Source organism: Periophthalmus magnuspinnatus, chromosome 9 (assembly GCF_009829125.3).
Source record: "Periophthalmus magnuspinnatus isolate fPerMag1 chromosome 9, fPerMag1.2.pri, whole genome shotgun sequence".
Classification (NCBI taxonomy): domain Eukaryota; kingdom Metazoa; phylum Chordata; class Actinopteri; order Gobiiformes; family Gobiidae; genus Periophthalmus; species Periophthalmus magnuspinnatus.
This window is the reverse complement of record NC_047134.1, coordinates 4,870,343-5,860,342: the sequence shown is the minus strand read 5'-3', so window position 1 is coordinate 5,860,342 and position 990,000 is coordinate 4,870,343. Positions and strand designations below refer to the sequence as shown.

Below are 990,000 nucleotides of genomic sequence, written 5' to 3'. Positions count from 1 at the left end.
TAAACGGTGCTGGTGCCATGTAGTTCAAGCCAAACCAAAGAAACCACCAAACCACTTGAGTGTTTCATGGAAAGTGTGTCTCATTGTCAAAACAAGCTCATGGTGTGTAAATATATATATACCGATATATATATATATATATATATATATTATATATATATATATATATATATATACACACACACACACACACACACACACACACACACATATATAAATATATATACACATATGTATGTATATATGTATAAATGTCATATTGTTTGTGTGTGAGTATATATATATACAAACAGTATGTATTTATATGTGTATATATATGTGTGTAGGGGTGTGTGTGTGTGTGTGTGTGTGTGTATATATATATATATATATATATATATATATATATATATATATATATATATATATATATATATATATATATATATAGATAGATAGATAGATAGATAGATAGGGGGCGCAAGAGAAAGTTTTCCGTACTTTACCTGGATCTGCGAGTCCAGTAGTTTCTAACAGAATGTAGTCAAACTTTCCCTTTTTCTCCATTAGGTTCTCAATGGCTTTGAGCCCATTGTCCCTGAAACATAATAACAGACATAGACTGTATAAAGTAGTGAGTTTCACGTCACCCATAGTGTTAAGCTCCAGTCAAATGACACTCATCGTGGCTAGCAGTGATAGGGGCCAATTTGGAGCCGAGTTCCACATTTGGAATTCAGATCATGAGTCTCATAGCAACCAAAGAACTAATCCAGAGTGAGGCTGTTGAAGGTAATGCCTCTTCCCTTCGCTTAGCAACTGTCAATCAAACCTGTTGTTAACGCTAGCAGGAGTGACCTCAAACATTTTAAGACCAAAATGAAAAGTCCGACAGCAGCAGTTACACAGAAATGAGAGAGGGGCCACAGTTTTTCAATGTAAAGTGAATTGGAGCCAGAGTCGACTGAGCCGGAAGCACGTCCATGCTCACTTTCTATTTGGAGCGTGGCGGTTAGCAGATTAGCTATGTCCGTTTATATATATAGTCTATGGTAACAAACACATAAATATAAACAGCATTTGAAATTCAAAATCAGCAAGAAATTAAAATTATGCTAATACAGAATAATAAACAGATATAGACAGATAATGCCATTAATTTAAAGGATAATTAAACAAATAAACATATTAATATTATATTTCAGAATCAGAATCTGAAGACTTTTATTGCCATAGTCTGTGAACACAGTTCGCAAACTAGGAGCTTCGGTGAAAAAGTGCAACATAAACACACTGAATAAATACAAATACAAATAAGGGCATGCACAAAGTTAAAAAGATATGCTTAAAATTTATAATAAATAATAAATAAATTTACACACTTAACAGAGCAGCAGAGGCACCCATTCCTCAGCTCCAGCCACTCTTCATACAACTCTCCAGCCTGGCTCACTGCAAGAGACTTCTCAAGGGCACTACCTACAGGTAAGAGTGGGAACAGTAACTTTTGGTTATCTATATTAATATATGTTTGAGGAAGAGTTTTAATGAAGTGAAATAATTAGCACAAAGGTAAATGTTTATGTTAGAATATATATCCATCCATTTTCTTCCACTTATCTGGGGCCGGGTCGCAGGGGCAACAGTCTAAGCAGGGACTCCCAAACTTCCCTCACCCCAGACAGGTCCTTCAGCTCCTCCGGTGGGACCCCACAGTGTTCCCAGGCCAGCTGAGAGATATAGTCCCACCAGTGTGTCCTAGGTCTTTCGGTGGGACATGCCCGGAACACCTCCTGAGGGAGGCGTCCACGAGGCATCCTGAACAGATGCCTGAGGCACCTCAGCTGACTCCTCTCGACATGGAGGAGCAGCAGCTCTACTCCGAGCTCCTCCTGTGTGACTGAGCTCCTCACCCCATAGGTGAGGGTGGGAACGTAGACTGACTGGTAAATCGAGAGCTTTGCCTTTCGACTCAGCTCCTTCTTCAACACGACAGTCCGATACAGCATCCGCAGTACCGATCCACCTGTCAAACTCACACACTATCTGTCCCTCACTCATGAACAAGACCCTGAGAGACAGCACAAGCTGTGCGAGGGGGTGAGGCCGACCATATCTAGCCGGTAACGCTGAACCTCCCGCAACAGCTCAGGCTCCTTCCTTTCAGCAAGGTGACATTCCATGTCCATGGCTCCAGGGTGAGGGGCTGGTAACGCCAGTCCAGGCGACGTAACTGGTCTTGATCGTGTGCATATCATGGAAGGCTTCTGAACCGCTCTTAGACTGACCCGTCCCCCTGGACCTGTTTTCCAATGGTGACCCATGAAGCCCCCAACAACATAGCTCCCAGGATCATTCGGGTGCTCAAACCGCTCCACCGTATTAAGGTGGCGGTTCAGGGAGGGGTAGAATATATATATATGTGTATATATATAAACAACATAGGGTAAACTATACCCTCTCCGAATTCGTTGAGTATCACGGCGATCCTTTTGTTGTGTTGTTCTGTCAGAATATAGTTTAGAAGTGTGGTTTTTCCAGCCCCTGAGAACAGAAAAATATTTGTTTATTGTTGAAGTATTTAAATAGAAAATGCATATTACATTTATATGACATTTAATTTAGGTTTTATTTGAAGGGCCAACGTACAGAAACATTAACCTCATAAAAATAGATATGTTCCACACCAGATTAGAGTTATTGTGTTTCTATCTGAAGTCCCTATGCTACGATGCTAACTGTACAATGAAACATAACAGGAGGATAGTATCTATGCCTGAAAGGACAGAAGGAAGAAGTAATAATAATAATTAAGAATGTTGAGTAAATTGACAAATACTGCCCACTAAAAAAAACAACAACTAGAAACTTGCATGTGGGAATATTTCGACAGCATAAACTTTAGAATATGTTTTCATTTGACAGTGTGATGTTTGAGGTCTAGTAGGTTCTGGGAGAGCGCTTTGTAAAGTTACCAGGTATTATTTGAAGAAATCTACAAAATGAAATAGAACTTAGTAATATTCTAATTCTATTCTGACAATGATTAATATGCGAAATGTACTGTTCAGGTACCGGTACAGAGAAGCAGGGATTGTTCAAGCACTACTACCCTTCTAAACATTGAAAGGTCCTAGTCGTCATGGTTACACTTTCAGGTAATTCATAAACTAATTTGCATTTGCAGTTTGGACACAATTAGTGGCTGATAAAATGTTCAGTGAATAACAGTGTTTCTCCATCGCTTATATTTATCACCGGACTTGCACAGTCACAGTTTCATATGAAATAGTTTGAACATAATTAGCTGCTATAAAACAAGTGCACATAACCATACCAGCTCATCTCTTATATTCATCACCAGACCCTGTACAGTCTAACATACTTCTGTATCTCAGGTATAACACTGGAGTTCTGTACTATTTGTAAAACATATCTTCATCGTCTCTTACCTAAATATCCAGTGATGATAGTGACCGGTATCTGACCCAGAGAGACTGGAGGCTTGGGGTCAATGGGAACCAACTCTGGACATTCATCATCTTCTTCCATAACTGAACTTAAAACACACACATTACATAATTATAAAAAATATATATATACATTACGTAATATGAATTTCTATCCTTTCGAGACCTGCTAAAAAAGGCTGAGGGTTTAATTTTTAACATGTTCATATTTTGAGCAAACAAAAATATACTAATAAAATCAGCTGGGAAAAAAAGATAGATCCAATATTTTCTGTTCAACTCAAATCGTTATCAAAATCGCTACATCTGAAGCTTAATAGGATCTCTTTGCCAGAAATACTTCAAGTACATTGTTAAACAGGTACTTTAATACTATTGCTTAAGTAGAATTTTTCATGTGAAACTTTTACTTGAGTTTTTTTGTTTGCTTGTTTGTTTGTTTTTCTCCCGTATTTGTACTTTTACTTAAGTAACAGAATTGAGTACTTTCTCGGCCACTGATCCATGGGTTCATCGAATTTAGGGTATTTTATAAATTTTAAACACGACAGCTTTGAAAATGCAAATGAACTAAAGAATAAACAGTAAATAATAAATAAAACTCATTAGTTGTCATCACGTCAGGTAACGTAACATATTTAGATTTAGTTTAAAGTTATATCCAGGTTATAACAGCTCTACTCACAAACAGCACAAGCCACACAAACAGGAGATATCATTACTTTAATATTGCACGTGCTTACTTCTTAAATCCACGAGCACAGCACAAATACGTTGTCGCTTCACCTCAAATCAATCACTTCAATTGTCTAGTAATAACAAAAGAGTGGATTAAAGGCTTATAAAAAAAATGGTGCTTGCTCTGCACCATGGGAGTTGCGCAGTGTAACGTTGTAATGTTTCCGTATGGATGAAAGAAAAAACAAGCTTTGGTTCCGCCTTTTTCACTTCAGTTCAACAAACTCAAAAATATAGGCCCGGAATTGTGATCATACTAGAATAAAAGGTGATAAAGAAAGAACTGGAAAATGCTTTTAAAATGGGCGTAAAGGCACGTTTACTTGTTCAAAATGGCATGTGTTGTGATAGCATTCAACAACCACGAGAGGGAACCTTCATCCTACCAATCATAACTGCAGCCCTGCCCTGTAGACTGTTTGTATTTGAAGGTGCAGTTGTTCCAAATAGTTTAAATGTGTAAATGATTTGTAAATACAAAAGATATTTAACGGGTTTAGCGTGAATCACATGACTGTCACAGAGGGGTTTATCGTGAATGACGTCAGAGAAGGTTTAGCATGAGTCACATGACTGTCGTAAAGAAAAGGGGCGGAGCTTAGTGTAAATCATACAACAAAAAGGGCGGGGCTTTGCGTAAATGACGTCAGGGAAACAGGGGTTAGCATGAGTCATATGACTGTCGCAGAGAAAAGGGGCGGGGCTTAGCATGAGTCACATGACTGTCGCAGGGGGGGAAAGGGGCGGGGCTTAGCATGAATCTAATGTTTGTTTCAAAGAACAGGGCGGGGCTTAGCATTAATCACACAACTGTCACAGAGAAAAAAGGTGGGGCTTAGCGCAAATCATATGAAAAAAGGCGTGGGGCTTAGCATGACTCACTGGACTGCCATAGGAGGGGCAGGGCGAATGGGATGTGTGAATGTCAGGACAAGGAGCGGGGCTTAGTGTAAATCACACGACTGTCACAGAGGAAAGGGGCGAGGCTTAGGCCGTGTCCCAATTCGCCAAACTGGCCTTAGAATCACCATTCAAAGTGTGCATCGAAGGGCAGTTACGTAATTTCCGGCGCGACAAGGGCTGTCCCATTTCAACCCACCCTACTGAATGCGAACGACAAACCTGCCCTTCCCTTTGCACCGTTTCCTTGGAGATCGGACGTAACCGAAGCGTGAATCCGTGCACACTTCACGCACTTCTATATCCCATCATGCACCGCGGTTACGCAAAAAAGAGAAGAAAATGGAGTCCTTGCGCAATACACTTTCAAATGTTCGTACTGGTTTACCTCATCTACAACAGTGTGACATGAAACTTTTAAATCTGAATAAAGATCTGTACAGTGTATTGGATGATTAAAAAGGAGTTACATGGAATAAAGGAATGTGCAATTATTGCTAGACAATAAGAAGACATTATTATCATGAGAAATTATTATTGCAATAAGAATAATGTAAGAATGTTCGTTTCTATTGTAAGCGTCAAAGACCAAGAGACTGAAACATAAAGTCAGAAGGGTTTAATGATCCACACAGGTAAAGTGAACAATGAAGCAACGGACTCTCCAGAAAGGACAGAAGAGAGTCCTGAGACGTGCACAAAATCTTCATGAGTTCCGTACATTCCATAGGTCTGCGCCCCTCGTGGGCACGTGTCATTTACTTTCGTATTACTAAATCAAGACACTAGCTTGATGTAGCGCTGCACTGCTAGAAAATACCTTATAATAATCAGATGAAAAGAACTGGCACGACATAGAAGGGAAACAGTGCCCCCTACTGTTATTAAAGTAGTGTAGCCACTGGCCAATATACCGAATGTTAAACTGCAATATCCCACTATATGTACAACTAATCAGTGTTCTCTGGTTTATAGACTATGAATGTAAAAATGATATTGTTACCTCTGTCTCTGTTATTACGTTTTCACAAGGTATATTTTGTTTAAGTTATGAAGTAGCTACAATTGAGTAAAAAAATCACCTCGAACGTTATATTTGCCTATTGATATTCAATCTAAACAGAAAGAAACAGCTGTGACGACGACATCTTGACTTTTCTTCTATTAAATAATAAATCATTAAAAATAACGTACGTAATGTACGTATCGTACGCTCAAAGACAGCGGTGGAAGTGCGGTCCGTGGTGTAGACCTGTCCCACTTCAGCAAGATGGCAGCTACACTGAGGAGGACAGATTCTCGACCGGAACCTTCAAACTACACTTTGAAGAGTACTTCGAAGGGACCCTTCAAAGGGTGCATTTGGCGAATTGGGACACGGCCTTAGTCTGAACATCTCTCTAACTTTTAACGTTAGTGTGGCATTATGAGTGGTCACAAACAGTAGATGTTAAAGTTTTAGCAACACTCCAGTTAACTGGAAAGGATTCCAAAATAAACATTGTGTTTAATTAACAAAGTGAAGACATAACATATGTTTAAGTTAACTTCACAGCATCTGGGCAGAATACAATATATTAGACCACATAATTTTTTTCTTTCCATTCATAAAAACACTGGACCCGCCCCCTTGCCCAGGCAGTCCATGATCCACCAACTTGATACCCAGATAACGTACGTGACGTACTTAACGTAAGCACAAAGACAGAGGTGGAAGTACGGTCCGTGGTGTAGACCTGTTCCATTTCGGCAAGATGGTGGCTACACTGAGGACTATCCATTTTCGGGCAGGTACTTTGAATGATACTTCGAAGAGTACCTTCGAACGGTGCTTTTGGTGAATTGAGACATGGCCTTAGAGAGGTTGAGTCGACTTCAACAGTCATGAACCCAAACATAAGGTTTTTCTTAATCGCAGAATTTGTGATATTACATTCTGTTCAATTAAATATCGGCGTACAACTGCCAAATCAGAACTAAACAAACATCAGCAGTATCATGTTTTGACGTGATACTATCTCAAAATCACATGATGGTTTCACGAAATATGTGATAGTTTCATGTTAAGACTGGAAAACTAAATTATCATGAAATTATGTGATATGTAAAACGAGGAACAACAGTAGAGGGCTTTTGCACGTTTGTATGGTGAGATATAAGCTATGCTACTGATGTTGGCATGACTTGTAGTAGTAGTAGTAGTAGAGCCTCTAGGAGTAGGACTACTGTTTGTGCGTAAATGACAAAGCCGCATTACCAATGGTAAGATGAGCCCATGAGGGAGCACTGAAATGACCGTCAGTGCTGTAAGCTCCTCCATCAATGTCTGTGGCTGAGTGAACTCAGTTTGGAGTTATGAGTGTCTCGAGTCTCTTTACACAGACTGGCTACATGCCCATAGTCTACAGCTTTGGACACAGCAAGAAGCAGCTATCTGCCGTTGACCAAAGCCTACACCTTCAGTAAAGAAAAAAGCAAAATTATACGTGTATATCTTCTTAAGCAGCCTGTGTGTCCTCATTCAAAATAAGGACGATTTCAGGTCCTTTGTCCTGTGAAGCTCATCCTCCCGAGGCAAAGCCATAAATAGATGAAGGTGTCTGGGCATGAGACTAGTAGTCCTATTACTACTACTACTACCACTACAAGTCATGCCAACATCAGCAGCATAGCCTATATCTCACCATACAAACTATAATTTCATTATCATTTTGGATCTGTCATGATGCCCGTTTGTTCCTGTCCTCCTGTGCTCTCTCCCCCTCCCCTACCTGTCTGCCTGGAGCTGGGCGGAGTTCGTGACTCCTCCCGCACACACCTGGAGCGCATCAGCGCAATCACCGTCACCTGCTGAGGATATGAGGGCTCGGCAGACTACACTCGGAGCCAGACCGTCCGCGTGTAAACATTCCTGTCCTTGCTCGTTCCTGCTCCTGCCTCTGCGCTCCGGCTCCGGTACAGTCATCCCTCCCTCTTGCTACCTGTCCTGTCTTGGTCTCCGGCTTGCTGCTTGCCCCCCACCTTGGGTCCCCACTCTCTGGTCTACGCCGGCCCTGCCTGCCCCGGTCTCATCCCGCTCCTGTCTTCACTCCGGTCCTGGCTTTCCCGCCCCCGACCTGCGCTCCGCCCGCCTGGTCTGCCTCCCGCTCCCTGGTTCCTCGTGTGTGTTTGAATGAACTGATAAAAGACTATTATTCACGATTCTGTACAATAAACACTGTAAACTTGCATCCCTTGGTCCTAACCCGCACCGTTACGACAGAACGGTCTGGCCACAATGGACCAAGCAGACTCGGGTCCGGACCAGGCGCTCCGGCAAGCGCGCTCCCACCCTAAGGTGGTGTTAGGACAACACGAACAATCTATTCGGACTCTGAAAGCCGATCCAGAGAAGATCCAGGCTGTCACGGATTGGCCTGTCCCGACCAACCACAAGCAGCTCCAGCGATTCATCGGCTTCGCCAACTTTTATAGACGGTTTATACGGGATTTTAGTAGGGTTATCTCACCCTTTACTAAACTTACCTCTCCTTCATTGCAGTTTTCCTGGTCCCCAGAGGCGCAATCAGCTTTCGAGAAGCTCAAGAAGCTGTTTACTTCCGCTCCCATCCTGCACCAGCCCGACCCCCGGCGCCAATTCGTCGTGGAAGTAGACGTCTCCGACTCGGGAGTGGGGGCCGTGCTGTCTCAGAGGTTTGAACCCCACAATCGCCTCTGCCCCTGCACATTCTTCTCCCGCCAGTTGTCCTTGGCCGAGGCCAACTATGATGTGGGGGACCGGGAACGCCTGGCCGTCAAACTCGCCCTAGAGGAGTGGCGCCACTGGCTGGAGGGGGCGGAGCAGCCGTTCGTAGTTTGGACAGACCATAAGAACTTGGAATATATCCAGTCCGCCAAGCGACTCAACTCCCGTCAGGCTCGTTGGTCCCTGTTCTTCAGTCGCTTCAATTTCCTCCTGACCTACCGTCCCGGATCCTGGAACGTCAAACCGGACGCCCTTTCCTGCCAGTTCACCCTGGAGGACAGCCCGGGTCCCGCGGAGAAGATCATTCCCCCCTCATGCGTTGTCGCCGCGGTCCACTGGGAGATCGAGGACACCATCCGTGAGGCCCAGACCAACGACCCTGACCCAGGTAACGGCCCACCTGGTAAATTGTTTGTCCCCGACTCTGTTCGATCCCAGGTGCTCCAGTGGGTCCACGCCTCCAGGTTCGCCTGCCATCCCGGTGCAAGTCGGTCTCTCTCCCTGCTCAAGAGACACTTCTGGTGGCCCACCATGGACACGGACACCCGGGCCTTTGTCTCAACCTGCCAGGTATGTGCTCGGGCCAAGGCCTCCCATTCACCCCCTTCTGGTCTCTTGTATCCCCTCACAGTTCCTCGGTGGCCTTGGTCCCATATCACTGTGGACTTTGTGACGGGACTACCTACCTCCCAGGGGAACACGGTCATCCTCACAGTGGTGGACCAGTTCTCCAAGGCCGCCCACTTTATAGCCCTGCCCAAGCTCCCAACGGCCAAGGAGACCGCCGACCAGCTCACTAACCATGTCTTCTGCCTTCACGGCATCCCGGTGGACATCGTTTCCAACAGGGGGACTCAATTCACGTCCCAGGTGTGACGGGCCTTCTGCGACGGATTAGGGGCCACGGTGAGTCTCACGTCCGGCTTTCACCCGCAGTCAAATGGGCAGACGGAGCGGGCCAACCAGGACCTAGAATCAGCACTGCGATGCACAGTCTCCGCAAATCCCGCGATCTGGAGTTCTCACCTGCTCTGGATAGAATACGCCCACAACTCTCTTGTGAGCTCGGCCACCGGGATGTCTCCGTTCCAAGCGTCCCTGGGGTACCAGCCTCCGCTCTTCCCCACGGAGGAGAGGGACCTTGCCATTCCATCCGTCCAGCATCACCCCCGGCGCTGCCGCCGGGTCTGGAGCAAGACCAGGGCGGCCCTCCTTCGGTCCGGGGCGCGCACCAAGGCAGCGGCTGATCGCCACCGCATCCCGGCGCCCACATACCAGCCTGGCCAAACTGTTTGGCTCTCTTCCAGGACCATTCCGTTGAAGACTGACTCCCGCAAGTTGTCCCCCCATTTCCTGGGGCCATTCAAGATTATAAAAGTCATAAATCCGTCTGCTGTACGACTCCAGTTGCCCCTGTCTCTCCGGATCCACCCAACCTTCCACGTCTCCCAGATCAAACCAGTCCGGACCAGCGAACTGGTCCCTGGACTGGAACTATTGTCCCTGGACTGGAACTATTGTCTATGTTCATTATCATTTTGGATCTGTCATGATGCCCGTTTGTTCCTGTCCTCCTGTGCTCTCTCCCCCTCCCCTACCTATCTGCCTGGAGCTGGAGCCTCCCGCTCCCTGGTTCCTCGTGTGTGTTTGAATGAACTGATAAAAGACTATTATTCACGATTCTGTACAATAAACACTGTAAACCTGCAGTGTTTATTCTACTTGCAACTTGCAGAATTGTTGGGTATCCTTGAATTTTCAGATAATTCATACGCTAATGATTTGAGTTTAAGGAGGGCTTTTGTGACACTTCCATCTGGGGCAGTGTTATTGGGAATGTAAGTGCAACACTCAGTACCAAACATAGAGCATACACCAGCTTCTTTGGCTAATAAAATATCTGAAGCTATATGGTTCTGCCAGGCCATCAGAGATATGGGACCCAGTTGTTCAGTTAGCTTCAACAGTGAAGTTCAAAAATCTTTGTTGATGATAATATAAGTAATTTATCCAGGCTACATTTTTATTAGATGTGACCCATGAAAACAAAATAGAGGCTAAACCTGCCAAAACCTCATCCTGGGCCTTATATTCATCTGGGACACAACAGGGTGTGTTTACAGCATTAAGATAAATGTCTTTATTGAATGAGCCTAAGGGTTTGTCTTTGGATGGGAATAATAGAGATCTTATCTGGATTTGGTGTAGTTTAATAGCATACGGATTATCAGGTAGTTTAAAATCATCAATAGTGTGAAATGCGTCGGCAGGTATAAGAGTAAAAGGCATAATAAGCATTACCAGGGTGCATTGTCCAGTCCAGGTCTTGGGTAGCATAGCATGTAACTGCACAGAGCCACCAAATATCTGCTCTTGCCAGGGAATGATGGAATAAGTCCGCATAAGGTTCAGACATTAATTTTTTGTTACAGTGCAAGTCAGTAAAGTCGCCAAATTGTTTGTCAGGGTTTGTATGTGTCCTGCTCGCAAAACAGGTGTATTTTGTTTGTCCAAGAGCCCAGTTCAGTGGCACATCTTTAGAGGTGACAACTGGAAATACTTTGTCTTAATGATAACAGTTATCAGTGCTATCGAAAGGGGCAGGTGCAGTAGTCAATTGTGGCCTAGTCGACGCACATGCAAAGCAATTCACGTTAGTCATAGTTTTAGTAGTATATTGAACTCATTTTAACCATAAGTTTGCTCCAATGTCTGCACCTGTCTCTAGATAGATTACTTGGGACATAGATAGTTCTTCAAAATACTTAACAATACTGGAGTTTTGTGATGGGCGTGGATGTACATATAATGAAAACTTTGTTGTAAGTTCTCCCACTGACTTAAATAGGCATAGGATAAATGTACTATTATCAGATGGAGCAAGTTATTTCAGCGTTAAAATTACTGCATCACAGTGTGGATATGGCTTGGGGCTTCTTATTGTAATGAGACATTTAGGTAAAGTAGGATTTCGTGGAAAGTTTGGCTTGTATTTATGGGTCCAGCCAGTAGTTGAGGCAATTGTAATCAAATATCCAGGTTTCATATCTGATACAATAGAGATTTTTCTATTTGAGAGTTCACAAGGGTCAGTCGTGCAGGTCAGAAAGTCACATACTTCAAATTGTGCCATACAGTCCTGTCCTTCTAAACAATTAATAGTGATTTTTTTTCCTGTAGATTTTAAACCTGTTTCTCTTGGTGCCCTTTTCAGTGCTCTCTGTTTCGTACCTGTATTATTGTGATTCTCTCCAGCAGGAGGGTACATGTCACTTGTTATATTTGTCACGTTTGTGGTTGATCTTGTTGGCTGTCCGAGGTCCTCTTTCATCTCAGTATTGTGTAAATACCACCAAGCTAAAACAGGAAAAATAGAAATGATTAAGAAAAAATAAAGAAGTTCAGGTAAGTTACATGGAAAATGAGGGTATGGTTTATACTCCCCCTTTTTCTCTCTCTTCTTCCTCCCCCAGAGCCCCAGGGTTGGGTGTGCATGGTCCCTCACCATCTGGTTCTGGAGCAGCTGTGTTGATGTCAGCGCAAACCTCGGCAACGATGCGTTGAGTGGGGTCCACTGGACACTTGATGCAATGTGGTAGATGGTACCAAAACTTAGAATCACCGTGCTGGACCTGCACAGATCTCCCAGTTGATTGAGTGATTTTGTAGGGTCCAGTTTGGTAGGGTTGAGTCCAGTTATTGCGTTTGTGTACTTTAATGTAGACCTAGGAACCGGGGGCCAGGTCGTTGTCAGCATCTGGAGTTATTTAGTATGAGTCCTTTCTCCTGAGTCCACAAACGTATCTTTGTCATGAGGCACGTATTATCTGCCTCTCTTGTGTCTCCCTGTGTGTTCTCCCCCTCCCGCACCTGCCTGAGTCCGGAGCAGGGCGGAGTTGCTGGCTCCTCCCACGCACACCTGGAGCGCATCAGCGCAATCACCTCCACCTGCTGCGGAGCTTAAGATGGACGAGCTTCGGACACTCGGTGCCAGACCGTCCGCGTGTCAACGTATATGCCTCAGTCTAGCTTTGTATTGGTGTTGCCTGTCCTCCCGTTACTTACCGGATTTTCTGCTACCTTCCAGATTCCTGCTCTCGCTCGTCCCTGCTCCTGCCTCCGTGCTCCAACCCCGGTACAGTCCTCCTCACTGCCTTCCTCCTGTCCCGTCTTGGTCTCCGGCTTGCTTCCCTGGCTGTCTTCGTGGACATCTCTGCCTGGCGTGCTCTGGTCTCACCCTGCCCTGTCTCCCGCTCTCTGGACTATCCCTGCTGGATCTTCCCTGGCCCTGCTCCTGGTCCCGTCGTGCTCTGGCCCTGGCTGTCGTCATGCCCGCTCTGGACATCTCTGCCTGGCATGCTCTGGTCTCACCCTGGACCTGTCCTCGTCTCGGTCCTGGTTTCCCATCCCTGCTCGGCACCACTCCCGTCTGGTTCGCCTCCCGCTCCCCGCTCCCTGTGTGTGTGTTACATGAACTATTAAGACTGAACCTTTCACTAACTGTAAATAAAACACAGTAAACCTGTCCCGAGTCCTGCACATCTTTGGTCCGCTACACCCACAACGCTAGACAATCTTCTGTCCATTTATCATCAAGACCACCATTGGTTCGCTTTTCCATGGTTTCAGCGACTGGCCTTGGTATGGCTGTAGGCCCCTTCAGTTGTCATATTCATCAAAACAGCCGTGGTCATCAGGATATTGAGCACAGTTGTCCCAAAGTGGCATCATTCTTGGGGCTTTGGGTAGTTCATATTGTCCGGGACTTTGTTTTGTCATCATGGTTGGAGCTGGTTGTATCTGTGGTTGGACCTGCTGCATCAGCGGATGAGCATTTTGCATGAAATTTTTATTGTGCCCCTGTTGTGGCGGCACCTGATTGTATCCATGTTGTGGCTGAATTTGTTGTTGCCTTAGTGGGCAGTCTCTTGACCAATGTCCAATTTCACCACATGCATAACATTGATTGGGGTTCATATTCATATTTCCTCCTCTTCCTCTTCCTCCTCATCCACTCCTTCCGCGTCCTCTTCCTCCAGGGGCCGTGTAAATTATAACTCCTGGGTTGATTTGGGCTGGAGCAGGAGCTGGTGGTTGTTGTTGTACTGCTGGTTGTTGGAGAAGTGGAGCTTGTTGTTGTTGTACAGCTGGTTGTTGTACAGGTGGAACTTGTAGTTGTTGTACAGCTTGTTGTTGGACAGGTGAAGCTTGTTGTTGTTGCATGACCATCTTGATTGCAGCAGCAAGTTGATTGGTTGTGGCAGTTTCTTTTTTACCATCTTCTTGGACTGTCAGTACCTTTGTAGTTTTTCTCTTGTTTTCTTTCTCTTTGACTTGGAGGCCCACTACTTCACTTAAGCGTCCTTGAACTGGTTTTGGTAGTCCTCTGACCAGAGCGGAGAAAAACATCACTGTGGATTCAGTTCCTGTCTTCATGGGTTCTCCTGTTGTGTCATAGAATAGTGCCTTGGCTCTTTGTTTGTATGTGTGGTAATCTTCACTGCTGTTCATCTGCAGGGACAGCAGTCCATCATGGAGCATAGTTGAGAAGCATTTTTTCAGTTCTTCTGACAGGTCCAGGCTTGTGTTATTTTGAATTGGTGCATGAAGCTTTTGTTGTATTGCTCCACGTATGTTTTCTGCAGTTGTCTCATCAGTGGCTCTCACAAAGGCGGCTTGTATGTCTCCCCAGCAGAGGGTTTCTCCTGCTGTGTACGTAAGCAGAGCACAGAGTCAGGCCAGTCCACTATGGCTGATGCGTGGGAGGCTCATCATCAAGGAGTTAAAATCTTTAAGCTGGAATGGTTGGCACAGTGGCGTATGCCCGGGCATTACTCTCAGTGGTGCAATGTGGGTTTCTCCTAGTGTTTCTCCTGGGCCCCAGTCAAGCAGGTTAGTTGGTGGTTCTTGTCTTTTTCCATGGAGGGGCGTCATAGGTCTATTTATGAATGTGCGCTCTGAATGTCCACTATGGCAATGAATGAGCCTGTGATTGGCTGTGGTTCTTCTGCTTTAACGTCTGATGGTGGCAATGTTGATGGTGTAGCTCCTTGTTCCAGGACATGTAGCATCCATTTATCAAGTGGCTTCAGTATTATTTTGGCTGTTTTCTTAGGTTCATCTGGGTCAGTGGAGCCGCCAGAGTCACTTGTTCTATCACTGGTTTGTCTTGAGATTCCCTTTGGCGCACAGTGTCTGGTCAGTCAGTCAGTTTTTGTGTTGTTGCCACTTGTGATTCCAAAATGTTTGTTAGTCCATTGAGCTGGAGTTGGATATCTTGAGGTTTTTCATCTATAAGTGTGGATCCAAGTGGGACCAGGGACAAGGCTCCTCCCTTCACTTTGTGTGTTGCTCCTTGTATCATTTCTTCAGCTGTGGTGGGGGCAAACAAGTTGGCTTCTGATGGTTGGTATGAAGGAGGGTGGCATAGTGTGGAGCTGGTGGGGGTTGGAGGTGCTTGTGGAGCCATCAACCAATCAGTTTGTAGTCAAGGTATGTCTGGGTGGGATTCTAGCTTAGACTCAGATTCCAAGTGGCTCTTTGTGTGCTCCCTGTGACAAATGCCATCGTTAAATGAATTTCTATGACATCTCACAGAATTTCTTTTGTCACGTTGTCTTGCACCTTCCTTGTCCTCCCCTTCATCAGCACTTTCCAAATTTTGGGTCCAGCTGGTGCTGCTTCTGGTGTTGTAGGAATGACGTTTCTGCTCATTGCCATTATTTGTTGTGTACCTCTTAAGTACGAGGTAAATACCAGTACTTGTAATCTTTTTTTCTTCTGTTTCAGCTTCTCCTTTGGTGGGTATTTTCTTGGATGCCATCTGTCTGGTGACGCATGACCTTTACCATGTGGTCGCTCATGATTTTTTCCCATTGGGCATTGGTTGGGGCAAGTGCATCTTTACCGCAATGAACTAACCTTTTTGCACTATATTTACTAAACAGTGTTTTAATCTGTGTGATTTTAGCTTTAGCTTCTTTAGGATCTGGGTCATCCTCACGAATCTTTCTCTGTAAACGCTCCAGGAGCTCAGTCCTTTTGATAAATTGTTGTGCCATTTGCCATGCCGTATTATCAATTTAAGTGTTTTTATGTTAAAATCCAAAATTTCTAAAACATAAAAAAAGGTTACTGTAAGAATATTGTTTATTAGAATTAATTACAATTTTTACAGTATGAATATTAATTTTGATATTAGAGTGTGTATCATCCAGCACATAATCCACAATCAAAAACTAGTTCAAAATAAAACACACTATGCGGGTTTAATCACACAGCACCTATAAAGGTATCTAGCACACACTGCAAATTAATGTAGTTTTAAGAATATGGATCATACAGCACCTTTAAAAGCATCCAGCACACACTGCAAGCTACTAGCGCTTTAAGATTTTATCACACAGTACCTTTAAAAGCATCTATCATGCACTACAAACCAATGTCGCTTTAAGAATATTTGTCACACAGCACCGTTAAAAGCCTCCAGAACACACTGCAAGCTACTGCTGCTTTAAGAATATGTCACACAGCATGTATTTCATACTCAACAACTAGTTAAGAATATCAACAATTCGTTAAGAACACACTGTGGGTTTTGCTTGGCCCTCACTTAGTTACCTCAGTATTGATTCTGTATAAATACTTGGTGCCTTGGCACTCAGTGCCTTTAAGAATATGTAACACGCAGCATGTATTCTAGACTCAATAATCAATTAAGAATAAAACGCACACACTGTCGGCTTTGCTTGGCCCTTACTTAGTTACCTCAGTATTTATTCTCTGAAAATACTCGTTACCTTGGCAACCAGTGCCTTTATATTCTGGTACCTTTAGCACTTTTATTTCTCAAAACGTCTTTACTTTGTGCACATACATATTAAAATCATTCACACATTGGCATAAAGTGTGGCAAAATGCAGAATTCTGTATTTCAATAAAAGAGGTTTCTGCTTACCTTTTATTAGGGTTGACCACTACTTTGGAGAATGTCAGTCAATATGGAGACTCTACAAGGTTGTCACTTCAGGCTGTTGATGGGCACATATGTGCCGTTCACCCGACACCTTCAGTGAAAGCCCTGTAAGAAAGAAAAAAATAAAAATCAGTCAGTCCTTGATAATGCCGCATCCTCCACCAAGTTTCTCTGTTGGTTTCTGTTCTGTTGTAGAAAAACAGGCACAGAGGCTCGGGAATCGTTCTGTAGATTTTTATTATACAGTCGGGTTAAAGGCACCGTACAGCAAAATTCAAAGCAGAATCAAATTCAAAGTCTATGCAGAGTCAAATGCAGAGTGCAACAATTTGTGATTACACCAGTGTTTTAAATCATCCCAGAGTGGGTGTTACACACCCTGTATGAAAGAAGCTATTGTGATAAAGTGCAAAATGTGACCTTGGCCAAAATGTAGTTATGTCTGAGTTTTCTGTGATGACAAGAAATTACACTGTTTTGTGAGAAACAGAACATTTTGTAAGCAGTGTATTATATTTGTATATTGTTCACATCTTCTATGAATTTTTGAAAATTAAATTTAAAGAGGGCGCTACAGAGCCATTTTGTGAGAGAGTGCCTTTATTTGCATATCATTGCGTTCAGCTCACAAATGATCATAAATGCTGTATTGGCTTTTTCCCAACAAAAAATGTGTGAAAGAGAAATATTTTTTTGAAATATTCCAAAATTTGCGATTTTGTTGAAAATTCACCATGACTACACCCAAAGTCATAATCAAAATGTAATTGATAATCTTTATTTGCACATGGGTTTAGTGGGTTTTGGCCAAATTTAGAGTGTTTGTGATGAAAATTGTGTGAGGAGATGTCTTAAATGTGTATTTTGTGCATACATCTCTCACTCATGTCACCTGCTCTGCTTCTGCTTCTTGTGCTGGTTGAGGATAAATCAGTGTAAAAATGCATAAAACTAGGGGAAAAAAAGAGATTCTGTTCTTTTAAGAGATTATTTTTTCAAAATCCTGTTAAGGAACCATTCAAAAGAGCCAACTCGTTAACTCAAATCTCTCCATTGGCTACCTGTTCAGTTTCACATTGATTTTAAGATTCTTCTATTTGTTTTTAAGTGTCTACATGACCTGGCCCCACTGTATCTGTCTGAGCTGCTGGTACCTTACACACCCTCCCGCTCTCTCAGGTCTGCAGGTCAGGTTCTCCTTGTGGTCCCTAAACCAAAAAGGAAACTTAGGGGTGATCGGGCTTTTTCAGTGGCTGCTCCAAGACTCTGAAATGCACTTCCACTGAATGTTAGACTGGCAGACTCAATTCCTGTTTTTAAATCTCTTCTTAAAACTCATTTTTTTTAGCTTGGCTTTTAACTCAGTGTAAAGAGTTGACATTTATCATTTTCTGTTTTTAATGTTATTGTGTCTCATGTTTTTTGTGTGTTTTAACCTGTGTACAGCACTTTGGTCGACTGTGTTGTTTTTAAAGTGCTTTAAAAATAAAGCTGGGAGCTGGAATGTCACATCACTATTAGCTGCGCTTTTTGGCAGCGAGGGAGCGCACGCGGCCCATGTTTCTCCTATCCCATGATCTTTCTTCTCCGCCTCCCGCCCTCCTTCCTCGCCTCGTGCCGGTGTCTGCTCTCTGCCTCTCTGCCTCTCTGCTCTGTTTGAAGCAGGAGCAACCCCGCAGCTCCCTCGGGGATGGCTCAAATCAAATGCGGAAGTTTACACCCAAGAAAGCCGCCGCTACGCCGTCGTCACTCGCCAAATGAACGTTGACATGACAGGAGGCGCGCGGCCTTGACAGAGCGCAAGGAGGGCAAACCGCGGACACATTTTGGAGATATGTCTTCTCTTGGCTCAGCGGAGAGACGCGCGTTCGCTCTCAAAATCAACAGGTAAGAAAATGCGTAAAAAACGTGCTTGGTTTGGCAGTAAAAGTTGAGAGCGTAGTTGTTGGGGGCTTGTATTGACAGCGGGATTCCACAGGGAGCAGGCACACACATGTCCTGAATGTTAACGCTCTAGGTTAGTTCACTTTCTGTCCCATTTAGAAATAGCCTCAAGTCTTGAACACTACAGCTCGTAAAGGGCGCATAAAACGGTATTTTTGGATGTATGTCATATCGTTTTCCCTCATCAAAAAAACGCGCCTTAAGTTTTGTTTCATTCACACATGTTTAACACATAAATCCTGCATGTTTAGACTGAGTTCTCTCAAACTCAAAACACTGTTCCGCCTTGTGATGTCACGTGGTAACACAGGAAGTGCTCCACTCTGTTTTTAAACTCCACACACCTTCACTAGAATCATTTGGCTCATTTCAGCTCTGGAGCAGCCAATCTCTACCAAAGATAAAAGGTAGTTGATAACTTGAAAACTACCACTACATGACATCACAAGGTGGAGCAGAGCATTTTGAGCTTTGGAGATGTGGGCAGACTAAAAATAAAGCATTACTCAACAAATTTTTGAGGAGCTAACAACATTATAACATAACTTAATGCTCACAGGAGTCCATTTTGTGTAATATAAGCCTTTACGTGAAGCGGCGTTGTCGTTTTATGAGCCAGTGTTTTAATGTATACTCCCCTTCTAATATTTCAACATTGTTTTCAAGTGCGACTTCCTGTATGAGGAGGATATAGAACCTATATGTACTGTTACTAACGCGAGGATTTCCTCCGTGAATGGCTCATATGTGCGTTATAAATGAGTGGGGTTGTTCCTGTGGGGTTGTTCCTGTGGCACTGGCCAGGTGTGGGGCTGTGAAGGAAGTAAACTCAGGGAAGTCTATTGTCATCTCTGCTTCTGTAGTTCTACTAAAACAAATATGACATGGGCTGAGGCTATATATACTGTTTTAAGGCAGGAAGAAGATCCTATCAAGGGCTTAAGATTGCAGGTAGTGAGTCAAGTGTATTCAACTAATGAACAAGGCAAATATGAAGTCAGACCTATTCTTCAAACTGAACTTTTCAGAGCTTTTAACCATGTTCTAGTTGTTTCTTCTCATTGAGCCTCTGAAATTGTATTTGGAGTGATTCATGTTTGAGTAATCTTTGATCTCTTATGTTCAAGGCGCATTTTGCCGATCTACCCATTTTCACCTCCACCGATACACGTCCACTGTGATGTACGCACTTCCTTCTCCAGTTTTACTTTCGTAATCAATACATGTAGGATTTGGTAGCATTGCGTTGTCATTTTGGTAGAAATGAAAAAAATGCTCTCAGTTTTCTAACGTGGAAGTCTTTTAGTAAGTTTTATTAAGTTATTAAGTATTGTGATATAAAATGTGCAAATTATAACATAATGATCCACGGGTGTCAGAGATTATAACTATAGAGCACACACAAGCACAATAGGGTGGATTTAATAAAAATATAAAGACAATGCTTTGTAAAGTGTCCTTTTGTGTTAAGAATGGCACAAAATATATTATTATTATGATTCGCTTCTCATGTTCTGTGATGGTACATGATTTTGAAGCCTTAGCTGCCTTAGGGTAGACTGACATTCTACATGCTATTCTGTGCCATGTGCCTTTCCAACCACCATCACTCACTGACCTTTGTACAAGAAGGAGAGGAAGAGCGTTGCCCAAGGACACAACAGCAGCTTGCACTAATTGGAGCTGTAATTGAACCACTGACTTTTGGATCAATGGGAAGCATTATAAAAACTGAAACAATGAAAACACTCTCTGATGACCACGTGTGCTCAGTGAGGAGGACATAGGGTTTGGACGACAGAGGCTCGACAAAAGTGTTACTTCAGTTTGTGTGTTTGATTCATTTAGAGTTCATTTCCCCATTTTTTTTTGTCCTCCTCTGGATCATTTATTGTTTAAAACTACTGTGGAAATTATGTAGTCCACTTTTAGACCTGGTTTACACCTGGTTTAGTCCTGGATTAGACCTGGAATAGTCCTGTTATAAACCTGGTTTAGACCTGGAATAATCTTGTTATACACCTGTTTTAGACATGGTTAGACGTGGTTAGACGTGGTTAGACGTGGCTAGACTTGGCTAGACTTGGCTAGACATGGTTTAGACCTGGTTTAGACTTGCAGTACACCTGGAATTGTCCTATTGTGCTTGTTTCTTTGGTGATACTTTGTTTGAGAGGTTTGAGCCACTGACCGAGGTCTGTATTATTACATCATCATTTATCTATCATGTGACAGCCAACAGCCAATAGGGATGGACCTGCTGCTGTGGCCGATCACTTATATTTAGCTTTTAAAATCCATAGCACAAATGTGTCTCAAGTTAAAGCAACTATCACAAAAAACCTTTTCACTTTTGTGAAAATAAAAACAGCCATGTGTCACATACAGACATATAAATCTCTTCTATTTCAACTTTGACCCATCAGTCTGTTCACTGGGGCAATACCGGGGCATCGATATTAACTGTCCATGTCCTCTTCCCCCTGGCATTTAACACTAGACAGGATATACAGGTGTTTTATTGTTCTATTCCTATTTATCGTGTTATCTAAATATTTGTTTTGTGTTGACTTTTATGTGAAGCACTTTGGTTCTGCTCAAGTTGTTTTAAATGTGTTATATAAATACACATTTATATCACCCATCCCTACTCTGCTTTCCCTTACTACATGTTATGTCCTTTGTGTGTTGTGTCTGCAGCGTCTCACCACAATACACCTGTTAAATATGTGTTTGTGGCTCTCAAATGTCACAGCCTGAGAAGAACTGTGGATGCAGTCTGAGATGAAGGATCAGAATCAGAATCCGAGTCCGAGTGTATTCTACTGAACATGTAAGGAGATTAATCAAACTGTCCAGAGCGTTGTGCCGCTGACCCCACAGTCACTTATGCAGTCACTCTGCTCTGTATTTCATATTTATTTGTGTTTTGAAGATGTTTTAACCTTTGACTTTTAGTTTTTAAGTTTATTCTTGGGTCAGTGGTGTTTTAGTCAGTCTACATCTTTATTGCTCAACTAATTATTTTATTTTATAATTAAGGATTTATGTGGACCACAAAGATAAGAGGAGGCAGGGAGTGAGAGCAGGAGATCTGGGAGTGAAACACACATCTGCAGTTTATAGTTCTTTGTTGTGGATCTTTACAGTACTTTGTTCCACATCTGACTGGACTGTTTTGAGAGCTTTTGTTGTGACCTCTTCTCTTTTAGGGTGATTTGTCAAGTAGTTTTAATTGTACAATGATGTTATTACATTACATTGACAAAAAAAAAAAAATACAGTCCAGTGTAGGGAAGGGACGATATTAAATTTTAGACTCACGATTATTGTGGCCAAAATAATCGCGATTATCACGATAATTATTAACCTGTTAACGTTCCGACGGCCCGGGCCTACTTTACAACTTTACAGCAATGTACATACCCTTCTGCGTCACCCACACAAACAATCTACACATCAAATGAAAGCTACGGTGCTTGATATGCAAACCATTTTCACCTGCAATCACCACAGTGCTGACAGAAAAGACATGTTTACAGAAAAGTCACAAATTGTGAATCTGGACTTCACTTACCTTTGAGCGCTCTGGTTCTGTCAAACATCAACATATTCACACAAAGTTGGTCTCATTTGTTCCATAAAGGTCCAGAGAATATAATTCAGTCAAGAAATTATTTCCACAAAATAAGATCCTCCATGTCCAATCTGCTGCAGGAAAGTGCTCCAAATATGAAATCTGTTCTGTCACTTCTTTGCATTTCTTTTGGCGATTTCAGGCATAATAAACTTCTGACAGTGCCAACTTTGTTCGGTGCTAAACACACGTGTTAGCTTGTGATTGACACCAGTGTTGGCCAATAAGGTGGGGGTTGTGGGTTACTGGAACCACAGACAGCGAATCACTGCTAAAGATGACCCATTCTTCCCCTTGTAGAATCAACTAATTACATTACACACATTTAGGGACGTTTTCCCCTTACACCCAATGAGCAGCGGAACACTATGTATGACAGGCCATGGTTTTCCAAAAACAGACATACCGGAAGAAAATGTATACTCCTCATTGCCATGTTGTCGAAATGGACCAGTCCTTGTCGCGCCGGAAGTGATGCAAGTGCCTGTCGACGAACACTTAGAACGATGCATTTAAGGCACTTTGGCGAACTGGGAAACGGCTGAAGCCGAGTGGATGCAGAAATGTGTGCATAATGGCCCATTTTACACACTGTTGTTTTGTGTTTTAAACATGATGAAACGGACAAAAACAAAGGGAGTATGATGGAACCTATCAGAGTACGTGATCGAGGACACTGTGGATGTTTGTACAAGTTATACTAGAGGCATGTCGGACCCGGAGCGGTTCATGGCAAAGAGTGAAAATCTCACAGTGGACTCAGGAGTAAAGGACCTTATTTTTTGATGGATTGGATGCTGTTCTCGATCGGTAAGCGTGGTTTATTCTGCTGTTGACTTAATTTTAGGTAAAATATACCGTGTATAATCGTTAGCATTGCTTCTGTGCACATAGTGCGCATTCGGACATTTGTATTCAGGTGTATGAATTAGACTTAATTTGTCTGTTGTTTAAAAGGTGTTGTTTTATTCTGCAGTTTGCATTATTGTAGGTAAAAATATAAGATGTACACACATTAGCATCTCATCTGTGTCACGGGTGAGGCACGCGCTGGTACGTTCCTATGGAGAGTTACGGATCAGACTTTGTTTATTGTTTATCTGGCAAAATATAGTTCAGACAGAGATAAGCACAGAAGCTAACAAGTGTCATTGCTATGACAGTGGGCAAACACCAGAACTAACGTCTAAATGTTGTATTAGAACTGGAAACATGAGGCAGTGTGGTGCCGTAAAGGTGATTTATAGTCATGCGTGATGATCACGATTATTAAAAAATGCCACGAACGATTAATTGCAGACCTTTTTTTTAATCACGATAAACGATATTATCGTATATCGTCCCATCCCTAGTCTAGTGTAGCATTGTCACAATCATAGACTGTATACAACCTGCTGGTCACTGAGTTAAAATAGGAACTCTGGCTCCGATTCACTTTGCATTGAAAAATTGTGTCAGTCTCTGTAACTGCTGCTGTCAGACTTATCATTTTGGTCTTAAAATGTTCGTATTAACCCTATGTTTGATTGACAATGTTGCTAAGTGCCTGCCCCCTACTAAATCAGCGGTGTGGGTGGGAAGGGCCATTACCTTCAACAGCCTTGCTTCAGATTGGCTCTTTGGTTGCTGAAACTTTTTTAATAACAAAACCTGCGAAAAATTAGTATCTAGTTTCGATACTAGTTTTATTATCATTTAGCGTCTGATTTTCTATACTTTTGACAACACCAGTCCAGTCGCATTTGATTAATTAACCATGCCATACATTTCATCTAGACAGCCAGACAGAGTTTGAGGAAGTTTGGTAAAAAGTGCTGGCCATGGTGTTGTTCTTGTCGTTCCTAAATCTTCGTGTTCCTCTTTTTATTTCCAACTGAAGGAAATGTGTGGACTTGTTCTCTCTGCAGTTTCACTTCTGTTTGAATCAATGTGTATTTCATTCCTATTGTAAGTTTGAAGGATGTGTACAGCTTAACGTAAGGCTGCATTCACGCTGGGGTTGAACCTGATTTGATCCCAGGTTAGTCCTGATGTTGACTTGGTTTAGTCCTGGTTTAATCCTGGTTTAGTTTTGATTTAGTCCTGATGTTGACTTGGTTTAGTCCTGGTTTAGTCCTGATTTAGTCCCGGTTTAGTTCTGATTTAGTCCAGATGTTTACTTGGTTTAGTCTTGATGTTGACTTGGCTGAGTCCTGGTTTAGTCCTGGTTTAGTCCTAGTTTAGTCCTGGTTTAGTCCTGGTTTAGTCCTAATGTTGACTTGATTTTGTTGTGGTTTAGTCCTGGTTTAGTCCCGACTTAGTCCCAACTTAGTCCTGACTTAATCCTGGTTTAGTCCTGGTTTAGTTCTGATTTATTCCGGATGTTGACTCGGTTTAGTCCTGGTTTAGTCCTGGTTTAGTCCTGGTTTAGTCCTAATGTTGACTTGATTTTGTTGTGGTTTAGTCCTGGTTTAGTCCCGACTTAGTCCCGACTTAGTCCCGACTTAGTCCCGACTTAGTCCCGACTTAGTCCCGACTTAGTCCTGACTTAGTCCTGGTTTAGTCCTGGTTTAGTTCTGATTTAATCCTGATGTTGACTCGGTGTAGTCCTGGTTTAGTATGAAACATTATTACACAAAAAATGTGTTTTGTTTTTTAAAGATGCACTTTTCAGATGGAGGGTAGACACTTGGCGATAGCATTGCCATGGAGATGTTACTGCTTTGCATGGAATGTTTCTTTGTACATCCTTTAAGATGTTTATCTCCATGGAGCCAAGCAGGTCAGTTACTGGTCAGTTCTGTGGAGACTAGTGAGCCGAGACTGTGTGTTTAAAGTCTTTTTTGAGCAATAAAATTGTAAATTTTAAGTATGGCAATTAATGCCATACTTTAACAGGCAAAGCATTTCCATGGAGACAAGCAGGTGGCGGACCCTCCCTAGAAAAGTTACAGTGCACCTTTTTTTTTTTGTTTCACAATGATTTATTCAGTATTCCAAGTGTTAAAAATGCCTTTGTCTCTATATCGACAAATTGACCACATACTTTCAGATTCTAGAGTGTGGTGATGTCATAGATGGGGCCAGAGCCAGTTTATCTATATTAATTGCATAGTATTTTTCTATGAAATTTCCAAAAGGTAAAAGCACAAATGTTGAACCTGATCATTTCAATTAGAGACGAGACCCAAGAACTCACTGTATTAAAGCAAAAACCTGCATTTGAAGCACAGATCTGAAGATTGGCGGTTCAAATCCTGCTCTTGGCCTAAAAACTAAACAAAACATTGGTACAATCAAGATCCACTAACCCACAAGTTGGCAGATGAATGCTGTTGTTGTGTCCTTGGGCAAGACAGTGTTTGTATACACTGGTGTATGAATGTGTGTGTGAATGGGTGAGTGGTTCCTTCATGTAAAGAACTGTGAGTGCCTTGAAGGCAGAAAAGTGCTATATAAAAATGTGACCATATGATTGACCGATAGATTGCTGTGATGTCGTCTGAAACCCAGCAGTAGCTCACCCACCATGAGGTCAGTATATGCTTGATATCCCTGTGTTCGAGTGAACCTGTGTGGACAGGTGTGTGGACAGCTGTGGGCATGTGAGCCTCACTCGCGGTACAGCCGTGCCTTGATTGGGTGTCATGTGAATTCCTTTGGGGGTAGCCTAATGCCATCTGCTCTGCCCCGGGGCAGGTGTGGCGGGTGGGCCTTTGGGAGATGATAGTGGGATGAGGGAGTCATTGTAATTGTAAATAATCAGACCAAATTAGACACTGTTTTAAAGACAATGTTTTAAAGATGCACTAAGTAACTTTTCTGGGGTATGACACCTGCTTGTCTCCTTGGATACGTTATTGCTTTGACTGAAATATTACACAGTATGGCATTAAACTTCTTCAAATTAAAAGTAATAAATAAACATTTCTCATTTCTCATAAACATTTCAAACTGTTCAATAAGTATAAATAAAATGTCACTATGAAACTTTTCTGCAGTGCCTCAGTTGGTAGAGCGTTTTCTCTCTGATCCGAAGGTTGATGGTTCCTGCTCTTGACATAAACATCATTGGTTAAGCAGTCCGATCCACTGATCCACAGGTTGATAGTGTGATCCCAGCTCCCACAGATGAATGCTGTTGTGTCCTAAAGAAGTGGAATAAATGAGTGTGACTTTACCCATAGAGTTTCGCTCCAGTCAAATGAAGCTCATCGAGGCCAGCACTTATACAAGCCAATTTCGAGCCAAGTGGAACAAAGCTATTGAAGGTAACGCCAATTCCCTTAGCAACAAGTTTGATTGACAGCGTTGCAGTGAGAGTGACCTCAGGGAAAGAAGGCGCCCTATTCATCTCTTATTAATGTTCATATCTTGATTTACAGACACAATAGTAAAACACCAAATAAAAATGCCATGATCATGTAGAGTGGGTTAACAAACATTTTAAGACCAAAATGACGTTTTTGTTAGTGGGCTCACCAACAGCTCATCTCCATGGAAACTTCATGTTTCGATTTGTGTGATTTTTAATGTCCTTCTTATTCTGTAAAGCACTACTTTGTGTACGAATTGTGCTACACAAATAAACTTGCTTTGCCTTGCCTTTTTTCCCTATGTATTCATAAGTATGGTGTTCATTTGTAAAAAGAAAATATATCCGACTTTTATTTTGTTTGGCAGTGACATTTGCATCACTTTGAACCTTTACTCTAGCTGCTGCAGACCTCCTGGTTCTCTCCTTTGAGCTCCCTAAGCCTGTATTTACTACTATCCCTATAGTCGCGTCCTGCTGAAGAACCTCAGTGTTTGTGTGGCTTCTCTGACAGGAAGGGAGCTGTGATGAGCTGATAGCACAAAGACCCACAGGGTCTGCAGACGTGTGATAGGAGGAGGACACACAGGGGGCATCCCAACAGTCAGTCTGTCATGAAGTCCACTGACCACTATCTGTCTCTGCTTTTCCTGTATAAGGTCAGATAAGACTCTGGCAGCTAAGCCATTATAGCAGGATTTTTGAACCAACAAAATGATTCATGAGATAAAACTTGAGCCATGTCAATTGGTCAAAACGCGTCAAATGTAGAAAATACATTTATTATGTAAAGGGTCTGATTTTCTTGAGGTCAAAATAAGTCCACTGTGTACTGTCTACTTACAAAGCGCTATAATATCAGAGAATCAGGAGTTGCATGAGTAGCATGCTCTTTGTTGTTAGCATTACTGTGACAGCAAAACTCCACTCTGGTCTCTGAAAGTTGAAAATTAACAGCAGTTCAGTTTTAAGACGATATCAAAATACATTCATTCCTATTGTTAGCAACTGTGTAATATAAGACCTTTGATTATGCTGCAGATCCACAGATCTGGCCCTTAACTTGGCCTGATATGTCGTCCTGCTTATCTCAAAGAAGATGGATCAGTTTAATACCATACTGTGGAAAATTCCAGGCACAAAATTAACATCTCCATGGAGATGAGCAGAAAAGTTTCATAGTGTACCTTAAAGAATCCATATTACACTATTCACTGATCTCTGTTCTAATGTTGTACCTGGAGTTTTGTTTTGTTTCATTCACACATGTTTAACACACAAACCCTGCATATTTAGGCTGAGTTGTTCCCTCAAATAGAAAACACTGCTCCAACTTGTGATGTCATCATGTGGTAATACAGGAAGTGCTCCACTGTGTTTTTAAACTCTATACATCTTCGCTAGAATCATTTGAACAATTTCAGTCCTGGAACTGCCAATCTCTATTGAACTAAAGGTAACAAGGAGCTGCTAACCTGAAAACTACCACTTCATGACAACACAAGGTGGAGAATTTTGAGCTTTGGAGATGTAGACAGACTAATAATAAGTGGTTACTCAAACATGTGTGAATGAAACAAAACATAACTCTTGATATGTTTTTGTTTTATAAGACCTTTGATTATGCTGCTAAACAGAAACCCAGCAGTATGTATACCTTCAAGTAGACTACATTTTGTTTTGGAGAAGTAAGTTTGACGTAATTATAATAATCTTGTATTGTGTTTTGATGTGCAGCTGCATACCTCGTTACAACATTACAGACACTATGTTGCCTCCATGGGAACTATTAACTAACCTGTAGTGATAATAATAGTACTGCAGTTTGCACAGTTGTCTTGCGCAATGAAATGAACACACCATATGCACTCACAGAGCGAGTGCAGACCTGCTTTGGCCTCTGACGTAACCACGGAAACGGCTGATTCTACAGAGAAGGCCTTTTAATAAAACATATAATAAGTCATGTATTAACTAGAGATCGACTGATACGGGTTTTTTCATGGCCGATACTGATACCGATTGTTTAGAATTCAGAGAAACCGATGGTTGATGAGCTCTGCCAATATTTTTGGGCCGATGTGGAGGTCAGATTTTTATTATATATTCCCCAAAGCAAAAGAAAAATATAAAGTCTGTCAAGTGGACAAAACATTGTAGAGGTGAAGACTTTTGGCTGTTCATCCAAGCCGCTTCTTCAGTTCTGGTCAGATTACTGGTGAACACTGCTTTTGAGAAGGGAATTAAAGAAGCAATTTTTGTTAGGAAAGACAATCCTCCCACAGGAGTGGGGCCTCAGCCATCATCTGTCCCCTATCTATAACTCTATCCTCAGACGAAGAAAACAATAGGGCTAGCCAGGATGCTAATAGGTGTAAAATCACTCATCAGAGGCTTGTATGATTATGCTAAGTAGGACTCAGGCACAGTGACACTCAGGGTAGCACAATAGACCTAGCCTACAAACAGAAACTGTAAACGATAAGTTTTTGTTTCAGTGTAGTTAGCTCCTCCATCCAGATAGATATAAGGCAGTGTCCACCAGTAGTCTGACCAGAACTAAAGAAGCGGTTTGGATGAGCAGTCAAATGTCTTCACTCCTACAATGTTTTGTCCAGTTGACAGATTAAATTTTTCTTTTGCTATGTATCAGACCTGGACAACTGAGTAATTGAGTATTTTCCCCAAATTATGTAATTATGTAATTATGTAAGTTACTACAAACTCCTCCCAAGTTCCTTTTTTACCACACACCTTTTAGAAAGTTGTATAGTTACATTTTCTGCAGTTACGGCTTTGCACGGAAGTGTTCAAATGAACCATTATGTGTATTATATAGGCACCAACAAACTAACATATCGGCTTGTGCTGGAGATTCATGGCCAGTTAACCAATGCGCTAAAAAGTGCAAATATTGGCCAAAAGATACATAGGTCTATCTATACTATTAATTACATAGGGTGTACTTAAAAGATTCAAAATTCATGCAAGAGTTGTGAGTCAGTATTTGAGTATCTGTATCTATATTTGTAATAGCTGTAATATGTACCCTTAATCAATCAAATCTGTCTACTGGACAAAATGTGGTGTGGGCGGGAAGGGAGCATTACCTTTTAACAGCCTCTGGATTGGTAACCCACAGTAACTCTAAAGAAGGATTGTTAAAACTGTGAGAGGTAAAATTTTGGAAAAATGGGGTTCCGCCCACAATGGCCGACTTCCTGTAGGGTTTAGGGTGGGGTCATAATATAATTTTTTTCTTGTCTTGACATGTTTGTACCAAATTTCATTTGTCTACGATGAAAAAGGTCTCTCATTGCCGCAATGTATTTCAAATTTTGAGGTGGCGCTATTGAGTCATTTTGAAACATAAATTTTTTTGAACATCAAAATAATTAAGTTTTCACTAACCTTGAATTTTGGGTCCAATAAAATTGACTTTTCGTTAACGTTCAGGGGGTCAAAAGTGGCTTCAAAGTCGCGAGCAAAATAATAAAGAATAATAATAATGGAAACGCATTTTCCACCCATTATTTTTCTCCTAAACCTTAACAGCTACAGTCATGTGACTTTCTCACATTGTGCCCCATCACAAATAAGGCCCTTGTGAATTTTTTCACACGTCCACGACAAATCGATTGTCTTCTATGAATTTTTGAAAATGAAATTTGGAGAGGGCGCTAGAGAGCCATTTTGTGAGAGAGTGCCTTGATTTGCATATCATTGCGTTCAGCTCACAAATGTGCATAAATGCTGTATTAGCGTTTTCCCAACAAAAAATGTGTGAAAGAGAAATATTTTTTTGAAATATTCCAAAATTTGCGAATTTGTTGAAAATTCACCCTGACCACACCCGAAGTCATAATCAAAATGTAATTGATAATCTTTAATCACACATGGGTTTAGTGGGATTTGGCCAAATTTGACGTGTTTCTGATGAAAACTGTGCGAGAAAATGTCCTGAATGCGAGGGTGTGCACTTTTGTCGTTCACGGGTTTGATCCAATATGGCCGACTTCCTGTACATTTTAGGGCGGGGCCATAATATCATTTTTGTCATGTCCTGACATATTCTATTTTTTTATGTGAGTTTCAGATTTTTAAGTTGACTTTTTTCCGAGTTGGGCTCCCATTGGCCCCATGAAAATGAAAGTTTGAGGTGGCGCTACCGAGTTGTCTTTCATTATTTTTTCTCGGGGTCTTTTGTGACAATTAGAGCTCGTCGAGTTCTAATTTTTGACACCACTCACTGCCATGTCGGGACGTGTTTACTACTTGATTTTTGCCATTTTCCGTGTTTCGGACGCGGTTTTAATGAGTCCCTCGCTGGGACGGAGTCCCAGGCTCGGGCCTAATAATAATAATAATGGAAATTTTTTTTCCACCCATTATTTTTCTCCTAAGCCATAACAGCTACAGTCATGTGACTTTCTCACATTGTGCCCCATCACAAATAAGGCCCCTGTGAATTTTTTCACACGTCCACAACAAATCGATTGTCTTGTACGAATTTTTGAAAATGAAATTTGAAGAGGGCGCTAGAGAGCCATTTTGTGAGAGAGTGCCTTGAAAATTCACCCTGACCACACCCAAAGTCATAATCAAAATGTAATTGATAATCTTTAATCACACATGGGTTTAGTGGGATTTGGCCAAATTTGAAGTGTTTGTGATGAAAACTGTGCGAGAAAATGTCCTGAATGTGAGGGTGCGCACTTTTGTCGTTCCCGGGTTTGATCCAATATGGCCGACTTCCAGTACATTTTTGGGCGGGGCCATAATATAATTTTTGTCATGTCCCGACATGTACTATTTTTTGATGTGAGTTTCAGATTTTTAAGTTGACTTTTTTCCGAGTCGGGCTCCCATTGGCCCCATGAAAATCAAAGTTTGAGGTGGCGCTACCGAGTCGTCTTTCGTTATTTTTTCTCTGGGTCTTTTGTGACAATTAGAGCTCGTCGAGTTCTAATTTTTGACACCACTCACTGCCATGTCGGGGCGTGTTTACTACTTGATTTTTGCATTTTCCGGGTTTCGGATGCGGTTTTAATGAGTCCCTCGCCGGGACGGAGTCCCAGGCTCGGGCCTAATAATAAGAAACCCAGCAAGAACAATGCCCCTCGCCATCACTTCGTGAGTGGCGAGGGCCAATCAGATATGCGACGCTAACGTAACATATGCCGGCTTGTCCACAAACATGAGACACATGAGAGTTCTTTTCATTGATCTTTACTGTGGTCTTACTTCTTCATCACAGTTCACACCGTAGAATTAGCAAACATAAACTATAACAGAAGCTCTGGCTCATATTACATATACACACAAAATTGCATATGAACGCATGGAAAATATACATACCACTTTGGCCTGCTAGTAAACAAACCGGTGAACCGAAAACTTTATATTTTACTTTTCAATTGTTTCTCAAATCGGGCTCTATCGGGTAAGACTTTACATTAGTGTAAAAGGCTGAACCAGAAAACAGGAAGTAGTTTTCGCAACTAAACATTTACAATATTGTTCCAAATGAAAATTTGTCACCTTTTTATAGTCTTACAAATGAGGGGGAAATTAAGTATGAAATGTATAAAAGAAAACAAGTCAAATAAATTGTCTTACAGGTATTACAAACACACCAGTGGTCAAACAAGTAAACTGTAACATGCATAATCAACTGTTACATAACACATATTTATTCAGCTATATGAAGCATAGACAACGGACTGAATACGTGTCTGGTATGTTAACATAAGATATTAACAGATAATCGGATAACTAAAGCATAAAAAACAAGCTAACAAGTTTACTCTCGATCTCACTCCAAGTCACTAAATCCATTGAATTCTTCATCGTCTGTGTTGCTTCTCAACAACTCCGCCTGCCCCGAAAGTAGATGAAGCACCGCTTCCTTGTGACCTAGCGCAGTTGTCAGTGTGACAATAACGAAGATGTGAAATTATAAGCTTGAATAATTTCACATATAAGTCACATCTGAGTATAAGTTGCACCCCCGGCCAAACTATAAAAAAAAGTGTGACTTATAGTCTGGCAAATATGGTAGTTAATTGTATGTATAGTTATCAGTTGAGTACTGTACTTAAGTTCAAATTTTAGGTATCTGTACTGTACTTGAGTACATTTTAAAGTGGATACTTTTTACTTTTACTTCACATACATTTGAGAGCAGGTGTCTGTACTTTCTACTTCACTACATTTTGAACTGGACCGAAAAGTAATATTATTATTTTTTATTATTGTCTGAGACCTGCTGAAAAGGCTGAGGGTTTATTTTTTAACACATTTATAATTTAAGCAAAATAAAATATACAAATTAAACAAAATTCACCTCAAATCTATTTGACGCTTTATAAGACCTCAAAGAGTAAAAAGTATTTCTTGAAGATTTTAAGTACATTTTTAAACAGGTACTTTAATATTTTCATGTGATATTTTTACTTGAGTTAAGTCAATCAGATCAGTATTTGTCAATATTTAAATGTAAACTATTTGATTTGAGTTTGTCTGAGGGCAACAAGAGGTCATGTTTAACAAATGTAAAATTTGACTTAAAATTTTTCATATTTTTGCATAATGTGAAGTTGACCCTGGCACTACACGCATTTACATAACCAATGTTTTCAAATACTTAATAGTCAAAAGCCACAGTTTAATGCCACTCAGACTGTGGAATATTTTAGGGAAAGCATCCCCATGGTGATGAACGCTTAAAGGACCCATATTCCACTGGTTTATTCTGTTCTAATGTTGTTTCCTCGCCACAAACGTAACTGCAGTTGTGTTTTGTTTTGTTTTTTTCCACACATGTTTAACACACAAACCCTGCATATTTAGGCTGAGTTCTTCTTTCCGACTGAAAACACTCTGTTCCACCTTGTGATGTCATGTGGTAATACAGGAAGTGCTCCACTGTGTTTTTAAACCCTATAAATATTCACTATAATCATTTGGGTGATTTCAGCCCTGTACTACTGTACTAAAGGTAAAAGAAACTGTTAACTTTAAAACTACCACTTCATGACATCACAAGGTGGAACAGAGCATTTTGAGCTTTGGAGATGTAGACAGACTAATAATAAAGGGTTACTCAGAGACGTGTGAATAAAACAAAACACAACTCCAGGTATGTTTTGAGGAGGCAACAGCATTATAACATGACTTAAAGCTAACAAGATGAGAAGAGAAACATCTTTTCTAGTTTTATTATTATTCTTGTATTATTTTGTGACCCTGTGCTGAACCCAGCAACAGGTTAAACCAAATCTTTCCAAATGTATTTATTCTCAGGTAACCTGGCTGCTCCATTGAGCAGGTGACAACTGTTGGCTCATGTAAAAGACCTTTATTTATCTACAGGCCAAAACAAGTACTTCTCACAGATCAGGTGACCCAAGAATGAAGAAAAGAGGATCAGCTTTGCATTGTCAGAGTTAAAGTCGTGAACTCAAATCAGCACATCTAGGCCTGGGTTTACAGGGGGCAACAGGGAGCATCGCACCAGGCCCATTTATAGAAATGTGGGGCTCGGAGTAAGCAGCCTCCCATGGCTCCCCTCTGATATAAATTAATAGGAAAAGAGTCCAATTCTGGGCTCTTAAGAACCCTTGGTGACCCTTACCATGGATCTTTAATAAGAACTTGATAAGACACTCCTCCTCTGTCCCATAGACTGTAAATATAAATGGACAAAGCTCACCTGCCAGCCACTGCTTTCCAAATAGGAAGTGAGCATGGGCACACTTCAGGCACTGACTCCAATTCACTTTACGTTGAAAAACTCGCCCTCTCTCTGTATGGCTATGCTCTGTCCCTGTGGAAGATCGACTAGTGGCTAGTCCGGGTACTGCAGCTCCCAGGAGAACAATGCATTTCTGTGCATCACTGCCCAGTGATGACTGGACTGTAGATGCCCTCCTGTGCCCTGACCCTGTTCTGTGGACCCGGACCCTCCCACCCTTGAGATGCCTGGCCACTGACCGCCCAGCGATGACTGGACCGTAGATGCCCTCGTGTGCCCTGATCCTGTTCTGTGGGTTCTGTGGACCCGGACCCTCCCTTCCCTCGTCTGGCTAGATGACCCGATACCTGGCTGGGGTGGCTTCCGTGCTGCTGTGGGTGGGCCCCTCTCTGTCCCTTAGTTGAGTTGGCTCTGGCCCTATAAACGTGAACTCTATCTGCAAATGGATGTGCATTAGTCCTGGACACCTGTGAGTGGCTCTCTCCTTCACTATAGTTCTCCTCGAGGTTTCTCTTTTTCCCGCTGGGTTTTAAAAAAAGTTTTTTTAGTTTTTCATAGCTGAGAAGGACGCTGTAAGGACAGGGGATGTTTTGGGCCAGTCATCCATTTGCTTGTTTTCTGTTGATTAATTTGCTTGTCTGTTTCTCTTTGTTGTCTTTGTCTTCTCATTGTTGATTCTCTAACTTTCTATTGGTTAAATCAATTCTCATGTTCAGCCCTAAGAGGCAACTTCTGTTGTGATTTTAGGCTTTACAAAAATAAATTTAATTGAATTCAAACTGACTGTGGTCTGACAGGGCATCCAGCTTCCATAAAGGTTACATTTTGTGGGTATTCAATTCATTCATTTCATTTTGAAACTTGAACTTTTAAGAATTTATAAATCTGCAAAACACCTAAAATGTTCCTTTGTAAGATGTAGCCATAGACTGTATAAAGAAGGGGACTAATGGAGTGTGACATCACTCATAGCATTAGAAGTTATTAATTCAAACTGTTATGGCTTAAATCTTATCATATAGTTAAAAAATAAACAAAAATGTCCCAGTTATCGAGACAGGCCTAGGTATCGGCTGAATCGATATCTTGAAACCAATATCAGGTCCATCAAAATTTCCAGTATCATATCAGTGCATCTCTGAGATACAAATGCCACATAAAATAATGTAATCAAATTAGTTGTTTGTTCAGTGTTTGGGGATGTGTTTTTTTGGGCTGAGCTCTGTTCTGTTCATTGCAGTTTCTAAAAGTGAACTTGGCGGTACTATCTCTGTGTTTTATTTTGGGAGATCTTTGTCAGAGTGAAAGAGCAAAGCTCGTGCTGGGCTTTGGTCACAGTGGTCAGTTTAAGTCTGTCCAACCGGAGCTGGATTTAACATCAGTGAAGTTTGAGTCAAAAGGCCTCACTGAAATGGATCCTGTTTTACTTCTACATGCAGCGTGAAGCGTCAAATCTAATTCAGTTTAAGTGTTTGTTGTTAAGTATATTTTTCCATTCATATTTTGTGTACCCCCCCCCCCCCCCCCCCCATGTTTTTGAGCAAAATTAAAATTTAAAAGCGTTTTATTGTCCGAGAATCAGGATGTGTACGGTTTGCATGCTAGTTGTTATTGTTGTAAGTGAGGAATAACATAACTTTTTTTTTTTTTTTTATAAAAATCAGGCCCAACAATTTTAAAGTAAGTAGTTTTATGGTGAGCTTGTGTTTAGACTCCAATCCATCATTTTATTTGTTGTAGTTTTTGAAATTATCAACATTGAGAATAAGTCTGGTCAAGTGAGGATCACTAAGGACAGCAGAATAAGGTGCCAGTGTCTGTGGCGCAGTCAGGAGAGCTTAAAGGGCCCATATTACACTGATCTGATCTTTGTTCTAATGTTTCCTCATCACAAACATACCTGGAGTTGTGTTTTGTCTCATTCACACATTTAACATACAAACCCTGCATATTTAGGCTCAGTTCTTCTCTCAAACTGAAAACAATCTGTTCCACCTTGTGATGTCATGTGGTAATACAGGACGTGCTCCACTGTGTTATTAAATTCCATACACCTTCACTAGAATTACAGTGAGGCAAATAAGTATTTGAACACGCAAGTTCTCCCACTTAAAAATCACGGAGGGGTCTGAAATTTTCATTTTAGGTGCATATCCACTGTGAAAGACATAATCTAAAAATCTGGAAATCACATTGTATGATTTTTAAAATAATTTATTTGTATGTTACTGCTGCAAATAAGTATTTGAACACCTGAGAAAATCAATGTTAATATTTGGTACAGTAGCCTTTGTTTGCAATTACAGAGGTCAAACATTTCCTGTAGTTTTTCACCAGGTTTGCACACACTGCAGGTTTTTGGCCCACTCCTCCACACAGATCTTCTCCAGATCAGTCGGGTTTCTGGGCTGTCGCTGAGAAACACGGAGTTTGAGCTCCCTCCAAAGATTTTCTATTGGGTTTAGGTCTGGAGACTGGCCACTCCAGAACCTTGATATGCTTCTTACGGAGCCACTCCTTGGTTATCCTGGCTGCGTGATTCAGATCATTGTCATGTTGGAAGACCCAGCCACGACCCGCTGGGGGAAGGAGGTTGTTCCCCAAAATCTCGCATGCTTGGCTGCGGTCATCCTCTCCTTAATACAGTGCAGTCGTCCTGTCCCATGTGCAGAAAAACACCCCCAAAGCATGATGCTACGACCCCCACTCTTCACAGTAGGGATGGTGTTCTTTGGATGGTACTCATCATTCTTCTTCCTCCAAACACGGTGAGTGGAATTAAGACCAAAAAGTTCTATTTTGGTCTCATCTGACCACACGACTTTCTCCCATGACTCGTCTGGATCATCCAAATGGTCATTGGCATTGGCTTAAGACGGGCCTGAGCATGTGCTGGTTTAAGCAGGGGAACCTTCTGTGCCATGCATGATTTTAAACCATGACGTCTTAGTGTATTACTAACAGTAACCTTGGAAACGGTCGTCTCAGCTCTTTTCAGGTCATTGACCAGCTCCTCCCGTGTAGTTCTGGGTTGATTCCTCACCTTTCTTAAGATCACTGAGACCCCACGAGGTGAGATCTTGCATGGAGCCCCAGTCCGAGGGAGATTGACAATGTCATGTTTAGCTTCTTCCATTTTCTAATAATTGCTCCAACAGTCGATCTTTTTTCCCCAAGCTGCTTGACAATTGCCCCGTAGCCCTATCCAGCCTTGCGGAGGTCTACAGTTTTGTCTCTTGTGCATTTTGACAGTTCTTTGGTCTTGGCCATGTTAGTAGTTGGAGTCTTACTGCTACCGCAGCTAACAACCTCAAACTGGTGCTTCTAATTTAGGATAACAAGTGGAGGTGGAGATGGACTTTTTAAAGGTGGACTAACAGGTCTTTGAGGGTCAAAATTCTAGCTGATAGACAGGTGTTCAAATACTTTTTTGCGGCAATAACATACAAATAAATTATTTAAAAAATCATACAATGTGATTTCAGAGTTTTTTTTAGATTGTCTCTCACAGTGGACATGCACCTAAGATGAAAATTTCAGACCCTTCCATGATTTCTAAGTGGGAGAACTTGCAAAATCACAAAGTGTTCAAATACTTATTTGCCTTACTGTATTTGTATGATTTCAGCTGATTAACCAATGTGGAATTGCCTATCTCTATTGAACGAAAAGTAAAACAAGCTGTTAACTTGAAAACTACCACATGACATCACAAGGGTTACTCAAATATGTGTGAATGAAACAAAACTCAACTTCAGGTATATTTTTTTAAGAGGTAACAGCATTGTAACATGGTTTAAAACTCAAGAGTCAGTTTTGTGTAATATAGGACCTTTAAAAACAAAAACAGACCTGCTTTTCCCCCTCACTCTTCCTAAATTTTAACCTTGAACCTTGACCCTTGATTAGCTGGTACTCTGTTTTTTACGGCCTTAATAACTGTCTGTCCTTCGCGTCTCCCACAAGAGGGTTGGTAAGGCCGAGGGCTCTGTGGTGTTAAACTGAAGCACAGATGCTATTTGTCTGCCCGTGGTCAGATGATGCCCGCCCCGTGGTCAGATGATGCCCTGCCCTCGCTCTGCTCTGCCACTCGGACCTGAGTACTGTTTTACTGCTGTAGTCTTTTTATAGGCTCAGACCCTGGGTGTGTTTAACTCAGTCACATGACCTTTTGTGTCTGGTTTGACTTCAAAGCTTTGAAGAAATACTTGTTCTGTTGAGAATGTGGGAGAGTTATAAACTGTTGTATCAGTGGTCAGTGGTTGTTGAAAATAAGGCTGTGGTCAGAACTAGAGCCATTTCTCTACACTAAAAGTACATGTTGTTTATGAGCTGTAAACTGTGGTGACTGAAACAGAAACTGTAACTTTGCGGTGGAGATGTATCGTCGTGTCTGGAGTGTTCCACAGAATGGCATTAAACGTATTGGTTTCCTTGAAGACGAGTTGTAGATCTGTGGAAATGCGCTGACAGTGAGAAAACATGTTTTTCAAGAGTACCAGGGGTACAGGGACTAGGGAGATTTAAAAATAATGATGGAATAGTCTTTCTTTCTTCTTTCTTTATTCTTTATTTGACAGGGACCATGTACAAATTCATTAATCTTACAAGGAAAAGATGATTTGCACCAGATTTAGCTACTGCTACTTTCCATCTGCAGTCCCTGAGCAGGTGAACACATATTAAAAACACATATCAATTAACAATTACAATATACGACTACCGATTTGCCATACATATGTCCCCCCGAGTCCAAACTAATATAAAAATCATTATGTGCAGGTTTATACAGTGAGCACAGAGCAGCACCAACTAACTAGACTGATGTGGACACGTTTGATTATTTAAAATGAGCTTTTTCAAATTTCTAGTAAAACTATTAAAATCCGTAGACAATTTCAGACTGTCTGGAAGCTGATTCCACTGCCTAATGGTTTGATAAGAAAAAGCCGATTGAGCAAAGGCCGAGGATCTTTTTGGAACTATGCAATTTCGGTTTACGGAGGAACGATTGAATCGGGTAGTTTGTTCAGAACAAAGAATAGTAAATTTTTTTAATGTAGGTGAAGCTTCATTATTAATAATTTTGAATAATTTTCTTAGATTTGAATACAAAATTAAATTACTGAAACTGAACATTTTATATTTACTTAAGATGTTACAGTGGTGATAATGGAGGGTTTTTTTATCGAGTGCCTTTACTGCCTGATTATAGGTGGATCTGAGAGATTTTAAAGCGCTCTCATTGGCCTGAGACCAGCAGGAGACACAGTAGGTCAGGTGTGGAATAATCATGGCATTAAAATATGTAAAAGCGGCCTCTACTGTCAGGCTGTTCCTCATGTGTCTAAGGGAAAAGATGTTGTAGCGGATTGAATTGCGTACTTTTTTTCATATGCCTTCTGAAAGACAAAGTCTGGTCCAAATGAACCCCCAGATACTTTGTCTCTGTTACAATGTTTAGTTTTATTCCGTTAACAAAGATGTTAGGCCTGTCTTTAATTCTATTAGTTTTGAAAAAATACATACCAACTGTTTTATTAATATTTAATGTCAGACATGAAGATTAGAGCCAATTATCGATTTTGTCCATAGCTGAGGATAATGTGGTGGCCACTTTCTGCGCATCCCTTCCATGTACGTAGATGACAGCATCATCTGCATACATGATGATGTCTACATCTTTGCACACGTCTGGGAGGTCATTGATATAAAGGCTGAACAACAGGGGCCCCAAAATGGACCCTTGTGGGACCCCTGTTGTGCAGGGCTGCAAAGACGATATTGAATTGTTTATTCTTACATACTGTACTCGATCAGAGAGGTATGATTTTACCCAATGCAATGCATCACTGGAAAGGTGGTACTGAGAGAGCTTGGACAGGAGGACACGGTGGTTTACTGTGTCAAAGGCCTTTTGTAGGTCTAGAAACACAGCCCCCACCGTGCCCCCCTTGTCCAGGCTAGCTCTAATGCTCTCTGTCAGGTAGCAGCAGGTAGCTTCTGTGGAATGATTGCTGCAAAAGCCAAATTGCATTGGATGCAAGAGATAATTGTTATTTAGATGCTCTGTTAACTGTTCTTTAATTTAGTGTGTTGTATATTATTAAATATTTATTAAAACAAAAATATAACAGGCTTTGCAGTTCAGAGGCAACAGCGGGTCAGCTGGTCTTAAGGTTGGTGGTTCGAATCCTGCTCTCAACATAAATCATTGGCGTAGCAGTCAGAGCACAGGTTGGCAGTGCGATTCCAGCTCCCACAGATGAACGCTGTAGTTGTGCCCTTGGGCAAGACACGTAACCCACCTCACCCCCAGTGTCTGTGCACACTGGTGTATGAATGTGTGTGTGAATGGGGTGAGTGGTTCCTTGGTATAAAGCTCCTTGAAAGTGGAAAAGTGCAATTAAAAAAACTGACCAACGTGCTACTGAATGGATCTATGCACACACACACACACACACACACACACACTCTCTGCTTTCTTCTGATCGTTCAAATCACATTCATCTCTTTTGTGTACAAACTTGTTTAGACACCACCCACTTCTTTGTCAGATGCTCAGACATTTGAAAAGCCGTAGGTTCAAATCTCTTTTGGCAAATGGCTACAATGACTCACATCGACAGAAGACATAACATCAAAACATTTTACACCACCCTGACTTTGTGCCCTTGAGCAATAAAAGAAGAAACTACAGTTTGCTTTGTTGTGTCCTCTCTATCTCTCCTGTGATCTCATTGTTAGCGCACGGAGGTTGAACTCATTGTTGTGTTCAGATGATTTTTATGTTTGTGGTTGATCCAGTCACAGTCGATAAATTACTTGACATTTGACAGACTACAAACGGGTTAAAGATATGAACTGGAAATGTTTTGGTGTCAGGGTTTAGCTCATACAGTGTAAATGCTAGTGATACAATACTAATAAGATGTTAGTGAGACAGCATTGTATCACTAGCATCTTAGTGCTAGTAAAATGCTAGTGATAGAATGTTAATAAGACTAAGTGAGTGTGACGTCACCCATGGTGTTCGGTTCCAGTCAAATGAAGCTCATCGAGGCTAGCAGTTATAGGGGCCAATTTGGAACCGAGTTTCATATTTGAAATTCTGACCACAAGTATCATAGCAACCAAAGAGCTATGATACTCGCTAGAGCGAGGCCCCTTCCTTAGCACTTCAGTCAGTCAAACCTGTTGTTAATGCTAACAGATAAATCGGCGCCTCCTTTCCCCAAGTTTGATCCTGTTATTAATATTCATATCTTGATTTACTGACACAATAGTGAAATAAGAATCCCAGGATTATGAGCCTGACAGCAGCAGTTACAGATAGAGGAGTTGATGAAGCCGAAAGTGTGACCATCGTCACTTCATATTTGTAACCTGGTGGCTAGCAGGTTAGCATACAGTATATTTACAGTCTATGAGTAAAACATGATGAGTCAGTTATTTGTAGGAGTCTAAGGTGCAGATGGAGCAGCTTGCATTACTGTCTATTTAGAGTTGCCAAAAATATCGAAAATTAGATTCAGATCAATACTAAAACTAGTATCAAAACTACGATTAACTAACAATTCTGGATTGATTCCAAATTTTCAAGAATCAATTTTGAATTAGGTTAAATTGCAATGTTCGGTTTACATAAAAGATTATTACAACAGAGAACTTGAAATGTGTAAAACAATGTTCTTTGTTTTTGAATGAAAAATAAAAAAAATAGCTTCAGATTTGAATATAGAACTGTTTTTGAATCAAATCGGGACCCCAATAATCGAAATTGAATTGCATTGCCAGGGACTAAAACATTTACACCCTTCTAGATACTCATGCATCCTTCTATTTTCTTCTGCTTATCCGTGGCCGGGTCATGGGGGCGGCAGTCTAAGCAGGGACTCCCAGATTTCCCCTCACCCCAGACATGTCATCAAGCTCCTCTGGTGGAACCCCAAGGCGTTCCCAGTCCAGATGAGAGACATAGTAGTAGACTCCAGCATGTCCTGGGTCTTCCCCAGGGCCTCCTCGGGTGGGACAAGCCTGGAACACCTCCCCACGGAGGTGTCCAGGAGGCATCTGGAACAGATGTCTGAGCCACCTCGGCTGCTCCTCTGGTCCCGGAGGAGTAGCGGCTCTACTCTGAGCTTCTCCTTTGTGACCGCACTTCTCACTCATTTGAACAGTTAATGATACTAAAAAAAAATTCTCAGGACAGAAATAAACTTTTCTTGATTAGCTTTAGAATGACCTTGAGACCCGTTATGTTAGAATACAAAAGAGTGAGCCAGTGTAATTACCGTATTTTCCACACTAAAAGGTGCACCTAAAAGCCTTTAATTTTCTCAAAAACTCACAGTGCGCCTTATAATCTGATGCGCCTTCAATTATGACACCCGTAGTCAGGAGGCGTCGTCGAAGTAATAGCGGTAATAACGGGGAGACGGGGAGTCAGCGCCGGGCGTCATTCGCCAATGGATATCAGTCTCAACTGTGGTCCGAGCTTTCACGAAGGCAGGAATTGTCACTGAACTGCCAGACAACAGCAGCGAAACGGATAATGGCGATTTTGACGAGACGGAATCGGGCACTTTGAATGCTGAGCTCGCCCAACTGTTCAACTCAGACACTGAAAAGGAAGAATTCGAGGGATTCGTGAATGAGGAATGAATTGAAAAAGTGAGCTTTACGTGTTTCTTTCACGTGACAAGGCTGGGAGATATTGTGAATATGGACATTAACGTTTGAATAATGTTGAGTTATTGTTACTGCTTTGCACTATTTCGAGAGTTACTATATTGTGAATGCATTAACTTGTTTTGTGAGTGAACAGTTTTCAGAGCGTGTTTTTTTAAATATTCTATTAATAAAGTTTGACTGACTGACTTATCTGACTGTTTTGTTGACATTCCCTTTACCACAGCTCCATCTCGCGGATGCATAACACAACCCCAGCTACTACAGTAGTTTATATTCTATGCGCCTTATAATGCGGTGCGCCCTATATATGAAAACTGTTTTAAAATAGGCCATTCATTGAAGGTGCGCCTTATATTCCGATGCGCCTTATAGTGCGGAAAATACGGTACACATGTTAGATTTCATTTGTTGTGTAAGTGTGTTTGTTTGTATCTGACTCAAATCATCCAGTGGTTAAACCCGTCTATTACCAGCACCTGCCTATCCACTACCTTCACACAGTTGTGTTTTAATCTTGGGCTTGAATAATGGCAGGTTGTCGAGGAAACAGCAATAATCTGCTGTTATGACCCATCACACGAGGCTTTCTTTAGAGACTACAAGTGTGTCCTTCAGTCTCCAGAAACTCCATGACCAGACCTGCCTCAAAATCACAGGCTTTTGTTTATGCTCTGATTCCACTTGTGTGTGAGCAGAGGGGGAAGAAGTACTCCATTCTGTTACTTAAGTAAAAGGATACTGGAGCCAAATACTCAAGTAAAAGTAAAAGTCTCACCTGAAAAAAATATACTTAAGTAAAAGTATTAAAGTACCTGTAATGTATTTAAAAAGTAAAACGTAAAAGTGATTCTGGCAGATTTTGAGGATTTACAAAGCTTCAAATATAGTGATTTTGATAAAGATTTGAACTGAATTTTGTTCAACAGAAACAATTGAATTGATTGTTTTGTTTTGTTTGTTGTATTTGTATATTTTTGTTTTGCTCAAATCATGAAGGTGTTAAAAATAAACCCTAAGCTTTTTCAGCAGGTGTCAGACAATAATAAAAAATACTTTTCAGTCCAGTTCAAAAATGTAGTGGAGTAGAAAGTACAGATACCTGCTCTCAAATGTAGTTAAGTAAAAGGAAAATGTTTACACTTTAAAATGCACTTAACACTGATCGTATAGGCAGGAGAAGATCAGAGTTAGACAAACTTTTTTTTATTTTTAGCAATCAATGAAAGATGGACAACCTTAATGCCATACTGCGGAACCTATGCAAAGCAGTTACATCTCCATGGAGACAAGCACGTAGCAGACCTTGCACCAGAAAAGTTATATAATGCAGCTTAAATGTTGTTTAAGACCAAACTGACCGGGAGCGCGCTCATGATCACTTACTGTTTGGAACACGGCGGCTAGCAGGTTAGCTATGTCCATTAATACATAGAGTCTATGGTCATAAACAAAGAGACACATCAGGCCTGTGCTGTGCAGCTGGTCTGGCTCCTGTTTCATATGGAGTCAATTGAAAAATGTTCTTGATTTTGTTTAAATGTGTGCACTCTATGGGTCCCCTGTCTGCACTCTATGGGTCATCTTTGTTTGAGGGAGTTACTGCAGCCCTATACTCCACCCAAACTGGGCACTGCCACAGAAAAGGCTTTTAACACTAGACAGGATGTACACTTGTTTTATTGTTCTTTTCAAGTGTATCGTTATTTGTTTGTTTTTTGTTGACTTTTATATGAAGTACTTTGGTCAGCTCAAGTTTAAATGTGCTATATAAATAAACTTGAACTGAACTGAATCTTTCCAGAACAGTTTAGAATGGTAACAATAAAAATAAACTTAAACCAATAAACTTTTATTTTGTGTTAAAAATGACATTCTCTTTGATTCAGTGATTCAGTTTCACTTCATTACTTCATTATACATACATACATACATACATACATACATACATACATACATACATACATACATACATACATACATATGTATATATATATATGTATATATATATATATATATGTATATATATATGTATATGTATATATATATGTATATACAGTATTGTTCAAAATAATAGCAGTACAATGTGACTAACCAGAATAATCCAGGTTTTTAGTATATTTTTATTTCTACCTGGCAAACAAGTTACCAGTAGGTGCAGTAGATTCTTAGAAAACAAACAAGACCCAGCATTCATGATATGCACGCCCTTAAGGCTGTGCCACTGGGCAACTAGTCGAAAGGAGTGTGTTCAAAAAAATAGCAGTGTGGCATCCAATCAGTGAGCTCATCAATTTTGTGGAAAAAACAGGTGTGAATCAGGTGGCCCCAATTTAAGGATGAAGCCAGCACTTGTTGAATATGCATTTGAGAAAAATGGGTTGTTCCAAGACATTGTTCAGAAGAACAGTGTACTTTGATTAAAAAGTTGATTGGAGAGGGAAAACCTTTAAAGAGGTGCAAAAAATTATAGGCTGTTCAGCTAAAATGATCTCCAATGCCTTAAAATGGAGAGCAAAACCAGAGAGACGTGGACGAAAATGAAAGACAACCATCAAAATGGATCGAAGAATAATCAGAATGGCAAAGGCTCAGCCAATGATCAGCTCCAGGATGATCAAAGACAGTCTGGGAGTTACCTGTAAGTGCTGTGACAGTTAGAAGATGTCTGTGTGAAGCTAATCTATTTTCAAGAATCCTCCACATGCCTTTATTTTTAACAAAGGAACTTTGCGGGGAAGTGGTTACAATTTGCCAAAGAACACATCAACTGGCCCAAAGAGAAATGGAGGAACATTTTGTGGACTGATGAGAGTAAAATTGTTCTTTTTGGGTCCAAGGGCCACAGACAGTGTGTGAGATGACCCCCAAACTCTGAATTCAAGCCACAGTACACAGTGAAGACAGTGAAGCATGGTGGTGCAAGCATTATGATATGGGCATGTCTCCTACTATGGTGTTGGGCCTGTTTATCGCATACCAGGGATCATGGATCAGTTTGCATATGTCAGAATACTTGAAGAGGTCATGTTGCCTTATGCTGAAGAGGACATGCCCTTGAAATGGGTGTTTCAACAAGGCAATGACCCCAAACACACAAGTAAACAAGTTTTGGTTCCACACCAACAAAATTAATGTTAGGGAGTGGCCAGCCCAATCCCCGGACCTTAATCCAATCAAGAACTTGTGGGGTGATGTGAAAAATGCTGTTTATGAAGCAAAACCATGAAATGTAAATGAATTGTGGAATGTTGTTAAAGAATCATGGAGTGGAATAACAGCTGAAAGGTGCCACAAGTTGATTGACTCTATGCCACACAGATGTGAAGCAGTTATAAAAAACTGTGGTCATACAACTAAATATTAGTGTAGTGATTCACAGGATTGCTAAATCCTACAAACAAAAATGTTTCTACAAAATAATTTTGAGTTTGTACAGTCAACGGCCGACACTGCTATTTTTTTTAACACACCCCTTTCAACTAGTTGCGCAGTGGCACAGCCTTAAAAGTCTGCATATCATCAATGTTGGGTCCAATAAAATTGACTTTTCGTTAACATTCAGGGGGTCAAAAATGGCTTCAAAGCGGCCACCAAAATAATAATAATAATGGAAACGCATTTTCCACCCATTATTTTTCTCCTAAACCTTAACAGCTACAGTCATGTGACTTTCTCACATTGTGCCCCATCACAAATAAGGCCCCTGTGAATTTTTTCACACGTCCATGACAAATCGATTGTCTTCTACAAATTTTTGAAAATGAAATTTGAAGAGGGCGCTAGAGAGCCATTTTGTAAGAGAGTGCCTTGATTTGCATATCATTGCGTTCAGCTCACAAATGTGCATAAACGCTGTATTAGCGTTTTCCCAACAAAAAATGTGTGAAAGAGAAATATTTTTTTGAAATATTCCAAAATTTGCAATTTTGTTGAAAATTCACCCTGACCACACCCAAAGTCATAATCAAAATGTAATTGATAATCTTTAATCACACATGAGCTTAGTGGGTTTTGGCCAAATTTGAAGTGTTTGTGATGAAAACTGTGCGAGAAAATGTCCTGAATGTGAGGGTATGCACTTTTGTCATTCCCGGGTTTGATCCAATATGGCCGACTTCCTGTACATTTTTGGGCGGGGCCATAATATAATTTTTGTCATGTCGCAACACGTCGCCATGTCAGGGCGTGTTTACTACTTGATTTTTGCCATTTTCCATGCTCCGGACGCGGTTTTAATGAGTCCCTCGCCGGGACGTAGTCCCAGGCTCGAGCCTAATAATAATTAAAACTGCAAGCAGTGATAAAGGCCCTCGCCACCCCTTGCGACCGCGGGGTACACGCCACCGTGGAGATCCTGCCTTTCGTTCCCGCTTACATCGCCCCTCCCCCCAAAATCAGCGACTGAGTAATACTACTCCATTCATTCCAATGAGAGCATTTATCACGTTGTCACGCCCGCACGGTTGGAAATAGAGGTATGTCTTCATTGGCTTTTTTGTTCAGTATGATGAGAGGAATATGTGTACCAAATTTCAATGGCCTATGACACAATAATTATTTTTCATCCTTGTTGTCTGGAACCCATGTATTTCAATGAGTAATGTCAGACATTTCCATGGCAACACCTTTAAACATAGAGGTATGGTGTCATTGACTTTTTTGTTCAGTATTGGAATAGGGATGTCCATGCCAAATTTAAAATGTTTGTGACAAAGTAATTTTTTACGTGCCATGTAAAAATTTCAAGGGGGCGCTATGGAGCAATGTAATATTTGACATGTGTAAATTGCATATCTATGTACTCAGATCAAGATTTTGAACAAAATGTATATTAATGCCGGAAAATAGGAAACTGCATGTTTGAGCTACGTGCCATTTAAAACTTCAAAAAACGTATTTTTTCTTTGCAGGCTGGCCACACCCACATTTTATAACTTAGAAAATTCCAAAAGAGTTCCCTATAATCCCACAACGGTCTACTAAATTGTGACCATTTTGCAAGTTTCTTGAATGAAATTCCACGACATAAAAAATCAAATTGTGAGAGGTAAAATTTTGAAAAAATGGGGTTCCGCCCACAATGTCTGACTTCCTGTAGGGTTTAGGGTGGGGTCATAATATAATTTTTTACTTGTCTTTGCATGTTCTATGTTTGTACCAAATTTCATTTGTCTACGATGAAAGAGGTCTCTCATTGCTGTAATGTATTTCAACTTTTGAGGTGGCACTATTGAGTCATTTTGAAACAAAACATTTTTTGCCAATCTTGAATTTTAGGCCATAGTTTGAGTATAGAGCATCCATTTAGTCTAAGTGCAGTACTCTGAACCCCATTCATTTCAATGACACATTTATTATGTTACCACGGTAACATAGTTGAAAATAGAGGTATGTTCTCATTGGCTTTTTTGTTCAGTATGATGAGAGGAATATGTGTACCAAATTTCAATGGTCTATGACAAAGTAATAATTTTTCATCCCAGTTATCCAAAACCCATGTATTTCAATGAGAAATGTCAGACGTTGCCATGGCAACACCTTTGAAAATAGAGGTATGGTGTCATTGACTTTTTTGTTCAGTATAGCAATAGGGATGTCCATGCCAAATTTAAAATGTTTATGTCAAAGTAATTTTTTTGGTCCAATTCAAAAGTTCAAGGGGGCGCTGTGGAGCAATTTATTGTCTGACCTGTGTAAATTGTATATCTATGTGTTCAGATCAACAGTGAATAAAAAAGTATATTCATGCCGGAACGTAGGACACTAACTGTGTGAGTTACATGCAATTAAAAACTTTACAAAATTGCTTTTTTCTTTGCAGGCTGGCCACACCCACATTTTATAACTTGGAAAATTCCAAAAGAGTTGCTTATAATCCCACATGGGTGTAGTTCATTTTGACCAATTTTCATGTTTCTCACCCTGACCACAGCCAAAGTCATAATCAAAATGTAATTGATAATCTTTAATCACACATGGGTTTAGTGGGATTTGGCCAAATTTGAAGTATTTGTGATGAAAACTGTATGAGGAGATGTCCTGAATGTGAGGGTGTGCACTTTTGTCATTCCCAGGTTTTATCCAATATGGCCGACTTCCTGTACATTTTAGGGTGGGGCCATAATATCATTTTTGTCATGTCCTGACATGTACTATTTTTTTATGTGAATTTCAGGTTTTTACGTTGACTTTTTTCCGAGTTGGGCTCCCATTGGCCCCATGAAAATCAAAGTTTGAGGTGGCGCTATCGAGTCGTCTTTCGATATTTTTTCTCGTGGTCTTTTGTGACAATTAGAGGTCGTCGAGTTCTAATTTTTGACACTACTCACTGCCATGTCGGGGTGTGAATACTACTTGAGTTTTGCCATTTTCCATGCTCTGGACGCGGTTTTAATGAGTCCCTCACCGGGACGTAGTCCCAGGCTCGGGCCTAATAATAATAACAACAATAATGTAACAGATTAATGTAGGTTTTATTTTCATGGACAAGTCTTCGACACGTGGCAGATAAATATGGCCAAAATAAGTTAAGTGCATAAAAAATACAACTCACCAAACTGCTGCATCAGAGGGAGCCCTGCGCTGATTATGTGATTATGTATATCATATCGGCATATCGTTTAATCCCAGGTGCTTATTCTTCATGTGCCTAAGCAGTTTTGAAGGTTTCATTGCCTCATTTGCTTTTCCCGCATATTACGCAGAGCAGACTCTGCGCATGAGACTCACCTTTAGTGACAAACCCAGATTTTAAGTAGGTATTGTCTGTTAAATGTATCTTTCTTTTTCTTGGAGGTCGTAGTCTCCTGTTCTGGCCCCTCAGTTGGCCTTTTCTCCTTTGTTAAGAAGCTCTCCAAAGACTTTCGTTTGGCTCATTTTCACTCGTTTGTGGCTCTACTTTTGTGCTTTCACATCATCACGGAGACAAGAGCAGATAATATACTTGCCACTACATCAAATAGATTTCTGTGGCGATTTCCAACAGGATTTTCATGATACATCTATGGACGAGCTTATTAGTGTGTTAGGGATGGGCGAAAGTCGCTCCTGACCCCTGTGCGCACAGCGTCTGAAAATCGGGGCTCTTTACTCAGGTCTGTGTCTGTGTCTGTGAGACGTGAGCAGTGTTTGTTTTTAACATTGTTCCTCGAGTGTGACGCTTATTTTGAGCAACGAAAAATAAGAAAATATAATTTTATTTTAAGATGATAATAATCTTCCCATTTAAACTACAACAAAAAAGACACTTCAAATAAAATACACTTCAATTAAATACTTAAAATTTATTTTCCCAAGCCACGCAGAGCCGCAGTATAAGGCTGAAAGAGCCTCATGCGGCTCCGGAGCCATGGGTTGCCGACCCCCGGTCCATGCCAAACCCCAAAAATTATTGTTTCATCTGCCATGTATTGAATGATAAGTTGATATAGTATTTATTGTGACAAGCCTAACTACAAACTAAATATTCCTGTTAACTTTAAGATGTGATCCTCTGTGTTATGCATGAATCCCATTTACAGTGAAACACTATCTCCGTCCATTTCCATGTATTTGAATGGAGCTGTGTCTCTGGCATTCCTGCAGCGCATTGTTGTCCACACAAGCTTTTGTTGATAATTAGGACCAGCGCATGAGAGCCATCACGACTGACCCTTTGGGGACAGAATGAGCACAGGGCTGACCTAGTTGTCTTTGCCATCAATGTTGCAACCATCATTATAATAACGAAAATATAAAACTTGATTCAGAATGGTAGCCCTGTAAGTTTTTCTGGATCGGTGCATCCCTAATCTTTGTTACTTGTCTCCATAGTTATGTTATTGCTTTGCCTTCAATTTTCTACAATGTGGCATTAAACTTATCACCTATATCCATAGAAACAAGTAGGAGATGCTACCTGGTCAAGGGTCAGATCAGTGGAGAAGAGATCTCGCTCAGAGTAAGAATGTGTGTTTTTAGCAATCGATGATGGATAAGTTCAAAGGAGTACTGTGGAACATCCCAAGCAAAGCCGTTACCTCTCTTTAACTTTAAGTGTTGGCAACCTGGAGCTGTAATCAGTGAGTAATGAACAAACAGTGAGTGACTGGACTCATCATGGCTCAGTTCATATCAATAGAACCAGAACAATGCTGTATTTGTGTTGCATCTACTATTAAAATTCGACCCTAACCCTAACTATATGTTAAATATAGTATTACACGAAATTCACACATTCACACGTATTTGAGTAACCCTTTATTATTAGTCTGTTTAACTCCAAAGCTCGAAATGCTCTGTTCCACCTTGTGATGTCATGAAGTGATAGTTTTCAAATTAACAACTCGTTTTACCTTTAGTTCAGTAGAGACTGGCAATTCCAGGTCTGAAATTATCCAAATGATTCTAGTGAAAGTTTATAGAGTTTAAAACACACAGTGGAATACTTCCTGTATTACCACATAACACAAGGCAAGATGGAGCAGGGTGTTTTCAGTTTGAGAGAAGAACAAATAGAGAAGAGTAAATATGCAGGGTTTGTATGTTAAACATGTGAATGAAACAAAACACAACTCCAGGTATGTTTGTGATGAGGAAACAGCATTATAACATAGATCAGAGAATAGCAAAATATGAGTCCTTTAATTGGAGATGGGACCTCAGGTTATTTTATACAGAAATATTCTGAACCCCTGGGCTACTTGACAATTGTCAGACTAGAATTATCTTGGCTTATTGAAAATCACATGTTTTGTCTCATCCTGCAGTAATAACATGAGTCCATTTTGCGTGCTTCCAGGACTTCCTCAGCTGACATCAGGAGGAACTATGGAAACTATGGAGTATATCACAGAAGGACCAACTCTACAGCATCTGCCTCTGTGTCTCTCACTGTGGTAAGTCACAAACATTTAACAAAGGTCCATGCATAGACTGTATATACAGTAACGCAGATAAGTATTTGAACACTTTGTGATTTTGCAAGTTCTCCCACTTAGAAATCATGGAGGGGTCTAAAATTTTCATCTTAGATTATGTCTCTCACTGTGGACATGCACCTAACACATTGTATGATTTTTAAAAATAACTTATTTGTAAAATTATAAAAAAATAAATAAAAATAAAATAATAATAATAATAATAAAGAAATTGGGTTCAGAAGCCATTACCAGGGCCCCACCCTGGAGCCAGGCCTGGGGTGGGTGCTCAGCAGCGAGCGCCTGGTGGCCGGACCCTTCCCCACGGGGCCCGGCCGGGCCCAGCCCGAAGGAACGACGTGAGGCCGTCCTCCCGTGGACCCACCACCTGCGAGAGGAGCCATGAGGGGCGGGTGCAGAGAGATCTGGGCGGCAGTCGAAGGCGGGGACCTCGATCTCCGGACATGAAGACTAGCTCTGGGGACATGGAATGTCACCTCGCTGGGGAGGAAGGAGCCTGAGCTTGTGTGGGAGGTTGAGCGTTACCGGCTAGATATAGTCGGCCTCACCTCCACGCACAGCTTGGTCTCTGGAACCCAACTACTTGAGAGGGGTTGGACTCTCCATTTCTCTGGCATTGCCCGCGGGGAGCGGTGGCGAGCTGGTGTGGGCTTGCTCATTGCCCCACAGCTCAGCCGCCATGTGTTGGAGTTCACCTCGGTGAACGAGAGGGTTGCGTCCCTGCGCCTTCGGGTCGGGGACAGGTCTCTTACTGTTGTGTCGGCCTACGGACCAAACAGCAGTGCGGAGTACCCGGCCTTCTTGGAGTCCCTGGGAGGGGTATTAGACAGTGCACCAACCGGGGACTCCGTTGTTCTCCTGGGGGACTTCAATGCCCATGTGGGTAATGACAGTGACACTTGGAGGGGCGTGATTGGGAGGAATGGCCTCCCCGATCTGAACCCGAGTGGTGTTTTTTTATTGGACTTCTGTGCTAGTCACAGTTTGTCCATAACAAACACCATGTTCGAGCACAAGGGTGTCCATCGGTGCACGTGGCACCAGGACACTCTAGGTCGGATGTCGATGATCGACTTTGTTGTCATGTCATCTGACCTCCGACCGCGTGTCTTGGACACTCGGGTGAAAAAAGGGGCTGAGCTGTCAACTGATCACCACCTGGTGGTGAGTTGGATCTGCTGGTGGAGAAGGAAGCCGGACAGACCTGGCAGGCCCAAGCGCATTGTGAGGGTCTGCTGGGAACATCTCTGTCAGAGGAGTCTTCAACTCCCACCTCCGGGAGAGCTTCTTCCTGATCCCGGGGGAGGCTCGGGACATGGACTCTGAGTGGGCCATGTTCTCCACCTCTATTGTCAATGCGGCTGCTTGTAGTTGTGGTCGTAAGGTCTGCGGTGCTTGTCGCGACGACAATCCCCGAACCTGGTGGTGGACACCGGAAGTAAGGGATGAAGCTGAAGTAGGAGTCCTATCGAGCCTTGTTGGCTCATGGGACTCCTGAGGCAGCTGGTGAGTTCCGGCGGGCCAAGCGTGCTGCGACGCGGGCAGTCACAGAGGCAAAAACTCGGGGTTGGGAGGAGTTCGGGGAGGCCATGGAGGAGGACTATCGGACAGCCTCAAAGAGATTCTGGCAAACCGTCTGACGCCTCAGGTGGGAGAAGCAGTGCTTCACCAACACTGTTTACAGTGTGGGTGGAGAGCTGCTGATCTCGACTGGGGATGTTGTCAGGCTGTGGAAGGAATACTCAATCCCACTGTCATGTCTTCCGAGGAGGAAGCAGAAACTGGGGACCCTGAGGCGGACTCGTCCATCACCCTGGCTGAAGTCACTGAGGTGGTTGGCAAGCTCCTCGGTGGCAAGGCTCCGGGGGTGGATGAGATCCGTCCTGAGTACCTCAAGTCTCTGGATGTTGTGGGGCTGTCTTGGCTGACACGTCTCTGCAACATCGCGTTGCGGTCGGGGACAGTACCTGTGGAATGGTAGACCGGGGTGGTGGTCCCTCTGTATATTAAAAGGGGGACCGGAGGGTGTGTTCCAATTACAGGGGAATCACACTCCTCAGCCTTCCCGGTAAGGTCTATTCCAGGGTACTGGAGAGGAGAATCCGACCAATAGTCGAACCTCGGATTCAGGAGGAGGAGTGTGGTTTTCGTCCTGGTCGCGGAACACTGGACCACAGGATTTCACCTCTTCTGTTTGCGGATGATGTTGTCCTGATGGCTTCTTCGAGCCAGGACCTGCAGAATGCACTGGGGCGGTTTGCAGCCGAGTGTGAAGCGGCTGGGATGAGAATCAGCTCCTCCAAATCCGAGGCCATGGTTCTCGACCGGAAAAAGGTGGTTTGCTCTCTCCGGGTGGGTGGTGAGTCTCTGCCCCAAGTGGAGGAGTTCAAGTAACTCGGGGTCTTGTTCACGAGTGAGGGAAGGATGGAGCGGGAGATTGACAGGCGGATCGGTGCAGCGTCTGCAGTGATGCGGTCGCTGTATCGGTCCGTTGTGGTAAAGAAGGCGAAGCTCTCGATTTACCGGTCAATCTACGTTCCTACCCTCACCTATGGTCATGAGCTTTGGGTAATGACCGAAAGGACAAGATCGCAGATACAAGCGGCTGAAATGGGCTTCCTCCACAGAGTGGCCGGGCGCACCCTTAGGGATAGGGTGAGGAGCTCGGTCACACGGGAGGAGCTCGGAGTAGAGCCGCTGCTCCTACACGTTGAGAGGAACCAGCTGAGGTGGCTCGGGCATCTGTTCAGGATGCCTCCTGGACGCCTCCCTAGGGAGGTGTTCTGGGCATGTCCCACCGGGAGGAGGCCCCGGGGAAGACCCAGGACACGCTGGAGGGACTATGTCTCTCGGCTGGCCTGGGAACGCCTTGGGGTCCCATCGGAGGAGCTGGAGGACGTGTCCGGGGTGAGGGAAGTCTGGGAGTCCCTGCTTAGACTGCTGCCCCCGCGACCCGGCCCCGGATGAGCGGAAGAAAATGGATGGATGGATGGATACTACATTTTCACATTAGGATAACATGGGCTTTTTTGCGCGTCGCCATGGCAACCCAGTGTAAAATATGACATGGTTCCGATTGGCTTTTTTGATCAGGATGACATGAAGAGTCATTTTGCCAATTTTCACATTATTTCACGAAACAAATATTTTTCTGATGAATGGGAAAATTTGGGAGCATTCCCCTTATGTTAACATTGGCAGTTTGGCGCATCGCCATGGCAACACTGTGCAAAAAACCACATGGGTGTTAGTGACTTTATTGATTGGAATGACCCAATGGAATTTTGTGTCAAATTTGGTAACATTTCGGAAAACAAAATTTTCAGCCCTCCACACAAATATATTAGATATTCTGAAGGGGGCGCTATCACACCAATTTAGTTTCTTTCATAAGTTGGTTTAGGCCAGAAAGTTGTACTGATTCGAATTTGAGCAAAGTCGGACTTCGCGTACGGAAACGGGAACAAATTTTGACATGTGAAAATTTCAATTTAAATTGACATATACGTTTTTTGAAAACTCTCGACTTTCCTCATGTCATCGTGGGGACAATGGTGAATGACGACTGCTGACGCAACCGTCATTTGCCATGGCGTCGGGGTCGCCCATTGACCTCCCATTGATTTCCATTCATTTTAGCAGTAATAAATATGGCCCATGCCTGCGGCATGCGTGCTTGGATAGGGCCCGATGCCAGGAGTGTGTTTGGGGACATGCTTCGTGCTGCCTTTGTCAACGACTACGGCATGGGTTGCTAGGATACTGGAGTTAGGGCAGGGGGCAACGGGGCTTCACGCGCAACTTCGTGATCATCGTTGCGGAAGCAATAGGCCCTATGCCCTGTAGGGGCTTGGGCCTAATAAATATTGCAGGGTTTATGTGTTAAATGTGTGAAAGAAACAAAACACAACTCCAGGTATGTTTGTTATGAGGAAACAACATTATTATAACAGATCAGAAAACAGAGTAATATAGGACATTTAAATGGGTCTCTAATTGTTTTGATTTTAAAGGGAAGGTATGAAGAATTTGTATTGCAAATCTTTAGAAACCACTTGACTTGTATGAATGTGAATATTTAAGTAGACAAACCTGAAATCCCTTGCCGTATAGTCAGCCATGTTTTTTTCTGTTTTGGTCTGGTCTCCTCGGTCTCTCTCTGATTGGACATTGGCTAAAGCTTAGTCTAAGCTGACACATATCTATGAGCATAAGTGAGCGAGTGCTAGCCCTTGATACCCAGAGTGTCAGCTGACCTCAAACCGAAGAAGCCCACTCTACGCCAGAGCCACAGTTAATCTGTAACCTGCTGCATGAGAAGTGGGTCAGCCTCCTGTAATACACCGAGAACAGAGCAAGAGGGGTGGGCTTTGCCATACAGATGACACAGACCAGGGCAACGTCATGGTAACACATTTTAGAGAAGGAACATTGTGCTTTTCAGATAATTCCTGGTTTGTTGCAGTGAAGATGCCAAAAAAAAATTCCATCGCCTGTCACACACTACAGGATTGTTTTAGGACCAGGTCTGCTTCTCCTCCGACTTCAGGGAGGTGTGACCCAACTTTAGATCCTTGTTTGTGATTTTTATCCGCTGAGCTCCTTGTGTGTGCAACTCTGAGCTGCTCTGTCATATTGTAACCACAAAATGTCACCACAGCAACTGCCAATAAAGCAGCATGTCAAGGACAGACTGAGAGACGGACACAGAGGCGCCAGATACAAACTCAGGAAACAGCTAAAATAATTTAAAGACTTTATGACTCAGCTCTGTGAAGTTAAGTACACAGGTCGATATACCACACAAAGCTTTATATTAACACTTCAATATGAAGAGAACTGTACAAAATGTGACATCACTACTCTTATAGGCTTGTGGTTTAAAAAATTAAAGGAAAATAATCAAAATTTAGTTTATTGGCTCTGTACTCTAAACTGGTCAATAATCTGTAGCATTTAGGATGGATTGGGATAATGAGGCCTGAATATTACTAGCAGGATAAAAAAAACAACATTATAGACAAGACATTTGTTTTGTTGTGATTTAAGGCAGAATGATATTAAACCCCCCCCCCCCCCCCCCCACACACACACACAGAACACACACAGGGATTTAAATGTTCTAATCTCTGGTCTGATGCATTTTTCAGCTGTCATGTTTGTCCCATACAGAGAGGTTTAGTCTGTACGAGCTTCAAACTGCTTCTATTTTTAGACCATCTTATTAGATATACTTAATGCTGCTGTGTGTTGTAAACCAAAGCTCCTCAAACAGATCTCTGCTGTTTTTCTCTGAATATACCAGTATGACCAGTAATGTCAGAACTGGTGCATTCTTTAGACCTGGGGTCACCAACCTTTTTGAAATTGAGAGCTACTTCATTGGTACTGAGTTGTACGAAGGGCTACCAGTTTGAGCAAATGTGTTATTTCAGAAGAGCGTATCAGTTATACATTATTAATAATGATAAATGACAATCATCTATGTGAAGACATTGATCACATTAATGATTTCTCACAATAATTATCAACAATATCAGCAAGGTGGGGAACAGATATCAATTTTCAGCACTTTAACTTTGTTTAATCTTAGTAAATGTCAATTTTGATGATCACTTGCATCACTACATCTCATAGGAAAAGTGTCCCATTTTCATCAGCCACCGACAAACCTTTTTCACAAAACAAACTATGTTGGACTACGTTTCAAAAAGTAATCAATTATGTAACGTTAAAGAAAAATCAACTTACATATTTTAAAATAAATCTTGGTTGCTTTTTGTGACTTTTTCGCTGGTCTCATGAAAGACTGTTGCTTATCCAAAGCTGCCTCTAGCTCAGGGCTTGTTCTGCCCGTAGTGCGTCCCCGTGGGTAGTTAGCATAGAGCTTTGTGAGATGTAGCATAGTGTCCCTCCACATTGTGCCGCTTTGCCGTCGCCACAGTCCCTCCGCAGATAAGACACACGCAGGTTTCTTTTATAGTCGTAAAATTTGTTGTGAAACAGACTTTTTTTTTTCTTGCCATGTTTTTGGGGTAAGAGCTGCATTCAAGGCATCTTCACAGTGCTGGCGAGCAGCGCACAACACTAACCTTTGAACGGAGTAGGTCAGAGTTCACCTTAACTAAAATATTTTTTTTAAAGATAATGTCATTTTCAAAGCTATATAAATGCAAGGGTGATTAAAAAAATAACAACAGAATAAAATTAAATTTTAAATTCAGCTCATTAGTGAGTCGTGCTATTTTTAGAACCGACAGCGACATGGTGCCCATGGGCACTGTGTTGGTTCCCCCTGCTTTAGACCTATTCTGTAAACTGGACTTTTCAGATCTTTTAACCATGTTCTAGTCGTTTCTTCTCATTGAGCCTCTGAAGTTGTATTTGGAGTGATTCATGTTTGAGTGACCTTTAATCACTTATTTTCAAGATGCCATTTTGCCGATCTACCCACGTTTTCACCTCCACATGTACACATCCATTTTGACATACACACTTCCTTCTCCAGTTTTAGTTTCTTAATCAGTGATACTCATAGGATTTAGCAGCATCGGGCAGTCATTTAGGTACAAATGAAAAAAAATGGGCTGCTTGCTTGTGTGATGTGCAGCTATCCATAGGGGGCGCCGACAGCATGCAGCGCTTTGTTGTGACGTTTATGGCGACGTCACCTCCCATTAGGCAATGCAGTTTTCTAACGCGGAAGTCAGTGGACTTGTTTCTTTTATTAAGTAATTTTAGATGAATATTGTGATTTAAAATATGTAAGTCATACTATAATGATCCACGGGTGTCAGAGATTATAACTATAGAGCACACACAATGACACTTTATGGCTGATAAAGTAAACAAATTTTAGGCAAGGCAAGTTTATTTGTATAGCACAATTCATACACAAGGTAATTCAAAGTGCTTTACAGAATAAGAAAGACATTAAAATCACACAAATCAAAACATAAATAATCACAAATAATCATCATTTAGGCCTTTATGTAATAGTTTTAACCTACAGATGGGTTATCAGTTACTGGTAATAGTAGAGGGCAATGTTCCCTCTAATTTTTCACGAGTCTGAGCAAACACACAAACTCCCTGAGTGGTCCCATGGACCAGTGTGAGCAACATCAGATGTGCACACTGTGGTCATGTTGCATCACATCCATTCAAGTTAAATGGTTTACTAAAAGAATCAAATTACCACATTTACATTTCTGTTATAAGACTTTTAATTAAGTGCTTTAGCCCACTTATACAATGAAAATGACAAAAATCTTGCTCATAACCTGTGTAGTATGTTAATGCTATTGGAAGTATAAATATTTTATTTTAACTATAGCAAAACATGAGCTTCCAACCAAACCAAGCCAACTGTAAATTCCAATGTTGAAAACACACGTAACATTTTCATTATAAAGCTCTGACTTGTATTATGAGTATAAGCCATTGTGCGAAGCTTTTGCTGTGCACTGAGTGAGATTGTCCTACTGTGGTCTGGGAGACAGTCCGGTGACTCTTTTTCAGTATATGACACGATCATTTAATTTTTACATCTCATAAACTAGTGACAGTATCAATGACCAATACACACTGAGAGGAATCTGTATCTGCACACCCAGCTGCTCTATTACTGTACATTTACATAACATATCAAAGCACAATATATAATGTGTATTTGTATATAAAATATGTATTTGTATATAGCGAGTGGTATGGGTCAAAATAAATATATATTTACAAGCCACACATTGCAAACAGTGAACAAACACACACACACTTCAAAATGTAAACAAACACACCGGAAACTAAGAACACACTGTACATGTGACAGTGTGACAGTCATTCCGCCTCAGTGGTTAGAGGTTGGAGGATCAAATCCCGCTCGAACCAACTTCTGTCGTTGTGTCCTTAGGCAAGACACTTCACCCAAGTGGTGTGTGCGTGATGATTGGTGGTGGTCGGGGGGCGCAGATTGGCATTAGCTAATACTAATGATTACGCATGATATATTTGACTCACAATTAAGTCAATAGCAGAATAAACCACGCTTACCGATCAGGGACAGCATCCAGTCCATCAAATCATAAGGTCCTCTGCTCCTGAGTCCATCATGAGATCTTCACTCGGTTCCACGAGCCGCTCCGGGTCCGAGATACCTCTAGTTTAACTTGTACAAACATCCACAGTGTCCTCGGTCACGTACTTCCTTTGTTTTGTCCGTTTCGTCAAGTTTAAAACGCAAAACTGCTGCAAAACAGTGCGTAACAGTGCGCCCGAGGGCGGGCCGTCGGAACGTTAAGGGGTTAAATACTTAGCGTCATTAGCGAGCCTTCACTCCACGTCGGCTAAAACTCTGGTAGCGGCGCATAAGGACGCCTGTCAATGACCTTGATAAGCTGCGCAAATACGTATGTGAATCACATAATTGGATGGAGCAGCTCGTCCCCGGTCACACTCACTGACTCACATTGAAAAATAGCGCAGAATGAATTGTTGTGTGTTTATTTTATTTTCAATTCTGGTTCAATTTTTTTGTGCACAGCACAGATTTTCTGTGTGCGGAGACCGTGTCAGCAGTGCGCAATTGCGCACGCGCAGCTTAGAGGGAACAGTGGTAGAGGGTTTTCTCAGATATATCAGTATTAGTCTGATATAGAACATTTTATCGATACACTTTATGTGGGTGTCTCCCAGTCTGCCGTGAGCTGCCTCCTGCTCGAGCAGAATCCTGCAGCTCGTTTTTAACCAGCACACCCAGACATCATCACCCCAGTCCTTTAGCTCTTCATTGGCTTAAGTTTCTTTTAGAATTGATTTTAAAATAGTTTGTTTATAAAGCTATTAATGGCCTTGCTGAGCTTTATTTGACTGAACTCCTTTCTGAAACTCAAACAGAGCCTTAAGGTCAAATATCCAACTTCTGCTCGAGTCCTCAGAGTCAGACTCAAACACTGGGATGATCGTTCCAGCGTCTGGGGTCAATGTGAGAGAAAGAACTGCCCTCTGAAATACCACTATCACAGACTTTGGTCTGTTTAAATCAAGGCTCAAAACGTAATTATTCAGATTGACTTTAACGCTCATAATACATAGACAGTTTCCACCATGAGTGTTATTTCACTGTTTAATGTTTTGGATGTTTTCTATTGTGTTGGTTTGATTGTACAGCACTTTCTCATCTCCAGTGTTGTAAATAAGATTGATTGATATTTGGCACCAGTATTTCTGCATAGGCCTAGTCTGTGTGTGCCCCATAGACTGTATAAAGAAGAGAACATCACCCATAGCTTTTGGCATCCATCAAATGAAAGCCGAATGCTTCGAGACTAGCAGTTATAGCAACAAATTTCGAACCATATTCGATATTTGGAATTCTGACCAAGATTACCATAACAACCAATGAGCCAATCTGGAGAGAGGCTGTTAAAAACGCCCCTTCTCATCCAAGCCACTGGTTTAACAGGGAGCGGGCGTTTAGCATCCTTGTCAGTGAAACCTGTAGCTAACACTACCGGTAGCGGCCTCAGGGAAAGAAGGCATCTAGAACATGGCTGCTAGCAGGTTAGCTATGCCCATTTATATATACAATGTTTGGTGTGCCCCTGAGTCATCAGACTTGTCTTCTTGAACAGAGTCATGAGTAAAAATGGAAATAGCAGAACAATTAGGCTAAAATCTGTCCACAATCACGCAATAAATACATTTTATTAAATTGTTTTCAAAAGCGAAAAGTTCATTTATGGACAACACTATTATTTAACATTTTCGGGCATTGTTATTTGAAAATCTTAATATCAGCATAAGCAAATGTTGGTTTATAATTTTACTTCCTTGTTGGAGAATTCCGTAACTGTTACCTAGCAACCATACTGTAAACAAGGGCCAAAGTCTATTCTGTTAAATTAATGTTTAAACTTTCAGAAAAAAAACCCCAAAAAATCCTTGTGTTTAGTGTCTAGTGTATAGTGGAATTTTATTTAGTGATAACATAGAGGGATTGCTTTTGAGAATTCAGCGCTGCATTCTAAAAAGCCTGAATTCTAAATAAATTGTACAACCCGCATTCCAATGAAGTTGGGACGCTGTGTAAAACTTAAAAAAAAACCCAAAACAACAGAATAAACTAAAAAGAATTTTGAATAATTATTTCATGTTCAAACTGATAAACTTTATTGTTTTTATCCAAATATTTACTAATTTTCAATTTGATGCCTGCAATATGTTCCAATAAAGCTAGGACAGGGGTGTCATGATTGGGTATAAAAGGAGCATCCCCGAAGGGCTCAGTCATTCACAAGCAAGGATGGGGGCAAGGGTCACCACTTTGTGAACAGCTGCGTGAGCAAATAGTCCAACAGTCTAAGAACAACGTTTCTCAACATACAATTGCAAGGAATTTAGGGATTTCATCATCTACAGTCCATACTATCATCAAAAGATTCAGAGAATCTGCAGGAATCTCTGCATGTAAGCGGCAAGGCCGAAAACCAACACTGAATGCCCGTGACCTTCAATCCCTCAGGCGGAACTGTATTAGAAACAGAGATGAATGTGTAAAGGATATTATGTATGTATGTGTATATTATGTCTTTATAGTGTATTCATTTCAATATCCATTGAAAAGGATTTGCAAATCATTGTATTCTGTATTTTAAGTTTTACACAATGTCGCAACTTCATTGGAATTGGGGTTGTAAATCCTTACTCTAAATTCTTATTATAAATTCTGAATTCTAAATAAATTCTAAAAAGCTGAATTCTTAAAAGTCAAAATTTTCTGTACTTATTTAGATTTTAAAGGAAAGGTATGTAGAATTCGTATTTCTTGTTAAGTTCAAAACAAAAGTCTTAAAAAAAAATTAAAAAAATCTTAACAAGCGATTCAACTGATGTAAAAGTATGAATATGAATATTTAGTGCTACCTCCAAACCAAGTCATAATTAGACAAACATGAAATCCACCATGTTGTTCTGGAAATATCATTTATTGGCAACAACATCAAGTCACATAACGTATATCAGACAATCCCTGGTTTAACCTCATGGGGCTTTTGCATGTATTTTCTGTGTAAACTTTTGCCCATCTGCACACATGGGCTCACTTCCTGTCTGTTGAAACAGTTGAAATAGAGGGACTTGTAATTTGACTTCCTCAATTTCTTTCAACTCTTCTGTTGCACAGGTTTGATTCTCAGGGCATTCTCTCTCTCTCTTTCTGTGCAAGTCAAATCATTATGGTTAGACTTTTGCAGTCAGATCCACTACCTTCACTTGCGTTGGATTATTTATAATTATGCAGTTGTATGTTTGTGGTTTAAGTTGTAAAAAAGCATTTGGGCGTCAGATATCGCAAAGGTTCCTGTATCCGGACAGCGCCATTTTGTTTACTTCCTGTTAGTGCCGCGCTGAAGAGGGTGAGTAAAGGCTTTCTCTAAAGACGATGCTTAGCTCTTTGCGCAAAAAATATTTGAGAAGTTAGCGTGTATGTATGGGATGTTATGCAGGCGATGAAAACAACAAAAATAATAATGCAAGTTTTGGGATTTGGTAAAATTTTATAGTTTATATTTGGAAAGTTTGCAATGCAGATCCAGACCAGTCAATTTTTCCAATAGAGCTGATTGATCTGATAAATTGGCCATTGTGATTAAAGTTTTAAGTTTATTTCTACATCATTTATTTCTTCACGTAAAAGTCAAGAGAATAAACAAATGCACACATAATGCTACAGTACAATAGAAGTAAGTTTTAGATGCACTTAAGTCATTTCAATTTAATCTGGAATCCAAAATAGTAAAACTGGATTATAGGAAGGCTACATTTCATCTGTTAATGTAATTGTACCTTCTTTAACCTGCCTGTCACTATCTTTTACTACTTTTATTTTTTTAGAATTTCATTATCACTTATATATTCCCATTTTTGTTTTTATATTGTATCATGTGAGCTTTACTGTGGGTCATTTTCCTTATGTCACTCAAGTTGGTCTAAGTCTTAAACGGAATAAAAATCAATAGGTAATTTCAGTGTTTTTGTGGTTACGGTGGTAGACCTGTCACGATTACACATTTGAAACTATGCCACTGACACAATTAAAATAAAAATAGTCCTAATAAAACATTTTTATCATTATCAAACTATATATGTTTCAAAAAACTTTAAATAAATTGAAGCAATAATTAATTATTATTATTAACCACAGAAGTGACTTATTCAACCCTCTACAGCTCAAATCTTGACGTACTTGCTAAACCTTGGCGTACTAGCTAAACTAAAATGTAATATTATGATATCCTTTGTAGACGGGATGTTGATATGGGGTTTTGCATTGCCGATGTTTAGAGATCAACCCAAAGCTGATGAGCTCTGTCGATATTTTTGGGCAGATTTTGAGCATTTTCCCCATAAATATATGATTTGAACATAAACACTGTCTATGCTTTTTACTGCTCTGCATAATTAAACTATGATAAAGAAAAATAATCTCATTAGAGCATTTAAGTGTTCAAATAAAGATTTATGCAGCCACAGGCGACGCAATCCAAATATCGGCCTAGGATAGAGGTTTAAGGCTAATAAACCATACGCAAATAGATGTAAATATCGGCCCACTATATTGGTCTAACTCTAATCCTCAGTTTTATGAATGTCATTGTGAAACCAGTTTGTTTACATTGTGAGTTAACTTGACATTGGACTAGTTTGTAGTGACATCCTATATTAGTACTCTTGGTCCTTTCATGGCTTCACAGGGAAGCAGACGCTCAGCAGAACCATGCATACATTAGCTTTCGTTAACATCCCCATTCATAAAAACATGACACAATGATTGTTAGGGCTCACAGGCTACATGCATAAGGAGACCATTATTGCAGAATCATCACAAGTTTAGGCTGCTCTTTATATTGAATACAAAGCCATAATGAAACAGGGTCCAGTTAGCAGTGATGTAAATGTTAACAAATGATGCGAGCAGTGATATTTTTGTGCGAAGAAGAGAATATATTCATCAGAGTGTAGATTTGTAAAGACATGTCTGAATATGTTGTGTTGGCGAGTGGCTTTGGTTAATTCGATCACTTTAGTAACCTGCAGTTTGTTCTGGGATAATCTGCAGTACAAAAGGATTACAGTTGTGAAGTGTTATTGGACTAAATTGTGTATTTGTAGTAGCCTGTATATAAGTGAACTTTGTTTAATGTCTTATTCTGATTTGGGCATTTTAATCACACAATGTAAATAGAAAAGGGTTAGGGTTAAGCTAGTCCAAATCATAAACTGTATGTATAAATGGACATGGCTAACCTGCTAGTCGCCGCGTTCCAAATAGTAAGTGGACGTGCTTCCAGCTCCATTGTGGCCCCTCTCTCTGTAACTACTGCTGTCAGACTCATCATTTTGTCTTTTTGTATTAACCCGCTCTACATGATCCTGGTATTTTTATTTCGCTATTATGTCCATAACTGTCGTAATGTCTGACAGGAGGGACCAAAAAGACAGAACTCTGGGAAAGGTTTAACAGTGTTTATTTACAGGAGTGCAAGTGCGAAAATGATGGTAGATCAATCAGTCAGTCGGGAGCGGGGTGTTTGCTGTGGTCCCAGGACAGAGCGTGAGTAGCAGAGACTGAGACGGAACAAAAAGTACCGGTAGAGACCCCTATACCCCTGTAACTGCTAGCCTTGATGAGCTTCTTTTGACTGGAGCCAAACACTGTAGGTGACGTCACACTAACTTAGTCCACTTTTTTATACAGTCTATGGTCCAGTTACATAGATATACTTAATCGTTTTGAGAGATTTTGCCACACCCCCTTTTAGTTCAACACTTCTAATCAACAATATACTTGATATTCAAATTTTACAATAATAGAATCATTTTATTGATGCTGTTTTAATCCACACTCTTCATTTTGCTCTCACACTGGTCATCTTTGGTGATGTCAGACTGGACACCTCTGTTTTATTGTCACACACCTGCCTCACGCTCTTCCTGTTTGTTTGTATCTCCAGATGTTATCGCCTCTTTATGTTCCCTGAGCAAACTCTATTCACTCCATTCACTCCATTCCAGACGTCGCTCTGACCATGTGACAAAATTGAAAAGAACACGTGTGAAAATTCTGTTTGTTCTGTTCATGAAAGAGGCAGCAGCAGCGCTCATCTGAAGCACAGCGACTCTGGAGGTAAAAATAGACTGGGCCTGGCTCTAACACAACACACATTTTTAGAGGTGTTTACGCATCTGTCACAATGATATATATCTTGTAGATTATAGGTCTTCAAGCTCGATTTATATATTAGGTAGACTTTATTATTTCTGTAGGGAAATGTGTTGTCTACATTTGACCCATCCTTCAATGACCCATCTCCTCTTGGTCAAATCCTCCAGCTCAGGTCCTGATCAAGACTAGCCATATTCTGCTTGTTGTGGTGTGTTGATCGGGGAAGCTCGGAGTGCTTAGAGGAAACCCACTCAAGACACAGGGAGAACATGCAAACTCCATGCAGACACAGGGAGAACATGCAGACTCCACACAGACACAGGAAGAACATGCAAACTTCACACAGAAAGGCCAGGGGATCGAACCCGGAACCTTCTTGCTTTTTAACCCAATATATGGTGTGAACATTTTATTTGTACTGTGGGACTCTTATAAGACTTATGCTAGCCTAGTCAGATCTGATAGTTAAATAAGTAAAACATATTTGCACAATTATAACTTCACTGTCCTTGAATAAATGCATAATATGAGACTGGCCCCAGGTTGCTCTCAGAAGGGCCCCATGGTGGAAAAGGTGAAGAGCCCTGCTGTAAATAATGTGTTGGAGGAATGATTTTTCTGAGCTCCGGAAGAATGTATACTGAAGTATTCATATGTCGGTGGCATAGGGCAGTTTCAAAATTATCCTTTTTCTGTAGCAGTACAACAGTTTGATCATGACAGGCCTGCATGTGTTTTGAGCAGAAATCAATCAGTGTTTTGTTTTTTTTTTCCAAGACCAAAGCCGATAGTTTAGAATCCAATCAATCAATCACTTTATTTCTAAAGCACCTTCCAACAACCAAAGCTGACCAAAATAATGTACAACATTAAAAAGAAGATTAAAAACAATAAACATCATACAAATAGGTCAACAAATCACATTACACCAATTAAAATAAAGAAAGTGTCACAGGGCCACTGAGTGTTAAAAGCCATTCTAAATAAATAGGTTTTAAGTTTGGCTTTGAACAAAGGCAGGTCAGTGATGGAACGTAACTCAATGGGCAAAGTATTCCAAAGTTTTGGACTGGCCACTGCAAAAGAACGATCACTCCACTGTTTGCCCCGGGACCGGGGGACCTCCAGCAGATGTTGCCCAGCAGATCGTAGAGCTCTGCGGGGTTGGTGAGGGGTCAAAATCTCACAGAGGTAGGAGGGTGCAAGACCATTGACTGCATTAAAAAATCAAAATTTAAAAATTAATTCTGAACTGGACAGGGAGCCGGTGCAATCCAGAGAAACCGCGGGCCGATAGGATAATCTGCCAATATATAGGACCAATTTTGTATTTATTTTGTTTAATTTATAATTTATTATAATTATTATAATTTATTTAATTAGTCTACTACTACTACTACTACTACTACTACTACTACTACTACTACTACTACTACTACTACTACTACTACTACTACTACTACTACTACTACTACTACTACTACTACTACTACTACTACTACTACTACTACTACTACTACTACTACTACTACTACTACTACTACTGATGATGATAGTACACAATAATCACTATATCACTTATCGTTCAATACATGAACGTTAGGTCTCAATATGTATCTTGAATGCTTTGTCTTTGCAATAATGGGGCACGTTTTGTAACTTTAGCCGTAAGATGATAAGATTAGAGCTGTAGAGGGTTGAATAAGTGACTTTTATGGCTTCATTTTCTGTGAGTGTGACATCACAACATGGCATTCAGCTCCAGTCATAACACGGTAGCAATGTTCCCTCTAATTTTTCACGAGTCTGAGCAAACACACAAGCTCCCTGAGCGGTCCCATGGACCACTGTGAGCAACATCAGACGTGCGCACTGTGGTCATGCTGCATCGCATCCATCCAAGTTAAATGGTTTACTAAAAGAATCAAATTACCGCATTTACATTTCTGTTATAAGACTTTTAATTAAGTGCTTTAGCCCACTTATACAATAAAAATGACAAAAGTCTTGCTCATGACCTGTGTAGTGTTAATGCTATTGGAAGTATAAATATTCAATTTTAACTAACATAACAAACATGAGCTTCCAACCAAACCAAGCCAACTGTAAACTGTAAACTAAAATGTTGAAAACACACTTAACATTTTTATAATAAAGCTCTGACTTGTATTATGAGTATAAGCCATTGTGCGAAGCTTTTGCTTGATTTTTACAACTCATAAACTAGCGACAGTATTCAATGACCAATACACACTGAGAGGAATCTGTATCTGCACACCCAGCTGCTCTATTACTGTACATTTATATATCATATCAAAACACAATATATAATGTGTATTTGTATATAAAATATAGTGCTCCGGGTCCGAGATGCCTCTAGTTTAACTTGTACAAACATCCACAGTGTCCTCGGTCGCGTACTTCCTTTGTTTTGTCCGTTTCGTCATGTTTAAAACGCAAAACTGCTACAAAACAGTGCGTAAAATTACACGCGCTTAATTTCACGCTCGGAACTGTGCCCGAGGGCGGGCCGTCGGAACGTTAAGGGGTTAAACAGCACTTAGAATCATTAGCGAGTCTTCACTCCACATCGTCCACATCGGCTAAAACTCTGGTAGCGGCGCATGAGGAGCCTGTCAATGACGTTGATAAGCTGCGCAAATACGTATGTGAATCACATAACTGGCTGGAGCAGCTCGTCACCGGTCACACTCACTGACTCACATTGAAAAATAGCGCAGAATGAGTTGTTGTGTGTTTATTTTATTTTCAACTCCGGTTCGATTTTTTTGTGCGCAGCACAGATTTTCTGTGCGCGGAGACCATGTCAGCAGTGCGCAATTGCGCACACGCACAGCTTAGAGGGAGCAGTGCACAGTAGGACACATGATCCTTACTAAACTGCTCCTCACGCTTCTCTGTAATGCATTTACCACACATTAATGTTAGTGTGGACAGAGGAACCAGCATTTCAGTACAGCTGAGGAGTGCTTGGAAATATTAACGAGGATGTATTGTGCAAACTCCACTTTAATGCACTTAATATATTGTTCTCATTGGTTTACTGTTGTACTTTGATTTATGAGTATACACTTGCGATCTAGCAGTGTCTTGTATTTCAGGCTTGAGTGCGCAGCAAAAGACCGGTTGTCACCTACCCCCCCTCCACCTTCTGCTGTGTATTTAGATATGATTATTTATACTCCAAATCATACACATATGGTTAAAATTTTTAGTACTATTATTCAAAAATAGGGTTAGTGTTAGATAAATGAAAATCCACTGCAAAAACTGTTTGGTTTAGGAGTATGCAGGAGTAGTACATTGAAGATATACAAGTTACATGTTCAACATGGATAAAAGTAAACCTAACCCTTCACCCACATTGCAGAGGATGAAAGTGCTTTGTACTAAATACCTGATAAATGCATAAATACATCATCTTTAATTTAATGTCAGACCATCTTAACACAGAACATTTTCAGATTCTTCCTGACTAATTTCTTCTTCTTTTTTCCCCTCAGCCACAGTCGTACGAGGCCGTGGACCCCTTGGACCTGGAGGACTTCCTGATGTCTCAGTTACACAATGCAGACTCGGGCCTGATGCAGGAGCTCGGAGACTTCCCCAACGATGATCTGAGCGTGGAGCAGGTGGAGAGGGAGTGCCGCACCGTCCGCCACTCTGCCCCCGAGGATGGGTGAGTCTATGAAACTGTTTACTACTTGTACATGAACATGTGCAATTCAGATATCAGGTGAGCCAATGCTAATCGATGAACTCAGGAAGGAAGAGGCGTGACATCATAAAGAATATTTGAATCTGATTGGTCAAAGTTATAACAAAGATGGTGGATTATGCCAACAACTTTATATTTATCATGTTCGATTCTGATCTCTTGGCATTTCTAATTAGTAGAGTTACTTAAATCAGCCCCATGTTCACTAGAACATAGTTTAAGATCTGAAAAGTCCAGTTTGAAGTTTCTGTTTTAACTCACTTGATGAGGGAATAGTGCAGCCTTTATGTTTGTTATGAGTTGCAATTATCTACAGCCTTGACCATGAAATATAAAGATAACATGAGAATCAAAATCATCCTCTTATCTATGTTCAAAGTCTAATATTACTTTACTATTACTATACTAGGGTCAAGGTTTGAAAATCAGATTGGAGCTTCACAACTGTAATAGTATCGAAACTAGGTACTCATTACTACTAGACACTCATTACTACTCATTACTAGATACTAAAAAAGTCAGAAACGATCCTTTCCTGAATATCTTTAGAATGATCTTGACCACATAGACTAGTATACACCCATGGACCACTATGGAACCTACCTGAACCACTGAGGGATTACATAGATATAAGGCCACATGGGAATATAAAAGAAAGTACTACCATTTAATGTGGAAAATCACATTGTATTGTCCAAAGAAAGAGTGTTTTTTTATTTTTTATTATCGTTGTGGTATTGGAATCGGTATCGCATATTGTGTCTGTTCCTTAGAACTGAAATTCAGTTTTAAACGTGACTATACTAATTTGTGCTGTAGAGCGGAGCTGGATCCTCATGTAAGAGACTGTGTGAGGAGCTACACCCAGCCTTGGATTGTCGTCACCAGACGGTAAATAAGGTTTATGAGAGGCTTTTGGCCTTGCTTTAACCTTGTGATAAGAGCATAAACTGCATATATAAATGTACATAGCTAACCTGCTAGCCTCTGCGTTCCAAATAGGAAGTGATCATGGGCGCGCTTCCAGCTCCATTAACTCTGCCTCCAATTCACTTTACGTTAGAAAACTGTGGCCCTTCTCTCTCTGCTGCTGTCAGGCTCGTCATTTTGGTCTTAAAATGTTCGTATTAAACTGCTCTACATGATCCTATTTCCTGTTTATTTCACTATTGTGTTTGTAAACCAAGATATGAAGATTAATAAGAAACAAATCAGATTAACTTCTTTCCGCAAAGTCACTCCCGCTAGCGTTAGCAACAGGTTTGATTGACAGTGTTGTTAAGGGTCCGCCTTATGGCTTCAATTTTCTTACATTTCAAAGTAATATAACAACTTATTAGCTCATTCTTCAGGTCGTCCCCGTCATAAAAGTCCAAGGGGCCAACATTGTATTCTGCACAGTTTTGCCATGGCAGTGCCTGAAATAAACAGGCTATTCTGTTTTAATGCATCAGCGCTTCCAATGTATGTTGACTTTGTTTAGTGACAAGTACATACCAAAACTGCTCGTCAGCACCATCCTTAGTCAGTGCCAGATCGGCCGAGTGCAAAGCGTGGCACGCGAGGGAGGTTCGATGGCGCTTGTGGCTTTAATTCTTAGTTTTCATCTGTAATGAGTCAAAGAAGTTATTTATTCAACCTTTTACGGCTTAAATCTAATCATCTAGCCAAAAAATAACAAAAAATTTGGCATTAGTGCAAATAAAATGTAACATGATATATATGGACCCTAAAAATATAGTTTTCACATATAAAACATAAGTGGATATAGTGATTATGCAACAGCTTAAACTGATCCCACCTCCTCCTCTTTGATTTTTCAGTTTCAGTTACTGATGGCTCACTGTATTCAGTGTTTACTTCATAATGTTGTTGAGAAGAACCTGGATACTAAAATAGAACAGCGTCTTCTAAACTATTAAACCTGTTTCTTTACTAAAGCCATTTCTTAACAATGAGTTGGTCAGTAGTGTAGTAGTATTAAATAAAAGTAGTAAAGTACTGTACTTTTCGTTCAGATTTTAGATATCTGTACTTTATTTAAGTACATTTAGAAATGGATATGTTTTACTTTTACTTCACTACATTTGAGAGCAGGTATCTGTACTTTCTACTCCACTACACTACTTTCTACTTTGAACAGGACTGAAATGTAGAAGTATTTTTTTTATTCTTGTCTGACACCTGCTGAAAAGGCTGAGGGGTTATTTTTTAACACATTCATAATTTCAGCAAAACAAAAATATACAAATAAAAACAGATAGAAAAAACATTGATTCAGTTGTTGCTGAACAAAATCTAGCTCCAAATCTTGATCAAAATCACTATATTTGAAGCTTTGTAAGACCTCAAACTCTGCCAGAAATACTTTAACTTTTTACTCTTTAAGTACTACTTAAGTAGATTTTTTCATGTGATACTTTTACTTTCACTTGAGTATTTTTTGCTCCAGTGCTTTTACTTCTTTCACCACTGAAATTGGTTCACAAGATAATCCAACTCAAAAGTACCTCTGATAAAAGTACAAGAAAAAAGTACAAGGTTCACTTTTATTAATGATTATCATTAGGATTGGCCAAGTCTATTATTACTACCTTTACACATTTTAAAGGCGCATTAGTACGTGACATTACTGGTGTAGCCTGCTTGTCTCCATGGAAACCAGCCATGTTATTGCTCCGTCTGTAATGTTCCACAGTATGAACTTAAACTTCAGTCTCCATGGACACAAGCAAGTGGCAGGCACCATGCCATATTACAGGCCAGATCTGTGGAGAGGTCACCCTGCTCACATAAGAATACATGTTTTTCTTCCTACTATCTTTGAGCTATAAAACACCGGTCATGAAATGGAAGGGTTAGGGTTAAATGTTGTACTTGGTGACAGTAGCTCAGCTGGTACAGTGTCTGTCCACTGATACAAAGGTTGGTGGTTCAAATCACGCTCTCTAAACATCATTGGTTGAGCAGTGAGATCCACATGAATGCTGTTGTTGTGTCCTTGGCCAAGACATTTAATCCCACTTGCCCCCTAGTGTTTGTGTACACTGGTGCATGAATGCGTGTGTGAATGGATGATGATCCTTGATATAAAGCGCTTTGTATTCACCATGATATGACATATGATAGTAGGTGGCGCTAGTGTCTTACATAGTTTGTTTTTTCTGTTTTCTCCTGTTTAGAGTAAAACTGTGTTCCCTGCTGTATCTGTCTTATCTTGCTAATGTCACCTGTCTTTGCTGCAGGTGCCAGGGAGATGGATGGAGCTCGTACTCAGAGCGAGCCGAACTCCACAAGCTCCTCCAGAAGCAAACCTTTGAGTCCGATGTTCAGACAGAGAAGCAGCACACAACCGTAAAAGACACTCCACTTTAAAATCACTTTATGTTTCAAGCTGCTATGCTTATATCATTATTACAGTGATTTGGCCTATAACCATTTGTCTCACTACAGATCCATTGTAAAAGCAGCTCTGAGGGTCAAAATGAGTCTGCTATCTGCTGTCTACATCTAATTCTAAAACATTTTATCCTCAGCAGATCAGGACTGTTAGGGTGCTAGTTGTTGTTAGCTTTACCATGAGAACACCAAGTTATCCAAAGTTTTTTCTCACTCACCATATTCATTCTAAGCATCATATTTTTCACTGTCACACCAGAGTGGAGTTTGCCTTCACGGTAATGCTAATGTAATAAAGAACAACTAGCCTGCTAACGTCGCACTTCCTGATTCTCAGTCAATATAAAACTTTGTAAATAGATAATTAGATTGCTCAAATACATGGAAAAAAAATCGTGGTTCTTTCCCTTAACAACACAGTAAAATGTGATACAATACCTTTAAGTTATCTCAATAATATTTTGAATGGAATATTTAACATTTAAAATCCCAGAGCTGTTTCTAATATTGTGCCGGCTCACTTACTCCATTGGCAAATATTTTTACTTTATTATTTTATTTTTATTATTTTACTTATACTCTCAATAAAACAAAAAAGCTTTAATCAGGTATCATTAGCTTACCTAGATATAACTCTTTTTGGAGCGAATATAAAATCTATTTATAATTTGTAATAATCAGTTTCTTTCTCAGCCTGTAACGCCAACCCTCTGCTAAGTTGCCACTGTCCTTTTGCCCAACTCTTTTGTCTCATAGCTAAAATCCCTTTTAGCAATGCCACTGCCAGCCAATCAGAGCAACCCAATTCATCTGCCACTACTGGGGCTCTCCCCATCCCCCTCCACCACTGCGCCTGCACCAGCCCACCACCAGCCCCCCTATTCTAGTGAATCTACCCTAAACCCATGGCCCCATCAGAGCTCCGGGCTTCCCATGATACATCTGTCAGTGAGTGAAAGACTCTCTTCAGCCTAATGGCTCTCCTTTATGCTGGAGCTGGTCTGGAGTTGCCTTGGGGAACACTGTTTGTATGATGGCTGTTTACAGGGAGGGCGGTCAGTGAGTGGTCATGGGGTAATCGAGCAGAGTGCTGTATGATGGTGACAGTGGATCAGTTGGTAGAGTGTTGGTCCATTGATCTGAAGGTTGTGTGAATCCCACTCTCTACATAAAAAAAACATGGATAGATCCACTGACCCACAGGTTGGCGGTGCAATTTTATCTTCCACAGATGAAGCTGTTGTTGTGTCTCTGGGCAAGCCACTTAAACCACCACTAGTACATGCCCACTGCTCTGTACTTTCTTAATCGGTGATACTCGTAGGATTTGACAGCGTCGTGTAGTCATTTTGGTACAAATGAAAAAAATGGGGTGCTCACTATTGTGATGACGTTTACAGTGACATTAGCTCCCATTGGGCACCACAGTTTTCTAAGTCAGCAGACTTGCTTTTATTAACTGATTTTAGATGATTATTGTGATTTAAAATCTCCAAATTATAACATAATGAGCCACGGGTGTCAAAGAGATAACTATAGAGCACACACAAGCACAATAGGGCGGATTTAAAGGTGCCCTATTTAACTTTTCTGATAACTTTTTTTTTAACACCCATGCTATTATTGTTATTCCATAGTACAGAATAATATGAATCTCCATGGAGACAAGAAGAATGCATGACCAAGATATTATTTTAGCAATAAAATTAAAAGCATAAAACCCACGTAAATGAATACATGCAAAATCAGTATGCCTAATGTCATACTGCGGAACATTTCAGAGATAGAAATAATATTTCCTTAGAAACAAGCATTTAGCAGACCCTTTTAACCCTGTATACCTCTGTCACATCATCATCAGCTGCCCCCTTTCCTGCCCCCTCCATCTTGCCTTTTGCCACACGTCCCCAACACAAAAACGAGATCGAGCCTATGTATGTATACTTAAGTACAATCCTAAGAACCATAAATCCGCATGTGCCTGATATGAACGATTATGGCTGCTATCGTCTATGGTTTCATTTTGTTCGGACCCCCAAAGCCTCATGGGTAATCTCTACTTACACAGCCTGGTCTGCTAATCTAACATCCATCAATATATGTATATGTAACTGGCTAGTAACTAATGCCGTTTTATGATTAAGTCAAATGTTCAAAACCGTCAGAAAGAGATGAAATGTTTCAGTGATAAAAGTATAAATGTATTTTTATAAAAAGCATCTCGGAGCAGAGCAAATTATTAATTACCTTCAAAGAAATGCAGATTTACCAAATTAGTTCAAATTTCATGCAGGAAACACATGACCAGAGAAAATGATCAGAAAGAGGAGGAGGAGAGAGGAAAGAGAAGGAAGATAGAGAGGGGGATAGAGGAGACGAGGGGACGGGGTGGAGGAGGTGGTGAAGGAGGGGGAGGGGGAGGAGAAGGAGGAGAGAGAAGGAGGAGGAGTAGTGAGAAGGAGAGAGAAGAAGGAGGGAGGAGTGGGAAAGAGGAGTAGGAGAGGGGGGAGAGGGGGGGTCGAGGAGAGAGGAGGAGAAGCAGCAGGAGGAGGAAGAGGAGGAGTTTTTTGTCTTCAGGCCAAAACAGAAGTAGTCTAGACATGCTGTTTGCCTGTTTACATATGCGAACATGCTAACAAAAGGCATAATGGACTGCTCTGGCTAACAGCTAACTGGGATTTTGAATGTTAAGGAGAAATGTAAAAGCATCTCATGAATTTAATATTTTCTTAAGGCAGTTAAATTAAAAGCAGTATATAATATATTCATACCACAACCTCAAGAATCAGCTAGACAAGAAAACTCAAACTACAGGCTTCTACAGGCTTCTTCAGGCTCTAATCCAGAGTCTTGTTTGGGCTGAGTTTTGTTCTGGCTTAAAACTAGAATACCTCTTTATAGACCCAATTTAGAAATTACAGTTCGCTAAATATTTCAATTATTCTTCAAATACAAAAAGTAACCTACAAGTTTACACTGTAATTTTTAACCATAATCTACCATGTTTTTACATAGAGATTATTGTAGTGAGAGCGTTTCTTGACTCAAAGGTCATTTAAAGGGGGGTCTAATGCGGTTCCCAAACCTTTTGTCTTCTATAGTGTAAATTATTTTAGTCTTTAAAATTAATAGGAAGTCTTAGGTCACACTATATTTTACAGTACAACTATAATAGTGGTATACATATCCATTACATGATATGCCTCAGAGCTCTCCATTAGTGTAGTCACAATACCAAAATTTCAAATTTGATTTCGATACTAAGGAATTACACTACTATAATGAATATAAAATATCTTCTTTTTTATAATGTAATTTTCATATACAAAATAATAGTATTTTATTTATCTTAGCATGGGGTCTTATATTCGTTCGGATGAAACTCAAAATCATTCTAAAACTGTTCAAGAAAGTCCTGTCCTGTTAATGTTCTTTTGCAGTATCGATGATATTTGGACCTGATTTTTCATACTTTTGAAAACCCCACTCTCAGCACATGTTCTGCTTTAATACAGACCTATGTGTCTTTGTTCCACCCACATATTTGTTCTGCTGTTTTCCCTCACCCCCTCCGCTGCATTGTCTTTGCCCCAGGTGAAGTCACCCTCTCTGGCCCCGCTGAGTGACGACTGTGGCCGTACTCTGACCTCCACAGACTTCGACCTCCGCTGTCTGACCCCTGACCAGAGGGTGGAGAGTCTGCTGGCGTTTAGCAATCACGAGGATCTGGACCGGTTCAACAAAGAGGCCAGACTGGGGAATAGACACCTTGAGCTGTTTGCACTGTGTCCCCCAGCAGATGAGGTACTGACTACGAGAGATGGACACTCATGGGGTTAAATGACATCATAACATTTTATTATAGTCTGTGTTCACATAAGATCACAATATTCAAGGCAAGGTTCAAATCCTCTAAGAGCCTGTAGTTTAAATCTGCATTCGCGCTTGAGTCAATCTTGTAGTCCTGATATAGATTTGGTTTGGTCCTGGTCTGGTGCTGGTTTAGTCCTGGTCTAGTCCAGGATTATTTCTGGTTTAATCTTAATTCAGTCCCATTGGATGTAGTGTATGTGAATGCAGTCTCCAAAGTGTCCCATTCGATACTTTCAATAAAGATACCAAGATAAATAATAATTATATAATTGCTTCTGACTGTCGTATATGTACCACAGCAGTACGTGAGGTGGTGTACAGTTTTAGTATGTACTTAACGTAGAGTCAAGACCTGGAGTAGTCCTGGTGTAGACTTGGTTTAGATCTGGTGGTACTCAGAAATACAAATCTACTCCTTGATGTTGGTGAAAACATTTGAGAACCTCCTGGAGAAAATAAAAAAGTTTTCTCACAAAACTACTTTTTTAATACCAGTAAAATGTGCCCTGTACTAGCAACGATGGAAGAATACTTTTAAATGTATTTAGTTACATAATACTGAATACCTACAGTAAAATGTATTGTGTGATGCATTCTGATAGATGATCCAATCAGTGTGTTCTGAATACTTTGAATACTTTCATGCAGAGATGCATTTAAATTATAGGGTAAAGACTAAGTGGAGTGTCTATTATTAATGTTTTTAGCTTTATTGATGGACACAATAGTGAAATAAAAACCCAGGATCATGTAGAGTGGGTCAATACAAACATTTTAAGACCAAAATGACGAGCCTGACAGCAGCAGTTACAGAGACAAGGACCACAGTTTTTCAGTGTAAAGTGAATTGGAGCCAGAGTTGATGAAGCACACCGATAATCACTTTCTATTTGGAAAAGCTGTGGGTAGCAGGTTAGCTATGTCCATTTATATGTACAGCTATGATATAACATAGGATTAAAAACAGCTTTATGTTTCACAGTTTTTAAAGCATTTCTTATCACTAGTTGAGAAGTTAAAATCTCATCTGCCTCACCATAAGAGTTGTTTTTTATATTTTTCTCACTGATTCTGTGCAGTTTGAGACTAAATCGTGTAATCAATACTACCATGTATTTCTTTGATTTTTGAAAAGCATCCATAATCTGAATAACACCAAATGAAAGGGTAACTGTATAAGAATACAGCTGTTTTTCTGAACACATATTCTACATGTGTATATGTGTTCAGTTACTTCCCAACACTGTGTACTGAACATGTAGAAGCTAACATGTTTCATCTCTGCTTGTCTCTTTCAGGAAGATGCTGTGGAGATCAGGCCCATCCCAGACTGTCCCAAAGAGCACACTGGAGACCGCATCCAAGTCAGATGTCAAGCTATCAAGTACATGCAACACATTCACACTCTACACTTACATAAAAAAATAATACTGTTGTTGTGTCCTTGGGCAAGACACTTAACCCCCCCCCCCCTTGTCCCAAGTGTCTGTGTAAAGTGGTGTATGAATATGTGTGTGAATGCGTAAGTGGTTCCCATCGACCAAACTATGACCCAGGGCCCAAATGCAGCCCTACCTGCAGACCAATTTTTATTGGCCCTCAGGCCTTCAGGTGAACTGGCCCAATCCTATCTATATAACCTAAATAACATCATATTGCATTGACATACATATATTATTTCAATTCAATTCATTTTATTTTTGTAATGCCCAAAATCACAACAACAGTTGTCTCGAAAGGCGTTCATGTTTTGGTTGATGGGGGAAACCGGAGTACCCGGAGGAAACCCATCCAGACACTCCACACAGAAAGGCCTGGGCGACCCGGGGATCGAATCAAACCTTCTTGCTGTGAGGCATGAGTGTTGCCACTCAGCCACCGTGCTGCCTACACACAAAAACGAATAGGAAAATCAAATAACAGAAAAAATCAGACAAAACAAGAAAAATCGGCCAGGCAAGGAGGAGAGCCGGGCGAGGAGGAGGAAGACCAGGCGAGGAGGAGAGCCAGGCGAGGAGGAGGAGAGCCGGGCGAGGAGGAGGAGAGCCGGGCGAGGAGGAGGAGAGCCGGGCGAGGAGGAGGAGAGCCGGGCGAGGAGGAGGAGAGCCGGGCGAGGAGGAGAGGGAGGCGGGTGGAGGAGGGCCAGGCGGGGAGGAGGAGAGGATCCAGCTGTCATTGGGGCATCTGAAAGAGTTACTCTCCACAGGGGGAGTGGGACAGGGGACAACATGTGAATAGCATTGCTGATGAGAAAATAGGAGGAAGCAGAGGATAGTGCTCAGGTTGCCATACTTCCCCCATGTAGTTTTCTCCTACTGCAGCCTATCTTATCCCGGGTTTTAATGTCACTCCCTAACTCCCTCACTATGTAACCTAGTCATAAGCTATACCGAAGAGGAAGGTTTTAAGCCTGGTCTTAAATACAGAGACTGTGGGGGCCTGTTTAACATCAGCAGGGAGTTGATTCCATAGCACAGGAGCTTGGTAACTGAATGCTCTCCCTCCCACTGTACTTTTGGACACTCTAGGAACCACTAATAGTCCTGCATTCTGAGAGCGTAGTGCTCTGTTTGGCTGGTACGGGACAATACCACCTTGCAGATAGGATGGGGCCATACAGTTTAGGGTTTTGTATGTCAGGAGGAGGACTTTGAATTTGATTCTAAGCTTGACAGGAAGCCAGTGCAGATATTTTAGTACAGGACTGATGTGGTCTCTTCTTTTAGTTCCTGTTAGGACTCTGGCCGCTGCATTTTGGACCAACTGGAGGCTCCTTTTAGTACTTTTGGGGCAGGCGGCGAGCAGAGAATTACAGTAATCAAGTCTGGAAGTAACAAATGCATGGATGAGTTTTTCAGCATCGTTTTTAGGTAAAATATTTCTAATTTTAGTTATATTTCGCAGGTGAAAGTATGCAGTTTTACAAGCTAGGTTTACATGGGCTGTGAATGAGAGATTTTGATCAAATAGGACTCCAAGATTTTTTACAGTAGGGCTAGAAGCTATACTCACATTGTCGAGTGAGATTATCTAGTCCGACAGAGAATCTCTTTGACCTTTGGGACCAACGACAATGACCTCTTTTTTTTTTTCAGGATTTAAGAGCAGGTAATTCAAGGTCATCCAGGTTTTGATGTCCTTCACACAGGCACTGAGTTTATCTATTTGATCAGTCTGATTTGGTTTCATTGATAAGTACAGCTGAGTGTCATCAGCATAGCAGTGAAAATTAATGCCATGTTTTCTGATAATGTTACCTAATGGCAACATACACAGTAATAAGTAAATAGGATTGGACCAAGCACCGATCCTTGTGGAACACCACAGGCTACTTTAGAACAGGGAGAGGTGCTCTGGTTTATACTAACAAACTGGTACCTATCTGATAGATAGGATTTAAACCATTTGAGGGCGGTCCCTCTGATTCCAATGTCACATTCTAACCTCTGCAGTAGAATGTTGTGATCAATGCTGTCAAACGCTGCACTGAGGTCCAGTAGGACCAGGACTGAAGCCAGCCCATTATCAGCAGCTAGTAGTAAGTCATTTGTTACTTTAAGCAGTGCAGTCTCTGTGCTGTGGTGAGCTCTGAATCCAGATTGAAAATTTTCAAATATATTATTGTCCTGCAGGTGGCGGCAGAGCTGTTTCACCACCACTCGTTCTAGAATTTTTGAGAGGAAGGGAAGATTAGAGATAGGTCTATAGTTGGCTAGTTCATCAGGATTTAGGTTAGGTTTTTTCAAAAGGGGTTTAATCACAGCATACTTAAAGGACTGAGGAATGTAGCCATTTTCTAATGACATATTATGTTATGGATGGAATCCATTATTAGGGGGAGGGCTTCTTTGAGGAGTCTGATTGGAATAGGGTCGAGCAAACAGGTTGATGGTTTGGACGACATGATGGCTGAGGTAATCTCCACCTCATCAACAGGAGTAAATTTATCTAATATTATTAGAGGATCTATGTGGGATATTGATATTACAGACTGGATTAGCTCAGAGCTGATTTTTGGAGTAGCTTTGTTGATTTTGTCTCTAATGGTTGTAATTTTGTAATCGAAGAATTAAAGAAAGTCATCACAACTAATAAATTTAATCAGTATGAAGTCAAAACTATGTTAAATACACCCATGTAAATTATCCACTGTATTGACCACTGGCCCTACATGTCAAATATTTTTCAAGATACAGCCCCTGTGTTTCAAATAGGAAGTGAGCATGGGCGTGGTTCCGGCTCCACTGACTCTGGCTCTAATTAATTTTACATTAGAAAACTGTGGCTCTGTAACTGCTGCTGTCAGACTTGTTATTTTGGTCTTACAATTTTTGTATTAACCTGCTCTACATGATCCTGGTATTTTTATTTTGCTATTGTGTCTGTAACTCAAGATAAGATAAGATATGCCTTTATTAGTCCCACAGTGGGGAAATTCCAGTATTGCACCGCACAGTTAAAGAACAGAAGGAAAATGGTACATGCAATAAAACAAGATAATAGATAAAGAGCTTAAAATAATTTAAAAAATAGACTTTAAAATGAACTAAAAAGAGACTTTGATATAACATCTCCATAAAGTGACTTGAGTATTGCACATAGGTGTGGTTGAATGACACATGTTCAGTGTTAACAGTGTTCATTGTACAGTCTGACAGCAGCAGGAAGGAAAGACCTGCGAAACCTCTCCTTCACACAGCGAGGGTGAATCAGTCTGTCACTGAAGCTGCTCTCCAGGGCAGACAGAGCGTCCTGCAGTGGGTGAGACTCATGGCCCAGCATAGAAATGACCTTAGCCAGGACCCTCCTGTCCCCCACCTCCTGCACTGAGTCCAGAGGGCAGCCCAGGACAGAGCTAGACTTCTTGATGACCTTGTCCAGCTTCTTCCTCTCCCTCTCTGTGATGCTGCTGTTCCAGCAGACCACACCGTACAGGATGGCTGATGCCGCCACAGAGTCATAGAAGGTCTTCAGGAGTGGCTCTCTCACTCCAAAAGACCTGAGTCTCCTCAGGAGATAGAGCCTGTTCTGGCCCTTCCTGTACAGTGCATCTGTGTTGAGAGTCCAGTCCAATTTGTTGTTCAGATGAACACCCAGGTACTTGTATGAGTCCACTCTCTCAATGTCCCTTCCCTGGATGTTCACTGAGGGGGCAGTAGAGTGGCGTCTGCGGAAGTCCACCGCCATCTCCTTGGTCTTCCCTGCATTGATGATGAGGTGGTTCTGATGACATCAGTCCACAAAGTCCTGTGTTAGTCCTCTGTACTCCACATCGTCGTCATCCTTGACGAGGCCAATGATGCAGAGTCATCAGAGAACTTCTGCAGGATGCAGCTGTCCGTGTTGTGTCTGAAGTCTGCAGTGTAAAGGGTGAAAAGAAAGGGCGCGAGGACAGTGCCCTGGGGCACCCCCACACTGCAGGTCATGAGATCAGACACGCAGTTCTTGGCACTGGGGCCAGTTTGTGAGATAGTCCTCAAGTCCTGAGCTGAAGATATGAACATAAATAACAGACGACTCAACCGCCTTTTTTCTCTGAGGTCGCTCCCACTAGCATTAGCAACAGGTTTGATTGACAGTGTTGCTTTGAAGTCTGCATGTATATTATATCTACATAATCTAATAATAAAGCGATAATTTTGATTTTAAAGGGCCCGTATCACACTATTTTCTGATCTCTGTTCTAATTCCTCATCACAACCATAACTGAAGTTGTGTTTTGTTTCATTCATACATGTTTAACACACAAGCCTGCCTATTTACGATGATGTTCCATCTTGTCTTGTCATGTGGTATTACAGGAAGTTCTTCACTTTGTTTCTCAACTCCATACACCTTCATTAGAATCATTTGGACTGCTTCAGCCATGGATTTGCCAATTACTCCTGATCTAAAGGTAAAAGGAGCTGTTAACTTGAAAACCACCGCTTCATGACATCACAGGTTGGAATAGAGCATTTTGAACTGGAGATGTAGACAGACTAATAATAAAGGGTTACTCAAACATGTGTGAATGAAACAAAACACAACTCCAGGTATGTTTTTGAGGAGGGAACAGCATTAGGACATGGCTTAAAGGTCACAAGAGTCCATTTTACATTTTTCACTCTTTGTTATATTGCAGCCATTTGCTAAAATCATTTAAGTTCATTTTTTCCTCATTAACATACACACAGCATCCCATATTGACAGAGAAACATGAAATTGTGGACATTTTTGCAGATTTATTAAAAAAGAAAAACTGAAATATTACACAGCCATAAGTATTCAGACCCTTTGCTGTGACCCTCATATATTTAAATTGGGTGCTGTCCATTTCTTCTGATCATCCTTGAGATGGTTCTACACCTTCATTGGAGTGCAGCTGTGCTTGATTATACTGATTGGATTTGATTAGGAAGGCCACACACCTGTCTATATAAGACCTTACAGCTCCCAGTGCGTGTCAGAGCAAATGAGAATCATGAGGTCAAAGAAACAGCCTGAAGAGCTCAGAGACAGAATTGTGGCAAGGCACAGATGTGGCCAAGGTTACAAAAAAAATAAATAAATTCTGCTGCACTTAAGGTTCCTAAGAGCACAGTGGCCCGCATAATCCCCATAAATGTAAGACATTTGGGACTACCAGAACCCTTCCTAGAGCTGGCTGTCCAGCCAAACTGACCAATCGGAGGAGAAGAACCTTGGTGAGAGAGGTAAAGAAGAACCAAAAGATCACTGTGGCTGAGCTTAAGAGATGCAGTTGGGAGATGGGAGAAAGTTCTAGAAAGTCAACCATTACTGCAGCCCTTTATGGCAGAGTGGCCCAACGGAAGCCTCCCCTCAGGGCAAGACACATGAAAGCCTGCATGGAGTTTGCTAAAAAAAAAACAACAACACCTGAAGTGAGCAATAAGGTTCTCTGGTCCGATGAGACCAAGATAGAACTTTTTGCCCTTGATTCTAAGCAGTATGTGTGGAGACAACCAGGTACTGCTCATCACCTGTCCAGTATAGTCCCAACAGTGAAACATGATGGCAGCATCATGCTGTGGGGGTGTTTTTCAGCTGTAGGGACAGGACAATCGAAGGAAAGATGAATGCGGCCAAGTACAGGGATATCCTGGATGAAAACCTTCTCCAGAGTGCTCAGGACCTCAGACTGGGCTGAAGGTTCACCTTCCAGCAGGACAATGACCATGAGCACACAGCTAAAATAAAGGTGTGACTTCAGGACAACTCTGTGACTGTTCTTGAATGGCCCAGCCAGAGCCCTGACTCAAACCCAATCAAGCATCTCTGGAGGGACCTGAAAATGGCTGTTCACTATCCAGCCTGACAGAACTGGGGAGGATCTGCAAGGAAGAATGGCAGAGGATCCCCAAATCCAGGTGTGAAAAACTTGTTGCATCATTCCCAAAAAGACTCATGATTGTATTAGCTCAAAAGGGTGCTTCTACTAAATATGGGGCAAAGGGTCTGAATCCTTACGGCCGTGTGATATTTAAGTGAAGTTGTGAAGATTTTCTTTTTTAATAATTCTGCAAAAGTTTCAACAATCTTCTGTTTCTCTGTCAATATGGGGTGCTGTGTGCACATTAATGTGAAAAAAATGTAAGGGGGTCTGAATACTTTCCGTACCCACTGTATTTATAGTCTATGTCAGGGGTGTTCATTACGTCGATCGTGATCTACCAGTCGATCGCGATCTACCAGTCGATCGCGAAGGCATTTTGGGTAGATCACATCCTGTCATCCATCCAGTCACATGACTAATATACAGGACAACCAGTCAGATTACACCTGACCCTAGGTCACATCATGGGCGCTGCATAAACAAGCGCGAGTTAGCTTAACCCTATAGCGTCGGATCCTCTCGTCGCCGATAAAGCGGGTTGCGGACTTTCCAGCAGCGTAACTCCGCGCCCAGTCGTGCTCTCATGTAAATACAAACAGCGTCTCAAAGCGGAGACATGGGGCTATCTAACTACTTTACCTTCATTTCGGTAATTTGCCTCTGTTGTCCCTCGAAGGTGACGAATGAGAGCGCGGTGCTGCGGGGATTTTCCCAGTCATTTATTCGATGCGTAAAATAAAAAATATGGATGGATGTGTAAAATAGAAGTAGTTGTGTGAAAAAATAATTTAAAAAAATTCTGATACTTTGTTTAACATTATTTTTATTGCTATAAAAAAGACAAAACCGTAATCAACATGATTAGCTCTGTTATCGCTTTTAAATGAAAAATGCAATTTTACTCCTGGCTGGCTGTCAGAAGCTACTGCCCGAACTATGCATCCCTCACTGATTCCATTCAGTGCAAGTCATCAGAGCAGTAATCATCATTCAAGTAATTATGAACATGTAAGAAGTTCAGTTGTGTTGTGCAGTATTATCTCATGACGTTGTGCAAGGTACATGAAAATGCACTGTACATGTAAGAATTCATAATACATTTACAAATAAGTATATGTTTAACATATACATTTTTGTATTAGGTGGTAGATCTTTCAGACACGATCATTTTTAAAAGTAGCTCCCCTACTGAAAAAGTCTGAGCACCCCTGGTCTATGTATTGACCCCAAAATATTCTTCTAAAAACGTTTCTATGAGGAGTCTGTGGGTGGAGAGCTGCATCCCTCCCTTTCTCTATGGGATTTGTCATAGCACAGATTGAGTTCCCTTCAGTCATCTTCCTCTGTGTGTCCCAATATAAAAATATACTGAAATAAACGAAACCAGAGCAACATCATTGGGTTGTGTTAGACCATTGGGACAGCAGTCTGGTTTGCGATGTGTGTAATGTTGTTTTCGCTTAATGTTGTTTTCGCTTGTTCCTTCATAGGTTTGAGATTGACATCGAGCCCATTTTCGCCACGATGGCCCTGTATGACCTTAAAGAGAAAAAGAAGGTGAGCTCTGTGAGAATGGACAATATATTTTTAACTAGTGTTAATGAAACTGAATTCTGATTTTACTGTTTGATTTATTAAAAATCATGAATTATTGAAAGGTTGATCTTTAATTGTCGTGATAACTGAGAAGTTGAAGCTGACTGTATCAAATTTAGAAGCTTGTCGAGGTTAGCAGTTATGGTCAGAACGCAGCTCCAAATTCACTCCTATGAGTATCATAGCAACTAAACCAACCAAAGAAGGCATCTGATTTGTCTGTTATGAATGTTAATATCTTGACTCCGAGACAAAATAGCAAAACACCAGGATCATGTAGAGCGAATTAATACCAACATTTTAAGACCAAAATGATGGGCCTGACAGCAGCCGTTACCATCAGTCGATGGAGTCAGAAGCATGCCTATGCTCACTTCCTATTTGAAATGCAGTGGCTAGCAGGTTACCTATGTCCATTTATATGTATGTATATGTATGTATATATGTATGTATGTATGTATATATGTATGTGTATATATATACATTTTATATATATATATATATATATATATATATATATATATATATATATTAGTCTATGGATCCCACAAAGGAGCTAAAAGTTCCCTCACTAACTTTTTCCCCATTTCAACCCTGTGCAAAAACATATTATTTCACCTACACCCCTGTAGTTTTAAGGAGGTCTCATCATAATCACGTTTTGGCTTCCTCGCCTCACATGTGGCTCTGGTAGAGTGTTTGTACTGAGACCAACGCTGAGTTTTCACTGTCATTTTGCCATGTGTGTTTTCTGGCTTTCAGCTTCCTGTTATATGCAACATTTTGAGGACTTTTGCCCCTGTTACTACTATTGAAACAATATAATAATTTTATAATAAATTTCTATTCACTATAACAATAGTCCCAATTTTTTCATTTTCATTATCATTCTGAAAGAGATTGATTGTATTGGCCTGTAGCGTTTAAAGAGCCCATATTATACTATTCTCTGATCTCTGTTCTAATGTTGTAGGAGTTGTGTTTTGTTGCATTCATACATTTTTAACACACAAACCCTGCATATTTAGGCTGAGTTCTTTTGTCAAATGGAAAACACTCTGTTTTACTTTGTGATGTCATGTGGTAATACAGGAAGCGCTCCACTGTGTTTTTAAACACCTTCACCAGAATCATTTGAATCATTTCAGCCCTGAAATTTCCAATCTCTACCGAACTAAAGGCAAAATAAGCTTTTAACTTGAAAACTACGTCAGTTTTTCATAATATAGGTGTTACAACCCAGCTTGGCTAGGGAAAAGGGGAAGTAACAAAACAAGATGGAAAATTGTAAACTTAAGTTATAATTTATTTAAAAGGAATGTTAAGGTAAAAACTAAAAAAAAGAGGCTCTAAACAGAGTGGATATCGATGGGTAACTTAAACAGAGCTAACAAAACAAAACGAAGTTACAATTACACAAAACAACCGGGTCTCAGAATTAACCAGAAGTCTAGAAAAGTCACAGTTTCAAAGTCACAGTTTCAAAGTCCAATTATTATTAATACAAGAATCACAAAAGACAAAAGTGGCATGCTGTTCCTGCTGGCATGCTATTTAACAGAATATGAAAAACATGGAATATTTCCAGGACTTTTTCCCCATTTCAAGATTTGAGATATTTGAGATAATATTTTGTTTTAAATTGTTAATCGCAATGGAAACAGTCCAATTTTTTTTTATTTTTTTTTATCATTCTTAAACCCAAGGATCCAGATTTACACAGCTGTGGACTTTTTAGGTGAAGGGTCATTGTGGCTTAAGCCTGTATTTACATGCTCAGTCTCACACAGCGTGAGGAGAGGGCTGGCCTGACCCTGTGTTAACCCATTATAGTCCCACTGTGTTGTGTTTCAGGTGTAGTAATAGGATCATAGTACAGGTGAATGTGATAACTAGAAAGTAAAGATAATATTAGAAGTCAAACATAAAGCCCCATCATGTAAGTTTTTTGTCAAACAATACATTATAATAAAAGCATGTCATTTATGTTTTGATTGCTCTGAAAAACACCGATAAGCTTGCAGCCTTACTCTAAGTGGGCTCGCATTTCCACACACCTGGCTTTTATTTGGCCTGCAGGAGGGTGTCTTCCTTCTTGTTTCCATGGTAATGTCCTTTGACTATGATATTCCAGATGCCGTATGACCTAAAAATGATCCATCTCCATGGAGAATGTTCTGAAGTATGGATTTACCTTTCTATTGCATTCTGTGATGTGCCACCTCCAGAAAGTTACACAGTACTGCTTTAAAATCTTGACCACTTAAATCTTAAATTTAGCAGTAGAAACATGCGCTCCTGTTGTTTTACTGACAAAATACTCTGAACTGAAACTGTATGTTTCATCTTATACAGAGCCATTTGGAGTTTTATTCATAAGTTATTTCTGCTTTCTAGAGTTATTTCTGCTTTCTAATTTTCATGAAAATCCAAACACAAAAATATAACAGATTTTACAAAATGGAAAAGGTTTTTGTAACTGTTAAAAATAAACATTATTAATATTAGTCAAATTTGAACATCGGTATATCTTTAAGTTTACATCTGAATCATAGACTGTATATATAAATGGACATAGCTAACTTGGTAGCCGCTGCATTTTAAATAGAAAGTCGTCATGTGCGCTCTTCTGGCTCCATCGACTCAAATTCACTTTCTATTAAAAAACTGTGGACCCTCACTGCTGCTGTCAGGCTTGTCAATTTGGCCTTAAAATATTTGAATGAACCCGCTCTACATGATCCTACTATTGTTATTTCACTATTGTGTTTGTAAAACAAGATATGAATTTTAGTAACAGACAAATCAGGCGACTTCTTTCATAGAGATCGCCGCTCCCACTAGCCTTTGCAAAAAGGCTTGATTGACAAATGCCTGCTACCTGCTAAACCGGCAGTGTGGGCGGGACGTTACCTTCAATAGCCTCGCTCTGGATTGGCTCATTGGTTGCTGGGATACTCGCTGTCGAAATTCCAAATATGGAACTCTGCTCCAAATTCAAATAACTGCTAGACTTGATGAGCTTCATTTGACTGGAGCTGAACGCTATGGGTGACGTCACACTCACTTAGTCCACTTCTTTATACAGACTATGATCTGTATGTAGAAAAATTTAAATATCTCTGAAATACTATAGAAAAATTCAACATCTTTAACTCATAATCCTAAGACTATTACCTTTAATGCACTGTGATGAGTAGGTGTATGGTTACCCAGATATCAGTGATCCTTACTTCCATTTAAGTATCAGTAACTCAATAGTGACAGTTTGCTTGCGTGTGTGAAATATAAGTCAATGGTTATAGATAGGCCCTTTGTTTGACCTCTATCCTCCTCTTTTTGGGAATTAATGTTTATTTCTGCTTTTGAATAGACTGAAAAAAGTACTGTTTTGTGGGTCATGTTGTTAGGTTTGTTTTGCAAGTTAGCTTTAATTAAAATGGGTCCAAAAGGCATTTGACCCTATCCCCTTTAATTCCCTCCCAGTCTTACATGAGCTCCAAATACCCATATCTTTATCTCATTCTATTTACTAGGAAACCAGAAGATGTTTGTTTTAAGTTCACATCTGTAAAATCAGGAGCAGATGTTGCTGTAATTTCCCATAATGCAATGCAATTATTCATGTCTCTGTAGTCCATCTGCCAGAGCGCACACACAGTCTAACCCGATATGTGGCCTGTAATAGCCACAATATACATGTGAAAAGAATTAATTCTCTTTGTGATAAATTGTAATACAATGCAATTTATCATAAAGAATAAATGTATATATAAATCAAATACATTATGTGCACAGCAGTGCCCTCAGCCTCACTGTTAGTGTCACTATGTCCTGTTCTGTTTTATCTCTATGAGGTTCCTTTCTCTGTAACTGCTACTGTCAGTCATTTTGACCTTAAAATGTTCATGTTAACCTGCTATACATGGTCCTGGTGTTTTTGTTTCACTGTTGGGTCCGTAAATCAACATATGAACTTTAATAACAGAGAAATCAGCTTCTTTCCCAGAGGCCACTCCCCCTAGTGCTAGCAACAGGTTTAATTGACAGCGTTGCTAAGTGCCCGCTCCCTGCTAAACCACCAGTGTGTGCGGGAAGGGCCGTTACCTTCAACAGCCTCGCTCCACTCTGCTGTGAGTGACAGCGTTCGCCTCCCTTAATCCATTTATTTATATAGTCTATGGTCAGGCTAAAATTAATAAATATTTAAAGATGAGGCAGTGGACAGGGAGCTGCGGGTGGGTTAGGGGTTAGGGCTCAGAGGTTAGGGGGTTAGGGTCAGATAGTGGACAGGGAGCTGTGGGTGGATGTCGCTGACAACATGTTAAACACTACACAAATAAAATTAATACTTCATCACACACGGGGGGAAGGAGCCTGAGCTTGTGCGGGAGGTTGAGCATTACTGGCTAGATATAGTCGGCCTCACCTCCACGCACAGCTTGGGCTCTGGAACCCAACTCCTTGAGAGGGGTTGGACTCTCCATTTCTCTGGCGTTGCCCGTGGGGAGCGGCGGCGAGCTGGTGTGGGCTTGCTCATTGCCCCACAGCTCAGCCGCCACGTGTTGGAGTTCACCCCGGTGAACGAGAGGGTCGCGTCCCTGCCCGAAGGCGCAGGGACGCGACCAAACAGCAGTGCGGAGTACTGGTATCCGGCCTTCTTGGAGTCCCTGAGAGGGGTACTAGTGCACCAACCGAGGACTCCGTTGTTCTCCTGGGGGACTTCAATGCCCATGTGGGTAATGACAGTGACACTTGGAGGGGCGTGATTGGGAGGAATGGCCTCCCTGATCTGAACCCAAGTGGTGTTTTGTTATTGGACTTCTGTGCTAGTCACAGTTTGTCCATAACAAACACCATGTTCGAGCACAAGGGTGTCCATCAGTGCACGTGGCACTGGGACACTCTAGGTTGGAGGTCGATGATCGAGTTTTTTGTCGTGTCATCTGATCTCCGACCGCGTGTCTTGGACACTCGGGTGAAGAGAGAGGCTGAGCACCTGGTGGTGAGTTGGATCTGCTGGCGGAGGAGGAAGCCGGACAGACCAGGCAGGTCCAAGCGCATCGTGAGGGTCTGCTGGGAGGGGTTTTCAACTCACATCTCCGGGAGAGCTTCTCCCTGATCCCGGGGGAGGCTAGGGACATGGACTCTGAGTGGGCCATGTTCTCCACCTCTATTGTCGATGTGGCTGCTCGTAGTTGTGGTCGTAAGGTCTGTGGTGCAATCCCCGAACCCGGTGGTGGACACCGGAAGTAAGGGATGCCGTCAAGCTGAAGAAGGAGTCCTATTGAGCCTTGTTGGCTCGTGGGAATCCTGAGGCAGCTGATGAGTACCGGGGCGGCCAAGCGTGCCGCGGCTCGGGCAGTCACAGAGGCAAAAACTCGGGGTTGGGAGGAGTTTGGGGAGGCCATGGAGGAGGACTATTGGACAGTCTCAAAGAGATTCTGGCAAACTGTCCGACGCCTCAGGAGGGGGAAGCAATGCTTCACCAACACTGTTTACAGTGCGGGTGAAGAGCTGCTGACCTCGACTGGGGATGTTGTCGGGCAGTGGAAGGAATCTCCTCAATCCCACTGTCACGTCTTCTGAGGAGGAAGCAGAAACTGGGGACCCTGAGGCGGACTCGTCCATCACCCTGGCTGAAATCACGGTCATCGGTGGCAAGGCTCCGGGGGTGGACGAGATCCGTCCTGAGTACCTCAAGTCTCTGGATGTTGTGGGGCTGTCTTGGATGACACGTCTCTGCAACATTGCGTGGCGGTCGGGGACAGTACCTGTGGAATGGCAGACTGGGGTGGTGGTCCCTCTGTATAAGAAGGGGGACCGGAGGGTGTGTTCCAATTACAGGGGAATCACACTCCTCAGCCTTCCCGGTAAGGTCTATTCCAGGGTACTGGAGAGGAGAATCCGACCGATAGTTGAACCTTGGATTCAGGAGGAGCAGTGTGGTTTTTGTCCTGGTCGCGGAACACTGGACCAGCTATACTCTCCATCGGGTCCTCGAGGGTTCATGGGAGTTTGCCCAACCAGTCCACATGTGTTTTGTGGATCTGGAGAAGGCATTCGACCGTGTCCCTCGTGGTGTCCTTTGGGGGGTGTTCTGGGAGTATGGGGTCCGGGGCTCTTTGCTAAGGGCTGTCCAGTCCCTGTATGACCGGAGCAGGAGCTGTGTTTGCATTGCCGGCAGTAAGTCAGACCTGTTCCCGGTGCATGTTGGACTCCGCCAGGGCTGCCCTTTGTCACCGGTTCTGTTCATTATATTTATGGACAGAATTTCTAGGCGCAGCCAGGGGCCGGAGGGGGTCTGGTTTGGGAACCACAGGATTTCATCTCTGCTGTTTGCAGATGATGTTGTCCTGATGGCAGGCACTGGGGCGGTTTGCAGCCAAGTGTGAAGCGGCTGGGATGAGAATCAGCTCCTCCAAATCCGAGGCCATGGTTCTCGACCGGAAAAAGGTGGTTTGCCCTCTCCGGGTGGGTGGTGAGTCTCTGCCTCAAGTGGAGGAGTTCAAGTATCTCGGGGTCTTGTTCACGAGTGAGGGAAGGATGGAGCGTGAGATTGACAGGCGGATCGATGCAGCGTCTGCAGTGATGCGGTCGCTGTATCGGTCCGTTGTGGTGAAGAAGGAGCTGAGTCCAAAGGCAAAGCTCTCGATTTACTGGTCAATCTACGTTCCTACCCTCACCTATGGTCATGAGCTCTGGGTAATGACCGAAAGGACAAGGTCGCGGATACAAGCGGCTGAAATGGGCTTCCTCCGTAGGGTGGCCGGGCGCACCCTTAGGGATAGGGTGAGGAGCTCAGTCACACGGGAGGAGCTCGGAGTAGAGCCGCTGCTCCTACACGTCGAGAGGAACCAGTTGAGGTGGCTCGGGCATCTGCTTAGGATGCCTCCTGGACGCCTCCCTAGGGAGGAAGCCCCGGGGAAGACCCAGGACACACTGGAGGGACTATGTCTCTCGGCTGGCCTGGGAACGACTTGGGGTCCCACCGGAGGAGCTGGAGGACATGTCTGGGGTGAGGAAAGTCTGGGAATCCCTGCTTAGACTGCTGCCCCCGTGACCCGGCCCTGGATAAGCGGAAGAAAATGGATGGATGGATGGACTTCATCACACTTCTGTGTTTAGAGACATGTTTGCGTCTCAATGCTAGCGCTAATGCTAATTTTGAGGCGTAATAAACATTAAAACAACACCACAAACTGAAGCATTCTACATATCAAAATAATTGGGTAGTCTTTATTTTTGTTTAATTTGAAGTTTAATAGGTTGTTTATTTTATGTTTTCGGATTTTAATAAAAGTGATTATTAGTTTTGAGACACTGTGAGCTAGCTAGCGTGCTGCTCTGCATAGAGCCTATTAGTTACATATGGAAACAACGCATTTTTTAATGCACACATTAGCGGCTATCTGTAAGTTCTATTTGGAATATAGCATTAAAATAGTATTCTTTAATCTCTCTGTTTTGAAATGAGTGACACTTTAAGAGTTTGTCCTGAAACGCTTGGTTTGGCATGAGCTGTGTCTGATATTTTAATAGCTTAGAATTATATCTTGCAACGATTACAAAAGGTCCCTGGGATCATCCTTTCAGTAAATATTTTTGACAAAGAGCAGTTTCCTGTCGCCTCTTTGACACAGACAGCTGTTTTTAGATCTTAAATGATATCATTGTCCTGAGAAAAGTTCATTTGTCATTCAACTTTTGTCATTTCAGTTCAAGACTTGCATCTGAGGTGTTTTATTTGTATTATGGTCTGGTCTAACAGACGAACTTTAGCGTAGTTTTGCGTCACTATGGACTATTGTGTGAAAAACCTGGAGAAAGTCAAAGCTGTGTGCGTTTGTGGAACAAAGACTTCTGAGCTTTTCTCTCAGCTGGCTTCAACAAAAGTAAAAATTTTTATCTTGTTTTGCTGTTGTGACGCTTCGGCCAATCGTCATAAATACATAAATGTGTGGAACTCATTCAGAGTTACACTGCCAGTCTGGCCTGAGCTAGGTTAATTCAGTTCTGTTGCTGAAAAGATCTTTTCAGGCCTGCCTGCTATCTATGAGTTGATCTATGCTAGCAGCTGTGAAAAGTCTTCTTAGAGTTTGCCATTTTCCCGTTGTGAAACAAACAGGTTTTCTTATCTTAGCTTATTTTACCTAGTATCTTTAGTATCTTTAGTACTTTTTGTATTTTGGTTTAGCTGTAATTTCACATTGAATGTGAAACAAAACATATTAGTTCAGGGGTGTTCATTACGTCGATCGCGAGCTACCAGTTGATCGCAAAGGCATTTTGGGTAGATCACGTCCTGTCATCCATCCAGTCACATGACTAATATACAGGACAACCAGTCAGATTACACCTTACCCTAGGTCACATCATGGGCGCTGCACACGCATAAACAAGTGCGAGTAGCGTCGGTACCTATCGTCGCCGATAGAGCGCGGTTGCAGACTTTCCAGCAGCATAAGTCCGCAACTAGTCGTGCTCTCATGTAAATTCAAACGGCGTCTCAAAGCGGAGACATCTAAATATTTTATGGTAATCTGCCTCTGTTGTCCCTCGAAGGTGATGAATGAGAGCGCGGGTGCTGTGGGGATTTTTCCAGTCATTTATTCGATGCGTCAAAGAAAAAATATGGATGGATCTGTAAAATAGAAGTAGTTGTGTGAAAAAATGCAGTAAATTCTGATACTTCGTTTAACGTGATTTGTATGGCTATAAAAAAAAGACAAAACTGTAATCACCATGATTAGCTCTGTTATCGCTTTCAAATGAAAAATGCAATTTTACTCCTGGCTGGCTGTCAGAAGCTACTGCCCGAACTATGCATCCCTCACTGATTCCATTCAGTGCATTAATCATCATACAAGTAATTATGAACATGTAAGAAGTTCAATTGTGTTGTGCAGTATTATCTCATGACGTTGTGCAAGGTACATCAAAATGCACTGTACATGTAAGAATTCATAATACATTTACAAATAATTATATGTTTAACATTTTTGTATTAGGTGGTAGATCTTTCAGACACGATCATTTTAAAAGTAGCTCACATACTGAAAAAGTCTGAGCACCCGTGTATTAGTTGATAAAAAATAACTTATGTATTGAGTGTAATGTGATCACAGTTGTGATGGGCTTGGTTGTCAGTTAACATGTTCAGATCACTGTGGAGCTGTGGTCTGTTGAGGAGGAGACCATGACGACGGAGAGCTTAATGGGTCGAACTCAGAGAGATCACATGACATGAACGCCATATGGGACTAACACTGTACTAGTGTCTTATGTCATGGGCAGGATCTGCATAGATGAAACATTAACATCATTGTTGTTGATGGACTAAGACAAACTACCCCAGCGAACCATGATATAAACCACTCTGCCATTAAAGGGCCCATATTAAACTGTTTTCTGATCTCTGTTCTAATGTTGTTTCCTTATTTGCACATGTTTAACACACAAACCCTGCATATTTACATATATTTGAGTTCTTCTCAGACTGAAAACACTCTGTTCCACCTTGTGATGTCATGTCATACAGGAGGTTCTCCACTGTACAGAGTATTTTGAGCTTTGGAGATACAGACGGACTAATAATAAATGGTTACTCAAACGTGTGAATAAAAGAATACACAACTCCAGGTAACGATAACAGTATTATAACGTGGCTTAAAAATCACCAGTCAATTTTGTGTAATAATGCACCTGTAAAGTTCATGTTAACGTGGAACTTAAGACAAAATCAACATTTTTACGTCTAAGCTGTGTATATGGTGTTTAAATACAATATTATTTATTATTTAGCCCTTTTTTGTGCAAACAACGTATATTTGCATGTATAAAAATGGGCATGTAGTTGGAAAAATCACACAGAACTGCCCTGATTACAGCCAGGTGTTTGTGATTACAAACACCTGGCTGCAGGGGAGTTTGAAGTGTGGATAACTGTTAGACCATTCACACTGTTCCTTATAACTCTAACCCCCCCCCCCCCCAACTCTCCCCTTTAGTCTTCCAGACCCCGCTCCTCCTCACCTCTCACTCCCGCCTCATTTACCCCTCACTCTCCCCCCTCTCTCGTCTTTAGTCCTCCAAACCCTCCCCCTCCTACCCTCTCACTCTCCCCTTTAGTCCTCCAAACCCCACTGCTCCTCTTGGCCTGTTCTACTATTCCTTGTTTTTTCTTTTGTTTTTAGACTTTTTGTGACACGACTCTATATAAACTCATTCATTCTTGTATTTTGGCAGATATCTGAGAACTTCTACTGTGACTTGAATTGTGAGCAGTTTAAAAACTTCCTGAAGGTTCACACTCCTCATGTGGATCCCTCCAGTCTGGCCCGATCTGCAATTTTTTCCATCACCTACCCCTCCCCTGACATCTACCTGGTTATAAAGGTGTGTACAGGTTATCAAACAAGTATCATTTTAAGGCGCTGTTCCTGATTCTTCTGTCTTCAAAACATGATAAACAGAACTAGTTAAGTTCAAACTGTTTACAGTGGTCTGAAGTTATTCCTCACTTTCCTAATGAGCATCCATGCAGCACACATTGGTGTCATTTTGACCTTTTTAGCTTTTACAATAATCTGCAGTGGGACAAAACTGGGACATTGGGAACAGCCTCTTCAATAAACGTTTTTATTCTTTGGAAAGACCTGGAAAATGTTCTTGGTTTGTGATGATTTGGCCTCCCATATGAACCATTTTGTATTTGGTTTAAACCAGTTTGCATTTTTCTCATGTGTTTGTTCCAGCTTGAAAAGGTTCTCCAGCAGGGGGAGATCACAGACTGCGCCGACCCCTACATGACCCTGAGAGAAAGTGACTCAGGAAAGGTATGTGAGTTAAATCAGACCTATTCTGTAAACTGTACTTTTCAGATCTATAACCATGTTCTGGCTGTTTTTTTCTCACTGAGCCTCTGAAGTTGTATTTGGAATGATTCATGTTTGAGGAATCTTTAATCTCTTCAGTTTTAAAAACTTTGAGAACCACGAAGGTGGAAAAGCTTTATGTAAAAATGTGACTGTTTACATTATTGTGTTGTGGGTGAGGAGGAGAGGAGGAGGAGAAGAGGAGGTGAGAGTGAGGAGGTGAGAGTGAGGAGGTGAGAGTGAGGAGGTGAGAGTGAGGAGGTGAGAGTGAGGAGGTGAGAGTGAGGAGGTGAGAGTGAGGAGGTGAGAGTGAGGAGGTGAGAGTGAGGAGGTGAGGGTGAGGAGGAGAGGATGAAAACACTCTGTTCCACCTTGTGATGTCATGTAGTAATACAGGCATTGCTCCACTGTATTTTTAAACCCCATACACCTTCACTCGAATCATTTGGATGATTTCTGCCTTGGAATTGCAACCTGGACTTTTCAGAGCTTTGAACCTTGTAGTTGTTTCTTCTCATTGAGTCTCTGAAGTTGTATTTGGAATGATTCATGTTTGGACAATCTTAAATCATTTATTTTCAAGAACTTTCAAAAACTTTGAGAGGAAAAGCTTTATATAAAGATGTGCTGCCGTTTACATTATTGCGTTGTGCTTATCAGAACAAGGACAAACTAGATAAGCTGCGGGGTCAGGCTGAGACGTTCTGCTACAGACTGGGGCGTTACCGGATGCCCTTCGCCTGGGCAACGGTCAACGTCATGGATGTTATCTCCACGGCAACAGCTCCCATGGATACCACCGACTCTGACAGCTTAAGAGGAGGCAAGTGTTTCAGTAAAGTTATACTATAGAACATTGATTGTATTCATATTTAATTCATAAAGTGTATTTTTTAGGACCTGGTTTGGTTTATCATGACTTAATAAATTATTTGGTAAAAGATACTGGGTGATTCCTTTTTTTGGTATTTATAGTGTGTCGATTCATATCTAGAAGTATAAAAATCGAATTGTAGTAATCGTATTAATTCTAATGGGAGGTGTGGGTGAAGAGGAGGAGGAGGTGTGGGCGAGGAAGAGAGGAGAATGAGGAGCTGGTGAGGAAGAAGAGGAGGAGAGGAGGAGGAGGTGCGAGTGAGGAGGGGAGGATGAGGACAAGGAAGAGAAGAGGATGAGGTACAGGTGAGGAGCAGGTGCAGGCAAGGAGGAGGTGCAGGCGTGGAGGCAGGCAGCAGAATTCTGGATGTCTATTGAGGGGTTCGGGAGATGAATATAAAAATGTTCAAGAAATTCTATAAAGACAAGATAATAAAAAACTGTCTCCAGATCAGTTTTATTTAAATTTGTATTCAAATTAGTATTATTAATTATTTCTAAATTTTATTTTAATGAATTTTTATTTATTTATTTTTATTTTATTTTATTCATATATTCGTCCATTCATTCATTAGATTGTGATATCTGTCCCTAAGTTGTAACCACAGTTGTATCAAACTGTTTACATGAGTTTGAAGAGCTTCTGTATTTCCAGGTAAATCCAGCAGTATCGACCGACGTACTCAACTCCCCAGAAGAAACTCAGAGCGTTATAGCACCTTCGAGGACCAGTTTTGTAACATCTCTGCCTTCAAACCCGCCACTATCACCATCAGCACCATATTTAAACAGGTGAGATTTCAGCGCACAAGACTTCAGTTGTTAATCTTTTATATTTAAAATTTCTGGCACATTTTTATTTATGTTTCATCAGGAGGGCGATCGCTTGAGTGACGAAGACTTGCTGAAGTTCCTGTCTGATATTAAAAAGACATCCACTCCCCAACGAAGAATTAAGACGATACCAGGTTTTATATTTAATTTACCTCCTTAAATCAGACCTATAGTACTTGTGTGTGCCCTATAGTTATGATCTCCGATACCCATGGATCATTATGTTATAATTTGCACATTTTAAATCACAATATTCATTTAAAACGACGCAACAAAATGCTTTTTGCGCCCCGTATGGATAGCTGCACATCACACTAGTGAGTAGCCCATTTTTTTTTTTCTTTGCACAAAAATGACGATGCAACGCTGCTAAATACTATGAGTATCACCAATTAAGAAAATAAAACTGGAGAAGGAAGTCCAGAGCAGTGATGTCATGTGTTAATAAAGGAAGTTCTTCACAATGTTTTTAAACTCCATACACCTTCACTGGAATCATTTGGATCATTTCAGCCCTGGAATTGCAAATCTCTACTGAACTAAAGGTAAAAAGTGCTGTTAACTTGAAAACTACCACTTCATGACATCACAAGGTGGAACAGAGCATTTTGAACTTTGGAGATGTAGACAGACTAATAATAAAGTGCTACTCAAACATATGTGAATGAATCAAAACACAACTCCAGGTATGTTTTTAAGGAGGGAACAGCATTATAACATGGCTTAAAGGTCACAAGAGTCCTGTTTGCTTAATATAGGACCTTTAAACTGCTGAAGTCCATGTTTTTTTTTTGTTTGTTTTTTGTGTTAGGTCAGATCAGACTGGACATGTCCCCTCTCCATGACACTCCTCAGGCTTGCTTGTCCACAGAGCTTATCCCTCTCATCCCGATGGCTGAGAAAACCATTCGACCTGTAAAAGAGGTGCTGGAGTTCCCATCCAGCGAAGTCTATGTCCCCCATAACATCTACAGGTCAGTGATTCAAATGCAGGATTTGGCCTTTCTGAAGATGCCACTCAAATGTCAAAATGTACACTGCCTTTCTATAGCATATTGGGTTATAGCATTGGTTGAGCAGTCAGATCCCCTGACCCACAGGTTGGTAGTGCGATTCCAGCTCCCACAGATGAATGCTGTTGTTGTCTCCTTGGGCAAGACCATACAGTCCCTGACAAAAGTCTTGTCACTTATCCATTTTGTAGAAGCAAAAGCTTATAACCTGACTTTAAATTAATCTATTGGTCTTAGAAATGTCTCATATGAAAGCTAAAACCCTCCCAGCTTATGCTCAATATACTAAAATAAATTTGCTTCACTGAAGAAAGATCGATCATTTAATGAGCACAGAAAGGTCAGATTTTGGCAAGACAAAAGTTTTGTCGCCTACAGAAAATTGAACAAATAATTTACTTCAAATACAAAAATATGTTGCATAACGTCAGTGAATTAAGTAGTGGTGCTGTGAGATCCATATTTAATATCTTGTATGACTTCCATGAGCCTGAAGGACTGCATCCATGCGGTTCGACAGTGATTCATACAATTTGTTGATGAAGTCATCAGGAATAGCAAAGAAAGCAGTCTTGCATGCCTCCCAGAGTTCATCAAGATTCTTTGGTTTTGCCTTCCATGCTTCCTCTTTCATTCTACCCCAGACATGCTCAATGATGCTCATGTCTGGTGACAGGGCTGGCCAGTCCTGGAGCACCTTGATCTTCTTCACCTTGAGGAACTTTGATGTAGAGATAGAAGTATGCGATGGAGTACCATCCTACTGCAAAATTTGACCCCTTTTATGGTTGGGAATGTAACAGGTAGCTAATACTTGATATTTTAGGCTATTGATATTGCCTTCCACCCTGCAAATGTCTCGCACAGACCATGATTTTTCCGCCACCAAACTTAACTGTTTTCTGGGTGAATCTTGGATCCATGCGGGCTCCAGTAGGTCTCCTGCAATATTTGCGGCAGCTGTGATGTAATTCAACTGAGGATTTATCTGAGGAATCCACCTTCTGCCATCATATGACAAGGCGACAAGACTTTTGCCTTGCCAAAATCTGACCTTTCTGTGTTCATTAAATGATCAATCTTTCTTCAGTGAAGTACATTTATTTTAGTATATTGAGCATAATTTGGGAGGGTTTTTGCTTTCATATGAGACATTTCTAAAACCAATTGATTAATTTAAAGTCAGGTTATAAGCTTTTGGTTCTACAAAATGGATAAGCGACAAGACTTTTGTCAGCGACTGTAGACTGTATAAAGAAGTGGACTAAGTGTGGCGTCACCCCCGTTTGGCTCCAGTCAATTGAAGCTCATCAAGGCTAACAGCTACAGGGGTAAATTTGAAGCCGAGCTCTGGCTGTATTGTAGCAACCAAAAAGCCAATCTGAAGTGAGGCTGTTGAAGGTAACATTTATATATACAGTCTATGGCTTTAACTCTATTTACTGCAGTTTCTATGGTGATAGATTAAACCAGCCTCAAATGTAAATAGTTAATAGCCTGAAGGTGTGAACAGGTTCGTCTGCTCATGTCTTGTGACTCCATGAATGAGCTGCGAAACCCAAAAATATTACTCTAGAGGCTTGTTGTGTCATCACAATTTCAGATCTATTTCTAAGCATTTTTTTTTTTCAGTGCAGGTTTACAATCGTCAAGTGTGGAAACTGGTATAAATGTGTTTATTTGGCCAGTACTTGAACAGCTCCTGGTTTACAATAATAAATAAACCTTCAGTAAGTACATGTGCAGCATTAATTATTATCTTGGCCCATAGACTGTATAAAGCATAAAGTGGACTAAGTGAGTGTGAGGTCACCCACAGCATTCGGCCACAGCCAAATGTAGTTCATCAAGTTGTTGATGGGTTTCAGTTGACATCACAACATTCGATCTGCCAATAATATTTAATACTCTTGGAGGGCAGCTTAAGTTAATATTGTTAAAATGTTGATTTGCATTGTAACACAGTGAGTTCTTGGGTCTAGTCACTGATAGAAATTATCAGGTTCAACATTTATGCATTTACCTTGTAGATATTTCATGACAAAGTCCAATGTAATTTGTTTTCATCTTTCATTTGGGCTGAAAGTGAAACTGCCTTGTAACTGTTAGAGGCATTAGAATGACAAAAAATTAGGGCTGTTGCCATAGCGATTACCATGTGTAACATTTATTTTAAAAAAATATTTATTTTGTTTTAAATCGTTAAATAGTCTCATTTTATGAAGTGCTTTTCCACTTTCAAGGCTTAAAGCACTTTACATCAAGGGTTATTTCTATTGTTTGTTGAGTCTGGAGTTCTCATTGTGAAATTAATTGGGTAAAAAAAAATCAATTTTGTCAGTCTACAATATTTCATTATAATAATTATCAGTGAGATATATGGTTCAAACTATGTAATCTCTTACTGATATCATCACTATAGGAATGGTATTTACCCTTATTTTGTCATGGTCATGTTATTCATAATCATGACAAGTCTGACAGCTATTTGGTTTTGCTGCGTGGCTATTCAACAAACAACTGTGTAGAGATGGTTCCATCTATTGACTGAAAGTGGAAGTGCGCTGTACTCTGTTAAACTGTTAAAAGGCATCTCTTGAATATAAAACATGATTATTTCAATATAAAGCCATGTTTATGACTGTAGTTATTTGTACTCATTTCACTGCTTTTGAAAAATAGATGTGAAATATAACTTTTTAACATATTTACCAAGTCCAGATCTGGTGGGGTTTCTTGAGGTGAAAGCTCATAGTTTGTTCATCATGTTTTAAGGCTCAAAAATTATCTTAACTTCCTCGGAATGAGACGTATATATTCGGTTAATCGTTCGATGGAGTCTTGGCCAATCACAATTTTTATTCGTAGATTCATTATTTTCTTTAAATGATACGATTTTTTTATGGGACAACAACAGAAAGGTGTTATTGGTATTTATCTGTAGAAAGTCAGATTAAACTCATGATTCACAAGTTAAATCTGATTTTATTTAAATACATTGTTTCCTACTACTTTTTTCTGAATAAACAGTAGTTCTGCATGAACTCCCCCTGTAGGTGTAGTCTTGTAAGTGCAGTTTGGGTCAGATCATAGACTGTATATATAAATGGAAAGTAATAGCTAACCGCTAGCTTCCGCATTCCAAATAAGAAATGATCATGGGCTCGCTTCCAGCTCCATCGGTTTTTGCTCCACGTAACTTTATATTGAAAAACTGTGGCCCCTCTCTCTGTAACTGTTGTTGTCAGGCTTCTCATTTTGGTCTTAAAATGTTTGTATTAACCCACTATACATAATCCTGGGTGTTTATTTTGCTATTGTGTCCGCAAATTCTTTCCCTAAACTCACTTCTTATAGCTTTAGCAACAGGTTTGATTAACAGTGTTGCTAAGAGCCCGCTCACTGGTAAAACAATTGTGTGGATGGGAAAGTGTTACCTTCAGCACCCTTACTCCGGATTGGTTGCTATGATACTCGTGGTTGGAGTTCCAAATATGGAACTCGGCTCCAAATTTGCTCCTTTAACTGCTAGCTTCGATGAGCTTCATTTCACTGGAGCTGAACAATGGGTGACAATCCCTTAGTCCACTTCTTTATACAGTCTTTCTGCATAATTAGATGTTTTAGATAAGCTCCCCCTGCAGGCGTAGTCTTGTCAGTTCAGTTTGGGTCACATACACAAAGATACGGAATTATTTTGATTGGTTTACTATAAAGCAAAAGAAATCAAAATGGCAGGACAGGTCTTTACAACAAGAACTTCTTTAAGAACTTCTTTAGTTGACTGTAGTCCTAACGTTTTGATATTTTACATATTGTACAAAGCAACACTATTTTTCTGTTTTTCTCCGTAGGAATCTGCTGTTTGTGTATCCTCAGAGGCTCAACTTTGTGAACAGGTTAACGTCAGCTCGAAATATCACCATCAAAATTCAGTTTATGAGTGGAGAGGACCCGACCTTCTCCATGCCAGTATGTTCAAATGACAGACTGTTTTATTCACATCTGAAGAAATTAAAATATTAAACTGCTTCTTTTGTTTCAGATCATATTTGGGAAATCGAGTGGTCCAGAGTTTGTTTGTGAAGTCTACACACCAGTGACCTACCATAACAAGCAAGTATTTTATAATACTCAGACAATACATCATTTTAGGCTGCTTTCACACATCCACCTCGACTAAACTGGGACAAAACTGAGACTAAACTTAACCAAAATTAGACCTGCACTCATAGCCTATACAAAGATCTGGATTGAGTGAGTGTGATGTCACCCACAGCGTTCTGCTTCAGTCAAATCCTCATCGAGGCTAGCAGTTATAGGGGCCGATTTGGAGCCAAGTTCCATGTTTTGGAATCTCACTGCGAATATCATAGCAATCAAAGAGCCAATCTAGAGTTAGGCTGTTGAAGATAATGCCCTTTCCCTCCCATGTCACTGGTTTAGCAGGGAGCAGGCCCTTAGGAACACTGTCAATCAAACCCGTTGCTAATGTTAGCTGAAGCCACCTGATTTGTCTGTTATTATTGTTCATATCTTCATTTTCGGATGATGGAAGGCACCAGCTAGCAAGTTAGCGAAGTTCATTTATATACACAAACTATCCCTGCATTAGAGCTGGACTAAGCCAAGACTAGAACAAAACCAAACTAAGTCTACATCAGGATTAAACTGATCCAACCAGACAGGCCAAGTTCATTTGAAGAGCACAGTTTGTACACAAAGTAATTCAAAGACAAAAGCAAAAGAAACAAACAAAAACATTATAAAACTAACTTGAGATAAATGCAGAATAAGACCCTTCAGTCTTATGCAAAGCTAAACAACTTTTTTGAGCCTGGATTTGAACATAATTGGAGCAGAGGCCTGTCTCACATCTTCAGGGAGACCAGACCAACAGACATTTTTGGTTGGAGGAGCTGTGGGGGTGTTCTTGTTTTAACATGTTAATGTAGAGCCTTTTCCAACTCCAGCCCCCGATGTTTAAATGTAATTAGCTCCTGTAGTGATTTACAAAACGTAATATGAATGTAATATGTCCATCCATCCACCCATTTTCATTCACTTTATCCAGGGCTGGGTCTCGGAGACAGCAGTTTCAGCAGGGAGGCCCAGACTTTCCTCTCTACACACACTTCCTCCAGCTCTTCCGGGAGGATCCCGAGGTGTTCCCAGGCCAGCCGAGAGACATAGTCCCTCCCGCGTGTCCTGGGTGTTCCCCGGGGCTTCCTCCCAGTGGGACATGCCCGGAACACCTCCCTACGGAGGCGTCCAGGAGGCATCCGAATTAGATGCCCGAGCCACCTCAACTTGCTCCTTTCGACGTGGAGGAGCAGTGGCTCTACTCCGAGCGCCTCCAGTGTGAGCTCCTCACCCTACCTCTAAGGGGCTCAGCCACCCTGCGGAGGAGGGCCTCTTCTATCCGTGATCTTGTCCTTTCGGTCATTACCCAAAGCTCATGACCATAGGTGAGGGTAGGAACGTAGATTGACCGGTAAATCGAGAGCTTTGCCCTCCGGCTCAGCTGCTTCTTTACCACAACGGTCCGATACAGCGACTGCATCACTGCAGACGCTGCACCGAGCCGCCTGTCAATCACACGCTCCATCTGTCCCTCGCTCGTGAACAAGACCCCGAGATAATTGAACTCCTCCACTAGAGGCAAGGACTCTAGGGACAGGTCTGACTTACTGCTGGCAATGCAAACACAGCTCCTGCTCTGGTCATACAGGGACCGGACAGCCCTTTGCAAAGGGCCCGGACCCTATATTCCCAGAGCACCCCCCATAGGACACCACGAGAGAATGCCTTTTCCAGGTCCACAAAACACATGTGGACTGGTTGGGCAAACTCCCATGAACCCTCGAGCACCCGATGGAGAGTATAGAGCTGGTCCAGTGTTCCGTGACCGGGACGAAAACCACACTGCTCCTCATGGATCTGAGGTTCGACTATTGGTCAGATTCTCCTCTCCAGTAGCATCCCTTACTTCCGGGTGTCCACCACCGGGTTCGGGGATTGCCACAGCGACAAGCACGGCAGACCTTGTGACCACAGCTACGTGCAGCCGCATCGACAATGGAGGTGGAGAACGTGGCCCACTTGGACTCTCGCGGAGGCGTGAGTTGAAGACCCTGCTGACAGAGGGTTCCACCAGACGTTCCCAACAGATCCTCACGATACGCTTGAGTCTGCCAGGTCTGTCCGGCTACCTCCTCTGCCGGTGGATCCAACTCACAACCAGGTGGTGATTGGTTGACACCTCTGCCCCTCTCTTCCCCCGAGTGTCCAAGACACGCGGCCGAAGGTCGGATGACACGATGACAAAGTTGATCATCGACATCTGACCTAGGGTGTCCTGGTGCCATGTGCACTGATGGACACCCTTGTGTTTGAACATGGTGTTTGTTATGGACAAACTGTGAGTAGCACAGAAGTCCAGTGACACTGTCTAGTACCCCTCCCAGGGATTCCAATAAGGCCGGGTACTCTGCACTGCCCTTTGGCCCATAGGCTGACACAAAAGTGAGAGACCTGTCCCCGACCCAAAGGCGCAGGGACGCCACCCGCTCGTTAACCTGGGTGAACTCCAACACGTGACGGCTGAGCTGTGGGGCAATGAGCAACAGCCAAACCAGCTCACCTCCTCTCCCCATGGGCAAAGCCAGAGAAGTGGAGGGTCCAACCCCTCTCAAGGACTTAGGTACCAGAGCCCAAGCTGTGCGTGGAGGTGAGCCTGACTATATCTAGCCGGTATCTCTCAACCTCCTGCCCGAGCTCAGGCTCCTTACCCCCCAGCGAGGTGACATTCCACATCGCTACAGCCAGATGCTGTGTCTGTGTATCGGGTCGTCGAGACACGCCTCTTCGACCGCTGCCCAGTCCTCTACACCCGACCCCTATGAGACCCTCTGCGGGTGGTGAGCCCACAGGAGGACGGACCCACGTTGTCATGCCGGGCCCCGTGGGCAAAGGGCTGGCCACCAGGTGCTTGCATTCGAGCTCCAACCCCAGGTCTGGCTCCAGGGTGAGGTCCCAGCTGCGCCATACTGGGCGACGTCACGATCCTTGTTATATTATTCATCATAGGGGTATTGGGATGTTTTTTTTTTAATGTAGTCTCATTTTGAAGACTTTGAACATTTTAGTCAAGTTTGGAGGAAGTTTGGTTTGGTGAGGAAGAATTCTTTGCTGGAGCTATGGGAGTGCACTGGGCATTCTAGGGGAGACTAGTGCCCTCTCAAGCCCTTCATCTTTAGCGCCGCCCTTTTGCAAACCCAGTGTAAACGCAGTCTTAATAGTGCCTCAGTAACACATTGCTTTGTAAATCTCATCTCTGGTGTTTATCTCACCTGTGTCTGTGTTCTGTGTTTTTGCTCAGGTCTCCAGACTTCTATGAGGAGGTGAAAATAGCTCTGCCCGCTCGCCTCACAGAGCGGCATCACTTGCTCTTCACCTTCTACCACATCAGCTGCCAACAGAAGCAGAACCAGAGCGGGAACTGTGAGACGCTCATCGGATACTCGGTACTACTATTAATTCTCTACCCTAAATATTTGCATTATACATAAAGCAGTACCATAGACTGTATATGTAAATGGACATGGCTAACCTGCTAACTGGCACGTTCCAAAAACGAAGTGAGCATGGGCACGCTTCTGGCTTCATCAACTCTAATTCACTTTCTATTGAAAACCGTGGCCCTTCTCTCTGTAGCTGCTGCTGTCAGGCTCACCATTTTGGTCTTAAAATGTTTGTAGTAACCCGCTCTACATGATCCTGGTATTTTAATTTCACTGTTGTGTCCATAAATGAAGTTATGAACATCAAAAAGAGACAAATCAGCTTCTTTCTCACCCCGAGGTTGCAACAGATTTGATTGACATCATTACTAAGTGTCCGCTTCCTGCTGAACCAGCAGTGCGGGCACTTGACACCAGAAGCGACAGCCTGCTCGAAGGGCCGTTACCTTCAACAGCTTCGCTCCAGATTGGCTCTTTGTTTGCTGTGATACCCGTGGTCGGAATTCCAAATATGGAACTTTGCTCCAAATTGGACCCTATAACTGCTAACCTCCATGAGCTTCATTTGACTGGAATCGAACGCTGCGTGTGACATCACGCTCACTTAGTCCACTACTTTATACAGGCTATGAGCAGTACAATACAATATTAATATGTATTTGGTATTTTGAAATGAGAATTCTGTTTTTTTCTTCTGTATTTCAGTGGCTTCCCATGCTCCAGAGTGATCAGCTGCAGGCGGGTCAGTTTTGTCTGCCCATTGTTTTGGATCGACTCCCAATAAACTACTCCCATCACCCCCCAGAGGTACACAGAGCCAGCTGTATGTATTGTATGTCTATATATATGTACAACCACTGCCCATAGACCAAATACTGTGTCTATGGGCAAGACACCTTACATGTATTTGAATGATTTTTGCATGATGGATGTTGGGGCCAAAGACTTTAGTCAGTCCATACCAGGGCAGCTATAGGTATAAGCGTATAAGTGTGGGGTGAAAATGTGGTATTGCTGATGTTTCTAAACAAAAACTAAAATAAATGTTTAACTGAGAGTATTTTGGAGAGCAGTATTTTGGAGTGGGACATGAACTTATCCCTTGGGATATGTTCATGTCCCACCGGGAGGAGGCCACAGGGAAGACCCAGGACACACTGGCCTGTGAATGCCTTCGGGTTCCACCGGAGGAGCTGAAGGAAGTGTCTAGGCTTGGGTGAGTGATGTCTGGGAGTCCCTGCTTAGACTGCTGCCCCGTGACCCGGCCCCTGATAAGCAGAAGAACATGGATGAATGGATGTTTAAATGGAGGTATAAAACATAATAATTTTTACATTTTTCTCCTCATTTTGCAGAAACTCCCTCCTCAAGTTCCTCCAGTCAAATGGATGGAAAGTCATAAGGGACTTTTTAATCTTGAGATTCAGGCTGTGTCGTCTGTTCACACTCAGGTACCACTCCAAGCAAACAACTAGTATTAGGCACTCACCGATCCAATACTGGTCTCAGAAATTGGCTTCTAAATATCGGTTCTGTCCGATGTCCTGGTTGGACAGTTAAATCAATGTTAAAAGAGCCAAAAGAAGCTCATCGAGACCAACAGTTATAGGGGCCAATTTGGAGCTGAGCTCCATATTTGGAATTAGGACTGCAAGTGTCACAGCAACCAAAGATCTGGAGCGAGGCTGTTAAAGGTATCGGCCCTGCTAAACCAGGATGTAGACGCTTAGCAACACTGCCGATCAAACCTGTTGCTAACACTAGCGGGAGCAACCTCGAGGAAAGAATGCCCCTGACTCATCTGTCAACTTCATTTACGGAAACAATAGCAAAACAAAAACACCAGGATCACGTAGAGCGGGTTAATACAAACATTTAACAGCAGCAGAGACGATGGAGCTGGAAGCACGCCATGATCACTTTATATAAACAGTCTATGATTGGAAATTAAAAGCTGGATCGGTGCTTCCCTAACTCATATAATCCAGGACCTGTGTTTTGAATGTGTTTGTTTACATTTGATACATTCACACTTTAGGATAACCACTTGGAGCGGTTCTTCACCCTGTGTCATGCTCTGGAGGGCGGGGCCACGTTTCCTTTGAGGCTCCGAGACGAAAAGATCCCAGAAAACAAACTGGAGCATGAGCTCAAACTCAGCATCATCTCCCTGTCATCATCCAGCCTTGAGCCTCTGGTCAGCTTCCTCCACCTGGTGCTGGACAAGCTCTTCACTCTCATCATGCAGCCGATGGTCATCGCCGGGCAGACGGGTGAGCCGTTGATCAGGACTGGACTTAAAGGGGATTGTAATAGACTTTTATGTGGTTTTAATGTACTGATGGTGCTCTTTCATCATTAGTTTACTTGATTTGCGTGTGTTTGCGTAATCCTGTATTGTCTTGCATTTGAAGCTTGAGTGCTAAGAAAAATGCTGTTTTCCTCTACCCCCTATCTCCGCCCACTGCTGTTTGCTTCTTATAAATTAAATTTTATCAAGGTTGAGTTCTCTTTCTCCTACACTAGACCAGGACTAAACCAGGATTAGATAAGGACCAAACACAGTCAATATTAGCACTAAACCAGGGTGTGAAGTGAAGTGTGAACGCAGTCTAAAAACGGGACAGTGTTTACATGAATATAGCATTATTTACTTTTTACTCTCAGGTGCCATCTCTAATAGTTTTCCAAGTGTTACTCTAGAAAAAATCACCCATTATCCTAAAACACTGTTAATCACAGTGTTACAAGAATGAACAGCTGAACTAATACAAGTACCACAATGAAGTGCAAGGTGTTTCAGCACACAGACAGGGGCACTTTTCGGTCCACAGTCCAGAGTGAGGCTGTGGCTCACAGACAGGTGGTGCTCCTCTTTTCAGAGTCCAGTGCGAGGCTGCAGCTCACAGACAGGGTGCTCAGTGCACTGTAGCAGGGTTGGAGCACAACGGAGGCAGCAGAGTGACAGTGACGTGCATTAAGTTTAAAATACAGGTTAGCCCCAACTGTGCCACAGGTGTTGTTATAAAAGAGTACCCCTTTGGTTTATGATTCCATCCTATAATCCTAATGACTAACAGACAGACGTTAACTATATATATATTTAAAAAAAAAAGTAGTTGATCTAATTGATTAAATTTACCTGCTGCAAAATCAGTTAACATTTTATTTTTCACATAATTAATTAACGAATACTATAAAGGTTTTAGCTGAAGTACCCAATTTTAGACTATGTATTAATGAAAGTGAGGGCGGGAGGTGCCAAAAGAGTGGGGAAATTGCACTGTCCAGTCCAGTTGCACTGTCCAAACAGCGTGGAAGTATGGGTCAAATGCAGGTGTATCCATGTCAGAGCCTGATTCTGCGTGACCCTCTCAAACTTATCCAAATCGATCACATTTGACATAACTGAATTCTAATCCTGCTGTAAAATTGTGAAAACTAAAGACCAGTTTATTTGGTATGTTATATTTTCCTGCTTTGGTCTGGTCATCTGGTTAGAACATCAGTGTTTGAACAGTCTGCTTTTGTCCCACAGCTAACCTGGCCCAGATAGCGTTTGAATCAGTGGTGTCCATCGTCAACAGCCTCCACAGCAGTCAGGAGTTGAGCCGAGACCAGCAGGGACGAAACTGCCTCTTATCCACATATCTGTACTGGGTCTTCTGCCTCCCCAACCCCCTGAAGGACACACACACCTCAGGTATGAACATCTACAAGCACATATCTGTACTGGGTCGTCTGAATCCCCCAACTGAAGGACACGCACACTTCAGGTATGAAAAAAACAAAACAAAACATGAATAGCTCTACTTTGGGCCGCTACTTTGAGGATTTGAATATAAAATATAAAAAAATATTTAGTAGCGTAATTAATGTTTTTTTTAACTACATAATATATATATCTTACTTTATATATATGATGTGTTCTGTATGTATATAAAATGTAGAAAGTAGTAAAATCTATGTGTTTTTTCTATTTATAATCTCCCCAGGGTCAGGGGGCATGACCTCGTCCATAGAGCCGTTTCATTTCAGCACTATGAGCCGGGCCACAGCTGCTTCAGTTGGGTCAATGCTTCTTCAGTCCAGGATGCGCAGCAGTAGTAACCCAGACATCCCAGGTCCTCATGGCTCTGCAGAGGACCAGGAAGTCCAGAGCATTCTGTCAGCCAAGGTAAACAAGATGCCATCCCGATACCATGATGAAAAATAAATATGCTCTTTATTTAGACAATAGATTGTGATATTCAACATTAAATGGTAGTCCTTTTTATTAGTCCCATGTGGCTTTATATTTGTGTAATCTCTCAGGAGGTTCCATAGTGGTCAGTGGGTGTATACAGTGTTCCCTTGTTTATCACGGGGGTTACGTTCCAAAAATAACCCGCGATAAACGAAATCTGCAAAATATAAAACTAAATTTTTTACAATTATATAAATATTTAAGGCCGTCTCCACACACTTCATACACGTTTCTCAGACAGGCATTAACATTTTCTCACATTTCTCTCTTGTTTAAACACTCAAAGTTCAGTTCGTAGATTTGAAAAAATAAGCACAGTAAGCACGCCACTCCACTGTAGTGTTTCGTAATGTTATTTTTCTTGCAGTCACTGATCCACAAAGCTAAAGCAGACTCCATCCATACGATAGTTACAATCATTTTTGCATCCTTGTTAAAACATATTGCTGTTGTTCTCCGTCGAGTTCACATGTAAAGTCTCTGGTGGACACGTGTCTTGGCCACACTCCGTTTCTGGGGTTTCAAGCGTCAGAGCGGCGCAAATCTACTGTGGATGCAGCACGTCTTGAGCGTCCAGGCATCAGACGCTCTGTTCGTGCATCCAAAAGTTGAAAAAGCTGAACTTTTTGGCTCTGGACATGCAACATCAACCAATCTGACTACACTCCAGTGACAAAGCAATGTCATTATCCAAGTAGAAAGACATCAGCCACAAACAATCATTCTAAAGATATTCAGGAAAGGTTCATTTCTGCCCTGTCAATGGGACTTTTTTGCATAAATGAGTATCTTGTTTTGATACTAGTTTTAGTATTGATTAGGCGTTGTGGGTTTGTTTTATTATTTTTTATTTATTTATTTATTTGAATAGGGACAATGCACATTAATCAACATTTCTGTAAATGCGCCAGTATTAGCTATACAGCTAGTTTCCAACTGCAGTCCCTATGGCAAGATGTAAAATGCCACCACACATAAAATACAAAATTTGTATTAAAAGTTAATTTATTATGGCTATAGGGATGGGGAATTTCCCCAAAAAATTATATCACGATCACAATTTCCATATAATCATGGTTCATGTTGTCTTGGGATCTCTTATACTGTCTTCAAGAGGAAACTAAAGCTATCTACTGTTTCTGAAAGTTTACTCACTCACTCTGTTCACTGTGATTGCTGACCAATAGGAGGAGAGGATGGTGGAGAGTGTCTGTTTTTGACCATAAAGCTATGTTTACCCAAAAAAAAAAAAAAAAGAAGTGTCACAGGGATGAGATCACAATTCCTTTTTCATCCCCATATGACTCAGTTCTAATGCCATAGCTACTATATCTATATAGAATATTTGAGTAGGCCAGTGGATGGATACATTGTTGTATTAATCAACAAATAATTTTATTCAGACTATAAGTCTTTATATGCATCAATACCAGAAAGGAGATGTGAGTGAGCTGAAAGTTCGGTATTTTTTGTTTTTTAAATGTAAAAAGTCTGATTAAAGTCTTTATATAAATACATTGTTTCGTAGTGCTTTTTACTGCAGAAATCAATGTTTTTGCATGAGCTCTCCTTGCAGATGTAGTCTTGTGAGTGTAGTTAGGGTCAGATACACAGGGATACAGAATAGTTTTGAGAGCTTTTGCCACGCCTCCTTTTTAATTACCAATGGATTGATTTGACATTTTACATATTCTCCATAGCAACATAAAGAAATTTTGCACATAGAATATTTAAGTGGGCCAGTGGATGGGTAAATGGTTAATCACACACACAAACAGGCTGAAGTAAATATCACTACATTAGGTAATGTAATAGGCCGGTTGACAGCTGCTTTAATGAATCCATCCGTCTCCTTTAATGTGTCGGAGCTCTACGTGTGTGTGGACAGTTATTTATCACACTCTGGGGACTAACATCTGTACACATACACACTCATGTCATGTTAACTTGCTTTCCTTATGGGACAAAAAAACCTCATGATATAAATCGTTTATTCAACAACGAAAGTTATGGTTTAGGTTAAAGTAGCAAAAGTACATTTAATTCTGGAACTGGGCAAAAATTTTAGAGTGATGACATTTCGCTGCCCATCGCAGCCGCTTCTTCAGTTCTGGTCAGATTACTGGTGGACGGTGCCTTTTAACTATCTGAAGGGATGAGCTACACTGAAGCTAACACACCTGTTTGTTTAAAGTTTCTGTTATTAGCAGTGTCCACAAGCACGGATGGCAAAACGCCTTCCCTGCTCTGAAACCTACTTGTATGACTGAGGGAGTACACCGATGCTTTAAGTTAAGGTTAGGCAAGTAGTCTATGGAATATGCATCTGGTTAAAAGCTCTTGAGGAACAAGTGCTGCGAATGAGCTCCGGCTATACGAATTATGAAGCATGGGGCTGCTTTGCTACAGTCAGTCAGTGTTCAAATAAACCAATTCCCTATTCTAATGAACCAGATCTGTGTGCAGGGTCACAACAACCCGGGCAGCCGCATGTCTACCTATGTCGAGGGAAACAACCAAAATGCCACAGGAAGCACCAGGCCATCCAATCGGAAGGTACGAGGAACTATTCTACAAGATATGGGTTTTAAAAATATAGCAAAACGTATTCACAAGAGGACTGTTTTTCTATTTTGTTTCTATTTTTCCCCTTATTAAATGGTTCACAAGTTGTTAATTATGTTGTAAAAACAGTTTTGCTTTCATATATTTTAGTTAAGAAAGACGATATAAAAATTTAAAGGTCCCTCTTTGCATCTCTTTTAGTTTTCATAAAATAGTTTCAAATAATGATTGAACCCTCCCTAAAATGTAAAACATTAGGGAGGCTGACATCTTATTTCTTCTGAATAATTCTAACTTAATTCTAAATATGTTGGGTTTTAAATACATTACATAGTTAAAAGCTTTCTATGTTATCACTGGAGTATGTAACCAGAAACACTTCCCACCAGTGTCCACCAGAGGGTAGTACAACACAGATGTTTCCAGTGTGTGATATTTTGTTCCTCACTCTCAGCTCCTCTCTGTTTGGCTTAAGATTTATTCTAACTTGATGTAATGTGATTTCATAAGTAAATAAACCCTGTGTCTCGTTCAGCTGTTCCATGAGGAGTTGGCGTTACAGATGGTGGTCAGCACTGGAGTCTGCAGAGAGAACTCTTATAAATATGCCTGGTTCTTTTTCGAGCTTCTGGTTTGTATTAAAAAATCAAATGTATTTAGTTCTTAATACTTCAGTTATGAATCTTGAGGTTTTACATAATGTTGTTTTTAATTAGGTCCTATATTATACAAAGTGAACTCTTATGAGCTTTAAGCCATGTTATAATGTTGTTACCTCCTCAAAAACATACCTGAAGATGTGTTTTGTTTCATTCACACATGTTTGACCTACCTTTTATTATTAGTCTGTCTACATCTCCAAAGCTCAAAATGCTCTGTTCCACCTTGTGATGTCATGAAGCGGTAGTTTTCAAGTTAACGGCTCCTTTGATCTTTAGTTCAGTAGAGATTGACAATTCTAGGACTGAAATGATCCAAATGATTCTAGTGAAGGTGTATGGAGTTTAAAAACACAGTGGAGTACTTCCTGTATTACCACATGACATCACAAGGTGGAGCAGAGTGTTTTGAGTTTTTGAGAAACTCAGCCTAAATATGCAGGGTTTGTGTGTTGGCTTGGCTTAAAGCTCACAAGAGTCGATTTTGTGTAATATAGGACCTTTAATATTAGTTCATTTGGTATGGAAACATATTTTGGTATATTGGTCATATTTTGGTAATAAATTCGTGTGAAGATGACCAAAACCTAAACCTTTTTTCTGAAATGTAAAAATTTGTTGATTTGTTTAACAGGTAAAAAGCATGGCTCAGCATGTATCCCAACTGGACAAGCAAAACATTCCCCGGAGGAGCCGCTTTTCCGACCGCTTCAAAGATGACATCACCACTATCGTCTCCGTGGTAACAGCAGAGATTTGCACCATTCTGGTCAAACAACAAAAGGTAAATAAAAATAAAGATAATCTCAATCACTGAATATTTGGTTTGTCAACAACTTCAGCTTCAGGCACTCGTTTCCTGAGCAGGTGTACATGCTCTGTGTCCTCCAAACAATAGGGAGCTTACACGGCTAATTATGTTTGTCTATGTGGTATCAAAAACACAGCTTGCACAGCCACATGCGCAGCCAGATCCAATCAGTGTGCTTTTCTGATTGGGGCTTGTTGATTGCTGTTGTTTTAGGAGGTGGAACAAGCTGAGAAAGTCAACATCAGCCTGGCCTTCTTCCTGTACGACCTTCTGTCTCTCATGGACCGCGGCTTTGTGTTTCTGCTGGTGAAGAACTACTGCAACCAGGTAGAAGACTTTAAATAATTTAAAGGGCGCATATTTCACTATTATCTGATTTCTGTTCTAATGTTGTTTCCTCATCACAAACATACCTGGAGTTGTGTTTTGTTTCATTCCTACATGTTTAACATACAAGCCCTGCATATTTAGCCTCAGTTCTTCTCTCAAACTGAAAACACTCTGTCCTTGTGATGTCCACTGTGTTTTTAAATTCTGTACATCTTCACTACAATCATTTGGATCGTTTCAGCCCTGGAATTGCCAATCTCTTCTAAACTATAGGTAAAAGAAGCTGTTAACTTAAAAACTACTGCTTCATTACATCACAAGGTGGAACACAGCATTCTGACCTTTGGAGATGTAGACAGGCTTATTATAAAGGGTGTGGGAATGAAACAAAACACAATTCCAGGTATGTTTTTGATTAGGTAAAAAGGTTCTAACAAGGCTAAAAGCTCACGGTCGCCTTTTAGGCAGTTCATACACAAGGTAATTCAAAGTGCTTTACAGAATAAAAAAAACCCCATTAAAATCACAATACAACAAATCAAAACATAAATAATCAGAACTAAACATCATAAGATTATCATTAAAGGATAAAAGTGCAGAATAAAAACCTAAAAACCTTTCACTCATTTTCACAGCTAAACATAACCTGAATTTAAACATTGTCAGACTGGAGGCCTGTCTCACATCTTCAGGAAGATTGTTCCAGGTGTTAGCTGCATAAAACTGAAATGCTGATTCTCCATGTTCAGTCCTGACTCTGGGCACCAACAGGAGGGCAGTCTCTGAGGTCCTCAGTGCAAGATGGTTCATATGGCACTAACATGTCGGAGATGTACTTTGGTGCCACGCCATGAAGAGACTTGTACACAAGCAGAGCTGCTTTAAAGTCTATTCTCTGAGCTACAGGAAGCCAGTGCAGAGCCATTTAGCATAAGATAGGACCTTAAAGAAAAATTTAAATAGTTGCAATTGGTAAACCACATAGACCAGTGTTTCCCATACAGGGGTACGGGGCCCTCTGGGGGTACATCAATTCTAGCCAGAGAGCACTTGGTCAGATTTAAAAGAAAGGTGGCATCGAATGGTATTTGAATGTGAATTATTCTTGTAGTGCATTTTACATTCTTAAAAAAAAAAAGTAGGATCATTTTGGCATTAGCGTTATTAAAACAAGAAAAAAATAATGGTTATAATTGGCATACTTAAAATTGGCACTGAAAGTGTGAGAGAATACTCAGGAAGTATCTCCAGGGGCATCAGACGAATAGGGGGTACTCAGAGTGTGAGACAACGCTTAGGGGGTAGACGAGAGAAAAAAGGTTGGGAACCACTAATATACAGTAGACTACAGTAAGCTTGGTGCACAACAGCGCCCTCAGCCTCACTGTTAACATCACTAATTGCTGTACAGTTATATTTCTCTGAGGGTTTTACAGAGTCACGCTAAAATGAATAAATATTTAAAGATCAGACAGTTGACAGGGAGCTGCTGGTGAATGTCACTGACAGCATGTTAAAGACCATACAAATAAAATTAATACTTCACCAGTGACACTTCTGTGTTTAGAAAGAGACATGTTTATGTCTCACTGCTAGCGCTAATGCTAATATTGAGGCAAACTATTAAACAACACCACAAACTGAAGTATTCTACGTATAAAAATAATTGGCTTGTCTTAATTTAATTAATTTGATTTTAATAGGTTGTTTATTCTATATTTTATGCTTTTAATAAAAGTTACAGTGGCTTGCAAAAGTATTCATCCCCCTGGAACTTTTTCAAATTTTTTCAAGTCACAACCGTAAATTTAAATATATATTTTACTTTGCATTTTATGTGAATAAATAACACAAAATGGTACATAAGTGTGAAGTAGAAAGAAGATTATACATCATTTCCAAATAAAGAAAAACCCAAAAATGTCACACTAAAGTGTGACGTGCAAAAGCATTCAGCACCCCTAAGACAATACTTTGTGGAACTGCTTTTTGCTGCAATTACAGCTGCAAGTCTTTTGGGGTATGTTTCAACCAGCTTTACACACCTACAGACTGAAATTTTTACCCATTCTTCCTGGCAAAACTGTTCAAGCTCTGTCAGATTTGATGGAGACGGTTTGTGAACTGCAGTTTTAAGATCTTGCCACAGATTCTCAGTTGGATTTAAATCCAGACTTTGACTGGGCCATTCTAACACATGAATATATTTTGCTTTAAACCATTCCATTGTCACTTTGGCTTTATGTTTACAATCCCTGCCCTGCTGGAATTTAGCTCCATCCATCTTCCCATTAATTATCCAACTATCCAACCATCGACGGCTGAAGAAAAGCACCCTCACACCATGATACTGCCACCACCGTGTTTGATTGTGGGGATGGTGTGTTCAGAGTGAGGTGCAGTGTTAGGTTTCCACACATAGCATTTTACTTTTAGGCCAGAAAGTTCCATTTTGGTCTCATCAGACCAGAGCACCTTTTGCCACATGTTTGCTGTCCTCCAAATGACTTCTAGCGAACTGTAAACAAGACGTCTTGTGGATGGTTTTCAACAATGGCTTTCTTGTTGCCACTCTTCCATAAAGACCAGATTAGTGTAGTGCACGACTAATAGTTGTCCTGTGAACAGATTCCCCCACCTGAGCTGTGGATCTCTGCAGCTCTTCCAGAGTCACCATGGGCCTCCTGGCTACATCTCTGATGAGTGCTCGTTCTATAAGTTGTGGTGGATGGTCATGTCTGAGTTGCTTTGCAGTTTTGCCATACTCTTTCAATTTCCAAATGATGGATTGAACAGTGCTCCTTGAGATGTTCAACACTTTTTGATCCAAGCCCTACTTTACACTTCACCACAACTTTTCCCCTGATCTGTTTGGTTTGCTCCTTTGACTTCATTTTGTGGTTTGCTCCCCAATACTCTCTTAACAAACTTCTGTGGCCTTCACAGCACAGCTGCATTTATACTGAGACAAAATTACACAGGTGGACTCTTTTTAGTCATTAGTTCAACATTCAGTCTTTCCAAAATCATCAGGCATCTTCTAAAAGCAATTGGTTGCATTCAAGAAAAAGGGGCTGAATACTTTTACATGCTGCACTTATAAGTTTTTTTTTATTAAAAAAATGTAAATCTTGTAAAATATTTCCTTCCACTTCACACTTCACATAAAATGATAAGAAAATGTATTTAAATTTGTGGTTGTGCCACTGTAGCATAAGCTTTGAGACATAGTGAGCTAGCTAGTGTGTTGCTGTGCATAGAGTAGAGCCTATTATTTATAAAGATAATATAATGTTGTCTGCAACGTTTCAGTTAATTTCCAGTGGAATGCAGTACATCTACATTTCCCTATTTAAATGTATTTTCTTTGTGATCCTTTCTAGATGTCGTCCAAAACCATGTCAATGCCCACCCTGATCAGTATGCGTCTTGAGTTTCTGCGGATCCTGTGTAGTCACGAGCACTACCTGAACCTGAGCCTCTTCTTCAGCAGCCCGTCGTCTGCCCCCGCCTCCCCCTGTCCATCCATCTCCTCCCAGGTCTGTCAACACGTCACTCATAATGATGACCTGCCCTCTGACTCCGCCCCCTGCACCACAATAATGTCCAAGAAGCTTTCAAATGTAGGAACAGTTTCTGTATCATGGATCTTTGCAGAGTTTGATCAAAATATAGGATATAGGGTGCTGTGTTTTGTTTGTTTTCTTTATTTTTACTACTTTCTACATTTTATATACATACAGAAGACATCAAATATATGAAGCAAGATATATGGAATTATGTAGACTTATTTCTAGACTGTGTTTGGCCACTGATCTGAAGGTTGGCAGTTCGCATTACGCTCTCGACGATCACTTGTAGAGTGGTCAGATCCACTGACCCACAGGTTGGAAATGCGATTATAGCTCCCACCAATAAATGCTGTCTTTGTGTCCTTAGTCAAGACTCAACTCACCTTGCCCCCTGTGTCTGTGTACATTGTTGTATGATTGTGTGTGAATGTGTGTGAATGGGTGAGTGGTTCATTGATGTAAAGTGCTTTGAGCCTTGAAGGTGGAAAAGTGCTATGTGTCCCAACTTTTGTAGTGTATTTGTAAGATTTTGATTTTACATTCCATAAACATGACCCATCTGTCTCTCTATGCAGGTTACAGTTGCTTTAAATGGACATTTCTTAGTTTATAATCAGATTCAGACAGTACACAGCAGTCTTATTTTGACCTCAAGGGCTGCTTATACGCTATATCTGTACTGGGCCAAGAAGCATTTTGCTCAAACACATGGGGAGACATTGGGAACAGTGTCTTTAATGTGGCTGAAATATTATGTTTTTCTATCTGTTCTGCTTTGTCCTTTCCTCATGTTTTGTTTTGCTTAAATCTAATTGTTAAATAACTTCTCTCTGTGTTTCAGAGTTCTGGCTCATGCAGCTTCCAAGAGCAACACAGGATCTTGGCTCTGTTTGAACTCTCTCATGAGTTTAAACAGCAGCACTATCTGACCGGTCTAATCTTGACCGAGCTCAGCGCCGCTCTGGACATAGAATCAGAGGGGTGAGACACACACCATTATTAATTTAAATCAATTCAAGTTTATTTCTATAGCACATTTAAAACAACATACACACGTGGACAAAATTGTTGGTACCCTTTGGTTAATGAAAGAAAAACTCACAATGGTCACAGAAATAACTTGAATCTGACAAAAGTAATAATAAATAAAAATTCTATGAAATTTAACCAAATTTAACCAGACACTGCTTTTCAACCATGCTTCAACTGAATTATTTAAAATAAACTCATGAAACAGGCCTGGACAAAAATGATGGTACCCCTAAGAAAAGACCAAAGGGCCAAAGGGACATGTTAATCCAAAGTGTGTCCACTAATTAGCATCACAGGTGTCCTCAATCTTGTAATCAGTCAGTGGGCCTATATATAGGGCTACAGGTCGTCACTGTGCTGTTTGGTGACATGGTGTGTACCACACTCAACATGGACCAGAGGAAGCAAAGGAAAGAGTTGTCTCAGGAGATTAGAAAGAAAATTATAGGAAAGCATGTTAAAAGTAAAGGCTATAAGACCATCTCCAAGCAACTTGAAATTCCTGTGACTACAGTTGCACATATTATTCAGAAATTTAAGATCCATGGGACTGTAGCCAACCTCCCCGGACGTGGCCGCAGGAGAAAAATTGATGACAATCAAAGAGATGGATAATATGAATGGTAACAAAAGAGCCCAGAAAAACTTCTAAAGAGATTAAAGGTGAACTTCAAGCTCAAGGATCATCAGTGTCAGATCGCACCATCCGTCATTGTTTAAGCCAAAGTGGACTTAATGGGAGATGCCCAAGGAGGACACCATTGTTGAAAACAAATCATAAGAAAGCCAGATTGGAATTTGCCAAACTACATGTTGACAAGCCACAAAGCTTCTGGGAGAATGTCTCATGGACAGATGAGACAAGAATGGAACTTTCTGCCAAAGCACATCAGCTCTATGTTCACAGATGAAAAAAAATAAGCATATCAAGAAAAGAACACTGTCCCTACTGTGAAACATGGAGGAGGCTCTGTTGTGTTCTAGGGCTGCATCTGCCACAGGGTGTCTTGAATCTGTGCAGGGTACAATGAAATCTCAAGACTATCAAGGGATTCTAGAAAGAAGTGTGCTGGCCAGTGTCAGAAAGCTTGGTCTCAGTCGCAGGTCATGGGTCTTGCAACAGGACAATGACGCAAAACTCACAGCTAAAACACCCAAGAATGGCTAAGAGGAAAACATTGGACTATTCTAAAGTGGCCTTCTATGAGCCCTGACCTAAATCCTATTGAGCATCTTTGGAAGGAGCTGAAACATGTCGTCTGGAAAAGGCACCATTCAAATCTGAGACAACTGGAGCAGTTTGCTCATGATGAGTGGGCAAAAATACCTGCTGAGAGGTGCAACAAAATATTAAGTTAAGGGTACCATCATTTTTGTCCAGGCCTGTTTCATGAGTTTATTTTTTTAATCATTCTGTTGAAGCATGGTTGAAAAGCAATGTCTGACTTTCATTGGTTAAATTTCATAGATTTTTTTAAATTTACTATTACATTTAAATTATTTCTGTGACCATTGTGAGTTTTATATACACAGATAACAGGATACATAGGAACTGAACAATAAAACACCTATATATCCTGTCTAGAGCTAAATGCCAAGGAGAAGAGGTGGGTTTTCAGTCACCCCAAAGTCCGCAGTCACATAGACCAGTTGCCATTGTAAGGTAAAGCTCCAGTCACACATAGTTCCCAGTAAACTGCTGGGTACAAAATGCCAGAACACTCCGAAATGACCCCCATTCACACATGCACCAGCTCCAGAGCATTTCAGGGTTTGCGTTGTTCACACATAACCTGGCTCTTGACTCTGGCTTTGCTTATTCTCATTCAACAATGTGCTGCTGCTTCATTTCAATTGGATGAAATTGGAATATAACCATGGAAAGCATGCTCATAACCTGGAAACAATGGGTGGAACCAGGAAATGAAAAAAAACTGTTCTGGTTTTGTTCACACATGAACAAAAATGCGGGTAAATTCTCAAGGCTATATGTGTGAACAGGGCTCAATCCATAGCTTTCAGAATGATGCAAACTTAGGACTATTGCCGTAGTGATTAACAATTCAAAACAAAATATTATATATTTTGAATGGGAAAAAGTCATGATTTCGTGGGTTTCAGCCTCCTGTTTTATGTTGCCATTTTTGTGGACTTTTTCTCATCAAAAAGATATATTTAGTTTTGAGTTGTTAATCACTACTGCAACGGCCTGAACTTTTCATCATTCTCAAACCCATTGATGGGTTGCGTTCACGTTTTAGAATCTGGTTACATCATTGTTTGAGCTGGAGGGCAGGGGTTTGTACAAGTCTATGGGAGATGTAATGTTTTTAGAAGAATGTTTTTGAAAACGTATCAACAAAATGTTGAACCACGTCATTATGTGTTTGGGACCGGCTCCACAAACTTGTCATATTAATTGCATGGCTTAAAGTGCTTTCAACGGCACTAACGTCTTTGGGGTTGAGTAATGGCTGCTTTTTGTGAAGATATTGGGAAAACAAAAACCTCTTTTGTTTATTTAAACTGGTACAAACGTCTTCTCTGTCAGTTTTTTGTTTCATGTGGATCGGCCCAGTAATTACAGAGATATTAACCTTAAACGAGGTCCAAACCAGGTGAAAACCAGGTCCAAACCAGGTCGAAGTCGGGTCTGTTTCATATCGATCAGCCCAGTAATTACAGATATATTAACCATAAACCAGGTCAACACATCTGCAATTTAACAGTTACACAGCAAATTTCACCTGAGGATTCTGATCTCTGACCTCCAGGTCAGGTTAAACTACAGGTTTTAAAAGGTTTTGGATGTCACATGAAGGAGTGTTGTCATGATAAAAAATTTCAAACTTCGATACTAAGGAATAGACTCAATACTCAATACCGATACCATGATGATAATCTTTCTTATAGAATGTGATTTTCAACATTAAATGGCAGTGCTTTCTTTTATATTCCCACGTGACCTTAAATCTGTGTAAATCCGTCAGTGGTCCAGGTAGGTTCCATAGTGGTACATGGGTGTATAAGTACAAGTCTATGTGGTCTTATACTTGCTCCGATACAGCTCAAGATCTATTCAGGAAAGGTTCATGTCTGTCCTGTGAGTGGGACTTTTTTCGTATCGATACCTGCTCAAATTATATCAAATTTTGATACTAGTTTTAGTATCTGTTCCATTCTGAGTTTCTATTGTTTCTAATTTATTTGTTTGCATGTGCAGGGCGAAGGTGCAAAGAAAGGCCATTAATGCAGTTTACAGTCTGCTGTGCACTCACGATTTGGACCAGCGTTGTGTGAAACTTGAAGTCAGAGCTAAAGTGGCTGCTCTCTACCTCCCTCTTGTGGGCATCATTATAGACTCCACTAATTATCTGGACTTTACTGGTACAGTACATTTTACTCCTCTTTAGCGTGCAGTTTTATATTCAGGCCTGAATTGTACCATATGATTTTAACGCATTTACTATTAACTGCTGAGTAATATTTTAATTGAGAATTTATTATAGCATTTTATCTTAGATAGTAGACTCTGCACTATAGCGCCCGCCAACCTCACTGTTAGCATCACTTCCTACTTCCTGTCCAATTTTATCCCTATGAGGTTTTTGCCGAGGTATGCTAAAATGAATAAATATTTAAAGATCAGGCAGTGGACTCTTCTGTGTTTAGAAGGAGATGTTTGTGTCTCAGTGCTAACGGTATTGCTAATTTTGAGGTCTAACAGGTTTTTGAAATAATACCGCAAAGTGAGGTATTCTACATATAAAAATAATTGAGCTGTCTTTATTTTAATTACCATATTCTCTAGACTATACTTGGCACTGGACTATAATTTATTTTACAAAATCCAAGACCAAGAACAAGCCCATTTTGGCCGCTTGTATCCGCGATCTTGTCCTTTTGCTCATTACCCATAGCTCATGACCATAGGTGAGGGTAGGAACGTAGATTGACCAGTAAATTGAGCGTTTCGCCTTTCGACTCAGCTCCTTCTTCACCACAGCAGTCCGATACAGCGACCGTATCACTGCGGATGCTGCACCAATCCGCCTATCAATTTCACACTCCATCCTCCCCTTACTCGCGAACAAGCCCCCGAGATACTTGAACTCCTCCACTTGAGGCAGAGACTCACCACCCACCCTGAGAGGGTAGGCCACCTTTTTCTGGTTGAGAACCACGGCCTCGGATTTGGAGGAGCTGATTTTCATCCCAGCCACTTCACACTTGGCTGCAAACCTCGCCAGTGCCTGCAGCAGGTCCTAGCTCGAAGAAGCCATCAAGACAACATCATCCTTAAACAGCATCGATGAGACCCTGTGGTTCCCGAACCAGACCCCCTCCGACCCCTGACTGCACCTAGAAATTCTGTCCATAAATACAATGAACAGAACCGGTGACAAAGGGCAGCCCTGGCAGAGTCCAACATGCACCGGGAACAGGTCTGACTTACTGCCGGCAATATGAACACAGCTCCTGCTCTGGTCATACAGGACTGGACAGCCCTTTGCAAAGAGCTCCAGACCCCATAGTCCCAGAGCATCCCCTAAAGGACATCACGAGGGACACGGTCAAATGCCTTCTCCAGGTCCAGAAAGCACATGTGGACTGGTTGGGCAAACTCCCATTAGCCCTCCAGCACCCGATGGAGAGTGTAGAGCTGGACCAATGTTCCGCGACCAGGATGAAAACCGCACTGCTCCTCCTGGATCCGTGGTTCAACTATTGGATGGATTTTCCTCTCCAGTACCCTGGAATAGACCTTACTGGGAAGGCTGAGGAGTGTATTTCCCCTGTAATTGGAACACAGCCTCCGGCCCCCCTTCTTAAACGGAGGGACCACCATAAAATAAAACAAGTCAAGCTAATTTTCTTACAGGTATTACAAACACACTAGTGCCATCTATTGGTCAAACAAGTAAACTGTAACATGTATAATCAGCCGTTATACTTACGTACACACATACATGAAGCATAGACAGCAAACGTGTCTGGCATGTTAACGTAAGATATTAACAGTTAGCCTCACGTAGTTGTCAGTGTGATAATAATGAAGATGCAAAATTCTATAATAATAATTTCACATATAAGTCACATCTGAGTATAAGACGCACCCTGACCAAACTATGAAAAAAGTGGGACTTATAGTCCAGAAAATATGGTAAATTGAATTTTATCAGGTTGTTCATTTTATATTTTACAATTTGAATAAAAGTGACTATTAGCTTTGAGACACAGAGAGCTAGTTAGCAGTGTGCTACTCTGAACAGAACCTATTGATAACGCTTCATAATAACTACATTAAGAATGTTTCAGGCTTCATAACGACTTAATTAAAACCCTAACCCCTAACCCCTATTTTTAAACTACTTGTTCATTATGAGCTAATATGGCTAATTAAGGTGTAAATATTATAGTGCTAACAAAAACAGCAATTTGCATTTTATGTATAATGCTTGCAGATCAACCCGCTAAGACCTACTTTCTATATTTTTATGTTTTACAATTGCAATCCAATTTTCCTCAAAAATATGTATGCCATAAACCACATGTTAAACGAAACTATTCTTCCTAATCTGTTCACTGGTGTAGTTTGTGACAGCCGAGGCGGCAAAAACAAGTCTGGGGGACCTGATGATGACCTTGAAAGCATCCCGCCCATCAATCAGTCTGTTGCCATGGCGATTGCTGGGAACCCCTTCAACACCCTCGGCCGCAATGTGCTCGTTTCCATGGCGTCAATGGTAAGAAATACACAGAGATAATACAATACAAGTGTAGTGTAGTCTAGTTGATGAGGTTTTGTGACTGCCTGAAAGTGGATTATGGCAGGTTAGACCACACATCTCATTAAAATATAGCTCGCATGCCTTTTTTTTTTTTAGATTAGACTAACATTCTTCTCTAGTTTTCTCTAGTTTGACCATCTTGGTAAACTTTATAATTTTACTTTCTTGTTGGACATGGGTAGCACATAGAAATCATAGAAGCCGCACCAGTGGTCTGAGCCTTTGAAGTGTGTTCCAATTATAGATTGTATAAAGAAGTGGACTAAGTGAGTGTGACGTCACACACAGCATACAGCTCCAGTCAAATGAAGCTCATCAAGGCTAGCAGTTACAGAAGCCAATTTGAAGCCAGGCTCCATATTTGGAATTCCGATCGGGAGTATTATAACAACCAAAGAGCCACCATTTTCTGCCCGAACTGCTTGTTTAGCAAAGTAGGCACTTAGGAACGTTGTCAATCAAACCTGTTGCTAACCCTAGCAGGAGCGACCTCGGACAAAAAGGCACGTAATTTTTCTTTTATCAATGTGCATATCTTGAGTTAAAAGACACAATAGCAAAATAGAAATGCCAGGATCATGTAGAGCAGGTTAATATGAACATTTTAAGACCAAAATAACGAGTCTGACAGCTGCAGTTACAGAAAGGGGGGGCCACAGTATTTCAATGTAAATTGAAATGGAGGCAAAGTTGATGGAGTTGGAAGCACGCCCCAGTTCCTATTTGGAATGCGGCTAGCAGGTTAGCTGTGCCATTTATTTATACAGTTTATGATAAAACTATGATAAATATTTCTCTTTTTTATTGCAGATTTTCAAATACAAAGAGAGCACATATATAACAAAGTCAAACTGATAATAAATAAAACATTCATAAAATTGCTATATATTAATATTTTGTTCAAATTAATCAAAATCGTTCAAAAATGACATAAGGAAACCAGCCTCTTTTCATATAGTCATGCTCAGTGATTTTTCCAGTGTGTTTATACTTGGTATGGTAAAAAAAAAAAAAAAAAAACAGCATTTGTGAATAGACCTAAAAGGACTAAATTATTGATGTGTTTCTTAGTCTTATAATCATGTGTTACCAAATGTAACTTCTGTACAGGTCAGAGGGGCACACAGAATTCCCCGAGACTGAATATCAAGCCAAAAATGTTTTATAAAATCTCGTGATAACAATGACTCAAATTTAAATCTTTGTTTTGATAAATTTTATTCCATTTACCACATGTACTATCCCACCAAATGAAATGGCAATTCTAAAACTGTTAAACCCTGTTGCACTTTAAAGGGCCCATATCACACTATTTTCTAATCTTTGTTCTAATGTTGTTTCCTCATCACAAACATACCTGGTGTTATGTTTTATTTCATTCACATATGTTTAACACAAACCATGCAGGGTTTGTGTGTTAAATATGTGTGAATGAAACATCTTCTCTCAAACTGAAAACACTCTGTTCCACCTTGTGATGTCACGTGGTAATGCACGAAGTGCTCCACTGTGTTTTTAAACTCCATAGACCGTCACTTGAATCATTTGGATTATTTCAGCACTGGAATTGCCAATCTCAATTTAATTAAAGGTAAAAGGTAGGTGTTAACTTCAAAACTACCACTTCAAGACATCACAAGGTGGAACAGAGCATTTATACATACACACTATACACACACACTATATGTACACACACACACCACACATGCACACACACATACACACTATACACACAGACTACAAACATCCATGCACTCATACATGCCCTATACACACTCACACACATGCACATTACCTACACACATTATATACACACGTACACAACACGCAAAATATATACACACTCTGACACACACACACCCCTACATGCATGCTACACACATTGACACACAGGAAGTGTTTTATGGGCGGATTGGGTGTCGAGTGAACAGGGCTGTCCTCTTTGACAAATACATCAATCAACCATAGCTATGGCGACAACACAGTCACTTAAAGTCGGTGCAGGTGTCCAGCTCATGTTCCACAACAACTCCAGGTGTTTCTCATTCTTGAGAGTAAAAATATGAGGATTTTATCATAGGGCTGTGGATTAAAGCTGCTGTTCTTAATTTTTACCATATTAAAAAGATGAAAAACAGAATAAGTTCATTTGAAACAGTTTACAGTGGCCCAAAGTTATTCCTCACTTACCTTAGGCATTCTGCACATTCTTCTGCTGGACCCTTCTGTTTAGATTAGTACATCCTGCAGATTCACCTATGCTACAATGAAAGTGTGTATGACAGGTTAGAGTACTAATTTCTCTAATAATGGTGTCCTGGTGAAGGAAACACGCCAAATTTCTTCTGGTTCTTCCTGTTTATTTTCTGAGCACAAGAGCTATTGTAGTGCGTAACCTACACCCATACCAAAGCAAGAGCAGAGCAACAGCAGTCTCAACTCATTAATGCCCGTCTCCAAAACAGACCAGTAACTGACCAATAGGACCTTCACATCAACTTGACATCATAGCAACCAAATGTCACATACAAAAGCAGCAACATTAACAACATCACATAAACATTAATATACTTTACAATCTTAAAATGCGTTCCCAACTTCGAAAGTGCGCTTTCACTGTTCTGCGTTAAAATCAAAATCCACCTGAAGTGATAGAATAAACTTTTATAAGGAGTAAAGCTTCTAATTGCGATATTTGGCACTTTCACCTCCTGCTACTTATGCAAATCTTCAAAATGCGCATTAAAAATAAGGCAATGGAAACGCAACTATAGAGGTAGAACTATCTTTCCTAGCAACCATAATGTAAACAAGGGCCCAAACTCTTGTCTAATTTACACAATAAATTGATGACATAGGTAGAGAGATTCTATTTAGAACTCTCTGCTATTTCCTGTATTTTCTAACTTCTTGTTTTGTAAATTTCTTCACAAACTATCATATTTTTGCATCATTCAGGTGGCAAACATTTACCTAAAGTCATATCCCGCCAATCCAAGTAATTTTTTTTAACAATATATATTTATTGATACATTCTGGCTCAGTTCTAAGATGAAACCTTTTTATCATGACAACCATTTACAGTGAGGCAAATAAGTATCTGAACACCCTGTGATTTTGCAAGTTCTCCCACTTAGAAATCATGTAGGGGTCTGAAATTTTCATCTTAGATGCATTTCCACTGTGAGAGACATAATCTAAAAAAAAATCTGGAAATCACATTGTATGATTTTAAAAATAATATATTTGGATGTTACTGCAGCAACGTATTTGAACACTTGTCTATCAGCTAGAATTCTGACCCTCAAAGACCTGTTAGTCCACCTTTAAAAATTCCACCTCCACCTCCACTTATTAACCTAAATTAGAAGCACCAGTTTGAGGTCGTTAGCTGCACCCAGACCCCATAGAATCAGTAAGACTCCAACTACTAACATTGCCAAGACCAAAAAACTGTCAAAATGCACAAGAGACAAAATTGTAGACCTCCACAAGGCTGGATAGGGCTACGGGGCAATTGCCAAGCAGGTTGGTGAAAAAAGATCCACTTTTGGAGCAATTATTAGAAAATGGAAGAAGCTAAACATGACTGTCAATCTCCCTCGGACTGGGGCTCCATGCAAGATCTCACCTCGTGGGGTCTCTATGATCCTAAGAAACATGAGGATCAACCCAGAAATACACGGGAGGAGCTGGTCAAGACCTGAAAAGAGCTGGGACCACTGTTTCCAAGGTTACTGTTAGTAATACACTAAGATGTCATGGTTTAAAATCATGCATGGCACAGAAGGTTCCCCTGCTTAAACCAGCACATGCTCAGGCCCGTCTTAAGTTTGCCAATGACCATTTGGATGATCCAGATGAGTCATGGAAGAAAGTCGTGTGGTCAGATGAGACCAAAATAGAACTTTTTGGTCTTAATTCCACTCGTCGTGTTTGGAGGAAGAAGAATGATGAGTATCATTCAAAGAACACCATCCCTACTGTGAAGCATGGGGGTGTTTTTCTGCACATGGGACAGGACGACTGCACTGTATTTAGGAGAGGATGACCGGGGCCATGTATTGCGAGATTTTGGGGAACAACCTCCTTCCCTCAGAGCATTGAAGATGAGTCGTGGCTGGGTCTTCCAACATGACAATGACCCGAAGCACACAGCCAGGATAACCAAGGAGTGGCTCTGTAAGAAGCATATCAAGGTTCTGGAGTGGCCTAGCCAGTCTCCAGACCTAAACCCAATAGAAAATTTTTTGAGGGAGCTCAAACTCTGTGTTTCTCAGCGACAGCCCAAACACCTGACTGATCTAGAGAAGATCTGTGTGGAGGAGTGGGCCAAAATCCCTCCTGCAGTGTGTGCAAACCTGGTGAAAAACTACAGGAAATGTTTGACCTCTGTAATTGCAAACAAAGGCTACTGTACCAAATATTAACATTGATTTTCTCAGGTGTTCAAATACTTATTTGCAGCAGCAACATGCAATTAAATTATTTAAAAAAATCATACAATGTGATTTCCATTTTTTTAGATTATGTCTAAAATCACAGGCTGTTTGCCTCACTATACATTATAAAACCTCTCCAGAAAATTGCTGAAATGTCCAAGCCAACATACGTCATCAAAGGGTCCTAGAGTCTATGCAAGCCATTTTCTGTGTTATGCAGTTTCCTGGTCAAATAGTCCAAAGATACTCCAGTACTGTGCGGAGCCATTGTGAATTGCATGGTGCTTTGTCTGAAATGAATTACAAAAGCACATTTTCTTGCACAGAACGTGAGCATCCTGTAGAGTTGATTTTAATATTTCCCAGTGATAGAGGCTTCTTTTAATCCAAGTAGCAGCTCAGTGTCTTGTAATGGTAATGCCTATTTCACATGTTGATATGCCACATGTGTGTGTGTGTGTGTATATATATATATATATATATATATATATATATATATATTACCTTACCCTACCTTTTTGTACATCTCACAATGTGTTTTTTCCTTGCAATCCTTTCTAACCCCTCGGCCTCCTCTCCGGCTCTAGTGAAGTTTGGCCTGTTCTAATCAGGGTTAAACGCTCAGCAGATTAATTTAGCTCCATTGGTGTAATGATGGATAGTGGCTATAGCGGGCCGCTGCTGTTTCACTGTGTGGCAGCTTTGATGAATGTAGCTATTAACCTCCTGGAGCTCCACTGTCCCACCTTCAACCTGCTTCACTTGCTCTAGACCACATATGTCAAACTCAAGGCCCGGGGACCAAATGTAGCCCTCCACATCATTTCATGTGGCCCTCGACAGGGTAAACTAAAAGGTATGATGGTCTTAAAATGTAATTTTAATTCAATTCAATTCAATTCATTTATTTTTGTAACGCCCAAAATCACAACAACAGTTGTCTCGAAGGGCGTTCATGTTTTGGTTGATGGGGGAAACCGGAGTACCCGGAGGAAACCCATCCAGACACGGGGAGAAACATGAAAAACTCCACACAGAAAGGCCTGGTGACCCGGGGATCGAACCAACCTTCTTGCTGTGAGACATGAGTGATGGCACTCAGTCACCATGCCGCCAAGACACAAAAAACAAAACAACAGGAAGAATCAGACACAACAGGAAAATCAGACACAACAGGAAAAATCAGACACAACAGGAAAAATCAGACACAACAGGAAAAATCAGACACAACAGGAAAAATCAGACAACATAAGAAATTTTATCAGGATATAAGCAGTTATACAGCCACATTTTTACACCTAGGCTAAGGCATATGCAATATTTGTAACTTGAACAAGTAATAAATACAGAAACAGTTAATTAACAAGTTAAAAATGTAGTTAGATTTATATTACATCCGGCCCTTTGAAGGCAGCTATTTTGCTAATGTGGCCCCCAGTGAAAATATGTTTGACACCCCTGCTCTAGACCTAGCATAGCCAAAATCTATACTGTATTTATGTATGGACCTAGCATAGCCGACACATATACCGTATTAATGTCTAGACCTAGCATAGCTAACATGTATACAATATTTATGTCTAGACCTAGCATAGCTAACATGATACTATATTTATGTCTAGACCTAGCATAGCCAACATGTATACTGTATGTGTGTCAGACCTAGCATAGCCAACATGTTTACTGTGTTTATATCTATACCTAGCATAGCCAACACGTATACCATATTTATGTCTAGACCTAGCATAGCCAACATGTATGCTGTATCGTATGAATGTCTAGACCTAGTATAGCTAACCTGTATACCTTATTTATGTCTAGATCTAGCATAGCCAACATTTATCCTGTATCCATGTCTAGACCTAGCATAGCTAATATGTATACTGTATTTATGTCTAGTGCGAGATCCGTCACAGGTAAATTCAGGTTCGGGTGACAAAAATTAATTTCTGTTTTGTATTCTTCCAAAAATGAGAATCATGTTATGTTTTTAGCATAAAAATGTGCTAAACATATGTAAATGTATTGGTTGGTGGTTACGCAGTTTTAAAGTAGAGTACAGTGGGTGAGGATTGGCTGTAGATCTCGCCATTAGGGGAACTGTGTGTGGGTTTAAAAAAGTACTATAATCACAACTGAACTTATGTAGCCAGAGCGTTAACCTGCAGATAGAGACACATGCAAGTTTTTCTCATTAAATCAGTTTCCACCTTCCAAAGTGCGCTGTAACTGTTATGAGTTTAAATCAAACTGCATCTGAAGCCAAAAAAAGGGTCTAATTGCAGTGTCTGTTGTTTCCACCTCATGTTACTTATGTGAATCTTCAAAATGCACATTCAAAATAAGGTGATGGGAACGTAGCTATTCACTCAGCATATGGACAGGCCTTGTGTGAAAGCTCAGAACCTCCAGAATTCATTCACTGAACTGCAGAGGCTACACTAACACTGATTCAAGATTGGCTGCAGGGGCTGGGGTTTAGGTAGTGACCATTCAGAGAGAGTCCTTTTAGGTTTAAATTACACAATTTCAGCATTGGACCTGGCAACCGAAATGTTGAATTGCAAGTTTGATAAGTTTCTTCTAACTTAAGAAAAGATTGTATCTGTTTAATTTAAATCTCTCATTTTTCTCAGCAGGGTAAGTCAGTGGCCACGTTGCCTGCAGACACCAGTCGAAACTTCCTTGTGTGTTTCCTGTGGGTGATGAAGAATGCAGAGCGAAGTCTGATCCAGCGCTGGACCGTGGACATGCCTCCATCTCAACTTAACAAACTCCTGGAGCTGTTGACCATCTGTCTGTCCTGTTTTGAATATAGAGTGAGTCTATAGTCCTGCTAACCCCTAACTTCATTACTTTATACAGTAGTAAATATGAAATCAGCATTATCAGCATCAAACTTAAACCAGTTTGGGTTTTCCCCCAGCTATTTGCCTATGCCGAGTTATTTTGTCATTTTTGAAAAGTGTACCCATAGACTGAAGGCTCCAGTTAAATTAACCTCATCGAGGCTAGCAGTTAAAGCTTTGGAATTAGTTTGGAGTATTATAGCAACCAAAGAGCCAATCCATAGCGAGGCTGCCCGCACCGCAAGTTTAGCAGGGAGGGACACTAGCGGGAGCAACATTGGGGAAAGAAGACATCTGATATGTCTGTTATTAATGTTCATATCTTGATTTACGGACAAAATAGCAAAATAAAAATACCAGGGTCATGTAGAGCGGGTTAATACAAACATTTTGAGACTGACATGATGAGTCTGACAGTAGAGTCCATTTCTATATACAGTCTATGAGTGTACTCTAAAGTGGCTATTTGCAGGGCTATTTGGTAAAAAAAAGAAAATATCTTGATTAATGATTTGAAATGATTTAAATATTTGAATCTTGTATCAAAAAGCCTTATTTTGAGGTGTCAATACCTTACTTCATCCCACATTACCTGACAAACTCTTTTCTCAATTAAAATTGGCAATAATGATTACAAAATTTAAACTTATTTTTTTTCAGGGCAAGCAGAGCACAGATAAAGTAAGTGCTCTGGCTCTGCAAAAGTCCCAGCAGGCCAAGTTGCAGCTGGAGGAGGCTCTGCTGAAGGGGGCTGGGGCCAGAGGGGACATGATGAAGAGGGTCGGAGGTAAAGTTTTTCCTTTTCTCCATGACATGTTTCTATTTATTATTTGAATTTTATTGTTATATTATACATGTACTGAGCTTTAAACAGTGTCATGTTTACAGGGATGGATAAAACTCTGGGTTATGGAGACAACCGCCGCTGGAGGAAAGACCTGACCCAGTGGAGACAAACTAACGATCGACAGGATAAGTATGTGGATTTTAGAATAATTTTTAATCTGTAAATTTAAACTGTAACTTTTCTGTTGGTGCGGCTGCTACCTGATTGTCTGTTGGTGATGTTATTACTTTGCCTAGAATGTGCCACAGTATTGGTATTAAACTTCTCTATTCAGCATGTATTCATTACAGATGTCTTATTGCTGAAAATATCTTGAAAAACCTGCATTTTTATAATGACCGCGATCCCCTCTCCACAGATCTTTACTGTAATTTTTCCTGGAGAGGTCACCTGCTCATGTCCATGGAGATGAATAACTTTAATGACGTATGTGTGTGATAAATCTTGTATTTATTTGTGTTTTTTGATCAGAACAAAAGCAGAGTTGGACCAAGAAGCTTTGATCAGTGGGAATTTGGCCACAGAAGCAAATCTCATAGTTCTGGACCTGCTGGAAACCATTTTACAGGTGAGACCACAGAAAGACATGTTTTTTATAAACCCCAAACAATACAATATTGGAAAGAAAATAATAAATATTCACAACTAGTCAAAGGTTTGGACCACAGATTATATCAAAAAGTGGACCAAGTGAGTACGACATCGCTCACAGCTTTCAGCTCCAGTCAAATGAAGCTCATCGAGGCTAGCAGTTATAGGGGCCAATATTTGGAATTCTGACTGCGAGTATCATTACAACCAAACAAAGAGTCAACACCTCTTCCCACCTACACCGCTGGTTTGGCCAGGGGTTGGCCAGGGGTTGGCCAGGGGTTGGCCAGGGGTTGGCCAGGGGTTGGCCAGGGGTTGGCCAGGGGTTGGCCAGGGGTTGGCCAGGGGTTGGCCAGGGGTTGGCGCTCAGCAACTCTGTCAGCCAGAAATGCACCCATGCTCACTTCCTATTTGTAATGGCAGCTTGCTGGTCCATGTCCATTTATACATACAGTCTATGGTTCCTAAATAATAATTACAATCCCAATTTTCTCCATCATGCTTTCCTGAACTGACATGAACTATAGTGTTGTGCTCTATAAATTTCATATTGATTCAGCTTCTGTTGCATTTTTACATAGATCAGACTTAGTTAAAATGACTTTGCTACTTTTATCTTCTTCAAATCTGACCAAAAACATAAAAATGTATTCTCCATCAATTTTGAAATCTCTGTCTGCATAAATAATGTCTACTCATCATCACTTAGGGACACTCGCCAAACCCTTAAATAGTCATTACCAAACTGAGACCATTTGTCTTGTGTCCAGGCCGTTCCACTGGCTGATTGTAAGGACAGTGTTGTCGGTGGGGTTCTTCGGGTGCTCCTTCACTCCCTCACCTGTAATCAGAGCACCACCTTCCTCCGTCACACCTTCAGCACAATGCGGGCGCTCGTCGTCAAGGTAACAAGTCTATTTATGTATTTATTTTCTATTAAAGGTCCTATATTATGCAAAACTGACTGTCTGGAGCTTTTAAACATGTTGCAATGCTGTTACTTCCTCTAAAACATACCTGGAGTTGTGTTTTGTTTCACACTTTTATCTGTCTACATCTCCATAGCTCAGTATGCTCTGTTCCACCTTGTGATGCCATGAAGAGGTAATTTCAAGTTAACAGCTCATTTTACCTTTAGTTCAGTAGAGATTGGGAATTCTAGTTCTGAAATAATCCAAATGATTCTTGTGAAGGTGTATGGGGTTTAAAAACACAATGGAGCAGAACTCACAGGGTTTGTGTGTTAAACATGTGTGAATAAAACAAAACACAGCTTCGGGTATATTTGTGATGGGGAAACAACATTATAACGTAGATTAGAGAATAGTGCAATATGGGACTGTTACAATCATACTTTTTAATATTTTTTTTTCAAATCAAACAGAGAATAGTAAGAATATTTATGGCCCTGGATGTGGTCGTGAATAAAGATCTGCAGTTTTATTCACACTAGATCTGGTTATTATCTGATATCTGGACCTTTAATATTATTTAAATGTAAACTACAATTTGAGGAGCACGATCAGACAGAAATGAGAGAATTCTGCTGATGATATTTTCAGAATTTTAACTAAAAAAATGGGATAGTAATCAGATTCTGAGTGTGACCGAAGACTGGGATTATAAAAACTGAAACTGGAACCACTTTATAATGACATGCATGAATGGGTTAATGGGTTAGGGGGTTAGGGTTGAGGAGTAAAGGTTAGGGGGCTATGGTTAAGGGGTTAGAGGGTTGGGGTTAAGGGGTCAGTGTTAGGGGATTAGGGTTAGGGGTTTAGCAGTTAGAGTTAATGGATTAGAGTTAGGGGATTAGGGTTAGGGGTTAAAGTTAAGGGGTTAGGGGATTAGGATTAAGGCGTGAGGGTTAGAGGGTTAGGGGGTTAGGGTGAACAGATTAGGGTTACGAGGTTAGAGGGTTAGGGTTAAGGGGTTAGGGTTTGGGTTAAGGGGTTAGGGTTAAGGTTAACGAGTTAGGGGGTTAGGACTAAGGGGTTAGGGTTTAGGGTTAAGGGGTTAGAGTTAAAGGATTAGGGGTTAGGGTTAACAAGTTAGGGGGTTAGGGTTTAGGGTTAGGGTTATGAAGACTTAATTCATAATGAACAAATACTTTATTTGTACACTATGTTTTTTTTATGGACGAGGACAACAACATCATAGCATAATTCAGGAAATAATGTAATATTAGCCCTTTAATGTACCCTCCTGTTTCGGTATGTGTGCATGTGTATTCTGTATTCCCTTATGTTTATATCTTTGTTGGTCAGTTTGGAGATCTTCTGTTTGAGGAGGAGGCCGAACAGTGTGCAGATCTGTGTCAGAAGGTCCTGCAGTACTGCAGCAGCCCTGTGGACGAGAACCGGAGCCAGGCCTGCGCTTCTCTCTACCTCATCATGAGATACAGCTACAGCAATGCCAGTGTAAGAGAACACGCCACAAGTACAGAGCCAAGTGTATTTATATAACACATTTAAACATAATCACCCACAGGTCTGTCACAATAACACATTATGGAGCATGGTCTATCACTACAGAGAAATATCAGAGTGATCTTTATTTACACAGGAAAATCCCTTTGACATGACTTAGCTTTACTTAAAAGGAGCCATTGCTAATGACAACACAGATCAATCATAACATCAACACCTTCAGACGTTTATACATCACAAAACTCTTACCTAAAACAGAGCAGAGACTCAAGGTCCAGAGCTCTTTCAAACGGATTTAAACTGAGCCGTTTGTTTTCACTTTCAAAGACATTTTGTGAACAATAATGGGATGAGGATGCAGAAAACTGAACGGTGGTAAGAGAATGAGGAAGGAGGTATAGAAATATGTGGACGTGTCTTCTCATCACAATCATACCTGTAGTTGTGTTTTGTTTCATTCACACACACACAAACCCTACATGGTTAGGCTGAGTTCTTCTCTCAAAGGCTTATCATTTTAGTCTTAAAACACCAGAACCATGTAGAGCGTGTCAATACGAACATTAATATATTATATATATATTAATTAAGATATGAACATTAATGGCAGTCAAATCACCTGCCCTCTGTTCCCGAGGTCACTCCCTCTAGTGTAAATGTTGACAGTGTTCCTAAGCGCCCCCTCTCTGCTAAACCAGCGGTGCAGGCGGGAAGGGGTGTTACCTTAGCCTCTCTCTGGATTGGCTCTTGCTATAATACTCGTGGTCAGAATTCCAAATATGGAACTCAACTCCAAATTGACCCCTATAACCTCTAATCTCGATGAGCTTCATTTGACTGGAGCCGAACGCTATGGGTGACGTCACACTCCCTTAGTCTAAATCTTTATACAGTCTATGGTATACAAATTCTTGTTCAATATATTCCTCCCCTTTACTCCATGTTTGTCCCCACACCAGCACAGAGACAACGGAATGGTCTCAATCCCTTCACCCATAGGCCGAATGCCAAGCGTCTTTTACCTTTCTATTTCACGAAACCCGACCCTTAGCTCTGAGACTGCGGAGGAAATTGCATTTGTGTCATATTAAATCGAATTTGACCCCACATGTGACTTATAAATGATCTAGATTTATGTGGTAATGCCGTTCACAGAGACGGGGAGGAGACGCGAGCTCACATCCCATCCTCTCCTTCCCTCTTGTTCCCTCTACAGCTCTAATGCTTTTTCCAATGTCTATTTTGAGTCCGCCACAGAAAGTTCCAGTTGAAGGATGGGTCTCTGAGTCGGCGAAGGAGACATCGGTCAGTGTCTCTTGCCCCATGTTCCCTCCTTCTGTAACTAATCGCAGCCAGACCTCTGCAAGTGTGTGTTCTCTGATGTGCTCTGATGTGTGCTGTGTCTCTAGAATTTGAGATCATATTAAGCCATGAATCAACTTTTTAGGAGGAAACTCATAAGCCATAACATAACAGACAGCTGTTATTGATTTAGAGCAGTGGTGCCCAAACACACTATATATAATATTTTTAGGGATATTTTAGGGACTGGCTCCGGATTGGGTATTTGGTTACTTAGATATTCGCGGTCAGACTTCCAAAAATGGAACTCCAAATTGTCCTAGCTTTTTTTTTCAGCATCGATTTCTGCTAAAGTCAATACTTGTTTTAATATCAGTTAGTATCCTAGTATATTTTGTATACAACTCTACAGTATTAGCAAATTAAGTCAAGTAGCTATCTTATCACCACTGCGTTATTATTTGGCTTTCTTAAATCCATCTAAAAATGCTTAAAATAGATAGATAAAATAGATTATATGAAATTATGTAAGAGATATCATGGAGGTAGCGAACACGACAGCGATTTTAATTCAAACGGATTGCAGTATTATGAGTACTATCTCTTCTTACTTCTGCGATAACTACATTTCAGTGAGTACTTCCTGTGTTTACATCTGTATATCTTGATGTAAGTCACATGCACACGAACGCAGCCTTTGAACCTTTACTGCCTTTCCTCCCTGTTCCTGCCACTCCGCTATTTATGTGGAATAAACCAAAAGAGCTCAGAGCTAAATTAGCATAGCCGCCGTATGACTCATTCATACCGAGACATTTTTGGTTCTTCCATTGTTTATGTGTTCACACAGCACCAGCTGTCAAATATTGTTTTCTTCCCATTATGTACAATTTGAGCTTAAATGTCGATCAAGTTATGTAGAATGTAAAAATAACCAGGATTCTGTCAGAGGACGCAACTCAAAATGGATGTGTTCATATATGAAAAGTGTAAATGTAGGAGCGAAACAGGGTCAAAAGCTAAAACTATTTTTTTCTATTAAGACTTGTCTGGCCAATGTTAGTTTAATGTTCAGTATATTCAAATGGCCATGGCCATAATGTGCACTATTTGAATTTCAGATTTGTTGCAAAGAATAATTAGATTTGGTTTATGGCTAATAAAAAAGTGTAACTACGAGCTTCATCCTCATGTTTATCTATATGTGGAACTAAGGTGTCAGCTCTCTTGACTTGAGCGCAAACACCAGAGAAGTCACTAATTTCCATGGACTTTGCCATTAAATATTCCAATTGTTCAAATTTGAATCATTTGTGAAACTTTCTCGCATAAACCTGCTCATTGTGAAAGAAAGAAAAAAATTCAGCTGTAGTGCTCCCTCCAGAATAACAAACACATTTGTTTGTTATTGTTAAGAAATTTTACACAAAATTCCATTTGATACATGGGGACGCACGAAAGAACCAATGTTATCCTAATGGGAGTGAGCCCAAAATTTTCGATTAATGAGAAAAATATTACTGTCATGGAATAATGTGAAATTAGGCACAATGACATGTTATCTCAATCAAAAAAGTCAATAGGAACCATGTGGTATTTTTCATTGGGTTCTGGCTCTTCACTGGCTATGCATGAAAATACATGTTATCCTAATGAGAAAACTGCCAAATTTTCTTAAAATTCAAAGTAATAAAAAAAAAAAAAAGTATTAGTTTTACTGAAGAACGTGAAATTTGGCTGAGTGACTCTTCAGGTCACCCTGATCAAAAAAGTCCAAGGGGTCAAAGTTGGATTTTGCACGGCATTGCCACGGTGATGAAGCACGTCAGCATTTTAGTGAAAAGTACAGCCTAAAGCCACAGTAACATAGAGAGAAACAAGTAACAGCGCCATCCTCAGGGAGTGTTGGGTCGATTGAGTGAGAACCAATTCGGTCGACCCAACTGCAAAGGCCGTTTGATGGCGCTTGTGAGTACTTCATGCATGTTTTTGTCATTTTTAAGTACATTTAAAAATACAATCAATACTATTTCAATAAAACTTTCATCTTATGTTCATTTTAAGTCTGAATATTCTTTTAAACTTTTATTATCTGACTTCTCAGTCTGAATCCTCAGCCTACCTTGGAGCTCTTAACTGTCCCTTATCCAGAGTTGTCTTAAGCAATGATTTAACCTGGTGGGCAGAGACATTTATATGGGCATTTATATGTGCACATATAAATGCCCATATGTGAGATGGAACTGACGGGTGGTTAGACTTGGGCTGTGCTCAGTTAAACAGAATAGGGCCGTAGAGATGATCCATGGGTGATTATGTCACTGCTAATGGGACATCATTTCACACTCAGCTGCTTAAGCCACAGAGAGATGGGACTCCACACATCAAACCCTCTTTGCAAAAAGTCAAATCTGCTCAATTATGAACTTGATTTTAAAGGTGGCATCATTATAACTAAAATACTAGTATAATATCGCAGAATAACATAAAGATTCCGACCATGAGTATCATTGCAACCAAAGCGCCAATCCGGAGCCAGGCTGTTGAAGGTCCTGTCCGCACAGGTTTAGCATAGTGTGAGTGCTTAGCAACGCTGTCAATCAATCCTACACTAACAGTAGCAACCTCAGGGAAGGAAGGCGCCTGATTTGTCTGTTATTAATGTTCATATCTTTATTTACAGACACAATACAAAAATAAAATACCAGGATCATGTATGATCAGGTTAATATGAACATTTTTTTTTATTTTTTTTTTATCAAGATATGTTTATTATTTTCAAGTTATCAAATACAGTCAAAAACTAACAGAACAAGAACTAACAATACAAAAACAATACAAACATAAAAAAGAACAAAATATAAAACAAAACCCACAAAAAACAAAACCCACCCACCCTGTCACTGCACAGGTAAAATATGTATACCAGGTGCTGTATTCATTCACATGCAACTATGCTGCAACCTATTCTTTTTAAAGAGCTGGGTACAACTGTAAGAAACGGCCCCATGTTTTTTCGAATACATTGACATTTTGACTGAATGAAAATCTAATTTTTTCTAGCTTTAGACAGGATGACATCCTGTAACCACTGTGAGTGTGAAGGAGGTTTAGCGTCCTTCCACCTGAATAAAATAGCTCGGCGTGCCATAAGTAATGCAAAAGCCAGAGTATTTTTTTGTGGCACTAAAATGTACATGATCCTCCAAAACACCAAAAAGGGCCAATACAGGGTTTGGTTCCACCCTAATATTAAATATTTGGGACAGAGTGTTTAAAATGTTTGCAGGTGTGAGCATGACCAAAACATATGGCCAAGAGAGGCCTCAGTCAGGCCACATCGAATGCACAATGGGCTAACTTCAGGGTACATGGAAGACAGCCTGGCCCTGGAAATATGCGCTCTATGTACGACTTTGAATTGAATTAACCAATGGCGAGCGCAGAAGGAAGATGAATAAACAAGTTGGAGGGCAGAAGACCAGACATCATCAGATATAACAAGACCCAAGTCCTCCTCCCAAGCGTTTTTGAACGTGTCCACAGGTGGGCTTTTCAGGTCTAGCATAATATTGTACAACTTAGAGATAAGGCCTTTGGATGGCTTAAACGACAATATTTCATCCACAGTGCCTGCAGGTTTTATATTGGACAGCTGTGTATTAAGGAAGTGTCGTATCTGAAGATGACGAAAAAAGTCCGAATTTAAAAGGTGAAACTTCTCTTTCAACTGTGCAAATGATGCTATGGTGCCATCTATCAAAAGATCCTTAAAACGTTTTGCTCCCTCTTTATGCCATTTCAAAAAACCCACATCCATGAATGATGGCTTAAACAAATGATTGCTAAGGATAGTGCTCCAGAGTGAGAAATTGGACAGGCCAAAGTGCTTCCTAAATTGCCCCCAAACCTTCAAAGAATGTTTGACAACTGAATTATCAAATAATGTAATGGAGGGTAAAGGTAGGGCAGAGCCCACTGAGGCCAAGGGGGACAGTTTCTGTGAAGAGTTCCAATGCAACCCAGTCAGGGCAGTCGGGCTGATCATAATAATAGGACCAATGCACCAAACATCTCAGGTGGGCCGCCCAATAATAAAAACAAAAATTAGGCAAAGCAAGGCCACCCTGGAGTTTAGATTTTTGGAGATGGATCTTGCTTAGCCGTGGACGTTTGCCCTGCCAAACATAGGAAGTTATGAGTGAGTCCAGCTGTTGAAAGAAAGCGTGAGGAATAAAAATGGGCAATGTTTGGAAAAGAAATAAGAATTTTGGTAAGATTACCATTTTAACAGAGTTTACACGGCCCACTAGGGACATTGATAAAGGTGACCATTGAGACATCAGCTGCCTGGCCTGATTCAATAGAACAGCAACATTTTCTTTAAACAGGTCCCTGTGCTTTTTGGTGACAATAACCCCAAGATACGAAAACTTGTCATGTTCAACCTTGAAGTTTAAATTGGAAAGATCCAAAATCCGTGCCTTGTTATTGATTGGGAACAGCTCACTCTTGTTTATATTTAATTTGTAACCTGAAAAAGTGCCAAAATGATTGAGCAGTGCTAGAGCAGTAGGAATAGATTCACTTGGGTTTGACACATATAGCAGGAGATTGTCGGCGTAGAGTGAAACCCTGTGCTCCACACCCCCTCTCCAAATTCCATATAAGCCATTGCAGGTACGAAATGCGATAGCAAGTGGTTCTATGGCCAAGTCAAAGAGCATGGGGCTTAACGGACACCCTTGACGGGTGCCGCGGTGCAGTCTGAATGGCCTGGACAGTTGGGAGTTAGTACGGATCATGGCAGTGGGGTGGGAATAGAGCATTCGGATGCATGAGGTAAAGGTGGAACCAAATCTGAATCTGTCCAGCACAGCAAAAAGGTACGGCCACTCGACGCGGTCGAAGGCCTTTTCTGCGTCTATAGAAATTATACACTCAGGCCGGTCTTCTGGGGCAGAGTACAAGATATCAAAAAGGTGTCTAATGTTGAAGTAGGACTGCCTGTTTTTAATAAAGCCAGTTTGGTCTTTGGATATAATGGTCGGGAGGATATTTTCCAGTCTGAGAGTTGACACTTTTGTCAGGACCTTGGCGTCCGTATTAAGAAGAGATATGGGTCTGTATGAAGAACAGTTTGTCATGTCTTTTCCTTTCTGAGCGTAATACATGCCTCTGAGAAGTACTGGGGTAGATGACCCAATTTGCAGGATTCTGAGAAAACACAGCACAACAAGGGTGAAAGCAATTTTGAAAATGTTTTGAAAAATTCTGACGGAAACCCATCTGGGCCAGGGCATTTGTTTGACTGCATTGTAATTATGGCTTTGACTATTTCCAATTCAGAAATTGGCTCTTCCAGTCTTCTTGTAAAGTCTGTTTGGAGTGTGGGAATGTCGAGCCCATCAAGAAAAGTATGAATAGTATTTGAATCCGAACTGAATTCCGAAGTATACAGTTGAGTATAGAACTCTCTGAAGACCGTGTTGATTTCTATGGGATCTGTGGTGACCTGATCAGTGCCCATCTGGATTTTAGAAATGGCCTGTTTGGATCTCAAACCTCTAAGCTGATTAGCTAGCAATTTGTCTGACTTGTCTCCATATGTATAAAACCTGGTTCTATTTTTCAGGAGCAACTGTTTAACCCGGTAGGTAATGGGCAGGTCGAATCTAGCTTTTAATTCAACTCGTTGTTTATATAGGTCAGGACTTTTATTTTGAGAGTACTGTTTGTCTATTTCACCTATTCGGCGTAAAAGGTCACTTTATTCCCGATTTGAATTGCGTTTCATCCTGGCTGTATAATGATCTGACCGCGCAGGTAAGCTTTCAACGTATCCCATAAAGTAAGATAAGAAATACCCGGATTTGTATTGGTGTCCATGAAAAAGGCTATTTCCTTCTCAATAGTCTCTACAAACTTGGCATCTGACAGCAAGGTTAAATTAAAGCCCAATTGCCTGCATGTAGGAAGAAGGCCAGGTAGCTGTATCGAAAGAATAACAGGTGCGTGATCAGATATAACAATTGGTTGGTACTCACAGGAATGCACAAAGGGTATAAGTTGATTATCCAAAAGGAAGTTGTCAATCCTAGAGTATGAATGGTGCACTTGAGAGAAAAAAGAAGGCAAGGCAAGGCAAGGCAAGTTTATTTGTATAGCACAATTCGTACACAAGGTAATTCAAAGTGCTTTACAGAATAAGAAAGACATTAAAATCACACAAATCAAAACATAAATAATCACAAATAATCATCATAAAATTAACATTAAAAGAGAAGAGTGCAGAATAAAAATCTTTCAGTCATATGCACAGCTGAACAGAACCATTTTGAGCCTGGATTTAAGCATTGTCAAAGTAGAGGCCTGTCTCACATCTTCAGGAAGACTGTTCCAAGTTTTAGCTGCATAAAACTTAAACACTGATTCCCCATGTTTAGTCCTGACTCTGGGCACCAGCAGGAGGCCTGTCCCTGAAGTCCTCAAATTGCGAGATGGTTCATATGGCACTAACATGTCGGAGATATACTTTGGAAGAAAATTCTTTGTCATTTGGGTGTAAAAATCGCCAAACATCACAAATACCAAAATCCGTAAGAAAATCGTTAATAAGACAAGTCGACTTATTCACTGCACCAGGATTGCCTGAGGATCTGTCCAGAGTCGGGTCCAACCAACAGTTAAGGTCGCCACCAAGGATGAGATGATAAGTATTCAGATCTGGCAGTAACGAAAACAAACGTTTGAAAAACTCGGCGTCATCCACATTCGGGGCATACACATTAACTAAGACAACCAATATATTATATAATTTGCCTGAGAGAATTATATATCGACCATTATTGTCTGATAATACATTATGTGGTTCAAAAGGAATATCCTGGGAAATGAGAATTGAAACACCTCGGGCCTTGGCCTGAAACGTGGAATGGAAGGATTGCCCAGACCAGCGCAACAAACGACTCAGGTCTGAGGTGCGCACATGGGTTTCTTGTAGGAAGACTATCTTGGACCTGAGATATTTCAGATGAGAGAAGACCTTCTTCCGCTTCACAGGGTGGTTTAAACCCTTAAAGTTCAGTTCACTATGATAAAAGCATTTACCATAGTGCATATTTAGAGGGGTGTAGGCTAGTTCACAACAACCTGGTGACCAGCAATAGGCAAAGTGACCAGCACTTCCCCCAAAAGGGTTCAAGATAACAGAATTGTTTGCGGTGACAGGTACCCACCCCCTACCCCTCCCAAAAAAGACAGCTGCTATTAAAAAAAAGCAGCAAGCTCCATAAATTAAAAAACTTCAGATAGCCCATCCTCTGGATGATGCTTAACAATCGAACTACAAAAGCTCCAGCATTGGAAATCAAATTAAAATGGCACTCCCTTTACTAGGATAAATGTACCATAAAAAATGGTACCCCCACGGAAGATCAATGTACTATTTACAATGGTTACCACTTTGTAATATACAATATGTGTACAAATAGTAGTATAGTTATTAAAATAGAGTGGTAAGCGGTGTAGCCTAGATAGTCACTAAAGACAAGATGGAAAACAATGGAAACAAATGACGGCTATTGGTAATCCTATCGATTAATAAGAACACTGGCAAGTAAACATAACGCAAAATGTATAAATAAATCACCATTGACAGCGTTTACTGTGATTCCCCCAGTCCATGGCACACAAGTCCAGGGAAAGTCCAGTATTTCCATCTATATAGGACCGAGCTGTCGGGAGGTATGATCACCGATGTATTTTTGTGCCTCCTCAACACTGCCGTTCCGCTGGATAGCGTCAGGCGGAGACGAGCCGGGTAGAGCAGTGCGGGCTTTAGACCCCGTTTGTAGAGCTCCACCATCACATCTCTGTACTGTACTCTTTGGGACATGACTTCAGCGCTGTAATCCTCCACGATGCGAATCTGTTGGCCATGGTAGTCAAACATTTCTTTGCGTCGTGCTTCTCTGATGAGGAGGTCCTTTGTTTGGTACCAGTGCAGGCGGAGAATGACCGGCCGCGGCCGCGCACCTGGTCCCGGCCTCACCGCCCCCACACGATGAGCCCTGTCGATTTCTGGCGGGGATGGCAATGTGTCCTGTCCGAATGCATCCTGAAGTAGCCGTGAGAAAGTCAGTAGGGCGACCCCCCTCAGTAGACTCCGCTAAGCCAAGAATCCATATATTTTGGCGTCTGCTACGGTCCTCTAGGTCAATAACTTTAGCCTTGAGTTTTGTGTTATCATCCCGGAGAGAGGAGACGGCGTTTTCAAGCTCGCTAACACGTTGGCTAATATCGTCAGATGAGAGCTCCAGAGAGGATATGCGCTGGTCTTGGTCATCCACCAAAAGTTTGTACTGGTCTAGTTTAGTTTCTAGTCCAGTCAGCAAAGCCTTGAACTCAGCAGAGAGAGTTTCACGGTGCTTTTTGAGTAGGGCTGAAATGGCTTCTATGGACGAGTTAGCGCTAACACTCGCCTCCTCCTTCTCAGCAGTTTTTTGGCTCTTAGGCAGCATTGTGAGAGAGATTATGTTCACGGTTGGGTCAAACGGATAGAAAAAATCTATCCAAAAAGGCAAAAAACTCAAATTAAGATTTAAGGGGGCTAAATGGAAAAAAATGTTGAATTCTGCCGGAGCACACTCGCACTACGTCTACTCCATCTACTCCATCTACTCCATCTACTCCATCTAAGTTACCAACCCAATATGAACATTTTAAGATCAAAATGACAAGCCTGACAGCAGCAGTTACAGAGAGAGGGGCCACAGTTTTTCAATATAAAGTGAATTGGAGCCAGGTTTGATGGAGCTGGAAACGTGCCCATGATCACTTCCTATTTGTAATGCAGTAGCTGGCAGGTTAGCTAACTCCATTTATATATACAGTTTATGAAATGGGGAGATGTTATTGCTTTGTCTGGTATTAAATGTATCTATCACCATGCAGATAAGCCAAGTTACAAGTCAGATCTGTTCATTATGTGTTTTCTGAGCTCAGAAGCAGCAGTGTGAAGGCTGTGGCTCTATCAAATACTTTCTTTGCGAACATTCATTTGTGCTTCATATGTCCCCAGAAGTGTTTTCTATGATTAATTCATTGAGGTTTTTGGGCTGGTCAGAGGAAGCCTCGGCTAGAATCTCAACCCACAAGGCCGAATATGCCTCACATCCCCCCAGCTGTGAATATATGGGTTTGTTTGTCTGTGTATGATGGATAAGCAAGATGGCGCCGGGGTTGCTGGTTCGCCACTTGGCTCTGCATGGTTTTATATATTTTATATTGATTTTAACTACTTTTAAGAGGACCGTCAACTCACTGCTGGTGTATGATCGTCAAGAGTTGTTAAACATTGGACAAAACCTTGGTGCATGTTCAATCTATGAAGCGAATAAGTCCAAGTCCTTCTACCTGGCTGACGTGCCCGACTGTCTCCTCCGGGTCAACGCGCTCCCACCAAGGAAGCGTAAACGCCGTGGAATACGAGCTGGGTGGCTTGTGAAGCTGAAGGCATGGCTGGCACTTTCTCCCGGCAGGGTGTGGTCCTCCTCATTTCCACAGGAATACACGAGTTGTCTTCACCGGTATTTCGCGAGACGCACGCCTGCTCCGGTCGGCGCTTGGCTGCTTCCCATTGTCGGGCAGCTAGAGGAGGTCTACGCACTGCGCCCGAGCCGCTCCTTTTTTCGCCGGGCTTCAGGTGTGTCCCCTGATAATCTCCAGTCGTTGAGCCGGGCTGCCCCAGCGGCTGATGAGCCTGTGGCTCCAACAAAGTGTGCGCTGCTGAATACGCGATCTATCATGAACAAGACGTTTGTCCTGCAGGATTTCTTCAAGTCGCGCTGTTTGGATATACTGTTTTTAACTGAGACGTGGATCAACACCGGTGAGTCTGCCGCCTTTTCAGAGCTTTTACCTCCTGACTGTACTTTTATCAACATGCCAAGAACCACTGGTCGTGGTGGAGGTATCGCTACTGTTTTAAAGAACTGTGTTTATCACAGGATTTTATCACCGGGTCCTTTCTCCTCTTTTGAACTTAATTGCTTTGAGCTGCGACAGACAGATCCAGTGTTGTGCGCTGTGATTTACAGACCGCCTAAGCACAAAAAAGAATTTATTAAAGAACTTTCTGATTTTATGGCTTTGATGTCCTCTCAGTATGATAGGATTTTAAAAGTTGGGGATTTGAATGTGCATGTCTGTTGTCTTACAAAACCTATGGTCAACGAGTTTTTAGACTTTATTTATGCTTTTAATTTGACACAACATGTCACTGGCCCCACGCACACGCACGGACACACTTTAGACCTTGTGTTGTCTTATGGTTTTCACATTGACAATGTTTCTGTTGGGAATGCTGTTTGTTCTGATCATTGTCCAGTAATGTTTGATTTTACCTGTTGTAATGACACGCCACTGCCTGCTTCTGTGCGTAAAAGCCGACTTATCAAGTCAGACATAGCCGCTGCCTTTTCTCCTCTTTTTACGGCATCTTTGTTAACATGCCCCACCTCCGCATACATGGATGCGGATCAACTAATGAATGTATTTCTGTCCACTTGTACTTGCGTCTTGGACGATGCAGCCCCTTGAAAAGCTTGCGTCCAAAATCAAAACAAGAGCCCTGGCTTAATGAAACCACGCGCACAGCACGACGTGAGTGCCGTAAAGCTGAGCGCAAGTGGAAAGATAATAAATTGGAGGTGAATTATCAAATACTCAAATGCAGCTGGAAAAACTATCAGCGTGTTGTTAAAGCTGAAAAGACTAAGTTTTTATCAGAACTCGTTTTAAGTAATTGCAGTCAACCCCGTGTTCTTTTTAAAACAATTGGTTCTGTTCTTAACCCTAATCCTTCCACTACACTGGAGATGACGCGGGACACTTGTGAAAAATTCCTGTCTTTTTTTAATAGTAAGGTTGAGGATATTAGAGCTAATTTATCTACTCTGTCTCTTTCTTCCAACCTCACCATAACAACTCAGTGCTCAAATGTTTTTAGTCAGTTTGAGCCTGTGTCTTTGTCTGTGCTTACAGGGATAGTGAATAAACTTAAACCATCCTCCTGTCCCACAGACCCAGTTCCACCTCGGTTCTTTAAAGAGGTTTGGGGAACTATTGGAAATTTTGTTAAAGAGATTGTCAACAGCAGTCTGTATTCTGGTGTTGTTCCTTCTTTTTGTAAAAAAGCTGTTGTTGAGCCTTTGATCAAAAAACCTGGTCTTGACCCTACAATTTTATCTAATTATCGACCAATTTCTAAACTCCCTTTAGTGTCGAAAATTTTAGAAAAATCATTGCACAGCTGCAGCCTTTCCTAGATGCAAACGGAACTTTGGACACTTTCCAGTCAGGCTATAAAGCATTTCACAGCACAGAGTCTGCACTTTTAAAGGTTTTAAATTACCTGTTTTTAATGACAGACTCTGGTAATTCTGCCATTTTACTGCTTTTAGACCTGACTGCAGCTTTTGACACAGTTGACCACTCAACTCTTTTAAACCGTCTTGAATATTGTGTGGGTGTCAGGGGGACTGCCCTGGACTGGTTTAGGTCGTACCTAACAGGGCGGTCCTTCACAGTCAGGCTGGGGGACTCTACCTCATCCTTCACCCCACTTGTGAGCGGAGTCCCCCAAGGTTCAATTCTGGGGCCTATTCTTTTTGCACTTTATCTTCTCCCGCTTGCGGACATTTTTAAAAGACATGGCCTTTTATATAATTTTTACGCAGATGATTGCCAGGTTTATTTACCGATTTCTAAAAAAGACAACTCCTCCCTGACACCCCTACTCGACTGTCTATGTGACGTCAAGGCTTGGTTGGCCCAAAACTTTTTAAAATTGAATGAAGCAAAGACCAAGGTTATACTGTTTGGCTCTGGCAGTACCCTCACGGATGTGGGACCTCTTCAAAATTGTGTGCGTCCCACAGTCACCAACCTTGGTGTCACCATAGACAGCAATTTTAAATTTGACAAGCATATTAATGGCATTTTAAAATCTAGTTTTTATCATCTACGGCTTTTATCCAAAGTCAAACCGTTTTTATCTTTTAAACTTTTTGAACAAGTCGTGCACGCTTTTATTTCTTCGCGCCTGGACTACTGCAATGCACTTTATTCTGGCATTTCGCAAAACTCGCTTTACCGACTGCAGTTAGTCCAAAACTCTGCTGCACGACTTTTAACAGGAACCAAAAAACAAGATCATATCACACCAATTCTTGCGTCTTTGCACTGGCTTCCTGTTAATTTTAGAGTTGATTTTAAGATTTTATTGATTGTTTTTAAAGCTTTGAATGGTCTGGCCCCAGATTACATCTCGGACCTCATCAAAATTTACACCCCAGTGCGCGCTCTGAGGTCTGAGGGCCAGCTCCAGCTCGTGGTCCCTAAGACCAGACTTAAAACCAGGGCTTTTTCTGTGGTTGGACCTAAACTGTGGAACGCCCTGCCCCCCCACGTTCAAACAGCTCCCACTGTAGAGTGTTTTAAGTCTCGTCTTAAGACCCACTTTTATTCTCTGGCTTTTAACACCGCGTGAGTTGTGTGGTCCTCTGTGTTTTTTTAATTTATTTTTATGTGTTTTATTGATTTTATGTACAGTTAGTTATTAGTCAAATTAAATGAGCACCTATTTATTTTTGATTGTTGTTCCTTTTTATTTTATGTCACTTTGTCTCTGTGCAGCACTTTGGAAACAATTTGTTTATGAAATGTGCTATATAAATAAAGTGGATTGGATTGGATTGTGTATGGATGCACCGGACGTTATGGTTAATATAATGTTTAAACTCTAAAGCTGTTGTAGATGTTGTGGTGATACAGGAAGTGCTCCACTATGTTTTTAAACTTCATACAGCTTCACTAGAATCATTTGGATGATTTTAGCCCTGGAATTGCCAATCTCTACTGAACTAAAGGTAAAAGGAGCTGTTAACTTGACAACTACCACTTCAGGTCAGAGCATTTTGAGCTTTATAGACTGTATGTAGACAGACTAATAAGTAAAGGTTACTCACACGTGTGAATGAAACAAAACACAACTCCAGGTATGTTTTTGAGGAGGTAACAACATTATAACATGGCATAAAGCTCACAAGAGTCAGTTTAGTGTAATATAGGACCTTTAGATATAAAGGCTAAATCCAGCCTATGACCAACCCATAACCAGACTGAAACCAGCCTATAATGAGGCTAAAACCAGGCTAAAACCAGGGCCAAACCAGGCTATAACAAGATTAAAACCAGGAGAAGTCTGCACTCTAACTGTAAATAAATCCTAGTTGAACTGTGATCTCAGTTCTATTTAAAAAAAATATATATATAAATTATTTTTTCCATTCACTCACTTATTATGTTAATTTGTCTATCAGAACTTCTCCAGGGTGAAGATGCAGGTGACCATGTCTCTGGCCTCTCTTGTGGGACAATCCTCAGACTTCCAGGAGGAGCACTTACGCCGCTCACTCCGTACCATCTTGGCCTACGCACAAGAAGACTCCGAGATGCAGAACACCCAGCTGCCCTCTCAGGTATTAAACAATAAACATGAACGGTAAATATATAAAACAAATGGACACGTTTGGTCTGATACTAGGTGGACGAGCTCTTAAGGAACCTGAACAGTATTTTGTCGGATACAGTGAAAATGAGAGAGTTTCAAGAAGACCCAGAGATGCTGATGGACCTCATGTACAGGTATGCAACAATGGAACTGTGCTATATTTCTTTTTGTAGGAAGAGAATTGCATGCTAGGTTAAAATTGCAGATACCCTGCTGTTATCCTCTACTTGTGGTGACAGTAGCTCAGTTTGTAGAGTGTTTGTCCACAGATATGAAGGTTGATGGTTCTAATCCTGCTCTCGACCTAAAAACATCATCGGTGGAGTCAGATCCACTGACCAACAGGTTGGCAGTGCGATTCCAGCTCCCATAGATGAATGTTGTCATTGTGTCATTTTCAAAACAATCAACCTCCAGCTTCTTCGTTGGAACCCAAGGCATTCCCAGGCCAGCCGAGAGACATAGTCCCTCCAGCGTGTCCTGGGTCTTCCCTGGCGCCTCCTCCCGGTGGGACATCCCCGGAACACCTCCCTAGGGAGGCGTCCAGGACGCATCCTGAGCAGATGCCCTAGCCACCTCAGCTGGCTCCTCTCAATGTGTAGGAACAGCAGCTCTACTTGGTGTTCCTCCCGTGTTACTGAGCTCCTCAACCTATCTGTAAGAAAGTGCACAGCCACTCTGCGGAGGAAACCCATTTCGGCCGCTTGTATGCACAATCTCATCCTTTTGGTCATCACCCAGAGCTCATGACCATAGGTGAGGATAGTAACATAGATTGAGAGGTAAATCGAGAGCTTCGCCTTTCGACTCAGCTCATTCTTTACCACAACAGACCGATACAGCAACCGCATCACTGCAGACGCTGCACCGATCTGCCTGTCAATCTCAAACTGCATCCTTCCCTCACTCGTGAACAAGACCCGAGGTACCTGAACTCCTCCATCTGAGGCAGAAAATTACCACCCACCCGAAGAGGGCAAGCCACATTTTTCCAGTTGAGAACCATGGCCTTGAATTTGGAGAAGCTGATTCTCATCCCAGCCGCTTCACACTTGGCTGCAAACTGCCCAAGTGCCTGCTGCAGGTCCTGACTCGATAAAGCCATCAGGACAACATCATCTGCAAACAGCAGAGATGAGATCCTGTGGTCCCCAAACCGGACCCCTCCATCAATTATGTCCATAAATACAATGAATAGAACTGGTGACAAAGGGCAGCCCTGGTGGAGTCCAACATGCGCCAGGAACAGGTCTGACTTACTGCTGGCAATGCTAACACAGTTCCTGCTCCGGTCATACAGAGACCGGACAGCCCTTAGCAAAGAGCTCCAGACCCCATACTCCCAGAGCAACCCCCAAAGGACGCCACGAGAGACACGGTTGAATGCCTTCTCCAGATCCACAAAACACATGTGGACTCGTTGGGCAAACTCCCATGAACCCTCGAGGACCTGATGGAGAGTATAGAGCCGGTCCAGGGTTCCACAACTGGGATGAAAACCACACTGCTCCTCCTGAATCCAAGGTTCGACTATCGGTCGGATTCTCCTCTCCAGTACCCTGGTATAGACCTTACCGGGAAGGCTGAGGAGTGTGATTCCCCTATAATTGGAACACACCCTCCAGTTCACCTTCTTATGCAGAGGGACCACCCGTTCTGCCAGTCCAGCGGTACTGTCCCCGACCACCACGCACGATGTTGTAGAGACGTGTCAGCCAAGAAAGCCCCACAACATCCAGAGACTTAAGGTACTTGGGACGGATCTCATCCACCCCCAGAGCCTTGCAATCGAGGAGCTTGCCAACCACCTCGGTGACTTCAGCCAGGGTGATGGACGAGTCCGCCCCCGGGTCCCCAGTCTCTGCTTCCTCCCCAGAAGACGTGACAGTGGGATTGAGGACATCCTCAAAGGATTCCTTCCACCATGCAACAACATCCCCAGTTGAGGTCAGCAGCTCTCCACCCGCACTGTAAACAGTGTTGGTGAAGCACTGCTTCCGCCTCCTGAGGCGTCTGACGGTTTGCCAGAATCTCTTTGAGTCCTCCTCCATGGTCTCAGAAGTCAAACACCCCCTCTTTAATACCCCATAGAAGTCCACACCCCCTTTTTAATATCCCATAGAAGTAAAATACCCCCTGTTTAATACCCCATAGAAGTCCATACCCCCTCTTTAATATCCCATAGAAGTAAAATACCCCCTGTTTAATATCCCATACTCCTCTTTAAGTTGTGATATTTATTCTTACAACAATTGCAAAATGGATATTGTGACATTCCTACTCATGCTTATCACCATTAGCCTAGCAAATGCTGAGTTCACACTGTGGTTTGTGTGTGTGCCTTGCACAGACTGTAAAATAGATTACACTATGTGAGTGTGACGTCACCCATAGCGTTAGGCTCCAGCCAAATGACGTTCATCGAGGCTAGCAGTTATAGGAGTGAATTTGGAGCCAAGTTCCATATTTGGAATTCCGACCGCATGTATCATAGCAACCAAAGAGCTAAACTGGAGCGAGGCTGTTGAAGGTAATGCCCCTTCCCGCCCGCACTACTGGTTTAGCAAGCAGACCTTAGGGAAAGAAGGCACCTATAATTTGTCTGTTATTCATTTTCAGATTTCAATTTACGGACACAATAGTGATATAAAACCCCAGGATCATGTAGCCAAAATGATAAGCCGGACAGCAGCAGTTACAAAATGAGGGAACACTGTTTTTCAATGTAAAGTGAATTAGAGCCAGAGTCGATGGAGCTAGAAGCGCACCCATTTGGGATATGTCCGCTAGCACATTAGCTATGTCCATTTATATATACAGTCTATCGTGTGTATGTGTTCCGTGTGTGTGTGCCTTGTTTTGCCCGTATTTGCCGCCCTTGGTATAGTAACCATGTGTTAACAGTTTAGTCCTCTGATCTGGGTCTGTATATGCAAATATAATGGAGTGTGTGTACAAATGCATGTGGAGCATGAGAGGGAGCACAAAGAGAGCTTACATCAGCTGTTTGTTGACTTTAGTCCTTTTTACCTCCACACTCTAAAATCAGGCCCAGGTTAACTGCTTAAATACAATCCAAATGAGTTCAAATGAGCTGATCTCACCTGTTCTGGTTTGGTTCAGTTTAGTCCTTTATACTTGGACTAAGCCTGTACTGGAACAGGACTGAGTCTAGTCCAGGTTTAGCTCTGAGTTTAATCCCACTTTTTAATGTAGTTTGTTAGAGATGCAAAGATCCAGCATTTTCAGCTCTGATACCGATACCTTGACTTTATCTGCTGATGCCCAATATGAACTGATTCTAGGGCATGGACAGAAAACACACTTATTACACAAGAGATCCACACAGAACCGCTTTGTGTAAATAAAGCTTAAGCGTTATTATGGAACCGATACCCAATCCACCTAATGTTTCAGTATTGGTACCATAGACCAGGGGTCACAGTGCCCGCAGGCGCCATGTCGCCCCCAAGGCCTACATGAGTCACTCGCAGACCAGTTCTAAAAAATAGCATGACTCACTAATGAGCTGAATTTACAATTTCATTTTATTCTGTTATTTTTTTTAATCACCCTTGCATTTACATAGCTTTAAAAATATCAACTTCTTAAAAAATATGTTAATTATACGTAAAGTTTACATAAGTTAAGGTGAACTCTGTCCTACTCAGTTCAAAGGTCACCATTGTGCGCTTGACAAAATCAGTGCTCTGCTCGCGAGTGAAGATGCGCTGAATGCAGTTTCTTCCCCCAAAAACATGGCAGGAAAAAAAATTTCACTTTCACAAATTTTACGACTATAAAAGAAAACTGCGTGTGTCTTATCTGTGTGGAGGGATGTGGAGGGACACTTCACTACATCTCACAAAGCTCCACGATAACTACCCATGGGGACACACACTACAGGCAGAACAAGCCCTGAGTAAAAGCTTTGGGTAAGCAACAGTCTTTCAAGCGAAAAGTCACAAAAAAGCAACCGAGATTTACTTTAAAATATGTAAGTTGATTTTTCTTTAACGCTACATAATTGATAACTATTTGAAATATGGTGCAACATAGTTTGTTTTGCTTTGTGAAAAAAGTTTGTCAGTGGCTGGTGAAAATGGGACACTTCCCTCGTACGACTCAGTACCGATGAAGTAGCTCTCAGCTTCAAAAAGGTTGGTGACCCCTGCCATAGACTGTATAAAGAAGTGGACTAAGTGAGTGTTATGTCACCCACAGCATTTGGCCCCAGCCAAATGAAGCTCATCGAGGCTAGCAGTTATAGGGGCCAATTTAGGGTTGAGTTCCACATTTGGAATTCCGACGTATCATAGCAACCAAAGAGCCAATGCTGAGCAAGGCCGCTAAAGGTAACGGCCCTTCATGCCTGCACTGCTGGTTTACAAGGGAGTGGGCACTTAGCAACGCTGTCAATCAAATCTGTTGCTAACGCTCGTGGGAGCGACCTCTGGAAAAGAAGGCACCTGATTTGTCTGTTATTAATTTTTAATATCTTGATTTTATAGTTGGAAAAGTGAAATAAGAACTGCAGGATCATGTAGAGTGGGTTAATACAAACATTTTAAGACCAAAATGACAAGCCTGAAAGCAGCAGTTACAGGGAGAGGGGACGCAGCTATTCAATGTAAAGTGAATTAGAGCCTGAGTCGATGATAATAAAATGATTTTCCACATTATCTCCATGGAGACAAGCAGATGGTGCACGCCCCTATCAGAAAAGTTCCATAATGCTCCTTTAAATTTTAAATATCTTGATTTGAGAGTTGAGCGATGGTGGATGAAGTACTCGATTTTGTTAAGTAAAGTACTGATAAAGAGGCAAAAAGTTACTCAAGTCAAAGCAAAAGTATCACATGAAAATATCTACTTAAGTAATGGTATTACAGTACCTGTTTAAAAAAAGATACCAGCTCTCAAATGTAGTCTGTCTACTTAAGTAGAGTACAAATACCTAAAAAGTTTGGTTAAGTACAGTACTTTGTTCTGTATTTATTAATTGGACTTAAATGATACGATAAAGTATTTCTGATTCGTGTGTCTTTAGCGTATTTACCTTATGGCCACGTTTATGTTCTCATTTTAATCTAAACTTTTTAAAATATTATGGAACAAGTGAAGTGATTTAGGCCCACTTAATGCATCCATTTCATGTCTATATTTCTGTGTTCTTTTCAGTGTTCCTTGTATAATGTGGTTCTGTGAGTCCTGGGGTCAGTCCTCTTAACACTGTTAAACATATGTGGAGTGACTTGAGACTCATTTACACACAGGGTCACTGCACAGTTTACTACAATGATTCACATTTGGGCTCCAGATGCAAATAGTGACTGGCTCCTTTAAAAGTAACTATGGAATGTTGGAGTAAATGCAAGTGGGTGCTAATTTCAGCTGTAAAAACGTGTTACACCTCATATAAAGTATAAACTCTAAAGCTGTATGACTTGTATTACACTAACAGTTATACCCCATCTCATTCAATGTTTTTTTTTTCTATATTTTTACTGCTTTTTACATGTTATATACACAACAGACATCAACTGTATGAAGCAAGCTATGTGGAATATATAGTAAAGGTAAATGGTTAAATGGTAAACCATCACATTTTTATATAACACTTTTCCACCTTCCAGTGCACACACGGGTGTATGACTCGATTTGGGCTAAGCATCTTGCCCAAGGACACAACAACATTCATTTGTGGGAGCTGGAATTACACCGCCAACCTGTGGGTCAGTAGAGCTGACTGCTCTACCAATGATGTTTATGTTGAGAGCAGGATTTGAACTGCCAACCTTTGGAACACTCTACCAACTGAGCCACTGTCTACTAAATATTTAGTTTACTACATATTTCCATATATCTTGCTTCATATATTTGATGTCTTCTGCATGTGTATAAAATATAGAAAGTAGTAAAAATAAAGAAAAAAAAAACATTTTTTGATAGTGTAGTGTATGTTAACTTTCACAATATTGCATTATTTTAATGCTTTAAAAAAATAAATAAAATTTAAGAGCTCAGTCACCTCTTCACAGGTCTGACCTGTAACTTGGTCTGGTTGCATCACCTGCTTATCTCCATGGAGATTTATATTTTTAACGTACTGTGTGTAAGTTTCCAGTTAAACCAATAATCTCCATGGAAACATCAAATGGTGGACCCCCACTAGAAAAGTTCCACAGTGCATCTTAAAAATTCCAGCAAAGAGCAATATTTAGTTTTGGCTGATCACGTGACTAAAGAAAATACATTTCTTTGATAATAAATAATATCATTTGAATTAAAGTTTATTTATGTAGCACATTTTAAGGTCCTATATTACACAAAATTGACTCTTCTGAGTTTTAAGCCTTGTTCTAATACTGTTACCTCCTCAAAAACTTACCTGGAGTTGTGTTTTGTTTCATTCAAACATGTTTGAGTAACCCTTTATTATTAGTCTGTCTTTATCTCCAAAGCTCAAAACGCTCTGTTCTACCTTGTGATGTCATGAAGTGGTAGTTTTCTGTTTGAGAGAAAAACTCACCCTAAATATGCAGGGTTTGTGTGTTAAACATGTGGGAATTAAACAAAACACAACTCCAGGTATGTTTGTGATAAGGAAACATTAGAACATGGCTTCAAGTTCACAAGAGTCAATTTGATATAATATAGGACCTTTAATTATCAGAGAAGTCATAGAAACCAAATGTTCTGTATTCTTTCACCCTTTCAGGATCGCTAAGGGTTACCAGACATCCCCTGACCTCCGCCTGACCTGGCTGCAGAACATGGCAGAAAAACACAACAACAGGAAGTGCTACACAGAGTCGGCCATGTGCCTGGTGCACGCCGCCGCCCTTGTGGCAGAGTACCTGAGTATGCTGGAGGACCACAAGTACTTACCTGTGGGCAGTGTTACTTTCCAGGTACAGAACACAGTTTGTCTGTCTTGTGTTTGGACAGTGGATCATAGTTAAAGCTATTTCAGTGTTTTGTTTAGTTTTTTTTATTTATTTTTTTATTCCAGTTCAGTTAATTTCAGAAGTAGCGGTTTAATGTCTCTATTTACTCACAGAGGCACGCTTCCATTTTCATCAATTTTCAAAACTATGAAGGAGAGAATATTATGTCCCAGACTTAATATTTGGATAAAAACATCATACAAATAATGTGGTATTATGTCGTTCTTTTTAATGCTCCACAGTATGGCGTTAATTCAGTTTCATTCAATATTTTGTTTCTTAGGGCTGAATAAGATTATGAATTTAACTAACAGAAAGTTAGAAAATCCAACAGTGAAAAAGACACTGGTCAAAAACAAATGATAAACAAGCAAATGGAGAACTATTCCAGAGTGCCCCCTGCCCTCAGACCCTCCTCCTGCGAACAACTCACAAATAAACTGTTACAGAGCGCCCCCTGTCCTTAGACCCTCCTCCTGCAAGGACAGCTCACAATTAAACCATCCCAGGGTGCTTCCTGTCCTCAGACCCTCTTCCTGCAGGAACAACTCACAAATAAACTGTGCCATAGCGCCCCCTGCCCTCAGACCCTCTTCCTGCAGGAACAACTAAAAAAAAACTGTCCCAGAGCGCCCCCTGTCCTTAGACCCTTCTCCTGCAGGGACAGCTCACAATTAAACTGTCTCAGAGCGCCCCTTGTCCTCAGACCCTACTCCTGCAAGAATAACTCACAAATAAATCGTTCTGGAGCAAAAAAAAAAAAAAAGCAAATGCTGTAATGAGGTCCAACAGAACCAGAATTGAGACCAGTCCATTGTCAGCAGCTAATAACATTAAACTTGCCTTGATGGAGGCATAAGTGATGCAACCAGGCCACATTACAAATCTGATCTGTGGAGAGGCAACCATTTCACAATAAGAATCCATGTTTAATGGTATTTTTGAGCCACAGAAACACCTCAAATTTAATATTAGACACTTTTAATGCCACATGGGGGAACATTCCAGGCAAAGCAATAACTTCTCCATGGATACAACTGTGGAAAGAAATATGGCCCAATGGGATATGTTCATGACTCAAGAATGCATCATATCCTGCCATTTACAAGACTTAAGTAGTTTAATAATACAGGTTGGCTTCCCATAGTCCTTTAATATTAGTTTGTGTCCAGTAGGGGGAGCTGTGTTCTTATAATAATTGCATATAAAAATTCTCCCCTTGTGTTGCTGATCCTGAACATATGGTCCATATGAGGCTGTGGAGAGGGGCTTGGGTGGTCCTAAGGGAGCCTGGAAACAGTTTGTCCCATGAACTAAAGCAGTTATCTGAACAACACAGAAATGGCAGCTATCGACGACCTGTGTCCGCCCTGGCCTCTGTGGGGAGCATGTCCAGGACAGTCCAAGTCTATTGATCAGATGTTCATCAAATTAGTGCCATTTCAGATTGTGGGACACCTACCTGTTCACATTTTCCTTCTATTGATGATTTCATTAGTGATAATTGATTGTTTTACCCTCTCTCTACAGAACATCTCTGCTAATGTGCTTGAGGAGTCTGCCGTGTCCGATGACATCCTGTCCCCGGATGAAGACGGCGTGTGCTCTGGGCGCTACTTCACCGAGAGCGGATTGGTCGGGCTACTGGAGCAAGCTGCAGAGCTGTTTAGCAACGTGAGATATCCAAACAGCTGTCATTTCAGTTTTATAGTTTTCATTAGTGTTGTTCTGATACCATTTTTAAAAATTTGTTCTCAAAACAATACTTGACCTTAGTGTACTCGCCATAGACTGTATAAAGAAGTGGACTAAGTGAATGTGATGTCACCATAGACTGTATATATAAGTGGACATAGCTAATCTGCTAGCTGCCAAGTTCCAAATAGATAGTGATCATGGGCACACTTCCGGCTCCATTGACTCTGGCTTCAATTCACTTTACATTAGAAAACTGTGTCCCCTCTCTTTGTAACTGCTGTTATCAGACTCATCATTTTGGTCTTAAAATGTTTGAATTAACCCACTCTACATGATGCTGGTATTTTTATTTCATTATTGTTCCTGTAACTCAAAATATGAACATTAGCAACAGGCAAACAAACATAAAAACTCAGCTGTCTTCTTTCCTCGAGGTCAATCCCGCATGCGTTAGCAACAGGTTTGATTGACAGTACCCGCCCCCTGCCAAACCAGCATTTCGGGGGGAAGGGGCATTACCTTCAACAGCTTTGCTCCAGATTGGCTCTTTGGTTGCTATGATACTCACAGTCGGAATTCCAAATATGGATCTCAGCTCCAAATTGGCCCCTATAACTGCTAGCCTGGATGAGCTTCATTTGACTGGAGCTGAACACTATGGGTGATGTCACACTCACTTAGTCCACTTCTTTATACAGTCTATTGACGTCCCCCGTAGCGTTCGGTATCAGAAAAACCCCAGTTTTCATCTTCATCCATGGAGTTCCCTCATACTGATTGATCTCAGTTTTTGATTCAAATATTTTTTTCTTTTCAAAAATAATAAAGATGTCTTCCAGTACTGAATATATACTTTTGATTGCTGTCATTTAACAAAAAACTAATAATAATTTTAGGGACAGCCCCTTTAATAACTGTTCCTGATGATGTTTTTGTCTCAGGGCGGTCTTTACGAAACTGTGAATGAAGTTTACAAGATCATAATCCCTATACTTGAAGCACATCGAGACTTCCGAAAGCTCTCCTCCATTCACAGTAAGCTGCAGAAGGCCTTTGACAACATCATCCAGAAGGTAATAACTCCTCCATATCAGACACAAGCCTCTCATTCATATGTACACACTCAAATATGTTTTAAATGGGTTTACAGTTCTTTTCAATTGACTTTTGACAAGTGTTCATTATCGTTATTCTGTACTGGGGAGAAAGATTTGGTTTGATTTGGATAGCTCGGAGGGGTAGTGAATTTCAAAAGCATCAAACGCTTGTGCACAATAAAAGCTTCATAAAGTGCTATTAACATAATGAGTAGAGATATATGTCACAGTGATTACAGTCAAATATTCAAAATTATGTTCCCAGGGGCATAAGCGAATGTTTGGAACCTATTTTCGAGTTGGATTTTATGGGTCTAAGTTTGGGGACCTGGATGAACGGGAATTTATCTACAAAGAGCCCGGGATCACACATCTGCCGGAGATATCTCACAGACTGGAGGTAAGAGCGGGAAGGTAATTGGGCACAGTTAACTCTGTGCTAGCATACATCTTTGAAGCTAAATCGATTTACTCCAGCTCATGATTTGGCACATGTTTTTGAAAGTAGGAAATAAGCAATGTTACAAACATTTAGGAAAAAAATAAACAAGAGATTGAGGAAAAAGTATCCAAGTGGGATTTATGTTTTACAATCAAATCTTGGCAGTTCGAATCCCGCTCCCAAAAATGAATGCTACTGTTGTCCTTGGACAAGACACTTGACCCACCTTGCCCCCAGTGTCTGTGTACACTGGTGTATGAATGTGTGTGTGAATGGGTGAGTGGTTCCTTGATGTAAAGTGCTTTGAGACTTGAAGGTGGAAAAACGCTATGAAAATGTGATTTTACAAACATTTTGACTAAAACTAGTTTAATTTTTAGGATGTAAGTGGTATTTATGTTTTACAGAGTATATTTACCCCCAAATACAAAAATTGAAATATACACTTCTAACTAATACACATTACACTAATTACATTCATTTCATTGAATCTAAATCAAGCCTCTTCAAGGCTCAAAGCGCTTTACATCAAGGAACCACTCACTCATTCACACACACATTCGTGCACCAGTGTACACATACATTAGGGGCAAGGTGATTTAAGTGTCTTGCCCAAGGCCATAACAACAGCGTTCATCTGTGGAAGCAAGATTCGAACCGCCATCCTGTGGATCAGTGGACAAACACTTTACCATTTGAGTTACCCTGTTTAAGATAATGATTATTTTTTTAATACTAATGTGATCTGTTTGTGGACAGTGGAAATTATGAATGTTTCATATTTCTGACTAGATGTAATTTCCACGTTGCTACATCCAGATGCTGTGTCCGTGGACTGGGTCGTTGAGACACCCGTCCTCGACCACTGCCCAGTCCTCTATGCGCCTGACCCCTATGAGACCCTCTGCAGGTGGTGAGCCCACAGGAGGGCGGACCCATGTCTGCCCACGGGACCCAGCCAGGCTCAGCCCGAAAGGACAAGGCCCCAACCCCAGGCCTGGCTTCAGGGTGGGGCCCCGGCTGCGCCATACTGGGCGACGTCACGATCCGTGATATATTTCTCGTCATAGGGGTATTGGGAACTGCTCTTAGTCTGACGCGTCACCTAGGACCTTTTTGCCATGGGAAACCCTATCAGGGGCACCGTAGCTCTTAAGATCACTTGGGTATGCAAAGTCCCCCACCACGATAAGGTGGCAGCTCAAGGGGGAGCAGACCCGTCCATCACCTTGGCTGAAGTCACTGCGGTGGTTGGCAAGCTCCTCGGTGGCAAGACTCCGAGGGTGGATGAGATCCGTCCTGAGTATCTTAAATCTCTGGGTGTTGTGTCTTATGAAACTTAAACACCTTGGGATCCGCCTGGAATAGCTGGAGGAAGAGAGTGTGTGGAGAGGGAAGTCTGGGCCTCCCTGCTGAAACTGCTGCCTCCGCGACCCGGCCCCGGATAAAGCGGAAGAAAATGGATGGATGGATGTAATTTCCTTGTCTTGTGTGTTCCTGTAAATGAGACGCTGCAGATATAAGCTAACTATTAAACTCAAATCTGCTGCAGAATAGCAGATTTATATTCTTAACGTCTCTCTACATTCTGCCTTCAAATAAAAACTAAACTAAAAACAAGTCTTCCAGCTCTACGCATGAGATGTAACCAGATGCTAAACAAAAGCATGGACCGGCCTCAGTGTTGCATCTAGATTATGCGCCTCAGTCGGGGGCTCCTGGGTCAGAAGAGGTGCAAACCACTGAGAACATCTGCCCCCAGTACATCAAACCAGCCTCTTTAAGTGCAGCTTTGAACGTCCGAAGCTTTTAAACTCTACCATGTTTAATGCAAAAGCTCCAGTAGAAAGTGATGCGTTTAGTTCATGTAATGCATAACAACCACCGCTGCACAGAAACTACAAAACATCTTTATTTTATACCCTTCAGAATTTCTACAGCCAGTGTTTTGGAGATGACACGTTGGTTATGATCAAGGATTCTTCACCGGTGGACCAGACGCAACTTAATCCCAACAAGGTAACAGTTTAAAGCCACACTGTCACTCGGGTTTAGGGACTGCCACCTTCTTGTCTCCATTGCTTTTTCTTCTTCTCCTTCTTCTTCTGTTACTTCTTTTTTTTCTTCTACTTCTATTTTTACTTATTTTACTTCTATTAATTTTTTCTCCTTCTTCTTTTCTTCTACTTCTACTCCTTCTACTCTTTCCACTACTATCTTTTATAATGAATTTGAGCAATAAAAGTATTCATAAAGTACATGCAAAGCAGATACGTTTAATGCCATTCTGTAGAACATTCCAAGCAAAGTAACAGCATCTCCATAGAGACAAGAAGATGGCGAACCCCCATTATAAAAGTTACTCAGTGCAACTTTACTCAAGCTACAGCACAGTAGCTATAAAGTCATATTGAAGTGTTGTGGTTTAATAATAGATTTGATGCAAAGTAATGTAAATAAATGATGAGACTTAAAGTTAATTACAAGTGACTGTTTGCCATGTTAGGGATGCACTGATCATATACTGAAACATGGATCAGATATTGGCTTCCAAATATTGCTATTTACTGTTCGTACTCTGCCCACAAAGTTTCATAATGTTTGAACTTTTATTTACACAAAGTTGTTTGAGATTTTTTTAAAAAGCTCCTTAAAATATCTGGATCAGTTTTGTCTTATTTTGTTTTTGTTTAAAGTAAATAAATGCTGTTTCATCTCTGCTCTGGTATTGGTTGATATCAGGGATTGACAGATACTTAAAGCTAGAGAATCGGAACTGAAAGAGCTGGATTGGTGCTCTCTATATGTGTGGTGGGAAGAATAGGCTTGTATATGAATATCAGAGTTCACTGAGCAATACAAACACTGTAATCAACTTTTATGAGACATCTGAAACCTTTGAGACATTTTAAGAGACTGAAGTCACGAAATGTAAAGTCTTTTCTCCATTCTCTCAGACTGTAAAAATCTAATCAGTCATGAAAGATTAAAATAGGCCTGTTTCATATGTCCTGTTTTTACTGATGTGAATGTGTCCCTAAACTACGTAAACAATTGGTATGGGTAAATGTTCCACAGTATGGCTTTAAAATACAGCTTAAAATTAATTGGTTTTAAGTATTGTTCATTTACATTAGTTATTACTATAGATGCCATGTTTGTTGATAGCTACATACTGATCTCCTAAGAAAAAATCCTGACAAATTTTGAGTTTGGTTATTTCTATTTTCTGAGTTGATCAAAAGTAATTTATTTGAATAGGTTCTTTTTTACAAACCAAGATTTAGTTTGTTTTCATACCTGACAGTTGGGACTGCTCACTAGTGCCTCAGAGTGGTCTTGCAATGTTGCTGTGGCGTGCCCGGTCAAGTTTTGGCGCTGCTTTCTTAACAGCGGAGGCATGACGACAGGACTGCAGCTAGCGCTGTCATACTGCCTCCACCAGTTGAGACGCCGCCAAAATCAGCTGACCAATCGTCAGAGCAACATCTGCACTCTGAGGCGCTAGTGAGCAATCCAAACTAACAAACTAAACAAAAGACCAGATGAACCTCACTGGATGATCATATATATATATATATATATATATATATATATATATATATATATATATATATATATATAATCTAAATATTTTTCTTCTTCTTCTTCTCCTGGAGGCGTACATCCAGATCACTTTTGTGGAGCCCTACTTTGACGACTACGAAATGAAAGACCGAATGACGAACTTTGAGAAAAACTTCAATTTGCGGCGCTTCATGTATACAACACCGTTTACCAAGAGCGGGCGGCCGCGTGGTGAGCTCAATGAACAGTACAAGAGGAAGACCATTCTGACTACGATGCACGCCTTCCCCTACGTCAAGACTCGGATTAACGTCATACAGAAGGAGGAGGTACACTGGAACATTGCAAATGTTCAGTTAGAGCTGGGAGCCACAGGGCACTTAAAATTTAAGGCTATACAGCGGCTATCATTGTATTACTTTCAAACCAAATATAACACTTTTAAAAGGGCATTATATAACTTTTCTGGTAAAGGGTCCCTGACAGATATATAAATGGAGATATAGTTGAAGTTTACATACACTATATAAAAAGACACATGCCTTTTTTCCTAACTGTCTAACATGAAATTGGACTAAACTTTTCTTGTTTTAGGTCAGTTAGAATTACCAAAATTATTTCTATTTGCTAAATGCCAGAATAATGAGACTTTCTTCAAAGTCAGAAGTTTACATATATTTCATTAGTATTTTCTACCATGTTCTTTAAACTGTATGACATGTGTCAAATGTTTTGGATTTCCTTCCACAAGCTTCTCACAGTATTTAGTAGGAATTTTGGCCCATTCATCCTGGCACAACTGGTGTAACTTTGTTTATAGGCCACCTTGCTCCCTTTGCCTTTTCAGGTCTGCCTTTAAATTTTCAGTAGGACTGAGATCAGGGCTTTGTGATGGCAACTCCAAAACACTGACTTTGTTACCCTTAAGCCACTTTGTAACCAGTTTCGCAGTGTGCTTCGGGTCATTTTCCATTTAGAAGACTCATTTGCGCCAAAGCTTTAACTTCCTGGCTGATGTCTTGGGATGTCACTTCAGTATTTCCACATAATGTTCTTTCCTCATGACGCCATCTATTTTGTGAAGTGCACTAGTTTTATTTGATTGGGACAAAGCATGCTAATGAACATACATGATACAACATGAATGTAAACACACCGAATTATAGCCAAAAGCTAATTTCCATCTGCTGTCCCAAGGGCTGGGATCACAAAAGGGCCAAAATAAAAATTGCACATTACACTTAATGCACAGTTCCCATTATTGCACCATACAAAATATTGCACTATGCATTATGGCCAAACAGTTCAATTTTTTTCATCAAACCATGGGACATGTCTTCAAAAATTAAGGTTTTTGTGTGCATTTGCAAACTGTAGTCTTTTTTATGTTTCTTTTGGAGTAATGGCTTCTTCCTGGCAGAGTGGCCTTTCAGCACATGTCGGTATTGTACTTGTTTTACTGTGGATAATGACACACTCTTAGCAGCTTCAGCCAGCATCTTCACAAGGTCTTTTGCTTTTGTTCTTGGGTTGATATGCACATTTCAGACCAAAGCACATTCATTTTTGGGACACAGAACCCGTCATCTTCCTTAACCCTATAGCGTCGGATCCTATCGTCGGCGATAGCGCGCGGATGCGGACTTTCCAGCAGCGTAACTCCGTGTTTTATAACATTTAATTAATATATTTATGCAGGATCGTTAGAGGATCGGCGGAGCAACAAAACACAGAAACCACTTAGTGCTAGAATAATGTGTCTTTTATTCCCCACACAAAAGCAGCATACAAAATCACTTCATCAGACAGCAACTTTAATCAACCAGCGCCTTACCTTGACACAGGACTGGAGAGCCAACAGTCCAGTAGAGCGCTGCGCTGTCCGAAAACAAAGCTGGGCGACCGTACGTATCCCACAGCAGACTCTACCGAACCAGGGGCTACCCCGTCTTTATAACATGAAACAAACAAGGCCTGCGTGGGGAGAGGAGCGGGCCAAGCTCCTCTCCCAGGCATTCCCCGGATAAGATTTTCCCGTTTCACTACCAGTTTCATAAACAGATAGTGAAAGGGGTCCTACTGGCGCCCAAAACATTCATAACAATCCCAACACTCAGTGTTTAAACAGCACAAGGTCAGGGAAGAGGGCAAACGAGGACACACTATACAGGGCTATAACCTGTCACTCCGCAACTCTGTTGCTCCGCGAAGGTGACGAATGAGAGCGCGGGTGCTGCGGGGATTTTCCCAGTCATTTATTCGATGCGTAAAAGAAAAAATACGGATGAAAGTGTAAAATAGAAGTAGATGTGTGAAAAAATGCAGTAAATTCCGATACTTCCTTTAATATGATTTTTATGGCTAACAAAAATATAAAAGTCTAGGTGACCTATACTGGCCCATAGTGTGCTCAGTCCTTAAAGGGTTAAGCAGTTTAATAGCTGGACATTCCCATAGTGTTTATACTTGTGTATAATTGTTTGAACAGATGAACGTAGCACCTTCGGGCATCTAGAAATTGCACCCGAGGATAAACCAGACTTCTGCAAGTCCACAGTTCTCTCCCTGATATCTTGGCTGATTTCTTTTGACTTTCCCATGATATTACACGAAGCAGCATTGTGTACCTTCAGATACATCCACTCTCTCATGTCTCTAATTAACTCAAATGTTCATCTGGGTTTTCCCATATTGTTTAAAGTCATAGTAATCTTGCTGTATGTAAACTTCTGACTTTGAAGAAAGTAATGAAAAATTGTCTAAAAAAATTATTCTCTCATTATTCTGCCATTTAGCAAATAGTAATAATTTTATTAATCCTAATTAACCTAAAACAGGAAACAGACTAAACATCGGTTTAGTCTGATTTCATGTCAGACAGTGAGAAAAAAAAGCATATGTGTCTTTTTATATATTGTATGTAAACTTCTGGTTTCAACTGTAGCTAATCTGCTAGCTGCCGTGTTCCAAATAGAAAGTGATCATGGGCACGCTCCCAGCTCCATCAACTCTGGCTCCAGTTCACTTTCTATTGAAAAAACGGTGGCCCCACTCTCTGTAGCTGCTGCTGTCAGGCTTGTCATTTTGTCTTAAAATGTTAAAATGTTCATAATAATCTGCTGTATATGACCTTGGTGTTTTTATTTGTGTCCGTAAATCAAGATATGAACATTAATGACAGACAAATCAGGCACCTTCTTTCCCCGAGGTCGCTCCCGCTAGTGTTAGCAACGGGTTTGATTGACAGCATTGCTAAGCACCCTATCCGTGCTAATCCAGCGGTGTAGGCAGGAACGGGCATTACAATAGCCTTGCTCCAGATTGGCTCTTTGGTTGCTATGACACTCATGGTCGAAATTCTAAATATGGAACTTGGCTCCAAATTTCCCCCTATAACTGCTAGCCTTGATGATCTTCATTTGACTGGTGCTGAACGCTGTGGGTGACACTCACTTAGTCAACTTCTTTATATAGTCTGTGGTCGTAACACAGAGAGTTCTTGAGCCTAGTCATTAATAGAAATGATCAGGTTCAGCATTTGTGAATTTACCTTTTGGACGTTTCGTGGCAAAATACAATAGTGAAAATCTGCCTCTTGTGCCCCCATCTGAGACTATGACATCAGCACACTCTAGAATCTGAAAACCACCAACACAAACAGTGATGAATGCTAATATAGTTTTTTTTTTTTAGTTTGACCTGACCCCGATTGAAGTGGCCATAGAGGACATGCAGAAGAAGACCAGGGAGTTAGCCGTGGCCACACACAGAGAGCAGCCGGATGCTAAGATGCTCCAGATGGTTCTACAGGGATCGGTGGGAGCAACAGTAAACCAGGTAAACAAGGACTAAAGATTATGTGTGTTAGCAAACTCAGTATTTCTATAGAGTGCTAAAGTTGAAAGTAGAGGTAGATGAAGCACTCAATTCTGTTCCTTAAGTAAAAGTACTGGAGCAAAAAATACTGAAGTAAAAGTAAAAGCATCATATGAAAAAATCTACTTAAAAGTATTAAAGTACTTGCTTAAAAATGTACTTAAATAGAAAAAAGTAAAAGTATTTTTGCAGATTTTGAGGTCTTAAAAAGCTTCAGATGTAGTGATTTTGATAGAGATTTGAGCTGAATTTTGTTCAACAGAAACAATTGAATAAATATTTTTTTTCTGTCTGTTTTTATTTGTATATTTTTGTTTTGCTCAAATTACAAACATGTTATAAATAAACCCTCAGCCTTTTCAGAACACGATAATAAATACTTTTGCTGTTTAGTCCTGTTCGAAAATGTATTAGAGTTGAAAGTACAGATACCTGCTCTCAAATGTAGTGAAATAAACTATACTAGTGTCGTAACGGCTAGTGCAGGTGCGGACCAAGGAGTGCAGACTCGGGGCAAGCTGACAGTGTTTATTTACAGTTTGTGCAAAAGACAGTTCAGATAGTTCATTTATCATACACGGGACGTAGGTAGCGGGAGGCAGACCAGACGGGCGTAGGGCAGGGCAGGAGCGGGAGAACCAGGACCGGAGTGGGAGCGGAGACTGCCAGGACTGGAGCACGACGAGACCAGGGACAGGACCAGGGAAGACTGAGCAGGGGTAATCCAGAGAGTGGGAGCCAGAGCAGGAGACGAGAAGCAAGCCGGAGACCAAGACAGGGCAGGAGGCAAAGCAGAGGGTCAACTGTACCGGAGCTGGGGCGCAGAGGCAGGAGCGGGAATGAGCAAGAGCAGGAATGTTGACACGTGGACGGTCTGGCCAAGACTCTGGTCCAAGATGGTCCTGGGGGCAGGGGGAAAGACAAACAGACGATCTGGCCCCGAGTGTCTTCTGCCGAGCCCTCATATACACGGCAGCAGGTGCAGGTAATTGCGCTGATGCGCTCCAGGTGCGTGCGGGAGGAGTCAGGAACTCCGCCCAGCTCCGGACAGACAGGTAGGGGAGGGGGAGAGAACACAGGAAATGCAGGCATCATGACAACTAGACATTGAAAATACACAGCTATTTTGAAGGTAGAATAATCTGCTCTAGAGCGCGCTCCTCAAGTTATTGCAGTTTCTATTACAGACCATCTCCTGTACTGGGAGCCATCCATCCATTTTCTTCCGCTTATCCAGGGCCGGGTCGTGGGGGCAGCAGTCTAAGCAGGGACTCCCAAACTTCCCTCACCTCAGACACGTCCTCCAGCTCCTCCGGTGGGATCCCAAGGCGTTCCCAGGCCAGCTGAGAGACATAGTCCCTCCAGCGTGTCCTGGGTCTTCCCCGGTGCCTCCTCCCATTGGGACATGCCCAGAACACCTCCCTAGGGAGGCGTCCAAGAGGCATCCTGAGCAGATGCCCGAGCCACCTCAACTGGTTCCTCTCAACGTGTAGGAGCAGCGGCTCTACTCCGAGCTCCTCCTGTGTGACTGAGCTCCTCACCGTATCCCTAAGGGTGCGCCCGGCCACCCTGCGGAGGAAACCCATTTCGGCCGCTTGTATCCGTGACCTTGTCCTTTCGGTCATTACCCAGAGCTCATGACCATAGGTGAGGGTAGGAACGTAGATTGACCGGTAAATCGAGAGCTTTGCCTTTGGGCCCAGCTCCTTCTTCACCACAACGGACTGATACAGCGACCGCATCACTGCAGACGCTGCACCGATCCGCCTGTCAATCTCACACTCCATCCTTCCCTCACTCGTGAACAAGACCCCTAGATACTTGAACTCCTCCACTTGGGGCAGAGACTCACCACCCACCCGGAGAGGGCAAACCACCTTTTTCCGGTCGAGAACCATGGCCTCGGATTTGGAGAAGCTGATTCTCATCCCAGCCGCTTCACACTCGGCTGCAAACCGCCCCAGTGCCTGCTGCAGGTCCTGGCTCGATGAAGCCATCAGGACAACATCATCCGCAAACAGCAGAGATGAAATCCTGTGGTTCCCAAACCAGACCCCCTCCGGCCCCTGGCTGCGCCTAGAAATTGTGTCCATAAATATAATGAACAGAACCGGTGACAAAGGGCAGCCCTGGCGGAGTCCAACATGCACCGGGAACAGGTCTGACTTACTGCCGGACAGCCCTTAGCAAAGGGCCCCGGACCCCATACTCCTGGAGCACCCCCCAAAGGACACCACTAGGGACACGGTCGAATGCCTTCTCCAGATCCACAAAACACATGTGGACTGGTTGGGCAAACTCCCATGAACCCTCGAGGACCCGATGGAGAGTATAAAGCTGGTCCAGTGTTCCCCGACCAGGACGAAAACCACACTGCTCCTCCTGAATCCGAGGTTCGACTATCGGTCGGATTCTCCTCTCCAGTACCCTGGAATAGACCTTACCGGGAAGGCTGAGGAGTGTGATTCCCCTGTAATTGGAACACACCCTCCGGTCCCCCTTCTTATACAGAGGGACCACCACCCCGGTCTGCCATTCCAGTGGTACTGTCCCCGACCGCCACGCGATGTTGCAGAGACGTGTCAGCCAAGACAGTCCCACAACATCCAGAGACTTGAGGTACTCAGGACGGATCTCGTCCCCCCCAGAGCCTTGCCACCGAGGAGCTTGCTAACCACCTCGGTGACTTCAGCCAGGGTGATAGATGAGTCTGCCTCCGGGTCCCCAGTCTCTGCTTCCTCCTCGGAAGACATGACGGGGGGATTGAGGAGATCCTCAAAGTATTCCTTCCACCGCCCAACAACATCCCCAGTTGAGGTCAGCAGCTCTCCACCCGCACTGTAAACAGTGTTGGTGAAGCACTGCTTCCCCCTCCTGAGGCGTCGGACAGTTTGCCAGAATTTCTTTGAGGCCGTCCGATAGTCCTCCTCCATGGCCTCCCCGAATTCCTCCCAACCCCGAGTTTTTGCCTCTGCAACCGCATGAGCTGCAGCACGCTTGGCCCGCCTGTACTCATCGGCTGCCTCAGGAGTCCCACGAGCCAACAAGGCTCGATAGGACTCCTTCTTCAGCTTGACGGCATCCCTTCCTTCCGGTGTCCACCACCGGGTTCGGGGATTGCCGCCGCGACAAGCACCACAGCTACGAGCGGCCGCATTGACAATAGAGGTGGAGAACATGGCCCACTCGAAGTCCATGTCTCCAACCTCCCCCGGGATCAGGGAGAAGTTCTCCCAGAGGTGTGAGTTGAAGGCCCCTCTGACAGAAGGCTCTGCCACGCGTTCCCAACAGACCCTTACAATACGCTTGGGTCTGCCAGGTCTGTCCGGCTTCCTCCTCCGCCAGCGGATCCAACTCACCACCACGTGGTGATCGGTTGACAGCTCAGCCCCTCTCTTCACCCAAGTGTCCAAGACACGCGGTCGGAGGTCAGATGACACGACAACAAAGTTGATCATCGACCTCCGACCTAGAGTGTCCTGGTGCCACGTGCACCGATGGACACCCTTGTGCTCGAACATGGTGTTTGTTATGGACAAACTGACTAGCACAGAAGTCCCATAACAAAACACCACTCGGGTTCAGATCAGGGAGGCCGTTCTTCCCAATCACGCCCCTCCAGGTGTCACTGTCATTACCCACATGGGCGTTGAGGTCCCCCAGGAGAACAACGGAGTCCCTGGGAGGGGTACTAGACAGTGCACCGACTGGGGACTCCGTTGTTCTCCTGGAGGACTTCAACGAGAAGGCTGGGTACTCTGCACTGCTGTTTGGCCCGTAGGCCGACACAACAGTGAGAGACCTGTCCCTGACCCGAAGGCGCAGTTCACCGGAGTGAACCCCAACACGAAGCGGCTGAGCTGTGGGGCAATGAGCAAGCCCACACCAGCTCGCCGCCTCTCCCCGCGGGCAACGCCAGAGAAATGGAGAGTCCAGCCCCTCTCAAGAAGTTGGGTTCCAGAGCCCAAACTGTGTGTGGAGGCGAAGCCAACTATATCTAGTCGGTAACGCTCAACCTCCCGCACAAGCTCCGGCCTCCCCCCCCACAGCGAGGTGACATTCCATGTCCCCAGAGCCAGTCTCCATGTCCAGAGATCCGGTCGTCGAGGCCCCCCGCCTTCGACTGCTGCTTCATGCACCGCTACCAAGTCGTCTTTTGTTATTTTTTTCTCACGGTCTTAGGTGACTATTAGAGCTTGTCGAGTTCTAATTTTTGATACCACTCACTGCCATGTCGGGGCGTGTTTACTACTTGAATTTTGTGGTTTTAATGAGTCCCTCAACGGGACGTTGTTCAAGGCTCAGGCCTTATTATTATTATTAGGCAATTTCCCTGCATTAACATACATTTTTTTCAAAATGTAGATCTGAACACATAGATATACAATTTGCACAGGTCAGACATTATATTGCTCCACAGCGCCCCCTTGAACTTTTGAATTGGACCAAAAAAATGACTAACATAAACATTTGAAATTCGGCATGGACATTTGGCTTGGCAAACTGAACAAAAAAAAAAAAGAGAACATACCTCTATCTGCAACTATGTTGCCGTGGTAACATAATAAATTTGTCATTGAAATGAATGGGGTTCAGAGTACTGCACTTTGTTGTAGACTAAATAGATGCTCTACACTAATCAAACTATGGCCTAAAATTCAAAATTGGCAAAAAATTTTGTATTTTCATGTGGAAAAAAAATGTATGTTTCAAAATGACTCAATAGCGCCACCTCAAAAATCAAAATACATTACGGCAATAAGAGACCTTTTTCATCATAGACAAATGCAGTTTGGTTACAAACATAGAACATGTCAAGACAAATAAAAAATATATTATGACCCCAACCTAAACCCTACAGGAAGTTGGCCATTGTGGGCGGAATCCCATTTTTTTCAAATTTTTAACTCTCACATTTGGATTTTTTACGCCGTGGATTTTCTTTCAAGAAATTTGCAAAATTGTCACAATTAACTAGACCCATGTGGGAATACAGACTACTCTCTTGGATTTTGCTAAGTCATAAAATGTGGGTGTGGCCAACATGTAAACAAAAATGGCATTTTTGGAAGTATTAAATTGAGCGTATCTCAAACAGGCAATGTCCTATTGTACAGCATTAATGTACATTTTGTTCACAATGATCATCTGAATGGAATAATATAAAATTTACATAGCTGAGCTTATCCATTTCTCCACAGTGCCCCCTTGAAATTTTGAATGGGACCCAAAAAAACAATTACTTTATCAAAAACATTTGAAATTTCGCATGGACATCTCTATTACCATACTGAAAAAAAAGGCAATGAGAACATACCCCTGTTTGCAAGTATGTTACCATGGCAACACCTGACATTTCTCATTAAAATACATGGGTACATGGGTTTTATTGAACTGGGATGAAAAATAATTACTTTGTCATAGACCATTGAAATTTGGTACACATATTTCACTCATCATACTGAACAAAAAAGCCAATGAAGACATACCTCTATTTCCAACCATGCAGGCGTGACAATGTCATAAATGGTCTAATTGGAATGAATGGAGTAGTATTACTGAGACATTGATTTTGGGGGGAGGGGCGATGAAAGCGGAAGTGAAACGCAGGATCTTCGTGAAGCATTTAGCCTGCGATCGCAAGGGGTGGCAAGGGCCTTTATCACTGCTTGTAGTTTTAATTATTATTATCATTATTATTAAAACAGAACATTTTCCATGGGGATGAATATGTTATATGCCTTACTGTGGAATGTTCTCGCCAAAGGAGGAGGAAGAGGCCATCTTCCAGGCTAAGTAAGAGTCAGGTTTGTGGAGTTGCCCACTCAGAGTAAGGATACATGTTTTTATATGCTTTCAGTGCAATAAACAAACCAAAATGGAAAAAAATCAACATAGTTTTAAGTTCCATGCTGTGAGTAAAAAAAAAAAGAAGCATAATAGATGCTCATTCAAACATCATCATGTCTGCCTAACGCTGCATGCCAAACCGGAGGTACTTTTGATGTGATAGCTTCCAGGTCCCCATGTTTGAGTCATAAACAGTTGGGCTACGGCTACAGCTACATCCCTCCCTCCCCCTTTACTTTGTCTTTTGTCTAGCTCCCTTGCTCCGGCCCGAAAGCTGTATACATAACACTAATGCTAGGCTGCTTTGTAAACACATCACTTCCAGCAGCAATCAGGAACGAGAGCTAGCGGAGGCGGCGCTGTTCGATGAGTGCGCCGTGTGTTTATGATGCTGATCTGAGATGTTTAACTGCGCCTGTCGCGAAACAGGCACAGTTCAGAGTGTGTTGTGGTTTTATGATGGATATAACTTAGGCTAACAAGATCTCATACTGTGCAAATGGAAGCCAAATGCTGTGTGTATGCCAGGCTAGTAGAGACATTAGCCATGCAAGAGGAGGGCTATCACTACACCGCCCTACATCTGATCCTTACGTTCTTCTCAGGCCTCTGCTTCACTGAATATGAGATCTGTGAGTTGTTTATGTGAAAATAAGAGACTTTTTGAGTAATTAAAGGGTATCTACACCAGATTACACTCATCAAATCAATTATGTTGACAAGGAATTTTTATGTCAGTGTCAGCTTTAAACCTGGTTTGTTTGTTAAATAATAAACTTAACTTAGTTTAGAGCACAGGGAGGTTTTTCAGTACACTGTGACGTACGCACAGATTTTATTTGCTTAATTGGTTATACGTATAGGATTCGGCAGTGTTGCGTTGTCATTTTGGTACAAATGAAAAAACATGGGCTGCTCGCTAGTGTGATGTGCAGTTATCCATAGTGGGCACCGACAGCACTTTTACAGCCACAGCTCCCATTGGGCTCCACTAATGCAGACGTCAGTGGACTTGTTTCTGTTATTAAGTTGTTTTATATTAATATTATGATTTAAAATGTGCAAATTATAACATATTGATTCATGGGTATCAGAGATTAGAACTATAGAGACACACAAGCACAATAGAGCTGATTTAACGCTGTTTATATCCACATGATCGGTGACCTTTTCCTGATGTTCCTGCTGGCGCCTTAGATGCTTTGCACATTCAGTTTGTCTAAACCAAGGGCCTTTCTATCCCCTTCCTCTCTTTCACTCCTTCCTTCCTCCATCTGTTTTAACTCTCTCTCTCTTTGTCCCATTGTTCGGTATAGGGCCCGTTAGAGGTGGCCCAAGTCTTCCTGAATGAGATCCCAGCCGACCCCAAGCTATTCCGTCACCACAACAAACTGCGCCTATGTTTCAAAGAGTTCATAATGAGGTGAGTTCAAAGTCAGTGCACCTGTGATACTAACTCATATTCCACCATTTAAATGAATGAATGTAAAGTTTAAGTTAATTTGTAGAACAGCTTTCTTTCACACAGGGAACAGAGTTCAACACACAAATAACCTTAGTAGAGTTCATTCGATAGACTGTATATATAAATGGACATAGCTAACCTGCTAGCTGCTGTGTTCCAAATAAGAAGTGATCATGTTCACGCTTCTAGCTTCAGCAACTCTGACTCCAATTCACTTTCTTTTGAAAAACTAAGGCCCCTCTCTTTGCTGCTGTCAGACTTGTCATTTTGGTATTAAAATGTACTCTACATGATCCTGGGGTTTTTGTTTCAACTTTGTGTCAGTAAATCAAGATATGCATACTTATTTATACAGTCTATAAGTGAGACACTTGAGACACATACACAGGTCCTAATAAGAGACTTATTTGACCAGCGTTTACATTGGTTCGTCTTGTTGCAGCCTGGCACAGAGGCAGTGGGTGGAACTAAGGAACAATTGCTTAGTTTTCAAAGCAGAGGAGGTTTTTCTACAGATTTAAAGTGACAACGGCTTTAGGATTCTGTAATGTGTGTGCAATTACTGGCATTAGTGTGGGAGGAACAGAGAGTGGCCAAGAAAATGCAGCATTCACAATCTTTTTTCTTTTCATATTTTCCACACAGTTGACTTAGCAATTGGTTGGTTTGATTCTGAAGTTTGCCTATCGGTCAGATTGGTCGGATTCTCCTCTCTAGTACCCTGGAATAGACCTTACCTAATAGAAGACCTTACCTTATAGACCGTCCAATAGTCCTCCAATAGGGCCTCCCCGAACTCCTCTCAACCCCAGGTTTTTGCCACTGCGACAGCGGGCTGCAGCATGTGTGGCCCGCTGGTACTTGTCAGCTGCCTCAGGAGTTCCACAAGCCAACAAGCTCGATAGGACACCTTCCTCAGCCTGATGGCATTGCTTACTTCTGATGTCCACCACCGGGTTTGGGGGTTCCCGCCGTGAAAAGCACCGCAGACCTTACAGCCACTGCTACAAGCACCTGCATCGACAATAGAGGAGGAGAACATGGCCTGCCAGGTCTGTGTCCTCCGCCGCCAGCAGATTCAACTCACCACCAGGTGGTGATCGGTTGACAGCTCTGCCCCTCTCTTCACCCGAGTGTCCAAGACATGCAGCTGGAGGTCAGATGATACGACAACAAAGTGCCACATGCACTAATGCTCGAGCATGGTGTTCGTTATCGACAAACTGTGGCTAGCACAGAAGTCCAATAACAGAACACCACTCGGGTTCAGATCAGGGAGGGCATTCTTCCTAATCACGTCCCTCCAAGTGTCACTGTCGTTGCCCATGTGAGCATTGAACAATGGAGTCCCTGGTCAGACCACTTTCTAGTACCCCTCTCATGGACTCCAAGAAGGCCGGGTACTCTAGGCGCAGGGACGCGACCCTCTCATTCACTGGGGTGAACTCCATCATGAGGCGGCTGGGCTGTGGGGCAATAATCAAGCCCACACCAACTCGCCACCTCCCCCCCGCCGGCAACGCCACAGAAATGGAGAGTCCAGCTCCTTTTGAGGAGTTGGGTTCTAGAGCCCAAGCTGTGCATGAAGGTGAGGCTGACTGTATCTATCTGGTAACGCCCAACCTCCTACACAAGCTCTGGCTCCTTTCCCCCCAGTAAGGTGACATTCCATGTCCTCAGAGCCAGTCTTCATGTGTGGAGATCGAATTGTCGAGGCCTCTGCCTTCGACCACCGCCCAAATCTCCATGCACCAGCATTTCATGTATCCTGCCCAGGTGGAGGGTCCACAGGAGAACGGCTCCACGTCGCTCCTTCAGGCTGCACCTGACTGGGCCCCATGGGGAAAGACCTGGCCACCAGGTGCTCACTGTCGAGTACCCACCCCAGGCTTGGCTCCAGGGTGGGGCCCCGGTAATGCCAGTCTGGGCGATGTAGCTAGCCTTGATCGTTTGCTCATCATGAAAGGCTTTTGAACTGTGACCGTTATTCATTTACCATATTTTTCGGACTATACGTCGCTCCAGAATTTAAGTCGCACCAGCGAAAAAATGTCTAATAATGAAGGAAAAAACATATATAAGTCCCACTTTTTTGGGAAATTTTTTTGACAAAATCTGATGCTAAGAACAGACATGTTATCTTTAAAGGAAAGTTATAATAATAACAGCAAAATAAACAAACAGGCTAAATAGCAGTACAGCATGCTAACGTAACACATAGACAGCACTGAATAGGTATCTGGTATGTTAACATAAGATATTAACAGTTAATCAGATACCTAAAGCATAAAAAACAAACTAAGAAGTTTACTCTCAATCTTACGCCAAATCAGTAAATCAAGTGAATTTTTCATCCTCGGTGTCGCTTCTGAGCAACTCCATGTGGCTGCCATATCGGTGCACAAGCCTAAAGTGCCCTTGTGCAGTTGTCAGTGTGACGATAACGAAATTCTGAAATTCTATACTTGAATCAATTTCACATATAAGTCGCATCTGAGTATAAGTCGCATCCTTGGCAAAACTATTAAAAAAGTGACATTTGCATTGTTTTGTTTTAATTTAACTGAACTTCCCGTGCCAAAAAGTAAATTAAAATACTGCCATAATTCTAACTATAGTAACAACAGTAATAATTATTACAGTGATGTACATCTTTTGACCTGCACAAATCAACAGTTTGTGTTTCAGCTCGTCTTTATGCAGAGCTGACTTGTCCCAGTGGCCTCCAAATACCCCTCAAAAGGTACTACGAGGGACATGGTCAAATGCTTTGTCCAGATCCACAAAACACACGTGGACTGGTTGGGTAAATGATGGAGAGTATAGAGCTAATCCAGTGTTCTACGGCCGGGACGAAAACCACACTGCTCATTTATAGTAACAATTTTTTTTTTCAGATTTGAAATAGTGATTGTTGTTCATAGAAATGTGGAGTAAGTAGTTTAACTTTTCTCAGCTATTTTTCTCCATGGAGATGTTATTGCTTTGTCTGAAATGTTCCACAGTACGGCATTAAAATCATTGGTTCCCCATGGAGACAAGCAGATGATGACACCAAGCCAAATTACAGTTCAGATGTGTAGAAAAGCAACTCATGTCTCAGTAAGAATCCATGTAATCCAAGAGTCCAAGAAAAACTCTCAGATTAAATGCAAGAGACAAAAGGTCTAATGCTGTACTTTGCAAAAGATGAACCTGATCATTATTGTTAGTGCTGTGTGCCCCATATGTTACAATGGAACATCTGTATAGAAGAATAATGATTTCACATACGGTAACCCCAACCCTTTAAACAGCAGGCATGTGGGATGTTCAAATGAGATTTGAGAACAAAACATTTTAGAATTAAAGTGCCTGTGATTTAGGAAAAACACCCATGTTAGCCTAATGGCAGAATGTCCCTATTTTCTTGAATTCTAAAATAATAAAGCAAATGATTAGTGTATTTGAAGAACGTGACATTTGGCCCAGTGACTCTTCAGGTCATCAAAAGTGCAGAGGGTCAAAGTTGTATTTTGCACAGTGTTGCCATAGTGATGAAGCATTTTCAGTGTGTGTTGGCTTTGTGTAGTGTAAAGTACAGCCTAAAGCCACAATAACACAGAGACAAGAGGCGCGTCAGCGCCATCCTCAGGTAGTGTCAGGTCGGTCGAGTGCAAACTGTGGCCTCAAGGGCTGTTTGATGCCGCTTGCAGCTTTAATTTATTTTGTTGTTTACAAACTGTGTCCTTCTACACTACACAATATACATATATATTTGTCCAATACTAATATAAGATGATTTCAAACCCCCTCGTGACTTCACCTTTATGATAAATGTATATAATTCTCTTTTAAAGTCCTCCTGACCCACAGTCCTTTACACTTAACCTCCTCATACTCACTGTTTCCAGACGGTTCCATATTAATCCCATGACAGACTATGACATAAACCTGACATGTGTTTGTGATCATCACTGTCTCTGGAGTTTCCTGCAGTCTCCACATTATAATGTGTGTCTTATGACACTAATCTGTGAGGAGAGCCCGTAAGCAGAGCTTGTAGGGGCAAGCGATATGCTAGAATCCACGATCAGAGTCCAGATCGCTATTTTTATCTGAAAATGTTTAATGCACATTTACATGGAACTAAGGGCAGAACAACAGAGAAATGCATTTCTTTGAGTTTTATTTGCCTCGTTTCTGTCCATAGAACTGCTATTTTCACCACAGTAATTATTTTGTCAACACACAGACTCAAAAATGTTCTTTAAGAAGAGAAAGGTCCCTCTGGTTTACCTGTTTTCTGCTTTCATACTGTTGTTTTAAAGGGCCCATGTCATGTCATGTTTTAAAGGACCCAATGTCATTACTCACCATTGACTCTCATGTACTTTTGCCACTCACTAATACGGCACCAAAAAAAGTATGTATAAATAAATAAATAAATATATATATATATATATATATATATATATATATATATATATATATATTTCATATTTAAATTTGAGAAGGAGTGGGTAGAAGAAAACTTGAAAGGTTGTGATGCCATCTGCATAACCTCTATTTAAGGCCATACTTGCATACATTAAGGATCTTCATGGAGATGAGCCAGTGATAAATGTAAGTATTGTTTTGTTTTGTGGTTCCTGCAGATGTGGAGAGGCGGTGGAGAAGAACAAACACCTGATCACCTCTGACCAGAAAGAATACCAACAGGAACTGAAGAAGAACTACAACCGCCTCCGAGAAAACCTCAGGCCCATGCTGGAGAGAAAAATCCCCGAACTCTACAAGCCCATCATCCGACCGCGACTGGAAAACAGGTAAACACCAATGGCTCCACAGCAAGGGCTCCACAGCAACGACAACAGCCAATAGTATCTGACCATGACAAAACACAAAACAAAGCACATCCCATTGATCTTTCCATCATTGCTATGGTCCTAACACCAGCCCAAAGTGAGAACAAACGCATCCATTGGTTTGGCCTTGTCAGCTTCTCAGATATCGATGCAGCAGAACAACAGTGACCAAAGCGACACAGTTTGAAGAGCATTTTCTGAACTTTTGAAGCCTTTGATCAGGGATGGAAAGAGTACTGCTAATTTGTACTAACGTAAAAGCAGTCTGTAATCCCTCAGCCATCCAGGTCTGATTCATAGCAAAAGATGAAGTTTAAATCTGTCATCTGGACAAACTGTTGTAGGAGTGAAGACGTTTTGCTTCTCCACTCCTACAAGTTCTTCACTTCTGATCAGATAGCTGGTGGACACCGCCATATATCTATCTGAAGGGAGAGGCTAACTACACTAAAACTGTAAACAGCTATTGTCTCCAGTTTCAGCTGAAACAACCCTATTCAACGAGAACTGAAAAAGCAGCATGGGTGAGCAGCGAAACGTCTTCACTCCTACAACAATTTGTCCAGTTGACAGATTTAAACTTCATCTTTTGCTATAAAGTAAAAGTAGTTACTGCTCAAATATACGCAGTTACAAGTACAAGTACTATTACTGCCAGTGTGTTTAGTTTTATTTTTTATATCATATTAAGACTGGAGGTTCGAATCTCCCACAGATCCCACAGATGAATACTGTCATTGTGTCCTTCGGCAAGACACTTTACCCTTCTCGTTCCCAGTGTCTGTGTACACTGGTGTATGAATGTGTGTGTGAATGGGTGAGTGGTTTCTTGATGTAAAGTCCTTTGAGCCTTGAAGGTGGAAAAGTGCTATACAGAAAGGTGACCATGACCTTTTATCTATATTACATTCATATTAATACTGTCCCAGGAATAATTATGTGAAGCATAATTCTCTGTTTCTCTGCACTGAAATCAAGGAGGAACTATTTTTCCCATAGATCTGTATTATATTCTAACATGAAAAATCCAGAACTATGAGTGTTATCCATGGGTTTTGGAGTAATGGAAAAATACCATGGCAATTATCAAATAAATCTATGACGTTCCTTAAAATGGCCCCTATAAAAAAGGTATCTGTGGTGTTGGAAATTGTTAACAAATTTAATTTAATTTTGAATTCAAGAATTTAAAATCAGTTCAATGAGTCATAAAATTGAAATTCAATGTATCTTAGCTGCTTAATATAAGCTCTAACTTTTTTCCCTTTCTTCCTTTGTCCATCCCATCTCCCTCCTCTCTCCCTCCTCTCCTCTTCCGCCTCTCCCCTCTCTCACTCTTCTCCCCCTTCTCACTCTTGCACCTCCTCTGCCTCCTCTCCTCTTTCTCCTCTCCAATTTAAAGAGACTCCTTCAAACGCCTAAGCTTCCGTAGGAATGTCGAAGAAAACTCTTGAGACGCAGACGGCTCTTCCAATGGCGCTGCTGTGAAGAAGAAGAAAAAGAAGACGAGAAAAGACCTTAAAAGAAACATGGAGCTAAACAGAGCATGTTGTGTTTTGTGTCGTAATCTCACGGTTACTGTTGCAGAGGTACAGGCTCAAAAGTAACGTGTATCTTATCCACAGGGTTCGTAATGATGCAAAGCTCATACTGTTGCCATAGCTATTAACAAATAAAAACAAAATATTCCATCATGGGTATGGTGGACTGTCCTCAAAATGGCACCAAATGACAAAAAGCTGAATCCCTAGAATAGGTTGAGTTCACATTATGTCATACACAATCAATTCTTAATGTATTTTTAAAATAAGATGAGAGAAGATAAGAAAACCACAATGGGGAAATTCCATGCAACCATAGAATGTATAAACAAGTGGACTAAGTGAGTGTAACATCACCCAAAGCGTTCGGCTCGTCAAATGAAGCTCATCGAGGCTAGCAGTTACAGGGGCCAATTTGGAGCCGAGTTCCATATTTGGAATTCATTATTGGATTTTCCATATTTGATATTTCATATTGGATATTCCATATATTATTAGAATTCCAAATTTGGAATGTGAGTATCATAGCAACCAAAGAGCCAGTTCAGAACAAATCTTAGCAATGCTGTCAATCAAACCTGTTGCTAACACTAGTGGGAGTGACCTCACCGAAAGAAGGCGCTTGATTTGTCTGTTATTAATGTTCATATGTTGATTTACAGACACAATAGGGAATTAAAAAACCCAGATCATGTAGAGCGGGTTAATGCGAACGTTTTAAGACCAAAATTATGAGCCTAACAGAAGCAGTTAGAGAGAGGGACAATGGTTATTTGAAAGAAAATGAACTGGAGCCGAGACCATAATCTCTTCCTTTCTGGAACACAGCAGCTAACGGGGTAGCTATGTCCATTTATATATACAGTCTATTGTTGCAACACAAAATTTAAGAACAACAGGAGAATAGAAAGAGACAGATGGAGAGCAGGTAGAATTCTATGGTGGAATCTGCCATTTAACTGTCAAACTCCAGATGTTTTGACCTGGTTTATGATTAATATCTCTGTAATTAATGGGTCCATCCACACATGAATTATGTTTTTCAATATAGTTTTAAAAACGTTGGTATTATTCAGATACACAGGTATTATTGTCAAACAAAAGTACTTTTAGTCACTAGAATAATATGGCAAGTTTGTGTGAACTAATCTCTCAAAAATGTTAAGGCTCAACATTATATCAAAGTGACTTACCCTTAGACCTACCACGATAACACAGTTGAAGTTTGATATATCACTGAAGTAAATGATGATAAAAAATAATATTGAAACTCATTTCTGCCACTGACACAAAAACCCAAGAGCAGCTTGAAATAAACAGTAGAATGAAACACTTCAGTTTGTATCTAGAATGAGCCATAGAAGTTATTTATTCAACCTACAGCTCCAATGTCATCATAGTATGAAAAATAATAAAAGGTTCCCAACTAGTTACGTAAGTTACATAAAGATATCAGACCAAAAAAATACAGAAAAAAAAGTATCAAGAAAAAAAATCTACTGCAGTAAAAGTATTAAAGTACCTGTTTAAAAATGCATTTAAGGAGTAAAACGTAAAATCAGTCGTTTCTATTTGTATATTTTTGTTTGCACAAATTATGAATGTGTTATAAATAAACAATCAGCCTTTTCAGCAAGTCTCAGACAATAACAAAAAAGTACTTTTTACTTTTCAGTCCAGTTCAAAAATGTAGTGGAATAGAAAGTACAGATACCTGCTCTCAAATGTAGTGAAGTAAAAGTAAAAATTATACACTCAATCTACTGAAGTATAAATTTTATTTATCTGTACTGATATTGACCCCAAAAATTATTGATCCATCTATCACTTATGATCGATATATATTGATTAGATGTTTTTGACAGTTGGCAGTTTGAATCCCACTCTCTACATAAATGTCATTAGTAGAATGGTTTGATTCCAGCTCCCACAGCTGAATTTTGTTGTTGTGTTTTTGGAAAAGACACTTAACCCACCTCACCCCAGTGTCTCTGTACACTGGTGTATGAATGTATGTGTGAATGGGTGTGTGGTTCCTTGATGTAAAATGCTTTGAATCTTGAAGGTGGAAAAATGGTATATAAACATGTACCATATACGATATACCATTATTGTAACAGCCCTACCTAGTTAAAAAGGCCCCTGCTCTTCATCTGAAATGAATCTGACCTCAAACTCATGTGAACTCAACCTATTCCCAGCCTGATCGTCAGATGCTGTATTATTTTTACAACCTTATCCTTGTATGTGCTGCAAACTGAGATGTCTGGCCTATTAGCATACTGGCTATTAGCTTACTGGCTATATATATATATATATATATATATATACACACACACACACACACCTACACCCCCCCCCCACCCACCCACACACACACGCATATGTTGGTGCCGTATTTCAGTCATTAGTAATTCAGTGATGATGGATGCTTTTTGCTATGCTCCACGCCTCTGGAAATTCCACTTTGGGCATTTGAACATTTATGTATAGTGTTGAGAGCAGCGCAATATAGAGATTTCATTCACATTCATTTTAGTCTGACAGGGTTCAAAAATGCTTCTTGCAGAATCCAGTTGTGAATTAAGATTTATCTCCAGAATAGAAACGTCAAACTAATCCCTATTTGTTATTTTGTATGGAAAGAAAATAGTTTGTTTACAAAGATTTATGAAACTATTTTTATTTGACGGTATTTTAGGTTTGAAATAATCACAATAATGTAACATAATTAGCAATCTTGTTGCCTTTTAAAACCTTTTGTAAATATGCCACATTCACATCATATATATATATATATATATATATATATATATATATATATATATATATATATGTATATATATATATATGTATATATATATATATATGTATATATATATATGTGTATATATATATATGTATATATATATGTATATATATATATATGTATATATATATATATATATGTATATATATATATGTATATATATATATGTATGTATGTATATATATGTATGTATGTATATGTGTGTATATATATATGTATGTATGTATATGTGTGTATATGTGTGTGTTTTAAAAAGAACATTCCAGACAGAGTCATTTTACATTGAACAAATCCTATTTTCACATTAATCTGTCACCAACTGATGTGTTTTATATATTATATATACTATTACTTTTCCAGTGCTTCCAGGTACAACACATTTTAGCACAAGTATTAGTCTTTTCTGAGTGCTATGTGTTAGTTTTATTTCATTTGAAACTGTTTTAACAAGCACATGATGTAATGTCCAGGGCTTTTGTGTTACATGAACATTACTCAATCACTGGATTTATATGTTGTGTTTTTATTCATCAGTTTGTGTTGTATTTTAACATGTATTTTTAACACGTCTGTACAGTGATCAAAGCAGCTAAATAAAACTTAATTTATGTACAGCTGGATGTCTGTTGGTTTTCAGTTCCGTGGGTTTCAGAATGGTGAACAATTAGGACTGTTGCCATGGAGATTAAGTATTCGAAACGAAACATCTTTTGAATGGGCAACTGTCTAGGTCTTACTAGGTTTCAGGTGGCATCACAACATTGTACAGGCCAATTACATTTAATGCTGATGGGGAAAGCTAAAATGAATATTGCTAAAATATATTTTTATTGTTATGTAACAGGTTCCAGGTAACAGTTATTGAATATGTAATAACTAATAATATATAAATATGATCAGAACCAGTTACATTTGTGAATTTACATTTTGGTAATTTCACAAGAAAGTACAATGAAATAAACAGAAAACTGTCTTTAGATGAGTGTGACGTCATCACAATCTAGAATTTGAAAAGCACCAATACAGGGCTGTATGTGCAGACAAAACAAAAATAAAAATAAAAAAACATTAGGAAATGTACTTATATACTATTATTACTATTATTATTTTCTTAATTAAGGCTATGTCTGTTTTTACTTGGTGGGTTCGATAGAAGAGAACTGATACTTAAAAAATAAATAAATAAATAAATTCATGTATGCCTAGTTGAATTTATAATAGCCAAGGTCTTGAGTCATACAGCCTATTTATTTGTTTAAAAACAATATTTTCTTGTTTGTATTATTTGTCATCATCATCATTATCATAATAATAATTATTCATCTAAAAGTATAGAAAAAAATTGTAGAAAAGGACTTGCTACATTTTTTACACCCCCCCCCACACACACACACCCACACCTATATGTGTATATGTGTGTGTATATATATATATATATATATATATATATATATATATATATATATGAGAACTACAAATTAAAGGGAGAACAAGAAACTACAAAACATACTGTCGCAAGATGATGACGACATCACTCTGGGCCACAGACACCGGTGAGTTTGAGGAAAAAGGTAAACAGCGAGCTGATGAGACATGATTCTGTTGGAGAGACATTTATTCATAAACGAGGTATTTTAAGGCATTTTTACATTGAGAGACATGACCTGCGTGTGGTGTAAAGTGGTGTAAAATGACACCGTGTTATTACGTGAAGTAAACTCACAGTCGTGCCTTAGTCCTGCGCAAAATGAAAGCTTCCAGTTTTGAGTTCACTACGTGCGTTTTGTTTATCTCTCGCAACTGTCACGTGCACGCTCCAAATTGGCAATTAACAATATTCTCAAGTATTACAATGGCACAAGCAACGTTAAGATTTCGCTTTACAAACTGGTGAGTCTTTCTGTGCGGCCAAATTTGTGCTAAAATAAATAGCCTACTTTTATAATTCATAAGGCTAACTCTTAACGCTTGTGCTAGGCGCTTGTGCTCAACAATTATATTTAAAAAAAATGTATATATATATGTTTATCTTTATCTTATCTCATCTTATCTGAGGTTAAAAGTCCTCAAAATATTCCATAAAACAGGACGCTGACACCCTTCAATTTATTAATCATGGAGTACATGTTTTTGCATAAATAAGGAGAGTGAATTAAAGTTCATACTAATGTATGCCTTCTTTGTCTGCCTGTAGTGATGCTGTACCTGCTTTTCTAATATGGACGCTGACATGGAGCTGCATCCGGAGACTGATGACCTCCCTCTCAGAGCCAACACTAAACACATCCTTGTCCGCCATTATGTTCTGGATCTGACCATTCACTTTGACAGAAACATCATCAGTGGGAATGTGGTGCTGTTTCTGGAGCCCATTGGAGCAGGAGAAAGGGCAGGGACAAGAGAAGTGGCAGGGGCAGAGGCAGGGGCAGAGGCAGAGGCTGCTGGACAGAGAAGACCTGATTCAGCTGGAGATGGAGTGAAGGAGCACAGAGCTTCCAAGGAAACAGGTGAGTTTATATCATACGACTGATGATAAGTGATGGAAGAACCCTTTTAAAAGGTAATTACATTTATTCATTTATTTGATTGGGACAACGCATGCTAATGAACATTCAAATGTATTTTGTAAAGTATTCTTAGAGAAGGAAAAATCTCACCTGCCTCACCACAAGACCAGAGTTTTGTATTTTTCTCACTGATTCTATTCTATTTGAACCCTAAATTGTGTGACCAAGTTGTAGACTGTATATATAAATGAACATAGCTAACCTGCTAGCCACTGTGTTCCAGATAGGAAGTGATCATAGGAGCGCTTCCGGCTCCATCGACTCTGGTTCCAATTCACTTTCTATTTAAAAACCGTTGCCCCTCTCTCTATAACTGCTGCTGTCAGACTCGTCATTTTTATCTTAAAATATTTGTATTAACCCGCTCTACATGATTCTGGTGTTTTTATTTTGCTATAGTGTCTGTAACTTAAGATATGAACATTAATAACAGACAAATCAGATGCCTTCTTTCCCTGAGGTTGCTCCCACTAGCTTTAGCAACAGGTTTGATTGACAGCATCGTTAAGCGCTTGATCACTGCTAAACCAGCTGTGCGGGTGGGAAGAGGCTATTTTTCATCCATAGTCCCTGGACCGATGGTAATTGATCATCCTAAAACATAGTAGAGATTAAAAAATTATAAACAGTGCAAGTTAAAATTACAAATGTACAAACAGTGGAGTTAAGACAGTACACAAATCAAGCAATAAGAACATTATACTTACGAAACAATACAAGCACACAGAAATAAGAAACACAGGACACACAAGACAGACAGAAGAAGCTCACACATACAGTATATAGTAAAAGCTCTTAGTGATCACAGGTTTGCTGGGAGGTTAGCCAGTTCTTTATGTGTTTTTTGTACAAGCTGTATTAGTTGTGTTTGTTCTCTAATGCTGCTGGGGACTGAGTTCCATTGCTGAGAGGCTGTAACTGAGAAGGCGCTCTGACTGAAAGCACTTGTCCACAAAGGAACTACACAATCTCCACGGGCTGCCCCTCGAGTGAAAAGTTGTGTGGTGGTTCTAGTGCTGATGAACTGGGTGAGTGGAGGAGAGGACTGACTATGAATAATTTTGTAGATTAGACAAAGGTTTGAATACTTGATGAGGTTTTCCCAACTTAACGGGTTATGCTTTTGGAGAATATTGCAACAATGGTGTCTCAGTGACTTCTTGCACGGGGCTATATAACATCACTTCTGCCACCAAGTTTTGACCCCCACCAATTTGCTTTCAGGGAAAATAGATCCACTGAGTATGCTGTGGCCATAGCTCTGCATGCTGCACTGTCCCACCTGGAGCAGGGGGGGAGCTATGCCCGTTTGCTCTTTGTGGATTTCACCTCGGCCTTTAACACCATTCTTCCCTATAAACTGGGGGAGAAACTGGAGTTTTTGGGGTTTCCACACTCCATCTGCATGTGGATAAACAGCTTCCTGCCAGAGGGTCAAAATAGGCCAACATACATCCAGGGCCCTCAGTCTCAGCACTGGTACCCCACAGGGCTGTGTGCTGAGCCCTCTGCTCTATACCCTATATACGTATGACTGTGTCCCTGCCCATGACAGTAACACCATTGTGAAGTATGCGGATGACACCACTGTGGTGGGACTCATCACCGAGGTGCAGCGACTGTTGGGGTGGTGTAAGGAGAATAACCTGCTCCTTAACACCAAAAAAACAAAGGAGCTGATCATAGACTACAGGAGGAAGAAAACTGACATTCCACTCTCCATCAATGGGGACTGGGTGGAGAGGGTCACTGATTTCAGGTTTCTGGGAGTCCAGATCAAGGAAGGCCTGGCCTGGAGGAAAAACACCTCTGAGCTCTTGAAGAAGGCCCAGCAGAGACTCTTCTCCCTCAGGGTGCTGAGGAAAAATAACATCACACAGAGACTTATGCTATCTTTCTACCGCTGCTGCATAGAGAGTATTTTGACCTATTGCATCAGCGTGTGGTATACCAGCTGCACGGCGGCTCAGAGGAAAGCTGTTCAGAGGGTCATAAACGCAGCTCAGAAGACCATTGGCAGCCCTCTCAGGTCATTGGCTGACTTACACACTTTCCACTGTCTTAAAAAGGGCCAACACATCCTTGGGGATACCTCACACCCCGGGCACTCTCTGTTTGAACTATTACCGTCGGGTCGGAGATATAGATCAATCAGAGCAAGGACAAATAGGCTGAAGAATAGTTTTTATCCTACAATCATAACTATACTAAATAAACATACCCGCACTTACTAAATATATGTATATTTTTTATATATTTATTATTTGTATGTGATTGTGAAATAGGTGGGATGTATGTATGTATGATGTATGTGTGAGGGGGGTTTGTTTTTTTTAGCACCTTAAACTGCTTGACACTTTTTAAATCTCGTTGTACATGTGGCATGTTGCAATGACAATAAAGATCTATTCTATTCTATTCTATTCTTATCAGTATTTTTATTGTCTGTTTGTAAAGTGACTCTATTGGTTTTAGCGTTGTTTTATTTGCCTGGGACCATGTAGTGATACAGTAAGTGATGTGTGATGGAACCATTGAGTACATGAACAATTTTGCTGCCTGCAAGGATAAGTGAGATCTGATGAACTGAAAATTGGATATGTTGAGTTTTAATCGATTGGACACCTTTTTTATCTGAGTTTTGAAAGTGAGTTTGGAGTCAATTACTATTCCCAGATATTTGAATTCTGAAACTTGTTGAATTTTTCCCCACCCACCCAGACATTTGCAGAAGTATGTGTATTGTTGGATTTGGAAAAATACATTTAAAACAGTTTTACTTATGTTAAGTTGTAGACAGCACTGAGTTAGCCATTTAGAGATGTGAATAATGGATTGTGTTAGTTTTTCTGCCACTTGAAGGGTTATTGCCATGTGTGTAGATAACGGTGTCGTCTGCATACATTTGGATATGGACATTAGGACAAACTGATGGGAGGTCATTTATATAGAGGGGAAAAAGCAATGGACCTAGTATAAAACATTGTGGAACACCTGTGGATAGACGAAGGGGGGTGGAGTGGTAATCGTTGACTCTGACAGACTGGTATCGATCCGTTAAGTATGATTCTATCCATTTTATTGCATCAGGTGAGAAGTTGAAATTGTAAAGTTTTGTCAGCAGCATTTTGTGATCAACTGTATCAAAGGCTTTCTTTAGATCTAGAAAGACTGCACCAACCACACCACCTTTGTCTAATAAATGTTTGATGTTTTCAATGAAATAACAGTTTGCGGTCTCAGTAGAATGCTTAGCTCGAAAACCAAGCTGCATAGAATGCAGTGGGAATGAACTGGTGTTAAGATGTGTGATTATTTGCTGAGCTACAATTTTTTCTGCTATTTTAGACACTGCAGGTAGGATACTAATAGGTCTGTAGTTGCATACTGTTAAACAATCTCCGCTTTTGCAAATTGTAATTATAGCTGCTGCTTTCCAAGCCCCAGGAAACACCTTCTCAAGTATGGAATTATTTAGAATTTTGTTTATTGGAGGGATGAGATTTTGACTGAGATCTTTTAATGTAAATGTATCAATGCCAAATATGTTCTTTGTTTTCGATTGTTTAAGTGATTTTATTATCTGAGCAACTTGAGTTTCTGACACAGTTATTATTTCATTTCATTACCTTCAACAGCTTTACTCCAGATTGGCTCTTTGGTTGCTTTGGATGATACATGCAGTCAGAATTCCAATATGGAACTCGGCTCCAAATTGGCCCATATAACTGCTAGCCTTGATGAGCTTAATTTGACTGGGGCTGAACGCTATGGGTGACGTCACACTCACTTAGTCCACTTCTTTATACAGTCTGTGGACCAAGTTTTAGAAAAGTAACTGCAATCTGAATACCACCAAATGAAATAATAACTTTGCCAGAATACAGGTATTCAAAATTAGTACTCTGAACGCATATTCTGTGTTCATGTGTTCAGTTCACTTACCAACACTGCTGATGACACTCACCTAATGTATATTCACGCCTAACTACTGCCGTATTTGTTATTGGAATCAACATAAACATGAGGAGAACAGTGTAGAATTCTCTATTAATGATTGATTTATGAACTCCAAAACTAATCACAAACACTCCCTGAAAAAGCAAGTAAACCAGTGAGTACAAGAAATATTGTGTTAGATTCATGTGGTGCTTTCTGGACACTCTAAAACCCTTTATATTGTGTTATTCATTCACTCCATACCTGATGATGGTAAACTACAGGTAGTCTACCTGTAGTTTACCATCATGTAGTGCACATGAATGCATAGGCATGGTGTGTGAAGTGTCTTGCCCAGGGACACAATGGCAGAATGCACTGGTTCGAGCAAGAATCAAAACCTCTGACTTTCGGGTTGGTGCATGAGGACACAAACCACTGAGCCGCTGTGCTGTATCATGTCAGTCTGTTAACATGCATTGTCCCAATCAAATAAATAAATAAACAAACTGATGAACCTACAGTACCAGAGTCTACATATGAGATTCATTGAAAGCTTTGAGTCTCATATTTAGTTGTTTTTCACAGAGAAACCATACCATCAAATCAAAATCAAGGTTGATCAGTATGAGGGGGAAATATAAATATGTAATGTAATATCTCCCAATACTTCTCTGCCCCTCACTAAATGTTATATTCAAGCAGATGTAAAAGGTTCATGATTCTCTATTCCAGGTCAGATGATTTTTAAAATCTTTGTGTCTCTTTTATTATTTTGATTTGTAATGGTCACATTTTAGACATTTTTATCATCAGTGTTGGGGCAGTAACTAGTTTAGTAGTAGTGGTAGCAGCAATAATATAACTAGTTAGAATTGAAAATTGAGCAATAAGGTTACAGTTACTTGCCATAGTAACTTATAGTTAGTTTTTCCCTGAAAAAAATGTCTTTTAATCCACAGAACAGATGGTCATGTGATGTTCTGGTGTCAGACACAGAACCAAAACAACAATATGTCCTGGACCTGACTGTTCACTTTGACACAAAAGTGATCAGTAGGAATGTGCTACTGTTTCTAGAGCCCACCGGAACAGAGGCAGTGGCAGGAGAAGAGATGGGGGAAGGAGCAGGGCAGGAACGAAAAATAACACAAATTTGATTTATGGAGGATTGTGGCATGTAAAATCAGGATCTATAACAGAAAGTGCCATTAGTGTGAAGAATTTATACTTTTGAAGAAGTTGCTTCCTGAGCAATATGTTTTATTTTTCTAAAGTAGCTTCTATTACATTGAAATTGAAAGTAATCAGAGTAGTAATAGCATTACTTTTAGAAAGACTAATCAGATTACTTTTGCAGTAATCGGACCATCGTTTGTATTGACTTTGATGGTGTTTTTTGGTCTGGTTCCAGCCTCTTCAGTGTCATGGGAAAGCAGCAGTGACGGGGAAGACTTCACTTTGGTACTGGACTGCTGTGACCTCTCTGTGTCAAAGGTCGAGGAAGTGGACATAACCTCTGTGTTACAGACAGACAGGGTCACACCTGTCAGCTCTGGGTCCACACTCGCAGACACACTCATGTCCATGCCCTCCCAGAGCTGTAGGGTGCAGCACCAGTTGTACTCCCAGTGCAGCCAGGCCCCCTCTGTGCAAGGAGAGGGGCAACTGAGGTTCTACACTGACAGGTGGAGTCTACAGGTGGGGATGTCACGATACCCATTCATAAACATGTTAGAAGAATAATCTTATTGTTTGGATTGATTGAATGAATGAATGGTTTATTTTGGCAAATTTACAAAATTGATAGAATCAAATCCACAATCAAATAAATAACCAAGAAAGGAATAGGCAGAAGCTAAGGCTTATATTTGCCTATCCTGTTCTTTTTGACATATGTCTAGAGAATCAGCTTTATATGGAAAAAAAAAAAAGATATATACATATGCATCTACATGCATACACATAAACATAGCTAGCATGTACAGTACATGATTACAAATAAATCTTATCTAACAATGTAAACTTACTTTTTTTTTTTATACAGAATTGATACAATAATCATTTATAATCTTCTGTTTTAAAGTTCGTTTGAAGCTCACCAGAGAAGTACATAATTTGAAATTATCATTTAGGCCATTCCATAGTTTCACACCCGTAACAGAAACACACCTGGATTTTACATTAGTTCTTTCTTTAGCACATTCAAAAATAAACAGACCTCTTAAATTATATTTACCCTCCCTTAACTTAAATAATTTCTGAATACCAGAGGGAAGAGTTTTATTTAATGCTCTGTACATTATTTCCGGTATTTGTTTGAATGAAGAGTTTGTTTGTTGGTTCATGATATCCTGCTTTATTAATGAGTCTAATAGCTCTTTTTTGTAATTTAATTATCATGTCTGTGTTAGTTTTGTTTGCATTTCCCCATATTTCTGAACAGTATGATAAATAGGGCATAACCAAAGAGGAGTATATAATATACAAGCCTTTTACATTTATTAACTCTTTTGTTTTAAATAATATTCCAACAGATTTTGCTATTTTGTTTCTAATATACTCAATATGCGGTTTCCAACTAAGTTTATTATCTAAGATCACACCTAAGAATTTAGTTTCATAGACTCTTTCAATTTCTACTTCTGATTTTAGAAGGAACAGCATGTAACTTTCTGTAGGCCAAGTTAGTGGTCAGATCTGTGAAAAGGAGAACCCCACTCCCAGTAACAATGCATGTTTTCATGGCATTTTGAGTTATAAAACACCCAGAATTAAACCAGTGCTAGTTATATAATACATGAAATGCCATATTATGGAACATTGTGGGCAAAATAACAGCATCTCTGTCGAGACATTTGGGTTGAAGACGTCAGAAAAGCTTTGTACATCACATAGACATTTTGGTTTACTTCAAGTTTTGAATATTATTTTTTCATTACATGTAGATGTGGAGCTCTGATATGAAAGAATGCGGGTGGTACATAGATCATTTCCTGGTTTTGGTCATGTTTAAAATGGTCTGACCGCTCTCTCTCCAGGTGAGGAAAAAAGGAGTGGTCTCAGCATCCAAGTTCCCGCGTGTTCTGAGGATCTTCTATGAGACCAGACCAGCAGGCTGCTCAGTGCGGTGGACCCACGATCAGGACGACAGGTTTGTGGCAGCTTCATGGATCTGTTAAAATAACTGAATATGGTATTGCTGGTTGGAGCTGTCTCGAGTTGGATTAGTGGCCACTCATTGGTAGGACGGATTTTTTTCGTTGTAGTACCCAGATAGGATTTTTTCTCATAAAGCACAATGTAATCGCAAACTGCTTTTGTTCGGCTGACAGCGCACCTACAGCTTTTGCAAAGGTTGAATTTTGTGGCGATTTTTACCTTTTTTAAGATCATGTACTTTTTCTCAGCTCATAATGTGTCTGTTGTCTTAAAAAAAAACACTTTTTAATGGTTAGCTCCGGCTACTTTCTTTGTCCGCTGTAGCTAAGCTCAAGTGCTGATTGGTTAGAGCAGACCTGGGCGTTTTAAGGCCTGCCCAGCTTTGACTGGCCCGCAAAAGGTTGCTTGGAATTAAGAAAATAAAGCCTACTTTCAAAATTTTGCATAATGCTTAGACTAAAACAGCAGTGCTTTTACTTTGAAACCTGTTTACAGTGTGCATGTGTCATTTACGTACAGGTGCTCTGCATCAAGCCTGAGTGCATGTGATTAGCAACAAGTCATTGTAATGGTAACTCTTCAAAATGTTTGCACATGCCAAAAAAAGAAAGGTGGATGCTGAAGGCTGTGGTTTCAAGAAAATATCGAATACTAAATATTTATTTACTGAAGTCGGGGGTACACCCGTGTGTTCAGTTTGTGGTGAGCAGGTCGCTGTGTTTAAGGAGTACAACGTGAGTCGGCATTATGAGACAAAGCATGCAGACAAATACAGACATTTGACTGAGGCTGCAAGAGCGCGGATATCCGAAGAAGGGGAAAGTCCCGCTGTCCAGGCAAACGGTGACCAGCGAGGTGGAGGACATCGTGGAGAATCTCCAACTTCAGCTAAAAAGTGGAGTAGGAAGTTTTGACTTTTTCTCCTTGGCTTTGGATAAGAGTTGTGATGTCCACGACACGGCACAGTTACTCGTGTTTCTCCAAGGAATAACGCAGGATTTCAAGATTATGGAGGAGCTTGCAGGAGTGAGATCAATGAAAGGAACAACCACGGGGAGTGATTTTTTTCAATGAGGTAAACGCAAGCCTTGACAAGCTTGAACTGAAATGGCACAGAGTGGTAGGAGTCACTACTGATGATTGTGCGAATTTGACAGGGAAAAATGTTGGACTTTTGAAACGGATGCAAGATAAAGTGACTGAACTTGACGCAGAAAATAAATTGGTATTTATTCATTGTATTATTCATCAACATGCGTTGTGCAAGTCAGTGTTAAAACTTAATGATGTTGTTGATGTTGTAACTAAGACAGTTAACTTTATCAGGGCACGAGCATTGAATCACAGGCAGTTTATTGCACTTTTAGAAGAGCATGATAACGAACATGGTGACATCAGGTACCATACAGCTGTCAGATGGCTCAGCCTGGGCAAAGTATTAAAAAAGTAGAGATTCAAGAGTTTTGTGAGATTAAAGGCAAAAACATCCCTGAGCTCTTAGATGTAGACTGGATTGCAGATTTAGCATTTGCTGTTGATGTGACACCACTGATGAATGAACTGAACACTAAACTGCAAGGCAAGGGCCTTTTTGTTCATGAAATGCATAACCTGGTTAAGGCTTTCATGAGAAAGTTGCAGTTTCTTTCAAATCAACTAGAGAACAAAATTCTCTCTCACATGCAAACCCTGAAAGAAGTCAAACCATCAGCTAGTCACCTCTGCAGGTACTCATCTATGTTAGGAGACCTGTACAGTGAGTTTTCAAGACGATTTTAAGATTTTAAAAAACATTGAGGATGAAATGCACCTGATTTCCTCTCCCTTTGCATGCAATGTGGATAATGCACCCATTGATGTTCAGCTGGAGCTCATACACTTGCAGTCAGATACAGGACTGGCAGAGCACTTTAAGTCAGTATCACTGCTGGAGTTCTAGTCATCTCTCAAGGAGGAGAATTTTCCAAACATGAGGAAACATGCTCAGAAGATGTTGGTTCTTTTCCTATACATGTGAACAAACATTCTCAGTAATGAAGTTTACCTCTCTTACTGATGATCATCTGTCAGATGTGCTTCACATCTCCACCTCAAACATTCAACCTGACTTTGATGCACTTGTTCAGTGAGAGAAATCTAGCCTCTGTTGAGCTTTAACAAGAAAAAAACACTGAGACATGTTTACTTTAATTTTTTTCTGCACTATTTGGCAATTGGACAAAAATGTTGTGAGTTATGTTACATTATTATTGGCATACAAAGACATTGTATCTTAAGAAAGTTAAAAACAGAAAGCATTGTGGTGTTAATGTGACTGAAAAAGAGTTACAAATGTTGCGTACTTACCATTGTTTTGCAAAATTTCACTGAATAAATTCAGTTTTTTGTAAAACAACCTCACTTTCTCACTATCTAACAATAACACACACTCCTACCAGCTTCTGTAAACAATGCCATTTACTTATTTCAACGTAGAAATAAAACTAATAACCAGAGTAGATTTCAAACCTTGGCCCAGCCCGCCACAATATTTTCTGCTTCTCATTTGGCCCCTGGGGAAAAATAATTGCCCACCCCTGGGTAAGAGCAATCACGTGGTACAACATGAACGAGCATTTGAGCGATGTGAACGAGCCCATCTGTCATGAATAACATGGTTCAGAAGCTCCTGGAAGCACAAACATGATAATTTATAATGTATTTATTATTCCCTTGCCTCCTTTGCGGCCGCTCCACTCACTCTTGTTGCTCAAAGTCTCATGAGGGGTAGCTCAACTGTGCACGGTCCATGGGCAGAACTGGATGTACCTAGCCGCTAAAGGCTAAACTAGCGACATGTGCCATTCCCCTACTTTGCAACTCAACAGAAATGTACTTCTGCTTCACCCACACAAACAATCTACACATCAAATGAAAGCTTTCCGAATACGCAAACCATTTTCACCTGCAATCACCACAATGCTGACTGGAAAGCCGTTTTTACAGAAAAGCTAAAAATTTGGATTTAGACTTCACTTACTTTTGAGGGCTCTGGTTCTGTCAAACATCAACATATTTCCAGAACATTGGTCTCATTCGTTCCGTACAGGTCCAGAGAATATAATCTCCAGAGAATATAATCCGGTGAAGAAATTGTGTCCACAAATAAGGTGGATCCTCTATGTCCAATCTGCTGCAGGAAAGTATTCCAAATGTGGAATCTTCTCACTTTTCATCACTTTTTTGCATTTCTTTTGTCACTTTCAGGAAAAATACACTTCTGACAGTGCCAACGTTTCTCAGTGCTAAACACACGTGTTAGCTTCCGATTGACACCAATCTTGGATCAAATCAGTGTTACAGTTGACTGAACGTTTATGCCCCACCCTCCCCCTTGTAGAATCAACCATTACACATTACACTCATTTAGTGACATTCTCTCCTTAGAGACAATGAGCAGGGGAACACGACGATATATGGCACGCCATCCTTTTCCATAAACAGATGGCTTCCTTTGTGCACTTGTCAAGCTCTGAGTGGATTCAGAAATTTGTGCGTAATGCGTGCGCATTTTACTCACTGTAGTTTTGCAGCAGTTTTGCTTTCTAAAAGGAAGTATGTGATTGAGGACACTATGAATGTTTGTACAAGTTATACTAGAGGGAAATCAGACCCGAAGCAGTTCGTGGCAAAGAGTGAAGATGCCTGTGGACTCAGGAGTAGAGGACCTTATTTTTTGATGGATTGGATGCTGTTCTCGGTAAGCGTGGTTTATTCTGCTATTGACATAATTGTAGGCAAAATATATCATGTGTAATTGTAAGCCTTGCTTCTATGCACATATTGCACATTCGAACCATGCGCTCTGGCACATTTGTGTTTAGCTGTGTGAATTAGACTTCATTTGCCTATTGTTTGAAAGATGATGTTTTATTCAGTAGTTTGCATTATTTTAGGTAAAAATATAAGATGTGCACACATTAGCATCTCATCTGTGCACATGGATAAGGCTCGCTCTGACACGTTCTTATGGACGTGATGATGTAGATGATTTGACAATCATCATTGGTTTTGCAGATCACCGAAGCCCCAGATGGCAGAATGTTTACCCTCGCTCTCACCGTTGTATCAACCAATGACTATATATTACACATTACTGATGCTTTACACTAACAGCCAATGAGCAGCTGAACAAGACGATGTATAGTTTACACTGCACTCTACCTGTGTACATTAAAGAATGCCAAAGATGCAGCTCCTCTCCGTGCGAAAATCCTGTATCATTGTGCATTGTTTACTGTTTTTATGTGATGATTTGATATATGTATATATGTATGTATATATATATATATATATATATATATATATATATATATATATATATAATGTGTGTGTGTATGTAAAGCCATATGTGTAATACTGTAATAGTGAAACGCCTTCGCTCCCACAACCATTTGTCCAGTTGACAGATTTAAACTTTGTCTTTTGTTTTGGATCAGACCTGGATGACTTGATTATGAACACGCTAGCCTTGTGACTGTGCAACTGCGCTCCGTTAAGTGTATACTTTATACAGAACACCTTTGTTGGGGCATTTCCCTTATTACACATATCTCCATTAGCCATCTCTGTCATATGTAACATATTATTTGGCACTTAACTAAACCTGGGTCATTTATTTATGTCCATTTTTATCATAATTGTATGGCCCCCAATTGGCTTTGTAAACTTCTTCTTATTAATATTATGTAAATAACCATGCGGTCACTTGTGTAACCACCATTTTGATTTAGAATATATATAGTTTTTTTTCTCTTTCTTTCTCTTGTAAAAAACACACACAAATACACCCATACCCCAATTACAGACAATAAAAGAAACATTCTTCCAGTACCTGAATGTGGACTCCCTCATTCTTCACTCACCTGAACATATTTCATTACTGTCCTGACCCAACACCCTGCAGTGATTGCTAGCTAGCATTCAAGCTATTGCATATTACAGTCCTCATGACAGTTAGTGTCACTACTTTCTGTCCAGTTTTATGTCTATGGGATTTTTGCTGAGTTGCACTAAAATGAATAAATATTTAAAGATCAGGCAGTGGACAGGGAGCTGCGGGTAGGTTCAGGGTCAGGGGTCAGAGGTTTGGAAGTTGGGGTCAGACAGTGGACAGGGAGCTGCGGGTAGATGTCACTGACGACAAAACACTTCACAAATAAAATTAATACTTCACCAGAGGGCACTTCTATGTTTAGAAACAGACATGTTTGTGTCTCTGTGATAATGCTAACACTAATGCTAATCTTGAGACATAATGAATATTAACAACGCTGCAAACTGATGTATTCTACATGTAAAAATAATTGGTCTTTATTTCAATATATTTATTTTATGTTTTCTGATTTTAATAAAAGTGACTGTTAGCTTTGAGACACGGTGAGCTAGCTAACATGCTGCTGTACACAGAGCCTATTGTACTGTTATGAATGTCTCTGTGTGTCTTCCATCATTTATTTTGGGCTTTCTTTGAGCAGAGAGCGTTGCACTGTTAACTTTGTTTACTCTTGCAGATCTTGTTTGTACACCGCTGGTTCTCCCATCAACAACCGTGCGCTGTTCCCGTGCCAGGAGCCACCCGTTGCCATGTCGACGTGGCAGGCAGCGGTAAGGGCTCCTGCTGACTGTGTGGTGCTGATGAGTGGACAGGCGCAGGCGTTGCCCAGGCAGGAGTCCAGCACAGGTGAGGCTTTGGGAAAGAAAACCAAACTGGGATTAGATAGGGAATTTCTGTATTAAAAATAAGAGACTGAGAACTGGAATATGAACTGATAAACTAATACAAGAATCACATGAATTTCAGAACATGTTTGTAGAGGTCTAAACTACAGGTAGATGTTTAAAGGTCCTATATTACACCAACCAGATTCCTGTGAGCTTTAAATCATGTTTCAATGCTGTTACCTCCTCACAAACATGTGGAATTCTTCTAGTGTTTTGTTTTATTTACACGTTTGAGTAACGCTTTATTATTAGAGAATATTATTAGAGAATACTGATTATGTGAATATACCACCTTTAACGCACCTTGAGAATTATTTTTGCATCGAAGAAGTGAATGAGAAAGAAGTCACACGGATAATAAAAAAGTTATCAAATTCTAAATCAAATGATGTATATAATCTAAATAGCTGTTTTCTCAAGCGCTACAGTAATGTATTAGTTAAACCTTTGACACATCTAGTCAATTTGTCCATAAAAAAATCTAAATTTCCCTTAGGTTGGAAAAAAGCAGTGATTGTGCCAATTTTTAAAGCAGGAAGCCCAGATTCTATGTCCAATTACCGGCCTATATCAATTTTACCTATACTGTCCAAAGTAATCGAAAAAATTGTAGCAGCACAACTTACTGACTACTTGGAGGCTAATCAGCTCCTCAGCTCGCAGCAGTTTGGTTTCAGAGCAGGGTATTCAACCGAAATAGCAAACTGCTGTTTTATTGAAAATATAAAAAAGTCCCTCGATAGAGGTGAGGTCGTAGGAGCTGTGTTTCTCGATCTAAAAAAAGCCTTCGAAACCGTTAATCACAGTTTGCTTTTATCAAAAATGACATCATTCAATATCGCCCCTGAGGCAATTTGTTGGTTTGCCTCTTACCTTCAGGATAGGAAACAGTGTGTTAAAGTGGCCGAAAATAAATCTCCATTCGCAAATATTCGCATGGGCATACCTCAGGGCTCCATATTGGGACCATTGCTGTTTAGTCTGTTTATAAATGACTTGCCTTTGATCTGCCCAGGTGTCCGCTGCCAACTTTATGCGGATGACGCAGTTTTTTATGCACCCGCCAAGACACCAGAGCAGGCGGCGGATGTTTTGTCCGCATGCATGGCTGAGGTTAGTCAGTGGCTAACTCAAAATAAGCTGACTCTAAATTTTGCAAAAACTACTTCTATGTGTTTTTCTATTAAAAAAATAAATGTAGACCAAAGATTTCAAATAAATTTACAAAATGATAAAATACAAGTAGTTAACGATTTGAAATATCTTGGGTTGGTCTTAGACCCCCAACTAAAATTTGATAAGCATGTTAAGAGTATAGCCAAAACAATACAAAGAAATCTAAATTGTTTTAAATTGATAAGGCAATATATTCCAAATCAGGCAGCCCTGCTGTACATGCATGGTATGATTTTTTCTCATATCTCCTACTGCATGACAGCATGGGCCCAGGCAGCTCCCTCAGCCACAAAGCGCATTGGTTCTTTGTACAACCAAGCAATCAAAATTATGGATCGAAAGCCAATCCGTTTTCATCATTGTCACATCCTTAAAAAATATAATCTATTAAGTTTTGAAAGTTTTACTAGTTTATGTTTTCTTAAATTATGTTTTAAGTGTATTTATAACTTGGCCCCAGAACCACTCAGTACATTTATACAAAGATTAAACAGCACCAGAGTGACAAGAGGCACCATAAACAAGAACTGTACAATCCCACAACGCAGAACCTCTTTTGGACAGTCCGCCTTTTCATATCAGAGCTGCAAACTGTGGAACTCACTGCCCACTGAAATAAAAAACATTTCTGAGTTGAAAATGTTCACCTCTAGGGTTAAGAAATGGCTGAAAATGAGTCAAAACTGTACCCACTTGTAAATAGGCAGTATGACAGAGAGAGAGAGAACGTGTGAGTGTTGAATGTATTTTTGTGCACTGATGTATCTATTTTATGGGGCAGGTGTTTTAATATATTTTGCATATTGGTGAATTGTGGAGAAGCTCAACCAGGGACGGGAGTTGAGAATTAGCTTTTGCTACAAACTCTATATGCATCACATCAGCTGCAATGTTCATGTTGTAACTATGTCAGATTGCATTGTCCCTGTCAAATAAATATATAAATAAATAAAATTAGTCTGTCTACATCTCTACATCAACGCTCAAAATGCTCTGTTCCACCGTGTGATGTCATGAAGTTGTAGTTTTCAAGTTAACAGCTCCTTTTATCTTTAGTTCAGTAGAGATTGACAATTCCAGGGCTGAAATAATCCAAATGATTCTAGTGAAGGTGTATTGGGGTTAAAAACACAGTGGTGCACCACATGAGTGTTTTCTATTTGAGAGAAGAACTCCTAAATATGCAGGGTTTGTGTGTAAAACGTATGTAATAAAACACAACTCCAGGTATGTTTTTGAGGGGGTAATAAAAAGACATAAAAAAATTGCGTATTATGGGCCCTTTGAAGGACAGTGTATTTTGTTTTTTGGTGAGGATGTTTTTATATCTGAATAATTGTGTTTACACACATAGTGGGAAGGGTGTGGAGAGACATTCAGAAATTGTCAAGCCTGGGAACTGACCCTAAAATGCAAAAAAACTCTATAATTAGGTGTTGACAAAAATGAAGATCTCTGAATATAGAATAGGGATAAAGCAAAATAACAAAAAGTTATCAAATTTCTTTTTTTTTTTTTTTTTTTTAAAGACGTTACAGTATGAGTGTATTTACTGTGTTGACATGTCTGCGCTGCTGTTATAAGCCATGTTCAGAATTGCCACCAGTGTTGTTTTTAAAAAGAAACCAAACTTTCTATTGTAGAAAAGACAAAATTTATGTTTTTGAATTAATATTCAGACAACACTAAGACTATCCCACAGAAACATGCTTAGATGTTTACATGCCGGTAACCTGGAGGTACAAACACTGAACAAAACATGAATGGACTGTAAAAGTGAAGATACATGTGCGGATGTGTCACATTATGAATCTTATTTGAAATAATAAAATAATAATAAACTTTAAACCAGTGAAAATATTATAATTATTGTTGTTGATTGTAAACATCCTCCTGATTTTGTAAATTAAACTTTGCTCAGTGTATACTGTCTATCCCAGAGTTAGATAGACTTACCCATGCATTTGTCTCCAGTAGGTTAGACTACTGTAATGGCCTGCTCACTGGTCTCTCCAAACGAGCCTTAAGACAGCTGCAGTACATCCAGAACCCTGCTGCTTGGGTCCTGACTAGAACCAGGAAGCTCTGCTTGTGTAATGTATCTCCATGGCCTAGCACCACAGTACATATCCCACATGTTAGTGCCATATGAACCATCTCACACCCTGAGGACTTCAGGGAAAGGCCTTCTGCTGTACCGTAAATTTCAGACTATAAGCAGCTACTTTTTTCCCACGCTTTGAACCCTGTGGCCTATACAACGGTGAGGCTAATTTATAGATTTTTACTGGCTAACGGCCACTGAGGGGGCACTATCTATTACTAAACGCAAAAGTGAGAAGGATGTGGGGAAAGATTATATGCTGGAAAATGCACTAGTTTTGATATTTAACTATCTTTTTGCGCATCGTATACACACCCTTATAATGGAAAACACACAAAGAAATGCATATGATACAGCTTTTAAGTTGAAGGCAATGGATCTGGCCATCAAAGAAGAAAATGGAGCAGCTGCACGTAAACTTGGCATCATTGAATCGTTGGAGGTGGCAGCGGGAAGAACTTAGTCAATGTAAAAAGACGACAAAAGCTTTCAGAGGAAATAAAAGCAGATGGCCCGTGTTAGTGCTGTTTTATTTTCTAAACATACAGGTATGTTCAAACCAAGTTGCCGTGTTGGTGCCGTTCTGCAGATTTTCAGGAACAGAAAACTTTGTGTTCCGTCCTTCTGTGTAAATATCTCTGCCAACATATCTGTAACATGCGGCTTATATTCAAGTGCAGCCTATATATATTCAGAATTGATTTTCTTTTAAAACTTAGCTGGTGCAGTGTTGTAACGACTGATGGGGACCAAAGAATCAGAACTCGGGTAACAGTTTAACAATGTTTATTTACAGATTGTAATATGCAAATGAAGGTAGATGAATCAGACAGTTGAGAGCGGGGTTGTTTGTAGTAGTCCTTGAGCTGATCGTGGGCAGAGGTTCAGAGACGAGGTAATCCGTACTGGTCAAAGTGAACTGGGTCGGAGCGTGTGATGTTGGTACCGGTCGTGGAGAGGTGGGTCAAAGGCAGAGGAGTTGAGTCGGTCCAGGGACCGGAATCTGACGAGGAGCAAAAAACATCCAACTTAGTGAAAAGTAACAAATGCAAAACATGAAACTGAGCCAAGCACAGCTGTACCACTGTGGATATGCAGACAATCTGGCACTGAGTGTCAGGTCCTTGGTCCTTTTGCCCTCCCCAGGTGCAGCTTGATTAGAGATTAGTTGCAGGTGTGCATGGGAGGAGCCCGAATTTCCGCCCAGCTCCAGGCTCTGACACAGAAGGGAGAGGAAAACAGCACAAAACACAAGGCAGACTGGAATCTTGACATGTGGCTTATATTTAGGTGCGGTCAATAGTCCGAAATTTACGGTAGTCCAGGTCTAGTCCCGGCCTAGTCCCGGCCTAGTCCCGGCCTAGTCCCGGCCTAGTCCCGGCCTAGTCCCGGCCTAGTCCCGGCCTAGTCCTGGCCTAGTCCCGGCCTAGTCCCGGCCTAGTCCCGGCCTTCTACTGGTGCTCAGTCAGCACTAAATATGGGGAATCAGCATTTCAGTTGTCTGCTGCTAAAACCTGGAACAGGTAGAGGCCACATTCAGAAATTTCAATTTATTTACCCTAATACGACTTGTATACGTATAGTGTTTTTGTGTTGTATATTTTTGCATATATCCAAAATGGCAGATTTCAGGTACTTTTGCACAAGAATCTTTACTGTATATCTATTAATCTTTTTAGCACAGTCAGCCCACATGCTGTAAACTTTTAATTAGCCCTTTCGAAATTACCTTACAACAGCGCTGCATACACACTAGAGTCCTTTGGTTTCATTTTTTTAGTTTATTTGAAGGGACAGTGTGCAAAAAAACATTAATAGATGCTTTGCACCAGATTATAGCTGAAGCTAGTTTCTGTCTGTAGTCCCTGAACAGGTGAAAAATGCAATACAATATAAAATATAAGCAATATAATACAATACAATATAAAATGTGAGCAGTATAACACAGGAACAATATACAAATATACAGTAAAGTAAATATAAGTTAAAAGTGCAATGTGTGATGTAATGTAATGTAATATAATGTAGTGTAATGTTATGTAATGTAGTGTAATGTAATGTAATGTATTAACACTATAGGTTGGTAATCTGGGGGCCATCAGATGATACCCACGAGGGTAACATCTGATGGCAATGTACCCGTCAAAGTTAAAAAGTTAAAAGTGCAATGTAATGTTGTAACATTTGATCTGGTAATCTTGGGGCCATCAGGTGATACCCACAAGGGTAACACCTGATGGCAAAATACCCGTCTGGTGTTGTTAGTGTGAGCATGTTTGGTGCTCCAGAATCCAATTTTTGACGGCCCGTGAGAAGTTGTAAAAATCAGTCATGTTCTTTAGATTGTCTGGAAGCCTATTCCATTCCTTAGTGGCTTTATAGGAAAAGGCTGATTGAGAGAAGGCAGACTTTCTTTTAAGAACATTGCAGTCGCTTCTAGACACAGACCTTAACACTCTAATTGTAAGCTGAGAGCGAGGCTGGATGTAGGTCTTAAGAGGAGGTGGGGCGGCATCATGTAAAACTTTGTGGACCAGACGAATATCAAAGTACCTGATCAAGTTGTCGAGACTTAGCATTTTATATTTTTCCAAAACATGGCAATGATGGTAACGCCTTGGCTTTTTGTCCAAAATTTTTAGGGCCTGATTATGTAAAGATCTAAGAGATTTTAGAGCTGTTAGGTTTGCCTGAGACCATGATGATATGCAATACAGAATATGAGATATGATCATGGCATCAAAGTAAGACTTTGCAGCTTCTAGTGATAATGCCTTCCTAATATGTCGAAAGTTCACAATGTTAAACATTACAGGTCTTTTTAATGGGATTTTTAAAGTAAAGTGAAGGGTCCAATATGACACCTAGATATTTAGCCTCTTCAACGTTTTTGATCATGCGATTATCCACATAAATATTTGGGAAGACATTTAGAATTTTTTTGTTCGAGAAATACATAGTGACCATTTTCTCAGTGTTCAACACAAGGCAGGAGTTGTTAAGCCACTCTAGTGCTTTTGCCATTGTGTTGGATAACTTAGCGGCAACAGAGTTAGCGTCAGAACCATGCACAAAAAAGACCGTATCATCAGCATACATTAAGACTTCTACATCACTGCAGATGGAGGGCAGGTCATTAATGTATAGAGAATTCAGCTTAATCATTCCTCTGTTTAAAGGTGCACTTTGGAACTTTTCTGCTGGTCCTCGTGGAGATGTTCTTTCCTGGAATGTTCCACAGTAGTGCATTTTTAACATATCTATCTTACATGCATTAAATTATATGTGCTTGCTCAAAGATCGTTATTTTGCAGGCTTGGTCATCTCGCCACAGATCTGACTTGTGATTTGGCCTTGTAGAGTCCCCCTGTGTGTCCTCATGAAGCTAGATAAATGCAATGCCATATTGTGGAACTTTCTTGATCATATTTAAAGCCCCACTATGTAGCCTTTTGGTTAAAATCATAGATTGTATAAAGAAGTGGACTAAGTGAGTGTGACATCATCTACAGCGTTTGGCTCCAGTCAAATGAAGCTCATTGAAGTTAGCACTTATTGGGGCGAATTTGGAGCCACGTTCTGACCGCGAGTATCATAGTAGCCAAAGAGCCAATCCAGATCCAGGCTGTTGAAGGTAATGCCCCTTCCCGCCTGCACCACTGGATTAGCAGGGAGTGGGCACTTAGCAACGCTGTTAATCAAACCTGTTGCCAATGCTAGCAAGGCGGCCTCAGGAGATGAAGGCACCTGATTTATCTGTTATTAATGGTCATGTCTTGATTTATAGACAAAATGCCTAAATGAAAACACCAAGATCATGTAGAGCGGATTAATACAAACATTTTAAGATCCTGACAGCAGCATTTACAGATAGAGAGGCCACAGTTTTTCAGTAGAAAGTGAATTAGAGTGAATGGACACATAAGCGCACCCATGATCACTTTCTATTTGGAACATTACGGCTAGCAGGTTAGCTATGTCCATATATATATATATACAGTCTATGGCTACTAAAATAGACTAAAATAAATGCATAAATCTGCCATAAAATTTAACTGTCTTCATGGAGAATGTTACACAGTGTTGCTTTAACCTTTTTTTTTTTCCTTTGGACCCGAGTGTGTTTGTTTGTTGTGTTCTCCCTGACAGTGCATTTTTCTTGTCTCTACAGGCTTCTCAATCTGGTCTTATTATGTGACGATGCCCATGCCAGCCTCCACCTTGGCACTGGCAGTGGGCCATTGGCAGCAGGTCACTGCAGTCCCTCCCTGTGGATCATATTCAGACAGCGCAGGGTCTATGGACAAATCCGGGACCGGACCAAGAGAGGGCAGCAGTGATGCCAGGTATTCTAATAATAATAATAATAATACATTTTATTTATAGGGCGCCTTTCTGGGCACTCAAGGTCACCTTACAATACAATATATACATATACAGACAACACCTAGTTAAAATCAACATTTAAGAACATACAGTTAAAAGCATTCAGATAAAAAACATTGAAAAAGGACAGGGCAGGTGTGGATTATAAAGAATATGCCAGTCTGAACAAGTGGGTTTTGAGTTTGGATTTGAAGTCTGAGAGTATGTCAGTATTGCGGAGGTCAGGGGGGAGAGAGTTCCAGAGCTGGGGAGCAGAGCAGCTGAAGGCCCTGCTCCCCACGGTGACAAGCCGGGCTGAGGGAACAGAGAGAGGAAGAGGAGTGGAGAGAGCGAGCGGGTGTGGCAATATGGAGGAGGTCTGAGAGGTATGGAGGTGCAAGGTTATGGATGGCTTTGAATGTGTGGAGCAGGATTTTATATTATATTCTGTGAGATTTCCCAATAGTTTGTGCACACTACTGGTTGTCAAGATGTGAAAACTTCCCATGTTATTTCCTGATTTGAGTCAGAACCAGAATAAAAGAGATGAGGAGTGGGTGCATGTGTGTCCATATAATATAGTTTTTAAAAGATCTTCAAAAACAAATGAACAGGAAAAACAGTATTTTGTATTCTGAGAAAAAAAATGTGGCTCAAGAAGTTTTTTTTTAATGTTATCTCTAAAACCTTGCTTTTGGGAGTAAGGGTTTCATGTTTTTTTTTGAATTATTACTGTATACAAGGCCTGTCACAATAACACATTTTGAAGTTTAATATATCAATTGAGTAAATATAGACGATAAACGATAATATTTAAACTCATTTATGCCACTGACACAAAAACCCAAGAGCAGATTTAAACCACAAAAGTATCATAGCAACCAAAGAGTCAATCCAGAGCCAGGCTGTTGAAGGTAACGCCCCTTCCTGCCTGTACCTCACTGGTTTAATACGGAGTGGGAGTTTAGCAACGCTGTCAAACAAACTTGTTGCTAATGCTAGCGATAGCGACCTCAGGGTAAGAAGGCGCCTGATTTTATTAATGTTCATATCTTGATTTATGGTCACAATAGTGAAATAAAAATCCCAGGATCATGTAGAGGGTGTTAATACAAACATTTTAAGACCAAAATGATGAGTCTGACAGCAGCAGCTTGTTAGGCGTGTTCTGTCAAAAATGGCGACTGGAGTCGATCAGTTCAAATCACTAAAATGTATTCCCCTGACAAATGCAGTCTAATACAGAGCTCTGGGTCAGACTGTGTCCCTATGCAGGACTTAAGCCAGGCGCTCTGACTGCCTGCCTCTCCCTTGACCAAAAGGTAAAAAACAACTATCATGAATATGCAAATAGTATGTTGAGCAGGTGCGCACCTTGGTTCCTCCTCCGAAACCTCTTTCACTTCTCTCGGACACCCCCGACTGCACCGGTCTGTTTTTCGACCTTGAGTCGACTCGGGCTGCTTTATCTCTGTAAAGGAGTTTCTACAAAGCATCCAGCTACCTCCCGTTATTCAGAACACACAATGTTGCCTTTAAAGGGACCTATTATAATGATTTCAGTGTTTAAGCATCAACGCAGTTTTCGAATCAATATGTAACTTCATTAAACAGTATTCAAACAAATATATGAATTAGTATAAAAACTGTTCAAATCAATGTGTAACAGTAATTCAAACAAATATATGAATTCAGTGTTTTGATATATACATGTGATGCAAATAAGAAGCTTTATTACTTAAAATATCCTTCAAGTTATAGAGACATTTTTCAATATAAAGTCAGAATCGATGGCGCAAGAAGCCATGCTCACTTCCTATTTGGAACATGGCGGCTAGCAGGTGAGCTATGACCATTTATATATACAGTCCATGGTGGGTACATGTATGTCAAAATTTTTCATTTATTTATTTATTTCAAGCAGATTAATGAACGCATATATCCAGTACACTTAATGCACATTTCAAATTTTTTCTTATTTAAACTCGAAAAGGAGTGGGAAGAAGAAAATCTATTAAATCCCACTCCTGTCTTCCATCAGAACATTAATTAAATGCTTTGTTTAAGCTTCCTTTTCAGTTGGAAAAAAAAAAAAAAAAAATCTTTTCCATTCCACAATTTCGAGTGATTCGAACATTAGGTAGTATAAAATTTGTATAACCTTTCAGAGAAAGAGAGCAAAACACTTTTGCACATTACATGGTAATAACTTATTGAAGGTTTTGTAATATAATTACAGTATAATATTTTACAAGGTAGGGAAATTTTAATAATTTGGACTGGATGAAAAGATCATGAGTATGTTCTAAAACATATGTGTCCGGCTCAAGGTCTGCGGGCCACATCCGAGATAATTTTATACTATTGTTATTAATGGTCCGGCAATATGAAGCGCCGATAACACAATAAACTACAAATCCCATAATGCAAAACTACAAATCCCATAATGCAGCGCTTCAGCTGCCTTGCCGAACAGCCCACGTCAATCAAGTCTAGCTTTTGTTGCTGCAAGTTATTGGGAAGCTAGCCCCTCACGATGCCGAAGAGAAAAGTTGATTGTGAAAACAGAGCCTTTTAAAACCGATGGGAGGCTGAGTATATGTTTACTGACATTGCCGGTAAACCAGTGTGTCTCATTTGCGGAGCTAATATTGCTGTAATTAAAGAATTTAATCTAAGATGGCCCTATGAGACAAAACATCAGGATAACCTTAAAGACATGAATGCAGAGCAGACGATACAAAAAGCAGAAGAGTTAAAGAAGAAACTGACATTTCAGCAGACGGTTTTTACCCGTGCAAAATCACAAAATGAAGCTGCTGTGAAAGCAAGTTTTATCGTGGCAGAGGAGATCGCAAAATCAGCCCGGCCATTTGCCGAGGGAGAATTTCTGAAGAGCTGCATGATCAAGGTGTTTGACGTCTTATGTCCAGACAAAAAGCAGATGCTGGCAAATGTAAGCCTGAGTAGAACTACGGTTGCTGATCAAGTTTGTGATATTGCCACTGATTTAAGAACACAACTGAGTGAAAGAAGCAAAGACTATATTGCATACTCTCTTGCTGTGGATGAAAGTACTGACATGACTGATACAGCACAGCTGGCCATCTTCATCCATGGAGTGGACTCCAATTTGCGCGCTACAGAGGAAATAATGGACATTAAATTGATGCACGGGACGACTAGAGAAGACATTTTTGAAAACGTATGTCAAAGTGTAACCGACATGAAACTGCCCTGGGACAAACTTATTGGACTTACAACTGATGGAGCACCAGCTATATGCGGTGAAAAAAGTGGAGTAGTGGGAAGGATGCGAGTAAAGATGCAGGAGGAGAACTGTACTCGTGAGTTAACAGCATATCACTGCATCATACACCAGGAAGCACTATGTGGCAAAGTCCTGAAGATGGACCATGTAATGAGCACTGTAACGCAAACCGTAAACTTTATCCGAGCTAAAGGTTTAATTCACCGGCAATTTCAGTCCTTTATGTGGGATATAGATTCAGAGTATGCCGACATTCCTTATCATACAGAGGTACGTTGGCTAAGTCGGGGTAAAGTTCTCAACAGTTTTTGAGCTCAGCAACGAAATCTGTCAGTTCATGGACAGTAAAGGAAAAGACTCTACCGTTTTAGGGATGAAAAGTGGAAATGCGAGTTGGCGTGTTGGCTCATCTCAACGCGTTAAACCTCCAGCTCCAGGGATGTGACTGAATGATCACTGACATGTATGACGCAGTGAATTTCAAGTGAAGCTGCTTTTATGGGAGAGACAAATGCACCAGTGCAACTTGCCTCACTTTCCCTGTTGCCAAATAATGTTGAACCAAGTTGGCACAACGCATTGGCACGGTGCTTTGGTGGCTTCGAAGAACAAAAAAAGAATTTTGAGTTGCTTCGCAGCCCATTTGCCGTCGATGTGGACACTGCACCTGTGCAGATTCAGATGGAGCTCATTGAGCTACAGTGTAATGGGACACTGAAGGCAAAGTACGACACTGAAGGGCTCGCACAGTTTATTCACTCCATTCCCGCAGCAATGCCCCAGCTCTGTCTACATGCGGGTCGAACCTTTTGCATGTTTGGTAGCACATATCCGTGTGAGAAGCTCTTCTCAGTGATGAAGACTAACAAAACAGCACACAGGAGTCGTCTCACTGACGAACATCTGCAGTCCATCCTGAGAATCTCCACAACACAGGACTTCACACCAAACATAAACAAACTTGTTGCCAAAAAAGATACTAGGCGTCCAGCTCTGATAAAATGACATAAGAGAAAAGAAAACTGAATGATTTGATTTGTTATTGCTGAAACACACACATTTTATTTATATTTTTAGTTTTGTTTTATTTTGCAGTATGTTCATATTTTGAATTTGTATAATTTTGACAGGCGATATTTTTATGGAGAGCAAAATCTTTTGGGATATTTAAAATTTAAGTTCATTGACATAAGAGAAAAGAAAGTTGCATGTTTGTTATTTTAATGTTAACTTGTTCATATTTCTAACTTGTGTAATTTTGACAGGATATATATTTTATGGAGAGCAAAATAAAGTATTTTAAGGTTTAAGTTTATTTATTCCAAAATAATTTTCCTGTCTGTTTTTATTCATATTTATGTTATTTATGTTTAGTTTTAGTGTGTTCAATAAATGTTTATCCTCTTCGGCCCGCGACCTAAAGTGTGTTTTGGCCCCCTGTGCAACTGAGTTTGACATCCCTGTTCTAAAAGAACAACCTTGTGAATGATCCACACTGCTTGTTTTTGCAATAAGAATAATGGCTTAGTTGAGCAGTGGTAATTGTTTCCCCAGATTTCAACACAATACGTGAAATAAGGGAGAACCAGTGAGCAGTATAATGTATGGAGTGCATTTTAATCAAGATATTGTTTTGCTTTATTTATAAGTGAGAATCTCTTGACTGTTTTAGTTTTTATATGCCAGATGTGGGTTTTCATGATAATTTGCTGTTCATAATTATTCCAATGAATTTAATCTGAAATACATTTCCAATTTGTACACCCTCAGTATTTATTTGTAATTCTGGGTTGGTTTTAGTTCATTACTTTGGTTTTGCATAGATTTAATGACTGATGATGATTTAATTTGTATCCATCCATTGTTTTATTTTATTTAGTTCCACATTCACAGTGTCTACAAATTCATAATAATCTAAACTACTATAAAAATGTCAGTGTCATCAGGAAGGAGGAGAATTAGTTTTAATGCATGTGATAAATATATAATTTCTATAGAGACTGAAAAGGATGAGCTCCAGCACTGACTCTGGGCAACACCACAAGCAATGCCAAGGTATTCAGATGAGTATTCTCCTCTTTCAAAATACTGGGCTTGTCGTCTTAGCCCAGTGTTTCTCAATTATTTTCTATCATGCCCCCCCTATAAAGAAGAAAAAATCCCCCCCCCCTAAAATAAATGAAATGATTTAATGAAATTTAATTAAATATGAAATAAAAAATAAAATTAAATAAACATCAAATGAATAAATTAAAATTAAATAAATATCAAAATAATACATTAAAATTAAATAAATATCAAATTAAAACAAGTAATTTAGCAATTTGGTACGCCACCTTATATGATGCTCGGTGCTTGCTGGTTTAATTGACATTTACAAAGTGGGATGATTGTTGGCAATATTTGGCACGTTTACGCTGAAAAAACTCCAGCGTCTTATCAGCGTGACTGAGGTGTAATGAGGTGGCGCCTTAACTTATTTGGCTTCATACTGTCCGCTGCCACAGCAGACACCAGTCTGTCCTCGTGTCCCACCAGAGTCACAGTGAAGCCAAGTACTAAATACGCTTCATCAGACTTCCTGGTCTTATTTTTCGGGTGACTTTACCTCCGTCTATATCCGCCTTTCTTTTCATCCCTGTTAAAATGTTTTCCATAGTGTGTCTTTGGCAAAAGTGTTTCTTGTTCTGTTCACTTTCAAGTTTATTTAGCAGGATTGAATGATTAATTGTGTCAAATGCTTTATTTCAGATCAATAAAGATACCAACAGCACGCTTCTTTTGATCCACTGCATTGGTGATTGCTTCAATTATTGCCATGGAATGGCTATTTTTGCTCTGAAGCCATATTGGCTATAATTTATTATTTGATGTTTGTCAACTAACTTTTCTTGCCAAAACATAACCCTAACTTAAACACAGTTCCTAAATCAAGCCAAAATCTTAACCAAGTTTTAACTTGTTAACCAAGAGTATTAGCTAAAAGAATTACACTATAAACATCATTACACCAATACAGAAGGGTTTTGCTAGAATACCTTTGACCGATCACAACTGACTGTCCCATCCACCACCAACCTTCCCCCAAGATGATTCAATGAGTTTTACTTCTGCAGCTGTTAACCTGAGTGTTCTTGTCCAAATTCCACTCTGAAAGTTTCCTTTGCTCAAACTCAAAATAGATGAGAGGGATAAGAATAGGCCAGAGCTCTGACTGTATTTTTACTGCTACATTAAAACTCTGAAACGCTTATTACATTCAGTCGTGCATTTTTTGAGTCTCCAGTTGCCGGTCTTATACATTTTATAGAGGCACGAAATGTACAGTGCCAAAGGAACATTAGAGATGCCCAGCCCACATGGCCAGACCGGGTTAAACTCAGGTCTCAGCAGGTTGGCAGCTGCTGTAATGCTTTCCAGTAAACCTACTCCTCCCTCACGTTTTCTCCAATTGAAGCTCCAACCAAACTCCACCACTGCTTCTGTCTTCCTGTGCGGCCGATTTTTTTAACAAGTCACATAAGATGCGCCTTATTGAACAGACTGATGGCTCAAAATGGAGGTAGAAGAGAGTGTGCGTATGTGACACAGACATGAAACAAATTATTTATTATACCTGATAAATATATTTTGTTATTATTTTTACAAAAATTTAAAGTTTATTTGTGATCTTTAATTCAACTTAAGATATATGATTTGTGGGTTTCACGATGTAAATACCGAAATATCGATTTTCTTATTGGCAAAAAAAAAAAAAATCCATCAACCCAATCATCGAGTAGAGATGAGCTGATATAGACAGATACAGACAATACCTTTTTACAGGTTTTGTTGTGATATTTGCAGATATCAGTGTCAATATTTTAAAATCCATGATAGTGGCAACAAATTTAAAACCCCAATTTCAATGAAGTTGGGACGCTGTGTAAACTTAACAAAAAAATACAGATTACAATAATTTGCAAATCCTTTTCAACCTATATTAAACTGGATAAACTACAAAGACATGACATTTAATGTTCAAACTGATAAACTGTATTGTTTTTATGCAAATATTCACTATTCACTGTTTTTCAATTTGATGCCTGCAACACGTTCCAATAAAGCTGGGACAGGGGCAAAAAAAAGAATGGGAATGGGAAAGTTGAGGAATGCTTAAAATACACCTGTTTGGAACATTCCACGGGTGAACAGTTTAATTGGAAACGGGCAAGTGTCATGATTGGGTATAAAAGGAGCATCCCCGAAGGGCTCAGTCATTCATAAGCAAAGATGGGGAGAGGTTCACCGCTTTGTGAACAACTGCGTGAGCCAATAGTCTAACAGTCTAAGAACAGCATGTCTCAACATACAATTGCAAGGAATTTAGGGATTTCATCATCTACGGTCCATAATATCATCAAAAGATTCAGAGAATCTGGTGAAATCTCTGCATGTAAGCAGGAAGGCCGAAAACCAACATTGAATGTCCATGACCTTCGATCCCTCAGGCATTACTGTATTTAAAAACAGACATGAATGTGTAACATGGGCTCAGGAACACTTCAGGAAACCATTGTCTGTTAACACAGTTTGTCGCTACATCTCCAAGTGCAAGTTAAAACTGTACCATGCAAAGTGAAAGCCATATATCAACAACACCCAGAAACCCCACTGGCTTTTCTGGGCCCGAGCTCACTTGAGATGGACTGACGCAAAGTGGAAAAGTGTGCTGTGGTCTAAGGAGTCCACACTTGTCCATATAGTTTTTGGAAATCATGGACGTTGTGTCCTGCGGGCTAAAGAGGAAAAGGACCATCAAATTGTTATCAGTGCAAAGTTCAAAAGCTGAAGCATCTGTGATGGTATGGGGTGTATTAGAGCCCATGGAATGGGTAACTTTCACATCTGTGAAGGCACCATTAATGCTGCAAGGTACATACAGGTTTTAGAGCAATATATGCTGCCATCCAAGCAATGTTTTTTTCAGGGACATCCCTGCTTATTTCAGCAAGACAATGCCAAGCCATATTCTGCACGTGTTACAACAGCGTGGGTTCGTAGTAAAAGTACTAGACTGGTCTGCCTGCAATCCAGACCTGTCTCCCATTGAAAATGTGTGGCGCATTATGAAGCACAAAATATGACAACGGAGACCCCGGACTGCTGAGCAACTGAAGTTGTACATTCAGCAAGAATGGGAAAGGATTTCTGCTGCAAAGCTTCAACAATTAGTGTCCTCAGTTCCCAAATGCTTATTGATGTCAAAACGAAAGGTGATGTAACACAGTGGTACATGACCCTGTCCCAGCTTTATTGGAGCATGTTGCAGACATCAAAGTGAATATTTGCATAAAAACAATAAAGTTTATCAGTTTGAACATTACATACCATGTCTTTGTAGTTTATTCAGTTCAATATAGTTTGAAAAGGATTTGCAAGTCATTGTATTCTGTGTATATATATATATATATATATATATATATATATATATATATATATATATATTTTTTTTTTTTTTTTTTTTTTTTTTTAAGGTTTACAGAGCGTCCCCAACTTCATTGTAGTTGGGGTTGTATGTGAAGTTGTAGAAAAATTCACAAATTAACTTTTAACTCTGGTCAAAATTATTTCCAAATGTCATTTGTAGACACCAGTATGTATTCACTGTGGACATGGCATGGAGAAATTGGTGCTAAATATTTGAGAATCTTTCTACAAAACCCAAAATCAAAACATGAAAACACCTCGATATTGGCACCAATATATTGTCCTCCCTGTTCATATACCACATATCTATGGGAGTCCTTTTGGAGTTGATTGCAAACTGGTTTTAGTCATGGGATCTGGCAACCCAAATTATAGAACTCATTCTGCTTTTGGTTTGAGAAATAGAACTTATTTAGGTACATTGAGTTTACTGACAATTATAATGTTTCTATTCAGTCTTTGTGTCTTAAAAGGATGTAGGGTTTTCAAATAAACTCTGTTTGACTTTTTTCTGTTGTTGTATTCAAAAAGATCACTGAATACATCCTGATTATTAACCTCAGATTAAACCATTCTAATCTGACACAGGGGAGACCGGACCACAGTCCCCGAGTTTGCATTCTGCCACTCTTCCCTGGAAAACGCAGAGCCTACGCTACCCTATTATACAGGCCCATCGGATGACGGCATCTCCTGTTGCCATGGCGACTACCCCTGCCGATTCACATTGCAGCAGGCCACGTCCCAGCGGGAGATTCCACATCGTGTGTTTGCCCCCATCTGCCTCCTGCAAAAAGCCCAGGTACTGAGCAGAGACTGGACAATTTATTTATACAGGGACTGGCACAAGGAAAACATTTTTGTGCACATGATGGCATAGTGTTTATAGTGAGGGTTTTCAGATGAAGGAAACAGACACGTATATATAACTTGGATTATGTTTCATCGTTTTAACAAAAATAACAAACCCTCTTATGTATCATCTATAGACTATAAAGAACTGGACTAAATGAGTATAACCTCACCCATAACGTTCGGCTCCAGCTAAATGAAGCTGATCAAGGCTAGCAGTTATAGGGGCCAATTTGGAGCTTAGTTCCATATTTTTAATTCCAACCACAACCGACCAAACAACCAGTCCAGAGCGAGGCTGTTGGAAGTAATGCCCCTTCCCGCCCACACCGCTGGTTTAGTAGGAAGCGGGCGCTTAGCAACTTCGTCAATCAAGCCTGTTGCTAACACAAGTGAGATCGGCATTAGTGAAATATCTTGCTTTACGGAAACAATAGCGAACATTTTAAGACACAAAATGATGCGACTAATGGCAGCAGTTATAGAGAGAGGGGCCACAGTTTTTCAATAGAACATGAAATGGAGCCAGAAGCATGCCCATGATCACTTCCTATTTGGAATGTGGCAGTAGGTTAGCTATGTCCATTTAAATACATGGTCTATATATATAGTATCCCAACCTTCAGCTCAAGATTTGGGTAGATGACGTCACATAACCAAACCTATCATGATGAGACAGTGATTTGCATTTGTATAAAACGTTAAGATGATCTTTGTGTTCTCCTGTAGCTGGTATTAAATCTCCTGCCTCAGTGTTTGGCCACTGCTCACTCTGTTCTGGGAGTTCATCCATTTTCTCGTCTTGATGTTCTCATTGTCCCTGCTGGGTTCTCCAGTCTGGGCATGGCCAGGTAAACATGCACACACAGACATGAATACACACACACACCTACGTGTTTATAGTGCATGGTGGGGACTATCGTGGTGGGGACCACCCTTTCTGAAGGTTCTGCAGCATTGAAAAAAATCAGGCTACATATTGAAACCTCCGGGAAAACAGACGTCACTTCAAATTATCAATTAGTTAAAGTAATGTTCCTTCACCTGACAAATACTAACTCCGTGGGGATTTCAGGTTTTTATGCCGCAGTGAGGTCACGTAAACACACTGTCTGACTTTTATATCTCTCTTGGGACCACTTTACACAAGTTCAAGGGTAACTTACTCGGTGGGGACAGAATATAATATTAAGTTCTCAATTGCAATGCAAGTTCACTTAAAGGATGTTAATGGCATAAATCCTTTGATTATGCTATTTAATAGGGTTTAAAACAAAAAAATTGCCAATAACAATTAAGGTATACTGTATGCCATGCCATGTTAAAAATCAACACAAGTCTGCAAGAATATAGGCAACAAGGTTACAACTTTTTAATAACTTAGCAGAACAGCTATAATACAAAATCAACATTTTAACACAAGTCTGCAAGAATATAGGCAACAAGGTTACAACTTTTTAATAACTTAGCAGAACAGCTATAATACAAAACCATCAACATTTTTTGCCATTCACAGCAGACGTACAAAATAAGTTTGTATGAAGGGAAATTTTATTCCTCAAATTTTAAACTACGAGTTTGACTTCAAACTTGCTTTGTTTGAACAAAATTAACAAATCTGTTTTGAATTAGTTGAAATATCAACATTTGTGACAGCCAATATTGCAAAATGCTGAGTAGGTTAAATTTAATAAGGTTTAAAACAAAAAACTGCCAATAACAATTAAGGTATACTGTATGCCGTGCCATGTTAAAAATCAACACAAGTCTGCAAGAATATAGGCAACAAGGTTACAACTTTTTAATAACTTAGCAGAACAGCTATAATACAAAATCAACATTTTAACACAAGTCTGCAAGAATATAGGCAACAAGGTTACAACTTTTTAATAACTTAGCAGAACAGCTATAATACAAAACCATCAACATTTTTTGCCATTCACAGCAGACGTACAAAATAAGTTTGTATGAAGGGAAATTTTATTCCTCAAATTTTAAACTACGAGTTTGACTTCAAACTTGCTTTGTTGAACAAAATTAACAAATCTGTTTTGAATTAGTTGAAATATCAACATTTGTGACAGCCAATATTGCAAAATGCTGAGTAGGTTAAATTTAATAAGGTTTAAAACAAAAAATGCCAATAACAATTAAGGTATACTGTATGCCGTGCCATGTTAAAAATCAACACAAGTCTGCAAGAATATAGGCAACAAGGTTACAACTTTTTAATAACTTGGCAGAACAGCTATAATACAAAACCATCAACATTTTTTGCCATTCACAGCAGACGTACAAAATAAGTTTGATGAAGGGAACTTTTATTCCTCAAATTAAACTACGAGTTTGACTTCAAACTTGCTTTGTCTGAACAAATTAACAATCTGTTTTGAATTAGTTGAAATATCAACATTTGTGACAGCCAATATTGCAAAATGCTGAGCAGGTTAAATTTTTCTTTTCAGGGCTGTAATTCGATTCTTAACATAAAACTTAAGTGCTAGCCAATCTCTTCTTTTAAGAGCATTTTTTTCCATTTTGATACAGTTCTCACAATCATGCTTTCCTGGTACCTTACAGGTTGTGATGAAGAACATCATGTGTCTTTCCACAGCAGCAACCTCGTCCTCATCCCATTTCTTTCTCTTACTAAGTGTTTGCCCTATAGAGGAACATAAAGAAATTACATTTTGTATTTACATTGCTTTGTCAAACTAAGACCATGAACACTAAGCAGATTTACCTTTAGCGCTTTTCAGCTGTCCAGACCCTTTGTGTGCATTTGTAACCTGGGTAGTAGTCACAGTGTCCTCCTGTGGAGGGTGTACCGTCCCGCAAGTCTCACTTGCTCCCGTGACTAGATCTAAAAGAGAAAAAGAAAAGCAATTGAGCTACATAAAAAGTACATAACAGTCTAGTAGTCATGTTGTCTACTGGATAGTATTACAGGTGGGTTCACTTTTGTCTGTAGTTCATATCAGAGTGGGAATATTTAAATCATAAATAGAAAGACGTGCATATCTCAATCTAAACCAGCGTCTCTGTGGTGCAACCAATTAACTGGTGACCTTTACAGTTTGTGCACATCTTTTATCATTTTTTGTAATGTTTTAACCAAGAAGAGTAGCATATTTTGTAATCATAAATAGTGATTAGTCCAGTTACATGTTTTGAAATAACTGAATGACTTGGTAATGAGTGATTAAAGTTGATTACTGAGGTTTTGCTCAAGCTTTAGATATTTTACACTCTTAAATCACAAGTGATATATTTTAGGGGTACATTAATGAATTATCTTCAAATGCATCTTATTTCTAACATTTAACAGTCTATTTATGTTTATGAAGACACAGATATGAGAATGGAAAGTTGGCGAGAGCTTACCTGGTGAGTCTGACTTATAGCCTGATTCCTGGTCTTGCTCAGTTTCATTTGAGTCTAGAGGATCTTCATCTTGGTCACTGTCGAAGTGCACATTCTCTGTGGAGAGATGAATATGAGTAAACACTGCCCAAAGAATGTATGAAACATTTAAAACTCTCAAAAGGAAAAAGTCAATTTGATTAAAGGTATTATTAAGTAAAGGCAAGTATTAAGGAAAAGAAAAAAGTACATTGCTTAAGACTTAAAAAAAACAACATTCATAATGTGTATTCAGGCATATGGATGCCTCACACATTTGAGACTCAACACTTGGACATGCTTTTGAGGAGTCAGTCACATGAAATCTATGAATTTTAGAGGAAACATATGCAAACATAAGTGACTATAATTTGCAAATACAATAAAAAATGTATGCATGCTACTGTTGATTTGAGAGAGCCAAAATAGAAATGACAAAGACAAATGTTTGATACCTTCTGGATTAATGTTGATCTCATCAAGGGACATTCCTTTGAAGGCTGCTACACGCCCCTGCTCCAGAGCCAAGAGTACTTTGCTGATTTTAGCAAGTTGGAGAGTTCCTTCGGGAAGTCTATAAAACTGCCTGTGCACCCTAATGTCATGCCCTAAAAAGTCAGCAAGCTGATCTAACTCAGTATTACTTAGGTTTAAGACCTGAGACAGGGTTGCAGTTTGTTTCCGTAGTTTTGTTGAAGTCAGACTGTCAGGGCTTTTCGCACCACAAGCCTTGGCAAAGTACCGAAGACTATCAGAGCCGCGGTAGCAAGTCAAACTGGATGGTCTTGCAAATAGGTATATGTTCTCTGTGAGAATCCCACATTCCTGTCGTTTGCTGACAAGCAAATCCAATGTTTGTTGCATTGCCGGACTCAAAAGCACAGGGACCTTTCTTCCACGTTTGCCTCTAATCTCCAGTCTTCGGAAATGCTGACAGAGTCTCTTCTCTAGATCTGAAAGGGCAAGATTCACATCCTCCTGTGAATCCACACATTTTGGGATGTATAGGCAGAGAGGGAATTTTTGATACTTCTCCAGATCTGCGTCGGTTAAACAAAATAACCTTTGTCAGCTGTGTGTATGTCTGAAGTGATGTGACTGAGGACAGCTTGTGGAAAAGATCTTCTTGCTCAGCATCCAAAAAAGAGTGAAGTGTTTGGACGTCTTTTGTAAAAGGGAGCAACTGTGGCCTGTTCCACTTTGACTCATTAAGAGTTCTAAGGGACGCGGATGATATTAGTTCATTCCACCTGGCTTCGTAAACTCTGCGAAATGTTTGAGCTTCCTTTGCTGCATTTTCGTCACCAATCACATTGGCACGGCTTTCAACAAGCAAGGAGACTTTTTGCAAGCTATATCCAATCTTCAAAGCTAGACTTGGGCAACTGTAGGAATGCTTTTCAGAATTGTACCCTGCCACTTCTTTTACAGCTTGAACGACATGCATAAAATTTGCAGGTTGTACGTGCTCTTTAATAGTCTTCAGGTGAGTGGTTTTTCTCGAGCACAACAGCAGTCTTCCAAGCTCCCTCAATTTCTGACATATATACTCATGTTTGCTGGGATCATATCCAAGCTTATTGTACAGATGTTCACCATATTCCATTATACAGGCATCAGATTTGATTGCATGGAACACATCATCTTGCAACATGTTGTTGATTAGCTTCCACAGCTGAGCCATTGTTCCCGTTGGTGGAGGAGTTCCATAGCCACAGAGGGCCTGGATACGTGTTCTGCCAGGTTTCACTGGAATACAAGGTTTGAATTTGCACAGTTTAATGTGCCTCCAAAGGACTTTCCTCAGGAAAAGACCCTGACAATATGAACAATGTAGATAGTCCTCAGCTTGAACAGGTTGACTGGGCTGCTGTCGTGCTACAAGAATTCCAACACCAGAGTCCAGAACTTGCACATTGTGTGAAAAATTGCCCTTGTTTCTTAAATGTTCCAGCTGCAGTAGTCTTTCCTTAGAGTTTTTCGGGAAGGAAAAAGCCCTTGCAACTTCTGCCTCATCTTGATGAGCACGTTCCAAATGCCTTGCCATCTTAACAAATCCCTTTTTACAGTACAAACAGTATTGCTTTTTGCTGTACATTCTAGATCCATCATCTTTTTTAAAAACAGCAGGTATGAAAAGTGAACTGTTGTTTGTTTCACTTATAGAAGAATCTGTACAGGGTAGGTTTTGCTCTGAATTTGATGCAGAGTTTTCTATTATTGGTTCAGTCACTTGCTTGCTTGAACATCTCTTATGACTCCTGTTTTGTTTCCTTACACGTGATCTCCCTCTCTCACTTTTCTGATTTTTTGTATTGTCCAGTTCAGCAAGTGATTGTGACTCCTTTCCAGTGTGCACTATCATGCTTGGAAATCTGAGCTTATTAATTTTCTCATCAGCTATGAGCATCTCACTGGTGTCTGTATCTTCAGAAGAGTCTTCTCCACTTTTAGGGATGTACTTTTCTCCACTGTCATCTGAGGTGAAATCAAATAGCTCATCTGAATCAGGATCAAATAGCTCATCTGAATCATAATCAAGGGGCGCTCTCATCTTAAGGAAAGAGAAATAAATTATATTATAATTATAATATTGTGCACATTTAATACATGGAAACAACCATCAAGTGTTTATTTAAAGTGCACACCTCTATGCTTTTTGTTCTCCTCAGCTTTGGAATAGATGTGTCAGTAATGGTCAAGTCACATTCAGAGGATGGACCTGATGCCTGAGGTGTAAATAAACCTGCTTAATTATATAGCACTAATACACAAAATGAACAATGACAGTGTAAAGACCTTACCTCACAGCTTTCGGTTAGCTGTGAAGAAACAGTGCATTGAGTTTCTGCTTCATTAGAATTTGTAATATTTACAACAGGAGAGCTTCCAGCTCTTATTCTTGTAAGTCCTTCATCCTTTGCCTGTGGAAGGAAAAAGAAAATATTTTAAGTGATTTAAAATATAAGCTAATTAAATTAAAAAGCTTTTAAACAAAAAAAAAAAGCATCAACATTGAAGTGACAGGTGTTATACTTACAAGTAACAAAATCAATGTGCGTGCAATTTGGAATCTACAGTAAAGAATGATTGTGCCCGCAGGAAAAAAAATGTGCTTGGAAACAAAACTTTTGCACCAAATTCAAAGCCATATTATTACTGAGAAACATTGGCCCCCACAAATAATGTGCGCAAGACACAAACTAAAGTAGATTACAGAATGCGTGTCCCCACAAAGTCAGAAACCCGGAGTGTGTTTGAGTCCCCACCAGGTCGGAAAACATGTGTGTTTGGAGTCCCCACAAGTCAGAAAACCGGAGTGTGCTTGGAGTCCCCACGAGTAATGTGTGTACGACAATGTCCAGATTCAAGTATGCAGTCCCAATGCAGAGTGAAGTCGGAGTCCCCACCAAGTCAGAAAACCGGAGTGTGCTTAGAGTCCCCACGAGTCAAAAAAAACAGTGTGCTTGAATCCATGTCCCATTATACAGTTGAACCAGTCTGGACTAAAATAGCACAAGAACTAAACAGTGCTGTTCACACTGACTCTTACTTGTACGACGAGTACTGGAGGTGACTCTGGAGTCATCTCTACAGGTCTGGACAGGTGAGGATCAGATGACTTGGCTGCTGGAGGTTGTTCCTCAGTCTGCAAAAAAACATTTTATATTCATATATACAGCATAAATCTGTAAATATAAATCTAAATATAATATGTAATACAAGTATGATACACACACACACACACACACACATATATATATATATATATATATATATATATATATATATATATATATATATATATATATATATATATATATATATATATATATATATATATATATATATATATAAAGCTCCACACAAACCAGGCTTGCTAGATGCAACAAGTTATCAAGCCTTTAAAAAAGTCACAAACAAGTTATCTGAGCACTTCAATTAAAAGTTATTGTTTTGTCCATTGATTAAAAAGTGCGTGTTACTGCAGAACAAATGCCATATTTTAAATAATAGCCTAATTTAACTTTAACAACTTTAAATGGGGCAAGAATGGAGGATGACATTTTTGTACATCCTGGGTTTAAAGGTTTTGCATAACATAGTATTTAAACTATACAAAAAACTCATACTATACAAAAAACTAACGAAAAGTGGGGCTTATCAAAACAGCATGTTCCAATAGGAAATAATCTTCTGAATTTCTACTACTAAGTTATTTTAATACAATTTTAGTCCAAAACAAAAAATGTTGCATTGCACCTGTGTGGCAAGTTTCCTACACATTGACCACATGGCATCCCCATATACAATTAATCATCCATGGTTAGGTGAAGACAAGTCCTTTGTCTGTTTTTGGTTAGAAGGCACCTCTTCTATAAATACTGCTGACTGGTGTGACCGATTGACCCAAGAGACAACTTACGTGGGGTGAAGGTGACACTTCAAAAGTTTTCCTATAGGTCTGCTGAAGCTCCACCCCCTGCGGGGCTTGCCTGCATCCTACAAGCAACTTTATAAAAACTGTATGTTGCTCCTGTTATTTCTATCTCTCTCTATACTTAGACATACTGGACATATGGATTAGACATATGTATTTTATATCACAAGAGACAGCCGAAACTCTGGCTGGTATCATGATACCATGCATAATATTAAACTTAATTCTTTTATATAAGAAACCTTTGGCCTCCATCATTTTTATTCTGCAACCAGAAAATCATGCTTCCAGTGACATTTCCTTAAACTGATTACTTGATCCATTTAAGGAAAAAAGTCCAAGGGGAAAAAAAATGACCATCAGTAAATACATACTTGTGTTCTCCATGGACAATCACTTCCACCATAGTCATATGTCATTTCTTCTCCTGGCTGAATGTCCCTTGAAGCAAACAGACAGAGGTGTGGTTTGGCCTCATGCATAATCCTCTTCATTTTGCAATTCGGATGACGGTGGTCATCGTTGACAAGTCGTTCCAGGCTGCCATCTTCTTGTGCTGCGTCAATGCTTAAAAGAAAGATTAAAGCTGTCATATTAGCGCATTAATTGCAATTAATTTATTAACTACCGTCATAGTTAAAGTGTTATACTTTTTAATCACATCATTATTATTTTTAATCTCTGACTTCACTGTTTCCATTTTCAAGTTGCATGTGAAGCCTAATTGGCTGTCATGGATCTGGTTGGGGACTAACTATGTTTTCTTTTGCCTATTTGAAGTATTTTCTTGATGGTATTCAGCATTTTTTTTTCAGTTGTAGAAGTTCACTCAGTGCTTAGTAATTGTATAACTCAGAACATGTTGATAGTATTTTATGTGCACCTGATGTTTCAGCACTTTATTTCAGTTGTACACATTCAGTCAGTGCTTAGTAATTGTATAGCTCTATATTTTGAGAGCATTTGAGCATTTTTGTATTTAGAAATATTTAGAGATCGACAAAAGTACAGTGATATCTCCTGGTGATCAAAACTAGTCTCAAATACAGAGGGATGTAAACAGCTCAGAAAGCATCGGTTCATATGTGAAAAACAAAATGGGTTCATAAAGCCATAATTTTTTTGTTGTATATCAACCTTTTGCATCCGCTACAATAATCTAATTGATTTAAATGAAAAACAAAACAGAAAACTCATGTTGAGGGTTTTCCTCATGAATTTTTGGTCAGATAAAAATAGATTAATTAGATTAATAAATTACATAACATAAATAATTTATTTCATACTGAGATTATATATATATATATATATATATATATATATATATATATATATATATATATATATATATATATATATAAATAAAGCTTCTGTGTCAAAACTTTTAAGTTCCAGCCTTGCATTTTAAATGTTTTAATTCACTCTGCCCATGTCCTTATAAATGCTTTATAAGCATGTAAATAGAATAGTGCCATGGAACGAGTACCTTCTTTCTGTTCCTGTTGAGTTTCATTTTGCACATGAGACAAAGAATACCCTCTCCATCTAATTAGAAATTAAAAATGGGCAGTGTAACATTCAGAATTTACCACCACATCTTCTCTCTCCAATAGAAGTCAAACATGAAAACGGTACATCTTTGGTGATAGGTCCTCTTCCTCCTTTCTGCCTCCTCAAAATTTATCAACTTCCCTCTGTATTCCACCACAAAATCTCCTTTTGAGAAATGTGACTTTGCAAAGACCCCTCGCCCTGTGCAAACAAATAATACAAATTGTTAAAACCTATGAATTGAAATACAACCTATTAAATACATACATAACATAACCATGTCATCATAACTCATGATAAACAGATGTTTTATAATCTACACAAGTGATGTCATGGACTAACATTTGGCATGTAAAAAAAAAACAACAGACAATACCTTTATAGGAGTTGATGTACATAATTTCAAGTTCTTCTGTTTTATCAACTGCTTTCTCAATGTGGTCTGTCGCATCTTGGAGGGGAGTCCTCCGCCTTCGTCTTCCAGCCATCAGAACTGTATAATATAATTAAAACACAAGACCAATTAAGGAGCAGTCCTTGATTTTGCACAGAAACAGGGTCTCACAAAATTGAAAATTGTAATACATGATTCAAATGCATCCAAACTTTTCTTCATGCACTTATAACACCCCAAATTTTTTCTCAAGTCCGTTTCAAATGATGTTACACAACTTATCTGACTGTCACAATGACGTCAAAAACTGCAACTTGCCTCCGATTATAAAAAAAAAAATGTAAAGGTTTTCAAGAAGTACGTTTGGGGGGAAATTTACATTTTGAACTAGACTAAAAGGACAAAACACTTTATTTCCCCCGGAACACTGTGAAAAAAATCAAGGATAGCTCCAACTATTTGTTTGTTTTACATTACAAAAATATTACTGCATTGCAAATTAATGAAATACATTGTCAAATTGAAAACATATTCAAATAGTATTACAAAACGCATTTTCAAACTGCAAAATACATGTGAATTTAATAATTAAAATAATTAATAATCTTCCATAGACGAAGCTCATGTAAAAGTGGGAAAAAAAAAAGTGGTACCGGTGAAAACTACCGAGCCACGGGACACAGCGCTCAGAACCAGGGCTGTCACGGGTAAAACGGGACGGGTGGTCTAATCTACCGGACACGTGCGTGCATGTATGTCCCGCATGCACGGGCTATACAACTAGCCTCAATGCTAGGATAGGATAGCTAACCTCATGTTAGCACATACATATCACATATATAGCACATCCACAAGTACAGAATTCACTCTATTAACGCTAACACATCAATCACGCGCTAGTTGCATTTCTCATAATAGTAGCTGGCATGCTTTTAACGAGACTAAGTTAACATAACTCACCTGTCGTGATCACAACAACTCCCCACACCTCCGCGCTGACACTTCCTCCTTCTCTTCCGCCAATCATGTCACGTGGCTTTGCGAATAGCAACTAAAGCTACCTTACAAACGTGTCCGATCGATATGTTTTTATTTGACCTTTTTTATCCTAATATCTGTCTGGCGAAAAGAAAGTATTTACACTCTGCGATAGAGAAAAAAAAAAATTAAAAAAAAATTAACGTGACCTCTTCCGGGAAGAACGTCCTATCAGAGCACGTGAATTATTAGATTGACTGCGTAAACAGCCTATAGGAAACAGTGCTGCGCTGTAGTTGACGGACTGTAAGAGAGAGTTGTTCATCATGTATAACACGGGTTTAATGGACAATTTGTTGACTTTTTGTGATGGGAATATAAAATACAGCGAACGCGAGAGTGGCACGTGTGTCTGGGCTGTACAGAGCTGTCACAAAGATGACCACGATGTTGAACAGAGCTCCGCTCCACGTCACTGTAAGTCTGCTGCTGATTGAACACGTCAATCATTTTTAACTTTATGAAAAGCTTTATCATGTTGAATACAAATAGGTATTCCTGTGATTTACTGTTGGTAAATGTTAGCTATTAGTTGTGAAAAATGGCGGAAAAAATAGCTAATTCCTATTAATTCCTAGTAATGGTGCATTAAGGAAATTTTCTTTCTTGATAATTTAATTTGTCTGTTAACTTAGTGCTTTTAATTCCTATTGATAGTATATTTATAAATAGTAATATTTATTATTTATAACACTCATCAAGGGTCAGGGGGACTTAAAACAGCCTAAATCCTTCATTGTGTGTTTGAGCATGCGCAGTAAGCCAAGTGTGTAACACATGCAGTACCATGTCTGACGATTGGGGGCGATACTGAGGTAAACACACTTAAGCACATTTTTTCCGGTTTTTATGACATGGTGGGGTTAACCTTAAAAATCGGCCTACGCCATTGCTGTGACCTTCTTATCATTGAATTCAATGGTCACCTCGGTGGGGTCCAGCATTTTGGTCCCCACCAAGATTTTGGTCCCCACGTCGTTGGTGGGTGGTCCTCATCATGTAATAAAAACAAACAAACACACACACACACACACACACAGAGCTAACCAATGGTATAAAATCACTTTAATACTCATAAATGAGTTAAAGGGATTTGCCCCGTTTTTGTATTGTGTAAGCAGCTCTTGGGATTTTATCATCCACAAACAAGAAACTGCGGCGTTAGCATGCTAGTTGTTGTTGTTAGCATTACCTCATCAGCTAAACTTCTCTCTGGCCTTTGAAAGTTGTGAATAATTAGGATGCTAGGAACGTCCTTTGAATACCTGATGACCACCAGAGGGCGCTACATAAAGCACTGAATGATTCCTTTCGCCCATGCCGCCTGCTTGTCTCCACAGAGTTATTGTTTTGCCTCGAATGTTTCAGAATAGCATTAAATCTATCGCTATGGAGAGAACGGTTTGACGTCACCAGGCCAAGTTACAGATCTTTGGAGAGGCATTTAATGCCCTTATATGGAACATTCACTCTTTCAGTCAGCCTTTCATTTCATAACAGGTGATGAATTTAAACTCATCACTGTTCACTCTATGAAAAAGTAGGCAGGCCGTTGCTACGTATAAAATGTATTTATATGGGACTACAACGATAGACTGACTCAAAATATCAGCTGTTTGTGGAACTTTTAATATACTATTTCATGATCTATCCATCTGATCCATCTAAAAATTGAACAATAGAGAGGAGGAGGAGAGAGAAAGGGAGAGAGGTGAGGGAGGGAGGAGAGAGAAAGGGAAGAGGAGGAGAAGACAAAGAAAAGAGGAAGCGAGGGTAGAGAGCGGGAGAGGAGGAGAGAGGAAGGAGAGAGGGGGAAGAGTAGAGATGTAGAAGAACTTTTAATACAAGATCTCATGATTGTCTGCATCTAAAAACTGGCCACACTAGAACTGAAATGGGAAAAAAAGCTTTTGGTTATTTTGCTTCTCAAAAATGGAATACATTTCGAGAACATACAAAAGTGGATGGATTGGTGCCACTAATGCACGTTAATAATCTGGAGATAAAGGACATAAACATTTATGATAACACCTGCTTCTGTTTTTAATGTTTTAAATGGATTTATGCAGTTATTTCTTTTGTTTGAGAGTCTGGTGTTCCTTGGGCTCTCCTTATAGAATTAAAGATGAAATACGTCTTTTTCTTATTCCCTTCATGTAATTTGCCGATTGACTACAGCTAATCTGCTCTCAAAAAGTTGAAACCCGTAAACCAAACACACAATAGACAAGAGCCCTTTCAAATCCATCTTTATTCACTTGCTCCGCTGCCATTCCCACCGCCATTCCCGCTCTGACATTTTGGGATTTTTTTTCTGCCCCTCCGCTTCCTTCATCTTTCTTCAACGCTACCCCTCCCTGATCCCTCTTCCAAGACTCACAGCTTTGTTTCTATCCAAAACAACCTCATTCTCCCGTCTCCAGCTCCTGCTCTCGAGGCCTGTTACATTAATTACTATACCGACTCTTCGATAAATGCCTGTTTGAGGTTACATAAAATCGATCCCAAATGTTTATTTACTTGATATTTTGATTTACATATTTCCAAAACAACAATAATGACGTGAATAATTTTTATAATCTCTTATTGTGGCCGATACTGATATTGCGCTTTTAAAATCCATTGCAAAGACCAATTTTTTGTTTTTTGAATGAAGTTAACTTTTCACTGAAAATAATTTTAAAATGTATTTATCTGTAATATAAATTAATATGTTCATTCATGAGTCTGTTCAAAAAGGCCAAACTTAGATTATACAGTTTCTTAGGGTGTATAAGAGTATATGCTCGCATACATATTTAAATAGAACATGCATGTGGACAATATACACAGAAGAAGACTAGAACTCTGGTGAGATTGAATAAAGACCAGGGGTGGGGAGGGGCCAGTGTGGGGAGGAGGAGGGGTCAGGTGTGGGGAGAGGCCAGGTGTGGGGAGGGGTTTCACATCTGCCATCTACTGGTAAAAAATGAAATGATTGTAGTTTTAATGGGAGGCACCACAGACAAAAGGTTTTTTTTAATTGTTAGTTTTTTGGTCAGTTTGCTTTGTTTGCCTATAAGCTTTCATGTGGATACAACACAATGAAAGCTGTTTTAATCCATAGAGTTATATGGGACATTGTAACTTCACAGACCGTTTTTCCCCATAGGGACGTAAGAATCACCCCTTCAAGTAGTAGCTACTCACAAAACTTTACACTCTGGGACAAGATTTTGATGAATCATACAGAAGGATTTCTCTTTTTTTTTTGGACTTTTAAGTCTGATATATTAAGTTTAACTCCAAAAACATGTGAAATTATAATTTTTTTGGCAAATTTTCAGTCAGATTGAGTTTACTCAAATACTAAATAAGATCCAAAATGCTCTTTGTGTGATTTTAGCTAATAAGTCAACGAAAAAAGCAAGAAATGTAAACCTGGCTCTGTTGTTTCTGTTTTGAATGTCCCAAAAATGGTCAACTTTAGCCGTTTTACACATAAAACAGCTTATTTTTATATGAAAACTCTACCTGGTGAAAAACTTGTAATACATTTGTTTCTTATATTTATATAAGTAAACCACGTCAGAAGTTTCAAATTGATACCTCCAAGTTTAAATTTTGCTATTCACATGCAGCGTCTCGCCTTAAGATGTGGTACATTTATAAAGCAGTTTACTCTGTCTATTCTTGTGTGTCTTTTTAAATGTTGTTTTGTGGCCATATATCACCGTTTTTATTCAGTTTTTTGACAGACCTGGTCTGGTAAGTTTGAAAAAATCCCCTGTCACCTTGTTCCCTGTTTACACATTTCAGAGCTGTTTAGACCCAGAACTGTGCACAAACCATGCACTTTATTTTTTACTCCTCCAAGGCCCACTGGTCAGTCGTGAATGGACTCTGTGATAGAGACTTCGTTGCCAAGTTACCGTCTTTATATCTGTCCTTTTATTTAGGAAAATTGGTTCTAAATTTTGCAAGTCGCAGGTTTTATTTTGAAAGGGTTTTCTCCTGAATCGTCAACGTAACTGTATAATTGAAATATAAACTGTTTAAAAGGCCCATATTATCTGATCTATGTTATAATGTTGTTTCCTCATCACAAACATATCTGGAGTTGTGTTTTGTTTCATTCACACATGTTTAACACATAAACTCTACATATTTAGGCTGAGTTCTTCTCTCAAACTCCCTGCTCCACCTTGTGATGTCATGTGTTAATACAGGAAGTTCTCGACTGTGTTTTTAAACTCCATACACCTTCACTAGAATTGTTTGGATGATTTCAGCACTGTAATTGCCAATCTCTACTGAATTATAGGTAAATAGATCTGTTAACTTGAAAACTACCACTACATGACATCACAAGGTGGAACAGCATTTTGGAGATGTAGACAGACTAATAATAAAGGGACACTCAAACATATGTGAATGAAACAAAACACAACTCCAGGTATGTTTTTATTGCTGAGAAAAAATATCTTGCCACCTGCTTGTCTCCATAGAGATGGACACGTTAACATTCCAAGCAAAGCATTCACATCGTCATGGAGCTCTGTGGGTAATGGACCCTCTCTAGAAAAGTTACATAGTGCAACTCAAAGTCTCAAACCTCTTATTGAAAATACTATGAAATATCTGCTCATTTAATTTAGTCACACTTAACTTTCTACTTATTTTTACAGCCTGAATGCTTTTTTCTCTCATGAAATCTGGCAACCCTGGTCCTCAGCCTCTTCACTCTACTGTAGACCCATGTGTGTATTTTAGTAATAGGTAAATCACAAGATTCACTGGTTGATTCTCTGTGTGACTGTTCCATGCCTGTTACTTTTTTTATCTTAAAGCCACAGTGTGTAACTTTTTGGCCCAAAATAGACTAAAATAAAAACTTTTTTTTTTCATTAAGAATGTTTTAATTGCACTGAAAAACATGTCTCCTCACTCTGAGCAGGTTTACATCTCCACAAACCTGACCGTTTATTTCAGGGGTCGGCAACCATTAACACGCAAAGAGCCATTTGGACCCAGTTTTCATGGAAAATAAAACACTGGGAGCCGCAAATACTTTTTGACATCTAAAATGAAGATAACACTGTGTATAATAATAATAATAATGTAACGGAATAATGTAGTTTTATTTTCACGGACAAGCCTTCTACGCGTGGCAGATAAATATGTCAAAAATAAGTTAAGTGCATAAAAAATACAACTCACCAAACCACTGCCTCAGAGGGAGCCCTGCACTCGTTTCTTCTTTCCTTCTTGTTCATGTTTGTTTCTTTCAAAAACTCTAAATCTTATCTTTTAATCCCAGGTGCTTAGTCTCCATGTGCCAAAGCAGTTTTGAAGGTTTCATTGCCTAATTCGCTTTTCTTACGCTTTTTTTACGCAGAGCAGACTCTGCGCGTGAGAGTCATCTGTAGCGACAAACACATATTTTAAGTAGGACTCCTGGTGTTGTCTGTTAAATTTCTTTCTTTTTCTTGGAGGTCGTAGGCTCCTCTTCTGGTTCCTCAGTTGGCCTTTTCGCCTTTGTTAAAAAGCTCTCCAAAGACTTTTGTTTTGGCTCATTTTCACTAGCTTGTGGCTGCTCTACTTTTGTGCATCGTGTCTGATGTGTTACATGTGATACGTCATCGCGGAGACAAGAGTAGATAATAAACTTAACACTACATCAAATAGATTTCTGTGTCGATTTCCTCTCAGGATTTTCATGATGTATCTACGAACGAGTTTATTAGTGCGTCATTAGGGACGGGCGAAAGTTACATCAGAAGATCCTCCTGCTCCTGAACCTCTGCACAGCGTCTGAAAATCAGGGCTGTGTCTTTACGCAGGACTGTGAGCTGTGTCTGTGAGGCGTGAACGGTGTTAGTTTTTAACATTGTTCCGCGAGTGTGACGCTTATTTTGATCAACGAAAAATAAGAAAATATAATTTTATTTTAATATTTCAAGATCATAATAATCTTCCAATTTAAACTACAATAAAAAAGAACTAACACAAATACACTTCAATTAAATACTTAAAATTTATTTTCCCAAGCCACGCAGAGCCGCAATATAAGGATGAAAGAGCCGCCTGCGGCTCCAGAGCCATGGGTTGCTGACCCCTGGTTTATTTGGTCTGGAGGATGGCCTCTTCCTGCTCATTTCCATGAAGATGTGGTTCCTTTAGCTATCATCTTTCACAGTATGCCGTAAAACATATATATCTCCATGGAAGTATGGCTTTATCTAGAGATCGACCGATGTGGGTTTTTTCATGGCCAATGCTTACAATCCAGAGGAAACAATGGCAGATATTTTTGGGTTGATATTTTGGGAAGATTTTGACTGCCTATATTCTGCTATTAAAATTCACTACTAACGCTTCCCTTTTTTACCTATGTATGATGTTTTGAGCAGCTATCTCCTCATATTGAAGAATAAATATAAAGCTTTGTGCGTATTAATAGGCAGTAGATTGACCAAAACAATATATTTCCATGGAATCATGCGAGTCATGCGCCTCCTCCACCTCCACAAAGTTGCGTACTGTACCTTTAAGTCCCTCCAGAAAACCAGCTTTCATTACCGCTATTTGAGCCTTTTAGATTCTAGACAGACATGGGCAAAATACAGCCCTTTGGGCTTATTACTCCAGCCCGCCGAATGTGACCAAACTATATTAAAATAGGTAAGGGTAAACCTTGTTCAGTTGTTCTGCTGTGTTTATTTAACTGAAATTTAATACATTTTTTTTATTTAATTAATGCATTTGGAAAACAATTTGTACAATGAGCCTTGCATATTCATGCTTTGCTCTATGTTACAGGCCAACTCTCTAATGTAATATATATATGTATATTTCCTGGCCCAGCCCACCCCTGTTCTAGATCCAACTGGTCTGTTTGTGTTTCCATTTTCTTTCTTGTGCATCAACCACAGACTGTATAAAGAAGTGGTTTAAGTGAATGTGATGTCATCCATAGCGTTCGGCTCCAGTCAAATGAAGCTCATCAAGGCTAGCAGTTATAGGGGCCAATTTCAAGCTGAGTTTCATATTTCAAATTCCGACCATGAGTATCATAGCAACCAAACAGCCAATCTGAAGTGAGGCAGTTGAAGGTAACGTCGCTTCCTGTCTGCACCACTGGTTTAGCAGGGAGCAGGTGCTTAGCGATGCTGTCAATCAAACCTGTTCATCTGTTATTAATATTCATATCTTGATTTATGGACACAATAGTGAAATAAAAATACCAGGACTAAGTACAGTGTTAATATGAACATTTTAAGACCAAAATGACAAGCCTGACAGCAGCAGTTACAGAGAGATGGGTGACAATTTTTCAAAGTAAAATGAATTGGAGCCAGAGTCGATGGAGCCGGAAGCGGGCCCATGCTCACTTCCTATTTGGAATGCAGCGGCTAGCAGGTTAGCTTTGTCCATTTATATATACAGTATATTGCGTCAACCAGTTCAACTTGAGTAATATAGTTTTTTTATAAACATTGGCTGACGTTTGCCTGTGGTCAAACTGTTTCGTCACCAGGAGGGAAACTGCTGGTACAAATGGATATAAAAGTGTCCTAGCTTAGCTTAGTTGTAGAAAGGGGTAGACTTGGTTTGGTCCTCTTCAAGTCCTGGTTAGTTCTGCTGTAGTCCAGGTTCATTTTGTCTTTACTGCCCTTTAGTTCTCCTTGCTCTCTGCTGCCTTCAGAGCTCTATCACAACACAATCAGCATGCAACCCACTATTGAAACTACTGCATATCACATCAGGTTTGTGAAGTTGTAGTATACTGTTTTGCATATTGCTGTTTGTATATTGATACTGATAAACTGATGATGTTTTTTTGGCTGATGCTGATACCAATCATTTAAAATTCAGAGAAACCAAGAGTCTATATTTTTGGGGTGATATGTAGGGCTGATTTAAGTATTTTTCCTCAAATTATATAATTAGAATTTACTACAACTTACCCACAACCTTGTTTTACTACAAACTGTTTAGGGAGCACTGTAGTCCAAACATGGTACCGCAGAAATGTGGCTAAAGTGTTCAGATAAATCTTGTATATTATATATGTATATTTTTTCATGCATATTTAAGCAGCTGGTTGGACCAAACTAAAGATCGGCCTCTGATGGAGATATAAGGCCGATATGCTGAAACTTGCAAATATCATCCTGATGTATATTTATTTTAAAAAATTGTCATGTGGCAGCATGGGTGACATAGACTTATGAGTGGAGCATTGCACAGAATTTGATATCTAACCGAAAGGACATTTAAATAGGGCCTGGGAGAGATCACAGTATTATTCAAACATGCATGGATAACATAAAAAAACAATTCAGCCATATTTTTGATCAGGGAACATTATAAACTTGTAAAAAGGTCAAAAAATAGATTTTGCAGACTTGTCAGGCTTGTTATTTTGGTCTTGAAATGTTTGTATTGATCTGCTTTACATGATCCTGGTGTTTTTATTTCACTATTGTGTCTGTAAATCAAGATATGAACATTAATAACAGACACAGTGGGCACCTTCTTTCTCTGAGGTCATTCCCACTAACATTAGCACCAGGTTTGATTGACAACTTTGCTAAGCGCCTGCTTTGTACTAAACCAGTGGTGCGGGGAGCGGCATTACCTTCGTCAGCCTTGCTCTGGATTGGCTCTTTGGTTGCTATGATATTGGTCCAGATCCCACAGATGAATACTGCCGTTGTGTCCTTGGGCGAGAAACTTAACCCACCTTGCCCTCAGTGTCTGTGTACACTGGTGTATGAATGTGTGTGAATGGGTGATGGATCCTTGATGTAAAACGCTTTCAGCTTTGAGGTGGAGAAGCGCTATATAAAAACATGACCATTTAACATTTACGTAGTGAAAAAGCTTAATATTTCTATGTTTGCCAATTTCTCAGCCTTTTTGAATGCAATTGGCAGCGTTTTAAAAAGATCTTTGACCTCTTTTTCAACTAGTGCTTCAGGAAACATTAATGTGATTTATGACTTGTCAAAATCAGTGATGTGGGTTGACCTTAAAAGAAAAAGAATAATTTGAATATGTTGAAATAAAAATCACAATTCTTGGTCCAACAAATCAACATCGATTTGACTTCAGGTCTGCCAGTATCTGCTGCCAAAACCCCAGTAATGAAAGTGGAAGTGTATTTCATAACATTTGCCAGAGAGAAATATTTGGTGTTTTTATTGTATTTATCCCATTCACGTTTTGCTTCAGTGACTGTGGTCTGATGACATGATCTCCTGGTCTCCTGATTTTTCTCCTGAGTTTTGTGTTTTCTCTGGATAAAAGTGGCGCAGAAAACAAATGAGCTCATGGCGCTGGTTTTACTTGAAAGTAACAAAAGAGTTTCGATTGACCCCTTTACATTTTTTTTGTGATACTCTTAAAAGTATTTATTTTGATTAGACAGCATGAGGTTGGAACTGTGGACTTTGATACAGGATGAAGGAATATTTAAAAAATCAACATCTTTTCAAGTATTACATTTACGCAAATACGTTGCAACACCATACCTTTACTCCTAATTGAGTAATATATATATATATATATATATATATATATTACTCCTAATTGAGTTATATATATATATATATATATATATATATATATATATATATATATATATATATACACACACACACACACACACACACACACACACACACACACACACACACGAACAAAATTGTCGGTACCCTTCAGTTAATGAAAGAAAACTCACAATGGTCACAGAAATAACTTGAATCTGACAAAAGTAATAATAAATACAAATTCTATAAAATGTAACCAGTGAAAGTCAGACATTGCTTTTCAACCATGCTTCAGCAGAATGAAGAAAATAAACTCATGAAACAGGCCTGGACAAAAATTATGGTACCCCTAGAAAAGACTGAAAATAATGTGACCAAAGGGACATGTCAATTCAAGGTGTGTCCACTAATTAGCATTACAGGTGTCTACAATCTTCTAATCAGTCAGTGGGCTACAGGTCATCACTGTGCTGTTTGGTAACATGGTGTGTACCACACTCAACATGGACCAGAGGAAGCAAAGGAAAGAGTTGTCTCAGGAGATTAGGAAGAAAATTATAGTTATTAGTTAGTAATAAAGTTTTGTATTAATTTTTCATTATAAGAACAAAAAAACAAACAAAACATGACAACTGATCACATCAATCAAGCAGTCTATTACTTCTCTATTCTCTTAACTATTACTTCCCACAAATGACAAAAAGTGAATCCATATCCTGTTCAGTTTGTCCACGATGTTTTGCACTTCAGTCTTTCAAATGCAGCTGTCTCTGTCACCATTCTAAACCAGTCCTCAACCTGTGGCCTGTGGGGGCTCTTCCAGACCCTCTGGCAGCCACAATACAACCAGCCACCCCCACCCTGTACATGTCCATTGTGAATTCAGGGGGCAAGAGAGATTTATCTCCCAGAAGACATGTCTGTGGTGATGCTGGGATAGGTAGGCCAATCCACTTTTCCAGGTTTTTAATAACATCAGTCCAGAACGGAGACACCATGGGACATTCCCAGAATGCATGAAGATATGTACCACTATTGGTTTTACATTTCCAGCAGTTATTGTTCTACAATAAGCCCATTTTGTGTAGCTTTAATGGAGTATAATAATATTGATGAATAATTGTATAATGAATAAGCTTACTTGTCACATCTCTTGTAACCCAGCCTACATTTGAAACAACCCCATCCCATACATCTTCAGTTATCTTAATATTTAGATCTTTCTGCCAACTTAATCTCAAGCCTTCACATATTGCACCCTGGTTATTTAGAAGCATCTTATAATACAATGATGCAGTTTGCATATTCACTGGGAGATTCAGCCTGACCTGTAGAGCATTCCCATCCTGTAGATGGCTCAAGCTAAAAACGGACACACTGCTTCTGATTTGTGAATATTTCCAGAAATCCCCTTTGTCCATCAATTTAAATGTCAGATGACAAATAATTGCCATCCCTGAATAGATGATCTATCCTTTGAATTCCTTGTATCAACCATTTTCGCCACAAAAAGGGAGCTTTGCCTATGCATGTTGCTGGGTTATTCGAAACCGAGGAATAGTACTGTTTATATGGAGAAATTCCCAATCTCTGATGTGCCCTGATCCATGCCCACTGAGAGTGCTGTACGATATGGTTTTGCTGTACTTCACTTCTAGAGCTCTGTGACAGCAATTGCATGATATTTAATGGCGCCACGAATGACTTTTCAACTCTAACCCACCCCTTATCTGTTTCCTGATTTTTCCAGTGTTTGGATAATTTGTTCATTTCAAAAGCAATATTATATAATTCCAAATCTGGGAGTGCCAGCCCTCCCGTGTTCCTCAATGCTGAAAGCTTTCTGAGACCAATTCTCGGCCTGATAATTTTGAAAAAGTCTTTCTTGTAAACAGAACCTTTGGAATCGAAGAGGAAGGGTCCCTAATAAGAAGCAGTATGTCATCAGCATACAAGAACATTTTGTGTTCTTCCAATCCCTGCACCACTCCTTTAATACCTCTGTCATGTCTAACTGCAGCCACCAAAGGCTCTAGAAACAATGTAAATAGTAAGGGGCTTAATGGGTCTCCCTGTTTAGTTCCGCGTCCCAGTTTTAAAAAAAGGTGAGATTAGTCCATTTGTTAACACTGCAGCCCTAGGATCTGAATAAATCACTCTAACCCACTTAAGTAAGCTCTCCCCAGATCCAAATTCCTTGAGTGTATATTGAAGGAAGCTCCATTCTACTCGGTCAAAGACCTTATGGGCATCCAGTGACAGAGCAGTCACAGGGGTAAGATTATTCCAATATTGCCACATAAGGTGCAGGAGTCTTCTAACATTATCTGATGATGTCCTTCCCTTCACAAATCCCACCTCATCTCTGTGAATCAAGTGTGGTAATACATTTTCCATTCACAGGGTAAGAACATTTCTCAGGATTTTGCAATCCACATTGATTAGGCTCACAGGTCTATAGCTGCCTGGATCTGTAGGGTCCTTATCTTTTTTGTAGATTAAAGAAATTAGAGCTTTATTAAAGGTCCCTGGCATATTTCCTAGATCAAATGATTCTTTAAATACCTCAGTCAAAATAGGGGCCAATTTATCTGCAATTTTTTTAATAATACTCTGATGGAAGCTCATCTAATCCTTGTGCTTTTCAAATTTTCATAAGGGAAATAGCCTTTTCACCTCCTCAGTTATGAGACTATCCAGATCTGTCTGCTGGTCCATTGTTAACTTTGGCAAGTCAAATTTGGAGAAGAAATGATCACATCCCTGCACCTTATGTTTAACCTGTGACCCATAAAGTTTTTTATAAAATGTTAAGAAAACCTTGTCTATATCACCTGTGTTGGTCTTAAAGCATTCCTGACTCATCCTTAATAGCAGGTATTGTGAAGTTAGACTCCTTTTTTTTAAGCTACCTAGCCAGAAGCTTTCCAGCTTTCTCTCCACTCTCATAAAAATTTGCATTTAACATAAATAAAGCATATTCCACTTTCTTATTATATATTTTATTAATCTGCAATTTTAGGTCACAAACCTCAGAACCTCATAACGTTCTCATCACCCACCTCGTGGGGTCTCAATGATCCTAAGAAACATGAGGAATCAACCCAGAACTACACGGGAGGAGCTGGTCAATGACCTGAAAAGAGCTGGGACCACCGTTTCCAAGGTTACTGTTGGTAATACACTAAGACATCATGGTTTAAAATCATGCATGACACGGAAGGTTCCCCTGCTTAAACCAGCACATGTCCAGGCCCGTCTTAAGTATGTCAATGCCCATTTGGATGATCCAGAGGAGTCATGGGAGAAAATCATGTGGTCAGATGAGACCAAAATTGATAACTTTTTGGTCTTAATTCCACTCGCTGTGTTTGGAGGAAGAAGAATGATGAGTACCATCCAAAGAACACCATCTCTACTGTGAAGCAAGGGGTGGTAACATCATGCTTTGGGGGTGTTTTTCTGCACATGGGACAGGACGACTGCACTGGATTAAGGAGAGGATGACCGGGGCCATGTATTGCGAGATTTTGGGGAACAACCTCCTTCCCTCAGTTAGAGCATTGAAGATGAGTCGTGGCTGGGTCTTCCAACATGACAATGACCCGAAGCACACAGCCAGGATAACCAAGGAGTGGCTCGATAAGAAGCATATCAAGGTTCTGGAGTGGCCTAGCCAGTCTCCAGACCTAAACCCAATAGGGAGCTCAAACTTCGTGTTTCTCAGCAGCAGCAACAGTTCAGAAACCTGACCTGTGTGGAGGAGTGGGCCAAAATACCTCCTGGTGCAAACCTGGTGGAAAAACTACAGGAAACAAATATTAACATTGATTTCCTCAGGTGTTCAAATACTTATTTACAGCAATAACATACAAATAAATTATTTTAAAAAAATCATACAATGTGATTTCCAGATTTTTTTAGGTTGTCTCTCACGGTGGACATGCACCTAAGATGAAAATTTCAGACCCTTCTATGATTTCTAAGTGGGAAAACTTACAAAATCACAGGGTGTTCAAATACTTATTTTCCTCACAGTATGTACAGTAGCATGGTCAGTTAATGCAATTGGTCTGATAAAACAGTAAACATTTTCTGAGATTATTACGAATTTAAAAAATAATCAATTCTGGAGTGAGATTTATGTTTGTGAGAATAAAATGTATATTCTCATTCTTTGAGGTTGACCAGCCTCCATACATCCACCATAAACATGGAAAAATTGGAAAAAAAAAAGAAAAATTAGTGCCAGATATGTTGCATAAATTAACTTTAACTTTAATTCCATTAATTATTGTTTCCAAACATATTAATCTGCCATCCGAGTGTTTCTGCTCCTTCACTATCGTGAGATTCAATTTTTTATGCATTGATATGGAAACTCCGTGTTTTTTGCTAGTGTACGAACTTTGAAACACCTGCCCCACCCAGTCTCTTTTAAGTCTATGCACCTCTGAGTCTAATAGATGTGTTTCTTGTATAAATGCCAATTGAGCCTGGTGGGATTTGAGATAGGTCAAACATTTCCTCAGTTTTACTGGATTTTGAAGCCCATTCACATTCCAGGATATTATTTTTATACAATTAGCCATAATTACCATATTTGTAGCTTGAATAATGTTCCGCTGCCAGAGAAAACAAATGTGTCGTTGTCATAATGTTACAAAAGGCAAAAAAAACAACTAACATAGAACTCACATTAGGAACAAATAACTGAAATGAACCCCTGTATATAAACAATCCAGCCTTCCCCCTACTTCTCACTTTAGAGAAATACCTCCCATAAACACACTGAATGATCACCCCTTGATGCCCCCGTCCCCTCACTGTTTCTTCTAAGCATCATTAATGGTAATGGTCAGTAAAATGAATATAAATACGTTTAAAATAAAAAATTACAATACAAAAGAAGTAATAATAATAATAATAATAATAATAATAATAATAATAATAGTAGATAAATAAATAAGTAAAATGAGCAATTAAGTGAAGCAATATTAATATATAAATCTAAATAAATTAATCAATTAATAATAATAAATAATAATTAAAACTGCAAGCAGTGAAAAAGTCCCTTGCCACCCCTTGCGACCGCGGGGTACATGCCACCATGGAGTTTCTGCCTCTCGTTCCTGCTTACATCGCCCCTCCCCGCAAAATCAGCGACTAAGTAATACTACTCCATTCATTCCAATGAGATTTTCATGCCTGCATGGTAGGAAATAGAGGTATGTCTTCATTCGGCTTTTTTGTTCAGTATGGAAATACAGATGTCCATGCCAAATTTCAAATGTTTTTGACAAAGTAAAAATGTTTTGATCCCATTCAAAATTTCAAAGGGGTGCTGTGGAGCAATGGATTGTCTCAGTTATGTAAATTGTATATCATTAGGTTCAGATCATCACTGTGACCAAAATGTATATTAATGCCGGTTTACAGGACACTGCATTTTTTAGTTGAAAGAGTAGCCTATAACCCCACAGGGGTCTAGTTCATTTGGAGCAATTTTCAAGATTCTTGAACCTGTACCAAATGTCATTTGTCTATGATAAAAAAAAGTCTGTCATTGCTGTAATGTATTTTGAATTTTGAAGTGGAGCTATTGAGTCATTTTGAAAGAGTAATTTTTTTGAACATCAAAATAATACATTTTTCACCAACCTTGACTTTAGGGTCCAATAAAATTGACTTTTCCTTTTGAAATATTCAAAAATGTACAGTTTAGTTGAAAATTCACCCTGACCACACCCAAAGTTATGTGCAAAATGTAATTGATAATCTTTATTTGCACATGTGATTAGTGGGTTTTGGCCAAATTTGAAGGGTTTGGAATGAAAACTGTCCAAGAAGATGTCCTAAATGTGAGGGTGTGCGGTTTTGTCATTCCCAGGTTTGATCCAATATGGCCGAGTTCCTGTACATTTTAGGTTGGGGCCATAATATAATTTTGGCCCCAACCTATTTTTTGATATGAGTTTCCGATTTTTACATTGACTTTTTTCCGAGTCAGGGTTCCCTTTGGCTCAATGAAAATCAAAGTTTGAGGGGGCGCTACCGAGTCGTCTTTAGTTATTTTTTCTCGGGGTCTTCGGTGACAATTAGAACGCGTCGAGTTCTAATTTTTGATACCAATCACTGCCATGTCGGGGTGTGTTTGCTACTTGATTTTTGCCATTTTCTGGGTTTTGGACATGGTTTTAATGAGTCCCTTGCCGGGACGTTGTCCCAGGCTCCTGCCTAATAATAACAAAATGAAATGGTTCCCATTTTCTTACTTTTTCTGAATCAGTGGTCATCTTAGTGACTTTGTACTCACTATTGTTTGTCAACTTAGTCCAAAAACCACGTTATTCCAGGGGATCCTCATCTTCACACCCACTGTTATTTAGGAATGCCAGAGCCTGACGATGATCAGTAAACTTCATCTGTTTACCCCTCCATGTGAAGCGCAGCTCTGACGGATACACTAGGGTAAAACGCACATCCATCTCATGAAGCGTCCGTCTGGCATTGGTAAACTTTTTCCTTTTCCCCGCGGTTTCTCTCGTCATTTCAGGGAAAAAAAAGACAACCTGCAGCCCCTTCAAACGATGATCTCCTTGCTTTTATATTTCGCTCTAGCGGCCGCCAGCACTTGCTCTCATTCCAAATAGGTCAGAAATCGCAACCCCAAGTGCCTTTGCTGTTATCTTCCTCACGCATTCTTCCACTTTGCCATTGTCCATCCTTTCTTTTACACCAATCAGACGCAGGTTTGTCTCCTGTCTCTATTAGCTGCATCTTCTATGGCCTGGTGAAGCTCCTCACATTTCTTGGTACTCTTGTCTGCAGATTTGCATAGGTGGCTGTTTTCATCCTCTAATTGAGAGATATGGCGTTCTGCTTCATCCAGCCATATCATGACTTGGTCAACATCACTCTCTAACCCCTTGTTAGCTTCTTTCACTTCGTTCACCTCTGCTTGTAAGCTAGTCAAAAGCTGCCCAACTTTTCCCATTTCCCCTGTGGCTTTTAGTAAAGATTGCTGCCTTTCAGCCAACACACTTAGCTCCGTGGTTTGGCTAGCTGCTTTAGGATTAGCCCCGCTAGCTGTAGCACCTTGCTTGGCAGATGCTGTTCTGGTCGTCATTACTCCAAAATCACAAATCCAGCAGAAATCCACTTATGGCCACTGAATATTAGTAGATCGTTAAGAAGTCAATTTCAGGTAAAAATTTGTGCCTTGATGGGCAGTTCTCACTTAGGCGAAAATCTTGCTTGGTGCTCCCACGTGACCTCATAGACAAGCATGTTAAAGGTAAAGGCTATAAGACCATCTCCAAGCAGCTTGATGTTCCTCTGACTACAGTTGCACATCTTATTCAGAAATGTAAAATCCATGGGACTGTAGCCAACCTCCCTGGCAGATTGCTCATGATGAGTGGGCCAAAATACCTGCTGAGAGGTGCAGAAGTTTCATTGTCAGTTACAGGAATCATTTGATTGCATTGATCAAAAGGCTCAAAAGGTTGTGCAACAAAATATTAAGTTAAGGGTACCATGATTTTTGTCCAGGCCTGTTTCATGAGTTTATTTTTTAAAATAATTCTGTTGGAGCATGGTAGAAAATCTGACTTTCATTGGTTAAATGTCATAGAATTTGTATTTATTATTACTTTTGTCAGATTCAAGTTATTTCTGTGACCATTGTGAGTTTTTCTTTCATTAACTGATGGGTACCAACAATTTTGTCCACGTATATATATATATATATATATATATATATATATATATATATATATATATATATATATATATATAATCAAGATATGTTTATTGTTTTCAATTATCAAATACAATTAAAAACTAATAGAACAAGAACTAATAATACAAAAGCAATACAATTATAAAGACAAAGAAAAAAACAACAAAGTGTAAACCAAAACCCACAAAAAATAAGAAACCCACCCACCCTGTTACCACATGGGTAAAATATTTACACCAGGTGCTGTATTTATTCACATGCAACTACGCTGCAGCCTTTTTTTTTTTTTTTTAAGAGCTGGGTACAACTGTAGGAAACGGCCCCATGTCTTCTCAAATGCATTGGTATTTTGTTTGAATGAAAATCAATTTTTTTTTCTAGCTTTAGACAGGACCACTCTTGTTGATATTTACTTTGTAACCTGAAAAAGTGCCAAAATGATTGAGCAGCGCTAGAACAGTAGGGATAAATTCCTTTGGATTGGACACATAGAGCAGAATGTCGTCGGCGTAAAGAGAGACCCTGTGCTCCACACCATCCATCCATCCATTTTCTTCCGCTTATCCGGGACCGGGTCGCGGGGGCAGCAGTCTAAGCAGGGACTCCCAGACTTCCCTCACCCCGGACACGTCCTCCAGCTCCTCCGGTGGGACCCCAAGGCGTTCCCAGGCCAGCCGAGAGACATAGTCCCTCCAGCGTGTCCTGGGTCTTCCCCGGGGCCTCCTCCCGGTGGGACATGCCCAGAACACCTCCCTAGGGAGGCGTCCAGGAGGCATCCTGAGCAGATGCCCGAGCCACCTCAACTGGTTCCTCTCAACGTGTAGGAGCAGCGGCTCTACTCCGAGCTCCTCCCGTGTGACCGAGCTCCTCACCCTATCCCTAAGGGTGCGCCCGGCCACTCTGCGGAGGAAGCCCATTTCAGCCGCTTGTATCCGCGATCTTGTCCTTTCGGTCATTACCCAAAGCTCATGACCATAGGTGAGGGTAGGAACGTAGATTGACCGGTAAATCGAGAGCTTCGCCTTCCGGCTCAGCTCCTTCTTTACCACAACGGACCGATACAGCGACCGCATCACTGCAGACGCTGCACCGATCCGCCTGTCAATCTCCCGCTCCATCCTTCCCTCACTCGTGAACAAGACCCCGAGATACTTGAACTCCTCCACTTGGGGCAGAGACTCACCACCCACCCGGAGAGAGCAAACCACCTTTTTCCGGTCGAGAACCATGGCCTCGGATTTGGAGGAGCTGATTCTCATCCCAGCCGCTTCACACTCGGCTGCAAACCGCCCCAGTGCCTGCTGCAGGTCCTGGCTCGAAGAAGCCATCAGGACAACATCATCTGCAAACAGCAGAGATGAAATCCTGTGGTTCCCAAACCAGGCCCCCTCCGGCCCCTGGCTGCGCCTAGAAATTCTCTCCATAAATATAATGAACAGAACCGGTGACAAAGGGCAGCCCTGGCGGAGTCCAACATGCACCGGGAACAGGTCTGACTTACTGCCGGCAATGCGAACACAGCTCCTGCTCCGGTCATACAGGGACCGGACAGCCCTTAGCAAAGAGCCCCGGACCCCATACTCCCAGAGCACCCCCCAAAGGACACCACGAGGGACACAGTCGAATGCCTTCTCCAGATCCACAAAACACATGTGGACTGGTTGGGCAAACTCCCATGAACCCTCGAGGACCCGATGAAGAGTATAGAGCTGGTCCAGTGTTCCACGACCAGGACGAAAACCACACTGCTCCTCCTGAATCCGAGGTTCGACTATCGGTCGGATTCTCCTCTCCAGTACCCTGGAATAGACCTTACCGGGAAGGCTGAGGAGTGTGATTCCCCTGTAATTGGAACACACCCTCCGGTCCCCCTTCTTATACAGAGGGACCACCACCCCGGTCTGCCATTCCACAGGTACTGTCCCCGACCGCCACGCGATGTTGCAGAGACGTGTCAGCCAAGACAGTCCCACAACATCCAGAGACTTGAGGTACTCGGGACGGATCTCGTCCACCCCCGGAGCCTTGCCACCGAGGAGCTTGCCAACCACCTCAGTGACTTCAGCCAGGGTGATGGACGAGTCCGCCTCTGGGTCCCCAGTTTCTGCTTCCTCCTCGGAAGACGTGACAGTGGGATTGAGGAGATCCTCAAAGTATTCCTTCCACCGCCTGACAACATCCCCAGTCGAAGTCAGCAGCCCTCCACCCGCACTGTAAACAGTGTTGGTGAAGCACTGCTTTCCCCTCCTGAGGCGTCGGACGGTTTGCCAGAATCTCTTTGAGGCCGTCCGATAGTCCTCCTCCATGGCCTCCCCGAACTCCTCCCAACCCCGAGTTTTTGCCTCTGTGACTGCCCGAGCCGCGGCACGCTTGGCCCGCCGGTACTCATCAGCTGCCTCAGGAGTCCCACGAGCCAACAAGGCTCGATAGGACTCCTTCTTCAGCTTGACGGCATCCCTTACTTCCGGTGTCCACCACCGGGTTCGGGGATAGCCGCCGCGACAGGCACCACAGACCTTACGACCACAGCTACGAGCAGCCACATCGACAATAGAGGTGGAGAACATGGCCCACTCGGAGTCCATGTCTCCAACCTCCCCCGGGATCAGGGAGAAGCTCTCCCGGAAGTGGGAGTTGAAGACCCCCCTGACAGAGGGCTCCGCCAGACGTTCCCAGCAGACCCTCACAATGCGCTTGGGCCTGCCAGGTCTGTCCGGCTTCCTCCTCCGCCAGCGGATCCAACTCACCACCAGGTGGTGATCAGTTGACAGCTCAGCCCCTCTCTTCACCCGAGTGTCCAAGACACGCGGTCGAAGGTCAGATGACACGACAACAAAGTCGATCATCGACCTCCGACCTAGAGTGTCCTGGTGCCATGTGCACCGATGGACACCCTTGTGCTCGAACATGGTGTTTGTTATGGACAAGCTGTGACTAGCACAGAAGTCCAATAACAAAACACCGCTCGGGTTCAGATCGGGGAGGCCGTTCCTCCCAATCACGCCCCTCCAAGTGTCACTGTCGTTACCCACATGGGCGTTGAAGTCCCCCAGGAGAACAACGGAGTCCCCGGTTGGTGCACTGTCTAGTACCCCTCCCAGGGACTCCAAGAAGGCCGGGTACTCTGCACTGCTGTTTGGCCCGTAGGACCGACACAACAGTGAGAGACCTGTCCCCGACCCGAAGGCGCAGGGACGCGACCCTCTCGTTCACCGGAGTGAACCCCAACACGCAGCGGCTGAGCTGTGGGGCAATGAGCAAGCCCACACCAGCTCGCCGCCGCTCCCCGCGGGCAACGCCAGAGAAATGGAGAGTCCAACCCCTCTCAAGAAGTTGGGTTCCAGAGCCCAAGCTGTGCGTGGAGGTGAGGCCGACTATATCTAGCCGGTAACGCTCAACCTCCCGCACAAGCTCAGGCTCCTTCCCCCCCAGCGAGGTGACATTCCATGTCCCCAGAGCTAGTCTCCATGTCCGGAGATCCGGTCGTCGAGGTCCCCGCCTTCGACTGCTGCCCGGATCTCTCCGCACCCGCCCCTCATGGCTCCTCCCGCAGGTGGTGGGTCCACGGGAGGACGGCCCCACGTCGTTTCTTCGGGCTGGGCCCGACCGGGCCCCGTGGGGAAAGGCCCGGCCACCAGGCGCTCGCTGCCGAGCACCCACCCCAGGCCTGGCTCCAGGGTGGGGCCCCGGTAACGCCAGTCCGGGCGACGTAACTGGCCTCGTTGTTACTCTATTCATGATGGGCTTCTGAACCGCTCTTAGTCAGACCCGTCTCCGAGGACCTGTTTGCCATGGGTGACCCTACCAGGGGCATGAAGCCCCCGACAACATAGCTCCCAGGATCATTCGGGTGCTCAAACCCCTCCACCACGTTAAGGTGGCTGTGCTCCACACCTCCCCTCCAAATTCCAGATAAGCCATTGCAGATGAAGTGATAGCAAGTGGTTCTATGTCTGTGTAGACCCTCAGTCGTCCATGTCTGATCCATAGCAAACAACGAAGTTAAATCTGTCAACTGGACAAATCTTGTAGGAGTGAAGACGTTTCACTGCTCATCCAAGCCACTTCTTGAGTTCTGGTCAGAATGCTGGTGGCCACTGCACTAACTACACTGAAACTGTAAACAGCTTTTGTCTCCAGTTTCAGCTGAGACTACCCTATTCAGCCCTCAACGACCCTGCTATTATTCTCATTGTTCTGGGTCTGAGGATGGAGTTGTAGATGGGGGAGACATTATTGTCTCGGGCCCCCATTTCTGTTTAAGGAAGGATTCTCTTTCCTAACAAAAATAGCTTCTTTAAATCCTCTCTCAAACCATTTCTTTTCTCTGGCTAAGATCCAAACTTCACTATCTTCAAAGGAGTGCTTAGTGGCTTTGAGATGGAGATGTACGGCGGACTGGGGTCCAGAGGAACTCTGCCACCGGTGTTGGTACATCCTCTTATGGAGTAGCTGTTTAGTTTCTCCAATGTAACGCTCACTGCATTCTTCACTACACTGATTGGAGTAGACTACATTACTTTGTTTATGGCTTGGAGCTTTGTCCTTAGGGTGAACCAATTTTTGCCTTCAAGTGTTTGTGGGTTTGAAAAAGACAGGAATCTCATACTGTCTGAAAATTCTCTGAAGTTTTTCAGACACACCCGCAGTGTAAGGAATGGTAACACCTCTCCTTCTAGGTTTCTAGGTTCAGATTCACTGTTGTCCTTTTTTTTTTTTTTTTTTTTTAGATCTCTTCAATCTATTGAAGGCCCATTTTGGATATCCACAAGCAGAGAGGGCTTTCTCCACATGTTGCTCCTCCTTTACTTTTCCCTCTGTGTTCGTAGGCACCACTTGAGCTCTGTGTTGTAGTGTCCGGATCACTCCGAGTTTGTGCTGCAGTGGACGGTGTAAATCAAACAGCAGCTATTGGTCCGTATGTGTTGGCTTCCTGTAAACTTCTACCTGGAGTTGCCGGTCCTCTCCTATTGTTACTGCACAATCTAAAAAGGCCAGTTTGTTTTCCTTGGCTTCTTCCTGTGTGAACTTGATGTTTGGATCCACAGCATTAATATGTGCAGTAAAAGGCTCCAGATCCTGAATTTTGATTTTGGTCCAGTTGTCATCCACATATCGAAACCAAAGTTCCAGGTAGGCCACCCACACATTGCTAACAATAGGAGAGGACCGGCAACTCCGACTCCGCATCTAAATTACACACTCAGGCAGGTCTTCATGGGCAGAGTACAAGATATCAAAAAGGTGTCCAATGTTAAAGTAGGACTGCCTTTTTTTTAACAAAACCAGATTGGTCTTTGGATATAATGGTCGGGAGGATATTTTCACAACAACGTGGTGACCAGCAGAAGGCAAAGTGATCAGCACTTCCCCCCAAAGATTTTCAGATAGCAGCATTGTTTGTGGTGACAGGTGCCCACCCCCTAACCCTCCCCAAAAAAGACAGCTGCTTTTAAAAAAAGGAGCAAGCTCCACAAATTAAAAAACTTCAGACAACCCGTCCTCTGGATGATGCATTTGAAATCAAATTAAAATAACAACCCCTTTAATAGGATAAATGTACTATAAGTAAATAAAATCAAATAGTAAATACTCTAAGTATATTTTGAAGGTATTCCCAACAGACCAGCGTACTATGTACAGTGGTTACTACTTTGTAATATAATAAACATGTACAAATAGTATAGTTATCAAAATATGGTGAAAGGTGTAGCCTAGACAGTCACCAAATGCAAAATGGGAACAAATGATGGCTATTTGCCTTGCCTATCGATTAATAGGAACACTGGCAAGTAAACATAATGAAAAAGGTATAAATAAATCGCCACTGATGGCGTTTACCGTGATTCACTCAGTCCTCTGACACACAAGTCCAGGGAAAGTTCAGTTTTTCCATCTATATGGGTAGCTGTCGGGAGGTATGATTATCGATGTATTTTTGTGTCTCCTCAACACTGCCCATCCTTTTCTTGACACCGCCGGATAACGTCAGGCGGAAGCGAGCTGGGTAGAGCAGAGTGGGCTTTAGACCCCGTTTATAGAGCTCCGCCATCACATCTCTGTATTGTACTCATAGGGACATGACATCCCTTTGCGTCGTGCTTCTCTGATGAGGAGAGCCTTCATTTGGTAGTGGTGCAGGCAGAGAATGACCGGCCGCGCACCTGGGCCTGGCCTTACTGCCACTATGCGATGAGCCCTGTCGATCTCCAGCGGGAATGACAATGTGTCCTTTCCAAATGCATCCTGAAGCAGCCGTGAAAAAAGTCATTAGGGCGGAACCCCCTCAGTAGACGCCGCCAAGCCAAGAATACTTATATTTTGGCGTCTTCTACGGCCCTCCAGGTCAATAACTTTAACCATAAGTTTGGTGTTATCATGCCGAATCGAGGAGACAACATTTTTAAGATTGCTAACGCGTTGGCTAATGTTGTCAGATGAAAGCTCCAGAGAGGATATGCGCTGGTCGTGGTCATCCACCAAAAGTTTGTACTGGTCTAGTTTAGTTTCTAGTCCAGTCAGCGCAAGCCTTGAACTCAGCAAAGAGTTTCACGGTGCTTTTCTAGTAGGGCTGAAATGGCTTTTTTGGCTCTCAGGCAGCATTGTGAGAGAGATTATGTTCATAGTTGGGTCAAACGGATAGTAAAAATCTTCCCAAAAAGGCAAAAAACTCAAATTAAGATTACAGGTGGCTAAATGAAAAAGTTTTGAACTCGCAATACGTCTACTCCATCTAAGTTACCAACTGAAAGTCGAGTAATATATTTTAAAGGGAAACAGAATTCTGATTTGAGTCAAAGTTTTTGGTTCTTCTTCCCACTGTGTGCAACTCTAAAAGTGACAAAAGATTTATGTTGACTTAAAAGTAAGTAAACAGTTGCATTTCTTGCTGCACTCCTTCAGATCTGTTTTAGTTTTTCAGTGTGTCTATCCTAGAAAATAACAGAATATTTTAGTGCAAATGAAAAAAAAAGTCTGCGACTCGCTAGTTTGATGTGGGGCTACCCATAGGAGGGGCCGACAGCATGCGACGATTTGTGGTGATGACATTTACAGCGATGTCATCTCCCATTGAACACAACAGTTTGCTAACACTGAAGTCAGTGGGCTTGTTTCTTTTATTAAGTCGAAGATCAACATTGCCATTATAAATTATTACTATAGAGCAGACACAAGCACAATAGGTCCGCTTTAAAATGTCCACAGTAAAACGTCTTCATTCATGTTTGTGTAATCCCTCAGTCATCCAGGTCTGATCCATAATATAAGAAAAATTCTAGTCTGTCACTGGACAAAAAGATGTAGAAGTGAAGATGTTTCGCTGCTCATCCAAGCCGCTTCTTCAGTTCTGGTCAGATTAGATATAGATATAGTATATAGGATAAGCCAGTATGCTAATAGTTATGAGAGCATCCATTAGGGGCCTCAATGATTATGCAAAATATGACTCAGACACATATGACTCATTGATACTTACTGTAGTTCAATAGACCTAGCCAACAAACAGAAACAGTAAACAAACAGGTGTGTTAATTTCAGTGTAGTGAGCTCCTCCCTTCAGATAGATATAAAGTAGTGTTCACTAGTAATCTTACCAGAGGCTTGGATGAGCTACCAAACATCTTTACTCCTACAACCTTTTGTCCAGTTGACAGATTAGAATTTTTCTTTTACTACTTTTTTCACATTGCTATGCCTTTTAAGTACAAGTTTGGTGGTGTCAACAGTACAAGGAGCTCAAGGGTGTGTCCCTAACCTCCGCCTCTGTTTAAACTGGTGTTAGATGGACTTAACAGAATAGATTTAGAGTCTTCATTATGTTGTAGCCTGCACTGCTTTTTCTCAGACTATAAAACTCATCATGGGTCACAATCCTACGTTCAGACCCCATGTCCTTCTTTCGACGTGGGTGGCTCTGTGCAACTGAACCACCTCCTGAAAACCACAGGGGGGCAGCGAGGTCAACCCGAGTAGAAGTGGCGGAATGGGGTTCACCCGAGACCCCGGGGATATGGGAGAGGATGTGCAGATAAATCCCACCAACAAAAGCCATTAGCCACTGGAAGGACTTCACAGGCTGGTGCTATTTAATCTGGAGATTGGGAGGTATACGGGCCCCACTCTTTAGGATGAAGCCAAACAAGTTTTTTATGTGTGGGTGTGTGCAGTGCCCGTCAGAGATGGTAGAGGATACAAAAATGTACTTGAATAATACTACAGTTACTTCAGAATTACTCAAATAGAAGTACCAAGTAGTGGTTCGTAAAATTACTCAAGCAAAAGGTAAATTAAAAAAAAAACCTGTGTCTGGATGTAAAATTGGGTTTATGCTTTGAAATTAAAGGCCCTGTACCTATTTTATCCCATCTTAAAAATGTGGAAAACTGAGCTAGAGGTTTGCAGTGGTTCAAAGTTACTGTTCACTTACATTATGCATTCCGAGCAACCTAATTATTCACCACGATGAGTTCATAAGCACTTTTCACAGTTGTTGTTTTGCCAAACAACAACTTGCATGTTAATGTGCAGTTCCTGATTAATGGACAATAAAATGCTTCATTATTACATGCAGATCTCAAGATCTCAAGATCTGCTTATCATTTGTACTGAGGCAAAACCAATTTTGCTCAAATACAAGTGAAAGAATCTGGTACAGGGCCTTTTAAAACAGCCCTATTGTGCTTGTGTTTCTCTGTAGTTACAATCTTTGACACCTGCGGATCATTGTTATAGTTTACACATTTTAAATCACAATATTTTTCTAAAACAACTTAAAACAAATAAAACAAAAGTCTGCTGACTTCCACGTTAGAAAATAGCAATGCCCAATGGGAGCTGATAACAAAGCACCGCATACTGTCGGTGACCCCTATGGATACCTGCACATCACACCTAGCAAGCAGCCCTTTTTTTCCATTTGTACTAAAATGACTACACCACTCTGCCGAATCCTACAAGTATCCTCGATTAAGAAAATAAAACTGGAGGAGGAAGTGCGTATGTCACAGTGGGTCTGTACAGGTGGACGTGAAAACGGGGGTAGAATTGCGTCTTGAAAATAAGTGATTAAAGATTACTCAAACATGTATGAAAGCTCTGAAAAGTTTATTGATGATAATAGGTTTGCGTTAATGTTATTGGATTAAATAATATATAAAATACTGTACTACTCAGAGAAGTATAATTTTAATAGAAAGTTACTTGAGTCAGTGTAACAGAGTACAACCTACCTGTCCCCATGGTGACGGCAGGGGTGTGGGGGCATGTGTGAAAACAGGAGAGGGAAGTAGAAGGAGGAGCATTTGTGTCAGTGTGAAGTTTTTCTACTGAGATATGGGGCAGGAGGGCGGGAACCTACGATTAAGAAGTCAAGTAACTAAGGGGGGTTTCCATGGAGGACGGCAAGTTTCTAGAAACAGACCTGAGAAGGTGGAAGTGGAAGTCAGCAGAGATCAGTTTAAGGCCTTTGTGTGTCAGCAGTGTCTGAGTGCACTACAGTACAACTATAGCAACAATGTAAGAACCAAGACACAATATGAGACCATAGACTGTATAAAGAAGTGGAAGAAGTGAGTGTGACGTCACCCATATTGTTCGGCTCCGGTCAAATGAAGCTCATCGAGGCTAGCAGTTATAGGGGCCAATTTGGAGCCGAGTTCCATATTTGGAATTCAGTCTGGAAGTATCATAGCAACCAAAGAGCCAATCTGGAGCAAGGCTGTTGAAGGTAACAGCCTTTCCCGTCTGCAGTGCTGGTTTAGCAGTGAGGGAGCACTTGGCAATGCTGTCAATCAAACCTGTTGCTAACACTAGGGGGAGCAACCTCAGGGAAAGAACTCATGTTAATATTCATAACATGATTTATGGGCACAATAGTGAAATAAAAATACCAGGATCATGTAGATCATGTGAACATTTTAAGACTAAAATGACAAGTCTGACAGCAGCAGTTTCAGAGAGAGACACCACTGTTTTGTTTTTTTTTTGTTTTGTTTTTTGTTTTTTTTTTGTGGGAAGTGTCGATAGAGCCGGAAGTGCACCCAAGTTTACTTCCTATATTTAACGTAGCAGCTAGCAGGTTATCTGTGTTCGTTTATATATATAGTTAGTCACATACTGGAATAATCATGAGTTTCAGACAATGGGAATTTAAAAAATTAAATATAAATAATGATTCTACGGTTGCTGAGTCATCGTGGTTAAAAAATATCTTCACATAGTAATTGTAATATTAAAATTTGACCCATTATATTACACCAACCCTTTTTTCCACTATTTAACCTTTAAACTAAAACTAATTGACCTCATAATGATTGGCACCAACTGTTAATAGTTAATAGTTCGATGCTCATTACCTCGTGTCATGTGACCTACATTTGTGTAAATGTCAAATCTTGATTAATGAAATAATGTGACAAAAAATAAGAACAGCAACGTATCATGTTAAACCAACTAAAGCGAAGCTGGTTCATGTGACTAGCAGTTTGTACACAAAGTAATTCTAACCTTAACCAGGACTAAACCAGGACTAAACCAGGACTAAACCAGGACTAAACCAGGAATAAACCAGGAATAAACCAGGAATAAACTAGAAAGTAAGTTGGAGCCAGAGTCACTGGAGCTGGAAGCACGCCCTTGATCACTGCGATGCGGCGGCTGCCCAGTTAGCCATGTCCATTTATGCATACAGTCTGTTTTACCCCATCAGTGTTCCCTATTTTTACACCAGAGGTACAGCAGGGCTAGACCAGGCCTACACCAGGCCTGCACTAGGCCTGCACAAGGCCTGAACCAGAACTGAACCAGGACTAAACCACCTCTGCACCACAACTACACCATGACTAAACCTGGACTAACCAAAACTAACCACTGATTCCACTGTCCTCCCAGTTACTCTGCAGCAAGCCACGGTGTCTTTTATCTTAAAGAAGGATAAAGATTCTTGTCTTTGCACTAACTACCATCCTATTTCATTGTTGTGTGCAGATGCTAAAGTTCTAGCAAAAATGTTTGCAAAACCTACGTCAATAATGCCCAGAATAATTAGCCCTAACCAGACAGGCTTAAGACCAGACATTCATATCACAATATTAGGCGCTTTATGGACATTTTATACTCTTCGTCAATCGTCCAACACCCCTGAAATGGTTATGTTCATAGACACTGAAAAGACTTTTGACTGGGTAGAATGGGCTTATTTATTTTACACCTTGAAACGCTTTGGTTTTGGCAACAAGTTAATATCTGGGATCAAATCATTATATGTCTCTCCCATGGCACGTGTTCGCACTAACAATAATTATTCTGACTATTTCTCCTTAGACAGTGGAACCCATCAGGGTTCTCTCTGTCTCCTCTCTTCTTCTCAATAGCCAAAGAGCCACTTGCGGCAGCCATTAGATCCAGTTCTATGCATGGCATTTGAGGGGTGATTTAGCTCATAACCTAGCTTTATATGCTGATGACCTGTTGCTTTTTGTTTCAAACCCAGATATCGCCATACCCCTGGTTCTTACTTTGCTTAAGGTGTTTGGACAGATTCAGGTTATAAATTTAACTTTAATAAAAGTGAACTCCTCCCTGTCAATCCTGCTGCCACTGCATACCCTCTTGCCAACTTGCCTTTTTAAAACGTCTCCACAAAGTATCAGATATTTGGGTATTTACGTAATATGGGAAACTTCTGATTTTTGGTGGTGCATGCTTCCTCTCTCTCCTGCAGGTAAAATTAGTTACATCAAAATGAACATACTACGTAAATTTATTTCTTTTTCAATGTACACCAGTGTTTGTTCCTAATTTATTTTATTTATTTTTTTCAATCACTCGACAGCTCTATTGCACAGTTTTTTATGGAACAAAAAACCTAACAGAATACAAAAGAATACATTGCAAAAAGGGAAGGAAAATGGAGGCCTTGCCTTACCAAATTTTCTGCTCTATTATTGGGCTGTTAATATCTGCTCAATGCTATTTTGATGCTGTAACAACGATGACATGCCAATAGAGTAGACCTCATGTGACTCTGCTTTTTTATTCTCCCTCTTGTGTCTTGCTCTTAAATCATCGCCTACACCATATTCTAATAATATTACAGTTAAGAACTGTCTTAAAATATGGACTCAGGTTAAAGAACATTTTGGATTTCAGGGAATCCCTTGTCTGTCCCCTTTCCATTCTAATCCTTTGTTCCTCCGTCACTTACTGATGGAACGTTTGCTATATGGAGGAGCCATGGACAGGTTTCAGTAAAATACTTTTATGTAGAGGGAGTTTTGGATTCTTTTGCCCAATTATCCTCAAACTTTAATCAGCCCAATACACTTTCGTAGTTCTCCTGGCATGGAAATCCAGCCCTCTCTGAATGGTGCTATTTCCAAAATATATAGCCTATTATTTTCTTCTCTCGATCTAACATCTGATCATCTTTGTGTTGCCTGGTCTGACGAACTCGATGCGGAGATGATGAATGTTGATGTTGATGATGAATAGTGAAGGTCCGCTTTCAAGTGCATTCATTCCTTTTCTATCTGTGCTTGACATTGTATCATTCAATGTAAAGTGGTCCATAAAGTGCACTGGTAGGCTTGCCCGGGTCTTCCCTGGCACCAAACCTAACTGTGTAAAATGCAATTTAGGCTCAGCTAATCTCACATGTTTCTGACCTGCCATGCCTATCTACATCTTGGGACACTATTTTTGATTTTCTTTCTGTTGTTTGCAATGCTAGAGTTCGGTGGTCTCCGTTGACTGCTTTTTTTGGAATTCTTCCAGCTGATCTCTCCTCACCCTGTTTTGTTGACCTTGTTAACTTTCTTACATTGCTGGCCAGGCAGTCTATCCTGATTCTCTGGAAAGTCCCGTACCCACCCACTGTCCTCTCTTTCATGAAACTGGAGAAAATAAGGGAATCTCTCAAAGGCTCTGACTCTAAATTTACTGAAGTCTGGTTACCTTTTTTAGATCATGTCCTGTCTTTGACCCCGGGGACTACCCCATGAGCTGTCTTTTATTTCATATGTTCATGGATATCAAGTGTTTGCTCTAACTATGCAACATGTTTTAATAGCACATATTCTGTCTGTTTTTTTTGTTATTGTTTATTTTTATTTGTTTGTTTGTTTGTGATAGGTTCACCCCTTTTAACCTATATTACAGTTCAAAAGAGAAGAGAAGACAAGAGAGATTATTTTGTCTCAATATTGAGGAGAAAGGACGGGGAGGCAAAAACCTTCAGTTACAACCTCCTTACACCTTCTGAAGTCTCCCGTCTTTCAACTCCTTTTATTAAAGTTAGGAACCCTAGTTACAAACACATACACTGCTTACTCTGAAGGGATGGGGGACATATACTTTGCAAGCAGTGTAAAAACATATGACGAAATTCACAGAGAAATATATTCTGTTTTTGCATTTCTAGAAGGTCACTCTTCCCCTTCGCACAAACATCCTCCCATGATGTTTCTGTTTTAGGGTTTCACAGTGACCTTCTTCCCGTGGGATCCTGCACTTTCAAAAGACATTTTCTGCAAGACTCAAGAACAAACGTTAGTGCAGATTACATAGTTTACATAGTTGAATATAATGATTATAATAAAGAGTGAACATTACAGTACCTTACAGTGAGATAACATAATATAACTTGAATATATATTTTGAATCCATCAGTTTGGCCTCCTTTTCAAGCACTTTTCTGCTTTAGCCATCTGTTGGCTGCGTGTGTGTACATGTTTTAAGGTGTGTACATTTTAAGATGTGAATCTCTTATATTAGCCTGGATACTACACCTTTCTATGTAATCTGTGTTTTATATTCTGAAAAATCACCAAATAAATCATACATAAAAACTAAGACTAAACGAAGACTAAACCAAGACTAAACCAAGATTGCACCAAGACTAAACCAAGATTACACCAAGACTACACCAGGACTACACCAGGACTACAGCCGGGGACCGGACCCTGAAGTGGAGAGTTGAGACAAAGATTGGCTAAATAAACCCTGGGTTATGGTCGGAGGCTGGGTCTGGGTTGGGGCATGGTTGAAGTCTGGGTCTGGAGAAGGCGCGTGTGATCACAGCGACAAACGCACTAAACCAGTCCCTGAAAACCAACCAGGATGTCCTCCTCTATTTCTGACGCACTCCATTGTTTCCAGGGAAAAAAGAAAACACTGGAATGTTATAATCCAAAACGGTAAATGCATCCCGTCCAGATCAGCTGTGTATCAAACCCAAACTGTTTGCATAAACATCGTCTTTTTCATTTGATGTAATGACGTCTATGTGGTTTGTAGATGCTATTCAAAACATTTGTTATATCAGCGGGTGGATGGATTAAAGAGGCACCATGCAACTTTTCTGGTGGTGGGTCTGTCTCTTCCTTGTTTCTATGGAGATGTATTTATTTGAAATTGACATAGCAGTTACGACCCAGATGTTTCGAGTGAATCCTAATTCTTAACACCTGTCCGTAGGAGGCTTTTGGAAATATTTGAAATGAGCTAAAGGTTCAGAACATTAACATTTCATGCAGTATTATCATGTATATAGCGCTGCTCTGATTCAGCCGGTTTCAGATGCCTGCAATGTTGCCAGGTGTGTGGTTTTCCAGCATAATTGGATGGAACTGTGGGTTTGGCCAGAGTTACTTTCCATGTAAAATGTATTGATTTTAGAATAGCCCTTAACATTGTTGGCAAATTGGTGGTGCTTCTTTTATAAATATAGTGGAAAGTGGTACAGTCCGTGAGTTTTGGGCAGTTTTTCCAGACACTCTTGTGTGGGTTGGGTCCATGAAACCTGGCAACCCTGGGCGCCTGTTGAAGATGTTTAAGACAGTATGCAGTTTTAGGTTGGAGGGAAGATCATTCCAGCGCAGGTCCAATTGATACTTTGCAGTGAGATTGGCTGAGGGTGTTCTACATGTATGTCTATGGTGGTCGCCTCTCCGCAGATCTGGCCTATGGCTTGGCCTGGTTGGCATTGCCAGGTGGTTTTCATGGAGATAGATAAGGTTATTGTTGGTGGAACATCTCAATTGATACTTTGTAGACATCACACTGGGAGTATCTCTACATGTATCTCTATGGTGGAATGGTCAGCAGTTACCATGGTGACACAATGCACACATTAGCTAACATTGTCAAAACGTTTTGAGATTATCTGAAAACTCTACAAGCGTTCATGGTCCTGATTTGATTTTCAACAAAAAGGTGGGAATGACTAACTGTGAAACTGTTAGCTAATGCTAGCTAGCTTGTGACTGTAATGCTGTTTGAGAAGGACTTCTTTAACAGCACAAATCAGCTCACATGTTGTAGTTCGGCTAAATCAGTTCTTTATGGTCAGATTGTGTTAAAACAAAGCTCAGATTAAAGTCTAATCTCTTGAGTAATAAAGTCTCAGATAGAGCAGTGCCTCCAGTTAGCACCGCATGTGTTAAAGATATCAGCTGCATAGTATCAATAGAGGAAAAACTGGACTGTCCAAGAGTTGTTCTGAACGTTGAGCTAAACTAGCAATGAATTTTAAGAAGACGACACCACCAGGCCAAGTTACAGGTCAGGTCTGTGGCGTGACGGACTCCGATATGTTTTACAGGCCGTTTATTTTTTTGGCAATTTAAACACCTCTAATGGAATAACTGATGGAATAACTGCACTACAATTGTGTGCAATTCTAGGAAAAGTGATAATATCTCCATAACAATCAGTTGGTGAACCCCACTATAAAACCCACAGTGCCCCTTCAGGGAATCTCCCTTCATTGTGCTTTTTAAGATGGCTGGTTACTTGGATTTTGTGCATTAGTCAGTTCAATCGTGGCGTGGCATCTGACCTACATCACCACCCAGGCCTGGGAGTGACAGGAAGGGCAAAGCCTTTCCTCTGGTCTTTTGAAGCCGGACCTGTGTGTCTGGGAGCAGTGTCTATAAATGCTCGGCTAATCAGAGTGCGGCGAGCAAGCGCTGCTGCCAAGTGAGAACATGCCTGGCTCTATGACGCTCTTTTCTGCTTTCAGCTCAGTTTTGTTTTCTAAGTTAAAGGTATACTACGCAACTTTTCTGGTGGATAATCAGGTGCCTGCTTGTCTCCATAGAGATCTTTTCCACAGTATGGCATTTCAACATTTCTCTATGTACAATTGCAAGGAATTTAGGGATTTCATCATCTACAGTCCATAATATCATCAAAAGATTCTGAGAATCTTGAGAAATCTCTGCACGTAAGTGGCAAGGCTGAAAACCAACATTGAATGTCCATGACCTTCAATCCCTCAGGCAGTACTGTATTAAAAACAGACATGTGTAAAGGATATTACCACATGGGCTCAGGAACACTTCAGGAAACCATTGTCAGTTAACACAGTTCGTCGCTACATCTCCAAGTGCAATATCAACAACAACCAGAGACAGAAACCTTTTCTGGACCTGAACTCATCTGAGATGGACTGACACAAAGTGGAAAAGTGTGTTGTGGTCTGACGAGTCCACATTTGATATTGTTTTAAGATAAGATAAGATTCCAGTATTGCACCGCACAGTTAAAGAACAGAAGGAAAATGGTACATGCAATAAAACAACATAGTAGATAAATAGCTTAAAATAATTTTAAAAATAAACTAAAAATAGACTCTAATGTAACATCTCCGTAAAGTGACTTGAGTATTGCACATAGGTGTGGTTGAATGACACATGTTCAGTGTTAACAGTGTTCATTGTACAGTCTGACAGCAGCAGGAAGGAAAGACCTGTGAAACCTCTCCTTCACACAGTGAGGGTGAATCAGTCTGTCACTTAAGCTGCTCTCCAGGGCAGATAGAGCATCCTGCAGGGGTGAGACTCATGGCCCAGCACAGAAAAGACCTTAGCCAGGACTCTCCTGTCCCCCACCTCCTGCACATGTCCAGAGGACAGCCCAGGACGGAGCTGGACTTCTTGATTACCTTGTCCAGCTTCTTCCTCTCCCTCTCAGTGATGCTGCTGTTCCAACAGACCACTCCGTACAGGATGGCTGATGCCACCACAGAGTCATAGAAGGTCTTCAGGAGTGGCCCTCTCTCTCCAAAAGACCTGAGTCTCCTCAGGACATAGATCCTGCTCTGGCCCTTCCTGTACAGTGCATCTGTGTTGTGAGTCCAGTCCAGTTTGTTGTTCAGATGAACACCCAGGTACTTGTATGAGTCCACTCTCTCAATGTCCCTTCCCTGGATGTTCATTGAGGGGGCAGTAGAGTGGTATCTGCGGAAGTCCACCACCATCTCCTTGGTCTTCCCTGCATTGATGACGAGGTGGTTCTGCTGACACCAGTCCACAAAGTCCTGTGTTAGTCATCTGTACTCCACATCATCGTCATCCTTGATGAGGCCAATGATGGCAGAGTCATCAGAGAACTTCTGCAGGACGCAGCTGTCCGTGTTGTGTCTGAAGTCTGCAGTGTAAAGGGTGAAAAGAAAAGACGCGAGGACAGTGCCCTGGGGCACCCCCACACTGCAGGTCATGAGATCAGACACGCAGTTCTTGGCTCTCACAAACTGGGGCCGGTTTGTGAGATTGTCCAGGATCCCGTCTGCCAGGTCACAGTCCACCCCAGCAGTCTCCAGCTTGTCCCTCAGGAGCAGGCGTTGAAAAAAAAAGTCAAAGAAGATAATCCTCACAGTGCTGCCGGGGTTCTCCAGGTGAGACAGTGAGCGGTGCAGCAGGTAGATGACGGCATCCTCCACTCCGATGCCAGGCCGGTACGCAAACTACAGTGGGTCCATTGCTGAGCTCACGGTGGAGCGGATGTGGCCAAGGACCAGTCTCTCCAGTGTCTTCATCAGGTGAGACGTTAGAACCACCGGCCTGAAGCTGCTGAGCTCCTTAGCCTGTGGCGTCTTGGGCACCGGTACCACGCAGGAGGTCCTCCAGAGTTGTGGTACCTCCCGCAGCTTTAGGCTCATTTTGAAGACATGCTCCATAACTCCGCACAGTTCGTCTGCACAGGACTTAACAGCCTGGAGCTGATGCCGTCTGGTCCTGCTGCCTTCCTGGGTCTGATCTTCTTGAGCTCCAGTCTCACCTGGGCTGTAGAAAATGACAGTGGCAGGCTGGGGGGATAGGTGAGTCTATGTGTAGTGGTGGGCTGGAGAGCAGAGGTGTGAAGAGGTGCAGGAGTTCCCCATTGTCCAGCTGGGGAGGGGAGAGCAGGCAGCTGGGGAGGGGAGAGCAGGCAGCTAGATGGGGGGTGGGGTGGGTGATTGATCAAATCTCAGGAAGTGAGAATTGAAGTCATTCACCCACAGCAGGTCCCCCTCTGTCTGGGCAGGAGGTGCTTTAAAGCCTGAGATAGTCTTGAGACTTCTCCACACCCCCTGGATGTTCTTCTCCTGTAGCTATTGCTCCATCCTTCTCTTATGGTTGGCTTGGCTTGTCCTGATTTTCCTCCTCAGCTTCTTCTGTATAGCTTTCAGCTCCTCCTTGGTCCCTGACCTAAAAACTCTCTTCTTCTCCTTCAGCAGAGCTTTTATGTCAGGGTTAATCCACGGCTTGTTGTTCGGAAAACACCGCACCGTCTGGGAGGGGAGGATGTTTTCAAAACAGAAGTTTATGTAGTCCGTGATGCAATCAGTCATTGCATCAATGTCCTCTCCATGTGGGTCACAGAGCTCTGTCCACACTGTGGTGTCAAAGCAGTCTCAAAGCAGTTTTTGGAAATCATGGACGTCGTGTCCTGTGGGCCAAAGAGGAAAAGGACCATCCGGATTGTTAGCCCAAAGTTCAAAAGCCAGCATCTGTGATGGTATGGGGGTGTGTTAGTGCCCATGGCATGGGTAACTTGCACATCTGTGAAGGCACCACCCCTGTAGGGAATCCCTGTCGGGAATCTGAACCTAGGAGGTAAGGTGTTACTATTCCTTGGACAGTGGGTGTGTCTGAAAACTTCAGGGAATTTTCAGACAGTATGAGATTCCTGTCTTTTTCAAACCCAGAAACACTTTAAGACAAAACCTGGTCCACCCTAAGGACAAAATCCCAAGCTATGACCAAAGTAATGTAGTTTACTCCAGTTAATGTAGTGAAGAGTGCAGTGAGTGTTGCATTGGAGAAACTAAACAGCTACTTCATAATAGGATGTACCAACAACGACGTGAGAGTTTGTCTGGACCCCAGTCCGCCGTACATCTCCATCTCAAAGCCGCTAACCACTCCTTTGAAGATAGTGACGTTCAGATCTTAGCCAGAGAAAAGAAATGGTTTAAGAGGGGAGTTAAAGAAGCTATTTTTGTTAGGAAAGAGAATCCTTCCTTAAACAGGAATGGGGGCCTCAAACCCAGAACAATGAGAACAATAGCAGGGTTGTTATGGGTTGAATAGGGTAGTTTCAACTGAAACTGGAGACAATAGATGTTTACAGTTCCAGTGTGGTTAGCCTCTCCCTTCAGATAGATATAAGGCAGTGGCCACCAGCAATCTGACCAGAACTGAAGAAGTGGCTTGGATGAGCAGCGAAACATCTTCACTTTTACAATGATTTGTCCAGTTGACAAATTTAAACTTTGTCTTTTGCTATGGATCAGACCTGGACGATGAGGGATTACACAGATATTAATGCTGAAAGGTTTTGGAGCAACATATGCTGCCATCCAAGCAACATCTTTTTCAGGGACGTCCCTGCTTATTTCAGCAAGACAATGCCAAGCCACATTCTACACGCTTACAACAGCGTGGCTTCGTAGTAAAAGAGTGCAGGTACTAAACTGGCCTGCCTGCAGTCCAGACCTGTCTCCCATTGAAAATGTGTGGCATATTATGAAGCGCAAAATACGACAACGGAGCCCCTGGACTGCTGAGCAACATAAGTTGTACATTCAGCAAGAATGGGAAAGGATTTCTCCTGCAAAGCTTGAACAATTAGTGTCCTCCGTTCCCAAACACTTATTGATTGTTATTAAAAGAAAAGGTAATGTAACACAGTGGTAAGCATGTCCCTGTCCCAGCTTTATGAGAACATGTTGCAGAGATCAAATTCAAAATTTGTGAATATTTGCATAAAAACAAAGTTTATCAGTTTGAACATTAACTATCATGTCTTTGTAGTTTATTCAATTCAATATAGGTTGAAAAGGATTTGCAAATCATGGTATTCTGTATTTTTTTTTTTTTTTTAACGTTTTACACAGCGTCCCAACTTCTTTGGAATTGGGGTTGAAAAAATATTTTAAAAATTCTATATATTACACAAATTCTTATATTAAACAAAATTGACTCTTTGTTTCATTCACACGTTTGAGTAACATTTTTACTGTCTATTATTAATATGTCTTCATCTCCAAAGCTCAAAATGCTCTGTTCCACCCGGTGATGTCATGGAGCAGTAGTTTTCAAGTTAGCGGCTCCTTTTACCTTTAGTTCAGTAGAGATTAGAAATTATACAGATGATTCTAGTGAATGTGTATGGAGTTTAAAAACACAGTGGCTCACTTCCTGTATTACCACATGATATCACAAGATGAAATATTGATTGGTTTCTGTTTGAGAGAAAAACTCAGAATATCAATATAAATAAATATATAAATATGCAGGGTTTGTGTGTTAAACATGTGTGAATGAAACAAAACATAACTCCAAATATGTTTGTGATGAGGAAACAATATTATAACATGGATCGGAAAATAGCGTGATATGGGCCCTTGAAGTACAATACTTTACTACTTTTACTTTGTTACGTTCCACCACTGAATATATCTGTACTGGAGTGTGACAGATTTAGCTCAAATACAAGGAGATTTGGTACAGGGCCTTTAAACACAAAAACTCAGATATAAACAAATGCAAACTGAAACTATAACACTGCGTTCTCCACCATCATCCCTCTGCTTTGTGACTCCTGAGAGTTGAATCTCTGTGAGGGCCGTGTGGGCTGTGCAAAGGCAGAGTCCTGGGCTTGTTTTGGATGAATGCTGGTATTGTTGATGGGTGATGTAAGGATGTGTTTGCAGAGCGGTGACATCATATAGAAATAAAGAGAGCATTTGTCCTCATGCACTGCTGCTCTTCTATTGGCAGACAATTACAGATACTAGGGGTTTGGAAGGTGATGGCAACTGATTCTTGTCAATGCAGAAGGAGGTTCCTTTGGATTTGTAAGACTCAAGTACTCTATCTATCTATCTATCTATCTATCTAGTATGTGTGTGTATATATATATATATATATATATATATATATATATATATATATATATATATATATATATCCATCCATTTTCTTCCGCTTATCCGGAGCCGGGTCGCAGGGGCAGCAGTCTAAGCAGGGACTCCCAGACTTCCCTCACCCCGGACACGTCCTCCAGCTCCTCCGGTGGGACCCCAAGGTGTTCCCAGGCCAGCCGAGAGACATAGTCCCTCCAGTGTGTCCTGGGTCTTCCCCGGGGCCTCCTCCCGGTGGGACATGCCCAGAACACCTCCCTAGGGAAGCGTCCAGGAGGCATCCTGAGCAGATGCCCGAGCCACCTCAGCTGGTTCCTCTCAACGTGTAGGAGCAGCGGCTCTACTCCGAGCTCCTCCCGTGTGACCGAGCTCCTCACCCTATCCCTAAGGGTGCGCCCGGCCACTCTGCGGAGGAAGCCCATTTCAGCCGCTTGTATCCGCGATCTTGTCCTTTCGGTCATTACCCAGAGCTCAAGACCATAGGTGAGGGTAGGAATGGGGTACATATATATATATATATATATATATATATATATATATACCCCTCCCCCGAACCGCCACCTTAACGTGGTGGAGGGGTTTGAGCACCCGAATGATCCTGGGAGCTATGTTGTCGGGGGCTTCATGCCCTTGGTAGGGTCACCCATGGCAAACAGGTCCTGGGAGACGGGTCTGACTAAGAGCGGTTCAGAACCCCCCCATGGAAAGAACCCCGGACTGGCGTTACCGGGGCCCCACCCTGGAGCCAGGCCTGGGGTGGGTGCTCGCCAGCGAGCGCCTGGTGGCCGGGCCTTTCCCCATGGGGCCCGGTCGGGCCCAGCCCGAAGGAACGACGTGGGGCCGTCCTCCCGTGGACCCACCACCTGCGGGAGGAGCCATGCGGGGCGGGTGCAAAGAGATCCGGGCGGCAGTCGAAGGCGGGGACCTCGACGACCGGATCTCCGGACATGGAGACTAGCTCTGGGGACGTGGAACGTCACCTCGCTGGAGGGGAAGGAGCCTGAGCTTGTGCGGGAGGTTGAGCGTTACCTGCTAGATATAGTCGGCCTCACCTCCATGCACAGTTTGGGCTCTGGAACCCAACTTCTTGAGAGGGGTTGGACTCTCCATTTCTCTGGCGTTGCCCGCGGGGAGCGGCGGCGAGCTGGTGTGGGCTTGCTCATTGCCCCACAGCTCAGCCGCTGCGTGTTGGGGTTCACTCCGGTGAACGAGAGGGTCGCGTCCCTGCGCCTTCGGGTCGGGGACAGGTCTCTCATTGTTGTGTCAGCCTACGGGCCAAACAGCAGTGCAGAGTACCCGGCCTTCTTGGAGTCCCTGGGAGGGGTACTAGACAGTGCACCAACCGGGGACTCCGTTGTTCTCCTGGGGGACTTCAACGCCCATGTGGGTAACGACAGTGACACTTGGAGGGGCGTGATTGGGAGGAACGGCCTCCCCGATCTGAACCCGAGCGGTGTTTTGTTATTGGACTTCTGTGCTAGTCACAGCTTGTCCATAACAAACACCATGTTCGAGCACAAGGGTGTCCATCGGTGCACATGGCACCAGGACACTCTAGGTCGGAGGTCGATGATCGACTTTGTTGTCGTGTCATCTGACCTTCGACCGCGTGTCTTGGACACTCGGGTGAAGAGAGGGGCTGAGCTGTCAACTGATCACCACCTGGTGGTGAGTTGGATCCGCTGGCGGAGGAGGAAGCCGGACAGACCTGGCAGGCCCAAGCGCATTGTGAGGGTCTGCTGGGAACGTCTGGCGGAGCCCTCTGTCAGGGGGTCTTCAACTCCCACCTCCGGGAGAGCTTCTCCCTGATCCCAGGGCTCCGGGGGTGGACGAGATCCGTCCTGAGTACCTCAAGTCTCTGGATGTTGTGGGGCTGTCTTGGCTGACACGTCTCTGCAACATCGCGTGGCGGTTGGGGACAGTACCTGTGGAATGGCAGACCGGGGTGGTGGTCCCTCTGTATAAGAAGGGGGACCGGAGGGTGTGTTCCAATTACAGGGGAATCACACTCCTCAGCCTTCCCGGTAAGGTCTATTCCAGGGTACTGGAGAGGAGAATCCGACCGATAGTCGAACCTCGGATTCAGGAGGAGCAGTGTGGTTTTCGTCCTGGTCGTGGAACACTGGACCAGCTCTATACTCTTCATCGGGTCCTCGAGGGCTCCTGGGAGTATGCCCAACCAGTCCAGATGTGTTTTGTGGATCTGGAGAAGGCATTCGACCGTGTCCCTCGTGGTGTCCTTTGGGGGGTGCTCTGGGAGTATGGGGTCCGGGGCTCTTTGCTAAGGGCTGTCCGGTCCCTGTATGACCAGAGCAGGAGCTGTGTTCGCATTGCCGGCAGTAAGTCAGACCTGTTCCCGGTGCATGTTGGACTCCGCCAGGGCTGCCCTTTGTCACTGGTTCTGTTCATTATATTTATGGACAGAATTTCTAGGCACAGCCAGGGGCCGGAGGTGGCCTGGTTTGGGAACCACAGGATTTCATCTCTGCTGTTTGCAGATGATGTTGTCCTGATGGTTTCTTCGAGCCAGGACCTGCAGCAGGCACTGGGGCGGTTTGCAGCCGAGTGTGAAGTGGCTGGGATGAGAATCAGCTCCTCCAAATTTGAGGCCATGGTTCTCGACTGGAAAAAGGTGGTTTGCTCTCTCCGGGTGGGTGGTGAGTCTCTGCCCCAAGTGGAGGAGTTCAAGTATCTCGGGGTCTTGTTCACGAGTATCAACGAATATCAAAACTAGATGAATCATCTTGAGCTGTATCAGAACAAGTATATATATCAGACTACATAGACTAATATATATATATATATATATATATATATATATATGTATATATATATATATATATATATATTTAGTCTGACATGAAATCAGACTAAAGGTTTCCTATTTTAGGTCAATTAGGATTACCAAAATAATTTATATTTGCCAAATGCCAGAATAATAAGAGAAGGATCATTTAGACAATTTGTCATTAGTTTCTCCAAAGTTAGAAGTTTACATGCATTTCATTAGTATTTGGTACCATTGCCTGTAAACTGTATGACTTGGGTCAAATGTGTTGGATATCCTTCGACAAGCTTTTCACAATAGTTAGCAGGAATTTTGGCCTATTTCTCCTGACAGAACTGGTGTAACTGAGCCAAGTTTGTAGGCTGCCTTGCTCACACATGCCTTTTTAGCTTTACCCATAAATTTTCAATAGGATTGAGATCAGAGCTTTGTGACTCCAAAACATTGACTTTATCCTTAAGCCACTTTGTAACCAGTTTGACAGTATACTTCAGGTCATTGTCTATTTGGAAGTCCCATTTGCACCCAAGCTTTAACTTCCTTGCTGATGTTTTGAGATGTTGCATCAGCAAGTTTAGTCTGATTTCATGTCAGTCAGTGAGGAAAAGCATATGTGTCTTTTTATATAGAGTATGTAAACTGGTTTCAACTGTAAGTGGGATGTAATGCCCATTAGGGTTGCCAAAAGTATTGAAAAGCAGACAGTAATTGATACTAAAACGAATATCAAAACTAGATGAATCATCTTGAGCTGTATCAGAACAAGTATATATATCAGACTACATAGACTAATGTACACCCGCTATGGGACCTACCTGGACCACTGAGGGATTACATAGATATGAGGCCACATAGGAATATAAAAGAAATGACTACCATTTAGTATTAAAAATCACATTCTGTTGTCTAAAACACAAATGTTTTTAGTATCATCGTGGTATCAGAATCAGTACTGAGCATCGACTCTATTCCTTTATATGGTAATCGAGTTTGAAATTTTAGTATTGTGAGCATACACTATATATATATATATATATATATATATATATATATATATATATATATATATATATATATATATATATATATCATTACCTTCAGCAGCCTTGCTCTGGATTCACTCTCGCTATAGTTGCTATCATACTCATCATCATAGTTGCTATCATACTGGATTTTCAAATATGCTCCAAATTAGCTGCTATAACTGCTAGCCTCAGCGAAATTAATTTGAGGAGCCGAGCGCTGTGGGTGACGTCATGCTATGATCGTGACAACACCATTGCCCATACAGCTTAAAAACATTATCTAGAAAATCAAGTTCCACAGAATTAAGTTGAAATATAAACTATTTGCAAATGTTTCAATTTAAAAGCTTACCATAGACTAGTAGAGGACTTTCAAAAGGCGATGATAAGTTCCTATATAAACTTTACATTAACTGCAGCCTATGCATTTTTAATCCTGGTGTTTTGAATAACTTTTTTTTTTTTTTTTTTTAATTCAAATGGCGGGGTTTTTGCATTTTTGCAGTTAAGCTTTTCTGTAATCTTTATTGAGTTTGTGTAAATCCTTGGCATTAGATTCAAAAAGCTCATTTGATTCAATTAATGTTCAGTGCATTAACTGTGTTTGTGTGGGTCCAGCCTGATTAAGCCTCTCAGCCACTCAAAGATGCATTAAACATGCTATATATATAAGGCGAAGGAGAAGGGGCTTTGAAGAGGCAGGCTTCTTTTACAAGTGTGACTATTCGACTATTAAAACATCTGATAATAGGCTCTGTTTAGACTCTCTGTGTTTCAAAGCTAACAGTAATTTGTATTAAAATCTGAAAATATAAAGTAAACATCAAATTAATGTTCAAATTAATGTAGGTCGTTTTCACAAGCCAGTGGCTCTGTAGAGTGCATCACTCACCTCAAACACGCAGTCTTTTCTTTCACCTGTGGCTAAATACACCGTGAGGGCAGTACGCAGTGGTGGCGGAGGAGAAGAAGCACTTTGAACGACACATAGACAAACCAGGGCTCACCTGCACAGACAGAGGCAGGAGGAGACAGCTCTGCAGTGCCCATTTATACAAATATGCCTGATCAGTTTGTTATTATTTTATATTTATTATGCCTCAAAAATAGCATTAGTGTTAGCATCAATACACAAACATGTCTCTTTCTAAACACAGAAGTTTTCTTTTGGTAAAATGTGTCAGTGAAATCCACCCTCTCTAGGTATGTTTTTGATGGGCATTATAACAGAGATCAGAAAACAACGTAATATGGGCCTTTAAAGAAATCTCATTGTACTGACTACTATGTCTATATCAAAAATCACAATTTGCATTGGTGCCATTAACAAATTGCAGAGGTTGATATTTTAACCTGCAAGCTCAAACCTTTGCAAACTGTTGTGAACATACATGGGGTTCTTTGTATTAATTTCATAGATAAAATTTTATGTCTTCTCTCAGATATTACTATTCATGGATATGGACTGAAGCCCAATTTAAAAACAAAAAACTATTTGCAAATCAAATTATTATAATACTTGAAATTGATTGCAGCCCGTAGCTCCTTTGCTTCTGCTGCTGTTTACCTTCTTCACAAGATCCAGCTCAGAACTCCTGCTTTTGCCAGGGATTTTCGGACTCCCAGATTAAAGTGGAGGCTGTAGTTGGATTTGGCCTTCAGTGGAGCTCCTCAGGTCTGTTTGCATAAAGAGATTGGAGCTCTGATCCAGAACACTGTGAGGTGGTCTGCACTGTCATGAATTATGAAAGTCTTATTTTATCAAGGCCACAGATGAGCTACAGGAAAACCAACACCTAAATCTTAGGCTCTTCTTTTAGTTCTATTAAATCCAACCTGTTTATAAAGCATAATGATCCACTTACTGTGGATCATTATGTTTTAAGTTGCACATTTTAAATCAAAATGTTAATCTAAAATGACTTAATAAAAGAAACAAGTCGACTGACTTCTGCGTTACAAAACGGCGGTGCCCAGTGGGAGCTTACGTCGCCGTAAATGTCATCACAACAAAGCGCCGCATGCTGTCAGCACCCCCTGTGGATAGCTGCACATCACAGTAGTGAGCAGCCCACAGGTCGCTGGTATGGACGGACTTGACCTGAGAGACGTGGAAGATCGGGTGGATACGGAGAGACGGGGGTAGTGACAACTGGACGGCGGACGGGTTGATGACCTTAGTGATCTTGAACGGACCAAGAAAACGGGGGGACAGCTTGCGGGAATCAGTTTTCAGGGGGATGGTCTTGGACAACAGCCACACCATCTGGCCGGGCCGGTACACAGGGGCCGGGACACGGTGACGATCAGCCGCCGCCTTGGTGCGTGGTCCTGGTCTTCTTCCAGATCCTGCGACAGCGCTCGAGGTGATGTTGAACGGAGGGAACCGCCAGGTCCCTCTCTTCAGTGGGGAAGAGCGGGGGCTGATACCCGAGGGACGCCTGGAAGGGAGACATACCACTCCTCCAACGCAAGCTTTACAGCCAACAGCTCCCGGTCCCACACATCGTAGTTGGCCTCGGCTGGAGACAACCGGCGGGAGAAGAAGGCACAGGGAAAGAGGCGGTTCTGGGGGTCAAAACGTTGGGACAAGACGGCCCCCACTCCCGTGTCCGACGCATCCACCCCCACAATGAATTGGTGCGAGGGGTCCGGTTGGTGGAGGATGGGGGCGGATGTGAACAAGTTCTTGAGCCTGACAAAGACGGATTGCGCTTCGGGGGACCAGGAGAACTATAACGAGGGAGAGGTGAGTTTAGTAAGGGGCGATATTACACGGCTAAAGTCTCTTATGAACTGTCTATAAAAATTAGCAAAGCCGATGAACCACTGGAGCTGCTTGCGGTTAGTGGGAACGGCCAATCGGTGACTGCCTGGATCTTCTCTGGATCAGCCTTTACCTGGCCTCGCCCCACAATAAATCCCAAAAAACTGACCTCCTCAGCGTGGAACTCGCACTTCTCTGCTTTTACGTAAAGTTTATTTTCCAAGAGGCGTTGCAGGACCTGGCGTACATGTTGGCGATGCTCTTGCGGGGACTGGGAATATATAAGAATATCGTCAAGGTACACGAAGACAAAGCGGTTCAAGAAATCCCAAAGAACATCGTTAATTAAGGCCTGGAAGACCGCGGGGGCGTTGGTGGGGCCAAAGGGCATCAAGAGATACTCGAAATGACCGAGTGGGGTCTTAAAAGCCGTCTTCCACTCGTCCCCCTCTCTAATACGCACGAGGTGGTAAGCATTCCGGAGATCCAGTTTGGAGAATATGGTGGCCCCGTGAAGGGGAGTGAAAGCTGAATCAAGAAGGGGCAGCGGGTATTTATTTTTAACTGTAATGTTGTTGAGGCCCCGGTAATCGATGCAGGGACGCAGGGACTTGTCCTTCTTGGACACAAAGAAAAAACCTGCGCCCACCGGGGAGGAAGACGGACAAATAATACCTGCGGCCAGGGAACTACGGATATACTCCTCCATGGTTTCTCGTTCGGGCTTAGTCAGATTATAGAGCCGACTGGAAGGTAAGGGGGCGCCAGTCAGGAGATCAATTGCACAGTCGTACGGGCGGTGAGGGGGTAGTGAAAGCGCCTGGCTTTTGCTAAAAACCTCCCGGAGATCGTGGTACTCCGCCGGGACAGAAGAGAGGTTCGGGAAGTCCGGAGGTGGGCCGGAGGAGGGGCTAACCTCCCCCGCAGGAGTCAAGGCAGACTGAAGGCACTGGCTGTGGCACGCGGGGCTCCACCCTGAAATCTTCCCTCGGGTCCAATCGAAAACAGGGTTATGAGCTCGCAACCATGGGTAACCTAAAACCAGCGGAGAGGAGGTGGTGGAGAGAACATGGAAACGCCGGGTCTCACGATGATTACCGGATAAAACCACCGTAACAGGTTCCGTGATGTGTGTGACATGAGCCAGGAAGCGTCCATTAAGAGCCTGGGTGCAGAGAGGCTGTTCCAGGGCCTCGAGCTTGATGCCGAGTTGTTCCGCTAATTGTACATCCATAAAATCCTCCTCCGCTCCAGAATCGACGAGGGCTAAGACAGGTAAAGTGTCTGAGCGCACACACAGTGTGGCATCCAGCCGCAGTCCATTTCTTCTCTCTGGGATGCGGAACTGACCCACCAGTACTCCCAGGGCTACTGGTGGGCTCCCCCTTTTGGCCGAACCGGGCAAGTGGCCACAAAATGTCCCTGTCCGCCAAAATAGAGGCACGCCCCTGCCAGGGGGTGCCGCCATCGACGCTCCTCGGCTGACAGGAGAGTCCGGTCCAGCTGCATGGGCTCCTCAGGGGGAAACAGAACGGAGCGTGGCTCATGCCGGACCGGGGACCGGCGACTCTCAATGGTGTTAAGTTAATGGTGTAGTCCGCTACGGACCTAGACCCCTGGGCGAGACTTAACAGGTGGGAAGCGGCATTGGCCTGGTAGTGCGGATGAACTAACTTGAATGCGGAAACAAAGTCATTAAAGTTCAGATTATCCATAGGTGTGTACGAGAGACGTGCCTCCGCCCACTGGAGAGCCCTTCCCTGGAGTAATCCACAGATGTAACATATCTTCGCCGCTTCAGAACTAAAATGACTGGGGCACTGCTGGAATACGAACATGCACTGGAATAGGAATCCCCGAAAACCCTGGGCTGACCTGAATACGGCTCGGGGCCCGGGCCCCTCAGCTCCAGAGAGTGCGGTGGCGCCGCGGTCCCAGGGGCGGCAGAGGCGGCGAGGGGCGCAGCAGGTGTGGTGGCGAGCAGCGCAGCGACCTGGTTAGTGAGCTGAGATACTTGTTGGGTTAGAGTCTGGTTGTAATCTAGCAAGGTCCTAATTGATTGGTCATGCTGTCCAATAATCACGCCGTGGTGGGAGAACGCCTGGCGCAGCGACTGGTCCGGGCCCGAGTCCGCTTGGTCCATTGTGGCCAGACCGTTCTGTCGTAATGGCAGGTGCAGGTGTGCAGACTCGGGGCAAGTTCACAGTGTTTATTCACAATTTGTGCAGAAATATAAATCAATAGTTCACAAGTCACAAACGGGGAGCAGGGAGCGGGAGGCAGACCAGGCGGGCGTAGTGCAGAGCGGGGACGGGAAGCCAGGATCGGAGCGAAGACAGCAGCAGAACGAGACCAGGGCGAGCTGAGCAGGAGTAATCCAGAGAGCGGGACCCAGGGCGTTAGACGAGGAGCAAGCCGGAGACCAAGACAGGACAGGAGGCGAAGACAAAGGGTGGACTGTACCGGAGCTGGGGTGCAGAGGCAGGAGGAGGAACGAGCGGGAGAGCAGGAACCTGGAGAGTAGCAAAAATCCAATGAGCATCGAAAAGGTCAAAATGACAAAATGCAAAAATGAAGCAAGAGTAGTCACATTGACACGTGGACGGTCTGGCACGGAGTGTCTGAAGCTCGTCCATCTTAAGCTCCGCAGCAGGTGGAGGTGATTGCGCTGATGCACTCCAGGTGCACGCGGGAGGAGCCAGCAACTCCGCCCTGCTCCGGACTCAGGCAGATGCGGGAGGGGGAGAACACACAGGGAGACACAAGAGAGGCAGATCATGCGTACCTCATGACAATCTCACTGTGTCTCTAAGCTAATAGTCACTTTTATTAAAATGAGAAAACATAAAATAAACAACTTATTAAAATTTGAATTAATTAAAATAAAGACTCCACAGTTTTGTTATATGTAGAATACTTACAGTTTGTGGTGTTGTTTTAATATTTCAAAAACATATCTGGAGTTGTTTTTTATTTCATTCACACATTTGAGTAAACCTTTATTATGAGTCTACACCTCCAAAGGTCTGTTACACCTTGTGATGCCATGAAGTGGTAGATTTAACAGCTCCTTTTACCTTTAGTTCAGCAGAGATTGGCAATTCCAGGGCTAAAATGATCCAAGTGATTCTAGCAAAGGTGTATGGAGTTTAAAAACACAGTGGACCACTTGTATTACCAAATTACATCACAAGGTGGAACATAGTGCTTTCTGTTTAAGAGAAGAACTCAGCCTAAATATGTTTGTGTGTGAATGAAACAAACCAAAACTCCAGGTATGTTTGTGATGAGGAAACAACACTAGAACATAGATCAGAAAATAGTGAAATATGGGCCCTTTAAATTGGTATGATTTTAAGCTCACTCCCTCTTCCTCCTCACATAAACATCAATCAGGCCACAATCTACCAGACTTCCCCTTTAAGACCAGAACACAGAGAGGAGACTTGAGTAAGACTTGAGTAACGACGGCGTAGTAAAACTGCTTGTTCCACTGCAGTGTTGGGCTCAACCAGGCTGCGTATAACTGTCACAGACACTAGGTGAAAGCTATGAGCGGATTTGGCCTGTGGAAGTGGTGCTTGAATTGGCTGCTTTATTTGTTTACGAGCTGACAGGAAGTGACACGGGCTATTAGTCCCAGTTTGAAGGAAGTCCAACTCCACGTGGTGAAGGAACACAGCTCTCTGTAGTAATCCCCTCCTGCCCCGGGACGCCTGACTGTTCTACCTGAGACAGTTTGAACTACGTTTATGGGGACATTTAAGGAGTTCTGCACATATCAGCTTGTATGGAACCTAATGGGAAGGAGTGGACCACAGAGTTTAAATTAGATATTTGATCTAACCTCCCTGGTTTTCTCATTATTTTTTCTCATTGTAGATTAGTAGAAAAAAAAAAAAAAATATATATATATATATATATATATATATATATATATATATATATATATATATATATATATATATATATATATATATATATATAATATATAATATAATATATATATATATATATATTATATATATTATATATATATATATATATATATATATATATATATATATATATATATATATACACAAAGGCTATATATTATGTAATGTAAAATAGACTCTTGTAAGCTATAAGTCATGTTATAATGCTGTTACCTTCTCAAATACATTCCTGGAGATGTGTTTTGTTTCATTTACACGTTTGATTATCCCTTTATTATTAGTCTGTCTACAGCTCAAAAGGCTCTGTTCCACCTTGTGATGTCATGAAGGTCCATGTTAATGGCTCTTACCCCTCCTCTCTGTCTTACTTGTCTTCTCCCTTCTCCCCCTCTTACCCCTCCTCTCCTTCTTACCCCTCCTCATCCTCTTACAGCTCCTTCTCCCCTCTTACTCCTCTGTCTCGGTTGACTTTCTGCTTTCTGCTCTTTCTGCTGGTTTGATCTGGAGGAAACCCTAGAAGTATGCGACAGAGGCCAGTGAGGGGGTGAGAGCGGGGGAAGGCACAGAGGGGCACGGGGAGGGAAGGCAGAGGAGACAGACGGGGGTACTGTCCTGGGAGACCGCTGTAAATCAAATGGTCAAGGATGAGATGGTTCTTTCTTCTCACATAACTGGACTGGACTTCAGCTCCTCTGAGTCTGAACTGTCACAGAGCACAGATCTGCAATATACAAGCAAATATATGAGATTTTTAAAAATATTGCTAATACACGATCAGTGAAAAGTTTAGGCACCACCACGCATTCAGTGTTTTTTTGTTTGTTTTTTTATGTAGATACAGACGACCTCATATATATGAAGCAAGATATATGGAATTATGTTATAAAGAAAAAAAAGTTAAATAACTGCCTTTATATTTAAATCCTCACAGTCTCCTCCCTTTGCTTTGTGAGGCTCAAACCCTCAAGTCCTTCTCTCAGTGAGTTTCATGATGAAGTCCCTGAAATTGTTTTTGCAAAGGCTTTTTTATTTTTTAATCTTAAGCAAGTTTTGAGTAATTTTGAGTGTCTTCTCCTGTCTCCTCCTCTTCCTCTTCTCTTCTCGTCCTCTTCTCCTCAGCTTTTTCTCAGGCCGTCTTCAGTATGGCGTCTTCTCTCTGCTCTTCTCTCCTCCTCCTCTATTCTCCAGGACATCTTCATGTGGCATCTCAACTCGCCTCTTCTCCTCAGACTGTCTTCAGTATGATGCCTCCTCTTCTCCACTTCTCCTCAGGCTGTCTTCAGTGTGGCATCTCCTCTCTCCTCCTCTTCTCCTCAGGCCGTCTTCAATGTGGTGTCTCCTCCCTCCTCTTCTCCTCCTCTTCTCCTCAAGCTGTCTTCAGTGTGCCGTCTCCTCTTCTCCTTAGGTTATCTTCAGTGTGGCATCTCCTATCTTTTTCTGTCTCCTCTTCTTCTCCTTCTCTTCTCCTCAGGCCGTCTTCAGTGTGGCATCTCCTCTTCTCCTCCTCTTCTCCTCAGGCTCTCTTCAGTATGGCATGTTCTCTCTGCTCCTCTCTCCTCTTCTTCTCCTCCTCTACTCCTCAGGCCATTTTCAATGTGGCCTTTGTTTGACTAACCCTCCAAGTCTCCAACTCCTCCTCTTCTCCTCAAGTTGTCTTCAGTGTGGCTCTTCCTCAGGCCGTCTTCAGTGTGGCATCTCCTCTTCTCCCCTTCTTCTCAGGCTCTCTTCAGTATGGCATCTCCTCTCTGCTCCTCTCTCCTCTTCGTCTCCTCTTCTCCTCAGGCCATTTTTAATTTTGTTTTTGTTTAAATAACCCTTTATTATTAGTCTCCAACTCCTCCTCTTCTCCTCAGGTTGTCTTCAGTGTGGCTCTTCCTCAGGCCGTCTTCAGTGTGGCACCTCCTCTTCTTCTCAGGCCGTCTTCAGTGTGGTATCTCCTCTTCTCCTCCTCTTCTCCTCAGGCCGTCTTCAGTGTGGTTTCTCCTCTTCTACTCCTCTTCTCCTCAGGCCGTCTTTGGTGTGGCACCTTCTCTTCCTCTCCTCCCCTTGCTGTCTTCAGTGTGGCGTCTCCTCTCTCCTCCTCTCCACATCTTCTCCTCAGGCCATCTTCAGTGTGGTGTCTCCTCTCTCCTCTTCCCCTCCTCTTCTCCTCAGGCTGTCTTTAGTGTGGCGTCTCCTCTTCTCCTCAGGCTCTCTTCAGTGTGGCATCTCCTCTCTACTCCTCTTCTCCTCAGGCTGTCTTTAGTGTGGCACCTCGTCCTCCACTCCTCTTCTCGTCCTCCTCGTCCTCCTCCTCCTCTTCCTCCTCCTCCTCCTCCTCCTCTTTTCTTTCAGTATGGCGCCTCTTCCTCTTCGCCTCTTCTTCTTCTCCTTTTCCCCTCTTCTCCTGCAGGCTCTCTTCAGTATGGCACCTCCTCTCTGCTCCACTCTTCCCTTCTCCTCTTCCTCCTGACAGCTGCCGCCTCTGCTCATGATAAAGCCTTTCTGCTCAAAAAGCCCATTCATATGTGATAGTTTGGAGATGGATTTCATGGGGACAGTGTATTTGGGGCATTGATCAAAATAACAGTGGTTCTATAGGCCGTTGTTTTCCTCCAGGAGACACATGGCTCTTCATGTGATCAATGGTGGTTAGTGCAGCTCTGCCCTCGGATCTGAACGCGAGGTTACAGCTGGGGAGATGGTTCTACATTTAACAGTATGGCAGCTCACTGTGACATAAGTCTGGATTAGAGGGAGTATCTGGACAGGCCTGTCACTTTGCCGCTAACTAATGAACGAGTCCAGAGGAGCCATTGTCTGTTTGATGAATGCAGGGGCAGAGCACTGTGGAGCTGTGGCCCTCATGTATGTGCTGCTCCCTGGACAGTGTGAGTCTAACCCGGCATACGGGGTAATTTCATTTGTCTGTGAGAGGCCAGACGGCTTAATGTCTGTGGGACCTCGGAGCTGAACCGGCCAAAATGAGGCTTTTGGAGCAAAGTGCTGTGAAACGCCGTCTTCTAATGCCTCTCATGTCTGGCTGTGCTTTTAGCCCTAAGGGAGAGATCAAACCAGAGACAGACCCAGAGCTGTTCAACGCTGCTCCATCTCAGACCCGTAGACGTGGGACGATGTTGAAATTTTGTGTCATGATTATCATGGCCAAAATAATTGCGATTAACGATTATATCAGGAAGTTATAAATGTAATATTATTAATAGGTTCCATATTTTAACAGCTGTTATAATACAGGGTGTCCATAAGGTCTGTTTACAATTTAAAAAATTACAAAGGCAGTTGATCAGATATCTTAATCAGACTTGTTCTATTGTAGCCAGTGCTTTCCAAAGAGTTTGACCTCATTTAATTACACATCTAAATGGGCACTTTAGTGGCATGAAGCACAATCAAAACGGGACTGGATTTCTTGCCATATTTGCTGTAATCTTATCAGTGGTTCAATCCCATCTGTTATCTTTTGTTTAGTTCAGTATTGTACCATATCTTTGTGCAGTACTCCATATCTTTAAATAGCTCCATTGAAAGAAATCCAGAGGTGTGATGAACGTGGTGGCCACAGAGTTGGTCCATCCCTTCCATTCCAAGGGTCTGGAAGTGTTTGATTAAGGAACTCACGAATATGCTGACCCCAGTGTCATTACAAAGTTTTATAACACTGAGTACAATAGAACAAATCTAATTACAATTTACTATTTTCCCCTTTGTATCGCACTCATAGACTTTATATAGCTAACCTGCTAGCCACCGCGTTCCAAATAGGAAGTCATCATGGGCTGCGCTTCCAGCTCCATTGATTTGTCTCGTCCGGCTCGTCATTTTGGCCTTAAAATGTTCATATTAACCCGCTCTACCTGATCCTGCTGGTTTTTATTTTGCTATTGCATCTGTAACTCAAGATATGAACATTAATAACAGGCAAATCAGGCGCCTTCTTTTTCCGAGGTTACTCCCGCTAGAGCTAGCGTCAGATCTGATTGACAGCGTGGCTAAGCAGCTGCTCCCTGCAAAACCATCGGTGCAGGCAGAAAGCCAGCTTAACTGGATTGGCTCTTTGGTTGCTGATACCCGCGGTCAGAACTCGGCTCCAGATTGACCCCTATAACTGCTAGCCTCGATGAGCTTCATGTGACTGGAGCTGAATGCTACAGGTGACATCACACTCACTTAGTTTACTTACTCCACATTTTATGGTTTAGACCTGTGGTCAGTATTTTCTTGGCTGCTCCTCTTCCCTACAAAAATCCATCTGAACACTTGAACTCTTTCCATTAACTTCCCATCCATCCCATCTTCACCTGTCACTTCACCTGTCAAACTTCTCATCCAGGAGCACATTCTGTTCCTTTTCTCTTTCACTCTGTGTCCCTTACATAATATTGAACATGATCTATTTATTACTTTTGTGTAGAGCAAGAATTAAGGCTGCTTTTCTGCTGCTATTGAAACAAAATGGCATTTTGAATGGTACCAACTGGAAAACGCAAGTAGCTGAATTAAAATGGATTTACAACTGTGTGTTTTGGTATGTAAAAAATGTTAACCCTGCCATTGAGGACTCTTGAGATATGTGTAATTCTTGTTCAGTTCAAGTTATTTCTGTATCATATGTAAAACGACTTGAGCTGATCAAAGTGCTTCACAAAAAACTCAAAACAAATATACAAATAACATGATACACAGGAAAAGAACAATAAAACAACTGTATATCCTGTCTAGTGTTAATTATCAGGGAGAAGAGGTGGGTTTTCAGTCTAGTCTTACACTGCGTTAAAGACTTAGAGGATCTGACAGGCAGAGGGCTCTGTTCCATAGACTGGGCACTGCCACAGAAAAGACTCTGTCATCTCTGGTCTTGAGCCTGGCTTTGGGCACAGCTAACCTTTGACCTCAGGGCTCTGGGTGGAGTATAGGGCTGCAGTAACTCCCTCAAATAAAGAGGACCCATAGAGTAATGATTTTTATTTTTTGATTCTAGTGATATATTTACAACACAATATATATTTATGTTACTATTACACAATGTTTGTAAGTGAGTAATAATTACGATCATGATTAAAAGTTCCATATTTCACTATTTTCTGATCTCTGTTATAATTTTTCCTCATCACAAACATACCTGGAGTTGTGTTTTGTCTCATTCACACAATGTTTAACACACACATTTAGGCAGAGTTCTTCTCTCTAAAGGAAAACTCTGTTCCACCTTGTGATATCATGCGATAATACAGGAAGAGCTCCATTGTATTTTTAGACTCCACACACCTTCACTAGAATCATTTGGATAATTTCAGCCCAGAAATTGCCAATGGCTACTGAACTAAAGCTGAAATGTAGCTGCTAACTTGAAAACAACTGCTTCATGACATCACAAGGTGGAACAGAGCATTTTGAGCTTTAGAGATTTAGACAGACTACTAATAAAGGGTTACTCAAACATGTGTGAATGAAACAAAACACAACTCCGAGAATGTTTTTTGAGGAGGTACCAGGCTTAAACCTCACATGAGTCAATTTTGTGTAATATAGGACCTTTAAATATGGATTAATTGTAGACCCAAACATTAATCTATAACTAGTATTGAGACATATAGCCATAGATCAGGTCTGTCAGTGTCATGTCTTCTGTTACTATGAGACTGCTGGACCGGGGTATTTCATTTTCATCAACACTGTACATTCATTAGTTTTAGAGCACGAGCTGCATATGGGGCCCTTGTCATTTTGAAAGACACTTGTACAAATATACATCTGTCACTGCTTCCATTACCTCTGCAGGAGTCTTTAAAAATAGCAAAAAAATGTTTGTATGTTTCTACAGCCTTGTCCAAAACATCAACAATATGCCAGCCATGCACAACAGGAAGTTTTGTGCTCTGTAAATAAAGATGTTGAGAAAGGGCAAAACTGGATCCGTTCAGGTACAGCCCTATTGTACTTGTGTGTGCTCTATAGTTATAATCTATTACACCGTGGATCATTAGCCTCTGAAGTTGTATTTGGAGTGATTCGTGTTTGAGTATTCTTTAATCTCTTATTTTCAAGATGCCATCCACTGGCACAAACCATACTGAAAAAAGAGAAAAAGTATTAAAAATAAGCAAATATTAAAATACAAATAAAGCATCAATTTAATAAATTAATAAAAAAATAATTACATAAAAAATGTGATTCCTTTCTAAAAAATGGTATTCAATTCATTTATTTTTGTAACGCCCAAAATCACAACAACAGTTGTCTCGAAGGGTGTTCATGTTTTGGTTGATGGGGGAAACCGGAGTACCCGGAGGAAACCCATCCAGACACGGGGAGAAACATGAAAAACTCCCCACAGAAAGGCCTGGGCCACCGTGCTGCCTACACACAAAAACAAAACAACAGGAAAAATCAGACAAAACAAGAAAAATAGGCCAGGCGAGGAGGAGGAAGACCAGGCGAGGAGGAGGAGAGCCAGGCGAGGAGGAGGAGAGCCAGGCGAGGAGGATGAGAGCCAGGCGAGGAGGAGGGCCAGGCGGGGAGGAGGAGAGGGTCCAGCTGTCATCGGGGCATCTGAAAGAGTTACACTCCACATGGGGAGTGGGACAGGGGACAACATGTGAACAGCATTGCTGATGAGAAAATAGGACAAAGCAGAGGATAGTGCTCAGGTTGCCATACTTCCCCCAGCTAGTTATCTCCTACTGCAGCCTATCTTATCCCGGGTTTTAATGTCCCTAACTCCCTCACTATGTAACCTGGTCATAAGCTATACCGAAGAGGAAGGTTTTAAGCCTGGTCTTAAATACAGAGACTGTGGGGGCCTGTTTAACATCAGCAGGGAGTTGATTCCATAGCACAGGAGCTTGGTAACTGAATGCTCTCCCTCCCACTGTACTTTTGGACGCTATAGGATCCACTAATAGTCCTGCATTCTGAGAGCGGAGTGCTCTGTTTGGCTGGTACGGGACAATAGCATCTTGCAGATAGGATGGGGTCATACCGTTTAGGGCTTTGTATGTCAGGAGGAGGACTTTGAATTTGATTCTAAGCTCGACAGGAAGCCAGTGCAGATATTTTAGTACAGGACTGATGTGGTCTCTTCTTTTAGTTCCTGTTAGGACTCTGGCCGCTGCATTTTGGACCAACTGGAGGCTCCTTATAGTACTTTTGGGGCAGGCGGCGAGCAGAGAATTACAGTAATGAAGTCTGGAAGTAACAAATGCATGGATGAGTTTTTCAGCATCGTTTTTAGGTAAAATATTTCTAATTTTAGTTATATTTTGCAGGTGAAAGTATGCGGTTTTACAAGCTATGTTTATATGGGCTGTGAATGAGAGATTTTGATCAAATAGGACTCCAAGATTTTTTACAGTAGGGCTAGAAGCTATACTCACATAGTCGAGTGAGATTATCTGGTCCGACAGAGAATCTCTTTGACCTTTGGGATCAACGACAATGACCTCTGTTTTTTCAGGATTTAAGAGCAGGTAATTCAAGGTCATCCAGGTTTTGATGTCCTTCACACAGGCACTGAGTTTATCTATTTGATCAGTCTGATTTGGTTTCATTGATAAGTACAGCTGAGTGTCATCAGCATAGCAGTGAAAATTAATGCCATGTTTTCTGATAATGTTACCCAATGGTAACATATACAGAGTAAATAGGATTGGACCAAGCACAGATCCTTGTGGAACACCACAGGCTACTTTAGAACAGGGAGAGGTGCTCTGGTTTATACTAACAAACTGGTACCTATCTGATAAATAGGATTTAAACCATTTGAGGGCGGTCCCTCTGATTCCAATGTCACATTCTAACCTCTGCAGTAGAATGTTGTGATCAATGGTGTCAAACGCTGCACTGAGGTCCAGTAGGACCAGGACTGAAGCCAGCCTGTTATCAGCAGCTAATAGTAAATCATTTGTTACTTTAAGCAGTGCAGTCTTTGTGCTGTGGTGAGCTCTGAATCCAGATTGAAATTTTTCAAATATATTATTGTCCTGCAGGTGGCGGCAGAGCTGTTTCACCACCACCCGTTCTAGAATTTTTGAGAGGAAGGGAAGATTAGAGATAGGTCTATAGTTCACTAGTTCATCAGGATTTACGTTAGGTTTTTTCAAAAGGGGTTTAATCACAGCATACTTAAAGGACTGAGGAACATAGCCATTTTCTAACGACATATTTATTATGTTATGGATGGAATCTATTATTAGGGGGAGGGCTTCTTTGAGGAGTCTGATTGGAATAGGGTCAAGCATACAGGTTGATGGTTTGGACGACATGATGGCTGAGGTAATCTCCACCTCATCAACAGGAGTAAATTTATCTAATATTATTAGAGGATCCATGTGGGATATTGGTATTACAGACTGGATTAGCTCAGAGCTGATTTTTGGAGTAGCTTTGTTGATTTTGTCTCTAATAGTTGTAATTTTGTAATCGAAGAATTGAAGAAAGTCATCACAACTAATGTTCGAGGGGATAAGAGACTCATTAGCAGTGTGGGAGTTTGTCAGCCTGGCTACAGTGCTGAACAGAAATCTGGGGTTATTTTTGTTTACTTCTATTAGATTTGAATAGTATCTAGTTAGGGCTTTCCACAGAGCGGCCTTATAAGTGAGCAGGCAGAGCTTCCATGCCTTCAGAGACTGCTCAGAGCGCGAGCGGTGCCAAAGCTTCTCTGTGCATCTTACATGTTGTTTGAGTGTCCTGAGCTGTAACGTGTACCATGGAGCTGGAGGTCTTGGTTTAATGCTTTTCTGTTTTAGCGGAGCTACAACATCGAGAGCAGATTTTAAGGTGAGCATTGTTCTGTCAACCAATTGATCAGTGACAATTGGATTAAAATTATTGCCATTGTCACATGACATATCTTTCAGTAATGGCTCAATAATTTCTTTAAACTCTGTAACTGATTTATCTGATAATGTTCTTTTCATTATAGTTTTTTCTGCGGGGCTGGATAGTCTTTTAGTATAAATTGAAAGGTAATTAAGAAATGGTCAGAGAGTATAGGGTTTTGAGGAAGGACAATTAGATCATTAATCTCAATACCGTAGGTTAGAACGAGATCTAGAGTGTGATTGTGACAGTGAGTCGGCTTATTCACACCCTGGGTGAAACCGATCCCATCCAGGAGTGCGCCAAAAGCATTACTGAGGCAATCACTGCCGTTATCTACATGTATGTTGAAATCTCCAACTATAACAATCCTTTCCCAATTCAAGACTAAATTTGAAATGAAATCAGAAAACTCTGTCAGGAAGTCGGCATATGGACCAGGAGGTCGATAAATTATTATAACTATAACAGCTTTTTGGTTTTTCCAATTGGGGCATGTAATGGAGAGTGCGAGGCTTTCAAAGGAGAGGTATGTATAGTTGGGTTTGGGGCTAAGAATTAGACTGGAATGAGAGATGACGGCCACACCACCACCTCGACCTGTGCTCCGGGCAAGTTCATGTGACTTGATGGTGTAGATTCGTTTAGTCTAACATAATCATTTTCCCGAAGCCATGTTTCAGTTAGGGCTAACAGATCAATATTAAGGTCGCCAATTAGTTCATTTATTAAGAGATTTGGAGGAAAGAGACCTGATGTTTAGCTGTCCACATTTTACACACTTATCATTTTGTTTATTTGTGGCACATTTATTTATTTTTATTAAGTTATGAGATCTGACAGCTTCCTTGTCAGAGTTTAGAGGTGTTTTTTGTGCTTTTTGTACGTGGGGCACGTGAGGCACACACAGTCTCTGTCTGTTTGGAGCTGTTCCCTCTGACTAAGCTGTGCTTCACTGGTCTAAACTGCTCCCTAACGTCACTATCACTGTGCTTCCCTGAGCTATTCTGCGTGCTAGTCTTACCTGGTCAATCTAGACTAGCAATCATATTCTGAGCTAACAGGGCGGAGCCAGCCTGCGTGGGATGGATGCCGTCTCTACGTATAAGCCTAGGCTTCCCCTCAAATACCCTCCAATTATCTATGAAGACGACACCATTCTGCGGGCACCAATTGGTCAACCACTGGTTGACTGCTGAAAAGCAGCTGTACATTTCACAATTGGTGTAGGTTGGGAGGGGGCCAGAGAAGTACACAGACTCCGACATCGACTTAGCCAATTCACAGACTGCAGCTATCTGTAACTTAACCACCTCTGACTGACCCCGCCGAGTATCGTTACCCCCCACGTGTATAACGATCCGGCGGTACCTATTCTTTCTTTTCTGTAAAAGCCTAAGATTCCCCTCGATGTCACCCAGTCTGGCTCCAGGATAACACCGCGTGGAAGCTGCATGCAGTTCCACGTCCCTGACTATGGAGCTCCCCATGACTAAAGTGTCCCGGGTCCAGCTCAGGGGAGCAAACCTGTTCTGGACGGGGAGCTCTCTACTCTCAACCCTATGTCCCTGGTCTGCTACAGTCCTATTCTCAGCCCTGTGTCCCTGGCCTGTCCTACGCTTTCTTCTAACTGTCACAAACCTGTCCTGGTCTGATCCCGGCTGCACGGGTTGCGCTGGGGGGCTAGTCTCGCTAGTTACGCTAAAGCTACTGTGGTCCGTGGTCCCTACTGCTGCTACCTGACTGTAACTCGGGGTCAGAGCCTCCAATGAGCGGATCCGTGTTTCTAGCTCTGAAACCCTGGCCTGCAGGACTGCCACTACACTACACTTAACGCAGCTGTCCCTATCATCGTCAAATAAGCCAGGGTCATCACTCCACATATGGCAACCAGGGCAGGGAAAAGCGAGAGAAGAGGAGGAAGGTTTAGCCATGATGCTAGTCGGCTAGGCTAGTTCAGGCTGAACCGAGAGATAGAGGGGCTTTATCCACGAAGTGCGGAGCAATAGATGCTGAATGAAACTTCGGTGGTTTAGCGAAGTATTCAGGCACTAGTGTAGATGTTTTTAAACTGCTTTTTAAAATTGTAAAGATTCGTGGATTAACAATTTCAGGAGAGAGATGCTAAATATACAACTCGCAAAACAGAATGCACTCACCCGGAAATGACGTCAGCAGTCACGAGCCACCAGCTCCTTCGGTTACAGGTCAGATCTGTGGAGGTATGGCATTTATGAGCAGGTATCTTCACTTTTACTTGTAACTGTTCTTCATATGAGAGGTTTTATATCTGTGGGTTGCCAGATAAAAATGTTATACATACGCAACCCCATTTAAACAAGGATTGATATAATATGATGATATGATATTGATATATGTTAATTCCTATTACCATATTTTCCAGACTATACGTCGCTCTGGAGGGGGGGGGGGGGGGGGGGGTATTTTACAAACTCTGAGACCAAGAACTGACATTTTATCTTTAAAGAAAAGTTATAATAATAACAATAAAATTGAGAACAACAGCCTGAATAGCAGTACAGCACGCTAACACATAGACAGCGAACTGAATATGTATCTGGTATGTTCATTTAAGATATGTAAGATACTGGTACACAAGCCTAGAATGCCCTTGCGCAGTTGTCATTGTGACAATAATGAAGATGTGAAATTATATATTTTAATAATTACACATTTAAGTCACATCTGCGTATAAGTCGCAACCCCAGCCAAACTATGAAAAAAGTGCGACTTATAGTCCGGAAACGATACTTACTTTGTGTATAAGACACATAGACTATGGAACCTACCTGGACCACTGAGGGATTACTCAGATATAAGGCCACATGAGAATATAAAGAAAGTACTACCATTTAATGCTGAAAACATTCACATTCTGTTGTCTCAAGAGTGTTTTTATACTATCATTGTGGTATCGGAATTGGTATCGAGTATCGAGTGTATTCCTTAGTATTGAAATCCAGTTTGAAGTTTTAGTATCGTGACAACGCTTCTATTTGAGAACAAAAATGAGACTGAATGCTTATCACTTTTAATATTTTACATTTTGTTGGATGAGAACCATAAGGAATCAGCTGGCAACAACAATATAATCCAATAAGAGATGTTGTGGGAGGAGAACCATGGGTAAACAACATCACAGTTAGAAAAGGGATTTGTAGCAGTGTTTAATTTTGAAAATCACATCCTATTGTCTACAGAAAGACCGTTTTTTGTTTTAAAAAAAAATTATCATTCTGGTATCAGAATTGGTTTTGAGTATCAAGTCTATTCCTTAGTATCGAAATAAAGTTTGAAATTTCAGTATCGTGACAGCAGTAGTCTGGAGTAGACCAGCTCGTGTCCTTGTGCTGCAGACGGAGAGCTGACTTATATCCCGTCACATTCCTCCGCTCTTACGTCAGTCCTGGACACTAGATTGTTGTGCTGTTAAGAGGATAGGATCAGACATCTGCTCTCACTTCAGCTGATATGGACAGTCTGAGGCATGTGTGCTCCATTTGACTTTGTGAACTTGTCTACTGGTTTTGAACTCTCACAGTATAAACACAGTATAAGCTGCAGAGCCTTTCTTCCTTCTCCATCCAAATTAGCCGAGTCATGCAAAAAAAAATCTATATTTAAATACCAGACTGCGGACAGGAAGTTACAGATATATATTTACAGACTCAAGACCTGTAAATAGAGTAAGCTTCTGTGATAAAAAATCAGGTATTTATGTCTTGAAGCTAATGCTAACTGAAATAAAAATGAAGCTAATACTAACTGAAATAAAAGTTAAGCTAATGCTAACACAAATAAAGGTGAAGCTGATGTTAACTGAAATAAAAATGAAGCTAATTGCTAGCTGAAATTAAAACAAAGCTAATGCTAATTCAAGTTAAAAATGAAACTAATACTAACTCAAATTAAAACGAAGCTAATGCTAACTCAATCTGAAAGATTTTACCTAGAAAAACAATGGACTTGTCATTAGATGTTTTTTTCATGAAGTTGTTTTCTTCTATTTTGAGATTTAGACTAGGTCAGCTTTAGCTTTGAGACATAAACACCTACTTTTATAAACACCCAAGCTTCCTCCGGTTAAGTGCTTACATTGTCGTAAATGTCTTAACATGGTGTCTGTGATCATCCACAACTTTCTGTCTGCTGTCTCATATTTATTCTATTTAGTCCATTTCAGATAAATGATAAACGAGCGCATCGAGCTTGTCATCCCTCTTTAACTGTACACACCATAGACCAGGCATGCCCAAACGGCGGCCCAAACAGTGGCCCGCAGACAAAATTTTCTTGGCCCTCAAGCTTCTAGGTGAATTGGCCCATATTACTTTAAATAGTACTTTTATTGTACATTTCTGAAAATCTTTAACAAGACCATATCCAATATTTAATATGTCCTATTGATATAAGCATGAATAAAGGTCTAGTGGTTCAGTCTCTTGTAATAATAACACAGATTTAAATATTCACTGTATTCGCGACCAGTCTATGGCCCTCAATCGGCCCTTAGCTTTGTCTGTGTTTTTATATGTGGCCCTTAATGAGAAAAGTTTGGACACCCCTGCCATAGACTGTATAAAGAAGTGAGTGTGTTGTCACCCATAGCATTCGGCTCCAGTCAAATGAAGCTCATCGAGGCTAGCAGTTATAGGGGCCAATTTGGAGCCGAGTTCCATACTTGGAATTCCGACTGCGAGTATCATAGCAACCAAAGAGACAATCCAGAGCAAGGCTTTTGAGGGTAATGCCCCTTACCGCGGACGCTTACCAACGCTGTCAATTAAACCTGTTGCTAATGCTAGCAGGAGCGACCTTGGGGATGGAAGGCTTTTGGTGTTCATAACTTGATTTACAGACACAAGCTAAATAAATACACCAGGGTCAAGTAGAGGGGGTTAATATGTTTTATTTACATTTTAAGACCAAAATGACCAGTGTGACAACAGCAGTTACAGAGAGAGGGGCCACAGTTTTTTCAATGTAAAGTGAATTGGAGTCGAAGGAGCTGGAAGCACAACCCATGATCACTTCCTATTTGGAACATGGCAACTAGCAAGTTAGCTATATCCATTTATATATATATATATATATATATATAATATATATATATTATATATATATATATATATATATATATATATATATATATATATATATATATATATATATATATGGTGCATTCTATGGTACACACAGAATCCTATACGTTTGTTTTGGTTGTTGTTTGACTGAATAACTAACTCTCAGACACAACATGATATAGTCCTTTATTGATCTCATCTGGAATCTTTAAATTTTTTACGAGTTCAAACAGCATTTCACCTCTGTATTCTCGATGCTCTGATAGGGTTTCTGCTATTTTGTTTCATAGTGTGATATGATGAGGGCGGGGTATCTCCCAGGGGCCTGACTGATCGGCCCTTAAATGGAGCAGCCCTTGGCTCTGGGGCTCTGTGCTAATGTGCTGCCAACCTGGAATGCCAGACATTTGAATCAGAGTGGTTAAAACAGAGGCTGGGGTAGTTTGCTTTAAAATAGCTCTGAGTGTGAGTGCGGAGGGAGGCGCTAAGACAAAGGCCTTTCCCGTAAGCTGCCGCCCACCTTCACTGGGACAAAGATGCTCTGTGTGAGGAGTCCACCTGTCCTCACTCTGTTTTAGACCACTGTGCCAATGCGATATTGTAGGTTTCAGATGCTAGAATGGAAATGGTAAAGGGTCACATTTTTATATAGAGACATTCAAAGCTTTACATAAAGGAACCACTCACCCATTCATGCACACATTCATACACCAGTGTACAAGTGTCTCGGCCAAGGACAGTATTCATTTGTTGGAGCTTGAATCGCACAACCAACCTGTGGGTCAGTGGAGTGCCCGCTCTCTGTGCCCACTCCATGCTAAACCAGCTGTGCGGGCTGGAAGCGGCATCATCTTCAACACCCTCGATTCGGATTTGCTCTTTGGTTGCTATGACACTCGTGGTCAGAATTCCAGATATGGAACTCGGCTCCAAATTGGTCCCTATAACTGCTAGCCTTGATGAGCTTCATTTGACTGGAGCCGAACACTATGGGTGATGTTACAGTGACTAACTCCCAGCTACATTTGTCTCATGGCTGTAAAAAAAAGTTCATTCAGTTTTTACACCGCAAATCTGGTACAGTTACACTTACGTGAAGTTATTGCTGGCATTTGGCAGTTATGAGAGAGAAAGAATAAAATCAGTTGGTAAGTCTCATCTCCTGTAGTATCTGTAAAGATGGAGTTGAGAATGCTTCCTGACCTGACACTGTCCTTCAATAAGAATCGGGTGGGAGTGAATCCCAGAGCTGAGGAGCAGAGCGGCTGAAGGCTCTGCCCCCCACGGTGATGACAGCAGAGGGAACAGAGAGCTGGAGAGAGGAGGAGGAGGAGAGAGAGGAGGAGAGGGAACAAAGAGCTGGAGAGAGAAGGAGGAGAGGAAGAAAGGGAGCAGAGAGCTGGAGAGAGGAGGTGGAGAGGAAACAGACAGCTGGAGAGAGGAGGTGGAGAGAGAGGAGGAGGAGGAGAAGGAGAGGGAACAGAGAGCTGGAGAGAGAAGGAGAGAGAGAAGAAGAGGGAACAGAGAGCTGGAGAGAGAAGATGGAGAGAAAGGAGGAGAGGGAACAAAGAGCTGGAGAGAGGAGGAGGAACTGGAGAGAACAGAAGGAGAGGGGACAGAGAGCTGGAGAGAGTGGAGAGGGAGCGTAGCAAAGAAGAGGAGAGAGAGAGTAGCAAAGAGGAGGAGGAGGAGGAGAGAGAGTGGTAGAGAGAGAGGCGAGGGGAGAGAGCTGGAGAGAGGAGGAGGAACGGGAGAGTAGTGAGCGTAGCAAAGAGTAGGAGAGAGAGGGGTAACAAGAGGAGGAGTGAAGAAGAGAGGGGACAGAGAGTTGGAGTGAGTAGGAGGATCAGAGGGAGAGTGGTGAGACAGTGTAGCAAAGAGAGGTGAGAGAGAGGAGAAGTGGGAGAGAGAGCGGGGTGGAAGGGAGGAGGAGAGGGGACAAAGAGTTGGAGAGAGTAGGAGGATCGGAGGAAGAGAGGTGAGACAGCGTAACAAAGAGGGGAAGAGAGAGGCGCAGGAGCGGAGAGGAGGAGGAGACGGAGGAGGGGAAAGGGGTCAACAGTTCGAAGGAGTAGGGGGAGAGAGGTGAGAGAGCTTAGCAAAGAGGAGGAGGAGTGGCGAGTAGAGGGAACAGAGTTGGAGAGAGAAAGGCACAGAGAGGAGGAGCGGAGAGAGGGAATGGCAGTGTAGAGGGGTTCAGTATGGCATCATTTGGCTATCTGTAGTTGCAGCGCGTATACAGAAATCGTAGCGCGCAGTATCTAAAAGTGAACGGTAAAAATGTGAAAGCAAAGCGCGCATGGTGTCTGACCACGCGCTGTTTACCCTCCAGCGCCCGCTCTCTTTCTACCTGTGCGCACTATGGTTTTTATTTTCTTCAGCGAGCGCCCGCTTTGGTTATTTTTTCTTCAACAGAAATATGTCATCAGAACAAGACAGATGATCACAGATCCACGTTATTGAGGAAAATTATGGATTAGGGTAAAATCCATAACATAAACTTAATTATAAAGAATTAAACCATATATATATATATATATATATATATATATATATATATATATATATATTTTTTTTTTTTTTTTTTAAGTTCTACACCGTGAATTTGTATTATAAAGTATATATTTGTGCACTACACTATTAAATGATTATTTTCTAAATTACATTAGTGTAAGTATATGGATTTATACACAGGTCAGATTGTACTGTCTCGGCCTATTGCTTTTGTACATTGTACCTGCTGCATGCAGCTACACACATTAAAAAGCACAATTGTTTGATTTCATCACCAAATTCACCTTTCTGGAGTAGCCATCCACATTTACAAATATCACAATATTGTATCTAAAAAGTACATAATAAATGTTACTATATATAAAGTACAGCTCGGGCTCTGGAACCCAACTTCTTGAGAGGGGTTGGACTCTCCATTTCTCTGGCGTTGCCCGCGGGGAGCGGCGGCGAGCTGGTGTGGGCTTGCTCATTGCCCCACAGCTCAGCCGCTGCGTGTTGGGGGTTCACTCCGGTGACCGAGAGGGTCGCGTCCCTGCGCCTTCGGGTCGGGGACAGGTCTCTCACTGTTGTGTCGGCCTACGGGCCAAACAGCAGTGCAGAGTACCCGGCCTTCTTGGAGTCCCTGGGAGGGGTACTAGACAGTGCACCAACCAGGGACTTCCGTTGTTCTCCTGGGGGACTTCAACGCCCATGTGGTAACGACAGTGACACTTGGAGGGGCGTGATTGGGAGGAACGGCCTCCCCGATCTGAACCCGAACGGTGTTTTGTTATTGGACTTCTGTGCTAGTCACAGCTTCCATAACAAACACATGTTCGAGCACAAGGGTGTCCATGGGTGCACGTGGCACCAGGACACTCTAGGTCGGAGGTCGATGATCGACTTTGGTTGTCGTGTCATCTGACCTCCGACCGCGTGTCTTGGACACTCGGGTGAAGAGAGGGGCTGAGCTGTCAACCGATCACCACCTGGTGGTGAGTTGGATCCGCTGGCGGAGGAGGAAGCCGGACAGACCTGGCAGGCCCAAGCGCATTGTGAGGGTCTGCTGGGAACGTCTGGCGGAGCCCTCTGTCAGGGGGGTCTTCAACTCCCACCTCCGGGAGAGCTTCTCCCTGATCCCGGGGGAGGTTGGAGACATGGACTCCAGTGGGCCATGTTCTCCACCTCTATTGTCGATGCGGCTGCTCGTAGCTGTGGTCGTAAGGTCTGTGGTGCTTGTCGCGGCGGCAATCCCCGAACCCGGTGGTGGACACCGGAAGTAAGGGATGCCGTCAAGCTGAAGAAGGAGTCCTATCGAGCCTTGTTTGCTCGTGGGACTCCTGAGGCAGCTGATGAGTACCGGCGGGCCAAGCGTGCCGCGGCTCGGGCAGTCACAGAGGCAAAAACTCGGGGTTGGGAGGAGTTCGGGGAGGCCATGGAGAAGGACTATCGGACGGCCTCAAAGAGATTCTGGCAAAACCGTCCGACGCCTCAGGAGGGGGAAGCAGTGCTTCACCAACACTGTTTACAGTGCGGGTGGAGAGCTGCTGACCTCGACTGGGGATGTTGTCGGGCGGTGGAAGGAATACTTTGAGGATCTCCTCAATCCCACTGTCATGTCTTCCGAGGAGGAAGCAGAAACTGGGGACCCAGAGGCGGACTCGTCCATCACCCTGGCTGAAGTCACTGAGGTGGTTGGCAAGCTCCTCGGTGGCAAGGCTCCGGGGGTGGACGAGATCCGTCCTGAGTACCTCAAGTCTCTGGATGTTGTGGGGCTGTCTTGGCTGACACGTCTCTGCAACATCGCGTGGCGGTCGGGGACAGTGCCTGTGGAATGGCAGACCGGGGTGGTGGTCCCTCTGTATAAGAAGGGGGACCGGAGGGTGTGTTCCAATTACAGGGGAATCACACTCCTCAGCCTTCCCGGTAAGGTCTATTCCAGGGTACTGGAGAGGAGAATCCGACCGATAGTCGAACCTCGGATTCAGGAGGAGTAGTGTGGTTTTCGTCCTGGTCGTGGAACACTGGACCAGCTCTATACTCTTCATCGGGTCCTCGAGGGCTCATGGGAGTATGCCCAACCAGTCCACATGTGTTTTTGTGGATCTGGAGAAGGCATTCGACTGTGTACCCTCGTGGTGTCCTTTGGGGGGTGCTCTGGGAGTATGGGGGTCCGGGGCTCTTTGCTAAGGGCTGTCCGATCCCTGTATGACCGGAGCAGGAGCTGTGTTCGCATTGCCGGCAGTAAGTCAGACCTGTTCCCGGTGCATGTTGGACTCCGCCAGGGCTGCCCTTTGTCACTGGTTCTGTTCATTATATTTATGGACAGAATTTCTAGGCGCAGCCAGGGGCCGGAGGGGGCCTGGTTTGGGAACCACAGGATTTCATCTCTGCTGTTTGCAGATGATGTTGTCCTGATGGCTTCTTCGAGCCAGGACCTGCAGCAGGCACTGGGGCGGTTTGCAGCCGAGTGTGAAGCGGCTGGGATGAGAATCAGCTCCTCCAAATCCGAGGCCATGGTTCTCGACCGGAAAAAGGTGGTTTGCTCTCTCCGGGTGGGTGGTGTGTCTCTGCCCCAAGTGGAGGAGTTCAAGTATCTCGGGGTCTTGTTCACGAGTGAGGGAAGGATGGAGCGGGAGATTGACAGGCGGATCGGTGCAGCGTCTGCAGTGATGCGGTCGCTGTATCGGTCCGTTGTGGTAAAGAAGGAGCTGAGCCGGAAGGCGAAGCTCTCGATTTACCGGTCAATCTACGTTCCTACCCTCACCTATGGTCATGAGCTCTGGGTAATGACCGAAAGGACAAGATCGCGGATACAAGCGGCTGAAATGGGCTTCCTCCGCAGAGTGGCCGGGCGCACCCTTAGGGATAGGGTGAGGAGCTCGGTCACACGGGAGGAGCTCGGAGTAGAGCCGCTGCTCCTACACGTTGAGAGGAACCAGCTGAGGTGGCTCGGGCATCTGCTCAGGATGCCTCCTGAACGCCTCCCTAGGGAGGTGTTCTGGGCATGTCCCACTGGGAGGAGGCCCCGGGGAAGACCCAGGACACGCTGGAGGGACTATGTCTCTCGGCTGGCCTGGGAACGCCTTGGGGTCAACACCGGAGGAGCTGGAGGACGTGTCCGGGGTGAGGGAAGTCTGGGAGTCCCTGCTTAGACTGCTGCCCCCGTGACCCGGCCCCGGATAAGCGGAAGAAAATGGATGGATGGATGGATATATAAAGTAAAAATTTGTATAAATGTAGAGAATATCAGATTAAAAAACACACGACTTTGGTTTAGAAATCACACTTATGTATCACAGCTGCTCTGAGGCAGATATAAAAATACCTGATAAAAAAAAAAAAAGTAGTAACTGCAGCTTACAGTATTTAGGTGCTTGTGTGTAGGAGGGTGTGCGTATGTGTATGGGTGTGTGTAGGTGGGTGTGCATAGGTGAGTGTGTGTAGCTGCTTGTGTTTAGGTGCTTGCGCGTAGGTGGGTGTCTGTAGGTGCTTGTGTGTAGGGGGTTGGGTGCTTTATAACTGCTTTATAAATAAAGTTTGATTATTAGATTGATCAAATCAGTAGATTACCGTAAATTTCGGATTACAAGCAGCGACTTTTTTCACCCGCTTTGAACCCTGCGGCCTATACAGCAGTGCGGCTTATTTATAGAATTTTACTGGATAACGGCCCCTGGGGGGCGCTCTCTAGCTGTAAACGTAAAAGTGAGACAGATGTGGGGAAAGATTCTGCTCTGAAGAATTCACTAGTTTTGATTTTGAGCGATCATTTTGCGCATCATGAAATGGATATGATGCAGTTTTTAAGATAAAGAAGGAAATAGAGCAGGGGTCGGCAACCTTTAACACGCAAAGAGCCATTTGGACCCACTTTCCACGTAAAATAAAACACTGGGAGCCGCAAATACTTTTTGACATCTAAAATGAAGATAACACTGTGTATAATAATAATAATGTAACGGAATAATGTAGGTTTTATTTTCATGGACAAGCCTTCTACACGTGGCAGATAAATATGGCAAAAATAATTTAAGTGCATAAAAAAATACAACTCACCAAACCGCTGCATCAGAGGGAGCCCTGCACTGATTATGTGATTATGTCTACTCTGCTCTGCAGTTTCTTTAAAAAAAAAACCAAAACTCTAAAGGCATATCATTTAATCCCAGGTGCTTATTCTCCATGTGCCAAAGCAGTTTTGAAGGTTTCATTGCCTCATTTGCTTTTCCCGCATATTATGCAGAGCGGACTGCGCGTGAGAGTCACCTGTAGCCACAAACCCAGATTTTAAGTAGGCATTGTCTGTTAAATGTATCTTTCTTTTTCTTGGAGGTCGTAGTCTCCTCTTCTGGCTCCTCAGTTGTCCTTTTCCCCTTTGTTAAAAGCTCTCCAAAGACTTTTGTTTTGGCTCATTTTCACTCGCTTGTGGCTCTACTTTTGGGCGACGTGTCTGATGTGTTATACGTGAAACGTCATCGCGGAGACAAGAGCAGATAATATACTTGCTACTACATCAAACAGATTTCTGTGGCGATTTCTAGCAGGATTTTCATGATACATCTACGGACGAGCTTATTAGTGTGTCATTAGGGACGGGTGAAAGTTGCTCCTGACCCCTGTGCGCACAGCGTCTGAAAATCAGGGCTCTTTACGCAGGACTGTGAGCTGTGTCTGTGTCTGTGTCTGTGAGACGTGAGCGGTGTTTGTTTTGAACATGTGTGACGCTTATTTTGAGCAACGAAAAATAAGAAAATATAATTTTATTTTAAGATCATAATAATCTTCCAATTTAAACTACAATAAAAAAGAGCTAACAGAAATAAAATACACTTCAATTAAATACTTAAAATTTATTTTCCCAAGCCACGCAGAGCCGCAGTATAAGGCTGAAAGAGGCGCATGCGGCTCCGGAGCTGCGGGTTGCCGACCCCTGAAATAGAGCCACTGAGCTCGGCATCAATGAATCCAACTTGGTCAATGTAAAAAGATGACAAAAGTTTTCAGAGGAAATAAAAGCAGATTTTCCGTGTTGGTGCAGCTTTATTTTCTAAACCTGCAGGTGTGTTCATCCCGTGTTGATGTCATGTTGGTGCCAATTTTCAGGCATAGTTTAAAAAAAGCGGGTGCGGCTTATATGTGGACAAAATTGATTTTCTTTTCAAATTTAGCTGGTGCGGCTTATATTGAGGTGCGCTCTGTAGTCCGAAATTTACGGTAGTATATTTGTATTCTATCATTGCTGTAGAAGTGGTGCACATATGTTATGCTGTTTGTAGTGAGAAGTGCAAGCTATGTATAATGTCCACAGTTTTCTCTAGGGAAAGTATTTTGCAAACCTTATTAGTTTGTGATTTGTATCAATGTGCACCAGTGACAAAGGCCCCCGGACAACAGCAACAAGAGCAGCAACTTTGCTGTCCAGTTCTTCATCAGACATTGACAAGTATGCTGTTTTGGTTGAAATGCCCTCTTCTTTCATCCTTCTGAAAATGGTAATCTCACCTCATCTCAAACACCTAAAAGACTGGCCACACACACATTACAGGCAAAGATATTTCAAGGAGATTTTGAAGGAAGTCAGATGCAAACACAAATTTAGGTCTTCCTCTTTCCCCTTGCTCCAAACTAAAGTAAGTGGGACGTTGCTCATCTTCAATGGCAGACTGAACAAGTCTAACTAAATGCTCCAGACCCTCAATAATGGCTTTAGGAACGTGGAATATGCGGGAAGCTGCATCAATCAGGATGCATTCTTGATTGCACGCATACTCCAGATAATCCAGATCCGCAGTGCGCTGATGCAGGACCCACTGAAGTCTGATCTTTAGCCGCTCCAGTATTCCATTAAGTATTTCCTACAAAATACAAAGTTCATGCTTTACAACACACATAGGTCTACATCTTTGTTGCAATAATCCTTTCACAAATACACATATGACATGTATATATATTGCATAATTCATGCCAGCATCAGTATCATAGCCTATCTCAACGCGCAAAAGTTTTTTTTAAGTTCAGATTTGGCAGGTATATGCTGATATTAAATTGTACAGACTGTAAAATTACAAATTCTGCGATAAAGATTAAACTTACGTTTGGGTTGTCCATGACTTCTCGATATCAACTCGTCTCACTTCTGAGTCTGACGCTGACGATAAATCTGTGGTCGTCTGTTCAAGTCTTGTTCTGATGACGTATTTCTGTTGAAGAAAAAATAACCAAAGCGGGCGCTCGCTAAAGAAAATAAAAACCATAGCGCGCACAGGTAGAAAGAGAGCAGGTGCTGGAGGGTAAACAGCGCGCGGTCAGACTCATGCGCGCTTTGCTTTCACATTTTCACCACTCACTTTTAGATACTGCGCACTACGATTTCTGTATACGCGTTGCAACTTAAAGATAGTCAAATGACGCCATAGTTCAGAGACATATTGTGGAGCAAGGTTCTGAATAGTTTTGAATGTGATGAGCAGATTTTTTGAAGTTGATTCTTTGTTTTATGTGAAGCTAGTGAAGCTGTTGGAAGATGGAGAGATGTAGACAACTGTGGAGTCCTGGTGATGATCCAAGCTGCAAAATTTTGAAGGAATCTCTTCAGTTTCCTGTCTTTATCTGCACTCCTCTCACGTGCACCTGTCTTGTGCACCTGTCTCATGCACCTGTCCTACCGGTGTCCTGGATATGAGTGCTACCAGACTCCAGATGTCAATTACACACCTATGATAGGGCCCCTTCTGCATTATGCATAGGAGCGGTCCACCGGGAAAAAATGGCTTGCAGCCCGGAACGACGGATGGGGAAATAGAGGGATGAATAATGGATGGAGGAACAGAGGAGTGAAACTGTGAAACCTATTGCAAACTGCACCTTTTCAAATGGAGGACTTGCCCCACCTGCACCTCAAAGGCCTTGGGGTCCAGACGCCGAGGGAAAAGACAAGTCACAGGCATCTCATGTGATAGTCCTCTAGTGTGAAACGCTCGTAGCATAGAGCTCAAATCAGGTCAGGCCAAACATGTAGGCAACCATAGATTTAGAATACATACAGATAGATTACATAATATTTCAAATCCAGATTAAGTTCAGTACAAAGATGGCAAAGAAGAATTACACATGCATTTCAGAATGTGTTAATAAAGGTCTCAACTACTTTTCAAAGTTATGTTATAATTTATTTGAATGGGACAATGTATGCTAATGAACAGACATTATCCAACATGAATGTAAACACACCAGATCATAGCCAAAGGCTAATTTCCATCTGTTTTCCCAATGAGCACTTACGATGCACAGAACTGTCTGCTGATACCCCATAACCGATACCAGATTTACTTGAAAACAGCATTCATTTCCTTTAAACAAAAATCACATAAGACAAAACTGATCCAAATGTGTTATGGAGCTAATATTTATTCATAACCTGTATAAAGAAGTGGACTAAGTGAGTGTGATGTCACCCACAGCGTTGGGTTCCAGTTAAATGAAGCTCATCGAGACTAGCAGTTATAGGGGTCAATTTGAAGCTGACTTCGATAATTGGAATTCTGACTGCAACCAAAGAGTGGAGTGAGGCTGTTGAAGCTAACGCCCCTTCCCTTATAAATGCTGTTAATTAAACTTGTTGCTAACGCTAGCGAAAGCGACCTCGGAGAAAGAAGGCAGTTGATCTGTCTCTTAATATATCTTGATTAACAGACACAATAACAATAAGACTAAATAAAAACACCAGGATCAGTTAGAGTGGGTTAATACAAACATTTTAAGACCAAAATGACGAACCTAACAGCAGTAGTTAGAGAAAGGGGCCTCAGTTTTTCAATAGAAAGTGAATAGGAGCCAGAGTTGTGAAGGTTGTTATCGGGGATTGGTGGATATTTAAAGTCAAAGTATGTCGTAATGTCTGACAGGAGGGACCAAAAAGACAGAACTCTGGGAAGGTTTAACAGTGTTTATTTACAGGAGTGCAAGTGCAAACATGACGGTAGATCAATCGATGACGGGATGAACAGTACAGGTAGAGAAGAGCAGGGTCGGAGGCGGGAGAGCTGAGCGGGTCCAGGGAGCAGGATCTGGTGAGGAGCAATTGTATCCAGTTTAGCAAAGTCATAAAGTGAAAATGCATGAACTGAGCCAAGCAGGGATTACCACAGAGATATCCGGACGATCTGGTACTGAATGTCAGGTCCTGGCTCCTCTTATCCTCCCCAGGTGCAGCTGACTGCAGATTAGCTCCAGGTTTGCACGGGAGGAGCCAAGATCTCTGCCCCAGCTCCAGGCTCAGACACGGAAGGGAAAAATACTAAAAAATAGGCAGGACAGATAGGGACCGAGACAAAGTAAGCGTATCGATATCGGTGCATCCCTAAATTCTACTGTGTATTTTAAACTTTGTGCCTTAAATGATTTATTTAGTAGCTTTCAGCAGTTGTCAGAAGTGGACTTGAAATGAGACCAGAACCACCCACTCACTCAGGTGCTCTATATGCATATCACAAGTGTCTATCTATGGCAGGTCCCCGATGTACGCTAATGCCAGGCAGCACACTAGTGAACGTAAAAGACTACTGTCATCACGGCGATGACACTGTTTATCACTGGAGCGGAGGATTGGTGCTGCCCTCAGAGGAACAAGTGCGAGCGGCGTCTCTGAAAGCCTGTCTTTGTGCTGCTGCATTCACACACTGCTGCAGACCTCCACAAAGCCATGTTTATCCAGTTGTGCTAAAATGAGATTATGACAATGGAGCTCGTAAGGCTAATGTTAGCATCTGCTGTTCTAGTCAAAGACTTGGTTTTCTAATCTATAACAGGAGAGGCTGTGATGAAAATTTGTTTGTTTAGCTTGCATCTTAAAGGGCCAATATTATGCTATTTTCTGATCACTGTTCTAATGCTGGTTCCTCATCACACACACATACCTGAATATGTGTTTTGTTTCATTCACACATATTTAACACACAAACCCTCAAATAAAAAACACTCTGTTCCACCATATGATGATTTTGGTAATACAGGAAGTTTTCCACTGTTTTTAAAATCCATAAACCCTCACTGGAATCATTTTGATAATTTCAGTCCTAGAATTGCCAATCTCTACTGAACTAAAGGTAAAAGGTAGCTGTTAACTTGAAAACTACCATTTCATGACATTTGATTTCATAAAGCCAGTTCATAAAGAATAGCGTGACTAAAAGTTAATTTGGAATTTTCTTTCAACTCATGTCAACATTTGCTGGGGGGGGGGGGGGGGGTGAAGCTAACTGGAGGCACTGTTCTGTCTGAAGCTTTTACTCAACTTAAATTTTAATCTGACCAAAAAGAACTGATTTATGTGGAACTACACAGGTGAGCTGATTTTGTGCAGTTAAACAGGCCCTTTTCAAATAACATTACAGTCACAGGCTAGTTAGTGTTAGCCAACTATTTTTCAGTTTTGAGACTATGAACGCTGACATTGATCATTGGGTCTTGAAAGTCATTTGTTTAAATCAATTTCATACTTTTTCTTGAGTTTTCAAACAATCTAAAAAACGTATCTGGCTGTGTACATTCCTCCACAAACATGCATGCAGTCCCCTCTAGTGTGATGTCAAATAGGTCAGGTTCACAGCAAAGGCAGCAACCGCAAGTGTGAATGGAGCCTTCAGAGCGTGTTGTTGTATCGACTGTGCATACCAGCACCTCCCTGACCCCGCGTGACCTCTGACCCCACATGACCTCTCTCCCATTCCTGTGTCTCTCACGTACTGGGAGCCCCTTCAAAGCCCCTCCGCCCCTCTGCCCCTCCCGCCTTACATAAAGTAATAGTAAAGAATATCCAGAGTAGTCTTCAGCCACTGGTTCTGACCTGCACTATCTCATGATCGTAGTCACATGTGAAAGGGGAGTCCGCACATTACTCTAGAAATGCTTTCAACAATATGAGCTTTGTGCTACTCATCATTAAATTGCAAACTAGGGATGAGTGACTTGGGAAAAAAATATGGCATTCTGATTTCAAAGAGCCCATATTCCGCTATTTTGTGATCTGTTATAGTGTTGTTTCCTCATCACAAACATAACTGAAGTTGTGTTTGTGTCTTTTTGCAAATACCAACACACCAACCCTGCATTTAAAGGCTGAATTCTTCTGAATTCTCAATCTGAAAACACTGTGTTCCACCTTGTGATGTCATTGAGAGGTAATGTGTTTTTAAACTCCATTGAATTGCAAATCTCTACTGAGCTAAAGATAAACAGAGCTGTTAGAAAATGACCTCTTCACGACATCATAAGGTGGAACAGAGCATTTTGAGTTTTGAGATATGGACAGACTAATAATAAAGGGTTGCTCAAAGATGCATGGATGAAACAAAACACAACTCCAGGAATGTCTTGGAGGAGGTAACATCATAACATGGTTTAAAGCTCACAAGAGTCAGTTTTGTGTAAAATAGGCCCTCTAACTCAAAACAAGGCAAATAACGTACAACAAATACTTAAACTACAGAGGACCAGTAGTACGTGTACCACAGTTTGAGATACGCTGCAGTAGCCTACATGTATGTTTGGGTCTTGACAACTGCTTTCTTTAATGAGCTTTGTACTACTCTTCATTGAAGTCTATACCACGGTGACAAATTCATTTGAGATACTGATCAGTATTGTTCTGCCTGCGTTGTCAGATTGGGTTTATTTGGTGATACTTTCAAAAACGTGACACAGTGGGGAGCCTAAGAAGTAGCACTGTGTCATTAATTGAATTTTTATAGAGATTGAGAATCTGTTTTTTTCTTATCATAGTGATCGACTTTTAAATCGAGAGGTCTATAGCCAATCAGCAAAAGCATGTGATTTTGAGCAGAATTTGAAGCACAAACTGTATATATAAATGGACATAGCTAAAGTGCTAGCCGCCGCATTCTAAATAGGAAGTGGGCATGGGCGTGCTTCTGCCTCCATTGACATCGACATTGTTCCAGTTCATTTTCTATTGAACAACTGTGGCCCCTCCCTCTGTAAGTGCTGCTGTCAGGCCGTTTTGGTCTTAAAATGTTTGTATTAACCCTCTCTACATGCTCCTGGTGTTTATTTCACTGTTGTGTCCAGAACTCAAGATATGAACATTAATAACAGACAAATCAGGCGGATTCTTTCCCTAAGGTCACTCCTGGTAGCATTAGCAGTAGGTTTGCTAAACCAGCGGATGTGGGCCAGATCAGGCGTATCTTCAACAGCCTGGTTCCAGACTGACTCTTTGGTTCTTATGATACTCGTGGTTGGAATTCCAAATGGAGCTCGTCTCCAAATTTGCCCCTATAACTGTTAGCCTCAATGAGCTTCATTTGACGCAATGGGTGACGTCACGCTCACTTAGTCCACCTCTTTATCCAGTTTGAAGGAAGATGTATTTTTGTGTTAAATGGCAGTGATATCAGGTCTGTATTTTACATGGAATCTGCAAAAGTCATTTTTATATATATTTTTTATATTTTTTTTAAAAAATATATCAGTATAAAGAAAGAATTAGATGTATATGTATGTGTGCCATGTGTGAGTCTTTAGTCATAATTGTGTTTGCTTCCAGACACTTAATGTCTCCTGAGATTTTACAAATTCATCCAAAATTACCAAACCCCAAATTTTTTTCAGAGAGAAAACGTGTCTGGTTTGTAAATAGGTTGATACGCAAAAATGATTATTTCTTTTACAACTACAAGGTTATGATATCTGATCTAATTTCAGTTTCTTTTTCTTTGTGCAAGCTTTATTTTTAAATAGAGCATTTACATTTTGGTGTTTTGATTTCAGACTTCTATCAGAAGTGTGTGGTAAAGGTGGCGTATGTAAGATTTTAATTTTAAATTTCATAAACATGACCTTTCCACAGATATGAGGTCAACATTAGGGATACACCAATCCAGCATATTACACTATTTTCTGATCTCTGTTCTAATGTTGTTTCCTTATCACAAACACACCTGTTGTTGTGTTTTGTTTCATTAACACATGTTTAACACAGAAACCCTGCGGCTGAGTTCTTCTCTCAAACTCAAAACACTCATCAGAGGCGTCCAGTTTACATTCAAAGTCAATGGTGGACGCGCGTTTTGGGTGTCCTGCGTTTTTTTGGCACGTCTTGAGCATCCAGAGCGGTGTGAATCTGGCATTGGCATGGCGTGTCCTGAGCATCCGGGCGTCAGATGCTCCAGACGGGCGTCCAAAAGTTAAAAAGCTAAACTCTTTGGCATTCGACGCGCAGCATCAACCAATCAAAGACTACTCCCCGGTGACAAAGCGACGTCATTATCCGGAAAATCGGGAGCTACAAACATGGAAAATGGTGGACAGACTTGTGATCGCCGTTTGCCAGCGCCCACTACTTTATAATGTGACGTTGGCAGATTATAGAGAGCGGGTAGAGAGCCTGTAGTTGGTGTCCTGAGACGTTATCTGCACATCAATGCGGGACAGCAGGTAATCGAACGGGGCCTGGGGCAGACGAAAGTACCGTTGGAAGCGGTGGTCATGCAGGCGGAGCTCCTGGAGCAAGTAAAGAAACTCTCCAAACTTGAAATGCCTCTGAATTATGTTATGTACCCAGACACTCCGCCGCCGTGCCAGTCACCTCTGTTGATGACTTTTGTGCAATAAATACACCAAAGCCACTCTCTCTGCCATTGTACACAAAAAGAGCTAGAGGCGTCCAGCTAGAGGCGTCCAGCTAGAAGCGTCCAGCTAGAGGCGTCCAGCTAGAGGCGTCCAGCTAGAGGCGTCCAGCTAGAGGCGTCCAGCTAGAGGCATCCAGCTAGAGGCGTCCTTGACGCCCCGGTGTGAACGCAGCATTAGTCTAATTGCATCAGTTTATAAGTCCAACCAAGATATCGAAGCCGATATCAGATCCAGTATATCTTGTAGTATCAATGCAGATATCTTATACCAGTATAAGATTGGTGAATCCCTAGTAAACAGTTACTGCTAACAATTCTAATGTTCATTTATTCTTAATTACAAAAAGATTAGACACAAAGGCCAAGTTGTTGATGTTAAGAGGGGTTACTTCTTGACTTTTTGGAGCTTTCTTGTTATAACATTGTTTCCTTGTCAAAAGCATACCTGAAGAGGTTTTAGATATCATCCATGCATGTTCAAGTAATTTAGCTATGTCTCCGGGGCCCCATTTGAACCCTCCTTATGGTTAGCTGTAAGATTCTGTGCAAAACCTCCTACAACCTTACATCACCCTTGCCCCCACACAACAATTCTTCATAAATATACAAAAACATGATACAAAAGTGTACACAGCAACTTGACAAACCTGATGTGATGTGCACGCTGATATTGTTGTGGTAGAGCTCTGAAGGGGGAGTGACTTAGTATGGGGAGCAAAGGGAGGGGAGACTCAAAAATGAAAATGAAACTTATAAAACATGTTAAAGGTTGTTTTGGGTGAACATAACAGAGAAGTAAAAATTGCAGTCAATCAGTGCTAGTGCAGTCTCTGCAGCTCAGTGAGTGAATTCTGGAGGCGCTGAGCTCTCACGTGAGGCCTGTTCATATACTGAGAATGAGACAAACTTGTATGTGTCTCTATCTGCAGGTGAAAGGTGTGACTGCAAATGGAGTTATTTGTCCTTGGCGTAATTCACTGATAGATGGCACTCTCTAAATGACTCTTTGGTTTTGTTGGCGTGGTCCCCGTACTTGTTGACAGTAGCAGATGATGAGTAAGCCTCATTGAATAAATGGGGATAATGAAAGTGTGGGAATAGTTGATTTGCTTTGACAGTAATTTACACCTCGGCATTCTGGGACATTGCATGTTTAGACAACACTTGGGTGTGAACCTTGTCATGAAAATCAATTGTTTAGGTCTCGTCTGCTGCTTCTCTATAGCATCTGATTGTGCAAACATATAGTTTGTGCTGTTATCGTCTAATCTTACTTAAATACCCTTCATGTCTTCCAGCCCACACATCATCTTCCTGTCCCAGAGCGTCTTGGGTGTTTCTGAAGAGGATTCCACGATGAGTGCATTGCTCTGTGGGTCCAGGTTATGTCATGAGATTGCACACTCGTGGTTCGGTCTGGTCATTGGAGCACGGGATTGGACAGAGGAGTGGATCAGTGAAGGGTTTGCCACCTTCTTGGAGGATGTGATCTGGGCCCAAGCTCAGGAAGTATGTGTGATAGTTTTATGTACTCATCCAAATACATCTAGAACAATACTCCCAGCCAAGCATTGTATCACAATCTGAGGTATCCCCTATATACTAGTGATTCTTTAGTGACTATAAATCAGTTTACTAGTGTTGTGCCAATTATTACTATGCCAAAGTGTTAAAAACTTTCTTTAAGAGGGGCATTATTTAAAATAGATTTTTTTTTTAGATTTCTCTCATGTTATAGTGTTGTTCCTTTATCAAAAACATGCCTGAAGAGGTTTTAGATGTCATCCATTCATGTTTGAGCATTTTAGCGATCTCTTCTGGGCCCTATATGAAACCTCCTTGCGGTTAGCTGTAAGATTCTGGAGGTTTACACTATTGCCATTGGCCTATTGTTGAGTCTTCTGTTACGAAGCAGTAGTTCACCTCGCTCCTCTTTTCTCTCTCCTCCACTCTCTCCTCTTTTCTTTCCTTTCTCTCCTCCTCCTCTTCTCTCTCCTCTCTCTTTGCTCATCTCCTCTTTCCTTTCCTCTCCTCTCCTCTCTTCTCTCCCCCTCTCTCTTCTCTCCACTCCTCTCTCTCTTCTCTCCTCTCCCTCCTTTCCTTTCTTCTTTCCTCTCTCATCTCCTCTTTTCCCTTCCTCTCCTGTCCCCTCTCCTCTGCTTCCTCTTCTCTCTCCTTTCCTCTCTCATCTCTCCTCTCTCCTCTGCCTCCTCTCCTCTTTCTACTCTCTCCTCTCTTCTCTCTCATCTGCTGTCCCCTCTGGCCTCCTCTCCTCTCCCTTGCTCCTCTTCTCTCCTCTCTCTCTCTCCTCACCTCTCTCCTCTGCCTCCTTTCCGTTCTCCTCCTCTCTCCTCTGCCTTCTCTCCTCTCCTCTCTCCTCTGCCTCCTTTCAATTCTCCTCTCATCTCTCCTCACTCCTCTGCCTCCTTTCCTCTCGTCTCCTCTCTCCTCTGCCTCCTCTCCTCTCTCGCCTCTTCTCTCTCCTCTCTTCTCCTCTCTCATCTCTCCTCTCTCATGTCCTCTCTCCTCTGCCTCCTCTCTCATTTTTCCTCTCCTCTCTCCACACTCGATATATTGTATTTGTACTATTCCCATGCTGCTCTTATGTCTGACCAGCTCTCGACTCAGGAGGCAGCAGAACAGTCCGATCTGAAGGCTCTGCTGAGGTGGAGGCGACTTTCAGACGAGCTACGCAACTCACAAGAACATCTTCAGATCCTTCGGTGAGTGTAGACGTTTACAAAGGCGTTCTGAATCCACAGTCTGAAACAGGGTTGTGTGGAGTTTACTGTTGTGTTCTATTACTTGCGCTTCCTTAGAGCTATATATCTTCACTCACTTCACCTATGTATGAATGTGATTAGAGATGCACTGATCCAGTTTTTTCAGTTCCAATACCGATTAATGCTGTTAACGTTGTCAAAAACATACCTGAGTTGTGTTTTGTTACATTCACACGTTTGCGTAACCTTTTACTATTAGTCTGTGTACATCTCCAAAGCTCAAAATTATCTGTTATGATGTCATGAAGCAGGTAGTTTTCAACTTCAGCTCCTTTTATCTTTAGTTTGAGATAATCAATTCCAGATCTGAAATTATCCAAATAATTCTAGTGAAGATACATGGAGTTCAATAAATTAGCCTTTGGCTATAATCCAGTGTGTCTGTGGTGGGTCATGTCTGCCATGTCATGTCATGTCATGTCTGTTCATTAACATACATTGTCCCAACCAATTGAAAATAAATAATAAATAAATTAAATTAAATTAAAAACACAGTGGAACACTTCCTGGATTACCACATGACATCACAAGGTGGAATAGAGTGTTTTTTGATTGAGAGAAGAACTCGGACTATATATGCAGGGTTTGTGTGTTAAACATGTGTGAATGAAACAAAACACAACTCCAGGTATGTTTCTGATGAGAAAACAGCATTAGAACAGAGATCAGAGAATAGAGTAATATGGGCCCTTTAAAACAAAAAATTAAATAAGACAAAACTGATCCAAATGTCTTATGGAGCTGTTTTTTATCTCTCAAGTAACGGCAGAAAACTTTGTGTAAATGCAAGTTGAAACATGAGACTTGCTGCACCAACTACAACCTGTAAATAATATTATTAAATCACTTTATATTTACAACCATGATATCCGTTGAACCATAGACTATACAGAATTGAGTGTCACCCATAGAATTCAGCTCCAATCAAATGAAGCTCATTGAGGCTAGCAGTTATAGGGGGCAATTTGGAGCCAAGTTCCATATATGGAATTGCAACCACGAGTATCATAGCCACCAAATAGGCAATCCAGAGCGAGACTGCTGAAGGTAATGCCCCTTCCCTCCCGCACCACTGGTTTAACAGGCAGCAAGTGCTTTGCAGTGCTGTCAATCAAACCTAACGCCAGTAGGAGAGACTTCAGACACCTGATTTGTGTGTTATTAATCTTCATATCTTGATTTACGGACACAATAGCGAAATAATAACACCAGGATCATGTAGAGCGGGTTAATATGAACATTTTAAGTCCAAAAAGATAAGACTTACAGCAGCTGTTACAGAGAGAGGGGCCACAGATTTGCCATCGATGGAGTCGATAGAGCCAGAAGCGCGCCCATGATCACTTCTATTTGGAATGTAGCAGCTAGCAGGTTAGCTATGTCCATTTATATATACAGTCTCTAGTCACAATACACATCATAACAACAATCTATTGGACTATTTATGACATTTGTATATCACGAAATATAGAAATGATCTGGTTCAGTGTTTGTGAATTTTTGAGTTGACATCAGTCTGCCCCAGACTGATGTTCAAGAGTAACATTCCACCACTAAGTGAAGGGAGTAAAGTGAATAAATATTAGCTGGGATGTAATGCTCTGAGACACTGCGCCAAAGCTGTAAATCATACTGCAAGTGTAAGGCCGTTCATTAGCACCATTATAATAGGAACAATATAAAGATCTCATGGTGTGGTCAGTGTTGTGGTAAGGCTTGTTTTTCACATTGTTCTTTGGGACATGTTGTTCTATATGACACACAATTAATTCTTGCGAGCTTTAAGCATTATTCTAATGCTGTTAATGCCTCAAAAACATACCTGGAATTGTGTTTTGTTTCATTCACACATGTTTGAGTAACCCTTTATTATTAGTCTGTCTACACATCTAAAGCTCAATATGCTCTGTTCTACCTTGTGTTGTCATGAAGTGGTAGTCTTCAAGTTAGCAGCTCATTTAAACCAGTTCAGTAAAGATTGGCATTTGCAGGGTTGAAATCATGCAAATGATTTTAGTGAAGGTGCTTGGAGGAGCACTTCTGTTATCATCTCTCCAATCTCTCTACTGTCATAGTGCACTTTTAACATCTGTAAATAAGCAGTTAAACCTTTCCCCGAGTTCTGTCTCTTTGGTCCCTCCTGTCAGTCGTTACGACAACTTCCTGTATTACCACTCAATGACATCACAAGGTGGATGCACACTGATATTGTTCATCAAGTGTTTTAAGTTTGAGAGAAGAACTCAGCCTAAATATGCAGGGTTTGTGTGTTAAACATGTGTGAATGAAACAAAACACAACTCCAGGTATGTTTTTGAGGAGGTAACAGCACTAGAACATGGCTTAAAGCTCACAAGAGTCAGTTTTGTGTAATATAGGTGCATTAAACAAGAACCATTGGAACTGGCGTCTAAACCATAAACTTCTTTCAGAGTTCACTTCACCTTCTCCCTGCTGTGGCTCTGTTCCTCAGTGCTCTTGGTTTAAAAGCCTAGAGGACGGCTGCTTTCTAAGGTCACAATCCTGTGTAAACCCAAACGTGATGAGGGCTTAGCAGTGTTGGGCATCTTATTTCAAAAATGTAATTAGTTATAGTTACAAGTTACTTCTCCCAAAAAGTAACTGAGTTAGTAACTCAGTTACTTTTTGGGAGAAGTAACTAGTTACTAGGCAAAGTAACTACTCCGTGTTACTTTACTCCACGTTACTTATTATGTTAAACAATAAAAACACAACAGAATGTGAACCTTTAACATTTATTTTACTTTAACAGATTGCAATTATTTTGCATTTGTTTCCAAGTAAATTATAGAATTTATCAAAAATTAAAAAAATATATAAAACATTTCATTTGAAGTGCAAATAAATCAACATGTCACACAATTTCAGTCAACTGTACTTCAAGTATTTTCTTCATTAAAATAAACAGTAACAATAAAGTGATAAAGATTCATTACCATGTTTTGCAAAACTAAGGCATTACCATGTTTTGCAAAACTAAGGCATTCAAATGTAAACCATGTAAAATAAGACAAAACCTTTAACCTTCTCTGGCCACACACTGTAATTCTCTGCCCCAGTATTCAAAATACTAATCACCTCTGATCTGAGCCTGTTCCTCTTTGGAGAGAACACAGTCACGTTTCTGATCAAAACACAACTCGGACCCAATCCGCTGTGAATGCATGTGTGGACAGGACATCATTTCCCATCATGCATTACGTGTTTGTAGTCCATGCAGGCGGCCGCAGTCGGTGGAGAGCTGCTGCGCTCAAAAACATCCCGTTACCGGCGCACAAGTTGCGTCAGAGCAAGTCGGTGGCATCTTGGACACAAAACTAACTGGCATGTACCGCGCACCGATCGACGGCGTCGTATCTGCGCCCGCCTCATCTCAAACAAACCTTTTATCTCAGCCCAGCCTCCTCTTTCACCACAGAAACAGAACAGCGTTGCAGCTCCTTGGCTGAGAGACTCTGATGAAGAGCAGTGTGAACTCAATTAAAAGTAACGCGCCACATTTTATTGTCAGTAACGGTAACAGCGTTACGACGCTGGAAAAAGTAATTAGTTAGATTACTCCGTTACTGAAAAAGTAACGCAGTTAGTAACGGCGTTATAGTTTAACGCCGTTACTCCCAACACTGGGGCTTAGTGAATACCAGACACACAGGTGTGGCTCCAGATAATAACCAGGTGAACTGTTTGACAAAAGCACTCATCCCATCTGACAATAAGCCAATTCCCAGTTTAGCTTCAGACAGACAGTGTCAGAAGAGGATTAAGAACCAAACACCTCCTCTGAGTTAGAGCACATATGACCAGTTAGACTAACTTCATTAAAGCATTGCTTTGTTTTTTTATTTTGGTGTTTGTAATTTTACTTCCTGGACTATCAATCCGAAGTTTGGCCACACCCTCTTGTTAAATTTTTTTACATTTTTTATTTTTATTTTTACTACTTGCAATCTACCAGCCACCATGTTCCATATTAGAAGTGATCATGGGCATGCTTCCTGCTCTATCTGCTCTGAGTATAATTCACTTTCACTTTTTGGAAAACTGTGGACCCTCACTCTGTAACTGCTGCTTATTAACCCACTCTACATGATCTTGGTGTTCTTATTTCGCTATGGTGTCTGTAAATCAAGATATGAACATAAATAGCAGACAAATCAGGCGCCTTCTTTCCCTGAGGTTGCTCCTGTTAGCGTTAGCAACAGGTTTGCATTACTTTCAACAGCCTCACTGCGGACTGGCTCTTTGGTTGCTATGATACTCGCAGTTGGAATTCCAAATATGGAATTTTACTCCAAATTAACCCCTGTAACTGCTAGTCTCAATGAGCTTCATATGACTGGAGCCAAATGCTATTGGGGACATCACACTCACTCAGCCCACTTCTTTATACAGTCTGTGATGCATATCTAAGATATATATTTAACATTTTGGATGTAGCATTCTGTATCGATGACGTACAGTGGCTTGTAAAAGGATTCATTCCCCTTGAACTTTTTCACATATTGCCACGTCACAACCACAAATTAAAATACATTTTCTTTAGCATTTTATGTGAATGAGCAACACAAAATGGCACAAGTGTGAAGTGGAAGGAAATATTTTACAAGATTTCAACATTTTTTAAAAGTAAAAAACTTAAAAGTGCAGCATGCAAAAGTATTCAGCCCACTTTTTCTTGAATGCAACCAATTGCTTTTAGAAGTTGCCTGATGATTTTGCAAATATTGAATGTTGACCTAATGACTAAAAAGTGTCCACCTGTGTGTAATCTTGTCTCAGTATAAATGCAGCTGTGATGTGAAGGCCACAGAAGTTTGTTGGGGAGAAAACCACAAAATGAAGTCAAAAGAGCACACCAAACAGGTCAGAGAAAAAGTTGTGGTGAAGTTTAAAGCTTGGATCTAAAAAGATTTCCCAAATATTGAACATCTCAAAAAGCACTGTTCAATCCATCATGAAATGGAAAGAATAAGCTACAACTGCAAACCTACCCAGACATGGGCATCCACCAAACTTACAGAATGAACAAGAAGATATGCAGCTAGGAGGCCCAAGGTGACTCTGGAAGATCTGCAGAGATCCACAGCATCCACAGGTGGGGGAATCTGTTCACAGGAAAACTATTAGTTGTGCACTACAAAAATCTGGTCTTTCTGGAACAGTGGTAAGAAGAAAGCCATTGTTGAAAACCATCCATAGAAGTCTCATTTACAATTCGCCAGAAGTCATTTGGAGGACACAGCAAACATGTGGCAGAAGATGCTCTGGTCTGATGAGACCAAAATGGAACTTTTTGGCCTAAAAGCAAAACGCTACGTGCGTCTGAACACACCATCCCCACAGTCAAACACGTTGGTGGCAGCATCATGCTGTGGGGGTGCTTTTCTACAGCTGGAACAGGGAAGATGGTCAGAGTTGATGGGAAGATGGATGGAGCTATATACAGGATAATCTTGTAAGAAAACCTGTTGGAGTTTGCAAAAGACTTGAGACTGGGGTGGAGGTTCATCTTCCAACAGGACAACAATCCTAAACATAAAGCCATAGTGACAATGGAATGTTTTAAAGCAAAACATATTCATGTGTTAGAATGGTCCAGTCAAAGTCCGAAAGTCCAGACCTAAATCCAATTGAGAATCTCACAGATTCTGAAATCTGCAGTTTACAAATGGTCTCCATAAAATCTGACAGAACTTGAATTGTTTTGCCAGGAAGAATGAGCAAAAATTTCAGTCTGTAGGTGTGTAAAGCTGGTGGAGACATGCCCCAAAAGACTTGCAGCTGTGATTGCAGCAAAAGGCTGTTCCACAAAGTATTGACTTAGAGGGGCTGAATACTTTTGCACGCTGCACTTTTCAGTTTTGTATTTTTAATTTTTTTTAAATCTGGAAATGATGTATAATTTTCTTTCTACTTCACACTTATGTACCATTTTGTGTTACTTCACATAAAATGCAAATTAAAACAATATTTAAATTTGTGATTGTGACTTGACAAAATTTGAAAAAGTTCCAGGGGGATGAATACTTTTGCAAACCACTGTATATAGAGGTGTGCTCCATTTTAAAACGTACCACCACTTCCCATAGTATTGCAATTTAGCCTGTAAAGTGTTTTAGAACTGATAAATATTCACAACAGATACTATCCCACCAAACCAAGTCAGAATCATAAAAACATGACCTTTAACCTTGTAAGCCCACATTCCTGTTTGTATTTTAAGTTGTACTAAAGAGTTTTTTTCCTGAAGTAAAGTCGTATTTTCCACTGGGAAAAACTCTCTGACACTCTGCTTCTTGGAGCCTGGAAAAGGAACAGCAAATCAATATGTTATTGATTACATGGCAGTTAGCATGTTGACCACTAATAATGTGCAATCTGAATCAGCCTGTGGAAATGCTAACTGACGAGAGCTGGTTTAAACAAGATCTAAACAGCAGAACAGACAGAGACATGGGCCAGTTAGTTACAATGTGTAGTAATACTTACAGCAGGACTATATGGCTTCTAGAGTGATCACCTTTTTTCTCCTTTATGTTTTTGTTTTTATTCAAATATTGTGGTTTTAAAATTGTAATATTATGAGCATAAACATGACAGACATTTAACATACTTTTAATCAAGTCTATTTAACTACTGAGTGTGACATCACCCATAGCGTTTGTCTCTAGTCAAATGAAGCTCATCAAGCCTTGCAGTTATAGGTGCCAATTTGGAGCCACGTTCCATATTTGGAATTCCGATTGCAAGTATCATAGCAACAAAAGAGCCCATCCGGAGCAAGACTGTTGAAGGTAACAGTCCTTCCTGCCCACACTGCTGGTTTAGGAGGGAGTGGGCGCTTACCAACGCCGTCAATCAAACCTGTTGTTAATGCTAGTGGGAGTGACCTCGGGCGCCTGATTTGTCTGTTACTAATGTTCATGTCTTAATGTAGGAACACAATAGTGGAATGAAAATATCAGGATCGTGTAGAGCTGGTTAATATGAACATTTTAATAAAATGACAGCAACAGTTACAGAGATAGAGGCCACACTTTTTCAATTGAAAGTGATTTGGAGCTGATGGAGCCAGAAGTGCACCCAAGCTCACTTCATATTTGGAACGTAGCTAGCAGGTTAGCTATGTCTGTTTGTGGTAGCCAAGTTTAATTCATATATATTAATGCATGCAATATTTTGTTATATATGTTGTTTTATGTTTATATGAATAATTTCATATTGAAAGATTTGATTTGAAGATGGATTTATATAATTAAGCTATATTTAATTTATTGCATTAATGTTGATGTTAAAGTATCTTAGTATTATTATTATTTAAGCTTTACGTAAATATGTTACCGTCACTTTAAGAGCAATAGCGTGTACAAAGGAAAAAACACATGCTTTGGAAACCTGCTTATTTGGGGGAGCGCATAGAGACGGAGCCAAATGGTTTTCTTACCGTAGTATTGTTTATTTTTGAGAATACTTGCTTTAATTAGTTCTGTAAAAGAAATTTCGCAAACTGTGAATAAAAAATTTGTAACTCTTTTTTAAATCGGAGTCCAGTGGAAGTTATTTTCTCTTTTCTCCAATGGACAATCAAAACCTCAACCCACACATTTGTAAGAAAACCAGCTCATTGTGGATCAATGGACTTTTGTGGACTGATTTGAAACAAGAAAAATAACTGTTGTAGCTGCAATTGTAATGAATGCGAGTAAAGTGGAACCTTGATGATGCAAAAGTTGACGAGTCATTGCGCAGCTAAGTGAGCTGTTAGCCAAGCTACCTGCTAACTAAAAGAATTAAGTACTCTTTTGTTGCAACTGTTGCTACTTTCTGTTGCTAACAATATCATGGAGCTAGATGAGGATAACCCAGGCACTCTGGTGGATACTAGGGTTGTTAAAGTTACACCCAAGGCACACAAGGAAAGGCTACATCATGCTATAAACCTAAGGAAAGCTAAGCTAGGTAAGCTAACGAGCACAGTGATGCAAGCGCGCCAATTAATGGAAAATGAAGATGATTCCTGCCTAGAGGAAATTAAACATTTTATGGAGGATTTTGACCGACTCTTTGGAGAGTTTAATGATCTAAACACCAATGTTAAAGAGCTATTTCTGCAAACATCTGAGGATGATATGAACGATGATCAAGAATCCTGGTTTGAGCCTAAGGCTGGGAATTTCAGGACCTTTGCTGAAACAGCCTATGTTTGGATTAAAGAGACCGTACTGCATACATCAAAGGTTGGTGTATACAGTGACATTTTGCAGCCATTGGATAGCATTTCCAATGTAGCATTCTCAAAGAGCTCCAGCATCTACAGAACACTCATCTCGTGCGCCAGGAGCTTTGTCTACTCGTCTGAAAGCAAAGATAGAGTGAGCTGCACTGCTTATCAAGGTATCTTCTTTGAAACAGAAACAAATGCTGGAGGAAAAGGAGACTGCTAATGCTAGACCATCACAGACAGGAGATGGATTGCAGAATGTTGTTGAAGTACTAACAAAACTTAACAAGCTTGCCACCTCAGAACATTCCTGTGTTTAAAGGAGATCCTTTGGACTATCGGCTTTTAATCAGGGCTTTTGAACATGGTGTGGAGGACAAGACTGAAAGTAACAAGGAAAGATTGTACTAAATGGAGCAGTACACAGGTGGACAGCCAAGGGAGTTGATTAGGAGTTGGCTACACATGGAATGAAGCGAAGAGACTATTGGAAGAACACTTTGGAAATGCCTACAAGCTTTCAGTGGCATACAGTGAGGCAAATAAGTATTTGAACACCCTGTGATTTTGCAAGTTGTCCCACTTGGAAATTATGGAGGGGTCTGAAATTGTCATCTTAGGTGCATGTCCACTGTGAAAGACATAATCTAAATAAAAAAAAAAAAAAAATGGAAATCACATTGTATGATTTAAAAAAATAATAATTTATGTGTTTGTTACTGCTGAAAATAAGTATTTGAACACCTGAGAAAATCAGTGTTAATATTTGGTACAGTAGCCTTTGTTTGCAATTACAGAGGTCAAACGTTTCCTGTAGTTTTTCACCAGGTTTGCACACACTGCAGGAGGGATTTTGGCCCACTCCACGTAGATCTTCTCTAGATCAGTCAGGTTTCTGGGCTGTTGCTGAGAAACACAGAGTTTGAGCTCCCTCCAAAGACTTTCTAGTGGGTTTAGGTCTGGAGACTGACCACTCCAGAACCTTGATATGCTTCATACGGAGCCACTCCTTGGTTATCCTGGCTGTGTGCTTCGGGTCATTGTCATGTTGGAAGATCCAGCCATGACCCATCTTTAATGCTCTAACTGAGGGAAGGAGGTTGTTCCCCCAAATCTCGCAATACATGGCCCCGGTCATCCTCTCCTTAATACAGTGCAGTTGTCCTGTCCTATGTGCAGAAAAACACCCCCAAAGCATGATGTTTACACCCCCATGCTTCACAGTAGGGATGGTGTTCTTTGGATGGTACTCATCATTCTTCTTCCTCCAAACACAGCAAGTGGAATTAAGACCAAAAAGGTCTATTTTGGTCTCGTCTGACCACATGACTTTCTCCCATGACTCCTCTGGATCATCCAAATGGTCACTGGCAAACTTAGGACGGCCCTGGACATGTGCTGATTTAAGCAGGGAACCTTCCGTGCCATGCATGATTTAAACCATGACGTCTTAGTGTATTACTAAAATGAACCTTGGAAACGGTGGTCTCAGCTCTTTTCAGGTCATTGACCAGCTCCTCCCATGTAGTTCTGGGTTGATTCCTCATGTTTCTTAGGATCATTGAGACCCCACGAGGTGAGATCTTGCATGGAGCCTCAGTCCGAAGGAGATTGACAGTCATGTTTAGCTTTTTCCATTTTCTAATAATTGCTCCAACAGTGGATCTTTTTCACCAAGCTGCTTGGCAATTGCCGTGTAGCCCTTTCCAGCCTTGTGGGAGGTGTACAATTTGTCTCTTGTGCATTTTTGACAGTTTTTTGGTCCTGGGCCATGTTAGTAGTTGGACTTTTAAAGGTGGACTAACAGGTCTTTGAGGGTCAGAATTCTAGCTGATAGACAGGTGTTCAAATACTTATTTGCAGCAGTAACATACAAATAAGTTATTTAAAAAATCATATAATGTGATTTCCAGATTTTTTTTTAATTATGTCTCTCACAGTGGACATGCACCTAAAATGAAAATTTCAGACCCCTTCATGATTTCTAAGTGGGAGAACTTGCAAAATCACAGGGTGTTCAAATACTTATTTGCCTCACTGTACATTAACAAAGCTCTGAACATTAACAAAGCTCTGAACACCATCAAGTTGGATGACGGAAAATCTCTCGACACTTTTGGCCTCTGTCTCACAGGATGTTGCAAGGCAATGAGTGATATGGAATTCATGGAGGAACTGGATAACACAGCTAACATGCGTGGCTATCTTTGCCTAAGCTTCCATACAAACTGAGAGAGAAAGGTGAAAACATTTGCATGTGGAATACATGAGTGGGAACAACGCAGAGCCAAGTTTGAAGACCTGTGAATTTGTCAATAAGCAAGTCAAAGAAGCTTTGCACCACTGTTTGAAGACATTAAGGATGGCACAGTTAGGAGTCAAGTCAAAGGTCAAGTGGATGAGAGGAAGTAGTAATAAAAGAGGCTTCACTACCGCAGCAACTATCACTTGTAACCAAGAAGATAATCGAAAAGCAAAGAGTAAAGCTAGTGCCAAGCAGGTTTGTGCACTTTCTAAACCCTGTCTCTTTTGTCATGGTGCTACGGCAAGGCAAGGCCAAGTTTATTTGTACAGCAAAATTCATACACCAAGTAATTCAAAGTACTTTACTGAATAAGAAAGACATTAAAATCACACAAATCAAAACATAAACAATAACAAATAATCATCATAAAATTAACATTAAAACAGAAGAGTGCAGAATAAAAACCTTTCAGTCATATGCACAGCTAAACAGAACTGTTTTGAGCCTGGATTTAAACATTGTCTCACATCTTCAGGAAGACTGTTCCAGGTTTTAGCTACATAAAACTGAAACGCCAATTCCCCATGTTTAGTCCTGACTCTGGGCACCAGCAGCAGGCCTGTCCCTGAAATCCTCAGTGCGAGATGGTTTATATGGCACTAACATTTCGGAGATGCACTTTGGTGCTGGGCCATGGAGACCTATACACTAGCAGAGCTGCTTTAACGTCTACTCTTTGAACTACAGGAAGCCAGTGCAGAGACCTGAACACAGGACTTATGTGCTCGTACTTCTTGGTTCTAGTCAGTTCTGGATGTACTGCATCTGTTTTAAGGCTCGTTTGGAGAGGCCAAACCGTGAGCAGGCCGGTACAGTAATCTAACCTACTGGAGACAAATGCATGGATAAGCCTCTCTAAGTCTGGCTTTGAAAGTATACCTTTGATTTTTGCAATGTTTTTTAGGTGGTAAAAAGCTGCAGATGTTACTGATTTGATGTGGCTGTTCAAGTCTGAGTTCATTATTACCCCTAGATTTCTAGCCTGATTTGAAGGTTTTAGAGAGAGAGACTGGAGGTGACTACTAACACTTTCTCTACGTTTCTGTGGGCCAAAGATGATGACTTTAGTCTTGTCAGAGTTTAGCTAGAGAAAGTTGTTTTGCATCCACACACTGATCTGTTGGATGCAGTGGCAGAGTGAATCCACTGGTCCATATTCACCTGTTGCCAGTGAGACATAGATCTGAGTGTCATCTGCATAGTTGTGGTAGGACACATTATTGCTGCGTATTAACTGGCCTAACGGCAGCATGTAGAGATTGAACAACAGGGGTCCCAGGATTGAACCCTGGGGGGCCCACAGGTCAGGGACATTTTATCTGAGACACATTTTCCAATTTCAACAAAGTACTCCCTGTTTTATAGATAGGACTTGAACCAGTTTAGTGTCGTACCAGCAATGCCCACCCAGTCTCTGTAAGAGGATCCCATGATCGACAGTGTCAAAGGCAGCACTCAGATCTAACAGGATCAAGACTGAGACTTTGCCTGCATCCGTGTTCAAGCGGATATCATTTGTCACCTTGATAAGAGCAGTCTCAGTGCTGTGGTGAGGTCTGAAACCTGACAGGAAAACATCAAAGGAGTTGTTCATTTGGAGAAACTTAATAAGCTGTTGGTAAAAAACTTTTTGAGGACTTTGCCTAGAAACGGCAGATTTGAGATTGGTCGGTAATTGTTCAATATCATGGCATCAAGACTGCTCTCCTTTAGGAGAGGCTTGATAACCTCAGTTTTCAAAGTTCTTGGGAATGTTCCAGATTGAAGTGACATGTTAACTATGCGAGTGGTGACAGCAAACTGTTGAGCATAGACTTTAGAAGGTTAGTGGGTAACACATATCGAGGCAGCATGTAGATGAACTCAGACTCGTGACAATCTCTTCAACAGTTTTGTCAGTTACAGGTGCAAAGTGAGTCAGCTCTAAGTGTCTAGGTGGGTGCTGGGTTGTTATTTGCGTCGTGGAATTAATGGCATTTTTAATGCCCTGAACCTTGTCATTAAAGAATACTGCAAACTCATTGCACTTAGATGTGGAAATTAGTTCTAACGGCAGCGGAGCTGGGGGGTTTGTTAATCTGTTTACTGTTGCAAACAAGACACGAGAGTTGTTACTACAACTTCCAATAATGTCAGAAAAATACCTTTGCCTTGTTCTACATAAAGTGTGGTTGTACATGTGCGTCTTTTTTCTGTAAATCTCATAATGAACCTGGAGCTTTGACTTGCGCCATTCCCACTCCGGTATTCCCTTTTCTGTGCCTTGACCGAGTCATCATTCCTCCATGGTGCTTTCTGCTCATCTTTAACCATTTTAACCTTCATCGGGACAATGATGTCCAGAACATTCAAAACATTTGAAGTCACAGAGTTCAACAAATCATCAACATTAGAACATGAGGCATTTTCAAAGTGTATAATTTCTATGAACAGTGCACCTGTGTTATCATTTATGTGTCTCCTTCAAACAACCGCAGGACCAGCCGCTGGTTTGGGAATAACAGGCAGGTAAAAAAAGACACAGAAATGATCAAACAGAGCAACATCCACCACATTGACATTTGAAATACTTGCTCCTTTTGTAATGAGCAGGTCCAGCGTTGTGGGTGGGCTTGCTTACATGCTGAGTCAGACCAAAGGTTTCAAGGACAGAACTGAGATTTTTAGCATTTCTGTTCAACACATTATACACATGTACATTAAAATCACCTGTGATGACTAAACCATCAAGGTCCGTGCATACGACTGAATGCATCTCATTAAAATCATCAATAAAACATAGACAGTGCTGGAGAGGTTTGTGTATGACTAAGTATGGAGGGGGATTGTTTTAGCTCCATTTTAAAAGAAACATACTGAAAAGATGAAAACACACCAAATGACAACTTGTAACAACATTGCCTTGTTACATCTGGCCTGGGGACAACCGATGAAAACTAGCTCTAGTCAGCTAACTCGAGCACATTTACATTTTTTTTGTAATGTTGATTAATGTGCATTTTCCCCTTTTAAATAAATAAATAAATAAATAAAATCTCTAAAAAATGCAGACACACCTCCACCCTTTTTGTTTACTCGTGTTTCAGATTCAAATTTGAAGTTGGGTGGAGATGATTCCACTAGAATTGCATTACCTGTGTTTTTGTTGAGCCATGTTTCGGTTAAAAACATAAAATCAAGATTAAAAGAAGAAATAAAATCAACAAATTAAAAAGGACTTGTTACATAAAGATCTGATATTGAGCACAGCAAGTTTCAGATTAGTTTCAGTAGGGATGGATGTTATCTTCTTACAGGGAATGTGAACTAAATGTCTCTGATTGGACAGTCTAACTGTCCTTCTGTTAATCAGTCTACGTCATTTAACTGTAGATATAGTTCCATCACAGGGTCTGAGCATGACAATATTTTTTTCATGACTGTATGTCCTGAGACAGCAGAGGCCATGTGTGTCCTAGCTCTTGGTGATAACAGCTCTGGGGGAAGGCAGGGAAGGGCGAGCAGGGGGGAATTTGGGTGAGGGACCAGGTGAGGGCCGAGAAGGTGGAACAGGGGGGAGTTTGGGTGAAAGACGAGGGGGCATAGGTGGGTACGGGGAAGAGTTCAGTATAGTTGATGCCAGAACTTTTGATTGCACTGTATTAGGTATGAGGGGAGCCATCTTAATTCCTGATCTGGTGAGGCTTTCTAGATGGTTGGGAAGGGCCATGGGTGAAGGTGGGGAGGAAAACAGACAGGTTCAAGGCCTGTGACAAGGGCCCTGGGGGAAGTGACGCTGGAGATGAATCCTTCACTTGGGAAGGTGGTGGTGCTGCTGACTTGTTCTCTGGGGGAGATGGTTGTGGTGCTGCTGATGACTCTTTTGTTGAGGGAGATGCTTGTGCTGCTGGTGGTGACTCCTTTTCTGGGGGAGATAGTGGTTGTAGTTGTGGTGCTGCAGATGGTGCTGACACATTGGCTCGGTCTCTGGTTGGCGCACTGGGCCAGGACCCTGTCCAGGCTGGTGCCTCAGAGCGCTGAGGAGGTTATCCATCGGCACTCTCACTCCACCTCTGCTCAGGTGCGGGTCATTTTCCTTGAATAGTCCAGAATCCAGAATAGAAGTTCTCAATGTAGTGCATGCAGTCCTTTGGCAACACATGAACAGCCACGTGTTCAGCTGAAGCAGCTGGGTAAATTTGTTCATCTTCCTTCTGTCTATGCTAGGAGGAGGTCCACTGATGAATACCTCCATTTTATTAAGCTCCTTGAATAATATAATGAAATTCTTTTTCAAGATTTCATTCTGATTCATTCCGGTGTCAACTGCACCCACGTGCACAATCAGCTGTTTAGCTCCTTGGTATGTTGACAAAACTTTTGGCAGGAATTTTGTAATCTCAGAAACAGTGTGACTGGGATAAGAGCAAGTTTGGATTCCTCTGTGGCTCACATCTCTAATAGCACCGTCTCCTAGCAGCAGCGTATCTCTGACCTTGACGTTTGGCACAGATCGCATGTCTGCCGCCACTCTTTTGCCAACATCATTGCTTTTGTTTTGTGACAAAAATCAATTTTCTGTGTATATTAACATCAACATCAGTCTGTGACAGTGGTAAAAATCTGTTTGTAAGCTGTATTTTGGGTGATGTAACTATATTAGCATTGTCTCTTATCACTTGTTGCGTTGGCTCGGCATTCTTGTCTTTACAAAGTTTTGGAAAAGACACCATATCACTCAGGTTTAAGTTGAAAGTAGCAGTTTTTTCACCCTCTTCTTTGAAAGTAACTGTAGGCTGCTTACCACTGGAAGTCACAGGAGTGTCTGGTGAAGTCCTTTATAAATATTCGTGCTTGTAGCTCATTGATTTGTTGTTGATAGTTCCGACAGTGTTCACAGAAAGAATTCCTTTGTTTTTTTCCCCCGGACATATCGCTGGCTCTTCAGAAATTTAGTAAAAAAAATGTAAAAATGGTTTAAAAGTCTTGGTTTATTTAAAAGAAAATCATAACTAAATAAAACTTTCAGCACTGGAAGAGATAAAATGATTAAAAACTAAGTAAAGAAGGAAGCAGCAGGAGCAAGCAAGGTTTGCGTCTGCACTCTTCAGAAGCAGGAAGTGAAGTGCATGCAATGGGACAGTGCGTGAAGATTAAGAAATCCATTCATAAAGTAAATGTTTACTTCCTGCAAACTAACGGTTTGCGCTTCAGTTGCCTAAAAAAGGGACATTTAAGTAATTCATGAAAAGAGAAAATGAGTTGCCAGGTTTGTTCACAGTCACATCCTACTGTGCTATACTTAAAGACAAATGCATCAGAAAGAAGAAAGAAATACCATCAGAGTCAGTTGTGAATGGATTTGTGGGAATGCTCACAATGCAGACACAGAGCACATCTTGGCTATAGTACCAGTTCAAGTCAAATCCAAAAGAGGACTAAAAGTCAAAAAAAAAAAAAAGACTAAAAATCTCATGCTTTCCTCGACCCTGGAAGTACTGCCTACTTCTGTACTGAAGAGTTAATGCAAGAGCTCAGTCATTTTATTAAAAACTATGGGAGAAGAAAGGGTCATCAGTAGTTACGTTGAAAACATTCCTTCACAAGATTATGTGAATAAGTGGCCCTACCTTCAACAAGTGTCAATCCCCAAGATTGATGCTAGGATTGGTCTTTTTATTGGGACTAATGCACCTAAAGCTATTGAACCTTGGCAGGTTGTTGCCATTGAAAATGGCGGTCCATATGCTGTGAAGACAGGGCTTGATTGGACCATTAGTGAACCCCTGAAAGGAAAAGTTTCTCAAGGTGCAACAAGTGGACTGATACAAGTTTCAGCTAATTGCATTCCATTAAGCACATTGACAAAGTGTGGAGTCAGCAGTTTAAGAGTGACTTCCCTGAATGTGGAAAGGATAAGAAGCAGGAAATGTCAAGAGAGGAAGCCCACCCCAAGCACCCCAAAAAGCGCAAACTCAGAGGGGTGTTTGACTGCGGCGCCTCGTAATGGGGCATCTCGTTAAATCATCACTTGTTACAGGTACAGGTTACAAATCTTACAAGCACTCTTATTAGTTTCATTACCAGATTCAGGCAAAAGGAAGTAGCCCTCATGGCAGATGTAGAAGCAATTTTCCATCAGGTCAAGGTGCCTGATAAAGACTCTGACCTTCTGCGGTTCCTCTGGTGGACATCAGGCAACATCATTCAGGAAATATGGGTCACCTGTTTGGTGCTACTTCATCGCCAAGTTGCACCAGCTTTGCCTTGCGCAAATGTGCTGAAGACAACAGAGATGAGTTCAACAATCAAGCAGTTGACACAATGGTCCACAATTTCTATGTGGATGATTGTTTAAAGTCTGTGTGCTCGGAGGAAGAAGCTTTGCAGCTATACCACAACTTGAGAGCAGTATATCAAACAGGTTGATTCAGACTCACAAAGTGGATAAGCAACAGCAGAGCAGTGCTGTCTGCAATCCAAGAACATGAGACGGCAACAGATCTTGATCTGGATTGGAATGTACTTCCCATGGAAAGAGCTTTGGGAGTTAATTGGTGGATTCAGTCTGACAGCTTCAGGTACAGGATTGTATTGTCAGACAAAGCTCCCACCATTTGGAACATCTTATTCATTGTTAGTTCAGTTTATGATCCATTGGGGATCCTAGCGCCAGTCACCCTTCAAGCAAAGAAGATCCTGCAAAAACTGTGCATGCGTACAATTGGCTGGGATGTTGTCATACCAGATGATCTTGCTCATAAATGGTTTGAGTGGAAGAACCAGCTTCACCAACTGGAGAACATTAGTGTCCCATAATGTTTTAAACCTGTGGGAGTTGGTGAGGCAGTCTGCAACCAGCTGCATCACTTTGGCGATGCTAGTGAAGAAGACTACAAGACATGGAACTGACCGCAGCCACTATGGCAGCTTGCATGGACGAAGTCTTGAGATCCGAACTGCATCTACCACTCCATACATTAGTGTTATGGTCAGACAGTACCAAGATGCTACATTTGCAACACAAGTAGATTCAGTACTTTCGTTGCTAATCGTGTAGATGTAATTTTGAAATGTTCCCATCCAAATCAGTGGAAGTACATCAACAAGAGAACCCTGCAGATTTTGCATCTAGTGGACTTAAGGCAGAAAATTTCATCCAAAGCCATGCTTGGTTACAGCGGCCGGATGTCCTCTGTAAGCCCATGGAAGAATGGCCTGTGAACCTGCAAAACCTCAAAGACCTAACCACAGATGACCCAGAGGTAAAGTATACGCTGGTCTGTGCCAATGCAGTTGAAGAACAAAAGGATGCAGTGCAGGAGATACTGCGGTACTTCTTCTCATGGTTTCGCCTCAAGAAAGCAGTTGCATGGATTCTGAAAGTCAAGAGTATTTTGCTCTAACTATGTCACAGAAGAAGAGAGTTGAGCACTACTAAAACTCAAGTTGGAAAGGGAATAAACAGCTTCAAGAAAAACCTGTTTCAAACCAAGTTAACAATGGATGACCTCACAGCAGCTGAGGAAGCAATTATTCGCTACTGCCAAGCAAAGATTTTTTCAAAAGAGCTTGCTGCAGTCAAACAAGGTCAAGGCGAAAAAAAAAAAAAGTAGTGTTTTCAAGCTGAATCCAATAATCGAAAAGGACCTCCTCAGGGTTGGAGGACTGCTCAGCAGAGCTGTGTTACCTGAAGAGTCAAAACGTCTATAATCTTGAACAAAGATCTTCATGTCACAAGACTTATCATCAGAGAAATACACAAGAACCTGGCTCACTGCAGTCGCAATCACGTACTAAGTTGATAACTAAGTATTGGATTGCTAGTACCAACTCCGCAATAAGAAAAATTCTCTCAAAGTGCATAGTCTTCAGACATGCACAAGGAGTTGCAGGACAACAACAAATGGCTGATCTTCCTGGAGACAGAGTCCTGCCAGATGACCTTCCATTTACTAACACAGGAGTGGACTACTTTGGTCCTTTTGAGGTGAAGAGTGGCGGAAGCATGGTGAAAACGTATGGTATTATATTCACCTGCCTGCCCATCCGTGCAGTACACTTGGAGATGGCATCCTCGTTGGATACAGATTCATTTATCCATGCTCTTTGTTGCTTTATAGATAGAAGAGACCAAGTAAAGATCCTCCATTCAGCACTAATTTCATCAGTGCTGAATGGGAGCTCAAGAGAGCCATGGAGGAAGGACGTCTCCAAGATTGATGATTGGCTTCAACAACACAACGTTCACTTGATGGAGAAGGCCTGTACACTCTGCTGTATGAGGCAGAAGCCATTATCAATAGTCGACTGATATCTAAGGCGTCCAGTAACCCAAACAATCTTGGGGTGCTTACACCCAACCACCTCTTGCTTCTCAAGACCAAACCCTCCCTGTCTCCTGGTCTGTTTGATAGAGGGGGATCTCTATGCCAGGAAAAGATGGAAACAAATTCAGTATAAGTCGAACATATTCTGTAAATGGTGGACAAGAGAATATTTGCCCTTGCTCTAAGAGCTGCAGAAATGGACTCGTCCAGTCTGCAACTTTGCTATAGAAGACATTGTGTTCTTTGTTGACGACTCTTCCCCATGCAGTTCCTGAGTCGCAGGTAGAGTGGTCCAGATAACCCCGGATAAGACTGGGATAGTAAGTCAAGTGAGAGTCAAAACTAAGACATTGCCCACTACAAAGATTTGCCTCCTGCAAAAGGCTGAGCTAGACAGTCACTAAAAGAGACTGCTACGTTCTGTATATAGCAGATCTGTATGCTTTGGCTCCACATGTTTATGTTTGAGAATTGTAACAGGGTCACAATTAAGGGACAGTATGTGGGAGCCAAGTCATATACACACGTGGACAAAATGATTGGTACCCGTTGGTTAACAAAGCCTTGTTTTTTGTGTGTTACCTGCATACACTGTAGACTACACAGGGAGCAGGGTCAAGTTTCCATCAGACAATCATCGAAAAAATGCAAGCGGGGCAGACAATCATCGAAAAAATGCAAGCGGGGCGCTTAAGTATACACTTTGAGACACATAAACATGCTGAGACGCATACCGCCAATATAATGAGAGGAGAAGGAGTAGATATTAGCATTAAAAAAATAGTAATTTCTTAAGTGGTCCCCATTGGAGTGGCTTCTTAATCCTGACTTTGAGCACTGATAGAACGTGTATAGACAAAAGAACACGGGCCCTGCATTATCTCACCGGCTGAGTATGTGCGTGGAGCTCTGTGCAGTTCTATGGGAAAACGCCTCCAGTTTATCAGGGCTTTTAATGGAACGCTTAAACTGCCTTACTGATAAAGCTAAACAGGCCTTAAGTAGAGCTGAGAAGTGTAAACCACAATAGTGAAGTATAGGGGAATTTTAGGCAGAATGCAGTTAAGGTAAAATACAAGAAATAAGGAGTGAACTGGGAAAGTCCAGTACTGTTGCAGAATACTGGGTTGGGGATGACAAAAGTCTCCTAATGGGATTTCAGTCACTTATCTTAAAGCTACCCGTATTCTCACATATCACTACACATATCTCACATATCATCAACTAGTTGCTATCTATGCTACTGCTGTTTGACGGTGTGTCAGCTTTTTCCTGACCATAGTCTGTATATATAAATGGACATGGCTAACCTGCTAGCTAAAATTAAGATATGAACATTAATAACAGACCAATCAGGTGGTTTAGCAATAGCCATGCTCTGGATTGGCTCCTTGGTTGCTATGAAACTCATGGGCAGAATTCCAAATATGGAACTCTGCTCCAAATTGCCCCCTATAACTGCTAGTCTTGATGAGCTTTATTTGACTGGAGCTGAACGTTTTGGGTGAGGTCACTAGGGATGGGACAATATTAAAGTTTAGATTCACGATTATTGTGACCAAAATAATCACGATTAACGATATTATCACAATACTTATTATTAAACCAAGGCAGTATAAGGTCCTGGTGTCTCATGTGTAGACACCAGGACCTTGTAGAGAAAAAAATTGTATTGTGGTCTAAGCAACCCAAAATGTGTTGTCTACATATGTGGACGCCAGGTCCTAGGAGGTTATAGGTATTCAGATTAATTCATAATTGTTGTAAAACCATGCTTGCTGCTAGCAAGCTGTGCAATCAGCTGTGCAAAATGCTGTTCAGCTAGTGCTAACCTAGCGATAGCAAAGTTGACACAAACACAGATTTATACAAGTCCAAGCTAACACAAACTACTTTCAATAGTTTGCTTCACATGGTAAGTTACTTACCATGAATATTTTTGGTTTATTAAACAATGTCGGATGGTTGTCTCATAAATGTGCATGCAACTTGCTGGTGTTTGCCCTCGGAGCAGGATGTTTTTTTGCAGATTGGTGCCTCATCTTGTTGGTCTTGTTTTTCAAATCTATAATAATTCCACACATCAGACTTCACCTTCTTGAGTGGAGGATATATAAATGTGTGCCTGGGATCCAGATCCACTGCCTGTCTACTAGCCATGACGGTGACTGACGGTGAAGAAAAACCATCCCCAATTCAGAACAGGCACAGAAGCCAACAAGTTTCATTGCTATGACAGAGGGCTCCCTTGTGATCAAACACCAGAACTAACATCTAAATATTGTACTGAAACCGGAAACATGAGGCCGTCTGGTGCCATAAAGGCAATTATAATCGTGTGTGATGATCACGATTATTAAAAAATGCCACAAACAATTAATTGCTGACCTTTTTTTTATCATGATTTATGATATTATCGTATATCATCCCATCCCTAGAGATTACACTCACTTAGTACCACAGTCTGTATAAAGAAGGGGACTAACAGAAGAAGAGCAGAGAGCACAGGTGAGACTGAGCACAGATCAGCAAGGGGTAAAAGAAAAACAGACTTACGGATGTTAGCTTTAAAGGTGCACTATGTAACTTTTCTGCTTGTCTCCATGGAGATGTAATAGCTCTGTCTGGAATGTTCCACAGTATGGTCTTAAAATGATTTATGCAGTTAGAAGTGTTTTTATAGCAAAAAATATTGTTGAGAAAATCATCTCTCCACAGATCTGACCTATAACTTGCCGTGGATGACAGCCACCTGCTGGTCTCCATGGAGATAGTTCAATGCAATATTGTAGAGCATTTCAGGCAAAGCAATAACATCTCCATTGAAACAAGCAGGTGGTGTACCCCTTTATTTTGTGTGTTACCATTTTGCTATTAAAAAAAAGCATGTATTTGAATGGTGAGGCTCGACCAATCAAACAGATGGTTGACAGTGAAATATTTGAGAGAAATTTTATTTGGAACGAAAATCAGTGAATTACAGGCCAGAAAAGAAAGAAGAGAGCGAAAGAGGGAAAAGAAGAAAAGAAATCATAAATCTGGGAGTATTTCTAGGAATTACAGGTGGTACGTTATAAAACCAGAGCAGGTGTGGAATTGTGGTCATTTGGGATTAAGTGCAGTAGTATGTAGTATGAAGGAAGGAGACAGGATTAACAAGAAGAAAACTAGCAATTAGGCTATAGGACTGTACCCCCACATGTCCATTATGTGGATATAATATACTGGCTCTGTATAAGTGAACATTAATGTACACACAGCACCCCATACTGACAGAGAAACACAAAATTGTTCAAAGTTTTGCAGATTTATTAAAAAAGAAAAACTGAAAATTCACACAGCCATAAGTATTCAGACCCTTTGCTGTGACCCTTATATATTTAACTCGGGTGCTGTCTATTTCTTCTGATCATCCTTGAGATGGTCGGAAGAAATGGAAATGTTCTACATGTTCATTGGAGTGTAGCTGTATTTGATTATACTGATTGGACTTGATTAGGAAGGACACCTGTCTATATAAGACCTTACAGCTCACAGTGCGTGTCAGAGCAAATGAGAATCATTCAGTCAAAGAAACAGCCTGAAGAGCTCAGAGACAGAATTGTGGCAAGGCACAGATCTGACCAAGGTTACAAAAAAATTCAGTTGCTCTTAAGGTTCCTAAGAGCACAGTGGCCTACATAATCCTTAAATAGAAGACGTTTGGGATGACCAAAACCCTTCCTAGAGCTGGCCGTCCAGCCAAACTGAGCAATCGGGGGAGAAGAGCCTTGGTGAGAGAGGTAAAGAAGAAACCAAAGATCTCTGTGGTTTAGCTGCAGTTGGGAGATGGGAGAAAGTTCTAGAAAGTCAACCATTACTGCACCCCTCCACCAGTCGGGGCTTTATGGTAGAGTGCTTATATAGTATTTTCAATAGGCTCAAATATATAGACTTTGAAAAGGAAAGGCCAAAAATTAGGAGAGGTATTTGGGATGCACCGATCCAGCTTTTTCAGTTCCAATACTATTACCAAGACTTTGCCTTAGTATCTTCTATACTCGATATATTGATCAAGAGAAATAGCATGATAAAAGATAATATTGAAACTACATTCAGACACTGACACCATAAAAATAAAACTGGATCCCAATGAACCATTTTTATAGACATCATTAGAGCTGCAGTAAATAAATCAGAATGGAGCCAAAAAGTGATTTATTGAAGCCTCTACAGCTCAAATCTCCCCATTATTAAAAAGGAAATGCAAGATGAGAAATATTGAGCCCCAAAATATACTGTTTAATATACTGTTTATTGACGATACGTCGATATTAACCATATTCCTGTTTTTGCCTCTAAATGCTCCAAACCGCATTCTTCCAGTTAAGAGGGCGAATTCCCACAACTGAACAGTTTTGTATGAAGTTAAAAGTAAAGTTAAAACATTATGAGATGTTTTAGGCCAGGGGTGTCCAAACTTTTCTCATTAAGGGCCGCATATAAAAACACAGACAAAGCTGAGGGCCAATTAAGGGCCATAGACTAGTCGCCAGTACAGTGAATACTTCAAATCTACCTGTTAGACTGAACCACTACACCTTTATTCATGCTTACATCCTCAACGGGACACATTAAATATTTGATATGGGCTTGTTAAAGTAGATTGTTAAGGAAAGAGTCGGAAAACCGAGACGGGAAAGAGTCTTTTGGCTGTTTTGCTTCACAAAAATGGAACATAGTCTGAGGAAAAGCAAAACTGGACATTTTGGTGACACAATGGAAAATTAAAAAATATAATGAACCTTTACACATACACACACAAATGTACCTGTTTGTCTTATATGGACTGGAGATTTTATATATATATATATATATATATACACCTGTTTTTAATGTTCTATGGACTTATACACACACACACACCTTATACGGACTTATACACATACACACTCACCCCCACATATGTGTGTGGGGGTGTGTTTGTGTGTGTGTTTATAATAACGCACACCGTGACTTGTTTTTAATGTTTTATATGGACTTATACACAAACACCTGTATAAGTTTTTAATATTGTATGTGGACTTATACACACACACACACACCTGTACCTGTTTTAAATGTTTTATATGGACTTATACACACACACACCTGTACATGTTTTTAATGTTTTGTATGGACTTACACACACACACACACACAGACGTTTTTAATAATTCATATGGGCTTATACACACACATAAACACCTGTACCTGTTTTTAATGTTTTATATGGACTTATGCACATACACCTACTTCGGTTTATAATGTTTTATATGGACTTGTACACCTGCTCCTATTTATATAGTTTTATATGGACCCCTCATAGGGTACCGAAAGAAAGTGAAAAGTGGTGTGTGCGCTAATGATTGGTGGTGGTCGGAGGGAGTGATGGCGCAGATTGGCAGCGTCGCTTCCGTCAGTCTGCCCCAGGGCAGCTGTGGCTACAATAGTAGCTTACCATCACCAAGTGTGGAAGTGAATGAATAATGACTATAGTGTTATCAATATAACACCTAGGTAAACCATTGAGGAAGGACCGGGACCACAGGGGACATTTTGGTGCTTTATTTTCCTCTCCATATGGTGAAAACTCTAAGAGTACAATAACATGCTCTTAGCAAACTGAGCTGAATGTGACACAAAAATAAAGTGCATTCATCTTTTATCAAACTTCACATTTCTCCTAAATAATATAAAAATATAGATATCTAGACATCAGTTAACACATTTACAACTTACAGCATTGCCATGTGTGAGCTCCAAGGTGGATGGCAACAGATGGTGACTTGTATCATGCCAGATGTCACATGCTCTCGTTTTCCATTAAAACTGGAAACCGGAAGTAGTGCGGTAAAACCGGAAGTGGAAATATCCCACAATATCTTTTTATCTAAACTACAATTAATAATGAAATAATTATGGAAAACACTTATAAATTATTATTGAACCCTTAATTTAGCTTTTGAATACATTTTAAACATATGAACTTATTTATTAAACCAAATGCCTTAAAGGCAACACAATGATTATAGTGTAGTGCTTTGAGAGGCTTTGACAAGCCTGTAAAGCGCATTACAAGTGTAAGGCATTATTATTATTATTATTATTATTATTATTATTATTATATAAAGAGCATGAATGGGATGGTTAAGGCACCAAAATTCAAATGAACTTTCAGAAAGCTCGGGTTGTGTTCATTTAAAGCTGCTGGCTGTCTAAAAACACAGCCTGATCAGCGGTTCGTGGATAAGGCAAGGTGCTGGAAATATTCTCCAGAGGATGCCCCCGATATTTACACAGCTGAAGGAAGTAGATATTTAAATCTGTCCAGCTCCCCCCTTTCTGTTTTTAACCCTTTGACACATGTTCATATGCACATTAATTTTCAGACACATGCAGGTAGTTAACTGTCCAACTTTTTTAACTATTTAACCGCTGAAAGGTCCACCACCTGCTTGTCTTCAAAGAGATGTTATTGCTTTGCCTAGAATGTTCCACAGTATGGCATTAAACCTGCCAATCTCTGCGGAAACTAGACAATGATGCCACCAGGCCTAGTTACAGAATCAAATCTGTGGTGGATTTAAAGAGAGGATATTACACTTCTATGGGGTATTAAAAGAGGGGGTTTTGACTTCTATGGAGTATTAAAGAGGAGGTATTTGACTTCTAGGCGGTGATATGTGGTAAAGTTAATACATTTACATCATCATGCTTCTTTTTATTGTTTTGAAAATACTATATTTGCCCAAAACAACATATTAACATGTTTTATAATTATTTTATTTATTTTTGATGCTATGAGCCTCCCCTCCCTTTGCTCTCTGTGCTCTGGAGTCACTCCTTCTCCAGAGCACTGTCCCAACACAATCAGCAGGCTTCCCACTAATGAAACTACTGCACATGACACCAGGTTTGGCAAATTGCTGTGTAGTTTTGTATCATGGGTTTGTGTATTTATGGGAAATTGATGTATGGGAGCAAGGGTGACGTAGTCTTGTGGGCGAAGCCTTGCACAGCATCGCATAACTAATTGTAAAGGAGGATTTAAATAGGGAGACATCGCTAGATTCCTCAACCATTCATGGATGACATCTAAAACCTCTTCAGGCATGTTTTTGATGAGAGAACAACGTTATAACATGGGAAAAAGCTCCAGAAAAGTAAATTTTGCATACTACCATCTTATTAACTACAGTATTTTCTGAATTATACGTCGCTCTGGAGAATAAGTCACACCAGCAAAAAAATGCATAATAATGAAGAAAAAAACATATACAAGTCGCATTTGTTCGAGACCAAGAACAGACATATTATCTTTAAAGGCAAGTTATAATAATAACAATAAAATAGAGAACAACAGGCTGAATAGCAGTACAGCAACATGTAACACAACAACGAACTGAATACGTTTCTGGTACGTTTACATAAGATATTAACAGTTAACCAGATAACTTCACTTCACTAAGGTAACGTATGCTGGCTTGTCCACAAACATGAAAGACACAAGAGTTCTTTTCACTGATGTTTACTGTGGTCTTACTTTTTCATCACAGTTTACACCTTAGAACTAGCAAACATAAAACATAGCATAAGCTCTGGCTAATATTACATATACACACAAAATTGCATATGAACACATGGAAAATATACATTCCACTTTGGCCTGCTAGTAAACAAACCCGTGCACGGAAAACTTTATATTTTACTTTTCAATTGTTTCTTAAATAGTGCTCTGCCAGGTAAGACTTCACATTAGCGTAAAAGGCTGAACCGCAAAACAGGAAGTAATTTTTGCGACCACAAACTGCACTTACGATAAACTAAACATTTACAATATTGTTCCAAATAAAAAATTATCACCTTTATGGAAGGGTAAAATAAATAAGGGGAAATTAAATATGAAATGTGTAAGAGAAAACTATTCAAGTAAATTTTCTTATAGGTATTACAAACACAACGGCACCAACGTAAGATATTAACAGTTAATCAGATAACTAAAGTATAAAAAACAAGTTTACTTTCGATCTCACTCCAAATCAGTAAATCCATTCAAATTCTTCATCCTCGGTGTGACTTCTGAACAACTTTGCCTGCTCCAGAAGTAGATGAAGTGCCGCTTCATCTCTCTCTGGTACTGGTAGGTTTTTTTTTGGATACGTCATTTCCGGGTGAGTGCATTCTGTTTTGCGAGTTGTATATCTAGCGTCTCTCTCCTGAAATTGTTAATCCACGAATCCTTACAGTTTTAAAAGCAGTTTTTAACATCTACACTAGTGCCTGAATACTTCGTTAAACCACCGAAGATTTATTCAGCATCTATTGCTCCGTACTTCGTGGATTAAGCCCCTCTATCTCTCGGTTCAGCCTGAACTAGCCTAGCCAACTGGCATCATGGCTAAACCTTCCTCTGCTTCTCTCGCTCTTCCCTGCCCAGGTTGCCATATGTGGAGTGATGACCCTGGCTTTTTTGACGATGATAGGGACAGCTGCGTTAAGTGTAGTGTAGTGGCAGTCCTGCAGGCCAGGGTTTCAGAGTTAGAAACGCGGATCCGCTCATTGGAGGCTCTGACCCCGAGTTACAGTCAGGTAGCAGCAGTAGGGACTGCGGACCGCAGTAGCTTTAGCGTAGCTAGTGAAACTAGCCCCCCAGTGCAACCCGTGCAGCCGGAATCAGACCAGGACAGGTTTGTGACAGTTAGAAGAAAGCGTAGGACTAGGACAGACCAGGGACATAGGGCTGAAAATAGGACTGTAGAAGACCAGGGACATAGGGTTGAGAGTAGAGAGCTCCCCGTCCAGAACAGGTTTGCTCCCCTGAGCTGGACCCGGGACACTCTAGTCATAGGGAGCTCCATAGTCAGGGATGTGGAACTGCCTGCAGCTTCCACGCGGTGTTATCCTGGAGCCAGACTGGGTGACATCGAGGGGAATCTTAGGCTTTTAAAGAAAAGCGCGGTCAGTCAGAGGTGGTTAAGTTACAGATAGCGGCAGTCTGTGAATTGTTTAAGTCGATGTCGGAGTCTGTGTACTTCTCTGGCCCCCTCCCAACCTACACCAATTGTGAAATGTTCTGCCACTTTTCCTCAGTCAACCAGTGGTTGACCAATTGGTGCCCGCAGAATGGTGTCGTCTTCATAGATAATTGGAGGGCATTTGAGGGGAAGCCTAGGCTGATGCGTAGAGACGGCATCCATCCCACGCAGGCTGGCTCCGCCCTGTTAGCTCAGAATATGATTGCTAGTCTAGATTGACCAGGTAAGACTAGCACACAGAATAGCTCAGGGAAGCACAGTTATAGTGAAGTTAGGGAGCAGTTTAGACCAGCGAGGCACAGCTCAGTCAGTGAGAACAACTCCAAACAGACAGAGACTGTGTGTGCCCCACGTACAAAAGCACAAATAAAACACCCCTAAACTCTGACAAGGAAGCTGTCAGATCTCATAACTTAATAAAAATAAATAAATGTGCCACAAATAAACAAAATGATAAGTGTGTAAAATGTGGACAGCTAAACATCAGGTCTCTTTCCTCCAAATCCCTTTTAATAAATGAACTAATTGGCGACCTTAATATTGATCTGCTAGCCCTAACTGAAACATGGCTTCGGGAAAATGATTATGTTAGACTAAACAAATCTACACCATCAAGTCACATGAACTTGCCCGGAGCACAGGTCGAGGTGGTGGTGTGGCCGTCATCTCTCATTCCAGTCTAATTCTCAGCCCCAAACCCAACTATACATACCTCTTCTTTGAAAGCCTCGCACTCTCCATTACGTGCCCCAATTGGGAAAACCAAAAAGCTGTTATATTTATAATAATGTATCGACCTCCTGGTCCATATGCCGAGTTCCTGACAGAGTTTTCTGATTTCATTTCAAGTTTACTTTTGAATTGGGAAAGGATTGTTATATTTGGAGATTTCAACATACATGTTGATAACGGCAGTGATTGCCTCAGTAATGCTTTTGGCGCACTCCTGGATGGGATCGGTTTCACCCAGAGTGTGAATAAGCCGACTCATTGTCACAATCACACTCTAGATCTTGTTCTAACCTACGTTATTGAGATTAATGATTACCTTTCAATTCATACTAAAACACTATCCAGCCCCGCAGAAAAAAACTATAATGAAAAGAACATTATCAGATAAATCGGTTACAGAGTTTAAAGAAATTATTGAGCTATTACTAAAAGATATGTCATGTGACAATGAGAATAATTTTAATCCAATTGTCACTGATCAATTGGTTGACAGAACAATGCTCACCTTAAAATCTGCTCTCGATGTTGTAGCTCCGCTAAAACAGAAAAGCATTAAACCAAGACCTCCGGCTCCATGGTATACGTTACAGCTCAGGACACTCAAACAACATGTAAGATGCACAGCACAGAGACTGCATTGCTTAAAGTAACAAATTACTTACTACTAGCTGCTGATAATGGGCTGGCTTCAGTCCTGGTACTACTGGACCTCAGTGTAGCGTTTGACACCATTGATCACAACATTCTACTGCAGAGGTTAGAATGTGACATTGGAATCAGAGGGACCGCCCTCAAATGGTTTAAATCATATCTATCAGATAGGTACCAGTTTGTTAGTATAAACCAGTGCACCTCTCCCTGTTCTAAAGTAGCCTGTGGTGTTCCACAAGGATCGGTGCTTGGTCCAATCCTATTTACTCTGTATATGTTGCCATTAGGTAACATTATTAGAAAACATGGCTTTAATTTTCACTGCTATGCTGATGACACTCAACTGTACTTGAGACCAATGATTTGGTTTCATTGAAACCAAATCAGACTGATCAAATAGATAAACTCTATGTGAAGGACATCAAAACCTGGATGACCTTGAATTACCTGCTCTTAAATCCTGAAAAAAACAGAGGTCATTGTCGTTGGTCCCAAAGGACAAAAAGATTCTCTGTCGGACCAGATCACTCGACAATCTGAGTATAGCTTCTAGCCCTACTGTAAAAAATATTGGAGTCCTATTTGATCAAAATCTCTCATTCACAGCCCATATAAACCTAGCTTGTAAAAAAAACCTGCCCCAAAAGTACTATAAGGAGCCTCTAGTTGGTCCAAAATGCAGCGGCCAGAGTCCTAACAGGAACTAAAAGAAGAGACCACATCAGTCCTGTACTAAAATATCTGCACTGGCTTCCTGTCGAGCTTAGAATCAAATTCCGCCCCCCTCCCTCCTCCCTCCTCCTTGCCTGGCTGATTTTTCTTGTTTTGTCTGATTTTTCCTGTTGTTTGGTTTTCCTGATTGTTTTTGTTTGTAGGCAGCACGGTGGCTGAGTGGCAACACTCATGCCTCACAGTAAGAAGCTTTGGTTCGATCCCCGGGTCTCCCAGGCCTTTCTGTATGGAGTTTTGCATGTTTCTCCCCGTGTCTGTATGGGTTTCAATTCAATTCAATTCATTTTATTTTTGTAACGCCCAAAATCACAACAACAGTTGTCTCGAAGGGCGTTCATGTTTTGGTTGATGGGGGAAACCGGAGTACCCGGAGGAAACCCATCCAGACATGGGGAGAAACATGCAAAACTCGGGGGCAGCAGTCCAAGCAGGGACTCCCAGACTTCCCTCACCCCGGACACGTCCTCCAGCTCCTCCGGTGGGACCCCAAGGCGTTCCCAGGCCAGCCGAGAGACATAAACCCTCCAGCGTGTCCTGGGTCTTCCACGGGGCCTCCTCCCGGTGGGACATGCCCAGAACACCTCCCTAGGGAGGCGTCCAGGAGGCATCCTTAGCAGATGCCTGAGCCACCTCAACTGGTTCCTCTTGACGTGTAGGAGCAGCGGCTCTAGGCCGACACAACAGTGAGAGACCTGTCCCCGACCCGAAGGCGCAGGGACGCAACCCTCTCGTTCACCGGGGTGAACTCCAACACTTGATGAATGCTGTCGTTGTATTCTTGGGCAAGACACTTAACCCACCTTGCCCACAGTGTCTGTGTACACTGGTGTATGAATGGGTGAATGGTTCCTTGATGTAAAGTGCTTTGAGTGCCTTGAAAGTGGGAAAGCACTATATAAAAGTGCTATAACTTCTGTAAAAAAGTGCAAAAAATATAATATTGCAGAAATCCAGAACATTCCTTGTACTTTTTCCTATTTGACTCTGTTTAACTTTTGCATCACTGGATCTATAGTCACAGTTATCCCCCACCTGTGCTGTAACCTATAACCAGCTGAAACCTCATCACTCTTTGTCAAATATTTATGAACCAGCCGTCTCCTAATATGAGTTTCTATTGTTAGACCAGATCTCCGAAAGGTGAATGGACACAGCTTGCCTCTGCACATAACCACAAGTGCTTTGGCTCAATGGCACGACAACGATATTTCCCAAAACAAACCCACACACAACGCCCAAGTTCAGTGGGTCACCATTAACGACCCATGATCCCACCAGACCCCACTGTCCTCTGTTTATCTGCCCATTTCAGAGCGGTTATATATAGGGCAGTGTGGGCCAGACGCTATTCTCCTTGCTGATTTATGAGACCACTGGACACGGTGGTGCCTTATCCTCCGTTTCCAGTCTTGATTTGTCCGGATGTGCTCTGCCGATTCTTAAACGTGAAAGAGTGTGTGTCTGTCAGGTTGTGTGCATAATGGCTACTGATTTCCTCATGCTTCAGTGTTGAGGTCCACAACACACAACAACACACACACATACAGACACCCAGATAACAACAGCATTTATTCTCAGATACATTGAGTTACAATTTGATTCTACCATAAGGCTGGGAATAACAAAACGAAACATTACATACAGAAGATTTCACCGTGTTATATTGGGACTGTATAAAGAAGTGGACTAAGAGAGTGCGACGTCACTGTTTGGCTCACGTCAAATGAAGCTCATCAAGGCTAGCAGCTTTAGTGGTGTATTTGGAGCTCAGTTCCATATTTGGAATTCCAACCGCAAGTATAATAGCAACTAAAGAGTCAATCCCGAGCAAGGCTATTGTAGTTAACGCCCCTTTGCACCTGTTCCCTGCTAAACCAGCTGTGCAGGCAGGAATGGGATTAGCAACGCTGTCAATCAAACCTATTGCTAATGCTAGCAGGAGTGACCTCAGGGAAAGAAGGTGCCTGATTTGTCTATTATTAATGTTCACATCTTGATTTACGAATACAATAGTAGAATAATAAAGTCTATCTATCTCCGCACACACACTCATACACACACACACACACACACACACATATTTACAAAGAAAACCAACCCCCCCCCCCCCCCCCCCCCCCCCCCCCAAACACTTTTACACATCAACACAACTTTCTCTGTAAATAGTAAGCTGTAAATATTGTATGTGATTTGGAGATGATGGAGCCACTTTCTATTTGGAACACTGCGGCTAGCAAGTTAGCTATTTCCATTTATATATACAGTCTATTGGAATTGGGAATGATAATTTAAATATTACTGTTTTTTAAAGAGAACACATTTATATAGACACTGCAGGTGAAGTGGGTTAAGTGTCTTGCCCAAAGATACAACAACAACATTCATTTGTGGGAATTACACTGCCAACCAATGATGTTTATGTCGAGAGCCAACCTTTGGCTCAGTGGACAAATGCTCTACCAAATGAGCCTCTGTCACCCCATCTCTACATAAAAGTAGTCTTTCTCGGTATAAGATCAGTCCATCATTTCACAGTAGCATCCCCATATACAGAAATATCAATAATTTGCCCACCCCTTTAAGACAAACACATAATATCTGACACACCTTCTCCTTTGAGTCCAATGGGCATTCCATTTATCTTAGGTTCTCCCTGACAGCCAGGAGCAATTCCTCTTAAAGTCTCTCTAAATCATCTCCACAAAGAAATACAGAGATTTAGCCATATGTACATGGCAGCGCAGACATTGAGCTTGTGGAGTTCTTTTGTAGGAGGAGGCAGTGATGGAGCAGTGTTTTTGTCTCCCATGGGTGCTTTCCTATGGTCTCTGACGCATGCAGTCGCCATCTTTTATTGTGGTGAATGCATGCTCTGCCTTTGCTCTTCTGTGCCCCAAAGTCATAACTTACAGTGGAACATCAAGGGGCTTTGCTTGGGGAGGCCAGAGAATAGATAAACTGAGCCTCTTTCTAATATGGAGAATTTTGTCATTTTTATCCATCCATCCATCCATTTTCTTCCGCTTATCCAGGGCTGGGTCGCGGGGGCAGCAGTCTAAGCAGGGACTCCCAAACTTCCCTCACCCCGGACACGTCCTCCAGCTCCTCCGGTGGGACTGCAAGGCGTTCCCAGGCCAGCCGAGAGACATAGTCCCTCCAGTGTGTCCAGGGTCTTCCCTGGGGCCTCCTCCCGGTGGGACATGCCCAGAACACCTCCCTAGGGAGGCGTCCAGGAGGCATCCTGAGCAGATGCCTGAGCCACCTCAACTGGTTCCTCTCAACATGTTGGAGCAGCGGCTCTACTCCGAGCTCCTCCTGTGTGACCGAGCTCCTCACCCTATCCCTAAGGGTGCGCCCAGCCACTCTGCGGAGGAAACCCATTTCGGCCGCTTGTATCCGCGACCTTGTCCTTTCGGTCATTACCCAGAGCTCATGACCATAGGTGAGGGTAGGAACGTAGATTGACCGGTAAATCGAGAGCTTTGCCTTTGGGCTCAGCTCCTTCTTTACCACAACGGACCGATACAGCGACTGCATCACTGCCGATGCTGCACCGATCCGCCTGTCAATCTCACGCTCCATCCTTGCCTCACTCGTGAACAAGACCCCGAGATACTTGAACTCCTCCACTTGAGGCAGAGACTCACCACCCACCCGGAGAGGGCAAGCCACCTTTTTCCGGTCGAGAACCATGGCCTCGGATTTGGAGCCGCTTCACACTTGGCTGCAAACCGCCCCAGTGCCTGCTGCAGGTCCTGGCTTGAAGAAGCCATCAGGACAACATCATCTGCAAACAGCAGAGATGATCATTTTTAATTTTTTTTAAATAATCTTACTTTAAATTATAATATATGTTGAAAATTGTGCGCTAATGCTAGCAGGAGCGACCACAAGGAAAGAAGGCACTTGATTTGTATGTTGTTAATGTAATTTATGGCCACAACAGTGAAATAAAAATACCAGGATCGTGTAGAGTGAGTTATTACAAAGAAGTTTAAGACCAAAACCCATGCTCACTTCCTATTTAGAACACAGCAGCTAGTAGGTTAGCTATGTCCATTTATATACACAGTCTATGCTTATGATGGAAGATACTACTAAAATGGGCATAGCTGAATGGTAGCAATGTAAATGTAGTTGTGACAGTCTTAAAATATTTCTTTAAATATTCCACAGTATGGCATTAAACTTACCTATTCTGCATTTATTCACTCACAGGTGTTTTTATTTCCTAAAAATACTTCTACTGGCATCACCTGATTGTCTCAATGGAGACAGATAAACTTGGTGCCATAATGTGGAACATTTCAGGTATAGCATTGGCACCGGTCCATCCCATCCCCACATGTGTTGGCATACAATGTGTAAGTCCCTGTGATGTTATAAATACATGTCCCAAACATACACTTAATTTCCCAGGGAATTGGCTTGTCCTGCTGTCTTAAAAAGAGTCTATTTCATCTTATCAGCGGCAGCAGACAGCCTCGTTCACACAAAGCCCAGACTGGACACAGAGCACACAACCAAAGATGTTTTACTGATTTACTGGAAGGAATATGAGACACATGATACAAACAAATTAACCCTTTTTCCTGATTACATTTTCCAATTATTCCAAAACATAATGGTTTAGAGGTGCTTCTCGCAATTCAGACAACACACAAATGATACTGGTTGCATTCTGATATTAGAATGTGAAATCAGGCACCTGTTTTGTCGATATCGCTCCTGATAGTGTTAGCAGCAAGTTTGAATCACAGTGTTGCTAAGCACCTGCTCCCTGCTAACCCAGTGGTGCGGGCGGGAAGGGGTGTTACCTTCAACAGCCTTGCTCCTATTTGGCTCTATGGTTGCTATGATACTCATGGTCGGAGTTCTAAATATGGAACTCAGCTCCAAATTGACCCCTATAACCACTTGCCTTGATGAGCTTCATTTGACTGTCACTGACCGTCATGGGTGAAATCATACTCACTCAGTCCACTTCTTTATAAAGTCTATGGTCCTGACTAAAAATATTCAAATGGAAACCAGAGTGTTCAAAATGAGACTACAGTAAAAATAAATATCCATCCATCCATTTTCTTTGGCTTATCTGGGGCCGGGTCTCGGGGGCAGCAGTCTAGCAGTCAGACTTCCCACACCCCAGACACGTCCTCCAGCTCCTCCGGTGGGACCCCAAGGCCAGCCGAGAGACATAGTCCCTTCAGTGTGTCCTGGGTCTTCCCCGGGGCCTCCTCCCGGTGGGACATGCCCAGAACACCTCCCTAGGGAGGCAAAAAATAAAATAATTCCATACTATTCCATCACTACAAGGGCTAACCACAAAAAAAAAAAAAAAAAAAATGAAGACAAAGTTTAAATCTGTCAAATGGACAAATTGTTGTAGGAGTGAAGACGTTTCACTGCTCATCCAAGCCGCTTCTTCTGTTCTGTTCAGATTGCAGGCGGACACTACCTTATAATTATCTGATGGGAGGGGCTAACTACACTTAAACTGTAAACAGCTATTGTCTCCAGTTTCAGCCTTAACGACCCTATTCAACCTTTAATGACTTCCTATTGTTCTCTTTTGGGTTTTTTTCTTTGCTTTGGATCTTAGGATGGAATCATAGCTCTATGAGAGATTATGTCTCCTTTCCTAACAAAAATAGCTTCTTTAACTCACCTCAAACCATTTTTCTCTGGGTAAGATCTGAACCTCACTATCTTCAAAAGAGTGGTTAGTGGCTTTGAGATGGAGATGTTCGGCAGACAGGGGCCCAGAGAAACTCTTGCACCAGTTTCTCCAATGTGCCGCTCACTACACTGAATGGAGTAGACCACATTACTTTGTTTATGGCTCGGGGTTTTGTTCTTTGGGTGAACCAGTTTCTGTATTTGTAGCTATTTGTAGTATTTGTAGGTTTGAATTAGACCGTAATCTCATACTATCTGAAAGTTCTCTGAGGTTTTTAAGACACACCTGCTGTGTAAGGAATAGTTATGCCTATTCTTCTAGGTGCAGATTCCTAGTTGTCCTGTTTTTTAGCTATCTTAGATCTATTGAAAACCCATTTTGGATATCCACGAGCAAAGAAGGCTTTCTCCATGTGTTGTTCACTTCACTTTTCCCTCTGTGTTTGTGAGTATCACATGAGCTCTGTGTTGTAGAGTACAGATAACTCCGGGTTTGTGCTGCAGTGGATGGTGTGAATCAAACAGCATGTATTGGTCAGTGTGTGTGGATTTCCTGTAGACTTCTACCTGGAGACACCGGTCCTCTCATATTGTTACTGCACAATCTAAGAAGGCCAATTTGTTCTCCTTGGCTTCTTCGCGTGTGAACTTGATGTTTGGATCCTCTCCATTCAGATTGATATAAGAAAGTGTCCTCCAGCAATCTAGAACTGAAGAAGCGGCTTGGATGAGCAGTGAAACGTCTTCCTCGTACAACGATTTAGCCAGTTGATAGATTTAAACTTCATCTTTTGCTGTGTATCAGATCTGGATGACTGTGGGATTATGCAGACACTAGTGAGTGAAGTGAATATGGTAGGGATTATGCTCCATTGTTAAAAGGCTCTATATGTTAAGTTAGCACCTGCATTGAAGACCTTAACACCCCCCTTAGCTCCTCTAACCAAAAATGTCTGGTGCCGCCCCTGGCAATATGTAACTTTTCTGGTCCAGTGTCAGCCACCCCTTGTCTCTATGGACATGTTATTATTTTACTTGAAGTGTGCGACAGTACGGCATTAAATTTATCTCTCATGCATTTATTAAATTATAAACATTTACTGCCATCACCTGAGTGTCCCCATGGAGATAGATGAATTTGGTGCCATACTATACATTTTTGGCAAAGGCTTGACATGTCCATGGAGATGAGCAGGTGGCTGATTCTCCACTAGAAAAGCTGCATAGTACACCTTTAACTACATTGTACTAGAAATAATTATAAAATTAAAGAATTAAAAGAAAGGTATTTAAAAAATCCCCAAATGTTCAGGCTGACCATTTTTATTATGCAGAGATATGGTTTGCTATAACAAACCTGCGGTGCATAGTCATTTTCATAAAATATAAAAAATGGGCTGCTCAGTAGCATGTGTTGTTCTGATTAAGTTTATGGTGACGTCAGCTCCCATTGGGCTCTGCAGTTTTCTAACGCATAACTCGGAGGACTTGTTTCTTTTATTAAGTAGTTTTAGATTAATATTGTGATTTAAAATGTGCAAATTATAACATAATGATCCACGGGTGTCATAGATTATGACTATAGAGCACACACAAGCACAATTGAGCTGATTTAAGAACCTTACCTGACCCCATCTCCTTCAAATATCATTGGCCTGTAATCTGCGGTGATGTCATCTTAAACAAAGCATTTGACTTTGATGAGACATTTGTACCACATTATCTCATTTAAACTAATTACACAGGGCACTGGTCCGTTCTGCTGCCTGTTCACATTTATATGGCATGTGCCTCTCCCACTGCGCATGATGCAAATCCTTGTAACTGTGTCGGGACAGATTTAAAAATTCCAGGAGGCTGATGTCTTCTTCTTGAGCAAATCGCGGTCATCCCTGTCCACTGCTGTTTTACTACCACCCTTAACCTCTTCCTTCCTCTTATTCTGCTCAAACTGCGCTAACATTTGACAAACTTATGCTGTTTTAAAGTCCAATATTACACAAAACTCACTCTCTTTTTTGTTTCCTTCACACACACATTTGAGTAACCATTTATTATTGGTCTGCCTACATCTCCAAAGTTGAAAATGCTCTGTTCCACCTTGTGATGTCATGAAGCGGTAGTTTTCAAGTTAACAGCTCCTTTTACCTTTTATTCAGTATTGGAAGTTCCAGGGCTGAAATAATCCAAATGATTCTAGTGAAGGTGGAGTTAAAACCACAGTGGAGCACTTCCTGTATTACCACATGACATCACAAGGTGGAACAGAGTGTTTTCAGTTTGAGAGAAAAACTCAGTCTAAATAGGCAGGGTTTGTGTGTTAAACATGTGAATGAGACAAAACATAAGTTCAGATATGTTTGTGATGAGGAAATAACATTATAACATAGAATAGAAAATAGTGCAATATGGGCCCTTTAGGTATATCTTAAAGTACCTGATTCATCAGATTTTTTCCCATGTATTTTCCGTGCACTTAAAGCATCACAACAGCAGAGCAAGTGGAAATTTAAAACTATTACTTAAAAGAAAAACAAGACTTTCCCATCTTTTATATCCACAAATGTGAAACACTCTTCTCCTTGCCTTTTTTCCAAAACAATATATTTAGAAGTCCCTATTTCTGCTCAAATTGAGAAGCATATTTGTGTCCGTCCAGGTTTGTTTTGTTTGGACCACAATGCTGCCCTGTGATTGGTCCAATTCATCTGATCCACCGGTGCATTCAAGCTCCAGTTCAGCAGCATGAGGTTGAAAGTAGATTCTTCTGTTTGTTTTACTGTGGGAGGTGTCGGCAAGCTGTCCTGTCTGTCCTGGATCAAAACTATAAAAAACAAATGTAAACTAGCTTGTGCATGTGTGGTGAAGATACTAGCTTGTGCATGTGTGGTGAGGATACTAGCTTGTGCATGTGTGGTGAAGATACTAGCTTGTGCATATGTGGTGATGAAGGGGTTATTGATTGCAGAGAGGCGCCTGCTGTATTGACGTGGAAGGCGGGTGATCCTTCAAGGCTTCCCGTCGGCACACGGAGTTAATCTGCTCAGGCCAATCAATAACACTAACGGCAACTATCATGGCCCAGCTTCCTGTCCTTGGCTCGGCTGTGGGACTCTATCCATTTTGTTTGTTTGTGTGTTACTCTACCAGTGAGAAGTTTGAACACACCTTCTCATTCAGTGTTTATTATTATTATTATTATTATTATTTATTTATTTATTTTTTACTACTACTCCTCCTGCTGTTTCTATTACTACTAGATATATTAAGTAAGATATATGGAATTATGTAGTAAAGAAAAAATGTTAAATAACTACTACTACTAAATATTACTACAAAATATTTTTTGACAAAGCAATATAGGCAACTTTATTTGTATAGCACATTTGATACACAAAGTAATTCCATGTGCTTTACAGAATAAGATAGACATTAAAATCACAGTACAACAAATCAAACTTTCTTGACTAGACTGAATCCCACCTCTTCTCCTGGGCATTTAATACTAGCTGGACAGGATATGTTGGTGTTTTATTGTTAGCAGTTCAGATTTTAGCCAGAGAAAAGAAATGGTTTGAGAGAGAAGTTAAAGAAGCTATTTTTGTTAGAAAAGAGAATCCTTCCTTAAACAGAAATGGGGGCCTGAGACATAATCTCTCCCCCATCTACAACTCCATCCTCAGGCCCAGAACAATGAGAACAATACCAGGGTCGTTAAGGGCTGAATAGGGTAGTTTCAGCTGAAACTGGAGACAATAGCTGTTTACAGTTTCAGTGTAGTTAGCCCCTCCCCTCAGATAGATTTAAAGGCAGTGGCCATGAGCATTCTGACCAGAACTGAAGAAGCAGCTTGGATGAGCAGCGAAACGTCTTCACTCCTACAAGATATGTCCAGTTGACAGATTTAACTTCGTTGTTTGCTATGGATCAGACCTGGACGACTGAGGGTCTACACAGACGTGTTTCATTGTTCTTTTCCTATGCATTTGTTATCTTTATATTAGTTTTTTATGGACTTTTACGTGAAGCACTTAAAAGTTGTTTTAAATGTTGGACAAAGTGCTGGACAAGCAGTGTGTTATTATTCTTGTATATTTTAAAATGACAAAAAAATAAAATAAAAATAGGCAAAAAATCTGGTCTGGTTTCTTTCCCTGAGGTCGCTCCCGATAGCGTTAGCAACAGGTTTGAATGACAGTGTTTCTAAGCACCCGCTCTGTGCTAAACCAGTGGTGCGGGCGAGAAGGAGCAATACCTTCAACACCCTAGCCTTGGATTGGCTCATTGGTTGCTATGGTACTCGCGGTCGGAATTCCAAATATGGAACTCCGCCCCCAATTCGCTCCTATAACTGCTAGCCTCTATGAGCTTCATTTAACTGGAGCCGAACGCTATGGGTGACATCATACTCACTTACTCCACTTCTTTATGTGCTCTATACTTGCAAGAAACTAAAAACTACTTTGTATGAATAAAAGTTCAAACATTATGTGATGTTCTGGGCCAAAATCACCCTGAAAATAGTCTGATTATTATCTCAATCTGGTTAAATTTTCTAAATTGGTGCCGAAATCTGAACCCAGTATCTTTATCTCTACATCTTTACTGTTGAACATTACAGATAAATCAATCTTTAAAGTTAGATTGTGAACTTTTAATAATCGCTGCCTTTATGAATAGTTAGTTTTGTTTTGAATGTGATTAATCTTTCAACTTTTGGCACCCAGACACATCTTTCACCCTATAGTTCAGAGACTAGTTCAACATACCCTTCCACACGACTGCAGTAAATCCAGAGCTTTGTTTGACTGGGGACCACACTGTTGCCTCTTTTGCTTTAGGCTGAAAATCGAGAATCAAATTTATAGGGGAAGGCTGCAGCGTTTATGTGACCTCACGGTGTAGACTATTAACTGTGACTTTCTGAGCCAGTAGCAAAGTGATTCAATCTACAAGAACAAGATGTTATGTTCTACCCTTAGACAGGTTAAGACCCTGTGCACCTGTTATTACTTCAAATGGGTTTAGTTGGTGTAATTTAGGGACTCTATGAATCCAGTTGTTGGTATGAATTATAACAATCTAGATTTTTTAAGTTTTTTGAGCCTCTAGACTTTGGCAGGAAAATATGGTGTGAAAGAGTGGGGAAGACCCACTCATTCAGGAGGGACCAAAAAGACAGAACTCGGGGAAGGTTCAACAGTGTTTATTTACAAAAAGTGCAAAGTGCAAAAAATGACGGTAGATCAAACAGTGAGTCGGGAGCGGGGTGTGTGCCGTGGTCCAAGGGTAGAGCGTGAGTAGCAGAGTTTGAGCCGGGACAGACTGTACCGGTAGAGAAGAGCAGGGTCGGATGCGAGAAAGTTGAGCGGGTCCAGGGAGCGGAATCTGGTGAGGAGCAAAATATCCAGTTTAGCAAAGTCAAACAGCGAAAAAAAAAAAAACATGAACGGAGCCATGGTAGGAGTACCACAGAGATACGCGGATGATCTGGCTCTGGGTGTCAGGTCCTGGCTCCTCTTATCCTCTCCAGGTGCAGCTGATTGTCAATTAGCCCCAGGTGTGTGTGGGAGGAACAGTTATAGGAGCCAATTTAGAGCCAAGTTATATATTTGGAATTCTGACTGCAAGTATCATAGCAACCAAAGAGCCAATCCGGAGCCAGGCTGTTGAAGGTAACACCCCTTCCCGCCTGCAGCGCTGGTTTAGCAGGGAGTGAGCACTTACCAGCACTGTCAATCAAATCTGTTGCTAACATTAACCTTGTGACCTTGGAGATAGAAGCCTGATTTGTTTGTTATTAATGTTCATATATTGATTTAGGGACACAATAGTGAAATAAAAAATAGGATCCTGTAGAGCGGGTTAATACAAAAATTTTAAGACCAAAATGACGAGCCTGACAGCACCATTCACAGAGAGAGGGGCCACAGTTTTCCAATATAAAGTGATTGAACACACTGGTATTGGGTAATATTGGATATTGGCAGATACTTAAAGCCAAAGTATCTATATCAGTATCGGAGCTGAAAAAACTGGATCCCTATTCAACAGGATGGTAGTAAAATTATCTTTATTACATAAAGCTCAAAGGCAGCATGAAAAACACACTTTCTTACAGTCAGTGCATTTGCCACATTCTCCACAAATCTAGCATGTAACTTGGACTGATTGCGCCAACTGCTTGTCTCCTTGAAGATTGATTTACTTCTATACTGTGGATCATTTCAGGCATCCACTGGCCCACAGGTTGGAGGTGCGATTCCAGCTCCACCGATGAATGCTATCATTGTATCCTGGGGCGAGGCGCTAAACCCAGTCCTATACTGTGGAACATTTCAGTCAAAGAAATAACATCACCATGGAGGCATGCAATTTACGCATACACGACCTTCATACTAGGCGGGCTAGGTGACGTATCTTGCCTAGGAACACCACCACAGAACTTGGTCCAAGTGGGAATCAGTCATCTGACCTTCCGGTTGAGGGTCCACTGCTCTAATCACTGAGTCACTGCTACTGGCATTCACATATTACCTTTTAGCTAATATAAACTCTATATCTACAAACATGTTTTGAACTGCAGGAGAGTTTATCAGCTCAATGTCTATACTCCTGGGTGTGTGCTTTACACTGAAACTTTTACCACACACACAAAAATAATATTGCAATTTCACTCAGCAATTAAATATAATAAATATAATTATGTGTTTTATTATTATTTCCCAAAAGGTTCTGTTCTGTGTCCTTCTCCACGTCCTTTTGGGCACTGCATACTTATGAGTTTTTCGTTCCCAATTTGAGAAATATTGTGAATGTCTTTCTATTTCCAGACCAAACCTGGGCAGCACTGGAGCGGTCAGTGAGTCTGGATCTTCTACAGTGAAATATGCCCTCAACCCGGAGAAAACATTTATGCAAGTCCATTATCTTAAGGTGAGAGACTTTTGGTGGAAGGAAATCAAGGAAACTGGAGAAATAAAATACCAGCTATGATTGCTTGGGTAAGAATATCAGTAAAAATTAATCTGGTCCCAGTTTTAACAGTCCCCTGGGTGTTTTTTCCCCATGTATTTGAAGTAGTAGCTCAGTTGATAGAGTGTGTGTCCTCTGAGCTGAAGGTTGGCAGTTCAAATCCTGCTCTTAACATAAACATCATTGATTTGGTTGAGCGCTCAGATCCACTAACCCACAGGTTGGCAGTGTGTTTCCAACTCCCACATATAAATGCAGTTGTTGTGCTTTTGGGCAAGACACTTAACCCACCTCACCCCCAGAGTGAGTTGGTTCTTTGGCACTTTGAGCCTTTAGGGTGGAAAAGCTCTATATAAAATGTGACTATTTACCACGAGCTGTCTAATATCTGCATCTAATTATAAATGATTTTGTGATCACCTTACATATTTTTTTCTTATTAAGTAAAAAATTCAGACTTATTCAGACCAGTGCAATGTAACACACACAAAAAAATCTAGTTTATCCCTCCACAGTCTGACCTCTGCTCCAAACCACATGCTTTTACTGACAGAAGTTTGGCTGTGGAGCTGGAGAACCCAAGCTGAACGTTGGCATTTAGAAATAACTGCATCTCACTTGCAATTTTGATTAATTCTGTTAATATGTACGCAAGGCAGGGCAAGGCAAGCTTATTTGTATTGCACAGTTCATACACATAGTAGTTCAAAGTGCTTTACAGAATAAGAAAGGCATTAATATTACTGTACAAACAAATCAAAACATAAACAATCATCATAAAATGAACATTAAAAGAAAAGAGTGGAGAATAAAAACCTTTCAGTCAACCAGACAGAAATGTTTGGAGACTGGATTTAAACATTGTCAAAGTGAAGGCCTGTCTCACATCTTCAAAAAGACTGTTCCAGGTTTTAGCTGCAAAAAGCTGAAACGCTAATACCCCATGTTTAGGCCTGACTCTGGGCACCAGCAGGAGGCCAGGGCTAAATCAGGGCTAAATCAACTAAACCAGGACTAACCCATGGCTAAACTAGGACTAAACCAGGACTAAACCAAGACATAAACCAAGACTAAACCAGGACTAAACCAGGGTCAAACCCGGACTACACCAGCATTAAACCTGTCGTAACGGTGGGTGTAGGTGCGGACCAAAGGATGCAGATCTCGGGACAGATTTACAGTGTTTTATTTACAAGGTGCGGGATTCAAAGTCAATAGTAATAGTCACAACTGGGGGCAAGGTGCAGGAGGCAGAGCGGGCGGGCGCAGGACGGGACAAGGTAGGACAGACCAGAACCGGAGCGGGAGCGGAGATAGCCAGAACCGGGACAAGACGGGACCAGGAACAGGACCAGGAACAGGACCGGGAGAGACCGAGCAGGAATAATCCAACAGGTGAGAGCCAAGGTGGTGGACGGGAGACGAACAGGGAACCCAGACGGGACAGGAGGCGAAGACAAAGGGTGAAGGTCCGGACGGGTTTAACCTGGGAGACATGGAAAGAGGGATGGATTCGGAGAGACGGGGGTAGCTGTAACTGTATGGCGGATGGGTTGATTATCTTAGTGATCTTGAATGGCCCTAGGAATCGAGGGGAGAGTTTGCGGGAGTCAGTTTTGAGTGGGATGATTTTGGAGGATAGCCACACCATTTGGCCAAGTTCGTAAGCGGGTGCCGGGACGCTGCGCCGATCCGCTGCTGCCTTGATGCATCTGCCCGCCTGGAGGAGCGCCGCCCTGGTCTTCTTCCATACTCTGCGGCAGTGCTGGAGGTGATGCTGGACAGAGGGCACCTCCAGATCCCTCTCCTCCCCCGGGAACAATGGAGGCTGGTACCCGAGGGAGGCCTGGAACGGAGACACACCAGTGGAGGCACTCACCAGCTAGTTGTGGGCATATTCGACCCAGGGTAGGACGGCACTCCAGGTCGTGGGATTTGCGGACACCACGCACCGGAGGGCCGACTCGAGGTCTTGGTTTGCCCGCTCAGTCTGCCCATTTGATTGGGGGTGGAACCTGGAGGTGAGGCTTACCGTGGCCCCCAGACCCTCACAAAAAGCCCGCCACACCTGTGAGGTGAACTGGGTCCCCCGGTCCGAGACTATGTCCGTCGGGATCCCGTGAAGGCGGAAGACGTGGATGGTGAGCTGGTCCGCGGTTTCCTTTGCTGTGGGGAGCTTGGACAGCGCAATGAAGTGGGCGGCCTTAGAAAAGCGGTCCACTACCGTGAGGATAACTGAGTTGCCTTGGGACACGGGAAGGCCGGTGACGAAGTCCACTGCCACGTGGGACCAGGGCCATTTTGGAACTGGAAGGGGAAGCAGAAGTCCCGAAGGAGGTGAGTGGGATGCTTTCGCCCGGGCACATACCTGGCAGGCGGCCGTATAGTCTCGGGTATCCCACTCGAGAACCTGGGAACGGACAGGATTAAGCACGAATAATTTGCCGGGCGGGCCGTTACCTGGGTCGGGGTCAGTGGCTTGGACCGCCCGAACGACGTCCTCAATTCCCCAATGGACGGCCGCTACTACACAGGAGGAGGGAAGGATGGGTTCAGAGGTCGTCAAACTCTCCTCGTGAGCGAACTGCCGTGAGAGGGCGTCAGGCTTAATGTTCCGGGACCCGGGGCGATAGGTAAGGGTGAAATTGAATCGGCTAAAGAAAAGGGACCAACGGGCTTGGCAAGCGTTCAGGCATTTAGCGGCCTGGATGTAAGCGAGGTTTTTATGGTCCGTCCAAACTAAAAATGTCAACTCCGCCCCCTCGAGCCAGTGACGCCACTCTTCCAGGGCCAATTTTACAGCAAGGAGTTCCCGGTCCCCCACGTCATAATTCGCTTCTGCTGGGGACAGGCGGCGGGAGAAAAAGGCACAGGGACAAAGGCGATTATGAGGGTCAAACCTTTGCGAGAGGACCACCCCCACCCCAGTGTCCGACGCGTCCACCTCAACCATAAACTGCCGAGACGGGTCGGGCTGGTGGAGGATAGGAGCCGAGGTGAACAAGTGCTTAAGTTTATCAAACATGGACTGTGCTTCTGGAGTCCAAGTGTATGGCAACTCGGGCGAGGTCAATGTCGTGAGGGGTGAGACAACTCGACTGAAGTCGCGGATGAATCGTCTATAAAAATTTGCAAAGCCGATGAATCATTGGAGCTGCTTGTGGTTGGCAGGAGCCGGCCAATCCGTGACTGCCTGGACCTTCCCCGGATCTGCTTTAACCTGCCTCCGTCCCACTACGAAACCCAGGAAACTAACCTCCTCGGCGTGGAATTCACACTTTTCTGCTTTAACGAATAGCTTATTCTCCAGGAGGCACTGGAGGACTTGGCAAACGTGATGATGGTGTTCCTGTGGAGAATTGGAAAAAATCAAAATGTCATCAAGATAGACAAACACAAATCGATTAAGGAAATCCTGCAGCACGTCGTTGATCAAGGCCTGAAATACAGATCAAGGCCTGAAATACAGCTGGGGCATTAGTAAGGCCGAATGGCATAACCAAATATTCGAAATGGCCAAGGGGAGTCTTAAAAGCGTTTTTCCATTCGTCCCCCTCCCTTATGCGTACCACCAGGTGGTACGCGTTCCGTAAGTCGAGTTTTGAAAAGATGGTTGCACCGTGGAGAGGTGTGAATGCGGAGTCTAAGAGAGGAAGTGGATACTTGTTTTTTACAGTTATGTTATTTAGCCCCTTATAATCAATGCAGGGACGTAATGTCTTGTCTTTTTTGGCTACAAAGAAGAACCCCGCACCTACTGGGGAGGAGGAGGGACGGATGATACCAGTGGCCAACGAGTTCCGTATATATTCCTCCATAGTCTCTCGTTCGGGTCTGGACAAGTTATACAGGTGGCTAGACGGTAAGGGGGCACCCGGTAAGAGGTCAATTGCACAGTCATAGGGCCGGTGTGGCGGCAACGAGAGTGCCCTACTCTTACTAAATACCTCCTGGAGGTCGTGGTACTCCGCTGTAACTGCTGCGAGGTTCGGGACGTCCGAGGCGGGGCTGGAAGTGGGATCGACCCGCCCACCTGGGGACAGGGCTGACTGAAGGCACTGGGCGTGGCATGTAGGGCTCCAGCCAGACACTTTCCTCCTGACCCAGTCGAAAACCGGGTTGTGAGTCTGTAGCCACGGGTAGCCCAGGACCAGCGGCAAAGAGGGGGAGGAGAGAACGTGGAACCGGCGAACCTCGCAGTGATTTTCTGATACCACCAGCGTGAGGGGCTCCGTGACCAGGGTCACGTGGTCAAGAGAGCATCCATCCAGCGCCCGTGCATCCAGGGGCCGTTCCAGGGCCTCTAGTTTAATTCCGAACTGTTCCGCAAGCTGTTAATCAATGAAGTCCTCCTCGGCCCCAGAGTCGACGAGAGCAACCACCGGTAAAGTCTCCGAGTTAAGACACAGAGTTGCATTTAACATGAGTCTATTACTTCCTTCCGAGATGTGCGACTGACCCACCAGTACTCCCAGTCCTACTGGTGGGCTCCCCCTTTTGGCCGAACCGGGCAGACAGTGATCAAATGTCCCCGCTCTTCGCAGTAGAGACACTCCCCCGCCTGGCGACGACGCCAACTGCGTTCCTCGGCAGACATGCTGGTTCGACCCACCTGTATAGGCTCCTCCTGAGGCAACGGGCAAACACGTGTCTTTCGCGGGACCGGCGACCGGCGTCTCTCCCTCTGTCGAGTCTGCAGCCGGTTGTTGATCCGGTGGGCCAGCGAGATGAGCGACTGTAAGTCCGGGGGCTCCTATCGGGACGCCAATTCATCTTTTAAAAGTTCATTCAGTCCCTTTAAGAAGGCAGCCCGCAGCACGCTGTCCGTCCAGTCTACCTCCGCCGCTAGCGTCCAAAACTCGATGGCGTACTCCACTATGGGCCGGAGACCCTGGGCGAGACTGAACAGACGGGTAGCCGCATCCGCTTGGTAGTGCGGGTGATTGAATACTAGTTTGAAGGCCGTCAGAAAGTTCTCATAGTTCAGATTGTCCGGGGCCGTATTAGACAGCCGCGCCTCCGCCCACTGGAGCGCTCTTCCCCTAAGTAATCCTCAGATGTACCTTATCTTAGTAGCGTCAGAGTCAAAACGGGCAGGGCACTGCTGGAACAAGAACGTACACTGGAACATAAATCCACGGAATAGTCCGGGCTGACCTGAGTAGCGGTCTGGGTCTGTGCCCCTCGACTCCGGGGAACGTAGCAGCGGCGCAGTACCGACGGCAGCAGCAGCAGGAGGCGGAGTCGGAGGCGAGCTGGCGAGCAGAGCCACGACTTGACCGGTGAGTTGGGACACTTGTTGAACGAGAGTCTGGTTCTGGTCCAACAGGGTCCGGAGGGACTGGTCGTGCTGCCCAATAATCGCTTCGTGGTGGGAAAAGGCTTGGCGCAGCGCCTGATCCGGTCCCGAGTCTGCTTCGTCCATTTTAGGGCCAGATCGTACTGTCGTAATGGTGGGTGTAGATGCGGACCAAAGGATGCAGATCTCGGGACAGATTTACAGTGTTTTATTTACAAGGTGCGGGATTCAAAGTCAATAGTAATAGTAACAACTGGGGGCAAGGTGCAGGAGGTAGGGGTTTGAGGTAATTTGGATAAAAAATCTAGGACTAGATAGGTTTCACATGAACGTATGTGAAAGTGGTGTGGGATTTTAAATCCAATTAAAGCCGCAAGCGGCGATGATAGCCGTTGGTACGAATTTCGTCAAAATCTGAGTCGGGCCTCCCTATTAAATTGAAAATCTCAAAATTTCTAGGTGGCACTGTTGAGCCGGTGTGCTTCGGACATTGTTCTTGATGCCAATTTTATGAAATTTTTCGCCGAGCCGGTCGATCCTATACCTATATGTGGGACTTTTCGTCGACGTTCAGGGGGTGAAAACTGCGATTGTTTTGGCGGAAAAATAATAAGAAGAAGAAACCCAGCAAGAACAATGCCCCTCACCAATGCCCCTTCATGGGTGGCGAGGGCCAATCAAATGTAATGGGTCTCTCCTATTCTTCTGCCTACTCCTTTTGAGTATCAGTCTATCGGTTCTTATTGGGCCTGAGCCTGGGACTACGTCCCGGCGAGGGACTCATTAAAACCGTGTCCGGAGCATGGAAAATGGCAAAAATCAAGTAGTAAACATGCCCCGACATGGCAGTGAGTGGTGTCAAAAATTAGAACTCGACGAGCTCTAATTGTCACAAAAGACCCCGAGAAAAAATAACGAAAGACGACTATGGCCCCGCCCTAAAATGTACAGGAAGTCAGCCATATTGGATCAAACACAGGAATAACAAAAGTGCACACCATCGCATTCAGGACATTTTCTCGCACAGTTTTCATCACAAACACTTCAAATTTGGCAAAATCCCACTAAACCCATGTGTGATTAAAGATTATCAATTACATTTTGATTATGACTTTGGGTGTGGTCATGGTGAATTTTCAACAAAATCGCAAATTATGGAATATTTAAAAAAAAAAAAAAATTCTATTTCACACATTTTTTGTTGGGAAAATGCTAATACAGTGTTTATGCACATTTGTAAGCTGAACGCAATGATATGCAAATCAAGGCACTCTCTCACAAAATGGCTCTCTAGCGCCCTCTTCAAATTTCATTTTCAAAAATTCGTAGAAGACAATCGATTTGTCGTGGACTTGTGAAAAAATTCACAGGGGCCTTATTTGTGATGGGGCACAATGTGAGAAAGTCACATGACTGTAGCTGTTATGGTTTAGGAGAAAAATAATGGGTGGAAAAAAAATTTCCATTATTAGGCCCGAGCCTGGGACTCTCTCCCGGCGAGGGACTTATTAAAACTGCGTCCGGAGCGTGGAAAATGGCAAAAATCAAGTAGTAAACACGCCCCGACATGGCAGTGAGTGGTGTCAAAAATTAGAACTCGACGATCTCTAATTGTCACAAAAGACCACGAGAAAAAATAGCGAAAGACGACTCGGTAGCGCCACCTCAAACTTTGATTTTCATGGGGCCAATGGGAGCCCGACTCAGAAAAAAGTCAACATAAAAATTCGAAACTCACATAAAAAATTAGTACATGTCGGGACATGACAAAAATTATATTATGGCCCCACTCTAAAATGTACAGGAAGTCGGCCATATTGGATCAAACCCCTGAACAACAAAAGTGCACACCCTCGCATTCAGGACATTATCTCGCCCAGTTTTAATCACAAACACTTCAAATTTGGTCAAATCCCACTAAACCCATGTGTGATTAAAGATTATCAATTACATTTTGATTATGACTTCGAGTGTGGTCAGGGTGAATTTTCAACAAAATCGCAATTTTTGGAATATTTCAAAAAAATATTTCTATTTCACACATTTTTTGTTGGGAAAACGTTAATACAGCGTTTATGCACATTTGTGAGCTGAACGCAATGATATGCAAATCAAGGCACTCGCTCACAAAATGGCTCTCTAGCGCCCTCTTCAAATTTCATTTTCAAAAATTCATAGAAGACAAACGATTTGTCGTGGACGTGTGAAAGAATTCACAGCGGCCTTATTTGTGATGGGGCACAATGTGAGAAAGTCACATCACTGTAGCTGTTACGGTTTAGGAGAAAAATAATGGGTGGAAAAAAAATTTCCATTATTAGGCCCGAGCCTGGGACTCCGTCCCGGCGAGAGACTCATTTAAACCATGTCCGGAGCGTGGAAAATGGCAAAAATCAAGTAGTAAACACGCCCCGACATGGCAGTGAGTGGTGTCAAAAATTAGAACTCGACGATCTCTAATTGTCACAAAAGACCGCGAGAAAAAATAATGAAAGATGACTCAGTAGTGCCACCTCAAACTTTGATTTTCATGGGGCCAATGGGAGTCCGACTCAGAAAAAAGTGGACGTAAAAATCCGAAACTCACATCAAAAAATAGTACATGTCGGGGCATGACAAAAATGATATTATGGCCCCGCCCTAAAATGTACAGGAAGTTGGCCATATTGGAACAAACCCGGGAATGACAAAAGTGCACACCCTCACATTCAGGACATTTTCTCGCACAGTTTTAATCACAAACACTTCAAATTTGGTCAAATCCCACTAAACCCGTGTGTGATTAAAGTTTATCAATTACATTTTGATTATGACTTTGGGTGTGGTGAGGGTGAATTTTCAACAAAATAGCAATTTTTGGAATATTTCAAAAAAAATATTTCTCTTTCACACATTTTTTGTTGGGAAAACACTAATACAGCGTTTATGCACATTTGTGAGCTGAACGCAATGATATGCAAGTTAAGGCATTCTCTCACAAAATGGCTCTCTAGTGCCCTCTTCAAATTTCATTTTCAAAAATTCGTAGAAGACAAACGCTTTAACGTGGACGTGTGAAAAAAATCACAGGTGCCTTATTTGTGATGGGGCATAATGTGAGAAAGTCACATGACTGTAGCTGTTATGGTTTAGGAGAAAAATAATGGGTGGAAAATGCGTTTCCATTCTTCTTCTTATTATTATTATTTTGCTCGCGACTTTGAATTCACTTTTGACCCCCTGAACGTTAACGAAAAGTCAATTTTATTGAACCCAAAATTCAAGGTTGGTGAAATTTTTTTTATTTTGATGTTCAAAAAAATTTATGTTTCAAAATGACTCAATAGCGCCACCTCAAAATTTGAAATACATTGCGGCAATTAGAGACCTTTTTCATCGTAGACAAATGAAATTTGGTACAAACATAGAACATGTCAAGACAAGTACAAAATTATATTATGACCCCACCCTAAACCCTACAGGAAGTCGGCCACTGTGGGCGGAACCCCATTTTTTCAAAATTTTACCTCTCACGTTTGAATTTTTTGCGCCTCAGATTTTCATTCAAGAAACATGCAAATTGGTCAAAATGAACTAGACCCATGTGGGATTATAGGGAACTCTTTTGGAATTTATGGAAGTTATAAAATGTGGGTGTGGCCAACCTGCAAAGAAAAAAATAATTTTTTTGAAGTTGTTAATTGTGTGTAACTCAAAAACATGCAGTTTCCCATTTTTCGGCATTAATATACATTTTGTTCAAAATCTTGATCTGAGTGCATAGATATGCAATTTATACATATCAGATAATACATTACTCCACAGCGCCCCCTTGAAATTTTTAAATGGCACATAAAAAAATTACTTTGTCACAAACATTTGAAAATTGGCATGGACATCCCAATTCCGATACTGAACAAAAAAGTCAATGACACCATACCTCTATTTTGAAAGGTGTTGTCATGGCAACGTCTGACATTTCTCATTGAAATACATGGGTTTTGGTCAACAAGGATTAAAAATAATTACTGTGTCATAGACCATTGAAATTTGGTACACATATTCCTCTCATCATACTGAACAAAAAAGCCAATGAAGACATACTTGTATTTCCAACCGTGCAGGCGTGACAGTGTCATAAATGCTCCCATTGGAATGAATGGAGTAGTATTACTTAGTCGCTGATTTTGGGAGGAGGAGCGATGTAAGCGGGAACGAAAGGCAGGATCTCCGCGGTGGCGTGTATCCCGCGGTTGCAAGGGGTGGTGAGGGCCTTTATCACTGCTTGCAGTTTTAATTTATTTTGTATTTTTTATGACTGCATTGTCCATATTAAAGATACAGTGTGCAATTTTCTGGATCACCTGCATGAACAGAAATACAAAGTTAAAAACATACTTCGGAACTTTCTCCATGGGGATAGGAATGGAATATTACAGCCAAATTAACTACATAGCCTTGGAAACAAGCAGGATTAGGCCCTCCTCCAGGCCAAATAACTGTCATGTTTGTGGAAATGTAAGCCCTCAGAATAAGAACTTTTTTTTTTTTTTTTGCTGTAAAAACAACCCCAAAAAGCGTATATTTTAGTATATTTTGGCTAAAAAAGTTCCATACTGTGGTTTTAAATAGGTGGTATCCTGCAAAATTGTTTTTTTTAAGCTTTCTACCATTTTCTACCATGTTTCCCTCATTAAAGACATGCCTGAAGAGGTTTTAGATGTCATCCATGCATGTTTGAGTAATCTAGCAATCTCTCCCAGGCCCTATATGAACCCTCATTACTGTTAGCTGCAAGATTCTGTGCAAGGCTCCACCCACAAGCCTACGTCACCCATGCTCCCACATGACATTTCTCCATAAATATACAAAAACATGATAGAAAACTATAGATAGCAAACCTGTTGTGATGTGCAATAGTTTCATTAGTGGGATGCACGCTGATTGTATAATGATAGTGCTCTGAAGGAGGAGTGACTTAACACAGAGCGCAAAGGGAGGAGGAACTCAGAGCATCACAAATGAAAGTGAAACTTAAAAAACATGTTAATACGTTGTTTTGGATGAATATAACATTTTCAAAACAATAAAAGAAAACATGGTGATCTTAATATGTTATGTGTTATAGTTAATACCCCGTAGAAGTAAGAGACCCCTTCTTTAATACCCCATCAAATTAAAATACCCCCGGTTTAATACCCCATAGAAGTAAAACACCCCCTCTGTAATACCCCGTTGAAGTAAAACATCCCCTCTTTAATACCTCATAGAAGTAAAATATCCCCTCTTCAGTACCCCATAGAAGTAAAATACCCCCTCTTTAATGCCCCATAGAAGTAAAATACCTCCTCTTTAATGAATAGAATTAAGCTTGAGTGAAAGTTATATTATTTATATTTCCAGGGCTACTTCCTCCTCAAATTCCTGGCCAGTGAGGTCGGAGAGCAACAGTTCATCGATTTCTTCCAAGTGTTTGTGAAGAAATTCCACGGACAGCTCATCCTCTCTCAGGTAGGAGCGGCGGGAGCGACCTCATCTCCTCTCAATTAAGTTAACAGACCGTGTAGCATGTTGACTCGCAGCCATCCGAGAGTGCGTTAATAAAACTCTAGCTCCGATTTAAACCTCTTTAATATGACCTGTCTCTAAGGCATCGTGTTATTTCCATAAATTAATTGGGAGCTGTTTTACAATAGCTGAAGTGGCTACAGCTGGATGTGAGATTAGCGTGTTAGCTAATGCTAGGTCGTCTGGGGGCCTCGCAACTGATATTACACCTGGATGTTCCATTTGCGTGTTTGATATACGAGTGGGTGATATGCCAGAAAAAAATCATATATTAATGTCTCAAAATCTTGATCTCACAATTTCGATTTTATCCTGATCTATGACCATTATAAACTATATGCCATCTGCTGCCTCTGAGCCCTCCTGTGATTTGTCCAAATGGACCTGTCACTCATTCAAACCATGACAGTGGCTCATTTGGTGAGCAGTCCAATCCACTGACCCACAGGTTGTCAGTGTGATTCCAGCTCCCACAAATGAATGCTGCAGTTGTGTCCTTGGGCAAAGCACTTAACCCACCTCACTCCCAGTGTCTGCCTACACTGAATGGGTGTGTGTGAATGGGTGACTTGAAGGTGGAAAAGCACTATATAAAAATGTAACCATTTATCGAAGTGGTATCTGCTTGGCATTTTGAGTACTCGCTGATACCGATACCTGAAAAATTTACCGTACTGGAGCTTTTGCCTATACCAGTATCTGTATCAACAACCCTTGTAACTACACCACTACGTCTGAGTCATTCTCAATAAAATATTTGTTCATTATGAATTAAGTATTGTATTGGTGTACAAGGCTCTGCCCACAAGCCTATCACCCATGCTCCCACACGACAATTCTCCATAAATATACAAAAACATGATACAAAACTGTACACAACAAACAACGAAGTTAAATCTGTCAATTGGACAAATCTTGTAGGAGTGAAGACGTTTCGCTGCTCATCCAAGCCGCTCCTTCAGTTTTGGTCAGAATGCACAACAACTTCACAAACCTGATGTAATGTGCAGTAATTTCTTTAGTTGGAAGTATGCTGATTGTGCTGATAGTGCTTTGAAGGGGAAGTGACTTAGCATGGAGAGCAAAGGGAGGGGAGACTCAGAGCATATATATTCTTAACGTAAGACTAATCAGTGTGTTGTTATTAGAATGTGTTACCTAAAGGGTGATTTGGAGCTGGACAATACTTCATAAACTGTATAATTTCACAGTTATATAATTGTGTGGTCAGCTGCCATTACTTCTTAAATTGGTGCATTAGCCGTTAGCATATGCCCATTCCTCTGGACTTACATAACTGAGGAATCACACCTGGGCCTGTTTGTGTGGCGTGGGATGACTTCCACCTGGCTCCTGTTTCCTCGCCTCTAACCGCTGTCCATGCTTTAAATAATGGATCAAGTATAAACACCAATTGACCTTGGCCTCCTGTCTCCAGATCAGTTACGCCGTTCTGTTTCTTTGGCTCTGCTCCCGTGTCAGCTCATGCTAACATGCTTTTGTTTATGTCTCTATTTTGGACAGGACTTCCTGAAAATGGTGCTGTTTACTTTTCCTGACATTGAGAGGTAGGTACGTCACAATGATTAATGGCCATGGGCTAATTGCTTAATAATAAAACATGCCTCCTCCCAAAAATACTATGAGGAACTATGGAGCAATTAGAACAAGACATGAAAAAATTAATTTATATTTTCATTATTTCAGACAAAAATGGGTTGTGGGTTAAAGTAACCCATGGGTTAAAGTAAAGATGCCTGGCACTATAGTAGGCATTCTGGTTTTAAGACAATGTTCCCCCAGTTCCCCATAGTAATATAATGATAGATGTCATACAGCAGGGGTCCCCAACCTTTTTTGCACCATGGACCAGAATAATGTGTTTTATTTTCACGGACCGGCCTTCTATGCGTGGCAGATAAATATGGCAAAAATAAGTTAATTACATAAAAATACAACTCACCATACCGCTGCATCAGTGGGAGCCCTGCACTTGTTTCTTCTTTCCTTCTTGGTCACATTTGTTTCTTTAAAAAAACTCTAAATCTTATCTTTTAATTTCAGGTGCTTAGTCTCCATGTGCCAAAGTAGTTTTGAAGGTTTCATTCCATCATTTGCTTTTCCCACATATTATGCAGAGCGGACACACCACGTGAGAGTCACCTGTAGCAACAAACCCATATTTTAAGTAGGACTCCTGGTACTGTCTGTTAAATTTAGCTTTCTTTTTCTTGGAGGTCGTAGTCTCCTCTTCTGGCTCCTTTAGTTGGCCTTTTCCCCTTTGTTAAAAAGCTCTCCAAAGACTTTTGTTTTGGCTCATTTTCACTAGCTTGTCTGATGTGTTATACGTGATCGCGGACAAGAGCAGATAATATACTTGCCACTACATCAAATAGATTTCTGTGGCGATTTTCTATCAGGATTTTCATTACATATCTATGGCAGTAGTTCTTAACCTGGGTTCGATCGAACTGGCCCAATTCAACAAATGCACCCTTTGATGCGTCTATTGAAATACCTGCCCAACTTAAATGAGCCGTTTGAACGGCATAAAAACATAAAACAACATAAAAACGAAGAAAAGGAACAGACTTTGCTGTGAAAATGACATGAGAGTGGCACTTGCCAAGGTGAAGCCACGAGTTTCTGACCCGGTCTCTCAAAGGCAACAGCAGAAGCCACACTGATTTGCAGTAAATATTCATTATTATTCTAGCCTGATGGAAATTAGATGATGGGTGTGTGTTAAAATGTTAAAAATAATAAATAGCATAAATACAATAAGTTCATTATTGGAATACATAAGGTTAAAAATTAAAATAATTTCAGTGTGGTAGTATTAAAAAAGGTATGTATGTAATTTGTTGTGAGTTCATGCATTGTATTGGTTTCATTCTTTGAACACAGTGAGTGCACGATTCATTTTGTGCACCAGTAAAACATACATATGTCTTGAATATATATATATATATATATATATATATTTCAATAATCAAGGGTTCATGGGGGACTGGCAAAAGTTACGTTGGAGAAGACGCGGTCGCTGATAAATTATTTACTGTTTTTGTGCAGCCCGGTAGCAAATGTGTAACGACCGGTATCAGCCCCTGGCCAGGTGGTTGGGGACCACTGTCATAAAGGGTTTTCTTACTCATTTGCTGGAACACATCACTGCAATTCTGGCACTAATGAGCAGCTAAAACCACATTTTCTCTTATCTTGAGCAGCCCTAGAAGCATAGCCTATATATATCATTTTAATCATGTTGTCAAAAACTTGGGGGTGAAATTGGACAGTGATTTAAAATTTGACAAACAAATACACTCTGTGGTCAGAGCAAGCTTTTTTCAGCTCCGCCTCCTGGCGAAAGTGAAACCTTTCTTGAGCTGTGGTGACCTGGAGAAAGCCATCCACGCCTTTGTCAGCTCCCGCATAGACTATTGCAATGCTCTCTATGCAGGGATTAACCAAGCTGGACTTCACCGCTTACAGCTTGTGCAAAATGCTGCAGCTCGCCTCCTCACAAACAGTCGCAAACATGATCACATCACCCCTGTCCTGTACTCTTTGCACTGGCTTCCTGTCCACTTCAGAATTCATTTTAAAATTGTAATGTTTGTTTTTAATGCACTAAATGGTCTTGCACCTTCTTATCTATGTGACATTTTGACCCCTCACCAACCCAGCAGAACTCTACGATCTGCTGGGCAACATCTGCTGGAGGTCCCCCGGTCCCGGTGCAAACAGTGGGGCGATCGATCTTTTGCAGTGGCGGGTCCAAAACTCTGGAACTCACTGCCCACAGAGTTGCGTTCCATCTCTGACCTGCCTCTGTTTAAAGCCAAACTGAAAACTTATTTATTTAGAATGGCTTTCAGCACTTAGTGGCCCTGTGACTCTTTATTTTAATGATGTAATATGCTTTGTTGATTTGTATGAAGTTTATTGTTTTTAATTGTGTTTTTTAACGTTGTACAGCACTTTGGGCAGCCTGGGTTGTTAGAAGGTGCTATAGAAATAAAGTTTGATTGATTGATTGATATACAGAAGTGGACTAATTGAAAGTGACGTCACCCACAACATTCGGCACCAGTCAAATGAAGCTCATCAAGACTAGCAGTTATGTAATGTGGCCAGTTTGGAGCAGAGTTACATATTTGGAATACCGACCGCGAGTATCAAAGCAACCAAAGAACCAATCCAGAGCAAGGCAGTTGAAGTTGAATGCCCCTTCCCGCCCGCACCACTGGTTTAGCACAGAGCAGGCTCTTTGCAGGCTGGTCAATCAAATCTGTTCCTAATGCTAGCGGGATTGACCTCAGGGAAACACCAGGATCAATATGGGTTATGGGTATGGGTTAATATGAACATTTTAAGCCCAAAATGACGAGCTTGACAGCAGCAGTTATAGAGAGGGGCCACAGTTTTCAATACTGAAAAAGTGAATTGGAGACCAGAGTCGATGAAGCCAGAAGCGGTTACATCCTGACTTCTTATGTGGAACACAGCAGTTAGCAGGTTAGCTCTATCCATTTATGTATACAGTCTATGCCTGGAACCCATGAAGCAACAGTTGATAGAGTTGTTGCTATGTGTGTTTTGGTGGTGGCTAGAGAGGCTGATGGTGCAGATTGGCAGCCTTACTTCTGTCAGTCTGGCCTCGGGCAGCTGTGGTTACAATAGAATATGGAGTGACTGAATAATAGACAAAAAGTACTTTTAATAGACAAAAAGTACTTTTACCACAACTATCTATGGAGACTATCGCTAGACTATCGCTACCCCCACTCTCTGGAACTCACTACCTAAACCCCTCCGTGACTGCTCTGACCTCCCCACCTTAAATAAAGAAGTCAAAACTCACCTGTTTAAATTTGCTTTTAATGTTTGATTTTATGTTGTAAATTTTGTGATATTTTATTCTTCTATGTATTGTGAAGTGTCTTTGAATGTCTTGAAAAGCGCTATATAAATAAAATGTATTATTGTTATTATTAGAATGAATGAATAATCCAATGCAAAAACCTCAGAGAGTCTAATGTACTATATAAATCCATATAAATATCTGTATAAAACCAAAGCATTTTTGTTAGTACAATATTCTCAATGAAAGTATTTTCTAAATGCTTCTTGTTGGTGCCCTCGGCACAAAAACAGACCTGTTTATTCTGCAAAAACTTTAAATAGATTTTTCTCATTAATAACTTTAAACTTGGTGCCTCAACTCTGAAACAAAATAATGTTTTTTTTTTCTCATTAATTTCTGGGAGAATACAGGAAATTAGTTCTTGGGCGTGTGCTAATTTGACTTTGGCTCTGCTACAGTGAGTATGTCCCACTGTGAAAGCATGGTTCCCTAAAGCAGCAGCGCTCCCATCCACTCACAATAATCCAGTGTAAGTGGATATGGGCTACTCCCGCTCTCCTCTTTCTCTCCTCCTGCTCTCTTCCTGATCTCCTCCTGCTTTCCTCCTGCTCTATTCCTGCTCCCCCCCTCCGTCTTCTCCACTCTTTTCCTCTCTCCTCCTCCTCTCTTCTCCTTCTCTCCTTCTGCTCTACTCCTCCTGCTGCTCCCATTCTCCTCTACTCCTCCTCTCCTACTGCGCTCCTCCTCTCGTCATCCTCCTGCTCTCCTCCTATTCTCCTACCACTCTCTTTCTGCTCTCCTTCTCTTCTCCTCCTTTCCAATTTACTCTCCCTTTCTACAATTTACTCTCACTCCCTTCCACGCCTCATCATTCACGTCTCTCTTCCCTCTGATTGGCTCATTAACCTCCTCTTCAGCCTGACTTTTCAGTCCCTCTCCTCTCCGTCATTGTGGAAGTAGCAGTGCTCCACACCTCGTCCAAAGCACTCCTGATTACACTCAGTTTTCCGTGTCTGATGCTTATTTTTGTAAACAGCCGACCCCCGAGACAGAGCTAGCATTTTTAACTTCCCAGTTCTTTTATTGATTGCTCCTAACAGGAAACCAGCATTTTCCATGCATCAAACAGCTGTAGCGTCTCATCCAAACACCATTAAGGTAATAACCAACAGATTAAAACGGGATTAGTGGAGCAAGATGAAAATGCGAGTGGGACTTTCCTGCTTTGTGGAGGCCTAAGGCGCTTTTGTGTTTTAGTCTTATTACCCACAGTGTGACAGGTCAGGTGATGTTTTAAGTGCATTAAGGTTTTGTTTGCCACACAAGAAAGTATGCTAACATAATCCCCTCTAATCCGGCTACGCAGAGTCTCCATATCAGAGCAGCAGATGTTCCCTTATGAGCTGAACATGGGATTACATTCAGCCAGTATGCAAGTGATTTTTATTTGAGTCAATGGGTTTTGACTCTCTATTCTCCCTATGTCGATGTTTCTCAAACTGTGCTGAGCAAGTTCCTCTATCTGCTGTTCAGTTTGTGGGTTTAGAGTTCATTTTATCCACTTTTTGTCCTCCTTTGGGTCATTTCTTGTTTAGAAATACAGTGGGAATGATGTAGTCCATTTTTAGACCTGTTTAGTCCTAGATTAGCCCTGGAATAGTCTTATTATAGACCTGGTTTAGATCTGGTTTAGCCAGAAATAGGATACTTATTGGCAGTAAAACTAGTATCGAAACTAGATACTCATTTTTTGCTGGTATCGATGCTAGTCCCATTCACAGGACAGAAATGAAACTTTCTTAAATAGCTTTAGGATGATCTTGAGCTGTATCAGAACAAGCATAAGACACATAGACTAGTATAGACCCATGGACCACTATGGAACCTCGCTCTGAGGGATTACACAGATATAAAGCCACATGGGCATATAAAAGAAGGTACTACCATTAATGTGGAAAATCACAGAATATTGTTTACAGAAAGATTTTGTTTTTATTATCATCATGATATTGGAATCGGTATTGAGTATCCTTGAGTATCCTTAGTATCACAAATTGATAGTAATCAATGATTTCCTATACATTTTTTTAGCAATAACTTACCAAAGTAAACTGACTAAATCTATTTAAAATACTATAAATTCATAAGTTGTTTCCCCATTTACCTTTTTTGGCACCGCGCACTAAATGCAACTACACAATGTTTTCTTTGTGGTTGCACTGCCAGTTAAGTGGGAATGCCATTCATTTCAATGCAGAATTTTTAAAAGTTTTGCCGCTAAAATCTGATGTGAAATAGTTTGATTTGTGTAAAAATTTGGTCAAGTGACCAGTGAGCATAGCACTGATTCTCTGTAAAGCAGCTCTGTCCAGATAGAACTTATATAGGAGAAGTTCGGCCCCATGTAAAATAATACAATCCCAATGATGATGTTGGTGCCTACGGCAACTTCCGGCATAAACTACCCACAAAACACAAATGTGTAATGTTACAAAATGTTAGTTACAAACTCTGTGTCCGAATGTCACCCCCAGCCCATGCACTCTATCAGACTCTATAGACACACATTCACAGAGAGATTCAGACACACAGTTCACTATATTCAGGTAATTTGACTCTGCCGTTTGAGTGAAAAAAAACTTGATTTGTGTCATAAATAATCATCAGATTGGACTGGCAAAGTCTTCGTGGACTAATAATAATCATAAAAGTTTATGCCAAGATGGATCTCACGTAAATAAAATTTAAAAAATGCCTCGCACTGTCAAGTGCCTAACACTGGTAACTTTACACAGAAACAATTTATTTAAGAGTGTTTTATTCATAATCAGGGTCAACAGAGCGATAAACCAGCACTTCTATCTGCTTCATTTAGTTGTGCTATGTCCAAGTAAAGACCTGTTTTTTGTTTTTTTTTTAAGTCTCGCAATGTATTCTGGTCTATAGTTACCGGTCTAGTGACCAGCACTATACACTACATTGGTACAAGGCGCATTGTGGGAAATTTTTACCACACTACTTTTTCACTCACTGGACATTCAGACACCACAAAAAATGGTGTGACCCCGTAAATAGTGCCCCTGTAGGAATAGTGTGGAAATTCAGACACAACCAAGATTTGCTAAATTTCTCAATTTTGTTTGTGTTTAAAAGAACCCATTCATTCCACTGCAACTAATTTCTGCCTTGAACTCTTGTATCCATTCATAAACACATACCGTGGACCTAAGATTTCTTAAACGCCTTTGTATTTCCAGTCTGATTGTACCACTAGTGGAAAAACACTGTGAAAGAATCTATTTTCCTATTTAATTGGCAGATCATGACAAGACAAATATAGCCAAATGGCTTTCATGTTTGGAATTTTCCTGTAGCTGACAAAATTGATGATCTTGGGGGAGGTGGGGATTTGCATGTGTACTTGAGCCAGTGCAGTGTTTGGTTGTCTGTTCTCTGTGTTTGCACTGTGAGTGATATAAGGCATTTTTTCTTTGTAATCCATGTGCAAGCTCATACTTTCACCTGTGTGGAGTGAATGGGTGGATCTGGCTTTGTTTAAGTCAACCGTGACCTCTCTGTAGCTTTCCAAACATAAGTTTTCACGACAATAACGTTCAAACTGGACTGTGTAACTTTTCGGGTGGATGGTCCGCTACCTACTTGTCTAAATGTATATGTTATTGCATTGTTTACAATTGTTCACAGTATGGCGTTAAGCTTATCTCCATCATGGACTGTATACATAAATAGACATTGCTAACCTGCTAGCCACCATGTTCCAAATAGGAAGTGATCATGGGCACACTTACGGCTCCATCAACTCTGACTCGTTTGCTTTCTATTGAATAACTGTGGCCCCTCTCTCTGTAATTACTGCTGTAATGTTTGGTCTTAAAATGTTTGTATTAACCCTCTTTATATGATCCTGGTATTTTTATTTCACAATTGTGTGTGTGGACACAGTCGCGAAATAAAATACCAGAGTTTTACATGATATAACAAATATTATTGTTAATTTTGGTTCTACTGTGTTCCAGAAAAGGCCTCACCCTAAGTTCCATATATGCTGACTGGCTCGATCATCCAGGAATTCCAACGGTACGAGCACTTTTTGTTCTAATCTTTATGTATAATGGTATGTTAATATAATGTAGCTTTGCACATAGCTGGTTATGACCATGCATAATCCAGGCCAGGTACAAGCCCCAGCTCCCACAGTCTTAGTTTTCTCTCATTGTTTAATCATATCTACATTTTCAAAGGGTTATTCACCTCCTCTCCTCTTTCTGTTTGCTTTTGGTTCAGTCAAATCCCCCACTGACCTTGAGAACACTGCAAACTCTATCGCACTAAGGGAATACTGGTTTTATATAGAGCCGTACAACAGTTTTCTTGTCAAGGTTTGCAAGATTTAACCAACAAGAAAAAATGCCTCAGGTCCAGTGACTAGACTGCATAGACTTAAGACGTTCCAAGCAGGTAGATGGAATGAAAAGTGTAAAGAAGCGGACTTAAGTGAGTGCGACATCAACCACAGCTTTCGACTCCAGTCATATGAAGCTCATAAAGGCTAGCAGTTATAGAGGCCAATTTGTAGTTGAGTTCCATATTTGGAATTCCGACCACAAATAACTTAGCAACCAGAGAGCCAATTTGGAGCGAGGTTGTTAAAGGTAACACCCCTTCCTGCACTACTCATTTAGCCGGGAGCTTGCGCTTAGTGACGCTGTCAATCAAACCTGTTGCTAGTGACCATGGGGGAAGAAGGTGCCTGATTTGTCTGTTACTAATGTTCATATCTTGATTTACGGACACAATAACAAAATAAAAACACCAGGATCATGTAGAGCGGGTTCATACACTATTTCACTATTATGTTCATGAATCATGAACATTAATCACAGGCAAATCAGGTTAGAATAGAATAGAATGCATTTATTGTCACTATACATATGTACAACACCATACATATGCACAGCGAGATTAAAAACAACTCACCCTTCAATACAAACAGACATGGAGCACTCTAACACAATATAACTAAGATAGCTAGTGCCAGACATTAAAACATTAAAGCATTAAAACATTAAAACACCCCAGACTACAACTCTCAACAAGATTTACAGTAAATACTGCAGAGTCACATACTGCACTGAGCAAGTATTGCACTATACTAACCATTGCACTGATAAATATTGCACTATATTAAATATTGCACTACATTAAATATTGCACTGTATCAAATATTGCACTCAGACATATTGCACTGAATCAAATATTGCACTATATTAAATATTGCACACAAACGACCTTATTGCACTCAATAAAAATATTGCACTATTTTAAACATTGCACAAGTCGGAGGTCAGTGCATACGTGAGTTCAACAGGGTTATGACACTTGGGAAAAAACTTTTTTTGAGTCTAGTGGTCCTTGCTTTAATGGCCCTGTAGCGCCTTCCCGAGGGCAGCAGGTGAAACAAATCAAAGCCAGGGTGGGAGCTGTCCTTAATGTTTTTGGCCCTGCTGAGGCAGCGGGAGGTGTAAATATCCATTAGAGAGGGGAGAGGGCAGCCCATGATCTTTTGGGCTGTCTTGACCACCCTCTGAAGCCTCTCTCTATCCACCATGGTACAGCTGCCATACCAGACTGTAATACAGTATGTCAGCAGGCTCTCAATAGATGCCCGATAGAATGCGAGCAGCAGGCTGGGGTCTGATCCATATTTCTTAAGCACCCTCAGGAAGTGTAGTCGCTGCTGAGCCTTCTTGGTGATAGCTATTATGTTCTCAGTCCAGGATAGATTATCTGAGATGAGAACACCAAGAAACCGGAAAGTGTGGACCCTCTCCACACACTCGCCATTGATGTAAAGGGGAGCGAGGTCTGTGCTGTGCCTCCTGAAGTTGATGATGATTTCCTTGGTTTTCTTGGTATTCAGAGCAAGGTTATTCTCCGAGCACCAAGCAGTCAACTTCAGGACCTCCTCTCTGTAGGCCGTCTCGTCACCTTTTGAAATGAGCCCGACCACGGTTGTATCATCAGCAAACTTCACAATGAGGTTGCTGTTACTGGCAGGGCTGCAGTCATATGTGTAGAGACAGTACAGGAGGGGGCTCAGCACACAGCCCTGTGGAGAGCTGTGTGCTGAGCCCCCTTGGTTGCATTACTTTCAACAGCCTGTTCGAGATTGTTCTTTTGGTTGCTATAATACTCGTGGGCAGAATTCCAAATATGGAACTCAGTTTCAAACTCACCCCTATAATGACTAGCCTTGATGAGCTTCATTTGACTGGAGCCGAACGCTATGGATGACATCACACTCACTTAGTCCACTTCTTTATACAGTCTATGGTTTGGATACTAAAGATAAATGTTGTGTGACTAGTAAGACGCTTTGCTGCTTACCTGAAATTCCATACTCTTACTTTGGGAAAACTATGTGATTCCAAATAAGGCCGAGCTATTTTCAGTTTTTTTTTGTTATTATTGCATGACATTATTTGGATAACAAGAATTCTGGGAGGATGAGGTTGCTGTTACTGAGTTTAAAAGTACAGCCCTGTGTTATTTCTGCATTAGAAACACAAACAAATGCTATTTTCCATGGCTAAAATTACTCCCTAAAATAAATTATGTTTGTGTAACCTATCCCTGTTTATCGTGGGCCTTTTTTTAGCCCCCGTACGTCACCCCGAGTCAGAATCGGTGAGTATCGACAAGCAGGACAACACACAGCCAGATTACACAGATGCACACTCATGCACAATCAATCCTCTTTCTAAGCGCTTTCTAGCTTTTGCCGGTCGCCATGGTAACTGATATTAACTACCCCCTCCCACCACTTTCCTCCTGCCTTGCATCCTTCCTTGTTATTCCCGCATATGTGAACTTTGACCTTTGCAGATCGCACAGACGGTGATACATGACAGACCGGGGTAAACAAAGTGAAGAGAGAGAGAGAGAGCGCTGATGATAGAATGTATAGAATGTAATGATAGAAGGGTGGTGTTTAATGTCCTTAAGTGCTAATACCATCACAGCCAATCGATTCTACCCATCCATTTTCTTCCACTTATCCAGGGCCAGGTCATAGGACAGCAGTCTAAGCACAACTCCCTGGGACTAAGCAGGGACTCCCTCACCCCAGACATGTCCTCTGTCAATCTCACGCTTCATCCTTCCCTCACGAGATACTTAAACTTCTCCACTTGCGGTAACAACTCCGCACCCACCTGAAGAGGGCAAGCCACCTTTCTCCAGTCGAGAAACATGGCCTTGGATTTGAAGGAGCTGATTCCTATCCCAGCTGCTTCACACTCGTTTGCAAGCCGCCCTGCTGCGGGTCTGGGCTCAGTGAGCCTATACTCTACGAGCACCCCCAAAGGGTACTATGAGTTACACGGTGCCTTCTCCAGATCCATAAAACACATGTGGACTGGTTGGGCAAACTCTCATGAACCCTCAAGGACCCAATAGAGCTGGTCCAGTGTTCCATGACCGCGGTCCTCCTGAATCCAAGGTTTGACTATTGGTTGGATTCTCTTCTCCAGTACCCTGGAATAGACCTAACTGGGGAGGCTGAGGAATGTTATTCGCCTGTGATTGGAACACACCCTCCGGTTCCCCTTCTTATACAGAGGGACCACCACCCCAGTCTGCCAGTCCAGCAGTACTGTCCCCAACTGCCACGCGATGTTGCAGAGACATGTCAGCCAAGACAGCCCCACAACATCCAGAGACTTAAGGTACTCGGGACAGATCTCGCCTCCCCCCGGAGCTTTGCCACCGAGGAGCATGCCAACCACCTTGGTGACTTCAGCCAGGGTGATGGATGAGTCCATCTTCGGGTCTGCTTCCTCTTCGGAAAACGTGACGGTGGGATTGAGGAGATCCTCAAAGTATTCCTTCCACCGTCCTACAACATCGCCAGTTGAGGTCAGCAGCTCTCTGTCCGCACTGTAAAACAATGTTGGTGAAGCACTGCTTCCCCCTCCTGAGGCGTCAGATGGTTTGCTAGAATTTCTTTGAGGCCATCTCATAGGCCTTCTCCATGGCCTCCCCAAACTTTTTCCAACCCTGAGTTTTTGCCTTAGTGACCATTTGAGCCGTAACACGCTTGGCCCGCCGGTACTCGTCAGCTGCCTCAGGAGTCCCACAACCCACCCAACAGACCCTCACAGTACACTTGGGCCTACCAGGTCTGTCCAGCTTCCTCCTCCGCTAGCGGATCCAAGCAACCACCCGGTGGTGATCGGTTGACAGCGTCTGCCCCCTTGTCACCCGCGGCCGGAGGTGAGAAGATAAGACAACAAAGTCAATCGTTGAGTGAAGGCGGAGTCAAGTAACGGTAACGGGTATTTGTTCTTTACTGTAATGTTATTCAAACCCCGGTAATCAATACAGGGCCGCAACGACTTGCCCTTTTTGGCAACGAAGAAGAACCCCGCACCCACCGGGGACGAAGATGGGCGGATGATTCCGGCAGTCAGGGAATCACGGATATAGTCCTCCATGGACTCTCGTTTGGGCTTGGACAGGTTATACAACCAACTGAAGGGTAAGGGAGCGCCCGGCAGGAGGTCGATGGCGCAGTCATAAGGGCGGTGCGGGGGTAGAGAAAGCGCTCTGCTCTTGCTAGAAACCTCCCCCAGGTCATGATACTCCGCTGGGACTGAAGACAGGTTCAGGATGTCTGGAGATGGACCAGGAGTGGAACCGCTGGAACCGCTAAACCCCCCCCCCCCCCCCCCGCAGGAGACAAGGTGGACTGAAGACAATGGGCGTGGCACTTGGAGCTCCACCCTGAAACTCTACCCCGGGCCCAATCAAAGACAGGATTATGTGCATGTAGCCAGGGGTAGCCCAAAACCAGCGGGGAGGCAGAGGAGGAGAGAACATGGAAACGCCGGTCCTCACGGTGGTTGCTGGACAAAACTACCGTGACGGGTACCGTGATGTGCGTCACGTGGGCCAGGAAACGTCCATTAAGAGCTTGGGCATTAAGAGGGTGTTCCAGGGACTCCAGCTTGACGCCAAGTTGCTCCGCTAGTTGGGCGTCAATAAAGTCCTTCTCTGCTCCGGAATCAACGAGCGCTAAAACAGGTAAAGTCCCCGAACGAACACACAGGTTGGCAGTTTATTGTTGCTATCTGGGATGCCGGCCTCACCCACCAGTACTCCCAGTGCTACTGGTGGGTGCTCCCTTTTGGCCGGACCGGGCAGGTGACCACAAACTGTCCGTGTTCGCCACAAGTGACGCCTCTGTCGCCGCTCCTCGACCGAGATGAACGTCCGGTCGATCTGCATGGGCTCCACAGGGGGTGGCGGGGCGGCGCGTGGCTCCAGTCATGCCGGCGACCAGCGTCTCTCTCTCCGACGTGCCCGCAGCCAGTTGTCAATCCGGTTGGTAAGGGTGATGAGGGCGTGTAGATCAGAGGGTTCATCACGAGACATCAACTCGTCCTTAAGGCGCTCGTTAAGCCCCCGTAAAAAGGCGGCACGTATCACGCTATCCGTCCAATCCACCTCTTCAGCATGCGTCCAAAACTCAATGGCATAATCCGCCACTGTCCGGGACCCCTGGTCGAGGCTCAGTAACTGGGAAGCAGCGTCGGTCTGATAGTGCGGATGATCAAACACCAGTTTGAAGGCAGCGATAAAGTCATTAAAGTCCAAATTGTCCACAGGTGTGTTAGCTAATCGTGCCTCAGCCCACTGGAGCGCCCTTCCCCGGAGTAATCAACCGTGTGTGATTAATGAACTATTGACTATTATTTCTGCACAAACTGTAAATAAACACTGTAAATCTGCCCCGAGTCTGCACTCCTTGGTCCGCACCCGCACCTGCCATTACGACAGAATGATCTGGCCAACATGGACCAAGCGGACTCGGGCCCAGACCAGTCGTTGCGACAAGCTTGTTCTCACCATGGTGTGATCATCGGACAACACGATCAGTCTATCCGGACCCTGCTGGATTTTAATCAGACTCTGACTCAACAAGTGGCTCAGCTTACTAATCAGGTTGCCGTGCTGCTCGCTGCTCCACCTGCTGTGTCCGGGGCTGCCGCGGTCGCCGCCGGGACCGGGGCTCTGTCGCACCCCCCGGAGCCATACTCACGTCAGCCCAGCCTTACCGGATTTTTGCTACCTCCCCAGATTCCTGCTCTCCAGCTCGTTCCTGCTCCTGACTCTGCGCTCCAGCTCTGGTACAGTCCACCCTTTGCCTTTGCCTCCTGTCCTGTCTTGGTTTCCGGCTTGCTTCCCGTCTCCTGCCCTGGCTCCCACTCTCTGGATAACTCCTGCTCGGTCCTTCCTGGTCCCGTTCCTGGTCCTGTCATGCTCCGGTCCTGGCCGTCTCTGTGCCCGCTCTGGACTACCCCTGCTCGGCTTGCCCTGGTCTCGTCCCGATCCTGTCCTTGTTCCGGTTCAGGCTTTCCCGTTCCTGCTCTGTACTACACCCGTCTGGTCTGCCTCCCGCTCCCCGTGTGTGCTTAATGAACTATTGACTATTATTTCTGCACAAACTGTAAATAAACACTGTAAATCTGCCCCGAGTCTGCACTCCTTGGTCCGCACCCGCACCTGCCATTACAACACAATAGTGTCTTACCACCACTGAGTGTGGAGTGAATGAAGAAGGCACGAAATTGTAAAGCAACTTTGAGCGTCTGGAAAATCACTTTAAAGACTAAGGTATTATTAGATCCACAAGCTTCCCATATTAATCTTATTTTCCTGTAGGAAAATTTGTCCTTTGCATTTGGCCCATCTCACTGTCACTGGCACCGAACGGATCTTAGCTGGAGGTTTTGACCTTCTTTCTGTGAGACAACTCAATCACCATCTTCCTATAACTACAACCTTTGGTTATTTTGCTTGCCAACAATGGAATATATGTCAAAGGCATTCAAAGCTGGATAGATTGGTGCCACTAATGCACTTCAATAATCTGGAGATAAATATTTATAATCACACTGTTTCCTGTCTCTAATGTTTTAAATGGACCTATGCACTTATGTTTTGTTTGTTTTTGTATTGTTCTGTATTTTAACAGGGCGCTCATGAAAAAGAGGCTGGTACTCTTGTTGTGCTCTCCCTGTAGAAATATATATACATGAAACTATGACGCCTTTTAGGGTTGAATAATTTCTTTCTAAAACTTTAGTGAAAACATAACTTTACTTTTTATTTCCGCTCATAGAGAAAACATTAAACTTTGTGCCAATTTTTGTTTCATGTGCAGTAAAGAGATAAACCAGATCTAACAAATCTGCAGCCAATTTAAAGAGCTCATATTACACTATTTTTGGATCTATGTTAAAATGTTGTTTCCTCATCCGGAAACAAAATGTTGTTTGGCACCTGGAGTTGTGTGAGAAAACAAGTGGTAATACAGGAAGTGCTCCACTGTGTATTTAAACTCCATACACTGTCACTGGAATCATTTGCATGATTCCAGCCCCTGGAATTGCCAATCCCTATTGAACAAAAGGTAAAAGGACCTTTTAACTTGAAAATTACCACATCATGACATCACAAAGTGTAACGGAGTGTTTTGAGCTTTGGAGATGAAGACAGACTAAATGCAACTCCAGGTTGTAACAGCATTATAACATGGTTTAACAGTCACAAGAGTTCATTCTGTGTAATATAGGACTTTTAATAGCAAATTCCACTGTAGTATTCAGACCTGTCCTTCAGCTCAATTTTAAAGTATAGAGAGACTAAAAAAAACTTGCTATGTCAAGTGAACTCAACCTATTGCTTCTTTATAAGTAACTGCAAGGGCACCATCGCATTCTTCACGAGGACCTCCAGTGTTGTAACTCTAGATGTGTGTTCGGGTGAAGACTGTGGTCCAGCTTAAATCCCTCAGACAAAAAGCTTTGGAGACGGCAGATTACGTTACCTCCTTAGTGCACAGAATCATTGTGAGAATTCTGCTTTTGTAACAGTTGGACCTTTACTTCATGGTGGCGTTGAGAAGGAGAAGGAAACGTGATCCTTAGCCTTGCTGCTTAAGCTCTGCTGTAATTGGGGTTGCAATATACGAACAGCTACACTTTTTTATTGCAATATCTAAAATCCATAGAACTCCGTCAGACATGTTAAAGATGCTCTATGAAACTTTTCAGGTGGCAAGGTACACCGTTTACAGTGGTCCCTCATTTATCGCGGGGGTTAAGTTCTAAAAATAACCCGCAAGTAGTTAGCTTTATTTTTTACAATTATTATATGTTTTAAGGCTGTAAAACCCCTCACCACACACTTTATACACTTATACACTCTCAGACAGCTATTAACATTTTCTCACATTTCTCTCTTGTTTAAACACTCTCAAAGTTCAAACCTTCATAGGTGCCTTTGTCGGTGTAGAATGTTTCATCGACATTGTGTGTTTTGTCGGGGAGAAAACTTGCAAACATACAGCACTTCAGACTCACACTGCTAGCGATGGAAGATTTATGTAAATTTGACAAGCTGAATGCATTCTGTACTGTACAGGAGACACGGCATGGAGGATATTGATTGACAATCGTCTACAGTCCCTTAGCCAATCAGGACGCAGAACACAATGTGCGTGCATACGCTGTCAAAAAAAAAAAAGCATGTAAAATTGCACAAAAAAATCTGTGAAACGGCGAGACTGCGAAAGATGTACCACGTTATAATGAGGGACAGCTGTACTGTAATATTAAAATGTGACTTTACCATTTACATTTGGATATACAAGACTTTATAAAACACGTTTCTGCTTGAATTTGATCAGAAAACTATAGTTAGATCCTGTACCCAATTTTAAGTAAGTCAGAGTAAATGTATTTGAGCAAACGTTGTCTTGCCCCATTACAGATATATTGTGCAAGCAGCTCTTAAGGTCAGCATGTTATTGTCTGGTAATCAGAGAGTGCACATTAGCTTGCTGCCTTCAGAACTCCACAATGGTCTCGGAGCATTGTGAAAAGTGCTTATAAATTCATCACCGTGAATAATTAGGCTGCTCGGAATGCATAAGATAAGTGAGGAATAACTTTGGACTCTTTTTCACGTTGTTAAGACAGTAAAAATCAGGTACATCACCTTTAAAATTCTTAACCTATAACAAAACATTCATTTTTTTGTTCAATATTGCAGTAAATATATGAACTCCTTCTTCCTTCTATTCAGTTGTGACTTCCCTGTACTGTATAGCTCAACTTGTGAGCAGTGTGTTCTATGCATCCCCCCTGGAGGAGCCTCATTCAGAGAAGGACATAAGACGCTGTTTGACACACACTAAATCCTTGCTATTCAGGGAATGCTGGTGGGGATCAAGAAGTACAACTGCTACTATGTGAGCTATCTTGTTACACAATGCCATTTTACTGCTATGGCACTATCTCCCTCCTCTCTGGCCCACTCTACTCCTTCGTCTCACTTCTCTCTGTCTCTCTGTTCTCATCCTCTGCTTCTACACACCTTTGTGCTCTTTACCCCTCTTTCTCTGCTGGAGTACTTCTGTGAAATGCACTGGAGTGTGCAGTGAGACTGCTGAACTTTGTGTGGCTATGGGAACACCACACATCTGTTACCAGTTCACTTCAGTTACCATGGCAACGAGGGTAGCATGGTGGACTCAACAGCAGCAACTGTTTCATGTATGATTTTGATTTGTTTGAATATTTAAATATCATGTGTGTATAATTTTTTTAGATAAAAATTTCAATGGTCACATGCTGCGATTAGGCCATAATTTGTATACAGAAGTGGACTGCGTGATTGTGACGTCCCTCATAGCGTTCGTCTCCAGTCATATGAAGCTCATTGAGGCTACCAGTTATAGGGCCTATTTGGAAATCCAACCATGAGTATCATAGCTACCAAAGAGCCAATCCAGAGCCAGGCTATTGAAGGTAACACCCCTTCCCACCCGCACCACTGGTTAAGCATGGAGCGGGCCTTTAGCAATGCAAAATGGCAAAATAAACATACCAAGATCATGTAGAGCAGGTTAATATGAACATTTTAAATTCAAAATGACGAGTCTGACAGCAGCAGTTACAGAGAGAGGAGTCACAGTTTTTCAGTGTAAAGTGAGCTGGAGTCGACCTCAAATCAAGATGTTTGTGTAATTCCTCAGTTGTCCAGGTCTGATCCAGAGTAAAAGAAAAATATAAAATCTGTCAACTGGACAAAAAGTTGGTTGCTATGATACTCGCGGTCGGAATTTCAAATATGCAATTTGGCTCCAAATTGGCCCCTATAACTGCTAACCTCAATGAGCTATGGGTGATGTCACACTCACTTAGTCCACTTCTTTATACAGTCCCTGGTCTGAGTAAGTAAAAGAAAAAATTCAAATCTATCAACTGGACAAATTTTTAGAGTGAAGGCGTTTTGCTGCTCATCCAAGCTGCTTTTTCAGTTCTGGTCAGATTACTTGTGAACACTGCCTTATATTTTTCTGAAGAGAGGAGCTAACTACACTGAAGCTAGACCAGAGACCACCCATAGCTCATCGAGGTTATAGGGGTTATAGGGGGCAGTTATACGGGCCAATTTGGAGCCAAATTGCATATTTGAAATTCCAACCGCGAGTATCATAACAACCAAAGACCCAATCTGGGGCATGACTGTTGATGGTAATGGCCTTTCCCACTTGCACCACTGGTTTAGCAGGGCGTGGGCACTCAGCAGCACTGTCAATCAGACATGTTGCTAATGCTACCTCTGGGAAAGAAGGCACCTGATTTGTCTGTTATTAATATTCATATCTTAATTTATGAACACAATAGTAAAATAAAAACCCCAGCATCACGTAGAGCAGGTTAATTCAAACATTTTAGGACCAAAAAGACAAGCCTGACAGCAGCAATTACAGAGAGAGGGCCCATATTTTTTCAATGTAAAGTGAATTGGAGCCAGAGTCGAAGTCGAAGCCAGAAGCGCACCCTTGAGGACTTCTTATTTGGAACACAGCGGCTAGCAGGTTAGCTATATATATATTATATAGCAATTTATATATACAGTCTATGACTCAAATCAAGATAAAATATTAATAACTCTAGAAAATCAAACTAACCTAGATATGACTGTGTGCAGTGTATATAATGTTATCATAATGACTTTAGCACACATCCCACTGCCCAGGTCTGTTTCAGACCCAAAGCAGAAGGGAGCGTTTTATCCAGATGCAGGCATCAGATCGTCATTTTCTGCCATGAATGCTAATAATGCCACTCAACTTAAATGCCAGCAGCAGTGAAGTCAAAGGAAATACCACTGTCTATAAAATAAACCTGAATCTGCACATGTCCCATGGGAACATGGTCTGGTATTTAGAACCTCGTGCTCGTCTCACATCAGGAGTGAGCTGTGGAGGGGATCTATGCTGTGCAAAGGGCCACACAGATGCAGAGTTTCTAATGATTTCACAACAGCGACTCCAGAGACAACATGATCAAACATGAAGGCAACCCAATCTGTCAGCCTTTGTCATGTTCTGTGTTCTGCATCAGAACAAAACCACACTCTCTTCACTCTGTTCACATGCCAAGGATGTTTCACAGTTTTACTACTTTTTCCCTAGATTTTAGTTTTTGCCAGAAACATAGACTGTATATATAGAAGATATAGATAACCTACTATCCGCCACGTTCCAAACAGGAAGTTATCATGGGCACGCTTTCAATTCAATTAATTTATTTTTGTAACGCCCGAAATCAAAACAACAGTTGTCTCGAAGGGCGTTCATGTTTTGGTTGATGGGGGAAACTGGAGTACCCGGAGGAAACCCATCCAGACACGGGGAGAAACATGCAAAACTCCACACAGAAAGGCCTGGGCGACCCGGGGATCGAACCAACTCGATCGAACTCTTGCTGTGAGGCATGAGTGTTGCCACTCAGCCACCGTGCTGCCTACACACAAAATCAAAACAAAACTTTTGGCTCCATAACCCGCCCTACATGAACCTGATGTTCTTATTTGACTATTGTGTCCATAAATCAAGATATAAACATTAATAACAGACAAATCAGGTGCTTTCTTTCCTCAAGATTGCTCCCGCTAGTGTTGGCAACAGGTTTGAGTAACTTCACTGCTAAGTGCCCATTCCCCGCTAAACCAGCGGTGCAGGCAGGAAGGGGCTTTACCTTCAACAGCTTTGCTCCAGATTGGCTCTTCAGTTGATATGATACTTGCAGTGGTAATTCCAAACATGGAACTCAGCTCCAAATTCTTGCCTTTAATTGCTTCATTTGACTGGAGCCAAAAACTATGGGTGATGTCACACTCACTTAATCCACTTCTTTAGCCTATGGTTAGAAAATTTCTCTTCTGTACCTGATTTTTATCATCTGAAAAACATGAAAAACAGAACTAGTTCATTCTAAATGGTTTGCAGTGGTCCACAGTTACTCTTCACTTACCTTATGTATTCCGAGCATCCCAATTATTCACCACAATGAGTTTATAAGTGTTTTTCACAAATTTCAGAGACCAGAGTGGTCAACAAAATTATATTGGCTTATTGGGGTTCTCATTTGCAAAGCTTGTGAGGGACAGGTCAGTTTGGAGTTGAGTAAAAGTAAACCCAATGGGAAAATATCATGTATCTAAATTATATATTGTATGATATTGAGCATTTTAAAGAATACATTTTTCTCACCAGCGCAAATGTCAGTGGTTTGATCCCAGTCAAGGTTTTTTTTGCCTCCAGATCCAATACAAATTCCCGATATTGAGCTCATACCAGCCTTTAATGGTTTTATTTACACAATTTAGTGCCTTTATAATTAAGTAGTATTCTATAGTGAATTTAGCCTCAGTTGAAAAAAGTGTTAACAGATATGAAAAGGCCTACTAAAAATAGCCTAATAATGTGTTATAATTATAAAATTAAGTGTTAAACTGGTCCACACACAGCAGCTTCAAACACAAAGACATTGTGTTTCTCCATATTCTTTATGTTTGAGGCCTGGAAAAAGACAGAAGCCTGAAGCACACGGTGACTTCACAGATGTAAACATGTTAGTGCATTCAGGTCTGTTCCTCCTCCTGTTTGTCCAAAGTTTGGTTTTCACTCTTAAGGATCTGTGACATCGCAGAGGTAAAACAGATACTATCTCTGTCATTAATAATGTTTTAACTGTTTTTGATCCTCCTCGAGTGTTAGCTGCAGCGTTGTGTTCAAGCCACTCTGGGCGCTAGCTGCAGCGTTAGCCTCCTCAGTCTATGTTTAAGCCAAATTCAATCCAAGCCGATACACTAAAAATGCATAGATCGACTGCAGATACCGATACCAGTATTGGATCAGGACATCCCCAGTTTGAACACTTCTCGGACCCGAAAATACTGATTTCTTTCCAATAATAAAACTACACAATGATGTAGCTCTCAAAAAGGCATATTCTGCCAAATTACTTACTTGAAACATTATCACCATGTGTTTTATTTAAAGCAGTTTAACAATGAAAGCTGTTTTCTACATTTTAATACAGTATTTTATGTAACAAGCCATTTTTACTTTTTGTTTTTTTTTGTCTGTTTTTATGGCACTCATCTTGTATAATTTTGTTGCTTGACTATAATATAAAACATCATCATTGCAGAGTGTTGTCTCCATTTCCATTCCTCCGTTGTGTTCTGCATTCTGACAGTGTAAAGAGTCCTATCTCCTCCTCTTTGTAGATGTATGTAACCCAGTAGAGAAAACGTGCCTTATTTCTCTCCTAATGTTAATGCACTCATTTTATTTTGAAAACATTTATTTAATAAGAGGAAGTGTGATCCTCTCACTTGCTCTGTTGACTTCCTGTTTTGTCAGTCACGTTGGGTGATAATGACCTTTTTATTTGTCGAAAGTAATTAAGTCCCACCTCCTTTAGATGTGATGTCAGGTTCACCTTAGTTTTTTGTTCTTTTACATTTTGGACACGCACAAGAGAGGCTGGTTGATGAACCGTTTAATTTGCTAAGCTAACAGATTGTTGGTGAATGCATGTTGAATTAGTTTGATGTAAATATGGTACAGAATTATAGTTCTAATTGGGAATACTACTACTGGGAATAACTTAAATACTATTTTAAGTTGATTGCATGCGTGAACCAGAGCGGCCGTGACAGTGTGCTCTTTTATGTTCATGCAAAACCATCATCTTGGTGAGTCAACATGTGCTTATTATAAGCTAATGTGATGGTAACGTGATGCTAACGCAATGCTAATGCTAACTGCGAGTGGTAAACTACTACTTAAGGTCAATATGGAACTTATGTGTGCTTGTTTTATGGTATTTTAAAGCAACAATTAAGCTGACAACAAATGTCACTGTACTTTTACTTAATTTTGCACTATTTTATGGTGAGATGCAATGTTTATTTTTATGTTAAATGCACATGTAGATGCTTTATGCAAAAGCATGTAATGCTAAATCAGTTAAGGTTTACTTTATTGCATTATTACCTGTTTGGTAATGTAAATAAGTCAATGTCATGATTTACAAAAGTTTAAAACAAAGATTAAAAATTACTAATTCATTTGGATAAAAATATTAATCACAAGTCATATGGTCAATGAGTTAAGTTTAAAGAAGCAATTCATTGTATTATTGCATCTGTTAAAAACAATTTCATATGCAACAATGATATTTTGAGTTTAAAACATGCTAGTAGGTTACTGATATTTTAAATTGTACAATGGGGATACAATACTTGATACTTTGAGAGAAAAAGACAAAGCTATAGTTACTGCTACAAAGATTAGAGAATGGAAATAGACTTTTAACTAGCTGTATACATTATTGTTATGCAGACTAGTTTTGTGTGGTTGGTGACGATTCAGAAGACTCTCAGAGGAGATGGCGAGCCTGTCCCAGAACCCTGAACTGTCAATGGAGAATGGCAACTTTCTCTATTCTTCTTGTTGATCATCACGTAGTAACAACTCAAGCTACTGCAACAAGGAACTTACCTTGGACAATTGACTGCGACTGAATGACTGAAATACCACTGAGTTTAGTAGGACTTTGTTTTTTTCTGATTGATATTGTACACAAGTGAATGTAACAGTTTGCTGGGTGATAGTTTTGTAAACCATTTTATTTTATTTTAATTTTTCTAATTAACTAAACATTCATTTCTCATTTCTGTCTCCTGCCATTTCATTTACACTCACTCTACTCTTATTTTTATTGCAACAGGGACAAACCTAGCGCTTGGTCCAACCTATTAGATTATTTTATTATACTTGTCTTGAGTCAGGGGTTACAGTAAGTTGTGGTGAGCCAGCCAGGAGCCTTTTTTTGTTTACTTAAGCCTAAAAATTTACCAAAATGGATGTTGTTCATCAACAACCTGTGAAAATTCCTAATGCAGTGATAGTGAGTGATATAGCGGGAGATGAGCAATCTGAAGAAGTGGTTGAGTTCTTAAAACAATATGGGTCAATCTCAAAAATCCTAAAAGTAGATAACAGTACTTCCAAGTTTCATCAATGTGTTATTATTGAGTACAACTCGGGAGCTGCTGTGGATGGTATTGATCCTTTGCCATTTGATCATGTATCTGACAGCGGAGTTAGCTCAAGTATACAGTCTCTTGCTTGTGTTTACACACAAAGTGTTGGGAATGACGCCTCAAAATCATACCTCAGTAACATTCAAAACCTAGCTAAGATGAGTGGTAGAGACTTTACAGATGTCCTGAAAGACATGATGTCACAGATTAATGACTCGATCGAAGAACTCACAACTGAATCAATTGAACAAACAGACTTACTTGAAAACCCACCTGTGTCTCCTTTAATTGAACCACAGTCTTCTGTAGTTGAGCCCAGCCTTAGAGCTGCAGAACCAAACTTGACAACCCAAACAATTAACACTGTGAGTAGCCCAGCCCTTTCTGCACATGATTTAAATTCCCCAGAAGTGTAGCGAGTGGTAGTCGAACATATTGTACAAAGAGATGATTACTCGGGCCAACAATTCTCGCCAAAGCTCAGAGCTTTTTCAGACAAAGAACCTCACCCTGCTTATTAGCCTGATTATGATACTTGGCACTCCAGTGTAGAACTAGTCGTAACTGATCCATCCATGTTACAACTGCAACAGTCACGGAAAATCATTGAGAGTTTCTTACCCTCTGCAGCTGATGTTGTAAGACACTTGAACCCCAAAAGCTCACCTGCAGAATATCTTCAGTTGTTAAATTCCGCTTATGGAACTATTCAAGATGGCTGCGAGCTGTTTGCAAAGTTTCTTGATGCGTTCCAAAATACAGGTGAGAGACTGTCATCCTATTTGCAATGCTTCCACGTAGCCCTAACTCATACTGTAAAGATAGGTGGTGCTGCAAGCCATGATTTTGACAAACTACTGCTAACACAATTTTGTCAGGGTTGTTGGGATGATTACCTGCTAACTGAGCTCCAGTTAAAACAAAAGAGAACGAGTACCACAACTTTCCTAGACTTGCTGTTGCTATTGCGCAGCAAAGAAGATTAACATGTTTCAAAAACAATGCGAATGAGACATCATTTGGGTAGTACAAAACCAAAAGTGACCTCTCACATGCAATCAGCCAAATATGTCACTGAGAAAGACAATAACATTGTCACTTTGAGCACAATCACAAAAGAATTCTCAAAACCAGTTGCAGAAATTAAAAGTCAGCTGGTAAAACTAAATACCTGACCACGAAAACCACCAATCCAAAACTCAAAAAGTGCACCAAAAATGAGACCAAAAGAGAAACAAAATCCAGTAAGCGAAACCAAAGAACCCACAGAACAGAACAAAACTCAAAGTAGAGCACCTAAACCGTGGTATTGTTTTCAGTGTGGAGACCATGGCCACATAAAGCCAAACTGTGAAAACTAGCCAAATGCAGCTTTAGTTACAGAAAAGCGAAACTTGTTTAAAGAGAAACGAAGAAAGTGGGAAGCTGAAAACCCCATAGCCGCTAGTGAACGGTTAAGTAACTAAGGACAGTCTCTGTTACGGGGCAGATGGAGACTGTAGCCAGTCAATCATGTCCCACTAAAGCCAAGCACAAAGCTAATCTGAAACTGTCTCTTACAAAGCACCAAGAGTATACCTTGCCAAAAGGGTTAGTTGGTTCCAAATGCACAGCTATAGTTAGCATTTTTGGTGTTGATGTTAACTGTCTTCTTGACTCTGGGTCACAAGTGACTACAGTCACTGAGTCATTTTACAAACAGAACTTTCTCAAACAAGACCTTAAATTACTGTATAACCTTTTAGAGGTAGAAGGCACAGCAGGGCAGCCTGTCCCTTATTTAGGTTATATAGAGAGGTGCTTTACCTTTCCAAAAGACTTCTTAGACACAGAGATTGACATACCAACTTTAGCTCTTGTTGTACCAGATGCTCACCCTAAAAGCCACACACCAGTGTTGGTGGGGACGAATACACTTGATGTTCTGTATGAGAAGTATTTAGACATTGAGACACCTGAGTACTTACCTTATGGGTTTAGAGCACTTTTGAAAACTGTTGAAGTGAGAAACTCACTAAACATAAATGAGAACCTTGGTTTAGTTACCTTAGCAGGCAAGACAGCAGCTGTTGTTTCAGCAGGCCACACAAATCAAATCAAACGGGGCAAGATGTCACAATTCCATCCACCGGTATCATTGCAGAGCTTGGAACCTTCCATTATGTCTAGTCCCAGCAGAATGCCGGTAACACAAATGAGTCAAATATAACCAAAGAAGCAAAGCTGAACTTCAATTTCGGAGATTCACCGATACCACAGGAATGGAAGGAAAGGATAACCAAACAATTCAATGACATGATGGAGGTATTCGCTCACCATGACCTTGATTTTGGGTGTATGAGTAAAGTGAAACACTCTATCAAACTCCACGATATAACTCCCTTTAAACACCGTGCATGCTCTATCCATCCCCAAGACCTGAAGGCAGTGCGTTAACACCTCCAAGAGCTACTTGCTGTAAAGAATCTCAGTCACCCTACTCATCTCCGATTGTTGTGCTGAGGAAGAGAAGCAATGATGTGCGTCTTTGTGTAGACTATGGAAGACTTAACTTGCAAACAGTTAAGGACTCATATGCCCTTCCGAATCTGGAGGAGGCGTTTTCAGCACTTTCAGGATCCAAGTGGTTTACAGTCCTAGATCTGAAGTCTGAGTATTACCAGATTTAGGTTGAGGAAGCAGACAAGGAAAAGACGGCGTTTGTGACACCACTTGGATTCTGGGAGCTTAACCGCATGCCTCAAGGTATAACCAACGACAGCACCTTTCAGAGATTAATGGAGCGTTGTGTTGGTGATATGAATCTGAAATAGGTGCTTGTCTTTTGGATGATCTGATCTTTTCAGGCAGTCTTGAGGAACATGAGAAACGCCTCATGCGGGTACTCCATCGTCTGAAAGAATACGGGCTTAAATTATCACCAGAGAAATGTAAATTCTGCCAAACTACAGTCTGGTACCTTGGCCATGTTGTAGAAAATGGCATTGAGACAGATCTCGAAAAGATTTAGGCACTTAAGACATGGCTAAGACCCACGAACCTTGAGGAACTGAGCTAGTTTTTGGGGTTCTCAGGTTACTATAGCCGCTTCATTAAGGGTTATTTGTCTATAGTGCACCCACTTAATGACTTGTCTCGTGGTTACCCACCACTCCACAAAAAGGCCAAGTCAAAAGACCCTAATCAGACACACCACAATCCCAAACTACCATTTGAAAGCTGATTACATGAAGAAAAAAATAATAAAAATCCCAGCGGACCGAAAGCATTGCATATTACTGCAGAACAATGAAGTAAACATTCAATTAATCTGAGGGGTGAGAAGTTTGATTTTGTTCAAAATGATGGTTGACCAATGAGCTCATTCGGTCTGAATATGTCTTGTGGCATGACCATAGACTATCTATAAATGGACATAGCTAACCTGCTGGCCTCCATATTCCAAACTGGAAGTGCTTGTGGGAATGCTTCTGGCTCGATCAACTCTGGCTCCATTTCACTTTACATCAAAAAACTGTGGCCCCTCTCTCTGTGACTGCTGCAGTGAGCCTCATGGTTTTGGTCTTAAATGATTGTATTAACCCACTCTACATGATCCTGATATTTTTATTTCACTGTTGTGTCCGTGAATCAACATCCATCCATCCATCCATTTTCTTCCACTTATCCGGAGCCGGGTCGCGGGGGTAGCAGTCTAAGCAGGGACTCCCAAACTTCCCTCACCCCAGACACGTCCTCCAGCTCCTCCGGTGGGATCCCAAGGTGTTCCCAGGCCAGCCGAGAGACACAGTCCCTCCAGCGTGTCTTGGGTCTTCCCCAGGGCCTCCTCCCGGAGGGACATGCCCAGAACACCTCCCTAGGGAGGCGTTCAGGAGGCATCCTGAGCAGATGCCCGAGCCACCTCAGCTGGCTCCTCTCAACGTGTAGGAGCAGCGGCTCTACTCCGAGCTCCTCCTGTGTGACTGAGCTCCTCACCCTATCCCTAAGGGTGCGCCCAGCCACTCTGCGGAGGAAACCCATTTCGGCCGCTTGTAATCCGCGATCTTGTCCTTTCGGTCATTATCCAAAACTCATGACCATAGGTGAGGGTAGGAACGTAGATTGACTGGTAAATCGAGAGCTTCGCCTTCCGGCTCAGCTCCTTCTTCACCACAACGGACCGATACAGCGACCGCATCACTGCAGACGCTGCACCGATCCGGCTGTCAATCTCACACTCTATCCTTCCCTCACTCGTGAACAAGACCCCGAGATACTTGAACTCCTCCACTTGGGGCAGAGACTCACCACCCACCCGGAGAGGGCAAACCACCTTTTTCCGGTTGAGAACCATGGCCTCGGATTTAGAGGAGCTGATTCTCATCCCAGCCACTTCACACTCGGCTACAAACCGCCCCAGTGCCTGCTGCAGGTCCTGGTTCGATGAAGCCATCCGGACAACATCATCCGCAAACAGCAGAGACGAAATCCCGTGGTTCTCAAACCTGACCCCCTCGGGCCCCTGGCTTCTCCTAGAAATTCTGTCCATAAATACAATGAACAGAACCTGTGACAAAGGGCAGCCCTGGCGGAGTCCAACATGCACCGGGAACAGGTCTGACTTACTGCCGGCAATGCGAACACAGCTCCTGCTCCGGTCATACAGGGACCAGACGGCCCTTAGCAAAGGGCCCTGGACCCCATACTCCCGGAGCACCCCCCAAAGGACACCACGAGGGACACGGTCAAATGCCTTCTCCAGATCTACAAAACACATGTGGACTGGTTGGGCAAACTCCCATGAACCCTTGAGGACCTGATGGAGAGTATAAAGCTGGTCCAGTGTTCCACGACCGGGACGAAAACCACACTGCTCCTCCTAAATCCGAGGTTCGACTATCGGTCGGATTCTCCTCTCCAGTACCCTGGAGTAGACCTTACCGGGAAGGCTGAGGAGTGTGATGCCCCTGTAATTGGAACACACCCTCCGGTTCCCCTTCTTATACAGAGGGACCACCACCCCGGTCTGCCACTCCAGTGGTACTGTCCCCAACCGCCACGCGATGTTGCAGAGACGTGTCAGCCAAGACAGTCCCACAACATCCAGAGACTTGAGGTACTCGGGACGGATTTCATCCACCCCCGGAGCCTTGCCACCGAGGAGCTTGCTAATCACCTCAGTGACTTCAGCCAGGGTGATGGACGAGTCCGCCTCTGGGTCCCCAGTCTCTGCTTCCTCCTCGGAAGACATGACGGGGGGATTGAGGAGATCCTCAAAGTATTCCTTCCACCGCCCGACAACATCCCCAGTCGAGGTCAGCAGCTCTCCACTCGCACTGTAAACAGTGTTGGTGAAGCACTGCTTCCCCCTCCTGAGGTGTCTGACGGTTTGCCAGAATTTCTTTGAGGCCGTCCGATAGTTCTTCTCCATGGCCTCCCCGAACTCCTCCCAACCCCGAGTTTTTGCCTCTGCAACTGCATGAGCTGCGGCACGCTTGGCCCACCTGTACTCATCGGCTGCCTCAGGAGTCCCACGAGCCAACAAGGCTCGATAGGACTCCTTCTTCAGCTTGACGGCATCCCTTACTTCCGGTGTCCACCACCGGGTTCGGGGATTGCCGCCGCGACAAGCACCACAGACCTTACGACCACAGCTACGAGCGGCCGCATTGACAATAGAGGTGGAGAACATGGCCCACTCGGAGTCCATGTCTCCAGCCTCCCCCGGGATCAGGGAGAAGTTCTCCCGGAGGTGTGAGTTGAAGACCCCTCTGAAAGAGGGCTCTGCCAGGTGTTCCCAACAGACCCTTACAAGCCAGGTCTTCTTCCTCCTCCGCCAGCGGATCCAACTCACCACCAGGTGGTAATCGGTTGACAGCTCAGCCCCTCTCTTCACCCGAGTGTCCAAGACACGTGTTTGGAGGTCAGATGACATGACAACAAAGTCGATCATCGACCTCTGACCTAGAGTGTCCTGGTGCCACGTGCACCGATGGACACCCTTGTGCTCGAACATGGTGTTTGTTATGGACAAACTGTGATTAGCACAGAAGTCCAATAACAAAACACCGCTCGGGTTCAGATCAGGGAGGCCGTTCTTCCCAATCACGCCCCTCCAGGTGTCACTGTCGTTACCCACATGGGCGTTGAAGTCCCCCAGGAGAACAACGGAGTCCCTGGTTGGTGCACCGTCTAGTACCCCTCCCAGGGACTCCAAGAAGGCTGGGTACTCTGCACTGCTTTTTGGCACGTAGGCCGACACAACAGTGAGAGACCTGTCCCCGACCTGAAGGCACAGGGACGTGACCATCTCGTTCACCGGAGTGAATCCCAACACGCAGCGGCTGAGCTGTGGGGCAATGAGCAAGCCCACACCAGCTCGCCGCCTCTCCCCGCGGGCAACGCCAGAGAAATGGAGAGTCCAGCCCCTCTCAAGAAGTTGGGTTCCAGAGCCCAAACTGTGCGTAGAGGCGAGGCCGACTATATCTATTCGGTAATGCTCAACCTCCCGCACAAGCTCCGGCTCCTTCCCCCCCAGCGAGGTGACATTCCATGAATCAACATGAACGCTAATAACAGACAAACCGGGCCTTCTTTCACCGAGGTCGCTTCTGCTAGCCTTCCTGCTAAACCAGTGGTGAAGTTACCTTCAACAGCCTTGCCCAGAATTGGCTCTTTGATTGCTATGATACTTATATATGCGTGTGTGTGTGTGTATGTATATGTATGTATGTATGTATATATATATATATATATATATATATATATATATATATATATATATATATATATAAATATATATATTTATATATTTATATATTGGAATTACAAATTACAAATATGGAACTCGGCTTCAAATTGGCCCCTATAACTGCTAGCCTAGCCTCAATTTGACTGATGTCACACTGACTTAGTCCCCTTCTTTATATAGTTTCTGGGTGTGACGGAGGGAGCGGTGACCAGACTGACTTCCCTCTATATAAAAATGGAGGACGATATCAGTCTGGACCTGCCAGGCAAAGTGATGTGTGATGAAAGCTTTAATAAGGTTAGAGTCTTGTGTGGGTGGAGCTCGGTCTGTGTGATCCTGGCGGCTGTTAAGAGCGATGGAGTGGGTTTGATGTGCACATTACACGGGCTGTAAATCTATAATGTGTAGGCTTTGCAAATAAAGAATTATCTTTGTATTATCTTTATTATATATCACACCTTCTGCTGGAAACTGGGGAGTAAAGCATCTTGATCTGACAAATAAACAACATGGCAATGGTTAACGTGATGCTAATACTAACAGATAGATGATCACATTAAGATGGTTAACATGGTAGTAGTTTAAGGTTTAGAGAATATAAACATCCTGTTTTTGTGTTTTTATCTGTTTTAAAAGATTACAATACAAAACATTAAAGGCACACTTCTCTAATTTTTCTGCTTGACGCCAAAGAGGTGTTATTGCTTTGTGCAGAATGTTCCAGAGTACTGCGTTAAACTGTATTAAGCTGTATCTCCTTGGAGTAACCACCAGGCCAAATTACAGGTCAGATCTATGAAGTGGCTACTTCATGCTTGGATTTCCATTGACAAAACAAATACAATTTTATATCTAAAAGAAAAAACAAACAAACAAACAAACATACCCATACATTCTTCCATTCACACCCACTCACTCACAGACACCCTGGTCTGATGTGCAGACACTGTGGAACATTTTTGGCCAAGCAACACCTCTATGGAGACAAGCTGGTGATGGACAACCCCCAAGCAGAACTTGCTAACTATGAAATGAATGATTTCAGGTTTAAGTCAGCTCATAGTTCAGTGAAAAGATAAGAACTCTGTATTATTGTCGATACTTAAAATTTTCTCCACAGAATATAAAATAAAACCCCAAAACATGAAGCAGCACGACGCTCTGCAGTGAGGAGAAACCCTATGGACATAAAACAAATGTCCCTGTTTATATGTGAACTGTGTACGCCATTAAGACTCTGTAGTGTAGGCATGTATTCACATATTCAGAGGATCACACCAATTTAACCTCAGCTGCAGTGATAGAACCTGCCTCAAGGCAAAACATTACTGTCTATTTTTCATAATGATGAGTCAGGGCAGTTTTTACACATTAAACATGATTAAAGCTGCTACAAAAGATTTTATTGTAAGACACAACAAATCTGGATGAATGTGTACCTGATTTTCAAACCATATAAGGGGGAAGAGGAAGTACTTAAAGCTGTCGTAACTTGTATTTGGCTCTAACAAACAACTTGGCACATGAGTAGTGTTCACATGCATGATATTTGTTTATTTGTTTATTAGCATTAACTGTACCTGAGGGTTCTTTTGCAAAAACACACCATTAATTCCATAAAGATGACTTAAAAACAATATAAATACAACAAAAACATGTATTCACAGCATTAGATCCGTGTTTTTTTAATGGACTGCCATCACACAGCCAACGTGGGTTTTTTTTCAGGTTTGTGGTCAAGAAAATGTTTTAAACTTTGATGCAGACAAAGCACAGTGGTCAGATTCTGTAGATAGAGGGGTATTCTAGCATATATATATGTATGTGTGTGTGTATAAATAAATGAATAAATAAATATATATATGTATGTGTGTGTGTATAAATAAATGAATAAATAAATATACATATGTGTGTGTGTGTATATATAAATTTATAATTCTGCACATGCTTCCTATATGTTAAGACAAGCCACTGCAACTGTACAAATGTAAAATACGTAGTTATGTCATCGAAGAACAAGTGCTCACTCTCTCTCTCCTCTCTCTCTCTTTCTCCTTCAAGCCCTCCCCTTCCTGCCCCCCCCCCCCCCCCCACCACCACCACCACCACCACCACCTCTCTCCCTCCCTCTCTCTCTCTCCTTCCCTGTACCAAGCGCTCCTCTCACTCGCCTGTGGCTCACTCTCCTCTTGTTCTCTGTCGTTTTTCTAGTGGCTGCGTGATCGGAGCTCTGTGTGGCTTCGAGGAAGCCTGCTGCAAGAAGTCCAAGCCGAGGTACGGTGTCTGTCCCTCCCATCCCTCCCTCCTTCTCTCCTTCTTTCCTTCTCCGTGTCTGCATGCTTGTCTATCTGTTTCTTCCATAACATTTAGCAGAGTTGAAATCCTGCTTAACCTCTTCCCTCTTCCCATCACACATACTCGTTCACTTGTTCCGTATTGCTCCGGCTCCATCTGGCGCAGCTTGTTACATCTGTTGTGTGTCATTCCTCCTCAACGGTTTACAATAAAAGTCTTCTCACCCTTTCCTGAATGTTTTTTTTATACCTTCCCTTCTATTCTGTTTAAATCTAGACCTTGAGATCGTGTGGATTTTTCCATTTCGAGATAAGACTGTTTAAGTTTAATTTCATGGTGTATACATTGAAGTTATGGGAGTTTAAATTTGAGTAAGTGATTGGAGATGTATTGTAAGCACCTCGTAAACAAAACATACTTTAAACTGAGCACTTTTGTCCTTGGTGTTGTGTAAAAGTTGCGAGGTGAGGATTGATTGGAGTGACAAAAACGCACTTATGTTGTTGAGTTGTGTTTGGGTTTCTAAAGATGAGACTTGAGCGCTGTATTTCTGATATTCTGAAGATTTGCTTCTAGACCCTCACCAGCCGCACGCAGCTTCCAGACAATTTTTCAGGTTCATTTTACGCAACTAATCTTGTTCTTGTTTCTGTTTTTCTCGAGTCTTTCTTTCATTGACAGCAAATGTTAACAGGTGGTATAAGCTAGTGTTGTTAAAGATATCGATACTCAGATACTCATTGATGCTTAAGGTAGTATCGATAGTAGATCCTGACTTACAATGAATAAACAAAGTATATGGAAGAGACTTGGACCTGTCTAGTTTCTTTTAAGAATGATCCAGATTAAGAACACATGGTAATTTTTAAGAAACTAATATTATTTTGAGTTGAAAAAAAAAAAAAAAATCGATTTTAAATCAGAAGAATTGAAAAAAGACTGAAATCTGAATGGACAAACTAAAACAGGAATCACATTTCAGAACATGTTTGGACACATCAAAACTATTTACGATTTGCTAATTGCGCCCATTCATATTTTTACTAGCAAAGACCAGCCACCTGGAATATTACATACAAACTTCTAATGGGAACCTGCAATCTCAAGAATTGTTTTTATTTTATTTTAAACATAAACATATTACACTATTCTCTGATCTTGGTTCTAATGTTGTTTCGTCATCACAAACATATCTGGAGTTGTGTTGTGTTTCATATATCACACTTAACACACAGACTCTGTTTATTTAGACTGAGCTCTTCTCTCAAACAGAAAACACTCTGTTCCACCTTGTGATGTTATGTGTTTATACAGGAAGTGTTCCACTCCATACTCCATACACCTTCACTAGAATAATTTTCGACAATTTCAGTCCTGGAACTGCCAATCTCTACTGAACTAAAAGTAAAAGGAGCCATCATTTTCAAAACTACCACTTCATGACATCATAGAGTGGAAAGAGCATTTTGAACTTTGGAGATGTAGACAGACTAATAATAAAGGGTTATTCAAACATATGTGAATGAGGCAAAACACATCTCCAGGTATATTTTTGAGGAGATAACAACATTATAACATGGCTTACAGCTCATAAGAATCCATTTTGTGTAATATAGGACCTTTTAAAATGAATAAACAGCCTTTTCAGCTTAGCAATGCCATTTCATTGTTTAGGTTTGATTATTTCTTGGCACCAAACAGATCCTCCAGTCATCAAACTTATTCTATAATTAGTTTACTTTTTCCATTTGCTGCATCATGCTGTTTTATATCTATCTAAAAAGCGCTCTCTCTCTTTACCTCCTTGCTCTCCCTCCTTCCCTCCTTCCTTCTTTTTATCCCGTAGGTTGTAAAATGGATTCTCCCCAGCCGGAGTCATCAGGAGAAGGGCAGAAAGCGGAAGAGACCAGAGACTATGGTGAACTGCACAAAGGTAGGACCCTAGACCCCCATGTAGAGCACCACTGGACAGGGTTGGGTGGTTAGGGCTTTTTTCATATCCTGGACAATAGTGAAATTTGTTGTCACAATTCACATGACCAAAGTAATCATCCATCCATTTTCTTCCGCTTATCTGGTGTCGGGTCGAAAGCGCCCTCACTCCAGAACTCCTCCCAACCCCGAGTTTTTGCCTCCGTGACAGCACGAGCTGCAGCTCGCTTGGCCCGCTGGTACTCGTCAGCTGGCTCAGGAGTCCCATGAGCCAACAAGGCTGCATAGGACTCCTTCTCCAGCCTGATGGCATCAAAACATGGCTCACTCGGAGTCCATATCCCCAGCCTCCCCCGGGATCAGGGAGAAGCTCTCCCAGAGGAGTGAGTTGAAGACCCCTCGAACAGAGTGCTCCACCAGATGTTCCCAGCAGACCCTCACGATACGCTTGGGCCTGCCAGGTCTATCCGGCTTCGTCCTCCACCAGCGGATCCAGCTCACCACCAGGTGGGTGCCACAACAGTGAGAGACCTGTCCTCGACCCGAAGGCGCAGGGACGCGACCCTCTTGTTCACTAGGGTGAACTCCAACATAAGGCGGCTGAGCTGTGAGGCAATGAGCAAGCCCACACCAGCTTACTGCCTCTCCCCGCAGGCAACGCCAGAGAAATGGAGAGTCTAGCCCCTGTCAAGGAGTTGGGATCCAGAGCACAAGCTGTGCGTCGAGTCGAGGCCCACTATATTTTGTCGGTAGTGCTCAACCTCCCGCACAAGCTCAGGCTCTTTCGCTCCCAGCGAGGTGACATTCCATGTCCCCAGAGCGCATCTCCATGTCCAGAGACCTGGTCGTCGAGGCCGCCGCCTTCGACTATTGCTCAGATCTGCACCAGCCCCTTAAAGATCCTCCCGCTGGTGGTGGGTCCACATGAGGATGGCCTGATCAGGCCCCGTGGGGAAAGGCCCGGCGTAGCAAACCTCGTTGTTTCACTCATCATAAAGGGCTTCTGAACCACTCTTAGTCTGACTCCCTGGACCTGTTTGCCATGGGTGACCCTACCAGGGGCATGAAGCCCCTAACAACATCGCTCCCAGGATCATTCGGGTGCTCAAACCCCTCCACCATGTTAAGGTCGAGGGGTTTCAGGGAGGGGGGGATGGTACAATGCTAACAAGCTTTTTTATGTCAATTTTACCACAAGCTATCATTTCAATCACCTTTATCAGGCTAAAACACTGTCCCATCTGTAATGACTTCTCTGCAGTATGTTTGGATGTTGTATTGGGCAGATGGACTCCTCTGTATTTGTCTGTGTTTACATCTTGATATTTGACCTTATAAACTCGTGTATACCTCTATATAGACTACGAACAATTACATGGGAAGGGGCTGAGGACACATGTTTGGGCTGATAATCATCATGACAAAGCACAAAAAAGTAGGCCTCATTTGTAAACGTAAGATCTAATTGGAAGTCTCTGGGGATGGCTAATCCTTTTCTTTTGCAAACCAACACACACACATACCCACATGCACACATGCCCAACAAACAAACACACAGATACACACGCATAGACAAGCACACACAGAAGAGCACACACAGACGCATGCACACAGACGCATGCACACAGACGCATGCACACAGACGCATGCACACAGACGCATGCACACAGACGCATGCACACAGACGCATGCACACAGACGCATGCACACAGACGCATGCACACAGACGCATGCACACAGACGCATGCACATACACATGTGGGCCTGAAACTTTTATGAACACACAGGACCAAAAGATATTATCTCCAGAGCAGAGGTTTATCAAGCTCGTTTTTACACAAAGAAGATTTTTATTTTAGTAATCTGGGTACAGGGGTTGAGTTATTAAAATATGATTTTTTTTTTCTTTTTACAATTAGATTTGCAGTTTACATGGATTCAAATTAGAGAACAAATTGAAAGCACAAGACCAAAATTTTAACTATTAAAGGTGCTGTACCTGACAAAAAAAAGTTGTTTTTAAACAATTTGCAGTGGTCCAAAGTTACTCCTCACTTACCGTTTGCATTCTGAGCATCCCAATTATTCACAATGATGAGTTTATAAGTGCTTTTCACAACCCTCAGAGACCAGAGTGGAGTTTTGCCAGGATGGTAAAATAGCTAGCATGCTAACAGGCATTTCCTGATTACCGGACAGTAAAATTCTTTAAAATTAGATGCAGACAGAACGCAGCAGATTATTTTGACCTGAAGAGCTGCTTTTACAGCATATCAGTTCTGGGGCAAGACACATTTTGCTCAAGTACAATGGAAAAATGGGTACAGTGCCTTTAAGCAAAACAACTAACAAGAATCCCACTTATTTTTAATTTAATTATTATTATTTAATTACTTTTTTATTTTTTTTATTTAAACAAGAATCCCACTCTAAACTAAAGAGTTAGTGGCTTTTGCACCAAATAAGACCCCATGGGAGGGCACAGGGAGGGCATCTGCCACGCAGGGAGGGCATCTGATATACACGGAAGGCATCTGACACACAGTGACATTTCAGAACATGTTTGTACAGATCTGAACTACAAGGTTAGCACTTCTTGTTTCTTATTAAGAGGAATGTTATATAATGTTATATAATATATATATATATATATATATATATATATATATATATATATATATATATATATATATATATATATATATATATATATATATATATATATATATATATATATATATATATATATATATATATAATATGTTTTTCAATGGCAATGCTTTGTTTTGCAGTAATGGAATGTAACAAAGTAAAAGTACTAAAGCACTGTACTTAAGCATACATTTTAGGTATCTGTACTTTACTCAAATACATTTCAAAGTGAACACTTTTTTTTAGCTCACTACATTTGAGAGCAGGTATCTGTACTTTCTACTCCACTGCACTTTTTTTTGTTTTTCCCTGAGATTTGCTGAAAAGTCTGAGGGTTTAATTTTAACATGTTCATAATTTGAGAAAACAAAAATATACAAATAAAAACAGAAAAACAATCAACTCAGTTGTTTCTGTTGAACAAAATTCAGCTCAAATCTTTTTCAAAATCGCTATATTTGAAGCTTTATAAGACCTCAAAATCTGCAAGAAATACTTTTACTTTTTACTCTAAGTACATTTTAAAACTCAAGTAGACTTTTCCATGTGATACTTTTACTTTGACTTCTCCCACCAGTCTTAATTTGACTAATTAAAACTACTCAAATTGCTATTTCACTTCAGTTTCAAGCCATTTTTGGTTCAGGACACATCAGGTCTGATTCGGATGAGTCCTCTTTGGCCTCTCGTTTGCTGTGAGTCCAACATTTGTGATGGAGGTTTGAGGTTTGTTTGGCTAAGTGTAGTGTAGTATGTATAATGTCCCAGTCGTTTATATGCAGCAGCAAAAACAAGTGTGGGCTGTTTTGTCACCCACCTGATGAATACCTGATGGACTGAACCTCCCACTGCAAAGCAAAAACATAGCAAAGTGAATGGGGCTACAGAAAGAACGAACATGAAACAAGGCTTAAAGGTCCTATATTACATAAAATGGACTCTTGTGTACTTGTTTAAACCATGCTATAATGCTTTTAACTCCTCAACAACATACCTGGAGTTGTGTTTTGTTTCATTCACACATGTTGAGTAACCCTTTATTATTAGTCTGTCTCAAAATTCTCTGTTTCACCTTGTGATGTCATGAAGAATTAGTTTTCAAGCAGCTCCTTGTACCTTTGGTTCAGTTGAGATTGGAAATTTCAGGGGTGTAATGTAGGCCCTAAAAATTGTATGGAGGTAAATTAGAACTAGACAAATAAAAAGCCATCAAAGTACATTAAGGCTGGTGCGAGAGTGGCACAGTGGGTTAAGTGTTCACTCACTAAACAGAGGATTTCCAGTTCAAAATTGTGTTCACTTTTGTTGTGTTCCTTCTTTCGCAAGTCACATCACCCACAATATCTCCTGCAGTAGTGTTGATTGTAACAAGAAGAAGGGCACGTGGCTTAAAGATGATGTATCTAACTAGTTAATTTTATACAGTGGTCCAATGTTATTCCTCACTTATCCTATGCATTCACAGCATCCTAATTCCTCACCACGATGAGTTTATAAGCACTTTTCACAAGTCTTAGACCAACGCAGAGTTTATGTTAAAATAACTAGCATGCTAACTGGCACCTCCAGATTATCTGACAGTAAGACGCTTATTTAGAAGCAGACAGCACACAGTGGAGTTACTTTGACCAGGACACATTTTGCTTAAATACATGGGGAAAAATCAGGTGCAGGGCCTTTAACAAACCTTCAGAATTTTTCCCCTCATGGTTTGGTCTCAACAAATGTAATTCTATGCTCCTTGTAACCAAGGGAACATTACAGTTCATTTGAATGTAGAGCTGCTTTGAAAAATGTGAATGGGCTTATTCTCTGTCCCCTCATCAACAAGTCTCTGGAGTTTGCAGATTGTTTGAGTCACCATTATTCCAACTGTCCAGTTAGTCTTTTACATCTGCAGATTTGTCCAAGCAAAAATGGGGTCAAAAGTCACAATTCTGCCATTTAATAGACTTCTGCTACTATATATGGTCTAGCTCGGAGGTATAGGGCTTGCATGGGAATTTGATACCACTGGGAATATTTACAGTTATTTTCCTTGTGTTTTGCTTAGAGCTGTACATGTCGTTTACTACACTCACTTTAATAGCATTATGATTCTTTGTCATTGAGTCGTTGTGGTCCAATAATGAGCGGGGGCTAGTAGCCAAGGGAGGCTTGGAATGGGGATATACCCGTGGCCAAACTCACTAAGTGTGCGTATTCGATCCAGTGTAAAAATGTGCTCCAGGCAGAAGGGTTTGAAGATACCACACATTGCAACGCTTTCTCCAAGTCCTGGTATGCCCCCTCGGTCTGTCCATTGGACTGGGGATGGAAACCGGACGTGAGGCTGACAGATGCGCCCAGACCCTCGCAGAAAGCGTGCCACACCTGGGAGGTAAAGTGGACGCCACAGTTCGAGACAATATCTGAATTCCATGCAGCCGGAATACGATTTGTAATCTGGTCAGCTGTTTCCTTGGAGGGCGGGAGCTTTGGCAGGGAGATGAAATGGGCTGCCTTGGAGAAATGGTCAACGATGGTGAGGATGCCTTGGGACGGCGGGAGGCCTGTGACAATGTCCACCGCCACAAGGCCGCTTCAGGACCGGAAGCGGATGCAGCAGGCCGGACAGTGGCGGATGGGAGGCCTTACCCCTGGCACACACCTGGCACATGGTGACGTACGCCCTGGTGTCTCTGTCGACAGTAGACCACTAGAAATGATGTTTCAACAGCAAGAGTGTGTGATTGGCTCCTGGATGACAGGCGAACCGAGAACTATGAATCCATTCCAGTACCTTGGAGTGGACAGCATCTGGAATGAAAAGAGTGCCTGGTGGGCCATTACCTGGATCAGGATCATTGCGTTGGGCCTCCCGAACCAAGTCTTCAATCTCCCAGTGGATGGCTGCGACAACACAGGTAGGTGGAATGATGGGTTCTGGATCTGTGGTGGACTCCTTCTAAGTGAACTGACGAGAAAGTGCGTTGCTAAAAAGGGTTGCTCCGCCCCTTCCAACCTGTGCCACCACTCCTCCAAAGCGAGCTTGACAGCTAGTAGCTTACGATCCCCCACATCGTAGTTGCTGGAGACAAACGATGAGAGAAGAATGCGCAGGGAAACAAACGATTGTGGGGTTCAAACCTCTGGGAGAGGACAGCTCCCACTCTGGTGTCCGAGGCGTCTACCTCCACAATGAACTGGCGAGAGGGGTCGGGTTGATGTAGGATTGGAGCAGAGATGAAGAGCCCTTCAATTTGTTGAGGGCAGACTGGGCTTCAGGGGTCCAAGTGGACTGTCTGGAAGGAGAAGTGAGTTTGGTGAGAGGTGAAACCATATGGCTAAAGTCCCGGATGAACAGTCTATAAAAGTTGGCAAAACCAATAAACCTCTGGAGCTGTTTTCGATTGTTGGGTATAGGCCAATCTGTCACGGCTTTAACTTTCTCAGGGTCAGCTCTCACCTGTCCATGCCCCACAATGAATCTTAAGAAACTGACCCCATCTGTGTGGAACTCACACTTTTCGGCCTTGGCGTAGAGCTTATTCTCAAGAAGACGTTGGAGGACCTGGCGTACATGATACTGATGTTCCTACGGGGACTGTGAGAAGATCAGGATGTCGTCAAGATACACAAAGACAAAATGGTTAGGGAAATCTAGAAGGACATCATTGATAAGGGCCTGGAAGACTGCTGGGGCATTGGTTAGTCCAAAAGGCATGACCAGATACTCGAAGTGCCCCAATGGTGTCTTGAAGGCAGTCTTCCATTCGTCCCCCTCCATTATGCGCACCAAGTGGCATGCGTTCCGCAGGTCAAGTTTTGTAAAAATGGTTGCTCCGTGGAGTGGTGTAAAGGCGGAGTCAATGAGAGGAAGAGGGTATTTATTTTTAACGGTGATGTTGTTGAGGTCCCTGTAGTCAATGCATGGACGTAGAGTTTTATCCGTTTTCACCACAAAGAAAAAACCTGCTCCCACCGGAGAGGAGGACGGATGGATAATGCCTGAGGCCAGGGAATCTCGGATGTACTGCTCCATAGTTTCTCGTTCCGGCTTGGAAAGGTTATAAAGGCGGCTGGAAGGCAAGAGAGCACCGGGCAAGAGGTCTATGGAGCAATCATAAGGATGGTGGTGAGGAAGCGAGAGCACACGACTTTTGCTAAAAATTCGGCATGTCTGGGGAAGGATTAAGAACGGAGTTGGTGCCTCCTGAATGAGACAGGGCTGATTGTAAGCAGTGGGCGTGACAAGAGGAACTCCACTCTGAGACCGTGATGAAGAGGAGAGTATCTCGGTCCAAACCAGCGAATGGCGTCTCTCTCTCTCTCTCTCTAGCACGTCTGCATGCGGTTGTCAATTTGGTTAGCTAGCGAAATCAAGGATCTCAGGTCAGGGGGTTCATCGCGAGAAACCAGTTCATCATTTAATTGATCATTGAGTCCCTTTAAAAAGACGTCCTTTAACGCACTATCGGTCCAGTCCACCTCCGCAGCCAATGTCCAGAACTTGATTGTATAATCTGCCACAGGGTTAGGGTCCTGCCTCCTCTTGGATCCCTGAGCAAGACGTAACAGACGGGAAGCGGCGTCAGCCTGATAATGCGGGTGATCAAAGGCCAGTTTAAACTAATTCACAAAATTATTTAAGGTTATCTGGTCTAAAGCAGTTTGAGAACTTAGCCTTTGCCCATTGGAGTGCTCTCCCCTTCAGCAATCCACAAATATAACGTGCCTTGGCAGCGACAGATGTAAAACGGGCTGGATGCTGTTGGAACCCGTGACAGAGGTTAGGCTAACCTGAATATGGGTTTGGATCTGTGCCCCTTGACTCCAGAGGACCCGGCGGCGGCAGCGGTGGTGGGATCTGAGGGTGGGAGTACAAGTGGTGGTAAGCTGAGACACTTGCTGGGTGATGGTAAGCAAGGTAAAAAGCAGGAAAAAACATAACTGAGCCAAGCAAGGTATATTCACGTGAACACGCGGACGATCTGGCACCGAGCGTCGGGTCCTGGCTCCTCTTAACCACCGCAGTTGCAGCTGCTTGTGATTGCTTCCAGGTGCGCATGGGAGGAGCCAAGATCTCCGCCCAGCTCCAGGCACAGACACGTGAGGGAGGGGAAAGGACCATAAAATAAGGCAGGACAGACAGGGATCGTGACACAGGCTCATCATTTTGATCTTAAAATGTTTGTATTAACCTGCTCTGCATGATCCTGGTGTTTTTTATTTGTCTTTTGTGGCTGTAAATCAAGATATGAACATTAATCACAGAAATCAGGCGCCTTCTTTGCCCAAGGTCGCTCCTGCTTGCGCTAGCACCTTCCAAGCGTCTGCCCCTACTAAACCAACGGTGCAAACAGGAAGGGACATTTCCTTCACCAGATTGGCTCTTTGGTTGCTATGATACTCGCAGTCAGGATTCCTAGCAAGCAACTCGGCTCTAAATCGGCCCCTATAACTGCTAGCCTCGATGAGCTTGATTTGACTGGAGCCCATTGGTATGGGCTCACTTAGTCCACTTCTTCATACAGTCTATGGTGTTTGCCCACTGATCTGAAAGTTGGCAGTTCGAATCTTACTCTCAACTTAAAGCGCTCAGATCCACTGACTCACAGGTTGGCCGTGCGATTCCAGCTCCCACAGATGCATGCCGTTGTTGTGTCATTACACTTCAAAACACTTAAGCCACCTTGCCCCGAGAGTCTGTGTACACTGGGGTATGAATGTGTGTGTGAATGGGCAAGTGGAAGGTGGAAAAGCGTTTTATAACTGTAATACTACCAACTAACCTTGCATATATGCTTATATATGTAGTTTAGTTTTGGTGAGTACTTCTGGCGTTACTAAAAATCCACTTCCAATACTAAAACTAGTATCTCATTTGAATAATTACCAATACTGAAACAATGATTTAGATAAGACCAAAAGTTGTACGAGTAATGCCACTTTTTCAGATTCAAATCCTCTTTAAAAATCCTTCAAATTAATAACTAGTGTGAGCCATATCACTCCTCTCCTCTTTGTCTGTTGCCATTAATTAACCACAAACTGACAGAATAGTTGTCATTTGCACACAGCCTTGGCACCCTTTTGGTACCCTCTCAGTCGGACTTCTGAAAGGGGCCTGCCAAAAGGGCCTCTTCCTGAAAGAATGGCCAATTACTGCCCACTTGCTTTTACACAATAGTGCAGATAGAGAGAGGAGGGAGTTAGGAGGTGCCGGTGAAACACAGGCGGAAGGGTGGGATGGGGGGGACTATCGTTTGAAGTTACACTATAAAAGCGTGTTCTGAAAGGGGGCATGTCCTGGCTACATCCACCCGAGCTTTGGCTTTTGTTTCTCCCAACACTGAACCCCATGGATAGCCCAGCTGGATTTTATATGACTGTGTTTCATGTTCTTCAAACACCCCCATAGCTCAGCTCTGATTGGTCTACCTCCGCTTTTTTACCAGCTCATAGAGGGGCCATAAATCACCCAATGGACTCGATTTGCGAAGGGGAGGGAGAGGAGCAAGAGGAAGGGCGGAGGGAGGAATAAGTCAGGTTTCGATGAAAATATGACATCTTAAGAATTGGTGATTGATGAAAAAGCTTAAACATGTAGTGATAGGAGCTAGCCTAGTGCCATGTGGAACAGCCGGCCTATGGACTATACTGATCATATTTTACTATATCTGGAAGTAGAGCATTCCTTCCACACGAGTCGCGGCTTGTATGGATTTTCCACAGCACCCAAATCCTATGACATTTATCTTAGGCTGGTTTGCATGTGGTCAATGGGGAAGAATCACCATTGGCTTTTACATTTTACATAAAAAAATTGCTAAAACGTGTGTGTTAATGTCATTATTGTGGTTCAAAAACAAATCTAAACAGTGCTGGGAAGTAACTGTAGACTGTATACAGAAGTGGACTAAGTGAGTGTGACTTCATAGCGTTCGTCTCCAGTCAAATGAAGCTGACGCTAGCAGGAGCAACCCTGAGGAAATATTTGCTCCTGATTTGTCTCTTATTAATGTTTATATCTTGTTTCACAGACACAATTGCAAAATAAAAATACCAAGCTCATGTAGAGTAGGTTAATACTGATATTTTAAGACCAAAATGACGAGCCTGACAGAGGCAGTTACAGAGAGAACGTCCAGTTTTACAATAGAAAGGGAATTGGAACTGATGGAGCCAGAAGCAAGCCCATGTTCACTTCCTATTTGGAATGCGGTGGCTAGCAGGTTTGCTTTTTTTCATTTATATATACAGTGTATGGCCTGGAGTGATTGGTAAAGGAAGAATCACTGCTTTCCGTAAATTCCTCATTGTTCTATTTGAAGTTTGATCAGAGTCTAAAGATAATAAGTGAAACATTCAGGCCTGACTAACAACACTGAAATTCCAACATTTGAAAAAAGAGCCGGATCTAACCCAGCGCTATCAATAGATCATGACTCCTGGCTTATGTGTAACAAGGAGGACCTTATTCAATGTGGGCTTATATTAGTATAAAAGTGGTTCTGTATGCAAGCTCTCACATCTAAACTCTTGAGTTTAAAATATTTCAACTTGCACGGATAAAGTTTGGGGACTTTGATAATCGCTATCCTATAAAAACATGATGGGTAGTTAAAGGTGCAGTATGTAACTTTTCTGGAATGATGAAAAGTTAGAACTGTTGCCCTAGCCATTAACAACTAAAACACTATATATATATGTGTTGAATTGGAAAGATGTGATGCTCATGAGTATAAATAACTTTGAAGCCATATTGGGAAGGATCTGCCAACTGCTTGTTTTGCCAGGAATGCTCCACACTATGGCATTAAACTTGCCTATCTCTCCATGGTGACAAGCTAGTGGTGCCATCAGGTCAAGTTACATGTTAGAACTTTGGAAAGGTGACCCCGCTTTCAGTAATAATGCTTGTCAAGGTATTTTTTGAGCAATACTCGTCATTTTGGTCTACTGTGAAAAAAACAAAATGCCGAATAGATATTTTTAATGCCATACAGGGAAACATTCCAAACAAAGCCATAACATCTCTGTAGAAACAAGTAGGTGCTGGATCTTGTGCCAGAAAAGTTACAAGGTGGACCTTTAATATTCAAAAATTGTGTGTCTATAATTATAATCTCTGACACGTGTATAGCATTATAATTTATAATTTACACATTTTAAATCACAATATTCATCTAAAACGACTTAATAAAAGAAACAAGTCAGCTGACTTCCGCATTAGAAAAAGGCAGTGCCCAATGGGAGCTGACATCGTCGTAAACGTCATCACAACAAAGCACCACATGCTGTTGGTGCCCCCTATGGATAGCTGCACATCACACTGCCCTTTTTTTTTTTTCATTTGTACCAAAATGACTATGCAACACTGCTACCCACAAGTATCACGATTAAGACAATAAAACTGGAGAAGGAAGTACATACATCACAGTGGGTGTGTACCGGTGGAGGTGAAAACAAAATGGCATCTTGAAAATAAGAGGCTCAACTTCAGAGGCTCAATGAGAAGAAACAATTGGAACATGGTTAAAAGCTCTGAAAAGTCCAGTTTGAAGAATAGGTCTGATTTAATACTTTTGATTTTTTACACAAATATGGTGTTTTGCCCTGACAAACTGTTTTTATTTCAGACCTATTGAATATAGTTGTGTATTTAAGTGTTTTCTCTTTATAATTATAACTTATTTTCTGTTTATATTGGCTATAATGAATTGAAGAAAGTGTTTTTATTATCATCGTGATGTCGGATCTGTTTGAGTATCACATCTATTCTAAGCTTGAAATTTTAGTATCCTGACCCTAGTTTGCAAAGCCTTTTATAGATTTGCAAGTGTCCTTAGCATGCAGAGTACATATAGTTGTGTGTGGCGTCTGCACATTTGCGTGCATGTGGCCTGTGTGTGGGGGTCTCCAGCAGAATATCAGTCATGCCTGTGTGCTAATGGCTTCATTTTGCTCTCATTTTCATGTGCGGTTAATGTAATGAGCGGCCCATCTACCCCTGCTGATCAGAACAGAAAACCCCTTAGGGATTAAGGATTGTAACAGAGACACAGTAACAGAGATGCAGTAACAGAGACTTGGATTAAGAGTTTTTTTTGGGTTTTTTTTGGCTAAAATGGCGTCATCTGTGTTTTCTATCACACAGACAGAGTGGATATTAAGTAATGTCTGAAACTTTCCTCCACCGCATGCAGTGCAGTTGAGGTGAGAATGCTCATGTTTCCAAAAACACATTTTTGACTAAATCATTTTGATTGTCGGGTTTCTGGGTTGGCCTAGGAACGTCTTGGGTTCCCACTGAAGGAGCTGCAGGAAGTGTCTGGGGTAAGGGAAGTTTGGGAGTTCTTGCTTAGACTGCTGGCGGTCCCAGATAAGAGGAAGAAAATGGATAGATGGATATTTTAAATGGTAAATAGTAATATGCATTTTGTTTAAAGATCCACTATGGGACTTTTCTGGTGGAGGGGAAGGGCACCCCGTGCATGTTTCTGTGGAGATGCTAGTGCTTTGCTGGAATGTTCCAAGGAATGGCATTTAACTGAATTGGTGATACTCGTAGGATTCGGCAGCATTAACCCTAACCCAGCGTTAGTATGAGCAATCTCAGGGAGAGAAGGTGCCTGATTTGTCTGTTGTTACTATGTTCATATCTTGAGTTACTGACACAATAGTAAAATAAAAACCCCAGGATCATGTAGAGTGGGTTAGTACGAAAATTTGAAGACCGAAATACGAGCCTGACTGCAGCAGTTATAGAGGGAGGAATCACAGTTTTTCAATTTTTCAAGTGAATTGGCTGCTAGCAGGTTAGTTATGTCCATTTAAATATACAGTCTATGTTACAGATACATGCCTATTTGACCTTTGGAAAATTATTATTATACTACAGCTTTGCCTGGAATTTTTCACAGTGTAGTGATGCATTCATATCTCCAACAAGACAAGCCATCAGGAAAAGTTATAAATCAGATAAATGGAAAGGCAGGTTGAGTAGTCGATTTAGGAAAAAATCTATGTTAAATCTTTGTCAAATTTGTCATGTAAAAATCTAATTTGATGCCTTAAATTTGCTTTCTGTCTCTCTAGATTATATTAAGTTGTTTTCTTTCTTCACAGAATTCTCCAGTTTTGGTAGTGACCTCAAAATAGTGTAAATTTATCTGAGTGCTCGTCGTAATAGTACTGGTCCAGTGCATCCTCCAACTTCTGACATCAATTTCTTTCCCAACTTTCCCAATTTAGTTTATTCTTTTTGCTTCAACTTCCAAAATAAAAAAAACAACAACTTTCCAACACAGACACACACTCTTTCAAACATGTGCAAAAACTCATTACCATATTTGGAAAATCTTCTGAGTTTGAGAAGGCAAAGTTAGTTAGTGTGAGCTAGTGATGCCAAGCTCTAAATTAAGCTAGTAAACAACACACAGGGCTAAACAAGCAGGGATTGCCAAATGTGATATGACCGAAGACGCTTCCGAACACCTTTGTTCCCTTCTGTAAATATTCCGAGTTTACTTGGTCTTTCCATGGAATAAACAAACCCATCAAATTGTGTAATGCGGAATTCCTATCATTCTTGCCCATGTGTCCTCACCTCAATTTATTATTTTTGCATCTCTCAAACTTAACCCCAGCTGAACCTTTGTCTCACATTGACTCAGGCCTGGTTTTAATTATAATTCCTCCATTTTCACTTTTGCAAGCAAAACACGGATAGAAAGTCAACATATGAAAGCACACATGCTGATTCTTTGAACAGATTGTGCTGGGTAGTACTGACTTGGACCTGAATGTTTTGGGATAAAAGGGACATCTTTCAGAGCGACATAATAACTCCGCAGATGCCGGCGGAGACGTGGACCATGAGTCAATCTTGTCACCTCAATTACTCCCACGTAGCAATCAGCACCTTCTTCTGGATGGATGGAAGGCTGCTCTGCCAAAACACAGAGCTGTAGTTTGAAGCAGATGAATGTCAACAGGTTTAGAGGAACAGTTTGTCTCTGAGCGCTAACTGCTAAAGGCTAACTGCTAAGTGTGATGTGCTGGAGCAGGAGCGGCACCAGGAGGGGCATGGTAGGGAGTGGGAGGTGTGCATGTGTCCATAAAAGACTCTAAATGAACATGTTTAGTGTGCACCCCCATTGAAGAACTTAGCCCCCCCCCCCCCCCATAGCTCCTCCAAACAAAAACGTCTGGTGCCGCCCCTGGCTGAGAGCTACTTGGGTCCATTTTAAAAGATGGGTTTAGAAAACATCTCCTTTGGTCTTTGTGTGTTTGTACATAGGCCAACACAAGGTTTAATGCCCAAAGATGGATGTTTATTGATAAAAAATACTTGGATTACTGGGATTAAGAGAACATAAAGGTGAGCTGCTGTTGCATACAACCTCAAGGTCATTAAAAAATTAAAAAGTTATGAATTTGCTAAATTAACCAGTGAATTAAAATCTGTAATCTGGTTTAATATAAGGGTGTGCTATGTGACTCTGGTGAGGGTCTCCACTGCCTGCTTGTCTTTGTGTAAATGCCACTGCTTTGCTGAGCAGTGGTTCTTAACCTTGTTGGAGATACTGAACCCCACCAGTTTTATATACACATTCACCGAACCCTTGATTATTGCAAAAAAGATAAATAAAAAATTAAAAAATAAGAAAATAAATAATAAATAAATTGAAACTCGTGGCTTCACCTTGGCAAGTGCCACTCTCATGTCATTTTCACAGCAAAGTCTGTTCTTTTTCTTTGTTTTTATGTCGTTTTATGTTTTTTTTTTTTCCAAACGGCTCATTTAAGTTGGGCAGGTACTTCGATAAACACATCAAAGGGTGCATTTGTTGAATTGGGCCAACGTCTGAAGACGCTCACAGACCGCTAATCGTGCGTGTCTTGACCTCCACCGAACCCCTGAGACTGACTTACCGAACCCCTAGGGTTCGATCAAACCCAGGTTAAGAACTATTGGCCTAGAGTCTTCCACAGTATTGCAATACATTCAGATCTCCAAAGAGACCACCCAGGAAAAGCTATAAGTCAGATCAATGGAAACACAAAGCCTATGTAAAGTACTTTTAGCAATAAAATGAACACAAAATATAGACTATAATGCCATACATTGGCAGATTCTAGCCAAAGTATAGTAATATCTCCATGGAAACAAGCAAGTGACAGACCTTCCACCAGAAAAGTTACATGCTGCACCTTTAAATTAACAAAATAATCAACAACTTCACACTGTTTCATGACAATGATGATACAGTTATAAATTGTGACCATACACTATATATACACTGCCTGGCCAAATAAAAGTCGCCACCAATAAAAAGATGACTCTCTAATATTTCGTTGGACCTGGCCTTTAGCTTTGATTACGGCACACATTCACTGTGCCATTGTTTCAATAAGCTTCTGCAATGTCACAAGATTTATTTCCATCCAGTATTGCATTAATTTTTCACCAAGATCTTGCATTGATGATGGTAGAGTCTGACCACTCCGCAAAGCCTTCTCCAGCACATCCCCAAGATTCTCAATGGGGTTAAGGTCTGGACTCTGTGATAGTCAATCCATGTGTGAAAATGATGTCTCATGCTCCTGAACCACTCTTTCACAATTTGAGCCCATGAATCCTGGCATTGTCATCTTGGAAAATGCTCATGTCATCAGGGAAGAAAAAAATCCATTGATGGAATAACCTGGTCTTCAGTATATTCAGGTGTCAGCTGACCTCATTCTTCAAGCACATACTGTTGCTGAACCTAGACTTGACTGTCTTGAGCTGCAGGAGGCTCATACCTATTTGCTTAGTTAAATCCAGGTGCCGATTTTTTTGGGCATTTGGTATAAATGGACATAGAAAACCTGCTAGACGCCGTATTCCAAAATAGGAAGTAATCATGAACGTGTTTCTGTCTCGATCGGCACCAATTCTTTTTATAGTGAAAAACTGTCACCCCTCTCTCTGTAAGTGCTGCTGTCAGGCTTGTCATTTTGGTCTTAAAATGTTAATCCGCTCTACATGATCCTGGGGTTTGTATTTCACTATTGTGTCCGTGAATCAAGATATGAACATTAGTAACAGACAAATCAGGCATCTTCTTTCCCAAGGTCGTTCCCGTTAGCATTAGCAACAGGTTCGATTGACAGGATTGCTAACAGCTTTGCTCTGAATTGGCTCTTTGGTTGATATGATAGAATTCCAAATATGGAACTCCAAATTGACCCCTATAACTGCTAGCCTCGATAAGCTTCATTTGACTGGAGCCAAATGCTATGAGTGACGTCACACTCACTTCTTTATACAGTCTGGATTAAACGGCAAATAGATAAGTAAACCTAACGATCTCCCTGGAGACAAGCAAGTGACAACCTTGTGACAAAAATGCTGCATAGTGCACCTTTAAATTCAAATCGTAAACTTGAGTTGTCTTAACATCCCTACTGACCATTCATTGTACTGCCTTCCTATCATGTTTTGAATTTTCCAAGCAGATGCCACCTTCTATACTGGGCTCTACCCGAGCGGTGAGAGCTGGATTGGGGACACAGCGCTAAGAGCCTGGCCTCCCGTGGTTCTTCTCCAGCACTTTACCCACTGATGCTGCTCACTTCTGCTAGCACACACAGACACACAGACACACACACACACGGCTAGCTAAGTGGAAATTGCTTCAGTCTGGCACTTTGTTTACCATTTAAGTAGCCGGAAGTGGAGGTTTGTTGATTCGCTAAAAAGACCCATCAAAATTGGATTTTACTGTCGGAAAATCCATCCGTGTCTGAGTTTTATGGATGTTGTAATTAGTTAGACTGGGGAAAATGAACGTTAGCTTCTGGTGTTTGATTTTTTTCTCTTTTCTGTCGTCTTGCTTTTTCTTGGCGTCTGCGTCTTTGGGTGAGTTGTTGTACAATGAGATTTAGCCATTAGCATTCGACAGAAGTTCTAATTCATTCTGTGCTAATAATGATGCTAATTTTCAGACAGAAGACAGGTCCATTCGTTTGCAGTGGTTTTAATTAGAAACTGTTCCAAAGCGGAGATGGGATTATCCTGTGTGTAGTTGTAGACTCGCTGTATGGTTCACACTTAACATGGCTTACAGACTTGTGATGGGCTGGCTTTGCTATGAGGTTGTAATTTTTTTTTTCCTCATCTGAAAGAATTCACATATCGTTCTCAAAAATGTTTCAGAGTTAAGCCAAAATTGTTTTTTTCTCAAACATGTCAAAGCCTAGCTGCTCTACTACTATGTACATTTATACAGCATACCAAAACACAATATAAATGTATATATGTATATAAAATATAATCAAAACAAGTGGTATGGGTCAAAATAAATATATTTTTACAAACCACACACGGCAAACAGTAAACAAACACACACACTTCAAAATGTAAACAAACACACAGTGCAAACTGAAAACACACTGAACACAATCATAGCTTCTCCGTGCTTCCTTCTTCCTGCTGTGTTCTGATGGCTTTTGCCTCTGCCAGCTCCAAGACAAGACTTTCTCTAAAGGCCTTTTGGTGCAACTAGAGATTTTACCCTTTGATCTACAGTGTCCTTTATAGAGAATTAAGGCCTTCACAAAGTCAATGTCCACAAAATGGTGAAAAAATGTCTTGTACTATTTCTTTGTTTTGTGCAAAACCTGGTAATAGCCAATGAGCGCATCTGATAGGTCAGTGTCACCCATGTGCCCAAAGGAAAAACACAAACATATTAGTAACAAGAAAGCACAAAATTAAGATGGGGTGAAGTAATATATCATATAGATATCCATAATCACCACACAAAAACAGTAAACGATGAACGAAGTGATGCTCAGGATTACGTACGGTATATTTTACCTACGTCAAATATGTCAATAGCAGAATAAACCACGCTTACCGATCAAGAACAGCATCCAATTCATATCAAAAAATAAGGTCCTCTACTTGTGAGTCCTTGTCACTCTTTGCCATGAACTGCTCTGGGTCCCAGATGCCTCTAGTATAACTTGTACAAACATCCACAGTGTCCTCGATTGCGTATTTCCTTTGTTTTGTCCGTTTTGTCACGTTTAGAACTCAAAACTGCTGCAAAATAACAGTGTGTAAATTATGCAGGCTTTACGTACGAAAGGCTCTGTGCCACTCACTGTCCTTACGCACCCATCATGCTCCGTCTGTTTATGGAAAAGCGTGGCATGTCATGTTCCAGTGCTCATTGGCTGTAAGGGGAAAACATCACCAAACGTTTGTAATGTAACTGGTTGATTCTACAAGGGAGTGTGGCGTAAACTTTCAGTCATCTGTAGCACTGATTCACTGTCTGGGGCTCCAGTAACCCACAGCCCCCACCTTACTGGCCAACCTTGGTGTCAATCACAAGCTAACATGTTTGTTTAGCACTCAGGAACAAAGTTGGCACTGTGAGAAGTTTGCAAAAAAGTGACAGAGCAGATTTTATGTTTGGAATAGTTTCCTGCAGCAGATTGGACATGGAGGATTTAACTTATTTTGTGGACATATTTTCTGACTGGATTATAGTCTCTGGACCAGTATGGAATGAATGAGACTAATTTTGTGGGAATATGTTGACGTTTGACAGAACCAGAGCCCTCAAAGGTAAATGAAGTCCAAATCCACAATTTTGGCTTTTCTGTAAAAACGGCTTGTCGTAGCGTTTATTTGACGTGTAGATTGTTTGTGTGAGTGACGCAGAAATGTATGTATATTGCTGTAAGAGTTTTTTGTAGATTGTAGAGTAAAGGCGACAGCTTCGGGGCAGGGCGTCGGAACACTAACAGGTTAAACATTTTATGAGCTTAAGTGTATTCTAACTCTCACTCTGTTATTCTGTTCTTCTTTCTTTTTGAATTAAAACATCTTGTGTTGTATGGCTCCTTTCAGAAACAGACTTGACCTCTGCTCACTGACGTTGCATCTGTTTTTTCAGTCCTCTCTCTATCCATCTTTCTCTCTCTCTCTCTCTTTCTCGCTATCTATGTATCCATCTTTCTCTGTCTCTATCTAGCCATCTCTCTCTCTCTTTCTTTCTCCTTCTCCATCTATTTATATCTTTCTCTCTGTCACATCTGTTTTTTTTTTTAAACTGTCAAACTCTATACACCTATACACCACCCCCTCATTCATCTCCTCCTCTCCTCCTCCTTCCTCTGCTTGTTCGGTGTTTGCTGGCTCTGTGATTTATGGGTAATGAAGGAGGGATGAGGGAGGTACACTGCCAAAGAGAGGAGGAGGAGGAGAGGTACGCTTGAGAAAAGAGGAGGAGGAGAGGTACGCTGCAGAAGAGAGGAGTAGAAGAGCAGAACTTTCAGGGAAGTGGCTGCTTCTGGACAGACTTGATCCGGTGGATACAGTGACACGTGGGTGTGTAGGTGATGGCCTTTATAACACTGTGGGGACAAAACCTGTGCAGACTTAAACTGTACCAGCCCAAAACTACTACCAGACATGATTTTGTATTTGTTTTTCCCCAGTTCAGATATACAAAAAAAAAAAAAAAAAAAAAAAAAAAACAGAATCAAAATGACTAATGTCTTCATCCAATTTGAAAAAGTTTTACTGTCAGAAAATCAGGAAGTGCACTGTTAAGATGCTAGTTGTTTCCAGCATGATTGTGACTTCAAGACTCTGGTCTGTGAGAGTTGCTTATAAACGCATCACAGTGAATAGATGGGACTTTTCCACCCTCAGACACACAATGGGTTAAGAGGGTTAAGTGTCTTGCCCATGGACACAACAACAGTATACATCTGTAGGAGTTGGAGTTGCACCGCCAACCTGCGGTTCAGTGGACAAACGCTCTACCAACTGAGCCACTGGCGCTTCTGCTCTGGGAGAAAGTAAGGAATAAGTTTGGACCACTGCAAACTGCTTAACCTGTTAGCGTTCCGACGGCCTGGGGGCGGGCCTTTACTTTACAACTTTATTCCATTTTCACCTGCAATCACCAAAAATGTGGATTTGGACTTCACTTACCTTTGAGGGCTCTGGTTCATACATATTCCCACAAAGTTGGTCTCATTCATTCCGTACAGGTCCAGAGAATATAATCCAGTCAAGGAAATATGTCCATAAAATAAGTTAAATCCTCCATGTCCAATCTGCTGAGGGAAAGTATTCCAAACGTCACTTTTTTGCATTTCTTTTGTCAATTTCAAGCATAATAAACTTCTCACAGCGCCAACTTTGTTCCTGACTACTAAACACACGTGTTAGTTTGTGACTGACACCAAGGTTGGCCAATAAGGTGGGAGTTGTTACTGGAGCCCCAGACAGCGAATCAGTGCTACAGATGACTGAAAGTTTACGCCACACTCTTCTCCTTGTAGAATCAACCAGTTATATTACACACATTTAGTGATGTTTTCCCCTTACAGCCAATGAGCAGCGGAACACGATGATGTATCACATGCCATGGTTTTCCGTAAACAGACGGAGCCTGATGGATACATAAAGACAGTAGGTGGCACAGAGCCTTTCGTACGTGAGGTCTGCGTAAAGCCTGAATAATTTATGCACTGTTATTTTGCAACAGTTTGGCAGTCTAAATGTGACGAAACCGACAAAACAAAAGAAATACGTGATCAAGGACACTGTAGATGTTTGTACAAGTTATACTAGAGGTATCTGGGACCCAGAGCAGTTCGTGGCAAAGAGTGACGAGTCCACGGTGGACTCAGGAGTAGAGGATCTTATTTTTTGATGAATTGGATGCTGTTCTCGATCGGTAAGTGTGGTTTATTCTGCTATTGACATACTTGTAGGTAAAATACATTGTGTGTAATCCTTAGCATTACTTCTGTGCACATAGTGTGCATTTGAACCATGCGTTCTGGCACATTTGTGTTTAGCTGTATGAATTAGACTTAATTTGTGTATTGTGTGTTGTGTTGTTTTATTCTGCAATTTGCATTGTTGTAGGTAAAAATATAAGATGTGCACACATTAGCATGTCATCTGTGCGCATGAGTGAAGCGTGTTCCGGCACTTCCTGTGGAGAGTTATGGATCAGACTTTGTTTATTGTTGATATCTGGCAGAATATGGTTCAGACAGTGATAACTGTGCTACCCATTTGATAAACCCAAATGTTATCTTCTGATTGACACCTAATTTGACAATCAACGTTGGTTTTGCGGATCACTGATGCCTCAGGTCATAGAATGTTTATGCTCTCTCACCATTGTAATCAACCACTTACTACACATTACGCATTACTGATACTTTATGCTAACAACCAATGAGCGGCTGAACAAGACGATGTATATTTTGACATGCTTTACTGTACACAAGTAGAGTACAGTGTGCTCCACTCCGTGTGTAAATTCTGCATCATTGTGTGTCATTTACTGTTTTTGTGTGATGATTATGGATATCTATATGATATATTACTTCACCCCATCTTAATTTTGTACTTTTTTGTTACTAATGTGTTTGTGTTTTTCCTTTGGGCACATGGGTGACGTTGACCTCTCAGATGCGCTCATTGGCTATTACCAGGTTTTGCACAAAACAAAGAAATAGTACAAGACATTTTTTCACCATTTTGTGGACATTGACTTTGTGAAGGCCTTAATTCTCTATAAAGGACACTGTAGATCAAAGGGTAAAATCCCTATATACACCAAAAGACCTTTAGAGAAAGTCTTTTCTTGGAGCTGGCAGATAAACAGGGAGAAGCCATAATCATGTACAGTGTGTTTTCAGTTTGCACTGTGTGTTTGTTTACATTTTGAAGTGTGTGTGTGTGTTTGTTTACTGTTTGGAGTGTGTGATTTGTAAATATATATTTATTTTTGACCCATACCACTTGTTTTGACTATATTTTATAAACAAATATACATTTTATATTGTATTTTGATATGCTATATAAATGTACATAGTAATAGAGCAGGTGTGCAGATACAGATTCCGCTAAGTGTGAGCTTTCAGTAGAGCCCTCATTGATGTCTGTGGGTAGGTGTGGATAGGTTTGGAGAGGTTTGGATAAATGTGGATACATCAAAAGTTCCTCCATAAAGCACCTGGATTTGCTAATGATAAAATCAAATTTTTATAAATATTGTCCTCAAATTTGAAATGTGAGAGGTCAACAATATTTTTAGTTGAGATATAGTGTATTTTTGTTCCCAGCTACCTACTGCAGCTTTCTACACCTTAATTTTAACAAAAACATTTAGGCGAGGATGAGAAAAATCATTTTTTGTGTGTTCCAAAGTGTATAAATGCTTACCAGACATACTTACAGTGATTATGACACCTGTGGGTAAAACTATTGGGTGTTACCTTTACAAAGACCCCAAATTTTTGTATTTACTACTGAGGGTTCAATAATGGTTATCATTTTAATTTGGAGAGGTCAAAGGCAAGACCATATAGACTGTGTATATAAATGAACATAGCTAACCTGCTAGCCGCCGCAATCCAGACAGGAAGTGATCATGGGCGCAATTCTGGCTCCATCAACTCTGGCTCCAATTCACTTTCTATTGGAAAACTGGAGCCCCTCTCTCTGTAACTACTGCTGTCAGGCTCACCATTTTAGTCTTAAAATGTTTGTATTAACCCGCTCTATATGATCCTGGTGATTTTATTTCACTGTTGTGTTTGTAATTTAAGATATGAACATTAATAATAGACAAATCAGGTGCGTTCTTTCCCCGCTAGCAACAGGTTTGTTTGACAGCATTGCTAAGCACCCGCTCCCTGCTAAACCAGTGGTGGGGATGGGAAGCGGCGTTATCTTTTAACACTCTTGCATCAGATTGGCTTTTTGGTTGCTATGATACTCGCAAACTCAGCTCGTGACATCACACTCACTTAGACCACTTCTTTATACAGTCTATGGGTAAGACACGTTTCGCTCAAATACATGGGAAAAATCTGGCACAGGGCCTTTAACTGCAGTACTAGTATGTATTTGCCTTAAACCTTTGCTCTACTGTTTTATTTTTAAATAACTTTAAAAGAACTCTAACCTGGAAAGAGAAATGAACACACGCTGCTGTCTCATAGTGGATTTTTATAGAAGTCTGCCTCTTGTTAAAGTGATAAATAGTGAAATACACAGATGAACAGGCTCGTAGCAAACCTCTCCATCTCCGACTCTGGACCTAATTGCATTGTAGAAACAGCTTCGAAAAGGCTAAGGACGGCGTTCTGCTCTCTCTTCCCTCCCCTTGTTTACTTCATTATATCCACGACGCCAGCATTCCTAGATGGAGCCGCTAGCCCGTCTGCATCGCTCACACAACGAGTTACTAAAGAAACATCGATCCGAGTGTTGCTTTGAGCCGGGCACGCACAAAAGGGCTCTTCTCATAAACTGAATGGAGAGACCGAGAGAGCACGGGAGGACATCGGACACAAACTAACCGAACAACAACAGATCGATATCGGAGTAGTCCAGCAGCTTTGTCAGGCCCTGTTGTCTGAAGCCGGAGAGAACAGAAGTGCTGACACAAGCCAAAGTGAAAGCGTTCTATCTCACTGTCGTCTATAGAGTGTGCTGGTTCTTTAGGGTCAGGGAGCTGGTGGTGACCTGGGAAAGTAAAGATCCTCATAGGCCGATAATGAACCTTAATGCAGTACTGTAATCCCACATTTGTATAGTTATGAAGATGATAAAAAAAAAAATCGATTAGCTGCAAATAGACCTGATCAAATGAAAACAAACGTGTTGTAATCCTCCAAGCAGGGACATAACTGTTTAATCACCACAAATATTAGAGAGTTAAAGCTTCACTCAGCAACTTTTCAGATGGAGGTATTGAAGTGTTGTTTCCGTGTTTCATTATTGGATGGGAGACTGCTGGGACTATCAGGTGCCACAAAGGGGCGCTAGTGGCAAAAACTGTTGTTGTGTCCTTAGGCAAGACACTTCATCCACATTACCTACTATTAAAGTGGTATGTGAGGTGGTGGTGGGAGGTGCAGATTGACTCGCTTCACTTCTGTCCATCTGTCCCAGGGCAGCTGTGGCTACAATATCAACTTACCACCACTGAGAGTGGAGTGAATGAAGAATGCTCTGGAATGCGTCTTTGAGTGTCCAAAAAGCGCTATATAAATCTGATTCATTATTATTATTATTATTATTATTATTATTAGTAGTAGTAGTAGTAGTAGTAGTAGTAGTAGTAGTTGTTGTAGTAGTTGTGGTAGTTGTAGTTGTAAGTATTTTTATTAAAAAAAAACAAAAAACAACAACTTTGAAAACCTCATTCTGAGTGGTCTGAAGAGGCTTGCCTCTAACCAATAACTTTGATTTGGTGGCACTACCTGTGTGTCTCCTTGGACATAGATAAGTTTAATGCCATACTATGGAACATTGGCAAAGCAATAGCATCTCAATGGAGACAAGCAGGCGGCAAACTCTCCAATAGAAGTTGCAATGCAGCTTCAGCCTAAAAAAGGTGTTCACTCTAGCCTTGAGAATCCAGACTCAGTACAGGGATCACATGATGAGGCCTTTGTCTATATGTTTCTACCAAACCCACAGTGTAAATGAGCTGGACAACAGGACAGTCATCTCTGATGGTCCAGGAGTTTGACCTGCTCTTCTGACCACAGCAACCTGTGACACGGACCTGCCTCTGTGATGCTCAAACGGCTTTGAACACTTTTCAAATGGAACCAATTTGTCGTAAACGGTCCTGGTCCAGCTTCAGTTCTTCAAAATACATTTTAGGACAAAACATAGTCCTTAAGCTAATATGGTTTTATAATTTCTTTCAATTATTTAAAGAAAAGTATTTTATAAAAAAGCCTCCGTTGGTCTTCAGCTGTGTGTCTGTTCAGACATGTTCATTCGCTCGTCTCCTCCGCCTTCATGGCTATTTAATCTCTCCATTAAAGACCATTGGAGTATTTTATGGCTAATTATGTTTTATTTGAAATATATTAAATCTGCAGCTTTAGTATTCGCACGAGAGCAGACACTTTTGAATATAGGTGAGAAAGAGGGAGTAAAAGGTGTAGGTAGTGAGGAGAGGAGATGGCTCTATTTGCGATGTGGTATTGAGAGAGAGAAAGTGTGAGGGAAAAAGAGAGGGAGGGAGAAAGGCAGAGGGGATGAGAGGGAGAAGAGATAGGTCTATTTGTGATTATGAGAGAGAGGGGGGATAGTGAGAGGGATAGAGTGAGAGGAAGAGAGAAGGGAGAAGAAAAGATGGCTCTATTTGTGATGTGGCTATGAGTGAGAGAGAGGGAGGACGAGGAGGAGAGGGAGAGAAAGGCAGTAAGAGAGGGAGAGGAGATGGCTCTATTTGTAATGTGGTTATGAGAGAGGGAGTGAGAAAGGGAGGAGGAGCAGAGATAGCTCTATTTGTGAAGTAGTTATGAGTTAGAAAGAGAGAGGGACGGAGATAGAGTGAGGGTTAGGGAGAGAAGGGGCAAGGAGGAGAGGAGATGGCTCTATGTGTGATGTGGTAATGAGAGAGAGGGAGAGAGAGACAGGGAGTGGGTGGGAGGAGAGAGGAGGAGGCGCAGAGAAAGAGAGGGAGAGGGGAGCAGGAGGAGAGGGAAAGAAGGAGACACAGAGAAAAAGGGAGAGGAGGGGGTAGAGAGGGACAGGGTGGATGCATTCCATTTCTCTGACACAAGAGGAGAGGGAGAGGAGGTTTTCACAGGTCATTTTGAGTCTCATCTTCTCTATTGGATCTGGATGCAGGAGATTTTGTCATTTTCACATTATACGTATATTTAAGGTTAATGTCCTACTGAGTGTGGTCAGGGTTATGTTTGTGTTTTGTTTATGTACACTTTATACATGCAGTTAGCCACACCCACATTCTCCAAGACAGATACACACGGTTCTCATCCAAAAGTGCTTTTCAAAATGTTTGTATACTAAATGTTTGTATACTTCTTCTGAACTATAGGAGAAATAAAAGTGAGGTACAAGCCCTTTAAATCAGGCCTACTCTCTTAACTGGACTTTTCAAATCTTCAACCATGTTCTAGTCCTCTGAAGTTGTATTTAGAGTGATTCATGTTTGAGTAATCTTTAATCATTTATTTTCAAGATGCCAATCTACCCCCATTTTCACCTCCACCGGTTCACACCCGCTGTGACATACGTACTTCCTTCTCCAGTTTTATTTTCTTAATCAGTGATACTCATAGGATTCGGCAGCGCTGCATAGTGATTTTGGTGAAAATGGGCTGCTTGCTAGTGTGCAACTACCCATAGGGGGTGCTGACAGCATGCAGCGCATTGTTGTGATGTCGTTCACGCCGACGTCAGCACCCTATATATATATATATATATATATATATATATATATATATATATATATATATATATATATATATATATATATATATATATATATATATTTATATATATATATATATATTTATATATATATATTTATATATTTATATATATACATACTGACAGATCATCACAGGGGTAAAACACACTTAGGTTTATCTCCACAAGTCCCCCTTCCTAAAATGGCCACCGTGAAGGTTAGCTAATGACTGCTAATTAATAATTAAACAAATTAATCAACAGAAAACGCCCCAGAGCGCCCCCTGTCCTTCTGCAGGAACCACTGTCCAAGTGTGTCTTCTGTCCGTAGACACTCCTTCTGCAGGAACCATTGTCCCAGACTGCCCCCTGTCCTTAGACCCTCCTCCTTTGCAAAAAAAAAATAAAACAATAAAAAAAACTGTCAGAAAAAGAAACTCTTGAGGAGAACCACAGTGAAGGAGAGATCCACTCCCCTGGACGGGCAGGCAGCAGATGTGTCCAGGATTAATGCGCATCCATTTGCAGTTCAAGACTGTAGGGCCAGATCCCACTCAACTAAGACAGAGAGAGGGAGGCTTAACCACGGTAGGGTAGGGGTCATCCTAGCCAGGTATTGGATCATCCAGCCAGGTGACAGAAAGAAGGGTACGCTATCATAAATGACTTGGTCGTTTTCAGAGTAATTCAATTCATTTCAAGTTTATTTATTTCTCACATTTAAAACAGCTTCACATAAACAAGTATTCAGATAAAACAATACATAGGAAAAGAACAATAAAACATCTGTATATCCAGTGTGGTGTTAAATGCCAAAGAGACGAGGTGGGTCGAGTGTTAAATGCCAGGGAGAAAAGGTGGGTCTAATGTTAAATGCCAGGGAGAAGAGGTGAGTTCAGTCTGGTTAAACTGTGTTAAACACAGTTAAACACATAAGATGGATTTGTTTCACAAGATGTTCTCATAAACAACTGGGGTTCACTCTAAACTTACTTACAAATCTAGTTGATATGTATAGACCTGTATATACACCTTTGTTTATTTATATTGTCATGAAATTATAACAAAAATGGAAAAACTATGATAACATGTACAGTAGCTCAAAACAACACATTTACAGTGTTTGTACACAGATCCGAAGGTTGCCGCTTTCCAATCCCATGTACACTGGTGTATGAATGTGTGTGTGTGAATGGGTGAGGGGTTCCTTGATGTAAAGTGCTTTGCGCCTTGAAGCTGAAAAAGCTTTATGAAAATGTGACCATTTAGCTGACCTTTACTTCAACAAGAACAGACTTAAGGAGATAAGTGAGTGAGATGTAGTAAATATGTAGCTGAATAAATAAACTTTGTTTAGACGTAGAGACATCAATGCTGTAATCAAAGGAGACTTGTCCAATGATTATTTGTTTGCTCTTAGTCAAACTTTACTAGAACCTGATCAGTTGTAGTTTGAAGGGGCTATATTACTCTATTCTCTGATCTTGTTGTTTCCTCATCACAAAGAGACCTGGAGTTGTATTTTGTTTCATTCACACATCTTTAACACACAAACCCTGCATATTTAGGCTGAGTTATTCTTTCAAACTGAAAACACTCTTTTCCAGCTTGTAATGTCATTATGTGTTAATACAGGAAGTGTTCCACTGTGTTTTTAACAGCCATAGCTTCACTAGAATCATTTGGATGTTTTCAGCCCTGGAATTGCCAATAGCTACTGAACTAAAGGTAAAAGGAGCTGGTAACTTGAACACTACCACTTCATGACATCACAAGGTGGAACAGAGCATTTTGAGCTTTGAAGATGTAGACAGACTAATAATAAAGGGTTACTCAAACATGTGTGAATGAAACAAAACACAATTCCAGGTATGTTTTTGAGGAGGTAACAGCATTAGGACATGGTTTAAAGTTCAAAAGAATCCATTTTGTATAATATAGGCGCTTTAAACCTGTTAGCAGGCCAATGAACTAGCAATAACATAGCAATTTCACCTGCTGCATATTAAAAATTATAGGCCTTAAGGTTGTCAGAAATATCGAAAATCAGATTCTAATCGATACCAAAATTAGAAACTAGATACAAATTTTTTGCAGGTATCAATCCTAAAAAAGCCCTATTGACAAAACAGAAATGAACCTTTCCTGAATATCTTTAGAATGATCTTGAGCTGTATCAGAACAAGTATAAGACCACATAGGCGAGTACACACCCATGGACCACTATGGAACCTACCTGGACCACTGAGGGATTACACAAATATAAGGCCACATGGGAATAGAAGGAAGAAATACCATTTAATGTGGAAAATTACATTCTATTGTTTAAATAAACAACATTTTAGTATTGTGACTGCACTAACAGACCTATATGTTTGACCCTTCAAATGTGTTATGATATTTGTATAGTTCTCCATTATCTGCTCCGGTCTCTGATTAACACAACAGGTGTCTTTCCCTATGCGCAGTATAAACAGGGAGGCGTGGGTGAAACTGCTGTCATTGTCCCACTCAGAAGAATGCACTATACTCACACTAGTAAGAGGTGAAGCCACGCTAATGCTAACCATGTCTACTCAGGCCCCAGCATGGCCCAACGCTGCTCCAAAAGGCTTTTAACTGAAGTGGTTAAGAGGAAGACACACACACTTAAACAAACATGTGCACAGACACAAATGTCATTTATATGCTTCTGGGGGACTTACATTGACATTTATTTCCAGGTAGAACGGCATGCTATCCGATTGTGATTTTTCTGGTAAGACTTGAAAGTATGAAGTGACAAACAATTACAGTTATGCAGAATAAGACTCCATGGATACACAAGTAGTGCATCTGACACACAGGGAGGGCGCCTGACACACAGGGAGGGCATCTGACACACACTGGGACATTGGAGAACATGTTTGTACAGATCTATTCTACAGGGTTAGCTGTTTTATGCAGAATAAGACCCCATGGAGACACAGGGAGGGCATCTGACACACAGGAAGGGTACTTAAAAATATGCAGTTTTTGTGATTAGCTAATTTCTTAACCCAAATTTGAACTTTGGATCACTTTAACTTATGTTGTTGACCTAATGAGAAAGAATTTACATTATTTGGACCCAATTTTCGTCTCTGTATGAGCTACCTCCCAATGTTGTGAGTGTATGTACAGACTTGAGTCCCCACATGTGTGAAATACCTGGCCGTAGACACACAGATACTTTGCGAGTGTTGTTAAAGTGCAGCTGTGTTGGTCTTTCCAGCACACATGGAAAACACATTGAGACAGAGAATATGCCCTGTGCAAGATGGCCTCACACTGCAAACAAACACAGATCATTCTACAATATTAACAGTACTGTACTGTAGGGAATGTAAAGTGTATAAGTGTGTTGTAGTAGTAGTAGTTGTAGTAGTAGGAGGAGCTTTAAATGCAGATTATGCCATTATGGTTTCGTCTGTAGATGACTGTAACAGTGAAATACTTTTTACAGCATTTTAATAAATGTAGATTATTTTATCATAAGGGACCAGTTTTGTTTGCAAAAATCCTGTTAAGTTTGCTTCTGCTTATTTATTTTACGTAGGTCATATATAAAGTGTGCAATAGCTGTTTACAGTTTCAGTGTAGTTAGCTCCTCCCTGCAGATAGCTATAAGCCACTGTCCATCAGCAATCTGACCAGAACTGAGGAAGCGGCTTGAATGAGCAGCAAAACGTCTTCACTCCTACAATTTTTTGTCCAGTTAACAGATTTAACTTTGGCTTTTATAATGTGGCATTAAACTTATCCATCTTTCATGTGTTCAGTTTCAAATGTATTTATTGCTCAAAAATACCTTGGAAAAAAACACAAATAAACATTTAACAGATAGATACAAATATTTATCAAAATCACTACATTTGAATCTTTATAAGATCTCAAGATCAGCACAAAATACTTTTACTTTTTACTCTTTAAGTGCATTTTTAAACAAGTGCTTAAATACTTTTATTTAGATAGATTTTTCTCATGTAATACTTTAACTTTACTTGAGTATTTTTTCCCCTCTAGTATCTGTACTTTTACTCAAGGAACAAACATTTTTCCACCACTGCCTAATTATGTGTGATCATTTGTGAAGCCCCACTCCTCTGAGTGTCTTGCTCTGGCTCTCACTTTGTCGTGGCTCGATATTACCCATGGCACTTTTATTATTTTTATGACTATAGTTTATTTTCACATTCCTGGAAAAGGCAGTGAAAGAAAACTCAAAGTAGCTGTAATGCTGGACACAAATCTGCAAGAAGTCAGAGTGCATCACACATGAGACTGGAGAGTGCAATAAAAAAACAGGCCTTTTAATGCTGCAAATGAATCAATACTTTTCACATAAAACACTGATTTAGGTGTTGTCTTAGCCTCAATAGGTTGAGAACATAATGTTTCACCTTTAGTTTATAAAGCATAGACTGTATATATAAATGGACATAGCTATAGCTAACATGCTAGCCTCCGCGTTCCAAATAGGAAGTGATTATAGACGCGCTTCCGGCTTCATCAACTCTGGCTCCAGTTCACTTTCCAGAGAAAAACTTTCACCTACCTCTCTGTAACTGCTGCAGTGAGCCTCGTTATTTTGGTCTTAAAATGTTCATATGGATCCGCTCTATCCTGGTGTCACTATTGTGTCTGTAATTCACGATATGAACATTATTAACAGACAAATCAGGCAGCTTCTTTGCCCGAGGTTGCTCCCTCTCGCGTTAGGTAACAGGTTTGACTGACAGCGTTGCTAAGTGGCCACTCCTGGCTAAACCAATGGTACGGATGGGAAAGGGTGTTACAACACATTCACTCTGGATTCAACAGCCTCACTCTGGATTCAATAGCCTCACTCTGGATTCTCACTCTTTGAGTGCTATGATACTCACAGTCAGAATTCTAAATATGGAACCAAATTGGCCGCTATAACTGCTAGCCTTGAGGAGCTTCATTTGACTGGAGCCGAACGCTGTAGGTGACGTCACACTCATTTAGTCCATTTCTTTATACAGTCCGTGGCTCTGTGTGTATAAAGTGTATGTATTTTAGTTCTGTATGTAGTCTTAAATGCTAAAACAGCTGTCTTTCCTGGTAATGAGGAGGGAGAAGAGAGGGCCTTCAGACTTCAGCCTAGACATAATTAGTCTTGTTAAAAAAAAAAAAAAAAAAATATATATATATATATATATATATATATATATATATATATATATATACTCTACTAGTGAAATGTTTGGTCTCACCCTCTCATTCAATGTTCATGTTCATGTTCATGTTTCATTTCATATATATTTCATTCACACATGTTTGAGTAACCCTTTATTATTAGTCTGTCTACACCTCAAAAACTCAAAATGCAAAACTACCACTTCGTGAAGTGGTAGTTTTCAAGCTCCGCTCCTTTTACCATTAATTCAGTAGAGACTGGCAATTCCAGATCTGAAATCATCCAAATTATTCTATTGTAGGTATGGAGTTTAAAAACACAGTGGAGCACTTTCTGTTTTATGACATGACACCACAAGGTGGAACAGAGTGTTTTCAGTTTGAGAGAAGAACTCCTAAATATGCAGGGTTTGTGTGTTAAAAATGCATCTGTCTTCTTTATTTCATTATGGCTTACTGATTTATTAAATCATCATGCTGTCATCATACCATAGAACATTCCAGGCAAGGCAATAACATCTCCATGGAAATGAGTAGGTGGCAGAAAAGTTCCATAATCCATCTTTAAAAGATTTTGTTGAGAATTATTTACATTGTAGACAATATTTATGTTCACCAGAGGCAGACATTAAATTGAAATCAGCGTGGTGGTGCTCGCCATGCAGACGCCATGAGATGATAAAACTACCACATATGAAACCAATGAGTCAGAGTATTCCAGATCTGAAATTGCTGATATGAAAGTAGGAATTTATTTTTCCCAAACTAAAAACAGGAATGCAGGGATGGAGCAGATGGTGATAGAAAGGCTGACTCTTGTGTCATTCAGATATCACATATACAAGGCAAGTCTGCCCAATCTAATTTATGTTAAGACTTTCCCAGATATGGGGGTTAAGAGTGCTCCAGAGGATGTTTTGTACACACTTTTGTACTGTTTTGCTTGGTAAGATGTTTGTAAGGCTAAACTCTTATCAGCTATAATCGGACAATTATGATTACTCGCCAGTTTAGATAACAAGCCAAAGCAATAGTTGATCAGACCTCCTCCCATGTAGAACAGAGCCAGACAGTTACAAGGCTTAAAGTGTTAATCTGAATACATAGAAAAGAATCTCAAAATATGCATACAACTGGTCAAGAATTTAAGATAATATTTATTTTTTCATTTCATCGTTTAAATGCTTTTGGACAAGTTGCATTGGTATTTCTGTATAACTTGAATGTGTATAACAGTTTTAAACACATTCTGCGGCTGTTTATATTTACTTTGTTTGGATTAGGTGTCTAGTGCCCTCTGCTGGCATCTAAAGGGAATGAAACATGACTAAAAAGCAGCACGCACATTCCTACGCACATTTCTATACACACCCCCATTCCTACAAAGACACACACACACACACACACACATACACACACACACACGACATTATCTAAACTTTATTACAATAATTGCAATCATACCACCACTATTGCTGTATACCACTATTATTGTTGTGTTATTGTTTTCATTGTATGTACACGTTTCTATTGTTGCTGTCACTATTATTATTGTCATTATTATTCCCTTATTCATTAACTAATTTATTGAATTAATTTGTGGTTCTGATGGAGATAAATAAATGGATGAATATAAACACACATATTAAATATTAAAAATAAATAACATGAATTATTAAATAATAATTTAAATATATATATTTAACACTTTCACACAACAACACAACTTTTCTATGTCACTGGGTGTTCTTCAATAAAATTAACAAAAAAAAAAAAGTATAGCATGGCTGATTCTGCAGTTTATATTTACTTTACTACTATTTGAATCAGGTGTCTAGTGCCCTCTGTTGGCATCTACTGGAATGAAACATGATTAAAATGTAGTATGGCTAATTCTGCTCACAACAGTTGGTCAGACATATGAATCTCTCACTAACTAATGTTAAAAGAAGAAATATATTTGAATTAACAATGTCTACGGACTATTTTCAGTTTAAAATATTTGTTTAACTTTAATATCTCTCTTCTATGGTAATTTTGATACAGAATGAGAATTTTGCTGTTTTTGTTTGATGCTTCAAATTGGGAGTAAACCTGAACTGAACCTAGACTAGACTAAGGACTAAGTCAAGTCTACGCGAGGATTCGAATGGGGCTCAAAATCAGACCAAACCATGGGGCCAGTTTGAACACTTCGTTAATATAACGGTTTCCTAAGGTTAAGGTTTGACCCATCCTCAAGATTAGACCTATTCTGCAAACTGGACTTTTCAGCGCTTTTAACCATGTTCTAGTTGTTTCTTCTCTTTGAGCCTCTGAAGTTGCATTTGTAGTGTTTCATGTTTGAGTAAGCTTTAATCTCTTATTTTCAAGACGCCATTTTGCCGATCTACCCCTGTTTTCACCTCCACCATTACACGCTCACTGTGATGTACTCACTTCCCTCTCCAGTTTTATTTTCTTTATCAGTGACACTCATAGGATTTGGCAGTGTTGCATAGTAATTTTGGTACACATGAAAAAGAAATCGTCTGTTCGCTAGTGTGATGTGCAGCTATCCATAGGCGGCACTTTGCCGTGATGACGTTTACAGTGACCTCAGCTCCCATTGGGCACTGCAGTTTTCCAGTGAGCAAGTCAGCGGACTTGTTTCTTTTATTAAGTCATTTTAGATTAATACTGTGATTTAAAATGTGCAAATTATAACATAATGATCCACAGGTGTCAGAGATTGTAACTATAGAGCACACATAAGCATGATGGGGCTGGTTTAACGCCATGTCAGATTCAGCTTTTGGTCAGGAGTACCTAGCTGGAGTATTAGTATAATTTAGGTGGAAGTACCATAGACTATATAAAGAAGTGGACTAAGTGACTGTGACATCACCCAGTGTTCTGCTCCAGTCAAATGAAGCTCATCGAGGCTGGCAGTTATAGGGGCCAATTTGGAGCCAAGTTCCATATTTGGAATTCTGACCACGAATATCATAGTAACCAAAGAGCCAATCTGGAGTGAAGCGTTTGAAATCAATTATGGAGAGAGGGAGTTTTTCAAAGCAAAGTGAATTGGAGTCAGAATTGATCCCATGATCACTTCCTATTTGGACTGTAGCAGCTAGCAGGTAGCTAGCCATTTATATATACCATCTATGAGAAGTACACATAGAAAACCCCACCCAGCTGCCATACCGACCAAGAGGTGCAGTCAAGCAATCTTTGTTATATTTATCATAGCCCCATACAGTAACAAATCACTCCACTAAGGCCCCAACTGCTGAGAACAGCTCACTTTGCCCTTTAAACACTGCTCTCACCATCTTTACCCTGCCAAAAAATGACAAGTCTGAATACCCGACGTAATCTTCCCCAAACCTCATGTAATTCTGTATTAACTTAGACAGACACATGTTTCAAGATCTAGCCAGAAACCATGGTCTTCCTCCACTCCCTCCCTCTCTCTGTCATATCATGTACCCGAGCCTCAGTGGAGTTTTATCATCAGAAAAGGCGAGCATTAAGCCTGTTCTTCCTGCTGGAGATTGGTTTGAATATAAACAGCCAATTCCAGTTTCAGTCCATCTGTTTTTCCATTACTCTTTTACAGACTGGATCTCCCCTGTGTTCTGTGTCAGTCACTGTGCCTTCTTCCTGTGGTGTATTTGGTGTTGTGATGTTAGCTTGAATTAGATGTGGTAGCTTTGTATTTCATAAACATTACCTGCTTGTGCTCTCAGGTATGGAGTACCATGAATAAAATGCCTATTCTGTTGTATTTGTGCATAAGTTTGTACTGTCTCGAGTGACCACTGCAGTTTCTAATAGTTGGTAACATCACATAGAACTGCCATGATTACAGCCAGGTGTGTTTGATTTCAAACATCTGGCTGCGGGGCTGGAGTTTTAACTGTGAATACCTGTTAGACCAATCACATTGTTTCTTATGCCTCCAGACCCTTTACATAAAATACAAAACAGGAAATTTTTTTTGTCATATTCATAAATATCTGATTGTTTGACCATGCTCAATGCAGGGGAGTTGACAGGGAGAGGGCAAAGGGGTATAAAAATAATTATGTGTGGCCCGTTGCACTGTTGACCAACGAAAAATACACATTTACAAGCAATATTATATTGGAGGATGGCCAAGGATGGCAGCAGATCCAGGCCGTGCTCCGAGGTCGTGCTCTTGCTGACTTTTAACAGCAATTGGATAAAGACAGGTTTAAAGAAATTTGAACATTTGCTAAGAAAATGCTGAGTTTGTTTAGTTCTCGGTTATGAACTTTAACAAGAACCGTGTGAGGACAAGCCTGACTCACCTGCGTGATGTTTTGCACATCCAAACCACCATCTTTGAGCCAGACCAGGCCTATTTACTACAGTCCAGATCTCAGTTTTAGTCCAGTCTCAGTTTGTTTGGTGAATAAATTTGAAAATCTCAGTGAATCAATTTTATTATGATAATCAAAACCACAGATTAAATGTTCACTTTTTCATATTTACAATCTGTGTATAATTCATTTTGTTTTTGAAAGGTGAAAGCCAGTTGCAATAAAAAGTTTAAAAAAATAATTAAATAGTTCATGTGCAATTAATATTAATGGTTCAAAGAATGATCAGGGTGAATGGTCGGCCCGCGCACCTTTTCATCTCACCAAATCTGGCAAAGTTTGGACACCCCTGCTATAAGCTTTGACATTTGCTAATAGCTAATTAAAGGTTTCTTAGAGCATTTATCAAGACAATGTAATTCTGGGCTGGACAGGTTTTCTTTCGCTTCAGTTGAGGTCCACTTTATGTTCTGGTCTAGTTCTGTATCAGTCTGTAAAGCTCATAATTATCTATTCATTTTCATCAGAGCCCAGATGAGATTTTGGTTCAGATTTCCAAAGATGTTCACAGTAGTTCTTACAGTAATTTTAGATCTGATGATACAGAAGGCACTCAGACATCTTCACATCTCAGACAAAAATCGAATAATCCAGTCTGTTTATGTGAGATTCATCTTGACAAAAGCTTATATGATTATTATTAGTCCATAAAGACTTGTGCCAGTCCAATCTGATCATTATATATAACACAAATCAATTTTTTTTTTTTTTTATCAGGATCTAGCCTATACACTTTTTTTTTACCCAGGCCCATAGTCACATGACCTGAATGTAGTGAGCTGTGTCCGAATCTCTGTGAATGGGTCTCTATAGAGTACATTTGGACACAGTCATGGTGTATATATTTACCTCTGCATTTTAGACAATTTGATCTTTTTTGTTGTTTTTCAATTGATGCAAAATGCAGATGTTTGTGTGATTATGGGAGTGTCAAAAGTCCTCAAAATGATGTACTTCACAATCACAAGAACATGGTGCAACATGATGATAAAAGGGACATACTAGGGAAAGGGAACTGTAATGAGTTTTAACCATGTAACATAAAGAAAGAACTATTTATTTTGGGTTTTTAGTACAAGCCTTATATCTGTCTGAAGGGAGAAGTTGATTACACTGAAGCTAACACGCCTGTTTTGTTTACACTTTCTGTTTGCTGGCTAGGTCTAGTGAGCTACACCAAGTGAGAACTGTGCCTGAATTATATTTTGCCTAATTGTTTTGTCTTTTTGTCCAGTGACAGATTTTTCTTTTTACTATGGGTCATACCTGGATGACTGTGGGAATTCTATTCAGTCTATCGTCTAAAAAATAAAAATGTGTTATTGAGTATAAAGCATAGACTATATAAATAAATGGACATAGCTAACCTGCTAGCCACTGGTTTCCAAATAGATAGTGAGCATGGGCACGCTTCTGGCCCCATCGACTCCTTCTAATTCACTTTCTATTGAAAAATTGTGGCCTCTCTCTCTGCAACTGCTGCTGTCAGGCTCGTCATTTTGGTCTTAAAATTTCATATTAACCTGCTTTACATGGTTTACATGTGTGGTGTTTTTATTTTGCTATTGTGTCCTTAAATCAAGATATGAATATTAATAACAGACAAATCAGATGGCATCTTTCCCCAAGGTCGCTCTCAATAGCATTAGCAACAGATGTGCTTGACCACGTTGCTAAGCGCCTGTTCCCTGTTAAACCAGCGGTGCGAGCAGGAAGGGGTGTTACCTTCAGCAGCCTCGCTCTGGATTGACTCTTTGGTTGCTATGATACTCACAGTTGTAATTCCAAATATGGAAGTTGGCTCCAAATTGGCCTCTATAACTGCTAACCCTCGATGAGCTTCATTTGATTGGAGCTGAACACTGTGGGTGACGTCACACTTAGTCCACTTCTTTACACAGCCTATGATATCAAGTCTGTTCCTTAGTATCAAAATCTAGCTTGAAATTTTAGTACCGTAACGACAAGTGAGCCGTGTTGAGTTAGCCCCGCTGCTCCTCGGGCTGTGTCTCTAGCCTCGTGTGCCCTAAGCCTGGATACACTGGTTTGTTTTGCTCTCCTCTCGTTCATCTGTTCCTTCTGGCTTCCTCAGTAGATGCTATCACTCTACAGCCGGGGTCAGGGTTGGAGCGTGTTGACGTTTTGGGCGCGCTGTTATTGTTGTGAAGAAGTTAAAGCTCAGTGTGAACAGACGTGAATGTGTTGTGGTGACATTTAAAATTCCAACACATGCCAAAGAATGTAAGAAGGAACACACCGGATTTGTTTTAGATGTGAACTCTTAAAGGGGAAATGTTCTTGTTTTGAAAGCACAAGCTATTTCCAATCATTTAACTAATTAGTAGAAGCATCTGTGGAGAGGGAAGCTGGAGAGTTGGCTTGCTTTGAAAATGATGGTTTGCTCCTTTTGAAGTATTTGACTAAAATATCTTGGTATTTTGAAAGGGTATTGTGTATAGGGATAAAAGTTCACACATTATGATATGTTCTAGACCAAAATTGAGGCACCTTGTCCTCCTCATCTTGACCATAGACTGTATATATAAATGCTTTCCAAATAGGAAGTGAGGATAGGCGTGCTTCCAGCTCCATCGCCTCTGGTTTCAGTTCACTTTCTAGTGAAAAACTCTGGCCCCTCTCTGTGTAACTGCTGCTGCTCATTTTGGTCTTAAAATGTTCATATTAACCCACTCTATATGATCCTGGTTTTTATTTTGCTTTTGTGTCCGTAAATCAAGATATCAACATTAATAACAGACAAATCAATCGCCTTCTTTCCCTGAGGTCACTCCTGCTAGCAACAGGTTTGATTGACAACATTATCAAGGGTGTTACCTTCAACGGCCTCGCTCCTGATCGGCTCTTTGGTTGCTGTTATACTCACGGTCAGAATTCCTAATGTGGAACTCAAATTCGGCTCCCTGTAATCGCTAGTTTCAATGAGCTTTATTTGACTGGAGCCGAACGCTATGGGTGATGTCACACTCACTTTATCCACTTCTTTATACAGGCTATGGTCTTGACACAGAAAATCTTTGGAGCATAATAAACCATTTTGTACTGATCACAAATCCAGAAGTGATAGGGATGTTCCACAGTTAAACTTATCTATTTAACATTCATTTCAATACAAATGTTTTTTGCCTAAAATCCAAAGTAATCTTGCTATGAGCTGGCTGGTTGCCTCTCCACAGATCTAACCTGTAATTGGCATGATTGTCACCTGCTGGTCTCTATGATTGAAGATATATGATTCGTTAATGCCATACAGAACTTTTCAAACACAACATCACCATGGCAAACCTACAACCAGAAAAGTTACAGAGTGCACCTTTAAACCTGCTCTCTTTGTCACTATTTGAGAGTGAGGAAAACTGAGTACAGGTTCTTAAAGTAATTAAAGGAATAAACTGGAAAATTATGTAAAAATGTCAACTATTACGAGCCCTTTATGAGCTGACTTGTCCTCTTTGTTCCTCTGGCTCTTCAAACACACACGGCCTCATTTCCTCATGGGATCTTTAGTGTGTGTCCTCTTCACCTCTGTAATTATTCTCATCAAACCAGCGCTCCCTATTGATAATATTTTCTCTGTGTTCTCATGGGAAGCCTCTGTGTGGCTGGGTGCAGTCTGTTTTTCCATGTGCTTGTGTTTAAGATCGAACCCTCAGGAACAGGCCAGAACAAATGACAGGAGGAAATGAAAGCCTCGCCTCTGCAGTGGTCACATTTCAGAGTGCTGCTAATGCTAAAGCTGTGAAAGCTAAAGATGCTAAAGCTGTGTCTATCCATAGCCTATAAAAAGTGGACTAAGTGAGTATGACCTTACCCCTAGCATTTGTCTCCAGTCAAATGAAGCTCACTGAGGCTAGCAGTTATAGCTGCGATTTTGGGGCCAAGATCCGACCGTGAGTATTAAAGCAACCACAGAGTCAATCCGGAGCGAGGTTGCTGAAGGTAAGGCCCCTTCCCACCCGTGCCGCTGGTTTGGCTCTCAACAACGCTGTCAATCATCCCTGTTGCTAATGCTAGTGAGAGCAACCTTGGGAAAAGAAGGATGCTGATTTGTTCATATTTTGATTTACAGACAAAATAGTGAAATAGAGCAGGTTAATATGAACATTTTAAGACCAAAATAACTAGCCTGACAGTAACAGTTATAGAGAGAGGGCCAATTTTCAATAGAAAGTGAATTTGAGTCGACGGAGCAGGAAGTGTGCCCAGGATCACTTCCTATTTTAACGCGGCGGCTAGCACCATAGCTATGTCCATTTATATATACTGTCTATGTGTCCAACAGTGGAGGACCATATGTCGAACATAAGTTCCAAATGCTTGTTTGATGTAGTTCATTTTGATTATCTTGGTTCAGTAATAACTGATACATTTAAGATATTATTGCTTTGATACAAGTGTTCCACAGCATGGCATTAAACTTCTCTATTGCTATGGAGACTACCAGCTTAAAAGTCAAGTATTTTTAGTCTAAATAAATGTAAGATGCCACACTAATGCCATACTCTGGAACATTCAGTACAGTAAAAGAAATTACATCTGGTGCATAATTGATCAATTTAATGTTTATTCTGGACTTGTATAGATGGACTTGTATACAGCTGTTTTACCTGTGACACTGTGTTGCCCTTCAAATTTTAAGTCTTGCTCCCAAAACTCTGTAAAAGATCAGACTTGCCATAACTGACGATATAGCATCAGTACACAGTTTTATATTTGTACTTGTGTTTCAGGCATTTGCAGTTTTAGCCATAACTTCAGCTTTCAATCCTTTTATCTCTTTCATTACAGTATTCGTTTTTAGCCTCTGCAGAGCCTCCACAGTCACTGTTTAAGTTCCTCTAGGCTTTTAGCATTAGCAATTAGCCACAGCCTCTGTCTGTTCCTCTCAGAGCTGAAAGGAGAATCAGCTGCAGTGCAAACACAGTTTTATCAAAATATTCAAAATGTCACCCTGTTTATCACTGCGTTCTACCAATGATGTGATACAGGCTAATATGGAGGCAAGGCAGGCCAGTCCCTGAAGTCGGTGCGAGATGGTTCATATGGCACTAACAGCTCGGAGATGTACTTTGGTGCTAGGCCATGGAGAGATTCAAACACCACTCACCAGAATGAAAAAAGAGTGAATTATAAATGTCCTCCTATGTTTGTGTCTCTCTGGTTTGATTATAATGCTGAAGCTTTTAGTGAAAAACATGATTTGAGGAGTCAAAAAGTAACAGACAAATACTTGTCTTGAGTAGCCTGTGGAGGATTCTTGAGTTCTAAGAAGAAATCTGAAACTAATTTTGACAGTAAAAATTGTGGTATTTATCCAGTGAATAAATGGCCCTGGTTAAAATGTTTATGCCGTTGCCTAGCAGTACTAAAAAGTGCCATACTGGGGATTTAAACTTGTGAGATCCTAACTCCCCCTTTGCTCTCTCTGCTCTGGGTGCTTGTTGTGCCTCCATCTGTTTGCATGTGTCACTGTAGAATCAATGCTATATTTGTCTGCTCATGGCAAGAGCACAGCCTTTGTTCCAGGCAGGTCCCAAACACTTATCTAATTTATAAGTGAAAGTAAGCTTCACTCTAATTCTCCTCATTCACACATTACTCGTTGTAAACTCAGATATGGAAATTTGACTCTTTTGAGCTTTTAACCATGTTATGCTGTCATCCATCATCAAAAACAGACCTGGAGTTGTGTTTTTGCTGCATTCATTCTTCTTTCATTACACCTGTTTGAGATTTTCTTGCTTTGAGCCTCAGAAATCACTCTGTTCAAATGTTCCTGAATCGTTACATCACAGGTAGAAATCTGAAGACCTGTGCAATTTTTAAGTTCATATATCATCACCAGACTCTTTCCGAGTTTTGATTTGTATGTTTTGATTTAGGCTGTAATATATCTTATATGTTCCAGCCTGTTCCCAAATACTTGTCTAATTCAGAAGTAAAAGTAATTCAAATCCAAAGCCGCCTGTTAAATTTTTAAGTCCATAAATCATTGCCAGGCTCTTTCTGAGTTCTGATTTGTATGTTTTGATTTAGGGAAAACATGATTTCTGGATTATGAAAAATTATGACAGTTGCCATAGTGATTAACAATATTAGACCAAATGTTACATCTTTTCAATGGGAAAAAAACTTCAAAATATTACATATAACAGGAAGCTGTAATAGCTATTGAAAATGTTTTTCTCGTACCATGCTAATGTAAAAATGTAACAAAAATATCGATAATAAATATTGTATGATCAAAAATTACAAAAGACAAAAGGGCCATAAAATATTTCAAAATACAATATGTGTTGGCCAACTTTTAGCCCTTTAAGACAAGGCCCTGCTGTGACCCAACACTGCTGAACAGAACAGGTGACTAAGGGCAACCCTGGTGGAGTCTAACATGCACTGGGACCAGGTCTGAGTTACTGCCGGCAATGTGAACACAGCTCCTGCTCCGGTCATACAGGGACCGGACAGCCCTTAGCAAAGGGCCCCATACTACATACTCCCGGAGCACCCCCCAAAGCACATCACGAGGGACACGGTCGAATGGCTTCTCCAGATCCACAAAACACATGTGGACTGGTTGGGCAAACTCCCATGAACCCTCAAGGACCTGATGGAGAGTATAGAGCTGGTCCAATGTTCCACGACCGGGACGAAAACTACACTGCTCCTCTTGAATCCGAGGTTTGACTATCGGTCGGATTCTCCTCTCCAGCACCCTGAAGTAGACCTTACCGGGAAGGCTGGGGAGCGTGATTCCCCTATAATTGGAACACACCTTCCTGTCCCCCTTCTTATACATAGGGACCACCATCCTGCCAGTCCCAGACCACCACACGATGTTGTAGAGACGTGTACTCGGGAGGGATCTCATCCACCCCCGGAGCCCTGCCACCGAGGAGCGTGCTAACCACCTTGGTGACTTCAGCCAAGTAGACGAGTCTGCCTCCGGGTCTCCAGTCGTCTTCCTCCTCGGAAGACGTGACAGTGGGATTGAGGAGATTCTCAAAGTATTCTGTCCACCGCCCAACAACATGCCCAGTCGAGGTCAGCAGCTCTCCAACTGCACTGTAAACAGTGTTGGTGAAGCACTGCTTCTCCCTCCTGTGGTGTCGGACGGTTTGCCAGAATATCTTTGAGGCCATCTGATAGTCCTCCTCCATTGCCTCCGCGAACTCCTCCCAACCTCGAGTTTTTGCCTCTATGACAGCTCAAGCCGCGGCACGCTTGGCCCGGTTGTACTCGTCAGCTGCCTCAGAAGTCCTACAAGCCAACAAGGCTCAATGTCGTAACGGTGGGTTTAGCGGACCAAATAGTGCAGGACTCGGGATAGTGTTACAGTGTTTATTTACAGTTTGTGAATCAAAATACAAGTAGATAAGTTCATTAGGCGGGGAACAGGAGACGAGGTGCGGGCCAGTATCCAGGAATGGAGCGGGCGGCACAGTGGAGCTGATGGTGCGGGCAGCACCGGGACGGGGAGCAGAGCGGGAGCCAGTGTCCAGGAACGTGGGGTGCGTAGACGGGGACAGGACAACCAGGAACAACACCAGGAGCAGAGAGCGGAATGAGATCCACAGGCGTAGGGTGCAAGGAGCGAGATTGTACCGGGAAGGAGAGGCAGGGTCGGAGCAGAGCCAGAAGCGCGGAAGCCGGGAAGGTCCAGGTAACCAGGTCTGCAGGGTAGCATAGATGAAACACAAATGAGCAGGATACAAAAAGCAGGACTGCAAAAAAGCAAGCTAGCTGGATATTCACGTGAGACACATGGACGATCTGGCACCGAGTGTCAGGTCCTGGCTCCTCTTATCCACGGCAGCGGGTGGTGGTGGTTACGCTGATGGGCTGCAGGTGCGCGCGGGAGGAGCCAGGGCTCAGCCCAGCTCCGGCTCCGGCAGGTGGGGGAGGGAGAGAACAGGGCAGGATACAAAACACGGCATGGAAAATGCAGATCGTGACACTCAATAGGACTCCTTCTTCAGCCTGATGGCATCCGTTACTTCTGGTATCCACCACCCTGTTCGGGGGTTGCCGCCGCGACAAGCACCACAGACCTTACAGCTACGAGCAGCTGCATCGACAATAGAGGTGGAGAACATGGCCCACTCGGAGTCCATGTCCCCAGCCTCCCCCGAGATTAGGGAGAAGCTCTCCCGGAGATGTGAGTTGAAGACTCCCCCTGATAGAGGGCTCCACCAGACCCTCACAATACACCTGGGCCTGCCAGGTCTATCCGGCTTCCTCCGCCAGCGGATCCAACTCACCACCAATTGGTGATCAGTTAACAGCCCCTCCCCTCTCTTCACCCGAGTGTCCAAGACACGCGGCCAGAGATCAGATGTCGCAACAACAAAGTTGATCATCGACCTCCGACCTAGGATGTCCTGGTGCTACGTGCACCGATGGACACCCTTGTGCTCGAACTTGGTGTTTGTTATGGACAGACTGTGGCTAGCACAGAAGTCCAATAACAAATCACCACTTGGGTTCAGATCAGGGAGGCCGTTCTTCCTGATCACGCCCCTCCAGGTATCACTGTCATTACCCACATGGGTATTGAAGTCCCTCAGGAGAACAACGGAGTCTCCGGCCGGTGCACTGTCTAGTTCCCCTCCCAGGGACTTCAAGAAGGCCGAGTACTCCGCACTGCTGTTCGGCCCGTAGGCCAACACAACAGTGAGAGACCTGTCCCCGACCCGAAGGAGTAGGGACGCAACGCTCTCGTTCACCGGAGTGCACTCCAACACGTGGCGGTTGTGCTATGAGGCAGTGAGCAAGCCAACACCAGCCCAAGAGCCGCCGCCTTCGACTGCCACAGATCTCTCTGCACCGGCCCCTTCCGGGTCTTCTTGTGGGTGGTGGGTCCATGTGAGAACCGCCCCACGTTGCTCCTTCGGGCTGAGCCCGGCCAGGCCCAGTACGGAATAGCCCAGCCACCAGGCGCTCACTCTTGGGCACCCACCCCAGGCCTGGCTCCAGGGAGGGGCCCAGTGACGCCGGTTTGGGCAACGTAGCCAACCTTGGTTGTACACTCGTCATAAAGGGCTTCTGAACCACTCTTAGTCTGACCCGTCCTGCTGGACCTGTTTGCCATGGGTGGGCATGGAGCCCCTGACAACATAGCTCCCAGGATCATTTGGGTGCTCAAACCCCTCCACCACATAAACCTGGTGTTTCAGGGAGGGGCTGCTCATCTCCATGAAGATGTTATTCCTTTGATAAGAATGTTTCACAGCATGGCATTAAAATTCTCTATTGCCATGGAGACAAACAGGTGACACTACCAGCTTATAGGTCAGGTATTGTTTTTTTTTAATTAAATAAATTTAAGATGCCACACTAATGCCACACTTTGGACTATTCAGCACAGTAAAAGAAATAACATATGGCGTTTGCATTGTTTTCCCAATAGAAAGTTTCAGAGTGTACCTATAAAAAACATTAACACTGGTAATGTAACAAATCAAACGTAATTTTTGAGCTAATAAAACTAATGAACTCTCCCTCTGCTGGCACACAGCTGTATGACACAGCTTCAATAAAACAGTAGCAGCGATTATCAGCACATGCTTTGTTGTGGAAGCAAAGTATGAGTGATGCAAAACACAAGGCAGGATTCTGTTGAAGCTTAAAGCTCCTAATAGCTGATTTAAAGCTCCTATATTACACAGAATTGACTCTTGTGTTGTTACCTCCTCAAAAGCATGCCTAGAGTTGTGTTTTGTTTTATTCACACAAGTTTACGTAAAACTTTATGAGTCTGTCTACATCTCCAAAGCTCAAAATGCTCTGTTACACATTGTGATGTCGTGAATCAGTAGTTATCAAGTTTTCAAGTCAACATCTACCTTTTACCTTTAATTCAATAGAGATTGGCAATTCAGGGGCTGAAATTATCCAGATGATTCTAGTGAAAGTGTATGGAGTTTAAAAACACAACTCCAGGTATGTTTTTTAATGAGGAAACAATATTAGTGCCTTTATAATTAACATTATAAAGGCCCTTGAGCTCTGTTTTGGTTGATTCACTTCTTCCTCTTTGAGGTGGTGTTGTGACAGATTTGGCTCCATGACACTCTGCCTCTTGTCTGGTCTCACAGTGATGATATTAGTCACTCAGACCGCTATCGTGATTACAAGGTCAAACTTCAAACTCTGCCTCTGCTCCCTCCCCTTATCTTCAGCCTTCGTCTCTGTCGTGGCCCTTCCTTCACCGTGATTCCTGATTAAACTCATTTCAGGCACACTAGCACGGATTATAACAAGTCTACACCCAATACCCAAACCTCCAAGATATTTCTATGTGGTTTAAGTATGAGAAAAGGCCTGAGACCGGTCCGGTATTGATCTCATTATCGGCACCACATATGTAGGTCATCCACAAGGTCATCAGTCTGAGACCACCACTATCCGTGAGGTCATCAGTGCGCAGCCATAGAAAGTGTAGCGCAGTTTGAGTAGAGCCTATCAGCTAACGGTGACTTGCAGATAACCTTTTGCAGTTCCTCTGCCATGACCCAAAATCCATTAGCCAAAATTGGTTTAGAAAGATCTATGACGCCAGCGGGCATTTTTAGAATCCTTTTAGAGATATTGTGCTAAGTGTTGAGGGCAGGGCTGAGGGTGATACCGCTGCATATATATGTACCAGGTTGGACCAATTGTGGGTCATTGTAATAGAATGCAGAATGTTCAAAAAATCTAACTCTATCTAACTCTAAAAATCTAACTCCCCATAGTCTTCACAGGCCAGTTTTATAACGTCTTGCAAGTATAATGTGCTCAAAACAGATTTTCAGTTTTATTCCTACAAATTTGGCTTCAGGTAAAATTGTCAAACCATCTCCAAGCCGCTATAGTCTGCAGTCTGTACTTCTATGGCACAAGTCCAATGCTGAAACAGCTGCATTATTTAATTTCATTACAAAACAAATGTATCTTTTAGTTTGTATAAATATTTCTCTGCTAATCCAGATGTGGATGGTTTGAGTCCTCTTATCAGCATTCATAGACTGTATAAAAAAGTGGACTAAGTTCAGCTCCAATCAAATGAAGCTCATCGAGGCTAGCAGTTATAGGGGTCAATTTGGAGCCCAGTTCCACCTTTTGAATTCCGAGTGCAAGTATCATAGCAACCAAAGAGCCAATCCGGAACAAGGCTGTTGAAGGTAATGCCCCTTTCCGCCCCTTCCCACTTAGCAATGTCAATCCTGTCAATCAAACCTGTTGCTAACCCTAGTGGGAGTGACCTTGGGGAAAGAAAATGCTCAATTTGTCCGTTATTAATGTTCATATTTTGATTTACAGACAAAGCAAAATAAAAATACCAGAATCATGTAGAGCGGGTTAATATGGACATTTTAAGACCAAAATTATGAGTCTGACAGTAGCAGTTACAGAGAGAGAGGGGCAAGAATTTTTCTATGTAAAATTAATTGGAGTTGGCTTGCAGGTTATGTCCATTTATATGTACAGTTTATGATTCTGAACTGTCATAGCATTTGAGCAAGACATCCCCCTGGCCTGAATGAATGGGCAGGGTTCGATTTGGTGGTTATGTATTCATATTGGTGCATGTATGAAATTAGGTGCTATTAAATAAGATGTGTAACCATGGCAACTAGTTACAGTGGTCCCTTGCTATATCGTGGTTCACTTTTCACGGCCTCGCTGTTTTGCATGCTTTTTTTTACACTGTATGAAGTCGCATTGTGTTCTGTGTCCTGATTGGCTAATGGACATACCACGTCTCCTTTACAGTACAGAATATGTTCAGCCAAATTTACATAAATGTTCGATGCTAGCAGTGTGACTCTGGGGTGTCAAGAATGCATGGACGCCTCTAGTTGGATGTCTTTGCATTTGAGGACAAATGCCTATGATGCATCTCATGGACGCTCTGGACGCACGTCATCTTGACACGTATTCAGAGCTCCACTGCGGTCTGCAAGTGCCTTTTTGGATGTTTTGTTTTCACTGTGTCTTTGTGAATGCTGCAGATCAGGTTGAGAGAATGACTTTAATGTATTTAGTACATAAAACCCATCAAACTAGGCGATTAGATCTGAGGAGGCGTGTCTGTAACTAACTTTTAAACTAGCTTACGCGCCCAGCATAATTAAGTTGCCGCTAGTTTGTGACTGACGTCTTTCTACTTGTTCTGGATAATGACGTCACTTTGTCACTGGAGCGTAGTCTCTGATTGGTTGACGCTGCGCGTTAAACGCCAAAAAGTTGAGCTTTTGCAGCTTTTGAAAAAAAGAAGCAAAAAGAACATTACGTGACATTGACGAAGAGGCACAGTCAGAGGAACTGTGAAATACGTGTCACTGTTAATAATTTCTTATCTGTCCAATCTCATTAAAATTGTATTTGTTACAGTATTTCTAAAAGCTGTTATTATTATTTACAGTACAGTATAGTATTTGGTTTCGTTCTGTAATACTGTGCTTATTTTTTTTTATCTACAAAGGTTTGAACTTTGACAGTGTTTAAACAAGAGAGAAATGTGAGAAAATGTTAATGCCTGTCTGAGAAACGTGTATAAAGTGTTTGGAGTGTTTGGAGACGGGTTTTAAAGCTGTCAAATATATATAATAATTGTAAAAAAAATAAAGTTTTCTACTTTGCTGATTTCATTTATCGTGGGGGTTACATTCCAAAAATAACTCGAGGGACCAATGTACATCTTAATGCTCCACCGTAGAGTTCATATCAGATAGGTGTTTATGGTAAAACAGTAAACAGTCACATTCAAGGCACTCAAAGTGCTTTATATCAAGGAACCACTCACCCATTCACACACACTGTGTCTGGGGTGATGTGGGTTAAGAGTATTGCCCAAGGGCAATATTCTTAACCCACTCCCATAGCAATGGGATTCCAACTCCCATAGCATTCATCTATGGGAGTTGGAATCACATTGCCAACCTGTGAGTCAGTGAGTGGATCTGACTACTCAACCAATGATGTTTATGTCGAGAGCGGAATACAAACCTCCAAACTTCAGATCAGTGGAATCTACCAACTGAGCTACTGTGAACATTAACCCCTGAAATTTTTGCAGTCCATCAGAAATATCTTAAAATGCGCCAGTCTTAGTTGAGATTCAAGTCTGGCACAAACATGATTGGATTATAAAATTAACCACGGAAGTGCAATATTAGAACAAAGTATCCTTTTGTTTGAGAGATTACATCATAAGATTCTTTGACAGCAGTGGGATGGTTTCTTCTTAAACGTAATTTTGCATATTATGCTTAATAACTGTTTCAGTATGGTCTTGTAGACAAGCTGACCACCAGCACACAGTACTTAAAATATGTCATTATCATGCTCCAAGGCTGTTGTTGGTTACCACCTCATGAAATACTTTTACCATAGTACGAGGCGACATTAACTCAGTTGGTTGAGTCCTCGTCCACTGAACCCACTTCGCCCCCAGTGTCTATGTACACTGGTATATGAATGTGTGCATGAATGGGTGAGTGGTTCCATGATGTAAAGTGCTTTAGCCTTGAAGATGGAAAAGTGCTATATAAAAACATGTAAGCCTATGTGTGTGTTTTTTTATTCAGTTACACATGTTTTATTGTGAAAAATACTTGGTGTGGCTTGTCTCCATGGAGATACATATGTTATTGTCAGGAGAAAAGGTTTTGAACCCTTCAGCGTAAACTCTTCAGTTTCATACTGGTTCCGCAGCACTCCTAATCCAGTCCAGTTGATGTCTACGATTTCCTGCTGTCCCAAAAGTCTGTTTCATTTGATGTTTCCATCATCGTCTCTTCTCCCTCACCATCTGCTCAGTCTCACACTTGAACCGTGCAGCTGTGGCAGTTACAGCCTAATTACAAGTCTAACTATTTGTGATGCCATTTGCTCTGCCGTAGTTGCCAGCAGAGTTCAGGCATATGCTTTTTATACTAATCTGCAGCTGACTTGGTTTGGTGGGATGGCACCTGTGGTTCATATTTATCAGGGTTTTATATCAGTTAAGAGGCAGTTTTGAATAAAAGAGGAAAAATGTAAGTTGAAATTCTTAAGCAAATACCTCTACCTAATTCATGACAAATGGTCATGTTTTTATATAGCACTTTTCCACCTTCAAGTCACTAATAGTGCTTTACATCACCCATTCACACACCCATTAATACACCAGCGTACACAGACACTGGGGGCGAGGTGGGTTAACTTCCAACGCTCCACACCCAGAGCCTGTTAAAGTGCATATGAGATGATGCTTTTCATTAAAATGTAGTTAACAAAGATTTACCTATTTATTTTTTTATTTCCTGGTTGGACACAGCAGCAGATGGTCACATGGCCAAATTTTTATATAGCGCTTTTCCACCTTTAAGTCACTCAAAGTCCTTTACATTCACTCTCACATTCATACACCAGTGTACATAGACACTAGGAGTGACGGTTAAGAGTCTTGCCCAAGGACACAATGGCAGCATTCATTTGTGGGTGCTTGCACCGCTCAATCAATGATGTTTATCTTTAGAGCAGGATCCGAACCTCCATCCACCTATCCATAAATCCATCAATTTTCTTCCGCTTATCCGGGGCCGGGTCGTGGGGGCACTAGTCTAAGCAGGGACTCCCAGACTTCCCACACCCCAGACACGTCCTCCAGCTCCTCCGGTGGGACCCAAAGGCATTCCCAGGCCAGCGGAGAGACATAGTCTCTCCAACGTGTCCTGGGTCATCCCCAGGGCCTCCTGCCGGTGGGACATGCTCTGAACACCTCCCTAGGGATCCTGAACAGATGCCTGAGCCACCTCAACTGGTTCCTTTCGATGTGTAGAAGCAGCAGCTCTACTCCGAGCTCCTCCTGTGTGATCGAGCTCCTCACCCTATCTCTAAGGGTGCACCCAGCTACCCTACAGAGGAAACCCATTTCAGCCGCTTGTATCCGCGATCTTGTTCTTTCGGTCATTACCCAGAGCTCATGACCATAGGTGAGAGTAGGAACGTAGAACCGATAAATCGAAAGGTTTGCCTTACGGCTCAGCTCCTTCTTTACCACAGTGGACAGACACAACGGCCGCATTACTGCACACGCTGCACCGATCCGCCTGTCAATCTCACGCTCCGTCCTTCCCTCACACGTGAACGAGACCTCGAGATACTTGAACTCCACTTGAGGCAGAGACTCACCACCCACGCAGAAAGGGCAAGCCACCTTTTTCCGGTTGAGAACCATGGCCTCGCATTTGGACCAGCTGATTCTTATTCCAGCTGCTTCACACTCGGCTGCAAACCGCTCACTCAAAGAGGTTTACATTCATACACCAGGGGGCGAGGTGTGTTAAGAGTCTTGCCCAAGGAGACAGAAAGGTGGCATTCATTGTGGGTGCTGGCATTGCACCACTCAACCGATGAGTTTTTTGTCGAGAGCAGGATTCGAACCTCCAACCTTCAGATAAGTGGACAAACACCCAACCAACTGAGCTGCACAATTTTCTCAGTTTAAGCTTTTATTTACCAAAGGTTACCAGGTGTTGTCACATTTTTATTTGTCTAATTATAGCTAATGTGTAATTTATACACATTTTAGGCTATCGTAAACTTTATGGTATCTGACATATATAGTGACAGTAGCGTGTTTGATACGAAGGTTGGCGGTTCGAATCCTGCTCTTGAGATAAACCTCAGTGGTTCAGTGGTGCGATTCTAGCACCAACAATGAATGCTAGCAGTTTGTGTCCTTGGGCAAGACTCTTAACACACCTCGCCCCTGGTGTATGAATGTGTGAGTGAATGTAAACCACTTTGACTGACTTGGAGGTGGGAAAGTGCTTTATAAAAATTTGACCATGTGACCATCTGCTGCTATGTCCAACCAGGAAGTAAAAAATAGGTAGGTAAATCTTTGTTACCTACATTTTAAAGAAACGTGTGATCTCATAGGCACTTTAACAGGCTTTGGGTGTGGAGCATTGACTATAATCGAGGACGCATCTCCACCCATTCAGAGCAGATAAAATGTCTGGCCTCTTAAATCAAGACCTGAATAAAGCCGGCAGGAGAGAACCAGATAAAGGGAGCTTTAATTGGAGGTGGTTGACGCGTGATTGGCCCGTTTAAAAGAGGAGATTGAAAAGGTAGTTGGTATGGAGACAGGACAAAAAGCCATTTGGGGAAAACGAGAGTGTAGTGAAACGTTAGCAGTTCAGGCGTCAGCGGCTGCTGCCAGTACATAGAGTTTTATGGTCAGATACAAATAAAGGTTGTGGCGAGTGGTTAAATGGCACACGCACACACGAACCTGCCAGCGATCGGGCAGTTTGGTTTTATAATGTCACAGTTATCCAATGTTTCCAGGCCCTGTAATCCACCGTGACTGAACAAGCACAAAGGGAGGAAGGAGAGGAGCTAGGGAAGGAAGCAAGGAGATAACACAAGCAATAGGAGCAGCACCAGAACCTCTTTAAAGAAACAAAAATCTCCTTGTTTCTTCATATGGTCTTCAGAGCGGCTATATACACTTTATAATCCAAACAGCCCATCACTCACTTTGACACGATTCCACAGGTCCCTCAAACCAAACCATAGAACAGGTCTTGAGGGATTTAATAAAAACAATCAGTCTGGAATTTTCCTGCCTGGATTGTGTGCATTGAAACTGGGCAACAGTTGGTAGAGTGTCCACTGATCTGAAAGTTGGCGGTTCGAATCCCGCTCTCGACATGAACATCATTGGTTGCGGGTTCAGATCCACTGACCCACAAGTTGGTGGTGTGATTCCAGCTCTGTATAAAAATATGACCGTTCACCATTTAAATTAGTGTTATATAACATTTGATTTAAATGGTCCATATTACGCTATTTTCTGATCTACGCTCTATTGTTGTTTCCTCATCACAAACATTTCTGGAGTTGGGTTTTGTTTTATTCACACATGTTTAACACACAAACCATATTTACACTGAGTTCTTCTCTTAAACGAAAAACATTCTGTTCCACCTTGTGATGTCATGTGGTAATACAGGAAATCCTCCACTGTGTTTTTAAATTCACATAGCTTGACTAGAATCATTTGGATGATTTCAGCCCTGCAATTGAACATTTCTACTAAACTAAAGGTAAAATAAGCTGTTAATTTGAAAACTACCACTTCATGACAGTGGAACAGAACAGTTTGAGCTTTGGAGATGTAGACAGACTAATAATAAAGGGTTACTCAAACCTGTGTGAATGAAACAAAACACACACACAGCATTATAACATGGCTTAAAGTTCACAAGTCAGTTTTGTGTAGTATAGGATCTTTAATTCATTTTCAAATTCAAAATTTCTTTTGCATGTGAGCTGAAATGAGGGATTACACTGTCTGTAATGGACCAAGTAAATTTTGGCAATATTTGAAATTGAACTGAAATTTTAAAAAAACCAAACTCCTTAAACAAGTGTACAGTGGTCCCTCGCTATATTGCAGTTCACCTTTCGCGGCCTTGCTGTTTCGCAGATTTTTTTTGTACAATTCTGCATGCTTTTTTTTTTTTTTTTTTTTTTTTTACAGTGTATGAACATGCATTGTTTTCTGCTTCTTGATTGGCTAAGGGACGTGCCGTGTCTCCTGTACAGTACAGAATGCTAACCCTAACCCTAATTTTGAAATCCATTCAGTCCAGAGCCTGGCCCTATTGTATATTTCCATTGACAGTTACTCAAAATTGTTCCAGATTTTTATATTTTATATAACAGAATATTTAAAATCTCAAACCGTATGTAACTGCAGCACAATGAGAACACAGATAAACCCATTGTTTGCGATTCCCTGAACGGCTCACACTGGCTCTTTATGTCCGGACACGACACAGAGTGGCACTAAACGCCGTTGCCATGGAGCCAGTGAACAAGTGACATATTGTTGTAAAGTGACTGTAAAAAGAAGCTTGTTTACATTGTTTTGAAAGGTTTTTTTTTGTGTTGAAATATTGCATTTGTTTTTTGTGTTGACTGCTCTGAGATGATGTGCTTGCAAACAGCCTGCAGAGCCATGACTAACCTGACACCCACTCACATACTGCACTTATTACACTCTCAACATTTCTTTTAGTATGAATACATACAATAGAAGCTTCACCGCATAGATCGCTTTTCTCTTGGATTATATGGAAATGTGAATGTTATACAGTATAGCATTAAAGGTCCTGTATTGACTTTAAGTCATGTTATAATGCTGTTCACTCCTCAAAAACATACGTTTTCAAGTTAGTAGCTCCTTTTACCTTTAGTTCTGTAGAAATTGGAGATTTGAGGGCTGATATGACCTGTAACTTTGTTTGGTGGCGTCACCTGCTTGCCTTCATGAATAGTTGTAATGCCATACTGTGTAGCACTCCAGGCAAAGAAATAACATATCCATGGAAACAAGCAGTTAGTTATGTGAGTGGAAATATAAAGTACATGTTGTATGTTTTCCTTCATGTGTCCATGTCAGATGTCTGTGTGCTGTCCCAAACACTTCCTTCACTTCACCACCTAAACAGTCATACTAGATATATGCCAAAAGGATTGTGTGAGCTCAGGAACAATCTAAATACCTACTTCTTCCTTTCGCAGTTTGAAAATTTAAAGCAACAAAAGCATTATCTTCTTCCATATCATTGAAGTGTATATGACAGGTTTTTATGATTTTCTAATTCTTGTTTTGGTGGGATAGTACCTGTGCTAAATATTTATCTGAGTAATTTGTGAGAAAACATTGAAACCATGTATAGCCTGTATAATGAAGTGGACAAAATGAGTATGATGTCATCCACAGCGTTCGGCTCCAGTCAAATGAAGCTCATCAAGGCTAGCAGTTATAGCACTGAATTTGTAGCCCAGTTCCATATTTGGAATTCCGACCGTGAGTATCATTGCAACCAACGAGCCAATACAGAGTGAAGCTGTTTAAGGTAACGCCCCTACCGGCCCGCACCTCTGGTTTGGCAAATGGTGGGTGCCTGGCAACGCTGTCAATCAAATTAATGTTCATATCTTGAATTATAGATACAATAGTGAAATAAAAAAAATAGGATCACAGAGAGCGGGTTAATATGAACATTGTAGAACCAAAATGACGAGCCTGACAGCAGCAGTTACAGAGAGAGGGGCCACAGTTTTTCAGTGTAAAGTGAATTAGGGCCAGAGTTAGGAGGAGCTAACCACTGAAACAAACACACCTATCTGTTTATGGTTTCTGTTTGTTGGCTAGGTCTAATGCACTACACTAAGTGTGATTCATATTTTGCATAATCATTCGGGCCCTAGCTGCTCTCACACCTATTAGCATACTGGCTATTGGTGGTTTTCAGATTCTGTCATACTCCAAGATAGGGGCAGCAGACAGTTTTCTCTATTAATTACATTATACTTTGCCATGACATATCCAAAACATAAATTCACAAATGTTGAACCTGATCATTTCTATCAGTGTCTAGACCAAAGAACTCACTGTATTACAGCAAAAGTCAGCATTTTAACCATATTCATTTTAGTTCCCCTCCATCCGTATTAAACTGATGTCATCTGAAACCCAGCAATACTGGATAGCCCTATTGTTTTCTTTGTGTAGATTTGAGTCTGAGGATGAAGTTAGAAATAGGAGACGGATTGTCTTTCCCAAGAAAAAGAGCCTCTTTCACTCCCCTCTCAAAACATTTTTCTTTGGCTACGATCTGTACCTCACTATCTTCGAAGGAGTGGTTGGTGGCTTTGAGAGGAAGATGTACAGCAGATTGGGGTTCAGAGCTGCTCTCGCAACAGTGTTGGTAAGTTCTGTTATGGAGTGGCAGTTAAGTTTCTCCAGTGTAATGCTCACTGTAATCTTCACTACACTGAATAGAGTAGACCACATTTCCTACAAAATAAAGGTGTTATCATAACTATATCATAAATATTGTGTAATTTAGACAAGTTTTGCCTCTGTTAACATTATGCGAGGTAACTGTTACGGAGTCTCCTCTGCATACATTACGAGTAAAAAGTATGGACACACCCTCTCATTCAATGTTGTTTTGTTCAATGTTTTCTTTCTACATTTTAAATACACATAGAAGACATCAAATATATGAAGAAAGATATATGGAATTATGTAGTAAAGAAAAGAAGTTCAATAACTCTTAAATATTTTTTCAGTTTAAAGGTTGTTTTTTTTCAATATAATTCCATATATCTAACTGTCGTAACCGGTGGGGTTGGGAGGACCAAAGACATGCAGACTCGGGGCAGATTTACAGTGTTTATTTACAAAAATGGTGAAATTCAGTTCCAACACAATAATAAACCCAGCGAGGGACAGGAGCCAGAGTCCAGGGCAGGATCCAGGAGCGGAGCGCGCGGTACGGCGCCGGAGCGAGGTGCAGAGGATGAGCCGGGATCCGGGAACGTGGACCACAGAGGCAAAGACCAGTGGACCAGAGCCAGGGAAAGGAGCAGGGTGCAGGGCGAGGTCCAGGGGCGTAGTGTGCAGTTGACAAAGTGAAACAGTACCATACCAGGTCGGGGAAGCCAGGTGGGAGCGGAGCCGGGAGTGCGGGAGCTGGAGCAGTGAAGGTGACAGGATGTGGATGATGATACGCAGATGAACCGGCACCGAACAGGATGTAGATAAGCAGACGATCTCGCAGTGTCTGGTCCTGGCTCCACTTATGCTCCGCAGCAGGTGGAGGTAATTGCGCTGATGTGCTCCAGGTGCACGCGGGAGGAGCCAGGAACTCCGCCCAGTTCCAGGCTCAGACAGATGAGGGGAGGGGGAGAGCACACAGGGAGACAGAAAATACAGGCATCATGACACTAACTTAATTCATTTCATGTCTTCTGTGTGTACTTCAAATGTAGAAAGTAGCAAAAATAAAGAAATTGAAAACAAAACATTGAATGAGAGAGCGTGTCTAAACCTTTGACTGGTCATGGTGTACATCACATCTGCTGCCCATGTCCAACCAGGAAGTAAAATTATATATATATATAAAAATAAAAAAAAACTTTGAAAACACACAGCCCTGTGAATACAATGACATATGTGAAGTGGCAATTTCCTCCTTTGACCTCAACCTACACACTGTTCCAAATAACGTAAAACGCACTATACAAACGTGCCCTCTGTATCTATATATGCTGGACTCATTTGTGGCATATAGGAGACGTTGCTTCCTGTGTTGACTGAGCCTGCCTCATTCAACTGTTTGTCAGTGAGCCTTTATTTGTGTCTTTGTTCCTGCAGGACAGAGAGGTCAGTTTGTGAAGGGGTTGTTTTTAGCTGACAGTTTCCCAGTAGTCTTCCCAAAGCACAATTCAATATAACGCTAAACCAAGGAAAGAGGCTAGGAGGGTACTGCTGCCACCCCATTGTTCTAAACTGTTTATAATGTGTGGAGGGAGAGCAGTTACACAGTGCTAATACCACAGACTGTATAAAGAAGTGGACCCAGTGAAAGTCATGTCACCCATAGCATTCGGCTACAGTCAAATGAAGCTCATCGAGACTAGGAGTTATGGGGCCAAATTGGAGTCAAGTTCCATATTTGGAATTCCAGCCTTGCCTATCATAGTAACCGAAGAGCTAATCTGGAGTGAGGCTGTTGAAGGTAATACCCCTTCCTGTCTGCACCGCTGGTTTAGCAGAAAGCTGGTGCTTAGCAACACTGTCAATCAAACCTGTTGCTAATGCTAGCAAGAGCCACCTCATGGAAAGAAGGTGCCTGATTTATCAGTTATTTATGTTCATATCTTGAGTTACGAACACAATAGTGAAATAGAAACCCCAGGATTATGTACAACAAGTTAACACAAACATTTTAAGACCAAAATGACAAGTCTGACAGCAGTTACAGAGAGAGGGGTGACAGTTTTTCAATAGAAAGTGAGTTGGAGCCGGAAGCATGCCCATAATCACTTCCTATTTGGAATGCGGTGACGGTCCATTTATATATATATATATATATATATATATATATATATATATATATATATATATATATGTAAAATTATTTAAGTAACTGTTTAAAAATTTACTTCAAGTACTTCAAGAGTAAAAAGTAAACAATTTCACACAAGCATTGTTCATTTTTGATTGTGAATGTGTGTATATATATATATCATCAACAGGAACAATAAAATTATTATTGTCCTTAATTGAAATCGAAAATTTTATCAGGATGTTATGGTAAAAATAACCCCTCAGATCATATGAAAAGTACTTTACTTTTCAGTCCAGTTCAAAAATGTAGTGGAGTAGAAAGTACAGACACCTGCTCTCAAATGTAGGTAAAAGTAAAAAGTATTTACTGTAAAATCTACTTAAGCAAAGCACAGATACATAAAAAGCTACTTAAGTACAGTACTTTACTAATTTACCACTTTGGTACTACTCTCACCACTGGTAATTCTTTGCTCATGTTACTATGATGAAAACCATTTTACTACAGCTATATTACCTGTACAGTGTTACAGTACTCCCCTGACTTTTGTGGTGGAGGACTAACTCTATGGCATTAAACTTATCTCAGGCAAGCCCCCTCACTCTCTAGAACAGTGGTGTCAAACATATTTTCACCGAGGGCCACATCAGTAAAATAGCTGCCTTCAAAGGGCCACATGTAAAATAAATCTACTTTTTTTTAACATGTTAATTAACTGTTTCTGTATTTATCACCTATTCATGTTACAAATATTGCACATACATTTGATTAGATGTAAAAATATGGCTGTGTAACTGCGCAGCTTCTGATAAAATTTCATTTTAAGACCACCATACCTTTTAATTTACCCGAGGGCCACATAAAATAATGTAGAGGGTCACATTTGGCCCATGGGCCTTGAGTTTGACACATGTGCTCTAGAATGTTCCACAGTACAGTTTTGAACTCATCTATCTTGCATTCATTCCGTTACAGGTGTTTTCACTGCTTTAAAAACATGCACGCTTATTGTGGGCAGTTTCACCTGTTTCTTTCTGCTTTTTATTTATTGCAGCTCTTTTTTTAAATAAAATAGTACTTTTAGAATAGTTTTTTGTAAGGTAATTCTAATTTCTGGTTTTGGTTTCAGTGTTGTTTATCTTATAGACTGTATAAAGACGTAGACTAAGTGAGTGTGATGTCACTCTCAGTAATGTCTAGTCAAATGAAGCTCATCGAGGCTAGCAGTTATAGGGGCCAATCTGGAGCATGAGTTCTGAGTATCATGGCAACTAAAGAGCCAATCCGGAGCAAGGCTGTTGAAGGTAGCGCCCCTTTCCATCCACATCGCTGGGTGTCAATCTGTCAATCAAACCTGTTGCTAACGCTAGTAGGAAAGAAGGTGCCTGATTTGTCTATTGTTAATATTCATATCTTGATTTACGGACAAAATGGCAAAATAAAAACACAAAAAACTCATATAGAGCGGGCTAATAAGAACTTTTTAAGACCAAATGATAAGGCTGACAGCAGCAGTTACAGAGAGAGAGATGGCAATTTCTCAGTATAAAGTGAATTGGAGCCAGAATCGATGGAGCTGGGAGCGCATCTATGCTCACTTCCTATGGAACGTGGCGGGTAACAGGTTAGCTATGTCCATTTATAGATACAGTCTATGGTTTATCTATATTTACTTCAGAAATATATCCCACTTACAAAGGTGTTATAGTGGAGCACAGGTTTCATTGCTAAGTGCTTTCACCACACTGCTATTAAAGGTTGTCTTGAGTTTTTTCTGTGACCTGCCGTTGACCTGTGTGTGTGCATGTGTGTGTGCATGTGCGTACATGTCTGTGTGTGCTTGTGAGGACTCAGCACTGTTTACAAGGCCTGTGTACCTCTGCCCATTAATAAACCATCCTCACCCACAGAGCTCCTCACCTTTCCTGTAATTGCTCCTCTCTCCCCATCTTCCACCCACTCAAGCAGCAGCAGCCCAACCTTGTACTGAAAGACACTGTGCATCATCTGCGTTCTATTCGATTTTACTAATCGTGTTTCATGCTGTTTACACAAGACACAATTATTCTGCAGTTATCTGGGAAATGCATGGGAAGAACGCTCGGAGAAGGCTGGGACAAGGTTAGAGAGATGAGGACGTGGAATGGAGTGTGTTTAAACATAAATAGTTTCATAAAAATGCTCAAAATGCAAAAGAATCTACAAAAAGTTACCTTTGTGTGTCTATTTTTAGACATTTTAAACGGCCCATATTACACTATTTTCTGGTCTAGGTTATAATGTTGTTTCTTCCTCACAAACATACCTAGAGTTGTGTTTGTTTCATTCACACATGTTTAACACTCATACCCTGCATATTTAGGCTACTCTGTTCCACCTTGTAATATCATATAGTAATACACTAAGTGCTCCACTGTGTTTTTAAACGCCATACACTTTCGCCAGAATCATTATGATCATTTCAGCCATGGGAATTGCCAATCGCTACTGACCTAAAGTTAAAACTAGCTGTTTAACTTGAAAACTACAACTTCATGACATTGCTCGGAGGAACAGAGCATTTTGAGCTTTGGAGATGTCGACAGACTCATGGCTGGCGCAGCCTATAAGCAGACTGAGCAGCTGCTAAGGGCTCCGAGGCATACTCATGATGTTATCAAATGTAAATCTGAATCACCAATAGCTGAGCCAGTAGGCATCCGCTGTGGGGCCCCAGAGACAAATTCACCTTAGGGCCCCATGACAGACTAATAATAAAGGGTAACTCAAAGATGTGTCAATGAAACAAAACCCTTCAAGCTACTGACTGTCTACCTCATACAATGATGAGTGCGAATGAAACTTAAGAGATGCCGGCTCAGACGTCGCCTGGCCAAACAAGGTCTGCGTCAGGTGTTGGGGGAACCAGAGCACCTTGATGAGAAATGGGCTACTGGAACAAGACGGAGATGAGCAAGATGCAAGAACAAGGCTCTGTTGGAATGCTACTACTCCAGTGACCCAAGTAAAAGGGGTTACATGAACAGGATGTGGGAAAAATGGTTACTTCGAAACCCGCAGTCCAAGCTTACGGCTAAGCAACTTGTAGCTCAGTGTTCCAACATCCGCAAACGGCAACTGCTATCACAACTAGAGATTGACGAGGTACAACACAAAATATGCTACGGCAAGGGGGAGCCAGGATGCCAGGTCAGAGGGGAGTTAACATTAGCTCCCCAACCGGAGATTGGATACGAAGCCCCAATAAGTATCACGCTGAGTGAGGCAGCGACTGACCTGAAAGATAAGATCATGGCCCGGATGAACACAAGGTAACTCCGACACCTCCTGCAGAGATTAAGTGAAGTACCATCTGAAAGTCTCCTAGAAGATGTGAATGCAGCATTGAGAGCAATCCCTACCTCAACCATCACAGAAGCCAATGAGCTGATAAACACTTAAGCAGCAGTGATCCTGGAGATGCTTGGCTATAAGAGCAACCATGGCAGCCGTGAGAAACAATACCCACCATGGAAATGACGATTAGAGGCTAAAATCAAGTCAGTGCGGAGAGAAGTGAGCCAACTGTCAGAGGCCCAGAGAGGTGCGATGAAAAAACAAGTGCCCAAGAAGTACAGCCAGATGCCCATAGCTGAAGCACTGGAAACTGCCAAACAAAGGCTCCAAGCTTTGGCCAGCCACCTGAAGAGGTACACGTGGGATAATGAAGCCAGACGAATAAACTGGCTGTTCGCAACACAACTGGCGAAAATGTACGCTCAATGGCAGGGTAAGAACACCAGAGCAGACCCATCAAGGCTGGAAACCGAACAGTACTGGAAAGGTATATGGGAGAAGGAGGCATCACATAACAGCGATGCACAGTGGCTGGTGGCTCTAAAAGAAGACCACAGCAATCTCCCCGAACAGAATCCAGTCACCATCACAGTGGCAGACATCCAGGAAAGAGTCTCAGGCATGAAAAACTGGACCGCACCAGGCCCTGACATGATCCAACGCCTACTGGCTAAAGAAGTTCACTGCTCTCCATGAGCGCCTGACAGCACAAATGAACCAGCTGCTAATGGATTGGATGCATCCTGAATAGCTAACTGAAGGGCGTATGATACTGCTCCACAACATGGAAGCTCATGTCAGGTATCGCGACCAAGATAAGTGGGCACATGGATCAATACATGAGCGCAGAAGGGCATCGGAAAAGATACCAGGGGAGCCAAACTCCAGCTCCTGGTAGACCAAACAGTCACCCGAGACTGCAGAACCCGTAAGACCAACCTGTGCACTGCCTGGATTGATTACAAGAAAGCCTACGACTCAATGCCACACACATGGATCACTGAATGCCTGGAGCTGTACAACATCAACAGGACTTTAAGAGCCTTCATTGCAAACTTGATGAGGTTATGGAAAACCACCCTTGAGGCCAATGGCAAGCTACTTGCACAAGTGACCATCAAATGTCAAACGCATTGTCCCCACTGCTGTTCTGCGTAGGTCTGAATCCCCTCAGCCAAATCATCAGCAACACTGGCTATGGATACCGTCTCACGAATGGGCCTACCATCAGTCATCTCCTCTACATGGATGATATCAAGCTGTACGCTAAGAATGAGCCATTAACTCACTGATCCACACCACCAGGATCTACAGCACAGACATTGGAATGTCATTCTGGCTTGAGAAGTGTAGCCGGATGGTGACAAAGAGAGGAAAAGTAGTCCACACAGAAGGGGTCTCCCTCCCAGAAGGGACAATAGCAGACATTGAGGACAGTTACAAGTACCTTGGTATCCCACAAACAAATGGCAACCTTGAAGAGGAAACAAGGAAAGCAGCCACGCAGATGAGGAAGGCAAGTCCTAAGGAGTCAGCTCAATGGCAAGAACAAGACCCAGGCAATAAAAAGCTTTGCCCTGCCAGTAATCAGATACCCAGCAGGAATCATAAACTGGGCAAAGGAGGAGATACAGACCACAGATGTTAAGACCCAAAAGCTCCTGACCATGCCTGGTGGGTTCCATCCCAAATCCAGCGCCCTGAGACTGTATGCGAGCCAAAAGGAAGGAGGCCGAGGATTAGTGAGCGTGAGAGCCACAGTCCAGGATGAAACATCCAAGATCCATAAGTACATCAAAGACAAGGCCCCAACAGATGATGTGCTCAGCGAATGTCTCAAACAGTGGAGCACAGAGGAAGAGGTGCCAGAGCCCCTGAACATAACTGAAGTGGCTGATGTCAAGAAATCCTACCAATGGCTTGAGAGAGCTGGTCTGAAGGACAGCACAGAGGCACTCATCCTGGCTGCACAGGAGCAGGCCTTGAGCACCAGAGCAATAGAGGCCTAGATCTATCAAACCAGACAAGACCCAAGGTGTAGGCTGTGCAAAGAGGCCCCTGAGACAATCCAGCACATAACTGCAGGGTGTAAGATGCTACAGAGAAAGCATACATGGAGCTGCATAACCAAGTGGTGGGCATAGTGTACAGAAACATCTGTGCAGAGTACGGACTGGAAGCCCCAAGATCAAGGTGGGAAACACCTCCAAAGGTAGTGGAGAATGACTGAGCCAAGATCATGTGGGACTTACAAATACAGACTGACAGAATGGTGATGGCAAACCAACCGGTCATTGTGGTGGTGGATAAACAACAGCAAAGCCATTGTGGTGGACATCGCAGTACCAAGTGATGGGAACATCAAGAAAAGGGAACATGAGAAACTAGAGAAATACCAGGGGCTCAAAGAAGAGCTGGCCTGGAAGAGAAGGCCTGGAAGGTGAAGGTATCAGTGGTGCCCGTGGTCATCGGAGCACTTAGGACAGTGACGCCCAAACTGGAGGAGTGGCTACAGCAGATCCCAAGAAAAACATCAGACATCTCAGTCCAGAAAAGTGCCAGTACTAGCAACAGCAAAGATACTGCGCAGAACCCTCAAGCTCCCAGGCCTCTGGTAGAGGTCCCGAGTGTGGAAAAGAGAGGGGATAAGAGACCACCCACGGAGGAGGGTGAGAAGATTTATATATATATATATATATATATATATATATATATATATATATATATATATATATATATATATATATATATATATATATATATAGTAACATGACATCACAGAGAAAAAATAAATGACATGTTTATAATCACCATAAAATGATTTTCTATTTAACTTTGCAATTTTATTTTATTTTTTCTATTCAAAATTGCTGATTTTTTTTTTATACCATTCAAATACTGAGAAGAGACATGCGGAGAGGCACCAGCCGTTCGTGCCTCACCATGGACTTACTTGCTTAACAGTGATAGCTACTGCTTTAATGGCTGTGAAAAGGCACCGGGTGAGGCACGTAGTTATCTGGTAGGGGCACTCGTGAGCCCAGGGATTCTTGAAATTCCTTGATCAGCAGAATAATGCAAGCTACAATTTAGAGTTAGCAAGTCAAGTTTAGCAATCGGTTCACTATTTTCTTCTTGTCTGGCCCTACTTTTTAAATGGTGGAAGATTACAGATTACATATTAAAGCTCTAGCAGTTTTCTAAACTGGAATTTTTGGAGTCGAAGCAGGAGGTTATAATTAAAAGAAGACCAACAGCGGGGCTAAAGGGTTTGCTCCAGACTACAGGATGAAACACTCGCTCTTTTCAAACAGAGTGGTATGAAATGGTAAGAAATGTAATGACTTCAATCCACTGAAAATCGAGGAACCAGAATAAGGATAAAAAAAATACAATACAAAACCAGCTTGCTTATTATTTCATACTATTAGAGGTCTTTCATACGGACTTTGGAACTTCTATTTTGAAATTATTTTTTTATTCTGGCCCCAAGTCACTTACTGGGAGAGACATCAGTGCCTAACCAGCCATGAACCCCACAGCACGTCACTGAGATATATATACATATATATACATATGTATGTATATAGTTTTGCGTTAATGGTTATGGAATCACAACTGAATTTTGGAGTTCACTGTCAAGTGGTTTTAGTCATAAGATTTGGCAACCCAAAGTTCGGATCTTATTCTGCTTTCGTATTAGGTAATGATTGGCTTCAGAATCAAAACACAAAATGTAATCACAAAATAGTTTTATATTTGCCATAGAACACAGTAACTCCTGATTTTGATTTCATTGCCCCATTTCACACTGTTATCTGTTGCATTTGCTGTTGTATTATTATCCCTGCCTATCACTGACATCAGGAATTTGAGACTAGAACTTATTGATTACCACAGCAACATACACTCACAACACCAGTGTGGGATTCAGTGCAGCAGACGAGTCTGAACATTTTACTTGACACAGAGGGAACGACCCCATCCAAATCAGCCTGTCATAGTGATTACTACAGATATCAACTTATTGCACAATATATGAACACTATAACAGTGTTCTTCAGGGTGTGTGGACATTGATTTTGCACTACTGGGGAATTTCTAGGTATTTTTTTTGTGTGTATTATGAGATTTGGCTTATAGAGGGTGGAACTGCTAGGTTTCAGATGACATCACAACATTCCATAGGCCTTCTAACATTCTATATTTAATACCAATGGGGTTAGCTAAAATTAATATTGATAAAAGTAAAGTTTTTGTCATAACACAGTGAGTCATAGGGTCCAGTCACTGATAAAATTAATCAGGCTTAACATTTGTGCATTTACCTTTGGATATTTCATGGCAAAGTACAATGTAATTAATGGGGAAAACTGGCTCTTGTCCCCATGTGAGTATAAAGAGGTTGACTAAGTCAGTGTGACGTTACCTATAGCGTTTGGCTCCAGTCAAATGAAGCTCATTGAGGCTAGCAGTTATAGGGACGAATTTGGAGCTGAGTTCCATATTTGGAATTCTGCCCTCAAGTATCATAACAACCAAAGACCCAATCTGGAACAAGGCTGTCGAAGGTAACGCTGCCAATCAAACCTGTTGTTAACGCTAGCGGGAGCGACCTTGGGGAAAGAAGCTGCCTGATTTGTCTGTTAGTAATGTTCATATCTTGATTTAGGGGCACATTAGCAAAATAAAACACCAGGATCATGTAAAGCGGGTTAATACGAACATTTTAAGACCAAAATGACTGACAGTCTGACAGCAGCAATCAATGGAGCTGGAAGTGCGCCCATGGTCACTTGCTGTTTGGAATGCGGAGACTAGCAGGTTAGCTGTATCCATTTCTCTATACAATTTATGATCTGAGTGTATGACATCATCACATTCAAAACCGAATCCTACATGTTAACTAAACTATTAAAGTGTTTCATTCTAACATTTATTTATTGCAGCTCAACTCTATTATACATTTATGAAAAGATAAACATGTGTTTTCTTGTCATAGGATTATTGTTAGCGTGAAACCTAACTATAAAAAGATAGCCTCATACATTTTGCAGATGATGCTGTTTTGTATGAAAATGCTCCCTCTGCTGGTCAGGTGATTTTAAAACTGCAGCAGGAATTTTGAAATCCAAAATTCCATTCCCTCAAAAATCTTTAATTATCTTTGAATGCAAATGAAACCAAGTATATGATTATTTTAATTTTACATATGTAACAGTTTAAAATAAAAATTAAATCAAAATTATAATGTGTACCTGTATCCCATTGAATTACAGAAAATAAATAATTCCATCAGTCTTTCTCTCTGTACTGGATTCACTCAGCCCTTTGTTTCATAACAGGTGATGAAAAACCCATCACTGTTCACTCTATGAAAGAGTAGGCTAGTCTAGTTGTAGCTGTCTCTCAGAAGAGAACAACACTGTATAAAATGTTTTTATAAAATTACTACAGCGATAGACTGACTCAATATACCATCTGTACAAGATCTCATGATTGTACAAGGCTAAAAACTGGACAATAGAGGAGGAGAGACAGAGAGAGAGAGAGAGAGAGGAGAGGAGATAATGAGAGAGGAAGAGAAAGAGGAGAGTGGGGGAGTGAGAGGAGGAGAGAGAAAAGGAGAGAGGAGAGAAGGGGAAGAACTTTTCATCCAAGATCTCATGATTGTTTACATCTAAAAACTGGCCGCCCTTAGAACTGAAATGGAACATGCAAAACTGGACAGACTGGTGCCACTAATGCACTTTAATAATCTGTAGATAAACATTTATAATCACACCTCTTCCTGTTTTTAATGTTTTAAATGGACCTATGCAGGTGTTTGGTTTGTTTTTGTTTTTGGCTCGCCCTGTATAACTAAAGGCAAATGAAATGCTGTAATTTCAATATTATTAGATTTATATTGCACTTATGTTATCATGCTGGGCCTACCTCCTGACCCCCTTAAACCATAGACCACTGAAGGCCTCACAAAATGTCGGAGGAAGCCGATGTGGTCTACTGGAGCAAAGGACAAGGCAGGAGCATTATCAGATTTTGCGCTGGCTAAATGGCTTGTGTGTGTGGCTCCTGTAAGAGCCATGTTTGAGCTTGTGCTAGTTTGAGCCTGGGTGTTGCTCCCATAGATCTTGCACTAACATGATAAAATTCTTCCCGGCTTCAGCTTAGTTTTTCCAGCAGCTCCAGGGAAATGGTATAACCTCTTTTGACACTAGAAAGGCACTGTATTTCTACTCCTAAGAACTGCAAATGTTCTCAGGAGTAGAAATACTTATTCTTATTTTATTAATATTTTACATAAAAGTGCATTGTGTAACTTTTCTCTGCTACCTGCTTGTAACTGTGTATCTTCTGATAAATTGAGATTTTAAGACCATCAAGACCATTTTAATTTACCCTGTCGAGGGCCGCATAAAAAGATGTGGAAGGCCGCATGTGGCCCGCGGGCCTTGACTTTGACACATGTGCCTTATGTTGATAAAAATGAAAACAGAAAGTCCTTTTGGTTTGTGTGGATCATGGACCGTGACTCAACTCTGCTTCAACTATTTCAAAATCTTCTTACAAAACGTCTGCAAATGAGCTCTTAAATTCAATATATATATATATATATATATATATATATATATATATATATATATATATATATATATATATATATATATATATATATATATATATATATATATATATAAATCTCCTTCTCACCCTCCGCAGGTGGTCTCATCCCCTCTTTGCTACTCTCGGAACCTCTACCAGAGGCCTGGGAGTTTGAGGGTGGTTCTGTGCAGTATCTTTGCTGTTGCTGCTTTTCTGGACTGAGATGTCTGATGTTTTTCCTGGTATCTGTTGTAGCCACTGCCCCGAGTGCTCCGATGACCACGGGCACCACTGATACCTTCACCTTCCAGGCCTTCTCCAGCACTTCTTTGAGCCCCTGGTATTTCTCTAGTTTCTCATGTTCCTTTTTTCTGATGTTCCCATCACTTGGTACTGCAATGTCCACCACAACTCTGTTACCTTTGGAGGCGTTTCCCACCTTGATTTCGGGATTTCCAGTCTGTACTCTGCATAGATGTTTCTGTACACCATGTATGCTTTCCCTGCCAGCATCTTACTCCCTGCAGTTATGTGCTGGATTGTCTCAGGGTCTTCTTTACACAGCCTACACCTTGGGTCTTGTCTGGTGTGGTAGATCTGGGTCTCTGTTGCTCTGGTGCTCAAGGCCTGCTCCTGTGCAGCCAGGATGAGTGCCTCTGTACTGTCCTTCAGACCAGCTCTCTCAAGCCATTGGTAGGATTTCTTGATATCAGCTACTTCAGTTATGTTCCAGTGGTACATCCCCTGCAGGGGCTTTGTTGTAACGCTCGGCACAAGGAGGGACCAAAGATACAGGACTCGGGGGAAAGTTTACAGTGTTTATTTACAAAGGTGAAAAGAATGTGAATGATGATCAAAAGGTGAATCAGGAACAGGGTGCGGGTCGTGGTCCAGGAGCAGGGCTTGTGAAGCGGAGACGGGAGCAGGGCGGACAGTACCGGCAGGGGGGAGCTGGGTCCGGGCCAGAATCATGACAGGCTTGTCCTTCCATGGTAGTTCCTCCAGCACCTCTGCTACACTGTCTGAGACATTCGCTGAGTGTGTCATCTGTTGGGGCCTTGTCCTTGATGTACTTAAGGATCTTGGATGTTTCATCCTGGACTGTGACTCTCACACTCACTAGTCCTTGGACTCCTTCCTTACGGCTCACATACAGTCTCAGGGTGCTGGATTTGGGATGGAGCATGGTCAGGAGCTTTCGGGTGTTAACATCTGTGGTCTGTATCTCCTCCTTTGGCCAGCTTATGATTCCTGCTGGGTATCTGGCAGGGCATAGCTGTTTATTGCCTGGGTCTTGTTCTTGCCATTGAGCTGACTCCTTAGGACTCGCCTTACTCGTCTGAGGTTTTTGGCCGTGGCTGCTTTCCTTTGTTCCTCTTCAAGGTTGCCATTTGTGGGATACCAAGGTACTTGTAACTGTCCTCAATGTCTGCTGTTGTCCTTTCTGGGAGGGAGACTGGACTACCTTTCCTCTCTTTGTCACCATCAGGCTACACTTCTCAAGCCCAAAAGACATTCCAATGTCTGTGCTGTAGATCCTGGTGGTATGGATCAGTGAGTCGATGTCCCGCTCATTCTTAGTGTACAGCTTGATGTCAGCTCAAGGGTGGTTTTCCACTTAGAGTCCTGTTGATGTTGTACAGCTCCAGGCATTCAGTGATCCATGTGTCCTTCTACACTGTGCTCATGTACTGATCCATGTGCCCACTTATCTTAGTCGCGATGATGCCTGACATGCGCTTCTATGTTTTGCCATTGAGCGTACACTTTCACTGGTTGTGTTGCGAACAGCCGGTTTATTCGTCTGGCTTCATTATCTCGTGTGTACCTCTTTGGACGGCTGGCCAAGGCTTGGAGCCTTTGTTTGGCAGTTTACAGTGCTTCAGGTATGCTCATCTGCCTCTACCTGTTGGGTACTTGTTTTTTCATTAGACTTCTCTGGGCCTCTGACTCTGCGCACTGCCTTGATTTTAGCCTCTAACCGTTGTTTCGGTGGTGGGTATCATTTCTCATGGCTGCCATGGTTGCACTTCATCTCTAGGATCACTGCTGCTGAAGTGTATATCAGCTCATTGGTCTCTAGGGATCGCTCTCAATGCTGCATTCACATCATCTAGGAGACTTTCAGACAGTACTTGTGTTCATTCGGGGCATGATCTTATCTTTTAGGTCAGTTGCTGCTGCTTATTGGGGCTTCATACCCAATCTCCGGTTGGGAGTTAACATTAACTCCCCTACTCTGACCTGCCGTCCTGGCTCCCCCTTGCCGTAGTATATTTTGTGTTGTACATCGTCAATCTCAAATTGTGATAGTAGTTGCCGTTTGCGGATGTTGGAACACTGAGCTACTAGTTTCTTAGCCGTAAGCTTGGACTGCGGGTTTCGAAGTAACCATTTTTCCCAGATCCTGTTCATGTAACTCCTCTGACTCGGGTCACTGGAGTAGTAGCATTCCAACAGAGCCTGGTTCTTGCATATCGGCCATCTCCGTCTTGTTCCACTAGCCCAGTTCTCATCAAGGCGCTCTGGTTCCCCAACACCTGACGCAGACCTTGTTTGGCCAGGCGACGTCTGAGCCGGCATCTCTTAAGTTTGATTGATCTCTTGCGTTGACTCTTTGCTGACGTCATTTCCGGGTGAGTGCATTCTGTTTTGCGAGTTGTATATCTAGCGTCTCTCTTCTGAAATTGTTAACCCACGAATCCTTACAGTTTTAAAAGCAGTTTATAACATCTACACTAGTGCCTGAATACTTCGTTAAACCACCGAAGTTTCATTCAGCATCTGCTCCGTACTTTGTGGATTAAGCCCCTCTATCTCTCGGTTCAGCCTGAACTAGCCTAGCCAACTAGCATCATGGCTAAACCTTCCTCCTCTTCTCTCGCTCTTCCCTGCCCAGGTTGCCGTATGTGGAGTGATGACCCTGGCTTATTTGACGATGATAGGGACAGCTGCGTTAAGTGTAGGGTAGTGGCAGTCCTGCAGGCCAGGGTTTCAGAGTTAGAAACATGGATCCACTCATTGGAGGCTCTGACCCTGAGTTACAGTCAGGTAGCAGCAGTAGGGACCGCGGACCGCAGTAGCTTTAGCGTAGCTAGCGAGACTAGCCCCCCAGTGCAACCCGTGCAGCCGGGATCAGACCAGGACAGGTTTGTGACAGTTAGAAGAAAGTGTAGGACTAGGACAGGCCAGGGACACAGGGCTGAGAATAGGACTGTAGAAGACCAGGGACATAGGGTTGAGAGTAGAGAGCTCCCCGTCCAGAACAGGTTTGCTCCCCTGAGCTGGACCCGGGACACTTTAGTCATAGGGAGCTCCATAGTCAGGGACATGGAACTGTCTGCAGCTTCCACGCGGTGTTATCCTGGAGCCAGACTGGGTGACATCGAGGGGAATCTTAGGCTCTTAAAGACAAGTAAGAATAGGTACCACTGGATCATTATACACGCAGGGGGTAACGATACTCGGCGCGGTCAGTCAGAGGTGGTTAAGTTACAGATAGCGGCAATCTGTGAATTGGCTAAGTCGATGTCGGAGTCCGTGTACTTCTCTGGCCCCCTCCCAACCTACACCAATTGTGAAATCTACAGCCGCTTTTCAGCAGTCAACCAATGGTTGACCAATTGGTGCCCGCAGAATGGTGTCGTCTTCATAGATAATTGGAGGGCATTTGAGGGGAAGCCTAGGCTTATACGTAGAGACGGCATCCATCCCACGCAGGTTGGTTCCGCCCTGTTAGCTCAGAATATGATTGCTAGTCTAGATTGACCAGGTAAGACTAGCACACAGAATAGCTCAGGGAAGCACAGTTATAGCGACGTTAGGGAGCAGTTTAGACCAGCGAGGCACAGCTCAGTCAGTGAGAACAACTCCAAACAGACAGAGACTGTGTGTGCTCCACGTACAAAAAGTACAAATAAAACACCCCTAAACTCTGACAAGGAAGCTGTCAGATCTCATAACTTAATAAAAATAAATAAATGTGCCACAAATAAACAAAATGATAAGTGTGTAAAATGTGGACTGCTAAACATCAGGTCTCTTTCCTCCAAATCTCTTTTAATAAATGAACTAATTGGCGACCTTAATATTGATCTGCTAGCCCTAACTGAAACATGGTTTTGGGAAAATGATTATGTTAGACTAAACGGAATCTACACCATCAAGTCACATGAACTTTCAGAGTGCCCGGAGCACAGGTCAAGGTGGTGGTGTGGCCGTCATCTCTCATTCCAGTCTAATTCTCAGCCCCAAACCCAACTATACATACCTCTCCTTTGAAAGCCTCGCACTCTCCATTACGTGCCCCAATTGGAAAAACCAAAAAGCTGTTATATTTATAATAATTTATCGACCTCCTGGTCCATATGCCGACTTCCTGACAGAGTTTTCTGATTTCATTTCAAGTTTAGTCTTGAATTGGGAAAGGATTGTTATAGTTGGAGATTTCAACATACATGTAGATAACGGCAGTGATTGCCTCAGTAATGCTTTTGGCGCGCTCCTGGATGGGATCGGTTTCACCCAGAGCATGAATAAGCTGACTCACTGTCACAATCACACTCTAGATCTCGTTCTAACCTATGGTATTGAGATTAATGATCTACTTGTCCTTCCTCAAAACCCTATACTCTCTGACCATTTCTTAATTACCTTTCAATTTATACTAAAAGACTATCCAGCCCCGCAGAAAAAACTATAATAAAAAGAACATTATCAGATAAATCGGTTACAGAGTTTAAAGAAATTATTGAGCCATTACTAAAAGATATGTCATGTGACAATGAAAATAATTTTAATCCAATTGTCACTGATCAATTGGTTGACAGAACAATGCTCACCTTAAAATCTGCTCTCGATGTTGTAGCTCTGCTAAAATAGAAAAGCATTAAACCAAGACCTCCGGCTCCATGGTATACGTTACAGCTCAGGACACTCAAACAACATGTAAGACGCACAGAGAAGCTTTGGCGCCGCTCGTGCTCTGAGCAGTCTCTGAAGGCATGGAAGCTCTGCCTGCTCACTTATAAGGCCGCTCTGCGGAAAGTCCGAACCAGATACTATTCAAATCTAATAGAAATAAACAAAAATAACCCCAGAGTTCTGTTCAGCACTGTAGCCAGGCTGACAAACTCCCACACTGCTAATGAGTCTCTTATCCCCTCGAACATTAGTTGCGATGACTTTCTTCAATTCTTTGATTACAAAATTACAACCATTAGAGACAAAATCAACAAAGCTACTCCAAAAATCAGATCAGATTCCATCCATAACATAATAAATATGTCGTTAGAAAATGGCTACGTTCCTCAGTCCTTTAAGTATGCTGTGATTAAACCCCTTTTGAAAAAACCTAACCTAAATCCTGATGAACTAGCCAACTATAGACCTATTTCTAATCTTCCCTTCCTCTCAAAAATTCTAGAACGAGTGGCGGTGAAACAGCTCTGCCGCCACCTGCAGGACAATAATATATTTGAAAAATTTCAATCTGGATTCAGAGCTCACCACAGTACAGAGACTGCACTGCTTAAAGTAACAAATGACTTACTACTAGCTGCTGATAACGGGCTAGCTTCAGTCGTGGTCTTACTGGACCTCAGTGCAGCGTTTGACACCATTGATCACACCATTCTACTGCAGAGGTTAGAATGTGACATTGGAATCAGAGGGACCACCCTCAAATGGTTTAAATCCTATCTATCAGATAGGTACCAGTTTGTTAGTATAAACCAGAGCACCTCTCCCTGTTCTAAAGTAGCCTGTGGTGTTCCACAAGGATCTGTGCTTGGTCCAATCCTATTTATTCTGTATATGTTGCCATTGGGTAACATTATCAGAAAACATGGCATTAATTTTCACTGCTATGCTGATGACACTCAGCTGTACTTATCAATGAAACCAAATCAGACTGATCAAATAGATAAACTCAGTGCCTGTGTGAAGGACATCAAAACCTGGATGTCCTTGAATTACCTGCTCTTAAATCCTGAAAAAACAGAGGTCATTGTCGTTGGTCCCAAAGGTCAAAGAGATTCTCTGTCGGACCAGATAATCTCACTCGACAATGTGAGTAGCTTCTAGCCCTACTGTAAAAAATCTTGGAGTCCTATTTGATCAAAATCTCTCATTCACAGCCCATATAAACCTAGCTTGTAAAACCACATACTTTCACCTGCGAAATATAACTAAAATTAGAAATATTGTACCTAAAAACGATGCTGAAAAACTCATTCATGCATTTGTTACTTCCAGACTTGATTACTGTAATTCTCTGCTCGCCGCCTGCCCCAAAAGTACTATAAGAAGGCTCCAGTTGGTCCAAAATGCAGCGGCCAGAGTCCTAACAGGAACTAAAAGAAGAGACCACATCAGTCCTGTACTAAAATATCTGCACTGGCTTCTTGTCGAGCTTAGAATCAAATTCAAAGTCCTCCTCCTGACATACAAAACCCTAAACGGTATGGCCCCATCCTATCTGCAAGATGCTATTGTCCCGTACCAGCCAAACAGAGCACTCCGCTCTCAGAATGCAGGACTATTAGTGGTTCCTAGAGTGTCCAAAAGTACAGTGGGAGGGAGAGCATTCAGTTACCAAGCTCCTGTGCTATGGAATCAACTCCCTGCTGATGTTAAACAGGCCCCCACAGTCTCTGTATTTAAGACCAGGCTTAAAACTTTCCTCTTCGGTATAGCTTATGACCAGGTTACTTAGTGAGGGAGTTAGGGAGTGACATTAAAACCCGGGATAAGATAGGCTGCAGTAGGAGATAACTAGCTGGGTGAAGTATGGCAACCTGAGCACTATCCTCTGCTTTGTCCTATTTTCTCATCAGCAATGCTATTCACATGTTGTGCCCTGTCCCACTCAACCTGTGGAGTGTAACTCTTTCAGATGCCCCGATGACAGCTGGACCCTCTCCTCTTCCCCGCCTGGCCCTCCTCCACCCGCCTCTCTCTCCTCCTCGCCTGGCTCTCATCCTCCTTGCCTGGCTCTCCTTCTCCTCGCCTGGTCTTCCTCCTCCTCGCCTGGCCCTCCTCCGCCCCCCTCCCTCCTCCTCGTCTGGCCGATTTTTCTCGTTTTGTCTGATTTTTCCTGTTGTTTGATTTTCCTGTTTGTTTTTGTGTGTAGGCAGCACGGTGACTGAGTGGCACACACACTCATGCCTCACAGCAAGAAGGTTTGGTTCGATCCCTGTGTTGCCCAGGCCTTACTGTGTGGAGTTTTGCATGTTTCTCCCCATGTCTGGATGGGTTTCCTCCGGGTACTCCGGTTTCCCCCATCAACCAAAACATGAACGCCCTTTTGAGACAACTGTTGTTGTGATTTTGGGCATTACAAAAATAAAATGAATTGAATTGAATTGAAGTTTCATTCACACTCATCATTGTATGAGGTAGACAGTAGCTTGAAGGGTCTTACCCAATTACCAACACTGGTTGTTGGTAATTGCTCATTACGCCCTTGGGGGGAATGAAATTTGAAGAGGGCACTAGAGAGCCATTTTGTGAAATACTGCCATTATTTGCATATCATTGCGTTCAGCTCACAAATGTGCATAAACGCTGTTTTAGCTTTTTTTTTTTTTTTTTAAATGTGTGTGAAAGAAATATTTTTTTGAAATATTCCAAAAATTGTGATTTTGTTTAAAATTCACCCTGACCACACCCAAAGTCATATTCAAAATGTAATTGATAATCTTTAATCACACATGGGTTGAGTGGCCAAATTTGAAATGGTTGTAATGAAAACTGTGTGAGTAGATGTCCTGAATGTGAGGGTGTACGATTTTGTCATTCCCAGGTTTGATCCAATATGGTCGACTTCCATACATTTTAGGGCGGGGCCATAATATCATTTTTATCATGTCCTGACATGTTCTATTTTTTGCTGTGAGTTTCAGATTTTTACATTGACTTTTTTCCGAGTCGGGCTCCCATTGGCCCCATGAAAATCAAAGTTTGAGGTGGCGCTACTGAGTCCTCTTACGTTATTTTTTCTCGGGTTCTTTGGTGACAATTAGAGCTTGTCGAGTTCTAATTTTTGATACCAATCACTGCCATGTCGAGGCATGTTTACTACTTGATTTTTGCCATTTTCCATGCTCCAGATGCGGTTTTAATGAGTCCCTCGCCGGGACGTTGTCCCAGGTTCAGCCCTAATAATGGAATTTTTTTTTTTCACCCATTATTTTTCTCCTAAACTATAAAGCAATGTAACTTTCTCATATTGTGCCCCATCACAAATAAGGCCCCTGTGAAATTTTTCACAAGTCCACAACAAATCGATGTCTTCTACGAATTTTTGAAAATGAAATTTGAAGAGGGCGGTAGAGAGTAATTTTGTGAGATAGTGCCATGATTTGCATATCATTGCGTTCAGCTCGCAAAGGTGCATAAACGCTGTATTAGCGTTTTCCCACCAAAAAATGTGTGAAAGAGAAATATTTTTATTGAAATATTCCAAATATTGCGATTTTATTGAAAATTCACCATGACCACACCCAAAGTCATATTCAAGATGTAATTGATAATCTTTAATCACACATGAGATTAGTGGGTTTTGTCCAAATTTGAAGTGTTTGATGTTTATTTAAATTAAATAAAAATCAAGTTAATACATTTTAATAAAATAAAATAAAATAAAAATAATACATTCAAATGAAATAAATATCAAATTAAAACAAGCAATTTAGCAATTTTGTACGCCACCTTATATGATGCTAACAGTGCTCGCTGGTTTAAGTGACATTCACAAAGCAGGATGATTGTTATCAATATTTGGCACGTTTAAACTGAAAAAACTCCAGCATCTTATCAGCGTGACTGAGGTGTAATGAGGTGGCGCCTTTACTTATTTGGCTTCACACTGTCACAGCAGACACCGGTCTGTCCTTGTGTCCCACCGGAGTCACGGTGAAGCCAAGTGCTCCATACACTTCATCAGACTTCCTCGTCTTACTTTTCGGGTGACTTTCGTACTTCTCATAACCTCCCTCTATCTCTGCCTTTCTTTTCATCCCTGTTAAAATATTTTCCGTAGTGTCTCTTTAGCAAAAGTGTTTCTTGTTTACTGTCCTGTGTCACGATCTGTTCGCTCTCTCCTCTTCTTTGCTGTGTGCGCGCTGTGCACGCGCTGTCTACAGTACTACAGTGTCATACGTGGAGTCATACGGTCGCCCCACTATTTGTGAACTACTGGTTTAATCTAATATGGCCGACTTCCTGTACAAGAAGAAGAAGAACTTGATACAAGTTTCAGATTTTTATGTTGACTTTTCTCCAGGTCGGACTTCCATTGGCCCAATGAAAATCAAAGTTTGAGGGGGCGCTCTTTCGTTATTTTTTCTCGGGGTCTTCAGTGATAATTAGAGCTTATCAAATTCTAATTTTTGATACCACTCACTGCCATGTCGGGGCGTGTTTGCTACTTTATTTTTGCCATTTTCCATGCTCCGGACGCGGTTTTAATGAGTCCCTCGCCAGGATGTTGTCCCAGGCTCGGGCCTAATAACAATAATAATGTTGTTATTATTGGTGATGGTAATAATAATAAATGATAAATATATGAAATCGTGAAGGAACAGATTGTAGACCAGGTAGAGAGTTGAAAGAAGTTTATCTGATCAGATGAATGAAGTTACAGACAGCAGGCACATGCGTTACAATACAGAGGAGTTTTCCAGTACTTATAGCCTTTTCAAGGTACTATCTATAGAAGGCAGGTCTTATAAGGACTTAACTAATTTTACATACTGTCCGTACAAGGTCATAAAGGGATGTATGGTTAGGTGTTTACAGAGAGGTAGAATATGTCACTAAGAGATGCCTGCAGTCAATAAAAAGATGTATTGCCAGGCCTCTTGTCAACATAAAGAGGAATACCAGTATCCAGTGACCGTAGCGACTGGTTCTAGTGGAGACATCCTAAAATAAGTTTGTGTCACATTCTTGCAGAGAAACAAGTTCACCTTCATGCTTAAGACACAAAATAATCAACACAAGGTTTAAAAGTAAAAATCATGCTTTATATATATATATATATATATATATATATATATATATATATATATATATATATATATATATATATATATATATATATATATATATATATATATATATATGCAGCTAAAACTTAGAACAGTCTTCCTGAAGATGTGAGACAGGCCTCTACTTTGACAATATTTAAATCCAGGCTCAAAACGGTTCTGTTTAGCTGTGCATACGACTGAAAGATTTTTATTCTGCACTCTTCTCTTTTAATGTTAATTTTATGATGATTATTTGTGATTATTTATGTTTTGATTTGTGTGATTTTAATGTCTTTCTTATTCTGTAAAGCACTTTGAATTACCTTGTGTACGAATTGTGCTATACAAATAAACTTGCCTTGCCTTGCCTTGCCTATATATATATATTTATTTATTTATACTCGCCTAAACGATTATTAGGAACACCTGTTCAATTTCTCCTTAATGCAATTATCTAATCAACCAATCACATGGCAGTTGCTTCAATGCATTTAGGGGTGTGGTCCTGGTCAAGACAATCTCCTGAACTCCAAACTGAATGTCAGAATGAGAAAGAAAGGTGATTTAAGCAATTTTGAGCGTGGCATGGTTGTTGGTGCCAGACGGGCCGATCTGAGTATTTCACAATCTGCTCATTTACTGGGATTTTCACGCACAACCATTTCTAGTGTTTACAAAGAATGGTGTGAAAACGGAAAAACATCCAGTATGCAGCAGTCTTGTGGGCGAAAATGCCTTGTTGATGCTAGAGGTCAGAGGAGAATAGGCCGAGTGATTCAAGCTGATAGAAGAGCAACGTTGACTCGTTACAACCGAGGAATGCAGCAAAGCATTTGTGAAGCCACAACATGCACAACCTTGAGGCGGATGGGCTACAACATCAGAAGACCCCACCGGGTACCACTCATCTCCACTACAAATAGGAAAAAGAGGCTACAATTTGCACGAGCTCACCAAAATTGGACAGTTGAAGACTGGAAAAATGTTGCCTGGTCTGATGAGTCTCGATTTCTGTTGAGACATTCAAATGGTAGAGTCAGAATTTGGCATAAACAGAATGAGAACATGGATCCATCATGCCTTGTTACCACCGTACAGGCTGGTGGTGGTGGTGTAATGGTGTGGGGGATGTTTTCTTGGCACACTTTAGGTCCCTTAGTGCCAATTGGGCATCGTTTAAATGCCACGGGCTACCTGAACATTGTTTCTGACCATGTCCATCCCTTCATGACCACCATGTACCCATCCTCTGATGGCTACTTCCAGCAGGATAATGCACCATGTCATAAAGCTCGAATCATTTCAAATTGGTTTCTTGAACATGACAATGAGTTCACTGTACTACAATGGCCCCCACAATCAACAGATCTCAACCCGATAGAGCACCTTTGGGATGTGGTGGAACGGGAGCTTCGTGCTCTGGATGTGCATCCCACAAATCTCCATCAACTGCAAGATGCTATCCTATCAATATGGGCCAACATTTCTAAAGAATGCTTTCAGCACCTTGTTGAATCAATGCCACGTAGAATTAAGGCAGTTCTGAAGGCGAAAGGGGGTCAAACACCGTATTAGTATGGTGTTCCTAATAATCCTTCAGGTGAGTGTATGTATAGTATGTATATTAATGTATAGGTGTATATGAATACATACATAGTGTGCAAGTATATATGTGTTTAAGTATGTTTTATGGTACAGGTGTGTGTATAAGTATGTATGCATATATGCATGTGATTTTGTATTTTGTGTTTGTGTATGTTTGTATGTGTGTTTTGATAAGCACGAATAAGCAAAGCTCATTGTACAATTTGTTTTCCAAATGCATTTTTTAAATCACTAATTCATTTATTACAATTCAATAAACACAGCAGAAAAACTTTGAACAGGAACAACAACTTACCTATTTTAATATAATTTGTTCACGTTCAACGGGCCGGATTAATAATGGGCCATGTGTGGCCCCGAGCTTTTGTTTGCCCATGTCTGGGTTGTACAGTAGCATTATTGAATTTGAAAAATGTCCCTCACATTCTGAGGCTCTGAAACAGAACTGTGAACAGAAATACAGACACGTGTACACAAACTTAAATTTTATTGTTTTCCAAAGACATAACATTAGAACAATGAACAATTGGTCAGCTGTCATTGAAATACCATTTCCATTTTTCCCAGTGTCCTTCATGTTTTTTTTGATGTAACCTTAGAATCTATGTAAGAATATGTAGAATGTATATGTTCTTGGTAGTGTGTAGCAAAACAAAAAAGTTAAATCTGTCAACTGGACAAATCTTGTAGGAGTGAAGACATTTCGCTGCTCATCCAAGCCGCTTCTTCAGTTCTAGTCAGATTGCTGGTGACCACTGCCTTTAAATCTATCTGAGGGGAGGGGCTAACTACACTGAAACTGTAAACAGCTATTGTCTCCAGTTTCAGCTGAAACTACCCTATTCAGTCCTTAATGACCCTGCTATTGTTCTCATTGTTCTGGGTCTGAGGATGGAGTTGTAAGGCAAGGCAAGGCAAGTTTATTTGTATAGTACAATTCGTACACAAGGTAATTCAAAGTGCTTTACAGAATAAGAAAGACATTAAAATCACAAAAATCAAAACATAAATAAGCACAAATAATCATCATAAAATTAACATTAAAAGAGAAGAGTGCAGAATAAAAACCTTTCAGTCGTATGCACAGCTAAACAGAACTGTTTTGAGCCTGGATTTAAACATTGTCAAAGTAGAGGCCTGTCTCACATCTTCAGGAAGACTGTTCCAAGTTTTAGCTGCATAAAACTTAAACGCTGATTCCCCATGTTTAGTCCTGACTCTGGGCACCAGCAGGAGTCCGGTCCCTGAAGTCCTCAAATTGCCAGATGGTTCATATGGCACTAACATGTCGGAGATATATTTTGGACCTATGCCATGGAGAGACTTATACACAAGCAGAGCTGCTTTAAAGTCTATTCTTTGAGCTACAGGAAGCCAGTGCAGAGACCTGAGCACAGGACTTATGTGCTCATACTTCCTGGTTCTAGTCAGGACCCGAGCAGCAGCGTTCTGGATGTACTGCAGCTGTGTTAAGGCTCGTTTGGAGAGGCCAGTGAGCAGGCCGTTACAGTAGTCTAACCTACTGGAGACAAATGCATGGATATGTCTCTCTAAGTCTGGCTTTGACAGTATACCTTTGATTTTTGCAATGTTTTTTAGGTGGTAAAAAGCTGCAGATGTTATTGATTTGATGTGGCTGTTAAAGTTCAAGTTTGAGTCCATTGTTACCCCTAGATTTCTAGCCTGATTTGAAGGTTTTAGAGAGAGAGACTGGAGGTGACTGCTGACACTTTCTCTATGTTTCTGTGGGCCAAAGATGATGACTTCAGTCTTGTCAGAGTTTAGCAGAAGAAAGTTGGTTTGGCATCCACACACTGATCTGTTGGATGCAGTGGCAGAGTGAATCCACTGGTCCATAGTCACCTGCTGCCAGTGAGACATAGATCTGAGTGTCATCTGCATAGTTGTGGTAAGACACATTATTGCTGCGTATTAACTGGCCTAATGGCAGCATGTAGAGATTGAACAGCAGGGGTCCCAGGATTGACCCCTGGGGCACGCCACAGGTCAGAGAAATTTTATCTGATATACATTTTCCAATTTCAACAAAGTACTCCCTGTTTTCTAAATAGGACTTGAACCAGTTTAGTGCCGTACCAGAGATGCCCACCCAGTCCCCTAGTCTCTGTAAGAGGATCCCATGATCCACAGTGTCAAAGGCAGCACTCAGATCTAACAGGATCAAGACTGAGACTTTGCAGAGCAGTCTCAGTGCTGTGGTGGGATCTAAAACCTGATTGGAAGACATCAAAGGAGTTGTTCATTTCGAGGAAGTTAATAAGCTGTTGGTAAACAACTTTTTCGAGGACTTTGCCTAAAAACAGCAGATTTGAGATCGGTCGATAACACTGGTCAACACTAAATTTATTGTCTATGATTTTTTAGCTGATTTAGGATCATTTTGATGTGCTGAATCCAAAAATCACATTGGTTTTGCTCAATCAGGTCAATGTTCTGAACTAAGCTACATATTTGTTTGTGGACAATTTTGTTTACATGTATGAGTATTTTCACGTCATATGATGCAAAATTCTGTTATATTTCTCGCTATAAACAAATTCTGAAGATTTTGCATGGGCCAACTTATGACTAATTGTTTTTTTATATTACAAGTGAATGAAATGGCTTCGACTAGAAGATCTTGCAAAAATAAACCTGACATATTCTGCTACATCTGCGGTGAATACACCAATGTTCCTAACAGGAATCAAGTCACAAGTTTCATAAAGCGTGCTTACCATGCTTATTTTGGTATTAAACTTGGTGACCAAGATGAAGCTTGGGTGCCACACATGGCATGCAAGTCATGCACCGAGTATCTGCGTCAGTGGACTAAAGGCAAGAAGAGTTGTCTGAAGTTTGGAATTCCCATGGTTTGGAGGGAGCCGACATCAATAGCTACTTCTGGGCTATTGATGTGACTGGGATCAACAGAAAGAACCGAAGCAGCCTCAAGTATCCTGACCGTGAATCAGCACGTCGTCCTGTAGCTCACTGTGATGAAATTCCAGTACCTGTCTTTGTAGAAGTTCCTGACATCAGTGACAAAAATTCCTCCAGTGTGGTTTTAATGATGATGCTCCACGTCCTTTTTCCCAAAAGGAGCTAAATGTTCAGGTTTCCTGAGAATCTGGGATCACTGAGTGATGAGCAGGCGGAGAGATTCCATCAGGACATAAAAGAGATGGAGACCAGGTATCAGGGACGCTGGGATGCAGACATGATAGCTGATTACTGTTGGACTCTGAAGAGACATCCCTGCTGCTGAGCATTCAAGGGGTTCATGAAAACAGAAGTTCATGTCCTGAATTCTGCACAATGATAACGTAACGTTCCAATTTACATGTACTTACCTTTATCAATTAACATAACGTAACATTTAATTAATACATTCTGTTAGAAAACTATGTTTTTTTGTAACCCAGTGTAATTGTTCAATATTGTGGCATCAAGACTGCTCTTCTTTAGGAGAGGCTTGATAACCGCAGTTTTCAAAGCGCTTGGGAATGTTCCAGATTGAAGTGACATATTAACTATGTGAGTGAGTGGTGATAGCAAACTATTGAGCACAGATTTTTAGAAATTTAGTGTTTAACACATCGAGGCAGCATGTAGATGAACTCAGAGTGGTGACAATCTCTTGGACAGTTTTGTCAGTTACAGGTGCAAATTGAGTCAGCTCTAAGTGTCTAGGTGGGTGCAGGGTTGTTATTTGCGTTGTGGAATTTATGGCATTTTTAATGCCCTGAACCTTGTCATTAAAGAATACTGCAAACTCTTTGCACTTAGATGTGGAAATTAATTCTAACGGCAGTGGAGCTGGGGGGTTTGTTAATCTGTTTACTGTTGCAAACAGGACACGAGAGTTGTTACTACAACTTCCAATAATGTCAGAGCAATACCTTTGCCTTGTTCTACATAAACTGTGGTTGTACATGTGCATCTTTTCTCTGTAAATTTCATAATGAACCTGGAGCTTTGACTTGCGCCATTCCCGCTCGGCCCTCCGGCACTCCCTTTTCTGTGCCCTGACCGAGTCTTTCTGCTTATCTTTAACCATTTTAACCTTCATCGGGGCAATGGTGTCCAGAACATTCAAAACACTAGAAGTTACAGAGTTCAACAAATCATCAACATCAGAACATGAGGCATTTTAAAAGTGTATCATTTCCATGAACAGTGCACCTGTTTTATCATTTATGTGTCTCCTTCGAACAACTGCAGGACCAGCCGCTGGTTTGGGAATAACAGACAGGTCAAAGAAGACACAGAAATGATCAGACAGAGCAACATCCACCACATTGACATTTGAAATATTTACTCCTTTTGTAATGAGCAGGTCCAGAGGGTGTCCTCTGTTGTGGGTGGGCTCGCTGACATGCTGAGTCAGACCAAAGGTTTCAAGGATAGAACTAAGCTCTTTAGCGTTTCTGTCAAACACATTATCCGCATGTACATTAAAATCACCTGTAATGACTAAACCATCAAAGTCTGTGCATACGACTGAAAGCATCTCAGTAAAATCATCAATAAAACTCAGACAGTGCTGGGGAGGTTTGTATATGACTAAGTAGAGTATGGAGGGGGATTGTTTTAGCTCCATTTTGAATGAAACATACTCAAAAGATGAAAACACTCCAAATGACAATCTGTGAGTAACTAAATTATCTCTAAAAAATGCACACACACCTCCAACCTTTTTGTTTACTCGTGTTTCAGATTCAAATTTGAAGTTGGGTGGAGCCATGTTTCGGTTATAAACATAAAGTCAAGACTAAAAGAAGAAATAAAATCATTTATTAAAAAGGACTTATTACATAAAGATCTGACATTGAGCACAGCAAGTTTCAGATTAGTTTCAGTAGGACTGGATGTTATCGTCTTACAAGGAATGTGAACTAAATGTCTCTGATTGGACAGTCTAACTGTCCTTCTGTTAATCAGTCTACATGGTGTAACTGTAGCTATAGCTCCATCACAGGGCGTCAGCATGATATTATTTTTATCATGACTGTATGTCCTGAGACAGCAGAGGCCCTGTGTGTCCTAGCTCTTGTTGATAAAAGCTCTGGTGGAAGGCAGGGAAGGGCGATGAGGGGGGAGTTTGGGTGAGGGACCAGGTGAGAGAGCAGGGGGGAGTTTGGGTGAGGGACCAGGTGAGGGCCGAGGAGGCGGAGCAGGGGGGAGTTTGGGTGAAAGACGAGGGGGGATAGGTGGGTACGGGGAAGAGTTCAGCATAGTTGATGCCAGAACTCTCGATCGCTCTTTATTAGGTGTGAGGGGAGCCATCTTAATTCCTGATCTGATGAGACTTTCTAGATGGTCGGGAAGGGCCATAGGTGAAGGTGGGGAGGAAAAGGAGAGTGAGGAGGCCCTAGAGGGAGTAGATGTAGCAAAGGGGACCCAGGGCTGGTCTGTGGGCAGGGGAGGTGATGTGGGTGCTGCTGCAACTGAAACCTCTGCTGGGGCTGTCACAGACAGGTTCAAGGCCTGTGATGTGGGCCCTGAGGGAAGTGACGCTGGAGATGCATCCTTCACTTTTGAAGGTGGTGGTGATGCTGATTTTTTCTCTTGGGGAGGTGGTGGTGCTGCTGAATCCTTCGCTGGGGGAGATGGTTGTGCTGCTGGTGGTGACGCCTTCGCTGGGGGAGGTGGTGGTTGTAGTTGTGGTGCAGCTGGTGGTGCTGACACATTGGCTTGGTCTCTGGTTGGTGCAGCAGGAATGCTTCTCTCATTCCTCTTTTCTCTCACTGGCCCAGGACCGTGTGCGGGCCATTTCCCTTGAACAGGTCCTCTCGTTTCCAGAATAGATCAAAGTTCTCAATGTAGTGCAGTCCTCTGGCTGCACATTCATTGAACAGCCATGTGTTCAGCTGAAGCAGCCGGGTAAATTTGTTCATCTTCCTTCTGTCTATGGTAGGAAGAGGTCCACTGATGAAAGTCTTAACCTCCACTTTATCAAGCTCCTCAAATATTTCAATGAAATGCTTTTTCAAGATTTCAGTCTGATTCATTCCGGTGTCAACTGCACCCACGTGCACAATCAGCTGTTTAGCTCCTTGGTATGTTGACAAAACCTTTGGGAGGAGTTTTGTAATCTCAGAGACAGTGTGACTGGGGTACGAGCAAGTTTGGATTCCTCTGTGAGTCACATCTCTGATAGCCCCGTCTCCTAGCAGCAGCGTATCTCTGACCTTGACGTTTGGCACAGACCGCCTGTCTGCCGCCGCTCTTTTGCCAACTTCATTGCTCTTGTTTTGCGACAAAAATCCATTTTCTGTTTGTATATTAACATCAACATCAGTCTGTGACAGTGGTAAAAATCTGTTTGTAATTTGTATTTTGGGTGATGTAACTATATTAGCATTGCCTCTTATCACTTGTCGCGTTGGCTTGAAATTCTTGTCTTTACAAAGTTTTGGAAAAGACACCGTATCACTCAGGTTTAAGTTGAAAGTAGCAGTTTTTTCACTCTCTTCTCTGAAAGTAACTGTAGGCTGCTTACCACTGGAGGTCACAGGGAGCGTTCGGTGAAGTCCTTTTTCAGATTCTAAAACAAATATCCGTGCTTGTAGCTCAGTCATTTGTTGTTGATAGTTCCGCCAGCGTTCGCAGAAAGAATTCCTTTTGTTTCTTCCCGAGGACATGTTGGTGGCTCGTCAAAAATTTTGTTAAAAAATGTGAAAATGGTTTAAAAATCTTGGTTTACTTAAGAGAAAATCATAACTAAACAAATCTCCCAGCAATGGAAGAGGTAAAATGATTGAAAAAGCAAAGGAAGGAGGAAGCAGCAGGAGCAAGCAAGGTTTGCGTCTGCACTCTTCAGAAGCAGGAAGTAAGGCCTTAGATGGGGGAGAGATTATGTCTCAGTTCTCCATTTCTGTTTAAGGAAGGATTCTCTTTCCTAACAAAAATAGCTTCCTTAACTCCTCTCTCAAACCATTTCTTTTCTCTGGCTAAGATCTGAACTTCACTATCTTCAAAGGAGTGGTTTGTGACTTTGAGATGGAGATGTATGGCGGACTGTGGTCCAGAGGAACTCTCCCGCCGGTGTTGGTACATCCTCTTATGGAGTAGCTGTTTACAGGAAGCCTACACATACGGACCAATACCTGCTCTTTGATTCACACCATCCACTGCAGCACAAACTCGGAGTGATCCGGACACTACAACACAGAGCTCAAGTGGTGCCTACAAACACAGAGGGAAAAGTGAAGGAGGAGCAACATGTGGAGAAAGCCCTCTCTGCTTGTGGATATCCAAAATGGGCCTTCAATAGATCAAAGAGAGCTAAAAAAAACAAAACAAAACAGGACAACAGGGAATCTGAACCTAGAAGGAGAGGTGTTACCATTCCGTACACTGCGGGTGTGTCTGAAACATTTCAGAGAATCTTCAGACAGTATGAGATTCCTGTCTTTTTCAAACCCACAAACACTTTAAGGCAAAAATTGGTCCACCCTAAGGACAAAACCCCAAGCCATAAACAAAGTAATGTAGTCTACTCCATTCAGTGTAGTGAAGAGCGCAGTGAGAGTTACATTGCAGAAACTAAACAGCTGCTCCATAAGAGGATGTACCAACACCGGCGGGAGAGTTCCTCTGGACCCCAGTCCGCCGTACATCTCCATCTCAAAGCCATGAACCACTCCTTTGAAGATTAGTGAAGTTCAGATCTTAGCCAGAGGAAAGAAATGGTTTGAGAGAGGAGTTAAGGAAGCTATTTTTGTTAGGAAAGAGCCAGACATCTATAATCCCCAATTCATTTAATGTTGTATTGATGTATCGTGACAAGTATGTTTTATTCTTTTTCTTAATAATACTTTAGTCTAAGGTATGATTCAAGACAATATTCCAATCTCCACAACATATTAATATTAATTCTGTTTCCAAAGCAACTATGTCAAATACAGATTTGTAAAAGGATTTATCAGATTTGGGTCAAGCATATACATTCAATAATGTAACCATATATTCTTCTAGATTTCCCTTCACTAATATGTATCTACCTTCATTGTCTTTAATTTCTTTTAGGCTCTCAAATGTTATATTGTTTGGTATTAAAATTGCTACTCCACGTTTACCTCCTTTAAATGAACTATAAAATACATTTCTGTATCAGACAGGTGAGTTTCTTGTAGGTAAATTATCTCTGCTTTTTCCTTCTTTATTTTTTTTAAGAACTTTACCCCTTTTAACTGGATTATTTAAGCCATTCACGTTTAGAGAGGCAATCTTTAAATTACTGGTATACATCTTTGACTTTGAGAAAAAACGTACTGACAGCATGACCATAACAACACAGCGAACATTATGAACTCTAACCAATATATTAAAGAATAGTACCCACTGGTAAAACTCTGGGCATGTAGGTGGCCCTAATGTCCAGGTGGTAGGGGAAAGGTAAAGCCTCCCACAAAATAAGGGCCCCTCTGTAGATGAAAAAAGTCTCCCTTCCTTTCTACTATGTCCAACTAATTTTATTTCTCCCTTGCCAGCATAATTATTTTCGTAGGATGGTTTTTAAAGAGAAGCACACTGCCAAAGTTTTACATGTTTATCAGTAGTAGTGTTTATATAGGTAAATTTGTCCAATAGTTTTACAATTTGTTTATATGAAATTATCTTAGTAGGCGAATACCAATTAATTTAGTACAAATTATTATTTTATTTATTATTTAATAATTAAGCTTATTTATATATTTCTCTTTTAGCGATCCTGGAATTTTTATTTCACCTTTTTGTCTGTAGAGCAGTGGTTCTTAACCTGGGTTCGATCGAACCCTAGGGGTTCGGTGAGTCAGTCCCAGGGGTTTGGCGGAGGTCAAGACAGCACCAGACTCATATGATTCGCGGACTGCGAGCGTCTCCAGACGCTAGCCGTGTCCTAATTCGACAAAGGCACCCTTTGCTGTGTCTATCTAACACTGCTCCCTCTAAGCTGCGCGCGTGCTCAATTGCGCACTGCTGACACGGTCTCCGCGCACAGAAAATCTGTGCTGCGCACAAAAAAATCGAACCGGAGTTGAAAATAAAATAAACACGCAACAATTCATTCTGCACTATTTTTCAATGTGAGTCAGTGAGTGTGACCGGGGACGAGCTGCTCCAGCCAATTATGTGATTCACATACATATTTGCGCAGCTTATCAACGTCATTGACAGGCGTCCTCATGCGCCGCTACCAGAGTTTTAGCTGATGTGGCCGACGTGGAGTGAAGACTCGCTGAAGATTCTAAGTGCTGTTTAACCCCTTAATGTTCCGACGGCCCGCCCTCGGCCGTGTTTCATGTTTTTAAGATAAGTAAGTAAGTAAGTAAAAATCAGGGACAGCGCCTTTAATCACAATCAAACCAAAATCACAATGTGAATAGATGCACTTAGCAAATCACAAGGGCTAAATATTATTATTTCCTCCACAGCACAATCCCCCGTGTTATTCTGCATAAAAGGAATGCTGCTAGTAGTTTAGATGTGTAAAAACCTGTTCTGAAATGTGATCTTGGTATTAGTTTATCAACTCAGATTTCAGTCTTTTTGTTGTTTAAAATGTGAACAAAATCATATTATTATATAATTATTAAAGGTGCTATAACATGAGAAAGAGTTGGTCCAAAGTTACTCCTCACTAACCTTATGTATTCCAAAAACCCAAATTATAAGTGTGTTTCACAACTTTCAGAAGCGAGCGCAGAGTTTTCTAACAGCACACGTTTTGATACATATAGAATTATAATAAGATTCAGACAGGAGACATTTCATTTTCCTACTAAGAGCATTGACTTAATTACATAAAACAAATTGGGTACTGGCCCTTTAAAACATAAATCGTTAATATGTTTGCAGTCTGAAGCTTGTCATAAAAATGGCAGTCAGATATTTCTCCCAAATGGCCCAGGCCTCATCTTATTCATGTGTTTACAGTTGTCCCCGGACCAGATGGTGATGCTCCTTGAACTCCTGCTGGAAGAGGAGACGCTGGACCACACCACATTGCTTCATCTACACAAAGCCTTCAGTCTGCAGAGACAAGACGCTGAGGTAAGGTGTTGTCATGGATACAAGGATTTTATGCCAATGCTGTTTTTGTGAGATATAGTACGCTTCAAATAATGTGATTGGCAAAGAGACATTAGAATGGTCCCACTGCTTAGTCACTACTGTAGCCTTTAGCTGGACTAGACTAGGACTAGATCTGGACAAGAGTAGTACCAGGCCAGGACTAAACCAGGACTAGACTGGGACTAGATCAAGGAGTCGACCTGGACTCGACCTGGACAAGGCCTGAACTAGACCAGGACTAGAACCAGACTAAATCACACTAGCCCTGGACAAGAACCAGACTAGGAAAAGAACCAAATCTAAACCAAGACTAGAACCGGACTACAACCAATAATAATAATAATAATAATAATTAAAACTGCAAGCAGTGATAAAGGCCCTTGCCACCCCTTGCGACCGCGGGGTACACGCCACCGCGGAGATCCTGCCTTTCGTTCCCGCTTACATCACCCCTCCCCCCAAAATCAGCGACTTAGTAATACTACTCCATTCATTCCAATGAGACCATTTATGGCATTGTCACGCCTGCACGGTTGGAAATAGAGGTATGTCTTCCTTGGCTTTTTTGTTCAGTATGATGAGCGGAATATGTGTACCAAATTTCAATGGTCTATGACACAGTAATTATTTTTCATTCTTGTTGACCAAAACCCATGTATTTCAATGAGAAATGTCACACGTTGCCATGGCAACACCTTTAAAAATAGAAGTATGGTGTCATTTACTTTATTGTTCAGTATTGGAATAGGGATGTCCATGCCAAATTTTAAATGATTATGTCAAAGTAATTTTTTTGGTCCAATTCAAACATTCAAGGGGGCGCTGTGGAGCAATATAATGTCTGACCTATGTAAATTGTATATCTATGCGTTCAGATCAACATTTTGAAAAAAAAACGTATATTCATGCCGGGACGTAGGACACTAAATGTGTGAGTTACACACATTTAAAAACTTTAAAAAACGTCTTTTTTCTTTTCAGGCTGGCCCCACCCACATTTTACAACGTAGAAAATTGCAAAAGAGTTGCTTATAATCCCACATGGGTCTAGTTCATTTTGACCAATTTGCAAGTTTCTTAAATGAAAATCCACGGCGTGAAAAATTCAAATGTGAGAGGTAAAATTTTGAAAAAATGGGGTTCTGCCCACAATGGCCGACTTCCTGTAGGGTTTAGGGTGGGGTCATAATATAATTTTTTACTTGTCTTGACATGTTCTATGTTTGTACCAAATTTCATTTGTCTACGATGAAAAAGGTCTCTCATTGCCACAATGTATTTCAAATTTTGAGGTGGCGCTATTGAGTCATTTTGAAACATTAATATTTTTGAACATCAAAATAATAAATTTTTCACCAACCTTGAATTTTGGGTCCAATAAAATTGACTTTTCGTTAACGTTCAGGGGGTCAAAAGTGGATTTAAAGTCGCCACCAAAATAATAATAATAATGGAAATTTTTTTTCCACCCATTATTTTTCTCCTAAACCATAACAGCTACAGTCATGTGACTTTCTCACATTGTGCCCCATCACAAATAAGGCCCCTGTGAATTTTTTCACAAATCTACGACAAATCGATTGTCTTCGACGAATTTTTGAAAATGAAATTTGAAGAGGGCGCTAGAGAGCCATTTTGTGAGAGAGTGCCTTGATTTGCACATCATTGCGTTCAGATCACAAATGTGCATAAATGCTGTATTAGCATTAGAGAAATATTTTTTGTAAATATTCAAAAAATTTTGATTTTGTTGAAAATTCACCCTGACCACGCCCAAAGTCATAATCAAAATGTAATTGATAATCTTGAATCACACAAGGGTTTAGAGGGATTTGACCAAATTTAAAGTGTTTGTGATGAAAACTGTGCCAGAAAATGTCCTGAATGTGAGAGTGTGCACTTTTGTCATTCCCGGGTTTGATCCAATATGGCCGACTTCCTGTACATTTTAGGGCGGGGCCGTAATATAATTTTTGTCATGTCCTGACATGTTCTATTTTTTGATGTGAGTTTCAGATTTTTACGTTGACTTTTTTCTGAGTCGGGCTCCCATTGGCCCCATGAAAATCAAAGTTTGAGGGGGCGCTACCGAGTCGTCTTTCGTTATTTTTTCTCGAAGTCTTTTGTGACAATTAGAGCTCGTCGAGTTCTAATTTTTGACACCACTCACTGCCATGTCGGGGCGTGTTTACTACTTGATTTTTGCCATTTTCCATGCTCCGGACGCGGTTTTAATGAGTCCCTCGCCGGGACGGAGTCCCAGGCTCGGGCCTAATAATGGAAATGCATTTTCCACCCATTATTTTTCTCCTAAACCATAACAGCTACAGTTATGTGACTTTCTCACATTGTGCCTCATCACAAATACGGCCCCTGTGAAATTTTTCACACGTCCACGACAAATCGATTGTCTTCTATGAATTTATGAAAATGAAATTTGAAGAGGGCGCTAGAGAGCCATTTTGTGAGAGAGTGCCTTGATTTGCATATCATTGCGTTCAGCTCAGAAATGTGCATAAACGCTGTATTAGCGTTTTCCCAAGAAAAAAATGTGTGAAAAAGAAATATTTTTTTATTATTATTATTTTATTATTATTTTTTATTCCAAAATTTGCGATTTTGTTGAAAATTCACCCTGACCACACCCAAAGACATAATCAAAATGTAATTGATAATCTTTAATCACACATGAGCTTAGTGGGATTTGGCCAAATTTGAAGTGTTTGTGATGAAAACTGTGCGAGGAAATGTCCTGAATGTGAGGGTGTGCACTTTTGTCATTCCTGGGTTTGATTTAATATGGCCGACTTCATGTACATTTTAGGGAGGGGCCATAATATAATTTTTGTGTATATTTTATGTATATTTTTATTTTTTGATGTGAGTTTCAGATTTTTACGTTGATTTTTTTCCGAGTCGGGCTCCCATTGGCCCCATGAAAATCAAAGTTTGAGGGGGCGCTACCGAGTCGTCTTTTTTTTTTCTTTTTTTTTTTCGGGGTCTTTTGTGACAATTAGAGCTCGTTGAGTTCTAATTTTTGACACCACTCACTGCCATGTCGGGGCGTGTTTACTACTTGATTTTTGCCATTTTCCATGCTCCGGACACAGTTTTAATGAGTCCCTTGCCGGGACGGAGTTCCAGGCTCGGGCCTAATAATAATATCTTACACTTGTAATGCACTTTACAGGCTTGTCAAAGCCTCTCAAAGCGCTACACTATAGTCATTATTCATTCATTTCCACACTTGGTGATGGTAAGCTACTATTGTAGCCACAGCTGCCCTGGGGCAGACTGACGGAAGCGAGGCTGCCAATCTGCGCCATCGGCCCCTCCAACCACCACCTGTCATTCACGCACACACCGCTTTCATACTAGGCAATGCAATGTGGGTGAAGTGTCTTGCCTAAGGACACAACGACAGAACTTGGTCCGAGCCGGACTCGATCCTCCGACCTTCGGGTTGGGGGACCAACACTCTCAGACAGACAAGAATCAGACTAGAACTGGGATTGACCAGGACTAAACCAAGGACCTGACCTGGAATAAACTCAGGACTAGACCTGGACATGACCAGGACTAGACCGGAACAAGGCCAGGACTACACCTGGATTAGAACCAGACAAGACCTGGACTAGACTTAGGCTATAACCGGACTAGACCAGGACTAAACCACAACTAGAACAGGACTAGAGCAGGACTAGAACACGACTAAACTAGAACTAGCATATCCACCTGCTCTGATTCTACATATAAATGCAGTATTAACTCTAATGGTGAGCTCACACTGGGGTGTCAGGGACATCGAGTTTACATGCCAAGTCTATGGTGGACACGCGTCTTGGCTGTCCTGCATTTTTGCGGCTCGTCTTCAAGTGTCAGTGGCGTGAATCTGGCGATGACGCTGCATGTCTTGAGCGTCCAGGCATCAGACACTTTATTCGCTCGTCCAAAAGTTGAAAAAGGGGTAATGTAATAAATACACTAAAGCCACACTCTCAGCCTGGTCTGCATCGTTCACAAAGACACAGGGAAAACAAAACATCCAAAGGCACTCGCAGACCACAACGGACACCCTAGCATCCAGAGTGTCTAAGACGTGCGTTGGAGGTGTCTGTCCTCAAATCAAAGGTGTCCAACTAGAGGCATCCAACGCGTTCTTGACATCCCGGTGTGAACGCACCATGACTCTGTATCTGCTCTGGGTGACTGTGACCACTCGGCACAAGATGACCTGTGGCCTCCCAGCACAAAATGACCATTGACCAGGCTCAGCTGCCTCTTCAATATTAAAATGCAGTGCCACCATTTCTTAGTTTCAGTTTTAATAAGGTAAGATTAACTTCTGGAGAGTTCCTTTTTTCCAAAACCTCTTCAGAAAAAAATAATTGTAACTGCAAATGAATCAAGTTTACATGAATAAAAAAACAACAACAAAAAAACACTTGGTTTTAAAATATCACATTACACATTACATGACTGTACAGCTTATCAGACAGAGACTTAATCATCAAAGAGAGGTGTTAATTACTAATCTAAGCATTCATTAAAAAATATTCTGACAATAGACATTTAAATGTGTTTACAACCAGTGACCTAGAATGTACAACAACATAACAGCAAAAGTTCAATTCTGTAACTGGACAAAAGTTTTAGAGTGAAGATGTTTGGCTGCTCATTCAAGCCGCTTCTTCAGTTCTGCTGGTGCTGGTGGACACTGCCTTATATCTGTCTGAAGGAAGGAGCTAACTACACTGAAACACCAGTTTGTTTACAGTTTCTGTTTGTTGGCTAGGTCTAATGAGCTAGAACTGTGTCTGAGTCATATTTTGCATTATTTTTGCATTACTATTAGCATACTGGCTAGCCCTATTGTTTTCTTTGTTTACATATAGGTCTGAGGATGGAGTTATAAATAGGAGATAGATGATGTTGAAATGGCTTGTTTTTCCTAACTAAAATGGCCTCTTCTACTTCCCTTTAAAACCATTTCTTTTCTTTGGCTAAGATCTGTACCTCACTATCTTCAAAGGAGTGGTTAGTGTCTTTGAGAAAGAGATGTACACCAGATTGGGGTCCAGAGCTGCTCTCTCGAAGGTGTTGGTATATTCTTTTATGGAATGGCTGTTTAGTTTCTCCAATATAATGCTCACGGCAGTCCTCACTACACTGAATTGAGTAGACATTGTTTTAGCTCATGTATCTCTAAGAAAGTGTTGGACCGCTGTCTGAAACCTGGCAGATTTCTATGGTAACAGTTGTTTTGTTTGTTTTTTTTACTTCCCATCCTGAGCTCTACAGGTTCCACTTTTATTATGATTGTTTACATCTTATTAACTTGAAACATTAAACATCATTATATATGGTACCACCATTTTAATTGTTCTATATGAAGGAAGCGCCATGCTGCTTGTACATGCCTGTGGTAGACTTCTGCTCCTCCTCTTCCTCCTCCTTTCCTCCTCCTCATATTCCATCATCATTATAACAATTACATGTGTTAAAGATGATATGTCCCTGTGTATTTACCCACTGTACCGGGCCATGCTAACAGCTGACACAGGTTGCATTAACAAGGTACTGCACCTGTCCTCGCCAGGGTAGCCCTCTTTACACTCCCAATCTTCTGCTTTTGGTTCATTTATACTACATCAGATACTAATTGATAATAAAACTAGTATTGAAACTATACTCATTTGAGCAGGTATCAATACTAAAAAGTCCTATTCACGGACCAGTAATTAACCTGTACCAGAACAAGACCACATGGACTAGTATATACCCATGGACCACTATGGAACCTACCTTGGATGATATGTTTCTTTTCCATGATGGATGCTGATACCGATGTTTAAGCTGTTTAGACTCCACAGCAACCAAAGGCCGATAAGATTTACTGATATTTCAGGGCCAATATGTTGGGCTGATTTTGATAATTTTACCCAAAAATAAATGATTTGAAATTAATCAGTTCTTCCAATTCTTCCATCTTCTTTCTATTGAAAAACTGTGGCCCCTCTCTCTGTAACTACTGCTGACAGACTTGTCATTTTGGTCTTAAAATGTTCTTATTAATCCACTGTACATGGTCTTGGGGTTTTTATTTCACTATTCTGTCTGTAAATCAATATCAATCAATAACAGACAAATTGGGGGCCTTCTTTCCCTGAGATTGACCCCGCTAGCATTAGCAACAGGTTTGATTGAAATCATTGCTAAGTCCATACTCTCTGCTAAACCAGCAGTGCAGGCAGGAAGGGGCTAACCCTAACCCTTCATCAGCCTCAGTTTGGATTGGCTCTTTGGTTGCTCAGATACTCGTGGTCGAAATTCCAAATATGGAACTGGCTCCAAATTCACTGCTATAACTGCTAACCTCAATGAGCTTCATTTGACTGGAGCCGGTCGCTATTGGTGATGTCACAGTCACTTAGTCCACTTCTTTATACAGTGTGTACAGTGTGTTTGAGATGAGCAAGATGCTCTGATGTTTTCATTGCATAATTTGTATTGAGCACAATTCAGTTACATATAGATATGCAGTTTTCCAAAGCATTGGCTCTGTAGATACACATGTTCTGCTCTGTTGCCTAAAGCTAATTAAATCATCTTTCCAAATGGCAGACGGCATATTTCAAACACAACACCCTGAATGCACAGATCATCTCCACTTCCGCTCCTCCATATATTTGCATCAGTGATGTATTACCTTCAGTGAGTGTACATCTCTGTAGCATCTGAGCCCATAATCTTTGGTAGTAATAAAACATGCTCTTTAGCCCTTCTCTCCTCCTATTGCGGTGTGGTCTTTAGAAATGTGTAGTAAATTCTGCAGCTCTTTTCTTTATAACCTCCATTATGGCTCCAGTCCCCGAAGTATTCACTCACGGCACGTTTGTGCTGGCTTATTATTATTAATGTGGTTGGTGGTTGATTTCTCATTTAAGTTTTTAGTTTTTTGTGGGAGCTGTGCCTTTAAGAGTAAGGAAACAACATTTTGCTCAAGTGATTGACAATTTATATACAAAATCTTCCCCTCCCTGAACCGCCACCTTAACGTGGTGGAGGGGTTTGAGTGCCCGAATGATCCTGGGAGCTATGTTGTCCGGGGCTTCATGCCCCTGGTAGGGTCACCCATGGCAAACAGGTTCAGGGGGACGGGTCAGACGAAGAGCGGTTCAGAAGCCCCTTATGAAGAGAGTTAAATCAAGGCAAGCTACGTCGCCCGGACCGGCGTTACCGGGGCCCCACCCTGGAGCCAGGCCTGGGGTGGGTGCTCGACAGTGAGCGCCTGGTGGCCGGGCCCATGGGGCCGGGCCAGGCTCAGCCCAAAGGAGTGACGTGGGGCCATCCTCATGTGGACCCACCACCCGCAAGAGGATCCGTATGGGGCCGGTGCATGAAGATCTGGGCGGCAGTCAAAGGCAGGGGCCTCGACGAGCGGTGTTTTGTTATTGGACTTCTGTGCTAGTCACAGTTTGTCCATAACGAACACCATGTTCGAGCACAAGGGTGTCCATCGGTGCACGTGGCACCAGGACACTCTAGGTCGGAGGTCGATGATCGACTTCGTTGTCATGTCATCTGATCTCCGACCGCGTGTCTTGGACACTCGGGTGAAGAGAGAGGCTGAGCTGTCAACCGATCACCACCTGGTGGTGAGTTGGATCCGCTGGTGGAGGAGGAAGCCGGACAGACCTGGCAGACCCAATCGTATTGTAAGGGTCTGTTGGGAACGCCTGGCAGAGCCTTCTGTCAGAGGCGACTCAGAGTGGGCCATGTTCTCCACCTCTATTGTCGATGCGGCCGCTCGTAGTTGTGGTTGTAAGGTCTGCGGTGCTTGTCGCGGCGGCAATCCCCGAACCCGGTGGTGGACACCGGAAGTAAGGGATGCCGTCAAGCTGAAAAAGGAGTCTTATCGAGCCTTGTACAGGCGGGCCAAGCGTGCTGCGGCTCGTGCGGTTGCAGAGGCAAAAAGTCGGGGTTGAGAGGAGTTCGGGGAGGCCATGGAGGAGGACTATCGGACGGCCTTAAAGAAATTCTGGCAAACCGTTAGACGCCTCAGGAGGGGGAAGCAGTGCTTCACCAACACTGTTTACAGTGCGGGTGGAGAGCTGCTGACCTCGACTGGGGATGTTGTTGGGCGGTAGAAGGAATACTTTGAGGATCTCCTCAATCCCCCCGTCATGTCTTCTGAGGAGGAAGCAGAGACTGGGGACCCGGAGGCGGACTCGTCCACCACCCTGGCTGAAGTCACTGAGGTGGTTAGCAAGCTCCTCGGTGGCAAGGCTCCGGGGGTGGACGAGATCCGTCCCGAGTACCTCAAGTCTCTGGATGTTGTGGGGCTGTCTTGGCTGACACGTCTCTGCAAAATCGCGTGGCGGTTGGGGACAGTACCTGTGGAATGGCAGACCGGGGTGGTCGTCCCTCTGTATAAGAAGGGGGACTGGACTGTGTGTTCCAATTACAGGGGAATCACACTCCTCAGCCTTCCCGGTAAGGTCTACTCCAGGGTACTGGAGAGGAGAATCCGACCGATAGTCGAACCTCGGATTCAGGAGGAGCAGTGTGGTTTTCGTCCTGGTCGTGGAACACTGGACCAGCTCTATACTCTCCATTGGGTCCTCGAGGGTTCATGGGAGTATGCCCAACCAGTCCACATGTGTTTTGTGGATTTGGAGAAGGCATTCGTCCGTGTCCCTCGTGGTGTCCTTTGGGGGTGCTCTGGGAGTATGGGGTCCGGGGTCCTTTGCTAAGGGCTGTCCGGTCCCTGTATGACCGGAGCAGGAGCTGTGTTCGCATTGCCGGCAGTAAGTCAGGCCTGTTCCCGGTGCATGTTGGACTCCGCCAGGGCTGCCCTTTGTCACCGGTTCTGTTTATTATATTTATGGACAGAATTTCTAGGCGCAGCCAGGGGCCGGAGGGGGTCTGGTTCAGGAACCACAGGATTTCATCTCTGCTGTTTGCGGATGACGTTGTGCTGATAACTTCATCAAGCCAGGACCTGCAGCAGGCACTGGGGCAGTTTGCAGCCGAGTGTGAAGTGGCTGGGATGAGAATCAGCTCCTCCAAATCCGAGGCCATGGTTCTCGACCAGAAAAAGGTGGTTTGCCCTCTACAGGTGGGTGGTGAGTCTCTGCCCCAAGTGGAGGAGTTCAAGTATCTCGGGGTCTTGTTCACGAGTGAGGGAAGGATGGAGCGTGAGATTGACAGGCGGATCGGTGCAGCGTCTGCAGTGATGCGGTCGCTGTATCGGTCCATTGTGGTGAAGAAGGAGCTGAGCCGGAAGGCGAAGCTCTCGATTTACCGGTCAATCTACGTTCCTACCCTCACCTATGGTCATGAGCTCTGGGTAATGACCGAAAGGACAAGATCGCGAATACAAGCGGCCGAAATGGGTTTCCCCCACAGAGTGGCTGGGCACAGCCTTAGGGATAGGGTGAGGAGCTCAGTCACACAGGAGGAGCTCGGAGTAGAGCTGCTGCTCCTACACGTTGAGAGGAGCCAGCTGAGGTGGCTCGGGCATCTGCTCAGGATGCCTCCTGGACGCCTCCCTAGGGAGGTGTTCTGGGCAAGTCCCACCGGGAGGAGGCCCCGGGGAAGACCCAGGACACGCTGGAGGGACTATGTCTCTCGGCTGGCCTGGGAACGCCTTGGGATCCCACCGGAGGAGCTGGAGGATGTGTCTGAGGTGAGGGAAATTTGGGAGTCCCTGCTTAGACTGCTGCCCCCGCGACCCGGCTCCGGATAAGCGGAAGAAAATGGATGAATGGATGGATACAAAATCTTAGCTCTTGGGCCACATTTAAAACTGTTAATAAACATTGTTAAACTTTTCCCCGAGTTCTGTCTCTTTGGTCCCCTCTCCCTGTCAGTTGTTTTGACAGAATGATCTGGCCACAATGGAGCAATCAGATGGACGGATCAAATGCTACACTGGGCATTTTCGCACCACAGAATAATTGTTGGGCAACACGGACAAACAATCCGGACCTCGACTATAACCACACTCTGACCCAGCAACTTCCCAGCTCTCCAACCAGGTCTCCGCTCTGCTCACTCTCCCACCCTCAGCTTCCGCCGCCACCGTCTTCTGGACCACCGCGCATCTGGAATCAAGAGGCACCTATCCGCACCCATATTGAGGTCAGCCCAGCCTCTGTCGGAGTTTCCTTTTTCAGTGTACCTCCATGTTTCAATGACGACCCACCCTAGCGAACCGAATCGACATTTGCCTGCAGAGCCGCCAGAGAGAGAGAGACACCGTTGGCCTATCTGGACCGTGATCCACTCCACCACGTGTTAACCAACTCCCAGTGACACCCCCACCAGAGGAGCCAAGGCAGCTTGGTCAAGCCACCTGACTGCTGAGGAGCACCTGCGACGCCACCAGGCGGGTGAGGTAACGCATGTCACTGAGCCTGTCACTCTAGTTTTGTCCGGTAACCACCATGAGACACGGCAGTTTTACATAATTTCTGCTCCCACTACACCACTCATCCTGGGCCATCTTTGGTTGGTGAGTCACAACCCCACTATTGACTGGGGGCGCCAACTCGCTCTCCAGTTAAAACATTACGACCATGTATTGACTACAGGGGCCTCAACAATATTACCGTTAAAATAAATACCCATTGCCAACTCCATGGAGCCACCATCTTCACCAAGCTTGACCTTCAGAACGCATATCACGTGGTGCGCATAAAGGAAGGAACAAATGAAAGACTGCCTTCAAAACTCCCCTGGGACATTTCGAATATCTAGTCATGCCTTTTAGATTAACCAATGCTCCAGCAGGCTTCCAGGCCCTCATCAACAACGTGCTTCGGGACTTTCTCAATCATTTTGTAGTTATGTATATAGATGACATTATGATTTTTTTCGAAGTCCCACGGGAACACCAACACCACGTGCGCCAGGTCCTCCAGTGACTACTGGAAAATAAACTCTACGTCAAGGCAGAGAAGTGTGAGTTCCACATGGATAAGGTCACTTTCCTGGGGTTTATTGTAGGGTGTGGACAGGTAAAAGCCGACCCAGAAAAGATTAAAATGGTCACTGACTAGCCTGCACCCACCAAGAGGAAACAACTACAAAGATTTATTGGGTTTGCCAACTTCTACAGGCGTTTCATCAGGGACTTTAGCCGTGTTTTCGCTCTCCTCACTAAACTCATCTCTCCCTCCAGACAGTTCCGTTGGACCCCTGAAGCCCAGTCCGCCTTTGAAAAGCTGAAAGACCTATTCACCTCGGCCCCGAACCTACGTTAGCCCGATCCGTCCCGCCAGTTCATTGTGGAGGTGGACTCCTCAGACACAGGTGTTGAGACAGTCCTCTCCTAAAGGGTTGAACCACACAATCCTGTGCCTTTTTCTCTCGTTGCCTTTCCCCAGCTGAGAACAATTACAATGTGGGAATCGATCAAGAATTGCTGGCCATCAAGCTTTCTCTGGAAGAGTGGTGTCACTGGTTGGAAGGGGCGGAGCATCCTTTTCTGGTTTGGACAGATCACAAAAAACAATCTTACATTCAATCCGCTAAACATTTAAATTCACATCAAGCCTGCTGGTCACTGTTTTTCAGTAGATTCTTTATATTCACCTATCACCTGGCATCCCATGAAATCAAGCCGGATGCACTCACGCCAGTTCTCCCACGAGGATACTACTACCTCTCCAGAGCCCCTTTCACATCCCCTACCAGTGTGGTCGTGGCTGTCCACTGGGAGATTGGGGACCTAGTCCAGGAGGCTCAACACACTCATCCTTATCCAGGTTATGGCCCACCCAGTATTCTCTTTGTTCCAGATAATATCTGCTCCAAGGTACTGGAATGGGTCCACTGCTCTCGGTTCGCCTGCCATCCAGGAGACAACCGCACTCTCTCTCTTGAGACGTCACTTATGGTGGCCCACCGTCGACAAAGACACCTGGGCTTATGTCTCAGTGTGTCAGGTGTGTGCCAGGGGTAAAGCCTCCCACTCGCCACCTTCCGGTCTGCTCCAACTGCTACCAGTGCCGAGATGACTGTGGTCCGAAGTGGTAGTGGATTTCGTGATGGGCCTTCCGCCGTCTTAAGGTCCATCTCACTATTTTTGACCGTTTCTCCAAGGCAGCCCATTCCCTCGCCCTACCGAAACTCCTGACCGCAATTCCGGTTAATATAGTTTTGGACCGAGGGACCCAATTCACTTCCCAAGTTTGGCGCTCTTTCTTCGAGGGTCTGGGCAGATCTGTGAGTCTCACCTCCTGTTTTCACCCCCAGACAAACGGACAGACCGAGCGGGCTAATCAGGACTTGGAGACAATGCTACGCTGTGTGGTATCCTCTAACCCCTCTAGTCAATCCACAGCAGGAATGTGCTCCAGGCACTCGCACACCTGGTGAATTCCGTTACTGGCTTATCACTGTTCCAAGCCTCCCTAGGGTACCAGCCCCCACTGTTCCCGTAGGAGAAAAAGGACCTGGCGGTACCCTCTGTGCAACACCACCTCCAACGCTGCCACAGGGTCTGAGTAAGAACCATAGCAGCCCTTTTCCAATCTGGGGCCAGGACAAACACAGCTGCAGACCGCCACCGCTCTCCCACTCCCCCGCTCCCCAATATCAGCCAGGTCACTCAGTTTGGCTCCAAAAATATCCCACTCAAAATTTACTCCTAGAAACACTCTCCTCGCTTCCTGGGCCCCTTCAAGATCACAAAAATCATTAACCCATCCACTGTGCGACTTCAGCTTCCTCCTTCCCTCCGCATCCACCCTTCACGTGGAAACGTGTCTTAACTCAAGCCTGTCCATGCCAGTGACCTTTGCCATCTGGCCAATCCCCCTACTCCTGCCCGGGTCGTGGATGGAGACTTCAATATTTGGTGGACTGGGAGGGGTATGGGCTGAAGGGCGCTCCTGGGTGCCCAGGACACATATTCTAGACCCTGAAATAGTCAGAGACTTTCATCGCACCCATCCTGACAAGCCTGGGGGTCCACCGGGAGGTGTCCCTTAAGGAATGGGGGGGGGCTCCTCACTCTCCGACCTTGCTCTCCACGACCGGTACGAATTTCACCTCTTATGACCCAGCTCACCTCTAGCAGTACTGCTCACCTCGTCTCAGACCCCGCTGCTCACACTCTACTCCTGGACCACGGCAAACACCCCACTCTCAACTTCCTGATCGATCTACCTTCATTTGCACATTTAAAACTATTAGTAAACATTGTTAAACTTTTCCCTGAGTTCTGTTTCTTTGATCCCCCCTGTCGTTACGACAAAAACATTCAAGCCTGCTTATCCGTGGGTTGCAGAGTGGGCGAGTAGCACAGTTGTTATAGCAATTAGCATTAATATATTCTCTCTATTCCAATGGGAAAAAGTCCTCAAAATGGCGTCTATAAACAAGACGTTGAAACCCATGATTAGTTTAACATGGAGATGAAGGTCTGGCAGATTTCTGTTGTAGAATTTGCTGTTTAGCTGTCAGAGCCATCAACATGAAATTAAAACTGGCATAAAGTTCAGTTTATTGAAATAAGGTTTTGATACTTTTTCTATTTAGGTGAAAGTGGTGACATCATTCATTCAGAAAAGCCCTTGTTGTTGTCTATTAGAGCCTATGAAAAAACGTTTGACTGTAGCATAAACGTGCATGCTAACCTTTGCTAACCTCTGTCGTTTGTGCATGCCTCGTCTTCACTAGAACATTTGATACATACTAGGTTTTTACAAAAAAGTTATATGAGGTGTTTTGTTAGTCTTTCCATAAATATAATGGCCGGTGTATTGAGTCCAGATGTGCAGATGAAATATTTCACCACAGAACATTATTTCTGAATGAGCGAATATGAGGAAACTCTGAACTCTGCAGTTTATTCAAAAAGAGACGAAGTAAGGGAGTAAAAGTAGTAAAGTACTGGACTTAAGTATACAATTTAGGTATCTGTACTTTATTTGAGTAGATTTTAAACTGTATACTTTTTACTCTTACTTACTACATTGAGATCAGGACTTGGAGAGAGCAGGTATCTGTACTTTCTACTCCACTACGTTTTTGAACATGACTGGAAACGTTTATATATATATATATATATATATATATATATATATATATATATATATATATATATATATATATATATATATATATATATATATATATATATATATATATATACATATATATATATATATATATATACATATATATATATATATATATATATATATATATATATATATATATATACATATATATATTGCCTGAGACCTGCTGAAAAGGCTGGGAGTTTATTTTTAACATGTTCATAATTTGAGCAAAACAAAAATATGCAAATAAAAAAACTGAAAAAAACTATCGATTCAGTTGTTTCTGTTGAGCAAAATTCAGTTCAAATCTTTATCAAAATCAGTACAGCTTCATAAGGCCTCAAAATATGGGTGTAATACTTAGACTTTTTACTCTTCAAATACATTTAAATGGGTACTTTAATACTTTTACTTATTTAGATTTTTTCATTTGTCTTTCCACAGATTTGATCTGTAACTTGACCTTCTGATGTCTCTTGCTTGTCTGCATGGAGATAGATAAGTTTTATGCCTGAAAAAGTTAGACAGTGCACCTTTAAATCAGACCTATTCAGAGCTTTTAACCATGATCTAGTCGTTTTTTCTCATTTAGCCTCTGAAGTTGTATTTGGAGTGATTCATGTTTGAGTTATCATGAATCAGTTATTTTCAAGACAGCATTTTGTTTTCACCTCCACCAGTACATGCACACTGTTACATACGCACTTCTTCTCCAGTTTTATTTCCTTAATCTGTAATACTCGAATTCAGCAGCGTATGGCAACGTCAGCTCCCATTGGGCACCACAGTTTCCAAACCGGAAGTCAGCGGACTAGTTTATTAAGTCATTTTAGATAAATATTGTGATCTAAAATGTATAAATTATAATATAATGATACACGGGTGTCAGAGATTATAACTATAGAGCATGCACAAGCACAATAGGTGAGATTTAAGTAAAAAAGTAAATAAACTAATTTCAATAGAGTATGTTCTTATACAAATGTGTGGTAACAATGCTTCAGACATGACTCACTCTCTATAAATAAACCACATAAAGGACAGAAACAATCATTTAAAGCTCCGGCCTTATCACCATTACGATACATCCTTGTGTCTCTCTTTTTATATCAAAACATCCTGGAGATTCCTGAGTGCAATTTCCGATCGAAAAATACCTTTTCGAAATATATAAATGTATATTCACTTCCTCCCTGCACAAACCTGACCAAGCCAATAGTCCAGCCCTAATGTTGGTGCTTCCATTCATGAGAGGTTAATCACCCACAGCTCTGGCCCTGAGTGTTTGCATTTGTCCTCCCTCTCTTCTGTCGTTTCTTTCTATTGTCCTAATAGCACCCCTTTTAGTTCTCCACTGCTGCATCCACTTCAAAAGATTGATGAGAATTCTTTGAAAATTTCTTGGATAAACACAACGCGGGGCACGCCGTTTGCCTGAAACTTTTTATGAGAAGTGTTAAAATGGATAGGTATGGGATCAGAGAATGTTTTGGGTTTTTTTTTGTTTTTTTGGAGACAGTGCTTTGCTATGTTTGAATCAGACACACAGTGGATGGTTTCATTTCATCTTGAGAAATGAAGCACTCATCGGGCTGCCTCTGGGTGTTTATAGGGTTATTTGGCTTGGGTTCATAAGCTTTTGCAATGACACAACACTTTTTATGTTAGGAATTACGCTATATTTTTGTGGGGCTTGTACTTTGTGAGGGGAATATGATATCATTAAGTACTTTGTAGAAATATTAACTTTTAGAGGGGGTTATATGGTCCTACAGATGTTTTACCTGAAATCTAGAATACACACTTCTTCAACACTTTAAAAAGATGTGACTCTGGTCACCAGTGAATCTCCCTATTTTCAAATGGCTGTGATTGACAGGTGGATTAGCCAATCAGGGACAATTCGGTTCAATTCAATTCATTTATTTTTGTAACGCCCAAAATCACAACAACAGTTGTCTTGAAGGGCGTTCATGTTTTGGTTGATGGGGGAAACCGGAGTAGCCGGAGGAAACCCATCCAGACACGGGGAGAAACATGCAAAACTCCACACAGAAAGGCCTGGTTGACCCGGGGATCGAACCAAACCCTCTTGCTATGAGGCATGAGTGTTGCCACTCAGCCACCGTGCTGCCTACACACAAAAACAAAACAACAACAGATTTTCAATATGTCCATTCATATTGAAAATGTTAATCTGATCCCATAGTCTGAATATAGAGTGGATTCAGTGAGTGTGACGTCACCCATAGCGTTTGGTTCCTGTCAAATGAAGCTCATTGAGGCTAGCGGTTATAGAGGTGAATTTGGAACTGATTTCCATATTTGGAATTCCAACCCCAAATATCATAGCAACCAAGACCCAATCTGGAGTGAGGCTGTTGAAGGGAACGCCACTTCCTGCCTGCACCACTGGTTTAGCAGGAAGTGGGCACTTAGCAAACAAATCTGTGGCTTACACTAGTGGGAGCAACTTCGTGGAAAGAAGGCGCCTGATTTGTTTGTTAGTAATGTTCATATGTTGATTTACAGACAAAATTGCAAAATTGAAACACCAGAATCATGTTAATACAGGTTAATACAGGCTGACAGCGTAGTAGAGCAGCAGCAGAGAGAAGGGCCACAGTTTTTCAATAGAAAGTGAATTGGAGCCAGTGTCAATGAAGGCGGAAGCGTACCCATGCTCATTTCCTATTTGGAGTGTGGTGGCTAACGGGTTAGCTATGTGCATTTATATATACAGTCTATGTTTAACCCATGCATGTCTTTAGTAGAGTGCCTACAGCTGTATTCATCACAGATATTCAGTGCGTGTGAGATGTTGTCCCGTAGTGAGGGTCCAGTGTGTATGTTCTCTGGGTTTGTTTTTATAATGTGGTGAGGTCCATATTGCTGAACCATCTGCTCAGGCTTAACACAGCTCCTTGGTGAGATGCTGTGAAGCCAAATTGCTAAAGACTCCAATGTCTGTATGAAGTCCACTCATGAGACAGTCAAAGGAAATGTGTGTGCGTGCGTGTGTGAGTGTTTGTGAATGTATGTGTGTGTGCGTGTGTGGGTGTACACAGATGTATGTATCTATTGAAAAACTGTCCCCTCTCTCTGTAACTGCTTGTCAGGTTCAACATTTTGGTCTTAAAATGTTTGTATTAATCTGCTCTACATGGTCCTGGTATTTTTATTTCGCTATTGTGTCCATAAAGATTACACATTAATAACAGACAAATCAGGTACCTTCTTTCCTCAAGTCCGCTCCCATTAGCGGCAGCAAGAGGTTTGATTGACAGCGTTGCTAAGCTACTACCCCCTAATAAACAAGTGGTGTGGACAGGAAGGGATGTTACGTTCAACAGCTTGGTTCCAGATTGGCTCTTTGGTTGCTATGATACTCGCAGTCAGAATTCTAAATATGAAGCCTAGCTCCAAATTGGCCGCTTTAACTTCATCAAGAAGTCCAGCTCCGTCCTGAGCTGTCTTCTGGACTCAGTGCAGGAGGTGGGGGACAGGAGGGTCCTGGCTAAGGTCATTTCTATGCTGGGCCATGAGTCTCACCCCCTGTAGGATGCTCTGTCTGCCCTGGAGAGCAGCTTCAGTGACAGACTGATTCACCCTCACTGTGTGAAGGAGAGGTTTCGCAGGTCTTTCCTTCCTGCTGCTGTCAGACTGTACAATAAACACTGTTAACATGAACATGTGTCATTCAACCATACCTATGTGCAATACTCAAGTCACTTTACGAAGATGTTATATTAGAGTCTATTTTTTGTTTATTTTTAAGTCTATTTTTTAAATTATTTTAAGCTATTTATCTATTATCTTGTTTTATTGCATGCACCATTTTCCTTCTGTTCTTTAACTGTGCGGTGCAATACTGGAATTTCCTCATTGTGGGACTAATAAAGGCATATCTTATCTTATCTGAACTGCTAGCCTCGATGAGTTTTATTTGATTAGAGCCAAACTGTATGGGTGACGTCACCCTCACTTAGTCCACTTTTTTATACAGTCTATAAAGCAAATCAAAAAACAAGAAGCTAAAATGTAATAAAACTTTTAAACAGAGTAAATGGTACAGCTGAATTGAGTTCTGTCCCAAATGAAAAACACCTGTGTTGGTCTGGCTGCTGTTGGGTCCAGAGGTGCGTGTGCTGATGTATTTGAGGCTTGCGTGACTCACTTCCTCCTCCTTCATGTTAGCCTCATGTGATGTGGAGGTCAGTGTGACTGTATACGTGCGTTTGGGTGCCTCCACTCACCGCCAAAGGCCAAGTACAGGTCAATACACACAGGCCATATTGTAGCTTACAGTCCTGTTAAGGTTGCACTGGCAAACTCACTCTGAAAGACCTCAGGATCGCACTGATGGGACCAAAGTGAAGCTAAAGAGAGGAGACGGTAACATAAAGAGACATTTCAGAACAGGAAAAAATATGAATGAGTCAGATCTGATGTATGGGGCGACTGACTAGGTTTGAATGAGCAAACGGCTGGACTTGAACGTAGCATGGCATTTCAGATAAAGTCTCAGTATGTAACTCTTTAGCCATATAATGATAAGTAAATCAAATAAAATCATGTTCTGATCTGATTTTGGTTGTGTTTATTGGACTGAAAAATATAGAAAAACATGCTTTTTTATTGTGACCCAAATATTAACCAGAACCCACTGAGAATGTTCGAAAGTACAGCTTTAACTTCAGTTTCATCCAGAATCATTCAATCATCCAGATGACATTCCACCTCCAGAAAGTTACACACTGTTCCTTTAATTAAAAATGATTAGTATATGCGTTCTAAAAGTGGACCAGTCTCTTCTCTGTCTAACTTTATGTGAGATGAAGGAGACTGTTCTGAACACCCTTCAATTCATTTATTTCATTTAGCTGTTGGCCAACAGCTAAATGTTCTATAGAGAGTTTTCTGTCTGTCTGGTGCATGCCTCTGCAAGAATGTCATGAGTTATAATCGCTGACCACGCAGGGTCTTTTAGAGTAGCATTTGCATAAATACAGTTTTTGCACAGTAGGCCAGTCTTGCAAATACGAACAGTAGTCCAGACTAAGAATAGTCTCACTCCAGACTGGTCTAAGTGGTGTTGTAGGATAAGTTAAAGCTACACTATGTAACTTTTCAAGAGGAGGGTCTGCCAACTTCTTCTCCATGAGCTGTTATAGCATAGATATCAAGTCACCTTTCCAGAGATCTGACTTGTAACTGGGCCCGGTGGGGTCACCTGTTGTCTTCATGTAATGTAATTAGTTTAATGCCATACAGTGGAATGGAAACCAATGAGCATCTCAAGTAGATAGGTAGCAGGGAAAACCATAAGGTTGAGGTATATTTTGTTGTCCTTGTTGTGGAAAAATTACAATTCTGATGAAAAGTAATCCATTTGCGAAGCTCGGTGAGTTTTGAAATACAGAAAAAAGCTTTACTATTTGTTACAGCAGATACAGACAGCACAGGGCCCAGGCCTGCCCTGGCCACAGACTAGCAGCCTTTCGGCATCTCCCCCAGTCTCCATTCCCAAGCATCTGAGCTCTGACTATTTACGCCAGAATGACAATGCTACATACATTTCAAAGCAGAGTGATTTTTGTTTCACACCCCTAAGATAATAAACTTTTACACTTAGAAGAACAACAACGAGTTTCCTGTGGGATGGAGGCAGAGCCTTCACACATGTTAATCCCTGGTCTGCACCTGACAGACTGACACAGAACAAATGCTTTTCAAGACACAACATGAATATACTTAAATTTCTATCACAGTCCTCATGGGTAAATTTATCCTCTGCATTTGACCCATCTTTGAATGAGAGCGAGGAGGCGGGAGGAGTAGGAAGCATGGAGGAGGGCGTAGCTCTTGTGTAATAAATTAAGGAATGTCACTGTATAATTGCTTGTGTGTCATGGTTAGAAGCCTTGCAGAAGGAAGCAGATTTTCTCCTGTTTTTTATAGACCAGGGGTGAGGAGGTGCACCGGCAGCTGCTCTGCCCTAGGGTTCTCCCCAGGAATGCAACCCCAGCTCTGTGAACAGCTGGCACAAGGGCACAGGACACGCGCACTATACTCACTTTACATGCCCGGCTCAAAAAACTGGCGACCGGATCTTTTAGAGCATCCCGCTGGGAGAGATGAAGAGGTGTCACGTGCCGCAGATGGGGCACAAAATGGAGGAGGGCGGAGAACACAGAAGAGCCATCTGAGAACTATTAAAGTCCTGTTTATTTATTAGACCCGCAATAATGCACACGGAATTTAGTTAAGTAAAAGTAACAGTACCTGTTTAAAATACTTAAAGAGTAAAAATATTTCCACAGGTTTTGGTCTTATGAAGCTTCAAATGTAGTGATTTTGATAAAGATTTGAGCTGAATTTTGTTCAACAGAAACAACTGAATCAATTGTTTTTTTCTATCTGTTTTTATTTGTATATTTTTGTTTGTTCAAATTATGAATGTGTGTGTGACATTTTCAGTATGTCTTAAACAATAATAGAAAAATGTTTTGTTTTGTTTTTTTACTTGAAAATTTATTATCACTGTGAGCGGGTCACCTCTCCACAGATGTGACCTGTAACTTGGCCTAGTAGAGTCCCCTTCTTGTCTCCATGAATATATGCAAGTTTAATGCCCTACTGTGGAATATTTTGACAACCCCGGCACAATCAGGATTATATCATGAGAAGGTCTGTGATATTGCATAAATGCTTCCTATTCTCTAAACATGCCCAAACAAGTCTCCTGTGGAATCATTTTTTACTTTATTATTTAAAAACCTAAGACTAAATGTAATAATGTTGAATTTGTGTTTTTCCCCATCATATTTTATGTTCACAGTGTATTTTTCTTAACGAACTTACGAGTAAAGTAAACACTTTAAGTTAACAGCTCCTTTTACCTTTAGTTCGGTAGAGATAGGCTTTAGTCTACTATCTTCTGTTTACTGAACTTACCTTGATCTATACAGTCCTTCATGTATAAGTGATCTATTCCACATTTCCATAATCCACATGTGAAAACCAACAAAGCCACTGTGTTCTTTAATGGATCTGTGTTACTGCTACAACATAAAACAAATAATTGAATCTCCAGGGCACTATTCCGGTCAACAACAAACTCAAAATGAACTGCTGTTGTATGTAAAATGCATAGAGCTCAAGATGGAACCATATAAAGAAGTGGATTGAGTATGACGTCACCCACAGCGTTCTGCTCCTGTCAAATGAAGCTAATCGAGGCTAGAAGGTATAGCAGTTGGAGTTCCGTATGTGGAATTCCAACTGCGAGTATTATAACAACTAATGAGCCAATCTGAATTTAGTAGGGAGTGCATGTTTAGCAAACACTGTCAATCAAACCTGTTGTTAATGTTAGCAGGCGTGACCTCGGGGAAAGAAGGTGTCTGATTCGTCTGTTATTAATGTTCATATCTTGATTTACAGACACAATAGTGAAATAAAAACCCCAGGATCATGTAGAGTAGGTTAATATGAACATTTAAGACCAAAATGACGAGTCTGACAGCAACAGTTACAGAGAGAGAGGCCACAGTTTTTCAATAGAAAGTGAATTGCCATAGTCGATAGAGCTGGAAGCACAACCATACCTTCCTATTTGGAATGCAGCGGCTTGCAGGTTAGCTATGTCCATTTATATATACAGTCTATGGATGGAATGTCAAAAACAGCCGTTACCATTGAAATCTGCCATGTTTGTGGCACTAGTGCAAAACTCTCATAGAGATGTATGATCCGAAACAATGTTAAAAAGTAAATACATCAGAAAACATTCAAATGAAGTTTTAGTTGTGTGAGTGTTTAGCATCTTAAAACGTCTGTTGAGTGCAGTTGTGAATCAGCACTTCAGGTTCGAAGGTTTTTGTTTGTTGTTGGGGGTTTTTTTGTAGAATTTGTGGATATTTTCTTATTGAATAGAGCGCTTATAGCCACAATTGAGGCTAATCACTAAACCAAGTGGACTCAAATACCAAAATATATTTATAACTGTCAATAAATGAGATAACCATTTTATCCCAAGGTTTGCTACATGCTAGTCTCCATGGAACTTTCTACAGAATGCCATTTATACATATCTTAAATATTTAAAATTTATTCAGTAACCCTTCTCAGAAACACCAGAAAAAACAGGCATTATACTGCAAGTGGGGTTACCTCGCCACAAATTTGACCAGTAATTTGACTTGGAACTTCACACTAAAGTGTTTTGTTTGGATTGACTACTGTGGGATGAGGGCTCTTGAAACTAACCTTAAATGAGCAGGTTCATGGTTTTGTACTTAATATACTACAGGGCTCCAGAGTGCTGCCATTTTGGACACCTGCTCTCTCCTGTGTCGTGTTTTCCTTATTATAAACATGGATTAAATATTATAGAACATATATAAATGATTGTTTTAATTGACAGCTAAACAAAAAAAGCCTTAATTCACCTCTGTCCATACGCTAAAGTTTGGAGCTGATGCTCAGGTCTCGCTCTAGGATCTTGAGGTAAACACACCAGAGAGATCATAAGTTTGATTTTTTTCATCTGTTTGTGAATGAGACACAGTGTTCACCTGAGCAGCATCAGAGCTGCAGATCCACACTGTGTTTAGTGACTCAAATAAAGTTGCCAATGCCTGAGGTGAAAAAGAAAATAAAACTAAACCCACAGACGTCAAAGATGAACTATTGAAAGTGAAAGTAAAAGATCTCACTCTGCACATGCTATACTAAGCTGTAAAGATCCTTAAAAGCACAAACCCCTCACCCTGGCTAGTTTATGATGCCAATATTTAGTTAATAGCTTTAATTAATGAAACTTCCAGGCTTCAACTGATTCTGTTTCAACTAAAAGAAACGGTAAAGTCTTAATGTTATCTGATCAAATAAACAACTTTGAATAAATAAAACTATAGTAATTACTGAGATATTATTTCCTTTATTTTTTCTAATCTAATTAATAATTTTGTATAGAGTTTAATATGTGTGTAGTATGGAGATTATAAGTGTATATTATAGAATTGCATATCTGGGTAAAAGTAACAAACCAAGTTATTCATTTAGCTCTTGTTTTGGGAGCGTGGAGGCTTCTGGTTCACTCAAACATCTGAACGCTTGTGTTAGCAGTAGTGGGCTGGGAGCTGTAAGTTAAAATGACAAAAGCATAGCCACTGCATAGTTATGACCGGAGTACGAAAACAAGTAAATCACTATGCTGCTCTGCACTCGTAGTGATTTACTCGTTTATGATCCCGAGTATGTGTGGATGGTTACAGGAAGTTTGAAAGGCTGTGAATAGGTGGTCAGGGGAGAGTATCGGGTTTGTTTGACTGAAATTTTGTCCTAGGGTAATATATTTGCTCTCAGTCTGAATTAAAATTTAAAAATGATTAGAAATAAGCAAAAGCTCCATGTCAGTCTAAAAGAGTGTTTCTCAAGCTGTGGTACCCGCGCTCCTTCAGGCGGGAGCATAGACTGCATAAATAAGTGTACTAAGTGAGTATGAGATCACCCGTAGAGTTCGGCTCCAGTCAAATGAAGCTCATTGAGGCTAGCAGTTAGCCTAGTTACAGATTTGGAATTCTGACAGTGAGTATCATAGCAACCAAAGAACCAGTCCGGAAGGAGGCTGTTGAAGGTAATCCCCATTCTTGCATGCACCACTGGTTTGGCAGGGAGTGCGCGCTTAGCAATGCTGTTAATCAAACACGTTGCTAGCGGGAAAGAAGGCACCTCATTTGTCTGTTATTAATGTTTATATCTTGATTTACAGACACAATAATGAAATAAAAACACCGGGATCCTGAAGAGCAAAATGCGATCCTGAAGCAGCAGTTACAAAGAGAGGAGCCACAGTTTTTCAATAGAAAGTGAATTGGAGCCAGAACTGTGCCCATGATCACTTCCTATTTGGAATGCAGCAATTAGCAGGTTAGGTATGTCCATTTATATCTACAGTCTATGGGTGGTACTGGGACAGCTATTCAGTATGTGGTTTCATTTTATCCATGTTTTTGTTTAGAACTGCAATAGAAAAAATCTGGATTCCCACACATCCTGGAAATTTTGGAAAACCTTGAAATTTATTTGCCTGTTTTTAAGATAAGGAAAATGCCTGGAAATGAGAAAAAAAAAAGTCAAATGTTCTCTCCCTTATCTTACCTGCTTGGGTGGGACTTTGGTGTCACATGGGCATCTGTTCTTGTCTTGTGTTAGAAGAGTTTAATGATTCGTGAACACTTATTTATTATGTCAATATGATGGGTTCGTATGTGTTGTCTAATTTGAGTTCTACCAGAAAATGTTTTGGTGATGTACTTTGGTGTGTAGTTAATTTGCTATAATTATATGGACTTTGGTGAAGCTTTAGCCTTAGAGCGCATCTGTATTATAACAACTGTATTAAAAGGGGGTCATCTGTTTGTAAAAGCTGTGATTACATAACTAAAAATATCCTGGAAAAGTCCTGAAAAATTATTTCAAGCAAACTCTGAGAACTTTGATTGTGTAGTGACTTTTTAGACCTGGTTTAGTCCTAGATTAAAATGGGAATAGTCCTGTTTTAGACCTGGTTTAGATCTGGTTTAGCCTTAGATTAGACCTGGAATAGTCCTGTTATAGACCTGGTTTAGCCTATCTTAGACCTGGAATAGTACTGTTATAGACCTGGTTTAAATCTGTTCTTCTGAAGAGCGAAACACCATCCAGTGACAGTAAATGTGTTTAGATATTGGAGACAATTATTCAAATTGTTCAAGTATCAGACTCAAAATATCTCACCTGCCATTATAGGCTCTGTTTATTAAAGTTGTGAGCTTTAAGCTATGTTATAATGTTGTTACCTCCTCAAAAATGTACCTGGAGTTGTGTTATGTTTTATTCACACATGTCTGAGTAGCCCTTTATTATTAGGCAGTCCACAACTCCTAAGCTCAAAATGCTCTGTTCCAGCTTGTGATGCCATGTCTAGATGGCTAAATATGCAGGGTTTGTGTGTTAAACATGTGTGAATGAAACAAATCACAACTCCAGGTATGTTTGTGATGAGAAAACAACATTAGAACAGAGAATCGAAAATCGCCTAATATGGTCTTTTTAATTATAACTTCAACTAAATTAGCATGACACTTGTAAGAATTATTTGAGTTACTGTTTAAACTAGTACAAAATTAACCCTGCTGTGCTGTAGATACTGAGTGAGATGGAAGTGCTAGGAAAAAACTGGAACCTTGGAGTCTAGTAACAGGGCTAAGACAGCTCCTTGTGTTGATTTCTCAGGTGCATCCCTAGCGTGCTCGCTCCTGACCGCACCATGCAGGAGGATGATGGTCGAGGCAGGGACACGGCTCTGATCTGGGCTGTAACCGCGGCAACAGAGCTCCTATTGATCCCAGAAAAGAAAGGCCTGGCATCAGCTTTCACTGACACACTCGCCGGGAATACACACTCAGGACTTACTATAGTTACTGTGCTGGTTTTAGTGTTTTCCAAAATAAGAACTGAGTACAGGACTTGGTCACTTAATAATAATAATAATTTGAGTTTTGTGTAGGCGAACATAATGGAATTTTCAGTTACCCTACAGAGATTTTGAGATGCTAAATCTATTAAATATGGTTAATGGTCATCATATCATATATCATATATACCACTCAGCCATTCACACACATTCACACACCAGTGTACACACACACTGAGGGTGAGGTGAGTTAACTGTCTTGCCCAAGGACACAACGGTAGCATTCATCTGTGGGAGCTGGAATTGCACTGCCAAACTGTGGGTCAGTGGATCTGACCACTGTACCAATGATGTTTATGTTGAGAGCGAGATTGGAACCGGCAACCTTTGGATCAGTGGAGAAATATATATATTTTATGAAGTCATGTTTTTACCAGGAGTGACCCTGGGGCTTATGGGGTTGTTCCAAAGCTCTTTTTACTTTTTAATGTTTTTGCTAATCTATCTCGATGGGCATTTTGTACTACTGCTACAAAAATGGTGGAAAAATGTGTCACTAATAGCCAGTTATAGATGTTCAATGCCAAAGTCTTGTGCTTTTCCAGACGCTCAAAGTTGCATTATTCATTCATTTGGTGGTAAGCTAATTCTGTAACCACAGCTGCCCTGGGGTAGACTGACAAAAGCATGGCTGCCTATCTGTGCCTCGAGACCCTCCAAGCACCACCAATCACTTATACACCACATAAATACATAGACCAGGCAGGTGAAGTGTCTTATCTAAGGACACAACAGCAGTGAGCACTCTTGAATGCTGGACTGGACTCGAACCACCCACCTTTGGTTTTGTGTGCTCTAATCAAAAAGTGTTCAAACTTGTTACATTTCTTTCTTGTGGTATGTGGTTTCCTTTAGAGACAAAACTATGAAACTACTTACAGGTTGAACATAGAACTAGCTTAATTTTAGACCTGGTTTAGTCTCATTCATAGACTGTATTTATAAATGGACATAGCTAACGTGCTAGCTGCCGCATTCCAAGTAGGAAGTGAGCATGGACTCACTTCCAGCTCCATCGCTCCAATTCACTTTACCTTAGAAAAACTTTGGCTCCGCTCTTTATAACTCCTAACTCCTGTTATTAACCTGCTCTACATGATCCTGGTATTTTTATTTCACTATTGTGTCTGTAAATCAAGATATGAACATTAATAACAGATGAATCAGGCGCCTTCTTTCCCCACGGTTGCTCCCACTAGCGTTACCAACAGTTTTAATGGACAGCATTGCTAAACGCCTGCTCCCTGTTAAATCAGGAGTGTGGGCGGTAAGGGGTGTTACCTTCAACACCCTCATTCCACATTGGCTCTTTGGTTGCTATGATACTCGCGTTGGAATTCTAAATATGGAACTTGGCCACTATGAGCTTCATTAATTTGACTGGAGCTGAACATCAGTAATGTCACACTGACTTAGTCCACTTTTTTATACCGTCTATGGCCTTATTATAGACCCGATTTAGCCCTAATTTAGTCCTTATAAAGTACTGATTTAGGTCTGGAGGTACTTGTAAAACTAAATATTATCTTTTCCAGTATTTGAGTGAACATTGTGAGGAGGAACACTGCTATAACCAAAGAACCACTGCCACCATAGACAGTTCTTCATGCAGCTGGTGTTATTTTTCAGTTTTTAGTATGCTATCCAGACTCTCGATACACTGCACTCCTATGTCTTGATACACTGCACTCCTACGAACTCTTGTGAGAGCTGAAAGTCAAATGCTGTCTCAATATATTTGGTTATTGATTTAAAAAGGAATCAACCAACAAGGATTAAAATGAAGCAACATGGTCCTTGTTAACAATGAAATATCAGCAAAAAAAAAAAATATTCATGGGTTTTCAATGATACTTGTCACCATAGCAATTAGTAATTAAAATTAAAGCATTATATCTTTTAAATGGGAAAAGTTTACCCATAAGCTGGTGATTGCAATTGTAACTTTTCAAACCATAAATTATCCCCTTAAAATGAACATTAAAAGAGAAAAGTGCAGAATAAAAAAAACTTTCATCATATGGACAGCTAAACGGAACCATTTAGAGCGTCAAAGTAGAGGCCTGTCTCACATCTTCAGGAAGACTTCCAGGTTTTAGCTGCATAAAATTGAAACACTGATTCGCCATGTTTAGTCCTGACTCTGGGCACCAGGAGGCCGGTTCCTAAAGTCCTCAGGGTGTGAGATGGTTCATATGGCACTAACATGTCGGGGATATACTTTGGTGCTAGGCCATGGAGAGACTTGTACCCAAACAGAGGAAAGCCACAGGAAGCCAGTGTTAGACAATAGCCTAACCTACTGGAAACAAAAGCATGGATAAGTCTTTCCATATCTGGTTTTGACAGTATACCATGTTTTTTACATGGCAAAAAGCTGCATATGTTACCGATTTGAAGTGGCTGTTAAAGTTCAAGTCCATTATTACCCCTAGATTTCTAGCCTGATTTGAAGGTTTTAGAGAGAGAGAGAGAGGTGACTGCTGACACATTCCCATTGTTTTTGAGTGTCATCTGCTTGTTGTGGTAGGACACATTATTGCTGCGTATTAACTGGCAAAATGGCAGCATGTAGAGATTGAACAACACGGGTTCCAGGATTGACCCTTGGGGCATCCCACATGTCAGGCCCATTTTATCTAAGACACATTTTTCACATTCATTCTCATTTGTTTGGGTGAACATATTTGTTTTCGAGCCTCCATTTTTCTCCATGATGACCTTTTCTATTGTATGAATCCTCTTATTGTGAGAATATTCAATTCAATTCATTTTATTTTTGTAACGCCCAAAATCACAACAACAGTTGTCTCGAAGGGCATTCGTGTTTTGGTTGATGGGGGAAACCGGAGTACCCGGAGGAAACCCATCCAGACACGGGGAGAAACTCCACACAGAGAGGCCTGGGCGACCCGGGGATCGAACCAAACCTTCTTGCTGTGAGGCATGAGTGTTGCCACTCAGCCACTGTGCTGCCTACACACAAAAACAAACAGGAAAATCAAACAACAGGAAAAATCAGACAAAACAAGAAAAATTGGCCAGGCGAGGAGGAGGGAGGGGGGCGGAGGAGGGCCAGGTGAGGAGGAGGAAGACCAGGCGAGGAGAAGGAGAGCCAGGCGATGAGGAGAGGGAGGTGGGTGGAGGAGGACCAGGTGGGGAGGAGGAGAGGGTCCAGCTGTCATCGGGGCATCTGAAAGAGTTACACTCCACAGGGGGAGTGGGACAGGGGACAACATGTGAATAGCATTGCTGATGAGAAAATAGGACAAAGCAGAGGATAGTGCTCTGGTTGCCATACTTCCCCCAGCTAGTTATCTCCTACTGCAGCCTATCTTATCCCGGGTTTTAATGTCACTCCCTAACTCCCTCACTAAGTAACCTGGCCATAAGCTATACCGAAGAGGAAGGTTTTAAGCCTGGTCTTAAATACAGAGACTGTGGGGGCCTGTTTAACATCAGCAGGGAGTTGATTCCATAGCACAAGAGTTTGGTAACTGAATGCTCTCCCTCCCACTGTACTTTTGGACACTCTAGGAACCACTAATAGTCCTGCATTCTGAGAGCGGAGTGCTCTGTTTGGCTGGGCTGGTACGGGACAATAGCATCTTGCAGATAGGATGGGGCCATACCGTTTAGGGTTTTGTATGTCAGGAGGAGGACTTTGAATTTGATTCTAAGCTTGACAGGAAGCCAGTGCAGATATTTTAGTACAGGACTGATGTGGTCTCTTCTTTTAGTTCCTGTTAAGACTCTGGCCGCTGCATTTTGGACCAACTGGAGGCTCCTTATAGTACTTTTGGGGCAGGCGGCAAGCATAGAATTACAGTAATCAAGTCTGGAAGTAACAAATGCATGGATGAGTTTTTCAGCATCGTTTTTAGGTAAAATATTTCTAATTTTAGTTATATTTCGCATGTGAAAGTATGCGGTTTTACAAGCTAGGTTTAGAATCTAGAATCTAGAGCTAGGTTTAGAATACACGTATATGTGTTTGTAATGGTTCTCTGGCTGTGTTCTGGTCCAGGTCAGACATCGCTGGTGTGAGCTGGTTGTGAAACATGGCTTCTCTCGGGCATACAGAGACGTGGAGCACTTCCTTGTTCATGACCAGGTAAATGCTCATGATTTATGAAAGAGTCATTTAAGAAGCTGTAAAAATGTGAATTTGGATTGTCAAGAAATAAAAGGTGGAGCAAGTAAACAAAACATTACAGTACATTACAGTAACAACACCAAAGGTTTAAATTATTAATACTTAGAAGTAAAAAATAAATAGATGAATTAATATAAATAACAACAACAACAACAATAATAAAGAGTATGTGATAAGCATTTGATAAACAGCTGATGGGATAACCTCACTGTGTCCCCAGGTCTGAGGTAAACATGTTCAAATCCAGCTTTTCTTGTTAATTACAAAAAAAATTACATGATGAACAAGTTGTTTATGTTATAAATGAATGTTTTGGTTTGTAAAAGGCCCATATTACACTATTTTCTCTAATGTTATTTATTCATCACAAATGTACCAGGTGTGTTTTGTTTCATTCACTCACATTTAGGACACAACCTTGCATATTTAGGCTGTGTTCTTTTTTTAATCTGAGAACACTCTGGTAATACAGGTAATACAGGAAGTGCTCCACTCTATTTTTAAACTCCCTATTAGAGTCATGCGGATGATTTCAGCCTTGGAATTTACCATTTCTACTGAACTAAAGGTAAAAGAGGCTGTTAACTTGAAAACTACCTCTTCATGACATCACAAGGTGGAGCAGAGCATTTTGAGCTTTGGAGTTGTAGACAGACTAATAATAAAGGGTTACGCAAACATGTGTGAAAATGTTTTTGAGGAGGTAACATCATTATAATGTGACTTAAAGCTCACAAGAGTCAGTTTTGTGTAATATAGGACCTTTAAGACAATCCGTCCATGACCATACATTATACAGTCATTATTATAATATCTTTTTCTAAACTGTAGGAGGGTAAATGTAACTAATTGCTGCCACCTACAGGCCCTGGGGGTATACCTTTATGGAGAGCTGATGGTCCAAGAAGACGCCCGACAGCAAGCTCTGGCTCGCCGCTGCCTCACGCTGGTCAGAGAGGAAATGGACCCATCAGCACGCAGAGTGGTGGAGGAGATGGTGCTTTAGACAGGTGAGAATGTGCAGAGAATTCTAGTTTCAGAACTGCACTGAAGGCTGAGGAGGCTTATTTAACTCTATGGGTGATTCTTCAGTTTCTGGAAGAAATATTCAAACATTGGCTCCACAAATGTTTAACCTTATCGTTATGTGGCTCAAAGTGCTTTCAACTGACAACACTTATGTCTTTGAGGTTGAAAAATGGCTCCACTTTCTGAAGCTATTGTGAAAAAATTATTTCACGTCCACCATAGACTGTATATATAAATAGCTAACCTGCTAGCCTCCACGCTCTAAATAGGAAGTGAACATGGGTGCACTTCTGGCTCCATCGGCTCCAGTTCACTTTCTATTCAAAAAATGTGGGCCCTCTCTCTGTATCTGCTGCTGTCAGGCTCATCATTTTGGTTTTGAAATGTTCGTTTTAACCCGCTCTACATGATCTTGGTGTTGTTATAGGCATTTTGTTCCTAACTTTCTGGGAATTTTCTGATATTCCGGCAGTCCTCTTTGTAACTATAATTTTCCTCAATTTTCCTTCAAATGTCTCTTGGCCGAACGCTTGCATTTCAACATGATTTGTTGAAATGGTTCTGGGTTTAAAATTGATCAAAATAGTATTGACGTTGATGAGACAGCATATGTGTTATTAACCCGGATAATTGTCCCATTCACTTTAATCTTTTTAAGTCCAAAATAGTTAGATTTGACCAAAGTTGTAAGCTTCACTTGTATCACTCATGTCCTTTAATTTGTATTTATTCAGTGTTTTTTATGTTGCACTTTATCACCGAAAAGTCTCCTGATTTTGACAAACTCCTCTGTTTCTTTGTTAATATGGCACATAACAAGCTAAAGGTAGTAATATTAGAGTAAATGTAATCAAAAACAAGTAACAAATGTAATGGTGCAATTGGCAAATAGCAAAGACTGCAGTTATTTATGGAACTTATTAGTGAGTCTTGTATTAGCTTAGCAGTTCATATTTTAGACTTTTCCCCAATCTTAAACTTGTTGTGCTTGTTTGTGCTCTATAGTTATAATCTCTGATACTCATGGATCATTATGTAATATGTAATTTCCACATTTTATATTTAAATCTGACATTGCTGTAAACATCATCATAACATCCCTGGAGACATTCTTTACTATTCCCATGTGGCCTCATATCTATGGAAATCCCTCAGTGGTCCAGGTAGGTTCCATAGTGGTCCATGGGGGAATACTAGCCTATGTGGTCTTATACTTGTTCTGATACAGACCATTCTAAAGCTATTCAGGAAAGGTTAATTTCTGTCCTGTCAATGGGACTTTTTTTTGTATCAATACCTGCAAAAAATTTGTATTTAGCTTCAATACTGGCTTAAGTATCATCTGTTATCTGATTTGAGACCAGAAAGGTTCCACAGTGCAGCTTTAACCATTGGGAATAGTACATAGCATAACCCTGTAAACTTCATGTTGACTTTTCTGGCTTGTTATGTGGAGTGGGCCAGATGAAAGCAGCTTTGTCCTCGCCTCCCTTCAGTGGCTTCTACCTCTGCTTCACATTCTTTCTCAGCCTCGTGTGTGTGGAGAGGGGCCTTTTGCTCACCTCTGTCACTGTGTTTTTGTCAAAGCAGGAATTCCAGAATGCACTTCTCAAACAAACTAGGAAGAAAAGTAAGAGATGGGTCATCACACGGCTTTAAGAGAGGCCCCAAATGGACAACTCCTAAAGGGAGTGTTTTTTTTGGGTTTTTTTACTGGCTCTCAGATTCTTTCTTTGTGTAGAGAATGTAAAGTGCAAGTGCAGGGCCAGCGCTGTCTTCAGTGATGTCATTTAGTCACTTTAAGATCCTATATTATGTAAAATTGACTCTTGTGAGCTTTAAGCCATATTCTAATGCTGTTACCTCCTCAAAAGCACATGTTTGAGTAACCATTTATCATTAGTTAGTCTACATCCCCAAAGCTTAAAATGCTCTGTTCCACCTGTGTCATGAAGTGGTAGTTTTCAGGTTAACAGCTCCTTTAGTTCATCTAGTAGAGATGGGCAATTCTAGTGTTGAACTTATCCAAATGATTCAAGTGAAGGTGTATGGAGTTTAAAAATACAGTGGAGCACTTCCTGTATTACCACATAACATCACAAGGTGGAACTATGTTTTCACTTTGAGAGAGAAGCTCAGCGTAAATATGCAGGGTTTGTGTTAATGTGTGAATGAAATGACACAATAGTTGTATAAAGAAGTGGAGTCGAATTTTTGAAAATGAAATTTGAAGAGGGCGCTAGAGAGCCATTTTGTGAGAGAGTGCCTTGATTTGCATATCATTGCGTTCAGCTCACAAATGTGCATAAACACTGTATTAGCGTTTTCCCAACAAAAAATGTGTGAAAGAGAAATATTTTATTGAAATTTTCCAAAAATTGTGATTTTGTTGAAAATTCACCCTGACCACACCCAAAGTCATAATCAAAATGTAATTGATAATCTTTAATCACACATGAGTTTAGTGGGATTTGGCCAAATTTGAAGTGTTTGTGATGAAAACTGTGTGAAGAAATGTCTTGAATGTGAGGGTGTGCACTTTTGTCATTCCCAGGTTTGATCCAATATGGCCGACTTCCTGTACATTTTAGGGTGGAGCCATAATATCATTTTTGTCATGTCCTGATATGTTCTATTTTTTGATATGAGTTTCAGATTTTTACGTTGACTTTTTTCCAAGTCGGGCTCCCATTGGCCCCATGAAAATCAAAGTTTGAGGTGGCGCTACCGAGTCGTCTTTCGTTATTTTTTCTCGGGGTCTTTTGTGACAATTACAGGTCATCGAGTTCTAATTTTTGACACCACTCACTGCCATGTCGGGGTGTGTTTACTACTTGATTTTTGCCATTTTCCATGCTCCAGACGCGGTTTTAATGAGTCCCTCGCCGGGACGTAGTCCCAGGCTTGGGCCTAATAATAATACGTTATACTTTACAGGCTCAACAAAGCCTCTTAAAGCATCCACTGTAGACGTTATTCATTCATTCATACTTAGCCACTGTTATAGCCACAGCTGCTCTTGAGCAGACTAACAGAAGCGAGGCTGCCAATTTGCATCATATGTCCCTCTGACCACCACCAGTCATTCACTCACCGCTTTCATACTAGACAATGTGGGAGAACTGTTTTGCCTAAGGACACAACCACAGAACTTGGTCCGAGCAGGAGCCACCGTTGTAGCCACAGCTGTCCTGGGGCAGACTGAGGTGAAGCGAAGCTGCCATTCTGCACCATCGACCCCTCCTTGCACCTGTTTTTGGCTATTGCTGGGTTCACTTCCTAATTCGTCCAATTAGACCTGTTTCAATGGAATGGGAGTCGAAAACACTAATTATTAATATGTTTGTTTTGTTTGGTTGGATAAATATAGTGGAATCATAAAACTAAAATGTATTTACAAGTCCAACAATTATGGATTTTGACTTAAAAAATGTTTATGAAAATCCCATATAACTGATTTTTCAGAACTTGCTCTCGTTCCCATTTGGGGGTCAGAATATTTTGGAATTTTAATCAATTTCGAGCCCTATAAATAGTGTACGTAAAACTCCTATCAAAAGAATATTGCAGTTTGACTCGTACCCCAGTCTCCTGTTTACTGTGATATAAAAAATAAAATGTGCGCCCTCTAATCCCTTATTGTTTACATAGATGGTCCTGCTCTGGTTTGTCCTTGTGCTCGTCACTGTGCGGACGTGATTGTCAGCTGTATCATCAGCCCGTCATGTGCCTTTCTCTCTTCACTGGATAGAAATAGTGGGAGAGGGGAGGGAGGGGTGACCTTAGCCCAAATGCCACTTGCATCAGTGTCTCCTCCAAATCCTGTTTTAGACCACGGCCAAGGCTTTTATCTAATCTAAATACCACATATGGAGTACAGGCAGATGGCTCCAAATGATTACGGGAAGTATAGAGCTCTTATGTGGCTGATAAATCGGCACTAGACTGGACATGGCTGAAGCGGAGTGAGATGGTAATTACATCTCTAATGCAGCAACACACTACACATACACGAGCAGTCAAAATTTGGACATTTATGTTTCTTCTAGTGTTGTCACGATACTAAAACTTTAAACCTTGATGCTGAGGAATAGACTAGATTTTTGATACCGATTCTGATACCACAATGATAATAAAAAAAACCCTCTTTCTTTAGACAATAGATATCATAACATTAATAATAGTACTTTTTTTTTAATTCCCATGTGGCCTTTTGTCCTTGTAATCTCTCAGTGGTGCATGGGCTTATACCAGTCTATGTGGTCTTTTACTTTTTCTGATATAGCTCAGGATCATTCGTAAGATATTACGAATATATCTGTGTTGCAATGAAAGGTTAATTTCTGACTTTTTTTTTGTACCGATACCTGCGAAAGATGACGATCTAGCTCCAATACTAGTTTTAGTATCGATGACTATTTCATTTGGGACATATATGACCAGAAAAGTTCCATAGTGCACCTTTATCTGATTTTCAATATTTTTTCACTGAAGTCATCAAAACTATGAATGAACACATGAACACATATGGAGTAGTGGTAGTATGTAGTAAACAAAAATAAAAGGGTGGATACTTTGAGCATTTGAATTAACATACAAAAAACATACAGCTAAGTTATTTAACTTTTTTTCTTTGCTACATAATCCCTTACTTCTTACTTCATATATATGATGTATGTATGTCCGTATGTATCTAAAACATTTAGGAAAATAATTGCCATTAATTAAGTAGGTTTATTTGTATAAAATGTTAAGTGATGGGACCAAGCAGAGGTGGGACCAAGTTGTTGTTTTGTAAGTGTCAAGTGTTTGGCCTCAAGTCCAAGTCAAGTCCCAAATCATAGACAGGCAAGTCCAATTTGAGTCCCGAGTCAAGTTGTCCCGAGTCAGTGGCCCACAAGTCCAGCTCAATTCCAAGTCATCTGTTTTGAGCTTCAAAGTCCTTAAACCAAAGTTCTGAATACAGCTTGCATATTTGCAAATATATGTTGTTTTTTAAAACAAAATTTTAGGGGAAGTATTAAGTCTTCTCAAGTCACAGGGCTCAAGTCCAAGTCGAGTCCCAAGTCTGAGTCATCAAGTCAAGTCTCAAGTCTCAAAATACTAACTCAAGTCTGACCTTGAGTCCAAGTTCCCCATTACAAGTTCTCCATCTCTGTTAACACATCCCCATGCAAAGTAATATAACCTGATTGACAATGGCGTCGCCCACGGCAGCTTCAGGAATAAAGTGAATAGTCTATAAACTCATATGAGGCCGGGATATCTTGGTAAATTCAACATAGCTGTTTTTCAGGGGTTGTACGCTTGGACATCACTTCAAATGAGAGAAAATAATGACAAATATGATGTCCTGAAGTACACATCTGAAATTAGTCTATTGAAAACCAGATAAAAAACAAAACAAAAAACATTGGTAAACAGAGTCACTAATGGGCTTTTAAAATCCCATTGGCTCAAAAACAATTTAATCAATTACAAAAATAATTCTACTAAGCGTTTAGCTTATTCTTTGTCAAGAGCCATGTACGAATGTGTTCATCTTAAAAACAAAGATGGTCTCAGGTCTCAGGTCAGGGTTAGCTGCTTCGGTTCTGTCTCTTTAGTGTTTTATTCTAAAACGAGACGAGAACCTGTATTTGTCTCACAATGAGTAAATTTCAGTGTTGCAATGTACAATTCAAGAACAGCAAGAGAATAGAAACAGCCACCCAAAAATCAAGAAGAAATTTGAAAGTTGACTTAAATCTAACACATTGCAAGTGTAATAAAATAACTAGTAAGTGGAGTAACTGTTTGGAGCCTAGACTGTATATAAAAAATGGTCATAGCTAACCATAATTAACCTACATGATACTGGGTTTTTATTTCATTATTGTGTCTGTAAATGAAGATATTAATTTTAATAATAGACAAATCAGATGCCTTCTTTCCCTAAGGTCGCTACCGCTAGCATTAGCAGCACTCTTCAATTTGACTAAAATGATTCAAGTGTTGCTCAAAATCTGCAAGTCAGTTTTATTTTTTAGTTTTTGCAGTGTTTCTGTGTGTATAATCATCAAAAACTGCAATATCAAGTTGACTATTCTGCATTTAGCTTATTCTTTGTCAAGTTTTCAAGTATAATCTTCAATAAAACCTCATGTTTGCAAGATAAATTTGTGGCTTCTGCTGGCCTAATCCAGACTACAAACTTGGAATAACCCTTTCCTATCCTCCCCTTGCCTCCCCTATCTTCCCCTTGCCTCCCCCTGCTCCAGCTTCATTAAGCCTCTTTAGGCTTAACATAGGCTTTCAGAGATGACCACCACACTTAAACTGTTGTGTCCCCTTTTGGCCAGAACCGCAGACCAGTGTAAACTGCACTGGATCAGAGCAGCCAACATGGTTTTGCTCACAACTCTCCAATTAAAATGATGGATGACGCGGCCCGGACAGCCGTTGCCCATTGGCCTGCTGGGAGAGGGATTTATGTGTGGTGGTCTGCTGGCGTTCCCTCATGGCGCCTCCTTAAACGGTACTCTACTCCCTTTTCTCGCCCCCTACACCCTCTTAAATGCACCCTGGATAGAGGGGTGGAGGGTTTGAACAGAAAACAAGTCAGTTTTTCAACTCAAGATCATAACTCCATAAAATCAGTTGTGTTTTGTGTAATTTAGTGTCAACTATAAGAAACGAACTCTGGATTTTGTATTTATTTAAATAAATGTAAATGTGCCGAAGTTAGCTGCACAGCTGCATTTACACGTGTATTTTTTACTGGTGTTTATTAATGTGCATTGTCCATTTTAAATAAATAAATAAATAAATTAAAAAAAATTACATTTCTACAGAGAAAGAAATACAGTACAATAGAAACAAAACCAAACAAAAGAAATAGCTGCATAGGTCTGTTTAAAACATTCAAAACAGGTGTGGCACTCCACTGAAGGTCAGTAGCGTTCAAGAAGGTCAGTAGCATTGAAGAATGGGTCAGAGGACAACTACAACACATAACGTATACCTTAAAGGGCCCATATTACGCTCTTTTCTTACCTTTGAACTCCAAACATGCTGGTCACAGGGCGCTCCCCTCTCAACTACTCCTGTGTTCAAATTGAAAGTGCACAAGCCTTTAAAGGAGAAGGGAGGTCTATTCTTCCCTACATGCCTCTTGAATCCCCCCTGATCCTCCTAATGAGGGGCATATCGCCATGGCAGTCAAGCGTGGAAAATGGGAGCAAAGGAATGGGATAACCAGGAAAGTCAAGTGTGAGAAAGGGAGGAAGGAGGAGGGAAAGAGAGAGGGAGTGGGAGCAAAGGAGCAGGATAACCACAGAAGTCAATTGTGAGAGAGAGAGGGAGGAGGAAGAGGGAAAGCGAGAGAGAGGGAGGAGGAAGAGAGAAAGCGAGAGACAGGGAGGAGGAGGAGAGAGAGAGAGGGTGTGGAGGAGCGGGATAACCAGGGAAGTCAAGTGTGTGTGTGAGAGAGAGAGAGAGAGAGAGAGGGAGGAGGAGGAGGAGAGAAAAAAGAGAGAGGGAGGAGGAGCGGGATAACTAGGAAAGTCAAGTGTGAGAGAGGGAGAGAGGAGAGAAAGAGACAGCAGGGGAGCGGGATAACCAGGGAAGTCAAGTGTGTGTGAGAGAGAGAGAGAGAGAGAGAGAGGGGGAGGAGGAGGAAGAGGAGGAGAAGAGGAAAAAGAGAGAGGGAGGAGGAGCAGGATAACTAGGGAAATCAAGTGCGAGAGAGAGAGAAAGGAGGAGGAGAGAAAGAAAGAGAGAGAGGTGAAGGAGCGGGAACCGGGGAAGCCAAGTGTGACAGAGATAGGAGAAGAGAGGGGAGCGCAGGAGAGGGATAACCAGGGAAGTGAAGTGTGAGAGAGGGTGAGAGAGGAAGGGAGGGAGGAGGGAAATAGAGAAAGAGAGTGAAGGAACAAGATTACCAGGGAAGCCAAGTGTGGAGGGGAAAGAAGGAGAGAGGGAAAGAGAGAGGGAGAGCGAGCAGGAGAGTTACAGGTGGACTGCTGGACAGGAGAACAAAGAGCAGTCTGGAGAGATGTGAACGGGTGGTGGTCAGTCACGTAAGGCTAAATAAAACTTTGGTCAACAGATACTTAAACAAATCCTGTAGAACACGTATGCCCAAACTGTGGCCCGGGGGCCAATTTTTCTTGGCACTCAAGCTTGAATTGGCCCATATTACCTTAGATAGTACTTTTTACTGTACATTTCTGAAAATCTACTTTAACAAACACATATCAAATATTTAATGTACCCCATTGAGGATATAAGCATGAATAAAGGTCTAGTGATTCAGTCTAACTTGTAATAATAATGCAGATTTGAAGTATTCACTGTATTGAAGACCAGTCTATGACCCTCAATCGGCCCTCGGCTTTGTCTGTGTTTTTATATGTGGCCCTTAATGAGAAAAGTTTGGACACCCCTGCCGTAGAAATACCTTTTAGTTAATTACATTAGTGAACCAATGAAGAAGGAGGTCATTTTCACTCAAATGTGGCTAGAGCCATCTGCAGAGCCGTCTGCAGAGCCCTGTCTGAAATGTTTTACTTTCTGACAGTATAGGTCAGATATATTCACAGTTTGTGGACCAGGTGGTGAAAGAGGATATCAACACCTCCTTTGAATTCTCTTTAAATTATTATGGGTAAAATGGTACATTTTGTTTTGTTTATAAAGCTGCTTCTGTTCAATAGTTCTTTGTTGTTGTTCGGTTCAAATAGTTGTATCAGGAACTTGATTTTCAGCCTTTACGCCCTTTGACGTCTTGATTCTGTTTTGGAAATGTGGAAAGGTGTCTAGATTGATATACACCTTTCCACAAGCCACTGAGGGACTAAACAATCTTATGCAATGGAACTGGCTACCCTCTTGTTAGTGGGACAATGCTTAACCTACTACATCACTATCAGCATTATCTTATTTCGTACATTCTCCTGCATTTATTCCAGTTGAACCTCTGTGTATGTTTAAACGACGGGCTTAGGAGGAGCGTTTGTTTTCAATGTCTGGGCCATGTGGGTTCCTGGCGTGCTGATTTGTGACTTATGATAAAAATCACATTGCCAGGGATTACCACACAGCCCTGACCCAGCCTGCTGCAATGGCAATGCAGCCCCTCCCCTGCGGTGTCCACCAATTCCATACATAAGTGAGCGTTTTGAGGGCAGGGTGGGCGTGGCAGTGCAGGTGTGACGGGGAAAGCGGACAACAGGCGGGATAGTGGTCTTCCTGGCAGGTTACGTGCCTTGTCTTCGCTGTGCATGTGTATGGTGTTGTACATGTGTATAGTGACAATAAATGCATTCCATTCTATTCTATTGTCTCTGCACAGGCTCAGAGCTTAGCTGATTGGTGAACAGTGACTGAATCCCTCTTTGTTCACAGTGGCTAAGTTCTGCACCTGAGGAGAGCGCAAGCCAGACAAATGAAAGAGGAGTGAGAGAAGAGAAAGATAGAGGGATGGAGTAATATAATTTAGAAACAGACCAAAGAGTAGAGATGACTTTATACTGTAGGATTGAAACATGGAGGAGTTTTTAAGAAGATTAAAGTGGAGGTATTCTGTAAAATCTTGTGTTTTTTTTTTCCCCCAAAAAAACCCCATCAAAACGTCAAAAACATGCCTAAGAGGTTTTACTGTATATGTCATCCATGTATGTTATTCATGCATGTTTGAATAATGTAGCACTCTCTCCTGGGCCCTGTTCAAACGCTCCTTGCGGTTAACTTTGAGATTCTGTGCAAATGTGCCATGAGCAGTGTGTGCTGTGAGCACTGACCTTTAAGCAGAGGTGACCATAAAGAAGCACACTAACTGTTTGGAAAATTAAGCTCAGCTTTAATCACATGTGACTGTCACATGAACAATAATGATTTTTGTAGTTCACGTAGAATAGCGCAGTGCTTGTGTTTATGATAGAAGCATGCTGATGTTGCTAAGTGGCGCTGGCAATTATTTGCTTGTTCATGCATTGCAATTTATTGTAGTTGAAACAAACAAAGAGACTGAATGGAGCTGGTTCAGAGCTTTTAAAGGAGGTATAGCATGTCCATATCGGTGAAGGTGGCAAAAGTAAGACAATACTCACTGTTATGATAATAGTGGCTCCTTAGCAGCCTGCACTCCAGGCTAACTAGCAAAGTGCAACTAGTACTAGCAAAGTGCTTATATTAACGCCAGGTGCTTTTCTGTTTTTAATGTTTTTCTATAGTATATTGTAATTTTCACTGTATAATATTTTTACTCTTGTTTTTAGAGAGACAGGTCTGCCATCTGTCAGGGACAACAGATGAAAAATAGCCTTTTGGCTAATTCTGGTGCATTTGCAACAATGCTATTAATGTACACTGTCCCTGCCAAATAAACCAATAAATAAATAATCTAAATAAATTATATTGAAATCATACATAACTGCAGTAATTTCAGTAGAATTTTAAAACAGCCTCTCAAATAAGTATTCTAAGATTTTTTTTTTTTTTTAAAGTAGGTTATGCTATTAAAAAAACCCTATGAAATGAATTTGATTTATATTTACCACTATAATAAAATACCTGTTAAAAAAAAAAAAGAAAAGAAAAGAAAATTCTGTCTGGTATTGGCAAATACTCGAAATGAAGTATCTGTACTCACTTTGCAACAAATTCAGTAGTCGTTCTTTTGTCCATCAGGAGTAACAAAGAGAAGTTCCTGCCATATTTAACTGTTAATCTGTGTTGTGGAATTATCTGACAGACAGAGTTTCTGCTAGCAGTGGGCCCAGAGCAATGGAGTCAGAACACTTAAATACTGTCTGAAGTCCGAGAACTTCCCCAAGTACAATTTGCATTTAGCTTGAGCTTTAAGCTTTAGCAGTTCCTTTCTTTGAACAAATGTTTTTGTTGCTGCTCCCATTAGTGACAAATGAATTGCTGATTTGGTCAATCAGCAATTCATTTGAATCTCAGGACATCCCCTGTCTTTCGACCCTCCTTCTTGGCAAGGAAAAACTCCACAAAAAAACCCTTCTTTTGAGGGAAAAAAAGAGAAAACTTGAGGAGAACCACATTGAAGGAGAGATCCACTCCCATGGATGGACAGCCTGATGTTGAATCCCTGTTTGTTCCTTTCACCTCAGAGCAATTTGTTCGGCTGCTTTTGTTGTTTGTAGCTCTGTGGGTCTGCTCTGGTGATATTCCATCCACTTCAGGAACCTTATGGCTGTAGTTTATTCAGGTTGCTCGGTCAGCCATTTTCACTATCTTCTCTATCTTCTCTATGTCAGTGCCTTTTTTAGTGTTCTCCATCTCACTGGTTTGGTTTCTGGTTAAACTTCTCATCAGTGGTCCTGGTACCCCTCTCTTCTATTTGTAACTTTCAAAGAAAACAGAAGCTAAGTTCTTTAAAAAAAAAACAAAAAAAAAACAAAAAAAACAACAACTTTCAATTTAACACTGAGCTGCATTTAGGAATACTTTTCTTTTCACAACATTCTCACATAATTCAATTGCCTTCCCATTAGAAATGTTCTCTTTTACAACATGCTTTAAATAAAATGGATCATGTATTGCTGTTGAGAATTAACAAGCAGCCCTTTGTTAATTGGTATCCCCCTATCATTTTCTTAAACAGATCCTATTATTAAGCATAAAGTAAATCAAATACATTTTAACAGGAAAAGTCATCATTAATCATTGACATCATCAATGGAAATAACAGCTTAAAGATACTCCCTCAGGTTTCAAAGCTCTATTCCATTTTCTCTGCCATGCTTTACCTGTGATTCCTATTAACAGGACTCGCGTGCAAGTGAACTTCTAGCAACTTGAGGATCCTAATACATAGTCCCAAACTATTACATTTCTTTAGATGTTTCATCACGCCTATGCTAGGGCAGGTTTGTGGAATTGTTATGTTCTTGTGAACAGCACAAATCTTGTGCAGACTGTTTCCAGTAGTGGGCTGCCAGGGCCCTTATGTATGAAAATGGTTAATTTGGTTAAATTACAATTCACAATAACATACTTCATTCACGTGAGTTCCAAATTTGTTAGTGGTTAGTTGTTAGCTGTGTGATTCATTCATAGGTACACATCTGTTGAAGGAAAAAACCTTGTCCAGCCGCCACCCATCCTGTAATAAAGGAGTTATTAAAGAAAAGAAAAAAAAATGCTTGCGCGAGTCATTAAGGGTGGTTGACTTTCATGTACTTTGCGTCTGCCCTTTACTATTATAATCTCAAAATATTTTACATTTTTCCATATTTTCTTAGTATTCCCCCCTTGTGTCAGATTTGAAAAGGTAGAACTTGCACAACAAGACACGCTCAAGTTGTCCAGTTGGCCTAGTCAAGTTGGAATTTATCATATCCGATCTCAAAACTCAATCCCTGCATTTGCTTTATGTCCATCTCCAGAAAACAGTGCATAATAATGCCTCAGTCTTATATGGCGTTTTCCCAGATGCTTAAAGTCGCTTTACAATTTCGTGCCTTAATCATTCACTCCACACTCAGTGGTGGTAAGCTACAGCTGCCCTGGAACAGACCGATCGAAGCAAGGCTACCAATCTGCTCCATCAGCTCCTTTGACCATCACCAATATTCACAGACACACCACTTTCATATTAGGCAATGTGGGTGAAGTGTCTTACCTAAGCAAACAAGTTTTTTTCAACTGACACCCCACTGTGGCACCTGAAATTCCCAGCGGTCTTTGACAAAGAGGTTTGGCCCTAACCAATAGCCCAATGTAAAGAGTTGCATGTAACAGCCATCTGCATCTTCTAAAATCTGCTGCATCTTGTATCAAATTAGTTTCCCCAAACCAAAATAAATATTGTCCCTCATCTATGCGTGCCTAGGTCGCCCAATGTTTTTTTTACTAGTTCAGTTATGCACCAGGTTAAATGATTTACAGATTTGATAAATCTGTCTGTATCCGCAATTGTGATTGCTCAAGCACATATTGTCTTTGACGATACATATTTTGAACCAAATTGAAGATGTAAATATTATCTCCAACACCAGCAGAGAATTAAATGCAAAAAAAATCTGTCTTGTTCTCAGCAACAGCTTTATCACGTTGTTTTTTCAATACCCAATGTAACTGTTCCCAATAAGGACACATTTTGCCTTCTGTTAACTGCAACATGCAATTGTGACTGATTCAATTCTTTCAGCACAATTTTCTGTGACAACCACTAGTCCCGATTCCAAATTTAAGCAATATCAAACGTTTTGCCAAGGAAAAGTTCAAATTTATGTTAGATAAATTGCATGAAACAAATTATCCAGTAGCATAAATCAATTCCATTTAAGGAATTAAAATGAAGCACAAACAGAACTAGACATAGAAGAAATAAGACTATGGTACCGTAAGGACACAAACCTCATTGACAACCCGCATGCCAGCTCAAAACAATAAACAGGAGAGACAACACATGAAGTTTTCCCAAACATTCCCTACCAGTCTCAAATATTTCATTGTCACATTCATCATCTCTCATTTGAAACTTGAGCAGATAAATCACTGTCCCAGATTGCCATTGTATGTCTCAATACATTTAGCTCATCAATGTAATTTCATTGATTCAAACACACTGCACAGCTTCCTTGTCTCCTCCAACCTCCATGTTGTTGTTGTTCCAGTATTTTCAATTATTTAAAAGTCATCATAGCAATATCAGCCTTTCTCTTCGCAACACAAATCTTGGCTCTCCAGTGTTTGTTGTATTTATGCAATAAACAAATGTATCTCACGTCAACAATGCCCATCTTTGTAATCCATTTACAGAGAGCTGAGTCCTCACTCAGTCCTGCACACTTCAGACACTGATATACATTAGTTTTTCCAAAATCTCTATCAATAAAACAGAAACTCTTCCCAGTCAGCCACTACCAAATAAAAATGTCTTTGTTGCCAATTCTCTTTAAAATCATCCATTATAATGAAATTCAAAATATTTGCCACACATAAAGTCACCACAACAATAAAATCCCAAATAATTGCTCATATAGTAGGTGTACACCAAATTTAAAACTCATAACCAAATTTAAAGTTCATAACCAAATTCCCAGATGTTGGCATTTTACCCTCCTCCTATTCTTAAGGATCCTTGTGGATCCTAGACCCATCCCCAAGCGTCCCAGGCTGCCTTGCAGCTCATCAGCTGTACAACTATTGTTTAAAAATAATATTGCAGAGATTTTCCTATTCTATAGCGCTCTCTGTACTCATCAACAAAGACAGTGTTCCACTCCATGCAAAGATGCCAGCATTGAGTCTGCTCTGTCTCAGGCTGCTCCCTCCTGTCTCAACACTTAAGATGATGGAGGCTCCTAATACAGACTGTGCACAACTTTATACAACGTGATTCAGCACTGGACATCAATGAGGCATCCTGCTGACAACACCAAATTGTCGTGGAAATTATCTGTAAAATAATACCAAAACATACAAGATGACTGTCTATATTGGTTTTATTACGTTTGCACCAGTAAACAAATGGTCCCACAACTGACAGACAGAATTTCTGCTAGCAGTGGGCCCAGAGCAATCGAGTCAGAACACTTAAATACTGTCTGAGATCTGAGCCCTTCCCCAAGTACAATTAGCAATTTTGCATTTAGGCCAATCTGGCTCGACATTTGGCCTTCTCAGCTCAGAGGTAACACCTTTACATTAGCATCTGAGTACAGATAAGGATGATCAAACAACTGACATGTGAAATAAAACAGCAGACATGTAAATGGAAAACACAAAGTTACCTATAGACTTCCTGTTAGACTAAAGGATCTGACAAAGACTAGTGTTGCTTTTAACACTTCCTGCAGTGTATCTTGACAAAAATTTCTTCCACATCTGACGGCAGGAGTAGTAACGTCGCTCTGATATATGTCTGCAGAATTATACTCGTCCAGTTTCAGTCTTATCCTACATGTCCCGTGGTGTAAAGTGGTGGCATATTTTGAGTCCCCTCTGAAAACGATCTTCCCCTGGACTCTTCAGCGCCATTTAGTTTACAAAAAACCTAAAATTTCCAATTATTATTTTCATTATGGGGCGGGTGCGGAGAGATCCGGGCGGCAGTCGAAGGCGGGGACCTCGATGACCGGATCTCTGGACATGGAGACTAGCTCTGGGGACGTGGAACGTCACCTCGCTGGGGGGGAAGGAGCCTGAGCTTGTGCGGGAGGTTGAGCGTTACCGGCTAGATATAGTCGCCTCATCTCCACGCACAGCTCGGGCCTCTGGAACCCAACTTCTTGAGAGGGTTTGGACTCTCCATTTCTCTGGCGTTGCCCGCGGGGAGCGGCGGCGAGCTGGTGTGGGCTTGACTCATTGCCCCACAGCTCAGCCGCTGCGTGTTGGGGTTCACTCCGGTGAACGAGAGGGTCGCGTCCCGGCGCCGTCGGGTCAGGGACACGTCTCTCACAGTTGTGTCGGCCTACGGGCCAAACAGCAGTGCAGAGTACCCGGCCGTCTTGGAGTGCATGGGAGGGGTACTAGACAGTGCACCAACCCGGGGCCTCCGTGTTCTCCTAGGGGACTTCAACGCCCATGTGGGTAACGACAGTGACACTTGGAGGGGCGTGATTGGGAGGAAACGGCCTCCCCGATCTGAAACCCGAGCTGTGTTTTGTTATTGGACTTCTGTGCTAGTCACAGCTTGTCCATAACAAACTCCATGTTCGAGCACAAGGGTGTCCATCGGTGCACGTGGCACCAGGACACTCTAGGTCGGAGGTCGATGATCGACTTTGTTGTCGTGTCATCTGACCTCCGACCGCGTGTCTTGGACACTCGGGTGAAGAGAGGGGCTGAGCTGTCAACTGATCACCACCTGGTGGTGAGTTGGATCCGCTGGCGGAGGTGGAAGCCGGACAGACCTGGCAGGCCCAAGCGCATTGTGAGGGTCTGCTGGGAACGTCTGGCGGAGCCCTCTGTCAGGGGGTCTTCAACTCCCACCTCCGGGAGAGCTTCTCCCTGATCCCGGGGGAGGTTGGAGACATGGACTCCGAGTGGGCCATGTTCTCCACCTCTATTGTCGATGCGGCTGCTCGTAGCTGTGGTCGTAAGGTCTGTGGTGCTTGTCGCTGGCGGCAATCCCCGAACCCGGTGGTGGACACCGGAAGTAAGGGATGCCGTCAAGCTGAAGAAGGAGCTCCTATCGAGCCTTGTTGGCTCGTGGGACTCCTGAGGCAGCTGATGAGTACCGGCGGGCCAAGCGTGCCGCGGCTCGGGCAGTCACAGAGGCAAAAACTCAGGGTTGGGAGGAGTTCAGGGAGGCCATGGAGAAGGACTATTGGACGGCCTCAAAGAGATTCTGGCAAACCGTCCGACGCCTCAGGAGGGGGAAGCAGTGCTTCACCAACGCTGTTTACAGTGCGGGTGGAGAGCTGCTGACCTCGACTGGGGATGTTGTCGGGCGGTGGAAGGAATACTTTGAGGATCTCCTCAATCCCACTGTCATGTCTTCCGAGGAGGAAGCAGAAACTGGGGACCCAGAGGCGGACTCGTCCATCACCCTGGCTGAAGTCACTGAGGTGGTTGGCAAGCTTCTCGGTGGCAAGGCTCCGGGGGTGGACGAGATCCGTCCTGAGTACCTCAAGGTCTCTGGATGTTGTGGGGCTGTCTTGGCTGACACGTCTCTGCAACATCGCGTGGCGGTCGGGGGACAGTACCTGTGGAATGGCAGACCGGGGTGGTGGTCCCTCTGTATAAGAAGGGGGACCGGAGGGTGTGTTCCAATTACAGGGGGAATCACACTCCTCAGCCTTCCCGGTAAGGTCTATTCCAGGGTACTGGAGAGGAGAATCCGACCGATAGTCGAACCTCGGATTCAGGAGGAGCAGTGTGGTTTTCGTCCTGGTCGTGGAACAATACTCTTCATCGGGTCCTCGAGGGCTCATGGGAGTATGACCAAACAGTCCACATGTGTTTTGTGGATCTGGAGAAGGCATTCGACCGTGTCCCTCGTGGTGTCCTTTGGGGGGTGCTCTGGGAGTATGGGGTCCGGGGCTCTTTGCTAAGGGCTGTCCGGTCCCTGTATGACCGGAGCAGGAGCTGTGTTCGCATTGCCGGCAGTAAGTCAGACCTGTTCCCGGTGCATGTTGGACTCCACCAGGGCTGCCCTTTGTCACCGGTTCTGTTCATTATATTTATGGACAGAATTTCTAGGCGCAGCCAGGGGCCGGAGGGGGCCTGGTTTGGGAACCACAGGATTTCATCTCTGCTGTTTGCAGATGATGTTGTCCTGATGGCTTCTTCGAGCCAGGACCTGCAGCAGGCACTGGGGCGGTTTGCAGCCGAGTGTGAAGCGGCTGGGATGAGAATCAGCTCCTCCAAATCCGAGGCCATGGTTCTCGACCGGAAAAAGGTGGTTTGCTCTCTCCGGGTGGGTGGTGAGTCTCTGCCCCAAGTGGAGGAGTTCAAGTATCTCGGGGTCTTGTTCACGAGTGAGGGAAGGATGGAGCGGGAGATTGACAGGCGGATCGGTGCAGCGTCTGCAGTGATGCGGTCGCTGTATCGGTCCGTTGTGGTAAAGAAGGAGCTGAGCCGGAAGGCGACGCTCTCGATTTACCGGTCAATCTACGTTCCTACCCTCACCTATGGTCATGAGCTCTGGGTAATGACCGAAAGGACAAGATCGCGGATACAAGCGGCTGAAATGGGCCTCCGCAGAGTGGCCGGGCGCACCCTTAGGGATAGGGTGAGGAGCTCGGTCACACGGGAGGAGCTCGGAGTAGAGCCGCTGCTCCTACACGTTGAGAGGAACCAGCTGAGGTGGCTCGGGCATCTGCTCAGGATGCCTCCTGGACGCCTCCCTAGGGAGGTGTTCTGGGCATGTCCCACCGGGAGGAGGCCCCGGGGAAGACCCAGGACACGCTGGAGGGACTATGTCTCTCGGCTGGCCTGGGAACGCCTTGGGGTCCCACCGGAGGAGCTGGAGGACGTGTCCGGGGTGAGGGAAGTCTGGGAGTCCCTGCTTAGACTGCTGCCCCCGTGACCCGGCCCCGGATAAGCGGAAGAAAATGGATGGATGGATGGATATTTTCATTATAAATGTATGGGCTCTTGGGCACCTTCTGGTGGCTATGGGCCCTAAGCCGCTGTTTAGTCTGCATATAGGCTGTCCCAGCCATGCTCCTCTTTAACAATACATACACACCTCTACATAAAAAAGAATAAAACACAATAGTGAATCCTCCAGCCTGGATTAAAATGGAGCAGACAGTTGCCACATTGGGGATATGACTGTTTATTAGGATCAACCAGGCCACAGCTCAATACTTCATACCCTTAGAAACCCTTCAGTTTCTATTGTGTATGATGTTTCTAACCACTGATGTTTAATCAAGACGTTTCTAAACTTCTGCCCCCTTCTGGTCCTGAAGAATGTGTCAACTGGCCAGGGACACCTTTTTTTAAGATGTTGTATCTACATTGCATCTACACCGTGCCTTTTTCCATCCATCCATTTTCTTCTGCTTATCTGGGGCTGGGTTATAGAAACAGCATTCAAAACAAGGACTCAAGACAAGACTTTCCTTGCCCCAGATACTTTTTCCAGCTCCTACAGTGGGTCCGAAAGGCATTCCCAGGCCAGCTGAGAGACACAGTCCCTCCAGTGTGTCGTTGACTTTCCCCGAGTCCTCTTCTTCGTGGGACATGAACAGGAGTCATCAAAAGCAGATGCCCGAGCCATCTCAGCTGCTTGTTTACACGTGGAGGAGCATCACCTCTACTCTGAGCTCCTCCCGTGTGACTGAGCTCCTCACCTTATCTCTAAGTGTATATATGTACACTGTGTATAGATGTACATATGTATGTAAATGCATGTATGTACATATGTGTGTGTGTGTGGGGTGTGTGTGTGTATGTATATATATATATATATATATATATATATATATATATATATATATATATATATATATATATATATATATATTCATTATAAAGGTATTTTGCCTTTACAATGAATATAACTTACAAATAAAAAACAAACTGTCCTGTCAGTTAATCACAACATGCTGGTGTGTAAGTACTCTACATATAAAACAAATTGGGTAGTCTTTATTTTAATACATTTTAATATTTTATGTTTTGCTGTTTTAATAAAAGTAACTACAAGCTATAAACTATAAGCTTTGAGACACAGCGTGCAGTGAACAGAGCCTATTATCATGACAGGCCTAGACGTGATACCTCCAGAAAGTTTCGAACTGTAGTTTTAAAATGAATGACTCATTTCTGAAACCAAACCTGTTTTTATTCTGGTACTCTGTTCTGCTCTACAGCTTGGTGGCAGATGTTCCCAGTTGGACCAGTCACTCTTCTTAAGTCCTCCCTCCACTGAGCCCTCTCCTCCTGTCCCAGTGTATGCAAATCACAGCCGTAACATCGCTTCTAATGAGCTCCATTTGACTCTTGTACAGTCCCCGCTCCCCCCTGTCCTCCTCCTCTCCTCCTCATCTGTCTTGCTGTGTTTAGCTTTGTAACATAAGCGCAGTTGATTCTCAGGTTCCACACTGCGCAGGTTTGAGCCAGGAGACCACTGTGTTCTCTGTGCTAATGAGGCCTAAAGAGACACTGCAGCTAATGCTAATGCTAATCTGCTATCTCCAGACACCACCATCATGCTATTACTCATTGGCCCTCACCACTCACGCATATTTTGCCCTAGTTTGATGAAATTTGCACCAGTGATAAAGCTCATAGAGAAAAGCATAAAAGCCAATCATAGCAATGCCCTATGATGGACAGGAAGTTGACTATATTGGATCAGAGATTCTCCACTTTTTTTGGTCCAAATGAGCTCAGATTTCACATGCCACATCTAGACATCATAAAACATCCACGTTTTTGCAAAATTCCATGCCGTTCGCCCGTATGCCACCACCAAAATACGCCTTAATTTCCTGTTTTTTCGATGTCCTCTCACGACCACAGGCACAGAGGTCATTTTCACATCACACATGTGTCATCTGGGCATTAATAGAATGCACTATTAACTGTAATCAAAATTGAATCACAGATGCATCATCTGGGTATTAATGTAATGGATAATTAAGTCTAATAAAACTGAACACTACAGTGCCTCCTACCATAGATGTGAAAGGTCACCATTATTGGATTCATATGAAATTCGGAGAATAAATTAGACGCCTGACAAGGAGCAAAAAAATATATTATGGGTCATTTCTCACGGTTGGCCAGCAGGGGCGCAATGACATTGAAAAATTTCTTACACACGCGCTTGCTTGTCCAAGATGCCTAAAAATGTTACCAGAAGTGCAGAATCAAAACGGGAATAGACCTAAGAAAAAAGCTCATGGCCACTTGCTGGTTCAAAGGGTATAATTCGATGACCTGACTGCACTATAGACATTTTGGGGATATTCTTTACATTTTATGTGTAGCATGCCTTCAAAATATGACTTTGCCTTCATTTCTTGTTTCTTTGATTCCCACTCATGGACACATGGATCAGCCTAAAGAGCTCAAATTGTAACCACTGATGCAGAATAAAACTTTGACTAGAGCACGTGGTCAGTGGGGGAGGGGGGTTCTTGTTAATTGTTCTTCCTCGGTCCTCGGTTCTTCCTCGGTTTGTTCTTTTTATTATTTTTTTCACCTTCATTTCCTGTTTGTTCAATGTCCTCTCACAACCACGGGCAATGCCCTACAGAGTTGACTTTCACATCACATATGCAGAGTTACGTCATCTCGGACGGCGATGAGTCTGCCTACAGGAGGGAGGTGGACCGGCTGGTGTCCTGGTGCAGCAGCAACAACCTGGAGCTCAACGCCCAGAAGACAGTGGAGATGATCGTGGACTTCAGGAAAGTCACAGCCCCCCTGCCTCCCCTCACCCTGACGGACTCCCCCCATCACCACTGTGGACTCTTTCCGCTTCCTGGGCACCTGCATCACCCAGGATCTCAAGTGGGAGCCGACCATCAGCTCCCTCATCAAGAAAGCCCAGCAGAGGATGTTCCACCTGCGGCAGCTGAGGAAACGCAAGCTGCCAGTCCAGATGATGGTGCAGTTTTACACTTCCATCATTGAGTCCATCCTCACCTCCTCCATCACTGTGTGGTTCGCTGGGGCCACTGCCAGGGACAGACAGAGACTGCAGCGCATTGTGCGCTCTGCTGAGAAGGTGATTGGCTGCAGCCTTCCATCTATACAGGACCTGTACGTCTCCAGGACTCGGGGGCAAGCAGGCCGTATAACAGCTGACACCTCTCACCCTGGACATGGACTATTTGAGCCACTTCCCTCTGGCAGGAGGCTACGATCCATTGGGACCAGAACCTCTCGCCATAAGAACAGTTTCTTCCCCTCTGCTGTTTGTCTCATGAACACTTTATAATATCTGCACTATACTGGACACTTTATAACACCGGTCACTTTAATAAGCCACTTTGCACTGTTGTGCTGATGCTGCTATTGTACATATTTTCTCCCTTTAAGTATTTCATTTGATTTTTTTAAGCATATCTTTTTAACTTTGTGCATGCCCTTATTTGTATTTGTATTTGTATTTATTCAGTGTGTTTATGTTGCACTTTTTCACCGTATCAAGTTCCTAGTTTGTGAACTGTGTTCACAGACTATGGCAATAAAAGTCTTCTGATTCTGATTCTGATTCTGAATGGAATGCACTATTAACTACCCCTACCATAGGAGCGAAATGTCAACATTATCGGATTCCTACAAAATTCGGGGAATAAATTTGGTGCGTGACACGGACCAAAAAATAATATTATGGGCATAGGTCGTTTTTTATGCTTGGCCCCAAAAAAAAAAAAAAACAACATAAAAAAATGTATTACACGCACAGGCATTGGTCTACACAGCTCGAATTAAAATCACACATGTGAGATCCGAGCATTATCCAATTTGTATGAAATTTGGGGAATCAATTGGTGGCATCAGAAGAACCAAAAAATTACATCATGGCCATGGGTCATTTTCCACAGTTGGCCACCAGGGGCGCAAAGACACCAAAAAGAAAAAAAAACATTGAAAAATATGCTACACACACAGGCATTGGTCTACATAGCTCAAATGTACATTACTGATGCGTGATCTGGGCCTGATCTGGATCTGGAATGTAATGGATTGAAAAGTCTGGGTAAAATGAACACTATAGCTCCCCCTACCATACACATGAAATGTCAAAATTATCGTATAAATTGGATGTATGACAGGAAGCAAAAAAATATATTATGGCCATGGGTCATTTTTCATGGTTGGCCAGCAGGAGCACAATGAATTGAAAATAAATTCCCATGGCGCTTTCACAGTGTATATGAAACCTATCTAGTCCTTTTTCATCCAAATGAGCTCAAACTCCTCATGCCACATCTATAAAGATTGTTCATCAATAATCATCCACGTTTTGGAAATATTAATTATAGTTGTGGTGTAGCTCGCCGTCAAAGAATTACTTCATTATTGGATTGAAATACTCACACCACTTTGACATACATGCATTTGAAACCTATCTAGTCCTAGGTTTTTCATCCAAATGAGGTCAAACTCCACATGCCACATCTACAAATGTTGATTGTTAAGAATCATCCACGTTTTTGAGATATGGGCATGAATATCCTATAAAGTATAATCAAAATGAACACTATAGCGTCCCCTACCATAGATGTGAATTATAAACATTATCGACTTCCTATAAAATTTGGGGAATAAATCAAAAGCATCAGAAGAAGCAAAAAATTATATTACAGACATGGGTCATTTTTCACAGTTGGCCACCAAAGCCACACTGACTCCAAAAATAATCATTGAAAAATGTCTGGCACTCACAGGCATGGACACAGTTCCATTTCACATCACACATGTATCCTTTGGCCCTGAATGTAATGCTACTATAATGTGTGCTTAAACTCAACACTATAGCTCCCCCTACCATAGACGTGAAACGTCAACATGATCGGATTCCTACAAAATTTGGGGAATAAATTGGATGCATGAAAAGAAACAAATAAATATATTACAAGTATGGGTCATTTCTCACAGTTCGCCACCAAGAGCACAATGACCCCACGGAAATTATTTAAACAACAGCTCAGAGGCATTGGCCTACACAGCACTAAATGTATCCATGGGTGCAGAATCAAAACATGAACAGAACTAAGAAAAAAACACATGGCCACTCCTCACAATAGCATCCTCTATAATACATGTAAAAGACACAACATTGTCCGATTGCAATGAAACTTGGGGAAATTGCTGTAGGACTCAAAAGGTGCAAAAAAGTCAATTATACCATAGCTGTATTATGCACGACGTTGCCAGTGCAAAGCCATGGACCCCCTCGTATGGAGCCATGGCCACACTGCAAGTTCACATTATTATTTTTCCGCCCAAACGATCACATTTTTTACCCCCTGAACATGCACGAAAAGTCTCACATGGGGTATAGGATTGACCGGCTGGGCGAAAATTGTCATAAAATTGGTATCGCAACAATATCCCACGGCCAATGGCTGGACAGCGCCACCTAGAAGTTGACCCCTATGGGAGAGGAGGCTGGTAAATTTTGGAATACATGTACAAAATTGGAACTGTGATAGAGCATGGTGAAACAAGCATTAAAATTAATTGAAGTACAGCCCTATGACTGATGAGAAGTCGGGCATATTGGATCAAATATTTGCCACATTTTTCCCCACGTGTTTTGGCATTGCCCCCTGACTCAACGGTGCCACCAGCCTTCTGTCCCATAGGGGTCAACCCCTAAGGCTGGTAAATTTTGGAATACGCGTACAAAAATTGGACCTGTGATAGAGCACGATGAAACAAACATAAAAATGAATTGATGCATACCTGTTTGCAAAACATATCTAGTCCCAGGTTTTTGGCCCAAATGAGCTCAGATTTCACATGTCACATCTAGAGTCATGGCTTTTCACATGATATCCATGTTTTTGCCTAATTCCATACTGTTTGCCTGTACACCGCTGCCGAATAATGCCTTCATTTCCTATTTCTTTGATTCCCGCACATGGATCAGCCTAAAAAGCTCAAGTTGTAACCACCGATGAAGAATAAAAGTTTGAATACAGCAGCGTAATGAACCCGTGGCCAGTGGCTTCTATAGTCCCCCTATGGTACACATGAAACATCCAAAATTGTCAGAATAGCACGAAACTTGGCCAGTACATTCTCCACCTCACAATATGCAGAAAAGTCACACCATAGGTATATTATGCACGAGGTTGCCGGTTCAACGTCGCGGACAACCATTATAATGCGATGGCCACACTGCAATACAGAAGCGATGTGAAGGGAAGCGGATAGTGGGCGGGCGGTAGCCGGGCAGGGAGAATGCGACGATGGGGTGGTCGCTGGCCACAGGCGGCTGCGTGGGGGGGCGAGGGCCATCATCGCCACTTGTGGCTTTAATTTGTTAGATTAGTATTCTATTTAAAGTCTGTACAATCGTTGTTTATGTTCAGAAACTGGCTTTGGTTTTACGTCTCTGTTATAAATGCATTTTTAAGTCACGCCTGGTTGACTGGCATTTATTCAATACAGATTTGATTACAGAACAAGCCAGAACAGAGACTGAAAGCAGAGGAGCCCACAGGGGAATGGATCAGAATATGATAGTTCCAACCTTTGGCCAGTGGTGGAAGGTAACAAAATACAATAGTAAAGTACTGTACTTAAAGGTCCTATATTCCACAAAACTGACTCTTGTGAGCTTTAAGCCATGACACCTGTCTGTTATTGTTCATATCTTGATTCATGGATGCAATAGTGAAATAAAAACATCAGGAAGATACAGAAAATACTCCAAACAAAACTTGCTTTCCTGATTCAGATTGACAACCTCTTGGCCACTGCCTGTTTTGCACGATCAACCTTCCGATACTGATACAGTAGCTTTAAGTCCTGATCCTGAATATCAACAGGACCAGGACAGAGACTGAAAACAGCATTTATTTCTGTAAATTAAAATAGAACAAGACAAAACTGAAGCAAATGTGTTATGGTGCTGTTTATCTCTCAAGTAATGACAGAACAACTTAAATAAAAGTTCAAACATTTTGAGACTTTCTAGGTGACTACGACCTGTGAATAGTCTTATTACATCAGTATCCAACTAGGATATCAACTGAACCGATATTTGGAAGCCGATATCTGATACTAGAATCAGATAAGTGCATCTCTAGTTATTGTAGCATTTAGAAACAGATTGTAGTGGTCATTTCTGGTACTTGAATAACTCCTCACTTCTGTTTCCAACTTCTGGGGAAAATCACTTTTTTGATGGCAAGTTACTGACAAATTAGAAAATCTGGCAACCAAATTGTTTCTTTGAATGTATCACCGAACTAAAACTGAGACCTTTCCCCCAAACTGGTCCAAATGTGTTTTAGAACTTGTTTGATACAAGTAACTATGAAACAAAATAGAAGTTAAACTAGATTGAAACATTTTGGGCTGGCAGCCAGTAAACACTGTTTTTACATTCACAGCCTTAACCCTGTGCAAAGACCCTGGAGCCATCACAGAATGCATCAGTCACATCTGATACCAGCACTGGATCTGTGGATCTGGTTTGGGCACATCTTTATTTATTTAAACTTATTTATTTGGGGCAAGTGGAGCATTTCTTGTTTGTTTTTTTTACAATTATGATCACATTTGCTCAAGAATCAGAAGATAGATGGAACTGATTTAATAAAGTAATCTGTTTACCTACCTATTTGAGAGCAAATTTTTTTATTTTGTTTTTGACAAAGACAGGGACAGGTACCATCATTACATAACTTTCAACTTTTAGTGGCAGAACTATGGCTATTAGAATGTATTGTAGTTAAGGGATTTTGAGCTCTATCTATCTGTCATTTCTATCTACCTATTCCTTCTTCCCAGTTCTTTTTGAGAAAATACATTTAATCCCACCTCCTAGTCAAATTCTATCCTTTCCCTAAAGTGAGCATGCGGTACATTCCGCAGATATTTCCGAGTCCACGTTCCCGCTCATTAATTGTCCCGCAATGCTCCGGTTCAGACTCATCTCTGTATAATCATAACAGCGGCAGGAGCTCCGAGGTATTTTAAGCCCCGTTATTTTCAGGCCCATCACAATGAGGATGTATTATCACACTATATATATTCTAGACGACAAAATGGAGGCAAACCGACAGATGTGTGAATTAGAAATGAGAGCCATGTGGAGTCTGCCATTTTTGGGCCTATTTTTAGAGCCTGTTAAAAGAGTAATGGTCATGAGAGGCAGGATCCAAAGGTGATTTATTGCTCGCTAATGAGAGGGAAATGGAGCCACAGACATCAAACGAACAAGCCAGCTTCAGATAAAGACGCCGAAAATATACTAGCCTCCGTTAACTAGCATGATCAATCCCATTTAAAAGCACAGCTGAGGACAGGTTTTCATGTTTTTCTAATTGTTCCAGGGTTTGGTGAGAGTGTGTCTGGGGTAAATATTTTTCACAGTGTATGTGAGTGGCAGTTTATGAAGAAATTGGAACATGAGCATCAAAGAGTCATCAAAATGCAGAGACAAAAGGGGCCACGGTGGCTCAGTTGATAGTGTTTGTCCACTGATCTGAAGGTTGGTGGTTCCATTCTCAGTCAGTCACTTCCACAGATGAATACTGTTGTTGTGTGGGGCAAGACACTTAACCCACCTCACCCACAGAGTACACTATGCACTACTATATGAATGTGTGTGTGAATGGTTTAGTGGTTCCTTGATGTCAAGCGTGTTGAGGTGGAAAATCTCTCTATATAAACATGACCATTTAAAAGTTAACACACAAGTTAACAATGTAATTTATTTTTATTGCTCTAGTCATAACAATTGTGCAAATTAGACAAATTTTGGCCCTTGTTAATGTTATGGTTAGTTAACCCCTTAACATTCTGACGGCCGTCGCCTTTACGTTACAACTTTACAGCAATGTACATATATTTCTGCATCGCCCACACAAACAATCTACACATCAAATGAAAGCTACGGCACTCATCTTTCTAAACCATTTTCACCTGCAATCACCACAATGCTGACAGGAAAGCCATTTTTACAGAGAAGTCAGAAATGTGGATTTGGATTTCACTTAACTTTGAGCACTCTGGTTCTGTCAAACATCAACATATTCCCACAAAGTTGGTCTCATTCGTTCCGTATTACACACGTTTAGTGATGTTAGTGATATTTTAACCCTTACAGCCAATGAGCAGTGGAACACGACGATGTATGACATGCAATGATTTCCCGTAAACAGACGGAGTATGCTGTGCGTGTAAAAGGAGGAGACTGGATGCAAAGATCCACGTGTAAAATTACGCAAACATAATTGGGTAATTGTACGCACTGTTTTGCAGCAGTTTTGCATTTTAAACATGACAAAATGGACAAAACAAAGGAAGCACGTGACCGAGGACACTGTGGATGTTAGTGGAAGTTAAACTAGAGGCATCTCGGACCTGGAGGGGTTCATGGACCCGAGTAAAGATCTCATGGTGGACTCAGGAGTAGAGGGCCTTATGTTTTGATAGATTGGATGCTGTTCCTGATCGGTAAGCGTGGTTTATTCTGCTATTGACTTAATTGTGGGTCAAATATATCATGTGCAATCATTAGCATTAGTTAATGCCAATCTGCGACCCCCTCCGACCATTTATGCACACACCACTTTCGTACTAGGTGATGGGTGTCTTGCCTAAGGACACAATGACAGAACTTGGTCTGAGTGGGACTCGATCCTCCAACCTTTGGGTTGGGGGACCAAAGCTCTAACTGAGCCACTGTCGCATGATGACACATTATGACACAGTCATAATCATGTACAGTGTGTTTTCAGTTTGCACTGTGTGTTTGTTTACATTTTGAAGTGTGTGTGTTCACTGTTTGCAGTGCATTGTTTGTAGATATATATTTATTTTGACCCATACCACTTGTTTTAACTATATTTTATATACAAATATACATTTTGTATTGTGTTTTGATATGCTATATAAATATACAGTAATAGAGCAGCTAAGTGTGCAGATACAGATTCCTCTAAGTGTAAGCTTTCAGTAGAGCCCTCATTGATGTCTGTGGGTTGAAGCATTGAAAAGTTATTGCATTTTTTCCAAACATTCTCCAAATGTCTCCATTTGGATAGGTTTAGAGAGACCTGGATTTACTAATGATAAAATGAGTATAAAACTCTAATTTTATAGATATTGACCTCAAATTTGAAATGTGAGTGGTCAACATTTTTTTCAGTTGACATATAGTGTACTTTTTCATTTTAACAAAAAAATTTAGGTGAGGATGAGAAAAAATGTTTTTTTTTTTTTTTTATGTGTGTTCCAAAGTGTATAAATGCTTACCAGACAGGGTTAACAGTCAAGTAAAACTTTACCAAAAATAGGCATATCTTTAATATAATAATGTTACTCTGTCCTAGTAAAATGTGTAGTCTAAACGGTCACAAGTAGTTTAAATCAGACCTATTCTTCAAACTGGACTTTTCAGACCTTTCAGCATGTTCTAGTCGTTGAGCAACTCATTGAGCCTCTGAAATTGTATCTGGAGTGATTCATCTTAATCTTTAATCTCTTATTTTCAAGACGCCATTTTGCCCATTTACTCCCGTTTTCCACCTCCACTGTTATACACTCACTGTGACGTATGCACTTCCTTCTCTGGGTTTATTTTCTTAGTCAGTGATATTCGTTGGATTCGGCACCATTGCGTAGTCATTTTGGTACAAATGAAAAGTCATTTTAGATGAATATTGTGATTTCAAATGTGCAAAATATAACAATTGTGCAGGACTCGCATGGAAAAGGCAATCTGTGACAGATTTAGGGGGAGTTTTACATTATGAAATTCCAGATCTTTGACAAATTCTGTTCTGAATTTCAAGACTCCTCTTCACTCAGGTCTGGTTGACATTGGGGCTTTTGTTGTCATGACCTCTAAACATCTACTTTTTTCTAGTAAGGTGGAATGAGCCCCAAGGAGCTGTAGTCTGGCCCTGTTGATTTACAGACATAATAGTGAAATAAAAACCCCAGGATCTTGTAGAGAGAGGGTTAATACAAACATTTTAAGGTCAGAATGATAAGCCTGACAGCAGCAGTTACAGGGAGAGAGGCCACAGTTTTTCAATAGAAAGTGCCAGAGTTGATGGAGCTGGAATGATCACTTCCTACTTGGGAACGTCGCGGCTAGCAACATCCATTTATATATTGTCTATGGTCTTGAATGCACAGATTTTTGTTTGATGGCGGGAGTATGTTGTGGGAGGAGCCGGAGCGGGCCTGGCCTCCTGTGCCTACTGAGCTGATAATCAGTCATATCTAAACACTGGCTCAGTTCAGCAGGAACAGGAGTGTATGCCACATCACAAAGACATCACAAGGGGGCGCCGAGGGAAGAGAGCACAGAACTGACCGCTCTGTAGTAGAAACAAGTTTAAAAGTGCCCTTTGGTGTGTCAAAAGTTCGGACACACCCTCTCATTCAGTTTTTAAAAAAATTTTATTTTACTAATTTCTACATCAGATATATGAAATTATGCAGTAAAGAAAAAAAGTTAAATAACTCAGATAAATTTTTTAAATTTTAAATATTTATATTATTTTTATAATATGGGAGGATACTTTGAGTATTTGCATATAACTAGCTCAGTTGGTAGAGCGTTCATCCTCTGAAGATTGGAGGTTCGAATCCAGCAGGATTATGTTATAGTGAACCTTTAAGTGTGGCTAGTTATAATCACGTGCAAGAGAATGAAATAGTTCATAAGTTCTCAATGCCATTTTTTATTTTTTTTATTTTTTTATTGTGGGTTTGGGAAGATGTTGCAACATTGTCCCGGCCTGTGTAGAAATGAGTGGCAGGTCAAATTAGTGGAGATGAGATCATGGACCTTAAAGACACTGTATCTATTTTTACAAACAAATGAGAGGGAATGGGATGCAGGGCCTTTAAGTGAGAGTTTTGTTGAAATAAAACCTTTTTGTTATTCATATGTTCTGCATGTTCCTTAGAAGTAAATGTATGAAAAATTATCCCTGTTCAAATGATCAAAACTCAGTCAGTTCATGTTGCTTCTGGACAGTGATGGAAGAAGTACTCCATTTTGTTACTTAACTAAATGTACAGATGTTGGAGCAAGTAAAAGTATTAAAGTTTAAAAATGTAATGAAAGAGTAAAAAGTAAAAGTATTTCTTGCAGATTTTGAGGTCTTATAAAGCTTCAGATGTGATTTTGATAAAGATTTGAGCTGGATTTTGTTCAATAGAAACAATTGAATCAGTTGTTTGTTTGTTTTTTCTATTTTTATTTGTATATTTGTGTTGCGCAAATTATGAACGTGTTAAAAATAAACCCTCAGCCTTTTCAACAAGTCTCAGACAATAATACAAATACTTACTTACTTTTCAATCCAGTAAAAAAATGTATTTAAGTAAAGTACAAATACCTTATGTTAGTCATCAGGTTTGATTTGCACATTTTCAGTTCCATATGCTTTCAAATACTTTTTCCAAGAATTTTGACATCCTTTTGGCCTTAAGAATATTTTTTTCTTCACAGGACACAAATAAATGGTTGCCTGTATATCACTGTGTAATGCTGTGTGTGTGTTCCAGGTTTCTAACTCCAGATGGAGATGACAGACGCTTGGCTCGAGTGCTCCCCTCATTTTGCTCAGCAGAAGAAGAGGGGACGCCACAATGTGAATGTGCCCACGCACGCCCGCCTCTGCAAACCTCTGCCAACTGTTGCACACACAGCACCAGAGCATCAAGGCCTGTCATTCTTAAGGGTGAACTATTGCTGAGGGAAACAAACGATAAACGATAATAGTGAAAGGCATACTGGCTAAATTTGCAGGTTTCTCTTCAAAAACCAACCATATGTGCTGCCTCCAGTGGCCACTGCAAGATAATGTACTATCTTAACATCACACAGTACAGCCCTAATTAGAGCCAAGTGTTTTTGATAACAAACACTTAGCTGCAGTTAGACCAATCACACTGTACCTACTCTGTAATGTCCAGACCTCGCCCCTCTACCCGTCTCACTAACCGCCCCCCCCGGTATTGTCTGTTAAAAGCTTTCTTTTACTTGGAAGTTGGCTCTTTTTCTGTCTCTTCACTGGGCCTTTTCCCCTTCGAAAAGAAACTTTCCAAAGACGTCTGTTTTTTACTCATTTTGCTAATTTGTGGCCACTCAAGTGACGGAAATGTAACTGAGAGACGGTCATTTTTCAAAATAAAAGATTTTTCAAAATAAACGATTGTTCAGACTCAGGTAATAAATACAACGGAAATAATTAATTATTTCTTGGATGTCCGGTGGCCCAGTACCAATTGATCCATGGACCGGTACCGGTCCACGGCCCGATGGTTGGGGACCACTGCCCTAAACCACGCCCCTCCTCCTCCTTATTCTCCCTTTTAGTTGTGAAGGCCCACTTTGCCAGGCAAATCCAAAAAAAATACCTCTTTGAATTTTTTTATACAGATCGATATCAGTCTCGTCCCTACGTCCTCTGTTTGGTATCAAACCCGGTCAAATGTGATCGTCCAATCAGATCTGTTTGTTTCAGTAACACATGTGAAATGAAGGAATTATGACTTTCAAATAAAATCAAATGTCTCTCACCTCAGATTAACAGACTTTAGGCTTCACTCAATGATTCTGCAGAAAACCGCCATGTTTTCAGCCCCATTTGATTTTTTTTCCTTTACAATTTCTGATACCTCTCCCTGATTGGCTAATCCACCTGTCAATCACACCCATTTGAAAACAGGGAGGTTCACCAGTGACCAGACTCACATCTTCGTAAAGCATTGGCGAAATGTGTGTTCTGAATCCAGGCCAACCTTTAAAATGGATTATCCAAAAAAAAAACAAAAAAAAAAACAAAACCCATTCTTAATTTACAATATATATTTAAAAAAAGAAATATCAGAATGAAACACTTTCATAGTTAGTTGGTATCTGTAATGGATTATTTCAGATGAGTTTAAATCTGGAGCTCAAACAGAACAGAAAAAAATCAAAAGGTTCCCCAGCAGAACAAAGAAAATTACAAATAATAAAACATTTCAACCCCTAAAAATGATCTCTTGATACTTTGCCTACAGTAAGCATCACCTCCCAGGGAAGGTGGATGACCAGCTGCACTACTTTGTCTGAAGCTCTGTCACTCAAATTAGACTTTAACCTGATCTTTGTTTTAACATAGTCTGACCATAAATCATTGACTTAGCTGAACTACAACAGGTTACAGAAATACCTTGAATCTGACAAAAGTAATAATAAATTTAAAAAAACTCATGAAACAGGACAAAAATATTATTTTGTTGCACAATCTTTTGAGGCAATCACTGCAATCAAATGAGTCCTGTAACTGTCAATGAGACTTCTGCACCTTTCAGTAGGTATTTTGGCCAACTCCTCATGAGCAAACTGCTCTGGTTGTCTCAGGTTTGAAGGGTGGCTTTTCCAGACAGCACGTTTCAGCTCCTTCAAAAGATGCTCAATAGGATTTAGGTCAGGGCTCATAGAAGGCCACTAGAATAGAATAGTCTTAGTCTTTTTTGCGTGTTTTTAGCTGTGTGTTTTGGGTCATTGTCCTCTTGCAAGACCCACGACCTGTGACTGAGACCAAGCTTTCTGACACTGGCCAGCACATTTCTCTCTAGAATTCCTTAATAGTCTTGAGATTTCATTGTACCCTGCACAGATTCAAGACACCCTGTGGCAGATGCAGCAAAGCAGCCCCAGAACATAACAGAGCCTCCTCCATGTTTCACAGTAGGAACAGTCTTCTTTTCTTGATATGCTTCATTTTTCCCCTCTGAATATAGAGCTGATGTGCTTTGGCAAAAAGTTCCGTTTTTGTCTCAGTAGGACATTCTCCCAGAAGCTTTGTGGCTTGTCAACATGTAGCTTGGCAAATTCCTTGGCTTTTTTTATGATTTGTTTTCATCAATGGTGTCCTCCTTGGTCGCCTCCCATTAAGTCCACTTTGGCTCAAACAACAGATGGTGCGATGTGACACTAAAGGTGAACTTCAAGCTCAACAGAACATCAATCTCTTTAGAAGTTTCTGGGCTCTTTCATTACCATTTATATTATCCGTCTCTTTGATTTGTCATCAATTTCTCTCCTGTGTCCACGTCCAGGGAGGTCAGCTACAGTCCCATGGATCTTAAATTTCTGAATAATACATGCAACTGTAGTCACAGTAACATCAAGCTGCTTGGAGATGGTCTTATAGCCTCTATCTTTAACATGCTTGTCTATAATTTTCTTTCCAATCTCCCGAGACAACTCTTTCCTTTGCTTCCTCTGGTCCATGTTGAATGTGGTAGACACCATGTCACCAAACATCAGGCCTATATATAGGCCCACTGACTAATTACAAGATTGTAGACACCTGTGATGATAATTAGTGGACACACCTTGCAATAACACATCCCTTTGGTCACATTATTTTCAATCAGGGGTACCATCATTTTTTTCCAGGTCGGTTTCATGAGTTTATTTTTTTAAGCGTGTATGTATTATTACTTTTGTCAGATTCAAGTTATTTCTGTGACCTTGAGTTGTGAGTTTTTCTTTCACTAACCGAAGGGTACCAACAATTTTGTCCACGTGTGATGCTCAATGCTCAGGACTTTGGGTTTTAATATGGTCTATAGTATCTAGTATGTTCATAGTATGGTGTAACAAATCAGGAAAACTTTAAGATCAAGATTCAAAAAATTTGTTTTGAAAATTCCAAGTATTGTCCATATACAGTGAGGCAAATAAGTATTTGAACACCCTGTGATTTTGCAAGTTCTCCCACTTAGAAATCGTCTGAAATTTTCATCTTAGGTGCATGTCCACTGTGAGAGACATAATCAAAAAAAAAATTAAAAAAATCTAGAAATCACATTGTATGATTTTTTAAAAATACTTTATTTGTATGTTACTGCTGCAAATAAGTATTTGAACATATTTCATTTAAAGAGGGGGGATTTTATGTCTATGGGGTATGAAAAAGGGAGCCTTGTACAAAATCTTGCAGCTTACTGTAAGGAGGGTTCGATTAGGACCCGGGAGAGATCACTAGATTAACATGTATTGACATCTAAAACCTCTTCAAGCATGTTTTTGATGAGAGAACAACATTATAACATGATAGAAAGCTTTAAAAAAAAAAAATCGTTTTGGATAATACCCTCTCTTTAATATCATATTGCGAAACATTACAAGTAGAGCAGTCACATCAAGCATGGATTGATTTTAAATACTATGCTCTTTAAACAAAATGTGAATTACATGAATATTTAAACAAAACATTAGCTTTTTTTTATACTTGTATGAAACAATTGTACCCTTTTTGAAATGTGCCACCAACTCATTGAAATAAAACATGTGGACTAAACACTGTTGGGATGTTTTTACTGTTTTTCTTCAATAATACACACACAGCTGTAAAACATTATGAGTGCTCTTTGAATGCCTCCCGGCTGCATCGTAGCGTGAAGGATTTTGTTCTGTGAGACAATTATGAGAGTGGGAGGACTCCAGCTTGTCGCACAAGCCCCTGGTCCTGTCACTCCTCTGGTGGCCCTGTTGGGGGGGGCTGTGTTGGGAGCATATGAGGATAATTGGAGTGTCTTCACATAAGCGTTCCTAGTGGTTGTTTTGACATGTTGCTGTCATCATCCCATAGTGCTGTTAGTTAACCAGCTACTGACATGAACCCGGCTAACGAGTGTTGGGCTGAGCTCGGAGACAGCTTTGATCGCACCAGAAGTTTGGTTGTAGTGGATGATATGGAAGAGCCTTGGGAACATGAAATGAGACCAAACAACCCTCACACACTACATACACTCACTCAAAGGAGTATTAGGAACACCTGTTCAATTTCTCCTTAATGCAATTATCTAATCAACCAATCAGATGGCAGTTGCTTCAATGCATTTAGGGGTGTGGTCCTGGTCAAGATAATCTTCTGAACTCCAAACTGAATGTCAGAATGGGAAAGAAAGGTGATTTAAGCAATTTTGAGCGTGGCATGGTTATTGGTGCCAGACGGGCTGGTCTGAGTATTTCACAATCTGCTCATTTACTGGGATTTTCACGCACAACCATTTCTAGGGTTTACAAAGAATGGTGTGAAAAGGGGAAACGTCCAGTATGCAGCAGTCCTGTGGGCGAAAATGCCTTGTTGATGCTAGAGGTCAGAGGAGAATGGGCCGAGTGATTCAAGCTGATAGAAGAGCAACGCTGACTGAAATAACCACTCGTTACAACCGAGGAATGCAGCAAAGCATTTGTGAAGCCACAACACGCACAACCTTGAGGCGGATGGGCTACAACAGCAGAAGACCCCACCGGGTACCATTCTTCTCCACTACAAATAGGAAAAAGAGGCTACAATTTGCACGAGCTCACCAAAATTGGACAGTTGAAGACTGGAAAAATGTTGCCTGGTCTGATGAGTCTCGATTTCTATTGAGACATTCAAATGGTAGAGTCAGAATTTGGCGTAAACAGAATGAGAACATTGATCCATCATGCCTTGTTACCACTGTACAGGCTGGTGGTGGTGGTGTAATGGTGTGGGGGATGTTTTCTTGGCACACTTTAGGTCCCTTAGTGCCAATTGGGCATCGTTTAAATGCCACAGGCTACCTGAACATTGTTTCTGACCATGTCCATCCCTTCATGACCACCATGTACCCATCCTCTGATGGCTACTTCCAGCAGGATAATGCACCATGTCATAAAGCTCGAATCATTTCAAATTGGTTTCTTGAACATGACAATGAGTTCACTGTACTACAATGGCCCCCACAATCACCAGATCTCAACCCGATAGAGCACCTTTGGGATGTGGTGGCACGGGAGCTTCGTGCCCTGGATGTGCATCCCACAAATCTCCATCAACTGCAATATGCTATCCTATCAATATGGGCCAACATTTCTAAAGAATGCTTTCAGCACCTTGTTGAATCAATGCCACGTAGAATTAAGGCGGTTCTGAAGGCGAAAGGGGGTCAAACACCGTATTAGTATGGTGTTCCTAATAATCCTTCAGGTGAGTGTATGTGGCATACATAACTCTGGTTGTAAATTTTACTGCAGTTAGGCCTGTCATGAGGCCATTATCATATTCAAACTATAAAGCAGAATTATTTGTATATAACACTTTTCCACCTTCAAGGCTCAACACTCTTTACATCAAGGAACCACTCACCATTCACACACACATTAATACACCAGTGTGTGACAGACACTGGGGGTGTGTGGGTTAAGTGTGATCAAGGGCACAACAGCATTGTTGGAGCTGGATTTGTACCGCTAACCTGTGGGTCAGTGGATCTGACCGCTCAACCAATGATCTTTATGCCGAGAGTGGGATTCGAACCGCAAAGTACTTAGGTTACTTGTATGACTCATTACACAAACTATCTATCTCCATGAGTCATACAATTAATTCAAACTTCTACATCTCAAATCTCAGAAAAATAAAGAAAATTTTCCCACAAGTGCCAAGAAAAAGTCTCATCTGTCGGGTACTGAATGACAAACCGATACAGTGAGTATGTAAAGGTGCACTATGAACTTTTATGGTTACTTCCTTATATCCATGGAGATGCAGTTGTTTTCATTACACAGTATTGCATAACATGATTTTTTACTGTGAGCAGAGTCACCTCTCCACTGGTTCGACAGTGTATCTTGGCCTGGTGGTGGCCGCATTGTCTTCATGAGATAGATGGGTTTTGTCATTCTGTGAAATGTCACAAAAGCAATACAATCGCCATGGAGACAAACAGGTGGCAGATCGTCCACCAGAAAAGTTACACAGTGTGCGTATAAATATAATGAGAACGCATTTTTATTGGTAAAGGGCCCACATTACTCTATTTTCTGATCTATGTTCTAATGTTGTTTCCTCATCACAACATACCTGGAGTTGTGTTTTGTTTCATTCTCACATGATTAACACTTATGTGTAATTAATCCTCCATATGTAGTTCTTCTCTCAAAGAAAAAAATACTTTGTTCCACCTTGCGATGTCATGTGGTAATACAGGAAGTGTTCAACTGTGTTTTTAAAAATCATACACCTTCACTAGAATCATTTGGATAATATGAGCCAGCAATTGCCAATCTCTACTGAAAAAAAGGTAGAGCTGCTGCTTCATGACATGACAATGTGGAACAGATCATTTTGAGCTTTGGAGGTGTAGATAGAGTAATAATAAAGGGTTACTCAAACATGTGAATGAAACAAAACACAACTCCAGGTATGTTTTTGAGAAGGTAAGCACATTATAACATGGCTTAAAGCTCCCAAGTCAAGTTTGTGTAATATAGGACCTTTAAGACAATAGTAGCATTGGTGCACTGTTAGCACACTGGTGGATGTTTTTCTATAACAATAAAACTCAGATTTGCACACTGAAAGAGAAGAACTATTTTTCACATCTCCATAAAAAATAATGAAGCAAGAAATGCACTAGGAAAATAAGCAATGAATAGATGCCGTGGCTAAATGTTTCATGCTTTAAAACCAAAAATTAGGTGCAGCCCCTTTAAAGTGTTTGATCCTCAGTGGACAGACATTTGAATTTTAAGAAGAAGATTAAAACTGCAAGCAGTGATAAAGGCCCTCGCCACACCTTGTGACTGTGGGGTACACGCCACCGCGGAGATCCTGCCTTTCGTTCCTGCCTTTCGTTCCTGCTTACATCGCCCCTCCCCCCAAAATCAGCGACTGAGTAACACTACTCCATTCATTCCAATGAGACCATTTATGACATTGTCACGCCTGCACGGTTGGAAATAGAGGTATGTCTTCTTTGGCTTTTTTGTTCAGTATGATGAGAGGACTATGTGTACCAAATTTCAATTATCTATGACACAGTAATTGTTTTTCATCCTAGTTAACCAAAGCCTATGTATTTTAATGAGAAATATCAGACATTGCCTTGGCAACACCTTTGAAAATAGAGGTATGTTCTTATTGACTTTTTTGTTCAGTATAGGAATAGGGATGTCCATGCCAAATTTCAAATGTTTGTGACAAAGTAATTTTTTTTTGCTTACCATTTAAAAATTTCAAAGGGGCGCCGTGGAGCAATGTAATATTTGACATGTGTAAATTGTATATCTATGCACTCAGATCAAGATTTTGAACAAAACGTATATTAATGTGGGAAAATAGGAAACTGCATGTCTGAGTTACGGGCCATTTAAAACTTCAAAAAAACGTCTTTTTAATTTGTAGGCTGGGCCAAACCCACATTTTATAACTTTAAAAATCCAAGAGAGTAGCTTATAATCCCACATGGGTCTAGTTAATTGTGACCATTTTGCAAGTTTCTCGAATGAAAATCACACGCCGTAAAAAATCCAAATGTTAGAGTTAAAATTTTGAAAAAAATGGGGTTCTGCCCACAATGGCTGACTTCCTGTAGGGTTTAGGGTGGGTCATAATATAATTTTTACTTGCCTTGACATGTTCTATTGTTTGTACCAAATTTCATTTGTCTACGATGAAAAAGGTCTCCATTGCCGTAATGTATTTGATTTGAGGTGGCGCTAATGATTCATTTTGAAACATAAATTTTTTGCATATGAAAATACACCTTTTTTTTTTTTGCCAGGTTTGAATTTTAGGCCATAGTTTGATTAGTGTAGAGCATCTATTTAGTCTAACAAATAAGTCCAGTACTCTGAACCCCATGTATTTCAATGACACGTTTATTATGTTACCACGGTAAACATGGTTGCAAATAGAGGTATGATCTCTTTGGCTTTTTTGTTCAGCTTGCCAACCCAAATTTCCATGCCGAATTTCAAATGTTTATGTCAAAATAATTTTTTTGGTCCAATTCAAAAGTTCAAGGGGGCGCTGTGGAGCAATATAATGTCTGACCTATGCAAATTGTATATGTATGTGTTTCAGATCAACATTTTGAAAAAAAAAAAAAGTATATTAATGCCGGGAAAATAGGACTCTAAATTTGTGAGTTACACACAATTGAAAACTTCAAAATATAGCTTTTTTCTTTGCAGGGATGGCCACACCCACATTTATAACTTAGAAAAAATCCAAAGAGTTCTTATTAATCCACATGGGTTAGTTAATTTTTACCAATTTGCAGTTTCTTGAATGAAAGTCCAAGGCGCAAAATCCAAATGTGAGAGTTAAAATTTTGAAAAAAGTGGGTTCCGCCCTGTGGAACAAAAAAAGTTTGACCTATGCAAATTGTATATCGATGCATTCAGAACCAGATTTTGAACAAAACGTATATTAATGCCGGGAAATAGGAAACTGCCCCAGTGTAGGGCAAAGTAGCCAGTAAGTACACGCAATTTAAAATGTCAAAAAACGTATTTTTTCTTTGCAGGCTGGCCACACCCACATTTTATTACTAAAAATTCAAGAGAGTCGACCATAATTCTACATGGGACTAGTTCATTTTCACCAATTTGCAAGTTCCTTGAATGAAATCCAACAGTGGAAAAAATTAAAATGTGAGAGGTAAAATTTTGAAAAAATGGGTTCCGCCCACAATGGCTGACTTCCTGTAGGGTTTAGGGTGAGGTCATAATATAATTTTTTACTTGTCTTGACATGTTCTATGTTTGTACCAAATTTCATTTGACTACGATAAAAAAGGTCTCTCATTGGCTTAATGTATTTCAAATTTTGAGGTGGCGCTATTGAGTCATTTGAAACATAAATTTTTTGAACATCAAAATAATAAATTTTTCACAAACCTTGATTTTGGGTCCAGTAAAATTCACTTTTCATTAACGTTCAAAGGGGTCAAAAGTGGCTTCAATCCGGCCACTGTAAGAAATGTTCGTTTCTGATGCAAGCGACTAAGAGACTGAAGTATAAGTCAGAAGGATTTAATGAGTTCCTCAGAGGTAAAGTTAACAATGGAGCACCGGACTCTCAGGAAAGGATAGGAAGAGAGTCCTGAGATGTTTGTGTTTCCAGCTCCCAGGTCTTCCTTCTCGTCAACATGTGGTTACACATTAAAAAACCTTTTGGCAAAATCCAGTCAAACAATCTCATTGTTTTATGACCCTCTCAGTCCTTGGTGAACAGGGCTACAGATAAGAAGTTGCCCTGATCATAGGTGTTATCTTCTTGGCCCCAGTGCTCGCAGATTGCTTTATGACCCTCTCAGGGTGGGGGTCACACAGTCTTTGGTGAATAGGGCTACAGGCATCTGGGGTAGTATTACATTGATAAAAAATACCTTACAATTCCCCCTTTTCACACCATGCTACATGGTGTGAACCCAACTAATGGAAGAAATTAAAAACATAATATTACATCCTAAACCATTTAAGGCAAGTATAATACTAAGGATAATAACAAAAGCATACACACTTCATGAAGTAGAATAAATGAAATAATTTTGGCTAAATTAAGTACGTGGATTTATGGGTACAAAATCTAAAAAACCCATTTATTATAGTATTGACATTTTTTCACCTTCTGACTTAAATGGGAAAAGACATTTTGTGGCCCCGCTCCCGCAGCGTCCGAAGACACCACATATACCCACAGTACTGTACATGATTATGCTATTATTAAACCAACCCAAAATCAAAAACATGAATTTCCCAAAACAACATTATATAGTATTTTTATACTGAATGTCCTCAGTCTCAGAGTCAGAAAATAACTGTGATGTACATAGCAGGAGGGGTGTTAGAAGAAATAGGAAGTAGTGCCATTGTTTTGCAGCAGTAACTTCTTTAGAAAAAAGCTGTAGTCACACACCTTTCAACTATAGTACGAGACAAAGGGATGAAACACAGCCACAGACCATCAGTATGGTTAGAATTATGCTAAGAGAAGTGAAAAGCGAGAGAAATAAAGTTTTCCATTTACCGAAGGTATTAGAAAACCAATCACCTATTACATCTCCAGCTCCAACCTCCTGTCCCTGCCCTGTAGGAACCAAGCTCCGAACCTGGGGGACAGAGCCTTCTCCATCGCTGCCCCCACCCTCTGGAACTCACTACCTAAACCCCTCCGTGACTGCTCTGACCTCCCCACCTTCAAGAAAGAACTCAAAACTCACCTGTTCAAAATCGCTTTTAATGCTTGATTTTATGTTGTAAATTTTTGTGATATTTTATTATTGTATCTACTGTGAAGCGACTTTGAGTGTCCTGAAAAGCGCTATATAAATAAAATTTATTATTATTATTATTACATCATTAATTCCAGAGGCAGTAAGCATCTGGTCTGAGTGATCATCTCATTTTATCTAAAAGTTCTTGGAGAGGCCCAATAGGGCCAGTGTTTATTGGGTATGATTGTACAACACTGGTCACCAAAGAGTGAACATACACCTTGTTTTTCAGCTAAAAGCATGTCTAGAGCAATACGATTTTGGTAGGTCATTACATATTAGCAAGTACTTCTTCTTGTAATAGGAGTAAAGCAGCTCTTAGTTAGACTGGCCTGATACATAACATTGTAATGAATATAATTAATTCTATCTACATTTTTATTAACGGTACACCACCAACAAAGAATAGATTCGAAACCTGCAGCCACTTGGTTAGCCATTTTATACTCATTGGGTACACCTCTAGGTATATCCAATTGCATCAATATAGATATTAGCTGGGTTAGTGCCAATGTTGTCTATTACGGATCTTTTTGGGTCTAGTTGAGACTGTGTAAATCTACTGAGGAAGAGAGGTTAGGAATAGGTAAGATAGAAAAAGTAGTAGAGAACATCACTTCTCGCACAACGACCAGACCAGTGTAAGGGCAAAGTAGCCAGTAAGTTAGTAGAGTTGCAAAGCCACCACATGTCAGCTACGGCAAAGTCTTGTCTCTATAGAGGCCGTGTATGAATTAAGCGGACATGTGGTAGTTTTCATACCAGTAAACCGCACACACAGAAGAATAATTCAGGGGAGCAAAGGAATAACTATACATTAACTATAGCGATAGTAGAACACAGGGTTGCAGAAAGATTCCAAAAAAAAGTAGATTGATAGGTGTGGGCTCTTTGTATGCATTCTAATTGTACTGTGGGCAATTTGGAAAAGTGAGGTGGATTTATATTTGCAGGCATATATGGCCAGTGAAAATGGCTACAAAGATTATTTCGTGTAGGTTTGCCAAAAGTATCATGCTTGGGTATAAAGAGACGATGACATATAAAGCAAGACATTCAGTAGGGGGGCGATGAGACTAGTACGACAGTTTAATACAGTGACTGCCTTTGTTCCATACAATAGTTTTATTATTTTCAGTACTTTTTATTATGCATTGACCACCTGCTTTACGTGTTTCCCAGGAACAATTAACAGAGGCTAGGTATTGGTTATAATTTTTTACAATGTGAGAGCGTGAGAAGTTATAATGATCAGAAATATAAGAGAAGGGTATGGGAACTAAATACTCTGGTTTTGGATAAGCAGGTGCACATGCTAGACAGGGCTGTCCTGGGAGATAAATTAGCACTAGTGGAGAGCCAATTATACCATTTGTTTTTCATGGCAACATTAAGAAATTTTGTGGCATTCCAAATCAATGATAATGGGACCTCAACCCCTCTTTTAGTCCTATTAGTTAATGCATTGCTAGAATATATAGAGCTAGTGAGTTGGTTTACTTCAAAATACCAGATAATAGGTGGCATGAGCACTATGGTAAATAACAATACAATTAATGTAGTATTTCTTTGAGAGTACTCATACAATGCCACAGTCATAATTAAGAAGAATCAAGTTCGGCCAAATCAGTTTCTAATTTGTTTCAGAGTGCGTTCAGGAGGTTGGGCTCTGACGCAATGAGGTAATGTGAATCCAGTGGCTCACTTTGCTTTTGTGGGTTTATCAATTTTTTTGATTCTAATAGCCCTTGAGCGACTGTTAAGTACCTTGTAAGGACCTACAAATTTGGGTTCAGTCCAATTAGATTAATACTTTTACCAGTACCAATCACAGGGTTGATTGGGTCTTCCAAAGTTGACTCAGAGGAGGTCTCCAGGTTCAGGATCTGTTGGGAGAGAACTAAACTTAAATTAGTTAATGCTTTTGTAATAGTCAGAGATTTCATGGTGTTGTCTTTCTAGGTACACACACATCAGGTTGGAGAGGAGTGTCCATCCTTCTCCCAGTTAAGATCTTATGTGGAGAGAGATTGAGATGTTTATGTGGTGTGGATCGCATTGCCATCAGCGCTAATGGCAAGGCATCCAGCCACGTAATTTTGGTGGAGTTCATGATTTTAGCTAGATAGCTTTTCAACGTGCGATTTGCTCTTTCAAGGCAGGCCCTGGGATTGTGGGTGAAAGACTGTTCCACAATGTTTTTATACCAAAATATTCACATACTGCTGTCATATTTTTGTTAGAAAAAGTGTGGTGCCATTATCAGATCTGATGAGTACGGGGAAACCCATACTAGGAACAAATTCTCTTGTCAGCCACTTAATGACTGAATTAGCTGTCTCTCTCCTTACTGGGGTAACTTCGACCCATCTTGAGAAAGAGTCTACACATAACCAATAGGTATCTGTAACCATTACATCGATTTAAGGGACCCATGTCTGTGAAATCAATTACAATGGGTTTCCATGGGCCATCTGGAACAGGAAATGTTCCCATGGCTGCTTTAATGGCCCGCTCGAGGATTAAATTTTTGACAAGTGTCACATTCACTACACAGTAAAAGATTATGATATCTGCCATGTGTGGATGCCACCATGTTAGCTCAAGCAAATAAATAGTTTTGGTTTTTGAAATATGTCCTAGCTTGTGAGCTTCTGTAGCCAATATGCTCAATAGTTAGCTAGGGTCTACCAAACGTCCATCATGATAGCGCCAAAGTCCTTTTTCGTCCTTCTTCGCACCCTTATCAGTCCAAACACTATGTTCACACGGTCCTGCGTGAGTCTGTAAGCCAATAATATCCTGCTCTGTCAACTTCACTGAATCTTTCTCTTCATCCATCTGCACCACACATATAGTTTTACTTGGAGGTCCCTTATAACCTGCTGGACTTTTTTTGCTGCTGCATCTGCTGCTTCATTCCCTGTAGCTATAAGTGTTGTTCTCTCTACATGGCCCTTGCATTTTAATACAGCTACTTCAGATGGGAATTTAACAGCTTCTATCAATTCAGTCATTTCTTTGAGATGTTTAATAGGTTGTTCAGTGCTGGTTATGAATCCCTTACGCATCCAATGAGGGGCATCAATGTGTATTGCATGCGTTACATAAGCAGAATCAGAATATATATTTGCTGTTTGATCTTTAGCTAATTGCAATGCTCTGGTTAAAGCTATGACTTCTGCTAATTGTGCTGAAGCCCCTGGCATAAGTATCTCTTTAGCTTCCATGATTTCAAACTTTTGTCCAGTGGCTTTCACTACTGCATATGATGTTCTAATTTTCCCTGTGTTATCTCTATAGCTACATCCATCACAAAACAGCATTAGTTGTGGTTCTGCAGTGATTCTGTATACATGTTGGTACTAGAAATCATGTCTAGTTGTGCTATGTCAGCGCAGTTGTGCGGTGTCCCTGTCCTAAGTCATTTGCCATTTGATGGTTGTGCCTTTCAAATGTAATATGTGGCTGATCTAGTATTTGTTTGATTTTCTCTGTGCGTTGTTCTGAGAGTGTAAAAGCTACTGATTGTAAGTAGGCTGCTACTCCATGTTGTGTATGTATGATCAGAGGATGACATTTCACTATGTGTGCTGTTTTAATTATGGCCATAGATATAGCTGCTACATGTTGTGTGCATGGTGGATGTCCTTTTTCTATATTGTCTAATTTAGCACTATGATACATAAGCACTTTACGTTGACCTGCCACACCATCCCCCTTTTTCTGATAAAGTATTGCATTGCCAACTCCATTTTTCTCATACACATCTAGGTGAAAAGGTAAGGTATAATCTAGTACAGCCAAGTCACATGAATATGCCATCTGTTGTTTCAAGGAAATAAATGCTTCCTCTGCTTTAATATTCCAGTTTAATTGAGCAGTAAGGTTAGTTGGCCCTGCCTCAGTTATTAGTGCTCTTAGTGGGGCTGTGTGGTTGACATATTCAGGTAAATAGTTCTTACTAAAGCCTGTTAAACCTAAAAATCATAACATGTCTTTTACTGATTTAGGTTTAGGGTGGTGGAGTATGGTAGATCGATGTTGGTTTGAAACTGAGGAAGATGAGCCTGAAATTGATCTCCCAAGAAATACAACCCTTCGTCTTCCACATTGTAATTTTGATTTACTAACTTTACACCCCTTCTCAGCCAATCGTAAAAGAGTGGAGTGGGTTGCAGTGAGAATGTCCTGTTCATTAGGGGAGGCTATGAGGATGTTATCTACATATTGTATAAGAACTGTACCACTTTGATGCAAAAGGTCAGTAAGGTCTCTTTTCAAAGCCTGATTAAAATACCCCGGAGAGTGCACAAAACCTTGTGGTGCACGTGTATAAGTATACTGTTTCCAAACTTTTGTTTCTAATTTTGTTAATTGTGGCCATTCTGAATGTTGTTTCAAATATGTTGCACATGCATTATGTAGAAGCCCCAGTGCAACAGCTCTGATGTACAATGAAAAGAAATAGCCTAAATAATGTTATATTGGTAAATGATTATTTTCAGGAATGGAGCAAAACTGTTTCAAATAAATGAATACACTTCTAAATTTTGTAATTGGGTTAAAAAACAAAATATTTGACTGTGTGGATCCGAGAACAGGCTCCAGTCATGAGTGCCCAGGTAAACACAGCCCAAACGCAGCAGCAGAGACAGTTTTATGGGGCCTTTAGAAGAGCAGCAGAGCACTTGAAGCTTTTGATTCAGTTCATTCATTTGTCATGTGACCAGTAGTGGAGAAGCCCAGTCCACAGACAAGTTTCAGAGCCAGCAGGACTTTCTTTGGTTTTAGTTCAGTTCATGTTTCTCAGTGACGTAGCAGCCATGTTTAGACAGTCTTTAGACAACAGCAGAGCAGAGCCAGTCCAGGTCATGTGACCTTTCAGTTCAGAGCTGGAGCGATGCACCCAGAGAGCCACTGCACTCAGACCACGCCCACCCAGACACAACAGGCCAAAGACCCATCCCAAATCCACTTCAGTCAAAACTAAAATCTATTCAAAGTCTATTCCAACTTGTATGGACAAGTTGTTCATTTTCACCTCAAAAAATGTGTAAACAGTTTGCATAAGAAATCTGTATCTATATTTACAATATACTAAAGTTAAAGTGAAGAATTTTCAATAATTATAGAGACATGGTTTGAATTGTTTACTTAAATTTCAGCATGATTTAATTAAACAAAAATTCTTCTAAAGTTTATTGTGAATGCTCAAATAAATCATTACTGTCAGATGAGTTTAAAACATACTGCTCTTTCTTTTTATATGCATACTTCTGATGAGTAAAACTGTTCAGAGAGTGCAGGGTTCTGAGAGTGTGGTGATCTTTTCATGCCTGACCATGTAGGAGGGGTCAAAAGGTCAGTTGGAACCCTATCATAACCTGTGTTTGGTAGATCACTAATATGTAAACCTTTTGGCCTTGTAAATTTAGGTTTAACATCAGTTGTAAACGAAGTCTCATACAATGATTTTATCTATTTATGTTTTTATTTTACTAGAAACCTCTTCTGGTGTAGAACCTTTGAGAGTGCTTATCATCACTTCCAAATTGTATTGTTTTTCTTATTGATTCAGTGGGTGTAGGAGTTATTTAGCCTTTAGTGCTAATGCCCTTCACATTAACAAATTTCAGTGTTTTAACATCATCTGGGTCAATCAGTTGCCCTGTCATAGATGTTGCTCCTCCTGCACTGTCATCACTGATTGCTTCCGTATTATCAGCAAGCATTCTGTTTACTACTTCAATAGCTTAATTTGTAGTAGGTTCTTCTACTATGTCTACTAATCCTGCTTTAACTAATACCAATGGACATTGTGGTGTTGGCTTGGGTTCATTAGTTTTTATCAGTGTTGGGGGTGTAACAGCCCACGTTTGTGAATTAGTAGCTTGAGTTAGTAATTTATGGGCCTCACTATAAGGTGAAAGGTCAGTATAAGGAGGAGGGAGATATGCATCTTCCCCCTTCTTATCTAAGGTCGTGTCCCTTTCAGTTTTAGATTGCACCAATTGTATTTGTGGCGTCACTGTGGTGTATGTTATGTTAAAACCTGCCCCCCTCATTAAGTGGGGGAGGTATGCATTGCAAAGAACTTTATTTTTTCTGCCTATATCCACTCTCTTTTTAAACTCCCCTATACATTTTTTGCCATTTCACTCCCATTCAGCTTCAGTGAAATCACAAGCAGCATGGACAACCGTTTGAATATTCAGCAATTGTTCTTTTCTAGGATTTGGAGACGTGTCCCTGTCCTATCAAAACCTCTCATCTGCAAGTCTTTTACCCACATCCCAAACTTTTCTGTCACCTTCTTCTTCTTTCTATCCTCTGTCCCAAACAAAAGTATATCTAAGGTATTAGTACATGCCTCCTTTGTTGTAGCAGGAGTAAACCTTGTCCCTCTATCGTCCATTGTCTAGTGGTGGAAAAGGTTTTCAATTTGATCTTCAGGTGAGAGGGAAACTGGCAAATGCTGATGGGAGATAGTGGGGGTAGGGTTGAAAGAAAGGAGGGGGTGTACAGCTGAGAAAGGGAGTACGATAGGCAGGAGAGATAAGACTCACCCTAAAGGAACTATTCACTAAGAATTTACTTGAGAGCAAATAGCCAAAATCCTAATTGAGTAAAACAGCAACTGCTTTTCCACCACAGTCAGTCAGTCTGTTTGTCACTAAGTCTGTTTTACACACCTGTAATTTGGTCTATTGGGAATGAAAATGTTAATAAAACCTGTATACATAAGCCTAATGTATGGATCCAAACTTTTCACCACAGAGATCCCCCTAGACCTACCCTTGTCCACACAGGCTTCTACGCAAAGGCCGAAGCATCTGTGCGGGGTGGGGGTTCTAGCAGGATGTGTGATTTTAGTTTTAAAGACCCGACACTCCTACACCCCGGGCTTTTTGCCTTTATTTTCTCCACCCCCAAATGCAGCCTATGCAGTCTCTGCTCCAGCCAATACTCTGTGATAAAGGCTAAAAATGAGGAGTCAGAGACCCAAGCCACCCACAGTGACCCAAAAAGAAGAAGAAGAAGTTCTGTCCCTACCGGTTTATTCAATATTGCTCCAGCTGAGTGGGTCCCAGACCCAGGGCTCCAGCCCCACACGGTCCAACCGTGTCTTAGTCATAGGGTGTTTTCACACCCTCAGAGTCCAACTCTGGTCCAACAATAGAACTAGTCTAGTCTATTGTCAGTCGACCTATTGTCAGTCGACCGGGCCTACCACCTAGTCCAACTAGAATTTACCCTAACACGGTCCCAGCCGTCTTGGTTATAAAGGCAAGTACGTTTCTTAGCAGTGACTACGTTCAATAGACTCTCGTCAGATTCTATTCCAAGAGGTAATTTGATTAAGAATTTTACTAGATGCCCTCAGGGTCCAGCCCTGGCTGTCCAATAGAACCTGGTCTGCTGGCAGTCTCTTAACCGGGCCTAGCGCCACCTGGTCCCAGACCAGGATTTCTAATACTACTATGTGTCCCTATGTGTTAGTAAATGTGCTTCATGCAACTTTACCTGTGAAAGAACAAACTGGACTAGATAGGCCACCCAATTATATTCTAAATTTGCAAGACAGAGAATTACAGATTCATGTGACAGTGACAACCCTAATAAAGAATAAACTAAACTATGCAGAAATTTTATTAAAAAGGTTTTCTGCTTACCTTATTTTGGGGGCCCTGGTTGTCACCGACACAGTCACCAGACTCCACCTCGATATGCCCAAAGGTCCTCCAGAGCACTTCACATCATCACGTCAGGGTCACCAAAGTTGTAAGAAATGTTCGTTTCTGATGCAAGCGTCAAAGAGGACTAACAGACTGAAGTATAAGTCAGAAGGGTTTAATGAGTTCCTCACAGGTAAAGTTAACAATGGAGCACCGGACTCTCAGGAAAGGATAGGAAGAGAGTCCTGAGATGTTTGTGTTTCCAGCTTTTATAGGTCTCCCAGAGGCGGGTCTTCTTCTCATCAACATGTGGTTACACATTAAAAACCTTTTGGCAAAATCCAACAGTGTGTGTTTTTAAGTCAAACAATCTCAATGTTTTATGACTCTCTCAGGGTGGGGGTCACTCAGTCCTTGGTGAACAGGGCTACAGATAAGAAGTGGCCCTGATCATAGGTGTTATCTTCTTGGCCCCAGTGCTCGCAGATTGCTTTACGACCCTCTCAGGGTGGGGGTCACACAGTCCTTGGTGAATAGGGCTACAGGCATCTGGGGTAGTATTACATTGTTAAAAAATACCTTACACCACCAAAATAATAATAATAAGAATTAAAACTGCAAGCAGTGATAAAGGCCCTCGCCACCCCTTGCGACCACGGGGTACATGCCACCGCAGAGATCCTGCCTTTCGTTCCCGCTTACATCGCCCCTCCCCCCAAAATCAGCGACTGAGTGATACTACTACATTCATTTCAATGAGACCATTTATGACATTGTCACACCTTCACGGTTGGAAATAGAGGTATGTCTTTATTGGCTATTTTGTTCAGTATGATGAGAGGAATATGTGTACCAAATTTCAATGGTCTATGAGACAGTAATTATTTTTCATCCTTGTTGACTAAAACCCATGTATTTCAGTGAGAAATGTCAGACGTTGCCATGGCAACACCTTTAAAAACAGAGGTATGGTGTCATTGACTTTTTTGTTCAGTATCGGAATAGGGATGTCCATGCCAAATTTCAAATGTTTGTGACAAAGTAAATTTTTTACATACCATTTAAAAATTCCAAAAGGGCGCTGTGAAGCAATGTAATATTTGATATGTGTAAATTGCATATCTATGCACTCAGATCAAGATTTTGAACAAAATGTATATTAATGCCGGAAAATAGGAAACTGCATTTTTGAGCTACGGGCCATTTAAAACTTAAAAAAACTTCTTTTTTCTTTGAAGGCTGGCCACACCCACATTTTATAATGTAGAAAAATCCAAGACAGTTCCCTATATTCCCACATGGGTCTAGTTCATTTTCACCAATGTGCAAGTTTCTTGAATGAAAATCCAAGGCGCAAAAAATCCAAATGTGAGAGGTAAAATTTTGAAAAAAATGGGGTTCCGCCCACAATGGCCGACTTCCTGTAGGGTTTAGGGTGGGGTCATAATATAATTTTTTACTTATCTTGACATGTTCTATGTTTGTACCAAATTTCATTTGTCTACGATGAAAAAGGTCTCTCATTGACGTTATGCATTTTGATTTTTGAGGTGGCACTATTGAGTCATTTTGAAAGAATAATTTTTTTGAACATCAAAATAATACATTTTTTGCCAAACTTGAATTTTGGGTTCAATAAAATTGACTTTTCGTTAACGTTCAAGGGGTCAAAAGTGGCTTCAATTCGGCCACCAAAATAATTAGTAATGGAAATTTTTTTTCCACCCATTATTTTTCTCCTAAACCATAACAGCTACAGTCATGTGACTTTCTCACATTGTGCCCCATCACAAATAAGGCCCCTGTGATTTTTTTCACACGTCCACGTCAAAGCGTTTGTCTTCTACGAATTTTTGAAAATGAAATTTGAAGAGGGCGCTAGAGAGCCATTTTGTGAGAGAGTGCCTTGATTTGCATATCATTGCGTTCAGCTCACAAATGTGCATAAACGCTGTATTAGCGTTTTCCCAACAAAAAATGTGTGAAAGAGAAATATTTTTTTGAAATATTCCAAAATTTGCGATTTTGTTGAAAATTCACCCTCACCACACCCAAAGTCATAATCAAAATGTAATTGATAATCTTTAATCACACATGGGTTTAGTGGGATTTGGCCAAATTTGAAGTGTTTGTGATGAAAACTGCGAGAAAATGTCCTGAATGCGACGGTGTGCACTTTTGTCGTTCCCGGGTTAGATCCAATATGGCCGACTTCCTGTACATTTTAGGGCGGGGCCATAATATTATTTTTGTCATGTCCCGACATGTACTATTTTTTGATGTGAGTTTCGGATTTTTACGTTGACTTTTTTTCCGAGTCGGGCTCCCATTGGCCCCATGAAAATCAAAGTTTGAGGTGGCGCTACCGAGTCGTCTTTCGTTATTTTTTCTCGGGGTCTTTTGTGACAATTAGAGCTCGTTGAGTTCTAATTTTTGACACCACTCACTGCCATGTTGGGGCGTGTTTACTACTTGATTTTTGCCATTTTCCATGCTCCGGACACGGTTTTAATGAGTCCCTCACCGGGACGTTGTCCCAGGCTCGGGCCTAATTATCCATTCAAGACCAGCAGCACACGCAGCATAGGGAGTGGACAATAGACTAAAAAAAGTGGACTAAGTGAGTGTGATGTCAACTATAGCATTCTCCAAATGAAGCTCATTGAGGCTAGCAGTTATAGCGGCCAATTTGGTTGCTATCATACTCACAGTCGGAACTCTGCTCCCAAGAGCCAATCCGGAGCCAGGCTGTTGAAGGTCCCTGTTTAAGCAGGGATTGAGCGCTTAGCAACGCTGTCAATCTAACCTGTTGCTAATGGTAGCGGGAGTGACCTCTGAAAGAAAGATTTGTCCGTTAGTAATGTTCATATTTAAGGACCTAATAGTGAAATAAACACACCAAGATCATGTAGAGCGGGTTAATATGAACATTTTAAGACTAAAGTGATGAGTCTGACAGCAGCAGTTACAGCCCACAGGTTTTCAATAGAAAGTGAATTGGAGCCAGAGTCAATGGAGCAGGAAATGCTCTCTGTTTGGAATGCAGGTTAGCCATGTCCATTTATATATACAGTCTATGGAGTGGACAAAGGTGCCACAGTGGGTTAAGCATTTACCCATCAAACACAGAGTCTGCATTTCAAACCTCACTGAAGAACAGTGTTATCGAGTCTTTAGGTTGACATGTCCGCCCCTCACCGCCTCCTCCAGTTATCATACATATATTAACAGTGCATAGATGGTAATAGCCGTGAGGGCATCTGGTGCAAAAGTACACCGGATTTATAGAGGTTACATGTGTCTAGGTCTTAGGTGCCAGTGCCTGTTTCAGAGCCTTGATCATGGGCAGGAGCGTGTGAGCATAGCCTCCTCCCCTGAGTCTCATCTCCAGAGAGCTGAGAACACACAGAGCTTCGCGTGTGACACCAGAGCGTTCCACCACCTGCACACATAAACAACCCATTGACTGTGTTTACATGGTACTGTGGTCATGATATTACACTCTCAAATTCCATTTCAGTACTAAGGAATAGACTCAATACTTGATACCGATTGTGATACCATAATGATAATAAAAAACACTCTTCTTTTAGACAATACATTGTGATCCAATCCACATTAAATGGTAGTACTTTCTTTTATATTCCCATGTGGCTTTATATCTGTGTAATCTCTCATCCAGGTAGATTCCACAGTGGTCCATAGGCGTATACAAGTCTATGTGGTCTTATACTTGTTCTGATACAGCTCGAGATCACTCTAAAGCTATTCAGGATAGGTTCATTTCTGTCCTGTTAAGGTGACTTTTCAAGTATTACTCAAATGGGTGTCTAGTTACAATAAAGTAAATAGTATTGATTAATCATAAATGGGCATATTTTTATATAGCACTTTTCCACTTTCAAGACACTCAAAACACTTTACATCAAGGAAGCAGTCACCCATTTACACACACATTCATACACCAGTGTACACAGACACTGGGGGCGAGGTGGGTTAAGTGTCTTGCCCAAGGAAGCAACGACAGCATTCATCTGTGGGAACTGGAATCGCACTGCCAACCTGTGGGTCAGACGATCTGACTGCTCTACCAACGATGTTTAGGTCGAAATTGGGATTCAAACCACCAACCTTCTGATCAGTGGACAAACACTCTCCAGAGGCAAGACTCATTTTGCTCAAACACATGGGAGGAAATCAGGTACAGGCCATTTAAAACAATAACTCTTGGGTTTAGGAACTTTGTTTATTTACCGTTTGTAAAACCTGTGTTGATCCACTCAGAGGAGAGAAAATGGCAAAGCTGTAGAGGAGCTGGAGGATCGATGCAGGAGCACCTGAAGGAGGAACACCCACAAGAGGAGCGCCCCCAGGAAGAGTGTCTAGAGGAGGAGTGTTCAGAGGAGGAGTGTCCAGAAGAGGAGCATCCAGAGGAGGAGTGTCCGGAGGAGGAGCGCCCATGTCAGTGTAAAGGACGCACATATGTCTCCACGCTTCTCTGGTAACAACCTGCACAAACACAAACATAGATTGCATAAAGAAGTGGACTAAGTGAGTACGACATCACCCATAGCGTTCAGCTCCAGTCAAATGAAGCTCATCCAGGCTAGCAGTTACAGGGGCCAATTTGGAGCCCAGTTCCATATTAGAAATTCTGACTGCGTAGTAGTCATTGTAACCATAGAGCCAATCTGGAGCATGGCTGCTTAAAGTAACGTCCGTTCCCGCCCGCACCGCTGGCTTAGCACAAAATCAAACTAATTGCTAACACTAGCGGGAGCAACCTTGGGGAAGAAGGCACCTGATTTTTCTGTTATTAATGTTAATTTATGGACACAATGATGAAATAAAAAAAACAGGATCATGTAAAGCGGGTTAATATGAACATTTTAAGACCAAAATGACGAGCTTGACAGCAGCACTTACAGAGGGGCCACAGTTTTTCAATAGAAAGTGAACTGGAGCCAGAGTTGATGGAATTGGAAGTGTGCCCATGATCACTTCCTGTTTGGAGTGCAGCGGCTAGCAGGTTAGCGATGTGTATACAGTCTATGGTCAGAACTGAAGAAGCCTCATGGATGAGTGGAGAATTGTCCAATTGAAAGAATAAAAAGTATTTTTTTTTAATCATTTTGTAACAGTTATACAAAGTTGCGTAACTGCCATGAATAAAACAGCTGAGGTTTGAATAATTAAACCTGGAGTGATGATGAAAGGCAGAAAATACTTAGGAAATAAAAACACTGTCTGAAAACCACCTTAAGAATGCATTCACATTAACAGAGCTGACTATGGTCCCCCTATGGCGCCCCTATGTTTGCACTGTGGTAATCTGATGTTTATTCAAAACTGTTCAGCACTAGTCTACCACCTCATCAGATTAGCAAAGAAGTAACTTTGGGATATAATCTTAGAAGAAGAGATGACGTTTGGTGTCATGTTCAGTACATGGGAGCGTGTTTGGGCTCGGAGCCGCTTGGAGCTGCTCGGAGCCGTGAGTCACAGCCCACAGACAAATGCTGTGTGACCTATTAAACTCTAAATAATGCACGAGTGTTTGGTGAGTGCAGACAGTGGGGAAGAGAGAGATGGCAAGGGAGGAGGAAGACAGGGAGAGGAAGGGTGGACTGGAACAGGAGGAGGGAGAAGGGGAGAGGGGGTGGAGAGGGAGAGAAAGAGAGAGAAGGAGAGGGGGAGAGAGGGAGATGGAGAAAGACAGGAGAGGAAGGGGGGAGAGATTGGGTAGAAATCGTGAGAGAGGAGGAGAGGAGGGAGGGAGAAGGAGACAGAAAGAGGGATGGGGGAAAGAGGAGGACGGAGGAGAGAGGAAGAGATAGGAGCCGAGAGAGAGGGAGTGGGAGGAGGTGAAAGGCCTGATGTAGTATTGATTGTTCACTAAGTGTCGAGATAGGAGGAAGAGGGAGAGGAGGGAGAGATGAGTGGGAGAAAGAGAGAGAGAGGAAAGAGGAGAGAGAGTGTGGAGGTAAAGGGACCAATGTAGTATTGATTGTTCTGTCTGGCCGGGCCGTCTGAGTTTGAGGCTCTGTGTCTCCCTCCCGTCGCCCTGGGAGACACTGCTGTCTCCCGAGTCTTGCCATCATCATCTGAGCTGATACAGAGAACAAGTTTGTCACAAAGCATTTTTTGAATTTATGAGTTTTGATTTTTTGTTAACTATTTGTGTTAGTCCTGTAAGGCAACTGCTGTTGTCATTTTGAGGTTTAGAAATGTAAATTGAAGTGAAAAATATTGACAGACAGAGAGGATAAATGTTTTCAATTTGAATTCAGCAAAAATAAAACTAAACATCCCCAAGATCTGATTATGTTAAAAAAAATAAAACTGATACAAGTTTTAGACAAGAATTATTTGACCAAAATATCCTTTTTCTCCTCTGTGCTTTGGAACTTAATATGATGCATTTGCCTGACAGCTGAAGAACTGAGGAAAGGTGGAACTGAGGAGAGGAGGGAAGGAGAGGAGAAGAAGAGAGGAGGAGAGGAGAAGAAGAGAGGAGGAGAGGAGGGGAGGAGTAGAGAAAGAGAAGGGGAGAGGAGGAAAAGAGGAGAGGAACAGAGAGGAACAAAGGAAAGAGAATTTTGACACGGCCTACAGACTCTTACTCACCAGGTGTTGATCTCTGTGGTGCCCCCTGTTGGTGGGGTGGTGGTAGAAGGTGAGCAGCCACAGAAGAGGCTCATAGTCTGTGTCCTGTGAGGACACAAGGAGCTGCAGAGCCACATCCAGCCATTGGGAGCAGCACACCAGCAGGAACCAGGCCTCAAACACTAGGGGGGGGGCTCTGTGGGATAGAATATGTACATGCTTAGGAAGAACCAGGTACATGAGAAAAAGTATAAACCATATGTTTCCAATATGGGGCTGCGCTTGTATTTTTCTAACAAATAAAATTACTTCAGGTTCACTGGCCCCCACATCTCCTGGCACCTCCATTTTCTCTCCTCCTCTTCAGGGATCATGTGTTCCACTTTTTGTTTCCAGTCATGGCTGTGGTCTGGACCAGCTGGGAACAAGTCTTGAACCTTTCCCTCCTCTTTCACTACTTTCCTCTCCTCTCTCCCTCCTCCCTCATTTTTTTTACCCTCTCCGCTTCATTCCCTCTCCTCCTCTCTCCTCTCCTCTCACAGATTTGCCCAAAACCGTCATTACTCCTCAGCAGCAGTTCTCAGCAGGACCTGAGCAGCTGCCTCTTCACTCAGGGGACCAAGCTCACTGTTCTTCCACCCACAGACTGTATTAAGTGGACTAAGTGAGTGTGACGTCACCCATTGCGTTCAGCTCCAGTCAAATGAAGCTCATTGAGGTTAACAGTTACAGGGGCCAATTTGGAGCAGAATTTCATATTTGCAATTTTGGCCGCGAGTATCATAGCAACTAAAAAGCCAATCTGGAGCGAGGCTGTTGAAAGTAACGCTTCTCGCCCACACCGCTGGTTTAGCAGGGGCACTTAGCAACGCTCAAACCTGTTGCTAACTCTAGCAGAAGTGACCCTGGAGTCCAACATGCACCGGGAACAGGTCTGACTTACTGCCGGCAATGCGAACACAGCTCCTGCTCCGGTCATACAGGGACCGGACACCCCTTAGCAAAGAGACCCGGACCCCATACTCCCAGAGCACCCCCCAAAGGACACCACGAGGGACACGGGCGAATGCCTTCTCCAGATCCACAAAACACATGTGGACTGGTTAAGCATACTCCCATGAGCCCTCGAGGACCCGATGGAGAGTATAGAGCTGGGGAAAGAAGGTGCCTAATTTGTTTGTTAATTATGTTCATATCTTGATTTACAGACACAATAGCAAAATAAAAATACCAGGATCATGTCATTAGAAAATGGCTACGTTCCTCAGTCCTTTAAGTATGCTGTGATTAACCCTATAGCGTCAGATCCTATCGTCGGCGATAGCGCGCGGATGCGGACTTTCCAGCAGCGTAACTCTCATGTGCTCTCATGTCAATTCAAACAGCGTCTCAAAGCGGAGGCACGGGGCTATTTAAATATTTTTCCGTCAGTTATGGTAATCTGCCTCTGTTGCTCCGCGAAGGTGACGAATGAGAGCGCGGGTGCTGCGGGGATTTTCCCAGTCATTTATTTGATACGTAAAAGAAAAAAATACGGATGAAAGTGTAAAACAGAAGTAGATGTGTAAAAAAATGCAGTAAATTCTGATACTTCCTTTAATATGATTTTTATGGCTAACAAAAATATAAAAGTCTAGGTGACCTATACTGGCCCATAGTGTGCTCAGTCCTTAAAGGGTTAAACATCTTTTGAAAAAACCTAACCTAAATCCTGATGAACTAGCCAACTACAGACCTATCTCTAATCTTCCCTTCCTCTCAAAAATTCTAGAACGAGTGGTGGTGAAACAGCTCTGCTGCCACCTGCAGGACAATAATATATTTGAAAAATTTCAATCTGGATTCAGAGCTCACCACAGCACAGAGACTGCACTGCTTAAAGTAAAAAATGACTTACTACTAGCTGCTGATAACGGGCTAGCTTCAGTCCTGGTCCTACTGGACCTCAGTTTAAGCGTTTGACACCATTGATCACAACATTCTACTGTAGAGGTTAGAATGTGATATTGGAATCAGAGGGACCGCCCTCAAATGGTTTAAATCCTATCTATCAGATAGGTATCAGTTTGTTTGTATAAACCAGAGCACCTCTCCTTGTTCTAAAGTAGCCTGTGGTGTTCCACAAGGATCTGTGCTTGGTCCAATCCTATTTACTCTGTATATGTTGCCATTGGGTAACATTATCAGAAAACATGGCATTAATTTTCACTGCAATGCTGATGACACTCAGCTGTACTTATCAATGAAACCAAATCAGACTGATCAAATAGATAAACTCAGTGCCTGTGTGAAGGACATAAAAACCTGGATGTCCTTGAATTACCTGCTCTTAAATCCAGAAAAAACAGAGGTCATTGTTGTTGGTCCCAAAGGTCAAAGAGATTCTCTGTTGGACCAGATAATCTCACTCGACAATGTGAGTATTGCTTCTAGCCCTACTGTAAAAAATCTTGGGAGTCCTATTTGATCAAAATCTCTCATTCACAACCCATATAAACCTAGCATGTAAAACCAAATACTTTCACCTGCGAAATATAACTAAAATTAGAAATATTTTACCAAAAAACGGTGCTGAAAAACTCATCCATAGATTTGTTACTTCCAGACTTGATTACTGTAATTCTATGCTCACCGCCTGCCCCAAAAGTACTATAAGGAGCCTCCAGTTGGTCCAAAATGCAGCGGCCAGAGTCCGAACAGGAACTAAAAGACGAGATCACATCAGTTCTGTACTAAAATATCTGCACTGGCTTCCTGTCGAGTTTAGAATCAAATTCAAAGTCCTCCTCCTTCCATCCATCCATTTTCTTCCGCTTATCCGGGGCCGGGTCGCGGGGGCAGCAGTCTATGCAGGGACTCCCAACTCAGCTGGTTCCTCTGAACGTGTAGGAGCAGCGGCTCTACTCTGAGCTCCTCCCGTGTGACCGAGCTCCTCACCCTATCCCTAAGGATGCACCCAGCCACTCTGCGGAGGAAGCCCATTTCAGCCGCTTGTATCCGCGACCTTGTCCTTTCGGTCATTACCCAGAGCTCATGACCATAGGTGAGGGTAGGAACGTAGATTGACCGGTAAATCGAGAGCTTCGCCTTTGGGCTCAGCTCCTTCACCACAACGGACCGATACAGCGACCGCATCACTGCAGACGCTGCACCGATCCGCCTGTCAATCTCACGCTCCATCCGCCCCTCACTCGTGAACAAGACCCCGAGATACTTGAACTCCTCCACTTGGGGCAGAGACTCACCACCCACCTGGAGAGAGTAAACCACCTTTTTCCGGTCGAGAACCATGGCCTCGGATTTGGAGGAGCTAATTCTCACCCCAGCCGCTTCACACTCGGCTGCAACCCGCCCCAGTGCCTGTTGCAGGTCCTGGCTCGAAGAAGCCATCAGGACAACATCATCCGCAAACAGTAGAGATGAAATCCTGTGGTTCCCAAACCAGACCCCCTCCGGCCCCTGGCTGCACCTAGAAATTCTGTCCATAAATATAATGAACAGAACCGGTGACAAAGGGCAGCCCTGGCGGAGTCCAACATGCACCGGGAACAGGTCTGACTTACTGCCGGCAATGCGAACACAGCTCCTGCTCTGGTCATACAGGGACCGGACAGCCCTTAGCAAAGAGACCCGGACCCCATACTCCCAGAGCACCCCCCAAAGGACACCACGAGGGACACGGGCGAATGCCTTCTCCAGATCCACAAAACACATGTGGACTGGTTAAGCATACTCCCATGAGCCCTCGAGGACCCGATGGAGAGTATAGAGCTGGTCCAGTGTTCCACGACCAGGACGAAAACCACACTGCTCCTCCTGAATCCGAGGTTCGACTATCGGTCGGATTCTCCTCTCCAGTACCCTGGAATAGACCTTACCGGGAAGGCTGAGGAGTGTGATTCCCCTGTAATTGGAACACACCCTCCGGTCCCCCTTCTTATACAGAGGGACCACCACCCCGGTCTGCCATTCCACAGGTACTGTCCCCGACCGCCACGCGATGTTGCAGAGACGTGTCAGCCAAGACAGCCCCACAACATCCCGAGACTTGAGGTACTCAGGACGGATCTCGTCCACCCCCGGAGCTTTGCCACCGAGGAGCTTGCTAACCACCTCAGTGACTTCAGCCAGGGTGATGGAAGAGCCCATCTCTGGGTCCCCAGTTTCTGCTTCCTCCACGGAAGACGTGGCAGTGGGATTGAGGAGATCCTCAAAGTATTCCTTCCACCGCCTGACAACATCCCCAGTCGAGGTCAGCAGCTCTCCACCCGCACTGTAAACAGTGTTGGTGAAGCACTGCTTCCCCCTCCTGAGGCGTCGGACAGTTTGCCAGAATCTCTTTGAGGCCGTCCGATAGTCCTCCATGGCCTCCCCAGACTCCTCCCAACCCCGAGTTTTTGCCTCTGTGACTGCCCGAGCCGCGGCACTCCGGTACTCATCAGCTGCCTCAGGAGTCCCATGAGCCAACAAGGCTCCGCGACAAGCACCACAGACCTTACGACCACAGCTACGAGCAGCCACATTGACAATAGAGGTGGAGAACATGGCCCACTCGAAGTCCATGTCTCCAACCTCCCCTGGGATCAGGGAGAAGCTCTCCCGGAGGTGGGAGTTGAAGACCCCCCTGACAGTGGGCTCTGCCAGACGTTCCCAGCAGACCCTCACAACACGCTTGGGCCTGCCAGGTCTGTCCGGCTTCCTCCTCTGCCAGCGGATCCAACTCACCACCAGGTGGTGATCAGTTGACAGCTCAGCCCCTCTCTTCACCCGAGTGTCCAAGACACGCGGTCGGAGGTCAGATGACAGGACAACAAAGTCGATCATCGACCTCCGACCTAGAGTGTCCTGGTGCCACGTGCACCGATGGACACCCTTGTGCTCGAACATGGTGTTTGTTATGGACAAACTGTGACTAGCACAGAAGTCCAATAACAAAACCCCGCTCGGGTTCAGATCGGGGAGGTCGTTCCTCCCAATCACACTCCTCCAAGTGTCACTGTCGTTACCCACATGGGCGTTGAAGTCCCCCAGGAGAACAACGGCGTCCCCGGTTGGTGCACTGTCTAGTACCCCTCCCAGGGACTCCAAGAAGGCCGGGTACTCCACACTGCTGCTTGGCCCGTAGGCCGACACAACAGTGAGAGACCTGTCCTCGACCCTCTCGTTCACCGGAGTGAACCCCAACACGCAGCGGCTGAGCTGTGGGGCAATGAGCAAGCCCACACCAGCTCGCCGCCGCTCCCCACGGGCAATGCCAGAGAAATGGAGAGTCCAACCCCTCTCAAGAAGTTGGGTTCCAGAGCCCAAGCTGTGCGTGGAGGTGAGGCCGACTATATCTAGCCGGTAACACTCAACCTCCCGCACAAGCTCAGGCTCCTTCCCCCCCAGCGAGGTGACATTCCATGTCCCCAGAGCTAGTCTCCGTGTCCGGAGATCTGGTCATCGAGGTCCCCGCCTTCGACTGCCACCCAGATCTCTTCGCACCCGCCCCTCATGGCTCCTCTCGCAGGTGGTGAGTCCACGGGAAGACGGCCCCACGTCGTTCCTTCGGGCTGGGCCCGGCCGGGCCCCGTGGGGAAAGGCCCGGCCACCACCAGCACCCACCCCAGGCCTGGCTCCAGGGTGGGGCCCCAGTAACGCCAGTCCGGGCGACGTAGCTTGCCTTATTGTTTGTCTCTTCATGGGGGGCTTCTGAACCGCTCTTAGTCAGACCTGTTTCCCAGGACCTGTTTGCCATGGGTGACCCTACCAGGGGTATGAAGCCCCCGACAACATAGCTCCCAGGATCATTTGGGTGCTCAAACCCCTCCACCACGTTAAGGTGGCGGTTCAGGGAGGGGAGTCCTCCTCCTGTCATACAAAACCCTAAATGATATGGCCCCATCCTATCTGCAAGACGCTATTGTCCCGTACCAGCCAAAGAGAGCACTCCGCTCTCAGAATGCAGGACTATTAGTGGTTCCTAGAGTGTCCAAAAGTACAGTGGGAGGGAGAGCATTTAGCTACCAAGCTCCTGTGCTATGGAATCAACTCCCTGCTGATGTTAAACAGGCCCCCACAGTCTCTGTATTTAAGACCAGGCTTAAAACCTTCCTCTTCGGTATAGCTTATGACCAGGTTACTTAGTGAGGGAGATAGGGAGTGACATTAAAATCCGGGATAAGATAGGCTGCAGTAGGAGATAACTAGCTGGGGGAAGTATGGCAACCTGAGCACTATCCTCTGCTTCCTCCTATTTTCTCATCAGCAATGACATCACATGTTGTCCCCTGTCCCACTCCCCCTGTGGAGTGTAACTCTTTCAGATGCCCCGATGACAGCTGGACCCTCTCCTCCTCCCCGCCTGGTCCTCCTCCACCCGCCTCCCTCTCCTCATCGCCTGGCTCTCATCCTCCTTGCCCGGCTCTCCTCCTCCTCGCCTGGTCTTCCTCCTCCTCGCCTGGCCCTCCTCCGCCCCCTCCCTCCTCCTCGCCTGGCCGATTTTTCTTTTTTTGTCTGATTTTTCCTGTTGTTTGATTTTCCTGTTTGTTTTTGTGTGTAGGCAGCACGGTGGCTGAGTGGCAACACTCATGCCTCACAGCAAGAAGGTTTGGTTCAATCCCCGGGTCGCCCAGGCCTTTCTGTGTGGAGTTTTGCATGTTTCTTCCCGTGTTTGGATGGGTTTCCTCCGGGTACTCCGGTTTCCCCCATCAACCAAAACATGAACGCCCTTCGAGACAACTGTTGTTGTGATTTTAGGCGTTACAATAATAAAATGAATTGAATTGAATTAAAGTGGGTTAATATGAACCGCCATATCTAGCAAGTTAGCTATGTCTCTTTATATATACAGTCTATGTTCCCAGCGCTGGGTCTCTGTGTTTGTGGGGATTTTCATGGAGCAGAGTAGCACTGGGGATAATGAGCCCAGTGTCGCCTCCAGCAGCTGGAGGTGACATCTCTACTCTCCTGATATGTTTTATCTGCAGCGCTGATCCAGGCACAAACATTAAAACTATTTGGTTTTTTGCTAATGTCTACGGTTAAAGGCACACTATGTAAATTTTCTAATGGAATGTCTGCCATCTGATAGTCTCTCTGGAGATGTTATCACTTTGCCTGGAATCTACTTAAGTATGGCATTTAACACAATCCTGTTAAATCTATAGTTATAATCTCTGACACTGATGGATCATTATGTTATAAGTGCAAAATCACCAGAAGAAGCAGCTCAAACTCATCAGCACTAAGACATATTCAGAGTTGGCTTACCAGATCCTGCCTTCTCCTAAATATGCAGAAAACAGTCTGTATGATCTTTTCCAAAAAAGTTATGAACATTAGTCGTTCTAATGTTTTTTTTTTGGAGATCATGAACTTCAACTAGTAACAGAATTTAAATATCTGGGTGTGCTGTTGGATTCCACACTGTCCTTCAAAAAACATATTAAAATGATATCTCAAAGACTTAATTTTAACATCTCTAATTTTAATCAAATAAGAAGAGCTCTGACTGATGAAGCTGCAATGATGTTTTTGCACTATATGATCTTTTCCCATGTAAGCTCTTGCATAACAAGCTGGTCTCTTACAGGTGTGACAATCCTAAAACCAATAGAAGCTTTATATAAAAAAGCTTTGAAAACTTTAGACAAAAAAACCTTTCACCTACCATCATTGTAATATCCTCTCAAAGTATAACTTGTTGAACTTTGAAAACTTTATTAAATTTAAAAATGCCTGTCTAATATACAAGTGCTTACATGGGCTGGCACCACTGCCTTTAAAAGAACACACTAAATACAAAACTGCATCACAAACAACCAGAGCCACAAGCAGGGGTCACTGTGAGGTTCCTGTGAGAAAAACTACTTTTGGTCTAAATGTTCTGTCATTTAAAGGTTGTGTACAGTGGAACAGTCTTCCCACTTTTGTAAGGGAGACACCCACTTTTACTACATTTAAAAGGTATTTAACCCTATAGCGTCGAAGGCTATCGTCACCGATAGAGCGGATGTGGACTTTCCAGCAGCGTAACTTCGCAACCAGTCGTGCTCTCAAGTAAATTCAAACGGCGTCTCAAAGCGGAGGCACGGGGCTATTTAGATATTTTTCTGTCAATTACGGTAATCTGCCTCTGTTGCTCCGCGAAAGTGACAAATGATAGCGCAGGTGCTGCGGGGATTTTCCCAGTCATTTATTCGATGCGTAAAAGAAAAAATACGGATGGATGTGTAAAATAGAAGTAGTTGTGTGAAAAAATGCAGTAAATTCTGATACTTCCTTTAATATGATTTTTATGGCTAACAAAAATATAAAAGTCTAGGTGACCTATACTGGCCCATAGTGTGCTCAGTCCTTAAAGGGTTAAAGGAGTTGCTTAGATCAACACAAACATGTGAACAAAATTCATAATCACTCAGTTTTAGCATTACATAAAATACTCGACCTATAGGACTTGTACAATACACCTTGCACTTTAGGTTATGTGCAGTACACACAACACTTTAGAACTTGTGCAATACTCACAGCACTATAAAACTCGTGCAATACACACTGCACTTTAGAACTTGTGCAATACACATAGCACTTTAGAACTTGTGCGATACACACAGCACTTTAGAACTCGTGCAATACAGTTAGCACTTTAGAACTCGTGCAATTCACTTAGCACTTTAGAACTCGTGCAATACACTTAGCACTTTAGAACTCGTGGAATACACTTAGCACTTTAGAACTCATGCAATACACACAGCACTTTAGAACTTATGCAATACACACAGCACTTTAGAACTTATGCAATACACACAGCACTTTAGGACCTGTGCAATACACACAGAACTTTAAAAGTTGTAGTAACCCTCCTGAGTTTATATTTTTGACTTGGCTTCTGTCCTGCCCTGTATGTATTTGACTGTATTTTGTTTATCTGGTATTTTATGTTAAGTGTGACCATCAACCTGTCCAGGGACAACAGATGGAAAGTAGCCTGTGGCTAAAATTTACATATGTATCTTATGTTCATTAATATGCACTGCCCCTTTTCTAAATAAATAAATAATTTACACATTTTAAATGGCAATATTCATTTAAAATAACTTAACAAACAAGTCCGCTGACTTTTGTGTTAGAAAACTATGGTGCCCAATGGGAGCAGACATCAGCATAAATATCATCATAACAAAGCGCCCACAATGCTGTCGGCCCCTCCTATGGATAGCTGCACATCACACTAGCAGGGTGTTGGGTTGTGACTGGAGGTGGGGATGGTAATGGATTGTTGCTGGAGGTGGGCACGGTGTTGGGTTGTGACTTGAGGTGGGGATGGTGTTGGGTTGTGGCTGCAGGTGGGGATAGTGTTGGGTTGCGGTTGGACGTAGGGATGGTGTTGAATTATGGTTGGACATGGGGATGGTGTTGGGCTGTGGGTGGAGGTGAAGATGGTGTCGGGTTGTGGCTGGAGATGGAGACAAGATACTTTGAGGATTAGGAAATATATTTAGTAGAGATGCTTAACTTTTTGCTTTACTACTTAATTTTATACGTTCTGCTTCATATATCTGATGTCTTCTGTGTATTCAAACCCTGGTTATGTGACTAAAATGCCTTTGTAGTTCTTAAACCCACTATTACTTTTAACATAAAACCTTTAGCAGACAAAGGCTTGAAGCTCTACAATATGACATGAACAGTGGGTTACCCTTTGAGCCTATTAACTTTAGCTGAAAACCTTATGTTACACTTATGCTAATTCTGGAGCCATTTCCTCCTTTGTCTGCCTTCTCTTCCCCTTTCACTCTCACCAGACTGGCTAACAATCACCTTGTGCCGCTCTCTGCCCGCCCCAGCTAATCGTCTATAATGAGGCGGAATACCGGAAGAGGGAGCAATTGGAGATGTCTACCTCAAGATTGGCTAATGCAGAGAACATAAAATTACACTTTTCTGACCTGTTAGTCCCATCGCTGTTCCGCTCCTCCTCCTCTGACAGCCTCTGTAATGAGCCACTAACCCAGCTGAGATGATCCCTCCAAGCATCTTCAGACATCTCTAAAAAGTTCATGTTAATATAATGGTTAGTAAATACATATATTCCCATGGCTTTATAAAGCATTGCAATTTACAATATGTTTAAAGCTCCTATATTACAGAAAAAAATTGACTCTTGTGCGCTTTAAATCATGTTATCTCCTCAAAAACATACCTGTGATTGTGTTTTGTTTCATTCACAGATGTTTGAGTAACCCTTTATTATTAGTCTGTCTACGTCTCCCAAGCTCAAAATGCTCTGTTCCACCTTGTGATGTCATGAAGTGGTAGTTTTCAAGTTAACAGACACTTTTTACTTTTAGTTCTGTAGAGATTGGGAATTCTAGGGAGGAAATCATCCAAATGATTTTAGTGAAGGTGTATGGAATTTAAAAACACAGTGGAGCACTTTCTGTATTACTGCATGACATCACTAGGTGGAACAGTCTTTTCTGTTTGAGAGAAGAACTCAGCCTTTGTTTCAGGGTTTGTTTCGAAGCCGCTGCAGCTTGGATGAACAGTGAAACATCTTCACTCCTACAATGTTTTGTCCAGTTGACATATTTTATTTTCCTTTTCTTTTAAGTATGTTTGTGATTAGGAAACAACATTATAACAGAGTAAATAGTGAACTATGGGTCCTTTAAAAGTAAACAGTTCCAGGAGCTTTAGCAGGTATTCATCTGGACAGTTTTTGAAATGAAGATGTTTTAACGACTCTTCAGAAGTTGACCTTTCGTTGGTACTGAAAACTCTCATTGAGGAATTGAATTTAGCTCTGTGTAGTTTAAATCCAGTGTCTTCTAACAAATATAAAATGAAAGGCTGGCAGTTCAAATCCCACTTTCGACATACGAATCGTTGGTAGAGGAGTGCAATTCCAGCTCCCACAGATGAATGCTGTTGTTGTGTTCTTGGGAAAGACACTTAACCCACCTCGCCCCCAGTGTCAGCATACACTGGTGTATGTGTGTGTGCGTGTGAATAGGTGAGTGGTTCCTTGATGAAAAAGTTTGAGTGACTCGAAAGTGGAAAAGTGCTATATAAAGATGTGATCATCTTCTGGATGGGAGCAGAAACATCTTGATTTCAAAAACAGTGCTCAGATGACTAACCTCCTGAACCAATGAGGGATTTACCATCTCTACTCCAAAAGCATTCACATTTGACAGAAGACTAAAACATCAACTCATAAATTAATACACCAATCTAGCTTTTTCTGTTTCTATACTGATGCCGTTACTTTGCTTTAAGTATCTGCCGATCCCGATATCAACTGATACCAGAGCAGAGACTGAAAATATTATTTATTTCCTTTAAACACACAGTGTGAGATAAAAATGATGCAAACGAGTTTTTAACTGTTGTTTATCATTTAAAGTAACAACAGAACAATTTTTAATTAAAAGTATTATCAGGTGTTTGGGCCAACAGTGTGCAGAAAATCCTCTTATCCCATTTTGTTCTATAAACTGGCGTAATATCAACTGAACCGATATCTTTGAACTTATATGAGATCCATCAAAATGTTCAATTCTGGCCACCAGTGTCCGATATCAATATTATATCTGTGAATGGTAAATGGACATGTTTATATTTAGCACTTTTCCACCTACAAGTCTCAGAGCGCTTTACATTAAGGAACCAGTCATCCATTTACACACACATTCATACACCAGTGTACGCAGTCACTGGGGATGAGGTGGATTAAATGTCTTGCTCAAGGACACAATGACAGCATTCATCTGTGGGAGTTGGAATCGCACCTTCAACCTGTGGGTCAGTGGACAAGCGCTCTACCAGCTGAGCTACCCCTCCCCTAATTAAAAGAAGAATCTTATGAATTTCAGAACATGTTTGCAGCAGTCTAATCTACAGTTACAATATTTCGTTTTATATTAAGACAGGATATTTAATCCTTTGCAGGGGACATTCCATTATCTAAATAAGGGCAGTGTTTGCAGCCTTTTGATAATTTGCTCCAATTCAAATTATAGTTTATACTTGATTGGCATTTATTTACTAAACCACAAATGATATAATGGCCTGCCTTTACTTTTTCCATTAGGTTATATGCCACAGCTGCTCCACATCACACTGTCATACATGAAGTTTAAACCAGGCTAAATGGAGGCTAAACCTGTACATATATATGGACATTGTTAACCTGCTAGCTGCCGTGTTCCAAAAAGAAAGTGATCATGCTTCCGGCTCCATCGACTTTGGCTCCAGTTCACTTTCTATTGCAAAAACTGTGGCCCCTCTACTGTCAGGATCGTCATTTTGGTAATGATGATGGTAAAATGTAATACATACATTTTAAGACACCAAGAACACCAGGATGTACATGATCCTGGTGTTTTTATTTCACTATTGTGTCAGTAAATCAAGATATGAACATTAATAACACACAAATCAGGCACCTTTTCCCCCCCCCGAGGTCACTCCCGCAAACGTTTGCGACATGATTGACAGCATTGTCTAAAACCCCACTCCCTGCTGAACCAGTGGTGCAGGCGGGAAGGGGCATTACCTTCACTTTGGACTGGCTCGTTGGTTGCTATGATACTCATAATACTTACAAAATATGGAATTTGGCTCCTTCTTCTCCCCTATAACCGTCTATGGGCTAAACAGAAGCTAAACCACCTAAGCTCTTGATAAAAAGTCAAACGTTACAGTATTTCCATCAAGTCTGTGGTGAAAAATGGGCCTCAAGCACCACCACAACACAAATGGGCCTCAAGCACCTAGTGTAGGGTTATTAAACCCACACTAGGTCAGGCTCCACACACTGCGCTCCACACACTGTCCCTAAATGACTTCATTCATGGAAGTCACTCCTGCCCACAGTCTGGTCTGGACACATACAGATAAACTGGTCCAGCATGCCCCTGCATTCACCTACTCTGCATCCAATACAATTCAAGATTCAAAAACCAACTGTTCTGTGTCCAGATTAGAGTGTATGTGATGGAAAGTGTCTTAATGTTTACTGTGGGTGTGATTAGGCCTGTCAGGACAACAAACTTTTTTTTTTAAAAGTTCTATTTTGTGATACAAGAAATTTTATAGTCATTCTGAGGCAGAATGACAAAGGGTGGTTGCCATGCTGTAAGTACCTTTGTAAGCTGATTTCTTAGAGTTAGATTATACAAATGTAAACTGATCTGATGTCAGTAGTTTTGATGAGGAAAATTAGAAGATTTATTTTAAAATTCATTGGACTTTATCTTAAATACCCTCAAATACTCCAAAAATGTATTAACTGACACATGACCCCAGGGGTTTTTAATGATCATATTTCTTTATATTAACCATAAACTGTATAAAGAAGTGGACTAAGGGAGTATGTCGTCACCCATAGCCGGAGCAACCTCGGGGAAAGAAGGCATCTAATTCAGCTGTTATTAATGTTCATATCTTGATTTACGGACACAATACCGAAATAAAAACCCCAGGATCATGTAGAGTGGGTTAATATGAACATTATAACACCAAAATTACGAGTCTGATAGCAGCAGTTGCAGAGAGAGGCACAGTTTTTTCAATAGAAAATGATCTGGAGCCAAAGTAGATGGAGCTGAATTACAAACATTCTTGCTTTGAGTATGATCACCTCTGCACAGATCTGATCAGTAACTTGGCCTTGTGGTGCCACTTGTTCATCTTCATGGAGACATATTGTAGAACATTCTCACCTAGGTAAAACTATAACATCTCCATAGAAACAAGCAGGTGGTGTACTTTCAGAAAAGTTACACATTGCAGATGAGCCGTGCACAGTTTTAAAGAGTAAATTGAATCTGTTGAATCATCTTTTCCATCTTAACTCATGAAGTGGCCTTGGTTTAATTACACGTCTCAAACAGAATAAAAACCTGGAGTGACTAGACATAAGTCCATTTAACATTCAGCCTCATTTAAATGCTGTGCGACTCACCTTCTATTTTAGCCATTATCAAGGCACATGCATGAATAAAGGAGAAAGCAGACGAGCATCCAGACGAGAATGCAGATGAGCATGCACGCGGCATCACACATGGCAGCGCATATGAGCACCACAGACAAGCACTGCAGGTAAGCACCGCAGATGGCTGGCCTGGATTAACATTCCCAATAATAACCTATACCTACTATACCTACTATATTTGTCCATTATAGCCTGGCAACAATACTGTTGTTTTTACAGTCAAATTCATAGCTCAATACATGGTTCACAATATCTGTGCAATTTTTACATATTTTAGGCCAGAAAAAACAAACTCATTATTTGTCCATCCATCTTCTTCCGCTTATCCGAAAACGGGTCGGGGGGGGGCAGCAGTCTAAGCAGGGACTCCCAGACGACCCTCAACCCAGACACTTCCTCCAGTGGGACCTCAAGGCGTTCCCAGGCCAGCCGAGAGACATAGTCCCTCCAGCGTGTCCCCAGGGCCTCCTCTCGGTGGGACATGCCCAGAACAGTTCCCTAGGCAGGCATCCAGAGCAGATGATCGAGCCACCTCAGATGGCTCCTCTCTACGTGTAGTAGCAGAGGCTCTACTTCGAGTTCCTCTCGTGTGACTGAGCTCCTCACCCCATCTCTAAGGGAGCACCCAGCCACCCTGCGGAGGAAGCCCATTTCAGCCGTGTGTATCCGCAACCTTGTCCTATCGGTCATTACCCAGAGCTCATGACTATAGGTGAGGGTAGGACTGTAGATTGACTGGTAAATTGGGAGATTTCGACTCAGCTCTTTCTTTACCACAATGGTTTCATACAGCGGCCGCATCACTGCGGATGCTGCACCAATCTGCCTGTCAATCTCACGCTCCATCCGCCCATCACTCGTGAACAAGACCCTGAGATACTTGAACTCCTCCACTTGAGGCAGAGACTCCCCACCTGGAGAGGGCAAGCCACCTTTTTCCGGTTGAGAACCATGGCCTCGGATTTGCTGTGGAGCAAGACAGCCCCTCAACATCCAGAGACATAAGATAAGGTTCTCGGGACGAATCTCGTCCACCCCCCGGGCCTTGCCACCAAGGAGCTTGCAAACCACCTCGGTGATGGACACGGTGATGGACAAGTCCGCCTCCGGGTCCCCAGTCTCTGCTTCCTCCTCGGAAGACGTGGCAGTTGGATTGAGGAGATCCTCAAAGTATTCCTTCCAATGTCTGACACAGCAGCCTTCCACCTGCACTGTAAACAGTTTTGGTGAAGCACTGCTTCCCCCTCCTGAGCCGTCAAACGGTTTGCCAGAATTTCTTTGAGGCCGTCCGGTAGTCCTCCTCCATGGCCTCCCCGAATTTTTGTCACTGCAACAGCACAAACCGCGGCACGATTGACCCACCGGTACTTGTCAGCTGCCTCAGGAGTCCCACTTCTGACCACAGCTATGAGCGAACCTGCCGGCAATAGAGGCACAGAACATGGCCCGCTCCCCAGCCTTCCTTGGGATCTGGGAGAAGTTCTCCCGGAGGTCCTGACAGAGCGTTCCGCCAGACGTTCCCAGCAGACCCTCACGATACGATTGGGCCTGCCAGGTCTGTCCAGCTTCCTCTTCCGCCAGCGGATACAACTCGGTTGACATCTCTGCCCCTCTCTTTACCCGAGTGTCCAAGACACGTGGCAGGAGGACAGATGACACGACAATAAAGTCGATCATCGACCTCCAACCTAGGGTGTCCTTATGCTTGAACATGGTGTTCGTTATGGATAAACTGTGGCTAGCACAGAAATCCAATAACAGAACACTCAATCACGCCCCTCTAAGTGTCACTGTCATTACCCACATGGGCATTGAAGTCCCCCAGGAGAACAACAGAGTCCCCGGTCAGTGCGCTGACTAGTACCTGTCCCAGGGACTCCCAAGAAGGGTGAGGGACCTACCCCCGACCCGAGGGCACAGGAACGCAACCCTCTCGTTCACCGGGGTGAACTCCAACACCAGGTGGCTGAGCAGTGGGGCAATGAGCAAGCCCACAGCCACTTGCCGCCTCTCCCCGCAGGCAACGCCAGAGAAATGGAGAGTCCAGCCCCTCTAAAAAAGTTGGGTTCCAGAGGTGAGGTCGACTATATCTAGCCGGTAAAGCTCAACCTCCTGCACAAGCTCAGGCTCCCCCCCCAGTGAGGTGACATTCCATGTCCCCAGAGCCAGTCTCCATCTCCGGAGATCTGGTCATGGAGGCGACAGATCTCCTTGCACCAGCCTTCCATGGCTCCTTCCGCAGGTGGTGGGTCCACAGGAGGAGAGCCCCAAATTGCTCCTTCAGGCTGAGCCCAGCCAGGCCCCATGGGGGAAGGCCCAGCCACCAGGCGCTCGCTGACGAGCACCTATCCCAACCAGGCTCCAGGGTGGGGCCGAGGTAATGCCAATCCGGCTGAGATAACTGGCCTTCTCATCATGGAAGGCTTCTGTGCTTATTATTTGCATATTATTTATAAGCTAATTATCTATGAACATTATCATTAACTAATTTTAAATGTCTAATTAAGTGTTTCAGTGATATTAGCCCCATTTAAAGCTGTGTAAAGTTTCTCTTTCCCTCAGCCATAGTAAAGCTGCAATGCGTAACTTCTGGTGGAAGGTACACCACCTTGCTTGTTTCTATGGAGATGTTATTACATTACCTAGATTAAAATGTTCTACAGTATGGCATTAAAGCTCAACTCCATGGAGGCAAACAATTGGTGCTACAAGGCCAAGTTACGAATCAGATCTGTGTAGAGGCAATTACACTCAAAGTTAGAATGCTTGTTACTTTTTATCAATAAAACACACACAATTAAATAAATATATAATATTTATAATGCCATTCTGTGGAACATTCAAAGTAACTGCATTGTTATGGAGACTAGAAAAGCTACACATTGCACCTTAAACTTTGTAGTTTCACTGAATACACTTACATGGCCAGTAAAAATTCAGATAACAAGAATAACTAAAAGTGCAAGCAGTGATAAAGGCCCTCGCCAACCCCTTGCGACCACGGGGTACATGCTTCCGCAAAGTTCGCATCTCTTGTCCCCGCTTACATTGCCCCTCCCCCCATACTCAGTGCTTATCTAATACTCCTCCGTTCAGTCCAATAAGACAATTTATGACATTTTCACACCTGCATGGTTGGAAATAGAGTTGTCTTTATTGGATTTTTTGTTCAGTATGGCAAGACTAATGTCCATGCCAAATTTCAATGCTCTTTGACAAAATAAATTTTGTGGACCCATTCAAATATTCAAGGGGGTGCAGTAGAGCACTTTCATGTCATAACTATACAACTTGTACATAGCTGTGTTCAGGTCATCAATGCACACAAATGTTTCATTGGGTCTGACTCAATTAGACATCACCTCTGAGAAATACACACATTTTTAAGCTTTTCAAAAAGAATTCAATTTTAGAATTCATGACAGATCTAAAGAATTATACTTCATTGCAAATTGATCTAAATTATTTGGACCAATTTTCAATCATTTTGAAAGAAATTACAAGGTGGAAATTAAAAGTAAGAGAAGTGCAATTTTGCAAAAATGGGATTCCACCCAATACGGCTGACTTCCTGTTGGGTTTAAGATGTTTTTTACTTGCAAAGTTTCATCTTTTCATGTTTAAAAAGATTTGGAGTCTTCTTCCATTGGCATAATATATTTTGACTTTTTAAGGGGGTGCCACAGAGATACTTTTCATCTTTTTTAATTGTGCTTTTAAATTACTCCTTACTTTGGGAAACTTGAATTTTAGGCCATAGTTGGACTACTGTAGAGCATATATTTAGTCTATAACTGAGTCCTGTACTCTGAACCCCATGTATTTCAATGACAAATTTCTTATGTTACCATGGTAATATGTTTGTAGATACAGTGAGGCAAATAAGTATTTGAACACCCTGTGATTTTGCAAGTTCTCCCACATAAAAATTATGGAGGGATCTGAAATTTTCATCTTAGGTGCATGTCCACTGTGAGAGACATAATCTAAAAAAAATCTGGAAATCACATTGTATGATTTTTTAAAATAATTTATTTGTATGTTATTGCTGCAAATAATTATTTGAACGTCTGTCTATCAGCTAGAATTCTGACCCTCAAAGACCTGTTAGTCCACCTTTAAAAAGTCCACCTCCACTCCACTTATCCTAAATTAGAAGCAACAGTTTGAGGTTGTTAGCTGCATAAAGACACCTCTCCACCCCATACAATCAGTAAGACTCCAACTTACTAATATGGCCAAGACGAAAGAACTGTCAACATGCACAAGAGACAAAATTGTAGACTTCCAGGGAGGGGCGACGGGGGCAATTGCCAAGCAGCTTGGTGAAAAAGATCCACTGATGGAGCAATTATTAGAAAATGGAAGAAGCTAAACATGACTGTCAATCTCCCTCGGACTGGGGCTCCATGCAAGATCTCACCTCGTGGGGTCTCAATGATCCTAAGAAAGGTGAGAAATCAACCCAGAACTACACGGGAGGAGCTGGTCAAGACCTGAAAAGAGCTGGGACCCCCGTTTCCAAGGTTAATGTTAGTAATACACTAAGACGTCATGGTTTAAAATCATGCATGGCACGGAAGGTTCCCCTGCTTAATAAATGCTGCTTTAAAAAATCATACAATGTGATTTCCATATTTTTTTTTAGATTATGTCTCTCACAGTGGACATGCGCCTAAGATGAAAATTGGGAGAACTTGCAAAATCACAGGGTGTTCAAATACTTATTTGCTTCACTGTAGGTGTGTCCTCATTGACATCATCATTTTTGTTCAGTATGGCAAGACGAATGTATGTGCCCAATTTCAATTGTCTATAAGAAACTTTGGCCAAAAATGTATTGGAGATGTTAGAGGGCGCTACTGAGTTATTTTTGAACATTTTTACTGACAAATTTCAAAATAAAACATATTTTTGTTGAAAATTCCCCCTGACCACACCCATATTCAAAATGTAATTGATAATCTTTAATCACACATAGGTTTTGGCCAAATTTGAAGCGTTTGTGATGAAAACTGTGCAAGTAGATGTCCTTAATGCGAGGGTGTGTGCTTTTGTTTTTCCCGGGTTTGATCCAATATGGCTGACTTCCTGTATGGTTTAGGGTGGGGCCATAATATAATTTTTGTCATGCCCTGACATGTTCTATTTTTTGGTGCGAGTTTCACATTTTTATGTTGACTTTTTCCTGCTCGGGCTCCCATTGGCCCCATGAAAATGAAAGTTTGAGGTGGTGCTACCGAGTCGTTTATTATTTTTTTCTCGAGGTCAAATAGAGCTCATCGAGTTCAAATTTTTGATACCTGTCACTGGCATATCGGGTCATGTTTACTACTTGATTTTTGCCATTTTCCGGGCACTGAATGCGGTTTTAGTCAGTCCCTCACCGGTACGTTGTCCCAGGCTCAGGATAAGTTTAGGTTGGAGGTTCGAATCCCGCTCTTAAAATAAACATTACTGGCTGAGCAGTCAGACCCAGTGACCCTCGGGTTGGCGGTGCGATTCCAGCTCCCATAGACAAATGCTGTTGTTGTGTCCTTGGGCAAGACACTTAACCCACCTCAACCCCAGTGTCTGTGTACACTGGCGTAGGAATGTGTGTGTGAATGGGTGAGTAGTTCCTTGATGTAAAGCGCTTTGAGTGTCTTGAAGGTGGAAAAGTGCTATATACAAATGTTCCATTGTATATAGCACTTTAAGTGTGGAGCCTATAGGTTTAGTAATAGTGATAAATTAACTTGGATTACTGATGAGTACAAATTTTATAATCCCTATTTCTCCTGCAGGAAATCAGTGTTTATCCAAAGTTAAAGAATAATACAGGAACATTTCCAGAAGGCAGTTTCTCCCAATAGTCCTGGCCGACCCACTAGCACTGACCTGAGGGCTGGGTCAACAGAGGCAGCAGCACATCCGCAGGAGCTTTTGGAAAGTAGGCCTTCAAAGGGAGACTCATCTGAAACAACAACATATCTATTGCTCAGCTTCAGAAGTGCTGGATTTCAGATGACATCATATATATGCTAATAATATTTCATATAGATAAGGGGCAGATAAAAATACCGCTAAAATGCAAGTTTTTGTTGTAATATAGCAAGTTAATTGGACTAGTCACAGATAGAAAAAAATACAGTAAACATTTATGAATAAATCTTTTGATAATTTCATGGCAAAAGTACAATGTTATAAATAGGAAGATGTGATTCATATTCTAGAGCAGGGGTCACCAACCTTTTTTAACCTGAGAGCTACTTTATGGGCACTGAGTCATACGAAGGGCTACCAGTTTGAGACGCTCTTCTGAAATAACACATTTTCTCAGTTTGCCTTTAGTTATACATTATTAATAATGATAAATGATAATCATCTATGTGAACACACTGATCATGTTGCAAGACACTGATCACATTAATGATTTCTCAAAATAATTATCAACAATGAGCAAGGAGGGAAACAGATATCAGTATTCAGCACTTTAACTTTACTAATCTTAGTAATTGTTAAATTTCCAGATGACACTTACATCACTACATCTCATAGGAAAAGTGTCCCATTTTCACTATCCATTGACAAACCTTTTTAACAAAACATAAATAATAACATTGCACTATGTTTCATAAAGTTATCAATTATGTAATGTTAAAGAAAAATAAGCTTACATATTTTTAAATAAATCTCGTTTGCGTTGTATGACTTTTTCACCGGTGTCGTGAAAAAGGCCTGTTGTTTACCCAAAGCTGCGTTTAGCTCTGGGCTTGTTCTGCTCATAGTCTGCATCCCCGTGGGGAGTTAGTGTGGAGTTTTGTGAGAGGTAGTGAAGTGTCCCTCCACATTGTGCAGCTTTGCCGTCACCACAGTCGCTCCGCAGATGAGATACGTGCAGGTTTCTTTAACAGTCTTAAATCGTTGTGAAAGTGATCTCTTTATTTTATACCATGTTTTGGAGTAAGAAACTGCTTTCAGCACATCCTCACAGCGCCCGCGAGTGGAGCACTGGTTTTGTCATACGCACAATACTGACCTTTGAAGTGAGTAGTTCAAAGTTCACCTTAACTTATCTAAACTTCACGTATAATGAACATATGTTTAAGATATTGTCATTTTAAAATCTATATAAACGCAAGGGTGATAAAAAAAAAAAATATAGCAACAGAATAAAATTAAATTTTAGATGCAGCTCATTAGTGAGTTGTGCTATTTTTAGAACAGGTCTGCGGGCGACTCATGTGGGGCTTGGGGGCGACATGGCACCCGCGGGCACACGGTTGGTGACCCCTGTTCTAGAGTCATGGCAATACAAGAATTTCAGATGCCATTAAGATAGGAAGTGTTAGGATAAATAACTATGCTTAGCTATTCTGCATAACCACTGCCATAGTTGGTTATTGTATTACTATAGTTCATGATTGTACCAGTGCTCATGTGAAGACTACACCTGTGTGATGAAGATATATGTTCAGGACATGTACAAGATGTTCTATCTATAAATCTAATCAAATAACTAAGCAGGGCAATGACTGATTTTCAGAGGAAATCTCCATAAAAGGCCAAGCAACTTCTGTCTAATTGCTCTTCGAGTCCACCATCTTGTGACTGAGCTCCTCACCCTATCCCTAAGGGTGCACCCAGCCACTTTGCGGAGGAAACCCATTTCAGCCGCTTGTATCCGCGATCTTGTCCTTTCGGTCATTACCCAGAGCTCATGATCATAGGTGAGGGTAGGAACGTAGATTGACCGGTAAATTCTTCACCACAACGGACTGATACAGCAACCGCGTCACTGCAGACGCTGCACTGATCCACCAGTCAATCTCACGCTCCATCCTTCCCTCACTCGTGAACAAGACCCCGAGATACTTGAACTCCTCCACTTGGGGCAGAGATTCACCACCTACCCGGAGAGGGCAAGCCACATTTTTCCGGTCGAGAACCATGGCCTTGGATTTAGAGGAGCTGATTCTCATCCCAGCCGCTTCACACTCGGCTGCAAACCGCCCCAGTGCCTGTTGCAGGTCCTGGCTCGATGAAGCCATAAGGACAACATCACCCTCGATGAAATCCTGTGGTTCCCGAACCAGACCCCCTCCGGCCCCTGGCTGCGCCTAGAAAATCTGTCCATAAATATAATGAACAGAACCGGTGACAAAGGGCAGCCCTGGCGGAGTCCAACATGCACCGGGAACAGGTCTGACTTACTGCCGCAATGCAAACACAGCTCCTGCGCCGGTCATACAGGGACCGGACAGCCCTTAGCAAAGGGTCCCGGACTCCATACTCCCGGAGCACCCCCCAAAGGACACCACGAGGGACACGGTTGAATGCCTTCTCCAGATCCACAAAACACATGTGGACTGGTTGGGCAAACTCCCATGAACCCTCAAAGACCCGATGGAGAGTATAGAGCTGGTCCAGTGTTCCACGACCAGGACGAAAACTACACTGCTCCTCCTGAATCCGAGGTTCGACTATCGGTCAGATTCTCCTCTCCAGTACCCTGGAATAGACCTTACCAGGAAGGCTGAGGAGTGTGATTCCCCTGTAATTGGAACACACCCTCCGGTCCCCCTTCTTATACAGAGGGACCACCACCCCGGTCTGCCATTCCACAGGTACTGTCCCCGACCGCCACGCGATGTTGCAGAGACGTGTCAGCCAAGACAGCCCCACAACATCCAGAAACTTGAGGTACTCAGGACGGATCTCATCCACCCCCGGAGCCTTGCCACCGAGGAGCTTGCCAACCACCTCAGTGACTTCAGCCAGGGTGATGGACGAGTCCGACTCCGGGTCCCCAGTCTCTGCTTCCTCCTCGGAAGATGTGACAGTGGGATTGAAGAGATCCTCAAAGTATTCCTTCCACCGCCCGACAACATCCCCAGTCGAGGTCAGCAGCTCTCCACCCGCACTGTAAACAGTGTTGGTGAAGCACTGCTTCCCCCTCCTGAGGCGTCGGACGGTTTGCCAGAATTTCTTTGAGGCCGTCCAATAGTCCTCCTTGTAAGGTATTTTTTAACAATGTAATACTACCCCCAGATGCCTGTAGCCCTACTCACCAAAGACCCCCACCCTGAGAGGGTTGTAAAGCAATCTACAGCACTGGGGCCAAGAAGATAACACCTAGGACCAGGGCCACTTCTTATCTGTGGCCCTGTTCACCAAGGACTGAGTGCCCCCCATCCTGTGAGGGTCATAAAACAATGAGATTGATTGACTTAAAAACGCACATTCAGGGATTTTGCCAAAAAGGTTTTTAATGTGTAACCACATGTTGCCGAGAGGAAGACCCGCCTCACACACTGGGAGACCTATAAAAGCTGGAAACACAAACATCTCAGGACTCTCTTCCTATCCTTTCCTGAGAGTCCAGTGCTCCATTGTTAACTTTACCTGTGATGAACTCATTAAACCCTTCTGACTTATATTTCAGTCTCTTAGTCCTCTTTGACGCTTGCATCAGAAACGAACATTTCTTACAACTTTGGCGACCCCTTCCGTGATGGTGTAAAGTGCTCTGGAGGACCTTTGGGCATATCGAGGTGAAGTTTGATGACTGTGTCGGTGACAACCAGGGGCCCCAAAATAAGGTAAGCAGAAAACCTTTTTAATAAAATTTCTGCATAGTTTAGTTTATTCTTTATTAGGGTTGTCACTGTCACATGAATCTGTAATTCTCTGTCTTGCAAATTTAGAATATAATTGGGTGGCCTATCTAGTCCAGTTTGTTCTTTCACATGTAAAGTTGCATGAAGCACATTTACTAACACATAGGGACAGTATGAGCCGGTATTAGAAATCCTGGTCCGGGACCAGGTGGCGCTAGGCCCAGTTGAGAGACCGCCAGCAGACCAGGGTCTATTGGACAGCCAGGGCTGGGCCCTGAGGGCAACTAGTTAAATTCTTAATCAAATTACCTCTTGGAATAGAATCTGACGAGAGTCTATTGAACGTAGTCACTGCTAAGAAACGTACTTGCCCTTATAACCAAGACGGCTGGGACCGTGTTAGGGGGAAAATCCTGGTCCGGGACCAGGTGGCATTAGGCCCGGTCGACTGACAATAGACTAGGTTCTATTGTTGGCCAGAGTAGGACTCTGAGGGTGTAGAGCGCCCTATGACCAAGACACGGTTGGACCGTGTGTGGGGTGTGGAGCCCTGGGTCCGGGACCCACTCAGCTGAGCACTATTGAATAAACCGGTAGGGACAGAACTTCTTCTTCTTTTTGGGTCACTGTGGGTGGCTTGGGTCTCTGACTCCTCATTTTTAGCCTTTATCACATAGAGTATTGGCTGGAGTAGAGACTGCGTAGGCTGCATTTGGGGATGGAGAAAATAAAGGCAAAAAGACTGGGGTGTAGGAGTGTCGGGTCTTTAAAACTAAAATCACATATCCTGCTAGAACCCCCACCCCACACAGACGCTTCGGCCTCTGCGTAGAAGCCTGGGTGGATAAGGTTAGGTCTAGAGGGATCTCTGTGGTGAAAGGTTTGGATTCATACATTAGGCTTATGTAAACAGGTTTTATTAACATTTTCATTCCCAATAGACCAAATTACAGGTGTGTAAAACAGACTTAGTGACAAACAGACTGACTGACTGTGGTGGAAAAGCAGTTGCGGGTTTACTCAATTAGGATTTTGACTATTTGCTCTCAAGTAAATTCTTAGTGAATAGTTCCTTTAGGGTGAGTCTTATCTCTCCTGCCTATCATACTCCCTTACTCAGCTATACACCCCCTCCTTTCTTTCAACCCTACCCCCGCTATCTCCCATCAGCATTTGCCTGTTTCCCTCTCACCTGAAGGCCAAATTGAGAACCTTTTCCACCACTAGACAATGGACGATAGAGGGACAAAGTTTACTCCTGCTACGACGAAAGAAGCATGTACTAATGCCTTAGATATACTCTTGTTTGGGACAGAGGGTAGAAAGAAAGTGAACGAAAAGTTGTGGTATGTGCGTAAAGTGAGAGGTTTGATAGGACAGGACACATCTCCAAATCCCAGAAAAGAACAATTGCTGAATATTCAAACGGTTGTCCATGCTGCTTGTGATTTCACTGAAGCTGAATGGGAGCGAAATGGCAAAAAATGTATAGGGGAGTTTAAAAAGAGAGTGGATATAGCCAGAAAAAATAAAGTTGTTTGCAATGCATACCTCCCCCACTTAATGAGGGGGGCAGATTTTAACATAACATACACCACAGTGACGCCACAAATACAATTGGTGCAATCTAAAACTGAAAGGGAAACGACCTTAGATAAGAAGGGGGAAGATGCATTTCTCCCTCCTTCTTATACTGACCTTTCACCTTATAGTGAGGCCCATAAATTACTAACTCAAGCTACTAATTCACAAACTTGGGCTGTTACACCCCAACACTGATAAATACTAATGAATCAAAGCCAACACCACAATGTCCATTGGTATTAGTTAAAGCAGGATTAGTAAACATAATAGAAGAACCTACAACAAATAAAGCTATCGAAATAGTAAACACGATGCTTGCTGATAATACGGAAGCAATCAGTGATGACAGTGCAGGAGGAGCAACATCTATGACAGGGCAACTGATTGACCCAGATGATGTTAAAACACTGAAATTTGTTAATGTGAACGCCATTAGCACTGAAGGCTCAAGAACTCCCACACCCACTGAATCAATAAGAAAAACAATACAATTTGGAAGTGATGATAAGCATTCTCAAAGTTCTATACTAGAAGAGGTTTCTAGTAAAATAAAAACAAAAATAGATAAACCATTGTATGAGACTTCGTTTACAACTGATGTTAAACCTAAATCTACAAGGCCAAAAGGTTTACATATTAAGTGATCTACCAAACACAGGTTATGATAGAGTTCCAACTGAATGAATGAATGAATGAATGAATGAATGAATGAATATTGTTTATTTGAGCATTATAAAAAAAACAAACAAAAAACAAAACAGTGTACACCCAGATCCCAAGTTTGTGCTCAAAAGGAGTAAGCCGAAGTAAAATACTTGTGTGCGCTTACCCCCCATATTTAACTAAATAACACCATTTAGATTACATTGCAGTGGCAAACCTTCACCAAACCTTCACCATCTGTGCGTGTGTATGTGTGTGTGTATGTATGTAGTGTGTACGTGTACAACATCCATACACATGCACACACACACCGGGTGTGCATGTGCATGTGTATGCAAGTAAAGTGTATGTGTGTATCATTCAAACACATGCACATACACACCGGGTGTGCATGTGCATGCATGTAATGTGTGCGCCTAATGTGTACGTAGAGTAAGGACTCGCTAAATTACAGTTCATACAAAGTACATTGCGGCAGTAGATAATGAATGACAGAATTATTAACCAACAAAATGATGAGTATTCATAGTTTTACTATGATCCTTCTTTAGTAGCATAGTTTTTGAATATATTTAATCTGTATAGTCGTTTGAAGTTTACTAGAGAGTTACTACATTTTAAATTTTCTTCCAATTCATTCCAAAGATCAACTCCACGTCGGGTAATGAACATACTTTTTAGGGTAGTACGAACACACTGTTTCCTAAGATTCAATTGTCCCCTCAGATTGTATTTATTATCTCTAATTTGAAACATGCCATGGATATTATTTGGGAGCAGATTGTACCGTGCTTTATATACAATTTGTAGAGTTTTGAATTTGATTAGATCTTCAAATTTAATTATTTTTGACTTAAGAAACAGAGGGTTTGTATGTTCCCTGTACCCAGCATTATGAATTATCCGTATCGCCTTTTTTTGAAGAATGGATATAATATTAATATTTGTTTTGTAAGTATTTCCCCACACCTCTATACAGTAGTTAAGATAAGGCAATATTAATGTACAATATACAGTATAAAGTGCTCTTTCATCCAGCAAACATTTAGTTTTCCTCATAATTGCGATGGATTTGGCTATCTTGTTTTTTACTGCAGTTAATTGAGGCTTCCAGCAAAGTTTATGATCAAGAATAACTCCAAGGAAATTATGTTCACTCACACATTCAATGATTTCATTATTTATAGTCATCTTGGGTTCAGTGTCAATTTTTTTGTTACCAAGTACCATGAATTTAGTTTTTTTCAAATTTAGCGACAATTTATTACAGTCAAACCATTCTTTTAGTTTATTCATTTCCCTGGAGACCTCTTCCATCAACTGTTGCAGGTTTTTCCCAGAGCACAGAATTGTAGTGTCATCGGCAAAGAGCACCAATTTAAGCTTTTTGGAGATCGAACACAGGTCATTGATATATAGTAGAAAGAGAATTGGGCCAAGTATAGAACCCTGAGGCACACCGCAAGTGATGTGCCTCAGAGTGGAAGAATACTCGCCCATCTGGACAAATTGCATTCTGTTTGATAGATAAGATATGAGCCAATGCAGTGGGTTGCCACGTATTCCATTTTTTTCTAATTTATGGATTAAGATCGAGTGATCAATCGTATCAAATGCCTTTTTTAGGTCAATAAAAATTGCAAGAGCATATTTATTTTTTTCTATACAATTGCTCACCTCCTCAACCAAGTCGATCATTGCAAGTGAAGTGGAACGGTTTTCTCTAAAGCCGTATTGGCTTTCGTGTAGAAGATTGTTTTTATTGATATAGTTGTTGAGTCTATCACTGAAAAGTTTTTCAAGAATTTTTGATAACTGGGGCAGCAGAGAGATAGGTCTGTAATTAACAAAAGAATGTTTGTCACCATTTTTAAATATTGGCAGTACTTTTGCAATTTTCATTTTTGATGGGAATCTAGCGGTTACAAAAGACAAGTTGCAAATGTGTTTTAATGGTTTAACAATTTCATGTATGACGTGTTTAATTAAGCTCATATCCAAGCCATCACAGTCCTGTGATTTTTTGCCCTTGAACTGACCCACAACCTGCAGGATCTCCAGCTCATCGACAGGGCTGAGGAAAAAGGAACTCGAATTTAGATTTCCGCAGGAAGCAGCTTGTCCACCCTGGGTATTGCTAGGCGGTTGAATTGATTTGGCAAGTTCTGGCCCAATCTCGACAAAGTACTTATTGAATCCTTCAGCCACTTCTTGCATGTTTACGATTGTTTTATCATTGTGTTTATAATATTCAGCAATGCAATTGTTTTTTGGCCTTGCACCAATGATCTCATTTAATACTTTCCAGAAACCTTTAATATTGTTTTTGTTGCTGTCAAGCAAAGTCCTATAGTAGTTTTTCTTACATTTCCTCATTATATCTGTTAATTTATTTTTATACTTTTTGTATCTAATTTCAGATTCCTTGGTTTTAGTCTTAATGAATTTTTTATATAGCATATTTTTCTTTTTACAGGCGTTAACCAGGCCACTCGTCATCCATGGGTTACATTGTTTTTGTTTGATATGCTTTGTTTTTAACATAGGACAATGGAGGTCAAGACATGATTTAAAATCGATTATAAAATTATTATATGCAGTGTCTACGTCACTTGCGTTTAGAGTTTTTCCCCATTTTTGAGACTTAAGACTTTGCTTGAGAGCATTTATGGATTCACTTGACACTTTCCTTCTATAATTACCTGTGTTTGTATCATACTGGAATGTTTTTTTGATGTTAACCTCAAAGAGCATAAAAATCGGTAGGTGGTCAGTAATATCATTGATTAATATTCCACTAGTCATTTTGTCATTGATGATATTTGTGAAAAAATTATCAATTAATGTAGCACTGTGTACAGTCACTCTCGTTGGTCTGGTTATTTTCGGGTGCAGCATCATACTATACATTGTATTAACAAAATGTTCAATTTGGCTCTGAGAGTTCACTTTCAACACATCAATGTTGAAGTCCCCACAGAGAATTAGATCTTTCTCATAAGGATTTGAAAATAACTTTTCGACTGTTTCAGTAAAAAAGTCTATATTTGAATCAGGAGCCCTATAAATGCAACTCACCCGTAAATTCTTAGTTTTGCACATTTCAATTTCAACAGTGATACATTCGAAAAGGTTATCAATTGCTACTGACATGTTGTCAATCTGTTTGCTTTTAAGACTTTGATGGACATAAATGGCCACACCCCCACCACTTTTATGTTTCCTTTTAGTGTTATATATTATGTAATTGTCCAAAATAAATTCATTATTTGATTCATCTCGCAGCCATGTTTCAGAAATAGCAATAATGTCAAATGATACATTTAGTTGCTGGAGATAATTTTGTATTTCAAGGAAATGTGCGTTTAAACTCCGACTATTAAAATGTATTATAGATAGCATTTCAGCTTGATTATCTTTATAAGGCAGGATACTTTCTTTCAAGTCATGATGATATTTACAGTTTCCTGACAGTGCGCTGAAGAGGTTATTATCAGGGTCAGTCTCATTCAGTATATTATGGGTACAGTCATTGTCATTTTGTTCCCAAATCCCATCCTCCGTGTCGAAGAATGAGTTATTATTTGACCCAGTCATGTAGTGCATTAATTGTTGAAAATTTCACATTCATTTTAATTTATCCAAGTCACTAATGTCCTTTACCCACAGAACTTTGGCTTGCTCGGGAGATCCTAGTAGTTTAATGAATACTTTACAATTAAATGTCCAAGTTGACTGGATTTTGTTCTGTTTTCTTAGAAATCTAGCTTCTCTGGCAATGTCTGCAAAAGGCACTGACCTTTTGACCCCTCCTACATGGGTCAGGCATGAGAGATCACCATACTCTCAGAATCCTGCACTATCTGAACAGTTAACTCATCAAAAGTATACATATAAAAAGAAAGAGCAGTATGTTTTAAACTCATCTGACAGTAATGATTTATTTGAGCATTCACATAAACTTTAGAAGAATTTTTGTTTAATTAGATCATGCTGAAATTTAAGTAAACAATTCAAACCATGTCTTTATAATTATTGAAAATTCCTCACTTTAACTTTAAGATATTGTAAATATAGATACAGATTTCTTATGCAAACTGTTTACACATTTTTGAGATGAAAATGAACAACTTGTCCATACAAGTTGGAATAGACTTTGAATAGATTTTAGTTTTGACTGAAGTGGATTTGGGATGGGTCTTTGGCCTGTTGTGTCTGGGTGGGCGTGGTCTGAGTGCAGTGGCTCTGGGTGCATCTCTCCAGCTCTGAACTGAAAGGTCACATGACCTGGACTGGCTCTGCTCTGCTGTTGTCTAAAGACTGTCTAAACATGGCTGCTGCGTCACTGAGAAACATGAACTGAACTAAAACCAAAGAAAGTCCTGCTGGCTCTGAAACTCATCTGTGGACTGGACTCCTCCACTACTGGTCACATGACAAATGAATGAACTGAATCAAAAGCTTCAAGTGCTCTGTTGCTCTTCTAAAGGCACCATAAAACTGTCTCTGCTGCTGCATTTGGGCTGTGTTTGCCTGGGCACTCATGACTGGAGCTTGTTCTCGGATCCACACAGTCAAATATTTTGTGTTTAACCCGATTACAAAATTTAGAATTGTATTCATTTATTTGAAGCAGTTTTCCTCCATTCCTGAAAATAATCATTTACCAATATAACATTATTTAGGCTATTTCTTTTCATTGTACGTCAGCGCTGTTAAACTGGGGCTGCTACGTACTGCATATGCAGCGCATTTGAAACGGTATTTAGAATGGCCACAATTAACAAAATTAGAAACCAAAGTTTTTAAACAGTAGAATTTCCAATGTGGAAAGAAATATGTAGCTTTATTATATATGAAATCTGAGACTGCTGGGGTCTGAAAGGCTTTAAATTGTTTGGTGTAAATGTTTAGTTCATATACTATGATACTTTATATTAGATCAAAATGTTAATGCTCCTGAAATGTGTTTGAAATTTGTATTTTAAACTGAATTATATTCAGTACATAAGACAGTGGCTTTTTAATGCTTGTAAAACAATTGTTGAGCTAATAACAACAACTAAATAGGGTAGTCACAATAAAGCCATTTCAATACATCTGACAAAAAAAAAAAAAAAAAAATGTTCAGCAGTATGAATGTGTCTAAATTTAAAGTTAATTAAACACTAGGAAAATCTGAAAGAAATAAGTCCCATTCAAATCTTAATCAAAACCTGGTTTTAAATAATGTTAAGTATTTGCAAATAGGATAAATTATTGCTATGAATGGTTTGAATTATATGAATGTTGATCAGATAAAATAAAGTTGTTAAAAAGGGGGGAGGTTGCAGTTCATATAACATAGGGCTAAGCTGGACAAGGAGGTTGCAATTAGTACAATATACAGCTAAACTTGCCATTAACAAAGGACATTTATGGTTAAAGCAGTAATTATGGCATCTTATACACACTGATGCCTCTCAATAGGTACAGAGGGGATTTACCACCAGCACTGCATAAAAAAACTGAACATTCAATAGAACTGATAGACACTGGCAGGTTATTGACTGTGTACGAGCTCAGTATTTGGACTTGCACAGATATGACAAATATGTACCAAATATGTAACCAACAGGACAAATAAGTGTCATGACAGACCACCTGACAACTGACAGACTGTTACATATGGCTATATTTTATAGAGGGGGGCCTCATCAATTGAGCAAATGGGGAAACAAATCATGAACTTTACCAGAATTACCTGGTTGGATGCTTTGCCATTAGCGCTGATGGCAACGTGATCCACAGCCAGCATTCTTGATTTCTCTTTACATGAGATCTTAATTAGGAAAAGGATGGACACTCCTATCCAACCTGAAACAAGTGTCCTTAAAAATCTTCACATTCGTAAGATCTTGATTACTAAGCACTGACTAATTTAACTCTACAGTTCTCTCCCAACAGGTCCAGCAACCTGAAACAAGTGTCCTTAAAAATCTTCAAATTCATAAGATCTTGATTACAAAGCACTGACTAACTTAAGTCTATAGTTCTTTCCCAATAGGTCCAGAGTCTCTGAGAACCCCCTGGTGACTGGTAATGGTAAACTAACCTAAACTGAATAAAAATCAGCTTAGAATGTATCTGGCCTGAAGCCTATCCTGTGAACCGTGAGGATACTCTTCTGTGATCAAGGTCATGATTAATCATTATATTCTTACTCATGGCTTTCCAGCTCTGATTAGGTCTGATAATGGTAGACATTTCCACAACCATGCTCTTCAAAAGGTTGAAAAAAATGCTAGGTCTGTGTCATAAATTTGGTTCTGTGTATCATCCTCAAAGTTAAGGACGGGCTGAACGCATGAACCGCACTCTAAAAGACAAATTGGCTAAGATCTGTTCCGCTTTAGTGCTTAATTGGCTCCAGGTCCTACCCCTGGCTCTTCTGGCAGTTAGACAGACTATTAACAAAGTTACTGGTTTCTCTCCTTATGACTTGCTCACTGGACGTTTGATGCCAGGGCCAGGGGTTACATTGGTACCACAGGAAGAGGTGCCCCTTCCAAATCTCCAGTACAAGCCATACTGGAATCAATTGCAGCATCTGTTATCTAGTTTTTCTTCTCAGGTGTCGGAACGGCTCTCCACCCTCTGAGGTCTATCTGAAAGTTCTGTCTCGTAAGTGGTCTGAACCACGCTGGACTGGTCCCTACAGAGTGACTGCTCGCACCGACAGGGCTGTTCAGTTGGAAGGCAAAAGCCATAAGTGGTTTCATCTAACACATATCAGATCGGTGGACCCTTGAATTTTTGGTGTTTGTCTGTTTGTTTGCTTTCTTTTTACATATTTCCATAGGTGTATTTTGTTTGCTCCGGTGACGTTCGACGGTTTTAAACTCCAGGTGTGGTGTTAGGCTTTGGTCTCTCCTCCTGTACATGGTTTGGTAATACGTCCTGGCGGAAGGTTAAGTACACTCACACATGCTTATATGGCTATTTTAGACTACCAGGGGCTCCCCCAGAGCAAAAGGGGGAAATGTGGGATGATGGTGATAATCATTGTGGGTATGCTGGTCGTCTTCGCCATCCTTCTCTGGGAAGCAGTTCAGAAACATGTACAAAGCAATCTGGAAAAGATTCTCCTAAAACGTGACCCACGGTCAATCTCAGAATGTGATAAGTATGTCAAAATGACCATACAGGACACCAAGGGGTCATCCAGTACATTCCAATTTGATTTATGTTCCATTGTTTATTGCAAGACTCCAAATGCCCTGTAAAAAAAAAAAGGGTTGTCCCCCCAGTGTTAACTATACAAAGTGACCAACTTTACAGATTGTATTGTGTGCTCATCGGCCAGACCGACTCTGAAGACCCACCCTGCGCCAATTCACCTAGACGATCATCATGGGTATGATTGTATGTTGAACCTATTTGACAGTAATAACACTAAAGAGAATGAAATATGTATTGACTTGTCCAAATGATACCCTCTCCAGAAAAAGCCTGTGCAGCCCCCAATGTTCACTCCAGTATGAGCTAATTATATCTGTTTCAATTCTACTAAAGGCGATCATGAATCTTTGCAGTGGGGAGACCTTCCAGAAGACTGGTGTGGACACGTGGTGCAGCTGCCAAATCCAGTGCCCTACACCAGGATATGGGGAGATCTGTATTGGCTGTGCGGAGACATGCAATTGAGGTACAAGTTGAAGGCAAAATTCACGGGCATTTGTGCTATGGTGCGGCTAATTATGCCCATCACCCTCTGGGGACACCTTAACAAGACTCTACCCCACCCCCGGAGGGCTAAATGTTCAGTGATGCCAGAACTTCTAGACCAAAACAACCCCACTTATATTGACGCTATTGGTATTCCTAGAGGGGTCCCTGATGAATATAAATTAGCGGACCAAATAGCAGCCGGCTTTGAAAATATACCTCTAATTGCTGCAATTTTCCCAATCACACCAAACAAAAATGTGGACTGCATCAATTATATTTACTATAATTTGCTAAGGCTTAGTAACCTCACTAGTAGAAGGTTCGGCCGATCAGCTTCACCCTACATCCTTGGCCGCTTTTCAAATCCGAATGGCCCTAGACATGCTCCTCGCAGAGAAAGGCGGGGTTTGTCATATTTTTAACGATCAATGTTGTACCTTTATTCCTAATAACACAGCTCCGGATGGGTCGGTGACCAAGGCTCTAGAAGGCCTGCGCATGTTGTCTAGAGAGATGCACGATGCAGCTGGGGTGGACAACCCGATGAACACGTGGCTAAATAATGTATTGGATAAATGGAAAGGTCTGGTTGTCTCATTGGTTACTTCATTGGTCGCCGTGCTTGCTACATTTGCACTGGTGGGATGTTGTTGTGTGCCTTGCATTCGTGCCCTGTGTCGTAAGGTCATTAACACTGCAGTTCGTCCGGACCAGAGGGGACAGTATCCTTTGTTGAGTATGGAGGATGACGGAGGGGACCAGGTGCCACATGATGTTACCTTGCTCTGGGATGTGAGCTCTTAGAAGAGGTCAAAAGGGGGAAATGAAGGGGATGTCAAGTAATAAAGCTTCTGAGTTGCATTACAAATACATATATCAAAAATATGGAATGCATATTGATTGAATAAAGTTTCTTAGGGACATCACATATAACGGTCGTCTAAAAGCACCCTGTACTAACATTGAAACTAGGTTAAAGGTAACATTGTAAAACGTGAATTATGGGAGACAGTTGGTGCTTTGCAGAAACTCTTTTACCGAATTAAGGCAACATTGTAGGATGTGAATCATGTCGTCTGACAAGCACCATGTTTATACTAAAGTTTGAGCACTACGTCCTAACACTGAAACTATGTTAAAGGCAACATTGTGTGATATGGATTATGGGAAACTGTTGGGGTTGTGTAGGCACTCCTTTACAGGGACAAGGCGGTCGGATGAGACTCAAGGCCGGAAAAACAGATTGGTGCAACCCGGAGAGGTGAACGAGGCCGGAAGGAGGAACCGGGGCGTCAACCTACTTAACATAATATTTGCATATTCATGTTGCATGTTACATTTTTATGTTGCGGGGCCAGGGAAAGGCAGACAGACCGCCTGCTGCACATACGAGGGATAGATCATTTGACCCCGGGTACTGTATTAGATTGTAACTGTCAGGGGAATAAACTTTTGAGATTTGAACTGATCACATCCAGTCGTCATTTTGATAGAACACGCCTAACAATGTCCAAGACAAATAGTTTGTCTTCTATGAATTTTTGAAAATGAAATTTGAAGAGGGTGCTAGAGAGCCATTTTGTGAAATAATGCCACGATTTGCATATCATTACATTCAGCTTACAAATGTGCATAAACGCTGTATTAGCATTTTCCCAACAAAAAATGTGTGAAAGAGAAATATTTTTATTGAAATTATCCAAAATTGCGATTTTGTTGAAAATTCACCCTGACCACACCCAAAGTCATATTCAAAATATAATTGATAATCTTTAATCACACATGGGTTTAGTGGGATTTGGCCAAATTTGAAGTGTTTGTGATGAAAACTGCGAGGAGATGTCCTGAATGCGAGGGTGTGCACTTTTGTCATTCCCAGGTTTGATCCAATATGGCCGACTTCCTGTACATTTGAGGGTGGGGCCATAATATCACTTTTGTCATATCCCGAGACGTTCTATTTTTTGATGTGAGTTTCAGATTTTTACGATGACTTTTTCCGAATCGGGCTCCCATTGGCCCCATGAAAATCAAAGTTTGAGGTGGCGCTACAGAGTCGTCTTTTGTTATTTTTTCCTTTTGTCTTTTGTGACAATTAGAGCTCGTCGAGTTCTAATTTTTGACACCACTCACTGGCATGTCGTGGCGTGTTTACTACTTGATTTTTGCCATTTTCCATGCTCCGGACGCAGTTTTAATGAGTCCCTTGCCAGGACGTTGTCCCAGGCTCAGGCCTAATAATAATAGCATAGGCAGGCAAGGTTTTATTCCTCGGTTTTGATGTTACGATGTGTCTATCTAAATATAGTGGATAACGAACACTTATTACTTATTATTGTTTAGGGACTTCCAGTGCACACCAGCCATCGTCTGCTACAACAGGCTACCAGACAGAAATAATAACAACATGCACAACAGGGACACAAATCTCTCATTTTAGGAGTATAGGTATGTAAACATTCATACTATGTGAAGTTACTATAAAGTGATAAAGAGATTAATAGTACCCTGTTTTCTTATGTGAATTTGGAGTATAGGCCCTGGGCTGAAAGAACTATGAGGTTAATATCGGTGTTTCTTTGTTTTTTGTTTTTTTTTTTACATAGGAACTCAGACAAAGCGCGAACCTTCGTGAAAACAGTCTGCAACGATGAGTGCATGGGCTTAGGCCCTACGCCAGGGGTGCTGACTTTTTCAGTATGTGAGCTACTTTTAAAATGATCGGGTCTGAAAGATCTACCACCTAATACAAAAATGTTAAACATATATTTATTTGTAAATGTATTATGAATTCTTACATGTACAGTGCATTTTCATGTACCTTGCACAACGTCATGAGACAATACTGCACAAAACAATTGAACTTCTTACATGCTCATAATTACATGAATGATGATTACTGCTCTGATGACTTGCACTGAATGGGATCAGTGAGGGATGCATAGTTCGGGCAGTAGCTTCTGACAGCCAGCCAGGAGTAAAATTGCATTTTTCGTTTGAAAGCGATAACAGAGCTAATCATGTTGATTACGGTTTTGTCTTTTTTTTATAGCCATAAAAAACATGTTAAACGAAGTATCAGAATTTACTGCATTTTTTTCACACAACTACTTCTATTTTACACATCCATCCGTATTTTTTCTTTTACGCATCGACTACATGACTGGGAAAATCCCCGCAGCACCCGCACTCTCATTCGTCACCTTCGAGGGACAACAGAGGCAGATTACCGTAATGTTGGTAAAATATTTAGATAGCCCCATGTCTCCGCTTTGAGACGCCATTTGAATTTACATGAGAGCACAACTAGTTGCAGAGTTACGCTGCTGGAAAGTCCGCAACCGCGCTCTATCAGCGACGATAGGATCTGACACTATAGGGTTAAACTAACTCACGCTTGTTTATGTGTGACCTAGGGTCAGGTGTAATCTGACTGGTTGTCCTGTATATTAGTCATGTGACTGGATGGATGACGGGACGTGATCTACCCAAAATGCCTTCACAATCGACTGGTAGATCGCGATCGATGTAGTGAACACTCCTGCCCTACGCCCTGTATGGGCTCGGGCCTAATTAAACAAGCAGTTAAGAGCCAGGACACTCTGGAGGGACTATATCTCTTGGCTGGCCTGGGAACGCCTTGGGGGGTCCCATCGGAGGAGCTGGAGGACGTGTCTGGGGTGAGGGAAGTCTGGGAGTCCCTGCTTAGACTGCTGCCCCTGCAACCCGGCTCCGGGTAAGCGGAATAAAATGGATGGATGGAACAGTTAAGAGATGACAATAACAAGGCTGAATGAAAACCATGATCAAAATCTAACTTTGGGTAATAACCAAAAGGACAAGATGGTAGATACAAGTGGTCGCCATTGGGTCCCACCATAAACTGTATATCCAAACAGGAAGCGATCATGAACATGCTTCTGGCTCCATAAATTCTGGCTCCAATTCACTTAACATTGAAAACTGTGTCCCCTCTCCCTGTCACTGCTGCAGTGAGGCTCGTCATTTTGGTCTTAAAGTGTTTGTACGAACCTGCTCAACACGATCCTGGGTTTTTTATTTCAGTATTGTGTCCATAAATCAAAACATGAACATTAATAACAAGACGAGTCAGGCGCCTTCTTTCTCTGAGGTCGCTCCTGCTAGTGTTAGCAACAGGTTTGATTGACCGCGTTGCTAAACACTGTCAAAGTGCACCTCTGGTTTAGCAGAGGTGCAGTTTTAACAGCCTCGCTCCGGATTGGATCTATGGTTGCTATGATACTTGTGGTCAGAACTTGGCTCCAAATGCCCCCCATAACTACTACTAACTACTACTACTAACTACTTAATTTAACTGGACCTGAACGCTATGGGTGACGTCACATTCCCTTAATCCACTTCTTTAAAAAGGCTATGGGTCCCACTGGAGGAGCTGGAGGAAATGTCAGGGCTGAGAGAAGTCTTCTCACAGTTATGGACACTGTGTCAATCACAATAACATAAAAATATTCATACATGGGGAATTGCAATTTTCACCAAATAAAATCATTAATTTTTCCCACACACAACAAGAGATAAATGTCTAAAGTCTTTGTGCTGGTAATATGTTTTTTCTAGTTTTGATACTTATTGAAATAAATATCTGCAGTTTTAGCTTTTTTTTTTTTTTTAACCCCATGCTTTAATGATTAGAAATCCATCCTCCTCTAGCTCGTACATCATGGGGCATTGAAAGGCTGAGAAATGCTGTGTGGAATGAGAGCTTGTGTAACCGCGATACAGGAGGTGCCAACAGCTAATGTAGCGTGTAATAGGTGGCGTTTAGTGTCCTGCATCAATAGCAGTTAAAAGCAGGTGGGGTGGAAAAGCACTGTAGTACTGCCATCTACTGGTTAATGGATGTGAAAAAAAAGATGTGGGGTAGTTGGAATAGCATGAAACAGGCCATGAATCAAACGGACCAGATCTGGTTTGGTATTTTGGGTCAGTTGTAGTGGATGGAGGTCCATGATCAAAATGGTCAGAAGCGTGCACTTGAAACAAGATTATTAGTTATAAAATGTGAATTCAATTGGTGTTTTCAACTATGTGTTTTAAATAAATGTGCCACCAACAGTCCAATTACAAGGGCCCACACATTACACTATTTTCTGAACTCTGTTCTAATGTTGTTTCCTCATTACAAACATACCTGCAGTTGTGTTTTGTTTCATTCATACATGTTAAATGATGTCATGTGCTAATACAGGAAGTGCTCCACTGTGTTTTTAAGCTCCATACACCTTCACCAGATGACTTTAGCCCTGGAATTGTAAGGTGGAAAAGAGCATTTTGAGTTTTGGAGATGGAGACAGACTAATAATAAATTGTTACTAAAACGTGTGAATGAAACAAAACACAACTCCAGATATATTTTTGAGGAGGTAACAGGATTATAACATAGTTTAAAGCTCACAAGAGTCTATTTTATGCAATATAAAACCTTTAAATGATAAACAGTTACAAAACACATTTGGATGATTTTTACCTCATGCTTATTGAGTTTAGGGTTAAGGAAATAAATTATATTTTCAGTCTCTGCTCTTGTATCGGTTGATATCGGAGATTGGCAGATACTTAACGCCAAAGTATCGGTATCAATATCAAAACTGAAAAGTCTGGTTTGGTGCATCCCTATATTATAACAGACTTTATACTCGGAGGATATGATGCATAGTGTGCCAATTATTAGTGTAGCCAATTATTTTAAGCTTTTGTGCATATGGCATTTCAACATAATCAAAATGTTTAATGTGTCTTGAAAATTGTTAAATGAACTGTGTGTAACCTGAGCTCAAACTGGTTTAAAAGTTACTGTAATCACAACTGAGCCTGTGTTTCCAGAGAGTGTGTGCAGACAGAGAGACAGACAAGTATGTCTCATTCTCACTATAGGGACAGCCCTCATGTGAAAGCTCAGAGCCTCCAGAATTCACTCACTGAGCTGCAAAGGCTGCACTAGCACTGATTCATGATTGGCTGTAGTTGCTGGGGGGTAGTGACCATTTAGATCAGACACTATTGTATATTAAATCTTGCTTCTTCTGTGTGAGAAAAAAATGTTACCATTTAATACTCCGTGCTCTTTTCTTCTCATTGAGCCTCTGAAGTTGCATTTGGAGTGATTCATGTTTGAGTAATCTTTAATATCTTATTTTCAAGACTCTATTTTGCTGATGAACCCCCGTTTTCAACTCCACTGGTACATGTCCACTGTCATGTTGATTACCTTCTCCAGTTGTATTTTGTTAATCGTGGGATTCGGCTACGTTTCATAGTCTTTTGGTACAAATTAAAAACAATGGGCTGCTTGCTAGTGTCATGTGCTGTCCATAGGAGGGGTAGACAGCATGAGTTGTGATGACGCTTACGGCAAGGTCATCTCCCATTGGGCACTGCAGTTTTCTAACACGGAAGTCAGTGGACTTTTTTTTTTTTTATTAAGTCATTTTAGATGAATATTGTGATTTCAAATGTGCAAATTATAACAATGATCCACGGGTGTCAGAAATTATACAGCACACACAAACACAATAGGGCTGCTGTAAGAAATCACATTACAATACAGTAATGTAAAGTAGGATTTAAAAAAAAACATACCCGTGGTTCTTTCATTGCCAGTTCTTTTAGGAAGCACATTGTGAATGTTTTGATGAAACATTTTAAAAACTCATTTTGTTCCATTTGTTTAAGAGCAGATCTGGAATCGACAAAATGTGATCATATATGTTAAGACCATCACATTATGCTTTTGAGAAAACATAATTATAACACATTTGCAAAACTTACCTAAAAATTTCATTCACCATCAAGAACATGGAGCAGTGTTGAGCACAGGCTTTGGGCTGAAACACAACACTCAACAGTTACTATAGGCTTCACAGACAGGGGCTATGTTCACATACACACCACAAATGTTATCATTATCTGATTTCTGGTGTTATCCGATTACTGAAAGATCTGATGTGAGTAATCAGATTTCTGTTTGAATTATCCTCCAAAATACAACAGTTACTCCAAAATTCCATTGTTTAAAGGGTCCATATTATGCTATTTTTTGATCTATGTTATAATGCTGTTACCTCCTCAAAAACATAATTGGAGTTGTGTTTTGCTTCATTCACACATGTTTGAGTAACGCTTTATTATTAGTCTGTTTACATCTCCAAAGCTCAAAATGCTCTGTTCTAACTTGTGATGTCATGAAGCATCAGTTTTTAAGTTCAACAGCTCCTTTTACCTTTAGTGCAGAAGAGATTGGTAATTCCTGGGCTGAAATCATCTAAATGAAGGTGTATCCATGTGTTTCCTTGAGTGATGTATGCCATCACACAAGATAGAACAGAGTGCTTTCTGTTTGAGTTGTGCTTATAAACACACACACCAGAAACCAGATCATAATATAGGATTACCGTAGCTGTCTGACTTCTACAGGTCTTGTATGTAATGTACCCACTGACACTATACTGAGGAAAAACATTTCAAACCCGGACCACTAGGTGTGGCTGTTTAATCACACATTGTATATTTCCCAGGCCTGCCTCTGGTCTCCATTACCCACTCTGACATCTATACTAGGACTAGTATTAGTACTACTGCTGCTCTTTTTCTCTTGGCCTTTTGAGACCCATATAGAAAAAAGGACTGGATATGTTACTACAAGAAAATTACAAATACAAATGTAAACAAAATAAACATAAATGGTTCCTATTAGACCAGGGGTGTGCAAACTATGGCCCAAAGGCCAAATATGGCCTTCAGAGCAATTTTGGTTGGTGCTCAGACATGCTGAAATGGCACAAATGGTCATAAACAGAACTTTTTACAGCAGATTTATGCAGCTGTAACCTAATGATTAGGTAACTTTTGAGGAAAAGGCTCCCTCCAGTGTTCGCTTCACTTAACATTCCCCAGATCCTGCTGTATTCTCCTTTCAGCTTGGCTCATATAAATTCCATATGCCCTAAAAGACAACAGTGTTCCATGCATCTACACTGTCCAGACGCTCCACAATACAAATGTATGGGTGTTTTTGCATTGCTCTCTCATACCTTAGTACTAACATTAAGGAGACACAATTACAACACACTAAAAACATCCTGCGTTTGGCAGTGTGGTTCAGGAAGTTGGTATTTATTGTTATTGGGTCTGAATCGTGGGTAGAACAAGCCAAGAAGAAGAACAAGTGAGAACATCATCTAAAACTGCGGTGCCCTATGGGACCTCACACTAGCAAACAGAAGATTTTAAAAATGTGTACCAAAATGACTATGCGTCATTTCCTCTCACAATGACTAGAATGTTGTTCTGCCCACAGTAAAAGTTAGTTTCAGAAAATTTTTATAATAATTTAGTAATTAATTTGTTACTATTTCATGCTAAAGAGCCATTTTGTTAAAAAAAAATAGTTACTATGCACTCTAGTTTTAGGTTACTTGTGTTTTATTTTGAAGGCCTCAGGAAGTGGTCACAATGCATTATGGGTAACAGCAGCAGAATTCAGCCATATAAATACTTGTTAAAATAAACCTGCTTGTTGATGTCCAAAACTGCTCATCTTGTATTTCAAATCATTTCTACATGTACGAAAGCAATGGCTTTAAGTTTAATGTGTGTTTTGGTGATTTAAATAAGTTTAAAAAGCTCTGTTGTAGAGGTTGTTTTAGCACATGTTAATACCAGGTATTAGACCTAGCCCATGATCTTGCTAGCTCAGGAGCACTATGTATTAGCATACTAATACCTATATTCATGCTTATTAACAGCCTAATTAGCATACAAAATGATCGCGAAAATGTAATGTGACTCCTTAAAGTAGCACTTTGTGAAGTTTGCTATTTTTCTGATGCATTTACTTTATCTTGCACATGCTAATGTGCATTTATGTTTGTTTTTCCAGTTTCACTCGAGCTTTTCACACCACAATTGTAATGAATTGAAAGCTGACTTGAAGACCGTATTAAAGGAGCAAGACGTTCAGTTTCCTGGCTTGTGAATACCAAGTTTGGTTTGCTGTGTATCCAACACATAGTGATAACAGTACAAACATGGTGATACGGTCTGATAGTCCAGTCTGGTCTGATTTCATATTACAGCTGTTTCATAATAGGTGATGAGTTTAAAACCCATCACTGTCCACTCTATGAAAAAGTAGGCTGGCCATCGCTATCTGTCAGCCTGTCAACACTGTATAAAATGTATTTATAAAATATATTTATGGGGCTACGACTGACTCAATATCACTTGTTTGTTGAACTTTGTTTTGAAAGAAAAATGTTAAATAATATTTTTGTTTATATTTTATATTCAAATCATAGACTGTGACGTGACAATATATATATTCATACTCCTGGAACTTTTTCCACTTTTGCAACTGTATATATACACAAACAGAAATTTAAATAGATTTTCGTAGCATTTTTTGTGTGAATGAGCAACACAAAATGGCACACAAGTGTGAAGTGGAAGGAAATATTTTACACAAGATTTCTATATTTCTTTAAAATAAAAAAACTTAAAAGTGCAGTGTACAAAAGTATTTAGCCCCCTTTTTCTTGAATGCAACCAATTGCTTTTAGAAGTTGCCTGATGATTTTGGAAAGATTGAATGTTGACCTAATGACTAAAAGAATCCCACCTGTGTGTAATCTTGTCTCAGTATAAATGCAGCTGTGATGTGAAGGCCACAGAAGTTTGTTAAGAGAGTGTTGGGGAGCAAACCACAAAATGAAGTCAAAGAAGTACACTAAATAGGTCAGCGAAAATGTTGTGGTGAAGTTTAATGTGGGGCTTGCATCTAAAAAGATTTCCCAAGCGTTGAACATCTCAAGGAGCACTGTTCAATTCATCATCTGTAAACGGAAAGAGTATAGCACAGGGGTAGGCAACCTTTAACAGCCAAAGAGCCATTTGGACCCAGTTTCCACGGAAAAAAAAACAAAAAACAAACATTGGGAGCCGCAAATATTTTTGGACATCCAAGATGAAGATAACACTGTAGATATTGTTTTTTTGTTTGTTTTTTTTACCTTTACGCTTTGTGTAAACAGCTACAGTGTGCTTATGACAGGGGTCCCCCAACATTTTTTGCACCATGGACCGGAATAATGTAGGTTTTATTTTCACAGACCATCCCTCTACGTGTGGCACATAAATATGGCAAAAATAATTTAAGTGAATAAAGAATACAACTCACTATACTGCTGAATCAGTGGGAGCCCTGCGCTTGTTTCTTTGTGATAAGGTGGTCCCATCGATGGGAGACACTCCCGCATTGTGATTTCTTATGTCCAGTCTGCTCCACAATTTCTTTCCAAAAACTCTAAAGGCTTATCTTTTAATCCAGGGTATTTAGTCTCCATGTGCCGAAGCTGTTTTGAAGGTTCCATTGCCTCGTTTGCTTTTTATTACGCAGAGTGGACTCGGCGCGTGAGAGTCACCTGTAGTGACAAACCCATATTTTAAGTAGGACTCCTGGTATTTCTGTAAAATTTTGCTTTCTTTTTCTTGGAGGTTGTAGGCTCCTCTTCTGTTTCCTCAGTTGGCCTTTTCCCCTCTGCAACCAACTTCTCCAAAGACTCTTGTTTTTTGGCTTATTTTCACTCGATTGTGGCTCTACTTTTGGGCAACGTGTCAGATACATTATATGTGATACTTCATCGAGGTGGACAACAGCAGATCTCGCACAGATACAATATACTTGCCATTATATCAAATGGATTTCTGTGGCGATTCTTCTCAGGATTTTCATTATATATCTACGGACAAGCTTATTAGCGTGTCATGATGGACAGGCGAAAGTTACATCGGGGAAGATCCTCCTGCTCCCAAACCTCTGCACAGCGTCTGAAAATCAGGGCTGTGTCTTTACACAGGACTGTAAGCTGTGTCTGTGAGGCGTGAGCGGTGTTTGTTTTTAACATTGTTCCGCGAGTGTGATGCTTATTTTGATCAACAAAAAAGAAAAAGAAAATATAATTTTATTTTAATATTTTAAGATCACAATAATCTTCCAATCTAAACTACAATAAAATAGAAATAACACAAATAAAATATCCTTCAATTAAATACTTAAAATGTATTTTCTCAAGCCATGCAGAGCCGCAGTATAAGGATGAAAGAGCCGCCTGCGGCTCCGCGGCATCAGGTTGTCGACCCCTGTTGTAGCACAACCGCAAACCTACCCAGACATGGCCTTCCACCAAAACTTACAGAACAAACAAGACGAGCACTCATAAGAGATGCAGCCAGGAGGCCCATGGTAACTGGAAAATCTGACCAGATCCACAGCTCAGATGGGGGAATCTATCCATCCATCCATTTTCTTCCACTTATTCGGGGCCGGGTCGCGGGGGCAGCAGTCTAAGCAGGGACTCTCAGACTTCCCTCACCCCGGACACGTCCTCCAGCTCCTCCGGTGGGACCCCAAGGCATTCCCAGGCCAGCCGAGAGACATAGTCCCTCCAGCGTGTCCTGGGTCTTCCCCGGGGCCTCCTCCCGGTGGGACATGCCCAGAACACCTCCCTAGGGAGGCGTCCAGGAGGCATCCTGAGCAGATGCCCGAGCCACCTCAACTGGTTCCTCTCGACGTGAAGGAGCAGCGGCTCTACTCCGAGCTCCTCCCGTGTGACCGAGCTCCTCACCCTATCCCTAAGGGTGCGCCCGGCCACCCTGCAGAGGAAACCCATTTCAGCCGCTTGTATCCGTGACCTTGTCCTTTCGATCATTACCCAGAGCTCGTGACCATAGGTGAGGGTAGGAACGTAGATTGACCGGTAAATCGAGAGCTTTGCCTTTGGGCTCAGCTCCTTCTTCACCACAACGGACCGATATAGCGACCGCATCACTGCAGACACTGCACCGATCCACCTGTCAATCTTGAACTCCTCCACTTGAGGCAGAGACTCACCACCCACCCGGAGAGCTGCCAGTTGAGCTGCCAGTTGACAGCTCAGCCCCTCTCTTCACCCGAGTGTCCAAGACACGTGGTCGGAGATCAGATGATACGACAACAAAGTCGATCATCAATCTCCGACCTAGAGTGTTCTGGTGCCACGTGCACCGATGGACACCCTTGTGCTCGAACATGGTGTTTGTTATGGACAAACTGTGACTAGCACAGAAATCCAATAACAAAACACCACTCGGGTTCAGATCAGGGAGGCCATTCCTCCCAGTCACACCCCTCCAAGTGTCACTGTCATTACCCACATGGGCATTGAAGTCCCCCAGGAGAACAACAGAGTCCCCGGTTGGTGCACTGTCTAGTACCCCTCCCAGGGACTCCAAGAAGGCCGGGTACTCCACACTGCTGTTTTGGCCTGTAGGCAGGGCAGGGACGCGACCCTCTCGTTCACCAGGGTGAACTTCAACACATGGCGGCTGAGCTGTGGGGCAATGAGCAAGCCCACACCAGCTCGCCACCGCTCCCCGCGGGCAACGCCAGAGAAATGGAGAGTCCAGCCCCTCTCAAGGAGTTGGGTTCCAGAGCCCAAGCTGTGCGTGGAGGTGAGGCCGACTATATCTAGCCGGTAACGCTCAACCTCCCGCACAAGCTCAGGCTCCTTCCCCCCCAGCGAGGTGACATTCCATGTCCCCAGAGCTAGTCTCCATGTCCGGAGATCCAGTCGTCGAGGTCCCCGCCTTCGACTGCCGCCCAGATCTCTCAGCACCCGTCCCTCATGGCTCCTCTCGCAGGTGGTGGGTCCATGTGAGGATGGCCCCACGTCGTTCCTTCGGGCTGGGCCCGGCCTGGCCCCATGGGGAAAGGCTCGGCCACCAGGCGCTCGCTGCCGAGCACCCACCCCAGGCCTGGCTCCAGGGTGGGGCCCCAGTAACGCCAGTCCAGGCGACATAACTGGCATTGTTGTATTACTCTTCATGGGGGCTTCTGAACCGCTCTTAGTCAGCCTCGTCTCCAAGGACCTGTTTGCCATGGGTGACCCTACCAGGGGCATGGAGCCCCCGACAACATAGCTCCCCGGATCATTCGGGTGCTCAAACCCCTCCACCACGTTAAGGTGGCGGTTCGGGGAGGGGATAGGGGAATCTATTTACAGGACAACTATTAGTCGTGCACTACACATATCTGGTCTTTATGGAAGAGTGGCAAGAAGAAAACCATTGATGCACACCATCCAAAAGAAGTCTTGTCTACAGTTCGCTAGAAGTCACTTGGAGGACACAGCAAACATGTGGCAGAAGGTGCTTTGGTCTGATGAGACCAAAATGGAACTTTTTGGCCTAAAAGCAAAACGCTACGTGTGGAGGAAAACTAACACCTATCAAACAAGCACCTCACTCTGAACACACCATCCCCACAGTCAAACACGGTGGTGCCAGCATCATGCTGTGGGGGTGCGTTTCACAGCTGGAACAGGGAAGCTGGTCAGTGTTGATCGGAAGATGGATGGAGTTAAATACAGGGCAATCTTGGAAGAAAATCTGTTGGAGTCTGCAAAAGACTTGAGACTGGGGCGGGGGTTCACCTTCTAGCAGGACAGTGATCCTAAACATCCAAAGTGACAAAGTAATGCTTTAAAGCAAAACATATTCATGTGTTAGAATGGCCCAGTCAAAGTCCAGACCTAAATCCAATTGGGAATCTGTGGCAAGATCTGAAAACTGAGGTTCACAAACGGTCTCCCTCAAATCCGACAGAGCTTGAACTGTTTTGATAGGAAGAATGGGCAACAATTTCAGCCTGTAGGTATGCAAAGCTGGTGGAGACATACCCAAAAAGACTTGCAGCTGTAATTGCAGCAAAAGGCGGTTCCACAAAGCACTTTTCAGTTTAGTATTTTTTTAATTTATTTTTTTTATCTAGAAATGATGTATAATTTTCTTTCTACTTCACATTTATGTACCATTTTGTGTTACTTATTCACATAAAATGCAAATAAAAAAATGTTTAAATTTGTGTTTTTTATAAATTTGAAAAGTTCCAGGGGTATGAATACTTTTGCAAGCCACTGTAAATGAACATAGCTAACCTGCTAGCTGCTGTGCTCCAAATAGGAAGTAATCATGGGGGTGCTTCCGACTCTGGCTCCAATTCACTTTCTGTTGAAAATCTCTCACTCAATCAATCTCTCACTCAATCAATCTCTCAATCTCTCAATCAATCAATCTCTCAATCTCTCAATCAATCAATCAATCAATCTCTCAATCAATCAATCAATCAATCTCTCAATCAATCAATCAATCAATCTCTCAATCAATCAATCAATCAATCTCTCAATCTCTCAATCAATCACTCTCAATCTCTCAATCAATCACTCTCTCTCTCTCAATCAATCACTCTCTCTCTCTCTCTCTCTCAATCTCTCAATCAATCACTCTCTCTCAATCTCTCTCTCAATCTCTCTCTCAATCACTCTCAATCACTCTCAATCACTCTCAATCACTCTCAATCACTCTCAATCTCTCTCTCTCTCTCTCTCTCTCTCTCTCTCTCTCTCTCTCTCTCTCTCTCTCTCTCTCTCTCTCTCTCTCTCTCTCTCTCTCTCTCTCTCTCTCTCTCTCTCTCTCTCTCTCTCTCTCTCTCTCTCTCTCTCTCTCTCTAAAGTGTTTTTTGTATTAACCTGCTCTACATCCTGGTGTTTTTATTTCACTATTTGGTTCCGTAAATCAAGATATGAACCTTAAAAACAGACAAATCAGGCACCTTCTTTCCTCGAGGTTGCTCCCGTTAGTGTTAGGCAGGAAGGGGCGTTGCATTCAACAGCCTGGCTCCAGATTGGCTCTTTGATTGCTATGATACTTGCAGTCAGATTTCCAAATATGGAATTGGCTCATATAACTGCTAACCTCTATGAACTTCATTTGACAGGAGCTGAACGCTATGGGTGACATCATACTCACTTAGCCTTATAAAGAAGTGGACTGGGGTTTTTTTGTTACACAGTTCCATATATCTTGCTTCATGTATTTGATGTGTTCTGTGTGTATATAAAATAAATAATAAAAAAAAAAAACAGAATGAGAGGGTGTGTCCAAACTTTTAACTTCTCCAGTATAAGTAACAATAAGTTACTATAGATTCATTGTGATAGCCTTAAAACGTAATTAGCTCAAGTACACTGTCAGAAAACTACTCGAGATATTTTCTCCAAGTAAACAAAACCAAACAAAAACACTAAATAAAACCAGGTGTAATATCATAAACAAAAGAACTGTGTGTGCAGCTGTAGCCTTGTATGTGTGTATATGTGTGTGTGTGTGGGGGGGGGGGATCCTGGACAGGGTAGTACAGTAAACAGGTGTGATTGAAGGTTCACTGTGTTATACATAAAACATTACATTACAAACCCAACTGTTTATAAAAGTACTGGTTTAACAAACATGAGTATGTAACAAATCAACAGGAAAATGAGTTTGGTGAAGAGAGCATCCTTTGTATTTACACATATACAAAACATAACAGGAGTTGTGCAATTCTAGCAGACCATCTCCATGCCACAAACTCATGTTGAAGAGGTTAAAGCTCACAGGGCGCATTTTTTTCCCCTTCACTTCACTATGTGTTAGCTATCACACTGGAAAACATTTTCAGTTATGTAAACATGTTTGAGCCATAGACTGTATATATAAATGGACATACCTAACCTGCTAGCCGTCACGTTCCAAACAAGAAGTGAACATGGGCGCGCTTCCGGCTCATCGACTCTGGCTCCAATGTACTTTACATTGAAAAATTGTCACCCCTCTCTCTGTAACTGCTGCTATAGGCTCGTCATTTTGCTTTTTATTTTGCTATTGTGTCCATAAATCAAGATATGAACATTAATTACAGACAAATCAGGCACCTTCTTTCCCCCGAGGTGCTCCCACTAGCGTTAGTAACAGATTTGACTGATAGCATTGCTAATCTCCTGCTCCATGCTAAACCGGTGGTGTGGGCAGGAAGGGACATTACCTTCATCAGCCTTGCTTTGGATTGGCTCTTTGGGATTCTGATTGCATGTATCATAGTAACCAAATATGGAACTGGGTTCCAAATTCACCCCTATCCTCGATGAGCTTAATTTGACTGGAGCCCAATGCTATGGGTAACGTCACACTTAGTCCACTTCTCTATACAGGCTATGGATGGAACATTTTGAGCTTTGGAGATGCAGACAGACTATAAAATAATAAAGGGTTTACTCAAACATATGTGAATGAAACAAAACACAACTCCTGTTTTTGAGGAGGTTATACAGCTTTAAGCTATGTTATAACAATATAACATAGCTTAAAGATCACAAGAGTCAATTTTGCGTAATATAGGACCTTTAAAAGCCAATATCTGATCTAGAAAGATTTTCCATGCATTAAATTTTATGGTACATCGCCCACCTTGAATAGAAAATATTTTAAGTTTGAGCTGTATAAATACAATTGGTAAAAAAACATCCCAAACAGAAGCTGATTTCTCTATTCTCAGCATTAAAATCATTGTGTAAACGGCCAAATCTACCAAATCTACCAAAGCCCAGAGCTCGTATGTAACTCAGGGTTCAGTCTTATTCCAGTGAAGTTTGAGGAGCAGCAGCCAAACGATGTGATGGAGTTACCACCGAGCCAAATAATGTGAGATGCATGCAGAGCAGAACCAGAACTCAACACAGCTCAAACAGCAGTGGAGGATTATCTCTAAAGCAATCCACAGATGATAACTGGACCTCCACTCCACACCTCATTAAAATAACAAAAGAGAGGCAGATAAAAACTTAGCTCTCAGCTTTTTATTTCTACGTCACTACTAAATCCATATGGAGTCTGGTAGTGCTTTGTATCAATTATAGGTATTATCTGAGTGAAGCCAAGAGGAGCTGAGTAAACCAACTATAACCAACAGGTGTCATGTTGGCAAGGCAAAAAATAAAAGTTAATATAGAAAAATTATCAATCAGAACATGAACAAAAGATGATGTAATATTCATTAGCAATATTACCCATCTCCACCCTGCCAGGTCAAGTTACAGGGTTACTGTATAAAGAAGTGGACTAAGTGAGTGTGGTGTCACCCATAATGCTCGAGTCAATGAAGCTCATGGAGGCTAGCAGTTATAGGGGCCAATTTGGAGCCGAGTTCCATACTTGGAATTCTGACCATGAGTATCATAGCAACCAAAGAGCCAATCCGGAGCGAGGCTGTTAAAGGTAACACCCCTTCCCACTCCCTGCTAAACTAGGATTGCGGACGCTTAGCAACACTGTCAATCAAACCTGTTGTTAACGCTAGCGCCTTAGGCAAAGAAGGTGCTGATTTGTCTATTGATAATGCTCATATCTTCATTTACAGACAAAAAAGCAAAAGAAAAAAAAAACACAGGATCAAACCAGCGGTGCGGGCGGGATGGAACATGACCTTTAACAACCTCCCTCCAGATTCGCTCTTTGTTTACTATGATATTTGTGACTGGAATTCCAAATATGGAACTGGGCTCCAAAGTCGCCCCTATATTTGACTGGAGCTGAATGTTATGGGTGAGGTCACACTCACTTTGTCCCCCTCTTTATACAGTCTATGGATGGCACTTAATGTGTAATACTCACCAGTAAAGAGTTAGACATCAGATGCTGTACTTCATGAGGAGTAGTTTTGTTGTTGGTTAGAACCTGCTCCATCAGACTCAGTACAGTCTCCTCCAGACTGGACACACTGTACCACCATAGAGAGACCATGGCTGGACCGTCCAATGGAAAGAGCTGGCTGACAAAGGAGAGAGAGAGATTACCCGCTACCAAAAAGACAATGTTATTGATCTGTTGTGCTTATGTGTGCTCCATCTTTGTAATGTATGACACCAATGGATCATTGGGTTATAATTTGCACATTTTAAATTGAAATATTTATCTAAAATTACTTAATAAAAATAATAAGTCCGCTGACTTCCGTGTTAGAAAACTGCAGTGCGCAGTGGGAGCTGATAACGTCATCGCAACAAAGTGTTGGTGCCCCCTATAGATAGCTGCACATCAAACTAGCAAGCAGCCCACTTTTTTTTCAATTTACATCAAAATGACTATGCGGCACTGCCCGAATCCTACAGGTATCACCAATTAAGAAAATAAAACTAGCGAAGGACGTGCATATGTCACACTGGGGGTTACATCGGCAAAATGGCATCTTGAAAATAAGCAATTAAAGATTAACATGAAAATGAATCACTCAAATATAACTTCAGAGGCTCAATTGAGAAGAAAAAACTAGAACGTGGTTAAAAGCTCTGAAAAGGCCAATTTGCAGAATAGTCTGATTTCAAAAACAAGTCTGTTGACATCTGGAAAACGTTTTTGCAGAATCTGTGACCTTTATAAGCTACAAGGACAAAACATCTCAAATTGAATGCTTTATCATTATCAGCCAATTTATTCTTGCAACATGGTTGTGGCTTTGGACATGAAATAGTTCTAACCATAGACTGTATAAAGAAGTGGACTAAGTGAGTGTGATGTCACACACAGCGTTTGGTTCCAGGCAAATGAAGCTCATCGAGGTTAGCAATTATAGGGGCCAATTTAGAGCCAAGCTGCATATTAGGAATTCTGACTGCAAGTATCATAGCAACCAAAGAGCTTATGTAGAGCCAGGTTGTTTAAGGAGAAGACAGCTCTTTCCGCTCGCACTGCTAATTTACCATGGAGTGGGTGCTTAGCAATGGTGTCAATCAAGCCGGTTGTTAAGGTTAGCAGGAGCAACCTCGGGAAAAAGAAGGTGCTAATTTGTCTGTTATTAATGTTCATATCTTGATTCATGGACACAAAGACAAAATAAAACCACCAGGATAATGTAGCAGTTACAGAGAGAGGGGCCACAGTTTTTCAGTCGAAAGTGAGTTGAAGTCTACTGAGCCGGAAGTGTGCTCCTATTTGCACACTTCCTATTTGATACGCGGCAGCTGGCAGGTTAGCTATGTCCATTTATATATACAGTCTATGGTTCTAACACATGTTCACACTGTGGCCTTGTCTTACCTGGAGTGAGCAGAACTTATGGCTTGAATGCAGTGGTCAGTTAAAGGGGCTTTGACACTTGTGACCGCTAGCTTCAGTAGAGCTCCGATCAGAGAGGCAGCTTCAGGACATGTGACAAGAGGAACACATGCTTCAGCTGTGGCCTGCACAATTTCACACGGGCAGCTGCAGGTCATAAACAAAAAGTGTAATTTATTTTTATTTTAGAATAAAACATCTGTGGATCTGCGCCTCAGGGTGGGCAACACATCAGTTTTGCAAAGGAGTAATTCCATATTATGCATTCATTTATTTAATATGAAAAGGAAGCTAAAATATTAGACTCCCACAGCCTGAAGGCACAAAACTGACCCAGGCATTACTGAGGTAAATCACTATTGATATTTTTTGATAAATTAACCTACATTATATAATCTGAAATGAGCATAAACAGTTACGTAAGAGTACACTGGTTTGTATTCAAAAGTATTAGGCATAAATCATATAAATGACAATATTATCCACAACATTTGTTTCTCTTCAAACGTTTTTCACACAGTCTTATTTAGAGCAGTGTCTCCTTCTGATGGACTTAAGGTAATCCTGCACTTGAGGGTGTAGAAACACATTTCCTTTAGGGGACCATGCCAAACACAATATTGGTCTGTGGTAGTAGAGCATTAAAGCTACCATCTGTAAGTTTATTAGATTTTTTTCACCAGTAGATGGCTCCCCTCACTTGGCCTTTGTTCAGTCTCACCCATAGACTGTATAAAGAAGTGGACTAAGTGAGTGTGACATCACCCATAGCGTTCAGCTCCGGTCAAATGAAGCTCATTGAGGCTAGTATTTATACTCGCCGATTTGGATCCGAATTCCTTATTTGGAATTCCAACCACGAGTAACATAGCAAACAAAGAGCCAATCCAGAGCGAGGCCGCTTCCTGCCTGCACTGCTGGTATAGCAGCGCTTAGCAACGTTGCTAATCAAATCTGGGGCCATAGTTATTCAATAGAAAGCGAATTGAGTCCATGGAGCAAGAAGCACACCCATGATCACTTCCTATTTGGAATGCAGCGGCTAGCGCGTTAGCTATATCCATTTATATATACAGTCTATGGTCCCACCTGTACTTTCTGATTTTCTTCTGTCAAACCAAAGCTGGCAAACTGTCAAACAGTAGTAACGTAGATAGCATCTAGTGGTGAAATGTGAGAATACAACAGGTGTGGGTCAGCTAATCTAATTATGGATGGTTAAATCAGCTAACTGGAAACATCACAGCAACATCCTATGACCACTCTGAGGAAAAGCGCTAGTGACTAGTCCAAACTGACAGGTATGGAAACAAACTAAACACTGGTCTGGAAAAAGATTCAATTAAAATCTATTAAAATTTTTAAAAAATGAAAAAATTAGAGAAAATTATGGATGGTAGCATTAAGACCAATAGCCGATGTAAAAAAAATGTAAATATCTGTGTAATATATAGCACTCTAGACACCTAAAGTACTTTACATTGCATCATTCATTGACTCCACACTGGATAGCAGTAAGCCTCCAGTAACTGCTCTGGGACAGACTAACAGAAGTGAGGCTGCCAAATCTGCGCCATCGACCTCCCCCACTTCCAAAAACCAACACTCACCCACACACCAATCTCATATTAGATTTGAGGTATCTCTTGCTGTGGCTTTCTGGACAACTCCCCTTTTAGCTCTTTAAACTGTGTAGACATGAAATAGCAAAATTTATAATTACCTTTGATTTATATCACAAGAAAAGGTGCAGATCACTCCTGCATGTTCCCCCACCCTCGCCAGCATCTAAAGCCACAGCAAGAGGACATGATGGACAGTGTTTTCTGGTATTAATCAAGGACATGTTCAAAAGGAAATGAGGAATCAGTACTGTTCTCAGCACTTTCAGATGGTACTCAGCTGATGGCACTCCCAAATGCTTCATTAAAGCCTCTGCGGTAATGTCTTCGTCTGTGGTGAGCTGACATAAGATTTTCTGCAGATAAACAAAACAAAATATAAAGAGTATTGTTAACACCTGGAGGTAATATTCTTCTCACCGGACAATTCTATAAAACAACGTCTCCATAGGATCAGAGCTAATTAGCAAGAGGAATATGGGATGGCTTTGCTAGCATGACACCATTTGAAAGAGATGAATGCTAAGCAGGCTTTCCAGTAAGTGAGACTGTATAGCCAGCATATGAGCAGATTAAGAAATTAATGTTCTTTGTTACAGAGAGGTTTTACAAGCAGAAGGGGCCCCATTGTACACAGAGACAAGTGCATTAATAAACCAAACTGATTCCTGTCTGAGGAAGAACAGGGCCAACGCTCCAAACCCATTAAATTTGACTTTGAAAATAAATGATGATTTATGATTTTTAACATGAACGTAGGGGTTTCAGAAGGAGGAGAAATTTGGACCACTGCCATAGCAATTAACAAATCCTAACTAATTGGAATTGGAAAAGTCCTAGGTTTCAGCTTCCCATTGTGTATAATGGGAAGCTGAAACCTGTTAATAACATGTGTTAGCTTTAAAAGTGTGCTATGTATCATTTCTGGTATGGGGTCCACCACCTGTAATAACTCAATGCAATAACTGGGATGTTACACAGTATGGCATTAAACATATCCATCTTGCATTTTTTTTTTAACTGCATGTGCTTACTCTGAGCAAACTCTCAGAAAACATCCATGGAGACGAGCAGGTAACAGACCCTCCTATAAAAAAGTTCAGTACACCTTCAACATTTAACTAACTAGGGATGCACCAATCAGATACTGTGTTTGGGATATTGGCACTGATACTCAAAATTTTGCTGGATCAGCTTCCAAATATCAGTTCAGTCTATATCCCGGCTGGACATTTAAATTGATGCAATAAGACTGGTAATTAAGGGTAATCAGCCCAGAAAGTCTCAGAATGTTTGAATTTGTATTTATACAGCAGTTGTTCTGCACTTACTACTTACTACACCATCGGATTGGGTTAATCTTATTTTATTTTAGTTTAAAGGAAATAAATGTTGTTTTCTGTTTCTGCACTGGTTGATATTGGGAATCAGCAGATACTTAAAATCTAAGATGCCTTTAATTGTCAAAAAATGTGGATATATTATTTACAAAATGATAACAATTTGGGGTTTATGGCTGGCTTTAGTAGAAAGATCTGGCAACCCAAAAAAGTAGGTCATCAAGTTTATATCTAAAATAAAAAACAGGTGGATAATGTTCATTTAATAATTAGTAAAATCCCAAGGCCTACTTCCCATAAGAAGAGCATAATGTAATGCTGTCAAAACATTGTAAGGAGTAGAGATTGCTTAGACTTTAGATAAAAAGAGGGACATGAAAGGTAGCAAAAGAAATGGGAGTAAAATTAAAGTAAGTGGGTGACTGAGAAAATTCAAAAAGCAGGGAGTGAGGAGGAGTCCTAATCCTCTGCACAGCCCCTTACAAAACAAGCCCAATCACTACCATCTGAACTCACTCAGTCACATCCCACCCATGCGATGGAGGATGGAGGGACAAAAAGCTGCTAGAATATACTGGGTTTGGATGGGTTGAAATGTGTCCTAGTTCGAGCTCAGTTTCGTTCTGATGCAGACTTGGTTTGGTCTGGTTAAAACCCGTGTCCTGGTTTGGTCCTGGTTTGAGCCCAGTTTAGTCCTGACACAGACTTGGTTTGGTCCTAGTCCTAGTCTAGGTTGGGTTTCAGTCTTAGTCCCAGTTTTGTCCCAATTTTGTACAAGTGTGAACACAGAACGCCAGTCAATATAGGCCATATGCTGTTTATATGATCGGCACAAAATCATTGATTAGAATATATGTAAAATTTGAATTGTTAGTATACTGTCTTTGCTAATTATTAAAAAATCAAAAAGTTGCAAAAAAGTTCTGATGGACTGCAAAAATAATCAGATTATTGTTATCACAATAGTCCCATAAAACATGCATAATTTTGGTCATCATCGTCCAGACTGAACTCGCGTGTTGCTTTTAAAATAATAATAAAAGATAGGTGTGGTCCTTGGAGGGAGTAAGCTGGGCATAATCCTGTTTCCTTCAAAGCCACAGTGCTGGCTTTGGGGGCAAGAACACTGCGCTGCCACAGAAATGATCCCTCATAAATTTAAATTAAAAGAAGGGAAAAAAGACGGGAGGTTTGGATGAGTGTCTGCTAACAATTACTCAGCCATGATTGAATTCTTCCCAAACCAATGAAACAAGTTTAGCCAAGCTTCAGATGGTAAAACCAACTGGAAGTAGTCACTTGGTGGTTCAGTCCAAAATAATGAGAACAGGCAACCATTTTATCCAAGCTTTTGCCTGTTAAATCCTCACTGCTAAGATTATGTTTATCTGGCATTGGATTTTTCCCATTTGTTACACAACTGCAAAATGGGAAGGTATGACCTCTTTTTAAAACCTACTTTCCCTGCCCATGGCATGTGTTCAATTTGGTTTATGGTAGAGATCAACTGATATGTTTTTTTACTTTTTTTCATAGCCGAGACCGATTGTTTAGAATGCATAGCAACCGATGCCTGATAAGCTCTGCCAAAATGTTCTGTGCTTTTTGATTAGTTAAAGTGTCTTATAGTGTATAAAGCTTTGTGTGGATTTTTAGGCAGCAGACCTCTGCAGCATATTTAAGACCCATAGCCGATTCGCTAAAAATGCAAATATTAGCCAACTGATATATCCGTCTATATCCAGTTAAAGCAATAACAACTAGTACCTGGCTTGTCTCTATAAACAACACAAGGTAAGACAGATGCCCCCTGTGCCGTTAATGTCTCTAAATGCCCTGCTCCGCCAGAAAAGATCAGCTGTGGTCCATAAGGTTTTTTGTTTTTTTTAAAGTTTCTATCTTCTTTCCCTCCTATCATTTGTGGTCATCAGGGTGGTTTCGGATGCGGTCATGGGTTTATTGTAGTTTGGTTTCTTGCATGAGAGAGAATATAGCATAAAATAAAGACCTGTACTTTTTATATGGACTCCCTCTGGGGAAGACTTGGATTATTTTTATAGGCACTTATTTGTAATTTCAGTAAAAATACTTCAGTATTTGTTATTTCAGATTATAATATATGTTTTTGCTTCAAATATCATGTAGCCATACTGGCTCGGATCAAAGGTGGTCAGTGGTTTAATGAATATATATATATGAAACCTGGTACATATGGAAAAAGTATATAAAGACAATATGACTTCTACTGTTCAGCTAGTTAAATTCAAATGTTCCACTGTCCTCTGTAAAAGCTCAAAATTAAGATTTGGAAATGTGATTTTTAATATTAAATGATAATTATTAAAATTAAATTAATGTTTAAAAAATTAAATTTACATAATTTACTTGTTAAATTGTGTCATAGCTCCCCATAGACTGTGTAAAGAAGCGGACTCAGTGAGTGTGACGTCACCCATAGCGTTCGGCTCCAGTCAAATGAAACTCATAGATGTATATTGCTAGATCTCTTGGACTCTGGGAAAACATAAATATTGACCCATACTTGTATGTAATTATAGTGAACTATGAGACGATGATATATACATTTGAGTTCACTTCTCCATCTGGACGACTCAAAGTGTTTTATTATTGCATTGTTTTAGAGCAGGGGTGTTCATTACGTCGATGATGACGTCGAAGGCATTTTGGGTAGATCACGTCCCGTCATCCATCCAGTCACATGACTAATATACAGGACAACCAGTCAGATTACACCTGACTCTAGGTCACATCATGGGCGCTGCACACGCATAAACAAGCGCGAGTTAGCTTAACCCTATAGCAGTGGTCCCCAACCACCGGGCCGCGGACCGGTACCGGTCCGTGGATCAATTGGTACTGGGCCGCGGGCCGTCCAAGAAATAATTAATTATTTCTGTTGTATTTATTATCTGAGTCTGAACAATCATTTATTTTGAAAAATCTTTTATTTTGAAAAATGACCGGATTCTCTCGGTTACATTTCCGTCACTTGAGCGCCGCCAACTTAACCACTTAGCGTTCCGACGGCCCGCCCGCGTTACATGTTACAACTTTACAGCAATGTACGTGTATTTCTGCGTCACCCACACAAACAATCTACACATCATGAAAGCTACGGCATTCATCTTTCTGAATATGTAAACCATTTACACCTCGAATCACCACAGTGCTGACAGGAAAGCCGTTTTTACAGAGAAGTCAGAAATGTGAATCTGGACTTCACTTACCATTGAGCGCTCTGGTTCTGTCAAACATCAACATATTCACACAAAGTTGGTCTCATTCGTTCCGTAAAGGTCCAGAGAATATAATCCAGTCAAGAAATTATGTCCACAAAGGACGTTAGAGCCTCCATGTCCAATCTGCTGCAGGAAAGTGAAATCTGTTCCGTCACTTCTCCGCGTAAAAACACGAGACTGGATATAAAGATCCGTGCGTAAAATTATGTGCGCGTATTGCGTAATTTTACGCAGCAGTTTTGCATTTTAAACATGACGAAACGGACAAAACAAAGGAAGTACGCGACCGAGGACACTGTGGATGTTTGTACAAGTTAAACTAGAGGCATCTCGGACCCGGAGCGGTTCGTGAAACCGAGTGAAGATCTCATGGTGGACTGAGGAGCAGAGGGACCTTATGTTTTGATCGACTGGATGCTGTTTCTAATCGGTAAGCGTGGTTTATTCAGCTATTAACTTAATTGTGGGTCAAATGTGTATCATGTGTAATCATTAGCATTAGCATTAGCCGGTCCACGGTGATAAAAAGGTTGAGGACCACTGCCCTATAGCGTCGGATCCTATCGTCGCACTTTCCAACAGCGTAACTCCGCGCCCAGTCGTGCTCTCATGTAAATTCAAAAGGCGTCTCAAAGCGGAGACATGGGGCTATCTAAATATTATACCGTCATAACGGTAATCTGCCTCTGTTGTCCTTCGAAGGTGACGAATGAGAGCGTGGGTGCTGCGGGGATTTTCCCAGTCATTTATTCAATGCGTAAAAGAAAAAAGATGGATGTGTAAAATAGAAGTAGTTGTGTGAAAAAATGCAGTAAATTCTGATACTTCGTTTAACATGTTTTTTATGGCTATAAAAAAGACAAAACCGTAATCAACATGATTAGCTCTGTTATCGCTTTCAAACGAAAAATGCAATTTTACTCCTGGCTGGCTGTCAGAAGCTACTGCCCGAACTATGCATCCCTCACTGATTCCATTCAGTGCAAGTCATCAGAGCAGTAATCATCATTCAACTAATTATGAACATGTAAGAAGTTCAATTGTGTTGTGCAGTATTGTCTCATGACGTTGAGCAAGGTACATGAAAATGCACTGTACATGTAAGAATTCATAATACATTTACAAATAAATATGTTTAACATTTTTGTATTAGGTGGTAGATCTTTCAGACACGATCATTTTAAAAGTAGCTCACATACTGAAAAAGTCTGAGCACCCGTTTTAGAGGCACAGAAATTTAAATGGTAGTGTATGTAGTGTCTGCGAATGGGTGAGTTATTCTTTAAAGGTCCTATACTACACAAAATGGACTCTTGTGAGCTTTTAGTCATGTTATAAGCTTACCTCCTCAAAAACATACTGGAGTTGTGTTTTGTTTCATTTATGCATGTTTGAGTAGTTTTCAAGTTAACAGCTCCTTTTATCTTTAGTTGGTAGAGAATGGCAATTCCAGGGCTGAAATCATCCAAATGATTCTAGTGAAGGTGTATAGAGTTTTAAAACACAGTGGAGCGCTTCCTGTATTACCACATGAATCACAAGGTGAAACAGAGTATTTTCAGTTTGAGAGAAGAACTCAGCCTAAATATGCAGGGTTTGTGTGTTAAACATGTGTAAATGAAATAAAACACATCTCCGGGTATGTTTGATGAGGAAACATTAAAACCGAAGGTAAGTAAACAGCATAATATGGGCCCTTTAATGTACAGCACTTTGACTGCTTTGAAGGTGGAAAAACGCGACACAAAAATGTCATGGTTTACCATTAAAATAACAAACTATACTAACAACAGAGCCTGCATTGCTAGTGCCATAACCTGCAGATAGAACACAAAGTTTTTCTCAGTATATGGACAAGCTCTGAAACTCCACTCGCGGCATAGGCTGCACTAGCATTGATTCGTGATTGGCTGCAGGTGCTGGGGTTTAGTGAGGATTCAGATCAGAGTGTCCTTTTAGATTCAAACCAAATGGATTTCAGCATTGGAGCTGAAAACTTAAATGAGAGTCTCGTGTGAGGCTCATTGAACTTGAAAACCAAAACACCAAATGAAAACAAACTATACTGTCATCGTGTTCAGTGTTTTTCTAATTAAGATTGGATCAAAATTAGACTTCTTATCAGTAAATGCAATATTTTGAGCATAAGAACTCCACATATCCAACCTTTAATCAAATGAATACAAACATTTAGGTCAAACTGATGTATGAAACTTGTTTATTTTCACCCATCTGTATAAACTTAGTATAAAGTTTTTTCTCATTTTGTTCCCCTCCTTTGTGTCTTTGCTACGAACATGGTAAAACAAAACACTGACTACAATCAGCTATTCATTATAATTTAGGCTTCAAATCTGCTTCACAGTTCTGGGAAGGCAGGCCCCAACAGAGACACGATCAGGACCATTTATAACACAGCAGGGAAAACAGAGACAAATGGCCTATTAAAATTGGTATGGCCCCATCCTATCTGCAAGATGTTATTGTCCCATACCAGCCAAACAGAGCACTCCACTCTCAGAATGCAGGACTATTAGTGGTTCCTAGAGTGTCCAAAAGTACAGTGGGAGGGAGAGCATTCAGTTACCAAGCTCCTGTGTTATGGAATCAACTCCCTGCTGATGTTAAACAGGCCCCCACAGTCTGTATTTAAGACCAGGCTTAAAACCTTCCTCTTCGGTATAGCGTATGACCAGGTTACATAGTGAGGGAGTTAGGGACATTAAAACCCGGGATAAGATAGGCTGCAGTAGGAGATAACTAGCTGGGGGAAGTATGGCAACCTGAGCACTATCCTCTGCTTTGTCCTATTTTCTCATCAGCAATGCTATTCACATGTTGTCCCCTGTCCCACTCCCCCTGTGGAGTGTAACTCTTTCAGATGCCCCGATGACAGCTGGACCCTCTCCTCCTCCTCGCCTGGCTCTCATCCTCCTCGCCCGGTCTTCCTCCTCCTCGCCTGGCTGATTTCTCTTGTTTTGTCTGATTTTTCCTGTTGTTTTGTTTTTGTGTGTAGGCAGCACGGTGGCTGAGTGGCAACACTCATGCCTCACAGCAAGAGGGTTTGGTTCGATCCTCGGGTCGCCAGGCCCTTCTGTGTGGAGTTTTTCCATGTTTCTCCCCGTGTCTGGATGGGTTTCCTCCGGGTACTCCGGTTTCCCCCATCAACCAAAACATGAACTCCCTTCGAGACAACTGTTGTTGTGATTTTGGGCGTTACAAAAATAAATGAATTGAATTGAATTTAAAGTGAATTAGACTAAGATCTGTGCAGCAGTTGTGCTATGTTCACAGGAACAAGATTTTTGAATGAAGAAAAGCCATTAATCAGAGATTCAAGAACTCTATAATATTTAAAACAGATGGCAAGCAGCCAAAAGGAATATTGTTAAAATGAAAGTTCCAGAGTCTCGTCAGTAATAGAAATTATCAGGTTCAATATGTCTCTCGGCTGGCCTGGGAACACCTTGGAATCCCACCCATAGACTATATATATATAAATGGACATAGCTAACCTCCTAGCCAAGCAGGAAGTGAGCATATGTACGGTTCCAGGTCCAGCAACTCTGGCTCCAATTCACTTTCTATTGAAAAACTGTGGCCTCTCACTCTGTAACTGCTGCTATAATCTCGACATTTTGATCAAATTTGATTGATTGATTAAAAAGTTCATATTAACCCACTCTACATGATCCTGGTATTTTTATTTTCGCTGTTGTGTCAGTAAATCAAGATATGAACATTAATAACAGACAAATCAGGCATCTTCTTTCGCTCCCGTTAGAGTTAGCAACAGGTTTGATTGACAGCATTGCTAACAGCAATAGCAACTGCAATTATCATAGGAACCTAAGAGCCAGTTAAGAGTGAGGCTGTTGAAGGTAAAGTCCCCTCCCAACTGCACCTCTGGGTTAGCAGGGAGTGGGCGCTTAGCAAAGCTGTGAATTAAACCTGCTGCTAATGCTAGTAACATAATCATGTCTTGATTTACATTTTATGACCAAAATGGTGAGCCTGACAGCAGCAGTCACAGAGAGAGGGGCCACAGTTTTTCAATAGAAAGTGAACTGGAGCCACAGTCGGAGCCAGAGGCGTGCATATGCTCACTTCTCTTTTGCAATGCGAAGATAGAAGGTTAGCCATGTTCATTTATATATACAGTCCATGCTCTTAACTTAGTACATACCCGTATCCACTGGTTAGCTTTAGCTTCCACAACATTTCCTGGTTCCTCAGAGTACATTCCCCACAGACACTGGAACAGCAACAATCGACTTGTGGCTGCAACAAGAATAATGTTTTTTTTTTTTCAGTTAAGTTATATGAAGTACTCACATGCTCAGAAGTAATGCAAAATATCCACTCACAATCTGCAGTAACATAAAAGATCCAGCAAAGTCTGCCTAAGAACTGACCCAAGAGAGGCAGCTTCCTCAGAACCTCTGTGGTAGAACCCTGGAAGACAAGACACAGTTCCAATCTCTTAATAATTAATATGATCACATAGGGATTAAAAATGTCATCACAATAGGCAAGGTTTTATTAGGCCCGAGCCCATACAGGGTGTAGGGCCCATGCACTCGCCCTTCGCCCATGAGTGCATGGGCGAAGGGCAAGGAGAAGGAGGCAAAGAGTGGAAAAGGAGGCGGAGAGTGGAGGAGGAGGTGCTGTAGAGTGGCGTGTCTTTGATAAAAATGAATTATTTTTTCTCTGGATAAAAAAGACGAAACGGTTTTGTCCAGAGCCTGTCGTTGGCCCAGAGCCTGTTATTTGTCCAGTGAAAGTTCAATGGGGCATCTCACATCTCACATTTAAACTTGTTATTTCTGTTGCTGCTGTGAAATGTAGGGGACTTGGAAAGTTTTTTTTTTTGTTTTTTTTTTTATTCTAGAGTGTTTTTTAATAACAATGCCATTTAAAGGCTTTACCTGTCCACATATGTCACTGCATTGTACATTTAGACATAAGCAGATAGCCCGCTCCACATACATGCTTGTGGTCAAACTTAGATTAGATAGAAAAAAAATAGCAGTAAACACAAAATACTTAAATATTTGCATATTAATGTCAGAAGTTTGTATGTTTGGGTTCAGATACCAATTCTAATTTAAAGCCGCAAGCGGCAATGATGGCCCTCGCCCCCCCCCCCCCCTCTGTTTATTATGGTTCTCTATTCACAGTTTTAATCCACATCAGTGATTAGCTTTTTAGGCTGATCCATGTGTCTGTGAGAGGGAATCAAATATGCAGGAAAGCAGTCATATTTTGACAGTGTGCTGTGCATAAACCAGACAGAACATCCCCAAAATGTGGATGTTTATTGACAATAAACATGTGTACATGCTGTATGTGGAGTTTGGGGTAATTTGGATGAAAAACCTAGGACTAGAGAGGTTTCATTTGCACTTAAGTGAAAGTTTCAATCCAATGATGAAGTCATACTTTGAGGGCCTGCTACATGTAAACTGTAAGAAATATCCACAAAATGTGGATGATTATTGACAAACAACATGTGTACATGCTGTATGTGGAGTCTGAGGTAATTTGGATGAAAAACCTAGGACTAGATAGGTTTCATTTGCACTTAAGGAAAAGTCGTGTAGGAATTTACATCCAATGATGAAGTCATATTTTGAGAGCATCCTACTCATGAACCATAAAGAATATCCCCAAAACGTGGATGATTATTGACAATCGACATGTGTACATACTGTATGTGGAGTTTGATGTAATTCGGATGAAAAAGCTAGGAGTAGATATGATTAATAGACATGCAAGTCAAAGTGCCAAGTGCCAATTTCTTTTCAATTCATTGCGCCCCTGATGGCCAACTGTGGAAAATAACCCATGGCCATAATGTAATTTTTTTGTTTCTTCTGAGACCATGAATTGATTCCCCAAATTTCATAGTAATTGGATAATGTTGGCATTTCACCCCTATGGTAGGGGGCGCTATAGTGTTCATTTTGATAAAAATTAATATTGCATTCCATTCATGCCCCAATCACGCATATGTGATGTGAATGTGAGCTCTGTAGGGCAATGCCTGTGGTCGTGAGAGAACATCGAAAAAACAGGAAACGAAGGCGTATTTCAGCGGCGGCGTACAGGTGAACCGTGTGGAATTTGGAGAAAACGTGGACGTTTTATGAAAACCCATGTGTCTGGATGTGGCATGTGAAATCTGAGCTCATTTGGACCAAAAACCTGAGACTAGTAGCGTTTTGAAAACACGCAGCGAAAAATTTGGCGAATTTTCGATTCAATATGGCCGACTTCCTGTCCGCTCTAGGGCAGTACTATGATTGGCTTTTTTGCTTGTCTCCATGAGCTCTATCACTGGTGTGAATTTCGTCAAGCTAGGGCGAAAAATGCGTGTCGGCTCCCAATTCATTTGAAAATTTTGATTTTTCTAGGTGGCGCTGTCGAGCCGGTGTCACGATGCCAATTTTATGAAATTTTTCGCCGAGCCAGTCGATCCTATACCTATATATGGGACTTTTCGTCGACGTTCAGGGGGTGAAAAATGCGATCGTTTGGGCGGAAAAAAAAGAATAAATAATAAGAAAAAGAAACCCAGGAAGAACAATGCCAATTAAATGGCACTGTGAACCTTAAGTGTGAAGTTTGGTGGGTTTTAAATGAAGTTTTTCAGGAAAACAAAACAACAGAACCTTTTACTGTGACAATCGAAGTAATAGTCTCCATCAGTTTTGATAACAAATAATCCAGTAATATTCAATTCAATTCATTTTATTTTTGTACCGCCCAAAATCACAACAACAGTTGAAGGGCGTTTATGTTTTGGTTGATGAGGGAAACCGGAGTACCCGGAGGAAACCCATCCAGACACGGGGATAAACATGCAAAACTCCACACAGAAAGGCCTGGGCGACCCGGGGATCGAACCAAACCTTGCTGTGAGGGATGAGTGTTGCCACTCAGCCACCGTGCTGCCTACACACAAAATAATAATAATAATAGAAAGAATGGAGACATTTTCAAGGACTGAATGTATATTTTCCATGACATGTGGCCTTTTTTCTCATTTTCTATGCATTTTCAATGTCTGGAAGAGAGGCAAATTTTAGAGGTTTTCCAAGACGAGTGGCAACCCTGAGTGAGATTAGACCTGGTTTACACCTAGTTTAGACCTAGTTTAGACCAGGTTTAGACCCTGTTTAAACCTCCATGGTTTAAATCAGGTTTTTCAGCTCACATTGCACATTAAAGTAATGGCTAAGCAATATAAAAACAAACAAAAACTAAAATAAAAAATCCCACACTGGTTTTTTGACATTTTATCAAAAACTAAGTATTTGTTTTTCATTTACATAATTCATACATGACTCAAGAGAATATAGACATTTTGAGCTATGTTTCTTCACATAATAATTACAATTTTTATAGGGGTGGGCTTATATGGATAGCGAGGTCCACAAATGTACCTTAAGATGAAGAAAAGATCACATATCAGCTTTTTATCTTTGTAAAAATAACTTCAGACTTGTTTTCATAAGCCACCCGGACATTGGTCTGTTATATCAGATTAAGGCCACATAACATGTGTTTGTTCTGGTCTCTATGGTAACTTACTCATGGATCTCTTTTTCAAATTATTCTTTTATCAAATTCACTTTCCACTTTTAATAGTGAAACTGTCTATAAACTCCATTTTCTCCATCAAAGTCACCGCTCAGATCTCTGCCTATAATTTGCTCTAGATTCTGGGTTCAAGAACTTCCCGGTAGTTTATCATTTTCAACGTCACTGAAAAGGGTTTGATTAGGGGGGCTGGCCATGGGAGTTTAGAATAATTGCTCTCTGGTTCTGGTTCCTATGGGCGCTTCACTCTCGGGCTCCGCCATAATGTAAAGATCCAGTTGTAAATGAATATTCTTGTGGAGTTACATCACCAGAACTCAAATGTAGATGTATGAAAACGAGCAGGACCATGTGTGACTGGACTGGGGGTGAAGGGGGGGTTGAGGGCGGGGTTGTGGGGTTTGAAGAGGGGTGCCTTACTTGGCTCAGATCCATTCTGCTTTCTACTAATGCCAACCTATTTTTTTTCATTTCATTGAATACCACCCAGGGGAGCGGACAGGGGGTGAAAAAGTGGGTCTGTTGTCCCAGGCCCCTAAAACCCTGGAGCCCGGGGACAACAGACCCACTTTGGTCCTTCATAATTTTCATTTATATCAGAGCGGGACCCATGTGAGGCTTCTTCTCTCGGACCCCAAATTTGTCTTGACGGGCCAATACTTTTTAAATTAGTTCTAGTCAAATGATTCTAGTCAAATGATTCTAAAAACTATTGAAGATTCTGTACATTTGTAACCAAAAAGTAAATAAAAATGAATGAACATTAATAACAGATGAATCAGGCGCCTTCTTTCCCCGAAGCTAAGCACCCACTCTCTGCTAAACCAGCAGTGCGTTCAACACCCTCGCTCCAGATTGGCTCTTTGGTTGCTATGATACTCGCAGTCGGAGTTCCCAGTATGGAATTTGGCTCCAAATTGACCCCTATAACTGCTAGCACTGTTGAGATTCATTTGACTGGAGCCATACGCTATAGGTGTCACACTCACTTAATCCACTTATTTACACAGTCTATGGGAACATCACCATCTGAACTTGTGCTTAAATATTACTGTAAAAGTGTGTACAAAAAGGTCACATAATTAAATAGTGAGAAAAAGAGACTGAAATCTGGCCGGCCCTCCTGCTTCCTGCTCCCTGCCGCTTCCACATTAGCTGGAGCAGATGTGGGGATACTTTAGGTTAGCACTGAGGTCCCTTAGCGCCTGTTAGCTGACTGGAGTGAGTGTACATGCAGTGGACAGCACAGAGCCGGCCCTGTTATAGACTGGACCAGAACCCACCTTTCAGATCTGGCCTTGGACTCGGCGCCAGCAGAGGAATGTATGTATGCTTACACAGTAGACCTGCTCATGTTTGAATTAAACTTGCAATTTATATTCATGACTGCATCTGGGAAGGTAGTTGGATGCTGAAGCCATGGAGTTAAAGCTTAATCCTGCAACTTTTAAGAGTATTTTTCACAAACACAAAAGGTTTATTGCCACATTCAATTTCAGTATTCTTAAATGCTAAATGTTTGAAGCACCTTACATCAAGAAACTACTTACCCATTGACACTTGAGGCATGGTATGTTAAGTGTATCGCCCAAGGTCACAACAACAGCATTCATTTGTGGCAGCTATAATCACAACGTTAACCTGTAGGTGAGCGGATCTGACCGCTCAACTAATGATGTTTATGTCAAGAGCAGAATTAAAATTGCCAACCATTTCATCGGTGGAGAAACACTACCAACTGAGCCACTGTTGGAATCTTAAAGCCTGACTGTGAAATATAGCTGTAATTATGTCTGAATGCACTCCCCCTGTTAAATAAATATGAAGATGGCGGTTCGAACTCCGCTTTTGTCATAAACATCATGGGTAGAATGGTCAGATCCACTGACCTTGGGCACACACACTCGCCCACAGTGTCCGTGTACTCTGGTGTGTGCGTTTGTGTGTGAGAGTTCAAACCACTCTAGCCTCTTCACTTTTACTTAGTCTCATTATATTAAATTTAAAGTTTTGGTTTTCTAAGTCAAGAAAGATCACTGCTGCACACTTTGAGAATGTTAGTGATATTATTAAAATTACAACAGATATGGAATAATACATTTGTTCATTATTACCGTGCTGCTGATGGAGGCCTGAAGCTTGTGCAGGAAGGCCCTCAGTGGCCTTAAGTGTACACAGATGTCTTCATGAGTCTTTGTGCGGTCAGTCTGGTCCCAGGTCTTCACTGTGTCAAACCAGAACTGCAGCTCCTGGATGTCCACCTCAGACTCCAACAGGGGGGGCGTCTGCACGGGAGGCGGCTGTGGAACAGGTGTCTGTGGGGGAGGCAGCTGTGAGCTCATGGTGTCCGACATAGTGCATCGAGAACACGATTTTACAAGAGAATCTGTGAAATAAACAAGATTGAAAGAAACGGAGACAGTTCAAACAGATTTATATTAACAAGCCAAACTAACCTGGGGTTGAACTATTATAAATATTGCAATTAAAAATGTCTTTGTGCACAAAAGCATCCAACTTGGCCCAATCAGAGAGACAGTCAGCTTGACCATCTCCACAGTAATGTAATGTCTATTGGGTAGGACTGGCCAAAAATACTGATCAAATCGATTAATCAAATTTGAAGTTCAAATCAGTTTGTTTGAAAAAAAATATATTTTTATTTTCCCCACTTTCTTCCATTGGAAAGGGCATTGAAAAGAGAAAGAAAGTAAGAAAAGCTCCAGGAGGAGACTGTAGCACAGGAGGACAGGGCCGTGCAGCACTTTAAATCAGTGACGTCAAATGAAATGTTGCACTGTGTTTAAGTTTTTTTTTTTCTCATTCATAAAAGATTTTCCCAGTGGTCAGTGTGTTATCCATCTGAATTTGAATATAATATTTTCAGTTTGGACAATTCTCTGTAGTTTGCAGAATATAGTGGTGAGAGAGGGACGGTGTGAAAAAAAATACAGATTTTTTTGGCATAATCACCCAGCCCCACGATGAGGTTTTTGTGGAGCCACTCTAAAATCCCAAAATCCTGACCTGTCAGGCAGCAGACAGGGAAGTGCCCCCTGGTGAAGTTTTCCTCACATTTGTGTAGTGTTTATCATGTAGTCGGTGACACCTGCAGCTTTCTGTCCACTGCGTGACCCTAATCCGCTAACCTCTGACCCTTAACTCACCCACAGCTACTTGTCCACTGTCTAATCTGGCAGGATTTAAAACCCAACAGACATTACATTACACTGGAAATGGTTGGGCCGACTGCCCCTCTGATTGGAACCAGCCGAAACTGTTGTGCACAGTTACTATATTTTCCGAAATATAAGTTGCTCTGGAGAATAAGTCACACTAGCCAAAAAATGCATAATAATGAAGAAAAGACATATATAAGTTCAAATTCTAATTAAATAGTATAGTTCACATTCTATTTAAATTGGATTTTTTATAAAACAATAACAGCATTTTATCATTGGCTTTTATCAATCGTAAAAGTAATTTGTAACATCTGAAACAAAATGATAATATCGTGAGAAGTTAAACACATTAGTATTAGCTCTGCAGAAAGTGCCAGACCAGACCATGCTTTTCTCAGCAAGTTGTTTTCAAGACTTCAAAGTTATTTCCACCAGTTATTTTGAAAATGACTTTACCAAAGTGACCTCTCTGAACATATGTGTGGTCTAGTTTATCCCACATCTTCTGTCAAGAGCAGACATGAATAACAGAAGTGGAGGTAAAAACAAAAGCTAAAATAGAGTGAAGCTACTTGTGCTGATGTGGTTAACATTAATGGGTGATGTTAAGCTCTTATTAAAACACTCCAATAATCAAAACCTTTTGCTCAGGGCAATGCAGCTTTCCTCCACACAAGCTCACCGAAACCTATTAAGAAATAAACAGCACTGTCTTCACCTTTTATGATGATAAGGAGAGAGGCGTAGGGGGCCACATCCCAGAGCTGTGTACAAGAATGCTTGAGACCAGTCTATAACCTGGGGGGGGGGGGGGGGGGGTTTGTGGTAATAACAGGACAGTGCAGGACACCAGGGGTTGAGTTTTATGATCAACTTGATTTGTTTAATGTCTTGCCATGATATCTGCTTTAAAACCCTATGGCCCACTCACGTGAATATATTAGTACTCATTTTAGAGGGAAAAAAATGCCATGCACATTAACAACAAATGCCCTTCATTGGAGATGGAAGTTTACCAGAGAAGCAGAGGTGGCAAAATACAGCTTTTATAGTTTTAGTGTTACCCCACTGCAGAAAACTTTGTCTATGTTGGTCTGTTACATGCATGACACACAGTCTTCTTGTATGTTTTGCTATTATTTTACAGATAATTTCTAAGTTTCTAAAGACCTATTGTGAGTTTAACATTAAGAATGCACCAATCTGATTCTGGTATAGGATAAATCCTGGATCAGATCAAATCAGCTTCCAAATATCGGTTCAGTTGATAGCCTGGTAGTCGCATATACATTCATATAAGACTATTTCCTGGTTGTAGTTGGCCCAGAAAGTCTCATTAAGTTTGAACTTTTATTTGCAAAGTTGTTCCTTCTGTTACATGAGGGATAATTAACAGCTGCATAGCACATTTAGATACATTTTGTCTTATTTTATTTTTGTAAAGAAAATAAATGCTGTTTTCTGTCTCTGCTCTGCGATCAGTTGATATTGAGAATTGGCATATACTTAAATCCATAGAATAAGAATTGGTATCAGAAATGAAAGAGCTCGATAGGAGCATCCCTATTTAATATACAGCAGCGTTACTATGCACTATGGTTGTCAAAAGTATCAAAAATTAGATATGAGTTGACACTAAAACTGATATCAAAACTAGATACTCTTTTGAGCAGATTGATACAAAAAAAAATCACTTTAAAAGGACAAAATATGAGTTCTCTTGAACAGTTTATGAAATTATAGTCGAATACTAAAAATGGAGCATTGTGGTATCATAACACTGGTCAACACTAAATTTATTGTCCAAGATTTTTTAGCTGATTTAGGATCATTTTGATGTGCTGAATCCAAAAATCACATTGGTTTTGCTCAATCAGGTCAACGTTCTGAACTAAGCTACATATTTGTTTTTGGACGATTTTGTTTACATGTATGAATACTTTCATGTCATATGATGCAAAATTCTGTTATATTTCTCGCTATAAACAAATTTTGAAGATTTTGCATGGGCCAACTTATGACTAATTGTTTTTTTTTATATATTACAAGTGAATGAAATGGCTTCGACTAGAAGATCTTGCAAAAATAAGCCTGACATATTCTGCTACATCTGCGGTGAATACACCAATGTTCCTAACTGGAATCAAGTCACAAGTTAAGTTATTTTGGTATTAAACTTGGTGACCAAGATGAAGCTTGGGCGCCACACATGGCATGCAAGTCATGCACCGAGTATCTGCGTCAGTGGACTAAAGGCAAGAAGAGTTGTCTGAAGTTTGGAATTCCCATGGTTTGGAGGGAGCCGACATCAATAGCTACTTCTGGGCTATTGATGTGACTGGGACCAACAGAAAGAACCGAAGCAGCCTCAAGTATCCTGACCGTGAATCAGCACGTCGTCCTGTAGCTCACTGTGATGAAATTCCAGTACCTGTCTTTGTAGAAGTTCCTGACATCAGTGACAAAGATTCCTCCAGTGTGGTTTTAATGATGATCCACATCCATTTTCCCAAAAGGAGCTAAAGGTTTCCTGAGAATCTGGGATCACTGAGTGATGAGCAGGTGGAGAGATTCCATCAGGACATAAAAGAGATGGAGACCAGGTATCAGGGACGCTGGGATGCAGTCATGATGGCTGATTACTGTTGGACATCCCTGCTGCTGAGCATTCAAGGAGTTCATAGAAACAGAAGTTCATGTCCTGAATTTTGCACAATGATAACGTAACGTTCCAATTTACATGTACTTACCTTTATCAATTAACATAACGTAACATTTAATTAATACATTCTGTTAGAAAACTATTTTTTATCTCCTAAAACATTTTTTGGATGAGAAATATTAAAGAAAATCAACTGATAATGTCACAAAATTGTAATCAATTTAGTCAGAAGATCGGATTTTTCTAAATCAAATTAGCATAAAAACCTGACCTGACTGAGAAAAAAGGATAAATGGTCCTAATTCAGTTGAAAAAACACAGACAACTTTCAAAAGTGTTTTTTAACAATAAAAAAACTGATATCAATTTCAAAATAAAATCTAAAATAAAAATAAGCCATATGGACCTCCACCGCTTTGTTATTTTGGCTCAGGAACAAGCCAAATATTATCTCAGAAGGAAGGAATGTTATACTACAAATTTGGGCAAACGATGAATTGTGACCTAACTTTTCTGTACAATCTCTGCTACTGCGATCAACATCTGAATTGTGTGATTTAGTTAAATATGGGGGGTAAGCTCTCACAAGTATTATACTTCTGCTTACTCTTTTTGAGAATTGTGCAAAATTTGGATTTGGATGTACACTGTTTCTGTTCTTGTCTGTACTGGCAAAAAAATAAAATATATTTTTTATTTTTATATATTATGCCTGCTCAAATAAACAATAATCATTCATTCAGAAGACTTTTTACCTTTCGCCTGTGGATTTAAGGAAAAGGGGCGTTTGCTGTTCCAATTATAGAACTGCTGACTCTGCAATTGGATCTGATTTGCTTGATATCAGTAACCACTGATATATGTATGTACCTGCAAATTTTCGAGTTCGAATTATTTACATTATAGAAAATGTCCCCCACATGTCACACACAGCCGTGTATTTGAAGTACAAGTTTAACGAAAATTCTGTTAACGCGCGTGTTTTGTACGTGAATATGCAAACAATGGCCTCCGGATGTCGCTATTTCTTCTACTGTTTCGTCCGTACGTTCGCTCTACAGACAGAACACGAGGATTCAGTTTCAACATTCTTATGTAAGTTTTAAAGTAGTAAGAGTATTAAATTAAATTAAAAAATTTCTATGTAGCTACGATTTCAAATTATTTAGATCTTTAGCAATCACTCTACATGATGTTAGCTTTATGTCGTAGCTCCACAGACTCGCTTACAATTCAACTTCCAACATTTAGGTCAACATACCACATGTAAACAAATGCTGCCGACATCAAACTTCAGATGTTTACGTACATCTTTTCCAAGTAAAACGTGCAAAAATCTTCATTGCGCTGAAAACGATCTAAACTTCCCACTTGTCTCGGGACTTCCGCACATGACTAGGCGCTGATTGGCTGAAAGCAGCAGCGCGAGCTCGCATCACCGCGGAGAACTTTGGGAAATTGAGTTTTATCATGGAAAAAACGCCGAAAAGCGTCACAAATGTAAGTGATGAAGTACATTTGTTTGATTGCGCATCGATCCATCCATCCATTTTCTTCCGCTTATCCGGGGCCGAGTCGCGGGGACATTAGTCTAAGCAGGGAACCCCCAGACTTCCTCCACCCTAGACACGTCCTCCAGAAATGTTCCATAACGCGCGTGGAACATGCACATGGAACATGACTCCAGCCAGAATTAAAAATGCCCCAAAATACTGCTCCAGAAAACAAATGTAAAATCATAAGCTTAATGCAGCTACATGTGTGTAATAATGTGATCTGTGAGGGTTCTGCAAGTGAAAAAGTTTACTCCGTTGACTTGTATGAGTGGTAGGTTTAGTGCAGTGCGTTTGTGTGCGTGTGTGTGTGTGTGTGTGTGTGTGTGTGTGTGTGTGTGTGTGTGTGTGTGTGTGTGTGTGTGTGTGTGTGTGTGTGTGTGTGTGTGTGGTAAAATGAGGCACCTTTAAATGTCCAGGTTTAAGCTGTGGAATGTTCTGTATGTAAGAGTGACCTAAACTAACTAAGTCACAGCAACACACATGGGAACGTACAGGTATATAGGGTCTGGCTGGACAGGAATTACAAAAGGTTTATTAAGGTGAATGGGACTGTAAGATATTCTCTTTTTTTACAAGTCAGATTGAACATAATGTTGTTTCTCTGTTGAAGCAGCCGTAAGATACAGACCTGAATTTTAATGAAAGGGCCCATACAATTTTTGATCTCTGTTCTAATGTTGTTTCCTTACGACGGAGTATAAGGGTCACTTAAATAAAAAAAAATATGCGGGTGCTACGAGAAAAAAAGTCGTAATATTATGAGAAAAAAGTCGTAGTATTACGAGAAAAAAAGTTGTAATATTACGAGAAAAAAAGTCGTAATATTACGAGAAAAAAAGACGTATTTTTATGAGAGTATAGGCTGCTGTGCGTGAATGAGTGTGTTAAGATGTTTTGGACAGAAGTATTTCTCCATAATTGGGAAAAATGATCCTTAATCAAATCGAGTATTCAGTCTCTGCTCAGCATATTTATTTAATACAACTTCTGTACGGCGCAACAGCGGCCATACAGTGTGAGCGCCACATGGAGAGAAGAGCGCGCAATCACAGACATCACATCCTGTTTACAAAATAAAACAATTATTCTTACACAGGGAGTAAGAACGCTGCTTTTATGAACAATGCTTAACACCCCCACTCGCTGTTAGCTCACTGGGTAAAGCAAAATTACAATATCTGAACATTTCTATAACGTTTTCACATAACTGATACCATTTTATTTCTTTAAGTACCGAATATTTTCTGTGCAAAACCTCTCAGTTTCTGCTTTGTGGCTGGTTTTGTTAAGATATCTGCAATCATTAGATCTGTAGGACAATATTCCAGTAATACTCTTCCAGTAGTAACAATATTTCTTATGAAATTATATTTCACATCAATATGTTTGCACCTTTGTCTGTTAACAGGGTTTTTCGTAAGTGCAATTGTACCTTGATTGTCCTCATACACTTTTGTTTTCTCATATTGGTAGTTGTCAAGTCCTTTTAGTAGCTGTTCTATGTAAAGACATTCTTGTATAGCTGAAGCTAAAGATATGTACTCTGCTTCACAGGTAGAAAGAGCTACTGTTTGTTGTTTTCTTGTTTTCCATGAAATAAGTGAACTTCCTTCACATAAACTAGCACAATAACCTGTAGTGCTACATCTGTCTGTTTCATTTGATGCCCAACTTGCATCACAGTAAACTATCAGGCCAAGTTTTTCAGTTATGTTTTTCTTGAAGTATAGTCCTTGTTCTGTTGTACCTTTTAGATATCTGAATACATGTTTCACTGTATTCCAATGTTCCACGGTTGGTTCACTAAAGTGTTGAGAAAGTTTACTGACAACAAAGTTAATGTCAGGTCTGGTACATGTGGATAAGTAAATTAAACTTCCCACTGCCTCTCTGTACTGCCTTGGTTGTCTAAATTTTTCAGCACTTTCTGTATAATCCAGTTTTGGTTCACAAGGAGTTTCTCTCAGTTTACAATTTTGCATGTCAAATCTTTGTAATACCTTTCTCACATATCTCTCTTGTGACATTTTGACTAGTCCGGTTGTTTGTTCAAAATCTATTCCTAAGAAGTGTTTCACAGTTCCCAAATCTTTCATCCTGAATTTTAGAGTTAACATCCTTTTCACATCATTCATTGCATTTTCACTAGTAGCAGCAATAATGAGGTCATCTACCCAGATAATGAGTATCAACTTTTGACCATATTTTTCTTTTGTATACATACAATGATCTGCAGCATTCTGTACAAAATCATTTTCACATAGATAGGTGTGTAATACAGTATTCCAGTTTCTGCCTGATTGCTTGAGTCCATACAAGGATTTTTTCAGTCTACATACCAGTTTTTCACCTGTTTTTGAGTGTTTTTCGTAACCTTGTGGTTGTTCTAAATAAATCTCACAGTCAATAGGCGCATGCAAATACGCTGTCGTCACATCCATTTGGTGCAAGATCAAGTCTTCCTGCGCTGCTTTTTGCATAAGAACTCTGATACTTGTCATATCTGCTGTGGGTGAGAAAGTCTCCTCATAATCAGTTCCTGCTCGCTGGTTGTATCCTTTAGCAACAAATCTTGCTTTGTATTTGTTACATCCGTCTATGTCTGTTTTCAATGCATAGACCCATCTTCCTCCTAAAACTTGTTTAACTGGTGGTAAGGGGGTCAGCTGAAAAGTCTCATTTTCCTCCAGTGATTGCATCTCCTCATCCATGGCATTTTTCCACAGAACTGACTTGGATGATGTCACTGCTTCCTCATATGTTTTTGGAATATCACAAACAGCTCGATAACAAAAATCAACACATGTTTGTAACTTGTCCATTGGATCGCCCTCAGTCTCAAAATCTTGCAGGTATGCTGGTTTATGTTTAACTCTGGGTGGATTTCTTCTCATCCCTGTTGCAGCATTTGTCTCTAGCTGCTCAGCCTTTTCATGTTCACCTAAATCCTCAGAACTATTTAAAGGTTGAGCTATGTCCTCGTTTTTCTGGTCTGTGTCATAGATTACATTTTCTCCATTTGCAATGTCATACTCTACATTGGACTCCACAGTTTGTGTCTCTTTTTCTATTTTTGCTTTAGCTGTAAATTTCACCAACCTGTGCTTCTGAACCTTGTTCACTTCAGGGTAAAATATTAGATAGGCTGGACTGTTTTTATCGTAGCCTACAAAAATGCCCTGCTCACACTTGGAATCTAGCTTGCCCTTCTCTTGCTTGTAGCTAAAACATGCAGATCCAAACTTTTGCATTTGTGATATATTTGGTAACTTTCCTGTTAATAACTCATACGCAGTTTTCTTTGTTCGCCTGTTATAACACCTATTTCTCACGTGGGCAGCTGTCTGGATAGCATAGTTCCATAAACAGTCTGGTAGCTTACTTTCTATCAATAAACATCTAGCCATATCAAATAGTGTTCGCCAGTTTCTCTCCGCTGTGCCATTTTGGTGTGGCGAGTAAGGTGCTGACGTCTCATGTCTGATTTTGTTCTTTCTCAGTAACAACTGAAAATCTCTGTTCATAAATTCAGTGCCGTTGTCTGAACGTATGCACTTGACTTCTCCATAGGGTGCTACATCGGCTAAGAACCTTTCTGTTGCTGTAATAGCATCACTCTTAGACTTAAGGAAATACACTAATATAGCACCTGAATAATCATCAGTAAAACACTGTGCATATTTGTGTCCGTCTAAACTTGCCGTTTTCATAGGGCCTGCCAGGTCTGTATGGATTAGTTCCAGGGGTTTCTTTGCTTTACTGTCTGGCTCCCTATTTCTTGTTTGGGTGAACTTGCCTTTTGTACAGATTTCACACATCTGATCTGGCTTAACAGCATTCCCCTTAATCTCCATACCTCTGACTACACTTTGGAGTTTGATCACATCCTCAAAGTTACAATGCCCTAAAATCTCATGCCACATTTGGACATCATGACACACTTCACACTGGTCTGTATTAGTTTCAACAGTAGGCAAATAATACAGTTTTTCATACTCGTGGATTTTAAATGTGTTACCGTCTTTTGTAATTATGTGACTTTGTCCCTTCTTGAAAGTCACAGTTGCTCCTCCATCAGCTGCTCTGGCTACTGAAAAGATGTTGTGGGGATAGGAGGGCATGTACAGAGCATCTCGTAGTTGTGCCCTGTGCTCTCGTCCACTGCTGTCCAGTATGTGTATCGTTGCAGTTCCTCTGCATTGAGCCATTCCATTGCATCTTGTCCCATCGGCGAGTTCCACTGAATGAGTCTCTGGTTGAAATGTGCTGTAAAAACTTGTAAATCTTTTAATGTCATTCACAATGTGTGACGTTGCTCCTGCATCTACCATAATGCCTTTAATTTTTACTTTGGGGATTGACGCTTCACCTTTTCTTTGTGCAGCTTTGAAGAGGTAGTCACTGATTTGTTCATCAGCAACCTTTCTGGCATTATCTTCTTTGCCTTTCTTTTTACATATGGACTCTTGATGTGTGTTGTTTCTGCAAAAATTGCACCACACTTTCCAGGTACATTTTCTTGCTCTATGTCCTTTTAGTCCACATTTGTAACATATCATGTTTGTATCATCAGTTTTACCTTGAGTGCTGCTGGTGTACTTCTTTTGGATATTTTTATCCTGCTTTGTGAATGTTTTCATCACGTTGTCTGTTGCCTCAGCAGTGCTCATTTTCTCCGACTCTTCATATATGCGTAGTCTCCTTTTGAAATTTTTAAATGTCACATTATCCTCATTTTGTGTTATGTGTACTGCTAAAGGTTTGTATGAGTCTGGTAGACCACCAAGAATCATTGCCACGATCAAACCATCGCTTAGTGTCTCACCGGCATCACGTAGAGCTGTGATGAGTTTCTCCGCTCTGATAATGTAGTCCGTTGTTGATTCGCTGTCTGCTTTCCGTAACTTTGTCAAGGACGTGTACAGGTTGATAATGCGTGGCTTGCTTTTCCCTGAGTAATGTTCCCTTAGTATTTTCAGTGCTTTCCTGCCGTCGTATGTAGCATCGTGCCTGATTAGTGAAAGGCTTTTATCATCGATGAGCCTTATTAGCTCTGCATAACAGTCCGGATTCTTTGTTCTGTCCGCTGACGTTTGCTCATCTCCAACTGGCTCATTTAGAATAGTGTCTTTCAAGTTTAGAATGTGTAAATGTCCCAAAAATCTTGTTTCCCAAAGGTCGTATTTGTCTTCGGATCCATCGAAATAAAGTTGCGGGAACAATGCTCCTGTAGCACGAGCCGCCATGTTGCTCTCGGTCTCGCACCTTGTTAGCTAAACTTGCACTTTGCTATGGTAATTGGATCGTTAGCTCACGGAAAATGCTGCGGTTAGTTCTTCTTCGAGAATGAACGCTTTGTTTATGAATTAAACTCTTGAGTAGTGCTCCGTGTAATACTTCACATTTGCGGTCGAGTTGTCCTTCTTCTGTCCAAATCTGTAGTAGCCACATGCACACCTTCTCAGCTTCTCTGTCGGTGCGTCGACTCCGCGTAGCCTCGTGTGACTGGGCCCATAACCTGTTAAGATGTTTTGGACAGAAGTATTTCTTCATAATTGGGAAAAATGATCCTTAATCAAATCGAGTATTCAGTCTTTGCTCAGCATATTTATTTAATACAACTTCTGTACGGCGCAACAGCGGCCATACAGTGTGAGCGCCACATGGAGAGAAGAGCGCGCAATCACAGACATCACATCCTGTTTACAAAATAAAACAATTATTCTTACACAGGGAGTAAGAACGCTGCTTTTATGAACAATGCTTAACAGAGTGACCACTGCGTTGTGTGTTATGGAGAATTTGGAGCATTTTGTTCAGATATACTTTCAACTGGGGTTTATGCACGATGAAATACTGTGTCTTTTAGCCCACCATCACTACACTATCATCAGTCTAAGTACTTTGAAGCAACACTGCAAGCGTTTGAGTTTGTTTTCGTCTGAGGAACCATACAGATTTGGAAGAAATTGCTTATTGTATATATAGTATTGTATATGTCTTCTACAGACATTTCATGAGGTAGGGGATTTTGTTTAAAATCCCAAACATTAAAATCAAAATCAGTCTCAATGCCTTTGTTAGATTTCCCCTGTGGAAAAAACAAGGATTTTCCTTGTTCTAAAATGTCATTAAATCCTGCCTGGGTGCTGATGGTAACCTTTCTTGTCCCTCCTCCTGGTTTTGCTCTGACCTGCTTTGTTATTTTGTTTTCAGTGTGGATCCAGCCTATTTCAATTATTCGGTTAAATGGTTTAGCTCTTTTTTTTTTTTTTTTTTTTTGTTAGCTGCTCTTCTTCCCCAGTTTGAGTTTGCTTTGTAACTTTTATTTTTTCCCTTAGTTTCTCAAAAAGTCCCTGTTTTCGTATGGTTGAATGTGGATGAGATTTGCAAAAATGTATCAATGCAATTCTGTCTCCATAGAATGGCAGGTGATCCTCCAAATCTGCATCTTCCATCAGCAAAATTACTTCTCTGTCAATCTGCAAGCAGTGCAAAATAATGATAAGTGTTGGGATCAAACAATTTTGATTGGAAAAATAAATGGACATCATTGTTAACAGTGAAACAAAAGTGGCAAGTAATTGATTTGTAATGAAACTTTTATAGGTGCATGTACTGGCCCAACTGCAATAGCATCTAAACATAGCCCATATGATATGAGGGTGCATTTTACAATAAAAGTAACCTTTTGGTCTTCAATCCATTTGATCTGACGCCTTCTTAAAAATGCCACTATTTCAGAAATTGAGTCATTCATTATGGATTTGTAAAAGACAAGAAAATATGCCAATAACTATCTGTCCATTTACTGTCTCTCTTTTAATTATACACTAGTCACAGCATAAAACTTATGAATATCATAATATTCACATCCAAAGCAAGTCTTCCTCCAAAACTGGATATGGCCAGATCCACAATCCACTGTAAACACATGCCTTGGTGAATGGAGATATTCAATATGTGCATAATTATGGCTTTTAATAGCACTATGCTTAAATTTATGCTTTTGTCCGCAAGCACTGGTATGAGGACACATAACTACTATAGAGAATAAGAGAATTTGAGTAAAACTGGACCAACTCACGGGGACAGTTGCAAACAATGGCCTACTGTATTCTTGTAGATATTTTAAACAACAGTCGGCAGCATCGCGTGGTCATTTTGGTACAAATGAAAAAAACTGGCTGCTCACTAGTGTGATGTGCAGCTATCGGCAGTATGCTTTGTTATGATGACATTTACGGCGACGTCAACTCCCATTGGGCACCGCAGGTTTCTAACTCAGAAGTCAGCGGATTTGTCTTTTATTAAATAATTTTAAATGAATATTGTGATTTAAAATGTGCAAATTATAACATAATGATCCATGATCCATATAGCTATAGAGCACACACAAGCACAATAGGGCTGATTTAAACCTTCATAATCTCTATCAAGTGTGGAACAATCCTACATTTTTAATTCAAGGAATTTAACTCCAACCTTTTCCGTTAGTGGAAAAACTCTTCCAGTGACAGTGTGCGTGGTGTTCCCATGTAATAAAAATGCTCTCATGAAGGTCACTGCTCCACAACTTCACATAAGATAATTTATGTGTGAGCAGCTAACTCAAATACAAAAGAAACCTGTTTTTGTTTTTTGTTTTTTTTTGTTTTTTGGGTTTGTTTTTTTTTGGGGGGGGGGGGGTTTGGTGATGAACCCAGATGTTTTTTTCCAGATGTTCCAGATTTCAGTTTGTTTGTTTTGTTTTGTGTGAAGCACTTTCATCAGTTCAAGTTGTTTTAAATATGCTATAGAAATAAACTTGAATTGAATTTAATATTTACCAAATCAGCACCATCTGCAGTCCGACTTATACAGAACAGTATTCCAGGCGTGAGAGTAAAAGGGCCTCCTCGTCCCAGTTTATAGCTGCCTTAAGGAGCCAATTGAAATACAGAAACGTGTCCACAGTGTTTTTGTTTTGTTTGTTTTTTTGTTTTTTTTTTACCTATTTCACTGGTTATTTCTTTTTTTAATTTCTTTATTTAATGCAAGGCATACAAACATAGTGTACAATAGTGACAAGTGATAATAAGACATACAAGACATACCAAGACATAACATGGGTTGTAGACGTAACAGCTATTTACAATTGTATGTGATATGTATGTATGACATTTCCGTGATTTTGGAGGGGGGTAAGGTGGAGATGGCAGAGGAGAGTGCTAGTACTAGTAATTCGTAAATGAGAAAGGAAGACATAGAGAATAGAGATGGGAAGAAAGAAAATGATAATAATAATACAATTATATATATATATACGAAGAAGAAGAAGGAAGAAGGGAAAGAAGAAAGAAGAAGAAGAAGAAGGAAAAGAAGGAAGAAGAAGAAGACCTGTCTGTCCTGCCTTTTTTTGTTCTTCCCCCTCCCATCTGTTTCTGAGCCTGGAGCTGGGGCGGAGATCTTTGTTTCTCCCATGCACACCTTGAGCTAATCTACAATCAGCTGCACCTGGGGAGGATAAGAGGAGCCAGGACCTGACATTCAGCACCAGATCATCTGCGTATTGCTTTGGTACTCCCTGATTGGCTCTGTTCAAGTTTTTTGTTTTTTTTTTGCTTTTTGACTTTGCTAAAACGGGATACTTTTGCTCCTCACCAGATCCTGCTCCCTGGATCCACTCAGCTCGCCCATCTCCGAACCTGTTCTTCTCTACTGGTACTGTTTGTCCCATCTCAGTTTCTGGTTCTCACGCTCTACCCTTGGACCATGGCAAACACCGACTGATCTACGGTCATTTTTGCACTTGCACTCCTGTAAATAAACACTGTTAAACCTTTCCCCTAGTTCTGTCTTTTTGGTCTGTCCTGTCAGACGTTACGATAAAAACACAGGAAAAAGTAAATATATAACAAGGGGGGAAAATGCATAATAGTAGTAGTAATAATTATTATAATAATAAAATAAATAAGAATCTGTATAATAAAGTGACCTGACAGTCACCTGTTTCCAAAATTGGAAGACAGGTGAGCAGAACCATAAGACATGGATGTAGGTGTCAGTGGAGTCTTGTGTGCTGTTGGTGCATTTGTCTGTACTTAAGCAAAGTTTTGCCATTTTCTGTCTAGTAAGATTTGTCCTAGCAGTATTTTGTGTTGTATGAGGTGTAGGTTTGTATTGTCAGACATGTTGTAGGTGTTATTGCAGATTTGGGTCCAGAAGTTGGCCTCAGGCGCAATTCCCAAGTCTTTTTCCCATAGTTTTGTCTAATTGTAAGATGATTCTATTCTAGATATTTGCTGTTATTTTTTTTTATTTTTTTTATTTAGTATTTACTATTCTTGAGATGTATAGGGGGAGGGGGAGATTCATATTTTTTGTATTGTAAACTCTTTCACGGATTTGAGTTGGTGGTGTTCTCAGTATTGTGTCTCCCTGATGCCAAACTTCTGGACCAATTGTGGGAAAGTCAGCCTGTTGTCAGCCTCCCACCAGAAAAAAAAAAATCACAGTGGTCCTTTAAGCTTACTTAATTATACATTTTAGGTATCTGTACTTTACTTAACTATTTTAAAGTGGGCACTTTTTACTTTTACTTCTCTACATTTGAGAGCAGTATTTGTACTTTCTACTCCACTACGTTTTTAAACTGGACTGAATTTTTTATTTTTTATTTTTATTCTCTAAGACTTGCTGAAAAGCCTGAGGGTTTATTTTTAACATTTTAACAAACAAAAATATACAAATAAAAACAGAAAAAAAACGTCTCAATTGTTTCTGTTGAACAAAATTCAGCTCAAATCTATATCAAAATCATTTTTTACTGTTTAAGTACATTTTTAAACAAGTACATTAATACTTTTATCTAAGCAGATTTTTTCATGTGATACTTTTACTTTAGGTTTTTTGGGTTTTTTTTCTTTTTGCTCCAGCTCTGTACCTGTACTTAAGTAACAAAATGGAGTGCAGTGGTCCCTTGCTATATCGCGATTCACCATTTGCGGTCTTGCTAGTCTCATGGATTTTTTTTTTTCTTGTGCTATTTTGCATGCTTTTTTTTTTTTTTACAGCGTATGAACGCGCATTGTGTTCTGCATCCTGACTGGCTAATAGTGTGTTCACACTGGGGCATCAAGACGCCTCTTGTTGGATGCCTTTGCAATTGAGAAATCAATAGAAGAACTGAGAGTGTCAATTGAGTTTTTTTCTGGCAAAATACAAGACTTGAAACAGAGGCTGGACAGAAGGAAGAACTGATAAGACAGAAAACAAGCTCCAACAGCTTGAAAACAAAGTGCTTGAACTGGCACGATTCAAGCAGCGGTGGAATTTACGTTTGTATGGGATGCCTGAAAAGGAGAGAGAAAAGGTGAGGATGACTGTGATCAAGATTTGTGGAAGCATTGCCCCAGGCTATAGAGAGAAGTTTGTGGATGTCATTGACTCAGTGCACAGACTTGGGAGAACAAATCTGACCAAGGTCTGTGCAAGAGATATCATTATCCAGTTCAATGCAACACTACCACGGTGCCATTTGGAAAACGTCTAAACGTCTGAAACAAAGGAACCTATGCTTCATGGAAGACCTGATGCCGGAGAACCGCGAAAAACGCAGTTGTCTGTGACCCATCATCCAAAAAGCATGGGAGAAGAAGATTGCTTATTTCGTTGGAGGAAGAGCCTACATCGACAATAAGGAAATACACTAGTTGCTATGATTCTGCTCAGAACTTTTCTATGAGAAGAAGCTCTGCTTTCTTGTGTTACTACTCTTCAGGTTAAGAAGTCATCGTTATAACTTTTATATTTCACTGTAAACATCTCACTGTTAAAATGTATTTCAGTTAATGCTTGAGGCTTAAGAGACATTACAAAAAGCAAGGCAGTTTTTCTTTATTGTAAAAACATTGAAGCAGACTTATGTTTGATCAAAGACTCTCACTCTTCTGATGATGATTATAACTTCCAGAGATCACAATGGGGAGAAGACATTTGGATGTTCCATGCTAACCATCATTCAGCAGGAACTCTTACTCTGAAACATAAATTTAATAGGTTATCTGTACACAAACAGACTTAAATGGACACTTTATTCTTCAGGTGTTACCATACAGCAACCAGTTATTTCTTTTAGGTAATGTGTATGGGTATACAAATGTGAGGCAGAACAAATGTTTATTTCAAGACTTAAACACAGCAATAGAATACATTATAGAAAGATTTTCAGATTTGAAGACTATATATATATATATATATATATATATATATATATATATATATATATATATATATATATATATATATATATATAATTTTTATTTTATTTTATTGAAGAACACCCAGTGACATAGAAAAACATACAGTATTTACAGCTTACTATTTACAGAGAAAGTTGTGTTGTTGTATGAAAGTGTTGGGGGTGCATTAAAAGAGGCAAGGTTTTGGTGAGCCCGCACTCAAGGGGCAGTACCCCCTAGGAACAGGCCCATTCCTTGCTAGCCCTAATCTTTTTATGTATTTGTTGTCAATTATTATTATTATTGATTAATAATCAATTTATTATTATTAATAATAATTATTATTGTATATATATATATATATATATATATATATATATATATATATATATATATATATATATATATATATATATATATATATAATTATTATTATTTAATAATTCATGTTATTTATTTTTAATATTTAATATGTGTGTTTATATTCATCCATTTATTTATCTCCATCAGAACCACAAATTAATTCAATAAATAAATTAGTTAATGAATAAGGAAATAATAATAATGACAATAATAATAGTGACAGCAACAATAGAAACGTGTACATACAATGAAAACAATAACACAACAATAATAGTGGTATACAGCAATAGTGGTGGTATGATTGCAATTATTGTAATAAAGTTTAGATAATGTCGTGTGTGTGGGTGTGTGTGTGTGTGCGTGTATGTGTGTGTGTGTCTTTGTAGGAATGGGGGTGTGTATAGGAATGTACGTGGCATTCTCATAATTATTATGTTAATGGTGTTATAATAGTCTAATGGTAGAGTTTATGTTGTTGATATTGATGACTGATTGAAAACAATATTAAAGTGGTTTATGAATGGTGTCCAGGTTTCCATGAAAGACGGTTTTGATTTCCAGTTTTGTAGAATTATTTTCTTGGTGATAGTTAGAGATGTCAACAAACTGTTTTTATATTTAGGTGGTATGGTGAAAGTTGTAATAATGCCAAGTAAACATAGAGATGGGGAGGGAGGAATTCTGCAGCTCAGGATGTCTGTGAGTTTATGTGTGACTGTGTTCCAAAAACCCTGAACTGGTGAACATTCCCAGAGTGCATGTAAATAAGTGTCTGTGACTCCCATGGTGCATTGTGAACAGGTGTCTGTGTCTGTTAGTCCCATTTTGAATTTCTTGTATTGGGTGATGTGTGTCCTGTGGATAACGTTGTATTGGATAAGTTGTAGATTAGTGTTGGATGTCATTGAGAACGTATTTTTGCAAATTTCTGTCCAGAGTTCGTATGTACATGGTGTATCTATATCTGTGTTCCATTTGAGTTGTGGTGTATGTATTATATTGTCTGAATGGATAAGTTTGTATAGTTTGGAAATGAGTTTCTTTGGTTTCTTGATATTCTTTATGTTTTCTAATAGTTGAGGAGGATCTAGGGTATTATTAGTTATATTAATCTTGCTTTGGATAATGGATTTGATTTGTAAATATTGAAAGCGATTGTTGTTGTTGATTTCGAACTGTTCCATAAGTTGTTTAAATGTTATGAATTTATTGTTGTGGAATAAGTGGTGAAGGTGAGTGATGCCTTTTTGTTCCCATGTGCAATAGTGAAGTGGGGTACTATTCATGTGAAAGTCAGGGTTGTGCCAGATGGGGGTGTATTTACAAGGTGCCGTGGAAGAATTGGTTAATTTTAAAGCTTTCCACCAGGCGGTCAGAGTTGTTGAAATGACTGTGTTATGTTTTTTCAGAGTAGTATTCATTGAGGGTATGTCTTCCAAAGAAAGATTTTTGAAGTATGACTGTTCCAAAGAAATCCATGTGTTATTATTGTATGTTTGTCCTGTCCACTTGACTAGATATTGTAGTTGATTTGCCAAGTGATAGTGGATGAAATTTGGTGCTTCGAGGCCGCCTTGTGCTTTGTTTTTTTGTAATGTTGAGAGTTTGATTTTTGCTTTTTTTGTTCTTCCAATAAAAGTGTATCATTAATGAGTCTAGTGTCTGAAACCATTTGTCCGGAGGTGTAGCTGGGATGTTCACAAATAGGTAGTTCAATTTGGGGAGGATTTTCTTTTTTACTGATGCTATTCGTCCTGTTAGTGAAAGTGGTAAGTTTGTCCATCGTCCAAGGTCGTCTTCTATTGTTTTGAGCAGAGGGTTATGATTAAATGAGAACAACTCTGACAGCCTGGGGGAAATGTTAATGCCTAAATACTTAATGTTACCTGTGTGCATACCAGGGAATGAATCCTGAGCTGCAGAACTTCCTCTTTCATCTGAGAGAGGGAGTATTGTTGATTTGTTCCAGTTGATAGTGTAGTCTGATATGGATGAGAAAGTATTTATAATTTTGAATGTTTCGTGCAATGATTGCTGTGGTGTTTGTAGGTACAGTAGAATATCATCTGCATATAGGCTGATTTTATGATGTGTGTCCGAGACGTATATTCCTTGTATGCTGTCATTTTGGCGTATTGCTACTGCGAGCGGTTCAATGAATAAGGCAAACAGCGAGGGAGAGAGCGGGCATCCTTGTCTAGTGCCCCTGTGCAGTGTGAACGTGGGCGAAGTGATTCCATTAGTTGTGACTGTGGCTCTAGGTGAGGTATAGAGTGTCTTAATCCAGTGGATAAATGACTCCCCGAAGCCAAATTGATGGAGTGTGTGGAAAAGAAATGTCCAGTTTACCCTATCAAAAGCTTTTTCTGCATCTAATGAGGTTATGATTGTCCTGATATTTGATTGTTGAGCGATATTGATGAGGTTGAATAATCTACGAAGGTTGTCTGAAGAGTTTCTATTTTTGATAAATCCTGTTTGGTCGAGGTGAATTAACAGTGGTGTAACTTTTTCTATTCGGAGGGCAAGTGCTTTTGTAATGATTTTTAAATCTGTATTAAGTAATGAAAGAGGTCTATAGATGGTAGGTTGGGTTGGGTCTTTGTCTGGTTTAAGTAATATTTATAATAGATTTTCAAAGGTCTGTATTGATGGAATTATTGATTTGTCTTTTTTTTTTTTTTTTTTTGAAGTAAGTTTGCAAGATATTTACCAGATATATTATGGTTTTCAATAAGTTCATATTGGAGTTGTTGCATAATAAAGTTGTTTTTTTCCTGTAAAATTTTGTCTAGTTGTAGTTGTGTGTTTCTCAATTCAAGTATATTTCCGTTTTCTGTCAATGTTATTATCTTTTGATGTAATTGTTGTTCTAATTCTATTTGTTTTTTCTTTTTGTAGGTTGAATATGAAATAATTTTCCCTCTTAAATATGCTTTACCTGTTTCCCAGAGTGTTATTGCAGTGGTCTCCGGGGAGTCATTCAGTTCCATAAAGGATGCCCACTCCCTCTCTACCATCATATTGAAAACTGGGTCTTTGAGTAGTGAAAGGTTGAGGCGCCATCTCAAAGAAGGTTTGGTGTAGTAATGAAATTGTAGTGTTAGGCTGACTGGTGCATGGTCGCTAATTGAGATGGGATGAATTGTGGTTTCTTTTATATTAGACAACAGCATATTGCTTATGAGGATATAGTCAATTCGTGAGGAAGAACGATGTACCGCAGAGGAGTGTGTGTATTGTCTTTTGTGTGGGTGTGACAATCTCCAACTATCGCCAAGTCCAAACTCTGTCATGTATTGTTTTATTGTGTCCGTGGAATGCCAGTGTCTGTTATGTCCTGTGATGTGTGAGCGGTCAAGGTTTGAATCCAGTACTGTGTTGAAGTCTCCAGCGATGATTATATTTGAGGCATCGTTTAGTTTTGAAAATATACAGTGAAAAAATGAGGGGTCATCGGTGTTAGGTCCGTACATATTAACTATTGTAAATTTATTGTTGGACATGTCTGTCCCTCAGGGTCAGTTATTGTCGAGAGATGGTTAAATATAAGTTTGTTGTGTATTAAGATTGATACTCCTCGTTGTCTGCTGTTGTATGTAGATTAATATATACTGTTAAATTCTTTAAATTGCAATTGATCAAGATCTGAATTTGATAAGTGAGTTTCTTGTAGAAGGCATATGTCTGGTTTTATTTGAAGACAATATTAGGAGGAGGTTTTAACTGCACACCAAATGATCCAAGCAAAACCAATATTAACTTATATCTGATTTCATGAATGAAAGAGGACTAATTGATATTTAGAGAACAAATAATCCACATAATAGAGATCTGAAGCAGAACAAGCTGAACTACTAACGCTTCAGTTAAAACTGGATAAGACATATGAGAATGAAGATAAAGGAGCTTTATACGCTCAAAAGCAAAATGTTAAGAATAGGGTGAACTAAATTAGTTACTTCTTCAAATTAGAAAAACAAAGACAACGAAAAAACAAATGAAATGTCTAAGTCCTGTGAAGAGTATTACAAAAACTTATACAGATCCAACTTCTCACTCACTCACATGAATACATTTTTAATGAAGGTGGGTAATGTGAAAATGATTGGTAAATCCAATAAAAAAGATTTGTGACTCACCAATTACACAGGCAGAAATTTCAGAAGCACAGATGGGCTAAGCTCTGAATTCTATAGAACCTTTTCCTCTGAGCTTGCTCCCTTTCTATTAAACATGTATTTAGAGCAGGGGTCACCAACCTTTTTTAACCTGAGAGCTACTTTATGGGCACTGAGTCATACAAAGGGCTACCAGTTTGAGACGCTCTTTTGAAATAACATATTTTCTCAGTTTGCCTTTAGTTATACATTATTAATAATAATAAATGATAATCATCTATGTGAACACACTGATCATGTTGCAAGACACTGATCACATTAATGATTTTCCAAAATATTTATCAACAATGAGCAAGGAGGGAAACAGATATCAGTATTCAGCACTTTAACTTTACTAATCTTAGTAATTGTTAAATTTCCAGATGACACTTATATCACTACATTTCATAGGAAAAGTGTCCCATTTTCACTATCCACTGACACACCTTTTTAACAAAACATAAATAATATACATTTCACCATGTTTCATAAAGTTATCAATTATGTAATGTTAAAGAAAAATAAGCTTACATATTTTAAAATAAATCTCGGTTGCGTTGTGTGACTTTTTCACCGGTGTCGTGAAAAAAGCCTGTTGTTTACCCAAAGCTGCGTTTAGCTCTGGGCTTGTTCTGCCCATAGTGCGCGTCCCCGTGGGGAGTGCGCGTCCCCGTGGGGAGTGCGCGCCTCCGTGGGGAGTTCGCGTCCCCGTGGGTTGTTAGTGTGGAGTTTTGTGAGACGTAATGAAGTGTCCCTCCACATTGTGCTGCTTTGCCGTCATCACAGTCGCTCCGCAGATGAGAGACGCGCAGGTTTCTTTTACAGTCTTAAATCGTTGTGAAAGTGATCTTTTTATTTTCTACCATGTTTTGGAGTAAGAAACTGCTTTCAGCGCATCCTCACACAGCACTGGTTTTGTCACGCGCACAATAAACATATGTTTAAGATATTGTCACTTTTAAATCTATATAAACGCAAGGGTGATAAAAAAAAATAGCAACAGAATAAAATTTAATTTTAGACGCAGCTCATTAGTGAGTTGTGCCATTTTTAGAACAGGTCTGCGGGCGACTCATGTGGGGCTTGGGGGCGACATGGCGCCCGCGTGCACAGGGTTGGTGACCCCTGATTTAGAGAGTATCGAAAAACAACAGCTTCCTCAAACACTGTGCCAAGGGCTAATCACTTTAATTCCAAAACCACAAAAAGATGCTCTATTCTTGGATAATTGGCAGCCTATCACCTTACTCAATAATGTTTACAAAATTTTAGCTACCTGCTTGGCAACCAAACTAAAGAAAGTAGTTTGGTGAGCATTTAAAAAAAAAATCAGTTTGCACCTTATATACTTCAGGCTCTGTAAAACTGCCCCATGGAAAAATTCATAGATTTAATATAGAACGAGGAATACAGTAGGGCTGCCCAATTTCTGCTTTCTTATTTCTATTACCGTATTTTCCGCACTATAAGGTGCATCGGAATATAAGCTGCACCTTCAATGAATGGCCTATTTTAAAAGAGTTTTCATATATAGGGCTCACCGCATTATAAGGCGCATGGAATATAAACTACTGTAGTAGCTGGGGTTGTGTTATGCATCCGCGAGACAGAGCTGCGCTAAAGGGAATGTCAACAAAACAGTCAGATAAGTCAGTCAGTCAAACTTTATTAATAGAATAAAAAAAAAAAACGTTCTGAAAACTTTGTTCACTCACAAAACAAGTTAATGCATTCACAATATAGTAACTCTCAAAATAGTGCAAAGCAATAACAATAACTCAGCGTTGTTCAAACGTTAATGTCCATATTCACAATATCTCCCAGCCTTGTTTAGTTGTAAACACGTGAAAGAAACATGTAAAGCTCACTTTTTTAGCTCATTCCTCATTCACGAATGCGTCGAATTCTTCCTCTTCAGTGCCTGAGTTGAACAGCTGGGTGAGCTTGGCATTCAAAGTGCCCGATTCCGTCTCGTCTAAATCGCCATTATCCGAGTCGCTGCTGTTGTCTGGCAGTTCAGTGACAATTCCTGCCTTCGTGAAAACTCGGACCACAGTTGAGACTGATATATCAGCCCAGGCATCCGCAATCCGCAATTGGAAGATTGTGCCGTATGTCTCCCCGTCTCCCCATTATTACCGCTATTAATTCAGCGACGCCTCCTGACTACGGGTGTCATAATTGACCAATATTGATCCATATATAAGGCGCATCGGATTATAAGGCGCACTGTGGGTTTTTGAGAAAATGAAAGGCTTTTAGGTACGCCTTATAGTGCAGAAAATACGGTACCTATGCAAATTCTGACCAATTGTATCAATAAAGGAATATCCACTGCAGGAAGAGAAAGACGGTTAAGTGGGCTAGCTGATGACACAACACTTTTTTAAAATGACTTTACTCAGGTAAATTATGCTATTAACCTATTAACCACATTCTCCTTTAGGGCTCAAATTACACCTTTCTAAATGTGAAATACTCCCCATCAAATCTTGTAATGCCTTACAAATATCCGGAATCCCTGTGAAACAAAAAGTGAAATACCTGACCATTACCATTATAAAGGAAGAAGACAAAAGACAAAATGAGATCTTTAACCCCCTCGTGCAAAGAATTCAAACAAAACTTAATATGTGGCTTCAAAGGGACTTTTCAGTCTCAGGTAGAATCTTACTGTCCAAAGCTGAAGACTCTCTAGCTGATGTCTTTCTACTTTTTCAGGATAATGGCATCGCTTTGTCACTGGAACGTAGTCTCTGATTGGTTGACACTGTGCATCAAACTCCCAAAACTTCAAGTTCAACATCCAAAAGTTCAGCTTTTTCAACTTTTGGATGCTTGAACAAAGTGTCTGACATCTGAGCACTCAAGACGCGCCCCGTCAACGCCAGATTTTCACCTCTCTGACGCTCTAAAAACACGGCGCCAAAATGCAGGGCAGCCAAGACGCGCATCTACTAGAGCAGGGGTGTCCAAACTTTTTGCAAAAAGGGCCAGATTTGGTGATGTGAAAATGTTTGGGGGCCGACCATTCAGCCTGATCATTCTTTGAACCATTAATATTAAATGCAAATTAACTATTTAATTATTTTTTACTTTTTATTGCAAATGGCTTTCACCTTTCAAAAACAAAATGAATATTTAAAAAAAGTAAACATTCAAACTGTGGTTTTGATAATCACAATAAAATAAATTCACTGAGATTTTAGAATTTATTCACCTCAGAAGGCGACAAATAACTTGCACTAATGTGAAGAGTGAAACTGAGATCTGGACTGTAGTAAATAAACCAGGTCTGGCTCCAAGACAGTGGTTTTGATGTGCAAAATGTCACACAGGTGAGAGTCAGTTAGACTTGTTCTTGCACAGTTCTTGTTAAAGTTCATAACCAAGAATGTCTTCTCACACAAATATGTCGAACCAAACTCAGCATTTTCTTAGCAAAGGTTTGAATTTCTTTAAACCTGTCTTTATCCAGTTGGTGATAAAACTCAGCAAGCTTGAACATGTGTATTTTACACTGATCAACAGTGCTGACGGGCCACACATAATTATGTTTATTCCAGAGGCTGTGGGCCAGTGGAAATTTGTACACGGGCGGCAATTGGCCCCCGGGCCGGACTTTGGGTATGCCTGCACTAGAGACTTTGCATGTAAACTTGACATAAAGAAGGAGGAAAATAATATAAGGACGAAAGCAGCAATATGTTTTAACAAGGATGCAAAAAGGGTTGTAACTGCCTGCAGTAAGACCATTGTAAGGATGGGATCTGCTTTAGCTTAGTGGACTGTCAGTGACTGCAGGAAAAAGAACATTACGAGACACAACAGCGGTTTGCCTATTTTTTTTTTATCTATGATGGTTTGAACTTTAAGAGTGTTTACATAAGAGAGAAAGGTGAGAAAATGTTAATGCTTGTCTGAGAAAAGTGTATGAAGTGTGTGGTGAGGGGTTTAACAGCCTTAAAGTATATAAATTTGCCTATTGCGAGGTTATTTTTGGAATGTAACCCTTGCAATAAACAGCCCACCTCTGATCTTAAGCCCAAATCAATCTAGATTTTTTTTTTTCTCGATTGTCTGAAATAAAACCTCAAATCCTCTGTCGACCTCATTTTGCGAGCCTCTGCAGGCTACTCCACAATGCATGAACTAACCACAAGGAAGAGGTGATGCTCAGGGCACGTCCAGATACAACTGTCATTCCTATTCGAAGTGATTTATTTGACCACCCGCAGTAGACCTATCACACTCACCCCACACATGGGTTTGTGTAGAGCTGCAGCAGACACATGGACCCAGCTGTTTCCTATTAGAGCTCTGTGTGGAGAGGGCGTGTTAAGCTCACAGCTGTCTATCTGCCCCTCTGTCCCAGGTAATTATGCATTTCCTCCCTCCGACAGCCTCCACTCCAATCAGCTCTGTTTGGATTTCTCTGGGCTCAGAGAGCCACTCTGCTGACAGATTGCGAGGTGTAAACAGGCTTATCAGAAGGGACCGTAGAATGTATAAAGACTAAGTGACTAAGTGAATAAGTGAGTGTGATGTCACCCATAGTGTTTGACTTCAGTCAAATGAAGCTCATTGAGGCTAGCAGTTATAGGGGCCAATTTGGAGCTCACGTCCATATTTGGAACTCCGACCAAGAGTATCATAGCAACCAAAGATCCAATTTTGTTGAAGGTAATGCCTATTCCCAGGTGCACCGCTGATTTGGCAGGGAGCAGGGAAAGAAGGCGCATGTAGAATAGGTTAATACGAACATTTTAAGACCGAAATGACAAGACTGAATGCATTGGAGTCAGAGTTGATGGAGCAGGAAGTGTGCCCGTGATCACTTCCCATTGAGAACTTGGCGGCTAGCAGGTTAACTATGTCCATTTAAATATACAGTCTATAAACAGGATGTTGACACATAAAGATGGTGCTTCTAATAATGGTAAATTGTGTGGACCAAGACGTCAGGAGTGGTTTAAAGCTACAGTGTGTAACTTTCTGGAGTTGGTACAGTATCACCTGGATGATTTAATGGAACTAGAAAGTTAATGCCATACTTGGGAACATTTTCTATGGAGAAAATTACCATTATGCCAAACTAAGAAAGATTATGGTGAAATAAAATCAATGATAAAGAATCACATTTTTATATAGCACTTTTCCACCTTCAAGGCTCAAAGTGCTTTACATCATGGAACCACTCGCCCATTCACACATACATTCATGCACCAGTGTATGCAGACACTGGGGATGAGGTGGGTTAAGTGTCTTGCCCAAGAACACAACAGCATTCACCTGTTGGTCAGTGGATGTGACCGCTCAACCAATGAGAGTGGGATTCGAACCGCCAACCTTTGGATCAGTGAGCGAACTGGCCCATCTAACCTCATTCGTTTCCTCATACACCACATTTATGTAGAAGAAATAAGATCAGATAAGATAATCCTTTATTGTCTAGAAATATGTCTTGGGACAAAGGCTCACAGCTTTACCACAGAGAAACACACAGCGGCATAAGGCCAAGCTTAAGTGCAGCTTTAAACATGAATGAATAAGAGACTAAATATAACCACAAGTAACATGCCCTCAGGGGCCCTCAGGGGCCCTTAAGTCAAACCCTGACTCTATACAGATGATTCACAGGCTTCTGTTCTATTAGTAACTATACATTTCCTTGACCTATGTTCAGTTTTGATCACACATCCAAATCCAGTCCAAATAATTGGATGTGCCTTGTGTCTTACCCAAAGGAGCAGAGATCAAACCACTGGCCAGAGAGAGAACACAGAGCAACTCAGCCTCTTCAGCAAAGAGAGAGAGATGGATGAGAAGAAGAAGAGAGAGAGAGACACGGGGACAGATTCAATGAGAGAAAGAGACAAAAGACAGAAAAAGAGGGAAAAAAGGAGGTTGGATGGGGAAAGACAGAGAGAGATAAAAAGAGCAACCCAGTCTCTCCAGGAGAGAGAGAGAGATGAATGAGAGGAAGAGGGAGACACAGGGATTGATAGGAGACGGAGAAAAGACAGGGAGAGAAAAGAGAGGAAAAAGAGAGAGAGATTGTCTGTAGCCTCCCTCTGGGTCTCTGGCTCTCTCCTCCATCCCTGTTCCTCATTAGGCATCTGTCACGGTGCCAGAATCAATACGCACACATGGAAGAGGAAAGAAAAACTCTCTCCTCCTCTCCTCTCCCTCGATGAATGGGGAGATCATTAGCAAATTCCGAAGTGTTGACCATCACCACAAAGGAAAGACCCTCCTCAGATAGAGTGATTTCACCAGGACAGACTCACACAAATCACTGAGGTGAGATTGGGACTGCAGCACATAGACCTCGGCACGTAGAGTCCGCTAGAAAACTGTCTTCTTATGAGGACTCGACACTATTGGTGAGGGAGAGGTTGCGGAGGTTGATGGTTCTGCTGTTGCGTAGGAGGAAATGTGGTGGAGAATGGTTATAGCTACAAGGTGAGAGGATCGAGAGTGCATCTATGGAAGGTGTATTGCTAAAAATCAAAGGGAGATTGAGTTCAGTTTCTCTTTCCTCAACATTTTGGACTTCTTAATTCCTCAGCGGTCAGTAACAGTAAAAGTGAGAAATAGACTATATGGACTAAGTGAGAATAATGTCACTCACAGAGTTCAGCTACAGCCAAATGAAGGTAATCAAGGCTAGCAGTTGTAGGGGCCAATTTGGAGCCAAGTTCTATATTTGGAATTCTGACCATGAGTATCATGGCAACCAAAGAGCCAATCTGAAGCGAGGCTGTTGAAGGTAAAGCCCCTTCCTGCCAGCACCACTGATTTAACAGGGAACGGGCGCTCAGCAACGTTGTCAATCAAACCTGTTACTAACGCTAACTGGAGCAAGACACCTGATTTGTCTGTTATTAATGTTTATATCTTGATTTATAGACACAATAGTAAAATAAAAAACACTAGGACCATGTAGAGTGGGTTAATACTCTTTCTTTTAAGATGAAAATGATGAGCCTGACAGCAGCAGTTGCAGAGGAAGGGGCCACAGTTTTTCAATAAAAAAAAATGTCATGATCCCTGTCTGTCCTGCCTTATTTGTTGTCCTTTCCCCTCCCTCACGTGTCTGAGCCTGGAGCTGGGCAGAGATCTTGGCTCCTCCCATGCGCACCTGCAAGCACTCACAATCAGCTGTGCCTGCGGTGGATAAGAGGAGCCAGGATCCGACACCCGGCGCCAGATCGTCCGTGTGTTTATATCCCGCTCCTTGGACCAGCTCAGCTCTCCCGTCTTCGACCCTGCTTCCCTGTACCCGTACTGTTCTCCCCCTCTCGGACTCAGTTACTCACGCTTTTCCCTTGGACCACGGCAAACTCCTTGCTCCAGACACACCATCTGATCTACCGTCATTTGCCTTTTTGCACTTTTGTAAATAAACACTGTTAAAACTTCCCTGAGTTCTGTCTTTTTGGTCCCTCATGCCTAACGTTACGACAAAAGAAGAGCCAGAAGAGCGCCTAGCAGGTTAGCTATGTCTATTTATACATATATACACATAAATTGTCACTATAGGGAAATTTGTCCTGCATTTGACCCATCCTTCAAAGCCGTCACCCAAGGAAAGTCACCCAGGAAGAACATGGAAACTCTACACAGAAAGTTGCGATCCGGCCAGGGAGTTGAACCTGAAACCTTCTAGCTGGGAGGTGATGGTGCCGCCAGCAGTAGCAATTCTTCAGACATTATGACATGATCTGGAACAGGTCTGAAGGATTCATCTGAAACACAGAGAATGGAGAGGGGATGAAGAGAGAGAGAAAGAAGGAGGGAGAGAGAGCGAGAGAGGAGGTAGAGAAGGACAGAGAGTAAAAAAGAGGAGAGAGAGAAAGAAAAATAAAGAGGAGGGAGAGAGAGAGAAAGAAAGAGGAGGTAGAGAAGGAGAGGGAGTAAGAAAGAAAGTAAGAGGAGGGAAAGAGAAAGAAAGATGACAGCGAAAGAGAGAAAGGGGGTACTGGTTTCTTCAGAAATCCTAAATAAATGATGCGAGGGGAAATTGAGAGTAATTAGAACGAGTTATGTTGTTTACTCCGGACGGATACACCCACTCTCCCCCTCCCCTCTACTCTCACCACTCTTGGTCTTCTTCTCCCTCTACCCCTCTACCCCATCTGACCCCTCCTCCGATCAAGCACTGAGCCAGCTCACTACTCATCTCCTCCCCTCTCCCCCCTCTTTCCTCTCCCCCTCCTCACCTCTCTTCTCATCGCTCTCCTCTTCTCACCTCTCTTCTCACTCCCTCCTCTTCTCACCCCTCTCCTCTTCTCACCCCTCTTCTCTTCTCACCCCTCTCCTCTTCTCATCTCTCTCATCTTTTCATTCCTCTCTCCTTTCCCCCTTCTCACCTTTCTCCTTTTCTCATCCCTCTTTCCTCTCCCCCTCCTCACCCCTCTTCTCATCCCTTTCCTCTTCTCACCCCTCTCCTCTTCTCATCCCCTCTCCTCTCTCCCCCTTTCTTTTTCTCATCCCTCTCTCCTCTCCCCCTCCTCCGCTCTTCTCATCCTTCTCCTCTTTTCATCCCTCTCTCAGTCCAGCTTTGAATCTACCCATCACCAACACTCTCTTTCCCTTCTCTTCTTCCCAGTTTAAAATGGGTTTTTATCTTTACATCAGAACTCTGCAGGGTTTGATAAACATCTTTTTTTTCTATGACAATAAAATATTGGAGCTGAATTCAAATCTGAATTCAAATCAGAATTCGTTATTCTGGCCTGCTTCACAGTGAGTTATTTCTGAAATGAATTCACACATTTACAGCTCATATTAAAGTCTTCGTTGTTGGTTGGTTGCTATGGGCGTAAGAGAAGATTTAAAGATTTATTATGTAACTTTTACAAAACGTTTGAACAATATTTATCCCATGACTAGAAAATGTGTGTGTCTAACTTCACATGAACATATTTAGAGAGGCACCAATCCAACCATCTGTTTTGATACCGATGTCGATACTACATGATCCTCAATGTCAACAGATAATACAGTGTAGAGTATTTCCTGATTTCATAAAAAATGATGCAAATGAGTTTTGTAACTGTTGTCTCTCATTTAAAGTAACTACAGAACAGTTTTGAAAAGTATTATGTGGTGTTTGGGCCAACACTGTCCAGTAAATCATCTTATCATCTTATCAAACCAAAATGGGATATTAACTGAACCGATATCTGATCCACCAAAATGTTCAGTATTGGCACCGATATGTGAAACCAGCATTGCATCAGTGCCTCTCTTAACACCTTGTTTCCAGTTTTCTGTGCTTCTAATTATTGCTTTTAAATTAAAATCCCTTTCTTATAACTGCAAAGTCTGAAATCCCTTCAGCGATCTCCAGAATACCCCCTCTTCCCTTCCTCTCCCCCTCTCCCTTCTCTCTCCCCCTCTCTCTCGCTCCCTGTAGATTTGTAGCTGTTGCGTCTTAGAGGATCTCTCCCCCCTCTCCCCCTCCCTCCCCCTCTCCATAGATATTGCATCATGGAGGACCTCTCCCCTCTCTAGCATCTCTCCCCCTCTCTGTAGATGTTGCATCTTGGAGGATCACTCTCCCTCTCTCTGTAGATGTTGTGTCTTGCAGAACCTCTCCTCCCTCTTTCTCTCTCCCTGAAACTGTTGCATCTTGGAGGATTCCTGGAGAGCCTGTACACTGTACAAAAAAAAGAAAAAGAAAAAAAAAAAGCTGCAGGACTGTTTGAAAACACATGTCTATTAAAGGAGAATGTGTGGCCATAAAAATGCTTGTGATTCCTCTGACCTTGGCCCATCTCTGTGGTATACTGCAAATGTGTGCAGTGTATACATGTGTGTGTACATAAATAAATAAATAAATAAATAAATAAATATATATATATATATATATATATATATATATATATATATATATATATATATATATATATATATATATATATATATATATATATATATATATATATATATATATATACACACATGTATGTACACACACATGTATACACTGCACACATTTGCAGTATACTTATACTATATTTGCAGTATCAGAAATCAATATTTCAAAAGTCGCTCCACTTCACTCAGAGCTGGACATATATGCAGATTTGAACCACTCCTCTTTCATCTCCTCTGAGTGTCGTTCTATCTCCTCCTCTCCTCCATCGCTCTTCTGTTTCCTGAGAGCTCTGTCCATCATCAGCTCCCTCAATCCTCAGTGTAGAGGCGTTGTAAGAGGGATTGCCGTGTTGACATGTAATGCGACACACATACACACAAACACACACACATTTCCTGGAGACTGATGCTAACCTTAATCATAGTCACTAGTTACATAACCTTAACCTAAATCCTATCCTTGCTGCACCTGATTTTAACTTAAAATTCGGAAAGCAGTTAATTTTAAACGGTTTGCAATGGTACAAAGTTATTCCTCACCTTACGCATTCAGAGCATCCAAATTACTCACCATGATGAGTTTATAAGAGCTTTTCACCACTTACAGAGGCCAGAGCGGAGTTTTGCAGTGATGGTAACGCTAACAACAACTAACTGTCATGATGCACGTATTTCTGCTTCTTGTCTTGTTCCCTGTGTGCTTTCCCCTCCCTCACCTGCCTGAGTCTGGAGATGGGCAGAGTTCCTGGCTCCTCCCGCACGCACCTGCATCCCATCAGTGCAATTATTGTCACCTGCCGTGGATAAGAGGAGCCAGGACCAGACACTCGGTGCCAGATTGTCCGCGTGTCTAACGTGACTACTCCAATTCTGTTTTTTGTACACTCTGGTTGCTAGCTTTTTGATGCTTACCGGCTTTTTGCTACCCTCAGATTCCTGCTCCCTGAACCATCCCAGCTCCTTCATCTTTGGCTCCGTTCCTGACCCCGCGTCCCTGCTCCGGTATTGTCTGCTCTTTGTCTTCACCGCTTTGCCACGACCTGGACCCTGGCTTGCACCTCGTTCACCGCGCTGGTTCCAGTTCCCTGGACTGACCCTGCTCCCTGCCCATCATTTGTCTGTTAATTCACTAACTGTAAATAAACACTGTAAACTTACTCCGCGTTCTGCACCTTTTTGGTCCCGCCTACACCACCATTATGACACTAACATGCACTCATCTCACTATCACACAATAAATTGCTCTATAATTAGACGCAGACAGTACACAGTGACATGTTCTGACCCATAAACTGTATATATAAAGTGACATAGCTAACGTGCTAGCCAGTGCATTCCAAACAGCAGGGCGCACTTCTGGCTCCATTGACTCTGGCTCGGGAAGGGCCATTACCCAGCCTTGCTCCAGATTGGCTTTTTAGTTACTCTGATACTAGTGGTTGCAATTTTAGATCTACTTTAAATCATGTTGTTGTTAATAATAAAGGATGTATGCCATAGGAATCTGATTTTGTCCCCATAATGCAGATGGGCCTCTATAATGTGAGAGTGTATGCAGATTTTAGTCCCAACAATATGAGAAATACCCAAACACTACTGTTCCGCTGCCAAACCCAAGGCTGGATTTACATATTCTGCCAGGAAAACAAACGAGTCTGAAGTACCGCTTGCTTGTTAATACAGAGCAGATTTAGACAAATGGAGCCGTTCCTGAGGCGGAGCCTTGGAAAAGTCTCACAGTCTTGAAACAACTCTCAGACTCCCATCCTCCCTGTGCTCGTATGAATGAGATTAGGATGTTTAATTATAATGGGAGGAAAATCCCCTCCCCGAATCACCACCTTAATGTGGTGGAGGGGTTTGAGCACCCGAATGATCCTGGGAGCTATGTTGTCGGGGGCTTCATGCCCCTGGTAGGGTCACCCATGGCAAACAGGTCCTGGGAGACGGGTCTGACTAAGAGCGGTTCAGAAGCCCCCCATGAAGAGAAAAAAAACAAGGCCAGTTACGTCACCCAGACTGGCGTTACCGGGGGCCCCACCCTGGAGCCAGGCCTGGGGTGGGTGCTCGGCAGCGAGCGCCTGGTGGCCGGGCCTTTCCCCACGGGGCCCGGTCGGGCCCAGCCCGAAGGAACGACGTGGGGCCGTCCTCCCGTGGACCCACCACCTGCGGGAGGAGCCATGCGGGGCGGGTGCAGAGAGATCCGGGCGGCAGTCGAAGGCGGGGACCTCGACGACCGGATCTCCGGACATGGAGACTAGCTCTGGGGACGTGGAATGTCACCTCGCTGGGGGGGAAGGAGCCTGAGCTTGTGCGGGAGGTTGAGCGTTACCGGCTAGATATAGTCGGCCTCACCTCCACGCACAGCTTGGGCTCTGGAACCCAACTTCTTGAGAGGGGTTGGACTTTCCATTTCTCTGGCGTTGCTCACGGGGAGCGGCGGTGAGCTGCGTGTTGGGGTTCACTCCGGTGAACGAGAGGGTCGCGTCCCTGCGCCTTCGGGTCGGGGACAGGTCTCTCACTGTTGTGTCGGCCTACGGGCCAAACAGCAGTGCAGAGTACCCGGCCTTCTTGGAGTCCCTGGGAGGGGTACTAGACAGTGCACCAACCGGGGACTCCGTTGTTCTCCTGGGGGACTTCAACGCCCATGTGGGTAATGACAGTGACACTTGGAGGGGCGTGATTGGGAGGAACGGCCTCCCCGATCTGAACCCGAGCGGTGTTTTGTTATTGGACTTCTGTGCTAGTCACAGCTTGTCCATAACAAACACCATGTTTGAGCACAAGGGTGTCCATCGGTGCACGTGGCACCAGGACACTCTAGGTCGGAGGTCGATGATCGACTTTGTTGTCGTGTCATCTGACCTCCGACCACGTGTCTTGGACACTCGGGTGAAGAGAGGGGCTGAGCTGTCAACTGATCACCACCTGGTGGTGAGTTGGATCCGCTGGCGGAGGAGGAAGCCGGACAGACCTGGCAGGCCCAAGCGCATTGTGAGGGTCTGCTGGGAACGTCTGGCGGAGCCCTCTGTCAGGGGGGTCTTCAACTCCCACCTCCGGGAGAGCTTCTCCCTGATCCCGGGGGAGGTTGGAGACATGGACTTCGAGTGGGCCATGTTCTCCACCTCTATTGTCGATGTGGCTGCTCGTAGCTGTGGTCGTAAGGTCTGTGGTGCTTGTCGCGGAGCCTTGTTGGCTCATGGGACTCCTGAGGCAGCTGATGAGTACCGGTGGGCCAAGAGTGCCGCGGCTCGGGCAGTCACAGAGGCAAAAACTCGGGGTTGGGAGGAGTTCGGGGAGGCCATGGAGGAGGACTATCGGATGGCCTCAAAGAGATTCTGGCAAACCGTCCGACGCCTCAGGAGGGGGAAGCAGTGCTTCACCAACACTGTTTACAGTGCGGGAGAGCTGCTGACCTCGACTGGAGATGTTGTCAGGCGGTGGAAGGAATACTTTGAGGATCTCCTCAATCCCACTGCCACGTCTTCCGAGGAGGAAGCAAAAACTGGGGACCCAGAGGCAGACTCGTCCATCACCCTGGCTGAAGTCACTGAGGTGGTTGGCAAGCTCCTTGGTGGCAAGGCTCCGGGGGTGGACGAGATCCGTCCTGAGTACCTCAAGTCTCTGGATGTTGTGGGGCTGTCTTGGCTGACACGTCTCTGCAACATCGCGTGGCGGTCGGGGACAGTACCTGTTGAATGGCAGACCGGGGTGGTGGTCCCTCCGTATAAGAAGGGGGACCGGAGGGTGTGTTCCAATTACAGGGGAATCACACTTCTCAGCCTTCCCGGTAAGGTCACAACATAATCTGCTGTTTGCAGATGATGTCCTGATGGCTTCTTCGAGCCAGGACCTGCAGCAGGCACTGGGGCGGTTTGCAGCCGGGTGTGAAGCGGCTGGGATGGGAATCAGCTCCTCCAAATCCGAGGCCATGGTTCTCGACCGGAAAAAGGTGGTTTGCTCTCTCCGGGTGGGTGGTGAGTCTCTGCCCCAAGTGGAGGAGTTCAAGTATCTCGGGGTCTTGTTCACGAGTGAGGGAAGGATGGAGCAGGAGATTGACAGGCGGATTGGTGCAGCGTCTGCAGTGATGCGGTCGCTGTATCGGTCCGTTGTGGTAAAGAAAGAGCTGAGCCGGAAGGCGAAGCTCTTGATTTACCGGTCAATCTACATTCCTACCCTCACCTATGGTCATGAGCTCTGGGTAATGACCGAAAGGACAAGATCGCGGATACAAGCGGCTGAAATGGGCTTCCTCCGCAGAGTGGCCGAGCGCACCCTTAGGGATAGGGTGAGGAGCTTGGTCACATGGGAGGAGCTCGGAGTAGAGCCGCTGCTCCTACACGTTGGCTCGGGCATCTGCTCAGGATGCCTCCTGGATGCCTCCCTAGGGAGGTGTTCTGGGCATGTCCCACCGGGAGGAGGCCCCGGGGAAGACCCAGGACACGCTGGAGGGACTATGTCTCTCGGCTGGCCTGGGAACGCCTTGGGGTCCCACCGGAGGAGCTGGAGGACATGTCCGGGGTGAGGGAAGTCTGGGAGTCCCTGCTTAGACTGCTGCCCCCGCGACCCGGCCCCGGATAAGCGGAAGAAAATGGATGGATGGATGGGAGGAAAATCAGATCATTCTGTTTCATTTTAGCTTTTGTGTGTGAAATATGTAAACAAAACCAAATACTCATGTTATTAAGACACGTGGGTTTAAATGCATCAGCTGAAACAAAACAAAGGTCTGAGTTCAGTAATGGAAGGTAATGAAGTACAAGTAGTAGAGTACTGTACTTAAGTAGAATTTTTTGGATACTGTACTTTGCTTAAGCAGATTTTATAGTGTATACTTTTTACTTTTACTTCGCTACATTTAAGAGAACTTATCTGTTCTTTCTACTCCACAACTGTTAACTGGACTGAAAAGCAAAAGTATTTTTATTATTGTGTGAGAGCTGCTGAAAAGCCTGAGGGTTTATTTTTAACACATTCATAATTTGAACAAACAAAAATATACAAATAAAAACAGATTAAAAAAACAAACAAACATACTATTTATTCAATTGTTTCTGTTCTGTTGAACAAAATTCAGCCCAAATCAAAGCTTTATGAGATCTCATGAGATACTTTAATACTTTTACTTAAGTAGATTTTTTTCATGTGTTACTTTTAGCAAGTATTGAGTATTTTTTTTGCTCTGGTATCTGTACTTTTACTTAAGCAACAAAATGGAGTACTTTTTCCACCTCTGGGGTCTTTCTGGTTCAAAAGACTCAGGAGAAGCTTTTGAAGCTTCTAATCGTAAAGATTCAGTTTCACATCTGTTTTATAGTTTTTATTTTTTATATATTTAATTTCATCTGCTTTTTGTTATATATAAAGCCATAATCTGGGTTTTTATTGTGGCCAAATATATATAAAAAGTAGTCTTACAAATAAAGCTGCATTACATAACTTTTCTGGTGAAGTTCCCATCAAAAGCTTGTGTTCATAGAGAACATAATACTTTGACTGGAATTTTCCACTGTATGACATTAAATGTATACATTGCCATAGAGACAAGCAGGTGGCCTCAAATGTTTTGAAGGGATTTTTGAGCAAAACAAATACCTGTAAATGAATGAATGAAATATAGACACATTTAATGCCATACTGTGGAACATGCCGTATGCCACCCAGGTCTCAAGCAGTTCTTGGTTCTTCATCCATAAGACCCTCTGTCCCAGGCCCACACTGTCGGCCTTATCCAGTTCTTGGTTCCTCTTCCTCTGTAAGCCCCCCTGCCCCAGACCCACGCTGTAGGCCTCATGCAGTTCTTGGTTCTTCTTCCTCTGTAAGCCCCCCTGCCCCAGGCCCACACTGAAGGCCTCGTGCAGTTCTTGGTTCCTCTCCCTTCATAAGCCCCCTCTGTCCCAGTCACACACTGTAGGCCTCATGCAGTCCTTGGTTCATCTCCCTCCTTAGGCTCCCTCTGTCCCGGGCCAATGTCGTAGGCCTCATGCCTCTTTTCATTGTTCTGAACGGACTGGCTGTATTGTAGCTACAACCAATTTCCTTGCAGTCTATAAAGCTGTCAATCAAAATCAGGCAGACTGGGGAGTGGAGGCAGGAGGCGAAGCTGGGTGGGCCTTTGGAGAAGGGGTGGGAGCCAGATGTGAGGTAGGACGAGCTAGGAGAGTGGGTGAGAGGTACGGAAGCCTGCCTATACAGATACACAAAAGCACACTGAGAATCCAAAGTTTGAGTTAGAGACATTTTGACTTCAAATTCAGTTTATGTAGATTATAACAATGTAACTTCCGAAATATGAAAAAAGTGCCTTGCATTTTATTACACTTAAATGACCAGTCCAAAGTTTTGACCCACACTCAATTTCTTTCTTTATTTACTACAACTTTTTACATTTTGTATACATACGGGCACTTTTCCACCTTCAAGGCTCAAAGCACTTTACATCAAGCAGCCACTCACATACATTCATGCACTGCGCGTGAAGTGGGTTAATTGTCTTGCCCAAGGACACAACAACAGCATTCATCTGTGTGAGCTGGAATCGCGCCACCACCCTGTGGGCCTATTACGAAATTTGACCTGTATTAAAAATATTTATTACAGTGATTCTCAAACTGTGGTACACACTCACTAGTTCTATTAATGGCAGAATCGTTTTTTAAGACCTGGTTCAGTTCTGAGACAGTCTGAACGGTCCCAAGTCCTCGTTTATATCTGGAGGTATGATGCTTGTTTAGTGGGTGTAGACGGTTTGTGACACTTTTTTACTACTACAGGCAAATGGAGTATCTCTTATTGAACTTGGAAAAAGTCTTATTTGCATTTGACATGAAATTAAAAATTCTATTCCATTTGAAGCATGGCTTATGCTTTGACTAAAACAAACTCAATGCATTTATGTGGTTATTGCCGTTTTATAAAATATGCACTCTACCAACTCTACCAACAGTAGCTGAGTTGGTAGAATGTGTCCACTGATCAGGTTGGAGTACGAGTTGCCAGTACGAGTCCGGCTCTCGGACATAAACATCATTGGTAGACAAAAAGAGGAAGAGAGAAGGAGGAGAGGAGGAGGGGACATGGAGGAAAGGAGTAGGAGATAAGGAGAAGAGGTGTGGTGTGATTCCAGCTGATAAATACTGTTGTTGTATCATTGGACAAGACACTTAACTGAGTGGTTCTTTGATGTGAAGCTCTATATACATGTACACTGAACATGCAAAGTTGAAGCAGAAACAATCAAAACGACTTCATCCAGATGTTTTCAAGAGTTCATTTATTTAAGGTATGAACAAAAACAACAAATAAGTTATATTTTTATGTTAGAATTCTATCAGTGTTTGAACATTAATATTTAGAGATAGTACATCTGTCATCTTTCATGGCTCGCCTTTGACAAACCCAGAGGAGCAGCTGCTGGGCCCATACTGTCGGAGGTGTCCACGTTGTCCCCAAGAGCTTAGCAATGAAAGCATGTACCTTTGACCTTTAACCTTTTCCTGTTATGGTATTTCATATAAACTCTTTAAAAATATACTTCTGTCAAATACCTTGACTGCTACTCTGTACACTACAAAAATACATTTTCATATAAATAAATTATATGGCATACATTTATCTTTGTAAATGAAAACATCCAAGCCGAGTCTGAAGCTCTGAAGCTGTAATCACGTCTGTAGTGTTATATAACTTTCTCCTATTTAACATTAGTAAGCACTTTATACAGATCAAACTCCATTATGTAAAACAATAAACTGGAATAGTGTTTTTCAATAGACATAATAATCCCTGCATTTGTTAACCACTGGCATCACAACAAGAAAGAAACACTTTATATTACAAAAATATAAATATTGAAACTGAAACTCAAAAACAAAAATAGTACAAATGATAAAATAGTTGCCAGCTACGATTCTCTCCATGTTTGCCAATGTGACATAAGGAGGAACAAACTCCAGACCTCCTCATGCAAGCAGCAGAGAGGAGAGGAAGAGGAAGAGAGGAAGAGGGGAGGAGAGTGTGACATAAGGAGCAACAAACTCTAAACCTCCTCATGCAAGCAGTGGATGCAACATGGTTTGGAGAGAAGGAGGAGAGGAAACAGAGGAGAAGATGAGAAATGAGGAGAGCACAGGAGGAGGTGTTCTATGGGGAAGGAGGAGGGGGAGGGCTAAAGACAGCTAACACAAACATAACTGTGCACATCTCCACTGGCCGAGTATCACATGTACACTCTGACCCTTGACCTTTGACACAAAGGTGTCATGGTGGTGTGAGTGGGGTTAGAGAGGGTCAGGACCGGTCTGTTTGATGATGCCACATGATACATGTACACTAACACTGAGGCCAGAGGCTGCACACAGCTCAGCTTATCCTTGGAGAGAGTCTGAGGAGGAGAGTCTGAGGGGGAGATTCTGAGGGGGAGAGTATGATGGGAAGAGTCTGAGGGGGAGAGTCTGCAGGAAAGAGTCTGCGGGAAAGTGTCTGAGAGGTAGAGTCTGAGGAGAAGAATTTGAGGGAGAAGGTCTGAAAGAAGAGACTGAGAGGGTGAGTCTGAGGGGGATAGTCTGAGAGTGGACTTTGCTGCAGTCAAGTTCCTTATTGAACTGAATGTACAGTATACAGTTAGAATTTAGCTTATACTAAACACAGCCATCAGGGGGCGCAGTGAGGGCCCCAAGTGGACCCTGTAGAGAATCCCTGTAAAACATTTGTGAGGTGGACATACTAAGGTTAAACAAAACTAAAAACAACAGTGATACTGAGCTGAGGAGAAACAGGTTCAATGCAAAAGCAACTAAAAGAATCAAAATGAAAGCCCAAAATGTCTTCATATGATCTCGTCTTAAATAGCACGCATAGCGTGTTAACAGTTTCCACTTAAAACTACCACAGGTTTGTGATAAACTCATATTTAAACATGTGTACCTTTATACAAAACTCTCACACACATGTAAACAGGCATCCATGTATAGCCCAGTGGCGTGGTCACTCACTGTGGCATCGAGAAGAGAGAGATTTGCATAGACTTTTGTAGTATTTTTTTTATGTCTGAGCCTCAGAGACGCTAAGGTTCTGTCTGAAGAGATTTAAATGGCACAGATCCACAGTGAAGAACAGTAACCTCAACCACACAGACACACACACACCCCCACGGATGTACACACACACACCCACACACGTGCATACATGTACACACGCACACATGCGCAAACACACACATGTATGTATGTATACACACATACACACACACACACACACACACACACCCACACACACCCCTACACACTATATAAAATGGCAGCCCCAGTCTTTATGAGGAGTTGTACTGCTGCTAAATTATAGCTACTTTCTTTCATATTTACACATGTGTACACTTTAAATATATCTATAAGACGAGTCCACTGTATTACAGTAAGAATGAGCACCATGTCGGCAGCACTGGCAGCTTCCTCAAGTCACTGACCTCCATCTTTGGCCATTCTAACGTCAGCAAAACTGCAGCACAAATACAAAATATGAAACATGAGTCTTCATGAGAAACAAAACACCATCTTAAATGTTCTGTCAGTTTGACGATAGGAAAAGTAAACAGGTCTCACCTCAGCTGACTGGTCTGCTGCTGTGGTCCCCCGCCTCCAGGTCCTGTAGCTCCATGGCCTCAGCCTGGGCTCTGGCTCCTCTGGCTCTGGCTCCTCTGGCTCCTCGAGACACTTGGGACCCCCGGGACTCTCGGGCCCCTAACTGAGGGTCTGATGGAACGTGGGGGTCATGGAAGGTGTTCCTGGCTGAGCCGTAACTGTCCTCTGCAGTGTATGATGGGTAAGAGGAGGTGGTGGGAGGGGCGGAGTGAACAGCCACAGTAACAGAGGCTGAGGCTGTTACCGTGGTGACAGGCTGGAGGTGATGTGAGGAGTGGGTTCTGGGACCCGCTAAGTGTTCTCTATGGCCCCCAGCCTCAGTAGCAGTTTCAAAAGCGTCCATGCGGGGGCGGGCTGGTGGCGGAGGTGGGGGCGGGGCTGAGGGTGGAGGGTGTCTGTGGCTCTTTGAGTCTCTGTCGTCCCTGGTCCACTGAGGGGCCCCAGAGTGACAATCACAGCCCTGAGGGGAGACACTCTGTGGAGGACAACAACCAAGCGAATTACATCATCTCATAACATAACATCTGAGCACAAATGTGACATTACATAGAAGAACATTTAAATAATCTGTCTCAGCTCTGACCAGTCGATACTAGCCTTGTATCGTTAATTAACCTTTCTGTCTGTACTGGATTCAATAGATATAATCCACATGCAGACTTCAGCCTTTACTTTAAAACTTTAGATTCACTCTTTCACTCAGCCCTGTTTTTTAACAGGTGACGAGTTTAAACCTATCACTGTTCACTCTATGAAAAAATAGGCTGGCCATGGCTATCTGTCAGAAGAATAACACTATATAAAATGTATTTATAAGGGACTACGACAATGGACCTGTGCAGGTATTTGGTTTGTTTGTATTGTTTCTATATTAAGTTAAGTTACTCCTAAGGTAACATAAGATCAGTTTTAGTGTTATTTTCTTTGACAAAGCACAGCATTCATCATAAAAGTCATAAGAAACATTTAAAAGCATTAAAAGACCACAGCTATGTGGCCTCATCTCTTGGGATTCAGAAAGACAACGGCATTTGAAAAACACTTTGTAGTTACTGAGGAGATGGTGTAGGCCGGAGGGTTCTGCTGCCTGTGCCTACTCCTTGGGCCCCTCCTGTTGTCTGTGTGTGCTCCGTGTGAGGAAGGCCCCTGACTGGTTGCAGACGCTGAGCTGACGGAGCTGTACTCTGAGTCCGAGTAGTCCGACGTGGCCCCTGACGTGTGGGTGGTGCTGCACCCGGTGGCCTGGGGTTGAGGGCGCACTGAGAAACGTACCACAGGTGGAGGGGCCTCTGGAGTGGGCAGCCGACTGTGTCCATCTACCGGAGAGATCTGGCACAGAGATAAAAAAATGATTTAACTACTACAAAAAAATATAATTTAAAGGGTAACTATAACTTTTCAACTGCTTGTCTACAAGGTGGTGCGATTACTTAGTATGGAATGTTACTCAGTATGGCTTTAAACTTATCCATGGAGACAAGCAGGTGACACCACAAGGCAAAGTTACAGGTCAGATTGTTGAAGAGGTGAGTCAGTTCAAAGTGATTAAATACCTGGAAGGGCGATAAGTATAATGCTGTGCTGTGGAACATTCTAGGCAATAACAAAAAAGTTGGGAACTCCGGCCATTAGAAAAGTCACTTTAATGTCCATGGAAACTTCAAAAGCAATACTCATTTCTATCAGAGAGTGATTAGCAACGCTGTCAATCAAACCTGTTGCTAACGCTAGCGAGAGCAACCTGGGGGAAAGAAGGTGTCTGATTTGTCTGTTATTAATGTTAATGTTCTTGATTTATGGACATAACAGTGAAATAAAAATGTCAGGATCATATAGAGCGGGTTAATATGAACATTTTAAGAACAAAATGACGAGTCTGACAGCAGCAGTTATAGAGAGAGGGGCCACAGTTTTTCAGTGTAAAGTGAAAAGGAGCCAATGGAGCCAGAATGCCCATGATCAGTCTATGTAGTCAAAATTTTATAACATGCACTGCATGGATCTGAGTGAATCATGACTCACCTCTGGATATGGCCCAAAGTACGACAGCAGCACCGGCAAAAGCACCAGACCGTTCAGGACCCCCAGGACTGTGAGGATGGCCAGAACAGCAAAGAAATACCTGCAAAACAAAGGGGGGTTAATTTAGTTAACAAGATTAAACATCAGTGGTTTCAAACACAAATAATAGGGTGTTTGTAGTTCCCAGTATTTTTTTAGTACAGCTGTCCCTCGCTATAATTTTACATGCTTTTTTACAGCGTATGAACGTGCATTGTGTTCTGCGTCCTGATTGGCTAAGGAAATGTAGACCATTGTCAATCAATCTCCTCTGTGCCGTGTCTCCTGTACAGTACAGAACGCGTTTAGCCTGCCAAATTTACATAAATGTTCGATCAACACCACAACGGAGCAGTGCCAGGATGAAGAGGTACGGTCAGAGAAACTGAAATATGCGTGAGTCACTATGAATTAATTAAACAAGAGAGAAATGTGAGAAAATGCTAATGCCTGAAAAAGTGTGTGGTGAGGAGTTTTACAGCCTTAAAACTTATATAATAATTGTAAAAAATAAAACTGACTACTTCATGGATTTTGTCTATTGGGGTTATTTTTAGAATGCAATAAAAGAGGAACCACTGTACTAGATAACTTGTAGAACTTGTGCAGCTTTTTAGGAACCGTTTTGTAGGATAAGTTAAGGTTAAGGTCATAGACTGTACAAAGAGGACTAAGTGAGTGTGACTTCACCCATAGCGTTTAGCTCCAAATTAAGTTCAACAAGTGTAATTGTGAAGGAAGAGATTGCAGACCAGGTAGAGAGTTGAAAGTTTATGTGATCAGATGAATGAAATTACAGACAGCAGGCACATGGTGTCTGCAACTTCATGCATGTTGTGCATGCATGTTGTGTTTAAACGGTGTTTTTTCAGTACTTACAGCCCGAAAAAGGTATTATCTATAGAAGGCTGATCCTATAAGGACTTAACTCATTTTACATAGCTGTTTACCGTTAGCTGTGCACAGTGAGGTAGAATGCGTCACTAAAAAGATGCTTGCAGTCACTGAAAAGATTACTATTACTAGGCCTCTTGTCAACCTGAAAATGAAGAGCCATATCATGGCCGATGTAGCAGGTTCCAGTGTAGACATTTTAAAATAAGCATGTGTCGTGTTCTTACAGAGAAACAAGATCACCTCAATGTTTAAGACACACAGTATCAACACACGGTTTAAGAGTAAAGTGATAAAACAAAAATCATGCTTTCAACAAAGCTAGCAGTTATCGAGGCAAATTTGGAGCAGAGTTTCCGCCTCCACAGCGCGTTTAGCACAGAGCGGGTGCTTAGCAACTCTGTCAATCAAACCTTTTGCTAATGCTAGCGGGAGTGACCTCTGGGAAAAAAGGCACCTGATTTGTCAGTTATTATTGTTCATATCTTGATTTACAGGCACAATAGCAAAAAAACAAAAAAAAAAAACCCCGCCAGCATCATGCAGAGATAACATGAATCAACATAATTTTAAGACCAAAATGACGAGCCTGACAGCAGCAGTTACAGAGAGGAGCCACAGTTTTTCAGTAGAAAGTAAACTGGAGTCGATGGAGCCAGAAGCGTGCCCATGCTCACTTCCTATTTGGAACGAGGTGAGTAGCAGGTCAGCTATGTCCATTTATATAGTATACAGTCTGTGATATGGACCAGTGTAGCAACAGACAGGTGTGAAAAGTTTGAGAAGCATAATGGTTGGGTGTGTCTAAATGACCTCGAGTGAATGAAAACACTGCCCTGTCACTACAACGCACAAAACACCACTATGAAAATATATCAGTATATTTTAAACTTAACAACATTCTTGACAATTGCATATGCATTTAGACAGCGTTGGGAAGAATGCTAGCTACAGACTACTGAACACCTGCATTAAAGCTACCATACATAATTTGTAACCCACCTGTTGTATTCTCACATATCACCACTAGATGCTATCTAGGTTACAGCAGTGTGCCAGCTTTGGTTTGACAGAAGAAGACCACAGAGCACAGGTAAGTCTGAACAAAGGCCAGGTGAGGGAAGGGGGATAGGGCAGATTTTGGAGCAGAGTTCCATATTTTGAATTCTGACCACAACAAATCATAACAGCCAAAGAGCCAATCAGGAGTGAGGCTGTTGAAGGCCTATACAGTTGCTTTAGCAGGAAGCGGGCACTTCGCAATGCTGTCAATCAATGGTAATGTTGCTAATGGTAGTGGGAGCGACCTTGGGGAAAGAAGGTGCCTGATTTGTCTGTTATTAATATTCATATCTTGATTTATAACAATAGCAAAATAAAAATACCAGGATTATGTAGAGCGGGTTAATATGAATATTTTAATACCAAAACAACAAGCCTGCCAGCAGCAGTTATAGTGAGTGACCACAGTTTTTCAACAGAAAGTGAATTGCAGCCAGAGTTGATTGAGCCGGAAGCGCACCCATGTTCATTTCCTACAAAGAAGAGAAAGGAGGGAGTGCATAATTTGCTAGAGCTCATTAATTCAAAGGCAATAGAGGCGGGGAAAATGAGGGTGCTTTTTCTCTCTCTCTTTCGCTATAAGCAAACACAGAGAAAACAAAGCAGCCTGGAATGTGCAGGGACCAGGGCCTCTCTCTCTCGTCCGAGCAGCAGAAGGGACCGAACCAAGCCTCTCACGCCCCATCTCCACACGTCAGGTTTGTGTGTTTCTTTGGGGACATTGCATTGACTTACATTCATTTCCTGGAGACCGATCTGAACCTTAACCATAATTAATACTTGCCTAACCTTTAAGATGCATTATGTAACTTTTCTGCTGAAGTATTAAAGGGCCCATATTAAGTTATTCACTGATCTGTGTTATAATGTTATAAACAGCTGACTTTTCTACTCCATTTTTCAAGTTCACTCACCACAAATGTTTAGAGTCAAATAAATGTTTTTCTAAACAGCTTCTTCACACTGACCAAAGACCCTATTCCATTTCAATATAAAAATCTACCGTTAGAGTTATTATGAGTGGACACAATTATTATGAAGGAATCGCATATATACCCATATAATAATAAAGAAATCTTCCCCTCCTGATTTCTGCAGAATCACTGAGGGAAGCCTAAACTCTGTTAATCTGAGTTGAGAGAAATATTAATTTATTTATAAATCAATGAGCTCCTTTGTTTCACATGCGTCACTGAAATTAACAGATCTGATTGGACTATCACATTTAACCAGTCCTGAGACGCAATGGGGGCGTTGTGGGACCATACACTGTATATATAAAAGGACATAGCTACTCGGCTCCATTGACTCTGGCTCCAATTCACTTTACATTAGAAAACTGTGGCCCCTCTCTCTGTAACTGCTACAGTGAACCTTCTCCTTTTCAGTCTTAAAGTGTTCGTATTAACCCAGCCTACATAATCTTGGTATATTTATTTCGCTATTGTGTCTGTAAATCAAGATATGCACATTAATAACAGACAAATCAGATGCCTTCTTTCCCCAAGATCGGTCCCGCTATCGTTATCAACAGGTTTGGTTGACAGTGTTGCTAAGCATCTGCCCCCTGCAAAACCAGCAGTGTGGGCGGGAAGGGACGTTACTTTCAACAGCTTCACTCCAGACTGGCTCTTTGGTTGCTATGGTAATTATACTCGGAATTCCAAATATGGAACTATGCTCCAAACTGGCCCCTACAATAATTGCTAGCCTTGACGAGCTTCATTTGACTGGAGCCGAACGCTATGGGTGATGTCATACTCACTTAGTCCACTTCTTTATGCAGTCTATGTTTTTTTTTTTTAGTCCATACAATCATATTGTGATCTGAATAAACACAAAACAGTATGGAACGGTCCTAAGTTGTCATGATTTGGAAACCCCTGAACTCAAAGATGTTTTTTTTTTTAAGTTCAGGGCTGATGGGTGCTAAATAAACCTGAGACAGCCCATCCAGACAGGACTAAATCAAGTGCATCCTCTGGCCTGTGTATGAGACAGTGGACCAGAGCGCAGAGGAGTATTTGTCTACATCTGCTCCCTCCACATATGTACATGTGTGTAGCGGTCACATACCAGGCATGATGCCCTGCCACGCTGTTTACACTCCAAACATTCACGAGGCGAACAGGGAGAGTCAGGGAAACTTTTCTCTCAGCGCAGGCAGAAAAATACGACTGGGCCTGTTGTTACTGAGCCGTCTTGGGATGACGCTTTGTTTGCTCAGACAACAGCAGAAACTTTAAATGGAGGCCAGAAAGCAGAACGCTGCCTTGGAGGTGAGGAGAGAGGCTCTGCATGGGTATGCAAGGAGTTCAGCTTCCTGTTTTAGTACAGTGCCATTTTTAGGACCGTTGATCATTTAAAGGAATGATTTTTTTTTTTTTATTGCTATATCAACAGTCCAAACTTTTCATCATTCTGAAACCCACTGAACAGGTATTTATCCCAGTGTGGGGATTAATATCTGTATACACACTTACATCATGGGAATCTGCCTACATTATGAGGACAAAAATCCCCATTTTGTAAATCCTTTATTATTAGATCAATAACATGGTTTAAAGCTCAGATCTAGGTTCAGGTTAGGGTTTAGGTTAAGGTTAGGCAAGTAGTAACTATGGCTAAGGTTTGGATCTGTCTCCAAGAAATTAATGCAAGTCCATGAAATGCCCCCAAAAAGCATGTAAACCCAACATACATGTGTGTATATGTCACTCCCATGATTGCAGAGGCAGAGTGCAGCCGAGCACGACACTGTTGGCGTGTTCGCTGATGGAGGATTTACACTGAAACTTGCACACACAAATCTTCATACAAAACTGAGACTAACGTAAAACTAAACCCAGACTAGACCAGGACTAAACCAGGACTAGAACAGGACCACAACAAATCTACATCAGGACTAAACTATATGAACTAAAAACAGGACCAAACCAGGCTAAGGGTGGAGGTTCCTACTCATCTCAAACCCCTTAAACTGAATCATTCAAGTCATGAAAAAACCCCCCAAAAAAAACGTTCTACTGTTTTTAACACTGTCAATCAAACCTGTTGCTAACCCCGTTAGCTGCTAAGAGGAGACTAAAGGAGGGACAGAGAGGAGCCTTCACACATGACACACATGACTGCTCAGCTCAGGTGGATTTAGTGACATATAGGTTCAAGCATGAGCTTTGTGGTCAAAACGACGCCATGTGGACGCGATTCAAGCCAGGGTTTCACAAACAGGGATGCAAGAACCACTGGAGGTATGGAATATTTTGCTGCCGCATCATTTGCAAAAGAAGAAATTCTATTCTGACAACCGGACAAAAGAGATGAACTCCCCTCTCACACCATCTTTTTCTTTGGCTAAGATCTGTACCTCAATGTCTTCAAAGGAGTGGTTAGCAGCTTTGACATGGAGATGGAGAGAAGACTGGGTTCCTGATCTGGTTGTGCAACGGTGTTGGTACAGACACTCTTATGGAGTGGCTGTTTAGTTGTTTAGCTTCTCCAATATAACGCTCACTGCAGTCTTCACTACACTGAATGGAGTAGACCACGTTGCTTTGTTTGTGGCTCAGGGTTTTGTCCTTTGGATGAACCAGTATCTGTCTTAAAGTGAAGGTTTAGGTTAAAGTTATAAAGTTATGTTAGATCAAGGAACCACTTGCCCATTCACACACACATTCATACACAAGTGTACCCAGACACTGGGGGAAAGGTGGGTTAACCCTATAGCGTCGGATGCTATTGTCGCCGATAGAGCATGGTTGCGGACTTTCCAGTAGCGTAACTGCAACCAGTCGTGCTCTCATGTAAATTCAAACGGCGTCTCAAAGAGGAGGCATGGGGCTATTTAAATATTTTACCATCATTACGTTAATCTGCCTCTGTTGTCCCTCGAAGGCGACGAATGCAAGCGTGGGTGCTACAGGGATTTTCCCAGTCATTTATTTGATGCGTAAAAGAAAAATATGGATGGATATGTAAAATAGAGGTAGTTGTGCGAAAAAATTCTAACACTTCCTTTAACATGATTTTTATGGCTAAAAAAAGAATAAAAATCTAGGTGAGCTATATTGGTCCATAGTGTGCTAAGTCCTTAAAGGGTTAAGTGCCTTGCCCAAGGACATGACAGCTGGAATCATGCCATCAACCTGTGCGTCAGTGGATCTGACTGCTCTACCAATGATGTTAATGTCGAGAGCGTGATTCAAACCGCCATCCTTTGGATTAGTGGACAAATGCTCTACCAACTGAGCCACTGTCATGGATGTTAGTCAATGTAAAAGAAACCAAACATTTATATTTCTATGTACATGTTTTTGTTTATTTACCTTACGATGAAGTCAAACTCAGACCCTGCGAGCATGAGCACTCCTAACAGAGTGGAGAAGGCCCCATCCAGGACTGGAGCAAACATGTGCTCTAAGGCCAGCACTGCTCGCTTGTGACGGTCCCCGATGGCTGTCAGGAAGGCCTGCAACACACAGTCAAACAGTTTTGTTCGGAAAATACACATCTTTTATATTGTATTTCAACATTTTATTCAAGTTTTCTTCTGTTGAGCCACATGCATCATTTTCCTTTGTAAAAGTCTAAATCAAAATAAGGTCACATTTTTACAAAATTTTGTAAATATTGAATCAATTTACGTGGATGCAGACACATATGAGATTTTATATATATATAAGCTCCCGTCATTCGCCATTGACCCCGCGGTGACGTGGGGAAGGTTGAGAGCTTTCAAAAAAAGTATAATATGTGTTTCTAATGTTATCGGATATATTGTTTTTGCTAAAAATATTATTAGGCCCGAGCCCATACAGGGCATAGGGCCTATTGCTTCCGCAACGATGAGTGCATGGGCGAAGACTGTCTTGGCAGCACCGCACCTTGCACAGACTCCTGTATCCTAGCAATGCATATTTGTTGTTGCTAGCATGTCAGCTGACATGCGTTAACGCAGCGCGAAGCGCTCATGTCCCCAAACACACTCCTGGCATCGAGCCCTATCCAAGCCCCCATGCCGCAGGCATGGGCCATCTTTGTTACTGCTAAAATGAATGGAAGTCAATGGGAGGTCAATGGTGGACCCTGACGTCATTCGCCAATGACCCCACGGTGACGTGGGGAAGGTCCAGAGCTTTCAAAAAACGTATAATATGTGTTTTTGATGTTATCGGATATATTGTTTTTGCTAAAAATTTTATTATTAGGCCCAAGCGAGGGACTCATTAAAACCGCGTCCGGAGCATGGAAAATGGCAAAAATCAAGTAGTAAACACGCCCCGACATGGCAGTGAGTGGTGTCAAAAATTAGAACTCGACGAGCTCTAATTGTCACAAAAGACCCCGAGAAAAAATAACGAAAGACGACTCGGTAGCACCACCTCAAACTTTGATTTTCATGGGGCCAATGGGAGCCCAACTCGGAAAAAAGTCAACATAAAAATATGAAACTCACATAAAAAAATAGATCATGTCAGGACATGACAAAAATGATATTGTGGCCCCGCCCTAAAATGTACAGGAAGTCAGCCATATTAGATCAAACCCAGAAATGACAAAAGTGCACACCGTCGCATTCAGGACATTTCCTCGCACAGTTTTCATCACAAACACTTCAAATTTGGCCAAATCCCACTAAACCCATGTGTGATTAAAGATTATCAATTACATTTTGATTATGAATTTGGGTGTGGTCAGGGTGAATTTTCAACAAAATTGCAATTTTTGGAAAATTTCAATAAAATATTTCTCTTTCATACATTTTTTGTTGGGAAAACGCTAATACAGCGTTTATGCACATTTGTGAGCTGAACACAATGATATGCAAATCAAGGCAACTCTCTCACAAAATGGCTCTCTAGCGCCCTCTTCAAATTTCATTTTCAAAAATTCGTAGAAGACAATCGATTTGTCGTGGACTTGTGAAAAAATTCACAGGGGCCTTATTTGTGATGGGTCACAATGTGAGAAAGTCACATGACTGTAGCTGTTATGGTTTAGGAGAAAAATAATGGGTGGAAAATGCATTTCCATTATTATTATTATTATTTTGGTGGCCAGATTGAAGCAACTTTTGACCCCTTGAACGTTAACGAGAAGTCAATTTTATTGGACCCAAAATTCAAGGGTGGTGAAAAATTTATTATTTTGATGTTCAAAAAAATTTACGTAACAAAATGACTCAATAGCGCCACCACAAAATTCAAAATACATTACGCCAATGAGAGACCATTTTTATCATAGACAAATGAAATTTGGTACAAACATAGAACATGTCAAGACAAGTAAAAAATTGTATTATGACCCCACCCTAAACCCTACAGGAAGTCGGCAATTGTGGGTGGAACCCCATTTTTTCAAAATTTGACCTCTCATATTTGAATTTTTTTGCGCATCGGATTTTCATTCAAGAAACTTGCAAAATGGTAAAAATGAACTAGACCCATGTTGGATTATAGTCTACTCTCCTGAATTTTTTTAAGTCACAAAATGTGGGTGTGGCCAGCCTGAAAAAACAACAACTTTTTTTTAAGTTTTAAATGGCCCGTAACTCAAACATGCAGTGTCATATTTTCAAGCATTAATATATACGTTTTGTTCAAAATCTTGATCTGAGTGCAAAGATATGCAATTTACACATGTCAAATATTACATTGCTCCACAGCGCCCCTTTTTGAAATTTTTAAAGGGTACGCAAAAAAAAAAAAAATTACTTTGTCACAAACATTTGAAATTTGGCATGGACATCCCTATTCCTATACTGAACAAAAAAGTCAATAACACCGTACCTCTATTTTTAAAGGTGTTGCCATGGCAACGTCCGACATATCTCATTGAAATGCATGGGTTTTGGTTAACTAGGATGAAAAATAATTACTGTCATAGACCATTGAAAGTTGCTACACATATTCCTCTCATACTGAACAAAAAAGCCAATGAAGACATACCTCTATTTCCAACCGTGCAGGCGTGACAATGTCATAAATGGTCTCATTGAAATGAATGGAGTAGTATTATTCATTCGCTGATTTTGGGGGGAGGAGCAATGTAAGCGGAAACAAAAGGCTGGATCTCCGCGGTGGCGTGTACCCCGCGGTCGCAAGGGGTGGCGAGGGCCTTTATCACTGCTTGCAGTTTTCATTTTCTTTACTATTACATGAAATGTGTACATACCAGCGCCACGTGAACTGTGAACTCCACTCCGATTCCCACAGATGCGATAAGGATGACCACAGGAACCGCACTCAGCTTAATACCCATCAGCCCCATGAAGCCGAACAACTCCACCGTCATCAGAGACAGCACCAGCACCTGCAGAACAAACAAGACAACCAGGTAACAATGTACAGATTAAGAAGGGTAAAGATGAACTGTAGAACTTTTCTAGAGGTATCCTGCTTGTCTCCTGGAATTCAGATTCAGAAAACTCCATTTGCAGCTCTACGGTCATGATTTACACTGCCTGGACAAAAAAAAAATCACCACCAAAAAAAAAGGTCACACACACTAATATTTCATTGGCCGCGTTTAGCTTTTGTTACGGCACAAATTCGCTGTGGCATTGTTTTGATAAACTTCTGCAATGTCACAAGATTTATTTCCACCCAGTGTTGTGTTAATTTTTCACCAAGATCTTGCATTGATGATTCTCCAGCACATCCCAAAGAATCTCAGTGGGGTTAAGGTCTGGACTCCAGCGGCCAATCCATGTGTGAAAATTATGTCTCATGCTCCTTGAACCACTCTTTCACAGTTTGAGCCCGATGAATCCTGGCATTGTCATCTTGGAATATGTCCATACCATCAGGGAAGAAAACATCCACTGATGGATTAACCTGGTCATTCAGTATATTCAGGTAGTCAGCTGACCTCATTCTTTGAGCACATACTGCTGAACCTAGACCTGACCAACTGCGGCAATCCCAACCTATTTGCTTAATTAAATTCAGGTGGCGACTTTATTTGGCCAAGCAGTGTATATAGATAATGACCATAGACCATAGAAATGGACTAAGTGAGCGTGACTTCACCCAGCTCCAGTGAAATGAAGCTCATCAAAGCTAGCAGTTATAAAAGGACAATTTGTAGCCGAGCTCCATATATGAAATGTGTTATTATAGCTACCAAAGAGCCAATCAGGTGCAAGGCTGTTTAAGGTAATGCCCCTTCCTGCCCACACCGCTGGTTTAGCAGGGATCGAGCACTTAGCAACAGGTTTGATTGACAGTGTTGCTAACGCTAGCGAGAGTGACCTTGGGGACCTTGCCTTGTCTGTTATTACTGGTAATGTTAAGAGTTGATGGAGCCAGAAGCGTACCCGTTTTCACTTCCTGTTTTGAACGTAGTGGCTAGCAGGTTAGCTATGCCCACTTATAACAGATTTTTTCCCATAGACTGTATATATAAGAGAGAGAGATAAGATAAGAAATGTGTGCAATTCATAAACAATGGGTCACAGCTGCGAATGTTCCACAGTTTGGCATTAAACTTGTCAGTCAAATACAGGTGTTTTTATTCCTCAAAAATACCTTGGAAAGCATGCATTCTTTGAGAGAGCAGGATTACCTCTCCATAGATCTGACCTGTAACTTAGCCTGGTAGTGTCACCTGATTATCTCTGTTACATAGACATGTTTAATGCCATATTGGGGAATAATCCAAACAAAGAAATAATATCTCCATGGAGACACCAGAAAACAAGCCTATAAATATCTTGAGGTTGAGGTTTAACTTTGCAACTCCTTTCATAATCTCCTTATTATAAACACAATGCTACCTTCAAAACAACATTTATGCTATTAGCTGGCATACTGCCCTCCTCGAGTACCACATACAAACTGCATTCCTTCATATAGGCTGAGTGTATGTGTGTGTTAAGAGGCTTTGGCAGGACAGGAGGTGGGAGTGAATACCATTATCAGCTGAGAGGTGTCCAGTTACATGGGGCCCGGGTTCTTTGAAGTGGGCTGAGGTGGGCCGGCTGAGTCCGACTGAGCTACAAACACTCGGAGCTGTGTGTCCTGGTGGAGGTATTTCTACACCCAAGTCCTGATAATGTAAAGCAAGGAGGTACACAAGCTAAAAGCTAGGGATGGATTGAGAGAATGAATGAATTCACTTTTGGGATTCAGAAATTAAATTTAATGTTTGATTTTGTTTTGATTAAAGATCCTATATTATGCACAGTGGACTCTTGTGAGCTTTAAGCCATGGTATTATCTGGAGTTGTGTTTTGTTTCATTCACACATGTGTGAGTAACCCTTTATTCTGTCTACATCTCCAAAGCTCAAAACGATCTGTTCCACCTTGTGATCCCATGCAACAGTAGTCTCATGACATCCCAAGGTGGCTTTTGTTTAGCAGAGATTGCCAAATCCAGGACTGAAATTATCTAAATGATTTTACTGAAGGTATATGGACTTTAAAAAAACAGCAGAGCGATTCCCATACTACCACTTGATGACATCACAAGGTGGAACAGAGTGTTTTCAGTTTGAGAGAAGAACAGTCAAAATGTGTGAATAAAACAAAACACAACTCCAGGTATGTTTGTGATGAGAAAACAACATTATAACAGAGATCAGAAAATTGCATAATGTGGGCCCTTTAAAATGCTGATATCCTTCTTTTTAATTAGCTATGTCCATTTATATATACAGTCAAAGGGACTACATATACATACAGGTTTCTAATGTAACACCTTTTGCATATAAGGGTGCAATCACACATGTGCAGGCTTGGTTCAGGTTTGGGGCCAGTTTGAGTCTTAATGTAAATTAGACCAGTCCTGGCTTAGTCCTGGTCTGGTTTTGGTCTTAGTTTAGTCACAGTTTAGCTATGATAATTGTGCAAAAGTAAACAGCCCAAAATCACGTTGTATGTTGTGAATTACAGACAGAATAAACAGACAGACTTGTTTGGAGAATAAGCCATGTTATTATCTGGAGTTGAGGTTTACTTTTCTGTGTTGGAGGCTGGGGTGGCCTGGATTTGCCCATCATAAAATATACCGGTACTCCACTAGTGAAGAAAACTGGAGTGCAGTTTAAGTCCCACACCTCACCCATTGCAAGTGTATATCTGGAAATAAACATGTCAGCTCGGTCCTTATTTGTGTGTATCTGTGGAAACTCTTGACCATTAAATATGACTTTATATAGGACAGTGAGAGGGAGTGGGTTGCCAGAGCAGCATTGTGTCCTCTCATTTATTTTAGGGTTGGTATCTGGGAGTGTTGGACTAGACTAAACAGACTGACCCTAACAAAACAGCCCAAGATAAACACTGGTGACTGGGGCTGTGATAACAAGGAGCAGTGCCTTCTCTGAGCTGAGACCACACAAATAAAGCAGGAAGCCATGGAGAGACTGTTACAAGATGTTAGTGTTCTGAAATTATAGTTTTGGATTTACCTGTAGTGAATACTGTTGGTTTAGTTTACTTTTTAAACTCTATGGCATAGCCTGTATTAAGAATTGAACTAAGTGAGTGTGTCATCACCCAAAGTGGTTGGCTCCAGTCAAATGAAGCTCACGGAGGCTAGCAGTTATGGAGGTGTCATGATCCGCACCGTCCGCTCCTAGTTTTCCTCCTGTCCTGCTCTTTCCCTCCCTCACCTGCCGGATCTGTGCTGGGCTCCTGGCTCCTCCTGCGCGCACCTGCAGCCCATCAGCGCAATCACCACCACCTGCTGTGTATAAGAGGAGCCAGGACTAGACACTCGGGGCGTGATCGTCGTCGTTCCTCCGTTCTGTCATTCCTCCGTTCTGTCATTCCTGTCGTTGTCTGCGGGATCCTACGTGTGTCTTCGCCTCCTGTCCTGTCTTGGTCTCCGGCTTGTTTCCCGCCACCTGCCCTGGCTCCCGCTTGCTGGATTACTCCTGCTCGGTCCTTCCTGTTCCCGCATCTTGTCCTGTCATGCTCCGGCCCTGGATGTCTCCTGCCCGCTCTGGACTACGTCCGTCTGGCCTGCCTCCCGCTCCCTGTCCCCTTTTGTGATTTACGAACTATTGACTATTAACTCTGCACTATTGTAAATAAACACCGTAAATCTGCCCTGAGTCTGCACTCTTTGGTCCGCTACACCCACCGTTACGACAGGAGGCAAATTTGGAGCCATAATTGGAATTCCAACCGCGAGTATCATATAATGCATCTTATTTATAAGCTCCTTTCAAAACACCCAAGGACACTGAACAAGATAAAATTGGATAAAAGACATACAAATACAATACAACATGAAAAAAACCTGATTGATAAAAGATGTGTGATTGGTTACAAGAGGTAGGACAGTCTGAACAGGTGAGTTTTGAGTCTGGATTTGAAGAGTGGAAGAGAGTCTAAGGTGTGGAGATCAGGAGGGAGAGAGTTCCAGAGCTGGGGGGGGGGGCAGAGCGGCTGAAAGTCTTGTTCCCCATGGTCACAAGTCGGGCAGAGGGTACAGTGAGCTGGAGAGAGGAGAAGCGGAGAGTGTGGGCAGGAGCAGCAATGTGGAGGAGGTCAGATATGTATGAAGGGGCTAAGTTGTGTATTGCTTTGAAGATGGTAATTAGTATTTTGAAGTTAATTATCTGTTTTATGGGGAGCCAGTGGGAGCTAATGGGAGTGACCTCGGGGAAAAAAGGCACCTGATATGTCTTTATTAATGTTCATATCTTGAGTTACGGACACAACAGCAAAATAAAAATACCAGGATTATGTAGAGCGGGTTATTAGGGTTAATTTTAAGATCAAAGTCACGAGTCTGACAGTAGCAGTTACAGAAAGGGGGCAACAATTTTTCAATGTAAAGTAAATTGGAGCCAGAGTCGGAAGCGCACCCATGCTCACTTCCTATTTGGAATGTATCGGCTAACAGGTTAGCTATGTCCATTTATATATACAGTCTATAATTAGGCTACATGCTTGCAACTTGTATGGCAGATTTTATATTTGATTTGATCATTTTCATTTTATTTTGTTTGGAAACTATTGCCATTGTGGCATCACAATTTGTATTGATCACGCTGGGGGTGTGCTACATGTGTGCTACACACTAGCAAAAACAGCCAAAATGTTTTTAGATCATCTGAAAACTCAAGAAAAAATACAAAATGGATTTAAACAGCACATTTTTAGGAGCCTGTGATCAATGTGAGCGTTCATGGTCCTGTTTAGGAGTTTGATTTTTAACAAAAAGCTGAGAGTGACGAACTGAAAAACTGTTGGCTAATGCTAGCTAGCTTGTGACTGTAATGTTATTGGAAAGGGACTTGTTTAACAGCACAAATTACCTCATCTGTTGTAAGATGTCTGTGTAATCTGTCAGTCGTCCAGGTCTGATCCATAGCAAAAGACAAAGTTTAAATCTGTCATCTGGACAAATCGTTGTAAGAATGAAGATGTTTCGCTGCTCATCCAAGCTGCTTCTTCAGTTCTAATGGACTGAAGAAGTGGCTTGGTTGTAAGAGTGAGCAGTCTCTCACTCTTACAACGCTTACAGCTAAGTCAGCGCAGTATATAACAGTTGATCAAATGGTTAGCTCCTGACACTAAAATGACTACAATACTACATATATCAAGAATCGTTCCTTATTTTCCTTCAAAACTGCACAATATTTGCCCAAAAAGATTTTCAGGGAAATGCCATAAGCCTCTCTAGTCTCTATTATGTCAGTACTGTGACGCTAACCGATATTATGAGTACATGTAATAAATCTGACCTTTTGGGGGGAAAATCGCCATATTTGTCAGCAGGAAAGATGTCTATAAAGATGTCAAAACAATATAAAAATGTAAATAAGCCATAAAACATGAAACAACTCCAGTAACTGCTAGGTCACCTCTGGTAAAGCCATTAAATCAGACCAATTCTGCACTTTTCAGAGCTTTTAACCATGTTGTAGTCGTTTTTTCTCATTAAGCCTTTGAACATTGTATTTGGAGGGTTTTAATGCTTGAGTAACCTTTAATCGCTTATTTTCAAGACACATTTTGTCGATTTACCCGTTTTCACCTCCACTGGTACAAGGCCACTACGCACTTCCTTCTCCAGTTTTATTTTATTAATTGATGATACTCGTAGGATTCAGCAGCATCGCATCGTTATTTTGGTACAAATGAAAAAAAAGGGCTGCTCGCTAGTGTGATTTGCGGCTACCACTTTGTTGCGCTCCCACTGGGCATTGCAGTTTTCTAACGTGGGAGCCTGTGGACTTGGTTCTTTTATTAAGTCGTTTTAGATGAATATGACAATTTAAAATGTGCAAATTATAACATGATCATCCATGGGTGTCAGAAATTATAACTACAGAGCACACACTAGTGGCTTTCTTTTTTTTTTTTTTTTTTTTTTTTATTTGTACTTCATTAAAGAAAATATTAAACATTACATCTCTCAGAACACAAACATCTATAATACCCCTTTTTCATTAATACCTCTCTTCATCACAACAGTTGTGCCCATGCAAGATATTCTAACATTGATTATTACTCTTCCTTTTCTTTTCTTTTTTCCAACAAATAAAACAATAAATGAGAACAAATGTAGCGTCAAACCAGGGTGTAAAAAAGAACATATCATTACATCACACATCGGGTAAGGAGAAGATAAAATTACGTAGAAAATTAAAATAAAGAAAATTCCGGATTTCAGGACTGTGCGGGCGTCCTCGGTCAGCCCTATATAAAGTCTGTTCTACTTTGTCTAATGTATTTTAGCCACTCCTTCCAAACTCTATTAAATTTGTCCACTTCCAGCCTAACCGAAGCAGTCACTTTCTCCATATTATAGATGTTGAGCATAACATCGACCCATTCTTCCACCCGAGGCACCAGATCTGTTCACCATCTTCTTGTGATTGCTTTTTTACTAGCCAATATCATTATTCTCATCATTTCATAATCTTCCTTTCTTCTCAAATTCAATATTTCAATTTTTCCTAGATACAAAATTTCAAAACTTAAAGGAATTTTAATATTCAATACTTCATCTATGACATTTTTTATAACCATCCAATACTGGATTATCAAAGGGCAACCCCAGTAGATGTGGAAGTGGTCTGCTTTATCGGCACCACAAGACCTCCAACATTTTGTGTCTGCATACTTTCTCTGTGCCGGGGTTAAGAAAAAACGTATTATAGTCTTCCATCCATACTCCCTCCAAACCCATGACCTGGTGGTTTTCCATTGATAAGAACTTATTCGTTCCCAATCCACTCCTAAAATTTTAATGTTTGCTTCCCTTTCCATCGTCCCTTCACATATTCTGTGGTGTCCGCTTTCAGATCCTCTAATGCTGTATACAATTTTGAAATAATTTTCCTACTTAACTCTGATTTAGAAGCATCTAGGATAATTTTCAAGACATCTATCTGCTGTAAATCAAAATTCATGCTTTTTTGTTTTAGATAATGCCTTAGCTGCAGGTATCTATGAAAATCCTGATTACCTAGATTGTAGGACTCTTTTAATTGCTGAAAACTCATCATATCACCTCTTTCAATTATTTATTATTATTATTATTATTTATTATATTATTATTTTACTGTCCGCATTGTTTTTGTGATCCCCTTCCAGTTTTCTCAAATCAGTTTGTAAGGATTTCAGCGCAGATTGTTTCATCCTTTTCAAGTATGCAGATTTAGCTATCAACTTTCCTCTTAATACCGCTTTACATGCATCCCATAACAAAGACGGAGATACCTCATCATTATCATTTTCTTCAATATATTCACAAATATCCTTTTCAATTTCATCTTTCATCTGACCATTAAGCAGGCTTGAATTCAGTCTCCAGACTGTTGTTTTCTTCTCAGTGTCCATGCATATCTTTAAGATTAAAGGGCAGTGATCAGCCCCTCCCCGAACCGCCACCTTAACGTGGTGGAGGGGTTTGAGCACCCGAATGATCCTGGGAGCTATGTTGTCGGGGGCTTCATGCCCCTGGTAGGGTCACCCATGGCAAACAGGTCCTGGGAGACGGGTCTGACTAAGAGCGGTTCAGAAGCCCATCATGGAGAGTAAAAGATCAAGGCCAGTTACGTCGCCCGGACTGGCGTTACCGGGGCCCCACCCTGGAGCCAGGCCTGGGGTGGGTGCTCGGCAGCGAGCGCCTGGTGGCCGGGCCTTTCCCCACGGGGCCCGGTCGGGCCCAGCCCGAAGAAACGACGTGGGGCCGTCCTCCCGTGGACCCACCACCTGCGGGAGGAGCCATGAGGGGCGGGTGCGGAGAGATCCGGGTAGCAGTCGAAGGCGGGGACCTCGACGACCGGATCTCCGGACATGGAGACTAGCTCTGGGGACATGGAATGTCACCTAGCTGGGGGGGAAGGAGCCTGAGCTTGTGCGGGAGGTTGAGCGTTACCGGCTAGATATAGTCGGCCTCACCTCCACGCACAGCTTGGGCTCTGGAACCCATCTTCTTGAGAGGGGTTGGACTCTCCATTTCTCTGGCGTTGCCCGCGGGGAGCGGCGGCGAGCTGGTGTGGGCTTGCTCATTGCCCCACAGCTCAGCCGCTGCGTGTTGGGGTTCACTCCGGTGAACGAGAGGGTCGCGTCCCTGCGCCTTCGGGTCGGGGACAGGTCTCTCACTGTTGTGTCGGCCTACGGGCCAAACAGCAGTGCAGAGTACCCGGCCTTCTTGGAGTCCCTGGGAGGGGTACTAGACAGTGCACCAACCGGGGACTCCGTTGTTCTCCTGGGGGACTTCAACGCCCATGTGGGTAATGACAGTGACACTTGGAGGGGCGTGATTGGGAGGAACGGCCTCCCCGATCTGAACCCGAGCGGTGTTTTGTTATTGGACTTCTGTGCTAGTCACAGCTTGTCCATAACAAACACCATGTTCGAGCACAAGGGTGTCCATCGGTGCACATGGCACCAGGACACTCTAGGTCGGAGGTCGATGATCGACTTTGTTGTCGTGTCATCTGACCTCCGACCGCGTGTCTTGGACACTCGGGTGAAGAGAGGGGCTGAGCTGTCAACTGATCACCACCTGGTGGTGAGTTGGATCCGCTGGCGGAGGAGGAAGCCGGACAGACCTGGCAGGCCCAAGCGTATTGTGAGGGTCTGCTGGGAACGTCTGGCGGAGCCCTCTGTCAGGGGGGTCTTCAACTCCCACCTCCGGGAGAACTTCTCCCTGATCCCGGGGGAGGTTGGAGACATGGACTCCGAGTGGGCCATGTTCTCCACCTCTATTGTTGATGCGGCTGCTCGTAGCTGTGGTCGTAAGGTCTGTGGTGCTTGTCGCGGCGGCAATCCCCGAACCCGGTGGTGGACACCGGAAGTAAGGGATGCCGTCAAGCTGAAGAAGGAGTCCTATCGAGCCTTGTTGGCTCGTGGGACTCCTGAGGCAGCTGATGAGTACCGGCAGGCCAAGCGTGCCGCGGCTCGGGCAGTCACAGAGGCAAAAACTCGGGGTTGGGAGGAGTTCGGGGAGGCCATGGAGGAGGACTATCGGACGGCCTCAAAGAGATTCTGGCAAACCGTCCGACGCCTCAGGAGGGGAAAGCAGTGCTTCACCAACACTGTTTACAGTGCGGGTGGAGAGCTGCTGACCTCGACTGGGGATGTTGTCGGGCGGTGGAAGGAATACTTTGAGGATCTCCTCAATCCCACTGTCACGTCTTCCGAGGAGGAAGCAGAAACTGGGGACCCAGAGGCGGACTCGTCCATCACCCTGGCTGAAGTCACTGAGGTGGTTGGCAAGCTCCTCGGTGGCAAGGCTCCGGGGGTGGATGAGATCCGTCCTGAGTACCTCAAGTCTCTGGATGTTGTGGGACTGTCTTGGCTGACACGTCTCTGCAACATCGCGTGGCGGTCGGGGACAGTACCTGTGGAATGGCAGACCGGGGTGGTGGTCCCTCTGTATAAAAAGGGGGACCGGAGGGTGTGTTCCAATTACAGGGGAATCACACTCCTCAGCCTTCCCGGTAAGGTCTATTCCAGGGTGCTGGAGAGGAGAATCCGACCGATAGTCGAACCTCGGATTCAGGAGGAGCAGTGTGGTTTTCTTCCTGGTCGTGGAACACTGGACCAGCTCTACACTCTCCATCGGGTCCTCGAGGGCTGATGGGAGTATGCCCAACCAGTCCACATGTGTTTTGTGGATCTGGAGAAGGCATTCGACCGTGTCCCTCGTGGTGTCCTTTGGGGGGTGCTCTGGGAGTATGGGGTCCGGGGCTCTTTGCTAAGGGCTGTCCGGTCCCTGTATGACCGGAGCAGGAGCTGTGTTCGCATTGCCGGCAGTAAGTCAGACCTGTTCCCAGTGCATGTTGGACTCCGCCAGGGCTGCCCTTTGTCACCGGTTCTGTTCATTATATTTATGGACAGAATTTCTAGGCGCAGCCAGGGGCCGGAGGGGGCCTGGTTTGGGAACCACATGATTTCATCTCTGCTGTTTGCAGATGATGTTGTCCTGATGGCTTCTTCGAGCCAGGACCTGCAGCAGGCACTGGGGCGGTTTGCAGCCGAGTGTGAAGTGGCTGGGATGAGAATCAGCTCCTCCAAATCCGAGGCCATGGTTCTCGACCGGAAAAAGGTGGTTTGCTCTCTCCGGGTGGGTGGTGAGTCTCTGCCCCAAGTGGAGGAGTTCAAGTATCTCGGGGTCTTGTTCACGAGTGAGGGAAGGATGGAGCGTGAGATTGACAGGCGGATCGGTGCAGCGTCTGCAGTGATGCGGTCGCTGTATCGGTCCGTTGTGGTAAAGAAGGAGCTGAGCCGGAAGGCGAAGCTCTCGATTTACCGGTCAATCTACGTTCCTACCCTCACCTATGGTCATGAGCTTTGGGTAATGACCGAAAGGACAAGATCGCGGATACAAGCGGCTGAAATGGGCTTCCTCCGCAGAGTGGCCGGGCGCACCCTTAGGGATAGGGTGAGGAGCTCGGTCACACGGGAGGAGCTCGGAGTAGAGCCGCTGCTCCTACACGTTGAGAGGAACCAGCTGAGGTGGCTCGGGCATCTGCTCAGGATGCCTCCTGGACGCCTCCCTAGGGAGGTGTTCTGGGCATGTCCCACCGGGAGGAGGCCCCGGGGAAGACCCAGGACACGCTGGAGGGACTATGTCTCTCGGCTGGCCTGGGAACGCCTTGGGGTCCCACCGGAGGAGCTGGAGGACGTGTCCGGGGTGAGGGAAGTCTGGGAGTCCCTGCTTAGACTGCTGCCCCCGCGACCCGGCCCCGGATAAGCGGAAGAAAATGGATGGATGGATGGGCAGTGATCAGATAAATCCATCACTCCAATATGACAGCTTTTTATCCTGTATCGATCCTGTCTGTGTCCTAAAAAGTAATCAATCCTTGAGTACAGAGAATGAGGTGCGGAGTAATATGTATATTCTCTTTTCAACGGGTGAAGTTCCCTCCATATGTCTAAAATCCCAAGATCTGACATCAGTTTAGAAATTCTTTTACCAGTAGTATTTTTTAGTTGAGCTTTCCCAGAGGAGTCAAGCCGTGGGTCGAGCCTCTGGTTAAGGTCGCCCCCCCCCCCCCAGTCAGCACCCCCTCGCTCTCTGTTGTCACCAAATCAAAAATATGTTTTAAAAAAACTCAATCTGAGCCCGGAGGGGCATAAATATTTACCAGAGTAACCAGTATTCCCTCTAGTCTACCCGTCACTAGGATATATCGACCCTCCGCGTCCTTTATTGTTTTTAGCATTTCAAAACTAATTCTGTTGGATATCAGTATACACACGCCTCTCCTATGCCCTGCCCCATAGGAGGAGGAAAATTCCTGGTTATAACCATATCTCTTCAATTTTTCATGCTCTTTATCATTCATGAGTGTCTCCTGCAGGAGCAAAACCTCCACCCCCTCTTTCTTCATTTTACTCAATACCTTGCTCCTCTTAATTGGACTAAGCAGACCATTCACATTATAGGAAACTACTGTAAGTTGACTATTCATTGATGTAATTTTGTACGGTTTTACTTTGTTCTACTCCCTGCGCTACAAGTGAAGAGAACAATATTTTAAGCAAAATAACTTTGAAAAACATACTATCAGGACTTCCAAACACGAGGTCCGAGATTTAACCTTTTTAGAGCAAGCTCCCAGCTCTAAGGGATAACCCCTATTCCCAACCGGTAGGGGGCCCTCTTGGCCACTTTTGGCCCTGTTCATTTCTCACCGTATTTTATTATTACTTTTAATTTTTATTTTCTTCTGTTGATTTGTTAGGAGGACGAAAAGAAAAATGTCCCCGACTGAAAATTATGCAAGACAAAAAACTCTCAAATGTCCCTATACACAGCTTGTACCCTGAAATATCAAAATCAGACTTATCTTACATTAGTCCCTTTTTTTTTCCTTTAGATGGAGACTCCTGTTGTTCTGGTAGCTCCCTCACTAGTCCTCCTCCCCGCTTCTTCTGTAATTGAAGGCCTTTAGTTTCTGCTTGTACCCCAGAGATGAAACCTGGTCCAGCCTGTCTGCTTCGTGTGCGGAGCGCCACATCTGACCAAAAATCCTCCCAATCGGGTCCTCCGCAGGCTTGACAATGCGCACTTGTAGCCCTCTTGTAGCCATGTCTTTCGTTGCTTCTGTTGCTGTATTATACATGTGGGTCTCTCCTTCATAGAAAACACGAAGTTTTGCCGGAAAAGGTGTTTGAAATCGTATTTTTTTCTCTTTTAACACCCTCTTTGCTTCAGTGTATTCCTTCCTTTTCTTCATTACTTCTGGTGCATAATCATGGTCCACATAAACCCACTGCTCCTCGTATAGGAAGCCCCTTTTCTCCCATGCCTTCTTGATTACTTCTTCTTTGGTCTTATAATTTGAGAGCTTCACAATAATAGAATAATAATAGATTTTCCCTGAGTAGTGCCCCCACGAATGCTCCAACTGACACCGCTCCGTTCTCGGCCTTCTTGATCAATCAGTCGCTCCTCCAGCCTTTTCTGTAGTTTGATCAACTCACATGTCGCCCCCTCGATGCACTGGACGCGCTCTTCCGCGCTCACGATACGTCTTTCTGCTTCGTCTATCCTGCCATTAGCCTTTTTTATTTCTTCTCGTATGTTTTTAAGGTTTTCCACGGTTTCCCGACGGAAATCTCTTATCTCCCGTAAGACAGCCTCCAACTCTGACATTTTCTTCTCCTCCTGTGTTCTTTGGGGGGAGTCCTGCGTTAGCATGCCAGCCTCTGCGCCAGCTAGCTTAGCTTAACTTAGCTTAGCTTAGCTTGTTCCTCGCTCTCGTCCGTGTTTACTTCAGGATTGGATTTTTTCGTTTTGCCTCTTGTCATCATACAGGCCACCGATATTTCCGTGATATCTTCTCGTTTCACCTCAGAGTTTGATCATATGGGCCTTTTACAACTTATTGTCGGGGAGCTATGTTTTTACGCTGTCGCCATGTTCAAGTTCCAACCGGAAGTCCACTAGTGGCTTTCTATAAAGTTACAATATATAATTTTCGAACAAGCAGTACTATTTTTCTTAAAGGTCCCATATTGCACTATTCTCTGATCTATGTTGTTTCCTCATCACATACCTAGAGTTGTGTTGTTTCATTCACATATGTTTAACACATAAAGCCTGAATATTTAAGATGCGTTCTTCTCTCAAACAGAAAACACTCTGTTCCATCTTGTGATGTCATGTAGTAATACAAGAAGTGCTCCACTGTGTTTTTAAACTCCATACATCTTCAATAAAATCATTTGGATGATTTCAGCCCTGGAATTATGAATCTCTTTTGAACTAAATGCAAAAGGTAGCTGTTAACTTGAAAACTACCACTTTATGACATCACAAGGTGGGTCAAAGCATTCTGGGCTTTGGAGATGTAGACAGACAAATAATAAAGGGTTACTCAAACATGTGAACAAAACAATACATAACTCCGGGTATGGTTTTGAGGAAGTAACAGCATTATAACATTGCTTAAAGCTCACAAAAGTCAATTTTGTGTCATATAGAACCTTTAATCTAGCTGTTTGCTTAGGTCCATCATTCGTTCATTCTTGTTTTACTCACAATGACTCCTGCAGTCCACGGATTGAGCAGGAACAGAGCACAGACAAGGAAGGTGCAGGCTAACACCACGCTGATGGAGAGGAGGAGCCAGTGTCGTAGGGTGACGTACTGCTCCCAGAAGAGGAAGGGGTAACCGTTGGGGTAGGAGGCCAGGCCCTGCAGGCTGTAGTTACTGCAGATGGACCGCACACTCTCGATGGCCTCCACAAACTCAGGCGTCTCTCGGAGCCCGTTGAGGTAGAAGGGGAACTGTGCATATTCAATGGGTTCAGCGGCCGGGACTGAGCACACAAAACAAGATATGTGTTAGAGTTAATGTCATAGCAGTCATATTCATTCTTACAGGTTTAGATAAACATCTTGGGTTTTGGCTTGACAAAAACTTTTCTTTAACTTTAATGATGATGATTTAACGATTTTACATTTTTATTGAAGTTTTTCAGCATAATAGTTGGTAATAACCTCATATATATGCGTCATCAATATAGCTTAACAGAAACAAAAAAAACAAAACAAAAACAAATAATACATAAAATCTGAATATATAAAAAATAAAATAATAAAGCAATGAAAATAAACACACAGACAAATGATAATAAATAATAATAAAACAAAAATGGGGGTGGGGTCAGGTGGCACACTCTATACTGGCAAATTCACATGTTTGTCAAAGTATTCCAGAAGTACATTGAAATACAGAAAAGAAATTGTGAGACAACCTTTGTTTCTAGCAGTTAATAAAGTTCGAGGCTAGCAGTTATAGGGGCCAATATGGAGCCCAGTTCTATATTTGGTTGCTAAGGTACTCGCAGTCACAATTCCAAAGAACCAATCTGGAGCTTGGTTGTTGAAGGGAAAGGCCTTTCCCACCTGCAATGCTGGTTTGACAGGGGGGCAGGCGCTTAACAACTCTGCCAATCAAACCTGTTGCTAATGCTAGCAGGAGCACCTCGGGGAAAGAAGGGGCCAGATTTGTTTTTTATTACTATTCATATCTTGATTTGAAAGAGCAGATTAATATGAACGTTTTAAGATGAAAATGATGAGCGTGACAGCAGCAGTTACAGAAAGAGGGGCCACAGTTATCTGAGGTAAAGTAAACTGGAGCCAGTCAGTGGAGTCAGTGGAGCTGGAAGTGTACCCATGCTCACTTCCTATTTGGAACGTGGAAGCTAGCAGTTAGCTATGTCCATTTAGAGATACAATCTATGGCTATTTTTTAATTCTAGGATCTCGCAACACAAAGTGAGGACAGTTTGCATTCTTGGATTATCTGCTTGAGAATCATGTTTTTTTTGTTTGTTTGTTTTTGTAATTGTGAATAAAGCTCTAAATACCCCATAATATTTGAACCTCTTAATCTATGTGTTAGGATATTTTTGTATATAATAACCCATCAGACCTCATTAAAAACTCTTAAGACACAAAAACATGTGTATGTAGAATAGTACACATTGGTCCAGTTTTCTTTTATCACAATATAAAGATAAAATTAAAACCTGTTTTGAAAAGATTTTGCCAAATGATTTCCTGTCTGGATGTGTTTTATATTATTTCAGAACAAATGAAGATTGCTGATCAGATAAACACTGCACTAACAACAGGATCATGTAGAGAGGGTTAATATGAACATTTTAAGACCAAAATGATGAGCCTAACAGAAACAGTTACAGAGAGATGGCCCACAGTTTTTCAATGTAAAGTGAATTGGAGCCAGAGTCTATGGAGGTGAGAGCGCACCCATGTTCACTTCCTATTTGGGACATGGCAGCTAGAAGGTTAGCAATTTATTCAATCATTAATTTATTCATTTATTTATTTATACAGAGTGACCTTTACTGTTATTATTATAACTTGCCTGTAAAGATAAAATGTCTGCTTTTGGTCTTGGATTTTGTAAATTTGGTTTTGTAAATTTCTCCAAAAATGCGACATAGTCCAGTGTGACTTATTTATATTTTTTTCTTCATTATTACACATTTTTTTCGCTAATGCGACTTGTAAAATATTCTGGAGTAATAGTTATAGTATAGTTCTTTTGGGCCACCCCTACTTCCAACAAGTAATAGGAGCCATGCTGAATTCTGATTTCTAAGCTTGGCACTTCAGTGTGTGTGAGAAGCTGGTCTTGTTTTGGTTTCTGCTCCACACGGCCTGCGGGGTCAGACAGGAGCACTCGCTGACATGTTTTGGCCCTTTATAATTAGGATAATCTCTGGCTCCCGTCCAAAAATCTCCGCTCTGGGGGGCTTAGGCACAGCCAGAAACTTCACGCTCCTGATCCAATCACATCCTTGCTCTGTTATAAAGTACTTCCTGCTTGTTATCCAATTGAGCACCCCACTTAAACCCAGTCGCTACTTGTTAACCAATCATTTTCCTTGCAAACACGGCACTTTCTGATTTGTACCTGGCTGGATTCAAACAAGAATATGTTTTTTTTTGGGAGGTACAGCAGCAAGTATGTGGTATGGAAATGAAAACAGGGTGAGCGAAGTGAATGGGGTCAGTGATAATGTGTATGTAAATGTGTGTATGTGTGCAGATGTGTGGGTGAGTTTGTATGTGTGTGCATGTGTAAATGTGAGTATGTGCATATGTGTGCCTATGTGTAGTGTAGTGTGCATGCGCATGTGTAGTGTGCATGTGCGTGTGTGTATGCTTGGGCATAGGTGTCCATGTGCATATGTATGCGTGTGTGCATGTGTGTGTATGGGTGCGTGTGTGTTCTTGTATATGTGTGTGTGCGTGAGGTATGTCCGTGGGTGTATAAATGTGCATGTGTGCATGTGATACGAGGGCCCCTCATGTGCATGTGTGCGTGTGATACAGTAGACACGATTATAGCGTTCTCCGGAGGTACCTTTCGGAAAGCCACAGTGTGTTGTGTATTTGGGCTCTGGCTCTGAAACCTGAACTCACACAACTATATATTAAAGATACTGCAGAGGTCTACAGTGGTGTAGCCACCACCTCACAGACCACCTCACAGACAGCCTCATAGACAGCCTCATAGACCGCCTCATAGACTGCCTAAAATGGATGATCTGTAGATCGCCTCACATGGATGGTCTGCAGATTGCCTCACAGACCACCTCACAGACCGCCTTACAGATCAGACCGCTTCACACATCAGACTGTCTCACAGAGCACTTCACAGATCGCTTCAGACTGCCTCACAGACCGCCACACAGAGTGCCACACAGCCCACCTCACAGATCAGACTGCCTCAAAGACGGTCTGCAGATTGCCTCACAGACCGCCTCAAATGGATGGTCTGCAGATCGCCTCATAGTTTGCCTCATATGGATGGTCTGTATATTGCCTCACAAATCGCCTCAAACGGATGGTCTGCAGATTGTCTCATAGATCAGCTTGCCTCACAGATCAAAAAGCTTCACAGACCGCTTCAGAGACTGCCTCACAGAACGCCTCACAGATCAGACCACCTCACAGATTGCCTCACAGACCAACTCCCAGATTAGATCACCTCACAGACTGCCTCACATGGATGGTCTGCAGATAACCTCACAGACCGCCTCACAAATCACCTCACAGATCGCATCAGACCTCCTCACACGGATGGTCTGCAGATCACCTCACAGACCACTTCATGGACCGCTTCATGGACCGCCTCACAGACTGCCTCACAGATCAGATTGCATCACAGATCAGACTGCATCACAGATCAGACTGCATCACAGATCGTCTCACAGACCACCTCACAGATTTCCTCACAGACTGCCTCACATGGATGGACTGCAGATCACTTCACAGATCGGACTGCTTCACAGACCACTTCACAGACCGCCTCACAGATCAGACCGCTTCACAGACCGCTTCACAGACCGCTTCACAGACCGCTTCACAGACCGCTTCACAGACCGCTTCACAGACCGCTTCACAGACCACTTCACAGACCACTTCACAGACGGCGTCACAGATCTTGTACAGAATTTCACATCAAATGTAACGTTGGTGCCATACGCTCTGTGTGTTTGTGTGAAATATGCTACATCATAACTTTCCCTGATTCAAATACATTTATAAACAAACCTGTAGAACATGTGACATTGTTTGTTTAGGAGTTCTGACCCAGGCTAATGGGCAGAACAAGTGACCACATCATTCAAAACAGAAGTAGTAAAGTACAGATACTTAAAATGCCTACTTAAGTAGATGGATACTTTTCACTTTTACCTTACTACATTACACTACCAGGTATTTGTACTTTCTACTCCACTAGATTTTTGTACTGGACTGAAAAGTAAAAGTATTTTTTTATTATTGTGTGAGACCTGCTGAAAAGGCTGAGGGTTTATTTTTAACACATTTGTAATTTGAGCAAATAAAAATATAGAAATAAAACTGAAAAAAAACCCCAAACAATTCAGTTGTTTCTGTTAACCAAAATTCAGCACAAATCGTTATGAAAATCCCTATATTTGAAGCCTCCAAATCTGCGTGAAATACTTTAGAAATACCCCTCCCTGAACCGCCACCTTAACGTGGTGGAGGGGTTTGAGCACCCGAATGATCTTGGGAGCTATGTTGTCGGGGGCTTCATGCCCCTGGTAGGGTCACCCATGGCAAACAGGTCCTGGGAGACGGGTCTGACTAAGAGCCGTTCAGAAGCCCATCATGAAGGAAAAAACATCAAGGCCGTTTATGTCGCCTGGACTGGCATTACCGGGGCCCCACCCTGGAGCCAGGCCTGGGGTGAGTGCTCGGCAGTGAGCGCCTGGTGGCCCACGGGGCCCGGCCGGGCCCAGCCCGAAGAAACGACGTGGGGCCATCCTCCCGTGGACCCACAACCTGCGAGAGGAGCCATGAGGGGCGGGTGCAGAGAGATCTGGGCGGCAGTCGAAGGCAGGGACCTCGACGACCAGATCTCCGGACATGAAGACTAGCTCTGGGGACATGGAATGTCACCTCGCTGGGGTGGGGTGGGGGGGAGCCTGAGCTTGTGCGGGAGATTGAGCGTTACCGGCTAGATATAGTCGGCCTCACCTCCACGCACAGCTTGGGCTCTGGAACCCAACTTCTTGAGAGGGGTTGGACTCTCCATTTCTCTGGCGTTGCGGCGGCGAGCTGGTGTGGGCTTGCTCATTGCCCCACAGCTCAGCCGCCACGTGTTGGAGTTCACCCTGGTGAACGAGAGGGTCGCGTCCCTGCGCGTCCGGGTGGGGACAGGTGTCTCACTGTTGTGTCGGCCTACGGGCCAAACAGCAGTGCGGAGTAGCCAGCCTTCTTGGAGTCCCCGGGAGGGGTACTAGACAGTGCACCAACTGGGGACTCCATTGTTTTGCTGGGGGACTTCAACGCCCATGTGGGTAATGACAGTGACACTTGGAGGGGCGTGATTGGGAGGAACGGCCTCCCCGATCTGAACCCGAGCGGTGTTTTGTTATTGGACTTCTGTGCTAGTCACAGCTTGTCCATAACAAACACCATGTTCGAGCACAAGGGTGTCCATCGGTGCACGTGACACCAGGACACTCTAGGTTGGAGGTTGATGATCGACTTTGTTGTTGTGTCATCTGACCTCCGACCGTGTGTCTTGGACACTCGGGTGAAGAGAGGGGCCGAGCTGTCAACTGATCACCACCTGGTGGTGAGTTGGATCCGCTGGCGGAGGAGGAAGCCGGACAGGCCTGGCAGGCCAAAGCGCATCGTGAGGGTCTGCTGGGAACGTCTGGCGGAGCCCTTCAACTCCCACCTCCGGGAGAGCTTCTCCTTGATCCCGAGGGAGGCTGGGGACATGGACTCTGAGTGGGCCATGTTCTCCACCTCTATTGTCGATGCGGCTGCTCGTAGTTGTGGTCGTAAGGTCTGCGGTCCTTGTCGCGGCGGCAATCCCCGAACCCGGTGGTGGACACCGGAAGTAACGGATGCCGTCAAGCTGAAGAAGGAGTCCTATCGAGCCTTGTTGGCTCGTGGGACTCCTGAGGCAGCCGATGAGTACCGGCGGGCCAAGCGTGCCATGGCTAGTGCAGTCACAGAGGCAAAAACCCGGGGTTGGGAGGAGTTCGGGAAGGCCACGGAGGAGGACTATCGGACGGCTTCAAAGAAACTCTGGCAAACCATCCGACGCCTCAGGAGGGGGAAGCAGTGCTTCACCAACACTGTTTACAGTGCGGGTGGAGAGCTGCTGACCTCGACCGGGGATGTTGTCGGGCGGTGGAAGGAATACTTTGAGGATCTCCTCAATCCCACTGTCACATCTTCCGAGGAGGAAGCAAAAACTGGGGACCCCGAGGCGGACTCGTCCATCACCCTGGCTGAAGTCACTGAGGTGGTTGACAAGCTCCTCGGTGGCAAGGCTCCGGGGGTGGATGAGATCTGTCCTGAGTACCTCAAGTCTCTGGATGTTGTGGGGCTGTCTTGGCTGACACGTCTCTGCAACATCGCGTGGCGGTCGGGGACAGTACCTGTGGAATGGCAGACCGGGGTGGTGGTCCCTCTGTATAAGAAGGGGGACCGGAGGGTGTGTTCCAATTACAGGGGAATCACACTCCTCAGCCTTCCCGGTAAGGTCTATTCCAGGGTACTGGAGAGGAGAATCCGACCGATAGTTGAACCTCGGATTCAGGAGGAGCAGTGTGGTTTTCGTCCTGGTCGCCGAACACTGGACCAGCTCTATACTCTCCATCGGGTCCTCGAGGGTTCATGGGAGTTTGCCCAACCAGTCCACATGTGCTTTGTGGATCTGGAGAAGGCATTCGACCGTGTCCCTCGCGGTGTCCTTTGGGGGGTGCTCTGGGAGTATGGGGTCCGGAGCCCAAAGGCAAAGCTCTCAATTTACCGGTCAATCTACGTTCCTACCCTCACCTATGGTCACAAGCTCTGGGTAATGACCGAAAGGACAAGGTCGTGGATACAAGCGGCTGAAATGGGTTTCCTCTGCAGGGTGGCCGGGTGCACCCTTAGTTATAGGGTGAGGAGCTCGGTCACACGGGAGGAGCTGCTCCTACACATTGAGAGGAACCAGCTGAGGTGGCTCGGGCATCTGCTCAGAATGCCTCCTGGACGTCTCCCTAGGGAGGTGTTCTGGGCATGTCCCACCGGGAGGAGGCCCCGGGGAAGACCCAGGACACGCTGGAGGGACTATGTCTCTTGGCTGGCCTGGGAACGCCTTGGGGTCCCACCGGAGGAGCTGGAGGACGTGTCTGGGGTGAGGGAAGTCTGGGAGTCCCTGCTTAGACTGCTGCCCCCGCGACCCGGCCCCGGATAAGCGGAAGAAAATGGATGGATGGATGGATGGATACTTTAGAAATATTTTATATCTAATTTAAGTTTTATCTCATTTAAGTACATTTTTTCTCTTATGTAAAATAATTTTTAATTCTCTTACATAAGTACATTTGTGATGTGACATTTTTTCTTTGGAGTTTTTAAGTAACAAAACTGAGTGCCTTTTCCACCTCTGTATTTAATATATAGTTTTTGTTTTAATAGACTGAAATAATAGCTGTATTACTCTGTCCCATTTTAATAAGTTTTCAAGACACAAAGCAAACACTCATTATGCAGTCAGATGCAAACCGTCCAACAAAAACTTGTCCCAGTGTCCCACTAGCCAAAGCCATAGACCTCATATATAAATGGACAAAGCTAACCTGGTAGCCGCTGCTTTCCAAACAGGAAGTGAACATGGGGGCACTTCTGGTTCCATCAACTCTGGCTCCAATTCACTTTCTAATTGAAAAATTGTGGCATCTCTTTCTGTAACTGCTGCCATTAGCCTCGTCATTTTGGTCTTAAAATGTTCGTATTAATTCGCTCTCTTTGATCCTGGTATTCTTATTTTGCTATTGTGATATGAACATTAATAACGGACACATCAGGAGCGTTCTTTCCCTAAGGTTGCTTGTTAGCATCAGCAACGCTGTAAATCCAACCTGTTGCTAAGTGCCCGCTTTCTGCTAACTACCAATGCGGGCTGGAAGGGGTGTTACCTTCACCAGCCTCGCTCCAGATTAGCTCTTTGGTTGCTATGATGCCAAAATATGGAATTCCAAACTTGGAAGATAGCTCCAAATTGGCCCCTATAACTGCTAGCCTTGATGAGCTTCATTTGACTAGAGCTGAATGCTATGGGTGACTTCACACTCAGTCCTATACAGTCTATGGTCAAAGCGGCCGTGACTTACTGCTGAGGCGTGTTTCAGGCATGGAGTCGGTACGGTCGTGGATCCACTCGGGAGGGTGGGGTCGGAGGTTGGCCTGGGACGCGGCGTAGGCCACTGGATCGTTGCTGACCCAAGCTGTTAGGTAGATGTAAAAGGCTCTGGGGTTGATTATGCCATCCGCGTCTACCAGCCTCTGCCATTTCAGCTGGAAAGTAAAACAGAAATAATTTAATAACACAACAAAACCACGATTAAAGATGTATTATGTAACTTTTCTGGTAGGGACACAATACTGTCTCCATGGAGATGTTATTGTTTTATCTGGAGTTCCACAAGGGCATTAAAAGTCCTGTATCACATTTTCCCCATTTGTTTGGAGCAGTATTTGTCTTGCCCAAGTGCAGAAATTTGTATAAGCAGCTCTTGAGGTCAAAATAAGTCTATATCTAATTAGCATTTTATTGTCTAGCAATCAAGAAGTGTGCATTAGCATGCTAGTTTTTGTCATGGCAAAACTTCGCATTGCTACTAATCTCATCATCATGAATAAATAGACATGGAGTAATTAATTTGGAAAATGGAGTGCTCGAGGAGAGGTTAAACTTGATATTGTGGCCTCTGTTGTATACACTGGACGAGGAGGTGTACTGTGGCCAGGTCAAACTCAAACAGGTGAGTTGAAAATATTTGCTTGCCGCTCTTTCCAACCAAAGGAAAATCAACAGAGCCAACACTGGGACCATTCCGAAAATTCCCACTCTGGTCGGAGCAGCTTCCCGGAATTATCATGCCACATTAAAACATGGAAAGTGTTGAATCAGCCTCTCCCTTTACATGCAGCAGATAGAGCGGGGCCAAGCTCACATCGCAGCCCCTGACTGCTCTGAAGTGTTTGGATGGAGGGCGCCACTTCCTGACTGCTCAGAGCTGTTTGCCTGGAGGGCACGGTCTCGTGACTACTCCGAGAAGTTTGGATAGAGGGCGCTGTCTCCTGACTGCTCAGAGCACTTTGGATAGGGGGCACCAACTCCTGATTGATCCGAGCAGTGTGGACAGAGGGAACCGCCTCCTGACTCCTCCAAGCTGTTTGTACAGACAGCACTGTCTCCAGACCGCTCCGAGCTGTTTGGACGGAGAGCACTGTGACCTGCCCACTCCAAGTAGTTTGAATGGAAGGCGCCATCTCCTGACTGCTCCGAGCAGTTTGGATAGGGGGGTCCTGTCTCTTGGCCGCTCCGAGCAGTTTGGATAGAGGTTGTTGCCTCATGATTGATCTGAGCAGTTTGGACAGAGGGGGCTGCTTCCTGACCGCTCCAAGCTGTTTGGATGTGGGTGCCGCCTCCTAACTAAGCCGAGCAGTTTGGAGAGAGGGCGCCGGCTCCTGACAGCTCTGAACAGTTTGGATAGAGGGTGCTGTGTGACCTCTTCTTTTCTTTCTCTTTTTCATGCAGTAGTGCTGAGTGTATGCTTGGAATCAGACTTAACTATTTAATACGGCTATCCATGGGTTTTGAATGAAAATGTGAAAAATTAGCACCATTGCTGTAGCAATTAATTCAAAACAAAAGAATGTGTGTTTACAACCTTATCCAAAATTTGAAGTAAATATGATTTTCAGCTAGACATGGGTTTCAGAATAATTTTGCACTTGTTGCCAGGGCAAATAACTTGTAAAAACTAAATATTATTTCTTTGGGATGGCAAAAAAGTACTCAAAATGGTGCCTATGAATGAAAAAAAACATGAATAGGTTCAACTCAAGCTGATTTGGCATTTTTACATGGGCCTTTTATGTCTTACTCAAACGTGTGAATAAATCAAAACACAACTCCAGGTATGATTTTGAGGAGGTAACAGCACTATAACATAGCTTAAAGCTCAAAAGAGTCATTGATTTATAATATAGGAGCTTTAACACACTCGGGTTAAATCTTAAATGGTCCATATTAAACTATTTTCTGATCTGTTTTAATGTTGTTTCCTCATCACAAAGATACCTTAAGTTGTGTTTTTTTCACACGTTTAACACACAAACCCTGCATATTTACACTGAATTATTCTCTCAAACTTAAGATAAGATATGCCTTTATTGGTCCCACAGTGGGGAATAAAACACACTGTTCCACTTTGTGATGTCACGTGGAAATACAAGAAGTGTTTTTTTAAACTCCACACACCTTCACTAAAATCATTTGGGTTATTTCAGCCTTGGAATTGCCAATCTCTTCTGAACTAAAGGTAAAATGAGCTGTTGCCTTAAAAAACGCCACGCCATGACATCACAAGGTGGACAAGAGCATCTTGAGCTTTGGAGATATAGACAGACTAATAATAAAAGGTTACTCAGACATGTGTGAATGAAATAAAACATAACTCCAGGTATGTTTTTGAGGAGCTGACAACATTATAATGTGATTTAAAGCTCACAAGAGTCCATTTTATGTAATATAGAACCTTTAAGACACAAGAGCTGAGTTAAATCTTGGTTGGTGTAGGTACAGACAGGCCCTCCCACGTGTAGGCCCAGAGCTTAAGTGTTACAGCCTTTGCCACTCCTCTGTCTGTGAACCATAAATCGCGAGGCCAGGACCCAGCACCAGGACGAGGTAGGGACAAGGAGAACAGACTGTGTTTTTGGGACAGGGGTGAGGAAAAAGGAAAAAATGGCTTCACTTAACAATGAAAAAATTGGCTGGAACCCTGAGTCTGTGTGCAGTTAACCTGGTTGTTAACACTGAAGGAAATGCCACCCAGCAAATGGAGTAGAGCTATAAAAATAACACAACATCTGTACAAATCTGGCTACCTACAATTACCCAGAATGCCAGGCGCCACAGAGGGCCTGACCAGAACAAACTGCTGATAGCAATAGCACAGTCTCTTGGTCTATTCTCTCCTGCAATATCAAGTTAAAGACACGATATTTAACTTTTTGCTATACCTGTTTTTGTATCAGGCCATTGCTTTGTATATATTGTTGTACAGGCTTATCTATTGCCATGGAGACAAGCAGGTTTTAGCATAGCTCCTTTAACCTTTAGTTTCAGTAGAGATTGGCAATTCCAGGGCTAAAATTATCCAAATGTCATGATCCGCACCGTCCGCTCCTAGTTTTCCTCCTGTCCTGCTCTTTCCCTCCCTCACCTGCCGGATCTTGGCTGGGCTCCTGGCTCCTCCTGCGCGCACCTGCAGCCCATCAGCGCAATCACCACCACCTGCTGTGTATAAGAGGAGCCAGAACTAGACACTCAGTGCATGATCGTCGTCGTTCCTTGTTCTGTCATCCCTGTCGTTGTCTGCGGGAGCCTACGTGTGTCTTCCGCCTCCTGTCCTGTCTTGGTCTCTGGCTTGTTTCCCGTCACCTGCCCTGGCTCCCACTTGCTGGGATTACTCCTGCTCCGTCCTTCCTGTTCCCGCGCCTTGTTCTGTCGTCTTGCTCCGGCCCTGGATGTCTCCTGCCCGCTCTGGACTATGCCCGTCTGGTCTGCCTCCCGCTACCTACGTCCCGTGTGTGATAAATGAACTGTCTGAACTGTCTTTTGCACTATTGTAAATAAAACAACGTAAATCTGCCCCAAGTCTGCACTCTTTGGTCCGCTTCACCCACCGTTTACGACACCAAATGACCTCTAGTGAATGTGCATGGAGTTAAAAAACACAGTGGCGGCATCCTGTAGGCATCACAAGGTGGAACAGAGTTTCTGTCTGACAGAAGAACTAAATATGCAGGGTTTGTGTGTTAAACATTTGTGATAGAACAAAACACAATTCCAGGTATGTTTGTGATGAGTTAAACACCATTGTAACATAGATCAGAAAATAGGGCTATATTTCACTTTCTCGCTCATCTTAAACCCATTCCCTTGTTGGCCAAAAGCGAGTAACAAATAAATTAATAGAAAGCGGCACCCTCCATCCAAACAAAATTGATTCTGCAATAAAAGCCAAACAAAATAACGCTGTAACCAATCTGACTATTTCAAATGACACATATGGAACAAATGGCTGACAGAAAAAACATAAAACGTTAACAGGACAGGATCAAAGCAGAACACCTCAGCACACATCCATGGAGTGGCATATCAAAACAAACATCTCGCTCTGTAATTTGCCAGACTTGGAAAAGGCCTGTTCTTCATTTTAGGGCCCAAAAAACAGCTACTCCGGCTCCCACCCCACATGCCGTTTCATTGAAAGGGGACACAGCTCGGGAGGAAGATGGGGCCAGAGTCTACAGAGTCTGGACTGAATTTAGCAGTGGGATACGCAACAACTGTATGTCTTCAGGCTGTCACGGGAAGCCAGCTTCCCCCCTTCCCCCCGCCGTATATGTCTCATGGCAACAGCACGGCAACACAGACACAGGAAGTGACATCACAGGCCCGCAACACAAAGGCCCCACTCTACTACCTGTAGACTGAGCTGAGAACAGAGGTAAGGCAAAATCTGGAAATGCCAATATCTACTAAACTAAAGGTAAAAGGAGCAGTTATTTTGAAAACTACCACTTCATAACATTACAGGGTGGAACAGAATGTTTTGAGCTTTGGAGATGTAGACAGACTAATAATAAAGGGTTACTCAAACATGTGGGAATCAAACAAAACACAACACAACTCCAGGTATGTTTTTGAGGAGGTAAAAACATTAAAACATGGCATGGAGTCCATTTTGCAACAACTAGCCAAGATACAGATACGAAAATGTCAAGGAGGTACTCAAGTAGGGTTGGTCAAAAGTATTGAAAAGTAACTAATCTATACTAAAACTAGTATCACGTAGAGCGAGTTAATATGAAACATTTTAAGACCAGCAGTTGCAGAGAGAGGGGCCACAGTTTTTGCAAAGTAAGTGAAATGGAGCCAGAGGCATGCCTATGCTCACTTCCCAAAGGGGTTGTCTATTGTCCCAGGCCCTAGCGTCTTATCAGCCCAGAACTGGACCCTCTTACTATTAATTTATATTATAGAAGGGGGCCCGTGTGAGGCTTCTTGACCCGGGCCCCCTGGTTGGTCCAATATACAGGAATGGTAATGTATTAGACAAAGGCACTGAAAGAATACATAAGATTTGTTGATGGATGATGTCTGTGTCTAACACACACTTCACAGAGCAACACGTCCTCCAAGTGGGACAAATGGTTCAAATCAAGATAATCGCTTTTTCAGAAGCTGAGCTCAAGTGAATTTGAAATTCCAGGGCTGCGTCAGGTCAAAGACAGAAGGTACAGATACGCAGAATGCAGGAGAATGTCCAAAAAACGTGTTTATATTCCGGGTGTGGCTCTAAAACGCCAGATCATAAATCGTTTGGATATGAAGAGATGACAGAGGGACTAACTCAGGTCTTCAATCTGTCATTACGCATATATTAAAATGCGCCGCTAGTGAATAAAACTCTGACACTAAGATGAAAACACATTGGAACTGCCAACCCAAATTTTTCGATGAGGACTCATTTGAGGTATTTCTGGTTAATAACCGTCTTGAGTAACAAAACGTCAAATTATAACAAACAACTTGGCCAATGCTTTTGTAAATCACAATAAATCAGTGTTACAGTTATCAGTAATAGCCATATTTGAATTGAACATGTCTACACAGAAAGGCCATAGATTGTATATACTAAATGGATATAGCTAACCTGCAAGCCGCCACGTTCCAAATAGGAATTGATCATGGGCGCACTTCCGGCTCCATCGACTCTGGCTCCATTTCACTTTACATTAAAAAACTGTTGACCCTCTCTCTCTCTCTACCTGCTGCTGTCAGGCTCGTCATTTTGGTCTTAAAATTATCGAATTAACCCGCTCTCCATGATCCTGTTATTTTTATTTCGCTACTTTGTCTGTAAATCAAGATATGAACATTAATAACAGCCACATCAACTCCCTCCTTTCCTTGAGGTCACTTCAGCTACTGTTAGCAACAGGTTTGATTGACAACATTGCTAACCACCCGCTCCCTGCTAAACTAGAGGTGCGGATTGCCCCTTTGGTTGTTATTATACTCTAGGTCAGAATTCCATATTGGAATTCTGTCTCCAAATGGGTCCCTTTAACTGCTAGCCTCAGTGAGCTTCATTGAGTGGAGCTGCAGGCTATGGGTGACGTCTTCACACTCACTTAGTCTTTATACAGTCTATGGTATGTATATGAAATATAGAAAGCAGTTAAAATAAATTTGAAAGAAGCACTGAATGAGAGGGTGTGTCCTTTTGACTAGTAGTGTACGTTCATAATGCATCAATCAATTAAAAAAAAAGAAAAAAAAGAAAAAAAGCCCCACCTGGTTGAAGTTTATCGGCTTTTCCCTGCGTCCTGTTTGAACTAGAAGTTTATAGGCCAGAACACCATCATCTGAAGCGTTCTTGTAGTTCGAGTGGGTGATCCGACCTAACTCCCAGTCATTGTCAAAAGCTTGCTGTAGACCTGTAACCAATCACAACATGACACATTACTTGCATGGGACCACTTAATGCTCCAAGGCTCATGCTGTTGTCGATGGTGTTTTGGGTCTCATGCCTTGGTCTGCCTGGCTCCAGTTTGTCTCATGAACCCATAAAGTAAGCAGAGCCTGCTCCTTCTCTCGCACCCAAAAACTCCCTGTGAGGTTAAGAATACTGTCCCTCTACATTATCATTAAAACTACACACTGCCAGATAGTAAAACTTGAACATGTCAATGAGAAATATGAATATGTCTAAAATGGCATGTTTGACCACTAAGGGTAAAGTTAGGGTTAGGAGTTAGGGGTGAGGGGATTATAGATGTAGGGTTAGGAGTTAGGGGATAGAGTTAGGGTTAGGACGGTAGGGTTAGGAGTTTGGGGTTAGCGGGTTAAGGAAGGTAGGGTTAATACCGCAATACTGATATATTTTTGGTGACATATGGTGCAGCCCTTTAATATACATCAACAGAATCCATATTAAAGGTCCTACATTATACAAAATGGACTCTTGTGAGCTTAAAGCCATGTTATTATGCTGTTACCTCCTCAAAAACATACCTGGAGTTGTGTTTTGTTTCATTCACACATCTTTATGTTATTAGTCTGTCTACATCACCAAAGCTCAAAAAGATTTGTTCCACCTTGTGATGTCTTGAAGTGGTTTTAAAAGTTAACAATTACCTTTTACCTTTTGTTCAGTAGACACTGACAAATCCAAGACTGAAATCATACAAATGAAAGTGTATGGAGTTTAAAAACACAGTGGAGCACTTCCTGTATTACCACATGACATCACAAGGTGGAACAGAGTGTTTTCGGTTTAAGAGAAGAGCTGAGTCTAAATATGCAGGGTTTGTGCGTTAAACATGTGCAGATGAAACAAAACACAACTCCAGGTATGTTTGTGATGAAGAAACAACATTAGAACAGAGATCAGAAAATAGTGTAATATGGGCCCTTTAAAATATGCAAACATGCACTAAAGCTATGCTGTCTCATGCTCAGCCTTGGGCCTGGTCCAATAACCTCCCACTTTGTGCTTCTGCTCTTTTTAAGGCTGATCCTAATCAGCTTCTGTCATTGTCCATTACAGAGTCCCTCCCACACCTGAACCCAGGCCAAACATCTTGTTTTCTGCACAATAATGTCAAAACACAAACCAAAAGTATTATCTCAAAGAAGCTTCATAGGAACAGTGTTTAACCATATATTTCACTGTCCCTTGGCTGTGTTTGGATTCAACAGAAAAATATTTTATCCAAATAAAGGCTAACAAATCATGCACAAGTATTGTTCAAAGCGTTTTTCGTAGTGTTACTTTAGCAACTTTATATTTCATTGCTGCTTTGAAAGACAACAAAAACAAACATAGAGCCAAGTTGCTAGATAGGTATAGTGAATTTCATATAGGGATAAAATAACAAATACAAAAAGTGGACACTATATGAGTTCATTTTAATAGCTCAGGTTTACTCAACGTGCTTTACATCAAGGAACCACTCACTCATTCACAGACACATTCATACACCAGTGTACGCAGACATTGGGACTGAGGTCATTTAAATGTCTTTCCCAAGGACACAACAACAGCATTCATCTGTGGGAGCTGGAATTGCACTACCAACTTGTGGGTCGGTGGATCTGACCACTCTAACAAGGTTCATGTCAAGACTGGGATTCGAACCGCCAACCTTCACATTAGTGGACAAACACTACCAACTGAGCTACTGTCACTAAATAAGTCCTGATACCTATTTCAGTACTGATAAAGATTATAAACAATGGAATGCAATGTCCAACTCAAAACAATTATTGTTAATGAATCATTACCTAGAACAAGGTAATTATGAATTTATTTGTGTGTGTGTGTGTGTGTGTGTATATATATATATATATATATATATATATATATATATATATATATATATATATATATATATATATAACACGCTAGCCGGTGTGTTCCAAATAGGAAGTGAGCATGGGCATGCTTCCGACTGCATCGACTCTGGCTCCAGTTCACTTTCTATTGTAAAACTATGGCCCCTCTCTGTAACTGCTGCTGCTGTCAGACTTGTTACAGACACTATTGTGTCTGTAAATCAAGTTATGAACATTAATAACAGTCAAATCAAGTGCCTTCTTCCCTTGAGGTTGCTCCCGCTAGGGTTAGCAACAGATTCGCTAAGTGCCCACTCCCTGCTAAACCAGCGCCCCTATAACTGCAAGCCTCGATGAGCTTCATTTGACTGGAACCGAACGCTATGGGCTCTCCCTGTTTAAATAAAGACACATTAAATTGTAAGTGAGTATCTAGTTTTGATACAAGTTTTAGTATTTGTTAGTATCTGAGTAGTGACACACACTACACACATATGAACGTTGTTTTACCTTGGAGCCAGTCTCTGAAGTAGTGCATCCACATGGGAGGCAACTCTCCGTTGTCCTCTTTGAGAATATGTCGTACAGTGTGGAATCTGTGATGGAGCTGGTAGAGGAGGGGTTGTTTCTGTGGGTAGTCTGCTCGCTGAGTCACCACATACATATTATAGAAGGAGAAGAACTTAAACTGGGCCCCAATGAAGTCATATTCACTGGTCCCCTTCGGAACAATGTCTGTGAGCTCCAGACCGTCTCGGACCTGTGTGGTACCATACAAACTGATCCCCAGCAAACACAGGAACAGAACGATCACCATAATCTGAAAGAACGAATGAGAAAGCAAAGTTAGAACACATTGTGAAGAGGAGTTAAAGCATCTACAAAAGTCAGCTCAGTGCATGCAGTATCTGGTGTCTGTTTTTCTCCTCCAGACGTGCCATGTCAAGAACCTTGAAGGCAAGTGCGGCATCAGGCAGAGTCATGATGTACTTTTTCATTGGGTTGTATCTCTGCTCAAAGTCAATTATATAGTCCGCCATGGACACCGCACTCTCTTTTGTTATCGAGTCAAAATAAGAGTGTGCTTCGTAAGCGTGGTCTTTTGCTTCTCTCAAAAACACCACAATCCAGTTTTACAAGCAATGTTTCCATACCGTTATCCTTGTTTAAATCTTCTGCGGATATTTTCAGCGCCGTTTCTCTGGCTCTCCCTTCCAGCCCAAGTGCCACTGCCAGTGCTTGCTTTTTCTTGTCCAGCTCCGTAACAAGTCTCCAGATACTAACTTCATTTTCCCAGCACTCCTATGGCCGGTTTTTGTCAAACTTCGGCGGTACTTTGTAATTGGTAACCATCCTCTGCTACCATGTAAATTCCCAAAACAGGAGGGTCTTATTGCAGATAAGTTTTTTATTCCGCCACCATGCTCACAGACAGGTAAAAACAGTAAAGCTGAGCCTCTTGCGTCGTATCGCGATACAACATAAAAGCAGCATGGGAAGTTAACAACCCCAATAGATTAAGTAGACATAGCAACATTTACTTCTACTGGTTAAAAACATCACTACAGTCACAACTGAACCAATATGTTTATATTATTTCAGTTGTGTTCAGTTGTTTAGGAAGATTAAAGGTGAACTAAAAGGTCTGCCACCTGTTTGTCTCCATGGAGATGCTATTGCTTTGTCTGGAACATTCCACAGTATGACATTAAATTTATCATCTCCACGGAGACAAACCTGTTAGATCTGTGGGGAGGCTAGCCAGCTCACAGTAAAAAGCAAGTTTAGTAATAAAAACACTTGTAACACTTGTTCAGACTGATCAAATAGATAAACTCAGTGCCTGTGTGAAGGACATCAAAACCTGGATGACCTTGAATTACCTGCTCTTAAATCCTGAAAAAACAGAGGTCATTGTGGTTGGTCCCAAAGGTCAAAGAGATTCTCTGTCGGACCAGATAATCTCACTCGACAATGTGAGTATAGCTTCTAGCCCTACTGTAAAAATCTTGGGAGTCCTATTTGATCAAAATCTCTCATTCACAGCCCATATAAACCTAGCTTGTAAAACCGCATACTTTCACCTGCGAAATATAACTAAAATTAGAAATATTTTACCTAAAACGATGCTGAAAAACTCATCCATGCATTTGTTACTTCCAGACTTGATTACTGTAATTCTCTGCTCGTCCGCCTGCCTCAAAAGTACTATAGGAGCCCTCAGTTGGTCCAAAATGCAGCGGCCAGAGTCCTAACAGGAACTAAAAGAAGAGACCACATCAGTCCTGTACTAAAATATCTGCACTGGCTTCCTGTCGAGCTTAGAATCAAATTCAAAGTCCTCCTCCTGACATACAAAACCCTAAAAGGTATGGCCCCATCCTATCTGCAAGATGTTATTGTCCCGTACCAGCCAACAGAGCACTCCGCTCTCAGAATGCAGGACTATTAGTGGTTCCTAGAGTGTCCAAAAGTACAGGTGGAGGGAGAGCATTCAGTTACCAAGCTCCTGTGCTATGGAATCAACTCCCTGCTGATGTTAAACAGGCCCCCACAGTCTCTGTATTTAAGACCAGGCTTAAAACCTTCCTCTTCGGTATAGCTTATGACCAGGTTACTTAGTGGAGGGAGTTAGGGAGTGACATTAAAACCCGGGATAAGATAAGCTGCAGTAGGAGATAACTAGCTGGGGGAAGTATGGCAACCTGAGAACTATCCTCTGCTTCGTCCTATTTTCTCATCAGCAAATGCTATTCACATGTTGTCCCCTGTACCACTCCCCCTGTGGAGTGTAACTCTTTCAGATGCCCCGATGACAGCTGGACCCTCTCCCCCTCCCCGCCTGGCCCTCCTCCACCCCGCCTCCCTCTCCTCCTCGCCTGGCTCTCATCCTCCTACCCGGCTCTCCTCCTCCTCACTTGGTCTTCCTCCTCCTCGCCTGGCCCTCCTCACGCCCCCCTCCCTCCTCCTCGCCTGGCCGATTTTTTCTTGTTTTGTCTGATTTTCCTGTTGTTTGATTTTCCTGTTTGTTTTTGTGTTCAGGCAGCACGGTGGCTGAGTAGGCAACACTCATGCCTCACAGCAAGAAGGTTTGGTTCGATCCCTGGGTAGCCCAGGCCTTTCTGTGTGGAGTTTTGCATGCTCTTCTCCCCGTGTCTGGATGGGTTTCCTCTGGGTACCCCGGTTTCCCCCATTCAACCAAAACATGAACGCCCTTCGAGACAACTGTTGTTGTGATTTTGGGCGTTACAAAAATAAATGAATTGAATTGAATTGAACTGACTACAATACAAGATAGATAAGTCTGTTATACTGTACAACATTCCAGCCAAGCAACAACATCTCCATGGAGACAAGGTGGTAGCAGATCCCCCAACTGAACAATTACAATTGCAGCTTTAAAGAATCCTACATTACACAAAGCTTTAAGCCACGTTACATTGTTATCTCCTCAAAAACATACTTGGAGTTGTGTTTGCATCATTCACATATGTTTGAGTAACCCTTTATAATTAGTCTGTCTACATCTCCAAAGCTCAAAATGCTCTGTTTCACCTTATGTTGTCATCAAGTGGTAGTTTTCAAGTTAACAGCTCCTTTTACTTTTAGTTCAGAAGAGCCTGGCAATGCCAGGGCTGAAAACATCCAAATGAATCAAGTGAACGTGTATAGAGTTTAAAAACACACTGGATCACTTCTTGTATTACCACATGAGATCACCGGGTGAAAAAGAGTTTTCTTTTTTGACAAGAAGAACTCAAGCTAAATATGCAGGGTTTGTGTGTTAAATGTGTGAATGAAACAAAACACAACTCCAAGTATGTTTGTGATGAGGAAACAACATTATAACATAGATCAGAAAAACATTGTAATAAGGGCCCTTTAAAAACTACTGTTGCTGCTTGTGTGATGTCTGGCCACCTGTATAACTGTGGTCAGACTGAATATGTGTTAAGTATTTGACTCAGAAAGTTTAAACCACAAGTCTCCGAAGTACATTGAGTCAGCTTGAGTCACTCACCTTGGTGGTAGGCTGCAGCAGAAATGGAGCGTAGTGGTGTTCAGCAAACGAAGCAAAAGTCCAACCAGAACAAGGGGTTTCAATGCATCTCAACCCCATTGACGCATCACCAAACTGGGATATGAGGTCTCGCGTGGAGCTGTTATTCTCAACACTGTTCCCTGTAGACATTGCATCAGGCTGTGGTCCTGGTGCATGGCTAAAACTCGCACCTGCGGCTGGATGGTGATGGGTGAAAGAGCTGGCGTTACCACGGTTGCTGGTGTTGTTGTTATTCAGGTTGCTGTTGTTGTGGTAAACTGGATTGGCATGAGTTTGGTTGGGGTTCATGGGTTGTACGGAGATTTGGGAGCGGGGTTCGGCAGTGGTATAGAAGGCCTGGGTGCGTGGGTCGTATTCAGTGCGGAGTTGGACTGTGGACTGCATGGTGATTTGCGTTTGCTGGGCGTATCCAAGACTGCTGTAGGAGGGAGGGGGGGCTGGTGTATCTAGGGGGCGGGGTTTGGTAAAGGGGAGGGGGTGTGCGGTACATGGGGGGCGGGCTGTAGCGGCTGCCTTCTGACCCATCTACGTAGGCTTGAGGCTCCATCTGGATAACGCGGTTGGCACAAGGACTGCAGAGAAAGAGAGTGACAAAAATGAAAGGACCTACCAACCATAGACTATATAAAGACTGAGTGAGTGTGACATCACCCATTCTTCATTTGACTGGAGCATTCTTCATTTCACTGGAGTATTCGGCTCCAGTCAAATGAAACCCATCAGGGCTAGGGGCCAATTTGTAGCCAGTTCCATATTTGGAATTCCAATCGAGAGTACCATGGCAACCACAATAACCAATCCGAAGTGAGGCTGTTAAAGGTAATGCACTTTCCCACCTGCCACTGCTGTTTTAGCAAGGACTGCTTAGCACTTAGCAATACTGTCAATCAAATCTGTTGCTAACACCAACAGGAGAAACCTTGGGGGAATAATGAGCCTGAGTTGTCCGTTAAGAATATTCATATCTTGATTTCTGGACACAATAGTGATATAAAAACACCAGGATCATGTAGAGCGGGTTAATATGAACATTTTAAGACCAAAATAACGAATTTGACAGCAACAGTTACAGAGAGAGGGGCAACAGTTTTTAAATAGAAATTTGGAATGCGGCGGCTGGCTATGTCCATTTATATATACAGTCTATGGTAACAATGCATGTTTTACCATAGGGTATTTTTGAGCAAAAACATCTATAGTTACTCGCCACTTAGGCAAGCTGTGTTTAAAGCCATACTGTATAATCTTAGAAGGTGCACCTTTAATATCCATTTTAGACAGAGAGTTGTCAAAGAACAAAACTTTTTGTATTATGAAATGTTACCATGTTTCGCCTGCAAACGTGAATATGTATCCTGGAAAGAGCAGTGATCCATGTTGAAAATGAAACCATACTGGACAGAGCCACAGAGCCCACCATTAATAGCAGTAAAATAATATCAGGCCTGTGTTATGTGTGTGAGTGGGACCTGAGACTGCAGTAGGAAACACATAACCCTGAGTGGGACAATTGAATACTACGGCACATCTGTCCGGATGCTGTGCCAACAAATATGCAGAGACTGTCACTGGACTGGTGCTGTTTAATAAAGAGTAATTAGGCTCTGACTGAGTGGGATTAGGGCCATGATGGGAAGGAAGTATGTGTCTGTAGGTTACATTGATTCACTGTTAGGTGAGAGATTAGATGTAAACATGCTGTGGGGATGAGACTTAAATGGCCCATATTACGCTATTTTCTGATCTGTATTCTAATGTTGTTTCCTCATCGCAAACATACCTGGACTTATGTTTAACACAAAAACCCTATTTGCATGTTTAAGATGAGTTCTCTCAAATTGAAAACACTCTGTTCGGCCTTGTGATGTCATCAAATGGTAATACAGGAGGTGCTCCACACACCTTCACTAGAATCATTTGGATGATTTCAGCCCTGCAATTGCCAATCTCTACTGAACGAAAGGTAAAAGGAGCTGTTAACTTGAAAACTACAGCTTCATGACATGACAAGATGGAACAGAGCATTGGAGATGTAGACAGGCTAATAATACAGGGTTACTCGAACATGTGTGAATGAAACAAAATATAACTCCAGGTATGTTTTTGAGGAGGTAACAGCATTATAACATGGCTTAAAAGTTACAAGACTCAGTTTTGTGTAATATAGGACCTTTAAAACAAAATGGGAAAGGAATGGAAGTCCTCAGTATCTTTGGATTTATTTACAAAAAAATATTTTAAGCATGTTAATTTAAAAATACTGAAATCATTGGCCCTCGCCACTCACGAAGTGATGGCTTTTCGTTTTATTATTATTTTTCCGCCAAAACAATCGCAGTTTTCACCCCTGAACGTCAACGAAAAAGTCCCACATATAGGTATAGCATCGGACCGGCTCGGCGAAAAATTTCATAAAATGGCATCGCAACTATGTCCGGACACACCACCGGCCTCGACAGCGCAACCTAGAAATTTTGAAATTTTTTTCAATTTTATAGGGAGGCCCCGACTCAGATTTTGACAAAATTCGTACCAGTGATAGAGCTCATGGAGAGAAGCAAAAAAATATAATTATAGCGCTGCCCTATGACGGACAGGAAGTCGGCCATATTGGATCAAAAATTCGCCACTTCATTCGCAGCGTTGTTTTCAAAACGTATCTAGTCTCTGTTTATTGATCCCAAATGAGCTGAGATTTCACATGCCACATCCAGACACATGGGTTTTCATTAAAACATCCACGTTTTCTCCGAATTCCACACGGTTCGCCCGTACGCCGCCACCGAAATATGCCTTCGTTTCCTGGTTTTTTCGATGTCCTGTCTTGATTAGGGGCATTGGTCTACAGAGCTCACATTCACATCACATATGCATGATTGGGGAATGAATGGAATGCAATATTAATTTTAATCATTAAAGCCGCAAGCAGCGATGATGGCCCTCGCCACCCCCTTGCGACCCACGGGGTACACGCCACCAAGAAGTACCACGCTTACATTGCCCCTCCCCTCAAAATCAGCGACTGAGTAATACTACTCCATTCATTCCAATGAGACCATTTATCACATTGTCACGCCTGAACGGTTGGAAATAAAGGTATGTCTTCATTGGCTTTTTTTGTTTAGTATGATGAGAGGAAATGTGTACCAAATTTCAATGGTCTATGACAAAGTAATAATTTTTTATCCCAGTTAACCAAAACCCATGTATTTCAATGAGAAATGTCAGACGTTGCCATGGCAACACCAAAAATTGCAATTTTGTTGAAAATTCACCCTGACCACACCCAAAGTCATAATCAAAATGTAATTGATAATCCTTTAATCACACATGGGTTTAGTGGGATTTGGCCAAATTTGAAGTGTTTTGTGATTAAAACTGTGGGAGAAAATGTCTGAATGCGAGGGTTTGCACTTTTGTCATTCCCGGGTTTGATCCAATATGGCCGACTTCCCGGTACATTTTAGGGCGGGGCCATAATATCATTTTTGTCATGTCCTGACATGTACTATTTTTTGATATGAGTTTCAGATTTTTACGTTGACTTTTTTTCCGAGTCGGGCTCCCATTGGCCCCATGAAAATCCAAGTTTGAGGTGGCGCTACCGAGTCGTCTTTCGTTTTTTTTCTCGGCGTCTTTTGTGACAATTAGAGCTCGTCGAGTTCAAATTTTTGACACCACTCACTGCCATGTCGGGGCGTGTTTACTACTTGATTTTTGCCATTTTCCATGCTCCGGATGCGGTTTTAATGAGTCCCTCGCCGGGACATAGTCCCAGGCTCGGGCCTAATAATAATGGAATTTTTTTTTTCCACCCATTATTTTTCTCCTAAACCGTAACAGCTACAGTCATGTGACTTTCTCACATTGTGCCCCATCACAAATAAGGCCCCTGTGAATGTTTTCACACATCCCCGACAAATCGATTGTCTTCTATGAATTTATGAAAATAAAATTTGAAGAGGGCGCTAGAGAGCCATTTTGTGAGAGTGCCTTGATTTGCATATCATTGCGTTCAGCTCGCAAATGTGCATAAACGCTGTATTAGCGTTTTCCCAACAAATTTTTTTTTTTTTTTTTTTTTGAAATATTCCAAAAATTGCGATTTTGTTAAATTCACCCTGACCACATCCAAAGTCATAATCAAAATGTAATTGATAATCTTTAATCACACATGGGTTTAGTGGGATTTGGCCAAATGTTAAGTGTTTGTGATAAAAACTGTGCGAGAAAATGTCCTGAATGTGAGGGTGTGCACTTTTGTCATTCCCGGGTTTGATCCAATATGGCCGACTTCCTGTACATTTTAAGGCAGGGCCATAATATTTTTGTCATGTCCCGACATGTACTATTTTTTGATGTGAGTTTCGGATTTTTACGTTGACTTTTTTCCGAGTCGGGCTCTCATTGGCCCCACGAAAATCAAAGTTTGAGGTGGCACTACCGAGTTGTCTTTCGTTATTTTTTCTCGGGGTCTTTTGTGACAATTAGAGCTCGTCGACTTCTAATTTTTGACACCACTCACTGCCATGTCGGGGCGTGTTTATTACTTGATTTTTGCCATTTTCCACGCTCCGGACGCGGTTTTAATGAGTCCCTCGCCGGGACGTAGTCCTAGGCTCGGGCCTAATAATGAACCTAATAGTGCCCCCTACCTTAGGGGTGAAATGCCAACATTATCGGATTCCTACAAAATTCGGGGAATCAATTGGGGACATGACGTGGACCAAAAAAATTATATTAAGGGCATAAGCCAATTTTCACACTTGGCCACCAGGGGCGCAAAGACTCCAAAAAAAATCATTGAAAAATGTCTGACACGTACATACATTGGTCTACACAGCTCAAATTCACATCACACATGTGATATGAGGGAATTAATAGAATGCACTATTAATTGTAATAAAAATGAACACTATAGCGCCCCCTACCATAGAGGTGAAACGCTAAGATTATCCAATTCGTATGAAATTTGGGGAATCAATTCGTACCATGAAAAGAACCAAAAAATTACATTATGGTCATGGGGTATTTTCCACGGTTGGCCACCAGGGGCGCAATGAATTTAAAAAATATTCCCATGGGACTTTGACATGCATGTCTATGAAACGTATCTACTCCAAGGTTTTTCATCCAAATGAGCTCAAACTCCACATGCCACATCTATAGATGGTGTTCATCAATAATGTATGACTTCATCATTGGATTGAAACTTTCACTTAAGTGCAAATGAAACCTATCTAATCCTCGGTTTTTCATCCAAATTACTTCAAACTCCACATAGAGCATGTACACATGATTATTGTAAATAAACATCCACGTTTTGGGGATATTCTTTCTGATTTATGCACAGCACACTGTCAAAATATGACTGCTTTCCTACATATTTCATTCGCTCTCACAGACACATGGATCAGCCTAAAAAGCTCAAATTCTAATCACTGATACAGAATAAAACTGTGAAAAGAGAAACATAATGAGCATGTGGCCAGTGACCTCTATAGTGCCCCCTACAGGCAGGTAAAAGACCACAACTTTGTCCGATTGGCATGAAACTTGGGGAGATAATTGTGGACCTCATAAGGGGCAAAAAAGTCAATTACACCATACCTGTATTGTGCACGAGGTTGCCAGTTCAAAGCCATGGACCGTCATTATAATGCGATGACCACACATATGTAGAAACTGTGTGAAGGGGGTTGGATAGCGGCAGGGGGGTGGGGAGAATGGTGCGTGGGGGGCGGTGGCTGACCTCGGGCGGTTGCATGGGGGGGCGGTCGTGCTGGGGGCGAGGGCCATCATCGCCGCTTGCGGCTTTAATTGATATCTGAGACAACATATCTTCATGGAGACAAGTAGGTGGCACCACTAGACACCACCTTTAATTTGTATTGTAAAGTAAGAGTTTCATTTACAGACAGTGAACAGGCTTTTCTCATGCACAGGTGAGATCTTTCAGTTTGTAACCGTGGTAACAGCGCATTAAACAACGAGGACTCGGGGAACGCCACTCCACTTTGTGTGTTAAAACTGCAAAACACACAGCTTCTCGTTGTTTAATGCTCTCGAAATCAACTCATTTGGACTTATGGGCGCAAACAGAGATGCGTTTGCAATGTGGTTGTATCTTCAGAAGGTCAGCTGTGTCTTAGGACCCACCTGTAGAAGCAGCAGAAGATGTCAAAGCGCCGATCCTCTCGCCTGTACAGATCCATGCTCAAGATGGCAGGGAAAATCAGCAGTACCATGGCGAAGTTAAACACCACCACCACTGCAGCCTGGACAAAAACACACAAGATGACAGGTCATTTTGAAATTTAGAAACATTTTTTGCATATTCTCCCTGTATTTGTGTAGGCTTCTATTGGGTGATCATGGTTTACCTCCAATCATAGGCACGTCATATCAGCCCTTAACTATAAAATGACAAACACATCACTGTTACCTCTGCATTTTAAAATTCTAGGTTTGGTAAATCTGATTGTTTCATGTTATCATAGACATAGAGATCTACTATGCACCGTATTTTCCGCACTATAAGGCACACCTAAAAGCCTTTAATTTTCTCAAAAACCCACAGTGCACCTTATAATCCGATGCGCCTTATATATGGATCAATATTGGTCAATTATGACACCCGTAGTCAGGAGGCGTCGTCGAAGTAATATCGGTAATAACGAGGAGACGGGGAGTTTGCGCCGGGCGACATACGCCGCAATCTGCCAATGGATTGCGGATGCCTGGGCTGATATATCAGTCTCAACTGTGGTCCGAGCTTTCACGAAGGCAAGAATTGTCACTGAACTGCCAGACAACAGCAGCGACATGGATAATGGCGATTTTGACGAGTCGGAATCGGGCACCTTGAATGCCGAGCTCGCCCAACTGTTCAACTCAGACACTGAAGAGGAAGAATTTGAGGGATTCGTGAATGAGGAATGAACTGAAAAAGTGAGCTTTACGTGTTTCTTTCACGTGTTTACAACAAAACAAGGCTGGGAGATATTGTGAATATGGACATTAACATTTGAACAACGTTGAGCTATTGTTATTGCTTTGCACTATTTTGAGAGTTACTATATTGTGAATGCATTAACTTGTGTTGTGAGTGAACAAAGTTTTTAGAACGTTTTTTTTATATTCTATTAATAAAGTTTGACTGACTGACTTATATGTTTTGTTGACATTCCCTTTAGACCAGTTTAATGACATACTGTGGAACATTCTCAACAGTGAAGTAACATCTTTATGGGGACACACAGGTGGCTCTAGTCAGATGAAACTTATCGAGGATAGCAGTTATAGCGGCAAATTCCAACTGCAAGTATCATCTCAACCAAAGAGCCAATCTGGATTGAGGCTGTTGAAGGTAACACCAACCAGTGTTTTATCTAGGAGTGGGTGCTTAGCAATTCTGTCAATCAAACCTGTTGATAAAGCTAGTGGCTAGAAGGTACCTGATTTGTCTGTTATTAACGTTCATATCTTGGTTTACAGACACAATAGTGGAATAAAAATACCAGGATCATGTAGAGTGGGTTAGTACACACAAAATGACGAGCCTGGCACCTGCAGTTACACAGACAGTGGCCGCAGTTTTTCAGTAGAAAAGGGAGGACAATGTGGATATTGCATAGCTGCCATACCATGGCACATTACTAGACACCATATACACATACGCACAAAACACAGCAGACAACCCTAAGAGCAAAGGCCCAGAGCCAGAAATGATGAGCAGAAAGCACTTACATTGCAAAAAAAAACAAAACAAATCTTTTTAAAAATATCTCTGATCTCCTGCTCAGGGGAGTCGATGGGGGGAACAAAGGGGTCCGTTATCCTGGTCTCCCAGAAATGAACCCTCTTCCTAATAATTTATATTAGAGTGGGGGACATGTGAGGTTTTTTGCCCCGGGCCCTGAAATTTCTGTCCAAGGGCCTGTTCCTGCTACACCACAACTTTACAAATGCTCTCCTCGTAGTACTAAAATTTCAAACTTGATGTCGATACCATAGCCTGTATATATAAATGGACATGTTCCAAATAAGAAATGAGCATGGGTGTGCTTCTGGCACCATTGACTCTGGCTCCAATTCACTTTACATTGAAAAACTGTGGTCTCTCTGTCTGTAACTGCTGCTGTCAGGCTCGTCATTTTGGTTTTAAAATGTTTTTTATTAACCCGCTCTACATGATCCTGGTGTTTTTATTTCCATAAATCCAGATATGAACATGAATAACAGTCAAATCAGGTGCCTTCATTCCTCGAGGTTGCTCCTGGTAGCGTTAGCAACAGGTTTGATTGACACCATTGCTAAGTGCCTGCTCCATGTTTAACAAGCAGCGTGGGCGGGAAGGGGCTTACCTTACCTTACAGCCTGGCTACAGATTGGCTCTTTGGTTGCTATGATACTCTCAGCTCCACATTGGTCCCTATAACTGCTAGCCTTGACGAGCTTCATTTGACTGGGCCGATCACTGTGGGTGACGTCACACTCACTTTGTCCACTTCTTTACATGGTCTATGGTTGACACTAAGGAATAGACTCGATACTCAATACTGATTTCACTGAACCTTATCATTATTAATTTTAATTAAGGCTAAAAGTCCGTTCAGCTGACAACAATCACGTCTCTTGTGTTTCTACTGTGAAAACAGAATATCACATTTGTTTATTTGTGTTGACACAGAAGCCATTGAACTTTGTGCCAGTTTTGTTCCATGTGGATAGGCCCAGTAATTACAGTAATATTAAGCATAAACAAGGTCAACAACACTGCAGTCTGACAGTTACACAGAGAACCTGAGAGTTCTGACCTGTCTCCAGAATAAAGTTAAATGCCCTATATTACACAACTTATATTCACATGTTTGAATATAAGTCTTTATTATTTTATTATTAGTCTGTCTACATCTCCAAAGCTCAAAATGCTCTGTTCCACCTTGTGATGTCATGAAGTGGTAGTGCTTTACTCTTCAATACTCTAGAATAACTTTAGAGGAACCATACTACACTATTTTCTGATCTCTGTTCTAGTGCAGTTTCCTCATCACAAGTTTACCTGGAGCATTTTGTTTTATTTTGCCGTAATGCCTGGGTGATCAAAAGGTGCAGATGGGACTCAAAAAATTAACAGGGTTTATTTCAGAGAAAATGCAAAAGCTAGGTGTTTTTTGAGCTAGGTCAGAGGCTGAGGTGATCAGTGGGTCCAATCAGTGAGGTCATGGGAGGATGAACTGATGATCTGGCAGCGTGCGGAGAAATGAGCAGTCTTTGTAGTCCAGAGATTGTAGAGTTATTGGCGACAGGCTGCAGGTAAGTAGTGGGTGGTAACATTGATGAGGGTGGTGCCAGACTCTCCACCAAGCTACAGGCACACAGACACAGAAGGGAGGAGTGAGGCAGCACAATAACACACAGAAAAAAATGGAATCATGACACATTCACACGTTTAACACACAAACCCTGCATATTTAGTTCTTCTCTCAAACTGAAAGCACTCTGTTCCACCTTGTGATGTCAAGTCATAATACAGGACATCACAAGGTGGAACAGAGTGCTTTCCACCTTGTGATGTCAAGTCATAATACAGGACGTGCTCCACTATGTTTTTAAATTCCATACACGAGAGGTGTCAAACTCATTTTCACTGAGGGCCACATCAAAAAAATGGTTGCTCTCAAAGGGCCAGATGTAACTGTAAGATAAATGTCACCATGTTTTAATCTTGTTAATTAACCATTTCTATATTTATTACTTATTCAAGTTACAAATATTGCATATGGATTTGCATAGACATGAAAAAAAATGTCTGTTTAACTGTGTATCCCCTGATAAACTGACATTTTAAGACAGTCATACCTTGTAATTTACTTTGTCGAGGGCCACATAAGATGACGTAGTGGGACACATTTGGCCCACGGGCCTTGACTTTGACACATGTGACATACACCTTCATTAGAATAATTTTGACAATTTCAAATCTGGTATTGCCAAGCTCTACTGAACAAAAGGTAAAAGGTCGTTGTTGCAGTTAACTGTTAACTACCACTTCATGGCATTACAAGGTGAAGCATTTTGAGCTTTGGAGATGTAGACAGACTAATCATGCAGGGTTACTCAAACATGTGTGAATGATACAAAACACAACTCCAGGTATGTTTTTGAGGAGGTAACAATATTATAACATAGTTTAAAGCCCACAAGAGTACATTTTGTGTAATATAGGACCTTTAAGTTGTTTTTAAAATATTTTTGTTTTTACCTTTGGAGTGTCAAAATGATTCTAGTTAAAGTATATGGAGTTTAAATACACAGTTTAGCACTGTTACGGCCCTAGGCCTTCAGCTCCTATGCCCATGTGCTGTCCCTGCTATTGCTCCATGGACCTCTTCAGGTGGTGCTCCTCCAGCCGGCTGCTGATTGACAGCAGGGCCCTGCGTCTGATTGGAGCAACAATCAAGAGCGAGCCAGGCCAATCACAATCTTCCACCTGTGGTAGCTCCCCTTTAAAAGGACCCGCCCCCTGCCACTCCTGGCTGCTTGGTTCTGGCAGGAACAGCATGCCATTTTTGTTCTTTGTGATTCTTGTAAATTGGACTTTGAAATTGTGACTCTCCTATATCTTTGGTTAATTCTGAGACCCGTTTGTTTTGTGTAATTGTAACATTTGGTAATTTTTGTTTTGTTAGCTGTATTTAAGTTGCACATTGAAAACTACTCTGTTTAGAGCCTCTTTTTGTTATATTTAACCTTAACATTCCTTTTAAATAAATTATAACTTTAGTTTTACAAATTTCCATCTTGTTTTGTTACTTCCCCTTTTCCCTAGCTGAGCTGGGTCGTAACAGGCACGTCCTGTATTACCACATGACATCACAAGGTGGAACAGAATGTTTTCAGTTTGATAGAACTGAATAGCATAAATATGCAGGGTGTTATCCGTGTGTTTAACATGTGTGAATGAAACAAAACACAACTCCAGTATGTATGTTGTGATGAGGAAACAACATTATAACATAGATCAGAAATAGTGTGATACACCACCCCTTTAAACTACAGGGATTCTAGAAATGTTGTAATGTTACGCAAGCACTACCCATTAATTGTGAATTGGCCCAGTAACGTCGAGAGCTGCAGACACACACACTGAGTGACCGCATGCTGACCCCACAGAGGAGAGATTTATCTTAACATCTGTCCCATCTGTGGGTGTTCCTGCGCTCCGGTCTTATCTGGATGCCATTCCTCAGCCTTCGTGGTGATGCAAGAGGAAAAAGAGGAAAAGCGCAGAGGTGAATCCAAAAAGGAGTCAAGCACAGGAAGTGCTTGTTGTGTGAGGGGAGACTGGAAGTTGGATATGGCTGAGTTTTTTTAAATTTATTTTTATATAGCACTTTTCCACCAAGACATGCAAAGCGCTTTACATGAAGGAACCACTAACCCATTCACATACATATTCATACAACACTGTACACAGACACTAGGATGAGATGGGTTAAGTGTCTTGCCCAGGGGCACAATGACAGTATTCATCTGTGGTAACTGGAATAGCACTGACTACTCTAGCAATGACGTTTATGTCATAAGTGGGATTCCCTTCATTTCCCAAGATCGCCAACAATAGGGTTAGCAACAGGTTTGAATGCCAGTTGCTAAGTGCTCGCTCCCTGCTAAACCAGCAGTGCAGGCTTCAGTGATCTTTTCCCTTCAACAGCCTCACTCCTGATTAGCTCTTTTGTTTGCTATGATACCCGTGGAACGCGGCTCCAAATTGGCCTCTGTAACTGCTAGCCGCGAACAGCTTCATTTCACTGGAGCTGAACGCTACTGATGACATCACACTTCCTCAGTTCACTTTTTATACAGTCTATGGAGACAACTAAAACATGAACTGATAAACATATTATCTAAATAACTGCCGTTGCCACGAAATTATTCTTTTGATACAGATTCAGATTCACAAGATTCTATCAGGCCCATCTTGTGTCTAAGGCTCTGCAAAAGAAAACAGCTAGTGAAGAATGCGTGCTATGTGTGAGTGTTTAAGTGCATGTGTTTGGGGGTAAAGGGGAAGCGGCAGAGTGGGGGGTGCCCTGGATCAGCCTTATGAGGTAAATGGATCATGTTTGACAGTCTCCTGCACTAAAGCCATCCATCCACACATGCTCATATTGTAAAAGCAGCTCCAGCCTCTGCCTGACTGTGAGGTACAAACACAGATATCTCACAAGTGCAGACGCCACAGCAATGCTCCCTCTAATTTTTCACGAGTCTGAGCAAACACACAAACTCCCTGAGCGGTCCCATGGACCACTGTGAGCGACATCAGACCTGTGCACTGTGGTCACGCTGGCATAGCATCCATCTAAGTTAAATGGTTTATTAAAAGAATCAAATTACCGCATTTACATTTCTGTTATAAGACTTTTAATTAAGTGCTTTAGCCCACTTATACAATGAAAATGACAAAAATCTTGCTCATGACCTGTGTAGTATGTTAATGCTATTGGATGTATAAATATTTAATTTTAACTATGGCAAAACATGAGCTTCCAACCAAACCAAGCCAACTGTAAACTCCAATGTTGAAAACACACTTAACATTTTTATTATAAAGCTCTGACTTGTATTATGACTATACGTCATTGTGTGAAGCTTTTGCTGTGCACTGAGTGAGATTGTCCTACTGTGGTCTGGGAGACAGTCCGTTAACTCTTTTTCAGTGTATGACACGATCATTAGATTTTTACAACTCATAAACTAGTGACAGTATTCAATGACCAATACACACTGAGAGGAATCTGTATCTGCACACCCAGCTGCTCTATTACTGTACATTTATATATCATATCAAAACACAATATAAAATGTATATTTGTATATAAAATATAGTCAAAACAAGTGGTATGGGTCAAAATAAATATATATTTACAAACCATGCACTGCAAACAGTGAACAAACATACACACTTCAAAATGTAAACAAACACACACTGGAAACTAAGAACACACTGGACATGATTGTACAGTGTGACAGTCATTCTGCGACAGTGGCTCAGTGGTTTGAGGTTGGAGGATCGAGTCCCGCTCGAACCAACTTCTGTCATTGTGTCCTTCGGCAAGACACTTCACCCAAGTGGTGTGTGCGTGATGATTGATGGTGGTCGGGGGGTTGGCATTAGCTAATGCTAATGATTACACATTATATATTTGACCCAAAATCAAGTCAATAGCAGAATAAACCATGCTTACCGATCAGGAACAGCATCCAGTCCATCAAAACATAAGGTCCTCTACTCCTGAGTCAACCATGAGATCATCACTTGGTTCCACGAACCGCTACGGGTCCGAGATGCCTCTAGTTTAACTTGTATAAACATCCACAGTGTCCTCGGTCGCGTACTTCCTTTGTTTTGTCTGTTTCGTCATGTTTAAAACGCAAAACTGCTACAAAACAGTGCGTAACAGTGCGCCCGAGGGCGGGCCGTCGGAACGTTAAGGGGTTAAACAGCACTTAGCATCATTAGCGAGTCTTCACTCCATGATGGCCACATCAGCTAAAACTCTGGTAGCGGCACATGAGGATGCCTGTCAATGACGTTGATAAGCTGCGCAAATACGTATGTGAATCACATAATTGGCTTTAGCAGCTAGTCGCTGGTCACACTCACTGACTCACATTGAATAATAGTGCAGAATGAATTGTTGTGTGTTTATTTTATTTTCAATAAATTTGCTAATGAAGGTGTATGGAGTTCAAAAACGCAATGGGGCACTTCCTGTATTACCACATGACGTCAAAAGGTGGAACAGAGTGTTTTCAGTTTGAAAAACTCAGTGTAAATATGCAGGGTTTGTGTGTTAAACATGTGTGAATGAAACAAAACACAACTCCAGGTATGTTTGTGAAGAACTGTCTTAAAAGGTGCAATATGTAACTTTTCTAGAGGAGGATTTCTATTCCCTAGTCTCCACAGATCATCTGAAAACTCAAGAAAAACACAAAATGGATTTAAACAGCACATTTTCAGGAGCCTGTGGTCAATCCGAATGTTCATGGTCCAGTTTAGGAGTTTGATGTTCAACAAAAAAAGTGAGAGTGACTAATTGCAAAACTGCTAATACTAGCTAGCTTGTGACTGTAATGTTATTTGAGAGGGAGTTGTTTAACAGCACAAATCAGCTCACCTCTAATTCAGATAAGTCAGTTATTTATAGTCACATTGTTAGATTAAAGTCTAATTTAAGAAACAGATTCAGACAGACCAGTGCCTACAGTTAGCATTACCAACCAGGGAATGCTGATAGCATCACTTGCAAAATGTCAGTTAGGTGTGAAAAAGTGTTTGTTTTCTGTTACATTCTAAACTAGTTGCTAATAAATAAAGTATTTCTCAAGGCAAAAGAAAAGTTGACCATTTGCACTGTTCTTATAGAATCAGTTCCTAGTCTGTGAACACAGTTTACAAACTAGGAACTTACTGTGGTGAGAAAGTGCAACATAAAAACACACTAAACAAATACAAATAAGGGCATGCACAAAGTAAAAAAAAAAAGATATGCTTAAAAATAAAATACTTAGAGGTAGAAAATATATACAACAGCAGCATCACAACAACAGTGCAAACATGCTGATTAAATTGATCGGTATATAAAAAAGTGACCGGTATATAGCAACTAACAATTAAAACAAAATATATCTATCAATGGTAAAAAGTCCTCAAAATGTCACCTATAAACAGGAAGTTGTAACCCAGTTTAATACCAGACTGAAAACCCAACTCCTCTCCCTGGCATTTAATACTAGCTAGACTGGATGTCTTGGTGTTCTTTTTATATCTGTATAATGTAAAGCACTTTGATCAGCTGAAGTTGTTTTAAATGCTTTAAGTTTTAAAATTACTACACACTTCTGTTATTGTCTGACTGCTTCTCCGCAGAAATCGGACTATAATTGGATAATGAGCATAGTCAGATTACCCAAGACTTCAGCCAAAACATATATTTGAGTAATGAGTTTTTTCACTGGCAGTGAATATATAAAGGAAACATTTTCTAAGCAGTGTAAACAGATTAAAGTTCACTCCAAAATGTATTTATTTATTTATCTTTATTTATACAGGGAAACTCAATTAGAGCACTTGGGCTCTCTTTTTCATGGACTCCCTGTTTAAAATACAATCCAACAGAAAAACAAAACAAAGCAAAATTAAAGCCACAAGCGGCATCAAATGGCCCTCAGGGGCTGTGCTTCACACCTGGCCAACCCGGCACTCCCTGTGGGTGGCACTGACGCACCACTTGCCTTTGTTTTCCTGTGGCTTTGGGGTGCACTTGTCACCAAACAAAGTCAAAAGACATCGGAAGCGCTGATGCACAAAATGCATCAGCGGCTTTTTAGGGCTTTTTCTAGGCATCAACATCGGCAACACTGTGCTAACGCACCCGACATCGCCATGGCGTCGGGGTTGCCCATTGACCTCCCATTCGTTTCGATTCCATTCATTTTAGCAGTAATAAATATGGCCCATGCCTGCGGCATAGGTGCTTTGTTAGGGCTCAATGCTAGGAGTGTGTTTGGGGACATGAGCGCTTCACGCTGCCTTTGTCAACATTGAGTCAAAGGGCTTTGCCCATTGACTCAATGTTGACGCTGATATGCTAGCAAGAACAAATATGACTATCCCATGCCGTAGTTTCTAGGATACTGGAGTGAGGGCAGAGGATGATGGGACACACGAAGCTGCGTGGTTCGTCAAAAGACATCGGAAGCGCTGATGAACAAAATGCAAAATCATGGGTTTTTCCAGGCATCGCCATGGCAACACCGTGCAAAATACAAACTTGGCCCCTTGGACTTTTGTGACGGGGAAGACCTGAAGAGTCACCGTGCCAAATTTCACGTTTCTTAATGAAGCAAATAAGTTCTTATGAGACTTTGCAATGTACAAAAATTTGTAAATTTTCCCCTTAGGATAAAATAGGCTCTTTCACGCATCGCCATGGCAATATGATATGATATGAGACTTTTTTGATCGGGATAACATGAAGAGTCATGGTGTCAAATTTGACATTATTCCATGAAACTAATATTTTTCTGATGAATGGGAAAATTTGGAAGCCTTCCCATTAGGATAACATTGGCAGTTTGGCACATCGCTATGGCAACACGGTGCAAAAAATGACATGGGTCTGATAGACTTTATTGATTGGGATGAATGGAATTTTGTATGAAATTTTTGTAACATTTCAGAAAATAAATTTTCTGCCCTTCATACAAATATGATATGTATTTGTTATTCTGTAGGGGGTGCTATCGTGGCAGTTTTGTTTCTTTCACAATGAGTAGTTTTACACAATAAAGTTTTACAACTGATTCAAATTTGAGCCCAATTGGACTTTGTATGCGCAAACGGGAGCAAATTTTGACATTTGAAGATTGCAAAAATTCCAATGGAATTTTGCAGCTTCGCTGCACACAGACTGTGACAGGTATCAACATAAATTGGATAACTTTTGATGGCCCACTTGTCTAGATGACATACTGCGATTTTCAGCCTGGTGAAGCCCCCTCAAAGGAGTTCAAATGCGAGGTCAGTGAAAACACTGACTCTGAATTTCGGAATTTTCAATCCAAGATGGGCAACTTCTGGTTTGTCAGGGGGTATGGCCATAATAATATTTTTTGTTTGGCATCACTTGATGAATGCATGTACCAAATTTTGTGAGTCTACGGCAAAGGTGACGTCAGAATGTCTCCCATTGAGTGCTTGGATAGGGCTCGATGCCAGGAGTGTGTTTAGGGACATGAGTGCTTCACGCTGCCTTTGTCAGCATTGAGTCAATGGATGACATGTTAGCAAGAACAAATATGCATATTGCTAGGATACTGGAGTCAGGGCTGGGGGGCGACGGGGCACATGAAGTTGTGCGCTTCGAAATTGCATGTGATGAGTGCATGGACGGAAGCAATAGGCCCTACGCCCTGTAATAAAAAAATAATAATATTTTTTGCAAAAACAATATATCCGACAACATTACAATGGCATATTATACGTTTTTTGAAAGCTCTCGACTTTCCTCATTACGCCGTGGGGACAATGGGCATGGCGTCAGGGTCGACCATTGACCTCTCATTGATTTCCACACTGACATGCTAGCAAGAACAAGTATGCACATGCTAGGATACTGGAGTAAGGGCAGGGGGCCCATGCACTCATCGTTGCAGAAGCAATAGGCCCTACGCCCTGAAGGGGCTCAGGCCTAACAAACAAGTCTATATAAATCATTAAAAACAGGTGTAGGTCTGTGTATAAAAAATTGTTATCAGATTATTAAATTCTGATTGTGTCACCAATGACTCCAGTTTTGCTTTTCCTTGGAGTGTGTTCCATTTTTGTGAAGCAAAACAGCTAAAAGCCCTCTTCCCCATCTCAGTTCTGGTGCGGCTCGTCCTTAGACTTATCCAACTTATTCAAATTCCAAGTTAACTCACTCCAGACCATCTCCTTTCTGCTGTGGACCATATAAAACCATATAATCCAAGTTGGTTTGGTCCTGTTCTAGTCTTGGTCTATTCTAGGTGCATTTCTGGGTTTAGTCCCAGTTTTGACAGGGTCTATGCTCAAGTGTGAGCATTGACTCCTTCAAGCAATTTCTAAACTGAACGACTAAAAACTAGAGCAGAGAGGATGAGTTTCAGCTGTACCTGGAGGGAGAAGGCTCTGAGGGCTGGGATGGGGATGAGAGCTGCCATGAAAAATGCTGTGACGTTACTGATGGAGGTGAGCGCCACGCTGGCTCCGGTTCTCTTCAAACACTCCCCGGTCCGATCCTGAGAAAACCACAAACAAATACATTTAAATAAGGTACTATGTGATACAGTCCCGAAATGTATGACAATATGGCCAAGTTTGTACTGTTTTAAATCCTTATTTGCTATGGCAGTAACACTTTTTCAGCTTTCCAAAACCCACTGCTGGTTTAGCAGGGAGCGGGCACTTAGCAATGCTGTCAATCAAAGCTGTTACTAACACTATTTTTATTTTGCACTGTTCTCTTTTAATATTAATTTTATGATGATTAATTATGTTTTGTATTTTGTATTTGTTTGTATTGTGATTTTAAATGTCTTTCTTATTATTCTTTAAAGCACTTTGAATTACTTTGTGTACAAATTATGCTATACAAATAAACTTGCATTGCCTTGCTAGCAGGAGCAACCCGGTGTCTTATTTATCTGTTATTAATGTTCATATCTTGATTTAGAGACACAATAGCAAAATGAAAACACCAGCATCACCAGGAAATGACGAGTCTGACAGCAGTAGTTACAGAGAGGGGCCACTGTTTTTCAATAGAAAGTGTGTCGATGGAGCCGGAACTGCACCCATGCTGATTTCCTATTTGGAACACTGCGGCTAGCAGGTTAGCTATGTCCATTTATATATACATTCTATGGTTGCAACTATTTCAATGAAACCTATAACTTTTGATATGATTAAAATTGGCCCAATCAAAGCATGAGATGACAAGAAAATGAGGAGTAAAAGACTAGGCCAGTGATTTAAACCAACATAAACACCAGTTAAAGACAGCATCATAACAAGTATCCTGGAGGCAGACCGCTATGACTCTGTTTTCAAATGTGGTTATTACAGTACTCGTTCACCTCTGACTTTTATGACAACACATAAATCGTACATATTCACAGTAGGAGGGAACCTTCTATAGCAAACCGGATTTATAGACTTGAAGGAAACATAATGAAACCCAATGCTGTTAAGAGCAGCCTACAGCCAGTGTGTACTATTTATGATTATGTACAATTAATATTGCAATACTTATGTGACTGACCTCAAGTGCTCTCCTGTAATCCCTATGTCTACCTCTGTTTGAAGTACATGTGGGAGGGGGATGTGAGATCACTTCCCCCAGGCCCCAAAATGTCTGTAGCCTGGCTTGCCTCCTACGGATAGCTGCACATCACACCGACTAGCCCATTTTTTTTTCATTTGCACCAAAATGACTATGTGACGCTGCCACATCCTACGAGTAACACTGAGAAAATAAAACTTGGGAAGGAAGTATGTCACAGTTCATACATCATAGTTCAAAACACTCGACTGGAGGCCTGCAGAGGAGGACCTGCATCTGGAGACCTGCAGAAGAGGACCTGCGTCTGGAGGCCTGCAGAGAAGATGTGGACATCTCCAGTTTTGTTCATGTGTGGAAACACGTAGGACCACACAGGTCGAGTGTCAGACAGGATGAATCAGGTCTGAGTCTGGTTAGGATCCATTGCACTCACGCAAAGGAAAAGAAATAGAGAGGGAGAGGAGGGAGAGAGAGAGGGAGGGAAAGATAGAGAGAGACAAAGAAAGTAACGGAGTGAGGAGGGATAGAAAAGGGAGACATATCAAAGAGAGAGAGACAAAGGAAGTAGACAGGAAGGAAAGAGATAATGAGGGAGAGGGGGGCAAATGAGGGAGAGCTAAAGAAAGTAAAGGAGAGAGGAGAGAGAGAGAGTAACAGAGAGAGAGGGGGGAGAGAGAGGGAAAGAGATAAAGAAAGTAAACAAGAGAGGACGGTGTATAGAGAGAGGAGGGAGAGAGGGGGGAGGCAGGAGGGAGAGAACGAGAGGGAGGGGCAGCCACAGGGACAAAAACAAGCAGAAACTTGCCTGTGTTTTTCCCTGAGATGAAAAGTCATTGTGATCCAGTGTCAACATCAACACAACCGAGGTGATGGAGACACACAGACACACACGCACACATACAAATACAAACATGTACACGGGCGCACACACACTCAAACACACACACTCTTAACTACAGACAAACGGCTGTTAAAGTTGTCTGGTATTGGAAGTGAGGTGGTCCATTACATCAGTGTTTTTCAATCTGTTGTCGTAGCAGACTTTTGCTGTTTGTAAAAATCCTGCGCCAGACCATTCACTAAATATAAATTAGGCTTTTTAATGAAACGGTTTGAGCAAAAAATTGTAAATAATGTCCCTGTCACTGCTATCAGGGACTAGGGGCAATAGTAGTCATTTTTGTGTCTTTTTTGGTTCACACTCCAAAAAGGACAATTATTACATTAAATAACTTGAAATGGTTAATTCAAATTGCAAACTTGTCCCAGGCACACCTGGCCATTCTGGCAACTGACTGAAAATCACTGCATTACATTACGGTCCATTACATTTTAAATCAAGTATATGAATTATTTTTGTTCTCCAGCTGCAGCACTGTGTTTTTTGATTATCTTGAGCTGAACTACAGGTACCATTGCATTAGCATCAACAATGAGAAAATGACATGAACAAAAATTGACGTTTGATTCCTCTATCGGTCTAGGCTGAGTCACATCATGAATCAGATCTGCCTTTTGAACACTGTTAACAAAAGTGTGGATAAGGATGTTCCTATTACTATCTGGGTAATCCCTCAGTCATCCAAGTCTGATACATAGCAAAAGAAAAATATAAAATCTGGGCAAAACGCTGTAGAAGTGAAGATGTTTTGCTGCTCATCCAAGCCGCTTCTTCAGTTTGGATCAGATTACTGGTGGACACTGCCTTATATCTATCTGAAGGGAGGAGCTAACTACACTGAAACTAAAAACACCAGTTATAGTTTCTGTAAACAATGGGTGTAAACAAAGAAAACAATAGGGCTAGCCAGGAAAATAACAGGTGTAAACTCACTCATTAAGGCCTTGAATGACTACCCTATGTGTGCACAGCGCACATTTAGGGTAGCACAATAGATCCAGCCTACAAACAGAAACTATAAAGAATAGATGTTTTTAGCTCCTCCCTTCAGATAGATATAAGGCAGTGTCCACCAGTAATCTGATCAGAACTGAAGGCTTCTTCATTTCTGGTCAGATTACTGATGGACACTGCTTCACTCTAAAACTTTTTGTCTAGTTGACAGATTTTATATTTTTCTGTAAAAAAATATTTACTGTATGTCTATTAATCCTAAAATGGAGCTAGCGTAAATTCAGCCTGGAAGATCTAACTTGCTCCCGGGGTTAGTCCCACAGTTTACCTGCTCCTCAGCTTCATCACCTCATTCCTATTACTCCCTGCTGCTGCTCCCTCCTCTTTGTTCAACCAGCACTCAGCCTGCCCTAATTAAAGCACCATGACAGATGCATTGCCTCTTCAATTCATGCTGTGCCCCACCATCTCACCACCACCTCCCCAGCGCCTCCTTGGCTCTGCATGATTTTATCGTCCCTTCACTCACCTCAGCCTCACCTCGACCACCTCCAAAGTCCAGACCCCAGCTTCACCTCTACCACCTTCAGGGTCCAAACCCTGGCCTCACCTCGACCACCTCCAGTGTCCAAGCTCCGAGGATGAAAACATCTCCTAAACATCATCTAACTAACCACACCCTTTCTCACAATGTCTTCCAATGGGGTCTGAGTGCCAACAAGAACTCATTCAATAAAGCCTACTCATACTTTCCTTTGGTGCCTGTCTGAGTCTTTCCAGGTTGAAATGCATCTGTTGAATATTTATCCAGTAGACTTGTCTAAAAAATATAGCATCTTTGCTGTATAATTGTTTTGTTGAAGCCAAATGTTGTAGCTACATTGTGGGAATCAGATACTCCTTGTACTGCTCCTCAGTGGTTGAAAGGAATGATGTTCTATCTGGCATTGGAAAGAAGTGTCATGATGCCTGTATTTTCTGTCTCCCTGTGTGCTCTCCCCCTCCCCTCACCTGTCTGAGCCTGGAACTGGGCGGAGTTCCTGGCTCCTCCCACGCGCACCTGGAGCGCATCAGCGCAATTACCTCCACCTGCTGCGGAGCATAAGTGGAGCCAGGACCAGACACTCGTCCTCTGCACCTCGCTCCGGCGCCGTACCGCGCGTTCCGCTCCTGGATCCTGCCCTGGACTCTGGCTCCTGTTCCCCGCTGGATTAATAATTGTGTTTGAACTGAATTTCACCACTTTGTAAATAAACACTGTCTGCCCCGAGTCTGCACGTCTTTGGTCCACCCAACCCCACCGGTTACGACAAGAAGCTAAAAAAAACTTTACATGTTTTGGGAAATATGGACAATAGTGTAGAATTTTCTTGTGAATAAAATGTTAAATGTTTCCTGCTGTACGCAGCCGACCGATCATACTTATTCACTCTATTCGATTTTCAGCATTAAATTGAGAAACTTTTCCACAGGTACAGACAGGCCTTACGTTCACACATTCCTCTAAGGTGGATTTAAGGAAGTACATGGGTGGCACATGGGTGGCACATGGGTGGCAAAAAGGTGGCACTGGGGTGGATGGGAGGTTGATGGTGCATTTCCTCACCTCAAATGGGATCCTCGTGTTCTGTCCCGTCTCACTGAAGGCATGGGCCAGGAGGAAGACATCATCTACCCCCACCCCAAGGGCCAGGAAGGGCAGCACCTAACGCAGACAAGGGTACAACAGTGTAAGTATAGTGGCTAGAGCTAGGCTGTTAGCGAATGACCCAATGTGTGGCTTTATTGAATTTATGTTCACCAAACAATGTGAAAATACATTTATTTAAATTGTGTAAAATTAAAGGTCCTTTTCTGATGGAGGGTCTGATACCTGCTTGCGTCCATGGAGTTATGGCTTTGCCTGAATTTTCCACAGTTTGGCCTTAAATGTGTCTATCCAGCTTTAGTAATGTGTTTTTATTACTTAAAAATACCTAAACAAAAATATGCAGTCTTGTTGAGAGCAGGTACCTCTCCACGCCTTAATCTTGCCCAGTGGTGGTGGTGCTGTCATCTGCTTGTCTCCATGGAGATTAAGTTTAATGCCATATTGTGGAACATTCCGGGCAAAACTCAGTACACAGCATTAAAGTTATCAATTTTATTGATTCTATGGAGACAAGCAAGTGACACCACCTGGCCAAGGTACAGGTCAGATCTGTGGAAAGATAACAAGCTGACAACTGAAGCTATGGAGCATTCAAGGCAATGCAATAACATCTCCATAGAGACAAGCAGGTGCCTCCACCATATCATACTGTTTTATGATTTATGTTTTAATAATGTTGTTTCCTCATCACAGACATACGGTACATTGAGATGTGTTTTGTTTCATTCACACATGTTTAACACACAAACGCATATTTGGGCTGAGTTCTTTTCTCAAACAGAGAACACTCTATTCCACCTTGTTATATCATGTGTTAAAAGAGGAAATGCTCCACTGAGTTTTTAAACTCCATACACCTTCACTAGTATCACTAGTATCAAAACTTCAGCTCTGGAAATGCTAGTCTCTACTAAACTAAAGGCAAAAGGTTAAGATGAAAAGCTTCATTGCATCACAAGGTGGAACATAGTATTTTAAGCTTTGGAGATATAGATAGGTAGATAGATAATCATAAATAGTTACTCAACCATGCGGGAATGAAACAAAACACAACTCCAGGTATGTTTTTGAGGAGGTAACCACATTATAGCAGAGGTCAGAAAAAAGCATCATTTAAACTAGCTCCAGTTCCTCATAGACATTTAGAGAACACATTTGCACCTGTGTAGTGGCAGCATTAAAGGAGATCCCCAGAAGAGAGCAGAGTCCCAGTCCGGCCGCCACAGACAGAGTGACCAGGAGGACTCCGGCCAGCCCCACAGCTCCCTGGGACTTAGCACAGTCCCAACGCAACATGGTCAGGCAAGCATACACCAACTGAGGAGTGAACAACACACAGACACTATCAGAGGTGGCTGGGTACATTTACTTTGTTTTTGAAGAATTACACTACTTTTACACCAGGTTTGAAATGTGCTGGATATAATGTTGAACACTGATCTTTAGTGGTGAGACAAGACACGAGATTGGATCCACGAGAACAAGACAAGATGAGATTTTTAATTTCTAATATGTAAATAGAAATAGTAATAGGGGATAGTGAATAGCGATTTATTTACCAAAGTTTTCTTCAAAATTTGTGTTTACGGTAAATCGCTCAAAGCGCTTTACATCAAGGAACAACTCCCTCCCTCTCACTCCCTCTCTCTCCTCCTCTTTCTCCCTTTCTCTTCACTTGTATCTCTCCACTCTCTCTCCTCCCCCCTCCTATCTCCTCTCCGGCCTCTCACCTCCTATCTCCTCCTCACCTTATCCTTCTCTCCCTCTCTCCTCCTCTCTATTATTCAGTTTTTAGATGTGTTCTAGGTTCATCATTACATTAAGTTACAATACAAAACAGACATATCAAATATAAACCAGATGTGAATCACTTTTGGGACTTTTTAATTACAGTTTTAAATCATATTACAGAGCGAAGAACATTTCTATTTCAGTTGTGTTGTTACCATGAGGAGGTAGCCGCTGGCAACTCGGATCATGCTGATGTCAGAGAAGGACCTCAGAATGTCCTCCAGAGTCGTGGTGGTGAACGTCAAGACCTTCTGAGATGAGTTCGCAGCCATGCTCTTCAGAACGACCTGGAAACAGAAAACAAAAATTATACAAGGAATCTCAATCCACGTAAATGCATATGTCCTTTAAATCAGTGGTCCCCAACCACCGGTCTGTTACGCATTTGCTACCGGGCCACACAAAAACAGTACATAATTTATCAGCGACCGCATCTTCTCCGACGTAACTTTCGCCCGTCCCTCATGATGTACTAATAAGCTTGTCCATACACATATAATCCTGATAGGAAATCACCACAGAAATCTATTTGATGTACTGGCAAGTATATTATATCTGTGATAGATCTGCTCTTGTCCTCCGCGATGACGTATCACGTTTAACACATCAGACACGTCACCCAAAAGTAAAGCCACAAGCTAGTGAAAATGAGCAAAAACAGAAGTCTTTGGAGAGTTTTTAATGGGGAAAAGGCCAACTGAGGAGCCAGAAGAGGAGCCTATGACCTCCAAGAAAAAGAAAGCTAAATTTAACAGACAATACCAGGTGTCCTACTTAAAATATGGGTTTGTCGCTACAGGTGACTCTCACGCGCAGAGTCCGCTTTGTGTAATATGCGGGAAAAGCAAATGAGGCAATGAAACCTTCACAACTGCTTTGGCACATGGAGACTAAGCACCTGGGATTAAAAGATAAGATTTTGAGTTTTTTGAAAGAAACAAATGTGAGCAAGAAGGAAAGAAGAAACAAGTGCAGGCCTCCCACTGATGCAGCGGTATGGTGAGTTGTATTTTTTATGCACTTAACTTATTTTTGCCATATTTATCTGCCACGTGTAGAAGGTCGGTCCGCGAAAATAAAACCTACATTGTTCTGGTCCGTGGTGCAAAAAAAAGTGGGGACCACTGCTTTAATTAATATAATAGGTCCATTCAAAACAGGGGCAGGTGTGATTATAAATCTCCAGATTATTAAAGTGCATTAGTGGCACCAATCTATCCAGTGTTGCATGTCCTTGAAATGTATTCCACTTTTGGGAAGAAAAATAACCAAAAGCCTTTCTGTCCCCTTTTAGTTCTAGTACCAGTTTTTAGACATAGACAATCATGACAAACAGGTGGTATACTGAGTCAGTCTATCGCCCTAGTCTCTTATAATTACATTTAAAAAAACATTTTATACAGTGTTGTTCTCTTCTGACAGATAGCGATAGCCAACCTACTTTGGCTAAGAGTGAACAGTGATGGGTTCATCATTACAATATAATACAATACAAAACAGACCCATCAAATATAAACCAGATGACTTTTGGGACGTATCTTGGATCATTGTATGCGTTTAGAGCATGAGAACAACAGCAATAACCACAGAAAGAGTGATTTGTAAAACTAATTAGTGACTTTGACAAAAAATTTAGGCTGTGTCTGAATGTCCACATTATTCCTACAGGGGGGACTATTTAAGGGTCACACCATTTCTAGTGCTGTCTGTATGACCAGTTGGTGCAAAAGTAGTGTACTCAAAAATTGCCACAACGCACCTTGGAAAATGGTGGACATCAGTGGTCAGTAGAGCAGTCAATATAGACCACAATGCTCTTACCTTGCTTGAGTTATTAACAGAGCAAGAATTTTCACATTTCAGACAATTTTTTAAAAATACAGTCTGTTCACGTGAGATCCAGCTTGACAAAAACTTGATGATTATCATTAGTCCATAAAGACTTGTGCCAGTCTAATCTGATCAGTATTTATGACAGACATCCAGTTTTATCAGAGTTTTTTCATTCAAACGACAGAGTCACATGTCCTGAATGTAGTGAGCTGTGTGTCTGAATCTCTGTGTGAATGAGTCTCTATAGAGTCTGATAAAGAGTGCAGGGCTGTGGAGTGAATGAGGGGTTAGGGGCTGGGGCCATCATTGAGGTTTGTATCGTGTGTTTTATGTTTTGGTGTTTGAGAGTTTTGATTTTGTTTACATTGAGGGTTTGGCGGTTTTGGAATTATTTTGCTTGTATTCTGGTGACAGAGGGATTATATCATAGACTGTATATATAAAAATGGACATAACTAATATGTTAGGTGCCGCATTCCAAATAGTCGCTCCCGGATTTGATTGACAGCATTGCTAAGTGCTAAACCAGCAGTGTGGGCGGGAAGGGACATTACCTTCATCAGCCTCACTTTGGAATGGCTCTTTGGTTGCTATGATACTCGCAGTCGGAATTCCAAATACGAAATTTGGCTTCAAATTGGCCCCTATAACTGTTAGTTTCGATGACCTCCTTTCAACTGGAGCCGAACGCAATGGGTGACGTCACACTTCGTCCACGTCTTTATACAGTCTATGGGTTACATATAGGATTGGCGATATCTCTCCTTTTCGGTTGGTGCTTTTGTAGTTTTTACCTCAGAGTACTTCCTCTGCCAGGCCTCCAATATAGCGGCGGCCTTCTCCTCATTCCAGTTGATGTGCGAAACCTGGTCGTAGCCACGTAAATGCTCAAACATCTGCTTAGGGGTCATCAGCTGGAACATGGTCTGCAATGCCTGGGCACTGGACAGAGGAACAGACACAAAAATCGTTTATATTCATGTGTTTATACCAGAGGAGTGATTTAAGGCCTGGAGAGGAGCAGAGCTTTAGAATAAAGTCATAGATGCATAGAGTAGAGCTCCTTTTAAAGTGTTATAGTGCTAAGAAAGGGAGAGGTCAAAGGTGAGGGGCTGAACCACTGAAAGGACAAAAGTGCCTTCATCCTTGTCCTGGGTCCCGGGGGCCTCCTCCCTGTGGGACATGCCCAGAACACCTCCCTAGGGAGGCGTCCAGGAGGCATCCTGAGCAGATGCCGGAGACACCTCAGCTGGCTACTCCCGTGTGACTGAGCTCCTCACCCTATCCCTAAGGGTGCGCCCAGCCACCCTACGGAGGAAACCCATTTTTGTATCATTACCCAGAGCTCATGACCATAGGTAGGAACGTAGATTGACCGGTAAATTGAGAGCTTTGCCTTCCGGCTCAGCTCCTTCTTCACCACAACGGACCGGTACAGCGACCGCATCACTGCAGACGCTGCACTGATCCGCCTGTCAATCTCACGCTCCATCCTTCCCTCACTCATGAACAAGACCTCGAGATACTTGAACTCCTGCACTTGAGGCAAAGGCTCTCCACCCACCAAAAGAGGACAAGCCACCTTTTTCCAGTCAAGAACCATGGCCTCAGATTTGGAGGAGCTGATTCTCATCCCAGCCACTTCACACTCGGCTGCAAACCACCCCAGTGCCTACTGCAGGTCCTGGCTCCATGAAGCCATCAGGACAACATCATCTGCAAACAGCGGAGATGAGATCCTGTGGTTCCTGAACCAGACCCCCTCCGGCCCCTGGCTGCACCTAGAAATTCTGTCCATAAATATAATGAACAGATCCGGTGACAAAGGGCAGCCCTGGCGGAGTCCAACATGCACTGGGAACAGGTTTGACTTATTGCTAGCAATGCGAACACAGCTCCTGGACAGTCCTTAGCAATGGGCCCCGGACCCCATACTCCCGGAGCACCCCCCAAAGGACACCACGAGGGACACGGAATGCCTTCTCCAGGTCCACAGAACACATGTGGACTGGTTGGGCAAACTCCCATGAACCGTCAATGACCCGATGGAGAGTATAGAGCTGGTCTAGTGTTCCACGACCGGGACGAAAACCACACTGCTCATCCTGGATCCGAAGTTCCACTATCGGTTGAATTCTCCTCTCCAGTACCCCTGAAATTGGAACACACCCTCCGGTCCCCCTTCTTATACAGAGTCTGCCAGTCCAGTGGTGCTGTCCCCGACTGCCATGCAATGTTGCAGAGACGCGTCAGCCAAGACAGTCCCACATCCAGAGACTTGAGGTACTCGGGATGGATCTCGTCCACCCCCGGAGCCTTGCCACCAAGGAGTTGCCAACCACCTCGATGACTTTGGCTAGGGTGATGAACGATAGTTGATTGCTATCAGGTCAAAGTGTCAATGAGTCAAAGTATCTATATGGTATTGGAACTGAAAACCTTCTCAAAATGCTACAGTACAGCATTCACTGCCCTTTATTTAACCTCGATCGTTCTGCTGAGAACACGTTCCACATAGACTGGCCCTGCAATGCCCTAGAATTGAACCTGGGACCTTCTTGCGGAGAGACCACTGTGGCGGGCCTGGTTCTGCTCCATTCCCGTGGTGGTAGGTGACTCTTGTAGCCCCAATTGCCCCGAGTTAAATTGGCAGAAGCGAGACAGCCAGTCTGTGCCATCAGCCCATCCAACCAGCGCCAATTATTCACTCTCACAATACAAAGCAATTAAACTCTCCAGTTCTGTTATTATGTGTTGTGATCTGGAGAGAGGGATAAATGGAAGGAGTGCAAGGGGGGATGGGGGGGAAGTAAAGAGAGAGGGTGATAGAGAGAAAGAGAGAATAGAGAGAGGCAGTCAGTTGGGGGGGGGCATTACATTTAACAACCTCAATCCAGATTGACTCTTTGGTTGCTGTGATACTCTGGGTCATAATTTAAAATATGGAACTCTTCTCTAAATTGGCCCTTGTAACTGCTTGCCTCGATGAGCTTCATTTGACTTGAGTCGAATGCAATGGGTACCGTCACACTTGGTCCAGTTCTTTATACAGTCTATGGTTCAAAATACACCATGTTTATGAGGTGAGGGGCCGGGGGAGGGCAGGGTTACCTGAGGAGGGGTCCACTGCCGTTCTTGGTAGTCCCGCCTACGATCAGCTCCTCCTGCCAGTGCATGTACTTCCTGGAGAGTCCGTCACAACCACCGGTCAGAGTGCGAGCTATGTCCAGAGGCTGTGGACGAAACAAGAATAAAATCATGGTCACTTTAAACTCAGTATTGTCAAGTAAAAGCAGTCTTTGCTTTGAATGTGTTATGCAGATTATTTCAATCCCAGAATGACAGGGATGACATCAGGACTCAGGCCATTATAACTACAAACAGTCTTGTATTTTTCAAGGATATCCACAAATTTGGAACGATTTAGATTTTTAGGAACAGGCTCAACAAACATGACGAAAGTCTGGGGTAAATCTGTCAAATGATCACTAGCCCTTACAAACACTTTAGCACCCTGCTAAAACAAACTAAATAGACCTGGTTTATGGCTAAAACTGACTTGACTATCTACAGCCATGTCGGCATTTTAATTCTATTGTTCTCTATGCTAGCTTAAAGGGCCCATATTCGACTTTTGTCTGATCTATGTAATAATGTTTTTGCCTCATCACAAACATACCTGGAGTTGTGATTTCAGCCCTGGAATTGCCAATCTCTACTGAACTAAAAGTAAAAGGTAGCTGTCAAGTTGAGAACTACTACTTCATGACATCAGAAGGTGGAACAGGGCAACTGAGCTTTGGACACACTAATAACAAAGTCTTAGTCAAACGTGTGAATGAAACAAAACAGAACTCCAGGTATGTTTTTGAGGAGGTAACAATATATCATGTTTTAAAGCTCACAAGAGTCAAATTTGGACCTTTAATATGTGCTGATAGAGAAGACAGTACTCTTTCTGTCTAGTTTTGTTTTATGTGGACAGACCTAGTAATTACAGAGACATTAACCAGAAACCAAAATGGCTTTATAATGAAAGTACAATTTTCAGTTTACAAGCTGTTAGGAATGTTGTGATGTTTTAGAAACCAACCCCTGTTCACAAGAAATCCTCCAAATTAAAATCCACAAATGCTGAACCTGCTCATTTATATTAATGCCAGGCCCGGTGTTCTGCTAAACTCTGCACCCCCATTGTCCTCTCACTACCGCACATGGTCAGAGCAGTGAAGAGAATGTGATGTTTCTGATACACAAATTACAAACTACATTTTTTTAGCCTAATCAAAAAAGTAAACTATTAATTTGCTGTCATAACATTATTATAGCAGTAAACCTGTCATAACAACACATTCTGAGGTTTGATAAAGATGATAAATGATAATACTGAAACTCATTTATGCCACTGACACAAAAACCCAAGAGCAGATTTAAACCATAAAAACTATTCTAAAGCTACAATATTGTTAAAAATCATGAGCTGAAATAAATAAACAGCAGAATGAAACACTAACAATCATTAGTTTACATCCGTAATGAGTCATACAAGTTATTAATTCAACCGCTTAATTCACAGCTTAAATCTGATCATATAGACAAAAAATAACCAAATAACCAATAGTGCAAAGAAAACATACACAAGATAAATATTGACTCCCAAAAAATATAGGTCCATCTTTCATATACTGAACATTAAGTGGATATAGTGATTATTGAGACAGGCCTATATGGCAGATAAACACTACCTCATGTCTGCCTGTTCTAGATGTTTTTAAGATTTATAATGTAAAATAGGCCTATGTTAATAATCATGAGTCTTAAGCTAAAATGTTACTTAGTTTTCCATTTGTGAAATTTTAGGGAAGAATAATTTGCTTACACGTAGAAACACAAGGAGGAGCAAAAGTCGTTGAGGGAGCATAGTTTGACAGAACACTGGGTCACCACTGCAACCATGTATATATAAATGAACATAGCTATCCTGCTAGGCGCCACGTTCCAACGACTCTGGCTGCAATTTACTTTCTATTAAAAAACTGGGGCCCCACTCTCTGAAACTGCTACTGTCAGGATCGTCATTTTGGTCTCAAAATGTTCATATTAACATGAATCTGGTGTTTTCATTTCACTTTTATGTCTTTCCTGTTAGCAACAGGTTTGACAGGTTTGTTAAGCACTCACTCCCTAAACCAGTGGTGTGGGCAGGAAGGGGCGTTACTTTCAATAGTCTTGCTCCGGATTGGCTCTTTGGTTGCTATGATACTCTCGATTGGAATTCCAAATTTGAAACTCAGCTGCAAATTGGCTGCTATAACTGCTAGCCTCGATGAGCTTCATTTGACTGAAGTCAAAAGCTATAGGTGATGTCACACTCACTTAGTCCACTTCTATACACAGTCTATGATTGCAACCTCAGTTAAAAATGTTTGCATCTTCCGTTCTAAAAAATAAAATAATGCCTCTTAATGTTCTTGTATTACGTTTGCTCCTCTTTGAAACTAAAATGCTCCATCTGTTTGGTCTGCACTCGGCTTGATTAACAATTAACCTTTTGCACCTGTTAATTTACAGCAATTTACAGCTTCTGAAATGGCAGCTACTCCTCCTGCATCATTGCCAAAAACATGGAGGATTTCAAATAACACCCAAACACACTATAGAATCAGTTTTGATGTTATCAGAGACCCAATACTTAGTCTTAATGAAGGTCTTACCTTTGTGGAGTTCTTGTTGGGGGCAGTAGGGGGGCAGTCGGGGTCAGCAGGATTCAGACAGGGCCTGTCCATGTATCCATGTCCTATATCTGCCTTCGCCAACATGGCCTGAAAAGTCTCCACGGGGAAGTGTGCCAGTTGCAGCTCCTGAAGGAACTCTTTTGGGTCAAAGTTGGACCACTGGATCCAATCTTTTCCACTGTAAAGGTAAAGATTATGAAAAAAAGTTAGCAATTTGTAAAAAAAACATACGTAGCCAGTCAAGTTTGGACAAGTCATCTTTCTACATTTTGTATACACATAGAAGAATATGAATATGAAGTAAGATATGTGGAATTATATAGTAAAAAAATAACTCTATTAAATATTTTTCGACAAAGGGTGGACACTTGAGGATTTGAATATAAAATATAAAAAACATTTGACCATTTTAACCAATATTTTTGACCATATTTGACCAATCTATCGTTGTTTTCACCTCCACTGGTACACGGCCACTGTGACGTAAGCACTTCCTTCTCCAGTTTTATTTTCTTAATTGGTGATCGTCGTAGGATTCAGCAGCGTCACATAGTCATTTTGGTACAGATTAAAAAAAAGGGGCTGCTCGCTACTGTGATGTGCAGCTATCCATAGGGGGTGTTGTGATAACGGCGACGTCAGCTGCCATTGGGCACTACAGTTTTCAAATGCAGAAGTCAGCGGAAGTTGTTTTTTTATTAGGTAGTTTTAGATGAATATTGTGATTTAAAATGTGTAAACTGTAATATAATGATCCAAGGGTGTCAGAGATTAGAACTATAGAGCACATACAAGCACAAATTGGTTGGTTTAAAATGCCATGTTTTTGTGTTAATTTCAAAGGGTTTGCATGCATCATCACTTTATCTATGTTCTAATTTAGAAGCATATATAAGACTTCAATGTGTTCCCAGTTTGCAAATCCATTTCGAATGCCATCTTTCTCTGCACACACGCACACACACCCCCGCACACACACACATCCCCCACACACACACACACCCACACACAGATTATAGCACATGGCTGCATCCAAAATCCCTCCTCAAACAAAGACTTCAGTGAGAGCTTTTAGTTTTCCAGAATGACCCAAACAAATTGCGCACGGCAGAATTCTTCCCCTGAACCAGGCCCTGTCCCTCACTGCTTTTTGTCCCTCACACATTCCCATCTCTCTTCCTCCAAATCGCTCTCTCCATCATTCACACAACATTGTATGTGTTTAACCAGGCCTGGTTTATTATCCCCACTCTTCCAACCAGAACGGGAAATAAAAGTATGACATTTACTGACACAAAAATCACAAAATACCTGGTTAAAGGGGGGGAATCATGCAAAATCAAGCTTTTTATAGGCCTGTCTCAATAATAACTATAACAATTTAACGTTCAGTATATGAAGCTGGAGCTTCTGGGTCAATATTTATTTAACTTCCCTGACTCATTATCATAGTCTGTCAAGAAGTGGACAGAGTCAGTGTGAAGTCACCCACAGAGCTCGGCTCCAGTCAATGGAGGCAGCATGGTGGCTGAGTGGCAACACTCATGCCTCACAGCAAGAAGGTTTGGTTCGATCCCCGGGTCGCCCAGGCCTTTCTGTGTGGAGTTTTGCATGTTTCTCCCCGTGTCTGGATGGGTTTCCTCCGGGTACTCTGGTTTCCCCATCAACCAAAACATGAACGCCCTTCGAGACAACTGTTGTTGTGATTTTGGGCGTTACAAAAATAAAATGAATTGAATTGAATTGAAATGAAGCTCATCGAGGCTAGCAGTTTTAGGGGCCAATTTGGAGCCCAGTTCCATATTTTGAATTTCGACTGCAGGTATCATAGTAACCAAAGCGCCAATCTGGAGCAAATCTGTGGAAGGTAATGCCCCTTCCTAGCCACATAGCTGGTTTACGTGGGAGTGGGTGCGTAACAACACTGTTAATCAAACCTGTTGTTAACTCTAGCAGGAGCAACCTTGGGAAAAAAGGAGCCTAATTTGTCTAAAGTATAATAAATAATAAATATACCAGCATCATGTATACAGGGTTAGAGCCAGAATCATTGTAGCCGCTAGCACCACCCATGATCACTTTCTATTTGGAACATGGCGGCTAGCAGGTTAGCTATATCCATTTATATATACCAGGCCCAGCTCTGCTTAGCTTTTGAGATCTGATGACATCTGGCTTTGACAAGGAGGTATGGCCGCAAAGTAAGTAATCTAGCAATCTCTCCCTGGGCCAATTCAAACTCTCCTTATAGTTAGCAGTACAAGCCTGTACAAGGCTCTGCCCACAAGCACATAGGCAATACAAATGCATGATACTCACACAACTACTTGACAAACCTGATGTGATGTGCAGTAGTTTCATTGGGAGGAGGAGGAGGAGCAGCAAAGGAAAGGAGGGACATTAGAGGAAAAAAAAAAAACAACTATAAAATAATAACTCATAGAAGTGTAAAAGCTCCTCTTCATGTTTGCAGTGAAAAAGAAGAGAAGTCCCAACACACAAAATGATGGTACACACATGCAGAGTGAAGGTTCAGCTCTGTATTACTGTAGCAGAGGCCCATTAACACACAGGACAGGACAATAGGCTGAGGCCTCAGACTGGAGCAGAACCATCAGAAGGGCTACGCTTGCCAACAATCATTACAATAGAGCCTTCAATGGGATGGGCTAGGGACACACACACATGCATACCCCCCCCTCCCCCCGCATACATACACACACAGATGTGTACACATAAACACATAAGAAATAAGAATACACACACGAGCATATGCACGCACTCCCACTCTCTCCTCTAGCAGTTTCGTTTGGATGGCTCTGAAGCAGGATGGTATGATATTAAAATTTAGACTCACGACTTACTGTGATACAAATAATTGTAATTAACAAACCAAGGCAGTATAATGCCCTCAGAAGTGGACACCAGGACCTTGTAGAGAAGAAAATTGTAGTGTGGCCTAGACAATCCAAAATGTGTTGTCCACATATGTGGACGCAGGCCCTAGGAGGTTATAGGAGTTCAGATTAATTCATGATTGTTGTAAAACCATGTGCCAAAATCCTTCAAATACGGATTCATACAAATTCAAACTAACACAAACTACATTCAATTGGCAGGCTCTGCAGATCGGTGGCTCATCTTGTTGGTCTCGAACGCCCTTCGAGACAACTGTTGTTGTGATTTTGGGCGTTACAAAAATAAATGAATTGAATTGAATTGAATTGGTCTTGTTTTTCTAATCCATAATTCCACACATCAGATTTCACCTTCCTGAGTGGATATAAATGTGCTCCATCATTGGGATCCAGATCCACTGCCTGCCCACTAGCCATGACGGTGACTGACAGTGATGAATAACCATCAAAAGCTAACAAGTTTTACTGCTAACAAGTTTTATTGCTATGACAGAAGGCCCCCTTGTGGGCAAACACCAGAACTAACATGAATATTCTGTCAAAACTGGAAACATGAGGCAGCCTGGTGCCATCAGGCAATTATAATCATGTGCGATGATCACGATTATTAAAAAATGCCAATGATTAATTGCAGACCTTTTTTATTGTGATTAACAATATTATATGTTACAGTCATGAGAAAGATAATATCATGCTGAGGCCCTGTGATGGAGCTATATCTACAGTTACACCGCGTAGACTGATTAACAGAAGGACAGTTAGACTGTCCAATCAGAGACATTTAGTTCACATTCCCTGTAAGAAGATAACATCCAGTCCTACTGAAACTAATCTGAAACTTGCTGTGCTCAATGTCAGATCTTTATGTAACAAGTCCTTTTTAATTAATGATTTTATTTCTTCTTTTAGTCTTGACTTTATGTTTTTAACTGAAACATGGCTCAACAAAAACACAGGTAATGCAATTCTAGTGGAATCAACTCCACCCAACTTCAAATTTGAATCTGAAACACGTGTAAACAAAAAGGGTAGAGGTGTGTGTGAGTTTTTTAGAGATAATTTGGTCACTCACAGATTGTTATTTGGAGTGTTTTCATCTTTTGAGTATGTTTCTTTTAAAATGGAGCTAAAGCAATCACCCTCCATACTCTAATTAGTCATATACAAACCTCCCCAGCACTGTTTTATTGATGATTTTACTGCTTTCAGTCGTATGCACAGACTTTGATGACTTTGAGTCATTACAGGTGATTTTAATGTACATGTGGATAATGTGTTTGACAGAAATGCTAAAGAGCTCAGTTCTGTCCTTTGGTCTGACTCAGCACGTCAGCGAGCCCACCCACAACAGAGGAAACACTCTGTACCTGCCCATTACAAAAGGAGTAAATATTTCAAATGTCAATGTGGTGGATGTTGCTCTGTCTGATCATTTCTGTGTCTTTTTTGACATGGCTGTTATTCCCAAACCAGTGGCTGGTCCTGCAGTTCTTCAAAAGAGACACATAAATGATAACACTGGTGCACCGATCATGGAAATGATGCACTTTGAAAACGTCTCATGTTGATGTTGATGATTTGTTAAACTCCGTGACTTTGAGTGTTTTGAATGTTCTGGACACCATTGCCCCAATGAAGGTTAACATGGTTAAAGATAAGCAGAAAACGCCATGGAGGAAGGATGACTTGGTCAGGGCACAGAAAAGGGAGTGCCGGAGGGCCGAGTGGGAATGGCGCAAGTCAAAGCTCCAGGTTCATTATGAGATTTACAGAGAAAAGATGCACATGTACAACCACAGTTTATGTAGAACAAGGCAAAGGTATTTTTCTGACATTATTGATAGTTGTAGTAACAACTCTTGTGTCCTGTTTGTAACACTAAACAGATTAGCAAACCCCCCAGCTGCTGCCGTTAGAACTGATTTCCACATCTAAGTGCAATGAGCTTGCAGTATTCTTTAATGACAAGGTTCAGGGCATTAAAAATGCTATCAATTCCACGACGCAAAAAAACAACCCAGCACGCACCTAGACACTTAGAGCTGACTCACTTTGCACCTGTAACTGAGAAAATGTCCAAGAGATTGTCACCAGTCTTTCATCTACATGCTGCCTCGATGTGTTACCCACTAAATTTCTAAAGTCTGTGCTGTCACCACTTGCTTGCAGAGTTAACATGTCACTTCAATCTGGAACATTCCCAAGACCTTTGAAAACTATGGTTAACAAACCTCTCCTAAAGAAGAGCAGTCTTGATGCCACGATATTGAACAATTACCAACCAATCTCAAATCTGCCGTTTCTAGACAAAGTTCTTGAAAAAAGGTGCTTACCTACAGCTTACTAACTTTCTCCAAATGAAGAACTCCTTTGATGTTTTCCAGTCAGGTTTTAGACCCCATCACAGCACTGAGACTGCTCTTATGAAGGTGACAAATGACATCCGCCTGAACACTGATACAAGCAAAGTCTTAGTCTGGATCCTGGTAGATCTGAGTGTTGTTTTTGACACTGTGGATCATGGGTAGGGATGGGACGATATTCAATTTTAGACTCACGATTATCGTGGCCAAAATAATCGTGATTAACGATATTATCGTGATAATTATTAACCTGTTAACGTTCCGACGGCCTGGGCCTACTTTACAACTTTACAGCAATGTACATACACTTCTGCGTCACCCACACAAACAATCTACACATCAAATGAAAGGTGCGGCGCTCGTCTTTCTGGATATGCAAACCACTTACACCTGCAATCACCACAGTGCTGACAGGAAAGACATTTTTACAAAAAAGTCACAAAGTGAGAATCTGGACTTCACTTACCATTGAGCGCTCTAGTTCTGTCAAACATCAACATATTCACACAAAGTTGGTCTCATTTGTTCCGTATAATCCAGTCAAGAAATTATGTCCACAAAATAAGATCCTCCATGTCCAATCTGCTGCAGGAAAGTACTCCAAATATGAAATCTGCTCCGTCACTTCCTTGCATTTCTTTTGTCGATTTCAGGCATAATAAACTTCTGACAGTGCCAACTTTGTTCCCCAGTGCTAAACACACGTGTTAGCTTGTGATTGACACCAGTGTTGGCCAATAAGGTGGGGGTTGTGGGTTACTGAGGCCGCAGACAGCGAATCAGTGCTACAGATGACTGAAACTTTACGCCCCACTCTTCCCCTTGTAGAATCAACCAATTACATCACACACATTTAGTGACGTTTTCCCCTTACAGCCAATGAGCAGCAGGACAGGATGATGTATCACATGCCATGGTTTTCCGTAAACAGACGTACCCGCAAGAACATGTGTACTCCTCAATGCCATGCTGTCGAAATGGACCAGTCCTTGTTGCGCTGGAAGTGACGCAAGTGCCCGTCGACGAACACTTAATTTTTTTAATTAAGGCACTTTGGTGAATTGGGAAACGAGTGGATGCAGAAATGTGTGCATAATGGCGCATTTTACGCACTGTTGTTTTGCGTTTTAAACATGACGAAATGGACAAAACAAAGGGAGTACGTGATCGAGGACATTGTGGATGTTTGTACAAGTTATACTAGAGGCATCTCTGACCCGGAGTGGTTCATGGCAAAGAGTAAAGATCCCACAGTGGACTCAGGAGTAAAGGACCTTATTTTTTGATGGATTGGATGCTGTTCTCGATCGGTAAGCATGGTGTATTCTGCTATTGACTTAATTGTAGGTAAAATATACCGTGTATAATAGTTAGCATTGCTTCTGTGCACATAGTGCGCATTCGGACCATGCGCTCTGGCACATTTGTGTTCAGCTGTATGAATTAGACTTAATTTGTCTATTGTTTAAAAAGTGTTGTTTTATTCTGCAGTTTGCATTATTGTAGGTAAAAATCTAAGATGTGCCACATTAGCGTCTCATCTGTGAGCACGGGTGAGGCGCGCACTGGTATGTTCCTGTGGAGAGTTAGGGATCAGACTTTGTTTATTGTTGATGTCTGGCAGAATATAGTTCAGACAGAGATAAGCACAGAAGCTACAAGTGTCATTGCTATGTCAGAGTGGGCAAACACCAGAACTAACATCTAAACGTTGTGTTGGAACTGCAAACATGAGGCAGTGTGGTACGATTATAATCGTCGCTTACGATTATAATCTGATTGCGATTATTTAAAAAATGCCACGAACGATTAATTGCGGAACTTTTTATCGTGATTAACGATATTATCGTATATCGTCCCATCCCTAATCATGGGATCCTCTTACAGAGACAAGAGGACTGGGTGGGCACCTCTTGTACGACACTAAACTGGTTCAAGTCCTATCTAGAAAACAGGGAGTACTTTGATGAAATTGGAAAATGTGTCATTTTATCTCTCTGTGTGATAAAATGTCCCTGACCTGTGGGGTCCCCCAGGGGTCAATCCTGGGACCCCTGTTGTTCAATCTCGACATGCTGCCATTAGGCCAGTTAATATGCAGCAATAATGTGTCCTGCCACAACTATGCAGATGATACTCAGAGCTATGTCTCACTGGCAGCAGGTGAATATTGACCAGTGGATTCACTCTGCCACTACATCCAACAGATCAGTGTGTGGATGCAAAACAACTTTCTCCAGCTAAACTCAGACAAGACTGAAGTCATCATCCTTGGCCCACAGAAACATAGAGAAAGTGTTAGCAGTCACCTCCAGTCTCTCTAAATCCTTCAGATCAGGCTAAAATTCTAGGGAAATAATGGACTCAGACTTGACATCAAATCAGTAACATCTGCAGCTTTTTACCACCTAAAAAATATTGCAAAAATCAAAGATATACTGTCAAAGCATGACTTAGAGACACTTATCCATGCATTTGTCTCCAGTAGGTTAGACTACTGTAACGGCCTGCTCACTGGCCTCTCCAAACAAGTGTTAAGACAGCTGCAGTACATCCAGAACTCTGTTGCTCGGGTCCTGACTAGAACCATGAAGTACGAGCACATACGTCCTGTGCTCAGGTCTCTGCACAGGCTTCCTGTAGCTCAAAGAATAGAGATTAAAGCAGCTCTGCTTGTGAACAAGTCTCTCCATGGCCTAGCAGCAAAGTACATCTCCAAAATGTTAGTGCCATATGAACCATCTCGCACTTAGAGGACTTCAGGGACAGGCCTCCTGCTGGTAGCCAGAGTCGGGACTAAACATGAGGAATCTGCGTTTCAGTTTTATGCAGCTAAAATCTGGAACAGTCTTCCTTGAGATGTGAGACAGGCCTCTACTTTGACAATGTTTAAATCCAGGCTCAAAACAGTTCTGTTTAGCTGTGTATATGACTGAAATGTTTTTATTCTGCACTCTTCTGTTTTAATGTTAGTTTTATGATGATTACTTATGTTTTGGTTTTGATTTTTATTATTTTATTTAACCAGGTAGGTCAGTTGAGAACCAATTCTCATTTTCAACGACGACCTGGCCAAGAAGCAGAAATTTCAACATACAACAGAATAACATCCATACAGGCAAAGACAAGACAAAACAACAACACTAAGACAGTTACTATACGTTACGATTTGTGTGATTTTAATGTCCTTCTTATTCTGTAAAGCACTTTGAATTACTTTTTGCTATACAAATAAACTTGCCTTGCCTTGCCTTATCGTATATCGTCCCATCCCTACTGATTGGGTATGTAAGATTTGTTTTGTTTTTTTAATTTTGGATGTGTTTATCACACTGAAAAACTGAAAAACATGTGTCATTACTCTGAGTGGGCTTGCGTCTCCACAAACCAGACTCTTATTTGTCCTAGAGATATTTTGTGTTTTTATATACAACTTAAGACCAATGAGTAAATAGCTTCTATATGAAGTAAACAAGACTGGACTCACGACAGGTAGACCGTTCCAGTATGAAGTTTGGCTCCTTCCCAGAAACAGTCCAGGGGCGTGATGATGAGGCAGGGGTGTAGTCTTTCTATAATCTAAACAGTAACAGAAGCACAGTTAGCTAGCTCCAGTCATAACACTGCTATATTTTATTATAACCTTCATTATGTTTACACTCACCTGGTCCACAACAGGTGTTTCTGTAACTAGTTCTCCTGATTTGTAGCATAAATGTTCTAAAGTCCATTGCCTGCAAAACAAAAGGCAGTTTAGATGTTTATTCTCATTTGAAATAAAAAAAGCATCATTTCAAACAAGCAGAAATCTATTCAAAAGGAACTGCAGGCTGTATTCACACATAAATTATCTTTAAAAGCTCTTGGTACTAAACATTGTGTCACCCTCTTCATTCGCCACCACCGAATATGAAGAATGAACTTTAGCCACAGCTTACTTGGGGTGGACTGAGGGAGGAGTGGCTGCCAGCGGCTCTTCCAACCACACATACACTCACTAAATGCTTACATAGGTAAGGTGGGTGACATGTTTCAGTCCACCTATTGTTCTCTTTGTTCCTGTTTTGTTTTTGGTCTGAGGATAGATTTGTAGTTCAGTGAGAGATTATGTCTTAGGCCCCCATTCCTGTTTAAGGAAGGTCTTTGTCTTTCCTTTAACTCCCCTTTCAAACCATTTCTTTTCTCTGGCTAAGATCTGAACCTCACTATCTTCAAAAGAATGGTTAGTGGCTTTGAGGTGGGGACGTACGGCCGACTGGGGTCCAGAGAAACTCTCACGCTGGTGTTAATACATTCTCTTATGGAGTGGCTGTTTAGTTTCTCCAATGTATTGCTCACTGCACTCTTCACTACACTGAATAGAGTAGACTACATTACTTTGTTTATAGCTCAGGGTTTTGTCCTTTGGGTGAACCAGTTTCTGTCTTAAGGTGTTAGTAGGTTTGAAATAGACTGGGATCTCATACTGTCTGAAAATTCTCTGAAGTTTTTCAGACACACCTGATGTGTCCCTGTTGTCCTGTTTGTTCCATTGAAGGCCTATTTTGGATAGCCACAAGCAGAGAAGGCTTTTTCCACGTGTTGTTCCTCCTTCACTTTTCCCTCTGTGTTAGCAGAGAAGGCTTTTTCCACATGTTGTTCCTCCTTCACTTTTCCCTCTGTGTTGTGGGCACCACTTGAGCTCTGTGTACGTAGTATGGATAACTTCGAGTTTGTGTTGCAGTGGAGGTAGTGCATCAAATAGCAGGTATTGGTCAGTGTGGGGGTTTCCTGAAGACTTCTACCTGGAGACAGAGGTCCTCTCCTATTGTTACTGCAAAATCTAAGAAATTCAGTTTGTTCTCCTTGGCTTCTTCCCATGTGAACTTGATGTTTGGATCCCCAGCATTAATATGTGCAGTAAAGTGTTCCAGATCTTGAATTTTGATTTTTGTCCAGTTGTCATCCACTTATTGATACCAATGCGTGGGTGGATTGCCTGGAAATGAGGCCAATGCATCCTGTTCAAAATTATTCCATGTATAAGTTAGCCATAATAGGGGAGACTGGTGAGCCCATAGCACAGCTGTGGATTTGCCTATAGAAGTTCCCTTTAAACTGGAAATATGTGGTACTTAAACAAATTTACAGAAGCTTGCAGTTTTGGTCCGTTGTCAGTTTAATTCTCTCTTTTAGCTTAGTATCCTGCAGAAGCCTCCTCTTTGCTGCCTCCACCGCCACTGCTGTGGGGATACAAGTGAAAAGAGAGGTCATATCAAATGAAACCATGGTCTCATCTGGATTAAATTCAAGATGCTTGAATTTGCTCACAAATTCTGCTGTGTTCTCAATATGGTGCTCCGTGTTGCCCACCAGAGGAGCCCTTCAGATAGATATAAGGCAGTGTCCACCAGCAATCTGATCAGAACTGAAGAAGCGGCTTGGATGAGCAGTGAAACGTCTTCTATCACAATCATTTGTATTACACACACTACCAGTCAGACGTTTGGACACACCCTCTCATTCAATGTTTTTTTTTCCCCTTTATTTTTACTACTTTCTACATTTTATATATACGCTCAGAAGACAAAAAAAATTATACATTGCCTTGCCAAAAAAAGTCACCACCAAAAAAAAGTCACACACTAATATTTCATTGGACCGCCTTTAGCTTTGATTACGGCACGCATTAACTGTGGCATTGTTTCGATAAGCTTCTGCAATGTTACAGGATTTATTTCCATCCAGTGTGTTGCATTAATTTTTCACCAAGATCTTGCATTTATGATGGTAGAGTCTGGCCACTGCGCAAAGCCTTCTCCAGCACATCCCAAAGATTCTCAGTGGGGTTAAGGTCTGGACATGGTGGTGGCCAGTCCATGTGTGAAAATGATGTCTCATGCTCCCTGAACCACTCTTTCACAATTTGAGCCCGATGAATTCTGGCATTGTCATTTTGGAATATGCCGGTGCCATCAGGGAAGAAAAAATCCATTGATGAAATAACCTGGTCATTCAATATATTCAGATACTCAGCTGACCTCATTCTTTGAGCACATACTGTTGCTGAACCTAGACCTGACCAACTGGAGGAGGCTCTCACCTATTTGCTAAATTAAATCCAGGTGGTGACTTTTTTTTTTGGCCAGGCAGTGTATTCAAATACTTAAAAGTACCCACCACAGACTGTACAGCTGCATTCCAAATAGGAAGTGAGCATGGGTGCGCTTCCGGCTCCATCAACTCTGGGTCCCATTCACGTTCTATTGAAAACTGTTGTCCCTCTCTCTGTAACTGCTGCTGTCAGGCTTGTCATTTACGTCTTACAATATTTGTATTAACGCGCTCTAAATAATCCTGGTGTTTTTATTTCACTATTGTGTCCATACCTCAAGATATGAACATTAACAGTCTTTCACCGAAGTTGCTCCTGCTAGCATTAGCAACAGGTTTGACTGACAGCATTGCTGAGCACCTGCTCCCTCCTAAACCAGAGGTGTGAGCGGTAAGGAACATTACCTTCAACAGCTTCGCACAAAATTGGCACTTTAGTTGCTATGATACTCGTGGTTGTAATTCCAAATATGGAACTCGGCTCCAAATTGGCCTCTATGACTTCTAGCCTCAATGAGCTTCATTTGACTGGAGCTGAACGCTATGAGTGGCGTCAGACCATGGATCTATCTAGAATAACTGGATAGGCTATTGCTAGCTTAGAGCTGTCCTGAGTTGGATTAGTGGCCACTCATTGGTACTACAACAAAAAAATCCCTCCTGCCCAGAAAGGATTTTTCTCATAGAGTGCAATGTAATCACAAACCACTCGTGTTTGGCTGACAGGGCACCTACAACTTTCACCAAGTTTGAATTTTGTGGCAATTTATACCTATTTTCAGATCATAAACTTTTTCTCAGCTCAAAATCCATTGCCTTAAAAAACGCTTTTTAATCATTAGCTTCAGCTACACTCTATGTCCGCTCTAGGTAAGTTCAAGCACTGATTGGTTAGAGCGAACATGTGGTATGACACAAACAAGCATGTGAGTGATGTGACGAGTCCAACTGCCGTGAATGATTTAGGTTTAGAGCATGGTTCAGAAGTGTTCTGATCATTCAACCCAAAATGGACCGTAGCTGTGTGTAAATGAAAGCTCTTGTGAAGCTAGCATGCTGCACTCACCTCTCATAGAGAAACACATGGACCCTGCTAGCTCTATGCGCTGACTCCAGGTGTTGTAGCAGCGCCTCCACCGTTAGCACATTAGCTCCTTCCTCATGAGGCGTCTGGATCATGAGCTGAGGGTTAAACATGGCTTCCTCTCCCATCTGCTGACGAGTGTATTTCAGCTCGCGATTCACACGCCCCCCCACTGCAAAAAAAGAAAAGAACATAAGATTATAGGGATAAACAATACTACTTTTTCCAAAACAAGTACGAGTACTTCCTTTTGATTACTCGCTGACACTGAGTACTGTTACCAATACCAGGTAATATTTTACAGTGGTTCAATTATAGTGGTGAATCTAATTCATTTCATAGGAATAGACATAGTATTGTTTTAAATTTCCAACTAGTTGGGCAGTGGAAAGAATACTTTGAGGATCTCCTCAATTCCACTGCCACAGGAAGCAGGGTTTGAGGACTCAAGGGTGGCCTCGTCCATCACCCTGGCTGAAATCACTGAGGTAGTAGGCAAGTTCCTCAGTGGCAAGGCTCCGGGGGTGGATGAGATCCGTGCTGAATATCTTAAATCTCTGTATGTTGTAGGGCTGTCTTAGCTGACACGCCTTTGCAACATCCGTACCTGTGGAATGGCAGACCGGGGTTGTGGTCCCTCTGTTTAAAAAGGGGGACCAGAGGGTGTGTTCCAACTACAGGGGAATCACACTCCTCAGCCTTCCCGGTAAGGTCTATTCCACGGTACTCGAGAGGAGAATCCGACCGACAGTCAAACCTCGGATTCAGGATGAGCAGTGTGGTTTTCGTCCCATTCGCGGAACAATGGACCAGCTCTATACTCTCCATTGGGTCCTCGAGGGTTCATGGGAGTTTGCCCAACCAGTTCACATGTGTTTTGTGGATGTGGAGAAGGCATTCCGTGTCCCTCGTGGTGTCCTTTGAGGGGTGCTTCGGGAGTATGGGGTCTGGGGCCCTTTGCTAAGGGCTGTCCGGGCCCTCTATGACCGGAGCAGGAGCTGTGTTTGCATTGCAGGCTGTAAGTCAAAAAAAGCAACAAACAAAGCTTTTAAGGATACACAAAGCTTTTAAGGATAATAATTTGGTTGAAATGAAATTGGCAAATCGTGGGGTGAAAAATGCTGTACTGAAGGCAAAACTGAAATATAAGGAAAGACTCGAAAGTGAGTTCTCCAGTATGAACACAAAACAGGCATTCCATAAAGTACGTATACTAGCAGGATGCAACGCCAAATCAAGTGCGGTAACAGTGATGGACCCAGTACAGTTTGTAGGGGAGCTCTATGATTTTTATGCTCGTTTTGATAGTGTGGACTATTCAGGTGAATGTAAGAGGCTTCTGAGAGCACTTCTTCCAGCGGAACAGGAGGAACCACTCCCCTTCACAGAAGAGGATGTGAGGTTGCAGCTAAGCAGGTGCAAGCTGGGAAAGGCCCCTGGCCCTGATGGCATCTCAGCAAAGGTGCTAAAGAGCTGTGCACAAGAACTGTCCCCTGTTCTTCATTCTCTGTTTAAAGAGGTCTTCTTCACTGCCACCATCTCGACCATCTGGAAAATGTCAACAATAATCCCCATTCCGAAGAAGCCCAGGCCCACAGAGTTCAATCACTGTGTGCCACACCGCCCTGTGGCACTCACCTCCATTATAATGAAGTGCCTGGAGAAGCTACTGCTAAACATCATCCTTCCGGTTGTAAATCCACAACTCGACCCACTGCAGTTTGCTTATAAGGCCAGAAGAGGCACAGAGGATGCTGTAGCCTGTCTGCTGCATCTCCTCCTCCAGCACCTGGATTCTCCTGGACACTTCGCCCGGATACTCTTTGTGGACTTCAGCTCAGCCTTAAACTCCATCCAGAGGCACCTGATGATCCAAAAACTACAACAACTCAACATTTCCACCAGCCTCATTCATCTCATCTACAACTTCCTGAGCAACAGACAGCAGGTAGTATGGCTAGGCCTGACCACATCCTCTGCCCTCACCATAAACACCGGTGCACCACAGGGATGTGTGCTTAGCCCTTTTCTCTACACACTATACACAAACGACAATACAAGCCCATCCTCAAACATCACATATCTGAAATACTCTGACGACACTGCTGTTCTGGCCCTGCTCAGTGACAACACCTCTGTCTTGGATTACATGGACACCCACTTCACCCAGTGGTGCACTGATAACCATTTCCACCTCAAGGTCAGTAAATCACATCACAGCAATCCATCATCATCAACAATCAAACAGTAGAGACAGTGGACAGTTTTAAGTATCTTGGCGTCACAATTGACAACACACTTACATTTGAACATCACATCACGGACATTCATAAAAGAAGTCAACAAAGACTATCAGTAATAAGAAAACTCAAAGGACTCTATGTTTCTCCACACCTGTTATTACTGCTGTATAAATCCATCATTCAGCCCATCCTACTGTACTGTTCCACCTGCTTCTATAACATGCTTACTGTTAAAAACCGGACCAAACTCACTACTAAAGTAACACACAGCTGCTAAAATCATAGGACTTCCCACACCCAATCTCACAGATCAATATAATCGGGCTATTGGACGCTTTGCACTCTCCATAATACAGGACTCCACTCACCCCCTCCAGGACCATCTAATCCCTCTGCCCTCAGGACGGAGGTACAGGGCGATCAGGTGCAGAAGGCCACGGTTCGGCAGAAGCCTGATCCCAGCAGCAATTGCCTTTTTAAACAACAGGCCCCGCTGAGGCATAATGTCTGTTTTTGTAATGTGTCTATGTAACTGTGTGTCATGATCCGCATTGTCCGCTCCTGGTTTTCCTCCTGTCCTGTTCTTTCCCTCCCTCACCTGCCAGATCTGGGCTGGGCTCCTGGCTCCTGGCTCCTCCTGTGCGCACCTGCAGCCCATCAGCGCAATCACCACCACCTGCTGTGCATAAAAGGAGCTGGGAGAAGAGACTCAGCGCGAGATCGTTGTCTTCCTGTCATCCCTTCATGTCCTCGGTTCCTGTGTTCCTCTCGTTCCTGTGTTCCTGCTCACCTGCTCACCTCCGGATCACCTGCTGTTCGTACTTTGTTTCATTGTTACAATAAATACTGTAAAACTGCCCCGAGTCTGCATCCCTTGGTCCGCTACACACAACCGTTACGACAAAACGGTCTCGCCAAACATGGACCAAGCAGACTCGGGGTTCATCGGACAACACTACCTGCCCACCCTGCTCACCTGTCTGTCTCCTGTTCACGGGCCTGTTCCCCGCTTGCTGTCCTGTCCCAACCGGTCCACCCCCAACCTGTCTGCCCCTCGCCTGGACCATTGTAGCTCCGCTGGACACTGTTTTCCGTCCAGGGACCTCCTCGTGTCTTCTGAACCTTGCCTAGACCGTTGTAGCTCCGCTGGACACCGTTTCCCGTCCAGGGACCTCCTCGTGTCATCTGAACCTTGCTTGGACCGTTGTAGCTCCGCTGGACATCGTTTCCCATTCAGGGACCTCCTCGTGTCATCTGCCCCTCGTCAGGACAGTCGCAGCTCCGCTGGACATGATTCTCCGTCCAGGGACCTCTTCTTGTCCTCTGCCCCCTCAGTGAGACCCTCGCAGCTCTGCTGGACACAGCTTTCCATCCAGGGACCTCGTTGTGTCGTCCGCCCATTTCCTGGACCGTTGTTGCCCCACTGGACAGTCTACCGGCCTGCACCAGTGACATTTTGCCCTCCGTCCGTCTCCCCTCCGCCCACCCATATCGATGTTTTGGGCCAACAGGAGGTGGCCCTTAGGGGGAGGGTACTGTCATGATCAGCACTCCTGGTTTTCCTCCTGTCCTGTTCTTTCCCTCCCTCACCTGCCAGATCTGGGCTGGGCTCCTGGCTCCTCCTGCGCGCACCTGCAGCCCATCACCACCACCTGCTGTGCATAAAAGGAGCTGGGAGAAGAGACTCAGCATGAGATCGTTGTCTTCCTGTCATCCCTTCATGTCCTCGGGTCCTGTGTTCCTGTCGTTCCTGTGTTCCTGCTCACCTGCTCACCTCCGGATCACCTGCTGTTCGTACTTTGTTTCATTGTTACAATAAATACTGTAAATCTGCCCTGAGTCTGCATCCCTTGGTCCGCTACACGCACCCGTTACGACACTGTGATGTTTGGTGTTTATCTGTGTGTATGTCAGACGTACTCTGTGTATGTGGAAAAGAATCTCCCCTCGGGAACAATAAAGTAAAGTAAAGTCAGACCTGTTACTGGTGCATGTTGGACTCCACCGGGGCTGCCCTTTGTCACCGGTTCTGTTCATTATATTTATGGACAGAATTTCTAGGCGCAGCCAGGGGCCGGAGGGGGTCTGGTTTGGGAACCACAGGATCTCATCTCTGCTGTTTGCAGATGATGTTGTCCTGGTGGCTTCAGCGAGCCAAGACCTGCAAACAGGCACTGGGGCGGTTTGTAGCCGAGTGTGAAGTGGCTGGGATGAAAATCAGCACCTCCAAAATTCGAGGCCATGGTTCTCGACCAGAAAAAGGTAGTTTGGGTGGAGAGTTCTTGCCTCAAGTGAAGGAGTTCAAGTATCTCGGGGTCTTGCTCACGAGGGACGGATGGACGGACAGATCAGTGCAGCGTCTGCAGTGATGCGGTCTCTGTATTGGTCCGTTGTGGTAAAGAAGGAGCTGAGCCAGAAGGCAAAGCTCTCGATTTACTGGTCAATCTATATTCCTACCCTCTCCTATGGTCATGAGCTCTGGGTAATGACCGAAAGGGCAAGATCGCGGATACAAGCGGCCGAAATGAGTTTCCTCTGCAGGGTGGCTGAGCGCTCCGTTAGAGATAGGGTGAGGAGCTCACTCACACGGGAGGAGCTCGGAGTAGAGCTGCTGCTCCTCCACGTCGAGAGGAGCCAGTTGAGGTGGCTTGGGCATCTATTCCGGATGCCTACTGGATACCTAGGGAGGTGTTCCGGGCACGTCCCACCGGCAGGAGGCTCCGGGGAAGACCCAGAGGAGGAACAATGTCTCTCGGCTGGCCTGGGAACGTCTCGGGATCATCTCGGAAAAGCTGGAGGAAGTGTGTGTGGAGAGGTAAGTCTGGCCCCGGATAAAGCGGAAGAAAATGGATGGATGGATGTTTTAAATTCTACTGAAATCACTGTAGTGGGTATAATTATGATATAATTTATTTAGATACGCACCTGACTTTAATATTTACTACTTCCTCTTTGTAGACTTTCTGCGCTAACTGCTAAAGAGCTAACTGCTAACGAACCACTATTAGCATAACAGTGTTGTCTTTCTTTTATCACGTCCACTTTCTTTCTACCACTTTCACCAATATGGACATGCTATACCTCTTTTAAAAGTTGATCAGTCGCTAAATTTGTTTATCAGTTACAATAAGTTACAATGTATGCACAAGCAAATAACAAAATTCGTATACACAAGCACTGATATCCTTTGTGAACAATAAAAACGTTTAGAGTACTAAATATCTGTACAGTTCATATTTGACAAATGATTAAAGCTGAGGTTAATGTGCACAACAGGTAATGTGCTTCTTTATAGTCACTTCTGCCCAGAGCCGCACTGCTGCTCAGCTCAGAGGCGAGTTGTGAGCATCAAATAAGATGTAGCACAATTACAGTGGTATCAGCAGCCCATTGATGACTACGAGAACTGGCACCAGGTTTCCGAAAAATACCCGATAGTGGTATCGGTATCTGAACTATGACCTATTTCTGGTGTATTTTATAATGTTGTTTCCTCATCGCCTCAACATACCTGGAGTTGTGGTTTGTTTCATTCACACATGTTTAACACACAAACCCGGCATATTTAGACTCTTCTCTCAAACAGAAAACACTCCACTCTGTTTTTAAACTCCACAAACCTTCACTAGACTCATTTGGATGATTTCAGCCCTGGAATTGCTAATCTATACTGAACTGAAGGTTAAAGGAGCTGTTAACTTGAAAACTACCACTTCATGACATCACGAGGTGGGACAGAGCATTTTGAGCTTTGGAGATGTAGACAGACTAATAATAAAGGGTTACTTAAACACAAGTACCAACAGACCCAGAGTGCTGCAGCTCGTGTGGTCGCAGAGGCAAAAACTCAGTGTTGGGAGGCAATGGCGGAGGACTATCGATCTCCCTCAAAAAGATTCTGGCAAACAGTTCAACGTGTCAGGCGGAGGAAGCAGTGCTTCACCAACACTGTTTACAGTGCAGGCGGAAAGCTGATGACCTCGACTGGGGATGTTGTTGGACGGTGGAAGGAATACTTTGATGATCTCCTCAATCCTAAGCATCTTCCGAGGAGTAAACAGAGACTGAGGACTTTGAGGTGGACTCATCCAACATCCTGGCTGAAGACCCTGAGGTAGTTGGCAAGCTCCTCGGTGGCAAGGCTCCAGGGGTTGATGAGATCCGTCCCAAGTATCTTAAGTCTCTGGATGTTGTGAGGCTGTCTTGGCTGACACAGACATTGTGTGGCAGTCGGGGACAGTGCTGCTGGACTGGCAGACTGGGGTGGTGGTCCCTCTCCACCCCAGGAGGACAGGAGGGTGTGTTACAACTATAGGGGAATCACACTCCTCAGTCTTCCCGGTAAGAACTAATCCAGGGTACCGGAGAGGACAATAGTCAAACCTCTGATTCAGGAGGGGCAGGGTGTTTTTTGTCCCTATCGCGGAACACTGGACCAGCTCTATACTCTCATTGGGTCATTGAGCGTTCATGGAAGTTTGCCCAACCAGTCCACCTGTGCTTTGTGGATCTGGAGAAGGCGTTTGACTATGTCCCTCGTGGTGCCCTTTGGGGGGTATGGGGTCAGAGACCCTTTGCTAAATACTGTGTTCATGAGTGAGGGAAGGAGATTGACGGGCAGATCGGTGCAGCATTTGCAGTGATGTGGTCGCTGTTTTGGACTGTTGTGGTGAAGAACAAGTCGAATGGCAAATATCTCGATTTACCGGCCAATCTACATTCCTACTCTCAACTGTGATGATGAGCTTTGGGTAATGACTGAAAGGGCAAAATAGCGGATACAAGTGGTCGAAATTAGTTTGATCTGCAGGGTGGCTGGGCACTAGAGATAGGGTGAGCAGCTCAGTCACATGGGAGGAGATTAGAGTAGAGCCACTGCTCCTCCATGTCGAGAGGAGCCAACTGAGGTGGCTCGGGCATCTATTCAGGATGTCCCCTGCACACCTCCTTAGGGAGGTGTTCCGGGCATGTCCCACCAGGAGGAAAACTCTCGGCTGTCCTGGGAATGCCTTGGGGTGCCACCAAAGGAGCTGAAGGACGTGTCTGGGGTGAGGGAAGTCCGGGAGTCTCGGCCTACACCGCTGTCCCCGCAACTAGGCTCCACATAAGTGGAAGAAAATGGATGGATACTCAAATACATGCGAATGAAACAAAAAACAAATTCAGGTATGTTTTTGAGGAGGTAACAACATTATAACATGGCTTAAAGCTCCTAAGAGTTTGTGGTTTGCACTAGCTTAAAGAGGAAACTAAAGCTATCCACTGTTTCTGAAAGTTCACTTTTTACTGTGATTGGCCAAATCCACCTCCTTCTATTGGTGAGCCTTGTCATGAACATGACAAGGCCAACAGAATGAGAGGATGTTGGAAAGTGTCTGTTTTTGACCATAGAGCTGCGTTTAACCAAAAATCAGGGAATGACGATATAAAGATCTGACCAAAACAGCAGACAGTCACAGCGATGAGATCACGATTACATTTTTATCCCCATATGGCCCAGCCCTACATGACGCCTATTACTGTATATTTAAAGCCCCGGCCCCTGCTTATCTGCATAGATTGAAAAATGGGTCAAATGCAGAAGTGTACCTTAACCTTAACTTATCCATCTCCAAATACTCAGAACGACGTCACGTTTTTATATGGCGCTTTTCCACCTTCAAGACACTCAAAGCACTTTACATCAAAGAAACTACTCACCCATTTACATACACTCTCAAACACAAGTGTACGCAGACACTGCGTAGTAACCATGGATGTGCATCCGCCCATTGACAGGAAAACTAAAACTGCTGCAACGATTAACTGACAAATCGTGGCGGGTTGCAATAATATGATATATATGAAATGATATTTGTTGCATTTTCTTCTCTATGTCTTGCACTTTAATAACTTGTAGCTTGCACTATGTATTGAAAATTTAGCACATTTGTACATTGTCTTTTGTATTGCACTTTTTATATGTGAATTGTTTTTTTAATGTTTGTGACTCCAAGGACTATGGATGGAAATTAGCATTTTGCTAAATCTGGTGCAGCCATCTATTTAATATATCTGCACATTGTCCTTCAAATAAATAAATAAAATAAAAATAAATTAAAGCCGCAAGCGGCATCGAACGGCCCTCGCAGGCCGTGCTTCGCACTCGGCCGACCCGGCACTCCCTGTGGGTGGCGCTGACGTGCCACTTGCCTCTGTTTTATTGCGCCGTTGGGCTGCACTTGTCACCAAACAAGTCAAAACACATTCGAAGTGCTGATGCACAAAATGCAAAAACATGGGTTTTCCAGGCATCGCCATGGCAACACCGTACAAAATACAAACTTGGCCCCCCCAGACTTTTTTGTCGGGGACGACCTGAAGAATCACTGTGCCAAATTTCACATTCCTCAATGAAGCGAATAAGTCGTTATAAGATTTTGAAAAGTACGAAAATTTGGAAATTTTCCCATTAGGATTACATGAGCGCTTTCGCGCATCGCCATGGCAACACAGTGAAAAATATGATATGGGTCCCATTGACTTATTTGATCAGGAAGACATGAAGAGTCATGGTGCCAAATTTCACATGAAACGTGAATATGTTCAGGGGGTCAAATTACTGCTCAAAGAGCAGAAGAATAAAAAAAAATAATAATATTTTTAGCAAAAACAATATATCCGATAACATTACAATGACATATTATACGTTTTTTGAAAGCTCTCGACTTTCCCCATGTCACCGTGGGGTCAATGGCGAATTCGCCCATTGACTCAATGTTGACGCTGACATGCTAGCAAGAACAAATATGCATGTCCCATGCCTACGGCATGGGTTGCTAGGATACAGGAGTCTGTGCAGGGGGCGGTGCTGTCACGATGAGTGCGGAAGCAATAGGCCCTACGCCCTGTATGGGCTCGGGCCTAATAAATAAACAAAAATAATAATAATTTGAGCAAAAACAATATATCCGATAACATTACAATGACATATACGTTTTTTGAAATCTCTCGACTTTCCCCACGTCACCGTGGGGTCAATGGCGAATGACGTCGGGGTCCACCATTGACCTCCCATTGACTTCCATTCATTTTAGCAGTAACAAAGATGGCCCATGCCTGCGGCATGGGGGCTTGGATAGGGCTCGATGTCAGGAGTGTGTTTGGGGACATGAGCGCTTGCCATGCTAGCAAGAACAAATATGCATGTCCCATGCCTACGGCATGGGTTGCTAGGACACAGGAGTCTGTGAAGGGGGCGACGGGGGACGACTCCTCCTATTAACTCCTGTTGATGCATGTCAGCGTCAACATTGAGTCAATGGGCGAAGCTTCGCGCGCAACTTCGTGAAGACCAGGCAATAGGCCCTACGCCCTGTATGGGCTCGGGCCTAATAAATAATGTTAGTTGCAGCTCTAGTTACAACCATAGACAGTATATTTAAATGGACATAGTTAAACTGCTAGCCACTGTGTTCCAAATAGGAAGTAACCATGGCCACTCTTCCGGCTACATCGACTGTGCCTCTGGTTCACTTTACATTAGAAAACTGTGGCCCCACAAGACAATTCAGCCCACTGAGCTACAGTCACCCACAAACTAAAGCTTTTTAATATCTTCCATGTCAAGATAACAACACACTCAAGCATGTTTTACATCACTATAATATGTCAGTGATATTTTTATTTGGTCACACACAATTCAACAAAAAATGTTCTTGACTTTGCACAATGTTAAAACCTTATCCCTGTTTATTTTTAAAGCATTTGTTTCCAGATTCACAAAATCAGGTTTGAATTCTAACCTCGCTCTCACTAAATGGAACAAGGAGCTCAGGGCCAAACACCCGAAATCCGAATGCGTTCTCACAACACCGAAACACATCTCTCCCCAAATCTGCAAACACGTTGTGAGAGGCAGAGCATGTTGAGAGCATATGCGTTGACAGTGAGTGTGTATGCATTTGATAAAAACCACATCTCCAGGCACAGGTCTCGGACCCGCAGAGGGACGGAGAGTGCTCCCCCACCCAGGCCCACAAAAGAAGCCGTTCACCTCCTCCTCTGCCCTGCCCACACGGGTCCAGCCAACAAGGTAACTCCGGCACGGACACAGAGAGAGCGAGCCAACGGGATACAAGAACAGGCACTAAGGTTGTCACAATACTGAAATTTCATACTCGAAAGATGGAATGAATATGATTTTCAACATTAAATGGTAGTATTTTCTTTTACTTTTTCTTTCTTTCATGTGGCCTTATATATGTGTAATCCCTCAGCGGTTCAGGTAGGTTCCATCGAGGTCCATGGGTGTATACTAGTCCATGTGGTCTTATACTTGTTCTGATACAGCTCATTCTAAAGCTATTCAGGAAAAGTACATTTCTGTCCTGTTAATGGGACTTTCGTTAGTATCGATACTAAAAAAAATGAGTCTAGTCTAGTCTAAAATGATCTAGTTTCTAGCAAAAAATGAGTATCTAGTTTCAGTACTAGTTTTAGTAGCGTTTAGTATCCGATTTCAACCCCAAAGTGATGCTATGCTTCACAATCTGGCTTTTCTACAAATACATCAATAGTCATGTTTATTATGTAAGGTGCCATTTAAAAGTGTTTTTTAAAAGTGTTTAATAACTCACATAGCTCTGTTATTCTGTCGAGTCTTTCATTATTATGATAACTTATTTTACTGTGCCTTCTTATTATTACATTTATTTTTAATTATATTTTTAGGGATGCACAGATCCGATACCGGCTTCTAAGATATTGGTTCAGTATAATATCCCATTTTGGTCTGTAAACTGGTTCTGTAGTTACAAAACACAATAATTTTTACCTTGTGCTGTTTGTGTTTAAAGTATAGACAGTATATATAAATGGACAAAGCTAAAGCACTAGCCGCCACATTCCAAATAGGAAGCGATCATGAGTGTGAATCCAGCGCCATCGACTCTGGCTCCAATTCACTTTACATTTAAAAACTGCCGTCCGTCTTTCTGTAACTGCTGCTGTCAGACTCGTCATTTTGGTCTTAAAATGTTCGTATTAACCCGCTCTACATGATCCTGGTGTCTTTATTTCACAATTGTGTCTGTAAATCAAGATATGAAAATTAATACCAGACAAATCACCTTCTTTCCATCTGCAGATACTTAAAGACAATGTTATAAGAACAGAATTGATTTTACCTGTTGAAGGTAATGCCCCTTCAAACCAGCAGTGTAGGCACTTAGGAACGCTGTCAAGAAAACATGTTGCTAACACTAGCGGGAGCAGCCTTGGGGAAATAAGCCACCGGATTTGTCTGTTATCAATATTCATATCTTGACTTACAGACAAAATAGCAAAATAAAAACTCCAGGATCATGTAGAGCAGGTTAATATGAACATTTTTTAAGACCAAAATGACGTCAGTCAATGGAGCTGAAAGTGTGACCATGCTCTATCCCTATTTGGAACGCAGGTTAGCTATGTCCATTTGCATATAATCTTTGACATTGCATTAAGCTTTAATTTGATTTAACAGTTCCACACAATTCCACAGAAACTCAGTATTTTCTGCTGTTCTCAACCACCCACCCAGACCAACGGAACCGGAGAGGAGGGGGACACGTCTCCAGGCATTCTCAAAATACACTTGATTTACTTTTTTCCAGAACCAGACAGCATTCCCATCTGATCCCGTCTGAAGCAATGTTTATATTATACTCATCATTAATAGCAGGCCTGGGATAACTGAAGCGACATGCTTGGATTGGGAAAGGCCAATTCCACAGCTCTGAGAGTCCAGGACTCCTTCAAAGTATGGAACTGGTTTAGACCCTATGCACACTCACAGAGCATTACCAGCCTTGTCTGGAGCACTCAGAGCAGAGTGTGCTGAAGGCTTGGGAACAGCGACTTGGGAGCTCAGCTGGAAGGGCCCAAAACTGGAATAGCGACAGTATAAAGAACTGACTACAAGAGCTATGTATAAAATTCAGTTATACAGCTGTGCCATAAAAGTAATACATTATTTTTTTTAATTATATTATTTTTTCTTTTGAGTTTTCACATTTCATCACAATCAAATCAAAACTACATTTTGAGTTGACGCAATTCTCAATCACAAAAGCTATAATTTAGAATAGTGGCTAGCTCATTTGGTAGAGTGTTTGTCCACTAGTCCAAAGGTTGGCAGTTTGAATCCCATTCTCGACACACACACACACACACAAAAACATCATTGACTTCATCATTGCGGTTAGCGCCCACAGATTATTACTGCTGTTGTGTCCTTGGGCAAGACACTTAACCCAGTGTCTGTGAATGGTGTATAAATGTGTCTGTGAATGGGTAAGTGTAAAGAGCCTTGAAGCGCTTCATAAAAATGTAACCAAATTATATCAAAATAATAGAATACCCAATGCAAAAAAAAATGAACTTGTTGTACCTGTAGTTTACACCTCTGCATTCACTTAAACTGGTTTGGTCCTAGATTCAGTTTAGATGTAAAATGACGTAGACATGGTTAGCCCTGATCTAGTCCAGGGTTTAGTCCCAATTTAGTCTGGTTTTGATATGGTGTTTTTGCAAGTGGGAATGCACCTTTACTGTAGCCTATATGGGTTAATATTTTTGCACACAGACTAAACACCACAGTCACAACAATATCACACATTTTTGCTCTTTCGCCGTTACATAAACACATGAATTCCAGGCATGAGGAAACTCTTAAAGGGACAGTGTTAAAAATGACTACTGAACACATTCCAAGTTGCAGACTACCACCCAAAGACTCTACTCTAGACTTTACAGCGAGGAGCAGGACAAGTCTGAGGAATGGACTCTCTCTACAGGAAACGCCACATTACGGCCTGAGGGCTCACAAAATTCCACACTTCATGAGGTTACAGCATTTTGGGGTCACCAGTGAGCACACCACGTGGCCTGCAGGTGAAATTAACACCACAGCTGGACCGTCCCGAGTTAGCGTGGCATTAGCGCAGTATTAGCGTAGTCCACACAGCTGTGTTTGTTTAGACACATCCTCCTCCTCAAAGCACAGAATGACCCCACCAAATGTAGATACAGTGCTAGTGACCTCAAGTTCATTGACTTTGCACTCCTTCCCGACATTCACAGTCCCCTGTCCCAGCAGATTTACAGAAAACCATTGATTTGTTCCTACTTTTGACCAATTTCAACAGTAAAGAGACATATATATTGTCCTTTCTTTAGCTAAAGCACAGATAAACAAGCTTGAAAATGACTAGAACGCAAAGACACCTTACTCTGTCTTACAAGTCATAAGTCACACAAGTCACAAGTCACACATAATCTGTGTATATAAATGAACATAGCTAACCTGCCAGCTAACCTTGAAAAAAGGAAGTGAGCATGGACACGCTTCTGGCTCCATAGACTCTGGCTCCAATTCACTTTGCATTGGAAAAGTGTGGCCCCTCTTTCTGTAACTGCTGCTGTCAGGCTCGTCATTTTGGCCTTAAAATGTTCATATTAACCGGCTCTACGTGATCCTGGGATTGCTATTTCGCTATTGTGTCTGTAGCTCAAGATATGAACATTTAATAACAGACTAATGAGGTGCCTTCTTTCCCAATAGCGTTAGCAACAAGTTTGATTGATAGCATTTCTAAGCACCCGCTCCCTGCTAAAATAGACTTAAGGGTGGGAAGGAGCGTTACCTTCAACAGCCTAACAGTGGATTGGCTCTCTGCAGTCAGAATTCCAAATATGGAACTTGGCTCCAAATTGGCAGAGTACTGTGTAACTCTGATGATCCTGGAGCTTATGGGACAAAATACATTGTTTTATGGCAGTAAACCACATATTATACAACTTTTTTGCAGTGCTGCCAGTGATAAGACATGAGAGGCCTTACTCATATAATCAGCTGTTTTGGGTAAACTGTACTTTTCTGAGGTTCAACAAAGTTGTATAGTAAACTAAAGTCAAGAACTTAACATGCAGTACACAGTACTGAAATTATAAACTCAATTACAACACTAAAAAGGAAAAAAAAACTATAACATACTTAAAATACTTAAGAAAAAGCTTGATACTTGACTTCACTTCAATCTGGAACATTCCCAAGAGCTTTGAAAACTGTGGTTATCAAGCCTCTCCTAAAGAAGAGCAGTCTTGATGCCACAATATTGAACAATTACTGACCAATCTCAAATCTGCTGTTTCTAGGCAAAGTCCTCAAAAACGTTGCTTACCAACAGCCTATTAACTTTCTGCTCTTGCTCTGCTTTAACTGATGCAGGCAAAGTCTCAGTCTTCATCCTAGTTAGATTTGAGTGCTGCCTTTGACACTGTGGATCATGGGATCCTTTTACAGAGACTAGAGGACTGGGTGGGCATCTCTGGTACGGCACTAAACTAGTTCAAGTCCTATCTAGAAAACAAGCAGTGCTGAAATTGGAAAATGTGTCTCAGATAAAATGTTCCTGACCTGTGGGGTTCGCTAAAGGTCAATCCTGGGACCCCTGTTGATCAATCTCTACATGCTGCCCTTAGGCCAGTTAAAATGCAGCAATAATGTGTCCTACCACAACTATGCAGATGACACTCAGATCTATGTCTCACTGACAACAGGTGAATATGGACCAGTGGATTCACTCAGCCATTGCATTCAACAGATCAGTGTGTGGCTTAGGGATGGGACAATATTAAAATTTAGAATCACAATTATTGTGACCAAAATAATTGCGATTTATGATATTGACATTATAATTATTAACTTGTTAACATTCCCCCTACTTTACAACTCTACAGGAATGTACATATACTTCTGCATCACCCACTCAAACAATCTACACATCAAATAAAAGCTACAGTGCTCGTCTTTACGAATATGCAAACCATTTTCACATGCAATCATCACAGTGCTGACAGGAAAGCTGTTTTTACACAAAAGTCAAAAATTTTGATTTGAGAGCTTTGATTCTGTCAAACATCAACATATTCCCAGAAAGTTGGTCTCATTCGTTCTGTAAAGGTCCGGATATAAATAAATAAATTAATTATGTCCACACAATAAATTAAATCCTCTGTCCAATCTGCTGCAGGAAAGTATTCCAAATGTGAAATCTGCTCCGTCACTCTTTTGTCAATGTCAGGCATAATAAACTTCTGACAGCACCAACTTTGTTCCTCCGTGTTAAACAAACGTGTTAGCTTCTGATTGACACCAATGTTGGCCAATGAGGTGGGGGTTGCGGGTTACTGGAGCCCCACACAGCGAATCAGTGCTACAAGTGACTGAAAGTGTACGCTCCACTCTCTACATTGTAGAATCAACCAGTTTCATTACACACATTTAGTGATGTTCTCTGCTTACAGCCAATGACCAGTGGAACACGACGATGTATGGCATGCCATGCTTTTCCATAAACAGACGAAGAATGACAAGTGCATAAACAAAGTAGAGTGGGTACAACGAGTGAGCATTTTACACACTGTTGTTTTGCGTTCTAAGCATGACGAAACGGACAAAATGAAGGAAGTATATAATTGAGGACACTGTGGATATTTGTAAAAGTTATACTAGAGGCATCTCGGACCCGGAGCGGTTCATGGCAAAGAGTGAAGATGGTGTTTGGACTCAGGAGTAGAGGATCTTATTTTTGATGGATTGGATGCTGTTCTCGATCGGTAATCATCAGTAATTATGGGTTATTCTGCTATTATATTTTACTTACAATTACTTACAATTACTGTCATATCCATCCATCCATCCATTTTCTTCCGCTTATCCGGAGCCGGGTCGCGGGGGCAGCAGTCTAAGCAGTGACTCCCAGACTTCCCTCACCCCGGACACGTCCTCCAGCTCCTCCGGTGGGACCCCAAGGCGTTCCCAGGCCAGCCGAGAGACATAGTCCCTCCAGCGTGTCCTGGGTCTTCCCCGGGGCCTCCTCCCGGTGGGACATGCCCAGAACACCTCCCTAGGGAGGCGTCCAGGAGGCATCCTGAGCAGATGCCCGAGCCACCTCAACTGGTTCCTCTCAACGTGTAGGAGCAGCGGCTCTACTCCGAGCTCCTCCCGTGTGACCGAGCTCCTCACCCTATCCCTAAGGGTACTCCCGGCCACTCTGCGGAGGAAGCCCATTTCAGCCGCTTGTATCTTGTCCTTTCGGTAATTACCCAGAGCTCATGACCATAGGTGAGGGTAGGAACGTAGATTGACCGGTAAATCGAGAGCTTCGCCTTCCGGCTCAGCTCCTTCTTTACCACAACGGACCGATACAGCGACCGCATCACTGCAGACGCTGCACCGATCCGCCTGTCAATCTCCCGCTCCATCCTTCCCTCACTCGTGAACAAGACCCCGAGATACTTGAACTCCTCCACTTGGGGCAGAGACTCACCACCCACCCGGAGAGAGCAAACCACCTTTTTCCGGTCGAGAACCATGGCCTCGGATTTGGAGGAGCTGATTCTCATCCCAGCCACTTCACACTCGGCTGCAAACCGCCCCAGTGCCTGCTGCAGGTCCTGGCTCGAAGAAGCCATCAGGACAACATCATCTGCAAACAGCAGAGATGAAATCCTGTGGTTCCCAAACCAGGCCCCCTCCAGGCCCTGGCTGCGCCTAGAAATTCTGTCCATAAATATAGTGAACAGAACCGGTGACAAAGGGCAGCCCTGGCGGAGTCCAACATGCACCGGGAACAGGTCTGACTTACTGCCGGCAATGCGAACACAGCTCCTGCTCCGGTCATACAGGGACCGGACAGCCCTTAGCAAAGAGCCCCGGACCCCATACTCCCAGAGCACCCCCCCAAAGGGCACCACGAGGGACACGGTCGAATGCCTTCTCCAGATCCACAAAACACATGTGGACTGGTTGGGCATACTCCCATGAGCCCTCGAGGACCCGATGAAGAGTATAGAGCTGGTCCAGTGTTCCACGACCAGGACGAAAACCACACTGCTCCTCCTGAATCCGAGGTTCGACTATCGGTCGGATTCTCCTCTCCAGTACCCTGGAATAGACCTTACCGGGAAGTAAGTACGAGTCCGCCTCTGGGTCCCCAGTTTCTGCTTCCTCCTCGGAAGACGTGACAGTGGGATTGAGGAGATCCTCAAAGTATTCCTTCCACCGCCCGACAACATCCCCAGTCGAGGTCAGCAGCTCTCCACCCGCACTGTAAACAGTGTTGGTGAAGCACTGCTTCCCCCTCCTGAGGCGTCGGACGGTTTGCCAGAATCTCTTTGAGGCCGTCCGATAGTCCTTCTCCGTGGCCTCTCCGAACTCTTCCCAACCCCGAGTTTTTGCCTCTGTGACCGCCCGTGCCGCGGCACGCTTGGCCCGCCGGTACTCATCAGCTGCCTCAGGAATCCCACGAGCCAACAAGGCTCGATAGGACTCCTTCTTCAGCTTGACGGCATCCCTTACTTCCGGTGTCCACCACCAGGTTCGGGGATTGCCGCCGCGACAAGCACCACAGACCTTACGACCACAGCTACGAGCAGCCGCATCGACAATAGAGGTGGAGAACATGGCCCACTCGGAGTCCATGTCTCCAACCTCCCCCGGAATCAGGGAGAAGCTCTCCTGGAGGTAGGAGTTGAAGACCCCCCTGACAGAGGGCTCCGCCAGACGTTCCCAGCAGACCCTCACAATGCGCTTGGGTCTGCCAGGTCTGTCCGGCTTCCTCCTCCGCCCAGCGGATCCAACTCACCACCAGGTGGTGATCAGTTGACAGCTCGGCCCCTCTCTTCACCCGAGTGTCCAAGACACGTGGTCGGAGGTCAGATGACACAACAACAAAGTCGATCATCAACCTCCGACCTAGAGTGTCCTGGTGCCATGTGCACTGATGGACACCCTTGTGCTCGAACATGGTGTTTGTTATGGACAAGCTGTGACTAGCACAGAAGTCCAATAACAAAACACCGCTCGGGTTCAGATCGGGGAGGCCGTTCCTCCCAATCACGCCCCTCCAAGTGTCACTGTCGTTACCCACATGGGCGTTGAAGTCCCCCAGGAGAACAACGGAGTCCCCGGTTGGTGCACTGTCTAGTACCCCTCCCAGGGACTCCAAGAAGGCCGGGTACTCTGCACTGCTGTTTGGCCCGTAGGCCGACACAACAGTGAGAGACCTGTCCCCGACCCGAAGGCGCAGGGACGCGACCCTCTCGTTCACCGGAGTGAACCCCAACACGCAGCGGCTGAGCTGTGGGGCAATGAGCAAGCCCACACCAGCTCGCCGCCGCTCCCCGCGGGCAACGCCAGAGAAATGGAGAGTCCAACCCCTCTCAAGAAGTTGGGTTCCAGAGCCCGAGCTGTGCGTGGAGGTGAGGCCGACTATATCTAGCCGGTAACGCTCAACCTCCCGCACACAATTACTGTCATAATTGTAGGTAAAATATATTGTGTTTACTCATTAGCCTTGATTCGTGCACATAGTCCGCATTCGAACCATGCGCTCTGGCACATTTGTGTTCAGCTGTATGAATTAAACTTCATTTGTCTATTGTTTGAACAGCGTAGTTTTATTCTGTAGTTTGCATTATTGTAGGTAAAAATATAAGATGTGCACACATTAGCATCTCATCTGTGCATGGGTGAGGCACGCTCTGGCCCATTCCTGTGGAGAGTTATGGCTCAGACTTTGTTTATTGTTTATATCTAGCTGAATATAGTTCAGACAGCGATAACTCTGCAACCTAATAGGCACAGAAGCTCACAAGTGTCATTTCTAGAACAGACACCAGAACAAACATCTAAACATTGTATTGAAACTGCAAACATGAGGCAGCCTGGTGCCGTAAAGGCGATTATAATCATGTGCGATGATCACGATTATTAAAAATGCCAAGAATGATTAATTGCAGACCTTTTTTATCACGATTAATGATATTATCATGTATCATCCCATCCCTAGTGTGGATGCAAAACAACTTTCTCCAGCTAAACTCAGACAAGACTGAAGTCATCATTTTTGGCCCACAGAAACATAGAAAGTTAGTTAGCAGTCACCTCCAGTCTCTCTCGCTAAAACCTTCAAATTAGGCTTGAAATCTAGCAGTAATGATGGACTGAGACTTAGAGAGATTTATCCATGCATTTGTCTCCAGTAGGTTACTACTACTGCAACGGCCTGCTCACTGGCCTCTCCAAACGGGCGTTAAGACAGCTGCAGTACATCTAGAACGCTGCTGCTCGGGTTCTGACTAGAACCAGGAAGTACGAGCACATAGGTCCTGTGTTCAGGTCTCTGCACTGGCTTCCTGTTGCTCAAAGAATAGACTTTAAAGCAGCTCTGGTTGTGTGCTGGTAAGTCTCTCCATGGCCTAGCACCAAAGTACATCTCCAAAATGTTAGTGCCATATGAATCAATCTTGCACTCTCCGAGGACTTCAGGGACAGGCCTCCAGGACTAAACATGGTGGATTCGTTTTTCAGTTTTATGCAATTAAAACCTGGAACAATCTTCATGAAGATGTGAGACGGGTCTCTACTTTGACAATGTTTAAATCCAGGCTCAAAACTGTTCTGTTTAGCTGTGCATACGATTGAAATGTTTTTATTCTGCACTCTTCTGTTAATTTTATGATGATTATTTGTGATTATTTATGTTTTGATTTGTGCGATTTTAATGTCCTTCTTTTTCTGTAAAGCACTTTGAATTACTTTCTGTACAAATTTTGCTATACAAATAAACTTGCCTTGCCTTGATCAGGAGAGTCGACAGGGGGGACAAAGGGGTCTGTTGTCCTGGGCCCCAGGGTCTTAGAGAATTGGACCCTCTTCCTATTCTCTTATATTAGAGGTGGGCCCAAGTGATGCTTTTTGCACCCAGGCCCTCAAATTTCTGCCAAGAGGCCTCTGCTTGATACGAATTAAACAAACAATGTCAAGATTATCAAGCTTAGTAAATTTAGGGGAGGAGACATTGAAAGGTATGTGATATTTTTTGTCAGTAATGATACAATAGACTGTATAAAGAAGTGGACTGAGTGTGACCTCACTCATGGCATTTGGCTCCAGTCAATGAAGCTCATTGAGGCCAGCAGTTTTGGGGGCCAATTTGGATTTCAAATTCCATATTCGGTTGCTATGATACTCGCGGTCGGAATTCCAAAGAGCCAATCTGGATCAAGGCTGTTGAAGGTAATACCCCTTCCTGCCTGCACTGCTGGTTTAGCACGGAGTGGGAGCGACCTCAGTGAAAGATTCATCTGTTATTAATGTTCATAACTAGATGTACGGATACAATACTGACATAAAAACACCAGGATCATGTAGAGCGGGTTAATGCCAACATTTTAAGACCAAAATGACGAGTCTGACAGCAGCATTTACAGGGAGAGGGTTGACAGCTTTTCAAAAGAAAGTAACTTGGAGCTGGATTCAATAGAGCTGGAAATGCGCCCATGCTCACTTCCTATTTGGACCATGACGGCTAGCAGTTTAGCTATGTCCTATTTATATATACAGTCTATGATTGATACGTGTTCAAATTAGTATCTAGCATCGATACTAGTTTTAGTATGAAGTGTCCAATTTTTTAGACACCTTCATTTGCAAAAAGTATGTTATAATCAAAATGAAAACCCTCATCTTTCTATACGACCTAAACAGAAAGACTCTAGTGTTTGACATTTGCACAATCTATTTAACCATTACAAACACTTCATTACCAGTACATGTATCTTTAGAGTTCACATGTTTCAGTTCCATACACCAGCACTCAATGTGTTATATAGTCTCTTGGCTGGTCTGTACATGTGCTGACGGTCTTAAACGGCTCTTTGAAAACTCTCCAGGATTGAAATGTAAACTGGAGGCAAGGACACATAGGACCACGGAGAAATGACTTCACTAAAAGAGCAGCTTTGAAAATATTTAACCAACAGTGAAGGGCCAGGGTCAAAGACAATACGCCGCCAATTTAGACATCGCATTCTCATTTGCAAACTCAAGGATAGGACTGTATGATCTAGGGAAAAAAGTGATAAGCATTGTGATTAGATTTACAATCTATGTTTCAAAGTAGGACTCTCTTCAGAGTAGTGCTGTAGTAAAGAAATTCTTGTTGGACTAAAGATATGTTCTGCTGATTGATTGGTTGATTAAAAACGGGGCATGGCAAACGCTCTCAAAACTATTATGCATCTCTATGTATCTGACCCAAACTGCATTCACAAGACTACACCTGCAGGGGGAGTTCATGCAATAACTACTATTTATGCAGAAAAAAGTACTAGGAAACAGTGTTTTAAATGTAAAAGGTCACATTTTTATATAGCGCTTTTCCACCTTCAAGGCTCAAAGAGCTTTACATCAAGGAACCACTCACCCATTCACACACACATTCATACACCAGTGTATGACTGGGGGAAAGGCTTCCATCTCCCATTCATCTGTGGGAGCTGGAAGCTGGATGCATAGTAATCTTACTGTATGTAAACTTCTGACTTTCAAGAAACAATGAACAATTTCCCTAAAAAATCCTTCTCTCATTATTCTGGCATTTAGCAAATGGAAATAATTTTGGTAATCCTAATTGACCTAGATTTCATGTCAGACAGTGAGGAAAAAAGGGTATGTTTGTTTTTTACAGTGTAAAGTGTACATAAACTTCTTCAACTGTAAACAAAAGAAAGGTGAAGCGTCAAGGACATGACGGTAGTATACATCGCCAGTACTGGGAAACAAATCACCAGCCATCACAGTTGATCCATTACTACCACAATAAGATAAGTAATCATATAAGAAGCTATAACAAATTTGAACTTTGAACAAAAAACAGCAAAACATATATAACTACTTTTATATTCCATTTTGGAAAATTTCATCACTGAAAAAAAATGCAAACAAAATTGAGCAAATTCTAGGACTTGGTGTGTGTGTGTGTGTGTGGGGGGGGGTGTATATATATATATATATATATATATATATATATATATATATATATATATATATATATATATATATATATATATATATATATATATATATATATATATATATATATATATATATATATATATATATATATATTATTTTATTTATTTTTTATTTATTTATTTTTTTTCAATATTTAGCAGTAAAAACTAATGTGATTTTTTTCATTTAATAATTACAACTTAAATTTAACCAAAATATCACTTCTTCTTCTTTTCTTTATCATTAGTAAACCTGGAAGCTTATATAGAAATTCCAGCCCTTAAAAATCTGTCAGCTTGGGCTAGACTTTGTACATGTACTTGTGTACATTCAGAAATCGTACACACTTATGGAACTAACTCAAACCAGCCACCACCAAATGCCCTTCTGTATCAGTCCAAATAAAAATAAAAAATTTGCCTCTGCTTCACAATTTTCTTCAAGTTTGTTTGCTACTCGTTCTAAATTTTGCCTTCTGAACACATACATACACTTCCTCACCTGGCATCTTCAGAGGAACCCGGGCCAAATTCATTACAAAAACAGCCCTCTTGTCCAATGAGACTGCAGTGTTGGTGCTGTGAGATTTTTATTCCATGTAACATGAGAGAAGCTGACAGTGCATGCACAGGGACCTATGCATGTCACTGTATTGGGATCACTCAGAGGATGAAGTTAACATATATGGGTTTAAAAGGTCCATATTATGCTACTTTCTGATCTGTTCTAATGTGGTTTCCTCATCACAAACATACCTGGAGTCGTGTTTTGTTTCATTCACACATGTTTAACACACAAACCCTGCATATTTAGGCTAAGTTCTTCTCTCAAACTAATAACACTGTTCCACCTCATGATGTCTGAACTGAAACTGAATAAACTATAAAGACGTGACATTTAATGTTCAAACTGATACATTTTATTGTTTTTTTTTTTGCAAATATTCACAAATTTTCAATTTGATTCCTGCAGCACCTCAATATAGGTTGAAAAGGATTTGCAAATAAATGTATTCTGTATTTTTTCTTACACAGCATCCCAACTTCATTAGAACTGGGGTTGTAAAAGGAGCTGTTAACTTGGGAACGACCACTTCATGACATCACAAGGTCGAACAGAGTATATTGAGCTTTAGGGATGTAGACAGACTAATTATAAAGTGTTACACAGGTATGTTTATAGCATGGCTATAAGGTCACAAGAATCAGTTCTGTGTAACATAGGAGCTTTAAACTGCTTAAAATCAGGGTATGAATGTTGTTTTGGATGATTTAGATGACTTTTTTTTATATATATATATTTTCGGAATAATTTCAGACTAGACTAGTTTCCTTTTTCGAATTAAACCAAGCCAATTGTGCTTGTGTCTACTCTATAGTTATAATCTCACCCATGGCTCATTATGTTAGAATTTGCACATTTTAAATCACAATATTTATCTAAAACGACTTAATAAAAGAAAGAAGCCTGCTGACTTTCCCATTAGAAAACTGTGGTGCCCAATGGGAGCTGACCTCGCCATAAACGTCCTCACAACAAAGTGCCACCTGCTGCCAGCCCCTCCAATGGATAGCTGCACATCGCTCGAGCAGCCCATTTTTAAAATTTGTACCAAAATGACTATGCGACACAGCCAAATCCTATGACTATCAACAATTAAAAAATAAAACTGGAGAAAGTGTGCATCACAGTGGGCGTGTACCGTTGGAGGTGAAAACGGGGTTAGATTGGCAAAATGGGGCCTTGAAAATAAGAGATTAAAGATTACTCAAACATGAATCACTCAAAATACAACTTCAGAGGCTCAATGAGAAGAAACGACTAGAACATGGTTAAAGATCTGAAAAGTCCAGTTTGAAGAATAGGTAACTCCATAACTGATTTAAATAAAATCTAGTTATGGAGTTAAAGGTGTACTATTCAACTTTTCTGGTGAACAGTCTGCCACCTACATGCTCCACCGTATGGCATTAAGCCTATCTATCACCATAAAAAAGCAGGTGATGCCATCAGGCCAAGTTACAGATCACATCTGTGGAAAGGTGTTTCCATTTACAGTGAGAATACATGTACTTCAAGCAATAAAAACATCTCTAATTAAATACATGCAAAATAGATTAATGCCAAACAGTGGAACATTACAGGCAAAGCAATAACAAACACAGGGTCTTCAGGACAGACAATCGAATTTAACAAAATATAAAACTTATATATAAAACTTTGAAACTAGTTAGCTAATACAACATCAAAATCTAGACTTATAAAGAGTCTGAATCTGGAACTAAACATGAAATAAACCAGGACTAAACCAGGTCTGAACCAGGTCTAAACTAGGACTAAAGTAAAATTACAATAGAACCAAACCAAGGATATTACTGGGCTCAAATAATGACCAGGGCATTTTGTGAATTCAAAATAAAACATAAAAACTCTTGTCAAATGTTTCCATTTTTGCAGTGCATGTTGTTTTGAAGGAGTGGACTTCATCCCATCCCTGCTCGCTTACCCCCCTAAACCCCGCCTCTGTATTCTCTCAGTTTCTCTCCTTTTTGTCTATCGCATGCTACACTCTGATTGGCCGGATAATGACAGCAATCAGCCCGGCCCTCTGTCAGAGCAGCCCACCCTTTTCACCCCCAATACAACCTTTGGTGTTTTATAAGCATAGAAAAGCCCGCCAGCAGTAACTCAATACTTTACCTCAAGTACAAGTATGTTTGATAAAATATAGTTTATTTATTTACTTATTTGATTGGGATACTGCATATCAACAAACATCGGTAATTAAACTGTAAATATGCCAGATTAGAAGTAGAAGTAAAACAAGTACATTTTTATATAGTGCTTTTCCACCTTCCATCCATCCATTTTCTTCCGCTTTGTCCGGGGCCGGGTCGCAGAGGCAGCAGTTTCAACAGGGAGGCTCAGACTTCCCTCTCCACACACACTTTCTCGAGCTCTTCTGGGAGTATCCCGAGGTGTTCCCAGGCCACCTGAGACACATAGTCCCTCCAGAGTGTCCTGGGTCATCCCTCCAGTGGGACGTGTACAGACAAATTGGAACTGCCAACCTTTGGATCAGTGCACAAACACTCTACCAACTGAGCCACTGTCGCCCAAGTAGTAGTTAGATATTATTAATTAGTATGGTCATAATAAAACACAACAAGAGAAGCTGAAGGATAGTAACAGCTGTTAAGTAGCATTTTGCAAAATACAAAAATTACCCTGCCAAAAAATATTTACATTTTTTATGTAATTGTTTAGATGCTTAATTTTTTTTAAGTATATGAAAATAATCAGAATATTGCAGTATCGGATCGGCAAAAGTATCGTTGGCTTTCACAATATATTGAATCACAGATCACTTTGTTTAAACCATGATTCTTTGCTGTTTCAGTGCAGACTACGTGAAGACATAACTGCTATTAAGAACTTTTAAATATTAGTTCTTTGGATAATGACACAACCAAAATTTAAGGGATTTTAAAAGTAAAAAGTTATATCCAGGGTATGTGATAATAACTGAATGTATTTTTCATGAAAATCTATAGTACAGTGTGGATCCAGCCTCTCCATGTGCGAGGATACTTGTGTGTATGAACGGGATTAGCTGGATTAGGTCCTGTCTCAGTGTGGACCCCCCGCTGTGAGGAGGAAGCCCCAAAACCAGGTCACCCCCCCTTCCCCCCCAAATACTCCCATTCATTCCCGTACACTCTTATACGCTCCCAAACACTCCCATACACACCCATACACTCCCATACAGTCTCATTCACTCTCATACATACACATACGCTCCCATTGATCTGAAGATTGCTAGTTCGAATCCCACTCTTAGCATAAACATCATTGGCTGAGTGCTCAGATCCACTGGCCCACAGGTTGGCGGTGCAAGATCATTCTAAAGCTATTTGGGAAAGGTACATTTCTGTTTTTAGAACAGATACCTGCTAAAATGAGTATCTAGTTTCGATACTAGTTTTCAAGTGGTATCTGATTTTCAATACTTTGGACAACCCAAAATGAAATTGAAAATCAAGCTTGATCCATATAAAAAAAAACTATTCCATCTCAGTGTTTAATAGATGACATTAAAATGACTGACTTTTGCCATTTGGCTCTGGCACCCCCAGAATACCAACGCCAACACTTGGAGGTGTGTCTTATTTTAAGTCACCATTTGCTTTGGCGTTTTATCCTCTTCCAAACATGCACACGGCGCTACCCAAGTCTTTCCTGTGTCAGCACTTTCTGCTCACCTCAGACAGAGAACAAGAGAGCACACACCTGCCCATATTTCAATGGACTCTTTATGAGCAGCTGTTCCACATTACTGAATACAACTTTAAACTATCTACATTCTAAAGATTTGTGTATGCATTAAAGGTCCTATATTGCACTAAATGGACCCTTGTGAGCTTTAAGTCATGTTATAACACTGTTACCTCATCAAAAACATACCTGGAGTTGTGTGGGGTTTTTTTATTCACACATGTTTGAGTAACCCTTTATTATTAGTCTGTCTACATCTCCAGAGCTCAAAATACTCTGTTCCACCTTGTGATGTCATGAAGTGGTAGTTTTCAAGTTAACAGCTCCTTTTACAACCCCAGTTCTAATGAAGTTGGAACGCTGTGTAAAAAAAAACAAAAAAACAGAATACAATGATTTGCAAGTTAACAGCTCCTTTTACTTTAGTTCAGTAGAAATTGGCAATTCCAGGGCTGAAATCATCCAAATGATTCTAGTGAAGGTGTATGTGGTTTAAAAACATGCTGTGTTACCACCTGACATCACAATGTGGAACAGAGTGTTTTCTATTTGAGAGAAGAACTCAGCCTAAATATGCAGGCTTTGCGTGTTAAACATGTGTGAATGAAACAAAACTCCAGATATAATGTTGTTTCACAGACTTAACAGAGATCAGAAATAGTGTAATGTGGGCCCTTTAACATATATAGCCTGCTTCCTTGTGGTTATAATAAACATCCAAACAGATCAAGCACACAGAGCAGATTCTCAGCAGTTTAAGGTAGAATTTGTATTTCATAAAAAATATCTGCATCATACCTGTGAAGGTTAGTCCTACAAAACACACAACTACATCAAAATGTAGAGTAAAGGCAGTTAATATATGTGTGTATTTTTTTTATTTTTTTTCCCAAAAAAAACTGGCATGGATACAGACCCAGATGTATGTGTGCTTGGAACAAAACTGAAAGTAGTCCAAGAATTTAAGTATCTTGGAGTTACATTAGACACGGCTGTTGTTCATACATGTCAAAAGAACAGTGAATAAAGTCAAATATAATTTATCAAATGTTCATCACAATCTAACAACAAACTCTGCAATTATGTGGTGAGAGGAGAGAGGGGAGGAGAAAGAGAGAGGGAATGATTATTAATGATTTTACCTAAATGATTGCAGTACAAGTTGGATTCTGGCAAGCAAAAGCCCTCAAGGTATTAGACAAAAAATCCACTGTAGAATACTTGCCCACTGTAGAATACTTGACAAATAAAAATGTCTTAATTGGGATAACACAATCAAATTTTAATTTTAGTATACAAAGTTTTTAACAATCTGGCTCTACCTCTAAAGGAGTGCCAAACTTGTGAACCATGAGGACACAAGAGGAGACATAGCGAGACTGTGGTCCTAACTCAGAGCTTTAAACAAGAAAGCAGTGAGTCCTCTTCATCAACACACATTCACGCTGACACAGGATTGGCTGAGGACCTGTCAATTAAAATGTGCTCACCTTATCATCGAGATCAACCAGAATTTGTATAGTGTTTTATCAATCTTTCCATTTGTAGCACTGCCCTGGTTTCTGTATACCTGTGTAAAAGGTGGCCTGGTGTTCTGCTGCCAGAAAGCAACAAGCATACATTTGCCCAGCATCCTCATAAACCTCTATTTAATACAAGTTTTCCTTCTATATAGGTGTGCACACAAGACCCCAGCGAGAAGCAAGACCTGATTTGACCCCCAGTAACCCCCCTCTGTCTCCCCCTCTCTACAAGGAGGGGCACAGCGGAACCAAAGATCAGTTAGTAAAAAAATGTTTCACCTCAAAAGAATTCATGCTCCAAACGTCTCTCTCGCTCTCCTAAAGTGTTCATCCTAATTATTCACCATGATGACTTTATAAGCTCTTTTCACAACTTTTAGAGTTTTGCATTGCAGTAATGCTATAACAACAAGCCTCACGTCCTGGTTCGCAGACAATAAAATGCTCTTTGGATGCGCACAGCATGCAATTGTCACATTTTGACCCTAAGAGCTGCTTTTACACCATCTATGTACTGGGGAAAAACACTTTAGCTTTACAATCCAACTTTGAGTGAGTTAATGATGAGCAAAAGTGTGTGCGGCTGTGCTGCTCTGATGTCATTTTTGTGCTCATGTTTACACTGGGTTTATTTATAGGGTGATATTATGGGATGGGCTGTATTTTATGATATTTTCTGATCTATGTTCTAATGTTGTTTCCTCATCACAAAAATACCTGAAGTTGTGTTTTGTTTCATTCAGAATCAGAATCAGAAGACTTTTATTGCCATAGTCTGTGAAAACAGTTCACAAACTAGGAACTTGCTTCGGTGAAAAAGTGCAACATAAACACACTGAATAAATACAAATACAAATAAGGGCATGCACAAAGTTAAAAAGATATGCTTAAAAAATCAAATGAAATACTTAAAGGGAGAAATATATACAACAGCAGCATCAGAACAACAGTGCACACATGTTTAGCACGCAAACTCTGCATATTTACACTGAGTTCTCTCAAACAGAAGACACTCTGTTCCACCTTGTGTTGTCATGTGGCAATAAACAAAGTGCTCCACTGTATTTTTAAACTCCACACACCTTCACTATAATCATTAGGATGATTTCAGCCCTGGACTTGCCAGTCTCTATGAAATAAAGTTACAAAGGAGATGTTAACTTGAAAACCACCACTTCATGACATCACAAGGTGGAATACAGCATTTTGAGCTTTGGAGATGTACACAGACTAATAATAAAGGGTTTCTCAAACGTGTGAATGAAACAAAACACAACTCCAGGTATGTTTCTGAAGAGGCAACAACATTATAATATGACTTTAAGCTCACAAGAGTCATGTTTGATTAATATAGCACCTCTAAGTTAAAATGAAATGCCACAGTGAAGTTGTGTTTTATGGCGTAAAATCCAGCCTATAGTCACGCCTATCTGGCAATCCCCAGGACAGCACCCAGGATTAAAAGTTTAGAAAAGTTTATTTTTCATAAATTGACATGTAAGTTGTATTCGTATTCATACTCTAAGTAGTATTTTGTGATGTATGCAGCCTTCCTGTACGCAAACAGATTCACCCTCATAACACAACCCCCCCACTCCCACTTCCCACCCCACCACAACATTACATGGCCTCCAACCACAACATTAACATATGTATGGCCCATCTCGTCCATGATTATGCTAATCACCTGTCTGGCACCCGCGGATCCTAAAATGGGTGTATTTTGCATTTGGCTGGCTCCCAATGCCGCTTCCCCTGATCTGGAGGTGGGCGTTCACACACTCCTCAATGAGCAGATTCTTCCACGTTGCTGCCTTCATTCACACGCCCCCCTCCACACACCCACCTTCACCCCCAAAAGAGAAAAAGTCGTATTGAAAAGAATGGATTCACAGGGACAAACTAGAAGTGAGAGAGGTGATAGTTGGGGTGATGTATGCAGAGACAGGGATATAGGAGCAAGAGGGAGATTAATAACGCTGGCTAAAAGGGGCGTGGAGACACTGATAAACTCTAAAAAAAACTCTAAAATCTTCATATTGTCCCCCAAAACTACTACAGACGAGTATGAGCAAACAGCATCTTTATAAGAGGAAAGGCAGATTAAACTGTCGCTCCCAAACTGTGTTCTCTCTTTTGTTTGGTATACATTCTTATAATTTGTGATGCACTGATACAACACTGAGAATTTTGGTGGATCAAATATCAGCTTCCAAGTTCAGTTGATATCCCATTGTGGTTTATAAACTGATGTAATAAGAAGATTTACAGAACAATTTGGCCAAAATCGGCCCAAAACTTCATAATATTAAACTATTTATTATTATATTATTTTATTATAAGTTTATTATTATATTATAAGTTATTCTGTAGTTACTTTAAATTATAAGTAAGTAACGAAATGCATTTTTATATTTTTTAAAGTATGCTGGTTGTGTTTAAAGGAAAAAAGTAAATATTTTACAAAGTATCGGCATCGGCATTGGAACAGAAAAACCTGGATCGGTGCACCTCTACTCTTGCACAGTGGTTGAGTAGTTAACACACACCTCACAGCAAAAAGGTATCAGATTAAACACCCGGGCCTTTCTGTGTGGAGTTAGCAATTTCTCCCTGTGTCTAGGTGGGTTTCCCCAGGGCAATTCCCCTATCAGTCCAAAACATACACAACAGGTCAAAATCCTTTTGCAAAGACAGTTTTGAGCAAGACTAGACCAAGCTCTGGAGATGGGATGGGTCAAATGCAGGTTTAACCCAGAGACTGAAGGATGGGTCAAATTCAGGTTTAACTCAGAGACACTGAAGGGATGGGTCAAATGTAGAGGACAAGTGTACCTTAACCTTAATTAGAGCAGATGGGACTAGAAGCACAGCCAGTTTTTTGTGGCCAATTACAGTAGATATTTGTAGGGGTCTAAATCATAGACTGTACATGTAAATGGACATATCTAAACTTCTAGCTGCTGTACGCCAAACAGGAAGTGAGCCCCTCTCTCTGTAACTGCTGGTCTCAGGCTCGTCATTTTGGTCTTAAAATGTTTGTATTAAGGGACTAATTTGGAACCTCCAGGTCCCTTCAAGAGCCTCGTACTGGATTGGGTCTTTGGTTGCTATGATATGCTATGATTGGTTGCAGTAGAAATTCCAAGTATGCAACTCAGCTCCAAATTCGTTCCTATAACTACTAGCCTAAATGAGCCTCATTTGACTGGAGCCGAACATTATGAGTGACGTGACCTTTATACAGGGTATGGTAGGGGTCTAAACTGAAAGACAGGTTTTATACATAATAAGACAGAGTACATTTTATTTATTTATTTATTTTTATTTAAATTTAATTATTACAATTTCAAATCTACTGAAATTCATTTTGCAACCCCATTACTCTTTTATTTCTCCCACTAAAAAGTTATTAGTCAAATCCTGATAAAACTGGTGATCTGGACCAAAGAAATAGTTGTCTATGTTCTCAACAAGAGGTCGGTGAGCCCCCTCCACACTGTGCTCTCATTGGCTTGTGTCCCAGCCATAACTGACCGTGACATGAGCCTGGGCAGCCAATCTCCTGCAGCCATCTTTCTCTCATTTCCTGGAAAGATGAACCGTGATTCCAGGTATCGCAAATTCACACATTCCTCCAAGTGTGCAATGGGAGTGAGCAGTATCCAGGGAATCGTAAGGACAAACAGTATGGAGGGGTATGGCTTTTCCAGATCTGCTCCTCCCCCTGGGCCTGTGGAGGTTTACACTATCTGAAACTGACTGGAACGGGAGCTAGGGTAAAAGAAAGACAGTAACAGAAGCAGGTTACTAGTTTTGGATCCATATGTTGAGGGTAGAGGAGGAAATCTGGTTGTAAAATGCTTTGACAAAGCACCTGGACTTTCCAAATTAGTCCCTGCCTGTAAAATGTGATTTATATTTAAAGTTGCTATATGACACAAAATGGTCTCTGAGCTTTAAGCCATGTTATAATGTTGTTTCCTCCTCAAAAACATAACTGGAGTGTTTTGTTTTATTCACACATGTTGGAGTAATCCTGCATTATTAGTCAGGCTATATCTCCAAAGCTCAAAATGCTCTGTTCCACCTTATGATGTCATGAAGTAGTTAACAGCTCCTTTTAACTTTAGTTCAGTAGAGATTGGCAATACCAGGACTGAAATCATCCAAATGATTCTAGTGAAGGTGTTGTAGACAGATTAATAATAAAGGGTTACTTAAACATGTGTGAATGAAACAAAACACAACTCCAGGTATGTTCGTGATGAGGTAACAGCATTATAAGATGGCTTAAAGCTCACAAGAGTCAGTTTAGTGTCATACAGGACCTTTAACACCAAAAACATAAAAATCCCAAGAACATGTTCTGAAATAAGTGAGATAAATATTAATTAGTTCAAGTTTCAATCTTGTCTGTTTATAATGTGAATCTGACCTGACTCCCACTTTTAAAACAGAAACCGCAAATCTAATCACAAAACCTTTTCCCCAGATCCTACAGCTCCTCTCTCTCACTGTTTCTCCTCTCTCTTCATTTCCTCTCCCCCTCCTGTCTCCTCCCTCTCCTCTGCCTCTCGTCTTTCCTCTCTCTCCTCTTTCTCCCCTTTCTCTCCACTCTCTCTCCCCCCCTCTCCTCTCTGTCCATCCCCCCCTCCTCCACCTCTCCTCTATCTCTTCACTCTCTCTCCTCTCTTCCCTTTCCTCTCTTCCCTCTCTCTTTCTCCTCCCCTCTCTCCTCTCACCATTCTCTCCTCTCTCCTCATCTAACAATGTTTGCAGAATCTTTGCACAAAATATTCTAGAGTCCGCTGCCTGAAACGCCTCACTCCACAGTCCCACTCCTTTGCTCCCAAGCCAAAATATAAGCACACTACGGCTACTATGCTCCGCTCCCTCCTCCTTCTCTCCTCCCTCACTCCCTCTGCTTTCCTCTGGGCTGGTTTATACTTTCCCCACCTCTCCTGGCACTCCGGAGAGGGGGAGGGAGGGAAGGAGAGAGGGACAGAAAGAGGGGGGAATGGACCACCCTGCTCTCATGGCAGACTGCAGTGTTTACATGGTTCACTCTGCAATACATCTGGTAATACACATCAGGCCTCTCTCTCTCCCTAAACTCTCTCTCTGTCTTCGCTCTCTCTATAGCTAACTCTGTCTCTTGCCCCTCCCCCTTAAGTCTTTCTCTCTTTCTCTCGCTCTGTCTATCCCTAGCTCTCTCTCACCCCAACTCTCTCCCTAACTCTTTCTTTCTCTACTCTCTCTCTCACTCCCTAACTCTCTCTTGGTCTCCATAACACACTCTTTTCTCCCCTTAACTCTTTCTGTTCCCAACTCTCTCTCCTGGACTCTATCTCTCTCTCTAACTCTCTCCCCTGAACCCTCTTCTCTTTCTGTCTTTCTCTTTGCCTCTCTGTCCTCTATTAATTCTCTCTCACCCCTTTTTCTCTCTTCTCTTGCTCTCTTCTTTCTCTTTACCTCTCTCTCCCTTTTCTCTCTCCTCCATTACCTTGTTCTTTGCTTTTTTGATCTCTCTATCACATCCAACCCTCCCCTCCTCTCTCCCCCTTCTCTCTTCCTACTCTACCTAAATTTCTTCTCTTCCTCACTCGCTCTACTCTCTCTTTTTTAGTCTCTGCACTCTTTCTATCTCTCTCCCTCTATTTCTACCTTCTCACTCCCTTTTTCTTCCTCTTTCTACAATCCTTTTATCTCTTCGCCTCTCTCTATCTTGCTCTACACCTTTTCTTTTAATCTACACACATGAACAAAATTGTTGGTACCCTTCAGTTAATAAAGAAAAACTCACAATGGTCACAGAAATAACTTGAATCTGACAAAAGTAATAATAAATAAAAATTCTATAAAATTTAACCAATGAAAGCCAGACATTGCTTTTCAACCATGCTTCAAAAGAATTATTTAAAAAACAACTCATAAAACAGGCCTGGAAAAAAATGATGGTACCCCTAGAAAAGACTGAAAATAATGTGACTGAAGGGACATGTCAATTCAAGATGTGTCCACTAATTAGCATCACAGGTGTCTACAATCTTGTAATCAGTCAGTGGGAATATATATAGGGCTACAGGTCGTCACTGTGCTGTTTGGTGACATGGTGTGTACCACATTTAACATGGACCAGAGGAAGCAAAGGAAAGAGTTGTCTCAGGAGATTAGAAAGAAAATTATGGACAAGCATGTTAAAGGTAAAGGCTATAAGACCATCTCCAAGCAGCTTGATATTCCTGTGACTACAGTTGCACATATTATTCAGAAATTTAAGATCCATGGGACTTTAGCCAACCCCTCTGGATGTGGCTGCAGGAGGAAAATTGATGACAAATCAAAGAGACGGATAATACAAATGGTAACAAAAGGGCCCAGAAAAACTTCTAAAGAGATTAAAGGTGAACTTCAAACTCAAGGAACATCAGTGTCAGATCGCACCATCCGTCGTTGTTTCAGCCAAAGTGGACTTGATGTGAGACGACCAAAAAAGCCAGATTGGAATTTGCCAAAGCCACAAAGCTTCTGGGAGAATGTCCTATGGACAGATGAGACAAAATTTCAATGTTTTGCCAAGGCACATCAGCTCTATGTTCACAGACAGAGAAATGAAGAAAAGAAATCAAGAAAAGAACACTGTCCCTACTGTGAAACATGAAGGAGGCTCTGTTATGTTCTGGAGCTGCTTTGCTGCATCTGCCACAGGGTGTCTTGAATTTGTGCAGGGTACAATGAAATCTCAAGACTATCAAGGGATTCTAGAGAGCAATGTGCTGGCCACTGTCAGAAAGCTGGTCTTAGTTGCAGGTCATTGGTTTTGCAACAGGACAATGACCCAAAACACACAGCTAAAAACACAGAAGAATGGCTAAGAGGAAAACATTGGACTATTCTAAAGTGGCCTTCTATGAGCTCTGACCTAAATTCTATTGAGCATCTTTGAAGGAGCTGAAACATGCCATCTGGAAAATGCACCCTTCAAGACAACTGGAGCAGTTTGCTCATGAGGAGTGGGCAAAAATACTTGCTGAGAGGTGCAGAAGTCTCATTGACAGTTACAGGAATCGTTTGATTGCAGTGATTGCCTCAAAAGGTTGTGCAACAAAATATTAAGTTAAGGGTACCATCATTTTTGTCCAGGCCTGTTTCATGAGTTCATTTTTTTTTTAAATAATTCTGTTGAATCATGGTTGAAAAGCAATGTCTGACTTTGGAATTTGTATTTATTATTACTTTTGTCAGATTCAAGTTATTTCTGTGACCATTGTCAGTTTTTCTTTCATTAACCGATGGGTACCAACAATTTTGTCCACATGTGTCTCTCCCCTCTCTCTTCTTCTTCTCTCTACCCCTCTCTCTTTCTCTCTCTCTGCCTTACTTCTCCTCTTTCTATATATCTCTTCCCCTAAGGCCCCCTCTGTCTCTCTGTCTCTCTCTCCTGTCTCTCTCTCTTTCTCCCTCTCACTTTCTACACTTCTCCTTCTCTGATGAAGATGGGAGGAGGTGGGAGCAGGTCTAGTCTTCTGTTGTTGGTCAATTGCAGGGCTCTGGTTTTAGAATAAGAGCAACTCAAGAATGTCAAAAGTAAACAGAGAGAGAGAGAGAGACAGACAGAGAGAGAAAGAGGGAGAGACAGTGAGAGAGCAAGGAGAGAGAGAGACAGAGAGCGACAAGGAGAGACAGAGAGAGAGACAGAAAGAGCGAGAGAGAGAAAGACAGAGAGGAACAGAGAGAGAAACAAAAAGAGAGGGAGAAAAAGAGAGAGAGACAGACAGACAGACAGAGTCACAATGTCATTTGTGAATGGAGTGCACACACAAAGCACGAGCAGACTGATACAGGGCAAAGGGTCAACTCAAGAACTGAACGGATTTTTAACTTAATATAAAACATAACAGCAATGAACCTAAGGTTGCCTTGAGATGCAGCTTTTTCCGTTATCGATACCACTATCGAAGTATCCCCAATATCAATACCCCATATAAACAGACTCTATAGTTATAATCTCTGAAACCTGTGGACCATTATGTTATAATTTGCACATTTTAAATCTAAATATTCATCTAAAACGACTTAATAAAAGAAACAAGTGACTTCTGTGTTAGAAAACTGCAGTGCCTAGTGGGAGCTGACATCGCGGTAAACACCATCACAACAAAGCACCGCATGCTGTCAGCGCCTCCTATCGATAGCTGCACATCACACTAGCGAGTGGCGAATCCAGCAGTGGTTCAAAATGACTCCTCACAGTCCTTATATGTCCAGAGCATTTTAATTATTCACCGCAATTTCAGTCACAACTTCCTAATTACCAGAAAATAAAATGCTTTATAAATAGATGCAGACAGCAGATGTATTTTGATCTCAAAAGCTGCTCTTACAAAATATCTGGACTGGGGCGAGACACATTTTGCTCAAATCATAGACTGTATATATAAATGGACGCAGCTAATGTGCTAACCGGCACATTCCAAATAGGAAGTGATCATGGGCGTGCTTCCAGCTCCATTGACTCCAATTCACCTGAGAAACTGAGGCCCCTCTCTCTGTAACTGTCAGGCTCGTCATTTTGGTCTTAAAATCTTCATGCTAACTCGCTCTACATGATCCTGGTGTTTTTATTTCACTATTATGTCTGCAAATCAAGATATGAACATTAATAACAAACAAGTCAGTGTTTGTTAACACTGCTAGTGTTAACAACAGGTTTGTTACTAAGCTCCTGCTCCGTGCTAAACCAGCAGTGTGGGCAGGAAGGGGCGTTACCTTCAACAGCCTCGCTCTGGATTGGCTCTTTGGTTGCTATGTCACTAGTGGTCGGAATTCCAAATATGGAACTCTGCTCCAAATTCCCCCCTATAACAGCTAGCCTCAATGAGCTTCATTTTACTGGAGCCGAATGCTATGGGTGACTTCCCACTCACTTAGTTCGCTTTTTTACACAGTGTATGGCTCAAATACATGGGAAGAAATTGGGTGCAGAGACTTTTATTAGTTGAATTTCCCTTTTAATTAAAAAAATAAATATATCTTAAGTCTACAGGTAAATTTCTAGATGAAGTCAAATGTGTTCTTGGTAGGTGGTGCTATGTCCTGTTTATTCTTTGGTTAACATCAGCGTGGACATGGTGGTGTAGTCCTGACTAATTTAGCTCCAGTCCATCTGAGGGAGAAGGTAGGTTCAAGGACACAGAGGAGCTTTCAACCCAAGGAGAGGGAGAGAGGCTGAGAAAACACAACTCAAACCCGCATGGGCAGCAGCATTTCACCATCTTTAAACGCTCTACAGCTACAGCCCGCCCTCCTCCTCAACCCCAACGCCATGTTTGTCCTCCTGCAGGCCTTTAAAACTGTTTGGAGCCAGATGAGAATCACTAAGCTAACTGAGTTCAGTTTGGGCAGTCTCAAAAGAGCAAGTGTGCACGGAGACGGGTGAGGGGGAGACAGAAATAGAGAAAGGGAGATAAGGAGAAGGAGACAGACAGAGATAGAAAAAAAGAGAGAGACAGAGAAAGAGGGAGAAAGAGAGAGGGGGGGTGAGCAAGAAAGGGGGGGAGTGGGAGAGGAACAAAGAGGGGGGAGAGAGAGGGAGAGAGGAGAGAGAAAGAGACAGAAAGAGAGAGGGAGATAGTGAAAGCTACAGAGAGAGAGGGAGTTGGAGGGAAAGAGAGAGACAGAGAGAGAAAGAAAGCAAGAGAGACAGAGAGAGGGGTGAGAGAGGGAGAGAATACTGTAGGGTTTTGAGATAGACTGATATGTCAGTTGACCAATATTTGTACTGGATCTGGTATTGGTTCTATGATATTGATTAAGCCGATATCCTGGTTGGGCCTTTAATTGGATGTAATGAGACCATTTACAGGCTGATTTTGGCCTCATAAGGTTTGAGTTTTTATTTATACAAAGCTGTTTTATAGTTATTTGAAGGTACATAACAGTTACATAACAATAATTGATATCTGTGGGATGAGTGAACTGTGTTTTAATATATTATTAACAGATACCATCTCTACACTGGTATCTGTTAATATCGAGTATTAGCGGATTATTAAAGTCCAAGTGTCGATATTGGTTTCGGAACTGAAAAGTTTGGATCAATGCATCCCTATTCCAGACAAGTCAATACGAGCTTCAGGAACGAGCTGTGGACCCTACAACAAAAAAGTTGCACAGTGTAACTTTACAGGGCCTATATGACATAAAATGAACTCTTGTGAGCTTTAAGCCATGTTATAATGCTGTTACTTCCTCAAAAATATACATGGAGTTGTGTTTTGTTTCATTCACACATGTTTGAGTAACTCAAAATGCTCTGTTCCACCTTGTGATGCCATGAATGTGGTAGTTCTCAAGTTAACAGCTCCTTTTACCTTCAGTTCAATAGAGATTGGCAATTCCAGGGTTGAAATCATCCAGCTGATTCAAGTGAAGGTGAATGGATTTTAAAAAACACAGTGGGGCACTTCCTGTATTACCCCATGACATCACAAGGTGGAACAGAGTCTTTTCAGTTTGAGAGAAGAACTCAGGGAAATGATGCAGGGTTTGTGTGTTAAACATATGTGCATGAAACAAAACACAAGTCCAGTTATATTTGTGATGAGGAAACAACATTAGAATATAGATCAGACAATAGCCTAATATGGGCCCTTTAAATAATTCCACTCTTTGTAGTTTGTAAATTTCCTCCATTCAAACCCATTACCAGTGTGAGTTCAATATCAGTTCATCTCAGAGTCTAACCTCACCATATGAACCATACTTATTTGCTCAACAAACCCAAGCATGTCCTCTGTCCTCGTCTGAGATCCAACCCCAGCACCACCACTGACTTCACCCACTTCAAACTCGGAGTAATTCGATCAAGCAAACCCGCAAATCCTCTCCGCACAGACGCCACATTCAGAGCATTCTTCCTCTTCTCCCTCCTTGTCCTCTCTTCATCAGGTCCACAAGAAAGCCCGTCCGACCTCTTCCGCATGCATTCACCATTATGCTGCTCCCCGCCTCTGCCATTACCAGCACAACAACAAAACAACCACGGACTTAACTCAACTTAACTCCTAATCACTGCAGATACAAAACAGACCTGGAGTAAGACAAGGCAGAGACGAGGGGGTGGGAAGGGGCAGAACGTTTTAAAGCTTCCGAATGGAGATGTTTACAGTAGTAATAAATGCACGCTTTAAATGCTATCTTTGTTTTACACGGGCATGGATCAACATTTGAAATATGAGTTAATTTGAAAATGGTTCAGACGTTCACTTCCTCCCTTTCATAACATAATCCTGGCATTTTAATTACTCACTGGGTATGGCAGTGACTCAGTTGGTAGAGGGTTTGGCATCTGGCTCCGAAGGTTCGGGGATCAAATCCCACTCTCGACATAAACATCATTGGTAAAGTGGTCTGATCCACTGGCTCACAAACTCTGCACAAACTCTGCATATTTAGAGTTCTTCTCTCTGTTCCACCTCGTGATGTCATGTGGTAATACAGGAAGTTCTCCTCTGTGTTTTTAAACTCCATACACCTTCACTAGAATCATTTGGATGATTTCAGACCTGGAAATTCAAATCTCTCCTGAACTAAAGGTAAAAGGAACTTGAAACTCCCACTACATGACATCACAATGTGGAACAGAGCATTTTGAACTTTGAACTGGTTACTTAAACATGTGTGAATGTAACAAACCACAACACCAGATATGTTTTTGAGGAGGTAACAGCATTATAACATGGCTTAAAGCTCACAAGAGTCCATTTTGCATAATATAGGACCTATAAAGTGTTTATAGAAAAACACAAAAGCTCTGTCGAGGCAAGATCACTGCGTGACCTAATGAAGCACACTGATTTTGGACACAATTCTCTTTCCTAATAAAGACATAAAAGACACAGATGACTAACTTGTAAATAAATACCTTGCGTTGACGGAGCAACCCCCCCTCTCCCCCACCCCACTGTAAGCCTTCACTCTGCACCCAAGCCACGGGGTGAGTATCAGGTGAGCTTTTAAATAGTGGGGCCTCTACATGATGACCTAAGGGTCCTCCCGCTCCAGGGCTGGGGCCGGCCTTCGCCCTGCAGCCTTGAAACACTCCCTACGCCATAAATCAGTGCTCATTTTAACTTCACTCACTCATCTCATGTGTCTGAACCAGAGAGCGCTATGCTAAAGACAATGCTAAATCAAAGCTAATGAGGAGCTCTGCACAGATCCATTACCACTGAGTGGTTGGTGCTGAATAGCATGCTTTGAAAGGACGCATCGATGTGACTGGTTGTTCAAATTGATAAAGTTTAGGAACAGGGATACTGGTTCTTACTGAGGTCAAATAAAGGATTATGGTTAGGAAATGGTTAGGGTTTGTGTAATGAAGTGGACTTTTATCCCATTAAATCCACATTCATTTTATTTAATTTCACACATTTCTTAATCTCATTTTTCAATATTCAACTAAACAACTAGACATAACTACCAGGGATTGTTTTGTTTAGTCTTTTGTTAGTCTACCTTTAATTTAAAAAACACATTTACTTTAAAGATATTTTATTTGGTTAAATTTATTCAATTCAGTTCAACACATGTAGTTGTGTGCATGTGGTTGTTTTGCAGATTTAATTTAATGTGCTCATTTTCTGTTTTTGTGTGAACAGTTTATGTTATTGTCATAAACTATTTTGCGTCCAACTGAAGTCGTCTTTTAAAAGACCAGACTTATTTATGCATGTCTGCCTCCTACTTTTACCACATCGGGCCAGCTTCTCCACAGTTTGGTTAAAGGTCTTATATTACTGGACATGGACTATTTGAGCCACTTCCCTCTGGCAAGAGGCTACAGTCCATTGGAACCAGAACCTCTCGTCAGTTTCTTCCCCTCTACCGTTTGTCTTATGAGTTTATAATATCTGCACAAAACTGGACACTTTATATACCAGACACTTTAATAAGCCATGTTTACACTGTTGCCCTGATGCTGCTGTTGTATATATTTTCTACCTCTAAGTATTTTATTTTATTTTTAAGCATATTTTTTTTACTTTGTGCATGCCCTTATTGGTATTTGTATTTGTTCAGTGTGTTTTTATGTTGCACTTTATCACCGCAGTAAGTTCCTAGTTTGTGAACTATGTTCACAGACAATGGCAATAAAAGTGTTCTGATTCTGATTATACAAAATGGACTTGTGAGCTTTAAAACATGTTAAAATGCTGTTACCTTCTCAAAAACATACCTGGAGTTGTGTTTTGTTTCATTCACACGTTTGAGTAACCCTTTATTATTAGTCTGTCCATGTCTTCAAAGGTCAAAATGCTCTGTTCCACTTCATGATGTATCATGTCTGTCCATTAACATGCACTGTCCCAATCGAATAAATAAATAAAAAAGGCTGTATTTGAATGTCCACACACAGATCAAACCTCAACTCAAGTTAGTCCAAGAGAGCAGTTCCAGCTTGTTAGCTTCGCCCTTCTCTCAACTCCAACCCTGCCTTTGGTCTGTAAGTTTCAAAAGCCCCATTTCCACAACAGCCTTTGTGCAGCCCCATAGCGGATAACCACATCTCTCTGAATGGAGGAGCTGGGGGGCTGTCCTACAGGAAGCCCAATGTTTATGTGATACTGTTTTAATTAGAGCAAGATGCCAGAGCTACCATTTCCTTTCAAATCTGGCCTTTAGTGCACAATCTTACACTCATGACCAATGCAAAGGCTGCTATATGACACAAAATTGACTCTTGTGAGCTTTAAGTCATGTTATAACGTGTGACCTCCTCAAAAACATACCTGGAGTTGTGTTTTGTTTCATTTACCATTCAGTAACCCTATATGTCTAAATCTAAAGCTCAAAATGCTCTGTTCCAACTTGTGATGTCATGAAGCAGGATTTTTCAAGGTAATAGTTGGTTTTACCTTTAGTTCTGTAGATATTGGCAATTCCAGGACTGGACTCATCCAAATGATTTTTGTGAAGGTGTATGGAGTTTAAAAACACAGTGGAGCACTTCCTCTGTAACCACATGACATAAGGTGTGTTTTCTGTTTGAGAGAAGAGCTTAGCCTAAATATGCGATGTTTGTGTTAAACATGTGTGAATGAAACAAAACACAACTCCAGGTAAGTTATGTGATCAGGATTAGAATATAGATCAGGGAATAGTGTAATATGGGTCCTTTAAATCAGACTTTGTTGCTTGATATTTGTATAAGGGGCGATATTGTAATTTACACTCACGATTATTGTGGCCAAAATAATCGTGATTAATGATATTATCATGATAATTATTAACTTGTTAACATTCACCTACTTTACAACTCTACAGCAAGGTACATATACTTCTGTGTCACCCACACAATCTATACATCAAATGAAAGCTACGGCAGTCCTCTTTCTGAATTCTTTTCTTTCATGCAATCACCACAGTGCTGACAGGAAAGACATTTTTACAGAAAAGCCAAAAATTTGGATTTGGACTTCACTTACCTTTGAGGGATCTGGATCTGTCAAACATCAACATACACCCAGAAAGTCAGTCTCAATCGTTCCGTACAGGTCCAGAGAATATAATCTAGTCAAGAAATTATGTCCACAAATTAAGTTAAATCCTCCATGTCCAATCTGCTGCAGGAAAGTATTCCAAACGTGAAATCTGCTCTGTCACTTTTTTACATTTCTTTTGTCGATTTCAGGCAAAATAAACTTCTAACAGCGCCAATTTTCTTCCCCAGTGCTAAACACACGTGTTAGCTTCTGAATGACACCAATGTTGGCCAATAAGGTGGAGGGAATCAGTGCTACAGATGACTGAAAGTTTACGCCACACCCCCCCTTGTAGAATCAAACAATTACATTACACATGTTTAGTGATGTTTTCCCCTTACAGCCAATGGGCAGCGGAACACAACAATGTATGGCATGTATGCTAGGCTTTTTCGTAAACAGACAGAGCTTGTCAAGTGCTGAACGAAGGCCCTGTCCCAATTCATCAAATGCATAGTTCGAAGTATCGTTTAAAGTACCTGGCCGAAAATGTGTACTCCTCAGTGTAGCAGTCATCTTGGCGAAATGGGACAGCCCTTGTCACGCCGGAAGTAATGCAAGTGCCCTTTGATGAACACTTTAAATGGTGCATTTAAGGGCACTTTGGCAAATTGGGACACGACCAAAGCCGAATGGATGCAGAAATCTGTGCATAATGGCGCATTCTACGCACTGTTGTTCTGTGTTTTAAACATAATGAAACAGACAAAACAAAGGAAGTATGTGATCGAGGACACTGTGGATGCTTGTACATGTTATACTAGAGGCATCTTGGACCTGGAGCGGTTCATCGCAAACTGGATTCCACAGTGGACTCAGGAGTAGAGGACCTTATTTTTTGATGGATTGGATACTGTTCTTGATCAGTAAGTGTGGTTTATTCTGCTATTGACATAATTGTAGGTAAAAAATATCGTAATTGTTGGTATTGCTTTTGTGAACATAGTCCACATTTGAACCATGCGCTCTAGCACATTTGTGTTCAGCTGTATGAATTAGACTTTATTTGTCTATCGTTTGAAAGGTGTTGTTTTATTCTGCAGTTTGCATTATTGTAGGTAAAAATATAAGATGTGCACACATCAGCATCTCATCTGTGCACATGGGTGAGGTGCACTCTGGCACGTTCCTGTGGAGAGTTATGGATCAGACTTTGTTTATTGTTGATATCTGACAGAATATAGTTTAGACAGCGATAACTGTGCTGCCCAATAGGCACAGAAGCTAACAAGTGTCATTGCTATGACAGAGGCCCTCCTTGTGGGCAACCAGCAGAGCTAACATCGAAACTTTGTATTGAAACTGCAACATGAGGCAATAAAGGCATAAAGGCAATTATAATAGTGCAAGATGATCACGATTCTTAAAAAATGCCACAAACAATTAATTGCAGACCTTTTTTATCCCAATTAGCAATATTATCGTATATCGTCCCATCCCTAATTCGTATGATGATGAAACCAAAATAGTCACCTGTAATCAACATAAATAAAAGTATTTCCTTTGTCATTTAAACCAGGAAGTGTGGCAGGTCTACAAAGAAAAAATGAAAATAAACAAAGCCTGGCTGAAAGAGTACTATGACTTCCTGTTTCAGATAATCACTTCCTGCGAGCGCTCCAAACAGGAAGTGAATTTGGGAGGCATGCCACTCCACAGATGTTACAATTGGCACATTTTCAGATTCTAGAATGTGATAATGTCATACTCCCAGACGGGGGCAAGAGCCAGTTTTCCCAATAGATTACAATGTACTTTACCTTGAAATACCCAAAAGGTAAATTCACAAATGTTGAACCTGATCATAATGACATAGCAATGATGTCAATCAAAACTGTTGCTAATACTAGTGGGAGCGACCTCGGGGATAGAAGGCGTCTGATTTGACTAAAATGACAAGCCTAACAGCAGCAGTTACAGAAAAAGGGGCCATAGTTTTTCATTAGAAAGTGAATTGGAACCAGAGTCAATGCCACCAGAAGTGCACCCATGCTCACTTCCTATTTGTAACGTGACGACTACCACGTGAGTTATGCCCATTTATATATACAGTCTATGGTCTGTATATTCCTATCAAAAGGGGTTTCAGGGTAAACAGATGAGAGGTGTGGGGTTTAAAAGTGGTTAAAAAAAAAGGAATGAAACTGTAACTTGTTTAACTCCAAATGAGGTCTACTCTTAATGAAAAATTTGATCCCAAAAAAAAAAGACCCAAAAACTTGCTGTATCCCAGCAAAAATCTGCATTAGAACAACATGGATATCGTCTGGTCCCATCTGTCTTAAATATGATTGGCCTATAGAACGTTGTGATGTCACGTGAAACCCAGCCCTACATCAGACACTAGCTAGCTCATTAAAGTGTGCCCGCGGCTCCATTGTAGAGAGTGTTAAAACCTGCGTCACTCAAATGCGCCCTGTGGAGTGTCCTTGGCACAGAGGGACGGCTTCAACTGGAGGATTTCAGATTCTAGAATGTGATGACGTCATACTGTCAGAGGACAAAAGGCAGATTCCTCTATTGATTACACCAAACCTGTCACTATAATCACTATATATACGTATTGTTCAGTATATGAAAGATGGAACTATATTCATCTCCTCTCTTTCTCTCTCTCGCTCCTCTCTTTCCTCTCTCCTCTCTCTCTGTCTCCTTCTCTTTCTTTGTCTCCTTCTCTCTCTCTCCTCTTTCTTCTTATCTGTCTCCTTCTCTCTCTCCCCTCTCTCTAATGAGTGTTTCATTCTACAGTTGATTTTCAACAATATTGTAGATTTAAAATAGTTTTTTGTGGTTTAATTCTGCTCTTGGGTTTTTGTGTCAGTGGCAGAAATAACTTTCAATATTATCGCCTATATTTACTTCAGCAATATATCAAACTTCAAAATATATTACTGTCACGGGTCTAGATTACGTTGTATTTTGCCATGAAATATCCAACGGGTGAATTCACAAACCGTTTCTATCAGTGACTGGACCCAAGAACACACTGTGTTACAACACAGATCAGCATTTTAATAATATTCATTTTATCTGCCGTCATCTGTATTAAATATGACTGGACTCCAGAATGTTCTGATGTCACATGAAACCCAGCAAAATCCACAGTGAATCCTTCTGGCCTGACCATAATCATGTGCAAAGTATCAGTACAAACACCACACAAAGCTGCACTCTGTAACTTTTCTCCAATGGCGATAGTAATCATGGTAAAAGGCCAAATTTTTATATAGCACTTTTTCCATCTTCAAGGCACTCAAAGCACTTTACATTAAGGAACAACTCACACACACATTCATACACAAGTGCACACAGACTGGGGGCAAAGTGAGTCAAGTGTCTTGACCAAGGACACAACAACAATATTCATTTGTGGTACCTTGAATCACACTGCCAACTTGTGGATCAGTAGATCTGACCTAACAAACAATGGTGTTTATGTTGAGAGCGGGATTTGATTTTTTTTTTCTTCTACCTGGAATGTCCCATGACCTGAACTATGCCAACGCAGATCTGTGGAGAGGCGACCCTGTTCAGAGTCAGATTGCATGATTTTCAAGGATATTTTATGAAACATAACCCCTGTAACTGAATGTCATGTGGTAACACAGGAAGTGCTCCGCTGTGTTTTTAAACTCCATACACCTTCACTAAAATCATTTCGATAATTTCATCCCTGAAATTGCCAATCTTTACTGAACTAAAGGTTAAAGTAGCTGTTAACCTGAAAACCACCACTTCATATTATCACAAATTCAACATAACATGAACATTTTGAGCTTTGGAGATGTAGACAGACTAATAAACGGTTACTCAAACTCCAGGTATGTTTTTGGTAACAGCATTATAACATGACTTCAACCTCACAAGGTTGTATAATATAGGAGATTTAATGTTGAAAATCAATTCTCTTGTCTAAAGAGTGTTTATTATCATCATTGTGGTATCGGAATCAATATTGAGTATCGCGTCTATTCCTTAGTATCGAAATTGAGTATGTAATTTTAGTATCATGACAAAAGTTATACCCATCCATGGTTTGGTCCTGTCGGTCTCCTGCAATAGCCTGATCCTTCAATAGTTTTTAGTTACATTTATAGGAGTTGGGCCATAGAAGGAGGTGGGACACACTCGGGTCTTTGTGCGTCTCTGGTCTCTGTCGCCTGCTCCAATAAACACAACTTCTTGTGTCGGAGTGTTTATAAAGCATGTTGAGTGAAACTCCGAGGGCCCTGCACCTCAACGGCAACTCACCCTCCTACGCTCCTGGTTTGGTCCTGATACTCCATTTTGATACTAAGGAATAGACCCAATCCTGATGCCACAATCATACTAAAAAAAAATGAAACAATTAAATTTAAACAATACACTGGGATTTTCAATATTAAATGATAGTACTTTGTTTTCTATTCCCATGTGGCCTCATATCTGTTCTGATGCTGCTGTTGTATATATTTTCTACCTTTAAGTATTTTATTTGATTTTTAAGCATATCTTTTTTTAACTTCGTGCATGCCCTTATTTGTATTTATTCAGTGTGTTTTATGTTTTATGTTGCACTTTATCACCAAAATAAGTTCCTAGTTTGTGAACTGTGTTCACAAACGATGGCAATAAAAGGATTCTGATTCTGATCTGTGTAATCCCTCAGTGGTCCAGGTAGGTTCCATTGTGGTCCATGGGTGTTTACTAATCTATGTGGTTTTATACTTGTTCTGATACAGCTCAAGATCATTCTAAAGCTATTCAGGAAAGGTTCATTTCTGTCCTTTGAATTGGACTTTTTAGTGTTGATCCTGTGAAAAATAAGTATCTAGTTTTGATACTAGTTTTAGCAGCTATTAGCACTAGTATAGAAACTTCATACACCTTCACTAGAATCACTTGGATCATTGCCAAACTTTACTTAACTAAAGGTAAAAGGAGCAGTTACTTTTAAAACTACCACTTCATGATATCGCAAGGTGGAGTATTTTGAGCTTTAGAGATGTAGGCAGACTAATGATTTAAAGATGATCCAGCCGTCTTGGAGGAGTGGACAACAGGAGGTGCTGACAGAAAGCCGCAAGCCCCTGAATATGAGCAGAGTGTGTGTATGTGTGTGTGTGTGTGCTCATAAATATGTGTGTGCTTTGGCCACACAGCGTCTGTGGAGGGTGCTTCCAAATGCAACATAAACAGGCTCTCTCCTCTCTTTCCTCTCCTCCTTATTTTTTTACTCTCTATACTTAGCCTACTCTCACTCACTTGGTCTACACTCACTCCTCTCTCCGCTCTTGTTCATTGTTCCTCTCCTCTTCTCCCTTCCCTCTTTCATCTCCCTTCCTCTTAACTCTCCTTCTCCCTCCTTTCTCTCCTCTTCATTAACCTAATCCTAGCCTCCTTAGCCCTTTTCCTCCCTCTCCTCTTCCCTCCTCTCTTTTCCCTCCTTACCTCCTCTCTCTCCCCCCTTCCCCTCTCTCCCCTCCTCCTCTCCCTTTCTCTCCCCTCTGCTATCTATCTTTCTCACCTCCCCCTCCCTCACTCTCCTCCTTCTCTCCAGCGTTCTTCAGGCAGTACTAATCTATCCCTCAGCTGTGCAGTCTAATCTAAACAAACACATGTCCAGAGCTCCACATCTGGAAGTCCTCAGCACATCTCTTCCATCCGTGTCTGCTCTGGAAGCTATATGTTTGGACCTGTGCTCCAGATCACTGCTATGGTCTCCACTGTCCACCAGGGGCACCACTGTATCAACTCTTACCTTTATTATGAGCGGAAATGTCACCAGTTTTAAATTATTCAGGAGTTTTGACACCAGGGCTGAGCAGAAGTCAAAATTTTCACTTTTGATTCATACTGACACCACCCCACACAAAGAGATCAGCCTTCTCTAGTTTGTCATTAACCTTATGATGATGTCAATATGAAATGAACTGCCAGCTATATATATATTTAAAAAAAGGGTTATAAAGATTTTTGCTTTTAAAATGTTATTTGTTCTTATAATTTTGGCAGTTGTAAATTATAACCTAAAAAATTGTATGATATGGATATCGATCAGCTCATTGTTACCTGTCAAGATAAGCGAAAATCCCACTCTAAACAGCTCCTGTTTTTATCATTTTTAACACATTCATATTTATAGCATAACAGAGATCAACCTCTTTGGATTTTAGTAAATGAGCACATTTGTTGTATTTAGGCAGACACTATGGGTGAGGTGAGTTAAGTGCTCAAGGACACAACGGCAGCATTCATCTGTGGGAGCTGTAATTGCACAGCCAACCTGCGGGTCAGTAAATCTTTTTCCATGGCCTGTGCTGATTGTTTAGAACCCAGAGCAACCGATAGCTGATAAGATCTGCCAATGGTTTTGGGCTGATTTTGATTATTTTCCCCAAATTATATAATTTCAATTTACTACAAACTTCTGCCTTTTTTATTTTACCATAGACCTATAAGAGAAAATGTTAACATAACAGCAACATAACCAGACACTCTCTGACTCTCTCTTTCCTCTCGTCAACTTCTTCTCCAGTCCTTCTCTCCCTTCTCCTCTGTCTGCTTTCCTCCTCTTCCTCCCCACTTTTACATTACTTTCCTCTCCTCTTCTCTCCCCTCCTTTCTTTTTCCTCTCCTTGTTCCTCTCCTATCTCTTCTCCTTAACCTAACCCTAACCTCCTTAACTTTTTCCTCTCTTTCTCCTCTCACTCAATGCCTCCCCTTCTCTCTCTCCTCCCTCTTCCCTCCTCTCTCTTTCTCACTCTCTCTGTGCAGTTCTCTCCATATTAAAGTGTTAATATAAATCTTTTTGTGTATGTTTAAGGTAGAAGATCAACCAAAGCAAAATATCGGTGTGTGCTGGAGACTTGGGGCTGATATCTCATACGCTAAAAAGGTTCAAATATCGGTCTGTCTCTAGTACACAGGGCATAGACTGCTCATCAGAGTCTATAATGCAAACAACATAAAACATCATCTCCAGGTCACACGAGGGTCACAGTCAGACTCCTGTTTCTGTTTGTGCTGCTTGGAAACAATAGAATCTTTATCTGAAACATGGAATATTGACAAGATGCATGGGTTAGTTAGTGGTTCAGTTGTAACCATAGATTGTATAAAGAAGTGGACTAAGTGAGTGTGGTGTCACCCATAGTATTCAGCTCCAGTCAAATGAAGCTCATCGAGGCTAGCAGTTATAGCAGCCAATTTGAAGCCGAGTTCCATATTTGGAATTCCAACCGCAAGTATCGTAGCAACCAAAGAGCCAATCTGGAGCAAGGCTGTTGAAGGTAAGGCCCACTCCCTGCTAAACCAATGGTGTGGGAGTTTAGCAACACTGTCAGTCAAAGCTGTTGCTTACGCTAACAGAAGCGACTCGTTGAAAGACGGCAACTGATTTGTCTGTTATTAATGTACTTATCTTGATTTAAAGACCCAAAAGTGACATAAAACACCACGATCAGGGTTAATATGAACATTTTAAGACCAAAATAATGAGGCTGACAGGAGCAGTTACACAAAGAGGGGCCACAGTTTTCTGATGTAAAGTAAATTGGAGCCAGAGTCGATGGAGCCGAAAGCATGCCCATGATCACTTCCTATTTGAAACGTGGTGGCTAGTAGGTAGCTATGTCCATTTATAAATACAGTCTAAGGTTTAAACTAAGCACCATCACTGCACATGCTGCTGTGCAAACTGACAACTACAGACTCACATGATGAAACGGTAGGTGGACAAAACTGCTCCAAAATGAAACAAAACTTAGAGTTACTCGCTAGAAGTACTTCTTATCCTCTGATCCTTACTTATTTGTGTTCTGCTTTTTTCATTTATCGTTTCATTGTTCGATGTAATACGGTTTTTTGTTTTGTGTATGATATATTCTTGTGTGTGTGTAACTTTTGGTTATTTCATGATCAAGTAGATGTGCCCCTCTGAGAGTATGGGCAGGATCACAAGAAACTGAAAAACACCAATATATAGTGTGTTGATGAAGTTTTTTGTTTGTTTCTTTTTTTTGTTTTTGTGTTATTCTTCTTCCATCATCATCATCATTATGACATTTACTGTTGCGTCCTCTTTTACTTTGATAAGATCCTAAATACAAATCTCTGGCTTACATCTCCATATGTCACTTTTATATATCCACTTAATGTTCCTTTTTCACATGTAAATATATGCTGCATGTTGTAAATATGGATGTTTGCAAAAAAAAAAAAAACTAAACTAAAACTTTAAAAAATAATTGAATGAATAACTTGAATGACTCATTACAGATGCAAACTAATGACTAAAGTGTTTCAGCGCCATACACGTTCACTAGAATAATATGGATCAGTTCAGCACTGGAATTTCTAATCTCTTCTGAACTAAAGGTAAAAGAGCTGTTAACATAAAAACTACCACTTCATAACATCGCAAGGAACAGAGCATGTGGTTTAAAACTACTTTTGCATTATCAAGTCAGTGGTACCAATTAATTTCCTCAATATATCGCACTTCAAAGTTCGTTATTGTGACAGGCCAACCCCACATAAAGATTTGGCAAAAAATTCTCTATTAAATTCTCTACTATTTTTCTCACTGAAAACAACCCCAGTTTATCTCAGCATCTATATGCAAATGAGGAGACTGTCAGAGCCATGACGACACAGCAGTCCCACTGGGAGGCTGATAATGATCTGAAACCACACTGACATCTAGACCTTCTCCATTCAACCAAAAGATATGAATACTTCAACTTATGTGGATCATTTTACTCTTCAAATCACACTTTTTGCATACAATATGCAAGTTTTGTCTTCAGAACATAGCATAGTAGCATTCATTAAAGCAAACAGCTCGGCTCTAGTCTCAAGTGCTGGAATGCGGATCAAAGGAGGGAGAAAAAAGGCCCCATGCCCCCCTAAGCACCACCCATACACAGAGCCTCCTTCCCTTCTCACTAAATCTGCCTTCTAAACTCTTTTGGGTGGACAACATAACAAATGCAGAGCCGTTCCATAACTCCGAATGTGTTTTCTAGTGTCCGCTCCGAGTTTTCGCCACACCCATAGAGAAATCTTTTTGGAAAGTTGAGGGATGTCCAAAACAGGACCACACACACAGTTTAGAGTATTTAACTGCTGGGGGCAGGCTCACACACACGCACACACAAAATGGCGGCTTGGGTGAGAATTGCTTCCAGTCTTAATGCTGCTTGATTAGTTTGAGTACAGTTAGCTGTCTTGAGGACCTGAGTTTTGAATTCTTATAAAAGGTTATTTTTTAGTTAAAGGGCCCATATCACCCTTTTCTCTGATCTCTGTTCTAATCACAAATATCACAAACATACATTGAGTTGTGTTTTGTTTCATTCACACATGTTTAACACAGAAACCCGGCATATTTAGGCTGAGTTCTTCTTTCAAACAAAAAAACACTCTGTTCTACCTTGTGATGTCACGTGGTAATACAAGAAGTGCTCCACTCTGTTTTTAATCTCCATACAGCTTCACTAGTATTGCCAATCTCTCCGGAACTAAAGGTAAAAGCAGCTTTTGACTTGAAAACTACCACGTGATGACATCACAAACAGGAACAGAACATTTTGAGCTCTGGAGATGTAGACAGACTAAAAATAAAGGTAACAGCATTAAAATATGGCTTAAAGCTCACAAGAGTCCATTTTGTGTAGTATAGGACATTTAATTGCAGGACTTCATCTCAGTTAATATAAAAACACAAACAGCTGATGTACAAACTGATAGAAGTTTCCTGTTATTTTATTAAATTAAACTTAAATTAACTTTGAAAGAGACCGAAGCATTTTGACACAAAAATTCTAAATAACGCCAAGAAAAGCCTCTTTGCCAACCAATACACAGGTGAGCTAGCCTACCAAACTTTAAGCTATTCTTAACTTGCTCTATATATGAAAACATACCCAAGACAATGCAACAAAATAAGATAGAACTGTTTACATATTCCCATTAATAAATGGTCATTAGAAACAATGATAAGACTTTATATTAACTACACTTAATAAAATATGAACAAAGACTTAATTTCATAGCCTGTATAAAGAAGTGGACTAAGGGAGTGTGATGTCACCTATAGAGTCAAATGAAGCTCATCGAGGCTAGCAGTTATAGGGTCAAATTTGGAGCCGAGTTCCACATTAGGAATTCCAATCGCAAGTATCATAGAAACCAAAGACCCAATCTAGAGTGAGGCTGTTGAAGGTAACGCCCCTTTCCGCCCGCACCACTGTTTTAGCCGGGAGCAGGCACTTAGCAACGGATTAAGCTAGCAGGAGCGACCTCAGGCAAAGAAGGTGCCTAATTTGTTATTAATTATTATTATGTTCTTAATGTTATTAATGTTCATATCTTCATTTACGGATACAACAGCAAAATAAGAACTCCAGGATCATGTTGAGTGGGTTAATACGAACATTTTAAGACCAAAATGACGAGCCTGACAGGAGCAGTTACAGAGGGAGGGGCCACAGTTTTTGAATGGAGCCAGAGTTGATGGAGCCAGAAGTGAGCCCGTGCTCACTTCCTATTTGGAACATGGCAGCTAGCAGGTTAGTTATATCCATTTATATATACAATCTATGATTAATTCGTACAGCAGTTCAGTAAGAAGCCATCTGTTCAACTCAATTCAAAGCTCCATTCACACTTATACAGAAACCACAGGAAAACTGGGACTGAATGTGGACTAAAACCAAAACTAAACCTAGACTAAGCAGGATTAAACAAGGACTAGAACAGGACCATATCAGGACTAAAACTGGCTTAATTTTGGAACATATAACTAGGCCTGTCATAATAATCACTATTTTATCATCACTTTTATGGAACTTTTTCTTTGTAGTAGCGGGAATTTTTTCATTATTTTTTCTGCAGTATGATAAGATCTGAACTGTAGAAGACTGAATTATGAACTAACAATGTAAACACAAACTAATGATTCAAGTGCTGCATTCTGCTGTTCATTTACACAGCTCAAAACATGTATTAATAATGTACATTTAAAATACTTTTATGTGCTTTTTGATGTGGTTTCAATATTACTGTTTATCGTCTGTATGACTTCAACAGTATATCGAACTACAAAATATGTTTTCGTGACCTACATATAACTACAAGTGTGAACGCAAAAGCCCCCAAGCCTCATCAATCCTTTGTTCAAATTGAATTATGTCATTGTTCATTAATCATTAAGAGTAATTAAGATGTAGTTATTATCACTAAAACAACAGCAATATACAACAATAGAAAACACTCATCTTACCTTCTACCCAAAGTTTCTCCACATCCGTTTCCAAATTAGCTGCCCGTAAGCCCACGGCAAAAGCTCCAAAAATCATGAGCCCAACAAACAAAAACTTTCCGCAGTTCTTTTGAATGTAGCAGCCGAGCCTGAACAGCAGTCTCTGGAAGTGAGCGCGGAGCCAGAGCGGCGCTCTCCTCCCCGTCGCTCGACCCTGGAACACACAACAGACTGGATCACACATTCACCTGAAACACATACACAGACAGGCTCACCTAGAACATACACACACACCTAGAACACAGACAAACAAACTCACCTAGAACACAGACACAGAAACTCACTTGGAACACACACACACACACACGCACACACCGACTCACCTGGAGCACACACACACAGACGGACTCACCTGGAACACACACAAACCTGGAACAAACACTCACTCAGACTGACCTGGAACACACACACCTAGAACACAGACACACAAACTCACCTGGACCACACACACACAGACTCACCTGGAGCACACACACACACACCCCGACTCACCTGGAACACACACAAACCTGGAACAAACACTCACTCAGACTTACCTGGAACACACACAAACCAGGAACACACACAGACTCGCCTGAAACATACAAACCTGCTCATGCACACACACACACACACACACACACACACATCAGGCCAGACACACCAGCACATATGAAGCTAATATACTAACAAGTTACAGCAGTGATACAGATAATAAGAAACTACTTATACAGGCCAAATGTAAGGCTTGTGCTGCGTTAACACTTGTCCTGATTTGGTCCTGGTTTGAGCCCCTTTTAGTCCTGATGTGGATTTGGTCTGGTCCAGTTCAGGTCCTGCTCTAGTCTAGGTTTTGATGTGACGTGTGAACGCACTCTTGGTCATAAGTCAAACTGGGCTCCCATCTAATAGTGAATTACCACTAACTAGCCAATGGTTTCACTGTTTCTAGCCTTGTAGCTGTTACTTGGTAAAACTCTGCATTGTATCTACATTTGAATTATATTTTTAGTATGTACGCACTTAGTAGTCATAACCATAATAACAAAATAAATTGCATGTATAGAAAACGTGTTTGAAATAGCCTACATGTACACACTTTCTACAGTGTGGTTGCAAAAGATAGGACTTAAGGTAGGAAATAGGTACTGGCCAAGAATTAATTTTTAATATGGATTAATTTACGTGTGATGTTAATGTAAGGGAATAACAAAACGTAACCTGCAATAAAAAAAACAGCCAGCGCCTCTTTACTGACTAAACATTTAAGTTGAAAAGAGCTTTAGGACATGTTTTAGATCCATGCGGAGCTTAACAACACGCAGTCCATGTGCAGGTAAATGTCAGCTCCCTGTGTCAAACAGTAGTAGATGTATCATGTGCGCTTATGTTTGCCAAACAATACTGAGAAGCCAAAAGAGTTTAAAATCTGCTTGTGCGTAAAAGTGCCGTTTGGTTGACTTCGCGTTCGACTGTGATACACGTGTGTGAATGTGCTCAACTCTCTTAAAATCCCATCTGTGCTGTCCTGAGACCGTTACAAGTTACTAGAGAGCGAGAAGGGAGCACGGTGAACACAAAAACACCCCGCACATAGTCCCAGAGAAGCCGGCTGCAGTGGGAGTTGTTTCCCCGTCACCGCACATGAAAACAGGCTTCAACTTCTCCCATTAAACCCCCCTATACAGACTTCCCAAACAAAATTAGAACACGTCTAAGAGAAGCAAGAGATAAGCACCTCGGATATTTGTTCCAAAGCGAAGCCCGCATCGCAGTAACTCGGCCGATGCAAATACTCCAAATCCAGCGGTACGTTGCGGCCATAGTCCCCCCTGGTCCTCCGCGTTATCCTCGGCTGTTCGGGGTCTCTGTTTTCCTGCTCGGAGGGCGCATTACCAGCCGAGGCCATGTTGTGGGGACTGCGAGACCGAGCTGCTTAGCGTTTTTCCCCGAAAGCGCGTAGTAGTAGCGATATCCCAAGGCGACAACAAACTTTCCCTCTCACATCCGTCAAGTACATACTCCTGGTGAAGACGGCGAGTCAAAGTCTGCGCCTTCCATCCCAACATTTCGTGATCCGAGAGGTCTCCGCTGCTTCCACCGCACACTCGCCTCGTATTTGGGGCGCTTTGAGTCAAAAAGCACAACGTGCAAAGCGATTCCCATACATGAGGCGTCCGCTTGGAAAGCTCGATACTCATAGCATTCTGATTAGACTTATGTGGTCTTCCCTTGGGCCGCGCGTCACGGCCAACTCTGAGATTCAATAGAAGTGGAGAAAAAGAGCTCTCTCCATTTGGAGGCGCGGGAGGAGGAGGGGTAAGAAGGTTAAAAAAAAGTTTGAGATCCCGCCTCTGGGGCTGTCAGATTGTAGGACTTTCTTGCATCTGATTGGTTCCAGAAGGGCAAAAATTACTCAGCAAACACGACTATTATTAGCTGCTTAGCAACAGCTCACTAAAGTAGAGAGACCACCCAGGTGGCGGGACCTCGTGCATCTCGAGCTTTAGGGAGAGTGAGCCACACGCGCACGTTCGACGAGAACTGCGTTTGTACTCCGAGTACGACTCTGGAGTAAACCCTGATACAGAAGAGCCGAGTCCCGCTCGTAGTGCGCGCGGAGAAGAGCCGCAGGAATGTCAGGGCTCCGCAGTGTTTGTGCCGCCACCATTATGGTGGTAGAGGAGCCTCAGATTACAGCATTAAAGGGGAGGATCCAGAGGTATCGATGTTGTAATGTCACTTGTGCGGGTGTGGGGTGGTCCTCTCACGAAATAAGTTAAAAACACGATACTGTAATAAGTAAGACGTATTGGAGTCATCTTGTTAGGTAAACTACAGCGCTGTGTTTTCACGCCATAAACTGGCATTAATATTGGCCTATTCAGATAAAAAAAAAAAAAAAAGAATGTATATAAGACAAACACACCCGATCAAACTCTCAGTTTCTTTGGTTGTTTAATACATACAACTCCACCTACCGTCATGTGGTGTGTAAAGACACAACTGTAATCCCACTGCTGTTATTACCCCTGGAACTGCACGTGTGGTTGTGTTGCTAATGCATTATACAACGATACTCACACAAAGAAATAATGGTCTGGATCATCACTACTTCTTTTTAATTCTACAACTGTTACTACCAAGCCACTGGCGCAAAAATTTAGGCTACATTCAAGAAATAAAATAGTAATAGTGTGTTATAGAGTAATTTATAATGTTGAAACAAGTTGACAGTGTGGTAGAAGTGTCTTTCCCTGTGACACAACCACAGCATGCTAGGGGACAGCTGATGCCGTTTTTATCCAAAGTGAACTTGACAACAGATCTCTGTACCCAGAGGTAAAAACAAACCAGGTCTGTGATGCCCCCTAACGCCCCTCAACAGGAGCCCCGCCCTTCACGAGAACTAGCCCCTCTCCTTTCCTAAAACCTGTTGCATGGACGTTGTAAATGTACCGCAGTAATTCACTCAGGCAGATTATATTGCGAGCGTCTGTTTCGCCTAATCGAACGCATACGCTGCTCGTGACCCCACACGCGCTCTGTGTGTGCATCACTGATCATCAGGAAGACGAGGAAATGTGAAGAAGTGAGTTTCCCAAATCTGTTCACTTTTAAAATACAATAATAAAAATAAAATAAAAGTAGGTTTTGAGAAAAGCTGGTGATGTGACATATTTGTGAGTTCATATTAATTATTTGTGAGTTTAAAGCGTAATATAACCATGAAAGTATAGAAATGTGATCCGAACGTCGGTGGTTCGAATCTGACTCCCACAAATGAATACTGCCTTTGTGTCCTTGGGCGAGACACTTAACCCACCTCTCTCTCAGTGTCTGTGTACACTGGTGTATGAATGTGTGTGTGAATGGGTGAGCGGTTCCTAGAAGGTTGAGTTCTTGAAGGTGGAAAAGTGCTATGTAAAAATGTACTCAAAAGTGAAAATTTGAAAATGACTTGAAAATTAAGTAAGACATAGTTTGTTTGTTTTATATATTTACTTTTTATTTTATTATCAGCATCAGAAAACTGCACAGAGGGCATGGGAATGAAGCCTGGATCTTGTTCATAGCCTGTATAAAGAAGTTTACTAAGAGAGTGTGAAGTTACCCATAGTGTTCGGCTTCAGTCAAACAAAGGTCATGTTGCATATTTGGAATTCTGACCACGAGTATCAAAGCAGTCAAAGAGCCTATCCGGAACAAGGTTATTGTAGGTAACACCCCTTTCTGCCCACACTACTGATTAGGATGGAGCAGTGCTGTCAATCAAACCTGTTGCTAACGCTAGGAAGAGCGACCTTGGGGAAAGAATTGTCTGTTATTAATGTTCATATCTTGATTAACGGATACAATTTCAAAATTAAAAACACCAGGATCATGTAGAGTGGTTAATATGAACATTTTAAGACAAAAATTACGAGTCTGACAACAGCAGTTACAGAGAGAGGAGCCACAATTGTTGATGGAGCTGGAAGAGCGCCATGCTCACTTCCTATTTGGAACATGGCAGCTAGCAGGTTAGCTATGTCCATTTATATATACAGTCTATGATCTTATTGTTGTGAGGTGAGAGTTCCAACCTAACCACAATACCACCATGACGATTGGCTTTTTAAATCCTAATATGGAGGTATCTTTCACAGCTGTTTGTATTGTAATACATATTTTGTTTGTCGATTCATCTAAATTCCACATTTACATTGGGTTTTCTGGAAAATGACCTCAGGCATGGTTTGGGAAATTTGGGAGGGTTGACTTCATCGTGTGAAATGCCATTTATGGTCAAATTGGCCAAAGTGAAAGAATATAGAGCAAGTGTGCCAGTGTGTCTGTGTTTGACCCATCCTTCAACTATTACTTCTGGTGCAGTGTTGGTTCAGTGGTATTGGCTGGCATAAGGTAACTTTTGTGGTGGAGGATCCGCCACCCGCTTGTGAGATGTTGGTGCTTTGTCTGAAATGTTTCATTATGCGGTTTTAAATTAGACCTATTCTGCAAAATGGACTTTTCAGTGCTTTTAACCATGCTCTCATTGTTTCTTCTCATTTTCCCTCTGAAGTTGTATTTGGAGTGATTCAATCTCATATTTTCAAGATGCCATTTGGCCAATCTACTTCCTTTTTCGCCTCCACCGGTACATGCCCACTATGACATACAAACTTCCTTCTCCAGTTTTATTTCCTTAATTGGTGATACTCATAGGGTTCGGCAGAATTGGGTAGTCATTTTGGTACAAATGAAAAAAAATGGGCTGCTCGCCAATGTGATGTGCAGCTATCCATGGGGGGGCGGCAGTATGTGGCACTTTATTGTGATGACTTTCGATCCCACTGGGCACTGCAGTTTTCTAACCAAGTCAGTGGACTTGTTTCTTTTATTAAGTCATTTTAGATGAATACTAGATCTATTCATTTTCTTCCACTCATCAGGCCGGGTCGTGGGTGCAGTAGTTTATGCAAAGGTTCTCAGACTTCCCTCACCCCAGACACGTCCAGCTCCTCCGGTGGGAGCCCAAGGCATTTCTAGGCCAGCCAAGAGACATAGTCACTCCAGTGTGTCCTGGTTCTTCCCCAGTGTGTCCTGGGTCTTTAGGTGGGACATGCCCGAGCCACCTCAGCTGGCTCCTCTCACTGAGGAGAAGCAGATTTAAGCATGATTTAAAATGTGCAAATTATAATATAACGATCCACAGGATTATTAGATTATAACTATAGAAAGACACAAGCACATTCAGACTGATTTAAACTAGCATTTATTTGATTGCAGGGGTTTTATTGAAAAAAATAATAAAAAATCACTGTTTAATCAGCTGACATATTACCTTCTGGCGTCACCTTGTCTCCATGGAGATTGGTCAGTTTAATGCCATACTGTGGAATATTCCAGGTCAGATATTTAGGCTGAAATGTTCTGAAAGCAATTTGAACACAAATGATAATTGTAATTTTATGGCGATTCCCTGGATAATTCTATAGTAAAACTCTAGGGATGGTGAAATATGAACCAGTCAGCAGTGATGGAAGAATAGTTTGAAAATGTATTTAGTCACAGAATTCTGAATAACTGCAGTAAAATGTATTTAGTAAAGTATTCTGTTGCATGTACTGTGTTCTAAATACTTAGAGTACTTTTACGCAGAGTTGGATTTAAATTATAGCGTAAAAACACAACATAAGATTAAAAGCAGCTTTATGTTTGTTTCGCTGTTTTCCTGTCACTAACTAAAGGAGTTCAAATTTCACCTGCCTCACCAGAAGAGCACTGATTTTGTGCAGTTTGAACCTAAATGTGTGATCAACCACTGCAATGAACTACTTTGGTTTTAGTAAAGTAACTATACTCTACTGAATATCACCAAACGAAAGAGTAACTGTACCTGAATACAGGTACTCAACAGGTACTCAACATTAGTATTCAAAATACGTATACTCAGTACATGTGTTCAGTTATTTCCCAGCACTGACACTCACGTATCCTATGCTTGTATTAAATGGGAAACTTCAGTTATTGTAGATCTGACATTTGGCTGTTTCTTTCAAAAACAGTGAATCTCCCATAGAGTTATACAGAGTTATACAGATTTATACAGAGTTATAGAGTAGTAAAGTACTAAAGTATCATTTTTAGGTATCTGTATTTTACTTAAGCACATATTGCAGAGGATACTTTTTCATTTTACTTCACTTCATTTGAGAGCAGGTATCTGTACTTTCTACTCCACTACATTTTTGAACAGAACTGAAAAGTAAAAAGTACTTTTCATTTAATTTGAGGCATTAATTTGGCCATGTTTGTGGTAACATCCTGTCTAAGGTTTTCAAGTTCAAACTTCAAAAATAAATACACAGAATTCATTTAAAAAAAAGAATTGATATTGTTTCTGTGACTAAAATATGAATAATTTTTTATCAGTTATCAGAAATACTTTTACTTAAGTAGATTTTTTCATGTTATATTTTTACTCTTACTTGAGTAACTTTTTACCTGTTTTACTTAAGTAATAAAACTGAGCACTACATCCACTGCTGTGTAGAACCTATACGCAGCCTATGGCCCAAAGTAAGAATAGTGAATAGTACAAATCCAGCCTTATACTCTGCTGGTATTAAATCCTTCATATATTAAATGGAATTGTTCTGACTGACTTCCTTGTGTAAAATTGCTCATTCATGTTAACACGCCCCAGTATAAAACACTTATGGAAGCCAGCCTCAGGTGTAAAGCTTTGCAAGTCTTAACCCTCCTTCTCCTCCTCCTCCCGCACCTTTCCAACATGGAGCCACTCTGAGTGCTGCTGGGATGTTTATATTGCACTAGAGTTTGTCTTCTAGTAGTTGTTTCACAGATTTCCCAGCGCCTCGCCTATGTTTACCTCTCACCATTTCTACATTTCCAACTGACGTGCACAATCAGATGGGATGGCAGAACTGGCCTGGTTCTGGTTATGGTCTGAATGTGTTCTGCACAGAGGGGAGTGGGCTTCAGCAGCACACACATATAAGGCGATGCAGGGAGAGTCTGGAGAAATATGTGCTTTATGTGGACAATCAAATAAACAAGTGAAAGTCCATGATTGAAAAAATAAATAAACAAATTTGGAATCATATTCTCTATATATGGGTTTTCTATAGCGCTTTCCACTCACCCATTCACCCTCATATTCATATACCAGTGTATGCAGACACCAGTGGGTGAGATGGATTAAGTGTCTTGCCCAGGGACACAATGACATCATTCATCTGCTGGAATCGCACTGCGTGGACAGTGGACAAACACACTACCAACTGATCTACTGTCGCCTTGTAGTTTTTTATGTCAAAAAATTTTACTAGAACATAATTTTGAACAGAGTTTTGTTCCACATTCAAAGTAAATTCAAAGAATACATCTGGAAAACTTAATCACATGTTTTACATTTTAAAAATAAAAACTTAAAAAAGACATTATAATATGATTGCAAAGAGAAGAAGAAGAAGAGACCTTTAGCTGGCTCACTTTGCACTTAAGGTCCATCCAAAGTGAATGAGAAAGAGAGACCTTTTTCATCGTAGACAAATGAAATTTGATACAAACATAGAACATGTCAAGACAAGTAAAAATTTATATTATGACCCCACCCTAAACCCTACAGGAAGTTTTTTATTCAAGAAACTTGCAAATTGGTCAAGATGAACTAGACCCATGTGGGATTATAGTCTACTCTCTTGGATTTTTCTAAGTCATAAAATGTAGATGTGGCCAGCCTGCAAAGAAAAAAGACATTTTGTGACGTTTTAAATGACACATAACTCAAACATGCAGTGTCCTATTTCCTGGCATTAATTGTTTTTCTGAACACAATGATGTGCAATTTACAAATGTCAAACATTACATTGCTCCACAGCGCCCCCTTGAACATTTGAATGGTACTCAAAAAAATTACTTTATCAAAAACATTTGAAATTTGGCTTGAACATCGCTATTGCCACACTGAAAAAAAAAAAAAAAAAAGCCAATGAAAACATACCTCTATTTGCAAAGGTGTTGCCATGGCAACGTCCAACATTTCTCATAGAAATACATGGGTTTTGGTTAACTGAGATGAAAACATTTAGTTTGTCATTGGTACACTTATTCCTCTCATCAGACTGAACAAAAAAGCCAATGAAGACATACCTCTATTTCCAACCGTGCAGGCGTGACAATGTCATAAATTCTGAGATGCTGATTTTGGGGGGAGGGGTGATGTAAGCGAGAACAAAACTCAGGATCTTCACTGTGGCATGTACCCCGCCTTTTAGTTTTAAAAGTTTTAATTATTCTTTATTACTTTAGTGGCTGGATTGAAGCCACTTTTGACCCCCCTGAACATTAACGAAAAGTCCATTTTATTGTACCCAAAATTCAAGGTTGGTGAAAAATGTATTATTTTGAAAAATGTACATATCAAAATGACTCAATAGCGCCACCTCAAAAATCAAAATACATTACGGCAATGAGAGACCTTTTTCATCATAGACAAATGAAATTTGGTACAAGCACAGTCAAGACAAGTAAAAAATATTATGACCCCACCCTAAACCTTCAGGAAGTCGGCCATTGTGGGTGGAACCCCATTTTTTCAAAATTTTACCTCTCACATTTGAAATTTTTGTGCCTCGGATTTTCATTCAAGAAACTTGGAAATTGGTCAAAATAAACTAGACCCATGCGGGAATATAAGCTACTCTCCTGAATTTTTTTAAGATATAAAATGTGGGTGTGGCCAGCCTGCAAAGAAAAAAGATGTTTTTTTTTTTTGTTTTAAATGGCACGTAACTCAAACATGCAGTTTTCTGTTTCCTGGCATTAAGATACATTTTGTTCAAAATCTTGATCTGAATGCATAAATATGCAATTTACCAATGTCAAACATTACATTGCTCCACAGCGCCCCCTTGAACACTTTAATGGCACTCAAAAAAATTACATTGTCACAAACATTTGAAATTTGGCATGGACATCCCTATTGCCATACTGAACAAAAAAGCCAATAAGAACATATCTCTATTTTCAAAGGTGTTACCATGGCAACGTCTGACATTTCTCATTGAAATATATGGATTTTGGTTCACTAGGATGAACAATGATTGCTTTATCATAGACCATTGAAATTTGGTACACATATTCCTCTCATCATACTGAACAAAAAAAGCCAATGAAGACATACCTCTATTTCCAACCGTGCAGGTGTGACAATGTCATAAATGGTCTCATTGGAATGAACGGAGTAGTATTACTGAGACGCTGATTTTGGAGGGAGGGGCGATGTAAGTGGCAATGAAAGGCAGGATCTTCACAGTGACGTGTACCCCGCGGTCGCAAGGGGTGGCGAGGGCCTTTATCACTGCTTGCAGTTTGAATTATTATTATTATTATTTATTATTTTGGTGGCCGGATTGAAGCCACTTTTGACCCCCTGAACATTAACGAAAAGTCAGTTTTATTGGACCCAAATTCAAGGTTGGTGAAAAATGTATAAATTTGATGTTCAAAAAAATTAACGTATCAAAATGGCTCAATAGCACCACCTCAAAAATCAAAATACTTTACAGCAATGAGAGACATTTTTCATCGTAGACAAATGAAATTTGGTACAAACTTAAAACATGTCAAGACAAGTAAAAAATTATATTATGACCCCACCCTAAACCCTACAGGAAGTCGACCATTGTGGGCGGAAGCCCATTTTTTCAAAATTTTACCTCTCACATTTGGATTTTTTTGCACCTCGGATTTTTATTCAAGAAACTTGCAAATTGGTCAAAATGAACTAGATCCATGTGGGATCATAGTCTACTCTCCTGAATTTTTAAAATTATAAAATGTGGATGCGGCCAGCCTGCAAAGAAAAAAGACGTTTTTTGAAGTTTTAAATGGCCCGTAACTCAGACATGCAGTTCTCTGAGTGCATAGATATGCAATTTAAATATGTCAAACATTACATTGCTCCACAGCGCCCCCTTGAAAATTTTAATAGAATGCAAAAAAATTTTCACAAACATTTGAAATTTGGCATGGACATCCATCTTGCCAGACTCAACAAAAAAGCCTATGACAACATACCTCTATTATCAAAGGTGTTGCCATGGCAACGTCTGACATTTCTCATTGAAATACATGGGTTTTGAATAACTGGGAAAATGATTACTTTGTCATAGACCATTGAAATTTGGTACACATATTCCTCTCATCATACTGAACAAAAAAGCCAAAGAAGACATACCTCTATTTCCAACCCGGCAAGTGTGACAATGTCAGAATTGGTCTCATTGGAATGAATAGAGTAGTATTACTGAGACGCTGATTTTGGGGGGAGGGGCGATGTAAGCGGGAACGAAACGCAATATCTTGCTTGAACTACTTGCACTTTTAATATTATTATTATTATTATTATTATTATTAGATGCTAAATGTGACTCCAAGATAGCTAAATAAAGTATTTGTGTCATGATGCCTGCATTATCTGTCTCCCTGTGTGCTCTCCCCCTCCCCTACCTGTCTACCTGGAGCTGGGCGGAGTTCCTACTCCTCCCGTGCGCACCTGGAGAGCATTAGCGCAATCATCACCACCTGCTGTCGAGTATATGAGGGCTCGGCAGAAGACACTCGGAGCCAGACCGTCCGCGCGTAAACATTCCTGCTCTCTTGCTTGTTCCTGCTCCAGACCCTGCGCTCCAGCTCCGGTACAGTCCATCCCTTGTCTTCGCCTCCTGTCCTGTCTTGGTCTCCGGCTTGCTTCCCGTCTCCTGCCCTGGCTCCCGCTCTCTGGATTACTCCTGCTCGGCCCTCCCTGGTCTCGTCTCCGGTCCTGTCTTGCTCCGGCCCTGGTTGTCTCCGTGTCCGCTCTGGACTACCCCCGCTTGGCTTGCTCTGGTCCCGTGCCCGATCCTGTCCTCGTCCTGTCCTGCTTTTCCCCGTTCCTGCTCACCACTCCGCCCGCCTGCTTTGCCTCCTGTGTGTTTGATGAACTATGGACTCTTGTTATTTCACAAACTGTAAATAAACACTGTAAAATTGCCCAGAGTCTGCATTCCTTGGTATGCTCCTGCACCTGCCGTTACGACAATTTGAGCTAAACATTTGATGTTGCAGCTTATGGCTTCTTACAGCTCATGTGTGGGCTCTTGGCTGTCATTTGCAAAGCCACAGTCTAATAAAAATATTTACACGTTTGTGTAGCTACGCCTAGTGTTACCATTTCTTCTATTGAAAATGCATAGGATGTTTTCCATGTAGCCTAAAATCATAATTTTAGTGCTGTTTTTCAATTCAAATCAATTCATTTTATTTTTGTAACGCCCAAAATCACAGGCGAGGAGGAGGAAGACCAGGCGAGGAGGAGGAGAGCCGGGTGAGGAGGATGAGAGCCAGGCGAGGAGGAGAGGGAGGCGGGTGGAGGAGGGCCAGGCGGGGAGGAGGAGAGGGTACAGCTGTCATCGGGGCATCTGAAAGAGTTACACTCCACAGGGGGAGTGGGACAGGGGACAACATGTGAATAGCATTGCTGATGAGAAAATAGGACAAAGCAGAGGATAGTGCTCAGGTTGCCATACTTCCCCCAGCTAGTTATCTCCTACTGCAGCCTATCTTATCCTGGGTTTTAATGTCACTTTAATGTCGGAGTGCTCTGTTTGGCTGGTACGGGACAATAGCATCTTGCAGATAGGATGGGGCCATACCGTTTAGGGTTTTGTATGTCAGGAGGAGGACTTTGAATTTGATTCTAAACTCGACAGGAAACCAGTGCAGATATTTTAGTACAGGACTGATGTGGTCTCTTCTTTTAGTTCTTGTTAGGACTCTGGCCGCTGCATTTTGGAACAACTGGAGCCTCCTTATAGTACTTTCGGGGCAGGCGGCGAGCAGAGAATTACAGTAATCAAGTCTGGAAGTAACAAATGCATGGATGAGTTTTTCAGCATCGTTTTTAGGTAAAATATTTCTAATTTTAGTTATATTTCGCAGGTGAAAGTACAACTACTTTTACAAGCTAGGTGAATGAGAGATTTTGATCAAATAGGACTCCAAGATTTTTTACAGTAGGGCTAGAAGCTATATTCACATTGTCGAGTGAGATTATCTGGTCTCTTTGACCTTTGGGACCAACGACAATGACCTCTGTTTTTTCAGGATTTAAGAGCAGGTAATTCAAGGTCATCCAGGTTTTGATGTCCTTCACTCAGGCACTGAGGTTATTTGATCAGTCTGATTTGGTTTCATTGATAAGTACAGCTGAGTGTCATCAGCATAGCAGTGAAAATTAATGCCATGTTTTCTGATAATGTTACCCAATGGCAACATATACAGAGTAAATAGGATTGGACCAAGCACAGATCCTTGTGGAACACCACAGGCTACTTTAGAACTGGGAGAGGTGCTCTGGTTTATACTAACAAACTGGTACCTATCCTATCTAGATAGGATTTAAACCATTTGAGGGCGGTCCCTCTGATTCCAATGTTACATTTTAACCTCTGCAGTAGAATGTTGTGATCAATGATGTCAAACACTGCACTGAGGTCCAGTAGGACCAGGACTGAAGCCAGCCCGTTATCAGCAGCTAGTAGTAAGTCATTTGTTACTTTAAGCAGTGCAGTCTCTGTGCTGTGGTGAGCTCTGAATCCAGATTGAAATTTTTCAAATATATTATTGTCCTGCAGGTGGCGGCAGAGCTGTTTCACCACCACTCGTTCTAGAATTTTTGAGAGGAAGGGAAGATTAGAGATAGGTCTGTAGTTGGCTAGTTCATCAGGATTTAGGTTAGGTTTTTTCAAAAGGGGTTTAATCACAGCATACTTAAAGGACAGAGGAACGTAGCCATTTTCTAACGACATATTTATTATGTTATGGATGGAATCTATTATTAGGGGGAGGGCTTCTTTGAGGAGTCTGATTGGAATAGGGTCGAGCATACAGGTTGATGGTTTGGACGACATGATGGCTGAGGTAATCTCCACCTCATCAACAGGAGTAAATTTATCTAATATTATTAGAGGATCTATGTGGAATATTGGTATTACAGACTGGATTAGCTCAGAGAAGTGAAGAAAGTCATCACAACTAATGTTCGAGGGGATAAGAGACACATTAGCAGTGTGGGAGTTTGTCAGCCTGGCTACAGTGCTGAACAGAAATCTGGGGTTATTTTTCTTTACTTCTATTAGATTTGAATAGTATCTAGTTCGGGCTTTCCACAGAGCGGCCTTATAAGTGAACAGGCAGAGCTTCCATGCCTTCAGAGACTGCTCAGAGCGCGAGCGGCGTCAAAGCTTCTCTGTGCATCTTACATGTTGTTTGAGTGTCCTGAGCTCTAACATGTACCATGAAGCCAGAGGTCTTGGTTTAATGCTTTTCTGTTTTGAGCTACAACATCGAGAGCAGATTTTAAGGTGAGCATTGTGCTGTCAACCAATTGATCAGTGACAATTGGATTAAAATTATTTTCATTGTCACATGACATATCTTTTAGTAATGACTCAATAATTTCTTTAAACTCTGTAACCGATTTATCTGATAATGTTCTTTTCAATATAGTTTTTTTCTGCGGGGCTGGATAGTCTTTTAGTATAAATTGAAAGGTAATTAAGAAATGGTCAGAGAGTATAGGGTTTTGAGGAAGGACAATTAGATCATTAATTTAATTGATCTGTTTTTGACTTACCCCATCATCTGGACAGATAGAAGGACATTGCACATTTTCTTCATCATGTTGAGTTTGGACTACAAATCAAAAACAAGATGGCAGACTTGGAGAGCAACTAGATGGAACTTATTGAACTTGTTTGGTCTTTTATGGTGATCAAAAAAACGTAACACATCACAGAAAATGAAAACAGTGTATCTGAACTGAAATTGAAAGGTGTCTCAAAAGATATAAAAATATCTCTACAGCTACTGATGACTTCAAATTGAGCTTTTATGAGTTATTACAGACGTGTAGACCCACGAAAAGTTATCCAAGAGCTAAAAATGTTGACTTAGCATAAAATGTGTTCTTTGAAGTTCAAGTCTGAGCCCAGTATTACCCCCAGATTTCTAACCTGATTTGAAGGTTTTAGGTCGAGAGACTGAACGTGACTGCTAGCACACATTATGTTTCTGTGGGCCAAAGACTATGACTTCAGTCTTGTCTGAATTTAGCTGGAGAAAGTTGTTTTGCATTCACACACTGATCTGTTGGATGCAGTGGCAGAGTGAATCCATTGGTCCATATTCACCCGCTAGGGGTCCTCCGCAGGTGGTCTCTCATCCCCTTTTTTCCATGCTTGGGACCTCTACCAGAGGCCTGGGAGCTTGAGGGTTCTGCGCAGTATCTTTGCTGTTTCTAGTATTGCACTTTTCTGGACTGTGATGTCCTGGGATCTGCTGTAGCCACTCCTCCAGTTTTGGGGTCACTGCCCCGAGTGCTCTGATAACCACGGGTACCACTGATACCTTCACCTTCCAGACCTTTGCCAGCTCTTCTGTGAGCCCCTGGTATTTCTCTAGTTTCTCATGTTCCTTTTCCTGATGTTCCCATCACTTGGTACTGTGATGTCCACCACAACAGCTTTGTTCTGTTGTTTATCCACCACCACAATGGTCTTATCTTTCAGGTCAGTCGCTGCCTCGTTCAGCGTGATACTTATTGGGACTTTGTACCCAATCTCCGGTTGGGGAGTTAATGTTAACTCCCCTCTGACCTGGCATCCTGGCTCCCCCTTGCTGTAGCATATTTTATATTGTACCTCATCAATCTCAAGTTGTGACAGCAGTTGCCATTTGCGGATGCATGTATCGTTGCAGTCTGTTTTGCCGAAGTTGCTAAGCTGTGGGCGCCCTCTGCACAGACTCCTGTATCCTAGCAACCCATGCCATAGGCATGAGATATGTATATTTGTTCTTGCTAGCATGTCAGTGTCAACATTGGGTCCATGGGCCTGTGGCATGGCCCATGCCATTGTCCCCATGGTGACTTGAGGAAAGTTGAGAGCTTTCAAAAAATGTATATGTCAATGTAATGTTATCGGATATATTGTTTTTGCTAAAAATATCCATCCATTTTCTTCCATTTATCCGGTGCCGGCTCGTAGGGGCAGCAGTCTAAGCAGGGACTCCCAGACCTCCCTCATCCCAGATATGTCCTCCAGCTCCTCTGATGGGACCCCAAGGTGTTCCCAGGTCAGCCGAGAGACATAGTCTCCCTATAAAAAAAGAAAAAAATGGAAAATAAAAGACTAAGTAATATCAACCACACGTATCACCATGTTCGACTCTTTTTTGTGATGCCTTGGAAATCACAATGAATAATCAGAATAAAATCTAATCCATATGCGAATGAAATATGGAAGACACAATGACACAGCCCAGAAGTTGGATCCCTCTGTATTTACACAAGCCTGAGGTCTGTTCAGCCCAACTGGCCTCAGAAACCATAATTTTTTGGAAGTTCAGGCTCCAATGTTAACAGGAAGTGTGCACAGCTCGGGATGTATACACAAGCTTTTCAAAAATAATTATAACCCAGAGAAAGAGTGAGAGAAAAGATGAGAGTTGCGTTGTGTAGGGGGCTGGGTCCATGCTGCTGTAGGTCCATGTGTGCGGCCCTTTGGAAAAAGTGACACAAAACTCCACATGGTGAGCTCTGCGGGCTTAACAAAACTCTTACCTTTCTCTGTGGAATCTATGCTCATAAAACAAGAAGTGCTGTTAACAGACATACATGCAACAACACAAGGGACCCATGCATTCTTCTGCATAGGTTAGAGAAATGTAGACTTCAATATATTTAAATTCTCTCAATGTTATAATGTTGTTTCCTCACCACAAACATATCTGGGATTGTGTTTTGTTTCTTTCACACATGTTTAACACACAAATCCTGCATATTTAGGCTGAGTTCTTCTCTCAGACAGAAAACAGTTCCACCTTGTGATTTCATGTGGTAATACAGGAAGTAGTCCACTGTGTTTTTAAACTATACAGTTTCACTAGAATCATCTTTGGATGATTTCAGCCCTGAAATTGCCAGTCTCTATTGAACTAAAAGTAAAAGGTAGTTGTTAACTTGGAAACTACCACTTCATGACGTCACAATGTGGAACATTCACTCGATGAAAAGTAATCCATTTGTGAAGCTTGGTGAATTTTGAAATACAAACAAGGCTTATTCTTTGTTACAGCAGATACAGACAGCCTGCCCTGCCCACAGACTGGCAGCCTTTCAGTATCTCCCCCAGTCTCCATCCCTGAGCATCTGAGCTATGACTACTTATGCCACAATGACAATGATACATACATTTCAAAGCAGAGTGACTTTTGTTTCACACTCATAAGATAATGAATTTTTACACTTAAACAGATAGAACAAAAAAAAAATCGCCACCTGGATTTAACTAAGCAAATAGGTATGAGCCTTCTATTGGATAATTACTCTAGGTTCAGCAACAGTATGTGCTTGAAGAATGAGGTCAGCTGACTACTTGAATATACTGAAAGACCAGGTTATTCCATCAACGGATTTTTTCTTCCCTGATAACACGGGCATATTCAAAGATGACGATGCCAGGATTCATCGGGCTCAAATTGTGTGGTTCAGAGAGCATGAGACATCATTTTCACACATGAATTGGCCCCCACAGAGTCCAGATCTTAACTCCCTTGAGAATCTTGGGGATGTGCTGGAGAAGGCTTTGCACAGCGGTCTGACTCTACCATCATCAATGCAAGATCTTGGTAAAAAAATTTGTGCAACACTGGATGAAAACCAATGTTGTGACATTGCAGAAGCTTATCGAGAGCGCAACTGCCACCTACTGTAGTCGTGCTATTACAGTTTATTCTAGTACGGCAAAAGAAAAGCACGTTCATATGGTCCCTCCCTGGCATTGCACTGCCCCACTATTTGAGAAGGACTGGACTATATCAAGACTCAATTAGAACTAACATGGACTGAACTTTGTCTAAACCAGGTCTAAAATGAGATCACATCACAGATAAGGTTGTTCTGGATAAGGATGAAATCATTAAATGTGCTATTTTACACAAAAATGACTCTTGTGATTTGTTTCATTCACACATGTTTGAGTAACCATTTATTATTAGTCTGTTTACATCTTCAAAGCTCACAATGCTCTGTTCTTCCTTGTGATGTCATGAAGAGGTTATTTTCAAGTTAAAAGCTCTTTTGTGTCCTACCACAACTATGCAGATGACACTCAGATCTATGTCTCACTGGCAGCAGGTGAATATGGACCAGTGGATTCACTCTGCATCCAATAGATCAGTGGGTGGATGCAAAACAACTTTCTTTTGCTAAACTCAGACAAGACTGAAGTCATCATCTTTGGCCCACAGAAACATAGAGAAAGTGTCAGCAGTCACCTCCAGTCTCTCTTTCTAAAACCTTCAAATCAGGCTAGAAATCTAGGGGTAATAATGGACTCAGACCTGAACTTTAACAGCCACATCAAATCAATAACATCTGCAGCTTTTTTACCACCTAAAGAACACTGCAAAAATCAAAGGTATACTGTCAAAGCCAGACTTAGAGAGACTTATCCATGCATTTGTCTCCAGTAGGTTAGACTACTGTAACGGCCTGCTTACTGGCCTCTCCAAATGAGCCTTAACACAGCTGCAGTACATCCAGAACACTGCTGCTCGGGTCCTGACTAGAAGACTAGAAGTACTTCGCACATAAGTTCTGTGCTCAGGTCTCTGCACTGGCTTCCTGTAGCTCAAAGAATAGACTTTAAAGCAGCTCTACTTGTATATAAGTCTCTCCATGGCCTAGGTCCAAAGTACATCTCCGACATGTTAGTGCCATATGAACCATCTCGCACACTGAGGACTTCAGGGACTGGCCTCCTGCTGGTGCCCAGAGTCAGGACTAAACATGGGGAATCAGCATTTAAGTTTTATGCAGCTAAAACCTTGAACAATCTTCCTGAAGATGTGAGACAGGCCTCTACTTTGACAAGGTTTAAATCCAGGCTCAAAACAGTTGTTTATCTGTGCATATGACTGAAAGGTTTTTATTCTGCACTCTTCTCTTTTAATGGTAAATTTATGATGATTAATTGTGATTATTTATGTTTTGATTTGTGTGATTTTAATGTCTTTCTTATTCTGTAAAGCACTTTGAATTAACTTGTGTACGAATTGTGCTATACAAATAAACTTGCCTTGCCTTGCCCTTTTTAGCTTCATTTCAGTAGAGATTGGTAATTCCAGAGCTGAAATGACCCAAATGATTCTAATGAAGGTGGAGTACATCCTGTATTACCACATGATATCACAAGGTGGAACAGAGTGTTTTCAGTTTGAAAGACTTAGACCAAATATGCAAGGTTCGTGATCATTCTTCATTGGTAGAACTTGTTCAAAATGTGGTGGCATTACCTGATAATAAAAATGTGTTCCAGATTTTGTGTACAGCTCCAACAAAACATAATAAGGAAATAGATTAAGCTGCAAATGGGTGAGTGGTTTGATATTGTTGTTTTAAAATGGACAGAACAACTTCAGAATTCAGATGCTATGAGATATTTGCAGAGAACACAACTACAGACCACACCAGAGCTTTGTACAAAATATTGTTTATTTTTTTATTTCTTGTTTTTGATTTAAAGTAACTATCGTGTCCTAAATACAGTGCTGGAAGAAGTACTCCATTTTGTTACCTAAAGCCACAGTATGTAACTTTTTACCCAGAAAATTTACTAAAATAAAAGTATGTTTTTTTCCATAGACTGTTATATAAATAGATATAGCTAACATGAAAAGCTGTGGCCTCTCTCTGTAACTGCTGCCGTCAGGCTCGTCATTTTGGTCTTAAAATGTTTGTATTAACCCACTACATGATCCTGGAGTTTTTATTTCACTATTGTGTCTGTAAACTAAGATATGAACATTAATAACAGACAATCATTGACAAGAGCTCGTTCCCTGCTAAATCATTGGTGTGGGGAGAAGGGGCATTACCTTCAACGGCCTCGTTTCAGATTGTCTCTTTGGTTGTTATGATACTCGTGGTCAGAATTCCAAATATGGAACTCAGCTCCAAATTGGCCCTTATAACTGCTAGCTTCGATGAGCTTCATTTGACTGGAGTCACACTCAGTCCACTTCTTTATACAGTCTATAGTTTTTTTTCACTTTGGTTGTTTTTATTGCCATAAAAATGTAAAAAAACAACAACAAAAAAAAACAAGCATTCTTACTGTGAAAGGGCTTCCATTTCCATAATCCCGACTCTTATTTGGCCTGGAGGAGGGCATCCACCTGCGTGTTTTAAATGTAATGAGTCTGATAAAGATTAGAGATGAATTTGGTTCAAAAGAAACAACTGAATTGATCGTTTTTTTTTCCATCTGTTTCTATTTGTATATTTTTGTTTGTTCAAATTATGAATATGTTAAAAATAAACCCTCAGCCTTTTCAGCAGGTCTCAGACAATAATAAAAAATACTTTTACTTTACAGTCCACTTCAACAATATAGTGGAGTGGAAAGTACAGATAGCTGCTCTCAAAGTTAAAATAAAAAGTATCCACTTTACTTAAATGTACTTAAGTAAAGTACAGTTATCTGAAATTATACTTAAGTCCAGTATTTTACTACTTTTACTTTGTTACGTTCCACCATTGTCTAAATCAAAGATACACCTCGGTGTTTCATCGTTATTTGAAGGATCTCTTAAATATGAAAAACCAAATAATATAGAATGAAGATATGAATGAAGGGTAGAGGTTAGAACAAGCTGAAGAAAAGTATTGTGAGGAGAAGTGTTGCAGTCTGCAGATGGAGCGTCTGAATGTAAACACTGAAGGATGTGATGGGGAGCACCATTTATTGGATCTATTTTAATGAGAGTGTGTGGGCGCTGCCAAAGAGCTGTTGAGTATACAGAGAACGTGATGCTGGAGTTTTGTCTGAGCGCCTCCCAGCTTTTCATGGAAGTGCGAGGTTCCAGTGCTCCACTCAAACACACCTTTATTTGTGTTGTTTGCAGAGGAGAGTGAAATGGATCAGACATTGGACGGCATTATGATTTTATTTTCTTCAAAGGATTTAAGGACATACATTATACAAAATGACATTTTTGAGCTTTTAACCAAGTGTTATAATTATAGATCTACCGATGATGTTTACAGCAAGAGCAGAAACCTTCAGATTAGTAGACAAACACTCTGAGCTACTACTTAGCTTTATTCACACTAGTTTCAGTAATCTTCTGGAAAAAAATCCCTTTGCTTTTGCCCTTTAGTGAAAATGTGGTTTGAATTTTCCTAGAATTGTTGCATTATAAGCAGAAACTATGCACAGTTTTGTATGTCTGTAAATCATCACCAGACTCAATCTAAGCATTTCTGTGTCATTACAACTGTGTGTGTACATTAAGCATGTTCATTATTAGCTAAGATTAATTTTTTCCCCATGTTAATTCTCTCTGCTGCCAGTATTTGGAGCCATAAACCAGATTTCAGAATGGGGAGTGCCCAAATGCCCAAAATACTGTCTGGTTTGATATATGCTCATTATTTTAAATGCTGAAACATGAGATGCCAAAGCAAAGGTTCTCAAAAAAAACACGTTTAAAGTCCCACGATAATCCAAACAAAGCCGCATGTTTATACTTTAAGAAAATCTGGTTTAGCTGTAAGAGTGAGTCTAAAGCCCATGTGTGGTGTTGTGTAAGTTAAAACATATTAATTTATTTGATACGATAAGTGGTTGTATTGTATTACAAGTGCTAGATTTTAGTACATAATGCGGACAGTGCTTCCTGTTTTGTTTTGTTTTGTTTGTTTGTTTTACACAGAATTATAAAGTATTTCATAATGTGCAGGGGCAACAGTAGCTCAGTTGGTAGTGTGGTCATTTTTGGATTCAAAGGTTAACGGCGCGAATACCGCTCTCAATGAAAATAAATAAATAAAAATTTCGTACACTGGTGTATGAATGAATGTGTGAATGGGTGAATGGGTGAGTGGTTTCTTTATGTGTAATCCATAATGTCATCGTGGTATGATCCATAAGAAAATGTCCAGGTCAGTTAGTTCATGTTTTGGGAGCAAGACGTTTATCATAAAAACATGTTCACAAATCATCAGGAAAACAGGTCATAAACACACTTAGAATCTTAAACACACTCAGAATTTGGATCACTGAAGCTTTTAAAGCACTTTCTGCACTTACTTGATTTGCATGACGTCACAAGGTGGAACAGAGTGTTTTCTGTATGATAGAAGAACTCAGCCAAAACATGCAACATATGTGTTAAACATGTGTGAAAAAAAAAACAAAAAACAAACCACAACTCCAGGTATGTTTGTGTTGAGGAAATAACATAATAACAGAGATCAGAAATAGTGTAATATGGGCCCCTTTAAACTGGTGTTGACTCTGCTTTCAATCTTGTGTGACATGCTGTGTGAGCTGATAGATAGAAAACACCAGATCTCAGTGTTTGGACTGTGTTTGGGCGGAATCAAGATAAATGGATTTCCAAAATTAAACATAATGAATAATGATGAGCTCTGAATATGAAGTCATGTGGAAAAATCCAGAAGGGTCCAGGAGAAAGACATTGTGTTTATTTGTGTTGTTTGACTCAAGCTGAAAACACAAGGAATAAACAAAGCGAGTGTTATGTTTTACAAAGATAAATCTTTTACAGCCGGCCAGATCCAGAGTGTTTGTGAAAAAGAGGTTGTTCTGAATTCCCTGTTGTTTTGTAATGTGTCACAGTCCCAAGATGCATTTCCACCAATCAAGAGGATTCTGGGCTAAAGTAGGAACCATCTTGTCGCAGTGGACTAAGTGAGTGTGACATCCCCATAGTGTTTGGCTGCAATCAAATGAAGCTCATCGAGGCTAGCAGTTATAAGGGCCAATTTCCATTTTTGGAATTCTGACCACAGGTGCCATAGCAACCAAAGAGCCAATTCGGAGTGAGGCTGTTGAAGGTAACCTAAAGCCTGACAGCAGCAGTTACAGAGAGAGGCTGCAGTTTTCCAATGTAAAGTGAATCAGAGCCAGAGTCGATGTAGCCGGAAGAGCACCCATCGTTACTTCCTGTTTGGAACACAGTGGCTAGCAGTTTAGCTATGTCCATTAAATATACTGTCTATGGTTGTAACCTAAAGTTGCAACTAACATTATTTCAACCAGTCATAATTAGTCAGTTAATCATTGCAGCACTAATTGTAACAATGGATACATTAGTTTTCCTGCATTTTCACACACGCTCACACACACAAATACACGCACACTCTTTCTCAGTCATACCAGCATGCATGAATACTGCAAAAACATGTCGGGTGAAGTGTCTTGCCCAACAACAGTGACTTCTGGGTTGGTGGATGAGTGCTCTAACCAGTGGTCTCCCATCCAAATAGTAACCAAGGATGCATGATACAGCTTTTTCTGTTCTGGTAATGATGTCAAGAGGGCAAAGAGTGAAAATATAATTTATTTCTTTTAAACACAAACAGCGTAAGGTAAAAATAATCCAAATGGGTTTTGTAAAAGTTGTTTATCATTTAAAGCAGCTACAGGAGAGGTTTGAAAAGTATTATGAGGTTTTTGGGCCAACACTGTCCAATAAATTGTTTTGTCACACCAGTGTACAGAGCAAAATGGGATATCGACTGAGCCAATATCTTGGAACTGATATCCAAGCCATCAAAAATATTTAATATGGGCATACCACATACCAGTGTCGTATCAGTGCATCCCTAGTACTTACTAGTCCCAACCATAGACTGTACTTATAAATTGACATAGCTAACCTTGTTTCACAGTGGCAGCAGTCTAAGCAAGGACTCGAAGAAGACACTTACTCCTTCCAGTGGGTCCGGGGTCTTCCCCGGGGCCTTCTCTCAGTCGGGCATGCCCAGAACACCTCCCTAGAGAGGCATCCAGAAGGCACCTTGAACAGATGCACAAGCCACATCAGCTGGCTCCTCTCAAAGTGGAGGAGCAGCAGCTTTATTCTGAACTCCTCCCATGTGACCGAGCTCCTCACCCTAACTCTAAGGGAGCGCCCAGCCACATTACAGAAACTCATTTCGGCTGCTTGTATCTGCAATTTCTTCCTTTTGGTCATTACTCAAACCTCATGACCATAGATGAGGGTAGGAATATAGACTGACCGATAAATCAAGAGCATTGCTTTTTGACTCAGCTCCTTTTTTACCACAACAGTCCAATACAGTGACCACATCACTGCAAATGCTGCACTGATCCGATTCTCATCCCAGTCACAGTGCCTGCTGCAGGTCCTGGCTCGATGAAACCATCAGGACAATATCAGCTGCAAACAGCAGAGATTAAATTCTGTGGTCCCTGAACTGAACCCCCTCCAGCCACTGGCTGCGCCTAGAAATTCTGTCCATAAATACAATGAACAGAACTGGTGACAAAGGACAGCCCTGGTGGAGTCCAACATGCACTGGGAACAGGTCTGACTTACTGCCGGCAATACGAACACAGCTCCTGCTCATACAGAGACCGGACAACCCTTAGCAAAGAACCCCGGACGTCATACTCCTGGAATGGATTTTCCAGATCCACAAAGCACTTGTGGACTTGTTGGGCAAACTCCCATGATCTCTCGAGCACCCGATGGAGAGTACAGAGCTGAGAGTGTGTTGCAAGGCAAGGCAAGGCAAGTTTATTTGTATAGCACAATTCGTACACAAGGTAATTCAAAGTGCTTTACAGAATAAGAAAGACATTAAAATCACACAAATCAAACATAAATAATCACAAATAATCATCATAAAATTAACATTAAAAGAGAAGAGTGCAGAATAAAAACCTGTCAGTCATATGCACAGCTAAACAGAACTGTTTTGAGTCTGGATTTAAACATTGTCAAAGTAGAGGCCTGTCTCACATCTTCAGGAAGACTGTTCCAAGTTTTAGCTGCATAAAATTTAAACGCTGATTCCCCATGTTTAGTCCTGACTCTGGGCACCAGCAGGAGGCCGATCCCTGAAGTCCTCAAATTGCGAGATGGTTCATATGGCACTAACATGTCGGAGATATACTTTGGACTTAGGCCATGGAGAGACCTATACACAAGCAGAGCTGCTTTAAAGTCTATTCTTTGAGCTACAGGAAGCCAGTGCAGAGACCTGAGCACAGGACTTATGTGCTCATACTTCCTGGTTCTAGTCAGGACCCGAGCAGCAGCGTTCTGGATGTACTGCAGCTGTGTTAAGGCTCGTTTGGAGAGGCCAGTGAGCAGGCCGTTACAGTAGTCTAACCTGCTGGAGACAAATGCATGGATAAGTCTCTCTAAGTCTGGCTTTGACAGTATATCTTTGATTTTTGCAATGTTTTTTAGGTGGTAAAAAGCTGCAGATGTTATTGATTTGATGTGGCTGTTAAAGTTCAAGTCTGAGTCCATTATTACCCCTAGATTTCTAGCCTGATTTGAAGGTTTTAGAGAGAGAGACTGGAGGTGACTGCTGACACTTTCTCTATGTTTCTGTAGGCCAAAGATGATAACTTCAGTCTTGTCTGAGTTTAGCAGAAGAAAGTTGTTTTGCATCCACACACTGATCTGTTGGATGCAGTGGCAGAGTGAATCCACTGGTCCATATTCACCTGCTGCTAGTGAGACATAGATCTGAGTGTCATCTGCATAGTTGTGGTAAGACACATTATTGCTGCGTATTAACTGGCCTAACGGCAGCATGTAGAGATTGAACAGCAGGGGTCCCAGGATTGAACCCTGGGGCACCCCACAGGTCAGGGACATTTTATCTGATATACATTTTCCAATTTCAACAAAGTACTCCCTGTTTTCTAAATAGGACTTGAACCAGTTTAGTGCCATACCAGAGATGCCCACCCAGTCCTCCAGTCTCTGTAAGAGGATCCCATGATCAACAGTGTCAAAAGCAGCACTCAGATCTAACAGGATCAAGACTGAGACTTTGCCTGCATCAGTGTTCAGGCGGATGTCATTTGTCACCTTGATAAGAGCAGTCTCAGTGCTGTGGTGGGGTCTAAAACCTGATTGGAAAACATCAAAGGAGTTGTTCATTTCGAGGAAGTTAATAAGCTGTTGGTAAACAACTTTTTCAAGGACTTTGCCTAAAAATGGCAGATTTGAGATTGGTCGATAATTGTTCAATATTGTGGCATCAAGACTGCTCTTCTTTAGGAGAGGCTTGATAACCGCAGTTTTCAAAGCACTTGGGAATGTTCCAGATTGAAGTGACATATTAACTATGTGAGTGAGTGGTGACAGCAAACTGTTGAGCACAGACTTTAAAAATTTAGTGGGTAGCACATCGAGGCAGCATGTAGATGAACTCAGACTGGTGACAATCTCTTGGACAGTTTTATCAGTTACAGGTGTAAAGTGAGTCAGCTCTAAGTGTCTAGGTGGGTGCTGGGTTGTTATTTGTGTTGTGGAATTTATGGCATTTTTAATACCCTGAACCTTGTCATTAAAGAATACTGCAAACTCATTGCACTTAGATATGGAAATTAGTTCTAACGGCAGTGGAGCTGGGGGGTTTGTTAATCTGTTTACCGTTGCAAACAGGATACGAGAGTTTTTACTACAACTTCCAATAATGTCAGAAAAATACCTTTGCCTTGTTCTACATAAACTGTGGTTGTACATGTGCATCTTTTCTCTGTAAATTTCATAATGAACCTGGAGCTTTGACTTGCGCCATTCCCGCTCGGCCCTCCGGCACTCCCTTTTCTGTGCCCTGACCGAGTCATCATTCTTCCATGGCGCTTTCTGCTTATCTTTAACCATTTTAACCTTCATTGGGGCAATGGTGTCCAGAACATTCAAAACACTGGAGTTCAACAAATCATCAACATCAGAACACGATTTTCAAAGTGTATCATTTCCATGAACAGTGCACCTGTGTTATCATTTATGTGTCTCCTTCGAACAACTGCAGGACCAGCCGCTGGTTTGGGAATAACAGACAGGTCAAAGAAGACACAGAAATGATCAGACAGAGCAACATCCACCACATTGACATTTGAAATATTTACTCCTTTTGTAATGAGCAAGTCCAGAGTGTGTCCTCTGTTGTGGGTGGGCTCGCTGACATGCTGAGTCAGACCAAAGGTTTCAAGGACAGAACTGAGCTCTTTAGCGTTCCTGTCAAACACATTATCCACATGTACATTAAAATCACCTGTAATGACTAAACCATCAAAGTCTGTGCATATGACTGAAAGCATCTCAGTAAAATCATCAATAAAACTCAGACAGTGCTGGGGAGGTTTGTATATGACTAAGTAGAGTATGGAGGGGGATTGTTTTAGCTCCATTTTGAATGAAACATACTCAAAAGATGAAAACACTCCAAATGACAATCTGTGAGTAACTAAACTATCTCTAAAAAATGCGCACACACCTCCACCTTTTTTGTTTACTCGTGTTTCAGATTCAAATTTGAAGTTGGGTGGAGTTGATTCCACTAGAATTGCATTACCTGTGTTTTTGTTGAGCCATGTTTCAGTTAAAAACATAAAGTCAAGACTAAAAGAAGAAATAAAATCATTAATTAAAAAGGACTTGTTACATAAAGATCTGACATTGAGCACAGCAAGTTTCAGATTAGTTTCAGTAGGACTGGATGTTATCTTCTTACAGGGAATGTGAACTAAATGTCTCTGATTGGACAGTCTAACTGTCCTTCTGTTAATCAGTTAAATGAAATGTACTCAAAAGATGAAAACACCCAAATGACAATCCGTGAGTAACTAAATTATCTCTAAAAATGTAGATATAGCTCCATCACAGGGCCTCAGCATGATATTATTTTTATCATGACTGTATGTCCTGAGACAGCAGAGGCCCTGTGTGTCCTAGCTCTTGTAGATAACAGCTCTGGGGGAAGGCAGGGAAGGGCGAGGAGGGGGGAGTTTGGGTGAGGGACCAGGTGAATGAGCAGGGGAGAGTTTGGGTGAGGGACCAGGTGAATGAGCAGGGGGGAGTTTGGGTGAGGGACCAGGTGAGGGCCGAGGAGGCGGAGCAGGGGGGAGTTTGCGTGAAAGACGAGGGGGGATAGGTGGGTACGGGGAAGAGTTCAGCATAGTTGATGCCAGAACTCTTGATCGCTCTATATTAGGTGTGAGAGGAGCCATCTTAATTCCTGATCTGATGAGACTTTCTAGATGGTCGGGAAGGGCCATAGGTGAAGGTGGGGAGGAAAAGGAGAGTGAGGAGTCCCTAGAGGGAGTGGATGTAGCAAAGGGGAACCAGGGTTGGTCTGTGGGCAGGGGAGGTGATGTGGGTGCTGCTGTGACTGAAACCTCTGCTGGGGCTGTCACAGACAGGTTCAAGGCCTGTGATGTGGGCCCTGAGGGAAGTGACGCTGGAGATGCATCCTTCACTTTTGAAGATGGTGGTGATGCTGATTTGTTCTCTTGGGGAGGTGGTGGTGCAGCTGAATCCTTCGCTGGGGGAGATGGTTGTGCTGCTGGTGGTGACTCCTTCGCTGGGGGAGGTGGTGGTTGTAGTTGTGGTGCTGCTGGTGGTGCTGACACATTGGCTTGGTCTGTGGTTGGTGCAGCAGGAATGCTTCTCTCATTCCTCTTTTCTCTCACTGGCCCAGGACCCTGTCCAGGCCGGTTTCTCAGAGCGTGGAGGAGGTTATCCGTCAACACTCTTACTTCACCTCTACTCAGGTGCGGGCCATTTCCCTTGAACAGGTCCTCTCGTTTCCAGAACAGATCAAAGTTCTCAATGTAGTGCAGTCCTCTGGCTGCACATTCGTTGAACAGCCATGTGTTCAGCTGAAGCAGCCGGGTAAATTTGTTCATCTTCCTTCTGTCTATGGTAGGAAGAGGTCCACTGATGAAAGTCTTAACCTCCACTTTATCAAGCTCCTCAAATAATTCAATGAAATGCTTTTTCAAGATTTCAGTTTCATTCATTCTGGTGTCAACTGCACCCATGTGCACAATCAGCTGTTTAGCTCCTTGGTGTGTTGACAAAACTTTTGGGAGGAGTTTTGTAATCTCAGAGACAGTGTGACTGGGGTACGAGCAAGTTTGGATTCCTCTGTGAGTCACATCTCTGATAGCACCGTCTCCTAGCAGCAGCGTATCTCTGACCTTGACGTTTGGCACAGACCGCCTGTCTGCCGCCGCTCTTTTGCCAACTTCATTGCTCTTGTTTTGCGACAAAAATCCATTTTCTGTTTGTATATTAACATCAACATCAGTCTGTGACAGTGGTAAAAATCTGTTTGTAAGTTGTATTTTGGGTGATGTAACTATATTAGCATTGTCTCTTATCACTTGTCGCGTTGGCTTGAAATTCTTGTCTTTACAAAGTTTTGGAAAAGACACCGTATCACTCAGGTTTAAGTTGAAAGTAGCAGTTTTTTCACTCTCTTCTCTGAAAGTAACTGTAGGCTGCTTACCACTGGAGGTCACAGGAAGCGTTTGGTGAAGTCCTTTTTCAGATTCTAAAACAAATATCCGTGCTTGTAGCTCAATAATTTGTTGTTGATAGTTCCGACAGCGTTCGCAGAAAGAATTCCTTTTGTTTCTTCCCGCGGACATGTTGTTGGCTCGTCAAAAATTTTGTTAAAAAAAAGTGAAAATGGTTTAAAAATCTTGGTCTACTTAAGAGAAAATCATAACTAAACAAATCTCCCAGCAATGGAAGAGGTAAAATTATTTAAAAAGCAAAGTAAGGAGGAAGCAACAGGAGCAAGCAAGGTTTGCGTCTGCACTCTTCAGAAGCAGGAAGTACTCCTGGGACACTGCAACTGGGACAAAAACCGCACTGCTCTTCCTGAATCTGAGGTTCAGCAACCACACAAGCCACGACACGCTTGGCTCACCAGCTGTCTCAGGAGTCCCACAAGCCAACAAGGTTCAAGAGGACTCCTTCATGATGACGGCATCCCTTACTACCGGTGTCCACCACCTGGTTTGGGTGACCACCCCAGAAAATCAGAGGGGCTAAATTGATAGTAGAGGAGGAGAACATGGCCCACTTGGAATCCATTTCCCCAGCCTCCCCCAGAAACAGGGAGATGCTCTCCCTGAGGTGCTAGCTGAAAACCTCACTGACAGAGGGCTCCACGAAACATTCCCTACAGACCCTCACGGTAAGCTTCGGTCTGACAGGTGTATCTGCCTTCCTCTTCCACCAGCGAGTCCAATTCACCACTAGGTGGTGATCAGTTGACAGCTCTGCCCCTCTCTTCACCTGAGTGTCCAATACAAGCAACCGGAGGTCAGATGACATGACAAAAAAGCTGATCATTGACTACCGACCTAGGATATCCTTATGCCACGTGCACTGATGGACACCCTTGTGCTCGAACGTAGTGTTTGTTATGTACAAACTGTGACATAGAAGTCCAATAACAAAACACCGCTCGGGTGTCACTGTTGTTGCTCACTAGTGTTGAAGTCCCCCAGTAGAACAATGGAGTCCCTGGTTGGTGCACTGTCTAGTACCCTTCACAGGGACTTAATTAAGGCCGAGTTCCCTAGGCTGCTGTTCGGCCCGTAGGACGACACAACAGTGAGAGATCTGTCCCTGACACCAAGGTGTAGGGACACGACACTCTCATTCACCAGGGTGAACTCCAACACAAGGTAGCCACCCCGGCTACCTTGTGGGTAATAAGCAAGCCCTCACCTGCTCGTCGTCTTTCCTCACAGGCAACGCCAGATAAATGGAGGGTCCAGCCCCTCTCAAGAAGTTCTAGAACCCTAGCTGTGCATGGAGGTTCGGCCGACTACATCTAGCCGGTTATGCTCAACCTCATGCACAAGCTCAGGCTCCTTTCCCCCCAGCGAGGTGACATTCCTCAGAGCCCCAGGCCCCGTGGGGAAAGGCCCGGCCACCAAGCGCCCACTGTCAAGCACCTACCCCAGGCCTGGCTCGTAAGTGGGGCCCCAGTAACCTCAGAATCCTCATTATGAAGGGTTTCTGAAAGGCTCTTAGTCCGACCCGTCCCTCCGGACCTGTTTGCAATGGATGTCCCTACCAGGGGCATGAAGCCCCTGACAACATAGCTCCCAGGATCATTCAGGTGTTCAAACCCCTCCACCATGTTAAGGTGTCAAGGAGGAGGATGGCGGTTCAAGGAGGGGGCTGCAATTATTTCTCTCAGGCTTGGCATTTTGGTCTTAAAATGTTCGTATTTACACACTCTACATGATCCTGGGTTTTTTTATTGCGATATTTTGTCCATAAAGCAAGATATGAACATTAATAACAGACGAATCATGTGCCTTCTTTCCCCGAGGTGGCTCCCACTAGCATTAGTAACAGATTGACAGTGTTGATAAGTGGAAAGGGGCGTTACTTTCAACAGCCTTGCTTCAGATTGGCTTTTTGGATGCTATGATATTCGTGGTCAGAATTCCAAATACTGTACTCATTTCTGTGTAGACTTTGCACACCTGAGTTGGAGGAGAAGCACTTTGTCTGAAAGGTTAAGGAAACTTGTCTTGGCACACTGTCTCACTCTTAATTTACTTTTATTCTTACAACGTTTCGGTCCCTCTGGCCTTTCTCAGGACAGCCTCTTCCACTCCCCTTATATAAGTTAAGGGACCGCCCCATTCAGTTTAATAAATCAATCACAATAGTGAAAAAAACATACATTTACAATTAGACCCCAATGTACCTGCAAACCTGTGCATAATTCTCTTTACATAAGTCTTTTGTGAGTTAAAATGCATGGATAATGACTACAAAAATATAATATATATCTAAGATTATTATCATACTAAAAAGGCAGCAGTTATATTCCATAAATTTGACATTTTCTAACAAAATAAGTGATGCCCCCAGCAAGTTCACATAAACCTTTCTCATAGCTCTGAAGGAGTGCAAACAAATAGTGTTTTTCATTACAGTGCCCCTAAAAAAACAAAAAACTACATCATCATTACATCATAACATTAAGCAATAGTTTATCATTTAAGCCTTTTGGAAAAAGAGTTTGTTAGCTAAAAATTCAATAGGCTTCGCATCAACAGTCGTCCTCCCCCCTTGGCGGAGCAGGCACCTGTGCAATCCCACAGAAACGAAGTGAAGACACGACATGTTTAAACTGAATAAAATGAGCAGCAACAGGAGAGTCCAGATCTTGGCGTCTTATTGCACTTTTGTGCTCACTTACACGGATTTTGAGTTTTCGTGTGTTTTTTCCCACATACGCAGGTACCACCATGGGTGGATGTGCATGTGATGACACTCCTGATAGGGAATTTCTTTCCAGTAGAAGGATAACAAAAATGGGAAGTCTTGGTGGTGTTATAGCACTGAGCGCAACTACCTAATGGTAATTATAGATGCAGTTTGCGTGTTTGGTGTGTTTCTGCCATACGAAGTCTGAATGTACCAAGGTCTCTCTCAGATTTCTGCCTCTTCTATAAGTGAACAGCAGTGGATCTTTGAATATTTGAGTCAATTCTGGATCAGTCTTTAAAATGTGCCATGTTTCAAATTAACATATTTAATGTTGTTGCTCTGAGTGAGACAGTATGCGTGAGTTTCCATAACCTTTTGGAATACCAAACTTGGCTCCAGGGTCGCCCCTATAACTGCTAGCCTTGATGAGCGTCATTTGACTGGAGCCGAACGCTATAGGTGACATCCCACTCAATTAGTCCACTTCTTAATACATGGTATGTTCCCAACCCTGCTTAGCTTCTGAGATCAGACAAGATCAGGCATTGTCAGGGTTGGTAATAAAAACAGAAATGAAACAGAACATTACTCTAGGTATAAGTTGGTTTAAATCTTTCCAATCAATCAACTTCTTCACATATACAATCTATCTCAAAGCTATTTCAAATTCACAATAACAATATCAGAAAAGTAATGTGTTTTTCTTAGTACTACCGCCTTCCATACAGGATCACATGTCATCAGCTCACCTACATCTTTGTTTTGAGTTCGAGGAAGGTCATGCGTGACTTCAGTTGATGTCTGTTTGGACCATGATGTCACATTTTGGACCCAGAGCTACAGATCAAAGCTAAACTCTGGGTCCACCTGGCGAGAATGGAAACGCCACGATTCAAAAGCAAATGCTGCATAAAGGGACAAGTGACAGTTGAACGAACCTGAACACACGCGAGTAACACTGCCCCAGAACTGATGACTGATCACAGCCTCTCCCACACACATACATTTTAAACAGTCCCATGACTCTGCTGACCTTTAACCCTGGGGTGAAGGGACTGTATGTGAGGCAGTGGGTTCATTCTCAGAGCGTGAGGTCATTTCCTGCTCTGAGTCATTTGACAACAGGCATAATGGGGGGGAAGCAAAGGCAACCGGCATTGACCTATCTGCAGAGGTGGGTGTAGATTTTACTCAAGTCAAAATTACTGCAAATCAGCCCTTTTGTGCTTGTGTGTGTATAGTTAATAATAATAATCTCTGACACCCGTTGATCATTATGTTATAATTTGCAAATTTTAAATCACAATATTCATCTGAAACGACTTAATAAAAGAAACAAGTCCACTGACTTTTGCATTAGAAAACTGCCGTGCCCAATGGGAGCTGACGTCGTCATCACAATAATGTCCCCTATGGATAGCTGCACATCGCACTAGCAAGCAACCCATTTTTTTTCTTTTGTACCAAAATGAATACGCGACACTGCCAAATCCTACGAGTGAAAATAAGAGATTAAAGATTACTCAAACATGAATCACTCCAGATACAACTTCAGAGGCTCAATGAGAAGAAATGACTAGAACATGGTTAAGCACAATGGTCAATGAAAGTATTCAAGTCATTTAGTAAGTTAGAGTAACTAGAAACTATAGTGTGAGGTACATTTGAAGTATTTTTGAATCTTGAAATATTTTGTGTTCTCATTAAAAACATACCATACATATTATGTTTAAATAATCCCTTTTATTAGTTATAATCTTTGTATTTTTATCTATTGATCTTATTTTTTTACATGCTGTGAAGATTGGATTCTTCTGTCATAATGATAATGCCTTAGTTATATGCTTTTCCAGAGTCGCTTTACAATTTCTGCATTATTCATTCACTCCACAATTGGTGGTGGTAAACTGCTACTGTAGCTACAGATATTCTGGGACAGACTGACATAGGTGAGGTTGTCAATCTGTGCCATTGGCCCTTCCCACCATCAACACTCACACACCACTTTCATACTAGGCAATATGGGTGAAATGTCTTGCCTATTGAGTGTATATTTAAATGGACATAGCTAACGTGCTAGCTGCCGTGTTTCAAATAGGAAGTGAGCGTGGGTGCACTTCTGATGCTTCTGACTGAAATGTTTGTATTAACCTGCTCTACATGATCCTAATGTTTTCCTTTTCGCTATTGTGTCCGCAAATCAAGATATGAAGAAGATTTATAACAGACAAATCTGGCGTCTTCTTTCCCCAAGGTCGCTCCTGCTAGCGTTAGAAACAGGTTTGATTGACAGCGTTGCTAACCGCCAGCTCTCTGCTAAACCAGCAGTGCAGGCTTTACCTTTAACAGCCTGGCTCAGGATTGGCTCTTTGGCTGCTATGATACTACTTGAAATTCTAATATGGAACTCAGCTCCAAATTTGTCACTATAACTGCTAGACCCGACGAGCTTCATTTGATTGGAGTCGAACACCGTGGTTGATGTCCACTTTTTTATACAGTCAATGGTCTTGCCTAAGGACACAGCATCAGTTTTTGCCACTAGCCCTTCACTGTGGCACCTGATATTCTCTGTGATCTCCCATCCAAGTACAAACCAGGCCCAACCCTGCTTTTAGCTTCTGAGATCTGACGAGATCTGGCTTTGATGAGGAGGTTCGGCCACACAAGGAGATTTGGTAAAAAGCAGAAAATCTTTAATGTTGACTTTATAAGCAACAGCAAACACACAAACTAAAACACAAGCCTTGTTTCCAGTGCATTCATGTGACTTCATGTGTTCAATTTGTGTGCATTACAGTGAATATAAATATTTTAATTTCAAGAGGTAAATAGCTATGGTGTTTACCAGGTGCTGGCCATATACAAATTGATTACATGTTAACAATGACTTGGCTCAGGTCATTTCGTGTTAAAACCTGTACAGTGATGTTTTCATGGGTTCACTAGCCAACACTGAACTCTCCGCTCAATAGTAATATTATCTCCACAGAGTAAACAGAGAGGCTGAAGGCTTCATAATGATCTTGTCCTTGTTCTCGTTACAAACCCCAGGCGACACTTCCCAAATAACACACAGATCTTTCTGTGACAACAACCTTGTTTGCAGTTTACTTGGGACTGTGTTTGTATAGACTGAAAAAAAAAACAAAAAAAAAAACAACAAACCGCTGACCTGGAATATGCTCAGAGCTGTGGCGTAAACAAGACAAACTAAATCAATGTCTTGAGATGCACATCTGGTCCTAGTCGGGTCCGGGATTGGCTCTGATTGAGACACTGTTTGTTTTAAGTGCTGTTGTTTTGAAGCATGTCACAACAGAAAAGCAAAATGGATTCAAGCTGATAATGCAGTCAATGGATTACCCAGAGACCCAGTGGTACGGGCCAATTCAAATTTATTTATATAGCAAGTCCTTCACATAAGTAAACACACAACAAATATGCAGATAACTGCAAACATAGGAAAAGAGCTGTAAAACTCTTTAAATGCCAGGTAGAAGAGATGGGTTCAGTCTAGTCTTCAACTGTGTTAAAGACTGAGAGGGACTCATAGGCAGAGGCCGCTGTTCCATAGTCTGGGTGCTGCCTGTAGACTTTATAAAGAAGTGGACTAAGTGACGTCACCCATAGCGTTCAGCTGGCGATGGTCAGCTGACCTCAGGGCTCCAAGTGGAGTATAGAGGTGCAGTAACTCCTTCAAATAAAGAGGACTCATAGAGTGCACACATTTACACACAACCAAGAACATTTTGAATTGACTCGATATGAAACAGGAGCTAGTGAAACAGGGAATAGAATAGGAATAGAAATAGGGAGCCACAACAAGAAGGTTCTGGTTGTGATTTCAATGAAGGTGTGGATCAGTGTGGAGGCTACATGTTCTCCCTGTGTCATGGTTCTCAATTAACCTAAACAACTGCACAATATTTTCCCGAACAAGCATCTAAAGATGGCACTACACTGCAGCTTCCCTAATGCAATATGGGTCCAGTGTAGAGGAGAAGTCATGTCTTTGCTCACCAACCAAATCTGCTTTGGTGTGTTGCTCATTGATGATTGTGAGATAAAAACCTATTGTTAATACAAACTGATTGATGACATCACACCCGGACAATTCTAACCAAAAGTTCGGCACAATGTACAAATTTCAACAATTATTTAAACAAAATAAAGGTGTTTTATTATATCTGTATTTGTTATACAGATATTATAGAGATTATAGAGAGATTATATAATTATCTCATCTCTCTATAATCTCTACATGGCTACTTGGTAGTTATGGAATTCCTTAGTGTAATGTCATGATTTCCAACCAGGAAGTACAATTTTAAACCTAAAAAATGTCCAAACTGGGCAATTTTTTTTGTTAAATCTTAAATATAATTAACTTAAATATATTTGAGTAAAAAGAGTAGTTCAACCTGTCATAGGCACTTCAGAGGTGCAATATGTAAGTTTGGTAATGAAGGGTCCATCACCTGCTTTTTGATGGCTGAGGTGAGGATCAGGGTTAGGTTTAGGGATGGAGATTATGTGTAAAGTTATTGTTCTTGGTCAGGTACAGATAGAGACAGTAATTATGGTACTGCACATGGACTTGAATACTTCTGTGTCTGCTCATCCGGGGAGAAAATCCATCTGCTCTGTCTACACGACGATCCCATTCACAAACACAAAACCCATGTCGTTATGTGTAATAAATGATGATGTGAACAGCCCATGTGTGACGGCAGCATGAGCTCGGGGGACAAAAGAACGAGGTACCACAACTTCAACTAATTCATCTGGTTTTGAGAGGCATTTTAGTTATTAGGTGCAGTATTTCTGACTGGTTTTGGTAATTAAAGGTTTGCGCAGAAAATGTAGGCTGAAAGAATAAACCAATATATCAAAACTTTATCATCTGAAATAAATAAAAAGAACTACTGCACATACTGTAGCTATACCTAGACCTGACCTGCAGCAACCCCAACCTATTTGCTTAGTTTAAGCCAGGTTTTTTTGGCCAGGCAGTATATAACGCTATAGGTGATTATTTCTCAATTGTGGCTAGTATTACATAACTTTAAGAAAATATACCTTGCTTCGTTCACAGCCGATATTCATGGAAATGCGGGAAACACAGGGTGCATTTGTCGACCGCACTTGTGGGGTGCATGAAATGGGACAGGCCTTGTTGTGCTGGAAGTGACGTGAGTGCCCTTCAAATGCAGTCGACGAAGTGTGCAACCGTTGAATTGAGACACAGCAAGGCTGTCGGAGCACACAGCACTGACTCTGAACCAAGCTGTCAGGGCTGAGGGCTGTGTGCACACAGCAATGACACAAGGACATACATTCTCTTCCCTCCAGAGAATGTATGTGCTCTGTATTTTGAAATCAGAATAAAATTGCTGGAAGGACAAGATGATACAAGTGGTTAAATGGGTTTCCTCCACAGGGTGACTGGATGCTTCTTTAGAGCTAGGATATGTAGCTCAAATGGAATCAAATGGGAAGAACTCAGAATAGAGCTGCTGCTCCTGCAGGTGGAGAGGAGCAGCTGAGGTGGCTTAAGCATTTGTTCCGGATGCCTCTTGGATGCCTCCCTGGGGAGGGATTATGTCTCTTGGCTGGCCTGGGAACACCTTGACATCCCAATGGAGGAACTGGAGGAAGTGTCAGTGGTGAGAGAAGTCTGGGAGTTACTGCTTAGACTGCTGGATGGATGATGACTTTCATCTTCCTGTAATCTTCCTGTAATCTGCAACATTTGAGGACTTCCCATTCCCAAGAGTTTTAATATTTAGTTTTAAATTGTGAATCGCTATGGCAACCGTCCTAATTTCTCATCATTGTGCTGTCCCTTTAAGGACAGGTGGGGAAACATTGCCCTCTAGTGGGCGTATGTCATATTGCATTTTGTCATTTGTAAAGAAAGTTGAGGTAGCAGCCATGTTCCTTCTGCAAGCTATGAGTTGGAGCTGCAGTTCATGTTTAAAAGTGTTGAAATATCTTCTGTAGAGTTAAAGGGAACATATGCCTGTAAATTCATTACCTGTTCTGTGTAAATGTGATTTCCGTTTAGCCCTATTGTTATGTTAATTAGATCGCGTTTGCGTTTTTACACATGCTAATTGATACTTGCTATGCTAGCGGACTTTACATGGTCATTACCAGTTCAATTGAGTAGCTAGCCACTGCAAACCTGTTTTAGTGTTAGTCATGTTTTAATGTGTCTTTTGTTTCCTGTATGCAGAGACTGATTGTCTGATTTTTCCTGTTGTTTTGTTTTTGTGTGTAGGCGGCACGGTGGCTGAGTGGCAACACTCATGCCTCACAGCAAGAGGGTTTGGTTGGACCCCCGGGTCGCCAGGCCTTTCTGTGTGGAGTTTTTCATGTTTCTCCCCGTGTCTGGATGGGTTTCCTCTGGGTACTCCGGTTTCCCCCATCAACCAAAACATGAACGCCCTTCGAGACAACTGTTGTTGTGATTTTGGGCGTTACAAAAATAAATGAATTGAATTGAATTGATTATGTTTTTTGTGTCTGTTTTACAGTTTTACAGTTAAAAATAAATTGAAGCAAAGAAAAGCACTTCAACTTCTTTATTTCAAGTCTGTTCGCTATCTGCCAAACTTCACGGTCGTTTAGGGAGGGCAGAATAATCATTCTGAAAGCCATTGATAGGACCATCAAAATTGTTAAATCGCAACCTATTCAGAACCCTAGAAACTCAGGTATTCAGGTTCAATAAAGAGGGAGTGCTTGCATACAAAAGAGCATCATCTGCATAAAAATGTATGAGACCTTCTCTTAAATTGCAACCAATCCAATTAATATATTTAGTAAAAAGTAGTCAGCCCAAAATCACACCTTGTGGCACTCTTTTGCTTTAAAGTCCCATAGACAAAATTGACTCTTGTGAGCTTTAAGCCATGTTGTAATGTTGAAAACATACCTGGGGTTGTATTTAGTTTCATTCACATATGTTTGAGTAACCTTTTAGTCTGTCTATACCTCCAAAGCTCAAAATGCTCATCACAATGTTCCACCTTGTGAATATTATTGTTGTGGAAATAATAACAATTCTAGATGAAAAGTAATCCATTTGTGAAGCCCGGTGAGTTTTGAAATAGAGAAAAAGGTATATTCTTTGTTACAGCAAATACAGACAGGACAGGGCCCAGGCCAGCCCTGGCCACAGACTGGCAGCCTTTCGACATCTCCCCAGTCTGTCTCTCTACTCTGTTCTCCAGTCTAAGTTCCTAGTCTAAGTCCCTGTCTAAAAATCTCTGAGCATCTGAGCTCTGACTATATTATAGCAGAATGACAACGCTACATACATTTCAAAGCACTCATTGTTTCAAACCCATGAGATAAAGAACTTTTACACCTGAGGACAGGCCAAGACAACAAAAGCTTTCCTGGAGGATGGAGACAGAGCCTTCACACGTGTTTATGTTTGGTCTGGGTCTGAGAGACTGACACAGATCAAATGCTTTTAAAGACACAACATAAATATACTTACATTTTCATCACATCATGAAGCAGCAGTTTTCAAGGTAACAGCTCCTTTTATCTTTAGTGCGAGGCTGAAATCATCTAGATGACTCTCGTGAAGGTGTATGGATTTTAAAAACATAGTGGAGCACTTCCTGTATTATCACATGACATCACAAGGCGGAACAGAGCGTGGTCTAAATATGCAGAGTTTGTGTGTTAAATATGTGTGAATGAAACAAAACACAACTCCAGGAATATTTGAGATGAGAAAATAACATTAGAACAGAGATCAGAAAATAGCCTAATATGGTCCCTTTAAAGTTACTTAATTTGATTTGGAGTCATTGGATACTACTGCCTGGGCTTTGTTTGAAAGAATATTCTTTAGATGATTTTATGATCCACTGAAAGCTTCAGTTAAATAAATAAACAGAGCTCCTCAATCTTGTTTGTATGAAGAACTGTGAAAATGTCTTTTAAAACAGTTGTTTTTGCAGTGTTAGTACTCTCTCTTGCTCTTTTCTGAAACCTGATTGATAATTAATTATTTATTTCATTATTATTATATAATTAGTATAAGTAACTAAACTATTTATGAAAGAAGTTAGCAGTAAAAAGGGCCAAAAATGCTTTATGTAACCGCACCAATATATTTTGTGTATTGTCTTGGTGTTTGCTTGCTCAGCTCATTCACATCAATTGTACACAAGTAAAAGCAAATACTGTTCTGTGCATTCTTTTGCAGCTGTGGTTCCAGAAGGCCACAGAGGAGCAGTCACCCCGGAACTAACCCGGAGGTCCAGACCACACAAGCAGATCTCACACTATGACCTCAGGCCTGAACCAGACGCCACAACTTTTATAGGGCCCTTGTGGTGAAATTGCAAGCACTTTTATGGTAAACACAAAAATATGGATATTGATCATAATTTTGGACAAGAAAAAGGCCTAGCAATTTAATACTTGCTCTGGCTCTGTGTGTAATTGTGAAAGGTGAAGTATTAGTTGTTTTCAAAATATTAAAACACATTATTGTTGATTATTTTTTTCTGGAGAATTGATCACATGGTCAGATTTTTATATAGCACTTTTCCACCTTCAAGACACTCATAGTACTTTACATTAAGGAACCACTCACCCATTCACAAAAGAAAGAAGGTGCCTGATTTGTTAATTAATTATTAATTATTAATGTTCATATATTGAGTTACCGACACAATTGCAAAATTAAAATACCAGGATCATGTAGAGTGGGTTAATACAAACATTTTAAGACCAAGTTACAGTGAGAGGGGCCATGGAGTCAGAGTCAATGGAGCTGGAAGCACGCCCACAATCACTTCCTATTTGGAACGCGGTGGCTAAACTTGGATCCATGCATTTTTGTTGTCCTTTTCACGCTTTTCAGCACTCATTCCATTACGCCAATGCAAAATAAGTAATTCAATTTGATGTTTTTTAGCTAAGAAATGGGGGAAAAACATATTGTTACTCTTCTCATTTTGAGTTAGCCCAACTCTCCACAGATCTGACTTGTAACTTGTGTCGCCTTTTTATCTCTATGGAGATTCAAGGCAAAGCTATAAGGTTTCCATTCCATGAAAACAAGCAGGTGGGAGAACCTCCATCAGACTTTGCCATTTTAGTTTCCTTCGATAAAAATATAAATAAAAGTCTGAATAATCTTGAGCGAACATCTTGAATATGTCACAAACAGCTCTGTCAGAGTGACTTTCTGTCTCGTATAGGGAATAACACTGTGACCTGCCTCCTGCACCTGAGTGTTACGTACAAGCACACACCAGCAGACGGGGATTATACAGAGAGCAGGGCCTGGGAACAGCCCCAGCATCTGTCCCAGCACTGACCGGCCTACTGGGTGGTCCAGTACACTGTCCTACTGTTCATGTGGTCTGTGTGTGTGCTGGGTTAACTATCAATGAATAAAAGAGGAATGGAACTTTTCTGGTGAAGGGGTTGCCACTTACTTATATTATTGCTTTGCTTTAAATGTTTCAGAGTATGGTGTTTTTTTCTACATGGAGAAATGGAGATGATGCGACTAGACCAAGTTACAGATCAGGTCTGTGGAGAGGCAACCCTGCTAACTGTAAAAATGCAAAGCAAAAAAAAAAAAAAATCTATAACTGGGCAAAGATTTTAGGGTGAAAATGTTTGGCTGCTCATCCAAGTGGCTTCTTCAGTTCTTGTCAAATTACTGGTGGACATTGCCTGTCTGAAGGGAGGAGCTAACTATACTGAAGCTAACACACCTATTTGTTTTCAGTTTCTTGGATGAACGGCCAAACATTTTCACTCCAAAACCTTTGTCCAGGTACAGAATAGAATTTTTCTTTTGCTGTGCATTTTTACAGTTAGTGGAATTGCCTCTCCACAGATCTGATCTATAACTTGGCCTAGTGGCATCATCTCCTTTTTCTCCATGTAGAAAAAAACACCCAATGAAGCATGCATGCACATTTCTGAGCTGGACGTAATGACATTTAAAATACGGCTCTACCTTTTAAGATGGCTCTATAGCGGCCCTTTCAGATTTGATTAAAAAAAAAATTCATAAAAGCCAATCTATTTGTTGTGGACATGTGAAAAAATACTAGTAATATTACTGAGCGACTCTTCATAATGGGGAACAATGTGACAAAAAAGATTATTATTATTATCGGGGCCCAGCACAAATGTGTGAGAGCCCTATTGTGGTTGTACAATTTTGAGGAAAATAGCAAAAATCGATCAGTAAACAATAATGTATAGACAAGTAAGTGGTATCAAAAATTTGATTTTCGTGAGCTCTAACTTTGAGTGAAGTCTGCAAGAAAAAACTATGAAACATGACTGAGTAGCGCCACCTCCAAAATCGATTTACATTGCACCAATGGGAGCCCGGCCCAGAAAAATGTCATCGTAGACAAATTAAACTTACTATCAAAAATAGGCCACATCAGGACATGTAAAAAATTATATTATGGCCCCACCTTAAACCCTACAGGAAGTCAGCTATATTGGACCAAGTCCAGGAGTCAAGGTTCGGCAAAAAAAATTACAATTTTTGAACTGTAAAAAAATGTATGTTTAAAAATGACTCCATAGCGGCATCTCAAAAATAAAAAAAACAAAAAAAAAACAAAACATTGCAATAATGACAGATCTTGTTCATCGTAGAAGAATGAAATTTGTTACAAGCATAGCTCATGTCATGGCAAGTAAAAAAATATATGACCCCAACCTAAACCCTACAGGAAGTCAGCCATTGTGGGCAGCACCCAAATTTTGCAAAATTTTGCCTCTCAGATTTGAATTTTTTACACTGTGGATTTTCATTGAAAAAGCCTAATATTATTCTTTTATTCAATTTAAATGAATCAATAGTGCATCTCAAAAATCTAAATACATTAAGGCAATGAGAGACCTTTTTTATTTTTTATTGAGAAAAGAAATTGGGTACAAGCATCATCAGCTCATGTCATGACAATTAAAAATGTATATTATGGCATATTATGGTGGAACCCAATTGTTTTTTATCTCACATTTGAATTTTTTTTGCGGATTTTCATTACTTAAATTTTGGTCAAAACAAAGATCTGAACGCATTGATATACAATTTATATAGCTGGGACATGATATTGCTTCACAGCGCCCTGTTGAAATTTTAAACAGGACCCAAAAAATTACTTTGTCATAGACATTTGAAATTTGGGACAGATATCCATATTCATTGAATAATATTGAATAAAAAAAGCCATTGAGAACATACTTCTATTTGCAATCGTGTTGCCAACGTCCAACATTTGTCATAGATATACATGGATTTCGGTTCACTGAGATGAAAAAAAATTTGTTTGTCATAGACCATTGAAATTTAGTACACACATTTCACACATCATACTGAACAAAAAGCCAATGAGGACATATTTCTATTTTAAACCGTGTAGGTATGACAATGTCAGAAATAGTCTAATTGGAATGAATGGAGTAGTATTACATATATGCTGATTTTGGGGGGAGGAGCAATCTAAACAGGATCTTTGTGGTGGCAAATACCCTGCAGTCACAAGCGGCAGTGAGGGCCTTTATTGCCGCATGCAGCTTTAATTACTATTATTCCTTTCCACCAAATAAATTGCTCCTTAGAAAAAGAAAACATGCTTGAAAACTTGGCACATTAAAGATCACAACACAACACAAATTTAAGTTACACAGCGTCGCCAAGAATCTATGTTGCAGGATGGCTCCAGTGTCCCCTACAAAGTTACAGTGGCTTCGAAAAATGTTGTATGTGGTAGAAAAATTTAATTTGGTACAGACATGAGATTATGAGATTCTGTACAAAAAGCCAATGAAGACCATGCCCTATCTACATCCATATTTGCGTGGCCATGCCTAAAAAAAAAGTTTGTCATAATCAAATGAAATTTGGGACACTCATTCTTCATGTGACTCTAAGCCAAAAAATGAAAGAGGACCACACCCTTTCTCCTACATGAAGGTGGATATTTTGAATGAAAATATGCAGATTTCCATAATCTAGCCCTCGTATTTGTCCTGGGGATGTTAATCCGACGGATTCAAAACTGGTGCAGTATCAGCAGGACATATCTGGGAGAATTTACATAAGTCCCAGGGTGTGGTCATAATGAGCTCTTAACAAAGAGGCCATTTTGAAATCTTAAAAATCTGTCATGATCTCTGTTTGTCCTGCCTTGTTTGCTGTCCTGTCCCCTCCCTCATGTGTCTGAGCCTGGAGCTAGGCGGAGAGCTTGGCTTCTCCCATGCGCACCTGGAAGCAATCACAATCAGCTGCACCTGTGGTGGATAAGAGGAGTCAGGACCTGACACTCGGCGCCAGATCGTGTTCATGTGAATATACCTTGCTTGGCTCAGTTCATGTTTTTTCCTGCTTTTTACCTTGCTTACTGGATACTTTTTGCTCCTCACCAGATCCCGCTTCTTGGACCAGCTCAGCTCTCCCATCTTCGACCCTGCTTCCCTGTACTGGTACTGTTCTCCCCGTCTCTGACTCAGCTACTCACGCTTTCCCTTGGACCACGGCTAGCTCCTCGCTCCCAACACACCGTCTGATCCACCGTCATTTACCCTTTAGCATTTTTTGTAAATAAACACTGTCTAAACTTTCCCGAGTTCTGTCTTGATCAGGCCGGATCAAATGCTTCTTCAGGTGTTTATGCATCACAGACTGATAATTGGACACGAACATGACAATCCGGACCCTGCTCGACTATAACCAAACCCTCACCCACCAAGTGTCTCAGCTTACTAACCAGGTTGCCATGCTACTCGCACTCCCGCCCTCAGCTTCCACCGCTGCTGTCCTTTGGAATCGAGGGGCACAGATCCGGACCCATATTCAGGTCAGCCTAACCTCTGTCGAGGCTTTCTCTTCCAATGCTTGTCCATGTTCCAACAACATTCAACCCGTTTTACATCTGATGCAGCCAAGACACGTTGTATTTGTGGATTGCTGAAGGGGAGAGCACTCCAATGGGCAAAGGCTAAGTTCTCGAACACTGCTTTAGACCAGATAACCTTGGATAATTTTGTGAGTGAGTTTAAACTGGTCTTTGATCACCCGCATTATCAGGCTGATGCTGCTTCCCGCCTGTTAAGTCTTGCTCAGGGATCCAAGTCTGTGACAGATTATACAATCAAGTCCTGGACATTGGCTGCGGAGGTGGACTGGACCGACAGTATGTTAAAGGCCGTCTTTTTAAAGGGACTCACTGATCAATTAAAAGACAAACTGGTTTCTCGCGTTGAACCCCCTGACCTGAGATCCTTGATTTCGCTAGCTAACTGAATTGACAACTACTTGCAGACACGCCAGAGCGAGAGAGAGACACCATTCGCTGGTTTGGACCGAGTTACTTCACCGCCCCCCGAGGAGCCTATGCAGCTGGGTTGAGCACGCTTGTCTCCAGGGGAACATCTGCGACGCCGCCAGGAGGGCGAATGCTTGTATTGTGGCAAACAGGGACTTTTTTTTAGGCCACCTGCCCAGTTCGGCCAAAAGGGGGCACCCACCCGTAGCACTGGGAGTACTGGTGGGTAAGTATCTCATCCCAGAGAAAAACAATACATTTCAGCTTGAGGCTACAAAGCGCTCATGTCCCAAAACACACTCCTGGCATCGAGCCCTATCCAAGGCCCCATGCCTGCGGCATATTTATTACTGCTAAAATGAATGGAAATCAATGGCTGACGCGCCCGTCATTGTCCCCACGCTGACATGGGGAAAGTCGAGAGCTGTCAAAAAAGTATAATATGTCATTGTAATGTTATCGGATATATTGTTTTTGCTAAAAAAAAAAAAATATTATTATTATTATTATTATTATTATTATTATTAATTGTGCAGTTGGGAGGGGGGGTGATAAGGGAGAGCAAAGACAGAGAGAAAAAGTGGGGAAAAAGGAAAAGAGAAGGGAGGGGGGTGGAGAGAGGATAGAGAGGGGACCAGGAGAGAGTTAAAGGGGGGAAAGAAAGAGAGGTATAGCGAGATGGGGAAAAGGGAATGAGAGAGAGGAGAAGAGAGGTGAGAGAGAGACAAAAGGGTGGGGATAGAGAGGTGAGAGTGAGGGGAGAGAGGCGGTGGGGGGACCTTTAATGAGGCCGGGAACATTCATTTTAGGTCTAATGCTGTGAGATGTCATTGAGGTTATAATGGTAGAATTACTTAAACTCCGCTTCTGACCATTTGGGCTGATACAGCAGGAGGCCTGAGGGCATAGTGTGGGCCCGTGTTCTATATGGACCCCACGTTCTCTTTATTACTGAGGCCTCACAGGCTTCCTGTGAGGCCTCTGTAATAAAGTGATATGAACTACAGCAGGGGGACCAGAAAACACACACACTGCCCCAAGCTCAGAGCTGTCCCAGAGCATAAACAAAAACCTCCTCTGTGGGATAGCAAGAAACTAGAGGTACTGCGAAATATGTAAATATGTTTCTCTATGAACATTTCCATCTCATTGCAGGACAAAAGACACCAGCTGTCCAGTTCAGGTCATCGGGGACAGAGGGGCAAGAGACCGTCAGCAGAACCTACACTGCGTCACACATGCCACCTGTAGGTTCTATAGGCTTCATAAAGTGGCACAGCTTTCTGACCCATATGCCAACCCACTCAACAGTACATAATGTCATCATCTTGTAGTGTCTCTTGGCATGACACTTGTGTATTTTTAAAATGATCTTCTATTAATTTATTTTATATATCATTCATATGGGTGACAGTAGCTCAGTTAGACAAACACTCAGAGTGTTTGTCCACTGACCCACAGGTTGGCAGTGTGATTCCAGCTCCCACAGATTATTGTCATATGTCCTTGGGCAAGACACTTTACCCACCTTGCGTCCAGTGTAGAACAGTGGTGAAAGAAGTTCTACATATTGTTAAGTACAGATACTGAAACAAAATACTCAAGTAACAGTATCACATAACAAAATCTACTTACATGAAAAAATTAATATACTATACTATACTACAATTAAAAATGTACTTCAGAATCAGAATCTCTTCAAGAGTAATATGTAAAATAATTTTATGCAGATTTTGAGATGTAATAAATCTTCAAATGTAGTGATTTTGCTAAAGATTTTAGCATAATTTGGTTCAACAGAAACAATACAATTTTTAAATCTGTTTTTATTTGAATATTTTTGTTTACTCAAATTATGAACGGGCTTTTCAGTCCTGTTCAAAATGTAGTGGGGTAGAGAGTACAGACACCTGCTCTCAAATGTAGTAAAGTAAAAGTAAAAAGTATACACTGTAAAATCTACTTAATTAAAGTACAGATACCTAAAATGTATACTTAAGTACAATGACGGAAATAGGGCTTTTTCACCTTCAAGACTCAAATCACTTTACATCAAGGAAGCACTCACCATTCACACACTTTCATAAACGTGTACACAGACACTGGGAGTGAAGTGGGTTAAGTGTCTTGCCCAAGGATGCAACAACAGCATTTATTTGTGGGAGTTGAAATCGCATCACCAACCTGTGGGTCAGTGGATCTGACCGCTCAACCAATGATGTTTATGTTGACAGCGGGATTCGAACCGCCAACTTTCGGATCAGTGGACACTCTACCAACTGAACTGCTGTTGCTGGTGTTCACTTTTATGAAAAAAAGTAAATTAAATGTAAAGTAAATGCGATTGTATGATGGGGCTAATTGGAGCTTTGCCTGTTTCCTGTGGCTACATCATATTACAAAGGAGCTGATCTTGGGAACTCCTCACAGTTCTGGCATGCTCCATTTACACCCACCACTCAAAGGTTGTCTAAACACTGAAGGATATAGTTCAAATGTTGAGGACAAATTTCCATTCTTCACAATACATCACCCATAGGCTACAGGTTTAAACTGTCCAAAACTCCGACTAAGATGGATTAGAGCAGCTGTGATTTCATAGTCTCTCTCATAGTTTTTCTCATTCACAGCCCATATAAACCTAGCTTGTAAAACTGCATACTTTCACCTGAGAAATATAACTAAAATTAAAAATATTTTACCTAAAAATGATGCTGAAAAACTCATCCATGCATTTGTTACTTTCAGACTTAATTACTGTAATTCTCTGCTCGCCGCCTGCCCCAAAAGTACTATAAGGAGCCTCCAGTTGGTCCAAAATGCAGCAGCCAGAGTCCTAACAGGAACTAAAAGAAGAGCCCACATCAGTCCTGTACTAAAATATCTGCACTGGCTTCCTGTCGAGCTTAGAATCAAATTCAAAGTCCTCCTCCTGACATACAAAACCCTAAACGGTATGGCCCCATCCTATCTGCAAGATGCTATTGTCCCGTACCAGCCAAACAGAGCACTCCGCTCTCAGAATGCAGGACTATTAGTGGTTCCTAGAGTGTCCAAAAGTACAGTGGGAGGGAGAGCATTCAGTTACCAAGCTCCTGTGCTATGGAATCAACTCCCTGGTGATGTTAAACAGGCCCCCACAGTCTCTGTATTTAGGACTAGGCTTAAAACCTTCCTCTTCGGTATAGCTTATGACCAGGTTACTTAGTTTAATGTCACTCCGAACTAACTATAACCAGATTGGCTGGGAGTGACATTAAAACCCGGGATAAGATAGGCTGCAGTAGGAGATAACAAGCTGGGGAAAGTGAGCACTATCCTCTGCTTCCTCCTATTTTCTCATCAGCAATGCTATTCACCTGCCCACTCCCCCTGTGGAGTGTAACTCTTTCAGATGCCCCGATGACAGCTGGACCCTCTCCTCCTCCCTGCCTGGCACTCCTCCACCCGCCTCCCTCTCCTCCTCACCTGGCTCTCATCCTTCTCACAAGGCTCTCCTTCTCCTCGCCTGGTCTTCCTCCTCCTCCTTGTTGGAATAGTCCAACAAGCCCTTTGGAGAAGACATCCTTGAATGAATGATAGTGAATAGTAAGAAAATACAATTGAGTAATATATAACGCTAGCTAATTTTTCCATCTCTGCAATCAATGGCTGTGAATGTGAAACTGTCATTTTTGGCACAGTGGTGATTGCTTTTGGCTTACGTTGGGCCCCGGTGACTCATGGGAGAACACAGTGTTTCCTCAACTCCCGAGAATCAGACAAGACGTTCATTCACGTCTTCCTCCACCACAACCTCACGTCTGTCCCCACCATGTTTTATTCAGGTCCTGGTCTTGCCATGACCAAATTAATCTGAGAAAATATGCAGATGGCTGTGCAGTTTCTGCCTGTTCGGAAATTACATACGTTTGTCGAGGTGGTGGAAGTAGTGGAATTCTGCGGAAGAAGTTAGCAATATTTATTAAAGCAGACTATAGTCCAAACTGGACTTTTCAGAGCTTTTAACTTCTTGTTGTTTTTTCTCATTTTCCCTGTTGTATTTGAAGTGATGTTTGAGTAATCTTTAATCTCTTATGTTCAAAATGCCATTTTTACCGGTCTGTGATGATGTTTATGGCAATGTCAGCTCCCATTGTGCATTGCAGTTTTCTAACACGGAAGTCTTCTATTTTTTTAATGCTTTGAACATTCCAAATCCCTCATAGTGCAAATGTCTGTTTGAAATAGTAAACGTAAGAAATAAGCAATATCCATGGTAGTTCGATTTGTTAAGACTCAACTTGAAAATTAATCTAACTGATTTGGGATATCAGTGCCGATATGGCATATTGATATTTTGATGGTTCAGATACTTGTTCCAAGATATCGGTTCAGTTGGTATCCCCTTTTTGGTTTATGAACTGGTGTGATAAGATGATTTACTGGACAGTGTTGGTCCTCCTAATACTTTACAAAGCTGTTCTGTAGTTACTTTAAATGATAAACAACAGTTACAACACACATTTTCAGTCTTTGCTCTTAGACTTCTTAGACTTAGACTTTACTTTATTGTCCCCAAGGGGAGATTCCTTTCCACATACACAGAGCACATCTGACATACACACAGATAAACACCAAACATCACAGTCACATAAACACATTACCAAAATAGACATTATGCATCAGCGGGGCCTGTTGTTTAAAAAGGTAATGGCTGCTGGGATCAGGCTTCTGCTGAACCATGCCCTCCTGCACCTGATCGCCCTGTACCTCCGTCCTGAGGGCCGAGGGATTAGATGGTCCTGGAGGGGGTGAGCCCTGTGTTATGGTGAGTGCGAAGCGTCCAATAGCCCAATTATTTAGATCTGTGAGATTGTGTGTGGGGAGTCCTATGATTTTAGCAGCTATGTGTGTTACTTTTATGAGTTTGGTCCGTTTTTTAACAGTAAGCATGTTATAGAAGCAGGTGGAACAGTACATGGGCTGAATGATGGATTTATACAACAGTAATAACAGGTGTGGAGAAACAGAGTCCTTTGAGTTTTCTTATTACTGATAGTCTTTGTTGACTTATTTTATGAATGTCCGTGATGTGATGTTCAAATGTAAGTGAGTTGTCAATTGTAATGCCAGGATACTTAAAACTGTCCACTGTCTCTACTGTTTGGTTGTTAATGATGATGGATTGCTGTGATTGGGGGGAAAGTTGAAGATCAGTTCCTTTGTTTTGCTGACATTGAGGTGCAGTTGATATGGTATCTAGTATCAGTTGATATCAGGGATCAGCAGATACTTAAAGTGAAAGTATCGGCATTGGTACAGAAAAAGCTGGATCGGTGCAGCCCTGTAACTGATGAGACACTTTTAAATGGCACCATAACCTGCAGCTTCAACTTCAGAACAGAAACAGCAGAAAGAAAGAAAGAAATGAAAATCATGATCCTTTAGGCATGTTTATCTGTAGAGCACAATTAGTACTAATAATTGTTGAACAAGAAAGCAACGTTCAAATCACAGTACATTCACATAAGTACATTTGTTATAAGTTTTTTTTTTCAACATAGTCAGAGTGTTGTTTATTAGTTGCAAATAATAGGCTGTATGATACAAGAAGCTGCTAACAACTTGACCATTCACACTCACTGACAGTGGCTCCCTCTTTTCTGCATCACTGGAGGAAAAACAACTGCAAGAGACAAAAGCACACCATGGACTGGAACTATGCTACATGGTCATCTGCTCTGAAAGCAACAAATCCCAATGCTGGTCTCACAGGTCATCAAGATCCACACACGAGGTCCAAGGAGCATAAACTGAGATGAGACGAGTGTACACCTTATCACACACATGAGATGCAGTCCTGGAGAAGGCATCAGACTGTAGGGGGTGTAAGCTTCCCCTATTTTCTCACAAAACCAAGTAAAGCAGCCTACAAGACAAAGCACTAGACCATCACTACACCACACCACTACACCATCACTACACCATCACTACACTACACCATTACGTGACACTTGTGAGGAAGGCTACAGAAAGTGAAACATGTAAAGCAGGTAAACAAACTCTCATGTCTGACTAAAAGAATTGTTAATCGTAAGTTTACCTCCTTATTGCTTGAGCAGTGTTCCAACCCTAATCACTGAAACATATGTCAGAGTCAGAAAGTCTTCAACTGTCATGATGCCTGCATTATCTGTCTCCCTGTGTGCTCTCCCCCTCCCCTACCTGTCTGAACCTGGTGCTGGGCGGAGTTCCTAACTCCTCCCGCGTGCACCTGGAGCGCATCAGCGCAATTACCTCCACCTGCTACCGAGTATATGAGGGCTCGGCAGAAGACACTCGGTGCCAGATCATCCGCGTGTCCAACGTGAATGCTCCAGCTTAGTTTTTGTATTTTGGTGCCTGCTTGTCCAACACTCATTGGATTTTGCTACTTCCCAGATTCCTGCTCTTGCTCGTTCCTGCTCCTGACTCTGCGCTCCAGCTCCGGTACAGTCCACCCCTTGTCTTCGCCTCCTGTCTTGTCTTGGTCTCCGGCTTGTTTCCCGTCTCCTGCCCTGGCTCCTGCTCTGGCTCCTGCTCTTCGGATTACCCCTGCTCGGTCTTCCCTGGTCTCGTTCCCGGTCCAGTCTTCGCTCCGGTTCTGGCTGTCTCCGTTCCCGCTCTTGGACTACCCCTGCTCGGTCTGCCCTGGTCCTGTTCCCGATCCTGTCCTCTTTCTGGTCCTGGCTTTCCCCGTTCCTGCTCTACATGACGCTTTCCTGGTTCACCTCCCACTACCCGCTCTTTGTGTGTGTTAAATGAAATATTGACAACTGCTTTTGCACAAACTGTAAATAAACAGTGTAAATCTGCCCCGAGTCTGCACCTGACATTACGACATCAACTATTTAACTTGGGACTTGTGGTTTCTTTATGACGGCATCTGCAGCAACTGCCCCATAAATCCCAGTTTTCATCAAACAGACACAAAAAGTCTCATATTTGTATGCCAGGGTACCATGGCGAGGAGCAGTGAGTCCTGCCTCATTGGAGATGTAGAGTGAGACAGTGTTATCCTCTGTTTACAAGTCTGTTCTGCATAGTAACAACAACATTGAAAGTCACATTATTGATAGCCATAAGACCAGGGCAAGACCACAACCAACACCCATGAAGCAGTGAATAATTCCCAAACTACCAAGTATTTTTCTATTGAAACATTTACATCTTGATGAAAAGAGCTCACTGTCAGAAGAAGTAATAATTAACGACCTAATAAATTTAAAAGAAATGATCTGTCAATATTGAGTAAAATTGCATATTTGTTGCATTTAGCCCATAAACTGTATATAGAAATACATGTATCAGGCTTATAGAAGGATTTTTTTTTGTATGAAGCCCATGTATTTTGTTATGCAGATAAAGTAGGTAATCTACAACGGCGTATAAGGATCAGTTAAATAAAATAAATTATGCAGGTGCTATGAGAATAAAGTCGGTGCATTTCGACATTAAAGGCGTAATTTTACGAGAATGAAGTCATAGTACTAGGAGAATAAAGTCGTAATATTACAAAAATAAAGTTGTAATATTATGACAATAAGGTCATAATTTTATGAGAATAAAGCTGTAATTTTATGAAAATATAGGCTGCTGTGCAGGAATGAGTGGCTAGTGGGTTATGGAGAATTTGGAGTATTTTGTTCAGATATACTTTCAACTGGGGTTTACGAACGATGAAATACTATGTCTTTTAGCCCACCATCACCACACTATCACCACTCTAAGTACTTTGAAGCGACACTACAAATGTTTTCAGTTTGTTTTGTCGGAGGAACCATACAGATTTAGAAGAAATTGCTACTTTTGTGGAAGAGGAACTGGCTGGAAGTAGTTGGCTGCAGGGGTGAAATGTCCATATTCCTTTGAGTTTGAAAGATGTCTAAAATTGAATGCATTGTTTACGTAGGACTCCCCACCAAGACTCTCTTCGTTGATTGGAGGTGCTGCATCCATAGATGAAGCTTTGTTCCCCAGCAAATGCATTGGTGTGGTTTCTGTGCAAGAACCGTTGGATGTCTCGGGCATGTGAATTTTCTTTACCTGGATCCCTCCGGAGCCTTTGTGGACACCCTCCAACGCTAATCACTGTGTTGATATAGTAATCCGCAATTACTTTCGGATCGCTGTTGGCAACGTATGCCTCCATCCACATAATGTGATGACGGAAGTCATCAATACAGCCATTTATGCAAATGCCATACGTCCTTCAGTTTTATCATATGGATCTAAATACCACAATGCGTTTGGCCCCCTTATGCTGTAGTGTCTTCTTCACAACTCTACCCCATTTGGATCCAATATTTTCAGTAAAATTCAAACAGTTTCTTGATTGCTTCCTGCTTCCTGCTTCTGAAGAGTGCAGACGCAAACCTTGCTTGCTCCTGCTGCTTCCTCCTTACTTTGCTTTTTTAATCATTTTACCTCTTCCATTGCTGGGAGATTTGTTTAGTTATGATTTTCTCTTAAGTAAACCAAGACTTTTAAACCATTTTTACATGTTTTAACAACATTTTTGACGAGCCACCAACATGTCCAGGGGAAGAGACAAAAGGAATTCTTTCTGCGAATGCTGTCAGAACTATCAACAACAAATTAATGAGCTACAAGCACGGACATTTGTTTTAGAATCTGAAAAAGGACTTCACTGAACGCTCCCTGTGACCTCCAGTGGTAAGCAGCCTACAGTTACTTTCAGAGAAGAGAGTGAAAAAAATGCTACTTTCAACTTAAACCTGAGTGATACGGTGTCTTTTCCAAAACTTTGTAAAGACAAGAATTTCAAGCAAATGCGACAAGTGATAAGAGGCAATGCTAATATAGTTACATCACCCAAAATACAAATTACAAACAAGTTTTTACCACTGTCACAGACTGTTGTTGATGTTAATATACAAACAGAAAATTGATTTTTGTCGCAAAACAAGAGCAATGAAGTTGGCAAAAGAGCGACGGCAGACAAGCGGTCTGTGCCAAACGTCAAGGTCAGAGATATGCTGCTGCTATGAGACGGTACTATCAGAGATGTGACTCACAAAGGAATCCAAACTTGCTCGTACCCCAGTCACACTGTCTCTGAGATTACAAAACTCCTCCCAAAAGTTTTGTTAACATACCAAGGAGCTAAACAGCTGATTGTGCATGTGGGTGCAGTTGACACTGGAATGAATCAGACTGAAATCTTGAAAAAGAATTTCATTGAATTATTTGAGGAGCTTGATAAAGTGGAGGCTAAGACTTTCATCAGTGGACCTCTTCCTAGCATAGACAGGAGGAAGATGAACAAATTTACCCGGCTGTTTCAGCTGAACACATGGCTGTTCAACACGTGTGTGGTCAGAGGACTGCACTACATTGAGAACTTTGATCTATTCTGGAAACGAGAGGACCTGTTCAAGGAAAATGGCCCGCACCTGAGCAGAGGTGGAGTGAGAGTGTTGACGGATAACCTCCTCCACGCTCTGAGGCACCGGCCTGGACAGGGTCCTGGGCCAGTGAGAGAAAAGAGGAATGAGAGAAGCATTCCTGCTGCACCAACCAGAGACCAAGCTAATGTGTCAGCACCACCAGCAGCACCACAACTACAACCACCATCTCCCCCAACGAAGGATTCAGCAGCACCACCACCTCCCCAAGAGAACAAATCACCATCACCACCACCTTCAAAAGTGAAGGATGCATCTCCAACGTCACTTCCCCCAGGGCCCACATCACAGGCCTTGAACCTGTCTGTGACAGCCCCAGCAGAGGTTTCAGTCACAGCAGCACCCACATCACCTCCCCTGCCCACAGACCAGCCCTGGGTCCCCTTTGCTACATCTACTCCCTCTAGGGACTCTTTTCCTCCCCACCTTCACCTATGGCCCTTCCCGACCATCTAGAAAGTCTCATCAGATCAGGAATTAAGATGGCTCCCCTCACACCTAATATGGCGTGATCGAGAGTTCTGGCATCAACTCGAGAGTTCTGGCATCAACTATGCTGAACTCTTCCCCGTACCCACCTATACCCCCTCCCCCCTACTCCGCCTCCTTGGCCTTCACCTGATCCCTCACCCAAACTCCCCCCTGCTCCTCTTTGGTGCTCACCTGGTCCCTCACCCAAACTCCCCCCAGCTTGCCCTTCCCTGCCCTCCCCCAGAGCTGTTATCAACAAGAGCTAGGACACACAGGGCCTCTGCTGTCTCAGCACAAACAGTCATGATAAAAATAATATCATGCTGATGCCCTGTGATGGAGCTATATCTACATTTTTAGAGATAATTTAGTTACTCACAGATTGTCATTTGGGTGTTTTCATCTTTTGAGTACGTTTCATTTAAAATGGAGCTAAACCAATCCCCCTCCATACTCTACTTAGTCATATACAAACCTCCCCAGCTCTGTCTGAGTTTTATTGATGATTTTACTAAGATGCTTTCAGTCATATGCACAGACTTTGATGATTTAGTCATTACAGGTGATTTTAATGTACATGTGGATAATGTGTTTGACAGAAGCACTAAAGCGCTCCGTTTTGTCCTTGAAACCTTTGGTCTGACTCAGCATGTCAGCGAGCCCACCCACAACAGAGGACACACTCTGGACCTGCTTATTACAAAAGGAGTAAATATTTCAAATGTCAATGTGATGGATGTTGCTCTGTCTGATCATTTCTGTGTCTTTTTTGACCTGTCTCTTATTCCCAAACCAGCGGCTGGTCCTGCAGTTGTTCGAAGGAGACAAATAAATGATAAAACAGGTGCACTGTTCATGGAAATGATACACTTTGAAAATGCCTCATGTTCTAATGTTGATGATTTGTTGAACTCTGTAACTTCGAGTGTTTTGAATGTTCTGGACACCATTGCCCCGAAGAAGGTTAAAATGGTTAAAGATAAGCAGAAAGCACCATGGGGGAATGTGCCGGAGGGCCGAGCGGGAATGGCGCAAGTCAAAGCTCCAGGTTCATTATGAGATTTACAGAGAAAAGATGCACATGTACAACCACAGTTTATGTAGAACAAGGCAAAGGTATTTTTCTGACATTATCGGAAATTGTAGTAACAACTCTCGTGTCCTGTTTGCAATGGTAAACAGATTAACAAACCCCCCAGCTCCACTGCCGTTAGAACTAATTTCCACATCTAAGTGCAATGAGTTTGCAGTATTCTTTAATGACAAGGTTCAGGGCATTAAAAATTCCACAATGCAAATAACACCTCAGCAGCCACCTAGACACTTAAAGCTGACTCACTTTGCACCTGTAACTGACAAAACTATCTAAGACATTGTCACCAGTCTGAGTTCATCTACATGCTGCCTCGATGTGTTACCCACTAAATTTCTAAAGTCTGTGCTCAACAGTTTGCTATCACCGCTCACTCTCATAGTTAATATGTCACTTAAATCTGGAACATTCCCAAGTGCTTTGAAAACTGCGGTTATCAAGCCTCTCCTAAAGAAGAGCAGTCTTGATGCCACAATATTGAACAATTACCGACCAATCTCAAATCTGCCGTTTTTAGGCAAAGTCCTCGAAAAAGTTGTTTACCAACAGCTTATTAACTTTCTCGAAATTAACAACTCCTTTGATGTTTTCCAATCGGGTTTTAGACCCCACCACAGCACTGAGACTGCTCTTATCAAGGTGACAAATGACATCCGCCTGAACACTGATGCAGGCAAAGTCTCAGTCTTGATCCTGTTAGATCTGAGTGCTGCCTTTGACACTGTTGACCATGGGATCCTATTACAGAGACTAGAGGACTGGGTGGGCATCTCTGGTACGGCACTAAACTGGTTCAAGTCCTATTTAGATAACAGGGAGTACTTTGTTGAAATTGGAAAATGTATATCAGATAAAAATGTCCCTGACCTGTGGGGTGCCCCAGGGTTCAATCCTGGGACCCCTGCTGTTCAATCTCTACATGCTGCCGTTAGGCCAGTTAATACGCAGCAATAATGTGTCCTACCACAACTATGCATATGACACTCAGATCTATGTCTCACTGGCAGCAGGTGAATATGGACCAGTGGATTCACTCTGCCACTGCATCCAACAGATCAGTGTGTGGATGCAAAACAACTTTCTTCTGCTAAACTCAAACAAGACTGAAGTCATCATCTTTGGCCCACAGAAACATAGACAAAGTTTCAGCAGTCACCTCCAGTCTCTCTCTCTAAACCCTTCAAATCAGGCTAGAAATCTAGGGGTAATAATGGACTCAGACCTGAACTTTAACGGCCACATCAAATCAATAACATCTGCAGCTTTTTACTACCTAAAGAACATTGCAAAAATCAAAGGTATACTGTCAAAGCCAGACTTAGAGAGACTTATCCATGCATTTGTCTCCAGCAGGTTAGACTACTGTAACGGCCTGCTCACTGGCCTCTCCAAACAAGTGTTAAGACAGCTGCGGTACATCCAGAACACTGCTGCTCGGGTCCTGACTAGAACCAGGAAGTACGAGCACATAAGTCCTGTTATCAGGTCTCTGCACTGGCTTCCTGTAGCTCAAAGAATAGACTTTAAGGCAGCTCTGCTTGTGTATAAATCTCTCCATGGCCTAGGTCCAAAGTATATCTCCGACATGTTAGTGCCACATGAACCTTCTCGCACACTGAGGACTTCAGGGACCGGCCTCCTGCTGGTGCCCAGAGTCAGGACTAAACATGGGGAATCAGCATTTAAGTTTTATGCAGCTAAAACCTGGAACAGTCTTCCTGAAGATGTGAGACAGGCCTCTACTTTGACAATGTTTAAATCCAGGCTCAAAGCGGTTCTGTTCAACTGTGCATACGACTGAAATGTTTTTATTCTGCTCTCTTCTCTTTTAATGGTAAACATATGATGATTATTTGTGATTATTTATGTTTTGATTTGTGTGATTTTAATGTCTTTTTTTATTCTGTAAAGCACTTTGAATTACCTTGTGTACGAATTGTGCTATACAAATAAACTTGCCTTGCCTTGCCTTGCCTTGAGAAACAACAAATCCAAAATACTCCAAATTCTGCATAACGCACTAGTCCCTCATTCATGCACAGCAGCCTATATTCTCATAAAATTGCAACTTTATTCTCGTAATATTACTTTATTCTTGTAAAATGATGTCTTTAATGTCAAAATGCTCCGACTTTATTTTCGTAGTGCCCACATAATTTATTTTATTTAATTGACCCTTATACTCATCGTAGTAATTTGTTTAATCTAATGTTTTAAAATGTTTTATAATCAATCAGCAATTTTTAAAATCCCATACATTTTTTTTTTTTTCATGAACAACCCTTTCAGAGTCAAGATGGCGGCGAAGCGGTAAACACTGTTACAGAGCTTCCCCCAACTTTTTGAGAAAATAAGCATTTATGCACTAAACTGAAGACTACGACGCAATGTCAAACTCTTCATCAATGAAGCGCAAAACTGAAAATCAACCTCCGGTGACCCCCACAAAATTTCCGAACACAAAAAAAGGTAAAATGGAGCAAGACACGGCAGCTACAATAGTGGCACAGCTAGCACTAGCTATTCAGAAGCAAGGGTCCTCAATTGAGAACTCAATAGAAGACTTAAAATCATCAATTAACGTTCTTTCTGGTGAAATACATGACATGAAACAGAGGCTGGACAAGACAGAAGGAAGAATTGATAAGACAGAAAACAAGCTCCAACAGCTTGAAAACAAAGTTGTTGAACTGGCACGCTACAAGCAGTGGTGGAATTTACGTTTGAGCAGGATGCCAGAGAAAGTGGGAGAAGAGGTGAGAATGGCTGTGATCGATATTTGTGGAAACATTGCTCCGGGATATAGAGAGAAGTTTATGGGCGTTATTGGACGCTCTCCCCAGTCTCGGTGCACAGACTGGGGAGACCAAAGCCCATACTAGAGATATCATTATCCAGTTCTCAATGCGACATTACCGCAATGTCATTTGGAAAATGTCTTAAAACTGTGACTATCTGAAACAACGGAGCCTATTCAAGGAGGACCTGACGCCGGAGGACCTCGAAAAGCACAATCAGCCCATCATTCAAAAAGCACGGGAGGAGAAGAAGATTGCCTATTTCGTTGGAGGAAAAGCCTGTATCGACAATAAGGAAATACACTACCTGTTACGATACTGATCAGAACTTTTCCATGGGAAGAAGCTCTGCTTTCTTGTGTTACTACTCTATACGTTTAGGTTAAGAGGGTATTGTTCTGCCCCTCCCTGAACCGCCACCTTTACGTGGTGGAGGGGTTTGAGCACCCGAATGATCCTGAGAGCTATATGCCCCTGGTAGGGTCACCCATGGCAAACAGGTCCTTGGAGACGGGTCTGACTAAGAGCGGTTCAGAAGCCCACCATGAAGAGGAATCCAACAAGGCCAGTTACATTGCCCGGGCTGGCGTTACCGGAGCCCCACCCTGTAGCCAGGCCTGGGGTGGGTGCTCAGCAGCGAGCGCCTGGTGGTCGGGCCTTTCCCCACGGGGCCCGGCCGGGCCCAGCCCGAAGGAATGACGTGGGGCCGTCCTCCCGTGGACCCACCACCTGCGGGAGGAGCCATGAGGGGTGGGTGCAGAGAGATCCGGGCGGCAGTCGAAGGCAGGGACCTTGACGACCGGATCTCCGGACATGGAGACTAGCTCTGGGGACATGGAATGTACGGGCTTGTATGGGAGGTTGAGCGCTACCGGCTAGATGTAGTCGACCTCACCTCCACGCACAGCTTGGGCTCTGGAACCCAACTCCTTGAAAGGGGTTGGACTCTCCATTTCTCTGGCGTTGCCCGCGGGGAGCGGCGAGCTGGTGTGGGCTTGCTCATTGCGCCACAGCTCAGCCGCCACGTGTTGGAGGGTCCCTGTGCCTTCGAGTCGGGGACAGGTCTCTCACTGTTGTGTCGGCCTACGGGCCCAACAGCAGTGCGGAGTACCCAGCCTTCTTGGAGTCCCTGGGAGGGGTACTAGACAGTGCACCAACCGGGGACTCCATTGTTCTCCTGGGGGACTTCAATGCCCATGTGGGTAATGACAGTGACACTTGGAGGGGCGTGATTGGGAGGAGTGGCCTCCCCGATCTGAACCCGAGTGGTGTTTTGTTATTGGACTTCTGTGCTAGTCACAGTTTGTCCATAACAAACACCATGTTCGAGCATCAGGGGGTGTCCATCAGTGCACGTGACACCAGGACACTCTAGGTCAGAGGTCGATGATCGACTTTGTTGTCGTGTCATCGGATCTCCTGCCGCGTGTCTTGGACACTCGGGTGAAGAGAGGGGCTGAGCTGTCAACTGATCACCACCTGGTGGTGAGTTGGATCCGCTGGCGGAGGAGGAAGCCGGACAGACCTGGCAGGCCCAAGTGCATCGTGAGGGTCTGCTGGGAACGTCTGGTGGAGCCCTCTGTCAGAGGGGTCCTCCTCCGGGAGAGCTTCTCCCTGATCCCGGGGGAGGCTGGGGACATGGACTCTGAGTGGGCCATGTTCTCCACCTCTATTGTCGATGCGGCTGCTCGTAGTTGTGGTCGTAAGGTCTGCGGTGCTTGTCGCGGCGGCAATCAGTGTGGGTGGAGAGCTGCTGACCTCGACTGGGGATGTTGTCGGGCGGTGGAAGGAATACTTTGAGGATCTCCTCAATCCCATTGTCACGTCTTCCGAGGTGGAAGCAGAAACTGGGGACCCGGAGGTGGACTCGTCCATCACCCTGGCTGAAGTCGCCGAGGTGGTTGGCAAGCTCCTCGGTGGCAAGGCTCCGGGGGTGGACGAGATCCGTCCTGAGTACCTCAAGTCTCTGGATGTTGTTGGGCTGACACGTCTCTGCAACATCGCGTGGCAGTTGGGAACAGTACCTGTGGAATGGCAGACCAGGGTGGTGGTCCCTCTGTATAAAAAAGGGGACCGGAGGGTGTGTTCCAATTACAGGGGAATCACACTCCTCAGCCTTCCCGGTAAGGTCTATTCCAGGGTATTGGAGAGGAGAATCCGACCGATAGTCAAACCTCGGATTCAAGAGGAGCAGTGTGGTTTCCATCCTGGTCGCGGAACACTGGACCAGCTCTATACTCTCCATCGGGTCCTCGAGGGTTCATGGGAGTTTGCCCAACCAGTCCACATGTGTTTTGTGGATCTGGAGAAGGCATTTGACCGTGTCCCTCGTGGTGTCCTTTGGGGGGTGCTCTGGGAGTATGGGGTCCGGGGCTCTTTGCTAAGGGCTGTCCGGTCCCTGTATAACCGGAGCAGGAGCTGTGTTCACATTGCCCTGTTAATGCTGTCATTTCAAAATTTTGTTCAAACGTACATAATCTTTGCTCATTCTGTCATAACACTGAAGAAACGGTCTCCCATGTATTTTGGGACAGTACTACACTCAAATCTTTTGAAATGAAATACTTTTGTTTGTGAATAGAAAGCTTGATACAAACCTACAGCTTAATGCAAAATATGTACTTTTTGGTGTTTTAGAAAAAGAAAATGTTTTGAATCTAGTCCTAATCCTATCAAAATATCATATTCATTGTTGTAAATTTTCTAACCAGAAACCCAAATTTTGTCCTCTTATATAAATTCTTTGAGCTATTGTACAAACCCAAAGCCTTGAAAACAAGGGTGCTATGTACAGAATTTAAAATATAGAATGTTTTATTGTATTTGTTTTTCTGCATTTATTTAATACTGTTGTTGCGCGTGTCCTGTGAATGTGAATGTAATTCCTTAAGCCTCTTGCTGTTCTGTTTTATACCATTGTATACCATTGTATATTTGAAAAAAACAAACAAACAAAAAACAAAAAACAAAAAAAAACAAAACATTTTTTTTTCATGGTACAGTACCCATTATTTAAAAAAAATAATTGTTTTTTATGGTACAGTAGTCATTATCTATGACGGAGTATAAGGGTCACTTTAAATAAAAAAATGTATTGGGCGCTACGAGAAAAAAGTCTTAACATTACGAGAAAAAATAAATTCACACACAGCAGCCTATATTCTCATAAAAATACGACTTTATTATATTGACAATAAGGAAATACACTAGTTGTTACGATGCTGACCAGAAAATTCTATGCCTATATATTCTATACTCTATACCTTTAGGTTAAGAAGGTATTGTTCTGACTTTTAGATTTCACTGTTTACTTAAACATTTCACTGTTAAAATGTATTTCAGTTAATGACTTAATCTAAACCTTTCCAAATGTGAAATATTCCCTATCAAATTTTGTAACACCTTACAAATATCTGGAATTCCTGTGAAACAAAGTGAAATACCTGGGTGTTACCATTATAAAAGAAGAAGATAAAAGACAAAGTGAAAACTTTAACTCCCTCGTGCAAAGAATTCAAACTAAATTTAATATATGGCTTCAAAGGGACTTATCAATCTCAGGTAGAATCTTACTGTCCAAAGCTGAAGGGTTCTCTAGTCTAGTTTATGCCAGCTCTGCACTCGATGTATCCAGTAACATAAGTGCACAAGTGGACAAGGTATTATTTGATTTCATCTGGAAAAACAAAGCACACCTCGTTAAAACCCCCCCGTAATGATTAAATAAACTAAGTGATGGTGGATTTAATGCACTAGATTTTCAGACTTTATATTCCTCTTTCAAAATTAAATGGATCAAAAGATACTTACTGAATCCAAATTCTCTATGGAACTTTATTTCAACACATGTATTTGAAGCATTAGGGTGCCTGAACTTTATTCTAAGATGTAATTATAGCATTGACAGACTCCCAGTTAAACTTTCTAACTTTCACAAACAATTACTGTTATGTTGGTCTTTAGTACATAAGCATAACTTCTCACCACACATGTATTACATATGGAATAACAAGGATATATGTTTTAAGCGCAAAACTCTTTTCTTCAAAAATTGGGTAGACCATGGTATTATCTATGTTCATCAATTATTTAACAAAGAAGGCATCACCTCTTCCTACAGAGAATTTCTCAATATCTACAATTTCCCAGTAAAGCCAAGAGAGTATGCCATTGTTTTTGATGCTATTCCTTCTGGTGTCAAAATGCTGATGTCTACCTATGTTCACGCCTATAATGATGATCCTTTAAAGGAGAAGCTGTTTATTGGTAACTCTGAACCATTCTTGAGCTTTAAAACAAATAACAAATGTATAAGAGAACTTATAAGAGAAGCCATCAGTAAACCAGCTGCTGTTTTTGTTTGGAACAATGCATTTACTGACATCAACTGGAAATATGTTTGGCTTTTGCCTAGGAAATTTTTTATAACCAATAAGATTCGTGAAGTATGCCTGAAAATCCTACATAGATGTTATCCTGTTAACGCTGTTATTTCAAAATTTCGTTTAAACATAGATAGTCTTTGCTCATTCTGTCATAACAATGAAGAAACGGTCGCCCATGTATTTTGGGACTGCACATACACTCAAATCTTTTGCAGTGACATACTTTTGTTTGTGAATAGAAAGCTTGATACAAACCTACAACTTAATTCAAAATATGTACTTTTTGGTGTTTTTGAAAAAGATATTGGTGCAAAAAAAATATACATCTCTGGAATCTAGTCCTAATCCTATCAAAATATCATATCCATTGTTATAAATTTTCTAGCCAGAAACCCAAATTTGTTGTATTTCAGGCCCTTTTGTCCTCTTATATAAATTCTTTGAGCTATTGTACAAACCCAAAAGCCTTGAAAACAAGGGCACTATGTACAGAATTTATTTATATATTTATTTATTTATTATAATTTTTCTGCATTTATTTAATATTGTTGTTGACCATTTCCTGTGAATGTAATTCCTTAAGCCTCCTGTTGTTCTGTTTTATACCATTGTATACCATTGTATATTTGAATTTTTTTTTTTTTTTTAAGTGACCCTTATACTCCGTCGTAATTATCAACTGCACTTTCGACACTTTCCTGACCCACACTCAAAATCTATGGACAAAACGCAACAAATTCTTACATAGAAAGGATTATATATTTTGTTTTATTAAATTACCGAGCAGTTTATGTTATTTTGCGAGGTTTTGCGGAGCCTTTGTCCGTCGGCTAAACTCTCTTTGTCCTCGAATCTGCCGATGCGAGTGAAAAGAAACAAAAAATATTGGGCTCCACAGGAGCGGTGTCTATCTGCTGTTTTTCTTTTCAGTTTTCCTGCCTTATAACCTCTGTATTTGTAATTTTAAAGCATTTATATTCCCATAAGGATGCGATCTGATTATATAGTCAGTTTTACTATTATTTGTGAGTGTGGCTCTATGTTGTGTCCTGTCGCAACATTTAAAACACTTATAAGCTAACTTAGCTATATGCTACTGTCAACATCTGAACAGGAGAGACGCCGCTGATGCGTAGTAGAGAACCGTCTCATGGCTTCAACTTCTGCTACTGAAAGTGGTTAGTACATGTGTTATATATCTTAAAATGCATGTGTTATATATCTTAAAACGTTCCCAGATTTCATGACTAAGGCTGTAACGATGAATCTGAATAATCGTAATTTGCCTATTGGCTATAGAGGTTATGCAGACGACATTAATGTCTTTGGAACTTTATAGTGAGTGACAGAGGTATATGAGAGTCAATGGTGAAAAGCTCTAAACACTAAATCTAAAATGTGAAAGAGCTGCTACAATTTAAAAAGAAATATAAAAGTCGTAAGTTGTAGAAAACCAGAGAACAGTAAAACCACAGGGACACTGCAGACACATTGACATTTATCACTGAGACTCACTTTGGATCAGACTCAGATAAACCGAACCATTCTTTCCTTAAATAACATGTTTCTGAGTCTCTGTGTTGACAAAATTATTATTTTGGGGGTGAAAACAAAAGCTCCATGGATAAAAATAAGACAATAAAAACAAAGAAACACATTCTGCCTCAGTGCTACTCAGTCAGAATGTTGAGGGTCATTTTTCAAATAAATTGATGTCACTGCATAACCTCTATACAGATGCATAAATACATGCCAAAAGACCTCTTATAACAAAGACAATGATGTTATTAAATAAAACAAGCTATTTCTGATTTGCCTTAATAATACAATACACTATAAATATTCTCCATATAGAAGCCTTCAGTCACCATATGTTAACCATTATTTGGTTGAACATGTGTAAAAATCTCAATGTGCAATAGAAATAAAAGGTGGACTAGTCAACTCATCAAAAATAGTAAGGGACTAGCTGACTAGCTAATCCAGGGCTACAGGGGTGCAAAAAGGGAGCACTGCACCCTCATATCAGCCAGAATAAATAATGACAGTTTAAATACCACTGTTTTGCACACTCAACAATGCTTTACATTGCATTATTCATTGACTCACACTCGATGGTGGTGAGCTAATAGTGTAGCCACAGCTGCTCTGGGACAGACTGATAGAAGCAAGGCTTCCAATCAGTGCCATTGACCCCTCTGACCAGGCGTGTATGCCTCAACTGCCTTGCCTAAGGATGCAACAGTTTTTGGCACTGACGCCCCACTGTGGCACCTGATTTTCCCAGCGGTCTCCCATCCAAGTACTAGTCAGGCCCAACCCTGCTCAGCTTTTTTGATCTGATGAGATCAGGCTTTGACGAACTGTTCAATATTAGAGTATAAACTTTGCACCCCTTTGCAACTCAAATGCATCCTCAGGTTGGTCTGGCCCTGCAATAATTGTTAGTTGCAGCCCTACACATAACAAGAAAATTCTTTACCATGATTAAATATAAAAAACAGATTAAATTGCCCTAACTAAGACATATTTTCCACAGCAAAATGGTGTGAAGGCGACACCTGTCTAGCTCCAGACCCAAAAGATGGCATGCTACGAGAAGCGACGATTCGTAGACTTTGTCCTTCCTCTTCCACCTCTGACCATTCCAATACAGCCTGGGTAACATTTAAGGACGGCACAGATGGAGTGGAGGAATTCGTGCCTGTGTCTAAACTAAAAAAGACTGAAGCAAATAGTTTAACCAAGGAGAAACCCTTCTTCCCTGGTACTGTGATCAACTCTAACTTGTGTGTGCCTTTAGAGCTAAATTATGAAGACAAAGTACCTTACACAATCAATAGGTACTTGCGAGATTACCAGAGAGAAGGAATCAAGTTCATCTACAGCAACTACATCAGTTCTAGAGGATGTGTCTTGGGAGACGACATGGGCCTAGGCAAAACAGTGCAGGTAAGAACAATTCACTACAATGGTATATGATAAGGATATTTATTGATAACATATGGGAATGTGATGTCCCCAATAGCGTTCAGCTTCGGTCAAATGAAACTCATCAAGGTTAGGCCAATTAGCAGTTAAAGGACCACGAGTATTGTAGCAACCAAAGAGCCAATCTGTAGCGAGGCTGTTGAAAGAAAAACTCCTTCCTGTCTGCACCACTGTCTTAGCATGAAGGAGCATTAGCAACGCTGACAACCAAACCTGTTGCTGATCGACCTCTGGGAAAAAAGGTGCCTGATTTATCTGTTATTAATATTCATATCTTAATTTACGTAAACAATAGTGAAATAAAAATACCATGATCATGTAGAGTGGGTTTTAAGACCAAAATGATTGGCCTGACAGCAGCAGTTACAGAGAGCGGGGCAATTTTTCAATGTAAAGTGAATTGGAGTCACAGTCCATGGAGCTGGAGGCGTGCCCATGAGCACTTCCTATTTGGAACACGATGGCTAGCATGTTAGCTATACAGTCTATGGCAGGGACAGATGGAGTTGCTGGGATAGGATTGTATAAATAGGGCTTCTGGGTGTGGTTGAGGTGAGCTGTGGTTTGCTAGAGAGGAGCAGGAGGAGGTTGAGGCGTGGTCCTGCTCTTGAATCTCAGTTTATCATATTAACTCCATTTCATAGTTTATAATTGATTTTTAATTCATTATTTATTTATATATTCTTTTATTGTGATTGGTAATGTCTTTTTATAGCTCCTTAATATCTACATTATTCTTGTAATTTTAAATATTTTGTCTTTTAACTGGAATGCACTTTGTAATGTTCATTTTGAAAAGTGCTATACAAACAATTATTATTAGTATAGGTTTGCAATAAAATGTGTAAAAAATAATTGCATCATTCTACCTCAGGTAATTGGCTTTCTCGCTGCTGTATTACATAAAAAAGGAACATGGGAGGATGAAGAGAACAACCGACCATCCTTTCTGCAGAGCCAGACTGGTTATAAGCAAACTTATGCAAGCAAGGCAAGTGTGAGAATTTTTAAAAAAGGCCCATATTACGCTATTTTCTGATCACTGTTCTCATGTTGTTTTCTTATCACAAACATACTTGAAGTTCTTTTGGTTCATTCACACATGTTTAACACACAAACCCCCATATTTAGGCTGAGTTCTTCTCTCAAGCAGAAAACACTCTACTCCACCTTATGATGTGACGTCGATGTCATACAATAAGTGCTCCCCTGTGTTTTTTAAACTGCATACACCTACACTAGAATCATCTGGATGATTTCAGCCATGGAAATGGCCATCTCTACTGAAGTAAAGGTAAAAGGTAGCTGTTAACTTGAAAACTACCACTTCATGACATCACAAGGTGAAACGGAGCATTTTGAACTTTGGAGATGTTGACAGTGTAATTATAAAGGGTTACTCAAACATGTGTGAAGCAAAACACAACTCCAGGTATGTTTCTGACGAGGTAACAACATTATAACATGGCTTATAGCTCACAAGAGTCACTTTTAATATAGGACCTTTAAAGTTAGATGATAAGTCCTGTTATAAATGCTGTGTTTGTTCTATTTGTTACTAATACAACATAAAAGTCTAATGCTGTTTTGTTCCTAGGTCTTCCTTGTTGTGGCCCCTTTATCAGTGCTGTATAACTGGAAGGATGAACTGGAGACGTGGGGTCACTTCCAGTGTGTCGTAGTCCATGGGCTGAGGAAAGAGGAGGAGCTGAACCGTGTTAGAAAGGGCCGTATTGAGATTGCACTCACAACTTATGAGACACTTCGTCTTTGTCTGAATCTTTTTAATGAGTGGGTTTGTCATAATAACTGTCAAAATATTTGTTTATGTAGCTTCATGTAGGTAACTGTTAGGTACTGGGGGCCCGTTGATTCTTGTGTCCTCTTTAATATGTTTGGTGGACCTAGGTCATTACCTGGGACTATATAAATAGATATAGCTAACCTGCTAGCCGCCACGTTCCAAATTGGACGAGGGCATGAGCATGCTTCTGGCTCCATCAACTCTGGCTCCAATCCACTTTACATTATCCTGGTGTTTTTATTTAACTATTATGTCCTTAAATCAAGATATTAATATTAATAACAAACAAATCAGGCGCCTTCTTTTGAGGTCGCTCCTTCTAGCATTAGCAACATTGAGAGCGTTGCCAAGTGCTCACTCCTTGCTAAACCAGAGGTGCGGATGGGAAGAGGCTTTGCCTTCAACAGCCTCACTCCAGAGGCTGTTGAAGGCTCTTTGGTTGCTCTGACAGTCATGGTCGGAATTCCAAATATGGAATTCGGCTTCAAATTGGCCCCTATAACTGCTAGCCTTGATGAGCTTCATTTGACTGGGGCCAGACGCTATGACATCACACTCACTTGGTCCACTGCTTTATACAGTCTATAGTCATAACATTCTTCTGTGTTTTTAGCATTGATTGGTCTGCTGTTATAGTAGATGAGGCTCATAAAATAAAGAATCCGAACTCTCAGATTACACAGGCCATGAAGGAGCTCAACTGTCAGGTGGGTGGCCAGATTAATGATAATTTTTTTTTTTCATATATCTTTATTTCTACAGGGAGAACCCAATGAGATCACCAGACTCTTTCATGAGTGCCCTGTTCAAATATAAAACAATGCAAACAACACCAAACAAACTAAATAACTATAGATCCATTTAAAACATAAAACACAGGAGCAGGTGTGATTCTAAATGTTTATCTCCAGATTATTAAAGTGCATTGGTGGCACCAGTTATGCATGCCTTTGAAATGTATTCCATTTTTAGGAAGTAAAATAACCAAAAGCTTTTTTTTCCCATTTCAGTTCTAGTGCGGCCAGTTTTTAGATGTAGACAATAGCGAGATCTCCACTTCTCTTCTTCCCCCGTCTCTTTAATGCTCCTCCTACTCTCTGCCCCTCACCTTTTTCTCTCTCCCTCTTTCTTCCTCTCACTCCCTTGAACTCCTCCTCTCTCCCTCTTTCCTCTCCTTTCTCTCTTTCTATCTCCTCTTCTTCCATCTCTCCTCCTCTCTTTTGTCCAGTTTTTAGATGTAGACAATCATGAGATCTTGTATTAAAACAAAATTCAACAAACAAGTGAGATCTTGAGTCAGTGTATCATTAAATACATTTATAAATACATTTTATACAGTGTTGTTCTCTTCTGACAGATAGTGATGGCCAACCTACTTTTTCCTAGAGTGTACAGGGTTTTAAACTCATCACTTGTTGTTGGGCTGAGTGAAAGAGTGAATCTAAAGGTTTAAAGTAGAGACTGAAATCTATGTGTGGATTATATCTACAGAATCTAGTACAGAAAGAAAGGTTGAAAAAAATTCTGTCTATTTTGTAATTCAATGGGATACAAGATTTGTTTCTATAATAAAATGATTATTCATTTCATATTTTGTGAATTTCCTTAGATTCGAATTGGCCTCACTGGAACAGTTTTGCAGAATAACCTTGAGGAGCTGTGGTGTGTTATGGATTGGTACGTTCTTAGTCTTTTTTATTTATTTATTTATTTATTGCTCATGCCACTTCATTTTGTTGGCATCAATTTTAAAGAGTCAGAAACAAAATAATCAAACACTTGACATAAATACAACTGTTATGTGCCTTGACATTATTGGCATGAACTAATGACTGTATATGTAAATAAACATAGCTAACTTGCTAGCTGCCATGTTCCAAATAGGAAGTGATCGTGGGTGCGCTTCTGGCTCCATCGACTCTAGTTCTAATTGACTTTACATTGGAAAACAGTCTCCCCTCTCTATAACTGCTGCTGTCGGCCTTGTCAATCAGACCTTAAAATGTTCATATTAACTCGCGCTACAAGATCCTGGTATTCTAATTTCACTGTTATGTCTGTTAATCAAGATATGAACATAAATAACAGACAAATCAGACCCCTTCTTCCCCCCTACCTTCAACAGTCTTGCTAACTGCTAACCTCGATGAGCTTCATTTGACTGGAGCCAAACGCTATAGGCGATGTTACACTCAGTCCAATTCTACAGACTGTGGCATGAACAAACGGAACAGGAAGCAAATAAATCTTATAAACCCTGTTTCTTTCATAGATCATTCATTATAATTATCTTCCCACATATTATGTCATTGCGAATGGCATTGACATTTTCCCTCATGCTATGTCTTTTTAATGAAGGGCTGTGCCGAAATGCCTTGGGAGCTTGGGACACTTCAAAACTAAATTTTCGGAGCCGATAGAACAAGGACAGAAGCACAACGCTACCAAACGCGCTCTCGCCACTGGGAGAAAAACTGTCCAAGGATTAGTCAAGAAGATTTCACACTATTTTCTTAGAAGAACAAAAGCTCTCATCAAGGAACAGCTGCCTAAGAAGAACGACAGGGTAAGACCCTCAAACTTCCCTAACCACTTCCCAATCCCTTTTAAAGAAGACAGATTGTGTTTGGTGTTTATAATTTGCACATTTCAAATCACAGTATTCAACTAAAACAACTTAATAAAAGAAATGAATCCTTTGACTTCCGTGTTAGAAAACCGTGGTGCCCAATGGAAGCTGACGTTGATGTAAATATCACAACAAAGCGCTGCATGCTGTCGGCCCCTCCTATTTTTTTCATTTGTACCAAAATGACTACACGACACTGCCAAAGAAAATGAAACTGGAGAAGGAAGAGCGTACGTTACAGTGGGAGTGGAGGTGAAAAAAATAAGCAATTAAAGATTACTCAAACATGAATCACTCCAAATACAACTTCAGAGGCTCAATGAGAAGAAAACTAGAACATGGTTAAAAGCTCTGAAAAAATTTGATTTTGCAGAATAGGTCTGATTTAATTATACAGCATATTTGATAAACATAACAGTTTCCAGCCTTGGTAGAGAGTTCATTTTGACCAGTTTTTAACATTTTACAATAATTTGTGTTGTTTGTCATTCTGTTTGTATCTTCTCTGCATCCTTCAAAGTTGCCAAATTGTGATGTAATGAACTCTCGTTAGTCATCTTAACGAGTTTGCGAGGTTCTCAGATTTACCGTCTGGATTTTTTTTGAAGATGTTCATTGAAAGGTGGTTCCTCAAGTGGTTTGTCTGGAACCTTCTATGGGTCTTTGCTTGCGTTCGTGTGCCTTCCTCCATTTCTTGGTTGTTTCAGGATCTTTGGGTAGAGTAAACTTTGAATTACATCTGTCAAACTCTCACTTTAGGAAGGATTTTGAGTCAAAAACGAGAAATGAGGGAAAGCAGCAAAAATGCTAGACAGCTATTTTGTCCTCATTATGCTCCACTCCCACTGCTCCGTACTTACCTTGTTTTCCAATTTCATTTTCTTAATTGGTGATATGTAGGATTTGGCAGCGTTACGTAGTCATTTTGGTACACATTTTAAAAATGGGCTGCTGGCTAGTGTGATCTGCAGCCATCCATTCTGTGCTTTGTTGTGATGATGTTTATGGCGACATCAGCTCCCATTGGGCGCTGCAGTTTTCTAACGTGGAACTCAATGGTTTCTTGTTTCTTTTATTAAGTTGTTTTAGATGAATATTGCGATTTAAAATGTGCAAAATTTTACATAATGATCCAGAGGTGTCATAGATTATAACTATAGAGCAGACACAAGAATAAAATTTGTTCTTTAAGATTAGATTAGATTAGACACTCCACTATGGGGGGCTGTTTGGGGCTGTACCGGGGGTAATGTAAGAAAATTCATTCACGTATAAATATGTTGAGTGCAGGTGGTGTACTGCTCCCTGACGGACTTTCAGCAGACAGTGTACCAGGCAGTTCTGGACAGTGAAGATGTGACGTTACTCCTGAGGTCATCTGAAAAATGTGACTGTGGAAATGGACACTCCAGGAGGCGCTGCTGCTACCGAGTCAGTTTGAAGAACAAATACTAAAATAGATTTTACTAGGTGTATTTCATTAGTAATTTAGGGGGTAATTTCATCAGTCTACTAGCAAAAAAGGATTCATATTAAATTAAATCCTTTCTTGCTGAAGCTTATGCCACAGTGAATGCATGCCGTAATCAAAGTTAAAGGCAGTCCAACGAAGTATGTGTTAACTTTTTTTGACTTTTATATTAACCAGGCACTGTATACAATACAGCAGCTCAGTTGGTAGAGTGTTCAAATCAAATCCGAAGGTTTGCGGTTCAAATCCCGCTCTCAACATAAAAAAAACCAACAAAAAACATGGCTCACAGGTTGGCAGTGTGATTCCAGCTCCCACAGCTGTCGCTATGCTCTTTGGCAAGACACTTAACCCACCTCACTTACAGTTTCTTTGTACACTTGTGTGTGAATGGGTGAGTGGTTTCTTGATGTAAAGCACTTTGAGTGTCTTGAAGGTGGAAAACCTCTATATATCAATTAATAATTCTTTTAACAGGCCAATTCTGAAGGGGTTGAGATGAGAAAACTTTACTTCACATATTTGGCCATATTGAGAAAAATTGCCAACCATGTGGCTTTGCTCCAGTCCAGCCCTGGGACCAGTAAGAACCAGGTATAGTTCATGTCTACATTCTTTTGCGTTTACTTTAGGTTTATGCCATCTGTAGTTTTAACTGTGAGCTCCCTGTTCTATAGGAAAAGTACACAGGTGTCATTTGTGAGAATGTGTTCCAACAGTTTCCAGACTTTGTGCAAAGATGTAAACATGAATCGTTTGAAGCCTTATCAGACCCAATGTACAGTGGCAAAATGAAGGTACTACACTTAATATTAGTACTAGTACTTTTGTATTATGGTCAGACAATTTCTTATCTCATCAAACCCTCCTACTGTGCTTTTTAGGTTTTACAAAAGCTGTTGCATCACTACCGTCAACAAAAAGATAAAGTACTTCTGTTTTCTCTTTCAACAAAGGTAATGGTGTCATGTGTCTGGTTTGAGGGGTTAATACTTCAAAGGGGGTGGGTGAGTTGTTTGTATTGTTTGTACAGACTGTGGCACAGTCAATCCTGATTTGAATATATATATATATATATATATATATTTTATTTTGAATAAATGCAATGTTTAATTAATTAATTAATTTAATGTTTGTTTTACCTCGGATTCAGGAGGAGCAGTGTGGTTTTCGTCCTGGTCGCGAAACACTGGACCAGCTCTATACTCTCCCACGGGTCCTTGAGGGTTCATGGGAGTTTGCCCAACCAGTCCACATGTGTTTTGTGGATCTGGAGAAGGCATTCGACCGTGTCCCTCGTGATGTCCTTTGGGGGGTGCTCTGGGAGTATGGGGTCCAGGGCTCTTTGCTAAGGACTGTCCGGTCCCTGTATGACCGGAGCAGGAGCTGTGTTCGCATTGCTGGCAGCAAGTCAGACCTGTTCCCGGTGCATGTTGGACTCCGCCAGGGCTGCCCTTTGTCACCGGTTCTGTTCATTATATTTATGGACAGAATTTCTAGGCGCAGCCAGGGGCTGGAGGGGGTCTGGTTTGGGAACCACAGGATTTCATCTCTGCTGTTTGCAGATGATTTTGTCCTGATGGCTTCTTCAAGTCAGGACCTGCAGCAGGCACTGGGGCGGTTTGCAGCCGAGTGTGAAGTGGCTGGGATGAGAATCAGCTCCTCCAAATCCGAGGCCATGGTTCTCGACCGGAAAAAGGTGGTTTGAGGAGTTCAAGTATCTCGGGGTCTTGTTCACAAGTGAGGGAAGGATGGTAGATTGACAGGCGGATCGGTGCAGCATCTGCAGTGACGCGGTCGCTGTATCGGTCCGTTGTGGTAAAGGAGCTGAGCTGGAAGGCGAAGCTCTCGATTTACCGGTCAATCTACGTTCCTACCCTCACCTATGGTCATGAGCTTCGGGTAATGACCGAAAGGGCAAGGTCGCGGATACAAGCGGCTGAAATGGGTTTCCTCCGTAGGGTGGCCAGACGCACCCTTAGGGATAGGGTGAGGAGCTCAGTCACACGGGAGGAGCCCGGAGTTGAGCCGCTGCTCCTACACGTGGGGAGGAACTAGTTGAGGTGGCTCGGGCATCTGCTCAGGATGCCTCCTGGACGCCTCCCTAGGGAGGTGTTCTGGGCATGTCCCTCCGGTAGGAGGCCCCAGGAAAGACCCAGGACACGCTGGAGGGACTATGTCTCTCGGCTGGCCTGGGAACGCTTTGGGGTCCCACTGGAGGAGCTGGAGGACGTGTCCGGGGTGAGGGAAGTCTGGGCCTCCCTGCTTAGACTGCTGCCCCCGCGACCCAGCCCCGGATAAGCGGAAGAAAATGGATAGATGGATGGACAATGTTTAATATAAATATGCAAAAAAAGAGTGAATAAGTTACTTCTAAATATTTACGATACTGTAAAATGTGTATATTTTCAAATATGAATTTATTTCACAGCTTGTTTGAATTAAAATAATTGACGTGTTTTCCAGACATGGAAACCATGTGGAAAATATGGAAAAAGGCCAAATGTACTTGAAAATATATATTTTGCCCTGCAAATTTTCTACATCCTTTGATTATTGGATATTGAATTGATAGTTACTGTTACTTCGATCATCACAGTAAAAATAGCTGTTTTTTTTTTTTTTAAACCCACCGAAGTGCAGGAAATTACTTTCTTTGTACAAAATTTCTTGAGGAAGGACCCCAATCCCCCTTCTTCATATCCTGTATAAGTTTGCCGTTACACATGTCAAATTAGAATTACGTATGTGAATCCAAACATACTAACTACTAAAAGTAATATGCAAGTATAATGTGTTTGAGTGTGTGAAATTAATCTTATAAAAAAAGATATGTCATGTGCCAGGTTTTAGCAAAAATGCTTGCTTTTACACCTGCAGTTCCTGGACAGGCTGATAAATTTAATTGAATTTAAGCTTCACCACAAGAAAATGTTTGGTCTATTGGCCCATGTCTAAATATACAATGCAATGACACCACAACGCAACTATAGTCTAAATACTTAAGTCTTACTCGTAGCACAGTGTAGTAATTTGCATGTAAAACTCATTATAGCCCTGGGTGTAATGGTGGCTGTCACCTGAGTCAGTATGATAGCATTTCAATCTGCTATTAAGTCGTTTTTGCAATGTTTTTGCTTTTTGAGGCCCACCAACAAATTTTGCTGGGAAAAGTCCAATTTAAACTTTATGTATATTTAACCTAAAAACAAGCCCAACACTTTCCATATCAGTCCTGAAGCTCAAGTGTTTTTTGTATTAAATGTGTATGGCTGTGTGTGATCAGGGACATGTGTTTGGACCCTAATCATGTCTTTGTTGTGCTTGGATCCTTACAGTTGTTGGATGTTCTGGAAAGTTACTGCATGGCTGAAGGTTTGGACTACAGCAGATTAGACGGGAACACCAAATCCAAGGAGAGGGTCCAGATTGTCAAAGAGTTCAATGGCTCCTCTCATATAAACATATGCCTCATTTCTACCATGTTAGTATATGGCGTATAGACTACACTTAACAACACAGTAATGGTAATAGGAGGGAAATGGGATAGCATTTTGCATTTTGTAAGAAAATATTTCTCTTTCCTGGTTAGGTAGCCACCATATTAGATGGTCTCACAAACTATAATGGGTTAAGTATCAATAATACCATTACTTCATTTAGAAATGAAGTTGAAAGACATAGAGTAAATTAAAAATTCAAATCTGTAACTGGACAAATGTTTTAGAAGACATTTGAAGACATTTGGCTGCTTATCCAAGCCGCTTCTTCAGTTCTGGTCAGATTGCTGGTGAACTCTGCCTTATCTTAAGCTAACACAATAACACACGTTTATTTACAGTTTCTGATTGTGAGCTAGGCCTAGTGAGCTACAGTGAACAGTGTGAATTGTGCCTGAGTCATATTTTACATAATCGTTCAGGCCCCTAATGGGTGCTCCCACAGCTATTAGCATACTGGCTGTTAGCATACTGGCTAGCACTATTGCTTTCTTTGTTTAGATATAGATCCTGTCTTTCCTAACAAAAATGGCTTCTTTCACTCCCCTCTCAAACCGATTCTTTTCTTTGGCTAAAATCTGTATCGCCCTATGTTAGAAGGAGTGGTTAGTGTCTTTGAGATGCATAGGAGATTGTGATAGTTTCTTCAATATAATGCTCACTGCAGTCTTCACTACACTGAATGGATTAGATCATATTGCTTTGTTTGTGACTCAGGATTTTGACTACCCATGCTATTACTGTGTTGTAAAGTAAAATAAAGTGGTACCAATATTTGTTGTTATATTTATATTACACTTTTTACTCCTCACTCGTTTATTCTTCCAGGGCAGGTGGACTCGGTCTAAACTTTGTTGGAGCTAATGTGGTCATTTTGTTCGACCCGACTTGGAACCCTGCCAATGATCTTCAGGCTATTGACAGGTACACTAGTGAACAGTATGCGCACTACCACGGGAGCTGACAGGGGACGACATAGGGGTCTGTTTTAGGTAGACCTGTCTCAATAATTACTATATCGACTTATTGTTCAGTATGTTATGAATGGAACAATAATTTTTTGGGGTATTTATCTATTTATTGGGGACTTTTTCTTTGTAGTAGTGGGAATTTTTGGTTATTTATGAACTAAAATTACACAAACTCATTACTTAAGTGTTGCATTCTGCTACTTTTTGTGTATTATTGTGAATAATAATTCTTTAAAACTAGACATGTCACAATAACAAATTTTGAAGTCATACATACGATAATATTGAAGCCAAATCATAAACTCACAGAATTGGACTTTCATCCTATTAATTTATATTAGAGGGGGTGCCCATGTGAGACTCTTTGCCCTGGGCTCTGCAATTTTTGTTGACGGCCCTGTGCACTACTACTAAAGCTGAAATAAATAGTAAAAAATATGTGTATATGTTTGCAGAGCATACCGCATTGGCCAGTGTCGGGATGTCACAGTTCTCAGGCTCATCTCATTGGGAACGGTGGAAGAAGTGATTTACCTGAGACAAGTTTACAAACAGGTACCATCGTCTGTAATATTGAATTATTAGTTTATAAACTGAATAGAACTGGATCATTTTTTGAGAAATTAACAGAACAGTAGATGAATACAATCATCTCATCACTCATTTTCAGATTTTATTTCTGAGTTTACAAAAGACAAAATAGTAGATGGAGCTAGCTTACAAAAAGGGACCCCCGCTTTTAAATCAATCAATTTCAAATGTATTTCTATAGCATATTTAAAACAACTACAGGTGACATAAAAGTCAACAATAAATCAAATAATCACAATCACATAAAAGTCAACAAAAGGGAGTATATAAAAAAAAAAAAAAATTGGAACCTCACAAAATTATAATTTTTTTTTCCTCTTCTTTCAAAGTTTTCCTCCATTTTCCTCTTAATTTCCTCTTATCTTTTTTTTATCTTATTGTTTATGTTTTTTCATTTTCTGTTTTATTACTTACTTACTACCCCCCCACACACACACATACACTTATACTCTCATATAAGAAGTCTTTTTGTCTCGTCCCCTTTGTGCTCCCCTTCTCCCCTCAAGTCGAAAATGTCTAATTATGTCTTTTATTGTTTGTATTATCTATAATATCACAATAAAAAAAAGTCCATGAAAAACAAATACACATATAACACAATACATAGGAAAAGAACAATAAATTAAAGCCGCAAGCTGCATCGAACGGCCCTCGTGGGCTGTGCTTCGCACTCAGCCGACCCGGCACTCCCTCTGGGTGGCGCTGGCGCGCCACTTGCCTCTGTTTTATTGCAGCTTCGGACTCCATTTGGCACCAAACAAGTCAAAAGACATTGGAAGTGCTAATGCACAAAATGCAAAAACATGAGTTTTCCAGGCATCGCCATGGCAACACCGTGCAAAATACAAACTTGGCCCCCGGACTTTTTTGATGGAGACAACCTGAAGAATCACTGTGCCAAATTTTATGTTTGTCATTGAAGGTGATAAGTTGTTATAAGACTTTGAAGTGTACGAAAATTTGGAAATTTTCCCATTAGGATAACGCTTTTGCGCATCGCCATGGCAACCCAGTGAAAACTATTACGTGGGTCTGATTGACTTTTTTGATCAGGATGACATGAAGAGTCATGGTGCCAAATTTCACATTATTCCATGAAACTAATATTGTTCCCATGAATGGGAAAAATTGGGAGGTTTACCATTAGGAGAACATTGGCAGTTTTGCGCATCGCCATGGCAACACGGTGCAAAAAACACATGGGTCTGATTGACTTTATTGATTAGGATGGCCCAATGGAAGTCAAATTTGGTAACATTTGGGAAAACAAAATTTTCGGCCCTCCATACAAATGTATTTGTTATTCTGTTGGGGGCGCTGTCGTGCCAAATTTCTTTCTTTCACAAACAGTAGAATTAGGCAGGAAAGTTTTACAGCTGATTTGAATTTGAGCCAAATCGGACTTTGTATACGGAAACGGGAGCAAATTTTGACTTTTGAAAATTGCAAAAATTCCGATGGAATTTTGCGGCTTCGCCGCACACAAACCGTGATAGGCATCATCATAAATTGGATAACTTTTGATGCCCCACTTGTCTAGATGATGTACAGTAATTTTCAGCGAAGTTGTGAAGCGCGCAACTTCGTGGCCCCGTCGCCCCCTACACAAACTCCTGTATCCTTGAGTTTCGCCCATTGACTCAATGTTGACATGCGGGGCCTAATAAAAAAATAAATAAATAATTTTTGCAAAAACAATATATCAGATAACATTAGAATGACATATTATACGTTTTTTGAAAGCTCTCGACTTTCCCCATGTCACCATGGGGTCAATGGTGAATGACGGGCGCTGACGCTTTGCCCATGCATTCATGGTTGCGGAATCACTAGGCCCTACGTCCTGTATGGGCTCGGGCCTAAAAACAAGATATCATATCTAACTAGTATTAAATGCCAGGGAGAAGAGATGGGTTTTCAGCTTTAATACATTTTAATATTATATGAGTTGTTAAAAGGATGGCCTAACCTGCCTGGTTAGAATTTAATTCTAGGAAGCATTCATACTTGCACAAACACCACATTAAAATTGGTAAAAGACTGAGACTAAACCCAGAACTAAACCTGGACTAGACCAGGGCTAAAACAGGGCTAAAACAGGGCGAAAACAGGGCTGAAACAGGGCTAAAACAGGACCAAACCAAGTCTACATCAGTAGCTCAGTTGTTAGAGTGTCAGATCCACTAATCTGAAAGTTGGCGGTGTGATTCCAGTTCCCACAGATGATTGCTGTCATTCTGTCCTTGGACAAGACAAGTCTCCTTAGATACACACTGATATGATTTAAGCATTTTCTTACATTTTTGCTCCCAATCTTTCAGCAACTTTACTCATCAGTTGTGGCAGCGGAGAGTGCACGGCGGTACTTTGAAGCGGTACAGGGGAATGACACACAGAAGGGCGAGCTGTTTGGCATCAAAAACCTCTTTAGACTCAAGACTCAGGGGACATGCCTCACACGTCAGATCTTGGAGGTCAGAGATCCTACAGAGCATTTCATCTGATTAAAGTATGTTTTTAAAGGTTCACAAAACCATTATGTTTTGCTTTTTGTTCAGAGAGAAGGGCAAGTGGAGGCTGGGCTAACAACAACTCGAACCCACATGAGGGAAGAGAAAGAAGAGGCTAAGGTGCTGATGGTGAGTCTTTTAGTTAGCACTGGGCAATAAAGCACGCTAACTAGCGCACTGTGTCTCAAAGCAATCAGTTTTATTGGAATTGGAAAGCATAAAACTTATTACAATTCAAATTAATTAAAATAAAGGGCTGAAATTATCCTAATGAAAGTGTATGGAGTTTGAAAACACAGTGGAGCACTTCTTGTATTACTACATGACATCACAAGGTGGAACACAGTGTTTTCAGTTTGAGAGAAGAACTCAGTCTAAATATACAGCATTTGCATGTGAATGGACCAAAACACAACTCCAGGTATTGTGATGATGAAACAACATTATAACACAAATCAGAAAATTGCATAATATGGGCCCTTTAAAGTGTTCTCTGTCAATTTGACCTACTGACCACCCTCTGCCCCTCATCTGGGAACTGTAGTTACATTTCTAATTAACTCGGTGTCAACCAGCGATCTGAACAGAACTGAAGAAGCAGCTTAAATGAGCAGCATAACATAGGCCCATTACGATAATTACTATGAACAAGAAAACCCTTCCATTAACTTTGCATTTGTAATAGAAATGGCAGTTCCAGCTTGTAGAAATAGTTTACCTTGTTATATCATATTAATTCCTTGTTATATCATATTAATTCCTTAAACTTAAACAAGCCTACATACACACAATATAACCCTTTTTACCACATTTCTCCATGTTAAAAATAGGTACACTAAAATAACAATATCAAAACCAGCTTGTAGAAATTTACCGTGCCATATCGTATTAATTCCTTAGTCTTGCAGACATTATTTCTATATTACCAATTTTCATTTTAAACCTAGCCAGCATTATGAACGATTATCTGACGTATCAAATAGATATTTATACTTTTATGTTATTTTTTTCCTTTTTCTTATTTTCCTCAAGGAACCTGAAAACGCCACTCCTGGAGGAGTACTGGACTTCAGCAGTGATGATGATAATGATGATGAAGATGGGATTGCAAAGAAGACATCAGACTTCAACACAACTGAAGGTGCTACCTCTACTCCAGGAAGAATGATCTTTTTAGAACATTCAAAACTGCTGCAAAGAGTTATGGGAACCCCAGAACCGGCCAATGGAGATAGCTCCAATATTGACGAAAGCAGTTCTGATGAAGATGATCCATGTTCCTCCAATGAGTCCAACTTTACAACTGTGAAGGACTCTGACAAGATGAAGAAAGATATATTTAAAATATTGAGTGACTCTGAGCCAGATGAAAATGACGTATCAAAGAAAGAACAGAATTCCCAAACAAAAAAGCATGAAGCGTATGTCGTATTTCAAAGTTACACAGACGAATCTGAAGACCTGGATGTAGAGGCGATGACTTTAAATCGAAAGAAAGCGCCCAAAAGAACTGCCACATCAGATGAAAGAAGTAAAACGAGACAGAAACGTGGTCCAAGTAAAGTCAAATTTACAGAAGAGATTGAGGCATTTCCATCATCTGAGGACAAACGTACGAGCAAGAACCCTAGACCTTTAAATAAACCAGGGTTTGTGACACCAAAAAAACAAGATGGAGTCTCCAAAACACATTTAGCTTCCCCTCAGTCCAAGAATGGGAGCATTGACGCTGTGCTAGGTGAGTGAATTGTGACTCTTCCTCTTAAAAACTGAAAAATGTTATCTACAGTTAATCTGTAATACGAATGTTTCTTTTTCACAGACTAGAATTTGATTATTTGATTTACAGTTTTCTTCTTCTTTCTTTATTTTTTCCATTTCAAAATTTTTCATCCGTGAAGAATCCAAATCTTTATTAAAGGGCCCATATTACACTAATTTCTGATCTCTGTTCTAATGTTGTTTCCTCATTACAAACATACCTGGTGTTTTGTTTCATTCACACATGTTTAACACACAAACCCTGCATATTTAGACTGAGCTTTTCTCTCAAACTAAAAACACTCTGTTCCACCTTGTGATGTCATGTGGGAATACAGGAAGTGCAGCACTGTGTTTTTAAACTCCATACACCTTTACAAGAATCTTTTGTATGATTTCAGCCCCGGAAGTGCCAATATCTACTAAACTAAAGGAGCTGTTAACTTGAAAACTACCACTTTATGACACCACAAGGTGGAACAGAGCTTTTTGAGCTTTGGAGATGTAACTTACATTTTTTTTTACAATGTTATAAGGATGTATTTATTCCAGGTGGTGTCCAGGAAGTAGCCTACACCCACTCCAACCAGAGAATAGTGGGAGGGAGCAGAGCTGAGGAGCTGATCAGCAGAGCGGCAGTTAGAGATGTTTTTGAGCTCAAGATATTCTCTCAAATGCAAGCCAACAATCTCTTGGGCACACGGGAGGTGGGTAATGGGCAAAGCTTACAAAACAATGGTAATTACTACTGTCTTGTGCTAAGTACTTAATAAAATACTGACTTGGCCTTTCCAGACCCTCTCGGAGAGTCTCCCTGAAGGCCCCCCGATGCAAAGCAGAACTTCCGCCGCGAGCATTATCCAGAGAGTGAGAGCAGAGCATCCAGTAACATTCAGGAGCAGAACCACAAACCAGACGAGACATACTACGTTTATCATTGGAGAAACACCTCAGACTATTTGCAGGTATTCAAAGAGTTATTTAAATCAGCCCTATTGTGCTTGAGTGTGCACTATAGTTATAATCTTTGACACTCATTTTCAATTCAATTCAATTCATTTATTTTTGTAACGCCCAAAATCACAACAACAGCTGTCTCGAAGGGCGTTCATGTTTTGGTTGATGGGGAAAACCGGAGTACCCGGAGGAAACCCATCCAGACACGGGGAGAAACATGAAAAACTCCACACAGAAAGGCCTGGGCGACCCGGGGATCGAACCAAACCCTCTTGCTGTGAGGCATGAGTGTTGCCACTCAGCCACCGTGCTGCCTACACACAAAAACAAAACAACAGGAAAAATCAGACAAAACAAGAAAAATCGGCCAGGCGAGGAGGAGGAAGCCCAGGCAAGGAGGATGAGAGCCGCGCGAGGAGGGACAGGGGAAAACATGTGAATAGCATTGCTGATGAGAAAATAGGACAAAGCAGAGGATAGTGCTCACTCATGGATCATTATGTTATAATTTGCACATTTTAAATCGTACTATTAATCTAAAATGACTTAATAAAAGAAACAAGTCCGCTGACTTCCGTGTTAGAAAACTGGGGTGCACAGTGGGAACTGACGTCACCGTAAACATCATCACAGCAAAGCGCTGCATGCTGTCGGCCCTTCTTATGGATAGCTGCACATCACACTAGACTGACTAGAACCAGGAAGTATGAGCACATAAGTCCTATGCTCAGGTCTCTGCACTGGCTTCCTGTAGCTCAAAGAATAGACTCTGCTTGTGTACATGTCTCTCCATGGCCTAGCACCAAAGTACATCTCCAACATATTAGTGTCATATGAACCATCTCGCACTCTGGACACCAGCATGAGGCCTGTCCCTGAAGACCTCAGAGTCAGGACTAAACATGGGGAATCAGCATTTCAGTTTTATGCAGCTAAAACCTGGAACAGTCTTCCTGAAGATGTGAGACAGGCCTCTACTTTGACAATGATTAAATCCAGGCTCAAACCAGTTCTGTCTAGCTGTGCATATGACTGAAACGTTTTTTTTTTATTTTGCACTCTTCTGTTTTAATGTTAATTTTATGATGATTATTTGTGATTATTTATGTTTTGATTTGTGTGATTTTAGTGTCCTTATTCTATAAAATTACTGAATTACTTACGAATTGTGCTATACAAATAAACTTGCCTTGCCGTTTGAAGACATAGTTTCCCAGCAGGTTTGAGGCAGAAAGCCAAATCTAACCACGGTGTCTGTAATGAATGCCCCCACCAAGCCCTCAGGAACAGTGCCGGCCGAGAACTTAAGGACAGACAACCTCAGAGCTGCTGCCTTCAAGCATCATTTCCAGATATGAACACTCATTGTATCAAATCTTGACAGTGGTGAAATTCTCCTCTGCGCAACCACAGCTTCTAGGAGTGGACCCGAAAATAAACGCTTCAGGCTGTCCAGAACCACAGCCCTATGCAGACATTAACACCTTTCTGCACACTGAATACACATCTTAGTCTTGTACTATTGCACCACCTTTATTAACATAATGTGGACTAGGCTGGAGTGCAATTCAGCGCCTCCAGGCTCCAAGAAGGGTGTGTGTTGTGTTTTGTTTCATTCACACATGTTTTAGTAACTCTTTGTTATTTGTCTTCATCCCCAAAGCTCAAAATGCTCTGTTCCACCTGGGAATGTTATGAAGTGGTAGTTCACAGCTCCTTTTACCTTTAGTTCAGTAGAGATGGGCAATTCTAGTGCTGAAATTATCCAAATGATTCTAGTGAAGGTGTATGGAGTTTAAAAATACAGTGGGGCACTTCCTGTATTACCACATGACATCACAAGGTGGAACAGAATGTTCTCTGTTTGAGGGAAAAACTCAGCGTAAATATGCAGGGTTCACTTGTTAAACGTGTGAATGACACAAAACACAACTCCAGGTCTGTTTGTGTTGAGGATGTATGTTTTTTGAATTTTTTACAATACTGCACTACTTTTTAGTTCGTTACCTTCTGCCACTGTCTAACATGTTGCCTTCTTTGTCTTGTACCTAGACAACAGTTGGGGGATATGGCCACAAAGTTCCAGTTCTCTTCAGTTGAACAGTTTGCTACAGAAGTTCTAAAGAGCACCTCAAACCAAAGACTGTCCTGGTTACGACAATACTACTCTTTACTGGATCACGCTGATTTGGCCAATATGATCACCATGCACTTTCCACTTCCTGTTTCTACAAAATCCTCCTCTTTTACCTCTTCTACCTCTGCAAAGGTTCCTTGTAATGAAACTACCAAACCAATCACAAACACTACTTCAAGTCCGAAGAAGGGGAGCAAAAGGTCAAATTATCATGAAGCAAAGTTGAAAGTTCATGCGAAAAAGCCAAAGAACGAATTTGAGAATATACCAAGCCCAGAGGCAGACTGGCCTGAGGAAAACGTTGAGATCACCACCGAATTCATAAAGAAAAGAATGAAAAAAGATTGTCGTGCCTTATACCAGACCAATTTTGAAGCTAACAAACAAACAAAAGTTAGCGCAAAGTCACCTGCTCTGCTAGCCAAGTCGACATTTCAACAAACAAAAGATCTGTTTCAGAATATTCCCAGTCCCGAAGCAGACTGGCCTGAGGAAAAAGTCGAGATTGCCACCGAATTCATAAAGAAAATAATGAAAAAAGATAGTGATACCTTTATCTCAACCACATTTTCCAATAACAGAGATTTGCAAATGAGCCCTAACTCACCTGCTGATTCCAAAATTCCTAGATTCCAAGAAACAATGGATAAACCAACAATTTCCCCAAATTCCCAAGATCCGAAAACAAACTGTGAATCTTCAGCTAGCACAAATGACAAGTCTTTTCTTATAGATCTAATAGGAGACACCTCAATACTTGACGATTTGTTTAAACCTAAAAAGAACCTGCCCAAAACTGCAGACTCAACCTCAGAACTGACCAGCAAACCGCCACCTTCTAATAAGAAATCTCCTTCTTGTTCAAAGGCTCCAATAGCAGCTTTGTGTGAGGGCAGTTCTTCCAAAATCCCATTGAAAAAGACCTCCAAGGACTTATGGGACATCCTGCAGGAGGGGAACGAAGCAAGTTTAAATAGACTTACGGACCCAGGTGAAGTTCAGAGGGTCTGCATCACAGCGAGGCAGCACTACAAACAAGAGGAGAGTGAAAGCCTATGGAAAACCAATGAGAGATTCATATGGAAGAAATAATTCCCTTTTCTAGTGTTTTAAAGGTGCACTTTGTAACTTTTTTGATGTAGGATCTGTTGCCTGCTTGTCTCCGTGGAGATTTTTTTATGCATTGCATAGGATTTTACACAGTATGACATTAAATCTATCTATGCATTGATGTAATTCCAGGTGTTGTTTTTTTTAAAAAATGTATATTGTGGAACATTTCAGGCAAAGCAATAACTTCATGGAGACAAGCAGGTGTTGGAGATTTTAAAGATGCATATAATTTTAGATTGTTTTTTTTACCTCATGTTCTCAACCTTTTTAACTCTATTTTAATTTCTTGCAAAACATTGATGAGGTATTCAAGGTATTCTATTACAATAATTCCAGTTTACAGTTGTGGCTTGATTACATGTGATTTGTTTGAATGTTTAAAGCCTTGCAGCTGCTGGGAAGTGTCTCTCTTTTATTATCTTTTTAAACTTTGTATACTGTGTTTTATTTTTTAAGTACAGGTCCTGGAAATTTGTAATATTTTAATGTGCACTGCCTCAGTCACTTTGTAAAGGAAAAAAATGTTCACTATGAACTATTTACGATCAATTTTACAATATGCCGGGTGTCCATAAAATCTCTTTCCAATAAAAAATATATATATTACGTGCACAATTGATCAGATATCTTGTTCTATTGTCCTGTGGTTTCCAAAGTGTTTGAGCTCATTTAATACACATTAAGATGGGACTGCATTTCTTGCCATGTTCGCTGTAGTATAACCTCATCATTGGTTCATTTGCATCTGTTATCTTTTGCTTTAGTTCAGTAATGTCTGAACTAAGGATATCTTTAACATAGCACCATAGAAAGAAATCTAGAGGTGTGATCTAGTATTGGTCCATCCCTTCCAATCCAATGGTCTGGAAGTGTTTGATTGAGGAACTCACAAACATGAAGACCCCAATATGATTTAAAAACTTTTATTCTATTGTACTCAGTGGTTATAAATCTAAATCATATATCTTATCAATTGTCTGTAATTAAATGTTAAAATTGTAAAGAGACTTTATGGGCACCCTGTATAATCATTTATACAATACTATATTTGGATAATATTAGTATACACTGGGCCTGTCATGAAGTTTACTGTATATAGCCTTGAATATATGAAAGCTGGAACAAAAAGTGGAAGATTTGGGGGATTTTTGTTAAAAAGTGACTTCTATGGCTAATGATTAATTCTGTTATTTATATTTATATTCATTGATTGAGCTAGAACAGTGGTTCTTAACCTTGTTGGAGGTACTGAACCCCACCAGTTTCATATGCACATTCACCGAACTCTTCTTTATTGAACAATAAAATATGATTTTTTTCAAATTCAAGACACATGTATGATTTACTGGTGCACAAAATGAACCGTGCATTAACATCACTGTTCAAAGAATAAAACCAGTACAATGCATGAACTCACAACAAATTACATACATACCTTTTCACAAAGACATGACCTTTTTTAGTACTAACACACTGAAGTGATTTTAATTTTTAACCTTATGTATTACAATAATGAACTTATTGTATTTATGCTATTTATTATTTTTAACAGTTTAACACACACCGTAACTCCATAACCAATTGTGCTTCATGTAAATTCAAACAGCATGTAAAGGCAGAGGCATGAGGCTCTTTAAATATGTTACTGTCATTACAGTAATGTGCTTCCGTGGTCCCTCAAAGACAACCAATCAGAGCTGATTGCAGAGCTGCAATCATTGCTAGGAGGACAGTCAACGCTGGGGCATCACTCTGGCCGTGTCTCATGCTGTGTGCAACCGCCCGGGGTCAGCCACCACCCCCATGCACCATTCTCCCCACCCGGCCACCCCCCTGCCGCTATCCACCCCCCTTCACACAGTTTCTACATATGTGTGGACATGGCATTATAATGACAGTCCATGGCTTTGAACCGGCAACCTCGTGTACAATACAGGTATGGTGTAATTGGCTTTTTTGCCCCTTTTGAGGTCCACAATGATCTCACCAACTTTCATGCCAATCGGACAAAGTTGTGTTTTTTACCTGTACAGTAGGGGGCGCTATGGAGGTCACTGGCCACATGTTTATTATGGTTCTCTATTCACAGTTTTAATCCGCATCAGTGATTAGAATTTGAGCTTTTTAGGCTGATCCATGTGTCTGTGAGAGGGAATCAAATATGCAGGAAAGCAGTCATATTTTGACAGTGTGCTGTGCATAAACCAGAAAGAATATCCCCAAAATGTGGATGTTTATTGACAATAATCATGTGTACATGCTCTATGTGGAGTTTGAGGTAATTTGGATGAAAAATCTAGGACTAGAGAGGTTTCATTTGCACTTAAGTGAAAGTTTCAATCCAATGATGAAGTCATACTTCGATGGCCTGCTACATGTAAACCGTAAGAAATATCCACAAAACGTGGATGATTATTGACAAACAACATGTGTACATGCTGTATGTGGAGTTTTAGGTAATTTGGATGAAAAACCTAGGACTAGATAGGTTTCACGTATCTGAAAGTGGTGTGTGAATTTCAATCCAATAATGAAGTAATTTTTTGATGGCAAACTACACCAAAACCAAAATGAATATTTCCAGAACGTGGATGATTATTGATGAACACCATCTATAGATGTGGCATGTGGAGTTTGAGCTCATTCGGATGAAAAACCTAGGAGTAGATATGATTCATAGACATGCAAGTCAAAGTGCCAAGTGCCAATTTCTTTTCAAATCATTGCGCCCCGGTGGCCAACCGTGGAAAATAACCCATGGCCAAAATGTAATTATTTGGTTCTTCTCATGCCACCAATTGATTCCCCAAATTTCATAGGAATTGGATAATGTTGACGTTTCACCTCTATGGTAGGGGGCGCTATAGTGTTCATATTTATAACAATTAATAGTGCGTTCTATTAATGCCCTCATATCACATGTGTGATGTGAATTTGAGCTGTCTAGACCCATGCATGTGCGTATCAGACAGTTTTCAATGGATTTTTTTTGAGTATTTGCGCCCCTGGTGGCCAACCGTGGAAAGTGACTCATGGCCATAATGTAATTTTTTGTTTCTTCTGAGGCCTCCAATTGATTCCCCAAATTTAATAGGAATTGGATAATGTTGGTGTTTCACCCCTATGGTAGGGGGCGCTATAGTGTTCATTTTGATTAAAATTAGTAGTGCATTCTATTAATGCCCTGATGTCACATGTGTGATGTGAATTTCAGCTGTCTAGACCAATGTATGTGCGTGTCAGACATTTTTCAATGATTTTTTGCACCCCTGGTGACCAAGTGTGAAAAATGACCTATGCCCGTAATATAATTTTTTTTGTCCACGTCATGCCCCCAATTTATTCCCCGAATTTCGTAGGAATCCGATAATGTTGGCGTTTCACTCCTATGGTAGGGGGCGCTATAGTGTTCATTTTGATTAAAATTAATATTGCATTCCATTCATGCCCCAATCACGCATATGTGATGTGAATGTGAGCTCTGTAGGGCAATGCCTGTGGTTGTGAGAGGACACCGAAAAAACAGGAAACGAAGGCGTTTTTCGGTGGCGGCGTACGGGCGAACCGTGTGGAATTCGTGGAAAACGTGGATGTTTTATGAAACCCCTTGTGTCTAGATCAGTGGTTCTTAACCTGGGTTCGATCGAACCCTAGGGGTTCGGTGAGTCAGTCTCAGGGGTTCGGCGGAGGTCAAGACATGCACCCGACTCATATGATTCGCGGACTGCGAGTGTCTCCACACGCTGGCCATGTCCCAATTCAACAAATGCAGCCTTTGATGTGCTTATCGAAGTACCTGCCCAACTTAAATGAGCCGTTCGAACGGCATCAAAACAAAACGACATAAAAACGAAGAAAAGGAACAGACTTTGCTGTGAAAATGACATGAGAGTGGCACTTGTCAAGGTGAAGCCATGCATTTCTGAACTGGTCTCTCAAAGGCAACAGCAGAAGCCACACTGATTTGCAGTAAATATTCATTATTATTCTAGCCTGATGGAAATTAGGTGATGGGTGTGTGTTAAAATGTTAAAAATAATAAATAGCATAAATACAATAAGTTCATTATTGGAATACATAAGGTTAAAAATTTTAATCATTTCAGTGTGGTGGTATTAAAAAAGGTCATGTCTTTGTAAAAAGGTATGTATGTAATTTGTTGTGAGTTCATGCATTGTATTGGTTTTATTCTTTGAACACAGTGATGTTAATGCACGGTTCATTTTGTGCACCAGTAAAACATACATATGTCTTGAATTTGAAAAAAATAATATTTTATTTTTCAATAAAGAAGGGTTCGGTGAATGTGCATATGAAATTGGTGGGGTTCAGTACCTCCAACAAGGTTAAGAACCACTGGTCTAGATGTAGCATTTGAAATCTGAGCTAATTTGAACCAAAAACCTGGGAGGAGATGCATTTTGAAAACATGCAGTGAAAAAATTGGCAAATTTTTGATTCAATATGGCCGACTTCCTGTCCGCCCTAGGGCAGCAGTATGATTGGCTTTTTTGCTCTATCACTGGTGTGAATTTCGTCGAGCTAGGGCGAAAATGCATGTCAGCTCCCAATTCATTTGAAAATGTTGAATTTTCTAGGTGGCGCTGTTGAGCCGGTGTCCGTGGGACATTGTCACGATGCCAATTTTATGAAATTGTTCGCCGAGCCGGTCGATCCTATACCTATATGTGGGACTTTTCGTTCATGTTCAGGGGGTGAAAAATGGGATTGTTTTGGTGGAAAAAAAAGAATAAGAATAAGAAACCCAGGAAGAACAATACCCCTCGCCATCACTTTGTGAATGGTGAGGGCTAAAAAGAAACCCAGGAAACACAATGCCCCTCGCCATCCCTTCGTGAGTGGTGAGGGCCAATAACAATAAGAAACTGAAAAAAAATTACTGGAAAAAAAAGAAAAAAATTACTGGAAGTCGGACAGATATTTTCATAATCTAGACTCAGCAGAGTTCAGTTTTCACTTTGTTCCATCTCCAGCTCTGTTTCCATGAGACAAGGTGGGGTTTGTTTACGTTCCCGTCCTGTGTCCTGGTTTATTTGTGGAAGTCACCATTTGACATTTGGTTTGATTTCACTATCCCCAAAGCTGTGAATGAGGCGTGACCCGTGTTGACCTGGGCCTCCTCCACCTTCTCCTTCCATCAGGAACTGTGAAAGGAACGCTGAGAGAGTGACGGTAACAGCTATGTGGAAGTAAGCTGGGTCATTCATGGGTGAAACATTTGCATTCATCCATGGTCAAATTTTATATAGTGTGTTTCCACTTTCAAGACACTCAAACCACTTTACATGAAGCAACCACTCATTTGTGGGAGCTTGAATCGCACCGACAACCTGTGGGTCAGAGTACTCTACTAATGAGGTTTATGTCAAGAGTGGGATTCAAACTGCCAACCTCCAGATCAGCAGACCCACAGCTCTGTATTTTCATTTTTAAAAGTAAAAATAACATACATTCATAGTGGGTGAAATGCCACTATGAACAGGACAAGACTGAAAAGTAAAAGCACTTTTTACTGTTGTTTTAGACCTGCTGAGAAGGTTGAGGGTTTATTTTTAACACGTACATCATTTGAGCGAACAAAAATATACAAATAAAAGCAGATCGAAAAAAATGATCGATTCAAACAAAATTCAGCTCAAATCTTTATCAAAATCACCACATTAAAAACTTTATAAGACCTTAAAATATGCAAAATACATTAACTTTTTACTTTTTTTTTTTTTGCTCCTGTATCTGTACTTTTACTTAAGTAACAAAACTGGGCACTTCTTCCACCACTGGCCTATAACTTGTTTTAACTTTGCTGTATTCCTGTATTCTTTTACCAGCCCTGGACTCTGGTCTGGTAGTCTCATATTCGCTCCCTTCAGATCCAGAGAGATGGAAAGTGTGTCCCTATGGGGTAAATATTGAGATGATGAGTTCATGGAGAGGACCCAGCTTGTCTGTTGCATTGCCAAAGAGCTGTGCAGCACTTAATCCATTGTTTAATGTGGAGCCTGTTCGTATACAAGGCTGGTCACGTGCTCCAGCTGCAGTTGCTCTGTTTATGTTTGGAGGGCCTTTGCCTTGAAGTGAGACTGTACAAGCAAACGCTGCCATATGTGAGCTCTGAGGCCCCACCAACAAACTACACTTTCACATCTCTCTGCTTCAATTAGGTCTTTTTAATATCTCTTTAAACCTGTTCTGGATCTCTAAACTAGTCCTTCTGTAAAAGTAAAAGTAAAGTGTCAGATATTTAACCTGTGTAATAGCCAGAGGTGAAAGGTAATGAAGTAAAAGTAGTACTGTGTGTATGTATACATTTTAGGTATCTGTGCTTTACTTAAGCAGATACTTACTTTACTTAAGTGGATACATTTACTTCTCTACATTCGAGAGCAGGTATCTGTACTTTCTACCCCACTACATTTTTTAACTGGACTGAAAAGTAAAGGTATTTATAGTATTGTCTGAGATCTGTTTAAAAGGCTGAGTTTATCATACAAGTTCATAAATACAGAAAACTAAACATATAAAAAACAAATAGATATCTGTATTTTACATTTGAAGCCTTTTAAGACCTCAGACCTATTTTTTTTCTATTTTTTAATTTTGATGAAGTTTATAATTTTACTTCCTGGTTAGACATGGGCAGCAGATATGACCATAGACTGTATATATGTATAAATAGACCAAGTTTGGACCAAGTTTTTTCATCGTGTACTAGGGCAAGACACTTCACCCATATTGCCTAGTATGAAAGTGTTGTGTGTGTGTGTGAATGATTAGTGGTTGGAGGGGCCGATGGCACAGATTGGCAGCCTCGCTTCCATCAGTCTGGGCAGCTGTGGCTACAATAGTAGCTTACCATCACCCAGTGTGGAAGTGAATGAATAATGACTAGTGTTTGACATATGTTTAATTAATAGGGTTGCTACGCGCCTGTTTCCTGCAGCAGTTGAAAGCGTCGATACCTTCACTCCAGATTGGCTCTGTGGTTGCTATGATACTCGTGATTGGAATTCCAAATATGGAACACTCTCCTATAACTGCTAGCCTCGATGAGCTTCATTTTTTGACTGGAGCCTAATGCTATGGGTGATGTCACACTCACTTAGCTCACTTAGTACGTAGGGGTAATTCCATGACTGTTACCTAGCAACCATAATGTAAACAAAGGTCAAAGGTTGTCTAAATTGTTAAATAGTTCTGATTATGGCGGTATAAATGACTTCATTTAGCTAAAAGATTATTTAAACTGGCGCTGTTTTATTTGGAGTTTTCAGTTGTGGTTTCTATTTTAGAATAATGATAATATTTGCCACAGGGATCATTTCACCAAACCAAGAAACAATTACAAAAATCGTTCTCTGAGTTACTCACCAAGCACACTGTGTATCCTCATCATGATAAACCTAAAACAATAAACAGGAACTGAAAGCCATACCAGTTTATCACTCTAGAAAACTGAATCATTTAAGGGGCCCACTTTACGCTATTTTCTAATCTGTTATAATGTAGGCAGACTAATAATAAAGGATTACTCAAACATGTATGAATGAAACAAAACACAACTCCAGACATGTTTTTGAGGAGGCAACAACATTATAACATTCCATAATGCTCACAAGAGTTCATTTTGAGTAATATAGGACCCTTAAAAAACTATACTATAATAAAACTATATCAGCCGCTGTGAAATGAGAATGGGAACAGAGGGAGGAGGAAAGAAGGAACGTCCTAGCACAATATGACATCTCCATAATGAGGAAATGCACTTTATTTATACAAAACCTGATCACAATTCACAGTTAAATGAAATAATAAACAAGGTTGAGATTGTGATGGTCATTGTCCACTGATCTGAAGGTTGCCAGTTTGAATCCTTCTGGTGTAAACATCATTGGTTGAGCGGTCAGATCCACTGACCTACAGGTTGGTGTTGCGATTCCAGCTCCCACAGATGAATGATACGGCCATTGTGTCCTTGCCCAAGACACTTGACCCACCTTGCTAGGATGGTATAGAAATGTGTGTAAATGTGTGAGTGGTTCCTTGATGTAAAGCTTGGTCCCCAACCACTGGGCCAGGGACCGGTACCAGTCCGTTACAAATTTGCCACCGGGCTGCACAAAACAGTAAATAATTTATCAGCGACCACATCTTCTCCGATGTAACTTTCACCCATCCCTTATGACGCGCTAATAAGCTTGTCTGTAGATATATAATGAAAATCCTGAGAGGAAATCACCACAGAAATCTATTTGATGTAGTGACAAGTTTATTATATCTGTGATAGATCTGCTCTTGTCTCCGCGATGACGTATCAGGTACAACACATCAGACATGTCGCCCAAAAGTAGAGCCACGAGCAAGTGAAAATGAGCCAAAACAAATGTCTTTGGAGGGCTTTTTAACAAAGGGGAAAAGGCCTACTGAGGAGCCAGAAGAGGAGCCAGAAGAGGAACCAGAAGAGGAGCCAGAGGAGGAGCCTACGACCTCCAAGAAAAAGAAAGCTAAATTTTACAGACAATAATAGAAGTCCTTCTTAAAAATGGGTTTGTTGCTACAGGTGACTCTCACGCACCTAGTCTGCTCTGCGTAATATGCGGAAAAAGCAAATGAGGCAATGAAACCTTCAAAACTGCTTCCGCACATGGAGACTAAGCACCTGGGATTAAAAGATAAGATTTAGAGTTTTTTGAAAGAAACAAACGTGAGCAAGAAGGAAAGAAGAAACAAGTGCAGGCCTCCCACTGATGCAGGTGAGTTGTATTTTTTATGCACTTAACTTATTTTTGCCATATTTATCTGCCACGTGTAGATGGTCGGTCCGTGAAAATAAAACCTACATTATTCCGGTCCATGGTGCAAAAAAGGTTGGGGACCACTGATGTAAAGCACTTTATAAAAACATGACAATTCACCCATTTGATGTTTTACAGAATGCTAAAATGCTAACAACACAATTATGAAATCAAAGCAAATAATTTTGCCTACTTTTCTCATCAAATTCCTCAACCCGCCATTTTCAAAACACTATTATTAAAACCTCAAACTGCAGAATTGTATTTGTAATCACCAGTGCTTGAAACCACTGGTTTGAACTGTAGAGTAGCTGAGGTCAGGAAAGTCCCAAGTATAAAATGCATCTGATACATACGAGCAGTGGTTGAACCCACAGAAAACAGGGAGATTCCATCAAACGAGTCGCTCTCAGCAGATCCTGTCTTTTAATTATGTTAATAATGGCTTGAGGTGGGCTTCTAAAGATTTTACACGTGCACCTTTAATGAGAACCCTTATCGGCCGGTTTATTTATGTGTCAGCACGTGCCTGGAAATAATTCAGTAAATAACAGTGGCGGTACCTGACGCCTGCTGGACCAATGATGGGGACCAATGATGTTCACGGATGTATCTTTCCCTCACCAAACAGGCAGGTGGGCCCATCTTTCCTTCACCAATCAAGCGCTTGCCCTAATCTTTTGACAGCCAATTGCTGAAATGTCTCCATTATTTGTAAAGCCTATCAAGCGGTTGCCCTAATCTTTTGACAGCCAACTGCTGAGACGTCTCCATTATTTCTAAAGCCAATCAAATACTCCCTTCAATCTTTGGACAGGCCAGTCGTAGGCCGAGCTGACCTCTATGTCCCGCCTGCGTGGCGCGATTAAATGCTGTTGACCAGCGCACTGTCCGAGTATCTGCCGTACACTTAACTATGGTTGTTTTGAGCACTTTCACTGTTTCTTAAATATCAGACGTTTAGTCGTTTCAAACAGAATAAAATGTTCTTCTCTGTTACCACTAATGTTGACACAAACATATCACATATAGATAATGTCAACTTTAGCAATAGCACTCAAGTGTCAGTCTATTTATTGCATTACAAAAAAATCACAACGGTATGAAAATGTGTTATTACAACCATTTAGTCATTTAGCCCAGCGGGACGTGCCGGGAACACCTCCCGAGGGAGACGTCCTGGAGGCATCCGGAATAGATGCCCGAGCCACCTTAACTGGCTCCTCTCGACGTGGAGGAGCAGCGGCTCTACTCCGAGCTCCTCCCGTGTGACTGAGTTCCTTACCCTATCTCTAAGGGAGCGCCCAGCCACCCTGCGGAGGAAACTCATTTTGGTCATTACCCAAAGCTCATGACCATAGGAGAGGGTAGGAACATAGATTGACCGGTAAATCGAGAGCTCAGCTCCTTCTTTACCACAACGGTCTGATACAGCGACCGCATCACTGCAGACACTGCACCGATCCGCCTGTCAATCTCACGCTCCATGTGTCCCTCACTCATGAACAAGACCCCGAGATACTTGAACTCCTCCACTTGAGGCAAGGACTCTCCACCCACCCGGAAAGGGGCAAACCACCTTTTTCCGGTCGAAAACCATGGCCTCGGATTTAGAGGTGCTGATTTTCATCCCAGCCACTTCACACTTGGCTGCAAACCGCCCCAGTGCCTGCTGCAGGTCAACATCATCTGCAAACAGCAGAGATGAAATCCTGTGGTTCCCAAACAGACCCCCTCCGGCCCCTGGCTGCGCCTAGAAATTCTGTCCATAAATATAATGAACAGAACCGGTGAAAAGGGCAGCCCTGGTGGAGTCCAACATGCGCTCAGATCAGGTCTGACTTACTGCCGGCAATGCAAACACAGCTCCTGCTCCGGTCATACAGGGACCGGACAGCCCTTAGCAAGGGGCCCCGGACCCATGAACCCTCGAGGACACAATAGAGATTATGGAGCTGATCCTGGTCCATGACCAGGACAAAAACCACACTGCTCCTCCTGAATCCGAGGTTCGACTATCCGTCGGATTCTCCTCTCCAGTACCCTGGAATAGTCAATACAGGGAAGGGTGAGGAGTGTGATTCCCCTATAGTTGGAACACACCCTCCGGTCTCCCTTCTTAAATAGAGGGACCACCACCCCAGTCTGCCATTCCACAGGTACTGTCCCCGACTGCCACGTGATGTTGCAAAGGCGTGTCAGCCAAGACAGCCCCACAACATCCAGAGATTTAAGATACTCAGTATGGACCTCATCCACCCCCGGAGCCTTGCCAGCAAGGAGCTTGCCAACCACGTCAGTGACTTCTAGTATAGTAGTCCTCCCAGGGACTCCAAGAAGGCCGGGTATGCTACACTGCTGTTCGTCCCATAGGCCGACACAATAGTGAGAGACCTGTCCCCACCCGAAGGCGCAGGGATGCCACCCTCTCGTTCACCTGGGTGAACTCCAAGCCTGAGTTGTGAGGCACTTCTCCCCATGGGCCATGGGCTCCCCATCTCACCACTTCTCCCCATGGGCAACACCAGACAAGTGGAGGGTCCAACCCCTCTCAAGGAGTTGGGTACCAGAGCCCACACTGTGCGTGGAGGTGAGCCCGACTATCTAGCTGGTACCTCTCAACCTCCTGCACGAGCTCAGGCTCCTTCCCCCCCAACGAGGTCATATTCCACGTCGCTACAGCCAGATGCTGTGTCTGTGAACCGGGTCGTCAAGACACCCGTCTTCGACCGCTGCCCAGTCCCCTTCGCACCCGACCCCTATGAGACCCTGCGGGTGGTGAGCCCACGTCGTCCTTTCGGGCTGAGCCTGGCCGGGCCCCGTGGGCAAAGGCCCAGCGACCAGGTGCTCGCATTCGAGCCCCGACACCAGGCCTGGCTCCAGGGAGGGGCCCCGGCTGCGCCATACCAGGTGATGTCACTATCCTTTATATATTTCTCGTCATAGGGGTATTGGGAACTGCTCTTTGTCTGACCCGTCAGCTAGGACCTGTTTGCCATGGGAGACCCTACCTGGGGCATAATGCCCCAGGCAACATAGCTCCTAGAATCATTCGGGTACACCAATTCCCCCACCATGATATGTTGGCAGTTCAACATACTCTACAAAAACAACTTCATACCCATCACTATTATTTTTATCTAAGTGTGAGAAGAATATCATTTTGGTAGTGAATAAGTAATGTATATAAAAAAGGTGCACACATAAATTGCGCCAATTTAAACCTCCTGTTTAGTTGGCTATAGTCCTATGATACTAATAAAGTATATTAGTGTGATGATGGTACATGTCTGTGATCCTGTGTAGGCTCAGTGTTTAATAAAATGTATTAGTGTGTCATGATGCCTGCATTATCTGTCTCCCTGTGTGCTCTCCCCCTCCCCTACATGTCTGAACCTGGAGCTGGGCGGAGTTCCTAACTCCTCCCGCGTGCACCTGGAGCGCATCAGCGCAATAACCCCCACCTGCTGCCGAGTATATGAGGGCTCGGCAGAGGACACTCGGTGCCAGATCGTCCGCGTGTCCAACGTGAATGCTCCAGCTTAGTTTTTGTATTTTGGTGCCTGCTTGTTCGATATTGGATTTTGCTACTTCCCAGATTCCTGCTCTCGCTTGTTCCTGCTCCTGACTGCGCTCCAGCTCAGGTACTGTCCACCCCTTGTCTTCGCCTCCTGTCTTGTCTTGGTCTCCGGCTTGCTTCCCATCTCCTGCCCTGGCTCCCGCTCTTCGGATTACCCCTGCTCGGTCTTCCCTGGTCTCATTCCCGGTCCAGTCTTCGCTCCGGTCCTGGTTGTCTCCGTTCCCGCTCTTGGACTACCCCTGCTTGGTCTGCCCTGGTCCCGTTCCCAATCCTGTCCCTGTTCCGGTCCTGGCTTTCCCCGTTCCTGCTCTACACAATGCTTTCCTGGTTCGCCTCCCGCTACCCGCTCTTTGTGTGTGTTAAATGAACTATTGACAACTGCTTTGCACAAACTGTAAATAAACACTGTAAATCTGCCCTGAGTCTGCACTCCTTGGTCCGCCCCTGCACCTGACGTTATGACATAGTGTGATGGTGGTACATGTCTGTGATCCTGCGTAGGCTCAGTGTTTAATAAAGTGTATTAGTGTGATGTCGGCACATGTCTGTGATCCTGTGTAGGCTCAGTGTTTAATAAAGTGTATTAGTGTGATGGCGGTACATGTCTGTGATCCTGTGTAGGCCTGCTCAGTGTTTTGCATGGATTTTGATGAGACTCTGGTGGTGGAAATAGGCTTTTTGGATAATTCATGTGATAATGTGATAATTGTGCCTTTTTGTGTTTTTTTGTAATCAGTAGAGTCATTTTAGAGCTTTATGATGAGTAACTAACAATGTGTGATTTGATATGCCAATGTATAGTCTAGGTTGCTTTTTATACAACGTAGAGGAATTCTAAACAGGGGAACTACCATTGTTTCCTCTGGCAATGGGAAACTTCTGCTTATTGTGATATTTTTATGTAATCATAAGGAACATTCCAAAAGCCACAAGGCCATGGCTCAGGTCTTTTGCCTCCACTCGTACCTGGCCTTCAGATGCAGGTACCTTGCAATCTGCAAGATAGAAAAGTGTCCTTTGCAGCTCAGAGATCAGTGGACGCTTTTCTTCCAGCCACAGAAGTGCACCTGTGGGTTTCATCATCAAAAGGCGATTTCCTTTTGGCAACATATTGCAAGGTATGTTTAAAGTGAACCAGTTGCCCTATTCAAACATTTGTGGCATTTATTTCAGGAAACAGCGCAGCTCCCTTAACTTCCAGATGTACCTGCAGGAGGGGCTACATCGCTGGAACCAAGACAGGGCAACTGCTGCTATTGAGGTGGGCACTTTTGGCCTCCAGACATACTCTGGAGAGCTGCTTCACAGTGTGAACACTGATTATGAGAAGTTTTTTGGAAAGAAACTGGTTCCTTCATTTACTCCACCTGCAAAATATACAGGTAATACATAAATGTTGTATTATATTTATATATTTCCTGTAATATTTTTTCTCACATAGTTTTATATTTATATTTGCCAGGTGAACTCACTGGATTGCCACTACCACTCTTATTGATTTACCTGTAGATACAGCAGATATTACAGTGCATACGCCACCTCCATTTGCTCTCCATCCATCTGAGCCAGCCAGTCAATCATTTGCACCTGCTCCTCAGTCTACTCACTTGTCTGCTGTACAGTCTGGATTATCTTCACAGCAAGCTGTAAATTAAATACTCATGAAGAATAATAATTATTGTTGTCAGTACTTGAGGGCTAATGTTTATACTTCTTAGAGTATTTGGTGGAGCTAAGAAATGAGAAAGGTGTAACTCTTAACAATCTGCAGGCTAGCACCATTGTGGATCTGTGGCAGAACCTGGAACAGCACAATAAGAGCAGAATTTTTTATGCTGCGCGGCATCAGGACAGGCTTCTCACTGGGCGCTTTAGGTCTTCCAAACCGAAGGAGCAGGAGTTGACAGCACAAAAAAGGTGTGTATTTGAATCTACTGGGTGTGCAGCTCAGTGAACAAACTGCAGCCACCTAGTGGAAACTACATTGCCTGGCCAAAAAAAAAAAGTCACCACCTGGGTTTAACTAGGATCTAACCTGGATCTAATAGGTAAGACTACTGCCTGGGCAATTATCTTTCAGCTGGCAATAAGTTATTTAACCCCAGCTGGTGAGATGAGTTGCTTCTCATTTCTTAAACAACCATGTCAAAAGACACATCCCGTGGTCGTGGAAAATATGTTAGTCTGTTTGAGAAGGGTCTAGCAGAGAAAACATCTAAATAATTGCAGAAACTAATACAATTTGATTAAGAACTGTCCAACATATTATTAAAAACTGGAAGGCTAGTGTGGACCTATTGTCTTCAAGGAAGAAATGTAGCCGGAAAAAAAAAATCCTAAATGACGGTGATCTGCGATCACTTAAACATTTGGTGAAATATGTTTAATAGTGAAAGTAAGAACATTTACACACACACAATGCGAAGGAAACACAAGGGATTGGGACTGAACAGCTGTGTAGCCTGAAGAAAACCATTAATCAGTGAGCCTAACTGAAAAAAAAATTGCTAGGGAGCATAAAGATTGGACTCTGGAGCAATTGAAGAAGGTAATTTGGTCTGATGAGTCCAGATTTACCCTGTTCCAGAGTGATGGGTGCATCGGGGTAAGAAGGGAGGCAGATGAAGTAATGCACCCAACATGCCTAGTGCCTACTGTACAAGCCTGTGGGGTCAGTACTATGATCTGGGGTTGCTGCAATTGGTCAGGTCTAGGTTCAGCAAGAGTATTTGCTTAAAGAATGAGGTCAACTGACTACCTGAATATACTGAATGACCAGATTATTCCATCAATGGATTTTTTCTTCCCTGACGAGCATATTCCAAGATCACAATGCTAGGATTCATTGGGCTCAGATGGGCGGTCAGACTCTACCATCATCAATGCAAGATCTTGGTGAAATGAATTTCAGCAACACTGGCTGGAACGAAATTTTCTGACATTGCAGAAGCTTATCGGAACAATACCACAGTGAAGACATGCCATAATCAAAGTTAAAGGCAGAGTATGTAACCTTTTTTTTTGGTGGCAGATTTTTTTTTTTTTGCTATATATTTACTTGATTATGTAACGTTCATAACAGCCATATCAAGATGTCAACTAATTGTAAATGATTGCAAAAAGATATGGCAGCTCATTTTGAACAATGGGATTACCATGAAAGATACCACCCTAGAATTAGTTACTGTAAATGCAATCACCTTAATACAGTGCCATAATAAACGGTTTAAGGCTGAAGATGTTGCCATTCTGCTGCAAGGATTGACATTGCTTGATGAACGGCCCTTTACCAGTGAACCATTGTTTCCCATCAACGCAAAGCCCACTGAAGACACTCCACATACATTTACAACATGCCACTTGACACAACTGGGCAGGCAAACACCAAGCTCCGTGTCAGGGACAGAGCAGAGCTCAGACTCATTCAGCCAAAACCACCAACATTTCAACCAGTTTTTTATATGCCACTAATGCCACCTCAGACCACAGCACCAGACTCTCCATCTCCACAGCACAATCTGAGAGCACTCCTACCAATCAATCAATCAATCAAACTTTATTTCTATAGCACCTTCTAACAACCCAGACTGCCCAAAGTGCTGTACAACATTAAAAAATCCTGCCCAAACACAAGACAAACCACAAAAATGCATGTACGTAAGGACAGTCACCTCCGCACTACAGACACTAGCCATAGCCAGTGTAAAGGCAGAATTTACTGCCCCAACTGGGAGACACTCACCAAGAAGCAGTGTCTTTCAATGATGAGGAAATAAACATCTACACACATGGACACATCGGGCATCTGTTCGGGATGCCTCCTGGATGCCTCCTTAAGGAGGTGTTCTGGGCATGTCCCACCGGGAGGAGGCCCTGAGGAAGACCCAGGACACGCTGGAGGGACTATGTCTCTCGGCTGGCTTGGGAATGCCTTGGGGTCCCACCAGAGGAGCTGGAGGGGTGAGGGAAGTCTGGGAGTCCCTGCTTAGGCTGCTGCCTAAGCAGGGACTCGGCATTCAGATAAGCAGAAGAAAATGGATGGATGGACACGTGGACAAAATTGTTGGTACTCTTCAGTTAATGAAAGCAAAACTCAATGGTCACAGAAATATCTTGAATCTGACAAAAGTAATAATAAATAAAAATTCTATGAAATTTAACCAATGGAAGTCAGATGTTGCTTTTCAACCATGCTTTAACAGAATTACTTTAAAACATAAACTTATGAAACAGGCCTGGACAAAAATGATGGTACCTCTAGAAAAGACTGAAAATAATGTGACCAAAGGGACATATTTATCATGTTATGTGTGTCCACTAATTAGCATCACAGGTGTCTACAATCTTGTAATCAGTCAGTGTCCTATATATAGGGCTACAGGTCGTCACTGTGCTGTTTTGGTGACATGGTGTGTACCACATTCAACATATACCAGAGGAAGCAAAGGAAAGAGTTGTCTCAGGAGATTAGAAAGAACAGTGTTGGGTTTTAAACTGCTCCTCTTCTGGTTGCTACCTCTCCAGCTTTGGAGAAGACCCGCTCACATGGCACTGATGTTGCCAGCATGTGCAAATAGTCTTTTGCCAGCAGGTAAAGGTGAGGATAAATGGTTCGTCTTCCTGACCAATAATTGAGGGGGTCTGCTCCTCTGGAGAGGTAGGATTCTGATAAGTAGCACTGAACTTCAACAGTGGCATCAGCTGTGGCACTGTCCTTGGGTTGCACCTAAAACAGAAAAAAAGACCAAATCAACCAATGCTAATTATTTAAAATGCTAAAAACAAACAAAAAAAGCTAATACAAACCAACAGAAACTGTCCAGAATGTCCCACAGACTGTCACTTTCCTCCGCTTCTGCAAGTTCAGGTGTTTCTTCTGATCCTGACTGTTTAAGTGGATATCATACAATTCTTATTATATATGTATTTTGTTCGACATAGCAATGTAAGAAAAAAACAAAAAAACAATGAAAATATAATACCTGTGAAGTTTTGTTGCTCTCTCAGTCCTCATAAGTCTGAGAACCATGGCCTCGGATTTGGAGGAGCTGATTCTCATCCCAGCCGCTTCACACTCGGCTGCAAACCGCTTGTGCTGAACCATTCTTATTATTGGTATAACTTTTGAGACTGACAGTTTTCTCTGCTACAAGCTCATTAGAAGCAAGATTAACTGGTCCAAGAACTTCTAAATGTGGCATTATGCACCATAGGTGGGCTCTGCCACTTGAGGCCTGTGTTCTCATTGGCTGTTCACGCCAGCTGGCGGGCTATAAAAGTGCCCATCTCTTTGCTGCTCTCCCTTTGGCTCCCATTGCCTGCCCACTGGCATTCATGCACTTCCATGTATACTTACGCCCCATGGCAGGTAAGAAACGCTCCGGTGGCTTTTATTTAAAAATGTAGTTGTCTGCCCGCTAACTTAAAATTCCATGTCTAGCACAGACAGCCACGTATTATCTGCACGCAGACAGATACGCCGTTTCCAACCTATGACGGTAAGGGAGTTCCAATTCTAATTGGCGTCTAGTCGGCCCTTAAGTTTAGCCCTGTGTCTTATCCCCAGGCACCGTAGTCTTATCCCTCACAGGAGCTGCAAGTTACGCTTAAGTGGTAAGTGCCTGCGTCACTGGTGCATGTGCTTACAAATTTTTATCTTTGTGTGCTTCCTCCCTTTTTGTGCAGACACTGCCATTTTGTCCTCTCTTTTGTTGCCTGTCGTTACACTGTCCGCTGCTCGCACGCACCGTGTGCGTGCACGTGGTCTGCTGGAGGTGTGCACCGGGACTTCTGCCTTGCTCCGTGCATCTGTACGCGGCGAATCTGCCAATCTCCTTGGGAGTCAATGGACTAAGGACACACTACACTGGATACTGACTATCTTGACACTTGTACAATTGGATTATTGTTGATAGATTCCTGTGTATGTGTATAGATCTGGCACCTTATTGAACCCCCATTTTAATAGTTTGTTTCAGGAGCTGAGTGTCCGGTCTGGTGTTGGTGGTGGTTCTTCTGGTGGCGGTAACCCTTTTTATTTGCAGTGCACTGTTTATTTGCATGTGGTCTTTTGTTGTTTTAGATTCCTCCTCAGTTGCTCCTCTCCCTTCTTCCCAGGAAGGCCTCAGCTCCCCATCTTGTGTGTGTGTGTGTGTGTGGGGTGGGTTTTTATGGGTGTTATATTTAGCTTTTAGGTATTTTACTTTAATAGAGCATTGCATTTTAATATTTTTCTGCTTCCCTCAATAAATATTGTGAATCAGAACTGTCCCTTGGCCTCTTTAAAGTGAACCTTACCTGTGTGCCTTAGGCTTTATATTCTCCAGGTGAAATTCCTGGGGTGGCGTTGCTATTTATTGTTAAATTACTTAAAGTGAGAACCAAATCACTCTACTCCACTGCTTTCGCCACATAAGCATTCATTCATAATCTCATTATCGCTGCAAGAGAGGGGAGGTAAATCAGTCTCAAGAGAAGCAAGTGCTGCTCCAACTGGCTCACTCTGTTCATACAGTCGTTGTAGCATTAAAAAAAAGTTGAATTCCACCTTGTTTCAACCTCCTGAATTAATTTGTGTGGTGTCTTGTTTAGCTGTGTCTGGAGTTCTCCAAGTTTTTCTTTTGCTTTGACACTTGTTTTGAAGGTCAGTTTTCCTGGCTTTGAGTCGTATATATCTGCCAGTGCTGGGGTCTGCTCTAGTACCTTTTTCACTACTAAATTGAAACTGGGCAAAACATGGCACATTTCTGACCCCAAGGAGCTTGGCACACAACAGCATATTGGAAGTATTATCTGTTACAAGACAATGAACCTTGTGTCTTAAACCCCATGTGTCCAGCTGTAATGCCATTGCATCTTTTAAGTTTTCTACAGTGTGAGCTTGACCAAGCAGAACGCTTGATAGCTTCATGCAGTTGTGGCACGGTCACCCACCGAGGTGGGCTGCTCCTCCCACCGAGGGTATGTTTTTGGGGGAGGGGTTTAAGGCCCAATGGTCACAATCAAATTGAAGACACAGGTAAGATCCTGAATTAAAAGATGAGAGAGACGATTAAAACGATTTTATTTAAAAAGTTAAAAAAAATTCTAATCCAAATAATAAATAAAGTTAAAGACAGCTAAATTTAGGAAAATATATTTATTATAACATTAAGTTAAAAAGGTAGAACACTTTAATTTTACAGTTTTTACAGTTGAATTTCTACTTAAAATAGGCCTAGAAGTAAAACAAAAGCAATTTAAAATTACCAAAAAACAAAATAACCTAGCTGGGGCCACCAGAGGTGAGCAGACTATCTAGGGTGTGTCCAAGGGTGCTACCACATACTTACCTCAGTGGACACAACAAACAGAAAAATTAAAAGTGCATAAAGCTAAACTTGTGATCACACTGCACTAAATCACACGCAGAGGTGGGGGGACCTCACCAGTGCGCCTAGCCCAACCACCAGAAGGCACTCAGTGTCACTAAAACAAAACAAAATAATGAATTAGACTCCAGTTGGGTCAAACCTGCTGATAATGGCAAAACAAAATCAATGCAAAACAGTTTGCAAAACAAAACAACGTGCAAAACTTTGCAAAAACAGCACCTTTGTTACATACTTCTCCCTTACAAACAACTTACCACCCTACTCGGACTATCAGCACAGGATCTCCACAGGGCTGTGTACTTTCTCCCCTGCTCTTCTCTCTGTACACCAACTGCTGCACCTCCAGCCATGACTCCGTCAAACTGGTTACGTTTGCGGATGACACCACCCTCATCTGACTCATCTTGGATGGCGATGAGTCTGCCTACAGGAGGTAGGTGGACCGGCTGGTGTCCTGGTGCAGCAGCAACAACCTAGAGCTTAACACCCAGAAGAAAGTGGAGATGATCGTGGACTTTAGGAAAGTCACAGCCCCTCTGCCTCCCCTCACCCTGACGGACTCCCCCATCACCACTGTGGACTCTTTCCGCTTCCTGGGCACCTGCATCAGCTCCCTCATCAAGAAAGCCCAGCACAGGATGTTCTACCTGCGGCAGCTGAGAAAAGGCAAGCTGCCAACCCAGATGATGGTGCAGTTTTACACGGCCATCATTGGGTCCATCCTCACCTCTTCCATCACTGTGTGGTTCGCTGGGGCCACTGCCAGGGACAGACACAGACTGCAGCGCATTGTGTGCTCTGCTGAGAAGGTGATTGGCTGCAGCCTTCCATGTCTCCAGGACCCGTATGTCTCCAGGACTCGGGGGCGAGCAGGCCGTATAGCAGCTGACACTTCTCACCCTGGACATGGACTATTTTAGCCACTTCCCTCTGGCAGGAGGCTACGGTCCATTGGGACCAGAACCTCTCATCATAAGAACAGTTTCTTCCCCTCTGCCGTTTGTCTCATGAACACTTTATAATATCTGCACAAAACTGGACACTTTATAATACCGGTCACTTTAATAAGCCACATTTGCACTGTTATATATATTTTCTACCTCTAAATATTTTATTTTTTAAGCATATCTTTTTAACTTTCTGCATGCCCTTATTTGTATTTGTATTTATTCAGTGTGTTTTATGTTGCACTTTATCACTGCAGTAAGTTCCTAGTTTGTGAACTGTGTTCACAGACGTTGGCAATAAAAGTCTTCTGATTCTGAAAGTCTTCTGATTAAAGCCCAGAAGGAATTAATAGTGATGTGTCCTCCATTTCGAGGCTTCGAAGTGTGTGTCGAGTAATCCAGGAAGACTAAAGGTGAAGCGCATATCGACGCTTGTATTGGTCACGTGTGGTGATGTTAGAAGACTCGCGAACCAGCCATACCATGTGACTGGTTCAGAAAGTGGTTCGGATTTTGCTGCGAGTAACAACCTGTGGTAGGTAACAACATGTGGTGTCGCCTGGGTGGCAGTGTCAGGCAGACTCAAACATAAAACGTGACAGCAGACGTAAATATTGAGGTCCAACGCTACATGATGGAGCCAAATACGGCAAGGCTGGAGGACCCTTCAATACTGGGAGAGATAGAAAAATGTGTATCTAGAGCCTATGTGTATGTGCGTATTTATATAAGTTAGCAGTGTATGCCTGCCTCATCTGTGCCCTGTGAGCGCATATATATATATATATATATATATATATATATATATACATATACACACACACACACATGCACATACACACACTTCAAATTCATGCAACCTGATATCTGATATTTTTGCGTCCAGTAGATGCGTCCATTCAGCAAAGTAAAACTCCCACATCTACATCACCGATAGTAAATGCAACAATCGAAGTACAGAAATGCCTGGCAGAACCAAACATAGACAGACAGGAGGACCCACTGCAGAACTGGAGAAGGCAAGGCAAAGAAATAAATGTCCACATTTATTCACATTGGCCACCATGTACCTTTGCACTCCAGCTTCATCTGTGCCCTGTGAGAGGATTTTTTCTAAAGCAGGAGAAATCCTCACAAAAAAGCAGAACTGCCTTAGTCCTGCTTTATGACGGAGTATAAGGGTCACTTAAATAAAAATAAAAAAATTATGTGGGTGTTACGAGAATAAAGTTAAAGCCAGAAAAAGTCGTAATATTATGAGAATAAAGTCGTATTTTTATAAGAATATAGGCTGCTGTGCGTGAATGAGTGACCCGTGCGTTATGGAGAATTTGGAGCATTTTGTTCAGATAAAGTGATTTCTTCCAAATCTGTATGGTTCCTCCGACTAAACAAACTCAAATGCTTGCAGTGTCCCTTAAAAGTACTTATACTGATGATAGTGTGGTGATGGTGGGCTAAAAGACACAGTATTTCATCCTGTGTAAACCCCAGTTGAAAGTTTATCTGAACAAAATTCTCCAAATTCTCCATAACACATAGGTCACTCATTCACGCACAACAGCCTATACAACTAAAATACGACTTTATTCTTTTTTTTTATTTGAGTGACCCTTATACTCCGTCATACTGCTTCTTTGGAGAAGCTACTTTTTTTTTTTTTTTTTTTTATAAAAAAACAATGAAAAATATTGGGGTTTAATTCTCTTTATTTAATTAAAAGCACTACTACAAGTAACACAAGTGCATTCCTATTTCCAATTATGTGTTTCCCTGTGATCCTATCACTGGTTTTGTAGTACATTTGTTCAGTTGATGGCGCTGAAGTGGAAACTAGATTGCAGTACATTTTATTGACCTCTTGATGGCGCCATAGAGTAAATGAATCCTTATGAAGTGTCGATACATGTGCTGGCACAGTTGACTGAAAGTATCGAAGCTTCATGGGGCTTCTTCTCACCATCACTAGGAAAAACCAGCCCTCTGTCGCAGATTTACCATGGGCTGGACTCCCCCAGACCAACAGTGCAGAGCAGGACTAATGAAAATAAATCATTAGATTAACTTACAATTTAAGCCATGTATTAAGAGCCTATTTCCTACCTTGCACGAATCAACCCAAGTCAAGGCATAGCAGCGGACAGTGGCAGAAGAAAAAAGAGTGGCATATTGGGAAAAAGGTGGCTTAAATAGTTCCTAACTAGGAGGGCGGGGTCAAGGGTGGAGCCCACAGGGGTGCTTTCAAGGACAGCAAGGGAAAGCAGACAACCCCACTACACTATCATCCACATAGGCTGTGTCTCCATTCACCAAAATGGCCTTAGAATCACTATTGGAAGTGTGCGTCACAGGTCAGTTACGAAATTTCCTGTGCGACAAGGGCTGTCCCATTTGAATGCACCCGACTGAATGCGCCTGAAAAACCTGCCCTGCCCTTTCCATCGTTTCCATGGAGATCGGATGTAACCGAAGCGTGCATCCATGCACATTTCACACACTGCTATATCCCATCATGCACCGTGACTATGCAAAAAAGAGAAGAAAATGGAGTCCGCTGCACAATACACATTCAAATGTTTGTACTGGTTTACCTCATCTACAACAGTGCAACATGAAACTGTTAAATCTGAATAAAGATCTGTACAGTGTGTTTGATGATTAAAAAGGAGTTACATGAAATAAAGGAATGTGCAGTTATTGCTAGACAATAAGAAAACATTATTATCATTCGGCCCAAGCCTGGGACAACGTCCCGGTGAGGCAAAAATCAAGTAGTAAACGCGCCCCGACATGGCAGTGAGTGTCACAAAAGACCCCGAGAAAGAAATAACAAAAGACGACTCGGTAGCGCCACCTCAAACTTTGATTTTCATGGGGCAAATGGGAGCCCGACTCGGAAAAAAGTCAACGTAAAAATCTGAAACACCATCAAAAAATAGTACATGTCAGGACATGACAAAAATGATACTATTGTCCCACCCTAAAATGTACAGGAAGTCGGCCATATTGGATCAAACCCGGGAATGACAAAAGTGCACACCCTCGCATTCAGGATATCTCCTTGCACAATTTTCATCACAAACACTTCAAATTTGGTCAAATCCCACTAAACCCATGTGTGATTAAAGATTATCAATTATATTTAGATTATGACTTTGGGTGTGGTCATGGAGAATTTTCAACAAAATCGCAATTTTTTGAAAATTTCAATAAAATATTTCTCTTTCTCACATTTTTTGTTGGGAAAACACTAATACAGCGTTTATGCACATTAGTGAGCTGAACGTTATGATATGCAAATCAAGGCACTCTCTCATACAATAGCTCTCTAGCGCCCTCTTCAAATTTCATTTTCAAAAATTCATAGAAGACAATTGATTTGTCGTGGACCTGTGAAAAAATTCACAGGGGCCTTATTTGTGATGGGGCACAATGTGAGAAAGTCACATGACTGTAGCTGTTATGGTTTAGGAGAAAATAATGGGTGGAAAATGCGTTTCCATTATTATTATTATTATTTTGGTGGCCGGATTGAAGCCACTTTTGACCCCCTGAACGTTAACGAAAAGTCAATTTTATTGGACCCAAAATTCAAGGTTGGTGAAAAATTTATTATTTTGATGTTCAAAAAAATTATTCTTTCAAAATGACTCAATAGCGCCACCTCAAAATTTGAAATACATTATGTCAATGAGAGACCTTTTTCATCGTAGACAAATGAAATTTGGTACAAACATAGAACATGTCAAGACAAGTAAAAAAATATATTATGACCCCACCCTAAACCCTACAGGAAGTCGGCCATTGTGGGCAGAACCTCATTTTTTCAAAATTTTACCTCTCACATTTGAATGTTTTGCGCCTTGGATTTTCATCCAAGAAACATGCAAATTGGTCAAAATGAACTAGACCCATGTGGGATTATAGGGAACTCTTTTGGAATTTTCTAAGTTATAAAATGTGGGTGTGGCCAGCCTGCAAAGAAAAAAGCCATTTTTTAAAGTTTTTAAATGCGTGTAACTCACACATTTAGTGTCCTATGTCCTGGCAGGAATATACTTTTTTTTAAAAATGTTGATCTGAACGCATAGATATAAAATTTACACAGGTCGGACATTATATTGCTCCACAGCGCCCCCTTGAACGTTTGAATTCCACCAAAAAAATTACTTTGACATGAACATTTAAAATTTGGCATGGACATCTCTATTGACATACTCAACAAAAAAGCCAATAAGAACATACCTCTATTTTCAAAGGTGTTGCCATGGCAACGTCTGACATTTCTCATTGAAATACATGGGTTTTGGTTAACTGGGATGAAAAATATTTACTGTGTCATAGACCATTGAAATTTGGTACACATATTCCTCTCATCATACTGAACAAAAAAGTCAATGAAGACATACCTCAAAATCACAATTAACTTTCAAATGTACACCCAACATCTAAAAACATATAATGACGCCATCAGAAACAATAGAAACTCATATTTCTCCAAACTAATCACAAACAATAAAAACAACCCCAAAATTCTTTTCTCCACTATCGACCATCTCACTAACCCTGTTCTTAACAACTCCAAACTCCCTCCCACTGACTCCCTTTGTGAGCAATTTGCAGACCACTTCATGGGAAAGATAAACAAAATCAGATGTGACATTTTATCTAACCAAACCACTGTTTTTAACACATCTGATTGTTTGTCTTTACCAGAGGAAACACTGGACAGCTTTGTCCTGGTTAATGCTGAGAGGCTTGATGAAGTTTTCTCCTCAGTGAGACCCACCACATGTCTTGTTGACCCCATTCCAACACGGTTCTTCAAGTCATTTTATGAATCTTTTAGAGACGAGCTTTTAAACATGATGAACTACTCTCTTCAGACAGGGGTCTTTCCCACTGCCTTTAAAGCTGCAGTGGTGAGGCCCCTGCTGAAGAAGAGCAATTTAGATTTTAATGATTTTAACAATTACAGACCAGTGTCTAACTTACCATTTTTAAGCAAAATTTTAGAAAAACTTGTTTTTACCCAGCTTAATTATTTTTTAAACACACAGAACATTCTTGAAGAATGTCAGTCTGGTTTTAGAGTAAACCACAGTACAGAGACAGCCTTGACAAAGATTTTAAATAATTTTAGACTAAATTATGATTCTAAACAGGTGACAGTGTTGGTTCTACTGGATCTAAGCGCTGCCTTTGATACAGTAGACCACACTATTCTTTTAAACAGACTCAAACACCTGGTCGGCCTCTCTGGTACTGTACACAAATGGTTTACTTCCTACCTCACAGACAGAACATTTATGGTAAGCTTAGACACCTACTCCTCTCAGGTTCATAAAATCACATGTGGTGTGCCCTAGGGTTCCATTTTAGGTCCTATACTTTTTAACCTGTACATGCTCCCTCTTGGTGATGTCATCAGGAGACATGGAATCAGCTTCCACAGCTATGCAGATGATACACAGCTTTACATCTCCATGTCTCCTGATGACATCAGCCCAGTGGATGCTCTTTTTAACTGTATTTTAGACATCAAATCCTGGATGGCAGAAAACTTCCTCCAGCTTAACCAGGACAAAACTGAGGTTTTAATCATCGGTCCTGAGGCCCAGAGAGAGAAACTTTTACCCAAATTACAGTCACAGTCTTTTAATCCATCATCACAAGTAAGAAACCTGGGCGTTATTTTTGACTCTGAGCTGACTTTTATTCCACACATTAAAAACATCACAAAAATTGTTTTTTACCATTTGAAAAACATAGCCAGAGTCCGTCCCATTCTCTCTCGGGTCAACACAGAGACGCTGATGCATGCTTTTATCACCAGTCGTATAGACTACTGTAATGCCCTGCTCTCTGGTCTTCCCAAAAAGGCGATTTCAGGTCTACAATTATTACAAAATTCAGCAGCACGTGTCCTGACTAAGACCAGGGGGCGGGACCACATTACACCGGTATTAGAATCCCTGCATTGGCTCCCTGTGTGTTTCAGGATCGATTTTAAAGTTCTTTTACTGGTTTTTAAATGTCTTAATGGTCTTGGGCCTTCTTATCTTACAGAACTGCTTTTATCCTATGAACCCTCGCGGCCCCTGCGCTCCTCCGGCAGCAGGCTCCTAGTCATTCCCAAAGTCAGGACACACACGCATGGAGAGGCCTCTTTCCAGTTTTATGGCCCCCGTCTATGGAACAGCCTGCCGGAGGACCTCAGGGCCGCAGAGAACATTCAGGTTTTTAAAAGCAGGCTCAAGACCCATCTTTTTAGCATAGCTTTTGATTAGTATTTATCATTTTAGTTTACTTCTCTATTTATTTAGTCTTATTTAGGCTGGCTAGTGTGTTTATGTTTTACTTATGTTTTATTTACTTGTTTAGTTTTGACTTATTTTATTATTTATTGATTATTTTATTATTTATTGATTATTTATTTTATTATTTATTGACTTATTTATTAGTTTTGACTTATTTTATTATTTTTAATCATTTTAGATTTGCCAGTGTTTCCTCTGAGGAGCCCTCTGCACCGGGAGCTGTGGTTGGCTGTGGCTGCTGGGCCCTGGCTCGTGGGCCCTGGAGGTTTGGTCTTGACCTCATCTCTTCTCTGGGCCCTGGGCTGGTGTCCTGTGGCTGTGGGTGACCCTGTTCCTGGTGCAGATGGTTCCTCTGGTGGCGCTCTCTCATCTGGTTCATCTTTATCCAGCCTGTTCCACTTAAACATATTTTAAATGAAACTGAGGTATTTTAACATGTGTTGAGGTGGGGGGTGGGAGTGTGTGTTGGGGTGGGGGGTTGTTTGGCTATGATTATTGATGTGTTGGGGTTGGGTTGTTGGGCTGTCGGGTGGCTGGGTGGGTTTGGTGGGTGGGACTGATTTTAATGCTTTGTAAAGCACTTTGTGTTACTTTTTTTTTTTGTATGAAAAGTGCTATATAAATAAAGTTTGATTTGATTTGATTTGATACCTCTATTTTCAACCATGCAGGTGTGACAATGTCATAAATGGTCCCATTGGAATGAATGGGGTAGAATTACTGAGACGCTGATTTTGGGGGGAGGGGCGATGTAAACGGGAACGAAACGCAGGATGTTCACAGTAGCGTGTACCCCGCGGTCGCAAGGGGTGGCGAGGGCCTTTATCACTGCTTGCAGTTTTAATTAGAAATTATTATTGCAATAAGAATAATGTAAGAATGTTCGTTTCTATTGTAAGCGTCAAAGACCAAGAGACTGAAACATAAAGTCAGAAGGTTTTTTGAGTTCCACACAGGTAATGTGAACAATGAAGCAACGGACTCTCCAGAAAGGACAGAAGAGAGTCCTGAGACGTGCACAAAATCTTCATGTGTTCCGATACATTCCATAGGCCTGCGCCCCTCGTGGGCACGTATCATTTTCCTTTGTGTTAGTAAATCACGATACTAGCTTGATGTAGCGCTGCACTGCTAAAAAATACTTTACAATAATAATATGAAAAGAACTGGCACAGCATAGAAGGGAAACAGTGCCCTCTACTGTTATTAAAGTGGCGTAGCCACTGGCCAAAATACCAAACTTAAACTGCAATATCCCACTTTATGTACAACTAATCAGTGTTCTCTGGTTTATAGACTATTATATAGTTACCTCTGTCTCTGTTATTACATTTTCACAAGGTATATTTTGTTAAAGTTATGAAGTAGCTACAATTGAGAAAAAAATCACCTCGAAACTTATATTTGCCTATTGATATTCAATCTAAACAGAAAGAAACGGCTGCGACGACGACATCTTGACTTTTCTTCTATTAAATAATAAATAATTAAAAATAACGTACGTAATGTACATATCGTATGCTCAAAGACAGCGGTGGAAGTGCGGTCCGTGGTGTAGGCCTGTCCCACTTCAGCAAGATGGCGGCTACACTGAGGAGGACACATTCTCGTCTGGAACCTTCAAACTATACTTTGAGGAGTACTTCGAAGGGCACCTTCAAAAGGTGCATTTGGCGAATTGAGCCACGGCCATAGTGGCAGATGACCCCAAAATAGTCATCCATGTTAATAGAGGTCCACATATTTGCAGGGATACTGATGGATTGTAATAATATGTAAATGAATTGGACATTTTGTGTGTATACTGAAGCATGTTATTACCCACATAAATGAACAGTTTTACCTTGCTGGTTTGCCGCATCACCAAGGAGCAGGACCAACAGCAGCAGCCACTGCAGTAGGAGTCCTCTCCGGGTGTTTGGTGCGCAAATGTCGCAGCATTGATGAAGTGTTGCTGCTGTATGTCAGCTCTTGAGCACAAACCAAACACTTGACTTATTAAGTCAAAGTCCCTCCATATCTATTCCTTACTGTCTTACTCACACTCTCTTTTAACCACTCAAATTCACTCTCAACACTTACCTATCACTTACCTATATCACTTACCTAAAACTATGACTCTGTGTATTATATAGGCCTAGGTGTATGTTGATGTGAATCTGTGTATGTGGTGGAGTGTATCTTGTAAGTGTTATGTAATATGTCACCAAGAGTATATAAATGTATCTGTACTAGATGTAATCTATTCTTACCTGTTGTATCTTACCTGTTTTAATATAAACTTTCCCTTATTGAATAACTAGCATAGTGTTAGAAATGTCGTCAACAAAATCTCCTCCTCCCCAAACCCACAATTCTTGGGGGGATTCAGACTCTTTTAAAGCTATGACACAATTACAAGCCGCCCCCATCAAAATTCCCATGAAGCAGCTTGAAACCATAGCTCGACACGAATCTCTGACACTTCTGATATAATGAGGCTTCGGTTTGACTGGTCACGTGATTTCTGGTGTGGTGAAGTGTCGCGCTGGAGGGCTCGAGCGTAACATCTCTATTGACAAGCATGTTAAAGGCAAAGATTATAAGACCATCCCCAAGCAGCCTGAGGCTCTGTTATGTTCTGAGACTGCTTTGCTGCATCTGGCACAGGGTGTCTTGAATCTGTGCAGAGTACAATGACATCTTAAGACTATCAAGGGATTCTAGAGAGAAATGTGCTGGCCAGTGTCAGAAAGTTTGGTCTCAGTTGCAGGTCATGGGTCTTGCAACAGGACAATGACCCAAAACACACAGCTAAAAACACAGAAGAATGGCTAAGAGGAAAACATTGGACTATTCTAAAGTGGCCTTCTATGAGCCCTGACCTAAATCCTATTGAGTATCTTTGGAAGGAGCTGAAACATGTTGTCTGGAAAAGGCACCCTTCAAACCTGAGACATCTAGAGCAGTTTGCTCATGAGGAGTGGGCCAAAATACTTGCTGAGAGGTGCAGAAGTCTCATTGTCAGTTACAGGAATCGTTTGATTGCAGTGATTCCCTCAAAAGGTTGTGCAACAAAATATTAAGTTAAGGGTACCATCATTTTTGTCCAGGTCTGTTTCATGAGTTGTTGTTTTTTTGTTTTTTTTTTAATAGTTCTGTTGAAGCATGGTCGAAAAGCAATGTCTGACTTTCATTGGTTAAATTTCATAGAATTTTTATTTATTATTACTTTTGTCAGATTCAAGTTATTTCTGTGACCATTTTGAGTTTTTCTTTCATTAACTGAAGGGTACCAACAGTTTTGTTCACGTGTGTAATTTTTTCTGGATAAGGGATTACTGTATCTAGCAATAAGCTATATACATATAGGTCAAGTCTTTTATAAATATATTTGGAATATATTTGGAATTTGTGGTAAATAGGATAGTTTCATGGGTAACAACTGTAGTCTATAATGTAATTTGTTGAGTTTGTACATATTAGTTATAGGATGTAAATATGTATATAATATTATTGTGTACATACTTTTATAATAGAAATTTTCTGTTTTTGAGAGGAATAAATATTCCCAAATTTCCCAACTTACTCATTACTGTGTTTTTGCTTTTTCCTTTGATTGGTTGATAGGTGATAAATATTCTAAATGAAGTCAAACAAACACATCATAGATATTATTATATACTATATTATTTTAAATATACAGCTACTATATTATGTGATCTAATATTAATGAAGTAAAATAAGTGTTACCAGCTCTAGTGGACTGACTGGACAGGTCATAAATCATAAAGTTTATCTGGGGTGCATGCACCTGCTGTGACTTTGGACAAACAACTGAGTGACAACTTGACCTGGCCCCAGATTTGCAGCTCCCCCTAACATCTGCTTAATTATCTTTTTTGTGTAAACACATTTTGATATAATAGTGATTATGTTATGTGTAGTAATTGCATATAAATGAATTGAATATATAGTGGTCAACTGAGTCTTTGCCATAGTTCGGTGTCACCTGTGAGAAATACGTACGCTTTTATACTTTTAAAAATGACCACTGATTTGCAGATTAGCCACACCCACATTTTATAATTCATCAAAAGTCGAAACCTTAATATTTAATTGCACATGGGTCTTAGTCAGTTTTACCAATTTTCAAGCATTTTGAAAGAAATTTCAAGGTGAGATTAAAAGTAAGAGAAGTGTAATTTTGCAACAATGGGGTTCCTCCCAATATGGCCAATTTCCTGTTAGATTTAGGATGGGGTCATAACAGTTTTTTACTCGTCATGCCATGGGCTATTAAATTGCTAAGTTTCATCTTTCTAGGTTTAAAAAGGTTTGGGCTCTTCTTTCATTGGCATAATGTATTTTAACTTTTTAAGGGGGGCACCACAGACACATTTTAATGCATTTTTTTGATTGTTCCTTCTTTTGGGAAACTTGAATGAGCCATTGAGCCATAGTTGGATTAGAACATCTATTTAGTCTACAATAAAGTCCAGTACTCTGAACATCTATTTCAATGGCAGACTTGGTAACATGGTTACAGATCGAGGTAGGTCTTCACTCTTTGTTCAAGTTTTTTGATCCCATTCAAAAGTTCAAGGAGAGGGCTGTGGAGCAATGTAATGTCTCGGCCTTATAAATTGTACATCAGTGCATTCAGATCCTTGTTTAAAACAAAATGTATATTAATGCTGGGCAATGGAACACTGCATTTCTGAGTTTCACACATTTTAATACTTCCAAAAACTGCATTTTTGTTTGCAGGGTGGCCACACCCACATTTTATGATTTAGCCAAATTCAAAAGAGTAGCCTATAATCCCACATTGGTTTAGTTCACTTTGACCAATTCAAAATGAACTAGACCCATGTAAAAAAAATAAAATGTGAGAAAATTTAGGGAAAAAAATGGGTTCTGCCCACAGTGGCCGTCTTCCTGAATGGTTTGGGTGAGGTCATGATATATCTCTCATTGCCGTAATATATTTGAATGAACATTAATTTTTTTGCATGAATTTTCTTTTTTATTGGACTCAACATTCAAGGTCAGTGAAAACTGTATTGACTTTTTGTTAATGTTCAGGGAGTCAATCCGGCTGTAAGAATAATAATAATAATAGTGGACTTTTTTTCCCCCATCCATTATTATTCTCCTAAGCCATAAAAGCTACAATCATGTGACTTTCTCACATTGTGCCCAATCACAAATAAGGCCCCTGTGAACTTTTTCACAAGTCCACAACAAATCAATTGTCTTCTATGAATTTTTGAAAATAAAATATCAAGATAGTGCTAGAGAGTCATTTTGGGAGATAGAGCTATAATCTGCATAAACACTCTAAAGGCTTCTTCCAAACAATTTTTTTTTTTTTTTTTTTCCAATAATTGCAATTTTGTTGAAAATTCACCATGATCACACCCAAAATCATATTCAGAATGTAATTGATAATCTTTAATTGCACATAGGTTTACTGGGTTTTGGCCAAATCTGAAGTGAAGTGCACTGAAAAGTGTGTGATAGATGTCTTAAATGCGAAGGTGTGTGCTTTTGTCATTCCTGGGTTTGATCCAATATGGCCAACTTCCTGTACAGTTTAGGGTGGGGCCATAATATCATTTTTGACATGTTCTATTTTTTTATATGAGTTTCAGATTTTTACGTAGATTTTTTTTTCTGAGTCGGGCTCCCATTGGCCCCATGAAAATCAAAATTGTTGTGTTTACTACTTAATTTTTGCCATTTTCCAGGCTTGCTGGACCGTTGTCCCAAGCTCGGGCCTAATGATAATGATGATGATGATAATAATCATATATAGAGCATAAATTATTATTATTATTATTATTGCATTTTTTTTTCTTTATGAATCCACTGTAGAGAAAGATTTGCATGAGAACTGTGCATGTTGTCCCCTCCGGTGGCCACTGGTGGCTATTACAATGTAACTAAAACATTCAGAATAAAAATCAGAATCAGAAGACTTTTATTGCCATTGTCAGTGAGCACAGCTCACAGGCTAGGAACTTACATCGGTGATAAAGTGCAACATAAAAACACACTGAAAACACACTGAATAAATACAAACAAGGGCATGCACAAAGTAAAAAAAAGTCTCTCTCTCTGTCTCTCTCTGTCTCTCTCTCTCCCTATATATATATATATATATATATATATATATATATATATATATATATATATATATATATATATATATATATATATATATATATATATATATATATATACCGGTATACACACACACACACACACACACACATAACTGGTATGGTGTTAAGTTTAATGTGACAAGTTTGTGAGTTTGAAATTCTCTGTGCAATTAAACACATCCAACAGTAGACACAGTACTGTGTGACTGAACTAGAAATGACACATTGAGAATAAAACAAGTCAAATTTAATATTTTACATTATTAATGGTTTGATGGCACTTTTTTATACGGTGCTTTACTTCAAGCAACCACTCACCCGTTCATACCAAAGACTGAATAAAGAAGTGGATGATGTAACCCATAGTGTTTGGCTCCAGCTAAATGAAGCTCATCGAGGCTAGCAGTTATAGGGGCGTTTGGTATTCCGACCATAAGTATCATAGCAGCCAAAGAGCAAATGTGGAGCAAGGCTGTTGAAGGTAATTCCCCTTCCCGCCTGCACTGCTGCAACGCTGTTGCTAATGCTAGTGGGAGTGACCTCGGGGAAAGTATGCACCTGATTTGCCTGTTATTAATGTTTATATCTTGATTTACAGACACAATAGCAAAATAAAAATCCCAGGATCATGTAAATCAGGTTAATTTTAACTTTTAAGACCAAATGACGAGGCTCACTGGAGCAATTACAGAGAAGTGTCTTGCCCATGGACACAACAACAACAGTCACCTGTGGGAACTGGAATTGCACCACCAACCTTTGGATCGGTGGACAAGCACTTTGAGCTACTGTTGCTCAAATATTAGCTTTAAGACTGTGAAATAGTCACAATCCATTGTGTCTAATTTAAATTGGATCGTATTTTGCTTGTAATTTGCTGCCATTAGCAGATTGCACGACTGGGGTTATTTAGCTGATGTGAGGTCCTCTGCACAAAATAAAAGATCTCTTGTCAGTTGGATCTTAAAACCTCCCAACCAAACATGTTCTAAATATGAATATTGAGTTAGTTTTTTCTCCAATGTCCTCCTGTCCACAAACACATTCATATCTTCTCTGCTCTTGTCTTGCAGTGTCTCGTTGTCATCTTTAAAAATGTCCTGGTTTGGTAAGAGTTCACTGTGTGCTTCGAGTTAGAAAAAAAAAACATGTTTGCGTGCTATATCTATTTATATATACAGTCTACGCTCTACATATGTCAGACCTGCTGCCCAAGTCCAATCAGGAAGCAAAATGATAAACCTCACAGAAATTTGTAAAAGAAAAAAACAAAAAAACAAACATGACAAGACTTGGAGAGATAAGTAAATTAGTAAAATCATTATATTTTATATTTTAACTATGTTTTAGTGAAATTAGTTATAATAATAACAACAAAATAGACAACAACAAGCTGAATAGCTGTACAGCATGCTAACATAAAACATAGACGAACTGTCTGGTATGTTTACGTGAGATATTATCCCGCTCTTGACATAAACATCATTGGTTGAGTGGTCAGATCCACTGATCCATAGGTTGGCGGTGCGATTCTAACTCACACAGATGAATGCTGTCATTTACCATTTATGAGCCACAACAGATCTTGTCAAACAGCCTGTGTACTTCTATGGAATGATGATAGTTAAACAAGGAGGTAACAAAACAAAAGGACCAAATACAAAGGCTACAGTATATTGTACAAAGAATTCATTTTATTGGAGGGCTTGTGTTTTGTGACTTCCATTTTGATTCTGTATCCTTACGTATTCTTGTAGATTCTTTTGCATGGAATCAGAGAAAAGCATGCCACGAGGAAGAGTCTTTAGTAACCATCCCTGGAATTCAAAACAAATATGTCTTACAAATACAATCATAACTCACATTAATATAACACATAAGGCAGTGTTGTCATGATACAAACATTTTAAACTCAATTATAATTTAAGGAATAGATTGATCGATACTCAATACTGATTCTGATACCACAATGATAATTAAAGCACTCTTTCTTTAGACAATAACTATAACTGCTAGCCTCGATGAGCTTCGTTTGACTAGAGCTGTATGATATGCATCTCATTAAATTCAATTACAGTGGCAGCGCCGGGGTAGGGGTGCTTGAGGGGGCACTAACTTAGCTTAGTATTGTCGATGCACCTCCATAGCCCCCCCCCCCCCAAAGATTTTTGCCCCACTTTCATAGCACATCCAATCGTTACTAAAAAGTTAATTCAAAATGAAACTCCGCTAAAAAAATAAAAATAAAATAAAAAAAAATCCATATTAGTTTTATAAATCACTACAGGGGCTAACTATCCCTACACTGGTTTGATAGCAACGCAAACATGGTAAGGGGTACGCAAACATGGTAGCTATGCTCATAGACTGTATAAAGATCTGGACTGCGTTTGGCTCCAGTCAAATGAAGCTCATCGAGCTAGGTGTGAATTTGGAGCTCCATATTTGGAATTTGGACTGTGAGTTTCATAGGAACCAAAGAGCCAATCTAGACCAAAACTCTGGAAAGTAATACCCCTTCCCACCTGCACTGCTGAGGTAGGAAGGAGTGAGTGCTTAGCAATGCTGTCAATCAACCAGACACAATAGTGAAATAAAAATGCCAGGATCATGTAGAGCGGATTAATATGAACATTTTAAGACCAACATGACAAGTCTGGCAGCAGCAGTTACAGAGAGTGGGATGACAGTTTTCTAATGTAAAGTGAATTGGAGCTGGAACTGGAGTTGATGGCGCCAGAAGTGGAGCCCATGACCACTTGCTCTTTGGGATGCAGTGGCTAACAGGTTAGCTATGTCCATTTATATATACAGGCTATGGGTATGTTCCATTGTTAAAGGCTCTAAATGAACATGTGAAGTGTGCTCACTTAGTCCACTTCTTTATATATATATATATATATATATATATATATATATATATATATATATACATACATACATACATACATACATACACACACCCCCCCCCACACACACACACACACACACACACACAGACATGACCCTGTGTCTCACCATCATTGTGTGAATAAGGCTTCCATATATTCTGTCTCCAACTCGGAGGTACTGAAGAGAGCTGCTCACAAAGTCCTCAGGAGAAAGGACGAAGGTGCTGGTCGGCTGATAAAAATTCATTTGAGTGGAAACACTGTATGGAGCGACGGCCTAAGAAACAGGAGTAAGGTTTATTTTACTGCACTGTGTAACTTTTCTCTGTATGCTTGTCTATTGGAGGTTTTTAGAGTCTAGAATGTGATGACGTCATTCTCTCAGATGGGGGCAAGAGACAGTTTTCACTGTTGATTACATTTTATTTTAATATTCAAAAGGTAAATTCACAAATGTTGAGGATCAAGGATCAAGTAGAGTGGGTTAATATGAACATTTTAAGACCAAAACAGTTTTTCAATAGAATGAATTGGAGCCAGAGTCGATGGAGCCGGAAGCGTGCCCATGATCACTTGCTATTTGGGACGTGGCGACTAGCAGGTTAGGTATGTCCAAAAATATTATACTGTCTATGGATGGTACTTGTAGTAAATATTTATCTGTTTGTGGAAAATAAAAAATAAAAAATCCGAGACCAAGAGACCATTTTACGTAACATATGCTGTCTTCTTCACAAACATGAGAAACACGAGAGTTCTTTTCACTGATGTTTACTGTGGTCTTACTTCTTCATCACAACTCACACCATAGAATTAGCAAACATATAAAATATAACATAAGCTCTGGCTCATATTACATATACAGTACACACAAAATTGCATGGAAAATATACATACCACTTTGGCCTGCTAGTAAATAAACCAGTGAACTGAAAACTTTATATTTTACTTTTCAATTGTTTCTTAAATAGTGCTCTGTTGGGTGAGACTTCACATTAGCGTAAAAGGCTGAACCGGAAAACAGAAAGTAGTTTTTGTGACCTTTAACTATGACTGACTTATGATAAACTAGACATTTACAATATTGTTCCAAATGAAAAAAATCACCTTTATGGTCTTATAAATGAAAGGGAAATTAAATATGAAATGTATAAAAGAAAACGAGTCATGTAGGTATTACAAACACAGCACCATCATCTAGTGGTCAAACAAGTGAACTGTAACATGTATAATCAACCATTACCTAACACATACGTAAACGCGTACATGAAGCTGAAGATGAACTGAACACGTGTCTGGTATTTTAACGTAAGATCCATCCATTTTCTTCCACTTATCTGGGGCCAGGTCTTGGAGACAGCAGTCTAAGCAAGGACACTCAGACTTCCCTCACTCACCCCAGACATGTCCTCCAGTTCCTTCGGTGGGACCCCAAGGTGTTCCCAGGCCTGCCGAGAGAAAGTCCCTCTAGCGTGTCATGGGTCTTCCCCGGGGCCTCCTCCCAGTGGGACATGCCCGGGACACCTCCCTAGGGAGGCATCCAGGAGGATCCTGAACAGGCTCTACTCCGAGTTCCTCCTGTGTGACTGAGCTCCTCACCCTATCTCTAAGGATACGCTCAGCCACCATGCAGAGGAAACCCATTTTGGCCGTTTCAATCCGCAATCTTGTCCTTTCAGTCATTTCCCAAAGCTCATGACCTGATTGACCTGTAAATCGAGAGCTTTGCCTTTCGACTCAGCTCCTTCTTTACCACAACAGACAGATACAGCAAACGCATCCATCCGCTCCATCATTCCCTCAATCATGAACAAGACCCCGAGATACTTGAACTCCTCCACTTGAGCCACGGACTCACCACCCACCCAGAGAGGGCAAGCCACCTTTTTCCTGTCGAGAACTATGGTCTCGAATTTGGAGAAGCTGATTCTCATCCCAGCCACTGCAAACCGCCCCAGTGCCTGCTGAAGGTCCAGGTTCGATGATGCCATCAGGACAAACAGTGGAGATGAGATCCTGTGGTTCCCAAACCGGACCCCTCTGGCCCCTGGCTCCGCCTAGAAATTTGGTCTATAAATACAATGAACAGAACCAATGACAGAGGGCAGCCCTGGCAGAGTCCAACATCCACTGGGAACAGATTTGACTTACTGCCGGCAATGTGAACACAGCTCCTGTTCCAATCATGCAGGGACCGTACAGCCCTTGGCAAAGGGCACCTAACCTCATACTCCCAGAGCTCCCCCCAAAGGACACCATGAGGGACACGGTCGAATGCCTTCTCCAGGTCCACAAAACACATGTGGACTGGTTGGGCAAACTCCCATGAACCCTCGAGGATCTGATTGAGAGTATAGAGCTGGTCCAGTGTTCTGCGACCGGGATGAAAAGTGTGTAGAGTGTGATTCCCCTGTAATTGGAACACACCCTTTGATCTCACTTATTAAAAAGAGGGACCACCCAGTCCAGCAGTACTGTCCCCAACTATGACACGATCCTGCAGAGACGTGTCAGCCAAAACAGCCCCACAGAGACTTCAGGTACTCCGAAAGGCTCTTGCCACGGAAGAGCTTGCTAAGCACCTCACTGACTTCAGCCAGGGTGATGTATGAGTTCGCCTCCAGGCCCCCAGTCTCTACTTCCTCCTCGGAAGACATGACAGTGGGATTGATCAGATCCTGAAAGTATTCCTTCCACCGTCCGACAACATCACCAGTTGAGGTCAACAGCTCTCCGCCTGCACTGTAAACAGTTTTGGTGAAACACTACTTCCCCTCCTAAGGCATCGGATGGTTTGGTCCAATAGCCCTCTTCCATGGCCTCCCCAAACTCCTCCCAACCAGTTTTTGCCTCTGCAACTGCATGAACCGCGGCATGCTTGGCCCACCGGTACTTTTCAGCTGCCTGAGGAGTCGAGCCAACAAGGTTCAATAGGACTCCTTCCTCAGGCTGACGGCATCTCTTACTTCCGTAGGCCACCACCGGGTTTGGGGGTTGTCACTGTGACTAGCACCACAGACCTTACGACCACAGCTATGAGCAGCTCCATCGACAATAGAGGCGGAGAACTTGGCCCACTTGGAATGCATGTCCCCAGCCTCTCCCAGAATCTGGGAGAAGCTCTCCCGGAGGTGCGAGTTGAAGACCCCCATGACAGAGGGCTACGCTTGGGCCTACCAGGTCTGTCCGGTTTCCTCCTCCGCCAGCGAATCCAACTCACAACCACGTGGTGATTGGATGACAGCTCTGCCTCAGATGACACGACAACAAAGTCGATCATTGTCCTCTGACCTAGGGTGTGCTGGTGCCACGTCCACTGGTGGACACCTTTGTGCTCGAGCATGGTGTTTATAATGAACAAACTGTGACTAGCTCAGAAGTCCAATAACTAAAGACCACTCAGGTTCAGATCAGGGAGCCCATTCGTCCTGATCATGCCCCTCCAGGTATTACTGTCGTTACCCACATGGGAATTAAAGTCTCCCAGGAAAACAGAGTCCCCAGTCGGTGCACTGTCTAGTACGCCTCCCAGGGGCTCCAAGAATGCCAGGTACTCTGCACTGCTGTTCAGCCCGTAGGCCAACACAACAGTGAGAGACCTGTCCCCGACCCGAAGGCGTAGGGACGCGACTCTCTCGTTCGCTGAGGTGAACTCCAACATGAGGTGGCTGAGCTGTGGGGAAATAAGCAAGTCCACACCAGCTCACCTCCGCTCCCTGCGGCCAGCACCAGAGAAATGGAGAGTCCAGCCCCGTCACTCAACATAATGGGCTTCTGAACCGCTCTTAGTACTCAAACCTCTCCACCATTTTAAGGTGGCGTTCAGGTTAATGTAAGATATTAACAGTTAATCAGATGTCCAAACAACCTTACAAGTTTACTCTCAATCTCGCTCCAAATCACTAAATCCATTGAATTCTTCATTCTCGGTGTCGCTTTTGAACAATAACGAAGATGTGAAATTATATATTTAAATCATTTCACATATGAGTTGCATCTGAATATAAGTCACACCCTGAAAAAAAGTGTGATTTATATATGCTTTTAGCTCTTGTTTACATTATGGTTGCTAGGCAACAGTTATGGAATTATCTCTACTTATGCCATATCTCATGTCCATCTCCAACCAATAAGTAAATTTATAAACAAAATTGGAAAAACAAAATAAAACTAAGCAAGATCTTAAACCAGGCCTATCGTGCTTGTGTGTGCTCTTATAATCACGCCAGTGGATCATTTTGTTATAATTTGCACATTTTAAATCACAATATTTATCTAAAACAACTTAATAAAAGAAACAAGTCTGCTGAATTCCATGTGGGGCCCAATGGGAACAAACAGCTGCATGCTGTCGGTGCCCGCTGTGGATTGCTGCAAATCTCATTAGTGAGCATCCCATTTTTTTCATCTGGACCAAAATGACTACGCTACGCTGTCGAATCCTACAAGTATGACCGATTATGAAAATAAAACTGGAGAAGGAAGTATGCACGTCACAGTGGGAGTGTACCGGTGGAGGTGAAACGGGGGGTAGATCGGTGTCTTGAAAATAAGTGATTAAACATTAAATTAATCTCATGCTAAGCCCCGCCCTTTTACCTGTTTCATTTATATGATTCCTTTTATCTGTATCACGTGATTCACTGTAAACCTCGCCCCATTTACCTGCATCATGTGCGTCACTGTAAACCCCGCCCCTATTATCTGTATCACGTGCTTCACTGTAAACCCCGCCCCTTTTATCTGTATCACGTGCTTCACTGTAAACCCCACCCCTTTTACCTCCATCATGTGACTCCAAATACAACTTCAGAGGCTCAATGAGAAGAAACGTCTAGAACATGGTTAAAAGCTCTGAAAAGTCCATTTTGCAGAATGATGTTGGCTGTGTTATTGTGAAATTTCTCTAACCTGTCATATGCACTTTAAACATAACTGATGAGCTCCAAACAGTTTTATTTGTTGATTTCTGGGGCTCTGAGCAGCAGACTCACCTGTATAATGATTCCTCTGTCTTTATATTCCACTTGAAGACCTTGAGAAACCCTTTCAACAAAGATCTGCAGATGTGCAAATGAAACACTGGGGTTTAACACAATCAGAACAACATTATATTGATTTTCTAACCTTAGACGCTGAATACAATGTGTAGAGAGGAAAGGGAATAGCAGCAGCTCCAGATGAGATGTTGATGATAACCCCACTACCGCTGGTCAAGAACCGCATGAGAGATGATCAAAAAAATGTATATTTTTATATTCAATGAATTCATTAAAGTATTCACAAACCGGTCCACCATTCCAGGTAAAATGACTTTGCACATCTGTAAGAAAATAGCAAAAAAAAAAACAAACAAAAAAAACCCCAAACCTGTAGAACTCTGTTGTGTTGTGTAGTATTTATTTAAATCTTACCTTTGCCATTGTCTTCACGTTACAATTAATTATTTTGGTAATCATCTAAAATATAACAAGACGGGTTTTAAATTAGATAGGTTTTATTTATAACTCATTAAAGGTGCATTATTTAACTTTTCTAGTGGGAGGTCTGCCATCTGCTCACCATGACCTAAAATCATAGACTCGATAAAGAAGTGAACTAAGTGAGTCTGATGTCACCCATAGCGTTCAGCTCCAGTAAAATGAAGCTCATCAAGGCTAGCAGTTATGAAGCCGAGTTCCATATTAGAAATTCCAACTGCGAATATTGCAACAACCATGACTGATTTGTCTGTTATTAATGTTCACATCTTGATATCTTGAATACCAGGAACATGTAGAGCAGGTTAATATGAACATTTTAAGACCAAAATGACAAGCCTGACAGCAGCAGCTAAAGAGAGAGGGGCCACAGTTTGTCAAAGCAAAGTGAACTGGAGTCAGAGTCGATGGAGCCAGAAACACGCACTTGAGCACTCCCTATTTGGAACGAGGTGGCTAGCAGGTTAACTGTATGTATAATCTCTGCCTAAAATCTACCACAATATTACCTCAAATCATCTGGCTTACATTTAATCAATTTTTATTTCCAAAAAAATACCTTGAAAAACATGTATTCTTACTGTTAGCAGGTTGCCTCTCCACAAATCTGACTCGTAACATGGTCTGGGAATGCAAACTGCTTGTGTTCCTGAAGATAAATGTTTTCTGTGATACTGCGGAAGATTTTGGGCAAAGCAATAGTATCTCCACAGAGACAAGCATGTGGCATGCTCTCTTACAGAAATGTTACATAGTGCCCCTTTAACTGTATTTTTTTTTTTTTTTTTTTCACATACCTGATCAAGGTTTGGAGATGCCAAGAACTTCTCTGGTAAAGTACTCACCAACATAGCCACATTATTCACTAAAAAGAGTGAAATATTGTAGGTAATTCTGTTTGTTTTTTATGTTTTTGGATTTGGAAAAAGTCTCACCCAAAACGCCAATGTTCATGCCCTTTAGTTCATCTTCAATGGAATTAATGGCATTATCTTTGGTGAAGTCAGCCACGAGAACTTTGACTTTTTGATCAGTGGTATCACCTGCACAGAGGTATAAGTAGTAGTCATAAAATGTGTTTCCAAATTCCAAAATATTTTCAACTGTTCTGTGTTTAAATCAAAATCCACCTGTAGCGAGCTAATAAACTTTTATGATGGGCTTGACACATGGGGAGCGACGTCGCTCGCTTTCCATTTATTTTTAATGCTACTTGTGCGACACTGCGAAAATCGCTCGTCTCTCTCACCTCCGCAACAAGCAAAAGTCGTGCATGTGAAAACCTCACGCTCGTGCATGTCGACGTGCACACGCGGGTCTGCGACACGACTAATAAAAGTTGAAAAATTTTCTACTTTTATTGCTGTCGCCTGCACAACAGCCAATCAGCGAGAGTTTGCTTGACGAGCCAATGCACTGTCCACTTCAGAAACATCATGGAGGAGAAAATTATACTCACGGTGTCAGATTTCCCAATTCTTTTTGACATATCTCAAAGAGACTACCGAGATATAACAAAAAAAAGCAGCTGCCTGGGAACCCGTTGGTGCCAGGGTGAATATGAGAGGTAAGTTAACATGCGCAAATTTGTTAATTCAGATAAATTTATGGAGGCTAATAACCAAATGTATTAAAGACTGATTCAACATTAAATTTTTTTACATTAAACAGATTTGGCTGCAGAATAGGGTGGACCCAGGATCGCTTTTTTTTTCGTTTTGTAGAGTGCAACCAATTGTAATATTTTAGTCAAATGAAGCAAAACTTTACGAGATTTCATTTTAGCGTTGTTTTCCCATCTACCGCTATTAACCTCAAAATTCCCTCCAAATAAACAGCCAATCAGACGTGTAGGAGGCTCACGATCTGCTCTGGAACAGAGGGCGGCGTGACAAGCTGCCGCTAGTCGCTGCAGTTTGTCGCTGCCCGTGTGTTCCATTTTAAAGCCTATGCGATGAGTGTCGCTGCACACTGTCGTTAGTCGCTCCCTGTGTGTCGAGCCCATGAGAATGAAGGGGCTAAAAGGATATGTATGTTTCCACCTTCTGTTACTTATGCAAATCTTCAAAATAGTAAGGTGATGAAAAGGCAGCTATTGTCATGTTGATTAATTATGTAGAATAAAATTACAAGGTGTTCCACAAGGATCAGTACTGAGACCACATAGATTTAAGCTACAACATTTTGAGGCACATACTTGATGCTAATTTCACACTAAAACTGCATTTAAGTATGAATACATTATTTTTAAATTCTGATTCATGCTGTAGAATATTTCAACCCCAAAATAGGTTAAAAATATAAGCATTTATTTCATCACAGTTCTTTTTACTGTTGAATAATAGGAGAGCAGACCTCACTTGTGACTTAATCTGCTTGCTTTTGTGGAGGTGTATCTGCTTTGGTTTAGGGCACCACTTCTATGTCCTATCTTTATATGTGTGAGGGTTCCCTTCTTTTGCTTCTCCCCTGCCTCTTCCTCTCACCTCATATTATTATCTTGTTTGTCATTTCCTGGGCAGATCCTAGTTATACTCACCTGGTGAGCTCCACTGCACTGATTCTCTTGAGACTTAAAATGGCTCTGTAGTCCCTATAAAGCTTATTTACTGTCAAATCAGCTCAGCAGGCCCATGAAAATGACCTCTATGGCCAGGGCGTCCCATTGTTCCAGTGGTGAACTTATGCTCACACTAATTTCTATGTTAAAAAGATTTTTGAAGATTTTGTAGATTTTTGTATAGACTTAGTCGATAGACTTTAGTCCTTCCCTCAGTGCCATTTAGTGGAGCCAGCTTCAGCACTCTTGGCTCTGGTTTTGTAATGGTCAGTCCTTACCTTTACTCCCCTTCACCCTGCTGCCAACCTGAACCCATCCAGCTCTCTTTCTTAACATTATGAACATAAACGTTGGCACCCATCTTACTTCTCTTTACTTTCCAGTTTTTGGTGTCTTGGTTTTGTCCTGGTTTAGTCCTGGTTTAGTTCTGGTTTAGTCCAGATTCTGTCCTGGACACATCTGCAGCCTGCCTGTCCTGGGTCCTGGTTCAGCCCTGGTTTACTTCTGGTTCAGTCCTGGTTCAGTACTAGTTCAGCCCTGGTTCAGTCCTGGTTTAGCCCTTTGTTTGATAATCCAGTGTTCATTCTTCCTGAGACTCTTCAATTACTCTTCATTGGTTGGTGAGGAACAGGAATAACACAGGCCCACATACAAAACATACATACAAACGTACTTATCTTCTGAGCCACTTTGTCCAGTTTTTCTTTGGTTCTGCTTATGATCACCACATTCAGCCCTCGCTCTGCCAACTGCACACAAAGGAACATTTCAGATTTAAAAGCGCAGTATGTAACTTTTCTGATAGTCTCCATGGCGATTGTCCTGTAATAGTACAAATAACTAAAGCACAAAAAATAAGCTAACAAGTTTACTCTCAATTTCACTCCAAATCATTAAATCCATTGAGAAGTAGATGAAGCACCACTTCCTCTTCTGCATGGCTGTCATACTGGTGTACAAGCCTAGAATGCCCTTGTGTGGTTGTCAGTGTGATAATAACGAAGATGTAAAATTACTCATTTTAATAATTTCATAAGTCACAACTGAGTATAAATCTCCCAGCCAAACTATGAAAAAAGTGCAACTTATAGTCCGGAATATACTGTACTTGTTTCTTCGATCCTGCATTTACTCAATTACACATTAAAACTGTCATGATCCCGGTCTGTCCTGCCTCGTTTGTTGTCCTTTCCCCCTCCCTCACGTGTCTGAGTCTGGAGCTGAGCAGAGATCTTGGCTCCTCTCGTGCACACCTGGAGGCAATCTCAATCAGCTGCACCTGTGGTGGATAAGAGGAGCCATGACCCAACACTCGGCACCGGATCATCTGCGTGTTCACGTGAATATACCTTGCTTGGCTCTGTTCATTTTTTTCTCTGCTTTCGAGGGAGTGCTTGTATTGTGGCAAGTGGGGACACTTTCTTGCCTACTGCCCGGTTCGGCCAAAAGGGGGCACCCACCAGTAGCACTGGGAATATTGGTGGGTAAACATCTTATCCCAGAGAAAAACATTAAATTTCAGCTTGAAGCTACACTGTGCTTCTGTTCGGCTACCTTACCCGTCCTAGCCCTCATAGACTCCGGAGCAGAGGAGGATTTTATTGATCAGCAGGTGGCCGAGCAGTCGGGAATTAGGCTGGAGCTACTTGAGCAACCCCTCACAGCTCTTGCTCTTTTTTTTTTTTTTTTTTTTTATTTGGTTTCTTTGACAGGGACAGAGTATGTCAGGGGTGCTCAGACTTTTTCAGTATGTGAGCTACTTTTAAAATGATCGTGTCTGAAAGATCTACCACCTAATACAAAAATGTTAAACATATTTATTTCTAAATGTATTATGAATTCTTACATGTACAGTGCATTTTGATGTACATTGCACAACGACATGAGATAATACTGCACAACACAATTGAACTTCCTACATGTTCATAATTAATTGAATGATGATTACTGCTCTGATGACACTGAATGGAATCAGTGAGGGATGCATAGTTCGGGCAGTAGCTTCTGACAGTCAGCCAGGAGTAAAATTGCATTTTTCGTTTGAAAGCGATAACAGAGCTAATCATGTTGATTACGGTTTTGTCTTTTTTTTATAGCCATAAAAATCATGTTAAACGAAGTATCAGAATTTACTGCATTTTTTCACACAACTACTTCTATTTTACACACCCATCTGTATTTTTTTTCTTTTACGCATCGAATAAATGACTGGGAAAATCCCCGCAGCCCCCATGCTCTCATTCGTCACCTTCGTGGGACAACAGAGGCAGATTACTGTAATGATGGTAAAATATTTAGATAGCCCCATGTCTCCGCTTTGAGACGCCGTTTGAATTTACATGAGAGCACGACTGGGCGTGGAGTTACGCTACTGGAAAGTCCGCAACCGCGCTCTATCTGTGATGATAGGATCCGACGCTATAAGGTTAAACTAACTCGCGCTTGTTTATGCGTGTGCAGCGCCCATGATGTGACCTAGGGTCAGGTGTAATCTGACTGTTGTCCTGTATATTAGTCATGTGACTGGATGGATGACGGGACGTGATCTACCCAAAATGCCTTCGCGATTGACTGGTAGATCGCGATCGACTGGTAGATCGCGATCGACGTAATGAAAACCCCTGGTGTACATTAATCAACATTTCTGTAAATGTACCAGATTTAGCCAGAAAGGCTATTTTTCATCTGTAGTCCCTGGGCAGATGGTGAAGCAGTCACCGTGGAATGTAACAATAAACATTATGCAATATATTTACAAAAGTGCAAAATATAATCAACAGCTCAGGTGAACTAGTGAATGCACTCAAACAATAAAACCCATTACACCCACTATACATGACACACATACTCAGAAGAACATACACTGTACATGACACACATTACAGTAGAGCACACAGCAGCACAAACTAGTTGTCACAGGTTTGATGGGTTATTAGCCAGTTCTTTACATGTTTTTTGTACAGATTGTATGTGGTACTGTCTCTAATGTTACTAGGTACTAAGTTCCACTCCTGAGAGGCTCTAACGGAAAAGGCAATTTGGCTAAATGTGCTTTTCCTCAGGGGAACCATACAGTCCCCACGGGCTGCACCCCGAGTGAGGCGGCTTCTAGCCAGAGTTACCCATATCACGGAACCTATCACTCTTGTTTTGTCCAGCAATCACCATGAGTCCCGACGTTTTCATGTCATCTCCACCCCTTCCTCTCCGCTTGTCTTGGTCTACCTGTGGCTCGTGACTCACAACCCTGTCTTGGACTGGGCCCGGGGAAAGTCCGTCCTTAATCCTTCCCCAGACACGCCGGATCTCTCCTCTATACCGGAGGAATACCACAATCTTAAGAACGTTTTTAGCAAATGTTGTGTGCTCTTGCTTCCTCCCCACCATCCTTATGATTGCGCCATAGACCTTTTGCCTGGTGCTCCCTTGCCTTCCAGCCTTCCTCGGAACGAGAAGCTATGGAGCAGTACATCCTAGATTCCTTAGCAGCAGGCATTATCCGTCCGTCTTCCTCTCCGGTGGGTGCAGGTTTTTTCTTTGTGGCAAAAAAGGATAAGACTACATCCATGCATTGACTACAGGGGCCTCAACAACATCACCTTAAAAAAATAAATACCCTCTTCCTCTCATTGACTCCGCCTTTACACCACTCCACGGAGCCACCATCTTTACAAAACTTGACCTGCGGAACGCATACCACTTGGTGCGCATAAGGGAGGGGACGAGTGAAAGACTGCCTTCAAGACGCTATTGGGACACTTCGAGTATCTGGTCATGCCTTTTGGACTAACCAATGCCCCAGCAGTCTTCCAGGCCCTTATCAATGAAGTTTTTTGAGATTTCCTGAACCGTTTTGTCTTTGTGTATCTTGACGACATTCTGATCTTCTCGCAGTCCTCGCAGGAACACCAGTATCATGTACGCCATGTCCTCCAACGTCTTCTCGAAAATAAGCTCTACGTCAAGGTCGAAAAGTGCGAGTTCCACGCAGACGTGGTCAGTTTCCTGGGATTCATCGTGGGGCGTGGACAGGTGTGTGCTGACCCTGAGAAAATTAAAGCTGTGACTGATTGGCCGATACCCACTCAGTTGTTTCCATAACTGAAAAACAACTCCAGAGGTTTATCGGTTTTGCCAACTTTTATAGACAGTTCATCCGGTGCTTTAGCCGTGTGGTTTCACCTTTCACCATACTCTCTTCTCCTTCCAGACAGTTCACTTGGACCCCCGAAGCCCATTCCGCCTTCAACAAATTGAAGGGCCTCTTCACCTCCGCTCCGATCCTACATCAACCCGACCCCTCTTGCCAGTTCATTGTGGAGGTAGACACCTCTGACACTGGAGTGGGGGGCTGTCCTCTCCCAGAGGTTTGAACCCCACAATCGTTTGTTTCCCTGTGATTTCTTCTCTAATCGTTTGTCTCCAGCGGAAAGCAACTACGATGTGGGGGATTGCAAGCTACTGGCGGTCAAGCTCACGTTGGAGGAGTGGCGGCACTGGTTGAAGGGGGTGGAGCAACCCTTTTTGGTATGGACTGAACATAAGAATCTTTCCTACATTCAATCTGCCAAACGCCTCAATTCCCGTCAAGCCCGTCGGCCCTTATTCTTTAGTCGGTTTAATTTTACTCTCACCTACCGTCCGGGATCCTGTAATGTCAAGCCAGACACCCTTTCTCGTCAGTTCGCTCAGAAGGAGTCCATCACCGAACCAGAACCCATCATTCCACCTACCTGTGTTTTCGCAGCCATCCACTGGGAGATTGAAGACTTGGTTCAGAAAGCCCAACGCAACGACCCTGATCCAGGTAATGGCCCACCTGGCACTCTTTTTGTTCTAGATGCTGCTCGCTCCAAAGCACTGGAATGGATCCATAGCTCTCGGTTTGCCTATCATCCAGGAGCCAATTGCATCCTCTCCCTGTTGAAACGTCATTTCTCGTGGCCTACCGTCGACAGAGACACCAGGGCTTTTGTCTCCGCATGCCAGGTGTGTGCCAGGGGTAAGGCCTCCCATTCGCCACTGTCCGGCCTGCTGCATCTGCTTCTTGTCCCGAAGCAGCCTTGGTCCCATGTGACGGTGGACTTCGTCACAGGCCTCCTGCTGTCCTAAGGCAACACGGTCATTCTCACCATCATCCACCATTTCTCTAAGGCAGCCCATTTCATCACCCTGTCAAAGCTCCCGACCGCCAAGGAAACAGTTGACCAGATTACTAATCACGTGTTAGGGCTGCATGGAATCCCCTTGGATATTGTCTCGGACTGTGGGACCCAGTTTACCTCCCAGGTGTGGCACGCTTTCTGCCAGGGTCTGGGCGCATCTGTCTCACATCCGGTTTCCATCAAACAAACAACGGCTGAAACTCTCCAAACCTGCTGTGAGGACTTCTAAGAAGTGGACCAGTGAGGCTGTGGAGGAGCTTCGCATGTGTTTGGACACTACAGACTGGGATGTGTTTAAGGCTGCCACAGACAGTTTGGATGAGTACACAGACACTGTGACGTCATACATTCAGTTCTGTGAGGACAGCATCATTCCATCATGCACCAGGGTGACTTTTAACAACGACAAACCCTGGTTCACACCCAGACTTAGACATTTGAGGAGGGAAAAGGAGATGGCTTTCAGGGCAGGAGATCGTGAAGGCTACAGGCGTTGCAAGTATGTGTTTAGCAAAGAGGTGGAAAAGGCTAAAGCGAAACACAATACACGTCTGGAGCAGCAATTCTCCACCAACGACTCTGCTTCTGTTTGGAGAGGGCTTAGGCAAATCACCAACTACAGGCCCAAAGCCCCTCCCGCCGTGGACAACAAACAACTAGCAGAAAAGTTAAACGGCTTTTATGCGAGGTTTGAAGTTTCACACCCCTCCCCCTCCTCCCCCACCATCATGGACATTACCTCCAAACCCACCTCGGACCCCCCCTCCTCCCCCACTGCCCTCACAGTTGTGGAGCAGGACGTGACTAAGCTTTTCAGGAAGCAGAATCCCCGTAAGGCCGCGGGCCCAGACGGTGTCTCTCCTTCCACCCTTAGACACTGTGCTGAGGAACTGGCTCCTGTCTTCACGGACATTTTTAACACCTCCCTGGAGTCATGTCATGTCCCAGCCTGCTTCAAGCTGTCCACCATTGTCCCCGTCCCCAAGAAGCCCAGGATCACTGGACTTAATGACTACAGACCTGTGGCGCTGACGTCTGTAGTCATGAAGTCATTTGAGCGCCTGGTCCTGCACCACCTCAAGTCCTTCACCTCCCCCCTCCTGGACCCTCTGCAGTTTGCCTACAGAGCCAATCGGTCTGTGGACGATGCCATTAACCTGGCCCTTCACTTCATCCTCCAGCATCTGGACTCCCCGGGAACCTACGCCAGGATCCTGTTTGTGGACTTCAGCTCTGCATTCAACACCATCCTCCCTGCTCTGCTCCAGGACAAGCTCGCTCAGCTCAACGTGCCTGACTCCACCTGCAGGTGGATCACTGACTTCCTGACAGACAGGAGACAGCGCGTGCGGCTGGGGAAGAATGTCTCGGACACTCGGACTATCAGCACAGGATCTCCACAGGGCTGTGTACTTTCTCCCCTGCTCTTCTCCCTGTACACCAACTGCTGCACCTCCAGCCACGACTCCGTCAAACTGGTTAAGTTTGCGGATGACACCACCCTCATCGGACTCATCTCGGACAGCGATGAGTCTGCCTACAGGAGGGAGGTGGACCGGCTGGTGTCCTGGTGCAGCAGCAACAACCTGGAGCTCAACGCCCAGAAGACAGTGGAGATGATCGTGGACTTCAGGAAAGTCACAGCCCCCCTGCCTCCCCTCACCCTGACGGACTCCCCCATCACCACTGTGGACTCTTTCCGCTTCCTGGGCACCTGCATCACCCAGGATCTCAAGTGGGAGCCGACCATCAGCTCCCTCATCAAGAAAGCCCAGCAGAGGATGTTCCACCTGCGGCAGCTGAGGAAACGCAAGCTGCCAGTCCAGATGATGGTGCAGTTTTACACGGCCATCATTGAGTCCATCCTCACCTCCTCCATCACTGTGTGGTTCGCTGGGGCCACTGCCAGGGACAGACAGAGACTGCAGCGCATTGTGCGCTCTGCTGAGAAGGTGATTGGCTGCAGCCTTCCATCTATACAGGACCTGTACGTCTCCAGGACTCGGGGGCGAGCAGGCCGTATAGCAGCTGACACCTCTCACCCTGGACATGGACTATTTGAGCCACTTCCCTCTGGCAGGAGGCTACGGTCCATTGGGACCAGAACCTCTCGCCATAAGAACAGTTTCTTCCCCTCTGCTGTTTGTCTCATGAACACTCTATAATATCTGCACTAAACTGGACACTTTATAACACCGGTCACTTTAATAAGCCACTTTGCACTGTTGTTCTGATGCTGCTATTGTACATATTTTTTCCCTTTAAGTATTTCATTTGATTTTTTTAAGCATATCTTTTTAACTTTGTGCATGCTCTTATTTGTATTTGTATTTATTCAGTGTGTTTATGTTGCACTTTTTCACCGTATCAAGTTCCTAGTTTGTGAACTGTGTTCACAGACTATGGCAATAAAAGTCTTCTGATTCTGATTCTGATTCTGATCCTCAGTCCAACGGACACACCTAGCATTGCGATGTGTGGTATCTTCAAACCCTTCTGCCTGGAGCACATTCTTACCCTGGATTGAATACGCACACAATTCCTTCGTTATCGTATCCCTTCGTATCCCCTTTCCAAGCCTGCCTTGGCTAATAGCCCCCGCTCTTTCCGTCGGAGGAAAAAGACCTGTCGGTACTGTCCATACATCATCACCTTCAACGCTGTCGCAGAGTCTGGGGGAAGACCAGAGCTGCGCTACTCCAAGCGGGGGTTTGTACCAAGACAGCTGCAGACCGGCATCGCACTCCCGCTCCCAGATACCAACCTGGTCAATCGGTTTGGCTGTCGTCCAAGACCATCCCGCTCAAGACCAACTCCCGGAAATTATCCCCCCACTTCCTGGGGCCATTCAAGATCACCAAAATCATTAATCCAGTCGCTGTAGAACTGCAACTTCTTCCGTCTCTCCGCATCCACCCTACTTTCCACGTGTCCCAAATTAAGCCTGTCCGTACCAGTGACCTTTGCCCTCCTGCCGATCCCCTTCCTCCCACCCGGGTCATGGATGCTCACCTGGCTTTTACCGTCAGGCGGCTCATCGATGTCCACCAACGAGGCAGGCAAATTCAATACCTGGTGAACTGGAAGGGGTATGGTCCTGAGGAGTGTTCTTGGGTGCCTAGGGCACGCATTCTTGACCCTAAATTGGTCAGGGATTCAGTCTGGATGTGAATATACCTTGCTTGGCTCTGTTCATGTTTTTCCCTGCTTTTTACGTTGCTTACCGGATATCTTTTGCTCCTCACCAGATCCTGTTCCTTGGACCAGCTCAGCACTCCCGTCTTTGACTCTGCTTCCCTGTACCAGTACCGTTCTCCTCATCTCAGATTCAGCTCCTCATGTTTTCCCTTGGACCACGGCTAACTCCCTGCTCCCGACACACCATCTGATCTACCGTCATTTGCCTATCTACACTTTGTAAATAAACACTGTTAAAACTTCTCTGAGTTATGTATTTTTGGTCCCTCGTGCCTAACGTTATGACAAAAACATGCTTACAGTGAGTGAGATTGCCTCTTCGCAGATCTGACCTGACGGCTGTGGAACATTTCAAATTCCAAATAAAACTAAACACTTTCCATAGAAACAAGCCAGTGGCAGACACTTCTCCAGAAATGTTACATTTCTACTTTAAAAATAACGACAAAAATCTAACTTAATACTTACGGCGAATGCATATGCCCTCCCGATCCCCTCTGAGGCGCCCGTCACAACTGAAATACAAACAAAACTGTCTTTAAGCCATGTTATAATTTTTCCCAGCTTCCTTTATTATTAGTCTGTCTCCAAAGATCAAAATAATCTGTTCCACCTTGTGATGTCACAAAGTGGTAGTTTTCAAGTTAACAGCTACTAAGCCTAAATATGCAGGGTTTGTGTGTTAAACATATGTGACTGAAACAAAACAGAACTTCAGGTATTTTTGGGCCCTTAAAACAGAGGCCATGTACAATTAGAACATAAATGTTGCTTTGGGCTCATTTACATCTGCAGTCTCCTGGAAAACAACAACACACAATCACTGACAAAACGCGGACAAGTCAGGATGGATTGAAACACAAAAAGTAAACATACATTAAATCAGACCTTTTCTGCGAACTGGAATTGTCAGAGCTTTTAACCATGTTCTAGTCAGTTGTATTTGGTGTGATTCATGTTTGAGTAATCTTTAATCGCTTATTTTAAGATACCGTACATACCCACACTTCCTTCTCCTATATATATGAACATTAGAGATTTGGCCTGTAACATGTAGCAAAGCAGGCTCATTGTACAAATTGTTTTCCAAATGCAGTAAATAAATTAATAATAAATTTATTAAATTTCAATTAAATAAACACAGCAGATTTGGTTTACCCTTACCTAATTTAATGTAATTTGGTCACTTTTGGCGGGCCAGATTAATAAGGCCAAAGGGCCGTGTGGCCCCCGGGCCTTAGTTTGTTTTAGATGAATATTGTGATTTAAAATGTGCAAATTATAACATAATGATCCACAAGTGTCAGAGATTATAACTATCAAACACACAAGCATGATAGGAATGGTTTAAAACCACCACACCCTTCCACACTAGAGACTGTATAAAGAGGTGGACTGAGTGTGTGTGACATCACCCATAGCGTTCCTCTCCAGTCAATTGAAGCTCATCGAGGCTAGCAGTTATTGGGGCCAATTTGGAGCCAACTTTCATATTTGGAATTCTGACAGCGATTATCATAGCAAACAAAGAGCCAATCCGGAGTGAGGCTATTGGCGACCGGGAGGCTCTTAGCAACGCTGTCAATCAAAAATGTTGCTAATGCTAGCAGGAGCAACCTCTGGGAAAGAAGGCACCTGATTTATCTGTTATTAATGTTCATATGTTGAATTACAGACACAATAGCGAAATGAAAACACCAGAATCATGTAAATCGGGTTAATGCAAACGAGCCTGGCAGCAGTAGTTAGAGAGAGAGGGGCCACACTTTTACAATAGAAAGTGAATTGCTCCTCTCTCTGCTCCTCCTCTCCTCTTCCTCTCTGCTTCTTCTCTCTTCTCCTCCTCTCTGTTCTGCTGCTTCTCTCACACATCCATGGTTTCTGTTCGTTTCCTTATCCTCTAACTGACCCATCTCTGTTCTGATGCAATATTACACAGTGTTCCCTGGGCAGATGGTTTGGGTTAAACTATTATAATTGTGGGGGTGGAAAACGTATTTTCAATACTTAACTTTAACAGAAGTGACTCTGCCATCCAACAGAAATAAACAAGTAAATGTTACATAAACACATATGAACTAGTCCTGGACACATCTGCAGCCTGCTCCTCCTGGTTAATCCTTGTTTAGTCTTGGTTTTGTTCTGGTTTAGTTCTGATTTAGTCCTGGTGCAATCATGTTTCAGTTCTGGTTTAGTCCTGATTTTAGTCCTGGTTCAGTCCTGGTTCAGTCCTGGTTTAGTCCTGATTAAGTCCTTGTTTAAGTGCTTGTTTAAGTCCTGGTTCAGCCCTGGTTCAGTCCTGGTTAAGTCCTGCTTTAAGTCCTGGTTCAGGCCTGGTTAAGTCCTGGTTTAAGTCCTGGGTAAGTTCTAGTTCAGTCCTGATTTATTCTTGGTATAGTCCTGATTTAGTCCTGGACACATCTGCAGCCTACCCGTCCTGGTTCAGTCCTGGTTCACTCCAGATCGAGTCCTCGTTTAGTCTTGGTTTAGTTCATGGGAGTAGATCTGGAAAAAAGTATTTTTAATGGTAAAAGAAGTGACAGAAATAAACAAATAAATGTTACGCAATGCACTTTAACACAGATATGAACTAGTCCTGGACACATCTGCAGCCTGTCCCTACTGGTTTAGCCCTTTTTTAGTCCTGGTTTAGTTCTGGATGAGTTCTGGTTTAGTCTTGGTTTAGTCCTGGTTTAAGTCCTAATTCAGTTCTGGTTTAGTTCTGATTTAGTCCTGGTTCAGTCCTGCTTTAGTCCTGGTTTAAGTCCTGGTTAATTTCTGGTTCAGTCCTGATTTAGTCTTGGTTCAGTCTTGGTTTAGTCCTGGTTAAATCTTGGTTTAGTTAATACGAGTTGATCTTTCCTTCACTGTGGTTCTCCTCAAGTTTTGGGTTTGTTTGTTTTCCTCCTGCAGGAGGATGGTCTGAGGGCAGGGGGCATTCTGAAACAGTTGTTCCTGCAGGAGGAAGGTCTTAGGACAGGGGATGTTCTGGGACAGTTTATTTGTGAGTTGTTCCTGCAGGAGGAGGATCTGAGCACAGGGAGCATTCTGGGACACTTCTCCAATGAATGTGGTTAATCTGTCTATTATTGAAAGAGTGGCTCCATGTTCTCTAGCACATGTCACCACTGGAATATGAGTCATCCATCTTTTATAATCCTAATCTATTTCTAACAGTTGATTATAAGGCTAGTCCTGAAAATAATTTGTTTTGCTAACAGGTAGCATAATGTTTCAGGTGTTTTGTAATAGTCGTTATACAATATAGTTTTATTGGGTTAATTATGGGCCGAACTTCCAGACATGCTGCAACAGATATAGCACTAGGCTAGTAAAGTTCTTCTTGACACAAACATTCATGAAAAGATGGTTAGCCATGATGCTATCCTAACCCCTGTGTCTGTGGTCATTTTACAAGTCTTATATTACCTAAAAGTGACTCTTTTGAGCTTTAAGCCATATTATAATGTTCTTAACACCCCAAAAACATACCCGGACTTATGTTTTTTTTTTCAGTCACACATATTTGAGCAACCCTTTATTATTAGTTTGTCTACATCTCCAAAGCTCAAAATGCTCCGTTTCACCTTGTAATGACATGAAGCGGTAGTTTTCAAGTTAACAGCTACCTTTTACCTTTAGTTCTATAGAGATTGGCAATTCCAGGGCTGAAATCATCCAAATGATTCTGGTGAAGGTGCATGGAGTTTAAAAAGACAGAGGAGCACTTCCTGTATTACCACATGACATCACAAGGTGGAACAGAGTGTTTTCAGTTTAAGAGAAGAACTCAGCCTAAATATGCAGAGTTTGTGTGTTAAATATTTGTGAATGAAAAAAACACAACTCCAGATATGCTTGTGATGATGAAACAACCTTATAACAGAGATCAGAAAATAGTGTAATATGGGCCCTTAAAATTAAGATGGATGCCAGGACAGAATCCTACAGATTTATTTATTTATTTTTTAATAATTAACTGTCTTATCGACTTAAAAACAAAACAAAACAAAAAACTGGAATGAACTTCAAAAAGACCCCTGCCCTCCAAAACTATGAAGAGTATGTAAATATGAAAGTGTATTAGAATGTTGTCTTGTTTTAGAGGTATCCTTGTCGCCAATAGAACAACAGGTGAAAAGAATGGGGCCACAGAAATCATGTGTGCTTATAAAAACAAGCCTACAAGACTACAGCACACATGTGAGCCTGAAAGGGGGTGAAGAGTGAGGAGAGACAATCACAGCCTATTCCCCATTCAAAAGGTATGATATTTTGTTTTAATTTGTCCATTGTTAAGGCAACTTTGCCATTTTTCCTTATTCTAAAACCCATGCATAGTCCAGTTGTATAGAACTGGAACTCCCAAACTGTGGTAAATGGTAAATGGTCACATTTTTATATAGCATTTTTTCAACTTCAAGTCACTCAGTCGCGCCACCATCCTGTGGGTCTGTGAAATAAACATTCAACAAACTGAACTTGCCTCAATATAATAAAAATATACTAATGATTAACAATATAAATGGCTGTAGCTGACACACTAACCGTCACATTCCAAATAGGAAGTGAGTATGTGTACTGTTCTGGCTCCATTTCACTTTACGTTGTAAAACTGTGGCCCCTCTCTTATATGAATTCAATATTTGGAACTCAGCCAGAATTCCAAATATGGAACTCGGCTCCAAATTGGCTTCTATAACTGCTAGCCTTAATGAGCTTCATTTGACTGGAGCCGAATGCCATTTGTGACATCACACTCGCTTCTTTATACAGTCTATGGTGCAGACACATTAAAAAACACATAAAAACATCTGCCGTTTGAATCTTCAACAACAGATGGAACAATGGAATTCAGTTTTCTGTCTGACTATTTGAATATCCTGCATAATCCCTGGAACGAAACCTACATTGTATCTTGAAACTTTTGCTTGAGTAAAATAACTTTTACTAAAGTAAAATATGTTTTGGAAAATGCTCCCAAGGCTTCCCACTGTCTAGGCGGTGCTAGGCTCTTGTTCACTTTTGCCCAGGCCAGTTCAATTTGGAGCAGCTGAATTAAAGCACTTATTCAGCCAGTGTGGAGAGAAAGAATGCAGGGAGACAGCGGGATTTGTCCAGGCCGGTACATACTGTTCTGATGCCTGTGTTCCTCTGTGCCGGAATGGTATGAAAGCGGACTTGGGAAAGAAAGGAGATAGATCCGAGTGCTTTCTCAGTGTGGGAGAGAAGGAGATTTTAATGAAACTAATGTTAGCAGGACTAGCCGATGAACTGAGGGGGGAGCACACCTGAGAGATCTACAGCAGGCTTATTGTGCCTGTGGCCCTGCGACCTCAAATCAAGTCTATTCACAGCAATAGTTTCTTTTCAAAAACAAGAATTATTATGAACTGTTATTTTGACTCAAACCACCCATTTTTTTCATGATCTTGTATCATTCAACAAAATCTATTACTTTTTGTTTTTTGTTTTTTTTTTTACCTCAGATTTACAAAGTTTGGTACTCTGCTTGTTGATGTTCCTCAGTTCTGTGTTATTTCTTCCTATTTCACTCATAAGATGCCATGTTTGTTGTAACACGAATGGGCCATGTGCTTCTCTGATAGGTTCATCTAACTGTCAATCATGCCCATCAGAAACTATGGAGAGTAGATGTGGTTCCAGATTGTAAATCTTAAAAGTGTGTGAAAGTGTGTAGTCTTGACCGGGCCAGGGATTAAGTGTGTCAATAGGCATTCACCATATTAACAGAGAACCAGGCTTTGAATAGAGACGGAGCTTTTACTTCTACCGATGCAGCTACATCTACAAATCCCCCAACTTATCCATAGCAACAGTTTTATTTATGTATTTATTCACATTGCTAGGTTTAGATGACATCATAACATTCTAGAAGCCAATAATATTTCATACAGATAGGGTGCAGTCAACAAGAATAATGATAAAAGGCAGTTTTTTGTTCTAATACAAGAAGTTAATAGTAATAGGACATCACTGGCTCAGGTGTTTGGAGTGTTTGTCCACTGATCCAAAGGTTGGCGGTTTGAATTCCACTCACGACCCAAAACATCATTGGTAGTGTAGTCAGATCCACTGACCCACAGGTTGGCGGCACGATTCCAGCTCACAGATGAATGCTGTCGTTGCGTCCTTGGGCAAGACTCTTAATCTACTTTGCCCCCAGTGTCTCTGTACACTGGTGTATGAATGTGTGTGCGAATTGGCGAGTGGTTCCTTGATGTAAAGTGCTTTGAGTGACTTGAAGTTGGAAAAAGCGCAAAATGTGACCATGACCATTTTATATTGTTGTGTCCTTGGGCAAGAATCTACAAAGCTAGGAATTGAACCCACAAATCTAATCTAAAACCAGCTGAGAGCTTGGCATACGCGCTGCTGCTTAGACCATGACACAGTGCCTGGCAACTTTATTGGTGCGTGTTATCACTTGTATAAAAATGTGCTTGGCTAATTTTGTCAAACTTTTTTGTGGTATTATTTTTAATCAAATATTGTAGAGAAACACAATTTAATATTAAGGAATCATATCTGTAAACAAATAAACAAACAGATATTAGTAGTTAGTATTAAAAGCCAGTGTCTGTGGGATATACAGCTCTATAGAGAAGGAAGCACTTTGCTGGAAATCAAAACAACTTAAGAACCAGATAAAGCTCTTGATTTCTGTTCTCACTGCCAGAACTGCAGCTGTGAATATCAGTTTCAATTTCACGTAGAAACAAATACTGAGATCTCAATTTCACCATAACAAAGCCGTAATTAAAATGTCACATATTAAACCAAATTAGCTTGTTATTACTCATTTGAGTCATCAAGAGGTGTAAATGTTTGCCCATGTTAGCCCATGTTAGCCCCATGCCCCATACACTCACCTGCCCACTCTCCCATCGAGCTGAAGAACGATTTTGGCAGAGGAAAAAAAAAATTTGGAAGCAGCATCCTGCCGAAAAGTATGAGTTTCAGTCCGTAATAGACGACGAATGCAGCGCCCAAAGACATGCATGAGAATTCCCAGAAATCCATGCTACAAACCAGGAGCCAGAAGCTGTTTGATAGCTGTTCAGAAGCTTCAGTGGAGGCGAGTTTAGAGGAGAGCAAGAATTTATTGTAAACTGAGTGACTAGAAGGACACTCCCATTTGGATTACACACATGCACTCAGCACGCACACACTAACTAGCAGCTTCAGAGCAGACCTATTCTGCAAACTGAACTTTTCAGAGCTTTCAGCCATGTTAAAGTTGTTTCTTTCTCATTTACTAACCTGAACTTGTATTTAGAGTGATTCATGTTTAAATAATCATTAATTGCTTAATTTTCAAGGCGCCATGTTGCTGTTATACTCCCATTTTCACCTCCACTGGTACACACCCACTGTGACGTACGCTCCAGTTTTATTTTCTTAATCTGTGATACTCATAGGATTTGGCATCATCATGTAGTCATTTTGGTAATTTAAAAAAAAAATGGGCTGCTTGCTAGTGTGATGTGTAGCTATCCATAGGAGGGGTCGACAACATGCTGATGCTTTATTAAGTCATTTTAGATATTGTGATTTAAAATGTGGAAATTAAAATGTAATAATCCGCAGGTGTTAGAGATTATAATTATAGAACTAAAACTACCACACTCTTCCACACTACAGACTGTATAAAGAAGTGGACTAAGTGAGTGTGATGTTCGCGTTTGGCTCCAGTCAAATGAAGCTTATAGAGGCTAGCAGTTATTGGGGCCAATTTGGAGCCAACTTCCATATTTGGAATTCTGACCACAAGTATCATAGCAAACAAAGAGCCAATCCGGACCAAGGTTCCCACCCGCACCGCTGGTTTAGCAGGGAGGTGCTTAGCAAAGCTTTTCAATCAAATGTTGCTAAAGCTAAGCACTAGCAATAGGGCTGATTTAATACAACACAGTGGAGAGTTCCTGATTTGTATAAGCAATGTGTCATAACAGAGCATCTCAAGTGGTCACATTTGAAATAAATAAAAATAAAAATCACATAATTTTCTTACAATGGCTGGCCACCATCTTAAGCATAAGTACTATACTGGTGATATGACAAGAATGATGATGCTGATGAGGCGTAAACAGAAATCGTGATCAAGGGCTGATTCTTGGACTGGGCATTTCCGTGTGGAGTTGTGTTCCCCAAAGGTTGATGGTTTGAATCCCGCTTTTGACATAAACATCATTGGTTGAGCGGTCAGATCCACTGCCCCACAGGTTGGTGGTACGATTTCAACTCCCACAAATTTATGCTGTTGTTGTGTCCTTGTTGTTGTGTTCCCCCTCGCCCACAATGTCTGCGTACACTGGTGTATGAATGTGTGTGTGAGTGGTTCCTTGATGTAAAGTGCTTTAAGTGTCTTGAAGGTGGAAAAGCTCTACATAAAAATGTGACCATTTACCATTCTCTTTATGGTTTCCTCACCCATGTACCTTCTTATGTACAACAAGATTAGGATCCTCTGGATCTCTGGATCTCTGGATCTCTGCGTCTCTGGATCTCGTTGGAACTTGAACGCATAGGATAAGTCCTTCTTTATTGTTATGGTTCAGTAATTTCTGTAACATTGGCATAGTAAGCTACATTAATATAGTTATAATGGTGCCAACGGAACAGATGTTTTTCAAGACAAAAAAATTAACACAGTAGGCTACATTTAAATACAAAATGAGGTGCTGCAGAATAAGACAAAATTAAAAGTTTCAAAGTTAATAGTTCACAAGATCATATTTTCATTGTGTAACTTGTCCAGCTCTTTTGAGATAACAGCGTTGTGTTCTGCGTGTTTGAGTTTCAAACGATAGAAGCTCGATACAGGTTCAGAAGGTTTACTCTGTTGCAAAAATATAAAAGGAACACACTGCTGCGAGTATGAAGGGTCCAACATGTGTCCTCGAGGAGAAAACTCTGAATATGCCTCTCCTGTTTGGGCTGCTCTCAGTGCAACTGTTATGATGACTGGTGGATCAAAAAGTGAAGTGAACTCAAAAATTAACAGGGCTAATTAAAAATACAAAGGCTGAGAGCTGGGAGTTGGATGTTGGGAGCTGGGTGCTGGGAGCTGGGAGCTGTGGGCTGCGAGCTGGGGGCTAGGGGCTGGGAGCTGAGTGCTGGGAGCTGGGGGATGGAGGCTGAGGAGGTGTGTGAATATGGGTCTGGTCCAAAAACAGAATCACAAAGCGTAAATCGACGATCTGCCAGCAACTGGATGAATGAACCAGGTCTTTGTACTGCAGAAGTTGTAGCGTGGGCTGCAGACATAAGCTGTATTCGAATTCAACGGTTGTATCTTTCGGCGGCTACATTTAAAGCCGAGTTGCATGATGATCATGATTGGCACAACAAGGCTGTTCCATTTCATGCAGACTACAAATGCAAGGGAGGAGGCCCCGGGGAAGACCCAGGACACGCTGGAGGGACTATGTCTCTCGGCTGGCCTGGGAACGCCTTGGGGAGGAGTTGGAGGACGTGTCCGGGGTGAGGGAAGTCTGGGAGTCCCTGCTTAGACTGCTGCCCCCGCGACCCGGCCCCGGATAAGCGGAAGAAAATGGATGGATGGATACAAATGCAACCGACAAATGTGGCCTGCGGATGGAGATCAGTCATGAATGAATGACAGGTCTGAAGATCCTTCACAGCCTCCTATATCCCGTCATGCACTGCAGCGCCTTATGCCACGTTCACACAAGTGTAAATGTGGCATGAAGACCAAATCACTCACAAAACTGACAAAGAAGTTTGTAATTAACTACTTAAGCCTTGGAGATTTGGACAAGGGTCTAAGATGGACGACAGCCAAGAACATGGAGGAGACAGCCCTGCCTACCTTCTGTTCCTGTTTGAGGTCAAATTCCACTCGTATAATGATTAACCATGTTTTAATGTTTACAGTGTGTGATTTGTTTTTGTTTTTGTCTGTTAGCTGTCTAAACATGTTGTACACGCACAATCACGACTCACTTGTATGGTAGGGTAAAAGTTGGTGAGAGAGTCTTTAAGATTGACAAGGGTTGAGTGTCACTATTGAGAGCCATAGGATTACTATGAGCAGTAGCATTGGTGATACTAGTAAAAGTACTATAGGGCAAAGGTTTTTGTTTTTTTTTAAGGGTACAACTTAGTTGAGGCAGTCTGACCCTATCAAGATGGACAAGGGCCATGGACACAGAGACAGCCCTGCTCACCTTCAGTCCCTGTTTGAGGTAAAATCCAACTTTTATTAATAATGACTAATCCTGTTTCAATTTTTACAGTGTGTGCTTTATTTATTTTTATTTTCTTCCTAACTGCTGGCACACAAAAACAAACAACTCATTTACATGACCGGGTAAGGTCAGTTAAAGGGGTTTCTTGAAGACGGACGAGGGTTGACGTAACCTCATTGTTCTGGGTATGAGGATGGAGTGAGACTTGGGGTAGAGAACAATAGCAGGCTCATTAAGAGCTGAATAGGGTAGTTCCAGCTGAAACTGGAGACAATAGATGTTTACAGTTTCATTGTAGTTAGCCCCTCCCTTCAGATAGATGTAAGGCAGTGGCCACCAGCAATCTGACCAGAACTGAAGAATGAGCAGTGAAACGTCTTCACTCTTACAACGATTTGTCCAGTTGACATATTTTAACATCTTTTGCTAAGGATCAGAGCTGGATCACTGAGGGTTTACACAGATAGCCTGAAATATTATGGCTGCTGCTGCTACTACTGCTAGTACTACTAAGATGTAGAGGTCATACAGGCTCATAGTTCAACTATCAAGATGGTCAACTATCTAGATGGACAAGGTTCCGCTAACTGTTGCACCACTGTTGTTACACACGTGACAAAGAAGACTGTAGCTGATGTGTAACAGTGTGACTTTATTTCTGTGAACACAACAAAACACAGTTTTTGTTGAGTAATGGCTTCTTAGTGTTGCTATACACAGCTTATGACTGAACTGAGCTTCTTCTGCGTAAGGCCAAGAAGTCAGTCTGCTTACTCTGCGCCATTACTGACATCTACTGTCGTAATATGGTATTACAAATACAAGCAATTTCACAGGTAAAAAATTAGTAAAATGCAACTTCAAAAATAAAAGAAAAAATATATAGAAATTATTATAAAATGAAAAATTGTCGGGGTGTCTCTTTTTATACTAGATATATCCAGGGTGCCACACTGTACTGCCTAAAATGTCTTTTGTCCCAATGTTTGAGTTTTTACAGCTTGACTAACCTTTTGATTTTGCAGGTTGCTTGTCTGTGTAATTAATTTCAGCTTAGCAGGGAAAGGGTAAATTGTTTATTAAACCAAATTTAAGATCAGCTGTATGGTATTTAACAACTTTCATATGTGAGCAACCTTTTGATCTCACAGGTTTTGCAGTTTTTAATTTGTATGTGAGAGTACAGCTGATCTTATCGAAACTCGTGTATGAACGTTCTTTGCAGATTTTGTGTACTATATTCAATTCAATTCAATTCATTTATTTTTGTAACGCCCAAAATCACAACAACAGTTGTCTCGAAGGGCGTTCATGTTTTGGTTGATGGGGGAAACCGGAGTACCCGGAGGAAACCCATCCAGACACGGGGAGAAACATGAAAAACTCCACACAGAAAGGCCTGGTGACCCGGGGATCGAACCAACCTTCTTGCTGTGAGACATGAGTGATGCACTCAGTCACCGTGCCGCCAAGACACAAAAAACAAAACAACAGGAAGAATCAGACACAACAGGAAAAATCAGACACAACAGGAAAAATCAGACACAACAGGAAAAATCAGACACAACAGGAAAAATCAGACAACATAAGAAATCGGCCAGGCGAGGGGGAGGAAGACCAGACGAGGAGGAGGAGAGCCGGGCGAGGAGGAGGAGAGCCAGGCAAGGAGGAGGTCCAGCTGTCATCGGGGCATCTGAAAGAGATACACTCCACAGGGGGAGTGGGACAGGGGACAACATGTGAATAGCATTGCTGATGAGAAAATAGGGCAAAGTAGAGGATAGTGCTCAGGTTGCCATACTTCCCCCAGCTAGTTACTCCTACTGCAGCTTATCTTATCCCGGGTTTTAATAACCCTAACTCCCTCACTAAGTAACCTGGTCATACGCTATACCGAAGAGGAAGGTTTTAAGCCTGGTCTTAAATACAGAGACTGTGGGGGCCTGTTTAACATCAGCAGGGAGTTGATTCCATAGCACAGGAGCTTGGTAACTGAATGCTCTCCCTCCCACTGTACTTTTGGACACTCTAGGAACCACTAATAGTCCTGCATTCTGAGAGCGAAGTGCTCTGTTTGGCTGGTACGGGACAATAGCATCTTGCAGATAGGATGGGGCCATACCGTTTAGGGCTTTGTAAGTCAGGAGGAGGACTTTGAATTTGATTCTAAGCTCGACAGGAAGCCAGTGCAGATATTTTAGTACAGGACTGATGTGGTCTCTTCTTTTAGTTCCTGTTAGGACTCTGGCCGCTGCATTTTGGACCAACTGGAGGCTCCTTATAGTACTTTTGGGGCAGGCGGCAAGCAGGGAATTACAGTAATCAAGTCTGGAAGTAACAAATGCATGGATGAGTTTTTCAGCATCGTTTTTAGGTAAAATATTTCTAATTTTAGTTATATTTCGCAGGTGAAAGTATGCGGTTTTACAAGCTAGGTTTACATGGGCTGTGAATGAGAGATTTTGATCAAATAGGACTCCAAGATTTTTTACAGTAGGGCTAGAAGCTATATTCACATTGTCGAGTGAGATTATCTGGTCTGACAGAGAATCTCTTTGACCTTTGGGACCAACGACAATGACCTCTGTTTTTTCAGGATTTAAGAGCAGGTAATTCAAGGTCATCCAGGTTTTGATGTCCTTCACACAGGCACTGAGTTTATCTATTTGATCAGTCTGATTTGGTTTCATTGATAAGTACAGCTGAGTGTCATCAGCGTAGCAGTGAAAATTAATGCCATGTTTTCTGATAATGTTACCCAATGGCAACATATACAGAGTAAATAGGATTGGACGAAGCACAGATCCTTGTGGAACACCACAGGCTACTTTAGAACAGGGAGAGGTGCTCTCGTTTATACTAACAAACTGGTACCTATCTGATAGATAGGATTTAAACCATTTGAGGGCGGTCCCTCTGATTCCAATGTCACATTCTAACCTCTGCAGTAGAATGTTGTGATCAATGGTGTCAAACGCTGCACTGAGGTCCAGTAGGACCAGGACTGAAGCCAGCCCATTATCAGCAGCTAGTAGTAAGTCATTTGTTACTTTAAGCAGTGCAGTCTCTGTGCTGTGGTGAGCTCTGAATCCAGATTGAAATTTTTCAAATATATTATTGTCCTGCAGGTGGCGGCAGAGCTGTTTCACCACCACTCGTTCTAGAATTTTTGAGAGGAAGGGAAGATTAGAGATAGGTCTATAGTTGACTAATTCATCAGGATTTAGGTTAGGTTAGCCTATATTTTGACTAACAGCCCCTCTTTCATTGCATTTTCTCTGCATGTTCTGACTAACTACTAACACTACTAATATCACTCACTAACCTTGCACAAGCTCTGGGAGGTGGGTTTAATCCAGCCACAAAGGGGCGCTGTGTGTCCCCTTTGTGCCAGTCCCCAGCGTGGACAAATGGAGAGGGTTCCTTCAGTGTAAAATCTACCTCTTCTCTGTGCAAGATTCAGGTGACCAAGTAGGTAGGTCACTGTGTCTGCTTTTGACTTTGCCAACCTAACCCTTCCACAGGTGCCAGTTTGTGCTTGACTCCCAGGTCACCAGGCCTTTTTGTGTGAGTTTGCATGTTTCTCCATTAACTTAAAGCACGCACAATAGGTCAAATCCTCAAGCTAGAAAGAAAAGAAGCCTATACTCTGTCAATGTACATGTATTTTTTTTCAATTTTGAATCCAAATTCAAGAAAGCAAAAAAAAAAAAAAAAAAAAGCGGACTCGCAGCAGAGTCTCTTAGAGCAGTCTCGCTCAGTCTGGACACTGTTTTAAGAGCAATGCTGGATTGAGAGTCATAAATTGTCTGTAGCCTATATAGTTTTTCTGTATTTTTTCTTTAAGCAGAAAACCTGAAAAATGTGTGAAGACAAGGAAAAACCAAAGAATTAACCTATAGCCATATTGCATACATAATGTGTACTGTCTTTTGTAGGGTCAGAGCAGACCATGGAGTGGAGAATGCTCATTTGATGTTTTCTGTCCAAGGAACAGGGAGAAGTAGCTACACTGCAGGCAAGTGTTCACAACCAAAGGTAAAACACGCAGATGGTCTTCTTCCATCTGGACAATTTCATTTCATTGTCCAGATGGAAGGAGTGAATGATATGATACCTCACTTCTTGAGATTTGATCAGTCACCTGCCTCTCCCTCCACACAGCTGCATGTCCTCACTTCTACCCTTGCAGAGGCTCATTAGTGTTTTCACACCTCTGCCCCAGCCCATCAGATGTAGATGGGTTTGTGCACACTTTTCTGATTGTTGATCTTTATTTGCGACAGGGCTGTAGTACACCTTCATGAAGTCAAGAAGTTTATTCTAGTTGTATTTGTGGGGAACTGATAAGTCAAAATCTCAGGCTTTGAGCGGAGTTAGGAGCAATGGAATATGCTACTTGTTGCTTTTTGTTACAGGATTGAAAGTTTGTGGCGAGATGTGTTCACAGCAATTACAAGCCGCTTCTATGATGTCCTGCACCAGCTTGAAGAGGAAGGGAATCTTGATATATCCAACAGTCTACACCTGTTTTGCTGTTATTATGCCCTTGTCCTACTCATTCAAGCTCATCTGGATGTATTCAGGGATGGGTGGGATTGCCATTCCCTTTCTACAGGGGGAAATTGCTCACCAAATCAGCTGTTGCATCTAGGACAATACTACCAGTTTGAGGTTTGGCTGGCTATCTTCATTCAGACATAATTTTTTTATTTTTATTTTTTTAATTAATTCATTACAATTTGGTGTGGTTGTGTATTCTAGGTTCTACAAATCCAACACATATTGGGATAGTAACGGCCTTTCAAGCGAGACAGGCATACAAGTACCTCATGTTCAAAATCCAGTTGAACCACATGAGTTTGAAGGACTGAGATCTGTAGTGGATCCACTGCAATCTGAATGTCTTGGTGCGAACGTCTATTTAGTTGAGTTGTGATGTGTTCCTATTTGATGACAAAAATGTGCCATAGTAGGTTTTTTTTTTTCCCCCAGTCACTAACAAATATATTTCATAAAGTAAAATCTACTCCTCAGATCTGTAATGCTGTATTATGTATATCAGCTGGTTGCAGGGCAATTCAGTTGATACAGAGCACAATAAATCATAAGTTAGTTCTTTATGTTAACTACAAATTCTCTATAAATAGTGAAACATTTTAACATGTTTTGAAAAGAATATGAACAGTATATATTGTATTAGTTTCACAATTTCTATTTCAGTTTTCTCTAAAATGCTAACTTTGAATTGAAATGTACTTTGAATAGCTTAATCTTTGTTTACAACTTTTCAAACAAATATTTTTGTTGTTTTAAAGTGACTATTCCTCACAATAACTAATTCCTAATAGGCCCTGTAACAATCTCCCTGCCCCATAAGGACATGCTGAGGATCTCCTCAAGACGTGTTCAAACACTGTTTGATTGTCTGTTCAAGGTGCTACTAATTCATTAGAAAATCAATTCACAAATGAATTTGTTTTAAATTCACATGTTGATGAATGTACTATTAAAATAAAAGCAGTGTGGCACTAAATGGTACAAGAATGAATTTACTGCTGTGCAAAACACAATAAAGCACCAAAATGAATGTTGTAAATAAATAATGATTGACAAATTATTAGCATTGACATAAATCATTTGCATATAAATTATTGATATTGATACCAGCTCTATACTCTCCATCGAGTCCTCGAGGGCTCATGGGAGTATGCCCAACCAGACCACATGTGTTTTGTGGATCTGGAGAAGGCATTCGACCGTGTCCCTCGTGGTGTCCTTTGGGGGGTGCTCTGGGAGTATGGGGTCCGGGGCTCTTTGCTAAGGGCTGTCCGGTCCCTGTATGACCGGAGCAGGAGCTGTGTTCGCATTGCCGGCAGTAAGTCAGACCTGTTCCCGGTGCATGTTGGACTCCGCCAGGGCTGCCCATTGTCACCGGTTCTGTTCATTATATTTATGGACAGAATTTCTAGGCGCAGCCAGGGGCCGGAGGGGGTCTGGTTTGGGAACCACAGGATTTCATCTCTGCTGTTTGCAGATGATGTTGTCCTGATGGCTGCAAACTGCCCCAGTGCCTGTTGCAGATCCTGGCTCGAAGAAGCCTAGTGTGAAGTGGCTGGGATGAGAATCAGCTCCTCCAAATCCGAGGCCATGGTTCTCGACCGGAAAAAGGTGGTTTGCTCTCTCCGGGTGGGTGGTGAGTCTCTGCCCCAAGTGGAGGAGTTCAAGTATCTCGGGGTCTTGTTCACGAGTGAGGGAAGGATGGAGCGGGAGATTGACAGGCGGATCGGTTTAGCGTCTGCAGTGATGCGGTCGCTGTATCGGTCCGTTGTGGTGAAGGAGGAGCTGAGCCCAAAGGCAAAGCTCTCGATTTACCGGTCAATCTACGTTCCTACCCTCACCTATGGTCATGAGCTCTGGGTAATGACCGAAAGGACAAGGTCGCGGATACAAGCGGCTGAAATGGGCTTCCTCCGCAGAGTGGCCGGGTGCACCCTTAGGGATAGGGTGAGGAGCTCGGTCACACGGGAGGAGCTCGGAGTAGAGCCGCTGCTCCTACACGTTGAGAGGAACCAGTTGAGGTGGCTCGGGCATCTGCTCAGGATGCCTCCTGGACGCCTCCCTAGGGAGGTGTTTTGGGCATGTCCCACCGGGAGGAGGCCCCGGGGAAGTCCCAGGACACGCTGGAGGGACTATGTCTCTCGGCTGGCCTGGGAACGCCTTGGGGTCCCACCGGAGGAGCTGGAGGACGTGTCCGGGGTGAGGGAAGTCTGGAAGTCCCTGCTTAGACTGCTGCCCCCGCGACCCGGCCCCGGATAAGCGGAAGAAAATGGATGGATGGATGGATTATTGATATTGACAACTGCTGTATTTTTTATTTTTTTTAATAAAAATAAAATACCAAAAGGCTTTATAAACATTTCAATGTGAAATTATCAATGCAGAACTGAGTGCATTACTCTAAAACTGACAATGTAGTCCTGAAAATAAGAGGAAAGATTGAAAGTGTAGTTGTACGACTGTCTTCCTACCTGAGGCTTTTCGAAGAAGCTGTCTTCCAGACAGTTCTCTTAATCTTGGGTATGCTTCCTCAAGCACTCCGGTGATTTAAAATAAAACATTCTGGTGTTGTTGCACAGTTTGAGCAACAGAGAGGGCTTAAGGGACATATCATTAACATAATTATTTAAAAAAAATAAACGTTCAGCATAGGTATTTCAATAAAATACTGTTAATTCGGTGTGAAATTTCAATAATATGTTTTACAAAATGTTAACAGTTTTCCCCAGTTGCTTTGGCACATTTTTCTGATTAAAACAGAAATTGTTAGTCATTGTTTAACCTGCAAACAATCCACTTACTGCAAATGATTAAGTCAATTTCCTGTTTGTCTGCTTACACTTGATTTTGTCAGACTGGACCTGTCATCATTTGCTTTGGCATATTTACTGAAACTTTTCCTAAATCTGGTAAATATTTTTGTACAGATCAGATTCACAAACTTATCTAACCATCATAACACTGGCCGGAGGTCTGAGAATGACACATTTCAGATACCAACTGCTAAAAAGCACAGATTTGAAGTTTTTTGTTCCCTGAATGGTTTTGTCACATTTGACACATATTTACAGCATTTACATCAGTCTCAAACCATGATACTGGTCCTACTGGTCTGTGACTCCCTCACACTACACGTTTAAAAGTGTGGGAGTATTCTGGATGATGATCACAGTTTATAAAATTTAGTCATCAAATTAAAGTTTATAAATCTGATGACTGAACCTCAAAATTCACTGATCATATACATTTATAAATTGCAGTTGTGTTCTGAAAAGAACCTGAAAACTAAACTGATGAGAACTGCTCCAAATGATTTGACCTGTGCCCCTGTTTAGATACAAACTGTAAGGTGATTTGCCATGCCGTATGCAAAGCGCTGCGCTATAAAAGTACATACCTCTAGGTGGTCTGCACTCTCTTGAAGTTGAATGACTCTTCTCCCTAACCCCACCTGGAGTAGAGCGGCTTCATCACTTGATGTTCTTGGGGAATTCTCACTTTCCAGGCAAAAAAAGAAAATCCAGAACACCAGCTGGTTTGCAAAGTGGAGCTGGTGCCTTTTGTTTCCTCTGGTTCCCAGCAAATATAGCTGGGAATGATCCTGAAAGAATGACAACATTTTTGAAAATGGAGACTAATGTTACCACAAATGCATTAGTAACCACGGAATATAACTGAGTGTGATTTTGCAAGCACATAAAGTTGACAATATTCCCTTACGTCTACATCTCCTGGTTCAGGGTCACTGGCCCAGGCTGTGGATTTCTGGAGAGCCTGGACTATGGATACACAAGTGGTCTGTATGTCCCTGGAAGCTGTATGCATGTAGATATAAGAAGGCATGGACATATAAACATGGAAACTATTACTTCCCAAAAATAAAACTGACTTACTATGAGGTCCTATGACAATATGAATAATACATGTATTATTATTATTATTATTATTATTATTAATAATAATAATAATTTAAAAAGCCAATCGCATTCTACTGAACATGCATGTAAAAACTGCTTTGAACTTTTAAACATGGAGGCTGTAGATAGATATTCTTTCTTAAATCACTGCAGCTACAGAATTGCTATTGATCATGTCTACTGGGCAAAACAGTCCAAGAGGCAGTGTGTAAGAGGCAGGTCTTACTAGAGCCTAGTCATGAACTGAAAAAAAAACAACACAGAAAAAGCCACTTGGATCAGTGACCAAATGTATTCAGTTTTGTGCAGTTGACAGATTTCAATCTTGTAATTTTAATTAATTATTAATAAAAAAAATTGGTACGTACTTATTTATATAAATATATATAATTTTATCACCTTGTCATTTCCTGAATGGCAGTAGATGTGGTAGGTTGTGGGGACCTAGATCAACAAAATAGACTGAATTTATTAATTACTTCAATATGTCAAAAAAGCAATGTGTTGTCATCTATTGGTTCATATATTCTTACTCTGTTGATGAGTTGTATGTCTGTAGACAAGTGATCAGATTCCTGACAGTCCTCTCCAGATCAGTATTCTGCTCCTAGGAAAAATAAAGAATGAAATCCCATAGAATACAATAGCAACAATCGCATTTTGTCCTTCAATTTTATGCCTCGTTCAGACTGGGGCATCAAAAACGCTTTGGACGCCTCGAAATAAATACTACTTGATGGCAGCGAGAAACTTTAGGCTAATGTAGTCTATTCTGTTAGTTCCAAGCACTGCATGTAGGATAAATAAAGTCACATCCTTCCTGTTTCACCCTACAACTTTTATATAATTACTATATTGATCGTCAGTACTGATCTTGACAAACGCCAGAGTCAGAAGTGGGACAAGCTTGAGAGAACACCGGCATGAGGTAAATGTACCTTCATACTCAGCACCCAGCCTGTTCATTTTTGATCCACCAGTCATTCTACCACTTCAGTGTGCTGATGATGACGGGACTAGGCAATGTAGGTTTTCCATGAAACAAATGACAAAAAAAATCAACCAGTGAAAGTAGGTCTTTTGAAATGGAAGCATAAAACGATATTTGAAAGTGTAGAAAATACATTTGTAAAATATTTTTTAATCACAAATTAGCTCTGGCTCCACTCAGGAGATGGCTGTTCAATTGCCATGGTAATTGCCATGGTAAAAGAATGCATACCGTGTTCCTTTGGCGTTCCATTATGAAGGTTCATTTGTTCCAAAAAGTTTCAATGCAGAAATGTTGATTTGTACACTGGCAAATAATTATTTTTTATTAATTTTTTAAAAATACTCACAAATTTTGTTTTAGGCTTACAAATATCATTTTTGCGCTTGCAAATTTCATTTTACCATTGCAAATATACATACATACAAATCTGAAAATTATGCTCTCATGAGTTTTGAGACATTCGTTGCGCTGAGTTTTTCTCAAAAAGGTTTGTGAGCGCAGCGGACCTGAAGACAGCAGTGGGCGGGGCTAGAGGGGATCAGGGTTCCTGTGGCAACGGCTGGACCAATCAGGTCTCTTTTTCTACTGGAAAAAGAGACAATGTCACAAAACGGGGTAAGTTTCTACCATAATCTTCACTGTTTATTGTGTCATAAAAGTACTCTCTTTACTGAAACTGTTCGTTCCATTGGAGACCCTATTTTGCGCTCAGTATTTATAAAAGATATCACATCGCGTAGGCTACATTCACCTCATACCAGTGTTCTCTCAAGCTCGTCCCACTTCTGACTCTGGCCGTGTTCCAATATCATTTTTACATTCATAGTCTATAAACCAGAGAACAGTGATTAGTTGTACATAAAGTGGAATATTGGAGTTTAACGATTCGTTATTTCATGTATGGCTAAACCACTTTAATACCAGTAGCGGGCACCGTTTACCTTCTATGCCATGCCAGTTCATTTCATTTTATTATTGTAAGTTATTTTCTAGCAGTGCAACACTACATCAAACTGGTAGTTTCTCATTGGTCAAAATTCTCTCACCTCAAAGTTTAGTGTGTTGCTCATTGAAACCCACCGAACCAAACTCCACACAAAACAGCTCTATGTGCAGTGTACAGAAATGCTACTATTGTGACCTCTTAATCAGGAAAACCAGATACTGGAAGTTAATGTATTATTAGTTTGTAACTGTTCTATATATTTCACAAGAACTATTCCACTGAACAAAGTGCATTGAACACAAAGGACAAAAACTGTAAACTGTATTTTAAGTAACTTTATTTTATTTATTTACTCAATTGGCATTTGGCAAGAATCACAAAACAACATGTAGGTTTCAAGAATTTTATTTGAAAGATGTTTTGTTTGTTTCTTTGTTTTTGAAAATTAAAAAACAAACTGGTTCAAGGAGCGTATCACACACATGGGATAAGGCACTTAACAGCGGAGTAGGGTACCCACCCTGTGGGGGAGAAAATGTGTCATATTAAGTTATTGATGCAGCAAAAACAATTAATTCAAAATCTCAGATTTTTCCACAATGCATAATTTGTATATGTATATATGTGCCACGTGTGGTAACTCCACATCAGAAAATAAATCACAATTTTGAGTCCAATACTATGCATAGATTTTTCATGGAATGTGTAAAGTTTGTTTCACAAATGTTGGTGAAGAATGCACAAATTAGGTGATCCACAAATTCAGATCACAAACATAAAATATGTTTTTTACACATATATAGATTTTATATACATATATCCATAAATGCAAGTCAGGCACTGCAAAGAAAGTCTGAAGCGTACACCATCTAGTGCCTGGCGTTTTATCCCGTGTGTGATAAGAAGTAGGCTCCCTTCGTCACAATTTATGCTCCTTGGACCTGCTCATTCTTGTATTTCTTGTATTTTGTCTTTTCAAAGTCCTTTCAAATCGGGAAGTAATTGTTTGTCTGGCCTATAGAATGTTGTGATGTCTCCTGAAACCCAGCATTAAACCTGGATGACTCTGAGCTGTAGATGTGAAAGCAGTCACCTCTGCACTTCATATTTGGCCCGTTTGAGTTTCAGCTGCAGACGCTGGTTTCTGCAGATTCAACCATTTTGATCCAAAGAGTAAAAGTGCAGAGGACAGAACATATTTGTGAACACACATGATAAGGTGTGAGCTCCGGTGACACGCTCCTCTCAGTCTGTTCACCTACTGTCACAGATACTGATCGATACTAAAACTAGTATTGAAAGTAGATATTCTATTGTCTAAATAAAAACTGTAATCGGAATTGGTATAAAATTTTAGTGTCGTGACAACACTTCTATTAATAAGTAATAAGGAAGGTTAGGTAAGAGATCCCAGAACAGAGGAGGGTAGTACTCCATTATATTTACTTGAGTGTTTAGACTTGTTTGTGACATACAGCCTTAGTGCACAGTTAGGATGGGCCACAGCTCACTCAGCAGGAGGTAGTCCTTGAGGGCGAGGGGTAAGTCCAGTGTCCAGACCTTAGGCTCCAGAGGAGAGGGTCTCAGTGCTCTGCGGATCACCCCCCGACAGAGGCTCTGCAATGGGGCCGCACTTAGCTCCTGGGCCCTGGAGCTGCTGTGGAAGTCTCGGAGAGCAGAGACATGACACCCGCTGTAGTCCAGAGGAGGAGAGGGGCCAGTCCCTGAAGGATGTCCAGATTATTAAATTAATTCAAAAACCAGATCAGAAATCGATACTAAAAAGTCACATTCACAGGACAGAAATAACCTTTCCTGAATAGCTTTTTTTTCTTGAGCTGTATCAGAACAAGTATAAGACACACAGACTAGTATTCGCCCATGGACCACTATGGTACCTACCTGGACCGCTGAGAGATTACACAGATATAAGGCCACATGGGAACAGAAAAGAAAACACTACCATTTAATCAGGAAAATTACATTCTATTGTCTTTACTTTACTTCACTCATACAGTTTTATTTCATAAACCAGGTCACATACTGTAACATTTCTGGTAACACAAAAGAACATTAAGGATTTAATTTTTCATTAAAGGCCCTATATAAAAAAAAGACTCTTCTGATCTTTAAGCCATGTCATAATGCTGTTACCTCCTCAAAAACATACCCATCTTTTGTTTCATTCCCACGTTTGAATAACCTTGCATTATTAGTCTGTCTACATTTCCAAAGCTCAAAATGCTCAGTTTGAGAAAAGAACTCTAAATATGAAAAAGAAGTCTAAATATGCAGGGTTTGTGTGTTAAACATGTGTGAATGAAACAAAGCACAACTCCAGGTCTGTTTGTGATCAGGAAACAACATTAGAACATAGATCAGAAAGCAGCCTGATATGAATCCTTTAAATCGTGGTGATTTTTCACAGTATTAGTAACACTAAAGTTTGATATGATATGTATCTGTACCAGTCACACGCATCAGCGGCTTGTCTGCTTTAGCCAGCTCCAGCAGTGCTCGGGCCTGCTCCAAACAAGAACCATAAGGTTCCCAACGCCTCTCCACGTACGACCCCACCGCCTTGAACAGCACGTCGTACCTACAGGGGGCGACAGTGACACAAAGAAACCTCACATTGTTTTAACCATCTTAAAAATGATATTCAGATCATATTTTATACATTGTCCCAATCCACGGCTGTATCTGCTCCTTGCTAAAGTGACAAACTCACATGGCCTGCTCTGATTGGCCAGACTTCAGAGAATGTGCTGTAAGGTCCTTTTCATGCTGTCGTCTAGTCGTCTAGTTCTGATTCTCTCTAAATTGAGTCCACACTTCCCGCTAAAATAAATCATTATTTAAATCCCAGAACGCAGACAGCAAGTTACAGATGGATGATCACAGACAGCGTAGAGTCTTACAACAATGTAAATACTTCACCACAGGAAATGTATAACTTATAAAAGTACATATTTGTGGAAGGTAACAAAGTAGTAAAGTACTAGTAATTTTTAGGCATCTGTACTGTACGTAAGTACATTTTACAATGCCTGTGTAATCCCTCAGTCGTCCAGGTCTGATCATAGCAAAAGTTTAAATGAGCAGCGAAACATCTTCACTCCTGTTGACAGATTTAAACTTTGTCTTTTACTACATTTTACAGTGGATACTTTCTACTCCACTACATTTTTGAACTGGACTGAAAAATAAAAAGTACTTTTCATATGATTTGAGGGGTTATTTTTACTATGTTTGTGGTAACATCCTGACTTTGTTAATCAGTATCACTACATTTAACACTTTAACACATTTTTAAACAGGTACTTAAATACTTTTACTTAAGTAGATTGTTTTACTTTTACTTGAGTAACTTTTTACCTCTTTATTTAAGTAACAATATTGAGTACTTCATCCACCACTGAAGCTAAACTAATCTAAATCGGACAATAGAACATATAAAACAAATATAATCACAAGATAATTCAGATATTAACACTATTTTAACATCAGTAATTCATTTTAATTTCATCTAACAAAGTTAGTTACAATGGAGATATGATCTATTTTTGGCTATCTCTTCCTCTCCTCCTCATACTGGGACCAGCAGTCGTGGTCCTGGGGGCAGAAGGGGGCGCCACTGTCCAGGAGCAGAACACTCAGAGGCAGTAGAGAGGGAAATGTTCCAG

The 990,000-nt window shown here is 41.7% G+C and overlaps 7 protein-coding genes across 9 annotated transcripts in view; 3 read left to right on the top strand and 4 right to left on the bottom strand.

Annotated features, from left to right (window-relative positions):
• Nucleotides 1–4,339, bottom strand: part of cbwd (COBW domain containing) — a 60,980-nt gene extending 56,641 nt beyond the window's left edge. Inside the window, exons 1-5 of the mRNA XM_033972656.2 lie at nt 4,193–4,339; nt 3,432–3,538; nt 2,437–2,523; nt 1,362–1,458; nt 486–577 (exon numbers count right to left, since the gene is read on the bottom strand). Coding sequence (XP_033828547.1) covers nt 486–577; nt 1,362–1,458; nt 2,437–2,523; nt 3,432–3,531 — 376 coding nt within the window. The 5' untranslated portion in view covers nt 3,532–3,538; nt 4,193–4,339. The remainder of the gene's footprint in view (nt 1–485; nt 578–1,361; nt 1,459–2,436; nt 2,524–3,431; nt 3,539–4,192) is intronic.
• Nucleotides 4,340–18,466: 14,127 nt separating this feature from the next.
• Nucleotides 18,467–186,010, top strand: dock8 (dedicator of cytokinesis 8). 3 transcript variants are annotated; one of them, XM_033972654.2, is made up of 48 exons: nt 18,467–18,694; nt 51,912–52,008; nt 69,796–69,971; nt 70,830–70,901; nt 73,256–73,364; nt 77,004–77,213; nt 78,581–78,666; nt 86,109–86,175; nt 96,463–96,612; nt 96,972–97,052; nt 97,752–97,914; nt 98,623–98,759; nt 98,842–98,935; nt 99,613–99,775; nt 103,669–103,786; nt 103,860–103,930; nt 107,196–107,340; nt 108,043–108,144; nt 108,693–108,788; nt 109,376–109,610; nt 110,876–111,040; nt 111,333–111,514; nt 114,050–114,139; nt 114,684–114,779; nt 115,442–115,591; nt 115,832–115,945; nt 119,332–119,487; nt 120,362–120,501; nt 123,776–123,939; nt 126,148–126,299; nt 133,426–133,605; nt 134,296–134,422; nt 134,524–134,611; nt 134,954–135,050; nt 135,844–135,978; nt 137,341–137,493; nt 152,190–152,348; nt 152,414–152,514; nt 159,102–159,294; nt 160,861–161,004; nt 161,970–162,101; nt 162,391–162,525; nt 164,497–164,586; nt 166,227–166,463; nt 169,828–169,971; nt 177,177–177,283; nt 181,963–182,133; nt 183,575–186,010. In XM_033972654.2, the coding sequence occupies exons 1-48, from the start codon at nt 18,642–18,644 to the stop codon at nt 183,624–183,626; spliced, it is 6,279 nt and encodes a 2,092-aa protein (XP_033828545.1). In that variant the 5' UTR covers nt 18,467–18,641; the 3' UTR covers nt 183,627–186,010. The 3 variants fall into 3 exon arrangements, with proteins under 3 accessions (XP_033828545.1, XP_033828544.1, XP_055080315.1); XM_033972653.2 differs by having other exon boundaries at nt 133,423–133,605; XM_055224340.1 differs by lacking the exons at nt 18,467–18,694; nt 51,912–52,008 and adding an exon at nt 63,442–63,461 and having other exon boundaries at nt 133,423–133,605.
• Nucleotides 186,011–188,075: 2,065 nt separating this feature from the next.
• Nucleotides 188,076–553,999, top strand: aopep (aminopeptidase O (putative)). The gene is made up of 20 exons (XM_055224341.1): nt 188,076–188,151; nt 188,717–189,029; nt 194,443–194,729; nt 196,070–196,182; nt 201,743–201,912; nt 209,405–209,579; nt 218,927–219,140; nt 219,920–220,041; nt 309,371–309,581; nt 310,689–310,795; nt 353,395–353,497; nt 364,218–364,325; nt 365,907–365,950; nt 373,287–373,347; nt 397,691–397,753; nt 399,621–399,707; nt 488,640–488,756; nt 518,407–518,493; nt 519,401–519,545; nt 550,204–553,999. Exons 2-19 carry the CDS (start codon nt 188,741–188,743, stop codon nt 519,539–519,541), a joined length of 2,499 nt encoding a protein of 832 aa, XP_055080316.1. The 5' UTR covers nt 188,076–188,151; nt 188,717–188,740; the 3' UTR covers nt 519,542–519,545; nt 550,204–553,999.
• A 17,421-nt stretch (nt 554,000–571,420) lies between these two features.
• Nucleotides 571,421–648,626, bottom strand: fancc (FA complementation group C). The gene is made up of 15 exons (XM_055224342.1): nt 648,499–648,626; nt 643,508–643,779; nt 638,156–638,243; nt 637,975–638,069; nt 629,440–629,544; nt 629,290–629,354; nt 627,549–627,713; nt 626,127–626,283; nt 615,375–615,430; nt 615,186–615,285; nt 594,886–594,961; nt 584,954–585,053; nt 575,046–575,220; nt 572,673–572,927; nt 571,421–571,860 (listed from the first exon to the last, which is right to left on the bottom strand). The coding sequence occupies exons 2-15, from the start codon at nt 643,745–643,747 to the stop codon at nt 571,720–571,722; spliced, it is 1,818 nt and encodes a 605-aa protein (XP_055080317.1). The 5' UTR covers nt 643,748–643,779; nt 648,499–648,626; the 3' UTR covers nt 571,421–571,719.
• A 33,126-nt stretch (nt 648,627–681,752) lies between these two features.
• On the bottom strand, nt 681,753–830,030 carry ptch1 (patched 1). The gene is given in 25 exon segments (XM_033972105.2): nt 681,753–683,921; nt 684,026–684,539; nt 685,118–685,393; nt 686,087–686,186; nt 692,407–692,549; nt 695,255–695,392; nt 709,054–709,334; nt 717,207–717,390; nt 723,473–723,615; nt 726,026–726,335; nt 729,537–730,013; nt 730,015–730,150; nt 735,738–735,856; nt 747,291–747,416; nt 751,921–752,019; nt 753,127–753,282; nt 753,912–754,043; nt 756,384–756,531; nt 758,701–758,822; nt 761,304–761,502; nt 770,093–770,184; nt 770,270–770,339; nt 773,765–773,954; nt 827,524–827,716; nt 829,280–830,030. Coding segments are annotated over 24 exon segments (4,518 nt in total). The 5' UTR covers nt 829,451–830,030; the 3' UTR covers nt 681,753–683,921; nt 684,026.
• A 61,650-nt stretch (nt 830,031–891,680) lies between these two features.
• Nucleotides 891,681–914,512, top strand: ercc6l2 (excision repair cross-complementation group 6-like 2). The gene is made up of 20 exons (XM_033973244.2): nt 891,681–891,929; nt 893,291–893,703; nt 894,617–894,733; nt 895,340–895,533; nt 896,160–896,253; nt 897,156–897,223; nt 897,905–898,112; nt 899,466–899,606; nt 900,124–900,240; nt 900,324–900,443; nt 900,531–900,602; nt 902,985–903,130; nt 903,975–904,070; nt 904,573–904,672; nt 907,030–907,182; nt 907,267–907,347; nt 908,251–908,956; nt 909,532–909,686; nt 909,775–909,944; nt 911,989–914,512. Exons 1-20 carry the CDS (start codon nt 891,902–891,904, stop codon nt 913,163–913,165), a joined length of 4,356 nt encoding a protein of 1,451 aa, XP_033829135.1. The 5' UTR covers nt 891,681–891,901; the 3' UTR covers nt 913,166–914,512.
• A 33,300-nt stretch (nt 914,513–947,812) lies between these two features.
• Nucleotides 947,813–972,739, bottom strand: hsd17b3 (hydroxysteroid (17-beta) dehydrogenase 3). The gene is made up of 11 exons (XM_033972104.2): nt 972,556–972,739; nt 966,131–966,177; nt 957,973–958,048; nt 955,675–955,782; nt 955,537–955,604; nt 954,674–954,718; nt 954,548–954,582; nt 954,387–954,468; nt 954,254–954,319; nt 949,387–949,536; nt 947,813–948,185 (listed from the first exon to the last, which is right to left on the bottom strand). Exons 1-11 carry the CDS (start codon nt 972,704–972,706, stop codon nt 948,063–948,065), a joined length of 951 nt encoding a protein of 316 aa, XP_033827995.1. The 5' UTR covers nt 972,707–972,739; the 3' UTR covers nt 947,813–948,062.
• Nucleotides 972,740–990,000: the final 17,261 nt, after the last annotated feature.

Coding starts and splice junctions, on each gene's coding strand:
- dock8 (XM_033972653.2), top strand. CDS start 18,642: ATGTCTTCTCTTGGCTCAGCGGAGAGACGCGCGTTCGCTCTCAAAATC. Junction 119,488..120,361: donor GTCCATCCATCTCCTCCCAG/GTCTGTCAACAC, acceptor TCTGTGTTTCAG/AGTTCTGGCTCATGCAGCTT. Junction 162,526..164,496: donor AGATATCTCACAGACTGGAG/GTAAGAGCGGGA, acceptor TATACCCTTCAG/AATTTCTACAGCCAGTGTTT.
- aopep (XM_055224341.1), top strand. CDS start 188,741: ATGGACGCTGACATGGAGCTGCATCCGGAGACTGATGACCTCCCTCTC. Junction 365,951..373,286: donor ACTTTTCCTGACATTGAGAG/GTAGGTACGTCA, acceptor ACTGTGTTCCAG/AAAAGGCCTCACCCTAAGTT. Junction 399,708..488,639: donor CTATGGTGAACTGCACAAAG/GTAGGACCCTAG, acceptor ATGTGTTTACAG/TTGTCCCCGGACCAGATGGT.
- fancc (XM_055224342.1), bottom strand. CDS start 643,747: ATGTCGGACACCATGAGCTCACAGCTGCCTCCCCCACAGACACCTGTT. Junction 594,962..615,185: donor TGGCAATGAAAGAACCACGG/GTATGTTTTTTT, acceptor TTGTTGTTTCAG/ATGAGTCTCCCTTTGAAGGC. Junction 572,928..575,045: donor ACCACAGAGATCAACACCTG/GTGAGTAAGAGT, acceptor GTGTTTGTGCAG/GTTGTTACCAGAGAAGCGTG.
- ercc6l2 (XM_033973244.2), top strand. CDS start 891,902: ATGGCTTCAACTTCTGCTACTGAAAGTG. Junction 895,534..896,159: donor TGTCTGAATCTTTTTAATGA/GTGGGTTTGTCA, acceptor CTGTGTTTTTAG/CATTGATTGGTCTGCTGTTA. Junction 898,113..899,465: donor TGCCTAAGAAGAACGACAGG/GTAAGACCCTCA, acceptor TGTTGAGTGCAG/GTGGTGTACTGCTCCCTGAC.
- hsd17b3 (XM_033972104.2), bottom strand. CDS start 972,706: ATGGATTTCTGGGAATTCTCATGCATGTCTTTGGGCGCTGCATTCGTC. Junction 954,719..955,536: donor CATCTCCAAACCTTGATCAG/GTATGTGAAAAA, acceptor GTTATATTTTAG/ATGATTACCAAAATAATTAA. Junction 948,186..949,386: donor GCCTTATTCACACAATGATG/GTGAGACACAGG, acceptor TTTGAATTCCAG/GGATGGTTACTAAAGACTCT.